The sequence below is a fragment of the Rhinatrema bivittatum genome, chromosome 2, assembly GCF_901001135.1.
Source record: "Rhinatrema bivittatum chromosome 2, aRhiBiv1.1, whole genome shotgun sequence".
In the NCBI taxonomy this organism is placed as follows: domain Eukaryota; kingdom Metazoa; phylum Chordata; class Amphibia; order Gymnophiona; family Rhinatrematidae; genus Rhinatrema; species Rhinatrema bivittatum.
This window is the reverse complement of record NC_042616.1, coordinates 196,496,575-197,502,623: the sequence shown is the minus strand read 5'-3', so window position 1 is coordinate 197,502,623 and position 1,006,049 is coordinate 196,496,575. Positions and strand designations below refer to the sequence as shown.

The following is a 1,006,049-nucleotide window of genomic DNA, read 5'->3' as shown; positions in this document are numbered from 1 at the left end:
TCATTGAATTCTTGTATATGCAACCTGGGCATTTTATTTGACCCTACCTTATCTTTTCAACTATTTGTTAAAAACAGAATTAGGGCAGGCTTTTTCAAATTTTGTGTGCCTTGTGGCCTTAAACACCTGCTAGAGAAAGAAGACTTTCAGACGGTAGTACAGGCCTCTATCCTACCATTAGTAGACTACTGCAATTCCACACTCCTTGGTCTTCCTGCACTTCAATTATTGCTAAATGCTGCTGCACGACTTATTACTAGTACCAACAAGTATGAGCATATCACCCCAGGCTCTCTAAATTACATTAGCTTCCAATTGCAGAACACATTAAATATAAGATCACAATTATCACATTTAGCCTTATTTCTTCTGATGCTTCACCTTGGAGCAACGCTCTTTTATGACTTTATTGTCCATCTCGCCAGCTTCACTCTGCACAACGAGGCCTGTTAGATGTGCCTTTACCTTTGATTGCCAGACTGTTACCAGACATTGTGCTTTCTCTGTGGCGGCCCCAGTCATTTGGAACTCTCTCCCCGAAGCTCTATGTGGAGCAGACTGTGACAAGACTTTTAAGACCCTGCTAAAAACATGGCTATTTAGACAAGCATTTTATTAAGTCCACAGAAGGTTCCTGTACTTTCTGCATTTTATTGTTGTTGTCAATTTTGATCTCTGTGTGTATTTTTTGCTATGATTGTTTTTTATGTACATCGCCCAGGATATGGGCGATTAACAAATTCAAAGAAAAGATTAAAAAGATAAACTGTTACACTATACTTATCAGCCTGGACAAAGAATGAAAAGGCTTATGGTGCTGGTTCCAAATTGTGGATACTTATCCTCTATGTAAATGAACCCTAGCCTCTACCTACGTTGACCATTGGGTTCTATTTTATAACTAACCTTTACAAGGGAATGGGAAGTTGTGCTTTTAAAGGCTGGTGAAATCATTCCTGCTTCTACATGTGTACTGTATATAAAATGATGCAGATATGTGTGTTATGTTATACTATACTTTTAGAATTGCACATACAACCCTCATTAGAATATAAATGTGATTAAATAATTTTAGCCACTCATAATAGGTACTACTGGCAATCCAAATGCCTTCCATGTCTTCTCATTATTCATAGGCTATCACATAATATATATTTTTGGGGGGTTTTCCTATTGCAATAAAAATTTCAACTTATCTTGAGATGACCAATAAGAGTCCATCTTGTTAATCAAGAATGCCCCAACACTAGCTGTGTTTCGTGATCTGCGCCAGAGGGCTGGAGATGGAACAGGATAAATGTCATCTGATTAATTCTTCAAGCACTCAACCATTTATTGTGCAACATTGAATCTGTAAAACAAATGTTTAGTGAGTTTGCATTAGAAAATAGGTGGTGCAGAGAGAAGATAAAACAATACTACAATATTCACACCAGTTGAGTGTCTCAAAACTCTTTGGCACCTAAAGTGAAAATCAGAAGTGAGAGGATTAGTGTTGTTATGATTCCTGCCCGCGGAGCTACTCTCCGCGAGCAGGCCTCTCCACCCACCTGTTTCCCTCACGGTAGGATGCCGCCGGCTCCGCTCCCTGCAGCCCAGAGGCTGCGACCATCTTCTGCCCTGCATGGCGGGGCTGACACCGTTGGGAGCTGTTCATTGCAGCTGGTACCGCCATCGAGTTCCCTTCCGAGCAGCCGGGGTGAGCCGCTGCCGCTTTGCTGATGTCCGCAGCCTGAAGGCCGCTTCTGGGGCCTGCCTGCAGCCAGCCTGCCTTCCCTGTGTCGGTCTCAGCATGCAGGAGATGCCGCTGACCATGGTCCTGCTTCTCTTCTTGCTTCAGCCTCCTTAGGCGCCGGAGCGCGCCTCTTCTTTCTCTTCAAAGGGCCAGCCACAGGAAGTGTTGCTGGCTCCTTCTGATGATGACTTCCTGCTTCAGCCCTATAAAAGGGATTCCTCTTCAGTCTCTCATGGCCTTCGGTTTGAGTCACACAGTCATATGTGCTCCTACATCGATCCAAGTCATCCGTGGTCTTCTTTTGCTTTGACGGCTTTGTCTTCATGTTTCAGATGTCCTTCATCCAGGTCTTCAGTTGTCTCCATGTTCCAGATGTCCGTCGTCCAGATGACTTCAGGTTTCTGACATCCTCTGTCCCTGTTGTCCAGATGTCTTCATGTCCCCGGTGCCTGATGTCCTGCTCTTCTATTATCCCGATGTGTCTGATGTCTTTGCCTTCGTCCCCGCCTCCATGCCTTGGTTCCTCGATGTCCACTTTCCTGGCATACCACTGTCGTGGTCCGTGAGCAGTCCCACGGGTGGACTATGTAGGGCACCTCACGGTACAAGGCCATCCTCATCTCCGCATCTCCTCTGGAAGACCTCCTGCTTCAGTCTATTGTTTTTAATCCGTGAGAATCGAATCCTGCTTCAGAGTTGTCCTGGTCTTCAGATCCTATTGCACCCTGTGTGAAGTCCATGTCAAATCTCTGTTTGAACTTGCCCTGAGTCCCGCGTGGTCCGCGACCAGTCCCGCGGGGGGCTGTGTAGGGTGTGCCCCAGTGCAGGTCTCTGCAGTTGCTTAGTCATGTTCTGGAATCAGCTTCCACTATTCCTCCTGGAGAACTGCCTCAAGCCCAGCGTGGTCTGCGACCAGTCCCGCGGGTGGACTGTGTAGGGCGTGCTGCATCGCAGACTCGCCCCAGCTATTGATCCTGCTTCAGCCCTCATCTACAGTGTCTAGCGTCAGTCATCATTTACGATGTCTTGCTTTAGTCCTCGTCCATGATATCTTCGCTCCAGTCCTCGTCTGTGGTGTCTTGCTTCAGTCCTCATTTATGATGTCTTACTCCAGCCTTCATCTACAGTGTCCTTGTTTCAGTCCTTGTCTACAGCGTCCTCATCTTCAACGTTCTTGCTTCAGACTTCGTCCAAAGTCTTTTGTGTTCTAAGGACTCCGTCTGCCCTTGTCCTCTGTCTGGCCTGCCGCCCATTGCCGTACCCAGCAGCAGGTCCGAAAGGGCTTGGAACGGTCGGAGGACTGTTCATTAATCAACATTGCATTGTTGATTATCCTGGGGCGTGCAGGTCCGGTTGAGGGTCAGACCTTGTACACTGGTCCTTGCTTCAGTCTTGTCTTGCTTTCGTTACCCATGCTCGCATCAGCTCACCTCCCATGGTGTGGCTTAGGGCTCCTCCCTGGGTCATGCCGCGGCCCAAGGGTTCACATCACCAGCTTCAGAGATGACCGCGCCTCCGTGCCTCAGAGTGTACAGCTGTCGGAGGTCGTACTCGTAATAGGACCGAAGGCCACTGAGCCCTTGGGTTGTAACAGGATCCAAAGACCCCAAGCCCTCGGTCCCTACGTCTGCCGGAGGTCGTGCCCATAACATGATCCAAAGGCCTCCAAGCCTTCGGCTCGTAACAAGTGTGACACTTCTTTTGCCTCAGTGTTGAAGATCCTTGTATATGATTTTTTAAAAATAATTGAATACTACTCTAAATCCAAGCTTAATCCTGATAACAAACTGTATTTAGAATGAAAATCCAAAATTGTTCACAAATGTGTAAATATAACTCCAGGTTGCCTCCTCGTGGATGAGAGGAAAGGTGTTCAATGATCCCCCACCTAAGATCTGCAAATGCATAGTTGAATTCCAGACAATGTGATACAACCAGTGCCTAGATTCTTTTGTTTTTTTTTATGCAGCTTTTATGCTCAGTCAGGCAAGTCTTGATTTTTCTTTTAGTTTTTAGCGATTATAGAGCTTGCTGCAGGGACACAGCAAAAACTTTACTACAAATGTAGATGAACAGTCCATTCTGACAAAAAGGTATATTGGCTTAACTGTACCTGGAGGAAGTCATCTAGGACCCTCTATGGTCTGGGCACAAAAAAACTGTGATGTCCATAAGAGAAAAGTTCCATATCTAGTGCATTATCTCAGATAGCTGTTAACATAGGATCATCCGAACTGACCACCCAGTCTCTGATGTTTTTACCTCGGGAAAAGCTATGGTGGGTTGTACATGAAATGTTGAATATTATGCTTTTATATCATCTTCCTTGGGCTTTCTTTTTCTGATTCTCTGTTTTTTTGGGATAGAGGCTGTTCAAAGAAGTTGTGCCAGTGCAGCAGGCTATCAACCAACCTGCCTTGCAACTATTCCATGGCAGGAGAGATTTCAAAAACCTACTTCTGGGCATTTGGCCTAAGCTTGTGAACAGAGCCCCGGGGAGGATAATGGGAATGAATATCAGGAGAATCCAACCATGGGAAGTCTTATCTTTGATATTATCCTCACAATGGTATTTATTTGTTTGTATTTCTAACCTGCTTTTTTGAATATAAACTTCAGTCAAAACAGTTTACAGTACATTAGAATAGCAGCAAATGGGCAAAGGTCATTAGCAGCTTTACAAAAAATATATCATGCACAACAACTTAAGAAGCAGCAGTTAAAATAGGAGCAATAAACATTTCAATTCATCAATAAAAAGAAATGCAATAAAATTCCGCTTAACTTCTACAAACAACATAGGGCGTCATTTACCAAATCGCATTAGGGCATTATCACGGGCATTAGCACCCTAACGCCTGCAATAACGCTGTAACACATGCGATAAATAAAATATCGTATTGCAAAATGCTTATGCAAATTTTTTTTAAGTGGGACGAGTTTGAGTAGAAGAAATGGAAATGGGGGCTGGTTAATGTTGCATGTCGTAATAGAACACACATTAATGCGGGATTTAACGCTGGAAATAACTACACCTTTTTCCTGAGCTTTATGTCTGCGATAGCTGTGTATTACAGCCAAAACAGGATTTTTCGTAAATCCTGTTTCGGGGGAGGGCAAAAGAGAACCTCTGTGGAGGTCCACTGATTTTTTTTTAACTTTTTATACCACTGTAAGAGGGGCCACTAGTAACTCGGGTGGGTTCTGGAGGCAATTTTACATGCACAGTCATATGTATGAACAGCACAGTTACCATTAGTGAATTTTTAATGAGAGTTTGAGTTTTGTACCATGTTCTCTCTACCTTGCTTGATGCTCTCTCTACCTAGCTGCAATCAATGTAGAAATGATGCCTGTAGGGTCCTGAAATATCTCAGTCTCTTTGTGTTTCAGGTTTGGCATTAAAGGGCTATCAGAAGAACCAGGCTTGTATTCACATTCTAAAATGAGAGTAATTATGAATTTCTCAGAGCTGTTTTGGAAGGGAGTTCAGAGAGCAGGTGCTCTCCCAAGGAGGAGTGTCTATTCCTTCAAATTTTTTCAAGGCTGAAATTGACATCACAGATCTGAATGAGGATCTTAGAGGTCTAGAATGAATGAAAACCGAATGCCTTCCCCTCAGGTATACAGGTCCAACTCCACATCGAGCCTTCAAAATCAATGACAGCATTTTGAATTTCATTCTGTAGACTAACCAGTGTGGATTTTGTAGGACCGATGTGATGTGGTTGTGCTTTTTGTCAGAAAAATGAATTCTTTATCTTAAGGAAGAGATGTTGTTTTTACTGCTCCTACTGTGCTGTCTGCTCTATTGTGAGCCTGTGGCTTCACTTCTGCGGTTCCTCTGTTTGGTTTTTCCTTGTGTACATTGGAATCAGTTTTGGAAAGTTGGAACCATCACTGCATATGCCAGACTGAATTAATTTCAGGGTTTAGGTTCAAAGAGACGTGAGAGCTATAGACTGTTTGTCTGTGTTCCCCAAAGGTTTTTATTCCAAAGGAGTTAATAGAACCTCAGAGGGAAGTTTTGGTCTTTTATCTGTCCAGGAAGACAATTTACCTTGGGTATGGTCCACTACATCATCTGCTCAACACATTTCAAGGATCCCAGTAAGCAATGAAAGGCTTGGATACTGGTTATATTTTATGAACCCAAAGTTGGGGGTTGCACATAGAGAGCAGTAGTACAATGGGCCTTATTCAACAAGAACTTTTCTCTCTATTGTGCCGATGGAAATATTATTTGTTGAATATGACCCAATGTATCCAAGAAAGAGAAAGCTAAGCAACATGACAAGACACCTCACAGGGAACACATGCCTTTCTACTGCATGCACCAGAGAACAGCATTAAAGCAAAAAAAGGAAATAAAGCCATAGGACACTTACCCATGTACCTGCATGCACCCATACTCACCAGTAAGGGACAGGTTGAGGGCGCATGCACTGTGATAAAGTTAGACAAAATGACTCACAAAAACAAGCTTGGAGATCACATCGTAGGTCACCAGCATGCCACAAAGACACCACATGAGAAAACAGAAGGCACACCGACAAGGTGCCATGCTAAACAATTACAGCTATGAACAGGGAAATATGGATTTCTTCAACTAATCACAGATGCTCCTCTGGCCCTCTTCTCTTGCAGGTCCTCTATCAGTCAATGGGGACACTCTTCTTCCATTTCTGCCTCATGGTATCTATGAGGCAGGATGCTCTTCTTCAACCTTTCTGCCCCCCCCCCCCCCCCCAATCTTATTCATATCAAGAACAGCATTGCCTCAGGGCCCAGGCTAGTCTGAAAAATATCAGGAAGGAAGATACTCATTAGCATATTGTCAACAAGTGAAAAGCAAAATAGTAGTCTAGAATAAATACTCATTCTCACTTTGACAGCACAGATTGGACCCATGTGTGTCAAGCTTAACCTATGCACACATACAGACAGGTAAAAAGGCATGCCATGCTTACCAGAGTGGGAGAAGGACACACCAAGAATTGTCCTTATCCTAATATTAATCCCAGAGAACCAGCTGCAGAATGTAGGCAGAAGGTTGCTGGGAGGAGGAAGGACTATTATGGTTCTCAGTCAAGTAAGAAGCATTAGCATTTGGGATTTTTTGTTTGGGAGTTTTTTTCCTTTTTCGCCTTTGATCCCTCAGGGGTTCCTGTCACTGCAATCCTCCAGGCACATTGCCTAGACATTACTGATGACTCTTGACAGTCCCAGAATTTGAGGAGTGCTCCTATGAGAGGCACTTGCAGTTTCACTGGTTGACCAGTAGGGGGCTGAAGCCCTCACTCCCTCTCTCTCTCTTCCTCCCACCCACTTCCTGGAACTCCAGCATAGAAAAATTCTGCAGCCTGAGCCACAGGGTATCCAATAACATGTTTATACTGCATCCAGTGCCACCATTAGGGTTGTGAATTATCAACACTTAAAGGGGCTATGTCTGTTTCTGCTGCCTAAGTTCTACTATTAGGCATCCTGTACTCCATGGTGATCATAAACAGCACTTTTAAAAAAGGTACATATGCAGACAACCTAAGGCGTAGCTAACTCTACATTATATAACCTCAGTGTAACTGGGCTGTTTCTTCACTGAATTGAAGAAAAAAGTCCAACAAAAAGGTATCAGTGGCAACATAGTTGCTGACCCTTATTTCTACCTCTGTAATGATTTACTGAGCTCATTCATTTTTGCTAGAAAGGCTGGGGTTGTCCTCATGGTCCTTTGATAGATTAATCCCCTGAATCTCCTAATTTACATTGCTTTATCGGATGATTGTTTTTCTTTGTGCTTGTTGTCTTGCCCTTGACTCGCTATGGTTGTTTTATTCCTTTGCAATTTTATGTATGCATCAAGATTGCATATATATTGGGAAATCTTTCAAACAGGGATATTTTAAAAAAAATAGCAAAAAAGAATCTATTGTGTAATTTTTCCAGTTCAATATTTTTTTTAATCTTATCTGCTCTGCTAATTTATATAGAAATTATCAAAATAAATTCAGTAAAAAGTATCTGGAATAAAAACAACCCTATGTGCTGGTGACAGCAGATATTTCAACTGCATTTCTGGCTTTATTACAAATTCAAATTAATTGAGTTGCCTCAGGAACCCCTGCTAGAAAGAATGAACAATTTTTGAAACCAGCTCTTGGTATTATTAGGCATTATACCTCGTCTATTATTCAGTTTTATGCCTCCTAGCTACACTCACTGTTAGCATCAGGTAAGGGAGAGGCTCCTGTCATGTATCCTGTCAGTAGGCTAATAACTTATACTTCCTTCCCTTTTTTTTTCCTTTGTATCCTGTGTGTCACATCCTTTGTGACCAGTAAGTCTTTCAAGTGAGGGCAATCCTATATTTCCGATCGCTCAGATGCACAAATTGATGAGCAAGGATATCGCATATACAGCTACACAATTACTTGTCTGAGCCCCCGCCCAATGTGAAAAAGATTCCCACTGCTGCCATTACACAGTTTTTCTATAACATGATCTCTTGGGATTCTCCTGCTCGCCTCGATGTATCAAACATTGGCATTTTGAGACCTCTGGACAACATACCTTGATAAGACAGCCATTATGTAGCTCTGTTATTTAAGCAGGAAATCCTACCTTTAACAGTTCAAGTAAAAATACTTTCCTAAAACTGTTTTCATTGCCATCTAAAACATTCTTTGTGTAGCAAACTATTTTTTAACACTATTATATCACACGGCAGAAGAACATGGGCAAATATAATAGCTCTACCTTTCTCAGCCTTTTGTATGCCAGGAACCCGCAGCCTACTTGTCTTAAATTATGTGACCCGGTTGCAGCGTTGAGGAGTGGGGTGGGGGGAGGGTCCACCAGAAGATTACAGAGCAGAAAAGAAGGAGGATATACTCCCTTCCCTGCCCAGTCTTTAATCTCATGGATCAGCTCAGCAGCTGGTCGGAGTCCTTTTAAGGTAACCAACCAGTTTAAAAGTAACCCATGAAACATGAGAGGGTCCGGTGCCAGTTTGGGAGATAGAAGTGGTGACTCAAGTAGGGTTCGATGGAAGCTGGGTCAAGCAGATGGCGTAGTGGACCTAGGTCCAGAGAGAAAGGTGGGAATTGATTTTTTTTTTCCTGGGCCGGACAGGGGATCCTACAATGTGTCTCCCTTCTATGAACCCTTTCTGACTGCTTTGTCAACTCTACCCCAATACCTCCTACACCTTAAAAAGTAGTGACTTGAGCCAAAGTATATTCAAACAAACAACTTTTAATTGTTTCTGGATTACCAGCAGTCAGATGTTTATACAATGACGCAAACACAATGAATAAAGCTGGGTTCACAGGCTTCCACAGGCTGTGGCAGCATTAACTTTCAGATACAACAAGATTTTACACTTTGCTCTCATCAGCTTTAACTTCCCTAATCATACTGAATACATTGTTCCAAGTGCTGCTCATGCAGTTACTCAGTTCCACCTTTCACAGAATGCTAAATTATAGGGATGTGCAGACCAAAGGTTTATGTTCATAAGTCCATAAGTCGAAAGGGGGGGTCAATTTTGGTCAATATGGACATATGGAGAATTCCATAAGTTGAGTCTATGTCCATACGTGCAAATAAAAATTTAAACCCCTCACCCTCCTTAATCCCCCCCACCCCCCAAGACTTACCAAAACTCCCTGGTGGTCCAGCGGGGAGTCAGGACGCCATTTCTGAACTCCTTTGCGAGGAGCACGTGACGTCGGCGTCACGTGATTCCCCGCGCGTTCGCTCCGGGACCCTCGTTGCACCCAAAAGGAACTTTTGGCCAGCTTGGGGGGGTCAGGTTTCCTGTAATCTCTCCCTCCTTCCCCAAACCAGTTTGCCTCTTTCCCTCTTGTACCTCTACAATGTTTTCCCTCCATCTGTCATCCTCGACCTTTACTTCATTTTACCCCTCCCTCCATTAACCTTCTCACCTGGCTACCTGCAACTCCCCTTGTCCTCTTGGTCACTTGCGGCCCTTCTCACATACTTATCCCACACTTCCCTTCCCACTTCATCTCCTGTTGCCTTCCATTTTTTTCTCCTCTGCAATTTCCATCCTTATCTTCATTGTTTACTACCCTGCACTCTCTCCCATTTCCCTCATTCCTTCCCTTCACTGTCTTACTTCAGATCCCTGCCTCACTTCCTTCATACCCCAGCATAGATTCTCAACTCCTCCCCCTCCCCCCCTTCCAGTCTCTCAGTACAACCTTGTCTAGTAGGGCTGTGGTCTGGCAGAGCCAATCCAGCAGCTCCTTTACCCCCCACTCACCCAATCCACCTTTCTAGCTACATGGTCCATCCTGACCCAGCCCACTCTGCTCTGTTCCGCAGCCCAGCCTGATCCACTTCCCTCTCCATCCAACCCTGCCAGATCTGATCTGCTCCACTTCCCACTCCAATCCTTACCATTCCCAACCAATCTTGGCCTGATCTGTTCTGATCTGGTCCCCTCCTGGTTCCATTCCCTAGTATGCACCTCTCACCCATATCTGACCATCTCCATGGCTTGCCCAGTTGCTCTGCAACAGTCAGACCTGCATCGAGCAGACAGGTCGGCACAAGGTGAGGCATGTACGCATGCTCCTGGCTTTGCACCTCCTCATGCTGTGAAGTAGGACCTGTGAAAATGGGCACACACTCAGGCCACAGTGTGTGCCAGCCTTCCTGCCTGATGAATCTCTGAATGCTCTGGAACAAACAGGTGGGCTGGGGAGGGAAGCAGGGTGCTGGGAGATTTGCCTGGGGAGCTGGCAGGTGCTACTTTTGAATTGCAGTTACATACAATTCAAAATGGTATTTGCACCATTTTGAATCATATGCAATGCTATAAAATGTGCAGCTAGTTTTATAGACAGTGTAATAGATAAAAGAAAATGGCAAATAAAAAGGAACACTTTAAAGGAGAGAAACAAATTTGTGTATTGTGTAGCATACAGATGGTTTTTGACACAAATGACTATTAACATTGCAGAAGGACATGCTAAGACTGTGCATCATTCAATACTTACAATTGTCAATATAAATATTGTGACCTTCTTCAACAGTAAGGGGATTGTATTCATTTTGGCATCTCTTCAGCGTGCAGTCAGTCATAGAGTCTGATTGTCTTTAGGCAGTGTGCAGCAGTGCACAAAACCAATCAGTTCTCCTTTCTGGTTAGGTTATTCTGGCAGAGGCTTAAAAAAAAAAAACATGTTCTTTCATGAGCTGCATAAGAATCTTTGGGAAGCATATGAGAAATGAGCCTTTGTCTCTGTTTATTTCGTTATTCTAATGCAGATTACACAATGGTTTCCATTCCCTTCCCGCATAGCGCACGGGAAACTTTCATTTCTTTTTTTTTTCAAAATTCTGTGCTTTCATGTTTTCAGCAGAGTGCAGTACTGCAGGATGCTAGTACAATTTACAACTAGAGTATTCATCTTTTTCAAAAGCGGTTTTGAGTAATAGTTTAGGAGGTGTGTGGTGGGAATGCGGTAAAGACCAGTTGAAATGCATGGGACTGGATTGTTGGGTTTTTTTTTTTTCAGGACAGTGTGAAAATTTTTTTTTCTTAACAAAAATGAAGAGAAGTCCTTCCAAATAATTGGTCATCCTGTTTGCAGCACACTAAGCACATTATATGAGCAGTATCCTTTTAATAATTGCTACCTCGGCCTCATAAACTAGTGTAGGACAGTGGCTAGAGTCCAGAACTGCGAACCAGAAAGCCCTTATTTGCTTCCCTGACCTACATTTCACTGTGGGATGTTTAGCGGGATATGTAAACTTCCTGTGCTTAGGCACAGATTGTATGCAGATAGGGGCAGAGATATTTTAATCTTGTGAATTATCATATATAGTTCTGAGCACATTGATTGTGCAATATAAATATTGATTTTTTTTAAATAAGTAGTGAGTTTTTAATATTATCTTGTATTGCAGTTTCATTTTAATACTTCAGAAGCTGCATTAGATAATTTAAAAATTGCTATTGGGCATATTTTGACTTATCACTACATAGGACAACAGCAAATTCATCAAACAGAATCAATGATCAATTATTAAAAGATCCAATATCAGAATCAACAGAGAAACTGTTATCTGCATAATACAGTCTGATGTGTGTGTGTGTGTGGGAGGGGGGGGGGGTTGTTATTGGCTAACCTGCTCATTCATTATAAAGCCTCATTTTCAAATATTCTGAATTGTTGATTCACAAATATGATGACATTGAAACCTGGCAGTCTAAGTGAAAGTTAGAGGGTTTAGGCTTTTGGACAAAAAGAATTAAAGGGGCCATTTTCAGACTCTATGCACTGGGTTAAAAGCCATGGGTACTTTTTTCACCATGGCTTTTGCACCAAGTTTCAAAGAGAAAGTATGCGCATGCATTCATCTAGAAACTCGCCATGGCACATTCGCACCTGCTTTTTGTGCAAGGAGAATCTCCACAGACAATGAACTGCACAGAGTTGTAAATACAATCCATGTGCATGATTTCACAATCTCGCACAAAACACAATCCCTGGGAAACGCTTCCCTGAAAAGCAACAAAACGTTGTGGGGCAACGCACGTAATCTTAGTCCTATTGACAGAGGATGATTTTCAGACAGCCAACGTACATATGTGAATTGCTATTTACTCATATAAATGGCTTTGACAATTGCTTTTCCCAAGTTCAGAAATTTCTGCTCACAAGTGAAAAGTTATCTCTGACAAAAGTAACTCGTATGCAGATTCCTCTTTAAACTGTTCCCATGAAATATAATATTAGTCAGTTTGAGGTTACAGTTTGTGCTTATGTCTATGTATATGTCTGTTTAGTACATTCTGTTTTTTTTATGTTATATGCATATTTTATTTTTCATTGTTTTATATAAATTATGGTTTATACTTTTAATTTTTTTAAACTACTTTTATAGTTTTTATGTATTTATTAATTTTTACTGATTATGCAGAATATAAGTATAAAGATTGTTAAAATAAATTAATATCCTTTCCACTTCCCTCTCTAGACACTATGTCAGGTAATTGTACTTAATTTGCTGGCTGAAAGTCTAGAGGAGAAGTCTCCTCCAAGACTAAATCTGTCTGCACTCCCTCTTCTGTCATCAGGTGCTGCCGAGTAGCCTCAGCTGTTTTGTCTCTCACAAGAGTATTGCCTCTGCAGCTCCCTCAGCCCCACAGCTGACATTCGTGATTTCTCTGAGTAAAGGTACCACAGAATGTACTGATACAATTAAAAGTAAAGAAGAACATAAGAGCATAAGACATGCCATACTGGGTCAACAGTGGCCAATCCAAGTCACAAGTACCTGGCAAGTACCCAAACATTAGATAGATTGCAAGCTACTATTCCTTATTAATTACCGTAATAGCAGTTTATGGATTTATCCTCTAGGAACTTATCCAAACCTTTTTTAAATCCAGTTACTCTCACTGCTGTAACCACATCCGCTGACAATGAATTCCAGAGCTTAACTAAGCGCTGAGTGAAAAAGAATTTTCTCCAATTTGTTTAAAATGAGCCACTTGCTAACTTCATGGAGTGCACCCTGGTCCTTCTATTATTTGAGAGATTAAATAACCAATTTACATTAACTTGTTCAAGTCCTCTCATGATTTTGTTGACCTCTATCATATCCCCCCTCGGTCGTTTGTTCTCCAAACTGAACAGCCCTAACTTCTTTAGCCTTTCCTCATAGGGTAGCCGTTCTATGTCGATATCATTTTGGTCGCCCTTCTCTGTACTTTCTCCAGTGCAGCTATATCCTTTTTGAGGTGCAGTGACCAGACCTGCACACAGTATTCAAGATGCGGTTTCACCATGGAACAATACAGAGGCATTATGACATCTTCTGTTTTATTTTCCATTCTCTTAATAATTCCTAACATTCTGTTTGCTTGTTTGCCACAGCACACTGGGCCGAAGATTTCAATGAATTATCCACTATGACACTTAGATCTCTTTCCTGGAGGTAACTCCTAAGATAGAACCTAACATTGTGTAACTACAGCAAGGGTTATTTTTCCCTACATGCATCACTTTGCACTTGTCCACGTTAAATTTAATCTGCCATTTGGAAGCCCAGTCTTCCAGTCTAGCAAGATCCTCCTGCAATTCATCACAATCCGCTTGAGATTTAACTACTCTGCATAATTTTGTGTCATCCGCAAATTTGATCATGTCACTTTTCGTACCCCTTTCCAGATCATATATAAATATATTAAAAAGCACTGGTCCAAGTACAGATCTCTGAGGCACTTCACGGTTTACCTTTTTCCACAGTGAAAACTGATCATTTAATCCTACTCTCTGTTTCCTGTCTTTTAACAAACTTGCAATCCACAAAAGGACATCACCTCCCTATCCCATGACTTTTTAGTTTTTTTAAAGCCGCTCATGCGGGACTTTGTTGAACACCTTCCAAAAATCCAAATACACCACATCTACTGGTTCATCTTTGTTCACATGCTTATTCACCCCTTCAAAAAAATGTAGATTTGTGAGGCAAGACTTCCCTTGGGTAAATCCATGCTGGCAGTGTCCCATCAAACCATGTCTATTTAAATGTTTTGTGATTTTATTCTTTATAACAGTTTCCACGATTTTTCCCAGCACTGAAGTCAGACTCGCTGGTCTATAGTTTCCCGGATCACCTCTGGATCACTTTTTAAATATAGGGTTGCATTGGCCATTTTCCAATCTTCAGGTACATTGGATGATTTTAATGATAGGTTACAAATTTTTACTAATAGGTCTGAAATTTCGTTTTTTAGTTCCTTCAGAACTCTGGGGTGTATACCATCCGGTCCAGGTGATTTACTACTCTTCAGTTTGTCAGTCAGGCCTACCACATCTTCCAGGTTCACCATGATTTGGTTCAGTTGATCTGAATCATCACCTATGAAAACCTTCTCCAGAACGGGTATCTCTCCAATATCCTCTTCAGTAAACACTAAAGCAAAGAAATCGTTTAATCTTTCCGCAATGGCCTTATCTTCTCTAAAGGCCCCTTTAACCTCTTTATCATCCATTGGCCCCACCGACTCCCTTGCAGGCTCTCTGCTTCGGATATATTTTTTAAAGGTTTTATTGTGAGTTTTTGCCTCTATGGCCAATTTCTTTTCAAATTTTCTCTTAGCCTGGCTTATCAGTGTCTTACATTTAACTTGCCAATGCTTATGCTTTATCTTACTTTCTTCTGATGGATCCTTCTTCCAATTTTTGAATGAAGATCTTTTGGCTATGGGTTCTGATGGTGTACCTTAGAATACTAAGAAGGCAACATTCAAAGCCCTTTCTGCATGTACAAGCATGGTAATGTAGAATGGGGACTTTGGATATTGCCAAACCTGTCTGTGAGTAAATGTACCACTGGACTCTGAGGGCATTCCTGGAGGTGGAGAGAGGGAAAAAAATGAGTAGGTTTGATTATTCAAACTTACGTGCATGGATTCTGATCGAAAAACTACCCACAAAGAAGGAGGCACAATCTCTACAGGTAATTTTTCTGGGGACAATTATGAAAGCAAAAGCCTGGGTAAAATGTTACTTTGATTATTGGTGCAAACCCTGCAAGTAAAAGTATCCACAATGTTTGCACCATTGTAGACAGTATTGCTTTTTGCCTTCAGAGGAGGCGCTGACTGTACCTGCTCACAGTTCTGTTCAACTTATCATTCGAAACAGGAGAGGTTCCAAGAGACTGGAGAAAAGCAGAAAGAGCACGGCTTCACAAGGGTAGGAACGAAGAGGACCTTTTAACTTAACAAGAGTAGTGGCCCATTTAATAGAATACTACTGAAGGGTAGGATAATGCAGTAGCTTGAAATCAGTGAGTTACAGGATCATAGGCAGAATAGTTTCACAAGGGGAAAATCTTGCCAAACAAGCCTGATTGATTTCTTTGATGAAGTAACTATTTTATCAGGTGCATGAGAAGACATAACCATTGAGTGAAACTTTTCAAAGACCTTTAATTGATGTCTCATATGGAAGCAATGCATGCTACAACATATTTTTCTTACAAAAACCCCAAATATTTAATTCCAAAGCTTTTCATAAAAGAGAATGACCTGTACTTTATATAATATGTTGTAAACCAAATTTTATTAAGGTTTTCTTTCAAGTTTCAGAGGCACTCTTTCTGTACAGTCTGTCATCACAATTTGCTTTTGAACATATTGTGGCTGCTCTGGCATATGTAGTCTGCATGCTGCAGTACTTAAATGGGTTCAGTGGGCTCTGTAAGTCAAGATGATGAACTGTCTAGAGTAGTGGTTCCCAAGCTAGGATCCATGGACCCCTAGAAGTCCATGAGACCATCACAAGAGATCTGCCAGAAGCGAGGCAATCAAAGTGTAACTGCTGAGACAAAGAGCTGGATAATTTCACCTTTGAGGAGCTCTGTTCTAAGACTGCTGCCGGCTGATTCCATGCTGCGCATGTCTAGAGGAGAGGATGATCATGGGTTCAAGGTACCCAAACCCTTGAAGAGGGGAAGAGTGAGGCTGATCAGTACTATGAGGAGCCTGAACCAGCACAGAGAGGAGGCGGGAAGAGTGCATCTGATTACCATCACGATGAGCCTCAGGCCACACCAAAAGGAGGCGGAGGGGAAGTGTGCTGCCTTCAGCATCTAATATAGCCGCTGCTCCACATGACCAGAGGAGAAAGCAAGCAGAGTGATCATTCTGAGGAATTTCTGGGCATCACTGCATCTGCTCTGGCTGCTTTGTTGGCCTGACAATGAGGGAGAGAAACTGCACTGAGTAGTATGGCTGTGGGGGGAATGGAAGAAAAGCAGGAGAGAAGGAACCATTTGGGAGCCAGCATTCAGGAGGGGGCGAGTAAAACAAGCAATCAAGAAGGGGCAAAGGGGCCACAGGTAATAGCGGGCAGGAAGGAAAAATCTCAAAAGAGGCCATGAGGGGTCCACACTCAGGAAGGGGCCATGGGGAGAACCCTCAGGAAGGTGCTATGGGTGGGATGAAGCAGTGCAGGAGGAAAGGCACTTTGGATGGAGCCATGGGGAAGGCAGGACTCAAGGGAGTGCAGGAGGGAGAGAATTTGGGAACTAGCCATGGGGGGGGGGGGGGAGGGAAGGGCAGAAAATAAGGCACCCAAGAAGGGGCCATGGGGGAACAACACATAAGAAGGGGCTGTTGCGTTCGGCCAGCTGTGGGCTCGCCCCACGGCCAGCCATGCTTACCTCTCCCGGCTGGGGTTCCCGACACTGTTACAAAGATACGGCAGGCCGCCATGCAGGCCCAGCCTCGCTGAAGATGCTGCTCCAACAGGGGGTGGTCTTAGGCGCATGCACGTCACAGCATAATTTAAAGGGCTTCTGGGGGGGGGGGGGAACCCTCTGCGGTGTCCATCGATGAAGTCAGCGGGGCGCGGGTATTTATACCCGGATGTGCCCAACACCAGACGCCTCAGCGACAGGTCCTCTTGTGGCTCCTGACTCTTGGCTCCTGACTCTTTGGCTCTGGATACTTCACCTTCTTCTTGGATTGATGCCTGGCTGACCTTGAACCTCCTCAAGACTTCGCCCATCTTCTGCTTGCCCCGACCTCTGGCCTGTCTTTGTTCTCACTGCTTGCCACCTGCCCCGACCTCTGGTACCTCTTGACGCCGCCTGCAGTCTATATGAACTTTAGCCTGCACCGACTGCTCTTCAGCGGATCACCAGCCTTCATTGGATTCTTCACCATCCACAGACCCGTACCTAAGTCCAGCCAGTCCTGGCACCCAAGGACGCAACCTGCAGGGAACTAGGGCTGGTATTGGTGAAGGTCCCTTGGGTCTCTGCTCCAGCCAGGTCCGCCTATCGATGGTGAGGACCTGCAGGGCTCCTTCCTGCAGGTGTTGTTAACCTTGCCTTGACCCATGGGTCCACTACTGTATGTTTGCTGAGGCCATGGACCCAGTGGATCTCTCCTTTCTCCCAGCCTAGCCCAGAAGATTCAGCAGCAACAGCAATGATTGGAAATAGTAGCAGGCACCATGGATTTTCTTAGCGCCCATCTCAATGCCCTCACCACCATGACTAGCACCCCGACACCGGTTGTTCCAGTTCCCGCAGCAGCCGCTCCCACAGCGCACCTTCCGGTATCACACCAATATGCGGGGCACCCTAAACACTGGCAAGCATTTGTGGACCAGTGCTTGATGCACTTCTCACTTCAACCTGTACAGTTCCTGACTAGTGCCATTAAGACCAGGTTCATCATCTCCTTATTGGATGGCATGGCAAAGCCCTGGACTGGCCCACCCCTCTTTGGGAATGTGGAGATGTGCTGCTGCAAGATATACAGAGGTTCATCCAGGCTTTTAAGCAAGTATTTGATGAACCTGGCCGGGTGGTCACCCTTGGCTCTGATCTGCTGCACCTTCAGCGGGGTTCACGACCATTGACTGATTACACCATTGAATTTCACACCATGGCCACAGAGCTGAATTGGCGGGAGGACATCCTGTGCAGTATTTTTGTTGAAGAACTGTCCTCATAGATTAAAGATGAACTTGCAGCAGGGGACCTCCTCAAGGCCCTTGATGCCCTTATTGACCTCGCCGGAAGGTTTGACCGCTGTCTTCAGCAGCAGGCTCAGAAATTACGGGGTTCCTGCATGCAAGTACCATTGGCCCCAGTGTTTTCATGTCCCCTCTTTCCTCCAGCCACAGCAACCTCAGCCCCGGAACCCATGCAGTTGGAACAGACTCGACTCGCCACAGAAGAGAGGCTCTGCTGCTGGAGGCTGGAGTTGCATACGTTGGTCTCATACGGCTTCAATCTTTGTGCCTCACCACTCTCTCTGCTCTCTCCGCTCTCTCTGCTAGCCTTGGGAAGATGGCTACCGCCACGTCTGCAAGCCACATTCTCCGGCGTCCCCAGAACGGCTATGGCAAAGCCTCACACCATGTTTCTCCTAAGGGCCTCCTAGGGTGAGCGCACGCACGCCACCCACGTCTTTATCCACGTCATGGCGGAAACCTCGGGGGCATCCCCCTTGAGTGACGTCACGCCATCCAAGAATTTAGCCTGTGCTTGTTTGCTAGCTCATTGAGTTAGCAAGGATTGGACTTGTCCAGTCTAAGCTACTCTGCCGCTTTCGTGCTGCCGTTAGAAGCTCTCTCTACCCTTCGGGGTATTCTCTAACCTGGGTACCCGCTCCTCAGGGGCCCTTTGCTTTCTTTCAGGTGCCTTACTGGGATCCTGTACTCGCTCCTCGAGGGCCTACTCTCCCTGCCTTGGTGCCTGTAACCATCTACTTCTGCCTATTGGAATCACTACCACACAGCTACCATCTAGTGAGTAATCTAACTATCAGTCTGTCTCATCTACAGCTCTCCTGCACTGGGAACCTGCAATCGGACTTACCTAACCATCTCAGTGAGACGGGTCTCCTACCAAGGATCCTTGGACTGCTATCTCTGGATTGCCTTACTACTGCCACCTCTGGTGGAACTCATCAGCTGTTCAATAAAAGATAATCTCTGTGTTTGTGCATCCTGAGTCTAGCCTGGTACTGTTGCTCCCCACAGGGCTCCTTCCTGTGGGCGTGGTCACCTCCACAGTACCATTGTGCTGGGAAGGAGCAGCTCCTGGACCATTGTCCTCTGAGGTCATGAAGCGAACAAGCCTAGGACCCAGTGGAGAGATGATCCTAGGTTGTACTAATTCAGCTCCTCAACTCACCCTTCTGGTAACAATCTCCATAGGGGACTACAAATTTGCTACTCTGGCACTGGTGGATTCCAGCATGGGAGGAAACTTCCTCATGAAAGCTTTGTCAGACCATCTGAAGCTACTAACGGTCCCTCAGGAGATGCCTCTTATCATCTCCTCCATCTATGGAGAACCACTTCCTGGTCAGATTACCACAACGACAGTCCTATTGTGCCTCTGTACTGGTTTCCTGCTTGTGGAACAAATAACATTTTTTATCATTGACAAGGTGGTGCACCTCATAGTTTTGGGACTACCGTGGTTACAATGTCACTCACCCAGATTTGACTGGGAGACACTACAGCTTACCCATTGGGGCCCCCACTGTCATGCCTCATGTCTTCCTTAAGTTAGACCCCCAGCAGCGGTTCCTGTGGCCATGACCTCAGAATGTGAACTTTGCGGATGTGTTCTCTAAAAGCAAGGCAGAAGTGTTACTGGAACATCATCCGTTTGACTGTGCCATTAATCTCCTACTGAAGTCTATCCCACCACAGGGTAGAGTATATCCCTTGTTCCTTCTGGAGACGAAGGCCATGCCTCAGTACATTCAAGAGAATCTTGACAAGGATTTCATCAGACCTTCCACCTCGCCAGCAGGAGCAGGGTTCTTTTTTGTGTCTAAAAATGATGGAACGCTACGCCCCTGCATTGACTACCATGGGATCAATGCTATAATGAAAAAGGATCGGTACCCCTTGCCTCTCATCCCAGAACTTCTTGACTGGCTTCAGGGTGCCAGAGTATTTACCAAGTTGGACTTACATGGAGCATATAACCTCATTTGCATCAAGCCAGGCGACGAATGGAAAACAACTTTTAACATGTGGGATGATCATTACGAATATCTATAATGCCCTTTGTGCTGAGCAATGCCCCCGCAGTGTTTCAAAACATGATGAATGAGATCTTCCGGGACCTTCTATATGTTTCTGTAGTAGTATACCTTGATGACATCCTCATCTTCTCACAGGACCTTCAATTCCATTGGTGGGATGTCCGCCAGGTCCTGCAGCGTCTATGGGCTCAAAAATGCTCCTTTGAGAAAGAGAGCCTACCCTTCTTGGGGTATATAACTTCTAGCAGGGGCTTTTGTATGGATCCCGTGAAAGTATGCTGTTTTCAAGATTGGGCGCAACCATCCAGCCTCCCAGCCTTACAAAGGTTCCTGGGATTTGCCAGTTTCTATCAATACTTCATTACCAATTATTCTCGGATCACTGCCATGCTCATGGAACTCCCCATGAAAGGAGCCAATACCAAGACCTGGTCACCTGAAGCAGTCATGGCCTTCCATGAGCTAAAACAAGCCTTTCTTTGGGAACCCTATCTCTTCCACCTGGATTCCACATGTCCTTTTTTCTTAGAGGTCGGCGCCTCCTCCCTAGGCATGGGAGCCGTGTTAAGTCAACATGCGAACTCAGAGGTCCTCCGACCCTGTTCGGTTTTTTTCCCAAAAACTTTCAACTGCCAAACGTAATTAACTATTGGGGATAAGGAGATCCTAGCCATAAAATTGGTGCTCGAGGAGTGGCGACACTGGTTGGAGGGTGCACTACATCAAATTACAATATATACTGATCCTAAGAACTTGAAACACCTACTCCAGGCCCAATGTCTGAATGCTCGCCAAGCCCATTGGTCCCTGTATTTTGCATTTCGAACTGAAATACTGGCCAGCAGACAAGAATGTCCGTGTGGATGCTCTATCCTGTTATTTTGAGGAAGAGGACATCCCCGATCCACTAGGGCATATCATCGATCCCACTCGAATCATCTTGGCAATTTCCTCAACTGTTCCTCCAGGAAAGATGGTCATCCCAAGCCTACTCTGTCAGAAAATTCTGGAATGGTCGGATGACTCTCGTATCGCAGGACATCCTGGACGGGCCCAAACCCTGGCACTACTCCAATGGTATTACTGGTAGCCCCAGATGAAGGGTGATGTTAAGGCCTATGTGGACTCATGTCCTACCTGCACGCAACAAAAACCTGTGGTAGGATGACCTTGGGAGCTATTACAGCTGTTGCTGGTCCTCAAACAACCCTGGACACATTTGTTCACTGACTTTGTGGTGGACCTTCCTCTTTCTAATGACTGCCTTACTATATGAGTCATAATCGACAGATTTTCTAAGATGGCTCATTTCGTGGCACTTCTGGTCCTCCCCTCTGCACCTGAATTGGCACGTCTCTTCACTTATCACATTTTTCGTCTGCATGGTCTCCTGCAACATATAGTCTCCAACCGAGGCATCCAGTTCAGGGCCAAATTTTGGTGCTCACTCTGCCAGAAATTCAAGATTATGCTTGACTTCACTACTGCTTATTACCCATAGGTTAACAGTCAGGTGGAATGCACCAACCATACCTTGAAGACATTTTTTAGAGCATTTAGCATCGCAAGGCAAGATAATTGGACTACACTACTCCTATGGGCTGAGTTCTCTCACAACTCTCACGTTAATGCTGCCACAGAGTCCTCCCCATTCTTGATAGTGTATGGGAGACAGCCAATTCCTCCTCTTCCAGTCCCACTTTCTGTCTCATCACCTGCAGCCCAGCTAACAGTTTAGGAACTACATACCTTCTGGCTCCAAACTCAGGATATGATTCGGAGGGTGGTGTTGTGAGTGAGCTGTTTAGTGGACCCTTGGGCTGACCTGTGAGAAACTGGGGAGAGGTGTACTATAGTCTCTAGTGAGTGACAGGTTGGGAGCCAGGGTACCAAGGCAGGAGCTGGACGAGAGCTTCACCCTGGAAGCCGGAACACCCCCGGGAGGAGCCCGTAGGAGCCCAGCCCCTGGGTCTTAGGAGATCACGGCAGCTGGAACTGGAGCGGACAGGCAGGGACTGCAGCAGGCTGGAACTGAAGCAAGCAGGAGCTGAAGCAGAACTGGCTACTGGAGCTAGACAGGAGCTGAAGCAGGACTGGCCACTGGAACCAGACAGAAGCTGAAGCAGGACTGGCTACTGGAACCAGACAGGAGCTGAAGCAGGACTGGGTACTGCAAGCAAGCCAGACAGAAGCAAGACTTGGGCACGGAGTGAAACAAGTCTCAGGCAGGAACGGAGTTGCTAATGCAATAGCACACTCCGGGGCACAGCGCAACAGAGAACCGCAAGGAACCCCGTTGCAAGGCAAAGTCCTGGGCTCCGCGGCGGCCTTACATAGGCCGCGGCGTCTGACGGAGCTTTCAATGGCGGAGCTTTCAGTGGCGGGAAACAGCCTTCATAAGTGCGGCTTGAGCGCGCGCCTTGGGGGAAGGCGTCCAAGCAGAGTTTCTCGGTGGCGTTCCCCCCACAGGGATGCCGCAAAACAGGGCGCAGACCCTCGGAGACGAGCCGGGACCAAAGAGGTAAGGGCCTAGTCGCGGCTGCCGCGACTGGGACCGCAACAGGTGGCCCAATGAGCTAAAAAGACAGTGGACCTTCAATGATGACCGGCTCCCTATTTTAAACCAAGGGATAGGGTCTGGCTAAGCACCCACCACATCTGGCTCCAGGTACCTTCCAAGAGGCTCCCACCATGTTACATTGGACCTTACCCCATTACATGCCAGGTTGGTCTTGTCTCTTACCAGATGCAATTACCCACTTCTCTGAAGATTCACAATGTGTTCCATGTGTCTTTGCTCAAACACTTAGTGTTTTCCTGGCCCTCCCAAAGAGTGATGAAACTGCCAGAGCTATCCTCCAAAGAGAACCAAGTTTACTCTGTCAGGGAGGTGCTGGACATATCCCGAAGGAGTCGCAAGTGGGAGTACCTAAATCTATGGCCCCAAAGAGTACACATGGGAACCCGTCTCAGACATTTTGGTTAAGGGTCTTTTAAAGACATTCCACGCAGCTCACCCCAGAAAACCTAAACCTCCGGGGGGAGGCCTAGAGGAGGGGGTACTGTTGCATTCAGCCTACTGTTGCATTCAGCCTACTGTTGCATTCAGCCGCAGACTCACCCCACAGCCTGCCACCCTTACTTTTCCTGGCCGGGAAAACCGACACCATGACAAAGACGTGGCAGGCCTCTGCATGGGCCCAGCTACAATGGAGACGACACCCTGAGCAGAGGGCGATCTTAGGAGCGCATGTGCGTCATGACACAATTTGAAGGACCTGTGGCAGGAAAACCTCCATGGCACCCACCAATGTCAGCAGGGTGTGGTTATTTATACCTGGATCTACCCAACACCAGATGCCTCGGCAACAGGTCCTCTCATGGCTCCTGACTATTGGCTTCTGACACTTTGCTTTCTTCTTGGATCGACACCAGGATGACCTTGGACCTCCTCAGGACTTTGCCCGTCTTCTGCCTGCCCTGACCTCTGGCCTGTCTTCGTTCTCGCTGCTTGCCACCTGCCCCAACCTCTGGTACGTCTTGACTCCGCCTACGGTCCATCCAACCTTTAGCCTGCATTGACTGATCTTCAGTAAATCACCAGCCTTCATCAGATTCTTCACCATCCAGAGACCCGCATCTAAATCCAGCTGGCCCCGGCACCCAAGGGCTCCAACGTGCAGGGAACAAGGACTGGTATTGTTGAAGGTCTCATTGGGTCTCAGCTCCAGCCAGGTCCACCTGTCAACAGGGAGGACCTGCAAGGCTCCTCCCTGTAGGTAATGCCATCCTTGCCTCGACCCAAGGGTCCGCTATTGTAACAGGGGCCAAGAGGGAGAGTTTCAGGGCAGAGAGGGAAGGATGGAATGCACTTGTGAAGGGGTCAAGGATGGAGAGAAGCAGGGCAGAAGAGAAGAGATTCAAGAAGGTGTCATGGGGAGAGGGCAGGAAGAAGAGATGACCACCAGAATCTCAATGAAGGTGGAGCAGATAATTGCCAGGGATCAAGGAAGTAGGTGGGAAGGACAGACAACTACCAGGGATCATTTTGAAATTGCTGTATGTAAAGTTTGTGATTATTAAAATGCTTTGGCCCCTGAATATTCATAGCAGAGGCATAGGCCTTTGCCCCCTCACTTTTGACTCAGGCTTCCACCTCTAGCAACAAGGTCATGCCCCATCTGAATCAGCCTCTTAAAGGTACAGGAGATAGAGGATCTGGAGGCACTGGAATCACTGCCAGTTGATGATTACCTGCACCTTTAAGGAAGCTAACTTGAATGGGAAATACCACTGCTCTTGGACCAGACATGTAAGAGTCTGAAGACATCAAAGTCTTTGTTTACTTTTGCCAGGTAATTATTTATCCTCTCTCCTCTCATCCCCTTCATAGTTCAGGAATGCCTGGCTGGAAGGAGGCCTATTTACATAATAATCTTCAGGTGCCTGTGAGATTCACTTGTTTAGAGTAGTTGCCTTAACCACAAAGGGAAAAACAGCAGAGACTGGCCAGGGAAGCTGAAGAGATAGGAGATAGTGTTAACAGAAATTAAAAGGGTTTCATAACCATTGCATGAAGACCAATATAGGATGGAGTAAGGGGTGGGAGGGGGGCCACAGTGCCCATCTATGTTAATCTTGTGCCCCTACAAAAATTCAGTTCTGGCTATGCCCATGATTCAAAAAGACACTCCATAGGGAGTGTTTCTTTGAAAATTTGCTTGCAGACCTTTGGGTTCAATGTACAAAGTTGGGAGTGGGGTTGGGGGGAGGCTGAAAGGGAGAGAGAAAGGTAGAGGGAGTGGGAGAGGGTATGGGTGGGAGAGACTGGTGGGAAGAGAGACTAGTGAGAAATGGCTTGTAAGAAGGAGAAAGACTGATGAGGAAGAACTGAAGGGAAGAGCCTGGAGATGAGGAACTGAGGGAGAGAGAGAGTAGTGGAGAAGGGCTAAGGAAAGAGACTAGTAGGGAAGGTATAGAGGTTCAGATACAGGTGGGGTGTGGCTGGGCAGTAGTGGAGAGGGAGAGGCTTGTGAAGCGGTCCTGGGAGGAAAGATTGGAGAAAGTGGTAATGGGAGATAAAATTGTAGAGAGGAGCTGAAGGAGAGGACTGGTGGGGAGTGACTGGCAGAGGGGAGTGAGACTGGTGGGGACAAGATTAGGGTCGCTAAAATGTTTATATGTTGAAAGGATTCTCTGTACCTGAAAATGTTTAGAAACCCTAGTCTAGAGCTAATCGCTGCTATGTTGCATTATGTGATTGACGTATGCATCGATTCTCAAAAGTAGCAACTCACATATACAAATTTCCAAGGTGGAAGGGAGGGAGGCGAGAGCTGCTGTCAGTTCCGGAGAAAATAATTACATTGCTATTAGGAGCCAAAGTATTCTAACCGTTCATTCATGCAGTATCTTTCTTGAACAACTGATTAACTAAGCAGAATTTTGATTTTCTCTTGATTCACCCCTTATGTTCCCGGGCTCTGGAGGATAACTATCTCTGGAAATTCAGGCTTTGCCAAGTAGCAATTATCATGTTAATTACCTGTGTATGATAAGTGCAGATCTTAAATTAAGTTGTACTTATCCAGCCAACCTTTGAGAGAGTAAGTCAATTTCTCTATTAGAGCTGTATTTGTAACTTTATTTAACTAGGATGCTTTGAGGGGCAAAAACAGGCTGAAGGACATAGGAATGCTCGTTTAGTCTAGCTCAAATTCTTTCTCTTAATCTCTAGACAATGTACTTATTCTCGGCTCCTGGATGTCTGACCTAGCAATGACTGTGCCTGAGTCTTGCAACTGCAGAAGATATCATTCTTTTGCATATTTGTTTGCACCATAAATAAATGGAATTGCTATATATATTGCTATATAAATAAATGGAATTTATATATATATATATATATATATATATATATATATATTACCCAGCTGTATTAAATGGCAAAAAGAGAGAGAAAGAAAGAAAAAAATGCTGGCCTGACATCTTTCAACATCTACACGATCCTTTTTTCCATGCAAAACACTTCAACTAGCAGAAGTAAATGATCCTTCCGGCATCCCCTCACTGACCCTGCACTCACCCCTCTGAATATTTTCTCCCTTGGATGTTAGAAGGCAAAAATCCCTGATCCACTAATGTGGCTCTGTCTTCAATATCTATCTGTCCTCTATATCCATATAGCCATAGGAAGCATGAAGGCTCCAATCTCCCTCCAGAGTGCAGGCTAGTATCAAATTGCCTCTCTCTTCCACTCTTCTCTTCACCACGTACTATTCCTCCAGGGGTCCGATCCAAAAATAATATACTATATTGGAATCCCCTTCAATTTGGGAGTAGATTATACAATTAACAAAACTCTCTTTTCCACACTTCAAAATCCAAAAACTCTGCTAGTTGCATATATCTATGACTGGAAAGAAACCTGAAGGTTCTTACACCAGCATCAGGAAGACCCAATGTTAAAGGTCCATAAGTAAGCACAGCTGATGCCTCATTCAGGGTCAAATAAGAGTCCAGCCTACATCTGCAATCCACAGACTTTAGAAGGTTATAACAGTCATAATCAGGGAGTCTCAGGAAAGGCTACCATGCATGAAATTTGGGAACAAGAAGGCAAGACAACAAACACAGCAAATTTAACCTCAGCATGCCTGGGGATGTCAGCATCAGTGGACAGTCACTACAGGGAGATCAGGCAAGGCAAAACTGAATGGACGTACTCCTACGGGAAAAAGCACTCAGGGGACAGGAACTCCAATTACAGCTTTATACAGTCAGTTCCTTCAACCACTCAGAAGAAGAGTATATCTATTTCTGTACAACCTGACTATAATCCCCTGGCACCTGGTACTGATTGATAGCACTGTTTTCTGGTCGCATAATGCAACATTTTCCTTGTCTCGGCTTCCAAACTCAGTGGTAAGTATTCTCCAGACTAGACTTCATACACAGGATCTTCATCCAGGGCTCTTTTTTTCAGGGAAGTTTTTCCCTGGGACACAGGATTTTTAGCCAGGGTTTCCCTGACAAGTAGCTGGCACCCTTATTTTTCCCTTGCTCTGAGAGTAGCTCCTGGTGGTCCAATAGTGATGGATAGTGTGGTACTGGCAAGTGGACATTACCAGTTGTGGATGGTCTGGAGAATGGCTGTATTGAGATTTTGGAATGTAACTATGAGGTTATTGATCCCCTGCAACATAGTCATTGCCTGTATCTGATGCTGAATAAAACATAGAAACATAACAGCAGAAATAGACCATATGGTCCATCTAGTCTGCCCATCCATCCAAGTTATCTAGCTTTTACATTTCCCATCACTCTCTTCTAGATCCTCTGCTATTACTACTACTACTTAACATTTCTAGAGTGCTACATGACATTTGCAGCACTGTACAAACATATAAAAAGACAGTCCCTGCTCTATAGAGTTTACAATGTAATAAAACAAACATACAGGACAAGAGAGTTTGTTAAAAGAAAAAGAAAGTTAGTCAAGACTAAAAGCAGACAATCAGGCATACGATTTAAAAGCGATTTAAAAAAGGTGGGTCTTTAACAACATAAGAAATTGCCATACTGGGTCAGACCAAGGGTCCATCAAGCCCAGCATTCTGTTTCCAACAGAGTCCAAACCAGGCCACAAGAACCTGGCAATTACCCAAACACCAAGAAGATCCCATGCTATTGATGCAATTAAGCAGTGGCTATTCCCTAAGTAAGCTTGATTAATAGCAGTTAATGGACTTCTTCTCCAAGAACTTATCCAAACCTTTTTTGAACCCAGCTACACTAACTGCACTAACCACATCCTCTGGCAACAAATTCCATAGTTTAATTGTGCATTGAGTGAAAAAGAACTTTCTCCGATTAGTTTTAAATGTGCCACATGCTAACTTCATGGAGTGTTCCCTAGTCTTTCTATTATACGAAAGAGTAAAAAACCGATTCACATCTACCCGTTCTAGACCTCTCATGAACATAAGAACATAAGAACATAAGAAATTGCCATGCTGGGACAGACCAAGGGTCCATCAAGCCCAGCATCCTGTTTCCAACAGAGGCCAAAAACCAGGCCACAAGAACCTGGCAATTACCCAAACACTAAGAAGAACCCATGCTACTGATGCAATTAATAGCAGTGGTTATTCCCTAAGTATAATTGATTAATAGCCATTAATGGACTTCTCCTCCAAGAACTTATCCAAACCTTCTTTGAACCCAGCTACACCAACTGCACTAACTACCTTCTCTGGCAACAAATTCCAGAGCTTTATTGTGCGTTGAGTGAAAAAGAATTTTCTCCGATTAGTCTTAAATGTGCTACTTGCTAACTTCATGGAATGCCCCCTAGTCCTTCTATTATTCGAAAGTGTAAATAACCGAGTCACATCTACTCGTTCAAGACCTCCCATGATCTTAAAGACCTCTATCATATCCCCCCTCAGCCGTCTCTTCTCCAAGCTGAACAGCCCTAACCTCTTCAGCCTTTCCTCATAGGGGAGCTGTTCCATCCCCTTTATCATTTTGGTTGCCCTTCTCTGTACCTTCTCCATCGCAACTATATCTTTTTTGAGATGCGGCGACCAGAATTGTACACAGTATTCAAGGTGCGGTCTCACCATGGAGCGATACAGAGGCATTATGACATTTTCCGTTCTATTAACCATTCCCTTCCTAATAATTCCTAACATTCTATTTGCTTTTTTGACTGCTGCAGCACACTGAGCCGACGATTCTAAAGTATTATCCACTATGATGCCTAGATCTTTTTCCTGGGTGGTAGCTCCTAACATGGAACCTAACATCATGTAACTACAGCAAGGGTTATTTTTCCCTATGTGCATCACCTTGCACTTGTCCACATTAAATTTCATCTGCCATTTGGATGCCCAATCTTCCAGTCTTGCAAGGTCCTCCTGTAATGTATCACAGTCTGCCTGTGATTTAACTACTCTGAATAATTTTGTATCATCCGCAAATTTGATAACCTCACTCGTCGTATTCCTTTCCAGATCATTTATATATATATTGAAAAGCACCAGTCCCAATACAGATCCCTGAGGTACTCCACTGTTTACCCTTTTCCACTGAGAATATTGACCATTTAATCCTACTCTCTGTTTCCTGTCTTTTAACCAGTTTGTAATCCACGAAAGGACATCGCCTCCTATCCCATGACTTTTTAGTTTTCGTAGAAGCCTCTCATGAGGGACTTTGTCAAACGCCTTCTGAAAATCCAAATACACTACATCTACCGGTTCACCTTTATCCACATGTTTATTAACCCCTTCAAAAAAATGAAGCAGATTTGTTAGGCAAGACTTCCCTTGGGTAAATCCATGTTGACAGTGTCCCATTAAATCATGTCTTTCTATATGCTCTACAATTTTGATCTTGAGAATAGTTTCCACTATTTTTCCCGGCACTGAAGTCAGGCTCACTGGTCTATAATTACCCGGATCGCCCCTGGAGCCTTTTTTAAATATTGGGGTTACATTGGCCACCCTATCATATCCCCCTCAGCCATCTCTTCTCCAAGCTGAATAGCCCTAACCTCTTCAGTCTTTCCTCATAGGGGAGCTGTTCCATCCCCTTTATCATTTTGGTTGCCCTTCTCTGTACCTTCTCTATTGCAACTATATCTTTTTTGAGATGTGGCAACCAGAATTGTACACAGTATTCAAGGTGCGGTCTCACCGTGGAGCGATACAGAGGCATTATGACATTTTCCATTTTATTCACCATTCTCTTCCTAATAATTCCTAACATTCTGTTTGCTTTTTTGACTGCCACAGTACACTGAGCTGACGACTTCAGTGTATTATCCACTATGATGCCTAGATCTTTCTCCTGGGTGGTAGCTCCTAATATGGAACCTAACATTCTTTAACTACAGCAAGGGTTATTTTTCCTTATATGCAACACCTTGCACTTGTCCACATTAAATTTCAACTGCCATTTGGATGCCCAATCTTCTAGTCTTGCAAGGTCTTCCTGTAATGTATCACAATCCGCTTGTGATTTAACTACTCTGAATAATTTTGTATCATCTGCAAATTTGATAACCTCACTCATTGTATGCCTTTCCAGATCATTTATATAAATATTGAAAAGCACCGGTCCAAGTACAGATCCCTGAGGCACTCCACTGTTTACCCTTTTCCACTGAGAAAATTGACCATTTAATCCTAATCTCTATTTCCTGCCTTTTAACCAGTTTGTAATCCACGAAAGGACACCGCCTCCTATCCCATGTCTTTTTAGTTTCCTTAGAAATCTCTCATGAGGGACTTTGGCAAACACTTTCCAACAGTGCCCAATCCAACTCACAAGTACCTGGGAGATCCCATAAAGTAGATCTAATTCCTGTTACTCACTCCTAGTGATAACAATACTGTTCTTTAGTTTACCTCAGTGTTTCCCAATCCTCTCCTGGAGGCACAAGTAACCAGTTGGCTTTTCAGGATATACATAATGAATATCTATGAGACCCAGGGTATGCAAATTATCTCATTCATATTCATTGTGGCAACCCTGAGAACCTGACTGGTTAGATGTGTCTGCAGGAGAGAGTTGGAAAACACTGATCTACCTGGTTGGGAAACACTGGTCTATCTGTTATGGACTTTTCCTCCAGGAACTTGTTCAAACTTTAATGTGTGCTGCATCAATGTATCTGCATTAAGATTTTAAAATGGCATGCATTGAAGTTTTAACAAGTACATTAGGTGTTGGGGGAGTGCTAGGGAGCGGTCCCGATTCCGGGGAGAGTTGTGTGCCCTTGGACCACGGCGCCACTGCAGAGAGGAGCTCCGTGGAAGCGCCAAGGCAGGCAAGACGTGTCCAAGCATGGGCGGACAGGCTGAACACCGGAGCCCTAACCTCTGCTGAACCTGCACGCACAGGAAGAGACCCAGCAAAGCAATGCTGGTCTCAGGGGTAGTCCTCCAGCCACTCGATAGCCCTTTAGGACCTGCCACTAGGGAGTGGCAGATGTGACAGGATGGACAGAGGTCGAGGACAGGCGATGGTATTGGAACTTGGAACAAAACTGGAACTCGGACTTGGACTAGGCTTGAAGATTTAGATGAGATGAGGAAGCTTGGAACTCAGACGAGACAAGGACGCTTGAAACTCGGGGCTCAGATGCAGGACATAGATGGTTGGAACTTGGAACTCAGGTGCAAGACACTCAGATGTGGAAGAAGATCAGACGTGGACTTGAGAGTCAGGCGAGGATTCTGGATACTCCAATGAGGATAAGGACTCAGGATACTCAAATGAAGACAAAGACTCAGGATCTAGGTCGAGGACAGAAGCAGGCATCCGGATAGTGCTCGAAGAAGGATCCAACCAGAAGAGGGCTCCAGCCACCGGAAACGGACACCGTATAGATAAGGATTTACTCCCAGGGAAGGTCAGCTGGAGACCAGGTCCAGGGCGAGGCAAAGCTGAACCCAGAGCTAGGAACTGACGGTACTTCAGGATCGGAACTGGACAAAGGACATCTGAGACTCCCTGATTTCCTGTGCAAGACTCGGAACATTGGGATCAGGACTTGGAACATGGAAACATCGGAACTGGAACGTGGGGTATCAGATACATCAGGACACCGGTACCTCTAGATGCCTGGACATCTAAGGCATCTGGACATCAGAGACCTCTGGAGATGAGTACGTCGGGACATCTGGAGCTCAAAGGACGAAGCAACAGGTACGCTGGACTGGGGACATCATGACAAGGAACATCCGGAGGCTGGACATTAGAAGACGAAGACATCTGGAGACAAGGAGGTCTGGACCTCTGAAGACAAGGAGATGGGATCCGATGAGAGACCAGGACTTGGAACGAAGATGAAGATGAAGGTTCAGGAACCACGGAAGAAGACTAGGAACACCAACGAAGAACAGAGTGCCTTGAATAAGCGAGGAAGGATCACGGAGGTCTCCTGGAATGAAGAGCTGGAACTGAAGATCCAGGAGCAGTCCAGCTCCATGACTGGCTCCTTGCGAAGGCAACGACGGAATGAAGGAAGGCCCTCTTTATAGGGCTGAAGAGGAAATGCCTTGGAACGTCAGCAGGAGGAGCCCAGGAGGATAGCCCACTGCTGGCCCTTTAAATGAAGCAGAGAGGTGCAGCCACGCGCCTAGGAGGAGGACAGGACTTCAGAGAGCGGCGTCCATGCCGCAAGGAGGAATATGATCGACAGCTGCTCCTGCCACAAGAAGAGGAACTTCAGAATGGCCTCCAGGCCGCGGAAGAGGATGACGGCGGCAGCCTCCTGGCCGCAGAAGCGATGGCATTGGTGGCAGCCTCCAGGCCGTGGAAAGGAGAAGCTTTGGCGGCAGCCCAGCCACAAAGAAGAAACAGGAGCGGCATCAGGCCGCGAAGCCAAGTTCCAGCATGGGCGGCAGTCTCCTCACCCGCAGAAGGAAAGCTGGAAGTGGCGGCATCTGGCCGCAGGGGCATCAGGACAAAGGTGGCCTCCAGGCCGCAGAGAGAACGATGGCAGCAGCCCAGACCGCATGGAGGAGATAGTCGGTGTTGGTGGCCACCAGGCCGCATGGGAGTACGGTGGCAGTGGCGGAAATGACAGCGGCCTCCAGGCCCGCATCGGAGGTGAGAGCCTGCTTGTGGCCTAGCCGCAAGCAGCATCGAAAAATTAGGAAGTTAACAGTCCTGCCACTTCTACATTTTATTAATTTGTGAATACTTTGTTAAAATAGGCCATTAATGTGAGCATTACAATTGTCCATTAATGCACATTAACATTCACTGTTAATCTGGACTGTTAAATAGAACTGTTTCCAGCAGAAAAATATTCACCAACTTTAGTGAAAAAAAACCCTCAGATGATTTCAGAAATAGTTAGGACCTCTGATATGTATTTTTTAAAGTTGCATAAAATGTGGCACTCATTCAGTGCGAAAAACTGGAAAGCCTCCTCTCACAGCTGGATTACGTTCTGCATCATAATTTTGTTGATTTGTTATTGATATAAAACTTCTAAGGAAGCAGGGATGTAAAGCTAACCTAAAGTACTTCTTTTAGTCTATAGATTTGTTTTATATTTGTCTGGCAATGACCCTTAAAACACTACAATTAATTTACAACTATCTTCCTAGTTTACCCATCTTATTGACTCTTGTTTTGAATTAAATTCCTTCTATATCAAATCTGTAGCAAATTACTCCTAACAAACACAATTACCATGTAAAATCAAAACATATAAAAACAGTTAAACTGATAAGGTATAGCAAGTTAAACATATAGAGTAAAGCAAGTAGATTGGAGGTGCATGCTCCTAATATTGCTTGCTTCTGGTCATCTACTGCAAGGGATGCAGGGCCTCTGGAAGCTGAGACTGTGAAATTTGAAGCCTAGAATGCTTGCTGTGATCTCTGGAGTCCTCTCCCAAGGGCTGCTAGAAACGTATGCAGATGAGCATTCCAGTCCTCTTCTGATGCAAGGGGTGCATGGGCTCTGTAAGCTGTGGCTGTGGAGTTCGAAGCCTGGACACTCGCTGTGACCTCTGGAGTCCTCTCCCGGGGGTTATTGGGAATGGTATGAAGATGAGCCGGTCCTCTTCTGCTGTTATCCTAGGGATAACAGAAACCTGATTGAATGAATCAGGAGGAACCCCACTGAATGAATTATTACCAACAGGGTTTACCATCCAACATCAACCTAAGCCAGGAAGACATGGTGGGGGTGGCAATACTAATCTGAGATTCAACTTGCCCAGATGTCAAATTCAGAATACCTGCTAGTCTTTGTTGGAGAAGAGAACACAATAGAGACTCTCATGGTCTACCATGCTTCTGACAACAACAACACATGCACTGTATGAGAGCTCCTTGAATTGATCACATAGGTATCCCTGAATTTTCTTAAACTAGGAGATTTCAGTTTCACATAGAATCCCCAGTCTCCAATAATCTGGATTTCCTAGGAACTATGACAGCAATAGGATTTATGCTGGTCATTAACTGTCTCAACTCATGAGAAGTGACACATATTAGACCTGATGCTCTTTATGAATGTCAGCATCCCAGAATACCAGTTAGGCAGCATAGAAATAACTCCACTTTCATGGACTGATCACTTCCTAATTAAGTTCTATCTAAACAATGGTTAAAAACAGGTGGGGCCTCAGAGACTCCTGAAAGAGATCCAAGACAAGAAAAGTCAGATAACTGAAAACCTCCAAAAGGCTCTAGATTTCCTCCAAGGAGACATTTTACTGTCATCAATGACAGACGAAGTTGATCTATGGAACACTAATTTTGCAAAGACCTGGGAGGAAATTACTCCACTTAAAAAAAAAAGTAATGTGCTCTATACATAATGCTCCGCATGGTACACCCCAGAACTCTGCTGGTGAGCCTTGCGCCTGGGACTCAGATGCTTGCCTCACAGGTGTGCAGTTTGGAACTGATCACTCATGTCCTGGTCAGTTCTGACTGTGGCCTAGCCTAAAAGTAAACCTTACCTTAGTCCAGTGCTTTCCAATCCTGTCCACTCCCTGGTAGATGAAAAAAGAGAATGGATAATCACAAATAGTAAATTCATTATTTCCATCCCAGTTCTAGGACATCACTGGAACAACATGATATAAAACGAATAATTAGTCTGTCCTACTGAGATATGATCACAAATAATATACCCATATTTACATTTTAAATATTTCAAATTTTATTCCTTATATTATTTAAAACACATAAAACATACCCTATATGTCAAAACATTCACACACTCATTCATTCATCTAAACATCATGTGATACACAATGTTTTAAAATTAACAATACATCACTATTTCACTTTAACATCAAACGCATAAATATTACAGAAATATTGCAACAATCCCTAATTACAATGTTAACAAATTATTTCAAAAACACTTTTATAGCAGATATTTCTATTCCTCAATGTTCCCTAAACTTATCGTATTCCGTGTGCCTTTCAATGTTCAATGTTAATCCCTTTTTAACCTTATTTGAAAAATGTCCCTTTTTGACCTTATTTAACAAATGTCCCTTGACAAATGTCCCTTTTTGACCTTATTTAACAAATGTCCCGACAGGAAGCTCCTGTTTCACCCGTTGGTTTCTTCAGGGGATTATTCTTATGCTCACATCCAACGACTTCTGAATAATGTCTTCTTAGACATATAATTCCACTTCCAAATCAAAGTTTATTGGGGAACCTTAAATCAAAAATATTACATTAAAAAACACCCATTTTTTCACCCACCATCTGACTATTGACATATATTCAGTAAACAAATATTAACCCCACTAAATGAAACTCAAACCAATTTCAATTAAACTTCACCCTAATCATTGTTACTATCGTCATCACACTCACCTACATTTCAATCCCTACACAATTTCTTCCATTTTCAATTCCTCATTACAATTGCTCATTTCGTTATCGTCGTCTTTCTCTCCTTAATTACTTTTTCACTGCATTAATTCAAAAGTAAAATACCATTTACAAACAATTCGTTAACCAACTCTGTTATATATTATTTCCTATTCTATCAATCTACTAACCTGAAGCCATTCCATATTGTCAGCACTCTACACACATTTTCATACCAAAAATTGTTTTCGCCGAACCACAACTTCCACTATCTGTAAAGAATATAAAAAACAGCACTACCACCAACCTTCATCACAAACCCACTTTTTAAATTTCTTTCTCAAAGGGTACTGCTTACCTTTCCTTCCACTTGCAAAAGAAGCCGCAACGGCTTACCCTCCTTCCATCGGCGAAACAACGCCGCGACTGCGCACAACTCATCCACTTTCTATCACTTTTTAAATGTCCCCACGTCATTGCTTCAGCTTAGCATTTCCCGCCCCAAACATTCAAAGCTTCACAATTAAACAACTCCTTCTACGATCCCTTCATTCATCACATCTATTCACTTATTATGTACTATTCCAATAGACAACTGCAATATTGTTAATTCACCACGATCCCTCATAAAAAAATATTCCACTCTATTTCCTGATTCATACCCCCTGGTTCCACTGTTCCCCATCTGTATATAAATCGCTATTCCTTTTGTGTTAATATCCTTGAAACATTTCCTCCTCTCTTCAATGACAATTGGTACAGTACACAAAATCTCATTTCATCTATTTTATGTCCCTTCTTATACCAGTGATTAACCAACGGGGCCTTATCTTTTTTGATTCGAATGTTACTGATATGTTCCAATATTCTTACTTTAATAACTCTTTTTGTTTGCCCAATGTAAAACAATCCACAGGGGCACATAATCATATATATCACTTGAGCAGATATTACTTACCAAGATATTTTAATTGTAAATCTCAAGGTGATGTAGCCTCCCCTTGTACCGAGGATAAATCTCCAGGGGCCTGTGCCCAGGAGGGAAGGGTTAGGATGGCTGTTATAGATGGTGATTCAATTATTAGGAAGGTTAATAGCTGGGTGGCTGGTAGACATGAGGATCACTTGGTAACTTGCGAAGGTGGTGGACCTCACACACAACATAAATAAGATTTTAGATAGAGCTGGGGAGGAGCTGGCTGTCGTGATACATGTGAGTACCGATGACATAGGAGAGTGCAGGAGTGAGGTTCTGGAAGCCAAATTTAGGGTTTTAGGTAGAAAACTGAAATCCAGAACCTCCAGTTAGCATTTTCCGAAATGTTCCCCATCCACATGCAAGACCCCAGAGGCAGACAGAGCTCCAGAGTCTCAATGCGTGGATGAGATGATGGTGCAGGGAAGAAGGTTTTAGGTTTGTTAGAAACTGGGCTTCATTTTGGGGAATGGGGGGCCTTTTCTGAAATGATGGACTCCACCTTAACCAGAGTGGCAAACTGCTGGCACTAACATTTAAAAAGGAGATAGCACAGCTTTTAAATTAGATGATGGGGGAAAGCCGACAGTCGCTCAGAAGTGCATGGTTCAGCATGATGTATCTTTAAAGGATTCTAAGAGAATAGGAAAAATAAGGCATCCCAGTAGAGAGGTTGCAATAGATGCCAAAGTGGACTAAGTGTCTTTAAGTAAGTAAAGTGCAGAAAGATTCCAAATTACCCCTGTCAACTGATGAGCAGGTTGTTAATACAAACAAAAACATACTTTGAAATGTCTGTATACAAATGCTAGAAGTGTAAAAAATAAGATGAGAGAGTTAGAGTGTATAGCACTGGATGAAGAGGTAGATATAATTGGCATCTCAGAGACCTGATGGAAAGATGGTAACCAATGGGATACTGTGATACCAAGCTACAAATTATAGTAAAATGATAGGATGGATCAAATTGATGAAGGAGTGACACTATATATTGAAGAAAGCTTTGAATCAAACAGATAAAAGTTCTGCAGGAAACAAAATGCAATGTTGAATCTTTATGGATAGAAATTCCAGGTGAAAAGGGGAATAAAATAGTAGTGGACGTGTATTACCATCCACCTAGCCAGAATAAATCTAACAAAATCAGGAGCACAATAATAATGGGTGATTTCAATTACCCATGTATTGACTGGGTGAATATTACATGAGGACATTCTAGAGAGGTAAAGTTCCTAGATTAAATAAATGCTTTTTGGAGCAGCAAGAACAAGAACCAATAAGAGGGGAAGTATTTTAGACCTAGTCCTTAGTGGATCGCTTGATTTGGTGTGAGATATGACAGTGTTGGAGCCTTTTAACAATAGTGATCACGACCTTATCAAATTTGACGTAATAACTGGAGGGAGAACACTAAAAAAATCTACTGCAATAGCATTTAACTTTCAAAAAGGTGACTATGCTAAAATGAGGAAAATGATTAGGAAAAAACTGAAAAGAGCAACTGCAAAGGTTAAGAGTTTAGCTTAGGTATGGACACTGATTAAAAATACCATCTTGGAAGCCCAGACCAGATGTATTCCACACATGGAAGGAAGGCTAAATGAATACTAGCATGGTTAAAAGGTGAGATGAGAGAGGCTATAATATCTAAAAGAATATCTTTCAAGAAATGGAAAAGGGATCCAAATGAAAAAAACAGGAAACAGCAAAAGTACTGGCAAGTCAGATTCAAGGCATTGATAAAGAAGGCAAAGAGAGAATTTGAAAAGAAGCTTGCCATGGAAGCAAAAACTCATAATAAAAACTTTTTCAGGTATATTCAAGGTAAAAAGCTTGTTAAGGAGTCAGTTGGACCATTAGATGATCAAGGAGTAAAAGAGGCACTTAGGGATGACAAAGCCATAGCAGAAAGACAAAATTAATTCTTTGCTTTCGGTATTCACTGAGGAAGATTAAGAGATATTTTATTAATGAATTTATACCATACTCAATTGGCACTTGTTAGATTGTACGATAACCTACCTATACATACCTTATTTTGTGCCTATTTGTAAACCATTGCGATGGTACATAACTTAGCGACGGTATAGAAAAGTTTTAAAATAAATAAATAAATAAATTCCAGAAATGATATTCAAAAGTGATGATTCAGGGGAACTGAAAAAAAATCTCAGTGAACCTGGAAGATGTACTAAAGCAAATTGACACACTAAAAAGTTGCAAATCACCTAGATCAGATGGTATATATCCCAGAGTGTTGAAAGAACTGAGAAATGAAATTGTGGCCCTACTATTGGGAATTTTTAAACTAACAGTAACATCATCTACATCATCATCTACAATGGCAACCTGAAGACTGGAGGGTTGCCATTGTAAGGCCAATTTTTAAAAAGGGATCAAGGGATGATCCAGGAAACTACAGACCCAGACCAGTAAGTCTGACATCTGTGCCAGACAAAATAGTAGAAACTATCATAAAGAACAAAATTGCTGAATATATAGATAGGCATAGTTTAATGGGACAAAGTTAACATGAATTTAGCCAAGGGAAGTTTTGCCTCACAAATTTACTACATTTTTTGAGAGAGTAAATACACTATATCAACTGGTTCATGTTTATCTGGATTTCTAGAAAGCATTTGACAAAGTCCCTCATGCCAACTGGTTAAAAGATAGAAAACAGAGAATAGGGCTAAATGGTAAATTTTCCCAATGGAGAAAGGTGAATAGTGGAGTGCCCCAGGGATCTGTTCTCAGACCACTGCTTTTTAATATATTTATAAACGACCTGGAAATGGGAACAAGTGAGGTGTTCAGATTTGCCAATGACACAAAATTATTTAAAGATATTTAATCTCAAGAATATTGTGAGAAATTTCAAGAGGACATTGCTTTAAGGAACAGCGTGAGCATGAGCCCTTTTTGTTGTGGCACAGTTGATGCCGCCGCATGGGCAGATGCAGGAAGCCTGTGCCAACAGCTGGAGAATGCTCTTGGGTGCGGGCCAGGCTAAGGCTTCAGGGAATTAGGCAGAGACAGTCAAGGAGTTGGTGCATATGGTGGATAAAGCATGGTCAAAATTCAAGACTAGGGTCAGGTCCAAGCAGCAGGCAAGGGGTATGTCAAAGTCCATGGCTGAGGTCAGGACCAGGGAGGCTGAGAACAAAGGGGACAAGACCAAGAGAACAGGAGAACAAAGAGGACAGGATCAGGAGACAAGGCATGCAAAATTCAGAGGACAAGGGTAAGACAGACAGACAAGATGAGGAGACAGAGACAGGGCAAGGTAGAAGGGCAAGCTGGACGAGGCAAGGCTGAAGACAGGCTGGACAAGGCAAGGCTGAAGGCAGGCTAGATGAGGAAATGCTGAAGACAAGCCAGGTGAGGCAAGGCTAAAGCAAGGAGACCTGTTGCTTAGGTGTCGGTCAGTAGCACAGCTGGGGTTTAAATACCCAGTCGTGATATCATCTGCTGGCACCTGCTCCACAGGGCCTACAAAGATGGGAGCATACTGCATGCGCACACCGAGGGGAAAAGCTCCAGAAGAGGATGGCGGAGGTGTCTGTGCCGTGTGGCAGGTCTGGGCATTGGGTGAGTAAAACTACTCTTGGGGCCATTCTGCAAGTGTCAAACATAACAATTGCAAAACTGGGAGACTGGGCATGCAAATGGAAAATGTAATTTAATGTAGATAAGTGCAAAGTGATGCACTTAAGGAAGAGAAACCCAAATTGTGGCTACACAATGGAAGGTTCCACATTAGGAGTCACCACTCAGGAAAAGGATCCAGGTGTCATCGTTGAAAATATGTTAAAATTTTCTGCTTAGTGTGCAGCAGCAGCCAAGAAAGCAAATAGAATGCTAGGAATTATTAGGAAAGTAATAGAGAATAAAACAGAGAATATCATAATGCCTCTGTATTGTTCCATGGTGTGACCTCATCTTAAGAATTGTGTGCAGTTCTGGTCACCACATCTCAAGAAAGATATAGAAGAATTAGAAAAGGTACAGAGAAGGGCAACCAAAATGGTAAAAGGATGGAACAATTCCCCTATGAGGAAAGGCTAAAGAGGTTAGGACTCTTCAACTTGAAGAAGAGACAGCTGAGGGTCATAGAGGTCCCTAAAATAATGAATGGAATGGAATGAGTAAACATTAATCAGTTGTTTACTCTTTCGAAAAGTACAAAGACCAGGGGACACACAATGAAGTTGTTATATAATACATTTAAAACTAATAGGAGAAAATATTTTTTACTCAAGGCATATTTAACCTCTGGAATTTGTTACCGGAGGATGTTGTGAAAGCTATTAGTGTAGCTGCATTTAAAAATGGTTTAGACAGTTCCTGAAGGAAAAGTGCATTAACCATTATTAAGCTAGAGTTGCAGAAATCCACTGCTTATTCTTGGGATAAGCAGCTTGGTCTCTGTCTACCCTTTGTTATCCTTCCAGGTACTTGTGACCTGGATTGGCCACTATTGAAAACAGGATACTGGGCTTGATGGATCTTTGCTCTGACCCAGTATGGGAAGTCTTATACAGTATTCTTATGTAGGATGCCTATACAATGTTCACTCATAGCATCATGAATCTTAGGCCATTTCTTGTTTGCTGATCTAGCATTTGCCAAGCCAATGATTTAGTGCAATGAACAGGCACTTTTGGTTTGGTGGTGCTGGGGGATTAATGGCCTTTTAAGTCTTTCTCTTTCTCTGGGTAAGGAGAAGCTGTGCTTTCCTCTGGTCCACTGAACCAAAACATATTTCTGATGGTCCACTGGGCTGTGACATATTTCTGACATTAAGGTAGATGCTAGATGGAGCGGTCTTGGAGGTAATTTGGTTATGAGAGTGATGAGAGAAGATCAGTAGGGTTTAGGTTAAGTAAGGAAATTTATACTGAGCCTGATATCAGAGCCGCCAGGAGATGTCATCAGTTCTTTGGTTTCAAAAACTCCTGAAAGATTTTTGTTGTACTTTCAGTATGTATTCCTGGAGTACTTACAGTGCATACAAGTGGGTGCTCAAAGGGGGCAAGCCTTTTGGTGCAGCCCTTCGGCCATCAGAAATGCCCTCCTTTGGCATGGCTCTTGAGGGGCAGTTCGGGGGAATCTGGAGGATATCACAGTAAGAGACAGGAGACCAGCAGCTGCAGCTGCCAGTGATGTAGGCAAAGGGAGAAGAGCCTTCTGGAAGAGGGGAGTTGGTATGACTCAGCTTCTGCCTGTGCTTGGCTAGAGATGGTTCCAAGGGTCTTCTGACTCCAGCACAGCCTTTGGGAGGTGGATCAGACACCTCTGAAGGTTATTACCAGGACGGGGGGGGGGGGGGGGGGCAAGACAGGAGAGCTGCTTGGTGATGCTGCTCTCAGCAATACCAGCAAGGAGGAAGGAACACTCAGGGAGAGGGTAGCCAGCTTGATTCAACCTTTCCCCCTCCCCCCCAGCCTTTGCCTGGCTGGAGATGGTTCCTTGAGTCTTTTGATAAATCTTTCAGAGATATCTACCGCTCACATTCTGACACCGCCATAAATTTCAGAGGACAATGGAGCCTCTCCATAGGATGCACATGAAAGCACATGTACAGTCCTGTCATGCATAACTAGGACAAACAAGAGCAGGATGTATTTGCAATTATACTTTAATAGCTGACACTCACTAAAAGTTAATTGGAGGATATGTCAAACTGGAAGTGCTGAGCATGCTCTCTTCCCAGGATGACTCCAACACTCTCTTTCACCCACCCCTTCTGCACCCCAGCACTCTTGTTACCTCCAGCCCGACCGCAGCACACTCCCAGCCTCCTTCCTAGTCCAATCCCAGACTCTATGCCCCCATCCCCAGCACACTCAGTCCCACATCTGTCACCTCTGACACAGATATTTACCTCCTCTCGAGTCTGAACCCAGCACACTCAATCCTTCCTTCCCCCTCCTACCCAACCTGATCAGATCTGAACAATCTTGCTCTTTTTCCCTTCCTACCTGTCTGTCCACTTCTTTCTGGTCCCACAGCCTTGTTTTCCAGGCCGCCTGTCATTCTGGCTCCCTCAAGTCCTGCATCTTTCTATTTCCCTGTGGCTTTGACGATAGCCCCTGTGTCCGCTGGACTCCTGCAGAGGAGCATGCAGTCTGTGCTACCCAAATAGCTTGGCTTGTATGCACATAAGGTAGGTCCAAGTTATGTATGTAGGTCAGCGCGTGTGTTCATATGTTCAGCATGTATGCGCATAAGTGCTGAGCTATGCATCTATGCTTATCTGTGGCCAGCAGGTTTACATGTGCACTAGCACACACACATGTGTACTCCACCAGTTACCAATAGATAGACACCATTTCCAGAGGCTAAGTGTTTTATATACTGTATATAGATAGCACTAACAGCACTAAAACTCAGAATTCAGTGTTCCTCAAATTATTGAAAACAGAATTTGATTACTTTCATTTCACAAACCAAATTACTCCTTCAAAACATCTCACCACTCACATCCTTTACATCACACAGGACACTATATACACATGGGCCTATGGAAACTAACACCTTATATCAGGGGTATGCAAACTTTTTAACTTGATGGACACATTAGTGGTTCATGCCTAGAACAGGGGCTGGGGAGAGAATCCTAGAGAGAGGGGGATCTGAAGAATGTTAATGGCTCAAGTTATTTATTTCTAAATTGGGATGGTCCCCTTTAAATATCTAGCCTGAGGCAACACAGGAGGAGATGAATTGGGGGCAGGGGGTAGATCTATCTTGTCATGATAGGCTGAATCCATTTTTTGGAAGGGGGAAGGAGAGAGAGCTGCAGTTTTAGTACAGCACCAGAGCCAGTTGCCTGAGCAGCTGTTTGGGACAGCTGAGAGAAGAGAGAGCAGTAAAATGGCAGCTGGAAGTCTGGAAGATCAGCTGCGGCTGTGGTAGATGATGGTGGTGGCAAGTTGGGCTGTGGATGGGGGGAGGAGAGCCAGAAAACATTGCACTGTGGTAAACCTGAAAATGCTGGGCCACTGCGGTGAGAGCCGGAGGCAGTTGCATCAGTGGTGGTAAGACTCTGTAGTGATGACATTGGCAGGCTAGTGGTACTACAGAGGAGACTTCAGTCACAGGGTGAATGAAAAGGTCCTATGGGCCAGAAATGGCCCACAGGCCTCTAGTTTGCCCACCTCTGCTCTATATGAACTATACAATATTTCAGCAGAGACCTAGCAGGAAGGTATGAGGTATGTAGAATATGAGCGATATGCTCCTAGAACAGGTGGTAGAAACTAAAACAGTAATGGAATTCAAAAAAAGTTATGGAATAAACACAGAGGATCCTTATTTGCAAAAAGTGAAGGGTTAATGGAAGCACAACCTAGTAGCACTCCATAGAGGTAGCCAAGGTTGGTAATTGTATGGAGTAGTGGTTATGACCCTAACAACTTATGCTTTCAAGCTGGCATTGGGGAAATCTGCACAGAGTAGCAGTTACAACCATGAGTGTAGTGCATAAGGATTTTAAGAAGGTATTGGGATAATCTGCATGTAGTGGCCATGGTTGAAACCCAAACTTCAACAAGCATTAGAAGCTTGGATGTTTCGGACACCAGCTTTGCTAGGTATGGGAGCTGTGTGAATCATTAGAAAACTTGGTAATGAGACATGGAACGGGATCTGGGTATTGGCTTTAGTGCTGATTTGATTTATTGATTTTTTACTCGCCTCTAGAGAAGGGTTGGTCTTGAAAGAATCATAGATGAAAATGTCAAAGCCTGACATGGCCAACCAGTGGAGGTGGTATTTTAATATATTTTGGTCATGCTTGTGATTGAAATTTAGGGCAGGGGTTGAAAATTCAGGTGTAAGACTTGGAGGTAGGGCACTGGTGTTTGGTTGAGTGTTGGAATGTATATGCTTACCAATACCTACCCAAAGTGAAAGAATTGCAATTAGGTAGACTGGATGGGCCAATTTGGTCTTTTTCTACCATCACTTATTGTCACTATGTTTCTTCTGTATCTGCTGAGAATTTGAGATTTAGTTTGTGTGTCTGCTAGGGGCAAAAAAAGTAAAAAGAGTCCTGATGCTGGGTTTTTGTGGTCCTGACACCAGCTATGTGGGTTCAAAAAAAACAATGGTCGGCTAAAATGTAGGATTGGATCACATTCAGAGGGCAATGGAGTGTATTATTCTGCAGAACAGGAAAAAAGAAAACATAAAGCTTTTCCCCTCTGTTACCATTTAAGCTGCTTTCCTCACCATAGAACTTCAACACTCTTTCTTGGATCTTCTTCAGAATGCCTCTTCTCTGTCGAATTCACTCCCTGGGATTCACAAAGGTAGTCTCACACAATACAATACAGTTCCAGTTTGTAACTTTATTTCATCTTCTGGGGGTCCCAGCAGTAAAAATCAGTAGCCATCCCTAAACAATAGAATGAGTCACAGGATCCTGTCATCCAACAATCAGACAGCCTTGAAGAAAAACAATCACAATTCCTTATAGCATCATAGCCATTAGAACTTCAACAGCTCCAAGAAAACACAGCAGAGAAAACACCAACCAGCTTGCCCACATGAAAAAAACAAATTGTGATGAATGGCGTGGAAGTGAGCCCTTGGTGCTGTGGCATAGTTGACGCAGCCCCGTAGGCGAACTTATGAGGCCTACGCCGACAGCAGGCAAATGCACCCTGAAGTGGGACAGATTGGAGCTTCACCTACACCAGCCGCCTCCCCTGCAGGTTGAGCCTTTGGGTTCTAGCAGCCGATAGGGCTTAGCTGGGTCCCTAGGTTGATGGAGAGAGAACAAGAGTCCGAGGACATGCCGGAGTCAGGACAGGCAGCAGACTGGAGATGCTAGGAGCAGGCCAGGATTCGAGATGGGGGGCAATCAAGTGTGGTCAGATACAAGGCAAGAGTCAGGTCCAGGAGGCATGCGAATATGATCAGGTCCAGGCAGCAGGCTGACATGGTCAGGCCCAAGGCCAAGTTCAGTACCAGGAAAACAGGCCGAGGAAGGACAAGGACCAACAGAGAGACACTGGATGAGACTAGCAGGATAAGGCTGGATGAGACAGGTTGGGCAAGGCAGGATTGGAAGAGACAGGCTGGGCAAGGAAAAGCTGGATGAGGCAGGCCGGGCAAGGTAAGGCTGGAGGAAAGAACACAGGAATGCAGGAACTCAGGAACCCAGGAGCAACATGCTGTGCACAAGGCAGGAGACCCATTGCTGAGGGCAGCGTTGGGTAGTCTGGGCCTCGCTTAAATAGTGAGAACCTGCTGATGTCATCACTAGGCACTGCAGGGCTTTTCCTGCCACTGGTCCTTTAAGTACAGATGCGCGGCACGTGCACATACTTGTGGAGACTCCGGGGAGGAGCAGGATATAGCGGCATGCAGGTGGCATCAGAGGTGCATTGGACACTGGGACCCACTGGATCAAGGAGATGTTCCTGCCACATTGGGAAGGTGCATGGAGACACTGGGGCGAGTTGGAGAGAGCAGGACCTACCCTGTGGTCAGCCAAACATAACACAGATATTTCTCACTCATGTGAGGGTGTGGCCTGCTTGTTACAGCGGTTGCTACCCCTAATTGAGCAGGACCTACCCTGTGGTCAGCCAATCATAACACAGATATTTCTCACTCATGTAAGGGTGTGGCCTGCTTGTTACAGCGGTTGCTACCCCTAATTGAGCTGGACGTTCACTTGGATGCAGATACGGCACTGCTCTCTAAATTGGTGGTGGGGTGGAGGAGAATTAGGGCTGGAGGGTACTGGAAGCCAATAGTAACAGGTGGGAGAGAAAAAAAGGGGAAAAAATGGATAAAGTGCGTAGCTTGCTGGGCAGACTGGATGGGCCGTTTGGTCTTCTTCTGCCGTCATTTCTATGTTTCTATGTTCCTATGTCCCTGAGTCCATCAGTTCAAACTATTTCAGATGTTAGTGACATCATGAGAGTGACTTTACATGTCTGAAAAGGGATACTGAGAATCCTGCAAACTGTAATGAAGCTGGTAATGCAATATACATTGCCGACCATGGGGATGGGCTAAAAATATGCACAAAGCAGGTTTATTTGGCTTCTCAGAGCTATTTGAAACCTTTTGGCTGTCTTTTCAAATGAAGGGAATTATTTTATTGGCCTGATTAAGTGGGGATAAAATCAAAGTGAATACAAGGAAAGTCATTTAGCTGACGGATGGATTTTTTAGTGTTGTCAGAGGGTCATTTTTGCAGAAAATCTCCACTATTTATTATTGAAGTAATATCTTTACATAGTTTAGCTGGTTTTCTCCTAATTTCACTTCTTGGCGATATAACTTAACAGGAATCATTTTGGTTTTACATGATGTTAGCATTTTTCTTTTTATAATTATTCCATAATTTCTTTACCACTGGATCATAATTCTGTTATATACAAATCTTGGTTAACTTTTTTTTTTTTTTTTTTAGTAAAGAAAAATGTGAGGCAGCTGCTTTTATAGCTCTTCAACACCCAATGGCCCTCAAGCTGCCTGTCCATGCAGTACTATTACTTTGATTACAGAAATATTCAGTGAAAGTTATTATGGCTTTCATTTGGTTTCCAACCCACAGTTAGAGCCCTGGGGGGATTGCAGCTATTATTTTGGACCATGACTGCCTAATTAAGAAAATTAAGACTATTTTTGCATTACAAGGGGGCGACAGCTTTGACTGGAAAAGAAACAAAGTCAGGGTTACAGCACAGACAACCCCACAGACTCCAAATATTTCCGTAACGTGCTGAACGAGCAAGACATTAAGAGATCCTAATGTTCATAATTGTGTCAGTTGTGGTCTGCTCCTCATGAGCTCCAGAAACAGAAACCAGATTCCAAAAACAATTATTTAATCAAGTAATATGCAAACAGCTGCATTTGTTCCTCTCTGTACAATAGTACTTTTGACCTGATTTATCAAATGGTTTCGCCCATTCCATGCCTATGAGAAAGTTTTGTTATGTGAATTCCTTTGTGTACGGTTTGTTAGTCTTCTTTCTATAAATCTTAAAAAAAAAAGAGTTTTTCTTGTCGATAGAGATCAGGCTGAGCAGTCATATTCAGGTTTGCAACATCCACAACTTTTTATCAACAAGAAAAGCAGATGTGTAAAAGCTAGCAAAGGAATGCAGGATCACATTTTTCTTTCTTATGAAAGTGCTACAGAATTCCTCAATTATGGCATATCTCCCTCTTCGTCAATAACTAGATTTTCAAACTTCTGTATAAAAACTGATGGCATTGTTAATTTTCCTCCTCATTGTTTCACAGTTGGACTGGACCTCTGGCTCAGTGGCATGCGTTATTCACTCCCAACAGTGAAATCTAGGGTGGGCAAAATCCGGGTGGGTGAAATCCAGCACTCAAAGTGTCCGGTCACTAAAGAGAAACCCTTACTCTAAGAACATGGATGACTCAGAAACGATGCAGACTCCAATCTGATGTGGCCTGCTTTTCCACCACAGGTCTGCATCAGGAAGGAAAAGTTTGATTCCAGCATAAATTCTAACAATGAAAGAGAAGGTTGGTTGTTCACGTGAATTGTAGAAACATAGTTTACTGGTACGTTATTGTTTGTTTTGCCAATTAACAGCAGATAACATAAAGTAGTTCAGCACTATCAGCAACACTTTTCAACATTTGTATGCTTCCTTTATGTACGCTACTAGCAAATCTAGGAATCAACTTCTTATAAGCTGATGGCATACAGTTCTACATTCCTTTCGCCAAATCAATTGAAAATACTGCGTCAACACACTCAACATACATGAAGGCAATACAGCAAGAACTGACACAGCTTAAATTAACCCTAAACACAAATAAAACTGAAATCATATGGCTAAGGAGAAAGGCTTCCACAGTTAAACTGCCACCTCTAGATCTGGATAATTTTCAGCTCACACTCTCAGAACAAGTACGAGACCTAGGAATACAGATTGATGAGAACATCACAATGAAAAAGCACATAAACAAATTATTAAAACAGGATACTTCAAGCTGCGAATATTACATCAGTTGAAACCTTTACTAACATTCCAGGACTTCCGCAATGTTTTAAAACACTAATTTTCCTAAATATATACTACTGCAACTCCCTATTACTAGGCCTATTCTCTGGAATCCTAAAACCACTACAGTTACTACAAAATGCCTCTACAAGGCTTCCTTTAGGGACAAGGAAATTTGACCATATCTCCCCTTCACTTATAGCCCTGAACTGGCTGCCAGTTCAAGCAAGAATCCATTATAAAGTTCTAACTCTAATTTTTAACATCATCAGCGACCAAAACCCCGGCCTAATAGGTGTTAATCTCCAACCATACACACCAAAGCCAACTCTAAGATCACAAAATAAAGGGCTACTAACTGTGCCTACTACACGAAGTACACACCTAATGCAAATAAGAGACTGAATGTTTTCCATTGCAGGCCCCAAACTGTGGAATTCTCTACCAGAGTCATTACGTCTGTTAACAGAAAAAAAAGAGAGTCAAACGTGAGCTGAAAACCTGGCTCTTCAAAAATGCATATGATCTAACATAATATATCAATATGCAGAGATATAAAAAATTTAAAAAACATAGTCAATGTTAGAAGAATATACGAGAAATAATGAGTGATATAAAGTGTCCTAAGACAACCCTATTGTTTTGTTGACCTACAATATGAATGTTGCTTTTGTAAACCGTTGTGATCTTCTTTTGGAATGACGGTATATAAAATGCTTAAATAAATACATAAATAAGTACAATGAATGGGTTACATTCCATAATCAACTAGTATTGGTATGGAGGTCTTCTGCTGTGGTTTACCAATTCCACTGTCTTCTCCCTTATAATAAATAGGCTTATTAGGGGAAACAGAAGCTGTGTGGTCTCAAAACTGTAATGCCCTTGGGAATGGTGGACCCTTGCAGCTGTTGTTATTGGTGCCGCCTTGCAAGAAAGCCCGCTAGGCCCACACCAACAGCTGGCAGATGAGTCCTGTGGCAGGACCGACTGGAGCTTCACTTATACCAGCTGCCCCCCCCCCCCCGCAGATTGAGCCCTTGGGTTCTGGCAGCTGACAGGTCTTCGGTGGTCCCTAGGGTAATCCAATAAACGAGAGTCCAAAGCCAGATGAAGGTCAGGGCGGCTGGCAGACAGCAAAGATGAAGAAGCAAGATGGAGTTTGGGGCAGGCAGCAGACAGCGAAGACAAAGAGACAAACCAGAGGTCAGGGCAGGCAGCAGACAACGGATGATCAGGTCCAAAACAAGGGTCAAGTACAGGCAGCAAATGAGGGTAGTCAAGGTCAGAATCCAAGACGTCAGGCCGGGGAAAGACAAGACAAGTTAAGACAAGAAAGAACAGAAGGCACAATAGGAGTAAGTGGAATGAGAAGGACAAGGATATGGCAAGGCAAGGCGAGGACTCCAGGACAAGGCAGGAATGCTGGAACAAAGGACCACAGGAATGAGACAGGAGCACTGGGACACAAGAACAAGGCAACACTCATTGATGAGCAAGGCACATCAGGTGACCAGTTGCTGAGGCATCAAGAGATCACTCTGGCCAGCTTTTTAAACTGGGAGCACATGATGTCATCAGAGGGCGCCATAGGGCTATACCCACCATGGGCCCCTTAAGTCTCAGTGCACGTGTAAGGAGACCAGGATAGCTGAAGGAGACGGTAGCATCCTGGCGTGGTGTGTGCGCATGTCGGAGGTCCAGCACTGGTGGCATCCAGGCTGCACTGAGGGAGGAGCCTGGCAAGACCTCGGGTGAATGCAGCGGCTCACAAGACTTCTTGGAACCACAGGAAGTAGGAATATGGGAGATAGGAATGTTCCCTCACAGGGATTGGTTTATGCATAGCCAGAGGGCCAGGAGCACACTTTCTCTGCTCACTTTATCCCCACACTGCTGCTCACCTGCCGCCACCACCACCACCACCACTACCAGCACCACCACTCTGACTCCTTTTGGGGGAGAGCAGAAGGCAAAGTAGCAGAATGTAAAATTGATTGGGCCTGGCCACAGCTGTTGCTCTTCTTCCAAGGTGATGTGCAGAGAGATGTACAGCCCCACTTTTTATTCTATATAAGAAACTTGAAACTCTAGAGGAGGGAAAGAGAACAAATGCACTTCTAGGAGAATCCCAATCAGTCTTGGAAAGATAGCAACTTTACCTCCGTCAAACCCTGTCCCCACCACCCCCATCTTCTTCCATATCTATCTAAATCTCTGTCTCTCACCTATTACCTACTCTTGCCCCTCCATTTTTCCTTCTCTAACTCTTCCTTTGTCTCCTCCCTCCCTTCTGTGTTCTCTTCTCTCTCTCTCTCTCTCTCTCTCACCTCCATTTCTTCCTCTGTCCTTCCACTGTTCCCTATCTGTCCATCTTTCCCTCCCTTTCTCTTATCCTTCCCTCCCTCTTTTTACTCTAGTTGCAGGGCAGAAAAGAATGATGGAGATGGTGATAGTGAAAGAATGCACTGTCACCGATAGCTGCCACTCCTTTGCCTCTACTGTAGACACCTTATGCAGGAAACACTGTAGTTAAGGGCCTTCATTGTCAGGGATTTTTTTTTTTTTAATTTTTCATGAAAATTTCTCAGAGTTTATTATAACAACCAAAAATGGGTGAAAATCATTGGAAAAAAGATTGCTGGGAAAATAAAAATCGAAAATGAAAGTCCCTTACTGTACTCTAATGGTGAAGGTACAGAACATAAAGTTTGGAAATGTAGGTACAAACTGCCTTTATTATTATTTTTTTTAATCTGGCAGTTTCCTCCTGCTGCTTTGGGGGTTTTCTGCTCAGTTGGAAGCAGGCACCATGAGTCTTCATTTGCCACTTCCCAGGGATTTTCTCAGCTTTTTATATTTTCTTTCAGCTTATGTTTTTTTAGCCCAGTTCTTGCACTTGCAGTGACAGTTCTTAGCTGGGGCCATTTACCGGGGCTCCTCTTGGGATCCTGAAATCATAGGCCCTAAATCTGACCACTGAGCGTCACCATTGCACAATGATATGACTGCCCAGTCCTGGCTGACCCGGGAAGCAGAAGAGCTGAGCTGCGAATTAAACCCAAGTCTCTCTGCATGCAAACTATCAGCATTATTGCTGGACTACAGGAGCAGCCAGCTCAAACTGCTTCCAGAGCCCTCTTAATAAGCAAGTGACTGTCTCTCCTTGTCACATAAATTACTTTCCACTGATTCACATTGCTTCTCCCAATCATTCAGTAGAACTCACTGTATTGTACAAATCAATATGGGGCAAATCTTGTGCCCTCGCGCAACCCGGCGTGAACAAATCTACGCCCGATTTAATAACCTGCGTGTGCTGCCGCGTGCATGTTATAAAATCCAGGGTCGGCGTGCGCAGGGGGTGCACAATTGTGCAACCTGCGCGTGCCGAGCCGAGCAGCCTGCCTCCGTTCCCTCCAAGGCCGCTCTGAAATCGGAGTGGCCTTGGAGGGAACTTTTTTTGTCCCCCCCACCTTTCCCTCCCTTTCCCTCCCTTCCCCTATCTAACCCAGCTCCCAGCCCTAACTAAATCCCCCCCCTACCTTATTTCATGGAGTTACGCCTGCCTCTGGCAGGCGTAACTTGCGCGCACCGCTGACTCCCTGCCCCGGCACAGGCCGTTGTGCCGGAGCACTCGGCCCCGCCCCCGGACTGATGTCATGCCTCCGGCCCCACCCCCAGCCTGCCTTCATGCCCCCCAGACACGCCCCTGGCCTGCCGCCACGCCCCCGGCCACGCCCCCAGCCAGCCCCTTATTCAAAGCCCTGGGACTTACGCGCGTCCTGGGGCTTGCGCGCGCCTCCGAGCCTATGCAAGATACGCTCGGCGCACGCAGGGAGAGCAGGGGTAGGTCTTCGGGGGTTGCACACGTATCTTACGCACGCAACTCTTTGAAAATCTACCCCATAGTGCATCTTTTAAATTATTATTAAGCACTTGTAAATTCCAAAAGTGTGTCATGAGGAAAGTTCTGTAGTGGAATAGTTCAGCTGCCCTTTCACCGCTTGCACTGACACTGTATGAGATGCAGCAACACGAAGAGTGTCAGCCAAACATATGATTGGTTACACATTCTTTCATGATTCTACAACTAATAAGTAGTTCAGATTCCAAGCACAATACAAAGATCTATTGTGACTGCTAAAAAGAACAATCAAATAACTGTTGAAACATGAGCTTCAGATATCCATTATAGATACAAAAGTAAAGTGTTAAAAAGTCCTTTATAGTCACTAAAAAAAAAAAAAAAAATTATCCTCCTGAGAACATAAGTCTGAAAAGCATGTCGGGGTGATCTTTTGCCCTATCAGGCAAATTTGCTGGGGCCCACTGAGGCAGATTTTAATATACAAAATAAAGGACTTTCATCTTTTTCCTGGATGTGCTGGGATATCCAGTGTCATTTGTACTGAAAAAAATAACTATATACTTCTTTAGCTTAAACAATTTAAAAGTGCACAAATAGTAAATAGGACTCAGTCTTATTGTATGCATTTTTCAGGTTTTCTGTTTTATTATTTTTGTGTGGGTTCTTTTTGGTTTTACATATATAACCTGCCCCCCCCCCCCCCTGCAGGGGGTCACCTTTTGGGCACTACAGGGGTAATACATTTGTCTACAGCCCTGGGACAGGAATCGCACACACTGAAAAAATGAAAATCTACACTCAGGCCTGGATTTATCAAAATGCGGTAAGTACTGCATGTGATTGCAAAAATTCAGTTTATCACAATTTGTGCTAATTACCTAAGTGAAGAGCTAAGTTTGTACACATTGTGATAACATTATCAGAATTTGCAATAGGTGTTGGATCTGTTGTATTTCCTGCATATGACCACTGTTATATGTGTGAGAGAGAGAGAGAGAGAGAAAGTGTGCACCTGGCTGTAATATCATCCCCATAGGTAGGTATTTATATCCCTATGATGGGCCCACCTAGTAACTCGAGGTGGGGTTTAGGTAAGAGTGTAGGGGGTTAGGGGCCACTTTGACATTCTACATGTCACGTATGAACAGAACAGTGGTCTCTTGAAGATTTGATGACCTTCGGAGTGAGGAAACTCACTCCAAGATGAGATTTGGGCAATGTTCTCTCAACCTAGCTTAATGGACTCTCTACCTGGGTAACATCAAGCTAGGTTGAGAGAACATTGCCTAAATCTCATCTTGGAGTGAGTTTCCTCACTCCGAAGAGCTAGGTTGAGAGAACATTGCCTAAATCTCATCTTGGAGTGAGTTTCCTCACTCCGAAGGTCATCAAATCTTCACAAGAGATCTGCTGATCCTCACAGTATATTCCCTTCTCTTAGAGGCCACTTATAGGACTTATGGGTCTGGCTTCTAAGGATATTCTTTATGAAAGCATATGATTTGTTCTCCAGCATACACATTCTGAGCTGGTTCTCCTATGTGGCCTTCTGGGCTGTACCCCTCCTAGCTGACCAGGTAGTGAAGCTGGTCTCTGATTGCCTTTGAGTCCAAGATCTTCATTATGAAGGATTACTGTCGACTTTTGAATTTTAACCATTACTGATGGAAGGAGAGGCATCTGGTAAACTGAAAATGGTTTCTGGGATGGGGCTACATGAAACACTAGTTGAATCTGGAATGCTGTCAGAAATAAAGTCCGAACGCTATTGGGCTTATGTATGGTTTTTGTTTTATTACAAATGGGCTCATGAATTTCTGGTCAAACTTGACCATTGGTCTCTTGATTCTTGTATATCAGATTAACAGCAAAACCTTGACTGGGAGGAGGAGGATGGTGCATGCTCTTTGCAAGCAGTCCACCTGAATATTTTGTTTGTTCTTAGCTTTATTCAGGTCTTACATGAGTCTCTTTCAAATATTATTTTGGCCATGTGAAAGTGAGGGTTGACTCCATAATTCACATAAAATGGAGTAACCTGGATGAATGAATGCATGGTATTTGTAGGTAAGTTCAAGCCTTAAGGACTGCTGCCACCACTACCTATCCTGTCACAATCATGGGAGTGAATGACCATGGATTTCATTGAGGAGTTCTTCATTCTGGTGGTGATGTACTTAGTAATAAGTAATAAAGATGCCTCAGTTCATCCGAGCCATAGAGTTCCCCTCAGCTCAAACAATGGTCCAGCTGTATTTGAAGAAGATAGTTAAGCTACATAGTCTGTTGTCATAGATTTTCTCAGATCATGGATAACAATTCGCATCTTGATTCTGGAGAAAAAAATGACAAAACTCCTGGGGATACAGTCACAATTATCATCAGCATATTACCTGCACATCAGTAGCTAAACCAAGAGAATTAACAAGACAGTAAAACAGTATTTCTGATGCTCAGTAACTTTCACCAATTTGACTGGGTTACCTCTATGGATCCTTGCTCACCTCTTGTTATTCTTTGACAGTTGAACTCCTTGGGCTTCTGTCCCTCCCGACGCAGCCCTTGTGGCGAAACACTGTCCGTGTCGGGAGACCAATACTTTCCTGCATGCCATGAATAAAAGTTTTGGAAATGCTTGAAAAATATCTCTAATGACTGTTTGATTCCACCACTCTTAACGAGGATCTACAAAACTTCCTACCTATTGATACATTAACTCTCGCAAGGCCTCAGTATGGAACCAGACAAGTTAAAGACCTTTTTAGACTAGCTCCAAACAGTGGGTCTCAAAGTACTGCAACTTTTCCTGGAGTTTTCTAAACTACTCTTCATTGGTGGCTCTGCTTACAGCCCTGCTAAGAAAGAATCTGACACCAAGCAGCCAGGTGCTCCAAGGTGCAAACTAATAAGAAATGTCACCCTGCACCTCCTCTGCACCCAGGAAGTCTACTCTGGCTAAAAATGCCCTCCATGAAATTCGCACCATGCTTTATTGAGCCTGGTCCTGTAGCCTATAAACTCCAGTTACCAGCATCTCTTAGAGTTCACAAAGTGTTCCACATTTCCTTACTCAACCCAGTGACGTTTCTTGGCTGGGTAGGCCACCACTGCAGACCACTGAAGTAACCAAAAATGAAGATACCCAGTATGAGGTGGCAGAAATACTGGACTCCAGGAGAGTCAGAAATAAATTCCAGTACCTCATAGCATGGAAAGATGATAGTCTAGAAGGGAATTCTTGGGAACCGGCTTCCAACCTCCATGTTTCCCAACTAATGTGTGAATTCCATCAAAGATTTCCTAGAAAACCCAAGACCAGAAGACTGAGGAGGGGGCTTTGAGGGGGGGGGGGTACTGTTACATTTAGCAGCTCATGGGACATCCCCGTGAGCTGCCACACTCACCCTTGAACCCCCAGCACCTCTTCATAAAGTGCTGCTCCCACTACCAGCTTGCTGCCACGCTGCAGTCCAGAACATCGCTAACAAACACTGCCATGCCGCACTACTCTTCAGCTCTCCTTAGGCATGTGCACACCTGTCTGCTCCTCATTTAAAGGGCCCGTGGCAAGAATCCCCATGCCTGAGACTCCTTGATGACATTAGCGGCCCTACTAGTTAAGCCTCAGCTGCCTACATCTGCCTTGCCTCAGCAACAGGTCTCCTGGAGTGTCTTGTGTCCCGGTGCATGTTGCTAATTCTTCTGTGTCTTGTTTTTGCCTTGTTATTGTGTTCCCTTGCTCCTGCTTCGTCCGTGTCCTGCCCTAGCCTTGTCTTGTCTGTCTTAGTCCTTGTCCTTTCCTCTTCCCCTCAGCTTGACTTTCTGGATTCTGACCCTGGCTTGGACCTCACCTTCCCTGATCTCTGCCTGGACCTGACCTTCTGCCTTGGAATTGACCTTGCCTTATCTGCTGCTTGCCTAACCTCTGGCCTGGTATCCATATCTGCTTTTGCTGCCTGCCCTGACTTCTGGTCTGGTATCCATATCTGCAGTCTTCCATTTTCCCTGACTATTGCCTGGACTTGGACTCTCGTATCTGGATTGCCCTAGGAACCCACCTAAGACCTGCCAGCTGCCAGTATCCAAGGGCTCAACCTGCGGGGGATGCAACTTAATATAGGTGAAGCTCCAGCTGGTCCCGCCACAGGGCTTCTCCACTAGCTGCTGGTGTGGGCCTAGCAGGCTTGCTCGCTAAGTGGCGCCAATCACACCACAGCCCCAAGTGTCTACCTTTCCCATGAGCATTACACAATTAAGGTGAAGTTTATTTATTTTATTTATTTATAGATTTTTGTATATACCGCGGCACGTAATGCACATCACCTCGGTTTACAGCAAACAGTAATTCAGCCATAGGCTTTACAATGAACATAAGTGGAAAAAGCAAGATGCTTATTTAACAGAAAAACTAGGAGTATACATATCAAATACATATGTGTAACAATGTTAACTAAAGTCTGTCTTGAATGGAGATATTTCTAGGGAATAAAGCAGGTAGGGTAAGGGGGAATCATAGAGGTGGGAAGGGAGCAAGATCCACCCCGCTGGTCTGAATCCCTTACCCCCCCCCCCTCCCAATGTCAGAGGGGGAAGGGAGTTAGGTGGGGAAGGGAAAGGGAAGGTAGAGTGGAGGAATCAGGAGTAGGTTGAGCAGCGAAGTATGTAATTTGCATGAGTCCCATCCTTCAATGGAAGGCTTTTCTAAACAGCCATGTTTTTAGGTTATCTTTAAATTTTCGTTGGCAGGGTTCTAGGCGCAGTTCTGCGGGGATACTGTTCCACATTTTGGTTCCTGCAATGATGAGCAAACGTTCTTTAGTGGATGCAAGTTTAGTTGTTTAGGAGAAGGGATCGGCAGTCTGGCCTGATGCTGGGATCTGATTGGACGGTTTGTTTTTTTGAAAGATAGGTGCTCAGAGAACCATTGCATGTTTTGGTTATAGATAGCCTTATGTATCAGCGTAATCGATTTGTATATGATCCTTGATGCTACGGGTAGCCATTGAAGGGATTGAAGCACAGGAGTGATGTGATCGTGGCGGTATGTGTTGGTGATGATGCGCGCTGCTGCATTTTGAAGCATTTGTAATGGTTGCAACGTGTTTTTTGGTAGGCCTAATAGCAAAGCATTGCAGTAGTCAAGTTTTGATAGGATTGTAGCTTGTAGTACTGTGCGGAAGTCGTGTGGGTGTAATAGAGGTCTGATACGCTTTAGCGTGTGTAGCTTAAAAAATCCGTTTTTTACAGTGTCAGCGATGAATTTTTTAAATGTAAAATTGTTGTCTAGGATAACGCCAAAGCGTTATCCCACAAGTTGTCTTGTGGGATCATCCTCATCTTTTCTGGACAGCATATCCATCTTGAAAATCTGTGGCTCTGGTCAATAAGCCAGCATGAAATTGAAGCATGACAAGAATATTGACCAATGGGTATGTCTCATATTGGGTTGATGAGCTAACCTCAAATTCTTTAAGCTCTTGTGGTCCATGAAAACTTGTACTGGCAAACACACACCTTCCAGAGGTGACACCACTTCTCAAAAGTCACCAGATGTGATAATTGTACTCTATACCATTCTGTATGTTCTTAGATAGGACAAATATCTAAATAAATAAATATATAAACAAATGGCTTTCTAGTCAAGATAGCCCCAGGATAATTGGAAAATGCAGGGCTCAAGTCAAATAGAAATATATGGCTTCTTGATGGCCCTGGAAGGTGTTCTTTATCAGGGAGTCAAGGTAAATGGTCAGCCATCAATAGTGTGCACTGGAATTGTGATTTTCTTATGTTGTATTGGAACTCCCTGTCAGCTGACCTTTTCACCTTATCATTATTATTATGTTTACTGCCTTTGCACATGCTCCTAGTTGCCCATTGCAATTGTTCTCGCTTCTTTCTCAACTTTCCCTGTTTATTGTAATTTTCCACGCTTTTGTTTTGCTGTAAACCGATATGATGTCCCTACGAATATCAGTATAGAAGACTCTTTAAATAAATAAATAAATGGAGTGGCAGCGACAGAACCAACAATGCCTAGGGGCAGCGTAATCCTAAATTTGTCATTGCATTTCTCCATCAGTTAGTGAGAAGAGGATTTGTTCAGGTTGCTGGTGTCTCCTTTGGGAAAGGAAGGACATCATAGACCTGGTGGAGATGGGCCATCTTTAGAATCTCAACTCTACCGGCTCCCAGATCATGACTCTATAAAACTGGACAACTCCGTGGCTGAAGTTCAAATTCCATGTGCCCAGCAAAAATTTCTAAAAGATATCCAATAGTTCCTTTCTAGGTAATGAATAAGGGGTGCAGAAGATTCTTTTAACATTTGCAGCTGACCTAGGAGCCCCTTCACTTTTAGGGAAAGAGCATATCATCTGGCTCCTTTAAAGGTGCAAGGATGCGTGGGCCAGTGCCTAATAGTGTGGCTGTTTCTACTCTCCCCCACCACCACGGCCTTTTCTGAGGCCTGTCCCTCCTACCCTTCCTCCTATGGTCCTTTCCCAGGTCCTCTCCTTCCTACACTTCACTCCCTCCGATAGCCATTTCCCAGGTCCTCTCCTTCCTACACTTCACTCCCTCCGATAGCCATTTCCCAGGGCATCTCCTTGCTTCCCTCCCCAGGCCCCTTCCTGGGACCTCTATATCCTCCCCTCCCCTCATGGCCCCTTGCTTGGTCTCTCTTCTTATCATCTTGCCACATGGCTGGTCCGGGACCTGGCAAGCAGCAGCAATAAGAGAAAAATCCGTGTGGGGCCTCATTCCTTGCATGGGTTTCCTTTGTAACAGAAAGTTTGCGCAGGAAGAAATGACTAAAGTAATTTATCATTTAACGCTCACATTAAATAGTGCAATGCGCGCTGGTATGCAAATGTGACATTTAGTGTGCAAGTGGGAGGAGTTTGGGCAGAGTTCATGGTAATTAGCGGCTCCTAAGGTCAAATGAGAGAGAGAGAGAGAGAGAGCGCGCACTTTTAACTCAGATAGCTATTGTGTGGGGTGGAGGGGGAAAGGGTACATTTCTCTCTGCAAATTGTCTAAAGTTATTTTGTCCCTGCTCTTTTGCAGCTGAGGAAAGAGCCCACACCAAGTGGAACTACAATGTCTCCCCGGCCTCAAACACACCATCGGGAAGGTGGACCCTCCCATGGCCATATTCAGCCACCCTGCCCGGGGCAATTTTCTAACTCAGGGCTCTAGGCACCTAACTCCCTACTTAGGTACCTAGATCTCTTTGAAAATGATCATCTCCTAGCACAAAAAAATCGCATTAACCCCCTCCTTCCTTGAAGAGGGAGCCCAAGAGAGATGGTTTTTAAACGCGGGAGATGTGGCCATTATGAGGAACACCAGGCATTTCATTCCTCCAAAATTTGTACTGCACAAGATACAAAACAGCACTGGGTGAAAAAGAAAAGCCAGGGAATTAAGCCAACTAACGGGCGAAATTAAAATAAGACGATAGTTGAGGAAAGCAGACAGGGTGGTGCAGCTGGCTTTAATATCTGCTCTTCCTTTCTACCCTGATGTCAAGTAATAAGATATTTGTTCTTGTCTGAGGTAAATGTGCACGGAGGATAGTTTCCTGTTGGCGGGACATATCAAGTAGTGCTCGATAGCCATAATATCCAGCTTCAGCATGGGAAAGTGCCAGTCTTAATTAATCTGCGAACCGTGGTCCCTATCGCCTGCATTTCACATGTACGTTGTTAACCGGAACCCAGCTCTGCTTTCAATCTGCATTTAACGTCTTTATTAACTCAGATGAATGGACTGTCTGCCCCTTATCAAACATCACTCGCTTGCATGCAAACGGTCATAAATATGCTCTCGGTTTGCTTGCATTAACGATTCTAAGTCAAAGGATACTAGAATAGAAAATACCGGCAGAGAAGGAAAGTATTTTGGAATAACAGTATATAAATACATTAACTTGTAAAACATTGCTGCTCATTTATTTGGGCTATAGGACACACTGCATGCTTCTTTTTTTTTACATGCATGCATGCAAAGTTTGGAATACTGTTTGTTAAGAACTAGGCAGAGAAAAGAGTCTTTTTTAAATTAAATTATGAATTGTAAATGTTTCCCAGCACATTTTCCCTCTGGAGATGTTAAATAATTGTATCGGGCTCCTTACATGTTCTTTACTTATTGGTGTAGATTTGATTCTCTGATTAATCTTGGTAGCTTGCTCCATATCACATCTCTGTTCACTTTTTTAGGGGGTCATTAATGCAAACCTTTTTTTTTCTTTTACAAGGTATACTCTCTTGATTGTAGTTTTTATTTGAACTCCCCCCCCCCCCCCCCCCCCGTCAATAGTTACTGTGTCACCTTAAGGGCTGTATAATATTTTTAAAGCTGCTCCAGTCTTACATATACAGAACTTTGAACAGAAATCCAGAGCAGAAAGTACATAGGAAAGCGCTGCTTGGCTTTTGCTGCTCTTTCATCGTCCCTTGCATTTCTTTGCCTTGCTTAACAGGGAAAAGGCTTTATTTTATCTTCTCCCTTGCCCCCAATATTAAGGGTCTGCATCTCGATTCCTTGCACAGGATTGGGGGGGTTTGCACAAGCAACCTCTCGGACTTCTGCATCGCCGCAGTTACAGTTCACGCGTTTCACTGACACAGCCCTGCTCTGGGATTTCGTACACTTTGGGTATCGCGCTCGCGCTCCTCCTCCTCTGCACAGGCTTCCCTGCTATTGGTACAATATCCTTGCGGGGCCCACAAGGAATCCCAGCCCAGCCCCGCCCCCACGGCTTCATCCGCGAGCTCTCCCTACAACTTTACACCTGAACGAATGCCAAGCCTCCCTGGATATATAAAGGGAGGAAGCAGCGGGGAGAAAGCTCACAGTTACCGAGAAGCGGAAGGAAAGAAATTACAGCCCCCTCCCCTCTCCACCGCCCCCAAGCATGCTCCTTCCAGCCATTCAGTGCTGCGTCGTCTTCCTGGCGTGCATCCTCGCGAAAAGCTGCTGGGCTTTCAAAAACGACGCCACCGAGATCCTCTACTCGCAGGTGGTCAAAGCAGAGCCCGCAAGTCCCAGCAACAGCTCGCTGAACCAAGCGAGGAACGGAGGCCGGAGTCCCGACGGGGCCGCGCAGGACGGGAACGGTGAGTGCTCTCCCCGCTGGCGAGACCTGCGTCAGCATCGCCGTCTAAAGCGAGCCAGGCGCGCATTTAGTCCAGGAGCCTAGTGGCTGACCTTTATCCATGTATCTCCAAGTGGACTAAAGCAGACACGGGCTGCACCACTAACCGGTTACATTGCACTGCCCCAAGCCATTGACCGAACTGCTGTGCTAGCAGGGAGAACGCGGGTCGCTGAATATTCCCAACGATAGCTGCGTGGCTCTCTGCAGAAGAATGTTTGGGGGAATGTTTATTTATGTTCAAATGTATTACATTTTGCTCACTCCTTTTCTTTGGCAGCCCAAAGCCAGCTACATTCAGGCACAGAAGGTATATTCCTGCCCCCCAGAAGGTTTGCAATCTTATCAGGTGAATTTTCAAAGGAGTTATTGTAGCAATTTTCAAAAGCCATTTACCCCCTCTTAAATGCACTTAACAGGGATAAAACCGATGGACAATTCAATGGTATATACTGTGGCAATTTTCACAAGCCCATCTACACATGTAAAACCCAGTTTAAGGGTGTAACTGCTTTTGAAAATCAGGCCCAATGTTTATACCTGAGGCAGTAGAGCATGAAGTGATTTCTGTTACCTAAGGTTACAAGGAGCATCAGCAGGAATTGAACCCTGGTTTCCCAGGTTCTCAGCCTGTGTAGCTCTAACCTCAAGGCTACTCTTATGTTACAAAGCCAGATGTCAGCTGAACTTTATTCTTGGTCAGCTCTGCTACTGGCCTTTACAAAACGCAGCATGCCGGAAATGCATTAACAGCACAAGACAGCTGATTGTCATGTTGTAATGCAGAAAAATAAAACAATACATAGGATAAAAATATACATATATATATATATATATATATATATATATATATATATATATTTTATTTATTTTTTTTTTTTTAATAACCACCTCCTAAATGTGTCTCATGTGTCAGGAGCAGAACTTAAACAATTGCTTTATTCATATGAAACTGTTTAGATGCTAGTTCTCTTAGTTCCTTCTCCCACTATAAGCTAGGAGACAAGGGCTGTAGGAAAGATACTAATGATAGGACAGCTCACTTTTGTAAACCTTCTTACCACTCTCACCTGTCTGTGGCACTCCAGCAATGCAAAGCATTATCTGAAGATAAAAGGCTTTGATTTGAATCCAGCATTTGTTTTCACTTCCTGGCTTAGCACTGTTATGCTTAACGCCTCTGGCTACAGTTAACACAATCACACTCTAATGTCATCTCTGCCCCCAATCTTTCTCTCCCTAGCTCCTAGCTAGTTTTATTTTTAAAGAGAGGAAGGTGCATCAGAAGTCTGGGAAACCTTAGACAAAAATGTTGGAGCTGGCCTGACTCCCATAACACATTAATCACAAAACAAAACAAAACTCATGCCTGGAAAGTAAAAAGAGGGAAAAAGGTGATCTCAGACTGTCTGAACAGAAAATAAGGTGTGTCAGCCTTCCTGAATAGAGGTGGTATAAACGCACAGGAAATATCTGATGATTATAAGCTTATCTGAGCTCTGCATACCTTAGCTGCAAGAACACGGAGGAGATACTCATTGTTAATGGAATTGTCATTGTGAAAATGTGGAGCCTCTGTGTATATAATAACACAAGACAAACCAAAACTCTTCCAGGCAGACATATTCACAGAGAGCTGCCTGCTGCAGAGAAAGCAGTCATTTTAAGCATTAGAAAGTGCTTTAGAGCTCCAGCTCACTTACAAGAATGTTCTTCAAAAAAAAAAAAATGCCAGCAAGGCATAGTTGCACTATGTGTACTTTGGGGATATGGAGGTTAGTAAAATAATTTACAGCTTCTAGCTAAGTCTTTGCTATTTATGGTCAATGTAAGTAATAAAAAAAAAAAAACCAAACCAACACAATTCATTTTGATGACCATTGGTGATTTTATCCCTGTGTCTTTCTTCATTTGTTATCTATAAATAGTTTTGGGTCCTCACATCAACTGCAATCTGTGGTTTCTATTATTATTATGATCATTTGTATAGCACTACCAGGCTTAACACAGTGCTTTACAGAGATAAACACAGTTCCTGCTCCTTGGAGTTTACAGTCTAGTTAAGACAGATGGACAATACACACAAGACAAAAAACAACAACAAATAAGAGACTTATTGAGTAGGACATGACTGAGATGTTCAGGTAAAAATTCTGCCAGACACAGAATGCAAGAAAATAATACTTAGGAGCTTATGTTTTCTAAGGATTTTCTTATTCTGTGTTAATAAACAATACTTCTTTAATAGTGGAGCATGCCCCTCTAGTATCATTTAGTTCAGTGATGGTGAACTCCAGTGCCACAAACAGGCCAGGTTCTCAGGATATCCACAATGAATATGCATGAGATAGATTTGCATACAGTGGAGACAGTGCGGGCAAATCTTTCTCATGCATATTCATTGTGGATATCCTGAAAACCTGGCCTGTTTGTGGCACTCAGGGACTGCTGTGGCACTCAAGGACGCCATTGCTGATTTAGTTTCAGATAATGATACTAATAGGTAGAGTTTAAAAGCATTGCTTGTGCAAAAACGGCGCCATACACGCGTATGTGGGCTGCACCTGAAATTTGAGAAGCAGGGAAGTATGCACATCAAACATAAGGAGGCAGAAAAGGGGTGGGGCCAAGGTTTACACGTGTAACCCTGAATTTTGCAAAGACTGATCATGGCAAGTCTAGAGATTTTGAGGAGGGAGGGAGGGAGGGAGAAAGAGAGAGAGAGAGCAAGCGTGAGAGAGAGAATATGACTCTCTATGTATTTCCCACTGTAAGAGGGGCACTTTTAACTCGGGTGGGTTTTGGTGGGGGGCGGTGTTACAAGGGTCTACAGATCCTTGCAGATGTAACATCGCCCCCCCCCAAACCCCCCCCCCCGAGTTAAAAGTGCCCCTCTTACAGTGGGAGATATATATAGAGAATCATATTCTCCCCTTCCCCCCCCCCCCCCCCCCCCCAGAGCAGGGATATTTTAAATGATTTGCGTGTTCTTGCACACACGATATAAAATTAAGTGTATCTTTGGGCACACGCATACTCTTTTTAAAATTTACCTGTAAGTGATCGTTTCTATACGGTTATTAGAAGTAAAATTCTAAAATATGAGAAACGGGAATCTTTCAAATTATCTTCCAATATATAAAAACCTACATAAACATGTTTATGTTCCTTAAAGAAACCAGACCTTAATGTTTCAAATATTTCTCCTGTGTTGTGCTTATGGACAGCAACATGTTTGTTGAATAGCATCTGAATGTCGAGTTGTTTCTAGTTTGCCTTTAGGAATTAATTGCTAGGGATCTCATTTCGGTTTTTCATATGACTCTCAAACTTTACTGTTCCATCAATTTTAGCAGGTCGGCACCAAGTGGGCTGCAGGGAACTGAGATCCACCAAATACATTTCTGATGGCCAGTGCACCAGTATCAGCCCCTTGAAAGAGCTAGTATGTGCTGGGGAGTGCCTGCCTTTACCAGTGTTGCCTAACTGGATTGGAGGTGGTTATGGGATGAAGTACTGGAGCCGGAGGAGCTCGCAAGAGTGGAGATGTGTCAATGATAAGAGCCGCACCCAACGCATCCAGCTCCAGTGTCAGGATGGCACCACCCGAACCTACAAAGTCACCGTGGTCACCTCCTGCAAATGTAAGAGATACACCAGGCAGCACAATGAGTCCAGCCATAATTTTGAGGGAGTCTCACCGGTCAAAGCTAGTCATTCTCACAGGGACCGGAAAAGAGCTAGCAAATCCAGCAAGCACAGCTCCAGTTAAAAGCAGAGAAAATCAAATGACAGATTTGCAATTATATGGTTTATACGTCGTCTGACTGCCTAAAAAGACTTTGTCTGCTACAGGCATCTGTCTACTTGGAAAAACTATATTCAGTGCTTTTTGCCAAAGACAGAGAGGGCATCCTTCCATGGCATAATGTGATACTGTTTCCCACCCAATTTTCAAGATGTGGGTGCAGTAGTACAACCTTTTCTATCGCTTCCTATGACCACTAAAAGACTGGCGTGTTTACATTACTCCATATGATCAGATGTAAATGCTATTGCCATGAATACTCACTGAAGTTGTGTTTTCATTACAATGGTGCTTTTTTTTCCTGAGTATTCATGGGAACAGTTAATGTTTGAATATGCTGTTGAAATGTCTCTTACCTTAAGAAATACCCATTTAAGTCCAAATTTCATGATAGACATAAAATAATGCCTTGCATCTTCTTCTATTACTTTTATATCAGATGTGCATGGCAGCAGTTGCAAACTATAACTGAGTTACCTATTTATTTGTCGGTGTAATTATTTAATAAGCTTAAATGTGTGATTTTTGAAATGTACAATGCACTGTATGTTTTATAGCTTTTTCATGCATCAAATTATTTTCCTATGATTTGTAGCTGAAGTAGGATATATATTTTGTAGATAATGTAAGATAAGTATGTAGTGCAGTTGGTATATTTTTTCATCATGACTTTTTCCAGGCATATGAACATGTATTTTTTTATTTTTATTAAAGACTGCATTGTGCAATCATAGTATAGGGCAGGTATAACTGTCTTGAATTTACCAATTTCCTTTTTCAGAAATAAACATAAGCCAAAAAGATGACTTGTTTTTTTCTTAACTCTCCTTAATTTGCAAGAAAGCCCAGGCTTGCTGGTAAATTGCTACCTTAAAATGCTTAACTGGTCTAATAATGGGAGAAGAATTATTTAGTCTAAGGCATTTAGTATCACCATGTATAAGAAAATAATTACAGCTTCACCATCACTTTTCAGTAGGTAACTGTTTCTAATTTAGATAAATGATGATCAACTGCACATTCGGGTCCAGTCACTAAAGGTTAGCATGTTAGCAGGTTAACATGTATGATGATAAATAGCATCCTATTTACAAAAGCCTTAACGTGCATAATAAGGAACGTTCTAATGTTTTAGTGAGCAGACATAAAGCATAATGTTTAAGAATTTGCTAATGAACATAACGAGTTGCAAAGTAATTTAATATATTTTATTTAAAAGTTCTTATTAACTATTTTTATTGTTTTTAACTGATTATGCAGTATATAAATGTGTTCAATAAATACTTTAAATAAATAACTGCTTTCCCCGATCCAAAACGTTCATCCAAGATGGTGTACAAGATAATCAAATAATATATAAGACATCACAACAAACTCATATATATAATCAACTCTAGTCACTAATCCACACCAAAATAATATCTAGTTAACTACTAAATGATAATATAACTGCAGAGCACATTTTCATAATCTATATTCTTTCCCAGTGATGATATCCAACATCAACAACCCTCACCCCTCATCTCATCCAACCTCTAATCCAATTCCAACCCAACACACTCCTTTAAATTTACAGAAAAGTTAGCCACTCAGCACATAAGCACCTTCAGTACTATTCCCCACCCAAACCCAATCAAATGCTCCTCACAGCAACATTTTCTCACCCAATATCCAAACTACGCTTTCAACATCCTACCCGACCTTACCTATACCCTAAAATAAATTAAATTAGATTAAATTAGCCCAACTAAAAAAAATGAAATACAATATAATCCAAAATTCTGCAATAATGAATGCATTGTTATCAAGTTGTGAGCTTATCAGTATTCAGAATGCACAGTGAGCTTGGACAGATTATCACTCTAGCCACTAAACCAATTACTGATCATATGCTATGACTCCAAATGTATCATCTATTATAGGCACTGATTGCGCACACTATAAAAGCCACCTTCTGACTGGAGACAGCTTGTGGGAAAAACTGTTCATTTTTTGGCAAGGAGAAGAAATAGAGAGACTAGGAGCAGGGCGGAAAGGGAAGAAGAAAGAAGAGGAGAAGAGAGAAAGAGAGAGACAGCAGGGAAGAGAAACAAGTGGCAGCATCCCTGGATTTTCAGGGCCCGAAAAGCCTGCAGTTGATAATTCCATCCATCCCCCTCTTGAATGCCACTCTTACTTGCCCACCTTGCATTGGGTCCTTTCTAACTCACCTGGCCTTCATGGGGTGGAAGAAGAAATCAAGGGCTGCACCTTGGGAAGAAGGGGAAACCTGTACTGATTTGTGAAGATGGAGGAAGTTGTTAGAAAGTTAGTTGGACCCTAGACATTGGCAGGATCCTAAACATGTGATGAGAATGGGAAGAAAGATGGCAAGGTATAGAATAGGAAAGCTAATCTCCCCTTCCTTTTACTACTCCAGGTTTCATATCCTTCTCTCTTACCCACCCTCAGTCACCTCTGAGGAAAGCAGCAATGTTTAAGAAAGGTCCCTTCCTTTAATACCCAAACCCACTCAATAAAAACAGACACAAGATTTGTTCCAAAACAAAATACCTGTATTGACAAACAAAATACCTGTATTGACAAACCATATAGTGACACATTTACAAATGCACAAAAAGCAATAGCACAACAAGTGCGACTGGGTATGCATAAAGCAGCATAACTATCACTCCCTTATAGAAATATAGAAACAAGACAGCAGAAAAAGACCATGTGGCCTTTCTAGTCTTTCCATCCACACCAGCTATCCAGTTTCATAATCCCTATCACCCCCTCAGAGATCTTCTGTGGTTTACCTCATGCTTTCCTGCATTCAGATACTGCCCTTATCTCCACCATCTCCATTGGGAAGCTGTTTCATGCATCCACCACCCTCTCTATAAAGACATATTTTCTTGGATTATATCTGAGCCTACTGCCTTTCACCTTCATCCCATGACCCCCCATTTTAGAGTCTCCTTTCTGTTGAAAGAGGCCCGCCTCCTGTACATGAAAACCTTGGAGGTAATGAAATGTCAATATCAAATCTCCCCTATCCAGTCTTTCCTTTAGGGCAGTGGTCCCCCAACCCTGTCCTGGGGGCTTCCCAGCCAGTCGGGTTTTCAGGATATCCACAATGAGGGGCGGATTTTCAGAGCCCTGCTCGCCTAAATCCGCCTAAATCCGGGCAGATTTAGGCGAGCAGGGCCCTGCGCGCCGGTGCGCCTAGGTTCAATAGGCCTACCGGCGCGCGCAGACCCCGGGACTCGCGTAAGTCCCGGGGTTTTCCGAGGGGGGCGTGTCGGGGGTGTGTCGAGGGGGCGAGCCTGATCCGCGCGGCATTTTCGGGGCGGGCCGTAGCGTTTCGGGGGCGGGCCCGGGGCGTGGTTACGGCCTGGGTCGGTCCGGGGGCGTGGCCGCACCCTCCAGACCCGCCCCCAGGTCGCGTCCCGGCGCGCTAGCGGCCCGCTGGCGCGCAGGGATTTACGCCTCCCTCTGGGAGGCGTAAATCCCCCGACAAAGGTAAGGGGGGGTTTAGACAGGGCTGGGCGGGTGGGTTAGGTAGGGGAAGGGAGGGGAAGGTGAGGGGAGGGCAAAAGAAAGTTCCCTCCGAGGCCACTCCAATTTCGGAGCGGCCTTGGAGGGAACGGAGGTAGGCTGCGCGGCTCAGTGCGCGCTGGCTATACGGAATCGATAGCCTTGCGCGCGCCGATCCTGGATTTTAGCGGATACGCGCGGCTATGCGCGTATCTACTAAAATCCAGCGTACTTTTGTTTGCGCCTGATGCGCCAACAAAAGTATGCCAAATCACGCTATTTGAAAATTTACCCCACTATATGCATGAGAGAAAATGTGCTCTAGGATATACATAGTTGGATCTTTACATCTGATCCCCCTAGCCTTTGTCGCCTTCTATACAATAGACAACAATGTAGCCCCCTGTCCTGCTGGCTAGCTGGGCTCAGGGATTCACTGGGAGTATTGGAATCACATTAAGCCTTTCAAAACCCTTAAGGCTTATCTAGAGATATAATGCAACAACCCCGCATACAAAAACAACAACACATAGGCACACATTGGCTGTAGTTCAAAATAAAATCTTTGTCCTGAAACTTGATTATAGGAATAAAATCACAAGTAGTTCACCACTAACTAGTGCACTTCAGTATAGAGAATACAAGTCCAGAATAAAAACATCACAATCCCAATTGCTGATAAATCTGTACATCTTGATAGTAGGTGCTCTTCACAAGGGACATTTGCTGGACTATTCCCAACATTATCTGCCAACTTGCATGCAGCCTTCTCCTGAGTAGACTCTGGGACTTCCTGCTGATATTCTGCAGGGACTTCTGGCTGATCCTGGCCTGTAAACAGCAGCTCTGTGGCTGGGCTCCAAGTCTGGAAGTTCTCCCTTGACTCTCTGAAATGATCTCCAGAGGGAAATCAGAAATAGGGGATTAACACTTTTCAACACACAAATCTCCTTTTGGTTCTTCAATAGTCTCAGTGGTCCAACTTGGACCCCAAGACAGAACACTTTCCTAAATCCTAAAGGCTTGGGTACCTCAGCCTTGGGCCCCAGCCACCTTCCCAGGACAGTAGACAAGACAAGCAGTCCTCTCCCTTTGAAAGACAACCCTTTAAGAACTCTGAGACAAATGGGTTCATGAGTTTTGTTAAACCACTCAAACTAGAAAGACACCTCCCACTAGGGGGCATCGGAACACACCAAGGCTCTTGTCCTAATTTTAAACCTCCCCTTGTGCAAAAAACGAGGGCTATGCGTGTGGCCGGGCCTTGCGAGCACTGCGCACATCTTCAAAAGGACCCAGCCACGTCCGTACTGGGGAAGGGCATCCAGGCGTGCGTAAGTTGCTACTGCTCCATTGGACCGGCTGGATGTCAGAGGTCACGGCGCATGCGCCTTCGCTGCCTTGAGCGCCTATATTGGACCTACAGGCGTGCACGTATTCACCTTCGCCAGCGGGGCTTCTGAAGCCGCTCTCTCTCTCGCCGCCCTTCTACTGCTGCTGCTGGGGGCTTGCGTGGCCGAGGCCAGGGCAGGTGAGCAGGGGCTGGGGGAAAGTTTGGGACTGTGAAATTTCATCTCTCTCTGCTGGGGCTTGGATTGGGTTGGTTTGGTTTGGGACTGGGCGGCTAAGTGCGAGAAGCATTTTTTTTTTGTGGATTGGGTTGGTTTGAGACTGGGTGGCTAAGTGCGAGAAGCATTTTTTTTCTGTGGATTGGGTTAGTTTGGGACTGGGCGGCTAAGTTCACCACACTAACGCCAGTGTCAGGGTAGGCGGTAAATTAGTAGGTTAAAGATGCGGCAAGATAGCAGGTTAAAAAGGCGATAGTCGGGGCGCACTTTACTGTATGGGAGGGAATAGCTAATCGGATCGTTTACATACATATACATGCCGCGGGCGGAAAGGAAAATGCGTCGAGTTAAAGAAGCGGTAAGGATCGGTAAAAACAGATAGTGAATCGCGGGTTAGACTTACGCAGCCAAATTGTGAGTACACAGCGGGTTAGAAACGGGGTAACTGTGGCTGCGCTTTACTGTATCGGCCTGAAAGGGGGATAATTTTGGGAAGATTAGGTGGGGGGGGGGGGGGCTAAGTGGAAATCATTGGGGGAAGGAAGTGATGAGAGAGGCTGGAGGAAGAGAGGGGATCAACTGGGGGATGTATCTGTGTGTGAAAGAGAAGTGAACGGGGGCACAGGCAGTGTTTATGTATGATAGAGATGGATTGGTGCCAGGTTTATGTGTGTCTATGCCAGATTGGGTGGGAATTTAGAGAGGGATGCAAAGGGGAGCAGGACTGAAGCAAGGTAAGGACACTTGCCCCATCATCCATGGGAATTCACATCTTCTCTTCCTTAATTTCAGATTTTATTCCCTAAACTCTGGAACCTCCCTTCCTACCACTTCTTTCTTTTCTAGATCCTGGAAACCACTCCCCAATCTCTCATACTTCCTCTTTCCCTTCCTCAATCCCAGAACCTCTCTTTCCCTCCTTGTCTTCCATCCCAGATTCCTGCATTTCCCCCTTCCTTATATTCCCCATCTCCCATCCTCCCTATCCCCAGTCCACTATTCTTCTCCTTCCTCCTTCCTCCTGTCTCCCAGTCTTCTCACCTTCTGTTGTAGGAAATGGCGCACCACCAATTATAGAGTAATTATTAATTGGAACCTCCAACTGTACAAGTATTTATGAATTTATTAATTACTCATGGTCATACAAAGTTCATTTTAATTAGAACAAGGACGCATTCAGTTTGTTTAATGTTAAAGGTTTTTTTGGGGAGTTTTATCAATTAAAATACAATTGATTGATATAATGATTGTTTCAATGATTTAGAAAGTTAGATGCAGTTTTACAGTTTCTCACGCAATGCTGCAGATTATTGACTGCAAGTTGGCACAGATTTAATTCAGAGCAATCATAACTATCTACCCTAAACTAAAGGTAACCATACCTCTTAATTAATGTTACAATTTCATCTGCTGTGCAGCCTCATTGTACCCTGATTCTGACTACTATGCCACCTGCAGGGGCCTCCAGTGAGCTCTGTTCAGAGTTATCTGAACCATCTCCTCAATGGTCTCCTGACTCAGCCTGTCTTGCAACCTTCGCTCCACCAGGAGTTCTCATTGAGGTTAGCCTCCAGCCTTGCCAAGCTCCTCCTCACTGCATGCACCACACCCAAACTCCAGCCCTATGTAACTCAGCTCTGCCATTCTACCCTTGTCTTCTCATGGAGTCACCTTTGGCTCTTTGACCCTGCCACTGCTCCCTGCCTTGCCTTGTCTTGTACCAACATGCTGCTCCAAGGACCCTGACTAAAACTTTCTGTAGCTCTGGTCTTTCTTTATAATTCCTCCAGCTGGGACTTCCTGTGGTTCTGGCTGATGACATCACATCCTCCATGAGTGCATAAAGAAGTCCTTTGCAACCATCCACTGCCTCAGCAACAGATTGTCCTGCATTGCAGTGTATATTGGTATTGACTTCTTGCCTTGTCTCGTTGTCTTCTTGCCCCACTATCTCCTTGTCTTGCCTGGTGTCTCCTTGCCTTGCCTAGCACTGTCTTGCCTTGTCTGTCTGCCCTATCTTTGTCCCAGTCCCCTGTGTTTTGCCTGTTCATCTTTACTTAACTTCTGGTTCTGACCCTGCCCTTGGATTCTGACTACTCTTCTGGACTGCTGCCTGCCCTGACCCCCAGCTTGGACCTGGATACTGTTTGCTTGCTTCCTGCCTTGACTTTGGCCTGGACTTGGATACTCTTGCTCGCTGCCAGCTGTGATGACTGGCCTGACTTCCTCAGACCACTCCATACCAGACGTTCATTTAAGCCCTGCCAGCCCCTGTAACCCAAGGACTCAACCTGCAAGGAATGGTGCTGGTATAGATGAAGCTCCAGCTCCAGTCCCAGTAGGGCAAGTCTATCTGCTGTTGGTGTGGGCCTAGTGAGTTTGCCTACTAGGTTGCATCAACTACGCTCGCCTAAGGGCTCATATCCATGACAGAGCCAGTGAAGTGACTGCTGCTGAGCAGGAGTTTGGGGGAGGCAGAGAGAAAGGGAGTTGCTGTTGCTGGACAGAGAGGTGGGGAAGAGGGGGGCTGCTGTTGGGCAGAGGGATGGGGAGAAGGTATAGCTGCTGCCGAGTAGAGAGAAAGGGGGCATCTATTGCTGATCAGATGGTTGTGAGAAAGAGAAAAACTGTTGGGCAAGGGTTGGAAAGAAAGGGACTGTTGCTGGGCAACGGGTAAGGAGTAGAGTGGGAAGAAGCTGTTAGGCAAGAGATGGAAGGGGGGTGCTTTGCTGGTGTCACCATCAGAAGGACGGCTGTGTCTTTGCCACTAAAGGAGAGAGCACTGTTCTGAAGCATTAACTGGTAAGTCAAGGAAGGGGGAAGGGGATAAGGAGTGTAATTCTGAATATCTATCCTGGGCACATAAAGAGCTGGTCCCAGCACTAGCAAGCACTCTGCTGCTGACTCAGTGTCAAAGCTATCTGTAGTCTGCAGGACTGGCATGCTCAGTATGGGGCTCTGTGGTGTCGGTTCAGAATCCATAGACTCAAACTCTTCCTCAGATTCTCCAAGGCAACTGTATTCAGCTTCTTGCACTTCTGTAGTCTTGGCTGGGTCTAGAGCCGTGCATATGCTCTGCAAAGCAGTAACGCTTGTTAAAGCAAGAGGAAGAAGGTAAGTACAGGTGTTAAAGCACATGCATGCCATTTGTCCTACTTGCAAATCCCTTCCAAGGTTGTCCCTTTCCTGGCTACTGGACCCACCTTCACCTTCCAGTAAGAATAACGAGCATCTATGGTTAACTTCTTTCCAAAATGGATATTGGACTTTGTTTTGGGATAGTAAAGTACTCATCTGCTGTCTTGTCATATAAGACAATTTCAGCAGCAGTGTCCAGCATTTCCAAGAAGTAAAAAATGGGTTATGGTCCCATGATGCCACAGATCCTTTCCTTCAGGATGACAGGATGGCAGGGCAGGAGAAGGAAGTGTGGGAAGAAGGTGTGGTTGGAGCTAGTGTGTGTATGTGTGTGTGTGTGTGTGTGTGTGTGTGTGTAATTTGTGTGTATGTAACAAGGGGGGGAGGGGGAGCAAATTAAGAAGCTGCATCACTTATTTTCCCTGTCTTTTTGGGGGGAAGGTGTGGGTGTGCTGAGAGCATGTGGTTTTGAAGGGGAGTTAGGAATATATGGGATGTGTGTGGTTGGGATTTATATGTGTGTGGGTGAGGGTATGGCAGTATGGGGTTGTGTGTGTGTGTGCATTGTGTGTGAGAGGTGTGGGGGTATGGGGTTGTGTGTGGGGGGGAGTATGGGGTTGTGTGTGTGTGTGTGTGTGCGCATTGTATGTGTGGGGGGGGGGGCAGGGGGGGGTGGAATGTTTGTGCGTGAACTCTGATTTCTCTGGTTCTCAGCCCATTGTTCTAGCCACTAGGTCATACCTTCTCCATAGCTAATGCAGACATTTTGTCACTTGTCTCAAAGCCAAAAACTTGATTGAGCATCTTTTTAACAAGATCTTCATTCAGGCTGCAGTATGTGTCAAAGAGGGAACAGGAAGACTCCAAATTATTTATTACTCTGCCCCCTTTCTTGTTAAATGTTTTGCAGGAAGTGACTTGATTAGTCCAATTACAGGTGCATGTTTTCTAACTGTGGACTCTTGTTACCCATAATGAAGAATGTCTGAGACATAACCAAACAGTAGTTAAGAGGAAGCCGGAAGCCTTGGGGAAATGGCTGAAATATTTAGACTTCTCTCTCTTTTTTTAAGATCTTAATCGTATTTTGTTTTCAGCTGAGCTAATGTGAACATTTCCTTGAAGTTTCTAATACTGAGGGAGAGAAATTATGGACTTACATATTTTATTTAAAATTTATTATTGACCACTTCCCTGGCCCATCTAGGCCACCCAAAGTAGTACACAAAAAATATGCATAATTTTAAAACAAAATATTCATAATAAAATACAAAAAAATGGACGAAATATAATCAATTATAAAAACAATATTTTATTCCCTGTAATTCTTTTGCAAGTGTTTCTTCTTTGTTTCAATGGTATAATGTGTTAGGGTAGAAAGTCTGTGTTTGACTAAATAGATAAGATAAGTAGATTCTGAGACTATAATCATAGCATATGCCCATTGGAAAAAAAAAAGTCACATTCCCAGTATTGCGCTTGGAATACAAAGCTGTGAAACCTGAGACTACCAAGCTCCCATTCCATCTTTACTGTACTAACTATGAAACTTGTTAGAACCAATGGCATAGTTGTGCAGAAATGGTACCTTTATTAGGATAACAAATGTTTTAAGGTGCAAACTTTGGGGATTTCTAGTATTTCTTCCTCAGGCAAACTGTCCTGAAAGCTTGGATTTTAAAACAGTCATTTGCTTAATAAAGGTCTCATCTTCATTCAGCTACTTGTTAGATTTGAGCCTTTGTTTATATGAACAGAAGCTTATTAGATCATTCAGAATGTCTGTGGGTGATATGGTTTGTGTGTTTGATTTTCCAACCCATCAAATAACTTGTAATGGTTTGGATATAGGTTTACCAAATTTGGGGGGGTCATTTACCAAGCCACATTTTTCATTTACCATGTGGTAAATGCCTTGCAGTAGTGATAACATGTTTATATTTTAAATCTCACTCGTTATCTTACCACCAATAATGCTGGTATGGTAATGAGCTGTTTTGTATGCAAATGCATACAATGCAACTCATTACTAGACAATTCCATGTAAATAAAATAATATGGCTTGCCTGAAAAATTGCAAGCTGCATTATTTTAGTGACAGAAGTTGCAGCTAAATTTCCCCAAGAGCATTGGGACTCTAGTGCGGGTCCTGATGCTCGTGTGGCTGTAATTTAAAGGGCCAGAGGGGCTTGAATCAACACTTCCCCATTATATAAACCTCCCCTAGTGTGACTTGAAAGTTAGCTACCTCAGAGGCAGAAAGCAATCAGAGATTCACTGATAGAATCCCTAAGTCTGTCCCTTGTGGTGTTAAAAAGTGGGATCATGAAAGATACCCAAGTTACCCAGGATTCCTATAGTAGAGTGGACTGACCTAAATTCTAATGCAGAAGGAAAAGAACTATCAAAGGAGTTTCTTATTAAATTCATGTAACATGTTTTAACTGCTCAACACAGAAACTGAGAACTTTTGCAACTCATTATTTCCTATGGACAGCAACTTGTTTACTTATTGCCTTGTAAATACAGTCAGATTGATTTGGAACCACTTCTGCTGATTTTGCAGTTTTTTGAAGCTACCTATTAGGATTTACATCTGTAGTCAAAGAGAGGAATAGTTCCTGTACTTTAAATTTGTCTAACTGAGGTTAACTACAACATCTAATAGAGCCACTCATCTGAGAAACCAAAGACCAGATAGGTTGACCTCTGAGTAATCGCTTCCATTGATCAGAATGCCTTACTTGAGTCCAAAAAAACACTTACAGTGGTGTAGCAAAGTACAGATCATGATGAACTGCTGGCACAGAAGGTCAGTATGTGTAAAAATGCAGCTAAACATTTTTGCCCCATCTCTGCAATTTCCTTTCTCCATCATTGATGGACAGCTGTCCTGCCCAATAAAGTGAAGCATTGGTCCCGTTAGCTGACAAACTAGTCTTCCATTGTACAGACCATTCAAGATTCAACCCCTGCACAGCTTTGATGATCTGACAGCTCCTGATAGCACTGAACACATCAGCACAGAACAGCAATGGTAGGGGTGGTAGAAAAGGAAACCTAATTTGCCCCACACAGGAGCTCCATCTATGCCACATCTGCCCTGCAGATCTCCACACAGGACCTTCTCAGTAATCATGCTGTCATACATGGAGCAATGACTTACAGCATGCCACTCCTGCCAGGACCCTAGGACATTGTCTAGCACATCCATCTCCCACATTAGGAAAGATATCTATTTGATAGGTAGCTCTGCTCACCTCTCATTTTTTTTCAGCACAGTATAGGGATACAGCATGTCATCAGATACATGAATCATGATATGTACAAATAAATTAAAGAAATATCTAAACACACAAGAATGGGTGTTGTTCCCTACTCCTGTCCCTATTATAAAAGTTACTGATCAGTATGAGAAAAGAATTCAAGATGTATTTCAGTTGTGGAACGTGAGCAAAAACAGATGTGGTTCCTTTAAGCAGTCATAAATATTATTTGGGCTGCAGCTTCTGAGAAGTGAATAGAATCTACATTGGTCTATAACCTCTTTTGGGTCAGTTTGGGGGTGGAACGGAGGATGTTGAGCATCTTTGGGGACTATCTCCTGCACTTCTTGAATATCTTTACAACAAATATATTTGTGTTACTACAGTAGCTATATACTGCTGGCTCAAAGTTTTGCAGGAGGAATTTTGGTGTGAGCCACCAGAAGGCTGGTGAGCTTGGAGTGACTTCTCCCCAAGAAGAGAGCTTTATAGGGGGCTTTTCCCATCCAGAGAAAAGGTCCGAGGCTGAAGTGATGTTTCTTTCTATGGAGAAAAAATCAGGGGACCCCCTCCTGGGTCTATGAAGAGGAGCAGAAGTATTTGGAGGAGTAGAAGAGATTCCTAAAGATGTGAATGGGGAAAAACTGGGGAAATCCCTTGAAAAGGATTGAAGGAGAATTCTAAAGAGATGTCTAGAGTGGAAGCAGAGTTATTGGAGGTGCTGAGGGAGTCCACCGTGTGTCCAATGAGTGAGTATTGATGTAACTAAATTATAAGTAAATCTTTCTGCTGTACTGGAGAGTTAAATATTGAAGGAAGTTGGAGTTGATGTGAACTATGAGGAGATTCTGTTTCCCTCCAGTCTACTGAAGGAGAGTTTGGAAAACCTTTGGGATAATTCTCTATAAAAGGATTGGCGTACATAATTGAAAAAAACACAGACTTTTCTGTATATATTTAGGTGTTGCTATTACTTATGCTACATCCCTGCTGTAGATGCCTGTATCCCCGACCAAATCAGTATATTTTAATCTCTTTTATGTGCCCTGTTAGAAATGATTATGAAATTTTATGTATTCGATTCCCTCAGTTGTTTCAAAGAATCGTTAAATGAAAACAGTTCAGAATAAGTAGTTCACTGGATATCACAAGCTTATAGCAAATCATTTCCATTTCCAATTTGCAGAGAAATTTCACAGAAATGATCTTTCCAGTCCATTTTGCACAGGAGTTTAACTCGTTGTGACCCCTTCCCCTTCCTGCTTTCTTGGGGGTTGATTTTCAAAAGGATTTATATGCATAAAATCAGGTTTTCTGGGTGTAAATGACCTTTAGGAAATCAACCGGGAGCCTAAATGCACAAAAATATGCATGAAACCTGATTTTGCATATACTTTTGTGCACAGCCACAAGAAGTGATCCATGGGGGGGAGGGGCAGAGCTGGGGTGGAGAAAGGATTTTTGTGCATACCTTAGATTGACTTTGTGCATGTATCAGACCACCTTTGGAATTTTGATAAAAAGTAGCTGCAGACTAACCCTGCCCCCACTGTTTTAAAATTACCTTCCCCATCTTTTAGAAGAGCTCTCAGCAACAAAAGCAGAGCAAAGTTCTCTCTGCATTAGGAGGTTGCTGAGAAGAAAGAAGAGAGTTAGGCAAGAGAGTGCGATAAATGCAAAGAATTTCTTTACAGACATTTCATATTCTGTCTTTTTACCATGAAAGGCCTTAAGGCGGATTACAATCAGTTTGAAACCAACAAATTGCAATTGAGATCATTTACAATGGTGTTCAAATTTACAAGTAGGAGAAGCATTGGGAATACAGGATATATAATTAATTTCATGTCCTTATTTGGAAGAGCGAGGAATTAGAACAGGGAAAATTGGGTCTTTGCAGGGAAGGCTCCGCTAAAAAGTCATACCTTGGCTTTTTTTTTTTTTATATTGAAGATTTATATTGAGGGTCAAACAATTATATAATAATAAACCAATACAATAATAACAAAGAAATGGTAATTCTCATTTTTTTCTGATGTTGACTCTCATTTTACAAATACAAAGTAGCCCTTAACCCCCATCCCCAAAATATAAGCTTGTGGGGGGTACAGTATTGGGAACAATCATACATTACTAGTACAGTATATATGTTGAGGAAGAGATAATCACAACAAAAGAGCCAATACAAATTTGTAAATAATCCTCACAAAATTCAGACGCTGTAACTGGTAATGAGAAAGATCTTATATTATCATGACCTTCATAATAGGCTTCATCGTATGAGCTTTCGCATATATGAACTCTGCCTTATATATAATCATAGGTCATTACAGTCCTGATTTCAACTGTAATATTAACTTGCATTTTTTAAAGAATTTTTTCTGCACATAAAATTAAATGTCTTGAAGAGTAAAAATTGTATTGTGCTGAATTACTGCACTTATCTTTGAAACACTTTTCACATCATCCACATTCGTGGCAATCTTGCTGAAATCCACAAGAAGCTGATGACCCTACACGGGACTGTGTTTCGGACTGCTACTGAATTTCTTCAGTCCTTTTTCAAGGGTGGTTAATTGATTATTTTCTTGATTATTTTGAAATGATCAAGCAAATGGCGACCCGGCGTTTTTTGTGTTATTGATGAAGTCCTTGAAAAAGGACTGAAGAAATTCAGTAGCAGTCCAAAACACGGTCCCGTGTCGGGTCATCAGCTTCTTGTGGATTTCAGCAAGATTGCCACGAATGTGGATGATGTGAAAAGTGTTTCAAAGATAAGTGCAGTAATTCAGCACAATACAGTTTTTACTCTTCAAGACATTTGTGGTAATTTTTTCCAATCCATAGTTCCTCTGTTTTATGTGTTTTATGGGGCTTGAGTTTTAGTTTATTATAAAGTAGCCAGTCTGAGATTGATTTGAGGCAATTGTTTAGGTTGTGAAAACTTGGTCCGGATCTTCAACTAAAGGGTACAGCAGCTGAATATCAATTGCATAAGAATGACAGTGAATCTGGAAGTGTCTCATTAATGTGCCAAGTGGAGCCTTATAGATATTGAATAGGGATGGAGATAGGATGGATCCTTGAGGTACTCTGCATAGGAGGGGATGAGAAAGAGAGGATGCTTGTCCCAGGGAGCTGTCTGAGTGTGGTTATGGAGGAAGAATTTAAATCAGGATAATGCTGGACCTGCAAGTCCTACGTCCATTAGGTGGGTGATGAGGAATTGGTGTTGAATGCAGCTGAAAGATCAAGGAGAACCAGGAAGGCAGATTGTTCATGGTCTAAGCAGAGTCATAGATCATCAGCAAAGCTAACTAGTGCAGTTTCTGTACTATGGAAGGGACTTCAGCCAGACTAGAAGGTGTTCAGGTGGTTTGTGGCTTGTAGCAAGTCTATGATGATTTGGCTGAGGAAAGAGAGGTTCAAGACTGAGCAATAATTGTTTTGAACATTTGGGTCCAGTCTTTGTTTCTTCAGTGTAAGTCTTACCATTGCTTCCTTTAGGTACACAGATAAGTAGTTCTCCATTAGTGAAGTGTTGATGTGTTAAAGATGGTTGAGTAGTCATTATTTGGTTTGTTTGAGCCAAGAGGGGAAAAGGTCTTCTAGGCATGTAGTGGGTTTAAAGGGCTGAGAGAAGCGAGTCAAATTTTTCTTTGAAGAGGGGGTGGAAGGACAAGAAGAAGTAGGAGGGTAAGATTTGTTAGGGCTCTGTTGTGATGGTAGTCATATCAAGATCTGTTCTGGTGTGGTTGATCTTGTTGGCAAAAAATTTGACTAGCTTCTTGCAATAAGCTTCTGTTGATAGGGAGAGGGATAGAGCTGTGATGCCTCCCAGGAATTTACTGATTGTTCAGAAGAGATTTTTGGTGAGTTATTTTGCATGGGAAATTGATTTTGAGAAATGCTTTTTTACTTCTGTGAGGGCTTTGCAAACAAGTGCTTAGTGTCTTCTGCAGCTGTTCCTGTCTGTCTGAGAATTTGATTTCCACCAGCGACGTTCAAGTCTTCTTCCCATTTACTTTGATGCTCTCAGTTCTGATGTATATTAGGATATGGATTTGCAGGTTTTGATGTGTATGACTTTCATTGGTCTAATATGTCTTTGGTCTTCTTGAAATTGGAGTTCCAGGAATTTAACAAAGTAGTGGTTAGACTGACTGAGGTAAACAGTTGGGAGTTGAGTGTGTCCAGGTCCTGGAGAGTTTTTGGAAGGCTTTCTGGGTTCAGGTACCTGGTTGGCTTGACCAGTTTTGTGGATATAACAATAGACCTAGTGTGCCTATTGGGAAATCCTGCAACCTCCCTCTTCCTCCAGAAGGGGGAGGCAGCAGGCCCACATAAGATTTGCTGTCTCCCTGCTGTGCTGAATCTCACTCATCAGAGAACAGCTTTCTGCTTCTTGCTACAGCCCCTTTGCCCCAGTGCAGAGAACTGGAGGGGAGAAGTGAGGCTGGAAGAGACAGAGCAAAGACAAACTGCTCTATTACCTATTCCATCCCAGTCCCTCTTGGCTGCTACAGGGAACAGGAAGAGAAGAGTGAGGTCACAGTAGACAGCAGGGAGCAAAGAAAAGCCATTCTGCTCCCTGATTCCCCCCCCCCCTCTTGTTATTTAGGTACAGGAGGGAAGGAGGTGATCCTGAAACAGATAGAGGAAAGCAAAAAACAAAACAAAACTGTGTCTTATATCTTCTGCTCTATTGTCCCTTGTTTTGGGGGGGGGGGGGGGGCAAGGGGCATCAGCACCAGCAGGGCATCAAAATCCTAAATCCATCACTGGGCCCAAAACCCTCCACTAGTAAGTAGGTGGGGAAGGTTTCTATGCTATCTCAATCCAGGTAGTGCCTACCATCCTGTGATCTTCAGCAAGCCTTCATTTGGGACTGGAACTATCTGTTTCCTATCACCAAGACGAAAGCTGACTTTTTTGTATCTGTTATCTGGTAGAGTAAAGTAATCACCTGGGCGTGAATCAGATCCAGTGAAAATAAAGAAGCCACCATGCTTTGAATTGCCCCCTCTCAACCCAAAAGTCACTAAGAAGGGGATTGGGAGAGGGTAATTCAAAGCTATGGCCTGAGCATCCCCATCCCACCAAGTCACTAAGGCCTGTATTTTCTAAAACACCGCGGTGGCGTGAATCGCGCGGTGCAGGGGAGCAGGGGGGGGGGGCAAGCGGGGGGCAGGCCTGTGAAAGCCGGCAGCGATCGCACCTAATAGCGCCATCATAAAAGGTGGCGCTATTGGGTGCAAAATGGGCAGCGAAAAGGCTCCTTATCTTTTCGCCGTCCACGCTGTTTTCGCGGCGTCCGCCCTGACACCTCCTCTTCCAGGGCAGACGCCTCCCCAACTCCGCCCCTTTTTAGCTATCGCTTGCGCTAGCTTTAAAAAAAATGACCCCCTAAGATAGGCCTCCTACTCTCCCCGAGAACAAAAAGAATCTTCTTTAGCATAAAGTACCCCTATTCCACCTTCCCACCCCTATTTACAAGAAGAGCATGCTGTGGCTTCAGTGTTTTTCCTCCAATGTATCTGAAACAGGTCCAATGAATCTGGGGGCAGGAAACAGAAGGACTCCCTCATTCCCCACCAGCTCCAATGTCCAAATTGTTTCCAGCTGACCTTACATGGTGCTTTGCCCCAACACATGTGGAGTGAAAAACTGCATATGGTCAGATAGAGTCATTTTGGATGTCAGAGCTGGCAGGGCATGGAAAATGTTGCTGTCTTCTGAACTATTGTCAATGGGCCTACTTCATATATTTTAGGTGGTGGTGGTAGGAGGGGACGGCTGGCAAAAGTTGGGGGAGGGTTTTTGTTCACGGATGAGAAGGTGATACTTTGGGCTGTGGCAGGCTCGTCATCTTCCCAGGGGGGAGGAAGTCTGAGCTTTCACTGGGGGGAAAACCTGCTATTAATACTTTATTTGCTAAAGGATTTAGTAAATTGGTTATTAAATACCCGACAATGTCTGTGTTAAAAACTGAAGTGTTAATCTATGTTAATGGCTAAATTTAACATAACTTAATAAATAAATCCCTAAGTGTATTGCAATCAGTTACACAAGCCATTTACTTCCTGGTGTTGAGTTTTCTCTTATTTATTAATTCCCTGACAATTATATTTTGGATTGTTTTCCCCACCCATCTGCTGCCTTTGGTACAATATAGAGAAGTTAAATACATGAGCCAAAAACTTTCTAACCAAATTTATTCAAGGAACATAGCCAAAAATTACTTTTAGGCCATATTGTATTATATGCTATACCTTGAGAAGTTACACTTATCTTATTCGGGCATGTAGCATCGTTTATAGAGTTACCGGTATAACGTAAGAAGGTAGAAATAAAAAATAGCAAGAAAAATGTTTCACATCTGTGCTGCAACTTCAACTGTGAGCTACTGGGAGAAGGATCTTTTAAGAAACTGTACCTTTATATAGAAGAGTCCTCCTTACATTGACAGTGCTATACAAATATTAACATAATCTGGTATTTTTTTGATCGGAAAGAAAACATTTTCTAAACTTATGACTAAGCACTATCATCTTTACCCACAGCAGTAGACATCTATTTCAGGTAGTTTGGCACAGTCATAATTGATATGATGCGCACAAAATCTTGGCTGCTACATATAATGTCAAACTGTGTTACTATGTTCAGTCCCACACAGATGATTGGATCAGTGGACATAACGTGCCAATTAAAGGGAAACAAATTTAAAACAGATGTCTGGAAGTACTTTCCCAGGCAAGATTGATCAGCACTGATATTATTTTGAGAAGCTATTCCTGGGCTTCCTTGAGTGGTAATATAATGCTGTTGCTTGTTTAGAATATGGGAAGGAACACCCAAGATGTATAAACTAGATGTTACCAAATTTCCTCAGAATCTCATGATGTAAAATCAGAAAACCCTATTTTCAAGAGATTTTTATAGATGGAGAAAGGTCGAAACTCTTGACAATAGATCTCAGAGTGGCAGGAGACAGAGGCAAACATAATATAGCAGTAACTAGCTCCTAACTTTGTACTCATGACCCTAAAGACAGTCAGGTTTTCAGGATATGCACCATGAATATGCATGAGATAAATTTGCATATGCTAGCTTATCCACTGTATGCAGATATGTTTCATGCAAAATCATTGTAGATATCCCAAAATCCTGACTGAATGTGGGTGCAATAGAATAGGGATCCACAGTTTTGTTGGCCCAGTATAACAATATGATTTACAGGGCCAGATTTAAGTTTTGGAAAAACTACACAAAGAAAACGCAAAAAGCCTGTAAGCCAGCTTGATTGAATAATCTTGGAATAGTACCTCTTATCCTCATAGCTTTAATTGCCTGCAAGTTCTGTACAGGAAAAATATCCACAGAACAAAATCATACAAGCAAAATAATAATAATAAAAAAAAAAGAAACACTGCAGAGTAGAGATTCCCAAACATGTCCTGGAGGAGCCCCAGCCAGTCAGGTTTTCAGGACATCCACAATGAATATGCATGAGAGAGATTTGCATGCACTGCCTCCAAAGTATGCATTCCCAATGCAATTTTGCTTGACTTTCTAGCATGTCAACCTGCTTTACCTTAAAAAATTCTTCATTGGCTTAACCTTTTTCAATCTTAAAATAAATGCATGAAATGATAAACTTTTATCCTAATTCTCTGATCCAGAATTTAAACCTTTCAATTAGATTTCAAGAAATGATCTTAGACCTAATATGTCACATAGTTATCAACTTCAGAAAGTTCTACAGGTTCAGGCTAGATGAAGCATTGCTGTTTTTTCATGGCCTTGCATAACATAAATCAGTAAAATAACAGTTAAGATACCTCTCTTACAAAAAGGGTTGAAGTGGGAAAAAAGTGAAAATATTTTCCCTTGTTTGGAATCTTCCAGTCTTTCATTACCTCCTCCTATTCCGTCATCTTTTCAATCCTCCCATGCCTGTCTTTAACTTCTTCTCCTCTACTTCTTCTTACTTACAATCTCTCTCCTTTTGATAGGATTGGCCTTGAGCTGGTGACCTCCACACTAGGAACCTGGAGTTCTGCCCTCTGAGCACTGGGTGGTGCTGGTAATTCCATGTTATACAGGGAAAGAGACCTGATATTCAACTTGATGTAGGAGCCAGTTACCAGAGCCCCAAGTGTTGCGCTGGAGGTGGACCCTTGGCCTGGTGCAGGATTGGTACGGCCCTCCGGTCGGACCCGGAGAGCGCCTGCCACCAGGAGGCGGAGCACAGGAGGAGACAGAGGCTAACTGGAGCTTCGCCAATAGCAACCCGGGGTTCCCTCAAGTTGAGCCCTTGGTTACCTGGGCCACCTGGTCTTAGGTGAGCCTCGCAGGGTCTCCTAGAGAGGAAGCGTAGAGGAGTGCCCACCACGAACAAGGGTGTGCGGTCGCAGTCAGAGTAGGAATGCCCAGAGGTCGCATGAGGCCAGAAGAGAGAGTCTGAGTGGATAGCAAGGATCAAGGCCAGAGTAACAGTTCAGAGTGGTCAGCTGAAGCAGGGGGTCAGTACCTGTAGTCAATCCGGAGTAGTTGAGTCAGGCAGAGGTCAGGTTCCAGGCAGCAATCAGAGTAGTCAGTAGTCAGGCAGAGGTCGGTTACAGGCAGTGATCAAGAGTAGTCAGTGGTCAGGCAGAGGTCAGGTTCCGCGCAGCGATCAGAGTAGTCATTAGTCAGGCAGAGGTCGGTTACAGGCAGCGATCAGAGTAGTCATTAGTCAGGCAGAGGTCGGTTACAGGCAGCGATCAGAGTAGTCATTAGTCAGGCAGAGGTCGGTTACAGGCAGCGATCAAGAGTAGTCAGTGGTCAGGCAGAGGTTGGCTCCAGGCAGCGATCAAGTGTAGTCGGTGAACAGGCAGAGGTCAGGTCCGGGCAGCAAGCAGGAGTAGTCAGTGAACAAGCAAAGGTCAGTACTGTGAGATCAATCCGAAGGGTACTACCATGGATGGAGAGACGAAGGAACATAAGAAGCTGGAACAGGAGACACAGGAAACACTGGAACAGGCGACACTGGAACGGGAGACACTGGAACGAGAGACTCAGGAACAGGCAAACTAGAGACATCAGAGTGTACGACCTGATTGTCAAGACACCGTTCAAGGGAACGGGCCTTACCTTATATACCCAGGGAGTATGATGTCATCAAGAGTTGGCGGGAGCTCCGCTGAGAGGCCGACCTTGGAGACAGTGAGTGGGGGAGCCAGGGACGCCGCGAGCTGGCTGCAGCTGTGGCGGAAGGGAGTCCGGTGCTGGTAGACGAGACAGAGAGGTGAGCAGGCCCGGCCGCGGAGCGAACGCAGCCAGGATGTGCAACACTGAGGAGTCGAATTGGGCAATGGTGCTTGAAAAGGGATCTTTGGGAACATTCACTTGTTTCCAGAAACTTGACAGTTGACAAGAACTACAGAGCTTACCCAGCATCTGAAGGGTTATTTAGCCCCATGCTACAGCCTCACAAAAGGCTATCTGGCATCTCAAAGGCTGCCTAGACCCAGGCTGCAATGCTACAAAGGCTACCGGCACTTGAAGACAGAGTGGTCATCAAGGTATCTCAAGAATAAAGGATTGTTATATTTAGTGCATTGTGATTATTCTTTACTAAGTTTAGTGCTAATTCATAATAACCACATGTATACAGATTACCAAAAAGTAAAATGTATTTATTTAAAAAAAAAATATTCTGTTCAATGTAATGATACTGTTTTTCTGAGCAGACCACATTAAAATATTATAATAAGTATACAGTTTAAAAGCAAACCTCACAATTCACAATATTAGTATACATAACATTAATATTTAACAGTAATAAATTAATAAAATTCAAGTAGGAATAGTCTCTGCCAAGATAATCCTCATTAAAAACAGCTTAGAAGGGACCTCACTCTCCTGTGATGTGAGAAGAATTTCTCAGTGTCTAACTCACACTGCTCAGTAAATGGCAATAAATGGTTTACTCACAATTTTAGAAGTAACTAGTGTTGATATGTTGGCTCTTTCCTGACATCATTTGGAACTTTTTTGTTCCACAGGAAGTGAAAGTAGATAACCTTGCATTCTTCTGAAAAATGAATGCAGATCTGGAGCTCTGCTCTCACACTGTCCATGTCCAGTCTGTTCCAATCTTTTCTTTAAGCTGCATGCTATTGAGAATATGTAGGAGCTGATTATCTCCATATTCATATTCTTAAAGGATATCTGGGCTTTGTTGAAAAGTTTCAGATCTCTCGCCTCACCTGTCCGACAGCTTTTCATTTCAGGAGAACATATAACACTTTCCACAATGCCAAATTCTTCATACACCATATCTGTTAATCTCTTTAAGACTAAACCTGGAATGCATCACAAAATTCTTCAAAGGGCACAGCACATGCAACTGCTACTGTGGACACTTGCTATGATACTTGTTTTCAAAGAAGTCATATTTATCACTTACTGTAAGTATTTTCCAGCTCTTTTATAAAAATGTAGTCAGTCTCACATTTCTCTGCCACAACTTTAGTTAATTTCTTCAGTCTGGCAGTCATAGTAAACCCAAATAACTTGTCTGTCTTGAATCCTTCTCTCAAGTTTCTCAATGATTTCACCCATTAGCTTGTACGCTGGGATAACACTAAGAGCCTAATGTACTAAGACTTTTCTCTCATTCTTTGTCTATGGGAAATGAGCTTTAGCAATGCAGGCCTCTAAAGCTCATGTACATTCCGTGAATAATTTCAGCGTAACTGAGAAAGAGAAAGTAAAGCTCGGTCAATTCCCTAGCATTTCCCTCATCGCTGAAACATTTCCGTAGTATTTTGAGGCACTCATCATCCACTACACTGAAAGTAACTTGTCAGTTTTTCAGCATTTCAACAATCGGTCAATAGATGGAAGCAGAGAAAGCCATCTGGTCACAACAATCCATAATAGATCGCATGCCTCTATTTTAACAGTCACAAGACTCATTCAGCTACACTACACTGTTCACAGAAATGCTGACATGACCATATACCTTAAGAATGATGAGAACTATATTAAGACACAGTCTGGATAGTAAGGTTAGCTGGATAAACTTAATCAGCTAACTTTGGAGGCATATTCAATAGTGCAGCCACACTAGTGAATATAGCCGGCTATCTTATAGTTAGCTGACCAACTATAGCTGCTAACTTTAGGACAGCTCTTTGACCCAACTAGACTTAGCTGGCTAACTCAACTCCTCCCAGTTACGCTCCTGGAATGCCTCTAACGTATCTGGCTAAATTCGAGATTCCTAACTTATTAGCTGGCTAGAATTTAACTGGATATGTGCCCAAACATTCATTTAGCCAACTAATTTCTGAGTTAGCTGGCTAAATACTTTTGAATATCGACCTCTATATTTTCTGCATCAAGGCTTTCTGCAGCGTGCCTTGTTGGTGTTGTGCAAAACATGAGCAGGACAGTTGGCCGCAACAATGTCCTTTTCAGTATTTTTCAGTTTTTGATAAACATTCTTGTGCTTTCTTAATTAGCACTTGTGTTGTCAGCTGTATGCTGAGAAATGTTAGCCTGGTCAAGACCAAAAAGTCTTGAGTTTGAATAGTTGTGCTGTGATTGCTTCTGAGGTTTCCTGATTATCACTGCAAAAATCCAGAAGTACACTCTGGACCCACTTCTCAAAATTAAAATGTCTCGAAACTAAGGGGGGAAACACTTTCTTGCACCTTTGTTTGAGGCATTGGTTGCCAAAGAAAACACAACATTTATTTTAAAGTAACTCAAATACTTAAGAATGGAAAATGGCACTAGAATGCTCTTATACAGTGCTTTCACTGGTGTTTATCCTCACATCAAATTTTTCACAGTGGTGGAGTCGTTGCAGATTTACACTATCATCCAAACTTCTGTATGACTGGTGATGCTTCACAGCATGATAGACTTTGCAAAATTATGCGGCAGAAACTGTAATGTCTTGAGGTGAGAAAGAGGATTTGAAAAAAAGAGGTCAATGATGACACATGCATTTCGAGTGCTCGGTTTGAGTTTTTATGGTAAAATGGTGCTGATATAGAGCCCCCTTTTCCTTGGTGCCTAGCATCGATATCATACTAGCACAGGGTGCAGGGCTGGTGCAAAAGTATTTGGCGCCCTAGGAAAACCTTTGGTCATGCACCCGCCTCTCCCATCGTACCTCCAGCACAGCGCTCCCTCCTACTGATGACAGTGGCTTTAGAACAGTTCTCCCTTTTCTGGCAGCACAAGTCCTGGCATAGCGCCCCTCTGAGCCTTGTGCTGTAGGATTATGCTGCCCCAAAACGTTGGCGCTCTAGGCAACCACCTAGGTTGCCTAATGGAAGCGCCGGCCCTGACAGGGTGAGGTTTGCCCTTTCTTTTTACTATGAAATTGTGTCTTTCAACCATTCTTTGTTGAAGGACATCTTTTTCATGGGTTTTTTTTTTAATTAAGTGTTATGTGAGGGCTGGTTTAATCCACTGGGATTAAGTCAAAAATTAGTGCAGGGCATTAGCTTTTGGAGGATAGCAAAAAGCTAAAAGCAAAACAATGTGCTCTGATAGCCACATAACCTCAAAAAATAATCAGTGCTTTAAATTACTTTGTCTTATTTATTTATTTAATTTCTTTTATATACCGACATTCGATCGAGATATCACATCGGTTTCCAGATAACTAAAGGAATAGGGCTAGATCGGCCCTATTTTACATTATAACATGGTAACAATTATAACAAATTATAACAGAATAATAACAGAAGTACATGGAACAATAATTATAGTATATAATATATGTACATAATGACTTGTTGATAAAAATAATTTAGGATTAAGGGTAGAGGGAGGGTTGGGAGGAGGGAGGAAGGGAGGGAAGAGAGGGGTGGGTGGGGGAAGGGAGTGTCGGGGAGGGATGAAAGAGGGGAGAGATGTCTGTGTAGAGGGTGAGGTGTCTATCAGTGTACAATTATAAATTATACAGTAATGCCAAGTACTGTATTTCACTGCGGCTTCGGGTTTTTTTGTATTTTAGACTTTATGATTTGTTAATTTATTTGATTCACTTTGCATTCATGACTCTTGACAGGATCCTGAGCAGCTAGCTTTCAGTTCTGTATTGTCATTAGGAAGCCAGACAAATAGGACATTTGGCATTCACAGAATCAATACAAATATGGAATTAATTAAATAAACAATTCAATTGTGGATTGAAAGGGTGATGATAGCATCACTGCATCCCTCTCACCCCCTCATCGCAGACAGCCTGCCTACAGACCTCCCTTCACGTACGCAAACTCCTCCGTGCCGCCTCTCTAGCCTCGTTCGATTTGAAAATTGCGATCCTCGCACTGCGCTATGGTGCCCCGCCCATCTCTGGTGCCTTAGGCGACTGGTCCCGTCAGCTCTGCCTGTAAGAGAGTGCTTGAATTGAACTGGAAATGTGAATTGTTATACCTTGCTGTTCCCAGATCGGCACTGGGGCTAGCTCTGAACTAAAGAACTAACCTGGCTCAGTGCCCTGAGGGAACGTGCATTTATGTTTTGAATCTCTAGGAATGAAGGAACCCTTATGCTTGTTATCTGTTGATTCAGCATTCTGAAATAAATCCTGTTTTGAACCACAAAGAAACTGTTAAGTAAATCCACATGGAACTTGATACTTTTATGCTTCTCTTCTGTCACTCAGTCATTCATTCAGTTTATCCCTCAAACTTCCTAACTTATCCCTGCTCCTTTCTGCCTGTCTCTCCTCCCCTTTTCACTCTTCTCTCCTCTCTTTTTTTTCCTCCACAGACAAGTTTGTATTGCTGACTTCAGGGAGTCCAGGTTTACAGGCTCATGGAAGAGTACAGAGAAAAAAATAAATCCCCCTTAAAAACTGTGCTACATTTATTACACATGCAATTAGTTTATTCAAGCGTTATGCCTCCCCAAAGTCCAATCAGACTGAGAGCAGCCTCTATAGGGCTTTTCTGATCTGTAGATATAGGTATAGAGTATTACTAGGGACTTAGTACTGATTAACCAATTAACTAAATGGTTCAAGGTCATCTGTCTATCACTATCCTATGGGAAATTAAACTCTCTGTCACTCTGCAACTTAAAATCAGGAGCAAAAGTGAGGAATGTTATTCTTGAGCAAGTAAACTGGGGGAAGAAGCTGGGATGATACCTTTTTATTTTTTTGCTGAGAAAGATTTGAAGGAGTACCAAGTCCTGCCCTTTCAGTGCTTTGAAATGCTGGAGAAGGGGGAGGAAGGTGGAGAGCTCCCAGGGATGCAGGGGTGTGGCAAATAGTGTCAGAAATAATATTTCTAGATTTCCCCAACGTTGGGACCCTGCCTCACTCCCAGCAACCTTGTCCCTGCCTTTCTCTTCCCCAGTATATGGCTCCCTAGGGGAGTGAGTTTATGTGCGTGTGGGGCAGTGAATGGTGGGATGGGGTATTTGTGAATGTATGTGGTGCACTCTCTCTCACTCAAACTCCCTATATACACATGTTCCCTTTCTACTTCATTCCCCCCAATCCTACTCCCTTTCCTGTCCTCCCTTGCAACATGCCAGGTTTGTGGTATGATCTGGAAAGGAATACGACGAGTGAGGTTATCACATTTGCGGATGATACAAAATTATTCAGAGTAGTTAAATCACAAGCGCACTTTGATACATTACAGGAGGACCTTGCAAGACTGGAAGACTGGGCATCCAAATGGCAGATTAAATTTAATGTGGACAAGTGCAAGGTGTTGCATATAGGGAAAAATAACCCTTGCTGTAGTTACACAATGTTAGGATCCTTATTAGGAGCTACCTCCCAGGAAAAAGATCTAGGCATCACAGTGGATAATACTTTAAAATTGTCAGCTCAGTGTGCTGCAGCAGTCAAAAAAGCAAACAGAATGTTAGGAATTATTAGGAAGGGAATGGTTAATAGAACGGAAAATGTCATAATGCCTCTGTATTGCTCAATGGTGAGACCGCACCTTTAATACTGTGTACAATTCTGGTCACCGCATCTCAAAAAAGATATAATTGCGATGGAGAAGGTACAGAGAAGGGCAACCAAAATGATAAAGGGGATGGAACAGCTCCCCTATGAGGAAAGGCTGAAGAGGGTAGGGCTGATCAGCTTGGAGAAGAGACGGCTGAGGAGGGATATGATAGAGGTCTTTAAGATCATGAGAGGTCTTGAACGAGTAGATGTGACTCGGTTATTTACACTTTTGAATAATAGAAGTTACAAGTAGCATATTTAATTCTAATCGGAGAAAATTCTTTTTCACTCAACCCACAATAAAGCTCTGGAATTTGTTGCCAGAGGATGTGGTTAGCGCAGTTAGTGTAACTGGGTTCAAAAAAGGTTTGGATAAGTTCTTGGAGGAGAAGTCCATTAACGGCTATTAATCAAGTTTACTTAGGGAATAGCCACCTCTATTAATTGCATCAGTAGCATGGGATCTTCTTAGTGTTTGGGTAATTGCCAGGTTCTTGTGGCCTGGTTTTGGCCTGTGTTGGAAACAGGATGCTGGGCTTGATGGACCCTTGGTCTGACCCAGCATGGCAATTTCTTATGTTCTTAACGCATCTGGAAACTCTAAACTGGGGAGAGGCACTCTGATTCAGTATCTGGGTTCATATTGGTTTACAATGAACTTAAAGAAAATACAAAAAACAGGGAAGGGGAAACATGGGAGTAGAAGGTGAAGAGAAAGAAAAGGGGGAAAAATATAAAGGGGGTACAAAGAAGAGAAGGATATGGGATAGAAACTAATGTACACGAGAGGGGATGTACAGGATAAAAGGAGATGAGTATTTAACTTAAGAGGGGAATAGTAGAAAACATTATATAAATAACATGGAAGAGAAGTACATTAAAGACTGCAATGTAGGATAACTGTGAAGTACATTATATACTGTGACATAGAAGAGAAATTATTTGAGATAATATATAGGGTGCAGGGAAGAGTCTACTGTGGGTGTGAAAAGAGTTTTAGGGTAATAAGGGATGAAATATAACATGTGGGTGTAACTGAAAAGTACATTATATAATATAACATAGAAGATAAATTATTTGAGGTAATATATAGAATGCGGGGGAGAGTCTACAGTGGGAGTGAAAGGAGTTACAGCAGGGGTCGGGAACCCATGGCTCGCGAGCCAAATATGGCTCTTTTGAGGGCTGCATCTGGCTCGCAGACAAGTGTCGCCACACTTTCCAGTCCCCCGCTGACCCAGCTGCTCCCCGGTCCTCCTCCGCCCGGGCTTAAAATGCTGTCAGCCCGGGCGGAACGCGGCAGGACAGCTGGAGTCAGCGGCACCGGCGTGCTCTCTTCTTTCCGCCCCCCCGCGGCCCGGAAGAGGAAGTGGTGAGCATCGGGTGCATGCGCGGGAAGAATAGACCACGCTAGTGTGGTCTCTTCTTCCCGCCCCCCCCCCTCCGCGGCCCGGAAGAGGAAGTGGAGAGCATTGGGTGGTGCGCGACGAAAAGAAGACTGCAGCGAGGCTCGGAGTAAAATGAAGAGCTTCAACTGCGGCCAATGGGACTCCGCCTCCGCGAGGGCTGAAAATGAAGGAGGTTAGCGTTGGGAGGAGGCTACTGCTGCCGCGAGTTCCCGGGGTGGGGGTGGGGGAGAGAGAGAGTGAATGAGCGAGCAAGCATGTGTGTTTGAGATCCTGTGTGTGTGAGTGAGAGATTGCATGTATGTGAATGATTGAGAGCCTGTATATGTGAAAGAGAGTATGTCTGTGATTGAGAGCCTGCCTGTGAGAGAGAGAGCATGAATGTAAGTTTACTATTGGGAACCTGTATGTGTAAGTTTGTGATTGAAAACTTGTTTGTGTGAAAGAGTATGTGTGTATGATTGAGATCCTTTGTGTGTGAGAGAAATCATGTGTATGTATGATTAAGAGCCTGTGTGTATAAGTAAGAGAGAGATCATGTGTGTCTGTGTGTGATTGAGAGCTGGTTTAGGTAATGGAGCATGTGAGTATGTGATTGAGAGCCTGTGTTTAAATGAGAGAGAGAGACCATGTGTGTCTGTGTGTGATTGAGAGCTGATTTAGGTGAGGGAGCATGTGAGTATGTGATTGAGAGCCTGTGTGTAAATGAGAGAAAAAGAGGACATGTTTGTAAGCATGCGAATGAGAGTGTGTGTGAGAGAAAAAGACAGCATGTATTTATGTGATTGAAAGCCTGTGTGTGTGTGTAAGTGTGAAAAGATAGACAGCATGTGTGTAAATGTGTAATTAAGAGCCTATATAAGTGAGAGAGAAAAAACATTTGTATATGTGAGTACTGAGAGCATGTGTGTATAGGTGTGTCATTGAGAGCCAGTGTGAGAGAGAGTGCTGGTATGTGACTGAGAGAGGAGAAAGTTCCAAGCAAACCACCCCGCCTCCTGCTAATTCAGAACAATCTCAGGACACCTGGATATCAAACGTTCCCAGGTATGCAGAGCAAAAAAATGTTTGTATCATTATTTTTCATTACTGGGACTTTGTGTCTGCTATTTTGAAATATTTTGTTGGTATCTGGAAATGTTTTATATGAGTTTTTAATTATTGGATATTCCACTCATCAGCTGTTTCGAAATATGTTCTTTTTGTTAGTACAGTTTTACTGCTGATGATTTTATATTTCTTGATTTGTTTTATAAGGATGGGTGATGTTTCTTTTTTCCTTTGTTACACTGCATACAGAGACTCTGGCTTGTTGCAGTTTCCAATTCAGTTTTTTCTGCATGCTTCTTGTTATGCGTTTTGGTCTCTTTATTCTATGTTAGGTGAGGGACAGCACGTGATTCAGGTGAGGATTTCTGCTGGCGTGTAGTTTCTGTGTAGGACTGTATAGCAGCCTGACTTGGTCCGTTTTCCTAATAGGAGATGTATTGGTGTCTTAAGGCCTGGTGTAATATTTTCAGAGACTTATTGTACTTTAAAAGTGTGATCTTACATAAAATGCACACATTTACTTGTATTTAGTTTTAAACATATTGGATGGCTCTCATGGAATTACATTTTAAAATATGTGGCGTTTATGGCTCTCTCAGCCAAAAAGGTTCCTGACCCCTGAGTTACAGGGTAACAAGAGGCAAAAAATGACAACTGGGGGAACTGTGCTTCACAAAAAATAGAGTAACATGAAGGGATAAAGGTGTAACCTATTCAGGGTGTGCCTGTTTAAAAAGCCATGGCTTTAGCTTTTTCTTAGATTTTAGGGCACAAGGCTCCAAGCGGAGTTCAGGGGGCATGGAATTCTGCACTGTGCACCTCCAGAACCCGCAACCTTAGAGGATAAATTCCATGCTCCTTTCTCCATAGCTCTAAAGAGATGGTAGCCTTGGCCAGGAGCTCCCAGAACCACAATCCTTACCTTGTTCCCAGCAGCTTCACAGAATCCATGGCTTGGCACTGTTATTGCCTTCCTCCTTGTGGCCTACATTGCCTTCTCCAAAGTCCCCAAACTCCTCATTGCCATGCAGCAGCCTTTGTCTCTCTGTCTTTGGCCCTTGCACCTCTATCCATGCATGGAATGCTAAGACCAGCTAAGTATAACATAGTTAATCAGTGGTGGCTCTGCACCCACATGTTGCTGCTTGCACTTTCAATTTATAGTATCTGAGCTGGTAGCTGTGGTGGATCTCCTTCTGCTAGCACTGCTGCGGGCCGGAGCAAGCTCTTCTGCCTCGTTGCTGAAAGTCAGATGAAATTCAGCTACAGGCTGTAGTTTGGAAACCCGTGGTCTCTAGATCTTACAGAACTTTTGGAAAGGCAAAAGTAACTAGGGCCACCTTTTATATCTCCTTTGCACTAATTAAACAATGATGCTTTTTTTTTCAATTTAAAGACTTTTCTTGGTCATAAAATATGGATTTCTCCAGATTTATATAAGCTCAGTCAACAAAGGGGGAGATTATATTTGATTTTGCAGCAAGACGTTGTCCCCCTTGGGGAATTCTTCCTGCTGTGTTTTCCTTGTAAGTGTGTGTGGTAAAGTATGAAAACAATACCTACATTTTTTGTGAAGAAAGTCAAAGGGTTTCTTAGATCAGCGGTTCTCAACCGGTGTGTCGCGACACCCCAGTGTGTCGCCAAGCACCGGCAGGGGTGTCGCGTGGCTCCCGGTCCCTCCCGCTGCTCTTTCTTCCCTGCTGCCGTTGCCGCCGGGCTATCAGCACGTTCAAGCCCAGCGGGAACGGCAGCGGTGCAAAAAAAAAAAAGCTGTGGCATCCGCGGCTGTCCTTTTCTTCTTCCCGCGCCTGCCCCCCCCTCCATGACCCGGAACAGGAAGTGACACGCGGTGCGCGGGAAGAAGAAAGGCCATGCCGCGTGATAAACTAGCAGCGGCCGCTGCAGCATCGGCCCCCAAGCTATTGCAGCAGACGGTAATCGGGAAAGGAGAGAGCAGCATGAGCCTCCCGCGGCCGATGGGATTCTTCCTTCTTGGCCTGCGGGGGCTGGAGGAAGAGGAGCAGCTACCGTTTGTGCTCGGGGGGGGGGGGGGGAGAGGAAGTGAGTGACAGAAAGAGAGAGAAACAGCCAGCCAGCCTGTGTGTAAGTGAGAGAATGTGTGTGATTGAGAGCCTGTGTGTAAGTGAGAGAATGTATTTGATCGAGAGTATGTGTGTGATTGAGAGAAACTGGTCAGAGAGCTGATGTATATGTATATGTGAGAGACAATATAAGTGACTGCTCAAGGAGATGACTGATGTGTATGTGAGAGTGTGAGACAGTCAGGGATGTGTGTGTGTGAGCGAGAGAGAGAGAGAGAGAAAAAGCATGGAAGTGAGAAATCTGGGTATGTGAGAAAGCATGGGAGTAAGAAGCCTGGTGTTGTGGGGGTGTATGTGAAAGAAAGCATGGGAGTGAGAAGCCTGATTATGTGAGAGAGAGCATGGGAGTGGGAAGCCTGTGTGTGTGCATGTATATGAGAGAGACTGGTTGGTAAGGTGACGGTGTGACTGGTGTGTATGTGAATGTGAGAGAGAGAATGTGATTCAGGAAATGAGAAGCCTGTGCACGTGGAGAGCGAGCATGGAAATGAGAGAGAGACTGTGTGTGTGTGTGTAACAGAGAAAGTGATTATGGGAATGAGAAGCCTGTGCATTTGAAGAGAGTGAGCATGGGAGTGAGAACCTGGGTGTGTATGAGACACAGCATGGGAGGGAGAAGCCTGTGTATGTAAGACAGAACATGGAAGTGGGAAGCCTGTGTGTGTGTGTGTGTATGCATGAGAGAGATCAGGTGACGGGGGTGTGTGAGAGAAAGAGAGAAAGTGATTATGGGAATGAGAAGCCTGGCAGATGAAGAGTGGGCATGGGAGTGAGAAACCTGTGTGTGTGTGTGTGAGACACAGCATGGGAGTAAGAAGCCTGTATATCTGAAAGAGAACATGAGAGTGGGAAGCCTATGTGTGTGTGTATATGCATGAGAGAGATCAGGTGACTGGTGTGTGTTTGTGTGTATGTGAGAGAGAGAAAGAAAGTGATTATGGGAATAAGAAGCCTGTGCATGTGAAGAGTGAGCATGGGAGTGAGAAACCTGTGTGTGTGTGTGAGATACAGCATGGGAGTGAGAAGCCTGTATATCTGAAAGAGAACATGGGAGTGGGAAGCCTGTGTGTGTGTGTATGCATGAGAGAGATCAGGTGACTGGTGTGTGTGTGTATGTGTGAGAGAAAGAAAGTGATTATGGGAATGAGAAGCCTGTGCATGTGGAGAGAACAAGCATGGGAGTGAGAGACTGGTGAGTGTATGTGAGAAAGAGAAAGTGATTATGAGAGTGAGAAGCCCATATATGTAAGTGGAACACGGGAGTGGGAAGCCTGTGTGTGTGTGTGTATGGCATGAGAGAAACTGTTCAGGAAGGTGACTGGTGTGTTTGTCAAAGACTGGGAGATGATTGGTGTGTGAGAGACAGAAACTGGTCATGGGGGCATGACTGGTATGATGTGTGTGTGTGAGAGAGACATGGGCCCTAAGGAAGAGGACCATGAGTATAGAGCTTAGCCACTACTGCTGCTTCTGGTGTGTGCTACAGCCTGCATGGAAGAGGAGTAGGAGAGCTGCTGGAGGGGGTAAGTAAAGGTGGCTTTTTAAGTTTATTTTTCTTGATTGACTGCCATTTTAATTATTTAATATTATGTGATGTGTCTGCTTTTTTTGAAATATTTTATTGGTGTTTGGAGAATTTTTAATAGTTTTTATGAGTTTTTAATTGTTGGATGTTATTCTGTTCATAGTTGTTGTGAAACATTTATTCTGCTTATTAGTATAGTTTTACAATTATTTCTGTGTGGGGATCTATAGCTGCTTGCTAGTTCTGTTTTCCTAATAAGAGGTGTATTGGTTTTTAGGGCCTGATTTAATATTTGTAGTGTTGCCTTTTCATAGATAGGGTTGCTCCTGTTTGAGTGTATTCCATAATACAGGTGTAATTGTGTGTGGATTAGTTTATGTGCATTACTACAGATCCTGGGAGTATGTTAGGTCGGTTCTGTGTCTGTTACAGAGATATTTTACTAGCATGTAAGTGTTTTATCAGTCTTATTTGTTGCATTTTCTCAAGAGGACATGCATTGGTGGTAAATTGCTGTCTTTTCATAAGTAGGGCTATTGAGCCTGAAAGTAGAAGGAGTTTGAGTTGCTGTTACTGAGATGACACCAGAACCAGAATATCTTTTTTGTAGAGTGAGTTGAATGGGGAATGTCATAATTCTGCTTTACATCCATTATTGTGGATCAGGGGAGTTCCCGTGGATGCAAACTGTACATTTACATCTAGCCCTGTGACGATCATGGGTCAGTGTGTCATGCATGTGAGAACCATCTGTCAGGTGTGTCCCGACAGAAAAAAGGTTGAGAACCACTGTCTTAGATGCTAGGGCTAGTACTGATGCAATGATAGTCAATAATGACCTTAGCTGAAGCTTCTTGGACTTTTTTTGGAAGTTAGTGAAGTAACTGTATTTTGTGGATTTAAATTAACTCAACTCCTTGGCTATTTTTTTATTTTTTGTATGTTTTCTTAATGCTGTCACTATGCTGCTGCTTACATAATTTAATCTCTTTTTCCCTTATGTAAATGTTTGATTCGTTTTCCTTTTTTTTCTTGATATTACAGTATCTTAGTTTTTCATATTTTTTTTTCTGTCTTCAAGATAATTCTTCAGCTGTACTTTAAAACGTGTATGAATATAAAGTTAGGAGTTTGACCACTAACAGAAAGAAGATAGGAGATGAGAAAACAATGTTAATGCAGGAAACCAAGCAACCACCTAGCAAGGGAACCAGCTGATCCAGCTCAGCTTATTGCTGACAGAACTGATTTAAAAGCAATGATTCATGTACTGCTCTTCAATGTCAGCGATCAGATTTGCATTTTATATATTATGTTGCTTCAAAAATATAGCTCACATTCACTTCTACCACCAAGCTCTCCAACACATTACAACCTCATCAATAACATATTTATTTATTTAAAAGATTTATGAATCACCTTCCAAAACTTATAATAAGTTTTTCCAAAGTGATGTACAGCAAAAGTAAACAATAAATTAAAACAATGCAATAAAATAAAACCATCAATTAATTAAAACAATATTGGACTAATAATAATATTTCAAACCTTGCAATAACTCACTTCCTTCTGTCCCAATCTGACCTGAGCACTGATTACTTTCTGTTCAGTGCTCTCTGACATGGCGATTGTTACAGATGTTAACTTATAGGTCGATGCCACCTGGTGGCTGATTGTTATAGTTCACTGTTTTCTACTTCCTCTTTCTGTTACTTTAATTTTGTGTATTGCTGGTTTGGTAATACAACTTGGCACCCATTCAATAGCAGATTTCAGTTGTTTTTATTTCTACATGGTGTCAGAAGTTTCTGAATCTGCATTGCTTCCCTACACCTTAAGTAAAGAGTTTCTGGAGTGAGGTGGGCTCTGGAATTGTGAGCAGAAGGCAAGGCTTGCAGTGATATTGATTGGCTTAGGACTGGATGTGCCCTCCTATGGACAATGAAGCATGAGAGTGTTTCTGCATCATAGCAGCTGCTATCAGCATTTTATACCCCGAAGGCATGAAGATTAGTGGTGACTTAAGTTGCAACTGGGAAAAATCCAGAGCAGAATTTGAAGCCCACAGGCTTCAATGAGAATTCAGCTGAAGTGCATGCAGCTACATTGAGGCAAGTGATGGGTACTGAATACCACCATGTATGTAAGCACAATCTGAGCCTTGCAAAGGAGCAGAGCAAGGATACCAAAGCTATCCTTAATGCATTGGAAACCTATTTCAGGATTGCAAAAATGTAATATATGAAAGATACATATTTGGCTGCTGCAAACAAGAAAGGATGAATCCATTGACAACTTTGTCACACATTTGAGAGAGAAAGCAGAGACATGCGAGTATAGTCCACTGAATGATGAATTTATTCGGGATAAACTAGTCACTGGCATAGCCAATGAGTGCACACATCACTGTTTTCTGACTGAATGAAACATATTTGAATACAGTTATTGAAATATATCATACTGCAGAGCTTACTGACATGCAAATGAGAACCATGGAGCAGGACCAGCAGGATGACAGCATTAATGGAACAGATAAACATCATCATCATCATAATAATTTATTTTATCATGCTCTTCCAGCAGAAGAGTTCAGTGTGTTACAGTATGTGTAGGTCTACATAGACTTAGTAAATATTATAAGAGAAACAAGAAACCACAAATTGAAAAGCAGGGGGAAGGTTAAATTGAGCACAAGGTACAATTTTGAAAATGGCAAACAGATCGGTCTGAGTAGGTATAGGGTACATCAATAAGATAGTTTCAGGTTGGTTTAAGACTAAGTAAGGGGGTGAAGTGAGGCAGTCAAAGCCTCCATAAAATAAAGTGGATGTGATGGGAACATAGTTTAGGCTGATGCCTAGTGCAATCAGGAGAAGCATAGATGACTACTGCAATATGTGATAGCAGGGTAACCCACTCAAATCTGGAACATGTAGATATTTTGGCAATAGGTATTTTGAGCTAACACCACCTCACAAATTTATAATTGTAAAAAAGAAAGTGTCTAAAGTATATTGTATAGCCCTCTTCTAAAAATACACACTGTCAGAACACCAAAGGTGAAAATATGAAATTATGGGTATCAACAAGCTGGTATACCTTAAAGTTGTCAAAGTGCAAAATTACTTGTTGATTCACATTCACTGGACTAAATCATTTACAGCACTTGGAAATAACAGTATTTTTTTTGTTATTGAAACTAATAATTTTTCTTCTTTTTCTTTTGCAAATACAAGAAAAACAATCCTGACATCAGCCAATGTTTCAGAATTCCTGTATCTGGGGATAAATTTGAATAATGACTTAGTTGTGTAAAGTGCTCCTATTTGGACTGCTCATAGACCCATAAAATTCTGACAAAGCAAGGGTCTACACCATGTTGGCCCAACAGAAGATGATTTCAAAGCCAAATGACGACATCACTGATGACGATACATGTTGCATGTAGCATACATGATGAAGTCAGAATGGACTACCTTATCACTGTCAAAAAACCAAAGTAAAAATGTCTAAAATGGGGGTGCTCTGATAAGGAGTGAGGGAAGAGCCAGAAGATCTCTGCAGCCACAGATGGTGTTTTCTATCCCCCGCCCGAATCTGCTGTCATTTAGGAGGCCACACATCATCTACAGGCGACAGACCAGCCCCATAAATCAGTGGGACTGCAGTACACAGCTACCAGCATGCAGTTAAAGCAGAGTGGCAAAAGGTTGCACACTTTGGAAACATTTTTTTTCCCCACTGCTGATTATGAATGGGACAGGAAAGAAAACTTAAGTCCTATGTGCTATCTTTTGCTTCCATTATGGGCCCCATGGATCATCATATTTGGTGACAGAGAGAGAGGGGCTTCTTTATTTGGTGACTCTCTAAGTCCAGTGCTGCTTTACTCCCCACACAGCCATTTATAAACTGGAAGTACCTCAAGTCAGTAGTACGCTAGAGGTTGGTAATGTACCTATGGGAACATCTGACTCTCTTTGTCCTGCAAATAATGCTATTACATCTCCTATTTCTTTATTAGGAACATTGATAGGGAATCCAGATGCTGTGCATGATTTACCTTTTGATTCCCGGGTGAATTTAGGAGAATCAAATTATGCTAGAAGGGTTCCATTGCCTTCTGTTTTATCCACTGTCAACATATCAAACGATCCTGAAGAACTTCCAAGTATAACTTTGGTGGATATCTAGCTGGTTGTTACCAAGTTGGGCAAAACTTTGTCTAATTCTATTGAGCAACTAAGCAATATCACAGAGGAAACTAGATACAAATTAAATGAACAGGACTTTCATTTAAATGTTAGAACAATCTCTACATACCATGAATTCTCAAGTTGCTTCTCTTCAGATGGCAGGGACTGCCCATATAAAAGATAATTTGGTATTGCATAGCCAGTTGGAAATATGGAAAATCAATACAGGTGAAAGAATTTACATTTTCTTAATTTTCCTATTTCTTGGTTACTTTCTGTCATGAATTATTTAAGAAATATATAATTGAGATTTTGTCTATTCCTGAATCTAAATGCCACTTCTGTCAAAGATTTATTTTCTTTGCAAATCTAGAAGGGTGTAAGGAAGGTGGACCCTTAGTGGTGTAGTTGGCATAGCCTAGAAAGTGAACCCCTATGCCCACACCGACAGTTGGTGAACGTACCCTGGGAGAGGACTGGTCAGGAGCTTCATCTTTACCAACATTTTTCCCTGCAGGTTGAGCCCTTGGATTCTAGGAGCTGGCAGGGCTTAGGGCAATGGTCCCACAGGGCAAAGAGAGATAGAGAATCCGGGGACAGGTTGAGCCTGGGCAGACAGCAATCAGAGCGATACACCGAACACAGGCCAGGGTCAGAGCAGACGGCGAATGAGGTCTGGATCCATGTAAGGGTCAATGGCAGCAGCAAGTGAAGAGAAGTCAAGGTCCAGGCAAGAGTCAGATCCAGAAGTCAGTCCAAGGTGAAGGCAGGAATGAAGCAAGGTGAAGTGAATAAGGCAGGGAAGGCTGGACAAGACGAGTTAAGGCAGGGCTGGAGCGGCAAGGCTAGGCAGGCTGGATGAGACAAGGCAAGGCGAGACAGACAGGAGAGGTTAGGCAAGGCAGGCAGGATGAGACGAAGTAAGAATGAGCAGGAACACAAGCAATACTGCACTAGGCAGAGGGACCTGTTGCTGGGAGCAAGTGCTGGGTTTAAATATCCATCCAGTGGCAATGTCATCCCTGAGCACTTCTGTTGGTTTTCTGCCATGGGACTTTTAAGTGTTGGTTATGCACGGGCATGCCTAAGGAGCTCCTGGCGGTGGCGGCATCTGCCACTAAGAACCTGGAGGATGTGCTGGGGTGGCAAAAATGTCACATGGATATCTGAGGTGTGAGAGCTGCTGGTTGCAGGCTGACCCCGTGACTGGTAAACTTAATAGTACTCCCCCTCCTAGGCCTCTCCCAGCCTCTAGGTTTTGGCTTCAGTGGAAAACATTTGTGAAAATCCCTTACCAGGTTGGAGGTTCACAGCAGGCTTCCAAGAGTTCCCCTCTGGCCAGAAATTCTCCCAGGGGATAAGGTATTCTAATTGTTCTGGGGTCTCCTGGAGTCTAATATCTCTTGCACTTCAAATTCTGCATCTCCCTCGGATACTGTTTCCATGGGTCTGAGAGGTCATCATGATGGCCAAGAGAGAATTAGGGATTTTATTTATTTATTTATTTATTTATAAGTTTTTGCTGTGAGACATGGAACACATTGTTTATTTTCAGCACGGGTGGTAACTTCACCTGACATGTTATGACTCCAATCTGTCGCAGAATGGGAAATGGCCCAATGAATCTGGGTGCAAATCTGGTTGAGGGTATTTTAAGTTGTATATTTTGAGTGCTTAACCACACTAGATCCCCTGGTTTAAATTGAGGGGTTGTTCATCGTTTCTTATCTGCCTGCTTTTTAAAGTGACTGGCTGCCTGGGCGAGCAGCTGGTTGATCCTTTGCCAGAGATTCTTGAGATCCTGACTTTTGTATTGGCTGCTGGGCAGGGTACAGAGAGCAGGTTGGGGAGAGGTATCCAGGGGTGTTTGCTGTAGACAGTCTGGAAAGTTGTCAAGCCCATGGACATGACAATGTGATTGTTGTACACCATACAAACAAACCTAATGTTATGCGTGCCATCCGCGGCAGACCCGCTGCACGGCCCCCTCACCTTTCTACAGCGACTCCAGCCTCTGGTTCCTCCTCGCTGGCGGCAGTGGGCCGTCAGCTCCGTCCTCGTTCATCCTCGGGCCTACCCTAGTGCCTCCGGCTCTGCCTCAGTCCCCGTCGGGCCTCTCCGCGTGGCCCGTGGAGAGACACTGCTACTCGCGCCACGCCTCTCCCTAGGTGCGCGCGCGCACCATCGATTCTTAAGTAGGGACTGCAGCAGGAACCTAGCCGCGGCCCCAGATGATGACGTCAACCTTTCTACAGTATTTAAGCTCAGGCTTCACTCTCTAGTGTTGCCTTTGCAACAGGTCTCCTCGCTGGCCAAGCGGGACCAGGTGGCATGGGCCTGGGAGAGATGTGTGAAATCCCGCTCCACAGGGTGAAGAATGCGCCAGGCATCCACTAAATGAAGTGAATGCTTGAGCTGCAGCAATCCTTTACTCGCTCCAATCTCTCGGGGAGGGGTGGGGGCCTGAGATTTATCTAACTGTGAATACCTGATGGCATTGAAATCTTCCCCCATAATAATAAAGTCATCCAGATAGGGGAGTAGTAAACGATGAAGGTCCCGGTATTAACCAGGACTATAATTATTGGGAGCATAAACATTGCATAGAACAATAGTAAGTTCAAATATCTGTGTTACCAGAATGAGGTATTGCCCCTGGGAATCTTTAATCTCCTTTTGGACTTTAAAGGGCAATTGCTTATTGAATAGAATTGCCAACCCCACAGATTTGGTAGAGGCCGAGTCAAAATAAACATCCCCCACCCAACTTCTTCAAAGTTTCCCATGTTCCACGTCTGTAAGGTGGGTCTCCTGAAGAAATGCTATATCAACCTGTTTCTTTTTTAAATGACTGAGAATTTTGGATCTCTTAATAGGAGAATTAATACTGCATACATTCCAGGAAATTATTCGTGTACCTTGACTAGGAGCACTTTATACCGCACAGATGCAACAGAACCAGCATACAGTATTCAGCAACATGGGAACCCTCCCAGCATAGGCTCCCACATGTCAGAGAAACACAGATCCCAAACAGATAAACATTCAACGCTACGGCACCCCAGATAACACACAGCCTGGTATAAAGACAAGCTACTATAGAAACCCAAAAAGCCCATCCCTCCCTGAACCCGCCCATCCCCCCCATCTTCCCAATTAACAAAATGGAAGTCACCACCATGCAAACAGCCACCCACCCCCCAATCCAGCCCCATCCACAACAAGTTAAGTTTCCATCAAAAAAATTGGAGTTCTGTACAGCTTATGCCTGATAGGATAGAACAGTAAACACTCCTAATGAACAGAACTGAAATACGATATTATAACGAAGCACATTATGAATCGGACAGACAGGGATCATGTCCCCTCGTCTTTTCCAATAAGCTCAGCCGGGCGTGGATCGCCCCCCACTATTTCACATTCTGTAATGGAGGCAGACAAAATTGAAGGGAGCCAATCCAAGCTTCTAATATTGCCCCCACAATCGGTCTGTCCATCAGTCCATGTGTATGAAACAGGCCGGGCCCAGCAATTCAACTAGCCCTTATCTGCATCCACCCCCACCTGGCTTCGCGGGCTTGGGGATGGCGGAGAGCGCAGGAAACTGTGAACAGCCTCAGCTTCCGTGAACCAGCAAACCCCCTCTCGCGTAGTGACCCGGATCCTGGCTGTATATACCAGGATGGCCACAGTCCTGCTGCGATCAATTTAGAGCATAGAGGAGCCCATGAGGCGATGCTTCGCTGCCAGGTTCGCCGAAAAATCCTGAAAAATTAAAAATTTTTTGATTCTCATATTGTAGTGTTTTACCGGCTCTGGTCACCCGTAGAATTTCACTCTTATGGGTAAAATTGAATATTTTTGCGATGACCACCCGGGGCCCGAGTCGATGTGCGCCTTCAATACAGATTGGGCCATGTGCACGGGAAATACTCAGCTCTTTGTTGAGCCAGCCCTTCAAAAAGGCTGGCAAATCCCACTCTTCCAAAGTTTCAGGGAGTCCCAGAAAACAGAGACTGGACCTCTTTGACCAGTTTTCAAGGTCCTCCAGCTGCTCGGTATGTTTCTCGAGCGTGGCTTTAAGCGCTAATATATCAGACTGGGAGATCTGGCAGCCATCCTGGAGATCCGAAACACGCCGCTCTAATTCCGAAAATCTGGCTTCATAGCCCGTAAAGGCCGCGGTGAGCTCCGTAAGTTTTGCTGAGATAGTTTTCAGTTCTGGGCCCTGGGCCCAGCAGCTCCGATATCGCCGCTTTAATTTCAGAAGTCGCCGCCGCAGACGGCGATGTGGGAGGATCCGGTGTCATGTTGCAGGGCACTTCCGGGACTGGGGGCCGCTCCTTGTCTTTTTCGGCAAGGCGGGAAGTCATCGCTCTTACCGTCAGATGTGGGCGTGCTAGGGTAGTCCAGCTGATGGTTTGAGACTCCAAAAAGCTGTTTTTAAGCGCGTGGATGAGGCTGGATTACTGAGGCCAAGCGCTGCGAGGGGAAATCACATCTATCCCCTACATTGCATCATGTGACCTCCACATTACAATATTTTAATCCTACCCAAGATGTCTTGCAAGGACAGCCAGGAATGTGCAAAATCATTTAATACACACACATTACTGTACCGATGTGTCCTGGGAGTCCCAAATACAAGCCTATGCTTTTATAAACCTGTGTTATGCTTTTTCTACTGCAGCCTCAACCAACTCAGCTGAAATAGCTGTAGGATTTGAGCAGGTCGTAATGTCATACAGCACTGTTTTGATTTAAATTTGATTTATATTCTGCCTTTTGTGACTGATCAACCACTTCAAAGCAGATCAGGTACTGTAGGCATTTCCCTGTCCCCAGGGTGCTTACAATATAAGGGCCTCCTTTACTAAGCATTTTTCCCCATAGACATGGAATGGGAGAAAAGCTTAAATCAATCAGACCGTACAGTAATGGAGGGTGAAGTGCCTTGCCCAAGGCCATAAGGAATGTAACAGTTAATGCTGCCTTGCCATTAGTTAATAATTTGATATGTAAATGTATATTAAGGGATTTCGTTTTGTATAAGACAAGGTCTGGCTCTGGAACAGCACAAGGCTTTCACAAAGCAAAAGCCAAACAAGATCTGAGCCACAGAACTTTACCCCATTAAACAAGAAGTAAAAAGCACAATGACTTATAGGCATTACAATGACTAACTTTCTGTTTTTGGTGCCTGTACCCTGAACTGTACACTGGAAGAAAAAGGAAACAATTTTTTGTGGCCTGAAAGATAAAAAGAAAAGACAACAGCAATGGACAATATAGTCCCTGTAGGCCTTAGTGAGCTGGTAATCATTACATGATCCCAAGCCCAAAAGAAATGCATCACCTGCAGGGAAAGGCTTGGAAGATGACAGGGAATGGATGAGTGGGTTAAAAGGGAAGGAGCAGGACTGGGAGAAGAACTGAACTCAAGAACAGAGGTAAGGCCTGACTGAGATAGGAGGAAAAGAATGAGGCAAAAAAAAGCAGGAGAGGTGTAAAAGAGAGCAAAAAGCAAGCAGGAAGAAAAGTAAGAGAAAGATATGACTATGCATTCAAAATGAGATAAAAAACTAAACTAAAATAAAACAAAAAAGGTAAAATGAGAGGGAGGACGTGAAAGTCTAGGAATGTGAAGCGAATGGAATGATTGAGACAGACAGAATCTTGGCTTGGCTAATGTTTGACTTTTAGAGCCAGACAACTTGACTTGGCTCAGCTCAGCTATTAAATTTTGTGGCTTGCCCCTCTAGCTGCAAGGTAACATGATGCTGCTAGCCAACTTAAAAAGGATCAATTTTTTTTTTTTTTTTTTTATTAAGCAGCGTGCATATAGTTGCCCCAGAAAATATATGCTCTTACAGTGAATACCCATTGCTTACCAGGATCCCCCATTGAAACAAAATGCTTCTTAGTGAAAATCATTAAGCTGGTAACAATATTGTTATTAAAAAGTTTAAAAAGCATTAGGCCGGATTTTAAAACCTCGGCGCGTGGGTAGTGTGCGCACTTGGACACACGTGCGTATCTTTTTGAAAAGCTACCCCATTCAGTATATAATTAGCATAAAAGTAGATAAAATCAAAGGTTTTAATTTGCATACAGTGGTGATCATGTCTCTCCCAGGGTACTGCCCAGGAGGGAAGGGTTAGGTTGGCGATTTGATTATTAAGAATGTACATAGCAGGGTGGCTGGTGAGCGTGAGGATCGCCTGGTAACACTTCTACCTAGTGCAAAGGTGGCAGACCTCAAACTGCACCTAGATAGGATTTTAGACAATGCTGGGGAGGAGCCGATTGTTGTGGTACATGTGAGCACCAACATAGGAAAATGTGGGAAAATGTGGGAGGGAGTTTCTGGAAGCCAAATTTAGGCTCTTAGGTAGAAAGCTGAAATCCAGACCCTCCAGGGTAGCATTCTCTGAAATGTTCTGTTCCACGTGCAGGTCACCAGAGGCAGGCAGAGCTCCGGAGACTCAATGTGTGGATGAGACGATGGTGCAAGGAAGAGGGAATTTGTTTTATAAGAACTGGGGAATGTTTTGGGGAAGGGGGGGGGGGGAGTCTTTTCCAAAAGGATGGCTCCACCTTTATCAGGGTGGAACCAGGCTGTTGGCACTAACCTTTAAAAAGGAGATTGTTCTAGTTTAAAAGCTGCTCTAAGGGGAAAGCTGACATTCATTCAGCAGTGCATGGTTCAGAGGGAAGTATCTTCTAAGGATTCTAATGAAGCATTAGAGTTAGGGCATCCCAACAGAGAGGTTCCAATAAACATCCTGCACGAGACTAAATGTACAATTGAATCTTTATGGGTAGAAATCCCTTGTGTGTTGGGGGAAGAGTTTAGCAATAGGTATATACAATCGTCCACCTGGCCAATATGATGAGACAGACAGTAAAATGCTAAGAGAAATTAGGGAAGCTAACCAAATTGGTAGTGCAGTAATAATGGGAGATTTCAATTACACCAATATTGACTGGGTAAGTGAAACATCAGGACTTGCTAGAGAGATAAAGTTCCTGGATCGAATAAATTACAGTTTTATGGAGCAATTGGTTCAGGAACAGACAAGAGAGGGAGCAATTTTAGATCTAATTCTCAGTGGAGCACAGGATTTGGTGAGAGAGGTGATGGTGGTGGGGTTGCTTGGCAATAGTGATCATAATAAGATCAAATTTGAATTAATGACTAGAAGGGGGTCAGTAAGTAAATCCACAGCTCTAGCACTAAACTTTCAAAAGGGAAACTTTGATAAAATGAGAAAAATAGTTTAAAAAACAAAACAAAAATAAAAGGTGCAAGTTAAGAGTGTGCAACAGGCATGGACATTGTTAAAAAATACCATCTTAGAAGTGCAGTCCAGATGCATTCCATGCATTAAGAAAGGTGGAAGGAAGGCCAAACAAGTGCCGGCATGGGTAAAAAGCAAAGTGAAAGAGGTTACTTTAACGAAAAGATCTTTATTCAAAAATTGGAAGAAAGATCCATCAGAAGAAAATAAGATAAAGCATAAGCATTGGCAAGTTAAATGTATGACAGTGATAAGACAGGTTAAGAGAGAATTTGAAAAGATGTTTGCCGTTGAGGTAAAAACTCATAATAAAAACTTTAAAAAATATATCCGAAGCAGAAAGCCTGGGAAGGAGTTGGCTGGACCATTTGATGACAGAAGGGTTAAAGGGGCACTTAAGGAAGATAAGGACATCATGGAAAAACAAATTCTTTGCTTCTTTATTTACTTGAAGAGGATGTTCGGGAGATATGTGTTCCGGAGACAGTTTTCAAGGGTGACTATTCATATGAACTGAACCAAATCACGGTGAGCCTGGAAAATGTAGTAGGCCAAATCGACAAACTGAAGAGTAGTAAATCATCTGGACCGGATGGTATACACCCCAGAGTTCTGATAGAACTCAAAAATTAAACTTCAGACTATCACAATTAATCTGTAACCTATCATTATCATCCCCATTGTACCTGAAGATTGAAAGGTGGTCAATGTAACCCCAATATTTAAAAAGGGCTCCAGGGGGTGATCTGGGAAACTATAGACCGGTGAGCCTGACTTTAGGGCCAGGAAAAAATCGTGGAAACTGTTATAAAGAATAAAATTACAGAACATTTAGGTAGACATGGTTTAATGGGACCCAGCCAGTATGGGAAGTTTTGCCTCACAAATCTACATTTTTTTGAAGGGGTGAATAAACACGTAGTCAAAGGTGAACTGGTAGATGTGATGTAGTTGGATTTTCAGAAGGCCTTCGACAAAGTCCCTCATGAGAGGCTTCTAAGAAAACTAAAAGTCATAGGATAGGAGGAGATGTCTTTTCGTGGATTACAAACTGGTTAAAAGACAGGAAACAGAGTGTAGGATTAAATGGTCTGTTTTCACAGTGGAAAAAGGTTAACAGTGGAGTGCTTCAGGGATCTGTACTTGGACCTGTGATTTTTTATATACAATGGACCCTTGACTTACAAACTTAATTGATTCAAGAGGGCTGGTTGTAACTCAAGTTGGTTGTAAGTCAAGACTATTTTTTCCATAGGAAATAATGGAAATACCCATAATGCGTTCCAAACCTCCCAAAAGCACCCCTTACCTAACCATTTCTATAATAAAAAATGGTTGTATGTCTGTTATTACCAGAAACACCAATAATTTCTAGTGTACTCACCAAAAAGTTATAAAATGTGCCTAGCCTACCAGTAACAACAATTTTACCTCCTCCACCAGTTCCTTTACGATATCTGCATATGGACTCTCTACCTGGGTAACAAGCTAGTATGGGAGAACACTGCACAAATCTCATCTTTGGGTGAGTTTCCTCACTCCGAAAGTCATCACATCTTCACAAGCGTGCACTGTTCTGTTTGTACGTCACACTCTGCATGTCAAAGTGGCCCCTAACCCCTTAACCAATACTTACACCTCACCTCGAGTAACTAGGTGGGCCTCATATAGGGGTATAAATACCTACCTAGTATGAGGGCATTATGGTTAGGCGCTCTCTCTCTCTCGTAACTTGAATATTGGTTGTAACTCAAATCAGGAAAACCGGTCGTAAGTCGAATTTTGGTTGTAACTCAAGCCCTGAAAGGTTGGTCTTAACCCGAGCTAGTCGTAACTCAAGGGCCCACTGTATGTATGAATGATCTGGAAAGGGGTATGATGAGTGAGGTGATCAAATTTGCAGATGATACAAAATTATGCAGAGTAGTTAAATCTCAAGCGGATTGTGATAAACTACAGGAGCACCTTGAGAGGTGGAAAACTGGGCATCCAAACTTCAGATGAAATTTAATGTGGACAAGTGCAAGGTGTTGCACATAGGGGAAAAATAACCCTTGCTATAGTTACATATTGTTGGGTTCTGTCTTAGGAGACCCCACCCAGGAAAGAGATCTAGCCATCATAGCAGATAATACATTGAAAGTGTCGGCTCAGTGTACTGTGGCAGTCGAATGTTAGGAATTATTAGGAAGGGAATTTTATTTATTTTTATTTATTTAACAATGGTGGATGTCATAATGCATCTGTAGCGCTCCATGGTGAGACCACACTTTAAATACTATGTGCAATTCTGGTCGCCACATCTCAAAAAAAGATATAGCTGCACTAGAGAAAGTGTAGAAAAGGGTGATCAAAATGATAAAGGGCATGGAATGGCTCCCCTATGAGGACAAGCTAAAGAGATTAGGGCTGTTTAGCTTGGAGAAGAGATGGTCGAGAGGGGATATTACAAAGATCCACAAAATCATGAAAGGACTTGACTAGGTAAATGTAAATCTTATTTCCTCTGTGAGACAATAAAAGGATTAGGGGGCACTCTATGAAGTTAGCAAGTAGCTCATTTAAAACAAAATGGAGAAAATTCTCTCTCACTTAACGCATATTTAAGCTCTGGAATTCATTGAGAGAGGATTTGGTTACGGCAGACAGCGTAACTGAGTTTAAAAAAGGTTTGCATAAGTGGATAAGTCCATAAACTGCTTTTAATCAATATGGAATTGTAACTTGGGATCTATTTAACATCTGGGTACTTGTGACTTGGATTGGCCACTGCTGGAAACAGGATGCTGGACTTGATGGACCCTTGGTCTGACCTAGTATGGCATATCTTATGATCTAGGCATATATATTGTGGATGTCCTGGAAACTCAACTGGCTGTGGGGTCACCAGGTCAGGTTTGGGAAGCCCTGGTCTAGGGGAGGGGGGCAAAATTAAGTATGGTTAAATAGTTTAATTTTGCAGTGAAATGAACTGGACAAGAAAACTTATTGGTAGAAAAGGAATTGGGTGAAGTACAAAAGCCATGCAGCCGACCAATGATATGCTACCCATGTTTAATCAAGAGGCTTTCCCTATCTCTGCTCCATGAAGTGAGATGCTCCTCGTTTTAATTAAATAATTAAACAAGAGGATCATGAGAGTCCCCTCCCGTACGTTACTGCACTGGACTAAACGTTTGGCAGAAGAGAGCAGAAAAGAAGTCAATTTTAAAGTCAAGCTGAGAGACAGTAAGCAGCTGGGAAAACAGAAATTGATAGAATCACAAGATCTGATGGCAAAACAATATTTCTACCGGGGGGGGGGGGGGCATTATTCACCCACTGCCATTTTCTTATTCCAATTATTTATAACGGTCTTTCATTAACTGTCGGTATACATGGACTATTCCATTCGGTAGAAACTGGAGAGCTGCTCCTCTCTAAAAGGGAGAATCCCTATTTGTTAGAAAAATAAACAAATCCAAGTTCTCTGTACCCCCTTTTCTGCCTCCTGATATTATCTTCCATGCAATAATGCACACAGACTCATTTTACTAAGCTCTCCCGCCGCTCCCCCTCGCACGGAGAACGAGAAGAGAAGCTTTTAGCAAAACCTGCCCATCCCCCCCTTCCTGAACTGAGCCCCTCCAGCGCCACCGCGGGTGCACACAGGAGCCGAGGCCCAGCGCCAGCCCTGATCCCGGAGCTCGCTCGCCCGCCTGCACCGGACGTCGCCCCGCCCGCCCGCCGCCGCTCAGGCCCTGCACGCGGGAAGCCAGCCGCTCTCTCCGGGGTTCCCGCCGCCGCCTCCGCCCATGCAGCCCGGCTCCTCGCGGCCTTGTGAGCCGCCGCCGCCACCGATCCGTCGCAGCCCGGGAGCGGTGGGCTCGGGGCTGTCCGTGGCGGCGGTGCTGCCGGCGGGAGGCTGTGGGGAGAGGCTGGGGGGCTGCACCCCGAAGCAGTTCTGCGCCATCCTAGAGAGGCCGCTCATCAGCTACACCGTGCAAGCTTTCGAGAGGTAACCGTGAGTCGCCGTCGCTTTCTGTTACCCGCATCCGCCTCGCTTCTCCCGCCCCCCAGTTGTACACAAGAGCCATCCGACCGCCTTTCTTTTCCCTCTCCGGCTACGAAATAAACGCGCACGTGATGCATAAAAGCAGCCTCGGGCAAGCCCTTCCTAATTCTGTTAAAGCAGCTGCTATCCCTGAACGCAGATTTTTTAACCAGTCACCTGGAGGGAAAACTTTATCCTATAGCACCACATATTAATGCACCTTAACAAACGCTCAAGGCATGGTACGGTATTTTTAAAACATTATGGAGGTCAATACTGAGGCATTGCCGGGTAACAGGCAATGCCTCAGGTGCTAAACGGCAATGCCTCAGGTGCTAAACGGTGCACTCGGCCGAGCGCACCGTTTAGCACCTGTTTGGCCACGCGTTTTCGTCGCGCGTCATTTACCCCTTATACTGGAAGAGGAAATAGCGCCTCGAAAACGCGCGGCCAAACTCGCGAAAACTAATAGCGCTCATCACATACAAATGCATGTTGCTGAGCCTATTAGTCGCCTGGGATACTGAAAGGTAGGGGTTAACCATAGACAGCACCGGGTAAGTGTACATACCACTGGGTAAGTGTACATATCTAACTTATTATCATAGCAATAGGCCCCCAAAATTAAAAAAAAACAAAAAAAACTTCTTGAAAAAAAAATTCTGTCCGTGGGCTCGAAAATGGATGCTCAATTTTGCCTGCGTCCATTTTCCAAATCTGTGGCTGTCAACGGGATCGAAAACCGACGCAGTAAAATTAAGCGTCGGATGTCGGACCCACTGACAGCTGCCACTTCCTGTAATAAGGAGGCGCTAGGGACATGCTAGTGTCCCTAGTGCCTTCTTATTAGCGCGGGCCCTAATTTAAATAGAGAATCGTGCGCCCAGGAGAGGTGCCTGGGCGCGTCGGGAGAGCGGGCGCTCACCACGGAGCGCCGGCTCTCCTGCAGGTTTTATTGCATCGGCCTGTAAGTAAATTAGCCGGATAAGACTTATCCAGATAAGGTTGCCAGAGTATTAATTGATGCCACTGAATATACTTGGATAAGTTTGAAGTTAGCAGCATAAGTTAACCGGCTAAAGTTAGCAGGATAAGTTTGACTATCCCTACTTATCTGGGTACTTTGATTGGATAAGTAGTTCCTCCCAATTACTTCCCCATAATGTCTCTTTTTTTATCTGGCTAAATTTTAGAGGGATAATGACTTATCCGGCTAAAATTTAGCCAGATAAAAGGCTGAATATACCAAAACTTGCCATTTAGATGGACAACTTTAAGTTATCTAAATGGCTTTTGAATATCTACCTCATGAGGTCCATATTCAGAAGCATTTAACCGGCTAACTCAGAAGTTATCCAGCTAAATGAAAATTTAGGGACTTAACTGACTAAAGTCTAGCCTGCTATTTATTAGCCAACTAGGTTAAGGGCATTCCATGGATATAACTGGGAGGAGTTGAATTAGCTGGTTAAATTTGGTCAGGCCAAAGACCTATTCTAAAGTTAGCCAGCTATGTGTATCTAGCTAACTTCCTGCTTCAATGAACATCAGACAGAAATATTTGTTTAGCAATTTTGTTTTTTCCTTATCAGCCTTTATATATTTCTCCCCTTCACCTCTGAGTTTCACAATGCCACTTTTGCACGTCCTTCTCTCACTAACATATCTAAATATGTCTTGTCCCATTGTTTTATCATATTTTTTATTTTCTTACATTTGGATTTTTGCATTTCTGACTGCTTTCCCAGATTCTCTGGGAAAGTGTACATATCTAACTTATTATCATAGCAACAGGCCCCCAAGATATTGGGGGCCTGTTGCTATGATTGGGAAAAGCCCCCAAGATATTGGGGGCTTTTCCAGATATTGTTGCCTGCTTTCCACTTTCTGTGATCTCTTGTAGTTTATGAATGCTAACCTTTTCTCTCTTATCTTTTCAGCTACTTCTTTAGAAAACCACAGTGGCCTCTTTTTTTTTTTTTTTTTCTTTCCTTTATTTATTTATTATTTATTTATTTAAAATTCTTATATACCGCACAATGGGTAGGGGGCTATCCGTCTAGGCGGTTTACGTATTTGCACATACACAAGTAGTATTACACATTAACAAGCAGGTCATAAAATCATATACAAACACAAAAAGGTTAGTTGCCTTTATAATATCTCCTTTTAGTTTTGCCCACTGCTCTTCTGCTGCCCCTAGATTTTCCCCAGGCCCTTAGTTTTCCCGAAGTCTAGGAGCCTTGCCTTTAAATGAACCTTCATCTTCTGTGCTCTGATACTGAACCACTCTGATACTGAACCTCACCATCCAGTGATGATCATCAACTACAACATTAGAGCTATCGCCCCCATTAGTAAGCACCAGGTCCAGTATCACCCCCTCCCGTGTGGGTTCCATTACCTGTTGACAGAACAATTTTCCTTGCAGAGAATTCAGGATCTCTTTGCTTCTATTAGACACTGCAGCTGGGATGTCCCATTCAGCATCCACAGATTGAAATACCCAACAATAGCATCTCCCCTTTCATAGCAATTTTGTGAATAACCTCCATTAAATTTCTATCCATCTCTTCTGTCTCTGATGGATGTCTTTATATTACACCAATATAAATAAATGTTCCATTCCCTCTTTCCAAATTAAACCACATTGTCTCCTTCTTATCTCATAAGCCCTCAATTCTTTTGCTTTAATATTATTTTTTATATATAATGCCTCCTCCCTTTCATCCCTCCCTTTGTGATTCCTTGTATTGCATTCTGGAAACAATAATATTCCTGTAGTTTTGAAAAACTCTTACTTAGCCACCCTGATTATAGTGGATCTAGCAGGAACCTCATAGATGAAGTCAGAGAGAGAGAGAATAATTGAACAGAATACATTTTTATTCCTACGTCTTGTTGATTACCTTCACTTTGGGACCTCCTTGTATAACATCTAGATACGAGTTCTTTATTGTAAGGCCCAGGCCCGGATTTAGGAATAGGCAACATATGCAACTCCTTAGGGTGCCAGATTTTGATGGTGCCAAATATTCAGGCCAAAAAGGAGTCTGCTTCTATTGCTTAGGTTTATGTGCCCGCACAGCTGCAAAGGATATCACCATGGCTCTTTTCTTATGGGCGCCAAAATCTTGAAGGAGCCATTAGCTGCTCCCATTGACCCTAAGTATGACTCCCTGACTCTTTTACCCCAATACAGACTCTTCAACCATATTCTCCAGCTCAGTTGTTCTGCTTTCCTCTGACTTCTTGAAGCTTTTAGTGAGTTTAAACCCTGTGTGTAGTGCCCAAAATCCTGCGCTGTTCTTGTAAGACTAGGAGAACAGTGCAGGAGTTCAGGCACTGCATGGCTCTAACTTACTGAGAGCCATGCAGTGCTGGAAGAAAACAGAACAGCTGCTTTGGAGGCAGCACTGATAGCAAGTCTCTGGAGAAGGTAAGGGTAGATTAACAAACTGGGGGGAGAGGGACAGGATAGTGGAGGCTGACTGGTAGTGGGGAAGAGAGGGTGTAGGGGGAGGGTGTAGGGGGAGATGGCCTGAGATAGAGAGTGTGTGTGTGTGTGGGGGGGGGGGGGGGACAGGCTGAGGGAGAGAGAGACTGTGTTTTAGTTACATGAGTTGCTGTGAGTGTGCCTGAGTGGCTGGGCTGGTCACATCATTGATGGGCCTGGATTATGCTGGGCTCATATGACAGTAGGAATCTGCTGCGATCAGGGTGGCAAGAACACTACTATTTCAGGTACAAGGAGGTGAAAGGGATAGGATTGGGGTGGGATGGGATGGGAAGGCCAACCCTGGAAAGAAGACTATTTAAAAAAAAGCAAAACAAAAAACAAACAGGACCCAGTCGCAGTGGGTGAGGAGGGGATGAGGCACAACCCTGGCTCTGTTATTTTTGTTAATTGACATGCCAACAATTTGAGGATTGGAGGGGGCAGTAAAAGGAAGGAGGGGGTCTAGATAAGTTGTGTAAGCCCACAATCTTCCTTTTTTTTTTTTTTTTTTTACAGAACTACTTAACCAGCTATATTATTTTGAATATAGCTGGTTATTTGTAACGAGGCTGGATAAATTTGTAACGAGGCTGGATAAATTTAGGCTTGCTATGAAGCAGGCCTAAAGTTATCTGGATAACCTAGCTGGATATACCTGATATTCAGCTAGTTTAGCTGAATATCAGGTATATCCGGTATAACCGGAACACCCCTTTTTTATCCAGCTAAATTATAGCCAGATAACTACTTAATGGCTTTTGAATAACTACCCCTATAATTTTACCAGGCTCTGACATCAGCTCACTGGTCTGTAGATGCTCCGATTACTCCTCAATCCCGTTTTGAAAATTGGCATTACGTTTGCTACCCTGCAGTTTTCAGGTATAAAGGCTGATTTGAATGATAGGTTATAGATTGCCAGTAGCAGGTCTGCAATTTCATATTTCCTAGCGTGTAAGCCAGAGCTTGCCAAACTTTTCATGTTGGTGACACACTTTTTAGACAAATATAATTTTGTGATACAGTAATTCAGTCTACCAGCAAACCAGAGGTTAAAAGTTAAACAAACGAAATGTATTTCGACAATTTATGTATGTTTCCTTAAATACATACATAATAAAATGTTTCACGACACAACTTATCTGTTATGAACCCTCCTGTAGCGGTGCTACAGGAGGCTCCTTACCTCTTCCTGGAGGCCGCTCTGAAGCCGGGGTCTCGCCTGCGAACTGTCCAGGATTTGCTCCAGGGCCTGGGAGGCCTCTGTGTTCTTGGGGCCTGCCTGAGTCTGTTTGTGTTTGCATGGACTTCCTGGTTTGAGCCACGTCCTTCTCCTTAGGGACCGGCCCGCAGCACTCCTCTGTAGTTATAGGGCCAGCTAGGTGTGGGCCACCCAAACTCCTCCCAGGGAGTCGCCGGTCTGCAGCCCTATAAAAGGACTTCAACTTCCAATCAGCCTTGCCTTGCATCGGAGTTACTTCGTCTGTGGAAGCTCCTGCTGGCCAGTGCTCCAACAGGCCTTTGTCTTCTTCGTGGAGCTCCTCGTCTCGTCTGTGTCTTGAATCATGTCTTCGTGCCTGAGGTCCTCGTCCAGGGGTTCTGGTGTCTCGTCTTGATCCTCCGCTTCCTGATGTTCCTGCTTCCTTGGTGGTTTGCTCCTGTGTCGTCTGTGCTCCGGAGCCTTCTGTTCTGCCGGCCATGGATCTCCTGGTGATGCAGCTTCGTCATGGGAGATGCCGGCAGTGGACTGGTGTCCTGTGCTCTTGAGCCGTCATGTCCTGTCAGCCTTTGTGGTGCTTCGGGCGACATCTGGCTTCGTCGTCGGAGTCCCACTTCGACTAGATTCTTCCCTGCGCTCGTCCCGTTCTCAGCATGGTCCATGACCAGCCTCCTCGGGCTGTGTAGGGTGCTCAGTGGGACAGGGTGGTCCGTGACCAGCCCATTGGGTCCGCCCGTGAAGGTGGGCTATGTAGGGTGCCCTGAGAGACAGTGCCAATGTCTTCCTTTCCAGCTTCTTGTCTCGTTTGGACTTCGTCAAGTTCCTCGTCTCTGATGCCGTTGCATCAGCCCTGGTGTCATATCTTCGCTTTAACCCTCGTCTGTGATGCCGTCGCATCAACCGCGCTGTCATGTCTTCGTGTCAAGGCCCGTTTGCCCTCGACCTCAGGCCAGGCCTGCTGCTCCATGCCGATCTAAGCAGCAGGTCCGAAACGGCTCGGAATGGTCAGAGGACAATTCACATTCCAACATCATCTTGTTGTTGGCCTTGGGAGCTTGCCGGCCTGGCAGAGGGTAAGACCGTCAGCCATGCTGGAACACGCCGTCAACCCTTGGTTCGATCCTGGATCTGTCTGGGGTCGGGCTGAGGCCCATGGGCACACTAAACACCCTTACGTAACACTATCTTGTGAAAACCTTTCATTTATATTAAAAATATATAATATTCCAAGATTAATGTTATCGTTATAATTTATGAGTAACAATAATAAAACAAAGTTATTGTGTTATTCAATTTACCTCTTTAATGAGATATATGAGCTTGATGGGATGAACACAGCTTTTGAATATTTGGTGTTAATAAAAAAGTCCAAAAGGTCTTCTGCGTAATTTTAAAAAGCTGGCCAGTTTCACACTATAAAATTATTTGATAGCCTCATTCAACTAATTCTATATGGCTATGAGAGTGAAGTCTGGAATTTATAGGAAGGGTCAGAATGTCAATATAAATCCTGCACCTCCAGTTCTGTAACTCTGTGCATCCACTGAAATTCCCCCAAACAATGGAGCTTGGATGTTTCCCTTACAGCTCATCATACTAAAAGATATTTTCAAATTCTGGTGTCACCTCACAGTAACAGCAGCACAAACACCTTCCACTGCCAGGCACATTGTGAACTAACACAAAACCCCGCAAAAAAGACACTCAAAATCTATACTGCAATCCCATTGTAACATAACAGTAATAACACCAAGGACTCAAACAACAATAACCCTACCTGTGAAAAAGCAAGGGTAAATATTACACTGGGTCCTAGAATATCAATACACTACCTACTGAGGAAACAAAACAAACCAGATTGCTGTAGATCCCTATGCTAGCAGAATCTCTCATCATGGTCACACACACAGAGCAGAGACAGACCCTCACCAAATACAAAATAAAGGAGCACAAATTAGACAAAAACTGAAATGGAAACCCCAAGAAGCCAGACTCTGTGTATTAACAATGGAAAAACAGAACCACCATTCCTCATAAAACAAATAAAATCAAGAAACATAAAGCATCAGTTATAATAGTAAAACCATACTAATAAAAGAATATTTTAAAAGTACTGATAAATAGAATTTCTATTAATTAAATTCATATACATTTTTTACAATTTCCCAAACACCAATAAAATATTTCAAAATAGCACATATATCAAATAACACCCAATAAATAAAACTAATAAGGATTTTAAAAAGCCCCTGCTGTCCATACATGGAAGCTCTTGATTTCCAGTCACCCTGATATTGTCAAGGATTAGGAGGTTATCCTCTCTCTCTCTCTCACACATACACTGTCACATACATACACATTCATGCTCTTATACCCACCATAACCTCTCGCTCTCACAGACACTGACACACTCTCAGGCTCTAAGACACTCTCTCCCCCTCCACACACACCTCCCACACAAACTCTTACTCCCCTGGATTTTCTCATACACACTCATGCTCTCACTCTCTCTGGCTCCCTCACATACACACAAACACACACACCCAGGCAAGCTCCCAATCATTCTCACACAAACACACACCCCCAGGCAAGCTCCCAGTCATTCTCACACACTGAAACTGACCCCCAGGCAGGCTCCCATTCATTTTCACACCACTCCCTCACCATCCCCCAGGCATGCACACATTCATTCTCACACACACAGACCCCCAAGCAGGCACCAATTCATTCTCACATACACATACACCACACACAGACAGGCACCTGTTGTCACACATACAAACCCCAGGAAGACACCCATTCACTCTCAAACACAGACACACCCTCAGGCAGGCACCCATGCATTCACACACATACACCCCCAGGCAGACTCCCATTCATACACATGCACACACTAAAGACAGACCCCTCTCTTTTGCCAGCAACCTCGGAGCCTCTCTCATTCCTCTGCTGCCACTGTCACTGATGCCGCATGGCTATTGGGGAGGCACTGATTGCTGCTACTGGCACTGAAGCCCATTCTACTGCCTCCTCTGTGCAGGCCCCGTGGGTTTCCACTTCCTCCATGTTGATCTTGTACATTGTGAGATCCGCATAGAGAAAGTGCTATTGTTGCACATTACCAAAAATTACATGTGCCAATCAGTAAAAAGTAATTTATTTTTTTACCTTTGCTGTCTGATCTTAATTTTCTAATTGGTTGGTCACAGGTTTTTTTGTTCCACCTTCTCTTTCTTATTTTTTTGCCAATTCCTTTCATATTGTCTTTTTTTGTCCATCCATCTTCTTCCCTCAAACATACAGTCAGGTTCTCATTCTCACATGCTTTCTCTCTCTCACACACACAGGCTCTCACATGCTGTCTCTGCAAACATTCAGGTCCTCACTCCCACACACAGTCTCTCAACTCACTCTCACATACAGACACACAGTCTCTCAACTCACTCTCACACACAGACACACAGTCTCTCAACTCACTCTCACACACAGACACACAATCTCTCAACTCATCTCACACACAGACACACAATCTCTCATCTCATACACACACACAATCTCTCAACTCATCTCATACACACACTCTACGGGCCCTCAGCCTCTCTCTTACCTCTGGGCCTTCTCTTCACGGGTCGCTGCAGGATGGGCTCTGCAGCGGCCCTGATCTTTTCGGCGATCCACGGCGGCGGCCCTGATCTTCTCGGGCTGATCCATGGCGGCGGCCCTGATCTTCTCGGGTCGATCCACGGCGGCGGCCCTGATCTTCTCGGGCTGATCCACGGCGGCGGCCCTACTACCAGGCCTCCTCCTCTTCTCAGCCCGCTGCAACAAAGCTGCTCCTTTTCTGCACGTGGCTGATGCTCCTCCTCCTTCCTGCCCGCGCGGCTCCGGCAACATTTTTCTTCCGGGGCCGCGCGGGCAGGAAGGAGGAGGAGCACCTGCATGTTTAGACATGACATTTTTCTTCGGGCCGTGGTGACGTGAACTCCACCTCGGCCCTGCTGATCTTCCTGCTATGTGTCTCCGGCACAGCGATACTTCACTACTCAGCCGCCAGTGGGATGAGGTCCACCGGCGGCCACATTGGCTCCCCCTGACCTCTCCTCGGTATACCACTTGCTCCTCCCTGTCATGTGCACCGGCACACTGCAGGCGACACACTAAAGTGTCGCGACACACACTTTGGAAAGCTCTGGTGTAGACAGATAGACTCAGGATCAGTGGGTTTATTCTCCCCTGCCAGCAGATGGAGACGGAGCAAGCTGATGTCATAGTATATATAACCCTGCAGTGACCCCAGCCTGCCAGTATTCTCCGTTTCCATCTCCCTATAAGGATTGCTTTGAGCTTTTTGAAAGAGATTTGAAATTCTTAATTCAGGAAATGAAAGCTTCGCTCTCCTGCGATGATACCTAAAGGTCCTTCCCCCAGTTGAGAATTCTTAAGGCGATTTCTGTGATCCCTCAGACCTGTGCCTTGGTCCAGTAGCTGGGTTTCCCAGCATGGACTTAGCTGCTAGTTCAGATGAAAGGCAGCGGATGCAGGAGGCTGAGCGCGGCGGTGAAGGCAGATGCCCTCTCCCCCCACAGCAAGAGACCATCTCTGTACTCAGCCGGTAAGCACTGAGCTCAAGTAAGGTTTAAAAAAAAATAGAGATAGTTTTACCTGAATCAGAGACAGTTAGAGAGGTTTCAGGACTTCCTCCAATCTTCATTCTTGGCGTGTCGTGCCAACATTCGTTCCCGTTTCCATTGGGGTTGGGAAATTGGGCAGCCTGGAGGGTTGAGCAGCCCACGGTGGGCTAGGCCATGCACTTAGGCTTTTTTCTTGCTCACCGCATGGTAGGCCGTGGTGGCTGTTTTCACGCACTCTTGTGCATGTTCTGCTGCCCTCTGTAGGCCATCAGTGTGCACAGTGTGTTCTTTCTGCGCACACGTACGCTCGTTTTTTAGGTGTGCTTTTTACGTGCACAAATTTTTTTACGCGTTTAAGTTGGTGCACAGGTTGTGCGTGCGTCTTGTTGCGCTTTCTTCTAGGTGCTTATTTTTTGGGCGTATTTCATTTTTTAATGTGAGCCGTTCCGATGCACGTATACTGCAGTGATGGCGCCAGTAAGCAAGATGCCTAAGCATCTTCCTATTTGTGTTGCCTGTCATGTTAGGACTTCTCAGCCTGACCTGGCTTCTAACCCATGTCAGCGGTGCTCAGACACTCAGGGGGAGTTGTCTTCCTCGGATTTTGCTAAGCCTGGCTCTTCCCATTCTGATGATGGGTTGGTCACGGCCTTTGCTCGGGGGACGCCAGATCTTGGTTCTCCCTTGACTGGCTCCTCCGCTGGCGAGGGCAGTTCTGTGGGACCAACTTCAGTTCCTTTTGGGCATTGTCTGGACTCGGATGATTTTTCTTGGCTGGAATTGTTTCAAAGCTTACATGCCTTTCTTCAGGCGTAGTCCTCCACTTTCCTCTTTTCTGTCCGGTGGCTCATCCCTCTTCTAGTCCTATGCTTAAGCACTGGGGCTTGCCTCGGCTCCCTGTGGGTATTCCCGACAGGAATCTGGATGGCACTGATGATAAGGTTGATCCTGACTTCCTGGAAGATGGAGAAATTCCTCCAGGGCTGGAACCATATCGAACCATGTTGCGGTTGTTTCATAGAGATGAACTGTCGGCCCTGATTTCCCAGACCTTGAAACAGCTGGGTGTCCCTGCTTCTGATGTTATGTCAGAGCTGAGGAAAAAATCCCATTTTGGTTTCCTAAAGCCTCTTGTTTTTTCCCGGTGATGCATGCCATCCAGGAATTGATTGATCTGGAATGGGATGCCTCAGAGGCAAATTTTAAAGAGGGTCATAAGAACATAAGAAATTGCCATGCTGGGTCAGACCAAGGGTCCATCAAGCCCAGCATCCTGTTTCCAACAGAGGCCAAACCAGGCCACAAGAACCTGGCAATTACCCAAACACTAAGAAGATCCATGCTACTGATGCCAGTAATAGCAGTGGCTATTCCCTAAGTAAACTTGATTAATAGCAGTTAATGAACTTCTCCTCCAAGAACTTATCCAAACCTTTTTTGAACCCAGCTACACTAACTGCCCTAACCACATCCTCTGGCAACAAATTCCAGAGCTTAATTGTGCATTGAGTGAAAAAGAATTTTCTCCGATTAGTCTTATATGTGCTACTTGCTAACTTCATGGAATGCCCCCTAGTCCTTCTATTATTTGAAAGTGTAAATAACCAAGTCACATCTACTCGTTCAAGACCTCTCATGATCTTAAAGACCTCTATCATATCCCCCCTGAGCCGTCTCTTCTCCAAGCTGAACAGCCCTAACCTCTTCAGTCTTTCCTCATAGGGGAGCTGTTCTATCCCCTTTATCATTTTGGTTGCCCTTCTCTGTACCTTCTCCATCGCAACTATATCTTTTTTGAGATGCGGTGACCAGAACTGTACACAGTATTCAAGGTGCGGTCTCACCATGGAGTGATACAGAGGCATTATGACATTTTCCGATTTATTAACCATTCCCTTCCTAATAATTCCTAACATTCTGTTTGCTTTTTTGACTGCTGCAGCACACTGAGCCAACAATTTTAAACTATTTATTTATTTATTTATTTATTTAAGGCTTTTATATACCGATGTTCCTGTACTAGTACATATCACGTCGGTTTACATAGAACCAAAGTTGGAAATTACATCAAACAAGAGGGTACAGATAACAGGGCTAACTTCGTATGAACTTATAGATAAAGCAGCGAACGACTTAAAATAAAATAAAATTATAAATATAAGAATAAATTATCCACTAATATAAGAAATTATCCACTAATAACTATTATCCACTATGATGCCTAGATCTTTTTCCTGGGTGATAGCTCCTAATATGGAACCTAACATCGTGTAACTACAGCAAGGGTTATTTTTCCCTAAATGCAACACTTTGCACTTATCCACATTAAATTTCATCTGCCATTTGGATGCCCAATCTTCCAGTCTTGCAAGGTCATCCTGTAATGTATCACAATCCACTTGCGATATAATTACTCTGAATAATTTTGTATCAGCCGCAAATTTGATAACCTCACTCGTCGTATTCCTTTCCAGATTATTTATATATATATATCTTGAAAAGCACCGGTCCAAGTACAGATCCCTGAGGCATTCCACTGTTTTCCCTTTTCCACTGAGAAAATTGACCATTTAATTCTACTCTCTGTTTCCTGTCTTTTAACCAGTTTGTAATTCACGAAAGAACATCGCCTGCTATCCCATGACATTTTAGTTTTCTTAGAAGCCTCTCATGAGGGACTTTGTCAAACGCCTTCTGAAAATCCAAATACACTACATCTGCCGGTTCACCTTTATCCACATGTTTATTAACCCCTTCAAAAAAATGAAGCAGATTTGTTAGGCAAGTCTTCCCATGGGTAAATCCGAGTTGGCTGTGTTCCATTAAACCAAGTCTTTCTGTATGCTCAACGATTTTGATCTTGAGAATAGTTTCCACTATTTTTCCCTGTACTGAAGTCAGGCTCACTGGTCTATAGTTACTCGGATCACCCCTGGAGCCCTTTTTAAATATTGGGGTTACATTGGCCACCCTCCAGTCTTCAGGTACAATGGATGATTTTAGTGATAGGTTACAAATTTTAACTAATAGATCAGAAATTTCATTTTTGAGTTCTTTCAGTACCCTAGGATGCATACCATCCGGTCCAGGTGATTTGCTACTCTTTAGTTTGTCAATCTGTCAGACATTGGAAGGCCTGTACCCCCTGGATCCAGATGAGAGAGAGCATTTTCATTTTCCTAAAGTGGATGCTCTGGTATGTGCCATGTTTAAGCGGATGACTATCCCCGTAGAGGGAGGAGCGGCCTTGAAGGATGTACATGATAGAAGGATTGAGGCTATTCTTAAGCAAGCCTTTGAGGCAGTGGTGATGAATTTACAGATTGTCTCTTGTTGTGCCCTAGTGGCGAGATCTTGTCTGCTTCTTTCTCAGGAGGTTGATGAGTCTGGAGGGAATTCCAGAGTGGTTATGGAGCCTGCTACCACCTTTTTAGCAGACCCAGGCTGTGATTTGGTTCGGACCTTGATCAGAGGAGTGGCTTTGGTGATTGCGGCCAGGCATCAACTCTGGTTGCAAAATTAGACAGCTGACACAGCTTCTAAAGCCAGTCTCACCAAGATGCCCTTTAAAGGCTCGCTCTTGTTTGGGAGCAGGTTGGAGAAACTGGCCAGTAAATGGGGCGAGTCTCCGATGCCTTGGTTGCCAGAAGATAAGAAACAGTTACAGTGTCCCTTTGGTATGAGGGATCGTTTCCGGGGTTCCAGGAGTGTTCGTCCCTACAGAGAGATGACCTTTCAGTGACTCGGCCTTTCGGTTAGTCTCAGTCCTTTTGTCTCCGGCAGCGCAAGAGAGTATCTGGCAAAGGTGGTGGTCTTTCCAGAGCTTCCCAATGACGGTTTGCCGACCCACTTTCCGGACAAGAAATAGGGGGACATCTCTCTCTCTCTTTTGTCGGAGGTGGGTCGAGATCACATCTGACCAGTGGGGCCTAGTATTCCTTAGGATGTGTTCAGGGTGTCCCCTTGCCACACCCCGCAGAAGAAGCAGCAGTGGAGTTCACGCTTCAAAGGTTCCTCAGACTAAGGGCTGTGATTCCGGGACCCATGTCTCAAGAGAGAATGGGGCAATATTCCATTTATTTTATTGTGCACAATAAGGAGGGCTCCTTTCATCCCATCTTGGATTTCAAGAGGGTCAACTGTCACTTGAAAGTGACTCATTTTCGAATGGAAACCTTACGTTCTGTAATAATAGCAGTGCAGACAGGGGAATTTCTGACCTCCTTGGTTCTATTGGAGGCTTACCTTAATATTCCCATCTGATTGGAACACTAACGCTTTCCACGCTTTGCGGTGTTGGGGCACCATTATTGGTTTTGGGTGCTGCCTTTTGGTCTAGCCATCGCTCCCAGAACTTTTTTTCAAGATTATGGAGATGGTAGCAGCAGCCTTGCGACAAGAAGGAATCCTGGTGCACCCGTATTTGGACGACTGGCTGATTCCAGCCAGGTCTCAGGAAGAGAGCAGCCTGGTGACACACAAGATGATCGTATCACAGGAGCTCGGTTGGATGGTGAACCTGACCAAGAGCAATCTTCAACCATTCCAGTCGTTGGAGTATCTGGGGGTCTGGTTTGACACGGGACAGGACAGAGTTTTCCTACTGGAAGTTTGGATCCAGAGATTGATGTCTCAAGTGTGTCAGTTGATGAACACCATACGCCGACAATATGGTCCGAACTACAGGTACTCAGCTTGATGGTGTTGTGTCTGTCGGTTCCCGATGCCCTCTCTCCGCCCTCCCCACCTCTTTGGTGCCTCCCTCTTCGGCCGCGGGAAGATTGGCTGCGGCGGCGTCTTCCTGCCGAGGTCCTTTGGCGTCCCCGGACCGGCTCCATGCTGCTAACTGCCATGTTTCCTGGAGGCCTAGGGGCGCGCGCGCACGGCCCCGACTGAAGTACCGGCGATGGTGCGAACCTCGGGGGCGTCCCCCGAAGATGACGTCACCCGCGACGGATATTTAAGGTCTTAGAATTTGCTAACACATCGAGTTAGCAAGGAATGATAACGGACTCACTTCGACTTTCCAAGCTACTCTGCCTCCTCGGACTAACCAGGGGTACCCACTCCTTGGGGAGCCTCGTTCTCTCTCTTACTTTGTAGATTGCAGTCTGGAACCGGTACTCGCTCCTCGAAGGCCCTTGTTCCCAGACTTCTTCGAATTCACTTCTGCCAGGAAGTCAGCACTGCCTACTACATCTGTGAGTTACCATCGCTCTCTCAGAGCTTTCCCTGGAACCAGGTACTCGCTCCTCGAGGGCCTATACATTCCAGCTCCTGGGCTTCTATGAGACATTGTGTGAGTCTTTCCATCAGGTTCGGTATATGAACTCTGCTTACCCTGCCTACTCATTAATTTTCAGTTTCTCTTCAGCTCAGCCTCCAGGGATCACTGTTCCAGCTTCTGAGGGTCTACAGCCCAGCCGGGCATTCCAGCTCACTACTGCCACCTCTGGTGGTTCAGTATACTGTCTAATAAAAGAACTAGTGTGTGTCTGTCTCCATACTCTGAGCCTGACCGGTGGTCCCTCTCGGGGTCTTCCCCGGGGGCGTGGTCATCTGCCACTGGTACAAGGATCCACCCACAACTCTCCTAAATACTATAGATTACTAACTCTTATCTGATTGCTCCTCCCATCAGATAGCGGTTTCATTATAGATGGCAGCTACCCTGGAAGTGGTGCCATGGGCAAGGGCGCAAATGCGTCCTTCTCAGCGTTTTCTGCTATCTTGTTGGAACCCGCAGTCTCAGGATTATGCAGTTCGATGGAAATCTGCTCCCGCTTCCAGTGGTGGTTGCAGGAGGATCATCTGAGAAAGGGAGTTCCCCTTGTCCTCTCTGGCCTGGTTGCTACTCACGACAGATGCGAGTCTGAAGTTAACGGCCTGGGGACGCTGGAAAGTCGAAGAATCTCTGCTGGAACATCAATTGCCTGGAGGCCCGGGCAGTTCAGCTGGCATGCTTGCAGTTCAGCCACAGTTCAGCACGGTTCACGTGATATCAGGCAATGCGATGATGGTGGCCTATATTAATTGCCAGGGAGGACCCAAGAGCTAGCAAGTGTTGCTAGAAATAGACCAACAAATGGAATGGGCAGAAGGTCATCTGCAGATGATCTCGGCTTCTCACACTGCAGGAAAAGAAAACGTAAGAGCAAACTTTCTCAGTAGAGAGAATCTGGATCTAGAAGAGTGGGTATTGTCAGCTGAGGCGTTTCAGTGAATTGCTGGGGCTTTCCATTCCTAGACCTGCTGGCGACTTCTCGAAATGCGAAGGTTCCTCGCTTCTGCAGTCACAGGAGAAATACAAGGTCCTTGGGAATAGATGCTCTGGTGCAGGTCTGGCCAGAAGACCTTTTGCTTTATGCCTTTCCTCTGTGGCCCTTGCTGGGCAGGATAATTCACAAGATTGAACGCCTTAGGGGGCTAGTACTCCTGGTGGCGCCGGGCTGGCCCAGGTGTCCGTGGAATGCGGATTTGCAACTGAAAGGGGGGCCTCTCATCTTCCGCCACACATGGATCTACTTCAGCAGGGATCAGTTCTTCATGAGGATCCAACTCGATTCTTATGGTTTGGCTCTTGAGAGGTCTTGCCTGTTAAAGCATGGTTATTCCCCTGTGATGATTGCCACTTTACTCCACGCTCGCAAGTTCTCCACTTCCTTGGCTTATGTGTGTGTTTGGAGAGTTTTTGAGGCCTGGTGTGAGGAACCGGGTATTCTGCTTTGTTCAGTTAAGATCCCTCTCATTCTGGATTTTTTACAGGATGGATTGAATAAAGGCTTGGCCCTTAATTCCTTGAAGATGCAGATTGTGGCTCTTGCCTGTTTCAGAGGCCTGGTGAATGGTGTTTCCTTGTTTTTTTGAAGGGAGTGAAGCACCTTAGGCCTCCCTTGAGGTTTTCCTTGTTTTTTTTGAAGGGAGTGAAGCACCTTAGGCCTCCCTTGAGGTTACCGGTTCCATTGTGGAGTCTTAATTTGGTGCTGGACTTTTTGACGGGCGCTGTGTTCTGACCACTGCGTAGCCTTTCTTTACGGTTGTTGACTTTGAAGACTGTGCTCCTGGTGGCTATAGGTTCTGCATGTCGGATTTCTGAGTTGCAGGCCTTGTCTTGCCAGGAGCCATTCCTTCGGGTGAGTCTGGGGGCATTACAGCTGTGTACAGTTCCATCCTTCTTGTCCAAGGTAGTCTCGGACTTTAATTTGAATCAGTCCATCTCCTTGCCATCCCTGGATAAGGTGAGGGATGCGGAGGAGTTTTGCCTTTTGCGCTTCTTGAATGTCAAGCATCTTGTTGTGAGATATCTGGAGGTCTCCGAGTCTTTTCGAAAGACGGATCACCTGTTTGTTCGCCATGGCTGGAGTAAGCAGGGCACTCTGGTTTCATGGGCTACCATAGCTCAATGGATTAAGGAGGTGGTCATGGCCGCTTATGTGGATGGTGGAAAGCCATTCTCTACTCGGGTTAGGGCTCATTCTACTAGGGCTCCGGCAGTGTCATGGGCGGAGATTAGTCTATCTCCCTTTGATATCTGCCGAGTTGCGACATGGTCCTCCTTACATACTTTTTTCCAGGTTTTATCATCTGGATGTGCAGACTGGGGAAGATGCAGCCTTTGCATGTGCGCTGTTGACTGGACTGTGGGCAGTCTCCCACCATGTTGGGGAGTAGCTTTGGTACATCCCACTGGTCCTGAGTCCATCTGTCTACACTGTAGAAAATGGAGAAATTACTTACTTGATAATTTCATTTTCCTTAGTGTAGACAGATGGACTCAGCTTCCTGCCCTCCGCTGCCGAATGCTTATGTCAACAGATATCCTATGAGGCTACGGGTCCCAAGGGATTACTGGTAAGTGGTTCATCCAGTCCCTAGATTGGAATACCTAGAATCATATGTGAGTTTGGTGTTTATGGTTGGTTGCGTACAGTTCTGGCTATCTGTTTTTAATCACGTTTTTAATCAACTTTTTTGCTAGTGTGTCCACAGTTGCTTTTGAAGAGAATATTGGCAGGCTGGGGTCACGACAGGGCTATATATACTGTGACGTCAGCTTGCTCCATCTCCATCTGCTGGCAGGGGAGCATAAATCCACTGGTCCTGAGTCCATCTGTCTATGCTAAAGAAAACCAAATTATCAGGAAAGTAATTTCTCCATTTGACTTCCTATAGACCGGTGATTTGGTTGTATTGAACTTGTCTGTTACCAGATTCATTCACAGTGATTTGATTCAATTCCTCTGAGCCATTACTTAGAAAAAATGATTCATGTATGGGTATTTCCCTATCATCTTCCTCTATAAAGACTGAATCGAAGAATTCATATGGAGGTTCATATTCAGTGCCACTTAGCCGGATAGGTTTTGACTTATCCACCTAAGTGGTGGCTGAGGAATATCTGCCTGGGATAAGTGGCCATCACTTAGCTGGATAACTACTTATCTGACTAAATAGCTGGCTAAGTGGTAGGCATGACAGGGGCATAACTGGGAGGAGATGAGGCCAGAAACATGCCCTAAAGTTAGCTGGATAAACTTATTTAACTAACTTTTAGTAGCTGGGTATATTCAGTGGCAAAGCTACACCGCTGAATATCTCGGCTAATTTGACTGGATACGTTTATCTAGTAATTAGCTGAGACGAGTAGCAGCTGAATATTACCCCCTTAGTTTTTCTGTTGTGGCTTTTCCTCCCTAAGTGTGCCTTCCCTCCCTCCCGCCCCAGTCATCTAATGACCCAGCTGACTCCCTTGCAAGTTTTTTTGTTTCTGATTTACTTGAAAAATTTTTTAATATTAGTTTTTGCCTCTTTGGCAACTCTTTCCTCAAATTCCCTTTTGGCCTGCTTTATTACAGGCCAATTCAGTAAAAGTCGTGGGAGAGCTGGCGAGCGCCCACTCTCCCAACGCGCGCACAGGCCACTCTCCTGTGCGCGCGATTCAGGAGGGAAAAACATGCAAATGAGGGCCCGCAGTAAAAGGAGACACTAGGGACACTAGCGCGTCCCTAGCGCCTCCTTTTTGACAGAAGAGGCGGCTGTCAGCGGGTTTGACAGCCAACGCTCAATTTTACTGGCGTCGGTTCTCGAACCCGCTGACAGCTATGGGTTCAGAAAACAGACGCCGGCAAAAGTGAGCATCCATCTTCTGACCTGCGGGCAAATTTTTAATTTTTGATTTTTTTTTTACTTTTGGGGCCTCTGACTTAATATCACTATGATATTAAGTCGGAGGGTGTCCAGAAAAGCAGTTTTTACTGCTTTTCTGTACACTTTCCCGGTGCCGGCCAAAATTAACGCCAGCCTTTGGGTAGGCGCTAATTTCTTAAAGTAAAATGTGTGGCTTGACTGCACATTTTACTTTCTGTATCGCGCAGGAATAAGTAATAGGGCCATCAACATGCATTTGCATGTTGCGGGCGCTATTAGTTTCAGGGGGGTTGGCCGCGCTTTTTCGACGCGCTATTACCCCTTACTGTATAAGGGGTAATAGACGCGCGTCGAAAACACGTGGCCAAACGTGGAAGCTTTTTTGTCTTTGATGGCCTCTTTTACAGAAGCATTTAGCCATACTAGTGGGTACTTATTTTTCTTTTTCTTTTCTTTTTCTCATCTCCTTGGGCTTAGGGATTTAGCCGTAATCCTAGAGATACTAATAACCCATAAATAACATTTTTCTGTCAGGGTCTGGTAGGCCATAGTCAGGGAGCATTTCCACAAAGGCAGTACAGGGCTGCAGGGCAGGAATGGAGCTGGCCTTCTGCCTATCCACTCCCCTCCTCCTCAGGTTGAGCCCTTGGTTTCTGGGAGCCGGTAGGACTTTTCTTCTGTATAACATCAGGATACGGACTGGAAGCCGAGAGCTAAGGTCAGGCGCAGGCTGGACAAGGCAAGGCAAGCTGGATGAGACAAGGCATTCTGGACAAAGTGTTATAGATCTGCTAGGGAATTAGCAATCTGTTAGGAAACTGATGCTGAAGACTCCTGATGGGGAAGGAGGTAGCAATCAGTTATGAATCTGCTCCCATGGTAGGAGGAGTTAGCAATCTTGTTATGGTCTGCTCCTGTAGAGGGAGGAGTTAGCAATCTGTTAGAGGCTCCGTGAGGAGTTAGCAAACTGTTACCAGCGGAGTGCTTGGAGAGGGCACTAAGCTGTAGAGGAATGTAGATAGGTGGATCCTTGGGCCGATGGCAGATGACTGCACCCCCAGGAGGATATCCTGAGAGGGACCACCGGCTAGGCTTGGGTATGGAGACAGACACAGATAGTTCTTTTATTAGACAGGTTAGTAGAACCACCAGAGGTGGCAGTAGTGAGCTGATATGCCCGGCAGGGCTGAAGTCCCTCAGGAACTGGAACAGCGATCCCAGGGTTGCTGAGTTGTAGAGAAACTATAGATAGTGAGTAGGCAGGGTATGCTGTGTTCATAGCCAGAACTAGATGACAAAACTCACATAAGGTCTTAATGAAGCTCAGTAGCTGGAAAGGGTTAGGCCCTCGAGGAGCGAGTACCTGGTTCCAGGGAAAGCTCTGAGAGAGCGATGGTAACTCACAATTGTCTGTATTTGCGATAGCTTCCAGGCAGTAGGGAATCTTCAGAGTGTTCAGCAACACGGGCCCTCGAGAAGCAAGTACCGGTTCCTATATGCAATCTGAAATAGTAACTCACAAATGTCTGTATCTGCGATAGCTTCCAGGCAGTAGAGAATCTTCAGTGTGTTCAGGAATGTGGGCCCTCGAGAAGCGAGTACCGGTTCCTATCGGCAATCTGAAATAAAGAAAAGAGCAAGGCCCCAGAGGTGCGGGTACCCCTGGTAAGTCCGAGGAGGCAGAGTAGCTTAGATGAATCCGAAGAGAGTCCTTGCTAACTCAATTCGTTAGCAAATACTGAGACCTTTTATATTGGAAGTGGATGACGTCATCTCATGGGACGCCCCCGAGGTTCGCGCCCTTGCTGGTACATCAATTGGAGCGCGTGCCCTACATCATCAGGAACCTGGCGGATCTGCAGCATCGTGCCGGTCCGGGGATGCCGGAGAGAGACGGCACGAAGGTGCCACGGCATCAAACCATCCATCAGACCCGAAGGGAGTTGCCACAGAGGTAAAGAGGGTGGAGTGAGGGCGTCGAGCAGTGACGGACGCAACACAAAGCAGGACAGGCTGGAAACTGAGGGCAGGCACAGGTTGGAAGCTGGACACTGGCTGAGGGATGGATGCAGAGCATAAGCTGGGGCTGGATCTGAGGCAAATGACAATGACAGGGCTTGGGAAATAGACAATGGACTGAACTGGATTGGGCTGCGCAAGGAGTGAACAAGGGCAGGATTGGACTAGATGAGGATAGGACAAGACTAGACAAGGACTAGGGAACAAGGGCACAAGACTGGGAGGCTATAAGGTATGACAGAAAAGCCCAGAAGGGCATACAGCATGGCAGGGAGGCCTGAGATGCTGCAGAGCAAGACCAGAAGTCCTGGAAGGGCCAGAGCAAGGCAAGAGTTCAAGCGAGGCCACAGAGCAAGGTGAGAGGCCAAGAGATGCCACAAAGCAAAGCAGAAGGCCACAAGGCTAGGCAACGCAGGAGGCCCGGAGGCCTCAAGGCTAGGCAAAGCAAGAGGCCCAGAGGTTACATGGCTATTCACGGCAGGATGCCCGGAGACCACAAGGCTAGGCAATTTAGAACAGCGAGATAAGCGTGACCAGGTCAGAGCCAAGGTGGCTCAATAGAGAGGCACTGAGACATTGAGCAGGCTAGGTTAAATAGGGCTGAGGCTTGGTGTAGTAGGATCAGTGAGGAGGTAACTGGCAAGGTATCCTGGTGGAGAGAAGACTGCGCGGCAGGCTGAACCTTAGCACGGGAAGACTGCACAGCAGATGAAACTATGACACTTACTTACTAACAGGTCGATACAGTAAAGTGTGCTCCGTCGGAGCGCACTGTCAGCCTGCTCTGGACGCGTGTTTTCCCTTACCCCTTATTCAGTAAGGGGAGGAAAACACGCGGCCCACCCGCGGCACCTAATAGCGCCCTCAACATGCAAATGCATGTTGATGGCGCTATTAGGTATGCGCGCGGGATCCAGTAAGTAAAGTAAAATGTGCAGCCAAGCCGCACATTTTACTCTAAGAAATTAGCGCCGACCCAAAGGTCGGTGCTAATTTCTTATTAAGTCGGAGGTCCCCAAAAGTAAAAAAAAAGTAAAAAAAAAAAAAAATTTGAATTCGGCCAGCGGCTGTCGGGCCGAAAACCGGACGCTCAATTTTGCCGGCGTCCGGTTTCCGAGCCCGTGGCTGTCGGCGGGCTCGAGAACCGACGCCGGCAAAATTGAGCGTCGGCTGTCAAACCCGCTGACAGCCGCCGCTCCGGGCTAAAAGGAGGCGCTAGGGACGCGCTAGTGTCCCTAGCGCCTCCTTTTCCCCGTTTTTCCCGTGTCACCTCATTTAAATACTGAATTGCCCGCACCGGCGAAGGGCCGGTGCGCGCGCCGGGAGAGCGGGTGTTCGTCCGCTCTCCCGCGGTCTTACAGTATCGACCTGTAATTGTAGATGATGAAGTTTTACACCTCCTGTGATCATCATTTATCAGAACAACTCCCAGTAGTGAAGAGCTTTCAGATAATATCAAGGATGATATTTGGTCTGGACAAATTTGATAAGGCAACCTTCCTTAAAGAAAAGCTAAACAAAGCTGAAAACATCTTTGTAACTGAAGATTGCAGTTATAAAGGAACTTGAGCAGGAAGGTATGTATAGATATCTGGGAGTAGAGGAAGGTGCAACAATCCAACCTTTTTCCACTGTGGAAACAGACCATTTAATCCTACTGTTTCCTGTCGTTTAACCAGTTTGCAATCCACAAAAGGACATCGCCTCCTATCCCATGACTTTTTACTTTTCCTAGAAGCCTCTCATGAGGGACTTTGTCGAACGCTGTCTGAAAATCCAAATACACCACACATCTACTGGCTCAGCTTTGTCCACGTTTATTCACCCCTTCAAAAAAATGAAGCAGATTTTTGAAGGGGTGAATACATCCATTCCCTTTAAATCCATTTTGGCTGTGTCCCATCAAACTATATCTATCTAAATGTTTTGTGATTTTATTCTTTATAACAGTTTCCACGATTTTTCCCAACACTCAAGTCAGACTCACCAGTCTATAGTTACCCGCATCACCCCTGGAGCCCTTTTTAAATATTGGGGTTACATTAGCCATCTTCCAGTCTCTAGACACCAATACAATATTTGAAAACAGCAGACACAAAGATTAAAAAAATCTTCTGCTCTCCATACTTAGGAACGTTTGATTTCCAGGTGCCCTGAGATTGTCATTAATTAGCAGGAGAAGAGGAGGGGGTTTTTGCTTGCAATTGTTCTCTCTCTCTCAGACACACATAAACACATGCTCTCTCTCTCTCTCACTTACATACACCCATTCTCAATCACACACACAAATGACCTCTCTCTTTTACACACATGTGCTCTCAATCACATACATACTCTCTCATGTCTATGTACTCTCAATCAAGTAAATGCTCTCTCTCTCTCTCTTACACTCATGCTCGCTCTCACACACACCTGCTCTCAACCACACACATGCTCTCAATCACACACTCTCACACTTACACATGTGCTCTCACACACTTGCTCTCTCAATCACGCACATGCTGTCTCACACATACACTTTCTCTCACACAATCACATATATGTTTTCTCACACATGCACTCAATTATCTCAGGGATCTGTACTTGTGCCGGTGCTTTTTAATATATTTATAAATGATCTGGAAATGAGTATGATAAGTGAGGTGATCAAAATTGTGGAAGACACAAAATTATGCAGAGTAGTTAAATCTCAAGGGGATTGTGATAAATTGCAGGAGGACCTTGTGAGACTGAAAGATTGGGCTTCCAAATGGCAGATGAAATTTAATGTGGGGAAGTGCAAGGTGATGCATATAGGGAAAAATAACCCTTGCTGTATTTACACATTGTTAGGTTCTATCTTAGGAGTTACCATCCAGGAAACAGATCTAGGCATCATAGTGGATAATACATTGAAAGCGTCGGCTCAGTGTGCTGCAGCAGTCAAAAAAGCAAACAGAATGTTAGGAATTATTAGGAAGGGAATGGCAAATAAAACGGAAAATGTCATAATGCCTCTGTATCGCTCCATGGTGAGACCGTACCTTGAATACTGTGTGCAGTTCTGGTCACCGCATCTCAAAAAGGATATAGCTGCACTAGAGAAAGTGCATAGAAGGGTGATCAAAGTGATAAAGGACATGGAACTATGAGGAAAGGCTAAAGAGGTTGGGGTTGTTCAGTTTGAAGAAGAGACGACAGGGGGGGATATGATAAATAAATAAATAAATAAATAAATAAATGATATAGGTCTACAAATCATGAAAGGACTTGAACAGATTAATGTAAATTGGTTATTTACTCTCTCAGGTAATAGAAGGACCAGGGGGCATTCCATAAAGTTAGCAAGTAGCTCATTTAAAACAAATTGAAGAAAATTATTTTTCACTCAGCGCATATTTAAGCTCTGGAATTCATTACCAGAGGATCTGAGTGCAACAGTTAGTGTAACTGGGTTTAAAAAAGGTTTGGATATGTTCCTAGAGGAAAAATCCATAAACTGCTATTAATAAATAAGGAATAGTAGCTTGAAATCTATGTAATGTTTGCGTATTTGCCAGGAACTTGTGACTTGGATTGGCAACTCTTGGAAAGTGGATGCTGGGCTTGATGGACCCTTGGTCTGACCCAGTATGCATATCTTATGTTCTTATGAGATTTTTTAAATTCATTTTTAGTTATTGGATGTTATGAAATAATTTGTTCTTTTTATTAGTATGTTTTTGCTACTATTACTTTTATATTTTTTTTATAAGGATTGGTGATGTTTCTGTTTTTTCATTGTTGTACTGCATACAGAATTTGGCTTGTTGTGATTTCCAGTTCAGTTTTTATCTGTACATTTCTATTTATACTTTATAGTTACTTTAATCTGTGTTAAACGAAGATCTATCTGTGTTCTACATGTGTGACCGAGGTGAGGTATTTTGCTAGTTTGTAAATTCTGTGTAGGGATCTCTAGCAGCCTGGCTTGTTCTGTTTTCCTAATAGGAGGTGTATTGGTGTTTTAGGGCCTTTTCATAGCTAGGGTTTTACTGTTTGAATGCTGACAATTAGTGTTGTTCTGGTATGGGAGATTTATTATTCTGGTTCCGATTTCACTCCCGATTCACATCTCTATTATATTCTACCCAATTTCTGTTCAGAGAGAGTACACTTGTCTGTCTGCACTAGATGTGTCACGATGGGAAAAAGGTTGAGAATCGCTGGTATAGAATATTGAACTGATATGGAAAAGCACTTTAACAGCGCAGAATAATATACAAGCCATCAATCGAGTTGAGGTCCCAGTACTTTCATACAGCTTTGGAATTGTCGATTGGATCTAGGAAGACTGCAACCAATTGGATATAAGAACAAGAACATTCTTCTGTGCCCACCGGGTAATCTGCAAGAACCAGTGTATGCCAGTAATGTATATCCCAAGAGCTGAAGTTGTTATGGGCCTTACAGAAATAGGGTACACATATAGAGCTACTATTCTAGGTTTCCAGGCATATGTAAAAGTATCAGCAAAACCAAATACTCTAAAAGTACTGACATATGGAAGTAACTGACCGCAAGCAATCTCCATCCTTAAACGTAGGTGAGAGTTCTGACAGATGGAAGAAACAAGAGAGAATCCACCAGCATACATGGAGAAAGAAGCAACAACATGTAGATTAAAATCTGACAGGAATGGCTAAGGAGAAGAGAACTTAAACCTAAAGGTGAAAGAAAGATAATTGCTGCACAGGACAAGGGACAATATACAAGATGGTTCGCAGCCAGCTTAGAAATAAAAACAGATAAAACTTCCCCTGTGAAGTGTAATGTTATAATGTTTTTTAATTCGACTCTGCTCTAGTCCTCTAGGTCCTAAAGTTTCTGTTGATTTGTTCCTGTGCTTTCCTCGCTCTCCTATTGGTTTGTTGCTCCCCTCCCCCCTCCCCTGTTTTTTGTAATTTCCTTCCTACAGTTCGATGTAAACCGATATGATGTTCCGACTAATATCTGTATAAAAGCCCTTTTCAATAAATAAATAAATAAATAAACAGAATTGGAAACAGTTAAACATCTCATTGCTGAGTGCAAGATGGTGATGTCAGAAAGCTTGTATACAGAAAAGCACAATAAGGTTGTACAGCTGATCTACTGGAAAATGTGTAAACTCGACAATATTGCTGTACCAAAAAAACACGTGGATCATAGCCTTAACAGAACTGTAGAGAATGAAGAGGTTGTGATTGTCTAGGACATTCTTGTACCAAACGATCTAAAGATTGATGCAAGAAAACTGTACATTGTAAAGGAGAAAAATACAAGTATGCTATTGCTAATATAAGTGTTAGTATGAAGCGATTACATTGTACTGTGGAGAAAGAGAAGATCCTCAAGTACTTAGAAATGCAGAGACCAAGAAAATGTGGCTGAAAGATTCATAAATAGTCCCATTTGTATTGCACACAACTGGCCTAGGGTCAGGCCAAGGTCCATTGATCCTAGCATCCTGTCTCCAACAGTGGCCAGTCCAGGTCACAAGTATCTGGCAGATCTCCAATAGTTGATCTATTTCTTGTATCTCATTGCCAGAGATAAGCGCTGACTTTCCCAAGTCTAGTTGGCTAATAATTGTTTATGGAATTTTTCCTTCAGAAACTTGTCCTTATTTGCACCGTACTATGTTAGTTGCCTTGGGCACCTTCATAGGTGCTTGTATATATTATATCCTGTAAGCTCCAGGAGGTAACAACTCTCTGTGGCACAGTGCAAGTTTTAAGAGCACAAGCAGTACATTTTGAAAGATTGAGATCTTAACCAACATACCCTGGCTTATGAGTGAAGTTCATTCCTGTCAAGATGTGTGCAAAATAAAAGATATTTATCTGTTATAATTAGTGAGGTTTGAGTGGACACTGTGGCAGATGACTACGCCCACGGGGGGAAATCTCATGAGGGGCCACAGGTCAGACTCAGCTCTGGACACACAAACACAGATTATATCTTTATTTAGATAGTTTGAGAAGCCACCAGAGGTGGCAGTAGTGAGTAGAAGATGTATCCCGGCTGGGCTAGTATTCCCCAGGGCGCTGGAACAGCGGTTCCTCCGGTAGCAGTGCTGTAGTGGAGAGAACTGAGAAAGTGAGTAGAATAGAGCATTCACAGAGTCCTAAATATGGAGATGCCCCGAGATAGGGAGAGCTGGCCCTCGAGGAGCGAGTACCAGATCCCTGGAGGTAGAGAGACTTGTTGGCAAAGTACTCACACAGCGGTTCCACGTAGGAGATGGCACTGGCGCTGGAACGGAGGCAGGCCCTCGAGGAGCGAGTGGTTCCAGGGAGACAGCTCTGAGGAGTGGAAGATAGTAGTACTCACTGATGGTGCCTGTAGCGAATTCTTCCAAGTAGAAGAGGAGATGGATTCAGGCAGCGGGTCAGAGAACATGGGCCCTCAAGGAGCGGGTACTGGTTACCTGATAGCGACCTGAAAGAAGCAAAAGAGGCCCCCGAGGAGCGGGTACCCCATTAGCAGAAAGAGTCCAGTGGAAGTTGGAGAGGCAGAGTAGCTGGGTATGGAGAGCGAATCCCATCCGTAAGAATCCCCTTGCTAACTCAACGGCTAGCTGCGCGGCGCGTGCGCCCTAAGGTACCTGTAGAACATGGCAGGAGGCAGCGCCCAAGCCGGTCCGGGGTCGCCGGAGAGGATGGCAGGTGGACGCCGCGGCAGCCAGGCGTCTGTGAAGAGCAGGAGGAGCCGCAAAAAAGGAAAGGTAGGCAGAGTGAAGCCGTCGGGAAGTGACGGTCGCAACACTATCTCGGGGGAGCCATACCTGCTTATATATAAAGCTTGATTTCCTAAGTCTTTTCTCCCATTCTGCGTCTATGAGGAAAAAATAATTAGTGAATCAGGCCCACATTTTGAGCAAATATTGCTTGGACAGGTCCCGAAGGAGATATATAAAAATAGGCTGCATAGCATCAATAAAAAAGTTGAACACTTCTTAATTCTAAGATAATTGTGACAATAACAGGATGGTTCTGATTGAGCTAGAGGTTCAAATGAGCAGGAAGCAACTGCTGGGCCAGAAAAAGAGAAAAGATTTCCTGGAATTTGAGAAAACACATTTTTAATGTACAGAGCTTGTGTGCTTACCTACCCAGGAACAGAACCAATGAATCAAACAAAAACTGACTTCAGTAAGCAGTGATATCCTACAGACATTCAGGCAGCTGGGATATATCCTTCATCATCCTCCTAGTTTGTTTATATCATGCTTTTCCAACTGGAGACTTCAAAGCACCGTTCTTAAGTTTGTAACTTGTACACTCTACGGTAAAATTACTTTACTGGCCTTTTCTTCTTTCCAGCTTGTTGCAAGCTTCCAAGTTCTTGCCCCCTGTTGATTGTAACTTTGACTTATTCCTGCTTTGGTTATCTTTCGTTTACGTGAATTTGTTACTCTAGTTTTTTCCCTTTGTTAAACTGTAAACCGATCCGATATGGTAATCTACTATGAAGGTCGGTATATAAAATTGTTAAATAAATAAAATAAAAAGCATCTTACAGCAAGATAGATTTACAATGCATACATCATGATTTGGTTACAGTGAGTACATAGTTCAAATATTAGGACAAAGGGTAGGTCAGATAACATGGGGCAGGTTTAATAAATAGAGGTTGTAGATGGTTCTGTCATGTGAAAGTGTCCCTTTAGGCAATGCATAATTCAGCAATTTTAGTATATACAGGTGGTCTAGATGGTATGGCTAGGTGTGAGAATTGTATGAGTCTGTGCATAGAGGGAGATTGTTTTAACATTCCTGAGGTCTAAAAATTGCTTCGAAGAGCCAGGTTTTTGGCAGTTTCCTGAATGCTAGGAGGTTGGAAGCTAATCAGATGTTGGGTAGTAGAGAGTTCCAGAAGTTTGGGACTGTCCTGCAAAAGATCTGTTTCTGGTGCTGGAGAGGCACATTTCCTTGGGGGTAGGCACGGCAAGAAAGATTTTTGCCAGTGAGTGTAGAGGGTGGAAGTGTGTGTATGATGTAAGGTATCTACTTAGGTAAGGCAGTGCCTGACCTTTGAGAATTTTTTAGGCCAGGACCAGAATTTTGAACTTGGCATGATGGATAGTTTGGAGCCAGTGAAGGGATTTTAGGACTAGAGTGATCCTGATGAATCTAATGAGATTATATTTGCTGTATTTTGGATAGGTTGTAGGGGTTGGTTCAGTTTCTTTGGGATTCCAATGTAGGGTATGTTATAGTAGTTCAGGAGGGAGATGATGCAAGCCTGGATAACTAGCAAGGACCAGAGAATTGATGAGCGAGCTAAAATGGCAAAGTTGTAGGAGATGGAAGAAAGTTGATTTTTGTCAGTGCTCAGACTGGGGCTTCCATGGTAAATTGGTAGTCTAGGATGATGCCCAGACTACTGGCTTGAAGAGTTTTGCCTCTTCAAAGGTCACGTTTGGATATAAGTTAGTAGATTCCTTTTTCCCAGACCTTAGTTCAGTTTTTGCTTGCTTTGGTGCAGCTAGGCTGTTTCCTGTAAGCATGTATTGATGTTTGTGATTGCTTTGTCTAGATTTGGGCCAAGGGGCTGTAACCCTCCTCTTGGCTTGGGGCCGTCTAATTGAAGGGCTACAGCAAAGTCCCAGGGCCACTGTTTCTCTCCTGAATATCTCACTTTTTAAAAATGCATCAGACTTTAGTCCTGGGTGCCAGGGTTCACCATCGGGGAGGAGGTATACACCTCTGGGGCGATTGGTGCAGTGGTGGGGAGCTACATCACAGTCATTCATTTTCATCCTAATTACAATCACTGATCAACTTGTACTCATGGTTAGAGGAGTCCTCTTGATGAAATTAGCCCCAAAACTTGGCAAGGAGTCAGCTGTGATGTTCAACTAAAAAAAATTAACTTGCTAGAAAAACAAAATCCATGCTAATATGGCAAAACACATGAATAGCAACACAAAAATCATCATTCCAAAGACCACACTCGGGGGCAGATTTTCAAAGGGGTACGTGCGTAGGATACGTGTGTAACCCCCGAAAAGCTGCCACTTCCACCCCCTGCGCGCGCCAAGCCTATGTTGCATAGGCTCGGCGGTGCGTGCAAGCCCCGGGACGCGCATAAGTCCTGGGGCTTTCCTGGGGGGGCGTGTCGCGGCGGTGTGTCATCCGGGGGCGGGGCCGCGGGCATGGTTCCGGCCCGGGGGCGTTTCTGGGGCATGGCCAAGGCCTCCGAAACTGCTCCCGGGCCGGGGAATCATGCAATTTTTGTAATAAAGGTGGTGGTGGGGGGGGGGGGGGGTTTAGAAAGTGCTGGTGGGGTGGGTTAGGTAGGGGAAGGGAGGGGAAGGTGAGGGGAGGCGGAAGGAAAGCTCCCTCCGAGGCAGCTCCGATTTCGGAGCGGCCTCGGAGGGAACGGGCAGCGCGTGCAGGGCTCGGCGCTTGCAAGGTGCACAAATGTTCACCCTCTTGCGCGTGCCGACCCCGGATTTTAAAAGATACGCGCGGCTACGCTTACTTTTTAAAAATCTGCCCCTCTATTTATTCATGGTGTATGGGCTAATAGCTCCTCTCCCTTCCTCTGAATCAGTGTCCAGTAAAAACCCAGGAAGGGTGGGAAAACTTTCTTCTTCCTCTAGCATGTGCTAGAGGGGAAACAAATCCAGAAATCCCTCTCTCGTTAGCTGGTACAGTACAAAGTTTTTTCCAAAATAGCAGCTTCCAGCAGTTTCAACCCGCTGTTGATTGGTCATGAGAACGCAACCACCTACCCTTCCAATAAGGAGGAAAACTGGCCCTTGTGTCAGGATTTGTTCAAAAGTGTAAAAAATATTAGAATCTCTCAAAAGCACCTCACTAGGCCACCAAAAGTCTCCTCACAAAAATTCTCCTCCTCTTTCTTCTCCAACCTAGAAGGGTCTCCCTACCCTCTCAGTTTCTCCAGTCTCACCTCCCCTTTTGATCTGAGCACGCTCAGGAAAGAATATATAGGCTCGCTGAGCCCATCCCTGGAAGGGGATGGCTAAAGGGATGGGAAGGGTTCCAAAACTGCAAAACCTCCAGATAGCAAAAGAAAAATAATAACATGAGAAGCAAAGCCCTGTCACAGGGGAATGAGCAGTTGAATGTCATCCGCATAGGAGTGGTAGGTAATATGATAGTTCCTAATGAGTTTGCCATGGGGCCCATGCAAATATTGAACAGCGTTGATGATAGAATGAATCTTTGTGGCACCCCACAGAGCAGAGGGTGGGGATGTGATAGTATTGATCCAAGTGAGACGGTTTAGATGTGATTTTGGATAAAAAGATGAGAGCCATGCTAATACTTTCCCTGTTGATCATAAATCCTTTAGCCGAGTGAGATGGATTCCATGATCAATTGCATCCTTGCAGTGTGGCTACTGTCAAAGACAGGATGTTGGGCTTGATGGGCCATTGGTATGACCTACATGATACCTCTTATGACTAATAGGACTGAGTGAATGGGAGAATTGCTCTATCTGTCATAGTCTACTATGTAACTGTGACAGAAAGGTTATGTAGGAATTAAGACAAAATAGAAGCAATAAACTATGGTATCTGCAAGTTGATATTTAGTGGCATTAGGTAGTACTATTCTTTTAGGGAGTCATTTTTCAGCCTGGTTGCAAATCTGCAAAGTCCAAGAGTAATTTTTACCCACAAACGTTGCTCTAATTTTCAAAGTGAAAGTAAGCAAATACTTTTACTTTGAAAACTGCCTAAGGAAAATTACCTGTACACATTGACACCAATTGTGGGAGTCAGTTTTCTGAGTAAATATACACATATAAGGACTAATTTAAAAAAGCATTTAATAGAGTAAAACCCAGTTTTACTCGAGTAAATTCACTTTACTTGAGTAAGTGGGCTTTTGAAAATTGCTACAATAGTAGTAACATTTATGCGCATAACTCCTTTTGAAAATTACCCCTATATTTTTTAATTTTACCTGTCCCCAGGAATGCCTCTTTCATACCGCAAGTAAAGCATGCACTTAGTGGCACTACATACAATTTTCAAAATCCCAATTTTCATGGATAAAGCACTGCTTTACCCACAGAAATGACTGAAAATTTTCCTCCTTTTGACACACTGCTTTTTTGAATACAGTGCCAAGAAAATAATCAGTGACATGAAAATTGATATTTCTGATGCACTAATTCCTCACGGGTTTTTCTACATGTGATAATGCAGTCATTTTTAGTGTAGATTGCATGGGAATGCTCTTTTCTGTTTGTATATACATATAGTAGGAAATAGATTAGAAATAATATATAAAAAAATACCCCTCCCATTATGCATTCCAGAGTTTCATAATTGGCACTAGAAATATGTGTTTCTGTTACTTAAGTGTGTAATTTGTAGTTCCTGGTACAAAGTAGTGCGCTCTTCTATGTTTTGCATAATAATTGCATTGCTTTTGCTTTGCAAGTGCTGGTGTTCCCCTGTGATTTTCCAGTTGAGAGCAACAAATGCTGTGAAAATGTGGTTTTTCTGAAACTTGTAGGATACGTTTTGAATATAAACTTTGTTATATTCATTTATATTGAGAATTCATCCAATTCTTCTTTAATTTTGACCTCAGCTAATAGCCTGACATGGCAAACAGATTGAACATGAAACCTTCTGTATGCCTTCCCCCCTCTTGATATATTTTTGAAGGGAAATACGTGACAAAAAGTGTGATGAATCAAGGGAGTGGCGAATGAAAGCACCAGCCTAAGGCCAGTTAGCAGATACCATTATCCTCATGCATAGGCTTAACATTATATGATGGGCTACTCTGAAACTTTCTTACTGTGTCTGTCAGTCATATTTGAAGCTCAGTGTGATCAAAAAGGAAGTTTTTTTCTTTCCTTTAAGCAAAGGGTATTGGATATTGGTTGCAAGCTTTTACCTTAAGTTTGCTTGTAAATGTTTGGTCACTTATCAAATAACAAATTTTGTCTTTTCTGGCCTACTACTTTTGAATCATTTCCTGATTATCAGACATTTGGGATTCTGTGAGCCTTTAGTAATCTAGGGTAGGGGTAGTTAAATGCTGGTAAAAAAAGTAATGCTGTTAACCTTGAGGTCTCACTTATAAAATTATTTTTCTTTACCTATAAAATTTTATGACTCCTCCCTCTTCCTTAGTTAATGTGGGATAGCAAATTCAATACTTGTATTTGAATGGTTATGTATCTTTCTTTCAACTGATTTTCTCCTGGTTTTGTTTTTGTCATGATAAACCCTGATAAATTTCCAGTAAAAATAAAGAACAATAAAAACTGAATATGAGGGTACCTAAATACAGTGGGGTAGATCTTAAAAACATATGCGCGCGCGTACTTTTGTTCGCGCACCAGGCGCGAACAAAAGTACGCTGGATTTTATAAGATACGCGCAAGGGGGTGCACATTTGTGCAACCTGCACGCGCTGAGCCCAGTGCGCGCTGCCTGTTCCCTCCGAGGCCGCTCCGATTTCGGAGCGGCCTCGGAGGGAACTTTCCTTCGCCCTCCCCCCACCTTTCCCTCCCTTCCCCCTACCTAACCCACCCCCCCCCCGGCCCTATCTAAACCCCCCCTTACCTTTGTTGGCAGATTTACGCCTGCTGAAAGCAGATGTAAATCTGTGCGCGCCAGCGGACTGCTGGCGCGCCATCACCCAACCCGGGTGCTGGTCCGGAGGCCTCGACCATGCCCCCAGGCCGGCGCCACGCCCCCGGGCCCGCCCCCGACACCCTCTTTTACGAAGCCTCGGGACTTACGCGCGTCCCGGGGCTCTGCGCGCGCCGGCGGCCTATGCAAAATAGGCACGCTGGCACGCGAGGGCCCTGCGCGCGTAAATCCGGACGGATTTACGCGCGCAGGGCATTTAAAATCCGCCCCAGTGTGCGCTTTGGCAGCTATTCTATATTTAGGGCTTCTGATTTAAAATGTTTATAAATTGTATGTTTAGGTACTTACTTTCCAGCTAAATAGGGGTTCTTTGAGGGCTACCAAATCAGTGTTTATTGGTGTTTTCATGGTGAAGGTACTTTTGTTGGGTGCCTTTGCAGGTTGAAACAAATACATTCATTGTGCAGCAGAGGAGTCCTGAGCATGGAAAAGACACAAAAACAAAGCAGAGCATCCAGGGTAGGCAAAGAAGGGGGTGAGAGAGTATTGGGGAAGTGCAGTTTTACAAGTATTTATCTAATAAACACCTTTATTTATTTTTTTTGCACCGGGGTGTTTTATTGGGGTTTATCGGTTAAAACCTAAAATCAGAAGCCCTATCTACATTCAGTATGTATTTGATACATTAATTTTGTGTCACATAGACTTCAGTGCATGATTTAATCAGAGGATTAAACATTTTTACAAAAGAGTAGTTTGGTTCTTGGGATGATAAATTCATGCTTTTCTTGAGTAAAGAAGCTCATGATACGAGTCTCCAAAAAGACAGACACAGGAGTAACATAAGAAAGGGTGGTGGATGCATGGAACAACCATCAGGAAAGCACACCAAGTACGGAGGATCATTAATTGTGAAGAAGTAAAGAGGAATCCAGAGGTCAATTGGGGTGTGTGGTTCTGTACCAGGAAATGAACTGGGCAGACTAGAAAGATTACTATCTTCTATTATATTCTCTGTTTCTGTGTTTTTCTAGTAGTGAAGAGTGGCAACAAAAGTTGCATGTGTGAAAACACTATTGGCAAAGATTTTCAACAGCATCTCCAAATGTTTGAAAATTTGACGATTCAAAGTTGGCAACTCTGGTTCTAGAACTGTTTCTGCTTTGGGTGTATCTATACAGAGCTCAGTAATTAATGAAAAGTTATATCCTTTTAAGTGATTTTGCTCATCATCTGTTCTGATAAATATGATTTGTGCAAATAATTGATTTCCTTGATCCCTAAAGGGGTAATTTTCAAAATGATTTACCCTTGTAAATGTAATTACTATTGTAGCAATTTTCAGAGCACTTATGTGGGGAATTCCTATGGACAATTCAATGGCATATATTGTAGCAATTTCAAAAGCCCATTTACACAGGTAAAGTGCATTTACATGTGCAAAACCCAATTTTAAGCATGTAAATGCTTTTGAAAATCGGCCTTAAGCATAGGGGCAGATTTTTAATCCTACGCGTGTGGGGTACATTTGTGCACGCTACCCGGCGTGCACAAATGTACACCCGATTTTATAACATGCGCGCTGCTGCGCGCATGTTATAAAATCCAGGGTCAGCGCGCTCAAGGGGGTTCTCACTTGTGCACCTTGAGCGCGCTGAGCCCTATGGGAGCCCTGACGGCTTTCCCCGTTCCCTCCAAGGCCGCTCTGATTTCGGAGCGGCCTTGGAGGGAACTTTTCTTTCGCTCCCACCCCCCAGAACTACCTAAATCCCCCACCTACCTTATTTTATTTTTTACGCCTGCCTCTTGCAGGTGTATCTTGCGCGCGCCGGCCAGGTGCCGGCGCACCATCCCCCAGCACAATCACTGTGCCGGAGGACTGGGGACCGCCCCCGGGCTGCCGCCCCCTGCCTGCCCCTTTTTCAAAGTCTCGGGACATACGCGCGTCCCGGGGCTTGCGCGCGCCGCTGAACCTATCCAAAATAGGCTCGGCGCGTGCAGGGGTAGGTTTTCGGGGTTACGCGCGTATCCCTTTGAAAATCTACCCCATGTTGTTTAGTAAGTTAATAGTATCTTTCTTTATTTTCAAGGCCTTGCTTGCACTTGTGCTGTTAAACGTAGTTAACAGTACTGGACCACTGTAAAGCTGTCAAGAAACATTTTGAAACTTGGTGAGAGAGTAGTGAGACTTGGTGGGGGAGTAGTATTCAATTTTAGCTATACTAGCTTAGCGTTATTTGCTGCTATGGCCCCCGATTAGCTGGATTATAGGTTTTGGCAAGGCCTCATGCTTGAGAATAGTCAGTCAATTTGGAGAAAGCTACAAGAAGAACATACAGTACATACAGTGACGGATTTAGGATTTTGTTGCCCCTAGGCACTGTTGCCCCCCACTTCGCTCCTCCTCCCAGACTAGGGACAATAGAGCAGAAAGTCTAAGGCACAGTCTTCTTCACTCTGCTTTTTCTGCTCCAGGCTCACCTCCTCCCCTCATGTCCCTGAATGTCAAGAGAAGAAGGGCTGGATTAATGAGCATGGTCACTTTTCTTTACTCCCTGCTGTATGTTCTGGTCTCACCTCTTTCCTCCTGTTCCCTGTGGAGGACAGGAGGGGAGGAACTGGAATAGAGAGTACAGCAGTTTTCTTTGCTCTGTCTCTTTCAGCCTCACCCCTCTCCTCCTATTTTTTGCCCTAAAGGGGATGGGGGACTGGAGCAGGAAGCAAAAGGCTGTTCTCTGCTGAGTGAGATTCAGCATAGTTGGGAGGCAGCGAATCTTTGGCTAGCCTTCTGCATCCCAGATTGTTGCCGCCCTAGGCACAGGCCTAGTGTGCCTATTGACAAATCATATATAGATACATATATTCTTATTCTGGAGCATACTAACCACGTTTCAGGCTTATGCTTTGCTTCCAAAATGCACAGAGAAAGAACCTGATAAAGTTAAGTTTAGAATAAGTGCTGTCACTAACCACAACACCAGTTTAGCTGTCTAAGGGTCAAAAATAACAATATGAAATTTTCATAAGATTACTGTGTAGTTTATTGATAGGGCCATTTTCAAAATCATTTTCCTTGGTAAAATTGTTTTACTGCAGAAATAGACTTTAAAAAAAATTGCCTGCCTAATATGTTGAAAAAACCTCTATGTCCTGTTTGCATGTAAATTTATCTGGATTGAGCAGAGGTGTTCCCAGAGGCAGAATTAGGGAGAGGTTTGTACTTAGGTGCATACATTTTGCAAAAGTGTGCATGTGAATTGCCATGAAAGGTTTGTGCGGATGCTTTTGCAGGTGTAACTTGTGTGGACAGTTTTGGTGGGATAATTTTCAAAGCAGACATGCATGTAAATCTGCTTTGAAAAGTAGTGTAGATTATGCACATATTTGCTGACTAACTTTCATGCTATCAGGTGAATTTTCAAAGTAGTTAGTACACGTAACATCATAATTTTCAAAAGCCATTTATCCGTGTTAAGTGCACTTAACGCAGGCAGCACCTAATGACGATTCAATGGAATATATTTTAGCAATTTTCAAAAGTTCACTTAACACAGCTAAAGTTCATTTAAACTGGTAAAACCCAGAATTACCTTGTAAGAGTTCTGTTCTTTTAAATTCTTTATTATTGTTTTATTATTAGGGATGTGCAGACAAATTTTTCATTTCAGTTTGTTCATTTGTTTTACTTTTTTTTGGCACTTTTGTCAGTTTATCTCATTCATTTTGGTAGTTTATCTGTGTAAATACTGTTTTGTGTGAATAAAATCAAATGTTATGTATGTTAAAAATTTACGTGCATATTCTACCAAAACAAATGAAAACAAATGCACATCCCTAATTATTATGATTGCATCTCATGAAATTGTATCACCAGGGAGAACTTCAAAAATCAGTTGTTTTGGTATTCATGCAGATAATATATATAATTTTATGTATTTTCCCCCAGAGTGAGTTGGATAAAAGATATTGTGGTGGTAGTGACAGAAGAAAACCTGGACCTGATGAAGTCTATCGTTCAGCAATATGGACACAAACGAGTCATGCTGGTGGAAGGTGGAGTGACGCGCCACAGATCAATTTTCAATGGCTTGAGAGCTTTTGCAGAGAACCAGCCTCTTGGCTTCCAGCTCCCGAAACCCGAGATAGTGATCATCCATGATGCTGTGAGACCATTTGTTGATGAAGACATTCTCTTCAATGTGGTCATATCTGCAAAGGAATGTGGGGTATGTACCATAACACAACAGTCATGTTCAAAGATTTTACAAATACAAGTCTATTACTTCTTCATTGATTATGCACTCTTAACAATATTACAAATATTTGAAATATAAATGAGCATACAGTGAATGTTGAAAGTCTACATTCCCTTGCGTATTTTTCACATTTTGTTGTTTTAGTGTGTCAGACCTGCATGTATTTAAATGAGTATTTTTCATTCAATACACCATACTTCATACCTTTCAGGCTAAAAATGTTTTACTGGGAGACAAAACATACATGTAACCAGAAAAACAAAACTGAATTCCAACAGTTGTATAAGACAGCATTCTTTCTGCTTAGAATGGTTCATTCCTTGAAGTACAGTCTGTCTACAGATGACTTTTGTTCAGTTATTCAGACCTTCATATTGACAACTGTGGATTATTGTAATTCCCTGTTTGTGAGCCTGCCTAGAATTCAGCTATTACAAAATGCTGCAGTGGGTCTCATCTCCATTTCAGTAAGAGATCATATTACACCTATTCTTAAGCGGTTGCCCTTGGTTGCCTGTGGCTCAGTGAGTCAATTTTAAGATGATCATGCAGGTTTTTAAATCTCTTGAAGATGAGGGTCCTTATGTAGTAGACCGGCTTGACGAATATAACCCTCCTCGTTCATCGCATTCTGCAGATAAATATCTGTTTAAGATCCCCTTCTTTAGAGAGCTTCATCTTCAGACTTCCTGCTGCTGGGCTTTCACAGTGGCTGGGCCTTTTCTTTGGAGCCACCTGCCTCAAGAGCTTTGTGTCGTAGATGATTATAAGCATTTTTGGAAAAAGCTGAAGGTGTTTCCTTTTTCAACAGATTTTTCCAAGATATATTTTTATGTTTTTTTAAATCTATGACTTTTATGATTTAATATTCTGTCATTTTAGTTGTCCTTATTGTATGTTTTGTCAATATGTCACCATCAAACCTCTACAAATGCTGCGAAATGCATCTGCTAGAATTCTAACACCCGTAAAAAAGATCACATCATTCCCATCCTTAAAGACCTCCACTGGCTCCCAATTTCTTTCAGAATTCTCTGCAAGAATCCCTCAATCATTCACAAAACCCTACACAACAGCAATATGCACTGGCTAAATTTATTTATTTATTTATTTAACAATTTTTTATACCGACCTTCATAGTAATAACCATATCGGATCGGTTTACATAGAACAAGGTATAACTGAGGCAATAAATAAAAGTAATTAACAATAGAGGTGAATAAGACAAAGTTACATTTAACAAGGAGTAAAAAACTTGGAAGCTTAAATAGCTGGAAGAAAGGTAAAGGCAGGAGGTAATTATAACATAATACAATAAATAATATGGGTTAGGGCTTAAGGTGCTTTAACTTGGAAGAGCCCGAGTTCATCGTTCGAGAGGATAGAAGACCAAACGTCCAGGTGAGAATAATGACGACTAGTGATTGTCTGGAGGATCATCGAAGGCTTGGTGGAAGAGCCACGTCTTGAGTTTTTTCTGAACGTTATGAGGCAGGGTTCTAATCTGAGGCTTGAGGGGATGTTATTCCAAATAGAAGGTCCTGCTATTGAAAAAGCTCTGTCTTTGGTCGAGGAAAGGCGTGTGGATTTATTTGGGGGGAAATTCAAAGTACCTTTGTAAATATCTCTAATTGGTCTATTGGAGGAGTGTAGTTTGAAGGGGATTTCGAGGTCGAGTTGGAGTTGATGATGGATGGATTTGTGTATTAGGGTGATTGATTTGTAAAGGATTCTAAAATTTACTGGTAACCAATGTAGGTTTCTGAGGATGGGTGAAATGTGATCTCCGCGACTGGTGTTGGTCAATAATCTCGCTGCAGCATTTTGTATCATCTGCAGTGGTTTGGTGGTCGATTTGGGGAGGCCAAGGAGAAGGGCACTGCAGTAGTCTATCTTGGCAAATAGCAATGCTTGGAGGACTGTCCTGAAGTCTTGGAAAAATAGTAGAGGTTTGAGTCGTTTTAAAACCTGGAGTCTATAAAAGCAGTCTTTGGATGTGGTGTTGACCATTTTCTTTAGGTTTAGTCGGTTATCTAGAAGTACCCCAAGGTCTCTCACATGCTTATGGGTGATATAGGAATTGTGTGGGGGTGATAAGGGAATATTTTCTTCGTTTGAAGTGATGAGGAGGAGCTCCGTCTTCGAGGCATTAAGGACCAAGTTTAATCTGTTGAGGAGGCTGGTGATAGATAAAAGGCAATTATTCCAGTGGATAAGCGCTTTTGAAATAGATTCTGTAATAGGAATTAGAATCTGCACGTCGTCTGCGTACAGATAATGAATTAAATTAAGATCAGTTAGCAATTGGCAGAGGGGGAGGAGGTAAATATTGAAAAGGGTTGGAGATAGGGAGGATCCTTGTGGTACGCCAAGGGTGGATTTTGTTTATGGCGATTCTTTATTGTTTATTTTAACTTTGAAGGTTCTATTGCAGAGGAAGGACTTGAACCATCTGTGGGCTGATCCGGAGATACCTATATCTGTTAGGCGATCCAGAAGGATGGCGTGGTTGACAGTGTCAAATGCCGCTGAGATGTCTAGCAGGACTAATAAAAAGGAGTAGCCTTTGTCTAGACCCATTATGATATGATCTGTAAGTGAAATGAGGAGGGTTTCCGTGCTGCGTGACTTGCGGAAGCCATATTGTGAAGGGTGTAGGATATTGTGATCTTCTAGGTACTCTGAAAGCTGGGTGTTTACCAACTTCTCCGTTAGTTTGGCTAGGAATGGGAGATTGGAGATGGGTCTGAAATTGGCTGGTTCATTTGGGTCTAAATTGTGCTTCTTAAGGAGGGGTTTGAGTGCCCCCGACACTATGCCTCCAACCGACCCATTAGATCAGCCTACAAAGGAATTCTACATACTCCCTCTCCTAAGACGACACACCTCAACTCTACGAAAGAACGAGCATTATTGATTTCGGGACCCACCATCTGGAACTCCATGCCCCCGACCTATGACAAGAGCAATACAATCAAAAATAAAAAAAAAACAACCAAAGACCTGGCTCTTTAAACAGGCATTCCCCGAATAGCGAGCTTTTCACTACCTCACATCCTAGCAACACTCCCCAGGCAATTAGTTATCTCCTTACAGTCCCCTTAACTACAATTGACTTATTTCACCTCCTCCCTGTATTAATCGTTCTCTGTTACTAAACCATGCAAGACTCCCCCATAATAAAAACCTATAGCCACTCTCTCTTCCCAATTTTTATTTTATTTATTTGCTTTTATATACCGACATTCATTGGTGTACATCACATCGGTTCACATTATAACAGAGGAATAGTATGACTGGATGTCGTACTATTTATGCATTGTAACATTAACTTAAAGTGGGGAACATTATAACAACATTATAACATTTGGCAAAAAACCTTAGTGATAGAAACAGTTAAGTAAGTTAAGCAAGTTAAGCAAGAATAAGGTAGGTATAAAGGATAGTTATTATAATTTAAGTTATAGAAGTGGGCTAGGGTGTTTAGAAGGCGGAATCAGTACATGCAAAATTTACAGTGTAGAAGCGGCAGATAGAGTATGTACGGGGTGACATGAACCAGATTTAGGTGGGAGGATAGGGTGTATAGGAGAGGGAGATGAGGGGTAAGGAGGTAGGGGGGGAGGTGGAGCAAGGGGGGGGGTGGGGTTAGGTAGGGTGTTGGTAGGCTTTTGGAAAAGCAATGTTTTCAATTGCTTTTTGAAAGATTGGGTGGAGGGTTCCAATTTGAGTTGGGAAGGTAGTTTGTTCCAGAGGGTGGGGCCAGCTACAGAGAAGGTACGTTGTCTGGTGGAGGTAAGGTGCGCTAGTTTTGTATGGGGTATGATAAGGAGGCCTGTGTTTTGGGATCGCAGGTTTTTCTGGCTGTGGTATGGTTGGGGAGGGTCTTTGGTCCATTTGATTTTTTTAGTTGTAGATGGTTTTGTGGAGTATGGTGAGAAATTTATATTGTGATCTGTGTGTTATGGGGAGCCAGTGTACCACCAATGGCTCCCTGAAAGCTGCATGAACTTACGTTATCATTATATTAACTTATGTTGTCAATGTATTTCCATTACACTTGGTATTATAATATTGTTATGCTCCTCTATAATTCCATATTGATTTTCTCTCCTATTATCTTGTTCCTTTTACTGCTCTTCCTTTTTCGTTAACTCCACTATGTTCCATGTACTGCGTTAAGTTCAATGTAAGCTGCTCTGATGTACCTACGAACACCAGTATATAAAAGCTTTTAAATAAATAAATAAATGATCAACTTAGAATAGATGTCCTGCTATAAAGCAGAATAGAATTTCAAATTAATAAATAAATCTCCATGCCCCTGAATTAATATTAACCTTTGGCAGCAGTTATAACAGTGAGTTGGTTAGGATAGGATAGGATTGGTTGGTTAGGATAGGATAGGATTGGTTGGTTAGGATAGGATAGGATAGTATAAAACTGCTAAAGCTATGTCAGGCTCCTTGGGGAGTGTTGATGGATAGCAATCTTTAAGTCATGCTAAAGATTTTCAGTTGGATTGAGATTGGTAGTGTGGCAGGGCTGCTCCAGGATATTTACCTTTTTATTCCTTAACCACTCCAGTGTAGTTTTGGCTGTGAACTTTGGGTCATTGTCATTCTGACAGAGGTCAGTAGGTTTTCCTCAATGCTTTTTCTGTACTTTTCATTGCCCCTTCTATTGTGACAAGTGCCCCAGTCCATGCAGATAAGAAATATCCACAAAATATGCTGCCGCCGCCACCATGTTTCACAGTAAGAATGGGGATGGTGTTCTCTAGCTGATGTGCTGTGGCGGATTTGTGCCAAATACATAGGGTCATTTACCTAGCCATGATAGTTTATCATTGGAGGTGAAAAATATCATGGGGGTAGTGGTCCCATGATATTTTGCCCCCACAACAAAATAATGCAGTGGTATTCTGGTGCGATTTTTATCGTGGAAGAAACTCGTGATAAAAAATATCACCATAAAATGAGGCCCACACCTGCGAAGGTGGCCCATCTTGGCCGGGGCACCATTGCATTAATGGCCAGAGGTCACAATCTTCTTCCCTGGAAATTATCCAAATTCTTCCCGTCCCCTTCACCGCCACCTTAAAAAAAAAGTCTCACTGTTCATGCTGCGAAGTCCTGCCCCTTACCCAACCCCCCCACTTTGACATATACCCCTACCCGTTCTTTCCATAAATCACAATCCCTGTGGTTTATTGGCCCCTCCCTTTTCTTACCCTCCCAAAAATAAGACCCTGGGGGTCTAGGGTGGGCTCCCAGACTCTCACCCCACCCTCAAAACCCCCTACTTCAAAATGTTACCATTGGTGGTCAGTGGGGGCCTGTAGCGCCCCCCCAGCTCTGGGGCCCACCTGATGCCATTTTCAAAAATGGTGCCAACTGGTCATTTCCTTATTATGTGGTGGTCAGTCGATCATTTCTTTTTTTCTTCTTCTTTCATCTTCAGATTCTTCCTTACATCTGTCTCTAGCAATGATCTTTTCCTTTCATCCCTCTTCTCATTTCTCTCTTTTCTGCATCTAACCTCTTCATTTTTCCTCTATCATACTCCAGTTCTCAATCTCCCTCTTTTCACTCTTCACTTACTTTTCAGCTTTCCATTTCTCAATCTCAACCCCTTCATATCTGTTGTGTCCGTCGGTGCCCGACGCCCTCTCTCCACCCTCCTTACCTCTCTGGCACCTCCCTCTCTGTCCGCGGGAAGACTGGCTACCACGGCGTTCTCCTGCCACTTGTCCTCAGGCATTCCTGGACCAGCTCGAAGCTGTAATCGCCATGTTTCCTAGAGGCCTAGGGGCGTGCGTGCGGTGCGGCCCCGATTTAAGTACCGGCATTGGCGCGAACCTCGGGGGCGTTCCCCGAAGATGACGTCACCCGCGACGGATATTTAAGGTCTTGGATTTGCTAACATATTGAGTTAGCAAGGGTTTCGCTACCTGAGCAACTCTGCCTCCTCGGACTTACCAGAGGTACCCACTCCTCGGGGGCCTCGCTCTCTCCTTGTTTTTTCAGGTGACAGTCTGGAACCGGTACTTGCTCCTCGAGGGCCCACGTTCCCAGACTTGCTTCGTTTACTCTTCTGCCTGTAAGTCTTCACTACCAACTATATCAGCTACATCAGTGAGTTACCATCGTTCTCTCTGAGCTTTCCCTGGAACCAGGTACTCGCTCCTCGAGGGCCTATACTTTCCAGCTCATGGGTTTCATTGGGACATTGTGTGAGTGTTACATCTGCATACCCTGCCTACTCACTATATCTCAGTCTCTCTTCTGCTCAGCCTCCAGGGATCGCTGTTCCAGAATCAGAGGGACTACAGCCCAGCCGGCCTTACCAGCTCACTACTGCCACCTCTGGTGGTTCAGTATACTGTCTAATAAAAGAACTAGTGTGTGTCTGTCTCCATACTCTGAGCCTGACCGGTGATCCCTCTCGACATCTTCCCCCTGGGGCATGGTCATCTGCCACTGGTCCAAGGATCCACCCTCAACTCTCATATATAACAATAGATTGCTAACTACTATCTGATTGCTCCTCCCATCAGGCATCAGATCAATAACAGATTGCTAATCCAGCAACTCAGTCCTGAACAGATTGCTAACTCCCTAGCAGACTGCCAACTCAGGTCTAAAAGAGTATCCCATCTCCACGCTTGCTTAGCCCCTCCCTAGCCCACCTTTCCGATGCCCACTACATTTACATTAGAAGCCCTGATGGTGTAGTGTGGGCCCATTGTGTCCCCCTAGGCTCTGGACCTGGCCACATCCATTTTCCCATCATATGATAAGGGCAAAAGCATGGTCCAACTAGATGGTGCCATTTTGAAAAATGGCCATTTCTGGGCTCAAAGCCTACGAGGTGCTACAGGTGCCCACTACACTACTGGGGCTTCTGTTGTAAGTATAGTGGGGGTCTGGAGGATGGTGGACTAGGGTGGAGAGGGGAGGGATTGGTGCATGGCGTGTGCTGGAGCTACTAACTTTAAAATATCTTTTTTGTACACTATCGCTGCCTCTATAGGCTGCGGAGTGTGGGATTGTGGGTGGAGTGGGCAGAGGGTCTGTGGAGATGCCTGGAGCCTTTTAAGCACCTTGTGGGGATGCTACTCAGGGCCAGTTGGCCCCTTTAAGACATGGCAGCCTCACAGTCCCAGGGCTGCCATTGTGCAAACTGCTGGGGCCAAATAATGCTGCAGTATTTTTCAAAAGATACCTTGGGATTCACAATGCAGCAGTGCAGAGTACCTCTGTTTTTTTAAGTCTTGTGGTATTTTCCCCTCCAGGAAAATTATCGCAACTTAGTAAGTGACCCTCTAAGTTTGTAGTTGAAACAAGTGTGTGTGTTTGTAAACTCGCACCCTGAGTTGGAACACTTACTTGCCCAATAGTAGGTGACTGACATAAGACTCAGGGTTTCCAGTATATAAAACTGGTGTAAGAGCTCTCCCTAGTTGTTGACTTAGAGGATAAATTTACAATTGCCTATCTTTCCTACTAGTATCTAATGATGGGGCCCAATTTTTGTCCTTACTAGTATAGTCTCCTGTAGATTAGAAGGGAAAGCAAAGATTAGGGTATTTGGGTTATGAAGAGTAAAACAAAGGATTTTAAAATAAAATTTGCTTGTACGCTAAAAACGAATAAAGATATAGCCAACTGGCAAATGTTTTTACCCCCCTTTTTTTTTAGCAAACTAATAAATCAGTACTTTCTGATACAAAGTGCACTTTCCCCTTAATTACTGTTTCTTTTTTTTTTTTTTTTTATATTTATTTGTTTTTTTTCTTTCAGTTTTTATACTAGTCTGGCCTGACATGTATTGATGTTGGTGTACACTTAGCTGTCACGCTCCTAGGCTGCAATGTCAGGATTCTTCTCCCTTTTGAGGTGCTAATAATTGTCTTCTTATTCTTTAACAACTAATAAAAGAAAACTAACTCCATGACCCTGAGTATTCTTCTGCCAGCTAGTAGTGTAAAGTGTTCCCTGACTCTTCAGCTGGAGCCTTGATGAAACTGTGTTTACTAACTAGCATGAAATTAAATCAAACAGCAGTGTTTTCCTTTATATATTTATTTATTCACTCTTCTCCATTAATATCACAGATTCTTTCACCAAGTTCTCAATCTGGGGATTTGTTCTGGAATTCTAATTTTCTTCTAATTGTCAGTTGGCAGTGGATTGCGGTACCAGACTGTGAGTCTGACACTGAGTGGCTAAATTGAACCAGCTGCCTTCCAAAAGGAATTACGCTCAGCACTCCAAATGCTCCAAAGGAATTGCTGGGCAAGTTTACCAAAATTTCCTTAGGAAAACCTGATTTAATCAGTTTTCCTATTTTTCTGGGACCTTTGATTCCCAGACTCTGTCAAGAGCTTTAATTGTCTCGGAGACAAGAAACTTTGTTTCTCTATTCGAGATCAGTCAGATGCCTCTCAGTATTTCTTTCCTTTTAGCAGGGTGTTTTTTTTTTTATTATTCCACTAATTGAAATTTGTTTCCCTTGTTATAATTCAGGGATTTTATGAGTAGGCTTCACTTTATGTCACTTCTGATTCACTTACTCTTTACTACTGCTAACTTGAGCAGCTGCTTTGTTAATTTTCCCATGATGCTGCTCATTTAGTATTATTTTAATCTCTCCTCCCTCATACTAAAAGTGTTTCTTATACCTTGGTTGAAGAGTCATATATCTCTCACTAAAGTTTCCACATCCATTTCACTGGCCTGAACTTTAACTTTAAAACCTGGACAACTTCTGTTAATCATAAGCAGTGTTTAACTTTTTGGTTGTGCTTCTAATTAGAATCATGGTAAAAAAAAAATCTTCTCAAAGCAACAAGAAATCTCCAATCTGTTTCTCATTCTCTCAGTTCTTAATAGAGATGTGTTTCAGGTGAACCTTTCGATTTGGCCTTCGTTATTGGCTCGCCGTGGGAAATTACGTTTTCCCGCGGTTCGGGCCGATTTTTTTCGGCCTCCCCGAATTTCGGGGTTAGTGCGCACTAACTCCGAAAAACGAAATTTCCTGATATTTCGGGAAAATCCACTTCATTTTTCGGGGTGGCCGAACCAGGACGAATGCACATCCCTAGTTCTTAATCATCACAATATTCTCACAGGGGTAGATTTTACAAAATTACACACACGCGTACTTTTGTTTGCGCACCAGGCGCAAACAAGGACGCGGGATTTTAATAGATACGTGCGTAGCCGCGCGTATCTGTTAAAATCTGGGATCTGTGTGCGCAAGGCTGAGCAAAATCGGCAGCCTGCGCGCGCCAAGCCCCGCAACCGGCCTCCGTTCCCTCCGAAATCGGAGCGGCATCGGAGGGAACTTTCCTTCCACCTCCGCCCCCTCCCTTCCCCTACCTAACCCACCCCCCCAGCCCTATCTAAATCCCTCCCCTACCTTTATTCCAGAATTTATGCCTGCCTCGAGGCAGGCGTAACTCTCACGCGCGGGCCGGCTGCCGGAGCGCCATGTTCCGGTCCGGGGGCTGGTCTGGAGGCCGCAGCCACGCCCCTTGGAACGCCCCCGGATGACGAGCCGCCGCGACACGCCCCCCAAGAAAGCCCCGGGACTTACGCGGGTCCCGGGGTGTGCGCAGGGGGGGTTTGGGGAAGGTTTTCGGGGGTTACGCGTGTAACCCTTTGAAAATCTACCCCACAGTATAACACTTCATGACATCACTGCCCCTAAGTCCCTCCACCACTGTGTCTGTACCATGCAAACAAGCCTGCACCTAGCAAGAGACACCCTCCAGGCACTCGGTTCCCAAGATAATCTTTAAACCAAGCAGCTGCTGGAGGTCAAACCTAGGATGGAATCCCTGTATTCCACTGAGCCCTGTCAACTGTGGTTTTTTTTTCCCTGGCCCCAAATAATGTGTCCTTTGTGGGGTTTATTTTTAGTCATGATGGTATCTGCCCAGACCACCCCAAAATGTACTTAACCCCTCATCTATTTATCTATATATTTATTTATGTATTTATTTTGTCTACACCACAGTGCCAGAAGCACTGTGGTGTAGACAAAGGTTTACCTCCAGGTTTACCAAGGGTCATTAAAAGCATATCAGGGGCTTTCCAATGGCTTCTGTCCACTTATCATGACTCCAAATTACTTTTATTTTCTTTTGAGTTTTTCCATTTAATTTTGCTTCTTGGGGCAATGGTGCCATGACTCAGTCCACCAGCTATTACAGCCTTTCACTCTAACCATGTGACAGATACTAGCATCCATTAGCAGGAGTATCTAGACATCTGGGGTATCAGGACTTAAAGGGCAAGGTCAGGTAAGACCATACTTTTCTATTATATTTACCTCTTTACATATGTATATGTACATATGTGTATGTACCATGCTTATATATATGTAATATATGTATATGTATCTTCTGAGATGCGTATGTGTGTGTGTGTAGGTATGGAAACAGTGCCAGTGATGCAAAATGGATCCTCTCATGAAGTTTCAGTATTGCACCATTATGTAGTAGTTTATACACGAGAATCAGGTTTCAAGGTAGTGAGAACATTCAGCTGTTTCTCATTCATTATTTCCTAACTCTTCCAAATAGTGTTTCGGTTCTTTAGCTTAATTTTTATTTTGCTTGAAGTCATATCATTTGTTTACTGTTTCATGCTGTTTTAAATGAAGCTAGATCAGGAGGAGAGGCATAGCAGGAGCTCCAGGAGTAATTGCAGTTACACCATGACTAAGCCGCTGCTCATGAAATTTGGTTGTTTCATTTTAACATTTTAGCACATATTTATTTTACTTTTAAAAGTTTATTGGATGATGTAAGAAACAAATCATAGCCTGTGGAGTCCAGACAGTCGTCTGATGGCAGGATAATATTTTATCACCCTGTACAATTTATGCTTTGCCAAAATGCATAAGTTATACCAGTTTTTAAAACAAACTTATATGCAAAAGTTTGCTTTGAAAGGTATATCAAATAACTCGCACAAAGTTACACCTGTTTCCTGTCAATAAGCAGACTAAATTAGCCATTACTTATGTGTGATGTCATCCGGTGGCAACAAACAGACTTGTCTCTCTAAACTAGTCGAGCTTTGAGCTCTACTGAGCATGTGCAGGAGTTTCTGTGGGGGCATTGCCTTATGATTTTCCTCAATCATTTTTTGTCTGAATACGTAACAGAAGTGATTTCTGTCTCTCCTACATTTTTCTTTGGAAATCCTAAAAACTACTTTATTTGATGTATTTTTACTTCAGTTTATTCTTCTAAAGTTGCCTTACTACCTCTGCAGCCCTACAACAACACCATTTAGTACTACTAAAGAAACAAAAAAGGCAAAAACCCCTTCTTAACGATGAAGTGTGGCCTTCTCTTCTGCCATGTCTGGGCAGAAGAACAAATTAACCACCACAAACGGTTTTAAGAGATTGATCTGTGGGAAGATTATGTCCCTCACTGACATCATGGATTGTGATATTGATGCCTTGGGCTGGATCATGACCAGAAGAATTGCTATGCCTGTGGATGGATGTCCCTGTGCTTGCCAAGATCCAGGGCTTTTAAAATTGAGGAACTGCGTAAATCTCTCCAGAGTCACAGTAGGTCCTTTTCTCGCAGTGTAGCCTTGTGTGCCTTGCCAGGAAAAGAGCTGAACAGGAGCTCATCAAAAACTCCCTCGTCTGCTCATGCAAAGCCACAGGGTTGAGTTCTGCCAGCCGTCCTGCAAAGAATGCAAAGCAACATAAATTATTGGAACCATTGCAGCATGCGTTGAAGAAAAATAAGCATTCTAAGCACAGTGCATTGGCACTGGTGCCAGTAACATTGCCGATGCACAGTGCATCGACTCACCTGATGCAACTTTCACGGATGCTAGTGGTGAATGGTACATTGAGGCACCTGACATAGGAGGTATTGAGGCGCTCAGTGCATGAAACTCGAAGGCACCGATGCATTTGATGCACCGACACATTTGATGCATGGTGCACCAATGCACTTGACACATGATACATTGGTGCTCTTGATGCTCGATGCTTTGACACCAGGCAAACCTGTGGCCTCTGTACATGATCCCACCATGTATAATGCAAGACCCCATGGTGCAGCTTTGATGCAAGCGACACAATATCGTTGGCCTGTGCTAGACTCCTAAATGCACATTTCTAAAGACCCGTCAAAGCATGCCAAGGCACCCAAGGCGTCCAAACATTCTATCCCATTGAAGCCATTAATGCATCCACCTCAAATTTCAATTTATCAATCTGCTTTGCCAACACAACTCTATAGACCCCATCCTGGATCGGCAGGAGGCTTGGTTTAGCCTCTGTTGGAAACAGGATGCTGGGCTTGATGGACCCTTGGTCTGACCCAGCATGGCAATTTCTTATGTTCTTAAGCACCTCACCCCACAAGCAGGGTCCAGTCCTTTCGGAACAGACACAACAAGAGGGGAGCTGGCTCAGGTATAGGCCCCAGCCGAACCCCACAATGAGAATCAACAGACCCATCCACAGGAAGAAGTCATAGGGGGCAGACTTACCCTCTTCTACCAAAGATGGATCGACATAACGTTGGACAAGTGGGTCCTAACCATCATTTGAGAGGGATGCTATCTGGACTTCCACAGTCTCCCTCCAGACAAATTTGTGAGATCACTGTGCCACTCCCTTTCCAAGAGGATGGCAGTGGAAACCACACTGACAAAACTACTCAGCCTAAAGGTGATAACCCCGGTGCCCACGCACCAGCAAAATACTGGTCACTATTCCATCTATTTTATCGTCCCAAGAAGAAAGTTCAGGCCCATCCTGGACCTCAAGACCGTCAATCGCTACCTGAGGGTATCGCACTTCCACATGGAAACTACGCTCAGTCATAAGGACAGTACAACTGGGAGAATTCCTGACTTCACTGGATCTATCCGAAGCCTATCTCCACATTTCGGTCCACCACGACCATCAGCGTTTCCTACGCTTCGCGATACTGGACCATTACTACTAGTTCTGAGCGCTGCCCTTCGGGCTAGCTACCGCCCCTCGAAACCACCAAAATCATAGTGGTAGTGGCGGCAACACTGAGGAAAGAAGGAATCCTTGTACATCCTTACCTGGACGATTGGCTGATAAGGGCAAAATCTCCAGAGGAAAGTCACCAGGTGACCACCAGAGTCAAGAATCTACTGCAGAATCTCGGGTGGATCGTCAACACAGCCAAGAGCTGCCTACAGCTCTCCCAGTCGCTAGAGTACCTGGGACTTCGGTTCGACACCAAGTCCTCCCCCCCTCCAAGGAAAAGGAAACTGATGGGTCAACTGTGAAAACTGCTGAACTATGCTCGCCCTCAAGGTATGGGACTACCTCCAAGTCCTCAGTCTCATGACATCAACCCTGGAAGTCGTTCCATGGGCAAGGGCCCACATGCGCCCACTACATCATTCCCTATTGTCATGATAGGATCCGACGTCCCAGAAATACTCCATGCACCTCCAGCTACCAGCAGAGGTTTGAACGCAGCTCAAATGGTGGCTACAGGAGGATCATCTGAGCAAAGGAATAAGGCTATCCTCACTGAACTGGATCTTACTTACCATGGATGCGAGCCTGCGAGGGTGGGGATCCCACTGTAAGGAACTGACGGCACAGGGATATTGGGACAAAGAAGAGTCGGGATGGAACATAAACCGACTGGAAGCCCGAGCAGTCAGACTAGCCTGCCCACGATTCGGCCACAGACTCCGGGGAGAATCTGTCAGCGTCATGTTGGACAACGTCACAACAGTTGCATACATCAACCACCAGGGAGTAAACAGAAGCCAACAGGTGTCCCTGGAAAGAGACCACCTCATGGCGTGGGCAGAAGCAAACCTGCAAGGAATCTCAGCCGCCCACATCACGGGAAAAGACAACATCTCTGCGGACTACCTCAGCAGAGAGAGACTAGACCCAGGGGAATGGACGCTGTCGACCACAGCCTTCCAATTGATAATAAACTGCTGGGGGACCCCAGCCATGGATCTACTGGCAACCAGATCCAACGTTCAGGTTCTCAAGTTCTTCAGCCGCAGACAAGAGCCGCAATCCCGGGGAATCGACGCCCTCGTCCAGACCTGGCCACAGGAAGACCGGCTGTACACCTTTCCTCCATGGCCACTACTGAGCGGGATCATCCGAAAGATAGAACACCATAAGGGACTAGTACTTCTAGTGGCCCCGGACTGGCCAAGAAGGCCATGGTATGCAGACATGCGAAGACTTCTTGTGGGGAACCCTCTATGCCTACCTCCACACAGGGACCTTCTCTGGCAAGGACCGATCCTCCACGAAGACCCGACTCGATTCTCTCTTACAGTCTGGCCATTGAGAGGACTCGCCTGAAGAAGAGCGGATACTCTAAGGCAGTGATTGACACCTTGCTCCGAGCACGCAAGTTATCCACGTCTCTAGCTTACATACTAATATGGAGAGTATTCGAAGCCGGGTGTGAGGACCGCGAGATCCTTCCGCGGACAGTCAAAATCCCCATGATCCTGGAATTTCTGCAGGCCGGGTTGAAGAAGGGGTTGTCTCTCAACTCCTTCAAGATTCAGGTGGCCACGCTGGCCTATTTAGAACCAAAGTGGACGGAATCAGTCTATCAACCCATCCAGATATTTCCCGCTTCCTGAGAGGGGTCAAACAAATCCGACCACCATTAAAGTGGCTGGTGCCCCTATGGAATCTCAATCTATTCTAGACTTCCTAGCGGGAGCTTCCTTCAGACCTACACGTGGTCTGTCACTACGGCTCCTGACCTTGAAGACTGCATTCCTTGAGGCAATATGCTCAGCCCGTCGCATCTACGAACTTCAAGCGCTATCCTGCTGGGAACCGTTCCTCAGGTTCACACCGGGATCCATATAGCTACGCACTGTCCCCTCCTTTCTCCCGAAGGTGGTTTCTCAATTTCATCTAAACCAAACCATCTCACTGCCATCTCCAGACGAACATAAGGACTCGGAAGACTCACGCCTTCTTCGCCATCTTAACGTCGGCAGACTCCTAGTCCAATACCGGGAAAGGTCGGAATCTGTACGAAAGACGGACCAACTAGTTGTCCTTTACAGGGGGAAGAAACAGGGGGAAGCGGCCTCGCGGGCAACCATAGCCCATAACCGCTGGATCAAAGAAGTAATCAAGGCAGCCTACGTAGAGGCAGGGAAACCTCCACCTCTACAAGTCAAGGCCCATTCTACAAGGGCCCAGGCAGTGTCCTGGGTGGAAACCAAGATGCTGTCGCCTGCCGAGATCTGTCTGGCTGCGACTTGGTTCTCCATACATACCTTCTCCAGGTTCTACCGCCTGGATGTCCAGGCCTGGGAGGACACAACCTTTGCAAGGGCAGTACTAAATGGACCACGGGCAGCCTCCCACCCAGTTCGGGAGTAGCTTTTATACATCCCATTGGTCCTGAGTCCATCTGCTACACGATAGGAAATGGAGAAATTACTTACCTGATAATTTCGTTTTCCTTAGTGTAGACAGATGGACTCAGCATCCCACCCACGGCTGCCCCGGAATCTGGAAAACTGGGGTGGCAAACCCTGAGAACAAGACAAGCACGGGTAAACCAGGTATTACCCCTAGTTCAAGACACCCATACTTGCCGGGAGTCAGCATTATTCGGTTGAGTGCACTGTGGTCTCGAGTTTGGAAATCAGTTAAACCAGTCCTAGTTAATCAAGTTAGCGAAGTTAATCAAGTTATTATAGCACACATATATCCACAATTGCTTTTCGATGAGAATACTGAAGAGCTAAGCTTCCTGCACAGGTATATGTAGGCTGACGTCAGCGTTGAAATCTGACTCCGTCTCCCATCTGCTATCAGGAGTACACTATACCCATTGGTCCTGAGTCCATCTGTCTATACTAAGGAAAACAAAATTATCAGGTAAGTAATTTCTCCAATGCTTGACTTGTTATCCTCACATTCTTTTTTGACTCTTTTCACTGTGTTAGATTTATCCAGAAAATCATAGCATTCTATGATTGAATATACCAGAATTTCAGCTTTTTAGTACAGAACACTTTTTACTCCTCTTGGCATGCAAAGAACTAAAAGTACCTTTGTAGAGTTGCTTTATAAAAGGTCCGTGTGTGCAAAAAATGGGGTTATGCGTGTGGCCAGGCCTTATGCTCACTGCGTTCATTTTAGAATAGGCCCGGCCATGCACGTAACCCCTGTTATGCGCAGAAGTGCCGGGCCCTGCAAAAGGGGCAGGTCGGGGGCGTGGTCTGGGCAGGGCGGGGTGGGGTGGGCCAGGCAGCGCCATTAGCCACTGTCCCTGGGAAACGTGCGCTGGCAACCGGTAGGTGCGCAGAGGTTACTTCTGCTCCGGAGGACTTGTTGGGAACTCGTGAAGCTCTATTCACATTGCTGCGCATTGCCTTTAAAATTCCACCCCCTCACGTGCGGAGGAGGCAACCCACCCATATATGCACACACATGGACCTTAAAATCCGGGGCGCATGTACGTGTGGGTGTTAGGATTCCCAGCTGCGGTCACCCGCGGCCAGGCTCCCTTACTTGCTCTGGCAGGCATCCGGTTTTGGCCCTCTCCTCCGCTGCGCAGGGCGGCCAGGCCCTGAATCCTGCAGTGCGGCCTGCCCACGTGGCATGACATACCGCCGGCTCGGCCTAGGAACCCTTGTCCCTAGCCGCGTGCACGCTGTTCTCCTCCTTTTAAAGGGCCCGCGACGGGAAACTTTGCCGCGGCCCCGAGAAATGACGTCACCTCGGCAGGGTATTTAAACCCGGCTCTGATTACTGCACTTTACCTCAGCAACGGGTCCTGCTCAGATCTTGAGTGTGGAGTCTGCATTGTTCCTGATCCTGCATTCCAGCCTTGCCTTCCTGATCCTGCCTTCCAGCCTTGCCTTCCTGATCCAGTGTTCTTGTCCTGCTCCTGCTCCTGCCCTTGGACTGACTCCCCAGTTTTGGATTTCTGCCTGGTATTCCAATTTTGCTTGACCTCCGTCTGTCCTGACCTCCAGCTTGTCTCTTCGTCTTGCTTACCTGCTGCTCGTCTTGACCTTTGGCTGCTCCTGGTTTCGTCTGTCCGCCGCCTGCCTCGACCCTTGCCTGCCCGACTCCATGCTTTCTCCTTTGGACTCCTCGATATGAGAGACCCGCCCCTAAGTCATAAGAACATAAGAAAATGCCATACTGGGTCAGACCAAGGGTCCATCAAGCCCAGCATCCTGTTTCCAACAGTGGCCAATCTAGGCCATAAGAACCTGGCAAGTACCCAAAAACTAAGTCTATTCCATGTTACCATTGCTAATGGCAGTGGCTATTCTCGAAGTGAACCTAATAGCAGGTAATGGACTTCTCCACCAAGAACTTATCCAATCCTTTTTTAAACACAGCTATACAAACTGCACTAACCACATCCTCTGGCAACAAATTCCAGAGTTTAATTGTGCGTTGAATAAAAAAGAACTTTCTCCGATTAGTTTTAAATGTGCCCCATGCTAATAACTTCATGGAGTGCCCCCTAGTCTTTCTATTATCTGAAAGTGTAAATAACCGATTCACATCTACCCTTTCTAGACCTCTCATGATTTTAAACATCTCTATCATATCCCCCCTCAGTCGTCTCTTCTCCAAGCTGAAAAGTCCTAACCTCTTTAGTCTTTCCTCATAGGGGAGCTGTTCCATTCCCCTTATCATTTTGGTAGCCCTTCTCTGTACCTTCTCCATCGCAGTTATACCTTTTTGGGGTGCGGTGACCAGAATTGTACACAGTATTCAAGGTGCGGTCTCACCATGGAGCGATACAGAGGCATTATGACATTTTCCGTTTTATTCACCATTCCCTTTCTAATAATTCCCAACATTCTATTTGCTTTTTTGACTGCCACAGCACACTGAACCGACGATTTCAATGTGTTATCCACTATGACACCTAGATCTCTTTCTTGGGTTGTAGCACCTAATATGGAACCCAGCATTGTGTAATTATAGCATGGGTTATTTTTACCTATATGCATTACCTTGCACTTACCCACATTAAATTTCATCTGCCATTTGGATGCCCAATTTTCCAGTCTCACAATGTCTTCCTGCAATTTATTACAATCTGCTTGTGATTTAACTATTCTGAACAATTTTGTGTCATCTGCAAATTTGATTATCTCGCTCGTCATATTTCTTTCCAGATCATTTATAAATATATTGAAAAGTAAGGGTCCCAATACAGATCCCTGAGGCACTCCACTGTCCACTCCCTTCCACTGAGAAAATTGTCCATTTAATCCTACTCTCTGTTTCCTGTCTTTTAGCCAGTTTGCAATCCACGAAAGGACATCGCCACCTATCCCATGACTTTTTACTTTTCCTAGAAGCCTCTCATGAGGAACTTTGTCAAATGCCTTCTGAAAATCCAAGTACACTGCATCTACCAGTTCACCTTTATCCACATGTTTATTAACTCCTTCAAAAAAGTGAAGCAAATTTGTGAGGCAAGTCTAGCCTTGGGTAAAGCCATACTGACTTTGTTTCATTAAACCATGTCTTTCTATATGTTCTGTGATTTTGATGTTTAGAACACTTTCCACAATTTTTCCTGGCACTGAAGTCAGGCTAACCGGTCTGTAGTTTCCCGGATCGCCCCATGAGCCCTTTTTAAATATTGGGGTTACATTTGCTATCGTCCAGTCTTCAGGTACAATGGATGATTTTAATGACAGGTTACAGATTTTTACTAATTGGTCTGAAATTTCATTTTTTAGTTCCTTCAGAAATCTGGGGTGTATACCATCCAATCCAGGTGATTTACTACTCTTCAATTTGTCAATCAGGTCTACCACATCGTCTAGGTTCACCGTGATTTGATTTAGTCCATCTGAATCATTACCCATGAAAACCTTCTCCATTACGGGTACCTCCCCAACATCCTCTTCAGTAAACACCGAAGCAAAGAAATCATTTAATCTTTCTGCTATGGTCTTATCTTCTCTAAGTGCCCCTTTAACCCCTCAATCATCTAATGGTCCAACTGACTCCCTCACAGGCTTTCTGCTTCGGATATATTTTAAAAAGTTTTTACTGTGAGTTTTTGCCTGTACAGCCAACTTCTTTTCAAATTCTGTCTTAGCCTGTCTTATCAATGTCTTACATTTAACTTGCCAATGTTTATGCTTTATCCTATTTTCTTCTGTTGGATCCTTCTTCCAATTTTTGAATGAAGATCTTTTGGCTAAAATATCTTCTTTCACCTCCCCTTTTAACCATGCCGGTAATTGTTTTGCCTTCTTTCCACCTTTCTTAATGTGTGGAATACATCTGGACTGTGCTTCTAGAATGGTATTTTTTTTAACAATGACCACGCATCTTGGACATTTTTTACTTTTGTAGCTGCTCCTTTCATTTTTTATCTAACAATTTTTCTCATTTTATCAACGTTTCCCTTTTGAAAGTTTAGCACGAGAGCCTTGGATTTGCACACTATTCCTCTTCCAGTCATTAAATCAAATTTGATCATATTATGATCACTATTGCCAAGCGGTCCCACCACCATTACCTCTCTCACCAAGTCCTGTGCTCCACTGAGAATTAGATCTAAAATTGCTCCCTCTCTCATTGGTTCCTGAACCAATTGCTCCCTAAAGCTACCATTTATTCCATCCAGGAACGTTATCTCTCTAGCATGTCCCGATGATACATTTACCCAGTCATATATTGGGGTTATTGAAGTCTCCCATTATTACTGCACTACGAATTTGGTTAGCTTCCCTAATTTCTCTTAGCATTTCACTGTCCGTCTCACCATCTTGACCAGGTGGACGGTAGTTGACTCCTATCACTATAGTCTTCCCCGACATACAAGGGATTTCTACCCATAAAGATTCAATTTTGTATTTAGGCTCATGCAGGATGTTTATCCTGTTGGACTCTATGCCATCCCGGACATAAAGCGCCATACCTCCTCCCGGGTTCTTCTCTCTGTCATTGTGATATAATTTGTATCCCGGTATAACACTCTCCCATTGGTTATCCTCTTTCCACCATGTTTCTGAGATGCCAATTAAGTCTACGTCATCATTCACTTCTATACATTCTAATTCTCCCGTCTTACTTCTTAGACTTCTGGCATTAACATACAAACATTTCAAAGTTTGTTTTTTGTTTGTATTTTCATTCTGCTTTTTAATTGATAGGGATAAGTTAGAATTTTTTTAACTCAGGTGAGTTTTTAGTTACAGGCACTTGGACTATTTTTCTAATTATTGGAACCTCACTGTCGGGATGCCCTAATTCTAATGCATCATTAGTATCCTTTGAAGATACCTCTCTCCGAACCATGCGCTGCTGAGCGACTGTCGGCTTTCCCCTTTGTTCTAGTTTAAAAGCTGCTCTATCTCCTTTTTAAAGATTAGCACAAGCAGTCTGGTTCCACCCTGGTTAAGGTGGAGCCCATCCCTTCGGAAGAGACTCCCCCTTCCCCAAAAGGTTCCCCAGTTCCTAACAAAACTGAATCCCTCTTCCTTGCACCATCGTCTCATCCACGCATTGAGACTTCGGAGTTCTGCCTGCCTCTGGTGACCTGCGCTTGAAACAGGGAGCATTTCAGAGAATGCTACCCTGGAGGTTCTGGATTTAAGCTTTCTACCTAAGAGCCTAAATTTGGCTTCCAGAACCTCCCTCCCACATTTTCCTATGTCGTTGATGCCCACATGTACCACGACAGCCGGCTCCTCCCCAGCACTATCTAAAATCCTATCTAGGTGACGCGTGAGGTCTGCCACCTTCGTACCAGGTAGGCATGTTACCAGGCGAACCTCACACCCACCAGCCACCTAGCTATCTACATTCCTAATAATCGAATCATCAACTATGATGGCCGACCTAACCCTTCCCTCCTGGGCAGTAGACCTTCGGGAGATATTCTCAGTGCGAAAGGACAATGCAAACAGTCTTAGTTCAGTTAGGCAGCCAGAGTGACTCACTGCTCTCTTGATTAACAAATGTTGGTACCTATTCAAACCCAATCACACTACCTCGACACCTTTCCAAGGTGAGTAACTGAGCTGAACTATTCAACCTTTTTACTTAGGTATACACTGCTCCTTGCTTATTTCTAGCTTCTGGATACTTTTTGGGGTTTGTTTTTTTTTTTGTGGTTTTTTTGTTTGTTTTTTTAATACAAACACTCAGTTTGTATTAAATACAAACACTCAGTTCTTTAAAAGTCTGCAGAACACTTAGTTCTGCAGACTTTTAAAAATAAACACACTACCTACTGCTTACTAGCTACCTTATTGATTGACTATTTAAAAATACAAACAGTCTAACTTGTTTATTCACTGCCTTTCTGACTATTAAAAGCACAAACACACAAACACACTAAATAATATTCCCAAATAGTTAACTTTGCCCCAATACTTTTAAAAAAGACAATGTCCCAAGCAAAAACTTACTGATTCCTTTCAGCCACCAGCAAGGTGATCCTCTCCTCTCAGTGTTCCCACTGGAATGTCACCCCAGCAACCAAGGGCTCAACCTGCGGGAAACGTGGGCTGCTAAAGGTGAAGCTCCTATTTGGTCTTCTCAGCCTTCATTGCCTCCCGATGACGAGGACCACTGGGAGCCTTCCCTGGTGGCAGTATCAACCTCATCTCGGCTCAAGGGACCACATACGCAACAGGTTGCTGAGGCCATGGATGCGGCGGATCTGAGTGGCCTTCAAGCCATCCCTGGATTGGCTCAGAGGCTCCAGCAACAGCAACAGTGCCTGGACGTCCTAGCAGTCTCTGTGGAACGTCTTGTGAATAACCTGGACCCAATGCCGATGCCTGGCGTTCCTTCACCTGCGCCCGTGGCAGCATCAGTTCCCACCGCAGCTCTCCACCTCCTGGCACCTCCTTGCTATGCAGGGGACCCGAAAGAGTACTGTGGTTTCCTGAACCATTGCTTCATGCATTGTTCCTTGCAACCGGCCCAATTTATCAATGACCAGATCAAGACCACCTTTATTCTGTTGCTCCTAGATGGCAAGGCCCTAGCTTGGGCTTCCCTCCTGTGGGAACGTGGGGACTCTCTGCCCCTGGACTTTCCCTGCTTCGTACAGAGTGTCAAACAAGTCGTTGACGAACCAGGATGACAATCCACGCCGCCTCTGATCTTCTTCACCTCCGTAAGGGTTCGCGCCCTTTGGCGGAGTACGCAATGGAATTCCGCACCCTAGCTTCAGAACTAGGGTGGCGCAAGGACAGTCTCTGTAGCATTTTCTTGGAGGGGCTGGCCTTGAGAATTAAAGACGAACTGGCCACTAGGGAGCTTCCAGAGGACTTAGAGGCCCTAATTGACCTGACCGGGCAAATCGACCACCATCTCCAACAACGCCTGCGGGAGCTGAAGCCAGGCCGTAAGGCCATTCCGCTGGTGCCATCCTTCTCCCGGCCCTTAGGTCCGCCCGAGCATGTCCAGACTCAGGGAGAAGAACCCATGCAGGTCGATCAGAGCCACCTCACCCCGGAGGAAAAACAGCAGCGCCGGACCTTGGGTCTATGCCTCTACTGTGCCGGCAAGGGACACATGCTGGCCCAGTGTCCCAAGAGGCCAGGAAACTCCAGAGCCTAGGCGACACAGGAGAGATGACTCAAGGCTGCGTTAACCCTGCTCCCCAATGCACTGTTCCATTAACCCTTATCCACCCCAAGGACTCATTTACCACGCAGGCCTTCATCGTGTTACGCGTGCTGCCCGCGGCAGACCCGTGGCGCTGCCCTCTCACCTTCTTACACAGACTCCAGCTCCTGGTTCCTCCTCGCTAGCGGCGGTGGGCTGCCGGCTCCGACCTTGGGCTGCCCCCGGTACCTCCGGCTCTGCCATGGTCCCCAGTGCTGCAGGTCAAGTTGCCATGGCTCGTCGGGCCTCTCCGCATGGCCTGTGGAGAGACGCCACTACCCACACCGTGCCCCTCCCTAGGCATGCACGCGCATCACTGATCCTTATGAAGGGCCTGCGGCGGGAACCTGGCCGCAGCCCCGGATAATGCCGTCAAACCCTTCAATGAATTTAAGCTCAGGCTCTGCTCCCTAGCGTTGCCTTTGCAACAGGTCTTCTCGCCTACTCGAGTACTTGTTGCTGCTAGAGAATCCTCTACGCCTGTTCCAGACCTTCGTTGTTCCCGGTTCCTGTCTTCCTCATTCCTGCCCTGTCTATCTTTTGGACTGACTCTACGGATATCGACTTTGCTTTGCTTGACTACGCTTCAGCCTATCTCCAGACCAGACCTTCGCTACGCCTGACTACAGTATTGCCTATCTCCAGACCCAGACCTCTGCTACGCATGACTGTGCAACTGCCTATCTCCAGACCCAGACCTCTGCTACGCATGACTGCGCCGCTGCCTATCTCCAGACCCAGACCTCTGCTACGCCTGACTACGCCGCTGCCTATCTCCAGACCCAGACCTCTGCTATGCCTGACTACGCTGCTGCCTATCTCCAGACCCAGATCTCTGCTATGCCCGACCATTGACTTCTCCGTGATAGGACCATTGCCTTGATTGACTATGCTATTGATTTCTCCATGATCAGAGGATTGCTTGCCACGACCTCCGTTTCGCCGCCAAACCTGTCATTGATGCCTCTCCTAGCCTACTCCCTGGACGTGGACTTACTAGGCTTCGGCCTACCTTTGCTCGAGCGCCTCTAGTTAATCTCTGTTCCATTGGCGCCCGAGTTCCATACCGTACCCAGTCCAGGGTAGGACTACACCACCTATTGTCTGCTGCCTCTGGGCTGAACCAATTCCTCTTGTAACCAACTTCGAGGCCTACCTAAGTCCTGCTGACCCCGGCACCCAAAGGCTCAACCCGCGGAGAATGAGGGTTGGTATAGGTGAAGCTCCAGTGGCCTCTACCTTCAACCCACTCCACATGCTGACTGTGGGGACCCGTAGGTCCTCACCTACGGGTTGCGTCAACCCCACCTCGGCCCAAGGGTCCACCTCCGACGCAACACATCAACTCCGGAGCTGAAGGGAACTTTATCCTATTGGACTTGGTCAAGCAACTGAACCTCCCAGTGACGCCCAGAACACTACCGCTAGTGATCTCCATCCGGGGGGGACCCATTACCGGGTCGGATCACCCACATCACTGCCCCTGTGAAGCTATGCACTGGGATCCTCCACGAGGAGGAGATTTCATTTTTTATCTTGGAGAAGGTGATACACCCAGTGGTCCTAGGCCTCCCATGGCTTAAAAGACATTCCCCCCTGCATCGATTGAGAGACACTGCAGCTGTCCTTCTGGGGTCCCAGTTGCCATCCGACCTGTCTCTGTGACGTGCCCCGGCCCAGGCTTCTCCTTGCCATGATGTCTCTGGTCCTGCCAATGCAGTATGCTGACTTCGCGGACATGTTCTCCAAGGAGATGGCGTAGACACTCCCCGAACATTGTCCATTCGACTGTGCTACAGACCTCCTTCCGGATTCCACGCCCCCTCTGGACTGAGTATATCCTCTGTTGCTTCCCGAGACCCAGGGCATGTCCCACTACATCCGGGAGAACCTCGACAGGGGCTTCATCTGTCCTTCCACCTCGCCCATTGGTGCCGGCTTCTTCTTTGTGGCAAAGAAGGACGGTACTCTGAGACCTTGCATCAATTACCAGGGGTTAAATGCCATCACCCGCAGGGACAGATACCTGCTGCCTCTTATCCCAGAGCTGCTGGATCGCCTCCAAGGGTCGAGGATATTCACCAAGTTGGACCTTCGAGGGGCTTATAACCTGGTGCGCATCAAACCAGGGGACGAGTGGAAAATCGCCTTCAACTCGAGATGGCCACTATGAATACTTGGTGATACCATTTGGCCTATGCAACGCCCCGGTGGTTTTCCAAAATCTCATGAATGAGGTCTTTCGTGACATGCTACACACAAGCATCATCGTTTACCTAGATGACGTCCTTATTTACTCCAAAGATTTGCCGACACACTGCCTGGAGGTCAGGCGTGTACTGCAATGCCTCCGTGAGCACAAGCTCTTTGCTAAGTTGGAGAAGTGCCTATCTGAACGAGAGTTGCTTCCCTTCCTGGAATTCATTATCTCCACGGCGGGCTTCCACATGGACCCGGAGAAGGTTACCAGTATCCGGGAGTGGCCCCAACTCTCGGGGTTCCGCACCCTGCAACGCTTCCTTGGCTTCGCCAATTTCTACAGACACTTTATTCCCCATTACTCGCACCTGGTGGTACCTCTCACCGCTCTCACCAGGAAGGGGTCGATGCCAAACACTGGCCACCCGAGGCAGTTGCGGCCTTTAAGGAGTTAAAGGAGGCCTTCCTCTAAGAGACTTGCCTCAGGCACCTAGACCCTTCACGCCCGTTCGTGGTGGAGGTGGATGCCTCTAATATAGCTGTGGGGGCCGTTCTCAGCCAAAGCTCCGGGACACGCACCTTATTGCCCTGTTCCTACTTCTCTCGCAAATTCACACCGGCAGAGAAGAACTACGGCATTGGGGACTAGGAGCTATTGGCCATCAAAATGGCCTTCGAGGAATGGCGGCAGTGGCTTGAAGGAGCACAGCATCCCATCACAGTTCTTACTGACCATAAAAACCTTGAATACCTCAGCCAAGTCCAATGGTTGAACCCTTGCCAGGCCCGCTGGTTGCTGTTCTTCAGCTGCATTAACGTCATCCTCCGCTACAGACCAGCCTCCAAGAATGCCAGGGCCAATGCCCTGTCCAGGGCCTATGAGACAGATGACGTTCCTGCTATACCTTAATATATTCTCGACCCTGCAAAGATCCTTCTGACCACCACCCAGACGGTGCCCCAGCGGAAGATGGTGGTACCCCTCCATCTTCGACAGAAGTTCTGGCATGGGCTCATGACTCCCTCACTGCCGGGCATCCTGGACGGGCACGTACGCTGGAGCTGTTATGGTGAAATTATTGGTGGACACAGATGGAGCGAGATGCCCGGACCTTCGTCGACTCTTGCCCAACTTGTGCCCAGCAGAAGCCATTCCCTGGGTGCCCCTGGGGTCTCCTGCAACCCTTGCCTGTGTCCGAGAAACCCTGGACCCACATATCAACCGACTTTGTAATACAGCTACCTCCATCGGACGGCAACCATGTCATCTGGGTGGTCATCGATAGCTTTTCCAAAATGGCTCACTTCATTGCACTACCCAAGCTTCCCTTGGCCCCCAAACTGGCCCAACTGTTCACGCAGCATATCTTCCGCTTCCATGGGCTACCCCGACATATAGCTTCTGACCGAGGGACTCTGTTCACAGCCAGAAACTGGCGATCACTGTGCACGAAATTCGAGGTGCAACTTGACTTCACTTCAGCATATCACCCCCAGGGAAATGGGCAAGCTGAATGCACCAACCGGACCCTGAAGACTTTCCTCCACTCATTTGTTAATGACAGACAGAACCACTGGTCCTCCCTGCTACCCTGGGCAGAGTTCTCTCACAACTCGCACACCCATTCGGAGACTGGCTCCTCACCCTTCCAGGTAGTCTACGGGTGACAACCAGTCCCACCGCTACCTACACCACTCTTGGTGTCCTCTCCCACGGCTCAACTCACTGTGCAACAACTCCGTTCCCTCTGGAACAGTATGCAAGACAACCTCCTGCAAGCAGCCAAAGCAGCCAAGAAGGGGGCCAACAGACACTGCCGCCCAACTCCTCTCTTTCAGATAGGAGACCGAGTATGCCTGAGTACCCGCCACATCTGCTTCCGGGTATCGTTGATGAGTTTGGCTCCTAGGTACATTGGCCTCTTCACCATCACAGAGCGTCTAGGACCAGTTACCTACCACCTGTGCCTATCCTCAACTTGAAGATCCACAACACGTTTCACATCTCTCCTGAAACCGCTTGTGCTATCCTGGCCTCATTGTAAGCCTCCTGAGCTACAGGATGTGGCATCTGAAGAAAAACAGATATACCAGGTGAAGGAGGTTCTGGACGTGAGACGCCATCACAGATGCTGGGAATATCTGATTGCCTGGGAAGGATTTGAGCCCGAGGAGAATACCTGGAAACCCGCCTCGAACATCCTCGACAAGGTGCTCCTCCAACAGTTCCACACGGCTCACGTCGGCAAACCTGTCCCTTCTAAGAGGGGGCGTAAAGGAGGGGGTACAGTTAGGATTCAGTACTGAGGCCAGCCGCGGCTGGGCCCCCTTGCCAGCTCTGACAGGCATCCGGTTCCGGCCCTCTCCTCTGCCGTGTGGGGCGGCCAGGCCCCAAATCTTGTGGCAGCGGCCTGCCCACTCGGCACGAAACTCCACCGGCTTGGCCTTGGCACCCGCCGCCCTAGGCGCGTGCGCGCGCTGTTCTTCTCCTTTTAAAGGGCCCGCGGCGGGAAACGTTGCTGCGGCCCCGGGAGATGATGTCACCTCGGCCGGGTATTTAATCCCAGTTCTGACTACTGCATTTTGCCTCAGGAACGGGTCCTGCTCAGATCTTGAGTGCGAGGTCTGCGTTGTTCTTGATCCTGCTTTCCAGCATTGCCTTCCTGATCCAGCGTTCCTGCCTTGACTTCCTGATCCAGTGTTCCAGTCCTGCTTCTGCCCTTGGACTGATTCCCCGGTTTTGGACTTCTGCCTGGTATCCCTGACATCGCTTGACCTCCGCCTGCCCTGACCTCCAGCTTGTCTTTTTGTCTTGCTTGCCTGCTGCCTGTCCCGACCTTTGGCTTGCTCCTGGTTTCATCTGTCCGCCGCCTGCCTCGACCCTTGCCTGCCCGACTCCATGCTGTCTTCTCCTTTGGACTCCTTGACGTGAGAGACCCGCACCTAAGTCCTGCCAGTCCCGGCACCCAAAGGCTCAACCTGCGGGGAACGTGGGCTGGTAAAGTTGAAGCTGCTGTTGGGTCTTGTCAGCCTGCACTGCCTCCCGACGACGAGGACCACTGGGAGCCTTCCCCTGGTGGCAGTATCAACCTAGTCTCGGCTGAAGGGTCCACATACACAACAGCAGGAAATGTATTTTATAACATGTGCGTGCCAATGCACGCATGTTATAAAATCAGCTTGTCCATGTGCATGCGCGGCTTTGAAAATCCGGCCCATAGTGTCTTCTGTATAAACAATCTCTAAAATGATTTCTGATGCTGTTGGAAATAGAACAGTATAATATGATAAATATCAAGGAAAGGAATAAGAGTATCTGAGGATGGAGGAAATGTGATCATATAGGTGTGAATAAGGAGATAGGCAGTGGCATTTTGGATATATTGAAGACTAGAAAGTTGGTATTTGGGGAAGTTATGGAATAAAGAGCTATCTTAGTCAAAGCAATATGTAATGAATATTTCAGCAAGAAAAGCGTCAAGGTCGTGGATATGATCAGAATGAAAAGATAGGGGCAGATTTTCAAAGCCCTACGTGCGCCGGGCCTATTTTGAAAAGGCCTGGTGGCGCGCGTTAAGCCCTGGCATGCGTGTAAGTCCCGGGGTTTGATAAAATGGGCGGGGCGGGCCCGGAGCCATTTGCTGCTGTGCCCAGGATCACTGGCCAGCCATTGGCCGGCACGCGCAACTCGGCAAGATACATTTTTTAGGGGGGTTTAGCTTAGGGCTGGGGGCGGGAGAGTTAGGGGAAGGGAAGCGAAGGTGGGGTGGAGGGGGAGGGAACGGAGGAAGGCAGCGCGGCTTGGCGCGCACAAGGTGTACAATTGTGCACCCCCTTTCACCCGCCGACCCCTGATTTTATAACATGCACGCAGTATTTGGCAGTTTTGCACATATATGAAATGTGATTGGAAACCTAGTTCATAATCAAAAAGTACACCAGAGATTTAAGCAGAGTTGGCAAAAGTGAGATTAGATACTGGGAATGAGACAGAAGTGGAACATTAAAATATATACCAGTGGGTGTATAACATTATTATATAATTCCATAAATCCTTTAGTGGTACAGATGACTTTTAAATTGTTATTTTTTCTCAGTGTTTGCTTGATTTCAGGTTTGTGCTCTCACCTGTCTTCTGCTTCCGGGGTTGACTGGTCCCCTGTTTGAGGAAAGCAGGTGCTCAGAGGGCCTCTGGGGAAGTAACAAAACAGTTCCTGACATGCAACAAATCAGCAAACATAGAGGAGAATACATTTTAGTTTAAACTATCTTTATCTCCAGAGGGCATATGGGATCATACACCCACATGTATTAATTTTCTGTAACAGCACTGTTGACTGCATTGAAATGCAATTCACCACTTTGATTTCCAAAACTCTCTATGCTTTTTCGGTATTGGAATGTTAAATTTTATTCATGGTGTATGTTTGAGCTTGCACTATTCCTGACACAGGAAATCTTATAGCGATCCTGAACTATAGTGAATTCTGGCATTTCCAATTGTCTGATAAGGTATAATACAAATGAAGGTACAAAACTTACTGATATCAAATACAAAGAAGGGGATCTCTGACAAAAAATATATATATTTTAATTTTCTTTTCCTTTTGGAATAAAAAAAAATTTAGAGTGAAAAACAGGTGTATTCATATACCACAGTGAGAGAATCACAGGGAAAAAAAAATCACAATTCAATCATCCTTGTGAAATATCTCATACAATCATCACACACCTTCACAAAAAATAAAATACCCTTAAGTATATATACATATACAACATATTTTTTTGACAGAGGTCCCCTTCTTTGTATTTGATTTTCTATTGTCTAACAGTGCAAAGTATTAGCCTTATAGTTGCAAAATATCCTGCTATGGCATATTTTGGTGAGCAAGTGATGCAAAGTGAATTTGATACAGTATGCCTTTCTAATTACTTATTTGGAATTCCCATGATATACAGTTAATGTAGTGTGCACATATATCCTATATGCAAACGTAGGGGGTCATTTTTCAAATCGCGTTAGGGCTTTATCGTGGGCGTTAGGGCCCTAATGCCTGCAATAATGCTATAACGCATGCCATAAATAACGCATTGTGAGATGCGTATGCAAATTTTAAAAATTTAGTCAAGTGGGAGGAGTTTGGGCAGAGTAAATGAAAATGAAGGGTGCTTATCGTTGCGTGTAATAGCATAACGTACGCTATTGCGGGATTTAACACCGGAAATAATTACACATTTTTTCCTGGCATTATTATGGCGATAGCTGTGCGTTACGGCCAAACCAGGATGTGCGATAAATGTAGCAAATTCTGTTTTGGGGGGGGGGGGAGGGAGAGAGGGAGGGAGTGGGGAAGAAGGAGAAAGAGAGAGCAAGCCTCTGGGGAGGCACACACATATAGACAATTTTTTATACCACTGTAAGAGGGGGCATTTTGAACTCTGGGTGAGGTTTTGGTGGTGTGCTAGGTTTTGGGGGGCAGTTTTAAATGCACAGTCAGAGGGGTGAACAGCACATTTACCATCAGTAAAGATTTATGTAATTTGGAGTGATGAAAGGTATAAAAAGATGAGATTTGTTCAATGTATTTTCGACCTAGCTTGATGCACTATCTACATAGCTGCTATCTAGCTAGGTAGAGAGTACAATGTATTATCTCATCTTTGTGTACCTTTCATCACTCCAAATCACATAAAATCTTCACTGATGTCTACTGGCTGTTTGTACCTCTGACAGTGCATATAAAACTGCCCCACAAAACCTAGCACACCACCAAAACCTCACCCCGAGTTATTAGTTGTCCCTCTTACAGTATATTAGAGCCTTACAAAGAATCTCTCTCACCCCTTTTTTTTTTTTTTTTTTTTTTAGCGAGGGTGCTATTTTCGTGAAATTATAGTGAAATGATAAGTCTAGACCTTAATTTGTCAACTTTTCAAGCTTTTTTTTCCAAGAGCATGCCGGGACCTACCACATGCCCAGTAATAGTGTGTTGTTTATGTGGTATTGGTAGTGTACATGGCATAGTACATGTTATATACTAAAGTTGGTGTCCCAAACAGCTTACAGTCTTATGGTTAAATTATGTTTCAACTAAGGTTTCTATGTTGCACACTTTAAGCCCTGATATTTGTAGAAAAGACTTTCAGCATGTTTAGTATTGTGCTATGATTATTTTGCTCATCCCGTCAATGTAATATTCTTTAATCTGATTACAAAGAATACAACTATGTATCTTTTCTTCTTTATTTTTATAAACTTCTCTTTAATATTTAGTAACAGTTTGGAGATCCAAAAATAAGGATCATGTCTATGTCTAAAAAGTGATTTCCTGCTACTTTGTATGAAGGGATTTTCTGATATTAAACCTGGCAGACTTGTCACATTAAATCACTCTTTATATAAAAATAATACATTAGTTCTATTCAATTTCAGCATACCAGTTTGATAACATAATCATATGAAGTTTTAATGTTCTGAAAAATGGCAGTTGATCAAGTAGTATTTTGCACTCTAACGCCTCATGTCAGACAAGTAAATTACTTTATTACCTTGCTAATCAGTTTGTTATTTGCCTGTAGGATTCAAAATGTGAAAGCTATCCAAAACTAATAAATTAAATCTTAATGCAGTAATTGTATAGAATTATTCTTTTGATAATGTTAAATTATGGCATTCATGCATTTGATGCAATGCAGTGTGAGGCTGATTTACTTATTCTGTTTTACCTCTGGAAGATAAATGGTAAAAAGAACTCGAATAGCAACTTTTAAAAAAGTAGGCATTTGGGAGATATTTGGCAAAAAATAGAAAATGTTTATTTCAGCCTGAAAAATCCTATTTGGTCTTACCAGATGTTTCATTAATACTTTCCACTTTGCCCACCAACCTTCAACCAAACACTGATTAATCCTAATAAATGCGCGGCTTTCTTTGCCTCCAACAGCACTCAGGGCTAAATATGTTACTTCTCCATGAGGCTGATATAATTCTAGACTGAAGCACTGCCATATTTGAGCAGCACCTATTAGTTTATGGATGTAATTTTGACACTTTTTTGAACATTTTTGTGCTTATTAAAACCCTCCTAACCCTTATTAAAACCCTCCTAACCCTTTTCCCTTACCTCAGCCCCAATTTACTAGAATCCCTTTGCTCCCTAGTTCTGTTTAACTTACCTCAACTAATATACCCCCAAAGTATAGTTCTGTGTTTTTTAATAGATTCTACTTTTATTATATTTAAATATTTATATACATACTTTCGTTTAATATATAACTTGTTAAATATATAATCTGTTAAATGTATAATCTGTTAAATGTATAACGCTCTGGCGTAAGTTAAATCTGTTAAATCTGTTAAATCTGTTAAATGTATAACGCTTCGGCGTAAGTTCCTGTTCATTGTACACCGACGTGATATCTTTGATGAGCGGCGGTATATAAAAAATTATAAATAAATAAATAAATAAATAAATAAAAGCAAGTAGCAATGAATCTTCATTTCCTAGTGTGTAGACAGGTGGAGATGGAGCAAGCTGACGTCATAGTATACATAACCCTGCTGTGGCACCAGCCTGCGAGTATTCTCTGTCTCCAGCAGATAGACGTGCATCTCCCTATGGGGATTGCTTTGAGCTTATTGAAAGGAGAAATTTGAACATTTTTCAAGGCTTACGAGCCTTTCTTAAGGCGCAGTCCTCCGCTTCCCCCATTTCTGTCCTGGCGAACCCTCAGCCGGTGGTTCCTCCCTCTTCCAGTCCTATGCTTAAGCACCGGGGCTCGGCCTGGCTCCCTGAAGGTGTTCCCAACAGGAATCTGGATGGCACTGATGATGAGGTTGATCTGGATTCCTTGGAAGATGGGGAAATTCCTCCAGGGCTGGAACCGTATCAAACCCTTTTGTGGTTCTGTTATGGATTCTTGGGTACTGCGGTGATGACAACGCCCAAGGGGAGGAGCCCTGTGAGGAGCCGCAGTACCAGGCTAGACTCGAGACAAGCAAACACAGAGATTTGTCTTTTATTATACAGCTTGAAGATACCACCAGAGGTGGCAGTAGTGAGATGATCCAGTAGTAGCAGTCCAGGTTCCCTCGGCAGAGGGGACCTGTCTCACAATGGTAGGTGTTAGCAGCACACGGTGGTATAGGGAATTCCAGTTGCAAGTTCCCAGTGCTGAGCTGTAGATGAGACAGATTAAAGATTAGTTTACTCAGTAACAGGCCGATACAGTAAAAATCACGGGAGAGCGGGCGAGCGCACAAGCCACTCTCCTGTGCGCGCGATTCAATAACTTAATTTATTTAAATTAGGGCCCGTGGTAAAAAGAGGCGCTAGGGATACTAGCGCGTCCCTAGCGCCTCTTTTTGGACAGGAGCGGTGGCTGTCAGCGAGTTTGACAGCCGACGCTCAATTTTGCCTGCGTCGGTTCTCAAACCCGCTGACAGCCACAGGTTCGGAAACCGTACGCCGGCAAAATTGAGTGTCCGGTTTTCAACCCGCGAGCTGCGGGCCCATTTTAAATTATTATTTTTTTTTATTTTTAACTTTTTTTAACTTTTGGGACCTCCGACTTAATATCGCCACTTCCCCGGCGCTGGCTGAAATTAACGCTTACCTTTGGGTAGGCGCTAATTTCTTAAAGTAAAATGTGCGACTTGGCTGCACATTTTATTTACTGTATTGCGCGAGGATGACTAATAGGGCCATCAACATGCATTTGCATGTTGCGGGCACTAATTGTCTTGGGGGGGGGGGTTGGACGCGCGTTTTCGACTTGCTATTACCCCTTACTGAATAAGGGGTAAATAACCCTGCTGTGGCACCAGCCTGCAAGTATTCTCTGTCTTCAGCAGATGGACGTGCATCTCCCTATGGAGATTGCTTTGAGCTTATTGAAAGGAGAAATTTGAACATTTTTCAAGGCTTACGAACCTTTCTTAAGGCGCAGTCCTCCGCTTCCCCCATTTCTGTCCTGGCGAACCCTCAGCCGCGTCGAAAACGTGCGTCAAAATGCCGGTTAACAGTGGAGCGCACTGTACTCTATCGGCCTGTAAGTTGGTAGCTGTATAGATGTAGATCCCAGCAGGCAGAAGTAGTTGAATACAGGCACCGAGGCAGGGAGAGCAGGCCCTCGAGGAGCGAGTTCCTGATCCTTGATAGGTACCTGAAAGAAAGCAAAAGGCCCCCGAGGAGCGAGTACCCAGGTTAGAGAATACCCCGAAGGGCAGAGAGAGCTTCCAGCGGACAAGTCCAATCCTTGCTAACTTGATTTATTAGCAAACGAAGAGCAGGCTAAATACCCGGATGGCATGATGTCACTCGAGGGGAACGCCCCCGAGGTTCCCGCCATGACGTGGATAAAGACGTGGGTGGCATGCGCACCCTAGGAGGCCCTCAGGAGAAACATGGTGGATTGCCCTGCCATTGCCGTTCTGGGGACGCCGGAGAGAGCGGCATGCAGATGCGGCTGTAGCCATCTTCCCAAGGCTAGCGAGGAGAGCAGAGAGAAAGGTGAGGCACAGAGGTCGAAGCCGTCTCAGACCAACGGATGCAACAGGTTCTTTTATAGAGATGAACCTCCGGTCCTGATTTTCCAGATCTTGAAACTCCTGAGTGATCCTGGGTCGGATGCTATGTCAGAGCCAAGGAAGAATCCCATTTTGGTTTCCTTACATAAAGCTTGTTTTTTCCCAGTGATGGATGCCATCCAGGAATTGATTGATCTGGAATGGGATGCCTCAGAGGCATCCCATTCCAGGTCTTTATCCCCTGGATCCGGCTGTGAGAGAGTGTTTGCGGTTTCCCAAAGTGGATACTCTGGTATGTGCCGTGTCTAAGCGGATGACTATCCCCATAGAGGGAGGAGCAGCCTTGAAGGATATACATGATAGAAGGATTGAGGCTATTCTTAAGCAAGCCTTTGAGGCAATGACGTTTAATTTACAGATTGCTTCCTGTAGCGCCCTAGTGGCGAGATCTTGTCTGCTTCTCTCTTAGGAGGTTGATGAGTCTGGAGGGAATTCCAGCGCAGTTATGGAGCCTGCTGCCACCTTTTTAGCAGATATAGGCTGTGATTTGGTCCGGACCTCGGCCAGAGGAGTGGCTTCGGTGATAGTGGCTAGGCCTCAACTCTGGTTGCGAAATTGGTCAGCTGACACAGCTTCCAAAGCCAGTCTTACCAAGATGCCCTTTAAAGGCTTGCTCTTGTTTGGAAGCGAGTTGGAGAAACTGGCCAGTAAGTGGAGTGAGTCTCCTGTTCCTCGGTTTTCTGAAGAGAAGAAACAGTTACAGCACCCCTTTGGTATAAGGGGTCATTTCCGGGGTTCTAGGAGTTTTTGTCCCTACAGAGGAGATGACTCGGCTTTTTGGTTGGTCTCAGACTTTCATTCCCGGCAGCGCAGGAGAGGAGCGAGCTTGGGTGGTGGACCTTCTTGAGCTTCCCATTGAAGTCTTGCTGACCCACCTTATGGAACAGGAAATAGTGGAATGTTTTTCTCTCTCTTTTATCAGAGGTGGGTCAAGATCACATCGGACCAGTGGGTCCTGGAGGTGATACATAAAGGGTATACCCTGGAATTTCGTAGTATTCCTCGGGAAATGCTCATGGTGTCCCCATGCCACTCCCCGCAGAAGAAGCAGGCAGTGGAGTTTACGCTTCAAAGGCTCCTCAGACTGAGGGCTGTGGTTCCGGTGCCCATGTCTTGATATTCCATTTATTCTGGTGTGCCCAAGAAGGAGGGCTCCTTTTATCCCATTTTGGAACTCAAGAGGGTCAACCATCACTTGAAGATGACTCATTTTCTAATGGAAACCTTACGCTCTGTAATAATGGTGGTGCAGTTGGGGAAATTTTTGACCTCCTTGGATCTGTCAGAGGTTTACCTTCATATTCCCATCCAATTGGACACCAGTGCTTTCTACGCTTTGTGGTGTTGGGTGCCATTTTGGTCTCATAACCGCTCCCAGAACATTTCCAAGATTATGGTGGTGGTAGCGGCCGCCTTGTGAAATGAAGGAATCCTGGTGCACCCATATTTGGACAACTGGCTGATTCAAGCAAAGTCTCAGGAAGAGAGCTGCCTGATGACACACAAGGTGATCTCTTTATTGCAGGAGCTCATTTGGGTGGTGAACCTGACCAAGAGCAATCTTCAACCATCCCAGTCGCTGGAGTATTTGGGGGGCTGGTTCAACATGGGACAGGACAGTGTTGCCTACTGGAAGTTTGGATCCAGAGATTGATGTCTTAAGTGCATCAGTTGATGAACACCATATGCCTGATGGTGTACCTACAGGTACTTGGTTTGATGGCAGTTACCCTGGAAGTGTTGCCATGGGCAAGGGTGCATATGCGACCTCTTCAGCGCTGTCTGTTATCTCGTTGGAACCTGCAGTCTCAGGATTATGCGGTTCAGCTCCACTTGCTGATGGAAATCTGCTCCTGCCTCTAGTGGTGGTTGCAGGAGGATCATCTGAGAAAGGGAGTTCCCTTGTCTTCCCCGTCCTGGTTGGTACCTACGACAGATGCGAGTCTCTACGGTTGGGGGGGGGGGGAGGGGGAGGCTCACTGTCTGGAGTTAATGGCCCAGGGGCACTGGAATGATGAAGAGTCCCACTGGAGCATCAATCACCTGGAGGCCCGGGTGGTATGGCTGGCATGATCGCAGTTCAGCCACATGCTGCGGAATCAAGAGTTTCATGTGATGTCAGACAATGTGACTACGGTGGCCTATATCAATCACCAGGGTGGAACCAAGAGCTATCCAGTGTCGCAGGAAATATACCAGCTGATGGAATGGGTAGAAGGTCATCTGTAGATGATCTCGGCCTCTCATATTGCAGGAAAACAGTGAACTTTCTCAGCAGGGAGAGTCTGGACCCAGGAGAGTGGGTGTTGTCAGCCTAGGCATTTCAGCTGATTGTGGATCATTGGGGCCTTCCGTTCCTAGACCTACTAGTGACTTCTCGAAATAGGAAGGTTCCTCGCTTCTCCAGTTGCAGGAGAGATCCTTGGTCCCTGGGAATAGACGCTCTCGAACAGGTCAGCCCAGAAGATAGATTGTTTTATGCCTTTCCTCCATGGCCCTTTCTGGCAGGATAATTTGCAAGATCGAAGGCCACAGGGGATTTGTACTCCTGGTGGTGCTGGTCTGACCAAGGTGTCCTTGGTATGCAGATTTGCGATGAGTCCTGGTGGAGGCCCCCCCTTTCGTCTTCCGCTGCACATTAATCTGCTTCATCAGAGACCGGTTCTTCATGAGGATCTGACTCGATTCTGTCTTATGGTTTGACCCTTGAGAGGGCTTGCCTGTTAAAGCATGGTTATTTCTCACAAAACAAGCAGGATGGAAGTCCTCACATATGGGTGACATCACAGGATGGAGCCCAATCACGTAACACTTTTGTCAAAGTTTCCAGAACTTTGACTGGCCCCTACTGGGCATGCCCAGCATGGCACTAACCCTGCAGCCAGCAGGGGTCCCCCTTCAGTCTTCTTTTTTTCCGCACAGCAGTAGCCTCACGGCTAAGGAGCTCTGTAGAGATTCCTGACAGGAATTTTCCTCACGGAATTATTGCCCCACAGGGGACCCCCTGTTAACTTTTTTCAAGCCACGGTATTCCGGTAAGTTTCTACCAGTTTTCCGTCGAGTTTGGCCCTTGCGGCCTACTGGCCGTCGACCGTACAAGGCTCGATTTTTTTCTATGGCCATGGCGTTGGGGTTCCGTCGGTGCCCGGACTGTACTCGTACCATGTCCATTACAGACCCCCATAAAGTCTGTGTAATGTGTCTTGGACGAGAGCACGATGTCTTGACCTGCACCAAATGTGCCCTAATGACATCAAAAGGTCGCAAGGCCAGAATGGAGAAGATGGAACTTCTCTTCCATGCTCAAACCCCGACTCCGTCCATTGCATTGATGTCATCCGAACCGGCACCATCAACTTCGCGCCAGCATCAACCACCAGCCGGTGACCGCCTGGCATCGACAACGTCTCGGCCATCAACACCCTCTACTCCCCCTCAAGACCAAGGGGATTGTAGGGAGAAACATTGCCATCGGCATCGAAAGACTTGGACCATCGAGGGAGCGAAATCATCGACCTCGCCATCGTCCGAGCCGCCGTCGAAGAAACTCCGTCCAGAAAAGGCACCGACCTTTTCGGCGACCGGGTCACCGAGGCAACCCTCCCCTGATGGGGCATTGGGAGCCGTGACTCCGCCTTTAGCGGTGGTCCCTCCGGCTATGCCGCTGCCTCCTTCTGTTCCGGAGCCGGGACTGCTTGCTCCAGGTCTCAGAGAAGAACTGGACCGGATGGTTCAGGAGGCCATCGACAAGGCGATGCAACGACTCCAGGTTCCCCTGGCACCGACACCGGTACTGATAGTGGAACCGACCACCGACCCGATTCCGGCAGCGTTGGCACCGCTGCTATCCAGGATGGAAGCGCTTATCGCTGCTTTTCCACTGATGGAACCCGGGTCACCGATGGCTCCAGTGCCCTTCCCGCTTGCTCTGTCATCGGGAGGAGAAACACCGTTCCGCATCCCTCCATCGGGAGTTCTGCCTCAGCCATTGAGACCGATACAGCCCGCCGATTCCATCGGTGCCGATACGTCCATCGGCGCCATCAAGCCATCCCTTGATGCCTGCGCCGAGACCTTCGAAACCTTCATCGGTGCCTCCGGTAATTCCTTCGATTCCTTTAGAGCCTAGACAGGGGCCTTCAGGTATCCAACCACCCCGTCCCCCTCTAGTTCCTAGAGGGACAGGTGCTGATCCTTATGATACCTGGACTGATGACTCCTCACCAGACACTGATGACTTGCCATCACCACCTTCACCCACTGAGAGTAGAAAGCATTCTCCTCCAGGGGACCTTTTTTTAATAAATTTTGTGAAAGAAATGTCTGAATTGGTTCCCTTCCAATTATAAACTGAACAGGACGATAGACATCAGATGATGGAGTTGCTCCAATTCCTTGATGCTCCCAAGGAAATAACCTCCATTCCTGTCCACCAAGTTCTTCTGGACCTCCTCCAGAAGAACTGGGAACATCCTGGCTCCATTGTTCCAGTCCACAGAAAAGCTGACACTACCTATTTGGTGCAGTCAGCTCCAGGTTTTCAAAACCTCAATTGGATCACCAATCTGTGGTAATTGAATCTGCACAGAAGAGAGCAAAAGATCAAAACCTCACACTTCTTTTCCCCCTGGAAAGGAGCAGAAGTTTCTAGATGCCATTGATCGCCGAGTCTTCCAAGGATTAATGCTCATCTCTCGAATAGCCGTTTACCAACTTTATATGACCCGATATAATAGGGTCATCTTTAATCAAATACAAGACCTGACAGACTCCATGCCTCAGCCACTTCAAGAGCAGCTACAAACTCTACTTTATAGGGGTTTTGAGGCAGGCAAAGATGAGATTAGAACATCTTATGACATCTTTGACACTGCAACCAGGGTATCTGCAGCTGCTATTTCACCAAGATGATGGGCCTGGCTCAAATCTTCAGACCTTCGACCTGAAGTCCAGGACAGATTGTCTAACCTCCCATATGTCGGAGACAATCTATTTGGAGAGCAGATTCAAAAGACAGTGGCTGAATTAAAGGACCATCACGAGACCCTAAGACAGCTCTCTCTGATACCTTCGGATTACTCTTCCAAACAGCCCTTCCAGAAGGACTCTAAAAAATCTTTCTTCCATCTGAAGAAGTCCTACCTGCCACAACCAGATCCCGTTCTACGAGACCATTTCTAAAAACACAGTCTCGTCAGACCCAGAAACAAAAGCCACAAACAGCCCCCCAGTTGGGCCCTGCTTCTGGCTTTTGACTCTCACATAGAGAGCAGCAGCCAGCTTCCATTACCCCACATACCAGTGGGAGGTCGATTGTGCCATTTCAACAACAGGTGGCACTCAATCACCTCAGACCAGTGGGTCCTAGTGATAATTGCTCAAGGATATCATCTCAATTTTCTCTCTATCCCACCGGATTCCCCACCTCTAAGGATGTGGAAAACATCCGACCATTCTTTGCTCCTGGAACAGGAGGTCTCCCTGCTTCTCCAGTCCAGAGCAATAGAACCAGTACCATCCCCTCAGCAAGGCCTCGGGTTCTATTCCCGGTACTTTCTAATCCCCAAAAGATCGGGAGGCGTTCGTCCAATTCTGGATCTACGAACCCTAAAGAAGTACCTCCAGAGAGAAAAGTTCAAGATGGTAACCTTGGGCTCACTTCTTCCTCTTCTACAAAGCAGAGACTGGCTCTGATCTGTAGACCTCCAGGATGCATACACTCATATTGTGATAATTCCATCTCATCGCAAATATCCCAGGTTTCTCGTAGACCCTAAGCACTATCAGTACCGAGTGCTTCCTTTCGGCCTCGCATCTGCACCACGAGTCTTCACAAAATGCCTCGTCATGGTTGCAGCCTTCCTCAGGACTCAAGGTGTTCATGTCTATCCCTATCTGGACGATTGGTTAATCAGGGCTCCGACTCAGCAAGCTGCTCTGTCGTCCCTACAACTCACCTTAAACATTCTAATTTCACTCGGATTTCTTGTCAATTATGACAAATCCTGCTGAGTCCCATCTCAAACCTTATCATTCATTCATTCATTCATTCATTCATTCATTCATTCATTTATTTATTTATTTATTTATTTATTTATTTTTATATACCGATATTCCTATAAAGAATATAGATCACACCGGTTTACAATGGAACAGAACATTCGCTGGGAGGCGATACATTGAACATGAATATTAACCATTGAAACATTTAACAGTTAGAATCAACGAACAGTAGAGAACCGAGAGCAAGAAATAAATAAAATGGTGAATAAATAGTAAAATAAAATAAGAATAAAATAAATGAATAAAGTGATAATAAATATCGTACATTATTTAAAACTAGAATGTGTCCTTGCAGGGCTGAAAAAAGAAAGACCAAAAAGTCCACGAATGTTAGTCATAGGACTTGCATTCATGTTTTGGGACTTGCATCAAGGAGAACCAGGCTTTTCATGGAAAGTTTGATTGAACAGCCAAGTTTTTAATTCTTTCTTGAAGGTTAGGATAGACTTGGATACCTTGCAGGCAAAGGCTTTCCTGCCTCGACAACGAGCTCTCACTCTCGTGTCTCTGGCGCATCAGCTGCGGTCTCAACATTCAATGACTGCACATCGTTTTCTCATCCTCCTGGGACACATGGCATCCTCAGTTTAGGTCACCCCAATGACCCGCTTGGCCATGAGAGTCATGCAGTGGACTCTAAGGTTGCAATGGACTCAATCCCTTCAGCCCCTGTCAACCATTGTCCACGTAACCGACTCACTCCGTCTCTCTCTCGCCTGGTGGACAAATCAGACCAATCTTCTACAGGGCTTGCCCTTTCAGGCGCCAGACCCTCAAATAATTCTCACCACTGACGCTTCCAACTTCGGATGGGGAGCCCACGTGGCTGATCTGCAGACACAAGGTTCTTGGTCTCCAGAGGAAGCCAAACACCAGATAAATTTCCTGGAGCTGCGAGCAATCCGATACGCTCTCAGAGTATTTCAGGATCGCCTATCCAATCAAGTCATCTTGATCCAGATGGATAATCAGGTGGCCATGTGGTACATCAACAAGCAGGGAGGAACAGGCTCCTACCTTCTGTGTCAGGAAGCTGCACAGATATGGGCGGAGGCCCTCTCCCACTCGTACCTCAGGGCCACCTACTTGCTGGGAGTGGACAAAGTGTTGGCAGACAAGTTGAGTCGTGCCTTCCAACCGCACGAGTGGTCTCTAAACCCCTCGGTAGCGAACACCATCTTCCAAAAATGGAGTTATCCTTAAATAGACCTCTCTGCATCACCCCAGAATCGCAAAGAAGGCAATTTCTGCTCTCTCACTCACAGCAAACATTATCCACCAAGAGACGCGTTCTCCCTATCATGGGTAACCAGTCTCCTATACGCATTCCCTCCACTTCCACTTCTCTCGAAGACTTTCGTGAAGTTACATCAGGACAAGGGAACTATGATCCTGATAGCTCCCCACTGGCCCCGCCAGGTGTGGTTTCCAATACTTCAGGATCTCTCCATTCGCAGGCACATTCCTTTGGCAACAGACCCGCTTCGAATCACTCAAAACAACATGTGCCTTCGCCACCCCAATCTTCAATCCTTGTCCCTGATGGCATGGATGTTGAAAGGTTAATCCTTCAACCTCTTAACCTTTCTGATCCAGTTTCCCGTGTCTTGATTGCTTCACGGAAGCCTTCCACAAGAAAATCTTACTCTTACAAATGGAACAGGTTCACGTCATGGTGCTCTTCTCAGGCCCTTGATCCCTTTACCTGTTCAATCCCGAAGTTTCTAGACTATCTTTGGCACTTGTCAGAGTCAGGTCTAAAAACTTCCTCCATCAGAATGCATGTCAGTGCGGTAGCCGCCTTCCATAAAGGTGTCGGGGATGTCCCTATATCAGTGCAACCCCTTGTCACATGATTTCTGAAGGGCTTGCTTCACCTCAAGCCTCCACTGCGTCCTCCGGCCCCTTCTTGGAACCTCAACCTAGTTTTGGGTCGGCTCATGAAACCACCATTCGAGCCTCTTCATTCTTGCGATCTTCACTATCTAACATGGAAAGTGATTTTCCTCTTGGCTATCACTTCTGCTCGCAGAGTTAGTGAGTTACAGGCACTAGTTACCTATCCGTCTTACACTAAACTTCTGCAGGACCGGGCAGTACTCCGCACTCACCCTAAATTCCTACCTAAGGTAGTTTCGGAGTTTCATCTCAATCAATACATCATACTACCTACCTTTTTTCCCAGGCCCCATTCCAATCCAGGAGAGCAGGCTCTGCATACTCTTGACTGTAAACGGGCTCTAGCTTTCTACCTAGACCGTACAGCTGCCCACAGAAAGAACACTCAGTTGTTTGTCTCTTTCCATTTTAACAAATTGGGACAGCCTGTGGGTAAGCAGGCTCTCTCCTCCTGGCTAACGGACTGCATATCCTTTTGCTATCAGCAAGCAGGCATTCCTCTTCAAGACCGTGTTAAAGCACACTCTGTAAGGGCTATGGAGACTTCAGTAGCATACCTGCGATCGGTGCCACTTCCTGACATTTGCAGGGCTGCCACCTGGAGTTCTCGCCATACTTTTACAGCCTACTATTGCTTAGACAAAGCCGGAAGACAAGATTCCATCTTTGGCCGGTCTGTATTGCGTAACCTATTTACGACGTGACGCACCAACACCCTTCCGCCTGCCCGGTGGGATTAAGGATGCCCTCTCCCAAATTCCACCCCAGCTTTGTGCCTCTGGCACGTCCCTGGGTACATTTGGTGCATGTCCGGACATCCTCAGCTCGGTACTCACCCATATGTGAGGACTACCATCCTGCTTGTCCTGTGAGAAAGCAGGATGTTAGTCCTCACGAACCCGACCATCACCCCGCGGTGTTGGGGTCATTTTCTTATTTTATTTTTCAGCACTGCCTGTAGCTTTGTAACAAGACTGAAGGGGGACCCCTGCTGGCTGCAGGGTTAGTGCCATGCTGGGCATGCCCAGTAGGGGCAGTCAAAGTTCTGGAAACTTTGACAAAAGTGTTCCGTGATTGGGCTCCATCCTGTGATGTCACCCATATGTGAGGACTAACATCCTGCTGTCCTGTGAGAACACCTGTTACAGGTAAGCAACATTTGCTTTCTCTGTGGTGATTGCCACTGTACTCTGCGCTCGCAAGTTCTCCACTTCCTTGGCTTATGTGCGGGTTTGGAAAGATTTTGAGGCCTGGTGTGATGAGTGGCGTGTTCTTCCTCATTCAGTTAAGATCCCTGTCATTCTGGATTTTTTACAGGATGGACTGAATAAAGGCTTGGCCCTTAATTCCTTGAAGGTGCAAGTTGCAGCTTTTGTCTTTTTCAGAGGGCTGGTGAATGGTGTTTCCTTATCAACTCATCCTGATATGGTCTGTTTTTTGAAGGGCGTGAAGCACCGTAGGCCTCTCTTGAGGTTACTGGTTCCATTATGGAGTCTTAATTCAGTGCTGGACTTTTTGGCGGGCCCTACGTTTCGACCACTGCGTAGCCTTTCCTTACAGTTATTGACTTGAAGACTGTGTTCCTGGTGGCTATATGTTCTGCGCGTTGGATTTCTGAGCTGCGGGCCTTGTCTTGCCAGGAGATATTCCTTCGGATTACAGTTGTGTACTGTTTCATCCTTCTTGCTCAAGGTAGTCTCGGACTTTCATTTAAATCAGTTCACTTCCTGGATAAGGTCAGGGATATGGAGGAGTTTCGCCGTTTGTGCTCCTTGGATGTTAAGCGTCTTGTTGTGCGGTATCTGGAGGTCTCTGAGTCTTTTCCAAGGACAGATCACCTATTTGTTCTCCATGGCGGGAGTAAGCAGGGCGCTCCGGTTTCACGGGCTTTGATAGCTCGTTGGATTAAGGAGGTGGTCACGGCCGTGTACGTGGATGCTGGAAAGCTGTTGCCTACTCAATTAGAGCTTATTTCACTAGGGCTCAGGCAGTGTCTCCCGTTGATATCTGCTGAGCTGCGACCTGATCCTCCTTACATACTTTTTCCAGGTTTTATCATCTGGATGTGCAGGCCCGGGAGGATGCAGCCTTTGCATGTGCAGTGTTGACTGGACCGTGGGCAGTCTCCGACCCTGTTGGGGAGTAGCTTTGGTACATCTCACTGGTCCTGAGTTCATCTGTCCTCACGCTAGGAAATGGAGAAATTACTTATCTGATAATTTCGTTTTCCTTAATGTAGACAGATGGACTCAGCTTCCCGCCCTCGGCTGCTGCATGAGCGTGTCAGTAGTTCTCCTGTGGGTTCTGGGTCCCAAGAGATTACTGGTAAGTGTTCATCTAGTCCCTAGCTTGGGGTTCCTAGAATCTTATGTGAGTTCAGTGTTTATGGTGCTTGAGTACAGTTCTGGTTACCTATTTTAATCAAGTTTTTTGCTAGTCTGTCCACAGTTGCTGAGTACAGTTCTGGTTACCTATTTTAATCAAGGTTTTTGCTAATCTGTCCACAGTTGCTTTTGAAAAGAATTCTGTCAGGCTGGGATTACTGCAGGATATGTATACTGTGACGTCAGCTTGCTCCATCTCCATCTGCTGGCAGGGGAGCATAAACCCACTGGTTCTGAGTCTGTCTACACTAAGGAAAACAAAATTATCAGGTAAGTAATTTCTCCATTGCCTCTCTCAGCATCCATAGAAAAAAATTTAACAATATTCCATAGTTTTTAAACACTAGATTTTCCCATACAAAAGCTGTTCTTAAAGGGCAATATTTTTCTGTTGGAGATGGCAGCATTTGCTTTTTAAAAACCACTTTGACTTGCTACAGTGGATAGAATCTCATCAATAATATTCACATCATATCTTTTATCCTAATCTCAACCTAGTTTTTCATACATTCATATTTTTATTCTTTCCAATACTATTTATTACCTCATTCACTCACAATTGCATTGCACACAGTTATTACATGCATGGAAAGCTTTTCTACATTATCCATCACTTCTCAAAATCAAATGTATGTGATTATGTATTTCCAAGAATGTAGGGGACACAGAAGACACATAGAGTGCTTCAGTACTGCTTAGCTGCCAGTAGCAAGCTAAGCAGTACTGAAGCACTGTGTGTGAATTTGCAGATACTTCACACACAGTGTGAAGTATCTGCAAATAAAGAAAAGAAAAGGAACAACCAAAGTGCTTCAGAGTGCTTCACACACAGTGACTATTCAACACTAGGTTGTATTGCTTTATGCTTTATGGTACAAAGACAGTAGGATCACTAAGCCTTGCATAACTCCCCATTAATTTTCAGGCCCATACACCTCCCTCTTCCCCTCAATTTTGGTAATTAAATTCAACAACCATGATGACCCCCACAGCCACTCTCTCAGAACAATTCTGTAATAACACATTATTGGACATAGGGAGGACAGTTTTCAAAAATAATTTATGTGGTTAAATACTGATTTTCCTAGGTAAAAGGGCTTTATAAAATATCGCCTATCCTAAAAATGTCTAAAAGTGCGCATGTTTCAAAGGGAACATATGCTCCTTCTTTCTCTTTGAGAACTGGTGCAAAGATTACAGAAGGTCCCAATGCCTAGGTCCAGGCTGAAGCCTCGGCCTTGCTTAGGCTTAGGCCACGGTAGGTCTCCGTGAACTCGGCATAGGCCCAGCGCAAGGCTGAGGGTTTGGCCTGGGCCTAGGCCTCCCCTGCAGATCCCTTCCAGTCCAGTAAGTGAGGGCCAGGGAGGATCTTGGTCACGGCATTTTTCCGGGTAGGAAGGATGGGTGGGGGGCCACAGGAGGCCCCATTTTTTTTCCATTTTGGGTTTTTTTCTATTTATTTTGTTTTTTTTCAACTAAAATAAACAAAATAAACATTACACAAAATGAAATTCATGGGGGAAAAATACCCAAAAATGAAGCAAAAAACCCCAAACTTTTTTACCCTTCCCACCCCTAAATACTTGGTGAAAGTATCTTTGATACCAGTTACAGCTGTGAGTCTCTTGGGCTAGCTGTCCACCAACTTTGCACACCTAGATTTGTCAGTATTAGACCATTCCTCTATACAAAATTGCTCAAGCTTTATCAAGTTTATTTTTTTTATTTTTATTTTTTTTAAATTCTTTATTTATTGCTTTTACAGTTTTACAATAAACAAAACATATTCTGAAAACATTATCTTTGACAGATCTTATCTGCAAATAAAGAAAAGAAAAGGAACAACCAAAATTTGGCATAGGAATTATATTTCTTAATTTTCTGTCAAAAATAATACATAAGGAAATATTAGCAAAATTCTCAAATTTTGAACGGATTATAGAAATTATAAAAATAAAAAAGAAATAATACACAATTAGAACCCAATTATTAATTAAGATCCAGCCTTTTCTTCTTCGAGGAGATGTTTGAGGCCATCTGGATCTAAGAAGGAATAGGTTTTACCATCAAATTTTACTATACATTTACAAGGATATTTTAAACTAAAATATCCTCCCTTATCCACTACTCTCTTTCTATATTGTAAGACATTTTTCCTTCTTATTTGAGTGGATCTTATTAAGTCAGGGAAAATCCAGATTTTTTGACCAAAAAAAGTAAATGATCTATTTCGAAAGAAAGACCTCATTATGTTATCCCTATCTGTGGAGAAGGCAAACTGAACCGAAAGGGTCGCCCTGGAAGTTATCTCAATTTCATCCTGGGATTTCTGTAGAAGATCAGACAAGTCTATGGAATCTTCACCAATTGATTTACCTTTCACATTTCCTGTTTTATCTACTAAATCCAACTCACTCTTTTTACTCCCCAGATAATACACTTTTACTATCACTGGCAATATTTTTTCAGGTAATTTCAAAATTCACAACATATAGTTCCTAAATAATTCCAATGGATCTATCTTCTTAATTACGGGGAAGTTATTTACTCTCAAATTCAGCGATCTAACTGCATTTTCAAGATTTTCTAATCTTTTACACACTTCATTTTCATTTTTAATCTGATGATTCTGGATTTTTTCAAGATGACATACACGTTTTTCCATTACATTAATAGCCTCTTGTTGTTTTCCCAATTCAGTAGTATTTACTACTAATGAATTGGAGGTCTTAATCACTACTTCAGTTAGATTGTTAATAGAAACATCTATCTTTGCCATGTAATTCCACAAACTTTCCATAGTGATATTTACAGGTTTCTTAGGTAAATTATCAGATTTAATTATTACACTAATATTTTTTTGATCACCTAACAGTAAATCACCACTCTTTGGTGTACTCGTCTTATCAAGTTTCTTAGAGAACATTGATCAACAGCAATCTTCAAGTCATGCCACAGATTTTCAATTGAATTGAGGTTGGGGCTCTGACAGGGCAGCTCCAGGACATTTATCTTTTTGCTCCTTATGTTATTTCAATGTAACTTTGGCTGTGTGCTTTGCGTCATTGTCATGCTGAAAGGTGAACTTCTGTCCCAATTTCCACTTTCTTGCAAAGGGCAGCAGGTTTTCCTTATGGACTTTTCTCTCCTTTCCTCCATTCATTGTCCCTTCTATCCTAATAAGTACCCAAGTCTCTGCAGATGAGAAACATCCATATAACATGATGCTGCCACCATCATGATTCACAGTAGGGATGTGTTGGTTTTGCACCAAACATTATGCTTTGCATTGAAACCAATGTTCTATTTTAATTTCATCAGATCACAAAACCTTTTGCTACATGGCTACACTGTTCCCTCAGCCTTCCTTTGCATACTTTATTCAGAATTCAAGATGTGCTTTTATCGGATGGTGTGGTTCAGTATTAGAATCCAAGAGATGAAAGTTCATACAAAAGTGAGGGTCCTAGTGTCTCGGTTCTGCTCCATTAGGTAATTCTTAGCAAGAGAAATATTAATAAGGAGCTCCCATAAGGGTTATTCTCTTTTATTTAAATCCCCTGTCATATAATTTTAACACATCAGCGCTCCTCAGATATGATGAATTATGTTGAGCTCAGTTAATTATTTTATGAGTTCAGAGCCATTTCAAAAAGACAGTCAGAGATATGTTCTTAAAAAAAAGAATATGATTTTTATTTTACGTGAGGAAAGTGTTTAATTGATCAAGTCATGTCATAGATACAGAAAGATTGTTATGTTCTGGTGTAGTTGTGGACCCTGGATCGTAGTGAGAGCTCACTCCACCCACAGGGAGGAGCCCTGTGGGGACTCACCATGACAGGCATGGCCTCAACTGAGATGGACACAGTTAGTAACGAGACTTTATTAGACTGGAACGTAGGTGAAGTACCCACCGAGTGGGAAGAAAGACACAGTCCAGAATAATAAGGTGGCTTAGTGATGATATTCCTGGTAGTGGCCCGCGGAGCGGGATACACCAGGGAACTCCTCCTCCAGATGAACACTTCTCAGGGGTAGATCCGGTAGTGGCCGCAGCGTGGGGTATGCCGAGAATCAGCACTGATGTTGGTAAGAGAAGTGCAGGAGGTCAGCAGAGCAGAAAAGATGAGGGTACTCACTCTGAAGTGTAGAAACAGGTATGCTGAGGTGAGCATGGTAGTGGCCCGAGGCACGGGGTACACTGGAGGTTCCGTCAGCAAGATAGTAGCAAACAAGTAGCATACTCAGAAAGCTGAACAAGGCTGGGTCCCAATATGAGTAGATGGATTCTCCAGGTAGGAAGGCCCTCCGAAGAGTGGATAGCCAGAAAGTGACAAGGCCCCCGAGCGGGTACCTAAAACGTTCAAGTCCTGGAGTGCAGGAACGCGTTCAGAGTAGCGAATAGCGAAGCGTCTCCAAATGGAGTGGAATTCAGCAGGAAGGAAGTCCTTGCTAACTTGTAGGAAGCAAAGTCCGAATAGCTTAAATACACTGGTGGGTGACATCATGCGGAGGGGATGCCCCCGAGGTTCCCGCCATGATGTGTTTGAGAGGGCCTGGCACTTGCCCTAGGTAATCTCCGATTCAAGATGGCAGACAGGATCGCCCACGTCGTCCCGTCCCCAAGAATCTATGGTGCAGGGAAAAAAGAGGTGAGCATCACAGGTCACAGCCATCTGCGACCGACGGGCGCAACAAAGATAACTAATAAAAGATGGTTTCTTACTATATACGAGTTAAGCTTGCCAGGATCTTGGGCATACCATACTCTGGATAGTATAGCAGCCCCAAGCTCTGAAATCTCATTGCATATATATACACTTACTTGTTGATAATTCATGGACTCGTGGTCCAAAGATTTAAGTACTGATTTTATTTCAATATAGGTCAAGACATATTATCTCAGAGACACATGGCCTCATGTATTTTTCTTATTAAAAATCACATAATTTCCAATATTCACTGTATATGTCAGGTTATATGGCCAGCAGAATTTAGCTATAAAAATTAATTGACCTTAGATATATGAATACAATAATTTGCATCATATATGCTTAGTCAAGCTAACTGGATGCTTTGTTTTGCTTTACTGTTATTCAACTAATTAAATATATAATTAGAATTAGAAGCATTTATCTACTTTATTAGTAGAAGAGCACCTGATTACATATTTCTAGCTTCAGTGCATAAGTAAAGAAACTCCACAATTCCATAAGCATTTAGCATTTAAACTTCTACTGACTAGATATGTACATAGGGATATAGAAGGCATATGTCTCTAACAGATTTTAAAAGTAGAAAGATCTTTTTTTTTATCTGGAGTGTGGTGCCAATGATGTCCCAAGCTCTGGGAGCTTTGCCAGGCTAGACTACACTAACACTGAAAGTCTTATCTGTTAAAGCCTTGGCTATCTTCCCAGCCTGACAGCAGTGCCATGGTCCATGGAAGAGAGAAAAAAAACCAAAAACAGAAATGCAGCACAAGTCAGGTTTGGGGTTCAGGGGTTATTGTTTTCACACTTTTGTTTCCTAGAGGTACAGGGGGCCTAGACACCATGTTACTAGACTTCAGAAAAACTATCATTGTTAAAATGGGGGAGTACTTCAAGGAGTCTGTAGCTGGATGGGGTAAACTAGAGGAAGTTGAAGAGCAGTGGGCAAAACTAAAAGGAGTTATTATAAGGACAACTAACCTTTTTGTTAGGAAAGTAAATAAAGGAAAGTGGAAAAAGAGGGCACTATGGTTTTCCAAAGAAGTAGCTGAAAAGGTCAGGAAGAAAAGGTTAGTGTTCATAAACTACAAGAGATTGCAGAAAGAGAAAGAAAGACAGGTAACAATATCTGGAAAAGCTAAGAGAAGCTGGGAAAGTAGTCAGGAATGCAAAAATTCAAATGGAGGAAAAAATAGCAAATATAGAAAAATGAGGGGCCAAGACCTTTTTTTTTTAAAAAAAATATATTAGTGATAGGAGGAAGTACAAAAGTGGCATTGTGAAACTCAGAGGTGAAGGAGAGGAATATGTAGAGGCTGTTGAGGAAAGTGTGAAATTGCTTAGCAAATATTTTTTTTTTGGTGTTCACTGTGGAAGGGCCAGGAAAAGGACGACATAAAACAAACAAATAAGATTGGAAACGAGATAAACCTTAAATGATTTTCAGAAAAGTGGGCTCTTGAGGATATAACTTATCTTAACATAGGTAGGGCAGTGGGTCTGATGGGATTCATCTTAGGGAATTAAGAGAACTTAGAGAAATCCTAGTAGCTCTGCTGGCTGACCTTTTCAATACTTTTTTTTTTTTTTTTTTTAGTCGGGGCTGGTTCAGGAGGACTGGAGATGGGTGGATGTGGTTCTTTACATAAAAGTGGAAGTAAAGAGGAGGCTGGGAACTATAGGCTGGTTAGTCTGACCTCTGTGGTGAGCAAATTAATGGAATTGCTACTAAAACTGAGTTTTAGTAGCAGTTCCATTAATTGTGGTTTATTATTATTATTACTCTTATATTCCGTATATTCCAAAACAAGTGTGACCAGCCCTTCGGTTTGTGACTAGATGGCCCTAGGTCCCTTACCATCTGGACTATTAACAACATGGGATTTTCCATTCTCTTTCAGTCTCTCCACTGAGCTGACTGGATTGGATATCCCAGGGGCATAAGGCGGAGTTAGAGAAGTGGTCAGTTTGAGTTAGAAGTTCAGGAGTAAACAACTGTTTTTTGTTTTCTCCCTGCTGAAGTGGACCCACTAACCCAACTTTATATTTTCTTGTGTTTAGAGGAGATCCCTTCTATGTACACTCCGTCTGAGATGGTCTGCTTCCCTTTTGTAAAGAGTGAAGGTTTTTGTAGCTTTTTATAAGTTTTCTTATTTTGAGGAACACTCAGTGTCTTGGGAAAGGAGCAACCCCTTCTAATCCTGAGAGCAGGGGCTGGAGCTCTGTGAGCAACCCCCTCTACACCCTGGAGGAAGCAAGACCAGTGACAGCACTACCCAGCTATTTTGGCTAGAGACTTTTGGATTTTCTCCTTTTTTGTTCATGTGGAGGTTTTTTCCCACCCCATGCACAAACTGGCGAAGGAGATTGAGAGCTGTGAGTGAATTGGGGCATATGGCCTCTTCCCTGAGAGGTCCTTCAAGGTTGTAACATCAAGCCTTGGGAGACTCCCAATTGGATCTCTACCCCAAAGGGATCAGGATACAGGCTGGGGCTTCAGACTGAATTTTGGACTCAAGTAGGATTTTTTTGTAGCATGGGGGCCGCCCTACTAGGATTCTCCCTCTACTGGGCTGTTGCACAGATGAGTAGGCAGTGACAAGTTCCCTCCCAGGAGCTGGAGAGATGGACACCAGCATCCCAGCAGAGACCCCATGTAAATAGTTCAGCTGTACAGTTTCATTTGCTAAAGTGTTAAGATCCAGCCTGCTATGCAGCCTCCCTACCACCAGAGATCCCAATGGAGCTACACCTGTTCTCACTCCAGCCATTGCCTTCATGGGCTCATGACTCAGCAGGGCTTGACCTATTTAGCCCTGCCTCTTGCAATACTTGATGCTTTGTCATTGAGTCTATTTGGCTCCCTGCTTGGCCCTGTTCTACCTCGTTTTGCTATGTGGTTTTCTGCCTAGCCCTGTGGCCTTCCTAGGCCTTCGGCCTAGTCCTGTGACCTCTGGGCCTTTCAGTTCTGTCTTGCCTAGCTTGCAGCCTCCTAGTATTTGTCTGGCCTGTGGACCTTATGCTTAGTAGCCTCTGGGCCTTCTGAACCACTGCCTTCAGGCCTCTGTGTTCCTTGTTCTGTTCCTTTTTGTCCCTGTCCTGTTCTTGTCTGTCTTGTCTAATCTTGTCCTTGTCTGGCCTAGTCCTGTCTCTGATATCCATTCCCTGTTCTGCCAGTGTCTTGCCTTTCCCAGTCTGTCCAGCCTGTCTTGCCTAGCTCCATGTGTGCCCAGGCCTTCCCTCAGTATCCAGTCCTGTCCTGACTCAGTATCACATTCTGCCAGCTGCCAGAACCCAAGGGCTCAGCCTGAGGGGGAGGTGGTTAGTACAGGTGGAAGATTCTCTCTGCCCTGCCATGAAGTCCTTTGCTGCCCCTGCGGGGATTCTCAGCTTTAGCTGGACCCTCAGTTGTGACAGAAGGTTTCCATGCATAGAAGGCAATCCTCTTTAAACAGAAAGGAGGGTTTGTAACCAAAGGGGTCATGGGATGAGGGTGAAAGGGGATAGACTGAGGAGTAATCTTAGGAAATATTTCTCTACAGAGAGGGTAGTGGTTGCCTAGAATGACCTCCCAGTGGAGCTGATGGAGACAAAAATGATGTCTGAATTCTAGAAAGTATGAGATAAATATAGTGGATCTCTGATGGAGTGATGAGAATTGTAAAGCTAAATTAGTCGGGCAGATGGACAGACTGGTTAGGCCTTACAATCTTTTCTGCCATCATTTTCTCTGTTTTTGTGTTTCATGAATAATGGTTTTGTTCCTGCCATCTTCCGTATAGGCCAGATTTGTGGAATGCTTGGAATGTTGTCAAATTCACACTTTGATCAGTCTTTGACATGGAAGCCTATGGCTCTTTTAAAGTTGATATTGGCCTCTTGTTTGCCTTCATAATTAGGGCCGGCATGATCTATGCATGGACTTGGTGATGCCATTCATCTTCCACTTCTTAATAATCGTCTTGACCGCACTGAGGAATATTCAGGATTTTGCGATTCATTTATACCCATCCCAGATCTCTGTTTTTCTACAGCTTTGTCCTAGTGTTCTTGGTGTGTGTGTTTTTGAAGGCGACTGGTTATTCTAGAGCATTAATATTTAGGATTGCTACAGAAATACAAGCAGGGGGTGGGGGAGAGGAGGAGGGTGAAGACTTATTCAACCAAGGTATTCTAAGTTTTTATTTCTACTTTCTTTTCTAAAGAATTGTGGAATATTTTTTTCACTTGGCATTTACAGGGTAGGATGTGTGGATACATGGAACAAACACAGTTTTAATGCATTGTACTTCAAGGCTATAAAGCAACAAAAGGTGAACATTTTATAAAGGAATTTAGACTTTTTATAGCAACTTTGTACGTGTGTGTATGTTTATGTACATTGGGATATGTGAGATATGCGATTATGCCATCAAAAGATACAGTGGGACACTGACGGGAATAACTGAGATATGTGATCATGCCATCAAAACCACACAGTGGGCTAATTACAGTTATTAACATATAATAACTTGGAAAAGGAGCTATCTTCTCAGTAAAGTACTGTATTATTCATTAATAGAAACCTGGATGAATGTTACAGTATATATATATATGTGTGTATGTATATATATATATATATATATATATATATATATATACACACACACACACACACATGGACATATATATATGACTATGAAGTGTGTTTAGGAAAATAAAGGGCTGAATTCATTCTGTGTGTTAATGATTAAGAGTGTGCAGAAGTCATTTCTTTTGTTGTCAGAAGGTGAGAGTTGTATCTTGGAGTTGGAATCAATGGGTTTAGATTTTCCCACTCACCAACCCCCATCTCTCATCCGCCTCAGTCACATTTATGCTTCCTTGCCTCCTCAGTTAGCAGAAGAATGTTTTCTGTTGCTTGAGATTCAAGATAAGAATCAACAAAGTCTTCAGGGCAGAGCCCCATGTGTTCATGCATAGCAAAACCCCTGCTGCTGCCCTCAAAATCATTGTGCTGCAGGGGATTTCCTAAGTCTGCCTAACAAATGAGCTGCCGTTCCTATATTGGTAATGTGCAGACTACTGGATGCTTATTTCACTCGTACCCCTTTGTACATAAGTTCAGTAGCCTCATATTTACAAAGCCATATTTAGGTCTTCCAGTACATCAAAACACAAAACAATTCATGTTCGAATTAATACCACATATTTGAAATATGAAAGAATATTACAATTTTTATTTATGTAACAGAAAACAGTTCAACATAAGCTACATCTTGCATGGGGTCTACTTGAGTCCTTCTTTGCCGCCTTAGTCACCATTGTTGCTGGATTTGGCAGTACAGTTGTTCCTCAGCCAGCTGCCGGTCTGGCAATTGACGGGGCTGTTTGCCATTGTGTGACTGAAAAAGAAGAGAAATAACATGAGCTAATGAGTACATAAATGCTTCCTTAAACCCTACCTAACCTGCTGCTGTAGACATCTTAAATACCACATCTCCAAATAAGAACAGAAAGCTAACTGTTGATGGATGCTGCCATACTGGGAAACAGTAACAGTGCAAAGGAGAACAATTTTAACACTGTGACCAAATCAAGACCTGGATTTATGAAAATGCAATAAGTATCGCATGCGATAGCAAAAGGGGTGTGTTTTATGCTAATATACGGTTTATCGCAATTTGCGCTAACTACCTATGCGAAGAGCTAAGTTAGCGCAAATTGCGATAAGTGCCAGACCTGTTGTATTTCCTGTATTCAACCACTGGGGGACCATTGTGAGAGAGAGAGAGAGATTTGATGACCCTCGGAGGGAGGACAGTCACCCAAAGATGAGATTGGGGCAATGTTCTTTCCACCTAGCTTGATGTTACGTTTTCGCATGTGGTAAGGGCCTATCGCAAACGCCTTAGCAGATTTTGATAAATGACCCCCCAAGTTATGGTACATAGGCCCCTAAGAAAGGCAAGTAAAACCTACCAATATCTGCATGTGGCTTGGGCGGCATAACCTGAGCACTAAAAGACTTAGTTTTACATGAAGCAATTAGTGAGCATGTTCTCCATCTACGAGTATATTTGTATCTATTTCAAGGATGATAGATCTGAGCTAGACAACAAATAAATATATTTTAAACACAACAGAGTAATTAATGATATTGCTTGCTTTCTATGAATGGTTTGGGACATGATACTAGTTACAGGGAGCTGAGGTGCTGTTTCATATACAGTATATATACACAACACAAATAAATTGCTGTTGTTTGTTTCAGAACAGAACCTGATGATTGTTCCTGCAGTGGGTTTTGACCTTGACTTGGTCTAGTCAGCCTCAGAGTCAGTAAGGCAATGAAGAATATAATGTGAAAGGTGTGGCAGGAGAGCACTGCGTTAGCACAGGGGTGATCTGCAGAGGAGTTTAAAGGATCATTGTCCAGTCTTTGTAGCTGATTCATATGATGTACATGTACAGTATATGGCTCCGTGAGTAATCCTCCAGTGGTATCACCTGTGGCAGAGCTGTTCAAGGGATGAACATTAGAGTTTGCAAGAGGCTATCTTTGGATTAGTTGCCTCAGGGATGTAAGAGAGGAAAATGCTGCTCCTTAACTAATTGGTAACACCTGATACTTGTTTCAGATAGCATAAAAGACAGCTTGAAACAGATTAAAGGGAAAGGTGGGGAAAAGAATGACCTGTGGAACCTGCTGCTATCTTCTCAGTAAGCTTTCCTGTTTGAGTCTGAGAAAAAGGTTTGCGAGGAATGAGTATGCATAAGAGTGTCTGTTAGAAGGGAGCTGGTGGGATTGCTGCTTTGCTGTAGTTGGGACAACCTGCTTGGTATACTTTTGTACCCAAGGCTTGTTTGCTCTCTTCTTGTTATTCCTGGTAGCCTCTGCTTTAAGGGGTCACGTCCCTGGTTTTCCCTTAGTAAAATAATGAGTTCTTGTTAGATAGTTGGTGTCACAGTTTTGCCTGCTATTCAGTCTCCCTGTGCCAAGGTTCTGTCTGCTGTGCAACCTTCTCTCCACCAGGGATCCTCAGTGAGCCTCCCTCACAGCTCTGCCAGTTATCTCCTCACTGATCACACCATGCCTCAACCTCAGCTCTACTTAACCCAGCCTGTTCAGTTCCTCAGGGCCTCTTCATTGAGTTACCTCGGCTCTATGACTTGGCCAGCTTTACCTTGTTATCTGCCTTGCCTTGTGGTCTCTCTTGGCCTCTTGCCTTGCTCTGGGCCCTTCCAGGCCTTCTGGACGTTTTCTGCAGTCTCTTAGCCTCCCTGCCATGCTTTGTGCCCTCCTGGGCTTTTCTCTTCTGCCTAGTGGCCTCCAGTGTTTTCAGTTCTATCTTGTCCTTGTCCTGTCTGGGTCTTATCTAATCCTTGTCCAGTCCTGCCCAGCCCCCCCCCCCCAATCTGTGTTCTGTAACTAGCCCCCCCTCCAGTCAATGCTCTGTATCCAGCCCCCCCCTCCCCAGTCTGTGCTTTGGACCCAGCTCCCAACCAATACCTATGTTCAGTTCCTAGCCATTACCTCTATCCAGCTTCCAACCTGTGCTTGAATCCAGCTCCAGCCATGATGTTTGCCAGAAGGAAAGTCCTACCATCCCCCAGAACCCAAGGGCTAAACCTGTGGCAGAAGGCGTTGGTTAGGCAGAAGATCAGCTCCATTCTTTCCTGTAGCCCTGTACCGCCTCTGTGGGGGTGTTCCCTGACTTCACCCTATCAGTTCGTTTCAGATGGAAGAGGCCAAACAGGCAGATCAATGAAACCCTGCCCAACCCACCCACCCTGAGTTGAAAGTGTGCTCTTACTGTGGTATGTATTTAGTCATTGTGTTTGCCTTCTTATAGTGCTCTCTCTCGCTCTCACCTTGATTGAAGCTGTCGAGTGCTCGGAGATTTTATTGTCCTGCCCTGGATACCCGGAAATTTGTATAAATTTCCAGAGTCTCTGGGCTAAATCCGGAGAGTTCCCAGGTATGTCCATTGGCACTGATCCCAGCTCTGGATTCTTCGACACCTCCACCTCCTCCCTCTTCCTTTAGTAGTCCTTCTTCCTGTTCCTGACAAGCCCTCTCTTCAGGCCACCTCCCCTTCTCCTCCCAATCCATCTGGATGTCCCCTCCCCCTGGCTAAGGTGAAGACTATGCAGCTCTTCCTCCTTTGTTCTCCAACCCTCCTCCTCCCACAGTGCCTCTCAGAGAAAGAGCTTTTCCCCTAACCTGGGGCTTCTTGGGTTTTGACGGTTTCACTCAGGTTTCTTCTCTTGCACAGATTCTCCCACTGGCCTCCTTATCCAACCTCTCACAGAGGATATAATAACCATCATAATATATATTAATACAAATAAGCATCCCAATATCATCTCTGCTGCTATCAACTACAGAAGGATTCTGTGACCGTTATCTCACTTCTGATGAGTCAGAGAATTCTTAATCAAAATGCCATTTTATGACTGTGGTCTCATCTTTGAGGGATCACAAAAAGCTTGGTCAAAACCATGGTCGTCAATTTCTTTTGAAATGACAGGAATATGTAATGGGAGATGACTGAGAAAAAGTAGAAGAAATCTGAAGATGTTAAAACTTTTGTTTTTCCTTCGGCCTACTTTACTGTGGTACTTTGTACTTCAGATTAATTTCTTTACAAGCTAACCCACACGTACACACCCACTCCAGTTTGCAATTAAGAAATAAACTCCGTCTTGCAAGTTTACAAATCCAATGCTGCAAAGAATATAAGACTGAAAGGCAGCTGTGTCTGGCACACATAAAATTAACAAATTCTGGGCTCTGTTTACTAAGCATTTTTCCCATAGACATACAATGGGTGAAAATGTTGAGTAGATAGACCCTCTGTGGGAACAATTTGGATACCCAAAAAGTGAGGATTTTTTTTGTAAGATGGCTTGGACCTAAAACCTTCCTATAATAGCATGCAGAGAACTTCCAAATGCTTCTCTGTCTTCATGCAGTTAATGAATACAGGATAACTGCATTTAGAACCTTGGGGGAAGATTTTAAAAGCCCTACTTGCACCGAGCCTATTTTGCATAGGCCCGGCGACACGTGCAAGCCCCGGGACATACGAGCATCCCGGGGCTTGAAAAAAGGGGTGGGGTATGGGCGGTCCAGAGTGTGGGCATGGCCAGAGGCCTTCGTAGGGCCGCCAGGCTGGGGGATCGCGCGCCAGCACTCGGCCAGCTCATGGAACCTTAGCCTGCCCAGAGGCAGGCGCAACTTCTAAAATAAAGGTCAGGGTTTTTTTTAGGTAGGGCTGGGGGGGGAGGGGCGGGTTAGGTAGGGGAAGGGAGGGGAAGGTGGGGGGCGGAAGGAAAGTTCTCTCCGAGGCCGCTTCGATTTCGGAGCGGCCTCAGAGGGAACAGGGAAAGCCATCGGGGCTCTCCTAGGGCTTGGCATGCGCAAGATGCACAATTGTGCACCCCCTTGCACGCGCCAACCCCGGATTTTATAAGATGCGTGCGGCTGCGTGCACATGTTATAAAATCGGGCGTAGATTTGTGCGTGCCGGGTTGCGCGCACAAATCTACGCACGCGTAGGTACTAAAATCTGGCCCTTGGAATTTATAATGAAAAGAACGAAGAAGGGGGGTCAGTGTAATCTTGAGAGCTCATGTACTACATTATTTTAGGGTTATTCCTATGTTGGTCTAATAAAATGTATCACAGCCTATAAGGATCCAAGCACGTACGTAATGCAATCTGTTGGCACCCTTATTGTTCACAGATTATTACTTTTCTCATTTGAATCTGTAGAGTGCATTTAATAATGGCTTTGAGTTTGAATATTTCTTTAAAGTTGTGAAATATTTTAATCTCGTAATTATGAGTGATTGTTTTAGCTTTGAAGATGCTCAACAATAAGCTTAGAGTAAATAGTCTTTCAATAAAGATAATTCAGTTAACTAAAAGATTAATTATGCAGCTGAATATTTTTTTTTGCTATACACCTGGTTTTGTAATTAATTTTAGTGCAGATGTCTGAAAGCGATGTGCATGTTACTACCTGCTGAATTTATGGATTCAAAATTATTAGCTCTTTTGTTTTGTTTTAAAGTTGTATATAATTAGAGTTTTGCCATTGCAGGGTGTTTGATTATTATATAATAGAACACATTTATGAATGAAATACATATACAGTGCATGTATATTTATAAAAATAGCAAATATTAATTATACTATTTAAAAGCAGTCCTGAGTAAGAAGAAATCATAGTATTTTGGAGCAGTCAGATGGATCCTATCAAGGACTCACTAAGGCATAATCACAATATCTAATAGAATTCAAATAATGTTTCACTTAATAAAAAAGAATCAATAGCATTGAAATAACTGTATATGTTCAAGGTTGCCAGTTGGAAAAAAATCCTTCATTTGGCACGCAAATTAATTTTTTTTGTGTGTGTTAAAGAGAGGCTAGAATATTTGTGTTTCTCACAGGACAAGCAGGATGGTAGTCCTCACAAATGAGTGACATCACGGGATGGAGCCCTGTACGGAAAACTTTTCTGTCAAAGTTTCTACAAAGCTTGCCTAACAAATCTGCTTCATTTTTTTGAAGGGGTTAATAAACATGTGGATAAAGGTAAACCGGTAGATTTGGTGTATTTAGATTTTCAGAAGGCGTTTGACAAAGTCCCTCATGAGAGGCTTCTAAGAAAACTAAAAAGTCATGGGATAGGAGGCGATGTCATTTCGTGGATTACAAAATGGTTAAAAGACTGGAAACAGAGTAGGATTAAATGGTCAATTGTCTCAGTGGAAAAGGATAAACAGTGGAGTGCCTCAGGGATCTGTACTTGGACCGGTGCTTTTCAATATATTTATAAATGTTCTGGAAAGGAATATGACGAGTGAGATTATCAAATTTGCAGATGATACAAAATTATTCAGAGTAATTAAATCACAAGAGGATTGTGATACATTACAGGAGGACCTTGCAAGACTGGAAGATTGGGCATCCAAATGGCAGATGTAATTTAATGTGGACAAGTGCAAGGTGATGCATATAGGGAAAAATAACCTTTGCTGTAGTTACACAATGTTAGGTTCCATATTAGGAGCTACCACCCAGGAAAAAGATCTAGGCATCATAGTGGATAATTGTTATGAATTGCTGCCCGTGGGTTCCCCCGCGAGCAGGCACTCACCCCATGTTGCCTTTTTCTTCGCGGCTGCGTGTCGCCTGCCTTCTCCGCGGCCAGAGCCGCGGACTTCTACCTTCTTCACGGCACAGAGCTGCTGCTGCCGTCACCGTCCTCCCCCGGGGCTGCAGGCCGCATCCCTGGGCTCGACTGGCGACTGGAGCTGCCACCGGGGCTTCCTGCAGCGGCTGGAGCCACTGCCTTCTGCGCACAGACGTCTGTGCAGGCCACTGCCCGCGGTCCTGCACAAGTTCCTGCTTCCTCCCCTTAGGTGCCGGTGCGCATCTCTCTGCTGGATTTAAAGGGCCAGACACAGGAAGTGTGCTGGCCCCACCTAGGGAGTGGACTTCCTGCCTAGCCCTATAAAAGGGCTGTCTTCACAGTACATCTTCGCCTTGCATCGGAGTTACTTCACTCTGGAGGCTCCTGTCTGCCAGAGCTCCGTCAGGTCGTCTTCGTGGAGCTCCTTTTCGTTTCGTCTCGTCATGTCAAGTCTCGTCATGTGAAGCCTGAGGTTCTCGTCCAGATGTCCTGGTGTCTCGTCTTGATCCTCTGCTTCCTGATGTCCCAGGTTTCTTGGTGTCCTGCCCTTCTTGGTGTTTGCTTCAGCGCTCCTGAGCCCTCTGGTACCTGTCAGGCTGTGCTGTCTCGGATGCCGTCTTTCCCGAGCGTGGAGTGGCCTGCAGGTGGACTGGTGTCCTGTGCTCCTGAGCTGTCATGTCCTGCCAGCCTTTGTGGTGCTTCGGGCGATATCTGGCTTCGTCGTCAGAGTCCCACCTCGACTGGATTCTTCCCTGCGCTCGTCCTGTTCTCAGCGTGGTCCGTGACCAGCCTCCACAGGCTGTGTAGGGCGCGCAGTGGGACAGGGTGGTTCGCGACCAGTCCCGCGGGTGGACTGAGTAGGGCGCCCTGAGAGACAGTGCCAATGTCCTTCCGCCCAGCTTCTCGTCTCGTCTGGACTTCGTCAAGTTCCTTGTCTTGTCCTGGATGCCGTTGCATCACTCTTGGTATCATGTCAACGTCTTGTTCCTGATGTCGTTGCATCGACCCTGGTCTGGGATGCTGTCGCATCGACCATTGGTCCATGATGTCTTCGCATCAGCCTTGGTGTCATGTCTTCGTCCGCGATGCCATTGCATCGACCCTGGTGTCATGTCTTTGCTGCTACTTTGCTGTCTTGTCTTGTGGCAGCCCTAGGCTCTGATGCCGTCCGCATCAGCCTTGGTGTCAAGTCCTCGTCCGCGATGCCGTAGCATTGATCTTGGTGTCATGTCTTCGTGTCAAGGCCCGTCTGCCCTTGACCTCAGGCCAGGCCTGCTGCTCCATGCTGATCCAAGTGGCAGGTCCGAAAGGGCTCGGAATGGTCGGAGGACCATTCACATTCCAACATAATTCTGTTGTTGGCCTTGGGAGCTTGCAGGCCTGGCGGAGGGTAAGACCGTCTGCCATGCTGGAACACGCTGTCAACCCTCGGTTCGGTCCTGGATCCGTCTGGGGTCGGGCTGAGGCCCAAGAGCACACTAAAACACCCTGACGTAACAATAATACTTTAAAATCATCGACTCAGTGTTCTGAAGCAGTCAAAAAAGCAAACAATGTTAGGAATTATTAGAAAGGGAATGGTTAATAAAATGGAAAATGTCATAATACCTTTGTATTGCTCCATGGTGAGACCGCACCTTGAATACTGTGTACAATTCTGGTCGCCACATTTCAAAAAAGATATAGTTGCGATGGAGAAAGTACAGAGAAGGGCAACCAAAATGATAAAGGGAATGGAAGAGCTCCCCTATGAGGAAAGGCTGAAGAAGTTGGGGCTGTTCAGCTTGGGGAAGAGACGGCTGAGGGGGGATATGATAGAGATCTTTAAGATCATGTGAGGTCTTGAATGAGTAGATGTGAATCGGTTATTTACACTTTCAGATAATAGAAGGACCAGGGGGCATTCCATGAATTTAGCAAGTAATACATTTAAGACTAATCGGAGAAAATTCTTTTTCGCTCAACGCACAATTAAGCTCTGGAATTTGTTGCCAGAGGATGTGGTTAGTGCAGTTAGTGTAGCTGGGTTCAAAAAAGGTTTGGATACGTTATTGCAGGAGAAGTCCATTAACTGCTATTAATCAAGTTTACTTAGCTAATAACCACTGCTATTAATTGCATCAGTAGCATGGGATCTTCTTGGTGTTTGGGTACTTGCCAAGTTCTTGTGACCTGGTTTGGCCTCTGTTGGAAACAGACCTTATACCTTGAGTTATTCTTGCCAGTCTGAAGGGTTATTTTGTACCTCTCATGTTGTTTTAGTGTCTTGAAGCCACTCTTTGTGCTTCTTGGCCCCTTTATCAGTGCCTTTTATCTGCAACCTTTTCTGTTTCATTCACCCTTTACAGTGCCTTAGGATACTGCCACTTTTTGTGCCAGTTTGCCATTTGAGATGCCAGCACTCATTCATGTTGCTTTTGTTGGTGCCCTCTTTTTGAGTCTTGGGGTAATCTTCCCACTTTTGTTGCTTTTTTGCTCTTCTCAGTATCTTGGGGAATTCCTTCCAATGCTGGTACCCTTTTGCTCCTTTACAGAGCCTTAGGCTATTCATACCAGTTTTTGTACCATTCTCCACAGTCTTTCTAGGTACTTGATGTTCTTTCCCCCTTCTGATGATTTCTTCTCACAAGTTCTAAGACAATTAATTAAAAAAAATTATTTTGGAGCCCAATGTAGGCTGCAATGCTTCCCCCATTGACTTTAATAGCAAACAAAAAAAAAAACAAATCAAACTAAAAATGATTTATTTTTCATTTTGAAACTAAAGAAAAGAATTGGGGTCCCCACAAAACAAATTTTAAAACAAAAGTAAAATTTTTCTCCTACACATCCCTACCCTTTATGGGCTTCTCAGGAGGAATCTGGCAAGAATTCAATTAGTCTTTCATTTAGTCTTTCTGAAATGACCTTATCTTCCCTTTTTAAATATTGGGGTTAACAAATAGCCTCTTTCACCTCACCTTTTAACCATGACAGTAATCATTTTGCCTTCCTTCCACCTTTCTTAATGCGTGGAATACATCTGGACTGCACCTCTAGGAAAGTATTTTCATTCATTCATTCATTCATTCATTTATTTATTTATTTATTGAGTTTTATATACCGTCATTTGGTTTTTGCCATCATAACTGTTTACAAAATGTTGATGTTTAACAGAGTTTTGAAGATTCATGCGATTGTTAACATAGTTAATGTAGGCGTTGCATTAGTTCCACATGTTTACATTGGGCTGGAAGGGAGGGAAGTAATAACAGAGAGTCATTGGGTGTTTTGAGTAAACATCCAAGTTTTTAGTTCTTTTTTTAAAGGTTTTTAAATTTTGCTGTGTTCTAAGTTTGGGTGGGAGGGAGTTCCAGAGTTTGGGACTTCCTAGGGATATTTATTTATTAATTATTTTTATATACCAACATTCATCTCAATTGAGATATCACACCGGTTTACATTCAGGTACTGTAGGTATTTCTCTAAGTTTTTGTACCTGAGGCAATGTGTAGGGTAAAGTGACTTGCCCAAGGTCTCCTGGTTCATAGTCCACTGCTCTAACCACTAGGCTATTCCTCCTCCCTCTCTTCCGAGAATGAGCAGGTGGAATTTTTAATAGACCTTTGTTAGTTGAGCGGAGGTTTCGGTTTGGTGAGTGGAGTTTTATAGCTGTACTTAGCCAGTTTGTTTTTCGTATATTATTTTGTGTAATATGGATAGTATTTTGTAGCCTATCCTGAATTTTATTGGGAGCAAGTGTAGTGATATAAGTGTTGGAGTAATGTGATCATGTTTTTTAGTTCCTGTGAATATTCTGGCGGCTGTATTTTGAAGGATTTGGAGTGGTCGGATGGTGGTGAGAGGTAAGTTGAATAGCAGGGAGTTGCAGTAGTCCAGGTTGGAGAAGATGAGTAGTTGAAGGAGTGTTATGAAGTCGTTGGGGGAAAGGAAAGGTTTTAGCCGTCATAGGGTTAGGAGTTTGTGATATCCGTCCTTGATTTTAGCAGTAATTTGGTTCTTGAACGATAGTTCGTTGTCAATTATGACGCCTAGGTTGCGGGCATGAGTAACTGGGGAGATTGCCGCCTTTTGGTTCATTATGTTGAGTGGTGGTAGGTGAGGAGAGTTGTTCTTTCTATCCAGCGTGATTATTTCTGTCTTATCGATGTTTAGGATGCGTTTCATGTTGGTTAGTAGTTGCTTTATTTTAGTGAGGTAAGTGGCTTTTTTTTGTAGGTATCTTCCAGATTGTTGTGTATTGGGAATAGTATTTGATTATCATCCGCATATATGAAGTGGGTCAGATTAAGGTTTGAGAGGAAGTGGCATATCGGGGGAAGATAAATGTTGAAGAGTGTCTCAGATAGAGCGGAGGGATGGGGAACTCTGGTGTCAAGATTTATTTTCTTTGAAAGGGTGTCGTTAATTGACACCTGGTAAGTTCTTTGTGATAGATAGGATGAGAACCATTGTAGGGTTTTTTCATTTGCACCAATTTTGGAGAGACGGCCAATCATTATTGAGTGGTTTACCGTGTCGAAAGCTGCTGATAGGTCTAGTAGGGCTAGAAGGTAGCTGTGGCCATTTTCAAAGCCTTTGAGCATGGTGTTGTTTAAAGATAGGAGTAGTGACTCAGTGTTCAGGTGTTTCCTGAAGCCAAATTGCATGGGGAGTAGGATGTTGTTCCTTTCCAGGTGGTCGCTGAGTTGGGAGTGGACGATTTTTTCAATAATTTTGGCAATGAATGGTAGGTTTGATATGAGTCGGTAGTTTAGTGGGTTTTCTGGATCAAGGTTGGTCTTTTTTAGTATGGGTTTGATAATTGCTGATTTTAGGCAGTCAGGGTAGTTTCCTTTTGTGAGGGAGAGGTTCACGATGTCGGTTATCATTTTGGTTATTGATGGTACGATGGCTTTGATCGTTGGTATGGGTATGCTATCGATAGGGTGCTTAGCTGGGTTCATTTTTTTGATGATGGTTTGGATTTCCAGTGATGATGCTGAATCAAAGTTGGGCAGCTTGGTGTTTGATTAATTTATATTTTCGGGTCTTGCGTGTTGTTGAGGTTGTTATTTATGAGGTTTTTGATTTTTTTCATTAAAGAAAACTGCAAAATCATTGCTTGTAATCTTGGAGGTTTGTGATATCTGGTCATTGGAGGATTTGGTTAGGCTTTGTACGATATTGAAAAGCATTATTGGGTTATGTTGGAATTTGTTTGTTTTGTTTGAGTAGAAGTCTTTTTTTGCGTCGTGGATACGTTTTTTGTAGTATGCTAAGTGTGATCGGTAGGCGTTAAGTAGTGTGGTTGTTTTGTTGTTCCGCCAGGTTTTCTCTTTTTTTCGGAGTTCATGTTTGGCTGATCTGATGTTTTTGTTGTACCATTGGTTCTGGTGTTTTGGGTTTTTTATTGTTTTCTTTATCGTGGGGTTTATCTTGTCTGCTATTGTTTTAGTGATGGTGAGCCAGGAGGAAGTGGCGTTTTCTGCGTTAGATAGGTCTGTGTTTGTTAGTTCTGTTTGTAGATTATCTTGAAGTGTCTCGATGTTAAAGGGTGGCCGGTAGGAGAAGGATCTAGGTGGGCTTTTTTCTGTTGTAAATTTACAGTTGGAGGTCAGATTAGAGTGGACTAGAGAGTGGTCCGACCAGGGGATATTAGTGATATTTGTGTGGTAATTAGCCCTTATTTCAGTATTGATGAAGACGATGTCCAGTGTGTGACCTGCTTTGTGTGTTGGGCCTTTGATGATATGACTTAGGCCTAGGGTTGAGAGAGCGTCTGTTATTGAGGCACATGTGGGGGAGTGGGGGATGGAGTCTGTGTGTTTGTTAAAGTCTCCTAAGATGATGATGGGTTTGTTAATAGTTTGGTCAAGAAGAATTCTATCAGTGGTGAGCAGTTCCGATCTAGTGAATTTGGGGGACAGTATAAAAGGCAGATTTTAGTTTTGGTGAGTCAAATAGTGCAATTTCCAGTGGTGAGTGGGTGTTAGTTGGGAGTAATTTCATCTGTAGGGTTTTTTTTTTCATGATTAGCATTAGACCTCCTTTCTTGTTTGGTCTGGGGATTGAAAATGTTCTTTAGTTAGGGTTATTGATTTGGTTGATTAGGACTGGGTCGGTGTTCTTTATCCATGTTTCCATGATGGCTATGAAGTCTGGTTTGTAATCGTCGAGTAGGTCAGTGATGATGGGTATTTTCTTTATTATGGATTGTGCGTTGAATAGTAGGAATGATATTGCTATGTAATTGCTTAGGTCTTAGTGTTGATGTGAGTGATGTTTGTGTGTTGGTACTCACAATCTTTCTTTGTTTTTCTTCTTGTTTCCTTCTGTGGGTTATCCAGGTTTTGGTCCTTTCTGTGGGTCTTGAGGTGGATGTAGTCAGGGGTTTGAGCATTTGCCATTTCTTGTGGAGTGCAGCAGCAAATTTTCTGGGTTTGTGGGTGTGCACTAAAGCATGCACAAAGGGGAGCGCCTCTTTGTCGTGCGACGCCTGGGCAGAGTGCCTGCTTCTGTAGGGTGTCCGGCATCTCCTGATGATGTCACCGGGGCGGGCCTCCTCGCCGTGGAGGCAGGGCCGCACCGGTGTTCGTCGGGGTGTTCTGCTTCCTTCCCGGCTCCCGCTGACCTTGTGGGCCCCGGGTGCCCGCTGGAGTTGTCGGTGGGTTCGCAGCGCTCTGAGGGATGCCTGGGGAGCGCGTCTGCTTCTCTTTATTCTTAAATTTCTCTTATTTTTAAACAATGTCCATGCCTTTTGAACACTTTTAACCTTTGCAGCTGCACCTTTCAATTTTTTTCTAACTATTTTCCTCATTTTATCAAAGTTTCCCTTTTGAAAGTTTAGTGTTAGAGCTGTAGATTTACTTATATTCCCCCTTCCAGTTATTAGTTTAAATTTGATCATGTTATGATCACTATTGCCAAGTGGCCCCACCACCGTTACCTCTCTCTCCAAATCTGCGTTCCACTAAGAATTAAATCTAAAATAGCTCCCTCTCTTGTTGGTTCCTGAACCAATTGCTCCATTACCAAATATATAGCGAACATCAAAGAAACCAGTGAGTAACAAACTCCCAAAATGATGTTCCCTAGATACTAACCATCTTTAATAAACATGCATAATATGTCTGAAACCCCAGAATTGTATCTAGATCTGAAACAACTAAAAGTGCTGATACTATCTCCCTGTGCAGTGTGATTATAAAGCAATATTTTCCCAATGGGTTTCTTCTTCTTCTTTTTTTTTTTTTGTAAAATAAAAATAACTTTATTTGCAATAAAACAAATTTCATGTATGTCTTGTAGTGCTATGGAAATAATAAGTAATAGTAGTGTTTTTTATAGGGATCCCTTACTAAGCATACTGGTTGAAAGAGACTGAGGTTTGTTTTGGTTAATAACCAGTAGTACAATGGTACTGTACATTAATTGACACTATGTCTGCTTGATTTAAAATTCTTTGCAGACATCATTCAAGATAAATTAAACCACATTTCTATTCTGGTTAAGTTAAGAAGTGCAATAAGAACTTGGGATGCTGCATTCTTGTGACATGGTTGAGTCATGTATGTTTTTACTATCCCATCTGGTTACTGTTAGCTTTAGTCAAGCTCATTGTGTTCTATAAATGATTGTTAATGAATATGAAATGTTATCCAAATAAGCTCCAATTCCTTTTCGTCCTGCAGACCAGTCCACACCTGCGGGATTCCCCTTCTTGTCAGTAGGTTGAGGCAGAGAATTTTTCCCACTTTTTTTTTTTTTGCTTATGTCACTAATTTTATATATCCAGGGCGCTATGCTGGTCACCCGTATTGCTGCCTACCAGCTGTACATGACCCTGTACCACAGGAACCTCTGGAAGCGGGTCCAGGACCTCGCAGAGAGCATGCCTCAACAGCAACAGGAGGCGCTCTCGGATATAGTCCTGCTGGGTTTAGAGACAGGCAAAGATGAGGTGAGATCCACCTACGTGTCTTTGAAATGGTGACCCACATAGCTACAGTGGACATTGGTGCCTGTAGGATGGCCTGGCTCAGAGCTTCTGATCTCCGCCCAGAGGTACAGGTGAAGCTAGCTGACCTCCCCTGTGCAGGTGACAACCTCGTTGGGGATAAGGTCCAGGATGCAGTAGCGCAATTAAAGGACCACCATGTTACCCTTCAACAGCTTTCCACTAGCACTTCCAATGCCCCTTCTTCGGCCAGGAAGTTTTCCAGGCCAGGATCCCATAAGCCCTTTTATAGGCAGAGGAATTATTATCCTCCAGCCTCCCGAGCACTAGCTCCAGGGGCTGCCCTCGCCAGCAGCGAGCACCCAGACCCCTGTTGGTGCCCCAGCATCTGGCTTTTGACTGGTGGTGGGGAAGCACGTCAGTCGCGTGCACCCTTGACGCCAGATCCTCTACAGAAGGCAGGCTCATTTGGCTTCGCCAATCCTGGGAGGATGTCACTTCGGACTGATGGGTCCTTACAATAATCCATCAGGGGTACCTTCTGAACTTCAGACAGCTCCCAGGGATCTCTCCCCATGTCCATCGTGGGGTTTGTCTGCCCAGCAGGTCATACTTCAAACAGAAACTTCTGCCCTTCTCACAACAGGCGCAGTAGAGCCGGTTTCTCGCCCTTAGCAGGGCCGAGGATTCTAATCGAGGTATTTCCTAATTCCGAAAAGGATTGGCAGCTTACACTCCCATCCTCGACCTGAGGGCATTGAACAAGTTTTTCTCAAGAGAAAAGTTCAAGATGGTCTCTCTGGATACACTGATTCCCTTCCTCAAAAGAGGAGATTGGCTCTGCTCCCTCGAACTCAAGGAATAGCCATTTTCTCCAGTTACAGAAAATACTTCTGCTTCATGGTGGGGAAGACTGACTATCGGTACAAGGTGCTGCCTTTTGGGTTGGCCTCAGCCCCTGGCATCTTCACCAAATGCCTGGCAGTGGTGGCTACGTATCTCAGGCATCATGCAGTGTATGTTTTCCCGTACCTAGATGACTGGTTAATCAAGAGTGATTCCCGCACAGGGGCACTGAGTGCTTTAGCCCTGACAGTGTAGACCCTCCAAGCCTTGGAATTCGTGAACAACTACCCAAAGTCTCACCTCTGCCCATCTTCTCAGTTGGACTTCATAGGCGCCAGGCTAGACATGATACAGGCAAAAGCATTTTTGCCCCGCGATAAGGCTCTTGCCCTCACCTTGCTAGTGGCCTTAGTCCGCAGCAGCTGGCAAGTGACTGCCCGCCTTCTGTTCTGTCTGTTGGGCCAATTGGCGGCTTCCATCCGTGTTGCCCCTCTTGCCCTTTTGTGCATGTAGAGGGATCAGTGGATGTTGCGATCACAGTGGGGACAGGCCTCTCAGGACCTTGAGACTTGCGTTGCAGTCATGGAATCTTTGCAGGCTTCTCTGTCCTGTGGGAAAACCTCTCCAATTTTGAGTGGGGGATTCTCTTCCAAACTGCTCCGCCTCAAGTGATCCTCCCTACTGATGCCTCTCCTCAGGGCTGGGGAGCCCATGTGGACAGCATCCACATGCAGGGTCTCTGGACCACTTATGAAGTTCTCTGTCAAATAAACTTTCTGTAGCTTCGGGCGATCCGTTACACCTTATGGGTGTTCAGAGACCAATTGTCACAGAAAAGAAATCCTGATCCAGACGGACAACCAGGTGGCAATATAGTATATCAACAAACAGGGAGGCACGAGCTCATTCCTTCTCTGTCATGAGGTGGTGCAGGTGAGGACCTGGGCCCTGTTGCAGGGGATGTCGTTGCTTGCGACATATCTGCCAGGGACTCTGAACGTGCTGGTGGATCGGCTGAGTCACTCCTTTTAGCCACATGATTGAATGGTCTCTCAATCCGGAGGTAGCGGCCAAACTGTTTTTTTTGGTGGGGTATACCAGATGTGGACCTCTTCACCTTCCTGCACAATCACAAGGTGAGCAGTTTCTACTCCCTGAGGTCAGGGGATGGACATCTGGCCTGCGATGCCTTCTCCCTCCACTGGGGGAGAGGTCTGCTCTATGCGTGCCCTCCTCTCCCGCTCCTCTTGAGGACCCTGCTGAAGCTTCAACAGGACAGAGGGATCATCCGACTGGGGACTGCACTTGATCTGATCACGCAAACCGGGGCACCCTGCGCCATCCGAACCTCCGGGCATAGGTCCTAACAGCTTGGATGTTGAGCGCTTAGTCCTTCAGCCCTTGGCCCTCTTGGACAGTGACTCTCAGGTGCTGATGGCTTCTAGTAAATCTTCCACCAGGAAGTCCTACAGTTTAAAGTGGAGAAGATTCTCCGTCTGGTGTGTGGGCATGGCTTGGATCCATTCACATGCCCCCTTCCCCAGCTGTTGGTCTACTTGTGGCACCTTTCCGAGTCTGGGCTTCAAACCAGCTCAGTCAGGGTTCATTTTAGCGCTTTCAGTGCGTACCATTGAGGTGTCGCTGGCACACCCATATCGATGCAGCCTTTAATAGGTCGCTTTATGAGGGGGCCTGCGCCAGTTGAAGCCTCCTCTTTGGCCTCCTGTTGCGACCTCAGCATTGTCCTGGCATGACTCGGGTGTCCTCCCTTTGAACCACTGCATTCCTGCGACCCTCACCTGGAAAGTTATTCCTTGGTTATTACGTACCCGCCATACTTGAGTTTCTTTCACGATTGTGTAGTCTTGTGTACGAACCCTAAGTTCCTGCCTAAGGTTGTGACTGCCTTCCACCTTAATCAGTCCATCGTTTTACCCTCCTTCTTTCCTAGGCCTCATTCCCACCTAGGGAACGGGCTTTTTATACTTTGGATTGCAAGAGGGCCTTGGCTTTCTATGTAGATTGCACAGCCGGTCACAGATAGTCCACTCAACTCTTTGTGTTCTTCAATATCAATAGGCTGGGTGTGGCGGTGGGTAAACAAACTGTCCAACTGGGTGGCGGATTGCATTGCCTTCTTCTATGCGCAAGCAGGCCTTCTGCTGGCCAGCAGAGTTAAAGCTCACTCTGTGCAGGCCATGGTGACGTCAGTGGCTCATATGCGAGCAGTCCCCGGCATTGACATTTGCCGGGCTGCAATGTGAAGTTCTCTTCACACGTTTGCGGCTCACTACTGCTTGGACAAGGATGGGCGTCAGGTCAGTACCTTTGGTCAATCCGTCCTGCGCAATCTGTTCCAGATGTGAACCCAACTCTTCCTACCTTAAGCCCTGGTGGGAGCCAGGCAGTTTCCTGCTGACCAACAAAGCCACAGTTATGTTGTACCTGTTGGCACTTTGTTTGACACTTGTTGGTCTCACTGTTCACAGAGACTGCCTAGAGCTTGGTATTCACCTACATGTGAGGACTAACATCCTGCTTGTCCTAGGAGAAAGTGCAGTTGCTTAACTATAGCAGGTGTTCTCCTCAGGAATCCCGCCCGCCACCCTATGGAGTTGGGTTCTCCTTCTGGTTTGTTTCCCTGCCGGACTCCATTGGATGATGTCACCCACATGTGAGGACTAACATCCTGCTGCCCTAGGAAAATACCTGTTAATGTAAGCAACTGTGCTTTCACAAGGACAGAATAGTTATTAATCCTGTCTCATCCTTCTTACCTAAGGTGGTTTCAGAATTTCATGCAAATCAGGAGATTGTTTTACCAGCTCTGATGAGGATGGGGGGGGGGGGGGGGGGGGTGAAGGGACGGGACGCAGGGGCCAGCCCTCACCTGCTAGATGTCCGAAGGATGCTGCTACATTACTTAAAGATCACTAATGAATTCAAGAAGACAGAAAGATTGTTTGTCCTGTTGATGGGCCAAAGAAGGGGCCAGGCAGTTTATAAGCCCTCAATTGTAAGCAATAGTGGCAGCATATATTGCGCAGGGAAAGCAAGTCCTGAGGGCTTTGTGTGTCCACTCTACTAGAGCTCATGAACCTGGTGGAGAGTAGGGCAGCAATGGTCTTCCTGGGGTACTTTCGCAAACCATTACAGATTAGACCTGCAGGTAGAAGAGGTTAGTGTTGGAAGCTTCTAAGGCCTCAGCCCACCTGAATTAATTACTGCTCAGGTACATCCCGCAGGTGTGGTCTGGTCTTCAAGGTGAAAAGGAATGTGAAATGTATACTTACCAGATAATTTCCTTTCCTTTAGTCCTAGCAGACTAGTTCAAGTACCCTCCTGAAAAGGTGGGGGGGGGGGGGGGGGTAAAAAATACAGAACATCAACCTAATGAACTAGGTCAAAAGGATACTGAAGGACCTCCCAGCTATCTCAGGATATATAACGTGAGTTATGTAAGCAGAAAAAAAAAAGAACTTGGAAAAGGTTTTCTCCCTCCACCTACTGGCAAGCAGGGGTATCCTGTAGGTGTGGATTGGTCTGCTAGGACTAAAGGAAAGGAAATTATCTGGTAAGTATAAATTTCACCTTCTACATAGTTCCTGGATTGGCCAAATTTCTGGGGATACTCAGAATGTAATATTTTTTTAATTAAGGTTCAAATAAGCTAATGGACTGGCTTGTGTAATGTTCAACTCTGTTTCCTGTTGATTGAATCTGGTGAATTATTTTTGAATACCTCTGAATTTTGCAGAATAGGGGGGCTATACAAATGACCCTTTTCTGGGATTAAGATTTTACTGAATCCAGTGGAGATTCCTAGTGGACAGGCAGATCTGGACAGATTCTGTTGTATGAATTGGTGGCAGATTTCCTGGTGAATGTATAGTATACTTCTGTGCATGTTTCTCTTCATTCTCCTATCTGTGTCTCATTGCTCTGTGTATTATAGAAACATAGAAACATAGAAACATAGAAATGACGGCAGAAGAAGACCGAATGGCCCATCCAGTCTGCCCAGCAAGCCTCACACATTTTTTCTCTCATTCTTATCTGTTACTCTTAGCTCCTTGTTCTATTCCCCTTCCACCCCCACCATTAATGTAGAGAGCAGTGATGGAGCTGCATGCAAGTGAAATATCTAGCTTGATTAGTTAGGGGTAGTAGGGGCAGTAACCGCCGCGATAAGCAAGCTACACCCATGCTTATTTGTTTTACCTAGACTATGTTGTACAGCTCTTGTTGGTTTTTTTTTTTTTTTCTTCTCCCCTGCTGTAGAAGCAGAGAGCCATGCTGGATATGCATTGAAAGTGAAGTATCAGGCACATTTGGTTGGGGTAGTAACCGCCGTAACAAGCCAGCTACTCCTCGCTTTGTGATTGCGAATCCTTTTTTTTCTTCACCCCTGTCGTTGAAGCTATGCAGGATATGCGTGAAGCATCAGGTTTTTTGTTTTTTTTTGTTTTTTTCCCCCTGCCCTTGAAGCAGAGAGCTATGCTGGAAATGCGTGATGTATCAGTCTTTCTCCCATGCCGATGCAGGAGAGAACCATGCTGGATATGCATGGAAAGTGAAGTATCAGGCACATTTGGTTTGGGGTAGTAACCGCCGTAACAAGCCAGCTACTCCCCGCGTTTTGAGTGCGAACCCTTTTTCTTCTCCTTTGCCGTTGTAGCAGAGAGCTCTGCTGGATGTGTGAAGTATCAGTTATTCTTCTCCCCTGTCATTGAAGCAGAGAGCTATGCTGTATATGCATTGAAAGTGAAGTATCAGGCATATTTGGTTTGGGGTAGTAACCGCCGTAACAAGCCAGCTACTCCCCTCTTTATGAGTGCAAATCCTTTTTTCCATTACCTCTTGCTGTTGAAGCTTAGAGCGATGTAGGAGTCACAGTAAGCATGTGTATGTTTATTTAGTAAGGGTATTGTGTCAATAGCCATCATTCTGGCGAGTCACCCACTCTTCATTGGTGGCCTCTTGACTTTATGGATCCGCAGTGTTTATCCCACGCCCCTTTGAAGTCTTTCACAGTTCTGGTCTTCACCACTTCCTCCGGAAGGGCATTCCAGGCATCCACCACCCTCTCCGTGAAGAAATACTTCCTGACATTGGTTCTGAATCTTCCTCCCTGGAGCCTCAAATCGTGACCCCTGGTTCTGCTGATTATTTTCCTACGGAAGAGGTTTGTCGTTGTTTTTGGATCATTAAAACCTTTCAAGTATCTGAAAGTCTGTATCATATCACCTCTGCTCCTCCTCTCCTCCAGGGTGTACATATTTAGATTCTTCAATCTCTCCTCGTACGTCATCCTATGAAGATCCTCCACCTTCCTGGTCGCCCTTCTCTGTACCGCTTCCATCTTGTCTTTGTCTTTTTGTAGATACGGTCTCCAGAACTGAACACAGTACTCCAGGTGAGGCCTCACCAAGGACCTGTACAAGGGAATAATCACTTCCCTTTTCTTACTTGATATTCCTCTCTCTATGCAGCCCAGCATTCTTCTGGCTTTTGCTATCGCCTTGTCGCATTGTTTCGCTGTCTTCACATCATTAGACACTATCACCCCAAGGTCCCTCTCCTGCTCCGTGCTCATCAGCCTTTCCCCCCCCATCGAGTACAGTTCATTCGGATTTCCACTCCCCATATGCATGACTTTGCACTTCTTGGCATTGAATCTCAGCTGCCATATCTTCGACCACTCTTCCAGTTTCCTTAGATCCCGTCTCATTCTCTCCACTCCTTCCGGCGTGTCCACTCTGTTGCAGATCTTAGTGTCATCCGCAAAAAGACAAACCTTACCTTCTATCCCGTCTGCAATGTCGCTCACAAAGATATTGAACAGGACAGGTCCCAACACCGATCCTTGCGGCACACCACTTAAAACTGCTCTCTCTTCAGAGAAGGCTCCATTTACCATCACACATTGTTTTCTGTCCGTCAACCAATTTGCAATCCAGGTCACCACATCGGCACTCACTCCCAAGCTTCTCGTTTTATTCACCAGTCTCCTGTGCGGAACCGTATCAAAAGCTTTGCTGAAATCCAAGTAGATGACATCTAGTGCTCTTCCTTGATCCAATTCCTTGGTTACCCAGTCAAAAAAGTCAATCAAATTTGTCTGACAGGATCTTCCCCTGGTGAATCCATGCTGCCTCTGGTCCATCAATTCTCCAGACTGTAGATAGTTGACTATTCTCTCTTTCAGCAGTGACTCCATTACTTTTCCCACCACCGAAGTGAGGCTAACCGGTCTGTAGTTGCCTGCCTCTTCCCTGTTCCCACTCTTGTGAAGCGGGACCACCACCGCTCTTCTCCAATCACTCGGCACCACTCCCGTTTCTAGGGATCTATTGAACAGGTCACACAGCGGACCCGCCAGAACATCTCTGAGCTCCCTCAATATCCTTGGATGAATCCCATCAGGCCCCATGGCTTTGTCCACTTTCAGGTTCTTTAGTTCTTCCCACACATTTTCTACTGTAAAAGGATTTTCATCTATTCCCCTTCCCTCCAGTTTCTTGTTGTTTAGAGATGGTCCTTCTCCAGGGTCTTCTTTAGTGAACACAGAGCTGAAGTATTCATTTAATATTTCTGCCATTTCTTCGTCTCTCTCTACACATTGATCATTACCACCTTTCAATTTCACTATACCACTTTGGACCTTTCTCTTTTCACTGATGTATCTGAAAAATGTTTTGTCACCATTTTTTATCTCCTTGGCAATCCTCTCTTCCGCTTGACTCTTTGCCAACTTGATTAATTTCTTTGTCTCCCTCAGTTGATACAAATATTCTTCTTTGTGCTCCTCCCTTTGGGATCTTTTATATTTCTTGAATGCTGTTCTTTTAGCTTTAATTTTGTCAGCCACCTCCATTGAGAACCAGATAGGTTTCAGTTTTCTTTTGCTTTTCTTTACATTTCTAACATATAGAGCAGTTGCCTTGGTGATTGCTCCTTTTAGATTGGTCCACTGCTGATCCACATCTCTCTCGTTCTCCCATCCTTTAAGTTCTTCCTCCAGGTAGTTCCCCATTTCCTCAAAGTCTGTGTTTTTGAACTGTAAAACTCGGGTCTTTGTGGTTCTTTTCCCTATTATTTTAGTGATATTAAACCATACCGTTTGATGATCACTGCTGCTGAGGTGGGCGCCCACCTGGACATCTGAGACATTATCTGCATTAGTGAGCACTAAGTCGAGTATAGCTCCTTCTCTCGTGGGTTCCAACACCATTTGTTTGAACAAAGATACTTGCATGGCATCCACTATCGCTCTACTATTTTTAGTTTCTGCAGATGGGATTTTCCAGTCTACATCTGGCATATTAAAGTCACCCACGATCACCACTTCTCCCTTCTTACCTATCTTATGGATGTCTTTAACCAGATCTCTGTCCAGCTCTTCCTTTTGGTTTGGAGGCCTGTAAACCACTCCAATATAAATGGATGCTCCGTCATCGTTTTTTAGGTCGACCCATAGAGCTTCTTCAATACCCCAACTTCCTTGTAGCTCAGTTGCTTGGATGTTGTTTCTGACATAAAGAGCCACACCTCCCCCTTTTCTATCCTCTCTGTCCTTCCTTAACAAGTTGTAGCCTGGTATTGTTGTATCCCATTCATGAGATTCTGTGAACCATGTTTCTGTGATAGCAACAATGTCCAATTCTGCCTCAGCCATTAGGGCCTGCAGATCTGGGATTTTATTTCCCAAACTATGAGCATTTGTGGTCATAGCCTTCCAGGTACTCTCTTTACGGTTATTGCATTTCCTGGACTCCTTGTGAGATAATTGTTGAGATTTGTTATTCACTTCACTATTTCTTTTTGCGGTAGTGCCACTGTTGACAGAGTTTTCCATCTCAATTAGATTCTTTCTTCGCTTATGGATCTTTAAATACTGCATGCATTGTGTTTTCTCTCTCTTTTCTGGTAATACTGCAATGCTTTTCTCAAGAACTTCTTCAGTTTTTATTTTAGAGAAGGCTTGTTGTTCTTTTTGCATTTGGTACATTGTGTGTCTCCTCATCACAGGTCTAATTCTACCAGAGCCAACTGTATTCCTGGTTTTTAAAGAATTTCCTGATGACCTGTTTGTATCTCTGTCTGTCTTCCTGTATCTCCCTTTTGTATTCCTTTGTCTGTCTTTCTGCTTCCCTTCACTGTATCTTGTGAGGCTTCTTCAGTTTGTCTTTCTCCTTTTCCTCTCTTTTGTAGAACTGCCTGCTTTTATGTAAATAGCAGGAGTGAAGATCCGGGCTCCTCAGCAGGGCTGCCGGTATTCTAAATGTTAATTGGGTGTGGAGAAGAGTAGATTTACTTGCCTGACCCCAGCAGCCATTTGGTCTGTGTATGACTAGTTGGCATAAAGGGGTCCTGGGAGGTAGTACAGTGATGTTCAATATTGTTTATTTATCATGATTTGTATAGTTCATACCAAATAGGTATGATCTTTTGATATGTCTTGTGAGTGTGAAGTAATAGCTGGTAGTTGTCCCCAGCTTAGTGATACTATAAAATAGATCAATTACTGGCCTTAGTACTTAATTTTATAGCATTACTAAATGTACTACATGTCTCTACCATCTAGTTGAGACACATAGACAAGACAAATACGGGCTAATTTTACCCCCTCCTCCCTAAGCACAAATCCCAGCAGATACGCACGTGGCTGGGCTGAACGCATTTTCTAAATGGCTCGGCCCTGCATATCTGCTGATACGCGTGGAAGAGTCGGGGTTTAGAAAAGGGGCAGGCTGGCAGCTGACTGGGACAGCGCCATTTTGGCTGTCTCAGGGAAGCCCGTGCTGGCAGTCAACATACTTCATCTATTCAGATGAAGTAAGTTCCGAAATAAAAAAAAATGGTAGGGAAAGGGGTTTTTGGGGTCGGAGAGGAGAGGAGAGGGGGGAAAGGGAGGCAGAGAATGAAGGGGTATAGGGAAGGGAACTGGGAAAAAGCCTGATCAAGTCATCGCGCGTATTTAGAAAAATCCACCCCCCCACATGTGCGCGAGTGGGGCGTATGGGCCTAGGATTTTAGAACATGTGCATGGCGACACACGCATGTTATGAAATCAGCGTGTCCATGTGTGCATGCCGGGAACAGTGTGCACATGGACGCGTGAGCGCAGTTTTGAAATCAACCCTAGAATTTATAGTAATCACCTAAGTATTATAGCAAAAACATATTTAATGTGAGAGGATCAAGATCAAGAAGGGTCAGAGTTTTTGAATTTAAAAACAATCTAAAAATGATGGGTGTTTAAGTGGGATTTGAATATGGCCAGAGGCAGAATAAGTCAAGAAGGCCATTCCAAGCACATGGTGCCACAAGATTAAAAGCACATAATCTACAATTAGGAATGGAGGAGAAGGGCACAGATAGGGGCAGTTTGCCTAACAAGTGAAGGTCATAAGGAGGAACATAGAGGAAAATATCCAATGTAGATCTGTGAGGAGAGAGTTAACAAGGTCATAACAGTGATGGAGGAAGAGAAGACTCACAGCTGAATTTTGAATAAACTATAGTGGAGAAAGATGGTTCAGTGGCAGATCACTGAGGAGCAGATTACGGTAGGCCAAGTGAGAGGTGACACGTGAATTAAAGTTTTGGTAGTATGTTCAGAAAGGAAATGGTACATTTCAATGATATTATATAGAAAGACACGACAAGGTCAATATTCAGTGCCTCTTATCTGGTTAAGTTCCAATTTAACTGGGTAAGTGGTGATGTCTATATATTCAGCTTAACTCAGCGGCCTCCACTTAACTGGCTGTTTATCTGGCTAAACAGCCAGATAAGAGAGGAGTGGGCCAGGGTGTTCTGGGCAGGAGCTATTTATCTGGCTAATATTGTGAAACAAATGAGCATTGTCAGTAATATAGCAGGCCTTTCAGAAAACCAGATCGGGGGAGATGAATCAATGTTGTCATAAAAGGTTTGAGACGAAGGATCAATAACTTAATAAATATTTTATAATCAACATTTAAAAGAGAAATGGGCCTATAATTAGAGATCAATAAAGGGTCCCGATTTGGTTTAAGAAAGACCACTATCTTAGTATTATTAAAATGAGTTGTAGCAGAACCAGACCGTTGCATTTCCGTAAACAGATTGTGTAATCTGGGAATTAAGACAGTAGAGAAGGCTTTATAAAATTCAATAGTAAACCCATCTAGTCTGGAAATTTTCCCCACCTGCAAGAAAGAGAGGGCACATGCAAATTCTGGTAATGTAAAGGGGGAATTTAACAGATCTTTACCAGAGGTAGAAGTGTACAAAGAATTATAGACATCTTTAAATTGCTTCATAATATCTTGTTCTTCAAACAGAGTGGTCCCAGCAGGTGATTTGATAGCAACAATCCTCTTGTATTCCTTATGTCCTAAGATAATTAGTAATTAATCTACCACATTTATTATTTTCATCATAATATGTAGATTTGTGAAGAAAAATGCGGTGAGAAGAGAGTTATTGGAACACATGTTCTAAGCGCCCAGTTTGAGTCTCCAGCGATGCTATTTCTTCCTTCTGCTTCCTGTGTATTTGAGTAGCATAACTAATTATCTCTCCATGAATGGTAACCTTAAAGGCTTCCCACACTACCTGCTGTGATATGCCACATTTAGTATTATTCACAAAAAACTCTTATATTAAACCAGTTAAATGTTGTATAAAAAGAGGATTTTCCAAGAATTCTGCAGTTTCCAACTGGGAGAAGCAGAAGGTGGTACTTCCAATCGGATAGCTAATGAAATAGCAGCATGATCCGAAATATGAATTGAGAAAATGCCAGTTTGAATGATAGAGCTTAGAAGGTATTTGGATACAAAAATAAAAATCAATAAGAGAATAGGAGTGATGAGAAAACCTTATCTGTCAGATGCATTAATCTCCATGGATCAACCAAACTATATTGGGAAACCATAGTCAGGAGAGCAGTATTGGAAAGAGAAGACCTACTAGGACGAGAAGATACCATTAAAATCACATCTTAAAATAACAGGACAGTTAGCATGAATACAAAGCAGAGAGGAAATAGCTTGTAAAAACAAAGAAGCATAAGAATTAGGAGCATATACATTAACAAGCAATATTAGACATGAATTTTTGCAGTCACCGCAATCCGTCTACCCTCAGTGTCACTCTCTTGATGGAGAATCTGTGCCTGCAGCTTTTGTGAAACAAAATGACAGCTCCTCAGAGGATGCAGCAGTGAAGGCTACTTGGCCCACCCAGTCTCTTTTCAGCTTACAAGATTCACCAGAATCCAGTTGGGTTTCCTGGAGAAAAACAATATCAGGATGTAAGGACTTAAAATATGAAAGCACTTCTTTACACTTGATACAGTGATTAAGACCATTCATATTTAAGGAAAATATTTTTAATTCAGTGGCCATGGCAGCAGAAAAAAAGACTTGAATTAAAAGAAAAAGAAAATTGAGGTATCCATCTATGGCGAGTCTGTCCAATTAAAAGAAAGAAAAAGTAGTGCTCACACACATCCACGAGAATATCCAATCCAGACAACCAAGCAGAAAAGTCAGAGCCGCAAAAAGGAAAAAGGGAAGAGAAAAGCAAACCTGAGAAAGAAAAAACAAAACGGCACAGGAAAAAAAGCATACTGCGCCATCAACCCCAAGACTGGGGATAAATATGGTCAAGCATGCATAAAGAGGCAGCTCGCGTTCCCACCAGAAAAAGATTAAAAACTTTAACTGCCATAAAAAAGTGAGAGAAGAACAAAATTTTTTTAAATAGCAGTATCAGTTATACATGATAAAGTAAGAAGAGCAAATAAGGAGAATCCACAAGAAACAATAAGATGTAGCCAAGTGCTGGAAGTCGGTTCAATGCAACTTAACCAGAAACATCGGAACTAGTGTCACTGTTCGGAGGACAATGAAGAAGCCTGCAGTGGCAAGAGAAAAAGCCATCATACTAGTTAAGATCACGCCAAGAGAATGTTCAACTAGTGAACATCTCTGTCAGAGTCAGAACATCCAAATATGATCGAAAAGCATCGAGAGTGTCATAGATTTTAGTGGTGTTACGGTGAGTAATTCTCACCCGAGCCAGGTACAGAAGAACATATTATACACCAATATCCTTCAGTTTAGGCCTCATCACTAAAAATACCTTTTTTGCAATGAGCGCTGGAAGGGGCCAAATTGGGCACAAACAGCAATCACATTCCATTATATGAGACCAGTGCCTTCCCTTTTGCTGCTGTAAAGATCACAAGAGCTTGCGATTATCTTAACATTTTTAATATCACCTGGCGAAGTGGTCAAGACGGAATTAAGTGTGCCCGCTCAATTTCCAATGGAGGGACGAACTACAGTCCCAAGCTAGTCAGTATTAATTGTCGGAGAAAGGGGAACATATCCAGCCATTTGTGTCCCTCTGGTATACCCAGAATGTGAAGATTGTTTCTTCTATTTCTATTGGAAAGATTTTCAAGAGTACACCGCAGGTCCACCATATTAGCAGTGGCAGCACGGAGTTCAACAAGAACCGCTTCACAAACCTCGACCCTCTGTCATCATTTCAAGATGAGGTTGGAAAGCCGCCACATTATTGACTAGATTGGTAAGATCTAATTTGTTAGCACAGGTCATCTCTGTGTTCTGTCAGAACATTTCTTTGAGAGCATAGTTCTGTTAGAATTGGGTTGGAGGTCGAGGATGCCTTGGGTAGCACCGACTTCTCCAGTTTCAGAGGATTATGTTTAGTGCGTTTGGTGCCTGATGAGAGAGCAAACGTGGCCTCGTTCTTGCCAGGTTTTGAGTTGGAATATGATCCCAAGGAGTTAACAGTGGAATTCTCCTCAAATCGCAATGCTTAAAAACCACAGTTCAGCATAAAAGTAGCGAGACTCTGTGGAGCTAGAAACTTAAGCGACCATCTTAGATGGTGCTCACTAGTGCCACTGTGGCGTCTAGCCTTATCCATGAAGAGGTCATTAGAAATTTTGGCAAGAGCCATGTCAGTGGTACAAAGAGAAGCCAGATTGGAGTGGATTGATAACAAATTGAGATTCAAGAAAGTCAAAGTAACAGAAGTATACAGCATATTCAAGTAGTCTGGGTGTAAAGACCAGTATTGCAACCTTAATAAAAATAAAAGGGCCGGATTTTATAAATTTGCGCGAGGGCGTACTTTTGTTCGCACACCAGGCGCGAACAAAAGTACACTGGATTTTATAAGATAAGCGCGTAGCCGCGCGTATCTTATAAAATCCGGGGTCGGCGCATGCAAGGGGGTGCACATTTGTGCAACCTGTGCGCGCCGAGCCCGGCGCGCGTTGCCTGTTCCCTCCGAGGCCGCTCCGAAATTGGAGCGGCCTCGGAGGGAACTTTCCTTCGCCCTCCCCCCACCTTCCCCTCCCTTCCCCTACCTAACCCACCCCCCCGGCCCTATCTAAACCCCCCCACCTTTGTTGCCAGATTTACGCCTGCTTTTAGCAGGCGTAAATCTGCGCACGCCAGCGGGCTGCTGGCGCGCCAGCACACGACCCGGGGGCTGGTCCGGAGGCCTCGACCACGCCCCCGGGCCGGCGCCACGCCCACAGTCACCGCCCCAAACTGCCCCCTGACCCCGGACACGCCCCCGGACATGCCCCCTCCCCGCCCTTTTATGCGCGCCGGCGGCCTATGCAAAATAGGCGCTCCGGCGTGCGAAGGCCCTGCGCGTGTAAATCCGGCCGGATTTACACGCGCAGGGCATTTAAAATCCGGCCCAAAGTGAATAGTCAATTAGTTCTGAGGCCTGTTTGTCCCTAAAATTCATTATTTAATGACATTTTATGGTGCTCTCCAATTAGTATTTGTGGAAAATAAAATAAGTTCTTAGAGAAGTCCATTAACGGCTATTAATCAAGTTTACTTAGGAAATAGCCACTGTTATTAATTGCATCAGTAGCATGGGATCTTCTTAGTGTTTGGGTAATTGCCAGGTTCTTGTGGCCTGGTTTTTGGCCTCTGTTGGAAACAGGATGCTGGGCTTGATGGACCCTTGCTCTGACCCAGCATGGCAATTTCTTATGTTCTTATGTTATTAGGAAATATAGGCCTGGATTCTCTAGTATCGCTAGGCTCTTTGAATCGCGCGGTACAGGGGGGCAGGGGGCGAAGCGGGGGTGGGCCTGTGAAAGCCGGCAGCGATCGCATCCAATAGCACCATCATAAAAGGTGGCACTATTGGGCACAAAATTGGCATCAGAAAGGGTTCTTACCTTTTCACTGACCACGATGTCTTTGCGGCGTCCGCCCCGGTGCCGCCCCAACTCCTCCTGTTCTGGTCTTGGTGCTGCCCTGACTCTGCCCCATTTAGTGATTGCACGCGAAAAGTCTCTTTTCGTGTGCGATCGCTTTGGAAAATGACCCCCATAGTTAACAGGGCAGGTAGGGTGTAAAGTGATCATATCTGAAGACAGCAGGAACAGTTGCAATGGAAAGTGATAGACTGAGGATATGAGAGATGGAAGGTATGACAGACAGGGAGATAGGGCTGAAGAATTATGTGGAATAGAGTCACAGGAGGTAGTAGTGAGTTTGGAGTGGAAGAGAAGATGAGCAGCTTCCTTTTCTATGACTTTTGTAAAAGACGACAGGGTACCAGAAGGTAAAGAGATGGGAGAGGAAGCAACTAGAAGGTTTCTGGAGGACAATTCAAGATGTATTTTGTGAATATTGTCATGAAGCATGCTACTGACTGGGCAGATAATGGGGGGGGGGGCACAAACAGTGTCATAGATTTTAGTGGTGTTACGGTGAGTAATTCTCACCCGAGCCAGGTACAGAAGAACATATTATACACCAATATCCTTCAGTTTAGGCCTCATCACTAAAAATACCTTTTTTGCAATGAGCGCTGGAAGGGGCCAAATTGGGCACAAACAGCAATCACATTCCATTATATGAGACCAGTGCCTTCCCTTTTGCTGCTGTAAAGATCACAAGAGCTTGCGATTATCTTAACATTTTTAATATCACCTGGCGAAGTGGTCAAGACGGAATTCAGTGTGCCCGCTCAATTTCCAATGGAGGGACGAACTACAGTCCCAAGCTAGTCAGTATTAATTGTCGGAGAAAGGGGAACATATCCAGCCATTTGTGTCCCTCTGGTATACCCAGAATGTGAAGATTGTTTCTTCTATTTCTATTGGAAAGATTTTCAAGAGTACACCGCAGGTCCACCATATTAGCAGTGGCAGCACGGAGTTCAACAAGAACCGCTTCACAAACCTCGACCCTCTGTCATCATTTCAAGATGAGGTTGGAAAGCCGCCACATTATTGACTAGATTGGTAAGATCTAATTTGTTAGCACAGGTCATCTCTGTGTTCTATCAGAACATTTCTTTGAGAGCATAGTTCTGTTAGAATTGGGTTGGAGGTCGAGGATGCCTTGGGTAGCACCGACTTCTCCAGTTTCAGAGGATTATGTTTAGTGCGTTTGGTGCCTGATGAGAGAGCAAACGTGGCCTCGTTCTTGCCAGGTTTTGAGTTGGAATATGATCCCAAGGAGTTAACAGTGGAATTCTCCTCAAATCGCAATGCTTAAAAACCACAGTTCAGCATAAAAGTAGCGAGACTCTGTGGAGCTAGAAACTTAAGCTACCATCTTAGATGGTGCTCACTAGTGCCACTGTGGCGTCTAGCCTTATCCATGAAGAGGTCATTAGAAATTTTGGCAAGAGCCATGTCAGTGGTACAAAGAGAAGCCAGATTGGAGTGGATTGATAACAAATTGAGATTCAAGAAAGTCAAAGTAACAGAAGTATACAGCATATTCAAGTAGTCTGGGTGTAAAGACCAGTATTGCAACCTTAATAAAAATAAAAGGGCCGGATTTTATAAATTTGCGCGAGGGCGTACTTTTGTTCGCACACCAGGCGCGAACAAAAGTACACTGGATTTTATAAGATAAGCGCGTAGCCGCGCGTATCTTATAAAATCTGGGGTCGGCGCATGCAAGGGGGTGCACATTTGTGCAACCTGTGCGCGCCGAGCCCGGCGCGCGTTGCCTGTTCCCTCCGAGGCCGCTCCGAAATTGGAGCGGCCTCGGAGGGAACTTTCCTTCGCCCTCCCCCCACCTTCCCCTCCCTTCCCCTACCTAACCCACCCCCCCGGCCCTATCTAAACCCCCCCACCTTTGTTGCCAGATTTACGCCTGCTTTTAGCAGGCGTAAATCTGCGCACGCCAGCAGGCTGCTGGCGCGCCAGCACACGACCCGGGGGCTGGTCCGGAGGCCTTGACCACGCCCCCGGGCCGGCGCCACGCCCACAGTCACCGCCCCAAACTGCCCCCTGACCCCGGACACGCCCCCGGACATGCCCCCTCCCCGCCCTTTTATGCGCGCCGGCGGCCTATGCAAAATAGGCGCGCCGGCGTGCGAAGGCCCTGCGCGTGTAAATCCGGCCGGATTTACGCGCGCAGGGCATTTAAAATCCGGCCCAAAGTGAATAGTCAATTAGTTCTGAGGCCTGTTTGTCCCTAAAATTCATTATTTAATGACATTTTATGGTGCTCTCCAATTAGTATTTGTGGAAAATAAAATAAGTTCTTAGAGAAGTCCATTAACGGCTATTAATCAAGTTTACTTAGGAAATAGCCACTGTTATTAATTGCATCAGTAGCATGGGATCTTCTTAGTGTTTGGGTAATTGCCAGGTTCTTGTGGCCTGGTTTTTGGCCTCTGTTGGAAACAGGATGCTGGGCTTGATGGACCCTTGCTCTGACCCAGCATGGCAATTTCTTATGTTCTTATGTTATTAGGAAATATAGGCCTGGATTCTCTAGTATCGCTGGGCTCTTTGAATCGCGCGGTACAGGGGGGCAGGGGGCGAAGCGGGGGTGGGCCTGTGAAAGCCGGCAGCGATCGCATCCAATAGCACCATCATAAAAGGTGGCACTATTGGGCACGAAATTGGCATCAGAAAGGGTTCTTAACTTTTCACTGACCACGATGTCTTTGCGGCGTCCGCCCCGGTGCCGCCCCAACTCCTCCTGTTCTGGTCTTGGTGCTGCCCTGACTCTGCCCCATTTAGTGATTGCACGCGAAAAGTCTCTTTTCGTGTGCGATCGCTTTGGAAAATGACCCCCATAGTTAACAGGGCAGGTAGGGTGTAAAGTGATCATATCTGAAGACAGCAGGAACAGTTGCAATGGAAAGTGATAGACTGAGGATATGAGAGATGGAAGGTATGACAGACAGGGAGATAGGGCTGAAGAATTATGTGGAATAGAGTCACAGGAGGTAGTAGTGAGTTTGGAGTGGAAGAGAAGATGAGCAGCTTCCTTTTCTATGACTTTTGTAAAAGACGACAGGGTACCAGAAGGTAAAGAGATGGGAGAGGAAGCAACTAGAAGGTTTCTGGAGGACAATTCAAGATGTATTTTGTGAATATTGTCATGAAAGCATGCTACTGACTGGGCAGATAATGGGGGGGGGGGGGGGACAGGCAGATGTAGTGGTTTGATGACAGAGGCAAATATAGCGAAGAGATTACAGGCTTACATAAGTCAGACAAACTCTTAAGGCAGAAAGTTGTTTTTGGCAACAGCTACATTTCACTGGTTTAATTTATATCTTTTAGGCTTTAGATCATATCAAACATAGCACAGATTAGTGATAGTATGATCTCCTTTGTATGATGAACAACAGGGAATTCTCTTTCATGGTTATGTTATATCCACGTTTGAAAAATCCACTCACCTGTTTGTCTGTTGCTACAACTCAACTACTTACCAGGCAATAAACTCGTGTCAAAAGAACATCTTTGGATATACAGTAGCCACAGATAATATCTTCAGTCAACTCTACTATCTGGAGCCTGGATTGAAAATCTTAGGCAAAAGGCACTGTGGGACTTTTGCCTGATTCTTAAATTGACAGTTTTGACCAAGTCCCACAAGGTTTTTTTCAGCAGTTTTATTTGCACATTTCTGTTGATTTTTTTTTTTCTTTCCTAAAGTTGCAGAAAATTAAAATAAAAAATATACCATTTTGAAATTGTGCAAGCAACTTGACATGGGCTTTTTGTATTTTTTATTGCCCCATGTTTACCCATGTAAACCGACATAATGTGTCCTACGAATGCCGGTATATAAAAGCTCATAAGTAAGTAAGTAAATAAATAAATACATAAACACGTAAACCTGATTCTTTGTCTTATTAGAACTCTGCTCTCTAGGCTATATTTTTTAGCTGAGTAGAAGAAATGTAATCCTAGTTTGGAAATTTCATACTTTATACTCTTTCTCTCTTATCAAAAGAAAAATAAGTACTGTAAATTATCCATGGGAAAATCTACACTGATTAAAAAATTCATTATGTTCTAACAACCTATACTCCTATAATACATAATTTTTAATTTAGTTTTATTTAACTGGAGGTAATCTGCAAATAGTTGCGGTCTTTGGCATGCAAGAAGAAAATATGATTAGTGGGTAGAAAGTAGGTTGTGGGGATAATTTCCCCAAAGTGGAATAGAATAAGAAGTGGTTCTTTCTATGAAATATTTTCATCCTTGGTTAAAATTATGGTTAAGATGTTTTGCCTATGATGTAAGCTCCCTCAATCTACTGCAAGAGAAAAAAAATGTGACCAGAGTTAGTCTTGAGAGTGTACTTGCTTTGGTAAATCTTTGAGAAATATATGTGGACAATTGCACATTTAAGTGAAATCTATGTGTCCTCGGCCTAGATTCATCAAAATGTGAGAGACAGAGACATATGAACAGCACAGTACACATCAGTGAAGATTTGACATGATTTGGAGTGAGGAAAGTCACAAAAAGATGAGATTTCGACAGTGTTCTCTCACCCTAGCTTGTCTCTAAGCCTAATGACGCTGTTCTGGCCGGCACCCACCCCGACCCCGTGCCGCCCCTTTTTCTTTGCCGGCTCTTTGACGTGTACCAGGAGATACTTGCGTGTCTGAGGGCTTTTAAAAATCCCCACGGCATTGCGAGGCCTGGCCACATGCAAATCTGTTTTTTGATGCACGTCAGCATTTTAAAATTTACCTTAAGAGGGTAATATTCAGTGCTTCTTAGCCGGATAATTTAGGAACTGTTCTGCTGAGTAGCAGAGGTTGAATATTTACTTCCAATTTTAAAGGGATTATATGAATAGATTTTAACTGCATTATTTAGACACATTTACCCTGGTAAATTGGTTTTTACATGCATAATTTGAGAGATTTTCTAAAAAATGCACAGCAATGAAATAACCAGTTTAACAATTAGTCTAATAATCACCCAGTCAATCTGCAACTCGTGAAGGCCCTCCTGGCTCTTCATCCTGAAGTTCCCCCATTTTACCCAGACCTAAGCAGTCATTTTTTCACTTTTTATCATTTATTCATGATATTGAGGAGGAGTAAATTTATGTGAGCAAAGTGCTATATCTACATGCATAAATTGCTTATAAAATAGCAACTTACATGTGTAATTGTTGGCCCCTCCCTGGAGTACCCTGGCCCACCCCTTTTTTAAATGTGTAAATTTATTTTCATACCCTAGTTTATGTGTATATGTTGAGGTTTATAAAATATCCTTTTGTTATTTAAAAAATATTTTTAAAGACCACAAGACCTTATCCCCACTGTCAAGTTGCAAATACAGCCCTGTATGATTCAGAAAAGTGCTGACATTCCCATCATAATCATAGGCCATTATTGTGACTTCACTTTATTCACTGTCTCTCTCATACATCACCAAAAAACGTGCTTTTTCCATTTATCAAATAGTTAAAAAAAACCTATAAAACCATGTTCAAAATGAGTCTCTTAATGTCCTACAAGATTTATATTAAAATAAATTCCCTTTCACTGGCCGTGTATTGAAGACTTAGATCTGCTTCAGGAGGAAATTTCTTCTCTAGCCCATTATCTTCTATATTTTTTTTCTGGTAAGACATAAAAAAAAAATGTATATCATCTAAAAGCACATATAAAAATATTTTGTCAAGTAACACTCACCTAAAGAATCAACAGTTTAATGGCCCACTATCTTTCCACTTGTATCTTTGTTACCTCAATGGCTAATGGTTGCAGTTACCGCTGCCACCATTAGCCTCACATAGGGGGTCATTGTCTATCGGTATCGCACGCGAAAAGGGATAGGGGCGGAGTCGGGACCAGAAGAGGAGGAATCGGGGTGGCGGTAACTTCGCTGGTGGCGATAAGGTAAGACCCATTATCGCTGCCAGTAGCTCGCCCAATAGCGCCACCTTTCACGGTGGCGCTATTGGTTGCGAAAGCCGGCAGCGATGACACCGCGGTGGTGCGATCGCTGCTGGCTTTCGCATGCCCGCCCCCCCCCCCCCGCTTCGCCCCCCTGTTACCGCAGAATTCAGTAAGCTGTGTGCCGATAGAAAATCCAGGCCATAGTTTCCAACAGGTCTGCTCTAGCGCCTGTCAGAAACAGCTGGCTTATATCATTGGCATATACACGTCACTTATGTCATACAATGCTAAACCACTCCATATCATTGTTCAGACCCATGGAATGTAGCACCTTTAATTTAAAAATCCAAAAAACTTCCCTCCAATTAAATATTGATGATATTGAGAAAACTGAAACCTCTGTTAACATTTGCTAATTTTAGAACAGTATTACAGACACTCATATTTGCAAGTACCGATTATTGCAATGCTTTGTTATTGGGACTATCTGATGCTTCATTGAGACTGCTTCAAATACTACAGAATTCTGCGGCAAGAGTATTGACAGGGAAGAGAAAAAGGGATCGTATCACAGCTGCACTGGCAGATCTTCACTGGTTACCAATTGATCAAAGAATTAAATATAAAGCACTATCGGGCCTATTACCCCTTATTCAGTAAGGGGTAATATCGGGCGCTATTACCCCATATTCAGTAAGGGGTAATAGCGCGTCCAAAACGCACGTCCACCCCCCCCCCGAACCTAATAGCGCCCACAACATGTAAATGCATGTTGATGGCCCTATTAGGTATTCCCGCGCGATACAGAAAGTAAAATGTGCAGCCAAGCCACACGTTTTACTTTCAGAAATTAGCATCTACCCAAAGGTAGGCGCTAATTTCTCCTGGCACCAGGAAAGTGCACAGAAAAGCAGTAAAAACTGCTTTTCTGTGCATCCTCCGACTTAATATCATGGCGATATTAAGTTGGAGGTCCCAAAAGTTAAAAAAAGTAAAAAAAAATAGAAAAAAAAATTTTGAAATAGGCCCTCGGCTCGCGGGTCAAAAACCGGACGCTCAATTTTGCCAGTGTCTGGTTTCCGAACCCGTGGCTGTCAGCGGGTTCAAGAACCGACGCTGGCAAAATTGAGCATCTGCTGTCAAACCCGCTGACAGCTGTTGCTCCTGTCAAAAAAGAGGTGCTAGGGACGTGCTAGTGGCCCTAGCTCCTCTTTTTACTGCCAGCCCTAATTAAAATAAAATACTGAATCGCGCATTTTTACTGTATCTGCCCCTATGTTTGATACAGAAGCTCATCTATGATGATAAAGCAGAGTGGCTTAACACCGCTCTTCGCCTGCACGTGCCGCAAAGAAATCTTAGATCTGCAAATCAGGCTTTATTAACTGTTCCTTCAATGAAAACAGCACGACTATGCAGGTTAGAGACCAAGCTCTGTCCTTAGCAGGACATAAGTTATGGAATGCTATGCCATTAGAGTTAAGAGTTCAAAGAAACTACAAATTATTTAAAGGTATGTTAAAGACCTGGCATTATAAACAAGCATTTGGCAATGAGAACGAAAATAAGAAATGAAAGGCTGCGCACGTTAGCTCCTAAGAAAATTAATAGGATTATGACTTGTATTAGTATTTGTTTATTCTTCTTCTTATAATTTTTAATTTTTTACTGTTTTTAATGTTTTAGATATTTTAGATTTTATGGAAGAATCTAGGAATATAATATAATATTTGAAGTTAGTTATATTAAATGAAGCTTTGTAATTGATTTTTAGATTTTGGCACTTTAACTGTTTTTAGTATTTTTGTAATGACCTAATAATATTTTATGTGCCCTCTTGTGAACCATTATGATGGTAAATTACTTAATGACGATATATAAAAAAAGATATTAAATATTAAGCTATTATTAAATATTTCTTGTCAATTTCCTCCTTTCCAATCTGGGGGGACATGTTCAATAAAAAATCACTGGAGATCTTCAAAGACATGCTTCTCGTCTATACAATGCTGTGCTAAGGGAGCTTCCAAAATAGTGTCACTATATTTGTGCCATGCTTTTCCATAATGAAACCAACTTGAAGGATATAAAAAATATTCTTTAAAATTTGTAACATAAAGATTAGCAATATCAGGGGCCATAGTTGCCCCCATTGTTGTTCCATGTTTTGAAGATCTCCAATTGGTTATTATTGAACATGTCCCCTTGGATTGGAGAGGAGGAAATGTTCAACATTGCGTATATGCTATTTTATGCGCACAACTTTTGAAAATTCACCTTATAGTACATAGACGTTCTCGGAAGGGGGGGGGGGGGCCCGAAATTTATGCACATATTTTCTTTTTTCAAAAGTAAGCGTGCAAATCCACATGCTCAAAGTTACTAAGTGACTAGATTTAGCCACAGCAAAAGTGAGCTATTGAGGGGAAGGGGGTGGAGGGAGGGAAAATACATGCATAGATTCAAATCTGCATATTTTCATGCATGCAGTCAACCCACAGCTGCAACATCTGCAGGTAATTTGTATCCACAGATCTTGTAACTAGTTTACACAGGGGAAACTATCCTGGTAGTTTATTTCTGGACAATAGTTTCTAGGTCCACAGGTATGGAAGTACCCATGGACCTTGTATCTGTGCAGGTTTCTCAAAATTGCCCTCTTTGAGGGTAGTTTTCAAACAGCCTGCATTGGGTTAAAGTCTATGGGTACTTTGTATCCACAGATGCATTTACATGAATCCGCTTTGAAAGTTTGCAGGCGTCTCCAGTATGCTTACTGACATACATATGTATAAAAATAAAAAGCGTGTGCATAAATGTTTTCTCCATCCCTCCTGTCCCAGAATGCCTCTTCAGAGTGCACACAAAAGTACGCATGTAATTTTGCATGCACGAGCTTCCAGTTGATTTTAAAAAGGCGATTTAAACACTTAAACCAGGTTTTATGCATATTAAAAGGATAACTTTCAAAACTGCTCACATGTGTCCAATTAAACGTTTCTGTAAGCACATGCAAACTTGTCACTATATTTTATAACCTGTGTGGACACATTCCTACTCCCAAAGCAACCTAAAACTTAAATAGGAACTGAATATATTTGAGATGAAGGCAGCAGTCCAGCAGCAAGAGGGGGGGGGGGGGGGGCTCCCAGTCTTTTGCATTGAGTGTCACATATATGGTTTTTACCCGCCGGTGAGAAGCTGCATTGTGTATCCAATGCAAAGAACTCCTGTCTCTCGGAGAACAAGTCCGATCTCTGGAGCCTAGAGTGCAGACCTGGAGGAACTGAGGTAGACAGGTATATAGATGAGACCTTCAGGGACATAGTAGCCAAGTCCCAACTTCAGACTGGCAGCCCTGGTGCTGCCTTGGAGGAAGAAGTTCTCATGATCAGAGAGCATCAACCTGGTGCAGCAGGAAAGGATCCTGTAGCAAGGACCTGCTTTCCAGGTGGTGCATTGTCCTCTCGCACAGAGGATTTGTCTCCCAGGGCTACTGCCCAGGAGGGAAGGGTTAGGTAGGTTGTCAGAGTTGGTGATTCGATTATTAGGAATGTAGACAGCTGGGTGGCTGGTTGGCATGAGGATTGCCTGGTAACATGCCTACCTGGTGCGAAGGTGGCAAATCTCACGTGTCACCTAGATAGGATTTTAGACAGTGCTGGGGAGGAGCCGGCTGTTGTAGTTCATGTGGGCACCAATGGCATAGGAAAATGTGGGAGGGAGGTTCTGGAAGCCAAATTTAGGCTCTTAGGTAGAATGCTGAAATCCAGAACCTACAGGGTAGCATTCTCTGAAATGCTTCCTGTTCCAAGTACAGGTCCCTAGAGGCAGGCAGAGCTCCAGAATCTCAATGCGTAGTTGAGACAATGGTGCAAGGAAGAAAGATTCAGTTTTGTAAGGAAATGGGGAACCTTTTGGGGAAGGGGGAGTCTCTTCCGAAGGGATGGGCTCCACCTTAACCAGGGTGGAACCAGACTGCTGGCGCTAACCTTTAAAAAGGAGATAGAACAGCTTTTAAACTAGAACAAAGGGGAAAGCTGACAGTCGCTCAGCAGCGCATGGTTCGGAGAGAGGTATCTTCAAAGGATACTAATGATGCATTAGAATTAGGACATCCCAACAGTGAGGTTCCAATAATAAGAAAAGTAGGCAAGTGCCTGTAATTAAAAATTCACCTGACCTTCCCAATCCCAGAGGGCAAATGGAGGTTGGGACCTTAGCGAGCCTCTACAGAATCAATCTTTGAGTATTTCGCGTATTCTGGAGACTTCAGACACAGAACTGGTGACGCCATCTACTCTACTAGTGACACTTGCACTGGAACATGATAAGGAATGGCTGTTAAGATTATGTCTTCATCACAGGAGTGAATTATTTCTTGGATTTTTTTTTTTTATTTATTTATTATTTATTATTTATTTTTTATTTATTTATTTTATTTATTTTTTATTTATTTTATTTATTTTTTATTTATTTATTATTTAAAAATAAAATATGTTTTCTTTGACCTATTCCAACTGATACAGTTCTTAGTTGGGAAAAATACTGATATACTAGCAAGTCCCGGGGTAGAAGTTATAAGTTCCTGATAGATATATAGATCTCTCTGTCTACCTAGCCTTTTTCTTTTGTTTTGGAATAAGTTTCCTATAGGTTGAGTTTAACCGTCCCCTCTATATTTGAGGACTTTATACAGAGGAATGTAAACATTTATTTCATGAAAATTGTATATTTCTTTCTAAAGTATTGTAATTTCTCTGTATTTTTTCAAGATGTTTATCTTGTTTACAAATGTAAAATTGCATAAAGATAAAATAAAAAAAACAAAAACAAAAAAACCTCACCTGAGCTAAAAGATTCCAATTTATCCCTATCAATTAAAAAGCAGAATGAAAAAACAAACAAAAAACAAACTTTGAAATGTTTGTATGCTAATGCCAGAAGTCTAAGTAGTAAGATGGGAGAATTAGAATGTATAGCAGTGAATGATGACATAGACTTAATTGGCATCTCAGAGACATGGTGGAAGGAACCAATGGGACAGTGCTATACTGGGGTACAAATTATATCGTAATGACAGAGAGGAGCATCTGGGAGGCGGGGTGGCGCGTTATGTCAGGGATGGCATAGAGTCCAACAGGATAAAGATCCTGCAGGAGACTAAATGCACAATCAAATCTTTATGGATAGAAATCCCATGTGTGTTGGGGAAGAGTATAGTGACAGGAGTATGCTACCATCCACCTGGCCAAGATGGTGAGACGGGCAGTGAAATGCTAAGAGAAATTAGGGAAGCTAACCAAATTGGTAGTGCAGTAATAATGGGAGATTTCAGTTACCCCAATATTGACTGGGTAAATGTAACATCGGCATATGCTAGAGAGATAAAGTTCCTGGATTGAATAAATTACAGTTTTATGGAGCAATTGGTTCCGGAACCGACGAGAGAGGAAGCAATTTTAGATCTAATTCTCAGTGGAGCACAGGATTTGGTGAGAGAGGTAATGGTGGTGGAGCCGCTTGGCAATAGTGATCATAATGTGATCAAATTTGAATTAATGACTGGAAGGGGGACAGTAAGCAATCCACTGTTCTAGTGCTAAATTTTCAATAGGGAAACTTTGATAAAATGAGAAAAATAGTTAGAAAAAAACTGAAAGCAGCAGCTAGAAAAGTAAAAAGAGTGCAAGAGGTGTGGACTTTGTTAAGAAATACCATCCTAGAAACAGTCCAGATGTATCCCACACATTAAGAAAGGTGGAAGGATGGCAAAACGATTACCGGCATGGTTAAAAGGTGAGGAGAAAAAGGCTAATTTAGCCAAAAAATCTTCATTCAAAACTGGAAGAAGGATCCAACAGAAGAAAATAGGATTAAGCATAAGCGTTGGCAAGTTAAATATAAGACATTGATAAGACAGGCTAAGAGAGAATTTGAAAAGAAGTTGGCCGTAGAGGCAAAATCTCACAATAAAAACTTTTTAAAATATATCCAAAGCAGAAAGCCTGCGAGGGAGTCATTTGAAGCGTTAGATGATCAAGGGGTTAAAGGGGCACTTAGAGAAGATAAGGTCCTTGTGGAAAGATTAAACAATTTCTTTGCTTTGGTGTTTACTGAAGAGAATGTTGGGGAGATACCCATTCTGGAGAAGGTTTTCATGGGTAATGATTCAGATGGACTTGAACCAAGTCACGGTAAACCTAGATGTAGTTGACCTTATTGACAAACTGAAGCGTAGTAAATCACCTGGACTGGATGCTATATACCCCAGGGTTCTGAAGGAACTCAGAAATGAAATTTCAGATCTATTAGTAAAAATTTGTAACCTATCATTTAAATCATCCATTGACCCTGAAGACTGCAGGGTGGCTAATGTAACCCCAATATTTAAAAAGGGCTCCAGGGGCGAACTGGGAAGTTGCAGACCAGTTAGCCTGACTTCAGTGCCAGGAAAAATATTGGAAAGTATTCTAAAGATCAAAATCACAGAACATATAGAAAGACATGGTTTAATGGAACAAAGTCAGCATGATTTTACCCAAGGCAAGTCTTGCTGCACAAATCCGCTTCACTTTTTTGAGGAGGTTAATAAACATGTGGATAAAGGTGAACCAGTAGATGTAGTGTATTTGGATTTTCAGAAGGCATTTGACAAAGTTTCTCATGAGAAACGTCTAAGAAAAGTAAAAAGTCATGGGATAGGTGGCGATGTCCTTTTGTGGATTACAAACTGGTTAAAAGACAAGAAACAGAATAGGATTAAATGGACAGTTTTCTCAGTGGAGGTGGGTGGGCAGTGGAGTGCCTCAGGGATCTGTACTGGGACCCGTGCTTTTCAATATATTTATAAATGATCTGGAAAGGAATATGATGAGTTAGGTAATCAAATTTGCAGATGATACAAAATTATTCAGAGTAGTTAAATCACAAGCAGATTGTGATAAATTGCAGGAGGACTTTGTGAGACTGGAAAATTAGGCATCCAGATGGCAGATGAAATTTAATGTGGATAAGTGCAAGGTGATGCCTAAAGGGAAAAATCACCCATGCTATAGATACACAATGTTAGGATCCATATTAGGAGCCACCACCCAGGAAAGAAATCTAGGTGTCATAGTGGATAATACATTTAAATCGTTGGCTCAGTGTGCTGCAGCAGTCAAATAAGCATTTTGAATGTTAGGAATTATAAGGAAGGGAATGGTTAATACAACGGAAAATGTCATAATGCCTCTGTATCGCTGCATGGTGAGACCGCACCTTGAATACTGTGTAGAGTTCTGGTTGCTGCATCTCAAAAAATTTATAGTTGCAATGGAGAAGCTACAGAGAAGGACAACCAAAATGATAAAGGGTATGGAACAGCTCCCCTATGAGGAAAGACTAAAGAGGTTAGGGCTTTTCAGCTTGGAGAAGAGACGGCTGAGGGTGGATATGATAGAGGTGTTTAAAATCATGAGAGGCCTAGAATGGGTAAATTTGAATTGGTTATTTACTCTTTTGGATAATAGAAGGACTAGGGGGCACTCCATGAATTTAGCATTTTGCACATTTAAAACTAATTGGCAAAAATTCTTTTTCACTCAATGCACAATTAAACTCTGGAATTTGTTGCCAGGAGATGTGGTTAGTGCAGTTAGTGTAGCTGGGTTTAAAAAAGGTTTGGATAAGTTCTTGGAGAAGTCCATTACCTGCTATTAATCAAGTTAACATAGAAAATAGCCACTGTTCTTACTAGGATCAGTAGCATGGGATATACTTAGTTTTTGGGTACTTGCCAGGTACGTGTAGCCTGAACTGGTCACTGTTGGAAACAGGATGCTGGGTTGATGGACCCTTGGTCTGACCCAGTATGGCAGTTTCTTATGTTCTTATAAAATACATGTACATATGTGGGTACAATACTTATGTAACTTCGTTTTGGGGTAGCTGCTCACTACCAATGAGGACATAAAATAATTTGTTTATCCTGGGGCTGCATATACTCACACTAGCTCTTTCACAAATCTTTTTCCCCAGGACTTGAGTTCTTTACTGAAGGAGGGAAGGAATTTCTGCTTTAAAGCCTTAAGTGGCCACTGTGACTGTGTAACTCTTTGCCCTGTGAGAGTAGAACCCTTCACCAACGCTGGAACTCACTACCCACTCAAGGGTTCTGTTTGGTACAGGAGTCGCGGCTCCAGATCAACCTCTTGGAGTTGCAAGTGATCCGCTACGCCCTACTGGTGTTCTGAGCACTGCTTTTGAACAAGGTGGCCATGTGGTACCTGCACAAACATGGGGGAATAGGGTCGTTCCCCCTTTCTGCCAGGAGGTGGTCCAAGTTTGGTCGTGGGACATTGAAAATGGCATCACCCTCCGGGCGGTATACCTCCCGGGGGTGGACAACATTCTGGCTGATGCCTTGAGCCAGATGTTCCGGCCCCACGAATGGTCTTTCAGTTAGGAGGAAGCAAACTGTATCTTCCACGCCTGGGGGTCCGGACACAGATTTCTTTGCCTCCTTGGAAAATAGGAAAGTGCACAGCTTCTGCTCCCTCAGCAAGAGGGGTGGGGCATCGATAGCGGATGCCTTCTTGATCCACTGGGGCACAGGGTTACTGTACGCTTACCCTCCCCTTCCTCTCATATCCAGAACGCTCCAGAAGTTGCAGCAGGATCGGGGCTCCATGATTCTGATCGCCCCCTGCTGGCCCCATCAAGTCTGGTTCCCGACTCTGCGGGCCCTGGCCTCTCGTCCCCGATCCGACTGGGGGTCTGCTCTGAACTAATCACCCAGGACCAGGGCAGGCTTCGCCATCCCAACCTGCCCTCACGGCTTGGATTTTGACCAGGTGACTGTGCGGAAGGGTATCTCGTGTCATTCTGGAGTCCAGAAAGACTTCTACCAGAAAATCCTATAATCTGAAGTGGAAGTGGTTCTCGTCTTGGTGCAAGAGTCACGGTCTGGACCAGTTCTCTTGCTCCCCTCCTGCATTTTTGGACTATTTGTTGTCCTTCTCTGAGTCTGGTCTGCAGACCACATCAGTGAGAGTTCACCTCAGTGCTATCGGAGCATACCATTGGGGTTCGGATGGTTCCATGATTTCTTCCCATCTGCTAGTGGGCAGATTCATGAGGAGCTTACTACAACTAAAGCCCCCCACTTACCCACCAGCAGTTTCCTGGGATCTGAACGTAGTCCTCTCGCAATTCATGAAACCTCCGTTCGAACCTTTGCATTTTTGTGATCTAAAGTACCTTTCCTGGAAGGTGATCTTCTTGGTCACGGTTACATCAGCTTACAAGGTAGGTGAACTGCAAGCTCTGGTGTCGTAACCGCCTTATACAAAATTTTGTCATGACAAGGTGGTTCTACGGACACACCCGAAGTTCCTTCCCAAGGTGGTTTCGGAGTTCCATCTCAACCAGTCCATTGTGTTGCCTTTGTTTTTCCTGAGGCCTCATGCTCACCAAGGTGAACGTGCTCTGCACACATTGGACTGCAAGAGGGCGTTTACCTTTTACTTGGAACGTACAGTGCCCCACCTCTTCTCCACTCAACTTTTCATCTCCTTTGACAGAAACAGATTAGGAGTCACCGTCTCCAAGCAGATTTTATCCCACTGGCTAGTGGATTGCATCACGTTCTGCTATGAACAGGCTGATTTGCAGCTTGATGGCCATGTCAAAGCTCACTCTGTCTGGGCCATGTCGATCTCGATGGCCCACTTGCGTGCAGTGCCCATTCACGAGATTTGCAGAGTGGCGTCTTGGAGTTCCTTCCACACATTCACCTTGCACTATTGCCTGGACAAGAATGTCTGTCAGGACAGTCATTTTGGACAGTCCGTCCTCTGTAATCTCTTCCAGCCATAAAAACCCAACTCTACCTCCATGGGCCCTGTCCTTAGGTGCAGGCCTGCTCCTATAATTTACTGCCGCACCAGTTATTGTGCACGTTGGCACAAGTTCTCTGCGACACATGTTCGGAGCGGCTTGGAGCTATTTATTCACCCATGTGTGAGCATTATTATCCTGCTTGTCCTTGGAGAAAGCAGAGTTGCTTACCTGTAACAGGTGTTCTCCAAGGACAGCAGGATGTTAGTTCTCACGAAACCCACTCACCACCCTGCAGAGTTGGTTTTTTTCTCTGTTTGTTATTTTATTTTTCAGGAATTCTATGTTATAAGACTGAAGAGGGACCCCGCATGGACACGAGGTTAGTGGCATGCTGGGCATGCTCAGTGTGCCTGTCAAAGTTTCTAAAAACTTTGACAAAAGGTTTCCGTGCCGGGCTCCATCCGATGATGTCACCCATGTGTGAGGACTAACATCTTGCTGTCCTTGGAGAACACCTGTTACAGGTAAGCAACTCTGCTTTACTGAAGGTGAATCAGAGAAGTGGTTAGCACAATTCAAACAGTTCTTAGCACCACAGATTTCATCTTTGCTGTTATTCCTCTGTCTGTGCAAAGGTCTCTTACTGCTAGAGTAGGGGAAACACTCTAGAGAGCATGGATAAAATGAGGTTCCCCAGTGGATAGGGTATCTTTGTGTGGGCAGGAAAACCCCCTCCAAAACTGGTAAAAATTGATAAACAGTTTCTGCACAGAGAGCCCCTATTTCCTCTTTCCCCAGAGGCGAAGACTCCAAGTGGGGGTCTTCAGACTTAGTTTTAGTTTTATCTTACTCTTAGTTCTCCAATGTCTCTCTCGATCTATTTGATATCACCCATGTGTGAGGATTGATATTCTGTTGTCCTTGGAGAATAACTGTTACATGTAAGCAACTCTGCTTTCCTCTCCCATTCCCTCTAGCCCAAATATCAAAGGGCTGCTTGCCCCCGATTCCCCCCCTCACCCCTCCAGCCCCAGCAGTGATCCATTTGCCCCAATCCTCCTCCCACCCTAGCAGAGATGGGGCAGCAGTACCTATCCCCATCTGCTATGGAACCAAGAATAATGGATCTCCATAGCCCAACATGCACTCTGTGGTACCTCCCCCTCCCCCTGGAAGGTTGTCCTTATTTCTTACTTCCTCCGACATTGGACATGTGAAGATCAAGGTAGGAGAGAGCTGGCTACCCTTCTGCCACACAATTGGTGCTTTTAGAATAGTGCTGGCTGAATTCGCTTAGTACTTTGACATGCACAACCACAAATTATTTTCCATTTTAGGTCCAGCTGAAGAGAATAATCAGAATTTGACTGCAGGTTGATGCTCCTATTTCAATTTGTTTAGAAGAACCACATTTATACTGGTGGGGCAGTAGTTTTTAAAGAAAACATGGATAGAGTGTTACGAACCTGCCCGCGGACCCCCATCCTGCGGACGGGCCCTTCACCTACCGCCTTGCCGATGCGGCCCTGATGCCGCTGATGTCACCGCTCTTCTTCGCGGCTCCGAGCCTCCAGCGGGATCTTCTCTTTGCAGCAAGGGATGCTGCTGCCAACACTGCCTGAGCATCAGGGAAGCCGCTGTCCTTCTTCTTCGCGGCAGGAACGCCGCCACCTTGGCCTCCCGACTGTTTCCTGCCTCCTGGGTCTCCCTAGGCGCGGGCGCACGCCTCTTCTACAGATTTAAAGGGCCAGTGGTGGGAAAAGCCCCGCGGCCTCAATGGATGACATCATCCGCCCTCGCTTGGTTCAGCCCTATAAAAGGGCTCTGCTTCATTTCCTCAGGGCCTTCGGATCCGGTCTTCACAGTGGTCTGTGGTCTTCCTTCCGGTCCAGGTCCTCCGTGGTCTTCTTGTGTCTTGATGGCTCTTCGTTCCATGTCCTTGATGTTCCTGGTCATCTTCATCCTGATGTTCCTGCTCTCGTTCCTCGTCGGAGCTCCTTCGTACTTGTTCCTTGTTCCTGATGTTCTGATGTCAAGTGGTCCTGATGTTCCGTGTCCAGATGTCCTGATGTTCCGATGTCCTGATGTTCCAGATGTCCCCGCATCCAGATGTCCCTGACGTCCGATGTTCAAGTCCTGATTCCGTATTCCTCTTCTTTAGCTCTTCGTTCTGCTCCCAGGTTCCTTGTCTGTTCACCTTTCCTGGTGTGCCACCATCGTGGTCCGTGACCAGCCCTTGGGGGGGCTGTGTAGGGCGCCTCGTGGCACAAGTCCTACCTTCTCGTCTGCAGTGCAAGCCTCCGGAAAGCTCCTGTTTTAATGCCAGGGTACTGAATCCTGAGTCTAGAATCCTGTTCCGATCTTGTGCCTGCTTCCGTCCATGCCCAAGACTCTGCCAGAACCTACTCCTCTTCAGCGTGGTCTGTGACCAGCCACCGACGGCTATGTAGGGCATGCCCCGGTGCAGGCCTCTCCTGAATCTTCATCATGTCCTGGTTTCAAGTTCCACTGCTTCGTCGGGAGTATGCTTTGCCTTCGGCGTGGCCCGCGACCAGCCATGGGCAGCTATGTAGGGTGCGCTGCGATGCAGCACTCACCCAGTACTTTCTCCTGAATCCTAGCCTGAGACCTCCAAGTATCCTGAAACCTTGTCTGAGTCTTCTGAGTAACCTGAAACCTTCTCTGAATCCTCCGAGTATCGTGAGTCTACGACTGAGTCCTTTGAGTATCCTAAGTCTACGTCTGAGTCTTCTAGTTCCTGTCTTGTCTTATTTCTGCCCTCAGCCTCCGTCTGGCCTCAAGCACTCGTCGTTCCCAAGCGGCACGCCCGGAAGGGTTATCGAGTGGCCGGAGGGCTACTCCTGAGACCAGCATTGTGTTGCTGGGTCTCATTGGTGCATGTAGGCCCAGTGGAGGGCTGAGCCTGCCTTGTTCCTGTTCCAGACGTTCCTTGCCTTGTCTTCAATCCAGCCTTGTTCCTGCTCCGCCCGTGCCGGTACTCTCTCACCTCCCACAGTGTGCATCTTGGGGCTTCTCCCTGAGCCGTCCCGTGGTCCAAGGGCTCACAATCTCCCTTGAGAAAGTGATCGTGTCTCCGTGCTCGCAACATAGAGAACGTGAATAATATTTTAAAAGAATCTTTGAGGTGTCAGGAGCAGCATTGAATATGTTAATTTCAGATTAGTTAAGTGGATATCAAGCCTGCAGGCAGAAAATACATAAGGCACTTTGGGTTCAGAAGTATTAAAGGCATCTTTTCCAATAGTGAGAGCTATGGAATATGTGGCAAATGCTACATATGATTTGACAGCCATTGCAGCAAGATCAAACACAGCAGCTACTCCAGTCAGAAGAACTATTTGGCTAAGGGATTGTACTGCAGATGTTAATTCAAAAACATGTGGTTTGGCTGTCTTTTAAGGGGTCTTTTTTCTTCAGTGAGGAATTAGAATTAATACTGAAGCTAAAAGAATCAAAAGCATATCTGACATGCTTCTAGGAAGCATGTCAGAAGGTATTCAAAGCAAGTAATGTCCTATAGAATCAAGAAGACAGAAGATGATAGCTCAAAAGCAAAATATACAGTTCCTCTAGGTGAATAACAAAAAGGATCGGAAACATATTTTTTCTAGGTGAGGAAGAAAAATTTCAGTGTGATTTGTAAGCGCTCTTTCCTGCAAATCAAAAAGCAAGAGCAAAGTTGTCAGCTTATTGGGACAATTGAGACCATACGGCATGTGACCAATGGGTTCTAGAAAGTAAGGCTAGAATATTCAAAAGAGCTTCAGAACGTTCTCACAAAGACAGATTCTTGAGAATTCCATTATCCAGAATTCCAGACAAGAGCTTGGCATTGAAAAAGATTATGGACTTATTGGGAGATAAATGTTATTAAGTTATCTCAGAACGCAGAAAGATAATCTATTCCATAATGAACTCAATATTCAAGAGGGTTTGTCTTGCTAACTCTGAAATCAGCAGTTACAGTACGTTTTAACTGGGTAAAACATTACTTGGTTAAAATGTAACCAGATAAAAAGGAGGTGGCATGGGAGTGTTCTAGGGATGGGGCTTCTTAAGTTTATCTGGCTAGTGCTGATATTCATGTTACACAAAAATATTTCTGTCCCAGTCCCCCTCCTAATCCTAGCACTCCTCTGATGTTTAAATAAAAGGCCGTGGCTCTAGGCCCCCACTCCCAACCTCCTGACCCATCTAGAACCCCGCCCAAGCTGGAAGGCAGTAGAGTCTTAACACACTCCTGGCAGCATCTAGGGTTACTGTCAGAGTGTTGCCAGATGCCAAACATTTTTATAGCCAACCAATCACAAAATCTAGCCCAAAACTAAAAAAATTCAAAAAAGAAATTATGCAAGATTCTATACAAAGTCCCGCATTGCATGCAGACAAATTGATAAAAATAACTATGGATAGAAAAATGTTTTAAACAAGGCTAGAAAAGCCTAGAAATCTAGGTTGTCATGTTCATTATTGCCATAACATCTATACATATCTGATGTAAAATGAATCAACATAGATGGTGTTGGCTCAAAACTGTTACAGTAGAAATTGTTTCTGGACATATATGCATGAATGTGTAATATTGCCTCCAGCAGTTCTTGTTTCATTCTCTTTTGCTCTTAAAAATCAAGGGGGAGGACACACGGCAGGGCTGTCCATTGTCGCCCCTGCTGTTTGCTTTATTTTTGGAGCCATTCACAACTCGTATATGCAGCTTGGAGAGCATCAGGGGAGTAGCCAAGGATCACAATCACTTTAAAATTTAATTATTTGCAGACGATATCATGTTCACCCTTACTGAACCTTTTCAATCTCTACGGGAGGTTACCGCAGAGTTAAACTTGTTCAGTATAGTGTCTGGGTTACGAGTTAACTATGACAAGTCAGAACTTTTAAATATCAATCTCCCCACTTCTGAAGTTCATAGTATTGCACAGAGCTTCTCCTTCAAGCGGGCAGAGCAAGCCTTAAAATTCTTGGGGGTTCGTATAGGTAGAAGCGCCAGCCAATTGCATGCACTTAACTACACACCACTATTACAAACTATTCAGAGGGACTTGGAGAGATGGTCTAGGGCAGTGATTTTCAACCTTTTTTGAGCCGCGGCACACTTTTTACACTTAAAAAATCCCGGGGCACACCACCAACCAAAATGGCACAAAATGACACTAAAACAGTACATATTATACATATGTTTAAAAATATAGATTCTAAATGTATCTATACTCATTCAGTGTGAAACCTGGGCCTGTTTCGATGAACACAAAAGGGATATCCTGGCAGGAATGGTGGAAAGACACACACGAAGCTCTTCCTCAACAGTTCTCAGTCTCTCCCTGTTTTTAGTTTTTATGGCAGTCAAGCTTGAGAAGCCCAGCTCACATAGATATGTGGTTGAAAATGGGAGCAATGTCAAAATAGCTTTGTTGGCCAGAATGGGGAACTCCTTGGCAACAGATAACCAAAAACTGTCTAAAGGAAGATCAGCAAAGTTTAGCTTTAAACCGCGATCTTGCTTCAGTTCAATGAGTTCCTCTTGCTCCTTTAAAGTCATGTCCTTTCCAGCAACAGATAATGAACTGTATGGGTCCCTAACCCAGTCAAGGCATTCTGTGAAGGCTGAAGAGAAATAAAACGACAATTTCTCCTCAAGAGTTTTCAAATGTCTGCCAATCACCTCGCACATTGCAGCAGTGTTGCCATCATGCAGTTTCTCGGTGAGCGGGAACATCTGAAGGTTGCCACCCTGAACATGTTGTTGCCAGAGCTGCACCTTTAAACGGAATCCGTTCATTTTATCAGTGCTTGTAAGCAGGTTTTCATTTCGGCCTTGCATCCATGTGTTCAGTTCATTCAGATATTGAAATATATCAGCCAGGTATGCCAGCTTTGTACACCACTCATCACTTGCAAGCAGCTTTGAAAAATCGGACCTCTCGTTTGTCAGAAATATTTTAAGTTCCTCTCGCAACTCATACACACGGGCCAGCACTTTGCCGCGTGACAGCCACCGGACCTCCGTGTGGAGCAATAAGATTTTATGTTCCGCTTCCATTTCTGTACACAAAGACGCAAATAAGCGACATCGCAAAGGTCACATCTTCACAAAGTTCACTATGCGCACAACATCATCCAACACAGGAACTAGATCTGCTGGTAAGGTCTTTGCAACGAGGGCCTCACGGTGCAAGAAACAGTGGGTAACAAGAACATCTGGGTTTCTTTCTTTAACCCTACTTACAAAGCCTTTGATGCGCCCGACCATGGCTGCGGCTCCATCAGTGCAGACACCTGTGCAGTTTTCCCATGTAAGCCCACTTTTATCAAGATATTCCGATGTGACCTGGAATATTACCTCTCCTGTTGATTTTTCTGGCAGTGCCTTGCAAAATAGGAAGTTTTCTCTAATGGCTTCTTCATCCACAAAACGCACATTGGCCAACAGCTGACAATGTCCACTGATATCCGTCGACTCATCAAGTTGCAAGGCAAATTTCTTACTGATGCGCACCTTTTCCAAAACAACTGTTTCAATGTCAGCAGACATGTCATCAATCCGTCTGGAAATTGTGTTATCAGAGAGAAGCACTTTAGCTATCTCTTTGGCTGCGTCAGGGCCAAGCATCTCATTTACAATAGCTTTACAAGCTGGTAGTATTAATGTTTCTGCCACAGTGTGAGACTTTTTTGATTTAGCTATGAGTTCAGCAACAAGGTAGCTAGCTTTGAGGGCTCTCTCATTTACCTGTGTGCTTTTTCTCAAAAAAGTTGCTTCTTTCTCATTGTTTGTACGTAAGCGTACAAAATACTCCATCGGCTTGTTTTGAACGGAAGAGTGTTTCGTTTGGAGATGGCGTTTAAGCTTGCTTGGCACCATGGCGCTATTGGATAGCTTCTCACCACACACCAAGCACAGTGGTGTTGGTACTGTCGCATCCCCAGTGAAAGTAAATCCAAATGAAAGATAGCTTTCACTGTATTGCCTTGAGCTCACCGTCTTGTCTTTTTTCTTTTGTCGACCTCTCATACTAGGGCCTTCATCTAGGTCAGAATTGTGTCCAGGGTCCTGTTCGGCATTTGCCTTTTCCATTCTCAAATACTTCTCCATCACTGCTGAGATAGTGTGCGCAGCCACACACTAAAATAGAAGAGTATTACATTATCTGCCACACTTAAAGGACCTCTGCCAAGCATATACTGCAATATAAAGGGGTACAATGAGAAATACTATGGTCATGAGGCCAGAGTACAAGTACCAGCTCGGTGATGTCATTAAGTCGCGCGAGCGTTCAAAGCTCGCGCATGTGTTATTGTACACGGCTCCTACACTGTAGGAAGCGTGACTGCGCATCGTAGGGGAACAAAACACAGGGGCAGGGCCGGTGCAAGGGTATTTGGCGCCCTAGGCGAAACGTCAGCTATGCCGCCCCCCCCCCCCCGCCTCCACACACAATTAACTTACATTGTGCATTAATGAAAATAACGAAGTCTGTATTTATAACAGAACACTTATTTGACATTTTTATGCCATGTAAACCATTGAGATGATTTGTCTTATCGACGGTATAGAAACTCTTTTATAAATAAATAAATAAAAATATATAAAATAAACATAAACCAAAGCTATACTTGTTGCTGAAACAAAAAAAGCAGACACATCACATAATATTAAATAATTAAAATGGCAGTCAATCAAGAAAAATGAACTTAAAAAGCCATCTTTACTTACCCCCTCCAGCAGCTCTCTTACTCTTCTTCCATGCAGGCTGTAGTACACACCAGAAGCAGCAGTAGTGGCTAAGCTCTATACCAGGGGTCAGGAACCTTTTTGGCTGAGAGAGCCATAAACGCCACATATTTTAAAATGTAATTCCATGAGAGCCATACAATATGTTTAAAACTAAATACAAGTAAATGTGTGCATTTTATGTAAGATCACACTTTTAAAGTACAATAAGTCTCTGAAAATATTACACCAGGCCTTAAGACACCAATACATCTCCTATTAGGAAAACGGACCAAGTCAGGCTGCTATAGAGTCCTACACAGAAACAACACGCCAGCAGAAAACCTCACCTGAATCACGTGCTGTCCCTCACCTAACATAGAATAAAGAGACCAAAACGCATAACAAGAAGCATGCAGAAAAAACTGAATTGGAAACTGCAACAAGCCAGAGTCTCTGTATGCAGTGTAACAAAGGAAAAAAGAAACATCACCCATCCTTATAAAACAAATCAAGAAATATAAAATCATCAGCAGTAAAACTGTACTAACAAAAAGAACATATTTCGAAACAGCTGATGAGTGGAATATCCAATAATTAAAAACTCATATAAAACATTTCCAGATACCAACAAAATATTTAAAAATAGCAGACACAAAGACCCAGTAATGAAAAATAATAAGGATACAAAAATTTTTTTGCTCTGCATACCTGGGAACATTTGATATCCAGGTGTCCTGAGATTGTTCTGAATTAGCAGGAGGTGGGGTGGTTTGCTTGGAACTTTCTCCTCTCTCAGTCACATACCAGCGCTCTCTCTCACACTGGCTCTCAATGACACACCTATACACACATGCTCTCAGTACTCACATATATACATGTTTTTTCTCTCTCATATAGGCTCTTAATTACACATTTACACACATGCTGTCTATCTTTTCACGCTTACACACACACACACACAGGCTTTCAATCACATAAATACATGCTGTCTTTTTCTCTCACACACAGACTCTCATTCACATGCTTACAAACATGTCCTCTCGTTCTCTCATTTACACACAGGCTCTCAATCACATACTCACATGCTCCATCACCTAAACCAGCTGTCAATCAGACACAGACACACATGATCTCTCTCTTACTTATACACACAGGCTCTTAATCATACATACACATGATTTCTCTCACACACAAAGGATCTCAATCATACACACATACTCTTTCACACAAACTTACACATACAGGTTCCCAATGGTAAACTTACATTCATGCTCTCTCTCTCACAGGCAGGCTCTCAATCACAGACATACTCTCTTTCACATACACAGGCTCTCAATCATTCACATACATGCAATCTCTCACTCACACACACAGGATCTCAAACACACATGCTTGCTCGTTCATTCACTATCTCTCTCCCCCACCCCGGGAACTAGCAGCAGCAGCAGCCTCCTCCCAACGCTAACCTCTTCATTTTCAGCCCTCGCGGAGGCGGAGTCCCATCGGCCGCGGTTGAAACTCCATTTTCCTCCGAGCCGCGCTGCAGTCTTCTTCCCGTCGGACACTAGCGTGGCCTCTTCTTCCCGCGCAGGCACCGGCGTGCTCTCTTCTTCCCGCGGCCCGGAAGAGGAAGTGGAGAGCATCGGGTGCCTGCGCGGGAAGACTCCCGCGCAGGCACCCGATGACTCCCGCGCAGGCACCCGGCTGACTCCAGTCGTGCCCGGCGTGCTCTCTTCTCCTCCCCCCCCGGAAGAGGAAGTGGAGAGCATCGGGTGCCTGCGCGGAAGAAGAGACCACACTAGCGTGGTCTCTTCTTCCCGCGCAGGCACCCGATGCTCTCCACTTCCTCTTCCGGACCGCGGGGGGGGGGGGGGGGCGGGAAGAAGAGAGCACGCCCGGTGCCGCTGACTCCAGCTGTCCTGCCGCGTTCCGCCCGGGCTGACAGCAAAGGACTCACATGCTTGAAAGCGCGGCTCTCTTAATTTTACCGGGGCAGTGCCACCCCAGGGAAGCTGGCGCCCTAGCCTAGGCGACCGCCTAGTTCGCCTAGTGCTTCCGCCGGCCCTGCACAGGGGGCACTATAGTTGGGGAACTTTCCCCGCGGCACACCCGACCATGTGTCGCGGCACACTAGTGTACCGCGGCACACTGGCTGAAAATCACTGGTCTAGGGACACCTTCTCATGGCTAGGCCGCATCGCCATTATTAAAATGAACGTCCTACCTAGACTATTGTATTTCTTTACCACATACCGATTCTTATCCCAGCCCCAATGTTGAAAAAATGGCAAAGACTTATTTTTGGTTTCATTTGGAAAAAACGTCCCCCTAGGGTGAATAGGAACACTCTATATGTATCAAAGCAGAGAGGGGGTTTAAGTGTACCTAATTTAACCTGGTATTATTGTGCTGTACAACTACGTGCCTTAGTTATTCTTCATAGATCACATGCACTTCCACAGTGGGCTCTCTTTGAACAGTCATTTTCTGGGGTACAACCTTTATCAGCGTTGCCATGGCAACATAAGCACACTTGGAAAGGGGTAACCTATATTCCATATGCTTTAAACACAACCCTACAGGTGTGGTCACGCTGTCGCGCCACGATAGTAGGTCCTTTCACTCACACACCTCTAACCCATATATTTGGAAACGCACTGCTCCCTTATCCTCAGTCGAATAGTCCAGAAGCTGTCTGGGTCCGTGCTGGTATTGTACGAATCAAAGATATTCAAAATCAGGGTACTCTCATGACTCGGGAGGAAGTGGGTATCCGCTATTCATTGAATCAAGTAGACTTTCTGCTCTATGCCAGAGTATATCATGTTTTTAAGCAAGGGGTTAGACAGGGTTCCTTGTGGACTACCACCACATTATTTGAAAATATATGTCTTAATGCTCATGTGATGCGAGGTGTTATATCTAAGATATATGCTATCCTTAGTGGAACAGAAATGGGAGCCCTTCGAGTGCAGGCAGCATGGACTTTGGACTTTACAAAACAACTGTCTGGTCAGGATTGGGAATCCATATTTACCTCAGCATCTAAGTGTTCTATATCTTCCAGTTTACAGGAGAACTGCTATAAGCTGTTGTATCGCTGGCATTACACACCCCAACAATTGCATAAATACAACTCAGGTACCTCAGATAAATGCTGGCGAAAGTGTGGCGAGGTAAGCTCGTACTATCATATGTGGTGGAGCTGCCCGAGAATGCAAGACTTTTGGAGGTCTGTTATATCTTGGACATCCTCCCTTGTCAATACCTCCTTTACGGCTGAACCGTGGCATGTGCTCTTAACCCTGCCACTGGATGATTTAAATAAAGACATACAACGACTTATACAACAGGTTTTTATTGCTGCACGTATAGTTGTCACACAACATTGGAAAACGGATACAGTACCTAGCCTCGCTTTACTACAACAGAAACTGCATTTCCTTTTCCAGATGGCTCGTATGACTACGACTCATCTTGATTGTCTCCCCGCATTCCGCAAGATCTGGTTACCTTATCAAACCTGGATGGACTCTGTTACTGCGTTTATGTTATACACCATTCTCTGTAAAGGCTACGCCTATATATCTTTTGTTGTAAGTTACTTGTAAACCGGCACGATGTGCAAACGGTTGCCGGTATATAAAATTAAATAAATAAAATAAAAATAAATGGACTCCCAGGGGTAGCATATCAGGTCTCTATGCATTAGTGCAGCTAGAACCTTAATCGGAACATTTTCCCAGACAGTTCGCCAGTGCCAAGATTAAATCTATCATTGCTTTTGTCCTCCTTCTATGATGGGTGTCTTTCTCCTACATGTCCGCTAGCTACCTTGTTGTCAGTGGGGGTGGGTTTGGGGAGGGTGGGGTTATATGTTATATGTTTTATATAAAATATAAAATCTTCTATCCTAGCGGATGGGTTCTTTGGGTTGCATGGTATGTGGACCTTATTGCATCTAAGCGTTGTAATTAGATGTCTCTGTATGTAATTCTTTTTCTATGCATAGCTGGATGTATTACTTACGGTGTCCCATACCTTACTATAGTCTTGTAATGATTCTGCAGTGGATAATAAAAATTGATTAAAACAAAAAAAAATCGAGGGGGAGAGATGCAGAAATCAACATAAAACTGAAAATGACAGTCCCTAATTATAGTGTACAGGAGCTGTGACTGGCTTTAAGTTAGTTCAATAAAAATGTATTACCTTCACCTTGTTTGGTGATCCTTATTTCTACATATCCAAGTGGACTCAGACAGCAATCACAATACACTACAGTATAGATGAAACGTATGTAGTTAAAAATTATGTATGAATGAAAAGTTTGATTTAAACTCCCATGTTATGTTTTAATTGCTGATACTAACTGTTCTGTCACAAAGAACCTTAACTGACCAAGCAGTTAACTTTGAACCAGTGATTAAATACACTTTTTAGAAGATGTCATCTTCTACAAAAAGCAGTTTCTCCATCCTTCCAATAATCAAGCTATAACTGCCCTTTAAAAACTTTCTTTGCTTCAAATCTCCATTATTATTCTGTCTTTCATATGCATGGGCATATCTCCAAACTTGGTGACCTTTTGTAATTCTACACAAACTAAAATATTATTGAATTTCAACAAGTAAAACCAGCTTCACTGATAGTGCACAAGATCCGAGAGATTCAGTAACTTTGAGTAAGTTTCAGTGCATAGCTGTAGTTTGAATGCTTAGTTGGGGATAGGGGGTCCACTGGGTAGAAAGAGCATACTGGATGGGGGGTGGGAGGGAAGGTGTGGAAAGGGGAGCTGATTCGGTACTAGCTTCTAGAGCTAGTACCGAATCAGTGGTTGCAGTCACTTACAGCTATGCTTCAGTGACTGCAACCACAGTGACACGCTCAGGCTTCAAACTCCCTTTAGTTCCAGATATTCATTCATTCTGTCATCGTGAGCGTATGGACCGAGTTCTGGTTTACTTCAGGATCTTTTGCATCCCAGTCCTTCACCAATGCCTCAGTTCTTCCATCCGGACCAGCCTTTGTTAACTGTCCCGTTTCTTTCCTGTAGCGTTCGTAACATGGCACAGCACAGTTCTGAAATAAACAATACTAATAATATCGGCAATAAAGATATTTAAAAATTGTTACCATCTTCAAATTATTTCATCTGAGCACAACGTTGTTTCTAGATACAAACTTTGCTCGCTATCTACAGCCAGCTAAAAAGCAGGGCAACAGCTGGTGATGAATCAGCATAAGCGCTTCTGGAGATCAGGCAAAATTTTAAAAAAAACGCCCCAAAAACCGCACAAGCCCTTAAAACTAGCCCAAAAAACCGCAACCATAAAAAGCCAAAGATTTCCCACAGCTGATCTCAAAAACTAGCCCAAATGGGCGGTAAAACCGCCCAACTGGCAGCACTGCTGTCAGTTGGAAGGTTTTTAGCCAGATAACTTCTGAGTTATCTGGCTAAATGAAATGAGTTATCTGGCTAAATGAATTGGACAATTATTCGGCTAAATTCTAGCTGGATAGTAAGTTAATTGTCTAGAATTTAGCTGGATAAATTAAGGGTGATTTGGGATGTAACTCAGAGGAGTTGAGTTAGCCAGATAAGTTAATTCAGAGTTAGTCGGATAACTTATCCAGCTAAGCCTGGTCAATCCAAAAATCTGTCCTAAAGTTAGCCAGCTAACTTTTAGATTAACGGCTATATTCAATTGTGCAACTGCACTATTGAATATACCTGCAAAATTCACCTTTGCAGTCCAGACAGTGACTAAATATGGACCTCAAAGTGGCCTGCTCTGTGAGTGGTTTGGTCTCCCTTTGCAGGAGCAGCGTCCGGGTGATTACTTCGTCCCTTCAGGCCTATGGATGGACCTTCCCCTTCCCCAGGGGCTTATGAGGTTTAGCATCCTTATGAACGAGGGTTCTCCCATGGAAAGGGCATTGTATTCTGATCCAAAAGGGCCTTAAAACTTGGGCAGTCCTGCCCAATAATTACGGGGTAAGGTAACCAAGGAAGTACTGTGGCCTCCATTGTCCCTTGATTGGCCAGGGTCTTCAGGTGTACCCAGCAGGTAGGATATCATTGATGGTCCCCGTGAACATTTGCCAATGTCACTACTTTTCCAGCCTCAAAATGGATCCATTTCAGAAAATTGCTCCACATGAGCATGTCAATACTACTGGAGTCCATTAGCGCTTGGGTGGAAACCTCATTCAGCTCCACTGGTATCACACATTTAGAGGCTCCCCAGCTGGAGACATCTACTAAGTTGCAACAGTAAGAAGTTACCACATTAGTATCAGTTGACTCCAGTTCCCTGCGGGAACAGTCTCTCGTGAAGTGTCCTCGCTCCCCACAATGGAAGCATGTCAAGCCGACTGGAGGTTGCCGTTGGGATGACTGGTTCATTTGGGCCTGTCTCTGAGGCTCCGGACTCCGCCATTCCCTCTCTATATTGAGGGGTTTCTCTCTGCAGGGTGGTGGTGTAGGCATGGTCTGGACCCGAGAGTATGCCTCTGCTACCTCCAGGGCTTTTTCCATCGTCCGGTCCGGATGCTGGCAAACCCATTGCTGCATGGGCGGACTGAGATTGTTCTGGAACTGCTCCAGCAAAATTGCTTTGGCCACCTCCTCCCCGGTTTTCCCGTCTGGATGCAGCCACTTCTAACCGGCATCTTTGAGGTGGTGGAACAAGTTTCTAGGGTTCTCCCCTGCCGGTAAAAGTCTTCCTCAAAACTCCTCTGGAAGGCTTCTCTGGTGATTCCTGCTGTTTGTAGGATCATTGCCTTGACCTCCGGATTTGTGGCTGTCCCCTCTGGATTGGTGGTTTGATAAGCCTCTTGACACGGTACTTTAAGTACATTTCCCAGGTAGATAGCCCATCTAGCTTCAGGCCAGCCTTGCAATATGCTCAAAGTTCTTCAAGAACCCCTCTGGATCCTTTTCTGGGCTCATCTTAAGGAGGGTTGACGACACTGACGGTGGACAGGCCACAGCAGTTTGCACAGTATGTTGCTGCATCACCTGTACTTGTAACGCTTCCTGCTGGGTAATTTATGCTTGCAGGGCACTCTGCAGCTGCTGTTGGACAGTGGCAAGAATTTGGATCACCTGCTCCATTTTAAATTATTCTCCAGATGTAGAAGAGCAAACAAAGCAAGAACCCTGCTGGTCTCTCCGGCCTGCACACAAGCTAGGTTGGAGCTAGGAGGGCCCAAGGCAAAGAGAGAGAAGAAAGAAAAAAAAACCAACTTTGCCATTAGCATTAGCAACTTTGCCATTAGCATTAGCAAGCGCGGAGAGCTTGCTAATGCGACCCCCGCTGCGGCTGCCGGTTATGCCGGTTTCCATATCCAACTGTCTGCCAGTATTGAAAATGGCCACCGGTGAAGCGAATGCATGTGCATGAGGCTATTACTCATTCATTCCGCAACCGATGCTGGTTATACAGTGCGCTCAGCTGAGCACACTGTATTACATCGGCCCCAGAGAGGGCTATACCCATTCTTCAGCTGCTGAGAAGCAGCACAGCTAACAAACTGTTCCTCTTCCCAGTCCTCCCTAGAAACTGGGTTTTCCCTCGGTGCCTTGCTTAGAGAGATCCTACATAAGACACCATATGTGGCACCTGAGCTGTCAATGGCCTGGTTACAGCCAGAGGAAACCACACAGAAACTCTGGCTGTGCTTAAAGTGTTCTTTATTTACAGTGATCTTAAAGACACACAAGTATCAGCAGACAGTAGAACAGACTCCTTGAACTCAGGCGGTCTCTAAGTTTTAAATACAAGCAGTTTACCAACCTTACAGATAAGTCCTCTGTCAGCTCGTCCACCTTGTCTAGGCCCTCTGGTTTTATGCTCAGGGGTTGGATCCTCCCTCCTGCCAGGCTACCTTGGGGAGCCCAAGCTTAAGGAGGATTGGGCAGGGTATCTGAGCCCTGTCCTTTAAGGTGGATTGAGGGAGATGCCTATCTAAACACTCCCTCACAGTCCATTCCAGTACCAGTGATCAGAAAAATATTAGTACAGTTCAACGGATTTGTTGAAATTTTGCATTACATTATTTTGTGTCACGCGCATCCGGGCTGGGTAAAATATACCACAGCTATTGCTCAACTGTGGTCACATGGCTAGAAGCTGTCAGGCAGCAATGGATTTAGCCAAATGCACAACTATTAGAGGTCTATGCCCCTGCCAGGTGAACAGTGATTTCATTTTAATGCCCTGTAAACTTGCAAGGGCCTGTTGGTATTGAAGGGCCTAGAAGATAAACGGTCAAGGGTAGGTCCTGGTCTCTCATAACGATAGTGAAATCCGGTGAGCACGCTCCACCTTAAAAGGCCTTTGGAAAGAAAGGCCCAGTAGTTTAGGAATGAAGTCTTCAATAAATTTAATGTGATCTGCATCCTCTGTTCCCTCTGGCATACCTAATATGCAGATACTGCTTCTCCTGCTATGATTATTTGCCTCTTCCAGATCATGTTTCGATTCAGCAATAGTCTTATGATCTCTTTCAGCAGTGAGCATTTTGTCTTCTAGATGTGAGTCTCTGGTTTCAAGCTCTTCTGCTCTTTGGTTAAAAGAGGTAAGCAGTTCTTGTCTGATAGCCTACACTGCTTCGCTGTTGGCCTTCAGCATTTCTTTGAGGCTGAGAAGTTCATCCATTATCAGGGCCAAAATGTCTAGGGAATCCTTATTAGCCACCATTTTGGAGGGAGATGGTGGGTCTAGTTTTGAGCATTTTGTGCTGCCGTAAACAGCAAAAACAACATTGATCTTATGGCCAAAAGACTTCAGCACAGAAAACTGTGATGAAAAAATATCAAATAACATTAATAGAAGGGCCATGTTCCAAAATTAGTGCTGGAGTATGGGCTTTATGTGGCCATCTTGGTCGGTATCTTAGCTGCATCCTCAGGTGCTGCATGTTAGAGACGAAGATATGCCAATTTGTGGTAAGAATTTGCACATAGAATATCTTATCTTGAATTTATATAAAACCATCTTTATTCTTCTCTGATGTGATATTCTGCTTGGAAATCCGTGGGAACTGCTTGTTCTAAAGTGAATGGCTGTTGTGTTATTTTGCAAAAAATACTTTTATGTAGTTTTTAATTAACAAACATATTCTTTACAAATCATGTCCCTGTTTTCTGATAGATTCCCTTTTGTCTGCTCACAATAATAATCTGATCTTCAGGAATCTGCATTTGATCAGTTTTAGTAATTGTTTAGAGGTCTGTGATCACTTTTAGGCTGCTCCAAGCTGTGGCCTAATTTTATCAAGGTTTTTAACTTGTGTTAATATTTTGTTTTGGTGATATTTTTAATTGTTATTTTGTCCATTTGTTATATATTTGTGTGTTTATTTTAGGTTTTGTATGTTGCTTAGAGCTCCTGTAGAAATGAGATGACTGATAAATCTGATTAAATAAATAAATCTATAGGACTGACTTTTTCTTCAGAAATTTTCTTTGAACCAGAAAGACATTAATTCTGTATTGTTTTTTTTCTTAGCAATTTACAAACATACACCAGTTTTTTTTTTAATGTGGTTATACAATAAGGTTTACCAATTTTGCTTAGCATCTGGAAGAGTTGTGTTTGACTGAATGCTTTTTGAAGAATAGGAATTTGAGTTTTGAAATTAATTCAAACCTTATTCATTGCAACACGTCAGGACTGTTTTCATTAGAAAACTTCAAGCTGGTGAATATTTTTGCTTTTTCTGTAAGCCAAACTCTTTCTGTATGAGTGCAGTGAATCTGGACGCCTGTAAATTATGATGACATCTTCATATTTGTTCGGAGTCTTGTCAGCCAGTTGGCACACAGCATTTTTGGAGACCATTTATAGCGCCTGTTAAAGAACATTCAAGTTTTAATCACGTGCTTTCAAAGTATCCACCTTTGTTGTCTCTGTCCTCCACACAAATGCCTTTTGTCATAAGGCATCCTGTGCAACTTGCAGGAACGTTTTATCTGGTCTCAAGGGTGTTTTTGCACTACTAGTGTGTCACCATAAGACTGTGTCGCCATAAGACTGGAAAATACTTGTGCTGCCATCCTGTTTAAATACAAACATGCCTTAATTCTCTTTGACAAGTACACTAGTCAGAAATCAGTTAAAATAAACAGTTCAATAGATATAGTTTTCAATGTATGCTTTACGTTTTGTTCCCTAGGCAGCTGGAGCCATCCGACCTCTTGTCTCTACTGTTATTGCTTCCTCTCCAGACGGTTGTTTAGACCATTCACTAGAACGTGCCAGACATAGAGCAAGTGAGATGCCGCAAGCTTTTGTATTTGATATAATATATCAAGCTTATCTCCAGGTAAGATTTTGGGCTTTTCAAAACAGAAGCTTTCACTTTTTATTCTTTTGTAATTCAGCATAAGAAAAGTTGACATTTATTTTTCTTGGCAGCAAAGAGAGAAGATACAAGAATGCATCTGTTGTATAACTACTCAAAAATGTTATCTGTTGGTACCCCCTGTTGCTATGCCTTCACAGGTTATCTTTGATTGCAAAATGTTCTATTTGTTTCCTGCTGTTGAATTGACATAGTATCACCCCGACCTAAATTCTGTAGTAAACATTTAAATATTTCTTTCTTTTTTTTTTTTTAATAAAGAAATACATTTTAATTCATGGGTTAGATTTAAAGATTAGCAAAAGATGTGAGGCACTGCTTGCATACCTTTTAACTTGTTCAGTTTTTCTGAACAAGCTTTTGCCAAGCACTAAGTATGATGGAGTTTCTTATCGATAATGACTTATGAGTTTTCAGCAATTACGTATAACAGTTTATTTATGTGTTCTTCGATGTGATGTAAGAATCTCTGACCCACAACTAAGTCGACAGGTAAAACCTGCAGTTGGTATAGTTGCCAAGTTGGTCTCTCTTCTCTCCTTCTTTTCCTTTTGTGCTTGTATTCACTTGAGGGGTAATATTCAGTCACTGACTGAATTACATAGCTAGCTGGAGAAACTTATCTGACTAACTTTAGAGGAACAGTAAGTGATGAAGCTGCACTATTGAATATAGCTGGATGGCTAAAGAGAGCCAGATAACTTTTATTTTAAGTTAACTCCTGCAGCTAAAGCCCCCTCTTCGGCCTCCTATTGCATCCTGGGACCTCAACATTGTCCTGGTGTGGCTCATGCGTTCTCCCTTTGAGCCGCTGCATTCCTGGAAAGTTATATTCCTGGCGGCGATTACTTCAGCTCGTAGGGTCAGTGAGCTTCAGGCCTTGGTTACATACCCGCCATACACGAGGTTCTTTCACGATCATGTGGTCTTGTGTACGCACCCTAAGTTCCTGCCTAAGGTTGTGACTGGGTCCACCTTAATCAATCCATCGTTTATACCACCTTCTTTCCCAGGCCTCATTCCCATCCAGGAGAATGGGTTCTTCATACATTGGACTGCAAGAGGGCCTTGGCTTTCTATTTAGATCGCACAGCCAGTCACAGGCAGTCCACTCAGTGTCCTTCAATACCAATAGGCTGGGAGTGGCGGTGGGTAAGCAGACTTTATCCAACTGGCTGGTGGATTGCATTGCCTTCTGCTATGCGCAAGCAGGCCTTCCGCTGGCCGGCAGAGTTAAAGCTTAGTCTGTGCGGGCCATGGCGATGTCAGTGGCTCATCTGCGAACAGTTCCCATCGTCTAAATTTACCGGGCCGCAACGTGGGGTTCTTTTCACACGTTTGCAGCTCAGTACTGCTTGGACAAGGATGGGCATCAAGAGTGTGCCTTTGGTCAATCCGTCCCGCACAATCTTTTCCAGACCTGAACCGATGTCTTCCCGCCTTATGCCCTGGTTCCACCAGGCAGTCTCCTGCTGACCAAATGAGCCATAGTTATTGTTGTGCCCATTGGCACTTTGTTCGGCTCCTGTTGGTCTCTCTTATTCTCGGAGACAGCCTGGAGCTTGGTATTCACCGACATGTGAGGACTGCCATCCTGCTTGTCCTTGGAGAAAGGGCAGTTGCTTACCTTTAACAGGTGTTCTCCTAGGACAGCAGGATGTTAGTCCTCAGGAATCCCACTCACCACCTCATGGAATTGGATTCTCCTTCTGGTTTGTTGTTTTATTTTTTCGCTCGTATTTTTTCTATATTAAAAGACTTATGGGGGACCTTGCATGGACATGCAGATAGCGGCATGCTCAGTGTGCTGGTCAAAGCTTCTAGAAACTCTGACAAAAGTTTTCCGTGTCGGGCTCCATCGGATGATGTCACCCACATATGTGTACTAGGAGAATACCTGTTATAGGTATGCAACTGCGCTTTCCCTGTGGTCTGTGCTCATTTTTCAGTTGGTGGTAGAATACAGCTTTGGGAGTGCTGGTGTCCTCAAATGTTATGACATGGTCTGCCCACTGAAGCTGAACCTTCATAACCATTCCTTCTATACTGGATATCACCATTCCTTCCATACTGGAAATGTGACATCTCTCAACGACTTTTCTATTGGAGATCCTGTCTTGACACCTTATATAACAGATGGATCTTGGGGATCATTAATGGAATTGTTCCATTTGCCAGAGGTGTCCATAGTATAGCAACTAGGAATCACATCCATATAGCAGTGTGGATGTACTACTGCCTAGTACACTGGTAGACAGTCTCAATCCTTTCTCATCCTGCAGATGCTGTTGGAGTCTGCCAGAGGAAAAGTTTGATATGGTAATGCATTGTATAATCAAAAAATGTTTCTAAGATAACAGAATTTGTCAATTGCATTAAGGGAGTGCCCTCGATGAAACGTGTACACTTGATATAGGCCGTAGATGAAGCTTAATGGTACATGACCTCTATTTTTTTATTAAGGCTAATGGAGAGCTAAAAGCATCTAGTTATCTAGGAAAACTGGTCTCTGATAACCTGGAGATCTTTCAGTGAATGGCTACTAGTCCACAGTCATCTACAAATGACAAGTTCCTGACCACTGATTTCATCATTTTAGAGTAAGCGTATAATATGTCAGATTGTTCAATCTTCCACTTGTACCTGATTGGAATTCCTGCCCTGAATGGTTCTGCAATGATTGACGTTATTTTTACGAGTGGACATAGGGTAAAGTTTCAGGATAAGGATTTGGTCTCTCGGAAAGTGGAGTTTGGTGTCCCTCAAGGATCATCTTTGTCCCCCTTGCTCTTCAACATTTATTTGGCCCCGTTGGGAAGATTGATTTGTTTTTATGGGTTTACTTCATTTTTTTACGTTGATAATATACAGATCCTGGTAACAATGGGCAAGGAAAAGGAGGCCTCTACTAAGTTGTTCAAAGATTGCATGGGGGCAGTGAGGGACTGTTTAAGTGGAAGTGGTCTACTTTTGAATTTTTAAAACATGGAGGTTTTACAGATTGGGAGAAGCTTAGAGATATTACAACTAAAGATTGATGAGAGGCTGACAGTGGCAAAGAGTTAAGTCTTTGGGGGTGAAGTTGGATGGTAACTGGAATTTGGAAGCCCATGTTTTGGGGGTGGTTCGTATGGCATTTATTCGCTTCAGAATAAACCATTCTGAATGTAATCCTGATACATAAAAAAGGCTCCAGAGATGATCAGGGAAACTATAGACCTGTCAGCCTGACTTTAGTGCCAGGAAAAATTGTGGAAACTATTGGAAAGAATAAAATCACAGAACATATAGACAGACATGATTTAATGGGACAGACAGCATGGATTTACCCAAAGGTGTTGCGCCCGTCAGTCGCAGGCAGCTGCAACCTTTGTTGCTCATCTCCTTTCTCTATGCAGCTGGGAAGAATGGCGGCCTCCACTTCCAAACGCCGACCCTCAAGGCATGCCCGGGACCAGCATGCCCGTGACCGGCTATCTTACATCCGGGGTTACCTAAGGCACGGTCGCGCCTGCCCCCTTCTTGAACGCGTCATGGCGGGAACCTCGGGGGCGTCTCCACCGCATGACGTCATCCGCTTACCATACTTAAGCTCAGCTGACTTCTTGCAATACAAGTTAGCAAGGATCACCCTTGGCTGTATAATAAAGTTGTTTCCTCTGTTGTCCATCACTCCTGAGACCTCGCCTGTTGTGGTGAGTGCCCACAGGGCTCCTTCCTGTGGGTGGAGTCTTCACTCGCCACGACCCAAGAGCCCACTATTAGTTCAAGACACACAGAACATAACAAAAGGGAAGTCTTGCCTCACAAATCTGCTAAATGTTTTTGAAGAGGTGAATAAGCATGTGGATAATGGTGAAATGATAGATATGGTGTATTTGGATTTTCAGAAGGTGTTTGACAAAGTCCCTCATGAGAGGCTTCTAAGAAAACTAAAAAGTCATGGGATAGGAGGAGTTGTCCTTTTGTGAAATGCAAGCTGGTTAAAAGACAGAAAACAGAGAGTAGGATTAAATGGTCTGTTTTCACAGTGCAAAAAGGTAAACAGTGGAGTGCCTCAGTGATCTGTACTTAGACCGGTGCTTTTTAATATATTTATTAATGATCTAGAAAGAGGTACGACGAGTGAGGTGATCAAATTTTCAGATTACACAAAATTATTCAGAGTAGTTAAAACACAAGCGGATTGTGATAAATTGTAGGAGGACCTTGTGAGACTGGAAGATTGGGCATCCATATGGCAGATGAAATGTAATATGGACAAGTGTAAGGTGATGCATATAGGGAAAAATAATCCATGCTATAGCTACTTGATGTTAGGTTCCATTTAGAAGTTACCACCCAGGAAAAATATCTGAGCGTTATAATTAATATTACATTGAAATCATCGGCTTAGTGTGATGTGGTGGTCAAAAAAGCAGTGTTAGGAATTATTCGGAAGGGAGTGGCAAATAAAGCGGAAGATGTCATAATCCTCTGTATGGCTCAATGGTTAGACCATATCTTGAATACTGTGTACAATGCTGGTTACTGCATCTCAAAGAAGATATAATTGCACTCGAGAAAATACAGAGAAGGGTGATCAAAATGATAAAGCGCATGGAACAGCTCCCCTATGAGAAAAGGCTAAAGAGGTTAGGGCTGTTCAGCTTGAAGAAGAGATGGCTGAGGGGGATATGATAGAGGTCTATAAAATCATGAAAGGACTTGAATGGGTAAATGTAAAATGGTTATTTACTCTTTCGGATAATACAAGGACTAGGGGGCACTCCATGAAGTTAGCAGCCAGCACATTTAAAACAAATCGGAGAGTTGTCTTTCAGAGCCTTGTCAGACATTCTGGAGGGGAGATTTAGTTGAAATGTTCTGTCTTACAGTTCAGGATTTCAGTGTTCTCTGTCAGACTTTTAGTATCATCTGCCAAACAAATGGGAGCACTACTGTTTGGAGTAGGATTATAAGCAACTCAGAGACCCAGACTGAAAAATTTGATGTTGAGTTTATCTGCTACTTTCTGCATTTCTTTGATCTTTCTCCTCCCACTATTTGTTTTTCATTTGCCATAGTCAGGTTTATATTTTGGTCTTGACTTGGAAGGTAGCAAGCCGTCTTTTCTGGGGACTTGCCAGCAATGTATGTACTGTGAAGTATATACATTTTGTCTAGAACTCTGTGTCATTTTCATCAAATCTGGCCTATTTCCTTTTAATGAAGCTAAAAACATCAGCAAATATAGAGTATTGAATCATGAAATTTTCTTCATGCTGTTTCACAGTCTGTATCTTTGATGTCAGTCCTCAGGAACTGTGCTGCCAGTTTATGTTGCAATTCCTGAGTTCTTAGATCTTAAGATTAATGGCGTTTAATTTTTTTTAAGGTTTCGGTCTATGAGGTCATATTTTCTGCTGAAAACTAGCTTCTGTACTTGGATCAGCAATCTGTACCTTTCAGGGCATAGGTGATTTTTACTTCATAAATATATTTCTGTATGTCAATGATGAGGTCCCAAAAAATCCCATTGCTTGAAGCAGAGGTGCATCCAGGTAGTCTTGTACTTGTTTAGCTAATTGAACATGGTGTTAGTGATTTCAAAATTGTGTTCAGTGTATTTGGACAGAAACAAGAGTCTGAGTTGGCTTTGCATGAGGTTAAGCCAGCTCTAGTACTGAAGTTGCAAATAAGTATCAGTTTGTTAAGTGATATCCTATATGGATCTGTCCAATCACTCATAGAAAGCACCTTTGACATCATCAGTGTGATTCATAGTAGGGTCATAGGCACGAATAATTCTGACATACCTACCTTTGGAGATATTTATGTGGATAAAAAATAATCTCTCATTCATTCCTTTTGGAAATTTAATGAAGTTACTCACCAGAGATGTTCAAAGGGCAAAGCCTATGCCATAAGTTCACAGTTCACTTTTAGGTTTCCCTATCCAGTACTATACAGCCTGTCCCTCTGTCTACCAGAGTCAAGTCTTTGAGAGATGAGTTTGATTCAGTGCTGGAATGCAGATGCTGTAATTTTTGAACGTCCTGCATAGAAGGGCGGTGTGCCTCTCTGGTCATGAGCCATTTTGATGAGAGGTCGGGTAGGCTTCATACCTGCCCGACCAAGATAATATGGCGCCAGGCTCGCTAATGCAAGCCTGGCTGGCGTCATGCAGGGGGGGAGGGGAGCCTCGAGGTGGCCGGCCGGCCCCCAGGCTCCTCGTGCTTCCTGCTGCTCTGGGATTGGTGGTTCTTTTGAACCACAAAGGGATGGGAGCTGATTGACTCCTGTGGTGACTAGTTGGGAGGGGGGGAGGAGGAGTTGGAAGAGAGACTATCTGATTCTTCGGGTCTGTCTCTCTTCCCGGCCTGGCATCTGGCGCTGCATGCCTCGTAGTTCCGTCGGCGGGGGGCTTTTTTCCTCGGTTCAATTCCTGGCAGGTTTCTGTGAGCTGGTGCGGCGGCGGTGGTTCGAGTCGGCGGCGAATCGGGTGGGCGATGGCATCCGAGGAAGCTGCGATGGCATCGGGAGAGATGGAGGATGCAGTGCCGGAGGAGCGCCGAGGCGATTCGGGAGTGGAGGCAGTCGGCCCGGCGATGAGTCCTGAGGGGAGCACGGTTAGGGGGAGGGTTGCTCATTCCAGGGCGGGGGGGGGGGGGGGGCCCAGGCTGCAGTGACTGGAAAAAGGGGGGCTCTCGTAAGGCCTCTCTGCTGGCTGAGCCTCGGTTGGGTCCCTCCTCTTCTCCTTCCCCTCGCAATAACCCTCAGCAGCCGGCAGCTTCGGTGCTCGTGCACACAGAGCCGTCCAGTGCTGTAACAGGCAGAGCTGCAGCAGCTGAGGCTGTGCTGCCTTCTGCCCAGCACCGGGCCTGTTACCGGGGTGGAACTAGCCGGAGACATTTCTGTTAGGGAGGGGGGTGGAGCTAGTGGTCGGGCCCCCCTTGTGGGGCCTCCTGGATGGACTTCCTTAGGTTCCCCCGAGGTGGGTGCTTCTGGGGCTCAGGGGATGAATCCAGCGGCCGATACAGCTGCTGAGTGGTGGAATGCTGGCAGGGGTGCAAGACTGGGCTGGGGCCCAGGGCACAGCTGGGGTCCGTATTTTCCTGCATGGTCAGAGGGCCCCTCACCATCTTGGTATGGTGGTTCATCCGGTTGGTTCCCCGCTCCTTCGATCTCTCCCTGGGGTGTTAGGTCAGGTCCTTGGAGGGGTGCTCAGGCCCCGTCCCCTTCTGGTGGAGGGCCACGGGATTGGCCTTACTTTTTTGAGGGGTCTCGCGTGAGTCTGTATGGTTTCGGGTCTGCTGGGCCTTTGGCTGTTGCTGCTTCTTTGTCTCCAAGTCCTTCAGGAAGATGAGCTGGCTGACGGTCCAGAACCTTTGTGCCGGGAGGAGTGGTGCAATGATCTGATCGCTGTGGCTACCAACATCCCCGGACCCGCAGGTCCATCGTCTTTCGCGAGTGGTCCAGGCAGTGGGCAAAGTGTATCCAGTTCCATGGTTCCAGCTCCTGTTGCATCCGGCAGCACCAGTGGTCCGAGTGGTGAGTTAGCGGTGGCAGGCGGGGGTGGTAGTGAGTCGGTTGTCAGTGCAAATGGGGCGCCTACTGCTTTACCGATGTGGTTCTGGAGCCCGCGGTTGCCAGTTTGGAGGCTCCTAAGATGCGTGCTAAGTCGCGGCACAAGAAGAAGCTTTCACGTTCCAGCTCTTCCGCTTCTTCCTCTTCCTCTTCATCCTTGTCGGACTCGTCTGGGGCTTCGGAGTGGGGCGAGGGTCCGCAGCGGGGGATTGGCAGTAAGCCTCTTGAAAGGGGGGCTCCTGCGCTTGTTAGTCTATCAGAATTGTGGGAGGATGTTCCGAAATCCCTCCATCGTAAGATCAGGCAGCGGAAGTACATAGATATATTCACGCTGCTTGAGGGCTGTCGGGGGAAGCGGAGAGAGAAGAAAAGTCGGCGTGGGGGAGATATGCCGCAAAGTGGGGATCGTCGGGTGGTGCGCAATGTGCTTAATTGGATACGCTCGTTCCTTCGGCTGGCCAGTGTGGTGGGTCATCGTGACCCTACGCAGTATGGACCGTTACTAGCATATGCTGATGCCATTTTGGCTGCCAGTCAGGTGTACAAGGGGTTGTCATGGCTCAATTACAATGAGCGCTTCCGCGACTTAATGGAGGAGAATAAGTACATGACTTGGGGAACTCGAGATGTTGGCCTGTGGTTGACCCAGATGAGTTCTAAATCAGGGTCTAATGCGTCCTCTGAAGCAGGGAGGGCCTCCAGTGCAACTGGAGTGCGGTCCCTTCAGTTCGGGGCGGGCTCTGTGGGTGGCGGTCGAGCGGGGGTCGCATTCCCTGATGTATGTTGGAAGTTTAATCGCACAGCATGCAGTTTTCCTGATTGCAAGTTCAAGCATGCATGTGCCAGTTGCGGACAGGGCCACCCCTCCTTCAAGTGTCCAAAGCGAGTGGGCGGTGGGACCAGTGGTGGGGTCATCTCTAAGAACCCCCCTAAGTGAAATTTTGAGGGTAGCTCCTACCCCTGTCCGTTTGGATACTATGCTGTCATGGTTGGGTAGGTACCCAAAAGTGGGGGGTCGCTAATCTTTTGCAGGATGGTTTTGCACGTGGTTTTCTTATCCCTTTTGAGGGACCGGTGGGGGTGGGTGGGGGTCAAAATTGTCCATCGGTTCATAAGTTGGCTCACGTGGTCAGGGACAAATTGCAAAGTGAGATTGCGTTGGGACGAATTGGGGGTCCGTTCCCAGATCCTCCGATGGTTGATATGGTTTTCTCCCCTTTAGCGGTGATACCCAAGAAGGATCCAGGTAAGTTCCGGCTGATTCACAACCTTTCCTTCCCAGAGGGTAAATCAGTAAATGATTACATCCCGGAAGGCCTCTGCACAGTGCGGTATGTGTCCTTCGAGACGGTGGTAGCGATGGTTCATCGTTGTGGTGTGGGGGCCTTGATGGCTAAGGTGGACATAGAGTCTGCCTTCAGGCTTCTCCCAATCCACCCCGACTTTTTTCCGCTGCTAGGTTTTCGCTTTCAGGAGGAATTTTACTTCGATAGGTGCCTGCCTATGGGATGTTCCATCGCGTGTGCCTATTTTGAAGCCTTTAGCTCTTTTGTCCATTGGGTGGTGGCTGAAAAAGTAGGAATTACTAGCTTGGTTCATTACCTGGATGACTTCCTGTTTGTGGGAAAGGCATCTTCGGCGACATGTGTGCAGTTATTGCAGTGTTTCCAGAGTGTGGCGGCCTGTACTTGTTTGGCCTTCCTGGGCATCGAATTGGACTCTGTTGAAATGACCTCATGGTTGCCTGCTGCCAAGGTAGCGGCATTACGGGATCTTGTATCACAGGCTGTGAGGGCTAAGAAGATGACACTGCGTCAGATGCAGTCGTTGGTGGGGAGTCTTAACTTTGCCTGTTGCGTGATCCCTATGACTAGGGTATTTATCCGTAGGTTGAGTCATAGTATGTCCGGATTGCAGAAAAGTGAACATCGGATTTGCATTACTCAGCGGCTACGTGAGGACCTGTTGATCTGGGACCGTTTTCTGGCTGAGTTCAATGGCAGCTCGTTGTGGCAAAGTGAGGCAGTATCTAATCACAACGTTGAACTCTATACCGATGCGGCTGGTTCGGTGGGTTTTGGTGCTTATTTTTGGGGCTCTTGGTGTGCCGCTGTCTGGCCTAAGGATTGGCAGGAGTCAGGTGTTACCAGGAACATTACCTTCTTGGAATTGTTCCCAATTGTGGTCTCCATTGTCCTTTGGGGTTCGCGATTGCGGGACAGAAAGGTTGTCTTTTGGTGTGATAATCTGGGGGTGGTAGAGGTAATCAACAAACGGGCTGCTAAGTGTATCCTGGTTTCAGATTTGCTGTGCGAATTTGTGCTGTGTTGCATGAGGTTGAACATAACTGTATGGGCTAGGCATGTCCCAGGTGTGGTTAACTCTATTGCTGATTCTCTTTCTCGTTGCAAGTGGACCTTGTTTCGGGAGCTCGCACCAGAAGCGGATACTCAGGGAGCGTTGGTGCTGTCTTTCCTCTGGAGCTTCGGCACCCGGAAGCATGGCTGCTGTTCCGGGCATCGCTAGCTCCGTCCACATGGAACTGCTGTATGAAGTCTGCACACAAGGTGGTGTCTTTCTTAGCAAGTCAGGGTTGGCATTGGGGTCTGGTCTCTGATGAGTTATTGGTGAGGTTTGTAGAACAGGCAAGAGGGTCGGGTGATTCCAGGTCGGCAGTGTACAGGCAGTTAGCGGGATTTTCCTTTTTTACGAGGGCCCATGGTTGGGGTTTCCCGATGGGGAGGTTTCTAATCCGGTGGTTGATGGCAGATTGGGCTCGCGGTTCTCCCCCCGTGGGGGATAAACGCTTGCCTATTACTCAGGATATCCTGTGTCAATTGTGGGATGTGTTGTCTTGGATTTGTGACAACGAGTTTGAGTGTTGTTTGTTTCGGCTGGCCTTCGTCTGGGCTTTTTTCGGTGCGTTTCGTGTGAGTGAGTTGGTGGTGCGGGCGACCACAGGGTCTGATGCGTCCGGGCTTTTATTTAAGCATATGCAAATTCGCGTGGAGTCAGTTGTTCTGTTTATTCATAAATCCAAGACGGATCAGCTGGGTAGAGGGACTTCAGTGGTGCTTCATCCCATACCGGGTTTGCGCACTTGCCCTGTAGCGATCGGCATCGCCTACGGACGTATTTGTCCTGTGGGGGGTGTTCCTTTCCTGGTGCACCGGGATTTGAAGCCGCTGACTAAGTATCAGTTCGAGGCGGTATTGCGGGCTTGTTTGGCTGTGATGGGGTTGGACTCTACAAGATTCGGGACTCACTTGTTTCGGATTGGGGCTGCCACCTCTGCGGCACTCTCCGGTCTCTCAGGCGGCGTGATCCAGCGTATCGGTAGGTGGAAGTCGGATGCTTTCACCAGGTACGCAAGGGGTCTCCGTAATAGCACAGGATATTAACATTTCTCTCCTTGCAGGTGCAGTTCCCCGCGAGCTAGTCATATGGATTGTGGGACACTCCTACGTGGCCTGGGCCTTTGCACATGCTCAAGAACGTCCTTACGGGACAAATCTGGACTTTGGGGGGCGTGGAGTTTCCTTTTGTTGGTTGGGCGGCGGGGGATGTCTTGGGAGGAACTGTTGTGGTGTTTGCGACAGGGGTTGGATTGTCGCTGTCCTCCTGATATTTTGATTATTCACCTCGGGGGAATGATTGGGGAAAGATGTCTGGACGACGGTTCGTTGGTATGGTGCGGAGAGATCTGATGTGGGTTTCTCTTCTACTGCCAACCACGGTTCTCTGTTGGTCTGACATTATCCTGCAGCGATCAAGCAAAAGATTTGGCATCGTTGTCGGGCTAAGGCCAATCAACAGATGGGTTCTTGGCTGACTTCGATTGGGGGGGTTCCATATACGGCATGATTGGTCCTGGGAGTTGGTGAAAGGTTTCTTCCAGGGGGATGGTGTCCATCTTTCTTTTATTGGGATGGATTTGTTATTGAATTAGCTATAGGAGGCTGTGGAATGTATTCTCTGCTGGAGTCCTGGCCACATCTTTGGGGGTCGCAGGTAATTCTTACCTGCGCCTGTGGCGGGTAGCCTGAGCCGATTGGTGGGGGATTGTGCTGTGGTAACTGGTGGCTGACCTGGCAGGGGGCAGGTCAGTGTTCCCTAGCCAAACAACTGGGTGCAGTTGTGGCTGGTACGGCTCCTTGCTGGATGGTGGCGGGGGTCGATTTATTCGGCTCCTTGCTGGACGGTGGCGGGGGTCGATTTATTCGGCTCCTTGCTTGATGGCGGCGGGAGTCGTGGGGATGTGATAAAGGTGGGCGCTTCATCCAGGCTGGGTTAGCCTGGTGAGCGCCCATCCGGCAGGCTGGGATAGCCTGGGTTTATACAATTTGCAGACTGGGTTAGCTTGGGTTGCCCATCTTGCTAGCGTGCGGCGGATGGGTGTAAATGGGGGAAATTCAAGGTTATATGTATATGGCTCGGGCTCCGGGGTGTTTAATAAATCTGCGGCCTGTTGACTCCCAAATCTGTGTTTGTGTATTATGTGGTTGTAAAGGGGTGGGCTTGGGCAGAAGCGTTATTCCTGGCTGCCCATATTATTAGTGTGTGCACATGCTATGTGGCAAAGTTCCTGTTTGTTTGTTTTTTCAAAAGTATTATCGGATGGCCAACCAAGAGTAGTAACCTTGCATGGAGTAGGCTATTTATAGTGGCCCTTTTTAGTTTCTGTTCCCATATGGGGAGAGTATTGCTATCTATGAACAGGGCTGCTGTGTTGCCCATTCAGGATATGAGTGCTGCATCTACCTCTGTCTGTAGCAAATGGTCATCTCACATAGCCTCTCTGTATGCAGATTTTGGACTAGAGCAGTGGTTCTCAACCTTCTTTCGGCCGGGACACACCTGACAGATGGTTCTCACATGCGTGACACACTGAACATGTGACCGTCACGGGGCAAAATGTAAATATACATTCTGCATCCTCAGGTGTCTGGGTGCAGAGCAGAACTAGGGCATTACCCGTACAGCTCACCATACAAAAAAAGATATTCTGGTTCTGATCACATCTCAGTAAAAGCAAAACAAATTCTCGTTACTGGCAAGCACAATACCCCTCCTTATGAAAAGACAGTAATTTATCACTACAAGTATTTAACCAGGCCCTAAACACTAATACACCTCCTGTTAGGAAAACAGAGCAAGCCAAGCTGCTATAGACAGATACCCACTTAAAAATAATTGTAAAACTATACTAATAAATGTTACAAAACAGCTGATGAACAGAATAACATCCAACAATTAAAAACTCATAAAAATTATTAAAAATTGTCCAAATATCAATAAAATATTTCAAACCAGCAGACAAATCACATAATACCCAATAATTAAAATGGCAATCAATCAAGAAAATAAACTTAAAAAGGTTCCTTTACTTACCCTCTCCAGCAACTCTCCTACTCCTTTCCCTTGCAGGCCAATAGCACTCACCAGAAGCAGCAGTGGCTGCTGAAGCTCTGTCCTCACAGTCCTCTTCCTTAGGGCCCACAACCAGTCACAACCAGTCTCTGTCTCACACAGACCAGTAACCTCCCTAACTAGTATCTCTTCCTCACATACACACCAGTCACCTCCCTGACCAGTCTCTGTCTCTCACACACAGACACCAGTTACCTCGGTGACCATTATCTGTCTCTCTCTCTCACACACACACACACACACACACACACACACACACACAGACACACACACACACACCAGTCACCTCCCTGATCAGTTTCTGTCTCTCACACACACACACACTAGTCACCTCCCTGACCAGTTTCTCTCAATCACACACATGCTCTGTCACTTACATACAAGCTCACAGATACTCTGTCATTTACAACCACACACACACACACACACACACACACACACACACACACACACACACCAATCACCCCTGACCAGTCTCTGTCTCTCTCTCACACACACACACCAGTCACCTCCCTGACCAGTCTGTCTCTCACACACACACTCACACACTAGTCACCTCCCTGACCAGTCTGTCTCTCACACACACTCACACACCAGTCACCTCCCTGACCAGTCTTTGTCTCTCTCACACAGTCACCAGTCACCTCGGTGACCATTCTCTGTCTCTCTCAAACACACATACACACACACACACACACACACACACACACCCCAGTCACCTCCCTGATCAGTTTCTGTCTCTCACACACACACACACACACACACACACACACACACCAGTCACCTCCCTGACCAGTCTCTCTCAATCACACACATGCTTTGTCACTTACATACAAGCTCACACACACACACACACACACACACACACACACACACACACACACTGCCATTCATGCACCCATTGTACCACACACACACACAAGCTCTCACTCATGCACCCAGGCACCCATTCTACCACACACACACAAAGCTGCCACTCACCACCCAGGCACCCATTCTACCACCCACACACACAAATCTGCCACTCACGCACCCAGGCATGCATTCTAACTCACACAAACACACACACACAAAGCTGCCACTCATGCACCCAGGCACCCATTCTACCACAAACACTCACACACAAGAGCTCTCATTCATGGACCCAGGCACCCATTCTACCACAAACAAGCTCTCACTCATGCACCCAGGCACACACACACACACACACAAGCTCTCACTCATGCACCCAGGCACCCATTCTACCACACACAAGCTCTCACTCATGCACCCAGGCACCCATTCTACCACACACACACAAGCTCACACGCATGCACCCAGGCACCCATTCTACAACACACACACACACACACACAAGCTCTCACTCATGCACACAGGCACCCATTCTACCACACACAAGCTCTCACTCATGCACCCAGGCACCCATTCTACCACACACACACAAGCTCACACGCATGCACCCAGGCACCCATTCTACAGCACACACACACACACACACAAGCTCTCACTCATGCACCCAGGCACCCATTGTACTATACATACACACACGCTCTCACTCATGCACCCAGGCACCCATTCTACAACACACACACACACACACAAGCTCTCACTCATGCACCCATTATACCACACACACACAAGCTCACATGGAACCTCTTCTTATTCTTTGGCCCAATAAGCCTGACCTCCGGCGGCATGCGTCGTCTCTCCAGCCGCCTCCTGCGGTGCGCGGCATCTCACCATTCTTTGACCCCGCCGACAGCGGAGCCCATGTCTCTCCACTCTCCAGCCGCCTCCCGCGGTGCACAGTATCTCACCGTTCTTCAACCCAGCCGACGGCAGAGGACAGGTCTCTCCACTCTTCAGTCGCCGGTGGCAGCGCCTCTCCATTCTTTGGCCCCACCAATGGCGGCTCGCAGGTCTCTCTATTCTTCGGCCCTGTCGGCCTGGCCTCCAGCCGTGGCGTGCAGCGTCTCTCCATTCTTCAGCCCCGCCCCTAGGGAGAAGGGAAGCACAAGCGGGGCAGTGGAACACCGGGAGCCGCGACACACCTGCCGGTGCTTGGCGACACACTGGTGTGTTGCGACACACCGGTTGAGAACCGCTGGACTAGAGATGCCTGGCATCATCATTGGCCAGTCACCATCACTACTTGCTTATGCTACAGGACATTAAGGATTTAGAAACAGTGTATAAATTTATACTCCTAGTCTTGCTGAATAAGCTGTGCATGACTGGATTATAGTGTGAGAGAGGTTTGTACAGTCCCAATTCCACTTTTCTGTACACACACACACACACGATATTCACTTAAAGGTGTTAAGTCCTTAGGGGGTCAATATTCAAGAACCTGCTGAGCAGGTAAGATAAATGAGTATATTTGGTGGGTATGATGATATAATTACATACTAGGTAAAGATGCATATCCAGCTATTCTAAACTGTTATTTCTGGGGCTAGAAATTATTTTTTTATTGGTGCAGAATTGGCTAGAGGTGCACAATGATTTTTTCCTTCCACTGTATTACCATTTAGATTGAGTGAGTAGGCAGTCAGAAGAAGGTTGCACGCAATGGAGCTCTCGTTTTCCTTCAGACTATGTAACTGTGTAACATAGTTTTGTTAATGAATATAATATGCTCTATGTTAGCTGATGTAATCACAGCAGGGATCTTGCTTGGTGTTAGCCTTGGGATTCTGAAGAATTGGGGGATAACATATATGTAATTTCTTTATATTGCCTGAATTTGTGTTCAGCAAGATAAAACATGTTGTTTGAAGGCAGATTGCTTCTTGATGCAATAATATTGTATTAATATACCTTTTAAATCAGGGTGAGCAAGTAAGATAGTTATTTTTTTATTTTTTTGCAAAATGTCTCTATTTTCATACAGCAATAGCATATATAAAATCATATTAAGGCTTGAGCATTCAGTTACCAGAGACCATGCTACTGCATCACTTGAATTAGACTTTTGGAAAAAGCTTACTTAGTAAGAGCACAGGGGCTCATGCAATAAGTTAAAATTTTGTATATTTAGTAAACACTATGGGCAATGGCTCCATGTATTCTTTTTCAATGAATTGCTATGCAAGTTCTCTTCCTCTGCTTTCTCATTGAAAAATCATTAGAAAGGCATCATACATTCTACTCAGCGTGTTTTAGTAATTTCAACATTTTCTTCTGCCTCAGCTTCTAGCCCTGCTTCAACTCCTGTGTTGAGAAAGTTGCTAGTAGCTTTTATTTTCTCCATTTTATAGTTACTTTCACTGTTTTCTCCCTGGCTGGCCAGCAGGTATAGCAATCAGAGAACTGCTTGATAGAGATTACAGATGTGCATTCCTTTAAACAGGTAAAACAGGACGGATGAGCTCATTTTTGGTTCATTTTAAATAAATCAAATTTGAGCCTGGGAAAATTAAGATTTTCATTTGTATTCCTTTTAAGTAAATATACACGCTGTTTCCAAATATTGTACGCTAGTTCAAATAATGGACACTATTTAAAAATGGTGCATAGACCTATTTACTGAAAATGAATAAAAACAAAAACATGAAATGTTTCAAATTCAGAAAAATGAGAAATGAGAAAAAAACCCAAAAAACAAATAAATGACAAAAAATGGTTTTCGCTGTGCACATCCCTAATAGAGATGTAAACCGCTTAGTTTGGCTGGGGATCGCTCTTGTCATACTTGAACCCTAGGAATGGAGTGGAATTGAAGGAGGGGCTGCTTGGATGGGAGAGATAGAGAGGAAAACACTCACCTTTTTGAGATTCCTTTCAAATCCCTACCACTTCTCTACAGTAAATACACTTCTCATAGACTCATTTGTCATGTATGTTTGTTAAGGAGCTGTATATGTCTAGTACCGAAATAACTAAGGGGCAGATTTTAAAACCTGCACGCGGGCGCTGATTTGTTCGCGCAACCTGGCGCAAAAAAATTTACACCCAATTTTATAACATGCGTGCGCTGCCGCGCGTATGTTATAAAATCTAGGGTCGGCGCGCACAAGGGGGTGCACAATTGTGCAACTTGCGCGCGCTGAGCCGCGCAGGCTGCCTCTGTTCCCTCCGAAGCCGCTCCGATTTCGGAGCAGCCTCCCCTAACTAGATCCCCCCCTACCTTTGCTTCAGAAGTTACGCTTTCCCTGGCGTGCTATCCCCCGGCACAGGCCGCTGTGCTGGAGGACTCAGGTCTGCCCTCCGGACCGCCCCCGAACCTCCGCCACGCCCCAGGACCACCCCCGGACCTGCCCCCTTCCCGCCCCTTTTTCGAAACCCCGGGACATACGCGCGTCCCGGGGCTTGCGCGCACCACCGAGCCTATGCAAAATAGTCTCAGTGTACGCAGGGGCAGGTTTTCTCAGGTTACACGCGTATCTTACGCACGTAGCCTTTGAAAATCTACCCCAAATGAGTTTCTTGACTCTAATTGTCTATTAAATGTTCATCAATACGGCTTCCAAGCTGCCTATGGGACAGAAACACTCCTCTTATTAATTTGTGACTCAGTTCGTCATGGATTTAAGAACAGAACAGATTACTTCCTAATCCTTTTTTCCCTAGAAATTGGGGTGTCACACGGTTCTTCATTGTTGGACACATTTTTCAATCTATACATTTATCCACTTTGCCAACAACTGACCAGTCTGGATGTTGACTATTGGCTTTATACCGACAACATCCAATTTTATATCCCGGTTACTTTAAGTGTCTCACATGCATTAGAGAAGATCACCCATTGTCTACAAACAGTGAAGTCCTGAATGTCTGATAATAGACTAATTTTGAATACAGGTAAGACTGAAATTTTGTTGCTTTCTAGTTTTTCTCCACAGCCTCCTCCCCCTTTTCTGACCTATGAAAGATTAAAAATTCCCTTTCTAAACAAATAACACAACCTAGGTGTCTTGAACACCATGTTATCATTTAAACTACATTTGCAAAATGTAGTCTGTACCTGTTTTTAAAGGATTCAAATGTTGAGACATATAAAGTCTTTTCTCTCAATTCAGAACTTGAAAATGGTCATACATGCAACTGTAACTTCTGTGGTTGACTATTGCAGTACCTTATTTGTCGGTTTATCTGATTCTACTGTAAGAACATTACAACTGGTACAGAATTTTGCTGTGAAAAATCGTCACATGCATGAATTTACGATAACATATTTCCCCTGTCTTAAAACAGTTACATTGGCTACTGATAAAATCTCAAATGAAGTTCAAAATTGTCATGTTGGTCTTTAAAGCAATTTATAGGTTGGCTCCATCTAGTTTCAACTCTACCCTCAAAATTTACCAACTGTCTTGAACTTTGAGATCTGCCACTCAGAATCTATTGACAATTCCATTAGTCAAGCAAGTTCTTTTGATGGTATGAAGAGATGGTTTATTTTATATAGCTGGGCCCCACTTGTAGAACATGCTTCCAAATGATATAAAGAGTGAAACATTTATATTCAAATTTTGGAAGTTTCTAAAAATGTATCTGTTTCAACAGGCCTTTGAATAAATAGCAGGACCTCAATCTATTATTAAGAAGGCACTTTGCAGAATATGATCAGTTGCCTTGATGTATCTAGGTTATAGCTTGACTGAAATCAGTCCCTATAAGATAACAGGATTGATTTATTTGAGACATAAGAACTTTTATGCATTATTGTGTAGTCGTCTATAAGTATATTTTATAGTCACCTCCTTGTGATCTGGATGATATGTGTTTTTATTCATATTTATTATTTTAACTGTTTAAATTTGCTTTTGTAGATTGTCCACCTATTATTTTTATTGTATTTTAAATATGTATGTTTACTTGTTTCCTGCCTAGAACTGTGGATGGGCGAGTTATAAATATATTAATTACGTAAATAAATAAATAGTAGCACTTTAGAAATGATAAATAAGAATAGTAAATTCTTGCTGAAATTCAGAACATTGGTCCAACAACTAACATTATCTTTTCTCAATTTTGGGACCCAATTCTTGATTAAAGAGAATTGAAGAGGTACAGAGAGGTGAAAGGTTTAAATTAAGTGTGCCTGAATATAGATACCTTCATGTAATTAATTTATTGTGAAGGGCATAGACTTTTGTTGGCAAAAGCTGTGGTGACAGCATAGATAGGAGGTAACTAAAGTGTATGTGGTAGGGCAAAGCAGGACTGTACAAGTGGTTCATGTCTGCAGCTGTACCATAAAAGGGTAAATAAATATTGTAAATTAAGGTCAAGATTTTGTCATATATATGTATATATATATATGCCATTATATATATTTAATTATGCTGGACATTTAATATATCTAAAGTATATAATTTTCACTGTGATTTTCTCACCAGTTCATGGAATTATCTTCTGAGGTTAAGTGACTTGGGAAAGAAATTACTGATAATTGCCTGGTCTATACAAAGCTACTGCTTAAAAAAAAAAAAGCAGCAAAACAACTCTAAATGGCTTTACCAGCAGTAATAGCTCCTGGCAGTGGCTCTTTGTGTTTAAGTTGGAGTCTGCAGTCTGACCACTGTGGGAACTAACTTGTTTTTCTGTTTAGAATGCAGATTAAAAGTGGGAACTACTAATTGCAAATGATATATATTCAGTCGGTGAAAGGGCATTAAAAATGGCAGAAATGACTTCTTAGAATTCAACATAAACCACTGCATAATGCATAGACTTTTCATTCTCCAAAATTAAAATAAAACAAAATAATTTCATAACAAAGTTTAGATGATAAAAGGACAAGATTTTGACTTTATCTGCAAATATGTTAGTTGTGAAGTTTCCTACTGATTTTAAGGTGGTTGTGTATGTGCATCACTTTTAGGAATCTGGCATGCTATTCTTATAAAATATTATAGAGCAGACAAACATATGAATTAAAAAAAAAAACGATCTGAAGTGGCATGCCCAAAAATTGAGCCCAAGTTATAGTGTGATTTCTAATTGTTTCTGTTATATTCATTCTAATTGCAAGGAATTTTGAGGTTTGTTTTTCTGTGAAGAATTGATTATTTCATGCTTATAATATGTGGTATGGCTCTGAGCCCAGCAAAATAAAGAAGTTATTAGAGAAGTGAACAAAGTACCAAGAAGGATTACTCAATAAATGTGCGCTTAACCTGTGCAAAGAAGTCTCAATTGGTGTTGGTTTTGTTGGAAAAAAGATCTGGGAATAAATTTGATCCCCCGCACTAATGTATCAAAGACCTTTGCAGGAGGTGGTAGGGGAAGTTCTTACAGCTGTTGAAATTAAAAGAGAGGAGGTGTAAGACCATGTCACAAGTAGGGTTTTATGCTATTGCCTAACAGATGGAATTTACTGCTAAATTTTGAGTTCACAGAGGCATTGGCTGTTGGGTTATACCAAGGTTCTAATTGATATGTGCTGATCCAGGGATTTTGCTCTGTTTTCCGTATTTGAGTTGGAAAGGATTTTTCTATGGATCATGATTGTCTTAAGTTCTGTAGTGAGTTTTTCTGCCATCATATTGATCACTCAAAATAGCTAATGGCCAAAGTGTATGTAATTTTGATTATGGCATCTTGATTATATTGAGCTAGACTAATTATATACAGTAGCTAGAAACTTGAAAACCATGGATTACATCCTGAGTCTGTAGACTGAGTCAATTCTGTTCTTAAAAAGATAAAGGCAACATTTAGTTTTAAAGATTTCCTTTTGAAAAATAAAGTCTTTGGTTTGATTTGTTTCAGCAACTAAACTGTTATCTTTTGAAGCCTTATTATAAAACATGACTATACCATTATGAACGGGGTACATTTTTTGTTATATGAATATTCTAAATCAATCCAGATACAGTAGAGAGTTATTTATAGAGAATGGTTGGTACCAAGGCCATTCTGGATAATAGATATATTTGGATAATGAGTGTTCACTCTGTATTTTAAATAAACCGATATACAATGGCTGCTCAAAGATAAACTGTTCATTGAATTCAGACCAGTAATATAATAAAAGGTAGTGGAAAACTACATATGTGGAGCGCCTAAAAGTCCACATTTGTTTGAAAAAGTGCATATGTTAGAACTTAACTTGTTTGGTTAAAACAGGTAGCTGTTACTTCAAAGACTGTAAGCTGTCTTCAGGAGCAATGATGATTCAAAAAAGAAGAGTGTATTTTCCAGAAAAGTCTGTTTTTCGTCAGTTTTATTTTAGCAATCCAAGTAGTCCAAGCTGAACTCTGAGCTGCAGATAATATTGACTTCTTCCAACTGTCAATACTTGCAGTAACACAACAGTGTCCATGGCTATTGCTACAAATGACAGCAGTTAAAAGTAGGTGGTATTCTCTCCAGTTTCTCTTAGGTACCATAGGATGATAAATTAAAATCCTAGAAAATCAGAAGCTCAAACCATGACTTAGTAGATTGCTTTCCCCCCAATCATTCTCTCTCCTACTACCCTAGGTTTTTTCCCAAACACACTCTCTCCCCCCACGCCCCAGCTCATCCCTCTTCCAACATATTCTCTCTCAATCCCCTAACACATTTCTCCTCCAACATTCTCCCCCTTCCCTTGACCTATTTCACACCATACACTTTTACAAACCCTCCCACACATACCTTACTACCAAACTCTGGCTTCCCCCACTACACATACTGGTAAGTAGGTTCTCCCCTCCATACATTCCATCAATTTGTCTCCCCAAACAGGTCCCTCTTCACATACTCTCCCTCATCTCATTCCCCCAGTCTCTCTCCCCCCATCCACTTCTCTCAGCTGTCAGCCTTCACAAGATCTATAATAGTTCCCCTGTCCTTCCCTCTCCTGTCTACCTCCCAACTTGTGCTGTAGGTACCCTGAAACAATATTCTCCTTCCTGCACCATGTGGCTTTCTGGGCACTGCATGGCTCATGCTGTAACTCACGAGAACAATGCACAATTTCAGGGCATCACGCATTGGAGGAAAAAGACTGAAGTGGCTCAGACTCTGGCTCCTTCTCCTCCTGCAGGCTTGCAGTATATCACTCTTGGGGAAAGATATAACTGCTCTAGTTCTTTCTCCTTCCGCTGGCTCTCAGAGCTGGCTTATTTCATTGGCATGCTTATGTGAGCTGTCTCTTCCTGAATTCTGCATGGAGATAGGTAAAGTTTACCCTGGGTGGGCGGGGGGTGAATTCTGTGTATCTTCCTTGCACAATTGCGCAGAATTCCCCTAGGAGTATCCTTTGCATTAACCTGCTCTCAATATCATCCAGCCTAGCCACATCTGCAGATCTTATCTCCTCTACCATCCACCTTACTTTACAAGAATTTTGTCTCACACAAAGAATAACAAGGAGACTGTAATTTGGAGAATAATATGACTGTAGCTGTTGATATTTATTACATATTTTTTCATGATAACAATTTGGGTCCAACCAGGCATTTATATAAAACTATTATTAGGTAAATGAATTTTTTGCTGCCACTGTTTCAAGGTGAGAATCACCATCTTGTCTAATCTGGCTTCCCCTATTTTGCGGTGGTGATGTTTTGCTATCATAAGGTAAAGCGGTCCTATCTAGCTCATAAGCAAGAAATGGCCCAGTTTTCCACCATTTTGAATTTTGGCTTGTATGTTTGCTATAGGTAAGGAGGCCCCTCCAAGCTGTAGGAACAAGTGATGGCCAGACCTCTTCTCTGGATTTTATTTTTCATTCATTTTAGAAGTGCATGGAGGTCTCACCTGTGCTATAAAAACATTTGAGTAGGCTGCCCCTGCCCTACTGCAACCATAAGTGAACTTGATCCAAACTTCATTGAAATAAAGTAAAGTGAAACATAGATAAACCATACAAATCACTATTATTATTTCCAAATGGATCCCTACATTCTTCAGCCATGACATGAAAGGAACCCTTCCCAGTCCCTGCTCCCACACTTTTACCTACCCCTTCCCCCAGTCCGCTTGCATCATAAGAATGTAACTCTGTCAACAGCTAATGCCAAGTATCAGGATGGGCCTAATGGTAAATCAACGAGGAAGGGCTGGGGGAGGGGAAGAGCCCAAGCTGGCTTTTACTTGGCTCCTATAAGATGCGGGTCTCCTCTCCCACCCTAGCCCCCATTGAGGTTGTTAGCTGATGCATTGGCCCAACCTCTGCATCCTGTGCCAGAATGGTCTGTGATCAGAAAGGAGGCTGAGGGAGTGAAGGAGTTGAGTTACATGGTAGTGGGCATGTTGTGCCCTTGGCCATGATATAGCATGGTGAAAGGAGTGTAGCTCTTGAAAACTAGTCATTAATGTATAATGTTTGTCCATTTAAAAGGTATTACTATAACTTTTTTTTGTCCATTACTTCTACTATGATAAAATAATTTAGTAATAAATATACCGAGATAGTTATTCTTCATACTGTGTTTAATTACCCACTGGACATTCAGTTGGTTGTTCACTGAGATTTTACAGATATGTGTTAAACTGTCTTCTGAGGTTTATGTGGGTTGGAAAAGAAATGATTGATAATTGTTCCACAAGTCTGTTTTATATAACCATTTAAGTCATTCAGAATTAAGGAAGGTATATGGTAACATTTCAAGCAGTTGCCCATGATAACATGGTGAGGAATGTGAAATATTATTTCCACATTGAAAGTAACTGTCCAAATGCCATTCCTACAATTTGTGGGTTGGGGTTTGTATCATTGTCATAAGTTTATACTTTCCTTCTTTTTTGATAGTTTGTCCTGGTGTGTTTATTTCTAAAGACATGATATGGTGCTAAAATACAGTCTTGCATATTTTAGTGGTGAAAGCTGCACAACATGGCTTTCCTAGAAATGTGTATCCACCACACATGAAAGAGTGGATGAGATCAATTCCATGTACTATTAGTTGATTTATTAATAACAAAGCTTAATGGTATTAACTGGATAAATGTTTTGATTCATAGTTATCATTTATCTTCTTGGATATGGTTTTATAGCATTAAACCTGTTTATTTCATATTATTTTTATGCATTGGCTGGACTAAAGAAAGACGTTATAGTCTAATCTATTAAGTTGACTTATTTGACATTTACAAGTTGCATGTCCTCCACATATCTTGTATGTTTTAGTTATTATCAAGGTAAGTAAGAGATCAGATTTATTCCTATATTTATGAAATGCTTTTTTTTAAATATGGCACTTCATAACAGAACAAATAAAAACAGAGAATAATAACGTAACATGACAGCAGATATAAGGACTATTAGTCCCATCTATTCTATCTAATTTTGTTCCTGGTGTAATGTCATAGACCCCAGTTGATCAAAGGATTTCCCCCCCTCACTTCTTCATAGCTGGGGATCCTCTGTGCTTATCCCAGGCTTTCTTGAATTATGTTACTGTTTTTTTACCACCTCTTTAAGTAGGCTATTTCATGTATTTATCTTCTTTCCTGTTAGAAAATATTTTCTAATTTTGCTTCTGAGTCTAGTAGCGCTATAGAAATGCAAAGTCGTAGTAGCTATTTCATACTGTGGCCTCTTATTCTAGCACATTCTTTCTGCTGAAAAGATTTGCTTCCAGTGCCTAACTTAAACCATTTAGATATGTGAATGACTATCATATCTATCCTTTTCTTTAGGGCAGTGGTTCTCAACCTTTTTCCCTTTGTGAAACACCTGATGGACAGTGCTCCCGTGTGACACACTGCTTACAACAATCCACAGCTAAACTAAAAAAAACAGCCTCAGTATTACTTTTATTGTTAAGAATGACTCAAGGGAAAGATAAGAGTACTCTCTCTCTGAACAGAAATAAATTTTTGTACAAGCTGCATTCTCTGTCAGCTATGGAGCCACCAACCTTTTTTCTTCTGCTGTCACTTTCAGGCCCAGCAAGAGAAGATAGAATAAGTTATCACTAGCTCGGGAGAGAATTGCCATTTCTCACTGTGCTCCAGCAAGAATGGTGGACAAGAGCTGTGTCTTACTGGACCCAGTAGGTGAAGAAGTCTGCCTTGTGAACTGTACAGCCTTGCACACCCTCCCCTCCCCACACAATTAAAAATTATGGGCCAGATTTTTAAACTTATGCGCGGGCATGTTAAAAAATCCGGGGTTGGCGCGCGCAAGGGGGTGCACACTTGTGCATCTTGCGCACGCCGAGCCCAAGGGGAGCCCCGATGGCATTCCCCATTCCCTCCAAGGCCGCTCCGAAATCGGAGCGGCCTTGGAGGGAACTTCTTTTGTGATCCCCCCACCTTCCCCTCCCTTCCCCTATCTAGCCCACCCCCCAGCCCTAACTAAATTCCCCCCCCCCCTTTCATTTCCGAAGTTACACCTGCCCGAGGCAGGCGTAACTTGGGCGCGCCGGCTCGCCATCCCTGTGCCGGAGGACTCGGGACTGCCTCCCGGACTGCCCCCAAATCTCAGCCATGCCCCCCGGACCGCCCCTGACCCGCCCCCGGACCGCCTCCATGCCCACAGACCCGCCCCCTTCCCGCCCCTTTTTTGAAGCCCCGGGACATACGCGCGTCCATGGGCTTGCACGGGCCGCCGAGCCTATGCAAGATAGGATCGACACATGCAGGAGCAGTTTTTCGGGGGTTACACGCGTAATCCTTTGAAAATCTGCCCTTAGGCATTTATAATAGATTTTATATGAAAAATGACATTAAAAAAAGACACTTGGAACCCATATGGCATTAGGCGTATTGTAACGTGTTTAGTATGGGCTTAGCACTCATAAAGACATGAGTAAAATAATTATAACAACAATATAGTAAAACCTCCATACTAAAACAACACTAACTGTCAGAACACAAACAGCAACAACCCTATTTATGAAAAGGTAGAAGTGTTAATATTACACCAAGTCCTAAAATACCAATACATCTCATATTAGGAAAATAGAACAATCCAGAATCCAGGCTGCTATAGATCCCTACACAGAAACTATACGCTGGCAGAATATCTCATCTTGGTCATACATGCAGAATACATACAGACCCGTACCAAATACAGAATAAAAAGAGCACACTGTAAGTATGAATCGAAATATGCAGACAAAAACTGAACTGGAAACCACATCAGTAGAACAATGGAAAAACAGACTCACCACTCCTCATAAAAAAAGAAATATATAAAATCAATAGTAATAAAATCACACTAATAAAACAAAAAACATATTTCATAACAGCTGAAAAATAGAACATCCAATAATTAAAGACTCATAAAAATGTTCCAAACACCAATAAAACATTTCAAAATAGCAGACACAAACATCCAATAATAAAAAAACAAACAAACCCTGCTCTCCACACTTGGGAACATTTGATTTCATGGTGCCCTGAGATTGTCTTGGATTAGCAAGAGGAGAGAAGGGGGGTTGTCGCTCAGACTTTCTCTTCTCTCTCTCATATATGCACATACTGGGGCGGATTTTAAATGCCCTGTGCGCGTAAATCCGGCCGGATTTACGCGCGCAGGGCCCTCGCGCCGGCGCGCCTATTTTGCATAGGCCGCCAGTGCGCGCAGAGCCCCGGGACGCGTGTAAGTCCTAGGGCTTCGTAAAAGGGGCGGGGATGGGGCGGGGATGGGGCGTGTCGGGGGCGTTCCCGAAATGACACGGCATTTCGGGGGTGTGACACGGCGGGCCTGGGGACGGGTGTGGCGCCGGCCCGGGGGCGTGGTCGAGGCCTCCGGACCAGCCCCCGGGTCGGGTGATGGAGCGCCAGCAGCCCGCTGGCGCACACAGATTTACGTCTGCTTTTAGCAGGCGTAAATCGTGCAACAGAGGTAAGGGGGCGGTTTAGATAGGGCCGGGGGGGGTGGGTTAGGTAGGAGAAGGGAGGGGAAGGTGGGGGGAGGGCGAAGGATAGTTCCCTCCGAGGCCGCTCCGAAATCGGAGCGGCCTCGGAGGGAATAGGCAGCGCGCGCTGGGCTCGGCGCGCGCAGGTTGCACAAATGTGCACCCCCTTGCGTGCGCCAACCCCGGATTTTATAAGATATGCGCGGCTACGCGCGTATATCTTATAAAATCCAGCGTACCTTTGTTCGCGCCTGGTGCGCGAACAAAAGTACGCAATCGTGCAAATTTTTAAAATCTACCCCACTGTCTCCCTTACTCTCACATGCTCAGTCTCACGCAAACACTTAGGCTGTTTCTCTTGCTAGTCTTACGCATGCGTACACAGACAGGCACACACATGCAGGCTGTTTCTCACTTTCACATGCTCAGCCTCACACAGGCAAACACACCCACAGGCTCTCTCTCATTCTTATGTGCTCAGTCTCACACGGACTCACTCTCACTCATATGCTCAGTCTCACACAGGCAGTCTCTTATTGTCACATGCTTAGTCTCATACAGGCACACACACTCGTCTCTTACTCACATGCTCAGCCTCACACAGGCAAAAACATCCACAGACTCTCTCTCTCTCACACACATGCTCAGCCTCATACAGGCAAAAATATCCACAGGCTCTCTCACTCTCACTTTCACTCTCACATGCTGTGTCTCATACAGGCACACTCACAGGCTGTCTCTCAGTCTCACATGCTCAGTTTCACACAGGCTGTCTCACTAATATGCTCAGTCTCACACAGACACACTCACACATAGAGGCAATCTTTTTACTTTTACATGCTCAGTCTCACACAGACACATATACACAGACACAGGCTGTCTCTCACTCGCAAGCTCAGCCTCACGCAGGCAAAAACATCCACAGGTTCTCTCTCACATGCTCAGCCTCACACAGGCAAAAACATCCACAGGCTCTCTCTCACTCTCACATGCTCAGTCTCACACAGGCTGTCTCTCACTTATGTGCTCAGTCTCACACAAACACACCCACAGGGAGTCTCTTACTCTTACATGCTCAGCCTTCTACAGGCAAAAACACAGGCTTTCTCTCACTCTCACATGCTCAGTCTCACACAGGCTGTCTCGCACAAACACACAGGCTGTCTCACACAAACACACCCACAGGGAGTCTCTTACTCTCACATGCTCATTCTCACACAGACGCAAACACAGGCTGTCTTTTGCTCACATAGGCATGCCAACACACAAGCTGTGTCTCACTCTCACTGCTCAGTCTCACACAGGCACACACACACACACGTTGTCTCTCCCAGAAGCACAAGTAACAGCAGTAGCAGCAGCAGCTTCAGCCTGTTCTCCTCCAGCCTGTTGCCGACAGGATTCATTCTCTTTCTTGGGGCCACGGGGGGCTGACGCTGTGCCTCTTCAAATTTGGCTTGCAATGCTCCTTCCTGTGAAGGTCTACCTCACTTTCTCTTCTGGCCGTGCCAATAAAAAGGTCATACTGCCTGCACAGTACCCCACCTTCACTTGTTCTTTCCAGATAGCTGTTTAGTGCTGCAATTGGCTCTGCTGCTAGCATTCCACCCAGGCTTGAAAATACTGATAGCCCGGCCGGAGGAGGAGATCCCTGCATTCTACTGGAGCAGAGGAGGGGGAGGGAAGATTAGCCTCAACAGCAGGAGACCAGGGAGTGTGGTATTCTGGTCACAGAGGTGGCAACACACCAGCTTGTGCTTTGTGACACAGTGGTATGTCGCCACACACTGGTTGAGAATCACTGCTTTAGGGTATACATATAATTCAGTCCTTAAGCCTCATTTCAGATGACTTTTGGTGTAGACCTTGCAATGTTTTGGTAGCCTCTCTCTGGACTACCTTCGGCCTGTCTATGTCATTTCTGAGGTATGGCCTTCAGGATTGGTCATGTGGAGGACAGTTTTTAAAGAGTTTTATGTGATTAAACATGTTTACCTGTGTAAAAATAGCTTTCAAAAATTGCCCTCATCCCCAGTGCAGGTAAAAATACATGCGCTATTTTGCTATTTCAAAATGTACATGATTTTCTCCAAGGACAAGCAGGATGGTAGTCCTCACACATGGGTGACATCATCAGATGGAGCCCAGCACGGAAATTTTTTTGGATGTTTTTGGATGTTTTCTTTCGTTTTTAACCTTCCCCGTGGTGGCGTGCCTTGGTGCCTGCTGGTCATCATTGCCTGTCGCCATCATTGTTGTTTTGCATCCCTCTTTTTTCACTTCGATCATGGCCACTTCAGGTTTTTGTCTATGCTTCCAATGCCCGAGGGCCATGTCTATCTCGGATGCACATGATATATATGTCTTCTGCCTGGGGGTATCGCATGATGACTGGAGAAACATTTTGGATCGGGCAGGTCCGAGCCATTAATTTCGGCATTGGTGGCATTGACTTGGAGCCGCACCGATGGACACCACACCATAGACATCAGTGGGACCGTCAGTTCCGCTGATGCTGCTGGTGGATAGGGGTGCTAGAGACCGGCCAAGCTCAATCTCCTCCAGGTTGAGGAAGTCACGTTCCTCATCTTCGACCTCGGCACTGGGGAAAGACTGAGCCGAGCACCAAGGGAAGCTGAGGAAGCATTGGCACTGGTCACCTTCGATGCACGGTGCTGGGCACGGAGATGTGCCAGCTCATGCCAAGATGCCCCCGAAGTGACCTCATGGTGAGGAGCGTCCATCAATCATCAATGTCGGGGGGTCTGCGATGGTCTCCATTGGTCCTGATGCCAGTCACCGATCCACCTCAGAGATTCGAGGAAGATCTGGCCACCCCTCTTTCCTCCCAGTCAGTGTTGGCCTCGGCAGTGTTTGAGGAGGAGCTGGAGTGGTGCATCCAGCTGATGGAGGAGCGGACACTGCAGGGCACCTATGGCATCAACGCAGTTCCTGTCCATTTTGGAACCGCTGCTGGAATGGCTCAATGTGCTCATCTGTGTGTTACCAGCCCGGTTGGTGCCGGTTTCCTGGAGGCTTTTGATGCTTGGCTGGACACCGATGCTTCCCCCAGCCGATGCGGTGGTCATTCTAGGTTCCTCTAAGAAGGAAGCTCTGCCTAGGCCAGAAGAGTCATCGTGGCCTACTGCCCCCCATCCAACTTCCCTGGGGCCTGCATTGGGTTTGCCGGTGACTGCACCTCTGGACGAAGGCCGAACACCCAGGACCCCATCCCCTGTTATTACAGTGAGGATGAGGATTCCTATGACCTCTGGGAGGATGATTCTATGGTGCCCTCTTCTGAGGACTCGGAGAGTCTCCCCTCAGAACCGTCTCCTTCAGAAGAGCAAAGGAGGTTCCCGCCAGGGGACTTATCCTTCCCAGGGTTTGTGCAGGTAATGGCGGAAGCCATTCCATTTCTGTTGTTGACGGAGGAAGATGCCAGGCACAAGATGCTGGAGATCCTCCAGTTTGTGAGGCCTCCTAATGAAAGCATGGCAGTCCTAGTGCATGATATTCTTAAGGAGTTACTGTTGAGGATATGGGAATACTCTCTCACAGTGCTTCCCATTATCAGGAAGGTGGACGGGATCTACCTCATCCAGAAGGCTACTGGATTGATAAGTGTCAGGCACCCCCCCCCCCCCCCCCGGGGCAGGCCCACAGGGAGTTAGAAACTCTTGGGAGGAAAGTGTTCCAGGTGGGCATGCTCATTGCCTGCATCGCCTCCTACCCAGCTCTACATAAGCCAGTACTCGCAGGACCTCTAAAAGCAGATGTAGGACATAGCTGAGCAGCTGCCTCAGCAGCAGCAGTTCTCCCTCCTATTGCTGGTGCAGAAATGCCTGAAGTGCGGAAAACATGAGGTCTGGGCAACTTACGATATTTTCGAAACGGCAGAGAGGGCTTCTAAACTTGGAATCAGTGCCTGTAGAATGACATTGCTGCAGGCCTCGGATTGCCATCCAGAAGTTCATGAACGGCTAGCTGAAATGCTGTATACTTGGGAGAATTTCTTTGGAGATAGGGTGAGGGATGCAGTGTCCCAGTTGCGGGACCATCATGAGACCCTCCAACAGCTCTCCGCTGGCACTCCAAACCTGTCCTCCTTATCCACGAAGTTGGAAAGGCAGGGGCAGAGGAAATCTTTCTATCATCAGAGGAGATGCTATCCTCTACCCCCTTGCTTCCACCAGCAGCATATGAGCCTTTAGCCCTTACCATGTGACAGGGGCTACTGGTGCCATTGGTTGACCCATGTCACATGGTAGGGGCAATGGATGACCGGCGCCATTTTAAAAAGTTTTTAAAAATGGTGCGGACCATCCATTGTCCCTATCATGTGACAGGTGCCGGTCCCTGTCACATGGTAGGGGCTAAAGGCCACCAGCGCCATGTTGTTTAGTGGCAGCCGACGGCTCGGGAGCAGCAGATTGCTCCCAGGCCCCCCCCCCATTGGACCACCAGGGGTTTTCGTGAGTCTTTGGGGGGGGGGTTCAAGAGGGTGGCGTGACAGAGGGGAAGGCAGGGTGAGGTGGGGGCTGGGCAGAATTTTGAAGGGGCACGTTTTGCCCCTTCAAAATTCTGCTGCCTGAAGTGGCTGCCTCACCCTGCTTCACTGGCTTGTGACTGGCGGTGGTGCCCCCTAATGGTTAGCCCTAGGCCCAGGTCTAGCTCGCCTAGTGCTTCTGCCGTCCCTGTCAAGAGGTGTTCTAGATTTGGTTGATGCTCAGGCATCCTGTTGTGTCTTGGGACCTCAACGTGGTACTAGCTCAGCTGATAAAAGCTCCTTTTGAGCCGCTGCTTACCTATGATCTAAAGTACCTGACCTGGAAGGTCATATTTTTGGTGGTGGTCATTTCAGCACACAGGATCAGCGAGCTCCAGGCTTTAATGACGTATCCACCTTATACTAAATTTTATCATGACACGGTTGTCTTATGCAGACACCGTAAGTTTCTGCCCAGATATTTAATATAGGAAGCCACTTTCCTGAAAGGAACAATACAGTGTGGCACGTTGCTCACTGTGCAGGGGCCTATGAGAAAAATCTGACTTTTGGTAATTTATCTTTTATATCCCCCCCCCCACTTTATCAAAGGAGTTTAAAGTTGAAATTGAGTCGTCTCCCCCTCCTTGAGATGTGTAAAATAAATTAACACGTCGTCCGCATACAGGGAGATGGTGTGCATTCTGCCCGCCACCCAGACGCCCTGATTCTTTGGATTCAACTGAATTTTCTGAGCCAACACCTCAATTACGAAGTCAAAAAGGAGTGGCAATAATGTACAACCCAGATGGGTACCCTTCTGAATAGTAAAGAATTCTGATAGACAACCATTTGTAAGGATCTTTGCCTTGAGATAAGCATAGATTATTCTCATCCAGGCAATAAAATGAGGAGGAATGCTGTACTTTTCCAGAACCGCAAACAGAAAAGGCCACCTCAACCTATCAAAGGCCTCTCTGTGTCCATATCTATAACCACTCCCTTAATCATGTCCCTCCTAGCTAAGGTCTTGATGTCGAATAGCTTCCGGGTATTGTTAACAGAGGATCTTCTCTTTACAAAATCAGTTTGGTCCTCATCAACTAAGTCACCCATACAGCTCTCTAGCCATAATTGTAAAATTTTGCCTAATATTTTGACATCAGTATTCAGCAGGGAGATTGGCCGATAGGATTCCACCTCAAGTTTATCTTGACCTTTTTTGTATATAAGAGCTCTGGTTGCATCAGTCAATGTCCCAGTCTCTGGGCTGTCTTGTAAATGTTGTAACTAGAGCAGTAAGGGTCCCCCTAACTTCTGGCTAAAGCATTTACAAAATTCTGCTGGGTAAAGCCATCTGGGCCAGGACATATCTAACCAGGCAATCTATATATGGCTCTTTGTAACTCCTCTGCCGAACTTGGGGCTGCCAATCACTCTCTTTGTCTCTCTGTCAGAGAGGGCAGCCACATCTCCTTCCAGCTCTGAACTAACTCAACCAGTGATGGCGGCTCCTCCTCTGAGTATAACTTAGCAAAGTAAGATTGAAATCTTTCACTGATCTTCCCCAAAGCATAAGTGAGCCCTTTGTCTTCTTTCCGAATACTACCCCCTTTCTGAAGAACGATGTAATGTCCCTCTCTCTCCTGTTCATTTGAATGTATGTGTTTATATTATACCCCGCTCTGAACGTAGGAAGAGTGAGTAATAAATATTTTAAAATAAATTAATAATTCATAAATCTCACAGAGGGCAGAGATTGGCTCTGGCTAGATGTAAGAGACACATGTATGGAAGCCTTCAAGTTTTTGCTCGATTTCTAATCTCTCTAAATTGCACAGATTGCTAGAAAAAGTTGTTTATGATCAATTTTCAGAGGTTAGCAACAATAATAAAATATTACATACTTTTCAGTGTGGTTTTCTTAAAATTCATAGCGCAGAGATCTTGTTGTTTTAGTGTCTGATTTCTTGCTCAAAGAACTTGATGGAGGGAGGGCTGTCATAGCTATCTTTCTTAACATTTCTTTTGTATTCAACACCGTATCACACAATATTCTTTTGGATCATTAAAGGCCCTTATCATTCTCATACAAGTCTCATTCATTCTCTCCAAGTCTTAAAAAGAATAAAACCGGCATGATGCGATACTCATCGCGAATGCCGGTATAGAAAAACTCAAAATAAATAAATAAATAAATAAAGTATTTTAATGGTTTACATTCTATTTAGAAGCACACTATCGACAGGTCTATATGAATAAATCCTCCTCTACCTGGTATGAAATGCGGACAGGAATTCCTCAGAGGTCAATTCTTTTCAATATTTACTTACAGTCATTATGTTTTTTATTGGATCATCATGCTATTGTATTTAGAATTTATGCGGACAATATCCAACCTTTTTTTTCCCATGATATGCATGTGCTTTTCAAGAATAGATAATTGAAAATTGTAAATGGCATTTACAATTCTAAATGTTTTTAGTTCCCCCTCATTGAGGGGTTCTCTGCAATGGCATGTAGCCAAAAGAAATTTATGTTCTGCAGGAAGGTGTTATTTGGATCTTCCACCAGTAAAAAGTTTATTCATTTTTGACTGGGTGCAAGGTCATTTTTAAAGATAATCCCAAATCTATGTAATAATCTGCCTTTGGAGGTGAGGCAAGAGCCAAATTTGGCTAGATTTCGGAAGAAATGAAAGACTTCATTTATGCTTTTAAATAATTTACATTAGTTAATAATTGCTCATGAACAATTAACAGCTGTCTCACAGGTTTATTTATCAAAATGCGTTATGGCATTAACGCATGCGATAGTTATTGCAACACGTGGCGCAAATGCAAATTTTAGAAATTAATTCAAAGAGCCGGGATTGGTGAGGGATTTGGGCAGGATCAATTAAAATGAGGGAAATTATTGCACCGTGCGATAGTATAACGCAGACTATTGCACATGTTTAATGCTGGAAATAACTACACCTTTTTTCCTGGCGTTAAGCTCTGCAATATGCCCGAAAAGGCTGAAACGCAATTTGTGCTAAATATCACAAATTCTGTTTTGGGCATTTTTGGTAATGGGGAGAGGGAGTGGAGTGGAGAGGAGAGAGAGAGAGACAGCACCTATGGGGTGGCACACATAGGGGTAGATTTTCAAAAGGTTACGAGTGTAATATACGCGCTTAACCCTTTAAAAGCCCCCCTGCTTGCGCTGAGCCTATTTTGCATAGGCTCAGCGGCATTCGCAGGCCCCGGGACGCACATATGTCCCAGGGCTTTGAAAAAGGGGCAGAAAGGGGGCGGGGCACCGGTTCGGGGGCGGGACCGAGGCCTCCGGCACACGGCTGTGCCAGGGGCTGGGCCGCTGGCAGCCAGCTGGCGCACGCAAATTACGCATGCCAGAGGCAGGCGTAACTCCTTGAAATAAGGTAGGGGGATTTAGGTAGGGCTGGAGGGTGGGCTAGTAGGGGAAGGGAGGGGAAGGTGGGGGGGAGCGGAAGAAAAGTTCCCTCCGAGGCCGTTCCCGCCCACGCAAAGGAATGTGCTAATAAGGAGTCTTGCTGCCGAGTTTTGTATGATCGGATGCAGTGGATGGGATTTCAGAGCGGCCTTGGCGGGAACGGGGAAAGCCATCGGGGCTCCCCAGGGCTTGGCGCGCGCAAGGTGCACAAGTGTGCACCCCCTTGCGCATGCTGACCCTGGATTTTATAACATGCAGCGGGAGCGCGCGCATCTTATAAAATCGGGTGTACATTTGTGCGCGCCGGGTAGCGAGCACAAATGTGCCCTGCGCGTGCTTTTAAAAATCTGCCCCCCTTAGTCAACTATGTATACTGCTAAAGGAGGGCCAACTAGTAACTCGAGCTGAGGATTTGGTGGTGGTCTAGGGTTTTGGGGCCAGTTTACAGGCAGAATGAGGCGTTCGAACAGCACAGTAGACCTCTCTGAAGATTTGACGCTATTTGGAGTGAGGAAAGTCACACAAAGAAGAGATTTGTACAATGTTCTCTCACCCTAGCTTGATGGACCAAGCTAGATAGTTCCAGGGTACTATCCTCTATTAAAATAATTAAACCTTATTTCAGTTTGATCAAGAATATACTGAAAACAAGATATGTTCATCATACTAGGCACTATCGGCAGATAAGCCTTCGTTTGCCTTGTATTTAATCAATGGTCAGATCAAAATGTTGTTCATATCAACCACTATTTTCAATTATTTTCTTTGCAATTAAAAACACACTTATTTGGCTTGTAATAAATGTCTTAGGTGATAATGAGAAACCCCAACATGGTCCATGTTTCAAATAGCTGGATCTGCATCAGGGGGTCATTTAATGTATTATGACCGTATCTCTTATCATTGCAAAAAATCTTCTTTCAGAATTTGAGATGATCAAACATTGCACAAAATCCTCTTTCAGAATTCAAGATGATAGGTCTCTAAAATTGAAAGAACTAAATTTCAATAATAAAGAAAATTATATATATATATATATATATATATAGATATATACCTACAGCACAAATTTTTCAGCGCTACTCACAAACCATTTTGACAGCGTCTGTGCTTCTTCTATGTGCATGTTTGTCAGTGGGAGGCTGTTTTCCATGATTAAAAAAGCATAAGAGAGCCCTCAATGCTGCCAGGACATAGTTATCATTAGATCAGGAAAACAATCAAAAAATTAGACAAGTATGTGTTCTAAGATATTCTCACATGGCTAAAGCCATAGCTTCAATTATTTACTATCATTGGTTTATTTTAAGACCTTAAACTATTTTTGCATTTCCTCCTATGATAGCACATACAAAAGGCCAAAGCGTCAAAGATCATGTAATCCATTTCCATCTAGATTCCTCAATCATCACTGATAGACTTTACAGAGAAATCATTCAGCTTCCGGAGCTGATCTTTTTGTATGCAAACAATAGTAGAAATTACTTGCAAGATCTGGTATCTGAAAGGACATTTAAAATACAAGGATCTACCAGTTTGTCCACTTTTGTTATTTATTTTCTAATGTGTCCTTGTTCAAAACTTTATACAGGAAGAATGCTGAAAACCCAAGTGGTGGAACATCTCAGTTGCCTTTTTACAAAAAAGATGCAAGCTCCTATTATAAAACATTGTCTTGAAATTAATCATGATTTTTTAGATCTAAAGAAGGGTATCATTGATCAAGTACCCCGTTTCCAAAGGGAGATGATCGTCAAGCTATAATGTTTGATCATCTTAAATTCTGTTGGTAGATTTTCTGCAATAAGAGAGACAATCATAATACATTAAATGACCCCCTGATGCAGATCTAGCTCTTCAAAATATGGACTCATGTCGGGGTTTCTCATTATCAGATAAGAAGATTACTACAAGCCAGAAAAGTGCTATTTTTAATTACAAAGATAATTTTAAAAGATGATTAAGTGATTAAGCATAAGGCAAATGAAGGCTTATCTGCCAGTGTACCTACTATAACAGTTATATCTACTGTATTTTCTGTACATTCACAATCAAATTGAAATAAGGTTTAATTGTTTTAATAGAAGATGTTTCTTTTCTTTGGGTATCTTAATTCCATTCAAAGATGTAGTCAAGAACCTTGGGGTATTATTTCACACTAAATTGTCATTTAAATCCCAGCTTCAGCAGGTCTTATATAAGGGTTACCACAAGCTGTGTGTGCTTCATCATTTGAAGTATATTTTAGAATTGGAGGACTTGTGTATTGTTCTGCAAGCATACGTATTAACATCTATTTACTACTGCAACTCTCAATATGTTGGGCTGCCTGCCTCATGTCTTAGAACCATGAAGATTTTATAGAATTCTGCAGCCTGGCTAACCTTCCAGAAACATAATTGGGAACATATTACCTCAAAATTTAAAAAATTGCATTGGCTACCTGTAAAACAGCTAGTCATATTTAAACTTTTAGTTCTGGTGTTTAAAACAGTAAAATATGATGGCCCTGAATATCTATGTGCCCCCTCAAGAACTATGATCCTCAGGCAAATTTATATTAGTAAATCAATTTATTAAATTTGCTCATTTAGTAACATCTAATAGATGCTGAGCATTTTCTTTGTCAGGTCCTGCAGCTTAGAATACCCTCCCAGACTCTTTAAAATAATTAGATGATGATGTTTTTCAGAAGCAGCTTAAAACCCTTGCTATTTCAGAGGTCTTCAGATCAAACTAACTGACTATCGGGCCGATTCAGTAAAAATCGCGGGAGAGCGGGTGAGCACCTGCTCTCCCGTGCGCGTGATTCAGTATTTAAATGAGGGCCCGCAGTAAAAAGAGGCGCTAGGGAAACTAGCGCGTCCCTAGCACCTCTTTTTTGACAGGAGCGGCGGCTGTCAGCGAGTTTGACAGCCAATGCTCAATTTTGCCGGCATCAGTTCTCAAACCCGCTGACAGCCATGGGTTCAGAAACCGGATGCTGGCAAAACTGAGCGTCCGGTTTTCAAGCCGCGGGCCTATTTTAAATTTTTTTTTTAATTTTATTTTAAATTTTTACTTTGGGACTTCCGACTTAATATCACCATGATATGAAGTCGGAGGGTGTACAGAAAAGCAGTTTTTACTGCTTTTCTGTGCACTTTCCCGTTGCTGGCAGAAATTAATGCCTACCTTTGGGTAGGCGCTAATTTCTGAAAGTAAAATGTGCGGCTTGGCTGCACATTTTACTTAGTGAATCGCGCGGAAATAACTAATAGGGCCATCAACATATCACAGGTGCCATAGGTTGTATCCTTCTATTTCCAGTTTTGCTCTTCTTTGTTTCCAGTTTTAGCTGTTGTTCGCTTCTGTTTTCTCCTTATATACTTATTTACACTTCTTGTCTCACATCTTGCCCTTTTGCTCTGGAAAACACATTTTTTGCCATTTGTACCACTTTTTCTGTTCCCCACTTTAAATCCTTACCATTTGCTGATCTTCTTTGTCCTTGACTAATTTTTTCTTACTAATGACTCCTTTTGTTGAGCCAACCTGGTTTGCATGCTGTAGCCTGTTTCTCTGTTTTTCCATTGTTCTTTACCCCATTCTGCTTTGGTTAAAGTAATAAATTAAACTCTCTCTTTAAACTTCTCCCATTCCGCTTTTATTAAACATTTGGCAACAAATTTCATTTTATCTTCTTTACCAGCATTGATGGGACAGAATTAAAAAAAAAACAAAACCCCACAAAAATACTCCAGACTTCTTGTGGTTATACGTGGTTCAAAAGAACAAAAACAGCCTCTGCAGGTCAGTGGGCCTCCGGAGAGAGTAAGTCCCCAAGTAAAATGATGATCAATATTTCAGACATTTTTAGTTTTTTCTCACCTCATATATAATGGAACGCAGCCTTCATTTGATCAGATAAGGAGAAACCGGTCTCTTACAACATCAAACAAGATGAAACCAAGTCCATAAATGATGAAGGAAGCATGAGGCTGACTGCTTTTGTGGTAACATTGTAATATGGGACAGACATTAGAGGGCTATTTTCAAAGCCATTTCTGCGCATGGAACAGTGATTTATGTGAGGAAATGGGGTCCTCTGCATGTAGAAGTCTGTGCATAGTGCAGGTACACGTGTACCTTTCTGCACAGAGAGTGCTGGTGTTCTGGAGGTGGAGTGTGGGTAGAGTTAGCATGTACTCATGTACATATTTGTGTACATGCACAATTCGCAGTGTGGGTCTGTGTGTGTACTTTTTCCAATTCAGTTTTCAAGGGGAACCGTTTCTCTTTGAAAACTGGCACACCGTCTGTAGGTAAAAAGTACCCTCAGACTTTACACTCTTGCACACAAGTTGTCCTCATGTTAAGATGTTAAGTTGCCTTTAACATCTTAAGTTAAAGATCAGCAGAACGTTTTGACACATGCTCATGGGAATTAATCAAGTTAATAAAAGAAATGTAAATATTGAAGGGGAATGCTGAAAGCAGAGAAGACAGAGGCAGTCTGCCTTTTGCATGCTTAGGTACAAGGAGAGGAAGAATGATTAAATATAGTTCAATTTGTGGAGCAATTTATCACTGCATGTCTCCTGAAAGGTCGTGATCATTCCTTTTATGAAAGATTTCACAGGAAAGTCTGTTCAGACCTCATGAAGGAGAAAAGTCTCAGGCCATAACTCTACATTCCTTTGTGAATCCAGGCGAAAGAATGGGCGATAAGCATGGCACAAAAAGAGGGAGTGGGGGGTGAAGGCTAAATGTACAACCATAAGATCCTAAGGTTTTCTGATTTGATCTCTGAAACCAGACTGAAAAAGGAAGAGACCTGGCAAAATTAAAGCAAACCCTTTCAAAAATAAGATTGGCATGAAGATAGCAACAACAACAAAAAGAAAAATATATATAAACTGATACCTTTTTATTGGTCTAACTTAATACATTTCTTGACTAGCTTTAAGAGGAGATGCTCCCTTAATCAGGTCCAAATCTTTTATCTGTGGACTGCACCAACCTTCAAAGTAAAATAATGCACACACTTTCACTTTGAATCTTGCCGTGGTTAAAAGCATCCGTGGACATTTCTACCTGCTTTTTCTGCAGATATGTTTTTCATGGAAAATAATATCGGGTAGATTTTAAAAGGCCCAAGCTCGTAAATCCCATGGTTTACGCGTGTGGCCAGGCCTTGCGCGCGCCGGGCGAATTTTCAAAGGGGCTCGACCACATGCGTAAACCCCGGTACGCACATAAGTGCCAGGCCTCTTCGAAGGGGCGGGCGAGATATGTGTTCTGGGTGGGGAGGGGCAGGGGGCGAGCTTGGGAGCTGAAAACAAAGAACCCCCCCCCAAAAGGTAGAGTTTAGGGGGTGGGGAGGAGAGGAGAGAGGAAGAGGAAGGGAATTTAGGTAGGGGATAGGGAGCTGGGGAAGGCCCAAATGCGTCGCCGCATGGAAATTGCGAAAGCCCCCACCTTGCGCACGCTCTTGCACATACACGCATGGATTATAAAATCCGGCACACGTGTGCACGGCCCACGGATTTTATAACTTGTGCGTGCTGGGAAGTGCGCGCGCACGTTTGAAAATCTACCCTTATATGTAGAGTTGAAAGTGCAATCTGCATGCATAATTTTCCGTCTCTGACCGACACATTCCTCTAAGAATGCCTCTTTTAAGTGCAGAAATATTTGGGGCAATATTCAGCAGTGCAGCTATCACACGATTTATGTGGCTAAAGTTAGCTGGAAAAATTGTCATAGATATTCAGTGGAGCAGTGCCGATTATGCATTCGGCTGAATATACAGGCCGATACTGTAAAGCAATGGTTCTCAACCGGTGTGTCGCGACACACCAGTGTGTCACCAAGTATACACAGGTGTGTTGCCACACTTCCCGGTCCCCCGCTGACCTAGCTGCTCCCCCAACCCGAGCAAAATAGGTCCTCCACCCGGGCTTAAAACGCTGATAGCCCAGGTGGAACGTGGCAGGACAGCTGGAGTCAGCAGCACCGGCATGCTTTCTTCTTCCAAACCCCCTGCGGCCCGGAAGAGGAAGTGGTGAGCAGCAGTTGCGTGCACGGGAAGAAGAGACCATGCTAGTGCGGGCAGCGTTGGCCCAAAGAAGAGAAAAGAGGCGCAACCTGAGGAATGGATGGTGCGGCTCGGAGAAAAACTAAGAACAGCATCAACCCCCGCGGCCGATGGGACTTCTTTCTCCACGAGGGGTGAAAATGAAGGAGGCTGCTGCTATCGCTAGTTTGGGGGGGGGGGGAGTGAGTAAATGAGCAAGCATATGTGTTTGAGGTGCTATGTGTGTGTGTGTGAGTGAGACAGCATGTATGTGAATGATTGAGGCCTGTATGCGTGTGATTGAGAGTCTGCCTGTGAGAGAGAGAGAGCATGAATGTAAGTGTATGACTGAGAACCTGTATGTGTAAGTTTGTGATTGAAAACCTGTTTGTGTGAAAGAGTGTGTGTGTATGATTGAGATCCTTTGTGTGTGAGAGAGATCATGTGTATGTATGATTAAGAGCCTGTGTGTATAAGTAAAAGAAAGACCATGTGTGTCTGTGTGTGATTGAGAGCTGGTTTAGATGAGGGAGCATGTGAGTATGTGATTGAGAGCCTGTGGGTAAATGAGAGAAAGAGAGACAGTATGTGTGTCTGTGTGTGACTGAGAGCTGGTTTAGGTGAGGGAGCATGTGAGTATGTGATTGAGAGCCTGTGTGTAAATCAGAGAAAGAGAGGACATGTTTGTAAGCATGTGAATGAGAGTCTGTGTGTGAGAGAAAAAGACAGCATGTATGTATATGATTGAAAGCCTGGGTGTGTAAGCGTGAAAAGATAGACAGCATGTGTGTAAATGTGTAATTAAGGGCCTATATAAGTGAGAGAGAAAAAGCATGTGTATATGTGAGCGATTGAGAGCCAGTGTGAGAGAGAGAGAGAGGAGAAAGTTGCAAGCAAACCATCCCTCCTCCTGCTAATTCAAAACAATCTCAGGGTACCTGGATATCAAATGTTCCCAGGTATGCAGAGCAAAGCATTTTTTGTATCCTTATTATTTTTCATTATTGGGCCTTTGTGTCTGCTATTTTGAAATATTTTATTGGTATCTAGAAATTTTTGATACAAGTTTTTAATTATTGGTTATTCCATTCATCAGCTGTTTTGAAATAATCTGTTCTTTTTTTTAGTATGGTTTTGCTGCTATTGATTTTATATTTCTTGATTTGTCATTCTTAACATTAAAAATAATACTGGGCCTTTATTTTTTTATTTCTGCCATGAATTGTAATGAGCAGTGGTCACACATGTGAGCGTGGTCTATCAGGTGTGTCATGATGGGAAAAAGGTTGAGAACCACTGCTGTAAAGTACGCTCAGCTGAGTGCACTGTCATGCTGTTGGATACGCGTTTTGGATGCGCCTCCAAAACCCCTTATACAATAAGGGATTTAGCACGTCCATAACGTACGTTCAAACCCTCCCCCAAATTAATAGTGCTCATCACATGCAAATTCACCCCAGATACTGTAAAAAGAATTGCGCTCAATCCGCAGAAGTTAATTTCTGAGCATCCCAAAAAAGTGTACAGAAAAGCAGAAAATACTCATTTAAATACAGTATCACATGCCCAGGAGAGGTGGCTGGGCGAGCATTAAGAAAGCGGGCGCTCAACACTGAGCATCTGTTTTCCCGCGCACTTTACAGTATTGGCCTGAGTGCCTTAGAGATCCCAACTTTCAAAATTGTCCATGGTTCACCATTTGCACGTGCAACCCTGGTCTGCAACCAAAATGCTTCTGAAATTAATATAGTCAAACTTTACTAAATTTGGGTCACTGAGAACGAAAATGATGCTTAAAATTGTTGGTTGGCTATAGTTTTCAAGATATACTACTGGGTCAGTATATACAACGTTCACTTGAGAATTGCGGAGGATAAGTGAGTTAAGAAGGGAAAGAATCTCAAATTAAACCAGAAATGACCATACATCTTTGACTAAATCTATGAATAAATCTATGATTGGATTTGGACAAGTTCTTGGAGGAAAAGTCCATTACCTGCTATTAAGTTCACTTAGAGAATAGCCACTGCCATTAGCAATGGTAACATGGAATAGACTTAGTTTTGGGTACTTGCCAGGTTCTTATGTCCTGGATTGGCCACTGTTGGAAACAGGATGCTGGGCTTGATGGACCCTTGGTCTGACCCAGTATGGCATGTTCTTATGTTCTTATGTTCTTACCTTTTGGGCACAACAATGCAATGAGATACTCGTGTGAGAGATTCCCACTACATCAGGACAGACTGACCACTCTGATAGTCTTTGCAGTCTGGGAGGAAAAGCATTCAGCATCCAGCACTTGTTCATTCAAGGAAGATATTATCATCACCCTCACACATCAAGCTGGGTCTGATGGACAAAATTAAAGCAGCCTTCAAGTACCTTGGTGATAAATTTCTAAGGTTAAATGAAGCTAAGATAAAGGAAGGTGTCTTTGTTAGCCCTCGGATTCGTGAAATTTTTCGATATGATGCATTTAACCATGCATTGTATGGCAAGGAAAAGACAGCATGGAAAGCCTTCCTGTTTGTGGTAACAAATTGCAGACAATTACAAGGAGTTAATGGAAAATTTCCTCAAGGCATCCAGAAGCAGCTGCATCATGTTACTAAAAAAACATTTTTTGCACTCTCATCTAGATTTTTTTTCCACCAAACTAAAGAGCAGTGAGCGATGAACATGGCGAGCGATTTTACCAGGACATTCCATCAAAGGAAAAATAATATCAGGGCAAATGGAGCCCATCAATGCTTGCAGACTATTGCTGGACAGTGACAAGAGATGTTCCAATTAATGAATACAAGAGACGAGCCAGTAGCCATTTGAATAAAGATTAAACTAGGAACATATAATATATACTTAATAGTTTTTACCCCCTGACATGCCGTAGCTCCTCCAATTTTTTTTTACTCGTGCCCACGTATATATACATGTCAGGCATAATTTGCAGCTTTTAAAATACACATTGCTCTCACATTGCTCGCGTATATGGGCCTTTTAGCAAGAGCAAAGCTTTTAAAATTCATACCATATATTTTATGGGCATAATAATTATAACAATCCAGAATTAAATGCAGAGGCAGATATTTTATAGAGTATTATATACTCTGCTTCTGAAAATACTCATATATATACTTGTAATCATCAGCTCATGCGTGTTATGTATTTATTTACATTTATTATTTATATCATTTGTGTTACATTGTGATGTCTTAACACATATTGTTGTGGGATGTGGACCTTTGAGCCAGAAGCGAGGAATGAATATCGCCACAGGACAATCCTCACTGGACTCGTCTCCGGGAGGTGGCGTAGTCAACGAAGAGGACTCACGAGGATCGGTTCCGGAGATCAGGCAGGACGGCCCTCCAAGGAGCAGATAGCCTATGAACGCAGACGAGCCACTGAGGAGCGGGTACTCAGGGCGTTCACCCAGCGCGATAGGAACCAACTTGCACGAAGAGATGGAATGGAGTCCAGGCAGATGATCCGGGGCAGGCAGCGAAAAGACGAATCGAAGTCCAGGCAGAAGGCCGAGAGAAGACAGCAAAGAGACGAATCGAAGAGATGAGCCGAGGTTGAGTCCAGGAATCAAGCCAAGGAATGGGTCCGAAGAAGGGCAGGACCATGAAGACACAGGAACACAGCATACAATAGCCCCAAGGCACCGAGGGCAGCACAAGGCAGAGCAGCCCGAGAGCAACAGAAAGGATCTGTTGCAAAGGCACTAGAGAAGGGCAGCTGCAGGGTTTAAATCCCCCTCCGGGCTGACGTCATCTTCCGGTGGCGGGCAGACTCTCCCGCCACGGCCCCTTTAAGAGTCGGGGCCTCCCACGCACATGAGTCAGGGGAGGCCCCCGATGCAGTCAGGTTGGATGCGGCCTGCCGCTGCGGCAAGGCCGTTGCGTTGAGGAGCCGCTCAAGGTAGGGGGGACTGGCCGGTTGTGGCCAGACGCCATAACACATATTTGTTTTATTGTTTATTTTTAATTGTTTGCTTTTAACTTTTTCTGTGCTTACATTTTATATATGTTTTAATTATAGTAACCCCTGAGGCAGCTCTATCCTATAGAGCGAAACTCTGCCTGAGTTGGGCACGAATACTGTGAGAATAAAAGTCTTTTACTATACACCGATCTCATTCTTCTTGGTCGCTACACAGCTAAATTGGATCGGCTTCCGTTTGTTTTTTGGGTCCTATTTTATAAAGTATGCATGTACTCTGCTTCTGAAAATACTCATATACATACTTGTAATCATCAGCTCGCTGATACCTCAACCATTTCATCCAGACTTTCACCAGTTCACCTAGACCCTCCAACATTTCACCCTGAAGACTGACTTGTTCAGCAAGACCTCCCACCTAAAAATTACAGACAAAAGACAAGTGTGGTTTCAATCGCACAAGTTAAAAAGTGTAAAAATGTACAGACAAGTTCAGTAAGGTATGCAGATGTACCCCTTTCAAAATAGCAACTTGTGCGCGAATCCCACTATGGAATGCCCCTAAATTGCCCCTTTTTTTTCCTTTTAACATTTACGCACAATACTGCAAGTACACATAGACTATAGGTTTTTGCTAAATACTACTTAATATGAGCAAGTTTCAGTATTATGCATGTAAACCTTATGAAAATTAACCTCATAAAGTCTTTAGTAACTGGATAAACTGGCCTTGTGTAGTTCCTCCAATGTGATGGGTTTGTGCATGGTTACTCTTTCTGTGGTGGTGAAGGCCTTGGTGATGCCCTCCAGGAATCTGTCAGCCTGGACTGACTGAATGCTTAGGGGAGTAAAGGCCCTTGTAGAATCTGTTAATAACCTTTCTGTATGGACCTTTGTTTTCAGTTTTATTTTATTTTGCCTGGGAATTTCAATGTTATAACAAAAAAATGTCAGTGAAAAAATGATTTTGATAAAACACACAGATGAAAAATGAGTGGAAAAGTCTAGTTTAGTTATGCCTTTTTGATCAATTGTTAATAATCTTGCATTTTGAGTTTTTGTAAACCGTTATGATGGCTTTACCGAATGACGGTATATACAACTCAAGAAATAAATAAATAAATAAATAAATAAATAGAAATTCCTAGGCAAAATAAAATAAAAAGTGAAAACAAAGGTTCCTACCTTTATGACATCCTTTTTGTAACCCCGAGGATTCTATTCTTATGCTTATAACGGAGAGGGTGATTTTTCAGTGAATTTGTCTGCATAACTAAGCAGCTACTCAGAAACATTTTCTGGGCTGAAAACTGTCCTGTTTTGGCTAAAAATGCAAAGCCAGGGGCATTTGCTTGTAGGTCCACGGGTACAAAGTACTTGTGGACCTGCAAGCTTCCTATGTTAACAGTAATAGAGAATCCTAGCCTTCATCTCTACAGATGAGCACTTTGTTCTGTCTGATTCAGCAAACTGAAGACTACTTGGGCCTCAGACAGTTCCCTCATGCTAATCTTCGGCGGGGGTTACCTGAGCTCTGCACGTTAGAATGCTTCTGATTCATTCAGCTAATGCGATTGAAATTTGAAATTGGAAAACATTTCTTCTGTAAGTTTTCTGTTGTCTTGAATTAAGTTGAGAAAATCCAGTCTCTTTGAAGTGTTCAATAAATTCTTAGTCATTGTATCCTGTCTTTTGTTCGGATTTAATACAGACAGTTTGCATTCATATTAATAGTCTTTCTCTTTGTCTCCTATATGATGCAGAAATCTTGTTTGGTCTTTTTATCCTGGCTATCAGGTGCTGCTTTTATTAGTGCTTCATTCCAAACCAGAGTCTTGACCCTAAGGGGTCGATTTTAAAAGGCACGGAGGGGCGTCCATGTGCATGGGGTTCCTGGCGCATGCACGTGGATGCCCCAATTTTATAACATGCGCGTGTCACCCACACATGTAATAAAATACGATATCCCCATGCACAATCACGCTCGTGTGTGGGGGGGTGGGGTGGGGGTTGGTGGGAATTTTTCAATTACGTGCAGCAACGCGATCGGTCTTTTTCCCCAGTTCCCTTTCAGTCTGCTCCAATTAATGAGCGGACTGGGAGGGAACTTCCCTATCTTGCTACCTAACATTCCTCCGTTTTCCCTTCTCCACCCTGAACCCTAACCCTTACCTAGTTACCCCCAATTTTTTTGTTTGAATACTTACTACTCCTTGGGAGCAGAAGTAAACTCCGCGGGCCGGCCGGCTGCCAGCATGCGCTTCCCCAGGACAGCGTTTAATGGCGCTGTCCAAGCCCCCCTCCCACCCTGCCCCTCCCCACCCAGACCATACCCCCTGGCCCGCCCCTTTTAGCTGGCCTGGCACTAGACAAAAATTGAACTAGAATGCACAAGCCAGACTATATGCAGTGTAACAATGGCAAAATAGAAATACCATTCCTCATAAAATATTAAACAAAAAAAAATAAAAAAATAACATCCATTAAATCTCATATACAAATTATTAAAAAAATTTCCCAAACATCATTTAAAATAAAACTAGCAAACACATTAAATAATACCCAATAATTAAAACTAGTAAGAATAAAAAAATGTCTTTCTATACCTAGGAACCTTTGTTTTTCAGTTACCCTGAGATTTCTGTGGATTAGTTTGGGGGGAGCAGGGGAGAGTGAGGGAACTTTCTCCTTCCTCTTTCACACACGTTCTTTCATGCTCATACATGCGCTCACATACACATAGTTATTCTCATACATCCACATGCTTTTATCCACACACCTGCTCTCACACTTGCTCTTTTACACACACACACACACACACACACACAAAAACAATGCTCTCACACATACACACACACACACACACACACACACACACACACACACACATAAGAACATAAGAATATAAGAAATTGCCATACTGGGTCAGACCAAGGGTCCATCAAGCCCAGCATCCTGTTTCCAACAGTGGCCAATCCAGGCCATAAGAACCTGGCAAGAACCCAAATATCATCTGTGTATGTGAGAATATCTGCTCTTTCACACAACACATGCACTCTCTTACATAAACATGCTCTCAGGCACACACATAGAAGCTCTCTCACACACGCAGATATTCTCACATACACTGATGCTCTCTCATACATACACATACAGATGCGTTTTCTCAGGCAACCCATGCTCTATCACATACAAATCCACACATGCTGTCCATTAGGCTCAGTCTCCCTTTTCTCTTATAGTGAGAGGGAGGAGCTCAGCAGGCGGGACAGTCTTTTCTTTCCTCCTGCCGCTGTCAGGCTGTACATCACCGGGGCCACGAAGCCTTTTCTCTTCCTCCTGCCCAGGCCTGATGCTCGCGGGGGGGGGGGGGGGCGGACCACATTTTGCGATAAGATCAGCATAAAGGAAGTGCTAGCCCTGTGATTTTTGATTACCGCAGGACCCGGTACAGGAGAAGGAGCAGCAGCTGACTGGGCTCTTTCCTGCTCCCAGTTGAGTGATGCACAGGTCTCTTCTTGTCTTTGCCACCGGTGAGATGGGGGTCCACCGGCGGCTCTCTTCTTTCTTTTTCAGTTCGCCCTTCCCCCACACCTGTGCAGGTGCTGCACAATTAAAAAATTGCGGGGCTAGCACTTCCTTTATGCTGATCTCATCACGAGATTAACACAAAGGAAGTGCTAGCCCCACGATTTTTAACTACCGCGGGATTGGCACAGGAGGAGCAGCAGTTGAACGGGTTCCCTCCTGCTCCCGGTCGCGTGATGCATGGACCTCTTCTTGTCTTTGCCACCGGTGAGATGGGGTCCACCGGCGGCTCTCTTCTTTCTTTTTCAGTTTGCCCTACTCTCCCTCCCCCCTCCCTCCCCCGTGCCAGTCCCGTGGTATTCAGAAATTGCAGGGCTAGCAAATTTAGCTAAATAAATACCAGGAGGCAGGGGGAGGCAGCCACTGAGCGTTTTGGAGGGCACTTTCTGCCACTCCAAAATTTTGCTGCCTGAAGCGGCCGCCCCACTCTGCCTCATTATAGAACTGCCCCTGTATGCACAGTTGATTGCATGATGCAGACCCCTATAGAAATAGGCAGGGAGACTGTTCAGAGAAAGTACTGAAACCATGGCCTGCACAATCTCATGGCAAGGGGCTGAGAATGCTGCCTCATTTGTATACTCTTTGAAACACTTATTCGCTTCAGCTCTTTAAGAATCAATTAAGATAGCACCAACACTTAAACATATATGAAAATATGATTATTACAGTAGCTCGTGAAGGTATCAAGCATCACGTGTTGCTGTCTTGACATTCAAGTATGTATGGTAACCGCATCTCTGCTTTCATTTTATTGGATTAAGAGTTGCCGTGCCCATAAAGGAACTCAGATGGTGAAACATGCCTTTCTTTAATTTAGAGGAAGCACTACTGCTCGTTGACAGTTCTAGGGTGGCCTGACAGCTCTGATGTTCTTAACAAGGCAAAGTAGTATTGGAGAACTAAAGGCTGGATGAAAAGGTGTCCTATCTGCATAAGCCACTTTCTACAGAATCTCTGATATGATTAAAGCAGAGCAGAGTAGTATCAGAAATATATCTGCTTCTACAGTGAAGCTCCTGTAAAACAGAACAGCAAAGCACTGTCATGGCAGGGCAATAATACAAATAGTATTTTCAGAACAATTTCTCATTAATACTCATATCACCTCATAGTTGAAATACTGGGATATAACCCAATTTTTGCACAATGGTCCACTTGAGGTGGATTCATCACCCTCCTCAGTTTCTTCATCGATAATTTGTTTCTTCTTCTGTTGGGCAGTTGCCTCCTCTAGCCAGGAAAGACACTAATGGATGCAAGTAGTGTGTACTGTGCAACACTTTATGAATAACGTGTTCTTCTTCAGAGGCACAAGTGTTAATAATGCTCTTGTGTAATTGATCACCTGAAACCTGCTTTTAAGGAGGCTAAAGGTATGCTTGATGGGGGACTACTGCAGCAGTCTACAGATGGAGAGGTGTGACCAAGGAAGGATTTAGCATCAAAGCCAGTGGGGATTCCCATTATCTTGCTTTCAGAATTAGCTATAAGATCCGGGGGTACACAAGTACCCATGTAGCAGCAATGTGAACTATTAAATATTTTCCCCTTAGAGCCACAGAGCTGTACCTCAAATGCATGAACATTATAGCTAAGCCAAGTGACCAGAAAAGCACCTCTCTTAAAGGTAAATTTTCAAAGGCTTACGAGCAGGAAAAAAGGCCATATACATGTGAAGGTGGCCCAGTCACGTGTAATGTGTATTTTAAAAAGGGGTCACGTGTATGTATATGCGCCTTCATGTGCAAAAGTGTACATGGGAAAAAGTGGCATGATAGGGGCATGTCGGGGCAGGGTTTGAATGCAATGAAGTATTTTAAAAGTGACATACGTGTGAACGTCATCCAACTTACATGTGTTCATTTACTACTACTCATTTACACACACAAGTGCAAACTTTCATTTTTGACTTGGTGTTTGGCAGATTCACTTCTTTGGGTGAGTGGACACAGAAGCAGGCTAGAGGGTGGGAGGGAGTGTACCAGGGATCCTGGACATACAGGGGGGTCACCAGGACACACAGAGTCATAAGATAAGTGGGTGGGTGGGAGTGAGAGTATTTGGGATTTACAGGGTCAAAAAGGGGGGTGAGAGTGAGTATACCTGAGACAAACTGAGCCATACTGGGTGGTAACTGGGACATACTGTTTTATATTAGTGGTAACTGGAACAGATTGGAGGATAACTGGGACATATAGGGCTATAAGGAAGGGGGATGGGAGTAAGTTTTATTGTGGCCTACTGAGGGGTAGGAGTCAGTGGTGGAGATTACCATTTCAAAATGACTAATTGCCTTATGGATATTTATGGCACAACTGCTGAGGAAAAAGAGAGAACAGAGGAAGAAGAGGTATCCCTTACAGAGAGTATATAGAATTAGAGCACAGTTTTGTATCTCTCAGAAGAACAAGTCATGCACAAGTTCAGATTCAAGCCCTTTTTATTATTAAACATTTTTGGTCATTTGCAGTGTGAATGCAGCAAACAAACACAAGATTCAATTACTCCATCACTCTAGAAAAGGGAACCGTACTGTTCTGTGCCAGCAGTTAGAGTAGGACCTGCAACCTACCACCTGCAGGGGCCAAGCCTTGCCAGACATGTCAAATTCACCACCGCCCTGGCATGTTTGGCTACCGGCACCTTCCAGACTCCTCTAGGGGTCATGGCTGGAATCAGCCAGTCTGCCAGTTTCTAGTTGCGTTGTTCAGAAAAACACACCAATGTATATTCTTCCCTCAGAGAAGATAGCAGTGACATCAAATACTGATTGATTTCTATCAAATAGCAGGTTTCTCCTTTGTCTTGAGGGCTATCGAATGTACTCACAATCCTGTAAGGGTACCAGGGAGAGACAAGACCACTTACCGCAACCGCAAGGGCTTCCTCTCCCTCAATACACAGGTGATCTACGATGCCAAGCAGATCATCCTAGACATGGTGCACAGGTTTCCAGGATCCACTCACGATACCTATATCCTCTCGCAGTCAGGAATTAATGACATCTTCCAGGAAGGGCACATCACTGGGAACTGGCTTCTAGGTAGGAATGTACTTATCACTACCACCACACAGTAACTAACCTCTTCTTGTTGTCTACCACATTTCTAGGTAGACTTTCGGCATAGGTCTAGGAGGATTGCTGCAACCTACACCTGAGAATTACCCTGCTGCCCATTCCTAAGGGATATCTAACGCTGCTCTTCTCTGTTACAGATAATAGAGGATATCCACTCAAAACCTGGTCCATGATCCTGCTAGCTAACCCACAGACCACTGCAGAAGCTTGCTACAATAGGGCACACCAGCAGACCAGGGCAGTCATTGAGAGAACATTTGGTCTACTTAAAACATATTTCTTCTTACTGGACACTTCTAGGACATGCCTTCTCTATAACTCATCTAAAGTCTGTGGCCTGTCTCCTCCCGAGGGACTGGAAGATAATCAGGATGATGAGGTGGAGGAAGAAGATGATCTGAATCGGGGGAATTGTAGGAGGTACATTGCCTGAGTCAGTGGCTGGCTATAGAGAAAAGGAACACTTTCATAGGAAGACATTTTAGACAGTGATGGTGAATTTATTTACATGGTGTGCTCAATGTGACGAATAATACAGAAAATCATATCATGTACTTCTTTGGCCGCCCTCTTTTTCAGGGAGGGTCAAGCTCTGGTGCCTTGGACTTTCCAAGTCTAGTGTTCCACAGCGGTGCCCGCTTGCAGCTGACACTGCCATCGGAAGGCACAGGACCAGAGGGCAGTGGCTTATCTTGATGCAGCTGAGAAGATGGCCCAGCTGCTGTGGTGAGCCTGTGCTCCACCTGTTCCCTCACAGAGAGAGGTGCATAATTCTCTCTCATGGTGGCTGGTGTAATGCTGCACATTGCAATAATGCAAGTGGTGGTGGCAAAAGAGGATGTGGTACTATGATAGAAGGTGGTGGAGGCATAGGTGGAGCAGCCAAGGGGGCAGATGGAACTCTAGCCTGAGGAGGCAGGAGCTAGAGGGCAATTGTGATGCAATGGAGGCCCAGACTGCAGTGTAGGGGGAGATGCTCCAGAGGATGCTCCCCTACCAGCCACAGCTCCATACTGTGTGCCTTATTTTAAAAAGCATTTACATGTGTAAAATGGGGTTTTACTCGAGTAAGTGGGCTTTTGAAATATATGCTATTGAATTGTCTATAGGATTTACTTGTGGAAGTGCACTTTACTTGAGTAAATGTCTTTTGAAAATTGCTACAACAGTATATTACCTTTACATGCTTAACTCCTTTGAAAATTACCTCCTATATGCGTATATTCTCTTTAAACATATCGTATACCTGTATTTTGGGATAACAGCTGGATCCGTCTACTCTGAGACTTTAGGATCTGATCCAGTGTTTCTCCTTAGAGTTTGCAATGTGAGAAAAACCTAGACCAGACCGACCTGTCCCTAATGCCATTGAACCTGCTGGTATTCAACCTACACAAGGTACAGAGCGCACTGTTAGCTCGCGTTTGGACGCGTGTTTTCGACGCGCTAGCTTTACCCCTTATTCAGTAAGGGGTCGAAAACGCAGCGTCCAATCCCCCCGAAACTAATAGCGCCTGCAACATGCAAATGGATGTTGATGGCCCTATTAGTTATTCCTGCGTAATTCAGTAAGTAAAATGTGCAGCTAAGCCGCACATTTTACTTTCAGAAATTAGTGCCTACCCAAAGGTAGGCATTAATTTCTCTCGGCACCGGGAAACTGTACAGAAAAGCAGTAAATAATTAAAAACAAAAATTTAAAATTGGCCCGTGGCTCGCGGGTTGAAAACCAGACACTCAGTTTTGCCGGCGTCCAGTTTCCGAACCCGTGGCTGTCAGCGGGTTTGAGAACAGACGCCGGCAAAATTGAGTGTCGGCTGTTAAACTCGCTGACAACTGCCTCTTTTACCGCGGGCCCTCATTTAAATACTGAATCGCGCGCGTGGCCTGTGTGTGCGCCGGGAGAGCGGGCATGTGCCCGCTCTCCTGCGACATTTACTGAATCGGCCTGTATGTGTGCTAAGTCTTACAGTTTTTCAGTCTAAGAGTTTCTAATGGTTCTCTGTAGCTTCTTCTACCCTAACAACCCTTTATCCTTTGAAATAGCTGATGAAATTAACAGGTCTGAACCAGCTTCAGTTGGTAGACAATCTCTGATAAATTGCTGGAATACATTTGGTGTGAGGGTGCTTACGGATTAGTGGTGAAGATGGGTGAGGGAGAGGTTGGAGAAAAAACAAGGAGTCCCTGATAGCTTACAGCTGGTAACTTTTGTGCGAGAGTACTGAAATAGCAAATGATCCTTGATGTTTAGTAGAACTCAAGGCAATGCAGAACTGCATTCAGGATAGGTCTGGGAGAGATATAAGTGTGTTTAATGCTATATAGGGCTTGGCAAAGGGTACTAAGCTTTCTGAAAAGAAGCCGGGCCCTAACAGCCAGGCTAGCCAGTGGGAGCATGGAGAGGGGTAGGCGTGTTGCTGTACATTTCTCAAACACCTGTATTAAGATTGGTAGATCGTCAGTCTCTGTATTACACAAATTATAGCATTTTATTTTAGTAATATCTGAAGCTTATGGGATATCGAGGTTACTTAGTTGACTTTTCAGCAGCAGCCTGCTTCAGGTGTATTCTTCTCCTACCAATAGTGCTGGCTGCTGCTCCCCAGCACTGACCTCGGCTACAGCAGCATCAGGAGGGGGCCGGGTTCTCAATGTTGTCCTTATTCTCCTCCTCCTCTGTGAAGAGAATACAAAATGTGTGGCATTTCATGTACTCATTTGCTTCAAGATGTGATGTGAATTATCATACAGGCAGTTTGAGGACATTCGTTTTGTGGGAGGGGTGTAGGCAAAGGGAAGTGCGCCTAGCCATGGGACATCCATAATCATATGGTGGTGGCCAGGCCATATAATAGTTATTTGATATATGGAGGCTTTGGTTCAGCAATATTTTATTATTTGGTGCCTGTTTATTATTTATTAATTTTATAGATTGATAGGCTGCCTGTGCTGAGGCTGTAGGCGGCACACAACATAGCATACATGAATACAATAAAATATGGGTTTGAAGGTAGACTCTGTGTCAGGATAGGTAGAATTGGGTTGTAGTCAAGGGTCATTATGCATCACCTAGTGTATAGGTGTTTCTAAAATAGGGGGCATATACTTTTAGTGGTTAGAAATTTTGGAATGGGTTTGAATACTTTGAAGAGTTTCTAGCTAGCCCTGAGGGTGCCTTTCAAGTGACAGCTCATGACAGAGTTGCCCGTGACCCAGAGAAATGCCAGTGTCCAATGTAAGTTTGCATAAGGGTTTGTTTACACTCAAGGCAGAGAAAGGGTCTTGCTGAGCATTAGGCCTTTACTATAGCTGGTGATGGAAACAGGACATAGACAGACCATGTGAAAATCTCCCTGATGGCCATATCATGATCTGATCTCCAGCTCCATCCCACCTGGATGCAATCAGTCCAGCCACGTCCTTCGCTTCTGGCGCAGCTCCTAGACAATTTTCTTCAGGGCCTCAATTTATACAGAGAAATAGGAATGCAAAGTTTAGTGTGCATTATAGCTGTACTGTGATATCCATACTGATATGTAAATATATTTACTACTGATTTCTGGAGTGAGTAGTATGGCACTTTGCACTCCCGTAATGCACCTAGAATTTGGTGTGCTGCCACCAGGCTCAAAAGTACCTTAGAACAGGGTCACTCCATGAACTACTGTGGTACCCCTTTTCATGAGGGAGAAAGCTGGGCAGTCCAGCCAGTGGGAATATCCCTTACTGGTAATAGCTAATTAAAAAAGAATAACTCTAGCACTTCAGTAAGCATGCAGCTTTGGGGAGTAACAGGAACCATAGGACAGGGCCAAATCTTTGCCTTCTGAAAGAAAGACATTGGTTTACGCTGCTTTTGGGGCCACCATTAAATCTATCACATGTTCCAGAGGATGTTCTAGCTCACAATTTTACCATTATTATTCTTGTGACTGTTGGTTTAAGTCATCCCTTGTTATCCTTGCCTATGATTTCATTCTTGCATTATATTACCTTGGCAACACATGTACATTGATCATGCTGTTAACTGAATTACATCTGTTACTGCATCCATACATAACTGTTGACTCTTGCCCTATCTGTAGGCCACATTGGGGCCCCTTCCAGTGACCTCTGTGTACACACTAAGCAGCCCCATCCCATCCCTTCACCCCTTTAGCCAGCCTAGTGAGCTCCCATGCACACCCTAACCAGCCCTCACTCCCATCCCCCACCCCTAGAGCCCTCCTTAGTGACTCCCAGGCACACCCTAAGGAGCCCCCACCCCCAGCCTCATGCCCCTATAGCCACCTCTAGTAATCCTCCATGTACACCCTAAGCAGCGCACACCCCTACTACCCCTGTGGGTATGAAGCTGTATGGTTAAAGGCACATTGCAGGCCTTCCAGGCCTGTTTGTTCTGGAGGAGGTTCCTCCTCATGCCTGGGAAGGGGAAGAGCCCCTCATGTTATCCACCACCAGGTATGCCAGTCAGGCAACATCCCTGGTGATGAAGTTAGGTAGGTGAGCTTGTGATGACATCGTGGAATGAGCATGCTCTGGAAGAATGTGAAGTTGCGCATTGCGGAAGTGTGCGTGTGTACGATACACGCACAAATTTGTGCGAGGACTCGAAACCACGTGCAAATGTAAGTGAGACATACACGTACAATGTATACATAAAAATTACCTGTATTTTATATCATGTATGTACATGCGTATGTTATCAAATTCATTCGCATGAGCACGTGAGTCTGTATGTGCATGAATATGGGCTCATGTGAGAATCTTTTAAAGTTATCCCCTCTATGTACCGTCTTTTTACAGGCTGCAGTAAAGTGTGAAAATTGGTCACAGGACATATTTTAGCTGTGGCAAATAACCAGTTCCTTACTCCAGCTTTTCATCTTGAGGCAATTTTGGACCTTGTGCAGAAGTGATCGCGAGACTGTCTCTTTCCAAGTAACGAGAAACAACAGCATGGAGGGACTTTTTTCAACTTTATCTGGAGCCAGTTTTTGTTTTCAATCTCTTTGTCTTAGGTTAGAGTAAAAGAAAAAAAGTGTATGGGTAACCAGTTACCAGGGTTTTCTGTGGTATGTCGATGAGGTTTGAGCCTGCAGCCCTAGGAGTTGCAGGCTGTGGGCCTGCTACTGACTCTCCAGAGAGTCCTAGCATTTTTACCCTCTATACTAGGGAGAACTATACATGCCTCTGCAGTACTCCTATTGGATCAGCACTGTGTGCACCTCAAATTTAGACCTACATATAAGGCACTCCCAGAAGGCACATCCTTTTTGGCGTCTGCTTCGCAGAAGCTCTATTCCTCAAGCCTCTGATCCTGACCCTGTTCTTACCTTGTTATCTTGTTCCAGTGTTCCTGTCTTGTAATCTTGATCCACTACTCCTGCTCCACTCCTGTCTTCTAGATCCTGTCCAGCCCTTAGGCTCTACCATCATGCCTCAGGCATAACCTCTCTAGATACACACCTTCCATCTGGAGCGGCCCTTGATAACCGAGTCTTGATAGCGCCGACATGGGAGGATAAGAAAATAAATTGATTTTCCCTTCCATAGGAAACAATAGGGGATTTTGGATTTGAAGGGAGATTGCTCAGATTTATTCTGGCCCTGAGTAGGAGTAAATTTATTCAGGATCGAAGAGATGAATAGAAGGCATGTATGAGGAGGGGTGAATCATCATTTGTTGGGTGGTAACGTGGGTGGGGGTCGAGCCTTAGAATGGAGTGTATAGGCAAGCTCTGCCTTCTATGCTTGGTGAAAAAACAAGAAAAACAAGACCGATGCCTTGGAAAGTAAAATTTATTCTAATAGATCCAGTTAAAAAATGATGCACCAAATAGCAGCCAAATATCACCTCTTATGATTACATATTTTTGGCAAAACCTAGTTGATGCTAATTTGCCAAAAACAGGCTCAGACCTCTGGCAGTGAATCAAACCCATCATTCTTTGCAAATAAATAGTTGCCTTCTACAGTACTTTTGTGTCTGATAGATTGACAGGTATGAGCAATGCATTATTAAGTGTCACGGACTCTGTTGTAAATTTGGCATTGTTAAATAATATTCCCTAGTATAGAGTTCTCTTACATTCAGATATGTGTTGGAGTCACATCCCCACACATCTATAATTTGTCAAGCTCATTTAGGGTGGTTTTTAAGCAAAGACTCACTTTTTCACCCTCTAGGCATCACATGGTTTATCTGATATCATATTCCACAACATGCAACTAAATAACAGAAGGTATTAAGAAATAGAGGCTGCTCTGTCATAGTTTCTCCCTAGAGCATAAGAGTGTCATCCCAGTCTTCTTGTCTTAGAATCAGGTGAGCACCATTCTCAAACTGCAGCCTCCTGTGTGAAAATATACCATGACTAGCCGTTAAGCCCGTTAAAACGGGCGAGATTCCATCGGTCAGACCGGCACGGTTAGAGCCGCTCTGTTCTCCACAACTTCCCTTTTCCTTCCATCCTCTCTCACCTCATCTACAACCCCTTCTCTCTCCCAGCCCTCCTCCACTCTTTTTTCCTCTTCTCCAGAACTTCTTACCCTTCCCACTTGTTCAGTCATATCCTCTTCCCTTTTCCCTTCCCCCTTCCCCCTCACCTTCCCTTTCCTTCCCCTTCTCCCCTCTCCCTCAGCCCTCCTCCACTCCCTCTTTTTCTCTACTCCACTTTACCCTTCCCACTTACATCCTCTTCCTTCCATCCCTTCTCATCTTCCCTTTCCTTCCCCTCCTACCTCCTCAACCCTTCCCTCTCCCTCAGCCCTCCTCCACTCCCTTTTTCTGTATTCCACAACTTTACCCTCCCCACTTACATCCTCTTCCTTCCCCTCCCACCTCCTCCACAACCCCGACCCTCCCCCTCAGCCCTCCTCCACTCCCTCTTCTTCTCTCTGGCATGTCTGACACTTAGATACCGCCGCTGCTGCTCCATGGGAGGTCTCCGGGGGTCTCTCTCGCGCGCGCCTCTCCACCGGGCTTGTTGCTGGCCCGCCCGATGCTCGGTGATGAGGCGCGCGCGAGAGAGAGACTCCCGACGACCTCCCATTTCTGTGTCTGTGCCGCCGCCGCTGCTTCTCCCCGCGCAAGAGAGAGAGACCCCCCGGAGACCTCCTGTGCTGCTGCCACTGCTCCTCCTCGCCGTTTCCAAGACAGCCGTCCGCTGGGCTCCCCTCTGACGGACGTGCTCTCACGCATGCGCAGTAGAGCTGCTCCATACTGCGCATTTGCGGCACGTCGGTCCAAGCCCATTTATATGGTAGATAACCTTGTAGATAGCCATTATTAATCTACAATGGCATAAATGTAATAAATACATCTCTCTACTATTCCACTGTCCATTCTTTACATAAATGAAATACATCAAATATGATTCATAAGGAGATACAATGAGAAATCCTAACCCCATCACACATTGCCATATTAAAAAAAAAGGCAATCATTGTTTAAATCTTCTAAAAAAGATTTTTAATTTTGGTCTGGAAGTTTTGGGCTAAATCTAACTATGAGAAATAATTTGGGTACCTTAGCACAAATTCTCAAATTTACTCCTTAAAAATGAAAATAATTGGACTTACCCTAAGGAAAGATGCTGTTGCATGAAAATGCTAGAGAAATAAAGCTACAAATAGACAATTTCTAGCCCATTTTAAATTTGAACCAAATATCAAAACAATTCTGTTATGCCTCAGTACTTTGCTTGTCAAATCATTGGCTGTTAATCTGACTCTAGCATTGCAACACTGTTTTGAATTATATCAACTCTGAAGCAAGATTGATTGGTGGTCTGTTGTATAAACTCGACTATTTAAATATTTCTGCTCTTGATTAACTATTTGGCAAAGTAGTAGACCAAGAGTATTAAATAAGTCCTGTAGTGGGAATAAACTATGACAGGGTAACGAACAGTTGAGAGAAGTTTTATATAAACTATGTGTAAGAAAAAAAAACCAGCCACACACATACACTGTGGGCCTGTCAGGGTTAAGAGCATTTAGAAGGCAGCGCTTGGATTACAGAGAAGGAAGGTGGGGATAGCTGAAACTAGACATCATGCTCTAGTAATGCCAACAGGCTGATTCCTTTGGCTTGATTGAGGATTCTTGAAGAAAACTTCTCGATTGAATATTTAAGATGATGGTTCTTAGGTTAGGGCCACTTTTAAGAATTCTTAGTTCTGTCGTCCAGAGAAGAGTTCCAATGCTTTTGCCACACTTACTTTGGACCTCAGAATTTTTTTTTTTCCGACCTGGTAGTTTCCTCCTGTTCCTTTGGGCTTCCAGCTCAATCGGAACTAAGACTGGGATCTGGCACTGTGAGCCTTCATTTGCAAGTACCCAGAGATTTTTCTCTTATTTTATATTCTCTCCCAACTGACTTTAGTCCAGTCAATATAGCAACAGTCCTTGGCTAGGGACCATGTAAATCCATCCATTCATTCAGATAAACTAGTGGCTGGTTACTGTCCAGCAAGGCTATGGGTACCTAAGAGGCTGGATGTTTAGTGTTGGCAGCTGTTTAGATTATTATAGCACTTGGAGGGAAAACATACAGAAACTTGGTCTTGGATTAAGTATGGGATCTTAATGTTCATCTGCCCAGGATGATAGAGAATCAATGAGGAAGAAACAAATTGACTTGGATAAGGTGTGATATCTTACAAGCAGGTCAAGCCTCTATAGCTGGCAGTTGGGATATATCCTTGTAGTGTGTTACAACTGGGCAAACTGGAGAGGCCAATTGGACTTTTTCTGCCATCTTATACTTTAACTGTTCAGGACATGGGATCATTTTTGCACTGCAGTACATCACCAACTTGGACAAAATTTGTGCTGTGTATCTCCCAATTGAGCATGGCAACCACTCAAACTCAAAGAAACATCAGTGCTTCAAAATTGCTTCATATCCCCCATGTGTAAAAATAAACCGCTGCAACAGGTGCTGCTTTTCATCATGGTTCTGTTCTGTTCTGTTCCTGTGTTTTAGGCTTATGAGAATTTTTTAGTCATTTAACTGGATTTATGTCTATACCTCTTAACAGGTTCCCAACTGGGAACCTTTCCTCTGAAGATCTTCCCTGTTTCAGCTTCTCAGGGTTAGAGAGTAAGGTTATATTCCATCTAAAAGAGAGAGCTTTTCCCTCTGTAAGCTGCATGTTAACTGGATAGGGAAGAATCTCAGGAACAGTATGTAAATAAGGACACCAAAGATTAAATACAATTTAAAAAGGGTACCTGAGTCTTGGAGCTTTCTCAACAGGTGTGTAGCGGAGTCCCAGAGATGGCAGGTGACGTGGTGGACTCTTGGGGATTTGGAGGCTGAAGGCAACATAAGAACATAAGAAAATGCCATACTGGGTCAGACAAAGGGGCCATCAAGCCCAGCATCCTGTTTCCAACAGTGGCCAAACCAGGCCATAAGAACCTGGCAAGTACCCAAAAACTAAATCTATTCCATGTTACCATTGCTAGTAATAGCAGTGGCTATTTTCTAAGTCAACTTAATTAATAGCAGATAATGGACCTCCAAGAACATATCCACTCCTTTTTTAAACACCGCTATACTAACTGCACTAACCACATCCTCTGGCAACAAATTCCAGAGTTTAATTGTGCATTGAGTAAAAAAGAACTTTCTCCCATTAGTTTTAAATGTGCCCCATGCTAACTTCATGGAATGACCCCTAGTCTTTCTTTTATCCGAAAGAGTAAATAACCTATTCACATCTAACCGTTCTAGACCTCTCAGGATTTTAAACATCTCTATCATATCCCCCCTCAACATAAAATTGCTCCCACAATAAACTTCTCCCCCTCCTTCCAAAAAAATACAGCATTAGCAGCACTGAAGCTGCAGGTAAAGGAAGAACCCAGCAGCCAGGAAAAGAAGAGAGGCCTGGTATGGAGCCTGAGTGTTGTGCTGCTTTAGCTCCTAGGCCCTGATGGTGCTCGATGCAGGCAGCCGTGGGGATGAGGCCCAAGGGATGAGATAGGTCTTCTCTGGGGAGACAGCATGGTGGCAGAAGGTCAGGCGATTGTTGGCTTCATTTCAAGTACTGTGGTAATTCCAGAGAGGCTCCCGGTAGCCCAAAAAGGTGTAAGTGATACCCCTGGGGAAGGGGCTGGAGTGAGAATATCAGGTCCCTGTTCCTGCTGCCAGGCCCGCCTGCTGTTAATCCGGCTGTAGTGGTGAGCAAAAGGCCCCATTGGAGGCTGCGGTAAGGCACTGCAGCGAGGGGGTGAAATTGGAGCTGCTGGCCCTCCCTACAGCTTCCTGGGCAGTGCAGATTAGAAAAAAGAAAAGAAAAAGCGCGGCCATGGTTTTAAAGCTGGGAGCTGCAGGAGGCTTTGGGTGCCTTGAGAAAGCCCCTGGTGCAACAATGAAATGTGGACCACGATTCTGCTGACATCATCGATGACGTCAGCAGGGATCCGCAGATCTGAAATGGGGACCACAGAAAAATTTAAAAATAAAGTAAAAGAAATTAAATCAAAAGAAATTAAATATAGCGTGCAGGAGGGGAGCTCTCAGGGATAATGAGGATGCCCCTGCCATGCTGCAAAAATCTATTTCAAAAGTGGAAGTAGCTCTGATGAAGTCCTGGCGATTTGGGGGTAAAAACCTCTAAAACCACCCATAATCCATTTAATTCAGATTGTAGGCACCAGGGAGGAGGCTGGGGATCCTTAACCCATGTTTATTTTGATGCAAAAGTTACAGATTTTAAAATATGGGCATCGATGCCAATGGGTGATTTTTGGGTTTAACAGGTGTGTGGGGTAAAACAGGTTAGGGATGGCTAGTCTAATACAGACTTTCATTACATGGAGAGGATATTTGAAAATAATCTTTGTTCTGCATCTGCACAATACATGAGCACATTTAGGCTTTATAATTGAATTCTATTGCTACAAGAATTCCAGTCCATTAAAATTCTGGTTATCCGGACCAGGTTTTCCCTGACTAAAACTAGTGCCATCACTATAGCACAAAAACAATTCCGAAGTGGTCTCCAGGGAAACCTGGAGATGGCTTTGCTAGCAATGGGCAAACAAGCAGGTGCGATTATACCAAGACATAGTAAAGCACAACAGAACAAAGACCATTAGAAACATTATGAGGAATGTTAAATGTCACCAAAATTCTTTAACATGACAAACATTTGAGGCAAGACACAGAGAAAGCTTGTCATGGATTATTTAGAAGTGCTATCACTTAGCATAAGAACTAATTTGAGCAGTGACATCAATGAGAACAGAAATTTAATGATGCTAAAAGTTAGGGTGACAGTTTAGAATTAGAAAAAAACACAACTTCAGTTGGAGTGGGAGAGCTTTGCTTTGGCTCTAATGAAGATTGAAAAAGTGCAGAAAAACATTCTTTATTGACAAGGACAGTGTAGTGACATAGTGTGACTGAAAGTGTGAGAGTAATAGTGTGAATTTTATTTAAGGAATCCTGCTAAGGTAAGGCCAAGGATAGTAAAGATAATTTTAAGTACTGCTGACCCACAGAAGTAGTTGTCAGGATTTGTTAGACAATGGCAAGAATGAAATTTGATGAAAGAGTGTAACTGCTACACAGTTTCAAGAGAAAACTAAAACACTTGCAAGAATATAGAAGCATTTCCAAGCTGGAAGGTGTTCAATGGTGATACTACTAATAAAAAATGCAGTTTAAAAAAATGACAGTGCTTGTTCCTACAGGAGACTATTAAAGAAAATCTGCAAGTGTTATATTTATCATTATAGCACAAACTGAGAATTGCCCTGGTAGTCTCAATATTCTGACAAGGAAGAAAGGAGACATGCAAGCACCTTTGTAGAGCAGTACCAAGGTTGAAAGGCTTTACTCTAAGAGACTGAAAAAAATAGAATAGATAAAAGGAGAGGGCATGCCGCAGAAAGAAAGGCATTGACGTAATTAAAGACAAAACCTTGCCTTTAAATGCTTATGTTCATTTATTTATTTATTTCTTGATTGATTGATTGATTGATTTTTATATACCGTCGTTCGGTGTAGCCATCAACAATAGTTAACAAAGCATGACAGAAACAATTTCTAACACAGGTAAGTACAGTGCATGCTAAAATAATAAAAAAGAGACAATATCACTCATGATAAGAACGGGTTAAATTTAAGCATTAAAAGGGAATAAATATTAAAGCAAGACTAAAAGAAGTTTAAATTGTGGAATGAATATGGAGAATAGGTTGTAGAGGATGAGTGGATTATTAGGGATCTTGATATGCTTTTGTGAATAGCCAGGTCTTTATATCCTTTTTAAATATTTTGAGACTTGTTTGTAATCGAAATTCAGTAGAAAGTGTGTTCCATAATTTTGGGCTTGCAAGCGAGATTGCATGTTCACGCACTTGCGAGAGTTGTGCAGATCGTATTGAGGGGATTGTTAGTAGACCTTTGTTGGCTGATCGTAGGTTTCGTTGAGGTACGTGAAGTTTAATTGCTGCATTCAACCAGTCTGTCTGTTCTTCATATATAATTTTATGTTTGATGGTAAGTACCTTATTTATTTATTTATTTTAGATTTATATTCCACTTTTTGCAGCACTTCAAAGCGGATTACATTCAGGTACTGTAGGTATTTCCTATTTGATTCGGTATTTTATTGGTAGTCAATGTCATGATGTAAAAAATGGGGTCATGTGCCATATTTCTTGGTGCCAGTTAGGATTCTAGCTGCTGAATTTTGGAGAATTTGTAGGGGACGAATGGTAGAAAGGGGTAGGCCAAGTAAGAGCGAATTACAATAGTCAATATTGGCGAATATGAGAAGTTGTAATACAGTCCTGAAGTCGTCTGGGTTTAGAAAGGGCTTTAGTTATCTTAGTATTAGTAGTTTGTGATATCCGTCTTTTATTTTTGCTGCAATGTGTGTTTTGAAGCTTAATTCACTGTCAAAGATAATTCCAAGGTCGTATGCGTGTGTAACGGGAGATTTCAGACTTTGGGTCCTCAAGTTTTAGTGGAGGTAGTGGTGCCGGGCTAGTTTTTCTCTCTAGGAGTATGATTCTGTTTTGTCGATGTTTAGTATAAGTCTCATGTGAGTCAGTAGTTGTTTGATTATAGAAAGATACATGGCAGTTTTTTTGTAGGTTGAGTCTAATGTATATTGGATTGGAATTAATATCTGTATGTCATCAGTGAAAAGATAGTGAGTCAAGCTGAGACCTGCAAGTAAGAGCAAATAGATGTTAAAGTGGTGGATAGGGATAAACCTTGGGGGACACCAGTTTTGAGATGAATTTTGTCGGAAAGGGAGTTATTAATTTTCACTTGATAGTTCCTATTTGATACTTAGGATGAGAACCACTGATGTGTTTTCTCTGTGAGCCCAAGTTCTGTTAGATGATCGAGACGTATGGAATGATTTACAGTGTGAAAGGCAGCTGATAGATCTAGCAGAACCAGTAAATAGCTTTGGCCAAGGCAAAAGCCTCTTAACACCGTATCGTTAAGAGAAAGGAGAAGAGTTTCGGTACTGAGGTGTTTCCTGAAGCTGAACTGTGATGGGAACAAAATGTTATTTTTTTCTAGATGTTCTGTAAGCTGTGTGTGAACGACTTTTTCAATAAGTTTGATAAGGAATGATAGGTTGGAGATGGGACGGTAATTATTTAGAATATCTGGATCAAGATTGTTTTTTTTTAATAATAGGATTAATTACTGCTAATTTTAGACTGTCCGGGTATTAACCTTCCGAGAGGCCAGATTGATAATTTCCGTAATGGTGTTGGTGATTGTGATTTTTATTGATTTCATCGTGAGTATGGGGATACTATCCAATGGATGGTTGTCGGGGTTCATATTGTTAATTAGAGATTGAATTTCAAGAGAGAAGATTAAATCGAAATTCGTCCAGCTGGAAATTTCTTTTTTTCCCATGTTGATGGGTTGAGCATCACTACTGAAATTGTTGGTGATTAGGTTCATAACTTTATCCTTAAAAAAGTGGGCAATTTCATTACATCTGTTTTCCGATAATGGTGCTTTGTAATTGTTAGCAGTTCTGGTAAATTACTAAATTAGTCAGTTCAGAAGTGTTAAGGAAAAGGTTAATGGGATAGAAAGAGTCTGATAACGTGCACATTCTCACTTTCTTTGTCATAGAGTAGGATGGACTTAATTATCTTTATTTAACTAGATTAACAGTTCCACTAAGTGTTTAGAAATATTTTCACTAGAGAACTTGCACACTAGCTGGTGGAAGATTTACAGAATAGGGAGATAGAATCTCTTGTCGATTTCTTTTGCGCATAGGGTAGTAGGAAGAATAAAGAATTATGTGTCAAGAGCTCTTGCCAGCACAAGCCAGCATTGAATGCCAACCATGCCCACAAGCATCTTAAAATAAAGTTAAGTGTGCACACACAACCAGTCAATATGGGCCTACACAAAATAGAGAGAGTAAGACACCAGCAAAAAGAGAAAAGGAGAACGAGTAGAATTTAGTAAAGAAAAGAAAGAAAACACACAAAAGAGACATATAAATAAACATAGACACAAAGTTTTATACTTACCTGAGGGAAGTTCATAGAAGAAATGCCCATCCACAGCTGAAAAACAAAACAAAAAACACATAAAGTATCAATTCTTTGAAATCATACAAAAAAGCACATAGAAGTAGAAACATTAATAGCTTTCTTGTTAAATAAGCAATACTTGTCTAATATACTCAGCTAAGCAGTCTTGAGAATTCTGGAATTCTAGTTTCACTAACCCCTAGATTCATCAAAATGCGATAATTTTTGCATGGATAACGCCCGTGAAAAGGAAAAGGGGTGTGGCTATGATTTTAGAATTAGAAGAGAGAGAGAGACTCTGGAGTGGCACACATAGTAGTCAACTATTTATGCTGCTATAGGAGGGCCAGCTAGTAACTCGAGGTGAGGTTTTGGTGGTGGTCTAGGGCTCTGGGGCCAGTTTTACCTGCAGAGTGAGACATACAAACAGCACAGTAGACCTCAGAGAAGATTTGACGTGATTTGGAGTGAGGAAAGTCAAACTAAGATGAGATTACTTCAGTGTTCTCCCGCCCTAGCTTGATAGTACCCTGGTAGAGAGTCCATCAAGCTAGGGTGAGAGAACATTGTAGAAATCTCATTCTTTGTGTGAATTTCCTCACTTTAAATCACGTCATTGTGAAACATGGTTACTGCCTGAACTTCAAAATAGTCCCAGCGAATTCCCCACTACTCTTAATGTGGAATGCCTTGGAACATCAGGCAGTCCTCGAGTCTGAACTCTTGGCCTTGTTGGAAGCTGGTACGGTTGAACCCGTAGCCCGCTCTCAGGAGGGTCGAGGTTTTTACTCGAGGTACTTCCTGATACCAAAGAAAATAGGTGGCCTTCAGCCTATTCTTGATCTCAGAGCCTTAAATAGGTTCTTGCAATGAGAACGCTTCAAGATGGTCTCCTTGGGCACCCTGAACCCTCTCCTTCGCAAAGGGGACTGGCTCTGCTTTCTTTATCTGAAGGACACTTACGCTCATATAGCCATATTCCCGCCTCACAGGAAGTATCTCCACTTCCTCATAGGCCACAGACACTTCCAATACAGGGTGCTGCCCTTCAGCCTTGCCTCTGCCCAGAGGGTCTTCACGAAATGCCTGGTTGTAGTGGGTGCACACCTGCACCGCAATGGGGTGCACGTGTTCCCCTACCTAGATGACTGGCTTATCAGGAACACCACGCAGGAGGGTGCTGTTCGTTCCCTCTACCTCATGGCCCGAGGGTGCTGCAATCACTGGGGTTCATAATCAATCTCCCCAAATCTCATCTTAGCCCATCCTAGCAGCTGACGTTTATTGGAGCTCTGCTGGATACGACCCTCGCCAGGGCATTTCTCCCCTGGGACTGTGCCCAGGCCCTGGCATCACTAGCAAACTCGGTCCATCAGAGTCGGAAAGTCTCTGCCAGGGTGCTACTCCGCATGCTGGGGCACATGGCAGCCTCCGTACATGTCACCCCTAGCCATGCGCATCACGCAGTGGACTCTCTGCTTTCAAGCTACCCAGGCCCTCTCAGCACTGGTGCGAGTTACCTCACCGCTCCAGGCCTCTTTCTCCTGGTGGGAGAAGCTGCCCAACTTGGAAAGAGGCCTCCCTTCCAAACCCCATCTCCTCAAGTGATCATGACCACCAATGCATCCACCGTGGGCTGGGGGGCACATGTGGACAGTCTCCACACACAAGGATTGTAGTCAGAACAGGCTGCATCTTGTCAAATAAACTTCTTGGAGCTGCGAGCGATCCAGTATGCCCTCTCGGCATTCCAGGATCGCTTGGCTCACAAAGTAGTCTTGATCCAGACTGACAACCAAGTTGCGATGAGGTACATAAACAAGGAGGGAAAGATGGGCACCTTCCTGCTTTGCCAGGAGGTGTGCAGATTTGGGCCTGGGTCCTATCCAAGGGCATGCTCTTACAAGCAGTTTACCTTGTAGGGACAGAGAATGTAGTAGTGGACCACCTAAGTCAGACTTTCCACCCCAACGAGTGGTCGCTCAACACAACAGTTATGAACAGGCTCTTCCATCTGTGGGGTGATCTGGACGTGGATCTCTTTGCTTCCCTTTGGAATTACAAAGTGCCCCACTATTGGACTACTCTATTTGGGGTACCCACTCCTCGGGGGCCTCTCTCTCTTCTCTTTCAGGTCGCTGTCTGGAACCGGTACTCGCTCCTCGAGGGCCCATGTTCCTGGACTCGCTACCTGGACTTCTGCCTGGAAGACACCGCTGCCTATACCATCAGTGAGTTACCATCTACTTCTCTCAGAGCTGTTCCCTGGAACCAGGTACTTGCTCCTCGAGGGCCTGCCTTTACTTCAGCTCCTGTGCTCCATACTGAGAGACCGCTGTGTGAGTACTATACCAATGAGGCTCTATTCCTGAACCCTGCATATATTGCTTGTACTCACGATCTCAGTTTCTCTCCACTACAGCACAGCCCTTGTGGGATCGCTGTTCCAGAGCCTGAGGGACTACAAGCCCAGCCGGGCTACATTCCTGCTCACTACCGCCACCTCTGGTGGCTCCTCAATACTGTTTAATAAAAGATCTAACTGTGTGTGTGCCCTAAAGCTGAGCTTGACCTGTGGACCCTCATGGGACTTTTCCCCATGGGCGTGGTCAGCAGCCATAGAGTCCAGGGGTCCACCCAAATCCTTACAAACAATAACAACAAGTTATCCCCATACCTTCTGTAAGAGTAGTAACTGCCACTCTATGCAGGTTACCTCCAAGCCTCTGTTAAGGATAGTAACTGCCACTCCACACAGGTTACCCCATGCCTTTTGTAAAGGGTAGTAACAATCTCTCCATGCAGGTTACCCATTCAGAAATGTTACATCTAAAGTTAGCAGTAGTGTGCACCTATTCTTTCTTTCCAACTGCCATTAGGGTTCCTCTGTGTTTATCCCATGCTTTTTTTAAATTCCATTACTGTTCTTGTCTTCATCATCTCTTCTGGGAGGGCATTGCATGTATCCACCACCTTTTCCATAAAGAAATATTTCCGTACATTGTTCCTGAGTGTACATCTGATCTCTAATCATGTTGGGCAGTTGGACTCTGTTTTGAAGGCAAGCTGAGGGATACATAGAAGGAACTCCATTACTTTATATGGTGTTACTTATAGATTTCCACAAATCTGTTTTTTGGGTTTTTTTGTAGTTGTCTCCACATTTTATAAACTGATGTGATATGTTCTCATGAAACTTCGGTATATAAAAATTAAATAATAATAATAATAGTATGCTGCTTATTCTGCTGAGATTAGGGTTCTGTATGTAGCTACTGTGCTAGGAGTCTGGTTCTGGCCTCGTTGCAGTGTAAAGTAGGTAATCGTGTGCCTAAAAGGTATTATACCAAGACAAGAAGAAATGGGATATGATATTTCTCCCAGGACAAGCAGGATGGTAGTCATTACATATGGATGACATCATCAGATGGAGCCCTGTCAAGGAATACTTTTGCTAAAGTTTCTAGAACTTTGATTGGCACACTGAGCATGCCCAGCATGCCACTAACCCTGTGGCTTCACATGGTCCACCTTCAGTCTCTTTTTTTTCCACGCAGCAAGTTGCCTTGTGGTTTAGGAGCTCTGTGAGAAATTTCCTCACACTTTTCCTCACGGAAAAATTCGAAGTCTATCTCCCAGGGTCCCTCTCCGACGCTCGGTAAGTGTTTTTCCCGTGATTTGCGGTCGGTTCCCGGCTGCATACCTGTCGGTGCCCGACGGTCACCGACCATGTGCCACTTTTTTTCGACATGGTGACCGGGTTTAGAAAATGCCCCGAATGTCCAAAGACTATGTCCATAACGGACCCGCACAATGTCTGTGTTTTGTGCCTAGGGCCTTCGCACGACGTCCATCGCTGCCCCAGTTGTGCACACATGACCCCCAAAGGCCAGCGCACTCGTCTGGAGAAGATGGAGCATCTGTTTTCTTTAAAACTCTCTGCTCCATTGATACCAGTACAAGTTGCACCGACCGGAAAGGGTCCATCTATTTCGGAGATGCTCCACCAGGAACACCGTGGAGCTGGTGACCATCCGTCACGACCCCTTCGAAGACATCGGCGTCATCAACCTCGTTGCCGGAGAAGGATCAGACCAAGCACCATGGGAAACACCGGCACTGGCACTGACATGCATCACCGCCCGGTGCCAGCACCGATACTGCAGTAGCATCGACTTCCACCGAGCTGCCTGCGAAGAGGGCCCGGGGAGAGGAGCCTCCATCCTCCTCTGGACCCGGGACCCCGATGCGTTCCCCACTGATATCGGTGCCAGGTGCTGAGCCTCCACAGACTCCACAGATTCCAGTAACGTCTAGCCTGCCTCCTACCCCAGGCGCAGTGTTGTCCACACCAGCCTTCAGGGAGGAATTGGACAGACTGGTCCAACAGGCGGTGCTGAATGCCCTTTGGGGCTTCCAGTCACCACCGGCCGGCCCCCATACCTGCACCAGAACCGATGCCCTCGATGTTCGCACCATTCCTCGAGTGCTTGGACACCCTTATTGGTGCCCTGCCGACTCAACCCGTGCCACCGGACACGCAGGCACCAAGTCGACCATCAAGGCCTCCATAGATTCCGATTCCCATCCTGGGTTCCTCGGAGGAGGAAGGGGTGGCTTCCGGCCCGATCCCTGCATGGGACCCACCGATGCCGGAACCCGTTCCAGGACCATTGGGGCTGTCGGTGCCTAAGTGCACCTCATCTACCTAGCTGCCCTTGATGCAGGTGCTGCCTCCATCGATGCCACCTCAGAATCCATTGATGCCTTCCCACCCTCTCGGCTTTGGCACCCTTCCTCCCTCAGGAAGCCCAGTGGGAGAAGGAGAAACTCCCTATGATCCATGGGAGGATGCATCCTCGGACCATTCCTCACAAGCTTCCGATGAATTGCTCTCAGAGCCTTCACCCCCGGAAGACCTCTCCTTTGCTAGCTTTGTCAAGGAGATGTCTGAAACTATCCCATTTCCACTGGTAACAGAGGAAAACACTCGCCACAAGATGTTGGAGGTCTTACAGTTCGTAGATGCTCCAAAGGAGGTAATGGCAATACCAGTGCACAAAGTTCTTCTTGACCTCTTGCACCGCCTGTTGGACCATCCGGGTACTGTACCTCCAGGCAACAGAAAGACGGATGCTACATACCTGGTCCAACAAGCCCCAGGATTTCAGAAAAGCCAATTGCCCCACCATTCTGTAGTGGTGGAATCAGCCCAAAGGAAGCTAAAAGATCCCATCCACACTCCTCTGCTCCTCCTGGAAAGGAACAGAAGGCACTGGATGCATTGGGGCTCAGGGTCTTTCAAGGGTCCATGTTAATAGCGTGAATAGCAGCGTACCAATTATACATGACCCAATATAATAGGAATCTCTGGAAACAAGTCCAGGAATTTGCAGAGACCTTACTACAGCAACATTAGGAGACCTTGTCCTCCATCCTGAAAAAAGGATTGGAAGCTTACGACTCTTTCGAAACAGCATCCAGAGTCTCGGCAGTGGGCATCAGTGCTAGACGCTGGGCCTGGCTCAAGGCCTCAGACCTATGCCCGGAGGTGCAGGACAAACTTGCAGATCTCCCCTGTACAGGAGAAAACCTGTTTGGGGACAAGATCCAAGACGCAGTGGCCCAGTTAAAGGACTATCATGAGACCCTGTGTCAGCTGTCAACTGTCACCTCAAATACTCCCTCTGTAGCCCGCAGGGGCACACGTAGGGACACCAGGAAGCAGTTCTACAGACAACGCAGATATTATCCTCCCGCATCCCATGCTCGACCAGCTCGGGCCCCTCAGAGAGTACATGCACGCCAAGCGAGGACTCCTAGAGCACAACCAGCTCCACAAGCTGATCCTGTGACTGGAATTTGACTCCTTTCCAGAGAGCAGTAGCCACCCCCCCCCCCCCCCGATCCCACAACCCGGTTCACCAGTGGGAGACCGCCCCTGCCACTTCGCAACCAATTGGTGCCCAATTACTACGGACAGATGGGTACTGTCCATCATAACCCACAGTTACCTTCTAAATTTTTCAGCTGTACCCCTGGACTCCCCACCCAGTCCAGCGTGGAGCCGGGATGATCACACAATACTTCTCGAGTCAGAGCTCTCAATCCTTCTGTCTGCCAGGGCCGTAGAACCGGTTCCCTCGACTCAGCAGGGGAGAGGGTTCTACTCCCGGTATTTTCTAATCCTAAAAAAGACCGGCAGCCTCTGGCCTATTCTGGATCTCTGTACCTTATAAACATTTCTTCACAAGGAATGGTTCAGAATGGTGTCCTTAGGCACCATGCTCCCTCTCCGACAGTAGGAGGATTGGCTCTGCTCTCTAGACCTTCAAGACACTTATGTCCATATTGCAATCTTCCCTCCTCATCGCAAATACCTGCGATTTGTAGTGGGACACGGGCACTATCAATACAAGGTACTTCCATTTAGCCTGGCCTCGGCGCCCCGAGTATTCACAAAATGCCTAGCAGTCATGGCTGCACAGTTACATCGCAAGGGCGTCCTTGTCTTTCCATATCTAGACGACTGGCTAATAAAAAGCCAGTCCAGACAAGGAGCCCTCGACTCCCTCGGTCTGACCATATTGCTTCTAAACTCATTGGGGTTTCTGATCAACTACCCGAAATCCCACTTGACACCGTCTCACCATCTCTCCTTTATAGGAGCAGACCTGGACACCACTGTGGCCAAGGGGTTACTACCCAACCACGCTGTCTAACCTCGCCAGCTCTATCTGTCTTCGACAAACAGCCTCGGCTCTCCAGTTACTTACATTACTCGGCCATATGGCGTCAACAGTCCACCACTCCAATGGCACGCCTAGCCATGAGACTGACACAATGGTCTCTAAAATCTCAGTGGCACCAAGCTACTCAGCCGCTTTCGTCCCTTGTCCACATAACCAATCAACTTCGTCTGTCCCTTACTTGGTGGACGAACAAGGCCAACTTACAAACAGGTCTTCCCTTCAAGCAACCAGTTCTCAGGTGACTTTAACCACGAATGCCTCCAACCTAGGTTGGGGAGCCCATGTTGAAGGCCTTCAAACCCAAAGGACTTTGACAAAAGCCGAAGCGACCTATCAGATCAACTTTTATTCAGGGACTGCCTATCCGACAAGGGCGTCTTGATTCAAACAGACAACCAAGTAGCAATGTGGTACCTGAACAAACAGGGGGGCACGGGCTCTTATCTGCTCTGCCAAGAAGCGGTGCAGATTTGGGCATGGGCCCTGTTGCATTCCATACTACTGCGAGCCACTTATCTGGCATGCACACAGAATGCAGTGGTGGACTGCCTTACCGGACTTTCCAGCCCCACGAGTGGTCTCTGGATCCCTCTGTTGCGAGCAGAAACTTCCACCGGTGGGGTCAGCTGGACATCGACCTCTTTGTGTCCAATTGGAATTGCAAAGTAGAACGATTCTGCTCCCTACAGGGACCGAAAAGCACCAACTATCCGCCTCTGGAACCACAGGCCTGCTATATGCGTACCCTCCGATACTGCTAATAAGCAAGACTCTCATGAAGCTACAACAGGACCAAGGCTTAATGATACTCATAGCCCCGTATTGGCCACACCAAGTCTGGTTTCCCATACTTCTCGACCTTTCTGTCCAGGAACTCATTCGCCTGGGCATGGCGCCCAACCTCCAGATCCTGTCCCTGATGGCCTGGTTGTTGAAAGGTTGATACTACAGCCCCTCAGTTTTTCTAGTAGCATCTCTCAAGTCCTCATAGCTTCACGAAAGCCTTCCACGCGGAAGTCTTACCGCTCTAAGTGGAAGAGGTTTACCTTGTGGTGCACACAGAAAGGCTGATTCCTTTTCTTGTCCCACACTGAAACTCTTATACTATCTCTGGCAACTCTCGGAATCTGGTCTCCAGACTTCCTCCATACGAGTACACCTCAGTGCCATCTCTGCTTACCATCAGGGATTAGGGGATGCCCCAATAACGGCTCAACCCCTGATGGGTCACTTCATGAGAGGCTTACTACAGCTTAAGCCTCCTCTACGACCACCAGTCGTGGCATGGGACCTCAACGTAGTACTTGCACAGCTCATGCGTCCTCCTTTTGAGCCCCTGCACTCCTGCAAACTAAGATATCTTACACGGAATGTAATTTTCCTGGTAACTATCACATCTGCTCGCAGAGTCAATGAGTTGTAAGCCCTTGTAACATACTTGCCCTATACAAGGTTCCTCCATGACTGGGTGGTTCTCCGCACTCACCCTAAATTCCTACCTAAGGTGGTAACTGACTTCCACTTAAACCAGTCTATTGTATTGCCCACGTTCTTTCTAAGACCTCACACTCACCCGGGTGAGCGAGCTCTGCACACCTTGAACTGTAAACGTGCATTTGCATTTTACTTAGACTGCACTGCAGTCCACAGAAAGTCCACCCAACTCTCTGCTTCTTTTGACAAAAACAAGCTTGGAGTTGCGGTGGGCAAGCAGACACTCTCCAACTGGTTGGCAGACTGCATTGCATTCTGCTACTGGCAAGCAGGCCTTCTACTTGAGGGATGAGTGAAGGCGCACTCAGTCAGGGCCATGGCAACGTCAGTAGCACACTACCGTTCAGTACCAATTGCCGACATCTGCAGGGTTGCGATATGGAGCTCTCTCCACACCTTCGCAGTCCACTATTGTCTTGACAAGGCTGGATGACAAGACTCTGTCTTTGGCCAGTCTGTCCTACGGAACTTATTCCCAGTGTAAAAACCCAACTCGTCGTACCTCGACCTGCTGTGAATTTCAGGCTGCCTCATCATTGTCAACAGCACCCCAGTTATTGTGCCTGTTGCACATGTTGTGTGCTGGTTGGTTTGCTTCGTTATGAGTCAGCCTGTAGCTTGCTATTCACCCATATGTGAGGACTACCATCCTGCTTTTTCTGGGAGAAAGCAGAGTTGCTTACCTGTAACAGGTGTTCTCCCAGGACAGCAGGATGTTAATCCTCATGAAACTCACTCACCACCCTGCGGACTTGGGTTCGATACCGTTTTCTTATTTTATTTTTCGCTCGTACTTTTTGCTACAAACGGGACTGAAGGGCATGTTGGGCATGCTCAATGTGCCAGTCAAAGTTCTAGAAACTGACAAAAGTATTCCGTGACAGGGCTCCATCTGATGATGTCACCCATATGTGAGGTCAGACAGACCTCTAAGTCTATTTCCAGGGTTAGACTTGTCCCAGTTTGAACCTTCCTAGTTATGACAGACTGCTGCACAAAGTAAGTCTGGTTTTAACGACCTCTCATAAGGACCTATATAATAAGCAGCAATAAGCCTACCATGGGTTTTTCAGTGCTAACGAGGCCCTGGTATGTTTAGAGCCAAAGAAACCCACACTAAAAATCTATAGCAATCTTAGCATTCGTGTATGCAAATTGCAGAGTAAAAGCCTAATTAGTTATTATCCTGCAATGCAAGGAGGTGCACTAAGCAGGAGACTGCCTAATACATCTCCTACCTCCATGGGAAATTTAATACCTGCTCAGAGGCAGGCATTAAACTTCCCGTTGGCTGGATTGGCACCTACTTTCCCCCTCCCCAGCACTAAAACTGCACCCAACTGTGGCCAGGCAATCCAGGTCCCAGGCCCTTAGTCCCTCCTTCCCTCCCTCTTCCCTTCCTTAGTCCAGCGGTAGTCATCCTCCTCCTATCCCATTATGCTTTCCCAGAAAAAAAATAAAGCATGCCATGGAACAGAAGGTGCTCCCCCATCTCCTCCCAGGAGCTCCTGTTGGAGAAAACCCTTCCAGCAGGACTACTCTCTTACTGATCTCCGATTTGTCCTTTCGCTGACACATGTCAGCGGAAGGACCAATCCCCTTTCAGAGGCTGTCCTTGAAAAGACCAATCAGAGATCAGTCGGAGTAGCTCTGTCGGGGTGTCTTCTGTTCCATGGTATGCTTTATTATTATCCTGGAAAAAAGTAATGGGTAGGTGGTGTATAACACTGCTGGATTAAAATAAGAGGGAGAGATAGAGGGACAAAGAACCTGGGACCCAGAATGCCCAGCCAGAGTTATGAGCAGTTTTATTTATGGGAAGGGAGGGAGGACTTGCTGGACCGACCTACATGGCTGGCCCGGCCACATCAGGAAACTTTTTTTTATTAGAACGGGTCAACATGCAAATAGATCAAGGGTATAAAAAAGTGCACTTTCTTTACCTTTGGTCCGATTTTAGCATGAGTTTTATTATATTGGCCCCACGAAGTCATCACATAAGGGGACCAAATAAATGCTAAACAAGGCGGCTGATAAGATGGATCCCTGAGGGACCCATTGTTGAATCTCATACCAATTAGAATGTGACCTCTGCAACCGAACCTGTTGTTGTCTTTCCGAAAGGTACGATGCAAACCACTGATAAACCACTTCATGGACTTCCACCTGCTTTAACCATTGTAGTAAAATATCATGTACTATAGTATCATAGGTGGCTGTTATATGTAAATAAACAGCTATAAATGAGTGATTCTTATCTAATTGACCAAGTATAAAATCCAAAGATGAAACTGGCAAAGTTTTGGTGCTATGATTCTTTCGGAACCCACATTGAAAGCGGTGCAAAATTCTGTTATCCATTAAAAAATCATTCAACTGTCTATAGGCTATTTTTTCCAATACATTACCTAAAGTGTTTAAACTGAAAATTGGCCTATAGTTCAGACTCCGTCTTGTGCTCTTCCAGTCTGGTCCAACCTCCAAAAAGGAGGCAGACTCTGCTGCATTTCTTCTTTGACCTCAGTCCTCTGCCCTTGAGGAAAAGAGCTCATGCAAGGTCCATCTCCCCTTGGAGAGTCCCTGGGCTTCCCAGCCCGCAGCCTGATTACTCCAGTTGAATCCATAGCTGGAGGGCTCTAATCCCCACCCTGTTAGGGCAAAAGCAGAGGAGGAAAGGGGCAAAACCCTGCCAAAACTTTCACGCGTTATACGGTCTGCTTCTTTTTTACCAACCAATAGGAGAAATCCTGACCTTTAAGGTCAAATCACATTATATCAGGTAATACATACTCACTCATCCAAAGTGCCATCCAAGTCTAAATATTATTGCTATAGGCAGCAACTGTTAAACAATTCTTCCTCCAAAGACCAGATACTTTAATACCTCCAGGGGGGTCTCCCCCATCCAGAGCCTTCTGTACACCCCAGGCTCATAAAGAAACACGAAAAAAATGTGGGTCTTCCTACACATCTCACTGATAACTGGCTGGCAGAAGCATACCATATTTTTAATATAGTTTAATACATTGTTTCTAGCTTGATAAATACACTGCTTATGGTTCTAAGTGGTGCTATAGACCGTAGAGTTCATGTCTGGAACACAACAGTGTCTGTCAAGGAGTGTGCATCTCAAAATGGGGCAGCTTGATTAAGTGCTGACAGAGTCAATGTAAGAAGAGTATCTGGCGCCTCAGGTGAACCTTTAGTCATTCATCCCCCTCCCCCAGTTAACCTCCAGCACACCGCTCCCACCTACTAGTTTCAGTGGTTCCAGCAAAGGTTTCCCTTCTTTAGTGGTAATGGCTCTGGCAGAGCACCCCTCTGGGCCTCATATTGGGTGGGATTTTGTTGTCCCTAAGATTTTGGCACCCTAAGCGACCTCTTATCTTGCCTAATGGAAGTGCCGGCTCTCAGTGCTGCATGCAGATGGATGAATATGTGCAGCATGCTCATTACTCTGGGGAGGTCCTTTTTTAGGCTTTTTTTTTTTTAATCTCAAGTGCTCATGTACAGCTATTATCTTTAGATAATTCTTATGTTGATCTAATTAAAGTTGTCACAACCAATAAAGAATCCTTGAAGAAAAATCACTGTTTTATAGAATTGTTTCTCCCTTATATATGTTCCTTCAGGCATTTTAAGGATAGATTTTAAAAGGTGACTTGTAAGCACAGGAAATAGTGAGATCTCACATGCCTTAATATTTATCTACCACCTAAATCTGTTGAGGAAGTAACAGCATTGTGAATTTTATGGAAACATCCTTGTTTAAGCCTTTTATAACTAGCTTAATGCATTTCCTTCAAAGAAAATCCAAACTTTCTCAACTGTAAGCTTTGTTTGTTTTTTCCCCTTGAATATTCAAGAAAGGGGGAGAGAAATAGAGCATGCATTAATGCATTACTTTTATGAGTGTAGAGATAAAATATGTGCAGTCTAAGAAACTTAATTTTGTTTATTCATGGAGTAAGTGAAGCATTGATTGCTTCTAGATGTTGCCTGTCATTATTACAGTTTCATACAACATCTGCTGGCAAGGAAATGTAAAAGCAGAGGTGAAACATTCTTGTTTTGACTGCTTTTTCCACTTTTATTTGGAATGTGTGATTAAAGATGGCATTGGAAATGTTTTAGCTCTTTTTATTTTGTTATGCTTTGTGTTTTTACATGAAAATGTTTCCTCTCAGACTGAAATCATCATGTTTGGTGGAAGATCATATAAATAATGCAAGAAAATTCTTTATCATTTTAGAAAAAAATGAGGCCAATTTTTAAAGCCACTTAAGTGGGTAAATAACGATTTGCCCATGTAAATAGGCCATCAGAGAATTACTTTGCTCTAGTGCAGCTAAGCGTGTGTGCTTTACTACACAACACCTGGACTTTTAACCTCATTGGGTGTGTGTTCAGGTCAGAGGAGGAGAAATATATGCCTACAAAACTACACATGCAATTTCCCAGCAAAATTCTGCCTGTTGAAAAAGCAGATAAGTGTGTCTGGGAGTACGTCATACCTGTAACAAGTTTCAAAATGACATTTGGAAAGGAGGCTGGTTCCTCTTGGAGCACCACAGGGTTCTGCCCTATTTTCCACCCTGTTTAACCTGTATTTATCATCTCCTTGTAGCTTCGTATGGAGTGCAATTTTGTTTTACGCTGATAACCTGCAGCTGATACAGTGAACTCCTTATCCATGTGCGTTAGTGCCATGAATACCTGGTTAATTCAAATGGGCTATTGCTTAATGCATATAAGTCTAAAGTAATATGGCTTAGTCATAAGGGTCTCTTGTCAGTGTTACCTTGTTTAAAGTTGAATGATCACTCAATTAGTTTTTCTTCAGAGATTCGTGATCTTGGAGTGATACTGGTTTCCAGTTTGACCTTGAAGCCTTGTGTAAAAGAAGGAATTTTGAAGGATGCCTTTTTTAAGTTATGAGTTATTAGACTCCTTAAACATATTCTCTCAAAAGAGAATTTTCATACAGCCACACAGACATTCGTATGTATTGTACTGTATTATTGTAATTGTTTATATATATATATATATATTTATTTATTTATTTAAGTTTTTTTTATATACCAACATTCAAGACGGTAGTCCCATCATGCTGGTTCACAAGAAACAGGGGTGCAATTAAAATAAACTTTACAATTTGAACAATAGTGCAGAAAAGCAGTTACATGTAACAGGGAATCAATAACTTGGAGTAAGAAGGAAAATGAAGATCAGATATTTATATATATATATAATAACATTATAAGGGGTGGCTATTAATGCTATTACTAGCGAAGTATGTTGATTGAAGGGAGTTAAGTAATGTTGGAGTTAGGAAAGGCCTGCGTGAACAGCCACGTCTTGAGTCTTTTCTTGAATGTTGAGATGCTGGATAGAGTCAGATTGCTGCTGCATGGCTTATTACTTCAAGTGTGCCCTGGGAGCATATTACTCCCCAGCTTAGATTCTTACTTTAGCTGCCTACTGAGATATTGCATTCAGCTAATAAGGATCTTTTAGTTATACCATCATTGAAGGATGCTCCTGCACAGGAGAGGTATAAGCAGGCATTCTCAATTATAGGTCTCTCCTTTTGGAATGGTATTCCTGATGATTTACTTCTGATTGATGAGTATAATCTTTTTCAGAAAAAGCTGAAAGCTTTTTATTACGCAAAAGCATTTTCTTAGGTAAGTATGCCATTCATCTGTGAGGTGGGGTTAATGTGGAATTTTATGCTAAGGTTATTTTAATTTTTGAATGTTTTATTATCTTTTTTAATGTATAATGCGAGAGTTGCAGTTGTCACAGAACTCAGTGGCATGACTTATTTCAGGTCAATCTATTTGGGAACATATCTCCCCAGTGCTTTGTCAGTTGTACTGGATAAGATCACAGTGCTTGTGCTTAGTTTGCTATCACTAGACTTATTTCCATCAGCTAATATTGTTACATATTTATAATTCCATAAGAACCTTGTATTCTCCACAGAGAGGTCTACTAGAAATTGCAAACTGTGTGGCAGACTCGACTGGCTGAAATGAGAGAATGTGTGGAAGACTCAACTGGCTGAAACGAGAGAATGTGTGGCAGACTCAACTGGCTGAAACGAGAGAATGTGATTTTTCGATAGTCACGCCAATCTTTTGGAACTCTCTTATGACCTGCAAGTGTTGGACTATACAAAGTCTTTTAAAGTAATGCTAAAAACTTATCTCTTTCGTTCAGCATACTCTTTATGAGACAAAACCTTTGAGCTATGTGATTATATGAAAGATCTACTCTGAGACAGCAGTATATTGTCTATAGAAATGTATTTTTTGTTATGTATGTTGAATTTTGTTTTATTATGAGTGTTTACTATTTGTTCACCGTCTAGGATTATGACATTGGCAGTATATAATATTTAAATAAATGAAATGCAGTGTAATCTGCCTAGAATGATTTACTTACTGTAGGCGAAATATACGAATTTAAAAATAAATAAATATGTACATACTTCCACTTTGAAAAATGGGGCAAAGTGTGTGGGTAAATAATAGCATCCTGCTATGGGGGAGTAGAGAGGATTTTGTGAAAAATTGGGTAGGGCAGGGTTTGTATACTTTAGAGCCTGAGTTGGTGCTTCCTCGAGGATGGGAGGCTAATAGTGGTGTTTGGCGGGGGAGGCGAGGCCCCAAGTCATAAACTTTTTAACAATCTGCATTATTCCGCATGCATGTGCATACAACAGAGCTCATTTATTTGGCCTGCATAGCACCGGATTTGTAGGCCCTGGAACAGCGTGCACTATTTCAAAATAATGTATGGTAACATGTTTCAGCATTTAGCAAACATAAACATGTTATTGTAGTTAGTAAACGGGGTCCATAGGTTTTTGAATTGCTCTCTAACATAGTCCCTGATTTTTTTGTACAAGTCTCTTGGTTCCCTTTGCCTTAAGCACATGCTGAAATATGTATGTTTCTTTCCTCCACTTAAAGGAATTAAATCTATAAACTAGATATGGTGATTTGTCACACGAAGCAGAACTTGTGGATAGAGTTCAACAGATATCTGTAACATAAGTCAGAGGTATACAAACTTTTTAAATAAAGGGCTGCACGTGAGATTTCAAATCACTGAGAGGGCCAGGTGGAGGGGGATGAGGGTTGTTCCTTGGAGTCTGCCCTTTCAGTAATTTCAAATGCTGTGGAAGAGGAGAGGTAGATGACAAAGTTCTTGCAGAGATATGGCAGATCGGGTAAAAATATTCCTTGGAAGCTGGCAATCTGCCTACCCCTTCTTCATTAAATTGCATATCTCCCCTGGGGACAGGAGGAGGGGGTGAATCACAGGGAGACGCGTTTGTGGCATATCCTCTGCCACTCAAACTGCTTATACACTCTTACTTTCTTCTTCCCTCCCCTTTCTCACCCCTCTCCTCCCCTCCTCTCATACTTCTTTTCTGTCCTCTCACCCTTCTCCATTCCTCTCATTTACATTCTCTTCCTCACTCACACACATACATACACAGGCTTAGTGGGCCCAGGCCTCTTTTTCAACCACTAGTGGAATGGGGTTCGCTGGGTCATCCCTCTCTCTTTGGCCGCCATGGGATAGGTTCCAGGGCAGCCTGCCCGGCCTCTCTTGTTATTTAGCCACCAGCGGGAGTCACATTGAAGATAATGTCATCTTCTGCTGCCGTGGAGCTGGTCTCACAGTAAGAGCTGCAAGAGATGATGTTTGCTTCAACATGACTTTCTGCTGGCTGGAGTAGGGGGAAGGGAGGTTGACTGTCACTGATCCAATAGGACAGGGTTATGGTTTTTCTCTATGCCCCATCCAGTGTATAAAATTGAGGTGAGAAGGGTTTGCCACTCTCTAGCGACTCCTATGCTCTCACCACCCAACATGACCTTCTTCTACCCTGTCACTGCAGGAGACTTCCTGACCTGCTGGTGGTGGTTGGGTACCCCACCAGGACTTCCTACTTTTTCCATCGCCATCCATGATTAAAAATAAAAGAAAAATTGCAAATCTTGCTCTGCAGGCTGATTCAGCCTCAGGCAGTGAAGTTTTTGGAAGGTTGGACAGAATTGCCCTTTGGGCCAGATATGGCTGATGGGCCATAGTTTTAGATCCCCTGTCTTAAGTGATACATTTATAATTTAGTAACAAAAACAAGTGGTGTGGAATTGTGGTGTCTCTGAAAACCTACTTCTCAGTGAAAAAAATGTATGAATTTCTGGCATTTTGTATAATGAAAGCTTCTGTTAAGCACAGATTTAGTACGATATTATTATAATGTCTAAAATGACTAGTTTTGCAAATCAATTTGCCTAGAAGTGAAGCTGTTTTATGTTTATGAATTTTTCAGTACTTTAGAGCTATGTTCAAATGAGTAGTTTATTGTTTAGAGATTTTGTGACTTCTAATGCAGGCACCTCCTGTGCGCCAAAATATGGGCCTATGTCTCTTTACATTTGTGATTACTAGTGGCTTTATGGAACAGGTTGGATGAGTTGCTGTACCGCCAATCAGAGTATTACAGTTCTGACATAAATATCATCTGAGTATGGGGTGGGGTTTTAAAGGTTTATACACTTTGTTGAGTTCAGACATAAATAAAAAGGTTTTTTACTAGCATAAACATATTTCATTAGGGCTACAAACCCTGCAGATGAATGATCCTTAGAGCATTCGACTGATACTGTTTGTGACCCATTGCGAAGCAAGAGGCAGTGGATTATATATCTGTTGCACCCTAACTGAAGCTGAGTTCATAAAGAAATTTACTAAAGAGCTAGTGGATTATATAGTATAATACTTTGATGTTTAGCCTGTGTGACTAATGTTGTCAGTTCCAAAGACATGCAGTGGGGTAAAACCAGTCCCCACTGGTATGTGAAGGTTAAACTTAAAAAGGGTAGGTATCACATATGAAGAAAAGCAGTTAACCACGCCAAATATAATAAAAACAATCTAATCATAGAATAATATGTAGCAGTTGTCAGCCAGCCTGTTGTGGGATTGTACCAAAGACTGCCACCGGACTTCTCGATCATTCATCTTTATTAAAAGATCTGGAAATCACAAAAGATTCTTTAATACATTTTTTGTCACTGTGCACGTAAAAGCACCAACAAATAATGGACATCAACTGACTAAAAAATTCAAATGTGACAAAAGATAATGTGCTTTCAGTATATACAGCTATTGCAGGATGAGTTCGGGTAACTGATAATAGTCCCACTAAGAAGACCTGCAGTATCGAGATGACCCACAGTCCCGACATTAGCTAACGTTTCATCCATAGACTTGTTTTAGGGGGCAAAAAATTAGTGGACAAGGAAATAACCACACTTATCTTTAGGTGTTGACCATCTGACTATGACTCAGCCTCACAAGTTCAAAACCAGAATGTCCATCTTGTGCTTGAAACCTTGCCAAGGATGCCGACCTATTGTATATCCAGACTTTTTCTAGTCAGGAAATGTGATTAAGTCATGTAATCAAGAGGACCAATTCTGATAGGTCTGAAAAAACTAAAAAAGTTGACCAATCACAATGGTAGACTAGAATGCTAGTGAGTACAACTAAAAATCAGCTTTAAATACAGAAAACACAGCATTGTCAAAAAGAACACAGTGTTGGCATAAAGAGCTGTCAGCAAAGGTAAACTGCATATTGATCACAAAAAAAAACAGGACAAATCCTATTCCATGTTAAGTCCTCTTGGAACAACAGTGCCAAATCAATGTATCCATCTTTGTTCTTGTTGCAATAGATCACCACCTTGCCAGTCGATGGTGACATGGTCAATAATGCAGAACTGTAGGGTGTTGATAGGATGAGCAAATTCTACAAAATGTGAAGCTAATGGAGCCACCAATTTCAGTGTTTTAATGCAACTGCGGAGTTCTGTGATACACATATGAATCTTTCGTATCACCTGTCCACATAGAACTTGTCACAGGGACAGCGGATCACATAAATCATGGCTGAAGACTTGAAACCGGAGTCTGCCAGTGTATGCTGAATACGGTATGCAGATGTTATTGGTGGACATTGACATTACACACAGAGCAAATGCTGCAGGGCTGATGAAACCCCGTACTGCTTGGTGTGCAATCAACACGATTTTGTCTGATGAAATCAGACTTGATCAAAAAATCCCATAAATTGACCCCTGTGTGTAAGTGATCTGTGATAATTCCTGAAATTTTTGGTGGAGCTGCAAGACATGTCAGTGGAGGAACATGATCTTCTTAATAGTAGCAATCTGAGAAGTAAAAGGTAAGATTGAAGTGAGACATGTATCAGTCATCAGCAGGTTATGGCAGAAAAAGCCATTCACAGTGTGTTTTGCATGTAAAACACTTTCCTGATCCTGCATTTTGTAGAATTTCCTGTATTAGGAAAATGTTTTTATAAAAAAAAACTTTTTGTAATTTCCAGATCTTTAATAGCCCAGAAGTCTGGTGGAAGTCTTAGGTATAACCCCCTGACAGGCTTGCTTACACCCATTACATATTATTCTATGATTAGATTTTTGATTATATTTAATGTAGTTGTTTTTCCTTTGTCAGTAGGTGTTTAAACATTTCATAACAAAACATTGTTCAAAAAATGTTTGATAAGAGTCATTTGAAGTCACCTTGTTTGCATTGTATGGTGTCATTTGACTAGAGGTGGTTGCCTATAATTTAGTTATACATTTTTCACAACAGTGCAATGACTACGACTTGGATTATGGAACAGAATGCTTACACTTAGCCCAGAAATATTGTAACATAAAAGCCAAGCTCACCGAAGGATCCCCTGACCTCTGGAAGGTAAGCAAGTTATATGGTAATTCATTTTGGTTGTACCAGTTGTATACTATGAGAGTTTTTTTTTTTTCCTTGGTTTCAGCAAGTACCAGATTCTAGATTACCAGAAAAGAAACCATGTAATCAATACCAACAGGGAACGCACAGATTTCTCTCAAAAAACCAGTAGTACATTAAAATATTTGTTTGGATATTTTATTCATATTTTGCTAATGGATAAGTAAGGAGCAATTTTTAAACTTTGCACATTGGGGCAAAGCCTGTGCATGCTCTTTGCTCAATGGGATGTGCCCCGACTTTTAAAGTGAAAGCACACATGTTCTTGCTCCGTGAAACTTTCCACAGATATAAAACACACATGGTCACACGCACCTGCTTTTGTATTGGGTAGATGTTTGATGGATAAGTGGTGTGCAAAAATTTGAAAACACACTCTGTGCTTGTACTTTTCCTCCCCCAACCTTAAACACACCTCTAGTAACCCCTCATCTCAAAAAAAGTACATGCTAAAGTCACTCAGAAAAGAACAACTTTGCCCTTAAGAATAATATCTAATATTTGATATTCACGTATACTTCATAGAAAGCCAACTCTGTGTTTTGATGCACTGTAATTTCACCCATAGATTTTGCACCTTTTGAAAATTGCCTAAAGAAAAAGTACCTACCTGCTATGATTTGCAACTGCTTTATCTGAGGATATATTTTTCCAGCTTAAATCAAATCGTGTAGTTTTGAAAATATAAAACTATGTGCATTGTTGAATTCCCTGCCCTTACCCACCCCAGGAATTCCCCCGCTATGCGCATTGTGGCACAACATACATATTTTTACCTGCTTACAAGCTGGACAATTTTTAGAAAGCATTTTTACCTGTTTATGTAGCCATTTACACGGGTTAATGGCTTTTGAAAATTATCTTCAGAAGGATTTGATAAGGACATAGGTTTTCTCATCCATTATCAGACATAGGTCCCCTAAAAAAGTAAAGTGCTTTTGTCGCTTCTCTTCTGTCAAACTGCACCCCATCCCTTTACAGAGCTTTAATTGTAAGAAAAGGTAACAAAGAGGTGAAGGGAGGTGATGACTTTTTCAAGTATGGCTATGAAAGGTGGAAGGCCAGAGATGAAATTTTACAATTGAAAGGAGATGAGAAACAATGCAGCGAGAGGAGGAAAAGGAAGGAATGCTAAACAAACACTTCTGTTTGGTATTCACTGAAGAATGGCTTGGAGAAATACTTGATTGTTGAGAAGGGTAAATGTGGTTGCAGGGTAAATATCACATCATTTATGGAAGAGAATGTTTGTGTGGAACTAGCAAAACTGAAAGTGGACAAAGCTGCGGGACTGGATGGGATGAATCCTTGGATAGTAAGAGAGCTCAGAGAAGTTCTAGTGGGTCCCACTGAAGGACCTCTTCAGTGGATCTTTGGAGATGGGAGTAGTTTCACGGGCCTGAGGAAGGGAGCTGAGAAGGGCAGATATGTTCCCGCTTCATAAAAATGGTCACAGACTAGAAGTTGGAAACTATAGGCCGGTTACTCTGATCTCAGTTTTGGGCAAAGTAATGGAAGCTCTTCTGAAGGAAAGGATTGCAAACTGTCCACAATCCAGTGAATTGTATTCTATCTAATATTTTATATTTTCATATTCTTCATAGAAAGCCAACTCTGTGTTTTGATGCACTGTTTGCCTGTAATTTACCCCATAGATTTTGCCCCTTTTAAACTAGACCATGAAGGGAAAAAGGAAAGAATTTTCACCGCGATGTTCTGAATTATTCAAAAGGCAAATCACATTCTCACTACATACCCAGCGAGACTCAGAATGGCGGTAAATGGTACTTGGCATATGTTTGAGCCAGCAATGGAAGCAAAAATAATTTTTAGACATTTAATCTCAAGAGGGTTAATGCCAAAAGGAATATGCACAGTCTTTCCATTGGATCTAGAAGGAATCTTTTTTTTTCTTCTTGATAAACAGATGAAAGTTCTATAAATACCTACCCTAACTATGATTTTGTTGGCTTAGTAGTAGGGTTCAGGACTAATACTGAAGAACAAATATAAAAAGTTCTGTTATTGACAATGATTGGGTATGGTGATGATGTTCTCTGCAGAGGGGCGGAGTGGCATCTGTTCAGATTATTAAGTGGTTTCCTAACCCCTTTTGGGGGGTTTTGGCTGTTGGGTCAAAGGGAGGGGTTGGGAGGGAGGGAAGGGAGGGAGGGAATAGGGAGGGTTAGCGATGTGCAACAGAGAATAATTTAAATAAATTTTCATCAGGCAGTTTCATGGCAGCAACAATCAGTTAGTTTTAGATTTTAGGCTGATTTTATGCTGGCTCTCCAGGCCGGGGGTAGGGGGGCAGTCCAGCCGAATGGATTATATATATACTGACTACGGTGGCTCTTTTTTTTTTTGTTTTGGATTAAATATGGGTGAAAATGTGAGAGTCATAGCTGGGCTTGGATCAGTAATTAAAAGAACAAAAATGTTCCAGTCTTTATGCAGACAAAAAGCTAAGATTTGTTTGCTTACAAGAAACACACCTAACAGCCCCAGAAAATAAGAAATTAGTTAGGGAATGGGTAGGGCAGGTCTAGTATTCTCCTGCCAACAACAGAAAGGGGGGAGTGGCTATATTGAATGTGAAACAAATTATTTTTGAACATATCTTCACCTATGAAGATGCTGAAGGGAGGTTTGTTTTGGTGGTAGGGAAGTTATTTGGATGGGAGCTGACACTTTGCAGCATATATGCCCCTATTATATATACCCATAAATTCTTTGTGGATTTGGCTAACAGAAGAGGTCCAGTGATATTAGCTGGAGACCTTAATTGTGTGAGTGACCCAACCTTGGATAAATCTTCTTCCTCCTCCTTCTTACTCAGATTAGGGAAAGGTAAAGATATTCCTTATGGGGTAGATTTTCAAAGGGGTACGCGCCTACCCCCCGAAAACCTACCCCAAACCCCCCCTGCGCGCGCTGAGCCTATTTTGTATAGGCTCGGCAGCGCACGCAAGCCCCGGGACGCGCGTGTCGGGGGGCATGCCGCGAGTGATGCGGCGTTTCGGGGGCGGGCCGCGAGTGACGCGGCGTTTCGGGGGTGGGCCCGGGGGCGTGGTCGAGGCCTCCGGACCAGCCCCCGGGTCGGGTGATGGCGCACCAGCAGCCCGCTGGCGCGCGCAGATTTGCGCCTGCTTTCCGCAGGCGTAAATCTGCCAACAAAGGTAGGGGGGGTTTAGATAGGGCCGGGGGGGTGGGTTAGGTAGGGGAAGGGAGGGGAAGGTGAGGGGAGGCGGAAGGAAAGTTCCCTCCGAGGCCGCTTCGATTTTGGAGCGGCCTCGGAAGGAACAGGCAGCGCGCGCTGGGCTCGGCGCGCGCAGGTTGCACAAATGTGCACCCCTTTGTGCGCGCCGACCCCGGATTTTATAAGATATGCGCGGCTACGCGCGTATCTTATAAAATCCAGCATACATTTGTTTGCGCCTGGTGCACGAACAAAAGTACGTCCGTGCGTACATTTATAAAATCTATCCCAAGATGCACATCTCCAGAGCGCATATGACACTTTCTCTCATTGATTATATCTTAGTTTCTACTGATTGCTTTGCCTGGCTAGGGAAGGTAGAAATCAGACCAACTAAATTCTCAGATAATGCCATGGTGTGGCTGGAATTATCTTCTGGGAATCAACAAATGGGTTTGAAACAATGTCAATTTCCAGCTCACTTAGCTGAAGATAGGGAGTTTAAAGATTATCTCCAAATTAAATGGTTGGAATTCGAGAAGAATAACAAACAGCATGACGCAGACCCAATATTATATTGGGAGACAAGTAAAAAAACAGTGTTAAGAGGTGAAATAATGGTGTATCTGATCAGGAAAGCCAAACTTTTAAACAGACAAATTTTAGATTTGGAAATGAAGTTTAATAAAGCCAAGGTCAGGTTGAGTTCCTTCCCATCTGATCTGAACAAAAAACTATATAGGGAATGCTTATGTTCTTTAAATTCCTATATACAAAACAGAACGCAGAAAACCTTCTGCACGGTTCTCACACACTATTTAAATTTGGGAACTGTTAGGATCCGTGGGTTAGTGGGCCCATGGCCCAAGGTGAGAGTTGGTACAGCCCACGGGGAGGAGCCCCACTGGGCCTCACCATCGGGAGGCGAGGTCTGTATCAGCAGATGACACAGCCCAGAGAGTACGGAGAGAGAGGCTGGGATGTGGGTGCAAGTGCCAGAGTAGGAACTTACTGTGGTGGAGTGCAGAGCAGACCCCGAGGAATAGGGAATGTGAAGCAGAGTATGGAGGAGTGCCGAGGGAACTACCCCGAGGGGCGGAGCCACTTGGTGATCCGGCACAGGAGAAATGACGTAGACTTACCCGAGGAGCGGGGAAGCCCAATGGAGTCTCTGGCAAGGCACGTAAACACTACCCCAAGGAGAGGGGAAGTGTGAGCACAGTCATTGAAGTGAATCAGGGCACTGCCCCAAGGAGTGTGGAAGCACGGCACAGTCACTGAAGTACACAAGGCGTTGCCACGAGGAGCGGGGTGACGTGGCACAGTCCCTGAAGAACACAAGGTGCTGCCCTGAGGAGCAGGGGAGCACGGCACAGTCACTGAAGTAGAAAGGCAATGGCCCGCGGAGCGGGGTACACCAACGCTGAGTCTTCAAGAAGCAGTTTAGTTCCAGGAGCAACCCCGAGGAGTGGGGAAGCCGGCAGGCAGGGCTTCAGAGGCGCAGGGCCCTCCCGAGGAGCGGGAAGCCAGAGACAGGAGTGAGCCCTCGAGGAGCAGGTACCCGGAGAGTGTCTCACTCCAGGAAGTACAGGATACGAGAAACACAGGTCCGAGGAGACTGCAGCAGGAATCAGCAATGAGGGAACTTGTTGCCAAGTCGATTAGATCCAGGCCCGGGTGGTGCTTAAGAGTCCAGGGCTATAGGAGGAGACGCCCCTGAGGTTCCTGCCCTAGCATCCTTAAAGGTGGGTTGAGTATCGCGCACGCGCGCCTAGGAAGGCCGGAGGAGATATGGAGGTCGGCGGCATCCCTGCTGCCATGAGGAGTCCCGGGACAGGGCGGCATGCGTCGGAAGTGGCTAGCCACAGATGCGAGTTCACCCAAAGAAGAGAGGGCGGCAGCACATGATGTAAATAAGAGTGGTCGCAGCTGTCTGTGATCCACAGTCATAACAGGAACAAGGCAGGGAAAATTATGGCTAATATGGTTAAAGTGAATAGGGGGAAAACCTATATAGAAGTGTTGAAGGACAGCCCAGGGAGTTAGAGAAACATTGGCCTCAAAGATTTGTAAGTTATTTCAAGAGTTTTATGAGCAGTTGTACACAAATAATACAGTTGATGTGGAGGGGCAGGAGGGGGAGAAATTCTTCAAAAGGCTGGAAATGCTGACCAACAATTAGAGTTTTTTAACAGTCTATTCCAGCTTCAAGAAACTGTGGTCTGTATAAAGTCTAGTCAGTTACATAAAGCACTGGACCCAGATGGGCTAAGTGCTGATTATTATAAAATCTTGATAACTCACATTGGGAAATTCCTGAAAGAATATTTTGAGATGGTGGTGTGGAAAATTTCCCAAGAAAGCAAAGAAAGCTTATATACAATTTAACAACCAAACTATGTTTATAATGACTAAAATAACTTCGTTAACAAGCACATAAATTTTTGAACTGTTAAACATCTAAACTTTGTAAACTGTTGTGGTGGCAAAACTGAACAACGGTATATAAAACTCGATAAATAAATAAAAATAAATAACTATATAGGAGTTCTTTGAAAAGGAGGCAAAGATCCTACAAGTCCAGCATCCTATAGGCCTATATCTTTACAGAATTTTTTAAATCTTATTTTTCATTCATTTTCAAATGAACACAAAAATCTCTTGTTCCAGAAAATATTGGGTATGCATGACAAAAAATATATCACGATAACCTAAATAAGTAAGAAAAACATCTATACATTCCTCAATGTAAAAGAAAAAAAAGGCGAGTGGGGAGCTCAAGATAAAAAGAGCAAAATTTTCCATGAAAATAAGGTAAAAGAATAATAATAAAACAGACACCAGCATTATATTCATAGTAGCCGATTCTGCGGAAGAGTGACTTTAGGCATGTGAATTTAGGAACGACCGGAGTTGTGACGGTTCAAAGAATACATATTTTACATTAAGATATGTTATAAGCACTTGTATATATATCGCAAAATAAACTGAGCCCCCTTAGATAACACCTCAGATCACATAGAAAGAAATCATTTACTACGAAGTTGGGTTGCTCTGGTAACATCAGGATAAATCCATAATTTCTGCCCATAGAACAAAAGTAATCTATTACGAAAAAAAAAACGCTAAGATATTATTTCTATCAGACAGGAAGGCAAAAGATACTAGCAAAGTTCCTCTTTTAGAAATATCAGTCTCGAGAATATGCAAGAATGTCCTTAAGATCAAGCTGGCTTACATCAGATCCCGCTTCAAATTGTGTTAAGTAATAGGCCTTGGTTACTACTGGCATCACTGCCACTGGAATTTTGAGAACTTGAGAGATGTAATTTCTAAATACATTTAAAGGAGAAATCATTTTTAGATTGGGAAAATTTAGAATCACTTAAGTTAAAACTTTGCAAAGAATTCTCTATATTTTTAAGCTTTTTAGAGAGTGTCTGTTCAGATTGAACTAAGGCATGTTGAACTTTCTCAATCAAACTGACCCGAGTAACCATGGCTGCCAATTTAGTCCTATATGAAGAAATTAATTTTTCATTAGCCAAAAAACGATGGTTAGTATCCAGAGTAATCTTAGTTAAAGAAGAAATAGAAGCTTCGAAGGAGACCAATGCATTCCAAATGGCATCTAGTGTGATCACAGGAGGTTTAACAAGTCCCATCTTCAAAACTGGCTTATCCAACGCCACACCGCCTGCACTCAGTGCAACGCCATTTCCCAAATCACAAAGTGGAGCCGATGCCAAGGTTTCAGCTAGGAATTCTGCCACTCCAGTTGCCCCCAAAACAGGGCACTCCTCTCTGGCAGTAGTGAGAGTTACCACTGCGGCCAGTGGACAAAGCTCTCAGCTTCCTCTGCTGCCGCTTCTTCCAAAATCTGCCCTCCCCGACTCACCTCAGAAGAGGCCGACAAGAAGTCCAAGCCCTCTGGGGAGATGTTATAATTGGCGCTCCGAGGTTTAAGGAGATCTCTTTGGCCAGCGTAGGGTGGCGTTTGCTCAGCGTCGATCCCCGCAATAGCCATTGCTCCCTGTCTTGCTGCTGGCGTTACTGCAAAAAAAACAAACCCTCAGTCAGGGGCTGATGTGAGACCAGCGAGGGAGAACTAGTAATGTACTCCCTCAGCTTTGCATTTCTCTTGGTGTAAGCATTGTAAAACAGGCAAAATCAAAATAGTTATACAGAGAGATAGAGCTCCTGCAGCACTTCTCAGTTGGTGGCCATCTTAATCTCCCCCTCGTTACTGAAATTTGATTTGAAATTATTTGCCAAAGTTATTGTTAGCAGATTAAATTTTATACTACCCTCCCTAATTTCTCATAATCAAGTTGGGTTTGTTAAGGGGTGTACAGCGGCTCAGCATATTGTGCGGCTATTGACAGCAATGACACAATGTAAATTGCAAAATACACCAGCTCTTGTGGTGGGGGTTTGATGCTGAAAAGGCTTTTGGCTGGATGGTATGATCATATCTTTTTTTCTGTGTTGGAATGGTGTTGTTTTGGGGAAAATATCATGAGATATATATCTGTTCTATATCAAAATCCAGGCTCCATCATCTTGGTGAACGAGTACATGTCACAAGAATTTGACCTGCAACGTGGTACACGACAGGGGTGCCCATTGTCTGCTTTTTTGTATATTTTAACAATGGATCATCTCTTAAGAAAAATTGCTGAGGACACAGAAATCTCGGGGTTTATGGTGGGAAAGGAAAGTTTAAAAAAGCTGTTTTTGTTGATGACGTGTTATTCTTCTTAATGGAGCTGGTTAACTCATTACAAAAAGTAATGGAGATACAAATACAGTTTGGAAAATTTTGTGGCTTAAAGATTAATTTAGACAAGTCAGAAGCATTAGATGTATTAGGTTCAGTAAGGCAATGGTGGCCCGATCCTTTCCCCCTTAAGTGGGTGGAATCAAAGATGAAATACTTGGGAGTTAAGAGCCCGGTGGATTTACGGAACATTTACTTAAGTAAATGTTAGAGAATAATATCTCTTAAGTAAAGGTAAGATATTACTTAAGTAATATCTTACCTTTACTCTCTAAGATGAAAAAGAAGTTAGCCATGTGGTAAAATTTGCCCCTTTCACTTTATGGTAAGGTTCAAATGTTCAAGATGATGGAACTTCCCAAAATGCTGTATCTTTTACAAATGCTACCGAAATGCATAAAAAAAAGGGGATATGATTGAGATCCTACATGCTATGAGACGATTTATGTGGGGAAAATGAGGGGCACAGTTAGCATGGCAGAAGATGATGCTACCTTTAACTGAGGGGAGGTATAGGGTGTCCAAATAAACTACAATTTAGCCTGTTTTTTATGACATGTTAAAGATTGGTTGTATAGTACAAAAACATTTTTGCCCATTCATTTTTTTTTACAAGCACGGGGTAAACCGTTATGTTTGAGCAACATATTACACGTGCAGAGTCATCGACTACAGATCATGTAAAAAGTAATATTGTAGTGCAAGCATGTAAAAATGCATGGAAGGTGCTTTGTGATAAGATTCAGGTGAATCAAGAGTATCTCCATTATTGATGCTTTCTGGACATCTTCAATTCTCACCAGGAGACCCAATTTTTAAATGATAGGAGGCAAAAGGTCTAAGAAGATTCTATCATTTTTTTTCTGAGTGATCGATGTACCTTTTGCTCTGTCATAGAAGTGTGAGATAACTTTGATTTGCTTCATAAAGACTTCTGTGCTTACCTACAAACTGGACATTCCGTAGAAGTGGATTTATCAGCTAAATTGGGAGTTATAGATTTGGAGCCTTATGATCTAATATTTGCAGTGAAACCAAGAAAAAATACTTCTTGTGCCTCATTGATTAAAGCAATTACTGCCATAAACACACCCTGATCACTGCTAGACAGTAGAAAAATGGAATCAGGAGCTAGACGCACCAATTTCTTTCAGTGATACAGGAATGTTTTAAAAATATAAATCAGTTCACTAAGAATGTACTGTGAGAGAAACACAATTTAAATTCCTTTGTCTCATGTATGTCTCCTGTTGGTCATTTAAAGGAAAAATGTGCCCTTCGGATCTTTGCCTGAAATGCAGGAAAATGAGAGGATCTTTGTTTCATTATTTCTGGGAATGTCCGCAGACACAATTGTTTTGGAAAGAAGGTTTTAACTATCTGGGAAAATTGTTTCAACATAAATTTCTTTTGTCATCTAAGACTTGTCTTTTTGATAACTTGAACGGCGTGATTTTCAATGTATTACAGAGCCAGGAAATTTTTCTTAGGAAAGCATTTTTGATTGCAAAAAAAAACATTGGCTAAATGGATAACCTCAGAAAGACCAACCATTATACAATGGAAACTATGGATGCTTAAACTGGTGGTTCATGAGTATATATTGGCCAGAAAATAAACAACAAAGAAATATGATCTTTTCTTGGAGGTCTGGCAAGAATATCTCCAATCTTTGAATGTTAAAGCCGGGAGTGCCTTATTTGGACTAGCTTGAAGAAAGGGAGTTCAAAGTTCAAAGAACAAAAGAGGGGACTCTTTGGGGGATCGCTTATGAGTACTGTAGTCTATGTTTTGTGAAAAGCCCAAGTAATATAATGTTTATTGCTATCATGAGGATGTAGGGGAAGGGGAGGAATTATGGATGTCGAAGGGGATGGGGAAGGAAAGATGGGACAAGATTATCTATATATCTATATTACTTTATATATTTTTGGTTTTATTTTGGTTTTTTATATACCGGTCTTCTTGCATTAGATGCAAATCAAATCGGTTTACATTGAACAATTAAAACTTGCTTGAAAAAGCATTACATGTAACACAGAACATCAAAACATGAAAACCTGTTGGAACAATAATAAAACACAGAGTTTGAATTGTTCATCTTTACCAGATGCCTTACAGGAAAACAAAAAAAAATGGATTAAAAATTGAAAATTAAATAACATATGGAAGTATCGAGAGAAAATAGAGCATGGGAGCACTGAGTGAAAATTATGAGAGAGGAAGAGGAGAGGAGAGGGAAGGGGAAAAAGAACAGAGGGACTAGAACGGTGGTTAAAAAAGGAAGGATTAGAGGGAGGAAATTATAAAAAGAAACAAACAAATCGAATTTGCCATGGTAAATCTACAGTAAGAAATCAGGGAAATGCTAGATTAAATAGATAAGTTTTCAGTTTTTTCTTGAAGGATTGATGGCAGGGATCCTGTCTAAGGTCTGGTGGAAGTGAATTCCAATGAGAGGGACCTGCCGTGGAAAAAGCTCTGTTACTTAGTGGAGTTTTGGCTTGAGGGATAAAAAGGGAGCCTTGATAAGCTTTTCTTATTGGTCTCTTTGATTTGTTGGTACGAAACTGAAAAGTAAGATCAATTGGGGCTAAGTTGTTTAAGGATTTATGTATGATGGTCATGGCTTTGTAGAGTACTCTGTATTTAATCGGAAGCCAGTGAAGCTTGAAGAGTATGGGTGTAATGTGGTCTCTCTTATTTGCATTGGTCAGGATCCTGGCTGCTGAGTTCAGTAACAACTGTAGAGGCTTGATGGAGTTGGCTGGAAGACCAAGTAGCAAAGCTGGAGAGTATGATTGATTGAAGGACAAGGCGGAAATCGTGTGAATGCAAAAGGGGTTTTAGCCTTTTCAGAACTTGTAATTTGAAAAAGCATTCTTTAGTTGTGTTATTTACAAAACTTTTGAGGTTCAGGTGAGTATCCAAAAGCACGCCTAGATCTCTTACGTGGGAAGGGTTTTTGATGTTGTCCAGGATAGTTGCAGGAGGATTAGGATTAGAGGTCATGTCTTTTTGTGTTTGATCACTTATAAAGTTAGATATCTCTCTAGGAATGAAGTTGTCATCCTGGGAGATGATGAGGTATTCCGTTTTTTGCTTGTTGATGACCAGGTTAAGTTTGGTAAGGAGCGAGCTGATTTCCTGAAAGCAATATTCCCAGAAAATTAAAGTGTTTTGAAGGGACTTCTTTATAGGGATGAGAATTTGTATGTCGTCTGCATATACAAAATGTTTGATTTTCAGTTTAGATAACAGGAAGCAGAGGGGTAGAAGATAAATGTTGAAGAGGGTTGGGGAGAGGGAGGAACCTTGAAGTATTACAGTTTTTTTGTTCAATTAAAGTGTAAAATTAAAATAAAGAAATACAAAAAAAAGTTGTCTGATTAGCTTACCCATAGATGCACTAAGCCACAATGTTTTCTCGTACGAGGGGTCGCACTATCTTGGGCGGCTGTCACTACGATAGATAACCTGAAAGGGAGCTATTTTGTCTGCTTTCTGGGACTAAGAGTTAAAAAAGGATAGCCAGTCCTCCTAGCCTCCCACCCTAAAACCCTGCAACAGAACCAAATATCATAAAAGAAAACAACTTCTGCTGGGAGACTCAATAATCAAAGGAACCAATTTGGGAGCACATTTTGATGGTGACACTATAGATAAATGCATTCCAGGATCCTCAGCCAGTAGAAATGCAAATCAGATAGTCCCAAGTCATTGAAGAAGAAAGTAGGAACTTTGATATCAGTGTTATCATCCATCTGGGAACTGTTGACATCACTAGAAATGGTATCCATGAAGTTCAAAAACATTTCCATAATCTAGGCATGAAGATAAGAAATACTGCAAAGGCTATTGCATTTTCAGAAGTATTACCAGTTCATAGAATAGGAGATGAGAGGCTTTGCCATATAAATTAGTTCAATACCTGGCTCAAATCCTGGTGTACAGAAAATGGTTTTGGATACATTGGAGGCTAGGGTCATGTATGGAGCAATAAAAGGCTATATGGAAAGGATGGCCTACATTTGTCTGTGGCAGGAAGAAGGATGCTAAGTGAGAAATTCAGATCTTACATTAATAGACATTTAAACAAAAGTATGGGGGTGGCAGGAGATGGCCTTTGAAATTGTCTTGTCACCCCCAAGCAATACAAACACTACAGGACAAGCGAAGAGAAAATAACAAAATCATTCAGTTCAAAAAAACAGAAAATGTTCCGAAGAAGTGCAACAAAGCAAGGGAGAAAAAGTGGAAAGCTATGACTACAAATGCTCGTTGTTGCATGAGCCGGCTGCGGCAGGCCCGCGGCCAGGCCCTCTTACCTTCTACTGCCTACTCCAGCGTCTGGCTCCACTTCCCTCACAGCTGTGGGCCGCCATCTCCGTCCTCAGGCCTTCCCCAGCGCTCCTGTTTCCACGATGGACTCCTATGGTCCGCGGCGGGCCTCCCCATGTGGCTGCGGAAAGACGCCACTGTCCCACGCCATGCCCCTCCCTAGGCGCGTGTGCACGCATTTCAGTGCCTTATGAAGGGCCCGCGACGGGAACTTGGCTGCGGCCCCGGATGATGACATCATTGAAGCTCCGGTATAAAAGGCTGGCCTCAACTCGTTAGTCGCCTTTGCAACAGGTCTCCATGCTGGTTGTGTACGTCGTTGCCTCCTGGTGATTCCTTCGTGTTCCTTTTAAGTTCCTGTTCCTGGTTTTGTCTTCTCCATTCCTGTGTTTCCTGCTACTCAGCTTCCCTGCGGATTGATCTCCTGGACCCAACCACTGCTTTTGCCTGACTATGCTATTGATCTTCTCCGAGACCCGACCACTGCTTTGCCCGACTATGCTATTGATCTTCTCCTGGACCTGACCACTGCTTTGTCTGACTATGCTATTGATCTTCTCCTGGACCCGACCACTGCTTTGCCCGACTACGCTACTGATCATCTCCTGGACCCGGCCACTGATTTGCCTGACTATGCTATTGATCTTCTCCTGGACCCGACCACTGCTTTGCCTGACTACGCTACTGATCATCTCCTGGACCCGGCCACTGATTTGCCTGACTATGCTAGTCCAGACCTCTGCTTCGTCTGACCATACTACTGATCCTCTCCTAGTCCAGACCTCTGCTTTTCCCGACCACACTATTGCTTCTTTCCTGGACTTGACTTCAGCCTTGCCTTGCCACCGCTCCTTGATTGCCGCCTGCCCTGACTTCAGCCTGTTCTACGACGCCTCTACAGTCTTAGTCCTGGACTTGGCCTTTCAGGCTTCGGCCTGCTCTTGCTTGGGCGCCCCCTGTCTGACTCTTGTTCCTATTGGGGCCCGGGTCTCCGGGACTCTACCTCGCCTAGTACAGACTCTCCAGTTCTATGGTTGCTGTCCCTGGGCTGATCTCTCCATCTTTTGATCGACGACTACACAAGGATGCCCATCTAACTCCAACTTTGATATCGGTGTTATCATCCATCTGGGGACCATTGACCTCACTAGAAATAGTATCCATGAAGTTCAAAAACATTTCCATAATCTAGGCATGAAGATAAGAAATACTGCAAAGGCTCAACCCGTGGGGAAAGAGGGCTGGTATCGGCAAAGCTCCAGCCGGCCTCTATTAGTCAACCAGCCTACTCCGCCTGCTGACAGTTCCGTGTTCCTGATGCCTTGATCCTGATGCCTTCGTCTTCGCCTCTGCATCCAGTTCCCAGTTTCCTGTGTCCACCTTTCCTGGTGTGCCACTGTCGTGGTCCATGACCATCCCATGGGGGGCTGTGTACAAGGCCTTCTTCTCGTCTGCAGCGAAAGTCTCCGGAAGACCCTTTTTATTAATGTTCTGAGTTCCGTGTTCCAAGTTCCGAGTCCTGAGTCTTGAATCCTATCCTGGTCTTCGGAGTTCCTTGCCTGCTTCCGTCCATGCCCAAGACTCTGCCAGAACCTGCTCCGCTCCAGTGTGGTCTGCGACCAGCCACAGGCGGCTTTGTAGTGCGCGCCCCTGTGCAGGCCTCTACTTAATCTTCAACATGTTCTAGTCTCAAGTTCCACTACTTCGCCTGGAGTCTGCTTTGCTCAGCGTGGTCCGCGACCAGCCATAGACAGCTGTGCAGGGTGCACTGCAATGCAGTTCTCACCCAATACTTTTGCCTGAGTCCTGAAACCTTGCCTGAGCTCTTCTGAGTAACCTGAATCCTTGTCTGACTCCTTCCAAGTTCCAAGTCTTCGTCTGAGTCCTTCCAAGTAACCTGAGTCCTCGTCTGAGTCCTTCCAAGTTCCAAGTTCTTGTCCGAGTCCTTCCAAGTTCCAAGTCCTCATCTTGTTCCTCCCCTCAGCCTCCATCTGGCCTCACGCACTTGTCGTTCCCAAGCGGCGGGTTCGAAAGGGCTTTTGAGTAGCTGGAGGGCTCTCCTTAGTCCAGCATTACGTTGCTGGGTTTCCTTAGTGCGTGTAGGTCCTGTTCCGAGTTCCTTGCTTTGGTTCCAGTCTTGCTTTGTTCCTGCTCTGGCCATGCTTGAATGCGCTCATCTCCCACGGTGTGGCTCAGGGCTCCTCTCTGAGTTGTGCAGTGGTTCAGGGGCTCACGGTCTCCCATTCGCTAGCGGCCGCGCCCATATCAGGACCTGTAGGTCACGGTCGCAACACTTTGTGTGCAGCAGTCGGTAGGTGACGGCCCGCCTTCTGCTCCAGTTTGGAGGGCCACATGGCAGCTTCGGTCCATGTTTATTTATTTATATTAGACTTTATATTCTGCTTTTTGCAATTTTTTTTTCAAAGCAGATTACATTAAGGTACTGTAGGTATTTCCTATCTCCAGAGGGCTTACAATCTAAGTTTGTACCTGAGGCAATGGAGGGTAAAGTGACTTGCCCAAGGTCACAAGGAGCAACAGTGGGACTTGAATACTGGTTTCCTGGTTCATAGCCCAGTGCTCTAACCACTAGGCTACTCCTCCATTCTATGTGAAGGGCACAGAGAACCTTGAGGTCGCAGTGGCAACAGGTCTCCCAGGACCTTGAGATCTGTCTCTCAGTCACGGAACCTCTGAGAGCTTCTCTATCCTGATGGGAAAACCTCTTCAATTTGGAGCGGGGAATTCCCTTTCAGGCTGCCCCACCTCAGGTGGTCTTCATCACCGACACCTCTCGTAAGGGCTGGGGATCCTATGTGGATGGCCTCCACACGCAGGGTCTCTGGACTGCTCAAAAAAGCCCGCTGTCAAATAAATTTCTTGGAGCTTCGGGCGATCCGTTATACCCTCTGGATGTTCAGGGACTGGTTGTAGCACAAGGAAGGCCTAATCTGGATGGACATCCAAGTTGCAATATAGTATATCAACAAACAGGGAAGCATGGAATTGTTCCTCCTCTGTCACGAGGCGGTGCAGGTTTGGTCCTGGGCTCTGGCTCAGGGAATGTCACTGCGAGCGATGTACCTGCCAGAGACTCTAAATGTGCTGGCGGACCGGCAGAGCCGCTCATTTCAACCACACGAGTGGTCCCTTAATCTGGAGGTGGCAGCCAGGATTTTTCATCAGTGGGGTACCCCAGATGTGGATCTCTTCCCCTCCCCATTCAACTACAGTTGAACCGCTTCTGCTCCCTGCCACTGCGGGCAGACATTTGGCCTGCGACACCTTCTCCCTTCTCTGGGGGAAGGGTCTGTTGTACGCAAACCCTCCTTTTCTGCTCCTCTTGAAGACCCTGCTCAAGGTTCAAAAGGACGGAGGGACCATGATCCTTGTGGCGCCTAATTGGCCCTGACAGGGCTGGTTCCCTCTCCTTATGGATCCGTCGGTCAGGAACCACATTCAATTGGAAATGGTGCCCGATCTGATAACTCAGAACCAGGGTTCTCTGTGCCATCTGAACCTTCAGGCATTAGCCCTCACGGCATGGATTTTGAACGCCTAATTCTTCAGCCCTTATTCCTTTTGGACAGTGTCTCCCGGGTGCTGGTGGCTTCTAGGAAGCCTTCCACCAGGAAGTCTTATAATTTGAAATGGAGAAGATTCTCCACCTAGTGTGCGGGGCATGCCTTCACATGCCCCCTTCCCAAATTGTTGGACTACTTGTGGCACCTTTCTGAGTCTGGGCTTCAAACTAGCTGAGTCAGAGTCCATCTTAGCACTGTTAGTGCAAACCATCGGGGTGTCACTGGCACACCTATCTTGGTTAGCCTTTAGTAGGGGTCTGCTCCAGCTGAAGCCCCCTCTTTTGGCCTCATGTTGCGTTCTGGGACCTCAACATTGTCCTGGCGCGGCTCATGTATCCTCCCTTCGAGCCGTTGCGCTCCTGCGACCTGAAGTTCCTCACCTGGAAAGTTATATTCCTAGTGGCGATTATTTCGGCTTACGGAGTCAGTGAGCTTCAGGCCTTGGTTATATACCTGCCCTACACAAGGTTCTTTCATGATCCTGTAGTCTTGCATACACACTCTAAGTTCCTACCTAAGGTTGTGACTGATTTCCACATCAATCAGTCCATTATTTTACCCACCTTCTTTCCCAAGCCTCATTCCCACACAGGGGAACAGGCCTTTCATACTTTGGACTGCAAGAGGGCCTTGGCTTTCTATTTAGAATGCCCAGCTGGTCACAGACAGTCCACTCAGCTCTTTGTGTCCTTCGATACCAATAGGCTGGAATGGCAGTGGGTAAACAGACTCTATCCAATTGGCTGGTGGATTGCATTGCCTTCTGCTATGCTTAAGCGGGCCTTCAGCTAACAACCTGAATCAAAGCTCACTATCGGGCCAATACAGTAAAAATCGCAGGAGAGCGGGCGAGCGTCCACTCTCCTGTGCGCACGATACAGTAAATTCATTTATTTAAATTAGGGTCCGCATCGCTAGCGCCTCTTTTTGGACAGGAGTGGCAGCTGTCAGCAAGTTTGACAACTGATGCTCAATTTTGCCGGCGTCGGTTCTCAAACCTGCTGACAGTCACGGGTTCGGAAACCGGACGCCGGCAAAATTGAGCGTCCGGTTTTCAACCCGCGGCCCATTTTGGGACCTCCGACTTAATATTGCCATGATATTAAGTCGGAGGGTGCACAGAAAAGCAGTTTTTACTGCTTTTCTGTGCACTTCCCCGGTGCCGGCAGAAATTAACGCCTACCTTTGGATAGGCGGTAATTTCTTAAAGTAAAATGTGTGGCTTGGCTGCACATTTTACTTACTGTATCGCGCGGGAATACCTAATAGGGCCATCAACATGCATTTGCATGTTGAGGGCGCTATTAGGTTCGGGGGGGGGGGGGGGGGGGGTGTTGCACTCTACTGTATCGGCCTGTATGTGCGGGCCATGGTGTCGTTCATGGCTCATCTGCAAGCGGTCCCCGTCGTTGAAATTTAACGTGCAGCAAAGTGGAGTTCCCTTCACGTGTTTGTGGCCCATTACTACTTAGACAAAGATGGTCAACAGGACAGTGCTTTTGGCCAGTCTTTCCTACACAAACTCTTCCAAGCCTGAGCCCAACTCTTCCAGCCTAGCACCCCTGCTTGGAGCCAGGCAGTCCCCAGCTGACCAACAGATCAGTAATTGTTGGTCTCTCCTGCTGCTAAAGGACAGCCTGGAGCTTGGTATTCACCCACATGTGAGGACTATCATCCTGCTTATCCTAGGAGAAAGCACAGTTTCTTACCTGTAACAGGTGTTCTCCTAGGACAGCAGGGTGTTAATCCTCAGGAATCCCACCCGCCACCCTGCAGAGTTGGGTTCTCCCTCCGGTTTGTTGTTTCATTTTTATGCTTATATTTTTATCTGTTTTACGCGACTGAACAGGGACCTCGCATGGACGCGCAGATAGCGGCAATCTAGGCATGCTCAGAATGCTGGTCAAAGCTTCTGGAAACTTTGATGAACGTTTTCCGTGCCGGGCTCCATCGGATGAAGTCATCCTTATATGAGGACTAACATCCTGCTGGCCTAGGAGAACACCTGTTACAGGTAAGAAACTGCACGTTACATTACTACTAATGGCATGATGATGTACTTTCCTTGCCTCTTCCATATATGAACTGGGTGGATATTCCTGATGTTAGAATCCTATAAGATGACAGGTGTTTGGCCTGTTTCTTGTATAAGAATAATTGAAAAATTTATAAATAAAATAACAGAAGGAATGGAGTTTCATTTACTTAGATATGTTTAAGAAAGCATCATCCCAAAGCTGTGTATTAAGAACATTGCAACTTTTTGTCTCAGCAATCACCAGGGTATTTACTATATACTGTAATTAAGAGATTGGCAAAATCATTTGTTTATGATGCTTTTTCTGTGAAGAATTGTCCTGAGGGCACTGTTTTATTGGTTATACATTCCTTCTTGTTCACTTAGGTCTAATGAAGTTTACTGTCCTTTAGGTGACCTACAAGCGAGATCTATATGCAGCGGAATCGATTATTAAGGGTATGTATTTGTCCTTATGATTATTGCTTTAGGTAACTCATAATAAATCCAAAATTTCATAGTGTAAGATACTGTTTAAAGTCAACAATGAAAAATTAATGGCCATATACACTAGCTTGCAAACCAGAATGATGACTTTTATTTGTTTTTCAATTTAAAAAAATGTAATGCTACAATGAATGCACAATAGTTATTTTGTATTTTGTTTTTTTTGCTAACCAAAGTATGCCACATTTATCACTTTATTTCCACAGTTGGTATTTAAATTTCAAGTTGACCAGTTTAGCTTACTCATAAAGTTGGCAAGTTTGACCAGTTATCTAAAGATGTACTTAAATATAATATTCAAATTCTCACGTGAGAAAATAATTTTAATATGGAAAGTTATTTTCTATTATCCTGAATTGGCATAGGTCAAGGTAACACTTGTTACTCCTTGAATAGTAAATATTCCATAGTGTTCTGTCACATAATTTGTAAGAAGGGGTAGGAGGCTACCTGGTGCATGATACTTGAAAGTAAGCCCAAAATATATGGTGAAAACTATAAAATGTATTTAAAAGATTATTATTCCCTTTGGGAATGCATAGCACTGTATTTTAGAGCAATGCACCCATGCCATGGGAAGCATTTAAAGCTAGCCATCCTGAGTATCTGTGTTGAAATGTATACTATTTTATTTATTTATTTCACTTTATTTATAGACTGTGGTTTACAAAGGTACATTCATAAGTAACAAGAAGATAAAACAAGATAAAATAGGAAAACATAAGAATAAATAAATTAAAATTAACATTTTAAAAGAGTTGATAAAAATAAAACACATATAATAGAAGCAACAAAATAAAACAAATATGTCTAAGACTGGGATTCGCAAAGATCTTTGAAAGCGTGTCTAAAAAGATATTTCAGTGTTTTCTTAAATTCTTTAGGATCAGAGAGCTGCCTTAATGGCTGGGGAATGGTGTTCCACGTGATAGATCCTGTAATTGAAAATAAGCGTTTGCGGGTAACTGCTAGTCAGTCTACTACTACTACTACTATTACTATTACTACTGTTAAAGATTTCTATAATGCTACAAGATGTAGCCCTCTACAGGCACACAATTCCTGTGCAGTAGAGCTTAAAATTTGATGAAGGCACAGAAAACACAAGAGGTTTCACAAACTTTAATAATTATAGAAAATGATTTAATAACAAAGCCATGATCAGGGAGAATCAATTTTAGGATTTAAAAGTAACTTCACAAAGGTAAGTTTTTAGGTGGGATTTGAAAATGGCCAGAGATATGGAGCACATCACATCAACTTAGTAAGATCATTCCAGGCATTTGGTGCAACAAGGTGGAAGGCATGGTGCTAAAAATTGGACATGGAGGAGAAGGACATAGATAAGAACAGCTTGCTTGATTGGAGTTCAGGAGGATAGTTGTGGGTAGGATAAAAGATGAGATGAGAGGCAATGAGGAGCTGCAGAGTGAATGCATTTGTAGTTGATTACAAGAAGTTTTAGTTGAATGTGGAAGTAGATTGGTAGCCAATGTAGTGATTTAAGAAAAGAGTTATAGCAACACTGGCAGAAGATAAGTCTGGTGCCTGAGTAGTGGTGAGAGATAGGTCAGTGGGAGACCTGTGAGGAACAGGTTGCAGTGGTCCAGCTAGTGAGTGAGGAGAGATTGGATAAAGGTTTTGGCAGTGTGCTCAAAAAGGAAGGAGCAGATTCTGGTGAAGATTTAGAGAAAGAAATGGCAATTTCAGTAATGTTTTGGATATAATTAGAGAAGTGTAGAGAAGATTTGAAGATGATGATGAGGTTGAGGGCAAAGAAGAATGGGAAGAGGACAGTGTTCTCCATGGACGAGCAGGACAGTAAACAGCTATACAAGTGGGTATCATCACATGACTGTGCTGAGATGAAAAAGCTCTCTCAGAGCTCAGAAAACCTGAAAAGGTTTTCTGAGCAAGTGGAGATGTTCCTGTGATGTTGCTGCCGAATGAGTATCTGCAGACTTTTTATGCTTTTGTGAAAGGAAACATTTTTGCTGTCGCTCCTTAAGCCGCTTGTTACATTTTTGTCTTTATTATTTTCTCTTCCATTTGTTAAGTAATTGTTAATTTTTTTCTTTCCTGAGTCTCAAAAAAAATTTTTCATTACTTCAATTTCTCCAATATTGAGTTGTAGTTCCCAAATTAATATTAATTAATAAAAGTACCCTGGTATTAATCCTTCATATAAAAGAAAGGACACACAGTAATTTCACACTGACAATAAAAACAAGTTCAGTGTATATTTCCTCTTTTAATATGTTGCCATAGAGAAGGGCTGTTAGTCCAGAAAAAGACACAGTCATTCTGTTCAAAACAGGAACATGTCACTTATTTATATTTTATTATATGCAAAGCCAATTAATCTCTATATTAAGCATAGTAACATAGTAATGACAGCAGAAATGGACCAAAATGGTCCATCCAGTCTGCCCAACAAACTTCTTATGATAGTATTTGCCATGCTGTGCAGGTTAGCCACCATGTTACTCTTTTACTGGGTGATGAGCCTTCTTGAAATTTCAGACAGTGCAGCTGGATCTGCTTTGTTTATGGACTTGGTTATGGTTGTAGAAGCAGTAATGTGCTTTTTCCCTTATGTCTGTGTATCAGTACCCCAGACCTTATAAGTCAGGGCCTATGGTGGTTGTCATCTGAATCCAAAACCTCTTTCCACCCCTCTGCCATTAAAGCAGAGAGTGATGTTGCAGTTGCATCAAAGGAATCAAATAAACCTATGCCTTATATTAAGATTAGTAACTGCCCTTTCATGCACGCTATTCCCATGCTTATCGGTTTCCCACACCAAAAAATTCAGGGCCTTCGTTGGTTGCTGTCTGAATCAAATTCACTTTTTCCCTCTGCCGTTGAAGTGGAGAGCAATGTTGCAGTTGCATCAAAGCATCAAGGCTTATTGGTTAAGGGGAATAATCTCCATACTTTCTGTTAAGGGTAGTAACCACCACACAAACAAGTTACCCCCATGTACTCTTTTCTGCATTTCCATCCTCTAGCTTTTAAGGATCCACAGTATTTATCTCATACCCCTTTGAATTCTTTCACTGTTTTCAACTTTACCACCTCCTCCGGCAGGGCATTCCAGGTACCACCACCCTCTCTGTAAAGAAATATTTTCTTTAAGAGTTCAGTTTTGACAAAAACTCTTTTTGGGTGGTTTAAATGATTGGTAAAATTTGATATAAAAAGTGGGTTGGAGAACATAAGAAAAACATAGCAATATGACAGTAAATGATTAAATACAACTTATTGCTTTAGAGGCTGATCACGGCTTGTGGCCCATTGTGCGGCGAGAGGCTGCAGACTGAAATTATAAAGCGATCATTTATGATATTGTCATTTGCTTTCAGATATTAAAAATGATGTTTATATAATTTAGGTGGTTGGGGAGAATTCATAGAATTGGATATTTGATCCTTTTTTCCTCTCTTTTTGGTGTGTGATAGTGTATTGAGAGGGTTTTTGCTTTTTCTGTTTTGATTACTTATCAAGAAATATTTTCTGACAATGGTTCTGAGTCGTCCCCCCTGGAGTTTCATTTCATGAACCCTAGTTCTTCTGATTTCTTTCCAATGGAAAAAAGGCCCAAAGTTTGTTGATCATTAAAACTTTTCAGGTATCTGAAGGTCTGTGTCATATCTCTCCTGCACCTCCTCTCTTCCATATTTAGATCCTCGTAAGTCTTTCAATACTGACTTCACACCAATTTGGTCACCCTTCTCTGGATTACCTCGATCCTGTCTCTGTTCTTTTTGTGGATATGGGCTCCAGAACTCAACACAATACTCCAGATGAGGCCTCACCAAGGACCTGTACAGGGGCATCATCACCTCCTTTTTCTTACTGGTTATTCCTCTCTTTGTGCAGTCCAGGATTCTTCTGGCTTTAGCTATTGCCTTGTCACATTGCTTTACTATCTTCAGATCACCAGACACTATCATCCCAAGATCCCTCTCTTGGACCGTGCACATCAGTCTTTCACCCTCCCCCCCCCATCATCATATTGTAATCTTTTGGATTACCGCATCTCATGACTCTGTACTTCTTGGCATTGAATCCCAGATGCCAAGTTTTTGACCACTCTTCAAGCTTTCTTAAATCAATTTTCATTCTGTTTACTTCATCAGGTGTGACCACTCTGTTGCAGATCTTATTATCATCCTCACAGACACATTTTACCTTTTGTCCCTTTTGCAAAATCACTTTTCTTCCATTAGCCTAATCATGATACATGAATAATAATTTTGCCGCAGTTCCCTAATTTCTACCTATCATGCTTTTGTTGCAGTTTCTCTTTCTTACCTGACATATTCATTAGTTGTTAGCTCGTTATCTTAATACCTCCTATCAATAATTTGCAATTCCTAGCATATTAAACTTCAGAAGTAAGCAACTTTTTTCCAACACTATGGGCCTCATTTTCCAATATCGCATTGGTATCTCATGCGATACCAAAAAGGGGTGTACCTTATGCTAATAAGCATGTGTATCACGAATTGCACTGTCAGCTATGCGAAAGGCTGTTATCGCAAGTTGCACTATTAGCCCAATTTGGGGCTACATTGCAGAGAGAGAGAGAGAGAAAGAGAGAGAGCGCCTTGCTATAGTGCCTCCTCCCTAGACAGGTATTTGTATCCCTATGGGAGGCCCACCTAGTAACTCGAGGTGAGGTTTAAGTATTAGTGTAGGGGGTTAGGGGCCACTTTCACATTCAACGTGAGACGTACGAACAGAACAGTGGTCTCTTGTGAAGATTTGATGACCTACAGAGTGAGGAAACTCACTCCAAGATGAGATTTGTGCAAGGTTCTCTCAACCTAGCTTGATGGACTCTCTACCTGGGTAGAAATAGTCCCAATATTACAAATGGTCACAGGATTGTACTCCAAATATTTCCTCATTCCAAAGAAAACAGGTGGTTTCCACCCTATCTTGGACCTGAAAGACTTGAAGAAAGAAAAGTTCAGAATGAACTCTTTAGGGATAATCCTACTTCAGTTGGAGATAAACAACTGGCTAACCACTAAAGACCTTAAGGATCATAGAAAACCGCATACAATTTCTGCATTTCACCATAGCCAGTGATCATTACTAATATCAAGTTCTCCTTTTTAGCCTCTCTGTAGCACTCAGGGTATTTACAGAATGTCTTGTAGTGGTTGCTGCTTATCTAAGGAAGAGCAGTATATTTATTTTTCCATTTTTGGATGATTGGCTCACATCAAGAAGCTTATTTCTCCACACTTCATGTGATGAATATCTTCTGAACTCTAGGGTGCATCATCTATTTCCCCAAATCCAATTTGGAACTGACTCCTATGACAGACTTCATAGCAGCCAATCTCAATACCACACAAGGAAAGTCATTTCCCCTCAGCAGAGGTCAAATAAACTGGCCCACAAGAATCAAGCACAAACCAGAGGCAGTAAGTACTTGTGAATTATTACTTGAACTAGATACCTGGAATAAAGATGAACTATTAATTGAAATGCCAGACAGAAACAGAGTGCTAAGAGTGGCACACTACAAAGAAATGTAAAAGTACACAGGTGTGCAACTTGTCGAGGTGAAGTCTGTTGCTGAACTCATGGTTATCTATATTATTAATCAAGTTTTTTTGTTAGTCTGGCCACAGTTGAATTTTGTAGAGAATACTGGTGGGCTGATGTCACTGCAGGGGTATATATATACTGTGATGTCAGCTGAGCTCTGTCTCCATCTTCTGGTAGAGGTGCATAACTCACTGGTTCTGGATTCATCTGTCTGTTCTAAAGAAAAGGAAATTAGCAGGTAATTTATGTGGGCTTTGACAGAATTATCCTGTTTAAGACTAAATAGTTAAAGTAGTTGATCACTTGTTAGGGTTGTGTACTTGCTACATTGTAGCATGAATGTTTTTTCATTCCTACCTACATCAGAGCTTAGTCAAACTGACTCAGTTTTTGTCTGTCATTTCTTATTTAGCTAACAGCTGAAGGCCTATTTGTGTTTCCTAGAATTGTCTGGAGCTTGTTAGCTTGGCAGATGTGTAACATTTTAGAGAATGACAAAGAAATAAGCATATCATTAAAAAAACGTACTGGATTTATTTGCTCTATAATTCTTTCTCATGCATCACCGTACTGCAGTCATTTATGTTTTTAGATATACTGATATGATATTGCCAGTGATCTGCTACCAATTTCTTATCAAGAAATTGCTAGCTCTACTTGTCTTGGTGAGACACACTTTGTTTTCATAAAATAATTAAATTAGGGGCGCCCGGAAATCTTTGAGCATGTCATCAACATTGCCAATTTAAAGCTTGTTGCTGTGTTATCTTGTGATACTGCGCATTATGAACCCAGCTTTCAAAACTATCTGCTGCACACCACTTAGCACGCGTAAGTGGGCCTGCAGAAATGTATTGCAGTCTCCCAGCAGAGGTAAGCGAGTGCTGCCAGTAATTGCCACTCTGTGTACCCAGCTGGAGTGGGCTGCCAGACCTACCTGCCAGCATCTTCTTCGGGAGGGAGGGGAGTGGTAAAATACTGGCAGGTAATGGTGCCAACAATGTGGCAGGGTGGTTGGCGTGGGGGCCTCCTTTCATCCCCCCCTCCTGCTGTGGCGCTGGGGTATGATGCAGCGACCTGAGATTGGGGCAAGCGCTGGGTGCACTGACGTCATATAGCTGCAATGCCAGTGCCAGTCACCTGATTGGCCTGGGGTCGGCATGGCCACCCAACCAGGAGGGGGCTGAGCTGCTGGGAAATTTAAAACATGATGGTTCCCATAGCAGCCTTCTTTTGCCTTCAGCTCTAGGATAACATTTTCTTCCTTTTTTCTCATCTTCTTCCTGGCCTACTCCCCTTTTTTAAGGGAGAACACCATTTGGTCCATGATTCCTGAGGAGAACAGGGGCACTGATCCCGAAACAAAATTTAAAAAATTAAAAGAGGGGTAGGAGAAAGAGAGAGGAGGGAAGTTGGGATCTTGGCAATTGCAACTTGGGCAACCTGCACTTAGGAGCATAGTGATCTCCTTGATTGCACGTAGCTCCCCTTGGGGGGAGTACCACTAGCCCCCTTTTAACTTCAGCACTAATTGGCTAATAAAAAAAAAAAAAGAAATAATATTGAGAAGGGACTAGACAAGAGTAATAGATGGTGAGGTAGCGGCTTCTTGCACAGCAGTTGCCTCAAAGGCTGGTTAGCAGCCTCTGATGATGAAATGCTCCGATGATGAAACCCCTTGGCTATGTCTTGGCAGGCCCCAGCAATGAGGTTGATTTTAAAAGAGTTGCTCGTGTTAAAATGCTCACATATGTGAGTATCTGGGCCATGTGCAAGCGATGTATATTTTAAAAGCTGGAAATTACAAACATATATACGCGAGTTTAAAAAAAAGGCATGGGAAAAGGGTGGAATTGGGGAAGGGGACTGGGTATTACGGGGCGGGGCCAACAATTATGTACATAACTCCATATTTTAGAACCGGAGGCTGCAGAGCGTGGTGGCTTCTTAGCCACGTAACTTTACTGCTGCACCAAATGAAGAGCAAGTCTGCAGATCTCGCATTTTTGGGTTTATATGACAGGGTTAGGGGTACACGTCAACTGGGGGGGCCATGCAGGATGAAGAACCAGAGAGATCTAGATGACCTCAAGATTGACTGGGAAAATTGATGGACTATTGAAAAAACTGGTAATTTATTTATTTATTTATTTGTTTGTTTGAGATTTTTCTATACCGGCATTCGCGATGGGAATCGCATCATGCCGGTTTACAATTAACAAGGTGTGACAAAAGGAAAATTATTAAGAACATTAACAGGTGCTAAAAGAAAAAAATAGCAGTTACATTAAAACAGGGACATAATACAACTTGGAATGGTGAAATAGGCGATAGTAAATTAACAGTGAAAAATAAAACCTGCTAATTTAAAAGAGATTGTAAAATTAAGGAATTGGCAAAGATGTTGATTACTCTGATGGGTGGTCTGAGTTAATTGAGGTGAATTAAGGTTCAGTTAGTGTCTGGAAAGGCACTGGTAATGTCCCTTGCGCGAGCATGTTTTAAAATCCGCTTACACATGCACGTTAAAGCCGACAAAGTCCTATGGGAGCTTTGCGAAGTAGGTTTGCTCAAGTAACCTTTTAAAGTTAGGAGCATACTTACCCTTGATAGGTGTATTGTAAATCATGTGTGTGCATAAAATTCAAGCATATCTCAGTTCGTGTGCCGATATGCACTCAATTTAGAATTTGCCTGTTTGTGTGTGGTGAAGACATTAGTGATCCCCGCCCTCACGGTGCTTAATCTTGTAGAACAAGAGTGATCCAACCTTATGGCTTGCTAGCCTGTTGGAGCAACAGATCAACAGGCAGCCAGAAGCTGGCACGGGCGAGGTAGGGCTTCTGTGCCACCATCATAGATTGTGGTCATGAGCAAGCGGTCTGGAAGAGGCCATGGTGTCATAACCTAGCCTTCCACTCAACAGATGCCCAGCACCCCTGCTTTGAAGTCCTGGGACTGTACTGGAAGGGGATGGAGATGGGAGACCCAGGTAGGTGGCCTCAACATGATTTGTATGGTCAATCCACCTCCTTAGAGTGCCTGCTCCAAAAATGCAGCTGTCGGGTAGCAGTGATATTGTTCAGCCTTTGGAGAATGGCGCTGTTGTAATGGTAGATGCTGGACCAGGTACTAGTGGTCTCAGAAAGCTTAATGTCCACCTTGCCCCCGATCCATGGGATAAGGCAGGGCATAGATCTCCATCCCCATCAGTTTCTTGATCTTCTTCCAAGAGATGTCAGGGAGTGTGTGTGTGTGTGTGTGTGTGGGGGGGGGGGGGGGAAATCACCCCACAGGCATCAATGGAGATACACCCATCGGAGATACACCCAAAATTAATATTATGATTATCTATGCCATTACAGAGGATGATCTCCTAGTTACAACCCCCATTCTTTTCTGCCGTGACATAAGGAATGATATCATTCTCCCTCACAATGCCCATTGCCCCTGTTTTCATACCATTAGTAGTTTCGCTACAGGGATTATAGCGGGTCCCCTAATCATAGAGAGCGTTCACTATAGATCTGACATTTCATTTTTGAGTTCCTTTAGAACCCTGGGGTGCATACCATCCAGTCCATGTGATTTGCTGCTCTTTAGTTTGTCAAGCTGGCCTTCTACATCTTCCAGGTTCACAATGATTTGGTTCAGTTCATCATAATCATCACCCTTGAAAACCATCTCTGGAACAAGTATCTCTCCAACATCCTCATTAGTAAACACAGAAGCAAAGAATTAATTTAGTCTTTCTGCAATGGCCTTATCTTCACTAAGACTCCCTTTAACCCGTCAGTCATTTAATGGTCCCACCGACTCTTTTACAGGTTTCTTGCTTCGGATATATTTTAAAAAGTTTTTATTATGAGTTTTTGCTTTTATGGCCAGCTTCATTTAAATTCTCTCTTAGCGTGCCTTATCAGGCTAAGAGAGAATTTGACAATGCTTATGCTTTTTCCTATTTTCGTCAGATGGATACTTCTTCCAATTTTTGAAGGTTGTTGTTTTTGGCTAAAATAGCCTCTTTCACCTCACCTTTTAACTATGCTGGTAATTGTTTTGCCTTCCTCCTACCATTCTTAATATAAGGAATACATCTGGACTGCGCTTCTAAGATTGTATTTTTAAACAATGTCCATGCTTGTTGTACACTTTTAACCTTTGCAGCTGCACCTTTCAGTTTTTTTCTATTTTCCTCATTTTATCAAAGTTTCCCTTTTGAAAATGTAGTGTTAGAACTGTAGATTTACATATTGTACCCCTTCTAGTCATTAGTTCAAATTTGATTATGTTTTGATCACTATTGCCAAGTGGCCCCACCACCGTTACCTCTCTCACCAAATCGTGCATTTCATTAAGAATTAAATCTAAAATAGCTCCCTCTCTTGTTGGTTCCTGAACCAATTGCTCCATGAAGCATTCGTTTATTCCATCCAGGAATTTTATGTCTCTAGCATGTCCTGATATTACATTTACCCATTCAATATTGAGGTAAACTGGTTAACTTCCCTGATCTCTCTTAGCATTTCATCATCTGTCTGATCATTTTGGCCAGGTGGATGATAGTATACTCCTATCATTATATTCTTTCCCAACACACATGAGATTTTTACCCATATAGATTCTATTGAGCATTTAGTCTCTTGTATGATATTTATGTTGGTCTCTATACCCTCCCGGACATAAAGTGCTACACCCCCACCAAGTTGATCCTCCCTATTATTGCGGTATAATTTGTACCCTGATATAACACTGTCCTATTGGTTATCCTCCTTCCACCAGGTCTCTGAGATGCCAGTTATATCTATCTCATCATTCACTGCTATACATCTTACTTCTTAGACTTCTGGTATTGGCATACAGACATTTCAAAGTGAGTTTTTTTGCTTCTATTAACAACCTTCTTTTCAATTGATATGGATAATTTGGAATTCTTTAGCTTAGATAATTCTTTAATTATAGGCATATGGGCTACTTTTGCATTTTTTGGAACCTCTCTGTTGGGATGCCTCAAGAACACTCTTATACTTGCAGTGCTGTATGTAAATGTTAACAAGGAAAAAATGAGTGGTTTGCATTTCAGAAGTATGCATGCAAGTTGCTATTTTGTAAGCTGTATATGTGCATATATTACCAAACTTATCCGAACACTTTTAAACCTGCTAATTGACTTGTGCAATTGAAATCAGACTTGACTTTTCTCTGCAGTTTGTGGGTGAGAAGTCTGGGTGAACTGGTAGGTGCTCAGGATGAAGTGCTGAAGGATCTAGGTGAACTTGTGAGGGTATCAGTGAACTGGTGATTCCAAGTATATGTGCAAGTCAGTATTTTCAGAAGTGGAGTATTTGCATACTTTATAAAATACTTGCCTCCATGTTCAACGCATGCATTATTATAATTATTGTGTGCATAAAATATGAAGAAAATTTTCAAACAACTCAGTGCAGCCCCATATACCCTCATGTATGGCCATGTGGAGATCTGCTACAATATTTTATAACCTATGCCTATCAAGTGTGCACAGATTATGAAATATACATATGTCTACTCCTCAACGTTCAAACGTATGTTTGGTTAGACGTAAATACCTGCAATGCATTGAAAGTGCACGTGAAAAAAAAAAGACTTGCTCACAAAAAATCCTCAATTTACACACGGAAGTAAAACATGATGCTTAATTGAAATTACCAATTTGCCGATAACTACACCAGTTCACACAGTCCATTTCTAGTTCACCAAAAGCCCCCTAATTCTTCACCCTGAATTCCCCCAGTTCATCCAGACCTCCCACCTAACCAAGAGCAGAAAATAGTTGAAGTCTGATATCAGTTGCTCTAGATAATTAGTTGGTGTAAAATTGCACTAATAAATTGCCTCATGTATTCATATACATCTCTTATAAAATAACAACCTATATGCAAATGTGTGCATGAAATGAAAAATAAGCGCATAAATTTGATGTTTAAAAAATAGCTTGTAAAAGCTACTTACGTGAGCATATGCAAATTTTACACACGTAACTCTTTTGAAAACTCACCCCGTGTGTGTTATTTTATAAAATATATAGCGAAGGTATTTGTTTTCCTGCATTAGAAATATATGCATGTACTGAAACATATGCAAGTACTTTGGGGGCAGAATACTTGGTATTTTATGAACTGTATGACTCCCACCACACAGTTTATAATTTACAAACATAAATTTCTGTGGGCCCACTTACACATGCAAATGGTTTAAGTTTTGACATTTGTGCTCATGCTTTTTAAATTCAATAGAATGAGCATAAATTTGAGCTCTGTTGCAATGCCATTTTCCAGGTCACTTTTTTTTGTGCACATAAAGGTTACATGCATAATTTTTGTATGGAAAGATTAGCAAATTTTCTGAGTCATTTAAACACGTACGGGTAGATTTTGAAAGGTGCGCGCGCGGCATACACACATGGATGCGCCGATTTTATAACATACGCGCGCATGTTATAAAATTGTTGGGCCACGCGCACAAAGAGGGGTAGAGTTCTGCAAAATTCGCGCAGCGACGCTTCCCGGCCTTCCCCAGTTCCCTCCCAGTCTGCTCCTTCCCTACCACATACCCTTACCTCCCTTCCACTTCCCCTCTCCTCCCCACCTGCCACCTATCCCTATCCTATCTACCCACGATTTTTTTTTTAACCCTTTGCTCCTCATTAGGAGCAGTAGCAAGTTGCGCATGCTGGCAGGGTGCCGGCATACGCTTCCTTGCCGCTGTCCCAACTGCCTCCAGCCCTGCCCCTCCCTGTCCCCCAGACTGCCCCTTTATCTGGGCCCAGAACTTTGGCGTGGAACGGGGGTTACACACATGGCTGTGTCCCTTTGAAGACGAGCGTGGTGAGTGCAAGGCCCGGCCATGCGCGTAACCCCCGTTTTTTACACGTGTGAGGGATTAAAAATCAGGCCATAAAAATCTAATTTTATTCATGTAAATAGCTTTGAAAATTCAGTCATATACGTTTCCTGGATATCATTATGTTAGTCTGCAGATTCAAACATAGGGGCAGATTTTAAAAGCCTATGCGAGTAAATCCAGGTGGATTTACGAGCGTGGGGGGGGGGGGGTGTTACGCGTGCGGGCCTATTTTCAAAAGGCCCGGTGGCGCATGTAAAGCCCCGGGACGCGTGTAAGTCCTGAGGCTTGAAAAAATGGGCAGTTTGGGGGCCGGGCATGGGTGGGGTGGGGCGGTCCGGGGGCGGGGGGGGGGGGGGGCGTGGCCGGAGGCCTCTCCACTGCCACGCACAAATGTACCTCGCGTGCGTAGGTTTTAAAATCCGGCCCATAGTGTATGGGGGTGTGCAGCTGAAAAAAATCTTCATTTGTTGCATTTTAGGATTTTCTTTTTTGTTTCATTTTAGTGCATGTAAGCATAAAAACCCATTTCGTGTGCACAAAGAGGTCCATATTCAAAGTGGTTTATCCGGTTGAGTTCAGACTTGGCTGGAGAAACTCAGAGTTTCGAATTTCCCGCCCTTCCAAATGGGTACATTTTAGCCAGATAAAACTTACCTGGATAAAAAGAGGCAGTGCAATGGCATTTCAGAGGTGGGGCTTCAATTTTTCCGAGTAGCACCAATATTCAGTGACCCGGCTAAAGTTAGCTGAGTTAAGTTTGGTTCTGTTGGAGATAAATGTACCCAAATTCCTTTAAAATTAACAATTAAACAAGTCTTGCTGAATATCTTGGCTGAACTTACCCAGATAAGTGTACCCACGTAACTTGCTGCTTGCTGCCTCACTCAGTGTTATTTATTTATTTATTTATTTCGGATTTTTATATACCGACATTCTCAATACAAGTATCGAATCAGGTCGGTTTACATAGAACAATAACTTTGAAGACAACTGTGTTGTCTTCAAAGTTAATTTAAGTATACATGCGTTCATTTAATACCTGTAGACTCGTGTGTATCGACATATCCAGTTTAGTGCATAGTAAATAAATGTGTGCTTCCCAAGCAAAATGAAATGAAACAAATGCTGGCACATTGCAAATAGACTCCTAGATGCATCAAGCTGTAATATTTTTTGTGGGAGTGGTCTCATTATTACTGGTGGTGGTGGGGGGGGGGGTGTGTCACCGTGATAGTGGGGCCCCTCTCCCCAAAAGATTTTGTGGCTCTATGACGTGTTATTTTGTCTCGTGGTCAAACAGTATGGGAGAAAAGAACGAGCCTAGTGCCTCTTTAACACGATCATGGCCCCATTCTCAAGGGACCCCTATCACCTTAAAGGGCTGCTGGTCCAAAAAAAACAAAGTCGTGGCCATATGGGGAGTTTGAGCAGGGGAAATTGACCCCCGTATCAACCCAGGGCGGCCACAGCTCCCCCAAAATGTTAAAAGAAAAAAAAGAACCGCACAGTGACAGCCCCAGCCCCCTCTTCCCCCATCCTGAAGCACAAAAGTCAAATGTGGTCATGGCCCATGATCCCAATCCCCTCCATCCCCCAAGTGGCAGCGATGGCCCCCTTCCCCCTCCCCCAGCAATGCACCCCCCAAATGTAAAAAAAAAAAGGTTCTGGGCCCCACCCCACTCCCCCCGAAAGGAAAAAAAGTAGCATCCTGCCCCCAGCCCCCTTCCCACTCTCCCCCCACTCCTGACCCTGCTCCCACACCCCCTATACCTAAAAACAGATCCCATGTTGGGGGCGGGTGCATCCTCGCACCTTGCCTGGTTAGTGCCATTTTCCAAAATGCCACCAACCTGATCTTGCTACAGTCACATGGCACGCACGATATAAAATACATGTGCATGCATGTGTGCATCCACATATCTTCGTTTATGGGCACAATCACTTGTTTAAAGTTACCCTCCTTGTAAATACCAGAATAAGTGGTTATTTCAACTGGCAATACACGTATATTACTGGCCATGGTAATGTGAGGAGATTACTTCCGTCCATGAGAAAAGGACCTGTAGCCCAAGTGGCCCTCTCCCATGTACAATGAGAGGAATGGTCAGCAGAAAAAAGGGAGATGATATTGCCCCTGTATAGTTCCCTGGTGAGACCTCATTTGGAATACTGTTTACAGTTCTGGAGACCACACTTTCAAAAGGATATAAACCAATTGGATATGGTCTAGAGCAGAGCTTTCCAAAGTGTGTGTCGCGACACTTTAGTGTGTCGCCTGAGGTGTGCCGTTGTGTCGCGCAAGCCCGGTGCATGTGACACACCGGCAAGTGGGAGCCAATGCGGCCGCCGGTGGAGCTCATCCCACTGGCGGCTAAGCAGTGAAGAATCAGGAAGATCGGTAAGGCCGTGGTGAGTTCACGTCACCACGGCCCGAAGAAAAAGGGCACGTCTAAACGTGCAGGTGCTCCGCCTCCTTCCTGCCCACGCGGCCCCGGAAGAAAAATGTTGCCGGAGCCGCACGGGCAGGAAGGAGATGAAGCAGTCGCGCGCAGAAGAGGAGTCGCGTTGTTGCAGCGGGCGAGAAGAGGAGGAGGCCCCCACCGCGGATCGGATTGGCCTGAGAAGATCAGAGTTGCCGCGATCGGCCCGAGAAGATCAGGGCCGCTGCAGAGCCGATCCTGCAGCGACCCGTGAAGAGGAGGCCCAGAGGTAAGAGAGAGGCTGAGGACCCGTAGAGTGCGTGTATGAGGTGAGTTGAGAGATTGGGTGCCTGTATGAGCTGAGCTGAGTTGAGAGATTGGGTGCCTGTATGAGCTGAATTGAGAGATTGTGTGCGTGTATGAGGTGAGTTGAGAGATTGGGTGCCTGTATGAGCTGAGCTGAGTTGAGAGATTGGGTGCCTGTATGAGCTGAGATGAGAGATTGTGTGCATGTATGAGGTGAGTTGAGAGATTGGGTGCCTGTGTGAGTTGAGAGATTGGGTGTGGGAGTGAGGACCTCAATATTTGCAGAGACAGCATGTGAGAGCCTGTGTGGGTGTGTGTGTGTGAGAGAGAGACAGCATGTGACAGTTAGAGCCTGTGCATGAGCAAGACAGCATGTGGGAGTGAGAGAGAGCCTGGGTGTGTGAGAGTCAGACAGCATGTGTAAGAGAGAGACTGATTGTATGAGAGAGAGAGCATGTGAGAGTGAGAGCCTGTGTGTGTGTGAGAGAGAGAGAAAGCATGTGAGAATGAGAACCTGACTGTATGTTTGAGGGAAGAAGATAGATGGAGAGAAAAGAAATAGAAAAAAAGACAATATGAAATGAATTGGCAAAAAAATAAGAAAGGGGAGGTGGAACAAAAAAGCCTAGGACCAACCGATTAGAAAACTAAGATCAGACAGCAAAGGTAAAAAAAAAAAGAAAGAAATTACTTTTTACTGATTGGCACATGTAATCTTTGTTAATGTCAAGAGTAGCACTTTCTCTATGCAGATCTCACAATGTACGAGATCAACATGGAGGAAGTGGAAACCCACGGGGCCTGCACAGAGGAGGCAGCAGAATGGGCTTCAGTGCCAATAGCAGCAATCAGCGCCTCCCCAATAGCCATGCGGCATCAGTGGCAGCAGAGGAATGAGAAAGGCTCCGAGGTTGCTGGCAAAAGAAAGAGAGGGGGTCTGCCTTTAGTGTGTGCATGTGTATGAATGGGTGCCTGCCTGGGGGTGTATGTGTGTGAATGGATGGGTGCCTGCCTGGGGGATGGTGAGGGAGTGGTGTGAAAATGAATGGGAGCCTGCCTGGGGGGTCAGTTTTAGTGTGTGAGAATGACTGGGAGCTTGCCTGGGTGTGTGTGTTTGTGTGAGAATGATTGGGAACTTGCCTGGGTGTGTGTGTTTGTGTGTATGTGAGGGAGCCAGAGAGAGTGAGTATGAGAAAATCCAGGGGAGTAAGAGTTTGTGTGTGGGGTGTGTGTGGAGGGGGAGAGAGTGTCTTAGAGCCTGAGAGTGTGTCAGTGTCTGTGAGAGCAAGAGGTTATGGTGGGTATAAGAGCATGAATGTGTATGTATGTGACAGTGTATGTGTGAGAGAGAATGGACATGTGAGTCTGTATGAGAGAGGATAACCTCTGGGAAATTGTAAAAAATGTATATGATTTTAATTAATAGAAATTCTATTTATCAGTAGTTTTAAAATATTCTTTTATTAGTATGGTTTTACTATTATAACTGATGCTTTATGTTTCTTGATTTTATTTGTTTTATGAGGAATGGTGGTTCTGTTTTTCCATTGTTAATACACAGAGTCTGGCTTCTTGGAGTTTCCATTTCAGTTTTTGTCTAATTTGTGCTCCTTTATTTTGTATTCTGTATTTGGTGAGGGTCTGTCTCTGCTCTGTGTGTGTGACCATGATGAGAGATTCTGCTAGCATAGGGATCTATAGCAATCTGGTTTGTTTTGTTTCCTCAGTAGGTGGTGTATTGGTATTCTAGGACCCAGTGTAATATTTACCCATGCTTTTTCACAGGTAGGGTTATTGTTGTTTGAGTCCTTGGTGTTATTACTGTTATGTTACGATGGGATTGCAGTATAGATTTTGAGTGTCTTTTTTGCGAGGTTTTATTTTAGTTCACAATGTGCCTGGCAGTGGAAGGTGTTTGTGCTGCTGTTACTGTGAGGTGACACCAGAATTTGAAAATATCTTTTAGTATGATGAGCTGTAAGGGAAACATCCAAGCTCCATTGTTTGGGGGAATTTCAGTGGATGCACAGAGTTACAGAACTGGAGGTGCAGGATTTATATTGACATTCTGTCCCTTCCTATAAATTCCAGATTTCACTCTCATAGCCATATAGAATTAGTTGAATGAGGCTATCAAATAATTATATAGTGTGAAACTGGCCAGCTTTTTAAAATTATGCAGAAGACCCTTTGGACTTTTTTATTAACACCAAATATTCAAAAGCTGTGTTCATCCCATCAAGCTCATATATCTCATTAAAGAGGTAAATTGAATAACACAATAACTTTGTTTTATTATTGTTACTCATAAATTATAACAACATTAATCTTGGAATATTATATATTTTTAATATAAACGAAAGGTTTTCACAAGATATGTTTTGTTGTGAAACATTTTATTATGTATATATTTAAGGAAACATACATAACTTGTCGAAATACATTTCATTCATTTAACCTTTAACCTCCGGTTTGCTTGTAGACTAATTACTGTGTCCCGAAATTATGTTTGTCTAAAAAGTGTGTCACCAACATGAAAAGTTTGAAAAGCTCTGGTCTAGAGGGTGGCTACTAAAATGGTCAGTGGTCTTGGTTCTAAAGCATATGGGGACAGACTTAAAGATCTGGACATGAATACTCTAGTGGAAAAATGTGATGGGGAGATATAATAGAGACGTTTAAATACCTCCAAGTTTTCCTCTCTGTTGTTTGCAGGTAGCTTTAAGAAATACACATCTTTGTGTGTTCCATTTACTTCATTTGTTTATTGGGGTTGACAGCCCAATTCAACCACCTTCCTTCTGTCTCAACCCTCATCTGCTTTAAATTCTTGTCAACTTATGACCTGAGCTGTTCACCACACAGATGCAGGCCATCATATTATAAGGTCTTTTTAATCTCTCCAGGCAGTCCCCCAAAAATCCAATACTCTCTCTCTATACCAGCTTTACTGTGATATGAGATGTCACAAACTAAACTTGGTTTACCATTGTATTAGCGCAGGAGTATTGTATTCATACTGTTTCTTTGCTAATTGTTAATTTTGTTCTTATGACTGCATTTGCATATTTATCTTTCGTATAGGCGTGAAGGAGTAGTGTAGTGATTAGAGCATCAGGTCACGGTGTGCGTTCATGCGCCTTTGCTGCTTGAGCGCCCAAATTGGATGTACGTTCATGCACCTTCACCGGCGTTTGGGTGCTCAAGGGTCAGGGGTGACGTCACAAGCTGCAAGATGGCGTTGGGGAGGCAGTGAGCGGCGGAACGGAGGGTGGCAGGCAGGCAGGCGAGCCGGAGCTGCCCCGCATGCAGGAAAGGTAAGGGAGCTGCCGCTCCGCCCCCTCCCGCGCACACCCTCCCCCCCCCCACGGCCCTGGCTCCGCCGCTCTGGCAATCTTCCAGTTGCCTGCCGGTGCAATTTTTTTGGCATGATGAGCTCGCACTGCCTGTACGTCTCATTTGGGCGCTCAAGCCAGCGAAGGTGCCTTGAGCGCCCAAATTGGACGTGCATTCATGCACCTTCGCCGGCGGGTCTGCTGGAAGCCGCTTTTGCTGCTGGCTGCCCCCGGGAAGCAGGGGAGCCGCGGTGGGCGCCTCGGGAGGAGGAGAGAGAGGACTGGGGCTGCTGGAAGCATGCAGTAAGTTTAGTTATAATTTCTATTTTCTTAATAACATGTTGAGTCGATTTTCGCCCTGCGCCTTGCTTCGGGAGGGGGGGAGAGAGGACTGGCAATCCCCGATGCCCGAGCGTAGGAGAACCATCCACTTCCTGGTACCTGTCATTTCAAATGTCATTTGAAATGACAGGTACCAGCGCACCCATTTTACTGTATAGGCGCTGTATAGCGCTCTATACAGTAAAATGGATTGCGCTTCATGGATGCTTCTTGGACGCGCTTTGGACGCGGCTTGCATTTGCATGCCATTTAAATACTGTATTGAGCGGTATGTGATCCGAACTGTGCGCGCGGCAAATGAGGGTGCGCCCGGCACTACTGCACTCTTTCTACCGCGTCCTTACTGTATTGGCCTGTTGGAAAGTTATTTTCCTGGTGATGATTACTTCTTCTCGTAGAGTCAGTGAGCTTCAGGCCCTGGTTACATACCCGCCATACACATGATTATTTCATGATCGTGTGGGCTTGCGTACGCACCCTAAGTTTCTGCTAAGGTTGTGACTGATTTCTACCTTAATCAGCCAATTGATTTACCCACCTTCTTTCCTAGGCCTCATTCCTACCCAGGGGAACAGACTCTTCATGCCTTGGACTGCATGAGGGCCTTGTCTTTCTATCTAGATCGCACAGCTGGCCATTGGCAGTCCACTCAGCTCTTTCTGTCCTTTGATACCAATAGGCTGGGGAGGGCGGTGGGTAAACAAACTTTAGCCAGCTGGCTGGCAAATTGCATCGCCTTCTGCTATGCGCAAGCAGGCCTTCCACTGGCCAGCAGAGTATAGGCTCACTCTGTGTGGGCCATGGCAATGTCGGTGGCTCATTTACGAGCAGTCCCCATCGTTGAAATTTGCCGGGCTGCAACCTGGAATTCTCTTCACATGTTTGCGGCTCATTATTGCCTGGATAAGGATGGGCATCAGGACAGTGCCTTTGGTCAATCTGTCCTGCGCAGTCTGTTCCAGACCTGAATCCAACTCTTCCTGTTTGTGCTTCTAGTGGTACCAGACAGTTCCCTATCGTCCTACAGCACTTCAGTTATTGTTGTGCCCATTAGCACTTTGTTCAGTCACTGTTGATCTCCTCTGTTACGGGACCAGTCTGGAGCTTGATATTCACCCACATGTGAGGACTACCATCCTACTTGTCTTAGGAGAAAGTGCAGTTGCTTACCTGTAATAAGTGTTCTCCTTGGGATAGCAGGATGTTAGTCCTCAGGAATCCCGCCCAGCTCCCCGTGGAGTTGGGTTCTCCTTACAGTTTATTGTTTTATTTTTTCGATCGTACCTTTTCTAAGTTATGAGACTGAAGGGGGACCTTGCATGGATGCGCGGATAGTGGCATGCTGGGAATGCTCAGTGTGCTGGTCGAAGCTTCCAGAAACTTTGACAAACGTTTTCTGTGCCGGGCTCCATCAGATGATGTCACCCTTATGTGAGGACTAATATCCTGCTGCCTAGGAAAACACCTGTTACAGATAAGCAACTGCACTTTGTCTCTACTCCTGTCAAACTGGCCTTTGCATTCCCCCCAAAAGGTCAGCATGCCAAATGCCAGGTCCAGAAAGACAATGAAAGTTTCAATATGTCTCATTAAATAGCAAGTGTAAACGCAGTCACTCATTCTTGAAGATGTTCGCATATATGTTATTGATAAAACAGCAAAGTACCTGTGAACATCCATGCCATGTCCCGACACGTACCAAACATGCCTACCTTGTTTCCATGTACTTTCCTGCGTGAACACGCAAGTGCTTGGCCTAGGTTTAAAATCACTTGTATGCGTGTGTGTTTGATGTACGTGTATACAATTTGTTTTTAAACGCGAAACCTCTTTCAAAATTTACTCCTTAGATTGTAAGCTCTCTGGGGACAGGTAAATACCTACAGTACCTGAATGTAATTTGCTTTAAGCTACCAATGATAAGGCATAAGCTAAATCCAAATAAATAAATACATAAATAAATAAAGGCATGAAGCGTATCATAACATTATTTTAACAGCAAACCTTTAAGAAGGTGAAGGGCAAAAGTTCATTTACAGTTAATAACATTAGCTGTATCATTTAATGAAATATGGCTAACATGTTTAAGAGAATTTAACTGTGCTGTAGCTCCGTAGAAAACTGCAACTCAAAAGTTGGCTGAAATTGTATATATGTAAGATACTCAGAGGTAAATGGAATAGGGACAAAACTGGCATTGCCACTATCTCTCTTCTCCTCCCCACCCCCCACAAAAAAAATCACAGCAGCATATATGAAATAGAACAAAGAAGTTGGAGCAGCAGAACAAAGTATTATTCCAGTAATTACAATAAAAGCAGCACTCACCCCAGCATGCAGTTTTGGCCTGTAAATGCAATTCTGTTTGAACTATATTACTTCTGGCAGTAACTTTAATAGTTTCTGTGTGTTGGGGCATGCATCGCGGGCTTGGGTGGGCTCAGCAAGTTTGTGCGACAAAAGTACAATACTTCTTTGTTATCTAGGTGGCTTGATGAATATTTACAAAGCCATCATTAAAGGAAAACATTGTCTGCTATTTTAATGTAGTGCAGCCTTTTCATTGGCACCATTGCTTGGAAGCCTTTATGTTCAGGGTTTTATTAGGCTGATAAGAACTAAAGATTAAAGTATTAAAGATAAGAAGATTGGAAAAGTTTTAGTGACACCTAATAATTCTTCTTTGTTATGGAAATGCTAAATTGTTTATCATTTTTCAATCAGAAAATAACATTTAATTAACACCATAAGTGTTTTGTATGCTTTTCGGCTCATTAGTAGGTATGACATATAGACTGTTGTGATAACACTGCAACCCATACAGATTATCTCACAGCTGCTCACAGTAAATTTCCTGCAAGCAGTGCAGATTTCTTGCAGAAAGATATCCAAAGGTAAAAATATGTCATTTTGCTCATCCTTTTTCAGAAACCAATTTGAACAACAATGAAAGAAAGTTTGTATATATTTCTGTATAGTATACTGGATAGTAATTGAAATTGTAGTTTGTTATGGATTAAGTTTTGTATATTATTTCTTTTCATTGTATTATTTTTTCATGTGCAATCAGGTATGTGTAAAGATTTTGCATATATATTTTTTCACACAGCCTGGATAGTACTAAAATGTACATGCACATTGTTCACACATAAGTTTGCTTTGAAAAAACTTGGGTAATTGACCAAGTACACATATGCATTACAACACACGAAGTTACATCTGCTCTTCGGAAGGTGTAACTTGTGAGATGTAATTTCCACAAATAGGAGGCAATTTTCAAAGGAGTTGCACATGTTAAATGTAACATACTATCATAACACTTTTCAAAAGCCCATTTATGTTAAGTGCACTTACATGGGTAAAGTCTTTTGATGATTCAATGGCGTATATTGTAGCAATTTTCAAAAGCCCATTTACATGGGTAAAGTGTATTTACTTATGTAAAACCCAGTTTTAAGCATGGAAATCATTTTGAAAATTACCTCCATTCTTCTTAAAATCAAAAAGTGCGTGAGTAAATTCCAACTTCGATCCCTGATATACCTAATATCAGTTCATGCAAAACCAGGTTTCGCATGTCCTTTTAGACAATTGAGCCCTGGCTTATTTTAGTACAGCCATTTACATGCAGAAAACTGGGTTTTATGCACATAAATGGCTTTGAAAATTACTCCTTTAAAATTTATTTTAGGCATCCAAACTAAACATGGTTTTACAGTAGTAGGCGAAACTACTAGACCCATGTCGACAGCTGGTGGACACATCCTTACTGGGACTGGAGCTGAAACATCACCTATACCAGTTCCATTCCCTGCAGGCTGAGCCCTTGGGTTCCAGGGACAGTCAGGGTTTAGGCGAGAGTCCCTTAAGGATTGGTCAGAGGTAGTCCAAGTATGGGCAATGGTCAGGGCTGGCAGCGAGAAAACAGGGTCTAGGTACAGGCTGGGCTCGTGGCAGGCAGCGTGTAAGAAGGAGTCTGTGTCCAAAGCAGAGGTCAGTACCAGGCAGCAGGCAAGAGAGTGGTCTTAGTCCATAGCAAAGGTCAGTACCAGGTGGCAGGCAAGAGAATGGTCTGGGTCTGAGAAGAGATCAGTACCAGGTAACAGGTCAAGTGAGAGAGAACAAGGCAGGATGGACACAAAGGACCAAGACACACTAGGAAGGACTGGGATAAGGCAACAGGGAAGGCTGGAAGTGAAGGAGCAAGGCAAGAGGGCACAGAGGCAGTAAGACAAGGCAGGGCATGGTAAGGAGACATGGAGGGGACGGGAAGGCACAAGGCAAGGCAAGATGAAAGACAAGGCAAGATAAAGGCAAAAGGCAAGGCAGCAGAAAGTTAGCAACTAGCTCTGCAAGCAAGGCAGGAAAGCTGTTGCTGAGGCAAGGAGAGGAGCGTGGCAGGGGTTTAAATACCTCACCATGTGACATCATCAGAAAGCGCCCTTGTCATGTTTTCCCAGTACATGGCCTACAAAGATCAGCAAGAACGGTGCGTGTGGGCCTAGGGCAGTGGTTCTCAACCCTGTCCTGGGGACCCCCCCAGCCAGTCGGGTTTTTAGGATATCCACAATGAATATGCATGAGAGAAAATTTGCATGTTATGGAGGCAGTGTATGCAAATTTTCTCTCATGCATATTCATTGTGGATATCCTGAAAACCCGACTGGCTGGGGGGGTCCCCAGGACAGGGTTGAGAACCACTGGCCTAGGGGGTGAAGTCAGCAGAGCAGGGAGGCCAAATGTTACCCATGTTGTGCAATAAAGAAATAACCTTAGCTCTACTTGCTATAGAGTAATGCCTATTACTGACTTTTAAATGCTGAAGTCTTATCCCCTGCTTTTATAAGCAGACCAGCTGCTACCAATTCTCTTAAGTGAAAGAAGCCCTTAAGCTTTGCATCCCCATGTGCTATGGACACTATAGGAAATATGAACAAGATAAGAAAAAGTCTGTCAGCAAGTCAGGGGTGGGCAACTCTGGTCCTTGAAGGCCACCAGCAGGTTGGGTTTTCAGCTTATCTCGACTGAATGTGCATGACAGAGATTTGCGTGCACACTGTCACACTTGTATGCAGATACATGTTATGCATAATCATTACGGTTATCCTGAAAACTTGACTGGTTGTTGGCCCTCGAGGGCTGGAGTTGGCCTCCCCATCAAAAAAATATCTGACCTTATGGTGGAAAACATAATTCAGATGATACTGTTGTAGAGCCTACAGTTGAAATATAATTTTGTGATTGGAGACCGTCTTAGATTAAATGAAGCACTACAAAATACAGCAAAACTGAATAGAAGTGAATCTAAATGTGCATATATTTGCATGTGTCAGAACTATGATTAGCTGGCATTGCACTTTGTTATGATTTTGAACGTTTGCATTGTTCTCATTGTTTTAGTTTAAAATTGAAAATGTAATTAGGGTAGTTGAATAAGTTTAACATTGGGGCAGAAAGATAAACATTTTGGTTAAGCTCCCTTACTCAACATGGCAAGCAATAGAAGGTGGAGAGTGGGGTAACATTTGGTTAGCTCTAGTAGGTTTAGAACAATGGTTCTAAAAAGTTTGTCAGGATCCAGTGGAAGAAGAACCCTTATACCTGTGACCCAAACAATATTTCCTGATTTGAGTTGTCATAAAATAATGGTGAAGAGAAATAATTGCAAACTTTAACCACTTTACTGCAAGGAAATCTGAAATTAGACTTCAGGGTTACTCAGAAAATGTTTTAACCTTACCCTTTTGTTGTGATTTTACAACATTTAATATTATTAAGGGTTGCATTTGAAACCCCCAAAATGACAGTTTGCAATGGAATAAACAGGACAGGCAATCAAATCAGGATTTTGGAGGCATTCTTGGGGTGGGGGTAGGTAGGGGAAAGTAATTAAGCATGTAGTTATTGTTTAAAAACATACCTGCAGAATATAGCAAATTTGTGCAGGTACTTTTCCATGGAGCAATAATCAAGCAGAACTATCCATGTAGCTTTGCTTTGATTATTCCGACAAACCCCTCATGTAAAAAACTACCCACAGATTTTATAGAAATGTGGCCGGTTTGGTTATTCCTTCCTTAATGTGATGGGTAGGCCTGCCTGTTCATGATCTCTTTCCAATCTGGATTGCAAGATGAAGGCATGACCCACCTATAAACTCTGTTATCAAGGCTGCTTTTTCCTCTTTCTCTCTTTCTTCCTCTCTTTCTTGTTCCCTGCATTCATTGTCTTCTCTTCCCCCTCTTTTTCATTCTCCCCACCATATCTTTGCTCATGCTCCTTATTCAGTATTTGCTCTCTTCTCCTACCTTTTCATGCTTTATGTCCCCTGCCCCTGCTCACTCTCTTCCCTTATACTCTTCTTTCCTACTGTTGCGTCCGTCGGTCTCATACGGCTTCGACCTTTGTGCCTTACCTTTCTTCCTTCTCTCTCCTCAAGCCTTGGGAGGTTGGCTGCCACCGCATCTTCATGCCGCTCTCCCCGGCGTCTCCGGATCGGCAACGGCGACAGCATTCGCCATGTTTTCTTCTAAGGGCCACCCACGTCTTTATCCACATCATGGCGGGAACCTCGGGGATGTCCACTCCGAGTGACGTCAGCTCATCCTGGTATTTACCTGCCCTTCGTTTGCTAACAAACTGAATTGGCAAGGATTGGAATCGCTCCCGTCTAAGCTGCTCTGCCACTTCCCATCAGCCGCTGGAAGCTCTTTCTCTGCCGTTTGGGGTAATTCATTGCTAACCTGGGTACCCGCTCCTCGGGGGCCCATCTTCTCTCTTTCAGGTACCTATCTGGGAAACCAGGTACTCGCTTCTTGAGGGCCTGCGCTCCTTACACTGGTGCCTGCAACTGCTTCGCTTCTGCCTGCCAGGATCTCCATCAGTGAGTAGTAACACTCTCAGTCTTTTCCACCTTCAGCTTCAGCGCTTGGAGTCTACATCCGGGTCCTGCCTCTGTTACTCTGTGCTGCCTTTCATCTACTCAAGAGTGGGACTGGTCTCCTCTGACGAGGACCCCTGGACTGCTTCTACTGGGTTGCCTTACTACTGTCCACGCCAGGCAGTACCATCTAGGTGTATAATAAATACAAATTCTCTGTGTCTGCGTGTATAGAGTCTAGCCTAGTATTGTGGTTCCTCATGGGGCTCCTCCTTGTGGGAGTGGCCATCTCCACAGTACCCAAGAATCCACTTCAACACCTCAAAACGCTAACACCTACCCTGTATGGTTGACTTTGTGCCATGAAGTTATTCTCCTTCCACATTGTTCAGGCAACACCATATAAGCACAGCATGGGAAAAAAGGTATAGCATGACTCAACACTTACTGAGAGACACATGGCCAACCCCTGAATTGTAAAATGTGAGCAACTGGAAAGTAAACAAGAGATGTGACAGTATCAGAAAAGTGCACAACATTTCTTCAAAAAAGTCTAAAAATATTTAGAGGGCAATATTTAAAGCCATTTCAGTTGGTGTCGCAGGTTGCCGCCTAGATTCTGAATGATCTGCTGACCCGTCTCTGGGACACTCAGCTCAGAGCCAGTCATTTGCAGCAAGAACTATTTTATTCCATGCATCAGTGTTTACTTCACACTCAAAGCTTTCATTCTGTTCCTGTCCTGAAACACCAGGACCGCCCTAGTAAGATATGTTGGTAAACACGGGTTCTGGTTGACCTACAATGTTTTCAAGATGGCATCAGAAGTCTCTGCTGCAGGGATCGGTGCCTGTAGATTCACATGTCTGCAGGCCTTGGATCCCCGTCAGGAAGTGCAGGAACGACTCCTGTCGTGCCATGTACTGGAGAGAATCTTTTCGGAGATGAAGTGAAGGACACAGTGGCTCAAATGCGGAACCATCGCGCAACACTCCAGCAGCTCTCCGCTGGCACTCAGAACCTGTCCTCCTCTCCTAGGAGGTCCTCGAGGTCTGGCTACAGGAAGTCTTTCTTCTTCCTGAGGAGATACTTTCCTCTGCCTCCTTGACCCCATCAGCAGCATCAGGCCCCTCGTAGTCATCCCAAGCAACAGGACCCCAAAGCCCCAGCCAGTGCCTCAGTCAATTCCAGGGATGGGGTTTTAACTAGATCACAGGGCGCATAGCCATGTCTGCCATAACAGGGGTGATGGATCCTCTGGTCAGGAGGAGGCTGTGATTCTATGTGAGCCAGTGGGCTCTCATCATTGTCTGCAGAGTGTACAAAATAAAACTATTCAGTACACCATCAAAATGCCCCCCCCCCCCGAGTCCTTTTTGAGGACCGGCAGCGCATCAGGTGGTACTTCTCGTGGAGCTCTCCTCCTTGCTGCACTCAGTGCTGTGGTGACCACGGTACCATCAATGCTGTTTGTGCTCTTGGCGCCGGTGGGGCTTAAATGCCATCGACATCCTTGATCCATCAAGGTGCATCAGGGCTGCCAAGGTCAAAGTGGTGGCAGGCCCTCGATGCTGACGAGGTGCATAACATCGATGCTGCACCAGTCCTCGAAGCCATCGAGGCACGTACACTGGATGCCGTGGCCCCCCTTAGGTCATCGAGGTGTGCGGCCTCGGTGTCAGCATGACCTCAGTGCCATTGCGATGTGGTGCTGCCCAAATACCATTGATGCCCTCAAGGCCATCGAGGTGTCGGGGCCACTGTAGAGGCTTTTGGACCACTGATGCCTCTCATTACCGCCTCAACTGCGTCGAGCTCTAACGATCAGGCATCGGATTCGCCATTTAGTGCCCTTGTTGCCCCTGTGGCCATTGACCGCCAAGACTCTCTGAAGCCCCCGCATGACCCTGCAGCCCTCGGGTGGCAAGGGTTCTTGGCCTCTTACATATCAAGCACAGGGATAGCCATATTCTTGAGGTACCCTGGTGCGCTGGTGCATCTGTAAGCAGTGGTCTGGTGCTGTCGAATGGTGTCCACTACTGAGCACTGGGAAGCTCAGAGCTGTCCCTTCAGCAGACGATCCCAGTGTTAGAGGCCACACCAAGATGCAGACCTCATCAATATTGAGTGCCAGCAAGCCTCTTGTCAGCCGAAATGCTTGCGAGGCCATCGAGCTAGCTGTATCGACACCCCCGGATGAATCAGTGAGCCAAGGGGAATTGCTGTCGGCACTGGCGGTCATCGGTTCTTTTTGCCATCGATGACCTGTCGTGGGGCTGCAGGGCCTCTCCCTGCAGATGCCCATGGCTTCCTTGATCCATACCTTCGTGCCAAGTCCCTGTCAGGGCCCTCGGTGGTCGATGACCGTGAGCACCTGTGGCACTGGGGATGGCACTATTTACTCGAAAACTGATTATAGTTCCGCTTAGCACAGTTAAGGCCCTGGGTGCAGAGTCGTTGGGTGCCCAGTGGTGGCTTTGTGTTGGTGAGCGCGAAAGCGATTTGGGCCCTACAGGCCCCAATACTGCTCTGGGCATCAGTGGCTGCAGTCGGAGATCGCAGCACATGTCAGCAGTACTCCATAAGCACCTGCGATCACCAGGGACTTTACTGCATTCATTTCCTGTGGGACTCACAGGTGAGCCGGTTCCGATGCAGGTTTGAAGGCCCGCCTCTCGAAGTGTTCTCAGGTACTGAAGTGGGCGATGCCATAGAACCACCACCCTCCACCATACCTTACCAAGAGCACCAGTGGTGCTGAAGACGCCGTCGTCACATTGTTCTCTCCACTCCGCTGGAGTTACTGTGGCATTGACGTGCAGTTTGCGTGGTTGGGAAAGATAAAGCATCTGTTCTAAGGGCCTCGGACACTGGCAAGCGGCATTCTCCCTGGCTGTGCAGTCCTCAGCCATCTTTCATCACTGGGGGGGGTGGGGTATCACTCATACTCTGTGCTTGGTTGTGGGGCGGTGTGTAGCCACCGACTCTGGCATGTGGTTCTCAGTCTTCACTGGGGCGTGGAATTTCTCCCACAAGCACGGCGCTCAGGATCATAGGTGTGCCACCATCCATGGATGGATTACCACTGCATGAGTTCCACCCAGTGTGCTTTTGCAGCGGAGGGCTTCCAGTTGCCTTCTGCCACCTGGGCATTTGTGTGTATGTGTCGGTTGTTCCCTCCGGGCGGTCACAACAGATTGAGTTCCACAGTCACAGGACTGACCTAGGACTGCATTCCTGCTCGGATCTTGAGGAGCGTGGACATTGCAAGAGTGGCTTGGGAGTCGTCTCCTTTCTCAGCAGAGGAATATGTCCTTCGCCCTCTACCATGTTCTTGTGGAACAATCCCTGGGGCTCTGTCCCTGAGAAGTTTTTTCTCTGATCTGGGGCCCAATCCTCTGAATTGGCGCATCTCCTTGGAGGCCAGGGAGCGGCAGCAGCAGTCGTTGGACCGTCTTCAGCTGGTCAGCTGGGACCCCTCCTGGGATTGCAGTGCAACTTCCCCTATCTGAGGCTGGCTGCCTGTGGTGGGTTGTCGCTTCGGCAGCTCAGTGATCAGTAATTGTGCCTCAACTTTCCGTCGGGGAGTTGCTAGGTCTTTTGGGATCGGGAGGTCCTGATTCCACTGCTTCTCTCTCCCCTCTGGAAGAAGAGATTTAACTGGGTTCCAGGGCAACCCTTTCACATTCCCCTCTGGATCCCCATTGTGCACCCCCTTTGAGGGATGTCCCTCGTTTTCGTTCCCGGACAAGGGATGGCACTGCTCTGACTGGCGCCAGCCACAAGAATATTCGAGAGTAGCACTCTCCCTTGGGTGCTTTAAGGCGAGGCAGGTCTAACCACGAGGGAGCCTGTACAGTGTTGTTTCTGGTGACCCTCCAGATTTCCCCCAGTTCAAGATTTATCTTGGTATCTTCTGGACTCTGTGTGCATCTTCCTTAAGGATCACTATAGTCAGTCATTCTTGCCTGCGGGACCCTCCTCTGTGAGAAGTGTTTCAGTCCGTCAGCTAGACGATTGTGCTTTTCACCCTTTTGCAATGTCCATGGTGTTACGATGCTGCTTGCGGCTAGGCCACAAGCAGCCTCTCACCTCTCCACTGCCAGCCTTCTGACGCCATTCTTCGTGGCCTGGAGGCCACCGTCATCTCCCCCGTTGCTGTAGCCATCCGCAGCGGGCCGCTGCCATCTTCACGGCCTGTAGGCTGCCATCGAACCAGCCGTCCTCTTTGTGGCCTGATAGCTTCTGCCGTTGGATTTTCCTGCGGCAGAGAGCTGCTGCTGTCGACTCCCATTTTTGCGGCCTGGAGGCCGCCGCCACTCTTCTCCACATGGCCTGGGAGCCGCCGCCAACCGGGCCTTCTACACTGCCTGGGAGCTGCACCGACTGGGCCTTCCACGCGGCCTGGGAGCCACCATCCTCTTCCTCTTCAGCGGCCTGGAGGCCACCTCGAAGCTCCTCTTCCATGGCCCGGAGGCCGCTTTTGTCTGGGTCCTCTTCCGCGGCCAGGAGGCCGCCCCGGAGCTCCTCTTCATGTGGCAGGGAGCCACCATCAATCTTCTTTCTTCACGGCAGGGAGCCGCCAACGTCAAAGTCTTCTTTTTTCTTCGCAGCAGGACATCGCTCTCCAAGGTCCTGCCTCTTTCTTGGCACACGGCCGCGCCTCCTCTCTTCATTTAAAGGGCCAGCAGTGGGTTGTCTTCTTAGGCTTCTCCTGCTGACATCCTCTAGGCGTTTCCTCTTCAGCCCTATAAAGAGGGCCTTCCCTCACTCAGTCTTCGCCTTTGCAAGGAGTTGGTCATGGAGTCGGACCTCTCCTGGATCTTCAGTTCCAGCTCTTCGTTCAAGGAGTCCTCCGTGATCCCTCTTCACTTCTTCAAGGCATTCTGTTCCTCGTTGGTACTCCTCGTCTTTGTCTATGGTTCCTGAACCTTCATCTTGATCTTCGTTCCATGTCCTGGTCTCTTGTCAGATCCCATCTCCGTGTTTCCTGATGTCCAGCTCTCCTTGTCTTCGGATGTTCAGATGTCTCTGTCTTCTGATGTCTTCGTCCATCATGTTCCAGAAGTCCCTGAGGTCCTCCTCTCTAGAGGTCCCTGATGTCCAGATGCCATAGATGTCCCGACGCCTAGATGTCCTGATGTTCAGAAGTACAGGTGTCCTTTCGTATCTGATGTCCTACGTTCCAACCCTGATGTTCCAAGTCTCACTCCTGATGTCCTTTGTCCAGTTCTGATCCTGGTACTGTAGGTCCCTAGCTCCAGGTCCAGCTTTGCCTCGCCCCGGTCCTCATCTCCAGCTGACTTTCCTGGGAGTAAATCTGTATCTATCCAGTGTCTGAGTTTGGTGGCTGGAGCCCTCTTCTGATTGGATCTGTCTTCGAGCACTGCCCGGATTCCTTCTTTGTCCTGAGCCTCAGTCCTGTGCTTGTTCCACTCTCCAAGTGGTCTGCAACCAGCCTCTTCAGGTTGTGTAGGGTGCGCCATGGGACAGGGTGGTCCGTGACCAGCCCACGTCGGCTGTGTCGGGCGCCCTGAGGGGCATTGCCTGTCTAAGTCTCCAAGTATTCTGAGTCCTTATCCTTGCCTGAGTCTTCCGAAGTTCCAAGTCCTCATTGGAGTATCCGGGTTCTCGCCTGACTCTCTAGAATCCACCTCTGATCTTCATCCACGTCTGAGCGCCTTGCGCCTGAGTCCCAAACCACCTCATGTCCTTGTCTCATCTGAGTTCTAAGTCCCGAGTTCCAAGTTCCAAGAGTCCTCATCTGAGTAACCGGAATCCTCTCCTCAGTCTACGTCTGATTTCCTTCTACGTCTGAGCATCTTGTGTCTGAGTTCCAAGTTCCCAGCGTCCTCGTATCATCTGTTCCAAGTTCCAAGTCCCAAGCATCCTCGTCTGAGTTCCAAGTTCCCAGCGTCCTCGTCTCGTCTGAGTTCCAAGTTCCAAGTAACCTCGCCTTGTTCAAGTCTTCAAGTCTAGTCCAAGTCCGAGGCCCCGTCTTGTTCCTAGTTCCAGTACCATCGCCTGTCCTTGACCTCTGTCCGTCCTGCTGCATCTGCCGCTCCCTAGTGACAGGTCCGAAAGGGCTATCGAGTGGCCAGAGGGCTATCCCAGAGACCAGCATTGCGTTGCTGGGTCTCTACCAGTGCGTGCAGGTTCGGCAGAAGTTAGGGCAGTGGTCAGGCCTGCTCCTCCCATGCTTGGACATGTCTTGCCTGCCGCGGCGCTTCTACGGAGTTCCTCTCTGCAGTCACATCGTGGTCCAAGGGCACATATCTCCCCGGAATCGGGAGCGCTCCCTAGCGCTCCCGCAACACATGGCTGAGGGAGTTGGGGGCCGAGTACCCCTCATGAGAGTAATAATTGACAATGAACTAAACCTCAAACAACACATATCAATAAAGGTTAAGGAAGGATATGCTAAACTCATGATACTAAGAAAACTGAAACCATTACTATCCCTACCAAACTTCCGTGCTATACTTCAATCTCTGATTTTCGCCAGCACAGACTATTGTAATGCCTTGCTACTAGGCCTACCCAACACTACAGTAAGACCCCTACAGATTTTACAAAATGCTGCAGCCAGAATTCTCACTGGAAAAAACAAAAGAGATCACATAACAGGTACACTCGCCCCCCTACATTGGCTTCCCATAGAACAAAGAATACAGTTCAAAGCACTGTGCCTAATACACAAACTTATCCACGACGATAAAGCAGAATGGCTGAACACAGCACTTAGAGCACATGTCCCACACAGAAATTTAAGGTCAGCAAACAGAGCACTCCTTCCCATTCCTTCTGTGAGGAAGTGAGGGAGCGAGCTTTGTCCCTAGCCGGTCCCATTTTATGGAACTCCATGCCCCTTGACCTTAGACTCCAGAGCAATCATAAACTTTTCAAAACACAGCTCAAAACCTGGCTCTTCATACAAGCCTTTGAGAAAGAAAAATGATGCAGGAAACTAAGCAAAGATATGCGGCATAAAGCACCGAATACCTAATTGAACGATCCGTACTGAATTATTTCAACCTTTTTAACTGTAGGCAATCTTCAGGACACATTGCTATGCAACACTCAATCCCCAAATAAACACCTTATTGTTACCGAATACTAATGGCACCACCTGTAATGTTCGACCCATATTTTTTATATTGGTGCCCTATTGTAAACCGTTATGATGGTGAATAACTTAATGACAGTATATAAAAACTCTTAAATAAATAAATAAATGAGAGGCATTGCCCTCTGCTGATAGTCAAGCTGTTCTTCCCCCTTTTTCAGGATCACCCTGTCTGCGGCCAGAGCAGTCCTGGGTCATGCAACGTTGTCCATTGCTGGGCCATGTGCTCCCTCAGGAGGGGTAAGTATAAGCACTCATGGCAGGGGTAGTGATACCGCAGCCGGGTGGCTTGGTACTCTGTTCTGAGATCGCCCTTGACCTGCCCTGATGCCCTTTAGGATTCCGGGCTGGTAATACCGGGGTTTATGAATACGACTCTCCGGCTTCCCGTCTCCTGGTGGAGCCTTCGGAACTTCTACCCTGGGGCAATCATTCTCAGTTTCCACTGTTTCAAGAAGGCTGAGGGCTCCATCTGAGTGGGATATTCCCTGATGGTTTCAGCAGTGAGTTGTTCGCTTGGTGCTGATAGGCCACCAGGCGACTTGAGCTTGCCGAGTCAGCCCTCCGGTCTGCTTACTTGTATTCTTTGCTCCTTCCGACTTCCGATGGGATTGTCAGGAGGAAGGGAGGTAAAGCTAAGGCACCCGTGATGTATCTCTGTATACCTGCAGGGAAGGATACACCACACTTCTTTTCCACTTATTTGACATTCGCTGGCCCAGTACTGTCTTAGTTTTTTTCATTCTCTAGGTTGCCCAAAGGGCCTTCCTGCTCCCCTTGCGATCCTGTGACAGGATAGATAAGCCTGTTCTGACAGGTGCTCTTGAGTGAGCTTCAGGCCTATTTTGTCTCCCTGCTCGGGACTTTTGGGCTACAGTTCTGTTTCAGGGATTGTCTCTCAAACCCTGAAGCCCTTGATACTGTCCTGCACAGTCAGCTAGGTCTGATGCTTCGGCAGAAGGGTCTGACCTAGGGCCCGCTGTAGTTTGCTCCTTGTTCTTCCAAGCATTGCTTGGGTTTCTTCTGCCCATTCAGCCTACCAGCCAAACTTGGGCACACTCTTCAGATACATTTGATCCTTTGGATGTCAGTGGATGACAGTTCCTTTCTGGAGGGCTCTCGGGCCCCTGGTTGTTTTTTGTATACCGAAAGAAACTGTGCGGTTTTTGTCCAAGAGTCTCTCTTGTTTACATCTCTAGGTCCTTCTTGTATCCAGGAGGATCTAGATCCACTGTTTGTGTCGGGGTTTACTTACCAGGAACCCTGCTTGTACTGTTTTCCGTGATGCGCAGTTTGCTTCTGCTTGCACTTGCATCACTCCACTGCCTCAGGCATCCCTGCTACACATGAGGGTTTGTGTCTCAGTCTTTCTATGATTTTCTTTGTAGAACCCAACTCTTCTCCAGCCTGCACCCCTTCTGGGTCAGCTGCCTCTCAGGCAAAGGAGGGAGGTAGGGCTCCAGCACTGTGCAGTTTCCCACTTTGTCCTGCTCAGACAGCCTAGAACTAGGGATTCACCCATATGTAAGGACTACCATCCTGCTTGTCCTAGGAGAAAGCAGATTTGCTTACCTGTAACAGGTGTTTCCTAGGACAGCAGGATGTTAGTCCTCATGAAACCCTCCCGCCTCTCCTGGGAGTTGGTTTCTCCATGTATTAGTTATATCATAGCCTAAGGGACTCTGCCTAGTGGGCAGCATGATGACTACAGCTGCACATGCTCAGTAAGGCATGCTGAAAGCTCTAGATTCTTTGAGATCAAAGTTCCGTGCTGGGCTCCATCTAATGATGTCACCCATATGTGAGGATGAACATCCTGCTGTCCTAGGAGAGCACCTGTTACAGGTAAGCAACTCTGCTCTACAGACATATACAAGTATTTTGGAGTCGGTGAATGTTTTGCTACTGCTGTAGAAAGGACAAATGCAGGAGCACAAAATTGTTATAAAGGAAACCCTTACTAATGTGAAAGAAATGTTTGCCTATTGATTTTTGGCAGGTTAGGAGCTTCACAACTCTCACAGGATTTGTCACATCATTAGAAAGTTGTAATAAAAAAAATAGACATACAAAAATATTTCTAACATATTGTTAACTGCTGCTTAAGCCTTCTTAAATGTCTACTCTACTTTTTGCACACAGTTTTACTTGAATGTTTTTTTTTTCTCTCAATGGAATCTTTTCCCTTTCACAAGTTACAGGAAATGAAAAATTTTGATAAATGAAGCACAGTTTGAAAATTACGCAATTGGCTTACTTGCATTTTGCATGGTTCTATTCTGCTTTATCCAAATCTTTAAACTTGGTCCCTATTGTCCTCTGGAAAAAGATATGCTTTTCCATCTATCCCCCTTTATTCTATCACTTATGAAAACATTGCATAGGATCTGCTCCTGGACTGATGCCTGTGATACTCTACTGGTCATATTTTTATTTATTTATTTATTTAACACTTTTCTATACCGACCTTCATGGTAGGGACCATATCAGGTCGGTTTACATCAAAAAGGGGGAACTGTAACGAAACCGTAGGTAACAGGAAGAACAAAGTTACATTCAACAAGGGAGGTAAAACTTGGAAGCAAAGACTGCTGGAAAGAAAAGACTAAGGAACGAAGTGCTTAGGATAATAATAACAGCTGTTTTAAGAGTCAGGGTAGGCTCTTATATCGAGCTTGGGGATAGTAAGGGGATCCATTGTTCATGATGGCTTTTCGGTCGTCTATTGAGTGTCTGGCGGATCTGAGAAGGCCTGGCGGAAAAGCCAGGTCTTGAGTTTTTTTCTAAATGTTAAGAGGCAGGGTTCCAGTCTGAGGTCGGATGGGATGTTGTTCCAGATAGCTGGACCTGCTGTAGAAAAGGCTCGGTCTTTGGTCGAGGTGAGATGTGTAGCTTTTGTAGGTGGGGCCTGTAGGGTTCCTTTATAAACTTCTCTGGTCGGTCTGTTGGTGCTATGGAGATTGAGAGGGAATTTGAGGTCCAGATGCAGATGATTGTAGATGGCTTTGTGAATTAGAGTGAATGATTTGTGAAGGATTCTGTATTTCACCGGGAGCCAGTGTAAATTACGGAGAATAGGTGATATGTGATCTCCACGGTTGGTGTTAGTCAGAATTCTTGCCGCGGCGTTCTGTATCAGTTGTAGGGGTTTAGTGGATGAGCTGGGGAGACCCAGGAGGAGAGCATTGCAGTAGTCTATTTTAGCGAATAGTAAGGCTTGCAGGACTGTCCTGAAGTTGTGGAAGAATAGTAGAGGTTTGAGTCTTTTTAGAACCTGGAGTCTATGGAAACAGTCTTTGGTTGTGGTGTTGATCGTATTGTTTGTTTGGTTGTGGTGATGATCGTATTGTTTGTTTATTTGTCATATTTGTTTATTTGGAGTGAAATAAGCATTTTTCTTCCCTCAGCCTACAGCCCTTCTTTCCAAATTGTGAACAATGATTGTTTTCAAGTTAAGTATTCCATTTGCACACCATTTAAGAGGCGGTGAAATATTGTGGCAATGTTGTCTTTTGGCAGCTGTTGCTGATGTGATTTATGATCTGTTCGTTCACGGTTATACCATAAAATGCATGACGGCAGATACAGGCCAAAGTTCCATTTATTCTGCTCTGCAAGTTGCTTTTAGTAGTAACTGCTGCTCTGTGCAGGTTACTCCCATGCCTTCTGTTAAGGGTAGTAATTGCCACTCCACATAGCTTACCCTATGCCTACTGTTAAAAGTGGAATTGACTGCCGCACTCCGTGCAGATTACCCCCATGCAGAAGTGTAACACCTAAAGTTAACATAGGTAACTCCATTTTCTCATTTCCATCCTCTAGCCTGTAAGGATCCACAGTGCTTATCTCATGCCTTTTTCAATTCCTTCACCACCTTTTCTTGGAGGGCATTCCATACAACCACCATTCTCTGTGAAGAAATATTTCCTGATGTTGGTTCTGAATCATCCCTTCCACCCCCCTGAGGTTTAATTTCATGACCCCTAATTATGCAGTTTTGTTGTATTTGTGGACCCTTGGGCTGAGGTAGGATTGGCATAACTACAGGGAGGAGCTCTGCAGGTTCCCACCATCGGCAGGTGGACCTGGGTGAAGCAAAGATCCAGCAGGAACTTCGCCTATACCAGCCCTCGTTCCCCTTGGGTTAATCCTTTGGGTGCTAGGGCCAGCATATCTTAGGTGGGGCCTCTGTGGATGGCAGATGTGGTAGTCCTTGGATAGCTTGGGTTGTAGGCAGCCAGAGGTCAGACAGGTCCAAGGTCTGGGTGTTGGTCAAAGGCAGGCAGCGGTCAGGCATACTGGGAACAAGCAGTGGTCCGAGGCGGACTACTGCTTGTGATCAGAGATCAGGCTTGTGATCAGAGATCAGGCCAAGGTCAATACCAGGTATCCATTCAAGGGAGAAGATAAGGGACGGAGAGCCAGGGTAAGCACAGCAGGAACAACGGTGGGGACAAGTAGATGAAGACAGAAGACAAACTGGACATGATTGAAGACAGGCCGGGATGAAGAACTAAAGACAAGGCTGGGCTGAAGAACTGAAGACAAAGGTGCTGGAACAAAGAAACTGAAGAAGAGGATGCTGGAAGCTCTACTGAGGAGGAGGTGGACCTGTTGCTGAGGCGATGAGGGCAGAAACAAGTGAGCCCTTTATAGGGCTTAGCATGTGATATCATCTGGCATTGCGGAGCTTTTTCTCCCACTGGCCCTTTAAATAAGGCAAAGTCTGGCATGTGCAAGCCTAAGGTGTGGGGGGGGGGGGGGGGCCGACAGCTAAGGCCGATGTGTCAGCGTGTTTTGCCACATTGGAGTGAAGTGAGCCACTGCTTGAGGCAAGGTGGCCAGTCAGGAGCAGAAAGAGGAGGGCCCGGCATGGAAGGAGAACGTGGCAGACCGCAGGGGCAGCCTGCGGACTGCCAAATTTAACTAGTTTCCTTTCCAGCGGAGAGTCAGGTAGCTCAGGATTATGGCTGTGAAGTGCACTGCTGAGAGAAATGTTTTAGTAAATCATTTGGCTAAAAATCTCCACTTCATAATAGCCTTTAGGGCATTTTTTGCCATTAGTTTAATCCTGGGGTAGGAAGGTGGTCTTAATGATTACAGGCTTGGATTTACAAAATGTCTTAGGGGAAGTGCTAACCCCGGCACTAACTTTTTGGTATGACTCTGTCTGAGTCACCATGCAAGCAGTTTTCTTACTACCTACATAGCTGCAAAGTTCGTGGGTCCTTTAATCCACAGAGTTTGCGCCAAATTTCAAAGTGAAATTACGTGCTTACATTCACTTTGACCACTGCCCTGGTGACAAAATACACAGAAACTCATGCCTGCTTTTTATGCAGATCCATTTTCCAAACAGAACAAGAAGTGTAGTTTTGAAAATCCAAAACTATGCGTGGTTTTCTGCCCCCATTGAACCCTGTCCTGAGAAGGCCTCCATGACAGTGCGTGTAAAAGTTGGCATGTAGTGGCACTAGCTGCACCCTTCTCCCTGCATACAAGATGGGCAATTTTCAAAGAGCTCATTTCAACAGCCTTTACCCCATTTTATCCATGGAAATGACTATTTGAAAATTATCTTCCCCATTTTCTCCTGTCTCGGTTTGTGCTCAGGTGTAATAAGGAAATGACATCAATTTTGGAATTAAAATAGTAAATAGTTTATATATTACTAATTTATTGGTTTTTGTTGATTATATTTATCACTAATTTACTAATTTATTGGTTCTTGTTGATTATATTTATCACTCTTCTATTGTTATAGTTTAAATTCTGCCCTGTCTTCCATCTCCCATTTTACGCTCCCTGTTTTAATGTAACTTTACCTTCTACCTAGATGTTAATTGGTTTCCCCCTGTTCTATTGTAAACCGGTACGAAAAGACCTGGTCTTGAGTATCGGTATAGTAAAAGAAGTTAAATAAATAAATAAATAAATAAATAGATTTTAGGTTTCTCTTTGGTAAGAGGGTTTGGTATAGTGTAATTTTACAGTTGATCTTAGCCAAAAGGCCAAGAAGTGATATAGTGCAATTTTAAATATGAAAGAGAGCCATATATTTATATTGTTAAATTGGCACATACATTATGGACATACATTGCACAAAGGCTCATGAATAAAGTGCTTAAGGCCAACTTTTCCATCTGATTGACTGCTGTTTTCCTGATAACTTCTAATGTGAAATGCAGGCTTTCTCATTTATTTATCTGTGGATTTCTTCATTTCTTTTGGCACACAGACAGCCTCTCTCAGCAAGTATGCGTTATTACTGACATGAAAGAAGATACCGTCCAAGTAGGCTTCCTACTACATGAAATTCTGAAAACCCAAGTAAAGGTAAGTAGAGTACTTCAGTATCCCTAAAGTACTCATTGTCTCTTTTTATTGCTTCAAGTCTTTTTTTGGTGTATTTTTTTAAAATGAAAACATGACATCTCTATGAAACCTCTTTCAACTTCGCCAAGGACATTTAGGGCTAATTTTTCAAAGGGATCTAGCTCTTAGCTAATTATATCAAAGTCTTTAAACATTTACCCAGGTAGAGAAACTACATTTAGCCAGCCAAATTCTGTGCAGTCTGTGGGGCAGGGTTAGATTGGGGGGTAGAAAGTTAGGCTACTAGTGCTAATATTGAGCACTAGCTGCATAACTTGGCCTGCTAAACCTAGGTGTGGGAGTAGCTGGCTTAAATGTAGCTGCTGCACCTACTTCTGGAGCCAGAGATTCCCTCCCTGACCCCCTCTAGAACTATGCTGGATGCTGAGCTGAGAAGAGGGAAATCTGCATCCTCCTCCCAGCTTGTCTTCAGCAAATTTTGGTGGAGGTGATGGGGCGGGGGGAGGGGGGGGTACCAGAAAGATGGGAGAGGGGATATAGGGGTTGTTGACTCTATTTAATTTTTTTTTTGTTTGAATAGGCGGGAGGAGGGTGTGGGGGCTGTTGGCTCCACCTTAATCTTTGTTTTCCTTTGTGTAGGAAATGTCTTAACCAGGTAGTGCTGATTTTCAACTGTAGATGGCTACGTTTAGGCACTCAGAGTCTGAGCTTCCTAACTCCAGCCAGCTAAGTTTTTTTAGTTGACTATATTTATGCTGATTTTCATCCAAAAATCTATCTGGTTAGATTTGGCTGAAAATCAGCTTAATTTAAGAACATAAGAACTTGCCATGCTGGGTCAGACCAAGGGTCCATCAAGCCCAGCATCCTGTTTCCAACAGAGGCCAAACCAGGCCACAAGAACCTGGCAATTACCCAAACACTAAGAAGATCCCATGCTACTGATGCAATTAATAGCAGTGGCTATTCCCAAGTAAACTTGATTAATAGCAGTTAATGGACTTCTCCTCCAAGAATTTATCCAAACCTTTTTTGAACCCAGCTACACTAACTGCACTAACCACATCCTCTGGCAACAAATTCCAGAACTTAATTATGCGTTGAGTGAAAAATAATTTTCTCTGATTAGTCTTAAATGTGCTACTTGCTAACTTCATGGAATGCCCCCCTAGTCCTTCTATTATCCAAAAGTGTAAAGAACCGATTCACATCTACTCATTCAAGACCTCTCATGATCTTAAAGACCTCTATCATATCCCCCCTCAGCGATCTCTTCTCCAAGCTGAACAGCCCTAACCTCTTCAGACCTTCCTTATAGGGGAGCTGTTCCAGCCCCTTTATCATTTTGGTTGCCCTTCTCTGTACCTTCTCCACTACCTGCTATTAATTAAGTTGACTTAGAAAATAGCCACTGCTATTACTAGCAACAGTAACATGGAATAGACTTAGTTTTTGGGTACTTGCCAGGTTCTTATGGCGTGGATTGGCCATTGTTGGAAACAGGATGCTGGGCTTGATGGACCCTTGGTCTGACCCAGTATGGCATGTTCTTATGTTTTTTGAGATGTGGCAACCAGAATTTTACACAGTACTCAAGGTGCGGTCTCACCATGGAGCGATACAGAGGCATTATGACATTTTCCATTTTATTAACCATTCCCTTCCTAATAATTCCTAACATTCTGTTTGCTTTTTTGACTGCTGCAGCACACTGAACCGACAATTTTAAAGTATTATCTACTGTGAGGCCTAGATCTCTTTCCTGGGTGGAAGCTCCTAATATGGAAGCTAACAGATGTGAATAGCTTAGTTAGGGGCTCAGGTATTTTTTGAAAGTTGTCCTTTTAGTCTCAAATTTTACATTCATTAAAGCTTGCTATAGACATTACCAAGTCTTATTTCATTTATTTTAGGGACTAATTGTGGGTAAACGAGCATTAAGGGCGCCTAGTGGCAAAGTACATGCACACTTTTGGATACGCGTATCCAAAAGCAGCTGACTTTCAGAAGGAAAGTACATGGATGCTATACCTTGCACCTGCTAACCGTGCAGGCAGCTAGTCAGGAGCAAAACAGCATACGCATAGTTTAAAATGGCATTATATACAAGTTGTTCCCTCCCCCAATCAAAACCCCCCCCCCAATAAAAAAGTATCGAATTGTATTTCTGTATTACCTTTATTTCCACACATTGAAATGGGCTAACAAAGCAACTACACATTTATTTTAACTTTCAGAAGTGAAATGTTATTGCTTTTGAAGAAAAGTGCATAGCTAGTAGAAACGGGCAGGTACTAGAGAAAGAGAGATTACAATAGTTCAAATGGGCCCCAGGCTAACCTGATAGTATATTCCACAATACATGCATGGCTCAAATTTAGTATAATGGTTTTGATAGAGTTCTGTTGCAAACTAATTTATTACTTTAAAACATGGGCTGTTTTGTAGCCTTTGAGGATCGAAGCCGAGGCTGCCATTACAAAGTGAAGGCTATGCTCTGTAAGATATTTGATATTATAGAGAGCAGTGATGTGGGTTCGCGAACAATTCAGCAAGATATAATTTACTCTCCTCTATTATTATACCATTATTCTCACACAAAACCAAACTTCCTGCTCGTATCAACTTCATTTGTGCTGCAGCATGTCAAAATATTATGACGAATTTGACACTGACCTGTGTTACCATCGTAGCACTGGATATGATTCGTTTTATACTTTTCAAGCAGTGATTAAAGAAAATTACTGAATCACACATTTAGCTATCATGATTAATCTTGAATTTTGTTTCAAAAATGGCAAATAATCCTTGGGAAGTATTAAATTGTTAGCCTAGTCCAGTGATGGCTAACTTATGACACGCGTGTCAGAGGTGACACGCCGAGTCGTTTTGGCTGACACGCGCAGCGTTTCAAGGACTATCACGAATTTTTTTTTTTTTTTTTATCGGCTGCGCCGAGCCTTTTCTTTTTCAGCTGCGCGGACCCTTTAAAATGTGTTTTTTAGTTTCCCCCTACCCTCCATCAATGCCCCCGGGCGCAGGGAGGCTCATGCGTCGCAGCGATGAGGCTCAAGACAAAGATCGCGTTCAAACGCGCTGATGCTCCTCCTTCCTGCCTGTACGGCCCCGGAAGTAAACGTTGCCGGAGCCGCGTGGGCAGGAAGGAGGAAGAGAATCAGCGCGTGCAGAAGAGGAGGAGCCGCCGCGGGTCGCTGCGAATCCCAAGTCGCAGCGGCCCAAGAAGAGGAAGAGGCCCGGTAGCAGGGCTGCCGCGGCCCGAGAAGATCAGGGCCGCTGCAGAGCCCAACCTGCGGCGACCCGCGAAGAGGAGGCCCAGAGGTGAGAGAGAGGCTGAGGGCCCGTAGAGTGCGTGTATGAGGTGAGTTGAGAGAGAGGACCTGAATGTTTGCAGAGACAGCATGTGAGAGCCTGTGTGTGTGTGTGTGTGTGTGTGTGAGAGAGAGAGAGAGAGAGAGCATGTGCCAGTGAGAGCCTGTGTGTATGAATGATTGTATGAGAGAGAGCTTGTGCCAGTGAGAGCCTGTGTGTATGAATGATTGTATGAGAGAGAGCATGTGCCAGTGAGAGCCTGTGTGTATGAATGATTGTATGAGAGAGAGCATGTGCCAGTGAGAGCCTGTGTGTATGAATGATTGTATGAGAGAGAGCATGTGCCAGTGAGAGCCTGTGTGTATGAATGATTGTATGAGAGAGAGCATGTGCCAGTGAGAGCCTGTGTGTATGAATGATTGTATGAGAGAGAACATGTGCCAGTGAGAGCCTGTGTGTATGAATGATTGTATGAGAGAGAGCATGTGCCAGTGAGAGCCTGTGTGTATGAATGATTGTATGAGAGAGAGCATGTGCCAGTGAGAGCCTGTGTGTATGAATGATTGTATGAGAGAGAGCATGTGCCAGTGAGAGCCTGTGTGTATGAATGATTGTATGAGAGAGAGCATGTGCCAGTGAGAGCCTGTGTGTATGAATGATTGTATGAGAGAGAGCATGTGCCAGTGAGAGCCTGTGTGTATGAATGATTGTATGAGAGAGAGCATGTGCCAGTGAGAGCCTGTGTGTATGAATGATTGTATGAGAGAGAACATGTGCCAGTGAGAGCCTGTGTGTATGAATGATTGTATGAGAGAGAGCATGTGCCAGTGAGAGCCTGTGTGTGTGAGAAAGAGAAATGCATGTGAGAATGAGAACCTGACTGTGTGTTTGAGGGAAGAAGATGGAGAAAAAAGAAACAGAAAAAAAGACAATATAAAAGGAATTGGCAAAAAAATAAGAAAGGGAAGGTGAAAAAAAAGCCTGTGACAACCAATTAGAAAACTAAGATCAGACAGCAAAGGCAAAAAAAAAAAAATTACTTTTTACTGATTGGCACATGTAATCTTTGGTAATGTGCAAGAATAGCACTTTCTCTATGCGGATCTCACAATGTATGAGATCAGCATGGAGAAAGTGGAAGCCCACGGGGCCTGCAGAGAGGAGGCAGCAGAATGGGCTTCAGTGTCAGTAGCAGCAATCGGCGCCTCCCCAATAGCCACGCGGCATCAGTGACAGTGGCAGCAGAGGAATGAGAGAGGTTCCGAGGTTGCAGGCAAAAGAGAGGGGGTCTGCCTTTAGTGTGTGCATGTGTATGAATGGGAGTCTGCCTGGGGGTGTATGTGTGTGAATGCATGGGTGCCTGCCTGGGGGTCTATGTGTGTGAGAATGAATGTGTGCATGCCTGGGGGATGGGGAGGGAGTGGTGTGAACATGAATGGGAGCCAATAAAAAATCAACTGACAGATGAAGTTTGTAACGCTTGCTTGGACTTGAAGTGTACGAAATACCAACCTTCAATTGAAGATTTAGCCAATGAAATTCAGCAACAAAAAAGTCACTAAGCAGGTAAGGTAAAGAATTATTTGTTTTTGCTTTATTAATAAATACAGTATATATATTAAAATTATAGCTTTGTTGATTAGAGCTACAAATATCACAAAATTATGGATTTTTCTAGCAGTGACACACCACCCGAGTTATGCTCGGTTTTTTTTATGAATTTTGACACACTGAGCTCAAAAGGTTGGCCATCACTGGCCTAGTCAAACACAGTTCTATATTTAACTATATATATTTCCAGAACCTTCTTTTTAGCTTAAAGCTTTCTCTCCATCTTTCGCAACACATCCCTGTTCATTTCTTTCACAAATTTGGTTTGGTTTAGTTTCTCTCTCATTTCCCGCTTTTTCTTACTCAGGTTCCCTTTGAAGAGACCCTCAAATACCCTTTGATTTCTCCTTTTATTTTTCCGCTATTCACAACTCTTTTTCTGCACATCATCCTATTTCCTCCTCTCTAATTGATCCAAGCACAAGCACAATTAATTTGGATCGATCATTTGTTGACCTTTATTACTTGTGACCTTTATTACTATGTAATTCAAATTGTTTTTATTTACCTTGATTACTATGTAATTCATATTGTTTACTTGGTTATTCATTTCTCTGACTATGTTACTTAAAGTTTCTTAGACGTTCATGGTTCCATGTAATGCCTACAGGCAAGTTTTTGTTCATTGTAAACCGGTTTGATTTGCATCTAATGTAGGAAGATCGGTATATAAAAACTAAAAAAATAAATAAATAGACCTTTAGAAAGGTTTGGTGCAATTGTATGTCTGTATATTATGTTTCTCCCATCCTTAATTTTGTGACAGCCACAAGTTTTTTAGTTTTAACACTTGTAGTTCTCTGTTTTTCATGAATTTGACCTCAGCAAAATATTTACAGCAGTAATGACTTGGTTTGATTCACCTCGAAGTTCTTTTGGTCTTTAGAGAGTCAATATCTTGGGCTGTTCAGGTTTCCTGTAGAGTAAGTGTTATAAAAAGGAAAATGCATGAGAAACATACTGACCATAGAGAAACCTGTTTTCAGGTAATCAAACTTGCTTTCTGTAATGTCTGGGTTGGGAGTGAGCCTTTTATGCTGCAGTGTAAGTGACACAACTTCGTAGGCGAACTTACGAGGCCTACACCAGCAGCTGACAAATGTACCCTGTAGTGGAACAGACTGGAGCTTCATCTCCCTTGCAGGTTGAGCCCTTGGGTTCTGTCAGCTGGCAGGGCTAAGTTGGGCCCTAGAGTGGTAGAGTGAGCAAGAGTCCAAGGGCACGCTGGGGTCAGGACAGACAGCAAGCTAGGGATATGGAGACAGGCCAAGGTTTGGGGCAGGCAGCAGGACAAGATATACAGAATTTTGACACGATCCGATGGAAAGAGAGGTGGATTGCCTCCGGCATTGATTCAGGAAGCCTCTACATTTGGTAGGATTTCCAACATACCTTGAAGCGCAGTAGTAGCAGGTCATACCAGTGGTGCTGGAGCCAAAACTGAAGGAGCCTAACGGGCTGCCATATCCTGAAGATAACCAGACATTGTGTTCAATTGGTCTTGCTGCTGTTTTAGCTGGTTAGGTAGTCTGGCAATAGCAAAGGCCTGGAACGAGTTCGCCAAGCTCATGACCTCAGTAAACCATAATGAATGGAGCGGCCGTGAGCCCTTTATGTTGCGGCGTAGTTGACGCAGCCTCATAGGTGAACCTACGAGAATTATGCCTGCAGCTGGTGAACACATCCTGTAGTGAAATAGAATAGAGCTTCACCTATACCAATTGCCTCCCCCGAAGGTTGAGCCCTTTATTTCTGGCGGGTGTATGCTCCACTGTACTCACTATCTCAGTTTTCTCCACACAGCCATAGAGGGAATCGCTGTTCCAGTATCCTGAGGAACCCTAAGCCCAGGCGGGCTTCATCTCTACTCACTACTGCCACCTCTGGTGGCTTCTCAACTCTGTCTAATAAAAGATATAACTCTGTGTTGTGTGTCCCCAAAGCTGAGCCTGACCTGTGGCCCCTCACGGGACTTCCCCCGTGGGCGTGGTCAGCTGCCACAGTGTCCAAGGGTCCACCCAAACCTTACAAACAATAACAGACAGACAGTAAGTTGGAGATACGGAGACAAGCCAAAGATTGGGGCAGGCAGTGGGCAAATGTGATCAGGTCCAAGCAAGAGGTCAGGTCCAGGCGGCGGGCAAACGTGATCAGGTCCAAGCAAGAGGTCAGGTCCAGACGGCAGGCAAATGTGGTCAGGTCCAAGCAAAAGGTCAGATCCAGGTGGCGAGCAAACGTTGTCAGGTCAAAGCAAGAGGTCAGGTCCAGACGGCAGGCAATCGTGGTCAGGTCCAAGCAAAAGGTCAGGTCCAGGCGGTGAGCAAACGTGGTCAGGTCAAAGCAAGAGGTCAGGTTCAGGCAGCAGGCAAACATGGTCGTCATGTCCAAGCAAGAGTTCAGTAACAGGAAGTCAGGCCAAGGATGGACAGAGACACACACAGAACACTGGATAAGATGACAGGGCTGGACAAGCCAAGGCAAGACAACAAGAACCAGGAATGCAGGAACAATCAGGAACTGAAAACATAGGAACAACACGCACTGTTAATGCAGGAGACCTGTTGCCAAGGCATCTGCTGCCTGTCTGGGGCAGCCCAATATAGTGGGAGCGAGTGATGTCATCATAAGGCACTGGGTTCAGGATTCCCTGCGAAAATCCACTACAAATTACTGATGTACAAAGAACTCACCTGTTATGCACCTAGATAGGCTACACAAAACTGCACACTAAGTATTAGGGTCGTAGATCCATGGGCCGATGGGGTGTTGGTACCACCAGTGGGGATGAGCCCCTCAGGTGCCCACCATCAGCAGGCGAGGCTGGAGAGACCTGAGACCCCACTGAGGCTTCACCAATACCAGCCCTCGTTCCCCTCAGGTTGAGCCCTTAGGTACTGGGGCCGACTGGACTTATGTGGGGTCTCAGGCAGGCGGCGTATCTCGTGGTCAGGCAGGCAAGGGTCTTGGCAGGTGGCGAATCTCGTGATCAGGCAGGCAAGGGTCTTGGCAGGTGGCGAATCTCGTGGTCAGGCAGCAAGGGTCAGGACCAAAGCAAGCAGAAGTTCAGGAACTCAGGATCAGACGAACGGAGATTCCAAAGGTAAGCAGGAGTCAGGAGTAGCCAAGGCAAGGCCTGAGGCCTGGGAGGAGGTGTCCTGGCCTCTCCTGCTGTGAACCCTGAAGAGGGGTCACGTGGCACGCCTGGGAGGCCAGGGATCAGCAGAGAGGCCCGAGCGGAGCCAGGCTGCGTGCCGGTTGGCACACAGCGTCGGCGTGGGCAGCCTTGGGGAGAGGCAGAGTGGCGGAGTATGTCTGTGGGGGTTCTTGGCTGCGAGGAGGCTTCCGGGTCCGAGGAGGTGGAGGTGGCCGTGCTGGTAAGAGTGGATGATCGGTAGCGAGTTTTATAGTTAGTGAGGTTTGGGTGGACCCTTGGACACTGTGGCAGCTGACCACACCCACAGGGGGAAGTCCCATGAGGGAACACAGGTCAGGCTTAGCTCTGGACACACAAACACATTAGACAGTTTGAGAAGCCACCAGAGGTGGCAGTTGTGAGTAGAAGATGTAGCCCGGCTGGACTAGTATTCCCTAGGGCGCTGGAACAGCGGTTTCTCCGGTAGCAGTGCTGTAGTGGAGAGAACTGAGAAAGTGAGTACAATAGAGCATTCACAGAGTCCCAACTATGGAGACGCCCCGAGATAGGGAGAGCTGGCCCTCGAGGAGCGAGTACCAGATCCCTGGAGGTAGAGAGACTTGTTGGCAAAGTACTCACACAGCGGTTCCACGTAAGAGATAGCACTGGCGCTGGAACGGGGGCAGGCCCTCGAGGAGCGAGTACCTGGTTCCAGGGAGACAGCTCTGAGGAGTAGATGATAGTAGTACTCACTGATGGTGTCTGTAGCAAATTCTTCCAAGTAGAAAAGGAGATCAATGCAGGCAGCGAGTCAGGGAACATGGGCCCTCGAGGAGCAAGTACCGGTTACCTGACAATGACCTGAAAGAAGCAAAGTGGCCCCCAAGGAGCAGGTACCCCATTAGCAGAAAGAGTCCAGTGGAAGTTGGAAGGCAGAGTAGCTGGGTAAGGAGAACGAATCCCATCCATAAGATTACTCTTGCTAACTCAACGGCTAGCAATAAACAGGCAGCGTGACATCATCACAGGGTGACGTCCCGAGGAACGCGCCAATGAGGAAATAAGAATGAGGGCCGTGCGGTGCGCGCGCCCTAAGATACCTGGAGAGCATGGCGGGAGACAGTGCCCAAGCCAGTCCGGGGACACCGGAGAGGACAGCAGGCGGACGCCGTGGCAGCCAGGCGTCCATGAAGAGCAGGAGGAGTTGCAGAAAAGGAAAGGTAGGCGGAGTGAAGCTGTCAGGCAGCGAAGGTAGCAACAGCGAGTCTCTGCGGCCGGCTCCCGTAACACCAAGGACCTGATTTTTAAAGTATTTACACAATTAAAATTGTTTTTTTACATGTGTAAATGCATGTTACCTGTGTAAGTGGGCTTTTAAAAATTGCTGTAGTAATCGCCATTCAATTGACCATAGGATGTTCATGGGTAAGTGCATTTTACATACGTAAATGGCTTTTCAAAACTGCTACAATAGTATGTTACATTTAAATGTGTAACTTTTAAAAAAATTACCTCCTGATAGACGGGTCGATACAGTAAGGCCGCGTTAGAAAGAGTGCGGCAGTGCCAGGCGCACTCTCGTTTGCCCCACGCACAGTTCTGATCACATACCGCTCGATACTCTATTTAAATTGCTTGCAAATGCAAGCCGTGTCTGCGAAGTGTTAGGCGAAGCGTTAGGCCCGCGCAACCCATTTTACTGTATAGGCGCTTAATACAGCGCCTATACAGTATCCTGGGAGCGCTGGTGCCTGTCATTTCAACTGACATTTGAAATGACAGGCACCAGGAAGTGGATCCCAACTTTAACCCATGAAAACCTAAAAACCGAAAATCCCCTCCTCCAGAAGCGGCTCGACATGTGCCAACTTACCTTTTGTTGCTTTTCAGCCCCTTCCCTTCTCTGCCGCCCTACGGAGGGGGCAGCCGGCGGCGAAAGTGGCTCGCAGCGGTCCCCCCCGCACAGGTCCCGGTTCTCCTGGCTCGGCAACAGCAGTACAATGGCCACCAATTAAAGCAACTTGTCCAGTCTGGCACAAGTTTCCATATCCATTCCCCCTTGTATTCACATTCTCCACCTGCAGCCACAGCTAGGGCTTCATCCACCCCAATCCTTCCTTCCTTCCTGGCTCGGCCAAATTGTGAAGCGGCTTGCAGCGTCCGTCCCCCCCCGCGCAGGTCCCGGTTCTCCTGGCTCGGCGTGAGGTGAGAGCCCACTGTTCTGTGCCCTCTCCGGCACGAGCGGGACGCGCGTAAGTCCCGGGGCTTTCGAAACGGGGAGGGGGGGCGTGTCCGGGGGCGTTCCCGAAACGACGCGGCGTTTTGGGGGCGTGCCGTGGCGTTTCGGGGGCGGGCCCGGAGGCGTGGCGCCGGCCCGGGGGCGTGGTTGAGGCCTCCGGACCACGCCCCTGGGACCGGAGGACGGAGCGGGGCTGCCGGCGACGCGCGCAAAGTTACGCCTGCTGACAAAGGTAAGGGGGGGGTTAGATAGGGCCGGGAGGGGGGGTTAGGTAGGGGAAGGGAGGGCGAAGAAAAGTTCCCTCCGAAATCGGAGTGGCCTCAGAGGGAACAGGCAGGCCACGCTGGGCTCGGCGCGCACAGGTTGCACAAATGTGCACCCCCTTGTGCGCGCCGACCCCGGAATTTTTAAGATACGTGCGGCTACGCGCGTATCTTATAAAATCTGGTGTACTTTTGTTTGCGCCGGTGGCGCGAACAAAAGTACCAGCGCGCGTATTGTTTTAAAATCCGCTCCATAAAGTAAAGGACCGTTCTCAGGCCATAACTGCTCCGGAAATGGCAGCCCTATCCCTGGCTGAGGCGGCGCCGGTAGCGGCATTGGTGGATATGAAAACCGCCGTACTAGAAGTGTTGGGACCCGACCTTAAAAGTATTGCCGCAAAGGTGGCTGAGATATCCTCAAATATTACCAAATTTGAAGCTTGTTTCGATGAGCTAGAAAACCGCGTTGCTGCAACGCAAGATGGCCTCCAGGCTGCACAGGGCGACCTGGCCACGCTACAGGCCACGGTGGAAAAGATCATGGCAAAACTCAGTGATCTCAAGAATCGCTCTCGGAGGTCGAATCTGAGATTTGTCGGCTTACCAGAATCGCTGGAGGACCGGAATCTCTCCTCCTTTTTAGAGTCGTGGCTGACCGCGGAACTAAACATCTCCCAAGCACAAGGTAAAATTCCGCATTGAGCGCGCTCACCAACTCGGCCCTTGGAATTCCACTGCTTCCCGACCACGGGTAGTTGTGGCGAAGTTGCTTAATTTCGCCCACAAGCAGGAAATCCTACAAGTGGTCAGGGCAGGGAAAGGCTTACAATATGAGAATGCTAAAGTCCTGGTTTTTTAGGTCTTCTCGATGGCAGTTGTGGCCCAGAGAAAAGCTATGGCTCCTGTCTGCACCCAGCTGCTTGCTCAGGGGATTCGGGCCACCCTGTTGTATCTCGCTCGTCTGCGAGTTACCACCGACAAAGGAGTGGTCTGGTACACCTTGGTGGAGGAATCAAAGGGCCTTTTGAAACCGAAGCGTGATGATCCTGCACCTGCAGTACAGCGGGGGTTCTTGCTTGCTGGGCAGGGGGGGCTTATTCAGCTTATGTATTATTTGGACACTAAGCAGATTTGTATTGCCCCTCATCCATCAGGTCAGGATGCCTGACTTATTGCTTTTTCAATCTCCTTTTCTTGGATGTTCCTTTTTACCGTTACTGTTCAATTAATATGGTAACTTCATATGCAGTTGTCAGCATTGTACTAGCGCCGTGCTTTCTTAACTTGGGAACTTCTTAAGATTTTTCATTCATTGCTTCATGTGGTACAAATACCTGCACTGCCTTGCTATATCACTTAGACTGTTCACAGTGGTTCTTTTTTTTTTTTTAATTTAACAATTTATGTGATGCCTGGTTAGCTGAGCCCTGTATATTGGGAACTCTTTGCTGTTAGCAGTGCTTTTAGGGTTTAATGATTGTTCATTCTGCCTAATACTTTCCTCACTCGGTTCCATGTCATAATAATTTATGTTTTTTATATTCATTTGGGAATTTGTAAGGTTCACTTAAGGGTGGGTTGGATGTTTCTTTTTTTTTTTTTTAAATTAAATTATTTATTGCTTTCCATTTCATTACAATAAACAAAATATATTGAAACATCATAATGACAGGGTTAAATTAAAACTGAACAATATCACAACTTAATCATATACATTTCCTTTATCAACCCTCTATCAATCATAATCCTATAAGGAAATATCAATGAAATCCTCTCTTTTTGAACGGTATACAGGTAAACGCTTAAGTCTGGAAAATATACATTATCTAAGATCTATATTTATTGTTAAAGCCAGTCATTTTATGCAAGGAGGTCTTTCAAACCAACTAGGTCTATAAATGAATAGATCTTACCTTCTAACTTAATAATACACTTGCATGGATACTTTAAAATATCCCCCTTTGTCTAGTACTGCCTTCCTATATTGCAAAAAGTTTTTCCTACAGATCTGAGTAGATTTAATGAGATCAGAAAAGATCCATACTTTTTGACTGTAATAAGTATTTAGCCTACTACAGAAAAAGGACCTCAATATATTATCCCTATCTGAGGAAAATGCAAATTAGACTAATAGAGTCCCCCTTGTCTTTATTTCCAAATCTTCTGTGACTTTTGTAATAAGTCGGATATATATTTAGAATTATTACTAATTTCTATTCCTTTACCATTCTTTATTATTCGATCTAATTCAATCTCATTTTTCTTGCCCCCTAAATAGAAGGTAAACATTTTTCAGGAATTTTCAAGATGTGTAATATATATTTCCTAAACAATTCCATGGGATCTATTTTGCTTATAATTGGAAAATTATTGACTCTTAGATTTAATGATCTTACTACATTTTCTAAATTTTCTAGTCTTTTATTTGTTTCCTCTTCTACATTTATCTGATGGCTCTGAATTTTCTCAATTTGCAAAACTTGTTTTTCTATTACATCTATATCCATTTTTTGCTTTTCCAACTCAGCAGTATTTTTAACTGATGAGTTGGAAGTTTTCATCACAGCTTCAGTTAACGTGTTTATTGAAACATCTAATTTCACTATGTAATTCCATAGACTTTCCAAAGTTATATTTGCAGGTTTCATTGGCAAATTATCCGCTTTAATTATTACATCAATATTATCTTGTTTCCCTTCAGTAGGATTAATTAATCTTGGTGTGCTGGTCTCTTTAGGTATATCGAGGGAACTTTCCATCATACTTAATTGTATTACTTCTTGTGTTCTTTGTTCCATGGGTTCCAAGTTCTTATCACAATCTGCTTGTGATTTAACTACTCTGAACAATTTTGTGTCATCTGCTGATGCCAACATTGATTGAGAAGCAGGAAAGGTGGCCAAGTCTTTCTGGGACTTGAGAGGTGTATTGTTGGCGACCCATGGACCCCTGGAGATTGTTGTGGTGCCCAGGCCATCAGTGATAATGATCTCTTCTCTATATAGGTCTGCTTTGGGGTAAGGGATGGGGTTCTTGATAACAGCCAGACTATCCCCACTCACTGACAGAGACCAGTGCAGGTGCTTCTTCAACTTTACTTGATCTTGGCATTGGAACCCAATACTAGAGTCAAAGAAGCAGAACACAGTGCTTCCTTCGAGTGGGAAGAGGTAGGCAACAACTTGTCTCTCTGGTCTCTACTAATGCTTTACATCAAGGAAATGGAATGTCTTCTTGATGCAAATGCATCATCAGCATCTGGTGCATCTCCCGAATCCCTTAATGTTGATGCCTCCTGTGCCAGTGCTGATGGGTAAGTCTTTCAGTGCCTGAAGTGCTTGTCCATCAGCTCCAGACAGAACCATCATCCTTGTAGGTCATGGTTGTGCACAGGCAACATCTTAGGACATCATGTAGTGCTCCCAGGCACAAAATATATCTATCATGAGGATCTGTGATAGACATAACCCTGGTACACTTGGGGAATCATTGAAAACCTCTGGTTTGCTTATCCATGAACATTTGGAAAAGAAGAGATGCAAAATCAAACTTGAAGACCGAGATGTGGTTGATGCCCATCAGTGCATTAATGGTGCCCCAGTCAGGCACAGAGAACAGAGTGGAAATTTAGAAAAATGACTGAAAAACCTGCCTTGGGAGCTAACAGGAAGAGAAACAAGACCATGGGGCCCCACGACAAACAAACTTGCAAATTTTACCAGAGAAAATCACCACGGCAAGCAGGAGAATGAGCAACTGCGACTAGTGGGTTCCATGAAAAAGAAGTGGTTGCGTGGTATAGTGGTATTCCGGTCATGCCCAGAGAGACACATCAAAGTTCTAGAAAATTTAACATAAAAGTTCTGGGCCGGACTCCATCGGATAATGTCACCCACATGTGAGGACTGCCATCCTGCTTGTCATTGGAGAAGTGAAGCTCCACAAATTTCAGCAGCTTTATTTTTTCTTTCATGCTTTATTATTTATTCTTTCTGCCTTTTCTATTTGCAGCAACGAGAACAGTTGAAAGTTTATTTTGCACATATCTGCATTCATACGTATGTTCAAACTGTGTTAAGCTTGATTACTCTACTTGCTTATAAAGATGTATGCCAGTAATTAAAATTAATGGTCATTGTTTAAACAGAAGAGCTGCATTGTGCTAGTAAACTTAACATTTCATTTGCTTTATGCAAACATATGTTGTTTATCCTTAATTAAAAAGTCCAAAGGTCCCTACTATAAAATCTATTACTAAAGTATGGAGCTATTTGAAAAGTAATCATTCCAGAGAATTGTAGCCTACAGATCTGAGAGTCAACCAGCGGATTGCTATATTCATTTACAGCAAGTTCAAGTAAAAATGTAAACGTAAACAGCTCAATTTTAAGACCCGCACACAAGCGCACATATGTGCAAGTTTGCCGGCACGTGCACATGGACACAGGAATTTTATAACATGCACGTGTTATAAAATCGGCTATACGTGCGTAGATGTGCGCACAACTTTATATTGACGTGCATATGCAAATGCCAATTTTATTGCGTAAGTGAGGGGAATTTTTAGTAGATACGTGCACCGACGCAATTACCTGTTTCCCCAGTTTGTTCCCAGTTCGCTCCAGTAAAGGAGAGGACTTCCTAAACCTCCTAGCCTACTTGCCTCCCTTTTACCCTGATAGCCTTGACCCTTAAAACCTCACTTACTAGCCTACCTTTTGTTATTTTTTTACTTATACGCCGTCCATAGCAGAAGTAAAGTTACGCGGTAGGTAAAGTTACGCGGTAGGTAAAGTTACGCGGTAGGGGACCCCGGCAGCGCGTTTGTACGTGTAAATACTTATGTGCAGACTTCATGGTACAGACTTGACCCACCCATGCTCTGCCCCTTTTTAACTTTTTATTTTGTGAGCATATCAGGAGGTACATGCGTACTGCACTTTTTAAAAAATCCGCGTGGCATGCGTGGCCGAAACATGCACGTATCTTCCAGCTTTGGGGCGCCTTTAAAATCTGCCAGATAGGTTTCAGTGGATTTTTGCTTTAGTGCTCCATGCACCTGTAAACATTTATTATGGTTCCATTTAATATTCTGTAGGCAGAAATAACAGTGACTTGTGACAAATTTTCTTTATTTTCCTAGTTTTCTTAAGCTGTGTGCTTTTACTTGGGGGGTCATTATTCAACGGGTTTGACTGGAAAAGCTTGAGACTTAGCCAGACAACTCAGGGTTTTTAATTTCCCATCCTGCCAAATCAGTAAGGGTATTCTGGAGGTGTGCATACATTTACTCAGCTAGTATTAATATTCTCCTTCAACAAGTAGAGCTGAATTAGGCATGACATGTGGGTGACGTCATCCAACAGCACCGAACTGATCCATTTCAATTGAGTGAGGGTCTCATGAGGCAGCGCTTGCATGGGAATTCCTGCCCATGCTCAGTAGTAAACCTTTACCGAGCTAATGAGGCAGGTCTGTTTGGTGCTGTCAGATATGGGCAGATTTTCAAAGGGTTACGGGCGTAAGATACGCGTGTAACCCCTGAAAAGCTGCCCCTTCCCCCCCCCTGCGCGCGCCGAGCCTATCTTACGTGCATAAGTCCCGGGGCTTTCCTGGGGGGGGGGGCGTGTCGCGGCTGGCACGTCATTGGGAGCGTTCCGGGGGCGTGGACGCAGCCTCCAGACCAGCCCCGGGACCGGAACATGGCGAGCTGGCGTGCGCAAGTTACGCCTGCCTTGGGCAGGCGTAACTTTTGAAATAAAGGTAGAGGGGGGGAATTAGTTAGGGCCAGGGGGCGGGTTAGTTAGGGGAAGGAAAGGGAAGGTGGGTGGCACCGGAAAGAAAGTTCCCTCCGAGGCCGCTCAGATTTTTTACTTATACTAAGACATCTTAAACCTTTCCTCTCGCAAAATGATTTCAGAACAGTCCTACAACTTCTTTTATTTGCAAACCTGGACTACTGCAATGCCTTACTCCTTGGCCTCCCTTTTTCTACCATCCGTCCACTCCAGTTACTGCAGAACACAGCCACCAGAATTCTTGCAGGAGCTAAGAAACAAGAACATATTACACCAACTGTCATCTCCCTACACTGGCTCCCTATAAAATACAGAATTGAATATAAAGTATTATCAATCATTCACAAAATAATTGCTGAACAACAAAATTACTGGCTAACTAAACACATAGAATTACATACTCCAAAAAGGAACCTTCGCTCAATAAATAAAGGACTCCTCAAACTTCCTCATGCAAAAACCACGAATCTATCATCAACCAGAGAGAGAGCAATATCCTTCGCCAGTCCCTCTCTATGGAACTCTTTACCCCTCAATCTAAGAATGCAATTTGACACCAAAACTTTCAAAAACGAATTAAAAACATGGCTATTTACCACAGCCTTCTCAGAAACACTTAATCACCAACACCAACAGACTCCCAACCAGACTACACCAAGAAATCAGAGGTACCAACCAGTACACACATGAAATCTCAACACAACCATGAAACCAACAATACTATTTCAAGACCTTTTTCTACTTATAAGAACTAACCTTTACTATTATTTCCATCAATGTTACCTATTTTCATCTATGTTATACTCTCTGTTAAATCCCTAATTTTACTCTGTACTCATATATATATATATATATATATATATATAAATATATTTTTCCTGTAAACCATTGTGATGGCTAAACTGAATGATGGCATACAAAACATGTCAATTAAATAAATAAATAAATAAATAAATAAATAAATAAAATGACCAGTTTCTGTCTTTCACACACCAATCATCTCCCGACCAGTCTTTCTCTTACACACACACTAGTCACCTTCCCGAACAGTCTCTCTCTCTCATGTACATATACACACACACACACAGGCCTCTCACTTCCATGTTATATCTTACATATACAGGCTTCTCACTCCCATGCTGTGTCTCTCACACAGCCAGGCTTCTCACTCCTATGCTAGCTCTCTCCACATGCACAGGCTTCTCATTCTCATAATCACTTTCTCTCTCACACAAACACACACTCCAGTCATCTCCCTGACCAGTCACTTCCATTGTCTCTCTTATATACACACATCACTTCTCTGACCAGTTTCTCTCAATCACACACTTGCTCTCTCTCACACACTTACATAGATTATCTCAATCAAATGCTCTCACACACAGGCTCTCAATCACAGTTACAAATGCACACTCTCAATCACACATACATTCTCTCACTTACAGACAAGCTGGCTGTCTGTCTCTCTCTTTCTCACTTCCCTGCCCCCCCCCCCCCCCCGAGCACAAATGTTAGCTGCAGCAGCCCTCCTCCTCTAGCCCCCGCAGGCCAAGAAAGAAGAATCCCATCGGCCATGGGATGCTAATTCTGCTGTCTCCTGTGCTGATTTCTGGCTGCTTCTGATTTTGCTCCGGGTCCATGCTACTGCTCGGGGGCTGATGCTACCGCTGCTACTTTTTCATGCAGCATTGGCTCTTTCTTCTTCCCGCGCACCACACTGTACATCACTTCCTGTTCTGGACCAGGGGGCAGGTGTGGGAAGAAGAAAAGACCCAGCCGCAGTTGCCAGCCTCCATTAACACTGCTGCTGCTGTTCCCATCCAGGCTTGAACGTGCTGATAGCCCAGGCAGCAACGGCAGCAGTGGAAGACTGTTCCTCTCTCTCCTCGGTGAAGGAAGAGGAGGGAAGAGCAGCGGGAGACCGGTAGCATGCAACACACCTGCTACTAGCTTGAATGACATTACTGGGTAACTTTAGCCAAGTGTATTCAGCAGGAAACTTAATTGGTTAAGTCCTGTTGAATATACTGGCTAAAGTATACTTGGTTAATTTTAACTCGGTAATTTGCTGCTGGCTGGGCTACTAAATATGTACTTATTATTACTTGGTAAGGTCTTCAGAAAGTTTAATATTTGTCTTCTTAATTTACCTTGATCTTGTTTTTTTTCTCTGAGGACAAGCAGGATGGTAGTCCTCACACATGGGTGATTTCATCAGATCGAGCCCAATGCGGAAAACTGAGCATGTCCAGCATGCCCTAATCCACGCAGTGTCCCTCTTCAGTCTCTTTTTTTCTGTGGAGTTGTGAGACTCGCGGTTTGATTGAGCTCTAAAAACTTGGCTTTTTCCCATGTAGAAAACTTTATTTTGCGTTCCTTTGCGATCCTTTTCTTTGGTCCGTCACCAGCTCCCTCTCAGTGCCTCCCCGTAGTGTCCCCAGTCAGGGTTCTCGGTGTTTTGGGTAAGTTTCTTTTCACCTTTGGCTCCCCCCGTGGTAGTGGTGTTTCAGTGCCCTCTGGCTATCGATGCCCTCCACCATCGTTCCGTTCTTCTACCCTTTTCTTTAGCCCCCATCATGGCCATGTTCAGCTTTCGCCGATGCCCCCAGTGCCTGATTACTTCATGTTGATCACTGATCCTCATGAAGTATGCATCTTCTACCTGGGGGCATCGCATGACATCCAGGGTTGCCACTTGTGCACCCAGATGACCCTGAAAGGACATTGGCTTCAACTCAACAAGATGGATCAACTCTTTTTGGGTCGAAGCAGTCCAAACCATCAGCTTTGATGGCTTTGGCATAGAAGGACCTCGAATCCTCACAGATGGACACCTCGCCATTGACATCAACAGCCCTGTCAGTTCCATCGAGGATGGATAGGGGCGCTAGAGATTGACCATTTTCAGTCTTCTCTAGGCCGAGGACACTGGGTTCATTGTCATGAACCTTAACATCGGGAAAGGACAGGCCAAGGATCGAGGGAAGCCTAAGAAGCATCGGCACTGTTCACTGTCAATGCATGATACCGGGCACGGGGGTAGCGCTGGCTTTTGCTGCTATGCCCCTGAAGAGATCCCTTGGTGAGGAGTGCCCGTCCTCTATCGATGCCTAAGGTCCGTGAGAGTCTCCACTGGTCATGGTGCCAGTCACTGATCCTCCAGGTCCAAGGAAGATCTGGTCACCCCTCCTTCCTCCCAGTTGGTTTTGGCATCAGCAACATTCGAGGAGGAGCTGGAGTGTCGAGTCCAGCAGGTGGTGAAGTGGGTGCTGCAAGGTGTTGGCCCTGTGGCACGGAGGACAGCACCGGAACTGGTACCACCTGTCCTCGTACAGCTTCTGGAGAAGCTCAGTGTGCTTATCAGTGCATTACCGGCCAAGCTGGTGTCGGTTCCCGGGATGCCACTTGTACTCAGTGGGGTACCAAGGCCTCCCACTACTGATATGGTGGTCATTGCCAGTTCCTCCTCCTCTGAGGAAGCTCCCCTGAAGCCAGTGGAGACACCGAGGCCTATAGCCACCCAATCCAGTTCCATCAGTGCCTGCATCTCTGGACGTAGGCTGAACACCTAGGATCCCATCCCCTGTGACATACAGTGAGGATAAAGGTCCCAAAGACCCCTGGGGGGATGATCAGATGCAGTCCTCCTCTGAAGATTCGAATGGTCTCCCTTCTCCTCCAGATGAGTGAAGGAAGTCTCCGTCTGAAGACTTAATCTTTGCAGGGTTTGTGAGGGTGATGGCTGAGGCCATCCCATTCCAGCTTTTGACAGTAGAGGATGCCAGGCACAAAATGCTTGAGATTCTCCAGGTTATGGAGTCTCCTAAGGATATCGTGATGGTCCCAGCACACGGGACCCTTAAGGAATTGCTGAGGATTTGGGAACACTCTGACACAGTGCCTCCCATTAAAAAGAAGGTGGATGGGGTCTACCTTGTCCAGCAGGCTGCTGGATTTGATAAGCGTCATCTGCCTCATCAGTCAATTGTATTTGAATCCGCCCTCAGGAGGACCTAGTGCTCTCGGACCCATTCCTCGGTGCCCCCGGGGAAGGATCACAAAGCGATGGATGCTCTTGGGGAAGATGTTCCAAGGTGTCATGCTTATTGCCCGCATCACTGCCTACCAGCTCTATATAAGCCAATACGCGCAGGACATCCAGAAGCAGGTGCAGGAGGTGGCTAAGCAGCTGCTTCAACAGCAGCAAGACACTCTCATGTCGCTGGTGCACAATGGTCTGGAGTGTGGGGAAGCATGAGGTCCATGTGACTTACAATGTTTTCAAGATGGCTTCAAGGGTCTCTGCAGTGGGAATCAGCACCCACAGAATGGCATTGCTGTGGGCCTCAGATCTCTAACCAGAGGTACAGGAACAACTCGCTGACATGTCATGTACTGGAGAGAACCTCTTCGGAAATAGGGTGAGGGATGCTGTGGCCCAACTCCAGGACCATCATGAAACCCTCCAACCACTCCACCAGTACTCCGGACCCATACTCCTCCTCCAGGAGGCTGTCAAGGCTGGGGCCAAGGAATTCTTTCTTTCGCCAAGGAAGTGCTATCCTCTACGTCCTTGATGCTGTCAACGCCATCAGAACTCTTGTGGCCATCCCAGGCAGCAGAGAGCTCCCAAGCCCCAGCCATCTCCTTGGTCAACTCTGGGACAGAGTTTTGACTGGGCCTGGTCGGGGGCATGCTATTCTTCTTTGTGGACCAGTGTTCCAGTGTAACCTTGGACCAGTGGGTTTTGTCCATCGTCTGCCAGAGGTACCAGAATTAAAATCTATTGGGTGTCCAGCCAGATTGCCCTCCGTGCCCATTTTTGGATGCCGGTAATGCATCAGGAGGTACTACAAGAGGAACTCTCCTCCCTCTTAATGGCTAGAGCGGTTGAGCCTGTACCACCAAGACAAAGATTGCAGAGATTCTACTCCAGGTACTTCCTAGTTCCAAAGAGAACTGGAGGACTCCTTCCCATCCTAGACCTGAGGGGTCATGAACAATTTTGCTAAGAAAAGAAAAGTTCCTTGATCACCCTTTTGCAAAAAGGGGACTGGTTATGAGCCCTTGACCTAAAGGACGCATACACCCACAATAACTAAATGGTAGTCATCTGGTAGTGGTAAATGGACAGTCTATAGCTGGGTAACTGAGTAGTTCCTGCCCCCCCCCCCGACTCCCCCAAGTGGCTGAAAGCAGTAGTTCTCTTTTTAGAATATTTAAAATGCTGATGTTCTACATCTTCACATACGATAATATTCTGACCGTGGAGAAAGATACAACAGTGTACATGCCGACATACTTCTTACTCTCCTTCCTTTGTGTCAGCTGCTTTGCAAGTAATAAGTAGGTCCATGTTCAGTAAGCTGGTGAGCTTCAGGGAAGGTAGCCAAGGGAGTTGTGCTTGGTCCTGTGCTTAAAGGATTTGCTGAAGAGGGGAGTTTTTCCTCTGGTAAGAGTGAAGACCATTCAGAAGAATTCTGGCCTTTAGAACTCAGTGGAGGATCTGTCTGAAGTAGTCTGCAGCCACTGCTGTTTGGATGAAAAGAAGGAGGTATTAGCATTTCATCTGCACTGAAGAAAGACAATGACTTCGGTGAAAGTTTTGAAAGGAAGAACTTTTCTATGTGATTGTGTTCAAGTAACATGAGAAGACAATGAGCAAGAATATTTCTTTGTTTTTTGACTTGTGCCAATTTTGAAATTATTTTTTGACTATTTTGCTGATTTTCCTGTTTATCCTATTTGCTGAATTCTATTTAAAGTAAACTGTTTTTGAGCTGGAATGAAAGCCCTGGTGTTGACTTGTTTGATTTTTTTTCTGGTGATCCCCTGGGTCTCACAGACGAATCTGTATTTTTACCAGGCACTGCACTTGAGTTATTCAGTGCTCAGCAATCTCAGACAGTGACTCCCTATAAAGGGGAAGGATAACATATGCATTTCAAACTTTGATAAAATATTTCTTTGACTCAAGGTTTTCTTATCTATAATCCCACTTGAACTAGAAAAAGAACATTATACTACAGTGGCTTTCAGTAATAATCCTCTACTTCAAGGAGATTATAGGTAAAAAAAGAAAAATTTTGCAAAGAAAAAGCATGTCATGCAATTTGATAAACCTCTTTCTTTTTTGTCTAGTTTCAAGATTTATAATGTGCCAGGATGCCTTATTTCTCAGACTCCTTTTTCATAAACAAAAAATAAGAGCTGAGCCAAATGCTGTTTCTGGATGATCTGCAAACTATTGGTAGTTGTGTCTGTGGACCCTTAGGCTAAGGTAAGATTGACACTACTTGCAGGGAGGAGATCTGCAGGTTCTCACCGTTGGCAGGTGGATCCAGACGAGGCAGAGATCGGTCAGGACCTTCACCAATACCAGCCCACATTCCCTTCAGTTAGAGCATTTGAGTGCCAGGGCTGGCAGGATTTAGGTGGGGGGTCTCTGCTGATGGCAGGCGGCAGTCAGAGAGGTGAGACCTGCTCACTCCCGCCACAGAGCTTTTCTGCAGTTTATATCTATACATTGATAAAATTAGGATTGTTGGTCCCTCCCAACGCAGTTATTGAACGAAACACGACCCATGTCGGGGGACCATGTAAACTCAAAATAAACCTGCAATACCTTTTTACACATCTGTGAGACTACAAATAAATATCTATTAAAGTTAAAGATATTGGACAATCCACCACTCTTTCAAAGTTGCCATTTACCTCTTTGGTTGCCTCTCTGATCAGTCACCTCCCTGCTTGGTCAAATGGTTTAGAGGGATGGCCTGATCTAGGCAGGGTCTTGCTGGTGCCCTACATCTTTCACTTCTTAATAATTGTCTTGGCCATGCTCCGAGGTATAGTCAAAGACTTTGTAATTCTTTTATACCCATCCTCAGATCTGTGCCTTTTCTACAACTTTAGTGTAGAGTTCTTTTTGACAGCTCCTTGCTGCTCATGGTTGGGACTTTCCTTTGAAAATGCACTACATACCAGAGAGAAACAACAGGAATTATTGAATTAATTATGCCATCATGTGAATCAGTACAGTTTAACACAGTGGGGGCCAATTCACTTACAGGTGAATCAGCGGTGGCTCAAGGCAATCCACTGCCTGAGGCGAAGGATGAAATGGTTTCCCCCCATGACTAGGTGCAGGTGAAATCACCGAGGACCAGGGTAGGGGGAAGGCAATGGAGGGTGAATTTACTTGCCCAAGGTCACAAAGAATGGCAATAGGATTTGAATCCTGGCTTCCCTTGTTTGCAGCCCACTGCTCTAACCACTCAGTTTTTGGACTTGTTATTTTTTTGTTCTTAGTCTTAGGCGTGTACACTAGGGGGTGCCGGAGAAATGTTTAATGAGGTGGGGCAGCCTTTGGCCACTCCACCCCCTGGGTCTAGATGTAGGACTCCTCCATTCCCTATTGCCTGCCTCCCACCCTTCTCCAGGATCTGCTCCCTGGGGATGTGAAAGATTGGTGAATGGTGGGAATCTGTTTGCGTGACACACTCTCTCTTAGGGCTGAATCAAGGGTATTTGATGCCCTAGACAAACCTTACAGCCTTTCATTCCTCCTTCCCTCCCCTCCCCACATAATTAAAACTTATGCATTCTTTTCCATTTTAAAATTTATTAACTTCCCCAACCTAAAAAGGCAGATTGCATATGGAAAATAGACATTCAAAGTACAATCTTCTGAAGTAAAAATATCACTTACAACAGCATATATATTATATAGCATACACTGCAAAAAAAACCAAACACATTTTCAATAATAATAGTTTAATATGCTTAATAAAATACCTTTCTCATAGTAATCAAGGTGGTTTACTAAATCGCATATGGCAGTGATTGCGAACTCCAGGGCTTTCATTCCAGCTCAAAAACAGTTTACTTTAAATATAATTCAGCAAATAGGATAAACAGGAAAATCAGCAAAATAGTCCAAAAATAATTTCAAAATTGTCACAAGTCTTAAAAACAAACAAATTTTCTTGCTCATTGTCTTCTCATGTTACTTGAACACAGTCACATAGAAAAGTTCTTTTGCATACAATGGAGGCAGTGCATGCAAATCTTTCTCATGCATATTCATTGTAGATATCCTGAAAACCTAGACTATTGTGGCACTTGAGGACTGGAGTTCGCCATCACTGCCATATAGTATTAGGCCTATGGTAAAGTGCACTGGGTGTAGACTTGGCCCACAGAAAGCCAGGAATAAACTGAACTACAATTCCAATATAGTAAGCCTTCCATATCATAATTGTCAGCACTCAACCTTTGAAAAAGCATTACTGCAAATATTACATCAGGCCCTAAACACCAATACACCTCCTATTTGGAAAACAAATTAAAGCCATGTTGTTGTAAATCCCTACACAGAAACCAAATGCTAGCAGAATACCTAAAGCCTCAGTCACATAAGCAGAACACAGATAGACTCTCACTAATACAGAATAAAGAGATCATAAGATATAAATTGAAGTGTGCAGACAAGAAGAAGGGAAACTCTGTAAGCAATGCAAACTCAATCAAAAAATATAAAACATTAACCATACCAATAGAAAGAATGTCAAATCTGCTGATAAATTCAGTCAATTAAAAACACTATATGTTTAAAATATTACCAAATACTAATAAAATATTTTAAAACAGTAGATACTTCACATCTAGTAATTAAAACTAATAAGGATAAAAAAAAAATCTCCCCACTCTCCATACTTGGGAACTTTAGATTTACAGTCCTCCTGAGATTGTCATAGATTGGAGGAGGGTGCACAAACTTTAAAACTCAAGCAACACAGAGAGAGACAGGGAGGCGACACGCACAGACACACATACACAGAGACACACAACAAAACCGCGAAACACACACACACCACCCCCACCACCCGGGCAGACACACACAAACACACACACAGACCAGCCCCACCACCCGCGCACGACACACACACCACACCCCACGACCCGGCAGACACAAACAGCAGCCCCACCACCCGCGCAGACACACCACCCCCACCCCACCCGCCGCGCAGACACACACACCCCACCCCACCCGCGCAGAACAGACACGACCACCACCCGAGCCTCAACACACCCACCACCCGCCGCAAAGACACACACACAGCACACCACCCGCGCAGACAGACACACCACCTCCACCACCCGGGCAGACACACACAAACACACACACAGACCAGCCCCACCCACCCGCGCAGACACAACCACACCCACGACCGCGCGACACACACACACACACGCCCCACCACCCGCGCAGACACACACACCCCACCCCGCAGACACATACACTACCCCACCACCCGCTACACACACACCCCACCCCTCGCTACACAGACACGACCCCACCACCCGCTCGAACACATCACCCCCACCACCGCTCAAATACACACACACAGCACCCCACCACCCGCATAACAACACCACCCCCACCACCCGGCAGACACACACAAACAACACAAAGACCAGCCCACCACCCGCGCATACACACACACCACACCCACGACCCTCGCTACACACACACATCATCCCCACCACCCTCTCATACACACACACCCCACCCCACCCTCTCATACACATACACTACCCCACCACCCTCATATACATCACCCCCCACCACCCTCTCAAATACACACACACAGCACCCCACCACCCTCTCATACACACACACACAGCACCCCACCACCCTCTCATACACACACACCACACATCATCCCCACCACCCTCTCATACACACACACATCATCCCCACCACCCTCTCATACACACACACACACACCCACTACCCTCTCATACACACACACACACACACCCACTACCCTCTCATACACACACACACCACACCCACTACCCTCTCATACACACACACATCATCCCCACCACCCCTCTCATACACACACACCCCACCCTCTCATAAACATACACTACCCCACCACCCTCTCATACACATCACCCCCACCACCCTCTCAAATACACACACACAGCACCCCACCCCCTCTCATACACACCACACAGCACCCCACCACCCTCTCATACACACACACAAACCCCACCACCCTCTCATGCACATGCACACACACAATCCCCACCACCCTCTCTTACACATACACACCATCCCCACCACCCTCTCATGCACACACACACACACCCCACTTCGATCCCCAGGACTCTGGTCTGCAGCCACTGCGCTGCTCCGCGCTCTCTCTGCCATACTGCACTCTTTCACCTGCGCTGGCACTGCCACAGGACCAGCATGGAGCAGTAGCTGCTACTTCTAACAGAAGGCTTGGGGATTACTACCCTTAACCATTTAGCATATATGATTTTGACGCAACTGCAGCATGTCAATGCCATGTCGCCGCGGGAGTGGCAGGGAGTGGAAATGTGCCAGCACGTCACAATGCTGCGCTGCCATGGGATGCCAGGACCTTTTACTGGCAGGGAGTAGAAACCCCGCTAGCATGTCGCACCATGCTGTCAGTCCTGCCACCAGAGTTTGCCTGCATGAAGGGTGAGGCAGCTGTGGCAGGAAGGTTTCAGTGGGCAATTCTGACACCTCGAAATCTCACCGCCTGAAGCAGCTGCCTCACCCTGCCTCATTATAGAATTGCCCCTGAGGTGAAATTTAAAAAGTCTGGTGCATGCCAAAACTGGGAGACACGCGAATATGTGGGGCTGGCGTGCGCTGAATGGATTTTAAAAGCTGCCTGAGTACATGTGTATCTCCCGCCTCAAGCATAAATGAAAAGTTAAAAAAAAGGGTCGGAGCATGGGCGTGGTCTGGGCAGGGCATGAGCATTCTTGGATGTCACATTGAAATTAGTGCATAAATACTTGTGTGTACAGGCGTGCGCCTGGGTCCCCTTCTACATAACTTTATTTCTGCTATGGATGAAGTGCAAATTATAAAATAAAGACAAATAGACATATCGGCAGAGTTTTAAGGATTGGAGTTAACAGGAGAGAAGGCTATTAAACTAGGGGAATTTGGAAGTCTTGTTCCTTACCTGGGTGAACTGAGAACAAACTGGGAAAACTGGTAATGGTGTTGGCACGTGGGTGTTTAAAATCCCCCCCACTTACGTAGTAGAAGTGGCATTTGTGCACATAGGTGTGCATCCACTTAAAATTGCTTGAACATGTGCGCGCTGTCTGGCTATTTTATAACATCTGCACATATATGCATGTAGGTTATAAAAGGGCTGTGTCCCTGAGCATGAGTCCACGAACATGGCACATTTGCACCCGTGCGCCTGTTTAAAAGTTGCTATCTTAGCGGTCATTCATCAAAATGCATTAGGGCCTTATGGCGCAATGAAAGGCTCTAACGCACATATATCGCATGTTCTACATGATAATTAGTATGTCCTCACCCAGATACCTTCCCCTATTACAATGATGACCTTTGCTTGCAATTTGCATGTATGAATAATGCTAATGCATGCAAAGAAGGTCATTACTAGGCAATTCAATGTTAATATTTTGTCGTGGCCGACCGAGAAGGTGGTCAGTCAGCCGCGATAAAATAACTACACCTCCCAGGCATGCATTAGATGTGCGGCAGCAGGGGAAAAAATAATAATTAAAAAAAAAAAACCCCACAAGGCTAAATGGAGAAGTTGAGCAGTAATCATTGCTGACCCCCGTTTCAACCTAGGCTGGCAGTCGAAGCTGCCCTGACTCCCCAAAATTAAAAATAAAGTTAAAAGTATGAATGTTGTGGTGGTGGCCCTCCCCCCAGCCCCCGATGGAGGAAGGCCCTCCTCCCCCAGCCCCCCAAAAGCAGAAGGACCTTTCCCCCTGCCCCCTTAATTATGCAAGGCCACTCTACCCCCTCCCCAACCCATTCAGGCCCCCCTGAAAGAAGACCCCTCCCCCAGCCCCCCAAAAGAAGGCCTCCTCCCTATCGCCCAGCCCCTGAAAGAAGAAAGCCCCTGCCTCTCCAGAGACTCTACCTTATAATGGTTCCCGCGTCGGGAACGGGTGTGCTGACTGCACCTTGCCCCAGCCAAGATAAGAGTACCAATGCAAGGTAAGGGAGTCTTTGGAGGGGGTCCTGAGGGGTAGGGGAGGTCCTTGCGCTATTAGAAAGGTCAGGGAAAGGGGTCTTCTGATTTTGGGGGGGGGGGCCAGGGAGGAAGGCCTTGCACTGTCGGGAGGCTGGGGGAGGGGAGCTTTCTACATTTGGGGGGGCCAGGGAGGGGGTTCTGTTTTTGGGGGGTCCAGGGGAGTGCTGCTGCTGTCACGCACATAATTTTAACTTTAGTTTTAGGGATCGGGGCTACCTCCATCAGCAGTACCTGGGTTGAAACGGAGGTCAACATTGATCTCCACTCAACCTCCCCATTTGGGCACAGGTAATTTTGTTGGCAGTCAGCGGCCCTTTAAGATGATGGCGTTTCCTTGAGATTGGGGCCGCCATCATGTTAAAGGGCAGCTCGCTGTTTTCTTTTGTGTCGCGGTGTTTGGCCACGACACAAAAGAACATGCTACGGAGCCGCAATGTGTTTCTGGGGGAAGGGCCCTACTATCGCGGCTTCACCCCCTCTCCCCCGTGAGAGCGGGATGCCTCCTGTGAAGACACATCTCATTTTGATGAATTTCAGCCCAAGTGTGTGCTTTTGGTAGGATTTCTACCAAGCTATTTCATGCTTTTATTTTTACTTCATTCTTAAAGGAATTTTGGAATATATTTTTCAGTTGGCTGCTGTGGAGTAAAATATGTATATACAAGGAACAAACACTGTTTTAATGCATTTTACTTCTGGGCTATAAGGCAAAAAAAGATGAACATTTTGAAAGGGGGTATAGATTTTCTATAGCTACTGTAAATGGGAAACAAATATTAAATGGTGCTCATCAATTAAGTGCAAAACATCAACAGTGAAGTCAATTTTCAAAAAGTGAAAAATGTAGATTAATATATATATAATTAGTGCTATTTTGAATTATCTCCTGTATAGACAAATATATATCTATATTATTTAATAGATAAAAGAAGTTTGAATTCTGCATAGAATCAAATTTATAGCTACAGATATATTTGTACAGGAGATAATTCAAAATAGCCCTTTTTTCAGTCATATATTTTGCTGTTTTTCACTAGAATTTATGAAGGAGAATATTAGCCTGTAGAAAAAAGAGAGACTATTTTGATATAGTATGGAATTATGTAGGGGTATAACCAAAAGATTTGAAAATATTCAATGCAAAACAGGTGTTGATGATTTAAGCTTCTAAAATAATGTTCTTATATTTTTATTAGCAGGTGAAAGGAATATCGGCATCTTTGTGTAAAAATGTTCATCATCTTCAGAATATGTTTATAGGACAGTGCTATAACTTTATTGGCATAAATGTAAGTTGTATGAAAATTATTACACTTATCTGTGTTGACTGTGTGGCTGTGTCATGAAAATATGAGGTGTTGCAGAATGAGGTGTTTCATTTGTATCATCCAGTATAGACTTAATTTAAAGCTTACAGCTTATCACTTTTGGATTTTGTTAGGGCACAGGAAACAAATAATGGATGAAAATATCTTTTCCAAGCTACAGAAAAAAAAAATTCCAAGTATACATTGCTAATGCTATATTTTCCAAAATATTGTACAGAGTTTGGACTGATTGCTCACCTTGAACTGTTGCAGAAAGAAATTATTAAAAGTACAAGGAAATAGAAGTTACTAAATGAACAGTTACTAAATTCTAGTGCACTAGCTTGTACAAACACCACAGGAACATAGTACTGGCAAGAACCCATAGTTTACAAGATATCTACTGGTTTCCTTCATAGTCCTTTACTTGTCTCCGAGTATAGTTATCTTATTAAAGCATCCTGTTTCTCATAAGGCCACCTTTGATAAAGGAGATCAAGACCTGGCGATGTGGGGAACTAAGGAAATGACCTCAAGCCTATATAATTCTGGATGCAGTTTCCTATCTGGATGCTAGGAACCGCATGTTATAAGCAAGATGAAGTCAATATTCAAAAGCTATTTAGATGGATAACTAAAAGGTTATCCATGTAAGAGGCAAAACCGTCATATTCAGCCACTTATCCGGATAGATTCTAGTCAGATAAGTGGGGGGCAGGACACATTTCATGAAGGAATAAGTTCAGCATTATAACTTATTTGGCTAACTCAGGTTGGGCCACAAGCCTGTTCTAAAGATAGCCGGATGAATATACCTTGCTAGTTAGCTGGATATCCAGCTAACTAGCAAGGTATATAGGTATATAGTTAGCTAGGTATCCAGCTAACTAGCTGAGCCAAACAACGACTGAAAGTGAACCCCAATATTTTTGCAAAACTAACCAGTAGTAGGTTCAAAAGAGTTTTGGAAAATGAAGTACTCTCCATTCTTCTAGGGAAAGGTATAGTATAATAATGGTAATGTTTATTTTTACTATACTAATTTAAAAAATATATATTTCAAAATGGTGTACAATAAAATAATTGAATTCAATGCAATGCCAATAGTAAAATTAAAATATAAAGCAAATAAAAAACATATAAAACATATCAAAATACAATAAAAATATTAAATAAAAATATAAAGGAAAGACTAAAAAACCTTAAAAATATCTCATAGTATTGGCTCACTCAGTCAAAGACCTGATTATACAACCAAGCCTTGATCAGTTTCCTTAACTTCATAAAATTACTTTCTGTCTGAAGATCAAATGGTAAAGAGTTCCAAATTAAAAGGGCCTGGTATTGAATGGTACAGTGCCTTGTTCCTTCCAGTATGTTTTCTATTGGTGACGGCATTCTAAGTAGCTCCATTTGAGATAATCTTAAGGTTCTTGAAGGTTTATGAGATAGTTACTAATTAGCAAGATCATCAGGCTTATCCTTACATAAAGCCTTAAAAGTTAAGCACAATAACTTGAAAAGAATTCTACAATGAACAGGCAACCAATGCAAATCCTGAAGTAGTGGAGAAACATGATCTAACTTGGAGGCACCAAACAAAATTCTAGCTGCTGTATTTTGAAGCAGTTGTATGCATTTCAAATTAAATTATGTCATACCTAAATACAAAGAATTACAGTAATCTATTCCTGATAAAATGAAAACATGATAGCATTACTAAGTCTGATTTACTTAAAAAAGGAATCAATTTACGAACCATATGAAGTCTATAAAAAACAGACTTACATAAAATAGACGCCTGTTTTGACATGGACAGTGTTACGCTTGGGCTCCGGTCAGGAGTCGTGAACACCACCCAGCAGGGTGGCTCCAGGTGGAGAGAGACAGGAATGGCTAGAAACAGTGTCTGGTTCCAGGCTGGGTCAGGGCAGGCAGCAAGTAGCAGTGTCTGGGTCCAGGCTGGGTCAGGGCAGGCGGCAAGTAGCAGTGTCTGGGTCCAGGCTGGGTCAGGGCAGGCGGCAAGTAGCAGTGTCTGGGTTCAGGCTGGGTCAGGGCAGGCGGCAAGTAGCAGTGTCTGGGTTCAGGCTGGGTCAGGGCAAGGCAGGTCAGAAGGCCGGTAGGCCACACACACACAGAAGGCCCGTAGGCCACACACAGTAAGCAGGGCAAGGCAGGTCAGAAGGCCCGTAGGCCCACACACACACAGAAGGCCCGTAGGCCACACACAGTAAGCAGGGCAAGGCAGGTCAGAAGGCCCGCAGGCCACACACACACAGAAGGCCCGTAGGCCACACACAGTAAGCAGGGCAAGGCAGGTCAGAAGGCCCGTAGGCCACACACACACACAGAAGGCCCGTAGGCCACACACCGTAAGCAAGGCAAGGCAGAGAAGGCCCGTAAGCCACACACACACAGAAGGCCCGTAGGCCACACACCGTAAGCAGGGCAAGGCAGAGAAGGCCCGTAGGCCACACACACACAGAAGGCCTGTAGGCCACACAAGGCAAGACAAGGCAAGGAATAAGGCCCGAAGGCCGCGCAAGGCAAGGCAAGGCAAGGAATAAGGCCCGAAGGCCGCGCAAGGCAAGGAATAAGGCCCGAAGGCCGCGCAAGGCAAGGCAAGGAATAAGGCCCGAAGGCCGCGCAAGGCAAGGGAAGGTCCAGGGACCAAATGCACAGCAAGCAAGGAAGGCTAGAGCAGGGAGCCCAGGCGATCTCGATGCCGAAGCCCTGAGGGAACTGTCAGGCAGGGTTATAAGGGACAGCCCAGAACATAGAGAGAAGGGAGATGGACTGGGCCTGTCAGGAGATCCAGCTCTAGAGGGACCCCTGGTGGTGAGGCGGTTGCACAGCCGCCATAGCCGTAACAGACAGAGCCTCATCTAGATAGATTCCCAAACATTTACAAGAGGAATAGTAATTGTTTTGTAAAATAGAGACCAAATTAATGTTGGATTTTCAGCTGCCAAACCAAAGTACTTCACACTTTTGAGAATTCACTTGCAATTTATAATTGTATAATCAATATTTTGTCTAAACAGCAGCTACATTTTTCCATATCTGAAGATGTCAGAATTAAAAGTTATAAGCACTGTATGTTGTTAGTGTATAAATAACAACTAAAACCTTGCTGTTGGATAAGTTTGGGTAAAGATGCTAAAAACAAGTTAAAAAGCAAAGGGAATAATATAGAACCCTAGGGCAGACCACAAGTTACTTATTTCAATGCAGAGGTATCTGTCCCTCAGTTCTTAAAAAAACAAACCAACAACCCTCTAAAAATGACCTAAATCATTTTAATACAACATCTGTAATACCTCATTCCTGTAGTCAAGATAACAGATCACAGTATCAAATTCTGCACTTCTGTCGATTGAAATTATCAGCTTTATAGATCATTGCAAAAATGATAGATCGTTTCTCAAGCTGTATCCATTGCTTGGTAGCTGTAGTGAGGCATTGTCCTCACTTTGATGATCCTCAAACACAGGCTTGACTTTCCCTGGCAGTTCCACTCTGCAGGACTCTTGTTTTCCTCCTTGCTGTGGAGTTGGCCCTATTTCAGTCCTGTATTCAGACTCCCTACTGAGACATAACTCAATGTAATCAAGTCTCAGTCTTGACTTCCACAGTTTAGGCTCCCATACTGAATCCTGTCTCCTTACATTCAGTAAGGATTCCTAGAAGAAAGACTTTTATGACTTACTCAGTCTCTGTTGTCCCTGTAAAAGTCCAGACAGCTTTCAGAGGTCTGCTTAATGGTCTCACCGATTGCAAGCTCACCTCTGTAATTGACTCTGATATCAGCCCACAGTCTGCACTATTCAGCCCTGGTTGCCATGTAAGTATTCAATGCCCACACAGAGTCATTTACAGTTTGTGGAGCTCTTATCCCCTTCCTGCTTGCCTCTAAGTTTCTTTAGCACAGCGAGCTAACTACAAAGTTTGTAATCCATTATGGGGTAGATTTTCAAAGGGGTATGCGCGTAAGATACGCGCGTACCCCCCAAAAACCTACCCCAAACCCCCCCTGTGCGTGCCAAGCCTATTTTGCATAGGCTTGGCGGCGCGCGCAAGCCCCGGGACATGCGTAAGTCCCGGGGCTTGCAAAAAGGGGCGGTCGGGGGCGTGGACAGGGGGAGCACGGTTAGGGATCGAGGGTGTGTCCGGGGGCATGTGGGCGGTCCGGGGGCGTGGCCAAGTGCCCCGACACAGCGGCCTGTGTCGGGGCCTGCTGCGCCGGCGCGCGTAAGTTACTACTGCCCGGAGGCAGTAGTAACTTTTCCGATAAAGGTAGGGGAGGGGTCTAGATAGGGCCGGGGGGGTGGGTTAGGTAGGGGAAGGGAACGGGCAGCGCGCGCAGTGCTCGGCTCGTGCAAGTTGCACAAATGTGCACCCCCTTGCGCGCGCCGACCCCGGATTTTATAAGATACGCGCGGCTACGTGCGTATCTTATAAAATCCAGTGCCTGGTGTGCGCCTGGTGCGCACCAGGCACCAGGCGCACCAGGCACCAGGTGCGCACCAGGCACCAGGCGCGCACCTGATGCCTGGTGCGCACCAGGCGCGCACCAGGCGCTCACCAGGCACCAGGCGCGCGAACAAAAGTACACGCGCGCATATGTTTTTAAAATCTACCTCTATGTGAATTCTTAGGACAGTCATAATTATCCAGTCTCTTTGAGGAGTCTGCAGCACTCTCCTAGGCTGCTGTGAGCCCCCTCCTTCTCCTCTGAGTCGGCACCCCCACTCTTCAATTACACCTGTGTGCCGAAAGTCCCTGCCCTCCCTCACCTGGGGCTCCTCCCTCAGAGCCCTCTGTCAGTCATTATAAGTGAGCCCTGCCTACATTTCCCCTATCATCTTGCTTCTTCCTTTCCCAAGGAATATATACTCCATTACATTAGCTTAGAGTGCTAATAATTCAATCATCAGTTATAACTGGAGTGGACCTGCGGTATATAAATTATTTATTTTGTTTAACAAGACTTTGGGATGCATTTTCAGTCAGTGGTCCTCTGAATATACCTGGCTAGATAAAGGTTAGCTGGATACGTTTATCCAGCTAACTGTAGTACTTTTCTCCAGCAGTCTTTAAGATTTCTGGCTGTGTTAGCCAGATAACACTGAAAATCAGTGTCATGCAACTAATATACCGGTAGCTGGATAATTATGCCCCATCCCAGAAAGCCCCTGAACTGACCTTGATATAGCTGAATATGTTTTTAGCCAGCTAACGGCGGTCAAGCCAGTGGGATTTTTAAATCCTATGGCTTGTCTGGCTAAGTCCAAACTTAGCTGGATTAACCACTTTGACATCTATGTGGTTAAGATAGTCTTTTCAAGGTTAACTTGACAGCGAATTAACCATTATCTTGATAATGGATTGGCATAATTTATGGAGGCTTCAAAAATGTAAAGTGTGGGCATAAAGGAAAATGAATCTTAAGAACATTAGAAATGCCATGCTGAGTCAGACCAAGGTCCATCAAGCCCAGTATCCTGTCTCCAACAGTGGCCAGTCCAAGACGCAAGAGTCCAGCAGAGCCTATTTCCTCTTCCTTGCTCCTTGGGATAGCACCAGCTTCTTTAGTCTTTCTCACAAATAATGTTTTATGGACTTTTCCTCCAGGAACTTATCCAAACCTCTTTTAAACCTTGCTATTCTAGTCACCATGTCCACTGGCAACAGATTCCACAGCTTGATAGTGCGCTGAGTGAAAAAAAAAAAGTTCTACAATTTGTTTTGAATTTGCTGGTTGTGAGTTTCGTGGAGTATCCCCTTGTTTTAGTATTATTTGAAAAGGTAAATAACCATCCTTTATTTACCCATTACACCCCACTTATGATTTTATAAACTTCTATCATGTCCCCTCTCAGTCATCTCTTTTCCATGGTGAAAAACCGTAACCTGCATAGCCTCTCATGTTGTAGAGAATTCCCATTTTTTTAAATATTCATTATCGTTCCCTGGCCGTCCTGGTAGTGCTGGGTGTAAATTTTTTTCATAGCATTGTGGGATGATTTTCTTTTTTCTGTTGTGAATTTTATAAGGGAAGGATTGCTTATAGGTGAATCTTAAAACCAGCGTGCAGGCGCACATGTAAGAGTGTATACCGGCTCACGTATAAGGATGCAGCCATTTTATAACATATGCTCATATTCGTGCGAGTGTTATAAAGTAGGCCGAACACGCGTACATGTTCATACAAGTTTATAATGCATGCATGCAAATGCTGCCTCTACCTTGCTAGTGGGGGGATTTTAGTAGCTATGTGTGCCGAAGCAATAACCAGTTTCACCAGTCTCTTCCCACTTTGTCCAGTTAAAGGATAGGACTTCTTAAACCCCTCCCCCCCTAGTTAATAAGTCTCCCTTTTAGTCCCAACCCTTAAAACCTAGCTAAATAACCTCGGGGTTTTTTTATTTTTTTTATATTAGTTACACGCCATCCCTAGCAGAAGTAAAGTTACGCGAACAGGGATCCCGGCACGCGCTTGTGCGCATAAAGACTTAGGCGCTGGTTTCATTCATATTTCCTGGAATGCCCATGACCTGCCCAGATCACGCCCACGCCCCACCCCTTTTATTTTGCAAAATAATTTTGTGCGCGTACCGGGAGATATGCACATAGTAGTGTGCCTTTTAAAATTTGCGCAGCGCACGCCGGCCTGACTTGTGCACCTATCTCCCGGGTTTGGCGTGCGCACAGCTTTTAAAATTCACCTGTTAGTGTATAGCAGATAAAGATATAAAACCGGTATTTTCCTTTAATTTTAAAAATCATCAATGCCTTGCAGTTATGGTGCCCTTTGTCTTACTCTTGAGTTTTCTGTGAGCATTCAGGGCCACACACACTTACGTTTTGATACACAGGCTGAAAAGCTGTGGTTTGACATAACATTTTTTTCTAACCAGGGAGAACTTTGAATTGCACAACCACTTTTTAATTTGATCTTTTGACAGATTTTTTTTTCTAATATTTTTTTAAAGTAGCATTACTAAAGGAAATGATTGAAAATACAAACTTGCCTGTGTTTCGGCTCTGTTGCTTCCTCATTGGATCTTATCACATTTGTTATTGTTTCTTTTGATCAGAAGTCTACAACACCGGCTGTGTTGGAACATTTCTCTTCCTTGAAATGCCTCTACCACTGTTTGTTTTTGTGCTTTCCATGTCTCGGTACAGTGTCTGAATGTGGTTGCAAGGACCACAATTTACTTTGATTCATAAAGGCAAGGCCGTAAAATTATTAGCCGCCAGCTTTCCCAGGGTGCCTGAAGTTCTTGCCTGGCGCTTGTACGCAGTGCAGAGAAGCTGCTGCTGGAGCCAGGGCTAAAGGCCTGCTGCCTGGAAGAGGGCTGAGGAGCCGCAACTGGGGCCAAGAGCTGCTGCTGCTGCTGCGGCCAGAGCCAGGAGGATAAGCTGCCTCCTTGGGTCCATACTAGAGGAAAGATTAGGGGGGGAGGGGGAGGTAGTTGAGAAGAGCATAAGGGGAGAGCAAACGCAAAATAAGAAAAATGATTCAAACAAAAAATAATAAATGTATTAAAAAAATAACACCAAATGGGGCGGATTTTAAAAGGAGCGCGAATAGGCCTACTTTTGTTTGCGCTCCAGGCGCAAACAAAAGTACGCTGGATTTTAGCAGATACGTGCGGAGCCGCGCGTATCTGCTAAAATCCTGGATCGGCGCACGCAAGGCTATGGATTTTGTATAGCCGGCGCGCGCCGAGCCTCGCAGCCTACCCCCGTTCCCTCCAAGGCCGCTCCGAAATCGGAGCGGCCTTGAAGGGAATCCTCTAACGCCCTCCCCTCACCTTCCCCTCCCTTCCCCTACCTAACCCACCCGCCCGGCCCTGTCTAAACCCCCCCCTTACCTTTGTCGGGGGATTTACGCCTCCCAGAGGGAGGCGTAAATCCCCGCGCGCCAGCGGGCCTCCTGCGCGCCGGGCCGCGACCTGGGGGCGGGTACGGAGGGCGCGGCCACGCCCCCGGACCGCCCCGGGCCGTAGCCACGCCCCCGTACCCGCCCCCAAAACGCTGCCGACACACCCCCGAAAACGCCGCGACGACCGGGACCGCCCCCGACACGCCCCCGACACGCCCCCCTCGGAGAACCCCGGGACTTACGCGAGTCCCGGGGCTCTGCGCGCGCCGGGAAGCCTATGTAAAATAGGCTTCCCGGCGAGCAGGGCTCTGAAAATCCGCCCCAATATGTTTAAAAGATATAAAGAAAGTTTTTCCCCCTGACTCCTAAGAGTTTTAGGATAAAGCCTAGGTTTATAAAAGTTTTGGCTATTGCCTAGATTTTCTAAAATGTTTCCACTCCTACATAAAGGAATTAGTAGCTTATTGGGAAGAAATGTCAACTTGTTTAGGGGCATGGATGAGTAAAAAAAAAAAAGTTTGATTTGGAAAAGAAGTGATATCCTACAAGTTGACAGGCTTCTGTGGCTGGGAGCTGGGTTATATCTCTAGCAGTGAGGGCAGGAATAACTGGGCAGCCTGGATGGGACAATTGGGTTTTTTTTCTACTGTCATCTACTATATTAAATACTAATGTCTCTTAGAGATACAGTCAATAGTTGAGCAGAAAAATAGGGATCTCAATGATCTAGGGGTTTCACTAGTAGTGTTATGTTAATGATTTATTAATATTTTTATCAATTTGTTTTTATTTAGGCTAAAGAATCTAACTTTCAAGAAACTCAGCAGATAGTGGATATGCTCAGTAGTACCACCCTTGCTGTTTTATATCCAGTTGTTCTCATTTCGGTGAGTAAACTCAGTCTTGTTTATTAAAATGATCAAATATTATATGGCACCATTAAAATAAATATGTCTGTAAGGTTACTGTATTCCTGGTTCAGTGGAGCACACTGAAAAGATCAAAAGCCCGATATTCAAAATGGCACTTAGCCAGCTAAGTGACACTGCTAAATATCCAGCTATGGTCAGCAGGTGCCACTTAGCCAGATCAGTTGCTGAGCCAGCGTTTGGCTGCACATTTTCGACGCACTGTTTTTACCCTTTATACAGTAAGGAGTAATAGCGTGTGGCCACCCCCGCCCCGAATCTAATAGCGCCCGCAACATGCAAATGCATGTTGATGGGCCTATTAGTTATTCCCATGCGATACAGAAAGTAAAATGTGCAGCCAAGCCGCACATTTTACTTTCAGAAATGAACGTCTGCCAAAGGCTGGTGTTAATTTCAGCTGGCACCGAGGAAGTGTACATAAAAGCAGAAAAAACTGCTTTTCTGTACACCCTCCGACTTAATATCACAGCAATATTAAGTCGGAGGCCTCAAAATAAAAAAAATCAAAATTAAAAAAAAAAATTAAAAATATGCCCGCGGCCCGTGGGTTGGAAGATGGATGCTCAATTTAGCTGGCGTCCGTTTTCCGAACCCGTGGCTGTCAGCGGGTTCGAGAACCGACGCTGGTAAAATTGAGCGTCGGCTGTCAAACCTGCTGACAGCTGCCGCTTCTGTCAAAAAGGAGGCGCTAGGGACGTGCTAGTGTCCCTAGCGCCTCCTTTTACCGCAGGCTCTAATTAACATTCCTGGGCTTTCTGAATCGCGTGCCCAGAAGAGTGGCCTGTGCGCGCGTCGGGAGAGCATGCGCTCGCCGGCTCTCCTGCGCGTTTTTCTGTATCGGCCTGTTTGACAGGGAGTAAAGTAAATCAAATCATGTTATTGAATTATAGTATGCAGTGGGCAGTAGAACCTGTTATAGTGAAGACTGGGTGGCTCCTCTATAGAATTCTTCTCTTAGACAGGAAATGTTTGCCCAACTGTTTTCGTAATCACTTTCAAAATCACTGCAGGTTACAACTTGTAATGACCTTCGGGCTTTAGGATGCAGTCATGTAAAAGACAATGAATACAATAAACATGGTTTTATTTGTGAGTGAATGAAAATATATTTTATTCAAGGAGGATTAAAGAGACGCCTCTTTTTGTAGATCATTACCAGGATTGCAGACTTAGAGACATTGGTTTCTTTTTGTGATTTCTCATCTTTCAACATCCTTCCTCCTTTCCTTATTTTCATTGAACATAAATAGCTAATGTTGCAAATTCTATTTTTTTTTTGGCTTCCTCTATCCAGGGTTGGTTGCTATCAGAATGCATGCAGTTAGTGTTAGGAGACTGAGAAGATTTTAAAATTTTAACCTGAGAATAAGGTTAACAGATATCCTGATTTTTGGGGATTGTCCTTGAATTCATATGCCTGTCCCTGATTAGTCCACTCCTATTTGCAGTTATCCTCAAATAGAAAAAAAAACAACAAAAAACAGCACCAAATCTCTGAGTTCCTCATTCTGCCACAAACAGAAAAGGCTTCTTGTGTAGCAGGAGAGGAACTAACCCAAGAAAAGAAGCAGGAGAAGACTAGCAGTGAACTGCAGCAGCAAGAAGAGCCCTGTCTCTTCCAGGCCATTCCCTACAGTACAGTGAAAGTTAGAGTGCAGAAACAACCAGGTTCAGACAGCCCAGGGTGAGGACCCACCCACCCTCCCTGCGCAATCAGAGTGGAGAAAGAAAAGGCTGGGGAATTGCCTGTCCCCTTCTCCATTCCAGCCTGGCCTTGCAGTGAGAAAGGGAGGAGAGGCAGACAGCAGCAGCTAGAAGATCACTGCCTGTACCTCAGCCTGGCCCCACAGTTAGTCAGAGAGGAGCAGAAGAGGAACACTGCAGTGGTGAGCAGTCAAAGACTGTGCCCATCTCCCTCCCGACCCAGCCCTTCAGTGCAGTAAGAGCCAAAAGGAGCAGGAGCAGATGGTTCCCTCTTTCTTATGCCACAGAGACCATAAAATCTGGACTGCCATGGAAAGAAGAGCCATCGATTATTTTATTTGAGAGAGTCAGCTGCAGCAGTGAAGAAGGAGATCAAACCCAGTTTAGCCAGCAGCAGGAAGAATACTGCAGAGGGAGGAATGGAGGCACAGAGCTGCAGACTATGAGTACACTTTTTCAATTTTTTAGCTGTTGGCAAGGGGTGTTAGTGGTAGTGAAATCTGAGAGGGAGCAATGGACGGGGTAGTCCCTAAGGAAGGAGGCTGGCAGTCAAGGAGTGATGGGAGGGTAGTGAACTGGGGAGGAAGATGACAGCCTAAGGGCAATGAAACTGAGACAAGAAAAAGGGGGAATTGGAAGAAGTGAGGTGATTGGCGGGTTGATGAGGCAGGGACAATTAAATAGGGGCAGAATGAAGAGGGGCATCGGTGCCATTAAGGCATGGACCATCGGGATCTAGGCCCCACATCCATAAGGGGCACTAATTAGAGGTTCCCAACTGATCTGCTGAGGCAGAACTTCAAGCATGCTGAGAAGTTTGTGGGCCACAGCAGAGAGAAGAGGGGTTTAGAACAGAGCCTCCACTGCCCACAGAAAAGTTTGCATAAAACTTCTCCCCTCCTGTGCCCTTGTATGATTTCCTCCTACTGACTGGAGTAGTTGGAGAACAGCACTTTTTACGTGTTTCTACAGTCTCCTCTGCTAGCTTCCCTCTGGTGGGTTTTGTGAGACTATGTGGCCCATTCAGTTCTGACTTCACAGGGAAGTTTGGTGGAGGCGGGTGGCTTCAGCAGCAGATAAGAAGTGCTGCTCACCCAATTCCTCCTGCCAGCTGGTGGTGACCCCAGGTGAGGGATAGATGATGAGGCGAGAAGGGAAAAGTGATTATACCAGGGGTGTGTAACATAGTAACATAGTAATGATGGCAGAAAAAGACCAAAATGGTCCATCTAGTCTGCCCAGCAAGCTTCCCAAGGTAGTAACTTCTGCTCCGTGCAGGTTATCCCCATGTTTCTCTTAAGGGTAGTAACTGCCGCTCTGTGCCAGTTAAGCTTTTTTATTTATTCCCATCCTCTAGCCTTTTTGGGATCCACAGTGTTTATCCCATGCCCCTTTGAAATCCTTCACAGTTTTAGTCTTCGCCACTTCCTCTGGAAGGGCATTCCAGGCATCCATCTCCCTCTCAGTGAAGAAATATTTCCTGACATTGGTTCTAAGTCTTCCTCCCTGGAGTTTCAAATCGTGATCCCTAGATTTGACGACCATGGATCATTAAAACCTTTCAAGTATCTGAAGGTCTGTATCATATCACCCCTGCTCCTCCTCTCCTCCAGGTATACATATTCAGGTTCTTCAACCTCTCCTCATTAGTCATTCGATGGAGACCACTCACCATTTTGGTCACCTTTCTCTGGACCACCTCCATCCTGTCTCTGTCTCCTTTAAGATACGGTCTCCAGAACTGGACACAGTACTCCAGGTGAGGCCTCACCAAGGACCTATACAAGGGGATTATCACTTCCCTTTTCTTACTAGATATTCCTTTCTCTATGCAGCCCAGCATTCCTCTGGCTTTGGCTATTGCCGTGTCACTTCTTCGTCGACTTCAGGTCGTTAGACACTATCACCCTAAGGTCTCTCTCCTGCTCTGTGCACATCAGCCCTTCACTCCCCAAAGCATATAGTTCTTTCGGATTACCTCACCCAGCTACCATATCTTCGACCATTCTTCCAGCTTCCTTAAATCCCGTCTCATTCTCTGTACTCCTTCCAGCGTGTCCACTCTGTTGCAGATTTTAGTATCATCTGCAAATAGACAAAATGTACCTTCTATCTATTCTGCAATGTCGCTCATGAAGATGTTGAACAGAACTGGTCTCAATACTGATCCCTGTGGCACTCCACTTAACACCATTCTCTCTTCAGAGTAGGTTCCATTTACCATCACACATCTTCTATCCATCAACCAGTTTATAATCCACGCCAACACCTTGTAGCTGACTCCCAAGCTTCTCATCTTGTTGATGAGTCTTCTGTGTGAGACTGTATCAAAAGCTGTACTAAAATCCAAGTAAATTACATCGAGTGCTCTTCCCTGATCCAGTTCTCTAGTCACCCCATCAAGGAAATCAATTAGACAGGACCTTCCTCTGGTGAATCCATGCTACTTCTGATCGAGCAACCCACTGGATTGTAGATAGTTCACTATCCTTTCCTTCAGTAGAGTCTCCATTAATTTTCCCACCACCGAGGGGATGCTAACTGGCCTGTAGTTTCCAGCCTCTTCTCTGCTCCCACTCTTGTGAAGCAGGACCACCACCACTCTTCTCCAGTCACTAGGCACTACACCCTATTGAACAGGTCACATAGTGGACCCACCTGCACATCTCTGAGTTCCCTCAGTATTCTGGGGTGAACCTCATCAGGCCCCATGGCTTGGTCCACTTTCAGTTTTCTTAGCTCTTCCCATGCATTATCTTCCATAAATGGAGTTTCATCTACTCCATCCCCTTCTACATTCTTGATAACAAGTGATGGTCCTTCTCCAGGGTCTTCTTAAGTGAACACTGAACTGAATTATTTGTTTAATATTTCTGATCATTCATCATCTCTCGCCACCCATTGATCGTTATCCCCTTTCAGTTTCACTATACCACTATGTACCTTTCTCCTTTCTCTGATATATCTGAAAAATATATATGTGTGTTGGGGTTTGAGAGGGTGGGAGGGAAAGTGATAGTATGCCATGACAAACTAAACTCAATGCCTGATGTGCTGTGACATGGAAAAGGTTGGGAACCTCAGTCCCAGATTACCCTACTCCTTGATCTCACTGGCATCAGATATAAAATTTATGGAAATTTTGAAGCCATGAAAAAAAAAAATCTTTCTGAACATTTGGAAATGTTTGGAAAAATTTGAAATATGGAGTTCTTATATTGGTTTGATTGCTAGTTTTCTTATAAGATCTAGTTTTACATTCCTAATTCACACAGTACTTCAATCTATCATCCTCTCCAAGATCGATTACTGTAATGCTCTCCTACTCGGCCTCCCCTCCAGCCACACCAAACCTTTACAACTCCTACAGAACGCTGCTGCACGTATCCTTACCAACACTAGAAAAAGAGATCATATCACTCCTACCCTCTTTGATCTCCACTGGCTACCAATCCAATCTCGTATTCTGTTCAAAACTCTTTCCCTTATTCACAAAAATATCACCAATGAAAACTACAATTGGCTCTGCCCCCCACTCCTTCCTCGCACATCCACCAGATCCACACGTCCTGCCCTCCAAGGAACACTCCGCTCCCCCTCTATCAAACCCTACAAGCTAAAATATACAATGAATAGAGCTTTCTCCCTCGCCGCCCCCACTCTTTGGAACTCTCTCCCTCCAGATCTCCGCACGGAAACATCCACACCAAAATTCAAAAAGAAACTAAAAACTCTGCTCTTTCAACAAGCCTACCCTCCCGCTACTCCATCCACATGATGTACTAAAACCTTTTGTTCCATAAGACTGTTTGATTTCTCTTGTAAATATCTTGTACATATATTTCATATCTATTATAAAACCTGTGTTTTCTGTATCTTTTGAAATACCTTTATCTCTAATGTTATAGTTACTGTTCTAGGAAATGCTCTGCCTTCCATTTGTTTCTTGTAATACCTTTTTAATTCTAATTTTATAGTTACCGTATTTTTCGCTCCATAAGACGCACCTTATTTATTTATTTTATTTATTTTTAATTTTTATATACCGAGGTTCTTATAGAGACTACAAATCACTCCGGTTTACATATAACAATAAACTGCCCAACAGAGATAAGGGGCTTTACATAGAACAGTGGCACATATGTAATAATATAACTGGATGACAATATAACATAATGATAATAAATATTATAGATTAACATTGTAATTAATAAAATTATGTAATATAATCTGTATAATTTTTACTCTCCCTGTTTTAATGTAACTTCTCTTTTCCAATTATACGTTAATTGATTTTTCCCCTTGTTCTAATGTAAACCGGTACGATAAGACCTGGTCTTGAGTGTCGGTATAGTAAAAGAAGTTAAATAAAATAAATAAAAATAAATAAATAATTTAACTATTTAACTTGGATATAGTGACATAGTAACCTGACCATAAGACGCACCTAGGATTCAGAGGGGGAAAATTAAAAAAAAAAAAAAATTGTGCTAAACCGGCTCTGCGTCTGGGCGTCTTATGGAGCAAATTAGGGGAGTGCATAGCTTTTTTTTTTCTCCCCATTTTGTTTTCGGGTCTGGGGAGGGCCATTTCGGTCCACTCCCCAGATCAGAAAACTTTTCTTTCTCTGGGAACCCCTCCCCCCAAACCCCCCCCCCCATCCTAACCCTTTAAATTAACAACCCCCACCCCCCTGACCCCCAAGACCTGCTGACTTAATTTACTGCAAACCCCCACCCTCCTGACTCCCCCAAGACCTGCCGACTTAATTTCCTACAACCCCCCACCCTCCTGACCCCCCCAAGACCTGCCGAATTAATTTCCTGCAACCCCCCACCCTCCTGACCCCCCCAAGACCTGCCAAACGTCCCTGGTGGTCCAGCGGGGGTCCAGGAGCGGTCCAGGAACGATCTCCTGGGCGTGGGCCGTCGGCTGCCAGTAAACAAAATGGCGCCGATGGCCCTATGCCCTCACTATGTCACTGAGACCGACCAATAGCAGCGGTCGGTCTCAGTGACATAGTGAGGGCATAGGGCCGTCGGCGCCATTTTGTTTACTGGCAGCCGACGGCCCACGCCCAGGAGATCATTCCCGGACCCCCGCTGGACCACCAGGGACGTTTGGCAGGTCTTGGGGGGGTCAGGAGGGTGGGGGGTTGTAGGAAATTAAGTCGGCAGGTCTTGGGGGAGTCGGGGGGGGGGGGTTTGTTAGATTTTTGTTTGGGTTTTTTTTTTATATTCGCTCCATAAGACGCACATACATTTTCCCCCCACCTTTGGGGGAAAAAAAGTGCGTCTTATGGAGCGAAAAATACGGTAATGTTCCATGTAAAGACTATGCCTACCTATTTCGAGTTAATTGGACACCGATACGATGTGCAAACGGTTGTCAGTATATAAAAAATATTAAATAAATAAATAAAAATAAAATTTAAGATCTGATTTAGAGATGTGTATTTATTTAAAATGAATGGGCATCGAAAAAGGAAGTGGGTCCAATTCATTTCTTTCTGGGGCTCCTGAAACAAATGGAGAGGGATCCATATTGAGAGTTTGATCATTCCACTGTAGGCCACTACCAGACGTATAGTGAATTCACTAATACATTTAAAGGACGCTAATTAGACACTTTCCTACTCCCATAGCAACCTAATATTTAACTAGGAACTAAACAAATTGGAGATGAAGGCAGCAGTCCAGCAACAAGAAGGGGGCTTCCCAGTCTTTTGCATCAAGTGTCACATGTATGATTTTTTACCCGCCAGTGAGAAATTGTACATGCGGTGCAAAGAGCTCCTGTCTCTCAGAGAACGAGTACAATCTCTGGAGGATAGATTGGCAGACCTGGAGGAGCTGATGCAGACAGAGAGGTATATAGATGAGACCTTCAGGGACATATTAGCCAAGTCCCAACTTCAGACTGGCAGCCCTGGTGCTGCCTTGGAAGAAGGAAGGTTTCATGATCGAAGAGCATCAACCTGGTGCAGCAGGAAAGGATCCTGTAGCAAGGACCTGCTCTCCAGGCGGTGCATTATCCTTTCGCACCGAGGATGTGTCTCCAAGGCCTACAGCCCAGGAGGGAAGGGTTAGGTCGGCCGCCATAGTTGGTGATTCGATTATTAGGAATGTAGACAACTGGGTGGCTGGTTGGCATGAGGATTGCCTGGTAACATGCCTACCTGGTGCAAAGGTGGCGGACCCCACGTGTCACCTAAATAGGATTTTAGACAGTGCTGGGGAGGAGCAGGCTGTCATGGTACTGCACTAACTAAAATAGTAGTTAAAAAAATATCATCCTAGATGTACAATCCAGATGTATTCCACACATTAAGAAAGGTGAAAGGAAGGCAAAACGATTACCGGCATGGTTAAAAGGTGAGGTGAAAGATGCTATTTTAGCCAAAAGATCTTAGTTCAAAAATTGGAAGAAGGATCCAAAAGAAGAAAATAAGATAATGCACAAGTGTTGGCAAGTTAAATGTAAGACATTGATAAGACAGGCTCAGAGAGAATTTGAAAAGAAGTTGACCATAGAGGCAAAAACTCACAGTAAAAACTTTTTAAAATATATCTGAAGCAGAAAGCCTGTGAGGGAATCAGTTGGACCGTTAGATGATCAAGGGGTTAAAGGGGCACTTAGAGAAGATAAGGCCATTGTGGAAAGATTAAACAATTTCTTTGCTTCAGTGTTACTGAAGAGGATGTTGGGAGATACCCGTTCTGGAAAAGGTTTTCATGGTTAATGATTCATTTGGATTTAATCAAATCACGGTGAACCTAGAAGATGTGGTAGGCCTGAATGATGAACTGAAGAGTAGTAAATCACCTGGACCAAATGGTATTCACCCCAGGGTTCTGAAGGAACTAAAAAATGAAATTTCAGACCTATTAGTAAAAATTTGTAACCTTTCATTAAAATCATCCATTGTACCTGAAGACTGGAGGGTTGCTAATGTAACCCCAATATTTAAAAAGGGCTCCAGGGTTGATCTGGGAAACTACAGACCAGTTAGCCTGACTTCAGTGCCAGGAAAAAAGTGGAAAGTGTTCTAAATATCAAAATCACAGAACATATAGAAAGACATGGTTTGATGGAACAAAGTCAGCATGGCTTTACCCAAGGCAAGTCTTGCCTCACAAACCTGCTTCACTTTTTTGAAGGAGTTAATAAACATGTGGATAAAGGTGAACAGGTAGATGTAGTGTATTTGGATTTTCAGAAGGTGTTTGACAAAGTTCCTCATGAGAGGCTTCTAGGAAAAGTAAAAATTCATGGGATAAGTGGCGATGTCCTTTTGTGGATTACAAACTGGCTAAAAGACAGGAAACAGAGAGTAGGATTAAATGGACATTTTTCTCGGTGGGAGTGGGCAATGGAGTGCCTCAGGGATCTGTATTGGGACCTGTACTTTTCAATATATTTATAAATGATCTGGAAAGAAATATGACAAGTGAGGTAATCAAATTTGCAGATGATACAAAATTATTCAGAGTAGTTATGTGATAAATTGCAGGAAGACCTTGTGAGATTGGAAAATTGGGCATCCAAATGGCAGATGAAATGTAATGTGGATAAGTGTAAGGTGATGCATATAGGGAAAAATAACCCATGCAATAATTACACAATGTTAGGTTCTATATTAGGAGCTACCACCCAAGAAAGAAATCTAGGCGTCATAGTGGATAACACATTGAAATAGTCAGTTCAGTGTGTTGCGGCAGTCAAAAAAGCAAACAGAATGTTGGGAATTATTAGAAAGGGAATGGTGAATAAAACGGAAAATATCATAATGCCTCTGTTTTGCTCCATGGTGAGACTGCACCTTGAGTACTGTGTACAATTCTGGTCGGCACATCTCAAAAAATATATAGTTGTGATGGAGAAGGTACAGAGAAGGGCGACCAAAATGATAAAGGGGATGGAACAAGCTCCCCTATGAGGAAAGACTAAAGAGGTTAGGACTTTTCAGCTTGGAGACTAACATGCTGTGCTTACTGTTTTGATGCCAAGATTATGATCAAAATAGTCCCAATTGGGACTATTAGACTCGCAGCATCAAGATAATTTTTGATCATAATCTTGGCATCAAAACAGTAAGCACAGCATGTTAGTCTGGTAAAAATGCATTTATTGGATACCAGCACCCTTCATCCACAGCAGTGGATTTATACCTGATTCAGATGATAGCTTTGTAAATCATCAAAGCATCACACCTCTCGGGATAACCAATGATTATAAATTCAGTCTAGCATCCACAGCTGTGGGGTTGGACTTGCAGTAGCCATTTAGGCATCAAAATAGCCTATGTAAGGCATCGTATGAGGTTTCCCCAGAGGTTCATATACAATACTTATTCATATATGTGCTAGACTTTTCTATATACATTGATCTTGAAGAATGAGCATGTCTGAGATTTGTTGTGCATTCCTTCTGAAGGCATTTTCTGTGAAGTAAACTGTTTGAATTCTCTCTCTGAGTTCCTAGTTAATGTTTCTCAAGCAACATTTTAGCTGCTGCCCATGTTGGTGTCACGGTGCTAGTCAGTAGAGAAAGTCAGTCAGGCACTGCTGAAGTGTGTCAGTTTGTTGCAGTTTTTTCTCTGTCTTTGTGGAGGGTGGAGGCAGAATGTGGAGAGCTGCTTTGCAGAGTTGCCACTGATATTGTCACAGTTTGCCTGGGCAGTGGGCACTAGGTGAACACTAACTGGTGGATTTTAAAAGCCCTGCTCACGTAAATCCGCCCGGATTTACGCGAGCAGGGCCTTGTGCGCCGGCGCGCCTATTTTCCATAGGCCGCCGGCGCGCGCAGGTCCCGGGGTTTTTGGAAGGGGGCGTGTCGAGGGGGCGGGACCCAATGACGCTGCATTTCGGGGGCGGGACCGGGGGCGTGGTTTCGGCCCGGGGCGTTTCGGGGGCGTGGCCGTAGCCTCCGGAAACGCCCCCAGGTCGAGTCTCGGCGCGCCAGCAGCCTGCTGGCGCGCTTGGATTTACATCTCCCTCCGGGAGGCATAAATCCGTGGATAAAGGTAGGGGGGGGTTAGATAGGGCCGGGGGGGTGGGTTAGGGAGGGGAAGGTGAGGGGAGGGCGAAAGAAAGTTCCCTCCGAGGCCGCTCCGATTTCGGAGCGGCCTCGGAGGGAACGGTGACAGGCTGCATGGCTCGGCGCGCGCCGGCTGCCCAAAATCGGCAGCCTTGCGCGCGCTGATCCAGGATTTTAGAAGATACGCGCGGCTACGCGTGTATCTTATAAAATCCAGCGTACTTTTGTTTGCGCCTGGTGCGCAAACAAAAGTACGTGAACGCGCTTTTTTTAAAAATCTACCCCTAAGTGCAGTGCAGAGACTGAAGCATACTAGACTGTTGTGTAGCTTGTCAGAACTAGTCCACATAATGTGGCACTCAGTGCAGCATTATCTGTGTATTCTCCGCGCGCACACATTAGCGTGGCACAATTAGTAGGCATGCAGTCAGTTATAGGACCATTGAGAAATTTAAAATTATTTTAATATCCAATCTCCCTGTGACAAAATCATTCATGTTAGGGATAGAGAAAGGCAGAGCAAGTAAAGGAAATGTTTCCAAAATTGGTAAGGTTGGCAGTGCCAGCAACAACTAAAGAATTAGTCCTGCATCTAAGTTGAAGCGGGATTTCTTCAAGACTAATAAAGCAGATACCAGCTCTTTCCAGAAGAAACTGATACGTGGCGACGAGTATGTGCCACTATAGGGTGCAGATGACATTGAGCATGTTTCACGCCATTCTGCTTTTGAAAAGAGGGAAAAGGAGGCTGAGTTTTCACAAGCAGAGAGTAGCAGCAAAGTAGGGGAACACCCTTCTTTCCTCACTAGATATGAAGGCAATAATTTCATCCACAAAGAGTCTTTTCTTAGCTTATCTGAATGAGAAGATATTGAAGGGATACTAGAAGAGGAGTATTTGGGAGGAGTACACAGTAATGCCTTAGTACCAGGCAGTTTTTTGTTGGGGGAGATAGAGAAAAATGAGGATAGTGATGAAGCGCAGGCAGCACAGGTAGAGAAAAATGAGGATAGCGATGAAGCGCAGGCAGCACATGTAGAGAACGTGTCTGATGCCTCTGGCATTTTTTCCTCAGATTTTACCCTCTACCTCATTCCAGTGCCAGCATCCTCAGCAAAGGATATAGAGTAGATATTGTGGAGAACATCCAAGATCTGGAGGCTCTTCAAAATCAGGGAGGACCCACGATTTGTGAAGTGTAATTACTGTGCAAAGGATATCAGTCAAGGGAAGCAAATGGGTCACACGAGTATGTACTTTCAGCTGCAGAAGCAGCACCCATTAGTACTGGCATCTGGGAGGGTGGGAATACTAGTAATATCCTGGGGATCCCATCTTCCAGTCAGGGGAAAGTGGTAAAAAAGAAGAATAGTGTTCTCCAAGCTGATCCCATGTCCTCTACACCTTCCAGCAGTCAGGTGGCAGGCCAGAAGACCCATCCCAAGTCTCAGAAGTGACAACCCACCATGGATGAAATGGGGTGGTGTTCGATAGCAGCATCAAAAGTTATAGCAAGGAACATTGCTGAAATGATCGCCCTTGATGGCCAGCCCCTGCAGTTAGTGGAGAATGTGGGCTTTAAGCGTTTTGTGCAGCTGGAATTCCCACATTACAAAGTCCCCTCCTGGACTGCCTTTAGTTGGAAAGTCATCTCCAGACTGTTCAACCAGTGCCATAGTCGCATCCAGGCACTGCTGGCTAAGGTAGAGAGGCCTAGCATTCATGTGGTCCTCCATGAATGCTACACACTCTTATCTCTCCCTGATGGCACACTGATGGGATCTAGGGGCAGGAAGCAGATCTAGCGGGGATGGAGCATCAGGGTGCATTGGGCTTTGCTGCATACCCAGTCAATGGATGACTCCCATACTTCAGCCAATATTCTATTAACCACAAGACAGATGCTGGAGGGTTGACAACTAAACAGGAGAGCTAGGAGTTTAAGTGCAGATTCCTTTGTCAAAGACAATGGCACAGGTATTCTTAAGGTAATACATGATGAGGCTTTGAGGGTATCCGATGTTTTGCACACCTTCTGCACCTGGTAGTAAAGGAGGGCTGGGGTCCAAGGCCTATCAAAATGCATACTTTACAGAGCTTTTAGAGAAGTGCAGGAAAATTGTGGGGCACTTCCACAGAACTGTAAAGCCTGGGCAGCTTCTCCAAGTGAAGCAAGGGGAAAACGGGATGCCTCTCAAGCACCTCATTGTTGAACCTGGCACCCGCAGGAATTCAGTGTACCTAATGCTGCAGAGGTTAGTGAAGCAGCAGACACCCATTCATAATTCTGTCACAGGAAAAAGGGGTAGGACATCATGATTAGGTAGTCACATATCCACCAAACAGCAGAGATAGTGCCAGTGGGAGAAATGAATGGATATGTGAGCACACATTCATTCCCCCAAATGGATGAAGAAGACAATTGTGTTAAAGGTCTTCATTTTGAATCTTTCCTGGAGTAGATTTTTGTTCAGGCTTTTTAAAACCAGGATGGGTCTCAATCTCCAGGTTTTCTTGGGGAAAAGGAAATAATGAGAGTAGAGCCCCTGGCCATGCTGATTAGTTTATCGCCTGTTTGCAGAGCGACTCCACCTCCAAGCGGAGTTGCACTGAATGGAGTTGAAGTTATCCATTAATAAAAAATAGTGAGGCCAGCAGGCCGTTTAGTGGACAAGTTATCCGGCTAAAGTTAGAGCCCGATAACTTGTAAAGTTAGAGCCAGATAACTTGTAAAGGTCTGGCACTTAGCCAGATAACTTTGACCCTAGCCGGTGATAGGTTGAATATGGCCGGTTAGGCTTAATGTTATTCAGCTTCGTGTGGCCTGATAACTAGCTACTTACTCAGATATCTTCAAAGATATCCGAGTAAGTAGTGCACCTTAAAAAAAAAAAAACAACTCACCACCCCTCCCTCCCTGCTAAAATGTCTTTATATTGCCCCTTCTTGCCTCAGCCCACAAACAGCCCCCTCCCCCTTCCTAAACGTGCACCCACCCATTACCTTCAAAATCGTCCCCCTTGCCCCGCCGGGATCGCTGTGCTAAGCGGCCTTAGAAATAATGCTGGAAGCAGCAGGGATCGCTTAGCACAGCGATCCCAGCGGGACAAGGGGGACGATTTTGAAGGCAATGGGCGGGTGGGTGAGAGGGTGTCTGCCAAGGGGTCTGTTTGTGGGTTGGGGGGGCAGAAGGGGATAATGTAACGACTTTTTAGTGTGGGGGAAGGGGAGGCTTGGTCCGACAGCAATCCTCGTATAACTTTAAATGTTCTTTTTAAGTATGATAATAACAGTAGTATCCCAAAAAACGCAGAAAAACTGAATAAAGTCAAAATTAAAGATATTGCGCTTTGTGAAAAAGGTTCGTATTAATGATGAAGAGTGACCGACATACAGCGCCCTTGCAACTGATGGCTTATATGTGAAAAAGCCTTTACAAGCGCTGGGGCTTTATAATCATTGCTCACTTAGAAGTGACCAATATAAGCCATCAGTTGCAAGGGCGCTGTATGACGGTCGCTTTTTAAGTATGAGGCAGCTTTTTGGTCGGCAAGAGAAGAGGGGGATGGGCATCAGGCCAGGAAGCCTGTGACTTGTTTTTTGGTTTTTTTTTTGTTTGGTTTTTTTTTAAGGTATCTCTGAAGATATCTGGGTAAGTAACTAGTTATCTGACCACACGAGGCTGGTTAATATTAGACCTGCTCTGAAGAAAGTCTAAAATTATCCAGCTAACTTAAATCCCAGGTACTCTGCTAAGTTAGCCAGATAACTGAACCCCTCCCCAGAACAATCCCAGAGTGCCCTTTTTATATTCAGAAAACTGGTTGAAATTGACAAATTAGCCATTTTCATGGATAACTTGTCAGTTATCCATCTAATTGGCTTTTGAATATCTACCCTAATAAGATTAAATATCAGACTTGTATACTGTATTATCTTGTCTTGCAGCATTCATGACCTGATTTTTGTTGTTGCACCTGTCTCTATGGACCTTATTCCTTATTATTTCAAACTCTTTTGTTTGTCACTTCACTGTTTATATTGTATTAAACCCCATCTTGCTACACTCCCTAAAATAGTAGAGCATTGATATATTGATAGAACTTGATAAATAAAAAGATGATGTTAATTTCCTAGAATTAAGCGTAAATTCCATTTTTGTAGCATTTCAAAGGTTTTTCTAAGTATATATGGAGAGAAACACACAAACCAGTCACACTATTTCCAATATCAGACAAATAGTACTGTTTACTTCCACAATTCGGCTTGCAAATTTAAAGACAAGCCATGTTATTTGATTTACATAATATTCCCTAATAATGAGCTGATTTGCATGCAAGCCATGAAAAGCAGAATAAAAATACTAAATTAAATTAAAATCAAATTTGCATGCAAATCAATTCATTTCAATACCTGCATTGCACCGGGTTTTCCAGCAGGAATATCATGTGCGGTATTTGAAATACTGTATGTTGTCTGTACATTATGACATTTTCTGCGCAGTAAAACCTTAATGCAGTTTAGTAAAGGACCCCCTCAGTTTGCAGTGAAATGCCCTTTTCAGATAAGGACTGATTTAAGAGCATTGTTTTCTGATATATAGAGTTAGAAGAGAGGGAGGTTTATTTCAGCCTTGAGGAATCAAATTATTATGGTTTCTGGTAGGATCCATTCAGTCTTATTTTGCAGTTTCACAGAATTGTTAGAATTACTCCAGTCCTGGAAATGAAGCAGAAGTTCCTTCTGTGGGGGAGAAGAGTATAGGTCATGAATTTAATTGTCAAGGTCAGCCAGAAAGCTCAGTGGTTAACAGTTAGATGCAGATGTGTTGAAGTTTTTATTCCAGTGTGCAAAAGTAATTTTAGATTTATCAATGTGAAAAGGCCAAGGCAAGCCTTTGATGTATCCGCCCCTTTGTACTAATCAAGTCTTGATTTCTAACTTGGAACCTTACTACAAGAGCATATGGTGTTTCCTTTCTCATTGAAGTAGCTCATGAGAAATTTTGAATATTTAGTACAGCAAAGTAAAATTGAGCTATTCAAGGTCCCAAATTCCTTAGGGGACGACCTGCCAGATAATAGGAAAAATGCCTTTAACTGACCTTATGGGGGCAGTTTTCAAATTGTCGACACTGGGACAAAGACTACATGTACTTTTTTTACCTGGGGGCTTTGCAGTGATCCTGAAAGCAAAAGTCCATGTGGAGGGTACAGTATACATGTGTTCACTTCTACCTGCTTTTTCTGTGAGTAGAATTTTGCTGGAAAAGTATGCAGGTAGTTTTGCAATCTGTGCAATGCTTTTTCTGTCCTGACCTAAACCCCCCCCTGGGAATGCCTCCTCTCAGTGCGGGTAAAACTTTTAACTGCATTGAGTGCGTGCAAATTTTTAGACATCCAACTAAAGCGGGTAAAACATATTTTAACCGCATAAATTGCTTTAAAAATTGACCTCATAAAGATAACATTTGGCAATAGTGAATATTTTAAGATGAATTTTAAAAGCCCTGTCTGCACCAAAGCCAGGAGATATGTGCAGAAGTCGGGCCGGTCCGCACCGCATGGATTTTAAAAAGCACACAAGTACATGCATTTCTCCTGGTATGAGCACATAGTCTGGGCAGGGCATGGGCATTCCTACATTTCTCAATGAAATCTGTACATAAGTATTTACGCACACAAGTACATGCCAGGATCCCCTACTGTTTAACTTTACCTCTGCTGTGGATGGCTTGTCAGTCCTGAAACAAAAACAAAAAAATAAAGAGGCTAGCGGGGTTTGAAGGGTTTGGGTTAACAGGGTAAAATGTAGGCTAGTTAACTAGGGGGATTAGGAAGGCCTATCCTTTACCTGGGCAAACTGGGAACGAACTGGGGAAACTGGTAATTACATCTTCACGCGTATGTTCCAAAATGCCCCCACTTATGCATTTTCTTGCACTGCGTGCACCATAGAAAATTGCACGCACATGTACGCGCATCCAGCCTATTTTAGATCATGCACACATATCTAAAATTAGCACGAGCTGGCATACGTGCATACAAGTGCACCCGCATGGCTATTTAAAAGTTACCGTCTTTGTGTGCTTGAATTTAGATGCAGTCTTGGTAGCCACCCAAGGCAGTCACTGGACAAGATGGTGTCCAGGACAAGGCTTGCTTTGGCTGCCCCCTTATGTTTTGGGCTTGCAGATTAACAAACTGATTCAAAAGGACACTGCGCTATGCCCTGTATGGTTGCCCTGCCTGCCCACACCTTGCAACAGCCCTGCAGCCACCCATCCTTGAAAAAAAACAGAAAATTCCTTTGATTCAAACTCTTACATCCTGATGTCTGTAGGGGCATGCCGTGAAATTCTAACTTTCTGTACAGTGGAATAGAAGAAGCAAAGATACTTCTCAGTAAAATCTTAATGTGTGATATTTCTAATGTCACTGTCTTTGTAAAGTCACAAATATTCCATTATTTTATTTGTACTCTACAGTACTAACACTTTCGAGTTAGTCAGGGATCAGGATCTCATAGGCATCTATGCTTGTCTTCTTGCAGTATTTTATATACTATTTTTAGAAAAGCCAATCTTGTTACCCCTTTTTTTAAATCATCGAGTTAATATTTTTCCTGATTTAGCAAAAGCAACCCAGCTTAGAAGAAAAAGATTGCTGCTCCTGGGGCCCGGTGTGTTACAACTTGGAGCCTTATTTTGGTTAAATTTTCCTTGTAATAACATAAGAAAATGCCATACTGGGTCAGACCAAGGGTCCATCAAGCCCAGCATCCTGTTTCCAACAGTGGCCAATCCAGGCCATAAGAACCTGGCAAGTACCCAAAAACTAAGTCTATTCCATGTTACCATTGCTAATGGCAGTGGCTATTCTCTAAGTGAACTTAATAACAGGTAATGGACTTCTCCTCCAAGAACTTATCCAATCCTTTTTTAAACACAGCTATACTAACTGCACAAACCACATCCTCTGGCAACAAATTCCAGAGTTTAATTGTGCGTTGAGTAAAAAAGAACTTTCTCCGATTAGTTTTAAATGTGCCCCATGCTAACTTCATGGAGTGCCCCCTAGTCTTTCTACTATCCGAAAGAGTAAATAACCGATTCACATCTACCCGTTCTAGACCTCTCATGATTTTAAACACCTCTATCATATCCCCCCTCAGTCGTCTCTTCTCCAAGCTGAAAAGTCCTAACCTCTTTAGTCTTTCCTCATAGGGGAGTTGTTCCATTCCCCTTATCATTTTGGTAGCCCTTCTCTGTACCTTCTCCATCGCAATTATATCTTTTTTGAGATGCGGCGACCAGAATTGTACACAGTATTCAAAGTGCAGTCTCACCATGGAGCGATACAGAGGCATTATGACATTTTCCATTTTATTCATCATTCCTTTTCTAATAATTCCCAACATTCTGTTTGCTTTTTTGACTGCCGCAGCACACTGCACCGACGATTTCAATGTGTTATCCACTATGACACCTAGATCTCTTTCTTGGGTTGTAGCACCTAATATGGAACCCAACATTGTGTAATTATAGCATGGGTTATTTTTCCCTATATGCATCACCTTGCACTTATCCACATTAAATTTCATCTGCCATTTGGATGCCCAATTTTCCAGCCTCACAAGGTCTTCCTGCAATTTATCACAATCTGCTTGTGATTTAACTACTCTGAACAATTTTGTGTCATCTGCAAATTTGATTATCTCACTCATCGTATTTCTTTCCAGATCATTTATAAATATATTGAACAGTAAGGGTCCCAATACAGATCCCTGAGGCACTCCACTGTCCACTCCCTTCCACTGAGAAAATTGCCCATTCAATCCTACTCTCTGTTTCCTGTCTTTTAGCCAGTTTGCAATCCACGAAAGGACATCGCCACCTATCCCATGACTTTTTACTTTTCCTAGAAGCCTCTCATGAGGAACTTTGTCAAACGCCTTCTGAAAATCCAAGTATACTATATCTACCGGTTCACCCTTATCCACATGTTTATTAACTCCTTCAAGAAAGTGAAGCGGATTTGTGAGGCAAGACTTGCCCTGGGTAAAGCCATGCTGACTTTGTTCCATTAAACCATGTCTTTCTATATGTTCTGTGATTTTGATGTTTAGGACACTTTCCACTATTTTTCCTGGCACTGAAGTCAGGCTAACCGGTCTGTAGTTTCCCGGATCGCCCCTGGAGCCCTTTTTAAATATTGGGGTTACATTTGCTATCCTCCAGTCTTCAGGTACAATGGATGATTTTAATGATAAGTTACAAATTTTTACTAATAGGTCTGAAATTTCATTTTTTAGTTCCTTCAGAACTCTGGGGTGTATACCATCCGGTCCAGGTGATTTACTACTCTTCAGTTTGTCAATCAGGCCTACCACATCTTCTAGGTTCACCGTGATTTGATTCAGTCCATCTGAATCATTACCCATGAAAACCTTCTCCATTACGGGTACCTCCCCAATATCCTCTTCAGTAAACACCGAAGCAAAGAAATCATTTAATCTTTCCACGATGGCCTTATCTTCTCTAAGTGCCCCTTTAACCCCTCGATCATCCAATGGTCCAACTGACTCCCTCACAGGCTTTCTGCTTCGGATATATTTAAAAAAGTTTTTACTGTGAGTTTTTGCCTCTATGGTCAACTTCTTTTCAAATTCTCTCTTAGCCTGTCTTATCAATGTCTTACATTTAACTTGCCAATGTTTATGCTTTATCCTATTTTCTTCTGTTGGATCCTTCTTCCAATTTTTGAATGAAGATCTTTTGGCTAAAATAGCTTCTTTCACCTCCCCTTTTAACCATGCCGGTAATCGTTTTGCCTTCTTTCCACCTTTCTTAATGTGTGGAATACATCTGGACTGTGCTTCTAGAATGGTATTTTTTAACAATGACCACGCCTCTTGGACATTTTTTACTTTTGTAGCTGCTCCTTTCAGTTTTTTTCTAACAATTTTTCTCATTTTATCAAAGTTTCCCTTTTGAAAGTTTAGCACGAGAGCCTTGGATTTGCACACTGTTCCTTTTCCAGTCATTAAATCAAATTTGATCATATTATGATCACTATTGCCAAGCGGCCCCACCACCGTTACCTCTCTCACCAAGTCCTGTGCTCCACTGAGAATTAGATCTAAAATTGCTCCCTCTCTCGTCGGTTCCTGAACCAATTGCTCCATAAAGCTATCATTTATTCCATCCAGGAACGTTATCTCTCTAGTGTGACCCGATGATACATTTACCCTGTCTATATTGGGGTAATTGAAGTCTCCCATTATTACTGCACTACCAATTTGGTTAGCTTCCCTAATTTCTCTTAGCATTTCACTGTCCATCTCACCATCTTGACCAGGTGGACGGTAGTATACCCCTATCACTGTAGTCTTCCCTGACACACAAGGGATTTCTACCCATAAAGATTCAATTTTGTATTTAGTCTCATGCAGGATGTTTATCCTGTTGGACTCTATGCCATCCCGGACATAAAGCACCACACCTCCTCCCGACTGCTCCTCTCTGTCATTGCGATATAATTTGTACCCCGGTATAGCACTGTCCCATTGGTTATCCTCTATCCACCATGTCTCTGAGATGCCAATTAAGTCTATGTCATCATTTACTGCTATACATTCTAATTCTCCCATCTTACTTCTTAGACTTCTGGCATTAGCATACAAACATTTCAAAGTTTGTTTTTTGTTTGTATTTTTATTCTGCTTTTTAATTGATAGGGATAAGTTAGAATTTTTTAGCTCAGGTGAGTTTTTAGTTACAGGCACTTGGACTAGTTTTCTAATTATTGGAACCTCACTGTCGGGATGCCCTAATTGTAATGCATCATTAGTATCCTTTAAAGATACCTCTCTCCGAACCATGCGCTGCTGAGCGACTGTCGGCTTTCCCCTTTGTTCTAGTTTAAAAGCTGCTCTATCTCCTTTTTAAAGGTTGGCGCCAGCAGTCTGGTTCCACCCTGGTTAAGGTGGAGCCCATCCCTTCGGAAGAGACTCCCCCTTCCCCAAAAGGTTCCCCAGTTCCTAACAAAAGTGAATCCCTCTTCCTTGCACCATCGTCTCATATACGCATTGAGATTCTGGAGCTCTGCCTGCCTCTGGTGACCTGCGCGTGGAACAGGGAGTATTTCAGAGAATGCTACCCTGGAGGTTCTGGATTTAATCTTTCTACCTAAGAGCCTAAATTTGGCTTCCAGAACCTCCCTCCCACATTTTCCTATGTCGTTGGTGCCCACGTGTACCACGACAGCCGGCTCCTCCCCAGCACTGTCTAAAATCCTATCTAGGTGACGCTTGAGGTCCGCCACCTTCGCACCAGGTAGGCATGTTACCAGGCGATCCTCACGCTCACCAGCCACCCAGCTATCTACATTCCTAATAATCGAATCACCAACTATGACGGCCGACCTAACCCTTCCCTCCTGGGCAGTAGGCCTTGGGGAGATATCCTCAGTGCGAAAGGACAATGCATCACCTAGAGAGCAGGTCCTTGCTACAGGATCCTTTCCTGCTACACCTGGTTGATGCTCTCCCATTATGAGACCTTCTTCCTCCAAGGCAGCACCAGGGCTGCCAGTCTGAAGTTGGGACTTGACTACTATGTCCCTGAAGGTCTCATCTATATACCTCTTTGTCTGCCTCAGCTCCTCCAGGTCTGCCACTCTAGCCTCCAGAGATCGGACTCGTTCTCTGAGAGCCAGGAGTTCTTTGCATCGCATGCACATGTACAACTTCTCACCGGTGGGTAAAAAATCATACATGTGACACTCGATGCAAAAGACTGGGAAGCCCCCCTCTTGCTGCTGGATTGCTGCCTTCATCTCAATTTTGATCAGTTCCTAGTTAAGTTTTAGGTTGCTATGGGAGTAGGAATGTGTCTAAGTTCCTTTAAATGTTTTAGTGAATTCACTATGGGCCTGATTTTAAAAAGCATTTACTCGAGCAAAACTGGTTTTTGCTCGAGTAAATACACTTTACTCAAGTAAGTGGGCTTTTCAAAATTGCTACAATATATGCCATTGAATTGTCCATAGGATTTACTCAAGGAGGTGCACTTTACTCAAGTAAATAGCTTTTGAAAATTGCTACGATAGTATGTCACATTTACATGCGTAACTCCTTTGAAAATGACCCCCTGAGTGTCTGGTAGTGGCCTACCGGGGTCTGATCGAATTCTCATTAAAGTTTTTGTTGATGGTTTTTTTTTTTTTTTTTTTTTTTGTGAAAGTGGCACCTGCCTATAAATTAAGGGATGAGCTTGGGGTGGGTGGGTTGGGAATTACAAACAGTCTAACTTCAGTTAGTCAGCCTGAGTGACTCACTGCTCCCTTGATTAACAAATGTTGGTCCCTATTCAAACCCAATCACACTACCTCAACACCTTTCCAAGGTGAGTAACTGAGCTGAACTATTCAACTTTTTTACTTTGGTATATACTGCTCCTAGCTTATTTCTAGCTTCTGGCTACTTTTTTGTGGTTTTTTTTTTTTCAATACAATGCACTCAGTTAGTATTAAAACAAACAGTCAGCTCTTTAAAAGTCTGGAGAACACTCAGTTCTGCAGACTTTTAAAAATAAACACACTATCTACTGCTACCTTATTGACTGACTAAAAATACAAACAGTCTAACTTGTTTATTCACTGCCTACCTACTGCTACCTTATTGACTGACTAAAAATACAAACAGTCTAACTTGTTTATTCACTGCCTACCTACTGCTACCTTATTGACTGACTAAAAATACAAACAGTCTAACTTGTTTATTCACTGCCTACCTACTGCTACCTTATTGACTGACTATTTAAAAATGCAAACAGTCTAACTTGTTTATTCACTGCCTTTCTGACTATTAAACATGCGCGCTCTTACGCACACATGTTATAAAATCGGGCATACATGTGTGCGCGTGCTTCTTTTAAAATCTATCCCATACTGTGAAACATTCTGTCTGTCATTTGTTATCCATACAAATCTGCTGACTTTTTAGGAGATCAAATACTTTTAGAAAGCCACTGAATATATCTATAGCGAGAGAGAGCATGAGTAAAATCTAATTTTGCAGGAAACCCTGAAAATATTTTGTAATAGCATGGTAATAATCTCCTATTATGCTGTTTTGCAGGTACATTTGGGTGTTTCAGAAAACATGTCTTTCAGCAGCAGAGCAGAAGAATTAGCTGGCATCCGGGAACTTACAAAGGAAGCAAAAAAGAAAAATATTTTGGTTTACGGCCTCCTTATGGATTACACAAAGGTATGTAGTTTTCTGGCAATTGACTTCTTTAAATTTCAGAAGTTGTATATTGACATTTCCATTGACCCACAATCAAAGAAGAGACTGATTGGGACCAGATCTTGCTGTGAACATTCTTGCCTGGTCATGTTCTATATTCTTTACTGCTTTATTGAGTAAGCCGCCTAGGATTTTGGTGACATACAAATAAATATAACCATAACTGCAGGTAGCAAATGTCAGTTTCTTGATCTAAAAGAGGAATGAATAATAGTAATTATTCATTTATTTAAAAAAGTGCATAATTAAGACTTTGATACTGTTGATTGTTTTAAAAAAGTGTGGCGAGGGGGCCTTCAGCACTACTTAAGTAACAGAAAATATTGAAGTTGTTTATAATTGGCTACTAGAATGTTTAGGTAGGTTTTTCAATTTAGAGTGCTATTTTGTGTTCAGGCAAATGGAGAAAGAATGATACACTGCTTGAGAATGACACAGAATTGCTGTCTGGTATCAGCAAATTGCTTGGGCTTGAGGCGACATTAGTCAGCAATCTAGTGGCTTTGTAATTGTAGAGCTATTTTAAAATTATCCTGTTTTGGTTTTTAAAAACAGAAGATTGCTTTGCCTCTAGTTCATCTAGAGATTCCAAAGCCTGAGCAATAAACTGCAGTCTGTACTGCCTCACTGAGTAACCAGTTATAGAATGCAAAGCAGAAATATATACCATTCTGTTGTTTCTTCAGTGAACTCTTAATAGCAAAAGTGCCTTGTCAGTCTGTCATCACATTATTCATTGTGCAGACCAGTATTTGAATTGCTGCTTTGGCAGTGACCAGTAAGTGCAAGGAGCCCTTTTGGGCTCTGTTAGTTAAACATAAAAAGGGTAAGGGTAATTTTCTATCATGTGCATAACCCAGCACATGCATACATCATTAGGTGCACCTAAAGTTATGCTTGTATTTTATAAATTGTACAGTGGGAGCCACAGATCACCAGTCCCAAAGTATGCATGTATGTTTCAGTACAAACACATTTTTTTTAATGCAGGGTACTGCAAAGTTTATACACCCATTTTATAGAAATACACACATATATTTAACATATTAAATGACTGTAACATATGCGCATAAAACCCCCTCAGTTTTTGCACAGAGGCAGGTATTTTATAAAATTAGCTGATGTATGCATGGATCTTGCTTATGAAAATATTTGTGCACATACTTCCTTGAGAATTTGAGGATTTATTAAAATTTGTATATTTCGCATATTGCTTTGTTAGTTTAAAGTGGAGTTCAATATTAGCAGCACAATAGAGACTGTGAAACCAATCATTGATGCTGTTCCATGTAGAATAAGGTGACAGACCTCCAAAGGTTTTCTCAAAACATCAACTTTATGTGAACAGCTTCAGGAACGTGTACAAGTACAGTCCCCCAACACGGCTGTGTTTCGCTGTAGGGACTGCGTTGGAAGGGACTCACAGGGAGCAGTTTCCAAATGATTATCTAAACAAAAATCTAAATAAAAACATTGGCATGTATAACGTCTAGGAAAAAAACAACACAAGAATAAACAACAGAAGGTATATACCCAAAGGAATGAATGCTCAATGTCTAAAGAGGTACATTTTTACATTTTTAAATTTTTAGATAGGAAGAATCCTGCAAAAGTAAAATAGAAAGTGTGAAAGTTGTGTTGAAAGCAAAGGTGCTACAATAATGGAACTGCAAAACATAAGGAGAGAAAACATATTAAAAAAAGTGAGAAAGTAGAAGATAATAAATATGTAGCCTTTCATAACAGGGTATATAGTAATGGAGGCGGGTTGAAAATGTGATGTATAAGAAGGAAAGTGGCAAGGGTAGGGAGAGATAAACGTCAGAAGGATGGACAAGAATAGAGTCGATGCGAAGAACCTAATTACCCGTCCTTACCAGTAATGTGAGAAATTGACGAATATAGAGTCGGAACACGTTTTGAAGAGAAGAGAAACTGAGAAGTTTTAAAAGGCTTGAAAAGCCCTCCAAAAGATAGAGAGCCAATCATGAATATGGTAGTAATACCATGTGACAGAGAACATCAACATCCTAAGGGCAAAAGGCGGGAAACAAGAGAAAGATGACCTGAAAGAGAAACTATGTAAAAAATGATGTAGAAATGAATGTGAAGGGAACCTGATGGAGAACTGAGCTAACTAAAGTATAGGGGAATGCACAAATGAAAAGGGGACTGAAAATGATATGTCACGAAGTGAATACAAGCCAAGTGAAAAGAAGGCACAGCACAAGACAGAACAAGACAAAGAGCTGGAAAAGACTACAAGGAAACAAATCAATTGATTGCTTTATGACAAAATATGGTAAATCTAATTGCGCATCCTAGCCAGTAATATGAAAAATGGCAGGTATAAGGTCAGAACACTTACTATGAAAAAAAAAGACTAAATTAAGATTTTCAAAAAAGCTTGAAAGGCCTACAAAATAATCAAGAGCCAGTCATAAATAAGTTTTGATGAAATAAAATAATGGGGCACGTCGGCCTTTTAAGGGCCAAGAGGAAGCAACAGAAGAAAGAGAGGACCTGAAAGGGAGCCAATGTAAAGAACACCTGATGCAGAGCTAAACAGACTAAAAAATAAGAATAGCAGGACTGAAAGGAAGACCGAACATGAAACTCAAACCGCTGAATGGATACAAGCCGAGAGAAGGGCTGGGAAGGTAAACAAAGAAAAAGTAAGGCAGCAACAAAGGATAAGGCAAAACAGAAAGCCAGAAAATACTAAAAGTAAGCAGACCACTCAATCTCTTTATTGAGACCCATTGGTGTAAATGAATTAAGCTCAAAAATCCAACGCTGTTTGCGGCAAATTAATAGATTGGAAAAATCATCACCCCAACTAGGAGGAGGGCAAAATTCAAGGGCAAAGAACCTCAAATCATCAATAGAATGAGAGAATGACAACCAGTAGGCAACAAGTGGAGCCTCTGCAAGGCCTCACCGAAGACAAGATCTGTGTTCAATTCCTTGTTTTGAGTGGATGATTCATCTTACTAACGTAAATTAGAGGACAGAGGCAAAGGATCACATATATCACACCTTTAGTAGTGCAGTCATAGGTATGGTTCAATGGATATGACTTAACTGTATGTGGGTATACACATTTTAGAAGCGAGAGAGAACGAGAGAGTTAAGAACAATGGAAACAAGGGTGATGGCAAAGGACTGGAGGAGAAGGTTGAGACAGGCACAGTAATTCAGAATGAACTCATTGGCCATGAAGATTGCAACCTCTACTAAAAGCAAATCGTGGTACCTCGCGGAACACCGGATGTGAACACCGGAAATACAGAAACTCTCCTACTCTCATTAACTGACAACATCCTGTTGGGTCTCGACAAAGGTCAATCATACTTCTAGCTCTGCTAGACATCTCGGCAGCGTTCGACACAGTGAACCACACAATCCTCATCAACCGTCTGATGGAAATAGGTATCTCAGGTGCTGCACTCCTCTAGTTAAAATCCTTTCTAAGCGACAGATACTACAAAGTAAAAATAACCAACAAAGAGTCTCACCCTGTAGCTGCCAAAGAAGGAGTTCCCCAGGGTTCCTCGCTCTCGCCGACCCTATTCAACATATATCTTCTCCCCCTATGCCAACTCCTCGATAACCTCAACCTCACATACTTCATCTATGCGGACGACGTGCAGATCCTAATCCCCATCAAGGAACCCGTCTCCGACACTCTAAACTACTGGAATAGCTGCCTCCACGCCATCAACCTCCTTCTCACAAATCTCTGCCTCGTTCTCAATACCTCCAAAACCGAACTGCTAGTCATTTCCCCTAATGATAATAACATGCTAGTCATCAATAGTAACACACCCCTAGTAAATCAAGTGAGAGACCTTGGAGCCTTCCTAGACTCCAGAATGAACTTCAAAAAATTCATCAACAACACCACCAAAGAAGGCTTTTACAAACTACAGGTATTAAAACAGCTAAGACCTCTCCTTCACTTTCACGACTACCGTTCGGTCCTTCAAGCCATACTATTCTCAAAGATTGACTATTGTAATGCGCTGTTACTTGGTCTCCCGGCCTCTTCTACCAAACCTCTTCAAATGCTGCAAAACGCTGCAGCCAGGATCCTCACAAACTCCCGCCGCATGGACCACATCACCCCGATTCTAAAAATACTTCACTGGCTACCCATTCGCTACAGAATTCTCTTCAAGACACTTACTATTATCCACAAAACCTTATTTCAAGAATCCTTGCTCCAACTCACCATACCCCTCAAACCATACTCCTCGGCAAGACCCACCAGATCTGCATATAGAGATTCCCTCCAGGTTCCCCCCAAAAAATCCATTCTTCACAACTCTATTGAAAAACGGGCACTATCAATTGCGGGTCCGCATCACTGGAACTCCCTCCCGCCAGATCTCCGCCAGGAACATTGCCTTTTCACGTTCAGAAAAAAATTAAAAACTTGGCTGTTCGCCCAAGCATACCCCTGAAAAAGCCTCAGGGTCACCCACACAGTCGCATACCCCACGGGTGCGTCCATTTCCACAACTCAAAGGAACTGTTTCTCGACTAATTGCACTATCTTATAACTTGTTTAATTCATATACACTATGTAAATTTTGTACATAATTCTTACATTGTAAGCACCCTCTCCTGCTTATGCCCTTCTCTCCAGTTAGAATTTGTTTTAACCTCTCTTTTCTCTAACAGCCTAGTTCCACTTTCCCTGTTATAATGTAACTTTTTGCTTTCTCTGTTAACTGGTTTCCCCCTAGTTTATTGTAAACCGGTACGATAAAACCTTGTCTTGAGCATCGGTATATTAAAAGAATTTAAATAAATAAATAAATAAATAAATAAATAAAATGTGGATTGAGAATGGACCAATGTTGTTGAATAATCTGACAAAGTTGTTTCATCCTTTCTAAGAATGGAAGAACACAAGTTATGCTTTCAGAAGATTCATGTAAATGTGGAAGAAATAGTAAATCTCTATTAATGTATAAGGCCTGTTTAAAAGCTCTTTGTTGAACACGTGAAGGATAACCCCTTTCGCAAAAATGTTCAATGAAGATTGTGACTTGGAAATGAAGTCAGAACGGGAAGAGCAAAGATGCCTAAGTCTAAAGACTTGACCTACCGGTATATTATCTCGCAACAAATGAGGATGTAGTAATGTGTTACAATCTGTATGTTGCCGGAAAAGGGATGTCTCAAAAGAGCTAGAGCCCACTAAAACCAAAGTATCAAGAAAAGAAATGTGAGAAGGATGTATGTGGAATTCAAATTGAAGATTTGAATCACCAGTATTGAGCCAATCCATAAACATGTAAAACTGGATTAAAATGCTGGTCCAAAAAAGAAAAACATCATCAATGTAGCAAAGCCATAAAGGAAAAAAATGTTTAAAGGGTGAGGGATCAATGAATACTGCCTCAAAATGGGCTACATACAAACAGGCAATAGAGGAGCCAAAGTGGCCCCCATGGCTGTACCTTTAATTTGCTGATAAAATTGATCAAGAAATACAAAATAATTCTGAGTAAGTGCCAGGTGAGTAAGTGCCACTAGAAAAGAAGTTGGAATTCTTCTTTGTTTAAGGGCTTGTTGATCTAATGTTGATTTGACATTCTCCCAGGACAAGCAGGATGGTAGTCCTCACATGTGGGAGACATCATCCAATGAGCTCAGCACAGAAAAGTTAGGTCAGAGTTTCTAGAAACTTTGACTGGCACACTGAGCATGTCCAGCATGCCACTATCCACACGTTCATGTGGGGTCTCTCTTCTGTTGTTTCTTTTCTGTGGGATATCGTCTCGCAGAGCTGGAGCTTGTGCTCATTTTTTCTCAGGAAACTTCTTAAAAGTGAGGTTTTTTTCTTCCTGCACTTTGTCTCTCTCCACTTCCCACTTCTTTTTCGGTCGGTGAGTATTTTTTTGCGCTTTTTTCGTGTTCGCTGGTCATCGTGCCTTTTGCAGTCCTCGTTGAGCCTCATGGCGGCCTCGGGCTTCCGTCGGTTTCCCCAGTGCCCCCAAATTATGTCCCTGATGGATCCACGCAAAGTGTGCATCCTCTGCCTTGGGGCATCACATGATGCTCAGGGCTGGAAATTGTGCGCTCAAATGACCCCAAAAGGCCATCAGGCCAGGTTGGACAAGATGGAGAAGGATTTGGTTCGGGAAAATCCGAACCATCCACTTCAGCATCGATGTCATTGACGTTGAAGGACTGAGGGGAACCGTTCATTCTTGAGCCCTTGATGACAACTCCTTCCCCAAGGCTTGCAGGGGAAAAAGGCTCTGGGGATTGCCCAGTCTAATTCTCCTCCAAGTCGCGGACTTCAGGATAGTCTTCCTCTTCCTCGGTGCCAGGGAAGGACCAGGCCAAGCACTGTAGGAGGTCTCGGAAGCACTGTCACCAGTCGCCATCTGCACACAGTGCAGGGCTCGGCTGGCTATGGCTCTTGTCTCCTTACCCCCAAAATGGCCACGGCAAGAGGAGGCACCATTCTTCCTCAATGCCGATGGCCTGAGGCCATCCACAACGGTCCCAATACTGGACGTTGATCCTACTCGGGTCTTCGAGGAGGAGTTAGTCTCTTTCCTCCCCTCTGAGCCTGCCCCTTCATCGGAGGCTTTTAAGGTGGAGTTGGAATGTCGGGTGCGCCTGGTGGTAGAATGTGCTTTGTGTGACAGGGAGCCAGTGCTCCCGTCACCTGGGCCGGCACCTCCCTTGATGCCGGTGCCGCCACAGACACTCTCGAGGCCTGTGCTCGCACCGATGCTTGCACTGATGCTGCCTACGGTACCGGCATTGGAACCATTGTTGGATCGTCTTGATATCCTCCTCTGTGTTCTCCTGACCCAATTACTGTTTACTTAGGTAATAGCCACTGCTATTAATTGCATCAGTAGCATGGGATCTTCTTGGTGTTTGGGTACTTACCAGGTTCTTGTGTCCTGGTTTGGCCTCTGTTGGAAACAGGATGCTGGGCTTGATGGCCCCTTGGTCTGACCCAGAATGGCAATTTCTTATGTTCTTCTGGGGGATTCCTCTGAGGAAGAGGGCCTGTTGATGCCCTCCGCTCCATGGGGCCCCCTTGTCCCCCATCCGGCTCTATCGGGACCAGGGCCCAGGCCTTCTGTTTCCTCGATGTTCTTGGGTCTCTCTGTACCCCTGCCTAGGGATGTGCTCGGTGCTACCCGTCCCCCATTTCCAGGCAGCTGAGATGATCCTGAGGGCCTATACAACCCCTGGGGGAGGACACCTCTAATGCTTGATCAGTGAATTCCAATATCTTCCGTCAGATCCTTCCCCCTCGAGGAGCGCCACCATTCTCCACCGGAGAACTTGACCTTTGCGGAGTTCATCCAGGCGATGACTGAAGCCATTCTCTTTCAGCTTATGACGGAGAAAGATGCCCACCATAAGATGCTGGAGATCCTCCAGTTCATGGACGCCCTGAAGAAGGTTGTAGAGTTGCCTGATCATGAGATCTTCAGGGAGCTGTTTCTTCAGCTCTGGGAGTACCCCCTTTGGGTAGCCCTGGTGAACTGGAAGGTTGATGGTTGTACCTTGTACAGCAGACCGTGTGGTTTGAAAAGCGCCAACTTCCCCAGCAATCGGTGGTAGTTGAATCTGCGCTAAAAAAGGCAAAAAGGTTGAAAATCCATGCTTCAGTTCCTCCTGGCAAAGACAACACAGCATGGAATGCTATGGGAAGGAGAGTGTTTCAGGGCTTCATGCTTGTGGACCATATCGCCTCTTACCTTTTGTATATGACCCAGTATACCCGTAATCTCTGGAAACATGTCCAGGAAGTTGCGGATGGCTTCGCTCAGCAGCCTCAGGAGGCCCTTTCAGCGCTTGTCCATTAGGGCTTGGAGTGTGGGAAGCACGAGGTACGTATTTGAGATGGTGGGTCGAGTTGCAGCTGCCAGCATTTTGGCGTGGCATCTTGCCTGCCTTTATACCTTGGCCCTTCGTCCAGAGGTGCAAGATCGGCTAGCTGACTTGCCTTGCACACCTGTATGGTGACAAGGTCAAGGAGGCGGTCACACAGCTGAAGGAGACCCTCCAACGTTTATCGGCCGGTGCTTCAGCTTCACTGGCATACTCCAAGAGGTCCTCTCGGCCAGGGTTGCAGAGACCCTTCTACAGACAAAGAAATAGTACCCTCCTGCCCCTCACTTTCGGCCACAGCAGACCAGCACCAGGGACAGATCGCTGCAACAGCGAAGCCCTAGACCTTAACCAGTGCCCCAGGCTAACCTCACTATGGGGTTTTGACTGGATGCGAGAGATCATAAGTCAGTCACCTCTTCCAGTATCAGAGGACCCACCGGTCAGGGGCAAGCTCCATTTCCTTGCGGACCGGTGGCCAACCGTGACTTTGGATCAGTGGGTCTTATCCATCATCCATCATGGCTACCGGCTGAATCTCATGACTGTTCTGCCGGATTCTCCCCCATGCCCACAGTGAGGTCCTGTTTCGCATTCAGAAGTGCTCCGAGGGGAGCTCTTGGCCCTTCTAATGGCCAGGGCTGTAGAACCTGTCCCTCAGGAGCAGCAGGGACAGGGATTTTACTCCTGTTATTTTCTAATTCCAAAGAAAACCGGATGCCTCCATCCCACCCTCGATATGCAAGCCTTGAACAGATTTCTCAAGAGAGAAAGGTTCAAGATGGTATCCTTGGGCACTTTGATTCCCCTCTTACAAAGAGGAAACCGGCTTTGCTCTCTTGACCTCAGAGATACATATACCCACCTTGAGATCCTCCCCAGTGACATGAGGTATCTCTGCTTTGTGGTGGCTGGCCAACATTTTCAGTTTCACATGCTCCCGTTCAGCCTGGCCTCTGTGCCTTGGGTCTTCACGAAGTGTTTGGCCATGTTGGATGCTTGTTTGCTCCAGTTGGGAATCCAGGTCTTTCCATATCTGGGTGACTGGCTGATCAAGAGCAGCACATAAGCAGTTGCATTGTGGGCTCTATACTGGACCATTTGGGTGTTGGAATACCTGGGGTTTCTAATCAACTACCCAAAATCCAATTTCTGACCATTGTTATGACTGGATTTCATAGGAACTGTGTTGGACTTGACTCAGACGAAGACCTTTTTGCCCCACGTCAGGACGCACGCACTGCTAACCCTGGTGGAGGAGGTCCAACACCACCGGCTAGTCTCTGCGTGGCGTATGCTGCAACTTTTGGGGCACATGGCCATGATGGTCGTCACCCCGTTCGCCCACTTGCATGTGCATCGGGCCCAGTGGATCCTGCACGCCCAATGGTGGCAGGCCACTCAGGGCCTTCATGTCCATATCCAGGTCTCACCCTCTCTCAGGGCTTCCCTGGCTTGGTGGAGGTCCTCGTCCAATCTGGAACAGGGGGGTGACCTTTCAGGCTCCCTCTCACCAGGTGATGCTTACCACATATGTGTCCCACCTGGGCTGGTGTGCCCATTTGGATGGCCTCCACACCCAAGTCCTTTGGACTGCTCAAGAAGTTCAGTGTCAGATAAACTTCCTGGAGCTGAAGGCGATCTGGTAACCACTTTGGGCCTTCCGGGATTGGCAGTTCAACAAAGTGATCCTCATTCGGACAATCAGGTGGCCATGTAGTATGTAAACAAGAAAGGAGGGGACCAGATCCTTCCTCCTTTGTCATTAGGCGGTTCAGATCTGGAGCTGGGCCCTATCTCATGGGTTGTTGCTCCGGGCCATGTACTTGGTTGATGTGAAGAACACCTTAGCAGACAGGCTAAGTCGCACTTTCCGGCACCACAAGTAGGAGGTGGCGGACCAGATCTTCCATCTCTGGGGAACCCCAAACCTGGATCTATTCGCCTCCCTCTGCAACAGAAAAGCTCCTCACTACTGCTCCCTGTCCAGGTCAAATGGCCAGTGTTGGTATTTGAGGTAGTTGTGAGTAGATCCTTGGGCCGGTGGCAGATGACCACGCCCCCGGGGGAAGATCCCAAGAGGGACCACCGGTCAGGCTCAGAGTATAGAGACAGACACACACTAGTTCTTTTATTAAACTGTATATTGAACCACCAGAGGTGGCAGTAGTGAGCTGGAAGTGCCCGGCAGGGCTGTAGTCCTTCAAGTACTGTAACAGCGATCCTGGATAACTGAGCTGTAGAGAAACTGAATATAGTGAACAGGCAGGGTATGCAGAGTTCAGGAACAGAACCTTGATGGTAACACTCACACAATAGTCTCTAGAAGTAGTCCAGGTGTTGGAATGAGTTAGGCCCTCGAGGAGTGAGTATCTGGTTCCAGGGAAAGCTCTGAGAGAGAGAGAGTAACTCACTGGTGTTGTAGGCAGCGATGACGTCCAGGCAGAATAGGTATTCAGCAACCAGTCCGGGAACATGGGCCCTCGAAGAGTGAGTCCCGGTTCCTGACTGACCTGAAAAACAAAGAGAGAGTGAGGCCCCCGAGGAGCGGGTACCCCTGGTAAGTCCGAGGAGGCAGAGTAGCTTGGAGAGAACCCTTGTACGTATCCAACTTCTTGCTAACTCGATTAGTTAGAGATTACAGAGACCTTATATATCCGGAACTGATGACGTCATCTCAGAGGGACGCCCCTGAGGTTCGCGCCACTGCTGGTACATCAGTCGGGGCCACGCCGTGCGCGCTCCCCTAGGCTCCTGTGAATCATGGCGGATTGCAGTGTCGAGCCGCTCCGGGGACGCTGGAGGAAGATGGCCGAAGGACGCCGCAGCACCCAACCTTCCACTTGAGCAAGAGGGAGTCGCCAAAGAGATAAGGAGGGCAGAGTGGAGACGTCGAGCAGTGACGGTCGCAACAACCAGCCAGCCACGGATGCCTTTGCCCTCCATTGGGGGCCGGGCCTCCTGTATGCGTACCCTCCACTTCTGTTGGTGATAAAGACTCTTATAAAGCTTCATGAGGACCGGGGAACCATGATCCTCATTCCTTTCCATTGGCCAAGGCAAGTCTGGTTCCCGCTACTGCGAGATCTCTCCCAGCAGGACCCAATCCATCTGGGTACTGCCCCAGACCTCCTAACATAGGATCAGGGCAGGTTACGCCGTCCGGACCTCCGGGCCCTCTCCCTCACAGTCTGGATGTTGAAAAGTTGATCTTGCAGCCTCTGAATCTCTCAGAAGATGTGTCTTGGGTCCTGGTAGCCTCAAGAAAGCCTTCCACCAGGAAATCCTATGCTTTGAAGTGGAGGAGGTTTGCAATCTAGTGTGAGCAGAAGGGCCTCTGTCCCTTCTCCTATCTGACCCGGGAACTCCTGGATTACCTGCTGCACCTTTCGGAGACCGGGCTTAAAACAAACTCCATTCAGGTGCATCTGAGTGCCATAGGTGTGTACCACCATGTGGTGGATGGCTTGCCCATCTCGGTGCAGCCCCTTGTAGGGTGTATCATGCATGGATTGCTTGAACTGCAGCCTCCCCTATAGGTCCCCGCAGTGTCCTGGGACCTGAATGTGGTGCTGGCCCAGTTGATGAAACCGCTGTTTGAGCCACTGTGCTCCTGTGCTCTTAAGTATTTGACCTGGAAGGTCATACTCCTGATAACAATCACGTCAGCACGCAGGGTCAGTAAGCTGCATGCATTGGTGACTTATCTGCCCTGCACAAGGTTTTTCCATGACCGGCTGGTCCTACAAATACACCCTAAGTTCCTGCCAATGGTGGTTACAGAATTCCACCTTAACCAACCCATTGTCCTGCCCACTTTTTTCCCCAGGCCTCATTCCAACCAAGGTGAAAGAGCAATGCACACCCTGGAGTGTAAAAGGGCCTTGGCCTTCTACCTGGACTGGACAGCAGGCCATAGACAATCCGCCCAGCTGTTTGTCTCATGACTCCAACAGGCTGAGTATGACTGTTACCAAGCAGACTCTTTTCACCTGGCTAGCTGAATGCATCACCTTCTGCTATGACCAGGCAGGGCTGCAACTGGTGGACCACGTCACAGCTCATTCTGTTAGGGCCATGGCCACTACTGTGGTCCACCTGTGTGCAGTTCCCATGGAGGAGATCTGCAAGGCTACAACGTGGAGTTCTCTCCACACCTTCGCAGCTCATTATTGTCTGGATGGGGATGGCCGTTGTGATAGCAGATTCAGCCAGTCTGTCCTCAGAAATATTTTTCAGCTGTAAATCCAACTCTTCCTACCTATGGCCCTGTTTTGGGTTCAGGCTGTTCCCGATGTTACCAGCAGCACCTCTTGTGCCTGTTGGCACCTAGTTTGGTGTCTGTTGGTCCCATTGGGGGTCTCGGCTCCAGCCTGTAGCTAGGTATTCACCCACATGTGAGGACTACCATCCTGCTTGTCCTAGGAGAAAGCGAAGTTGCTACCTGCAACAGGTGTTCGCCTAGGAAACAGGATGTTAGTACTCAGGAAACCCACCTGCCACTCCGCAGAGTTGGATTCTCCCAGTTTGTTGTTTTATTTTTTCGTGATCTACTTAAGAGACTGAAGAGAGACCCTGCATGGATGCATGGATAGTGGTATGCTGGGCATTCTCAGTTTGCCAGTCAAAGTTTCTAGAAACTTTGATATAAGTTTTACTTGCTGGACTCCATCGGATAATGTCACCCACATGTGAGGACTAACATCCTGCTGTCTTTGGAGAACACCTGTTACAGGTAAGCAACTTCGCTATACTGATGGCTTCTTCCTGTGGAATGTTAGAATAAAGAGATGCGATGTCTAGCGTAACTAGGAAAAAAGAATCAGAGGGAAAATGAACAGAGCTGAGTAAAAAAATAAAGTGACTAGTGTCATGGACGTATGATGGGCAAAAGGAAACAAAAAGACATAAAAAGATATCCACAAACTTAGAAAGAGGTTCAAGAGCAGACCCAATACCAGGAACAATGGGTTGGCCCGGGAAATTATGAAGAGATTTATGTACCTTTGGTAAACAGTAAAAAGTAGGGAAAGTCAGATGTTTTTCCACTAGGAAATCAGCTTCCTTAGGGGTGAGAAAATGATCATCAGTACTGGATAGTACAAGAGAAGAAATCACAACAGAAAGAGGTGTGGGATCAGATGGGAGGGGTTTGTAGTATTGAGAGACTGAAAGATGGTGAGTAACTTCAGCTACATAGGAAGACCGGTCCTGTATCACAGTGCCCCCTCCCCCCCCCCCCCCTTTATCTGCTAGTTTAATAACGATGTTTGAGTCCGAGGACAGAGATACAAGAAAGTGGTGTTCACATTCCAAAAGATTTTGGAAGCTACGGAAAGGTGTTCCTTCTAGTATGGAAAGCTGAAGAACCACACGTTCAAAAGCTAGAATCTGTGGATCAGGGGGCCCAGGCAGAACCCACCGTGATTTCCTTTTAATAACAGAAATGTCAGATGTAGATGGTGGTGAGGAGCAAAACAGTTTAACTTTTAACAATCGTAAAAAGTGTTGCAAATAAGATTGTATGTTAAATGTATTATAGTATACTGTAGGGACAAAAGAAAGACCACGATGAAGAATGTTCAACTCCGTGTTAGAGAAAGATCTAGAAGATAAGTTGAAGGCAGTAGTAGTGGTATTGCTAACTATTGCCACGGGTCTAGGTTTCGTTGTTGGTATGAACAGGTGATACTTGTCTGTCATTCTGGACAGGGCGGATGATATTTACAAATACAACCCCATATAAGTCTTTGAAAATTCATCTCAAGTGTTACCAGATTTTCCACACACCAGGACTAGACATTTGAGGGCCGAGGAGTGGACTAACCCTCCCATCATTTGCATAAATTTGCACTACTGTCCCTGAACCTGTCTTCTCTCACTCTTCCCCTGTTCTTTCTATTCTAACATCCTTAGGACAGTGACAATGAACAATCTACCAATGGATCAATAGGGCCATCAGTGATGAGTGATAAACTCATGAATCAACTTGAAGCACCATAAGAATGATGGAGCATAATCTACACAGATACATGCATTCTATTAATTGTGAGAACTTTTGCGTATTGTGGGCATATTGCTCATTTTTCCCAATGTTATTGAAACATTCTGAGTGCATTAATCATCCATACCCTTCACTGATCTCTTAAAATGCTCCCACAGTTGGCAGAGGGACCCTGACATAGCAGAGAACAGTACACAGACATTTGTGGACCCAAAAAGCACGAAGGAAGGTGATCTATAATAGCCGTCAGGATGAAAGAAAAGAAATAGATGCCTGTAGTCTTAAAACAATCCTTTATTGCAGTGGAGACACAAGGGTAGCCCGACTCTGGCCGAGTTTCGCCATTTCAAAACGGCTGCCTCAGGGGCTTACAATAATCTTCTTGAATTCATTAGTTATATATCGACTAAGAATATAATGTGATCATATAAAGAGCTGTATGATCTCTTATGTTGCGTCTTGAAGCATTCGCGATAGCAGAACTCCACTAGCAAAGGCAAACATGCTTCAAGACGCAACATAAGAGATCATACAGCTCTTTATATGATCACATTATATTCTTAGTCGATATATAACTAATGAATTCAAGAAGATTATTGTAAGCCCCTGAGGCAGCCGTTTTGAAACGGCGAAACTCGGCCAGAGTCGGGCTACCCTTGTGTCTCCACTGCAATAAAGGATTGTTTTAAGACTACAGGCATCTATTTCTTTTCTTTCATCCCCACAGACATTTGTGTACAACCTTTGGATTATAGTATTGTATTGTAGGCATTATCTTCCCTTATTAGCTAAACTAATTGAGAAAACAGTACAGAAACAGCTAGCTGAACACCTGGATGACAATAACATACTGTATCCTTCTCAACACGAATTTCGAAAACACTACAGCACGGAGACATTGCTCCTCTCTCTAACAGATAACATTCTAAGAGGCTTTGATAGCGGTAAATACTATATTCTAATAATGCTCGACCTATTGGCAGCCTTCAACACAGTTAACCACAAAATACTACCAAATAGACTGGAAGAAATCGGACTACAAGGCAAAACATTAAACTGGTTCAGCTCATATCTAAAAAAACAGGTTTTTCCAAGTTCAGATCAATAACACATTATCAGAAAAAAACAACCTCAAAACAGGAGTTCCGCAGGGATCAGCCCTGTCTGCGACCCTTTTTAACATATACATGCTGCCATTATGCCACTTACTGGCAGGACTAGGAATTAATGATGGTGCTAAATATCGGTTATTTGATGTCCCAGTTGTGAAACCAGTTCCCTGGTCAGATCATTCTTTAATTAGCTTTTCTGTGCATGGCTTAACTGAGTTTATAGATCAAGATGATTTAGGTAGAGATTTTGAGAAAAGATCTTTTGTTGATATTAGTAAATTGAAGGATTTGTTTTCTACTCTTCCAGAGCAACGAGAGAATGAGGATTTTAATAGCTATTTTGAGGAGTGGGTTTCTTATTTGAGTTCTTCCATTGATTAGGGTTGCACCCCTGAAGCATTTTGTGATTTCACGATCTAACACAAGAGTATTCCATCCTTGGAATACCCCCGTAGTAGTTTCAGCTCGGCAACAACTGCGTAAAAATGAACGAAAATGGGTCAAGCATCCTTCTCGCGAAACTGCTTCAGCCTATCGTATATCCTTGAAAAAGTATCAGCAGGATACGTTAGTAGCCAAGAAGGTTTATTATTCGAAGAAAATAAATGAAATTGGTCATAATCCTAAAGTTTTATTTTCTTTGGTCCATAGGTTAATTGCCCAGAGAAACTCAGAAGCCAGCGTATTATCTTCTCTTTCAGCAGACATGTTTGCTGATTTTTTTTCAGCTAAATTAGATAATTTGCTTTTACTTTTTAAGGATGTGGGTCCATGGTATCTTGATATGCCTTCAAGCAGTTCATCTTTGTGGTCTGAATTTGAACTGACATCTTCAATTGAAGTCACAAATATTATTAGAAATCTCAACAATACGATGTGTCCCATTTTGAACATCTCCACTTTAACCTTTAAAGAAATTTTCGAGCTCATGAAAGCTTCATTTGTGAAGGTGGTTAACCATTCGCTCAGTTCTGGGACTATGCCCATTGTGTTAAAATCTGCCATGGTTAAGCCTTTATTAAAAAGATCTTCTTTAGATCCTAGCATTCTGCCCTCTCTGCGATGTTATTCAATGTTTATCTTGCCCCTATAGCCAAGTTGTTGTCCATCATCTCCAAGGGATTTAAGATCTATGCAGATGACATTCAGTTTTATATAAAAATTCAGAACTCTTGGTCTTCTACAGTTGATTTATTATCGCTATGCATGAACACTATTAATCGCTGGCTGAAACAGAATAAGCTGTTATTAAACACCAGCAAGACTTCTATGCTTCTAATCCATAGACCTCATGATACTGTTACAATAGATGGTCTTTCTTTTTCTCTTCTCAACCCCATTAAGAGCTTGGGTGTTCTGCTTGACTCTACCTTGTCATTTAAACCTCAGATAAGATCACTTATCAGATCAGGTTTTTTAAAACTCCGACTTCTGATAGGTTTACGACATTTGTTGTATGACTCTGACTTTTTGATGGTTGTGTGGGCCATAATATTTCCACACATTGACTATTGCAATGGCCTATATATTGGCTTACCAAAGATTGTAATTCATTCGATCCAACTGATCTTGAATTCAGCTGCTAGAGTTGTTTCTTCCTCTAAACGCTTTGATAGGATTTCTCTTGTATTGTCTAAACTTAATTGGCTACCCGTTCATGAGCGCATAATATTCAAGATAGGTCTGATAGTGTTTAAACTGCGTGTCTCTGAGTCAACTGTCTGGTTCAATGCGCTCCTACGAATTTATAATCCTGTTAGATCCCTAAGATCCTCACAATTGAACTTATTAGAGATCCCCTCAGTTCAACAGGCACGACTCTTTAATACTAGAGAAACTTCTTTTTCTATAGCGGCTCCAATTCAATGGAACCTCATCCCTTTTGAAATCCGTGTGCCGGAAGATGTTAAAAAATTGAAGATGGCATTTAAGATTTATTTTCTTACTCGTGCATTTAATATTGTATAAATACAATGTGAATGTTTTCAACATGTTAAAGTGAACTCATGGAGTGTTATTTGTTGAATCTCCCTCTGAGATATACCATAAGGTATGTCATTTAGTGAATCTCCCCGTAGGGATAAGTCTCTAATGTTAGATCTGTATAACTTGATATGGTTTCTATGAAACCTTATACATATGAGTGTATTATTTATGTTTTTGTTTTTATTATTATTATGTATGTTTATTATGTATATCGCCTAGGCCTTTTAGTGTTAGGCGATTAATAAATTTTACTAAATGAAATGAAATGAAATTACATTTATGCTGACGATATCCAACTAATTCTACCTATAGATGACACAATAGAGAAAACATTAAATCTAGCTAACATGTACCTAAGCATTATAAAACAACTACTAACACAAATGGAACTTGTTATTAATATTGATAAAACAGAATTTCTACACCTAGAACGGAAAAATACTGAAATCAGCCAAACCTCAATAATCCTCAAAGACAACCAGAAAATTGAACTAGCTGGAAAAGTACGTAACCTTGGAATAATAATGGACCCTGAAATCAATCTAAAACAGCACATATCGCTAAAAGTAAAAGAAGGATATGCAAAACTCATGGTACTCAGAAAACTAAAACCACTACTAACTCAAAATGACTTCCGAACAATTCTACAGGCTCTAATTTTCTCCAGCACGGATTACTGTAATGCCCTGCTGCTAGGACTACCAAATACTACGTTAAGACCACTTCAAATACTTCAGAACACAGCAGCTAGAATACTAACCGGAAAAAGGAGGAGGGACCATATAACCGAAACCCTAGCGGAACTACATTGGTTACCGATTGAACACAGAATTAAATATAAAACCCTATGTACCATCCATAAACTAATTCATGATGAGAAATCAGACTGGCTAAACACAGCATTACGGGTACATGTCCCACACAGAAATCTTCGATCAGCAAATAAAGCACTCCTAACCATCCCCTCAGTTAAAACAGCAAGACTAACCCAAGTGAGGGAAAGGGCCTTATCATTAGCAGGACCCACAATTTGGAACACAATGCCTCCAGAGATCAGATTACAAAGTGATCTCAAGGCATTTAAGAAAAGTTTAAAAATATGGTTTTTTAAACAAGCATTTAACAGGGCGACAGGAGAATAGAAATTATTCAGGAATAAGCAGATAAGCACCGACACACAGTACTTAGGACGATACAGTAGAGTAGTCTATGAACCCTACATCACAACTAGCATATTGATAACACTATGTATGATAAATTTACCCGTAAAAGTACCTTCAGTACACTCGGTCATGACCCACTTCTCTAAAAATTATTTTGTCTAATGATATATTGTAACCGAACCTTTGACGGCACCTGTTAGAATGTACTATAGTACACTTTTACCTACATTAAATATGTGCCTACATGTAAACCGTTGCGATGGTATATAAATTAGCGACGGTATAGAAAAGATTTTAAATAAATAAATAAAATAAATATCTGTGCTGTCTTTTTAATCTGATGCTGAAAACAAAGTGATAATGAATTCTCTGAAAAAGTGAATTAGAGCTACAACATAGTAAACATATACTAAAATAGCACTAACTGCCAGCACTCAAACAATATCAACCCTACAATGAAAAGGCAATACTGTAAATATTACCCCAAGCTCTAAACACCAATACACCTCCTATTATGAAAACAAAACAAGCCAAGCTGCTATAGATCTCTACACAGAAATTACACATCAGCAGAATACCTCACCTCAATCAGAGATGCCAAACACAGATAGACTCTAACCAAATACAAAATAATACATCATAAATTATACTGTAAATAAAAACATGCAGACAAAAACTGAACTGGAAACGACAATAAGCCAAACTGTGTGTGCCATGCAACAATGGAAAAACAGAAACATCCACATTAAACATCAACAATAAAATAAATATAAAACATCATAATAGCAAAACCATACTCATAAAAAGAATAAATATTTCAAAAGAGCTAACACAAAGAATATCCAACAATTAAAAATTCATATAACATTTTTAAAAATTTCCCCAATACCAATAAAATATTTCAAAACAGCAGACTCATCAAATAAAATGCAATAATTAAAAGAAATGAGGAGAAAAAAAATCCACCGCTCTTGCATACCTGGGAACTTGACTTGTGCTTTCCAGTCACCCTGAGTTTGTTGTGGATTAGTGTGTGCTGAAGGAGGGGTGCAGAAACTTGCTCCTCTGTCACATACACACACTCATTCACTCATTCTGACAAACAAATAATGCTCTCTCTCACACACACACATGCCCTCTTTCTCTCCCCGGAACAGCAGCCCCCTCTTCCTTGGACACACACATCATCTCTCGCACACAGATGCTCACTGTCTCACACCCACATACTCTTTCACAAGCTCACACACACACACATGCTCTCTGTCTCTCACTGGATTATGTTTTTCTCCCAAATACACATACTCTTTCACATGCTTATACACACATACAATATGCATGCTTTTTCTCTCTCCTTTCAGTGTGCAGGCAGCAGTAGCATCCTCCTTGGGCCCATGCAGTGTCTCTCATATGCACATTGTCTGTCTCTCACACACACACATATATGCTATTTCTCTTTCAACGCTCTCACCAATGGTATCAAACACAAACATAGGCTCACGCTTTCTCTCTCTCTCTCCCCAGAACATACAGAATGCAGGCAGGAGTAGCCTCCTCTCTTGGACCTGCAAGCAGCAGGAGCAGTCTTCTATTTCTTTGGCCCTGCAGACATGAGCAGCAGCCTTCTCTCTTGGGTCTGCAGGCAGCAGCAGCAATCTTCTATCGCGTCAGCCCTGCAGGCCGCTGCATCCTTCTCTCTACTGCGGTAGGGACCCTGCAGGCACAGCACCTTTCTCCCTTCAGCCACACGGGCCCTGCTGATGTGGCAGTCTCCTCCCTTTGGCCATGGGGCCCTGCAGATGCAGCAGTGGTGGCCTCCTCCTTTGGGCCACATGGGCAATACAGACTTATCAGCAGCAGCCTTCTCCCTTCGGTCAGCATTGGGTAGGGACCCAGCGAGCACAAATGGCATGGAATTAAAAAAAAAAAAAAAGCTTAGCAGTGGCCACTGCTGAGACTCGGGGCACTTAGCTTTGGATTCGGGGCATGGGCTCCATGTCCCCAATGCTAACGACGTCCCTCTTCGAGATCAGTACTCAGGAACTTGTGAGCGGCAAATTTATCTGGGTAAAGTGATATGCAGAAATATCACAGTCCTCGGCTAGGACTGTGATATTTCTGATCAGACTTGCGCACGTAACTTTAGCCAGAGATTGCTGAATATGTGCACTCAACAGCTAAAGTTTAGCCGCACCCCCTGAATGCCTCCTTTGATGCCTCTTTTTGTGCACCCAATAATTTTGCAGTTGGCAGGGGGAAATATTGAGCACTCTGCTTTTGTGTGCATAGCTGTAAAAGTTACCTGCTCAAAGGCAATGAATATTTACTTCTTTATTTTTACCTTTTCAAGCTCTTCTGATGTAATCATAGGATTTAAGTTTTGCAATGAAATATTTCGCAACACAGAAACGTAGACGTGCTGACAGCTGGACGTTTTGTCACGGATAAAGAAAAAAATGAAAACGCTAGCAGTAGGAAAGGTTGTTAAAAATATACAGTAGTTGTTGAATGTATAGGAGAAGTGTTGACTAAGGGAGAAGGTACTGACCTTGTCCTTCTAAAGAACTTTTTAGATAGATATCAGCTGCTGAAAATATTAAGTAAACTATCCCTTATATTTTGATGGTATACTATTTCCTGAACAAAGAGTTTTGTGCTTTACAAGCAGAGCATTCATTATACCTCCAAGGGCACCACCATTAGATTCCGCTGCTAGTTTGAAGTTGCAAACATTTGAGCTATGAAACTTGATTGTTTATAGTTTGAGGCTATCTGTTATTGCTTTTGGAGTTGTTAAACATTTATATGCTGCATTCATAAAAGAAACTGTGTTTAATCTGCTGCTTGTTAAATAACTGTGAGATTTGTGGTAGGCCAGAATTACTGGATTGCATCAGACCAATGGTCCGTCTTGCCCAGCTTCCTCTCTCCTGACAGTGGCAAGCAGCATATGCTTAGAGAAAGCTTATAAGGAATAGGGTAGAAATTGTTTAGGGATGTATTGAACTCAATATGATGTCACTGTTAACGATCACATGCATCTGTCTAATCTTTTATTGAATCCAATATGCTATTAGCTGCTATAATGACCTGTGCTGGTAAATTCTAAGAGTTAATAATGCTTTTTAAGAAGAATTAGTGCCTTTCATTTTAAACCTGCTGCCTTATAATATCCATGGATGCCCCATGGTGTTTGGACTTTCCCTTTTGAAAGTTTGGGGCCAACAGGGACTGCAGATACAAATGTACCCACAGACTTTGCACTTACTTTGAAACAGATGGAAATATGCCGAGGGATTTCAGAATGAAATCCTCATCTATATTTCACCTTTCACAAACACCCTTTCCCTTTCCCAGTTTTTTGCCATGGCTAAATACATATGTGTTTTGAAACATCACACAAACTTTTAGCTACTGAGGGGAGGGTAGTTATGAGCCTGAGAAATGTACCCAGAGTATATGCAAAACCTCAAGGGCAAGATGGCCTTAGAAGGGATTATTTTGTCTTTTAGTCGGCAGGTCAAAAGTTTAGGGGTGATTTTAGAACCATTCTTATATCTGGAACCCCATCTTCTAACTGTGGCAATGTCAGCATTTTTTCATGTGTCTAGAACAGTGGTTCTCAACCCTGTCCTGGGGCCCCCCCAGCCAGTCGGGTTTTCATGATATCCACAATGAATATGCATGGGAGAAAATTTGCATACACTGCCTCCATAACATGCAAATTTTCTCTCATGCATATTCATTGTGGATATCATGAAAACCCGACTGGCTGGGGGGTCCCCAGGACAGGGTTGAGAACCACTGGTCTAGAATTAAGCATTTACACCCATTTCTAAATGCTGCTGCCTTTTCTTCTATTTATGTTTATGTACTTTCTAGATGTGATTATGGTAACTCTCTCTCTTTAAGTGAGCCTGCCTCAAAACAGCATGTAAGAGTTGTAGCATGTGCAAAACTTCCCGCTAGATTGCTGATAAAAGCTGGATGTTCCTTTAGGCTCACTGCCATGATGAAAACTCCACATTGGCTGCCATTAAAATGTTGTATTATGTTTAAAATTCTTTCAATAGCATACAAGGTTTTATTGACTACCAAACCACCTTAGCTGTATAGCATTATCACAAATAAGTCTAGCAAGCATTAGGAATCTCTCTTCCTTATGTAGGTCCTTATGTGTAGAACAAGCTCCCAAGCTGAAGGAAGATCCTATCTAGCTGAGGCAGGTACGGTTCCCTCTTTTTCTTCAATTAAAAGGATTGAGTCCTTTTGAAGTTTGTGTCATCCTTGATGTCACAAAATCAAGGAATACTGCCTCATCTAAACATCTCTCCTCCGGTGCTAACAGCTTGGATTTTGGAGGGAAAATAGCTACGTTTCTCAAGTCAATTAGATCCTCCTTCTCTTTCAAATAGGAAAGATTCTCTAATGGTATACAGATAGAAATGTATCCCCTTTCTACTGTCCTCTACCAAGATTACTGGACTATCCTCTTTGAATCTGACTTGCAAGCAAATATATTCAGAATTCATCTTAACGCAGTAGCTGCTTACCATAACCAGAAGAGAGGAAAACTAATTTCTTCCCATCCTCTAGTTACTTGTTTTATGGAAGCTTTCCTTCACTTGAAGCTGCCTATAAAACTACCTGTACTGTCCTGGGATCTTAATGTGGTTCTCTTTCACCTAATAAAGTATCCATTTGAGCCTATAGATGCTTGTAACCTCAAGTACTTAACCTTGAAAGTTATAATCTTTGTCCCAGGCACCTCTGCCAAAAGAGGAAGTGAACTTCAGCGCTAGTGAAATAACCACCATACACAAAGTTATTTTAAAAAGTAGCTTTGCATATACATCCTAAGCTTCTTCCAAAAGTGGTCTCCACCTTCCATTTAAATCAGTCCATGGTTCTTCCAGATTTCTTTCCCAGGCCTCCTCCTTAGAGCGGAATTGGCTCTATGCATGTTGGATTGTAAAAGAGCACTTTCCTTTTACAAACATAGGGCTAGATTTTAAAAGCCCTGCGCGCGTAAATCCTGTCGGATTTACGCGCGCAGGGCACTCGCATGCCGGCGCGCTCATTTTGCATAGGCCGTCGGCGCGCTCAAAGCCCCGGGACATATGTAAGTCCCGGGGTTTCGTAAAAGGGGTGCGAGGGGGCGTGTCCAGGGGGTCAGGGGCGGTCCGGGGGCATGGTGACGGTTCAGGGGCGGGTCGGGAGGGCGGTCCCGAGTAGCCGGCACTGCGGCCTGTGCCAGGGGATGCCGAGGCGGCAGGCGTAACTTGCACAACAAAGATGGGGGGGGGATTTAAGTAGGGCTGGGGGGTGGGATAGATAGGGAAGGGAGGGGAAGGTGGGGGGACGCAGCGGGAACGGAGGCAGGCTGCGCGGCTCGGCGTGCGCAGGCTGCCGATTTTGCGCAGCCTTGCGCACGCCGACCCCGGATTTTATAAGATACGCGCGTATCTTATAAAATCCGGCGTACTTTTGTTCGCGCCGGTTGCGCAAACAAAAGTACGCACTCGCGTACTTATTTAAGATCTACCTCATAGAACTAAGGATTTTAGGAAATCTATACAATTTTTTTGTCTGTTATGATCGTAATAGACATGGACTCGCTGTTTCAAAATGCCCAATAATGAATTAGATCTCATAATACATATCAATTTGCTATAGCAAAGCAGGCCTGTTAAATCTCATAACTTGAGAGAGCAATGGCAGCTTCAACAGCTCACTTTGCCTCTATTGAGAAAATATGTGGACCTGTTACATGGATTTCAATACATATATTTCTTTTTTACTATTATTTAGACCAGGGGGTGCTCAAACCAGTCCTAACCCCCACCCACCCCCCCACTAATCGGGTTTTTGGGATATCCCTAATGAATATGTATGACATTGATTTGCATGCACTATCTCCTGTGCATGCAGATATTTCTCATGCATATTTATTAAGGATATTCTGAAAACCTAACTGGCTGAAGGCGCCTGTAGGACCAGTTTGAGCACCCCTTATTTAGACGCTGACTCCTGTCAAGATAGTAAATTTTGATAGTCAATAAAGAATCAATTAAGAATTTACAAAACAATGTTTTCCACTTCTTCCTGCCATGTATCCATTTTTGTGGGTTGTTAGATTAGGAATCTCAATATGTAGGACTGACTTTACTGCTCGGGGAAAGCAAAGTTGCTTACCTATAACTGGTGTTCTCTGTGGACAGCAGGATTCGTTAGTCACAAATTCCTTCCCTTGGAGTTAACAAAAAATTCTTTTAGTTTAGCTGTATGACTGAGGTGGCCTTGTAGAGCATGTGCCTATACTTTTTATGCAAAATCTAGGCATGTTCTGTATCCAGGAAATGCCAATGACACTACTGCCATGTAAGAATGGCTTCCCCTACTGTGCATGGAGAACTCTAGTTCTAGGTAATCACCTAAGGCTTTATCTCATAAATGGCAGCCATCTGAAAATCGCCCTCCCTCCATGTGGAGGGAGGAGTAGGTTGGGGAGGAAAACAGCACCTGTAATTTGCATGTGTTATCTTCCATGAAAAAAAGTGGCTGCAGAACAAGCAGGTGCAAATGTCCACTTTGTACCCATGGCAAGTTTTCAAGCCAAAATACGTGTGCACTTTACCTTTGAAACGTACCTTTGTGGCAACGTCCATGGGTAAAAAGGATTCACGGATGGAGTCCCAAAATGCACAGGTGGCAATTTTCAAAATTATTTACGTGCTTAAAACTGGGTTTTGCATGTGTTAATGCACTTTACATGCATAAGTAGGCTTTTGAAAATTGCTACAATTTATGCCATTGAATTGTCAATAGGTTTTACGTACATAAGTGCCCTTAATGTGGATAAATGGCTTTTGAAAATTGCTTTGAGAGTATGTTACATTTACATGTGTAATTCCTTTGAAAATTACTTTCATAGTTTGAAAATGCCACCTTAATATTTAGGTTATGGATGGTGTTTTTGATCAAGATATCAAATCACAGTACTTGGCTTATCTCTATTAAGGTTGCAATCAAGCAGCAGCTTTCATCAGATTCTATACAAAAACAATATAAATAAAAATCATATAATTTGATACTCTTTATAGAATAACTGAAAAAAAATTGAATATTGAATTTACAATCCATTTAATTTTGAAAAGCAACTTTTACATTTGATAAAATGTCAGCTTCAGGAAATTTGTTCTTTGTTTCTGTTGGGACTTTGGAAATTACCTGGAACGAAAATTTTGTTTTGGTCAAGCTCAAATAATGAAATTACACAAGAAAATATGCTCTATTGGTGATCAGAAAAAAATTGGTGTTTTCCACTTACCTTTAGTACTCTAATGTTCTCAGCTAGTTTTCTAGGAGCTTTATATCTTGTTAAGGCAATTGTGAATATACTGCAAATCTGTGTTATTAATACTAAATCTCCTTAAGCCATTCTGTAATATTACCAAGTTTTGTCATCAGAAAAAAAGATATGATTTTGGACTTTATTAAATCCTTTTCTTCTTTCTGCTCAATGAAAAAATAGCATTTGGTATTAAAATGCTGAAAAAGAAAGATTGTGGGTGAGTTTCCACACCTGAAAAATTACAGAAAACTAGTGGCCAACTTTTCAGACTGTTCACAGAAGTGTAAAATTTGCACGTGCTTTCTACCCACACATCTTCCATCAATTTTCAAAGGGAAAGTCTGAAAAAGTACATGCACAGACCTGCACTGGTGTTGCGTCCGTCGCTGCTCAACGCCCTCACTCCGCCCTCTCTACCTCTGTGGTGACTCCCTCCCGGTCTGATGGACGGCTATAGCCGCGGCATCTCCATGCTGTATTCCTCCAGCATCCCCAGACCGGCTCAACGCTGCGGATCCACCATGTTGCCTGATGACGTAGGGCGCGCGCGCCAACTAATGTACCAGCAAGGGCGCGAACCTCAGGGGCGTCCCCTGAACTGACGTCATCCGCTTCCAATATAAAAGGTCTCAACATTTGCTAACAGATCGAGTTAGCAAGGACTCGGATACCTATTGTCCAAGCTACTCTGCCTCCTCGGACTTACCAGGGGTACCCACTCCTCGGGGGCCTCGCTCTCTTTTCTTTATTTCAGATTGCAGATAGGAACCGGTACTAGCTCCTCGAGGGCCCATGATCCTGAACACTCTGAAGATTCTCTACTGCCTGGAAGCTATCGCAGATACAGACATTTGTGAGTTACCATCGCTCTCTTAGAGCTTTCCCTAGAACCAGGTACTCGCTCCTCGAGGGCCTAACCCTTTCCAGCTACTAAGCCTCTTTATGACTTTATGTGAGATTGGTTATCTAGTTCTGGCTCTGTCTACTCACTATCTATAGTCTCTCTACAGCTCAGCCACCCTGGGATCGCTGTTCCAGTACCTAAGGGACTTCAGCCCTGCCGGGCATATCAGCTCACTACTGCCACCTCTGATGGTTCTACTAACCTGTCTAATAAAAGAACTATCTGTGTCTGTCTCCATAACCCAGCCTAGCCTGTGGTCCCTCTTGGGATTTCCTCCTGGGGGCGCTGTTATCTGCCATCGGCCCAAGGATTCACCTATCTACCTTCCTCTACAGCTGAGTGCCCTCTCCAAGCACTCCGCTGGTACAGATTGCTACTCCTTCCATCAGGGGCCTTCAGCAACAGTCCATAACAGATTGTCATCTACTTCCTTTACAGAAACTGAGCATATCAGATTGCTAACTCCTCTTTTCACAGGAGTAGATTCTGCAAGATTGCTATCTCCGCAGTCTATACCGAAGCATAACAGATTGCTAACTCCTCCCATCTTGAGGAGTAGTTCCTAACAGATTGCTGACTCCTCCCACCAAGGGAGCGGAGCCCTAACAGATTGCTAACTCCTCCCACCAAGGGAGCTGAAGCATAACAACTGGCTATTTGCATGGGTACTTTTTCCAACAAAATCATGGGCCGGATTTTAAAAAGGTTATGTGCGTAACCGGCCTTACGTGTGCCAGGCCTATTTTAAAAAGGCCCGTGGCGCGCGTAAAGCCCCGGGACGCGTGTAAGTCCCAGGGCTTGCAAAAAGGGGCGGGCAGGGGAAGTCCAGGGGTGGGGCATGGGCGGGGTCAGGCTCCCAGCACAGCGGCCATATTTGCTGCTGTGCCGGGGATCGTGTGCCGGCCAACTGCCCAGAGGCAGGCGCAAAAGGTAAAATACTAATTTTTGGGGGGTTAGAGTAGGGCTGGGGGGGAGAGGTTAGGGGAAGGGGTGGGAAGGTCAGGTTAGGGGGAAGGGAACGGGGGAAGGCAGCGTGGCTCGGCGAGCACAAGGTGCATAATTGTGTACCCCCTTGCACGCGCCGACCCGATTTTATAACTTGCACGCGCCTGTGTGCAAGTAATAAAATCGGGTGTACATGTGCGTGCGCAAGCTTTTAAAATCTACCCCATATGTGTAAGTGCTAAACCCCCCTCTCCCCCAACTTCACCTCTAGAAACGTCTGTCTCTGTACATAAAAACAAGCATGTAATGGCACTATGCTTATACTTTTTATGCACTCCCTGTGAAATGCTACTACTGACTGTAACGATTGTTGTTTAAAAATTGTTGTCCCTCCCGACGCAGCCTTTGGCGAAACACGGAGTCCGTGTCGGGGGACCCTTTGAAAGAGTTATATCTTAAAACAGTGGAGTTGCCGCTATTGAATTAATAAAGCCTTCTTTTTGAAGATTACTTGGACTATGAAATATTTACTGCACTTGTGTTGTTTGTACTACAGACAAAGTAGGCCATTTTCAAAGTGTTCTTTGTTACTTGTAAAACGCTATTTACCCACAGAAATGCCTCTGAAAATTGCCTTTCTTATGGCCTTCCACACATTGTATGAGTTTCAGCCAGAGCTTTGCTTCGATAAATGCTGGGACACATGCATATCCGTTAATGGATTAATTGCATAACATATTGTTCTAACCAGTCATTAATATAATTCCATACCATATTGCTATAAAGCTACTCAATCCCTTTTGTGCATTCCTGTGTCATTCTTAAATCCATCACTGGAACATATCCACATTACCAATGTTATTTTATAATCTTCTAAACTACTTTCAAAGAGCTATGGATTTGTTGTATCAAAGGGATTTTTTATGAGCACAAAATGAAAGAAAACATGATGATCCAGACTCAATAGGCATTATATAATAATGATTTTTTTTCATTGACACAGAATGCTAAAAAGTCATTTTTTTTAAAACTAAATGTCAGTGTACTATGGTTCTCTGTCGATAAGTAGGGATGAATTAGCCATAATGTGTGAGTGTTGTCATCCAATGGCACTGACACAGACCTGACAGAGCTCAGTAAAGACTTTACTGACCTTGTGCACTCTGCCTCATGAGTCCCTGAATCTTTCTTCATCCAAGCAACTTTATGGACATGTCCCAGTATCTCTCTTAAAATTTTAAGTTTTTAGATTTTGTGTTTTTCTACTTCCTCATTGATTCTTCAGTTTGTCTTTGCTGCCTCTCAAATAATTGCAGGCAAGATTAAAAAGTGAGGTGAAAGAGGCTATTTTAGCCAAAAGATCTTCATTCAAAAATTGGAAGAAGGAGCCATCAGAAGAAAATAGGATAAAGCATAAGCATTGGCAAGTTAAATGTAAGACATTGATAAGACAGGCTAAAGAGAGAATTTGAAAAAACGTTCTCCGTAGAGACAAAAACTCATAATAAAAACTTTTAAAAATATATCTGAAGCAGAAAGTCTGTGAGGGAGTGGGTTGGACCATTAGATGATAGAGGGGTTAAAGGGGCACTTAGGGAAGATAAGGCCATCGCGGAAAGACTAAACAAATTCTTTGCTTTTATGTTTACTGAAGAGGATGTTGCGGAGATACCTGTTCTGGAGAAGGTTTTCAAGGGTGATGATTCAGATGAACTGAACCAAATCTGGAAAGGGGTATGACAAGTGAAGTGATCAGATTTGCGGATGACACAAAATTATGCAGAGTAGTTAAATCTCAAGCGGATTGTGATAAACTGCAGGAGGACCTTGTGAGGCTGGAAGATTGGGCATTGAAATGGCAGATAAAATTTAACATGGACAAGTGCAAGGTGATGCATATAGGGAAAAATAACCCTTGCTATAGTTACATAATGTTGGACTCCATATTAGAAATTAACTCCCAGGAAAGAGATCTAGGCATCATAGTAGATAATACATTGAAATTGTCAGCTCAGTGTGCTGTGGCAGACAAAAAAGCAAATAGAATGTTAGTAATTATTAGGAAGGGAATGGCGAATAAAACGGTGGATGTCATAATGCCTCTGTATTGCTCCATGATGAGATCACACCTTGAATACTGTGTGCAATTCTGGTCACCGTATCTCAAAAAAGATATAATTGCACTGGAGAAAGAAGGGTGACCAAAATGATAATGGGAATGGAATGGCTCCTCTATGAAGAAAGGCTAAAGAGGTTAGGGCTGTTCAGCTTGGAAAAGAGACGGCTGAGGGGATGTGATAGAGGTGTACACAATCATGAAAGGACTTGAACAGGTAAATGTAATTTGGTTATTTACTTTCTCAGACAATAAAAGGACTAGGGGGCACTCTGTGAAGTTAGGAAGTAGCTCATTTAAAGCAAATTGGAGAAAATTAATTTTCACTCAACACATAATTAAGCTCTGGAATTCATTGTCAAAGGATGTGGTTACGGCAGTTAGTGTAACTGGGTTTAAAAAAGGGTTTGGATAAGTTCCTAGAGGAGAAGTCCATTAACTGCTATTAATCAATAAATAATAGTAGCTTGAGATCTATTTAATGTTTGGGTATTGCCAAGTACTTGTGTTTTCACAGTTGGAAACAGGATGCTGGGCTTGATGGACCCTTGGTCTGACCCAGTAGGGCATGTCTTATGTTATTATGTTCTAAAACTTTTAAGTTCTTTACAAAAAAAAGAAAAGAATTTGATGAGTATGAATAAGCCCAATGCAGAGAAGCGTTTGGTCAGCATTTTTAAGGCCTGCATCTATGGGTGCCGGATATCCATAATGGATATGCATGCAGTTTGCTATCAGTGCCTAGGACCAGACCATAACCGCAGCAACTGCTACAGCTATGGTCAGATTTCCCATTGGGCTCAGCAGCACCGAACCTGGAAGTTAGAGGCCCTAAGGAAGGTGCCATTGGGTAAGAACCCAAAGCCTTGGTGTGAGGCTGAGCATCAGAGCCACTCCTTATCCAGGAAAATGGTATTGTAAGACTCTTGGCACAGGAAACTGAAATGGGAATCTTTTCCCCCTTGTTCTCACAAACATGGGAAAGCTTCCCCCCCCCCCCCCCCCAATGGCTTTTGTTCCTGGATCTGTCTGAGGTTAGGGGTTGAGTGTGGTGCTGTAGACTGTAGCACTGGGTGAGGTGCCAAGAAGAGCGCCTAAATGACATAAGGGACCCCCCTTTGGGCCATCCCTTTTGAAAACAAAGAAAACATTGATGTCATTGGCAGCAGGGTCTGCCAGAGCACACCCCTTCTCAACAATGAGACAGCAGATAGCCTCCTTGGCACAGGTCCCATCATCCTTCATAGCGTTAAAGAGCCACATAGCACTGAGCCATTTATTTTAACTGGACCCAGGACTGACCAGGGCATCATTTATGTCATTGCATGGAGTTCACATTCTCAGTGCAGCATACCAAGGCACTGTTGATTGTGTCAGAGTAGTATGCTTCAGCCCATAAGCACAATAGTCCCACTGCTAATGCTGTGGCATGGAAGGAGTCCCACTGCTAGCACTGTCCTTGGATGAAGGTGCCATTCAAGGGGAGTTGTTAATGCAAGTGGCATGGAGCGCCTTAAACCTGGCATCTACCACGGCACTGAGTTCCTCCTCGGCTTTACCGGCAGACCTTAGTGACGATAAGCTGATGTGTGTTTCTGAAGAGGATGTCTCTTCTCTAGCTCCAGTGCAGAAAGTCTCTCTACCAGTGGGAGCCCACCTATCAGAGCTTGCAAAGAATTTCTTTTCCTCCTTAAGCCCTGAAGACCGGAGAGGGAGATTAAAATTTCTCCTGTCCAAGATGGAGGAAATTTTCGAGCAAAGTGGGGCCACCTAAAGTCTCACACTGGTGCACACCTCTCCTCAAGAGCTTCCAATGTTGGGAGTAAGTCCTCACCATGAGTGGTAGATTCTCCTCCTCCTCCAGGGGAGTCCCTTCATGAATTGGCGGAGAAACAAGTGGGATCAGTTCATTCTGAGCTCCTATCATATTTTTCAGCCTCAGACCAATGGAGATCTCTTTGGTCTCCCTCATCTTTGTTGAGGTCATGGTTCATTGTTCCCCTGTGGTTAGGAGAGGATGATTCCACAGGGATTCTTTTAGACCCTCATCTAGGCTTGCCTTAGCATATCTCTTCTCCAGAGCTGACAGTGCACCTGCAAGCCAGAGGTAAAGTTAGCAACAGATTCTCACAGATACCCCACATTGCAGTTTGAAGTGAAGGTGATAGGAGGAGTGTAGTCACATGGTTTCAAGCCTTCACTTTCTACTTCACTGCCTTCTCTTCTGATTGCTGGGCTTGGGTCAGGCGCTTTTTTGGCACTGTTTTGAAAATATATTTGCGTTTGTGAATTCCTATCTTTATGCCCATCCTCTATTAATTCTTGATTAAAACATAAAGACAACAGCTTTTAAATTGGAGTGCACATTTGTCTGGCCATGCACAGAGGTGCATTCGATTTTAAGTGGGTGTGTGCCTGTGCACGCAAATTCCACTTCTACAGCGTATGTGAGGGATTTTAAAAGGGACGAGCACTGACGCCATTGCCACTAATACCAGTTCATTCCCAGCTCACCCAATTAAGGGATATTCCAGCTCCCGAGTTTAATAGCCCTCCTTCCCCTTGTTAGCCCTGACCTTTAAAACGCCGCTGATCTGCCTAGATTTTTTTTGTTTTTTCACTTACACTTCATCCATAGCAGAAGTAAAGTTATGTGGCAGGGAAACCCGGTGTGTACCAGTGCATGTAAGTGTTTAAATACAAATTTCAGGTTAAAATCCTGGAAAGCCCATTCCTGCCCAGACCATGCCCATTCCCTACCCCTTTTTGAAAACGTTTCATGTGTGCGTGCAGCAGGAGAAACGCACATATGTAGGCAACTTTTAATTTATTTAATTAATTAATTTATTTAAAAACTCTTCTAAACCATCACAACGGTTTACATAAAGGCACAAAATACAAATATGATTGGTTTAGATTACAAATTAAACATGTGCCAACATGGAACGGTAACATATTTTTTAAAATCCACTCAGCGTGCATAAGCCCAACATATTTGCGCATCCCCCTAATTAATGCGTGTGTTGCGCTTTTAAAATTCATCTGAATATGCTCGCTCTGAATGTTAATAAAACTGAAATTATTGTCCTTTCACGTTTTTCCATTACAACATTCTGTTTGCTTTTTTGACTGCCGCAGAATCACTTTGATGGTATTGTTTTCTTATAGAAAAAGTAAGAGAAACCATATTGAGCATCCTTAGGTCACGATGTTGACATAATTTGAGAGCTAGAAGCCAAAAATGGCTGCTAAAACAATTTTGCTGTATCATCTTATTTGCATATTCTGTCAAATACATGCTCCTGTTCCACAGGTATCAGTGGAGGAAATGTCAGTATCATGATGCTAATAAGTACAGCATCAGGAAAGACTGCAGAAAGATTCCATTTCTGGTTGCTTTTTAAATATAATATCTTGATGGCTGCAGCATATTACAGCACATCTCTTCTGAAAAAGGCTTTTAATTTCATTTGCAAATGGCACTATTTGCCTTTCTGCTATTTCTGTATAAGTTTATGAAACTTGATATAATGCTTATAAAAGCAATCCATATGGTGGTATAGTGTATTGAGGTAAAGTTCATAAAGATCTGTATATTGTTACATTTGTCATGATGAACAGATAAACAGCACTAGAAAGGGGTCACAAAAGAAAATCTGTAGAATACTGCAGTGAATACCCTAATCTACGGGCCGATACAGTAAAGTGCGGCCGTGGTTACCCGGTTTTTGACCCGCTTTGGACGCACGTTTTGGACGCGTAAGGCGTACCCGCGATTCAGTATCGGCTTTTACTCGTCCTTACCGCTTGCCGAAAAGGACGCGTATCCATTTCCGTCCACCGCATGTATATGATATGTTAATGATCGGATTAGCTATTCCCTACGATACAGTAACGTGCGCCCAAATTATCGCCCTTTTAACCAGCTTATTTACCACGTCTTTAACCTGAATATTTACCGCCTACCCTGTCCCTAACCCTAACCCTAACCCTAAGCTTCGTACCGGACAGCGCCATGGACAACATGTATATACTGGCTCTGGCAATATTTTTCATTCAGTTGAGAAGCAGAATGAGAAATGCTCCATTGAGAAATGCTCAAAATGGTCGGCAGATTGGAGAGGCGAACAGGGGAGCCCAGCAGCAAGGAGAACCCATCCGACCGGAGAACCCAGCAGCAAGACCGGAGGAGGTATGTGTTCTGTTTCGGTTCAACTGTACCATCCATCTCTGGGCGTCTTTGAGGCTCCGGACATGGACGCCTCTATGGATGCCAGAGAGATGGGCGTCCGCTAGGCGTCCTGAGGCTCCGGGGTCCAGCGGAGATATGGACGTCTCTACGGACGCCTATACGGACGCCTATAGGGACGCCTAAATGGACGTCCGAGGTCGCGGCTTCCGTTCATGGACCTTTCCAGCCTGGCGCTCGTCAGCAGGGACCTTGGACGTCTGAGGTCGTGGTTTCCGTTCATGGACCTTCCCGCCTGTATCCGGGCATCCATGATCGGAGGCACCATTGCCTTGAGTGCCCGGCCGGACGTCCAAGGTCGTTGCTTGGACGTCCGGCCGGGCGCTCAAGGCATTGGGGCCTACAGGCGGGAAGGTCCATGAACGGAAGCCGTGACCTCGGACGTCCAAGGTCGCGGCGTCCGTTCATGGACCTTCCCGCCTGTATCCGGGCGTCCATGATCGGAGGCACCGCTGCCTTGGACATCCGGCCGGGCGCTCAAGGCAGCGGGGTCTGTAGAAAAGAACCATCCATTTACCTGGTGGAATGACATTTGAAATGGCAGGTACCAGCGCACCCTGGATACTGTATAGGTGCTGCATACCGCTCTATACAGTAAAATAGATTGCGAACGCCTACCGCTTCATTGACGCGCTTTGGACGCCGCTTGGATTTGCATCTAATTTGAATACTGAATCGAGCGGCTTGTGAACCAAGATGTGCACGCGGCAAACGAGCGGGCGCCCGGCACTGCCACACTTTTTCTTACACATCCTTACTGTATTGGCCCGCTAGAATTTAAAATTGTGAAAAACCATGCCAAAAAAGACAAAGAGATTTTACACTGCCAGACAGAAGTAACCTGACAGAGAAATCAGTGTTGAACATTTGAAAAGTAAGAATCATTCGAAAGTGAAAAGAAGACAACATAGCCTTTGATGGAAGCCTGCTTGGTAAGAATAAGACAATGAATGGAAGAAGCAGCGTATTTTCCTCGTGATCTTTTGTATGCATTTTGCTTTGAGGCAGTTTCAATGAACATAGTCCGGATTCAAGCAATTTATTTGCTCTCTCTGTTTCCCATGGATGGGAGATCTGTGGACCCACCCCCAATTACATCATCACTACAGTACCCCACAAATGTGTGCTCCTTCTTCACATTTCTTTTTGTTTGAATTTTTATATTTTGTATACTTTCACTGGAATGCCTGGATTTGAACCATTGTAATAGAAAAAACATCTCAGTAGGATGCGGCTGTATGGTGACTTTACCCAACCACAGTTACTGAAGCAACATGGTAGGTCTTCATTTCTTGTTCCCATTAAGTTGCAACTCTGTGCTGCTTTACTTAAAATATCTATGCTGTACTTACTGCTTGTTAAAGTAAAAGCTGTTAAAAAGTTATTTATGATTTATTATCTTTTGAATCCTCAATTTGCCTTTACTTAACAGAGACCTATGGTAGCTTTTAGACACAGATATGGTTCTGATAAACTTAATTTGTCATCCTGGATTTGCTGGGTTTTTTTCTTCTATACTCTGAGACACGTGGTGGTCGCTTAATGCTAATAATGAAAGAGAAATTTGAACCTTTTGAAGTATGGATTGATTCCATCGCTCCTTACGAGTGTATGCTGATTACCTAAAATATTATGAATGTTTGTTTGATCTATTATTCCCCAGAACGCTTAATATACAATTTCTCTCATATTAACCACTTTAAATGTTAACTTGGAAAGCACAGTAGCACTCGGGGATTTCAATATTCATGTAGATCAAAGACAGCTCTATGTAACTGCTGAATCATTTTTAATGACAATGTCTAGTCTTGATTGGGATCAAGTTGTTGATGGCCCTACACATAAGCAGGGTCATACATTGAATTTAATATTCTTTAATTCCAAATTTCTAGCTGATTCATCCTCTCAAGTAAAAATTTAAAAAATACCATTGTCAGATCATTATTTGATATCATATTCTTTCCCAGTTAGATCTTTAAAATCATTACCTGTTGTACCCAATTGTCAGACTTCCAAGCATGGGTATATGAACATTGACCAGGTTAAAGAGCTTCTGCTACGTAGGATATCTTAATTTGTATCAGATAATCCTGAGCAAACAATTGACTTTTAGCATTCTATAATTTTATCAGTTACAGTTTTAATTATGCCAGTGAAAACTATCCAGATTAGGTGGAATAAATTTGCCCCATGATTCATCTGCTCATTAAAAATTCTGAAGTAGAAAATGCAGTGCTGTGAGTAGAAATGGTATAAATTTCCCTCTCTGAATACAAAAACTGTTTATTTGCCAAAATTATCAATTTATTGGGATCAAATTAACTTAATATAAAAGGCCTACTTTTCTAATAAGATTCTTTCTGCAGGAAATAACTCATTAGAAATATCCCATCTATTTATTTATTTGCTGGTTTAAACATTGTTTTTCTGTGCCACACATTTAAAGCTCTGAGCGGTTTATATAACACAACCGTAATCATAAACAAGCACTGCAAGAATATAACAGACAACATGTAAAATGACTCAGTACCTAATCCATAACCTCAACATCCTAAAATAAATGCAAACGGATACTAGATTACATGCTTAACCCTTCACTATAGCGTTAGTTTATAAAAGCTTGCTCAAACAAATAGGTTTTAAATAATTTTTTAAACTTCTTTGTGCACAGACAGTCTCAATGAAACTGGCAATGAATAGTTAGACCTGCCACAGAGAATATCCTTTCTCAAACCTCAGTCAGTTTCACACAATGCACAGAAGTTAAATAGTTAAATATTTTACTACAAAATCAATTAATCTGACAGGTGATGCTGTATCAGTGTCATATTATGCAATGAATTTGCAACCTATTTTCATGATAAGAATGCAGTTCTTTGTAAGGTGTTTGATACAATTGATGTTTCCATTATATATAATTGCATTTATGCCCCTCTTATCTGTGAAACCTTGATACTGTTTCTGAGGATGGGATTGTTCAAATACTCACCTAAATGAATTTAACCGCTTGTCCACGAAATCCCTGTGCAACAGCTATACTAAAGGTATTTAAAAATGAAATATGCAAACCCATTGCGGCTATAACAAACATTTGCCTAATTTCTTAAACCAGGCCTCTGTCAGACCTATCTTGAAAAAACTCAATTTAGATCCTTCAGATCATGCAAATTATTGGCCAGTATCTTCGCTGCTATTTCTGGCAACAGAATCTGATTGATTTCTTTGATTGAGTGGCCAGAGAATTGGATCAAGGGTGTGCGCTAGATGTAGTGTTCATTGATTTCAGCAAACTGGGCAGGTCATTGATCTAGGGGAGGGGACATGGGGCAGGGAGCAAACAGCAGGGCATTGAGCTGGGGGAGGGGGCATGGGACAGGGAGCAAACTGGACAGGGTATTGAGTGGAGGGAGGGGGAATTAGGCAGGGTGCAAACTGGGCAGGGTATTGAGCGGAGGGAGGGGGCATGGAGCAGGAAACAAACTGGGCGGAACATTGAGCGAAGGGAGGGAGCAAACTGGGTATTTAGCTGAGAGAGGGGAAGAGCCTGGGAATGGGGGGAGTAAGCTGGGAGTTGAGATGGGAGAGGTGGATTGAGATGAGTTTGAGCCTGGGGAGAAGAAATGTTGAGGGCTGTGGGGTGTTTCAAGCAGGGTCAGATTTAAAATTATGGCGCCCAAAGTGGGCGGAGTCAAGATGGCCCCTTGCTAGGCGTGCTCGTCGGAGCTCCCACTATTCTTTTGCTTAGAGAAGAAATGTCCTTACTTTTTATGCCTCTGAAGTGAAAGGGGAAATTGAGGGCATATCCCTCAATGCTCTCTCTCCCCGCGGGACAAAGAAAAGTCACCGAGTGCGCTCACCTCGCTACGAAGCAGGAGAAGCCAGTCCCCGCTGCCGAGCATGGAGGAGAAGCCGCCGTCTCGCCTGGGGAACTTACACTGAGCCCTCCAATTCCGAGATCGCCACAGGTGATATCCTTGTTGCCGCCGCTGGATACTGCTATGGAACCTGCGAAGCTACAGTGCTCTGCGCGAACCATGGAGGGAGCAGAAGCGGCTGAGACACCCGGACGTTTAACATCTCAGGGAGCTATGGCGGGCCCGAACAGTGTTCTGAGCCCGGAGGGAAACCACCTAAATGGTGGTAAGACTTGTTTTACCTATATTATTAATCCCGGTATGCCAGCACTGGAGGATGTAACCCGGAGAACACAGCAGAGCTAGCTATGCCTCCCAAACCACCTGTGGTTACTTTGGACGCGATTTGGGAGTTGTTGGCCCAGCAAAACTTGGCAATCCAGGGGACTATGGTTCAAATCACCCAAATTTCTTCACGACTTGATTTGGTGACACAAGACCACAACCTGCAATTGACTGAGCAAAAGAATAAAATACAGCAGATGGAAATAAATATTAAAGAGGTCCAGAAATTACAAATAAACATGGTACAAGATAATACCACTTTGAATAAAAAGACTGATTTTCTGGAAAACTGCTTCAGGAGGTTAAATCTAAGACTGTTAAATTTCCCCAAAGTCATGGGGGAGTTGCCTAGAGTGACTCCACGCAGATATTTGATAGAGGTGTTGCATATTGCCTCAGAAGAGATTCCTGCCTTTAATAAGGTTTATTTTTTACCTTTCTCTCGATCACAAGGAGATGGAAATCAGAATCAGTTGGACTTGGGGAATTTGACAGCATTTTTAGAATCATCGGATGCAGAGATTGTGGGAAGAGCCACCTTGCTGATTTCCTTCATATATGAAAAAGATATGGGGTTAATTATGAAAAATTACTTCCAGAATATAGGGACCCAGTTTATGGGCCAAAAAGTCCAGATCTTCCCTGATCTGGCGAAAGCTACACAAGTGAGAAGGAGGGGGTTTTTGGCCCTATGACAAGATACTAGACTACTGGGAGCCACTTTCCAGCTAAGGTACCCATGTAGGTGTATCGTGAAATATAATAATAATACTTATGTTTTTCTTAACCCTGAACATCTCAAAGTGTGGCTTGATTCCCAAAATAGTCCAAATCAGTCCAATTTCTCTGCAGTAAATTAATGTAAGGAGGTATTAGCAAGCTATTGGCAATTTCTTATTTCTATTTGTTTTGAAAGATGATAGGCTTCATTTCTCTTTTTCTGACTACCGCCCCCAAATATTTTGTGGACTGTAAAATTATATCTTTTTCTTCTAATTTTGTTAAAGATCAGGTTGATCGTATAGAATTTGTTTCTGTAAGATTTCTGTGCAAAGATTGAAAGCTTTGTATTATTTTTGAAAATTTAATAAAGAGAAAAATGAAAAAAAAAAAATAAATTATGGCGCCCATATGTTGTGGTCTCTGCCGCTTCCCCTTCTCTAGCCCTGAACAGTGCCTACCTCCACTGCTGGAAACGCCACGTCCCGCGGTGCCGGGACTCCGACAACTCTGCCAGTTCCACGTGGCGGCCGCCATTGCCTGCCCGTCTCCCCGCTGCCTCGCGCGCACGTGAGGACGCCCACTTTGTGCGTACTGCTCCCGGAAGTCTGGCTCCGCCTGTGCTAATGACGCCACGCCCTAAGCCTGATATAACCAGTGTCCGGACTCCTTCTCCTTGCCTTGCAACGAGGTTCACTACTGCCTAGTAGTTCTGAGTTGCGCTTCGTCTGTTCCTCGTTCCTGTCTTGACCTTTGGATTACCTTTGACTTCGCTTCAGCCTGCTGCCTGCCTCAGACCTTGGTCCGTTCCTGACTTCGCTTCAGCCTGCCGCCTGCCTCAGACCTTGGTCCGTTCCAGACTTCGCTACAACCTGCTTCAGCCTACTGCCAGCTACAGACTCCGTTCCAGTCCACAGCCTGCTTCAGTCCACAGCCTGCTTCAGCCCACAGCCTGCTTCCATCCACAGCCTGCTTCCATCCACAGCCAGCGGCAGACTCCGTTCCAGTCTACAGCCTGTTCCAGTCCACAGTCTGCTACCGATTCCATCTAAGTCTTCAGCTTGCTCCTAGCCCAGCATTCTACAGACCCTGCCTTCCTGTCCGGCTTGCTACAGGTATCACTGCCACCCGCTGCCCTGTCATCAGCTGGCCCTCGACCTGTACTGCCGGTACACGGACTATCTTTCACTCTGGACTTTCCATACTACACTCCCAGCCCAGGCTTTACCTCCTATTGGACTGTGAGCATATATCCCAAGTCCCAAGGTTCCAGGACCCTACGGGCTCCTCCTGGGGGGTTCCTGGTTCCCGGGTGAACACCGCCAGCCTGTGGCTCCGCCTCCCGGCCTACCCTGTCATCCTAGGTGGGCCGGCCCAAGGGTCCACTACCCTGCCTGCAGTACCCAACTGCAACACCATAGGCGGAGAGCCAGGGGTGGAAGATTTTATCCCCAGAAATCCGACAACAGCAGGGGAAGTCCCAGTTTGTGGGTACCTTCAGAATTTGGCTCCCAAGGCACGTTCCTGTGTTGCCTATGCCTGACGTAATTTTACTGTATTCCTGGGAGATTTCTGCATCTTTGAGTAGTAAATCAAATATAATACCAAAAAAAATTATTTATTTAGTTCTTTTTTATACCAACATTCACGATATAGATCATATCATATCGGTTTACATGGAACAAGGGGTTATAACATTAACATAGAAGAAGAGGCAAAAAGTTACAATAACACAGGGGCATGGAAACTTGGGAGATGAAGAAGCCAGAAGCAGAAGATAAATGTAGTAAAAATGAATTATTACTCAAAGGAAATGATTGTATTGTACTTTGATTTTAAAATATTGATTGTGCACTGAACGTGCTGGAGGCTGGCTGTTTGGCTGTGAAGAGGTAAAATTTGTGGTCAACTATTCTGTATTTGGTGATGATCTCTGTGTTCTGCGAGTGTGATCGAGGTGAACTGATGTATTCTGCCCTGTGCATAGGGATCTCTATCAGTCTTGTACATTGTGTTTTCCCCAATGCAACTGTTGGAACCATGCACACCCCCAAATAGCAGGACAGTTAGGCCCACTCCAGGTACTAAATGGAAGAGCCTCAGGGTCCGTTGTAACACACCATATCTGAGGTCTGACACTGGAAAGTTTAACACACACACACACACACATCCTCAACGCAAGAAATAAACTGTGTGAGCCCTAGGTGAAATGTATTTTCCAGAGAGAGGCCTTCTTACCCTCCTCTTTATAGAACATATCGTGTATATATGACTTAGAGGCTACCACACCAAGCCACTTGAGATTTACTCTGCCACTCTGCCATATGTCTAAGCTGCCAGGATAGGACTCCAAAGATTCTGCCATTTATAGCTCGATATGTTTTATGTGCATGCATAGAAGTGGTGGCACAATTCAGCTGTTGATTTTAGGGGACAGATTTAGCTGCAAACTTTTGCTGCATCACTTGTCCACTACACAACCTTTGAATTAGGCACATCTGACTACTTGCAGCCTGCTCCTAACACCATGTCAGCAGCTGAGTGACAACTGAGGAGGAGTGAAGGGTTTGTGTAGGTTAGAGAATCCCCACAGCCCAAGAGCAGACAGCTAGGAGGCGTGCTGTTGCTTGGGACCAGGCAGACATCCACAGATTGGCTGCTCCCTGTACCGGCCTGGCATGTGGATCTGTGTAATACCTGTTCACTAGCGATCATCCTTAGCCTTGCACTCTTTTGTGTTGAGAGAGAAGCATAGAGAAAGTGGGAAGGAGAGAAAAGTGCATGGAAGAGATTGGAGGTGGGAGGGGATGAACGTGTTTCTGGGAGGGGGCTGTTGAGTCATCTTAGTTATGACAGGTTCCCTCAGAGTCAGATTTTCCCAGGTACACTAAGGAAACTCAATAATGCCCTTAGTTGTCATTTACGTCTGTTCAGCTCTTGCTTTTAATTTAATATTATATGTTGCCCACTTCTGTCCTAGCCTCATTTCTTCTCTCTAGTTGGATTAATTCTGATAATAGCCCCTATATGTTACACCCATTTTCAATGGGAAAGTATGCACATACTTTTCCCTTTGAAAATTATCCCAGCAAAACTATTTACACACAATTACATCTGCTAATTTTACTGGAAATTTACATACATTTTGAAAAAAGCAAATGTAAACCTCTTCCCAACCCCTACCCCCTTTATGCCTCACTGTGAGTAAACTTATGTGCATACAGGCTATAGGCAGTTAAATTTACCTGTATATTAGACGGGCGATTCTGCAACAAGCCATTTCTGCTGGGAAAACACTGTTTTACCCTCAAATTACCGTCCTTACATGTAAGGAAATGTTAGATTCATTTTCTTACACCTAATGTTATTGAGAGTCATTCCCTTCTTTTCATCTGGCTCTACTATTTTATTCCATAGTTTTAGGGTTTATGACCTTGACCCTCACTCTACAAGCTGAAAGAGTTATTAAACTATAGTAGAGGAAAATAGGAACCTAATGTTGCTATGATGTATTGAATTTGTGACTAAAACTGAAAAACATTTCCTCCCAGAAAATAAGGTAGTAAGAGGAAAGAAAATATACATTTAAATGACATACTGCAAAAATATGTCTATTGAAATTATGTTTGATAGTTTTAATGACTGAAGAAATAAACATAGAATTGGAATCATTTGTGAAAACAAACAAAAGTTCTATCAAATTTGAGTTGAAATGTATTTAAGACTGTTATTAGTTACTCGGATGCTTTATAATATAATGCTGATGTTCAGCATTAGTGTTTTACTAATAATTTACTAACTGATTCTCACGCATAACTTTTCCTTCAGTCATAGACACCACAGGCCACCAAGTAGATAGATTAGGACCAGCAAGGTATTACACCCTTGAAACCATCCAGGTTGATGCAGGTTGGTGGTGCAGGGTGCTGTCTAGGGAAGGGTTGAGGAGAAAACAAGGGATAGATAAAGGAAGTACAGATTAATGATACCACAGATCATAAGGTAACCAGGTTGTAACCAGCAGGCTGAGCTAGAAACCAACTGGATTGATGTGAACAGCAAGGTGATAGCTGTTTACTGTCCAGTAAGGCAATGAGGAGAAAACAAGGTGTAGATAAAATAAACACAACCCAGCAACAATGCAGGCCAAACAATAGATGGGTTGGAACCAGCAGGCTACTATCCCCAAGAAACCAGACAGATTGGTACTAACAGGTTGGTGGTGGCTAGTCATGGCTCAGCAAGGTTGAAGGAATACAGGTGGGCAGATATTCTAACAGTAGCCTCATTACTTTGGTAGCTGTTACAATTATATTATTGCAAATCTTGATGAAAAGACATGGGAAGAGGGACTGGGTGTAAGTTTATCTGCCCAGAAAGATAGAGAACCAATGAAAAAGAAAACAAAAACTGACTTTGATAAGGCGCAATATCCTGCAAGCAGTCAAGCTTCTAGCAATGTGGACCATAGTAACTGGGCAGACTAAATGGGCCAGTTGGCCTTTATTTGCTATTATCTATTATGGAGGCAATTTTCAAAAACCCCTGAGCAGGTAAGATAACGGGGTAATTTTACCTGGTTATCTTTAGTCAGATATTCAAGAAAGGTAATCTATAGTTTTCAGGCTAAATATCCAACTATATATCAAATCAGACAACATTTGTCTGGCTAGATTTAAGCCTGCTATTTGAGAAGCTGGAATTGATCAGTTAATTTTAGCTGGTTAATGCTGAAAATCTGTGCTAACCGGCTAAATAAAAAACCTTCCCCACCTATGTGTCTGACTCCATCTCCTTTCTAACCAGATAAATTTGTGCATCTTGCGCTTTTATCTACACAAATTTAGCCGGTTAGGGGGTGGTGATAAATTTTTAACCAAGTAGATTTATCCGGCTGAATTCTGAAGTTCGCCAGTTAAAACTTTTGAAAATCTCTTCATGACTGACTTAGGAGTTTCTCAGACAACAACCACATAAACCATTGGCATACCTCAGATAGACAACATAGCTCTCATCTGAAAAGAAGATTTGTACGCACCCCACCAGGACTTCAGCAACCTCCGCCTTTCCATAAAGATCATCCTCAAACATTCACATCTCCACCACATTATTTACTCTGCATTGCCTGCCTATTAAATTTAGAATACTATATAAATTCCTGTCCATTGTGCACTCCTTACTACATAATCCATCCTCAATCTGGCTTTGCACTATCCTTCGAATCTACAAACCATCTAGACACTTAAGATCTTTGAACAAAAACTTACTAGACATTCCATCGATACGCTTAGCACGTCTAAACATCACAAGAAAAAGAGCATTCTCAGTAGCTGGCTCGCAACTATGGAACTCATTACCTACTCCCCTTTGTCAAACCTCAAATCCAAAAGAATTTAAGAAATCACTAAAAACCTAACTCTTTACAAAAGCATTTGTCACCCCAGATACAAATCTTTCCTAACTACACAATGCAGGCAGTGAAAAGGCCATAACCCCCATCCATTTCGTGGCCCCCCCACCCCCCTCCCCACCCCGGGATTCCAAAGGCTCACGCAGTTCATTATTCGATAGCAGTTTTATTGGCTGGATATATTAATGGCCGCAGCCCATATGAATTACAGTAACAAGCAATAAATAACTATAACAACAAGCAACATTAGCATAATAAACAACACTGTAAAACTTTATTAACTTAACTACTAATTAACTCTTAGTGACCAGCGCTCCCATGCTAACAAGTGCTAAGCACATAATTCCGCTGAGGTGCATGCACACCCCCCGGCCGTAGAAGCCACAGTGTCATTGCCGGTGACCCGACCGTAGAAGTCAGGGTCATTTGGTCCGAGTGCCTCAGTACTCCTCCATGTCCCTCACCCCTCTTGGCCATCGAAGCTTCGAGGGTCTGTGTTGGGCCCCTGGCCCAGTCGGAGCTGCCTGCTCCAGTGGTCCGGAGGCCACTGGCCCCCGGGCCGTGCCCTACGTAACCTAAATGCGGGGATGTCGCTTTGCTGGTCACCACGCTAAGGTTCCCTGGTAGCGAATCCGCTTACCAGGAAACCCCTCAACCGCTCAATCGGCTGCGGCCATTAGCAGCAAGATAGCCTCGAATCCATCTTGGAGATCACTATTGAAAATATCCCACCCTATATCGGAGAGATGCACACCATCTGGCCTGAATAAACCTGGGCTTTCATCAAGTAAATTGTGCTTAAAACATAAACCATTAATTTTGGGCATGAATTTTGCAATCCACTTATTAATTTTCTTTCTAAGTTTTTCCATAGCATGGTGTGATCGCTCACCTCTCCAGATCCTACGGGGGGTGATATAGGACCAGACAATTACCAACTGTGGGAACATGTTATTCAGTGTAACCAAATCACTTTGTATTTTTTGTGGGAGTGCAACGCTCCTAGTGAGAGGCAGGTCGTTACCCCCAGATGTATGATTATAGCCAATGAGGGGGGGGGGGGTTGTTTTTTATTAGTTCAAGGACATTCGGCATAAACTGGTCCCACCTCATTCCCAGGATCCCTTTCCAAAGCAACGATACTCGATGCTCCGCCATGCCAAAGTGTTCGCCCTCCGGCCATTCGAGGGCCCTTCTATGTGCCCAACGCACAGAAGAGTAACCTATAATCCATGCGAAGTGCATCCACGGCCCTCGATCTGTCGGCAGATAAAGGTAGATAAAATGAGTCATGCTATATGCAATTGGTAAAATGATCTATCAGTCTCACATAACGGCTAAACTTTCCTGAGTGCCATCTGCCTATTGCCATTATCTCCTTGTCCTGCAATCCTAAGCTTGCAGCCATGGTTGCCGCCCCTATACGGAAAGAGTGAGACGAGTAACGTGCTACTCCAACTCCTGCTGCTTGTAATGCCTTGTGGAGGACCTGATTAAACTGGTATCGGGTTAGTGAGCTGCCTCCCTCGTGTATAAGCAATTGCCTGCCGCACGCATGTTATAAAATCGGGCGTAGATTTGTGCGCGCCGGGTTGCGCGCACAAATCTACGCCCACGCATATGTTAGAAAATCTGGCCGAGAGTGCGCAGACAGCTCGCTAATGCGGAGGGCCACATAAAATGACAGGGAGAATGCACATTTAAATAAATTAGACTCAAAGGCATCCGAGCAGACGACTTCCAAGGACCCAAAGATGTTTCTCAGGATGTCCAAAGTAATGGCCTTCTAGCATCCTGTGTCTTACCAGCCTCCCTATGCCAACCTAACATAGCCCTCTTTATCGGGAATAGTGAGGTGCAGCTGGGGAATCCTAATTTTCTGGAAAAGAAAGACAGGCTAGCTAGGCAGTTTGCCACTGCGGCTCTGGATTTTCCCTGGTTCTTGCAGTGTAGTATGTATCTCGATATGGAGGACACCGAGATTGGCCACTTAGCAATTTCTTTTATTTCAGTTATCATGAAGCTCTGGAAGTCTAGCAAGGCTTGTTTATAACTCCGTCGTGTATTTTCCGGTAAGGATCCCAACATTAAGTCCCAAAACGCGGGGGGCCAAGTTGCCAGACCTCCTTGGGTATGGGTGTTGGTAGACGATCTGCCATTGGGGCGTGACATCGGAACGTTGTCCACTGGAATCGGGAAAGAGAGTCCGCAATGTAATTGTGTACACCAGGGATGTGCACAGCGCAGCAAGTTATATTAAAACTCAAGCAAATAAGCACTAACTGCCTCATGAGAACATTACATTCAAAAGTGCAAGCAGAAAGCGCATTAATAACTTGAACAACAGCCATGTTGTCTGATCTAAAAACAATATGGGACCTGACGAGTGACTCCCCCCATATCTTGAGGGCGACTATGATTGGAAACAACTCAAGAAAGGTTAGGTCCTTGGCGATCTTGTGTTACAACCAATGGGGCGGCCAGCATTCGGCACACCAAGCACCTTTGAAATAGATGCCGAAACCAATGCCTCCTGAAGCATCTGTAAATAGCTCCAGTTCACTATTCTGCCTAGGTGGATCCTGCCAAAAGGTGACATCATTAAACTCATTCAAGAATATTTCCCAAACAATTAAATCCTGCTTGATTGCGCTAGATACCTGTATGCGATGATGCTTCTTGAGAAAACTAGTGGTTGCCAAGGAAAGCCTGCACAGGAAAGCCCTGCCCATTGGTATAACTCTGGAAGCAAAGCAGAGCAAACTAATAAGGGACTGAAATTGTCGCAAGATGGCCTTTTTAATGCCGCGCATCTCAGCAATAGCCTCGCGCAGCTTGCATACTTTATCTGCGGGGAGTCGAGAGATCTGTGCCTCTGCATCTATCCCTAGGAATGTTATTTTTCTAGCTGGCCCTTCAGTTTTTTCTTCTAGAGGAACGCCAAAGTATCTCGCGACACTTTTGCTGCAACCAGCAGGTTGTTGCAATCAGCGCCATCTCGCCCCACCAGCAGGAAATCGTCAAGATAGTGAACCAGCTGCTGAGAACCCGATTGCTGTTCGATGATCCACTGCAAAAAGGAACTGAAAAGCTCGAAGAATATGCAGGAAATCGAGCAGCCCATCAGGATGCAACGATCGTAATAAAATTGCTCTCTAAAATGAAAACCCAGTAAGTGGAAGGACTCCGGGTGCACTGGCAAAAGGCAGAATGCAGACTCTAGGTCCACCTTTGCCATTTGCAAGCGGCATCCTGCATTTTTGATGATACTAATGCCGGAGTCCAAAGAAGTATAAGACACCGTGCATAAGTGAGGGTCTATTTCATCATTGACCAAATTACCAGGGGGGAAGGAGAGGTTGTGTATGAGCTGGTAGCGGCCCGGCTCTTTTTTGGGTACCAAGCCCAGAGGGGAAACTACCATGTTCAAAAAGGGGGGGCAGGCGAATGGGCCCGCTACACACCCTAAAACCAATTCTATTTGAATTTTCTTCGCCGCCTCCTTCTCATGTAAGGATAGGGAATGAGCGTTGCAAGGGGGGAAGTGAGGAGCAACGTATTGACATGGGATTCTAAAGTCGTAAGTGAAGCCATTAGAAATCTGTAGAGCTTTGTTGGGGAATGGATAACATAAGAACATAAGAAAATGCCATACTGGGTCAGACCAAGGGTCCATCAAGCCCAGCATCCTGTTTCCAACAGTGGCCAAGCCAGGCCAAAAGAACCTGGCAAGTACCCAAAAACTAAGTCTATTCCATGTTACCATTGCTATTGGCAGTGGCTATTCTCTAAGTGAACTTAATAGCAGGTAATGGACTTCTCCTCCAAGAACTTATCCAATCCTTTTTTAAACACAGCTATACTAACTGCACTAACCACATCCTCTGGCAACAAATTCCAGAGTTTAATTGTGCGTTGAGTAAAAAAGAACTTTCTCTGATTAGTTTTTAATGTGCCCCATGCTAACTTCATGGAGTGCCCCCTAGTCTTTCTACTATGCGAAAGAGTAAATAACTGATTCACATCTACCCATTCTAGACCTCTCATGATTTTAAACACCTCTATCATATCCCCCCTCAGTCGTTTGTTTATGTACATTGTACAAAGTTTTTATCAATATTTTATTGCTAGACGGTATATAATAATTTAAAATAAATAAATAAATGAAGATCAACTTCTTAGACACCACTGTAATCACTTTTTTGACATACACGTTCTCAATTGAAGCAGATTTTTGTAAATTAAAGTTGCAGCTGGAATTATTATTTATCAAGCTCAGTAAAAACCTTTCTGACAGAAATTTTTCTAAGTCCTAAACTTAGGTAAATCAAATCCTTGATTAATACTGTTCTTCTCTCCTATTATCTACTTTAAGATAATTTTCTTCTTTGTTCCCTCATCTCTTCTGTAACAGTATGTTTTCTAGGTTTGGATAGGAAGAAGTAGATGATAGCTCTATCTTGAGCCTCTCTCCTTTACCTCTGGGGAGGCCGCTTTCCTGCAGATTCTGACTTCTGGAATTACATTTGCTGTATCCATTGTACATTTGATAAATATACTCATCAGCCCACCCAACACTGATTGGCATACTCTCTTCAGTATTTTGTTTTCACTTATTAAAGGCAAGCTTTTTTTCTCAGAAAGAAAAGCTGTTTATGGATGTCGCTTTAATGTTTAGAGCGAGACTCAGCAATCTTTTATCTCTGTTAAATGACAGGTTGATACATGAGGGCCTTTAATCCTTACTTCTGGAGATCTCATTGTTTTCCTCTAAACTGTTTCCTCAGTATTAGAAAGGAAATAAAAGGATGTTAAACGTAAAAACTCAAATTCAGATTAATATGCTTTCCAGCACATTTAAGTTTTACTCCATCATGCTCCTAATCCTGACCTATACACCTGAAAATGTTTCAAGACATGTGAATACCAATCAAAACTACAACATTTCTTCATGTAATAAAAGAATTAAAAATGATTTAGCTTAATAAATGAATTGAAATTTTGGGAGAAAAGCAAATTATTGCAGTATAAAACTGAGTAATACAAAGGGGCGGATTTTAAAAGCCCTGTTCGCGTAAATCTGCGGCGTTTCGGGGGCGGGCCCGGGGGCGTGGTTTTGGCCCGGGGCGGTCCGGGGGCGTGGCCGTGCCTTCCGTAACCGCCCCCGGGTCGCGTCTCGGCGCGCTAGCGGCCCGCTGGTGCGCAGGGATTTACTTCTCCCTCCGGGAGGCGTAAATCCCCGGACAAAGGTAGAGGGGGTTTAGATAGGGCCGGGGGGGGGTGGGTTAGATAGAGGAAGGGAGGGGAAGGTGAGGGGAGGGCGAAAGCGAGTTCCCTCCGAGGCCGCTCTGATTTCGGAGTGGCCTCGGAGGGAACGGAGGCAGGCTGCGCGGCTCGGCGCGCACCGGCTGCACAAAATCGGCAGCCTTGCGAGCGCCGATCCAGGATTTTAGCAGATACGCGCGGCTACGCGCGTATCTACTAAAATCCAGCGTACTTTTGTTTGCGCCTGGTGCGCCAACAAAAGTACGCGAAGGCGCACTTTTTTAAAATCTACCCCAAATTGTCTACTCCAAGGGTAGGCAACTCTGGATTTCGAGTACTACAAAAGTCTGGTTTTCCGAAAATCCATAATGAATATACATGACATATATTTGCATATAATAGAAACCGTGCATGCAAATATCTCATGTATTTTCATAATAGATATCCTGAAAACCAGGCCTGTTTGTGGTCCTCGAGTACCAGAGTTGCTTACCCCAGTCTACATTGATTTAACAAAATACTATCTAAATGTGCTGTGATTCCTGTAAAAATGTAAATATGGAAAAATTGATTGACCTTCATATTTTGGGTTATGAAATCTGTAACATATGTTGCTGAGAAAATACATACAGGGGCAGATTTTATAATCTGCACGCTCGAGGTACATTTGTGCGTGTTACCCGGCGCGAACAAATGTACACCTGATTTTATAACATGCGCGCGCAGCCGCACGCATGTTATAAAATCTGGGGTCGGTGCGCTCAAGGGGGGTGCACACTTGTTCACCTTGCGAACACCGAGCCCTAAGGGAGCCCCGATGGCTTTCACTGTTCCCTCCAAGGCCGCTCCGAAATTGGAGCGGCCTCGGAGGGAACTTTCCTTCCACTCCCCTACTTTCCCCTCCCTTCTTCTATCTAACCCACCCCCAGCCCTACCTAAATCCCCCCCCACCTTTATTTCAGGATTACTTGTACACACCGGCCGGCTGCCGGCTCGCCATCCCCCCGGCAAGGCCACTGTGCCGGAGGCTTCGGGACTGCCCCGGACCGGCACCCCGCCCACGCTCCTGCCTCTTCCGCCCCTTTTTGAAAGCCCCGGGACATACACGCATCTCGGGGCTTGCGCGCATCGCCGAGCCTATGCAAAATAGGCTCGGCGCACGAAGGGCCACTTTCTCGGGGTTATGCGCGTAAGTAATGCCCCTAACCCTTTGAAAATCTGCCCCACATGGTACTGAACTCATAAAATAAGAATATCCAATAATAGGAACCTGGTTCTACCAATCTTGTTCTCTCCACATATCTCCATGTTCCTCTTATCCCTCCATATCTCAGGGGAGGCACTTAAATGGATATTTTTGAAAAATCGAAACAATGCACATAAGTTTGCCTTAAAATACAGCCTGCATAAAAAGCAGGTGCAAATTTATATAGGTACTATTCTTGGGGCAATAATCATGAAATAGTTTTGTTTTGATTATTTCAGCAAACCTGCATGTATAACTTACCTGCTATCATTTGCCTAAATGAAAGTAGGTCAGTCTTATTCTCGAATATGCTAAATAAGTATTTTATGAAAATGTTAAAAATTCCAAAAGAATCTAGCCCTCCGATATGCAGGGCCTTTTATCTTTCTCTATTTAGAAAAAAAGAAAATGCTGAGGAGTCAATTCAGACTTCTTAGTCATCATAGATTTGACCAGTACTTTGGAGAAAACAAGGGAGGATTCAATTTTACCTTTTCTGTTGACAGTAAATTTTGTACATAACCCTTACATTGATTGCGTACATAGGTTACATTTGTTTTTTTGGACACAAAGTTGCAGTTTTCCTAGATTGTAAAAATGTAGTTTTTCCTGATGTGGGCAAGTCCACCTAGCAGAAAAAAGAAGCAATTTCTTCTTATATGGCCTAAAGTTTTGTATATTGGGTCTCTGTTCTGGTTAAATTTTTGATTAAAATGTGTGATTAAATTTCAAGGTGTCAGTTAAATCTCTGAGCTTTCTACTTTTTGAAGTATTCAGACAGTAAATGTAGTTCCCCTAGCTGCTTCTTTGATGGGTGATAATTCAGAGAAACTGAAACAAATCACAATGAATCTAGAAAAGGTGCTAGAACAAATTGACAAATTCAAAAGCAGCAAATCACCAGAACATGATGGTATTCACCCAAGAATTCTAATGGCATTTCAAAACTATATTGAAGTACTAACTCCTCTCCAACCCTGCCTCCAGGAATGTCTCTCCTATTTGTACATAAAGTTACACACATAGTGGCGCTATGTGCATAATTTTATACACAGATAGGGTAGGCAGTCAAAGACTCCATTTCTGCATGTAAAACACTGTTTTATGCATGGATATGGCTTTGACAATTGCCCTGTAAATGGTCAGTTTTCACTACTGAAAGAGGTGGAGTAGAGAGCCCCATGTATCGGTTCTGAGGCTGGTATTGTTTAATAAAATCATTATTGATCTGGAAAAGGGGAGCAATTTGTGAGATATTCAGATCTACAAATGACACAAAATTATTCAGAGGAATTAAAACACAAGCAGACTGTGAGGAAATCCAAGAAGCCTTTGCAAGTCTGAGAAAACTGGGCATCTAAATGGAAGATTAAGTTTAGGGTCTAATTTTCCAAAGCATTTACCCACTTAAAACAAGGTTTTATGTACCTAAATGTGCTTTTAAGAATTGCCCAGGGAGTTGTGCTTGTGAAAGTACATACAGAAGCGATTCCATGCATACTTTTATGCAAACTTGAAAAAAAGGTTTCAGGGATGGCGATGGAGTGGAGATAGCATTTAAACACACATTTTCAGTTTTTGAAAGCTTGCATCTACCTATGTGCACACATGTATACATGCTAACAAGCAAGTGCAAATGTGTGTGTGTATGTGTATAAGTCTACTTTAAAAATTTGGGTTGAAGTCTGCATGTACTTTGTGCATTCAGATTTTATCCCTCTGCAGACCACTGAAAAGTTACTTCTGAATGTAGAAAAGAGCAAAGTGATGCACATAGCGGAAAAAAAAATCATAAATATGGGATAAATAATCAAAACTGGTTGCCTAGGTGCCAACTTTGAGGATACTTTTTATTTGCAGAGTTATGAGTACATTTTTAAAGGTGTTACGTGTGGGAAAATTGGCATTTGTGTTACATGTAGAAAATTGGCATTTTACATGGATAAGTAACCTATATTTATATATATGGTATTTTATATACATCAAACGTATGCGTAGATTTTCGGTTTCATGTGCACATTTACTAGCACAAAAAAAGGGCCAATCTGGGACATTCTGCAGCGGGGTCAAGAGGCACACACAGAAGTTGTTGTTCTATAAGTGATTTATGAAACTACATTAGCCAACTTATTCGTGCAATTTCACACCTGCTAATTGATTTGGCAAGTGAAATTGGACTTGTCTGTTGTCTTCTATTTTTGGGTGGGAAGTCTGGGTGAATTTGGGGGGGGGCGTTCAGGATGAAGTACTCAGTCTGAACTGTACACAGATTTAGTGAACTGGCAGTGACAAAGTGGTGATTTCAAGTACGGGTGCATATTTTAAAGTATACCTGTCTCTGTGTATAAATCTGTGATTTACACGGTCATGTTTTGGTTTTTTTTGCATAAAATAGGTAGAGAAACTAAGCGCTTTTATTGAATTGTAAATATTTGTGCTTACTGAAACCTATGCATTACTTTCAGAGCTCTACCTCTGTATTTTAAAAACTGTGCAGCAACCTGCTGTAGTTTATAAAATACTAGGATAAATCTCTGTGCGTTCACTTACGCACACAAATCCAGTAATGTGAATAGGTTTGAAAGTTATCCTTCCTGTGTCATAATCAAAGCAAAACTATACAGGTACTTACCCAACAAAAAAAATTCCCTGCAGGGATTTGCACCTGCTTTCTATGTGGGTAAGTTTTCAGCAAAATACACATTCTTTTGTATAATCAAAACTATGAGCCTGATTTTCAAAAGTATATACACACTTAAAACTGAGTTTTACACGTGTAAATGTGCTTTACCCATATAAGTGTGCTGTTAAAAATTGCTACAATATATGCCATTGAATTGTCACTAGGTTTTTACCTGCATTGTGTCCTTAATGCAGGTAAATAGCTTTTGAAAATTGTTATGATATTGTGTTTGAAAATTCACTTGGCATTTGAAAATTCATTTGTCTGTGTGTTGTTCAATTTACCATCCTTGCCTCAACTTCCGGAACAGCATCTTTAGCCTGTGAATAAAAGTAGACATGTTTTTGAGCAGGTTGGGCAATTTTTAAAGCCCCAAATGTTAGGAATCATTTGGAAAGGAATAGAGAACAAAACTGAGAATGTGCTAATGTATCTGTACAGATATGTGGTAAGACCAAACCTTGAGAACTTTGTAAAGTTTTAATCTCCCCATCTCAAAAAAGATATATTAGAACTATTAAAGATATTGAGGAGAGAAACTAGAAAGATAAAGATGTTGAAATAACTCTTTAATGGAGAAAGACAAAACAGGTTAGGACTCTGCAGCCCGGAGAAGAGATGGCTGTGTGGGGATATGATAAAGATTTCTAAAATCATGAGTGGTAGTTAACTTGTTAATAAGGATTGGTTATTTACCCTTTCAAATAGTATGAGAAATAGGGCACATTCCATGAAATTAAGTGGTAGTAGATTTTAAATAAATTTAAGAAAATAGTTTTCAGTCAACACACAGTTAACCAGTGGAATTAGTTGCTAGAGGAAGTGGTCAAGGTTAATAATTTTGCTGGGTTAAAAAAGGTTTGGACAAATATATGAAAGCAATTTCATTTATGAGTAATAAATTTATAACAATGGCTCACTTCCTCAAATTTTTAACAAACTAAAGAAGTTTTTTATAATACCTTTGAGGATAATTGCTAAAAAGCAATAGCTATGACTTTATATTTTTTCAAACAAACTCTCCGGGTATGGTATCAGAAAAAAGTGCTCACAGTCTCACAGGCTCTTGCCCTATACAGGGCTACAACCCTTCTCATGTATTGGCACTGCTGAATCACGTCATCTACCATTTACCACGGGAGCGTTTAACTTTTTTTCTATGTTTACTTTTATCCCATTTAATTTATGGGATAAATTAAATGGGGTAAATTAAATGGGATAAAAGTAAACATAGAAAAAAAGTTAAACGCTCCCGTGGTAAATGGTAGATGACGTGATTCAGCAGTGCCAATACATGAGAAGGGTTGTAGCCCTGTATAGGGCAAGAGCCTGTGAGACTGTGAGCACTTTTTTCTGATACCATACCCGGAGAGTTTGTTTGAAAAAATATAAAGTCATAGCTATTGCTTTTTAGCAATTATCCTCAAAGGTATTATAAAAAACTTCTTTAATTTATGAGTAATAGCCAGGTAAACTTGCCCTCATGCAGGAATGGCCAGAGGGTGAATTGCTCCATGCCTTCTCCCGTGGCCCATGTTGTGCAGTGATCCGGAAGATTGAGGGTCACAGGGGGTTGATGCTTCTAGTGGCACCAGATTGGCCCAGGAGACCATGGTATGCAGATCTGCTAAGGCTCCTGGTAGACTCCCTCCTCTGGCTTCCGGGGCACATGGATCTGCTGTGGCAGGGGCCTGTTCTTCACGAAGATCTGACTCTGTTTTGTCTTCGGTATGGCCCTTTAGAGCGCTCGCTTGTTGAAGTTTGGATATTCTACTGTGGTGATTGCCACCTTGCTACGAGCGAGAAAGTTCTCCACTTCCTTAGCCTATGTGCGGGTTTGGTGAGTGAGACTTGGTGTGAAGATCAGGGGGTTGTTTCTCGTTCGGTTAAGATCCCGCTCATTTTGGAAATTTTGCAGGATGGATTGAATAAAGGGTTGGCCCTTAATTCCTTAAAGGTACAGTAGCAGCTGTTGCCTGTTTCAGGGGTCATGGGAATGGTTGCCCCTTTTCGGCTCATCCAGATGTGGCCTGTTTCTTGAAAGGAGTGAAACATCTTCATCCTCCTTTGCAGTTACTGGAGCTCTTATGGAGTCTTAATCTGGTTTTGGATTTCTTAATGTGCTCTACATTTCGACCAATGCGTAACCTTTCCTTGCAGTTATTGACATTGAAAATGGTAATTTTGTTAGGTTTGCTGCTCGGAGTTAGCAATCTGCTAAGACTTAGACTGCAGAGTTAGCAAACTGTTAGGGTTGCTCCTCCCTAGGGGAGGAGTTAGCAGTCTGTTAGGAATCTCCGTGAGGAGTTAGCGATCCTGTTGAGTTTTGCTCCCCAAGAGGGGAGGAGCTAGCAATCTGTTAGCGACTCTGCTAGGGTTAGCAGTCTGTTGGCAAACTGTTATAGGGTTGCTCCCCAGAGGGGGGAGGTCAGTAATCATATAAGATCTGTTCTTCCAGAGGGGAGGAGTTAGTATCTGTTATGGATCTCCGCACCAAGTGGCAACCTGATATACGAGAGTTCCCCTGAAGGGAAGTGTTGGCAATCTGTATGGTTCCTGCTAAGAAGTAGCAATTGGTTATGATACAGTTCCTGAGGGAGGAGATGTTAGCAATAGTTGAGGGTTAGACTGCAAGGTAGCAGTTTGTTGTACTCAGCTCTTGAAGTGTGAGAGATGAGCACTCTAATGTAGAATGGTGAATCCTTGGGCCGATGGCAGATGACAGCACCCCCAGGAGGATATCATGAGAGGAACCACCGACTAGGCTGGAGTATGGAGACAGATACAGATAGTTCTTTATTAGACAGGTAGTAGAACCACCAGAGGTGGTAGTAGTGAGCTGATGTGCCCGGCAGGGCTGAAGTCCTTCAGATCCTGGAACTTCTATCTTCAGGTTTGCTGAGCTGTAGAGAGAGACTCATAGATAGTGAGTAGACAGGGTATGCTGGATACATAACTAGAAGTAGATGATACCCTCACATAGATTAATAAGAAGGCTCAGTAACTGGAGAGAGTTAGGCCCTCGAGGAGCGAGTACCTGGTTCCAGGGACAGCTGTGAGAGAGCGATGGTAACTCACTGTTATCCATCTCTGTAATGGTTTCTTAGGCAATAGAGAATAGTTAGTATATTCAGGAACAGGAGCCTCTAGGCGAGTACTGGTTCCTATATGCAAACTGAAATAAGAACTCACAATATCTGTATATGAAATAGCTTCTGAAATAGAAGAGAGTCTTCGGAGGGTTTTAGGAACATGGGCCCTCGAGGAGCGAGTACCAGTTCCTATCTGCAGTCTGTAATAATAACTCACGATCTCCGTACCTGCAATAGCGTCTTAGACAGAAGAGAATCTTCAGAGTTCTAGGAACATGGGCCTTCGAGGAGCTAGTACCGGTTCCTATCTGCAACTGGAATAGAACTCACAATGTTCATGTCTGCGATCGCTTTCAGGCAATAGGGAGTCTTCTGAGCGTTCAGGGACATAGGCCCTTGAGGAGCGAGTACCAGATCCCGTCTTAGCAATCTGAAAACAAGAAGAGAGAGTGGGGCCTACGAGGAGCGGGTACCCCTGGTAAGTTCGAAGAGGCAGAGCAGCGGAGAATGAAGCGGGTCGAGATGATCCCCACAATCAATCCCTTGCTAACTTGATTCATAAGCGTAAGCAAAGACCTTTTATGTTGGAAGCGGATGACGTCACTACGGGGGGATGCCCCCGAGGTTCGCACCCTTGCTGGTACAAACTTCGGAGCGCATGCGCGCGACCTATGTCATAATGAACATGGCGGATCCGCAGCACCAGGCCAGCCCGGGGACTCCGGGAAGAAATGTCGAGGAGAAGCTGTGGCAGCAACTGTCCATCAGTCCCGAAGGGAATCGCCTCAGAGGTAGTGGAGCGAGGGCAAGAGCAGGCATGAATGCAACAAATTTCTTGTAGTAATTTATTCTCACATGTAGAGTTTCTGAGCTGCAGACCCTGTCTTTCTGGGAGCCATTCCTTCAGGTAACTCCAGGAGTGATACAACTGTTCCTTCCGTTTTGGAAAAAGTGGTCTCGGATTTTCACTTGAATCAGACTATTTCCCTGCCATCTCTGGTTAGGGAGAGAGATGTGGAGGAATATTGCCAGTTGCGACCCTTGAATGTCAAGAAACATATCATGGAGGTTTCTAAACCTGGCTTTGCAGGCTACAATAGTTTGCTGGATTAAGGAGGCAGTCATGGCTGCATATGTGGTTGCTGAGCAGCTGTTGCCTAGTCAGATTAGGGCTTATTCCACTAGGGCTCAGGCAGTGTCATGGGTGGATTTATTTATTTATTTATTTATTTATTTATTTATTTTATTTATACATCTTTATATACCGACTTTCAAGTACACGTCAAGCCGGTTTACAATTGTTGAATTTGCAGTAGCAAATTCCAAATACCAAAACAAATCTAAACTTATCTAGGTTACATTCCTTTAATAATATCATAAAATTGTATTTAAAATTAAACATTAAACAGTTTTAACAACTAAAATATTTAAAATAATCTAACCTCTATTACCCCAAGTCCCCAAAACCCTCTCCCTCAACCAACATAGTGGTTAATAATTAAGTCCTCCCTTCCTCCAAACACTTGCTCTAAAAATCAGCTAGCTTACTTAAATGCCTGCTGAAATAACCAGGTCTTTATCTGCTTCTTGAAGCTACCAAGGTTATCCTCAAGGCGAATATCAACTGGTTGAGAGTTCCATAACTTAGGACCCGTCAGGGAAAGTGACCTTTCTCTGACTGATCCCAGGCACACCAATTTTGGAGATGGAATCGTTAATAAAGATTGTTTTATCCCATTGACATTTGCCGAGCTGCGAAGTGGTCCTCCTTACACACCTTTTCCAGATATAATCATCTGGATGTGCAGGCCTGGGAAGACGCAACCTTTGCACATGCGGTTTTGATTGGACCGAGGGCAGCCTCTTGCCCTGTTCGGGAGTAGGTTTGGTACATCACACTTGTTCTGGATCCAGCTGTCTAAAACTAAGAAATGAGAAATGACTACTTACCTGATAATTTCCTTTTCTTTAGTGTAGACAGGTGGATCCACCTTCCTGCCCTTGACTGTCGATGGGTTGTGATATTGTCCTCCTGCATGACTGCTTGTTTCCAGGGCTTACTGGTAAGTGTTAATCCAGTCTCTAGTCTAGTGAATTTCATTCTTTGTCTGAGCTCAATGTTTACTGTTGGCTGAGTGCTGAAATGGTTATCTGTTATAAATCAAGTTTTGGTGGTCTGTCCGCAGTTGGCTTTTGCAGAGAATACTGGCGGGCTGATGTCACTGCAGGGATATATATACTGTGATGTCAGCTTTGCTCCCTCTCCATCTGCTGGTAGAGATGCATACCCCACTTGTTCTGGATCCACTTGTCTATTCTAAAGAAAAAGAAATTATCAGGAAAGTAGTAATTTCTTATTATTGAAAAATGATTAAAATCAACAAGACTAATATCAGACAGAGCCAGAATTTAAGATTAAAAAGTAGGGGGTCTATATTCAGCTGCTGAGCAGCTGGAAAAATTAGCCAGATAAATTTATCAAGCTAATAGTCGGGTTATTCAACTACCTTAAAATTAACTAGATAAATTAATCCATGTAATTTTATAACAGTTCTTCAGCTGCCTTAAATTTATTCAGCAGTTAACTGGCTAACTCTGAAAATCAGAAATGGCATTCCACTTCAGAAATTCCCCAGACTGCTTCTGACATAGCCAGATAAGCAGTTATCCGTCTATGCCAGGAACAATCAGATTGGTAGGATTTTAAATCCTGGCCTTAGTCCGGCTAAGTGCCAAACTTAATTGCTCAAACATGCTGGCTCAGTTTTTAGAATGGATCATTTAGAGAGGGATCATGATCCAGTAACTCTGGAAATCTATTCCAGGTATATGGCATAGCAAGATGGGAATTAACTTGTTTTATTTGTACTGGGGTCTCTGCATTAAGCAGGTTTTGCGTGCATGCAAACAGCTTGATGTGTACTAATAGCTTAATATTCAAGAAAAGCTATGTACCTAAATTTAAGCATCTATGTTAGGTATCTATTTCACCACATAACGTAGGAGCCTAAGTTCAACTGAAAATATGAGCCTAACTGCAGCATCTAAAAATGAGGTTCCCAAATTAGCCTACTATGTATTTACCTATTCATTAATCTTTGTAATAAGGTTCTTCCAGTGTCTGCAAATATTAATGCATGGCTTTGCACATGCTTTTGTGCGCACAAATTTACTCCTTATTTAACAAATGTTTAGTGCACAAAAAATGTGCATATAACTGTTAAACAAGGCATTAGCTATTACTCCTTATTGCAGAGAGGTGCATATTTTTAACACACTGGAAATTTAAATTCTGGTCAGAGGTAGACTAAAGTTTATGGGATACTGCATTCATGGTGTGGAAAACTTGTAAACTAGAGTGCATGCAAGTTATAAAATAGCCTGGTCCTACCACATATGCACCAAATTTTAAGTGGGTGCATGCATGGGCGCGCAAATCCCACTTCTACCATGTAAGTTGGGGGGTTTTAAAAGAGGCATACACCGACACCATTACCACCAATTCATACACCAATTCGTCCAGTTAACAGCTAGGTCCTCCAGACCCTCCTGGTTTGATAGCCTATACTCTCCCCCAGTTACCTCAGACCCTTTAAGCTTCTCTGAAATGGCTCGATTTTTTTTTTTAACTATACGCCATCCATAGCAGAAGTAAAGTTACGTGTGTATGTCTTGGCCAGGACCTGACATGCCCATGCCCCATCCAGACAGCGCCCACATCCCGCCCCTTTTTGAGATATATATATGCACAGCTGTATTTATGCATGAATCTGGATTCTTTTTCAAATACAGTCAGTGAGAGCGAGCCCGACTTAGTTGCGCATCCCCTAATTAATGCTCGTGCTGGGCTTTTAAAATTCATCTTTATGTGTCTAAATCATGTTTTATATGCAGAGAACATGCTTTGTACACAAATTCAGGTCCTTATTCAAAAGGCTTACCCGGCCATATTTAGCCCTTATCCGGCTATATTTAGCATTTACCCAGCTATAATTTAGCTGGATAAGAAGGGGGCATTCTGTGGGTAGGAAAGAGGCGTCTAGAGGAGGAGCAGAGTTAGCCACATAAGTTAAGCAGCTAACTCTGATATTCGGAGTTAACTGCTTAACTTATACGGCTACCTCTGATCAGGCCATAGGGCCCAGCTAGACAAAACCTACTAACTTTACGATAGCCGGGTATATTTAGCGGCACGACTATGCTGCTGAATATACCCTGCTAGTTAGCCAGATATGTTCATCTGGCTAACTAGCCGAGCTGAACAGCTGCTGAAAATCGACCCCATCGTGTTTTATGCACACAGAACATGGTGCACGTAACATGCTTTCTGTGCATATAAAATCATGGTTTATGTGTGCTAAGAAGATAATTAAAAAAAATGTCTTATTATATTGGGGCCTAAGTTAAGTGCCTAGATCATTTGCCTTACCGTGGTGAAGGCTTGCTCCAAACTACGGTATATAAAAACCGTCAAATAAAATAAATAAATAAATAATATGCACATTGAACAGGTCTTTGATATTATTACTGGGTACAGGCCAAAATTTGCAAGTTACGCAAATGAAATGACCAAATGTCAGATGCAGATTAGGCTTTAGCATGCACACAAGAAATAGCATGGTGTGTGTGCTATTTCACACATGCTCAGTAAGGCCTACAATTTAGCACCTGCTCAGAATGGGTGGGCATGCTAATATTTATCTGCTTCCAGGGGAGGAGAGGGGGACTTGTTTTAGCATATATTTTAGTGCATAAGCCCTGTAGTGTGCAAAGCAATTTGTGCCAGAGCCAAGTGAAGGAGACTGACTTGTCTGTAAGAGCAAAACAAGAGCCATGTCAAAATTAAGTAGCACAGAACAATATCAATGGGAGCTAACCCCATAGCTTGCCCATAAGCTATAGGCATCTTAGTGGAGGGGACTTGGATTTGATTTTCTTGTCCCATGGGCCAACAGAGGCCATGTGTGTTATGGATGTGATAATTTTGAATCCCAAGGAGCTAAGGAATTGGTGATTGCCACTGTTGTGTGACTCCTAAGGGCAGAAATGGTACATAAAGGGGCAGATTTTAAAACTTATGCACGGGTGTAGATTTGTTCGCGCAACCCGGCGCGAACAAATCTACGCCCGATTTTATAACATGCGCGAGCTGCCGCGCATGTTATAAAATCCAGGCTCGGCGCGTGCAAGGTGCACATGTGTGCACCCCCTTGCCGAGCCCGAGGGGAGCCCCGAAACCGGAGCGGCCTTGGAGGGAACTTTTTTTCTGGCCCCCCCCCCAACTTCCCCTCCCTTCCCCTATCTAACCCACTCCCCAGCCCTACCTAAATCTCTCCCCCACCTTATTTATTTCTTACGCCTGCCAGAGGCAGGCGTATCTTGCGCTAGCCAGCAGGCTGCCGGCTGGCGAACCCCTGACATGGCCGGAAGGGAGGAGGGCTTGGGACACGCCCCATGACTGCCGTCACGCCCCAGGAACCACCCCCTGACCCCCAGACACGCCCCAGGACCCGCCCCCAGACCGCCCACTTTTGAAAGCCCCGGGACTTACGTGCGACCCGGGGCGCACGCAGGGGCATATTTTCTCAGGTTACGGGCGTATGTTATGCATGTAGCCTTTGAAAATCTGCCCCATAGAGTTCATCTCAGAAGAATTTTACGGGCCAGTATACTAAGCATTTTCCCATAGACTTGTAATTAAGGAAAAAAAAAACTTTAGAGCATAAGAATCTAAAAAATGTAGTTCTTGGCCGCAATGAAACTTAAGTGGTCCAGGAATGCCGTATGAGAAGTTAAAGGGTCCCTTGCTTCCGGCTAGGATAAAAAATGTATTTGCAAGATGGGGGGGGACGGGACGACGACTGGGGATTGGCATACAATGCCAGACATTTTGTAAATCAGTAAAAAGTTTTGAGAGGGGGTGTTTAGGAGAATACAGCCTGACAAGATCTTTCTATCATACTTTGAGATTGGCCCTCTGATCCATTACTCTGTTTGACAGTGACAGCCCTACTTAGCCAGATATCTTTTAAAGTAGCACATTGTCCGGCCACACAAGACCGGATAACTTTAGGCCTGTGCTCGGGCCTTATTGCGCTCCTTAAGGCCCTACCGCATGCAATAACGGCCACATCACGACAATGCCATGCTAATTAGGGAAAGGGGAGGAGTGTGGGTGAAATTTGGGTGGGGTTACGGCCCGACAGCACATTATCACCGGCAGCACCACGGGAAATAACCCCACCTTTTCCTGTGGTGCTATGGGGGGGCGATACTGCATTGCAGCAATGTGGCCAGCTGCCCCCTATCGCCCCCCGCTCCTTTTTTTTCGCAACTCATTATAGCAGAATGATGAATCTAGGGGTTAGCTGGATATATCCGATATTCAGCTAGGTTAACTGGATATCTCATCCCCTCCCTGGAACGCCCACGAAACACCTCATTTTTATCCTGCTAAATTATAGCTGGATAACTACTTAACCGGCTATAATTTATATATATACGTGGCTGAATATGTCACATTTCCCATTTAGACGGATAACTTTTGAATTTGGACTTCATGATTATTATTATTATAATAAATATTTTGTCTTCAGCTTCTCTTTTTGATTCCTTTTCACTTTTTTCATTTCTGTACGTCTCTTTTTATCTGCTTTACGTCTCTCCAGCTTTCCCTATCATCTCGTTGAGTATGTGTCTCCTACCCTTCTATACCTTCCCAGCCTTGCTTGTTTCTCCATCTGTTAGTCCTACTGTTCAAAATGAGGTAGGCTGTAGAGGGGAATCAGCAAGTTGAAGTAATGCCGCTCTCCTCCTGCCAGCGACAAGAGGAAAGGGGAAGGGAGCTGTTTAGAAATAGAGTTCTGATGAAAACACATTCAGGGAGAATATGTCAGCCTTGCCAGTTCACCTATTGGCACATACCGACCACACACATTGGCCACACACACTGGCAAAGCTGTCGGTTAAGATCGTCAATCCCTGGGGAGGGCTTTGGCTGCATACATCAGTTGCTGAGATTAGAGGGGGATTCATATGGTCTAAATCCAGCCCATATTTCTTGCTGTTCTCCAGCTAAAATGGAAACATTTTTATTGTAAAGGTATGAAACCATTTTCTTCCAGATGCTTGGATGCAAAAAGCTTTTTGCTCATTTTATAAAAGTTTCCAAAGTTCACAGTCCAAAAGTAATCATGCTTAATTTTCAAGCATTCCTATCACAATTGATATTTACTTTGGCTACTTTTGGCCAGCTTTGTTAACACTGTTTACTGTAGTACATGTCTTTCCATGTAATCTGCCACTAAGACAGAAAAGTCATACTGTCATTAAAGCTCACAGGCTCATTACCTCACGTCCCAGAACATAAATATACTTTTTAAAGCAGTTCAGAACTGTGCCTATGCTCTGATCCTTGATGTTGCAAATAGGCTACACAGGAATATAAAATATATAAACATTGTTTATGTTAGAATTTGACTCAACCTGTGTGGTATTGGCAATAGCATGAATATTCATCTGTGGCAGAGTTTCAGCTTTATCTCGTTATTTTGATTATTATTTTCCATATGCATGAATTTATATCTTACGACTGCAGTTGTGCCTTAGGACTTACTATGCTAAAACTAGACTTTTTGCCTACTATTTTGACAAAGCATTTCCTTTCTCCATTAAAAACAACTTTTTAACTAGAAAACATGAGTACCTCAATATTTCTTCTTTGTTACTATATTGTCTCCTTAATTCTCCATTGGTAGAAAGGCTCTCAGCAGTTTCTAGGTAGATTCTAGGTTAAGCATTAGCAAATTTTGTAACATTTTCATAAATGTGCCTATTATTGAACATTATTTAAAATGCCAAAAGGGTTATACTCATTGAAATATTCTTATATATTAACTATGTTGTTTTCATAACACAAATTATTTCAAACATATTTTGAATGTGACTGGATATTTTCATTTGTTCTTCACCACTTTCCTCTGTATTTTGGTTCTGTCTCACTTCTGTTTTCTTTTGTCTTTTGACTTCTTCTTTCCTACTTTCTGTATTCTCTCTCTCTCTCTCTCTCTCCAGTGTTTCGTCCTTTATTCCAGTTTCTTTAGCTCCATCCTTCCTCATTCTGTCTCCTTTTTTCCTGTCCAAATTTTTTTTACCTCCTCTCTAGTTACTCCCCTCCCTCCCTCCCATGTTCTCTCTATCCCTCTATTATCTCCACTCACACCCCAGTTCTCCATACCTTCTTTTCACTAGCCTTTCTCCCTTGCCGATTATTCTCCATTCTTGTCACCTTCCTCCCCACCCATTACTACTGACTGTGCTGAAATAAAGAGGCAACCTTTGGCTCGAGTGAAGGGAGAAGAAGAAAGAACTTTCAAATAAATAAATAAATAAATAAAAAGGTCTTCAGCAGCTCCAGCTGCATGGACAATATGTTGGTGGAGAGAGGCCATCAGCATTCCCAGGTATAGGGACATAGGAACATGGCTTGCCATAGTGGGTCAGACCAAAAATCCATCAAACCCAGTATCTTGTTTCCAGTAGTGGTCAGTCCAGGTCACAAGTACCTGGCAGGATCCCAAGGGGTAGATATATTCCAAGCTGCTTATCCCAGGGATAAGCGGTGGATTTCTGCAACTCCAGCTTAATATTGGTTTATGGACCTTTCCTCCAGAAAATGTATCTACACCAATAGCTTTCACTGCATCCTCTGGCAATGAATTCCAGAGCTTAATTAAGTTTTGAGTAAAACAAATTTTCTTTTATTAGTTTTAAATGTATCACCTAATAACGTCATTTTGTGTCCCGTAGTCTTCCTACTTTTTGAAAGAGTAAACCGATTAACATTTACTCATTCCATTCCACACATTATTTTATAAACCTCTTTCATATCTCCTCTCAGCCGTCTTGTCTCCAAGCTGAAGAGTCCTAACCTCTTTAGCCTTCCTCACAAGGGAATCGTTCCATCCCCTTTATTATTTTGGTTGTCCTTCTCTGTACCCTTTCTAATTCTGCTATATCTTTTTTGAAATATGGTGACCAGTACTGCACCCAATACTCAAGATGAGGTCGCACCATAGAGCGATACAGACACATAATGATATTCTCTGTTTTATTCTCCATTCCTTTCCTAATAATTCCTAGCATTCTGTATGCTTACTTGGCTGCTGCTGTACATTGAGCATAAGATTTCAACATACTGGGGCAGATTTTCAAAGGGTTACGCACGTAAATCCAGGAGGATTTAAGTTCTGGGACTTGAAAAAAATGGGTGGGGTGGGGCAGGGGCATGGCCAGAGGCCTCTGCAAGAGGCAGGCATAACTTGTCAGATAAAGGTACCGGTTTGTTTGTTTTTTCGGGCTGGGGGGCAGGACAGGTAGGGGAAGAGAGGGGAAGGTGGGGGGGAAAGGAAAGTTCCCTCCGAGGCCGCTCCGAAATCGGAGCGGCCTCGGAGGGAACCGGGAAAACCAGCTGGTCTCCCTGAGGGCTCAGCGCATGCAAGGTGCACTAGTGTTGCACCCCTTTGCGCGCGCCGACCCCTGATTTTATAACATGCCTGGCAAATCAGAAGCTAGTGTAAGCCATATATATTTTACTATCAGTGGTTATCATAATTTAACAGTTCCACCAAAATTGGTAATATTGCTTTACTGTCTTGCACTCAGGGTAGTTTTATAATTTTTGTTAGCCCATACACTCTTCCATCTCATATGCTAGCTACATGCTGCTGGAGAAGAGGGGATGTGATCCAACCAAAACATGAATTATTCCCTATAATTGTTCATTTTCAGATGTCATTGAGCAAAAACGTTTTGAAACTACAGAATCTGTAGTACAGTTTAAAAGCCCAGCTGCAGAAATATATTTCTTCGAGAAAAAAATCAGTAGAGTAGAACTAGTTAAATTAGCAGTGCCGACAGTTAGCAGAGGGTAGTGGATTGTTTCCCCTGTGTCTTTAACCATTATTCAGCCAATTCTGTAGCAATTTACATGGCCACTGGAACTGTGGGAAAATAGGAGCATTTATCTGTGGTCTGTACTCCCCAGCTATCTATTCATTTCTTCAGTTGCAGCTCAAATATTGCAGAAGATATTTATGGAAATTTAAGCACATAATAATTGATTTGTTTACATAAAGTATGTCAGAGTCATTACACACTCAGTTTAAGGACAGGAATTACATTAATAAGAGTGTGAGGTATTAAAGTGTGATTATATTGTTATTAAATTAGACATTTGGATTTCATATAGTGTCGGTAACAAATAAGTGTCTATAAGAATGGCAGAGAGATCAACTTCACATGGATAAAGGCGGTTGAACTGCTATATGGCACACTTTATTGTAATAACTACAAAAAGCTGTTGCGTCCATTGGTCTCAGATAGCTTCGACCTCTGTGCCTCACCTTTCTTCCTTCTCTCTCCTCAAGCCTTGGGAAGATGGCTGCTGCCGTGTCTTCATGCCGCTCTCTCTGGCATCCCCGGAACGGCAACGGCGACGTGTTCGTCATGATTTTCCTGAGGGCCTCCTAGGGTGCACGCGCGCACGCCACCCACGTCTTTATCCACGTCATGGCGGGAACCTCGGGGGCGGCCCATCCGAGTGATGTCATTACATTCTGGTATTTTGTTGTGTCCGTCGCTGCCCGACGTCTCCGCTCTGCCCACATCACCTCGTTGGTGACTCCCTTCGGGGTTGATGGAAGGCTAGCTGCTGCGGCGTCTCCATGCCGTCCTTCTCCAGTGTCCCCAGACCGGCTCGACGCTGCAAGCCGCCATGTTGACCAGATGCCTAAGGGCGTGCGCGCGTGGCCCGACTGATGTACTAGCGTTGGCGCGAACCTCAGGGGCGTCCCCCTGAGATGACGTCACCAGCTCCAGATATTTACGGTCTCAGTTTTCGCTAACAAGACGAGTTAGCAAGGGATTGGTTACCTAGCTTCCTCCTGGTCGCTGCGGATGGGATTCGCTCTCCACAACCCTAGCTACTCTTCCTCCACGGACTTCACTAGAGGTACCCACTCCTTGGGGGCCTCGCTCTCTCTTTTTCTTTTAAGGTCGCAGCCGGAACCGGTACTCGCTCCTCGAGGGCCCACGTCCCGGACTTGTTCCTGAATACCACTTCTGCTAAGAAGTCATCGCTGCTTACAACATTGTGAGTGTCCATCTATCTCTCAGAGCTTTCCCTAGGTCCAGGTACTCACTCCTCGAGGGCCTAATGTATACCATCTCCTGGCCTGCCTTAAGAGATTATTGTGCGAGTGTTACCATCAAGGACTTGTTCCAGAACTCTGCATATACTGCCTACTCACTTTCTTAGTTTCTCTACAGCTCAGCCACCATAGGATCGCTGTTCCAGTACCAGAGGGACTACAGCCCAGCCTGGCACTTCCAGCTCACTACTGCCACCTCTGGTGGTTTACTATATTGTCTAATAAAAGAACTAGTGTGTGTCTGTCTCCTACACTAACCTGACCAGTGGTCCCTCTCGGGATTTCCCCCGAGGGCGTGGTCACCTGCCACTGGTCCAAGGATCCACCCACAACTATTCTAAATAACTACAGATTTATTTATTTATTTATTTAAAGGTATTTATATACCGTTTTTTAAAATAAAATTTTATCAAAACGGTTTACAACATGTTAAAAATAAAAATAAAATATAACTAAAATAAACTTAAATACATAAATTTGACTAAATAGCTAGATGATAACTAGCTAAAAACAAATTATTAATTAAAATTAAAATAAAATAAAGGTAGCGTGCCTTGAGCAAGGAGGGCAGGGAGGGTAAAAAGGGGGAACGAGAGGGGACGAATCGTAATATCCTTAAAGAACACTGATGGGAAGATAGGGGAAGGGAGAAGTTAAAGTGACATGTAACTGATGAGAGAAATTTGGGAGATGAAGTTTCATTTATGATCAGGGGGTTGCTTAGTGGAAGTATTAAATGCTTGTTGAAAGAGGAATGTTTTTAGAGCTTTTTTGAAATGATGAGGATTTGATATTAAGCGAAGAGGGTTGGGTAGTGAGTTCCAGAGTGATGGTCCTGCTACTGAAAAAGCTCTTTTCCTGGTGATGTCTAATCTGGCCTGTCGTGGTGATGGAATGTCTAAGAGATTTTGAGTAAGTGATCTTAAGTGTCGGGTGGGTTTGTAAATACGGAGTAAGGTGCAAAGCCAGGTGGATGCTTTAACAACAGAGCTTTCTGACATATTTAGCCTGCCCTTCATTTGCTAACAAACCGAGTTAGCAAGGATTGGGATTGGATTGGATTGGACTGCCTCCGGTCTAAGCTGCTCTGCTGCTTCCTAGCTGCTGCAGGAAGCTGTCTCTCAGCCCTTAGGGGTAATTCATCGCTAACCTGGGTTCTTGCTCCTCGGGGGCCCTTATGCCCTCTTTCAGGTACCTATCTGGGATATCGGGTACTCGCTCCTCAAGGGCCTTTTCTCCCTACTCTGGTGCCTACTATGGAACTACTTCTGCCTGCCAGGATCTTCATCAATACAGCTATCTACTTCAGTGAGTACTAACCTTGTCAGTCTGTCTCACCTTCAGCTTCAGCGTTTGGAGTCTTCATCTGGGACCTTCCTCGGCTACCCTGCGTTGCCTATCATCTACTCTAGTGTGAGACTGGTCTCCTCTGCTGATGACCCCTGGACTACTTCTACTGGGTTATCTCATTGCTATCCGCTCCCCGGACAGTACCATCAAGCTGTATAATAAATACAAATTCTCTGTGTCTGCGTGTATAGAGTCTAGCATAGTACTGTGGTTCCTCACGGGGCTCCTCCCCATGGGAGTGGCCATCACCACAGTACCCAAGAATCCACTCCAATACCTCGAAACCATAACAAAAGCATTTATTATAAGTTGTTATTTCTAGCAGGATTTTATATCATTAAATATTAAAGGAGTATCATATTGTTAGCGTTAGGCATCTCAAGTCTGCTCTACAAACTATATTGGAAGAAGCAGAATATAAAATCTTTTTAATAAATAAAATGTCTTCATCTTATACCTACTTGTGCTGTATAGGTCCTATATGATATTTTATATTAGTTTTTAAATTACATATAAAAAATTGCTTAAGAAAGAGGTTTCTTCTCTTTTATGTACATCCTGAATATCAGCCAGATGATATCACATTTCAAGATGTAATTCTTTGCTTCAGGAGCTCATTATTTTAAAAAACAGCTGCTCATATTCTTTATGCATGAATATCTCTGCCATTTTCTCAGTAACTGTGAAAACAAATGGACTGGTTAAAATATTTATTTTCTCCAGTCATTTCATTCACACTTGCATCATTAAATCCGATTGGGTGCCTTGAATCAACCAATGGATTGCTTTTTCATTTTATAACATTGAAGGAAAATGCAAATGTAAATACTCCACATTAAAAAAAAGGTCAATCACTAACTGAAGTTTAAAACAAAATGTTCCAGTCCAATTCTGTGTTTAATCCCATTCGATATAGAGTTTTCATTCGAAAAATCCATTCTTGTTCACGTTGATACAAAATCTTCTTTCTGTCACCATATCGCCAATTTAGTTTAACTTGTGAATTTTGAAAGAAATTATGCATGTTGCATACTATTGTAGCAATTTTCAAAAGCCATTCACACACATTAAGTACACTAAATTTGGGTAAAACCTATTGAAAATTCAATGGCATATATTGTTGCAATTTTTGAAAGCCCACTTACACAGTTATACATGTAAACCCAGATTTAAGCATGTCAATGCTTTTGAAAATCAGGCCCCTTTTGTCCATTTTATGTCATGAAATAAATGTTGATGCTGAATAAAGTCACCAGCCAATGGTGCCTCTTGTTTTCGTGTGTATATGCAGCTTTTGTGCTCAGTAAGCCTTGTTCTAATTATACATTTAGTTTTAGCAATATATTGCTGTTGCAATCCCGGGTAGGCCCCGGGACCGCCACTCACCCCCAAGCTGGGTTCGGGCCGCCTCCAGCTCCGTTGGGCCTGCACAGGCCTCAGACGCGGTGCTCCCACTCCGGAGGAGCAACCGGCGTCCTCCCACGGCTGGCCCCGCCCCCTAGCCGTGCGCGTGCGCTAGGGCACCAGATTTAAAGGGGCCAGCGCGGGAAAACTCCAATCTGCCTGCAGATGACGTCAGACGTTGCAGGGCTATTTAAACCCTGCAGCTGGAGCCTTCCCTTGCCTTGCAACGAGGTTCCTCAGGGCCTGTGTCCCTACTGTGGCGGCAAGGGGCACTTCCTGGCCCGTTGCACCGAGTGCCCGGGAAACGCCCGAGCCTAGAGTCTAGCAGGGAGTTGATTCAAGGCAATACCACTTCTAACTCCCCATGTACCGTTCCGGTAACACTGTGCCTCCCGGGGGAGGTTTCGATACCTTAGCCCTGCTCGACTCCGGGGCCAGGGGGAATTTTATCCTCCGAGACCTAGTACAGCAACTTCAATTGGAGACCCAGCCCCAGGATCCACCCATACAAGTATCCTCTATTCAAGGGACCCCACTCCCGGGGACTATCTCCACCCGAACTCACCCTCTCATGCTCCAGGTCAGTGTTCTCCATACTGAGGAGATCTCATTCCTCATCCTAGAGAAATCCATTCATCCTGTCATCCTAGGCTTGCCTTGGCTGAGGAGGCATTCGCTGGTGATAAATTGGAACTCCCTGCAGATCACGTCCTGGGGCCCTACCTGCTTCCGTCAGTGTCTCCCTGTGCATCCTCAACCCACGCTTCCGCTCCTAGCGGCCCCTCTGGCAGTGCCTCCGCAGTACCACGCCTTCCGAGACGTCTTCTCCAAGGAGAAAGCCGAGTTACTCCCTGAACATCGGTCCTTTGACTGCGCGATAAACCTGCTGCCGGGCACCACGCCACCTTGCGGACGTGTATACCCGCTGTCCCTTCCAGAGACCCAGGCCATGTCTGCGTATATCAAGGAAAACCTGGAGCGAGGGTTCATCAGGCCTTCGAATTCCCCAGCCGGGGCCGGGTTCTTCTTCGTGGGGAAGAAGGATGGGTCTCTTCGACCCTGTATCGATTACAGGGGCCTGAATTGCATTACTCGACGTGATCGCTACCCACTTCCCTTGATTCCCGAACTCCTGGACCGCCTTCAAGGAGCCAGAGTATTTACAAAGCTGGACCTCAGAGGGGCTTATAATCTGGTAAGAATCCGTCCTGGGGACGAGTGGAAGACCGCCTTCAACACAAGGGACGGTCATTATGAGTACCTCGTCATGCCATTCGGTCTCTGTAATGCCGTGGCTGTGTTCCAGAACCTCATGAATGAGGTACTCCGAGACATGCTACATACCTCAGTGATAGTCTACCTCGACGATGTGCTGATATACTCTCGGGACCTTGAGTCACACCGTCAACACGTTCGTCAAGTGCTGCAGAAATTGAGGGAGAATCGGCTTTATGCCAAATTGGAAAAATGCCAATTTGAACAAGAATCACTACCCTTCCTAGGGTACATCGTCTCCTCCACAGGCTTCCATATGCACCCCGAGAAGGTCGCCGCCATCAAGAACTGGCCGCAACCGGTGGGAGTTAAGGCGCTACAACGCTTCTTGGGTTTCGCCAACTTCTACCGCCAATTTATCCCACACTACTCCAGTCTGGTAGCCCCGTTAACGGCCCTTACCAGGAAGGGCGCCGATGCCAGGAGATGGCCGCCCGCCGCTGTACAGGCCTTCCAGGGTCTCAAGACGGCATTCCTACATGATACCTGCCTCCGACACCCGGATCCCCAGGGTCAATTCATTGTGGAGGTCGACGCCTCCGACGTGGCGGTTGGAGCCGTACTTGCCCAACTTTCCAAGAATGGTAAATCCCTGCCATTCTCATACTTCTCACGTAAATTTTCCCCCGCAGAAAAGAATTACGGTATCGGGGACAAGGAATTACTCACCATCAAAATAGCTTTCGAGGAGTGGCGTCAATGGCTGGAAGGAGCCCAGCACCCAATAATCGTCTTCACGGACCACAAAAATCTGGAGTACCTATGTCGCGCCCAGCGTCTCAATCCCCGGCAGGCGCGCTGGTCCCTCTTCTTCAGCCAGTTTAATTTCTCTCTCCACTACAGGCCGGCAGCTAAGAATGTCAGGGCGGATGCCCTCTCCCGTGCCACAGAAACTGACGATACCGTCGAACCTCCTCAATACATTCTGGACCCAGCCAAGGTTCTCGTGGCCGCATCCGAAGTGGTACCCGCGGGTAAGACTGTGGTTCCCGCTCGCTCAAGGAAGAAGGTATTGGCATGGGCCCATGATTCGCTGACAGCCGGGCATCCGGGGATGGCCCGGACTCTAGACGGAATTCTATTGGTGGCCATGGGTCAAGGAGGATGTTCGTCTCTACATCCAGTCTTGCCCTACGTGTGCCCGCCAGAAACCTCTGCCAGGCCGCCCCTGGGGCCTCCTCCAACCACTTCCCATCCCTACGGTATTGAGGCAATGAAGACACATCAGGCAGGATTCATGGCAGGCAGAAAAAAGGGCAGGACCACTCCCGTGGGTCCCCTTTTTATTGTACATACATTCAATAGCATACAATGTGTCATCACATCATTGGCTCCTCTCCCCATAGCATACAGACGTGTCACTACACTATTGGCTTGGCTCAGGGGGTGTGTACGGATCATTTCATTGGCTGCTGAATCCTATACCTCCTGTCTTTATCCTGCATCTGACTACGTGGCAACTAGCTTTTCTTTCAGGCAGTCAGGGTTAATTATAAGCTAGAGAAATACGTGACAGTCAGGTATCCTCTCCTTAGGCAGAGAGGTTTAAGCACTAGTGTTGCTTCATTCAGTGCAAAGGTCAGGGAGAAGGGAAGTTAGTGTTAAACCCTGACATGGCCTGCCGGCAAAGCTCATAATTCCCCACACTACGGAGACATGGACCCACGTATCCACGGATTTTATTGTGGAGTTACCCCCCTCGGAGGGAAAGACCGTAATCTGGGTCACGGTCGACCGGTTCTCAAAAATGGCACACTTCGTGCCTCTCGCGAAACTACCCACAGCCCCTGAACTGGCCGAACTATTTACCCAGCATATCTGCCGTTGCAGATTACTTCCGACAGGGGTCCTCAATTTACGGTGAAGTACTGGAGGGCTCTTTGTAAAAAATTTGGAGTACAACTGGATTTGACCACCGCTTTTCACCCCCAGAGCAATGGCCAAGTCAAACGCACCAACCGAACGCTGAAGGCCTTCCTCCGAGCCTTTGTCGGAGACCTGCAAGATAACTGGGTCGCCCTCTTACCCTGGGCAGAGTTCTCCTACAACTGCCACAAACACTCCGCCACTCTACAGTCTCCGTTCCAAATGGTCTATGGGAAGATCCCCAAGCCTCCCTTGCCTTTGCCGTTAACCGTCTCGTCCCCGGCAGCGCAACTAACTGCCCGCCAACTACATCACCTCTGGCACTCCACTCAGGAGAAACTTCGTCGGACGTCAGCCCGGTTTAAGGAATATGCGGATAGGACCCGGCGACCCACTCCAGTTTTCTTACCCGGGACTAAGGTATGGTTGAGTACCAAGAATATTCAGCTGCACACTCCTTCCATGAGGTTGGCACCCCGCTATATTGGCCCCTTCACTGTGGCCGAATGTATTGGGGCAGTATCCTACAGGTTATGCTTGCCCTCCACTCTTAAAATACATGATGTCTTCCACGTCTCCCTGCTCAAGCCAGTGGTTCTTTCCCGATTCCAGACCCTGCCCACGGAACCCACTGTCACCTCCGCTGACCAAGGGAACACGTATACGGTGAAAGAGGTTTTGGACGTTCGTTTACACCGCCATCATTGGGAATACCTTCTCTCCTGGGAGGGCTGTGGTCCCGAAGAAAATTCCTGGGAACCCTCCTCGCATATCCTGGATAAGGGCCTCCTCCACCAGTTCCATTTGGCTCACCCAGACAAGCCAAAACCCCCGGGGAGGGGGCGTAGGGGGAGGGGTACTGTTGCGATCCCGGGTCGGCCCCGGGACCGCCACTCACCCCCAAGCCGGGTTCGGGCCGCCTCCAGCTCCTTTGGGCCTGCACAGACCTCAGACGCGGCGCTCCCGCTCCGGAGGAGCAGCCGGCGTCCTCCCGCGGCTTGCCCCGCCTCCTAGCCACGCGCGTGCGCGCGCTAGGGCACCAGATTTTAAAGGGGCCAGCGCGGGAAAACTCCAATCTGCCTGCAGATGACGTCAGACGTTGCAGGGCTATTTAAGCCCTGCAGCTGGAGCCTTCCCTTGCCTTGCAACGAGGTTCCTCAGGTTTCCTGACTACTAGTTGCTGCGTTCCCGGCTTGCTCTTCACCTTCGATCTGGCTTGGCTCCTGACTCGTCCTTCGTCTCATCCCTTGGCTTTGGCATTTACTTCTGACTTCTGGTTCCGTCCACGACTCCGCTTTTCACCTCATCCCTTGGTTCTGGCATCTACTTCTGACTTCTGGCTCTGACCCGGCTCCGTCCACGACTCCGCCTCTTGTCTCTCCTCCTGGCTTGGCTACCCCTCTGACTTCCGGCTTTCGACTTGGCTTTGTCCTTGGACCCCGTCTCGGACCTTCGTTGTTCCTTGGTTCCTGGTGTTCATCGGCCCCGAAGATTCGCCTAAGTCCCAGCTGCCGGGCCCCTACGGGCTCCTCCTGGGGGGGCTCCGGCTTCCAGGGTGAATCTCCAAAAGTCCCAGCAGCCGGACTCCTACGGGCTCCTCTCGGGGGAGTACCGGTCTCCAGGCTGAAGACCCCTCAGTCTACAGGGCCCAACGTCGTCCGTCCTCCTCTCCATTGCCGAGTCCTTGGTCGCATAGGACTCCACCTTGTTCCAGTACCCAAGCCTTCCTCAAGTCCATCGAGCCGCCTCCCGGTCGGGACGCCTGCTGTGGCCCTCCACAGCGCTCCATCCCCTGTTCCGACCGGCCCAAGGGTCCACGTACGTAACAATTGCTGATTATATAATAAAGGTTGATCTACACTTAGTATGATATTTGCAACAATTAATAAGATTATCTTTGATTAAGATTCCATCACAGACTGTTAAAAAAGAATTGACTGGAGGTGGCACTTTACCTTACAGGAGTTGCGCAACGTGTCCACTTATTTTAAAGGGAGATAATTTTGAGTTATCAACGGGTCAAAAAATGTTTTTCAAACATCATTGTTGCAAGAGTGAACCCTTGAACCAAGGTAGGGTTGGTGCAACCTGCAGGGAGGAGCCCTGCAGGTCCCCACTGTCAGCAAGCGGATTCGGACAAGACAGAGGCCCAACTGAAGCTCCACCGGTACCAGTCCACATTCCCCTTAAGTTGAGCTCTCGGGTGCCAGGGCCGGCAGGTCTTAGGTGGTGGCCTCTGTGGAAGAACTGAAGATCCATAGAAGAAACTTGAGAAAACGAAGTTGAAGGCAGGCTCAGCAAAGGTGGACGGAGTTCAAGCAGAGTCCAAGAACTGTGCCAAGGTTAAATACTGGCACTCCCGGTCAAGTTGTGCACTGAAGCTGTTTTAAGAATTATTAAATTCATTGATGTCCCTCCCGACGCAGCCTCATGGTGAAACACGGGACCGTGTCAGGAGATTGATCAAAATTTGAGGATATGCCATATATGAATCGTGGAGTTGCCATACCAACTAAAGATTTACTATATCTATTTTGACTCAAGTGTGGATTTCTTATATAGTCTTCCTGCACTATTCCTTTGGATTGTTGAACTACAACGTGCAGTAATACTCCTCCTGTTGTTTGTGCAAATACTGGGAAGTCCAGCCAAGGGAAGATGGGACATATAGACAGGCAGGAAAGCAAGGAACACTGAAGGGCCAAAGAGCTGATCACAGACTTTGGCGGAGAGGACAAGGACCACAGGAGCAGGAAGATGAAGATACTGAAGAACACTGGAACTGAAGGAGGACCATGGAGACTGGGACTTAATGACAGAAGACACTTGATGCTTGAACTGAAGACGAAGATGATACTGGAACTGGAAGGAAGATAGATGCTGGAGCAACTCACACTACATAGGAAGTAGAGGACCTGTTGCCAATGTCCTGGCTGCAGGAAGCAAGAGTCTTTAAAGGCCAGCATGTCTGACCTCATCAGCAGGAGCCACGGGGGATTTCCCACCATGGTCCCTTTGAATCTCACAGAGAGATGTGCACGCACACCTAGGGGAGCACGCTATGTAGGAAGTCGGCGGTGTCCAGCCACATCAGCATCTTGAGTGGTCTCTCGGTGCAAAAAGGAACGACCGACCTGACCAGGATCACCTGCAGTGTCCTGCCGTGTGCTGGGGCCAGGCCTAGAGGTAGGAGCAGCAGTCTTTGGGGCGAACTTGGGCCGTAGATCATAACAGTATCCCCTTCATAAGCCACCCTTCTGAGGCCTTGGGTTTGAGTAGGTACTGACATTGAAGATTCTTTTGGATCCCTATGGTTCTCTTGACTCGGGAGGTAGCTTAAACAACCAAACAATTGGTTTTCTTCTCAAGTTCATGCAGTTATGGGGACTGAATCAGAGCCTCAGGCGAAGGGATGGTCTCTTCTGGACTGATGGGCTGTGGACATAACGCCTGCTGTTGGGCAAATTGACTGTGGGTGAATGCCGTCTTCTGGGCAGACAGACTTTTGAAGAACATTCCCTTCTTGCTGAAGTCAGATATATAGAATTCGTATTTCTTTGTCTTTCATAGTGATAAGGGACTTGAGCTTTTCCTTGGCTTGAGTATGTTCTCTTTCCAAATTCACACTCAGACCTCTCTTGTCCCAAGTGTTCTTGTATTTGCTTGTAGAATTCTTTAAGAATGTTTCCTTAGAGATGCTGTGGAGCAGTTTGAGTTTCTCAGGATTCTTTACTTGGGGTTAGAAGTCTCAGAAGTGCAGAGGCTACAGTCATCAGTCAGGATGACTCTTCAGAGACTATACAGGATTTGGTACACCCAGGTCCCCACTGAATAGGTTCTGGCATGGACCAGTTAAATTGGGGCTGGTGTCACTGGAGCCACGAATGACCTAACACAACTGGGCTTACGGCTCTGGACACGACCTGGAAGCTAATGGTCTCTGTGTGTGAGGGGCCAATATATAATGTAAGTAGCACAGTGGATCAGGTCACCTGTCCCAGAAGAGGGTCTCTGTAGACGGCTGAGAGCGCCAGAGAAAAAGTTAGAGGAACCATAGGAATTCAGAATTGATCTACAAGCTGCTGTTGTATGAAATTCCACCCCCCTCCCCCACCAAGAGTCCACCAAGGCCTAAGTGAAGAAACAGATGGAAGACTGCTTCAGCGTTACTGGCATAAGCAACTAGGGAACCGAAGTAGACAAAACCCCCTAATGTCATTTGCCCGGGTTTCCCGCTCTCTGGGCATTGAGCTGAGAGATGCCCTTGAGCTGTGCAGTATAAGCAGAGGTCTAGTTGTCTGTGTCAAGTTCTTTCCTCAGGTACCAAAAAAGTGTGGCCCAACTGTATGGACTTTTCTGGTGGCAGGGTCATGGACATGGCAGAATCAAGCAGAGGTGAGGATTGAAACAATAGTGTCCAGGCTACATTCCTCTTTGCCAAGTGACCCTCTCGGGCTCACTCCTGGAGGCCTAAAGTCAATGAGCACTTCCAGTGAGGTGGCAAGCTCATCTTTAATTCGGGAAGAAACACCTTCAAGGAAGATGGTAAGGAAACAGTCTTCCCGCCAATTAAGCTCCATTGCCAGGGTTCTAAATTCAATGGTATATTCTGCCAGCATTCTAGTGTCTTGTAGGTGGAGAAATTCAGAACTCATGATTGTCATGTGGCTAGGCTTCTCAAAGACTGTTTAAACAGTTCAGTAAAGTGTTAAAGGTTCTACAGTAATGGATCTGCATGCTCCCATAGGGGAGTGGCCCATGCTAAAACATTCCCATCCAGTAATGGGAGGATGTAGGTAGTCTTTATCAGATCATCTGGAAACAATGGGAGCTTGCAGGGAGAGGTGCACGTGGCACTGATTCAAAAATCCCCAACATTTCTGGGGTTCTTGGCATACCAGGGTGGAGCCAGTAATCGAGATATAGGCCAGTTAGTTACTGGAGGCGGTGCTCCTGTCGCTACTCGCAGAAGCGGAACAATGGGTGTAGTCAGGGTGTCTATCCATGTGGTGAGATGATTCATGTCTGTGGCTAGACGTGCTATGGCCAACTGTAATTCCTGGATGTTATGGGCTAAACCAGGGATAGCCTGTAATGTGTACAAGTCTGTTGGGTCCATGGCCTCGGCAATCTGATGTGAACACGGACCCTTGGACCAAGGTGGAATTGGCGCAATCTGCAGGAGGAGCTCTGCAGGTTCCCACCATCAGCAGATGCTCAGATGAGACAGAGGCCCAACTGGTGCTTTGCTTGTACCATCCCATGTTCCCCTTAAGTGGAGCCCTCAGGTGCCGGGGCCAGCAAGTCTTAGGTGAGGGGACATCTGCCAAAGATCCATAGAAGAAGCTGGAGCGAGAACATGAAGTCAAGGGCAGGCTCAGGTTAAGGACATACAGAGTTCAAGCAGAGTCCAAGAAGCTGACCGAGTTCAAAAACTGGGAAATCCATCCAAGGGAAGATGGGACGGATAGGCAGACAGGAAGGCAAGGATCACTGAAGGACCGAAGATCTCATCATAGAAACTGATGGAGAGGATGAGGACCACAGGAGCAGGAAGATGAAGACACTGAAGAACACTGGAACTCAAGGAGGACCACGGAGACTGGGGTCAAGGACAAGAATGCTGGGACCTGCGTGCGCCGAGCCCAGCGCGCGCTGCCTGTTCCCTCCGAGGCCGCTCCGATTTCGGAGCGGCCTCGGAGGGAATTTTCCTTCGCCCTCCCCTCCCTTCCCCTACCTAACCCACCCCCCCGGCCCTATCTAAACCCCCCCTTACCTCTGTTGCACGATTTACGCCTGCTAAAAGCAGATGTAAATCTGCGCGTGCCAGCGGGCTGCTGGCGCGCCATCACCCGACCTGGGGGCTAGTCCGGAGGCCTCGACCACGCCCCCGGGCCCGCCCCCGCAACGCCACGTCATGCCCCCGAAATGCCGCGAATCTAGGACACGCCCCCGACACGCCCCTTTTACAAAGCCCCGGGACTTACGCTCGTCCGGGGCTCTGCGCCTATGCAAAATAGGCGCGCCAGCGCGCAGGGCATTTAAAATCCACCCCTATATGTATAGCATGTAATCCTGCTTGTATCATAAACAATGGCTTATTTTTATTTATTATTATTTATTTATGTTTTAGATACCGTCATTCTGTGTGAAAATCACTAGTTCATAACAGTGTACAGATTCGACACTCGTAAATAAATAATGAAAGCATAGGTAGACGAACGTACAGATAGTAAACTAAGGAAGCATTTAGAGACAAAGGGAGCATTTGAAAGACAGATATTTTAGGAAAACATCACTTAGTTATAGAAGGTTAGGGTTGAGGGGAAAATTCAGTACATATTTGGTTGTCTGACTCATGGCGAGCTGGAGGCTTCTGTCAGAGAGTAGGCACTTTTGAATAGCCAAGTCTTCAACTCGCTTTTAAATTTTTTGTTGTCTGTTATTGTTCGCAAGTCCTCTGGCATGGAGTTCCATAGTTTTGGTCCAGCTACTGAAATTCCTCTTTCTCTAGTATGTGACAGATGAGAGTTTTTTTATGGTTGGGATATCTATGAGGCTTTGTTTTGTGATCTGAGCATTCAAGTTGGAATATGTGGTTTAAATGTTATTCCCATCAGATCATTATTCGGATTAATGTTATTGAATACTATGATAAGTAATTTTAGATTATTCTTGAATGTACAGGAAGCCATTATAGAACGATCAGCGTTGGGTTTATGTGGTCATATTTTCTTTTTTTTTTTTAATTTTATTTTTATTCAATTTTAATTACATTCAAGTAAAACAATTTTACTTCCAGAAAGACTGAGTTTTTACATAGAATATATCTTTTTCCTTTTACAAAATCAGAAGAAAACAAAGAAAATTAAACAATATCATAAATTTAACATAAAATTTGTGGAAATTTTCTAATTCTATGTAAGCTCACTATAAAGGTAATAAGACTGAGGTGAGACTAGAAGAATAAATGGGAGACCTTACATAACTTATAAGTAAAAGGCTGCGTGTCCAAGTTCTATCAATTAATTATATGTCTTCAGTATTAGATGTTAATTACAGAGGGTGAAGTTATAGTCCTAGCATTTATGAATGATTTTAATTGCTCTGGAAAGAAAAAGATAAAGGACTCATCCTTTAATCTAATCATGCACTTACATGGATATCTTAATTGAAATACACAACCCAAAGTTAATACTTGTGGTTTTAACTTCAAAAATTCTCTACGCCTCTCCTGGGTAACACGTGTAAAGTCAGGATATATTCTGACTTGTTGTGTAAAGAAACTTGCTGAGATGTTTTTAAAATATCTCTGCATAATCTGGCTTACATCAGCCTCATTAAACAATGTTACCAACAGGGTTCCGCGTTCAAGAACTTCATCAGTAGAATTTTCAAGAAACTGTGTTAAGTTTTCTAAAGCTTCTGACTGAATTTGATTATCCTTAGTATTTATCATAGCCGGCAGGAAATTCAATTTATTTACTACAGGAGTATTTCTTTCATCAAATTTCAATATTTCCACCATATATTTTTTAACAACCACAAGAATCTCCTGTCCTAAAATTTTAGGAAAATTAAGCATTCGCAAGTTCAGTCTCCTATTATAATTTTCAAGTTGTTCTATTCTCCTATTCATGTAGTTGTAATCTTTTATTACTTTCGAAACACAGTCAGAGTTCTTAACCACCAAAGTTTCAACTTTCCCAATCTGTTGTTTCATCTCAAGGGGTTGTTTCTCCACCTTTTCTTCCAGTTTTTCCACTTTTTCTTTTAGGAGTTTTAACTCTGACCCCTGCTTCTTATGGCATTGGCCTAGACCAACCATTAGGTCCCACAACGCTTCCAGCGTTACCACTTCAGGTCTAGCAGGAATGTGAAAAGACTCACCCAACTCCATTTGGGCGAAGTCTATTCCCTCCGTTGCTGTCCCAGGCCCTTCGGTGATTGCAGGCTGCGCTCCATGTTCGCCGTCCGGTGTCGAAGTCAGAAACCCCGTTCCTACTTTTCCTCCGTTCAGCTCTTCCGAGCGCGTCTGTGCACCTCCGGGGCCGGGTAAGTCCTCCCTCTGGCCCCCACCATCCGGGACTGCACGAGCGACGTCATCATTCGGCGTCCCGGGTGAGAGAGAGGAGCCAGTCAATCCCCGGGGCTTGATGTGATTGAAGACACGGAGGACTCAAGGTTACCTCCCCTGGTGGTTCTCTCGCTCCCTCGAGGGAAATCACAACGGGGTTTTTGTCCTCCTCTTGGCTTGGAAGCGACCGGTAGGCTGTTATCAACTTCTGGCTAGAGGGCATGGCAGCTTCGGAGGGGTAAGAGCGTACCCTGCCCTTCCTTTTTGCAGGCATCTCCGAGGAAATTTTTACCAGAGTGAGAGCGTTCCTCCGGTCGAACTCACGCAGCCGCCATCTTGCTCACCCCCCCCAAATTTACGTGGTCATATTTTCTTTTTCCAGACAATAGTCTAGCTGCAGCATTTTGAAGTAGTTGGAGAGGTTTTAGATGACTAGACAGAAGTTCCAGAAGTAGGGAATGGCTTGTATTCTTCTTGAAAACGTGACAAGATAGGTCTTCCCTAGGAGGGAAGTCTGATCAAGCCTGTGGATAATATGGGATGGTAAATCCGACCAAAAGTCCTTTGGGGTCATAGTGCAGATAAAATAAGTAACCATACTCAGGAAATTCCACAAACAGTGATACCTGAAAAGAGCCGACGGAAATTCCTTGTTTCCTATGTTTGCATTGCTACAATACCTGTGCTAGCCCAGGGTAGCTTGATGAGGTGAAATGTTAATAAAAGAGCCTTTATGCTGAAAAAAACCCAGAAAGCTGTAAACTTTCCTGTTAGGTCATAGACTAGGAATCTAAACAGAAATTTGGGCAGTGACTCTGAAAGTGCATTTTCACTGTACCATGACTGATTAAATGCCAAAGAATGCAACTGTGTAAATGAAACCACACAACTGTGTGTTGTCAATAGATTCAGGTATCTTTGCCAGAACAAATGAAGGACACACAATAGTCGTAAATTGAACAGCAGAAGGCTTATTCAAGCTCAGAGAAAAGCTGTCATTGTCATGTAGGTTGAAACTGAATGAATCTGACTTGGTAATCAAAAATACAGACTATTAGGCACCCTGCACTTGTGGGATTTCCTTTGTGAAATTTAGAAAGGACTGATTTTTCTTTTCTTTTTGTTGTAATTTTAGCTAAAAAGAGGATTGTTTTTTTAAGCCTTATTCTAACAGAATGAATGTTCTTTGAAACTGAGGAAAGAAGGTGACACTTCTCACTCTTTTTTTTTAATGAAGAGCTGTCTCACATTAACAGGTTTTACAAGTTATTTCGGAAGTATAAGATTTTCTCTATTTTAAAAAGCATTTGTTCTTTGTCTAGATGTAATGCTCAAACTGCAAAATGCCACAAATAAATAGTAACATTTGTTATATGGGACTATTTAACAAGGTTCGTTAGTGCTAATGCAAACATTAATGTACAAATTCACCTAACAAGCTTTAAACACAGTCAGTGCATGGTAAAGAAGCGATAATGCATTTTCATTACTGTTGACGTTCTTTTCTCAGTGTTAAGGTGGCATTGCATAGTATCAGGCAAATTTTAAAACAAATGCTCCTGCACTGATATATGTGCTTAGGGTTGCTTGAGCACACTTGAATTTTAAATCATGCTTAAGTATGTTTCTAATTTTAAGAGGTTACTCGAGAAAACCTACCTCACAAATCTCCTATAAGAATGTGCCAGCTTTAACACGCATATGTAAGCAGATTTTAAAATGTGATCATGCGAGGGATATTTTGTTTTTACAGTTAGTCCCAACAATTTGTCCAGTCAGTGTCAAGGTCATCCAGACACCTCTTGTTCTTCATCCTGCATGCTTCCCCTTTGACTTGGACCCCTCACCATCAGGCCGATACAGTGGAGCGCACTGTTAACCTGCCATTGGATGCGCGTTTTCCCTTACCCCTTATTCAGTAAGGGGCGGAAAGCGCACGTCCAACCCGCCGAACCTAATAGCACCCTCAACATGCAAATGCATGTTAATGGCCATATTAGGTATTCGCACGCGATTCAGTAAGTAAAATGTGCAGCCAAGCCGCACATTTTACTTTCAGAAATTAGCGCCTACCCAAAGGTAGGCGCTAATTTCTTCGGGCACTGGGAAAGTGCACAGAAAAGCAGTAAAAACTGCTTTTCTGAGCACCCTCCGACTTAATATCATGGCGATATTAAGTCGGAGGTCCCGAAGGGTAAAAAAAAAAATTTTGAAGTCAGCCGGTGGCTGTCGGGTCAAAAACCGGCCACTCAATTTTGCCGCCATCCGGTTTCCAAGCCCGTGGCTGTCAGCGGGCTCAAGAACCGACACCGGCAAAATTGAGCGTCGGTTGTTAAACCCGCTGACAGCTGCCGCTTTGGGGCAAAAGGAGGTGCTAGGGACCTTCTCATTCCGCCGAGGTCGTAACTTAAAAGATGTTTTGGTACATTCACATTTAACAGATCCTATGATAATGGATTCAACACAATTTTTGGGTCATGGTCCGTGTGGACATTGTTCAGTGTGCCCCTTGACGTCCAGTTTGACTTTCTTTGAGCATCCTACGTCTCATGTCAAATACAAATTAAATTTTACAGCCACATGTCAAACTAAAGGAGTTGTGTATATAATTGTATGCCCGTGTGCAAAACTATATGTGGGAAAGACTTCCCGCCCGATTCGTACTCGCATCATCGAACATCGCTCGAATATTAAAAAGAACAGGGAAACAGCTCCTTTAGTCACGCATTGGACATCTTTGGGACATACAGAATCTGATATAAAATTTTATGTCATTGATGTAGTTTCCCCACCTCCCCGGGGTAGCTGCTTTTCTGACATTCTGGCACATAGGGAGCAGAAATGGATTTTTAAATTACATAGCCTCACATCTGATGGACTCAATAATGAGATAGAATGGCAGTATTTTCTTTAGTGACAGCTGCAGAATTCTCAATACTCTGTTTTGGTTCAATCTGATTGGTTGAAAGTTCCTATGGTAACTTGCCCCGATTGGCTGATTTTGGCGCCAAACAGAAGCCTTTAAATGTTGAGCAATGCCGGCGTTCTAGGCTCTCCTTGCTTGAAACGCTGTCAAGACGCTAAAATTTAAAGGTATCGCATCCTATGTTTACATCATTTAATTCGTGATTAGGACATGTAATAATTTAGATTTTTTAATTCTTTGAAGTAATTTTAATAATTTCTTAAGGAATTTTTCTAATGGTGACTAAAAGAACATTGCATGTCTTCTCGTTTGTTTTCACTGTAACCGTGTTCAAAATGTTATACACGTTATAAATTTGACCTTATCTTAGGTTGCTAAAAGGATATGGAATGTTTTCTCCGCTGTTTCTTCCGCTGGTTTTTGTTTGCAATTTTTATGCTCTAAAAATATTACACACAATTTCTATATATAAATAATTTTTGTTTATTATTAAGATTATGATAACGTTCATGTATGGTTTTTCCATTTTCATTTTGGCTGCTTATTATTTGTTATTCAATTTAATTTATTACTTCTGTGATCTGCAAGTACTGCATTCCTCTCTGTGGTTTAGTTTATAGAACACAATACCTAAACGGTACATGATAGTTATTTTATGTAAAAAATGGTTAACCATTACGGGATCCTTTGCTATGTATCAGATCCCTTATATAAAAATTTAATTCTTTGTTCTTGTTTTATTTATAGCTTTGAATGCCACAAAGATACTGTTCCCCCCGACGCAGCCGCGTTTGGCGAAACACGGGTCCGTGTCGGGGGACCCTGTGTTGAAAAATCTTTGTGTTCTTTGAGCAATGGAGTTGCCGATTTGATGAATTAAATATTTGCATATTTGAAAAAATTTGAATTTTGGGACTGACTTTATATTCCTGTATCTCCTTAGTGACTTAACAAATAAAGAGGAACAGGTTCCTTCAACCTGTGCAAGGAAGCCTTAAAAATTTTGAACCTCGCAATGAAAAAGAGGATATTCCTTACGATTTATCTTCCTTGGAAGGTCAATGTTCTAAGAGATAGTTAAGCCATTAGCTCCTACCACATGAACACAACTCCATACTGGGATCTTGAACTCACTCTTCGCAATCTGGTAATAGACCTTTTTGCATCACCTTTCAATCACAAACTACAGCAGTTTTGTTCCAAAAGACCAACATAATGAGCATTAGTAACAGATGCATTCATTGTACCATGGAACACAGGTCTTCTATATGCCTTTCTCCAGTCCCTTTAATAACACAGACTATTCTTATATTGAGAAAGACAAGGGTAAAATTATTCTAATAGCTCCTTACTTGCCATGCCAAAGTTGGTTCCCATGGCTAAACAGTCTAACCATAGCACCACCAATCAAACTACCATTATCACCAGGTCTCCTAACTGGATATGAAGGAACAGTTCTTCCTCTTGACCTCCAGACCCTATCTCTGACTGCATGATGCTGAAAGCCAACTGATTCAAGAACTCCAACTGCCTAAAGACTTAAATGAAATGCTATTAGGAGCAAGAAAACCAAATACTAGAAAACCATATAATTACAAATATACTAGATTTACCACTGGTATCATTCCCAAGAAACAGACCCTTACACCAGTTCAGTTCTAGAACTGTTAATAATCCTTATGCACCTTGTAAGATCAAGATTACAATCCAATCAATCTGAGTACACTTGAGCACCATCGGGTCCTTTCACTGCCAGGAGGACTGAAAACCAATCTCAACATCCAATATTTTTGAGAATTTTTTATGCCTTTTCAACCTATTATTTCCACTGAAAACACAGCCCTCTCAGTGGGCTCTCAATATAGTACTGAAACAATTATTGAGATATCCATATGATCCCATGGTGAATACACACTTAAAATTTGTTGTATGGAAAACACTCTTCTTAATAGCCATTATTTCTGCCTGGAGAGTAAGCATTAGTTACATACACCCAGATATTTAAAAATAGAGTAGTAGTATTGACTCATCCAAAGATTTACCAAAAGTAAATACTCAATTTAATCTCAATCAAACTATATTACCAACATTCTTTCCAAAGCTGTATCCCACTCCAAAGGAGCAGGCATGTCATACACCTGACTGTAGAAGACCTCTACACTTTTACTTGGAAAGAACAGTCTTTCAGAAAGTGTACAAGACTATTTGAATCTTTTAATGAGAGTAGAAAGGGAGATTCAGTAACTAAACAAACTTTGTCTAGGTGGCTTACACAATGTGGTTTCCATTGTCACAAAGCAGCAATTCGGCAGATGAAACAACCTATTAAAAATTCTACATAAAGAATTTTTCAAGGCATATTGTCAGGATTTTGGGCAGTAGCCAGGTGAGGTGAACACCACCTCCAGGAGTGGCATGGGACAGAAGGACTGGAGCAAGTGCGAGTGGTCCGGTGAGGCTGGACAGAGCTTCTGGAGTGAGGAACTGGCTGGGCTGAGTCTCTGGAGCAAGGTGAAGGTTGGACTGTGTCTGTTGAGCAAGGTGCAGGCTGGGCTGAGTCTCTGGAATAGATTGAAGTGCATGGAGGTAAGGGTGAACTTCTGGAACATTGGAACAGAGTGCGGGATTGGTTAGAAATGAGTGTAATCAGAACACAGGAACGGAATGCCGGTAAGCGTGGTACTGGATGCAGGTAAGCGAGGATCTGGAAAAAGGGAACAAGGAAGACAGTCTATGACAAGACAGGACAAACCAGGACAAGGACTACACTGAACATAAAACACAGAACGCCAGAAGACAGCAAGACAAGAGAAGCAGGGGCAAGTAGACTGAGTTAGAGGTCTAGCCTCAAAGGGGAGATCAGGAAAATTCAGGATGGGCAAGAGGACAAGAAGGCAAGGATAGGCCACTAAGCAAGGAGGGATCCAGAAAGGCTGAAAGCCACAGAGCAAGGCAAGAAGGGAACCAGAAGGCCCGCAGGCCACAGAGCAAAACAAGCAGGAAACCTGAAGGCCTGTAGGCCAAAGAGCAAGACAAGTAATGGGTGGCTAAAGCAGGGAACCCAGAGGAACTCGATGCTGAAGCACCAAGGCATGGGCTAGGCAGGGTTAAATACTGGAGTCTGGACAATAAGGCAGGTAGGCAAGGAAGGCTGGGCCAGCCACGGGAGAGTGCTCGTGGAGGGCCTCTGGTGGTAAGGAGGCTGCATAGCAGCCAGAATCGTAACACATATATTGATTCTAAAAAAATCATTTGCCAGGAAATTGTATCAGATTTAAATGTGCTTGATATGGAGTTTAATCTACAGGCTCTTGCCCACAATTGGCTTCAACCAGTATCATAAAACCAAGCACCTGAGATCACGTCACATACCTTTTCCTTATCCTATACTATTTTGCAAACTTTTTTTTTTTTAACTAACTTCTTTTATTATTCGTACTCTTAACAAATTTTATTTCACTTCTCTTAAATTTTATTTCACTTATTTTAAAAATGATCTGCTTTTCCACACTTGAGTGCTCAAACGTCAACCTAACATTGGCAATGTTTCGACATCAACAGATGCCTTCATCAGGGGATTCACATACAATCTTTACAAAAAAGCAAACCATACACAGTATCAGCTACTAGATTAAAAACAATTAAAACTTATACTTGTACTACAAAACAGGCTACTCAAAGAAACCATACCCTCAATAGAGGCCTTACTGGACTCTGCTTAGCTTGTCAAAAAATGGCAGTCAATTCACTCAGATGCTGCCAAATTCAAAAATTTAAAGGGCAAGCTGGCTCACATACTTAACCTATTAGAATCATTTGCGTCATCACACACTTATTGGAACACCGACCAGTCAACTTCCTTGTTCATACCTAGGAGGTGAACCATCTGCAGTGTAAAAATCCACTTTTGTTCATGCTGTAACAAACGGAAGTTAAAATCACCACCTCGCTCATCCATCTTCAGTTCCTCTAAAACTGTAAAAACAGATCTTCAAAGGCATGCCAATATTCCAAACAGTGTTCTAGCAGAGGAGCCTCAAACTTCTGGTATTTTATGGCACTATGATGTTCTACCATTTGTTTCCTTATGGTGCATATAATTTTCCCCACATATAACAATCTGCATGGATACCACATTATATATACTACTTTACTAGAGGCACATGTGGTTCTTATTCTAGGTTTGAAAAATCTCAAATTTTCAAATGGTAGATTTACATTAGTGTGCACTTGCGCAGAAAGGGCCGGATATTCAAAGGGTTACGCACGGCGGGCCTATTTTCAAAAGGTCAGCAATGCGCGTAAAGCCCCAGGACACATGTACGTCCCGGGGCTTTACTAAAGGGGCGGGAAGGGGCCAGGGCGGTCCAGGGTCAGAGGTTCCCGGCATAGCGGCCATTTTCCGCTGTGTGGGGGATCATGCGCCGGCATTTGGCCGGCGCACGCAACTTACTTCAGCCCCAGGGAGTGGGACTCCCTCGGCTCTCAGCATCTGATAAAATGAGTCTTGACCAGCTCATACAAGAACTGGAGATACTTGATAGTTTTGGCTGACAAGTGACATTTTAACAGCTCCAAGAGGGAGGATTTGAACAGCTACTTGCTTAAAATTAACTGGTTAAAAGTCTGTAGTGCTTGGTCACACACTGAGCTTTGTGGAAAGTGCTTTGTAGGGACACATACCATTAGTAAGCTTCTTCAGCTGGAGAGAGAAAGCTGGGCCTTAGCACTATAGCTTCCAGACCTAACTGTGCAAGCTGCTTGTCATGTAACCAATGCAATCACATCCCCAACAGCCCCCCATGTCAGTGCTGTTTGTTGTAAACATATACAGGCGGATTTTAAATGCCCTGCTCGCGTAAATCCGGGTGGATTTACGCGAGCAGGGCATTTAAAATCCATCCTCGCGCGCCGGCGCGCCTATTTTGCATAGGCCGCCGGCACGTGCAGAGCCCCGGGACACACGTAAGTCCCGGGGTTTTTTTTAAGGGGGCGTGTTGGGGGCGGGGCCGAATGACGCGGCGTTTCGGGGGCGGGACGCGAACAAGTTTACGCCCGATTTTATAACATGTGCACGCTGCCGCACGCATGTTATAAAATCCAGGGTCGGCATGCACAGGGGTTGCACAATTGTGCAACCTGCGCGTGCCGAGCCGAGCAGCATGCCTCCGTTCCCTCCGAGAGGCCGCTCCAAAATCGGAGCGGCCTCGGAAGGAACTTTTTTTCCGACCCCCTTCCCCACCGGGGAAGGGGGTCTCCTTTTGTTTTAAAATTGGGAAGAGAGACAAGTGGGATTTTCAGTGCTTTTCTAACTCTTTTGCCATATGAATCCTCTCCATGTTTGCTTTGCCTTCCCCATGGAATTTGGTGCACCATACATTTTTGTTAATATAGGTGTGCCTTGGGCTTGAGAAATTTGGGAAACATTGCCATAGTTGTTTTGGGGTTCCATTTATAAGGTAAAATAGCTTGAATAAGGAGACAAGAATGAGGGTATTGCATCTGATCTGACTCTGACTGAATCTAAAAGGAGTTTCACATTATTTACTTTTCATGAATCTCATTTGATTTTGTCACTGTATATATTATATATATATTATCAATATATATATATATTATATATATTAAAGGATAACTGAAACAACTGCACATGGCAGCATATGCGTGTGTATGTGGCTGCATGTAATTGTACCATAGTATTTTATAACAGGCCCATATCAATTATACAAATATTATAAAATATGCATACGTTTACCCCACAATATACGCATGTATGTAGGCCAACGCACAAATATATGCAATGTATGGAAACCATTTATTTCAATACATTGAACGTATATACATTACCCACCTATTTAAAAACTATACATGCATATATTTTATGTGTGACAATAAAGTAACACAAAAATCAACCCAATAGTATCACTGGTAAAGCTATCAACATTTACTGGTCAATGCCAAGTATTGTATGTAGGCCTCTCACTCACAGGGTCTGCATAGTGTAACAGACTCCTAATTAGGTACAAGGCCACCTTACTTTAATTATAATATTTTTGTTGGAATTTTTCATTTTTTTGCACATTAAAACTGCCCCATATCAGTCCTTCAATAGTCCTCTTAATTTTCATATACTATACTCCAAAGGTACGGGAGAAACAATAACTACTTATCTCGCCAATTTTGGTTAGTCACCCGACACGCGCGTGTTTCGAACCATCGGTTCTGCTTCAGGGGAGCGGAAGCTCCCCTGAAGCAATAAAGTAAGACATACTCGCATAAGTCAAGATTTACATGTGTAAATTAACATATTTTAAAACGTTTGCATGCAAGTGAAATTACCAGTTTAACCAATTAGTTCATAAGTTTGCTCAGTCCTTCTCCAGGTCATCGAGACTCTTATGGTTCTTCAACCTGAACTCCCCCCATTTCACGCAGACCTCCCACCCAGTCAGTACCACACAATAAACATGTTTAATATCACTTGCTCAGGATCAAAGCAGGTGTAAAAATACTCAAGTAAGTTGACAAATGTATGCATGTATCTTTTAAAATAGTAATTTAAGCATATAACTGTTGGCCCCACCCAAGAATACCCCAGACTACCCATTTTTCACGTGCTTAAATGTGCAAATGAAAGCGAAAGCTCACATTTATTTTGGACTTATAAAATAAGGAATACATGAATAAAGGCTACTTAAGCGCATGTATGCCTATTTTAACATGTGACGTTTTGAAAATTCACAACTGAGGTTCCTTGGGTCTAGTCTCAGTTAAATTGATTGTACAAAAAATCATAACAAAGGCTGGGATGTTCTGCCATACTGTCTCTGTTTAGAATGGACCCCCCAGGTAATACTTAATACTCTTTATGTCTGTCGGTGCAATGGTAAAACAGTGATACCATAAAAGAAAACCATTTAAATAACACTGGGGTTTTATGGTTAAGAGACAGATAATTATTTCCATATTTTAGTAAAAAAGTAAATAAATAATCTGTTATGGTAAATTAGCAACCAAAACCAGAAATCTTTGTGGTTGTTATATAGAAACAGATTTGCTGACTCATGATTGCAAGAGCTCTAATATACATTCCTTCAATATTCAATAAACTTCAAACCTGGTTATAGTCACTAGTCAGAATATGACTTTGTTGATTACTTTAAATATTATAAATCATGGTTGCATACATTAATAAAATTTGTTTCAGTTTAATGGTTATTAAAATGTAATATCTTGATTACAGACTACACAGGAATAAAATAAATTATTCAGACAAGTACTTCTGTTATTTTATTCCAAGTCATATTCCAATAGGATGATTTGTACTGAATGCATCTAGCAAATCTAGATTTGGAAAAAGTCTGCAGAAGAACATTTGGTCATATGATTCTATAATTGTTGCCAGCTGAGGAAGTGAAATCCAGAATGAGTTAAAGGAAATCTCACAAATTACACATTTCATAATTACTGGGCATGAAGTGTATAGTTTACATAATGAAGTCTTACCAAACCCAGAGAATTGAAGACCTACTTTAATAGATTCATCCAAACTGGATATACATTTAAACATTCTGCTATAAATTCCTTTTATGAATTAAATTACTGTGAGGTGAATTTTCAAAATGTTTAACCACTAACTTCAAGTTAGACGATTAAATCTAACCAGTTAAAGATTTCTTCTGACTGGCTAAAATCTAACTGGCTATGGACCCAATATTCTAAAGATCTTTGATTTAGACACTTAGATTTGGCTCTTTCAAAATGTTCCCAGCCTGAGTGCCTAAATTTAGGGTCCTTAATTCACAAGGTACCTAAATTTAGGTACCTCAAAAGTCAGTGTGGCCAGGGGCCAGTCAGAGTGGGAGACCAAAGTTAGGTGCCTAGAGTTGATTTAGAGAACTAGTCGTACGGTATAACTCAGAGCTTCTCAGCCTTTTTTGTATCCAGCCACACTTTCAAGTTTGCTTGATCCTCGTGGTGCACCAAACCAAATTTAACAATATCACATTTATTCATACCCACTGATCACTGGTCATATGACTGTGAAAATGCCAGGAAATGTACTTTTAACTAAATTGAACAGCACTATCTTCCTTTCCAAGGGCCAACTCTAACAGCACTATTTTTCTCTCTAAACCCAATCCCTCTCGAGATCCAATCCCAATCTCCTTCTCCCCAAATCCAAGTGTTCCCTTTAAGGATTGGTTTGTTGTGTGCAAACATTTTTGCACATGAGCAAAAATGTTTGGTTATGTTACCCTGTGAACATTACTTTCTTTGATGCAAAAAGCCTTTCACTTTTATGCTCACAGCAACCCAAACCTTAAAGGGAACATTGGCTAAGTCCATCCCTTGCTTAAAATAATCGCCTAATATTTCCTAACAGCAATGAAAATAAAATGTGTATGAAAAATGTTTTTCTGTAATAACATTCAAAACTGCTTTCTGCATGTGGGTGAAATTAATAAAGAGCAAACCTTTGTTAAAATAGAAATGAAGAAGGGATGAACATAATGCCGTAAAAGCCAGTGATGAAATGTATCCTCATTTTCACAGCAAGAATTTCCACAGTAAGAATTTCCAAAGTAAAACAGACCCTACCAAAACAAAATAGAAAGTCCATAAACTATAAATAGAAAGTGTCAACAAAAACTGAACTGGAAGTCACAAGCCTGACTGTATTATGCAGTGCAACAATGGAAAAACAAAAACAACATCATTCATCACAAAACACCAAGCAATAAAATCAAGACATAAAATATTCATAATGTTAAAGTCATATTAATAAAAAAAAAGTTAAAACAGCCAATATCCAATAATTAAAAAAAAACTTGCTGTAAATTTCTCACAACACCAACAAAATATTTCAAAACAGCAGAAACGTCAACCACCACCCAATAATTAAAATAATAAGGATTTTTAAAACTCCTACTCTCCATACCTGGGATCTTTTGATTTCCAGTCAACCTGAGATTGTCATGGATTTAGGGAGGGAGGGCCATATCAACACTTTCTCTCACACACACACAATAACATATTAATTCTCTCACACACTCCTTCTCTTATACATGACAATACTCTCACACACACACTCCCTCTCTCTCACATACACAGGCTCTCTCTCTCCCTCTTAGACATATGTGACACATAGGCTTTCATAGCCATGCATGCTCACACAGGCATACAAACACAGGCTCTCTCACAGGCACACACACAAGCAGGGCCCCAAATTCTCTCTCTTACACAGGCACACATGCAAGCAGGTTCCCAATCTCTTTCTCACAGGCACACACAAAAGCAGGCTTCCAATCTCTCTCTTTCATTCTCTCTTACAGGCACATACACATGCATGATCCCAATCTCTCTGTCACATACAGGCACACACACAAGCAGACTCCCCAATCCCTCTCTCTCACCACAAAAGCAGGCTCACAATCTCTCTGTGACACACACACAGGCACACACATAAGTAGGCCCCCAAATCTTTCTCTCACAGGCATACACATAATCCAGGTCTCAGTCCACCTCTCTCGCTCGCTTTCTCTCTTTCATAGGCACACACACAAGCAGGCTTCCAATTTTTCTCTGTCTTTCTCACAGGCGCACACACAGAATCTCTTTCATGTTCTCTTTCCCTTATATGTTCTTGCCTGCTCTCTCTCTCTCTCTCTCTATCTATCTTAGATGTGCAGGCAGAAGCAGCTACCACCTTGGACCTATACAGCATCACTCACATGCACACATATGCACAAGCTCTCACACATGCTATTGCACACATACTGCACACACACACAACCTTTTATATAGGCTATTGCTCTCACTCACTCAAATAAGCTCTCACACACTCCCCCCCCCCCCCAATGTGCTGCTACCCCTGTACTGGCCTTTCCTGTGGATTTGTCTAATACCTGTTTGCTAAGGATGAGATAACAGAGATTAGACAGATCCACAAGACAGACCAGTACAGGGGTGGCAGGCAGTCTGTGCCAGTCTGCTTTGTCCCAAACAGCAGCAGCTACAGCCCTCTAAACTGTCTGCTCTTGCCCTGTGGCCATTCTCTACTGATACAACTCTCTTACTCCTCTTCAGTTGTCACATGGCAGATGGCACCATGTTCCAGCAGCCTGCAACAAAATAGCTGTGCATAAAGCCAAGGTGGTATATTGGCTAAGTTAAACATCAGAGGTTCAAATAAAACTTGTCCCCTAGATTAGACAGCAGATAGATTCACCACTTCTATGTCTGCACAGTAAAAATATTGAGTTCCATATGCCAGCATATACAGATGGTGAATATGCATCAAAAGATGTGGCCTGCTGTGACATCCTTTAGGTCAAATGGACATATTATGATCTACAAAGAGGAAGCTAAAGAGGCCACTTTCCAGAAAAAGGGACCTTCAAATCTGAGTCCTGGCAAGCCTCATGTACCTGCACCCCCCCCTCCCCCCCCCCCCCCCACACACACACACACATACCCCACAGGTCTCAGCAACATGCTGCCACATGCAGCCCAGTTCGCCAGATAAGCCTAACATTGCTTGCATGAGAGGGCCATTGTGACTCAGCATTCCAGCCATCCCTGCATCCCCACATTCAGAGGACAGCTTCTTAACAAACATACCCCTCCCAAACCTGATAGGCATCCCTATCAGCAGAACGTCTGAGAACCCTGCACACTCCCAAGCGGGTCATTTACCATGACTTAATGATCCTAGTAAATTTAGCAGCCATTAATGAATAAAGTGCTAGTACGATAATGAGATTATTAGCGATTACTTGCATATTTTCTATGTATCTACATTCTGATTATTAGCTTATAAATGCATTCCAACTTTAGCATTCATTTTCCCTAAGGGCCTGATTTTCAAAAGCATTTACATGCTTAAAACTAGGGTTTACATGCATAAATGCACTTTACCCATATAAGTGTTTTGTTTTGTTTTTTTTAAATGTTGACAATATATGCCTGTGAGGGAGAGTATAGGAAACTCCTTCATAACAACTTAAGGACTGGCCTTTGCTATCTGGGCCAGTCCTCCTTAAGAACCAGCCCTACAAGGGATTCTCGGCCAAGGAAGACTCCCCTCACTACAGGATAAGAAGTCAAAGCCCAGAAAGGTTATAGAGGCCCCAGAGAGAGGGCAGGAAGCCAGCCTATGTAAGGATTACGTATATTTGAGAGTTTTAGTCTGATACAAGAGACTGCTGAGGTAAGCAGCCCTTATGCTGTACTTTTTCCTTGCCTGTAAATAAACTGTTGTTTGTGTGGAACCAGCTGGAGTTTGGCCTCCTTTTATTCTTCTGGCTGTTTCTCAACACATGGCTACTTCTACGTGTCCACATATTGTGGCAGCAGTGGGACATCCTGATCTACACATGAAGCACAGACAGAGACCTACAAGTTTAGAAGAAAAAAAAACTGATGTTTTTTTTCCTGGGGCTTGGCAGATCCAATAGCCAATCCTAAAGTACAACAGGCCAAGGGGAGTAGCCCTGCCTGTGTAGACAAGGTCTATTCAGTTAGTAAGGGCCGGACAAGTAGAAGGTTTTTTTTTTCTCTCTCTCTCTCTCTCTCCTTCCCTGGAGAGGTACAAAGCTTCGCTGCTTGTAGAGCACAGTTTAAGAAGCAAAAAACATGGAACAAGTTCTACAACTCCTGGCTGCTGGGCACCAACAACTACAAACTAATGTATAGGGTCATCCTGGCCAGCAGCAGATGCTGCATGAGCAAATGATGCAGCAGTAAAAGCTGCTAACTCAGCAGAGGCCATGCAAGCAGCTCCCTCCCTTAACACCAGTAATTCTAAAGATGGCCGAGGGGAGGAACTCAATGGTTTTTTGAGGAACTTTGAACAAATAGCTTGCCTGACAAGCTGGCCAGACGATGCCTTGACTATCTTCCTTGGTAACTTACTTATAGGTAGTAGTCAAGCTGCATTTCAAGCTTTTAACCCAGAAAGAAGGGCCACATATGCGGAGGTTAAAGCAGCTGTCCTAGAGAGGGCAGGACTTACACCCAAAGCCTACCGATAACAATTTTGGTGAGGAATTCTTCAGCCTGGAGAAAGTCCAGGAGCTCTTTCCACAGACTTAAAATGTAGGTTGGAAGTATTGTTGGAACAGTTCCTAGATGGGCTAGAGCAGCCTGTGTAGCAGTGGGTCTGCCAACATCCAAATCTTACTTTGGAAATGGCATTAGAAGATGTGGATGTCTATTATAAAACCCAGGCAATGCCTGAGTTGTCATGACACAGGAGAATCCACTCTACCAGGCTAAAGGACATTGGAGTCTGGGAAACAAGAGTCCATGATGAACCTTGGGGCAGGACAAGCCTGACTCCTTGCTCCATTTCACAAGCAGGAATATTCTGCCATGTTTCAACTGGGGGGAAGGGGCCATTTTGCCTGAGACTGTGCTCACTGGGAAAATGAGCCTCTGGACTTTAACTTCATGACCTCACAATTTTGTAGGCATCCCCAGTCTGGAGGTCTTTGCTTTTGTGGTTCCCATCGAGATAGATGTTTCTCCAACCCGGGGATGAGTAGATTCCAGAAGTGAAGACATTCACCTGAAGAGAGTTTGTGAAGTAGAGACAGACTGACTACAAAAGAACCGTTACCCTGGTGTGCATCCATGGGGACTAGTGGCAGTATCTCACAAGCCAAATCCAGCTGAAGACCCTGGCTGGCCAGAGCAGAATGGAAGTGGGAATTCTCCCTGGATCCCTTATCAAGTAGTGATAAGCCGGGACTATCCAAGTTTCGAAAACCCGTGGAGCTAGCTCACATCAAGTTCACCTAATCCTAAGAAGGGCTTGCTGGGGGAGGGGTACATAAGAAGCCCAGTATCTTGACTACACTCTTGGGTAGTTCATGCTCAAGACAGATCAACAACCTCTTCTCTGGATAAAGAGGAACAAGAAATCCAATGCAAGAGTGGTTCCTGGCTCTAAGGCCCTTCATCTTCAGGTGCAGCATAAGGCAGGGAAGGAAAATGTCAGTGGAGACTTCCTGTCTAGAGAAGTGTCTCTAGGGCAGACAGATGCTCATCCTAGAAATGGTGAGATGGTAAATGGGCCAGTCCTTTTCAAGAACCAACACTGCAAGGGATTCTTGGTCAAGGTAGACTCCGCTCTCTGTAGGATAAGAAGTCAAGATCCAGAAGGGCTAGAGAGACCCCAGGGAGAAGACAGAAAGCTAGTCTATGCAAGGAATACCTATATTTGAGAGTTTTGGATTAATACAAAAGACTGCAGAGGTAAGTAGCTTTTATAATGTACTTTTTTCTTGCCTGTAAATAAACTGTTGTTTGTGTGAAACTAGCCGGAGTTTGGCCTTCTTTTGTTCTCCTGGCTTTTTCCCAACCTGTGGTCACTCCTAAGTGTCCACAATGTCATTGAATTATCAATAGGTTTTACCTGCATGAAGAGCACTTAACATGAGTAAATGGCTTTTGAAAATTGCTATGATATTTTACATTTACAAGTGTACATCCTTTGAAAATTCACCTGTAAGGCTTTAGCAGTCCATTTTTAAACAGCTTTTGATTGTAAAGATAGCCAGTTCATTTTAAAGTTGTCTTTATGCTAACTGGCTAGGTTTTCAGTCATTCAAAATTCTATCCAATACATTTTTTATAGTAGGGGTGGCATGGAACAAAACATAAAAGTGAATTTTCAAAATGTTGTGCATGTAAAAATTAGCATATATGCACGTAAGTAGCTTCTACTCATGTATTCTATATTTTATAAAAGTCCAAAATACATGCATATTTTCACTTTCGCTTGCATCATAGGTATGTAAAAAAGGGCTGGCCTAGGGGCTTTTCTGAGCGGGGCCAACAGTTGCATGCATTAATTACTATTTTTAAAAAACTGACATGCAAATATTTTCCAACTTACATATTTTTACACCTGCTAATTATCTGACATAATTGATAATAAACATGTTTATTATGTAGTACTGACTGGGTGGACTTGAAGGAGCTCAGGCTGAAGAACCAGAAGAGTCATGATGACCTGGAGAAGGACTGGGCAAACTGGTGGACTAATTGGATAAATTAGTAATCTGACTCAAGCGCCTGTGTTTTAAAATACACCAATAATCTCGAATTATGCAAATAAGTATTTTATTTTGCACAGAATATTTTTTTTATTTATACTTTATTAATTTTCTTCAATGACAATATCATATAAAGAATTAAGAAATATGTAAAACAACAATAATCACAAATTAAATAATCAATATAACCATATTCAATCATATTTGTTTACAATTTACATAATCGGAGGGATAAGGTAACTCTTATGTATAAATATTGATTAGTAATTCCATTATCCTTATCGTAATGGAAATCACTGACCATTCACATTTATCAGGAGGAAGAAACAATTTACTTTTATGTCCTTCTATCTCAATATCTAACTTTGTGATTTATTCAACAAAAAAGTCTCTAAATGGACTGGATCCACAAAACGAAATGTCTTCCCTTGGTATGTTATATTACACACACAAGGGAATTTAAGAAAAAATGTTGCACCAATTCCCACCACTCGATTTTTCATTGAGAGAAAATACTTCCTCCTTGCCTGTGTGGCCCAGGCAACATCTGGAAAAATTTGGATCTTGTGACCGCAAAATAATACATCTTTCTTCCTAAAGAAGTTTCTAAATATATTATCTTTGTCTTGTTCAAGAAAAAATGAAACAAAAAGAGTTGCTCTATTATCAATTATATCTATGGATTCCTCCAAGAAGGTTGTTATACCTGGACTTGGAGGAACCTCTGCCACTATATTTTGCTCTTCCAAGTTTCTCCTAGATCTTGTGGAAAAATAATATATCTTAGATACTTTTGGAATATCCTCCTCATTATAAAGTAACATTTCTCTTAGAAATTTTTTAAACATTTCAAATGGGGATAATAATCGAGTCTGAGGAAAATTTACTATTCTCAAATTTTTTGAGCGCAGCAAATTCTCCATCCGTTCAATTTCTTTATGCAAAATTATACTATCCTGCATAAATACATTCTCGGAATTTTGTACCAATTGTACCTTAGTATTTAAAACAGCAATTTCTTTTTCGCAACTAGCAATTTTTGTTTCATGTTCAACAATAGAGTTATTATTTACTTTAATCATAGCAGATAAAGAATTATTCATTAAGGAAATATTGTTATCCAATTTTGAGATCATATGCCATAAATCAACAAGAGTCACATTATCCGGGGGTACCGGATTAATGCTTTTACCCATATCCACTGGTAGAGTATCTAACATATTTTTCATTACAAAAACATCTGTAGGCCCTGTAGTTTCTACCTGTTTAAACAAGTTTACTTCCAAAGGGACTATTCCTACCAGATCCTGCGCCACTTCAGTTGATGGATTCCTGTAAGGCTGAGGTGGAGATGAAGGACCTTCACCAGGACTAAGGGAGGCCAAAGATACTCCTCCCACCACGTCCTCTCTTGGTGATATTGTATGACGAACAACATGCTGGTCCATTGGGCCTGCACGCTGTTGCTGCACTGGGGATGATGTTGCTATCTTCGCTTTTCTTTTCTTCCCCATCCAAGAAAAGATTTAGCAAAGAGTTCTACCCAAACGCCCAGACTTCCCCGGACTAAGCCGGACAAAGCCGCTCGCCCCTTCGACGCGAGCGGCTTAGACGGTGCGCCGCCCTACAGCTGATGATAAAGTCTGTAGCCATGCCCCTCTGACGTTGCCGAACGCGACGCAGCTGTTCTCTCCGGCTAGCTGACTCACAGGGGTACCTGTAGCACAGTAAGCCTCGGGGAGGGGCTGGCAGTCCTTTCCTTCCTCCTTTCTTGCTCCCCGATAGCGGGCCTCGCTACAGCTGATGATGAAGTCTGTAGCCACGCCCCTCTGACATCACCGAATGCGACGCAGCTGTTCTCTCCGGCTAGCTGACTCACAGGGGTACCTGTAGCATGGTAAGCCTCGGGGAGGGGCTGGCAGTCCTCTCCTTCCTCCTTTCTTGCTCCCCAATAGCTGGCCTCGCGACAGCTGATGATAATGTCTGTAGCCACACCCTCTGACGTCGCCGAACGCGACGCAGCTGTTCTCTCCGGCTAGGTGACTCACAGGGGTACCTGTAGCATGGTAAGCCTCGGGGAGGGGCTGGCAGTCCTCTCCTTCCTCCTTTCTTGCTCCCCGATAGCTGGCCTCGCTACAGCTGATGATAATGTCTGTAGCCACACCCTCTGACGTCGCCGAACGCGACGCAGCTGTTCTCTCCGGCTAGGTGACTCACAGGGGTACCTGTAGCACGGTAAGCCTCGGGGAGGGGCTGGCATTCCTCTCCTTCCTCCTTTCTTGCTCCCCCCGCACAGAATATTTTAAAGTAAATGGTAAAGTATATGTTTTCAATGCATTAAAATATGTGGTTTCAATGCATTGCATGTATTTGTGCATTGGCCTACATATGCGTATGCACATATGTTGTGAGGTAAATATAATATCCATGTAAGTGCTACACGCATGTTATAAAATACAATGGTAAAACTACACATGACTACATACACATGGATATGCCACCACGTGCATTTGTTTGAAAGTTATTCCTTGTGCAGATACATTTTAAAAGCTTGGCATGTGCAAATACCCAAAGATACGTGCGTGGCCGGGCTGTGTGCGCTCCGAGCACACTTTGAAAATGGCCCAGCCATACACATATCTCCCGACATGCACGGAAGTGCCGGGCTCTTTGAACGGGGTGGGCCGGGAGCGGGGGCTGGCCGGGACAGCAGCCATTAGGCACTGTCCCGGGGAAACACGAGTAAGTTTTAAAAAAAAAAAATAAGGTAGGAAGAGGGATTTTAGGGGTCGAGGAGGAGCGGGGGAAAAAGGTGGCAGAGTAGGTAGGGGATTAGGGAACTGGAAATGGGCTGTTCGCGACACCACATGTTTTTTGTTTTTTTGGGTTTTTTTAAAATCACCTCCTCCCCCCTTACACGCGCGTGTCGCAACCCGCCCACACATGCGCACGCCGATATAAAAATGTTAGAGGCTTTCCAGGGGTGTAACTGGGAAGAGTTTAGTTAGCCAGCTAATACCAAAATTCAGAGTTAGCCAGATAATTTATCCGGCTAACTCTGGTCGACCTGCAGATCTGTTCTAAAGTCGACCAGATAAACTTATCTGGCTAACTTTAAGATTAGCTGCATATATTCAGGGGTGCACCGTTGAATATATGGGATAAGTTAGCCAGATAAGTTTATCAGGCTAACTAGCCGAGCTGCACAACAGCTGAATATGAACCTTTATATATCTGACTTTTTATACGAAAGACTACCAGAAAACTTTACATTTGTGTGAGCACTATAATGGGATGAGGAGAGGAATTGCAGTTTCTCTGGTATAGCAATATGACCTACATTTCTATTAAAAATTTTATATTATCATATTAGTAGAATGGGAGCAGTAATCATTCATTCATTGGATTTATTATTCTGTGCTGTCTAAGTGAGAAAAATTAGTTATAAAGACCAGTAACAAGATGGTAGAGATACAAAAGTGGCTTAGAATGGTTACAGTAGACAAGAAAGTAGTGATGCTGCAGAGAGCAATAATGCAACAATTTAGGCATGAAGATACACTGTGGAAAGGTAGAATTAACCCCGTTACATAATTACAGAAGTTGCAGAGAGTGGTTATGAACTGTCAAGCCCTACAGGCAGCAAGCAATTGCAGTAGGCAAAGTGCAGAGGTGCTATAGAGATTTGAAGACAAATTTTGCATGATTCCAGTACTTATAGAAAGCAGTTAGAGAATGATAGTGCAGTAATAGAACTACCAGGCAACATGTAATCGGAGATATCATGGGACCGTATCGGAGATATAGTGGCTGGGGTAGGCAGAGGTACAGGTAAGTTGCCTGAAGAAAAAGCCAGGTTTTCGGGTGCTTTCCAAAACTCATGAGGTCAGGTGCCAGCAGTCTGCCGGTGGGAGAATGTTCCAGTGATAGGAGAGGTTTTTTTTTATCAGGGTTCCAGTGAACTAGACATCCTTAGGTGACAGGATCTGCAGGCAGTTCTAATGTAAAGTTTGCAGGGCTCTGCTGGAAAGATATCTGGACAGATGAGATGGCCCTTGATTATGTAGTGCTTCAAAGGTGATCAGGAACACTTTAAGCCTGGATCTACAGTGGAATGGGAGCCAGTGCAGTTCAGCCACTATAGGTAAAATGTGGATTCTGAGGCCAGGGTTTGCCACGAGACAGGCAGACGAATTCTGTACAAGTTGAAGTTTCAAGATGTATTTTTGTGATAGGCCGACATATAGTGAGTTACAATAGTCAAATCAAGAGAAAATATATGCATAGACCAATGTGACTAAATCTGTGGAAGACAGGAATGACCTGTAGCTGACAACTGTAGCAGAGAGTCATGCTGTGAAAAGAGTATGAATGATGTGGTAATCTGTAAATACTTATATCATACTGGAGTTGAAATTTTCTCTGTATTCACATTCTTCTCTGATTTGTGAAAGTACTGAAATGTATGTTTTTTAACATGTTTATTTCTGAGTTTGCAATCATAACAAGAACAATAATAAACTTGCCATGTATATAATCCATACAAGTACCCCCCTTCGAGGGTGAGCAGTACTGAGAACATTGGAATAAAGTATCATGTTTTAGTTCAACACAGAAGCAAAACAGTAGTGTATGGTTGATTACAGGTGAATCAGGCGTCTCCCGTACCTCCCCTCCATCCCCCACCCCTACCCTCCCCCAAATTCACAGTTCAGAGTGGTCGCTGTCACTGCAGTACTCCTGTTCACAGCTCATGGTGACATAGCGGATTAACTTTGATCCTGTGCATATATATTAGTCACTAATAGTGCTGAACAGTATCTTCATAAAGAACAGTAAAGTTCATAGGGATGTGAGATGACGGAAGATAAATCTGTGTTGTTCAGAGCCAAAGAGGTGACTGCTCCCTATGCTAATGGGGAAAGGATCCCCCAACTGTGACACGGTAGGTAGCCCATGCTCCGGTGCCCGACCAGTTCCTGGGTACTGAATGGGTCCTGGAATTAGGCTGTTAAATCCAGAATTTTGCTTCTGGCTCGGGGATTGAGGGACAATAAATATGGATTCCAGGTGTCCAAAAATAGATCATATCTTTTGGTGGAAGGTGAGATCCTCGCCAATAGATGTTCATATACAACCAGTCTATGTAATTTCAGTCTCCATTGTAGTAGTCGCGGAGGTTCACTTGCCAACCACTGTGCTAAAATTGTTTGTTTGGCTATCAGAAGAGCCTTATAAAGGAAACTGCGGTGAGCCTGACGGTGAATTCCCGGGATAGATTCTCGGATTAGGTGCAGTAGACACAGTTTCGGGTCTGTAGGTATGTCCAGTGCAATGAGTCAACCAAGATAGTCCAGAAATTTAACCCAGAACCATTGAATGGCTTCGCAGTCCCAGAAGTTATGACGAAAAGTTGCAGTGTCGGCCTTACATTTCAAACAGGATGCTGAACCTGTTATACACAAAGGATGCTATTTTAAAAGACACATGCATACATTTTCCAACTTACTCATGTATGATTACACCTCCTAATTACCTGGCGTTAGTGATGTAAAACATGTTTATTGTGTAGTACTGTCTGGGTAAGAGATCTGAGTGAACGGGGGGGGGGGAGTTCACGCTGAATAACCAGGAAGGACCTGGAGAAGGACTGGGCAAACTGGTGGACTAATTATTTAAACTGGTTATTTCACTCTTGCTTATGTGTTATAAAATGCAGCGATTTATGAGTGTAAATCCTGACTCACGTGACTCACGTGAGCAATTTATATTTTTTCGCACATAAAATATGTGCACATATATTTTAAAAATAGAGGGTGAAGTATGCATTGAAATACATGGTTTCAATGCCTTGCATGAAATCGCGCATTGACCTACACACATGCATATTTGGTGGGGTAAACATATGCATATTTTATAATTTGCACATATGTGATGCGCACGTTATAATATGATAAAATTGGGCACAGCCACATACGCACATATCTGCTGCCATGCATAGGTAAATTTTCAAAGGAGTTATGTATGTACAATATACTATTGCGGCATGTTTCAGAGCCCATTTTACAAGCTTAAAGTGCCTTATGCATGTAAATCCTATTGACAATTCAATGACTAATATTGTAGCAATTTTCAAAAGCTCACTCACATGGGTAAAGTGCATTTGCACATGTAAAACCCAGTTTTAAAGGTGTAAATGCTTTTGAAAATTACCCACAAATAGTTTAAAGTTATCATCCCTGAGAATAACTTTCAAACAACTCTGCATGGTGGCATGGAGGTGCTTATATTGCTGTGTGAAGCTCTACACCTGTATTTTATAACTCATGCATATCATATATGTTCATGTTATAAAATACACACATCTCTACCCTGTAATTTATGCGCATATTTATGCAATGCATTGAAAGCACATGCTTTTCCTACCTATTTAAAAAATATATATGCTTATGTTTTATGCATGAAAATAATGTAGGACTTGCATAAAACCCGATTTACGAGCTTAAGCCGGCATATTTTAAAACATGTGCACATAATTGAAATTAACCATTTTACCAATCATTCAGACCCTGCTGGTTTTTCAGCCTGAACTCCTCCCAGTTCACCCAAACCTCCCACCTACAATAAACAAGTCTAAAATCAATTAAGCCAGATAATTAGCAGGTCTAAAATTAAACAAGTATTCAAATATATGCATGTGTCTTTTAATATAGCAACTTGTGCATGTAACTGTTAGCTCCACCCCAGAACACTTCTAGAATGCCTCTTTTTTATATGTGCATTCTACTTTTATAAAATAGCAATTGTGCGGGTGTATGCATGTATATGGAAAGTTTTACGTACGTCACTCTTAGAAAATTACTTGCATAGATTGTATTTTCTAATCTATGCAAGGATTTTTCCAATAAAATTATACCCACAGAAAATGCAGGTGCAAGTGACTGTGTGTTCTTTGTACCTGTAGTAATTTTCAAATTGAAGCATGTAATTTTATTTTGAGACTCTCCTTGCCCCTGTCTGCTGTCACCCATAATACCTGATACATGGGGAATAAGTATTGGAGCTTCTTTCTTTGGAAGATGAGATTATTTTTTGTCAAGTAGTAATGGTGCCAATGTGCATAGGAACAATTAGCTGGGCCAAACTGTGAAACTATACAATGAAAAAGAAAAATGTGTGGAATGCAAGCAAAAGAAACCCAAATACCACTTCTATATTGTAATTTAAGATAGTTCTTCCATATTTCTAAGCTTTATCTTTTCTGTACAGGACCTTGTGGTTGTTTTGACACAGGACTGTGTGGTAGCAGAGTAGTTTAATGGCTTTCCTTTGCTTTTTTCAGTGCATTTTAAATCAGCAGTTATTGTCAGAACTAGCTGGATATGCTACGTGTAGTATTCATAAGAAAAGCAATGTATTTTCCTCCTATCCATAAGCTTACCTTAGCAATCATACAGGATATAATCTCTTTATCATATGTTTTCTATTCCTCCAGGCTTCCTAGTTGCTGTTGTCTTTGCTTCCAATCAGAGAGCAGCTTATGATCTGACTCTTAGCCAAAAGAAATTTCCATTAGGATAGGACTGCTGAAAGTTACATGTGGCGTTCTCTTCATAATTGCCGTCATCAAAGTGAGAGTAGGCATAAAAGAGCCCTGTGAATACTGATGTTGCTTTTTCATATACTACAAAGTACGGTGCAGTGGAAGTGACCTGAGGTGATTGCATCTGACAGGTTCTCAAATGTATTCAGTGTGTCCTTTGTTCCCTGTTATTCCTAGGGCAAAAGCGAGTAGGGGTAAGCAGTTTTATCATAATTATGTAGCGCTTTTATTTCATACATAATTTTTCTGACATATCATCACAACTGAATCATCTGTAATCAAGCTAATGTTTCCAATCAATCAGTTAAATAATTGTTGCTGTATAACTAGTATTCTGATTCAGTATTCAGGGAAGCCAAGTTGTATAATGACAAAGAATAATGTAAATGTAAGAAATAATATATTATGTATGTATACATATACATATGTGTATATATATATATATATATGTTTATTGTTTATTTATGTATTTATTTTTTAAGCAGGTAGATGGGGATTGCTATAAATTGCTGCCACATAGCTGGTTTTTAGAGGTAAATTTTCAAAGGCTTGTGAGGGGTTTATTATGTAAAATTGGCATATATTCGTGTAAATAGTTTTGTGTGGGCTTAATACATTTTCAGTACTCACATATTTCAGATACTGTTTGGAAAAGTATGCACAGAGGAGAAAAGCATTTTGAGGGTGTTTCAAGGGAGAGTCAGAAACTTCATGCACACTCAAGTATTTTATAGTCCGAATACGCACATACCTCATCAATCATGCATGGGTGCTTTTCTACCTACTATTCTAGTCGCAGAAATCAAATCTAACTTCTCTTTTGTCTGCAGTTTCTGGATGTGTTGTGGGGGTGTCTGGGGCAACTGGTAGAGGTCTGAGTGAACTGTGGAAATGTCGGTAAACTGGTTATTGGAAGTGCATGTGTATAACAGATGCGTGTTCTTGTATAAAATAGGTGCACAAACTATGCAGATCCCTGTATTTATAAAATGTGTACATAATGAAACACATGCTCATTCTTTTGGGTTGAAGAAACATGGTATTTTATAAACTTTTGGCAGGTATGTTATTGTGGTAACTTTAGGTGTGCCTACTTACGTGTGTATGTGCTGAGTTATGCATACTATTGAAAATTACCCTCTAAAAGCTAGCTGCATTGTACAAATCAACTCTTTTTTTTATCACTTATAAAGTCCAAAATTCTTTAATGAGGTCAATTTTACAATGGATACCTCTGAAGGGATCTGTAACACCCCCCTAACCCTAACCCACCTTCCGAAAAGTCACCCCGAATCAAAGTGCCCCCTTACAATGGTCCATATTATAGAGTATCAGGCTGAGCCTTATAAAGAGACTCTCTCTCCCTCTCTCTCTCCACTCCCCCCCCCCCCCCCAATGTTCACAGACTCCTGTGCCTAAATAAGAGCTGTAGCAAAGTGGCGCATGTATCATACAGCACCTGAATAGGAGCTGTAGCAAAGTAGCGCATGTAACATATGGCACTGGCTGAGGAAATTTAGAGGCTATGTGCATCAGTGCTATCCTTACACGCACAAATGAACATTTTGCATGTGCAAGGCTTTTAAAATAGATAAAATATAAATTAGTAGAAACTAATGCTTAATTTCTTCTTTTTAAGAACATCTCATGTACTTTTTACAATATTTAGTTTTTTCTTTAGGATAGTGATCCATGTAAAGAATTAGAGCATCGTGCACTGGGATGATGGAATAGAAATAATATTGTATGCATTCAATTTACTGCGTACTATTTTCTGTCTTGTCACTATGTATTTCTAATGCATTGCTCATTTTCCACCAAGCCTTTTTCCCCTTTGCTGGAAGGGCATTCATCATCCTTTTGATCAGCACTTCAAGTGTGCAGGCACGTAAACTGGCCAATGCAATACCATGCGCTACGGCTAGTGCACGGCTTAACACCCGATGGGATGCGCGTCCATAACCTCTGATGCAATACAAGGATTAACGCATCCAGAACGTGTGTTCAATCGAGTGCATAGCTAATAGCGCCCATCGCATTTAAATTCCATGTAGATGAATCTATTAGCTAAACCCCACGATTCAAAACATTTCCTGCGCAGCCAGTGCGCCCATTGCAATCTGGGGCTGGCGTAAAGGATATGCCACACTCAAGTGCTCACTGGAAAAAGAAAAATTCCTGCTTTCTGTGATTCCTTCACTTTGTATCATTGCGATACTAAGAAGGAGGAACCACAGAAAGCAGATCAAAGTAAAAAAAAAAAAGTCTTGAAATAAAAAAAAATTCTGGACACCCAATATAGATGCACAAGAAAGATGGTCCAGGTCATGTATCTTGTGCTGGTATCTTGTGCCGGTGGTGGAGGAAAACGGACGCTTGTATTGAGTGTCCATTTTCCCAGCCCGCACTGAAAGCCACCTCCTGTGCACCCGATGCCGAGGAGGTGCTAGGGACACACGATTTTCCATAGCACCTCATTTATAGCACGACCCCTCATTTAAATAATGCATCGCATGCCCAGGAGAAGTGGCTGGGCACCCATCAGGAGAGTTGAAATACTGTAGGGCCAGGAAACATATCATCACCCTCACATTGCACTTCTTATATCTATTTATCCAAAGGAACGGTTAGTGGTCTGTTACAAGCATGAACTGCCATCCCAACAGGTAATAGCGCAAGGCCTCTAAGGCCCGCTTAACTGCCAAGGCCTCCTTGTTTGTTACATAATGCCTTTCCCATGATATCAGCTTATGGCTAATGTTTGCCATAGGATGTTCTTGGCCATCCTTCTCTTGGACTACGTTTGTTCCCAAGCCTACTTCTGAGGCATTGGTCTGTACTGTGAATGGTTTGGTGAAGACCTGACTTACCAGGACCAGTTCGGAGCTTAACCCCTTTTTCACAACCTTTAAGACCTTCTCAGTTTCAGCTGACCACTGGTCTTTCTCCGGTGCTTTCTTCATTAACAGCCTAGTGAGAGACTGTTTTCTCCAAATAATTGAGGATAAATCTTATGTAATACCCCGTGATGCCTAGGAATGCTGTCACCTTTGCTTTTATTTGTGGGACTGGCATTGGGTGATCACCTTGATCTTCCAGTCTGTGAACTTCCCCAGGGTGTAGCCAAGAGATTGGACCTCTTGCCCCCCTAGGAAGCACTTCTTAGGGTTGGCTGCCATTCTTAATTTCCTCAAATTGTTTAGCACAGCCTGGAATTGGCTTAGGTGTGTCTTCCAATGGGCTGTAGACCATGATGTCAGCCAACTAGGTGGCTGTGTATCCATGATGTGGGCAGAGCAAGTGATCAATCAAGCATTGAAAATTGCAGGAGCGCCATGGAGTCCAAAAGAGAGGATTGTGAACTGGAAAAGTCCCCTGGGCATCAAGAATGCAGTCTTCTCCTTCACCACTGGCATGAGAGACACCTGCCAATACCTTGAAGTCCCAGATGCTCAATCAGCTCATCCACTCGACGCTTTGAGTATGCATCAAGTTTTGAGTATTGCCAACACTATGGATGAAGACCAATCACTGTTAGACTCCTTTATAACTCTGAGCCGGAGCATCTCCTTCACTTCAGTGTCAACGACGTGGCTTCTGGCCTGTACAACAACTCCAGGAGGCATGATGTCATACTGGACCAGGTGTGTATGACCCGGTAGGTTTGAGAAGATCTCCTTGTTTTGTTTCACTAGCTGCTTTAAGTCAGCTATCTGTGCAGTGGACAGCTGCTTTCCGAAAGGAATCTGGGTTTGGGCCACTTCAGGTCCAACATCTGGCCAAACTCTTCTTTTTGTACCACTCCACACATCTTTGGAACCCACTTCTTCAGATAGATCTGCGTTTTCTTTTGTTTTTCCAGCTGGGCTATTTTATAATCCATGGGCCCTGTTTCTCCAAAATTTCATAGGGTCTTTACCAACAGGATAATAACTTGCTTTCCAAAGAGGGGAGGAGGACAAGGACATGGTCCTTTGGTTGCAATATTCATTGGATTGTGGGGCAATTATAACCTCGGGCTGGGTAGCCTGAGCATTTTGTAGGCACAGGAGAGCCGCCTCTCCAGCTTTTTTTAGGCGATCCTTTACTCAGAGAACATAGTACACAAGGTTCTGCCCAAGGTTTCCTTCATCTTCCCATGTTTCCCGAACTACGTCTAAAATTCCTCTCTGCCTCCTCCCATACAGTAGTTCAAAAGCGGAAAACCTCATCGAGCTCTAGGGCATGTTGCGGATTGTGAACAGCATGTAGGGCAGCAAAGAGTTCCAATTCTTACCATCTTCATCCACAAATTTCTTAATGAGGCCATCGGTCTGCAGGTGATATGCGCAGAGTCTTTACCTTAAGGAGAGTGCAGAGTTTTCTCATTAACTTGGACATGAACAGGAATGTTAGGAATTATTAGGAAGGGAATGGTTAATAAAATGGAAAATGTCATAATGCCTCTGTATTGCTCCATGGTGAGATTGCACCTTGAATATTGTGTACAATTCTGGTCGCCACATCTCAAAAAGATACAGTTGCGATGGAGAAGGTACAGAGAAGGGCAACCAAAATGATAAAGGGGATGGAACAGCTCCCCTATGAGGAAAGGCTGAAGAGGTTAGGGCTGTTCAGCTTGGAGAAGCGACAGCTGAGGGGGGATATGATAGAGGTCCTTAAAATCATGAGAGGTTTTGAACGAGTAGATGTGAATCAGTTATTTACACTTTTGGATAATAGAAGGACTAGGGGGCACTCCATGAAGTTAGCAAGTGGCACATTTAAGACTAATCAGAGAAAATTATTTTTCACTCAATGCACAATTAAGCTCTGGAATTTGTTGCCAGAGGATGTGGTTAGTGCAGTTAGTGTAGATGGGTTTTATAAAGGTTTCGGATATGTTCTTGGTGAAGTCCACTAACTGCTATTAATCAAGTTGACTTAGGGAATGGCCTCTGCTAATACTGGCAACAATAGCATGGGATCTTCTTGGTGTTTGGGTACTTGCCAGGTTCTTGTAGCCTGGTTTGGCCTCTGTTGGAAATAGGATGCTGGGCTTAATGGACCCTTGGTCTGACCCAGCATGGCAATTTCTTATGTTCTTGATCAGCTCAAGTCGTGAAAAAACTTCCATTAGGACAATTGCCACCATTGGGGTTTTCATATTCCATAGCGGTATTGCCTCTAGATATCTTGTGGCATAGTCTAGAATGACAAGGATGTACTTATTTCCTTGAGTAGATCTCTCTAGTAGCCCCACAAGATCCATGCCCACTCTTTCAAAAGAGGTCTCGATTATCGGCATTGGTATGAGAGCTGCTGTCCATTTGCTGGCAGGCTTTGTAAGTTGGCTGTTGAATATGGAGGCAAAGAAGACACTTCAGGCAGCTTTCATGGCAGGCAGGTAAAAGAGACTTGAGCACAATGCAGCGCTCTCTTTTATTGTACATTCATGCAAAGGCAGATGATGTGTCATTACATGATTGACTACTTTCCCCATAGCAACAGACGAGTCCCTACACTATTGGCTTTGGCTCAGGGGGTGTGCACGGATCATCTCATTGGCTGCTGAAATCTATACCTCCTGACTTTGTCCTGCCTCTGACTAGGGAACACCCAGGAATTCAGGGCTAAGCACAAGCCAGAGAAATACATGATAGTCAGGTATCCTTTCCCAGGCAGAGACTTAAGCACAAGTGATGCTTTTATTCAGGCAAAGGTCAGGGAGAAGGGAAGATAGTGTTTAACCCTGATGAAATGGCTTGCTGGCAAAGCTTATATTTCCCACAGTTGGCAATACAACTGGACCTTTATGTGAAGACCTGGCTAATAAAATTGTACCAATATTTTCTCCAGGGTCTTTTCCTCCCCCAGGTGAACCCTAGAAGGTGGTTGTATGCTAGTTTCATGCCTTCTGACGATACAGTTTGGGAACTAGGACTTATTCTATCTATTCCCCCTCTATACTTCCCTTTGTGACTCTGTAAAGTAGATCCCCTTGCATCATGTAATAAAGAGGAATAGGGTCTGTAAGCTGCACCTGTCCACTCTCTGTATATAGCCCACGTAAATGACTCATTCTCCCTCTGGGTCCACCTGAAGCTCCCCAGATCACCCCCTTTTTCCCACTCAAAGGGGCCAGATAAGACATTCTGGATGGTTGGCTGTTCTTCCCCCAACTCTAATCCCTCCTCCCTGGCTGCCTCTAAATTAGCAGAATAAGTGTATTTGTCCTGTTGTCGCTACATCGCCGCTACATCTGGAACTTAGGAGTCTTGGAGTCTTTATGACAGAGATTTCGATCATCCAAGGGAAAGTGTTCTGGAAAGTCCAGTTCTTCATTGTTGTGGCTGGATGAACCAATTGTGAGCTGGTTCCAGAGGCTCTTAAAGTTTGAACAGTCCCATCCTATGACTATGGAATAGGGTAGCCAAGGAAGAACTCCCACCACAATTTTGTCATGGCTGACTTGGGTCTTCAGTTGTACCCAGCTTGTTGAATACTGCCGTTGGTCACTGTGTTTGCATGCCAGGGTCACTACTTTGTCGTGGTCAATCTGGACTTGCTTCAGTAACTCTCTTTGAATGAGCATTTTCACACTCCCATAGTCCACTGCTTGTGTTCAACCACAGTCACAAAAGTAGAGACTCCCTGACTGGGGACATCCATAAAATTACAAAAGTGTGGGACCATGGCATTAACGTCCCTGGGTTCATCTTCCTATGGGAACAGTCTCTGGCAAAATGGCCCCTTTCTCCACACCTGAAACATGGTGGTCCGGCTAAGAGTTGCAGTTGAGGTGAAAAGTCTGGTCATACCTGTGCTACTGGTTATCAGGGCCTCTGGCTCTTAGGATTCCATCATCCTCTACCCAGGTCAAATGGCTTATCTGGAAACTGTGGTGACTCAAACATAGCCTGGGCCTGATAATAGGCCTCAGCTACTTCCAGTGCCTTTTCAACCATAAGGTTTGGGTTTCGGTAGACCCACTTTCACATAGGCCAATACAGGCTGTCTAGGATCTGTTCCAATAGAACCGCTTAGGCTACCTTCATCCTGGTCTTCCCTTCTGGTGCAGCCACTTCCAGTGACATCTTTGAGGAACTTATTCAACAAACTTAGTTTTTCTCCAGCCTGTAGAACTCCCTGCCAAAATCGCTGACAATAGGATTATGGGGTGAATCCGCCTCCCTCCAGAATGGTGGCCTTGACTTTCTGGTATATGGCCTTCCCTTCCGGATTGGCAGTTTGAAAGGTATCTTGACTAGTCCCAGTGAGTAGATTCCCCAGATAGGTAGCCCACCTGTCCTCTGGCCACCTGCCATTCAAGCTGTGCATTCAGAATTTTTCAGGAAACCATCAGGGTCTTCTCCTGGGGTCATTTTAAGTAGTGTCAGTGGCATGGGAGGTGGGCTGGTTACAGTGGTTTGCACAGTTTTGCTATCTAGGTTACACCATATGCTGCTGTATCACCTGCTCTCACAGTGCCTGCTGCTGATCGGTTTGCATTTGCAGGGTACTGTGTAATTGTTGCTGCCCTGTAGCAAGAACCTGGATTATCAGCTCCATCTTCCCTGCTTACTGAGCTGCCTCCAAGCTATGTGGAAAGGAGAGGGGAAGGAAAAACAAAAAAAAAATCTGCTGGCTTGTCTGGCCCTTAGTCACTGCTTGACCACTGATTACACAGACAGAGTTAGCTCCATTGGCCTGTCTGCAGAGGTTTTTTTTTTTTCTTTCTGTGACTGTACACTGTTGCCTGTGCTTCCTGCTTAAGCAAGAGATCCCATTGCTTCTACCATATGTGGTAACTTGGTGATAGTGGATTGGAAAACAGCCAAAAAGAATAAGGAGGAAAATTCTGACTGTTCCTTATATGTGCAATATAGTTATAGTGAAGGAAACGTCAAACAAACAAATGCAGCTCACCTTAAGTTCATGTAGCACACATACATAGCAGGTCTTTGCATAGTATGGGTCCCTGTCTGCTCCCTGGGGCCTCTCTAACCCTTCTAAGCCCTGAGTTCTGGTGAGGTGCTCCTCTCTTCACCCAGTAATCCTTGGGGGGTCTGAATCTTAAGGATGAGACAGCTTTGTCCAGGCCATTAAGATAGTCTGAGGGAGTTTTCTGTAGACACCCTCACAGATGACTAGTGAGAGGGAAGAAAAGGGAGTAAGTGAGAGGGAAGGGGGAAATGAAAGGGGGTGAGTGAAAGAAAAGAAGCAGGAAAAACATTGGCAGTGAGAGAATGACAGTGAGACTGCGGGGGATGGGGGGCAGTGAAAGGTGAGTGTGAAACTCATCTCTCTTGTGTGTGTGTGTGTGTGTGTGTATATATATAAAAGCATGGATTGGTGGGTGTGTGTATAAGAACATGGTGTATGTGTCAGAGAGAGAGCATGAGAGGCCTGTGTATGGGAGCCTGAGATTGAGAACGTGTGTGTGTGTGTGTGTGTGTGTGTGTTTGAGAGAGAGAGAGAACCTGTGTGTGAGTGGAAAGAGACAGTAGGTTTCATATTAGGAGTTACCACCCAGATAAAGGACCTGGGCATCATAGTGGAAAATATCTTGAAATCCTTTGTTCAGTGTGTGGTGGTGGTCAATAAAGCAAACAATATTAGGAATTATTAAGAAAGGAATGGAGAAAAAAAAACAGTGAATGTCATAATACCTCTGTATCGCTCCATGGTGAGGCTGTGCTAAGGAGATAATGTTTAAAGAAGTTACGCAAGTTATGCAAGTAACATTATCATAACAATTTTCAAAAGACATTTATAGGTGTAAAGTACACTTATACATGTAAAACCTATTGACAATTCAATGGCATATAGTATAGGAATTTTCAAAAGCCCACTTACACACGTAAAGTGCATTTACACTTGTACAACCCAATGTTAAGACTTTTGAAAAATTACCCCCTTAGAGTGCTGTGTGTATTTCTGCCACCACATCTCAAAAAAGATATAGTCGCATTGGAAAAGATACAGAGAAGAGCAACTAAAATTCTAAAGGGGATGGAATGGCTCCTCTACAAGGAAAGGCTAAAGGGATTCGGTATGTTCTTCTTGGAGAACAGATGTCTGAGGAGGGAAATGATAGAGATAAGTAGCACATTCAAAACAAAAATATCTTTTTTCACTCAACGCACAATTAAGCTCTGGAATTGATTACCAGAGGATGTAGTTAAGGCAGTTAGTGTAGATGAGTTTAAAAAAGGTTTGGACAAATTCCTGGAAGAGAATTCAATAAACTGTTATTTACCAAGTAGACCTAGGAAATAGCCTCTACTTATCACTGTGCGATAGCAGCATCGGATCTGTTTACTGTTTGGGATCTTGCCAGGTACTTGTAACCTAAATTGGCCATTGTTGGAAACAGGATACTGGGCTTGAGAAAGTGAGAGACTGTGTGTGTGTTGGGGAGCCTGTGAGAGTGAGAGCCTATCTGTGTGTGTGAGTGTATGTAAGAACCTATGTGTGAGAGAAGGGAGAGCACGTGAGAATGGGAGCTTGTGTGTGAGAAAAAAGCATGTGAGAGCAAAAGACTATATGTGTGTTAGAGAGGGAGGAAGGCAAGAAGATAGGAGGAGACAGAAAAACAGAAAGAGAAAAGAGACCCTGAAAAAAGAATTAAGAAAAGACAGTCAAGGTGAAAGTAGAAAAAAGAGACTATGATCAACAGATTAAAAAAATAAAAAGATCAGACAACAAAGGTAAAAAAAAAAAAAGTTTTTAGTAATTGCAATATGCCATCTTTGAAAATGTGCATTTATTATATTTTTGTATTTTGCTCTTTTAGAGTTCCACTGTTCAGAGTCTGGTTTCTCAAGCTTTCTTTTTGGTTTTATCTTCATGTTTCTATTTCTAATTTTTAGCCCCTTATACCCGTGTTAGGTAAGGTTTGGTCTGTGTTCTGCCTGCGTGTAACCGAGGTAAGTATTTCTGCTAGTGTGTATTTTCTCTGTAGGGATTTGTAGTAGTCCAGCTTGTTCTCTTTGCCCAAAAGTTGATGTATTAGAGTTCTAGCGCATGGTGTAATAATTGTATTGCGGCCTTTTCATAAATAACGGTGCTGTTTGGTTCCTGTTTGGTTTCTGTGATTGTATGGTATGGCAAGGTTAAGAACCTAAGAACATGCCATACTGGGTCAGACCAAGGGTCCATCAAGCCCAGCAACCTGTTTCCAAAAGTGGCCAATCCAAGCTATAAGTACCTGGCAAGTACCCCAAAATTAAGTCTTTCCCATGCTACTGATGCTAGAAATAGCAGTGGCTATTTTTTAAGTCAACTTAATTAATAGCAAGTAATGGACTTCTCCAAGAACTTCTCCAATCCTTTTTTAATCCCAGCTTTACTAACTGCTCTAACCACATCCCCTGGCAACAAATTCCAGAGTTTAATTGTGCATTGAGTGAAAAAGAAATTTCTCTGATTAATTTTAAATGTGCTACATGCTAACTTCATGGAGTGCCCCCTAGTCCTTCTGTTATCCAAAAGAGTAAATAACCGATTCACATTTACCCGTTCTAGACCTCTCATGATTTTAAACACCTCTATCATATCCCACCTCAACCGTCTCTTCTCCAAGTTGAACAGTCCTAACCTCTTTAGTCTTTCTTCATAGGAGAGCTGTTCCATCCCCTTTATCATTTTGGTTGCCCTTCTCTGTACCTTTTCCATCACAACTATATCTTTTTTGAGATGCAGTGACCAGAATTGTACATAGTATTCAGGTGCGGTCTCACCAAGGAGCGATACCGAGGCATTATGATATTTTCCGTTGTATTCACCATTCCCTTTCTAATAATTCCCAACATTCTGTTTGCTTTTTTGACTACCGTAGTACACTGAACCGATGATTTCAATGTGTTATCCACTATGTCGCCTAGATCTCTTTCTTGGGTGGTAGCACCTAATATGAAACCTAACATTGTGCACCTATAGCATGGGTTATTTTTCTCTATATGCATCACATTGCACTTATCCACATTAAATTTCATCTGCCATTTGGATGCCCAATTTTCCAGTCTCACAAGGTCTTCCTGCAATTTATCACAATCTGCTTGTGATTTAACTACTCTGAACAATTTTGTATCACCTGCAAATTTGATTACCTCACTCGTCGTATTCCTTTCCAGATCATTTATAAATATATTGAAAAGCACAGGTCCCAGTACAGATCCCTGAGGCACTCCACTGCCCACTCCCCTCCACTGAGAAAATTGTCCATTTAATCCTACTCTCTGTTTCCTGTCTTTTAACCAGTTTGTAATCCACGAAAGGATATCGCCACCTATCCCATGGCTTTTTACTTTTTCTAGAAGCCTCTCATGAGGAACTTTGTCAAATGCCTTCTGAAAATCCAAATACACTACATCTACTGGTTCACCTTTATCTACATGTTTATTAACCTCTTCAAAAAAGTAAAGCAGATTTGTGAGGCAAGATTTGCCTTGGGTAAAGCCATGCTGACTTTGTTTCATTAAGCCATGTCTTGATATTTAGAACACTTTCCACTATTTTTCCTGGCACTGAACTCAGGCTAACCGGTCTGTAGTTTCCTGGATCGCCCCTGGAGCCATTTTTAAATATTGGGGTTAAATTAGCCACCCTCCAGTCTTCAGATACAATGGATGATTTTAATGATAGGTTACAAATTTTTACTAATAGATCTGAAATTTCATTTTTTAGTTCCTTCAGAACCCTGGGGTGTATACCATCCAGTCCAGGTGATTTACTACTCTTCAGTTTGTCAATCAGGCCTACCACATCTTCTAGGTTCACCGTGATTTGGTTCAGTCCATCTGAATCATTATCCATGAAAACCTTCTCCGAAATGGGTATCTCCCAACATCATCTTCAGTAAACACCGAAGCAAAGAAATTGTTTAATCTTTCTGTGATGGCCTTATCTTCTCTGAGTGCTCCTTTAACACCTCAATCATCTAACGGTCTAACTGACTCCCTCGCAGGCTTTCTGCTTCGGATATATTTTTTAAAGTTTTTACTGTGAGTTTTGGCCTCTACGGCCAACTTCTTTTCAAATTCTCTCTGTCTTATAAATGTCTTACATTTAACTTGCCAACGCTTATGCTTTATCCTATTTTCTTCTGTTGGATCCTTCTTCCAGCTTTTGAATGAAAATCTTTTGGCTGAAATATCCTCTTTCACCTCACCTTTTAACCATGCCGGTAATCGTTCTACATATCCTCTTTCTTTTTTTTTTTTTTTTTTTTAGGGTTTTTGTTACTTCATATGGATGGAAACTTTCAAAGCGGATGCAGGTGCCCACACATGTGCATGCATTTGTCGGCCCACACCCAGGGACACAGCTATTTTATAACATACACACAAATATGCACACATGTAATAAAAAAGCCTGACCATGCGCACATGTGTGCTCAATTTTAAGTAGGTGCACGCCTGTGCATGCAAATGCTGCTTCTAACTCATAAGTGGGGGGATTTTAAAAGGCATGCATGCAGAAGCCATTGCCCATTTTACCAGTTAATTCCCAGTTCTCCCGGTTAAGTGATAGGACTTCCAAACCCTCCTAGTTTAATAGCCTTCCTGCCCCCTGTTAGCCCTAACCTTTAAAATCCTGCTGATCTGCCTAGATATTTTTCATTCAAACAGATCACACACCAGGTTCCAATGTACCTTCAATAATTTCCTATAAATATGTTTTTGAAAATTTTTTTTTATATATGTGCACAACTGCCTCTGTGTTTCTCACACCGCCCGCAATGTTATTATTGCTCTTATATCAATGAATGCTCCTCCGTTGTTTCTCCATGTGAAACAATAGTGTACTTAGCTCTTTGGGTAGTGTTTCATTTCCCCTTGTCTTTTCATTGCGAAATGTCCAACTTGCACAAGTTTCAGCAACCAGCCTTCCTCAGGAATCATTTATCGCATCCCCATCATAAAATCGAGAAATGTCTCTTCAGTTGTACTCTCCAATAATCCGGTGTATAAAACATCCTCAGAGCGTCCTCGGTATAACACACATCCCTTCTGCTTGTCTTTGCGGCGGGTGCTCAAACAGGTTTCTCCTTGGCTATTTAAAGTCACCTGGGTTTCTTGGAATAACCTATCATATTCCTTTACGTCAAGGACATCCAGTCTAATTGGTCGTTTAGACCCGTGGATTGTTCAGCATTCAATTTAAAAATCCAGAGTTGTTCCCGATAGTTGAAAGTAGTCTGATTCACCCCAGTGCCTATGCAAAATTGGCTCGGCACGCGCAGGGGGGGGTTGGGGTAGGTTTTCGGGGGGTACGCGCGTACCCCTCTGAAAATCTACCCCATATGGTGCATTTTTTATGCGCTTGTGTGCTATTTTTCATGGACACATTTTTGAAAATTCATCTTTTAGAGAGGAGTCTGGGCTTAGTATTCTCGCTCTGCAACAAATTCAATGGTGCTTTCTCTCTGTTCTAAACTGTTACAGGATTTTCTGTTTGTTAGGATCCTTGCTCTGATGACAACATGAGCTAAAATAGTTCTTAGGCTGACTGAAAGCTCCCTATAACAACCTACAGCCTGCTTTTTCTACCTCTTGCTACCAGTGGCATAGCCAGAACTGATTTTTTTTTTTTTTTGGGGGGGGGGCTCCAAGGTTAACATAGGTGGACAGTAGACATACAGGTCTAAGCCATACTAGTTGTACTCTTATCCATAAATAATGCTTTAGAGTGCACCTGACAAAGAATTTCTAAGTAGTCTCCAACAGCTGTTATGCATCATGAGTCAAACTAAAATATTTTAACTTAATTATTTCAAGCACTTACCAATATTAAACATTCCTTATTAATCTGTATTACTTTTATATTTATTGCATTTTATGAGTATAAAAGAATATTGTGTAAAAAGCAAAGAACATAAACATCAGATCCCATCAATCATGTAATAAATAAATATTAATTCTTTTTCTAGAAAGGCTGAAATCATCATAACTACAATAACATAGCAATAACTACAATAAAATAGCAATTATAATAATCATAAGAACACATGCAGAGCAAAACTAGGACAGTTAATACTATAACCCAATATGCAAAAAATAAATATATTCAAATTCTGGTGTCACCTCAGGAAAATGAAATCCTTCCATTACTAAACACTTTAAGGTGAATTTTAAAAGCCTGATACATGCATCAATTAGGGGATGTATGAATATGTCAGGTAAGCGCAAGCTGAATGGATTTTAAAAACTATCCAGATATACACATATTTGCTGCTGCACGCACCAAGGAAAAGTTTTCAAAAAGGGGCATGGGCAGGGCATAGGCATTCTGGGATTGTAACCTAAAATTGGCTCGCCTGGGTCCCCTGCCACATAAGCTTACTTCTGCTATGGATGACATGAAAAATATCTACAATGTAAAAATTTAACCTAGTGACAATTACCTATATCACAAATGTTATTACCGTATTTGCCAGTTACAATATCCCACAAAACAGGGGATTTTAAACCAATGATAAATTTTGTATAGGAAGGGGTGATGGTTTCATACTAATACTCTGCACTCAATGGGGTAGATTTTATAATTTTGCGCGAGCGCGTACTTTTGTTCGCGCACCGCGCGTATCTTATAAAATCTGGGGTCGGCGCGCGCAAGGGGGTGCACATTTGTGCAACTTGCACGCGCCGAGCCTGGCGCGCGCTGCCTGTTCCCTCCGAGGCCACTCCGAAATCGGAGCGGCCTCAGAGGGAACTTTCTTTCCACCCCCTGTACCTTCCCCTCCCTTCCCCTACCTAAACCCCCCCCCCCCCGGCCCTATCTAAACCCCCCCCTACCTTTTGTTGGCAGATTTACGCCTGCTGAAAGCAGATGTAAATCTGCGCGCGCCAGCGGGCTGCTGGCGAGCCATCACCCGACCCGGGGGCTGGTCTGGAGGCCTCGACCGCCCCTGGGCCAGCACCACGCCCCGGTCCCGCCCCAAACCGCCTCCTGACCCCTCGGACATGCCCCCTCCCCGCCCCTTTTACGAAGCCCCGGGACTTACGCGCGTCCCGCGGCTGTGCACGCGCCTGCGGCCTATGCAAAATAGGCGCGCCGGCACGCGAGGGCCTTGCGCGCGTAAATCCGGCCGGATTTACGCGCGCAGGGCATTTAAATTCCGGCCCAATATATGGACCATTGTAAGGGGGCACTTTGATTTGGGGTAAATTTTCGGGAGGTGGATTGAAGTTAGGGGGGGTGTTGTTACAGACACATTCAGAGGTATTCATTGTACATTGACATAACTGAAGAATTTTAGACCTTATAAGCGATGAAAATTCTAACAAGAGGAGTTTATTTGTACACTGCAGTCTCTGGTAGCTGTACTTGAACAAATCAACTACTTTTAATCACAGGGTCACACATCAAAATGCGTTATGGCGTTATTGCGGGCGTTAGGGCCCTAACACCCATGGTAACACTATAACACATGCGTTATTTTTTGTATCACAAGATGCATATGCACATTTATTAATTTTCATCAAAAGGGAAGAGTTTGGATGGAGTATATGAACATGAGCGGTGTTTAACATTGCGAGCGATAGTGTAACGCACATTATCGCACATTTTAACATCAGAAATAACTACACCTTTTTTCCTGGCATTATGCTGTGCTATATGCCCAAACTAGGATTTGCCGTATTTATCGCAAATCCCGTTTCGATCAGAAGAGGGGAGAGGAGTAGAGAGAGAGAGAGAGAGCCACTGGGGGGGCACACATATTTGTCATCTATTTATACCACTGTAGGAGAGTCAACTAGTAACTTGAGGTGAGATTTTGGTGGTGGTCTAGGGTTTTGAGGGCAGGTTTACATACAGAGTCAGAGGTACAAGCAGCACAGTACACATCAGTGAAGCTTTGATGTGATTTGGAGTGAGGAAAGGGATACAAAGATGAGATTTTTACAATGTACTCTCATCCTAGCTTGATAGGAACTAAGTATAGAGTGCATCAAGCTTGGGCGAGAGTACACTGTACAAATCTCATCTTTGTGTCCCTTTCCTCACTCCAAATCACATCAAAGCTTCATTGATGTGTACTGTGCTGTTCGTACCTCTGACTGTGTATGTAAAACTGCTCACCAGACCCTAGACCACCACCAAAATCTCACCTCAAATTATTAGTTGACCCTCCTACAGTGGTATAAATAGTTGACTAACATGAATATGAGAAGCTTATAAAGAGTCTCTCTCTCCCTCCAGTAAAAGCCCAAAACATGGAAATACCTGTCTGGGCACTTCACAAACTGTGAAGTGAAAATAACAGCGGTGCGATAAATTTAACGCACATTGCATTTAAATATCTATGCAAAGCAGTAAAACAGTGTGTGTTGCGGTAATTCAAAAATTACCCTAACCACGCCCCTTTATTTTTTTAACTTATATTTTATTAATTTAAATGATTACATCACATATAAAAAAAATATGTATTTGAGAAGAAAAAAAATGCAAAAAAACCCCCAATAAGAAATAGGTACAAGCAAAATAAAGACTCAACTGAATAAAGAATCATTTGCACTATGAAGACCACTATAATGGGAGAGAAAAAGAGATTGACCTGAGACAAGGCCCAAAATATAACTTATTAAAATTAGAAAAGAAAATATAGAGCACCTGAACAAGATCCCCATCGTGAATACACTACGAGCCCCCCCCCCCCAAAAAAAAAAGGCTAATAGGAAACCACAGAGGCAACATTACAACCTCTGATATCCTGTAACTGGATAGGATAAAAAAAAAGATATTTAACACCATTTAGGAAAATCAGGCATTTGCAGGGGAATCTAATATTACAAGTAGCACCCAAAGCTAATACTTAAGATCTCATACTAAGAAATTTCTTTCTACGGTCCTGTGTTGCGTTAGATAAATCTGGAAAGATCCATAACTTTTGGTCCTTAAAGAGAGCACCTCAATGCCGAAAAAATAGCCATAGAATGTGATTTCTGTCTTGTAAAAAGGCAAATGGGACCAAGAGTGTAGCTCTGGATGTAATAGTCTCTTGTGAGAAAATTGGAAAGATCAGATAAATTTTGGGAAGCATCCCCATCTGTTTGTATCCGAAGAGATGGAAGATAGTATAGCCTTGCAATTGGTGGTAAAGCTTCCTCAGGAATGCCTAAAATATCCTTCATGTAGGATTTACACAGTTCGGAAGTTGAAGTAAATGTAACTTTAGGAAAGTTAAGTACCCACAAATTCAAGACTTTTGAAAAGTTTTCCAAATTTTCAATTCTGTGTAAAGATGAGATGGAATCTGTAATAATCTGAGATTGCACTGTTTCCACATGACTAATAGAAGAAGTCAAAGCAGAAATATTTTCCTCGCATTGCTGCAATCTAGAATCTTGAACAGATACTTTAGCATGTATCCAATGAAAGAACCATTAAAGAAGAAACAGTCTTATCCAAAGAAGCCATAACCTGCCAAAGAGCGTCAAGAGACACATGAGGAGGCTTAACCAGAGCAGGTCTGACCTGAATATCCGAAATGACAGTCTGTAATTGCAGTGAATCGACTCCAGTCAATGGGGCTGAATCTCCATTGGTTCCCTGCCTTCTTCTGACTCCCAGTGTGGTTTTGGGCAAGAAACCCCTCCTCTGTATCAGAGGAACATTGCTAGTCAATGCGGTAGAGTCGCTGAAATCAATTTGTTGTTTCAGTGACAAACCCTCCGCACAAGCAACGTTGCTGGAAAGCCATGGGGCCAAACACCTCGGGGCTGAGGGAAACCTCCGCTGATGACGGTCCGGATGCCTCAATTCCAGCCAAGCCGTTCACCGGCATGGAAGTCGAAGGGGTATTAGCGCACTCCGGCATACCTGTTTGTCGCAGTCGTCCTTCTTCAGGAAAATGCCGCACTGCTCCCTTTCTCTTCCCCATGCTCATACGGTAAAAAGAATATTAAATCCGAAGCAGACAAGGGGGAATTAAAGGAGAGCCCAGGTACGCACATCTGGTTCAGGAGCCATCTTGAAATTTATTGCAAAATGATGAATCTAGGCATTAGTGTGCTGCGGCAGTCAAAAAAGCAAACAGAATGGTAGGAATTATTAGAAAGAGAATGGTGAATAAAACGGAAAATGCCATAATGCCTCTGTATCGCTCCATGTTGAAACTGTACCTTGAGTACTGTGTACACGTCTGGTTGCCACATCTCAAAAAAGAAGGTACAGAGAAGGGCAACCAAAATGATAAAGGGGATGGAATGGCTAAAGAGGTTAGGGCTGTTCAGGTTGGAGAAGAGATGGCTAAGAGGTGATATGATTGAAGTATATAAAATCACGAGACGTCTAGAATGTGTAAATGTGAATCAGTTATTTACTCTTTCAGATAATAGAAGGACTAGGGAGCACTCCATGAAGTTAGCTAATAGCACATTTAAAACTAATTGGAGAAAATTCTTTTTCACTCAGCACACATTTAAGCTCTTGAATTTATTGCCAGAGGCTGTGGTTAGGGCATTTAGTATAGCTGGGTTTAAAAAAGGTTTGGATAAGTTCTTGGAGGAAAAGTCCATTAACTGCTATTAATCAAGTTGACTTAGTAATAGCCACTGCTATTGCTGGCATTAGTAGCATGAGATCTACTTAATGTTTTGGGTACTTGAAGTACTTGTAACCTGCACCGGCCACTGTTGGAAACAGGATGTTGGGCATGATGGACCCTTTGTCTGATCCAGTATGACATGTTCTTATGTTTTTAAGTGCAAAGTGATGCACTTAGGGAAGAGTAAGTCAAATTATATCTACATGATGCAAGGTTCCACATTAGGAGTCACCATTCAGGAAATGGATCTAGGTGTCATCTTTGATAAATCATTGAAATCTTCTGTTCAGAGTTAGCATCAATCAAGAAAGCAAACAGAATACTAGGGATTATTAGGTAAGGAATGGTGAATAAAACAGAGAATCTCATAATGACTCTGTATCTCTCCATGGTGTGTCCTCATCTTGTAAGCAGTTCTGGTCACAACATCTCAAAAAATATATAGCAAAATTAGAAAAGTTAGTAGAGAAGGGAAACCAAAATGATAAAGGAGATGGAATGATTACCCTAAGAGCAAAGGCTAAAGAGGTTAGGACTCCATCTTGGAGAAGAGACAGCTGAGGGAAGATATGATAGAAGTTTATAAAATAATGAATGGAATGGAACGAACAAACAAGCATTAGTCGGTTGTTTATTCTTTCAAAAAGTGTAGAGACTAGGGGACACAAAATGAAGTTACTAGGTGATACATTTAAAACTAAGATAAAATATTTTTTTACTCAATGCGTAATTAGTCTCTGGAATTAATTGAGGTAAAAGCTAGTAGTGTAGCTGCATTTAAAAAAGGTTTGGACAAATTCCTGGAGAAAAGTCCATAAACCATTTCTAAGGTGGAGTTGCAGAAATCCACTTCTTATCCTTAGGATAAACAGCATGGTATCTATCCCTTGGGATCCTGCCAAGAGCCTATCATCTGGATTGGCCACTGTTGGAAACAGGATGCTGGGCTTGATGGATCTTTGGTCAGACCCAGAATGGCAAGTCTAATGTCCTTATTTAACTGCAAATTTGTCATAATATTTTGTGACAGGATTGTTATAAGGTAACTTAAATTAGTATAACTGGTGCTGGCCCAGTGCACTGCCATGTGAGAGACATGGTTTGATTCCCAGGCCAGGAAGTATTTGCAGCCCCTAGAGGGAGGAAGCGTCAGCCACAGTTCAATGGTGACACCTGGTGACTAGACTTGTAGTGACAGTCAGATTCCTGAAGGAGTCACAGTTTGTAGGAAGGACTTTCACTGTGATGGCTGGACAGAGTTGGAAGGGGGTTTAAAATAGTGGAAATAAATCCTGGATAGTTGCTTATAGCAGTGGAGCCCAATAGAGGCTGGTTCTTTTTGAGCTGGAAGCCCAATGGAATAGGAGGACAAAATAATAATAATAACTGGAACTTGTGCTCTCCCATGAGAACAGTGGCTTATTTTTATCCCAGAGAAGTAAGATAAGTTTGCAGTTACTAACTATAGAAATAAGGCTAAACAAACACATTGTAGGTGATGCTTTTTTTTTCTGGGTTACTAAATGTTAAGGAGTCAAGAGACACAAGTGGTAAGGAATTGCTTGCAGTTATATGTACAGTTATTCATCTTGAATTAATTATACAGTGAGCAATTTTCTCCTTTTATTTTAAGTTCAATCTTTGATTTCTGTTGATAATTCTCTAACTTGCCAGGCTGTAGGTCAAAAAAGTAAGAATTGGAAACAGAAGTACAGTGCTAGATTCTATCAGCTGACTGGAAAATTTGAGTAAAAGGAGTTTTAGGTATATCACTATTGGCAAGTTACCAAGTGAAAATATTCCACATGAAACTTATTCCAATGGAAAATCATAGACAAGTTTTATAAGAATTGTTCTGATTCTGCTGGAGCATGGTAGTATTTTATGCTTCAGCTGATTTTTTTAAAATAATAATAATAATAAATCTTTTGTTTAATTTCATTTGTTTGAAATTTGTTTTGTCTGAATATTAGATATGCACCTTATGTTAAGGAGTTTCTTTATTTATCCTGTTGTTGCTCTGTATTTCCACCCTGTGCTTGCATGAACCCCTCCCCCGTTTTTCTCCCTGTTATTGTGTAATTTCAATCCTATTGTTCAAATGTGAACTGGTATGACGTACCCTCTAATACCGGTATAAAAAAAGTCTTTAAATAAATAAATAAATAAATAAATAAATATAGATAGACCTGTAGCATTATACTATAAAACATGCAGATTTTGTGCCATTTTTAGGGTTGACACACTGGGAACCCATTGTGCATTTGTTTTAAAGTGTCGAATATAATATATTTGGAAGGCTAATTTAGGATATGGAATTCAGTGCATTTTTAAGGTCTCTTAAATTCTTGAAATGAGACATTACCTATGAGAAAGAAAGCCCTATAGAAAAAGCAATAGAAAAGTTCAGAACAAAAATGTAGAAATGATGGCGCTCTCCCTGCAGGTATGCTACAGGTAAATGGGAATAATTCAAGAAAGATGACCAAAGGTCTGTGGGGTAGATTTTATAAAAGTTTGCCCGCGCGTATTTTTGTTCGCACACCAGGCGCAAACAAAAGTACGCCGGATTTTAATAGATACGTGCGTAGCCGTGCATATCCTTTAAAATCCGGGGTCGGGGCACGCAAAGCTGCCCAAAATCGGCAGCCTGCGCGTGCCGAGCCGCACAGCCTGCCTCCGTTCCCTCCAAGGCCGCTTTGAAATCGAAGTGGCCTCGGAGGGAACTTTCCTTCCACCCCCCCGCACCTTCCCCTCCCTTCCCCTACCTAACCCCCCCCCCCCCCCCACCTTTGTTTTAAAAGTTATACTGGCCGGCGCACGATTCCCCTGCCCGGGAGCTGTTTCGGAGGCCTCGGCCACGACCCCGGGCCGGAACCACACCCGCGACACCCCCCCCCCCCCAGGAAAGCCCCAGGACTTAAGCGCGTCACGGGGCTTGCGCACGCCACCAAGCCTATGCAAGATAGGCTTGGCGCGTGCAGGGGGGGTTTGGGGTAGGTTTTCGGGGGTTACGCGCGTAACCCTTTGAAAATCTACCCCTTTATGTTTGTTTTTCAGTTTGTTGAAAGGATTATGAACTTACCCTTGAGTTCAAATCCAAGGAAACTGTACCTTCATTTCTGAGTATAGTTATTTTCTTCTAGGATGCAAAAATGTAGAAAGATCCAGATATTATTATAGAAACAAAGCTTTTCCTTAGTATTTGAACTATTAAAAAAAAAAAAACCAGCCATTTGGACAGAAGACTCCATAGAACGCTGCATTGTGAGACTAAATTTAGGAGCATACTTGGGCTGTTTCTGAGGAAGAATGACGGTAGCTGAGTCACAGATATACTTTCTGTCCAAGAATAGAGGAGAGATTTCCTGAGAAATATAGTTCTTCTATGATATGGTCTTCTGGTTTTGATGGAATTCAGCTTTAACTGAGGAGTATATGAGGGGATGGAGTAAAATCTTAGGGCCTGATTTTCAAAAGCATTCACATTCTTAAAACTAGGTTTTCCATGTGTAAATGCACTTTACCTGTGTAAGTGGGCTTTTGAAAATTGCTGCAGTATATGCCATTGAATTATCAATAGTTTTTACTCGCGCTACGAGCACTTAACTCGGGTAACTGGCTTTTGAAAATTGCTCTGATAGCATATTATGTTTACATGTACAACTCCTTTGAAAATTCATCTGTTAATGTCTCTTCTTTGTGTGCAAGGTGTGCATAATCATAAGGCTTGGAGGTAACTGCATGGAGTGGCAGCTACTTCCCTTAAGAAAAACATGAGGGTAACCTGCACGGCGTGACAGATGCTACCATAAGAAGCCTGCTGAGCAAATTGGATGGACCATTTTGTTCTTTCCTTCCGTCATTATTATGTTTCTATGTTGTTTCTGCCAGCTTTGTACCATCGTGTAGTTTATGTGTGCTGTAGAGGAAGGAACAAGCTAGAAAGATATGGGATTCTAGTTAGCCACAGGAGCCCATTAAATATTTATGTTTATATTAGAGAACATGTCAAAGAAATTGTACTTAAATCTTAGTGCTGCTTCCATTCTTATCATTGGTTCCTGCTGCTTCCCAAGAAAGTTTCACATAAGTTCCCCAGTACTCAGTTTCTTCAAACTTTCCCCATAGCAGGTTGGTTATTTACATTTAATTTTTTTTCTACCCAAACCTAGAATTTTTGTGTCGAAATTAATTTTAAACATGTTCCTTGACCTCAAGAGAGGCCATTGTGAGCTGTAGATTATAGGATGCATTTTTGGAGTTTGGTTTTTGTAATGTATTTCCACTGCAGTCTGAAAAAAAAAAAAAGACTATTAAATTATTTCAGCCCTCAATAAGTCCTTTTATAATGACATCACAGACCAGATGTTACTTGTTGTAAAGTAAAACAGTAATTTGCTTTGTCCAATGAGAAATTTTGGGTTGTGGCAGCACCTCTACATTGTAGCAACCAGCCCAGAAGTCCTATTTGTCACATTATAATAGCTTAATTCATAGAGGCCTTTCTCTCATGTTGGATCCAGTATACAAATGGGTTTTTTCTTTTTTTGTCTAGTGAGAAATCAGGCCCTAAGCATCAGTTTTAAATAGTATTATCCGTGTGGTCATACGCTGTCCGAAGTAAATTTTACTCTCAGCTTCATAATGATTGTTAAATAATTGTAAAAATTGTTATTATTTGTGGTGTTTCTGGTTAAAGCATCGCAAATGAAAGAACTGTTCTTCTACACCTTTTTTTGTTCTTTGTACTATCATAAGCAAGCAAGGATGTATTTTTGAAATCTGCTCAGAAGTGAGTATGACTTACACAAAATCTCAGATTTAATGTAACTTCCCTTTTTAGACTGAATATTTTCCTGCCTTTTTCTTTTCAGGATAATGTCCAGCTGCGAGAGACAGTGACGCGTGGCACAACCATTATCACTACACTAATTAAGGACAGAAACCCTGGGCTTACTGGACAAATGTTTGTTGTGTGAATAATGCAGAAAAGATTCCTGCATGTTTAGTGCTCTACTTTATATTTTGTAGCATTCTGAAAATTTGCTAATTTCATTTTATTAAGTACTACTAAATAAACACATATTTATTTGAATTGTACACCATATGATTGGCATAGTATCACAATAAAAGATTGGTGTGTGGGCTGATTTGTGTCCCTCCCCCCTCCCCCCCTTTTGTTGTAGCATACACTGGAGGGGTGTGAATGGCTTTCAGATGTTGTACAGCTATATTATGGAGCCTGTGTGCTAAAATTCATGTTCAATTTTTTCAACATACACTCGCTAAAATTCTAGCGTGCATGCTAAAATGGTACATGATAGGCGATATGCTACTTTGTGTTCCGGCTAAAATTCTGCCTCTATAGTAAATGTTAAAGAAGTATAGCATGTGCACAAGCTGCATTGTGAAATCCAGTGCTAATCAATCTAAAGTGAAAGATATGACTGCCATTGGGGGGTCAGGAGTTAGAGGGCCTGGAATTGCCATAAGGGGGTTATTAGGACTGTCACTGGGAGAATCAGAGCAAGTGCCAATTTATATGTTAGAGAGGTGCTGGACTAGAGGGTGTTGAGGGAAGGACACTAAGGCATGGCCTCCTCTCCTCACCCCAGTGTTAAATGTTTACACTTTGGCCTTTTGGGCATGTTAACATAGAATACCATTTCTGGAGCATGTGTTACATTTTAGGCCTTAGTGAGTACACCTAGAATAATGTGTGGAGGAATGCATACCATGTTAGTTTCCATACCCACTAATATCCATTTTACATTTGATGTTCCTTCATTTACTTGTGTACATGCTAAAATCTTCCGAGACCAGGGTAGCATGCATGCTAGGGCAATTGGTCCTGATTTGAAAAAGCATTTACAGGTTTAAAAATGGTTTTTATACATGTCAATGCACTTTACCTGTGTAAGTGGGCTTTTGAATTGAATTGACCATAGGATTTCCTCACGTAAGTGCACTTTACACAGGTAAATGGCTTCTGAAAATTCCTATAATAGTAGTTACATTTACACATGTAAAACCTTTTTGAAAATTACCCTCTAAGGAGGCAGAAAATGTTACGTAAACTTTCTCTTAGAGCACCGCAAATGCTCTTCTGTTTCAATAAAGCTCTTCTATTTCTAGATGAAATGAGTGCTAATTTGCAGCATTGTGTCAAACTATGTGATGTGAATAGATGGTTTACAGTAAAAGCGTTTGAGTCCAAATGGAGCCATATTCCTATAAAGCCATAGAGGAAACAGTATTACAGTAATCTGCTGTGCTGCTTTGCCCCAGTGGTGACCTTGAAGAAGAACTTGCATTCTTAACTGGTAAAGGATACTTTCTAACATGTCAGAAGTTTTTAATTTTCTAGTCTGGTTTATAATAGAAAGAACCTCAGATGAGTGAGGACTGGTGTTCACTAGTCCTTGGAGGGGGGGAGATCAGGGTGGTGAGGGATCTAATATATGTGTTCATGTGTCTGCGAGAGTGTCCTATGCCTTAGAGATTACCTTTTACATCCTTTATCACTGGTATTTTGTCAATAAAGTTGGTAAATGAAGGCATCTGAGCTGAATGTCTTAAAATCCTCCACGAAATAAATTTGGTAAAATATCTCCATATATTAGCCAGAAGTAGTCAGTGTTGCTCCCCATTTTATTCTATTGTTCTGTTACTTTCCTTTGGCTAAATCAGGATAGACCTTTTTCTAACAATAATTTATACTAGATTCTGTTCACAGAGTACTAGAGAGGCATATTGATAAAAACTACAAAGATACAAAACTTAGCCAAGAAAAGTAGTTCTTATCAGATGAATCTGATCAATTTCTTTAAGTGAACAGAGAGTTGGATCAGGGAAGAGCGCTAGATGCAGTGTACTTAGGTTTCAGTAAGACCTCTGACACAATTCCGCATAGGCAGCTTATAAATAAATTGAGCACCTTTAGTATGAGCCCTTAAGTGACTGACTGGGTTAAAAATTGGTTGCATGGGAGGCGAGAAAGGTAGTAAAAAAGTGGGTGTTTCTAGCAGGATCTGGGGGTGATTTATGTGATAAGATGGCCAAAGAGGTGGCTAAGGCAATGGCAAAAGCCAGAAAGATGCTTGGGACTATATGGAGAGGAATGGTCAGCTGAAGAAAGGAAGTGATATTGCCCCTGAATACGTTTTTGGTGGGACCTCATTTGGAATACTGTGTACAGTTGTGGAGACCACATCTTTAAAAGGATATAAACTGGTTGGAGTTAGTCCAGAGAGTGGCTACTAAAATGGTCAGTGGTCTTTGTTCTAAAGCATATGGGGGACACACTTAAAGATCTAAAAATGTATACCCTAGAGGAAAGATGGGATAAGAGAAATATGGTAGATAAATTTAAATACCTCTAAGGTTTCCACGCAGAGGGGGTGTGCTTCTTTTGAAGGAAAGGAGGTTCTAAAATGAGGAGTCGTGGAATGAGGACGGAAGGGGTATACTAAGGAGTAATCTAATAAAATATTTATTTACGGAGAGAGTAGTAGATACATGAAACAGATTTCCCCACAGAGATGGTGGAGACAAGGACAGCATCTGAATTCAAGAAAGCATGGGATAAACACAGAGGATCTCTGAGGGAGGGATAGGGATTTTAAGCTGAATAGTCAGTATGGATGGGCAGACTAGATGCCACATTGGGGGGGGTGGGGGGGTTTCTGCCATCATGTTTCTATATGTCTGAATCAAAGCAGGAATATAGAATATGGAAATAAATTGCTATATGTTATGTTTATGTTATGTTATGTTATGTTATTGTAGACTAATAGATCATCTACCTTGAACTGTTGAGATGTGTAAACCTATTACTTAGTAAAAGAATGAAGTTTTCTTGGGTTGTCAGCACCATGTTTCTACTTGAGATAAAGATAGTTTAGACTTATTGATGACCCACACATTAGGTAATAAACAAATTGCCTTTTATATGCATTAAGATTTTGATTTGTCTTAAACTGTTAAAATAGTGTGAAGAGAAATATTTTTACTATCTCAGCTCACTTGGATATAACTTAAAGCAACATTGCCCCTTGCTGCAATATACACATTTGCCATGAGAAAGTTGCCCCTATATAAGGGTGAAGAACTGCTGGTGCATTTTGTTTGTTTGTTTTAGAGCAACCCATTTTAGAAAAATGACAAGAAAGTTTCTGTTAAATTGATTTGGAACCAAGAAAAAATGTGATGGTCCTGCAGACTCCCATTTTCTCCTATTTTTATCATGGTACCTGTGCTCCAGTATCACCAATTTGAATGTACTTCTAAGGAAGATTCCCAGATGGTGGCCAAAGACCATAATTAAAAGAAGAGGAATATACCGGGTTTGAAACATTCCTCTAGCACAGTGGTTCTCAACTAGTGTGTCAGAGTGGAAGGTGTGTCACCAAGGGGTGGAAGGTGTGTCACCAAAAGTTTGACATAGCAGCCTCTGCTTTCTGTAACAGCCACATCTGCTTGCTGCTTGAGGAGAGTGCAGAGTAAGGAGTTGATACTTAAAATTCCTCATCACCGCTCTCTGTTTCTGCTTTTCCCTCATCCCTGGCAATCACTGCCACCACCACTCCAAGCCAGAAATATTGCAGGCATGCTGTATCCTGCCCCGCCATCCCACCACACCTCCCTCTACCCCCTGCTCGCTTCTTGGAGTTTCAGGTTTTCTCTGATTGCTTGTTTATAATTTATGGACTTTTATTCTGTATTAGATAAGGGTCAGTCTCCATTCTGCATGTTTGACAGAGGTGAGGAATTCTTCTAACTAGGATGTAGATTCTGTGTAGGAATCTAGAGCAGTCTGGTGTTCTTTGTTTCTCCAATAGTAAGTGCTTTTTCATAGGTAAGGTTGTTGCTGTTCAAGTCCTGGGTAGCTAGGACTTACACTTCTCACACACCCGCCCTTTCACAAAGACCAACACAATAAATACACATACAACTGACTGGGATCAAACAGGTCGCAGCTTTATTACAAGTAATAACCAGGTGCCCGAGCAGGTGTAAGAAAAGAACCAACCCACAGTGTACATCCACCACCGACCAGCAAGATAAACACCACCAGGCCACCTGGCCTGTAGGTTAACATCATTCACAATAACTTTTCCCACAACCCCTGCCACCCCCCACCTGGGAGCTGTCCAGCAAGGAGCCGTATGTGGGACAACTGCACCCAGTTGTTCTCACGGGAAATCCTGACATGATCACAGTCAGGTCAGCCAACCATTCATCACCAGGCTGCATTCCCAATCGGCTTGGGCTACCCTCCCCTCCCCAAGCTGTGACGATAAAACAGTACCCCACAACAAACCACAACTAGAATAAGGGCAGGTGGCATGTAGCAGCGAGAGCGTCAGCAAGCAAGTACAACCTCACACTGCTACGTACCACCCAGAAAATGGCCAAACTCCTTCCACTACCCGACCAACCCCCTCGCCCGGGAACCAATCGGTACCCTAATCCCTATTGGTCAGAATTCAAACTACATAGCCCCAGCCTAATGGACTAGAAACATCCAGTCACCACCAACCCCCCCCCCCTCCCAGCCAGGCCTGCTCACGAAGTGAGCCTGGCACCATATTACTGTGAGCAAGCAGGTACGAGGCCTGCCTGCCCATCCATTCTTATGTAATGGGCAGGCAATTTCTAAAAGTCTTTTTAGCAGGTTTTCATGCTATTTCACAAAGTGGCAGGCAGGGAAGGTATTTTGAAGTACTATTACTGAGGGGCTTTCAGAATTTGAATATGTTTTTTATATGCTGAGTTGAAAGGTGAAATTTCTTAACTCTGGTATGTATAAACTCCAGAAGAGGTCAGATCTTTCTAAGATTGACAATGAAATGCATGAGAGTGTATTGAAAAACTGTGCTGCATATGCATATCAATCCCAGATTTCTCACTGATGCAGTAAGCAAAGATTACTGCATCAGTAATTATAAGCAGTTATTGAAATTAAATAACGTTATCTTTCTTCTGCATCATTTTCAGCAATAAAATAGCCAGGATTTTTTTTTTTTTTAGTATAGCTGTTAAATGTAGTGTGCAGTGTGTCACGCATGTGAGCATCATCTGTTAGGTATGTCATGACAGAAAAAAGGTTGAGAACCACTACTCTAGCAGTTGCTAACAAGGAATGAAATGTACTTGTCATATATACTCGCACACAACATTGTGTTGTTTTGAAGGGTATGGGTTGCAGAACATTTCTCTCCAGACATGTGCACAGTCCCTTCTTCTGCATTCTTCTCTCTCCCTTTTATCCCATACTATTCTCTCTCCCACCTATTTGCCCTCTCACTCTTCTCCTCTGTTGCCTTCTGTATCCTCTTTCCACCAGCCCCAGCCCTCTCTATTTCCTCTCCGCTCAACCTGTTGCAGCCCTCTCTTTGTCCTGTCGGGGCTGAGAACACCCACTGGCTTGCCCACCAAAAAGCCACTCACCCTAGGTGAGCGGTTCAGTTTTTCAAACCCTGGTATAGTGTATTCAGGCTGACTGTTCCTGAGGCTGACAGCGGCCTCAGGAACAGTCAGGGAACACCACAAGTCCTGACTAACTTAGGCCAGGATTCATCATTCCGGGCGGAATGATGAACCCTGTGCTACAGGGGGGCGGGGGCGAAGCAGGGGGTGGTTGGGCGATAGCCTGCAGCCGGCTACACTAGGGCAATGTGGTTTCGCCTGCTGCGGTGCGGCCGGCTGCAGGTTATCAAGGGCATAGCACCGTCGTAAAAGGCGGTGCCACTGCTGATTACCATAATTCCCTCCCTAACTCCGCCCCGACTCTTCCCCTCCCCGTAATTTAAATCTTACCACCGCGATAACTCACGTGATAAGGGCCTATCGTGGCTTGGAAAATAACCCCCTTAGTTCGAGTACAATTATTTATGTACAGTGCTTCAAAGTCACATAAATCAAAATAATACCTCAGATTACATCAGGCACAAATATCAGGTAGACATACAGCAAATGGATATACAGTGAGATCCTATGAGCTCCCCTGGTGCCTGCCCAAGCTTTCTAGGCCTGGGCTCTAATGGTAAGGTGAAGGGAACCTCCCTTCACCCAGAATCCCTTGTGACCTTCTGCCTTAAGGAGGCCTGGGTTAAAAGCCTGAATTGGACTCCTAAAGGTAGAATGAGGGAGTTGTCGGTATACTCCGTCACACCTGGGAATAGGAAATCTGTGGGGTCACCAGTCATTATCACAGTTTTTAGTTTATTTAACACACAACACAATGTTTTCTAAAGTGGGACTGATTTAGAATAAAATTGCCCAAGCAGTTCTTAAAATATAGTGTCCTCCTTTCTGTAAATTTGAACTGTGCCAAGAAGAAGCGGCAGTGGAAGCGCTGCAACTTTCAGGGGACACAGTAGCTCATGTGTATGCCTCTAACTTTTTAAGTCAGTCACTACTGTTTGAACCTGTGAACTGAATCTCATGTAGGAGTTCAAAGAACATGCTTACAGATTTCTACAAGAAAGTATTTCTAGTTTAACTCCTTTTTTCCACTATTAGGTTTCATTCCCCTTTATTGTGTTGTTTGGACTGAAATACTGGATGCTATGATTTGTCTAGCTTTCTAAACACAATATAGTATTCCAAATTTTCACTGCTCACGAAAGAGCAAAATAGAAAGTCTGTTCTGTTTTATATTTAGCAAATTGCAACGTGAGTATCAGCCTTGTATATGTTTGTGTACCACGTAAAGAGCTGATATTTCATTTTTTTGTTTAATAGTATTTTGCCAAAATGTCATACTGTGTTTAAGAAAAAAAGTTTTCCAACAATTGAATTTACATTATAAGACAAACCGTGCAAAGGTAGAAAGGGATTCTAAAAAGCAAGAATTATTGAAGTGGTATTTATATAATTTAAAAAAGCAAGGATGCATGGATATCATCACTTATTACCTACAGCAGCAGAAAAATGCATATTCCTAAAATGACTGAATACAGGCAAACCAATTGAAAAGGCCTGGTGCCTAATGGCAGTTTTTCACTTTTCCATGAAAATGATGCTAGTAACAGTTGAATACTATTTTTAAACCTTTAGACATTTACAGAAAATAGCAAATGGGGAAAGTTATATTAGATTAGAATACAATAGTTAACATAATAGTTAACATAATAACTTATAACATAGTCATAAGCTTGGAGTATAGTATCAATATACAGGGAAAATAACTTTCAAAGCTGCTTGCGCATGCCCACATATGGGAGGGCTGCACACTCACCTGGGTTCTGGCAGCGATTGATCCACCATGAGGCAGCAATGTGTTGCGCAGCCAGTGTCACCATGGCGACGGCGTCCACAGTGATGTCATCAGAGGTGACAATTCAATTGGATATGCTCTGTAGTGGGGCTAGATGGAGGAGACCTCAGTGCAGGGCAGGTTTTGGGAGGGGCCAGGCCAGCAGGCAGGGCTTGAGGAGGCACCCAGCAAGGCCAGAGGCAGTCCAGGGGACACTGCCAATCTCCCCATTGGTCAATTTGAAGATGGTAAGCTGGACGGAGGCTGGGCCTGGCAGCATGGGGAGGGTAACTGAGGATGCTATCTGAGAGCCTACCCTTTTGCCCTGGTTCCCACGCTGCTGCTGCATTAAGTAAGTGCATTTCTCCCCCTGATATTTGCCTTCCCTTAATATAAAAAAACAAAAAATAAACTCTTGATTGACTGCAATTTTAGTTTATCTTATTTAAACATAGGGCTATAGATATAGCCGCTTAGCAGAGACTGTAGCCCCAGTTGCGGCCACTGTCTCATCTGCAAGAACAGGAGTCAGGAGAAAAGGCAACCATGCTGCATGTGTCCAAGTTGGTGGCTCTGGCCTGTTGCTCATCCTGGCAGGAGATGGGGGGGTCACCAGCGCAGCTCCACCCACTGAGGAGTCAGTGAGTGTGCTGCTCATTGCTCCCTCTCACAATGGGGACTGGTGGGGCATGTCCAGGAGCCACCAAGGCAAATGCCTGAGATGGTGATGCATCAGGGGGCAATCGGCACAGCAGGGAGAGTGGGGTCACAGCCGAACAGTTTGATGAACCCCATAGGTAACAATTGTAGTCCTTGGCTCCAACAGTGAGCTTTCCATCCAGCTGCATGGATGCCATCTTCGGGTGATCAAACCTTGCTCCACCCTGGTAATTTCACACCACTGGGGAACAGGTGGTAGTGGGCTTGGGGAACTCAGCCATGCAGTTACCCAGTTCCTCCATACTCAATGTCCTCCAGTCAGACCTTGGTATGGAGACCACCTGAGGATGTAGCCCTGAGTTGGCTTGCTTTGGCTTGCTCAGGACCCCTTTTTCTATCCTAATCTCATCAAAGGGTTGGCAGCTCAGGGATGACCCAGCACCTGGATCTTTGTCATCTACCTCAGTGTGGGGGCCGCATGACTTCTGACCCACAGGTTCCTTCTAGCCCTCTTGTCCCTGTGCCATGTGAGGAGATGCACCCAGACCCATCCTTGAAACAGCTGCAGGTCCAGGGATGTTCTAGACTTCAGATGTTTTCCGGTGTCTCTTGCAGACCTGCCAGTGGTGAAGAGTGAGTCTCACATCACACACACAGTAAATAATGGGGATAGGTCCAAGGGTTCTGGGTGCAAACACAAGTGCAGAGGCAGGAGGCTCTCCCCTGCTCTGGGACTTCCAGCAACCAGAGTTCCTCATCGGCTTCTTTCCTCAGGTTCTCAGGGGTCCTTGGTAGCTGAGGGTTCAGCGAGCACCACCACTACAAATATGGGCCTTCCTTCTCAGAATACTACTAAGGGTTTGTGGCAGGGCATTCCCCGATCCCTCCAGTGCCAGATCAGATGCCATCAGTATGTAGACATATTTACAGGGTCATTCATCAAAATGCATTATGGCGTTTACATGCGTTAACGTCATAACACATGCAATAATCATACTATCGGACGACACAAATGCAAATTTTTTGAAGGGAGGAGTTTGGGTGGGATTAATTAAAATGAGGGACAATATTGCACTGTGTGATAGCATAATGCATGCTTTTGCACGGTTTTAATGATGAAAATAACTACACTACAACCTTTTTTCCTGGCGTTAAGCTGTGCGATATGCCTGAAACAGTCATAACACAATTTGCATTAAAGATTGTAAATTACATTTCAGCCATTTCTGGACTTGGGAGGGAGGATGAGGGGAAAGGGAGTGGAAGAAAGAGGGAGAGAGAGAGAGCGTGCAAGCATCTCTGGGGAGGCCTTCACTATTCAACTATTTATTTGCCTATAGAAGGGCCAGCTAATAGCTTGAGGTGTGCTGTTGGTAGTGGTTTAGGGGTTAGGGGCCAGTTTTACATGCAGACTAAAAAGTACGAATAGCACAGTACACCGTGGTGAAAATTTCACATCATTTGGAGTGAGGAAAGTCTCACAAACATGAGATTTCTACTATGTTATCTCACCCTAGCTTGATGGTACCCTGTTATAGAGTCCATCAAGGTAGGGCAAAAGAACATAGTAGAAATGTAATTTTTGTGAGACTTTCATCATCCAAATGACGTCAAATCTTCACCGAGGTGTACCATGCTGTTCGTACTTCTTAGTTCTTAGTCTGCATGTAAAACTGGCCCCTAAACCACCAGCAACACCTCACCTCATGCTATTAGCTGGCCCTCCTATAGGCATATAAATGCCTATCTTTCTCTCTCTCAGTGAGCTGCGAAATAGGAAGCTGCGAAATAGGAAGTATTGCGTGGCATGAAAAATTTACCATGTGGTGCGGTAATTGTAAAAATTATCCTAAATACACCCCTTTCTCTTACCGTGGGCGTTATGGGTGCAATATTATAGCAGTTTAATGAATCTAGGGGTTAGTTTGCTGAAAGGATGTAGGGAACAGGATGACCAACAAAAAGGGCATAGACGGCATGAGCTGCCAGCTGGATCAGAAAGGATAGTGAGGAACATCAACAATTGGGTACGTTCTTTTGCCTGCCTAGTGTCGATAATTGGTAGAGCCAATCACTCTCAGCACTTAACTATGTAGCCTTACTTGGACATGATCATTAGTACCCATTCGGCATACAAGGGATTTACCTGGCTTAATTATGATGAGAGGTTCAGGAAAAGGATGGTTGACACTCCAAGCATGTCCTGGGACTCTCATGATGTTGAATTATGGCTCACTTGCATGACAGCTAGGAGCTCAGATGTGCCTGCAAGCAGCCAATCCTTTCAAGGTCAGAGGAACTCTCAGATTCAGGGATGCTCTGGACACATCTCCTCTGAGGCTTATTGGCAATTTAATAAAGGGAGCTAGCTGTTCAGCTCAGTACTGCAAGTTTAAACATATCTTCAGCCCCTGCACTGCCAGTCACCCTGCCACCAAATATCCCAGGAAGGGCCTAAGAGGAATGGGGAAATAATTCCTTTGTGAGAGCCCCAACCCCAGTTCTGTGGCTCCAGCTGAAGAGTAGCTTAAAGCATTACCCTGCCCAGGAATCCACCTTCACTTTACTGGAAAGCATTAGGGACGTCTTCAGGATCCCATACGAAGGGCCATTAACTAGCCCATTTTAAGAATGCACCTTATGCTTCTTGCTTTGACACGTTGGTGAGAGAAGAGCTAGCCACTGAACTGAGGATGGGGAGGAATGCAGGTCTATTCTAACAACCCCTCCTTTTCTAAAATGATTGCCCCCTAGCCATGCTGCTCAAAAAGAAGCCAGATAAGTTTGGCTAATACTCAATCTTTCTTACTTGGCTGGTAAATCCATCAATGATTTCTTCAGAGGAGGCATGATCTATACAGTACATGACATTTGACAGTACACTTGATCTTCCAGAAGAGTGTGGGGAGAGGGCCTTCATGGCTCCACCGCCTACACTGACAGCTTCCCTTTGCTGGGCTACTTCTTTGATGGTGCACATTATTTCAATAAGTGCATGCCAATGGGCTGCTTCATCTCCTGGGCTTACTTCAAAGTTTTCAGCACCTTCCTGCACTGAGAACTGACTCACTGCACATGCTTGACGAGGCCTGGCCCACTATCTGGACGATTTACTGTTTGTTGGCCCTAATGACTGACACATGCTGGGTCTTATTCAGAGGTTTTCAAAGCTTAGCATGTAACCTAGTTGTCCTGCTGACTGCAGATAAAATGGAATCACTGACAAGAGTTTTCACATTCCTCGGCATAGAGTTAGACTCCACTCAAATGATGTCTAGGCTCCCCGCTGACAGACTCTGAAAGTTTACACTTTGATCCGCAGCACACACCAGATCCGCAAGGTGGCCTTAACTTTTGCCCAATCTCATATTGGGAGTTTGACATTTGCAAATGTCATGCTAAGGGGTCATCCTAAGGGGCGAGCATTTCTATGCAGGCTGATATTGGCATCAATGGCAGCAAGAAAGAGACACCATCGGATATACGTCGCACACTCTCTGCATGAGGACTTGTCGATATGGGAGCATTTGCATGCTAATTTAAATGGCACAGTATTTTGGTTGCCACCCCCATTATAGTTCAGATTTAGAATTATATTCAGATGTCTTGGGTGGTGTGGGGATTTGGCTTTTACTGCCAGGGGTTCTGCTGTGCGGCCACATGGCCGTAGGATTGGAAGCAGTCCAGTGTCACATCAAATATCACCTTCCTGGAACTTTTCCCAGTTGCATTTTCCCTCCACGTTTAGGACAAGTGCTTAGCCAATAGGAAGGTGATATTTTGGGGTGACAGCCTTGCTGTTATCGAGATCATTAATGGCTTGTCTGGCAAATGTGTGCCAGTTTATGAATTGCTGAGAGTAATGATCCTAAGGTGCTTAGAACTAAATTTGGTGGTGTGGGCAAGGCACATCAATAGGTTATGCATTCAGGAGATTGGCCCCAGATGCCAAGGATTTGGAGACTCCAGTGCCAACACACCTTTGGACCACTGGAGCAAAGATGCCCTCAAATTGATGCACCAGTCCATCGTACCATCCACCTGGTGAGCCTATCTGAGGGGCTTCAATGCCTTCATGGATTATCTGGACACTACGGACTGGAGGCAATGTCCTGTCCCTCCTCGCTCTATAATGCAATCCATAGTGCAAGCCAGGCAGAACGTAACATCCAAGGGTGTGGTCCAGGTCCATCTGGCAGGCTTTGCCTTTTCGCCAAAGCTCAGGGTTGGCCTAACCCAGCCAGGGACTTTCTAGTAAAGCGGGTACTGGCTGATTGGCCGAAGTCAAGTACTTTATCCCAGATGGATACAGACCAATTTTACACAAACACTTGTTTATGCTGTGGCCAGTTTTACCATCAGGGGTGTTGGACCTATTCGAGCTAGCTCTGTTTCGTGCACCATTCACCATTACCTTCTTCACCTCACTTAAAGTGAGCAAACTGGTGTTGGCAACAAGCTATAGATATGACAGTTCCAGCTTCTGTGCCATTGACATCTTGGTCCATAATAGCAAGCTGTTGTTAAAGATCAGGAGGTCCAAAACGGATCAATAAGGAAAGGGCTCTTCAATTGCCTTGGCTATGGTCCCAGGACTGCCCACATGCCCAGTGATGAATGCCTCGCAGTATAGTGGAGTTCAGTTCCTTGTGTATGCTAATCTGCTCCCACTAAGCAGGTTCTCATTCAGTGCCATTTTGAAGTACTCTCTGACTGTGGCCAGGCTGCAGGCAGAGCAATTCAGAACACACTCCTTCCAGATTGGTGCTGCCTCTAGCGTTACTGCATCAGGTCTCTTGGGCGTCACCATACAGCTCATCGGTAGATGGTACTTTCCCTGCATATCTGTCTTACATCATGCAGGTGAACAGTTCCCTTGGGCAATGTGTTTCCTAGCAAGTTTGTTCATGACAATTTAGCTCAGTTTTGGGCATCACAAAAGGCTCCTATGGAAGGTTGTTCTAATAGCATTATGTTATTTTAGGAATTCACTGGTGACAATGGATGGCATGGATTGCAAGACACTTATTTGGGTTTTGGGTGGAGCACCAGGCAAGGAAGGGTGCTTGGGGTGCGCACTTGGGCTTCACGCACACTGTGACATGATGGTACAATGGCTGGGCAGAAGAGGAATGCACTGGGATTAGCTTTTCCCCCTTCTGCGGCACCTGCTGGTCAGATACTCTCCCCCGATGTGCTTGTCATCTACTGGGAGACAACGATCTGGGGGACATTTCTAGCCAGCTCCAAATAGACAACATTAGGAATGTCATCGCATTCATTACGATCCTGATGCCCTGCACAAAGGTCATGTAGTCTGAAGTCATCCCTGTCACCAGTTTATGCATTTATGGCAGTGGGGGCAATGAATGCAAAAACTCAACAAATAGGCAACTTCAAGCGTCGAAGGGGCCTACACATTAGGCATGATTGGCTCTGCATCGAGTGTGAGGAGCTTTTTCACAGGGATGGGGTACATTTATCAGACATGGCCCAGGTCTTTTTCTTGAATGCCCTGAGACGGGCCATTCAGAAGGCAGTGTTCAGTGTTTAAGCCGGAGACCGCAGCAGTAAATTGGGGGAAGGTCACAGGAAAGCTATTATGTGCTCTGTGGCAGCAGTAGCCAAGCCAGGAGGGTTTGGGTTTTTTTTGATTGGAGGCAGTGCATTGAATAAGCTACACTTTTCATCTATTCTGTTGGTACTGTCTGCCGTCACAGTCAGGCTGCCCCGTTACAGTGGCAGACCAGATGTCCCTGCCTGCTGGGCAGTCACCTTGCATGTGTGTGACAGGCTGACCGGGAATGTCCAGGAGGAGCACCTCTCAGAAGGACAAAACTTTGCTTGCCAGCGATGGGCCGGTGATTCAGATGTGATATACTGCCTGCCACAATATATCCTAACTCCAATATTATTTAACTCCTAACAATCAACACACATCACCATCAATATCACTATTAGCTACCTCTTACAATGTAATTATATATGTAATTAGCTGGTTTTCCTTTTTCCTTTTCCTTCTCACTCCAAGTTCTATTTTTCCTTGTTACATGTAACTGCTTTTCCGCACTATTGTTCAAGTTTAAGTTTATTTTGCACTCCTGTTTCATGTGAACCAGCATGATGGGACTATTGTCTTGAATGTTGGTATATAAAAAAACTTAAATAAATAAATAAATAAAAATATCACTTCTGGACTGGTTAGATTAATCTTTGTTATGGCACAGATCGAAAAGTAAAACATAGGTAATACATGAGGTAAAAAGGTGCATCAGTGTTGAAGGATTATACAAGTACAAGATTACACTGGCATATTCAGGACACCTGGGAGCCGGTGTCGAGCAAATTTGAGGGCCATACGGTGCTTGTGGATAGGTGACAGGAAGGTAGTAGTTGGTGGGCGTGTTGTAGTCTCATTCCTTTGTGTCCTTGAAAACCAAGATTTGGTTAAGGGAATAAAATGTACTATTGCAGATATACTAAAAGAAATACAATAAAACCTTAACATGTCTGGCAAATAAAAGCACAATGGATACATTTTTGCTCCTTTTAAATCATGACTTCAATATTACCAATTCTGGTGATGGTGCCTAGGTTTTTCATTATGCACATGCATTTAAAATCACAGTATTAACTTTTTCAGATCCCTTTTTTATGGTTAATATTTTTGTTGAGGTTCATCTGCATTCAGTGCTCAGTATGTCTGGATTAAAGTCTTATGAAAGATCTAGTGTTAATGAAAATCTGCCTTCTCTGAATGAAAAAGCAAGGATGATATAAAGACAAACAGCTAGAATTGGTTTTTTTATGTGATTTGCCGAGTGATGTTATTGATCGGTTTACTGTATAGTAGTACAACCCAGCTGTAAATCATATCAATTTTGAGAGCAAATTGTTGGGTGGCATATATCAAGAAGCAGCAAAGGGCTTAAAAAGACCGCTAAATCTGAGATGCATAATCCTGGTCCTCGAAAACTGCAAACAGGTGTGGCTGTCGGGATGGCTGGGTGGGCCTGAAGGATCAGTATGAGAATTCCTCCGTATCTGGAAGCAGAGACCAAGCCAGTCCTGATTTGACTGTGGTTGTATGCATGGATTTCTACTTCCAATTTCTTAAGAAACAGAAATTACAATTCCATTTTTTAATTTTTATTTAATTATTGGATTAATTTCCTGTGTTCTACATGGAATGGGTGAACAACCAAAACTGACTCAGCCTCTCCCAACAGACATGGAGCTATATGGTAATCCTAGGATTTGCTGTATTGGGTAAGATTCAAGGACCAGTTTGGGAAGCATTATATTCACAATTATGTAATACTTAACTTTGAAAATGGAAATGTTTTTTGGTAAAATTTTCTACTTTGTGCTTTCCCTTTATCAGAACTTGTGTTATTGAGGTTTCTCTGAAGTGGGCTGCTGCTTTAAAAAAAACACCATCCCCTCTTTGACAGAAGTCAAGTTGGTGTGTAACAGAATCTGTCTTAAACAAAGAAACATCTAGGACATCAGACCATACTGATTTCTCTGGAAATGTGCTAAAAACAAATTTTGTTACTATATTTCATGCTAATATTCCATTTTTTTTGAAAGCCACATGAACAAAATAAGTAAATGAAACAGTCTTGTACTAAGTCAGAAAAAAGTATGATTTATGATGGTGTTTTCTACAAATGGATTTGGTAACCACTGAGGTTTCCCAAAGATTTGTTTGTTTATTCCCCAATGGAAATATTACATTCATGGTGATAACATTAGTCATTCTAAAATCTTTTGTTGCTCATATGGATGTAATTCCTTAGACATTCCATTGCCAGGCAACATTCACTATTGACAAGTGTACATTGTATATAGAAAGAAAATCCTGAAATCACAAATGAAGCACATTTTTGGGATCTGTCCCATATGTGAGTGGAGCGTACCCACCCATCTTACTGTCCAGAAATTCACTGAGTCTAACGGTGCTGGTTACACTCAACTTGCATCTCAGTAATTAGCATTCCCTATTGATCGGATGGCAAATGAAGAGAGTCAAACTTGGAAGCAAATGCCAACGTCCGAGCAGGAACTTTATGGAAGTGCATTCGACATAAAAATAGAGTTTCTGCTTTGTCATATTTTTGTGAATATTGTCGATTGTTGTAAAGTTGAAAAAGCAAAGAGAAGGAAATAACTGAAAACAGCTCATAATGAGGATACACACGTTAATCTGATACTTTAGACATCTAATTTCCTTTGAACCCAAGAGGATACCAGGATACTCCATCACTATATGGAATAGGTAATTACAGGGAAAAATGTAGTTTTTCTAGTAGCTGCATTGGTAGTAGGGCCTGCTCCAGGGCAAATGACATCCTGGGCGAAAATCGTCGACGGCGCTCTCCCAAATGATCCTTGGCAAGGATTAATGGGAGCAGGGATACGGACAAGTTTTCTTTACATGTTAGCAGTGGCAGTCGCGGTGGGGGTCCCTTCTCACCCAGCATCCGATCCACCCTTCCTGCTTTCTTACCCATCCTCCAGCATCCATCCCTTGCCCTTTACCCCCCCCATTATACTTGTTCCTGTTTCTTCTCTCCTCCCCAGAAATCTGCACCCTGCCTCCTTCCCCAAGCATCCTGTCCCCTGCCTCTTAAACCCCCATCCACTCCTCTCCTCTCCCATACTCAGCATCCACTCTCCTATCTCCCAACATTCCTAGTATCCTCTCCCTCGTCCCTTCATCCCCTCTCATTTCCACTGCCTTTTGCCTTTCCTTCCCTCTCAGCATTTCCCTCTTGCCCCTCACTCCACTCTGCTGCTACTAACACATTTGTCTGTTCCTCCTGCCTCCTCCCAAGACAAAATACCTGTTTAGCAGCATCTCTGCTGCCACCATTCTTCCCCATTTTGGCCAGCCTTGTTAGCACTTCTAAACTTGTGAGTCGTCAATTTCTGTATGCTGATCTCATGATGCACAAACGCATCATACAGGAAGTGCTGTCCCACAAAGTTTGAACATGCTCAGAGTAGGAACAGGTGGAAAAGGACTGTAGCAGAAGCAGCATGGGTTCCCGCTGCTGTTGCCGATCTCTTGTAGTGGCCAGGTCTGTCTCCACAGCCTGAGGTGCAGAATGCATGGCTGCTTAAGGAACTCTGCTCGACTGTGCATGCAGGCACCACAGGGAACAGAGTTGACGGCGACCACAAGCTGGTGGTGCCCTTTACTGCACAGGCTGCTTAATCTGTCCAAAACCTGGCCTTGATTGATCTCCAGCAGCTATCCCAGTGAGAGGGACTGTATTCCGTAGCAACTCTATGTGGATACAGTTCAGAGCCTGCAACAATGAAAAGAACTGAGCTGATAGGAGACTCATTGGCTATTCTAGAATGCTGCAGGCCAGTGGTTCTGCCGCTAAAAGGATCTAGCAGGATATGATTTCAAGCTCAGTGGTTTCATCCTGGTTGTTGTTGGGGGGACCATTTTAGCTGGGACACTGATTTGACAAAAAAGAAACAAAAAGGTTCCCATGAACAGTGGAGTGCCTCAGGGATCTGTACTTGGGCTGGTGCTTTTCAATATATATATATAAATGATCTGGAAAGGAATACGACGAGTGAGGTTATTAAATTTGCGGATGATACAAAATTATTCAGAGTAGTTAAATCACAAGCGGATTGTGATACATTACAGGAGGACCTTGCAAGACTGGAAGCTTGGGCATCCAAATGGCCGATGAAATTTAATGTGGACAAGTGCAAGGTGTTGCACATAGGGAAAAATAACCCTTGCTGTAGTTACACGATGTTAGGTTCCATATTAGGAGCTACCACCCAGGAAAAAAAAGATCTAGGCATCATAGTTGATAATTCTTTAAAATCGTCTGCTCAGTGTGCTGCAGCAGTCAAAAAAGCAAACAGAATGTTAGGAATTATTAGGAAGGGAATGGTTAATAGAACAGAAAATGTCATAATGCCTCTGTATCGCTCCATGGTGAGACCGCACCTTGAATACTGTGTACAATTCTGGTTGCCGTATCTCAAAAAAGATATAGTTGCGATGGAGAAGGTACAGAGAAGGGCAACCAAAATGATAAAGGGGATGGAACAGCTCCCCTATGAGGAAAGGCTGAAGAGGTTAGGACTGATCAGCTTGGAGAAGAGACGGCTGAAATTCTAACAGAAATTTGATGGGTTAACAAGCATGGAAACACAGTAATGGAGATTTCAATTACCCCAATATCAATTGGGTGACTTTCTCATCAAGTCATGTCAGAGAGGTTAACTTTCTAGATCAGGGCTTCCCAAACTGTGGGTTGGGACCCAAAATGGGGTTAGCAAAACCTTCAGGTGGGATCACAAGTGCCTCAAATGGCAATGCTCTTCAGACACCAGCAGCATTAATAGTGGAAGTCAGCAAATGGCTTGTGAACCAGCACATGCTGACAGGCCCTCCAGTGGAATTGTCCTTCTGTGATAACAGGAAGCCCTGCACTAGGAGGGATCAAGGCTGCTGCAGGGCCCATGAGCTTGCACTAGCCCACAGGCCCCTGATGCCTTTCATTAGTAACTTTGCTGCTGCTTGCAGACGACTGTCAGGCTTGGGATCAGGCATGAGGGGCAAAGAGGGCCAAGTGTGCGTGGGTCAGTGGAGATTGCCATTGCTCCTCTCTTCTCGCCCACCATTGATCCTACCCAAGAGAAAAATGTTGCTCCTGTCAGCAACCTGCCCTCTCTTCCCAACAGTTGTCATCCACCTTTGACCCAGAACCTGAAGGAAAATGTTTAGCTGACCCTGGCCAGGAGGATGTTTGGAGGAAGGGCTACTTGAAGGAAGAGATGAGATAAAGGAGGGGGTTTGAGGACTGTATAAGACGGAACAGGATTAGCCATGGAGGGTGAGAGGAGGGAATGATAGAAAATAAACGGGGGGATGTAAGAGGAGGTTGAGGCGGGAGTGAATCAGCTGGGAGAGGGGGAATGTGGACAAAGGTTTGGAGGGGAAGAGGTGAGGCTGGGAGATAAGAGGGGATGGGGAATCTGGTGAGAGGATGGAGATGATGATCAGTGTGTGTGTGTGTGGGGGGGGGTATAACAAGGGTGTGGGGTGAGAGAGGATCAGCTGAGGGAATGTGAAAAGGGCTGGAGGGTATGGTTTGGGAGTAAAGTGGTGTTTGAGAGAGGAAGCCTCTAGAATGGTGGAGGTTGAGAGGGGATCAATTGAAGTGCAGGGGAAGGTGAGGGGGAGTCATTGTTTGGAGGGGAACCGCACCCCAGCTAATTGGTTTTGTTCGTCCTCTGGGGTCATCTGAATTTTCAAGTGGTAAAATGGGGTCACATTGGCTAAAAGTTTGGGAAGCTGTGTTCTAGATGCCATAAATGCAGGGCCGAATTAAGGCAGAAAGTAACATAGGCAATGGGGGAGGGAAGTTATCCTTTCCCTTCTCCATTGTAGGGGGAGCATCAGGGACGATCCCTCCATCTCAAATCCCCCTGTCCTCCCTTCACACCTACAAGTTGCAGCATTCCTTCTCCAGGCTCTGAATTATTTGTACTGTGAGGCCTTCTGAAGGCCTCACAGTACAAATCACCATGAGGCCTTCAGAAGCCCTGGCGCGCTGAGTGACCCTGCGGCGCTCCAACCCTTGCATGGATTTCCATGATAATAAGACGCCCATGGAGGAGGAGAGGGCATGGTGCTGCAGGGTCACTCAGTGCACCAGGGCTGCTGAAGGCCCTCCCTGATTTTTACTACATTTTCCGGTGCCTGGAGGAGAGGAGTGGCACTGTGGTGGCTGCTCCAGTTTAGGATTGGCAGCAGCAGTAACATTCCTGCGCCTATAAAAATTTGGCACCGGAGGCATTTGCCTATCTTATCTATGCTTAAAACTGGGCCTGCACAAATGACTGCTCAATGAAGCAATTTGTTCTAGGATCAATGACAGGGGTTGCAAATTTAGCTCTGGTTCTCAGTGGACTGCAGGATCTGGTATAAAGGCTAAGAATAGTAGAGCTGTGTAGAAACAGTGACCACAATTCAGTCATATGTGAGATAATCTCTAGAGGGAAAATAATAAATGAAACTACTTCTGCCTTTAAAAAGAGTTACTATGATAAAATGAGGAGTTTAGCTAGAAATTAAAAGGAACAGGTACAAGAATGAAAATTTTGCATGGGGACTGGTTAAAAATACCATCTGGGAAGCCCAGTTGTTAAATTCCACAAATTAAAAAAAGTTGAAAGTAGAACGAGCACCTAATATTTTGGCACCCCTATGCAGAGGACTAGGGGTGGGGGGATTTCACTACTGGAAGTCAGAGAGCAACGGCGGAAATCCTAGTTTCTTGGCATCTTCAGAATATGGTCCCTTAGGTATGTGCCTATGTGGTCTATGCCTAACTTCAGCCTTGAAACCTGCTACTGGTGATCTGTATTTTATTCTTCTAATCTGCCTCTGTACCTGAGGACTGATAAAATGCTGCAGTGAGCCTGATGTTGGTGTCAGGTAAAATGGTAGATGCTATTGCTCAGAACAAACATGTAGATGTGGCCCCTGTTTGGCCACTAGATGGTAGCAGAGTCTAAACTACGCTGAAGCACAAGGAATCTTTTAGCCTGATAGGTTCAATAAGAATATTATCCTCTACGATGAAGAGGTTTCTGGTTAAGAGAGGACACGAAAATGACAGAAGGTGCCCTAAAGGGTGCTCTGTCTCTTTGAATGGGGTATCTTCTGGCAAAGAAGGTTCAGAGGAAGTGCCAGGGGGGTGTAAAGTCATTAACTTGAGTGGCATGGTGGTCAATTCCCCCAAAGGGGATAGGATTTGGGGGAGTATAAAATATGCCCCACAGAAGGTATAAGCAGGAGTTTTATGAGTTTTGTGGAGCTTTAAGATAATTACCAGAGGAGTCTTGGGAGCTTTGTGAGACTGAGGAAGTAAAGGAGCTGGGAGAAGGGAAGCAACTACAAAGAGAAGGGTTCCTGGCCTGCCTTTTAAATCCCTAGGAATGTTTCGGGAAAAGAAGAGAACCTTTTCTGTAGGATATTCTGTAGGAGTTTAGACTTGGAGCATCTGTGTGCCCGGTACCAGGGGAGCAGTCTTCTGGGGCAGCAGAGTGTGAGTACTGTGAGCAATTACTAGATACTGTGTTAACTTTCTGGGAACTGCAGAGAGCCTGGGAAAGATTCTTACTGCCTGTAAGGACTGACTGGTGGAAAATTATTCTGGAAGATGTTGGGACTGTATTTTGTATCTGCACTGCTTTTCTATGGTTTTTTTTTTTTGAATGTTTTACTCTGGATTTTGAAGTTTGTTTATTCTTGCTCAAACTGAATTTTGTTTAGTTAACTTCTATTTCTGTTTGGAGGACCAATTTATGTGTGGACATTGAGTTATTTTTCTGGTAACCTCTGCCCACTTGGCCTTGAAGAAAAGCCTGCTTCCAGTCCACAGAACCCAGAGTGAATTCCCCTACCGCACCTTGAATACTGTGTACAGTTCTGTTCGCCGCATCTCAAAAAAGATATAATTGCCATGGAGAAGGTACAGAGAAGGGCAACCAAAATGATAAAGGGAATGGAACAGCTCCCCTATGAGGAAAGACTAAAGAGGTTAGGACTTTTCAGCTTGGAGAAGAGACGACTGAGGGGGGATATGATAGAGGTGTTTAAAATCATGAGAGGTCTAGAAAGGGTAGATGTGAATCGGTTATTTACACTTTCAGATAATAGAAAGACTAGGGGGCACTCCATGAAGTTATTAGCATGGGGCACATTTAAAACTAATCGGAGAAAGTTCTATTTCACTCAACGCACAATTAAACTCTGGAATTTGTTGCCAGAGGATGTGGTTAGTGCAGTTAGTATAGCTGTGTTTAAAAAAGGATTGGATAAGTTCTTGGAGGAGAAGTCCATTACCTGCTATTAATTAAGTTGACTTAGAAAATAGCCACCACTATTACTAGCAGCAATAACATGGAATAGACTTAGTTTTTGGGTACTTGCCAGGTTCTTATGGCCTGGATTGGCCACTGTTGGAAACAGGATGCTGGGCTTGATGTACCCTTGGTCTGACCCAGTATGGCATGTTCTTATGTTCTTATGAATGTACCTAGTGGCTCTCCAGGGCTGGGAAGTTAGCCCCTAAAGGTGGGGTTACATAGATTAACATGGTTTGTTAGGGGAGGCAGTTTTCAAAGACCTCGTGCCCACATAGAAATATCATTTAAAAATTGTCTGAGAAATTACAGTTCTTTATTTTTTTAGTAATTCTTATATTGACTCAACACAGCCTGGAAAGAATCTATAACATCTTAAGAATGTGAAAAACAATTGCAGAATTATATTGCTATTGCCCTTCAAAGCACACCAGTATATCTTGAGTTTGGATTCTGCAGTGTTGGGGATTTTTTATTTTTGCTAAAATAAATGTTACTTTATTTTACTCTTTAGCCCGGCAGTTTTCTCCTGTTCCTTTCAACTTCCCACTAAAGCAGAACCATTCTTTTCTGAACTATGGTGCTGTGAGTTTTCATTTGCAAAGACACAGGTGTATCCTCATTTTTTAGTGCTGGCTCCAGCCCCCTCTCTGATCTAGCCCAACTAAGACAGGGACTGTCATCTTCCTGGGGTACAGACCACAACTGCTTGGCGAGCCTGGTACGCATGCACGGCAAGTCCACGCGCTGTCACCACTGTATGAAGGCTAAGGCTCCCTAACTTGGGGGCTGTGAGTTCTGCCTCTACAGCTTCTTCATCCCCAGCCAACCCAGAAAGCAGAAACCAGGCTGGGGAGTGCATAGTACTGCTACTGAACCACCAAGCTTGCCCCTTAATAAAACAGTTTATAAAGGGGAATAAAAACCTTAACATCAAGTGCTCTCTCCTGTTAAGTTGTTTTCCTTCTATATCCATTTCATGTACATTATTGTATGTAACCCAAATATCTACTTTGGTTGTTATAGGTTTCATGGCAGATGCCTTTCCTATACACATAAAAGTGGACCAGACTTTTTAAACACAAAAGAGAAAAATAAATTACGGCTGAGCTACATTCTTATAGGTGGAGTAAAAGAAAGCAAAGGAAGGAAACTAGTTGTCTGTAAACCATTAGGGAGTGGCTGCCTTAGCACCAGATCAAAGATGTTTTATTATATGAGGCATTTAGACAAAAGCTTTATCATACCTTTGAGAGCCTGGCACAAAAGCAGCCTTTCCTATCATTGTTTCAAAAAAAATACTTTGTGAAATCCTGTACAAACATGTACCTCGTCTGGACATTCACACAGGAAGAGATACCCTAGGATTCACTGTATCTTTTACAGTGCTGTGGAGAACAGGCACTATTTGTCAAGTAGGTCAATTTGCTGATTATCCTTCAAGAGAATCCAGTTAGTGGAAATAAAGCACCATCTAGTGGCATTTTATGAATTTCCAGGCAAAACCCTTTGCATCTATAGCAGACTTGTTCATGGCTGTGTGATCAGTCATGTGCATATATTGCAGTAGTAACTTCCTACTGTAGAACCTGAGTAATTAAAGTACATATTGGAAACAGGAGCTATTTTTTTAAGAGCATAGCACATAATATCAGATAAAGACCATTTGGCCCATCCAATCCATACTTCCTGCTCAGCTTTGCAATCTCTTCCTGTCCCTCAGAGATTCCATGCTTGCCCATGCTTTCTTAAATTCTGACTGTTCTTGTCTTAACCAACTCCACTGGGTGGCTGTTTCATGTATCCACTACCTTTGTGTAAATAAATATTTCTTTACATTTTTCCTGTCTGTTCCCTTTTACCCTCATCCCATGACACTTAGAGCCTCCTTTCCAAAGAGACCTGCCTCCTGTGCATTTATTCCTTAGAGGTATTTGAATATCATATTTCCCTTTTCCCTCCTTTTCTTGAGGGTATACATATTTTGGTCTTTAAATCTGTCTGTATATGCTTTATGATGAAGACCATTGACCATTTTAGTAGTTATACTCTGGGCAGTGTCCATCTGGTTTATTTCCTTTTGAAGGTGTGGTCCACAGATATTGCAAATTAGGCCTCACCAGAGATGTATACAGAAAAAATACCACTTTCTTTTTTCTACTAACTATTCCTCTCCCTATGTACCCAAGCATCCTTCTGGCTTTTTCTGTTACCTTATTTGCCTGTTTGGTGACCTTAAGATCTCGTAGTGAACCCTTCACTGCTGGAAGATTCGGCCTTTTGGCTAAGATCAAGTGTAGTAAAACTTAGATACCTCATGTTATGCAGTACTCTTACTTAGAATTCTAGTAGGGCCTAAGCTACCCTTCATCAGTAAAATACAATAAACAGTAAAAACCAAGGACCTAACTCTTAAAAGCTTGGTTAAAAAGCCATAGGTATAGTCAGTAGGAAAAAGGATGTGATAATGTCATTGGTGGTAGGTCACTGATGAGACCTTATCTAGAATGTTGTCAAATTTTGAAAGCGGTACCTCCAAAAGATATAGACAGGCAGTCCAGATTGTATAATTGATTGTGTAATTTCTCATTTGAAGTCTGTATCCTCCAGGTTTCATCCTTTTCCATTTACAATTATAAAAACTGTTTGGGAGTGCACTTAGAAACCTATCATTTATTTATTTATTTATTTATTTATTTATTTTTATTTAAAATTTTTATATACCGGCATTCATGTTGCAAACACATCATGCCGGTTTACATATAACAGGGGTGTACAATGAACAGTTGAATAACCTATTAGTGTAGAAGGAAGCAGTTACAAATAACAAGGTAATAGAACTGGGAGAAGAGAAGAAAAGGGAGAGAATTAGGTATAGGTATTTACATTAGTAATAACATTTTTACATGTGGAAGTGGTAGATCTGGCTGAATAGAATTAATCGGTGTCCGGGAACGCTTTTTTAAATAGCCAGGTCTTAAGTCTCTTCCTGAAGGTTGGGAGGCTGGGCTCCTGTCTTAGGTCCGGTGGGATGGAGTTCCACAGAAGGGGGCCGGCTGTTGAAAAGGCCCGATCTCTCAAGGTAATGTGTCTGGTAGTTTTGGCTGGGGGCACTTGAAGAGATCCTCTGAGTGCGTCTCTTGTTGGTCTGGAGGAGTTATAAATTTGGAATGGGACTTGTAAGTCGAGTGGGGTGTGTTGATGGATGGTTTTGTATATTATGGAAAGAGATTTGTAGAGGATTCTAAAGTGAACAGGCAACCAGTGGAGATCTTTTAGGATTGGAGATATATGATCCCTCCTTCTGGAATTTGTCAGTAATTTTGCCGCAGCGTTTTGTAACATCTGAAGGGGTTTAGTGTAGGAGGAAGGAAGGCCCAGAAGGATAGAGTTACAGTAATCGATCTTAGAAAAAATGATAGCTTGTAGAATGGTTCTGAAATCCTGAGTGTGGAAGAGTGGTCTAATTCTTTTTAGAACTTGGAGTTTGTGGAAACAGTCCTTGGTGGTTCTGTTGATGGAAGCTTTGAGGTTCATCCGGTTATCAATTAATACTCCTAGATCTCTCACCTGTGTAGTAGTTGGGATAGTTGGAGGATTAGAGATGGAAAAGTTATCTGGGGAGATGAGTAGCAGTTCTGTTTTAGAGGAGTTTAAAACTAGGTTTAGGTTAGACAGGAGATGTTTAATTTCGAAGAGACAATTTTCCCAGTGAACCAGTGTTTTTGTGTAAGATTCTTTAATGGGTATCACGATCTGAATGTCGTCGGCGTAGAGGAAATGTTTGAGGTTAAGGTTGGAGAGGAGTTGGCAGATTGGTAAAAGATAAATGTTAAAGAGTGTAGGTGACAGTGAGGAGCCCTGAGGGACTCCTATGGATGCGTCCATTCTTGAAGATTCTTTGTTCTGTATCTTAACCTTGAAGCCTCTGTTGGATAGAAAAGATTTAAACCATGAGAGTGCGGTGCCTGAGATACCTATAGAAGCCAGAATGGAAGTGAGAATGGAATGATTGACCGTATCAAAGGCAGCTGATAGGTCCAGTAGAATTAAGAGGAAGGATTGACCTTTGTCAAGGCCCATTAATATGAAGTCCGACATGGAGATGAGGAGGGATTCTGTGTTCAGTGATTTGCGAAATCCGTATTGTGATTGGAATAGGATTTTGTTTTCTTCAATGTATTCGGAGAGTTGAGTATTGACAACTTTTTCTAGAATCTTGGCTATGAATGGGAGATTGGCGATAGGACGGAAGTTGTTGGGGTCTTTAGGATCCAAATTGGGTTTCTTAAGTAGAGGTTTGATAGAGGCCAATTTGAGGTCGTCAGGATAAAGTCCTTGGGAGAGTGAGCAGTTTATGATGTCCGACAATGTTTTAGCGATGGAGTCAGGGATGGCCAGGAGCAGTTTGGTGGGGATAGTATCTAAAGGATGGGAGGAAGGTTTCATTCTTCTTATAAGAGTTTGTATCTCTAAGATAGAGATGGGTTCAAGTGTTTCCAGACCATTGTTGTTGAGGGATGACTGTTGAAGAGACTGGTAAAGAGCAGGGTCGGTGGGATTAGAAGGCAGATGAGTTAGAAGGCTGTTGACTTTGTTGTGAAAATGAAGAGCAAGTTCTTCAGCTTTGGATTGTGCTAGGTTGTTGGGAATCTCCTGTGGGTTGATTTGGGTGAGATTGGAGACATAGGCGAAGAGGGCTTTTGCGTCGAAGATTAAGTGGTGAATCTTGGATGCATAGTAGTCCCTTTTGGATTTAGAGGTAGTTGACTTGTATTGATGGAGGGTGGCTTTGTAGATGGATCGTGTATTGGTGCTTGGGGATTTGCGCCAGTCGCTCTCTTTCTGTCTTAGATTTTGTTTTAGCTTTCTTAGTTCTTCCGTGAACCATGGTTGTCTTTTGGAGGCGTTTGGGAGTGATTTTTTGGTTGTAAGCGGACATAGCTTTATTTATTTATTTAAAGACTTTTATTTACCGAAGATCATGTACTAGTACATATCGCTTCAGTTTACAGATAACCAGCATTAGATTTACCATATACATGGTGTACATAGAACAGTAAACAATCAACAGTGCACAGTTAATAAATAAGGTATACATTAAACAAGGAGTATTATGAATTAAGCATTAGATTTTTACAGAGAACAAATAATGAATGAGAATACATTGAACATGGCGTAATATACAAGTGAAACATTAATATGTTTGTTGCATTATAGGTAGTGTGGTACTTTATTGGTAGCATGGGAATTTAAGTGAAGGCTTCGGTGAAGAGCCAGGTTTTCAGTTTCTTCTTGAATGTCCGCAGGCATGGTTCTAAGCGCAGGTCCGAAGGCAGATTGTTCCAGTGATTGGGACCAGCAATCGAGAAGGCACGTTTCTTCATTGAGGACTTAGCAGGGGGTACATAAAGGGTGCCTAAATACATTGTTCTAATGGGTCTGGAGGTTGATTGAGATCGGAGAGGGCAAGTTAATTCGAGTGTGGTTTGTGAGTGGATGGTTTTGTGTATTATAGTTAGCACTTTGTATATAATTCTGAACTTAATGGGGAGCCAGTGAAGGCTCTTAAGTATAGGAGTGATGTGTTCACCTCTGCCGGTATTGGTTAGGATCCTGGCTGCAGAGTTCTGTAGCATTTGTACTGGCTTTGTCGTGATTGCTGGAAGGCCGATTAGAATGGAGTTGCAGTAGTCGATTTTTGAAAATAGGATAACTTGGAGGACTGTACGGAAGTCCTGGAAGTGGAGAAGAGGTTTCAAATTTTTTAATATATGTAATTTGTGAAAACATTCTTTTGTAGTATTATTGATGAATTTTTTTAAATTCAGCCGATTGTCTATGGTTACTCCTAGGCCTCTTACATGTGGGGTCGAGTTCAGTTGAGTTGATGGTGGGTTTTCATCCTGGGTGATGAGCAGTAGTTCGGTTTATGCAGTGTTAAGTACTAAGTTAAGGCTGGTGAGGAGTGTGTTTATGGATTGTAGGCAGTTGTTCCAAAAATTGAATGTTTTTGCTATTGATTCCAAGATTGGTATCAAGATTTGGATATCGTCAGCGTAAATGTAATACGTAACCTTTAAGTTAGTGAGGAGTTGGCAGAGGGGTAGAAGATAGATGTTAAATAACGTTGGGGATAACGAGGATCCTTGAGGGACTCCAAGAGTGGCTTTGACTGGGTGTGAATCTATATTATTTACTCTAACCTTGAATATTCTATTATCGAGAAAAGACTTGAACCAGTCTAAGGCTGTTCCTGATATACCAATGTCTGATAGACGTTTGATGAGGATGGAGTGCTTCACCGTGTCAAAGGCCACGGATATGTCGAGTAGAGCCAGCAAATATGGGGTCTTTTTTTCTAGGCCTGTGTAGATTCTATCCGTCAGCGAAATAAGAAGGGATTCCGTGTTGAGGGATTTACGGAAACCATATTGTGCTGGAGCAAGAATCTTATTTTCCTCAAGGTATTCTGATAATTGTCTGTTCACTACTTTCTCCATGAGTTTGGCTACAAATGGCAAATTGGCAATGGGGCGAAAATTAGCCGGGTCTATTGGGTTCAAGTTGGGTTTCTTGAGAAGTGGCTTGAGGGTGGATAGTTTCAGTGTGTCCGGTACAGATCCTTGAGTTAGAGAACAGTTGATAATCCCTGCTAGAGGCTTGGAGATATTTTCTGGAATGGTGAGCAATAATTTAAAGGGAATAGAGTCATATTTATTGTTAATCAATTTTTGGTTGGGGGTTATATGTCTGAACCAATAAAGATGGCAATAGTTAGGCCAATCGTAAAGGATGAGAATAAGTGTATTAATAAGTTATCGAATTTTCTTCCAATTTCTAACTTACCAACTTTAGCGGAAATTATTGAAAAGGGCATACTTATGCAGTTAGATGATTATGTGAAGGATCACAATCTTCTTGATGAAAATCAATTTGGCTTCCGTAGAGGACATAACACTGAATTGTTGTTGGTTTCCTTGATGGATAAATTGTTATGCCGTTTGGATCAAGGCAGGGCAGGCATACCGCCACAACTTGATGTGTCAGCTGCCTTTGACACAGTAAATCATACCAGGCCATGTTTTGCAATGGTTTAGTTTCTTTCTGCATGGGAGAAAGCAGAGAGTTCAAATTGGTGAGCTTAGCTCTAGTTGGAATGATGTTGATCTGGGGGTACCACAAGGCTCAGCCTTGTTATCCACTCTTTTCAATCTTTATCTTGCCTCTTTAGGGACGTTTTTAAGAGTTGGGTCTAATATACCGTACTTTTATCTATGCAGATGACATGCATTTCTATATACATTGTGATAGAGATGGTAGGTTTCCTGTGTCTTTCCTTCAAAAATGTATTATAGAGGTAAAGTCCTGGTTAGCATGAAATGGATTAGGATTGAATTTAGGAAAAGCAAATTCGTTATGGGTGAGCTCTCCAGCTTTAATGTCTGATGTTCCTCCTATTGTAGTTGAGAATATGACAATGCTCTTATTAACTGAGGTAAAGAATCTGGGTATTATTTTATATTCCCAGCTTACTCTGCAGTCACAGGTTAGATGGGAGGCTCAATCTTCTTTTTTTAAGTTAAAATTAATTAAACCATTAAAGATATTACCCAAGGAAATGATTAGGACTGCTTTACAAGCATTAGTTTTAAGTCAGCTGGATTTTTACAGTTCCCTTTATGTGGGCTTGCCCAACAAGCTATTGCATGTGCTACGGTTGATCCAGCATGCTGCCGCACATGTTTTAAAGGGATTGCATCGGAACGATCACGTTCGGCCCATATTGAGGGAACTGTGATCCAGTGAAGCAGAGATCCAAATTCAAGTTGGTCATTTTGGTAAATAAGCTTATGGTTTTAGATCGCGGATATATTTTAAAAGATAAATTGGAATGGTATAAACCAAATCGTAATTTGTGGTCGGTAAACAGAGCTTTGTTAAAGGTGCCAGCAAATAATTTGTCTCCATTACAGAGAACAAGAGCTAGGACCTTCTTTTTTGTGGCTACTGTATTATAGAACTCTCTTCCTGTTCTACTGAGTTCCTTAATGGAGGTAAAATACTTTCGAAGACAGCTAAAATCAATTCTGTTCAGTGAAGCTTTTGAAGGATAGTTTATTTTATGTCTAGCACATGTATTTTATTCATTTTATTTAATTACTGTTTTGTTTTAATAGATTTGTTGTAATCCGCACTGAACATTTCCCCATCTCTGTGAGTCAAAGTTTTCTGTCCTCCCTTTCAATTTGATATTTTAAATATCGAATTTCCAGATTGATACGCTGTGCCCTGATGGTGCTAGAATCATTTTGGAGGACCTGGCACACACTGTAACTGATCTCCTGCCATCTACATTGAAGTTTGTCTTCATAACTCATGTTATGAACTGGAGAAATTTGACTGGAGCATTAGGGGCACTAGCGTCCTTATTTTTGTGATGACTCTTGTGCTGCTGCTGTTACCTGTTCCTGTTTCAGTAACAAACTCACATCTGGCTCAAGGTAGCAGAAAGTAAAACAGGGCTGCCAATTTGATTTTGAATCTGCTGCAAACAGTTGGGCAGGCTTGTAAGCTTTTGAAACTCCTTAGGGAACCAAACAGCTCTGGAAATCATTCAGAAAATCAGTCCTTCTTCTGCACCAGACTTCCCCACCTCTTTTCTCATACTCATGGGGTAGATAACTAATTCAAAACTGATCTTGAAACATTACAGGGTAGTTGCGTTTGCTGTCTGTTATGCATTCCATCATCTATTCATAAATATGTATAATAAATTGTTTCTACCTTTGTCTGAACGTTTGTTCATCATGCTGTTCTCAGTCTTTCTTCACTGGTCCTCCAGTTGTTGAGAAATGGAGAGATTTCAGATAATCTCTTGTGCTCCCATTTTAATCCATCACCTCTTAGCTTCTCTCCTCCCTTTGATTTGTTTTCCACCTCCTCCATCTCTAGCAGGGCTGGTGCAAGGGTATTAAGCACCCTAGGCAAATCTTCAGCCTGGCGCCTGCCCCTCGCATCCCTCATGACTTATCTACTGGCAGCAGCTCTAGCCCACTGCTTGTTCCTGCCAACAATGGCAGCACCTCTGCCATGGCATTCCATCCTCTGATGGTGGTGGCTCTGGCACAACATAGCCCCTCCTTCTCCTCTTCCCCAGCTTCCTGCTTCCTACCCCCTTCCCAGCATTCACATTTTTTCTCTCCTCCCCCCCCCCCCGACCCCAGCATATGCCCTCTTGCCGCCTTCCATGCTTCTCCAGATGTGTCCTCCAGTCTCTTCTCCCCTTTCCCCAGCAGATACTGCTGCCTCTTGCCCTCCTCCACAGCATCACCCTCCTGGTTCTTTTCTTCTCTCCCAGCATCTGCCCCCCCCCATCCTCCTTCTGCTTCTCCCCAGCATCTGTGTTATGTTATGAATGTTAATTTTGTAAACTATGGTGATCATTACATGGAACGATGGTATATAAAATGTCTAAATAAATTAATTAATTAATCTGCCAACCTGCCTCTTTTCTCCCTTTCCTCAGTATCTGCTCCTGTGTCTCCCCTTCTTTCCGTCCAGTGTCTGCCCCTGCCTCTCCTTCTCTCTCCCTCCCTCCCTCCTCCTCTAACATTGACCTCCTGCCTCTCCCATCTCCCTTCCTCCCCCATCTGCTCCTTGCCTTTCTCTCCCAGCATCTATCCCACCTCTCCTCCATCCATCTGATTAACTGAGTGGACCTGATGGCTGATCTTGTGCACACGAGCTCCCATTTACCCTTTTATTTATTCATGGGATTTTGGGAGCTGGGAACCCTTCCCAGTTCCTCTCGTCCAGACATCTTGCTGAAAGTATCATGTTCAGCTCCTTTTAGGGTTTACCTCTCATATCTTCAATTTCATCAAAATCTGTCAATTGGTTTCGTCATTGATACGAGATCATAGACAGATAGATACAACCTGCCCATAAGGCATTATTTTGTTTAAAAAAACCCTAAAATGTGTTTGCAACAAACTTTCAAGATACACACACCACATCCAAGTTGTATTTCAGAATAGAGTATACAATTATTTTTATTTGTATTTTTCTGTGAATATTTTCCCAATTCATCATTTTGGGATGAATTAGAGAGAGAACAAGAGAGATTTTTATGGTATTATATACCATTCTTTTACACTTTTGTTTTTCTGTTTTCTATTTTCCAGATGGAGTTTAGTCAAGCAAGGATGCCAACTCTTGCTCTAGCATGAGAAATTAGGTATCTTTTTTTTTTTTTTTATTATTTATTTCTGAATTTCAAATTACATAATTCAATAATACAATTGAACTTTCAAATAGGAAATAAGATACTTTGTTACATACATCTTATTACATCTATTAATTAAATTCTATCTTTCTTATTTCCAAATACTTAGGGAGAAAATAATAAGCAAGTATGTAGAAAACAAAAAATAAGACTTCCCAAGAGGCTAAATATAAGGGTTTTGCAGGATTAGCTATATACCCAATTGTATCTTGGATTAGGATTGATCTTCCCTCCTTTGACTACGATATTCCTCTAGGAATTTCTCAAGATGTTCTGGCTCGTAATATATATATTTCCTACCTTCAACATACATTACTGTTTTACATGGAAATCTCACAGCAATATTAATTCCAAATGTTCTCGCCTGGTTAGCTAATACCAAAAACTTTTTTCTTCTCAACTGAGTTTCCCTAGCAACATCAGGGTATACCCATATCTTTTGGCCAAGATATAAGGAGGACCTTTTTTCCAAAAATATTTTCAATATTTTTTCCCTTTCAGATGAAAGGGAAATATTTACCAATAATGTACCCCTCCTTTCAACTTGAGCACTAAAAGACGTCTCTATCAAAGCTGTTACATTCAATGTTTTTTCTGGCTGATCTAATATTTCCTCAGCATTTTTCCAGTTAATAAAATAAGCAGTTACTATTTTTGGTATTTTCTCAGGAGATAATAGTAAAATCTCCTGGAAGTAGTTTTTCAGCTGTTCTTTTGGGGAGGTCAATCTACACTTAGGGAAATTGACCATCCTCAAGTTTGCTTGTCGAATGTTATTTTCTAACATCTCTACTTTCCTAGAAAGCATTGTTTCACCCTGTATAATAGTTGTCTGGATTTGTTTCAGCTGAGTTATTTCCTCTTCTACCTTTTTTATTGCTAAGCTACTCGCTTCGGAGAGAGTTCCCAGGATACTCATTTTGGGACTTTGTCTTGATTACCTTGATTACCTACAGCCCTGAGGGATTCTGCCAGGGCGTTCCTCTGAGTGACGTCATCGGCCCGCGTCTGCCGCTATTTAAACAAGCAGCAGATGGCGCATTGTGCCGTCGGTGCGCTGCCTAAGCCGCGCGCTCCGTAAGGGGCGCGCGGCTTTGACCTGCTTAGGCCGGCTAAGACAAGAAGGCGAGAATCCCTGGTCTATCCTCTATCCACGGAAGAATTTCAACTACCAATACTCTTCGTTCTCTCTCTCATATAATTGTCTTTTTTTAAAATAAGGGAGAAGAATACCTTGCTGCAAAGATTTGTGATATACTTTCTGTTTTTTTTTTTCTGTTGTGAGTGGCTTTCCCAATAGTGGGATGCCACACACTAAACGGAAGGGGAAGGAAAGGCAGGATGCCTCGACCCCAGCTCGACCTACTCCCATTCAAACCACTTTGCCAGGATTCTATCTTAAAGCAGGAAAAGAAACCCCGGAGAGTCCTGTTATAATTGAGAGTGAAGAGCAAGCACTCACATTATTGGGAGACGTGAGCCTAAGTCCCCGGGGCCCCAAAGACACCTACCCCACCAAAGAGCACTGCGTCGGCCAGTGAACCAGGCTTATTTCTAAGATGGATGGCGTCGTTGGAATCAAGTCCGATCAAGGAGGTAAAAGGCATAGAGACGACATTGCCAGAGAAGGTAAGAGGAGATGATCCTCTTGCAGTTGAAAGGGGCCTCTGTCCAATCAGTGACAGAGAGATAACCGGCGAAAGAACTGCTCCGGTTAATGGATTGGAAAGCTCTTCTGCTCCAGATGGCATAGATACCTCTGGGTTCTCTAATGTTCAGCCTTTACATAATGAAGGGGATCCTATTAGAAGGGATACTAATAATGTTACTTTGGAAATGATATGGAAGGCAGTGAATGTAATTCATAAGGATATTGGGAAGTTAAACTTAAATGTAAATGATATGCAAAAAGTAATATCAAATTTGAATCCATTGGTTGTAAATAATGAGTTAGCAATAAAAAAGGTAATGAGTTAGCAATAAGAAATTAGGTATCTTAATCCCCTCCTAACTTGACTCTAAGAAGCACATATATATCCTCAAGTCCTAGGGGTGCCTGAGGAGCTGGAGAATCATTAAAGGCTTGTGGAGTAGATCCGGATGGTCTTGCACAAGGTTGCTTTTAGCAGTGTGTTTTGTGAATGATCATGTGTGTACGAATGTCTGTGTTTGCAAAAGAGAACATGTAAACCGTGTTGGCAGTCTTTTTTGCATGCATGCAGGGCCAGACTGAGACATTTTGGTGTCCAAGGCAAGCTAGTAATTTGGTGCCTCCCCCTAAGAACATAAGAACATAAGAAAATGCCATACTGGGTCAGACCAAGGGTCCATCAAGCCCAGCATCCTGTTTCCAACAGTGGCCAATTCAGGCCATAAGAACCTGGCAAGTACCCAAAAACTAAGTTTATTCCATGTAACCATTGCTAATGGCAGTGGCTATTCTCTAAGTGAACTTAATAGCAGGTAATGGACTTCTCCTCCAAAAACTTATCCAATCCTTTTTTAAACAAAGCTATATTAACTGCACTAACCACATCCTCTGGCAAAAAATTCCAGAGTTTAATTGTGCGTTGAGTAAAAAAGAACTTTCTCCGATTAGTTTTAAATGTGCCCCATGCTAACTTCATGGAGTGCCCCCTAGTCTTTCTACTATCCAAAAGAGTAAATAACCGATTCACATCTACCCTTTCTAGACCTCTCATGATTTTAAACACCTCTATCATATCCCCCCTCAGTCGTCTCTTCTCCAAGCTGAAAAGTCCTAACCTCTTTAGTCTTTCCTCATAGGGGAGTTGTTCCATTCCCCTTATCATTTTGGTAGCCCTTCTCTGTACCTTCTCCATCGCAATTATATCTTTTTTGAGATGCGGCGACCAGAATTGTACACAGTATTCAAGGTGCGGTCTCACCATGGAGCGATACAGAGGCATTATGACATTTTCCGTTTTATTCACCATTCCCTTTCTAATAATTCCCAACATTCTGTTTGCTTTTTTGGCTGCCGCAGCACACTGTACCGACGATTTCAATGTGTTATCCACTATGACACCTAGATCTCTTTCTTGGGTTGTAGCACCTAATATGGAACCCAACATTGTGTAATTATAGCATGGGTTATTTTTTCCCTATATGCATCACCTTGCACTTATCCACATTAAATTTCATCTGCCATTTGGATGCCCAATTTTCCAGTCTCACAAGGTCTTCCTGCAATTTATCACAATCTGCTTGTGATTTAACTACTCTGAACAATTTTGTGTCATCTGCAAATTTGGTTATCTCACTCGTCGTATTTCTTTCCAGATCATTTATAAATATATTGAAAAGTAAGGGTCCCAATACAGATCCCTGAGGCACTCCACTGTCCACTCCCTTCCACTGAGAAAATTGCCCATTTAATCCTACTCTCTGTTTCCTGTCTTTTAGCCAGTTTGCAATCCACGAAAGGACATCGCCACCTATCCCATGACTTTTTACTTTTCCTAGAAGCCTCTCATGAGGAACTTTGTCAAACGCCTTCTGAAAATCCAAGTACACTACATCTACCGGTTCACCTTTATCCACATGTTTATTAACTCCTTCAAAAAAGTGAAGCAGATTTGTGAGGCAAGACTTGCCCTGTGAGGCAAGACTTGTTTATTAACTCCTTCAAAAAAGTGAAGCAGATTTTTGAGGCAAGACTTGCCCTGTGAGGCAAGACTTGCCCTGGGTAAAGCCATGCTGACTTTGTTCAATTAAACCATGTCTTTCTATATGTTCTGTGATTTTGATGTTTAGAACACTTTCCACCATTTTTCCTGGCACTGAAGTCAGGCTAACCGGTCTGTAGTTTCCCGGATCGCCCCTGGAGCCCTTTTTAAATATTGGAGTTACATTTGCTATCCTCCAGTCTTCAGGTACAATGGATGATTTTAATGATAAGTTACAAATGTTTACTAATAGTTCTGAAATTTCATTTTTTAGTTCCTTCAGAACTGTGGGGTGTATACCATCCGGTCCAGGTGATTTACTACTCTTCAGTTTGTCAATCAGGCCTACCACATCTTTTAGGTTCACCATGATTTCATTCAGTCCATCTGAATCATTACCCATGAAAACCTTCTCCATTACGGGTACCTCCCCAACATCCTCTTCAGTAAACACCGAAGCAAAGAAATCATTTAATCTTTCCGCGATGGCCTTATCTTCTCTAAGTGCCCCTTTAACCCCTCGATCATCTAACGGTCCAACTGACTCCCTCACAGGCTTTCTGCTTCGGATATATTTAAAAAAAATTTTACTGTGAGTTTTTGCCTCTACAGCCAACTTCTTTTCAAATTCTCTCTTAGCCTGTCTTATCAATGTCTTACATTTAACTTGCCAATGTTTATGCTTTATCCTATTTTCTTCTGTTGGATCCTTCTTCCAATTTTTGAATGAAGATCTTTTGGCTAAAATAGCTTCTTTCACCTCCCCTTTTAACCATGCCGGTAATCGTTTTGCCTTCTTTCCACCTTTCTTAATGTGTGGAATACATCTGGACTGTGCTTCCAGAATGGTATTTTTTAACAATGACCACGCCTCTTGGACATCTTTTACTTTTGTAGCTGCTCCTTTCAGTTTTTTTCTAACAATTTTTCTCATTTTATCAAAGTTTCCCTTTTGAAAGTTTAGCACGAGAGCCATGGATTTGCACACTGTTCCTCTTCCAGTCATTAAATCAAATTTGATCATATTATGATCACTATTGCCAAGCGGCCCTACCACCATTACCTCTCTCACCAAGTCCTGTGCTCTACTGAGAATTAGTTCGAAAATTGCTCCCTCTCTCGTCGGTTCCTGAACCAATTGCTCCATAAAGCTATCATTTATTCCATCCAGGAACGTTATCTCTCTAGCGTGTCCCGATGATACATTTACCCAGTCAATATTGGGGTAATTGAAGTCTCCAGGAACAATAGTGCAAGTACAAGTCTTAAGTTCCACCAATGTTCAAATATTATATTGTTTATTTGGAAAATATATAGTTGATAACGGGCAACTCCACAGATATCAACAGTAACTTGTCTAAGTTGTCGGAATTAGCTCTCACAAAATATTTTTTTCTGTTTTGACACAACCTATTATCAACAGATAAAAGGCACAGCGATGGGGGCCACCATGGCCCCCAGTTTGGCTTGCCTGTACATGGATTGTTTTGAATCGTCTCTGGTCTACCCCTCTGAGTGGTATTCATTTATACATTTATGGTTACGCTTCATTGACGATGTATTTATTATATGGGTGGGTACTGACTTACAATTTTATATGTTTATAGACTGGCTGAACTTGTTGAACAGCCACATACAATTTAATTTCTGTATTCATCCATCCCGAATTGCCTTTTTGGATATTTTAATCTCTGTGGAGGGGGACCAGTTCACAACCTCACTTTTTTGCAAGGAGACGGATCGGAACACCCTATTATCCTATACCAGCTGCCACCCGAAGGCATTAAGAGACAACATTCCTACCGGCCAGTTTTTACGACTCCGGTGGCTATGCTCATCTCGCACTGATTTTTTGAAACAAGCTCAGTTAATGACCACACGGTTTTTGGAAAGAGGCTATCCGGCACGAGTAGTTAAGAAAGCGTTTAAACTTGCTTTATACACTAATCGCGATTGGCTCTTTCTTCCCCCCTCTGGTTCGGATGAGGGAGTCTATAACTGTATCCTTCCTTTCTCGATTTCAAGTAAATCTATCGCTGCCATGATTCGGAGACACTGGCATGCTCTTTCTTTATCAAACCTTTTTCACGGCTCCCTACGTTTTACTTTTCGGAGGGGCAGGAATTTTCGCGATCAGCTGGTTCATACCATGTTTCCCAGTAATGTGATTGAGTCAAATGTGGAGGGGTGGCATAGACCTTGTGGGCATTGCACTATGTGCAGCCACACCAACACAGTTTCTTCATTTAAACACCCGAATACCGGACGCATTTTTCGATTACGTGCTAAATCTGATTGCACTACTAAATGTGTGGTATACGTAGTGCAATGCCCCTGCCCCCTTCTGTATGTTGGAAAAACTACTAGGATGGTGAAAACTAGGATGATTGAGCACTGTTCCAATATCCGTCTTTTAAGAATGGATGAACCCTTGGTAGCTCACTGGTCCCAGATTGGTCATGCTGTCTCTGATCTCATCTTCTCCGTATTGGAGGTGGTCGTCCGCCCATCCCGGGGGGGTGACTATCCCGAATTGCTGGGAAGAAAAGAACAAATGTGGATATACACTCTTGATACCATTAGCCCGACAGGCTGGAATAAAGAGATTGAATGGGACCTGTTTGGTTGAGTGTGTGCTCTGTTGTGATTGGTTCAGGGATCTCGCAATGGAATCCTGTTTCGCGCCAATCCTGTTCTTTAAAGGTTTGACACTGATGAGGGCGTTCGTGCTCCATGACTGGTTTGAAAGGTATGTACTCTTATTATGACTGCTGTTTAGAAGAGTAGCCTATTTTTCTTTTCTGTTCTACCATTTGTATATGTTTTTTTGTAGATTTTATTGAAACTGTTGTCCCTCCCGATGCAGCCACAGTGAAACACGGGACCATGTCAGGTGACTTAGACAAGTTACTGTTGATATCTGTGGAGTTGCCCATTATCAACTATATATTTTGCAAATAAGCAATATAATATTTGAACATTGGTGGAACTTAAGACTTGTACTTGCACTATTGTTCCTGGTTACTTGCTTATGTGCAAGGCTTTGCTTCGTTGTTCTTTTGGTAATTGAAGTCTCCCATTATTACCGTACTACCAATTTGGTTAGCTTCCCTAATTTCTCTTAGCATTTCACTGTCCGTCTCACTATCTTGACAAGGTGGACGGTAGTATACTCCTATCACTATAGTCTTCCCCGACACACAAGGGATTTCTACCCATAGAGATTCAATTTTGTATTTAGTCTCATGCAGGATGTTTATCCTGTTGGACTGTATGCCATCCCGGACATAAAGCGCCACACCTCCTCCCGAGTGCTCCTCTCTGTCATTGTGATATAATTTGTATCCCGGTATAGCACTGTCCCATTGGTTATCCTCTTTCCACCATGTCTCTGAGATGCCAATTAAGTCTATGTCGTCATTCACTGCTATACATTCTAATTCTCCCATCTTACTTCTTAGACTTCTGGCATTAGCATACAAACATTTCAAAGTTTGTTTTTTGTTTGTATTTTCATTCTGCTTTTTAATTGATAGGGATAAGTTAGAATTTTTTAGCTCAGGTGAGTTTTTAGTTACAGGCACTTGGACTACTTTTCTAATTATTGGAACCTCACTGTCGGGATGCCCTAATTGTAATGCATCATTAGTATCCTTTAAAGATACCTCTCTCCGAACCATGCGCTGCTGAGCGACTGTCAGCTTTCCCTTTTGTTCTAGTTTAAAAGCTGCTCTTTCTCCTTTTTAAAGGTTAGCACCAGCAGTCTGTTTCCACCCTGATTAAGGTGCAGCCCATCCCTTCGGAAGAGACTCCCCCTTCCCCAAAAGGTTCCCCAGTTCTTAACCAAACTGAATCCCTCCTTCTTGTACCATCGTCTCATCCACGCATTGAGACTCCGGAGCTCTGCGCGTGGAACAGGGAGCATTTCAGAGAATGCTACCCTGGAGGTTCTGAATTTAATCTTTCTACCTAAGAGCCTAAATTTGTCTTCCAGAACCTCCCTCCCACATTTTCCTATGTCATTGGTGCCCATATGTACCACAACAGCCTGCTCCTCCCCAGCACTGTCTAAAATCCTATCTAGGTGATGCGTGAGGTCCGCCACCTTCGCTCCAGGTAGGCATGTTACCAGGTGATCCTCATGCCCACCAGCCACCCAGCTACCTACATTCCTAATAATTGAATCACCAACTATGATGGCTGACCTAACCCTTCCCTCCTGGGAAGTAGGCCTTGGGGAGATATCGTCAGTGCGAAAGGACAATGCATCACCTGGAGAGCAGGTCCTTGCTACAGGATCCTTTCCTGCTGCACTCGGTTGATGCTCTCCCATCATGAGACCTTCTTCCTCCAAGGCAGCACCAGGGCTGCCAGTCTGAAGTTGGGACTTGGCTACTATGTCCCTGAAGGTCTCATCTATATACCTCTCTGTCTGCTTCAGACTAAAACGAGAACTAAGAAGTAGAGAACACAAATGGCGCAAAGAACCCTCCACAACGACTTTGGCCGCCTACAAATCCCTCATGCACACTTACAGGAACTCCATCCTCCACACTAAGAGAGATTTCTTTGCCCAAAAAATCCATTACTTCATCTTTGACCCAAAGGCCCTGTTCTCCTATGTCGCTGAGCTCTCCAAACCTTCCCCTCCTACTATCCCCGATGACCAAGCATTACTCAAATCGATAGAACTCGCTACTTACTTTGAGAAAAAAATTACCAACCTTCTATCCCCTCTTATTGCATCCAATCCCCAACCACCTCTCCCTTACTCCCCCACCAATCTTCAGACAACCATATTTGAATCTTTCGAACCTACTTTAGCAAGGATTCTATCTCTCTTGAGATAGAATCCTTTTGGCCAGCTTGGGGGGGCCTCCTGACCCCCACAAGACTTGCCAAAAGTCCAGCGGGGGTCCGGAACGACCTCCTGCAGTCGAATTGTGTTGCCGTACGGCCGGCGCCATTTTGCGTACGGAAAAACGATTCGACTACAGGAGGTCGTTCCGGACCCCGCTGGACTTTTGGCAAGTCTTGTGGGGGTCAGGAGGCCCCCCCAAGCTGGCCAAAAGTCCCTGGGGGTCCAGCGGGGGTCCGGAACGACCTCCTGCAGTCGAATCGTTTTTCCGTACGGAAAAACGATTCGCGGTAGGAGATCGTTCAGGACCCCCGCTGGACTTTTGGCAAGTCTTGTGGGGGTCAGGAGGCCCCCCCAAGCTGGCCAAAAGTCCCTGGGGGTCCAGCAGGGGTCCGGGAGCGATCTCCTATGCTCCTGACGTCGGGGGACAAAAAAAACAAAATGGCGCCGGCGCTACCTTTGACCTGTCATATGACAGGTCAAAGGTAGCGCCGGCGCCATTTCTACAACGCACGGAGGTCCAAGAGTAAAAGATCACACCGGGACCCTTCCTCTGGACCCCAGGTAATTTAAGGCATTTTGGGGGGGTTCGGTAGGGTGGGGGATTTATTTTAAAGGGTCGGGGTGGGTTTTAGGTTTGTTTTAGTGTGTTGGTTTTCCCGCCCTCCCCCTTCCCCTCCCCCTTCCCCCGATTTACGATTTTTTGACGATAAATCAGGGGAATTGTTATTGTATCGCGGCTCTAACGATTTTTGACGATTTAAAATATATCGGACGATATTTTAAATCGTCAAAAAACGATTCACATCCCTAGAAACAGGATACTGGGCTTCATTATCCTTTGGTCTGACCAAGTATTGCAAATCTTATATACTCCTTATGACAAGTGGTGGGTCTCCCTGAACCATCTAGGAGCCAATATTCAGTAAGCCATTTAGTGAGCAAGTTATCAGGCTAAGATTAGCTGGATAATGTGTCCTGTATATTCAATGGGATAAACATCCTACTGAATATGCTTGCTTAAAGTTATCCGTATAACTTTAGACTTAACCATATATATTAAAAAATGAATATTTCCAATTAAGTTCCAATTAAGTTAGGTTCCAATTAAGTTAGGTTCCCTGCCTCCCTCCCACCCTAGTTGCAAAGGCCCTATGGGGCGGAACTAGCCCCCCCTCCCCCCCAAAGGCCCATTTAATGTAAAAAAAAATTGGGTGCTGGAAGTCCCTCTCTGCCTCCCATTGCTGGGTCTTCCCCTTATACCTCAAAAATTTAAATTTCACAGGTTCCAGTTTCCCCCATGGCAATGTCCACCCCACCCCGTACCTTTATTTCAAGTTGGTCACCAGGATTGCGGTAGCCTTCTACCACAATCCAGGACCGGTGCTTCTGGGGACACTTCTGCCAGGCCACTACAATGGAGTACAGTGATCCTGGAGACCAACTTGAAATAAAAGTAAGGGGCGAGTGGAGAAAAGGGAAAGGGTTGGGGTGGGTCTTACGGGGGAAATCTGGAGGCTGCAAATTTTAAGTTTTTGAAGTATAAGGAGAAGTCGGAGCAAAGTGAGGGGGGCTGCCAATAATTTTTTTTCTTTTTACATTAAATGGGCCATTTAGGTGGGTAGCTAGTTCAACCCCGTAGAGCCTATTCTTTTTTGAATATATCCGGTTAAGTCTAAAGTTATATGGCCACACAAGGCCTGATAACTTTAGACCTGCTTCCGAGATAAATACTGCAACTCAAAATGCATATGTAAATTTAAAATTAGTAGTCAAGTGGGGAGGGGTTTGGGTGGAGTAAATGGAAATGAGGACTGGTTAACATTGCGTGCAATAACTTAACGTGCACTGTCGCGGGATTTAATGCCGGAAATAACCATGCCTTTTTTCTGAGCGTTATGCCTGCGATAGCTGTGTGTTATGGACGAAACAGGATTTATTGCAAATCCTGTTTCGGGAGAGGGGAGAAAAACCCCCTACATATAATTGAACTTTTTATACCAATGTAAGAGGGGACATTATGAACTCAGAGTGAAGTTTGTGGGGTGGGTTCTGGAGATAAATTTACATGCACAGTCATACATACGAACAGTACAGTTACCATCAGTGAAGATTTAATGTGATTTAGAGGGATGAAAGGTAAAAGAAGAGTCGATTTGTACCATGTTGTCTCTATCTAGCTTGATGCTCTCTCTACCTAACTGCAGTCAAGGTAGGTAAAGAGCAACGTGCACAAATCGACTGTTCTTTTACCTTTCATCCCTCCGAATCACATTAAATCTTCACTGATGATAACTGTGCTATTGTATGTATGACTGTGCATCTAAAATTGCCCCCCAGAACCCACTCCACCCTGAGTTACTAGTGGCCCCTCTTACAGTGGTATGAATAGTTAACTTTTTTGTGACTCTCCCTCTCCCTTCTAATTTAGCTTGCATTGCAAACAAATAGCATTGCAGTACCAGGAAAATTATCCTAACCATGCCCCTTTTTTATGGCATGAGCTATTTTTGCAATATTTATAGCAAAATGATGAATCTAGGCCTTAGCCAGATATACACGATATTCAACTAAGTTAGCCAGATAACAGGACCTCTCTCCAGAATGCCCCCAAAATGCCCTTTTTTATATCTGGATAAATAATAGCCAAATAACAACATATCCGGCTATAATGTAGCTGAATAAGAGGCTCAATATGCCGTATAACCCATTTAGACGAAAAACTTGTGAATTATCCATCTAAATGGTGCTTGAATATCTATTCCCTGATTAATAACTATTATTGGACTTTTCTTGAGGAGCTTGTCCAAACCCTTTTTAAACCAGCTATGCTAATTGCATTTACTGCAACTTCTGGCAACAAATTCCACAGCTCGGTTGTGCGTTGAGTAAAAAAAATATTTTCTTCAGTTTGTTTTAAATTTTCTACCTATTAGCTTCAAGGAGTGTCCTCTAATCCTAATGTTATTTGAGAAGGTAAATATCCGTTCTCTATTTACCTGTTCCACTCTACTCATGATTTTGTAGACGTCTATAATATTCCCCTTCCACCATCTGCAACTGTCTCTTTCTCAAACTGAAGAGTCCTAACTTCTTTAGCCTTTCTTCATAAGGGAGCTGTCTGAACCCTTTTACCATTTTTGTTTCCCTTCTCTTTACTTTTTCTACTTCTGCCGTATTCTTTTTGAGATAAGATGACCAGAATTGCATACAGTACTCAAGGTCCAGCTGCACCATTGATCTATACAGAGTCATTATGATGTTCTCCATTTTATTCTACATTCCTGTCCGAATAATTCCTAGCACTCTGTTTTCTTTTCTGACCACGGCCACACACTAGGCAGAGTATTTCAACGTGTTGTAATAATGACTCCAAGATCCTTTTCCTGTGAGGTGACTCCTAATATGGTCTCAGTCATTTGTATCTAAAATTAGGGTTATTTTTCCCTGTGAGTACTTACCAACATTCAGTTTAATCTTCCATTTAGATGCCTAGTTCTCCAGTCTCACAAGATCCTTCTGTAGTTCCTCACAGTCTGCCCTAATCTGTTTAGCCTTTTTTCATAAATGAGTCATTCCATCTCCTTGATCATTTTTGTTGCCCTTCTCATACTTTTTCGAATTCATAGAAACATAGAAATGATGGCAGAAAAGGACCAATGGTCCTTCCAGTTTGCCCAGCAAGCTTCCCATGGTAGCATCTGTGGTGCCGTGCAGGTTACCCCATGTATCAGTCAGTGCGGCTTAACGTGCTTTGCTTATGGTCTTGGGCCATAGAAGCAATCTTGTGTTTTTTTCATTAATGTCTGTGCATCAGTACTCCAAATTGTAAAAAAAAAAGTCACGGTTCATGTTGGTTGTCTCTGAATCCAAATTCCTCTTTCCTTCCACCCCCCACCTCCCTCCTACGAAGCAGAGAGCGATGTTACAGTTGCATCAAAAGCATCAAGGCTTATTGGTTAAGGGTAGTAATCTGTGCCTTCTGTTAAGGGTAGTAACTGCTGCTTTGTGCAGATTACTCTCATGCTTATCAGTTTCCCAGGCCGTAAAAATCGGGGCCCTTGTTATTTGCTGTCTAAATCTAATTCCCTTTTCAACTGCTGTTGAAGAAGAGAGCAATGTTGGAGTTGCATCAAAAGTATCAAGGCTTATTAATTAAGGGTAATAACCACTGCACCAGAAAGTTATCCCCATGCATCCTTTTTTTTGTTTCCTTTAGAATTTGGCCATAGAAGCAGTCCTGTGCTTTTTGCCTTATGTCTGCATATCATTATCCCAGACCATGGAGGTCAGGCCCTCAGTTGCATCTGAATCCAATTCCTCTTTTACCCCTGCCGTCTAAGCGGGAAGCAATGTTGCAGTTGCACTAAAAGCATCAAAGCATACTGATCACTATATCTCTTTTGAGATGGGGCAACTAGAACTGAGGACATTATTCAAAGTACAGACACACTATGGATAAATACAGAGGAATTATGATATTCTCAGTTTTATTCTCCTTTCTTTTCTGAATAATTCCTAACATTCTGTTTTCTTTTTTTATCATCATCACACGCTAAGATGAGGATTTTAGCTCATTGTCCACAAGGACTCAAGATTGTTTTCTTGGGTGGTGACTCCTATTGTTGCTCGCCCCATCCGAGCCCGGCCTGAGCACGGGCCTGCTCACCTCGCTAGCTCCTCTGCAGGTCACGGGTCGGCCTCCTCAGCGGCAGCCGCGAGCTCCTCTAGGCCTTGACGTCCCGCAGCGGTGGTCACCGGACCTTCCACTGTGCACCACGCCGGAGTTCGGCGTCTCCAGTTGCATTGGCCATGCCCCTACGCGTGCGCGAACTGCCTGGCCTCTTGTAGGGCCAGGGGCGGGTCCTAGTTCCACGGCATGCCCTGATTGATGGAACGATATAAGGAAGTCCCTGCCTGCACTTCCTTGCCTTGGCAATCGGGTCGGCACTGTATTGTGTTCTAGTTTGCCTTCGCGTTCACAATATTGTTCCAGTCTTGTTCCAGCATCCTTCTGTTCCAGCGTCTGTCTGTCTGTCTCTCCAGGTAGTACCCTCGGACTGTCTCTCTGGTACTGATCTCGGCCTGTTCCTCGACCATTCTGTCCGCTACCTGCATCATGACCTCTGCCTGCCTTGTGACCTCGTCTGACCTCCGGAATCTGACCTCTGCCTTGTTGACTACTCCTCGGACTGACCCTCGGATTCTGACTTCGGCTGCCATTGACCACGTCTCCTGATTCTGGCTCTGTCCCTTGCATTGTCGTCGCCTACGCTGTTCTGGCCTTCCTTGCTCCTCCAGACCAACAGCGTGAAGTCCATTCGCGCTCCCTTGCTGTTCGTGGGCACGCCTCTCTACTACCTCTCCGGGAGACCCTGCGAGGCCCACCTAAGTCCAAGCGGCCCAGGTCCCTAGAGGCTCCACCCAGGGGTACCGCGGGCTTCCAGTGGTGAAGCTCATCCTAGCCTCTGTCTCTTCCTGTGCTCTGCCCCCTGGGGGCAGGTGCTTCCTGGTCCCTACCAGGGAGCCGTTCTCCTCTGCTCCAGGACAAGGGCCCACCTCCAAACGCAACACCTATTATGGAACTAAGCATATACAGTACTTCTATTCACACAACTTTATTCCCTCTCCACTCCCATTTTCTTTCACATGTAACAGGTTTTTGTAAGTGTTTCAGAGTATATTTAAAAGAGTGTAAGTGGGGATTGAAATGTGGATAAATCCTTGTTTTTACTTTTTGCACGCACTATCAATTGACGTCTCATGATAAGAACATAAGAAAATAAGATACACCATACTGAGTCAGACCAAGGGTCCATCAAGTCCAGTATCCTGTCTCCAACAGTGGCCAATCTAAGTCACAAGTACTTGGCAAGTACCCAAACATTAAATAAATCTCCAGCTCCTATTCCTTATTAATTAATAGCAGTTTATGGATTTTTTCTCTAGGAACTTATTCAAACCTTTTTTAAACCCAGTTACACTAACTGCCTTAACCACATCCTCTGGCAATGAATTCCAGAGCTTAACTATGCGCTGAGTGAAGAATTTTCTATAATTTATTTTAAAGGAGCTACATGCTAACTTCATAGAGTGCCCCCTAGTTCTTCTATTATCTGAGAGAGTAAATAACCGATTTACATTAACTTGTTCAAGTCCTTTCATGATTTTGTAGATCCCTATCATATCTCCCCCTCTTCTCCAAACTGAACAGCCCTAACTTCCTTAGCCTTTCCTCATAGGGCAGCTGTTCCATGCCACTTATCATTTTGGTCGCCCTTCTCTGCATTTTCTCCAGTGCAACTATATCTTTTTTGAGATGCGGCGACCAGAATTGCACACAGTATTCAAGATATGGTCTCACTATGGAACAATACAGAGGCATTATGACATCCATCATTTTATTTGCCATTCCCTTCCTAATAATGCCTAACAGTCTGTTTGCTTTTTTGATCACCACAGCACACTGAGCTGACAATTTCAATGTATTATCCACATGATGAGCATGTTCCATGCACTTCCTCTGCCCTAATCCAGGCGTTGGTGAAACAGCAGAATGACTGTGAACATCCAAAACAAGATAATGAGGCTTATGAATATTGTAAAGAAGCTGATAATGTACTAGTGCTGGTAAGCAGGAGTTGACTTAAACCTTGAAAAATGGGGTTTAATTAGCTTTTCCGAATGACTGGGGGCTTCTTTCCAGCCTTAGAAAACAGAGGAAACAAATATTTTATTCAGCCAAAGCAGTGGATAGCCTTTCTGCTGGAAAAGTTCTAAATCTTGAATGGGAATCAACCTTGCTTAAAGAAAGATGATTTAAAGTGCAGTGATGTTCCCTACTGCCTTCTTTTTCTGGTCCAGCAGAGGGAGTATGGCATTGCTGTACCTATTATTTCACATTGTACTAAAAGAATGTAAACTCTCTAAACTAAAGCTAGTCACAAATGTGTTAGACTAGTTCAATGAAAAGAATATCACATATAGATTGTTTACTGATCTGTATTTCAAAGGAAAGAAAATAATGAATGTTTAAAACCATCAGTGTTTTAAGGGCCATATATAATGGGATATGAAACAGAACAAATACACATCCCTAGAAGATGCAGGTGTGCAAATGTGATTTTTTTTTTTTTTTTTTAAGATTTTCACTTTATTAAAACAAACAGAAATGTTAAATAGGAAAATTATAAGGAGGATGATTGAGAGACAGAGGAACCAAGATGCTGATTTTCAAGAGACTACATTTGTGTAGAACGGAGGTGAAAGGAGAGTTTGAGTTGTGAGGTTTTTTGTTTGTTTTTTTATCATCAGTTTGGATTCCTGATGGGGGAATACAAAGGGAAGGTGCATGCAGGCCTCCCTGAACCCAGGCACCTGTTGAGATCTACCAGCCAACCATTGTCAGTTTTCTACAGGACACTCCCTACTTTAGGTCCCTGGGTTCCAGCTGAATGGAAGAAGAGAGAGATGCTGAGGCTTTCAGCCACAATGACCACATTATGCCTCTGCCACCATCCTGCATTGTCAATAACCCGATGCTGGTGATTTTTGCTGCTGCTAGAAAAGCAGTCTGTGAAGCAGAGTGTGGGGATCTGGAGTCCTTGACTTTCATGAGAGTAAGACTGTGAATGAGCTTGGGACCAGAGAGCCAGTTGGAGTCACAGGAGGATTACAGGAATGGCAGCGGGGAGCATGAACGAGTCAGCAGAAGGGGTTGATGTCCAATGAGAAGGGGCAAGCTCCTAACATCTTCCTGACTGCTCCCTTGCAGAAGCCAGCAATCAATGTCTTTAGCGGTTTTAATGTCAGAAAAATATTTGTAGTCCCAAGCTCACGAGTCTAGTTTGTCTGGGCATCTGGAGGAAACTGAAGATTTTTTTAATGTGACTTTCTGACCAAGTAACAGTTACACAATTGTCCTTAGTACAAGATAAAATGATTGTATGTTGAAAATTGTAGAATTTAGGAAACTTTGAAAAACACCATCTTAATTTGCATGTATTACATTTCTGCAGGTGATCTATTTAAGAGGTAACTAATAGAGATCCTTAAGGTCCTGGGAAACACAATCCCTTCTTTCCTTTCCAAGTAAGATCTACTACCTGCTGCCTGTTAGGAGAACAGGTGACCAGAGAGGTGAACAGAGGGAGTGGAATCTATTTTTGAATTTAATTGGACTATTGGAGAGATCTGGAAGAGAGGAAACAAACAGGGCTACCTTACTAGTGACATTCATGTTTGCTCAAGACGAGGACTTGATTGCAGAAATAAAGGTGCATTATAAATATTTTTTATTTCTTGCTTAGCATTTTTTTTTAATTGTGCTCCACAGTTCAGTGTTTTTGATACTGCTTGCCTAGCACATGCATCTCTGTCCTTGATGTGTGTGTGCTCCAGATCTTTGTAAAAAGACACCATAACATAGAAAAAGACTTTGGTGATATGTCAGAAGGTTTCCTCCTTAGCCGCTCAACTTTTTATTAACCATGTTGTGAGGGAGTGTGGTAACTCGAGCGGTAGCAGCTTGGGGACAGCCAGAGGAAAAACAGAGGTCGACTCTGGCTGTTCCTTAAGTGAAGTTTATTTACAGAGCACTCTCCAATAGTCCACAAAAGTGCAGTGCACAGTAAAGCAAAACAACTTAGGCAGCTCACCTTGGCTTCATGTATCTCACAATTAGTAAAGGAAACTGGAAAGCAAAATAATCACTTGTAGGCACCTCATCTTGACTTTAGGCAAGTTCCCAACTTAAAGCTAGCAGGTTTTAACAATGTCAGTCTCAACCTCAGACGTGGCAGGTCTTCTCATACTGTGGAACTCTCTCTCTTTTCCCCGGGACCCATCTAACCCTTCTAGGCCCTGAGATCTTATAATCTGGTAAAGGGCTCCTCCCTTCACCCAGGATTTCCGATGGGTCTCAGCCTTAAGGAGAACTGGGCGAGATAGCTGTGCCCAGTCCTTAAAGGTAGTCTAAGTGTATTTTCTGTTCACTCTCTCACAGGGAGCATATAAGAAACTTCCTCCAAACACCTTAAAGGACCGGATACAGCTATCTGTACCAGTCCTCCTTAACTCCCAACCCAGCAAGGGATTCTGGGCTAAGATGGGTCACTGCATGCAGGGATAAGAAGCCAGGGCCCAAGGGATGAGAGGCCCCAGAGAGGGATGGAAGCCTCGAGATAGCAAACCCTAAGTTACAATTGTTTTGTTGCCCTGCACAAATCAGTTAAATTGTTTTGTTTATTATTGTTCACCAGTAAAGAAGCTAAAAAAGATTTTTGCCAGAGCCTAGCCTGGAGTCTGTTCTCTGATTAGTCCTGACCGCTAAGCATCACAGATGTACATGTGTGTTAAAAATGACTAATGCTGCTTATATTTATTTTGAACCCACCCCATTTTATTTCTTTTTAGATGCTAAGAAAATGGGAGGATTGTAAAATCCTAGTGCTTACTGTGTTTAGTAGATTGTTCTGTGTTACAGTACTTAAAGGTATTAATGAGAGGTAATAATAATAATAATATTTATTTATAACATGCTTTCCCGCCGGAGGCTTTCAGAGTCTGATACAGCATAATACTGTATGACATAAAATCAACAAAAGCAAATACTGTTCAAACCTCTTTACAATTGCAATAATCAACAGCCTAACAAAAAAAAAAAATAAATCTAACAACCCTCCGAGTATCCTAATACCTCTCTATACATCCTGCTCCCAGTTTCCAGAATCTGCCCCGAATACTACCCATTTATGTACCTTCAACCGCTGGGCCCTCAGCTTTAGCCTTCTGGAAACCTTTGAGCAAACAGCCAAGCCTGGGATCACGTGGCGCACACTAGCGGAATAGGTGCAGGCTGTGAGAGCTCCTGCCCAAGTTCTATTCAAAATCCTTCTTATATTACATTATAAGCCCTTAAAAGCGACAAACTGAGTGGCAAAGATTCCCAAAAATGTTCTATCCCCAAAATGTAGACTGAAAAAGAACTTAAAAAGAAAATATTAAAACCTGCACCTGATGTTTGCGCGGAGAGCGCTACTGAGGATTCTGCATCAGCGGAGGACGAACTCCTAGACTCGCAGGTACTCACTGCATCTGGTGATGTTTTGATAATTTCTCCGACAAAATGGCTAAGAACATTGATGCTAAACTTGCCATTTTTAGTTGAAAAAGTCACAAATTTGGTGGTGTCACTGTGCGAGCAAGGTGAGCGTTTGGACAGTGCTGATGGCAGAGTAATAGATGTGGAGCACACTTATATGGCATAGGGACAGAAAATTGATAAATTGGGGGGGGGGGGGGGGGGGGGAACTGTTCAGGCCTTGGAAGACAAGACAGAACAGAAGATCTTGAAAATAGAGAACTCTGCAATAACAGATCCTGGGCCTCCCAGATGGCACTGAGGGCCAAGATGTCACAGCCTTTGGGTCACCATGGCTGCCAGCATTGCTCGAAATGGAAGTAAAGGCGGGGAAAATGAAGGTGGACAGGGACGACTACAAGTGATCATAACCCGATTACACAACTTTGCGGATAAGCAGCGGCTGTTAAATGCAGCAAGACAAAAGAGAGATCTGATTTTTCAAGGAACAAAGATTTCCATCTTTCCACATTTTTCCGCAGCAGTTCAGAAGCACCGACAGGATTTTGAAGCACAAGCTGCGGTATAAAGGCATTCAGCATGCCATGAAATATCCAGCATCAATGCTCCGGCTAGTTGGTCCGGGTCAGCACAGAATATTTCAAGTCCCAGAGGAAGTGGAGGAATTTCTTAACTCATGTCACACTGAAGTTGAAAATAGTTATATAACTAAGGTTTCTTGAAGTGGACACAAAATGCAATGCTGGAATCGGGCTGGGAGGCTGCCAATGAAAGTTGTGCCACGTAGTCTTTATGGGCATTACTTTTTCTATAACATTTGTTCACCAGGGTCTGGTCCAGTGATATTTGATATTTTCCCTGATTTTCGTGTCATCTTGATTGTGATACCTGCAAAATATCTTTGGGACTGCCAAATTCCATATCATTTGTTTTTGTATTGCATCATTGTGGTCAAAGCAGAATATTTTTACAGGTCCCACTGAGTTTATTTTTATTTTTGGACTTTTTTCTTACCTTTTTTTGGGGGGAAACCATTATATGATTTTGTGGGACATGTCTGATGCACCAAAGTTATGGCTTTCTTTATTTTTTCCATCTTTTTTGACTTGCCTTTTATGAGGAACATGTATTGGTGCAGAAACTGAGTCTGATGTTCAGTCACACTCAGAATGGCACAAGTTTATTGTAAGCAGTTTCAAGGGGTTAATGGGTTGAGAGGAAATGGGTTGTTGGATGTCGTATGTTTACCATGGGACAGGCAGCGGGTTTTGAGGGGGGTGGGTTAGTTGTTCCTCATAGTTCCTGTTAAGTCAGGTTGCATTAATAATCCTTGGATTTTCTGTTTTAATGTGGGGTAGTGAGTATAAATACAAAATTGAAGTATAGATATAAAGCGGGACAAATCCAGAACATTTGTTATACTGAAGAAGGCATTTTGAGTTTTTACCTCTATGGCCAACTTCTTTTCAAATTCTCTCTTAGCCTGTCTTATCATTGATTTACATTTAATTTGCCAATGCTTGTGCATAATCCTATTTTCTTCTGATGGGTCCTTCTTCCAATTTTTGAATGAAGATCTTTTGGCTAAAATAGCCTCTTTCACCTCACTTTTTAGCCATGCTAGCAATCGTTTGACCTTCCTCCCACCTTTCTTAATGCATGGACTGTGCGTCTAGGATGGTATTTTTTTTAACAATGTCCACTTGTGTTGCATACTTTTTAATTTTATTTTTTATAATTTTCTCTTTATTTAACTTTTTTACCTAAAAAAAATCATAAAATATAATACAAGAAAAACTTGTGTACAGTTTGTATCATTCAAAAGAAAATAAACATATACATATTTGCCTCACAAGATCCCTATAATGTGGGGGACATTTAAGAAATGTTAACTAGGAAAATAATATAAAACCGGGAGAGGTTGGTTAAATCATTCAAGGGCCTTACTTAACTATTGCTGATGGGCTCATTTTTATCTCAGATTTATCTACCAAAAAAGTCTCAAGATGAGTAGGGTCAGAAAATATAAATTTCTTACCTTGAAAAGTTATGAAACATCTGCAAGGAAATTTTAAATAAAAAGTTGCTCCTATCTTTAGGGCTTTACTTTTCAAGGTCAGGAAATGTCTCCTTCAAGCCTGGGTAGGTTTGGAGACATCCAGAAAAACATGTATTTTCTGTCCACAAAATAACACATCTTTGTTTTTAAAAAATGACTCAAAGACCAATTCTTTATCTCTTTCCAAAGAGAAAGAAACAAACAATGTAGCTCTTTTATTTATAACATCCAAAGATTCTTCTAGAAATGTAGAAATACCAGGGATATTCTCATTAGCCTCACTACCCAGGCTACTAGGCTGGCTAGGAAAATAGAAAATGTTTGATATAGAAGGGATCGTATTCTCTTCATATAATACATTTTCCTGAAGAAACTTTTTAAACATCTCATAAGGAGACAACAATCTTGTACTGGAAAGTTAACAAATCGTAAGTTTTTTACTATTATTGAATTCTCAATATTTTCCATTTCTGCATGTAATGACAAACTGTCAATTATATGAATATTTTCAATATTCTGGATATTCTGAACCTTTGATGACAGGAACTTAACAGAAGAATCTAACTCATTCAATGTTTTACCTTGTTCCTCAATAGACACTCTATTTATATTTACTAAGGAAGAGAGATGAGAATTAACCTGTGATACATTAGAGTCCAACTTTGCAAGCATCATCCACAATCTGCCAAAGTGACATTGAATGGCTCTTCAATATTCATTTGAAGGTTACCAATGTCCAAAGGAGAGGTTCTACTCGATATTCCTTGTTGCTGTATACCTGACTGAGATATTACAGAATATTACAGAAAAATTCACTAAAGGAGAGTTTAACTCTTCCTCACTCATGTTCGTATGTTCACATTCAGGAGAACCCTCCTCAGCTTTGGTACCTGGAGGTTGGAGAGGATTAGGACCATTACCAGGACTCAAGGAGACACTCAAATTTCCTCCTGTGGCATATTGATTAACCTACTCACATGTGCATCCATGGGGCCAATGTTTCCATAACAAGCTGGAGTGGAGGTGATGATCTTGGCCTTCCTCTTCTTACCCCTAACACCAAAGAATCCACTAATCAGGAAAAAAAAAGAGAAAGGTCAATTCTCCCAGTTGCACAATTGAAGACGGACGAAGCCGGATAAAGCCGTGTGCCCTTTCGGAGCACGTGGCTTAGGCGATGCTCTGGCAGCGGCACTGAGCCGCTCTGCCACGGTATTTAAAGGTCCCGTGGTCCCACACTGATGATGTCAGCGGCCAGCCCGGCATCCAGCTGAAGCCCCAACTGCAGATGACAATTCCACCGAAGTCAGTCGGCGTGCAGGGAGAACTCTTTCATGGACCACCTCTCCTCTCCTTGAGTCCCCAAGGTGCGCCGCTCTACCGCGGGATTTAAAGGTCCCGCGGTCCCACACTGATGTGTTATGGTTTTGAGGTGTTGGAGTGGATTCTTGGGTACTGCGGTGATGGCCACTCCCATGGGGAAGAACCCCGTGAGGAACCGCCGTACTAGGCTAGACTCTATACACGCAGACACAGAGAATTCATATTTATTATACAGCTTGGTGGTACTGCCCAGGGGCGGCAGCAGTGAGGTAACCCAGTAGAAGTAGTCCAGGGGGGTCCTCAGCAGAGGAGACCAGTCCCACTCTCGGGTAGATGGTAGGCTGCGCAAGGTAGTAGAGAAGTCCCAGATGCAGACTCTCAGCGCTGAAGCTGAAGGTGAGACAGATTGACAAGGTTAGTTACTCACTGAAGTAGATAGCTGTATTGATGAAGATCCTGACAGGCAGAAGTAGTTGAACTGTAGGCACCAAGGTAGGGAGAGCAGGCCCTCAAGGAGCGAGTACCCGGTATCCCAGATAGGTACCTGAAAGAAAGCATAAGGGCCCCCGAGGTTAGAGATGAATGACCCCGAAGGGCAGAGAGAGCTTCCAGCGGCAACAAGGAAGCGGCAGAGCAGCTTAGACCAGAGGCATTCCAATCCATTCACGATCCTTGCTAACTCAGGCCTGGATTTATCAAAATGCGATAAGTATCGCATGCGATAACAAAAGGGGCATGGTTTATGCTAATTTACAGTTTATCACAATTTGCGCTATTTACCTATGCGAAGAGCTAAGTTAGTGCAAGCAATAACCTTTTCAGACGTTGCGATAAGTGCCAGACCTAATGTATTTCCTGCATTCAACCACTGGGGGGGGGGGGGGAGGGAGGGAGAGAGAGAGACACACACACACACACACACACACTCACTCTAGCCATAGTATCCTACTGGTGTAGGGGGTTAGGGGCCACTTTGACATTCAATGTGAGACATACGAACAGAACAGTGGTCTCTTGTGAAGATCCGAGGACCAACGGAGAGAGGAAACTCACTCCAAGTTGAGATTTGGGCAATGTTCTCTCCACCTAGCTTGATGTTACTCTCTCTCTCTCTCTCTCTCTCCCCCTTTCCCCCCCGTGCTTTAAATCCCCTCAAACAGGCCTTTCTGGAGACATCGCAAAATGCGATAAAACCTTACCGCCCGGTAACACAAGCTATCGCATGGCTTAACGCTATTCAAAAAGGTGTAGTTAAAATCGGCGTAAAGTCTGTGCGATAGCATTTCGCACACTGGCATACCCAGCCCACTCCCCACCCCTAACTCCTCCTCTTTTCCAAATTTGCATCGCACCATACGATATGGTGCTATCGCTTGTGTTAAAGACGTTTTCACATGCAGTAAGGACCTATTGCATGCGTTAATGGGGCTTTTCGCATGTGATAAGCCCTTAACGCATGTGAAAATGCCTTAGCGCATTTTGATAAATGACCCCCTCAGTTTGTTAGCAAACGAAGGGCAGGCTAAATTCCAGGATGTCATGACGTCACTCAGAGGGGACGCCCCCGAGGTTCCCGCCATGACATGGATAAAGACGTAGGTGGCGTATGCGCGTGCACCCTAGGAGGCCCTCAGGAGAAACATGGCGAACACCGTCACCGTTGCCATTCCGGGGACGCCAGAGAGAGCGGCATGAAGACGCGGCAGCAGCCATCTTCCCAAGGCTTGAGGAGAGAGAAGGAAGAAAGGTGAGGTACAGAGGTCGAAGCCATCTGAGACTGACGGACGCAACATGATGACATCAGCGGCCGACCCGGAATCCAGCTGAAGCTCCAACTGCAGATGACAATTCCACCGAAGTCCATCGACGTGCAGGGAGAGCTCTCTCAAGGACCACCTCTCCTCTCCTTGAGTCCCCCCTGTTGCATAATTTTAACCTTTGTAGCTGCACCTTTTAGGTTTTGTTTTTTTTTTTAACTATTTTTCTCATTTTATCAAAATTTTCCTTTTGAAAGTTTAATGCTAGAGTCATGGATTTACTAACTGTCCCCCTTCCAATCATTAATTCAAATTTGATCATATTATGATCACTATTGCAAACCAGCCCCACCACCTTTCTCACCAAATCATGTACTCATCTGAGAATTAGATCTAAAATTGCTCCTTCTCTTATCAGTTCCTGAACCAATTGCTCCTTAAAACTGTCATTTATTCCATCCATGAACTTTATCTCTCTAGCATATCCTGATGTTTCACTTACCCAGTCAATATTGGAGTAATTGGAATCTCTAATTATTACTTTTCTACCAATTTGGTTAGCTTTCCTAATTTCTCTTTGCATTTCACTTTCTGTATTACCATCTTGGCCAGGTGGACGGTAGTATACTCCTATCACTATACTCTTCCCCAACACACAAGGGATTTCCACCCATAAAGATTTGATTGTGCATTTAGTCTCTTGCAGGATCTTTATCCTGTTGGACTCTATACCATCCTGGACATAAAGCGCCACCCTGCCACCAAGATGCTCCACGCTGTCATTGCAATTTAATTTGTACCCTGGCATAGCACTATTCCATTGGTTATCCTCTTTCCACCACGTCTCTGAGATGCCAATTAAATTTGTCATCATTCACTACTATACACTCTGGGGTGGATTTTAAAAGGCCCGCATGTGCCGGCGCGCCTATTTTGCATAGGCCGCCGGCGCGCGTAAAGCCCCGGGACGTGCGTAAGTCCCAGGGCTTTCGAAAAGGGGAGGGAGGGGGCGTGTCCGGGGGCATTCCCGAAACGACGCGGCGTTTCGGGGGCGTGCCCCGGCGTTTCGGGGGTGGGCCTGGGGGGCGTGGCGCCGGCTCGGGGGTGTGGTCGAGGCCTCCGGACCAGCCCCCGGGACCGGAGGACGGAGCGGGGCTGCCGGCGACGCGTGCAAAGTTAAGGGGGGGGGGTTTAGATAGGGCCGGGGGGGTGGGTTAGGTAGGTGCACGAACAAAAGTACGCGCTCGCGTATTTTTTAAAAATCTGCCCCTCTAATACTACCATCTTACTTCTTTGACTTCTGCATCTGCATACGAACATTTCAAAGTGTGTTTTCTGGTGCAAATATCATGCAATAGGGCTATATTGCATGACATACAGTGTTTATTGCATGATATACATTGTTTGACATGCATTATAGCCCTATTGCATGTATTTAAATGGACATCTCTTGATCTTCTCCTGAAACGCCCCATCCAGACCACACTCCTGCTCTGCTCCTTTTTTGAACTTTTTGATTTGTGCGCTTACTGGGAGATACACGTATACACGGGAGCTTCTTAAAATCCGCATGGTGTGCACCGGCCTGAGACGTGCATATCTCCCAGTAGGCGCACAAATCAAAAAGTTCAAAAAAGGGACAGAGCATGGGTGTGGTCTGGGTGAGGCATGGGCATGTCAGGAGAAGACCAAGAGATGTCTATTTAAATACTTACATGTACAAGTTGCACCAGGGGTACCCACCACGTAACTTTACTTCTGCATTGCTGGCATGCAATTCAAATTTTTTTTTAAAAATCAGGCTATTCAGCAGGATTTTGAGGGTCGGATCTAACAGAGAAGAAGGGAGCCTTTAAAACTAGTGGGGTTAGGAAGTCCTATCCCTAGACAGGCGAACTGAGAATGAACTGGGAAAAAGAGTAAGTAGACATGGCGAGGGTAGGACTTTTAAAATCCAAAATAATTTTTTTTTTCAAGCAGGTAATACCAAAAAAGAGGGAGGTAGGAGTAAATGAAAGTTGTGCACAAAGTTCATACACAGTTCAAAACGGTAAATTTTAATAACAGAAAATTTCAAAAAGCATATCTCCATAGAAAGGCTAATTGCTTTTAACAGATCTAAGATGATCTAATGGTAAACACAGCATCCTCCTGATGTGAGCTATGTTTTCAAGAGAAACCATTTCAAGGAGGAAACCAAATATCTGCAAGTGAAAGGAAAAAATGGGTTAAAAATACACAATATTACAAAGATGGGTTATTTATTTATTTGAATCTAATATACCCCCTGTAAAAAGTTATCCAAGTGGTTTACAACAATAAAACATACAAACTAAAATAACATATATATTAAGATAACAGAAAATCCTCACTCAATAACTAGACAGTAAAACCAAAGATGACCAGACATCAGGAAGCAAGGAGCAAACTTACAGTGACATGAATTGGCTTTCAGATACTGAAGACTTACAGTAGATGGTTTAAATAATTTAAAAATTAAAAAAGAGTGCCAAATAGTATCATGCAAGAAACAAAACAATGAGAGTATTCCAAAGCACAGAAGCACAAAGGGTTTTCCACAATGATCCTACAGGCCGATTCAGTTTAGTGCGCTCGGCCGAGCGCACCATTTAGCACCCATTTGGCCACGTGTTTTCGACATGCGTCTATTACCCCTTATACTGTAAGGGGTAAAAGCACTTTGAAAATGCGCATCCAAACTCGCGAAAACTAATAGCACTCATCACATGCAAATGCATGTTGATGAGCCTATTAGTTAGTTGCCCAGGATACTGAAAGTAAAATAGTGGCCTATTAGTTTTCGTGAGTTTGGACGTGCATTTTCAAAGTGCTATTACCCCTTACAGTATAAGTACCTGGGTACTTGCCAGGTTCTTATAGCCTGGATTGTCCACTGTTGGAAACAGGATGCTGGGCTTGATGGACCCTTGGTCTGACCCAGTATGGCATGTCTTATGTTCAAGCTGCACATTTTACTCTCAGAAATTAACACCTACCCAAAGGCAGGCGTTAATCATAGACAGCACTGGGAAAGTGTACAGAAAAGCAGAAAAAACTGCTATAGAATTGTTTTTTCTGCTTTTCTGTACACCCTCTGACTTAATATCATAGCAATATTAAGTCGGAGGCCCCAAAAATTAAAAAAAAAATGTTCTTAAAAAAAAAAAAAATCTGCCCGCCGGGCGGCGGCTTTGAAAACAGACACTCAATTTTGCCAGCGTCCATTTTCCGAATCCGTAGCTGTCAGCGGATTCGAAAAACGATGCCAGTAAAATTAAGCGTCGGTTGTAGGATCTGCTGACAGCCGCCGCTTCCACTAATAAAGAGGCGCTAGGGACGCACTAGTCCCTAGCACCTCCTTATTAGCGCGGGCCCTAATTTAAATACAGAATCGTGCACCCAGGAGAGGTGCCTGAGTGCATGTCGGGAGAGTGGGCGCTCAACACGGAGCGCCGGCTCTCCCACAGGTTTTTTTGCATCGGCCTGCTAGTAATTAGCTCTGTTAACAAACTATCTGATGTCCTTCTGTTAGTCTCCTTCCACGCCGAACATAGTTTATACAAATAGTTATACTGCAAGAAAGGGTCAGAACATAACAAAAAAGTACCTCATGTACCTGTTAGGTACTAGGCCAGATTTAATAATGGTTAAGGCTTCAAGTAAATACTTTTACTTTATTTCATTGGTAAACAGACAGACATGACTTGGAATACACAATTCTATAACAATTAAACATAAGTACTTAAGCCATCTTAACAAAGCAGGCACACTTTATCTCTGTCATATTATAAAATACAGAAGCGCAGAATGTGCGTGCACACATTTATGAAAAGTGCAGGTATATAAACCTCAACTGTACATTTATCCTCCATTTCACAGAAATATACTTATGCAATTTACATGCTAAATTCCCCACTTGTGCAAGAAATAGAAAACTATGTACAGATGCAGGTAGTTTAGATTTGGTAATTACAAAAACAGAAAATCCAAAAATGGCTGGAAACTATTAAATAGCAAAATGTATTAAATCCAGCTCGAAAGGAAGAGGGTAAGTGTTTTTAAGCTCTGGGGTAACCTCATATAGTGCCAGTAGGGGCTATGAGCTTGTAAATGAAGCTCTAGAAGGCGCTAGGGCTTTTTTAAATCATTGGTTACCCAGAGTGGATGATTCTTCATTAGAAGCTATCATATGTTTAGCTAAAAGTCCACCTTAAGGTCAAAAAGATAATAAATCTTTTTTTTTTTTTTTTTTTATTTATCAATTTTTAAATACAATACATAAATATAACTATTGTATTGGCAAAAAATACAGAAGAGGAACAGGAAAAAAAAACTATCAATACAAATTATTAAACTAATTATATTTAACTTCCACTTTTCTGTAAACTTTTGCAAGAAAATAAAGAGACTGTAAATTTTTGGAGCAATCTACTAAAAAGGAAACAAATTTATAGGTAAAGTAAGCTGGTTCCCCTTTCTATCTAGTTTCCCCCCGACTTATCTAATCCCACAAGTGCACTGAGATGTACAGGATCAGTGTAGTGATAGGTTTGCCCTTTCATTTTAACAATACACTTACATGGATAACGAAGCAAAAAATGCCCTCCTCTCTCAAGTACAGTTTGCCTCAGAGCAAGGAATTTTTTCCTCCTAAGTTGCGTTGATTTAACTATGTCCGGATATATCCAGATTTTATAACCGTAGAACGTTTTCAATCTATTTCGAAAAAAGTATCTTAATATATTTTCTTTATCAGTAATAAAGGCTAAGGTGACTAACATATTACCTCTCTTCTCAATTACTAATTCATCCTGAGATTTTTCTAAGAATTCTGATAGGTCCAATGATTGCTCATTATTCTTTTGCTCCCCAGATTTTATTTTTGTTTGTTGTTCAACTACCTGTGTTTGCTCTTTTTCTACGGTACCAATGTTTGTATTAATGTAAAAGGCTTTGACAATTGTTGGCATAAGTGTCTCCGGTATCTGTAATATTTGTAAAACATAAGATCTAAACAATTCAATTGGTTTTACCTTACTAGAAATTGGAAAATTAATAATCCTTAAATTCAATATCCGAGAGTAGTTTTCTATATTCTCTAATTTCCTCAACATCTCAGTTTCTCCTTTTATTTGATGTACTTGAATTTTTTCTACTTGTGATACCCTTTGTTCTATAACTTTTATCTCTTTCTGTTGAGCTATCATTACCTCTGCATTACTTTTCACAACTGAATTAGTTTCATTTACAGCCTGTGTCAAATTATTTATAGAAGAGTCCAATTTAGTCAAAAAGGTCCATAACGTTTCTAGTGTTATATTTGTAGGTCTCACAGTCAGTTCATGTAGTATTTTCTTCTCATTTGCAACTTCCTTTTTTTCTTTGTTACCCTTTTCAGATGTTTGGTCTTGTTCCAATTTTTTATCTGTATTTGTGGGGGATGAAGTCACAACATTCGAAATCTCCAGCTCATCTCCATTTATTGCTTCACTTTCTTCCATACTCCCAGTTACTCCTTGGGGATGTATTGGCTTATTGAGGGATATTATCCCTTCTCTGCCTGGAGGTGTTGGTGTGTGCGGGGCCCCTGGACTTAAAGAGATGTCCTCGGCCAGTGAGGTTATAATATGCTCCATATCAATCCCCACAGCGGCCCCCTCAACAGGGGTATTTTGTGGGGAACTAAGCCAGTCTGTCACAGTCCTTTGCGCAGAGTCCGCTAATGGAGTACTTGCAATTGGCCTAATTTTGGCCTTACGTTTCGTATGCGGCATAGATGCCTATTAGGCAAGACTCTGTTCCGGAAGGGCAGAGGCTTTGCTTACTGATTATTAATACACTTCCCTTTAGGGTGGTGAGGAGTTGTCTTACTATGCGTATTTATCTACTTGCAGCTGTTTCTCCTGATTAACCCAAACATAAAGAAAAAGTAAACTTTATCCAGATACTTCTTATAAAAAAGCTTTACCTTCGTGTCCGGCGACTCTGGCGGATCTGGTCGGAGCCGGTCAGAGCCACGCGCCCCTTAGGCGCGCGGCTTTGGCAGCGCGCCGTCGGCAGCTACGCGCCGAAGAGAAATCAATATATGTGAAAATTTCGGCCCCTCCTGATGACGTTACAGCCGCTGGTTGGCTGTGCTGGATACCGTCGGGGCAGGCTCACGTCTACCCCCGGAAGTCCCGTTTCAGTTGGAGAATAGAGGTAAAACTTAATTTAGGTAGGCAGCCGCAGGAAAACGAGAAAGCTTCCAAGAACAGCAGGTAAATCCTCCTCACCTCGAGTGAACTCACAACGGGCAAGATTTTATAATCCCTTTCGGCCCCTCCTGGTGACGTTGCAGCCGCTGGTTGGCTGTGCTGGATACCGTCGGGGCAGGCTCACGTCTACCCCCGGAAGTCCCGTTTCAGTTGGAGAATAGAGGTAAAACTTAATTTAGGTAGGCAGCCGCAGGAAAACAAGAAAGCTTCCAAGAACAGCAGGTAAATCCTCCTCACCTCGAGTGAACTCACAACGGGCAAGATTTTATAATCCCTTTCGGCCCCTCCTGGTGACGTTGCAGCCGCTGGTTGGCTGTGCTGGATACCGTCGGGGCAGGCTCACGTCTACCCCCGGAAGTCCCGTTTCAGTTGGAGAATAGAGGTAAAACTTAATTTAGGTAGGCAGCCGCAGGAAAACGAGAAAGCTTCCAAGAACAGCAGGTAAATCCTCCTCACCTCGAGTGAACTCACAACGGGCAAGATTTTATAATCCCTTTCGGCCCCTCCTGGTGACGTTGCAGCCGCTGGTTGGCTGTGCTGGATACCGTCGGGGCAGGCTCACGTCTACCCCCGGAAGTCCCGTTTCAGTTGGAGAATAGAGGTAAAACTTAATTTAGGTAGGCAGCCGCAGGAAAACGAGAAAGCTTCCAAGAACAGCAGGTAAATCCTCCTCACCTCGAGTGAACTCACAACGGGCAAGATTTTATAATCCCTTTCGGCCCCTCCTGGTGACGTTGCAGCCGCTGGTTGGCTGTGCTGGATACCGTCGGGGCAGGCTCACGTCTACCCCCGGAAGTCCCGTTTCAGTTGGAGAATAGAGGTAAAACTTAATTTAGGTAGGCAGCCGCAGGAAAATGAGAAAGCTTCCAAGAACAGCAGGTAAATCCTCCTCACCTCGAGTGAACTCACAACGGGCAAGATTTTATAATCCCTTTCGGCCCCTCCTGGTGACGTTGCAGCCGCTGGTTGGCTGTGCTGGATACCGTCGGGGCAGGCTCACGTCTACCCCCGGAAGTCCCGTTTCAGTTGGAGAATAGAGGTAAAACTTAATTTAGGTAGGCAGCCGCAGGAAAACGAGAAAGCTTCCAAGAACAGCAGGTAAATCCTCCTCACCTCGAGTGAACTCACAACGGGCAAGATTTTATAATCCCTTTCGGCCCCTCCTGGTTACGTTGCAGCCGCTGGTTGGCTGTGCTGGATACCGTCGGGGCAGGCTCACGTCTACCCCCGGAAGTCCCGTTTCAGTTGGAGAATAGAGGTAAAACTTAATTTAGGTAGGCAGCCGCAGGAAAACGAGAAAGCTTCCAAGAACAGCAGGTAAATCCTCCTCACCTCGAGTGAACTCACAACGGGCAAGATTTTATAATCCCTTTCGGCCTCTCCTGGTGACGTTGCAGCCGCTGGTTGGCTGTGCTGGATACCGTCGGGGCAGGCTCACGTCTACCCCCGGAAGTCCCGTTTCAGTTGGAGAATAGAGGTAAAACTTAATTTAGGTAGGCAGCCGCAGGAAAACGAGAAAGCTTCCAAGAACAGCAGGTAAATCCTCCTCACCAAGATAATAAATCTTTATGTTACCAGTCTGTGGTTCACAATAAGGTTGTGCCGGCCTTCATTCATAGAATGTCTTATGCTGTCCATGTGCTGTCCGACACTGCAGTGTTTCGGAAGACGCGCCTTCTTCAGGGAAACAAGGTGTGCTTGATGCCGGCAAATTGGGACTGGTGGGTAACCTAAAACAATGTGCAACAGAAAACCCTTTCAATGATGTGTACAATGACTGCCAAGAGGGTGCTCAGCTGTGGAAGTAGCCAAGCTGATCAATGACATTGTGAAGGCCCAGAATTATGTATTAGGGTCAGGCCTCCACTGGAGAGAATACCTATCAGAAACAAAACATCTGGGAAGGTGTGGTGAACAAGCTCAATGCTGTTTTCCATAATCACCACAATATAGAGGACTTATGTAAAAAAAAAAAAAAAAAAAGAAATTGTGGGATCCCTGCAGGAGGGTAACAATCTGTGCCAAGTGTCCTTTCCCTCAGCTCTGCTTATCTGCCTTGAATGCAAGGTTCTGAGCCCCATGGATGAAATGGCAGCTGCAGGTGTGAGCCATTAAAGATACCCCAACTGAGAAGGGACACATCTTGCTGCCATTCTTACTTTCTGCTTATTCATATGTAGCATGCACGTGTGCTTTCCTCATACAAGTAAAGACTATCCCTGCAGCCATCCAAGGCTTGTCTGCAATAGCCTATAGCAGAAGGAGAAGAATGAGCAGCGCAGGCTTTGTAACTCCATTAAAAGGCAGTACAATTCCCGTTGAAGTCTTCTTAATTGCCTGACTGTGCCACTTCCAAGCCCTTCTTGCATTAGGATTTTAGTCTGAAGCCACAATAGTCCAAAAACTAAACTTCCTGCAACAGTTTACCTTGGCAGCTTGCCTTTGTCTGTTAGCACAGACGATTCTCAGCTCTAAGGAGGAGGAAGGCTACAGATTTTAGAAAGATTATGGGGCATGTAGCAGGCTACAAAAATGTCGCAGGCCATAGTGAGGCTGTATAAAGACATACTGCCGATTTTGTCCAGGCACCTAAATTGGCTTTTGAGTAGGCTAGGGAAATCACCTAAGGTTTGAGGGGATAGCTTCTATAACCTGTGGGCAAGAAGGCAAAGAGGAAGAGTGTTAGAGAGGCAAAAGCAGAATGCACTGTTGCTGAATCTTGGTAAGACCTGAGTGGGCCTCCTTGTGTTTATTATAGTAAATAAATGACTGGCCAATCACAATATAAGTGTCTAGGAAGGAGAATACAGGGTCAGTAAGGAACACTGAACACCTTGTGATTCCTCCTTCCCTATGTCACAACCTTACAAAGCTTATAAACATTTTTTCTAGTTACCTTTGCCAAGCATTGATCATTTCTAAATGCGTCACTCTGGCCTGGCTTCCTTTCTCTAGACCACCTGCGCCCCAACATCTGTTCTCCTTCTTCCTTTCTTTCTTTTGGGTCCAGTTTTCCATTCTATTTTCATCTCTCCACAATACTTTGTAGAAAGACATAGATTATCTCTTATCAGTCTCCTTATTCTTCTTTGTAGTTGGTTCTCATAAAACCCACACACACGTCCTAAGAGATTTCCTTCTCTTCTCAATGATCTAGGCCCACATCCTATAGTTGTAATTTATCTGCTTTCCTTACAGCAAACAGCACAGCACATATTTGACATGTGCTGGCACTAGAGATGTACATCAGGAAAAATATTTGTTTCGGATTCGGCCCGCAACAGGAAAGTTTGTTTTCCCGCGATTCGAGCTTTGTTTTTCGGGTTAGTGTGCACTAGCTCCAAAATGAATACACATCCCTAGCTGGCACAGGGTTAGTAAGGCCTAGTATAGCAGTCAGAATTATACAAGCCATAAGACCTTTTATAAGTTGAATGACAAAAGAAAGCATTAGTTGGAGATTAGTGGATATGTGAGCTGCATACATATCTGGAAGCTATCCCCCAGTGATGGGGCATGTTCAAAGCAGTCATGAGTGCCTTATTGTGATAGAATGTAGGAACTGTGGTAGGAGGCTGGAAGCCTACATACAACACCAGTTATGAGAATTATGGCATTCTAGAACAACAACATTTTGTGGGAGTAGAAGTCTTTGTGACTTCAATAGCTGGCCTCACTCCCAGCAGGTGGTCTGATTGCAATGGGTGTGCAATCAATAGCACCCAAAATTGATGGTAAATGAGCAGGTAAATTCTGTCATAGCTAGCTTTTAGTGCTGTCTTATCAGCAGGAAAAGAAATATATAGATTTATTCTCCTGAGAAAAGCATTCAAAAACTGTTCAGTACAGAGTGAGGTGGCTGACTGGCTTATTCCTGCTGTGATCCTGAAAGGGGGTCTGGAAGCTGCTGTGGTGAAAAGGCCAAGGCTGTAGTGACTTTGATGTGGACTGGCAAGGCATGACTTCTATGTGGAAGGACACATATCCCTCTCCAACTGCTGGCAAAGGTATAACATGGTTTCCATAATAGACTTGAACCTGCACATCACGTTTCCCAGACAGGTCCAGAAACTGTATTCTGAGCCTTTAGATCCTCTCCATGGGGTACCTCTTCTTCCTCTGTTGTCTTTTCCTGCACTGATACATATTTCATAAAATACACATATTTATAGTACGTACTGCGGCACTTTACACCACCACCAATAATACCCTACCTCAGCATCAGTAACACTCTCACTACCAGTTATACCATCCACCACCACTTGCACACGCTTAAGCTTAACCACTACACCATCGGCCACTGTCACTACAACTTCAGTCACCACAAGCACCCTGCCCTCAGCCACCTGCAGCACAAACTTACCAAAACTACACCATCAGCTACCTTGATACACCCTCAGCCAAACCCACTCCTCAAATGCATACACATATACACTCTGAAGCACACAGTCATGGAAACCAAGAAAGCAAACATACCCTGAGATATACTAAGTGAGAAACAGAAAAGACAGACATAACTGACAAATGCACAAGAAATTACAGAGAGAGCACAGAAACAGCACACAAAAAAAGATAATTATATTAGGTTACAATTATACTATACACATTACACCAAAAATACTCAAACAACACCCAGTAATCTCCCATCACCAGGATTAACCACCATGGACCACATCCCCAAAGGCAAGTGAGGTTTAAATCTCATGGTTTACGTTTATTTATTTATAAAATTTATATTCTCCTATGTCTCAGGAAATAAAACTACCCGATGCAGAGAACAACATTTTACATATAAGATATAAAAGCATCTGCACATTATCGCTGATGTATACACATTTATAAATTAGGTTCACACTTGCAAACCAGACCCTGGAACAACCTCAAAATGCCCTCTTTGTACATGCATACGTTTCCGCATGATAGTGATAGTACACGTATGCTCCTGCCCTTATGAAAACTAACTTTCTACACATAGAGACTATTTATGCACCCATATGCTGATTTTACATGCATATCCCAATGCATGCATATGCATTGGGATATGCATAGTTACGCATGCATATGCGTAACTCTTTGAAAATGAACACCTTAATATCTTTCACATTATTGCATTATTTAATATTTATATTTATTGACTTCTTCAGTGTGGCAATTTTACATTTTGTGAAAACTACTGTATAAATGAGGATCAGGGCAAAGCAGTTTTAAAGGGGGATTGTTAAAATCTCCAGCGAACGTAAGCAATACAACCCCTTTACAATTACTTTTTCAGGGAAAAATGTAGTAAATTTTAAGTTGCAAAAGATCGTTCAAATTTCCTTTTGATGGCATTTGATTAAATATATAACAAAAAGTATAATCGGGCATAAATACTTTTTTAAATCCAATAAAATACCTTATATAATTATAAAGATGCTCATAGTATTCCAGTTCTCATTTAATCTCAGGCACATGAGGTCAAAGGTGCATAAGTCTAAGGTGAATAGAAAGCATTTAGCAGGATAACTCAGAAATTAGCCAGCTAGAATTTAGCTGGCTAAGAGGGAGATTTATCAAGCCATGAAAGGGCTATAATGCATGTTAAACACTGTATATCATGCAATAAACACTGTATATCATGCAATATAGCCCTATTTCATGATATTTGCACCAGAAACCCACCCCTATTACAAAGAGCTGCTTTGCATGGCATTTAAATGCATGCATTTTGCAAATCCATGCAAAGCAGCTTATGCATACCTAATCCTATGTAATTAGAATAATGCAGCTGACTTTGAAATTTGTCAGCTATGTTATTTTATCTACACAAGTTTGAGAGCACCGAAAGGGCCCACCCCTAGAAGCTTACAAAAAGTCACTGGGAGTCCTAATAGAGCTGCCCCACCCCAGGGCCACCAATTGAGGCAGCCCTGCAGAAAATAAAGTGAAAATAAAATAGTTAACAGTGCCGAGTGACAACAACCCCGCCTGGCCACCCACCTTTTTTATTAAGTCACACCTTGTCCCCCCCCCCCCTTTCCATATTAAAATTAGACCATAGGGTCACCCCAGAGTCAACTGTCCAAAATAGCATTAGTGGCCCTTCACCCTGGACCACCCTGACACCCCAGTACCTTCAAACAATCATTGGTGGTCACGTTTAGGGCTCAGGATGCCCCCTCGCCCCAGCCAGGGTCCTCAGACCTTGCCCCAAGGTCTGGTTGGCACCAGTTTGGAAAATGACACTGACCGAGCCCTGGGCTAGGAGGCCTGCACCTTCCCCCAATGATTGTTTGAAGGTATTGTGGGGTGGGGGAGGCTCTGAGAGGGTCCAGATTGGGGTCCACTAAGCCACAATGTTGTTGTTTTCTCCAAATACTTTTTATTGCACAAGACGATAAATTATACAACAGACATTTCTGTGTGCCTTTCTCCAAACAGCAAATTATAAACCAACTGCATTATCACCAGTAGCAGCAGAAACTTTGTTCATATATAATAACATATCACCTGTTTTTGCCACAGTTATCCTCCCACCCTTCTCAGACATCCACATCCTCAATCATATCGCAAATCCCCCCACAGCATAGATAATCTATTTTCCCCCTCCCTAAAACCTATCCCCAACCACTCACTGACACACACACTCCATGCACACTTCACAACATATCTTATTATACTACCCTTTTTCTAGGTCGCTAAGAAGTTCACATATGTTTCTTTTGTTAATTTTGCTAATTTAATAAGAAGCAATAGCAAAGTTTGTACTAAATCAGCGCCAACAGTTGTCAATGCCCAAATCCCCTGAGCAAAATTAAATGACACATTCTTAGCCAACATGCTCCTGTCCATGGAGCGGTTGATTCAGATTCACCCAATCTGTCGCATATTCAATATCTAGCAACCTCTTTTGTTAAGTCACCGAGAGTGATTTAAAAAAAAAAAAAAAATACTGCCATGCTTGTATATATGTTGAGGGCTATTTTCCGAAGGGATGGGCTCCACCTTAACCAGGGTGGAACCAGACTGCTATTTTCCGAAGGGATGGGCTCCACCTTAACCAGGGTGGAACCAGAATGCTGGCGCTAACCTTTAATAAGGAGATAGAGCAGCTTTTAAACTAGAACAAAGGGGAAAGCCGACAGTTGCTCAGCAGCGCATGGTTCAGAGAGAGGTATCTTTAAAGGATACTAATGATGCATTAGAATTAGGGCATCCCGACAGTGAGGTTCCAATAATTAGAAAAGTAGTCCAAGTGCCTGTAACTAAAAACTCACCTGACCTAAAAAATTCTAACTTATCCCTTTCAATTAAAAAGCAGAATAAAAATACAAACAAAAAACAAACTTTGAAATGTTTGTATGCTAATGCCAGAAGTCTAAGAAGTAAGATGGGAGAATTAGAATGTATAGCAGTAAATGATGACATAGACTTAATTGGCATCTCAGAGACATGGTGGAAAGAGGATAACCAATGGGACAGTGCTATACCGGGGTACAAATTATATCGCAATGACAGAGAGGAGCAGTCGGGAGGAGGTGTGGCGCTTTATGTCCGGGATGGCATAGAGTCCAACAGGATAAACATCCTGCATGAGACTAAATACAAAATTGAATCTTTATGGGTAGAAATCCCTTGTGTGTCAGGGAAGACTACAGTGATAGGGGTATACTACCGTCCACCTGGTCAAGATGGTGAGATGGACAATGAAATGCTAAGAGAAATTAGGGAAGCTAACCAAATTGGTAGTGCAGTAATAATGGGAGACTTCAATTACCAACCAAGCAGGGACGTAAAGCAGAAACTTCAATTACCCCAATGTAGACTGGGTAAATGTATCATCGGGTCACGCTAGAGAGATAACATTCCTGGATGGAATAAATGATAGCTTTATGGAGCAATTGGTTCAGGAACCGACGAGAGAGGGAACAATTTTAGATCTAATTCTCAGTGGAGCACAGGACTTGGTGAGAGAGGTAACTGTGGTGGGGCCGCTTGGCAATAGTGATCATAATATGATCAAATTTGATTTAATGACTGGAAAAGGAACAGTGTGCAAATCCAAGGCTCTCGTGCTAAACTTTCAAAAGGGAAACTTTGATAAAATGAGAAAAATTGTTAGAAAAAAACTGAAAGGAGCAGCTACAAAAGTAAAAAATGTCCAAGAGGCGTGGTCATTGTTAAAAAATACCATTCCAGAAGCACAGTCCAGATGTATTCCACACATTAAGAAAGGTGGAAAGAAGGCAAAACGATTACCGGCATGGTTAAAAGGGGAGGTGAAAGAAGCTATTTTAGCCAAAAGATCTTCATTCAAAAATTGGAAGAAGGATCCAACAGAAGAAAATAGGATAAAGCATAAACATTGGCAAGTTAAATGTAAGACATTGATAAGACAGGCTAAGAGAGAATTTGAAAAGAAGTTGGCTGTAGAGGCAAAAACTCACAGTAAAAACTTTTTAAAATATATCCGAAGCAGAAAGCCTGTGAGGGAGTCAGTTGGACCGTTAGATGATCGAGGGGTTAAAGGGGCACTTAGAGAAGATAAGGCCATCGCGGAAAGATTAAATTATTTCTTTGCTTCGGTGTTTACTGAAGAGGATGTTGGGGAGGTACCCGTAATGGAGAAGGTTTTCATGGGTGATGATTCAGATGGGCTGAATCAAATCACGGTGAACCTAGAAGATGTGGTAGGCCTGATTGACAAACTGAAGAGTAGTAAATCACCTGGACCAGATGGTATACACCCCAGAGTTCTGAAGGAACTAAAAAATGAAATTTCAGACCTATTAGTAAAAATTTGTAACTTATCATTAAAATCATCCATTGTACCTGAAGACTGGAGGATAGCAAATGTAACCCCAATATTTAAAAAGGGCTCCAGGGGTGATCCAGGAAACTACAGACCGGTTAGCCTGACTTCAGTGCCAGGAAAAATAGTGGAAAGTGTTCTAAACATCAAAATCACAGAACATATAGAAAGACATGGTTTAATGGGACAAAGTCAGCATGGCTTTACCCAGGGCAAGTCTTGCCTCACAAATCTCCTTCACTTTTTTGAAGGAGTTAATAAACATGTGGATAAAGGTGAACCGGTAGATATAGTATACTTGGATTTTCAGAAGGCGTTTGACAAAGTTCCTCATGAGAGGCTTCTAGGAAAAGTAAAAAGTCATGGGATAGGTGGCGATGTCCTTTCGTGGATTGCAAACTGGCTAAAAGACAGGAAACAGAGAGTAGGATTAAATGGGCAATTTTCTCAGTGGAAGGGAGTGGACAGTGGAGTGCCTCAGGGATCTGTATTGGGACCCTTACTGTTCAATATATTTATAAATGATCTGGAAAGAAATACGACGAGTGAGATAATCAAATTTTCAGATGACACAAAATTGTTCAGAGTAGTTAAATCACAAGCAGATTGTGATAAATTGCAGGAAGACCTTGTGAGACTGGAAAATTGGGCATCCAAATGGCAGATGAAATTTAATGTGGATAAGTGCAAGGTGATGCATATAGGGAAAAATAACCCATGCTATAATTACACAATGTTGGGTTCCATATTAGGTGCTACAACCCAAGAAAGAGATCTAGGTGTCATAGTGGACAACACATTGAAATCGTCGGTGCAGTGTGCTGCGGCAGTCTAAAAAGCAAACAGAATGTTGGGAATTATTAGAAAAGGAATGATGAATAAAACGGAAAATGTCATAATGCTTCTGTATCGCTCCATGGTGAGACCGCACCTTGAATACTGTGTACAATTCTGGTCGCCGCATCTCAAAAAAGATATAATTGCGATGGAGAAGGTACAGAGAAGGGCTACCAAAATGATAAAGGGAATGGAACAACTCCCCTATGAGGAAAGACTAAAGAGGTTAGGACTTTTCAGCCTGGAGAAGAGACGACTGAGGGGGGATATGATAGAGGTGTTTAAAATCATGAGAGGTCTAGAACGGGTAGATGTGAATCGGTTATTTACTCTTTCGGATAGTAGAAAGACTAGGGGGCACTCCATGAAGTTAGCATGGGGCACATTTAAAACTAATCGGAGAAAGTTCTTTTTTACTCAATGCACAATTAAACTCTGGAATTTGTTGCCAGAGAATGTGGTTCGTGCAGTTAGTATAGCTGTGTTTAAAAAAGGATTGGATAAGTTCTTGGAGGAGAAGTCCATTACCTGCTATTAAGTTCACTTAGAGAATAGCCACTGCCATTAGCAATGGTAACATGGAATAGACTTAGTTTTTGGGTACTTGCCAGGTTCTTGTGGCCTGGATTGGCCACTGTTGGAAACAGGATGCTGGGCTTGATGGACCCTTGGTCTGACCCAGTATGGCATTTTCTTATGTTCTTATGTTCTTATGTTCTTACTTTCACATCCATCTACTCCATTTGCATGTATTCTGCCTTCATAACAGTCCACATGTGCAAGACCGGTACAGAATATTCAATCTAATGTTGCATATGACCTCTACATGCCACTTGTAGGGCAAGACAAAGAAATCAGTCTATGCCATTCCAGGCTGTGTCTTATTTCAATAAAGTTCCATAACAGAACTGTCTATCCCATCAGGGACAGCTGTTTTCCTGTGCACTTTTGCAACACTTGCATTATTTCTATCCAGAATGGTTAGACCTGTGCATAGTATAATAATTTATGTAACATCGTCCCATTTTCCATATGAAACCGACCACACAAACAGGAGGCTACCAACATCATGTGATATCTTTTAACATCATCTATGTATGAATGATGTAAGAGTTGATATGCTGTTTTTCTAAGTCTAACAGGTGTGTTGTAAAATAGGTTACAATGGTCTATAAAGAGAAACCCAGAACAAGCAATTAAACAAGAGAAGTTCAATAATTCCAAGATGCCAAATCTTTATTGAGATGTCAGTCCCCATGTTTCGCTAGGGCTGCATCAGGAGGGACAAATTACAGGTTGTATAATATCAATGGCATTACACTCTTGAAGGAAGTCTCTGTGAAACCAAAATTATTTAAACAAGTGTCAGGACCATAGGAAGGGTGGCAGAGTAACAGAGGCAACTATTAAACAATTATAAATGACAAAAAAGGAATGCATACCCCATTAAAAAGTGTGTTTGCTCATCGTTCCATGCTCTGTTGTGGATTTTTCTAAGCTTCACATCTGTAAGGCCCCTATGAAGAGTCACGCAACACCTTTGACCATAGGGATGGGTATGACAGTGCATAAAGTCATACTCCAGAAGCTATATAGAAAAGTGAGACCAGAGTTAGATAACTTTTGTTTGCATAGCAAGTACCATTGCACTGTTGAATTTTTACCTTGTCCTGTGTCGAACATTGCTTTTGCCAACATCCATTCCTGTACAAGGTCCTCTGACTTCCAATGCAAGGAGAAAAGATAATGTCTAGCTTGCAAATATGCAAAAAACTATGATGTAGGCAAACTGTAAGAGGTCTGTAGCTGAGCAAACTAACATAAGGTGGTCTCATCTTCATCATACATATGCATTAAACAAACTGTGCCAGAAGTCTCCCAATGCCGGAAGACCTGATGATGCGCAATACCTGGGCAAAATCAGCATTCACTTGCAAGGGTAGTAACAGCAACCTAGAACCTCTAAGCCCCCACCATCTCCAAGTATCCATACAAGCTCTCATCAGTATATTCCCATGGCCAATTTCCTTGTACATGGCTCATCCCATGCATAAGAAAGAGCGGAGACCAAGGATCCAACATGTTGTCCAGGAACCCTTGTTCACATACTTCCCCGTTAACCATTCACCAATAAACCTTAATTGACAGGCTGCATTATAAAACCTCACATTAGGTAAGTTCAACCCACCCATCTTTTTTTTTATCATGGAGTAGTTTTTCCATACTTATATTTGCTCTTTTCTCCCTCCAAATAAATGACAGAAACAGGGTGTTACGGATCTGATACTGGATCCCTGGGTAGAATAACAGTCTTACCTTAGGCCAGACCATGGGGAGCCAGGAACCAAGAACAGACCAGGTCCAAAGGCAGGTAGCAGGCAAGAGAAGGTCCACATCCACGCGTTATCTGGTAAGTTAATTTGTAAACTACTCATAGTTTGTGATAGTCAAGACATTAAGATACGAAACTGTCATGTGAATGTTGAAAAATATACTAAGTTAGTTACTAAAGTAATAAATAATTATGACTGAAATGCATGCATGCAGCTCCTCGGCCTCCTGTTTGCATTGGAAGTATATAAAGAAAATGCTATGTGTGTGTATGTATTGCTGTTTGCGCTGTCCCAAGTGGGATATGCATTGCTTTATATACACACAGTATGTTACAGTGTATTGAGTCGTCCGAACATAAGCCTGATGTATAAGGATGGAATTATGTAATTCTTCATCATTGACATCTTCTTGCTTTCTGTTGTCTGAGTTATGGTTTCTCTTATGCTATCTCTTAACAGCAAGTAACACCAGCGGTGAGGTGAGGCTTCCTGGGCCAAGTTCTGACCACGAGCAGAGGTTAGTTTAAAAAAAATAGTAGTTCTGTCTTTCTGATTATTGTGACATCTAGTCTACTCTCAGTGTGTGTGTTTTATTATGTTTTATCATCAGTGTTGGAGGTACACTTTTATTGCATTGGCCAGATAGGGTTTGTTTTTGTGGTGTGGTACTATGGCCTACATTGCAGATGATGCTGGTATGGCAAATTGAGAATTTACTTTTTTTTATGGTTTGGAAGATACTACAGTAGTATAGATAGATACTTAATAATTGATGTTGCTGCAGCTTTTGAGACATTGTTATCCTTCCTTTTTCCAATAACTGGTGTCTTACTGTTTTTTTTCCTTTTTCTTAACAGAAGAATCTATGACGAATATGCTGACAACGACAAAAGCTGCTACCACCCAAGCCTCTGACTCCTCTCCCATCCCACCCATCCTCTCCCATCCTCTTCCATCCCACCCAAGCCTCTGACTCCTCTCCCATCCCACCCATCCTCTCCCATCCTCTTCCATCCCACCCAAGCCTCTGACTCCTCTCCCATCCCACCCATCCTCTCCCATCCTCTTCCATCCCACCCAAGCCTCTGACTCCTCTCCCATCCCACCCAAGCCTCTGACTCCTCTCCCATCCCACCCAGGACAATTAATCAGTTGGTCCTGGCCTCCAGGCCACTGTGGACTATTCTGCAGGATCTGCAGCAGCAGAGAATATTCGTTCTGTTCTGCAGCAGATTCTACAGGTGGTCCAGCCTTTACAACCTCAACTACAGAGTGTGGAGTTGAAGGTGCAGGCAATCAAGTCCACTCTATCACAGCTTATGTCTGCATCCGCAAAACAACAGACTTCTAACACCCCTGCACCCTCAACTCCAGACCTGAGGATCCAGACTGTCCAGGACCAATTACCTTGACTGTCCTGGATTCCCCTCCCCATATTATTTATTCCCCTCCCCTTCCTCCCCTTCTCTTTTTTTTTTCCTCTGTCAAAAAATATTTTCAGTTGATTTGTTGTTATTATTTGTTATGGTTGATCATTAAATATTTTTATATATTTTACATTTCTTTCTTTCTTTTTTTTACAAAAAAATGTTATATTTAATTTGCTAATTTTAAATTTAAAAAGAATTTCCAAATTTAAAAATGTGTTTTTTTAAAATATTGCAATGCTTTTAAGTTGCTCTGGATAAAAAGACGTTCCTCTGCCCAAGGTGTAAATAAAGCAGCTGAGCGTTTATGTGTGTATTTTAAAAATAGAGGGGTCCATTTTCAGCCACTGTGGGCTCGTTTACTTAGCTGCATTATACCCAGCTAAGTAGCAGGGTATAATGAGCAGTGTGGTCACACTACTGAATATACCCAGTTATCTTATAGTTAGCTGGCAAAAGAGCTTTTCAGGTTTGTGTTAAAGAAAATACCTCTGATTGGAAATACATTAAAGCAGGCGTCCCACAGGGATCAGCGCTTTCCGCAATGCTGTTCAACCTTATCCCACTATGCAAATTGCTTGCAGGGTTAGGATTAAATGTTTTCATTTATGCTGACGACATTCAATTTTTTATGCCAATAAAAGATTCCATAACTAATACATTGAACTATCTCAAAATCTTTCAGGGAGCCATTAATAAATGGATGCATCATAATCACTTATCATTAAAACATTTAAAAAACAGAGATCATATAGTCCCGGAACAAGGGAACATCAGAAAACATAAAGTTTGAATTTGGTGATCACACCATACCTATTGCTGCAATAGTTTGTGGCCTGGAGGTCATTCTTGAGCCAAACCTCTCTATGAAGGCTCACATTAAAAATATAGTCTGCTCAGGATACATGAAATTGCGCATGTTGAAACACTTAAAACCTTTATTAAGTACAGAGGATTTCAGAACAGTATTGCAGTCGCTGATAGTTGCAGGGACAGACTATTGCAGTTCCTTATTGCTGGGAGCTCCTGCCTCCATTCCTCGTTCACTTGAATTATTACAAAATTCCACAGCCCAATTAATTTAAGGACCAAAGAAATATGACCACATTACTCCAGTTCTTTCTGCCTTCCACTGGCTTCCAGTTAGAGCAAGAATTAAGTATACAACTCTAATTTTAATTCATAAACGGGCCGATACAGTACAGTGCGCTCCGACGGAGCACACTGTTAACCCGCCATTGGACGTGCTTTTTCGATGCGCTAGCATTACCCCTTATTCAGTAAGGGGCCGAAAACGCGCATCCAACCCCCCTAACCTAATAGCGCCCGCAACATGCAAATGCATGTTGATGGCCCTATTAGGTATTCCCGCGCGATTCAGAAAACAAAATGTGCAGCCAAGCCGCACATTTTGCTTTCAGAAATTAGTGCCTACCCAAAGCTAATTTCTTCAGGCACCGGGAAAGTGCGCAGAAAAGCAGTAAAAACTGCTTTTCTGTGCACCCTCCGACTTAATATCATGGCGATATTAAGTCGGAGGTCCCGAAAGTTTCCAAAAGTAAAAAAAAAAAAAAAAATTTGAAGTCGGCCCGTGGCTGTCAGGTCGAAAACCAGACGCTCAGTTTTGCTGGCGTCCGGTTTCTGAGCCTGTGGCTGTCAGCGGGCTCGAGAACCGACACCGGCAAAATTGAGCGTCGGCTGTCAAACCCGCTGACAGCCGCCACTCCTTTTGCCTGTTTTTACTGCCGGGCCTCATTTGAATAGAGAATTGCGCGCTCAGGAGAGCGGGCGTTTGCCCACTCTCTCACGGTCTTTACTGTATCGGCCCGAAATTGATTAACACCACAAATGTTTCATGGGCAGGTGCCATGCTGCGTATTTATATGCATTTGGTAACTCTAAGATCATAGAGCAAAGGTCTCTTGGCGGTTCCAGCAATTTGGCAGGTACATATTGGCGAAGTGAGGGCTAGGGCCTTCTTTATAGCTGTCCTAGCCCTGTAAAATACCCTGCTGGAGCAGCTTAGAATGCAAAGTGACTCAAAGGCATTCAAGAGAGGTATAAAAGCCTGGCTGTGCAAACAGGAATTTGTAGTAGACAGTGCAGCTGTTCCATGAAGAATGGCATAAGAATAAACCACCAGCACATAATATTGCATTGCACACCTTGAGTTTTGTTATTCCTTGCTTTGTTTTTCCTTGAATTTGTATATATAGTACTTAAGTATATTTTATTATGTATGGTATGGCATGTTTGTGAACCGCTATCATTTTTTGAGTAGCAATATACAAATATTTAGCAGATAAGCACTGAAGTAAATTACCCAGGTAAGCCATTTAGATGGATAACTTTTCAGTTATCCGCCATACTGCCTGAAAGTTCCAGCATATATAATGGAAGTCTTGAAACAAGTACTGCTGTGCTCTCAGCATGATTATTCATCATCAAATCAAACAACAACTCTCAATGAGGTTGAATTGGCACAAGTTGTAATCTTGTGAACAGTAGCACCAAATGTCTAGGCTTTAATCCTTGCTACTGTCCATTTACACATTTTTCAAAATCATTGATGCTTCATGCACACCTTCATCCACACAATAAGAACATAAGAACATAAGAAATTGCCATGCTGGGTCAGACCAAGGTTCCATCAAGCCCAGCATCCTGTTTCCAACAGAGGCCAACCAGGCCACAAGAACCTGGCAATTACCCAAACACTAAGAAGATCCCATGCTACTGATGCAATTAATAGCAGTGGCTATTCCCTAAGTAAACTTGATTAATAGCCGTTAATGGACTTCTCCTCCAAGAACTTATTCAAACCTTTTTTGAACCCAGCTACACTAACTGCACTAACCACATCCTCTGGCAACAAATTCCAGAGCTTAATTGTGTGTTGAGTGAAAAAGAATTTTCTCCGATTAGCCTTAAATATGCTACTTGCTAATTTCATGGAATGCCCCCTAGTCCTTCTATTATTTGAAAGTGTAAATAACCGATTCACATCTACTCGTTCAAGACCTCTCATGATCTTAAAGACCTCTATCATATCCCCCCTCAGCCGTCTCGTTTCCAAGCTGAACAACCCTAACCTCTTCAGTCTTTCCTCATAGGGGAGCTGTTCCATCCCCTTTATCATTTTGGTTGCCCTTCTCTGTACCTTCTCCATTGCAACTATATCTTTTTTGAGATGCGGCAACCAGAACTGTACACAGTATTCAAGGTGTGGTCTCACCATGGAGCGATACAAGGCATTATGACATTTTCCATTTTATTAACCATTCCCTTCCTAATAATTCCTAACATTCTGTTTGCTTTTTTGACTGCTGCAGCACACTGAGCTGACGGTTTTAAAGTAATATCCACTATGATGCCTAGATCTTTTTCCTGGGTGGTAGCTCCTAATATGGAACCTAACATCGTGTAACTACAGCAAGGGTTATTTTTCCCTATATGCAACACCTTGCACTCTACTGTTTACTCTTTTCCACTGAGAAAATTGACCATTTAACCTACTCTCTGTTTCCTGTCTTTTAACCAGTTTGCAATCCATGAAAGGACATCGCCTCCTAGCCCATGACTTTTTAGTTTTCTTAGAAGCCTCTCATGAGGGACTTTGTCAAATGCCTTCTGAAAATCCAAATACACTACATCTACCGGTTCACCTTTAGCCACATGTTTATTAACCCCTTCAAAAAAAAAAAAGAAGCAGATTTGTTAGGCAAGACTTCCCTTGGGTAAATCCATGTTGACTGTGTTCCATTAAACCATGTCTTTCTATATGCTCTATGATTTTGATCTTGAGAATAGTTTCCACTATTTTTCCTGGCACTGAAGTCAGGCTCACTGGTCTATAGTTACCTGGATCGCCCCTGTAGCCCTTTTTAAATATTAGGGTTACATTGGCCACCCTTCAGTCTTCAGTTACAATGTATGATTTTAATGATAGGTTACAAATTTTAACTAATAGATCAGAAATTTCATTTTTGAGTTCCTTCAGTATCATAGGATGCATACCATCCAGTCCAGGTGATCTGCTACTCTTTAGTTTGTCAATCTTGCCTATTCCATCTTCCAGGTTCACAGTGATTTGACTCATCACCCTTGAAAACCATCTCCTTAACTGGTATCTCCCCAACATCCTCATTAGTAAACACGGAAGCAAAGAATTCTTTTAGTCTTTCTGCAATGGCCTTATCTTCCCAAAGAGTCCCTTTAACCCCTTGATCATCTAATGGTCCAACCGACTCCCTCACAGGTTTTTTGCTTTGGATATATTTTAAAAAGTTTTTATTATGAGTTTTTACCTCTATGGCCAAATTCATTTCAAATTCTCTCTTCGCCTGTCTTATCAATGTTTTACACTTAGCTTGACAATGCTTATGTTTTATCCTATTTTCTTCAGATGGATCCTTCTTCCAATTTTTGAAGGATGTTTTTTTGGCTAAAATAGCCTCTTTCACCTCACCTTTTAACCATGATGGTAATCGTATTGCCTTCGTTCTACCTTTCTTAATGTGTGGAATACATATGGACTGCGCCTCTAGGATTGTATTTTTAAACAATGTCCATGCCTGTTGAACACTTTTAACCTTTGCATCTGCACCTTTCAGTTTTTTTCTATTTTCCTCATTTTATCAAATTTTCCCTTTTGAAAGTTTAGTGTTAGAACTGTAGATTTACTTATCGTCCCCCTTCCAGTTATTAGTTTAAATTTGATCATGTTATGATCACTGTTGCCAAGTGGCCCCACCACCATTACCTCACTCACCAAATCCTGCTTTCCACTAAGAACTAAATCTAAAATAGCTCTCTCTTGTTGGTTCCTGAACCAATTGCTCCATGAAGCAGTCATTTATTACATCCAGGAACTTTATGTCTCTAGCAAGTCCTGATGTTACATTTACCCAGTCAATAGTGGGGTAATTGAAATCTCCCATTATTATTGCACTGCCAAATTGGTTTGCTTCCCTGCTTTCTCTTAGCATTTCATCATCTGTTTGACCATTTTGTCCAGGTGGATGGTAGCATACTCCTATCACTATACTCTTACCCAACACACATGGGATTTCTACCCATATAGATTCTACTGAGCATTTAGTCTCTTGTATGATCTTTATCCTATTGGACTCTATACCCTCCCAGACATAAAGTGCCACACTCCCACCAAGTTGATCCTCCCTGTCATTGCGATATAATTTGTACCCTGATATAGAACTGTCCCATTGGTTATCCTCCTTCCACCAAGCAGCTTCCCACTCTGAAGTAGCTGACTATTTTGCGACACTTCTCAATCAACCACTTCAGGACTTGGTTGCCATGTTCCTTGCCTCCAAGCCCCAAAGAATCCCTCACTACCAGGTTCAGTGTATGGGTGAAGCATCGGATGCCCTTGAATCCTCAATTAGCCAGTGCCTTAGTAATATTGGCACCATTGTCAATGATGAAATATCCATTCAAATCCATTTCACTGCTTCTAACTAGCCCATGCCATCAGGGCCGATGCAAGGATATTAAGCACTCTAGATGAAACTTCAGCCATGCCCCCCCCCCCCCATCTCTGCACATACAATTAACTTACAATGTGCATTAATATGAATAATGAAGTCTGAATTTAAAACAACAAATTTATTTGACATGAAAAGGCGAATATGATAAGAACATACAATAACTATTACTTTAACTTAATTTTCCACCTAGCCAGTCTAGCTTATTTATTTATTTAATTTATTTCAAATTGTTTATATACTACCTATAAATATATTTGTAAGATCTAAGCGGTTAACAATAAAAATAGTAGAAATATATTTTATCTTTCAGATTAATGTAAGTGGTCTAAAATAGAGCAGGTACAAAGAAATGAGAGCTAAATTAAAAATGAAAGTGGGGATTTTGAAAGTAGTGAAAATACATAAATAAGAAATAAATATTAAAAGTGAGTAATAGTAGTAGTTAGTTTCTGAGAGAAAAGTCACAGCTTCCTAGAGGTTGTATTGTAAGCAGAGGAACACAGATGTATTTTTAGAGCATTTTTGAATTCAGTTATATTTGACGGTAATTGGAAGGAATCAGGGAGTGAGTTCCATAATAAGAGGCCTGCTGCTGAAAAAGCATGTTTTCTCATCAAATTGAGTCTTGTCGTCTTAATTATAAGAATTTCCTCAAGATATTTATCTTGCGTTCGCAGTTATTGTGATGGTTGGTATAATCTTAGGGGCAGATTTTCAAAGGTTTACACGCGTAACCCCTGAAAAGCTGCCCCTTCCACCCCCTGCGCACGCCGAGCCTATCTTGCATAGGCTCGGCAGCATGCACAAGCCCCAGGACGTGCGTAAGTCCTGGGGCTTTCCTGGGGGGGGGGGGGCATGTCGGGGCATGTTGCGGCCGGCGCATCATCGGGGGCATTCCGGGGGTGGGGCCGCAGGCGTGGTTCCAGCCCACGGGCGTTCCGGGGGCGTGGCCGCAGCCTCCAGATCAGCCCCCGGACTGGAACATGGTGCGCTGGCAGCTGGCCGGCGCGTGCAAGTTACACCTGCCTCGGGTAGGCGTAACTTGTAAAATAAAGGTGGGGGGGGAATTAGTTAGGGCTGGGGGCTAGGTTAGATAAAGGAAGGGAGGGGAAGGTGGGGGGCCAGAAGGAAAAGATGGCTGCACTGCTCGGCACACGCAGGCTGCCAATTTTGCACAGCCTTGCGTGCGCCAACCCTGTATTTTATAACATGTGTGTGGTAGCGCACGCATGTTGGAAAATCAGGAGTAGATTTGTTCACGCCGGGTTGCGCGAACAAATCTACTCCCACGCGCACCTTTTAAAATCTACCCCTTAGTGAGGAACATAACCATATAGAAGAAGGGTTGTAAATCAGGATGCAAATAATTGACAGGACTTGAGGCAGGATACTGTAAATTAGAGATGTGAATCGTGTCCTCGATCGTCTTAACGATCGATTTCGGCTGGGAGGGGGAGGGAATCGTATTGTTGCCATTTGGGGGGGGTAAAATATCGTGAAAAATCGTGAAAAATCGTAAAAAATCGAAAAAAACGTAAAATCGCAAAACCGGCACATTAAAACCCCCTAAAACCCACCCCCGACCCTTTAAATTAAATCCCCCACCCCCCCGAACCCCCCCCCCAAATGACTTAAATAACCTGCGGGTCCCGCGGCGGTCCGGAACGGCAGCGGTCCGGAATGGGCTCCTGCTACTGAATCTTGTTGTCTTCGGCCGGCGCCATTTTCCAAAATGGCGCCGAAAAATGGCGGCGGCCATAGACGAACACGATTGGACGGCAGGAGGTCCTTCCGGACCCCCGCTGGACTTTTGGCAAGTCTTGTGGGGGTCAGGAGGCCCCCCCCAAGCTGGCCAAAAGTTCCTGGAGGTCCAGCGGGGGTCAGGGAGCGATTTCCCGCCGCGAATCGTTTTCGTACGGAAAATGGCGCCGGCAGGAGATCGACTGCAGGAGGTCGTTCAGCGAGGGTTCCGGCGCCTCGCTGAACGACCTCCTGCAGCCAAGCTGGCCAAAAGTTCCTGGAGGTCCAGTGGGGGTCAGGGAGCGATTTCCCGCCGTGAATCGTTTTCGTACGGAAAATGGCGCCGGCAGGAGATCGACTGCAGGAGGTCATTCAGCGAGGGTTCCGGCGCCTCGCTGAACGACCTCCTGCAGTCGATCTCCTGCCGGCGCCATTTTCCGTACGAAAACGATTCGCGGCGGGAAATCGCTCCCTGACCCCCGCTGGACCTCCAGGAACTTTTGGCCAGCTTGGGGGGGGCCTCCTGACCCCCACAAGACTTGCCAAAAGTCCAGCGGGGGTCCAGAAGGACCTCCTGCCGTCCAATCGTGTTCGTCTATGGCCGCCGCCATTTTTCGGCGCCATTTTGGAAAATGGCGCCGGCCGAAGACAACAAGATTCAGTAGCAGGAGCCCGTTCCGGACCGCTGCCATTCTGGACCGCTGCTGGACCCGCAGGTTATTTAAGTCATTTGGGGGGGGGGTTCGGGAGGGTGGGGGATTTAATTTAAAGGGTCGGGGGTGGGTTTTAGGGGGTTTTAGTGTGCCGGCTCACGATTCTAACGATTTATAACGATAAATCGTTAGAATCTCTATTGTATTGTGTTCCATAACGGTTTAAGACGATATTAAAATTATCGGACGATAATTTTAATCGTCCTAAAACAATTCACATCCCTACTGTAAATATTCAACAAAATAGAGTAAGAAAACGTAAACCAAGGCTAAACGTTTTGTTCAAAAACAATACAACCCACCTGTGAGGGGTCATCTCTGCCTATTCGTGAACAACTGGTCCCCAATCACTAACGACTGATGGGTATTGTCCATCATAGAACGAGGGTACCGCCTGAACCTTCTCAGTGTTCCTCCAGATTTCCCACCCTCTGTGGCTTGGAGCCTCGTAGAACACTCACCGACCCTCGAGTTAGAACTCTCGGCCCTGCTATGGTCCAGAGCTGTTGAATCAGTTCCCCGGGCTCAGTGTGGCCGGGGGTTTACTCCCAGTATTTTATCATTCCAAAGAAACAGGAGGCCTCCGTCCCATCCTTGACCTCCGGGCCTTAAACAAATTCCTCCAAAGAGAGCAGTTCATAATGGAATCCTTGGGTACCCTATTTCTGCTTCTGCATCAAGAGGACTGACTCTGCTCTCTGGACCCACAGGATGCCTATGCACACATTGCCATCTTTCTGCCTCATCGCAAGTATCTGTGCTTCATATTAGGCCACTGGCACTTCCAAATCAGGGTTCTCCCCTTCGGGCTAGCCTCCATACCCTGGGTCTTCACAAAGTGCCTGGCAGTGGTGGGAGCACATTTGCGCCGGAACGGCATGCATGTGTTCCCATATCTGGACGATTGGCTCATCAAGAGTTCTTCAAAAGTTGGAGCCCTTCAGTCCCTGCACATGACGTTGAGACTCCTCCAATCAGCTGACTGTCCCAGTGACTCAATTTCATCGGGGTGGACCTGGACACCATGATAGCCAAGGTGTTTCTTCCCAGCGAATGCATAGCCACCCTGGCCGGGCTGTCCAGGTCCATCTGTCGCCGGCAGACTGCCTCGGCCCTCCGGCTCCTGAAGTTGCTGAGTCTCATGGCATCATCAGTGCATGTCACCCCAATGGCCCGCCTGCCCATGAGGGTTATGCAATGGACCCTGTGGTCCCAATGGCACCAAGCCTCTCAAGAACTCTCCACACTGGTCCAGATAACCAATCAACTCTAGCTCTCCCCTCACCTGGTGGGCACAAGAATACAACCTCAGCAAGGGACTTCCTTTTCCACCCCCTGATGCTCAGGTGATCCTGACCATGGATGCCTCCAACCTAGGCTGGAGGGCCCATGTCAATGGCCTCCACACACAAAGGGTGTGGTTGAAGCCTGAGGCGAGATGACAGATAAACTTCCTGGAACTCTGAGTGATGTGGTATGCACTCTACGCATTCCAGGACTACCTGTCCAACAGGGTTGTCTTGGTCCAGATGGACAACCAAGTGGCCATGTGGTATGAGAACAAACATGGAGGCACAGGCTTTTACCTCCTCTGCCAAGAGGTGGTGCAGATTTCAGCCTCGGCCCTGTCACGATCCATGCTCCTATGGGCCTTCTACCTGGCAGGGACCGAGAATGTGGTGGCAGAGCACCTCAGTTGGATCTTCCACCCACACGAGTGGTCCCTAAACCCCTCGGTGGCAGACACAATCTTCCGCCGGAGGGGTCATCCGGCCGTAGATCTCTTTATATCCTTGCAGAACCACAAGGTAGACTGCTTCTGCTCCCTCTCGAAAGAAGGAACAGAGACCAGCCGTGGATGTCTTCACCCACTCCTGGAGTGCAGGTCTCCTGTAGGCATACCCCCCGATTCCGCTAATAGGCAAGACTCTCATGAAGCTATAACAAGACCGAGGCTCCATGATCCTCATAGCCCCGTATTGGCCTCGTCAGGTCTGGTTTCTGATACTCCATGACCTGTCTGTCCAGGAGCCCATTCGCCTAGGCACCTCACCCAACCTCGTCTCACAGGATCAGGACAGGCTAGGCCATCTGAACCTCTGGTCATTGGCTTTCGTGGCCTGGATATTGAAAGGCTAGTACTGCGGACCCTTAACCTTTCGGATAATGTCTCACAAGTCCTCGTAGCTTCGCGTATGCCTTCCACGCGGAAGTCCTACCCAGCAAAGTGGAGGAAATTCTCGTCCTCGTGCAAGGAGGAGGGTCTTGACCCTTTCACTTGCCCCACACTGTTATGGCCTGGGACATCAACATAGTGCTGGCATGGCTCATGTAGCCTCTGTTTGTGCCCTTGCACTCCTGCGAGTTGAAGCATCTCACCTGGAAGGTCATCTTCCAAGTGGTGGTTACTTCTGCTTGCAGAGTCAGTGAGCTGCAGGCCCTAGTGACTTATCTGCCTTACATGAGGTTCTTCCATGACAGGGTGGTGCTGCACACTCACCCTAAATTCCTGCCTAAGGTGGTGACTGACTTTCACCTGAATCAGTCCATCATTTTGCCCACCTTTTCCCCGAGGCAACACTCTCATCCAGGTGAGCGGGCTCTGAATACCTTGGACTGCAAACTTGCTCTTGCCTTTTATTTAGAGTGCACCACAACCCATAGGCAGTCCACCCAACTCTTTGTCTCCTTTGACAAAATAGACTTGGAGTTGTGGTGGGCAAGCAGATCCAGTCCAGTTGGTTGGCAGACTGTATTGCTTTCTGCTACTAGCAAGCAGGCCTTCCGCTCGGGGGCTGAGTGAAAGCGCAGCTGCAACATGGAGTTCCCTTCACACCTTCGCAGCCCATTACTGTCTGGACAAGGATGGTCGATAGGACAGCATCTTTGGCCAGCCTGTCCTCCGTAACCTATTTCTAGTGTGAAAACCCAACTCTCCCTATATAGGGCTCAGTATGAGGTTCAGACTGCTCCTGTTGTTGCCAACAGCACCCCTGTTGTTGTTCCTGTTGTGTTATTGGGTGCCTGTTGGCCCAATGTGTTCCGGGGGCAGCCTGCAGCTTTGTATTCACCCATATGTGAGGACTGCAATCCTGCTTGTCCTGGGAGAAAGCAGAGTTGCTTACCTGTAACAGGCATTCTCCCAGGACAGCAGGATGTTAGTCCTCACGAAACCCGCCTGCCACCCCGTGGAGTTGGGTTTGTCTGTGTTTTGTTGTTTTATTTTTCGCTCGTATTTTTTCTGCTTTGAAACGAGACTGAAGAGGGACCCCATGTGACCACGGGGTTGGTGCTATGCTGGGCATGCTCAGTGTGCCAGTCAAAGTTCTAAAAACTTTGACAAAAGTGTTCCATGACAGGGCTCCATCTGTTCATGTCACCCATCTGTGAGGACTAACATCCTGCTGTCCTGGGAGAACACTTGTTACAGGTAAGCAACTCTGCTTTCCTCAGCGTAGGCAGGCTAGGCAGCTACTCTGCTTCCCTCAAGGATCTGGTCGGTGGGGCGCAGGGGAGTGGGACAGGTCTCCTCTTTGCAGTGCTCAGCTGCACTGCTCCTGTTCCGCTCCGCCTTGAGTGCAAACGCAACAGATAGCATGAGCTTCCCTCCTGTGTCTGCGCACTCAATTACAGTCTCCTGATGATTGCCGCATGGGAGGGGGAGCCGCCAAGAGACGAGAAGCATTTGCAGGGGGGGCCAACTCACCGAGAGAAGAAAAGCCTTTGAAGTAGTCAGGTCGGGTGACGACAGGTTGCTGAAATATCCTGCCACCTGCGCTGGCATGTCAGTCGACCTGATTATTTTGAACCATTATCGTCTGTCATCATGCTGGCTGAGTCTTGCTGCCGTCCCCAGGATCCTGGTGCCCTAGGCAGCAGCCTACTCTGCCTAGTGCTTCCGCCAGTGCTACACTGCCATCTTTCCATCATCCTCTGTATTACCTCCAGTATGTTTTCTGAGGTATGGCTTTTGTCTAGCACTTGAGTGTGCAGTACAGCCCACTGGTATCATGCGGGTGTTCCCTTTTTAGAGGTGCTTTCAGCTAATGCCTCATCCAGCTGTCATCAGTGTGCTGAGAGGGACAAATAGGCATGAACTGCATTGATACTAGTCTAGTTGTCAATGGTGAGATGGAGACTCCTCCCCTTTGCCTTTGCTAGAGATGGAATCACAAGATGGCTGGAAGGAATTTTGTAATAGGGGGCAAAGAGGTGGATCAGCCACTTAAACCCCACATTCTCTACTACCTGCAGTAGCTGATTACCCAAAGCAATCATTACACTAAGATGTCATGTAAACACTTTAGATGCTGTCTGCTTCCTGCACAGGGACACTGCAGCGGGATTCCACCCCATCTGCTCCATGGTAGCTTGGTGTTGCTGCTGGGAAAGGAGTTGCACAGCACCTGAGCGTGAGGGCTGGGAGGTAACACTATGACTACAATCTCCCCTATGCTCCTGTAGCTTCTCTGCTGTTGCAGTTGATGAATGGGAAACAGCAACCTGTGTATCAGCCTCTTCTGCAAGCAACAATGCTCTGTGTTGCTTTTCTATGTGATATTTCATGTTGCTGTTAGACAGATCACCCATTATTCTTCCCCTGTTCACAATTTTTTGTTTTTTTTTACAATTGATACATTCCACAAACCTCTGATCAGGCAGAGCATGAAAGTGACTCCAGATCTGAGATTTCTTTCTAGTATTCCTAAACTTCTGCTTATTTACTGTAGGGGCATTAGTGGCACTACTAATAGTACTAGTTGAAGAAGTAGTAGGTGTAGTCAGTGTCACTGCCACTGGCTGATGATCATCAGCTGATATAGAGGTGCTGCGCTTGGTTTTTGTACTCTGGCAAACATCTGCTGCAACTACATTGCCATTATTATTATTACCATTGCTATTTGTCTCCTCCCCCTCCTCATCAGAAATCTGACTAGCAGTAAAAACCCTCACACCCTTCCTCAGTTACCATCTCCTTGCTAGCAGCAAATTCAACCGAGATTTGGATATCCTTGTCAGCTCCACCATCATCATCATCGTCGTCTACATCTGAATAATCACTCAGCATCCACATGCAAGACGTTATCTAGCACAGATCGTAGATCAAAGAATAAAGTGCACTGCACTTTATCTTTGTCTGCCCCTCATGTTGTTCAGGTTTTCCTCCTTTTTTTGCTGCTGACCTGAGCCTGCTGCAAGCAAACTTCATCTACAATCTCAGAAGTTTTAGGATTATAACTTTTTCCCTTCACAAATAAGTGCTGCTTCTTGCTAGGGGCAAGGGGGCTGATCTTCAAGTTCCTGGTGCTCCTGTTGCCAGATCCACCACTGCTGCTATGTGCACTTTTAATAGTGTCAATACCAGTATCAGTACTCTTGTTGTACCATGTTTTAACACCTGCCAGACAGTACCATATTTTCTTCTGAATGGCAATGCTATGATTGATTTATAGCAGTGGTAGAGTAGCTAGTTACATGCATTCTTACTTACCATTCTTGAAGGCTAGCATTGCAGGAGTAGGCAAACACAGAACAAATATCATTAGGAAATCCTGTTTTACACTAATAATGAGGTAGATTTTAAAAGCATTGCTTGTGCCAAAACGGCCACATAAGAGTGTATGTGAGACATGTGCAAGCAACGCGGATTTTCAAAAGCCACAAAGTATGCACGTCTATACCGATGTGCATGTCAAAAATAAGAAGGTGGAAAAGAAGGTGGAAAAGGTGGGGCAAACAGTTATGCACATAACTCCGTATTTTAAAACCAGAGACCATGGCGCACATCAGCTTCTTATCCGCATAAATTTACTGCTGCTCTAGATGAGGAACAAGTCTGTAGATCTTTAGGGCTTGCAAGACAGAGTTAGGGGTCTGGGTCAACTAGGGGTATGCAGGATGAAGAACCAGAGGGGTCTGGAAGACCTCAATATTAACTGGGCAAACTGATGGACTAATTAGAAAACCTGGGTTGTCCCTCATGTGAGCAAGTTTTAACATCTGCCTACAATCATGCATAAAAGCCGACAAAGTCCTGTGGAAGACACACACGCTACTTGTGCTCGAGTAACCTCTTAAAATTAGGAGCATACTTACGTGACTGGTTTATTTTAAAACATACACGTGCAAGTGCATGCACGATTTAAAATTCAAGCATATTTTTCCTTGTATGGGCGCATGCACTTTTGTTTCAAAATTAGCCTGAATGTGAGAAAGCAATCACCAATGAGCATTGCACTACAGTGAGTTCACAAAGTATAGTGTGTAACTGTGTATTGTGTAACTGTATACCGTGTAGTAAGTCTATGCTTCAGAACTGGGAGGGATAGTACAGAAAAGTGACTGAAAATTTAAACAAACAAAAGCCTAAAAGGAAAGAAAGACCCACAGGATATTCCATATGAAGAGCGCCTAATGACAATAAGCAAATAATTTAATTACACTGGGCAGGATCTTGCACACTGAGCACTGGTCAGCAAAGAAGAGCACACAGAGTGACACCACTGACTCTAAGGGCAATACGCTACACACAGACACACACTGCACATGAGTACTCACACACACACACACACACACACAAAGTAACTAAGTCATTAGTGGTTACTGGCTATTAAATGGCTAGGTTATTAAGGCTATGTGCCTGTTTGCTACTGAAGCTTGCTGATACCTCTCTCTAATTATGCATTTGCACTGGGAGATCTGCCACTCTAATGCTCTTGTTGTAGAAATCAACTGGCTGTAGTGAATGACTAATTCTGTGAATCCAATCCACTTCCAGCACTACAGTGCAAAAGAAACTGTTTGATTTATATTTTCCTCAGATTTCTGAGGTATATTGTTTTGAGGGCTTTGTGTTTGATCATTGAGATATTAGTAAAAGAGCACTAGCATTAACTCACTGAGGTCAGTAAGCCATAGTGCTCTGCACTGAATAGAGACACTAAAGGCAATACTGCCTGCTTGTAGTGGCACACACTGACTGCTAGTGCTGTACCTGCAATCATTGCAGCAAAACAGCTGCAATGATCAGCAAAAAATCACCAGCAAAACAGAGTTGCTACTGATTTCACACAACCCGAACACCCACACACCTAACCTGACACAAACCACATCTTTAAACATTGAGCTCTCTGCTGACGTCAGGAATCTAGGAGCATGGCTGGACAATCAACTTAACCTAAAAAAATTCATAAACACAACCACCAGGGACTGCTTCTTTAAACTACAGGTCCTAAAGAAACTAAAGCCACTCCTTCACTTCAATGACTTTCGCCTCGTACTTTAATCCATTATTTTTTCGAAACTTGATTACTGCAACTCAATCTTACTTGGCCTCCCCTCCAACAGCATCAAACCCCTACAGATAGTACAAAATGCCGCAGCCATTTATAAATAGTACAAACTACAGATAGTACAAAATGCCGCAGCCAGAATCCTAACTAACACGAAGAGAAGAGACCATATTACCCCCATCTTGAGCAACCTCCACTGGCTACCCATCAAACAGAGAATCCTATATAAAACATTAACCATCATTCATAAAGCAATTCATAACGTCGCACCTATATCTCTACAAACCCAACTTCGTCCACACTTATCTTCCAGACCCATCAGAAGCGCCTACAAAGGCACATTAGCTGCAGCTCCTGCCAAATCAACACTAAGAAAAAGAGCACTCTCCACTGCGGGACCACACCAATGGAATGCGCTCCCACCAGACCTTCGACTCGAATCCAATCTACTAGAGTTCAAAAAAAGGTTAAAAACCTGGCTCTTCAGGCAAGCTTTCCAATAGGCACCTCCTCCTGACTTTCAGATCCAACCATTGCAGGGTATCACCAACACCTTGCCACTTAATTTTCATACCGTAATTGCTTATTCACAATTCTAACAGTCATTATTCACCTTTATATAACCGTCTACTGCAGACCATATTCGCTACTAAAGTTCCTTGTAAAAAAGGTTAAATCTGTTAAACGCTATTGTTACACTCTATGTTATTTGTAATAATGTTCAATGGTTTATTGTTATTGTTCCATGTTCTATGTAAAAAAACCCAGGTCTAACTTCCCAGACCAGGGCAACCTCTTTCGTTACTTGTAAACCGGACTGATTTGTATTGCATACAGGAATTCCGGTATATAAAAATTTAAAATAAATAAATAAATAAATTGTATGTGTATAATGTACTTTAATGATATACAAGGAGTGCATCTAGATAGACATATTATTATAGTTTATTGTCATTAAGGTCAGTGGGCCAGTGGAAAGAGGCCAAGCTACAGACATACACAGTGACTGACAATCAATCTCACATTAAGGCCAAAGCAACCAATGAGACTTTAGACAGATTATGTGCTATATTATGTACTGTAGCTTAAGCTAAGTAAGAAGCAGAAGCACTAGCACAGACCTTCAGCTTACAAACAAGCAGGCCACAGATCAGGCACAGAGAGAGACCCCCAACCTTACAGGCAGGCACTGGGTGGCTACTGGGCTACTCTGGCTGTGGCTACACTGTCTAGTAGTAGCCCTAGCTTGATCTTCCTCCCAAGACTGATATTAAGTCCATCAACATCAATCAGTTCACCTGCTGCAGGTAACATATAAATGAAGATTTATTTGTTAGTTTTAGAAAGACATTCAAATGAACAAAAAGCTATTGTCTCCTCAATTTCCACAAAAGAAAGAAACAGTCAACTAGAACAGCCCACTGTTAGATTGCTATTGAGTCAAAAAAGGTGGGGTGAAAACACCACTTATTTGGCTGAATCAAAAACACGTGTTTCAATCACCATGTACCTCTTACAAAAATTAAACAGGAGTGGGGAAATAAAAGTAAACTAAGCATATCCCAAAATGCTAGAGCCCCTTTCCTAATATACTCAGGGGCTGGCAAATTCAAACTATGCACGTGCAGTGCATTATATGTTTTTGCTTATGCTGCTGCTGACTTCTTGACCTTTAGATTACAATATAAACTTGTTTGTTTACCCTTGTTACCAGGCACTGTAGCAGCTGGAACACCATCCCTCCACATAACCACCTTGTGACCTTGGCAACACAAACAAGTAACTAAGGAGACAGCCAATGGGAATGCAGAACCATATCTCTAGCTAACGAACTACTCCCCCAAATGACACTTTTTAACCTAAATTGTATCATTTACTGCTTCTACGCGGTATCTTTCATTACCCCACAATAACTCTAGTTATTGTACGGTACCTTCAATTACTGTGCAATAAGCTCCAACTATGTGGTAACTCCATTACTGCACAATAACACGAAACAGCAATTTTTAACAAAATTTCAGCTATTTTAATTTTGCTCTGTTGGCGTCCCAAAATGAGACAAAATAGACAATTTTGTTGTGACTGTCTATTTCGTTTTAAACAAATTCACATCCCTACTGCCTAGCCAGAAGGGATGTGCATTTGCAGGGCTGGAAAGGAGCAGAAAGTGAGAGAGAGAGTTTTTGCCCTTTTTCTGAGTTTTTAAAGTCATTTTTCTGGTGAAGTCCTCTCTCTTTCAGGGAGGCTATTTTCCCTGCCTAGGAGTCCCAGTAACCAAGATCAAGAGGGGGGTTGCTGTGACCAAGAGGTGAAGAAAGAAGATTTTTCCTGCTTTTTTGTCTATTTGCGTGTAAGAAAGTTCTTTTTTCTGCCTCCCTTTCCTACTCCAAAGCTGGAAAGCTTTAAGTACTGTTTTCAGTGAGAGTCCTTTCCTCAAGTAAGGTTTACAGCCATCTGTTTTTGAAGAGGAGTTCAAAGAAGAGAAGAGGAGTGAAGGACATCTGGTGACCCCCAAAGGAGTTTCCACCTCTGGACACAGGACACTGCAAGGTTGAATATCGGGAGCACCTTTGGACCTCAGGTACTGTGGAGAAGGATATCCATCTGCATCTATGACACCCCAACCAACTTGGGATACTTATTCCTACAACTCCATGGAGGGTAATCTTGTCTCAAGACCACTGTTCCCTCTAAGCTATGTGCATGTGCAGCCATGCACAACCATTTTCACAGTCGCTCACAGCTTTTGCTCCCTTCCACACCCCCCCCCCCCCCTGCTCAGGGTTTGGGTTGGATAAGGATAAACCATACCCCTGCCGAATCTGATCAGTGACATCACACCTCCATAAATCCTATCCTGGGTAGCAGGAGTCGCGTTTATTCAAACAACATCTCCTGCTACTGTGGGGCCAAAATTGCAGCTCTTACCAAGAGATCATCCCCACAGCAGCAGGAGATGCTGTTTGAATAAACGCAACTCCTGCTACCCAGGATAGGGTTTATGGAGGTGTGATGTCACTGATAAGTTTCGGCAAGGGTATGGTTTATCCTTATCCAACCTAAACCCTGAGCCGGGGGGAGAGCAAAAGCTTTGTGCAACTGTGAAAAACGTTGTGCCTCAACTTGGTAAGCTGCTGTGGAGCCTATATCCCACTGGCGGCCGAAAAGAGCCACTGGTGGCTGAAGTTTGGGCCCAGGCCCTGTGTGTGTGTGTTTGGCTAGGCAAGATCTTGGATGCTGGCTGCTTGTGTGTGTGTTTGTGTGGGTGGGTGGATGAGTACCTGAGGTGAGAATGAGAGGCTGGCTCTGTGTGTGTATGTGTGTGTGTGTGGGGGGGGGGGGGTGACTTCCTGTGTATGGGTGTGGATGCATTCCTGGGTGGGTGAGATCCTGTGTATGTGTGGTTGAGAAGCTGTGTGAGTGTATGTGTGAGAGAGGCTGTGTGTATGGAGGTGAGTGGGTGATAGGCTGTGTGTGTGTGGCTGGGTGAGATCCTGACTGTGTGTGTCTGGGTGAGATTCTATGGGGGGGTGTATGTGTGACTGCCTGTGATTATGTAGGGAGGAGGCTAAGAGCCTGTGGGGGGTTGTGTGTATGTGTGAGAAAGGCTGTGTGTGTAGAGGTGGGGTTTGAGAGCCTGTGTATATCTGGGAGTGGGTGACTGGGTGAAAGCCTGAGTGTGTGTGGCTGAGTGAGAATCTGTGTGTGACTGCCAGTGTGTGGGTATGGATGGAGGGTAGATGGGAAGAAGACAGGTGGAGATAGAAAAAACAGAAAAAACGTGATCCTGTAAAAGGAATTGGGAAAAGACTGAGAAAGGGAATGGGAGAAAAAAAAAGCCTGGGACCAACCAATTAGAAAAATAACTTCAGACAAAGGTAAAAATTATATATATTTTGAATTTTTAGTGATTTCCATATGTAATTTTTGGGACTGTGCATTACATATTTGTATTTTCTTCTTTCTTCAATATTCCACTGTTCAGTCTGTTTTCTTGGGCTTTCCATTTTATATTTGTTTGCATGTTTCTGTTTCTAATTTGTAGTTCCTTATTCTGTATTATGTAAGGGTCTATCTATGTTCTGCATGTGCAGCTGAGGTGCAGTATTTCTGCTGGCATGTAGTTTTTCTATAGGGCTTTATTCTGTTAACCCCAGTAGATGGTATATTAGTGTTCTAGTGCATGGTAAAATATTTGCATTGCTGCCATGTCATAGATAAGGCTACTGTTTGAGTCCTGAAAGGTGTTTGTGTTACTTTTCAAAATGTATGGCAGTGAAGGTTTTGCAGTTACTAAGATGAGTGTGTGTGTAGAAGAGGAGGAGAATCAAGTGAGTGTGCATGTGTGTGAGATTCTGGGGAGTGAATGAGAATAATGAGAGTGAGAGTGTGTGTGTGTGTGTGTGTGTGTGTTTGTGAGAATTAGCACATGGGAAAGAGCATGAGAGTGAATATACAAGTGTGTTAGTGTGTGTGTGTGTGTGTGTGTGTGTGTGTGAGAATGTGTGCATACTGCTCCAATGTTCCCTCTAAGCATTGGGTTGATGTGAACTTAAAACAGAGGCTTTTTGCATCAAAGAAAGTAGAGCTCACAGGGTAATGAAACAAAAAATGTTTGCTCACCAGCAAAACATTTTTCACACAGCAATCCAAAGGAACATTGCTCAAGACCCTGCACTGAGGGACACCTCCACAGATGTATAGAGAATTGAAATATTTACTCCCAGACCATAGATAAACCTGGATGTAACTGGAGATCATATTATTTTGCAACACATTACAGTAAACTTTTATTTGAACACCCAACCAATGAGTGTATCCCTTTCTGTCAGTGTGTAACCGCCCTGTAGAGCAATAGTAACACACAAGGAAAGGATTTCACCCATGCCCTGGGCCTTGAAGGATTTCCTTCCTCCAAAGAGATCAAAAACCTACACCCTGGGGCAAAAGAACTGGTGAAAGTAACATGGGGACTCAGCCCTGGGATTTATAGGAGTATCTGGTATGGATAACCTTACAGTAGATTATCAGATTTAATCAATAACCTTATGATACAAATTCATTACCTATAGGGAGCACATACAGTTTTATGAGGTAGTCCATCAGTTTATTAGCAGCATAAGCAAACAAGGTTTAAAACAGTATAATTATTAATTTATTTTTGGTTTTGTTGTTACAGTTCACTGAACAAGGCCATATAGAAAAAGATAATCAGAACTTATGAGCGTTAGTATTTATGCACTGTCAATCTAAATAGCCCAGCTGAAAGGTAATTAAGACAGAGCTCTCATCCTTATAACTAGTCTAGGGCAAACTCCTGCAGAAGTCAGGAAATGTCTCGATATCACACCACAGGGGCAAATCCAGCAAAGCCCCTTAAGGTGAATGACAGATAGAACTACAAGGTTTCACAGACATCTCTGTGAGGAATATGACAGGAACAGGGTAAGATTTACTAGCTTGCTAAAGTCTTTCAAGGGAATAGTTGGCAAAACAGTTGCTTCTGTGCTATGGAGCAATCTGTACTGAGTATTTATTTATTTATTTATTTTTAATTTTTATATACCGACATTCTTGTATAATATACAAATCATACCGGTTTACATTAAAACAGGAGATGCAGGAAAAAAGTTACCTTTGTCAAATACATTTAACATTAATAACAATGAAAATTGTTAACAAGGGATAACAACTATGAAAAAAGAGAAAGGTAAACAAAAGTGGAAGAAACATAGAAGTTAAAAAGAAAAAAAACGAAAAAAGGTAGCACCAAGGGTTGCAAAAAGGGGTGCACAAAGGGGAGTGCCCCTTTGTTGCGCCCCTTCAGCACGTGACGCGCGGCGCGCAATGCCAGGTGGAATGGTGCCGTCTGGGCTGGATGACATCATAAGGGGGCAGGTCTCATGCAATTCTCATGAAATTCAATCTTACTTTACAAGTCACAGTTGTAGTGATTTGCACAGTCAGTTCTGGCAGCAAAGCTCTCAAAGCCAAGCTTTTAGATAATCCTTGAGAAAAAGCTGCCGCCTGGGTTACTCAGAGTCAAACCTAATTGAATACTCAGTTCTATAGGCTCCAACATTGATCTGGATTGCATGTTGCCACCTCCTATAGACACAGGGTTGATGGGTTGCAAATGATATAATCTTGAGTCCTGATGCATAGGAATATTCCCTCATAGTTAATGAAGTTCAGAGAGTCCGTTGGTAAAACACATGTGTTAGAACAATTCACATGTTTTAACCAAGGACATGTTTCACAGTTCTTGACAAAGGTTCTCCCCTCATTTGGTAGGGGGATGATAACTCTCTGATATGGAGAAAAAAATCACAGTCTCATACAAAATTTCCAAAACCATCACTTGGCTGCAGAATCTTTGTTTGTGGTGCTTAGACTTGCATCTTTGATTCAGTCTGTGTGCAATGCAGTAGGCCTCGATTTCATAATGCACATCCTTATTTAGGGTCACTGGCCTACAGATTGTTATGGCCCCAGCAAAATTTGGCCCTTACCCTGATTTGGGGTTACACATCTATCAATGGCTCTTCCTCCTGCATGCCCTGAATATTTTAACAGGCACAAATATCCATTTGACCTCTCTTTTTGCAACAGTTGCTATTTGGAAAAAGAAAGTTTAAGATATACATCCTCCAGATCCAAATACATAGCGGATGAATCAAAATTGCAGTGGTTTGCCATGTAGTTCTTTTGTTGAGCACACATATGCACACTATGTATATGTGGTGAGCCTTCGGGCTCACTATCAAACGGACCTAGGCTCTAAGCCTTTCTGAGACAGGAGTTAGAGTTAGGCAGCAGAGGAAGGGGGTGCACCATTTTAGAACAGCATCTCCACAGAGGTTTGTGGAATGCTTAGTCCCCTGCTGGTATAAAAGCTGTTTGTAGTATAGCACAGTGTGGCAGAGATTTTTCTTGTTTGAAGTTTGGACCTACTCCATGGACTAGGCTTACCATCTGGAATCGAGGAGAGGTGGAAAACAAATCCTTTCTAGTACATTTTCTGCCTGGTTGGGCTGCCTCCCCAGTTGTTGGTTTTTGAGATTTTGACTGAGTTTTTTGGAGTTTTTGTGAGACCCCTGGTTTTTGGTCTGGGAAGGGATTATGGGGAAGTATCTTTCTGGGGTGGCCAGATTAAGGAAGACTCAGCCCCCTTCATCCTCAATCTGAGGGTGATGGCCTGATGTGGAACCTCTGCAATACATTTCCAGATTTTGGACTTTTGAGTGAAAAGTTTGTTTTTGATGAGATCTGGGAGAAAGTTCTATTGTTACCTTTTCTGCCCTGAACTGGGGAAACTGAAGAGTGTTTTGGACCCCTGCTACCTAGATCTTTCCTCCAAAAGATCCAACGTGACATCTGAAGAGAGGGAAAGAGAATTATAAGTAAGAACTTTATTAAACTGGGAGACCCCCCACCTGGAGACTTCAACCTGGGAAAAGAGGTACAAAGTGGGAGGTTGTGCAGAGGCTGAAACCATGTGTTTTGCCTGCCAGTATTTTTAGAAGGGGATTTTTCAACCCAACTAGGATCTTCCCCTTGCTATCTGGGAAGCCTTTCTTTTCCAAGCCCTAGAGACTGAGGTATTTCCCTGGCCCACTTGCATAGATAAAGAAAGCTGGAGAATTGTGATAACAAGCTGATAGTGCAAAGAACTAGTGAGTAATGTGCCACTTATTGCTTTTGAACTATTGCTATAGTAAAGTTATCTTTTGAACAATCAGCTTAAGCATCAGTGCATCACAACTCTTCCACTGAAAATGAAGAGATACCTTTCCAGAGAAACGTGGAATAGAGTCACCATGATACCTCGGGCCCTGGAGGAGTATTTCCTCCACCCTGTCATTAAGACCCTGACACTCCAGGGCCACGATATTGTGAAGGAAAAACAAGAGTGGCCCCAGGACAAGTGTACCACTACCATTCTAGGATGAAACATAGAAACATAGAAATGATGGCAGAAGACCAATAGGCCCATCCAGTCTGCCCAGCAAGCTTTCACACTTATTTTCTCATACTTATCTGGTCCTCCAACCGCTGAGTTCAGGGCCCTTATTGGTAGCTTTTTGATTCTAATTTCCTTCCACCCCCGCCATTGATGCAGAGAGCAGTGTTGGAGCTGCATCAAAGTGAAGTATAAGGCTTAATGTTTGAGGGTAGTAACCGTTGTATCGAGCAAATTACTCCGATGTATGTATACTCATACTGCTCAGATCAATGCCTTGTTAGATGTTGGCTGGATGTAAATCCTATTTCTTCATTGCCCCTGCCGTTGAAGCAGTGAGCTGCGCTGGATATGCATTCAAAGTGAAGTATCAGGCTTAATTTGTTAGGGGTAGTAACCACCGCAATAAGCAAGCTACTCCCTTGCTTATTTGTTTACCCAGACTGTGCAATTCAGTCCTTGTTGGTTGTTGTCTGAATGTAAATCATCTTATCTTCATTCCCCCTGCCGTTGAAGCAGAGATAATGTTGAAGCAGAGATTTACGCTGGATATGCATTGAAAGTGAAGTAATTGGTTTGGGATAGTAACCGCCGCAACAAGCAAGCTACTCCCACGCTTATTTGTTTACCCAGACTGTGCTACCTTGTTGGTTGTTGCCTGAATGAAATCTTCTTTTCCACATTTCCTCTGGAAACACTGAAACAAGGGCTCAAAAATTGCTCAAAAATTGGACATGCTCAAATTTATAAATGCCTGTTCCCTCAGAAATGACTGCAGATTCTCCTGGTGAAATTCTACAATAATCATCCTGTCACACCAAGTCTAATCAAATGCACTAATAGATGGATGAAAGAATTAAAGGGATCACCCTCACTTTCATGTGTCCATTAAAGGACAGAGCTAGATCCAGTCACCCTGTTGTACTTACTGTCAGTCTGTTGACCAGCACTGAGGAGCCTGGAGGCAGGATAAGCAGTGTAGAACCATTTTACTTTTAAATGTATCAACTTTCTCAGTTGGAATCTGACTAAAGGTTTTATTTTTTTTTTTTACATATAGTTATCTGTGCATGCAAGAGTGTTTGCATGTAGATTTATTTTGTAAAACCATTACCAGAAGGATGGAAACAGGCACTGAGTGATCATTCTCTGCATTTGTTTGACGGAGAGTTTGTTGGCCCAAAAGTAAGGGAAACAAAAGCTAGGGTTAAGACTATTGGGACTGTCTAACATTCTTAATATCAGAATTGGCTGGGATACCAAGAAACATTACTCTCGGCAGAAATTCAGGAAGAAATAGAGGGAAAAAAATCTGGGAGTTATCTGCAGCATTTTCTAGCTGTTTTCTGGCACCTATAGAGAGGGAAAACCCCAGCTCCAATGACAACTTCCAGTCTTACATTCTTAAATTTACAATTTATAGGAAAAAAAGAATACAAGCCAAGTCCTATTATTTTTCCCACAAAGGAAAATAAAATGTTTTCCTTTCATGGCATGCAAGAGTGTAACAGTTACAGTGCATAATAGGCTAGGCTGAACGGAGACCAAAAGGCTGTCATTTTCAGCCTTCCTTCCACTGTCCCTGGCAGTTGCCTAGTGGTGATCCGGAGGGAATGCAGAAGGAAATAATATTTGTCAATGTCAGATTTGTCTCCCAGTGGATGAATTATTTTTATGTCCTCAAACTGAAAGCCCCCTGCATCAGGATCTAAAATCTAAGCAGATCGTCCTTCCCGCTGATTTTTTGGTTCTCTAGGAACGAGTCCAACCTTGTCTTAAGCATTTCCAGAGATGCGGCCAGAACAACTTCCTTTTGAAACATTACCAGTGTCAGCATAAAAAGATTTCCATCTCTGGAGGTATTGAAGACTACATCTATCTAAGTTGAGATGGTGTCCACATCTTCTCTTCATTAGTTTAAGAACAAGGAACAGAAGATCCCCCTGCAAGATCATTGTATAGGTTTTTCATTTAGATTTTAAGTGTAAGATATTCACCTCTTCCCTCAGCCTTATGTGTTGAAGAAAAGATTGAATGGAAGTTTCTGGAAAAATTAAGTAAAAAAACAAAACAAAACAAAACCAGTGCAAAAAACCCTATAAGTCTGTTTGCTTGCACAGTTTTGAAATACTATGTCTTTTGCCCTGGGGTTTTATCTCCTGCAACCTCAAAGGAATAAAAAAAAACCTACAGAAAAAAGATTGTGCTAGTAAAAGCTTCTGCAAAAGGGTTTATGGGACTCTTTTCCAGAAGTACCAAATGTAAGAACTAGGCAAAAGTTAAAACTGCACTTTTTGTAGATGATTTTGTTAGCACAATTGCTTTTCTGAATACTTTTTTTTTTTTATCAGAAGTTGCAGGTAATTATAACTTGAGGCAATAAATGCTCTATTTCAAAACTGTGCAAGTCAGCTTAAATCTGGCCATTAGTCTGATTTGTCTCTCTTAATTATATAACTCCCATCATGTTTTAAATTCATTTTGATGTTCTTCCCTATACCTTTTCCAATTCCATGTTATTCTTTTTTTTTATAGTGGCAGGCCCAGCACTAGGAAAAGCCCTATAAAATTACAAGATCCTCAAAAATTCCCCCGCTCCCAACCAGTTTAATGCAGAGTTGAAACTAATCAGTTTAAGTGCTGCCTGGCTGTGAACGCTCATGTCTAGTTTGTTGTGCACCTTAATTCCCCAAGTTTTTTCTAAATGATAGCAGATATCGGCGAGCTAGTCAATTTGCATTCTACATGTCTGCTCTTCTGGCCTAAGTACATCACCATGCAAATGTTCCCACTGAATCTCATCTGACACCAACCCAAGCATTTCTGCAGAATGTGCCAGCGGCTTTGTAGAAGAAATCTAACATAAATAGGGTTTAAAACTTCGCACACTGGTTGCCAGCAAACATAACAGTCTTGCTCTCAGTCTCCTTTTCTAAGTCACTACCAGAAAGTGAAAACAGCAAACTTATCTAATACTTATCCTTCATATATCCACTGGTTAAGCCATACCAAATTGCATTGTTTTATCTCTGCTGGCTGGATCTCTCCCTCTAGCCAGTTTTAAACCCCTTTGGTTGTGCTAGTGGTTCATCATGGGATATTCACAATGACTATGCATTAGAGAGATTGGCATGCATTGCTGCTATTGTATACAAATCTATCTCGTGCATATTCATTGTGGATATCCTGAACATCCAATCTGTTTGTGGCACTGGAGACCTGGAGTTGCCTATCCCTGATCTAATATAATAAATTCTTTTTTTTTTTTACATAACAGGCTTACAACTTTAAACCTGATGTTAGTGCTACATTTAAATCAATACTTAATCTGTTGGAACTTGAACATTTTTGGGCAGGGGTGGTTTTATAATGAGGCAGGGTGAGGCGACCACTTCAGGTGGCAGAACTTTGAGGTGGCAAAAAATGCCCCTGCAGCGTCTGCCTCATCTCAATGCCTCATGTTACCAGAACAGCTGGCACACGTTTAAAAAAGCAGCATGAGCGTCCCAGTTCACCGCCTCGTGCTGCACAGCTTCACTGAGCATGCAGCAGGGCTGAAGCAAAGGTGCATCTGTCATGTCCTCTTGCCTTGCAGCTTAGCCCCTGCCACCACTCAGGATGTAAGCTATGGGCACAGCAGCATTATTATTTTGAAAAAGTTGGTGGGTAGCATTTCATTGGTCAGCTGCGGCTAGTTCCCCGCAGTGGCCTAATACCACTGGTGGTTGAGCAGGGAATTACTGTTGCTGTGCTGTGCTGGCATGCACAGCAGGAAGATGGGTGGGGGCATGGTGGAACGCATCCCACCACAGTCTGAAGAAAAAGGTCAAGTCCAAACACTGGTCCTCTTCAGTTTGCAGCGAGGCTGCTCCTCCTCCTTCCTGCCTGCATGGTTCCGGAAGAAAAATGTTGCCGGAACCGAGTGGGTAGGAAGGAGGAGGAGCAGCATCGGCTGCGTACTGAAGAGGAGCAACGTTTGTGGCAGGAGCACCGTGGATCCCATGTGAGAGACAGCATGTGTCAGTGAGAGTCTATGTGTTTGAGTGAGACAGCATGTGAAAGAGAGAGACAGTATGTATGTATGTATGAGAGAAAGCATGTGAGAGTGAGAGCTGTGTGTGCGTGAGACAGCATGCGAGTGTGAGAGCATGTGTGTGTGTGTGTGTATGTGTGAGAGAGACCAGCGTGTGAGAATGAGAGCCTGTGTGTGTGTTTGAGGGAAGAAGGGAAGACGACAGATGGAGAGAGAAGAAACAGAAAAAAAGACCCTGTAAAAGGAACTGGCAAAAAAAAAAAAAACCCAAGAAAGGGAAGGTGGAAAAAAAGCCTGTGACCAACCGATTAGAAAACTAAGAGCAGACAGCAAAGGTAAAAAAAAAATAAATTAATTTTTAATGAATGGCATATTTTATCTATGGGAATGTGCAAGAATAGCACTTTTTCTATGTTCATCTTGCAGTGTATGAGATCAGCATGGAGGAACTGGAATCCTGAAAACTTTTAATACTGCGGGGCCTGCACAGAGAACGCAGCAGAATGGACTTCAGTGCCAGTAGCAGCGATCAGATGGAGAGAGAAGAAACAGAAAAAAAAAGTCACTGGTAAAGGAATTGGCAAAAAAACAAAGGAAGTAAGAGCTTGTAGGTGTGGGGAGAGAGAGGGTCTTAGAGCCTGAGACAGTGTCTGAGTCTGTGAGAGAGAGAGAGAGAGGTTGTGGGTGTGTATAAAAGCATGTATGTGTGTATGTGACAGTATGTGAGAGAGAGAGAGAGGTTGTGGGTGAGTATAAAAGCATGTATGTGTGTATGTGACAGTGTATGTGAGAGAGAGGTTGTGGGTGAGTATAAAAGCATGTATATGTGTATGTGACAGTGTATGTGAGATAGAGAGAGAGGTTGTGGGTGAGTATAAAAGCATGTATGTGTGTTTGTGACAGTGTATGTGTGAGAGAGAGAGGTTGTGGGTGAGTATAAAAGCATGTATGTGTGTATGTGACAGTGTATGTGAGAGAGAGAGGTTGTGGGTGAGTATAAAAGCATGTATGTGTGTATGTGACAGTGTATGTGAGAGAGAGAGGTTGTGGGTGAGTATAAAAGCATGTATATGTGTATGTGACAGTGTATGGGAGATAGAGAGAGAGGTTGTGGGTGAGTATAAAAGCATGTATGTGTGTTTGTGACAGTGTATGTGTGAGAGAGAGAGGTTGTGGGTGAGTATAAAAGCATGTATGTGTGTATGTGACAGTGTATGTGAGATAGAGAGAGAGGTTGTGGGTGAGTATAAAAGCATGTATGTGTGTTTGTGACAGTGTATGTATGTGAGAGAGAGGTTGTGGGTGAGTATAAAAGCATGTATATGTGTATGTGACAGTGTATGTGAGATAGAGAGAGAGGTTGTGGGTGAGTATAAAAGCATGTATGTGTGTTTGTGACAGTGTATGTGTGAGAGAGAGAGGTTGTGGGTGAGTATAAAAGCATGTATGTGTGTATGTGACAGTGTATGTGAGAGAGAGAGGTTGTGGGTGAGTATAAAAGCATGTATGTGTGTATGTGACAGTGTATGTGTGAGAGAGAGGTTGTGGGTGAGTATTAAAGCATGTATGTGTGTATGTGACAGTGTATGTGAGAGAGAGGTTGTGGGTGAGTATAAAAGCATGTTTGTGTGTATGTGACAGTGTATGTGAGAGAGAGAGGTTGTGGGTGAGTATAAAAGCATGTATGTGTGTATGTGACAGTGTATGTGAGAGAGAGAGGTTGTGGGTGAGTATAAAAGCATGTATATGTGTATGTGACAGTGTATGGGAGATAGAGAGAGAGGTTGTGGGTGAGTATAAAAGCATGTATGTGTGTTTGTGACAGTGTATGTGTGAGAGAGAGAGGTTGTGGGTGAGTATAAAAGCATGTATGTGTGTATGTGACAGTGTATGTGAGAGAGAGAGGTTGTGGGTGAGTATAAAAGCATGTATGTGTGTATGTGACAGTGTATGTGAGAGAGAGAGGTTGTGGGTGAGTATTAAAGCATGTATGTGTTTATGTGATAGTGTATGTGAGAGAAGGTTGTGGGTGAGTATAAAAGCATGTATGTGTGTTTGTAACAGTGTATGTGAGAGAGAGAGGTTGTGGGTGAGTATAAAAGCATGTATGTGTGTATGTGACAGTGTATGTGAGAGAGAGAGGTTGTGGGTGAGTATAAAAGCATGTATGTGTGTATGTGACAGTGTATGTGAGAGAGAGGTTGTGGGTGAGTTTAAAAGCATGTATGTGTGTTTGTGACAGTGTATGTGAGAGAGAGAGGTTGTGGGTGAGTATAAAAGCATGTATGTGTGTATGTGACAGTGTATGTGTGAGAGAGAGAGGATAATGTTTGTGTTCCCCCCCCCCCCCAATCCTCCACAGTCTCAGGGTGACTGGAAATCTAGAGTTCCCAGGTATGGATGGGTGTTATTTGATGTGTGTGCTGGTTTGAAATATTTTATTAATGCTTGGGAAATTTTTAAAAAATGTATATGATTTTAATTAATAGAAGTTATTCTATTTATCAGTAGTTTTAAAATATTCTTTTATTAGTATGGTTTTATGTTCCTTCATTTTATTTGTTTTATGAGGAATGGTGGTTCTGTTTTTCCATTGTTACACACGGAGTCTGGCTTCTTGGGGTTTCCATTTTCATTTTTGTCTGAATAATGCTGGTTCCAATTTGTGATCCTTTATTCTGTATTTGGTGAGGGTCTGTCTCTGCTCTATGCGTGTGACCAAGATGAGAGATTCTGCCATCTTGTAGTGTCTGTGTAGGGATCTATAGCAATCAGGTTTGTTTGTAGGTGGTGTAGTGGTATTCTGGGACCCAGTGTAATATTTACACTGAGCAGGCAGTGGGGTGGGGGTGGGTGGGGGTGAAGTGCCATCTCATCCCTCGCCTCACGCAGCAGATTGCCTTGAGCCACCCCTGCTTTTGGGACCATATGTAAAACAATAACAGGTAACTTATTTGTCAGGCACCTAAGGCATAATTAGTAGGGATGTGCAGCGCGGTTGGGGGGGGGGGGGGGGGGGGGCGACGAAACGATAGGAAAGCCCACAAAATTTCATGCAGTTTTCTTATTGTTTATAGGTGGGGAGAAAGGGCACATAAAAAAAAACCCGAAACCTACCCCAACCCTTAAAATTTAATTAATTGCAACCCTCACCCTCCTGACCCCCCAAGACTTGCCCAACCCCCCCCCCCCAAGACTTACCAAATGTCCCTGGTGGTCCAGCGCAGTCCCAGGAGCGATCTCCCCCTCTCGGGCCGTCGGCTGCCACTAATCAAAATGGCGCTGATGGCCCTTTGCCCTTACCATGTGACAGGGGCTATCGGCACCATTGGTCGGCCCCTGTTACATGGGAGGAGCAATGGATGGCCTTTTGTATGGTTGTAGGTTATATTTTCACAATAACATTGTTCAGTATTAGGATTCATTTTCAGTTTGGTTTATTTGACTCCATGATTTGTTCCCTTTGCTTCAAACAAAATGTTTTGGGGTTGTTGTTTTTTTTTCCATATTTTCATGGTCATTTATTAAATTAATTTCCCATTAAAGTCAATGAGGGAAACAATGTATCCCGTCTTGGGCTGTTAATATTGGAGTTTTCTTGCTAGTTTTAAGGAAACAAGTAGGTAGGCTTGGCAGCTGAGGAACAGCACTCCGGAACAGCAAGAGTAGGGCAAAGTGGCAACACGTTTGGTATCAATAGCCCAAGGACCCGTCACAGGGGAAAACCAGAAAGCACAGTTTTCATAAACAGACCAAAGCATTATCAGAGCGGCAAAGGAGCACCAAGAGTGGCAAGAACACCACACGACACCAAAAGAGGGGCAAAGTTTACCATCAGCAGTGGCAAGAACACCCAAAAACCCAATGGAGCAATACAGCTGATGGCGTAAGGATCTGGGAGTGATGGTATCTAATGATCTTACGGTGATCCTATGCTTGGGTGCATAGGAAGACGAATGGTCGGTAGAAAAAAGAGATGATACTGCCTCTGTATAAGTCCGCGGTGAGACCTCATCTGGAACAGTGTGTACAGAGCTGGAGACCACACCTTGAAAAGGATAGAAACTGGAAGGAATCAGTCTGGTGGGGGTGGGGTTCAAGGATTGGGCTGGCAGGCCAACTAGGATGGTTGGTTTTTTTTTTGAAACCTGGATAACTTTGAAACCTAACCAGCAATATTCAAACATATCCATTAGCTGGCAATATTTAAACACATCTGATATTGAAACAAATATCTAGATAACTTTATTTGAAGATATTCAGTGGGGCATTTATCCCTTTGAATATCCTTGATAACTTATCTGGCTAATTTTAGCCAGAGAATGTATCCATTTTCTGTTTGGTTTTTTTTTTTTTGGTTTTTTTTGTATATTGACTCTTAGAGATCAATATTCAGAGAGCCGGCAAGCAGCAAATGTATCTGAATAAAACTATGCCCCTGTTACACTGTTTCATTGCTTCTGGGAATGTGAAGTGATATGCAAATTTCGGCAGGAAATTCTTGTTTTTTTTTTTGAGCAGATTGTTTCATTTTACTGTGCCAGGATCTTCTCTTTTGTGTCTGTTTGAATATATGGAGGAGACAAATCCTGCAATAATGATACCATAATGGCTGTTCCTACAGAAAGCATTTTTTTTTTTTTTGCTAAAAAATTGATATTGGAACATTGGTTAGCCGCAGATAGTCCCTCTCTTACATATTGGAGGTTAAAATTACATAAAATGGCAATTTTTGAACATTTAACAGCTTGTAGGATACCACCAAAGAATTATGCTCTCTTTATGGTCACCTGGAGCGTATATAATATATCATATCTCTAACTATAATATATCATATCTCTAACTGATGAAGCACAGAATCTCCTGTTGGCTCTCCAGTACTAGAGTCTGTCGAGGAACATCTGTCTCCATGTTGACTGAACTTGGTTAACCTGGGTCGACTTCTCCCCAACTCCTATGGGACTTCAGGCCCCGGCATCATTAGCTTATTATTTAATTTTAATTCATATCCCTGATCCAAATCTGCATGAATACAAGGGGGGGGGGGGAGAGAGGAGAAGGTTCTTAAGGAATTCTGTTCATTGTTACCTGCTGTTTTGGTCTGTTCAATTTGTTTCCTGGAAAATGATAAATAACACTTAAAACAAAAAAAATAACCAAACCCCTATGCATGAAACTTTTCATGGATACTCTCCGGGGCTTACCCAGATAAAGTTAGGGCAGCTCTTTTTCTGAGCAGACATGTGCACATCACTGTAGCTGAAGAGGGCTTAATATGTACGCTCACTGACTAAATGTTAGCCCCATCTCTGAAAGGCTTCTATTGTTGCCCCTTTGGGTCCAGATAAATTTGTGTACGGGTGAGGGAGGGGAATATTCAAACATTGGGATTTGTGTAGGAAAGTCAAAGGAAACAAAGCCTTTCAACATCGACCTCTTAAATCATCTTCCCAAAAAACACTGAGGAAGTTTCAACTGTAAGATCTTTGCCAAGGGGTAATCATTTTGAAACAACTTATCTTTCGCCCACAAGATTTATTTGAAAGCTAAAGACTGGGCAACCAAACCTCAGGGCAGCTTCAGAAGGTTTCAAACTGGATTCCACCCATCTCAAATTCAGCCACAGGAAGGACAGAATGAGCACACATCCAGGTTTTGTAATACAAGCTGTAATTATTCCAATTTTACCAAATTGAAACAAAAATTCCAAATGAGGTACAAAGCTGTTTGATTCATTGTATAAAATACATACTGTTTCTCTGTTGCTTTCTGACACTGCTAAGTGTTTCCAGATCTACCGCTGCAGTCACTACAACTTTATCTTGAAAATAATTCAGTACTCAAATACAAGCACAAGGCTCTTGCCTCTTGCGGTGCTGAAATCTACGGTTTGCAAACAGCTGGATTCAATATAATCAAAGCCATCTAATATTATGAATATGTATTGGACACTATCAATTAGGTTTATTCACAGAAGGAACCAGATAAATCACTGGATATGTTCACAAATGAAAATCCATTTGCTCAGTTGTACTCATTCAGAAAAGCCAGCCATGAAGAAAATAACAATCACATTTAAAAATATCAGAAAAGATAAAGTTCTGTTTTGTTAAAAAAAACCTTTTATCTTATGCATGTAATCAAAAAACAGGAGACATTTGACAATTAAACTTTAATTTCTGCATACAGCTCAGAAATTCTCCATTTTTGGGGGGAGTTTCCTGATAACGGGACAGGTTTCCAAACCTGTCCTGTTGACCCTCACCACCAGTTGGGCTTTTAGGAGAACCACAATGAATATCCATAAGATCAATGTGCCTATACTGGGCCTCCTACTTCCATCCTCTGGCCTTATTGGTAGCCATTCCTCCATGGAGAGAGGTGGGGGTTCAAGCTGGGGGAATCTTTAGACAAGACAGATACTGGTTACAGTTGATTTGTTGTGGGTAAGTATTCTATGCCACTGGGTACCCATGGGAAGTACCTCTGTGGTTCATGTCACTGAAGTTCATGGTAACCAAGTTGCTGATAGCAATTTTTTGAGGTGGAATTGCCTCCAGAGAATTTGACAGACCAGAGGACACCAGAGGAAGGCACCAAAGTTATGTCACTTTGGGGGATGCTGCCATTTTTAAAGTTCTGGTCCTGGGGTGGAAGGAAATGGATTTCCCTTCTGCCCTTTGGGATTTGAGAAGGACCCAGAAAAGGGGTAACTGGGGCCTGGGGTGGGAGATCCCAGGCACTGACACATTTGAATGGCAGGCCCCGGCCCCATGTTATATTATGGCGGGGGGGGGGGGGGGTGAGTGCTGCAGGAGGCGCTTTTTCTTAAAATCTGATTGTTTTATTTGTTTTGGAGAATTTTGTTATTTTTTTTTTTGGGGGGGGAGGGGTTCGACAAACAAACAAAAGTGAAAACAAAAAACATTAAACAAACCTTCCCCACCCCCAATAATACTTAAAAATGTTTTTTTTGAGGCTGCACATCCCTAAAAAATGTTAAGACTTACCAACACAGTGGTCACAGCTCCTCAGCACCAACACCTACCACAATTTCCCATTCCATGCAAACCTACTACTCTCACCACTGTCACCTACCACCTTTTCTTACCTTCCTATCCCTTTCTAACAGAATGTGCCACACACTGGAGCAAACCCCTAACATTCACATAACTTCATCAATTCCCATAGTTATCTGTAATGCCAAATATTCCCCACACCACACATTTAATACATGGAGACATTACAACTCCTATACATTTCTCCTTTACCCACTAAGATTACCCCTAGACCAGATGCCCTCCGGGCACAACTCTCCATGTGGGATCAAGGTTCTGCTCCTAAATACCAACAGGTAAACCTCCTGCATGATCTGCATGTAGATGACCCTGCTGATGTTTTCTGCCTCAGTGAAACATGGTCTTAAAACCAAATCTGACCCCAAGTTTATACCTTTGTCCACACCTCACAAAAAAAGAGAAAAGATGGACTAGCTATTATCTTTCAGTCCTCTCTGGTCCTAACCTCCCTACCTACACAGGGACCTGATGGAATAGAAAACCTTCTTCCTCATAGCCGACCCACACCCCAAATGGGGGCTCTGGTTAATATACCGCTCTCCTTAAGACTCCATGTCAACTCTGTATTACCTTCTGCCACTTAATTCTACAGATCACCTTGGAATGCCCTGGGATCCTTTTCTTGGGTGACTTCAACATTCACATCATGAACCACACCTGAACCTCCCACAAGAATTTTTAGCCTCCCTGGAAGCTCTCAATCGTCTCCAAATAATCACAAAGCCAACCCACAAAGCAGTTCACACACTTGACCTCATTATACCCCCCCCCCCCTCTGCATTTCCTGAAGGAGCATACAATAGAAAATGTATAGATCATTGAAGTCTCTTGGACTGACCATCACTTAATATACTTTGACAAACACCCACTCACACTCCAGGAATCCAAACCAGGGAAAACCACAAAATTGGTCTGCCAAACATCTTGCCTCATCCCCTAGTCACTTCTATGCACCCTTCAAAGTTCATTGGGAAAGCCCCTTTCCCCGCTCCAGCACTATGTCCAACTTAATGGACAGCTGGAACTTGGTCTTGAAATTGGTCACAGATAAGATTGCCATATGGAAAACCATCACCATCAAAAACCCTAAACCACCCTTTGGTTTATGTCACAGCTAAAAGAATTAAAAAGAACCACCAGATAGCTGAAAAGGTAATGGCGGAAATCAAAGACCCAACCCAACAGGAATGAATGAAGATGGCACCAGACTGCTTACCACAAGGCCATTACTGAAGCAGAGAGCCAATTACACTATGTAACGACTGTTGCTGCCCGACGTCTCCACTCCACCCTCCTTACCTCTCTGGCGACTCCTCCCGCGGTTGATGGATGTCTGGCTGCCGCGGCGTCTGCCTGCCGTCCTCTCGGTCCGGCTTGGGTGCTGCATCCTGGCATGTTGTTCAGCTGCCATAGGGCGCATGCACCGTGCTACCCTGCTTCTTATTCTTTCTTTGGCGCGATCCTCAGGGGCATCCCCCTGTGATGACGTCAGGCATCCCAGATACAAAAGCCTACTCTATTTGCTAGCTAATCGAGTTAGCAAGGTGATGGGACTCCTTACGGATGGGATTCGTTCTCCATACCTAGCTACTCTGCCTCTCCTTAATTGGACTTACTATCGGGGTACCTGCTCCTCGGGGACCTCTCTCTTTTCTTTCAGGTCGCTGTCTGAAACCGGTACTCCTTGAGGGCCCATGTTCCCGGACTCACTGCCTGAGCTCACTTCTGCTTGGAAGAAACCGCTGCCTACACCATCAGTGAGTTACCATCTATATCTCTCAGAGCTGTTCCCTGGAACCAGGTACTTGCTCCTCGAGGGCCTGCCTCTATTCCAGCTTCTGTGTTACCTTCCAGGAGAAACTGCTGTGTGAGTAATCAACCAATGAGGCTCTATACAAGAACCCTGAGTATGCTCCACTGTACTCACTATCTCAGTTTCTCTCCACTAAAGCACAGCTATTGAGGGATCGCTGTTCCAGTGTCCTGAGGGACTACAAGCCCAGCTGGGCTTCATCTCTACTCACTACTGCCACCTCTGGTGGCTTCTCAACTCTGTTTAATAAAAGATAATTCTGTGTTGTGTGTCCTAAAGCTGAGCCTGACCTGTGGCCCCTCACGGGACTTCCCCCTGTGGGCATGGTCATCTGCCACAGCGTCCAAGGGTCCACCCAAAACCTTACAAACAATAACACACTAAAACCATCTCTCATACAGAAAACTCTCCCAAAGAGTTTTTCCATACTATCAAACTCCTGTACTCCTCTCACTTCCTACCCCCTCTCTCATAAATTACTTTCACTGCAACAAAATAGCCACATTCTTCAATGATAAAATCATGTGCGTTCAGTCAGACATTGACAGATCTTCTGAGTAAATCCCACCAGTAACCAGAACAGTCTGCCACCTGCTACTGGAAGAAGAGGTCAGTGCCCTGTTCTCCTCCCTTAAGCCATCCTGGTTGCTCATATAAGCCAAAACATACTTAATAACCTGCATCCAGACTATCATCAACTCATTGCTAGCTAAAGCTCACTTACCACCTGCCTTGAAGAAAGCGATGGTAAGACCTATGCTAAAGAAACACAGCCTTGACCCAATGACCTCAACAACTATCATCCAGTCTCAGACCTCCTTTATTTATTTATTTATTTATCTATTTATTTATTTATTTAAGAAATGTATACATTGCATGAGCCCAAATTCCCAGCAGTGTGCAATATAAACATGCATAATACAAAATAGCAAGAAACAAACAAGGACTAAAAAATACATGGGTCTCTTTCAGCTACCACATTTTAAGTCATATAACACCTACAAGGATCTGAGTCAGTAAATAAGAAACTCAAGTGAAATCTGCTTAAATATCAGTCTAGGTCAGTGGTTCCCAAACTTTTACTGGGGACCCCAGCCAGTCAAGTTTTCAGGATATCTGCAATGAATATGCATGTGAAATATTTGCATGCGATAGAGGCAGTGCGTGCAAATCTGTCTCATGACAGTTTTGAGAATCACTGACCTAATAAGCTTCTTTAAACAGGAATGCTTTCAATTTATTTCAGACTATTTGAGTGCACTCATTGCATCTGATGTCATCAGGGATGAAGTTCCTTAGCTGAGGACCTGCAACAGTAAAGGCTCTTGTACATGTTTCTTTGCATCAACTAAGCAAGCTCATTGAGAAAGCAATGTTACTGCATTTTTCCTACTATCTGCTTGCCACAAATGCCCTGAATGCTTACCAGTCTGGCTTCTGGCCACATCACAGTACTGAACTCACACTAGTAAGGTTTGGCTCTGTCTCGATCATGGACAACTTGCTTAATTAATGCTCCTTGACCTATTTGGGGTGTTTGACATGATTAACCACAACATCCTCATCACTTGTCTGGCTTACCTAAGCCTAAAAGCTCTGGCATTAGTCTGGTTCACTTTTTACTTTAGTGTAGAGAGATCCCTTGGATCCTTACCAGGAACCAGTGTAAAAGTAAACCACTTATTGTTCTGGGGGGAAACATACAAACATAAGATTTGTCATACTGAGTCAGACCAAAAGTCTATCAAGCCCAGTTTCTTGTTTCCAACAGTAGCCAATCCAGGTCACAAGTATTTGGCAGGATCCCAAGGGGTAGATAGATTCCATTCTGCTTATCTCAGGGATAAGCAATGGATTTCTGCAACTCCACCTTAATAATGGTTTATGGACTTTTCCTCCAGAAACTTATCCAACCTTTTCTAAACACAGTTATAATAACAGCTTTCACCATATCCTCTGGCAACAAATTCCAGGGCTTAATTACGCATTGGAAAAATTATATTTTCTATTATTTTTAAATCTATCACCAAGTAACTTTATTGTGTGTCCCCTAGTCTTTGTACTCTTTGAAAGAATAAACTGATTCCCATTTACTGTTTCTACTCTACTCGTTTTATAGACCTCTGTGATACCTCCCCTCAGTCATCTGTTCTCCAAGCTGACGAGTCCTAACCTCTTTAGCCTTTCCTCACAAGGGAATCGTTCCATCCCTTTTATCATTTTGGTTGCCCTTCTCTGTACCTTTTCTAATTCTGCCATATCATTTTTGAAATGTGGTGGCAAGAACTGCACTTAGTACTCAAGATGAGGTTGCACCATGAAGCAATATAAAAACATTATTATAATCTCTGATTTATTCTCCATTCCTTTCCTAATAAATCCTAGCATTCTATTTGCTTTCTGTCTACTGCTGCACACTGAGATAAGATTTCAATGTATTATCAACGATGATGCCGAGATCCTTTTCCTGAATGGTGACGCCCCTATTTAGAACCTTGTATTGTGTAGTTATAATTTGGGTTACTCTTCCCTAAGTGCATCACGTCTCACTTGTCCACAATAAATTTTATTTGCCATTTGTTTGCCCAGATTCCCAGTTTTGATAAGTCCTTTTGCAATTTCTCACAATCCTCTTTGATTTAACAATTTTGAATAATTTTGTGTCATTGGCAAATCTGAACACCTCACTCATTCCCATTTCCAGATCATTTATAAATATGTTAAAAAGCAGTGGTCTCAGAACAGATCCCTGGGGCACTCCACTATTCACCTTTCTCCACTGAGAAAATTTTCCATTTAGGCCTACTCTCTGTTTTCTATCTTTTAACCAGTTCCCATTCCATAATTGGACACTGCCCCCTATCCCATGACTTTTTAATTTCCCAAGAAGTCTCTCATGAGAGTCATTGTCAAATGCTTTCTGGAAATCCCGGTAGACTGTATCATCTGGCTCACCATTATACACATGTTTATTTATGCACCCCAAAAAATGGTAAGGCAAGACTTCCCTTGGCTAAATCCATGTTGGCTTTTTCCCATTAAACTATGCCTATCTATATTCAGTAATTTTGTTCTTTATGATAGTTTCTACCATTTTGCCTGGCACAGATGTCAGACTTACTGGTCAATAGTTTTCTGGATCACCCCCTCAATCCCTTTATAAAAATTGGCATTGCATTGCCAACTCTCCAGTCTTCAGATACCAAAGACAATTTTAATGATAGTTTACAAATTACCAATAGCAGGCCCTCAATTTCATTTTTCATTTCTTTCTGCATTCTCGGATGTACAGCACCTGGACCAGGTGATTTGCTACTCTTTAGTTTGTCAATTTATCCTATTACATCTTCCAGGTACACTGAGATTTTTTTCAGTTTCTCTGAATCACCTTGAATATCACTTCTGGTAAGAAGAATATCTCTCTTACATCTTTCTCAGTGAAGACCGAAGCAACAAATTAATTTAGTCTCTCTGCTATGGCTTTGCCAACCCTAAGTGCTGTTTTTACCCCTTGATCATCTAATGGTCAAACTGACTCCCTTGCAGGGTTTTTTACTTTGAATGTACCTGACAAATGTTTAATTATGAGTTTTTGCTTCCATAGCAAGCTCCTTTTGCCTTCCTTGCTAGTGCTTTTGCCTTTTCCTGCTGTCTTCATTTGGATCCCTTTTCTATTTCTTTAAAGATGTTTTTAGCTGTTATAGCATCTCTCACCTCACCTTTTAAACATGCCAATAGTCTATTAGCCTTCCTTCTGTCTTTTCTAATGCAGGGAATACATCTGGTCTGGGCTCCAAGATTTTAAACATCACATATGCCTGAAGTAAACTCTTATTTATTTATTTGAAATATTTATTATCCGTCCTTCCATCATTCAGGGCGGAGTACAGTAAAAACATGCACAAGTATCAATCACAAACAAACATAAAAATCATAAAACAAAATAGGTTATGTGATGTTAAATGCCAGCTTAAAACCTTTGCAGCTGTTCCTTTCAGTTTGTTTCCTAACCATTTTCCTCATTATATCATAGTCACCCTTTTGATAGCGAAATGCTATTGCAGTAAACTTCTTTAATGTCCTTCCTCCAGTTATTAAGTCAAATTTGATCATGTTGTGATCACTATTGCCAAGAAGCTTGAACACTGTTACCTCTTGCAGCAAATCTTGTGCTTCACTAAGAACTAGGTCTAAAATAAATAACTTCTTTTCTTGTTGGTTCTTGTACCAGCTGCTGCTCCATGAAGCCGTCAAGGAACTTTACCTCTCTAGCAGGTCCATATTTTACATTCACCCAGTCAATACTGGAGTAATTGAAATCTCCCATTATTACTGTGCTGCTGATTTTATCTTCCCTAATTTATTTTAGCATTTCATTGTCTGTTTGTTCACTTTGGGCAGGTAGACATTAATACACCCCCACTGCTATTTTATTCTCTTCTTCACCTGGAATTTCTATCCATAAAGATTCAAAATTGCATTTTGTTTCCTGTTTGGCTGTATGCCCTCTGTAACGTACTGCACCATCCCTCTACCAATTTGATCTATTCTAACATTTCAATATAATTTGTACCCTGGTATCACAGTGTCCCATTTTTTATCCTCCTCCCACCAGGTCTCTGAGATGCCAAATATATATATCTCTTCATTCAGTGTATTAACAACCTGCTTATCAGTTGACAGGGATAATTCGTAATCTTTCTGCTCTGTCTGCTCTTAAAGGCGTCTGGGCCACTTTAGCATTTATTGCAACCTCTTTACCGGGATGCTCTAACTTTCCTGTTCTGTTAGTGTCCTTCAAGGTTACATCATTACAAACCATGTGCTTCTAAGTGACTGTCAGCTTTCCCCATCATCGTATTTATTTAGATTTAGATTTATTTTTTTTAAGTTGCGCTATCTCCTGTTTAAAGATTTAGTGACAGCAGCCTGGTTCCACTCTGGTTAAGGTGGAGCCTTTCAGATGACACACGGTTTGCTCCGCTGGAGACCAGCTGGTTTCTTGGCAGGGGCACACCTTGGAGGCAAAGCATCTGGGTCTGGAACAGGGCAAGACCAGGTCTGGAACAGGAACAGGATGTAAGAGAGTAGCTGAGGGCCCAGGGCTGGAATAAGAACCAGGAAACAACAGAGCAGCTGAAACCCAGGGCTAGAGCGAGAAACCAAGAAGCAGGAGACTGGAGATTGAATTGTGATGCAAGAAGATTTTATAGATCAGAAAGCTGGAAGAAGAATACCCTGGAAGAAATGCAGGGACAGGGTACAATGGCAGGAACAGAATACTAGGCTAGAGCAAAGCTAGGAAATCAGCGTTGAAAGAGGCAGGGCAGATGCCAAGTGGGCTGTTAGACCAGCAAAGGGTGTGGCAAGCTGGGCTTCCTTAAATACAGCTTCCTATTAAGGCCACACCTAATGCTGGTCCAATTGGAAGACAGCAGGGGCATTTCTGACTTCCCTATTAAATAAGGCAAATTTACCACCGTTCCCCAGAAGCCCATTGACCCACACAGCCTTGCAGCAGGTTCATACCTTAGAAGTCCCAGGATAATGGGTTCAAATCCCATCAAGCCTGACAGAGGAAGGAAAAGTAAGTATATACAGTACTTAAGTAAATATGGTAAAGGAAAAGTACCCCTGGTGAGTGGGGGAAGAGGGCAGAGACAGAGAGAAGAAAAGTAAAAATGAGAAAATCATTCAGACACAATATGTAACATATTTTTTGAAAATACTTAAAAATTGAAAGATTTTCTATATGACTGTCATATTTATGCATATTCAGGACAATTTTCAAAACCCCTTGCAAAATATTCACTGACCTACAAGCCGAGTTTCAAAGGGAAATGCCTCATGGCAGATGTAAAGTACAGGTAGAGATTGTGAGATGAAATTCCAGCGCATGCTCTATATAGCCCCTGTCCTGGTCAGCTCTTGGATACAGGGACACACGGAGACCATACAAAGCCCCATGACCTCCTGGGGTTTCCACACAGATGGTGGGGAGAGGAAGTTCAGTCCTTTCAAGGTCCTTAGGGATTTCTTCATTCACACAGGGGCTATTCCTGATTACCAGTACTGTCACACTACAAAAATATCACTCCACACTCCCAGGCTTTTGTTCAGACATATTTCTTTACTGTAACTAATGATAGGGTGAAACAAATTCCAAAGAAATTCTGGCATACCTCAGAACAATGCACCAACCATGCAACATGTCCACAGTACAAAAATACATCTCAGTCTCTTCTCACACTCCCTCTCAAACAGGTAGGCTCTTAGGGGCAGTTAACTTTTCATCCTGGGCCTTCCCAGTTTCTGTAGGATGTTGCAGACATTTTTCTCCTCTCTGTTCCTATTTCTCTTCCTGAGGTCTCTGTCTGATTTGAGTTTGTTCTGCTCCTCTGGTACCATCCAGTACACTCATCCCTCAGCTTCCAGGGAATCCCATTCTCCTTGGGGATCCTCAGAATCTACTGCTCTTCAAGAATACTTCAAGCTTCCACACACTGGTGTCCCAGGATTTCCATTTTCCTGTAGTCCTTCCTTTCAGATGTGGCCTGGCCAACCTCTTCCTAGGTCCCAACCACCTCCTTTGAGTAGGATCACTTCTTCTCTCCTGAACCTTCTCTATGAAGAGATGGGCCCACAGCACCACTCTATGAAGAGATAGCCACCAACCCCACAAAAACCTCAGATCTTGGAATCCATCTTTGTAGGCTTCGCAGACTCCAATCCCCTACTATCTTATGAAGATTTTCGCTCAGTGCTCCGAGCATTAGTGATAACAGGCTTGTACTATTGCAGTTTTTTGTTGGTTGGGTTTCCTGCAAAGCAACTATGAGAATTATAGCTAGTCCAAAATTCAGCCACAAGATTACTAACTGGAGTTAGCCATACCAATCACATAACCTTAGTTTTGAAATCTCTTTATGGGCTACCTATTAGGGATGTGCAGACAAAAAGTTTATGTTGATAAGTCCATAAGTTGAAGGTGAGGGTCAATTTCAGTCAATATGGACATATGGAGAATTCCATAAGTTGAGGCTATGTCCATACGTTCACCGGTTCCCTAAATAAAAATTTAAACCCCCCACCCTCCTTAATCCCCCCCCAAGACTTACCAAAACTCCCTGGTGGTCCAGCGGGGAGTCAGGAAGCCATTCCTGTATTCCTTTGCGAGGAGCACGTGACATCGGCGTCACGTCGGAGTGACGCGGACATCACGTGATTCACCGCGCCTCTGCTCCGGGACCCCCGTTGGACCCAAGCAGAACTTTTGCCCCCAAGCTGGCCAAAAGTTCCGGTTGGGTCCAACGGGGGTCCCGGAGCGGAGGCGCGGTGAATCACGTGATGTCCGCGTCACTCCGACGTGACGCCGACGTCACGTACTCCTCACAAAGGAATACAGGAATGGCTTCCTGACTCCCCGCTGGACCACCAGGGAGTTTTGGTAAGTCTTGGGGGGGTCGGGAGGGTGGGGGGTTTAAGTGTTTATTTAGGTTCGACGTATTCAACATAGCTATGTTGAATAAGTTGGAAATCGCGATCGTTGCGCCTCATCACTTTTTTAAGTTAAAAAAAAAAAAGTTGCGTTTTACATATGCGTTCAAAACGAATGCACACCCCTACTACCTATTAGTTGGCGGATCAAGTTCAAAATCATTAGATTGATCCATAAGTTGAGGTACAATAAAAATGTACCTTGAATCAATGAAGTACTTAAGATCTATACCCCAGCACGGCCTTTAAGATCAGCATGCAGATCATTGCTTGAGGTTCTCTCATTCAGACTGGTATATCTGGATGAGGCCTATGAACAAGCTTTTTTAGTAGTAAGCCCAGTACTATGGAATATTCTTCCAGGTGCCCTTAGTAGTTCTATATTTCCAGTCTCATTCAGAAAAGCTGTAAAAATCCTTTATTATAAGGAAACATTTGAAGAAATAGATTGAGGGCTCAGGAATGGGTACAGATTAGGTAGTGAGCTTTTTTTATTTTAAGAATTGTAAGTGATTTTTTTCTCGATTTTTAGAGGTTTTACTTTATTTATGTTTTTAGTTTTGTTATATTTGTTTAAATGTTTTATTACGTATGTTTTTTGTAATCTGCTATGAATTTTTAGATATAAGTGGAATAGAATTTTTCAAAATAAATAAATAAATAAATAAAATAAGAAGGCATAGGATAAGCCTGGAGGATCCCTAGATGTGAAGAAGCAAGGAGAAAGCCAGAGATCAGCTGGGGTCAATGGTATTGCACTAGGAATGAAATGTGGCAAACAAGATGAGCCCTACTGTCCTGATCTGTCATCATATTCTATTTTTCTGTTTCCATATTATGTGATCTTAGGCTTTACTCTCACATCCTTGCATCTAAGAATCCTCTCTGTTTCTCCCATTCTTTCCAGAATGCTGTCACTGTTGTGCCCTCTGCTAAGGATGAGCTTTCATTTTGTAATCATTAAAACCATTTAACACATATTAAATTGTGTTAGAGCATCCTAAATGGGTTTTAACATGCTGCAAAAACATTTAACATTCGTTTAAACTATATGACACAAAAGAAAAAGAAAAACTAAATTAAATGACACAAATGAAAAATTTTCAGCTGAACATTTGTAGCCTCAATCACCGCCGGTGAGAGGCTATTTCAGGCATCCACTGCTTTTTCCATGTCAACACATTTCATAGGGGGGTAGGCTTTGGGTAGACACTCTTAGTTCAGATATTCAGAGAGATAGCTGTGTTAGTCTGGTGCAGCAAAAATGACATGAAGCAGGTGGCACCTTATAGACTAACCATATTATTGAGGCATGAACTTTTGAAGACAGAGTCCACTTCGTCAGATGCATCTGATGAAATGGACTCTATCCTCAAAAGATCCTGCCCAATAAATATGTTGGTCTATAAGGTACCACCGGCCTTATGTCACTCGTAGTCCTGTCCCTCCACCCTCCACACATTCATGCAACTCCAAATAAAACTATGGGATTCACTGACTTTGAATCCAACCATCTTGTTTATTACCTGGCACAATTAAACTCAGCAAATGCAGGTTCCAAACATGAGGTAGTTGAATACATTTAAAGGATTTCCAAAACTGCCAACACATCAGTAGACAATATTACTGTCTGAAGCAATTTATTCAGTCTCACAGCAGACAATGCTGCTTACATTTTAAATAATTAACAGTGGAACTGATATAACCCCATGGTACTCTCTCTCTGAGAATCTGCCCAAGAGTTGGCAGGAGAAGGACCAGAAAAATAACTGGCATTATCCTCTTTGGAGTTCTGGGTTTCTCTACAGGGAGTTGGGTTCTCCTAGAGCAGCATGCTGAAAGAGCTGATGTTGGTCTCGGACCTTCATGGAGTGACCTCACTCAGAATGGAGCAAGTCCCTTTATAGCAGCCAAAATTACTAAAACTTGCCACTAGAGGCCACAGGAGTTCTATGCTCTTAGTAACCATGGGTTATACTGTCCCACCCTAAAACCCAACGTCCCCACAAGGTACATAGACATTACTACATGTTGATGATAAGCACTATTAATGTTTTCAGCTGCAAACCCCCGGAAGCAGTATCATATTAACTTCTCTAACCATCCATTACCCAATCAACTTTACCTCAAGGATAACTTTTGTAATGGACCCTACAGTCATGTTACCATTAAACCCTAGGTTTTCCTGTATTCAAAAAGTGTAGTATATAGTAGATTAGAGAAAGGGGAGGTACCATTCAGATGCAGCTGTCCCCCCGGTGAGTTAACAAAAGGAGCTCTCTCATGAGAACTCTGGAGGCAGTGCAGGCAGTTGAGTTGGGAGGTAGCTCTGGATATTTTTCCTTCCTTTGTTGTTTGGGCCTACCCTTGGACTCAGCTACCATCTGCTTGCAGTTCCCGGGCAAGGTGAAAGGAGCATCCCTTTCAGTCCACTAACTTACTTTGTAAGAAACCTGGGAGACTCCTGGGTATTGCTCGAGGTGAGGAAATGGGGAACCCTCTCTCTGGGGGGCCCAGGATAAGGAAGACCAGCCCCACTGTGACTTTCCCAGGAAGCAGAGGAATGGTGGTGACCTGTTGCAGTGCCATCTGGTGTTAAGATCAGGTTTTTGGGGGAAGATACATTTTGGTTAGAAAATCTAGGAGGAAGAGTTTTTGCTGCCCCTTCTTCCTGCACTGTCAGAGGAACATTGAGAGCTGCATGTTCCAAGGGATCCCTTTCTAACTAGGGATTTGAGAAGGAAACAAAGGGAGTGAGAGCGAGATGGATGGAGGAAAACTGTGGGTAAAACCAAATTTAAGTTACATCTGAGGAACCCCCAGTTGGAGTATTTGCCCCTGAGAGAGAGAGATATTTGGGATTCTGTGCAGAGACAGTGTAATAGATTTTTGGCTAGCTGGAAGGGAGTTTTGTGTCCCATCAAAGATGCCATTATCCACCTGGGGACCTCATTAATTCAATCCCTGCATGGTGAGTGTTTCCCTTGCCCTGGACCCTGATAAAGAGATCCTTGCACAGATATATGTACAGAAAAAGAACTGTAACAGTCACCTGTGGAAAACAAAGGATTTAAGTTGAATTGTGCCATATTTACATCTGATTATCCATCAGTAAAGGTTTTTGATTTTGGACACTAAACCCAAAGTCTCCTGTGTATTCTTTTTGGCACCTACAGCATCAACAGAGCTGGGAAAAGTGAGCCTCTCCCTGGGAATACAAATAGAATCACCCCTTTCACACTGGGCCCGGAAAGAAAATCTTTCCCCCCATCTACAAAGAATCCAGCCCTGGAAGTAAGAGAGACAGTGAGAGAGTTAGTCAGTGAGGGGTTCCAGCCCAAACAGACTTAAAAACCTTTATGGCCCCATCTGTGTCCAGTGTACACCCGGGGATGGGGTTACACTTCTGTGTTAGAAGATACCCCCATGGTAGCAGCTAACTAACTGTTGCGCTGGAGGTGGACCCTTGGCCTGGTGCAGGGTTGCACCTGCCACCAGGAGGCGGAGAACAGGAGGAGACAGAGGCTAGCTGGAGCTTCGCCAATAGCAACCTAGGGTTTCCACAGGTTGAACTCTTGGGTACCCAGGCCTTAGGTGGGCCTTAGGTGGGCCTTAGGTGGGCCTCGCAGTGTCTCCCAGAGAGGAAGTGCAGGGGAGTGCCCACCATGAACAAGGGTGTGTGGTCAATGTTCAAGCAAGCAGGTTCAGGAATCACAGGAGGCCAGAAGAGAGTGTCCAAGTGGATAGCGAGGATCAAGGCCAGAGTATCTGTCCAGAATGGTCAGCCGAAGCAGGGGTCAGTACCTGTAGTCAGTCCAGGAATAGTCAGGTCAGGCAAAGGTCAAGTTCCAGGCAGTGGTCAGACATAGTCAGTGGACAGGCAGAGGTCAGATCCAGACAGCAGTCAGACGAGGTCGGGAGCAAGCAAAGGTCAGTACCATGAGATCAGTCCGAAGGGTACTACCAGGAATGGAGAGACGCTGGAACAGGAGACACCGGAACAGGCAAACTAGAGGGTACGACCCAATTGCCAAGGCGAGGGACAGGAAGCAGTTGGCCCTTTAAAGGGCTGCAGGTCGGCTGCGCGTGCGTCTAGGGACGGGGCCGAAGACGCCAACGATGCGGAGCCCCTACGGGAGCTCCGCTGTGAGGCCTGTACGGGAGACTGCGAGCAGGGGAGCCGGGGACGCCGTGAACTGGCTACGGCTGCAGAGGAGGAGAGCCCAGAGCTTGTGGATGGGAGAGCGAGGTGAGCAAGGCTGGCCGCGGAGCGGACGCAGCCGGGACACGCAACACTAACCCTGTCCATCCAATCTACATAAGCAGATATCACTATACCTAGAAGATATATATGCAAGACAAGAAAACAACATTGATATTGAAGTGCTGTATTACCCACTCACACAGCTGTGACCCACCCTTAACCACAACTATGTGAAGGAATACTCTCAGCACAGCTGTTACCCGACTTAACCACAGACTAGTGCAGAGGAAACAACTAATAGGTAGTATGGGTGTGCATTCGTTTTGAACGCATATGTAAAACGCAACTTTTTTTTTTTTTTAACTTAAAAAAGTGATGAGGCGCAACGATCGCGATTTCCAACTTATTCAACATAGCTATGTTGAATACGTCGAACCTAAATAAACACAAACCCCCCACCCTCCCGACCCCCCCCCTAAGACTTACCAAAACTCCCTGGTGGAGGACTATTTTTAAGAAAATGAAAAAATTCAACATAAAATATCTTTTAAAATAAAAATACAAGAAGGTGAATGATTGAGAAGACCGGTTGGTGCCTGGTTAAAGTCACACAACGTCAGGCTTGCTGACACCTTCTATAGCTATCACTGAGAAATTGATTCGGTCCCACCTTGATATTTGACAGAAAAATAGAGTCCCCAGGTGATCAGAGTGCCATTTGAATGGGCAGAATACCCCTTCCAGTTGGCCAGGATACTAAGCTACTGCACAGAGAGTTAAAAATCTCTCTTTCCCCAGGGTCTTAGAGAATCACTGGATAGGTGTCCTCTTGAATAGTAGGCTTTGCCTTTACTCACTGTTAGATGATTTAGTCCTAGGGGAATTCCGCCCCCAAATTTTAAAATTCTGCGCACAAAAAACTTAAAAATTTGCACACAAAATTCTGCATACTTTATACTGTTCAAAATAATACAATTTACCTGACTGTTTTTAAGTTATTACATTTTAAATTAATACAGAAAAGGTTATTACTTACTTAAAGATGCAGAATTTCCCTAGAAATTCACTTTAAGAGTGTCCCTTCCACCTGCTTTCCTTACTCCCCTGGCTACTTTGCCCTCTCAGGCCCCATGTCCTCCATCTGCCAGTATCTCTCTCCTCCACCTCTAGACTCAACCCCTTCCACTAAATCGCCACTTCCAGAGTTTGACCCCGTTCTCAGTACTGCCCATCACACAGACTCCCTCTGTCCTCTCTCTCTCTCACACACATGCTCCCTCTCTCTAGTGCACATACACACACCGTCATACAGACTCCCTCACTCTCTCTCACACACACACATCCACTCATACAGAGTTCCTTTCTCTCGCACACACATCCCCTCATACATGCTTCCTCACTCTTGCATACACACCCACACAAGCTCACTTTCTTGCACAAACACCTTCACACAGGCTACCTATGTCTCTCTCTCACGCACCCCTTCACACAGGCTCTGTCTCACTCATACACAATCCCTTCACACAGGCTAGCACCCTTTCATACACACGATCTCTTTCTCACACACACCAGCTCCCAATCTCTTACATACATACACACTCCTTCACAATCTCCTCATTATAGGCTCACTCTCTCTGGCACCCACACTCAAGCACCTCCCCTGCTCTCTCTCTCTCTGCCCCCTCTCTCTGACACCCCTCCTCTCTCTGACACCCCCTCCGTTTCTCACACACACACACACACACCCCCCTCTCTACACACACTCACTCTCACCAGGGCCTTCATCTTTGCCGTAAGTGGAGCGTGTCCCACGGCATTCAGGGGCCTTCATCTTCACCACAAACAGTGTGCGCTCCGTTCACAGCATGTCGAGGTCCCTTCTGCCATTTTCTGCGTAGAATTTGGCAGTTCTGTGCAGGGGAGAATTCTGCACAAATTCTGCATTCCACAGTAGCGCAGAATTCCCCCAGAACTAATGATTTGAACCTTCTTTATTTTTATGCAGTTCTTTTTTTTTTAATTCCTGATGGGAAGGATTGCTTGGGGCAGGATTATCAATGCCAGCGGGCATTGACTGTGCCTGGTGGAATGTTTCTGCCACTTCCAAGACTCTCTCCAGGGTGAGCCCGGTGTGTCGGTCGATCCAGTTCTACATGGACCTGTGCAGACTGTGTAGGAACTGCTCCAGGAGTATTTGATGAGCCAATTCCAATCCCAACCTCTCCTCTGGCTAGAGCCACTTCCACCCGGCATCTTTCAAATGATGAAATAGGTTTCTAAGGTTCTCCACAGGCTGTAGGGCTGCCTGTTGGAAGTGCTGTTGGTAGTATTCTGCGGACTAACCAGCTCTCTGTAGTATAGCAACCTTGATGGCCTCATAGGAAGCCTTCTCATCTGGACTGGCGGCCTGGAATGCTGCTTGACTCCTGCTGGTGATTAAATTAGCCAAATAATTTGTCAGTCTCCAGCCAGACTGACAGGTGGATGATCCATTTAAAGTTCTTTAGAAAGACCTCTGAGTCCTCTCCTCCCTTCATCTTAAACAGGACATGTGAAAGTGAAGGTGCCTGAGGTATTCTAGACACAGCCGATTGCAGGGCCTCAGCTAACTGAGTTAAGACTGCACCTTTTTGCATTAATTGGTCTTGTAGCCACTGCTGTTATCTATTTGTGTTTGTTCTTATAGCCTGGATTGGGCTATAAGAACAGCTGTTGCTGTCATATGGCCAGGACCTAGATTACCTGCTCCATTTTATCTCCCTTTGGGGCCAGCTCCCAAATGGATAACTCACACAAGGCGGACAAAACATGAAACACCTGCTGGCTTGTCCAGCCCTAACTTACTACTTGACCCCTGACTACCCAGGTGGGAATTGCCCCCTTGGCCCACTGTAGTAGAAATTGAAGTCAGAAGGCCCCAGGAAAGAAAACTCTGCAAGCAGTTTTTTTTTCTGGGAGGCTGTGGGTTTTACTTGTGCTTCCGGCTTATGCAAAAAAAAAAAAAAAAAATCCTACTTCTAACATTACATATAGGGGCGGATTTTAAGAGCCCTGCTCGCGTAAATCCGCCCGGATTTATGCGAGCAGGGCCCTGCGCGCCGGTGCGCCTATGTTCAATAGGCCTACCGGCGCGCGCAGAGCCCCGGGACTCGCGTAAGTCCCGGGGTTTTCCGAGGGGGGCGTGTCGGGGGCGGGGCCGAGCGGCACGCCGTTTTCGGGGCGGGACGCGGTGTTTCGGGGGCGGGCCCGGGGGCGTGGTTTCGGCCCGGGGCGGTCCGGGGGCGTGGCCGCGCCCTCCGGAACCACCCCCGGGTTGCGTCTAGGTTCGCCAGCGGCCCGCTGGCGCGCGGGGATTTACTTCTCCCTCTGGGAGGCGTAAATCCCCCAACAAAGGTAGGGGGGGGGTTTAGACAGGGCCGGGGGGGTGGGTTAGGTAGAGGAAGGGAGGGGAAGGTGAGGGGAGGGAGTTAGCAAATTCCCTCCGAGGCCCCCGGAGCGGCCTTGGAGGGAACGGAGGTAGGCTGCGCGGCTTGGTGCGCGCAGGCTACACGAAATCGGTAGCCTTGCGTGCGCCGATCCAGGATTTTAGCGGCTACGCGCGTATCTACTAAAATCCCGCGTACTTTTGTTGGCGCCTGGAGCGCCAACAAAAGTACGCCAATGCGCCGTTTTTGAAAATCTACCCCATAGTGTATTTGGGTCTGCTACGGCCTCAAGAATAACTCAGGAATACAATAAGGCTGGACCAACTTAATTCTGGTGCAATTATTTATTTATAGTGCTTCAAGGATACAGAAACCAAAACAGTAGCTCACCTTTCATCAGGCACAACTATCAGGTAAACTTACTCTGGGTGTTTCGTGAAGTCCTACCAGCGACTTGGGGCCTCCTCAAGCTTTCTAGGTCTGTGTTCTGCCTTAAGGAGGCCTGGGTTAAAACCCTGAGCTGGGCTTCTAAAGGTAGAATGAGGGAGTTGTTGGTACACTCCATCACACCCCCTCCCATCCTACTTCTAATACAGTCATGCCCACTCTTCTCCTAGATCTTTAGTCTATTCAACCTGGGCAAAAAGCCACACTTTTAATGACTTCCTGAACTTCAAGAAGTTCTGTTTTTACCGTCAGAGCAGAGCTTTTGGGAAATCATGATTTCACTTACATTTTGTGTTTCATAGAAATTAGTCTGGGACAGCTGAAAAACAATTGGTGGAGTTTTGATCTGCCAAAACCTTTGTCCCCGCTTTCCTTTCCTTGAATTGATTTTCTCACATTTGGGGAGATGAGAGAAACCAGGCATAATTTTATTTTTACACTCTCGTGCTTTTCAGCTATTAGCATTTCAGAGTGTGTACAGTCTCCACCCTAGCTCTGCTAGATCTCAGGACCATGCCTCCAGGGATTATTACCATATGGTGAGACACAGATCATTTCAATGCAATTCAAATAAGCACCGTTTTTTTTTTCTCTCTCTTTATGGTACCATCGCATTTGGCAACAATTCACCAGAGGCCAAATCTCAGCCCTCAAAGGAATGAGATGCCCACTATAATCCCCTTAACAGGACATTGAGTTAGGAATCCAGTCAGTGATCTGCACATACAGAGCAGACGTAGGAGCATGCCCTCAAATGGAAAAACCCAAATGTCGTGCCTGGTGAGAAACAGACCAGAACTATTAAGAAAATAATGTTGCCAAAATTCTGAAACTCTTGATTTTGTTGTTCTGAGAGAAATGGATCGTATTAATCCCCTTTCCTAACATTTAAAAAAAAAAAATGTTCTCATTTCCCTTTCTTCCCCCCCTTCCCAGGTGGATATTATTCATTTATGTTGTGTTACAGCTATCTGGCCTCTGAATTAATTTATGTAGACTTCTACTTGCAAAGATATGATTCAACTGTAACAGTTTCAGTCAGAGTGCCCTGGGATCCGACTCCTTAGGAACTAAGGCCTGGACTACTGCCATGAAAAATCAGCTATTAAAAAACATAAGGGCAAACTGCACATCCTCTTAGTCATGTCCCCCATGCATGCATAAGGGATGGAACCAGCTGCTTTTCTCATGGTGAGTAAAGGCTACTTGGGAAAATCTGATTTCCTGTTTTTGACTGTTGCATAGCCTGTCAGTTTAGGTTAGGCCAGCAGCCCAAAATCAGTTATTGGAGCTTCTTATTCACTTAGAATAGTCTCTTAAAAATTATTATTTAGAGGTAATGATTCAAACCTGAGAAACATGTAGTGCAATCTAAATTAGTCACATTCACTAACACACGTGACTTTTAAATGTAGCACTTTTGGGCCTGGCATAGCTCTCGAAAGCTAGTCACAGAGGTATTGAGCTAATCCGATAAAAAAGACATCACCTACAACTTGTTTGTTGATCATTATTTCTGCACTTTTGAACAAAAGTCCCAGTGAACAGAATACCATACGAAATGCCATGCTGGGTCAGACCTAGGTGCATCGAGCCCAGCATCCTATCTCTAGCAGTGGCCAGTTCAGGTTGTAAGTATCCGGCATATCCCATAAAGTAGACCTAGTTCCTGTGACTTACTCCCAGGAATAGTAATAGCTTTCCTTACTCTATCTGGCTAATAACGAGTTATGGACTTTTCCTCCAGGGACTTGCTCAAACCTCTTGTGAACCCTGCTATATTAGTCTCCTTCACCTCATCCACTGTCAAAAGCTTCCACAGCTTAATTGTGCACCCATTGAAGAAAATACTTCCTGCAATTTGTTTCAAATCTGTCGCTTGCTAGTTTCACAGAGTGTCCCCTTGTAATGTTTTTTTTGAAAGGGTAAAACTGTCCTTTCTTTACCCACTTATGAATTTTTAAACTTCTATCATGTCCCTTCTCAGCAGTCTCTCTTCCAAGCTAAAGTACCCTAACCTGTGTAGGCTCTCACAGAGGCAGTTCTATCATGAGGCAGGGCGAGGCAGAAAAATTTGAGGTGGCAGAAAGTGCTTGCTTAATGAAAGTCAGAAGGGGTTCCCTCACCTCACTGACAAGATAAAAGGAAGACCCACATGACAGCAATGCACTTGATGAGGTGTGGGAGTGGGTTCCCACTCACCACCAACAGGAAGAAGGCCCTATGCGAAGCTGGTGAATAAAAATGATGTACTGCTGGGGTTCCCACTCCCTGCCAGCAAGAAGACCAGCATGGCTGCTCCTGAGTGTCGGTGGGAGGAAGAAAAAGAGAGGAGAGGAGAGGGGAGGAAAGCCAGGGGGATGTGAATGAGGAATTAAGAAAGGAGATAAGTGATGGAGAGAAAAGGAGATGGGAAGAAAGAAGTGCGAATGAGAGGGAAGGCAATGGGTTAGGGGGTGGTCAGTCAAAAAGGAGGGATATAGTAAAAGGGAGTGAGTGACAAAGAGGGAATAGAAGGGGTATGAGTGAGTGAGAGTGGAGGGAAGAAAAGGGGAATGGTGATTCAAAAAGAAAGTGAGGGGAGAAAGGATGAGTCAAAAGGGAAGGAAAGCAAGGGGTGTGAGTGAGGAGGTAAGGGAAGAAGAGTAATTGAGAGGGAAGGAAAGATGTGAAGAAAGGAGACTGAATGAGAAGGAAGGACATGAATAGAAAGGTAAGGGGAGAGTGAGAGGAGGGGGTGAGTCAAAAAGGAGGGAAAGGAAGAGGAATGAGTGACAAGAAACAAAAGGGATGTGAATGAGAGGGAAGGAGAGGGGAGAAGGCGTGTGAATGTATGAGAGGAGGAAGGGGTGAATGAGAGCAAGAATGTGAGAGAGAGTGCAAGTGTGTGAGCATATGTTTGTGTGAGAGAGCAAGCATATTTGCATAAGAGAGTGAGCATGTGTGAGAGAGAACAGTTTGTGCATCACTCCCCCCCCCCACCCCCCACCACCACTAATCCATGAAAATCTCAGTGTGACTAGAAATCAAAAGTTCCCAGGTATGGAGAACAAGAACATTTTTTTTTATCTGTATCAGTATTGGATGTTACTTGATGTGTCTGCTGCTCTGAAATATTTAATTGTTATTTGGGAATTTTGAAAAAAATGTATGAGTTTATCTGTATTATTCAATTTATCAGTTGCTTTAAAATTTCTTTTTATTAGTATGGTTTATTATTATGATTGATTTTTTAAATTTCTTGATTTTATGTTATGAGGAATGTTTGCTTCTGTTTTTTCATTGTTCCAATACATACAGAGTCTAGTTTATGGTTTCCAGTTCAGTTGTTGACTGCATGTTTATGTTTATTATTATTTTCTCTTTATTCTCTGTTTGATGTGTTACGCGTGCCGCCTGCGGTAGCCCCGCGGCACGGCCCTCTCACCTTCTTAGATGGATTCCAGGGCTTGGCTCCTCTTCTCTGGTGGCGGTGGGCCACTAGCTCTGACCTCGGGTTCCCTCCAGTGCCTCCGGTCCTGCCATGGTACCCAGTGTTGCCAGCCCAGATGTCCCTGCTCATTAAGCCTCTCCTCATGGCCCACGGAGAGTCACCGCCATCAGCGCTGCGCCCCTTCCTAGGCGCGCGTGCATGCGCCCATCACTAGTTCTTTAAAGGGCCCGCTGCGGGAACCTGGCCACGGACCTGGAAGCTGACACCAGACTCTTCAGTGTATTTAAGCTCAGGCCTCACTCCATAGCGTTGCCTTTGCAACAGGTCTCCTCATATTCCAATAACTCATTGCTGATTCCAGAATTGTGTCTTCATGTGTTCCTGTTTCCTGTGGTTCCCGGTTCCTGTTCTCCTTGTTCCTGTTCGTCTATGTGTTGGACTAACTCTTGGATTTGACCATTGCTATGCCTGACTATTCTTCAGCTTCTCTCCAACCCCGGACCTCCGCTATGCCTGACTACTCTTCAGCTTCTCTCCAGCCCCAGACATTTTGCTACGCCTGCCTTCTCTGTGCCCTGACCATTGCTTTGATTTACTACGCCTGCCTTTTCCATGCCCTGACCATTGCTTTGATTGACTACGCTGTCTTCTCTGTGCCCTGACCCTTGCTTTGGACGACTACGCTATAGACTCTTCTGTGTCCAGAATTGTACATTACTTGCCACAACTTCCACTTGCCGCCGGCTCTGATCCTCGCCTGTCAGTGACGCCTCTCCTTGCCTATTCTCTGGAAGTGGACTTTCAAGGCTTAGGCCTTCCTTTGCTCGAACCCCTCCAGCTACTTCTTGTTTCTTTGGTGCCCGAGTTCCAGTACCGAATCCTGTCCAGCATAGGACTATGCCATCTACCGGCTGCTGTCTCTGGGCTGAACCATCTTCCATCCCTAGCTAACTCTGAGGCCCACCTAAGTCCTGCTGGCCCCGGCACCCAAAGGCTCAACCCGAGGGGAATGAGGGCTGGTATAGGTGAAGCTCCAGCAGCCTCTAGCTGCTGATGGTGGGGACCCGTAGGTACTTGCCTACAGGTTGTGTCAACCCCACCTCAGCCCAAGGGTCCACCTCCGACGCAACATGATGGGGGGGGGGGGGGGGTTCTATCTATGTTCTTCATTTTTAACTAAGGTGAGGTATTCTGCTAGTCTGTGGTTTCTGTATAGAGCTCTAGAGCAGTTTAACTTGTTCTGTTTTCCTAACAGGAGGTTTATTGGTATTTTAGGGCCTGGTGTAATATTTGCAGCATTACCTTTTTATAGATAGGCTTGTTACTCTTTGAGTGCTGGCAGTGAGATCTGTTTTGGTATGGGAATTATAATTGTAATTCAATTTGCTTATGGCTTAGCTAGCACCCAACATGCATTACAATAGGCCTAATGCCATATGAATTCCAAGTGAATTCTTTTGCTGGGTTTTCTGGCTGGTACCTCAGCAGTGCATGTAAATATAATATACATTTTGGGGCTGATATTTAAAAGCCATTTAGACAGATAACTGAAAATGTATCCATCTAAATGGCTTAGCCGCTATCTTAAATGACTTATCCAGCTAGAATTTAGCTGGATAGGTTGGGGTGTTCCCGAGATGGGAGGTAGGTGGAAGGTGTTCCAATGTTAAGTTCTATCTTAGGAATTACCACCTAGGAAAGAGATCTAGGCATCATAGAGGATAATACATTGAAATCATTGGCCCAGTGAGCTGTGGCAATCAAAAAAGCAAATAGAATGTTAGGAATTATTAAGAAGGGAATGGAAAATAAAGCAGAGAATGTCATAATGACTCTGTATTGATCCATGGTGAGACCATATCTTGAATACTGTGTGCAGTTCTGGTCACTGCATCTAAAAAAGGATTTAGTTGCACTGGAGAAAGTGCAGAGGAGGGTGACCAAAATGATAAGAGGCATGGAACGGCTGCCCTATGAGGAAAAGATAAAGAAGTTAGGGCTGTTCAGTTTGGAGAAGAGACGGCTGAGAGGGGATATGCTAGAAGTCTACAAAATCATGAAAGGACTTGAACAAATTAATGTAAATCGGTTATTTACTCTCTCGGATTCATAAATATCTTGTTCTTATGAATCAGAATGGTCTCCGTTAATTTTGAAATGGTTACAATACATAGATGATGTACTGCTCATATGGTTAGGTACAGACATACAGTTTTTTTGTTTCATTGATTGGCTCAATCAATGTAATCCTAACCTTCAATTTAATTTTTATATTCATAATAAACAAGTTGACTTTCTGGACATCACTCTCATATATCAGGATGGAGGTTTTAGTACTACCTTATTCCGTAAACCTACGGATAAAAATACTCTCTTAGCATTTGATAGTTTTCATCCATATCATTTGAAAAACAATATACCTACTGGCCAATTCCTCAGACTCAGGCGGCTGTGTTCATCCACATCGGAATATATTACACAAGCACCCCAAATGATGTTATGCTTTCAGCAAAGAGGGTATCCCTATAAGACACTGAAGAGAGCCTTTAAACAGGCTCTATACGCTAACAGAGACCTTCTATTTCTCCCACAATCTGGTCATCAGGAATCGGCAGTGAACTGCATTTTACCCTTTTCTACTCAAAGCAAAATCATCTCAGGGATGATACGTAAGCATTGGACAGCATTATCTTTAAATAAATTTTTCAATGCAGAATTAAGATTTACTTACTGGAGGGGCAGAAACCTGAAGGACATACTAGTACATTCAGCAAATAATCCTAATAGTCCAAGATATGAAGGATGGCACAGGCCATGTGGTCACTGTTCCGTCTGTATACACTGTAGAATAGTGCACTGCATATATCCTGCACATATGTAGTTATAGCACTATGAAGCACTGATCACTGAACTTGCCAGAGAATCATCCAGCACAGATGACATCATTCCTGGAAGGATGGAACTAAGTTTGTTATTCTAACTGATAAGAAGAGGCCTGTGGCCTATAGTAAGAGCAAGCTAAAGTACACATGTTAACATATATCGATTGGCTATTAAAGGTAAAGGGTGTGGATTATGCAGATGACTGATAATAGCAGACCCCAGACCCTTTATAAGCTGATGCACATGTTAAGATCTCTGAGCAGATTTTAAACAGACCTTGTACACCTTTGCTTGTACTAAATTCTTTCTGTATTTTTCTGCTCCTAGAGGAATTATCCGCCTTCCTCTATATAATTATCTGTATTAATAAACCCCTTTCTTTATTACCGTCTGAAGCTGGTATTTATTCTGTAATTAGACACAGGGTTCGCCCCTCTTTTAACATCTGGAGGCACCGCCTGGGATTCACAGGAAAGGATTCGCGCCCTTTCCTGTGTCTCACAGGCTATAGCAGTGCGGAAACTGCTTAAGGCTTTTGACTAATTAACCAGTTCCACTTAGGGTGACCTGGGGTCATTAGCGTACTTTAGTACTGGCAAGATCGTGAAGTGAGTCCGGTGGCTGCCACGGAGGTCACGATTAAACTCTCCATCCTTCGGATCCAAGACGTTGGTCCCAGGGGGGAGTCCATTGGTTCATTGGGTATGTATGGGATTTAATTTTAATTTTTTTTAAGAAAAAGTGATTGATTTGATTAATGTTTCAGTTATCTATGTCTTCTCTTTTATTTTTTACTATAGTTTGTTAGTCTGCAAGACCTAGTTTAACTTGTAGTTCGTGCTTCTTTTGAATGACATTCCTTACTGTCTGTGGAATCTGCTTTCGAGTACTTTTTTTTTTCCAGCTATGTGTGTGTTACCAACGAGCCAATTTAGCAGGTTTTGTTCTGTATTCTTTCAATCTTTCAGACTTTCAATTCATATCAGGATATTTAGTTTCAATTGAGCTGTAATTCCTCTAACCTTTATCTGTTCTCAGATTTTATGTTTCCCCAGGTCAATAGTCGTTGGACCATTTGAAGATTACATTTTCTTCTTTTTCTCAGTTTTTCATTGTTTTTCATTTTTCAACTGATTGTTTTTTTGCTTTTTCTTTTGTTTTTATTCTAGATCGATCTAGACATTTTCTCAGTACTTTTTCACGCTTTTTTTTTGGCCTACCTTTATTTTTGATCAGGGGTTTGAGCTCATCAGAAGTAAACCATGTGTTTCTTGTTTGTCTTCTGTGTCCTGATGAATGAGTGACGTTGTATGTCAAAGTTTAATGTTCTTTGTGATGTGATGTCTGTGGTGAACTCTTTTCCCTAATTAATCTGAATTTGTTTTGCCCTTATGGTAACTTCTGATCAAGTAACCTACCTACTGTCGAACTGCACGGCTCTGTCTCCTGTCCCTGAAGTGCACTAAGCTGAATGACCTGTTTTCCCCCATCTGCATCATTGAATTCAAAGATTATCCTGACTTGGACTGTGAACTGTTTTCAAAGACTGCCATCATACATCATATTCATTGTTTTTGTCTTGCTCAGATGCTGTTTGGACCTATTTGCAAATTGCCATTATTTGGACAGAATTAATGCTGGTTTTTCTAAATTTTGTAGTATCTTCTCTTGTCTAACCCCAACCTCTTATATCTTTATATGATTATGTAATATGCTTTTCTTCACCCATTACCCTTGTCTATGAAAGCTGCCTTGATTACATTACCCACATACTATATCCCACTGATTGCTCTCTTAGAACGAGATATGCCCCAGTATGGTCAAATGTTTTCTTGAATCCCTTATCCCTGGACAATGTTTTATCCACTATTGGGCCTACAGATGCTTTGTCACATGACTGCACTTGCCTGATGTTTCAACAGCCCTTTTTCTTTGCCTTCTTTTCTTTGTTACTATCAGTTTGCTTTTGTATTTTCAGTTTGGTATTCACTTTTTGCATTAACATGTTTATCCTTCTTTGTGCATTATACCTTTGGAATGGCATACTCCCTGTATGCACCACTGACCCGAATTGTAATGCTTGCATCACAGTAACTATAGATGGTACGACTAAAACTTCTACTCTGCTATACAAATTCCCTTATGATTGTGAAGGGACAGTTACATACCGTTCTCATAATTCCACACAATACAGTGTATGTGCATACAACCATTACCTGTTTTGACCCTACTGAAGTCCCTGCCCAACAATGGATACAAGTCCATAAATGAGACACTCCTCAAGATCTAGTTATGACATTTGCCCTTTGACTCCCTAACGAAAGGTCGGTTTCCCTCATTTTTAAGTATATTCCCTACCCGCATTCTGGGATTTGACCTATAGATGTGGTAATGATTTGGCTTGGCCATACACACCCTTATCCTTTAACTATCAGGTTTTTCTCTGGATCTCCCCTTTTCTTATGTGCATATATATTTCTGCTACATCAGAGTATGTTACATTCATGCTGTTCTATTTGCTGTAAGCTATTTCTAGCATTTTCCCACTCGTCTTACTGGTGGTACCTCTGCATCTCTTTGACTTATTCTTTCTTCTGCAGCCTGTACCTATAGTAATTACTTTGCTGGCTTTTTATATTCCAATATCCTATTCCCTTTATACTCTGATTTCTCTGTAACCTTTTTGAACATTTCTTCCTGTAACACTTCCTCTCAGATTTTACCTGGAGTTTGTTTACACCCTCTCACAAATATTTCCTGGTAGTTTTATGACCTTTGTGCTTATTCTGAGATTGATCTCCTTATAGAAATTTACCCATTCTAACTGAGGCTTCCTCTCACAAGGATATGCAACTGTACCTACTCCTACCTATGACCAGAACATGCCTTATGTTTTTGTTGTTTTTCCTTCTCCTCCTTGTCCATTCCAATGGACTACCTCTTCATGTTTTCTCTGTACCTTTTGAGAATGATATCTAACTGCTCTGATAGGTTATCCCTCTTGATTGCTATATTTGTGACCCCCATGTGCAAAAGCACCGATCCCATCTCATGTAAAGCGCAGTGGACATTGGCCCATTCCATTGTTGCAACAAAGTGCATCCATAGACCTTACACAGTATTACACACTATAGCTATAGGCAATTCTTCTTGTTTATCTCAATCTTTTCTCAACTATACCATGTAAGCTCAAATGGTAAATTCTTATTGGCTCAATATTGTAACCTATTAGGATGGCTCCTGGGGTTATGGAACTCCAATTTATATGTTGAATCGTATTATAAGATTGCAAGCTGTTGTTGAAATAATTACTAATGAAACTGCTAAAGCACTGAGAATATTAGCCACTCAGCAAAAGGGTTTTTGGAATGCTATTTATCAGACTCATCTAGCATTAGATTATATACTAGCTGTAGAAAGAGGATTATGTGGTAAATTTAACCTCAGTAACTGTTGTCTTCAAATAGACGACAAGGGTGAAGTGATTGAGGAAATCACTCGGAACATGATGTCTATAGCACATGTACCGGTGCAAACCTGAAAGGACTTGATGTCAGTGATCCATTTGGATCCCTTGGCTCATGGTTTTCTAGTTTAGGTTCAGGATTCAAAATTCTAATTGGCTCCATGTGTACAATTGCCTTACTTGGGCTAGTTGTTTGTCTCTGCTTACCATGCCTCTGTATCTGCCTACGAAGATGCCGTGATCAAGTTTCTGCAATGCTGGTAACATAGACTAGCACTCGGATCATGCTTAATCAAGCTGAAACCTTGAACCTGATGCTTTTGGATTCTCATGCTGACACTGCATCATTCCCCACCACCTGTAATGACTATCTGTGAAAAATGAGCATATCGGTACGAAGACGGGTAATGTCTCTCGCCAGTAAGGAGTAGCCTTAACTAGGCTGGGCAGCCTAAGACATGGCGATATGCGACTCAGATAGGTATGAAGGGTTCTTAGCCAATCACCCTTCACAGGGGGATATGTAGAATAGTGCACTGCATATATCCTGCACATATGTAGTTATAGCACTATGAAGCACTGATCACTGAACTTGCCAGAGAATCATCCAGCACAGATGACATCATTCCTGGAAGGATGGAACTAAGTTTGTTATTCTAACTGATAAGAAGAGGCCTGTGGCCTATAGTAAGAGCAAGCTAAAGTACACATGTTAACATATATCGATTGGCTATTAAAGGTAAAGGGTGTGGATTATGCAGATGACTGATAATAGCAGACCCCAGACCCTTTATAAGCTGATGCACATGTTAAGATCTCTGAGCAGATTTTAAACAGACCTTGTACACCTTTGCTTGTACTAAATTCTTTCTGTATTTTTCTGCTCCTAGAGGAATTATCCGCCTTCCTCTATATAATTATCTGTATTAATAAACCCCTTTCTTTATTACCGTCTGAAGCTGGTATTTATTCTGTAATTAGACACAGGGTTCGCCCCTCTTTTAACAACACACTTCTAGCATCACTCAATTCACGCATCCTCACACTAATAAAACATATTTCCTAAGTGGTACCTCTGACTGTGACATGAGTGGAGTAGTGTACGTCATCATCTGTCCCTGTAAATTACTGTATGTGGGCAAGACACAACGGAGTATCAAAAAGCGTATTATTGAACATAGATCGAGTATTCATATCAAAAAGGAAAATGCTCCATTAGTCATGCATTGGCTAGACAAGTCCCACACTACGGCTGATCTATACTTTTTTGTATTAGATGTTGTTACACCATCAGCGAGAGGGGGGGATTTTCCCCTGTTCCTCTTGCGCCAAGAACAAAGATGGATCTTTCGTCTTAACACAGTAACCCCATATGGCCTCAACAGTGAACTTGAATGGCACCACTTTCTTTAATTGATCTAACTTTAAGTCATGTATTCTGTGGGTTTTACTTCGGGTTGTTGTTGTTATTATTATCCATGCAATATAGTGAGGTTAAAACGTCCATGAAGTCAGTGGGTATTTCCCTGCAGTCTCCATTTAAGGTCATTGACGTCAGCACGTCAAATTGACGCTTACTGAGTGACAGAGCAGGTGAACAAGTGATTTTTGCGCCCAAAGTAGCGTTTATAAACTTCTAGTGAAGCTGATGCGATTGCGCTCCTACTAAATATTTTGACAGACTGACACAGGTATGTTACCACTATTAGGTTGAATTAAGTTGTAAAGTAGTAGTGCATCTGCATGGCTATAGTCTGTTCGGTACTAATATTATTCCTGACTTCTATGTATTTGTGTGCTTTTACAGATCATTGTTAAAACTGATTCCCCACCGAAGCAGCCGGGTGGCGAAACACGGGATCGTGTTGGGGGTACTGTATTAAGGATTGTATCTGAATTAAGGAGTTGCCATAATAAAATTTCATATGTGAATGTTCAAAACCCTACCAGGAACTTAATCTTTTCTTGCACTTGTGTGGATACTATTAATTAGAGTGCAAGTTGTGCTCCAGTGTGACGTGTGATAAAGTAATGCAGGTTTTAATGCTGGAAATAACTACACCTTTTTTCAGTGTGCAATGCCTGCTGTGTGTTCCCAGCCAAAAAGATTTTTATCGCAAATGCCATTTTGGGAGGGGATTGGAGGGGAGGGGAGGGGAGGGTGAGAGAGAGAGAGAGAGATTGAGAGTCTCTGTGGAGGCTCACTTATAAATAAACTTTTTATACCATTGTAAGAGGGGACATTATGAACTCAGAGTGAGGTTTGTGGAGTAGGGTGGGTTGTGTTTTTTTTTTTGGGGGGGGGGGGGAGTTTTACTTGCACAGTCATACATACAACAGCACAGATACCATCACTGAAGAATTAATGTGATTTGAAGTGATGAAAGGTAAAAGAAGAGTAGATTTGTACCATATTCTCTCTACCTAACGTGAATCACTCTCTACCTTACTGCAATCAAGCTAGTTAAAGAAAAATGGTACAAATCTACTCTTCTTTTACCTTTCATCACTTCAAATCACATTAAGTTTTCACTGATGGCAACTGTGCTGTTTGTATGTATGACAGTGCATGTAAAACTGTTCCCCAAAACCCATCCACCCCACAAACTTCACCCTGAGTTACTGGTGCCCCCTCTTACAGTGGTATAAACAGATAACTTTTTTATGACCCTCTACAGATGTTCTCTCTCTCTCTCTCTCACCCTCATGAGCAGCCTGAACCTCAGTAGATTACTCAGTGTGCACAATGTGAAAATAACATGCAGTATCAGGAAAATTAGCCTAACCATGCCCCCTTTTTATTGCAGGTGCTATTTTTGCTATATTTAAAGCAAAATGATGAATCTAGGTCTTAGATGGTAATTGTTGTTCTGTGAATTCCACCGGTTTGTATTTATGAACCAGAACTGTCTGCCAGAGATGAAAGAAGTGAGGACTTAGCTGCTGATGAGGTGAGGAGTATCAAGGGGAATGACCAGGATGAGGATAACAAGCTTGCCAAATCCAAATGCAATCAAGTGATTATATATGCTTTTAATGGGGTAGGCGCACTCTATGAATAGAACAGATGGAAGATGATAGTTCATATATAGAGCTACAAAGCAAGCCAAAGGGCCAAAGTCAGAAAGATAAAGTTGAGCAAAAGAAACAAGACCTGTTGCGGTCTCGGCCGCCACGAGGGCGTCCGAGCCCTTACCTTCCCTTCAGGTCCCGGGTCTGGGCCGCGGTCCGCGGGCTCGGAGCTCGTGCGGGCAGCATGGGCCTAGTTCCTCCTCGTGGGAGACGCCGCCGGCCATCGCGGGGGACTCCTCCCCTTCGGGGGAACGCGCGCGCGCGACGGGAGGGTTTTTCTGCTGTCAGCACCCGGATGTGCTGACACGCCCCCCGTGATGTCAGACGCCGGGTAGGGATTTAAACCGGGACCCGGGGCTTTTCGAATTGCCTTGCAACGAGGTTCCTTCTCTGAAGTACTAGTTGCCTTGCTGCTACCCGGTTCCTGATTCCTGTTGCCTGCACTCTGATTCCAGCTTGTCTTCTGCCTGCCTTGATCCCGGTTCGTGACTCCGATTCCAGTTTGTCTTCTGCCTGCCTTGATCCCGGTTCGTGACTCCGATTCCAGCTTGTCTTCTGCCTGCCTTGACCCCGGTTCGTGACTCCGATTCCAGCTTGTCTTCTGCCTGCCTTGACCCCGGTTCGTGACTCCGATTCCAGCTTGTCTTCTGCCTGCCTTGACTCCGGTTCGTACTCCGATTCCTGCTTGCCTGCCATCTGCCTTGACTCCGGTTCGTACTCCGATTCCTGCTTGCCTGCCATCTGCCTAGACTCCGGTCCGTACTTCACTCCTGGGCTTCTTCACCCTCGCCTAAGTCCCAGCGGTCCGGGTCCCTACGGGCTTCTCCTGGGGGGACCTCGGACTTCCAGGGCGAAGACTCCTAAGACCTAGCGACCCGGGCTCTCACAGCTCCTCTGGAGGAGTCGCGGGTTTCCAGGTGAAGCTCCAGTTGCCCAGTGGGAGTTCTGCCTCCCGACTGTTCCCGCCGGGCAGTCGGCCTAAGGATCCACTTCCGGATTTTGTCTATCACAACAGTTTGCAAGGCCATGGATCCGGCAGACCTCGCCGGGCTACAGGCCATTCCGGGTTTGGCCCAACGCTTAGTTCAGCAACAACAGGTTTTGGACTCTCTGGCCGCTACAGTAGAGCGGTTGGCAGCTCGCATGGATGTCGAGCCGCCCGCACCTGTACAGGTACCGGTACCTGCTCCTGTACCGCTGGTAACCTTCCAGACTCCGACACAGCTTCCAGCCCCATCCCGCTACTCTGGGGATGCCAAGGCGTGCCGAGGGTTTTTAAACCAATGTTACGTGCGCTTTGCACTTTTGCCTAACCAGTTCCCTACTGACGGCGCCAAGGTGGCGTACATTTTTTCCCTTTTGGATGGACGGGCCTTGAACTGGGCTTCACCCATGTGGGAGAATAGTGATCCGGCTCTGGGAGATTTGAACCGTTTTGTTGAAGAGTTTAAAGCGGCTTTTGATGAGCCAGCACGACAAGCTTCCGCTACTACTGAGTTGCTCCAGCTTCGGCAAGGAACACGGTCTCTTGCGGACTATGCATTGGATTTCCGCACACTCGCCCACGAGGTAGGCTGGCAGGATGAAGCTCTACGGGGCGTTTTTCTGGAGGGCTTAGCAGGCCGTATTAAGGACGAGCTAGCGGCTCGCGATCTGCCAGAAAACCTCAACTCTCTTATTGACCTTGCGGGTCGAATCGATCGGCGTTTACAGCAGAGGGCGAGAGAGGCTCGCCCTTTTCGACGCCTGACATCCGTGGCACCAAAGACCCTGAATTCTGGCTCTCGAGGTACTACCGCCTCCTCAGCAACTTCTTCGGAGGAGCCCATGCAATTGGGTCGTTCTTCTTTGTCGCCCGAGGAAAGGCAGCGTCGCCGCGACCTGAGGTTGTGTCTGTACTGTGGCGGTAAGGGTCACTACCTTGCGCAATGCAAGGAACGAGCGGAAAACTCCCGCGCCTAGAGGTAAGGGAGGAGTGTCCCCTAGGCTGCCTTAGCACTGCTCCTCCATGTACCATACCAGTAACTTTGGAATACCCGGGTGGTTCTTTTCCCACGCAAGCCTTGGTCGACTCCGGGGCTGGAGGCAACTTCATTTCAAAGGAGCTCGTGCAACAGTTGTCTCTTTCTACACGAACTAGGACTCCTGCCTTGAGGGTAACCTCTATTCAGGGTACTCCTCTATCTGGGAGCATTTCCACAGAGACCTTCCCGCTTATTCTGCAGACGGGGTTATTGCACACCGAAGAAATTTCATTTCTGATTCTGGAGAAAGCTGTACATCCGATGGTCCTTGGTCTACCCTGGCTCCAAAAGCACTCTCCAGTAATCCGTTGGAAGGACTTTCAGATCACCCAGTGGAGCCCCGACTGTTTCCAGTCCTGTCTCCAAGCAAAGAAAGTCCACCGGATTCCATTGGCACTCATCGAACCAGAGTTACCGGCCCCGTACGCGGATTTTATGGATGTCTTCTCCAAAGAGAAAGCGGAACTGTTACCACACCACCGACCTTTTGACTGTGCTATTGAACTGCTCCCGGGTTCTACTCCTCCTCGGGGACGGGTATACCCTTTGTCTCAGCCTGAGACTCGGGCTATGTCGGAATACATTACCGAAAATCTGGCAAAGGGCTTCATCCGCCCTTCAAAGTCTCCCGCAGGAGCTGGTTTCTTTTTTGTTGCAAAGAAGGACGGAGCCTTACGGCCGTGCATAGACTACCGTGGGCTCAACGCCATCACCAAGAAGAATCGCTACCCGCTGCCTCTTATCCCAGAGTTATTGGACAGACTCCAGGGGGCTCAAGTTTTCACCAAATTGGATCTGCGCGGTGCATACAACTTGGTCCGGATCCGTCCCGGGGATGAATGGAAGACGGCGTTCAATACCCGGGACGGCCATTACGAATACTTAGTAATGCCCTTTGGGCTGTGTAATGCCCCTGCCGTCTTCCAGCACTTAATGAACGAGATTCTACGAGAGTTACTACACTCCTGTGTAATAGTCTATTTGGACGACGTGCTAATACATTCTCCAGACCTTTCCTCCCATCGACAACATGTGAGACAAGTCCTCCAGATCCTACGGGACCATCACTTGTATGCGAAATTTGAGAAATGTCTCTTTGAGCGGGAGTCGTTACCCTTCTTAGGGTATATAGTGTCCTCTACCGGTTTCCGGATGGATCCCAGCAAGGTGTCCGCCATCAAGAAGTGGCCCCGCCCTGAAGGGCTTAAAGCGTTGCAGCGGTTTTTGGGGTTTGCTAACTTCTATAGACACTTCATTCCCCAGTACTCTCATTTGGTGGCACCTTTAACTGCTTTGACTCGGAAGGGGGCTAACACCCGTCTATGGCCTGAAGAAGCTTGCGAGGCTTTTGATCAGTTAAAGAAGGCGTTTCTCCAGGATACTTGTCTACGTCACCCGGATCCCACTCGGCCATTCTTTGTTGAAGTAGACGCTTCGAATATTGCGGTGGGAGCGGTCCTTTCGCAAGTTTCTACTACCGGACATCTCCTACCCTGCTCCTATTTCTCCAGAAAGTTTTCTTCAGCTGAGTGTAATTACGGCATAGGAGATAAGGAGTTGCTGGCCGTCAAACTTGCACTGGAAGAATGGAGACAGTGGTTGGAGGGCTCTCTCCATCCGGTCACGATTTACACTGATCATAGGAATCTGGAGTTCTTAAACCAGGCCCAACGATTGAATCCCAGACAAGCACGTTGGTCACTCTTTTTTAACCGTTTTGATTTCATATTAAAATATCGGCCAGCCGTGAAGAACGTTCGGGCAGATGCACTCTCCCGTTATGAAATTCAGGAGGAAAAGGAAAATTGTCCCCAACACATCATTGACCCGGCTAAGATCCAGGTGGCTAGTTCCACTGTTTCTACTCTAGGTCGAGTTGTGGTTTCCCGCAGGGACCGAAGAAAGGCGTTAGCCTGGGCCCACGATTCCCTTTCAGGAGGTCATGCTGGCAGAGCGAGGACTCTCGATCTACTAAATCGCTATTACTGGTGGCCTCAAATCCGTCAGGATGTACGGTTGTATGTGGATTCGTGTCCAGTATGTGCTCGGCAAAAACCCTTGAATGGCCGGTCCTGGGGCCTGCTGCACCCACTACCTATTCCCGCGGAACCGTGGTCCCACATTGCCACGGATTTTGTGGTGGATCTGCCATCCTCAGAAGGTAATACAGTCATTTGGGTAACCGTAGACCGTTTCTCTAAAATGATCCATTTGGTGCCCCTGCCTAAACTACCCTCTGCACCTGAGCTCGCGCTTTTGTTTACTCAACACATCTTCCGGGCTCATGGACTACCTCAGAGTATCGTATCTGACAGAGGACCACAGTTTACGGCCCGTTTCTGGCGTGCCCTTTGTAAGAAATTTGGGGTACAGCTGAATTTGTCTACGGCTTTCCACCCACAGACCAATGGTCAAACGGAGCGCACTAATCGTACTCTTAAGACTTTCCTCCGAAGTTTTGTTTCTGAGAAGGGGACTAACTGGGTTTCTCTTCTGCCTTGGGCTGAGTTCGCCTACAACAACCACACCCATGCCATCACGGGACGAACGCCTTTTCAGATTGTGTTTGGTCGCCACCCGCGGCCCCCAATACCAGTACCTGTTTCCGTTCCTTCCCCAGCTGCACTAACCACAGCAAGTCAAGTGCATCGTCTCTGGAGGAGTATTCAGCACAGACTAACCAGCGCAGCGAAGAAGTCTCAGCAGTTTGCTAATCGCCACCGACGTCCTGCACCAGTCTTCCTGCCAGGCACCAAGGTTTGGCTCAGCACCCGGAATCTTCACCTACCCAATCGTTCTCGCAAATTGGTTCCCCGTTACTGCGGCCCTTTCCAAGTTGCGGAACGTATAGGAGCAGTATCTTATAGACTTCGTCTTCCCACTACCCTGCGCATACATAACGTTTTTCACGTCTCCTTGCTGAAACCGGTGGTTTTTTCACGCTTCCATCACCCCTCCTCGGATGCACTTTCTTCTGCTTCTTCAGGTGAAAATACGTATCAAGTACGGGAGGTTCTGGACGTCCGCTTCCACGCCCGTCGCTGGGAGTACCTGCTGGCATGGGAGGGGTGCGGTCCCGAGGAGGACTCCTGGGAACCAGCTCGGAACATCTTGGACAAATCACTGCTAACTCAGTTCCATTTGGACAATCCTGGGAAACTTGGCCCTCGGCGGAGAGGGCGTAAGGGAGGGGGTACTGTTGCGGTCTCGGCCGCCACGAGGGCGTCCGAGCCCTTACCTTCCCTTCAGGTCCCGGGTCTGGGCCGCGGTCCGCGGGCTCGGAGCTCGTGCGGGCAGCATGGGCCTAGTTCCTCCTCGTGGGAGACGCCGCCGGCCATCGCGGGGGACTCCTCCCCTTCGGGGGAACGCGCGCGCGCGACGGGAGGGTTTTTCTGCTGTCAGCACCCGGATGTGCTGACACGCCCCCCGTGATGTCAGACGCCGGGTAGGGATTTAAACCGGGACCCGGGGCTTTTCGAATTGCCTTGCAACGAGGTTCCTTCTCTGAAGTACTAGTTGCCTTGCTGCTACCCGGTTCCTGATTCCTGTTGCCTGCACTCTGATTCCAGCTTGTCTTCTGCCTGCCTTGATCCCGGTTCGTGACTCCGATTCCAGTTTGTCTTCTGCCTGCCTTGATCCCGGTTCGTGACTCCGATTCCAGCTTGTCTTCTGCCTGCCTTGACCCCGGTTCGTGACTCCGATTCCAGCTTGTCTTCTGCCTGCCTTGACCCCGGTTCGTGACTCCGATTCCAGCTTGTCTTCTGCCTGCCTTGACTCCGGTTCGTACTCCGATTCCTGCTTGCCTGCCATCTGCCTTGACTCCGGTTCGTACTCCGATTCCTGCTTGCCTGCCATCTGCCTAGACTCCGGTCCGTACTTCACTCCTGGGCTTCTTCACCCTCGCCTAAGTCCCAGCGGTCCGGGTCCCTACGGGCTTCTCCTGGGGGGACCTCGGACTTCCAGGGCGAAGACTCCTAAGACCTAGCGACCCGGGCTCTCACAGCTCCTCTGGAGGAGTCGCGGGTTTCCAGGTGAAGCTCCAGTTGCCCAGTGGGAGTTCTGCCTCCCGACTGTTCCCGCCGGGCAGTCGGCCTAAGGATCCACTTCCGGATTTTGTCTATCACAACAAAGACCAGTGAAAAAGAACATGAGATACTGGAAAATGCTCAGACATCTGGGATACCTTACATATGGTGGTAATGGTGGGGCTCCTTTTGCAACCCTGAAGAGAGGAATAAAGGGAGATTATATACAAGGAGTATTTCTAAAGGACTATATTATTCTAGGAGGGCTGGCTAAGGGTATAACTTATTCCCTCTTCCCCTTCCAGTTGTGTAGGTTGTTGTTTGTTGGCTGATTGAGTTACCTCTGGGGATCCACACTTGAATTTGTTTTCTTTCTAGGTGACAGAAGATGGAACCCAAGCTGAGCAATAATGCCTTTAGTAAAATAGCCAACAACAATTCTTACAACAGCTGACCTAACAGCAGCAGCAGGCTCATCAACACTTGAATAACCAAAAATAGATTATTCAACAAGCACAAGAACCCTCCCAAACTCTTATTCAAGGGGATCAGTCCAGATTGACGGATTCCTCCCCAATCTGAGTCCCCGAGATGACATGGAAGCATTTTTTGGTGATATTCAAGAGGGTAACCAAAATCTCAGGCTGGTCTTGGTGACAACGGCATTGAACTAGCTCCATATCTTATGGAGAAGATAAAGGCAGGACTCCACTAATGACTGCAGCAAAAGAAAATATGGTGGTAAGAGGGAGTCATATGGAACTGCTTAAATATTAGACCTAAGTTTAACCATTGGAAGTTTCAAGTCCTCAACTTCAACCCCTTCACCTGACCCAGGATATTGGATGAACAACTGAGGGTTGCCTGCCGATTGGGCAAGGAAACGGCAGATCTAACAAAGTAGCATAGTAATGTAAAGCAGCTGGTGGGACAATGTGGGCCAGCATGTACATATGCATGCTGCCAGGGGTCCCTCCCTCTGAATCACAGTGGTATAGTGGAGTTTCTCGTGATTTACTGGGTCGGAATGTTCTGTGGACCCAACTGCTCTTTCCAGGGATATTGATAAAGATACTGTCCCTATCACAGCCTCCATAATCCCACCTCTCTACTGTGTCTCCTAAAGGATGGGTAAACCCATCCGGTCTATGATGTTCCCTGAAGTTTGGAGGAGAGGCTGAGATGCAAGAAAAAAAAAAGTGTCATGCTGTTCCATGTAGTTTGGAGGATACATGAAGGTACTAGACAATCTGTCTAAAAGACTAGACAATTTGGATAAAACAAGGAATTTTATTTACCTGTCCTGCTAGATGGTAAATTTTCTAGCAGGAAAGGTAAATGCTGTTTATTGCAGAAAATGAATTCACTTTCAGGAAACATGTGAATTAAGACAAATTAATTTATATAATCCAAAATTAATATAAAAACGTATTTTAAAGCTGTTTTCCTTTTCTATTTCTTTATATAGGTTTACCTTGTTCAACAAAAAATATTTCTTCACAGGTAAGTTTCCCTCTGAACTCCTTTTACTTGTTCTTCTGTGTAAGTTTGTGTTTGCTCTGTAGTTCTTTTTTTACAGGTCAATCACAATCATACAAATCAAATACAAAATTTGTTTTGGTACCCTATTATACTTTCTGAAGATATCTCTGTCCTTTGAAATTCCGGTTTGCCAGAAGCATGCATCAACATCAGAGGTGTACTTTAAACTAACAACTGTTTTTGTGCAAACTGGTTTGACTGCTTGTGATGTACAACTGTTTCCTGAAAACTCTTTCATTTTGCCTTTAGATTCTCTGCTTCCTTCTGCCAGAGAAGGTAAACCTGGTTCAATATATTTCCCACACTTATCTAGCGTTTTTTAATTGAAATAGTAACAGAGCTCTGTTTATCTAATATTCTGATCAGAATAACCCTGTGAGCATGCAACCCCTGAATTCATGACTATTGTCTGTTGGGCCCCTTTAGCAGGTGGTCTTCTAGTCCTTTGAAGGCAGATACTGATGAGGTGAATCAGTCCCATGGTGCAGGCTTTTTCAGTCCCTGTTAATTATGTTGTTCAGGCTTCAAATGGTCATGCCTGAACTCCCTGGGGTAGATTTTCAAAGGGTTATGTGCGTAAGATACGCTCGTAACCCCTGAAAACCTACCCTTGCGTGCGCTGAGCCTATTTTGCATAGGCTCGGCGGCACACGCAAGCCCTGGGATGCGCGTATGTCCCAGGGCTTTCAAAAATGGGCGTGGTGGGGCGGGGGTGTGGCAGTGGTCCGGGGGCAGTCCAGGGGTGGTCCGGGGGCGTGGCGGCAGTCCGGGGGCGTTCCCAAGTCCTCCTGCACAGCGGCTGTGCCAGAGGTTTGCTCGCTGTGGAGGCAGGTGTAACTCCATCAAATAAGGTGGGGAGGGGGGATTTAGGTAGGGCCGGGGGTGGGTTAGATAGGGGAAGGGAGGGAAAGGTGGGGGGGATCCAAAAAAAAGTTTCCTCCAAGGCAGCTCCGATTTTGGAGCATATGAAATAAAATCGGGCGTAGATTTGTGCGTGCCGGGTTGCTTGCACAAATCTACGCCTGTGCATAAGTTTTAAAATCTGGCCCCCTATTTTTAAATATGGTAAATAATACACGGGCAATATATTTTTAAAACCATCAAAAGGAGAAACTATTGCCTTTGCACTGTTTAATCTTCTGCAATCTGGTGTGTGTATTGCTCACTGGTCTGGATACCTAATATGTGACTATGAATCTTTCTATTCAAAAAATAAAATGTATTTATTTATTTAATAATATTTATGAATCGCTTCACTGATTTAAAAAATTGCCTGAAACAATGAACTCACAGGGTCCTAATGTTGATTTCTTGCTACAGCAGATTTCACTTTTAAGCACTGTACTCTCTCTTTCACTCACTGGTACACAAAACCTCTCTGTCACTTTGAAATTTGTTATCAGATACACAATACTGATTCACATTGAACTTCCAGTCCTTTAGATATTTCTGGTTTCTCCACATAGAAGCCAAATCCTCTATTTCGGATACTGAGACAGCCATAGTGAATTGCTCTCGTGAGCCTGACACACAAGAATTTCTTTTCTCATATGCTGCATAGGAACAATGCTTCCCACAGCACTTGCACTTTTGGGTCTAAGGTTTTATTCCTCAAACCTCCTTTAGGCTCCCTTTGTCTAAGGAAATTTACTTCTCTGAGACGTCATCATTTCTTCCCAGGATCTCTCCAGTACAGTTTTAAAACTGCTTTCTAGGTGCGATCATTACTTCTGCTTAATCTTTATCACTGGATAAATGGCTCCTTGTTAATCAGATTCTAGATGTGGTTTAAACTGTAATACTCCTGAGGGGTGGGCACGGGAGGATGGGATATGGGTGTATTGGGTTTTATAAATGTTCAGTTGAAAATTGAATAAAGAGATCACTAAAGCAAAACTTCTCTCTCCTTATGGTTCTTCTGTCTAAGATCAAGTCTCACACACATTCCCAGACTTGGCAGCCTCACTTATATTCTGCTCTTTCGCAGCTTCTTTACCTTATTTTGTCCTCACAGATCTCTTTATCTTTTAACAGATCTGACCCAGAGTAGGTGTTCCTAAGCATCATGCCTCCTGGCAGAGTGGCAGGGCCCCAGGCTGGAGTAGGGGAGCAGCAGAGGACCATCAGCAGCCATGGGGAGGCCTTCCTCCTACCACCTGCCGTTCCTCGTGTGTTTGGGGATGGGGAAGGAACAGCCGAAGCAGGGGCTGGTGCTGCTGCAGCTCTTCCCTCCAGACGCAGCAGTGATGAAGGAGGCTCCGCACTGCTTGAAGCAGCGCGGACCAGCAGAAGTGATAGGGAGCCCTGGGAAGCTCCCACCATGATGGATTAGGCTTTGGCTGGGCCTACAGATCAGGTGATGATGTCATCACCCAGCGACTCTCTTAAAGGGGCCAGGTTACATCAGTGCTGCAGGAGCAGGAAGAAAAAAATGGAAATAAAAATAGAAACGTAAAAGGAATAAAAGAAAATAAAAGTTATAAAGAAAGAAAGATTTAAAGGCAAAATAAATTAAAATAAAGGTGGGGAGGCACAGCAAGCCCCCACACAGTGACTGGACCCTTAGTCCTCCCAGGAGTAATAAAAGCCCCTTGGGAGTTCCAGGAATTCAGCAGTGTAGGGGAGAGCAGGGACAGCAGCGGGGGACCATGCTAGAGTGTGCTGGAAGAGAGAAAATCTAGGAGATAAGCCAGAGTGCCCCCTGGGGAAATCTTTTAAAAATGTAATGTTTGGGCCAAATTATAATGGGGTAGCCAGTACTTATGCAAGGTTTGCTAGGCATTTTATTGTAGCAGGAAAATCCCCTGTGTCAGGGACTCCAATCTAGTTAGGAATCCAGTCCAGGTTTTCCTGCAGACACCCTGAATGCTTATTGTAGCAAGTGCTAAGCATGAAGGCTGGCCTCGTTGCTTTTACAGAGAGTTGCCCAGCAAAGGGACACTAAAAAGGAAGATGATCTGTTCCTGAGACCTTTTCTGAGACAGCGCAGCCACTTTAAAAGATTATGGAAATTAAATAGACGTGGCTGACACCTGTGCCATGTCACCAAGAAAGTTGAGAATGGCAGCACCAGGGGAGTTAAGAGGTTTTAAAAGTGGCATTACTTTGGGTGACATCAGCAGAGCAAGGATCTGCTCTGGGAAGAAAAAGGTTTTTCATATGGAAACTTGAGTAGAAGCAGGAGGTATTTTGGAGAAGGCAGAAGTACTGATCACCAGCTCTGCCAGACTCCAACAAATTGTGGTGAAGCTAGCCCGCACCCAAGGGGAATAGGCACTTCTGTTACTGGAAGACTGAGAAATGTGGAAGAAGCTTAGAAGAAAAGAAAATCATGAATTTAATTCTGAGTGCCTCCACTGCCCTAGTTCAAGGTAAAAAGGGGAAAGGCTAGTTAACAGTAAAGAGCTGATCAGGAACATAGATTACTCTACTTTGTTCTAGTTAGAGGTAGTAGGAATATTAAAAAAGTGAATGCTGTTCCCTGAAATATTAAATGTAGGGAATGTTTGATTATCTGTTGTTTTCTGTAGTTAGATAGACAGTTTTCACTAAACTGTTGGACACCCTCACTAGGGAACTCTTAGCTGTGAGAAGATACTCAGTGCCAAGGAGGCAGTCTCTCTTGTCGATAGGTAGTAGATACCCCCCTAGAGGTGGATGCAGATGGATGAAAGCCTGATGCCAGTAACATCAGTACCTGGAGTTTGCCATGCTAGAGACCGTAGCATCAGAGGTAGCACAGTGACAGATAGAGCTAGGAACAAGACTCAGAGACCACAGATAACTTTGTACACACATCTGAAAGCCATACTCTAGGTCTGTAAAATGTATTGAGCTCAATAGGAAAGAAACACAAAAAGACAGATAACATTAGGAAAAAACAACAAACATATACAGAGGAAAATGACAGGATACTTACCATAGAAGGGACTCTCTCTGGAAAAGTAAAAAAACATAAAGACTCAATTTCTTAAGGTACAAATTTGAAGTTTGGGACATGGGTCAGGGTAGAATAAAGAGGAAAAAAAGAGTAGTACTTATCTGACTCTGAGATGAATTCAGTAAAAGGTCCCTACAAGAAAGAGAATAGAATTGTTAATATTGTTTAGTACTGTTATAGGTAAAAGAAACATTTTGAAAGCATTTAAAATGTCAAATTGTTGTCTACTGTTAGGAAAAGCTTTTGAAGTATTATTCTAAAAATACATGCTAAAAAAATGAAGACTTAGATTTACAGCAAGATAACTCCTAATTCTTTTCTTTTTAGAAAAATAACATTTGTTAAACCTTTTACTTTGGGAGTTATTTATTTCATAGGTTCTCAAGACATTTATCCTAAATGTATCCCTGCTTCCCCTCCCTATCCCCGGGAGACTTTGCTGGGTGGGTTCTGGACCCCATAACTACACCGGAGGCCCAGTTTGGAAGAAGGCATCAAACAGTGCGGCACCCTGTGAGGTTCCATCTAGAGACCTTGCAATAGAGAAATATCTAATACCCCACTAACCAAAGGCATGGCAATAGGGAAAAGGGCTGTGCCACAGGGAGGTGCATTTTAGATCAGCTTTCCTCTAGCTCCTTTCCTCTGCATTCACCAGCTTCTTGGTTCTCAAGAGGCCTCAAAAGTTTGTCTTTTAACTCATGCACATGGGCTGCTTCTGCCTTTTTCCAGAGCCTCAGCCCAGCCTTCCCTCTCAATGCACACCAAGCCCCTGCCTTTCTCTTCTCTAGCTGATAAGGTCACTTTCTCAGGCAGGACTAGCAGGGTATTTCCCTGTAGGCTTGCAAAGGAAACTCCTTGCTGCAGTATTTCCTCAGTTCTCTGTAGCCATTGCAAAGTAAAATTTAGACTGACAAGAGGATTTCAAGAAGAAAAAAGCATGCCAATGCACTCTAGCAGCGCCAGACAGGACTTCAGAACAGTGAGCTATTTCTTGCACATATAGGGGTAGATTTTAAAAAAATGCGCGATCGCGTACTTTTGTTGGCGCACCAGGCACAAACAAAAGTACGCTGGATTTTATAAGATACGCGCGTAGCCGCGCGTATCTTATAAAATCCTGGATCGGTGCGCGCAAGGCTGCCGATTTTGGGCAGCCGGCGCGCGCCGAACCGCGCAGCCTGCCTCCGTTCCCTCCCTTCCCCCCCGGCCCTATCTAAACCCCCCCCTATCCATTCCCTCCCTTCCCCCCCGGCCCTATCTAAACCCCCCCCACCTTTATCCATGGATTTACGCCTCCCAGAGGGAGACGTAAATCCACGCGCGCCAGCGGGCTGCTGGTGCGCCGAGACCCAACCCGGGGGCGGTTCTGGAGGGCATGGCCACGCCCCTGGAACACCACGGCCTGAAACCACGCCCCCAGGCCCGCCCCCGAAACATTGCATCCCGCCCCCAAAACGCCGCGTCGTTCGGCCCCGCCCCGACACGCCCCCTTCCAAAAACCCCGGGACCTACGCGCGTCCCGGGGTTCTGCGCGCGCCGGCAGCCTATGGAAAATAGGCGCGCCGGCGCGCAAGGCTCTGCTCGCATAAATCCGGGCGGATTTACGCGAGCAGGGCTTTTAAAATCCGCCCGATATTTTAAACTTTGTTTTATAGTACATCATTTAAACAAAGTATAAACTTTGTTCAGAAATGAAAATAGTTAAGCAAAGAAACAATAATCCACAAGTAATAAGGCATCATGCAAATTGCTAATCTAACTAGATAAATGAAGCTTGACCGACGTGCCGCACATGCGCAGTAGAGAGCAGCTCTACTGCGCATGTGCGGCACAGAGAACTCTGAGCGACAGAGGGGAGGAGGAAACGGCAGGGAGCTACCGCTCCAATATGTTAACAGCCTGAGCCCGTCCCTCCTCCTCCTCCTCCACCGCTGGGGGGGGGGGGGAGGAGTAGGGAGGGACGGCCGGACGTCACGAACAGGGACAGGAGGAGGAAAGAAGAGTCGCCAGCAAATGCAGTAGAGGCCTTGCTTCTTACCTGCAGCTGAACAGATTAGAAGCAGCAGGAGCACAGCGAAGACAATGGAGAAGATCTGAGTCAGCCCGCCCCCTGAGTCCCGCAGATAAGGAGAAGCCAAGTAAACATTCAGCAACTGCTGCAGGGGGGGAGGGGGGAGCAGTACTATCAACCCGTGGGGGGGAGGGGGGTCTCAGCCACCAGGGGAAGAGTTTACTTGGGCATTCCTCCACCCCCACTCCCCACAAAGCAGAGCAACAAAAGTGAAAGCCAGAGCCCTGCTCCCTGCTCCCTCCTCCCTCTCAAGTCCCTGAGCGGATTTCTTAAAGGCACAGGTCTCCCAGAAAGAGAGCAAAGCAAGCCTTTACTTTGATGGAGCTCCAGCACTGCTCTCTGCATCAGTGGCAGAGGGGAAGAAAATTAGAAACAAAAGGTTTCCAATAAGGGCCAAGAGTAACAGACTGCTGTGCCACAAGGGAAGGAGTGAGTCACATAGCATAGTGACTGAGAGGGGACGGGAGGGGATGAGAGTGAGGGTGGGGAGTGACTGAGGAGGGGAAGGAGTGAGAATGAGGGAAGGGGAGGTGAGAGTGAAGGAAAGGGGGTTTCAGTGAGAGGGGAGGGAGGCAGTGGGAGAAAGAGGGTGAATAAGACTGAGGGAAAGGAGTTTGAGTGGGGGCAGGGGAGGGAAGGGAGGTGAGTGGAGGAAGAGGGGTGAGTGACCAAGGTGAATGAGAGAGGGGAAGGGGGAGTGAGGGAGAAGAAATGAGGAAGAGTGCCGTTTCCGAAAACCAAACCGAAAAAAAATGTTTTAATGTAGCCCGTTGTTACGGGCTTAACGGCTTGTCTATTAATAAGCAAAAATATACATGTTATAAATAAATAAATAAATAAAAGAAAGGGGGTGAAAAAGAAAAAAGGAATGATAAGTAATCACAAAAGCAAGAAAAGGCCTGTAATCCAGAAACAATTGAGCTCTAAATATACATATCATGACTATGGATTCAAGTTGAGAACAGATGATGGCATAATTACAGCATTAATATTTCGGAAATAAGCAAATATTACTTTACTCAGATATGAATCTGTAAAAAATCTTATCAACGTAGACCACTCAATAATCTAAACCTCAGAAGTATCCAACAAATGAGCCAAGTTAAGCATAGGCAAGGATATAACTGCTTCTTGAGCATTAACAGAAACAGGTGACGATGAGAAAAAAATCTTATTACTAGGAGGAATAATCTTTTGAGATACGTGTAAATAGTCCAGTAAATATCTTTTCAAAATTATTATAGGTAAGACCCCCATAATTTTTGGAAAATTCAGAGCATGAAGATTAATATGTCTTGAAGCATTTTCCAAAATTTCAACTATTTGAGACAAAACTCCTCACTCCTGAATCACCTTAAATTTCTCAATCTCTAGCTTGAAAATAACAAAATCATTTTCATGCTCAGGCAAAAGGGAATCATGCTTAGAAACTTGTGTCTCTAACTTTGAAATGAAAGAGTCCAGCTTAAGTCCGCTAAGATCTGTGGATTAGTGAATATACATGTTATAAATAAATAAATAAATAAATAAAAATAAGTGACAAGGCAATTAGAACTTGGCCAAATTTTGACAATAATTCCCAAAGTGAATCAAGCATTATGGCCACTGGCTTACCCAATAGCTGAGGAATCTTGTCTAATGATTGACCTCCCTCGGGTCAAATACTCAAGCCCATATCCAACAACGCCAACCCAGGAGCTGTAACAACACTGAAAACGCAACGAAAAACTTCCACCATTCAGGGGGGTCACATCAGGTATATTGGATGTTAACGAGACAGAATCCAAATCTTCCTGGGCCCCCACAAGTGGGTTTGCTGGGACAAGATCATCATTATGTGCCTCTGCCACTATCTTGGAGGGGTCATGCCTCAGAGCCAGTGGCATGTTCTGATGGCGGGGCCTGAGAGAAGACCTCATCCCCAGGCAAGACCAGAGTTCGTCCATTGGAACTTGCAGTGCAGACATTATCTTTGTCGATAATGTAGTCAGGGACACAAATGACAAAATCAGCAGCTGGCCAGTAAAGTGAGAAGATTTGTTGGGGAAAATCCTCACTTTTCCCTTACATTTTGGCGGCACATTTCAGAAAAGGAAACAAGAAATCAGGACAGCATGCGAATAGCATCCTTTAGGTGGCCATTTGCACATCTGTTTTAAAGTCAGCACATTTCTGGCCAGAAACACAGGGAAATACAGACACACAAAAAAAAGAAAATAATAATACACACAGAGATAGTCAGAAACACACAGAAAGTGACGCAAAGCGTGGGGCATGAGGAAGGAATGTCAGTAATGTAGTGTCTTCACCTTTTGAATACAGAAGATTATTTACAATTACCTACTTGTTTTGGGGTTGTTTTTTTTTAATAAGAACTGAACCCTGCAAGAAACAAATCCATTTTTGATAAGAGAGTCACAAACTTGGTTTAAGAAATTTGCAGTTCAGATTTGGGGTTAACCATTTGAACTGAAACTTACTTGTTTTGTTGTTGGAATGATAGTACCTGCTAGGTATTTCACTGACAGCTGTTAATGGGTGTTTCCAGGAAGCATTTAAAGACATTTTTACTTTCTTCCAAAGTAAGATTTTATTTAATTTGAGTTCTTTAAAAATAAATCTTGCTGAATTTGAACATTTAAGTCAAGGTAGTTATGGCTGTGAACTAACAATCATTGCATTTCAGGTTTTGTTATTGATTGCGCCTCTTTCAACCACATTTATGGCACTTTGCTCCTTTGTAATTATACCGATAGTATTGTTTATAATTACAATATAGAGAAGTGTTCTTTTCTGGTGACAACTTTTGGAGAAAAAGTGAGGGAGAGAGGTTTTTTCCCACCTTGGCCCCACGACAGGTGCTACAGCTTTCCTTTCTCTGTTCCACCCAAGGGGGTTAAAGTTGCAAGAGGTGTTTATAGCACAATTATTTACCTGATTCAACGGTGAGTGTAGGGGCTGATAGAATAAAAGGCAAAGCAGTTAATGCAAGATCTTAGAAGTCCTAGTGGGACACAGGCAAGCTGTGGCCATGTTTGCCAGTCAGACAGTGATGGTAGAACAGATTAGCAGCAGGGCACAAGTATAGAAACAACTAGAAGACCAGGCAGAAATGCATGCGCCTATGTAACCGGGTCTTTCTGGTGGGCTACATAAGGGACCTAGGATGCTCAACAAGCACTGCTGGCTTTTTAGACAGGAGAAAAGCAGAGTTTGGGACGAAACTAAGGGAAATTGTATGCGCAACTTCCTAAAATGGTGGAGTTCCAAGGAAGAAGAGAAAAATAAAAGATTGTCCTGGGCAAGGAAAGACATCTTGTAGGTGATCGTACTCTGTGACTGCTAGCTGAGGGGTACTCTTAGCAGTGTGGACAAAATAACTAGGCAGATTGGACAGGTCAGATGCTTTTTCTTCTGCTGTCGTCTACTATGTTACTCTAACCAAAGGTTAAACTGCTGAAATATTAAAAGAAAAACTATTCTGTTTGTATTTCTTCATGAAAGGCAGTGGCTATGTACAGTCTCTTTAAGAGGAAACTTAAAGTTGTAGCAGTCTCCTGGCCATGCTTCAGAAGCCCTAGCTTGATTTTTTTTTTTTTTCAGGAAACTGGCCTCACAGTGAAATGGTACTTAGGGGAAGGTGAAACTAAATTTTACTTTGCAGCGGCTACAGAGAACTGAGGAAATACTGCAGCAAGGAGTTTCCTTTGCAAGCCTACAGGGAAATACCCTGCTAGTCCTGCCTGAGAAAGTGACCTTATCAGCTAGAGAAGAGAAAGCCAGGGGCTTGGTGTGCATTGAGAGGGAAGGCTGGGCCGAGGCTCTGGAAAAAGGCAGAAGCAGCCCATGTGCATGAGTTAAAAGACAAACTTTTGAGGCCTCTTGAGAACCAAGAAGCTGGTGAATGCAGAGGAAAGGAGCTAGAGGAAAGCTGATCTAAAATGCACCTCCCTGTGGTACAGTCCTTTTCCCTATTGCCATGCCTTTGGTTAGTGGGGTATTAGATATTTCTCTATTGCAAGGTCTCTAGATGGAACCTCACAGGGTAAGGCTTTATGGATTATTTTTATTTATCTAGTTCACAATCCAATAAGGAAGTTCCAACAAATGAGACCTACGCATACCTTTTTTCTGCTGGAAGATAGTTTGCAAACAGAGTCTCTCTTTTTGATGTGATATAGCTCACGTAGATAGGTGTATGGCTGGATGGGTCACAGAACCAGACCCCCACAAAACTTGCCAAAAGTCCAGCGGGGGTCCTGGAGTGACATCCTGCACGCCGGCCGTCTGATGCCAGTACTCAAAATGGTGCAGATCGCCTTTGCCCTCACTATGTCACAGGTACCGATGGTCGGCCCCTGTGATATAGGGAGGGCAAAGGCGATCAGCGCCATTCTGGCAGCCGATCGCCTTTGCCCTCACTATGTCACAGGTGCCGACTGACCTGTGACATAGTGAGGGCAAAGGCGATCGGCGCCATTTTGAGTACTGGCATCGGACGGCCGGCGTGCAGGAGGTCGCTCCCGGACCCCCGCTGGACTTTTGGCAAGTCTTGTGGGGGTCAGGAGGTCCCCCCAAGCTGGCCAAAAGTCCCTGGGAGTCCAACGGGGGTCCCAGAGTGACCTCCTGCACTCCGGCCATCCGATGCCAGTACTCAAAATGGCGCCGATAGCCTTTGCCCATATTATGTCACAAGGGCTACCGGTGCCATTGGTCAGCCCCTGTCACATGGTAGGAGCACAAGATGGCGCCGATGGCCATGTGACAGGGGCTGACCAATGGCACCGGGAGACCCTGTGACAAAGGCTATCGGCGCTATGATGAAACCAGCACTGAGGATGTGAGTGCAGGGGATGGCTCCTGGACCCCCCGCTGGAACACCAGGGAGTTTTGGTAAGTCTTGGGGGGGTTCAGGAGAGTGGGGGGTTTGTTTAAATTTTGATTTAGGTGGCCGTATAATTCGGTGAAGATTCTTGTATTCGTGGGGTACATTTCTCTTCACAAAGTCACTGGTGCAAGTGAAAGAATAAGGTTCCATTCAAAAGTATCAGAGTCTTTATTAAACCCAAAGTTTATAAATCTCTCATTTAGTACGGCAACTCCATACAGGTAGCAGCAAGAAGAATTAAAGTCCCCCGACACGGTCCCGTGTTTCGCGGAGGCTGCATCGGGAGGGACCAACAAAACGTTTATTCACATCTGTAAATATAATATGCAGTAGTAAGGAACGGAACAAAACTGCCATAAGGTTTATATAAAAAGATGTACATACCTCTTGAAGTTTCACAGGAGCGCAATCGCCCTCAGTGTTTCAAACATTTAAAGGACAAAAAGGCGCGAAAGGTAACTCTCGCGGGATGCTGTGATTAGTGAGCTGACACCTGGAGGACAGGCATCCGATCAAAATTTAATAAAACTGATACCATTCGATATCTTTATTTAGACCAGAAGGGGCGACTGTGTGAAGGGTATATATCCATCGCTGCTCCTTCCGACCCAGTATGCCGGCAAAGTCCCCTCCCCGCAAGGGGGGCGAGATCACCTCCAATACCGTGAAGGAAAGGGCATCGATGGAATGTGCCATCTCAAGCCAGTGAGACACCAGAGGCTCATCAACTCTAGAAGATCTTATATTAGAACAGTGTTCTATGATACGTGTTTTAACCATCCGGGCGGTCTTGCCCACATATAGCAATGAACAGGGGCACCTAATGACATAGATCACCCCTTTTGTACAGCAATTGGATTGAGAGTTAAGTTTGAAAGCCCGTCCAGTCAAAGGGTGTATGAATGTAGATGCTGGTGATGTATGCTTACACATCGTGCAGTGGCCACAGGGTTGGTGGTGCCCACCCAACCGGGGTGGCGACTGCACAGGTGAGGCAGTGTGCACCAGTCGATCTCTTAGGTTCGTAGCTCGTTTAAAAGTATATATTGTATATATAGCGGTCTTGCTATATGTGGGCAAGACCGCCCGGATGGTTAAAACACGTATCATAGAACACTGTTCTAATATAAGATCTTCTAGAGTTGATGAGCCTCTGGTGTCTCACTGGCTTGAGATGGCACATTCCATCGATGCCCTTTCCTTCACGGTATTGGAGGTGATCTCGCCCCCCTTGCGGGGAGGGGACTTTGCCGGCATACTGGGTCGGAAGGAGCAGCGATGGATATATACCCTTCACACAGTCGCCCCTTCTGGTCTAAATAAAGATATCGAATGGTATCAGTTTTATTAAATTTTGATCGGATGCCTGTCCTCCAGGTGTCAGCTCACTAATCACAGCATCCCGCGAGAGTTACCTTTCGTGCCTTTTTGTCCTTTAAATGTTTGAAACACTGAGGGCGATTGCGCTCCTGTGAAACTTCAAGAGGTATGTACATCTTTTTATATAAACCTTATGGCAGTTTTGTTCCGTTCCTTACTACTGCATATTATATTTACAGATGTGAATAAACGTTTTGTTGGTCCCTCCCGATGCAGCCTCCGCGAAACACGGGACCGTGTCGGGGGACTTTAATTCTTCTTGCTGCTACCTGTATGGAGTTGCCGTACTAAATGAGTGATTTATAAACTTTGGGTTTAATAAAGACTCTGATACTTTTGAATGGAACCTTATTCTTTCACTTGCACCAGTGACTTTGTGGACTTGTTTATGTGCAAGATTGCTTCTGTATATTTCTGTACATTTCTCTTCCCCACGAATACTACGAATAGTGCAATATACGTTGTGGATCACCAATACGGCGAAAATGAATGCACACCCCTATGGCATTCCACTTAACACTGCTTTCTCTTCAAAGCAGGTTCCATTTATCATCACATGCTGTCTTCTATCCGTCAATCAGTTTGTAATCCATGCCACCACCTTGGTGCTCACTCCCAAGCTTCTCATTTTATTCACAAGTCTACTATTAGGGGTATAGAGAACAATCAAATTCAAGGGCAGATCCCTTGTGGATCTTGTTCGGTCTGTCAACATGTTCTTCAATGTAAAAGCTTTCATCCACCGAATACAAATTATATTTACACTTTGCCGGATTTGTTTACGTGTGGGAGCAGTGGAGTTGTGTACATTATTCAATGCCCCTGTGATTTAATATATGTGGGACAAACATGTAGATCGGTTAGAACCCATATTATAGAGCACCGCAGCTGGATTAAGGCATTGAAAGAACATGCCCCTTTGGTGGGTCATTGGAGCGAGCTTAATCACTCATGGGAGGACATTAAGTTCTTTGTTATTAAGAAAGTTTAGTTGACGAATGGTGGGGATTTGTCTGCGGCATTGCGGCGAGCAGAACAAGGTTTTATTTTTAAATGGAACACCACGGCCCCGCATGGACTCAATGGTCCGGTCGAGTGGAATGCATTCCTATAGAGATATTCAGGATTCTTAGTGTTGGCCTTAAAATGTGCGCTGATTGGAGAGTGTTCCATTGAATAGTCAGCTGATGTATGTGTGTTTTTGTGAGCACATATATAATAGAGGGAAGCAAGTCAGACGTCATTACGCTCTTTTTAAATGTTCAGTACGCTTCATTTCCGGGTAAGTGTTCGTTGAGAGATCTAGTTGGTGAGTGTATGAGTCCTTGCTAGTTACTGTGGGTATATTGTTCATTCAAAGTAACCTTTTTTGTGTTGTAGATGGTGAATTCCCATTTGGGATTACATATACTGATATGAATGAACAATACAGATTGATGGAGTAACCATCTGCCGTTTGAAGATTTTTGAAGGTACTGTAAGTTTTACGATCATGGTTAATCCTTATCTAGGTTAGTAGTGACACATTGTATCCTTCCTTGGTTTAGATGTGGGAAGTAAGGATGATGTTTTTTATCCTTTGTTATAGAATTGGACATCAATTGGTGTTATAATCATCAAATGTAGTGTACGACGAGTCAAGAGCTGGTATTCGTGCTTTTGAAATAAGAGTAATAATATTTATGATTTTGAAGTACATCAAATAAGTTGGCGGTAAGAAACGTAGTGTTCCGGTTGATGCATGTTAACGCGGTATTTGTCCTTGAGTATTTTATTTATTGTACCTTTATCTATTTTTGTTTAGATTCATGTGAGGTTGATGAAGATACCAATGATGTTTGATGGAAGTAATTAATTAAGAAGATACAAAATTGATTGGGAAAGCTATTCTGGATGTTTTTTGATGTTTAAGTCCTTCCCTGAGGAAGCCCTTAAGATAAAACGGGTGAAACGAAGATCTTTGTTGGACATTAGGACTAACATCAGTGTTTTTCAAAATTCTTAAAATTTAGAAGTCATACTATAAGACATATATATTATAAAGAATATCTTATGTTATTGATGAATATTAGATAATTTGTTTTAGATGTGTGTGTATGTGTGCTGGATGAGTGCGCTAGAGAGAATTTTAATGTTAGATAGGTAATAGGGGTATACATTAATAAATGAGATTAAATGTTTGATATGTCCTTTTCTTGTGTATATTGTGCATTTCTTATGAAAAGCATAAGCTTATGCAAAGGTATTAGTTACATGGAATTGGGTATAAGATTCTTGGGAGTTAATGAATATAGATGTATATTCAGGTAGAGTGTGCTTTACAGACCATTTGTCCAATGCTTGTTATCACTGTCTTAAGATCATTTATAAGGTGTGAAATATTACTGTGCTGGCATAATCTCATATCTTGGGTCGCAGCTGTTGGCCTGTACTGTTTGTGTTCATATCATCAGGTAATAAAATAAGGAAATAAGCTAATTCTGTTTCAAAGTGATTGCAAACTTTTCTTTAAAGCTTTTAAATTGGTACAAACAGAGGTGTACAAAGCCAGGCCAAGGGGCCTCTCAGGTATGTCTCATTCAAGGGATTTTCCAGAAGTCTAACTTCTGTGGTGCAAAAATTAATGAAATCACTGTTAAAACAGAGGATAGTGCAGTTTTTGGAATCCTGAGACTTGCAAGATCCAAGACAACAGGTTTTGCCAGAGGTAAATCTTGTCAGATGAATCTGATCAATTTCTTTGATTGGGTGACCAGAATGTTGGATTAAGGGAGAGTGCTAGATATAGTGTACTTGGATTTCAGCAAGGCCTATGACACAGTTCCGCATAGGAGACATAAATATATTGAATGGCCTTTGTATGGTTCCTACAGTGACTGAGTTAGAAACTGGCTAAGTGGGAGGCAACAAAGGATAGTGGTAAATGGAGTTTTCTCTGAGGAGGTGCGTGCCACAAGTGGTGTGCCTGTAGTCAGTGGAAGGATAGGGGATTTTGCCTTATAGAGTGGATCATACAAACACGCTAAGAAAATAATGACACCTGACTATGGCTTATGTGAAAATATAATATATACACAAACAGATGCTTATGAGAATATCTGAGACAAATAATAAACAAAACATGATATATATCTAACTATCGGCACAATAAGCAGAGTAAATATCTTCCCCAACTAATAGGGATTATTACATACAAAGGCCTAGCGAATGCTGCACTTTCCTGAAAGAGTGCCCTCCAAACTCCACAGTTGGTTTCATCAAAGCAGGTTCTCTTTGGGAAGGCTTAACAGTACTGGAGATTATTTAGTCTTTGCCAAGATGGATCTTGCTGAAGTAATCTGATGCAAATCTTAGCGAGAATCTGCTTGCCCCACTGTATGCTGGGGATTATACTTAATGCCTTTTGGATGGAACATGCGCTGTGGGGATTTTCTTTGTTTCCATGCTCTCCTGAAATATTGCCAAAGTACTGATAAGAAAAACTACTGTATGTCTACTCTGAAATGATGGCTTTCTTGTGGTTTATTTACTATCTCTAATTGCCATATTGTCCAGACATTCTCTCTCACATGTGTATGACCACCAGCTTTGTACATTCCCTAAACCTAAAAACATTGTGTTGGACACCCAGGATAACAGCCAAATATAAGCAGTTATACAACTTCTAAGCAAACACTACTGCGAAAATAGATCAGAATACGCTCAAATTGCACTGGTATCCATAGAGTCTAAATCTTACGTGCAGTTTTTATACTACATCTATAATCGATTACTTAATAAAGATATTTACCATAAATTAATCTTGGCATATGCCAGGTGTTTTCCAATTGCCAGCACAAGCAGAGCTCCTTGGTGCTATGTTCTATTGGACACAAAACTTTTAATTCCCTAACTGCCAATTGGCACTAAGTGGTGTTAGGATCTTCTGACTAAGCTCGTGTCTCTATCTTGTATTTAGGGCTATTTCCCTGTATGTGACTTTGAGGTGCTCAGACATCAATTTAAGAGGAAGGGAGGGCTAAGGGGGAAGCTGTAGGCTGCGGAGGGGAGGCCATGGGCTGTGAGAGGAAGGGGGGCTACCTAACAGCCCAGAATCTTGTCATTTCTTTTTACTTGTCTGTTATCTTTTTTGGCAAAATATTCAGTACTTTCCAGCAAGCTACATGTTGACCTTGTAGTATAAAAATAGAGTGCAAGCTGTTCTTTTTCTCTGTCTAATATCCTCCTTCTCCATTTCACCGACTTCTGATCATACTAGGGGGAGGGGGAGGGGAGGCTGTGAGACGAGAACTGCAGCAGCGCAGTATTGTTTCTCAGTGAATGTAAGCACAAAGCTGCGTGCTTTAACTGTAACTCATTAAAAACAAATCATAACTGTCTTTTCTCTCTCATAAGGGACTAAATTAACTCTCTGTGTGCTCCATCAAGATGACTTCCACAAAAATTATCCTTATTACCTGACACACGGGCCGATACAGTAAAGTCCGCGGGAGAGCACGCGCGCGCACAGGCCACTATGCAAATTAGGCCTGGCGGTAAAAACAGGCAAAAGGAGGCGCTAGGGACACTAGCGCCTCCCTAGCGTCTCCTTTTGGAATGAAGCGGCGGCTGTCAGGTAGAGAGTCCATCAAGCTAGGTTGAGAGAACATTGCACAAATCTCATCTTGGAGTGAGTTTCCTCACTCCATAGGTCATCAAATCTTCACAAGAGACCACTGTTCTGTTCATACGTCTCATGTTGAATGTGAAAGTGGCCCCTAACCCCCTACACTAATACTTAAACCTCACCTCGAGTTACTAGGTGGGCCTCCCATAGGAATACAAATACCTGTCTAGGGAGGAGGAACTATGGCAAGGCTTTCTCTCCCCCCTGCATCATACTGAAACAGGCCTGTCAGGAGACATTGTGAACTGCAATATACTGGCTATGTAGCCCAAATTGGGCTAATAGCACAACTTGCAATAACAGCCTTTCACATAGCTGATAGTGCAATTCACAATACACATGCTTATTAGCATAAAGTACACCCCTTTTTGGTATCGCATGCAATATTGGAAAATGAGGCCCTTTGTCACATTTTCATGTCTTTGAAAATGGGCCTTCTCTTATCTTCAGCCTTCCCTGTGACCATAAAGAACAAATCATGAAGAAGCTGGTGGAAAGCATAGACCAGTTGGACTTACCTACTCCTCAGCTCAGGAAAAGTCAGAAATGAGTAAATATCCATGTGATGCAATATACATAGCTTAACTGGAGGTGATGTAGTTGAATTATTTTATTTGTTTCAAATCAGTTATTGCAACAGTAGCAATTCACTTTATCTTCTTATTTTATATTATCAAATTATTTATAGTTAGCTCACACCTTTTCATTGGTAGCTCAAGATGATATGTTCCCTGTCCCCAGAGGGCTTACTGTCTGAGGGTCAAATTTAATGTCTTTTTTCCCCATTGTGTGTCTATGGGAATAAAGCTTAGTAAATGATGCCTTACAGTACATTTGTACATGAGGCAACTGTATATCTTATGATGCTGTAAGTTGTGTACTTTGGTTTGATGTAATTCAGACTAAGATTTCTTGGGACGTCAATGTGACATGTCTGCACCCAGTTGCATGGGATTTTCTAATAGCAGATTTGGAATAAGTACCTTAGACAATTTAGACACTCATACTCTAGACAAAATAATAAAGGGCTGTTTGTATTGCTAAAGAGTAGATGCCAAGATGCTTTCACACTTGAGGAAGAGCTCAAGTGCTGTGCAGGAGAGAGGAATTTTCATTGCTAGCCACACCCATCTTAATAAACATCACAAAGAACGGTATTTAGCAGCAGTTCTAATAAAGGCTCACAAAAATAGAACATTCCGACACTGAAGGAAAGGTATGAATAAACACTGGTTGCATCTTCCTGACAACTGAAAACAAATAGAGTCTCTCCTAGGGCTAGCCAGAAAGTGCAAGCCAAACCAAATATTGTTCTATGAAGTCAGGAAAAAACTAATTTGAAGGGTTATTGTAGGAAATGTATGGTCACTTCTGGTGTGCATAGAACATGATGTCATCCTGAGCTCTTCACTCTATTTTTAGCTGCTCAACCTTTGGGTCTGGCACTTAGCAATCACAGCACATAAAACTGTTCCCTGTTATTCTCAACCACTTAAGTGTGTCCATTTTACAAGGTTGATAAAGAAGCAATTCATAAGTGCAAGAAATTTTTAAATTTTGCTCCCTGTGAGGCAATGTGCCATCGGTCTCAATTCTATAAAATTCCTGAGCCATATAAATGATCAACTATCTGGAGATATTTATCCAGTAACTTTTCTCTCATGCTGCAGCAATGACATTCATATTCATCCTACATACTAACTCTCTGCTATGGAGATCTATGCTGTACATAATATTTAGCTTTTTTTTTTTTAATTTTTCAGATTAGTAGTCCTAGGACATGATTCACTTCAATTATTTTTGGACTCTGGAGGGCAAACAGAATAAAAAACTTGAATAGCAGATGTCATTAAGAGTTTTCAAAACAATACTGGTATTTGTAAAGTCCAGGGATACTTTAAGCCATGGATTTTGTACCAGTTCTCAAAGGTATGTGAATAATTTCCCTTTGAGAGCCTTCTAGAGATATCTGCAGAGATTTGTTCTTGCATTTTCTATGTATACTTTTTTCCCTTTAAAACAATGTATATGATGTTGCACTTTCCACCTTATATCTACGTCCAGGAAGGCTTTCACTTAATACAGGTAAAAGTACAAGTGTGGCTACTCAACAAGACGTGTGCTTTTACTGACGGGATGGGTGTGCAATTTTTAAAAAGCTAATTTTCCTGGGTAAATAGCCATTTACCTGTGTAAATGAATTTTGAAAATTGCTCTCTAAAGTAGACATTTTGAAAATATTTGATATAAAAATGAAAATATTTTTTAAGGCTAAAAAAATTGTGTGAATTGCTCAGAAGGAAGAGCCACCATAGATGCTCCATTGATACCCTCCACTCTATCTATAGATCTATTCCAAATACATATGCACTTTTTTATTCATCTTTGACAGCATTCACCTCCAAATATGTTTGCTCCTGGATGCCAAATATTTGGTCTGGATCACTGCTGCTATCACACAGTTACTATTATTCCTTATGGAAATTTTTTTTTTATACTCTTAAAACTTGTTACTGTTTTAGAAAATAAGAGAAGATTAGAAACATGAACAAGAATTATTTTACTCTAACAGACAATACCACAAAAAATTGTAACAGTATTCCCTTCAATTTAATGACTAGCTAACATTTTTCATGCACAAGCTACTTTTAAAGGGCCAGTGCTGTTTTCCTGCAGGGGATCTTGTTACTCATCTTTTAAAAACGTACACTAAAATCTTCTATACTACCCTAAACAACATATAAACCAGTTTTCTTACTATAATAATAATAATAATAATAGACTACTGTGACTTTTCTTCCTTATGCTCATTGTTATACTTCAAACACTCAGACTATTACTCTCTTCACTTTCTATATACATGCAAACCTCAAATACACAGCACATACATATAGCAGTATGTATAGGAAAAAAAAGGCACAGGCATATACTGCACTGCTACAATAGGATGCAGAACTCATTCATACTGACTACTTATACTATTAGAAAACACTACTACACTCTATCAATTCTGAACCACTTTAGTTAATGTATACATACGTATATCACTCACACTCTTCCTTCATGCCATACATACATATTCACTTAAACTTTATCACATAGATCTTTTATGCCATACAGTTGACAATTTTTGAAAATCATTTCAAAATAGGCATTTACTTGGGTATATTAGCCTAACTAAAAGTTGTCTCCCTCTAGGCTTCCACAGAATGCATGTTTTCAGATGGGTTAAAAAGAGAAATTCCTGGGAGGTGCAGGGGATATTTAGGTCAGCAGAGGAAATTAGCAGGTATACATTACATTTTCAGATAAAAATCTGCTGTTTTACTTTTGCTTGACCATCTGTATAAACAGAAGGTACAAATAATGGAGGCGCTTTTTGAATATGCTAGTTAATTTTCAAAGAGATACCTTTGTACCTGTGGTCCTTACTACCCCAAATTTGTAAAGGGAACCTCTACAGGGTAATTTCTTTTGGAAAATTAACTTACAGGTCCACCAGCATATGTACACAATGTTGGATTCTATGTTAGGAGTTACTACTCAGGAAAAGGACCTTGGAGTCAACATTGTGGATAGTACATCAAAATCGTCAACTTAGTGTTCGGGAATAGTCAAAAAAGCAAATAGAATATTAGGAATTATTTGAAAAGGAGTAGAGAATAAATATGTTAATATTACAATTCCTCTATATAAATTCCTGACACAACTATAGCTTGAATACTGTGTGCAATTCTGGTCACCCTATCCCAAAAAAAGAGATAGCGGAACAAGAAATGTTCAGAGAGAGGCAACAAAAATGATAAAGGGTATGATTGAGTCCCTTGTAAAGAACAGACACCTAGATTAGGGTTCTTCAGCTTGGAGAAGAGATGACTGAAAGGTGATATGATGGAAGTTTATAAAATCACGAGTGGTGTAGAAGACGTAAACAGGGAAAGACTACTCTTTCATATAGTATTAATTCTTGGGGACATTCCATTAAATTAACTGGTAGCAGATTCAAAACAAATTTAAGAAAGTATTTTTCAGCCAATGCATAATTAAGCTGTGGAATTTGTTGCCAGGGAATATGGTGGTTAAGGCCAGTAGTATAGTTAGGTTTAAATAAAGGTTTGTACAAGCTTCTGGAGGATAGTCAGTTTGCAGCTATTAACCAAGTAAGTTTTTGGAATGCAATCTTTTGCTATCAGGAGCAGAAAATGAACAATAGGAAACAGATCTCACTATTAGGATGTTGGGTTTTTCTTCCAAGTATCTGAATTGGCTACTTTAGAATAATTATGCTGGGCTTGATGGACTATTAGTCTATCCCAGTATGACATTTCTTATGTTCTTGTCTGTGCTTTCATTTTTGTGTGTTTCAGAAGAATGGGGGAACAGCCATTGTCTTGCAGCTTGTCCAGAATACCCTCCCACATGATCATCTGGAGTAAAACTATTTATATCTCAGAGTGCCCTGTTATTTGAAAGAATACTAACATGGATACCTGTTGTGATTCTGCCTGTTATGCAGCTTCCCAACCACCAGTGGACCCTGTGGAGCTGCTCCTACTCTCACTCCAGTCATAGTCTCCCTGATCCCATGATTCAGCAGGGCTCTGCTATTTAACCCTGCCTTTAGCTTTACTCACTGCCTTGTCATTGAATCTTGCTAGCTCTCTGCTTGGCCCTGTGCTGCACTGGATTGTGCTTTGGCATTCTGCTTTTGCCTTGTCCTGTGGTTTTCTCAGGCCTTCTGACTTTGCCTGGTCCTGTGGCCTTCTCGGACCTTTTACCCTTGCCTTGTTCTGTGGCCTTTCAGGCTTTCTGTAATAGTCCTGCCTGGTAGCCTTCTCAGGCCTGCTTTTTAATATGTTGCCTTTGGGCTTTTGTGTTCCTTGTTCTGTTTTGCCCTGTCCTTGTCTTGTCCTGATCTGTCTTTTCCAGTGTTGCAGTCTGCTCCGAGCTCCACACTTTTATACACCTGGTTCCAGATTCCAGTTCTATGCCTGCTTGATTCTAGCCTCTCTTTGTCTCAAGTCTCCAGTCCTGCACCACCTGCATCTCTATGTCAGCCATAGTTAAGTCCTGCCAGCTGCCAGAACCCAAGGGCTCAATCTGCAGAGGAGGTGGCTTGTATAGGCCAAAGATCTTTATACCTGACTGCATCTGTCCTGAAGTTCTGGCCTGCTCCTGTGGGGGTTCACCAGCCTTAGCTGGGCCCACAGCTGTACAGAATGACAAGGCAATAACGTCCCCGTGGCAGCAGGTTTAGGACTTCTTGTCTGCCTGGTAAGCCCAGTGAAAATTTTTCTGACTATTTAGAATCCCAAGGATTTCCAAAGTGATATAAAAATAAATCTTCCAGTCCTGCCATATGGGAGTGGAAGAGGTGCAAATCTCTGAATCCTATGCATCTAGAGACTTGTTTTAGATACCTACATTCCAGTTCCTAGAGCACAGTCTTCTATCTCTTGTTACTGTGAATGCAAATGTGTGAATCCCATATCTCTAGAGGATTGTCTTAAATGCGATGTGCCTAAATTTATTTCTGAAAAATTCCTGATCTTCCAAAAGCCTTCTAAAGAAAGCCTGTTGCTGCACTGGCTTCTCATCATGATATGTACTCACAGAGATCTCAAGATCACTCTGTAGATAATATGTAGCACCAGACATTGAAAACTGAAAAACATGATCAATTGTTAAAGTAACCTGTCTTAACTGCTTCCAAAGAAAAAATATTTCAGCAGAACACAGAGAGAGAGAAAAACTGCAATCCAGTTGAAAAGATATATTCTTTATTAGAGGACATCAGTATTCCTGTTGTCAGCAGAAACAAGGAGGAAGCCATGCAGCTGAAACCTGATTCCATCATGGCTTCAATTGACACACATTCACAGAGCCCACTGATATGAAGGAGGATTTGTGGACTCTTGGACCACGATGGAAGAGGACTACTTGGAAAACAGCGCCAATTCCCACCATTGGCAGGCGGACACGAGGGAAAAGACAGTCAGATTCAGGAAAACAGTTCAAAGGGTAGCCCGGTGAAGAGAAGGCAACGTAGTCAGGCAGGCAGAGGTCGGGCTTGGAGAAGATGACGTAGTGAGATAGGTAGAGGTGAGAAGACAATGTAGTCAGGTAGGCAGAGGTCAGGGCTTGGAGAAGACAACATAGGTAGGCAGAGGTCAGGCTACTGACACAGCAGAGAAGCTGGGAAGTTGCCAAGATGGATCCTGCCCATCAGAGCTCTCCTTAAATAGGACCCTGAGGGAGGGGCATTGAGGAGAAGTGCTGGCAGCTGCGTTGCCACGGGACCTTTAAAAAACATGAGGAGACGCACATGTGCGCCTGGAAGGCTGAGCGTTGGAGGAAGAACGCGGCAACTCCTCCTGCTGCGTCTTGCAGCATGCCGATGGCAGCCCAGACCGCAAAGAGGACAGCACTGAACCTGCCCTCCCAGCCCTGCAGCAAGCTCGGGAACCATCTCATGCAGGCTGGAGGGTAGGTGGAGTAGGCCGGGTGCAGCTTCTGCGGCCAGCCAACGTAACTATACCCACTCCTTTAAGCCCCCCTTTTGAGAACCCGGATAGTCAAAGAAGCAGTTAGCCTCTGATTCTTGCAGATTTTGAGCAGAAGTCCCGTACGGGAAAGAGGAAAGACTGTTTTAGCCTTGTCTTAAGGGGCGAGCGAGAGTTCTGGTAGAGACAAGGAAGCCTTAGAGGAAGGGTCCAGTTCTTCAAATTGCCAATGGGCCTGTAAATTCCGGATCTCCTCTTCCTTGTACGTTAGCAAGGTCACAAATTCGTTTGTGACGAGTTTATGTTCTCTCATGGCAGCCTCGTGTTCGGCAGTCTTTTGTGTCAATTGCTCCTTCACTTGCATAAAAACTGCCCTCATAACATTTTCCAGAAGGGAGCAAGGCCTGATTTGAGTCCCTTGGGATCTTGTATGTGGCAGAATCACCTTAGGAAGAGTGGTAGCCATGGTTAGGGATCGGAGAGAATCCTTCGTTTCGAGACAGCAATCCGAACATTGCGGTCCCCATCGAATCAGATCGGCCGTGGTCCAGTCAAACTGTGGCTGATGTCTCTGCAGCCATGGAAGGCCCAGAATTACAGGGCTCAACGCAGTAGGGAGGATGTAGAAAGAGATGGCCTCGGAGTGGTCCAGACCAATTTGCAAGGTAAGCGGCTGAGTAACGCGTGTGATCACACCAGGGAGATAGTCCCCATGGACAAGGAAAGCACCAACGGAGGTGTCAAAGGACATATAGGGAGATGCAACTGATCCACGAGGTCCTGCTGAATAAATTTTTCCCCAGTGCTAGAGTCCACCAGGGCTTGGGTAGGAACACAGGTAGAGGGCAGCTCCAGTGAGGCATCCAAAAGAAACAAGGGGGAGGTCATAGTGAGACCAAGAGTGACCGAGTCCAGTGTCTCTCGGCAAGGAGATACTTTCTTTTTCTCTGGGCAATGTACCAGTAAGTGTGAGGATTCCCCACAATAGGGACAAAGTCAAAACTGGCGACGACGAGAATTTTCAGCAACTGTAAGGTGGCTGCAGCCTAATTGCATTGGTTCTTCCAAGGGCAAGGAAGAGTCCCTGCCAGAAGGGGGTGATCCCTTAACAGGAACCCGGCGAGTCGAACGATTCTCCAGGGCCCAGTCTTGAAGATGCCGATCGATCTTTCCAGCAAGATCAATAATCCCTTCGAGAGACGTAGGAAGTTCACGTGCTGCCATCTCATCCTTAATTAGGGGAGCTAGACCTTCTAGAAACATGGTGTGCAGGCCAATTTAGCTCCATGGACAATGTGTGGAATTCTATAGCATACTTGTTAAGGGAGCGAGTTCCTTGCCGCAGTTGAAGAAGGTCGGAGCCCATGGCTGAAAGACTGCCAGGTTCTTCAAATATTCATTTGAAAGCTGAGACGAATTGCGGAAAGTTAGAGAGCAGGGGGTTGGAACGTTCCCATAAAGACAATGCCCACGCCAAGGCTTGGCCATAAAGAAGGGAAAGAATAAAGGTCGTCTTAATCAAATCATTTGGAAAAACTGCAGACGGGAGGGTAAAATGCATGTAGCATTGATTTAGGAAGCCCCGACAGCGCTTAGGATCACCTGAATATCTAGGTGGCGCTGGCAGAGGAATAATTGTTCGAGCTGGATCAGTAGTGGATACGGAGGCCATGGGGGACAGAGGTGGGGCGTTAGTGAGTCAGTAAGTCTTGCCGGACGGCAAGATGGGTTACGTCTGCCACCACCAGATCTAGCATTGATTGGAGCTTCTGGAGTTTCTGAATGAGACCGGGAACCAACTTCAAGGCAGTCCAGTCCGCTGGTAATGAATCCAAACGAGCACCTTGCCATTCAATGGAAGTAGCCAAGGATTCCAGGAATCACTCTTGCTCTTGAATCTTCTGGGATAGGCCGGGTATGGCCTGGAGAACGGGAGAATCCGCCGAGTCCATTGTCTTGGCAAACTGTTATGAATGAGGATTTGTGGACTCTTGGACCACGTTGGGAGAGGCCTACTTGGAAAACAGGGCCAATTCCCACCGTCGGCAGGCAGACACAGGGGAAAAGACAGTCAGATTCAGGAAAACAGTTCAAAGGGTGGTCCAGTGAAAAGAAGGTAACGTAATCAGGCAGGCAGAGGTCGGGCTTTGAAAAGGCAACGTAGTCAGTCAGGCAGAGGTGAGGCTTGGAGAAGACAATGTAGTCAGGTAGGCAGAGGTGAGGCTTGGAGAAGACAATGTAGTCAGGTAGGCAGATGTCAGGCTATTGACACAGCAGAGAAGCTGGGAAGTTGCCAAAACGGATCCTGTTCATCAGAGCACTCCTTAAATAGGACCCTGAGGGAGGGGTATCGAGGAGGAGTGCTGGAAGCGGCGTTACCGCGGGCCCTTTAAAAAACATGAGGAGACGCGCGTGTGCCAGGAAGGCTGAGTGTCGGAGGAAGAACGCGGCAACTCCTCCTGTGGCGTCCTGCAGCACACTGGTGGTGGCAAAGGCCACGAAGAGGAGGACAGCACTGAACCTGCCCTCCCAGCCCTGCAGCAAGCTCGGGAACCGTTTTGGGCAGGCCAGAGAGTAGGTGGAGTAGGCCGTTCGCGGCTTCTGCGGCCGGCTGACGTAACACCCTCTGTATTGTATAAGAGTTAATTCACAGCACCAAACATTAGAAAAAGAAAAGCAGTTTTACTCTGCCTCTAAAACATCCGCACTGACTTTTCTGAAAATAATAACTCTGTGCAGAAATTTGTGGAGGAGAAACATGACAAAGAAAAGTATTCAGTTCCAGAAATGTCTGTTTTAATAACTGATCCTTGTGTTTCAGCTTCTTCTACAGTATTTTGAGTCCTGATTTTTCCAGTTTAATGGTTACACCTGTCTGTATCTTATCACTAGCTCAGATTAACCTACCTTTAAAACCAGCATCTGAATAAGAAGATTTGGTAAGACCAAATTCTTCTGCTTCTGGGTTTTCCACTCAGTTGATAACTACTGAAAGCTGTGCCCTGAAACCCCTAATCAGAAGATAATTAGTGCTTGAGCCTCATGGAAAGCAGCTTGCACATTCTCAGTCAGTAGCCTGGCTCAGCTCTGCCACTCCAGGAGGAGTCCAGTACAGTCATGTTGCCCCAGGAGTGGTCCAATCCAGTCATGTTGCCTCAGAAGGAGTCCAGTCAAGATATGCCGGCCCAGGAGAGGTCCAGTCAAGCCATGCCATTCCAGGAGAGGCCTATCATTCTACCCCAAGAGAGGCCTGGTCAAGCCTTGCTACCCCAAGAGGGGTCCAGTCAAGATTTGCCACCCAAGGTGGGGTCCAGTCCAGCCATCTTGCCCCAGGTGAGGTCCAGTTCATCTTTGTCACTCTAGGAGGAGTGCCAGTCAGCCATGTCAGCTTTGACGCTCTGGGAGGAGCCTCAGTCAGTTACATCAGCCTTGCCTTTGAGAGACTTTAGTCCTCTAACTGTACCCCTAAATAACTCAGACTCAGACAACCTAGTTACAAGTACTTTCTGTGGACTTCCAAAGACTCTTGATTTTCAGGTTCACCCTGGTTATATCTTCGATGCCCAACATCCTCCTTCCCGGTGGGACCCAGGGCAGGGGGGATTAAAAGGGAGTACTGTTATGATTCTGCCTGTTATACAGCCTTCTAACCACTAGAGGTCCCTGTGGAGCTGTTCCTACTCGTGCTCCAGTCATAATCTCCTTGATCCCATGACTCAGCAGGGCTCTGCCTATTTAACCCTGCCTCTAGGTTTGTTCACTGCTCATTGAGTCTCACTAGCTCTCTGCTTGGCCCTGTTCTGCACTGGACTGCACTTTGGCCCTGTGGATGGCTGCGGCCGGCCCCCCTCACCTCCGTTTCCGGCACCGGGGTGACCATTAGAGCTTGCGCAGCAACAGGGAGACGCTCCCTCCGCAAGCGCCCGGCATCCTCCTCTTTTGCGGCTCCTGCTGCCAGCCTTACACCGTGCTCCATGGCTGTGAGGATGACTTCCGGTACCCCCATTGCAGCGTCGGGCAGTGGCCCAACACCATCAGCAGCCTCCTCCTGCTTGGGGCCTCCTTAGGCGCTCGGCCGTGCCTCCTGTCAATTCTTAAAGGGCCAGCTGCAGGAGACTTCTGGGACATCTCCCTGATGACATCATCAACTCAGGCCTATTTAGGCCTGTCTCTCCGATCATTCCATGACTTGGCAACGAGTCTGCTTCGCTTCTGGTGAGGTCTTCTGTGCTTCGTGGTTCCTGTTCCTGCCTTCCGAGTCCTGCTCCTGTTCCCATCCTCCAGTTCCTTCAGATGGATCTTCTGGCTTCTGACCTTGGACTGGCTTCGGCAACTCTTCTGGCTTCTGACCTCGGACTGGCTTCGGCGATTCTTCTGGCTTTGGACTCCGGACTGGCTATTGGTGACTCTCTGTCTTCCGACCCTGGGCTGATTATTGTCATTGCTTCCAGCTGCGATTCCACCATCTCCACAGGGGCCCACCTAAGACCAGCTGGCCCCATGCACACAAGGGCTCAACCCACGGGGAACAGGGTTGGTATTGGTGAAGCTCCAGCCGATCTCTGCATCAGTTCAGCCTCGCCTCCCGACGGTAGGGACCTGTGGGGGTTTACCCTGACAGGTAGCGCCAACTCCTCCTTGGGCAAGGGGTCCACATTCTCCTCCGTCAACACGCCCACTCTGGCATTCTGCTTTTGCCTTGTCCTGTAGCCTTCTCAGGCCTTCCACTTTTGCCTGTGCCTATGGGCTTCTCAGATTTTCTGCCCTTGCCTTGTTCCCTGGCCATTCAGGCCTTCTGCTATAGTCCTGCCTGGTGGTCTTCTTGGGCCTGCTTTCTAGTCTGTTGTCTTCGGGCTTCTGTGTTCCTTGTTCTGTTTTGTTTTATCTTTGTCTTATTGTAGTCTGTCTGTTCCAGTGTTCCACACTTACTTGCAACCGGTTTCAGATTCCAGCCTTGCCTTGTCTCAAGTCTCCAGTCCTGCACTGCCTGCACCTAAGAACATAAGAACATGCCATACTGGGTCAGACCAAGGGTCCATCAAGACCAGCATCCTCTTTCCAACAGTGGCCAATCCAAGCTATAAGTACCTGGCAAGTATCCAAAAATTATGTATATCCCATACTACTGATGCTAGTAATAGCAGTGGCTATTTTCTAAATCAACTTGATTAATAGCAGGTAATGGACTTCTCTTCCAAGAACTTATCCAATCCTTTTTTAAACACAGCTACACTAACTGCACTAACCACATCCCCTGGCAACACATTCCAGAGTTTAATTGTGCGTTGAGTGAAAAAGAACTTTCTCCAATTAGTTTTAAATATCCTACATGCTAAGTTCATGGAGTGCTTCCTTGTCCTTCTATTCCGAAAGAGTAAATAACCAATTCACATTTATCCGTTCTAGACCTCTAATGATTTTAAACATCTCTATCATATCACCTCTACATCAGCTACAGTCTAGGTCCTGCTGGCCATCAAAACCCAAGGGCTCAACCTGTGAGGGAGGTGCCTGGTATAGGCCGAAGATCCTTGTTCCTGCATGCATCTATTCAGAAGTCCTGGCCTGCCCCTGTGGAGTTCACCAGCCCTAGCCGTAACAGTACTTTGAGTTAAAGTGTCAGCTGTAAAAGGTTCTTTTCATGAGGATAATGAATTTACAATGTAATGCTATTTTGAATATTTGACTGGTTTTGTGTGGGGGTATGACTATAAGTATGATTTAATATGTGAAAAAAGGAATCCACAGAGTGCAAAAAATATCAAAATAACAATAAAGTGAATTACTTTCTGAAAAAAAAAACCTCAGCTGAACTCTTTTAAGTCAGAAGCAAATGACCTTCATTAGGTGTATCCAAGGACTACATCAATTTTTCTTGTGGCTTATGTCCCGAAAATGGCACCTCAAAATGTAATCATAAGGTTGATACAACTCACTTCAATAATTTTAAGTTTTTATGCAAGTAAAAGCTTGTTATTCATGACTTATGAGACTGGAAAACTATTTATCTGGCAAGAACATCTGCTGGTAGCGAACAAATTGACTATAAAAGGGGCCACTGGGGACCCCATGGCTACTCTATAATTTCACATGCTGATTGTTTATTGTGCATGAGAAGGAAAACTGTAATGTTTGTGCCATATGCCTGAGCATGATTGGCCATTTTATTATTGTTGAACAAGAATACGAATGCCGATTTTGTAAACCGTTGTGATCTTCTTTTGGCATGATGGTATATGTTAGGATTTGGCAAGTCTTGTGGGGGTCAGGAGGGTCCCCCAAGACTTGCCAAAAGTCCCTGGTGGTCCAGCAGGGGTACGGGAGTGATCTCCTGCACTTGGGCCATCGGCTGCCAGTAATCAAAATGGCGCCGATAGCCTTTGCTCTTACTATGTCACAGGAGCTACCGGTGCCATTGGTCAGCCACTGTCACATGGTAGGAGCACAAGATGGCACCAATGGCCATGTGACAGAGGCTGACCAATGGACCGGTAGTCCCTGTGACATAGTAGGTCAAAGGCTATTGGCGCCATTTTGAAAACGGCAGCCGAGGATGTGAGTGCAGGGGATGGTTCCCGGACTCCCCACTGGACCACCAGGGAGTTTTGGTAAGTCTTGGGGGGGGGGGTCAGGAGGGGGGGGGAGGTTGTAGTTAATTTAATTTTAGCAGGGAAATGAATAGGAATTAACATATAAACGTATCGGGGGGCCTCCTTGCTGAATGCAACGTATCTGCCCCCCGACAAATACGAATCCCGAATGCAACGTATGGCGTCCCTCTGCACATCCCTAGCAGGCACTGCCCCGAGGAGTAGGGAAGTGCAGGTACAGTCACTGATGTAGAATGTAGGCCATGCCCCGAGGAGCGGGGTGGCACAGGCACAGTCACTGATATAGGCACTGCCCCAAGGAACGGGGAAGCTCGGAGTCAAATCTCCAAAGCAGTAAGGAAGTTTCGGAGGACAACCCTGAGGAGCGGGGAGGCCGGCAGGCAGGAACTCTGGGAGTCGCAGGGCTAGCCCAAGGAGCGGGGAGAGTCCGGAGAACAGGTCTCCAACTAGAGTGCAAGTAGGCTCCTGAGGAGTGGGTACCCAAGCCAGAGTCCAGAGTTTCAGGTAGATCCGATATGGGAAGGAGAGAGGAGCAAGCACCAGTAGCGAAGGAACTCATTGCCAAGTCAGTTAGCCAGGGGCAAAGGAGGTCCTTAAGAATCCCAACCCAGTGATGTCATCAGTCGGAGACGCCCTTGAGGTTCCTGCCATTGGGCTTTGAAAGGAGGGCTCGGTGGTGCGCGCTTCGGCCCGGAGTCGGAGTGGGTGGTGGCAGCGTCCCAACTGCCGTGAGGAGCCCTGGTAGCTCAGAGGAATGCGGCGGCGGCTGGCCCCAGCTGCGAGTAGGCCCGGAGAGGAGAGCTGAGCAGCACATGACGTGAGTTGAATCGGTCGCAGCCATCTGCAACTGATGGTCATAACAGTATATAAAAGTCTTAATAAACAAATAAATAAATGTTTGGGTTCCACTCCGCTTCCTGCCCCTGAGGTTGGCAGTGTGTAGCAAAGGAGAATTCCTGCAGAAAGGATCCAATAACTTTATTTTGTACACACAACTTTTAAATAGTAGTGTCCTGACAGGTAAAGTCTGCTTATTCATGGTTTTTAGGTCTCAGTGTTCCCCAAAACCAGGGATGTTTCAGATTTTCTGTGCTGCACTCCTGCAGCATTGGGGATGCTGGCTCAGTCCAGACAGCAGTGACTGTTTCACAGACAATGGGACCACATTCAGCGATGAGAAGGGAGAAGGGAGAAGGGATAAGTGATGCAATTAAGGGTGGATTCCACCTGCCCCTCCTGACTCTTTGGCTGGCCCACACAGTCTTTTCACTGTTTCCTTACACCCTAGCATGGGTTTTCCTACTAGGTGCAGGGGCTTCTCCTCTAGAGAGTCTCAGCCATCAACCTACAGAGCTTCATACTCTCTTGCCTCTAATTTACACAGAAAAGCCCTAACCTTATAAACATGCATTAACTAACAACTTTAGCAACTTTACTAATCACACACAATTTCATATCTCTTTTTCTTACCTTCTTAGATTCTTCTGGTCCTTGAGGAATGCTGTGATATCCATAACTGGGAAATCTCCAGATTTCCCTCTGAGGCTCAGGAAATTTGCCTCAATAGTTGGGTATCAGAGGAAACTCTGGTCCTCTCTGTTTACTACTCCAGCCACTCCCCTTCAGTAAGCCTGCAGGTAAGAGAGTAGGCCTGGAGCACACCCTCCAGGCAGTTATGTGAGGAGAAACTATAGATGTGATTTCAGGATTTGGGACTCAGCTGAAGGTAGAGTAAGGATGCACAAGTTTGTGAGCTGTGATTTATAAGGGGACAGGAGCAAGGAAAGTGCTGAGATCAGGAAGGGGATAAAGAAAGAATTATGGGGTCATCCCTGAAGAGGGGAAAAAGTGGTGGTGATGGTGGTGGGTATAGATAGTGTGGATTAGCAGGGAAGGGCTGGAACGGAGAAAGCTGATGGGATGAGAGTGAAAGGGAATAGACTCAGGAGTAATCTAAGAAAGTATTTCTTTACAGAGAGGTCATAGGAACCTGTTCCCCTTGTCTCACCTGGGCCTCATCACCTTGCACAGGCATTCTGCCCTGAAAACCATTTTCCAGAGCTTGACTGTGTTGTTCCCATCCTTCTGTGACATCATTGGGGGCAACTTCAAAAGCCCCGAGAAAGCACCATAGGCACATGTGCTATTAGAGCATGCACACCTGTGCACCATGAAGGAGAACGACAAAGGATCTCCTTTGTGCATGGCTGAGGATGTGTCTGAGGGCATTGTTGTTATTAGTTTTTCTTCCATATTATTGTATGCCTGTTACCATGGAGGACCCTGCGGGTGCTTTGGATCTGCCTAAGATGATTACTGTGGTCACCGGAAAAGGCAGGTATGGTGCATTACAGAGTTTCAGCAATAAGAAGGATGGTCAAACAATGTGATGTCCACAATTTCTTGAAATTTAAGCTCAAGTTTTATTGAAGCTTAAGAGTATTGCAATTAACAATAATCCATTTACACTATCCCCTGACATGAACCATGTTTCGACTGACTGTATTGGGAGGGGCCATGAACTATAATGAAAAGGTAAAGAAATAGAATATATTGAAATATCTGGACAAAGAAGCATATTTGGACACAATCATCAAACAATATAATAACAAAAGTATATATCAGTTGAAGCACCTACCAGGCGTTAACCAGTTTCATATTTAGATTTGAATGGCACATCAAAGCAGTACTTCCGATGACAGGGATTAACAAAAAGTGTACCAAAGAGAAAGGTCATATTATACACAAAGAAACAGATATGCAAATACAAATTAATAGTTACGCAATGTTATTGCATACTGGCATAAACACATATATATAAACAAATGGAAAGATTTAGAAAAGATATACTATCCATTCCAAATTAAGCCCACTGGGGATTACAGTATAAAAAGTGTTAATACACCTTTGCTATTGCTGTCTTAAAATGTGAGAGAAATCTCCACCCTATAAGGGAGGGAATTTACTTCTAATGCACAAGGGCTAAAAGGTGTGTGTTAATGTAGTTTCTCAGGCCAGTGAAAAATAAATGTGCAAATGAAAATGTTTAATGAAGGCTGATAATTACATGGTGATATTGCAAACTGGCATAAGGACATATATGAAGCAAAGGAAAAATTAGAAAAATGCTGTCCATTCATTGTTTATATTGAGCCCATTGGGGATTACAGGATTAAGAGCATGAATCTACCTTTGCTCATGTTGTGTTAAAATGCGGGAGAAATCTCCACCTGCGAAGGGGGAGAATATACTGTTAATAAGCTTCCAGCGCTGTCTCTCTTAGACACACGGAGGTGCTGGGAGTGGGCTGGAGGGTACCTTGCTCCCAGCAGTAAAAGATAAAGTCTCAAGGGGGGGAGGAATGGGGAGGATTGGGGAAGTGGGGGAGGGGCGCTGCAATGTTTATAATCCTTGTGGGTGGGTGGGAGGGGAAGGAAGAGGGGGCTGGCTATATTAGATTTAATAAAACATCAGGACGGGGGAGACAAAGGGCTGCCAGCGCCATTTTGATTACTGGCAGCCGCCGGCCCAAGGGTGGGAGATCACTCCCGGGACCCCTGCTGGACCACCAGGGACTTTCGGCGAGTGTTGGGGGGGAGTCAGGAGGATGGGGAGTTTGTATTTAATTAAATTTGAAGGGTTGGGGCTTTTTTTTTTTTTTTTTAATGAAGTTGGCAATGAAAAACATTTTTCGATCCGGAAGGGTGGACCAAAATTGCCCATCCCGGACCCGAAAACAAAACGGCAACAAAAAAAAAAAATGTATGCACACCACTAGAATTTATCACTCAGGAACAAAACAAGCTGTGAGGAATGAAAGAAAACATAAGAAGCACTCTGATATTTTATAAGACATTTGCAGGGAAACCTAAGAACAAAAAAAGCTCCCAATTCCAGAACTTGAGGTCTTAACAACAAAAATTGCCTTCTCTTCCTCTGAGTTTGTCTTGAAATATCAGGATAAACCTGAACTTTAAGGTTCAAAAACAATTCCATATGATGCCAAAAGAAAAGCTTTAGTACCCAACCTCTATCTGATTCTAAAAGAAAAACAGCAACTTGGATACCTGGAGTGACCACACCAGACCCAGAGGATTCCAAAATTGTAGTCACATTCAAGTTTGGTGGTCTAATCGGAGTTAACACTTACATATTCTTATTAGTTGGCAGGGTTTTTTTTATAAGGTGGAAAATAATAAACCCTTGACATAATAGGCAAAGGGGGTTATTTTCCAAAGGTATCGCACATCTAAATATCTAATTCGGGATAGAGTCGGGGCGGAGTCCGCATCGGAAGGGGAGGAGTCGGGGCGGCCTCGGGGCTGACTCCGCGACGACTTCGCTGACAGCGAAAGGTAAGACTCCTTATCGCCGCCAGTATCGCGCACAAAAGCACCACCTTTCACGGTGGCGCTATTGGGTGTGAAAGCTGGCAGCGAATGCACCCCATTGCCCCATTACCGCCGGATTTTCTAAGTTCTGTGAACTTAGAAAATCCAGGCCAAAGTTGGCTCAGGTATTCTCAAAACTTCCATGAAGTATTTTCACAACATGTCTTTAGGAGGTATACCAGGGTCATTAGGAATGTTAATAAATTGAAGATTTTCGCTTTTAACACCCCTTAGCTTGATTTTCCAGTTGTTCCAAACAAGATGGAAAAATATTGATTTTCTTTAAGTAAATTTTACTGCAAGGCAGTATTACTAGCCACTTCTAATTTAAGGGAGGCATTTATTGCTTTTGAAGATTTTCTATCTGATTCCAGTAACTCTACTTGAGTTTCCAAGTCATTCAAACGATGAACCACAGGTATCAATTGAATGGATATGTTATTATTCAAAGTCTTGATAGCTTCCCAGATAGTTTCGAGAGAAAAGATAAGTGTTCTAATTACTTAAATATTTTGGTTGACCACTGGTTTGAGTCTTTAGACCTTTTGACAGGAGTGGCAGCTGTCAGCGGGTTTGAAAGCCGACACTCAATTTTGCCGGAGTCTGTTCTCAAACCCTCTGACAGCCACGGGTTCGGAAACCGGACGCTGGCAAAATTGAGCGTCTGGTTTTCAACCCGCGAGCCGCAGGCCGATTTCAATTTTTTTTTTTAAACTTTTTTTAACTTTCGGGACCTCCGACTTAATATTGCCATGATATTAAGTCGGAGGGTGCACAGAAAAGCAGTTTTTACTAGGGATGTGAATCGTTTTTTGACGATTTAAAATATCGTCCGATATATTTTAAATCATCAAAAATCGTTAGGGCCACGATACAATACCAATTCCCCCAATTTATCGTCAAAAAATCGTAAATCGGGGGAAGGGGGAGGGCAGGAAAACCGGCACACTAAAACCCCCTAAAACCCACCCCCGACCCTTTAAATTAAATCCCCCACCCTCCCGAACCCCCCCCCCAAATTCCTTAAATTACCTGGGGGTCCAGCGGCGGTCCGGAACGGCAGCGGTCCGGAACGGCCTCCTGCAATTGAATCGTGTTGTCTTCAGCCGGCGCCATTTTTCAAAACGGCGGCGCAAAATGGCGGCGGCCATAGACCAACACGATTCGACTGCAGGAGGTCGTTCCGGACCCCCGCTGGACTTTTGGCAAGTCTTGTGGGGGTCAGGAGGCCCCCCCAAGCTGGCCAAAAGTCCCTGGGGGTCCAGCGGGGGTCCGGAAAACGATCTCCTGCCGCGAATTGTTTTCCGTACGGAAAATGGCGCCGGCAGGAGATCGACTGCAGGAGGTCGTTCAGCGGGGATCCGGAACCCCCGTTGAACGACCTGCAGTCGATCTCCTGCCGGCGCCATTTTCCATACGGAAAATGATTTGCGGCAGGAGATCGTTTTCCGGACCCCCGCTGGACCCCCAGGGACTTTTGGCCAGCTTGGGGGGGCCTCCTGACCCCCACAAGACTTGCCAAAAGTCCAGCGGGGGTCCGGAACGACCTCCTGCAGTCGAATCGTGTTGGTCTATGGCCGCCGCCATTTTGCGCCGCCATTTTGAAAAATGGCGCCGGCTGAAGACAACACGATTCAATTGCAGGAGGCCGTTCCGGACCGCTGCCGTTCCGGACCGCCGCTGGACCCCCAGGTAATTTAAGGCATTTGGGGGGGTTCGGGAGGGTGGGGGATTTAATTTAAAGGGTCGGGGGTGGGTTTTAGGGGGTTTTAGTGTGCCGGCTCACAATTTTCACGATTTTCACGATACTTTAAACACCCAAACGGCAACAATACGATTCCCTCCCCCTCCCAGCCGAAATCGATCGTTAAGACGATCGAGGACACGATTCACATCTCTAGTTTTTACTGCTTTTCTGTGCACTTCCCTGGCGCCGGCAGAAATAAACACCTACCTTTGGGTAAGCGCTAATTTCTTAAAGTAAAATGTGCGGCTTGTATCGTGCGGAAATGACTAATAGGGCCATCAACATGCATTTGCATGTTGCGGGCATTATTAGTCTCAGGGGGTTGGACGCGTGTTTTCGACGTGCTATTACCCCTTACTGAATAAGGGGTAAAGCTAGCGCATCGAAAACACGTGTCCAAATATGGGTTAACCGGAGCACACTGTACTGTATCGGCCTGTTAGTGGTAAGATCAGTATGATCATCAGACAGTTGGGACTTTATGTTCCATCTGTTAAGAGCATCTCAAGTCGAGAGGATAAGCTGCTATAGAATGCTTTTTCCCAGGTTTCAATGGTGAAAATTGTACAAATTATTGGTAAGCTAAATGGTGCATACTGCTTCCGGCACCCCTGCTCTGTGCTTTTGCTGAAGTTTATTAGGGAGGACATAGGGTCATTTATTAGTAAAGTGGTAAATCTATCTTAAAGTGAAGAACATTTACTATCATGAGTAAGACAAGCTTTCATTCACCCTTTAATGAAAAAATCCACTCTTGATCCAACAGTAATTACTAATTACTGCTTTATCTTCTCACTTTCTTTTTTAATTGAAATTTTTTGAATCAGTTGTATTGTCCCAGCTATCTGACTTCATTGATGAACATACACTTTTAGACCATCAACCATTTGGGTTCAGAAAAACATTTCAGCATAGAAATTTTGCTGCTATCAAGTATGGAAATCCTCCAAATAGACTTTGATCTGGGCACCATATATTTCATGGTACTGTTTGACAAATTTGCAGCTTTTGATACCATCCATCACCAGGTGTTGCTGAATAGGCTTACAGAAGTAGGGATAATTAGGACAGTGCATTCCTGGTTTTGTTCAGTTTTGAAAGATTGGAAATAGCAAGTCAGGTCAAATGTAGATACATCTGCTTGGTACAGGCTTGAAACTGGCTGTACTTTTCAATATTTATTTGGCTTCATTATGCCAACTGATTTCCACTCTTGGACTAAACTACAAAGAGTATGCTGATGATATACAGCTCTCTTTTTTCAATAATATCTTCATCGGAAGCTACTTTTGACATTCTTTGCATGTCTCTGTCAGTGATTAACAATGGATGCATCAAAACAGACTGGTCCTGAGCATTGATAAAATAGAATTAATGATATTAAGTAGGTTCCCTCTAACTGACATACCATCTGATTTTGAGTTTGAGGGCTGCAAATTACCAATTGTTAAAGAAGTTAAAAATGTAGAGGTCATCTTAGACCAGCATCTGCTGATGTGATGTTATGACATCAACATTTAATAAGTTAAAGATGCTTCAGCATTTGAAACTGCTTCTTTCTGCTGCCTATTTTCGATCTGTGCTGCAGATGTTACTTTTCTTAGCTATGGATTACTGCAACTCACTGTATCTTTGTGTTCTAGCTAGTGCAATTTGACCCTTGCAAATAATCCAAAATTCTGCAATCCACCGGTTGACTAGGGTCTATATGCAATGCATGAGCATATTATTCTAGTACTTTGCTCTTTGCACTGGCTCCAGTGCAATGGCAGATTGAGTGCAAGGTAGCCTTACTTTATAAATTTCTAAATTATCTTACAGCAGATTGAATTAATTCACTTCTTTGAATGCATGCTCCATTGAGGGCATTGAGGTCTTCCCGGCAAGGCCTCCAGAATAATCCCTCAGTCAGTCATGCACATCTCTGAGAGACTCGAGACAGGGCCTTCTCAGTGGCTGCCCCAATTCTGTGGAATGCTCTTCCAGGATTAATTACTACAGGGGCGGATTTTCAGAGCCCTGCTCGCCTAAATCCGCCCAAAACCGGGCGGATTTAGGCGAGCAGGGCCCTGCGCGCCGGTAAGCCTATTTTACATAGGCCTACCGGCGCGCGCAGAGCCCCGGGACTCGGTAAGTCCCGGGGTTTTCGGAGGGGGCGTGTCGGGGGGGGCGGGCCCGAACCGCGCGGCGTTTTCGGGGCGTGTCGGGAGCGTTCCGGGGGCGGGCCCGGGGGCGTGGCTATGGCCCGGGGCGGCCCGGGGGCGTGGCCGCGCCCTCCGGACCCGTCCCCAGGTCGCGTCCCGGCGCGCAGGAGGCCCACTGACGCGCGGGGATTTACGCCTCCCAGAGGGAGGCGTAAATCCCCCGACAAAGATAAGGGGGGGCTTAGACAGGGTGGGTGGGTTAGGTAGGGGAAGGGAGGGGAAGGTGAGGGGAGGGCAAAAGGATGTTCCCTCCGAGGCCGCTCCGATTTCGGAGTGGCCTCGGAGGGAACGGGGGTAGGCTGCGCGGCTCGGTGCGCGCCGGCTATACAAAATCGATAGCCTTGCGCGCGCCGATCCAGGTTTTTAGCAGATACGTGCGGCTCCGCGCGTATCTACTAAAATCCAGCGTACTTTTGTTTGCGCCTGGAGCGCAAACAAAAGTAGGCCTATTCGCGGAGTATGAAAATCCGCCCCATTATGTCTGATAGTCAGTTGTTCAAGAAGATTTTGAAAACAGTTTCATTTAAAAATGCATTAAATTTACCAGAGTAGATAAAATAGTTTCAGCTGAAATATTTCTGATAAGACGCAGTGTTGCGTTTTTTTTTAGTTTTTGAACTTTATATTTGGTTGAGAGGGACACACAGTCCCTAGGATGCTATCAGTGACCCAAACTTCTACTTTTTCAGTAGCTTCTAGAGTCCCAGGATTCACTGGCGAAGAAGAAGTATTGACTTATGTTCATAAGCAACACAGTCATTTAAAATCACTGCAGTCTCAATCACTGACCAGTAGATACTCTCTGTAGAAGAGCTCAAAGGCTGAATACACCCAACAACATGGTTAGTAGACAGTGATGGTGTTCACCAAAAAGAGATTTACTTCAGTTTGAAGAACAAAATCCAGGCTAATATGGCAAAAATCATAAAGAGCAGAACAAAAATCATAATTACAAATGCCACATGATCTTTGTCAATGGTGTAAACTCTTCCAACTCCACATTCTCTTACTAAATTAGGGATAGATTTTAAAACGTGCGTGCTGGCGTCCATGTGCGCACGCTACCTGGTGCACACACATAGATGCCCGATTTTATAACATGCAGTGCAGGTTCATGCATGTTATAAAATCGGGGGTCGCGGCGCACAAGAGGGTGCACAATTGTGTAACTTATGCGTCGACGCTCTCGGCCTTCCCCTGTTCCCTCCCAAGCCGCTCCGATTTCGGAGTGGCCTGGGAGGGAACTTCCCAATGCCCTAACCTAATCTCCCTTCCCCTTCCCCTAACCCTCCCTTCCCCTAGCCCTCACCTAGACCCCCCTGACCTTTATCTTACCTGTTGTGCCGGCCTTCGGGCAGGTGCAGGCTGCGTACGCTGGCAGCCTGCTGGCACGTGATCCCCCAGCACAGTGGCAAATGGCCGCTGTGCCGGAAGCCTCTAACCCCGCTCTGCCCCGTCCCCTCTCCGCCCCTTTTTCGAAGCCCCGGGACATAGGCGCATGGCCAGGCCTTTCTAAAATAGGCCTGGTGCACAAAGGCGTTTTAAAATCCGGGCCTTAGTGTCCAGAAACCCTTCCCTGTGTTGCGTTCGTGCCTCTTCTCGCCCCTCGCTCCACCCTCTCTATCTTAGAAGTGACTCCCTTCAGCTCTGACGGACAGATGCAGCCGTGGTTTCTCCCTGCCTCTTTGTTCCGGTGACCCGGGCTGGCATGACGCTACGGATCTGCCATGTTCCCGATGACGTAAGGGCGCATGCACGTGCTCCAGACTTGTACCAGCAAGGGCGTGAACCTCAGGGGCGTCCCCCCGTAGTGATGTCATCCATTTCCACTTTAAAAGGTCTTTGTTTCCTAACCTCTAATGAGTTAGCAAGGAACTCCAACAGGACTTGCTTTGGCAATCCACACTACTTGCAACAATGATCCGAGTCAGCCAGGGGAATCCTTCTCCACTGCTTGGCCTTTTCAAACTTACCAGGAGTACCCGCTCCACGGGGGCTCCGCTCTCTGTTCTTGATTTTAGATTGCCAAGACAGGATCCAGTACTTGCTCCTCGAGGGCCTACATTCCTGAAGACTCCTCATTGCCTGGAAGCGATCGCGGACGTGAACACAGTGAGTTCTATTGTACATAGGAATCGGTTCTCGCTCCACGAAGGCCTATACTCCTATAGCTCTGAAGACTCCCTTCCATCAAAGACATTATCACAGGTACGGAGATCGAGAGTTACATTGGCAAGATTACAGATAGGAACTGGTACTCGCTCCACGAGGGTCCTTGTTCCTAGAATCCTTTACAGACTCTCTTCTACTCTAGAAGCCATTTCACATACAGCTATTGTAAGTTCTTATTACAGACTGTTTGGAACCAGTGCTCGCCTACGGCTCCTGTTCCTGAATGTACTGAAGACTCTCTGTGGCATAAGAGACCATTGCAGACATCTACTATGGTGAGTGTACCATCTTGTATCCAGTATACCCTGTCTACTCACTACTTCTAGTCTCTCTCTACAGCTCAGCAACCCAGAGATTATATTCCAGTATCAGAAGAACTTCAGCTTTGCCGAACACATCGACTCATTACTGCCACCACTGGTGATCCAGCTTCCAGTCTAATAAAGAACTATTTGTGTTATTTCATATTCTAGCCTAGCCGGTGGTTCCTCTCAGGATCTCCTCCTGGGGGTGCTGTCATCTGCCATCGGCCCAGGGATTCACCATTTCCTCCAAGTGGTCATTCCTTACACTATTGTCACTCTGTGGGAACCAACCACTACAGACCACTACTACCGCTTATGGAAGTATTATATAGATAGCTAACCTCTCTTTCTATGGGACTTGCCAGCAGCCTATATATAACAGATTGCTACTCCGTAGTGGAGGCATGATAGATTGCTATCTCAGTAGCGAAGTACAATATATCTATTGTTAGCTCCTTTCCTCGGTAGAGTATCATTGAACAAGATTGCCAACTTCTCTTCTCTGAGTTGATCCATAACAGATTGCTACCTCCTTCTTTACAGGAGCATCTAACAGCAGTTCGCTAACAAATCTACAGATAGCACTCCTCCCCTCTGGAGGAGCAGGTCATGTCAGATCGCTACTCCTCCCCCTTTCAGGAGAACAGCAGAACAGATTTCTAGCTCCGCCCTCCTGGCGGGGTGAGCGATAACAGATTGCTAACTCCTCCCCTCTGGAGGAGGAGAGCGTAACACCCTGTGAAAGGTGGGAAAATTCTCTTTTCCTCTAGCAGAAGCAACAGAGGAAAAAATCCACAAATTCTCGGGCTCCAAACTGGTTCATAAAAAATAGTCTTCAGGTCCAACGATATCTATCCCATCATTCACTGGTCACTGGGTAGATCCACTGGACCTTCAGCCCTTACAATAAGGGATGAGTTTTTAGAGGTGCTTTGAAAAGTTTTTTTCTATGAAGCTATCATTACTGCACTGTGAAATTGCATGGATCAGACTTGTAAAAACTATTCAATGTTGCTGACTTTTCAGAATATGCTGAAATGCTAGAATGTATGCTAAAAGTCAAAAAGTATGTCAAAGTTCAACATGAAGTTTTGTTCCTGACTTACATAAGAACTTACAAAAATAAGATATGCCATACTGGGTCAGACCAAGGGTCCATCAAGCCCAGTATCCTGTGTCCAACAATGGCCAAGTCACAAGTATCTGGAAAGTACCCAAACATTAAATGAATAGATCCCAAGCTACTAATACTTATTGATTAATAGCAGTTTATTGTGTTAGGTGATTTCACCCGTCAAATGGATTCTATTCATTTAACTGAAAGCTATGAATTGATTTTAGAAACCATGGAAACTTTAGGCTGGTCTCAACTGGTTAAAGAAACAACTCATTCTAGAGGACCTATTTTAGATTTAGCATTTTTTAGATCTGTTGCTATACATTTCAATTCCATCAAAGTCAGAAGCAAGGCAGTTCCATGGTCTGATCATTATTTAATTGAAATTTCTACAAATTAATAAAAATAATTCTTCTGGTCAAACATTTTTGAAGAGGAAAAGTTTTGATATTAAATCCTTAAAGGAATCTTGGATCTCAAATTTAGCTGAGAAAAAGCCTAATAATTCAGAAAAAGCGATTCTTCTTTGGACAGACTCATTAAGCCAGGCATTAGACCAAATTGCCCCTGTTACTGAATTCACTACTAAAAGATCATATAAAGCCCCTTGGTTTGGTAAAGAATAGAGATGTGAATTGGAACCGGAATCGGTTCGGATTCCGGTTCCGATTCACATGTGGTTTTTTTTTCATCGGGCCCGATCGCGATTTTGTTTATCGGCTACGCACCAGCGACTTTTGGCAAGTCTTGGGGGACCCTCCTGACCCCCACAAGACTTTCCAAAGTCCAGCGGGGGTCCGAGAGCGACCTCCTGCACTCGGACCGTCGGCTGCCAGTATTCAAAATGGCGCCAATAGCCTTTGCCCTTACTATGTCACAGGGGCTACCGGTGCCATTGGTCAGCCCCTGTCACATGGTAGGAGCACAAGATGGGGCCGGCCATCCAGTGCTCCTACCATGTGACAGGGTCCGGCCAATGGCACGGATACCCTGTCACATGGTAAGAGCAAAGGGCCATCAGCGCCATTTTGATTAGTGGCAGCCGATGGCCCGGAAGCGGGAGATCACTCAAGGGACCCCCACTGGACCACCAGGTACCTGTAAAAAGTTTTTGGGGGGGGTCGGGAGGGTGGGGGAAGCTAAGGAATTAGTTTTAAAAGGTCGGGGTGGGTTTAGGGGTTATTTTTGTGTGCCGATTTTCTCACCCTCCCCCAAAATGATAAGAGAACCCCCACGATCAATATCATGGGGTTTTCCTACCGTTTTGGGGGAGCCCCCGATTTCTGACGATTTTGAAAATATCGTCCGATATTTTCAATCATCCAAAGCCCGATTCACATCCCTAGTAAAGAATTGACCATATATAAAAGGCAATTGAGAACAAAAGAGCATAGTTAGAGGAAAGATAGATCAGAATTAAATTGTCAAAGTTATTTAAAGGAATTACATAACTATAGAGAAGAGTCAAATAGACAAAAAAAAGACAATTCTTTGCAAAGCAAATTCAGAATGCAATTAATCAATTAAGAGAAGTTTTTCATATTGTAAAAGATTTAACTTCTAAAGAATCTATCTCTGAAACTCAAATCACACCTAGCACACAGGAACTCGGCCTGTTTTTTAATGAGAAAATTTAAAAAATAATGTTGTGGAGATGGATGAGAATGTGGTTAATGTGAATCAGTTATTTACTTTTTCGGATAATAGAAAGACTAGGGGGTATGCCATGAAGTTAGCATGTGGCACATTTAAAACTAATCGGAGAAAGTTCTTTTTCACTCAACGCACAATTAAACTCTGGAATTTGTTGCTAGAGGATGTGGTTAGTGCAGTTAGTGTAGCTGTGTTTAAAAAAAAGATTGGATAAGTTCTTGGAGAAGTCCATTACCTACTATTAATTAAGTTGACTTAGAAAATAGCCACTGCTATTACTAGCAATAGTAGCATGGAATAGATTTAGTTTTTGGGTACTTGTCAGGTTCTTATGTCCTGGATTGACCACTGTTGGAAATAGGATGCTGGGCTTGATGGACCTTTGGTCTGACCCAATATGGCATGTTCTTATGTTCTTAAGGCCAGTTTTAGATGTTGAAAGCTGATACGGCGGCGGCAGGCAACTGCTTCAGATTCGCTGTCTTGCAGGTCAGTGCAGTAAGAGGCGCCACTAGTTTTGCATAGTTATGGATAAAAGTCCGATAATAATTAGCGAATCCTAGGAAGCGCTGTAGGGCCCTCAGGCCAACTGGCTAGGGCCAGTTCAGAATGCTTTTGAGTTTTTCAGGTTCCATTTGGAATCCATGTCGAAAGATGATATAACCAAGAAATGGTTAACTTTTCACCTCGAACGAGCATTTCTCCAGTTTGGCAAACAGATAGTTGTTTTGAAGATGCTGAAGTACACGGAAACATCTTGGCGATGTGTTTGAAAGTCTTTAAAGAAAACCAGGATTTCATCTAAGGAGATAACTACGCTGCTGTATAAAAGATCGTGGAAGATTTCATTCATCATGTTTTGAAAGGTGGCGGGAACATTGCACAAGCCAAATTGTATAACAAGGTACTCATAGTGCCCATCTCGAGTACTGAATGCCGTCTTCCACTCGTCACCCTCTTGTATGCGAATTAGGTTGTAGGCCCCGCGAGATCAAGTTTTAAGAAGATTCTAGCTCCTTGCAGGCGGTCGAATAACTCCAAGATGAGCAGCAATGGATAGTGGTCTTTTTCGGTAATGGCATTCAAGCCTCTGTAGTCTATGCAGGGTTGTAGTAGCCCATCCTTTTTTCCCACAAAAAAGAATCCTGCTCCAGCGGGAGATGTTGACTGTCGTATGAATCCCTTAGCAAAATTCTCCTGCACATAATCAGACATGGCCTTGGTCTCAGTAAAAGACAGAGGATAGACATGCCCATGGGGAGGTTCTGTATTGGGCAGGAGATTGATAGCACAATCGTATGGACGATGGGGTGGTAGGATATCAGCCCCTTGTTTTGAGAAGACGTCCGTATAGGAGGCATAATGGGCTGGTAGACTGACAGGAGCCAGGGTGGTAGAGAGGCTGCATTGAGTGGATAGTGTTTTTAGGCAAGCATCGTGACATAAGGGACCCCACTATGACAACTGCATGGAAATCCACTCAAATTGAGGGGAGTGTTTTTGGAGCCAGGGCAACCCAGATCTATGGGGTAAATGGCACGGTCTAAGATGTGAAAGGTGATGCTTTCCTCGTGAAGGCCGCCAGTGGCCAGGTAGATGGTAGTATACAGTGGTCCCTTGACTTATGAACTCAATTGATTCCAGAGGGCTGGTTGTAACTCAAGTTGGTTGTATGTCAAGACTATGTTTTCCATAGAAAATAATAGAAATACCCATAATGCGTTCCAAAAGCACCCCTTACCTAACCATTTCTATAATAAAAAATGGTTGTATAATGTCTGTAATTACCAGAAGCACCTATAATTTCCTAGTGTTCTCACCAAAAGGTTATAAAATGTGCCTAGCCTACCAGAAGCAACAATTTCACCTCCTCCACCAGTTCCTTTATGATATCTGCATATGGACTCTCTACCTGGGTAACATCAAGCTAGGTTGAGAGAACATTGCACAAATCTCATCTTTGGGTGAGTTTCCTCACTCTGAAGGTCATAAAACTTTCACAAGAGAGCACTGTTCTGTTCGTAAGCCATACTCTGCTTGTCAAAGTGGCCCCTAACCCCTACACTAATACCTAAATCTCACCTTGAGTTACTAGGTGGGCTTCCCATAGAGATATAAATACCTATCTAGTGTGAGTGCATTATGGCTAGGTTCTCTCTCTCTCTCTCTCTCTCTCTCTCTCCCTCTCTCTCTCTCTCTCTCCATTCCCAAATGGAAAAAGTTTGGTTGTAACTCAAGATCTGTTCATAACTCAAAACCAGAATTTTGTTCGTAACTCGAAATTTGGTCATAACTGAAGACCGGGAAAGTTGGTTGTAACTCGAGCCGGTCGTAACTCAAGGGCCCACTGTACTTCTATTGCTATACTCTTTCCCAAACGCAAGGGATTTCTACCCATAAAGATTCAATTGTGCATTTAACCTCTTTCATCTTTATCTTTATCCTGTTGGACTCTATGCCATCCCAGACATAAAGCACCACCTCGCCACCAAATTGATGCTCTCTATCATTGCGATATAATTTCTACCCTGGTAGAGCACTATCCCATTGGTTATCTTCCTTCCACCATGTCTTTGAGATGCCAATTAAGTCTATGTCATCAATCACTACTATAAACTCTAACTCTCCCATCTTACTTCTTAGACTTCTGGCATTAGCATAGAAACATTTCAAAGAGTGATTTTGTTTGTTTTAACATTCTGCTTTTCAAGCTGTCAGGGATAATTTGTTATCTTTTAGCTCAGATAATTCTTTACTTATAGGCACATGGACTACTTTTTTTTATTATTGCAACCTCTCTGTTGGGATGCCCTCTTTATTAGTATCCTTCGAAGATACCTCCCTCTGAACCATGTGCTGTTGAACGACTGTCGGCTATCCCCTTTGTTCTAGCCTTCTGGGCTCAATTTACAAGAAATCACATGACTTACAAAAATCTCAGTCCCATTAACATATATGAGATAAAATTATAATATCAACCAGTTAGGAAACTGTTATGCAAACAAACTAGCTCATTGGTGTGTAAATTGGAAATGATAATCTATTTAACCTATCGTGCCAAAAATGCTCTCTGAAACTGATTCTGAATTTCCTTGCTGTTAATCTCACACTTTCCTGGGATAGCCCATACTTTATCTAAATAAAGATCTTTCTTTAAACTGCTGGTATTGTGTTTAATTTACAGCCCACAACAAGTTGGCTCTTCTGTCAGGAATTGGTAAAAAAAAGAAAAGTATTTCTCAAAACCTTCCAAAAATCTGGGAAACATTTTCAACTGGTCAGTCATGAGGCTTGCCAAAACCCACTGCTGCTACATATTCCTTTCTCTCCAACCTCCACTCAAAAGAATCTCCACAGCTACAACTCCCCTTGAGCATGCTCAGAATGAAATATATAGGCACACCCAACCACTCCCACCAAAAAGGGAATGGTTGAAAGAATGGGGAGAACCCCAATATGAAAAATCACCAAACAGAACAGGCAAGGAAAATATTTAGGGACAATGACAAAGCCCCATCACATAACTTACCCTGTACCGCCCCCCCAAACCTTGAGAAGGGTGTGGATAATAAATAAATGTAACAGTCTCCCTGTGGATGTCATAGAGATAAGGACAGTGTCTGAATTCAAGATAAATAAGTACAGGTGATCTCTGAGGGAGTGGTATGGATTATAGAGCTGAGTAAATGGTATGGATGGGCAGACTAGAGAGGTCATCATGTTTCTAAGAAATGCATTTTTCCATCCTCTTACCCCTTCCACACCCCACTAATCAACTGTTATCTCAAAATGACCACAACTCAAAGGTTTCTAGGTATGGTGATGTTCACACACCCTCACCCAGCAGACCCTCCTGTCCTCTCATTTGCTGTATCTCCTGCCCTGTGCTTGCATACACAGTCACACACAGGTAGGGAGCTAAAGAATGAGCCATAGGAGCTAGTTGCTTTGGTTTGTGCCTTCACCGTGAACAGCAGCACAGAGTGCGGGAGGGCTAGAACAGCAGCAGTAGTAGCAGCTGATAAGTGATGGGGACGCATACAATCCCACTCAGGTTTGCAATACTAAGCATTTTTCCCATGGACACAAAATAGGAGACTATCTTTAGACGCCTTATTTTCCCTCTTTTCCTACTGTGCTTTGTGGTTGTGATGGAGGTTCTCATTCATTGTGTGTACAAGATTTTGGTATTTTTATTTTTGGGGGGAGGAGAGGGGATTATGTTTGCTCTTATGCATGTACATTTGTTCTCATTAGTAACACTTAACTTTACTTGCAATCTTATTACTTTGTCATTGTTTCTTGTTTCTGGCTATCCTGCTGTTCTTGTCTCTATTACAGCTTCATACCTTAACCACTCTCTTTGTCTACTTTGTCTTCTTACTTGTAAATTTGGTGCTTAAGAATAGGAGCAATAAGGTCCTCTGAACCCACCCAAAAGCAATGGCCATAGAACCTGGGGGCAGTTAAGCTCTGCCTCACTCCACGCACCATCCAGAGAGACACTAAATTTAATTATATGGGTTTTATCTGAATGAAAGGTGTATTTTGTTCACATATTAAGTGTGCAGTGTCAGTTCATACTTGAACTATTTTATGTTCTGCTAAATGTGGCAGAATAGATGTGAGTGCTGAACTTAAGTGGGGATGTTGAGTTTATTGTGAGGTGAGGTGTGGTTTAAATAGATGTGCATGAGCATGGGTGCTTGAGAATTGATTGTATATATTAGCATTTTGAAGAGCTATAAGTAGTCAGTGCAGGAGAAGCCTGCTAGCTAATGAAAAATAAAGCATACTAATACTGCATTCATCCGTTTCTTTTTATATGCAATCCTGTAAATAGATCCATGGTGCCAAGGATATATTAATCTGTGAATAAGAGATTGTATTCATGCTCATGGGGTAGATTTTCAAACCAGCACGCGGGCGTACATGTGCGCTCGCTACCCGGCACGCACACATGTACACCCGATTTTATAACATGCGTGCGCAGGCGCACGCGTGTTACAAAATCGGGGGTCGGCGTGCGCAAGTGGGTGCACACTAGTGCACCTTGCGCGTGCCATCTCCCGCAGGCTTCCACCATTCCCTCCCCCTAACCTAACCTTTCCCCCTCCAGCCCTACTCTAACCTTCCCCAAAAATGTTATCAAACCTTTTAGGTTGCGCACAACGGCAGTCTGCCAGCACGTGGGGTGGGACCAGAGGCAGGGGCGGGACCAGCCTCTGGTCCCGCCCCTGCCCTGCCCTGCCCCCACCTCACCCCGCATCTTTAGTAAAGCTCCGGGACTTAGACGCGTCCCGGGGCTTTACGTGCATCACCGGGTCTTTCTAAAATAGGCCTGGCGTGCGTAACCCCCCCCACGTGGTTAAATCCTCTGGATTTACGCGCGTAGGCCTTTGAAAATCTGTGTAGAATTTAAGTGTGAATTTGTGAGTTGTGATAACAGTGCATATTAGGGAGACAGAGTTATTTTACGATGCAGGCTAGGGCCTTTTATAATGTCATTTATAACTCCTAATTATTTTTATTTTTTTGTGTTCATTGGGCCGGATTTTCAAAGCGGGTAACCAGACTTATGCTCACCGGGCCTATTTTAAAAAGGCCCGGCGACGCGCATAAAGCCCCGGGGCTTTCAAAAAGGGGTGGGCCAGGGCGGGGTGTGGGTGTGGTGGGCGGTCCGGGGGTGGGGCATGGGCAGGGTCAGAGGCTCCTGGCACAGCGGCCATTTGCTGCTCAGCCGGCGTGCGCAATTTACTTCAGCCCCAGGGCTGAAGTAAGTTTTAAAACAAGAAAAAAAAAAAAAAAGAAAAAGGTAGGGGGGAAAGGGCAGGGGAGGCAGGGGAAAGGAAGGGAAGGGAAGGTGGGGTGGGGGGGGTAGAGAAGTTCCTTCCGAGGCTGCTCCAATTTCAGAGCAGCCTGGGAGGGAAGGGGGGAAGACAGCACGGCTCGGTGTGGGCTTGGTGCACAATTGTGCACCCCCTTGTGTGAGCCAACCCCTGATGTAAAGAAGCTCACCTGAGCCAGGGCAGCTTCAGTAGCATTGAATGGCACTTCAGCAGCGGAAGTTCCGGCATAGGGGATTAAATAGACAAAAAGAGGCACCAAAAAGTGAGAGGTAGGAACTACCCCATCTAAACATGTTTAGAGCAAAAAAGAAATGGCAGAAGTGCCAGCGTCTAAATTTGACTAGTCAAAATATAAATAGGGTTGTCCCATGTTGGCTGGGCAAGGGTAAAGAATAACATAGATGACAACTTCAGTAGAACATTCGAATGAGAACTGCACAGGTAAGATACCCAGGCAAAGGATTAGTGAAATTCTGAGTATACAGAGAACTGGCAGGCTTTACAATGACCGCAAGGGGAATGGTCAGTGGGTGGTTGTGACAGGACAGGAGGGGAACGGTACTCAGAGGAAGTGAGCAAGTCACGGAGATTTTGGCCTCGGTGAAAAGCAAATCCTAAATGTTTGTTGAAAGAATGATGGGGGGCTAGGTTGTGCCAGTACTTGCGAATAATGGAACAAATGTGACGGCTTGCTGGCGTGTAAGAAAGAATACAGGTAACAGAGTCATCTGAGGATTGGGAGGAGTTTACAAACAGCAAATCCCGATTAACATATAAAGCTCATATCAGGGTCCTTGTAATGAATTTAGACGGATAACCCTGTTGTAAAAAATTATGAAACATTGCGGGGGCCTGTTGTAAACATTCATCTTTAGTAGAACATAGGTGTCTTAAACGTAAAAATTGTCCGGTGGGAATACTATCGGGAAAACTGCATGGGTGGTAGCTGGAATAACTCAACAAAGTATTTCTGTCGGTGGGCATACAAGTCCAGAGCGGGGAGCTCCAGGAGCTGCATTGGCCCCTTTAAAAAATGGCCCTGGGGTGATGAGTCTCCATTGCGCAGTGCTTTTTCGGGTCAGCTAAGCTGCAGCATTTTTCTCCATGGTATTTTATCAGTAAGGAAAATAACACATAATTCATAAATCTGTGGTATTTGGTACTTACAGGTTAGTGAATCCTGAAGTATTTTCCCCTGTGAGACAAATAACACAGTTTAGTAAATAGATCTCTTACAGTGGATCAAAGTGAAAAGAAATTCAGATAAATAAATGAAGATGTGAATATAAAAGAAATATAGTGGAATAAGAGGAAACATACAGCTAGATTAAGATTAACAACATTTTGTAGGTTTTATAGGCATGAGGGCAGGCCAAAGTAGTTTCTAAAAGGTGAACATCATGAAAAGCAGCACTAGTCCCTTAAAAGTGGCTTTGCATGAAAATCTTTAGCCAAAAGTTTAAAAATAAGAGAAGGCAGTTACATTTTTTTGGGGGGGAAAGTGTTCTCTTATAGAGGGTTTTGTACCCGGTTCAGGTCCTCTGCTCCCCAGATTAGTCCGGCTGGGGATGCTGTGGAGCACTGTTTCCTAACCCTCTCTGGAGCACACTTAACCAGTTGGGTTTTCATGATATCCATAATGAATATTCATGAGATAGTTTTTCATATACTGGGTCCCTAATGTTTTCACTTCTATCTCATGCTTATTCATTGATAGGAATCCTGAAAACTCAACTGGATAGATGTGTCTCCAGCAGAGAGTTGGAAACACTGTTGTAGAACAATCACAATCCCTAGGGGGAAGGGAATCTTAGTTATTTTGTGTAGCAGGGATTAGAACCTATGCTAATATTTTTCCAATGGTCATAGTGGGATTTTTCAGAAAGTTTTTTGTATATCCTGTACCTTCCCAGCTTTTGGGAAATCCACTTTTTGGGAATTGCCCCAGTGGTATAAATAGCCACTGAGCACATGTAGTACGCAGATGAAAGATGAGAGTGCAGAAAGCTGAGGGTTAGTGGCACAAGGTTAGGATAGGATTAGGAGACATTGCAGAGGGTAAGTAGAGCATCCTTGCATCTATTAGTATTAGAGAAGTGTTTGTGTAGAAAACTACTTTGTGTAGGTTCTCAAGGCCTAGTCATGCGAAGAAGCTTTTGAGCCTAAGAATTTTTTAGAGAATTTTTGGATGTTTTGGATCAACTCCTGACTGAGAGGGAGGACCTTCTAGAAGAAAGGATTAGATCTCTGTTTTTATAACTTGCACCCAGTAGTAAACAGCAATGTGGAAGATAGATTGAATTTTTTGAGAGATTTGAAATTTTGAGAGTTTTGAGAAGTGATTTTGGAAAATCAATCTATTTTTGAAGCTGGGAAGGATTTTTCTGTCATCATTGGTGTATGTTGAAACTGGAGGGGAACTTACTTACCCTTATTGGGAAGGCATTTAGACCAGGACACAGGAACCCTGCCCCTTCAAATTTAGAAAACAGTTAAAAACATGGCTCGTTCATCAAGCCTTCCCGGATTAACATTTTGATCCCTCGACACTTCCACTGACCCCCGGTAACCTCCACATCCCCCCCCCCCCCTTTTCCCGGCCGGCCTGCCTGCCTGTATAATTGTGTAATTGTATAATTGCTTCCACCTCCCACCGATTCCTGGCTCCATTTGTATATTATGTACTCTTACACATTTAATTAACCTTGTTACTGTTCCTCTCGCCTTCTCTCCTTTCTATCTTAGTTTGGGGGTCATCCCTTCCGACTCCCTGTTCTTAGTTCTCCCCCTCCCCTCCCCCTGTTATTTGTATTTTCTACCTATTGTTATTATGTAAACCGATATGATGTGTATTTTAATGTTGGTATAGAAAAGCTGTTAAATAAATAAATAAAATAAATAAAGTGAGAGAAGGAGGGTCATCAAAAGAGGCACTATGACTGAGAAACATACTTCTGTTTGATTTATATTTCTCTTGTTTCAATTTTTGGAATCATTACTTGGCTATTATTTTTCAAGCTTAAGTAAACCTTTTTATGATTTAAACACCATCTTTGGACTCTATTCGAATGTGCCCTTTTGGATAGACAGGCTCCCCTCATTGTGAGTATTGAGCTAAGAGTGAGAGCGATGGTGGAGCCTGGTTACCCCACCACAGCACCTAGGGCCCCAGAGGTTTAAGCCTCCTCCCTGCTGAAAAACCTCACCTCCAGGGCTGAAATTTGGTATTGGAGAGTGATAGAGGAGTGAGAGAATAAAGACAGCCCTGGGACTTGCTGTAGCCCCTGCATCAGGGACCCTCTGCGAGAGAGGTGGTTACATTGCAAGGGTGGAGACTTGGAGCCTATATTTGCAGGGTTTCCATAGGAACCCCAGTGCATGGCCCCTGGTAGAGGCCTGTTGCTGGAAAAACCCGACTAAAGTAAGTTGGGAGGGGAAATAAAATAGAAGAAAAAATTCCCCAGGTAGTGGTGAATAAAGACTTCTGGCACCAAATCCCATTCCTGGTTCCGACTGAGCTGAAAGTTCAAAGGAGCAAGACGAAACTGTTGTGTCACAAAAAAGAAAAAAAAAAAAAAAAGAAGAGGATTCGTTCAAGCCAGATTCCTCTGATTCCTAATGTATAAATGTGGCACCTCTCAATAGTGTCTTACATAAGTAAATGCTTTTTTATTCGTCTAAGTAAAGCACATGATTAAATTTCTTTAATTTGCGGCTCCACCTTCTCACAAATGGCACATAATTCACTGGTTCATTTTCTGAAGGTGCTTTTTAGGAAGGGTATAATATACAATTATTTACCAGCCCTTCTGAAACACAGTTATCATCAGTATAATTATCAAAAAGCATGCTTTCACAATCTTTCCCACTGCATCAGTATGCATAGGTTCCCCCTCTGTGAATATGTCACTGTCTTTTCTTTTTCTTTTGGAAGTTTGTATTGCTGTAACACTTCCTTGATCTAATATTTAAAAAAACACAAGAGGGTCACACATTGTCACACATATGTATTTCTGAAAATAAAGACACAAAAACATTGAAAACATACATCAGATGTTTTATCACTATATAGTTTAAAAAAATGACTGGTGCTTTCTTCTGGAGATGATGGCATTTATATAGTTCAACATTAGGAAATCATCTGTAGGCTTGAGCATACTGTTTAGTTTTTCCACAGGATCTGGAACACGTTTTATGGTGTGTAAAGTATAATCATCATTGTTAAGACTTAACTCACCTCTTTTAGCATTTTCCTGGATCAATTTGATACAAACTTTTAAATTTTTCCTGTATGTTGAGGGCATTCCACAGTAGACATTGTGATATTTTAACCCCATGGGTTAAAATGGGGAGTAAAGTTAAAATGGGGAGTAAAGTTAAATGGAATTATATAAATGAAGAAAAAAATTGAAGTTTGAAGAAAAAAAACCAATGAACTGGCAGGTAATTAACATGAGGAGCTGGCAGGGCAAGGCTGGGCTGAACAGCTATTGTTTGTTTCTTCCTTTCCTTTCCTTCCTGAGGTTCTAGACTTATGGAAGCCAGTGCTGAAAAAAGCAGTGTTAAGCTGTCTAGAAGATCCGGAGGCCAGTGTGAGGCTGTAGGTCAACTTTGGGAGTGATTTGTCTCATCCTATGGCCGAAATTAGGGGCAGAGCTAGCAGCAATTGCAGGGGCTGCAGTGGTGAGAAGAGCTGCCATGATGCTGTTTCGATTTTCAGCGATAGCCTTAGGGATACTGGCGCTGCTGGTGGAGGCCCCTACTACATTTTTAAGTACTGGGAAGCACCCCAATGATCCTGGTGCCAACCAATTAAGCAACATTAAAAATGCATCCAATTAAATTAAAATAAGTATAAGAAACTTCTGAGGGGCTGTCCTAAATCCCTACTTTGACTCCAAATAGGGCTTTAAACACTCCAAAACATGCGGCCAGTGACTGAAAAGGCATGCTTCCGTGACTCGACCAAATGAATAGTTCTGTACGAAGGGACTTCCAGAAAACAATAATCTGCTGAACATAAACGGCCGGGACGCGCATAAGTCCCGGGGCTTCGCAAAGGGGGGCGTGTTGGGGGCGTGCCGGGTCAGCGGCGCGATTTTCGGGGCGTTCCGGGGGCATGGCGCTGGCCCGGGGGTGTGGTCGAGGCCTCCGGACCAGCCCCCGGGTCGGGTGATGACGCACCAGCAGCCCGCTGGTGTGCGCAGAGTTATGCCGGCCAGAGGACGGCATAACTTTGCCAACAAAGGTAGGGGGAAGGGTTAGATAGGGCCGGAGGGGGGGGGGGGGGGTGTTAGGTAGGGGAAGGGAGGGGAAGATGCGGGAGGTAGAAGGAAAGTTCCCTCTGAGGCTGTTCCAATTTCGGAGCGACCTCGGAGGGAACGGGCAGCGCGTGCAGGGCTCGGCGCACGCAAGTTGCATAAATGTGCACCCCCTTGCGTGCGCCGACCCCAGATTTTATAAGATACGCGCGGCTATGAGCGTATCATATAAAATCCGGCGTACTTTTGTTCGCGCCTGGTGTGTGAACAAAAGTACGCGTGCATAGATTTAGAAAATCTACCCCTAAGTGAGTGTAGGAACATAAATGCAAAAAAGAACACTAATCCATGGAGCAATTTCATTGTCAACAACTCTCTGTTGTCTTAGGCACAAACTCAGGGGCCTATTTATTAAAGGTTTCCTCCCACTGTGTGTCTATGAGAAAATGCTTAGTAAATATGGCCATACCTGGGAACTTTTGAATCCTGCTCACCCTGAGATTTCTCAAGTTTAGCAGGGAGGGGGAAGTGACCATCATTAATTATCATTCATATATTCATAATCATTGTTTTAATCACCAATTCATCACTATTATTCAATTCACTATTATTCAATCAATATAATCAGTATCAATATTTAATATTAATCATCAATTCATCTCTCTCTCTCTCCCACTCTCTCTCTCCCTCTCTCCCTCTCCCCCTCCCTCTCCTCCGGACAGTTCCTTGGTATGAATATGGCCCTTAGAATGTAACCTCTGGGGCAGGGACCCATCTGTACATGAATTGTATATCATCTTAAGCAAAGGTTTGTAAGAAGAATAATTAAATTCAGCAAATGTAGCTCAAGAGTGAGGTATCCTAAAATCCAGAATAAATCACATGTAGCCAACATTTTTATTATGTGATACAAATTTTTTTATTGATCAACATGGGTGAATATTTTTGTGTGCTTAACTTTTCAAATGTGAGAATTTGGGTGACTCAGACCTTTGTAGATTAATCTGTATACTCAGTTTTAGCCAAAGAAAACTATTTATGAATTTCTGGTTATCTTTTTGGCTATGAAAGATGTTGTCTTCCTGGCAATTAGCTAAGAAAAAAGAACCTTAGATGCTGAGGATGGAACATTTATAGTAGTAACACAATAGTAACAAAACTAGATAGTAAAAAACTGTATTTTAATTGATTCCTAGTCCTAACCACTATGAGTATGGTGTAGCTAGATGCCTGCTGTTGTTCTGGCATCGCGGTGGAAATGTAGAAGGTGATGATAGATAACCCATGCAAAGAAAGGTGTTTGAGCTCAGGGGAATGAACTGAACATATACCATGTCTGCTGCTTGCCATGTCATGTGTTTGCATGCTTTTTCTTTCTGAGGGTAATTCAGAAAGTGTAAGAGTAGTGTTTTCCACTTCCCAATATCTGCAAACCGCATGTAAGTAATTCCACATGCTGCTTGACAAATGGCCTTTATGTTTACAGTCTCTCTCTCTCTGTGTGCCAATGCTGCAAATCACACAGGCCAGCCTTTTAATTTTGCACCGTTTACTTTGAAAACAATTCAGCTCACCTGTTTTTAGATTATATTAAATTAAAACCTTTAAACAAACTCATTTACTAATTCTATTTACTATTGAATTAACATGTTCTTCTCAATGTCCCTTTTAAAGCAGTAAGGAGCATTAAAGACAGTTAATCAGATAAGTATAAGTGCTTTTCCAACTAGCTCTTTATACTATATTTTAAATAATTCCAATGTATTTTCTGGAACTGATGCTTTGTGTTGCTTTCTATTTTCCAGGGATCTCAAAGTATAATTTCTTTTCTTTTGCCATTCTTTCTGTATTTCCTATATGTTCCTGCTTAACTTTCTTCCTCTGTATTCATGCTACTATTTTCAAAATTCACTACTGTCTGGCCAGACCAACAGACCGATACAATAAAGCCATGTGGAAAATGGGTGCTCAGTGTTGAGCACCTGCTTTCCTAATTCAAGCCCAGCCACCTCTCCTGGGCGAACGATAGAATATTTAATGAGGGATCGCACTGCAAAGGAGGTGCTAGGGACAAATGTGTACTCCTAGCACCTCCTTGGCAGCAGGCGCCCAGGAGAGGTGGCTGTCAGGGGGGGTTAGGAAAATGGACGCTCGTTAATTGAGCGTCCCTTTTCCTAACCTGACCGCGGGCACACTTTTTATTTTTTTAGTTAAACCTTTTGGTTCCTTCAACTTAATATCGCCATGATATTAAATCAGAGGATGTACACAAAAGCAGCATTTTCTGTGCATAAAAATGTGCGGGTCAGTCACACTTTTTTTTTTTGGATCTGGGGAGAATAGCTAATAGCCTCAATTACATGCATTTGCATGTGATGAGCGCTATTCGTTTTGCGGGGAGTTGGATGCCCATTTTGGATGCGCTAATCCCCTTATGGAATAAGGGATTGTGGATGCATATCCAAAACCCATGTCCAACCGCAGGTTAAACAGTGCGCTCGACTGAACCCACTGTATTGGATCGGCCTGCAAGATTGTTGTGTGAGTCCTTACTTAGCTGTCTGGTGCTGGGGTGCATTGTCTATGATACTTAGATGAGTTCGGAAGTGATGACTGAGAGTGATTCAATCCTGTTCTTTTTTGCAGGCACTTTTTCTTTCATTCATTCAGAAATGTCGCACTCCTTCTTTGTACAATATGGAGGTCTGTCTGAGTTTGGAATTCTCCATTAGAATTCTGTCTGCCAGCCAATTGTTAAATATAATTTCTTTTGCTGGCTACCAATATGTAATACTGTTTTAAACAATTTAAGGTGATGTTTAAAAGCCTAGCATGTGCATCGATTGGGGGATGCGCACACAAGTCAGGCTGTTGCACGCAGACTGAATTTTAAAAGTCACCCAGATATGTGCATATCTCCCTCTGAGTGCACTTCTCAAAAGTTTTCAAAAAGTGGCATGGGCAGGGCATGGGTGTTTCTGGGCACGGCCAAGAGATGTGCACATAAATACTCATGCACTTTTGCTATGAAGGAGGTGTAATTAAAAAAAAATAAAAATCCGAAATTGAGGTGATTTAAGGTTCTGAGATAACTGGGGAGAGTGAATTCTATTAAACTGGGGGGGTTGGAGAACCTAGCTATTAACTGGGCAAACTGGTGGACAAACTGGTGAAACTGATAATGGTGTGGGTGCTTTCCGCTTGTAAAATCCCCAGACTTACACGGTAGAAGCGTGATTTCTGTGCCCATGCATGCTCTCACATGCACGCCCACTTAAAATTGGGCACACGTGAACGCATGGACAGACTATTTTATAATATGCGCGCATATTTGCATGTACGTTATAAAATGGCTGTGTATCTGGGTGTGTGCTTATGCACACGTGCCAAAGTGCACCTGCATGACAGTTTGATAGTTACCATCCCTCTCTCTGATTTTCTTTATTGGACCTACATCACAAATTCAATAGAATGAAACCTGGGATACATTCACTTCTTCAAATGATCCAGCTTTTCCCTTTTTTCCTCCTGGTAAGGAGTATCACACTGTTCTACAACACGCTTCAGTGCTAAGCCTCTAATCATGAGACTTCCAGTGAGTTTATTTCAGGGATATGCTGAAACAATTTACTAGGACATATATTCTTTAGCATTTCTTAATTAGTAAAGCACTAAGAAGGGATGTTTAATTCTCAACTTCCGTTTTAATTTGTGCAGTGAAAATTTTCCTATTACTCTTCAAATAATGAGCTACAGCCAACTAGAACAGGTAAATTCCGCAACCATGTTCAGTTAATTATTTTAAATAATGCCTTCTCTTTTTTTAACTTGTCTCAGGATTTTCTTTTTTTATTAAATCTCATTCACACATGTACTCACTCACACCTTAACTCACATCTTTTACTGTTTTCACTATTCCTCTAGAGACAATGGTTTTCTGCTTTTCAACTGTTTATAGGGGCACATCAAAAGCTTTAAGCTCCTGCCTCTTCTCATGGTAACCATCATTTTCCAACTGTAACATTTTCCTTACCCAGTGGATTACTGCCTTTGGTGATATCACTAAAAAAATAGTTCCTTTCACTGTTTTAACATGCCCTTAAGCACCTCTTACTAGATTTCTTTATAACCTTCTCAAGGCAGTGTGATTCTGACAATTTTTAATATCATGAAATTTGAAAATTTAAACATGAGTTTAAAACTTTCAGAGAACTCAGTCATATCACAGTTACTAGAGTCTGTCAGCCAGCCTGCTTACTGTTAAACAACTTGGTTCTAGGCCCAAGACTATCTCAGTGTAGCAAAACTGGTGTCTGTGAACATGCAAACTAGCCTGTCATAGGGGATCCAACAATGTGAGGAACCCTTGTGCTGCGGCGATTTTCTTCTCCTTTTTTCAACCCATAGACTTGTATTGGCTTAGATCACTTCCTGTCTAACACCATTCAACTTTAGCTTCTAAAACTTTAAAAAAAACTTCTTTTCAAATAAAAATTATATATGGGATTTTCCCAATGCTTTCCCCATGATGATTTTACTTACTAGAGTCATGTGCTGATGTCACTTCCTGTATCTTTTTGCTACCAGACTCGGGTTGTTTTAAGGAAAATAATAGCAACAATTATAGCAGCTGCTAAAACCTTCCCAAGGCTCTTTCCGCTCTTATTTTTTCCCCAAGTCCTTGCTTTCATTTTAAATTAGTGGCAGATACTAGCCCTCATTTCACTACCTGTCTCTTCTCCCCTTGTTGTATTTACTTTCTAACAACAGGCTGCACAGCCTTTCTCCATGTTATCCTTTCTAGCTGTCCCCAATGCCTCCCACACCTCAGAAGGCAATCAATAGCTTAGGAAAAGATAAAAATAACACAGGCACAATAAGAGTCTGCTCTCCTCATGTTCCAGCCTGTCTGTTTATGTTTACCACTGCAGCATTTTTTTTTAAACTATGGGATTTCCTCTGAGCAGTAACACAACTAAAACAAAGGCTGTTCCCAGGCAATTCCAGCAACAGGGACACAAGATGTATTATTTTTTTCATTCATTTACAGTAATTTGCCTGTCTGGTATGAAGGTAGTGGACCTCATATACCACCTAGATATGATTTTAGAGAGTGCTGGGGAGGAGCCGGCTGTCGTGATACGTGTGGGTAATAAATGACATAGAAAGATGCAGGATTGAGGTTCTGGAGACTAAATTTAGGCTCTTAGGTAGGAAACTGAAATCCAGAACCTCCGGGGATGCATTCTCAGAAATGCTTCCTATTCCACGCACAGGACCCCAGAGGTAGACATAGAGTAGCTTTTAAACTAGAACGTGGAGGAAGGCTGAGAGTTGCTCAGCAGTGCATGGTTCAGAGGGAGGAATCTTCAAAGGATACTGGCAAATCAAGTAACTTAGAATGTCCCGTTAGACAGGTGGTTGTAAAAGCTGAAACCCCCCCCCAGATACATTTAAATACAGAGCATGCAGATATAAATGACAGTTATTAGCCAGGTAGACTTGGGAAAGCCAGCACTTATCCCTAGAAGTGTGATTCCAGAAATAGGTCAACTATTAGGGTTCTGATGGGTTCTTGTGACCTGGACTGGCTACTGTCTGAGACAGAATGTTGGACTTAATGGAGTTTGGTCTGATCCAGCATGGCATTTTTTATGTTCTTATATACTTATGTGTATAATTTTACCTTTATGTGCAAGTGTACTTTCACGAGGATACTGATTCCAGTTCCACTAGGGAGGATAGATCAGCAAAATGACCCAACCCCTGCTTGGTACCCCAACCTAATGTTGGTGATGTTAGGACACTCACCCTCTTTTCATGTGGATTGGCTCGCCAATATTCAAATCGGACAAATCCCTAGCAGATATTTTATAGCTTCATTTAAAGACTTGCCTCATGTTTTGCAGCCCTTCTGATACTCCTTGTATCACATTGGGCTCAAGTAGTTTACTGGCTACTGGCAATGATGTCCTCAGTCTTCTTGACATCAGGCGCTGTGCTGGACTTAGCTTTCCACAAGGCTTTGCTATACCTTTTTGCTTTCTTCCACAAGTTTTTCACTATCTTCACAGCTGATTCAACTTTGCCATTAACTTGTGGATGATGTGGAAATGCAAAGATGTGCTCAAACTCCCAATCAGTAGCAAAATTGTTTAAATTGCATGTCTGCAAATTGAGATCCACTATCCAAAATCACGCTATTTGGTTGACCATAATGTGCAATATGTAACTTGCAACACTTGATCATGGCTTCTGCAGACATATGTGACAGCAGTAACATTTCTTAGAAGCCTGAATAGCAATCAGCTATCAACAGGAATTCTTTGTCATGGGGCTGTCCATAAATGATGTCACACTCCGATGGGTGGGTTGGAGGGGGTAACCACTTTTGTGACAAGGGGAGGGTCTAAGTTGAAAGGGAGTTTGGAGATTTGTGACAAAATGTGACGGGGGGGGGGGGGGGGGGGTTGATTTAATACCATAATAGTGTGATGTCGTGTATGGACGGTCTCCATCATAATTAAATAAGTCCATGCTGACAATGTGCTAAGAGAGCATTGGTATGCCATACATCATAGTTTCCTTGCTCTGTGCACATATTCATTGCAGCTAGAACAATTGTTGACAAATTCTTTGATCTCACCTTGCAGGTTACATCAGTATAGGGTAATTGCTTGCCTGTTTACAACATGCTTCTCCACTGATGTGGCTGGAAAGTATATGTCTTAGAATCTCTGATCACAGTGATTTGGGTATAATTACTCTTGGTCCTTTATATAGAATGCCATTTGAATGCTTATTTCATCCTTGGGAGACCAGTATTCCCTTATAGTAGCTGTTTTTTCCTCCTTCTCTGGCCAACCATTCAGGATCACAGACTTTAATGCCTGCAAGGTCTCATCTCCTGGGGCAGTGTCTCCAAATGGGTTTCTTTGCACATACCTTGACAGGAATGAACCTCATTTGTAAGCCAGGTTATGTTGGTAATGATCTCAATCTCTTAACTTTATTGCTAATGCACTTGTTAATACTTAAATTGTACCAAAGAGATACTCCTTCTGGAGTTCATAGGGTGTACTCTTATAGGCAACATAACAGGGTGCTCTTGGAAATTCTTCTTAATCAGGCTAATGGCATCCAATATAATTGGGACTATTTCTTTAATTTTCTGACACATTTTCCTTGTCTCTGATTGCATCTCTTGGTACTTAATGATCTTTGCTTTCTCCATATAATCCACAGGATAGTCACTGTACTGACTCCTCTATCAGCAATGCCATTCTTATGTTTTTCTCCTTCATCATATCAATCTTCTTATTGGTTGGAATAGAAATGTCCTAGGTGATCACAGCTTCTTTATTCTCTTCTATTCTGTTAAGGTTGTGCTCCTAATGCTTTTTTTGGCATAATGTTTGCATAGATTCCAATGAATAACCCATGTTACCTTGTAGTGCCTTTCTGTATACAGGCCTTCTGACATCTCCTGCAGTATGCTGTATAATCTGGTGCAGTCTCTGGTCCATGATATTCAGATAGCCTGCTTAATTTGTGCAATGTTCATTTGTTCCTCTTGCACCCAGCAAACATTGAGATGTTCAGGCCATGCACTGGACTGCTGATCCTGTTCTGCTGTAGCTCTGATAAGTGTATCACTGATAAACATTTCAGGGCTGGTTTATAAATAACATGGCAGTTGTCGAAGATGTTTGAAAGCATATAATAGGACTTCTTGAAGATTGCTATCAGCAGCTTATGGTAAGTTTCTGCTGTACTTATATTGCAGCTGTAGAGGTATTGATGAACTATATGCAACCAGAAAAACGAAGTATAGAAACTCTATCCACAATGTGCTCTTTTTCAAACGTGTTTGATATTCTTTTTACAATTTTAATTTTAGAAATTGTGTCTAAGACCGCATCAGCAAGCCTGACGACGGCAGTGAGCCCACTTGCCGTCCGGACTTCTCGTCATGTGCGGCGTGGTGTTAAATGGATTTTTTATGTGTAAAGGTAGCTTGTTAATTGTCCTCTAGATCCCGTTCATAAATTGAAAAATGCTTCATATCCCAAGTAGCACCCGACAACGGCCGGTGTTTCGCGATCAGAATCGCTTCATCAGGAGCAATTTTCACAACCAGTTTTTGTTACGGCAAATGGACTGAAATGTCTCTTAGAATTTTGCAGCCGTACGACATTTCGGTCCAACAGAAAGCATTTGCCGTAACAAGGCAGTCCATTATTCATCTTTCTCCATTGAGAAAATGAACCATTTAGCTCTATCCTCTGTTTTTTATCTTTTAACCAGTTCTCAATCCATATAATAGAACATTGCCTCCTAACTCTTGACTTTTTAATGTTCTCGAGACTTTGATGAGGTTCTTTGTCAAATGCTTTCTGAAAATCTGGATACACTATGGGCCAGATTTTAAAAGCCCTACGCGCGCTGAGTCTATTTTGCATAGGCCTGGCAACGCACGCAAAGCCCTGAGATGCGCGTATGTCCCGGGGCTTGAAAAGGGCGGGGCGGGGGCATAGCCGGGGGATCATGCGTCGGCCGGGGGATCATGCGTCGGCATTTGGCTGGCGCGTGCAACCTTAGCCTGCCCAGAGGCAGGCGCAACTAGTAAAATAATGGTTGGGGGGGGGGGCGGGTTAAGTAGGGGAAGAGAGGGGAAGGTGTGGGGGGGGGGCAGAAATAAAGTTACCTCTGAGGCCGCTCTGATTTTGGAGCGGCCTCGGAGGGAATGGGGAAAACCATTGGGGCTCTCCTAGGGCTCAGTGTGCGCAAGGTGCACTAGTGTTGCACGCGCCGACCCCGGATTTTATAACATGCATCCGGCTGCATGCACATGTTATAAAATCGGGCATATGTCTTAAAATCCGGCCCAGTGTCAACTAGTTCATCTTTATCCAGATGTTTATTCACACCTTCAAAAAATGTAGCAGATTGGTGAGGAAAGACTTCCCTTGGCTAAATCTATGTTGGCCTTGTCCCATTAAACTATGATTATTTATATGTTCTATAGTTTTGTTCTTTATAATAGTTTCAACCATTTTTCCTACCACTGATATCAGACTCACTGGTCTAGATTCTTTGAATCACCCAGAACCCTTTTTAATATAGCTTCAATTTAGCATCACTTGGTTGTAGGTGTACCCTCACTGACAAACTCTCTTGTCTTTTAGAGTCCTGCTGAGAGGATTGTAGTATATTATTTAATCTGAGATTCACAAACAATTTGTGTCCGGTTGTTTGCATAGTGCCTGAGCATTCCTTTAAGAAGATCACATCAGGACTGAGCATAAGAACATGCCTTACTGGGTCAGACCAAGGCTCCATCAAGCCCAGCATCCTCGTTCCAACAGTGGCCAATCCAGGCCATAAGAACCTGGCAAGAACCCAAAAACTAAGTCTATCCCATGCTAATGATGCTAGTAATAGCAGTGGCTATTTTCTAAGTCAACTTGATTAATAACAGGTAATGGACTTCTCTTCCAAGAACTTATCCAAACCTTTTTTAAACCCAGCTACATTAACTGCACTAACCACATCCCCTGGCAACAAATTCCAGAGTTTAATTGTGCGTTGAGTGAAAAAGAACTTTCTTTGATTAGTTTTAAATGTGCTACTTGCTAACTTCATGGAGTGCCCCCTAGTCCTTCTATTATCCGAAAGAGTAAATAACCGGTTCACATTTACCATGCTCTCATGATTTTAAACACCTCTATCATATCCCCCCTCAGCTGTCTCTTCTCCAAGCTGAACATCCTAACTTCTTTAGTTTTTCCTCATAGGGGAGCTGTTCCATCCCCTTTATCATTTTGGTTGCCTTTCTCTGTACCTTCTCCATTGCAACTATATCTTTTTTGAGATGCGGTGACCAGAATTGTACACAGTGGGGTAGATTTTATAATTTTGTGCGAAATCGGAGCGGCCTCGGAGGGAACTTTCTTTCGCCCTCCCCTCACCTTCCCCTCCCTTCCCCTACCTAACCCACCCCCCCGGCCCTATCTAAACCCTCCCCACCTTTATTGCCGGATTTACGCCTGCCGGAGGCAGACGTAAATCTGCGTGCGCCAGCGGGCTGCTGGTGCGCCATCACCCGACCCGGGGCTGTTCCGGAGGGCGCGGCCGCGCCCCCAGAACGCCCCGGGCCGAAACCACGCCTGCAGCGCCGCCCCCGAAACATCGCGTCACCCGTGCCACGCCCCCGAAATGCCGCGTCACGACCGCCACCACCCCGCCACGCCCCCGACACGCCTCTCCATGCAAGCCCCGGGACTTACGCGCATCCTGGGGCTTGCTTGCGCCGCCGAGCCTATGCAAAATAGGCTCGGTGCGCGCAGGGGGGGGGTTTGGGGTAGGTTTTCGGGGGGTACGCACGTATCCTACACGCGTACCCCTTTGAAAATCTACCCCAGTATTCAAGGTGCAGTCTCATCATGGAGCGATACAGAGGCATTATGACATTTTCCGTTCTATTAACCATTCCCTTCCTAATAATTCTTAACATTCTGTTTGCTTTTTTTGACTGCTGCAGCACACTGAACTGACGATTTCAATGTATTATCCACTATGACGCCTAGATCTCTTTCCTGTGTGGTAGCTCCTAATATGGAACCTAACATTGTGTAACTATTGCTTGGTTTATTTTTCCCTATATGCAACACCTTGCACTTATTTACATTAAATTTCATCTGCCATTTGGATGCCCAGTTTTCCAGTATCACAAGGTCCTCCTGCAAATCTGATTCTGATATCTCCTCCAACTTATGTGACTTACTCGCTGTAGTTTGCCTTTAACTTGATAGACATGCTCTCACAAAATGATTTGGGATGTGTGTATAGCATGACCTACATGTTTTTTTCATGGGCTGCACATTGTTCTTTATCTCACTTATGTACACTCCCACAATACCCTACATGATGCAGATTTAGTTGCAGGTGGTTTACTCGGCTGTTACTTATTGTGGTAGCCAACTAGCCATCTATGCTGTTACATTAACACTGTCAGCCTGCCAGTCCTGTTCCATAGTACTCATTTGCAAGACAGTAAGCTCTGTAGTTCAACACATTTCAATAATTATGTAACCCCTGGGCTGGGATCCACGTCAGAAGTACAGGAACACCCAACTGTTATTGGGGCTTAAACTGTGTTCATATCCCATTCCTTTAAAAACCTCTTCCAGGTCCTTGATAGGAAGAGGGGAGAATATTTTCCAAGACCCTGGGCATTGTATCAAAGTCTCTGAATAGTTTTTCAAACACCATGCTGAGGCCATGATAAAGCTCCAACATAAACTTTACTGGCTGTTAAGTTAAAGAGAATTATGAAATTAGGTTACAAGTACAATCTTCACACAGCTACCTGCAGCTTACATTTCTAGTGCATTTCTTATCAGAGTAGCGCTGGAAGCGCCAGGGGCAGGTAAGGGATACCTCGCTCTCAGCAGGGCTTTTCGGAGTGGGGTGGGTGTTGGAGTGCAAGTTATTGAAGATAGAGAGAGAGGAGGGGGCAGTGGAATCATTAAACATAAAACAAGGCGGGGTGTGCGTGTGTATGTGTGTGTGTGTGTTGGGGGAGGAGTGATATACAACCCTATAAATAATTATTTTACATCTTCAGTGGGGGTTTGCATGGTTGGGGCAGCTCGGCCCGGTGGGGTCAGTTCCAGTATATTGAGTGGTGGATGGGAAGTGGTGGGGGTATAGAGCCATAGGTCTGCTAACCACTTTTTGTTTATCTTGGTTTTACAGTGCTACTTAACTGAATATCGTTGATATCGTTGAAGAAATCCAGTTAAACAAGTTATCTGGCCACACATGGCCAGATAACTTAAAACCTAACCAATTATATTGAAATGTAGCCAGATAGGATTTTTTGTTATCTGGCTAATGTAGCTGGTTAACTTTAAGTGAGAATATTTAGCAGGATGTTTATCCCAAAGAATATTTAGGTAAAGCTATTTGGCTAACTTTAGCAGTTTAACTTGTCCGCCGCCAGCTTGCTGAATATGGACTTTGTAGTAATTCGGTCTCACACTCTATTAGTTCATTATTAATTGTTTTGTTCACTGTCACTGTGGTTGTAACATTGTTGTAGTTGGGATGCCTGCCTAGGCTTTAGGGTAGGGGGGGAAAAGGGGCGGAGCAATTATGATTGAGGTCTCTGTAATATTCAGCAAGGGCCTCCTGAATGACTACAGCTCTCTGTCACCTAGGAGACAGGTAATGATTTGGGGCAGGCCAGTGACTGCAATTCAGATGTAGTATAGTTTGGTTTGGAAGCAGTGACATTTATAGTAGGGAATTCAGTTTCACTCCCTCAGCACTCTCTCCACTCCCATATCTCCCACCCCACTCCGTGTCACCAGCAGCCTTGCTTCCTCACTCCCCTCTCTCTCCTCCCACCCCCTCCCCAGGTCTCCAGCATTCTAGATCCGTCAAATGCCTCTCCCAAAGACAAAAGGCCTTTGGAGCCCATATGGTAATAGGCCTATTGTGACATGTAGTGGGTGTGGGCTTGGCCCTCAGTAAGCCATGAATAAGCAATTACAAAATATTCAACCTTTCATACCAAACCAGCACTAACTGCCAGCATTCAAACAATCCTACCTTTGAAAAGTCAACACTGCAAATATTATAATGCACCAGCTATTTGTGTATGTAAATTTTATTTTATTCTGATTTTATTTATTTTATTTTATCTTATTTTTATTGGATTGTTTTATATCAGTATTAAAGCAAATATTTATTGTATTTTTTAGAGCCCTTGATGCAGCCGAAAGGGCGAAACTCAGCCAGAGTCGGGCAGGCATTGTTATATTGAATACATTTTCTTTCCAAGGCATTGGTCTTATTTTTGTTTTTCTCACATACCTTGCACCGATTACCGCTTTGTTTTTTTAAGACCCTTGCCTGCCTGACTACGAGTGTCACCACCTGCCTGAGACCCCATGTAAGTCCAGCCGGCCCCGATACCCAAGGACTCAACCCACGGGGAATGAGAGCCGGTAGTGATGAAGTTCCTGCGGGGTCTCAGGTCTCCTACAGCTTCGCCTGCCATCGGAAGGGTCCTCCGGGGCTCCTCCCCATTGGCTCCCAATTCCGCCGGCCCAAGGATCCACTCCCATAATAAAAGGTCCTTTCTTCAGATGTCAGCTCAGAGACATTCACATCTAAAGATGGGTTCTGTATTGTCTCAATAGCTCATGTTCAGTATTTTTTAATAATACTTCCATAGATCCAATAAAACCTAAGAAGACAGTTTATTTCAAGAGACATACTATCTGCCATGTCATAAAAACGCTAACTGCCAGGACTCAAACAGCAAGAATCCTGCCTAGGTTAAGAGCAGCACTGCAAATATTACATCAATAAAATATTTCAAAACAGAAGACACATCAAATAACATCCAACAATTAAAACTAATAGAGACAAAATTATCTTTTGCTCTCCATACCTAGAGATTTGATTTCCAGTCACCCTGAGATTGTCCTAGATTAGTGGGGGAGGGGGAGGGCTCACAAACTTGATCTTCTTTCTCGCTACCATATCCAAATGCCACACTACTAAAACATATGTTTATTGTCTCTTTCATATACACTCAAACACACTCACAAGCATTCAGTGGCTCTCACATACACAAGCACTTTCTCACACTCAGTAGCTCTGTCTCTCTCACACACACACACACACAAACACGCACACACACATAGGGGTAGATTTTATAAGAAGCGCGCGGGCGTACTTTTGTTTGCACAACCCTGCGCAAACAAGAGTACACCGGATTTTAATAGATACGCACATATCTCTAAAATCCGGGGTCGGCGCGCGCAAGGGGGTGAACATTTGTGCACCTTGCGCGCACCAAGCCCTGTGCACGCTGCCCGTTCCCTCCGAAGCCGCTCCGAAATCAGAGCAGCCTCGGAGGGAATTTTTTTTTGTTCTCCCCCACCTTTCCCTCCCTTCCCCTACCTAACCCACCCCCAGCCCTAACTAAATCGCCCCCACTACCTTTATTTTAAAAGTTACGCCTGCCCGGGCTGGCTGCCGGCGCACCATTCCAGGGCCCAGGAGCAGTTTCGGAGGTCTCAGCCACGCCCCCGGAGTGCCCCGGGCCGGCACCATGCCCCCGACATGCCCCCGACACGCCCCTCCAAGCAAAGCCCTGGGACTTACGCACGTCCCGGGGCTTTGAGCACAGCAGCAGCCTATGCAACATAGGCTCGGTGTGCGCAGGCGGAGCTTGGGGCAGGTTTCGGGGGTACGCGTGTATCTTATGCATGTACCCCTTTGAAAATCTGCCCCATAGGCTCTTTCTTATATTCAGTTGATCTCTCTCTCCCACACACACATACACATAGGCATTCTCTCATACTCAACAACTATATCCCTCTCACACACACAGGCACTCTCACACACTCAGTAGCTCTCTTTTCTTCGTGCACACACACACACACACACAGGCTCACACACACATTCACTTTCTCTAACTCACTCACATAGGCTCAGGGACTCTCCCTCTCTTCTTGGCCTTTTCTTCAGGCTGCTGGATTGCAGGTCCTCTTTTCTTTGGCTGCTATGGGATGGGCTCTGCAGTGGGCTGACAGCTCTTCTTATCTTCTGCCACAAGCAGGATGAGATCTGCTGGCGGCTGCCAGGTCACGGGGTCTCCTTTCTTCTTCGGCCACCATGGGTTGGGCTCTGTGGTGGCCGGCCTGCTGTTGGTGTCTTCAGCTGCCAGTGGGATGGGGTCCAGTGGCAGCTGCTGGATCACAGGTTCTCTTATGTTTAGGCTGGCAATGCCAACTCCAGTAGCCCATGGTCATGGAGTGGGCTGTAGCAGGAGTCAAGTTTAAGAAATGTCATCTCTGGCTGCTGCTGTGGGGGCAAGGAGGAGGATCACATGGCTTATGGCTGCATTGGCTCAGGGAAGGGTTTGGTTTATCCCTACTCAATCTGATGTATAAAATTGGGGTGGCACTTGCCATTCCATAGAGATGCCTATGACTGTAGCTGACCCCCCCCCCCCCCCAAAAAAAAAAAAAAAAGAATTGATTAGGGCAAGGGATTAACTGAATCCCTTGAAGGCCCTAACCACACATCATTGTTCGGAGGGCTGAAAGCCTTACTAGCATGGGGCAGACTGTGCGGTAGGCTTGGACCTAAGTCTTCAATGGATTGGCCTGTCCCTAATATATGTTATGCAAAGGCTCAGGTTCACAGGCTAGACCTATTGTCAGGATTTCTTATTAATAAAACTGAGGCCATATTTAATTTCCAATCAAACACTGGTCTCTGGGTGATTATTGGAATGTACAGCAGAGGTGTTTTAGGACATGGCATGGCTGCCCCGGGCGGTTATCAGTTTTAATAGAAATTCTATATATTTCTTTACAGAATGCTGCAAGGAAGAAAAGTTTCCATAGAAATATTCTCTTTTCCTATTAGTTCTGTAAAAAACTTAAAGAAAAGTTGTCTGGTGGTTAACAAAAAAAAAAAACCTATAGAATCTTCTTTGCAGAATTTTTTTGTAGTTTTATAGATTGTTTATGTTTATATAAAGGCAGTTCTCCTATGGTAGTTCTACCCTTTCCCATGTCATGGCATACATCAATAACTTCAGTGAGACTCCTTCACTGAAATAAAGGGACATATAGAAAGTGATAGCGAAGAAGGCACCAAACAGATGACTAGCCACAGATACGGTGGGAAATGACAACTACTGTATATTCAATCTCATTGCTATTTTGAGATTATCTTGTCCTACTTTGTATATTCTACAGAAAAAAATGATTCCAAATCTTAGGCTCACAAACAAATGGTGTGGATCACCCAAAAAAACTTTATAAGAGGAATGCTCATATAAAGCTCAAATCATAATGAATCTTGCAATACCGAACAGCATTACAATCATGGCTCCTCTATAATTTTTAGTTCATCTTTGGTATAATTTGCAGATAATACCAAAATATATCACCTGTGTCACATTTAAATTCTTAATGCGTATTAACCAGAACAGTAAAGAGGACTTAACTATTGCACTCTCCCCTCTCTCTCAATAATCGGATTCCATTCACAGAATGACAAATGCTGTCTTGAAAATCAGGAGTCTCTGCAGTGAGATAGTCCTTCTCTACTAATTTTTGTGCTCTGGTTCACAAAATAATGGATAGAAGTGAAATATATTCTTTATCATGCCGAACCCAGTAAATAAATAGTGTATATTTCAGGAGATGAGTCTTCCGCTTCTTGCAAATACATCAAGGTGTGCCTATATCCGCTAAGTACTGAGGGGGAGTCAAAGTACAGTTAAGACCTCTGCTGTTCTACTTAATACACAAATTATACTGAAAACTGATCTAGAAAATATATAGGGGGAGCTATGATTATAATGCTGCTCAATATTGCATAATTTATTGTGATTTCAGCTTAATATGATCATTTTTCTTATAAAATATTTTGGGTGATCCACACCTTTGTTTGTGACTATTATCTCCTTGTGGGTGAATTTGGTTTATTAATTTAGTGTTTCTGCTCAAATCTTATGCTGCCATAAAGTGACTTTTAAAATATTTGGCTTGTGTATGTATGCACTATTGATTGAACCAGACACTGTTCTGCTGCAGAAGTGATCTGAATTGAAATGCATGCTACAATCATTTGTTCTGTGGCTGGATTAAATTTCCCTATGGTTCTGTTTTTTTGAAATGATTTCACTGTGATCAAATTATATGCTTTGAAAGGATTAGCTATTCCGCAAAATAAATTGTAATAGCAGATTCCCTGAATGTTTGCATGTGAGCACAGTAACTAGCATAATTGCGAATAATCATCATTTCGGGTTAAATATTGCCAAGTGGAAACTTTTCCAATTATTTGATTATCCTTTTCAGCACATGTTATTGAGAATGCAGCACTCTGATCTGGTTTGCCTTTTCTCCACAGAGAAGTCAAAAGTCTGCATTGATATTTTTATTTTCTTATCATTGCAGACAAAGTAGAGCCCTTTAGCTGGAGCAAACCTGCAAAGACAGAAAAAGCCCCACCTGGATATTGCCTTCCCTTGAAAACCTGATTTGTTTGGGGCCTGAAAGATCTGAGAAATATCAATCCCACCTATGTGTCTGATGGCCCCCACCCCACCCCACAATCCCCTTGAAGTTAGGTAGAACCCCTCCCCCGTGTCCCAAGAATGCTTTGGCCCGACAGTAGAACAAATCTCATCTATTTCTGTTCCAGAATGGCCTTCTGCTATTATAATACTACACTTATTATTTTTATAGCACAACTGGATGCCTGCAGCACTGTACAATGGTGATAAATATTCAGGCATGATAAGTCCCTCCATGTGAGTATCTGAGGCTTACCCACAGCGTGTCACTGGGAGAAGCGGAATTTGAACCTGGTTTGTCTGGTTCCCAGGCTATTACTCTAACCTCTAGGCCACAAGCTTTCCTTCCTGGAGTTGATCATTGTCATGCAGGGTCTTCCTTATCTAGTCTGGCACTGATGAGCCTGCATCTCTGTTACCTTGTTTTGGAAAACTAGCATGGATCCTGTAATGCTTTTCACAGTTGTTGGCAGTATTGCGGGAGACCCTCAAGTTGCTGATGGCCCCAATGCTTTCCATTAGCGGTTTCTGTTGGGCACAGACGGGACATGAGTCTACATAGTTTCGAGAATCTTGCACCATATTTGGCCACCATTAGTGTCTTCGTAACATCTCTAAGGTCCTGGTATGGCCTGGGTGTCTTGCCAACTTGGAATCATGAGCCCATTTCAGAACTCGTTCACGTAATCTACGTGGAACTATGGTTTTTCCAGTAGGAACTGTAGTGGTCACAGCAAGAGATGTACAGGCGGGATCTATAATGAAGCTAGGAACTTCAGGGACATCTTCAGGTTCAAATTATCTTGATAGTGCATCAGCACGGAGGTTTTTGGAACCTGGACGGAAACAGAGAATGAAGTTAAACTGTTCAAAGAAGAGTGCCCATCAGGCTTGTCGGGGGTTCAGGAGTTGAGCCTCTTTAAAGTGCTCAAGGTTCTTATGGTCAGTGAAGATGGTAAACTTGTGTTGCACCCCTTCCAACCAGGGGCGCAATTCTTGGAGGGCCAACTTGACTGCGAGGAGTTCTCAGTCACCAATGGTATAACATTGTTACGTAGGAGAAAATTTATGCGAGAAGAATGAACAGGGTATCAGTTTACCCTGAGGAGAAAACTGGCTCAAGACAGCTCCTGCGCCAGTTGCAGAGATGTCAACTTCTACAACGAATGGACGTCTAGGGTCAGGATGCTGAAGGCAAGGGCCAGAACAGAAAGCCTCCTTGATCATCTGAAAGGTGGCTTGTGCTTTAGGTTCCTAGTTATGGTGGTAAGCGGGGCAACTAAGGTAGAATAATTGGCAATGAAGCTCCGGTAATAATTGGTAAAGCCAAGGAAACGTTGTAAGGCCTGTAGGCCTACTGGCTGAGGCCAGTCGCAGATCCCCTGGACTTTCTCTGGATCCATAGAGAACCCTCAGTCGGATATGATATACCCTAAGAAGGGTAAGTGATTATGCTCAAACAGGCATTTTTACAGCTTGGCATACAGATGGTTCTCTCTCAGACGTTGCAGGATGATCCGAACACGATCTTGATAAGATTCAAGGTCTTTGGAAAAGATCAGGATGTTGTCAAGATACACGACTACAAAGGAATACAGAAGGTCTCAGAAGATCTCGTTCATAAGGTGTTGAAAGACCGCTGGGGCATTACAGAGCCCAAAGGGCATCACAGTATATTCGTAATGACTGTCCCTTGTATTAAATGTGGTTTTCTAGATATCTTCAGGTTGGATGTATACTAGGTTGTATGCACCTCTCAGATCCAACTTGGAAAAGATCCGTGCCCCTTCAAGGCGGTCAAACAGTTCACTGATAAGGGGCAGGAGATATTGGTCTTTGTAGGTTATGGCATTGAGCCCCCTGTAATCAATACAAGGGTGTAAACCGCCGTCCTTTTTCTTAACGAAGAAGAACCCCACCCCAGCAGGGGAATCAGAAGGACAAATGAATCCTTTTTCTAGGTTCTCTTTAATATACTCAGACATAGCTTGAGTCTCAGGCTGAGACAACGGGTAAGTTCTGCCTTTGGGAGGCATAGTGCCCAGCAGAAGTTCAATAGGGAAATTGAACTTGCATAACGGAGGCAAGGTATCCGCTTTCTGCTTTGAGAGGACATCTTGGAAGTCAGAGTATTGCGGAGGTAAACCAGGCAAGGTAACAGACTTCAGAACAGGAACTACTGGGGATACAGGAAGTAAACAGGTCTTCTGGCATTTATAGCCCCACTGTACCAACTGCAGGGAATGCCAATCAAACTGGGGTTCATGGGCCTGGAGCCAGGGCAGCCCCAGGATAATTGGATGTGTTGATCATTTCAACACATAGAAGGACATCTCCTCTTCATGGGGAGTGCCCATGGTAAGATGAACAGCCACTGTCTGATGGGTGATGAGCCCTGGAAGATGTTCTCCCTGGATGGAGGACCCAAAAAACAGCAGGGAGGGCGATCCAGTGAAACCGTAGGAAAGCAACAAACAGAAGGATGCCACAAAAGCGTCTTTTCCAAATTTAATGAAGGAGACGTGAAATAAAATACAAGTGCCCTGGATGGAGGCAATGCAGAGGCTCACCTCTAATGGCTGGAGAGGAATGTTCAGAAGTTTGACAATGTCATCCATAATGAAGTTGCCACTTGCTCCAGTATCGACAAGAGCAGTGGTGGTGAAGGTGTGGGCCTTGATGCCCAGAGACACGGGAAGCAAGAGTTGAGGGCCAGTAACAGTTGCGCCTAAGCTCGGGACCCCCACCGGGCTCAGGCATTGCAGTTTCCTGGACGAACCGGGCAGGATTGCAGACGATGTCCAGAAGTGTCACAGTGAAGGCAAAGACCCTCCTTCCGCCGACGGAGGTGTTCGGTTGGAGACAATCGCCCATGGTTCACCTCCATAGGTTCCACCACAGAAGAGGGTGGCGGTGCTGAGGTCTTCGCTGGAGGACAGGAGACATACGTGGGACGTGATGTAGGAGAGTGGGGAGCCTTTACTTCTAGGCATCTTTGCCGGAGACGATGATCAATTTTCCCGGCAAGGGAAATCAGGTCCTCTAGAGACGTGGGAGTCTCATGTACGGAGAGCTCATCTTTGAGAGCACAGGAGAGTCCATCTAGGAAGATGGCTTGCAGACAATCACCTTTCCACCAAAGCTCTGTGGCCAGAGTCCTAAATTCCAATGTATACTTGGAAAGGGACCGTGATCCTTCACGAAGGTGGAGTACGTTATGGCTGGCAACAGCCTGGCGGCCTAGGTCTCCGAAGGTCTGCTTGAAGAGAGTGATGAATTCAGATAACTTGGAAAGTATGGGATCAGAGCGTTCCCATAAGGGAGAGGCCCAAGCAAGGGCCTTCCCTTCCAGGTGAGATAGGATGAAGGTCACCTTAGTGATTTTCTTCAGGAACAGCAAGGGTTGCAGTGCAAATTGCATGAAGCACTGGTTAAGGAAGCCACGACAGGAGCGTGGATCCCCATTGTAACAAGGAGGTGCAGGAAGTGCCAACAATGCTTTGGGAAGCATGGAGGCCAAGAGACCCATGGGATTGGCCAAAGCTGTATCTTGTAGCTGGGAATGAAGCTCTTCCACCGAAGAGTTCAGCGATTCCAAAGCTTGGTGATGTTGTTTAACTTTGCCAGCCAAATCCGGTAGGGTCCTGGAGGTGGGAGACTCTGCCGAGTCCATGGCCTTGGCAACCTGTTGCACTTGGGGGTGGACCCTTGTCCTGGAGCAGTGGAGAATGGTTCCCTGGTAGGGACCAGGAAGCACCTGCCCTCAGGGGGTGGAGCACTGGAGGAGACAGAGGCTAGGATGAGCTTCACCACTGGAAGCCTGAGGTCCCCCCAGGAGGAGCCCATAGAGACCTGGGCCACTTGGACTTAGGTGGGCCTCACAGGGTCTCCTGGAGAGATGAGAGTCAGGTGTGCCCACAGACAGGAGGGGAGCGCAGTCAGGTTCGAGACTGGAGGTCAGGTGGAGCAAGGAGGACCAGAACAGTATAGGTGATGACAAGGCCAGGAACAGAGCCAGAATCTTGAGACATGGTCAAGCAGGCAGAGGTCAGAATCCGGGGGTCAGTCTGAGGAGAGGTCAGCAAAGTAGGGGTCAGGTTCTGGAGGTCAGAGGAGGTCATAGGCAGGCCGAGGTCAGAAGGCAGGCAACAGGCAGACGAGTCGAGGAACAGGCTGAGGTCAGAAGGCAGGCGGCAGGCAAGCAGGTCGAGGAGCAGACTGGAGTCAGAAGGCAGGTAGCAGGCAGGCAGGTCGAGGAGCAGACTGAGGTCAGTACCAGAGAGACAGTCCGAGGGTACTACCTGGGTAGATGAACAGACAAACAGGAACAGGAGGACGCTGGAGAACTAGGATGCAGGAACAAGGCAGGAACAAGACTGGAACAGAGGATCCTGGAACGAGACTTGGAACAAGGCTGGAACAAGGTTCAGAAGCAGTGACGATCTAGCAAGACACTAACCCAATTGCCAAGGCAAGGAAGTACAAGCAGGGACTTCCTTATATCAGAGAATCAATCAGGGCGCGCCGTGGAGCTAGGACCCGCCCCTGGCCCTACAAGAGGCCGGGAGGTCTGCGTGCGCGTAGCAGCATGGCTAACGCCACCGAGGACGCCGAGCTCCGGCGTGAGGCCCAATGCATAGTGGAAGGCCTGGTGACCACAGCCACCGGATGCTGAGGCCTGGAAGAGCTTGCAACTACCGCTAGGTTGGCCAATCCCGGGTCCTGCCGTGGAACCAGGGAGGTGAGCAGGCCCATGTGCGGGCCGGGCACGGACAGGGTGAATAACATCAAGTAAACCTTAATAATGCTCATCTGGCAAGAAGGTACAGAGAGAGGGAGTCACAATAAAGGCTTCTGACAGGTTTCTTAAGGGTTCAGTTAAAATAAAGGGAGGTCCATATAAGCAACGACAGAGCTGTTCATCTATTTAAGCACAAAAATTAGTTTACTTGTTTAATTGTGCAGGTCTCTTTCTCTCAGGTAATAGTCGAGGCGAAGGAAACCAATAGAGAGACACACCATGCTAGTATCTTTTACAAGACCTTAGAGTCAGGCCATGCTAGTATTTTTCAATAGTTCATACTTCATAGGGTTCAGGCTGGAGCTGGAACCGAAGCCAGATTGAGCCAGAAGCTCAAAGTCAGAAGGCCATCCAAGGTCCGGAAAAAAAGGGAAAATGATAAGTAGGATCAGGTAGGCCAAGCACCAAAAGCAGAGTTTCATTGCCAGCTTTGCAAAGAAGTCTTGGGAGGACAAAAAAATCACTACTGCCTCTAAGAACAAGGTGAAAATAAGCCATCCAGCTTTCAGAAGCCCCATGCTCCACCACCCCTCAACAGGTCCCGCTTCCCTGTGACATCACTGGGCTTTCCATTGAAGATCCATCTGCAAAGCGAGGGGGAAACAGTAATCTCCTTACTTCTGTTTTGTTACTACCAGGCATACCAGTTGTAGTTGCATCTGCCTGTAACTGCCTAAGCTGCAAAGCTCAAAAAAACACAGCCCACAGTAATATTTTTATTATTTATTTGACTTGATTGTTCACCATACAGTTTAAAACTAACATAGCAGTTAACAATAAAAAGAAAACATAAACAATATATTTCTATGAATAATAAGTAAATACAATAAAAAAGGTAAAACAAGTAATGTTACAATTTAAAACAAACACTAAAATTTCTAAAACAATAAATAAATACTAAAAAAAAATAAAATCTAATAAACTAAAGTAAGAAGCCCAGTACCACTTAGAATTGGCAACATAGGTCATTGCAGCAATTCAAATTAAATGCTGCAGCCAGTCGGGGCTGGATCCATGCAGGACCAATGAGACATTTTCCTGGGTAGGTCTAGTATCAAGATATAGGAGGTTAAGGATCCCCAAGAGTCCTGTGTCTCTGTGAGAAGACTTCCTGATGTATGATCTCTGTGGGCTGCCAGTTTGAGACCCATTAATCCTGATAGTTCCCATTGATGCTTTTTTGATGTGCGTGTGTTCTCCAGAAATCTCAGAGCGCTATGAGGCATAAAATGAAGAACAGCACAAACCAAATGTTTGATTTCTTAAGCATCTTAATAAGAATGTTTCAAGATATAATATATTTGTGTCTCTGTGAGAGTGCATAAAGATTTACCTATATTTATACACACACACATGCAGTAAGGATATATTTTATATTGCTAACAGAGTTCATATTAAACTTGAAGTTTGTGTGTTTTAAGCTTTTAAAAGAAAAACATTAAAGTGTATTCTACAAACCAAAGACGTTTAAAGGCTTTAGTAAATTTAACTAATATCAGCTCCCTGTTTGGAGAAGAGGATGAGGGAACATCTGTGACTTTAAGAGGTCTTGAAAGAGTTTACACTCATGGACCATTACCATTTCCAACGACCCTGCAGTTTTACCTGACTAACATATGCTGGCTGTATATCACCAGGACCCTTCCACTAAAGCTCTTTTGACTGGAGTGCTTTTAATGCCCACTTTCGAAGCTGAGCTCAGGAATGATTTGTTTTACATGCCACATTAATCCTTTCCATATTTTTTTCAAATGAGGCAATTGCAGTTCCACTCGTGATGTGTTTCTAAAGCATAGTTGTAAGAATAAAGCAATAGGAACCCAGACATGACAATTCATACCTCTTTCCCTTCCAGACAACTGTTAAAAAAAATGTTGTCCTGGTCAAGCCTATCTTTTTTAAGCTAGCAGTTCATGACGGGCAGTCAGGGCGGGCTATTTAAAATGATTTTTAGAATGATACCCAATTATTATTGGCAAAAAGTGCATCACAATTAAAACACCCTGTGGAAAGTAGAAGAACAATTAATGTTTATTGAAGTCATTCAAATCAGTAAAGTTAAGTTGTTTATTACATTTCAGATTAATCCAATGGACAACAGCTAAATTGGAAACCTAAATGGCATGTAATGCCCTAAGCATATGTAATTAATAAAATCTTCGCTCTGACATGAATTCTGAAAGCATACAATAAGTGTCACATAGGTGATAAACCATTTCAATGTAATAGAAGTTTCAGTAGAATATCACACGTAAGGGGCATAAATTTATTCACACTGGAGAAGTGGAATTGGTTACACATCTCATCACTGGATGTAATGGACTAAATCAGTATATACAGAAAGGTACAACAAGGTGGCATGGTTTATTTATTGGAAACTGTGTAAATATTATAACATCGATGCACCAAAAAAGCACTGGGAGCACAAACCTAACAGAATAGAAGAAAATGAAGATGTTTTGATCACATGGGACATTCTCTTTCCAACCAGTAGGCAGATCAGTGCTAGAAAACCGGATATTGTGGTGAAATAGAAAAACACAAGAATGGCATTGTTGATGGAGGTGTCAGTACCCAACAACTATTCTGTGGATTGTATGGAGAATATGAAGATCCTTAAGTACCAAGAGATGCAATCAGAGGCCAGGAAAATGTGGCAAAACGATACAGAAATAGCCCCAGTTATATTGGGTGCCACTGGCCTGATTAAGAATTTCTCAGCACACCTTGAATGTTGCCTGTACAGATTACATCCTATGAACTCCAGAAGGAGGTTCTCTTTGGTACAATGCAAGTACTAAGAAGGGCATTAATAGTAAATATTAGACCTTGAGATCATGCCTAGATGCCCTGGCTAATGAATGAGGTTCATTCTTGTCAAGATATATGCAAAAGAAACCCATTTGGAGACACTGCCGCTGAGAAAAAACTTTTAAAGATGGTGATTGTGACAAAAATATTCACAGCCCAAAGAGATGGAAGAGGGATAATTCCATTAAAATCAGCGGTAGTAAGAGCTGCTTCCTTCCTCTTGAGCCCTTCTGCCTCCCTCCCAAACCTATCAGCACTTACCTTGAAACTTCATCCCCAGTGATAAAAGGGTTGTCAGCTGCCAGCCACAAGACCGATGCTGAACAGGGAGCATTTTTGGTGCTATCTGAGACCTGTTGTGATCATTACAAGTTGTAGTTTATGGTCTCTGCAAAATATGGGATTGAGGGGATTGGTGAGAATGTCAGATTGTTGTACAATTTCTGAGTAGACTACATTATATTTTGATTTTTTGACATTTCATTGTATTTATGATGTATTTTGAAATTGTATTATCAATATGCTGTATAATGGGGTGTGAGGGAGAGTATTTTTTTGTTTAGTTATTGAACAGAATCCTGCCTTTCCACCAGTGAGAGTAGGTAGGGGGTAGAATATGTATTCTAGGGAGCTTTCTGTTGTGTTTAATTTTGGAAACTACTTTGGGTCAAGGATATTTTTCAATGAAAGGTGGTATATAAATATTCATTATAAATTAGAAAATAATATGGATGGGGGTGGGGGGGGGGGGGAAGAGATTGTATAAATGGGCAATTAGGTTTCCCAGAACATTTTTTTTATTATGTAGTAATTTTATAATAGGGAGAGTCATTTTTTAACAGCCCAAGTAGAGCTGCCCTAATTTATGTATGTACGTCTGCCTTGAAAATTAGCAGGTATACGAGGAATCCCGTGAGGCATATATGTACACTGAGCAGGCATAAACATGTATGTGTCCAATTACTCACATCCTTTTGAAAATGAAAAGGATGCCCATAAATAGTCTTCCTGCCCCAACTCCGACCTGGGAATGCCTCTTTCAAATACACATAAAAATACATGCAAAATAACTTCCGCATGTACTTTTACACACATTCACTCCCAGGGTAATTTTTGAAATGCCCATTTACACAAATAAATGCATTTGAAAATTATCTCTATAAACATTAAAGACACACGCATATCCATACAAGCAGCATTTAAGATCAAATGCATTTCTACTGTATGAATTTATAGGATTTCTACATGTATCATATTCACCCATTCTATGTTATGAAAGTAGGAGTTGAAACTGTAGTATTGTCATCAAGAATAACAGAGCATATAAAGGAATTATAAAATTCCTTTTACTGTAGCGTTAACATGTTAATGTTATAGGAACTCTGTTTTATGTGTCCAGTTTAACTGTGCAAGCAGTAAACATATTTCATCCAAGGTTAATTTATGACTTTCCCTCATAAGCTGATCTTGCAAACGCAATTGTTTTAAATCAGTTATAGTAATAAAATTTAATTTTAGACAACTGAACATTACATCATGAAAATACCCTGCTTTGTTCTGATTTTTTTCCTCTCTCTTCCCCCCAGTCTTCCCCTTTTGGTAGTCTCTGCTACCTCCTCCAGGGGACATGCTCAGGTTGCCCATAATGAAGCAGACATTTTGGGATAAAGTTTCCGAAAAAAGTCCAACTCACCCTTTGCTTTGGGTAGAAGGGATCGAAGGGGGAGTGGGGTGGATATGTTGAAGACAAACATTATCATCGGGAGGAGGAGGAGGAGGAGAGTCATCATCAAAGGCAGTGAGGAGGATGAGGTGGGGCTGAGGAGGTGAAGCACTCTCTCTAAAATATGCCACACCTTTGAGAAGCAGTTTTACTGCTTGCTACAGCTGCAAAGAGGATTTCTGCAATTAGAAATATGTATGTTTGAATGAAATTTTAAACATGCTTGAACTTCAGAATTGTGTAGTTTGTCAACATCAGGAAGATTTTAATAGATTCCAATGGTAATGCTGAACATTTTTAAAGCATATAATTTAATTTTATGGATAGATGTAGACAAAGAGATTGATTTGTTGATATCAATATATTTAAAATGTACATGTAATATTATGAACCGATATTATTGTACCACTTTTTTCTTTTTTTACTGGGAGGCTACTCAATTCCTTTGATTTTCTAGACTTACTTGGAACATGACAAGAGGTAAATACTGGGGTTCCACAAGATTATCATTCACAACCAGTGGATTCTTCTTCCTTTAATTAAATCCCCTTTTCCTTTATTCAGTAACTCCCCAAACTGGGGGGGTATTTTGTAAGCCGATCGCACGCAAAAAGGGACTTTTTGCGTGTCATAGGTTGGCGAGGGCAGGAGTCGGGACGGGGAGGGAAGGAGTTGGGGCGGCGAGGAGGCAGACGCGGCAGTAGCTTCGCTGGTGGCGATAAGGTAAGACCCGTTATTGCTGCCAGTAGCACCCCCAATAGCACCACCTTTCACGGTGACGCTATTGGGTGTGAAAGCCGGCAGCGATAATACCACGGTGGTGCGATTGCTGCCGGCTTTCACAGGCCTGCCCCCCCCCCCCCCCCCCTTACCACCGGGATTCTCCATTGTCTGTGAGAATGGGAAATCCAGGCCTGGGTCTCACAAGGAACTATAGCTCAAATAACCCAGGGCAGCTGTGAACCTGAATTTCTTCCTTTAAACCTATGTTCTCAACTTTAGCAAGTAGCCTTGCAATGCTAAAGCATGAAACCTATGATTCCCTCCCCTCCTAACGGTATTATCAGAGTTGCTTTAACAATGTTTTTAGCCCGGTTTGACCTAAAGAATAGAAACCTGCTTGGATCAACCCAAGGCTTCTTGATTGGCCACCTACAGTGCTACCACTAGTTTCTTTTGCATGCATCAGGAAGTACTTTGCATAGACTAGATGAACTTTATGGCCCTTATCTGCTATCATATTCTGTGTTTCTGTTTATACAACATTGTGCTAATGAAGTAGTCTTATTTTTTTTTTTTGCCTACCCACTTTTATTATATTTTCTATACTGTATATATATTACAGTGCAAATATTTGTTAACCTTTCTGCGTACAAATTATTTTATTAAATTGTATGTTTGCATAACTACTAGAATAGAATACTGTAATTCCATTCTAACTGGCCAACCAAAAAAATATATACAATCTACAAATTGTTCAGAATAAAGCTGCACGTGCAGTAACAGGCTGTGGCTCTATGACTGGTATGTCATATGTTCTTAAAACATTGTAGTGGCTTCCAGTTGAGTTTCATTTGAAAGTCACGATCCTCTGTCTGGTCTCCATGCAGGATATCTGAAGGATCTACTTTTTATTCATATGCCATGTCATCCCATATGCTCTTGTCAGTCTTTGCAACTTCATGAACCTTCTATTAGGAATGTCTCTTAGTCAGCACTAGAAAGTGTTCTTTTTGCTGTGTTGAGTCTTCATTGTGGAATAATTAGCTATATTAGGGTTATTTCAGAAAATAGGATGATTTCTGATTACCATATTTGCATTTTTTAAGATTTTAAAGTCCCATTTATTTTCCTTTGCCTTTTAATAGTTTCCAGAATAGAATTTGGATGTTTTCTTGGTTGGTTTTATTTAAGCATTTTGATTTGAAATTTTATTTTAATTTTTATTAGTTTATTTTCAATCTGCTTTGCTATTTATGAATTTTAATTGACTATATTTTATTTTTATTATATTCTATTTTGACATTGTTGTTCCTTACCTAAAGGGCATTTTGATTTGTGATGTGAATAAAAAACCCCCAAATAAATAAATAGTAAATAAGAATTTAGCAATAATTTGCTAAAATGAATAAAACCTTTTAGATCACAAAAAATACAATAGTTATATTTCAAATGATCTGGTACAATAACAATTATTGTTGTTTTGATGTCATGTATATATATATCTACATAACTTTAAATTTTATATTGCCTTGATATTCTATTTCTTATCTATCTAGACATTTGCAGATGATGGTGATGATGAAGAATTAATAATGTAATGAAAACAAAGATTAATTATACAGTAGAGATGTAAATGTTTTGGCTAATAAAGACTGCCTTATGCTTGCACAATACTTTCATTCAAAAGTTTATTAATCTGTATTTTGTGCTTTGAATTAGCTTGATCTACAAAACTTCTTTAGTCTTATTTTTTCCCGGCAGTTATTCAGTTAAAAAAACTCTAGTTCTACATCACATTGGCCTTCTGACCCACATTCCAAGAAAATGAGTAGCATTTAGGGAAAATTATGCCATTTTTCAAAAGCCTGACATTTTAAAACTAGAAGTCAAAAACTGAAACCTTGAAAGCTTTTTCCATGCCTATCTAGCAGCAAAATATTACACAAATGAATACCTCTGGGATTATTAAAAATAAGGTGCATTTTTTGTGTGTGCTGAAACAAATTTTAATGGTTTTCTTAATAGAGCATGATGATTTCACTGAATGACTTTGCATTTCTCTCTATTGAGTCACAGTAAATATGTATTCTAAATTGGATTTATTCTGGTTTCCAAAACCTGTTTTGAGGCAATCATAGGCCTAGATTTATCATTTTGCTATACTTTTCATGAAAATAGTGCTTGTGATAAAAAAAGGGGGGGGGGGAGAGAGAGAGAGAGAGCGAGAGAGACTTTTTATAAGGCTCTCATTTAAGTAAACTATTTATACCACTGCAATAGGGGCAACTAGTAACTTGGGGTGAGGCTTTAGTGGTGGGCTAGGTTTTCGGGTGGCAGTTTTACATGCTGCACAGTCAGAGGTATGAACAGCACAGTGGACATCGGTGAAGATTTTATGTGATTTAGGGCCTTATTTTCCAAACGTATCGCACGCGGTAAGGGACGTTTCGCACGCGAAATGTCCCTTTTCGCGTGCGATACCAAAATGGGGGCGGAGTTGGCCCCAGAAGAGGAGGAGTCAGGGCGTCACCGCGGCCGACTCAGCGACAACGGCGTGCACAGCGAAAAGGTAAGTGCCTTTTCGCTGCCTATTTCGCTCCCAATAGCTACACCTCCTATGGTAGCGCTATTGGGTGCAAAACCGTCAGCGATTGCACCGCGACGGTGCGATCGCTGCCGGCTAGCGCAGGCCCGCCCCCCCCCGTTTCAGCCCCTCGCCTCTCATCTTCTAAAGTATCGCAGGCCTGCGATACTTTAGAAAATGAGGCCCTTAGAGTGATGAAAGGTTCACAAAGATGAGATTTATACATTGTATTCTTGACCTAGCTCGATAGCAGATAGGAAGAGAGTTCATCAAGCTAGGTCAAGAGTAAATTGTAAAAATCTCATCTTTTTATACCTTTCATTACTCAAAAGCACATAAAATCTTTACTGATTGTAACTGTGCTTTGTACCTCTGACTGTGCATATAAAACTGCCCCCCGAAATCTAGCACACCACCAAAACCTCACTCCGAGTTCAGAATGCCTCCTCTCACAGTGATATAAAAAGTTGACTAATATGTGTGCCTCCCTAGAGGCTCTCTCCCCCCCCCCATTGTAAAATGCACAGGGCGTGCGCAAGGCCCAGAGAAGTGCATAAACCCCGCTTTTTATGCATGCGGGCCTTTGAAAATCCACCCTTTAAATTTTAAGGATTTATTGCAAATCCTAGTTTAGCTGTAACAGGCAGCAATAATGCCAGAAAAAGAGGTGTAGTTATTTCCGGCATTAAATCCCATGATAGCATGTATTATGCTATGCTATTCCATGCAATGTAAAGCGCCTTTCATTTTCATAAACTCCTCCCACTTGACTACATTTTTAAAATTTGCATATTCATTTCACGATGCATTATTTATCACATGCATTATGGGTAACTTGCTCGATATGACGAATACTACCCTCAAACATTAAGCCTTATACTTCACTCTGATACAGCTCCAACACTGCTCTCTGCATCAATGGCGGGGGTGGAAGAAAATTAGAATCAAAAAGCTACCAATAAGGGCCCTGAACTCAGCGGTCGGAGTAACAGATAAGTATGAGAAAATAAGTGTGAAAGCTTGCTGGGCAGACTGGATGGGCCATTTGGTCTTCTGCCGTCATTTCTATGTTTCTTTGTTTCTATCATGGGCGTTAGGGCCCTAACACCCTCAATAAAGCCCTGACATGATTTGAAAAATGACCTTCTTAGTCATAAAATAGATATTTATTTTTCTCTTTAATGTGTTAAAAATTATTTTGAGGAAATATTCTAAAGGTAACAAAGTGTTCCCAATGTTATGGCAGGACTAAAATGTCTTGGACTAAAGTAATTGTATTAAAGAGAACACCCCTAAAGTATGTGGATTAAAGAAAACAGCTCATCTGCATTCTCAAAATAAAACATATCACTTACATATTAGAGTTGTCTCTTGCTGTATTGAACAGCAGAGCCAGGCCACAAATTGAATCAAATGAATTCCGTGTGACACAAGGCAAGGCCCCTTTTATTATTCCGACTGCAAGAAGAGCATAGAATTCTGGAGCTGAGGGCTGCGTATTAGCGTGGGGATGAGTGCGTTATTTTGAAGTCCAGGTATATTTGTACCCAAAGCTTCACCTCAATGTGTTAGAACTTTAACAGATTTACATATTTAGAATAACACATTTGTTAAATCTCACTGATATTTTGTCAGTTGATGTTCAAGTGCATGAGCGCGCACTGTTCCTGGCACACGTACATGCACTTGCCAATTTTATAACATGCGTGTGCCGATGCATGCCCGCCAGCTTTAAAAACCACACATGCATGTGCGGGTGGCGCATGCAGGGGGGGGCCGAATTTTCAAATATTATACCCGGCGACGCCACCAGGCCTCCCCCAGTTCCCTCCCAGTCTGCTCCAATTAAGGAGCGGACTGAGAGGGAACTTCCCTACCCCCCTGCGTAAAATTTCTTCCCTTCCCCTCTCTACCCTCTGCTTCTAACCCCTGCTTAGCTACCTAAAAATCTTTTATTTTTCTACTTACTTCCCCTCCTGAGCAGCCGGCGCGCGCTTCCCTAGGACAGCGGCTAATGGCCGCTGTACCAGCCGGCCTCCGTACCACCTCTCCCCTCACTGCCCCCTGGACCACTCCTATTTTTATGCCTGCCACTTGTGCGAGTAGCAGGGTTTATGCATGTGGCCGGGCCCGTTTTAAAATTTACACGGCGCGCGCAAGGCACAGAGAAGTGCATAAACCCCGCTTTTTACGCAAGCGGGCCTTTGAAAATCCACCCTTTAAATTTTAAGGAAAAAAAAGAGAAAATACATAGCCTTAGTCCACAATCAAAAGGGTGTGGCGATACAGACATCAAGGGACTGTAGTACAGAAGAAACAAAGAATAAAAAAAATGTATAAACTTGCTATATGGTCATGACTAAATATTAAAAAATGCCATCATCAAGCACTACCAATGAAGACTTCTGCTCAAAGACAAAAATGTAATTGGTCAGGAATACAGAAATGATATCTATTACCAGCATGTGTAATGATACACTTACACGGGTATCTGAGCTAAAATGTAGCACCCATAGGTAAAACTTTCTGATACATAAAAAGAAATAGTTTCCTTCTTTCCTGTGTAGATTTCACTAAATCTGGATAAATCCATATTTGTCTCCCATAGAAAAAAGACTGAGCTTTACAAAAGTAAAATTTAAAAACCATATTCAAATCTTGCTTGAATACAAACAAAACCAAAATAATGTCTCTGTCTTCAATTTCTTCAATGGAACTCTCTAATAAAGCAGACACTTCCAATAGAGAATCAGATGCCAAAGATCAGATATTCCCTTCTCTTCTCTGAGCTGGCAAAAAATAGGCTTTACTAATTGGTGGATTACTTTCAGGTGGTAAACTTAGTATTTCAATAAAATATTTATATCTCCGATATCTTGGGGAAACTTAAGAAACACAAGTTAATCGCCTTGAAAAATTTTCAAGCTGTTCACATTTCTTATGAACAGAGATTTTATCTTGGATTAGAGCAACATTAACTTTCTGAATATCCTGCACTTGTTTTTTCCACATTGTCCACTTTTGTCTCAATCACATGAAGCCTTTGTGAGTGAACCTCATGAAGTTCAGAGACAGTTTTCACTAACAAACGAATATCAGAAGCACAGATAGATATTGTGGAATCCACACATGCCAAAACTGTCTAAAGAGTGTCCAGAGAGACTGCCACCGGTCTTATTAATAGTTCAAGGGGATGAATCAAGAGAGAAGCAGATGGGTCTCCAATGCTGAGAGCTTCGCAGAACGCTACCAACCAATGTTACATCCCTGTTTCCCTCAAGAATGCTGACCTCTGGTGGAGGCAATTCTCCTCCAGCAGTGGCCCCTTCCAACAGAATAGCCATCGCGACATCTTCCTGTGACAGCTTCAACATTGCATTGTTGGACTGCCCCGGCTGCGATGGGGGAAGGCATTCAGGGGGACTCAGTGTGACATTCAGTGGATCTATTGCTCCCTCAGTAGAAATTACAACGGTGCTCTGAACCCCATTCTTGACCATCGACCAGCTTAGTAGATCGTCTATTGTGTGCAGAGCAGGCAAGACCCAGGCTTGGAGGGCTACTGTCTGGGCCTGTCTTTCTGCTTAGGTGGCATTTGGAAGAAGCAAAAGTACCAAGAAAAATCTCTGAATTGCACAGAATGCCTAGCAAGTTGCGATCTTGACTCCACCCCAACACTAAAGGCTCAATTTTAAAAGACCCGGGTGAGTAAAAAATGGGCCGGGTGCATTTTGCAAAGGGCCAGGCCATGCACGTAAACCCCGTTATGTGCAGGAGTGCTAGGCCAAGTAAAAGGGGCGAGCCAGGGGCATGGTCTGGATAGGGAGGGGCAGGGTAGGGGGTGGACTGGGACAACACCATTAGATGCTGTCCTGGGAAGCACGTGCTGGAGTTTACTTCTGCTCCCAAGAAGCAGTAAATATAGAAATAAAACAATTTGAGATACCTAGGTAGGGGGTAGGGGTCAGGGTGAAAAGGGGAAAAGGGAGGAAGATTAGGTAGGAGGGGAGGGAGGGGAGGGAACGGGTAAAAAGGCTGATCGCATCTCCATGCATAATTGGAAAAATTCCCCCCTGTGCACTAGTCATGGGCCGCCCGCTCATGCACATGTGGATGCTAAAATCTGGCACACATGTGCGTGCAGACCGTATTTTATAACATGTGTGTGCCAATGCGTGCATGTTATAAAATGATCGCAACCATGTGTGCACGCCGGGAACCACACGCACATGGATACGTGCCTGCTCGTTTTAAAATTTACCTTTAAGCCTTCATATCTATTTATAGAAGAAATGGTTCTTCAGAAATGCAAATAATACTCCCAGTTTCTGTGGCAGCCTGGTTAGGACATTAGAAACCCAATGCAGTCTAATATGAAATAAAGATGTATTAAAAAAAACATGTTCTTGCTTGGGAAAAATTTTGTGACCAACCCAAATGTTAGATTTCTAAGTGCAGATTTTTACACTAGATTTCTGTGCAAAATGTTTTACACAAACAATCAAAATCTGGCAAGGTTTTTCACAAAAAGGCAAAGCAGTCCAATATGGCCATAGCTTTGGTCATTATGAGGGTCTAGTGGCTAGATCGTTCACTTTGAAAGGTTCCCTCCACTGAATGGCTATTTTTAGTAGTCACCTATATGTATCCCCTTAAAAATGGGTATTTCTGGAGGAATGGTGAGTTCAGGGGGGTGGGAGGAGATACATACATATACATTAAATTTTCAAATATGTGCACATATTTTCCAGTGCATAGTTCAGTGCATAGACTTGCACCAGCAGGTACAAGAAAAGTATGTTTTAGTGAAATTTTGAAGATATCTAGGTAGTTTCTCTTTGAAAATGTGCTAAAAGCTACACAGATGCAAAAGCACCCGTAGATCTTGCTGCTAAGCAGCTTGCTCAAAATTGTCTGATCTGTATGCATTCCATGGAGGAAGAATAAAGTGTTCCCTTTTGGAGGGAGGAGATTTGCTGTGGGGCTTGTGGTGGAGGTGCACATGTACTAGGGAGAATAGAAGCCTGGTGGAGAATTTAATTTTGGAAGGAACAATATGGAAGAGCAACTTGGCAAGCAAGTTCATTGACCTTCACTGCACTTTAGTAATTTACATCATGGTAGGTCAAGCAAGCTTTATTTATTTTCCACTCAATGGCAGCTACACTTTTAACTTAAAATAAAATTGCTTGAGAATGTGTGTGCATGTGCACATGTGTGTGTTTTCACATCAATGAAAGCAATAACGCCACACACTGAAGTTGAGATCGAGATTAGGTGAGGGTGCGCAGATGATCATCTAGCACTGACAATCAGGTTAATGAACGAACGTACAAGGTCTGCTACTGCTGCTATTCTTATTACGACTGCTACTGTAAGTTCTAGTAGGGAGCATTTAAGGATTCATGATAACCCTCCCTCAAACAATTCTAGAAGAATGCAGAAGGGTGAATTTTCAGTTGGGTGCCTAATTTCAAAACTACACATATTCTTTTGTGTCTGCACAAACTGAGATTTTCAAACACTAGGTAACCATGTACATTGATTTTGAAGATCCCTTGTTATATAGCTAAAAGTACAAATGTATACTTAAGTGATATGGATTGATAAACTAAAGGACACTCATTAGTGGCATGTGTACTATGTCATACAAGAAACTTAAATTTACATAGATAGTTTCCAACCACAACCCTGAAACATCCCTCCCCACCAGAACTCCTTTTTTAATGTGGCTTTAAGTACAGGGTGGCCCATGGAAAAGTGGCCTGCCTGCGTGGCACTGGTATTGGAGGTGGGCTACTTTTCCATGGGCCACCCTGTATATTTATTGTGAACACGTGTGTACTTGCTGGCAACTGAAACTCCAGTTGTAACCTATACAGCTTACTAAATATACAGTATTATGTATATGATTTTGTACTGTAAAGATATTTTCTTTGGCGTAGTTCAGGTTTTGTTTTTCACCTTGAATTTCACCATGCAGTCATGTTCTTGCGTGTCAGAAAAGAGACCTTTAGTGGGTGTGAGAGTCAGGAAGTGGCCTATTTGGGAGAAAGTTAGATAGAAGAAAGATCTAGAGAGCACAAGTTGGTGATTTGCCAGTTTTAATTAGGGTTGATCTCCAGCAGGTACAACTGCATAGTTTTTAATTTGTAAATCTCAGCTCTAGAAGATGTCAGAAGAATCTGGAGGCTTTCGGAGAAGTGACACAGATAAGTCTCTGTGTTCAGATGTCTTAGTCATTATATACAGTTGCCATGGGGTAGAGGGAGAGGGAAGGGAAAGTAATGATGCCATAGGAGTCAGGGGGGAGGGAAGGGAAGAAAAGGTGATTGTACCAGGAGAGAGGGGGGAAAGGGAAGGGAAGGTGATTTTGCCAGGGGATGGGAGAGAGGGGGATGATGATGGGGCCACCATAAAATGCACCTTGTGCTGTGTTTACCATGAGCCATCATTGTTGAAAGCAGACAGAACAACAACCACAACCTGAGAGCTAAGAAGGGTCAGGGCATCTGTTCAACCATGGAATTTTCTTCGCCTGACTAACCAAAGGACTAATGAGTCAATCAAATTTTTGGTACTCGTTAACAGTTTTTTTTTTTAAAAGAAAGTATAAATGAATCAAATGGAAGAATATCCAAAATTGTGCATATACTATATGCACTGTATTATTATTTGCAATCTATGAAAAGCCACAAATAAAAATCACAGAAAGATGTCGTGTTTAACTTTGCAATATCACTTATGTATATAATTACCCAAAGTAACATAACTCAATCCATGCTGAACATGAAACACATCAATAAATAATGCACAAAAAGGGAAACGCTCATATCAAGACTTCCAACATCATAACTCTGCACCGGCTGACCATTTTGTCATCATTGCTCCTTATTTTTAATGCTTCAAATGGATATATTTTAAACTTTTTTTGTGTGTATATATATATATATATATATATATATATATATATATATATATATATGTGTGTGTGTGTGTGTGTGTGTGAGTGTGTGTAAGATGGGGCTACACCAGTCACTAACATTATCCCTTTGTGATTGTTTTTTCTATCTAGGGGCAGTAGGAGGGGTTTGGATATTTTTTATTCCGCCCAGTGCTATAACCTCACCTTTCTGGGGGTTAGGCTTTTCTTTTTAGCATGCACAGTGCTTCAGTGGGTCATGAGCTAAGTAGAATGAAGGAGGCTAGAGGTTCATCCAGGATCTCAAGGCAACAGGGCAAGAGAAAGGAGACTGAGGAGTTGAAACTTTTCCAGGGCTGAGAGAGAGAGAGAGTTTTGAAAAGCAAGAGATTTACCCATGATCTGAAAGCAAGGTGGTTGGAGAGCTGGAGGTTCCCCATGGATCTCACAGAAAGCAATTCAAGCATTTGGCAAAGAGGTATTGAGGAAAAGGGTTTTTGCAATGATTTTTGGATTCTGACTGACCAGTGTTTGAGGGAAAAGCATACCTCTGATATCCCAAAGGACTGGAATCAGAGATCTTTTGACCCATTTGACCAGTTAACAGATTGGCTGAAGAGAATGATGTAGACTTTTGAGCCACTAAGTCAAGAGACTTGTATTTTTGATAGTTGACTTACAGTTGAAGAGTTTGATTTATTGTAGGCCTCTTTTAGATAATTTGCTTGGAGATTTTTCCAGACCAGTTCATGCCTAAACTGGAACTATACTCTAGTTCTCCCACTCTCACTGGTGAGGATATTTCCAATGAAGATGAAGGTGCAAGAACAAGAAGGGAAGGGAGCAGAATAAAGATATACATAGAGAAAACATCTTGTTTTATTGATCATTGGATGTCTGTTGGTTCTTATCTTTGTCATCTTGACCTGGATCCTTTTCTTTAAGTTATAGTAAAGAATATCTTTTATTTGAACACCAACTACAGACTCCCATGTTTTCATTGAGTTTTACCTAAGTGTGGACCCACAGGGATGGTTGGACCTTTTTGTGATTTCTGGTTTCTCCTTATGGTGGTTTTGGTTTCCCTGCTTTTATTCTCACTATCTTGCATCTCCTGGAACTGTGTGATATAGAGTGTGAAGTAGTCATGGAGATAATGATACAAAGTGCCAGGGGCCCCAGAAGAGAAGTCTTCCTTCCCGTCTGGACCAATAATCAGATCCTTAAGCACCCCTAGTCCAGGATATAGCACAGAAACAGAGGACTGCTACATATGCATTTAAAAACTTAACTTTTTCCATGCATATTTGCAGTGGATGTCAACATAGCGCCTTGAGCAATACCCTTTAGTACCTTGCACAAGTCACATTTTGAAGTTAAACTTCTTCCTCAGGGGCAGGTATGACTCTTTCTCTCTCACTGCTTCATGACAAGGTATAGCCAGTCACCATGTTCAACTTTGTAGCATGTAGATGCTATATCAGCTTCTGTTCAATTAGAGATTCATTGAAACATATAATTTGACCAGGGGAGCCCAAACAGTTACAACTGTATGATTTGAATCATCTATCTGAGTACTGATATTATAAAATCTACAGTATCATGGAATGCAGAGCACGTATCTGTCATTGTGTGAAAATAAAGGAGAAGTTATTAGAATCTCAAATCGGTGAGATGTGCAACATTCTTGGAAGAAGTGCTACCTTGCTGAGTGTTGCATCTAAGTAAATTGGACCCAATATTCAGATTTTGGATAGCTGGATAAGTAGGATTTATCAGACTATCTAGCGGCTGCTGAATATCTGGTTATACTCAGTGGCCGCTAGATAGCTTGATAAGTGATTTATCTGGCTAAGTCACATATCTGGTTATCTGGATAGCAGGCTAACTTGGGCTGGGCAGTGGGCAGATTGGGGCAGTGCTTCTTAGCTGAATAACTTATCCAGCTAAGTAGCGATATTAAGATTTAGCTGGATAAGTCATTTGTCTAAATTAGACCTGCTCATAGTCATACCACTGAATATCCTTGTAATTTAGCCAGATAAGTGTTATCCGGATAAGTTACTTAGCTGTGTAGGCTATGAGTAGCTACCTCATTATGATTTGTATGCCTGAGAACAAACCCTGCCTTGTCATCTGTAAAATACATTTGATGAGGTGATTATACCTGCAGTATATCATTACACATGTAGATCCCAAGTAAGCCTTTAAAAATGTATCTCAAAGCATTTCAATGAGTAGAGCAGAGCTGATCAGAGTCCCCTCATAATAAATTGGTAGTACATCACTGGTGGAACTGGTAGTACTAGAGCACACCAGGTAAAAAGCATATTTCTTGGATCACCAAGGTGTTTCTCCAATTGCTATGAATCCAATATCTGTGGCAGTGGGTGTTTTGACAGCTATACCATGGACAAGCATGAGGAGATGGCTTGCTGTCTCAGTCAGTGCTAAGTCCAACATGGTCAGAGCAAAAAGATGTTGCCATGCTCACATCTGCACAGGTAGATTGAGGAGGATGAAAATATTTTCCAAGGTTTCATCATAAAAGGCTTTGAAGAACTAAAGGAGGTCTTCACACAGCAGTTGGTGGAGAAAATGTCAAATCCAGTGGGGCTGCAAGTAAATGTGGTAGCAGAGGCAGCAAAATAATGTTGTGGAGCAATCAGTCCAAGTGGAAGTACTTTGATGTTAGTACAAATGATGCCCGTGGAACTGGCCATGTTGGGCAGAACCTAACATGTTGGGCAGAAGAAGGAAAAAGCTTCTGAGTCAGTGCCAACAGAAAAATTAAGCAACGTGCTATTCAGTCTTTTTTTTCCAATGTCCGTGAAGTCCTGAGTCAGTGCCAATTTTCTTATTCAGCTTTTTTTCTGTTAATGTCCACATTAGAATTGCAGCCATGCTATTGGGGACAAGCATTAGTAGATATGCTTGCATAGCATATGAAGGCATGGCAAAGATTAAACACCTGGTCTGAGGCAGGTGTGAATCTTTTGCCTCTACCTGACCCATGGTAAATAGCATGAGGAAGCTACGTACTGTGCTATTTCCCATGGGCTTGATAAAGACTTATTTATATATAACACTTTCTCATTTTTATACATGTTAATGTGATGAGGAACTCTTCTAAAGTGCTCATTAAAGCCTTATTAAAGCCTCATTTGCATGTGATACTCCCTCATTTACATTTGGGTATGTGCTAATTTTAAGTTAATGTATTGAGGGACTGTCTTAAGACCTTATTGCATAGCAAGTACGTAAGAACATAAGTCGTTGCCACTCTGGGTCAGACTGAGGGTCCATCAAGCCCAGCATCCTATTTCCAACAGTGGCCAATCCAGGCCACAAGAACCTGGCAATTATCCAAACACTAAGTAGATCCCATACTACTGATGCAATTAATAGCAGTGGCTATTCCCTAAGCAACTTAATTAATAGCAGGTAATGGACTTCTCATCCAGCTCTTATCCAATCCTTTTTTGAACCCAGCTACACTAACTGCACTAACCACATCCTCTGGCAACAAATTCCAGAGCTTTATTGTGTGGTGAGTGAACAAAATTTCTCCAATTGCTTTAAATGTGCCACATGCTAACTTCATGGAATGCCCCCTAGTCCTTCTATTATTCAAAAGAGTAAATAACCGATTCACATGTACCCATTGTAGACCTTTCATGATCTTAAAGACCTCTATCATATCCCCCCTCAGCCGTCTCTTCTCCAAGCTGAACAGCCCTAACCTCTTCAGCCTTTCCTCATAAGGGAGCCGTTCCATGCCCTTTATCATTTTGGTCGCCCTTCTCTGTATTTTCTCCAGTGCAACTCTATTGTTTTTTTGGTAATTATTAGAATGCAGATCTCGCCTCTCCCACTGACAGTTCTTGTGATCTTGAGCAAGCAAATTCGCTCTCCATTGCCTCAGGTACAAACTTGGGGGTGGGGGAAGGGGCATTTACTAAGCAGCGTTAGGTGTTTACCATGTGGTAAATGGCCTTACATAGCAATAATGTGCACTGTTTCAAATACCCCTGGGTTATTTTGCCCCTGGAAATGAAAGTATGGCAATGAGTCAATTAGTATGCAAATACATAAATTGGCTCATTACTAGACAGAAAGATGTAAATCAAATAACACAGCTTGTTGCTAGAATTGCAAGCCATGTTAGCTGATGTAAACCTAGCTCCAGCTTCAGAGTTACGGCTAACTTTCCCTGGGGACATCGGGATGCTAACACCCTAGGCCTAGGGGGTGCTCCAGGCCCTCACTAGACTACTTGGGCAATCGAGATAAGGTTGGGGGGTGGGGGGAATGGGCTAGGTTGGGAGGTTGGAGTGCAAGGCGGGGCTTTTGGGAAAAGGGGACAAGTTTGGGGGAAAGGAGGATCCTCACTGGGATCATCACTGTTGAAAATGTTCAACTTTTTATTTTTTACTTTGGCTGCCTCGAGGGGTAGCGAGGGTGAATGGGACAGGGGGTGTTGAGAGACCTCTGGGGTTTGGTCATTTTTTGGGGGGAGGTGGGGGGGAGCTAAACAGACTCCTCGGCCTCTTTAAGTCTTGGTGGCTCCACTGCCTGGGGCCGACATTGCATGATTTTTGAGGGGCCCAGATAAGCCGCAGTATTTTTCCACACAGTATTTTATTGCCAGGGAAAATACCACAGGGGTTTACTAGGACATGGTACCGAGTCCTGCAGCTTAGTGAATCCTCGAAGGAAAATACCGTGGCTTAGTACATTGGCCCCTAAAATTGTAAGACCGCTGGGGCAGAGAAATACCTACTGTACCTGAATATAATTCATGCTGAGCTCCGATTTGGAAAGGCAAGTAATGAAATCTAAAATCCAAATCCCAATCCAAAAGGCCCAAGACTTGCTTGTTAAGCTTATTTCGTAAGCCCTTGGTGAATATGAGAAAAAAGGTTAGTACATCTATCTAAAGTTTGTGCTCATCATGCCACAGACTCATGCGCTTACAATTCTGCATCGGCACAGTACAGTTGCCCTTATGCTTGCTATTTTATTGTTTATACTCTTACTTGGATATAGGCCACTATTATTTTTCTGTGGAATTAGTAGAATCTACTTATGAAAGTCCACTTTCTTGACTTATTTCCATGTGTAATCTCTGGCATTAAATAGCACATATTTTTCTTTTCAAGATAGTTTATGGTCCCTGACAATGGGATGTAAAGACTGTTGGATGCCACAGCTCTGTTCTGCATCAGGCCTAGGAACAGCAGTGCGGCTTTGAAAAATAAAACAAAACACAACAAAGCAGCAGCACAGCCCTAGTGGGCCCTTTTTTTTTTTTTTTTTTTTTTAGCAACAGATACTGCTAGCTGGGCTCACTGTCTGCAATCTGGCCTTTGTCTGTGGGACTATATGATCCATGCAGATTCTGTGATACAGTATAAAAACGAATATCCTGTATTTTATCTAAGACCCTTAATGAACTGTACTGCTCATGACCAATTCATTTGTATGTGACGAAAAAATTAACACCTTTAAACACTTGCAGGATACAGATTACATTTAAAATGCATCTCAGTCTCACCCCTCAACCCCTTGTACACATACACACAGCATTAGTGGAAGTGCCCGGAGTCCTGAGATTCCCACAGTGATGACAACTAAGGCCCCACTGCCAAGGAAAAAACAGCAGGCAGCGTCTGCATGTGCCCTGCATGCAGATATTAGTTACAACTTTATTGTGTTGTGGCTGTTTGTGTGTGTCAAACTCCTGCTTTTATATTCTGTGACTATGAATATATAATATGTGTGTGCAAGTCTGTTCTTTGTTACATTGTCTGTTTTTTCTCTGTATTTTTCCATTTTCACTGTCATATATTCTACTGCTATTCCTGCTCTTACATAAAACAAATATATTTGGGACGAACTCCAGGCAGTGAACAAAAGCCATATGGGTATGAATAACCTCTTGTATTCATGCGTGGTGGGGGGCATTAATGGAGTGTATATAATGGCTCCTTCTACTGCATGCCTCAAATTTATTTTACTAAATTGTCCGAACAATATTAGCCTGCCCTGAATTTCTCCCTAAATGAACCCCTTCATTACAGGTGCTATTTGGTTAAACCTGAATATCTGCTGGTATTTGCCAAGTGCTGGCCCAAAACAGCAGCGGTGAATGCAAGGGGGTAGATTCAGGTGTGCAGTCAGAAAATATTTCTTCAAGCAAGGGATGGTGAATGCATGGAATGGCCCCTTCCTGGCAAGATGGTGAAGTCAAAAACAGTAACTGAATTCATGAAAGCCTGGGATAAGCAAAGAAGTTCCCTACTGGTGAAGACGTAAGGTGAAAGCCAGAGATCAACTAGGCCTGTGCCATTGCACCATGAAATATATTGGGCAGACTGGATGGACTGTATCATCCTTATTTGCCACCATATTCTTTCATTTCTATGTTTCATTTTTGGGTTTCTATGAATTGACACCTATATCGTGTTTATGTTTTGTTTATCTTTGCTTTATTATGATATACTTTGATATATTATGTACCTGGCTGGAGCTTTTAGACACACAGCTAATAAAACAGAGGAATAGTCTAGTGGTTAGAACGGCAGACTCCACATCAGCCAGATCAGGGTTCCAATCTTCTTGTCACCTTGGGCAAGTCACTTTACCCTCCATTACTTCAGGTATAAACTTAGATTATAAGACCTCTGGGGATAGGGAAATCCCTACAGTACCTGCATGTAATCTGCTTTGAAGGGCTAAAGGGCAGAATATAAAAGTCAGATAAATAAAATGATTACCGTACTTTAGTTTATTAGTCACCAGTCTACAAAAGCTTGGGGCAGGCACATAAACTACAAAAAGGCATGGCTTAATACAACCAAATTAAATCTAACATGACCATCCAATACAAATATAAAGAATAAACAGAACTACTACATAAAATCAAAAGGTTCAAAATACAAAATTAACCACTCCACTCCAAACCCTTTAAGGAGATCTACTGTCATTTTAAGAAAATGCAGAGGCAAATAGCCATGACTTACAATGCTTTTGAAAGCTCAAGAAAGTAGTTAAGTCCTGCAGTTCCCAAGGAGCCTGATTCTACAGATTTAAGTCCTAAAAATGAAAGGTCCTTCTTCCTTGTTTCCACCAAATAGACTTCCTTAAGTGAGGGAATCAGTAGTACAAGCTCGCAAGCAGATGAAAGGGACCTTGATGGAACATAGGGTTACTGTCAGTTTCTTATATATAATGTGGGCACAAATCGGCAGTGCCTTATGTAGGGAGACCCCCCAGACTGGATCCTCTTTTTGGCTTCTAGTTGCACAAGACATTTTGGGTGGGGAGTCCCTGCAATTCCTGCAATTATCATGTTTGACACGTTTTGGAAATGTTTTATATGTTTGCTATTGCAGTACTAGAAATGCACTGGATGGCATTTTTCGAGACATGAGCATTGCAGTTCATGGGATGCTGTGTTTGGGTTAAGGGTGTGTATTTCCTTAAGAGTGTGGGGTAGTCTGATTGGGTGGCAAGGGTTTAGTGGACGGGATAAAGCAAATAGTTTTTGCTGGATTTTTGCCCTTTTGTACCCTACCCTTTTCAGGGTGGAGTGTGGAGAGGGACTTCCAGGGATGTAGCTACATGACATAGCCAGCCTGCAGGCTCCTGGGCCTGGGCACCCTTCCAGTGGGAGCGGGACACTATAGGAGTTCTTTCCCTCAAGGGGAGAGTCGTCATGAAGTGGAGAGTTTTCTTCCTTCTCTCGAGGAACTGATCAAAGCCAGGTGAAGTAGTAGCTGTTCTTTTTCTTAAAGAACGAGGCCAAGAGAGAAAGAGTCTGTGGTGAGTCTGAAATGAGTAGTGTCCTAAGTGGTCTGTGGCAAGGGGGGATGCCAGGGAAAGCCCACCTGCTATGAGACAATGGGAGGTCATAAACTAAGGAGTTGTGAGTAGTTCAAAGAATGGAAACTGAACTGCCTCCTTTGGGTGTGAATTTTGATATGATATGTCTGCAGTAGTTCAACTGAGTGAACTTCATTTCTGGATAGAAGTGTTTGGGGATTGAGGTAATTGGGAGGGAACACAACTGGTATGTCCTAGATAGGCAACAGGTGGAGAGGTCTAAAAATGTTCCCTGTGAAGGATAGGTGGCTGCCCCTGTAAGCCTCATAAGTGCTATGTTCTGACTGTTTGATTCCCATGAATTCTAATGTATTCAGAATAACAATATTTACCCTATGCCAACCCTTGTATATAGTTGCTGGCTGGATCACCCAAAAACAAAGTTAAGAGCTGACGTAGAAAGTGGTGTCTTCGACGCTTTATTTTAGCCACTGTTGGGCATTAAGGGACCTGAGTTCACGGAGGGGTGCTTTCCCTTTCCAGTCAGAGAAGAGAGCCAGGTTAGCTGCCACCCCAGCTATCTCTATAAGGGTCCTTGTCACTACCTGCATGACCTAATTTAAGAACCCATTAAATTTGAAAGAAGATGACCCACAGTCAACAGGGACATTTTTTTCCATCATTTTATGTACCCTGAGTAGGGGGATACACTTAAAAACTACACATGTGGGTTTAAACTGCATCTGAAAATATATAGGAAGCCCATGGAGAGTCTTTAGAACTGGGGAGGTGTGGTTAAAGAGCCACAAACCAGAGAGGATATGGGCAGCCATATTTTGAATAAACTGCAATGTGCATCTGAACTTGCGTGAGACCTGCAAATTGAATTACAGTGGATTATTGTAGCAAGACCGCCCTGAGAGAGATAAAGGTAGAAATTCCTAAATAAAGTGAGTAAACAATAGGGATGTGAATCGTTTTCCATATCGTCTTAACGATAGAAATCATGTGGCAGGGCAAGAAAATCGTCTTAGGCACGATTTTTTAGTTAAAAAATCGTTAAAAATCTTTTTTTCCGATTAGTGCGCACTAACTCGAGTTAGTGCGCACTAACGGGAGTTAGTGCGCACTAACTGGGAGTTAGTGCGCACTAACTGAAAATGATACAATTTGACACTTTTCAGGTCAGTTAAGGTCAGTTTAGGAATGAATATGTATTCCTATTGGCTGCCCTCTTATTTATTCATGTTACCAAGTTTCCTACTGACAGTATATGGGGGATGGGAAATGGAAACAGTTGGTAGCTTGACAAAACAAGTAATGTGATCAGTCAATGTGACTAGAACTTGTGCCCTAACCCTGATACCAGGAGTGTTGTGATCTTCCTGCACACAGTGCCCTATCCCTAATACCAGGGGTGTTGTGATCTTCCTGCACACAGTGCCCTATTCCTGATACTGGGGGTGTTGTGATCTTCCTGCACACAGTGCCCTATTCCTGATACCGGGGGTGTTGTGATCTTCTTGCACACATCCCGATATCAGGGATAGGGCACTGCATGCAGGAAGATCACAACACTCCTGGTATTAATAGGGATAGGGCACTGCATGCAGGAAGATCACAACACTCCTGGTATTAATAGGGATAGGGCACTGCATGCAGGAAGATCACAACACCCCTGGTATCAGGGATAGGGCACTGTGTGCAAGAAGATCACAATACCTCGGAGGAGTGAGGGTCAGGCAGCTCCCCCCTGTCTGTGAAGCCAGCCTCTCACTAGTAATGCAGGGAGGGAGCTGTCTCAGACTTCACCATCCTCCCCCCCCCTTACCCACACACCATTCACTAGCTGGGACATGGGGGAAGTCAGGAGTGAGGGTTAGGCAGCTCCCCCCTATCTGTGAAGCCAGCCTCTCACTAGTAATGCAGGGAGGGAGCTGTCTCAGACTTCACCATCCTCCCTCCCCCCCTCACCCACACACCATTCACTAGCTGGGACATGGGGGAAGTCAGGAGTGAGGGTCAGGCAGCTCCCCCCTGTCTGTGAAGCCAGCCTCTCACTAGTAATGCAGGGAGGGAGCTGTCTCAGACTTCACCATCCACCCCCCCCCCCCCTCACCCACACACCATTCACTAGCTGGGACATGGGGGAAGTCAGGAGTGAGGGTCAGGCAGCTCCCCCCTGTCTGTGAAGCCAGCCTCTCACTGGTAATGCAGGGAGGGAGCTGTCTCAGACTTCACCATCCTCCCCCCCCCCTCACCCACACACCATTCACTAGCTGGGACATGGGGGAAGTCAGGAGTGAGGGTCAGGCAGCTCCCCCCTGTCTGTGAAGCCAGCCTCTCACTAGTAATGCAGGGAGGGAGCTGTCTCAGACTTCACCATCCACCCCCCCCCTCACCCACACACCATTCACTAGCTGGGACATGGGGGAAGTCAGGAGTGAGGGTCAGGCAGCTCCCCCCTATCTGTGAAGCCAGCCTCTCACTAGTAATGCAGGGAGGGAGCTGTCTCAGACTTCACCATCCTCCCCCCCCCCCCCTCACCCACACACCATTCACTAGCTGGGACATGGGGGAAGTCAGGAGTGAGGGTCAGGCAGCTCCCCCCTGTCTGTGAAGCCAGCCTCTCACTAGTAATGCAGGGAGGGAGCTGTCTCAGACTTCACCATCCACCCCCCCCCCCCTCACCCACACACCATTCACTAGCTGGGACATGGGGGAAGTCAGGAGTGAGGGTCAGGCAGCTCCCCCCTGTCTGTGAAGCCAGCCTCTCACTAGTAATGCAGGGAGGGAGCTGTCTCAGACTTCACCATCCTCCCCCCCCCCCTCACCCACACACCATTCACTAGCTGGGACATGGGGGAAGTCAGGAGTGAGGGTCAGGCAGCTCCCCCCTGTCTGTGAAGCCAGCCTCTCACTAGTAATGCAGGGAGGGAGCTGTCTCAGACTTCACCATCCTCCCCCCCCCCCCTCACCCACACACCATTCACTAGCTGGGACATGGGGGAAGTCAGGAGTGAGGGTCAGGCAGCTCCCCCCTGTCTGTGAAGCCAGCCTCTCACTAGTAATGCAGGGAGGGAGCTGTCTCAGACTGGTATCAGGGTTAGGGCACTGTGTGCAGGAAGATCACAACACTCCTGGTATTAATAGGGATAGGGCACTGTAAGAGATGACTGTAGTAGATTGAATAAAGATCTGATGTTTCTGCTCTCCTCACACCAAACAAAAACAACACACAAGCAGAGAAGCCCTTCTTACAAAGCTGAGCTAGTGAGTTAAGTAGGAGGAAAAGTAAACATACTGGTGCCAGTGTGGCTACTTAAAAAATACACTTACCAACAATCAATTACATATATTTGAACTGTGTACAGTTCCAGCCAGGACCACCTTTCTAAAATGCACAGTGATTGGCAAATTCAACATGCACTAGCATTTCAGGTGCCTGCTAACAAAAATAATAAACAAACAAGTTCTAGTCACGTGAGTGCTGATCATTACTTTACTTTTTTTGTCAAGCTTCCAACTGTTTCCATTTCACATCCCCCCAACCATATTAGTAACATCAATAGATAAGAGCACAGCCAGCCAATAGGAATACATACATACATATTCATTCCTAAGTGACCTTTACTGACCTGGGAAGTGTGAACACTTTGTTTCATTTTCTGTTGGTGTTCGTTAGTTTCCAGTTCCATTTCCCATCCCCCCAACCATCACCTCAGTGGTAACCTTGGTAACATCAATAGATAAGAGGGCAGCCAGCCAATAGGAACACATATTCATTCCTAACTGACCTTCAGTGACCTGGAAAGTGTTTATTTGTATCATTTTCAGTTAGTGCGCACTAAATCGAGTTAGTGCGCACTAACGGGGAGTTAGTGCGCACTAACTCGAGTTAGTGCGCACTAACACGATTTAACGATTTTTAACGATAAATCGTTAGAATTTCTATTGTATTGTGTTCTATAACGATTTAAGACGATATAAACATTATCGGACGATAATTTTAATCGTTGAAAAACGATTCACATCCCTAGTAAACAATGGTACTGGCAACATTACATTGCTACAGATTTACTACAGTATTTTGTACATGATTCCAATGATTTCTTTAATATAAAGTGTTTATTATGATACTTATTCATTGTTACATAGCTCATGCACATTGGCAACCCCACAAATAGTTTCCTTGTCTTTAATAATATGTTTAGTAGATGTTCCAAGTGACTGGTCATGCCACATGCAGCTGTGAGCTGACAGTACTTGTAGGTGAGTGAAATGGGCAAACGTTCTATTCACTATGATGCATGGGAACTTTTATATTGGTAGCCATGCTAATGTTTAGGTATTTCCAGCTTTAAGAGGGACAGTGTAGCGATCCCCGCAGAACAAGCAATACTGTCTTAAAAAGCAGCAAAAAAACCCCCCCTTTATAATAGAATATTTAGGGATCTTCTGACCAGATAATTCTTTCATATTCCATTTGAATGAAATATGAAAGAGGAAAAAGACAGAAGGCAGCACTAGCCTAGTTCCCATGATTTTCTTTTGGAGGAAAAAATAATAATTTGGATACCTTTTCTCCCATAGAACATAATGAGAGCTGTGCAGCAGAGGGAGTCCTGGACAGACTCACCAGGGCTCAGAACTGAGGTATTCGGATTCCAAAAGATGAATAGAACATAAATAATAGCAAGAGCCCTTTTGGGACAGCTTGTGGGTGGAGCTGAGGTCATTAATGGAGCAACTATGGTGACTCTGCCTCCTGTGTGCCACACATTTTGTTTCTGGAGCCATGCCAAATGGTTTTTTAGCACCCCTGCTACCTCTCCTTTTACAATGTCCCTGTTCAAGAAAAGCTGAATATTTACTAATGTTCATCCACCAGAAAACCAAGGGTGAATTAAGCCCATTGTTCTTTTCTCTAGTCATTCAAGCTGATCAATTTCCTGTATTTCTGTAAAAAATAACAAGAAAGTAGGATTTTGTGCTCAGAAAATAATTTATATATATATATATATATATATATATATATATATATATATATATATATATATAAAACACAATAGTCAAGTAGCATCACTATTTGTTCAGTGCTTAACACTTAATACCAGAAAAAATACTCCTTCCAGTGTGGGATACAAGCACTTATAAATATTTTTAGAGTGTCTCTGTTTCACAAACAATTTTTATTATTCTTCAAATAGTTCATAATACACAACAAATTGCATTTAACATCCATTAATTGTGCGGTTATCCAAATACCCTCAACATATTTTAAATAACTCAATTAAAAAACATTATATCACTCATTCCCATACGTACTCAATGATACTAACAACTCACTCATAAAACCTACCTCCAAAATCATACTCCTACCTCCAAATTCATACTCCTAAAGGCCATATAAGGAGTATGTAAGATAAAGTAATTTAATAAGACCTTGCAATTCAGTCAGTAATGGTGAATCCAAAGCATATAAGATTTCTGTTCCAAGGACATGTGTAATCATTAATTGCCTTTGTTCCTAGCCACATTATGAGCCAGGAGTGTGGTAAAAATTAATGGGTTGCATATAGAGCATGGATAGCTATCCCCATTGTTAAACAGCATGTATGATGTGCAGAGCTGTTTATCTTCCAATCTTTTGTCTTTTTTGGAGTCCCTTCAGCCTCTGTCGTATACTCAGGCTGAAAGGGGACAGGGACACCGTGTGCAGTGAGCCTGTGACACGACTAACATCAAGCTTTGTGTCTGGCAGCCATACGCAACAGCCGGAGCTGAACCAGCCGTCTGCACTGCTAGGACACTCCCCTTTGCTGCCCCCTCCTCCTGCATTTGTATGTAGTCTTACTTTCAGATTTATGGCATTAGCATGCAGACATTTTAAGTACATTTATTAGTTATTTTTCTAGTTCACATGCATCCTCTGCTTGCTTATTAACAGATGGTACAGGCAGTTTGGAGTCATTCTTTCTGCATGCCTGGTATTTAAGCCATTGCAGTGGATTTCACCAGGCGTAAGTTAAAAACTCTTCATCACTCTGCACTGACTGCTCAGGTATGCTAGATCAGGCATGGAGTCAGGCAGCAGAGGTCAGCGAACCCAATTTTCCTTACTTTCACATGGCAGCAAACAGTGATAGACTTGTTAAAACATTGACTGTTTTTCGATCAATTTTTTTCATATTTATCTTGGGGTGCACAGATAGTGATCAATCAATATGGAACTTCTGTACAAGAGGGTCCAGAGCCATCTTAGCCCAGCAGTCAGCGTGTCAATCTCAAAATCTGAAGGTCCTGAGTCAATCCTGTGAGAAGGCAGTGGTCAGCTGCATCACCCTTTGCATTTGCACATCAGCCTTTCTTGAGTGTCATCCTTTTCTCTTCCTTTAGCAGATCAATCATGGCAATCCAGGCCCTCATCACCTTAGAATATCTGGGCAAGTGGCACATGTATTCTTCGGCCTCAGACAGCATGCAGATGTTCAGTCCCAATGCACAGATGGTCTGTATGTTATTTATCATATCTGGAGCATTTTTCCTTCAGGTGCCCATATGATTCTTGTTTGCAGTGTCATAGAGTTGATCGAATACATTGCTTATTACATCTTCCAAGAAGATTGCTGTATCCTATTGAGCCTCAGTTGTGCACAGGTATTCCTATGGATGAGGACAGTAAAGTGCTAATCTGTCAGGTGTTTATGTGGATGGCATGCTACCTGTTCAAGATCGTACATGTAATATACCTCTGTAGGCATGCTCAGCTAATGGCATTTAATGACAAGACAGGACAGTTCTTTGAGTGTTCAACAGGGTGACATCAAAGCTTGCACAACATTAGTGCTGTCTTGTGATTAATTTCCCTTCTGGTATGGGAAATTAAACATGATTTGTACCCATCCTTGCTCTAGTCTCTAGTACAGGTAAGCAAACGTTAGAGGGCAATGTCGTGGGCAAATCACCATCTCTCAGTTTCTAGCGTGCATCTCAACCTCCTGTGTTCACTCTTATGGCCATAAGTTTTCTGGGAGATTCTGTGGCTCCTGCAATCTTGCACTACACATAATAGTTATTATTAATTTTACTACAAGACTCCACCCAACCCTATGTGATTGAGCATACTTCACTTAATCCAGGCATTTCACAATGCCTTACCAGAATGGGTATTTTGTTCCCAATTTGGATGCCATTGGCTGGGCCAGCAGAAGGAATTATTAAGGGGTTCTGTCCATATTGGTGGTCTTTTGTTCAGTTGCTTACCACTGAGGGTGGTAGAAGTGATATTTTGGTGGTTGCTGATACACTGTGGTAATGCGTATACTATCTGCCCTGTCCCATATTGTTCATGACTTGCTATGTCCAGGTATCTTGGGCTGCTGCAGCCATATTCATCCAATAAAAATATTCATTTGTGAATAATGTTGTACCAGAGAGCTTCATACATGGCAAAATTAACTGAAATTTGTGGTGAGGAAGAAGAACAGAGGGGGGGGGGGTAGTGGTGGTGTAGGGATATATTATGGGATTGAAAGGAGAAGAAGGCACTATGCACCTGACATGGTTGAGGAGCCAACCACCATCCAAGGTTAGGGGGGATGCCACAACAGTGGAGGTGCTTCAGGTCTGAGGAGGGGTAAAGAGGCTGGGGAAAGGGCCTGTGAGCTCAACTTAAGCCAGGAATTGTCCTCCCATCAGCCTCTTATTTCAGTGCCGTTTTCCCTCCCAGTACACCCATCTTGAGACAGAATTTGTGGTCTCGATGAGAAGTGGTGGGGTACCAAACAATCACAGCATGGGTGGCGGCAGGGTTGACTACTCCCTAACAGGTAGATTTTAAAAGCATTGCTCATGCCCCATATATTGGGGGGTGGGGGAAGAGAGAGAAGAGAGAGAAAGAGACTCTGTTAGAGAGGCAATCTGACACTCTATATGTAAGAGTGCACTGCAAGTGCAATTTTAAAGTTGTTCAGAAAATAGCAAGTAGGTACTCCTTCTGCTACATTGTGTATGGCATGTGCGATATGAAAACTGGTCAGGCAGCAAATTCCAAACTGGTATCTCCTGCCACTGTCTTGCATGGGTGGGTGAGAGTTGCATGTCAAATCCTCGGCTTTGATGGGTAGAAATGGTCTGATCACTCCCCAAGTACTCCTGCTGCATCCTGAACTAGTGAGTCCTGTTCTTGCTACGGACAAGACATCGTTGGAGGGGTGAGGCTTTGATAGCTCTGCGTTCCCAGCACCAGAATATTGCATTAACATAATATGTGACGAGCCTTTATGAACTGCAACTAGGGTGAGGGCATGGTCACCCTATAGGGATTGCATAATGATCTAGGGTCTTAATTAATGGTTGAAGTTATGGTTGACCTATGCTGTGGCCATATTCATCCAATAAAGATTTTCATTTATGAATAAAGTTGTACCAGAGAGCTTCATTCATGGCAAAATGAACTGAAATTTGTGGGCGGGGGGAGGAGCGGAGAGGGGATTAGAGATATCATATGGGAATGAAAAGAGGAGGAGGCGAGTATGCATCTAACACAGCTGAGAACATGTGACCACAGATTGACTACTGAAGAATTAAAGCATCTTTCCCCCAAAGCCTTCTGATCTGAGTAGCTTAGAATGGTGGATCATATCTGCATAAGAAGAAATTGTTTTATTTTACCAGATTTATTGAGTGTGATAATCAGCGCTACTTGGCAGATAAGTTAGGACTTATCCAGCTAAGTAGCAGTGGCTGAATATCTGACTTCACTGAACAGCTGCCACTTAGCTGGATTATAGCTAGTTATCCAAATAAATAACCAGCTAACTGGTGGTCACTAGGGGTGTGCATTCAGTCCCTACGTATTGGCAATCTGCAACGGATGTGCCCATATTCGTTGTATTCATGGGGAAGCGAAACGTATCGCGATTCCCCACAAATACAATGAATTTTCGCCGAATTATTCGGCTGCCAATTTAAACAAGCCCCCCCACCCTCCTGACCCCCCCAAGACTTACCAAAACTCCCTGGTGATCCAGCAGGGGGTCTGGGAGCCATCCCCTGCACTCACATCCTCAGCTCTAGTATTCAAAATGGCGCCGATAGCCTTTGCCCTACTATGTCACAGGGGCTACTGGTGCCATTGGTCAGCCCCTGTCACATGGCCATCGGTGCCATCTTGTGCTCCTACCATGTGACAGGGGCTGACCAATGGCATCGGTAGCCTCTTTGACATAGTAAGGGCAAGGCTATCGGCGCCATTTTGATTACTGGCACCCGACGGCACGAGTGCAGGAGATCGCTCCTGGACCCCCGCTGGACCCCCAGGGACTTTTTGCCAGCTTGGGAGGCCTCCTGACCCCCACAAGACTTGCCAAAAATCCAGTGGGGGTCCGGGAGCGACCTCCTGCACTCGAGCCGTCGATTGCCAGTATTCAAAGTGGCGCCAGCGTCATTTTGAGTACTGGCAGCTGCTAGCCTTTGCCCTCACTATGTCACAGGGGCCGACCGTCGGCCCCTGTGACATAGTGAGGGCAAAGGCTAGCGCCGGTGCCATTTTGAATACTGGCAATTGACGGCTCGAGTGCAGGAGGTCGCTCCCGGACCCCCGCTGGACTTTTGGCAAGTCTTGTGGGGGTCAGGAGGCCCCCTGAAGCTGGCCAAAAGTCCCTGGGGTCCAGCGGGGGTCCGGGAGCGATCTCCTGCACTCATGCCGTCGGGTGCCAGTAATCAAAATGGCGCTGATAGCCTTGCCCTTACTATGTCACAGGGGCTACCGGTGCCATTGGTCAGCCCCTGTCACATGGTAGGAGCACAAAATGGCACCGATGGCCATGTGACAGGGGCTGACCAATGGCACCGGTAGCCCCTGTGACATAGTAGGGCAAAGGCTATCGGTGCCATTTTGAAAACCAGAGCTGAGGATGTGAGTGCAGGGGATGGCTCCCGGACCCCCCGCTGGACCACCAGGGAGTTTTGGTAAGTCTTGGGGGGGGGGGTCAGGAGGGCGGGGAATTGTAGTAAATTTAATTTTAGCCAGGTAACGAATAGGATTAGAAATATAACCGTATCGGGGCGCCATATGTCTGAATGCAACGTATCTGCCCCCCGATGAATACATATCCCGAATGCAACGTATGGTGTCCCTCTGCACATCCCTAGCAGTCACACCACTGAATATATGTGTTAAGTTAGCCGAATATGGTTCTAGCTGAACCGTATAGCAGCTGAATACGGTCCTCGATATTTATTTATTAAGGTATCTAAAATAGTTGTCAGACCCTCATTGTATTTGGAGTGTACATTCAGAAGAGCGAACATCAGATCCTAACTTAAAGTTGGTGCCATCTAGAGCAGGCATAGACCTCTGAAGAAAAACAGATGAGAGAATTCTGATGGTTGTGTCATTATAGATGCTCTGTACCCCAATATACAATAAGAACTGCTCATCATAAGAACATAAGAAATTGCCATGCTGGGTCAGATCAAAGGTCCATCAAGTTCAGCATCCTTTTTCCAACAGCAGCTAAACCAGGCTACAAGTACCTGGCAATTACCCAAACACTAAGAAGATCCCATGCTACTGATGCCTGTAATAGCAGAGGCCATTCCCTAAGTCAACTTGATTAATAGTAGTTTAAGGACTTCTCCCCCAAGAAATTATCCAAACCTTTTTTTAATCCAGTTACACTAATTGCACTAACCACATCCTCTGGCAACAAATTCCAGAGCTTTATTGTGCGTTGAGTGAAAAAGAATTTTCTCCGATTAGTCTTAAAAGTGCTACTTGCTAACTTCATGGAATGCCCCTTAGTCCTTTTAGGGGGCACTTAAGGGTGGGTTCTCCAATGGAGCCCAGAAACAAATTTTCAGAACTTCTCCCAGACTTCAGTTAGATCTATAGGAATGGGAGGACCAATCTGTCTGAATCCTCCCATGTTGTGGTACATGCCCCAGACTCTCATAAATCAGGCTACAGACTTAAGAATCTGCTCTAGGAATATATACATCTGGTGTGATCTTGTGTTCTTTTCCCAAAGCAGTTATCAAAATCAGAGCTGATCTCTGGGGCAGTGCACCTGAAAGTTGTGTGACTGACAACTTGCAACCAACTGAAAGCCTTTCAGGTTAGAAAAAAGGCAGACTCAGATAAATTGGCCTGATCTGATGGACACCTGACACCCCATATTAGATGAAAGGGTAAGACAAAAATGGTCAGTAGACACTTTACTGAATTCATAATTCCAGTTGAGGGGTTTTCTAAAATCCAATGATTGTACAGTAACAATCCTTCAGAGTAAAGGTATAACTATGGCTACACAGTTAGAAACATACTTACATACACACACACACTCACAATCACACACACACACACAGATATACTCGCAAGAGGAATTGCTGATGATGTTCTTTTGAGACACCACACAAAGACTAATTATGCTTTGTCCAATATTGCTTTTTTCGTCTTAGACTTTTACAGCAAACATTTGTCTCTATTTAAAGAAGGACCTTGAAATGTTGACATATCCTTTAATTTTGATACAGTTCAATTATTGTAACACATATTGCAATATATGTATAAAATACTAGAACAAAACTCTTTTTAGGAGCTAAAAAGGACCATGTGGACACCACTATTGCAGAAGCTACATTGGTTGCCTATAGAGTACAGAGTTACGTTTAAAATTTTAGCATTAGTATTTACAGGTATTGATGGAGGTCACCCTCAATATTAAGCTTAATGTTTGTTTCTGTATACATCTTTGAGTACTTTGTATTCCTCCAATGAGATTTTCTTGTGGTGCCAACAGCTTTTAGTTATTATGCATCTGTCTCTTGGAATTAATTACTTTTGGACTTATGTCAGGAAAAGAATTACCAGAAATTCAGGAAGCTATTGAAAATGTGGTTGTTTCATCAGGCTTTTGATGACGTTTAGTGTGCAACTTATTGTGGCTTTCTGAATAGCAATGCTGTATTTATTACTGTTATTGATATTTTTAATGTTTTTATATTAATGTATAGTATGTTTTATTTTGTATTTACTTCTTCATTTGTTTTAATTTTAAACTGCTTTGATATTAAAGCTGAACATGAGGTAAATCAAGGCTATAAGCAAAACTAAACTAAACTACATGCTGCATGTTTACCCTGTTGTCTCTATATGTCACGCAATGGACTGATGAACTGGCGGTGATATCTTGCCTCTGGATATTGTATACTATAACATTGTGTGTTATAATTAATGACTGCAACAGTGGATTTCCTGTACCAGCAGATCTGTATAGTGAAATTGCATGTAGTGGCATAAAGGAGTGCGGTCCTTAATTCAGCAAGTGAAAATGTTTCTAGAATCATCTTGCTAAATGACTCTGTGGTAAAGTTATTAGCTTGTAATAAATGTGTGGCAATTAGTGAATCGTGTGGTTCACTGGGAGGGAATGAATATCAGTATCTCTTACCTTCCCATGTCCTTCCATGTCCTCCACAATAAAACTATAAGAAGGAAACAGAAATTCAAGGGAGCCCTTCTGTAGGCTGAATATTCTCCCCAGCTTCCAAAATCAACAGGGCTTCAGCCTGCAAGAAAGGAAAGAGATGCAATTAGAAGAAAGAGGCAGAGATCTAGGAGTATAGTGGAGATGTAGCCTAATAGTTAGAACAGTAGGCTATAAACCAAGCAAACCATGGTTCACATCCCACAGCTACTCCTTGTGATCTTGGGCAAGTTGATTTACTTTCCATTACCTCAGGTACAAACTTAGGTTATTAATCAGGTCTTCCCAAACCTATTCTATGGACCTCACAGTCAGTCAGGTTTTCAAGATATCAACAATGAATATGCATGAGATAAATTTGCATATCTTTGAGACTCAGTATATGCAAATTCTGGTCACTGCATTGGGTAATTGCCAGGTTCTTGTGGCCTGGTTTGGCCTCTATTTCCAACAGAGGTTTGGCTTCTGTTGGAAACAGGATGCTGGCAGATGAAATTTAATGTGGACATGGCAGATGAAATTTAATGTGGACAAGTGCAAGGTGTTGCATATAGGGAAAAATAACCCTTACTGTAGTTACATGATGTTAGGTTCCATATTAGGAGCTACCACCCAGGAAAAAGATCTAGGCATCATAGTGGATAATACTTTAAAATCGTCGGCTCAGTGTGCTGCAGCAGTCAAAAAAGCAAATAGAATGTTAAGAATTATTAGGAAGGGAATGGTTACTAGAACAGAAAATGTCATAATGCCTCTGTATCGCTCCATGGTGAGACCGCACCTTGAATACTGTGTACAATTCTGGTCACCGCATCTCAAAAAAGATATAGTTGCGATGGAGAAGGTACAGAGAAGGGCAACCAAAATGATAAAGGGGATGGAACAGCTCCCCTATGAGGAAAGGCTGAAGAGGTTAGGGCTGTTCAGCTTGGAGAAGAGACGGCTGAGGGGGAATATGATAGAGGTCTTTAAGATCATGAGAGGTCTTAAATGAGTAGATGTGACTCGGTTATTTACACTTTCGAATAATAGAAGGACTAGAGGGCATTCCATGAAGTTAGCAAGTAGCACATTTAAGACTAATCGGAGAAAATTCTTTTTCACTCAATGCACAATAAAGCTCTGGAATTTGTTGCCAGAGGATGTGGTTAGTGCAGTTAGTGTAGCTGGGTTCAAAAAAGGTTTGGATAAGTTCTTGGAGGAGAAGTCCATTAATAGCTATTAATCAATTATACTTAGGGATTAGCCACTGCTATTAATTGCATAAGTATCCTGAGTTCTTCTTAGTGTTTGGGTAATTGCCAGGTTCTTGTGGCCTGGTTTTGGCCTCTGTTGGAAACAGGATGCTGGGCTTGATGGACCCTTGGTCTGACCTGGCATGGCAATTTCTTTTGTTCTTATGTTCTTATGGATTCTAGCCTGGTACTTCTTCTCTGGGGTTGAGGTGGGCTCATGGTGCCCTCCCTCACTCTTTTGTTCTTGTGGATTCTGAAACATAGTAGAAGTTTTTGGATGATCCTGGAGGGGCTTAACCTCTGTTACTATTCTCCCATCCAATTTGAGGTGGAATCCCTCCCTGTTGGGGTGACTTAGGGAGCTCCTCATAGCTTATCGGTCTTCCTCATCCCTGATCCCTCTCATTACAATAGCAAAGGGAGAAGGGTTCCTTCTCTTTTCTGCTAGCACAATTTTCATCACAGTCACATCTGAATATAAGGCTTCTCTGACTATCTGTTCAGTTCGAGCCTTCTCTATGTCCTGTGCTGTGATTGCCCCCTTCCTCACAGCTGTCAGTAGGATATGCTTCTAGAGAGAATTCATATTGAGAGAGCTTTTCCCTATTGCCTCTACATGGTAGTTTTGAAGTGGATAAAGCAATCCTCTTTGCCTTCTGTACTACCAATCATTCCTTCTAAAATGTCCAAGCAATCCTGGGCAGTAGCATCAGGCTTGGAAAGGGTTAGAGACATTACTGCATCAAGGGCAGGGGCATGCAAATTCTCTTCAACCCACTTCTATTTCTCCAACTCAGTGCATTGCCATCCTTGTAGCATCTGAAGGACTAAGACCATCCAGTGGTCAAATTCCTCCTGTCCTGGTGGGATGTGCTGCTCAATTCCTGAGAATGTTCAACTGCTTGTATGGGCTGGTATCATAATGGGGCTGCATCCATTTTTCCCCAATCTGCCAGTCCTGTTCACAGTAAGTAAAATCAAAATTAATCAAATTTTATTTATATATACCAGCATTTGATCTCAATTGAGATATCACACTGGTTTACATTTAGGTACTGTAGGTATTTTTCTATCCCCAGAAGGCTTATAATCTAAGCTTGTACCTGAGGCAATGGAGGGTAAAGTGACTTGCCCAAAGTCAAAAGGAGTGACAGCAGGACTCAAACACTGGTCTAGTTCATAGTCCACTGCTCTAACAACTAACCACTAGGCTAGTCCTCCTCCGAGAATCCTAGTGCTGTCTCCAAAAATGTATGAAACACCCCTTTGACCGCTTATCCTGCAGGGCATTTGTAAAGCACACTCTATGCTTATTAGGGGTGTGCATTTGTTTTGAACTTAAATGTAAAACGCTACTTATTTTTTTTTTTAACTTAAAAAAGTGATGAGGCGTAAACGATCGGATTTCCAACTTATTCAACATAGCTATGTTGAATACATTGGAAATCGCGATTGTTGATCCAAAATAAAAATTTAAACCCCTCACCTTCCTTAATCCCCCCCAAAGACTTACCACAACTCCCTGGTGATCCAGCGAGGAGTCAGGACGCCATTTCTGAACTCCTTTGCGAGGAGCACGTGACGTCGGCGCCATGTCGGAGTGACGCGGCGTCACGTGATTCCCCGCGGGTTCCCTCCGGCACCCTCGTTCGGCCCAAAAGGAACTTTTGGCCAGCTTGGGGGTGTCAGGAGGCCCCCCCAAGCTGGCCAAAAGTTCCTTTTGGGCCGAACGAGGGTGCCGGAGGGAACCCGCGGGAAATCACGTGATGCCGCGTCACTCCGACATGGCGCCGACGTCACGTGATTCCCCGCGGGGTCGCTTCCGGGATCCTCGTTCGGCCCAAAAGGAACTTTTGGCCAGCTTGGGGGGGCCTCCTGACACCCCCAAGCTGGCCAAAAGTTCCTTTTGGGCTGAATGAGGGTGCCGGAGGGAACCCGCGGGGAATCATGTGATGCCGCGTCACTCTGACGTGGCGCCGACGTCACGTGATTCCCCGCGGGGTCGCTTCCGGGATCCTCGTTCGGCCCAAAAGGAACTTTTGGCCAGCTTGGGGGTGTCAGGAGGCCCCCCCAAGCTGGCCAAAAGTTCCTTTTGGGTCGAACGAGGGTGCCGGAGGGAACCCGCGGGGAATCACGTGACGCCGCGTCACTCCGACGTGGCGCCGACGTCACGTGATTCCCCGCGGGGTCGCTTCCGGGATCCTCGTTCGGCCCAAAAGGAACTTTTGGCCAGCTTGGGGGTGTCAGGAGGCCCCCCCATGCTGGCCAAAAGTTCCTTTTGGGTCAAACGAGGGTGCCGGAAGGAACCCGCGGGGAATCACGTGACGCCGCGTCACTCCGACGTGGCGCCAACGTCACGTGATTCCCCGCGGGGAATCACTCATAACAGTAGGTAGCCCTACTTCATGTAAGCATCTCTTATTTAATTCAACTATGCAAATTTGACTCACAATGGATACCCCAAACTGCACCAACATTATCAATCTGCCCAACCACACAATCAGCCAGGTTGAGGAAGGTGTCCTTTCATGGGGGCTTTCCTTCTGCCCCACCAAATCCACACATGTTACAATTCTGTGCTGATCTGACACCCCCAAGCCTCCTGACACCCCCAAGCTGGCCAAAAGTTCCTTTTGGGCTGAACGAGGATCCCGGAAGCGACCCCGCGGGGAATCACGTGACGCCGCGTCACTCTGACGTGACGCCAACGTCACGTGCTCCTTGCAAAGTTGGTCAGAAATGGCGTCCTGACCCCGCTGGACCACCAGGGAGTTTTGGTAAGTCTTGGGGGGGGGGGGGGATTAAGGAGGGTGAGGGGTTTAAATTTTTATTTGCACATATGGACATAGACTCAACTTATGGAATTCTCCATATGTCCATATTGACCGCAAATGGGACCCCCTTTCGACTTATGGACATATGAACTTAAACTTTTGCTCTGCACATCCCTAATGCTTATAGCCAGGGATACAAGAACACTTAGACTCAGTAGAAAGTATAATTTCTTTTTATTAATCAGTATAAGTGTTCTCGGGAGATGCTGGGTACTGAATGCCCTTTGTCTGACAAACTGACCAGCATCTCTTCATATACAGTGGAAGCTTCTAGACTTGCATGACTGCCCAAAGAATCACATTCCTGGTTCGAGACTGACCTGGCAGGAGCCCCCCAGGGCAGACTCCATGATCTTGGTGCCTGGTGCCTCCACCTGGGAAAGAAGATATTAGTGGGTGTGATTTCACTCCCTACACCCCAGTAAAACAAATGGGACTGTGAATAAGGCTGGCAGTATGTACAAATATATACAGGTTTATTAGACAATATAAATATATACATTTCTACATGACTATGTACATTGCTAATAGGATGTCAAATAGCACACTAATCTACTCGCAGTTAATAGTCTCAGGCCACACAACTATATATACATTTCTACACGATGGTAAGAACATTTAATATTTGGCAATTTAGGGTTATTGGCCCCCATAGTATACCACCATGTAGACTAGAAGGGTACCAACAGTAGTCCAGGGGGCTGTGACGTGCAAATTCCTGTACCTGAGTCTCTGACTCATCTTGTCAATGATCTTTTAAGTACCATTACAGTAAGAAGTCTGGGAATCTTTAAAATCTCATTCTGCGTTACCTGGGCTGGCGGCTCATGTTACATAGCTGCATTGTCCTCTTTTTTTTCTCTGCTGCAGTTCACTTAAACGGTTGCATGCTCTAATCCTCTTTCCCTTGGGAGGGGGTGTTTCACTGAATTACAACAGATCCCTGCACATAATCTATATGCTAGCAGAACAATTTACTTCCGTCACACATATAGAATACAGACAGAACTTCACCAAATACAGAATAAGGGATCACAACATATTAGAAACAGAAATATGCAGAAAAAAAACAGAATTCTTCTGTCTTCTCAATCCCCTCCCCTTTCTGTTCTCTGCAGATGGGAGGGGGGGCGAACAAAAGAGGAGAAGGGGCTGGATTAAGGAGAGTTCTTCTTTGCTTTAATTGTGCTCTGTCTACTCCAGGCTCACATCCACCCCCATCCAATTCCTTGCATGCTACCTGAGAGGGGAAGTGCTGGATTAAGAAGTAGAGTTGATCTCTGCTGCTTGAGATTCAAGGCACTGGCCAATAGGGCAGAGCTTTGTGTGCTTATGCCCATAAGTAAAGCAGCCTTGCAGATGATGCCCCATTGGGCTTCACGCCCGGGGCAGCTGCCCCACTTGCCTCCTCCCTCTAGTCCCAGCTCTGGTGGTCCACATTCACTAGCCTTGATCTCCTCAGCTTTACAGGGCAGCAAGGTTCTCAGCACTATAGATGAAGTAAATGTTTATGAAACCTATTCGAAAATGTTATGCTTTAATAAATTACTGCTTTCTGTCTTTGTACAGGCTCACAATAGTAATTTCCCTCTTTATAGGCATCTCTACTCTGATTGCCTAAAATTCATATTACTGATTATTTTTTCCATCAGCTGCAACTAAGGAAAGTTGGCTTTCTAATAGAGAGTGGATAAAATATTGATACATGTTGTTCACTTTTTTTTTTTTTTTTTTTTGTAACTCTATCCAGCATTTCCTTTTTTTGCTAACCAGATGTAATAAAACCTTTCTTAAAACCTTGCTGTCTGTACCACTGTGTACTGCACATGGAAACTAATGGACTTCTGACTGAGCAAGCTTGTCAACACTGGATGTTTTCCACACTGCTTGTCCGGAATACAATGACATCTCTTTCTCCACATAATTTTTATCTGGCAACCTACTGTCAGCGTTTGCAGAATCCAGTGTAAATCACATCTGGCAGCAAGGCACTGTCCCTTATGGCAAAGAAAGGAAATAATTTGACATGCTGTGACAAGAATAGTGCACATGTACATAATACCATTCCACCTTGAGACTAACATTTCTGGAGTTAGAACAAAGAAAGCACTGTGCAAAATTCCACTGTACATTGACATGATTGAAAAACCCTCCTGGGGATTTTTAGTGATGCTTGTGATTCTGACCTCATCTGTACCTCTTGAAAATAAAGAGAAGCTGATTTGTATCTAAATAAACACAGCCAACAATTAAAGGACAATACAAACCTGAAGCAAGTCCCCCACAGAGAGGCATGCTACACTGGTAGTGAGTTTGCATTGATCCTCTCACTTTTCTTCAATGTCTCATTGGTGTTTTTATGTGACCACTGTGGGTGTAACATCAGTGAAACAGCCCCACCAGCCAATCAAATTCAGTTTTCATTCATCAGTGTCTGGGGCCAAATTACTACATTGGGTATTACATATCATTGTCCTTATTCTCCTCAGATAAATAACATTGTTGTCAAATTCATATATCTAGAAACTGGAGTTGGATCACAGGAAGGTCAAGAGCTTTGCTCAAGCTCAAACAGGACTCCATTCACCCATATTACTTATGGACTCTGGATGATAGGAAAATTCTGAATAGCAATGGTCATTAAAAATAAATATTCAGATAAAAAAAAAGTTTACCTTGGCTTGAAAAAATATTTTGGAGTATATAGGAGGAAGAACCATGTTTGCAGCCCAATTTATGCCTTTCACAACAGCACCAGATATGCCCCCAAACACTTATACACCCCTATACATAAATACTTTTTTTGTCTTTAGAAGCATTCTGATATGAATATATTTATTGCTGCTTGGGAGTGGTTTAACTCTAGGCTGAAATGCTGTCACAATCATGTGGTTCCCATTACTTCCTACAGGAGTGATTTTTAAGAATTGTAAAACTTTTATTTTGGAAAACAAGAAGGTAGCTAGAAAAAAATTCCTTTGGTCAAGATGGCCACTGCTTGAGGAAGCTGTGCTGAAGAACGCTCCCACTCCTTGTACTTACCTTTTGCCTAGCTTTCCTGAATATCATGCCCCTTACAAATAGGAAAGTCTGGGTAAGGGAGAGGTCTCTAAATTCTCCCGTTTCTGGCTCTACAACAGCCTCGGATCGAGAATTTCTTTACGCCAATACTGGACTCTTTGCTGGGAGCGTGTGGCACTGTGGATGGGGCTGTGGAGTGAACACCCATCCTGCTGGCCGAGGAGATCTCACTGAGCTCTCGCACACCAATTATGCCATCTCCTCCCCATCTGGGGTCTTTAGATCATCGGGAGTCCCTGCCTAGGTCATCAGAGGTGAGTCAACCGAAGCCGATACCAGAGCAGACAGTTGAGGTGGAGGACAGAGATCCTAATCCCTTGCTGGTTACAAATGAAATTACCTCTATCGCAGAGAAGAGCCCCTCTTCAGTGGGTTTGCTTAGTTTGGTGGGCCTTCCATTGGGAGCCTCAACTCTGGTCCCCACTGAGCTGTTGGGGCAGGTTAATGCAGGGAAACTGGATGTTATTGCCCAAGAAATGCAAACAGTGAGCCCTAAGCCTTCAATTATAGCTATGGCACGCTATGGAATTCCTTGGTCTCTCCTGAAACAATTTCATCTTTAACAAAAATTTCTTTAAACACTCATCATCAAATTTGGGCCATGGAACAGCAAATTCAATCTCAAAAGGGAAATTTGGAAGTTATGGAAACTCATATTACCGCTGTGGAAAAAGTACAAACTGGATTGGTCCAGTCTGATCTGGTCTTTGCTAAAAAACTTGAAAGCATTGAGAATTCACTGAGAAGTTTAAATCTGAGAATTTTAAACTTTCCTTGTATAAAATTGATATCAACTGCAGATCTTTTCAAGAATTATTTGTCATCTGTCCTAAAGATACCTACGGCGGCTTTGCCTGTAATTACAAGGACCTTTTTCTTTTACCACATGTTCAACCTGATGAGTGAAATTTATCACAAGATGCTACTTTGGATTTATCTAATATTCTGGAATCCTCACAAGATTTGGAAATTACTAATAGAGCTTCTCTACTAGTCTTTTTCGCTTTCCTGGTTGATCAGAATACTGTTTTTAGATATTATCTTCGTAATAGATCAAAGACGTATTATGGCCAAAAACGGTGGATATATCCAGATATTACTCGAATAACTCAGGTTCAGAGAAAGAAGTTTTTGAATATGAGAGCCGAGGTGTTATCGAAGAGTGCCCAGTTTACTTTATGTTATCCCTGTAAATGTATGATTCGATATCAAAATGCTAACTATATTTATTTAGAACCCTGAAAGCTTTGAGTATTCTTGGACTCTCACACCTAGAAGACAATTTCTGCATGTATTTGTAACAAGATTCTTGTGTTAATTGTAAATTTCACACAAATAAAATTAAAAAAAGAAAGAAAAAATTCCTTCTTTTACAATATGACATAGCAACACACAAGCATTTAAGATAATTCACTTATTTTTAAACACTGCCTAAAATTTTACGTGTTAAAGATTTTTGAAACCCACGTTGGTCTATCCTAATAGCCAGTATATTATTTATAACATACATAACATCGCTATTTATTTCATCTAAGCCTACTTATCTTTTCATTTTCAACTTTACTTCTTTTCACATATATTCTGTCACACCTCACCATTCACATATATACTATGTACATTTGTTACATGAATTTATATCCTTTTTTCCCCTTTCAAAATGTTTCAACTGAAACATACATGACAAATCTATTATCAAATTACTTCCGAGATATCATAAGATACATTTGAATTATCACATCTACATGACAACTCATAACATTAGGTAGTATTAGAATATATAGACATTTCTCTACCACACAAATAATTATACATATAGGTCATTCACATCCCTCCTTTACACCACATACAATATACTGCAATTGACAGGACAATCCTCATTTTGACTAACATACACTGCATTAAATAACTCATAACATACATGAAGTTACAGTGGACAAAAGCAATAAACATTTAAACAAATCCTTAGCCACTGGGTTGCAGAGTCATAGAGTTATATGAATGCCTATTATAGTTTTATAGTTATCAAGTTTGTAATGTGTTGCGCTGGAGGTGGACTCTTGGCCTGGTGCAGGATTGGTAAGGCCCTCTGAGGGATCCCAGAGGGTGCCTGTCACCAGGAGGCGGAGCACACAAGAAGACAGAGGCTGACAGGAACTTCACCAATAAAGGTCCGGGGGCTTCACAGGTTGAGCCCTTGGATTCCCGGACTGCCTGGGCTTAGGTGGGCCTCTGGGGGTCTCCCAGAGAGATGATGGAGAGGTGTGCCCACCAAGAGAAGAGGTGCACGGCTGTTGGCGAACAGGCGAGCTAGACCAGAACTGAGAGTACCAGAGACCAGGGGAACAAGACAGGGACTGAAGGTCCTCTGGGTAAGATAGGCAGCGCCTAGTGATCCAACTCGAAGAAGGCTGCGGGCAGTGTCAAAGCAGGTAGGCCTGGTGGTCACAGGAGGAGCGAAGAGAGTGTCAGAGTGGAGCGCAAGGGTCATAGCCAGGGTATCTGTCTGAGAATGGTCAGCCAAAGCGAGGGTCAGTTCCAGGTATCAGTCCGAGTGTAGTCAAAAGCAAGTAGAGGTCAATTCCAGGTATCAGTTCGAGCATGGTCAAAGGTAGGCAAAGGTCAGTTCCAAGAATCAGTCCAAGCAGGGTCAGAGACAGGCCGAGGACAGTACCAAGTATCAGTCCTAGAGGGTACAACCTGGGTAGCGAGACGAGGACAGGACTCAGGAACGATGGAACTCAGGAACAGATGCTGGAACACAGGAGGACCACAGGAACACAGGAGCAATGCAGGAACACTGGAATAGGCACAGGAACACTGGAACACTGGAACAAGCACAGGAACAAGGAATGCAGGAACACTGCAACAAGCACAGGAACAAGGACGGCAATTAGCTTCACCATGAAGTGACAACCCGATTGTCAAGGCGTGGTTCTGGGTAAAGGGCCTCGCCTTATATATGGAGTTTAGGTGATGTCATCGCTGCACCTGCAGAGCGATTTCCTGTCCTGGGTCATTTAAAGGGCTAGGCAGTCCGCGTGCCCACGCCTAGGGGCGGACCCGACATGGAGGAGGACACCGAGCCACACCGATAAGCGCTGGGGGGTCGAAGGGCCCAAAGGGCCTGGGGATGCCACCACAAGGCACCACAGGCACAGGGAGCTGGCTGTGGCTGTGGGAGAGGTCGAACCGGGACACACTGGAGTGAGGGCAAGGTGAGCAGAACCGGGCACAGGCCTAGCGCGGGCGGGATGCGCAACAGTGCTCCCCCTTTAGACCTCCCCCTCAACGGTCAGGGTTTCTCAGGATGAGCCCGGTGAAATGTCTGGAGGAGATCTTTGTCCAATATGTGCTGAGATGGCTCCCAAGAGTTCTCCTTGGGTAAAAATCCCTCCCATGAAAGGAGGTACTCCCATTTGCCCCGGCATCGGCGGACATCAAGGATGTCTTTAACTTGTAAGATGTCGTCGGGTTCTGTGGCCAACTGTGTGGGAGGTGGTGGCCGATGGGACGGCCAGGAGAGGACGAATGGCTTGAGAAAGGACACGTGAAATGTGTTGTGGATGCCCATATTCAGAGGTAACCTTAGCTGGTAAGAAATGGCACCGACTTGTCATAGGACAGGGAATGGCCCAATGAAGTGGGATGCGAAACGTTGTGAAAGCATTTAAAGGCAAATGTGCCAGGTACTCAGCCATATCTTCTGTCCAGGAAGGAACACTGGAGCTGCTTGCCGATGGGTATCAGTGAATCTCTTGGCAAGGTCTGCCGCTTGTTGAATTCGGTGTGTTACTTGATCCCAGAAGAGATGAATCTCCTGAGTGGTTGCTTGGGCCGCTGGAGAGGGAACCTGAAGCAGCATGGGTAGAGGCAGACAGGGCTGCCTTCCACAGACTATGGTGAATGGGGAGGTGCCCGTTCCTGCTGGCACATGTGTGTTGTGGTAAAATTCGTCCCATGGGAGCAGGTCTGCTCAATTATCCCGAGAGTCCTTCACCATGCCGGGCCACCAATAATGTCTGCGGAGCATCTCAAGGGTCTGAGCCCGACCGGGGTGACCAGCGAATCGAGAGTCATGGGCCCAGTGTAGTACTCACTCTCGGAGGCGACGAGGCACCACTGTCTTACCAGGTGCATGGTGATAGTAGCTGCGAGGGAGATACATGCAAGATCTATGATGTGGGTCGGACCTTCAGGGGTATCCTCAGGATCTACCGAGCATGATGAAGGGGCGGTTTGGGTCAAGATGGTGGAGACAGGGGCCAGTATGGAAGGTCTCCTTAAGGGCCTGGAATGCAGACTGGGCTTTGGGACTCCACTCCCGAAGGTTGCATTCTTTCCTAGTTATGGCAGTGAGTGGAGGGGCTAGTGTGGAGTAGTCTGCGATAAAGTGACGGTAATAGTTCATGAATCCCAAGAACCTTTGTAGAGCCCGTAGACCAGCAGGTTGGGGCCAGTCACGAATACCTTGGAGTTTGTCTGGGTCCATGGTGAATCCCTGGCTGGAGATGATGTAGCCCATGAATGGAGACAGGACTGTTCAAAAAGACATTTTTCAAGTTTGGTGTAGAGATGGTGGTCCCTAAGCTGCTGAAGGATGATCCGGACATGAGAGCGATGGGATTCCAAGTCTTTACAGAAGATCAAGATGTCATCTAAATAGACTATGATGAAGGAGAGTAGAAGGTCTCGGAAGATCTCATTCATCATTCTCTGGAAGATGGCCAGGGCGTTACATAGCCCAAAGGGCATCACTACATACTTGTAGTGTCCATCTCGCGTGTTAAACGCTATCTTCCATATGTCTTCGGGTTGAATTTGGACTAAATTATAAGCCCCACACAGGTCCAATTTGGTAAAAATCCGTGCCCCCTGGAGCCGGTCGAATAGCTCACTGATGAGTGGAAGTGGGTACCGGTCTTTGCGGGTGATGGCATTCAGGCCGCGATAGTCAATGCATGGCCTTAAGGTATCGTCCTTCTTCTTTACAAAGAAAAATCCAGTGCCCGCAGGGGACGTGGAAGGCCTGATGAATCCTTTAGCCAGGTTTTCCTTGATGTAAACTGACATGGCCTGGGTCTCAGGAAGCGAGAGTGGGTATGTTCTCCCCTTGGGAGGCATGGTACCAGGCAACAGCTCAATTGGGCAGTTAAACCTCCGGAGAGGAGGTAAGATGTTGGCTTGTTGTTTTGAGAAGATATCTTGGTAGGCATCGTAGGGCGTAGGTAGCCCAGGAAGGGACTTGGATGTTAACATGGGTACGGACGAGGACACCTGCCGTAAGCAATGTGTCTGGCACCGAGAACCCCACTCGATGAGCTGGAGCGACTCCTAGTTGAAGTGGGGGGAGTGTAGTTGTAGCCAGGGTAGACTGAGGACGATGGGATGTACTGACTGTTTCAGAACCAAGAGAGGAATCTCTTCATCATGGACAGTCCCTACAGTCAGCCGGATGGCTATGATGCACTGAGTAATGCGATCAGGTAAAGGTTCTCTATCGATGGAGGCAATTCGCAGTGGAACCTCCAGAGGTTGAGTAGGAATCTGGAGTAATGTGACTAACTCTTCAAGAATAAAATTCCCACTGGCCCCAGTATCCATGAGGGCAATGGTGGAGAACGAATGTGCCTCCCTGAAGAGGGAGACGGGAAGCAGCAGTTGGGGGCCTGTAACTAGTGCCCAAGCTCGGGACCCATGCCGGGCTTAGGCTCTGGAGTTTCCCAGATGCACCGGGCAAGTCTGGATATGGTGGCCTGGATCCCCGCAGTAGAGGCAGAGACCAGACATCCGCCTTCGGAGGCATTCCTCAGGAGTAAGATGACCGCGGTTGATCTGCATCGGGTCTTCTTTTGATGGAGAAACTGCCGGTAGTGCCCTCGATCTGGGGATAATGGACCGAGGTGGTTCCAGGGCAGCTCGTTATATGACCCTTATTTCCTGATGCCGTTCCTGGAGGCTGTGGTCAATCCACCCAACCAAGGAGATGAGGTCCTCCAAACATGCAGGAATCTCTCGGGCTGCCAGTTCGTCTTTTAGGGAGGATGACAGGTCTTCAAGAAAAAGTGCCTGCAGTCAGTCCTCCTGCCATCCCAATTCTGTTGCTAGGGTTTGGAATTCCACAGTGTATTCTGTGAGGGAATGGGATCCCTGGCAGAGGTGGAGGAAATGGTGTCCGGTGACCACCTGTCGGCCTGGATCATCAAAGGTGCGTCAGAAGTAGAAATGAAATGGGGGAGCTGCTGTAGTAAGGAATCAGAATGCTCCCAAAGTGGGGAGGCCCATGCCAGGGCCTTCCCCTCCAAACGTGAAAGAATAAAAGTAATCTTGGTCACTTCGTCTGGAAACAAGGAAGGTTATATAGCAAACTGTATGTAACACTGTTAATGAAGCCTCGGCAAAGATGAGGTACCCAATTGAATCAGGGAGGAGCTGGGAGGGCCAGCAGTGCCCTTGAGGGTGATAAACCAGAGGAAACGCTGTTAGGAAGAGTCCCAAGGTTGGCCATAGCGGACTCTGCAAGTTGTGATCGTAATTCCTCGACCGAGGTGAACAATGGCTCGAGGTATTGCTGCTGCTCCTGGATACATGTAGCCAGGCCTGGAATAGCCTGCAGGGCGGAGGACTCCGCCAAGTCCTTGGCAACCTGTTGCGCTGGAGATGGACCCTTGGCATGGTGCAGGATTGGTACGGCCCTCCTCAACAGCTCACTCGTACCTAATGTTCTCATTGCTTCTTCTAAATGCACAGTCTACTTCAAAAAAATTCCGCTAATAAATAATTTACTTGAAGAATTAAATCCTGTCATCTGCATTGCCGGAACCTGGCTGAACAATAATGATAACGTACTCTTAAATCCAACTGAACATTCCACTTATGATGTCTTTCACTTCCTCGGACCTAAGCGTATGTTGGGATCAGTAAGTGAGTGAACCCTTTGGCCGAGGTGAGAGGTGGAATCACCCAGGGGAGGAGCCCCGTGGGGCCTCACCGACGGGAGGCAGAGCCTTGGCTGTGGGATAGAGGTACAGCAGATGTAGAGGTGGAGACATGAAGGGTGAACCCTGGAAATGGGCCACGGAACAGCAGCAACTGCTGACGTCTGTCTTGCTTGAGACAAGGGTCAAAGGAGGAAGCGGCAATACCCGAGGAGTGGGGGTGCCGAGAAATACAGTCACTGTAACACACTGAATCAGCAGTGGAGAATTGAGGGAGGTTCCTCGGTGGAAGAACACGGTAGTGATCTGCAGAGCGGGGTGCCCCGGTGAAGGTTCCTCAGCTGATACATGACACAGGTCCACATCGCAGGGGGGAATCCAGAAGTAGATCCTCATGGCAATGGTCCGCAGAGCGGGGTACACTGGTGGGGATTCCCACGTAGCAATCAAGGCACAGATTCAGCAGTGGTACTCACAGTGTCAAGAAGTAAGCAGAAGTCCCGTAGAAAGCCTTAGAAGGCAAGCTGGAAACCGGGTGAAAGGCCCTCCAAGGAGCAGATAGCCAAGAGATGAGGGGGTCCCTGAGGAGCGGGTACCCAGTAGTCTCACAGCATGGAAGAAAATCGGAACAAGCAGAGTAGAAGCTGGAACAACAGCAAGTGAACTCGTTGCCAAGTCGCCGGCTGTCTGGGCAGGCCGGATTAAATATGAGAGCAGAGTGACGTCATCAGGTAGGGACGCCCCCGAGGTTCCCACCATGACGTGGTTAAAGCTGGTCGGGAAGCTTGAGCGCCTAAGGAACCTCACAGGTAAGATGGCGGTCGGGAGCTTCCACACTGCTCGGATAGGCCCGGGAACAGAGGACAGCAGGTCAGTGGTAGCTGGCCGAAGCCTCGAGTTCACCCAACGGGGCCAAGGTTGTGAAAAGGGAGATGAGCAATGGCGGCCGAAACCATCTATGGCCGTGGAGCGTAACAGTGACTTTAATATACATGTCGATAGAACAACCAAATCCTCTGCATGTAAAAACTTCTTAGGAACAATGGAAGCAATGGAAGCAATGAGATGGTCTCAATTTGTAACTGAACCCACACATAAAGCTGGACATACCCTAGATCTTATATTTGACAACCACAACAATTAAGAACATAAGAACATAAGAAATTGCCATGCTGGATCAGACCAAGGGTCCAACAAGCCCAGCATCCTGTTTCCAACAGAGGCTAAATCAGGCCACAAGAACCTGGCAATTACCCAAACACTAAGAAGATCCCATGCTACTGTTGCCAGTAATAGCAGAGGCCATTCCCTAAGTCAACTTGATTAATAGCAGTTAATGGACTTCTCCTCAAGAACGTATCTAAACCTTTTTTAAACCCAGCTACACTAACTGCGCTAACCACATCCTCCAGAGCTTATTTGCGCGTTAAGGGGTAGATTTTAAAAGGGTGCGCGCGCTACCCGGCGCGTGCAAGTTATAAAATCGGGGGTCAGCGCGCAAAGGGGTGTACAACTGTGTACCTTGAGCACGCCGAGCCTGCGCTGCCTTCCCCATTCCCTACCGCCCACTCCACCTTCCCTTCCCTTCCCTACCTCCCCCACCCTTTCCCCCCTGCCTTTTTTCTCTTCTTTTTTTTCTTTCATAACTGCCGGCGTGCGATCCCTGGCACAGCAGCAAATTGCTGCTGTGCCTGGAGTCTCTGACCCTGCCCCCTTCCTTCCCCTTTAGTAAAGCCCTGGGACTTACACGCATCCCGGGGCTTTACGCATGTCGCTGGGCCTTTTTAAAATAGGCCCGGCTTGCGTAACCCTTTGAAAATCTTGTCAGGCCTCTCCGCGTGGCCCGCGGAGAGACGCTGACTCCTGTGCCGTGTCCCCTCCTAGGTGCGCTCGTGCACACATCATCGATGTTTAAGTAGGGACCGCGGTGGGAACCTAGCCGCGGCCCCTGGATGATGACATCAACCATGCTATAGTATTTAAACCCAGGCCTCACTCCCAAACATTGTAGCTGTGGCCCTGAAGCTGGGGAGGTACTAAATGCCGAGCTGCCAGGGCTCAGGACCTGCCAATAGTGGAGTATCCTATATGGACTCTGTAGGCATGGGACTGGCTTTGGAGTCGAATCTATGAGTGCTGGGAGCAGACAGGGAAAGTTCCAGAAAACAAATGCCTGGGCTCAGGGACTGGAGAGCAGGGAAGTGATTCAAGCTTGTAGAGGAGGGGTCTCATAAACTGAAAGATGAGCCGAGCCTTGCAATGAAGGGAAGCCTAACATGCTGATGAGGGCTGGGATTCCGTGAAGGGATATTTAGCGCCAAGGAGGGATGAGAAGGAGCCTGATGGAGAGTGCAGGGATGGGAAGAAGACCTGGGAGGGGAACAGAGAAGGACAAGTCAGTGGGAAATGGGGAGCTGAGTATTCTAAGGGGATGTAGGGAGTGCAAATATAAATACAAAAAATCAGAGTATGCCCATGCAGGAGGGTGAGATTTAAGAATAAGGGAATAAGGAGGAATGGGGAAAGAGGAAACTAGAAGAATGAGAGAAAAGGGAGCCTGAGAGAGTGTGGTGGTGGCTGGAGAGTGGAGAGGAAGAGACTGTGATGTGTATGTGTGTGTGTGTGTGGGGGGAGGGGGGGACGGGGGATGGAGTAGGAGGGAGGAGACTAGTGAGGATGAGCCGGGACTGGAGAGGAGAATTTATTGGGGGACTCTGAGTGCTCCCCTGGCTTTTGTTTGGGCCACATGAGACTTTCCCATGTTCACATTGCCTGCTCCTCTCTGGACATTTAAGTAAAGGCTGGTCAGTCATATTCACAACCCACTGTGTTCTGTTTTTAATCTTTTGCTGGGGCTGCTGTAATTTGTGTTGCGTTCAGTACCCCCAATCATTTTCAAAAATTGGCTCCTGTGAGTGGTGCCAAATAGATGTTAAACAGTAGGGCAGAAAACGCTGACCTCTTTGGGACTCCCAAATGCAATGCAGTCAATGCACAGGTATTCCTATGTAAATAAAATAATGCGGCCATGCCAAAGCCGTGTTATTTCCTGTAAAGATAGCTACAACTCATGAGTTGTTGTTAACTTTCCACGGAAGCACTGGGACATTAACACAGGTCCCAATGCTCAGGGTCTGCTTCTTAAAGGGCCATGCAGCCCAGAACCCCCCCCCATCAATGTGCAAAAATCCTTTCCCCCAGGAGTCTGGGTAGATCCCCGCTCACCCTCCACCACCTGTAGAAGTGGCGCAATAGTGAAAAAGTAAAAAAAAATAGAAACAATATTTGTGTGGTGATGCCCACCCCCTACCCATACTCCTCCCGTTTTCATCAAAGTCTATCCCCCAACCAAATGCCCCCATGATCCAAACATCCCCTACCCGCAAAGTAGGCCCTTCATCCCTCAAATCCTTCCTTATAATCAACCTATTCCCTGGTAGTCTAATGGTCCCCCATCCCACCTTACATTGAATAACCACCCTGGTATTCTAGTGGCCCCTGGCCCTGTCCCCTGACCCAACCCCGACCCACCTTACCTGCAGAAAGTCTCCCCCTATAGTCTAGCACCAGTACCAAACCATGCAAGAATTTTAGGATATTGCTGCATGCTTGCACTCATAATCAGACCACCAGCTGCTTCTGAGAGCAGTTTCAGGAGCAGGAAGGCCTTCCATTTCTTCAAGATGCAGGTGGTATATAGTGCCAAAGGTCTCATTACATGATGGGGTTGCATAATTTCCTGGCTCTTGCCATATGGTCTTCATTCTGATCGGGGATGTATCAGTTAGAGTTCAGGCTTCACTTCAGGCTTCTCACGCTCTCACGTCTTGGCACCTTGCCCAGTGGTCTTTATTTCCCCTCATCTATACATTCACATTGTATGCTCTTAGAGGCAGGGGCATAGTGGTCCTGTATGTGTAGCACTGCCTATTTCTTTAGCCCTAGAAGGGAGAAAGGATGCTTGTGTTTGTATAGGCAAAACACGTCCCACTTAAGGCTCTCATTTTCCTCTTGTTTTCAAAACATGTTTCCCTCCTCAACACTTAACAAACCTGTCTTCTCCACAGGTGACCATGGCTGTCTTTTCTAGGGGTGTGCATTCGTTTTGAACTTAAATGGAAAACGCAACTTTTTTTTTTTTTTTAACTTAAAAAAAAGAAGAGGCTTAAACGATCGGATTTCCAACTTATTCAACATAGCTATGTTGAATACGTTGTAAATCGCGATTGTTGATCTAAATAAAAATTTAAACCCCTCACCCTCCTTAATCCCCCCCCCCAAGACTTACCAAAGCTGGCCAAAAGTTCCGTGAGGGTCCGGGAGCGGACGCGTGGGGAATCACGTGACGTCGGCGTCACGTCGGAGTGACGCGGCGTCATGTGATTCCCCTCGGGTTCGCTCCCGGACCCCTCGTTGGGCCCAAAAGGCACTTTTGGCCAGCTTGGGGGGTCAGCTTGGGGGGGTCAGGAGGCCCCCCCAAGCTGGCCAAAAGTGCCTTTTGGGCCCAACGAGGGGTCCGGGAGCGAACCCGAGGGGAATCACGTGACGCCGCGTCACTCCGACGTGACGCCGACGTCATGTGTTCCTTGCAAAGGAGTTCAGGAATGGCGTCCTGACCCCACTGGACCACCAGGGAGTTTTGGTAAGTCTTGGGGGGGGGGGGGGGATTAAGGCGGGTGAGGGGTTTTAATTTTTATTTGCACATATGGACATAGACTCAACTTATGGAATTCTCCATATGTCCATATTGACCGCAAATGGGACCCCCTTTCGACTTATGGACTTATGAACTTAAACTTTTGGTCTGCACATCCCTAGTCTTTTCCAAACGTGATTAGTGACTCCTACTGCTTATTCTCAAATGTCTGGAGAGCAAAATTATAAGCCATAGGAAATCCCTGGAGGAGCCCTGGATGAAAGTGGGGGGTCCCTTATTGTAGAGCCCTGAGAAGATATGTAAAATAAAAATGCCTACTCTGTTCTGCACAATATTGCAACCCAATTAGCAATATCAATGCCTGAGGAGAAGGACAGCAGAGAGGAAAGTGCTAGTGAGCATACAGAGGTATTATCTATCGTGGGGATAAGCAGAGTCTCCCTCAGCACTGTCACTTACTAAAACACCATCGGTTGGGTTGAGCACCGCGCCTCAATTCCCTCACGCTCCGGCAAGGGTAGGCAGACTGGCGGAGTTAAAGATATGCTGTCCCGGGGCCACACAGAGGTTCCCTCTTCTGTGCCGACAGCACGGCTTCCACCAGCATCCAGCTGCCAATCTTCTGCCGCGAAGGGGACAGAGGGGAAGAGTTACATTCTGCCCTTTCTCCTCACAGTCATTTTAAAGGAAAAATGGTAAGTGGAAACTTTGTACAAGCAAACAATAAGACTTGCAGCTCTGGACGCTCACGCTGCCATCTTGACTCTTCCCCCTAGAACAAATTTTTAAAAGTCAGTTTAACATTGAAATTTGACTAAAGAGACATTTAGTTTTTCTCAGTATATAAAATAATGCAATGACATCAATCTGTGTGTTTAAAGAGCTAAAACTCCCTGATTTCCTATTCTTTCCCAAAGAATTAAGTGGTTGAAAATGTGGAATACAGTGAAAACGAGCTGGTTTCATACTGAAATGTAGGCACTCATGCTTGCTAAAATGTGAAAGTTTGAGAGATACACCCCATTGGAAGCACTATTTAAATGCACGATACACATAATTATATTTACCCAAACTAACAAAATCTGTCTTCCAGGAATTTTCAATTGCTGGAACTGAGGTAAATGGAGCCTTATATCAATTATAAGTTTATATGACCAGTCACTAAGCTTCACGGCAGGACCAATAAATGCAGCCAAGATTAGAACAGAGGCTGGCATGGAAGCCAGAAACAGGAACAAAGGAAATAGGTATGTGTTGAACCAATTTGGAAATACATGTCCTGTCAGGGTTAGCTTTTGCTGATCCCTTTCCTAGATAGGAGGTGGGAGAGAGCACACAGAAGTGAGCTACTGGAAGATGTCTAGCACTAGATGGCAGTAGTTTATCAGAGAGAAAGCAGGCCTGAGAAGCTGCAGGGCACTGGTTCAAAACCTACCAGCCTGACACCAATTTGTTTCCTAATAATTAGTTGAGTACAGTTAAAGTTCCTTATTTTACAACTCATTATATATATATATTAGAGATGTGAATCGTGTGCCATATCGTCTTAACAATAGAAATCGTGTGGCAGGAGAAGAAAATCGTGTTTGGCACGATTATTTCGTTGAAAAATCGTTAAAAATCGTTTTTTCCGATTAGTGCGCACTAACTCAAAATGATACAAATAGACACTTTCCAGGTCACTGAAGGTCAGTTAGGAATGAATATGTGTTCCTATTGGCTGGCAGCCCTCTTATCTATTGATGTTACCAAGGTTACCACTGAGGTGATGGTTGGGGGGATGGGAAATGGAACTGGAAACTCATGAACACCAACAGAAAATGAAACAAAGTGTTCACACTTCCCAGGTCAGTAAAGGTCACTTAGGAATGAATATGTATGTATGTATTCCTATTGGCTGGCTGTGCTCTTATCTATTGATGTTACCAAGGTTACCACTGAGGTAATGGTTGGGGGGATGTGAAATGGAAACAGTTGGAAGCTTGACAAAAAAAGTAATGTAATGATCAGCACTCACGTGACTAGAACTTCTTTGTTTATTATTTTTGTTAGCAGGCACCTGAAATGCTAGTGCATGTTGAATTTGCCAATCACTGTGCATTTTAGAAAGGTGGTCCTGGCTGGAACTGTACACAGTTCAAATATATGTAATTGATTGTTGGTAAGTGTATTTTTTAAGTAGCCACACTGGCACCAGTATGTTTACTTTTCCTCCTACTTAACTCACTAGCTCAGCTTTGTAAGAAGGGCTTCTCTGCTTGAGTGAGGGTCAGTCAGCTCCCCCCTGTCTGTGAAGCCAGCCTCTCACTAGTAATGCAGGGAGGGAGCTGTCTCAGACTTCACCATCCTCCCCCCCCCTCACCCACACACCATTCACTAGCTGAGACATGGGGGAAGTCAGGAGTGAGGGTCAGGCAGCTCCCCCCTGTCTGTGAAGCCAGCCTCTCACTAGTAATGCAGGGAGGGAGCTGTCTCAGACTTCACCATCCTCCCCCCCCCTCACCCACACACCATTCACTAGCTGGGACATGGGGGAAGTCAGGAGTGAGGGTCAGGCAGCTCCCCCCGGTCTGTGAAGCCAGCCTCTCACTAGTAATGCAGGGAGGGAGCTGTCTCAGACTTCACCATCCACCCACCCCCCCTCACCCACACACCATTCACTAGCTGGGACATGGGGGAAGTCAGGAGTGAGGGTCAGGCAGCTCCCCCCTGTCTGTGAAGCCAGCCTCTCACTAGTAATGCAGGGAGGGAGCTGTCTCAGACTTCACCATCCTCCCTCCCCCCCTCACCCACACACCATTCACTAGCTGGGACATGGGGGAAGTCAGGAGTGAGGGTCAGGCAGCTCCCCCCTGTCTGTGAAGCCAGCCTCTCACTAGTAATGCAGGGAGGGAGCTGTCTCAGACTTCACCATCCTCCCTCCCCCCCCCTCACCCACACACCATTCACTAGCTGGGACATGGGGGAAGTCAGGAGTGAGGGTCAGGCAGCTCCCCCCTGTCTGTGAAGCCAGCTTCTCACTAGTAATGCAGGGAGGGAGCTGTCTCAGACTTCACCATCCTCCCCCCCCCCCTCACCCACACACCATTCACTAGCTGGGACATGGGGGAAGTCAGGAGTGAGGGTCAGGCAGCTCCCCCCTGTCTGTGAAGCCAGCCTCTCACTAGTAATGCAGGGAGGGAGGTGTCTCAGACTTCACCATCCTCCTCCCCCCCCCCTCACCCACACACCATTCACTAGCTGGGACATGGGGGAAGTCAGGAGTGAGGGTCAGGCAGCTCCACCCTGTCTGTGAAGCCAGCCTCTCACTAGTAATGCAGGGAGGGAGCTGTCTCAGACTTCACCATCCTCCCCCCCCCCCTCACCCACACACCATTCACTAGCTGGGACATGGGGGAAGTCAGGAGTGAGGGTCAGGCAGCTCCCCCCTGTCTGTGAAGCCAACCTCTCACTAGTAATGCAGGGAGGGAGGTGTCTCAGACTTCACCATCCTCCCCCCCCCCCCCTCACCCACACACCATTCACTAGCTGGGACATGGGGGAAGTCAGGAGTGAGGGTCAGGCAGCTCCCCCTGTCTGTGAAGCCAGCCTCTCACTAGTAATGCAGGGAGGGAGCTGTCTCAGACTTCACCATCCTCCCCCCCCCTCACCCACACACCATTCACTAGCTGGGACATGGGGGAAGTCAGGAGTGAGGGTCAGGCAGCTCCCCCCTGTCTGTGAAGCCAGCCTCTCACTAGTAATGCAGGGAGGGAGCTGTCTCAGACTTCACCATCCTCCCCCCCCCCTCACCCACACACCATTCACTAGCTGGGACATGGGGGAAGTCTGGAGTGAGGGTCAGGCAGCTCCCCCCTGTCTGTGAAGCCAGCCTCTCACTAGTAATGCAGGGAGGGAGCTGTCTCAGACTTCACCATCCTCCCCCCCCCCTCACCCACACACCATTCACTAGCTGGGACATGGGGGAAGTCAGGAGTGAGGGTCAGGCAGCTCCCCCCTGTCTGTGAAGCCAGCCTCTCACTAGTAATGCAGGGAGGGAGCTGTCTCAGACTTCACCATCCTCCTCCCCCCCCCTCACCCACACACCATTCACTAGCTGGGACATGGGGGAAGTCAGGAGTGAGGGTCAGGCAGCTCCCCCCTGTCTGTGAAGCCAGCCTCTCACTAGTAATGCAGGGAGGGAGCTGTCTCAGACTTCACCATCCACCCCCCCCCCTCACCCACACACCATTCACTAGCTGGGACATGGGGGAAGTCAGGAGTGAGGGTCAGGCAGCTCCCCCCTGTCTGTGAAGCCAGCCTCTCACTAGTAATGCAGGGAGGGAGCTGTCTCAGACTTCACCATCCTCCCCCCCCCCCCCTCACCCACACACCATTCACTAGCTGGGACATGGGGGAAGTCAGGAGTGAGGGTCAGGCAGCTCCCCCCTGTCTGTGAAGCCAGCCTCTCACTAGTAATGCAGGGAGGGAGCTGTCTCAGACTTCACCATCCTCCCCCCCCCCCCTCACCCACACACCATTCACTAGCTGGGACATGGGGGAAGTCAGGGTGAGGGTCAGGCAGCTCCCCCCTGTCTGTGAAGCCAGCCTCTCACTAGTAATGCAGGGAGGGAGCTGTCTCAGACTTCACCATCCTCCTCCCCCCCCCCCTCACCCACACACCATTCACTAGCTGGGACATGGGGGAAGTCAGGAGTGAGGGTCAGGCAGCTCCCCCTGTCTGTGAAGCCAGCCTCTCACTAGTAATGCAGGGAGGGAGCTGTCTCAGACTTCACCATCCTCCCCCCCCCCCCCCTCACCCACACACCATTCACTAGCTGGGACATGGGGGAAGTCAGGAGTGAGGGTCAGGCAGCTCCCCCCTGTCTGTGAAGCCAGCCTCTCACTAGTAATGCAGGGAGGGAGCTGTCTCAGACTTCACCATCCTCCTCCCCCCCCCTCACCCACACACCATTCACTAGCTGGGACATGGGGGAAGTCAGGAGTGAGGGTCAGGCAGCTCCCCCCTGTCTGTGAAGCCAGCCTCTCACTAGTAATGCAGGGAGGGAGGTGTCTCAGACTTCACCATCCTCCCCCCCCCTCACCCACACACCATTCACTAGCTGGGACATGGGGGAAGTCAGGAGTGAGGGTCAGGCAGCTCCCCCCTGTCTGTGAAGCCAGCCTCTCACTAGTAATGCAGGGAGGGAGCTGTCTCAGACTTCACCATCCTCCCCCCCCCCTCACCCACACACCATTCACTAGCTGGGACATGGGGGAAGTCAGGAGTGAGGGTCAGGCAGCTCCCCCCTGTCTGTGAAGCCAGCCTCTCACTAGTAATGCAGGGAGGGAGCTGTCTCAGACTTCACCATCCTCCCCCCCCCCTCACCCACACACCATTCACTAGCTGTGACATGGGGGAAGTCAGGAGTGAGGGTCAGGCAGCTCCCCCCTGTCTGTGAAGCCAGCCTCTCACTAGTAATGCAGGGAGGGAGCTGTCTCAGACTGGTATCAGGGTTAGGGCACTGTGTGCAGGAAGATCACAACACTCCTGGTATTAATAGGGATAGGGCACTGTAAGAGATGACTGTAGTAGATTGAATAAAGATCTGATGTTTCTGCTCTCCTCACACCAAACAAAAACAACACACAAGCAGAGAAGCCCTTCTTACAAAGCTGAGCTAGTGAGTTAAGTAGGAGGAAAAGTAAACATACTTGTGCCAGTGTGGCTACTTAAAAAATACACTTACCAACAATCAATTACATATATTTGAACTGTGTACAGTTCCAGCCAGGACCACCTTTCTAAAATGCACAGTGATTGGCAAATTCAACATGCACTAGCATTTCAGGTGCCTGCTAACAAAAATAATAAACAAACAAGTTCTAGTCACGTGAGTGCTGATCATTACATTACTTTTTTTGTCAAGCTTCCAACTGTTTCCATTTCACATCCCCCCAACCATTACCTCAGTGTTAGCCTTGGTAACATCAATAGATAAGAGCACAGCCAGCCAATAGGAATACATACATACATATTCATTCCTAAGTGACCTTTACTGACCTGGGAAGTGTGAACACTTTGTTTCATTTTCTGTTGGTGTTCGTTAGTTTTCCAGTTCCATTTCCCATCCCCCCCAACCATCACCTCAGTGGTAACCTTGGTAACATCAATAGATAAGAGGGCAGCCAGCCAATAGGAACACATATTCATTCCTAACTGACCTTCAGTGACCTGGAAAGTGTTTATTTGTATCATTTTCAGTTAGTGCGCACTAAATCGAGTTAGTGCGCACTAACTCGATTTAGTGCGCACTAACACGATTTAACGATTTTTAACGATAAATCGTTAGAATTTCTATTGTATCGTGTTCTATAACGATTTAAGACGATATTAACATTATCGGACGATAATTTTAATCGTTGAAAAACGATTCACATCCCTAATATATATATATGATGATGAAAAAATGAAAGTGCATTTTATTTTGTCTGTTAAAATAAAGCTTACCCTATTTGTACGAAGTCTAATAAAAAAATCAGTCTGAGGAAAACACATCATTTGAAAGACCTTGATTGGAAAGAAAATTCTTTAGAAGATGAAGAACAATGTGGATTCTTTTGGTTGTCTTCAATTAAGTACAGATGTCTTTTGCTATAGGGAAAAGCAATTTTTTTTTTGTAAAAGCCCCAGTTTTTATTAATCTGCCATTGTAGTAGATAACAAAAGTGGAGGAGTGGCCTAGTGGTTAGAGCAGTGGGCTGCATCCCAGGGAAATCAGCGTTCAAATCCTGTTCTTGCTCCTTGTAACCTTGGGAAAGTCACTTTACCCTATGTTGCTTCAGGTACAAAATTAGATCATAAGCCCTGTGGGGATAGGAAAATACCTATAGTACCTGCATGTAATCCATTTTGAAGTGTCAAAAAGCAGAATGTAAAAATCTAAAGAAATAATCATATGGAAAATAGCAACTCCTGCTCCCTATCATTCCATATACATTCTAAGCATGTTAAAAGATGCACCACCTATCCATTATTTTAGCAACCATTTAATTATAAACTCTAATGGCCTGATATTCAAATTTGTCTGCTCTGTATTATCTGCCCACCGGAACCGGCATCAATCAGTGCTCTCACTCTAGATGCCAGCTTCCTGGAGGAGGTCCTGCATACAGTAAGAATCCCTGTACTGAGCAGGAGAGGTGGGAAGCACAAAAGATGCTGCAAAGAGGGAGCTCATTTCCCTAATGCAATCAGGGCTATTGATTTCACTCACATGAGCTTTATTGTTTAAGGACCCAGGAAGTCACCTACTGGAACTGTAAGCGTTATCAGTTTGAACACCCAGGTCTTCTGTGACCACAAGTTCTACTCCATATTTTCTCTTTCCTTCTCCCTCTGGATAAATGGCAACGTTTTGAATATGGGGGCAATTTTCCAGCTAAATTATAGCTGGATTAGTCATTATCTGGCTTTAATTTAGCTGGCTAAGCATGAGGCGTTCTGGAGCGGGCCAAATTTATCTGACTAACATAGCCGATTTCCAGTTGTAACCAGCTAAGCAAGCCAGATAACTTTAAACCTGCTTTAGAATAGGTCTAAAGTTATCCGACTTTGTGTGACTGGATAACTTTCCAATTAAGCAGATATCTTTAAAGATATCCAGTTAAATGGCACTGTTAGATATAAAATAAAAAGTGCCTTGGGTGGTCTGGGTTTACAGAGGTTGTGGGTGGGGAAGGTGGCAGGATATTTATTTATTTTATTTATTTAGACATTTTTGTATACCGATATTCATAAAATATTTCGTCAGTTTACAGTGCAATAGAATTACAACATAAATACAACTCTTAACTCATAATTCTTCAATTTAAAACAATAAAATAAGCAATTAATTAATTAATTAAATATAAAATCCCTAAAACCTAAACTACAGTAAAGCTAATTACAAGTAAAAAAAAATCTAAATTAAATTATTGTTAGTTTTAAATTAACTAAACTTAATTTAGTTAACGACAATTTAGTAAGGTTAGTAAAACTTAATTTTAGGGAGTACAAGAATTAGTTTACTTGGGTAAAAGCCTGTTCAAATAACCAAGTCTTTAACAGTTTTTTAAATCTGTGTATATTTGGCTCTGTTCGAATGTCGAGAGGCAATGAATTCCAAATTTTTGGACCAGCCAAAGATAATGTCCTTTCTCTGAATGAACTTAAAAGAGCTATTTTCGGTGATGGATAGAGTCTATGTTTAAATTAAAACACAATGGGGAAGGATGGTGGGATAAGGAGGGCACTGACCTATGGATTATATCTTTTTCGAAACATCAAAGGGGTTTGGAGGATGGGGGTGCACAACCTGGCAGGGTCATGTCTGACATAATGGGGAGTGGGACAGGAATCGAGCCACGGGCCCCTAAAGGCACATTTTAAAACAATTTAACAGTGCCACTTCACCAGATATCTTTGACGATATCCAAATTACTGTGGCCTGTGTATAAAGGGTAGTTATGGAAGATTACTCACCAGCCACAGCAAACTGAGTTGCAAGCCAGTCATTGTCCAAATTTGCAAGCTGGGTCAAATGTAAAACAGAGCTAAGATGGAAGTAGGTCTGGTAGTTTGGAAAGCCAAGTCAGCTTAAGGGTTTTATGTGTCCTTCCATGGATCCCATCCTCCTTCTGTTTGGAAACTTACTCATCCTTGCTTCATGCAAGTATTTAAGTTTTCAACTGTCCAGTAAATGTTTGTGATTGCTAATTGATTAAGCAGATGAAGTTGAAACTTTCCAAATAAACTGCTGTAGAAGTTCATAAGGATCTCTTGTAACAATCCAAAATGCTCATGCAGCTGGTATTTCCTCCCTGAATTAAACCATCTCTATCTTCTATATTATTAAGTTTATAAACAGAGAACAATGTTATCATTTAACATGTAAATGGTCTCAGTTCATGCACTGAAAGTTTTTGATGATATAGGGGTACATTTTCAAAAACTTAGTTGCCTTTTAAATGTATAAAAATAGAATCAACATATGTAATATGTCATATATGTGATATGCAGGTAAGAGGATTTTCAGCCAGTTGAAAGTACACATATTCTTTCATATTACATTTATTTATTTATTTATTTATTTATTTATGGATTTTCTATACCAATGTTCGAGGGACATGTAACAGGTGTAGAAGCAAAACATAAAATGGGAACTGTGCAGTACATAAAACGGAACATAAGGCAAACTAATAAGATAGAACTGGGTAAGGAGAAAATAGATAAATAACATTATAGCATAATAACATTATAAACATGGAATTTACAGTGTCGATGTACAGCTTTATGGTTGTACAGTGTTGATGTACAGCTTTGTGGTTTACAAATAAAAAAGAGGTGTTTTGGAGGGAGTGTCTCCAGGATGCACATTAGAATCAGGTGCATGCATTGCATTTTGAAGTGGTATGAATGTAAATTGCATGCTGCTAATTCACCTGACTTTATACCCCGTTTTGCATCACTTAAATGTACATACCTGTACTCATTTGCAAAGCAGATCAATATTCAAATTCAATTTATGGCATTAACTACGGTTTGAAAATCATAAGAGCATAAGCAGTTGCCATACTCGTTCAGACTGTGGGTCTATCAAGCCAAGCATCCTGTTTCCAACAGTGGCCAATCCAGGTTACAAGTACCTGGCAAGTACCCAAACATTAAACAGATTCCATGCTACTAATGCTAGTAATAGCAGTGGCTATTCCCTATCAACTTAATAACAGTTTATGGACTTATTCTCCAGGAACTTATCCAAACTTTTTTTTAAACCCAACTACACTAACTGCCCTAACCACATCCACAGCCATTAGGGGGTTGTAAAGAGCAGCCATATGGGGCCACGAGTGGAGCCCATCCCATTCACAGCTGAAAGGAGTAGAAACTCAGTGGGCTGTGAGCAGCACCCATTCTGCTCACGGTTGATAAATGCAGACACTTGGTGGGCCACGAGCAGCACCATCCTCGCAGCCTAGAGAAGCAGCGTTTCAGGGGGCCATGAGCAGTGCTAGTGAGAGAGAGGGAGGGAGCCTGTGTAAGGGTGCGCGTGTGAATGAGACAAAGAAGCTAAGGGTGTGAGAGAGAGGGGGACTGTCTAAGTGAATAAGGTCAGGGCCGGAGCCAGGGCCAGAACTGGGGGGGGGGGGGGGGGGGGGGGGGCGAGCTCAAGGCAGAAGGTTTGCCTAGGGCGCCTAATACCATTGCACCAGCCCTGCTAACCCCTTAAGCCTTTCCTCATAGGGAGCCATTCTATCCCCTTTATCATTTTGGTTGCCCTTCTCTGAACTTTCTCCAGTGCAACTATATCTTTTTTGAGATGCGATGACCAGAATTGCACACAGTATTCAAGGTGCGGGCTTACCATGGAGCGATACAGAGGTATTATGACATTTTCCGTTTTATTCACCATTCTCTTCCTAATAATTCCTAATATTCTGTTTGCTTTTTTCACTGCTGTGGCACACTGTGTCAGTGATTTCAATGTATTATCCACTATGGACTGAACTAAATCACTGTGAACCTAGAAGATGTGGTAGGCCTGATTGACAAACTGAAGAGTAGTAAATCACCTGGCCCGGATAGTATACATCCCACGGTTATGAAGGAACTAAAAAATGAAATTTCAGACCTATTAGTAAAAATTTGTAACATATCATTAAAATCATCCATTGTACCTGAAGACTGGAGGGTGGCTAATGTAACCCCAATATTTAAAAAGGGCTCCAGGGGTGATCCAGGAAACTACAGACCAGTTAGCCTGACTTCAGTGCCAGGAAAAATAGTGGAAAGTGTTCTAAACATCAAAATCACAGAACATATAGAAAGACATGATTTAATGGAGCAAAGTCAGCATGGCTTTACCCAAGGCAATTCTTGCCTCACAAATCTGCTTCACTTTTTTGAAGGAGTTAATAGTCATGTAGATAATGGTGAACCAGTAGATGTAGTTTATTTGCATTTTCAGAAGGCGTTTGACAAAGTTCCTCATAAGAGGCTTCTAGGAAAAGTAAAAAGTTATGGGATAGGTGGCAATGTCCTTTCATGGATCACAAACTGGCTAAAAGACAGGAAACAAAAGTAGGATTAAATGGACAATTTTCTCAGTGGAAGGGAGTGGACAGTGGAGTGCCTCAGGGATCTGTATTGGGACCCGTACTTTTCAATATATTTATAAATGATCTGGAAAGAAATATGACAAGTGAGGTAATCAAATTTGCAAATGATATAAAATTGTTCAGAGCAGTTAAATCACAAGCAGATTGTGATAAATTGCAGGAAGACCTTCTGAGACTGGAAAATTGGGCATCCATATGCCTGATGAAATCTAATGTGGATAAGTGCAAGATGATGCATATAGGGAAAAATAACCCATGCTATAGTTACACAATATTAGGTTCCATATTAGGTGCTACCACCCAAGAAAGAGATCTAGGCGACATAGTGGATAACACATTGAACTAATCAGTTCAGTGTGCTGCGGCAGTCAAAAAAGCAAACAGAAAGTTGGCAATTAATAGAAAGGAAATGGTGAATAAAAAAGAAAATGTCATAATGCCTCTGTATCACTCCATGGTGAGACCGCACCTTGAATACTGTGTACTGTTCCATTCCCTTTATCATTCTGATCACCGCATCTCAAAAAAGATATAGTTGTGATGGAGAAGGTACAGAGAAGGGTGACCAAAATGATAAAGGGAATGGAACAGCTCCCCTAAGAGGAAAGACCAAAGAGATTAGGACTTTTCAGCTTGGAGAAGAGATGGCTGAGGGGGGATATGATAGAGGCGTTTAAAATCATGAGAGGTCTAGGATGGGTAAATCTGAATCGGTTATTTCCTCTTTCGGATAATAGAAAGACTAGGGGACACTCCATGAAGTTAGCATGTGGCACATTTAAAACTAATCAGAGAAAGTTCTTTTTCACTCAATGAACAATTAAACTCTGAAATTTGTTGCCAGAGGATGTGGTTAGTGCAGTTAGTGTAGCTGGGTTTAAAAAAGGATTGGATAAGTTCTTGGAGAAGTCCATTGCCTGCTATTAATTAAGTTGACTTAGAAAATAGCCACTGCTATTACTAGCAACAGTAGCATGAGATAGACAGTTTTTGGGTACTTGCCAGGTTCTTATGGCCTGGATTGGCCACTATTGGAAACAGGATGCTGGGCTTGATGGTCCCTTGGTCTGACCCAGTATGGCATGTTCTTATGAGGGACTTTGTCGAACGCCTTCTGAAAATCCAAATACACCACATTTACTGGTTCACCTTTATCCACATGTTTATTAACCCCTTCTAAAAAAGTTGCATATTTGTGAGTTAAGACTTCCTTTGGGTAAATCCATGCTGGCTGTGTCCCATTAAACCAGATCTATTTACTGTATATCTTCCGTGATTTTGTTCTTTAGAATAGTTTATACTATTTTTCCCAGGACTGAAATTTAATGAGGTGTTTAGCTATCCCCCTCTTTATTTACTAAGATAGACATAAGCATTGCGTGGTATTTTCTGTTGAAAATTTAAATCAGAAAAAGTTTGCTACTTGAAGGGCAACACCTGGGGCAAATTGCTTGAAGGAAAAAAGTCCACACCTCACAGACTGATGTGTTCTTCTAATGTGTAGCCTTGTTTTCTGAGCTGGCTGGAAAAGGACAGTTACCAAAAATAGTAGAGAGTGCAAGAAAGAGGGCCGAAAGAGAGGGAAAGGAATGAGAGAAAGAGAAAGGGAGAAAATAAAGAGACAGAGCGCAAAAGAGGAAAGAACCACGGAAAATAAGAGAGATAGAGAGGCCTCAGCAAGCAGCATTGCAGAAGAGTCCATTCAGATAATGCACAGCCAAATTTTCTAGGTCCTGGACCACTGTGAGGAGGCTTTGAACTTTTCAGCTTCCAGGAGAGCCTTAAGCCTTTCCTGCATGGCACAGATCGAGCTGGAGCATAAGCTTCCTCTTCTGATCTTGGTAGAATGCGTTAATATTTTAGATACCATCTACTGGAATAGTCTTCTGAAGTCCCTGTACAGCCTATTGCAGTGCCTCCCATCCCGCAAAACAGGTGTCATCTATGGCTTTCTTCTGACACAACTTATCTTTATTTGTCATGAACATCTTTCTAGACACTTCCCCCTAGGACTGGTGGATAGTGCTTCAGGTTTGGATTGAAAAAGAGTTAATTCTCCTCTGCACTGAAAAGGCTGTTGTTGATCCATAATCTGGATATGAATTTCCTTGTGCGGTTTGCAGCTTGTGATGCCTTTTCTACATTCAGCAGTTCAGGATGATGAGGGCGATTTTCTACCTTCTTATATCTTCTCCTCCTCCTTTACTTCCTGTAGGGGGTTCCTAAATTTTACCTATTGTTCCCCCCCCCCCCCCAAAAAAAAAAAACCCCAGGATAAATGTCACCCAGAACACCCCTACAGACAGATTGATGTGAACTACCAGAAAGAATCTTGTAGTTGTGATGGGCAGTATCAATGGCAGACAAGATAACTGGTCAGACCTCTTGTCCTGGGCAGAGTTTTCCCACAACTCTCACATTGCCACAGCTACTGGAACATCACCATTCTCAATAGTCTATGGGAAACAACCTCGACCACCATTACCCATACCTCTATCCGTGCCGTCTCCTGTGGCACAGGCCACTGCGGATACCCTTAAGACATTGTGGGAACAGACTAATCTCTGCCTGCGCCAGACCGCTTCCCGGGCCAAGAAAACTGTTGACAGTTAATGCCGTGCAGCTCCGCAATTCCTTCCTGGCCAGAAAGTCTGGTTAAGTACAAAGTATACTAGAATCCGAATTCTTCGCAGAGAATTGCTCCAAGATTCATTGGACCGTTCCTGATTACCCGATGCATTGGACCTGTGACTTACCAGCTCCGACTGCCTCCTTCCTTGGGTATACATAATACCTTTCATGTTTCTTTACTTAAGGCATTAGTGTTGTGCTGGCCTACCCGGAAGTCCTAGATGTCCGCCATAGTGGCCGCTGATGGGAGTACCTCCTTTCTTGGGAGGGTTATGGACCTGAGGAAAATTCGTGGGAGCCTGCTCATAACATCTTGGACAAGACCCTCCTCTTGAACTTTCATCGTGCCCATCCGGGCAAACCCCGACCTCGGACTTCCACCAGCTCCTCCGGTTCTGCTCCACTTCCTGGGACCTCCAGTCAGGATGTCTCCATCCATCAGGCCTCTCCGTGGGGTTCGCGGAGAGCCGCCACCGGCAGCACCGTGCCCGTCCCTAAGTGCGCACATCAGTGAACCTTTTAAAAGGCCCGCGGTGGGAACATGGCCATGGACCCGGATGCTGACGTAAGTTAGGGATCTGCAGCAGGGACGGATTTGTCCCATTCGGTATTCGTATTCGTCGGTACCCAAATCCGTTGCATCCGTTCTCGTGGGACCTCGATCCGTTCATTAGTTACATATGTATTCGTTTCCCCCAAAAACCCCATCCCAACCCTTTAACTTTAATTAACTACAACCCCTCACCCTCCTGACCCCCCCAAGACTTGCCAAAAGTCACTGGTGATCCAGCGGGAGGTCCTGGAGTGATCTCCTGCACTCGGGCCATCGGCTGCCGGCATTCAAAATGACGCCGATAGCTTTTGCCCTTACTATGTCACAGGGGCTACCGGTGCCATTGGTCGGCCCCTGTCACATGGTAGGAGCAATGGACGGCCAGCGTCATCTTGTGCTCCTACCATGTGACAGGGGCCGACCAATGGCACCGGTAGCCCCTGTGACATAGTAAGGGCAAAGGCTATCGGCGCCATTTTGAATACTGGCAGATGACTTCCCGAGTGCAAGAGATCGCTCCAGGACCTCCGCTGGACCACCAGGGACTTTTGGCAAGTCTTGAGGGGGTCAGGAGGGTGGGGGTTTATTCGTTAGTGATATGTTGTATTCGTGGGGGTTCACCATACGTTTTGTGACCCCCACGAATACAACGAATATGACATATATGTTGCGGATTGCCAATACGTTGCAAACGAATGCACACCCCTAACTTCAGTTCCCTCAGTGCTTAAATGCTCAGGCCTCACACTGAAGCGTTGCCTTTGCAACAGGTCTCCTTGGTCTCCGGTTCCTGGTTACTGAGTACTCATTGCCTCCGTGCTTGTCTTGTTCTTGTTCCTGTCGATTCTTGGTTCCTGTTCCTGTGTTCGTCTCATCTTTGTGCTGATTGACTTCCTGGTTCTGACCACTGCTATGCCTGACCTTGCCTGCCTTCTCCAAGCGTGACCACTGCTATGTCTGACCTTGCCTGCCTTCTCCGTGCCTTGACCATTGCTACGCCTGACCATGCCTGCCTTCTCCGTGCCTTGACCATTGCTACGTCTGACCATGCCTGCCTTCTCTGTGCCTTGACCATTGGTATGTCTGACCATGCCTGCCTCCTCCGTGCCCTGACCATTGCTACGAACTACTTCGCTTCTGAATTTCTTGAGTCCAGAGTTCCCCTTTGCTTGCTACACCTTCCAAGTGCTGCCAGCTTCCATTCAAGCTCTACAGTGACACCTCTGTCCCTATCCTCTGGACGTGGACTATTAAGGCTTCGGCCTCCCTTTGCTCAGGCACTTTCAGTTCCTCCTTGTTCCTTGGTGCTTCAGTTCCTGTTCCACATCCCATCCAGGATAGAACCACGTCACCTCCTGGCTGCTGTCTCTGAGCTGAACCACCTACTATCTGTACCTAACCTTGAGGCCCACCTAGGTCCTGCCGGCCCCAGCACCCAAAGGTTCAACCCGAGGGGAAAGTGGGCTAGTATAGGTGAAGCTCCAGTGGCCTCTGGTTTCATCCCACTCCACCTGCTGACGGTGGGGACCCATAGGCCTTTGCCTACGGGTTGCGTTAACCCCACCTCAGCCCAAGAATCCACTTCCTACTTAACATCGACCCCAGATGAATCTGAGAAAAATGCTTACTGCTTTTGATGCTAAAAGGGTTAACAGTCTATTGACCCTCTGAATAAAAGTTTTAAAAATCTGGCTGACCCAGCAGCTGTGAAATTATTACAGTAAAATAAAGACACAACAAAAAGATCAGATTATGAACTGTCCACCCACTCCTTCATCTTTGCTAACCTTTTTTCCAGTTTAGTTCTTCATTCTCTCAGTCCACCAAACCAGTGACTCATTCAGCTTGGGTTTAGGGAAGCTAACCTCTAAAAGGTTCATTGCTAAGCTCAGCAATCTTTGAATTTCATTGTCCCAAGATTGTGCATGAGGATTCTCACCAAGGAATGTTGCTGATCTTAAGTTATTAAGCAAAATGATAACATGTGACCAAATCAACACCAGTGACTTGGTCCAGACCACTATAGCCAGGAGTAATAACTGGCAATTTATTGGAGAACGGTATTTTTATTTTCTTAAATTTCTTTTGCAGTCTGTTCCCTCAAATATCCACATAACTTTGAATCCCTTAGGTACCAGGGTAATTTACCAGATAATCCAGTCAGCATTTAACATGTCAGCATCAACTTCATGTAGCAATCAACACACCTCTTTAGTTACTGTCAGTCTGCTACAAAACCTTCAGCAACAGACTTCTATAGTTCTCTTAGTCGGATATTCCCCACTTCAAGTGGCAGCCCTCAGTTCACTCTTTCCCCAGCCCAGGCTGACACTCTCTTTTATGCTGGGATAAGAAGAGTAGCCTAATGGGTAGAACAGCAGGCTGCAAACTATGAAAGCCATGGTTTAATTCCTGTTGCTGTTCCTTGTGACCTTGGGCAAGTCACTTCGCTCTCCAATGCCTCAGGTACAAACATAGGGGCCGATGCAATATCAAGCACATAAAAACATGCGTCCAAACTGGGCGCCCATTTTTTCAATGCACTCACATCCACAGCCCCTGGGCAGCCATTCAGTGTGTAAACTAGTGGCTGCGTTAACAGGGACGCGCTAGGGAATAATTGTGCATCCCAAGGGCTCAATGCATCAGGTGCCCAGAGTTACGATGGGCGTGCGTCCGTTCAAGCCCCTGCAGAGGGTCTGGAGCCTTGGTCATTGCCCAGCTTTATTCTAAAATGCACCATATTTATTCCCTGAAGAACTCCTTGCTCTCCCCTCTGGTTCAGAAAACTCTGAACTTTATCATTCAAGCCCAGTGAATGTGCATCTCAAATCAATGGTGGTCTGTCCAGCTTTATTCTTATACTGCAAGCTGTAGAAATGAGTAGTAGGAACCACATAGGAGAGTATTTTTCAATTTTTCAGGGGCAAATGACTTGCGGCTTGATTTAACGCCAGCTCCAGGTCTGGCATTAAGTTTGCCTTGTTAACAAGTGTTGCGCGCCAGGAGTTTTTCTGCATCGGGGGTAATGGCTAATAGCCTCATCTACATGGCATTTACATGTGATGAGCACTATTACCTACGCATGAGTTTGGATGTACATTTTGGATGCACGTTTTGGATGCACTAATCTCCTTATTGCATCGGGTATTAGCATAGCGCGTCCAAAATTCACGTCCAACAGCACGTTGACTTGTGCACTAGGCTGAGTGCACTTTATTGCATCGGCCACTTAGATTGTGAACCCTCGGGGGACAGGGAAACACCTGCAGTGCCTGAATTAAATCTGCTTTGAAGTGTCTGAAAGGTAAAATATAAACCTTGCTCTTTAAATAGGATTTCAGTCAACCTCATCTGATTATACCCATTGTTACTACTTCTCCCTGTCATCATTTTCTCTTTCTGGGCTGGCTTCATAGGTTCACCTAGGATACTAAAGATATATATTAGTTTTATTTAAATGCGAAATTTGATCTGAATGAGTCAATTTTCAGTCTGGTTCAGGTCATCCAAACCAAATGGACTTAGTCCCCAAAAAATCAGAATCTTTTTTTGCTCATTTGGTCTGATCCCATTAAAGTCTACGCAGCCTTAGCTTACACACACATACAGGTAAATTTTAAAAGGAGTGTGTGCGAGCCCATAAACATCTGTATTGGGCACATGAGAAAAAATACACTTAATTTTATACCATGCATGCAAGTACACACAAAAATCATTTAAAATACACCCTATCACACGTCAGTGTGGAGCCTTTATGTGCACACTCAGGAGTGACCATGGGGGGGGGGGGTGGGAATAGATAGAGAGAGAGAGAGAGGAGAGAGAGGAGAGAGAGAGAGAGAGCTGTAGGAGAGAGAGAGAGAGAGAGAGAGAGAGAGAGAGAGAGAGAGAATCTGACACTCTATATATCTCCCAATGTAAGTGGGGCTCTTTCAACTCAGGGTGGGTTTTTTTGGAGGGGACAGTGTTACAAGGGTCTACAGACCCTTGTGCCCTAGGCAGACCAATGTAACACAGCACACCAAAAAACCCACCTTGAGTTGAAAATGTCCCTCTTACAATGGGAGATATATAGAGTGTCAGATTCTCTCTCTCTCTCTCCCTCTTCCTGTCTAATCAGACTAATTTTAGAAAATGCTTTTTCACTCAACAAACAATAAAGCTCTGGAATTTGTTGCCAGAGGATGTGGTTAGTGCAGTTAGTGTAGCTGGGTTCAAAAAAGGTTTGGATAAATTCTTGGAGGAGAAGTCCATTAACGGCTATTAATCAAGTTTACTTAAGGAATAGCCACCGCTATTAATTGCATCAGTAGCATGGGATCTTCTTAGTGTTTGGATAATTGCCAGGTTCTTGTGGCCTGGTTTGGCCTCTGTTGGAAACAGGATGCTGGGCCTGATGGACCCTTGGTCTGACCCAGCATGGCAATTTCTTATGTTCTTATGTTCCCTCTCCCTACCTCCCTCTCTTCCCACCCAGTATTCAGGATCCCTCTGGCCCAATATCTCCAGACTTGAGCCTCATCAGAACCAATGGTAAAGTTTTGCAGGTAACTTGGAGCACATTGCCGTGTTCATCCTTGCAAAATTTGGGGGTTGTGTGTGTAAGTCTTGCCCCACTCCAGAACGCCCATGTTCTGCCTCTTTATTCTTGAGGCGAGTACTTCTTGGCATCTTAAAATTCGCGGAGTCCACATACACGTGAATGGAGCTGGTTTTGCGTGAGCAACACTTTTAAAATCTACCTGTTAGGGTGAATTTTCAAGGAACTACATATATAAAATTAGAACGTACTTGTGTAAGTATCATGTACTTGTGTATAAACTAAATGAAGTATGTTTTTGGTTTCACATGCACATTTAGCTGTGCAAAGTAGGAGCGGTCTAGGGCATTCTGGGGCAGGGCCATGAGGAACACACATAACTTGCTATTTTACATGAGATTTATGTGAATTTACTGGGCAACTTATTTGCACAATTTTACCCCTGCACTCAGATCTGTTGTCTGCTGTTGACTGGATGGGAAGGCTGGGTGAAATGAGGGAAGTTCAGGGTGAGGAACTAGGAGGGTTTCAATGACCTGGATAAGGACTGGGGTGAACTACTGGAGTTATCAGCAACTGGTGATTTCAATTATGTGTACATGTTTTAAAATATACTGAATTCCACATATAAATAATCGCTCACTCCAGATGCCGCGCGCCGAAGGAGCTCGTCCAAAGGAGCAAGTCCCTTTGCGTGCCCCTTCGCACTGCCCAATCAGCGTCTCACTTTTAAATCCCAAACTGAACTGTTATCACTCTCACAAAAGACAATTCAGAAAAAACAAAAAAGAATTTCATTCAAGAACTATGGACACAGCAAGCAAAATCCAAAACAAAAAAAAAATAATAACCACATTTCCATCAAAACATCGAATCCAATGGAAACACATATCTTATAATCCTCATTATTCAAAAAAAGAAAAACTATCAAATAATGCAAACACTTACATCCAATATTCAAATTATTTTATTCTTTCATTCATTCTAATCAACGCACATTCTATTCTCAAGAAAATTCCTTTATTTAATGATATGCTCTATGATTCTAAACCAGACTTCATTGCAATAACAGAAACCTGGCTTAAAAACACTGATACGGTACTCATCAACCAACTAAACAACCATAGATACAACGTATTCTCAATTCCCAGAAAAAGGAAAAAAGGTGGTGGATTAATGTTTATCTCTAAAAAAGACCTACAGATGACACTCCATCCATCAAATATTGCTGCACCCTTTGAGATCACATTATTTGATTCTCCTAAACTTCAAATATGCCTTGTCTATTGCCCACCTGGATTACTCGAAAAAAACTGCTCACCCTTAATTGAATATTTCTGAACAATTTATCGCTTAACAAACCCATCATTATCCTTGGTGATTTCAACATACATTTTGACTTAATCAATAACTAAAAAACTTGTCAAATCATCATGCTATTAAGTTCACTTGGAGAATAGCCACTGCCATTAGCAATGGTTACATGGAATAGACTTAGTTTTTTGGGTACTTGCCAGGTTCTTATGGCCTGGATTGGCCACTGTGGGAGGCAGGATGCTGGGCTTGATGGACCCTTGGTCTGACCCAGAATGGCATTTTCTTATGTTCTTATCACTGACTCTTGCTTCACTACAACTAAAACAAATCGTTGTTTCTCCAACTCACAAAGCAGTAGGGATGTGAATCGTGTGCCCGATCGTTTTAACGATCGGGTTCGGCCGGGGGGGGGGGGGTAAATCTGATCGTTACGAGATGTGAATTGGAATCGGTTCCGATTCCAATTCACATCACTAATTTTTTTTAGTGAGGCCAGCGCCGATAAAAACCCCCCACCCCGACCCTTTAAAATTACCCCCGTAGCCTCCCCCACTCTCCCGACCTCCCCAAAAAACTTTTTACACATACCTGGTGGTCCAGGGGGGCCGCGGGCAGTGATCTCCCATTCCCACGCTATCAGCTGCGCTAAAAAAAATGGTGCCGATGGCCCTTTGCCCTTACCATGTGACAGGGCAAAGGTAGCGCCGGCGCCATTTTGAATACTGGCAATACGGCCGGAGTGCAGGAGGTCGCTCCCGGACCCCCGCTGGACTTTTGGCAAGTCTTGTGGGGGTCAGGAGGCCCCCCCAAGCTGGCTAAAAGTCCCTGGGGGTCCAGCAGGGGTCCGGGAGCGATCTCCTGCACGCAGGCCGTATTGCCAATATTCAAAATGGTGCCGGCGCTACCTTTGCCCTGTCACACGGTAAGGGCAAAGGGCCATTGGTGCCATTGTTTTAGCGCAGCTGATAGCGTGGGAACAGGAGATCGCTGCCTGCAGCCCCCCTGGACCACCAGGTATGTGTAAAAAGTTTTTGGGGGGTGTCGGGAGAGTGGGGGAGGCTAAGGGGGTCATTTTAAAGGGTCGGGTGGGGGTTTTTTTATCGGGCCATCGGTGCCATTTATATTAATGGCAGCCAAAATGGCGCCGATGGCCCGAGAGCGGGAGATCGCGCCGGGACCCCCCCACTGGACCACCAGGTCATTTAAAACATGTTAGGGGGGGGGGGGGTTCGGGAGGGTGGGGGATTTGTTTTAAAGGGTCGGTGGGTTTTAGGGTTGTTTTGGTGTGCCGGTTTTCCGACCCTCCCCTCCCCCTCGATTTACGATTTTTCATGATAAATCGGGGGAATTTCTATTGTATCGCGACTCTAATGATTTTTTTGATTTAAAATATCTCTGACAATTTTTTTAAATCGTCAAAAAATGATTCACATCCCTACAAAGCAGGTCATACAATTGACCTCATATTCGTCAATACTAATGACTGGTATAATATCAAAACCCACACTTCAGAAATACATTGGTCTGATCATCACCTAATCCAAGCTTCCTTATCTTCTAATTCCATCCATACTCCTTCTCGATACCCACAAAACAAAATAACTTATCAACCACCTTTCAACACTGAACTCTTCCAAGAAACCCTTCAAATGGAACTGACTAATATTAATCTCTCAAATTCTGATGAAGCTGTATCATCTTGGTTTATGATCACTAAAAAAGTAGCTGATAATATCAATCCCTTAATAACTAAAACAATTAAACCATCAAAACACAATAATCCATGGTATAATAATAACATCAGAGCGTCTAAACGTCAACTTAAAAAAAAAAAGAAAAAGAATGGAGACGAAACAAAACTTCAGTCACTCTAAATAAATATCGAACATGCCTAGCCCAATATAAACATATCATTAACATTGCAAAAAAAGATTATTTCTCAAAAAAAATCATCAAATTTCATCACAACCCCAAAATGCTCTTCTCAATAATACAGAAGCTCACAAAAACAACTCTAAAAGCCACTTGCACTTCACACAATAGTGATGATTTTGCTGAATTCTTCAATAATAAAATATCAAACTTAACACAATCAAACGTAATGGATAACACCCAACCCATTTCTCTGAACACAAAAGTAAAATCAAAATGGTCTCTTTTTGACACCTCTTCCACTATCCAAATCCAATCAATTATCAAAAAAATGAACCCAGCAAGCCATCCTCTAGATAGCAGCCATATTACAAGCCTAAAGAATATTGAATCTACTATTACAAATACAATCACAAAGATTATCAACCTATCTCTTACTGAAGGTACCTACCCAAATTGTCTTAAATCAGCTATAATAAAACCTATTCTAAAAAAGAACAACCTTGACCTAAATGTCCTATCAAATTACCGCCCAATTTCAAACCTACCCTTCATAGCCAAAATAATCGAAAAAGTAGTTCACTCACAACTTGATGAATACCTTGAATCAAACAATCTCTTATCTCCAAACCAATATGGTTTTAGAAAAAATCTCAATACTGAGACTCTCCTTCTTTCATTAAATGATACCATTCTAAGAGGCTTTGATAATGGAAAACAATACTTACTTGTATTACTTGACCTCTCTGCAGCATTTGATATTATAAATCATCAAATACTTCTGGACCGATTTTCAGAAATTGGTCTAATTGGCAAAACTCTACAATGGTTCACATCATTTCTTACCAACAGAATCTACCAAGTCTCATTCAATAATAACGTATCTAAGAAAATTGACCTCAAAACTGGAGTACCACAAGGATCTGCATTGCTGCCACTCTCTTTAATATTTACTTTTTTTTTTTTAATTTATATTTTATTAAAATTTCTTCATTTTTACAGAAAAGAAATAAGAAATATTGATTCACAACAAATCATATACATATTCATATTTATCTTCAAAATATCATGTGAATACCAATAAACAGCCCTCTTAAAGGGGAGCCTCAATACTATTATTGTAAGAAACATTTCATAATATTATGAATAATTAGGAGTGAGCCTCTTTTTTATAACCAGTATATTCCCCACATTCAGGAGAGTGGACTACCACGCTCATCCGCCTTTATCTAAAATAAAAGATTCCAAATGGGATGGATCCAAAAACACAAACTTATTTCCTTGAAAAGTAATTAAACATTTGCACGGGAATTTGAGATCGAAGGTTGCCCCTAAGGATATCACCCGCTGTCTCAAATTCAAAAACTGTTTCCTCCTCATTTGGGTTTCCTTGGAAACGTCCGGAAATACCTGTATTTTCTGACCACAATATGTAATTTCCTTATTTTTAAAATAATTCTGGAGAACCAGATTTTTATCGTTCTCCAGACTAAATGTTACTAGCAATGTAGCCCTAGTTTGAATATCATCATTGGATGATTCCAAGAAGTCAGTTAAATTAGGACTAACAGGTACCAATAAATCCATCCCACCTTCAGAACTTGCTACATCCCTTTTTTTAACAGGTAGATAGTACATCTTTGTATAAGCAATTGTTTAGTTATCCCTAAAATTTCTATTGCATATTTATTAAATAATTCTTGACCTGACAATAGTCTTGTGCAAGGAAAATTCAGAAATCTTAAATTGTTCTTCCTTAATATATTTTCAACACTCTCCAATTTTTTAAAAGTCATTAAAGAGTCCTTCATAAATGTAGTATTTGAAACTTGCAATGTAGCAATCTGGCTATTACTTGACTCTCTAGAATTCTCCAAAAGCAAAATTCTCTTATTATGGTCCTCCAGGCTTTTCCTAGTTTCCAATGCCAAATTTGTAGATTGAGCCATAGAAAGAGAAAGCATCCTTTCCATTTTGGTGACCACCCGCCATACATCCACCAAGGTAATATTACAGGAGGTTCTGTTTCACCTTCAAATTCAGACAAATTGTCCAGAGATAACATTTCCTTCTCCTTGATAACAGCAGCCCCTTCCTGTATACCTGGTGGCAATCCTCTGGTGTCTGGAGATATTAAACCCAGATTGGGGGTATCAGATCTCCTACTGTCCCCCTCCTGGCCAGAGGAAACATTGGGGAGCTGGTCTGTGGCGGGACTGACGGATGCCCCCGAGGAGAAAGAGATGTCCGGGATGACCTCCCTAATGGACTGACTTACCCTCCTTATGAGGTGTTGGTCCATTGGGCCGGTAATCTCTCCTCGCGCTGGTGTGGAGACCGCCATCTTCACCTTGCATTTCTTTCCCATCCAATTTCCACTCGGGGAGCCTCTCACCCTGAGAGAAGAAAAAACGCTCCCAGGGGCGCGCCCCTTTGGCGCGCGGCTTCGGCGCGCCGGTGGCTGCGCGCCGCTGTTCTCAGGTTTAAGTAGGGCAGCGGCTGATGACGTCAGGTAAGCGGGAGTTCGTTCGGTGTTCCTCCGTCTAGCGTCCCTCTTAGCCTTTCAGCTTCAAGCACGCTTTCGGTCTCTCAGCGCGTCTCTCCTCAGAATGGCTCCCGCTATACTACCACTGTCCTCAGGTTTAAGTAGGGCAGCGGCTGATGACGTCAGGTAAGCGGGAGTTCGTTCGGTGTTCCTCCGTCTAGCGTCCCTGTTAGCCTTTCAGCTTCAAGCACGCTTTCGGTCTCTCAGCGCGTCTCTCCTCAGAATGGCTCCCCTAATATTTACTTTTTACCAATCTGCCAACTACTAGATGATCTACAAATAACATACTACCTCTATGCAGATGATATACAACTTCTTATTCCCATAAAAAACTCCATTGATGAAACATACAAAGATACTTCCATGATACTTGATTCAATAAAACAACTCCTATCAAATTTAAAGCTAATAATCAATATTGATAAAATTGAAATAATTATCATGAACAAAAAACCCAACTTAATTCCATCACCTCAATTCACTGCTAACAATCAAATCAATTTTATATCCCCTGTCGATCACACCAGAAACCTTGGAGTTATCATAGATAAAAACCTTTCCTACAATATACACATAACAACTAAAATCAAAGAAGGATATCACAAGCTCCTAGTTCTCAGACATTTAAAACCTTTCCTAAATTCATTGGATTTCAGAATTGTCTTGCAAGTCATAATTTTCTCAACAATAGACTATTGTAATTCCCTTCTGATTGGTCTTCCATTCATAAACATCAAACCTCTGCAGATTCTTCAGAATTCAGCAGCTAGAATTTTAACTGGAACAAAAAAACATGTTCACATCACCCCAATACTAATGTCGCTTCACTGGCTTCCTATTAAATCTCGAATTGATTATAAGATCCTGACCATCATTCACAAATTAGTACATGCTGATCATCATAAACATACTGGTTTAAAAGTCACTCCAAAAATTACCAAAAAAAATCTTCTATCTAATAACACTTCTTGTCTAAAAATTCCTCCCATCAAAGATGCTCGACTGTCAACCACTACAAATAGAGCTTTCTCCATTGTCTGTCCCAAAAAATAGAACTCTTTTCCACCTTATTTGAGAACTCAAACTAATATAAAAAAGTTCAAGAAGGATCTAAAAACTTTCCTCTTTCATCCAGTCTACATTAATGATCATCTATATCAACAATCCATCTACAATCAACTCAACCAACCAAACCCAGACAGGAAAGAAAAAGTATCTACAACTGGCATCAACCATAATCATTACAATTCAGAAATGATAAGAAATAATGATTGAAGCCCTCCTTTAAGATGAATTAATACTATTACTGTTACTTTCCTTTTTTACACCTTTTTCACTTCTCCTCCCTTTTTCACCCCACCATCTTCCTCTTCCTTCCATTTCCCCCCCATTGTTAATTTTTTGCAACTATGTATAACTTATCTATTTTTGTTTGATTTTGTAAACCGTTATAATGGCTAAACCGAATGATGGTATATAAAAATGAATAAATAAAATAAATAAATAAATCAAGTTTTTTTTTCATGCATAAAATAAATGCAGGTATATTTATAAAATAGGTAGGAAAGGTATACTCTTTCACTTTCGAACCCATCACAATAACAGAGATACATTCGGTGTTAAAGAGAATGAAACCGTCATCACACCCATTTGATCAAATCCCTTCCAAATTGCTTCTTCTCATCCCTGATACTATAGCAAAAACACTGGCAGAAATCATAAATTGCTCCCTATCACATGGGATCTACCCAGATGACCTAAAAACAGCCTCAATCAAGCCACTGCTAAAAAAACCAAATCTAAATGCTTGTGATCCCAACAACTTCCGCCCGATTTCCAACCTCCCATTCATAGCTAAAATCATGGAAAAATTGGTAAACACCCAACTATCCAACTACTTAGTGGACCACAGTATTCTGTCCCCAAACCAATATGGTTTCCGTAAAGCTGCAAGCACTGAAACCCTACTACTCTCTCTCATGGACTTCCTCATTTCTGGAATTGATAAAGGCCAAACATTTTTACTAATCCTCCTTGACTTCTCGGCGGCCTTCGACACCGTCAATCACACCCTACTCCTAAAACAACTGGCAAATATTGGATTGACAGGTTCTACACTAAACTGGTTCAAAACATTCCTAGAAAACAGAGGATATAGAGTCAAAATCCACAATAAAGAATCCCAATACCACCCTTCTAACAGAGGAGTGCCGCAAGGTTCATCACTTTCACCCACGCTCTTTAATGTCTACCTGTTACCACTATGTCAACTTCTTACAAAATTAAACCTGAAACACTTCCTTTTCGCAGACGACGTACAGATCGTGATTCCCATAAAAGAAACAATCTCAAAAACAATGGAACACTGGGACAGTTGCTTATTAGAAATTAAACCCCTCCTCACTAGCCTAAACCTCGTACTTAACACTTCAAAAACGGAATTTCTGCTCATATCACCGGAAAACAATAACACACTTCCAAAACCAACCGCACTCCTTCAATCTACCCATGTAAGAGATCTAGGAGCTATCTTAGACAATCGTCTCAACCTTAAAACATTCATTAACCAAACCACCAAAGATTGCTTCTACAAATTACACATTCTGAAAAGAATCAAACCACTTTTCCACACTATGGACTTTAGAACAATCTTGCAAGCAATAATTTTTTCAAAACTAGATTATTGCAACTCTTTACTATTAGGCCTCCCAGCTTCTTACATCAAACCCCTACAAATGGTTCAGAACTCCGCAGCCAGAGTCCTTTCAAATTCCAGGAAAATGGACCACATCTCCCCTATCCTCCAAAACTTCATTGGCTACCAATCCACTATAGAATCATGTATAAATCCATCAACATCATATACAAGACCATCAACCAACTCACGCAACTAGATCTTCAAATACCATTTAAAAAAATACACTTCTGCCAGACCTATTAGGGAATACTACAAAGAGTCACTCCAAATTCCAAATGCCAAAAACCTATCAACATAAATCTTTGAGTCTCAGAGCCTTCTCTACAGCAGGTCCAGTTCTGTGGAACTCTATACCACCTGATCTAACGACAAGAGCCATGCGCTCTAACATTTAGGAAAGTCTAAAAACTTGGCTTTTCAAAAAAGCATTTCCAAGCCTTGAATAAAATACACCTCATCAACACAAACTGCCATGTAACCTCTGGATCCAAATAAGAATCCACCTATCATAATCTTATCACTATTACGTTTTGAGTTTTATCATATCATCACCATACTCTACTGTGTCATATTGAATTCTCTTGTTTATATTACCGCTCATATTTATGTACCGTCACATTCATGCAAATAGGCTTATTTACTTACCTCTGCTGCACTATCACTTTAATTGTGTTAAATGTAAATATTGCATGTTTAACCTCTCCCCTCTTCCAGTTTCCAAGTTAATTTTCCCTGTTATATTGTAACTTCTCACACCTTTTAATTGATTCTCTGTATTTAAAGTTCAAATTTGTATTGGAAATATTTATTACGTTACGCTATACTTTGCACACATTGTTATTTGTAAACCGGGTTGATGTGATCCCTATCATGAAACTCGGTATAACAAAAATAATAAATAAATAAATAAATAAAATAAATAAAATGTATTGTAAGTATTCACGTATAACTAAACATATGTTCATATGTTGGAGTGATAGACATATGTGTACTTTATAATCTGCATGGACCACATACACTAAAAGGTTATAAAATATTATAGTAGATCTCTCCATGGCCATGTACGTGTGTTTATGGAGCTGTCTTCTAAACTTTAGTACATAGGCAAATTGGTATATGACTGGGGACCTCTACATTCACAGATGATTGAGCCTGCCACAGAAAGGTTGGCTAATTCATGCTCTGCATGTGCTGTTGCTATTGGAAGCAGGAACGTTTCTGATGTGATGGGGTCCTGTCCGGAAGATAGCAGGGAGGATTCAGATGGACTTCAGGTGATGGATATAGAATGTTGAAGATTTTTAGCACTCTAGAAGTGAAACACTGGAAAGATCTTTATTTCCCATATTTCCACACAGAAGTAACATAAATCATTGAATTTGTGCATTGTGGAAATTTCCAACTTCTAATTTCAGCAGAGAGAGAGATCACATTTTCTTTTTTTTTAAAGCAGCAAGAAATGCCTCGGAAACAGAAACTTAAGAAAATTCCTGAGATATTTTTTATTTTCATTCCAATAGAAATGCAGAAAGTAAAAAAATACATTTGGAATGGGCTAGATCCCATGAGTTTCCATGAGTGGAAAATAAAATTAATTAAAAATGTATTTTCCTCCCATTGGATATAATGGGGGTAGGTTGCCCACCGTTTTGGTGCTTTGTCATCAACTAGGGTGCTACAGGTCTGGGTTCAAGTCCAATATGAGAGGAAGATTTCTCTTCTGGGACCTCTGGTGCTGTCTACCTCTATCTCAGTGACCACATCACACTCTATATCAAATAGTTCCAGGAGGTGCCAGATAGTGAAAAATAAGAGCAGGGAAGCCAATTACCCCCACAGGAAAAAACCAGGAATCACAAAAAGGTCTATCCATTCCCCAGAATGTCCACACTCAGGTAAAACTCAGTGAAAACATTGGAATCTGTAGTTAGTGTCAAATAAAAGAATGTCTTTACTGTTACTTAATGAAGAGAATCCAGTTCAAAATGAGAAAAATAAAAATCAACATATATCCAATGATCAATAAAAATCAAATGGTTTCTCCATCCATATTTACTCTGCTCATTTCTCTTCTTGTTCTTGCACCTTCATCCTGGTTGAAAATATCCTCACCAGTGAGAGGGGAATAACTAGAGTGTAGTTCCAGTTTTGGCATGAAGTAGTCTGGAAAAACCACCAAGGAAAATATCCAAAAGAGGGTTCCAAGAAATAACAATCTTCAACTGTAAGTTAACTATCAAAAAATACAAGTCTCTTGGGTTATTGGCTGAAATGTCTACATCCTTCTCTTCACCCAATCTATTAACTGGTTCAATGGGCAAACAGATCTCTGTCCCAGTCCTTTAGGATACCCTGGGTTTGTTCTCTCTACAATTGGTCAATCAGAATCCACAAAAACATTTCTTCCTCAAAGCCTCTTTGCCAAATATTTGAATTGCCTTCTGTGAGATCCAGGTGGAATCCTCAGCTCTCTAACAACCTTGCTTTGAGATCCTGGGGACATCTCTTGCTCTCCAATCCGTTTTTCACTCTCCAGTCTCTCTTGAAACCCTGGGAAAGGTTTCAACTCCTCACTCTTTCTCTATCACCTACCCTGTTGCCTTGAGTTCCTGGAGGAATCTCTAGCAGTGACTCCTATCTCTTCCCCTGTTGCCTTCCCACTAACCCTCTGAAGAACTGGGCATGCTCAATAGGTTTTTATACCCCCACAAGCCTATCCCCAAAAAATGTGAGGTTATAGTATTGGGAAGAATAAAAAATATCAAAACTCATCCTACTGCGTCTAGATAGAAAGATCACATAGGGAAAATATTAGTGACTGGTGTAGCTCTGTCACATGAATGTTATTTAGAGAAATGGGAGGCTGACTGGACTTATTCCAGGGTAGAGACCTCAGAGAAACAAATACTAGTTTGTATATTGGGGTGGGGGAAAATTGCTATTTGTGAGCAGGAAATGAGGTAGAGAGCAGTATGACAATGGAAGATGTGGGCACCTCCTGCTTCCTGCAAATATCTGTATTCAGGCATTTGCAAATATCTTTTGGGAAATGTCAATAGATTTTTGGGAAGATCTGATAACTGGCTTCCATTCACCTCCTGAAGGCCCAACACCACTTGATGTGAATTCACTTGAATAATGGTTAAATAAATTGATAGCAAAATAAGAACATATTGGGGCAGATTTTCAAAGGGGTACGCGCATAAGATACGCAAGTACCCCCCGAAAACCTGCCCCAAGCTCCCCCTGCGCGCGCCGAGCCTATGTTGCATAGACTGCCGGCGCGCGCAAAGCCCCAGGATGTGCGTAAGTCCCGGGGCTTTCCTGTATGGGCGTGTCGGGGGCATGTCGGGGGCGTGTCGCGGCCAGCACATCATCGGGGGCGTTCCGGGGCCATGGCTGTGGCCTCAGGACCAGCCTCCGGACTAGAACATGGCGTGCCGGGCCGGCAGGCGTAACTTTTGAAACAAAGGTAGGGGGGGAATTAGTTAGGTCCGGGGAGCGGGTTAGTTAGGGGAAGGAAAGGGAAGGTGGGGGGGGGGCGCTGGAAAGAAAGTTCCCTCCGAGGCCGCTCCGAAATCAGAGCGGCCTCGGAGGGAACGGAGGCTGGCTGTGCGGCTCGGCGCGCGCAGGCTGCTGATTTTGTGCAGCCTTTCGCGCACCGACCCCGGATTTTAAAAGATACGTGCAGCTACATGCGTATCTATTAAAATCCAGCGTACTCTTGTTTGTGCCGCGTGCGAGAACAAAAGTACGCGCGCACGTACTTTTTAAAAATCTGCCCTATTATGCATTTGTTGATTCCTTTAGTTCTTCTAGGCACTGTAAAGGAAGATGAATTAATAGAGCATTTTTCTTCAGTGCAATTTCTATGCACATATATAACTGTGATTCATGCCTATTTTAAACACCAGTTGTCAAATTCTATACTTTTAGTAAATTAAGCAACACAGGAAATTACAGGAGTACAGTAATTCATAGCATTATTTCAACAGAGGAAGCTACTGTATACTGCACAGGATAATACTGGGCATGATAGGAAATAAATGCATGCTGTTTACAACTTTTCAAGGATGGTGGGTATCTCATACTTTTTTTTCCAGCTACAAAATCACCTATTGCTTCCCACGAGTAGTGGCTTTGCAAACTGAAACAAGGCCATGAATTGGCATGAACAGAAGGCCTGCAGCAGGTGGAGTTCCTTCTATTGTGTGCTGCTTGGACGTGAATGCAAACAGAAGGGAGCCTGGCCCATTTTTAAGTGCAACCACTAAAATATGCAACTGCATAACATTTGCAGGACATACAGTGCTATAGTTAGCAAAGGCATGAATCCCTAGCAGTACGTGACTTGTGATGTGAGCCAGTGCTCTTATCTCTATGGCAGGATTTTAGCCATGAAAATATTTTTCTACACCTTGGAAAGCCAGGACGCCAATGACTGTATCCTGAGCTCAACTTTTCTCACAGGTTGTAACATTTAAGTCAATGTAGCGCTGTATTTAGTTAACACGTGATAATTGTAATGAACTGAAAATAAAATACCTTATCTGATTGGCTGCAGAGCCCAGCACCATACTGAAATGATACAAAACAATGGGTATGAGATCATCAGATATTTACTTAACTGGTAAAACAGTAGCTATAATAAAACTTGGTGATACGGTATCATAATTCAGGTGAGAGATGCATAGTTGAAAGTACTAGCTCGGATATATATAGTGGAATCAACAGTATACTAAAACACATTTGGACATTTTTTAAATCTAATTTTTATACAATTAACAGTAAAACATTTTATTATTATAATAGGTGAGTTGGCAGTGGTGCCACTTTGAACCCAGCTTGTGTTGTTTAAGGGACTCTTTGTATCTCATGTTTGCTGGTACACCACCATAGGTTAGCTCCCTAGTTCCTAGCAGCTGCTCATGAGTAGATATTGCAGCAAGGATTTGTAAATTCTACAGCACAGTTTTCAAGATTCTGTGGCATGTTTGCCTACAGATTTCAATACTTACTGAACATTGAACATTCAGAATCCTGCACAATAAGACCTAAGAAATACACTTACAGGGTGCATTTCAAAGCCATTTATGTGGCAAAATAGAGCTTTACATGTGCAAATTGGCAGCCAGAAAATTATTCTCCTTCAATTATTATGATTATTTATTGTATTTAATATATCACATGTAATGCAAACATCCAAGCAGTTATGTAAGAACATAAGATTTGCCATATTGGGTCAGAATAAAGGTCCATCAAGTCCAAGATGAAGCAATCCAGGTCACAAGTATGTGGCAGGATCCCAAAAGGTCAATACATTCCATGCTGCTTATATCCCAGGAATAAGAGGTCTATTTCCCCAAATCCACCTTAATAATGCTTTATGGACTTCTCTTCCAGGAACATGTCCAATCTTTAAACCTAGCTATACTAACAGCTTTCACCACATCCTCTGGCAACAAATTCCCAGAGTTTAATTATATATGAATAAAAAATATTTTCTCTTATTTCTCTTAAATGTATCACCTAATAATGTCATTGAATGTCCTCTAGTCTTTGTACTTTTTGACAGAATAAAAAACCAATTCGCATTTTTTCTTCTCATTATTTTATAGACCTCTATCATATCTCCCCTCAATCATCTATTCTCCAAGCTGAATAGCCCTATACTCTTTAGCCTTTCCTCATAGGGGAATCATTCCATCCCCTTTATCATTTTGGTCTTCCTTCTCTATACCTTTTCTAATTCCGCTATATCTTTTATGAGATACAGGGTCTCATTTTCCAAAGCTATCGCAGGCTTGCGCTGTTAGCGCAAGCCTGCGATAGCTAGTGAAAGTAGCGCAGGCCTGCACTATTGAAATCGGGGCGGAGTCGGCCTCGGAAGAGGAGGAGTCAGGGGCATCACTGAGGCCGACTCCGTGAGGATGGCGCGCACAGCGGAAAGGTAAGGCCCTTTTCGCTGGCTATTTCGCGCCCAATAACTACACCTTCTATGGTGTAGTTATTGGGCGCGATGCCGCAGCGATCGCATCGCGGAGGTACGATCGCTGCCGGACCGTCCCCCCCGCTTTGGCCCTCGCCCCCCTCGTTAGCCGCGATATTTTTAGAAAATGAGGCCCACAGTGAACAGTACTGCACACAATAGTGAAGGTGCGGGTCACACTGTGGAGCGATACATTATGATATTCTCTGTTTATTCTGCATTTCTTTCCTAATAATTCCTAAACATTCTTTTTGCTTTCTTGGCTGCTGCCATACATGAGCAGAAGATTTCAACACATTATCCAAGATGACGCCTACATTCTTTTCCTGGGTGGTGACTACCAATATGGAACCTTGCATTGTGTAGCTAAAATTTTGGTTAGTCTTTCCCTACGTGTATTACTTTGTACTTGTCGACATTAAATGTCGTCTGCCCTTTGGATGCCCAGTCTGCCAGTCTTACAAAATCCTCTTTGCAATTTCTCACAATCCTGTGATTTAAACAACTTTGAATAATTTTGTATCATCAGCAAATTTGATCACCTCACTCATTCCCATCTCTAGGTCATTTATAAATATGTTAAAATGCAGCAATCCTAGTATAGATTAGAGATGTGCTTTATTTAAAGATATCAGTTCGGGCTTTGGATTGGGCGCTCTGTGGAAAATTTCGTTTTCCCTAGGTTCATTTTTTTTTTTCGGCAATTTTTGACGAAGTGCTTTAGTGCGCACTAATGGGCCTTACTGCGCACTAACAACCAGTTAGTGCACACTATCTCAGCATTAGTGCGCAGTACACTGAACAAAATAATGCACACTAGCTAGATGTTAATGGGCATTAAGGCCCATTAGTGTGCACTAACAGGTTAGTTAGTGCGCCCTAATAGAAGTTACAGCGCACTAAGGGGCGGATTTTAAAACCCCTGTGCGCCGGTGCGCCTATTTTGCATAGGCCGCCGGCAGGCGTAAAGCCCCGGGACGCGCGTAAGTCCTGGGGCTTTCGAAACGGGGAGGGAGGGGGCGTGCCTCGGCGTTTTGGGTCGAGCCCGGGGGCATGGCGCCAGCCCGTGGGCATGGTCAAGGCTTCCGGACCACGCCCCGGGACCGGAGGACGGAGTGGGGCTGCCGGCGATGCGCGCAAAGTTACGCCTGCTTTTAGCAGGCGTAACTTTAGCAGGGGGGTTTAGATAGGGCCGGGGGGGTGGGTTAAGTAGGGGAAGGGAGGGAAGGTGGGGGGAGGGCGAAGAAAAGTTCCATCCGAGGCCGCTCCAAAATCGGAGCGGCCTCGGAGGGAACAGGCAGGCCGTGCTGGGCTCGGCGCACGCAGGTTGCACAAATGTGCCCCCCCTTGCCGCACGCCGACCCCGGCTTTTATACAGATCAGCTCTCGGCTATATGCGCAGTATCTTATAAAATTTATGGTGTACTTTTGTTCGACGCCCAGTTGGCGCGAACAAAAGTACCATGCGCGCATATATTGTTTTAAAAAAAAAATCCATCCGCCCCTACGTATATAGTAGTGCGCTGTAATTATGATTAGTGCCCTCACTAAAAAAAATGCAACTTAACAATTAAAAGTATCAATTCAGAGGAGTTCATAGCTAGAAAACAGTGCGCACTAATTGGTATTACTGCCGCACTAAGAGATTGCAGTGCGTGGGCAGTAACTCCATTAGTGCGCACGTAACACGAAATACGAATTTTGCAAATTTGTCGGCAAAAATCACTTCGTATATTGTGCTACCCAAACCATGAATTAGACAATATCATTGACATTGTCTAATTCATGAAAAATGAATGCATATCCCTAGTACAGATACCTGGGGCACTCCACTATTCACATTTCTTTACTGAGAAAATTGACCATTTAGACCTACTCTCTATTTTCTAACTTTTTACCAGTTCTCAAACCACAGTAGAACATTTTCTCCTATCCCATGACTTTTTAATTTCCTCAAGAGTCTCTCATGAGGTATTTTGTGAAATGCTTTCTGAAAATCCAGATACACTATATCAGCTGGCTCAAATTTATCCACATGGTTATTCATGTCTTCAAAAAACATAGCAAATTGATGAGGCAAGACTTCCCTTGGCTAAATCCATATTGCCTTTGTCCCATTAAATTATATTTACCGTATACACTCATGTATAAGTCGAAAAATTTATGCCAGAAATTAGGCACAAAAAAGCTGGCTTGACTTATACATACATAGTGTATGAATGTTGTGCTTAGCAGAATGTTGTGCTTAGCAGAATATAAAAAAAATATATCTAGTGACTAGTTTCCCAGGAACCAGTACTCTTGGGGCAGATTTTAAGAGCCCTGCTCGCGTAAATCCGCCCGGATTTACGCGAGCAGGGCCCTGCGCGCCGGTGCGCCTATTTTACATAGGCCTACCGGCGCGCGCAGAGCCCCGGGACTCGCGTTAGTCCCGGGGTTCTCCGAGGGGGGCGTGTCGGGGGCAGTCCCGGTCGCCGCGGCGTTTTCGGGGCGTGTCGGCAGCGTTTTGGGGCGGGTACGGGGGCGTGGCTATGGCTCGGGGCGGTCTGGGGGCGTGGCTGCGCCCTCCGTACCCGCCCCCAGGTCGCGGCCCGGCGTGCAAGAGGCCCGCTGGCGCGCGGGGATTTACGCCTCCCTCTGGGAGGCGTAAATCCCCCGACAAAGGTAAGGTGGGGCTTAGACAGGGCCGGGTGAGTGGGTTAGGTAGGGGAAGGGAGGGGATGGTGAGGGGAGGGCAAAAGGAAGTTCCCTCCGAGGCCGCTCCGATTTCGGAGCGGCCTCAGAGGGAACGGGGGTAGGCTGCGCGGCTCGGCGCGCGCCGGCTATACAAAATCGATAGCCTTGCGCGCGCCGATCCAGGTTTTTAGCAGATACGCGCGGCTCCGCGCGTATCTACTAAAATCCAGCGTACTTTGTTTGCGCCTGGAGCGCAAACAAAAGTAGGCCTATTCGCAGAGTATGAAAATCCGCCCCATACCTTTTTAGATCAAATAAGTGATCTTTACAAACTCAATATTAATATTTACAAGCAAACACTAACTTATACAAGTATACTTATCCCAAAGTCCTATTTCTAAATATACACAATTAACAGTGGCTAACAAATGCTAACTTATACAAGCTTGAAAAATTAGTAACTTAAGGCCTATTATCTCTAAACTTTCACAATTCTTAACACTGGCAAGCAAATCCTATCTTATACAAGCTCACAAAATAACGTAATTTCTAAACACACACACATATACACAATTCCTAACAATGGCAAATACTAATTTATACAAGCTCACAAAAATAGCTGAAAACCTGTTTATCTCTAAACTCCACAATAATGGCATAAAAATACTAACTTATACAAGTTCGCCAAATAACCTAAAGTCCTATTTCTAAGCATACACAATCCCTAACACTTGCAAACAACGACCAGCCTTAAAAACTAACACACAATAAACATAGCCAGTAATAATTTAACCCTTTGTGAATTTTTGTTTATTTTAAGCATTCTTTCCCAGCAAGTCCTATTTACAATCAGCAGATGAACGTTCTGCAGTCAGCACTCCCTCAAAGCAACATACGTAGTCATTTAAACATAAAGCTACTATACAATAAAACTAGACTTAACATAATAAATCAAAAGCATAAAACAGCAGGATAAGATAATATAGCTCACACAGAGCTGATACAGAATCAAAGCAAAGCAGATCTGAAAACACATTTGAATAAAACTGACTGTTTATGCAGTTAAAAGTAAGCATATTGTTTCATAACATGTATACTTTAGCCACATTTAAAGGAGGTAGTCCCTAGGCGTGTTTAAATCATGGAAGGAAAAATGTGTATAAATTACATTTTGAACTCTACGTGTATTATTTTCTTTGAAATATTGAATATTGGCTGATTTGTGGTTTGGCCCAGGACAAACATAAAATGTTACAAACTAGGTTTTTTCAAGTGGGTTTATTCTAAGAAACAGGAAAAAACAATGGAGAAAACTCGAAGAAGAAACAATATGTAGAGCAAAAAAACAAAATCATAAACAGAAAATCTGGCTCTACCTGAGCACTAACAATGCTCATTTTGGCAATTCCCTCGTTGCAAGGAGCCAAACTAAACTTCTTGATTCCAACAAGAAAGTCAACACGATTTAAATGAAGAAACAGCAATTTTTAAATTCCTTTTCCTTTCTTGGCTTTACCTTGCAGCCTTCACTCTGGGTTTCTTCCTTTTGGCCTAATTCTGTCATTTCCTTTTCCTGGTTTGAGTGGGGAGAGTAGCTCAGTAATCAACCCTTTGAGTCACAGGTGTGCCCTCTGGTGCTCGACTCCTATGATCCCAAGGATCATATCCTCTAGTTCGGAATATAAACCCCCCTCCACCTTACAAAAAGCAGGCACACATGTCCACAGGTACATTGTATCCATGGCATGTTTTTAAATATGTACGTGGTGCCCATACAGAAACATAGAAGCATAGAAAGATGACAGCAGAAAAAGACCATATGGTCCATCCATTCTGCCCATCTGTCCAATTAATTTAGCAGTATAATTCTCATCACTCCCTTGGAGATCGCCTGCATTTATCACATGCTTTCTTGAATTCAGATACTGTTTTTGTCTCTACCATTTCCACTGAGAGGCTGTTCCACACATCCACCACCAGTGGAATCTCACAGTTTGCTACATCAATGCAGTAGGCTAGAATTATCAAGGATGTATTTTCTTCCATTCTATATCAGATATGCAAAAACTTAAATAAATCCTTTCTACTCACTCAAAAGTAAAAAAAAAAAGGCTAAAGTAGTGTTTGAATGAAAACTAAAACTGAACTTGTACCAGTCAGTGTAAGAAATTATTTGTCTTTTCTGTGTGTTTCAGGTAGATAATAATCTGCATGGAGCAGGAACTCTATTTTATGTGTCTGTACAGCCCTGCATAGATGTGGTAGCTCTAAGAAATGTTAAATAATAGTAATAATTACAATTTACAACCAAAATATTAAACACACAAGGGAGTCTATATACTGTTTTTCTTTTTCCATTTTGTGTCTATGAGAAAATATTTAGTATTTAGTATCTTTCTCAGGGAGCATGGAAGGTTAAGTGACCTAGGCATTGGAATCAAGACATAAAGATAATATTTGTTAATCAGCAATACAGGGGTCAGATATCCTTGAGAACATAAGTAATAATGCTAGATTAGCAGTAGTAGCAGCAGCACTTGTAGTATTATCCTGTCTTCATCATCAACATCTTCACCATGATCATCGTCACCATCATCATAACAATATTACATTGCTGACCAGTCCATCGCCGTCATAAATTATAAACTCAAATTTGCAAGAGAAAAATCCAAGTAAGCTTTCCAAAAAGTCAAACATTTCAGACTTAGAGTGTGATCCATATTAGTGAAACTCAAATAGCTGACCATAATTTTTTTTTCTTCACAGAGGTTGCATGCTGTTCAAATGTCAGTACAGGAAGCTGGAGGACCAGCTGCCTATTTAATTATCTCCCACTCTATTGGAGAGCATATCTCTCCTGTACTCCAGCAACTACATTTGCTCTCAGTGACGTGTAGGACCTAGTTTAAGCCAATGACCATAGTATTTAAAGCCCTTCATTCAGATGGTGCAGCTTATTTAGCTAATAAACTGATAAGATATGTTCCTCAGCATTCTTTAAAATTAGCTGATAAAGATCTATTGACTTTCCCAACTATTAAAATCTAACATCTGCAAACCAGTCATGCCAGAGCTTTTTCTGTTATTGGCCCCGTCTTGTGGCATGCCCTAACTCTGGCCTTAGGAAAGATTACTATACTAGAAGACCTTTAGAAAGCAATTGAAAGCTCACTTTTTTCAGTTGGCATTTTCCTTATCCTCTGTATTTGTTGTTATGCCTAATGAACTTTTACATTTTTTTGTAATGTTGTATTCTATAACCTGTTAACTGTTTTTTATTTATATTTTTGCATTCGTATTATTTTTTTTCCATGTAAACTGCTTAGTACATTTTTTTTCCGATATAGGCAGTATAAAACTATCTATAAATAAATAGTAAATAAATAACTTCATTCTGGTTTAAACCAGGTAAGAAAATTGAAATCCAGAACCATCAGGGTAGCTTTCTCAGAACTGCTCCACATTCCACATGCAGGAACCCAGAGGCTCTGGATTCTCAATGCATGTATGAAACGATGGTGCATGAAGAGGGCACTAGATTTGTTAGTAAATACTAGGGATGTGAATCGTGTCCTCGATCGTCTTAACGATCGATTTCGGCTGGGAGGGGGAGGGAATCGTATTGTTGCCGTTTGGGGGGGTAAAATATCGTGAAAAATCGTTAAAAAATCGTTAAAAATCGAAAAAATCGAAAAATCGAAAAACCGGCACATTAAAACCCCCCTAAAACCCACCCCCGACCCTTTAAATTAAATCCCCCACCCTCCCGAACCCCCCCCCCAAATAACTTAAATAACCTGCGGGTCCAGCGGCGGTCCGGAACGGCAGCAGTCCGGAACGGGCTCCTGCTCTGAATCTTGTCGTCTTCAGCCGGCGCCATTTTCCAAAATGGCGCCGAAAAATGGCGGCGGCCATAGACGAAAAAGATTGGACAGCAGGAGGTCCTTCCGGACCCCTGCTGGACTTTTGGCAAGTCTCGTGGGGGTCAGGAGGCCCCCCACAAGCTGGCCAAAAGTTCCTGGAGGTCCAGCGGGGGTCAGGGAGTGATTTCCCGCCGCGAATCGTTTTCGTACGGAAAATGGCGCCAGCAGGAGATCGACTGCAGGAGGTCGTTCAGCGAGGCGCCGGAACCCTCGCTGAACGACCTCCTGCAGTCGATCTCCTGCCGGCGCCATTTTCCGTACGAAAACGATTCGCGGCGGGAAATCGCTCCCTGACCCCCGCTGGACCTCCAGGAACTTTTGGCCAGCTTGTGGGGGGCCTCCTGACCCCCACGAGACTTGCCAAAAGTCCAGCGGGGGTCCGGAAGGACCTCCTGCCGTCCAATCTTTTTCGTCTATGGCCGCCGCCATTTTTCGGCGCCATTTTGGAAAATGGCGCCGGCTGAAGACGACAAGATTCAGAGCAGGAGCCCGTTCCGGACCGCTGCCGTTCCGGACCGCCGCTGGACCCGCAGGTTATTTAAGTTATTTGGGGGGGGTTCGGGAGGGTGGGGGATTTAATTTAAAGGGTCGGGGGTGGGTTTTAGGGGGTTTTAGTGTGCCGGCTCACGATTCTAACGATTTATAACGATAAATCGTTAGAATCTGTATTGTATTGTGTTCCATAACGGTTTAAGACGATATTAAAATTATCGGACGATAATTTTAATCGTCCTAAAACGATTCACATCCCTAGTAAATACCCAGCATTTTGGGGAAAGGGGAATCTATTCTGAAAGGATGGGCTCCATCTTATCCAGGGTGAAACTTGGCTGTTGGTGCTAACATTTAAAAAAGAGAGAGATGCTTTTAAATTAGAACATGGGAGAAAGTCAACATTTGCTCAGCAATGCATGGTTCTAGGGAAGGAATCTTCAGAGGATAGTGGCAAACCAAGGCCTGGATTTATCAAAATGCACTAAATATCGCATTCGATAGGAAAAAGGGTGTGTTTTATGGTAACAGTTTAATGAGAGAAAGAGAAAGAGAGAGAGAGGGAGAGAAAGAGAGAGAAAGAGCCTTGCCACAATGCCCTCATCCTAGGTAGGTATTTATATCTCTATAGGATGCCCACCTAGTAACTTGAGGTGAGGTTTAGCTAATAGTGTAGGGGTTAGGGGCCACTTTGACATTCAAGGTGAGACATATGCATAGAACAGTGTTCTCTTGTGAAGATTACCTACCTGGGTAACATCAAGCTAGGTTGAGAGAACATTGCACAAATCTCATCTTTGGGTGAGTTTCCTCACTCCGAAGGTCATCAAATCATCACAAGAGAGCACTGTTCTGTTTGTATGTCTCACTTTGAATGTCAAAGTGGCCCCTAACTCCTACACTAATACCTAAACCTCACCTCGAGTTACTAGGTGGGCCTCCTATAGAGATATAAATACCTACCTAGGATGAGTATCTCTAGGCTCTCTCTCTTTCTCTCTCTCCTTGTAGAAGGGCCCTGACAGCTAGGCTGGCTCTCCAGGAGCTTAAAACTACTAAAAACGGCATTTGCGAAAACATCACAACGTGCAATAAAGCCTTATCGCACGGCTTTATGCATATGAAAAAGGTGTAGTTAAAGCTGTGTGATATGGCTTCACAAAACTGTGAGTCCCGCCCCAAACGCCGATGTCACGTGCTCCTCCGCGCCTCCGCTCCCAGACCCCCGTTGGACCCAACCGGAACTTTTGGCCAGCTTGGGGGGGTCAGGAGGCCCCCCCAAGCTGGCCAAAAGTTCCGGCTCGGTCCAGCGGGGGTCCCGGAGCGACCTCCTGCCACATGACCTACCTGTCACGTGGTAGAAGCACAAGATGGCGCTGTGACCATGTGACAGGGGCTGACCAATGGCACGGGCAGCCCCTGTGACACGGGCTATCGGCGCCGTGAGGAAATCGCAAAGGAATGCAGGGATGGCTTCCTGACTCCCCGCTGGACCACCAGGGAGTTTTGGTAAGTCTTGGGGGGGTCAGGAGGGTGGGGGATTTAAGTGTTTATTTAGGTTCAACGTATTCAACATAGCTATGTTGAATAAGTTGGAAGTCGCGATGCGTTGCGCATCAAACCTTTTTTTTCTCTTTTAAAAATATAAGTTGCGTTTTACATATGCGTTCAAAACGAATGCACACCCCTAATATACACTGGCAAATTAGATGTTAAAAAAGTTTACTAAGTAGGCTAAGAGAGAATTTGAAAAGAAGCTTGCCATAGAGATATAAACAAATAATAAAAACTTGTTCAAACACATTTGAAGCAAAAAGCCTGTGAAAGAGTCAATTGGGCTACTAGACAACTGAAGGTAAAAGGGATTCTCAGGGAGGACAAGAAAATAGTATAAAAACTAAATTTATTACATGCTTCTTTCTTTACTTAGGAGGATACAGGGGTCATACCCATACCAAAAACATGTTTTGATGGCAATAACTCTGAGTGACAAAACAAAATCAAAGTGATTGGTGGATGTAATAAACAAGATTCCAGGACTGGATGATATTCATACCAGAGTTTTGAAAGAGTCAAACATGAAATTGCATATCTGTTTCTGGTGATCAGCATCCTATTATTTAAAACTGTCATAGTACCTGAACACTGGAGGGTGGCAAATGTGACGCCAGGAATGATTCTAGAAATTATAAACCAGTGAGCCTGACATCAGTGTCAGACAAAATGGTAGAAGCTTTATAAACTGGTAGAAGTGGCCAGTTGGGGAAGAGGCCAACTGGAGAAGAGGCTAGTTAGCTTTACGTCAATGGAGGCAAAATTAATGGAGAGATTGCTAAAAGAAAGGATAATGAGCTATCCACAATCCAATGGGTTATAGGATCCAAGGCAATATGGTTTTACCAGAGGAAGGTCTTTCAAACAAATCTGATTGAGTTTTTGATTGGGTGATTAAGGAATTGGATCAAGGAAAAGCACTCGATGTGATTTACTTGGATTTCAGCAAGCTTTTGATGATCCCACATAAGCTCATGAATAAAATGAGAAACCTGGGAGTGGGTGCCAAGGTGGTGAGATGGATTACAAATTGGTTTACTGAGACATTAGCAAGTAGTGATAACTGAATCCTACTTTGAAGAGAAATAAATGATCAGTGGAGTTCCTCAAGGATCGTTCTGTTCAATGTCTTAGTGAGTTATACTGCAGAGCGATTAGAAGGTTGTCGTTTTGCAGATGACAGTAAGATCTGCAACAGTGTTACTGAAGGAGTAGCGAGAATGAAAAGTGATCTAACAAAGCTCAAGTAGTGGTTGAAGGTTTGGCAGCTGGGATTCAATGCCAAGAAGAACAGAGTCATGTATTTGGGGTATGCAATCCAAAGGAATTGTACATGATGGGGGTGAACAACTTACGTTCACAGAGTGGGACAGACTTCGAGATGATAGTGTCCGTCAATTGGAAGGCAGCAAAACAATGTGACAAGGCGGTGACTAAGGCCAGAAGGATGCTGGCTGGGATGCACAGAAAGAGTCATAACCAGCAGGAAAAAGGAGGTAATAATGCCCCTTTACAGATCATTGATGAGGCCTCATCTGGAATACTGTGTTCAGTTCTGGATACCATACTCAAAAAAGGATAAAGGACAGAATGGAAGCAGTTCAGAGAAAGGCAACCAAAATGGTGTGGGGTCTGCACCAAAAGACTTAGGAGATGAGACTGAAGGGCCTAAAAACGTATATCCTGGAGGAGAGGAGAGACAGGAGAGATATGATACATTCACATACCTGAAAGATATTAATGATCCACAAAAATCAAATATTTTCCATTGAAAAGGAAGTTGTAAAACTAGGGGTCATGATATGAAACTCCAAGGAGGTAGACTCAGGAATAACGTCAGGAAATATTTCTTCATGTAAGGGTGATTAATGCATGGAATGCCCTCTCAGAAGAGGTAGTGAAGGCAAGAATGGTAATGGAATTCAAAAGGGTGTGAGACAAACACAGATGATCTCTACCGGCCAGAGCAGTGGACCCCCCAGCCAGTCAGGTTATCAGGAGATCCACAATAAATATACATGAGAGAAAATTTGCATGTTATGCAAATTTGGGAACCGCTAGGCTACAGCACAGAAATGAATTAATGGGGTAACCTTTGTTACACCTAAAGTTTACATTTCTGCTTGAGGGTAACCTGCATGGTGTGGCAGTTACTACCCTTTTCAATGAATCAATTTTCATTTCATTTGTGGACTGCCAAAATGTGCCCACAAATTTAAACAGAAATTTCCATCTTATTTGTTTATGCTTCCTATTCAAGTCTATGGCCCATTCAAGTCTAAACTGTGCTGAGCAAACAACAGGTGCAGGCATGATGTAACTGGTAACTCTAGCAACCAACTCTTGCCTGTGCCACATGGCAGCCTCCTGGGATCCAAGGTGAGACAAACCAGCAAGGAGACTAGAAGGAAGACAAATCACAGTGAAGTATCTTTTAAACTAGCCTCTAGCTGCAATCTGGATCACATGATACTGAAATCCTTCCTCTGAAAAGTCTCAGCATGGGCAAGAAACTCTGTTTGCACTCTTGCATTTTGCAGAGAGGAGTTGTGCATCCAGAAACTCTCTTAGAGTGGAAGCAAAGCTTTTAAAAAACATTGGTACTGGCAAAGGACCTTTTCTGATCTCCTCAGCTGCAGTCAGTGGTCTCTCACTTGCTGTGAGAGAATGAGAGAGGTAGTGCCCCTGATCCTACACCATGAGGGTCTTTCTGCCACTCTGCCTAGCTGCCATACTCCTGATTCTGTACCTTGGGGGCCTTGCTGCCACTCTGCCTAGTTGCCATGCCCCTGATCTACCACCTTGGCTATCTTTCTTCCACTCTGCAATACTGCCATGCTCCTGATGATTTACCTTAAGAGTCTTGCTTCCAACTCTGTCTTGTTGCCTCTTTGCCTGGTAGCTATATTCCAGACTCTACACCATGACGTTTCTCTGCCACTTGGCCTTGCTGCCATGCTCAAGACTTTCCTCCTTGGGCTCTTTCTGCCACTCTCTCTTGCTGCCATACCACAGATTCTACATCTTGGGATTTTGCTTCCATTCTGCCTTTTGGGATGTTCTTTCCACAACAGGTGATTGCTTTGCACCTCTCATGGTATCCTGGAGACTTCATGCCACTCTTATTGCCTCGTTTTTTTTTCTGTCATCTTTGCTACTTTATTCCCCTTCATGGTGCATTAGCATATTCATTCTTCATTGGTGCCACTTTGTCCCTCTCATGCTGCCTTTAGGGATCATGCCACTTACTGGTTTTCTCTTTTGAATTTTTGGGGTGCTTTTGACATCTCGATGTTGATTTGCTCCTCTCTTGTTGCTTTGGAGAACTTCTGCCACTGCTGGTACCCTTTTGCCCCTTTGTGGTACTTTAGGCTATTCCTGTCACTTTTGGTGCCCCTTTGGAACAGTCTTGGTGCCTTGGAGCTCTCTTCTTCCTTCTGAAGTTGGCTACCTGCCTAGCTGTACCACATATTACAAAAGTCTCAGTAGATTCCAAAAATATTTGCATCTCGATGCCATGACTGTCAGATCTATGATGTATGTTCCACCCCTCAGAATTCTTGGGAGAACAACTATATAGAAGAAAGAAGTAACTACTTCTTGAAGTTCATGGTGGTAGGGGTGCTTACTTAACTACAAAATGAGACAGAAATGTTTTCTTTTCTCTCCAACTGTAAGGCTGGGTAGAGGAACTCTAAAATTTTTATTATTTTTTTTTTTAATGAACTCTTTTTTTTTTTTTTTTACTAAGATAAATGTCCTTAAAAAAAATTCATGACTAGTCATTCAGATCTAGTACTGACACACTGTCTCAATCCAGGGCACAGACATGTTTCCTTCTTTTTTTGTGTGTTCACAGCCTTCCCACAGAGGCCCTCCTCTTTCTTGCTTGTCTTTTTCCTAATTTCTTTTTAAAATACACTATATTTGAACTTTAAGGGGCGTGAGAGGATTGGTTTTGATTCATTTGGCTTTCCTCTTGGCATTGTACCCAAAATAGTGTTTTAGGAATGCTAACTAAGGAAGAAATTCAAGTAAAATGATTTTGGCATTTTGCGTGGTTCAGGAGCCATGATAAAGCATGGATCATTGCACTGTGCATCTTCTTGGCAAGTCAAAGCACATGTAGTGTAACAGCTGCTGCAAGAGATGCACATGTTGTGTATCTGGAAAGGACACAATGTGCAACTGTGTCTGATGTTACAACTGCTGCGAGACACGTGTGTATCATGTGTGTGGTAAGGACACAGTGCGAAAGTGTGTGCAGTGTTACATTACTAACAATGGTACATGTGTTCTGTTTCTGGCAACCCAATGCTGTAAAAAGTATGCACATTATTTACAGGATTTCCATGTCTGCTGTCAGGGGAGTGAGCGTGTCTCTGTAAATGACATTTTCCCCCTGACATTTTTAAATGGCTTTTCCACTAATGACCTTATAAAGTAGTTTACTTATCCAGTTTGCAGAAGGAAATACCTGTGTCAGGAGCCAGAGCACAAATGCAGCCAAAGAAACCTCAGGCATGTAAAAACCACAAGCATACCTGCAGTCAGAGAGCAGTACAAATGCATAGTCAGCCACAAAAAAAAAAAAAGATAATATTTTTATTAGAACTTCATTTTGGGCAACCAGAGAGGAAGATGCCACCAAATACACTCCAGTGACATCTCACACAAGGTAAACCTTTTTCAAAAGGTCAGAGTACAAAAATCAACATAATCTTTCAGGAAAATACGTGCAAAAAATGATACCTTTAAGGACTTGGTTTATAAATGCTTTATCCCATTCTAGCTCTAATATACCATATACATATTTACTTTCTTTTACTCTCATATATATTCTGTGGGAAAAATGCTTTGCACATAGATATGAGTGTCCATGGGGAAAAAAAAAAAAGCTTATTGAATCAATCCCTTAGGGCTAAATTTAAGAATCAGCCACAAGTCCCACAGTGCATTCCACAGAAACCTTTACATGCACACTTTTCAGCGTGGATTGTTTTTCCCTTCCAGAAGTTGCAAGAAATTAAAACATTGAACAACAGATACACTATTTCAAACGTGTACATGCAAACTGACATGCAGATACTTTGCATTTTTTGTTCTAGTTTTGCCCACAATGTAAATCTGGCTCTTAGGGCCTGATGTACTAAAGGATTTCCCTATTTTCCTGTGTCTATGGGGAAAATGCTAAGTACATAGGCTCCACTCTTTTCTCATTATTACATTTTGTCTTTTTCTTATTTTTCTGCCTGTCTTTAGTTCTTTTCTTTATCTGTCCCTAATATTCCCAAGTTCAATCTAACCTTCCTGACTTAGAGCTGCAGTTATATGATGGCAGAGATTGGGATAAGCATACTTAAAACCTGATGAGAGCCAGACTTCACCAGACTCTAAGCCTTCCCCCCCCCCCCCCCCCATGTTTTTCTTTTTAAGCCTGTTCATTTAACCTATGGTTGAATTCTGCTACGTTAACTCAGTTTTTTAGATCTGTATCTTCATAGACTGTCTTTGGTTATTGTTATCCTGTTTTTTCCCCTTCCCTTGTTACACTGTATTTTCCACACCTTTTGTTAAAATGTGAACCGGCATGATGTTTCTGACGAATGCCGGTATATAAAAGCAGTTAAATAAATAAATAAATAAATAAATAAATGTTGCAGACGGTCCTCCACCTCAGGCTTTTATTCCACTCCATTTCCTGCAACTCTATCTCCATTGACAGCTATGAGAAAGCGGCAAGATATGTTCATGCAAGGCCTGTGAGCCTAGCATGTGATCACAGGCCTACAGTGACCCCCACCATCCCTTTCCACGTGCTTTTCCTTTTCAAACAGGAAGCCCACATGGCAGCAGGGGACAGAACTACTTTGGGGCCTGTGATTGGATGCTGTGCCCACAGGCCCCATGCTGACCTACATTCTGCTTGCCACTACTTTCTCTTAAGTTGCCAGTGCTAGGAAGAGGGAGAGGAAAGTAATGGGGGGAAGAGGAGAGTAGAGAAGAGGAAACTGAGGGAGGGGGAGGTGCAGATGAGCTGAGACCCAGGGGAGAGAGGGGAGGGGTTATTTTTTTTTTAATCTAGAATACAGTTTGCACCCCTAACTTGGAAACTATTCAGTCCACCTTTACGTTCATGGATCAGATTTCCAGAAATCCAGCCTACGTGAAACAGTTTCACATCTTTCAAAATCCACAGATCAATGTGAGTCTGTATTTTAAAAAACAATATAAAATTGTCCTCCTTTCTATTCCTAAACTCAGTTTATTGACTAGAATCTGCAAAAAATATGTTGAGTAGGTGTTTTGACTTTCTGAATCTTAGCCTACCATAGCAATAAGTTACATATGTAGAACTATATATCATTTTAAATTGCTTTGCTAACCTACAATGTATTTGAAAATACCATATATGTAGTTGCTGAACTAGAAGTATTTTTTATGGCTGCTTGTGGAGCTCCTTGGCTCCTTGTGCTATGGGCAGGAGATTTTAGCACACAAACAGGAACCTTTACTTCCTTCCATTTAGAGCCTAAAAACAAGGCAAAAGAGGAATGCTGAACAATTGCCAAAAAACCTGAGATTGTTTTTGTTTCATGTTCATTTATGACAAAGAGACATATACTGAATTTTCCTTGATACAGTATTTCATACACTGTAAACTATAAAAAAGCCAATCAATTGGTGATTATGGATTACATATTTAAAATATATTCTACAAACTGGAATATATGATTTATGGCCAGTGCAGTATTGAGAAGACATTTATTTTATAATTTTCAAAAATGTTTAATCCACCAATTCAAATGGCTTGTTCTTGGTGGAGTACAGTAGAAGAAACATCAAATATGATCATACACCAAAACAAAACTTACAATGTGAGCACAAATATTTAACAAAACAGTGCTGAGTTACTTTATATTACATAACTTGTTTTAACCTGAAAGTGAAATTTAAACTTTACTTTGCACAGTTTCCATTTTGTTCAGTCATTTCTCTGTTGGATTTCAAACTGAGCTGATTTGATTCTGAATCTCTTTCGCAAAGTGAAAGAAAAAGTTTATAAAAAGATTTAGAAAGGAAGGAGAAAGCAAGATGAACTGGCACTGCTCCCTGTTGTCATAGTGTCACTGTGTCAGAAGAGACTCTATAATCTCTTCGTTGACTGTTACAGGATAACAGCAGCAGTATCAATGGGGTAAAAGCACTGCAGGCAGATACTGTGCGTCTGTCTGTAGCAAGAGCTCTGCGTTTCACTGTGAGCAATGGTATTCAGAAGAGACTCTGACTAGCAGGCAGGTATGGCAGCCTTTGCTCTCTGACTTTCTGTGTCTGTAAAGAAGTTGGCATTCTGGGTGTGTACTGTGTGGACTCTTTGACAAAATGTGTCAATTAGTTAATAGTACAGATATTCAGCAACTCTGGTCCTTGAGTGCTGCAAGCCGATCAGGTTTTCAAGATATCCACACTGAACATTTATGAGATGCCTTTCCATATATCTCATGATTGATTATTCATTGTGAAAAACTGACTGGCTTGTAACACTTGAGGACTGGAGTTGCCTACCCTTATGCTAGTGTAAGTCTTCATATTAGACAGCAAGCAGCTAGCAGCCCTAGATGAGATACTAAAACACTTAGATATTGATGTCTTCTTAAATGGAATTGGGTGTGTATATCCAACAAGTTTTTGTTTCATATATCCGGTGGCTCCAATAGCTTTCTTCAACAGCAAGTCCATTTAAGAAGATATCAATATTATTACCACGACTGTTCCCCTGATGAAGGAAGAGGCTTGGCCATGTTGGGTGACAAGAAGCTAAGTAATTCACGGGCGAAGTAAAGATATAGAAGAGCTCTTATTTGTTATACAGACTGGCGTGAGTAAAAAAGAATATAGGTGTATTGAAGATAAACAATGCATTGATTCGATTTTAGGAGCCACATATGGTATACATTTTATATGCAAAAAAAAGTTTCTAAAAAATTAGTTTGTGAAACTGCAACTAACAAATAAGGGTGGTTAGTGGGCAGTTAATGATTATAATCCATTGACTATTAGGTAATCAGGTTGGTACTTTGATCAGTAAATATATGAAACTACCAAGGTCCATCTCTCATATATTTAGAGAAATGAGAAGATAATGGAGTATTTCACATATATGTTCATTTAAGGAGTTAAAGTTTTTACTTTTTTGTATGGTTCAAAGGTTAACCCCATGAGTGGAGATTTTTTTTGGTTGGTTGATGTGCTAAAAAAAAAAAAAAAACCCAAGCAAAAATTTCCCCCCTTCCCAAATAAAAAGGCAAATCCAGTATAGGACATCATCAAATATCCTCATTACTACTTACAGTAGTAATATGACCAGTAGTGCCCTGACCAAGATAAGGGGAAGGAGAAACCATGCTTCTGCACCTGTCTCATGCAAACCGATGTGATGTCCTCCAAACATGGGTATATAAAAGCCATAAATAAATAAATAAACAGAAAAGAAGCTGGAAGAGCAGCTGTTGGGCTGTGACCTGTTCTCTGGTCATTTAAATTACAATGATCAAGAATGGGGGTCCTTTGACAGACTTGGCTCGTCTTCTAATTCCTTCAGAAAAGATGGGTTTTTTTTGACAGTGTGCCCTGATGCAGATTCCAGCGAAACATGGACCACATCAGCAGACCTACAGATAAGTGCAACATGGAATGTTTGATTGCTTTTCACCATACTGGACTGATGTTTTTTGAAAGTTTTTTTTTATTTTTTACCTTTGATGATATATGTTAAGCCCATAATGAACATCAGAGGATAATTCAGCTTTGGTGTGAGCTACCTGAGGTTTTTCTCTTTCTTTTTCTAGGATTCTGCATCCATTTTTGTCTTGTTTGTGGGAGCTATTCTGTGGGCCCTCTTGGGATTAGCATGCTGCTCTCTCTAAAATCCTCTACCCTTGACCAGTGTTCAATTCTGGTTTTGTATTTGGTGATTTATAACACTGGGAAACTTGTATTATATTTTTTTGGGATGTATTTTCCTTAAAATAATCCTGCTGGGTTTCCCTGAATTTCCATGCAAGTGGCAGGAGGACTGAGTGCCCAGCTTCAATGAACCAATCCCACACATTTTGCACTCACTGTCTTGCTGTGCTTTTGTCAGTTACCTCTCTTGTGACTGATGCCTGACTTGCACTTATCGCCCTGCCTCTCTCTCGGTTATATTGGGATGTTTTATCCCAATATAAAAAAAAAAAAAAAGAAAAGTAAAGAAAACCCTCTCTCTTCCCCTGCCCCTTTCTTGATGCTTTGAAATCCTGCAGCCTTATTTCTGCTCCTGCTGCTCTGTCTGTTCCTGCCTCTTTCCTGGTTCAGCACCTTGCTGTGTTGTTGCACTACTGTTGGTTATACTGGTGCGCTTTGGCCTCAAAAACATTAAAAAAAAAAAATAATAATAATTAAAAAAAGAAAAAAAATAGGAGAGCCCTCTCCTTCCATCTCCCTTCCCTCCTGGCTTAGGGCCTGGCTGTGTTGTTCTGCCATTGTTACTGACTGGTCTGCTCCTGCCTTCTCACGGAAGCTCGGGGAAGTCCTGTCACTTTTGGGCACCACTTTTTCCCTTTTTTGTTGGCTTGTGGTGATGTTGGTCTCATTTGCCCCCTCGCTTGGTGCCTTGAAGTGTTTGTCTGGCACTTTTCCCCCTTTTGGGTACTTTGAGGTCTTCGTGCCACTATTTGTGCAGCTTTCTTCCTCTCTCGGGGCCATGGAATGCTAATGCCAGTGTTGTTATTGCTCTTTGCCCCTCTTTTGGTGCTTTGGGGTGTGTTGATGCCACCGAGCTTGAGACCATACACTTCACTCTATGCCTCGGGGAGCTCATGCCAGTAACCGTGCTGCTTTTCTCCTTACTTGGCGCCTTTGGGTGTCCGTGCGCTGTTGTTAGTGCCCCTTTCTCATATTATTGCAGCTTGGGAGACTTCATAACAACGTTAGTGCCCTTTGCCCCTGGTTTGGGGAATTGGGGGTCTTCGTTCTTCTGTTGTTGGTGCACTTTCTCCCCCTTTAAATGCCTTGGGCTGTTCAGGTCACTATTGTTGCTGCCCTTTTCCTCTCTCATTACGCCTTGGGTTCCTCATTCCACCTTTGCTGGTGTCCTTTAGAGCAGTGGTCCCCAACCCTGTCCTGGGGCCCCCACCAGCCAGTTGAGTTTTCAGGATATCCACAATGAATATGCACGAGAGAAAATATGCATGCACTGCCTCCATAACATGCAAATTTTCTCTCATGCATATTCATTGTGGATATCCTGAAAACCCGACTGGCTGGGGGGCCCCCAGGACAGGGTTGGGGACCACTGTTCTTATCACTTTTTTTTTTTTTTCAAAATAATTTTTATTGGGAAGAAACATCGGCAGACAGTAAATCCCGCACAACAGCAGGTGAAAGCAATGTACATATCAACCAATACAATCCAAGGATAGCTAATACTCAATACCAACAGCAGAACAACAATCGCGACTCTTTCCCCACACATTTTACCATTTTTCCCCCAAAACCGTACCCCCACAGTGCCCGCCAACACCTTTAGCCCACTCATCACCATTCACACCGCACGCCACTCATAGCCCCACAGGCTCACCCCCCACCTCTACCCCCCTCCACCCCTTATCCGCCCCCCCCTACAGAGACCAGGGGTTACGTCCAACCAGAATCATATCCACCAGCACCTAATCCTTCCTGAACAGCTGCTGGCAACAGGTGAACACAAGTTTGCCAGCAAGCCTGGTACAGTTTATCAGGTTTCCGTTTGCCCAGCACAAAGTCGAGGCGTTCGAGTTGAAGAAATGAAGCCAGTCTCTGAAACCAGGCCAAGACAGATGGAGACAAGTCCGGGGCAGCCCAGTCGGAGAGTATAGTGCGACAGGCCAAAAGGGCAGCCACTCTGCCAAATTTGTGTTTTGAGCGACAGACTTCAGTAGAGCAAGCCTGGGGGCTAGACAACAGAAACTGCCCAGTTGCGGGTACCGGGACGGCAGTGCATTGTAAGATGACATCCGATCCTGATCCCCAAAAAGCGGTCAGAGTGAGGCAGCGAAAGAGAGGGTGCAGGGGCGTGCCCTCGTCTGTTCTGCTTTGCTTCTCTCATGGTGTTTCGGGGTGTTCATGCCTCCATTTGGACTGCTTTGCCCTGTCACAGTGCCTTGGGCTGTTCATGTCACTCATAGTGCCACTTTACCCTAACTCTGAGTCTTAGAAGGGTTCTTCCCTCATCTGCTGATGCCTGCCTGCAAGTTTCATTAAAAATGGACAGAAAACTCCAATTATAGAGCCAATAAAAGGATGCATTGCTTCCCCCCCCCCCCCCCCCACTGACTTGAATAGAAAATGAATGACTTAATAAATGAAATAAATAAATGAAAATGTGCGACCCGAACCAAACGAAATCAATGAATCACCAAGCCAAACAAACTGAATGAATGAGCCAAACTGAAATCTTTTTTCCGAGCTCACAAACCTATTGCATATCATTATGTTAGGAGCTCTGGATAATCATAGTGCCACTTCTGAGCATGTGCAAAACCTCACCCAAAGCAGAGGGAAGTGCTGCAGGCAGCGGGAGAGAAGCACCAACATCCAAAGTATGGGGCCAGTGAGTGCAGAGGTGGCACAAGCGAAAGAAAGGCTGGTGGTGGTGGTGGTTTCCTGGTCCCACCAGCAAAACGAAATAACAATAACAAAAAAAAAAAAAAAGACTCACCAGCAGAACAGAGAAACTGCTCTTGGCAGCAGAAGAGTTGGTCAGCAATCCCGGGCCTCACCAACTGCTAAGGATGTCAGAGGCTGAGGTGGGAGGGGGCTAGGAAACGGGAGGGTCAGAGTAGGTGGAGGAGGGTGAAGGGGGGAAGTAATGAGAGAGTAAGGAGGGAGAGGGAGAGAGAGGGTGGGAGCAGTAGGAGAGTGAAAGTGAAAGGGGACAGGTGGAGGATGGGAACAGTGGGAGAGTGAAAGTGGAAGGGGAGGGGCTAGAGGAGTCAGAGAGTAAAGGGGGAAGGTGCTGGAGGAAGGGAAAAGGGGGAGGGAGAGGAGGTAGAGGGGAGAAGAGTGTACATCATCCCAACGCCTCCACGATATATCCACTTCCTACTGTCTCCTATGCACACATCCCCACCCCCACACAAGCACCCTCCCACATACCTGCACATTACTTCCACCTCCACACCTACCCATCGCCCCACACCATGCATACACCCTGCCCCATATACATCTCCTCACACACCCCAAGATCCCACACACATACCCACCCTACATCCACACACATGCACCCCTACCCACTCCACACATACACACCAACCGCACGCGCATGCACACACCCACCCCACCACACACACACATATGTACCCCACCTCATCTACACATGCATACACACACACACACACATGCATCCCATCCATATCTGACACACGCGTACCGCTAACCAACACATGTTCATCCCCACCCCACACACATGAACACCCCACTCTACAGATGCACACCCACATCCACACATGTGCATCCTCTTCCCCCCCCCACCCCCCACACGGGCATACCCCCTTGCCCACACACACACGCGAATAAGCACTCGCACACATGAGCACTCCCACCTATATACACACACCCATTTACCCACCCAACAAATGCATGCACCTGCACCCCCAAGTTCCCTCCATATGTGCACCCAGTTCCCCCACACAGACCCCTACTTCCCCCAATCACCCCATCTCCCCACCTATACACACCACACATGCCCAGCCACTCCCTGACATGCACACATACCTTTAGTTATTCCCCAACACACACCAGTCACTCACACCAGCTCCATAACACATATACACAACCCACAACTGGAGGAGAGGGGTGGAGGGGCAAAGTTGTGACGGGAAGAGTGCCTACACATCCACCCAGGCTTACTCCCCCCCAGACATATGCACATTGCACACACCCAATTCATCTCTAATCCCTCTCATACCAGGCCCCATAACAAACACACACACACACACACACACACACACACACACACACATATACATATACACACACACACACACACACACACACACACACACATTTTCTCAACCCCTTTACAGGGGTGAGGGGGAGTCTATGCAGATTACAGGGGGGAAAGTGTCCATCCACCAACTAACTCACACCCTCCCTCTGACCTTCCTACAACACACACACATCACACACACACATCGGGGAGAAGGGGGAAATGGGGAGTTCAGTGGAGGAGAGGGAGAAAGTCCACAAGCATCCACACTCTTGCAAAATGGCGCCGGCCGTACGGCAACACGATTCAACTGCAGGAGGTCATTCCGGACCCCCGCTGGACTTTTGGCAAGTCTTGTGGGGGTCAGGAGGCCCCCCCAAGCTGGCCAAAAGTCCCTGGGGGTCTGGGAGCGATCTCCTACGCTCCTGCCGTCGGGGGACAAAAAAACAAAATGGCACCGGCGCAACCTTTGCCCTGACAGGTCAAAGGTAGCGCCGGCGCCATTTCTACAACGCACGGAGGTCCGAGAGTGAAAGATCACACCGGGACCCTTCCTCTGGACCCCAGGTAATTTAAGGCATTTTGGGGGGGTTCGGGAGGGTGGGGGATTTATTTTAAAGGGTCGGAGTGGGTTTTAGGGTTGTTTTAGTGTGCCAGTTTTCCCGCCCTCCCCCTTCCCCTCCCCCTTCCCCCGATTTACGATTTTTTGACGATAAATCGGGGGAATTGTTATTGTATCGCGGCTCTAACGATTTTTGACGATATAAAATATATCGGACGATATTTTAAATCGTCAAAAAATGATTCACATCCCTAGCTTTAACCATTTTGCCCAATATCAATGTCAGGCTTACCAGTCTGTAGTTTCCCAGATCACCTTTGGAGCCCTTTCTAAAAATGGGTGTAATGTTGGCCACCCTCCATTCCTTAGATATCATAGCTGATTTGAATGAGAAGTTAGAGTTAGTAGTAAGTCTGCAATTTCATTTTTTTAATTCTTTCAGAACTTTTGGGTACTACTATTTGGTTCTGGTGATTTATTACTCTTTAGTTTGTCGATTTCCTCTATTACCTCTTCCCAGTTCACCTTGATATGATTCAGTTCCTCTGAAATATCACCTTCAAAGAATGTTACAGCATAGGTATCTCCTCAATACCCTCCTGAGTAAAGACCAGAGGAAAGACTTCATTTAGTTTTTCTGCTATGGCCTTGTTTTCCCTGATCGCTCCTTTTATCCTTTGGTCATCTAACAGTTCAAGCAATTCCCTCACTGTCTGCTTGCTGCAAATATACTTGAAGACGTTTTTATTTTGAGTTTTGGCCTCTCTGGCAAATTTTATTTTGGCCTCTCTGGCAAATTTCTTTTCAAATTTCTTTGGGACTGCCTTCTTTGAGGTGAATTTTAAAAGCCCACCAAGTGCATTTTTTTTTTTTAAGCGAAGAAGTCGAGCTCACGCGCACCAAGTGGATTTTAAAGCTACCAGGTACACACGTATCTCCCGCAGCACGCACATCTCTACAGTTTTCAAAAAGGGGTGGGGCATGGTCTGGGAGGGGCGTGAACCTAAGGTGTGTGCATAAATACTAATGTGACCCGGTGCATGCAGAGCCCCCTTGTTGCAAGACTTTACTTCTGCTATGGATGTTATGTAAGTTAAAAAAGAAAGAAAACTAGGCAGATCTGTGGGATTTTAAGGCTCAGGGCTAACTGGGGGTAGTGAAGGCTATCAAACTGGTGGGGGAGGTTGGAGGACCTATCTTTTAACTGGGTGAACTGGGGGATGAACTAGTAAAATGGAATAGCATCAGCGCGCACCCCTTTTAAGATCCCACGAGTTACATAGTAGAAGCGGGATTTACATGCACATGCATGCGCCCACTTAAAATTTGGAATACATGTGCATGTGGCCAGGCTATTTTATAACATTAACACATATGCATGTGTATGTTATAAAATGGCTGCACACCTGGGCACCGGCTGATGCATGTGTTCAGCTTGGAGAAGAGACGGCTGAGGGGGGATATGATAGAGGTCTTTAATATCATGAGAGGTCTTGAACGAGTAGATGTGAATTGGTTATTTACACTTTCGGATAATAGAAGGACCAGGGGGCATTCCATGAAGTTAGCAAATAGCACATTTAAGACTAATCGTAGAAAATTCTGTTTCATTCAATGCACAATTAAGCTCTGGAATTTGTTACCAGAGGATGTGGTTAGTGCAGTTAGTGTAGCTGGGTTCAAAAAAGGTTTGGATAGGTTCTTGGAGGAGAAGTCGATTAACTACTATTAATCAAGTTTACTTAGGTAATAGCCACTGCTATTAATTGCATCAGTAGCATGGGATCTTCTTGGTGTTTGGGTACTTACCAGGTTCTTGTGGCCTGGTTTGACCTCTATTGGTAACAGGATGCTGGGCTTGATGGACCCAGCATGGCAATTTCTTATGTTCTTATGTTCTTATGTGTGCAAATGTGCGTATGTGTGCCAGTTGGAAAGTTACTGTCTTAATGCTTTACATCTAACTTCCCAGCGCTTATGCTCTTTATTATTTATTTTCATTTAGATCCGCCTTCCATTTTTTAAAGGATTTCCTTTTGGCTTTAATAGCCTCTTTCACCTCACCATTTAATCTTGGTGGCAATCATTTGGTCTTCTTCTACCCTTTTTAATGCATAGAATACATTTAATGTGAGCTTCCAAGATCATGTTTTTAAACAGCTACCATGCGAATGGTCATGGTACAGTGGGTGATACGACCGGGGAGATGCTCTCCCTGTATCGAGGCAATACAGAGTGGTACTTCTAGTGGTTGGACCAGTATCTGGAGAAGCTTGATGATATCTTCCATAATAAAATTTCTACACAAGGGTGGTGGTGGCGAATGATCGTGATTCCATAAGGAGGGAGATAGGGAGCAATAGTTGAGGGCCAGAAACAGTAGCGCCCAAGTTCGGGACCCCCGCTGGGCTCAGGCTTTGGAGTTTCCTGGATGCACTAGCAAGTCTGAAGATGTCCGGAACCTCCACAGTATAGACAAAAGCTCACCTTTCTGCATCGGAGGCGTTCCTCTGGAGTCAGGCGGCCACGATTGATTTGCATGGGCTCCTCATGAGGCTGAGGAGCCGCTGATAAGGCCTTCAATTGAGGACTTGCTAAACGGGTTGACTGTAGAGCAGGAGGTCGTAGGACCTTTACCTCCTGATGTCGTTGTCGAAGACGGTAGTCGATTCTACCAACCAGGGAGATCAGGTCTTCCAGAGATATGGGGATCTCGCGGGCAGCCAGTTCATCCTTAAGGGCAGGAAACAGTCCCTCGAGGTAGAGTGCCTGCAAGCAGTCTCCTTGCCAACCTAACTCAGTGGCTAGTATTCTAAACTCCACTGAATACTCAGCGAGCAAGTGCGAGCCTTGACGGAGGTGGAGTAGGTGGTGGCCAGCGACTGCCTGTTGGCCTGGGTCCTCAAAGGTAAGTCGGAAGACGGAGATGAACTGAGGGAGCTGGTGAAGGATGGCATCAGAACACTCCCAGAGTGGGGAAGCCCATGCCAGGGCCTTCCCCTCAAGGCGTGAAAGGATAAATGTGATTTTTGTTGCCTCTTTAGGAAACAATGGGGTTGCCATGAGAACTGCATATAACATTGATTTATGAAGCCTCAACAAAGACGCAGATCCCCATTAAAATGGGGTGGAGCTGGGAGGGCCAGCGGTGCTCGTGAGGGCAAGGTGTGGGCAAGGGTCCCTGGGTTGGCCATGACAGATTCCTCCAACTGAGAACATAGCTTTTCCATTGAGGAAGCCGACGCTTCCAGGACCTGTTGTTGTTCTCGGACATGGTTAGCCAGACCAGGGATGGCCTGAAAGGCGGGAGACTCCGCTGAGTCCATGGCCTTGGCAGCCTGTTGCTCTGGAGGTGGACCCTTGGCCTGGTGCATGATTAGTACAGCCCTCTGGTTGGACCCAGAAGGGTGGCTCCTGCCACCATGAGGCGGAGCACACAAGGAGACAGAGGCTAACTGGAGCTTCACCAATAACAGTCCGGGGTTTCCACAGGTTAAGCCCTTGGGTACCCAGACTGCCTGGACTTAGGTGGGCCTTTGGTGGTCTCCCAGAGAGATAGTGTAGGGGTGTGCCTACCATGAGCAAGGGTGCGTGGCAGATGCAGAATGGATGGACTAGACCCGAACTGGAAGCTCCGGAGACCTCAGGGAGGTATCAGTTCAGGGAGGTTCTCCAGGCGAGACAGGCAGCGCCTGCGGGTCTAGTCAAGTGGAAGCCACGATTAGTTTCCAAGCAGGTTGGTCTTGAAAACTAACAGTAGGCCAGAAGAGAGTGAAGCACAAGGGCCAGAGCCAGAGTATAAGTCCAGGAATAGTCAGCCAAAGCAAGGGTCAATACCAGAGTCAGTTCCAGGCGGCAGACAGGAGAATGGTCAGGCAGGCAGAGGTCAGTTCCAGGCGGCAGACAGAAGAATGGTCAGGCAGGCAGTGGTCAGTTCCAGATGGCAGACAGAAGAATGGTCAGGCAGGCAGAGGTCAGTACCAGATCAGTCCGAAGAGGTACTACCTGAGAACACACGGAACACAGGGAGACACAGGGAATGAAGAGATGCTGGAACGAGGAAACGCTGGAACAGGAGACACTGGAACAGGAAACCCTGGAACAAGAGACACTAGAACAAGAGAACACTGGAACACACGAGGCAAACTAGAACACCAACGGTGTAGACCTGATTGCCAAGGCGAGGCTCTGGGGACTGGGCCTCACCTTTTATACTGATATCATGTGAGGTCACCAATGGGCGCTGCGGACTGGCTTCCTGTGCTGGGTCCTTTAAAGGGCCACGCGGTCCACACGTGTGCGCCTAGGGGCGGGGCCGATGCCGTGGAGGACTCCCAGCCCCGATGTGAGGAGTGTTGCGAGACTGAAGGTCCTGACGGGCCTGGAGATGCACGGGTATGCCATGGACGAGAGGCACTGGCGGTGGCTGTGAGTGAGGGGGAACCGGAGCTGGTAGATGGAAGCGCTAGGTGAGCAGGCCCGACTGCGGTGCCAATGCGGCTCGGACACGCAACAGTTTTAATGTCTTCCCTTCAGTGATTATATTAAATTTGAATATGTTAGAATCACTATTGCCAAGTGGCCCCACCACTTTATCTCTCAAATCAGACTGTGCGTCACAGTGAGGATTAGATCTAGAGGGTGGTGGATTAGATCTAGAGGGTGGTGGATGCCTGGAATGCCCTGCCGGAGGAAGTGGTGAAGACCAGAACTGTGAAGGACTTCAAAGGGGCGTGGGATAAACACTGTGGATCCATAAAGTCTAGAGGACGTGAATGAAGAGTGGGTGGCTCGCGGGTATGATGGCTACTACCTGGAGATAATAACCTTATTCAATAAACATACACACGGTTAATGCGACTCCAACATCGCTCTAAGCTTCAACGGCAAGAGGAAATGTGGAAAAAAGGATTAGGATTTGCATTCACAGAAAAGCGGGGAGTAGCTTGTTTGTTCTGGCAGTTACTACCCCAAACCAAATAAGTCTGATACTATATCCAGCATAGCTCTCTGCTTCAACGGCAGGGGAGAAAGACCGATACTTCACTTTCAATGCATATCCAGCATAGCTCTCTGCTTCAACGGCAGGAGAGAAAGACCGGTACTTCACTTTCAATGCATATCCAGCATAGCTCTCTGCTTCAACGGCAGGGGAGAAAGACCGGTACTTCACTTTCAATGCATATCCAGCATAGCTCTCTGCTTCAACGGCAGGGGAGAAAGACCGGTACTTCACTTTCAATGCATATCCAGCATAGCTCTCTGCTTCAACGGCAGGGGAGGAAGACCGGTACTTCACTTTCAATGCATATCCAGCATAACTCTCTGATTCAACGGCAGGGGGAATGAAGAAAAGTGGATCTATATACAGAGAACAACTAATAAGGCCTGAATTACATAGTCTGGGTAAACAAATAAGCATGGGTGTAGCTTGCTTATTGCGGCGGTTACTACCCCTAACTAATTAAGCTAGATATTTCACTTAGATGCAGTTCCAATACTGCTCTCTACATTAATGGTGTGGGTGGAAGGAAAATAGAACCAAAAGGTTACTAAGAGCCAAGAGAAACAGATAAGTATGAGAAGAAAAAAAAGTGTGAAGTTTGCTGGGCAGACTGGATGGGCCGTTTGGTCTTCTTCTGCTGTCATTTCTATGTTTCTATGTTATGTTTATATTATCCCTCTTATAAATTCCATGATCATCTTCTCCATGAAGCAGTCATTTATAGCATCTAGAAAAATAAGACTTTTACCCAGTCAATAGTGGGGTAATTGAAATCTTTATTAGCTTTCCTAATTTTTGGTAGCATTTCACTGTCCATCTCTTCATTTTGGCCTGCTGGATGGTAGTAAATCCCTATCAGTATAATCTTCCCCATTACACATGGAATTTATATCTATAGAAATTCTATGCCATTCTTAACATATAGCACCACTCCAGGAGGTTGAAGGATGGGGTCTTTACAGATGACTCAGTAATAGGTAAAAAAAAACAAACTCAGTATAAGAATCAATTCAAATCGCACTAGTCTCAATGTTAACAGAAACCTCATACAATTACACCTCAATATCCTTGGTGCTGTGGAGAAACACTATGATCATGAGTCTCTGCTTAACTTAACAATTTTTACATGTTTTATGCAGATAAAGATAGACTCTTCACTGTTATTACTTTTATAAAATCAAAAATTGAAAACTTATCCTTTTAATCCAAAGGCGAGAAAAAGAATTCCTTGAATGGTCACCCGACGCTGAACATCATTTCGAGAGTTCATGGCAATCAATTCTCTGCATCACGGGACCTGATCACCATCTTGAAATGAATCCTTCTCTGAACTGGCTCTATCCTGTCACTATCCATTTTGATATATGGGCTCCAGAACTGAACATAGTACTCCAATTGAGGCCTCACCAAGGACCTGTACAAGGGCAATATCACCTCCTTCCTCTTACTCTCTCTATGCAACCCAGCATTCTTCTGGCTTTAGCTATTGCCTTGTCAGATTGCTTTGCCATTTTCAGATCGCCAGATAATTTGCCATTTTCAGATCACCAGATTCAGATACCAAATTGAAAAAAAAAAAAAATTGAAAACGTGGCTCTTCAAGCTAGCCTACCCCTAACCCTTACCTTCTCCTCTTAGTGCCCTCTCTACTTGACTTGGTACATAGTTTCAATTATATAATATATACATCAGTTATCAACGAGTTCACAATACAATATTATGTACCCTCCCAAACCATGCCTTGTAACCTGCTTTCAAAAATGACCAGTGTGTACATAGTTTATCATATATATACATATATGTGTGTACATAGATTATCATATACATATATATATATATATATTTATATTTTTCCTTCAACAGTTTTGTACTCTCTGCTTTCTTTGTTATATACCTTTCCATTATGATACCATGTAACCAAATCATTCCATGTATTTTCTCTATCGTTGTTATACGTTACTTGTAAACCGATACGATGTGCAAATGGTTATCAGTATATAAAAACCTTTAAATAAATAAATTATTATTACCCCAAACAGTGGTTGCAGATCCCTGAAACACTCCGGGGTCAATATTTAGTCGATAAGTAGCTAGTTAAGTTACTAGGTAGACATATCTGACGAACTTAACTGGATATGTCTATCCGGCTAACTTTAGTCCTGCCCTATGGCACGTCTAGAGTTAACTTAACTGGCTAACTATGCTCCACTCCAGAACGCCTCCCTCCCTCCCCAGGAATGCCTCCAACTTATCCCGCTAAAGTCTATCCAGATAAGTCATATTCCTGCTAGAATTTATCCAGATAAATGTTTTAAATATGCAGCTAAGCCATTTAGACAGATGACTTTCCTTTGTTATCCATCTAAATGACTTTTGAATATCTACCCCTCCCAGCCTGTGTGTACGTTCTACCAATATCTTTGAGCGGTCCCCCAAAACATCTAATTGCTCAGGAAGCCAACACTTGCAAAGCTTCTGGAGTTTTGGGTCTTTCATAGTCTCAGGAATTCCCTCCAGAAGCATATTGCTGTGATATAACCTATTTTCAGGGTCCTCTACCTTGGCAGATAATTGCTCATTGGTTTGCAAAAGTTATGATACTTGTGTATTCAGATCTGAAATTCTGTCCTTCTGCTGTGAAATCTGGGACTCGGCAGCCTGTATTTGTATGATATGTGTGTCTACCCGCTCTTTAACCTCTTCTAAAAAAGATTGCATCTTCAAGAGTGTGTTTCCAAAACATCTGTAACCAATTTGTTTACAGGTTTAGACACCTCCAACAAAATTTCTTTAATAACCTCCTCTGAAACTGTTACTTCGGTAGTGGGGGCCTCCTGCACAGGCTTGCTTTTATCCGCCATGGCTTTTCTAAGCTTAGTCAACATACCCAGTGATTCCCGAGTGACAAATCTGTCCATAGAATCGCCAAATTATAGTGTTCACAGTTGGAAAAGCACAGGCAATCACATAAAATTGCTCAAAATACAATCTGATAAAAATTGAAAAGATAATAATGGCCCAGAAGTATATTTTTCAAGGGGCCTGCTTAGGAGCTCCAAGCACGCCATCCTCTCCCTCACGTGCTTCTGGCCCCTCGATTTCGATGTCAGCACTCCTCCCTCGCTGCCTGCAGCCTCTCCTTCTGTTCTGGGTGAGATCATTACACATGCTCAAACACAATGCAATGATTACCTGGAGCACCTAGAATTTTTATAATATAGAGAGAAAGGCCTTAACATCTGCATAACATATAAGACAAAACTTTACATCTGCAAAATGTGATTATTCTTCTTTTTCCCCTTTTGTCCATTTAGCCTTCCCCCTTATTTATTTATTTTGATTTAGATTCCACCTTTCAGGCACTTCAATTATTTTATTTTCCCCTTCTTCATTCTTCTCTTCCTACTTCTCAGCTTCTCAGAGAACATCAACAGATTCAATGCAGAACTTCATAACTATCAGATTTTTTACTGCTACCAGTGCAAAATTACTTAATCTCTCTTAAGTTCTAAGACATTTCTCCCGAGTGTCTGGAAAATTCCTAACTGCTCTCCCTTTGCCAGGTTTGAACCTTAGAGATCGTATTAGTCCAGTTTTATAAAATCTGTAATGTCTGCCAAGCTGCCATCGATCACCACTTATGTCATTGTCTTTAGTATTTAAAGCACTGCATGGTCATGCCCCTGCGTATTTAAGTGATCGGTTATTGAGCTACATCCATTTTGGGATGGAAAATCCTCTCAGTAGGCTTTCCTTCAGATGTCAAACCCATTCGAAGAGAAATCAGAAGGTTATCCGAATGCCGCTCTATGACCGTGAATCTCACTCCCAAATGAAATCTGCTTAGACTCTGGATTATGTAATGTTTAGGGAATTAGTAAAGGCTTAGGGGTAGATTTTCAAAGCGCGTGATTTGGCGTACTTTTGCTGGCGCATCAGGCGCCAGCAAAAGTACGCGGGATTTTAGTAGATACGCGCGTAGCCGCGCGTATCCGCTAAAATCCTAGATCGCACAAGCAAGGCTATCGATTCCGTATAGCCGGCGCGCGCCGAGCCGCGCAGCCTACCCCCGTTCCCTCCAAGGCCGCTCCGAAATCGGAGCGGCCTCGGAGGGATCTTTCTTTTGCCCTCCCCTCACCTTCCCCTCCCTTCCCCTACCTAACCCACCCGCCCGGCCCTGTCTAAACCCCCCCTTACCTTTGTCGGGGGATTTACGCCTCCCGGAGGGAGACGTAAATCCCCGCGCGCCAGCGGGCCGCTAGCGCGCCGGGACGCGACCTGGGGGTGGGTACGGAGGGCGCGGCCACGCCCCCGGACCGCCCTGGGCCGAAAACCACGCCCCCGGGCCCGCCCCAAAATGCTGCCGACACGCCCCCAAAACGCCACGCCGACCGGGCCCGCCCCTGACACGCCCCCCTCAGAAAACCCTGGGACTTACGCGAGTCCCGGGGCTCTGCGCGCGCCGGTAGGCCTATGTAAAATAGGCGCACCGGCGCGCAGGGCCCTGCTCGCCTGAATCCGCCCGAATTTAGGCGGATTTAGGCGAGCAGGGCTCTTAAAATCCGCCCCTTAGATTTTTACATTAACATTTAATTATGGAGAGTATGAATACAGGAAGTGCATGATTTTAGCCCCCTATATACCAGACACAAGACTCAGATATTTTAGAAATTTAGTGAACTGTTTATTATGGTAAATAAATGAGAGAAAATTACAATAGGAGTTTCTAGGAAGGATAAGCATAGACTCTGCAAATTATCAGAAGCCCTTAAGCTCACCCTTGCCTATGTCACAATCTTGCAAGGCTTATATACATTTTTTTCTACTTACCTTTGCCAAGTATTGATCATTTCTAAATACATCCCTCTGGCCTGGCTTCCTTTCCCTAGATCACCTGCACCCAAACATTCATTCTCTCTGTTTCGTGTCCAAATGTTTGTTCTTCTTCTGTACAATCTTCCCACTGCTTGTAGGAAGACATCAATCTTCTCTTATCATTATCTGCACTTTCCTTTGTAGTTGGTTTCCACGCAGACCACACATATATCATATATGAGCCACCCCCCTCTCCTTCACTGCTCACTGACGTTGTCCGATATCCTGTAGTTGCAATTAGCTGTTTTCCTTACAGCAATCAGCACAGCACATATTTGACATGTGCTGCCACAAACTTAATAGGATCGCATTAACATAGCAAAATTGCTAAAGTCAGTTGAGTGTCCTTGGCTCGCTCAGCTGGTTTGCCTGGTTTGCCTGAGTCTGTGGAGCGTGGCTCGCTCAGCTGGTTTGCCTGGTTTGCCCGAGTCTGTGGAGCGTACTGAGCTCGCTCCACAGACTCAGGCAAACCAGGCAAACCAGCTGAGCGAGCCAAGGACGTTCAACGGACTTTAGCAATTTTGCTATGTTAATGAGATAAGTACAACCATTTAAAATGAAAAATATCGATATAATTGGAGATTTTTGAGAAAAAACGTTCCAAAAAAATATTTGTGTGAAACCTTTTGCAAGTTCTGCTTTAAGCAAACAGCAGCACATAAGCGGCAGTGTTAACCACGGTTCATAAATAGGTTACCCTGTGATTGAATTACGAACGGGCAGCCAGAGATTTCTAGGCATAAAAGTTGTAAACGCTAAATCAGCGGAAGTGAACATTAGCCCATCTATGAGGGTAAACCTATGAACTGTGTGATACATGTGACTTTTTTGTTTTGGGATTGTATTCGTATTAAGTCACAATTGTTCCAGTTTTTCAGATAAAGTGACAAACTTAATAGGGCCTAGCTTAGCAGTCCAGCCGTCAGAATTATCAGAAGTCCTCAGACTTAAGACACAATTGGTTCCTGAAAATCTTGTCTTAAGCCGGGGTGTTTTATGTTAAAACTGATAGTCGCAGAAAAACAAATTTATTAATGGAGAATTGGGAAGCAATTGTCACCAAAATAATCTGTAGTTTTGTAAAATATAGATACATTTAAGAACATAAGAACATAAGAAAATGCCATACTGGGTCAGACCAAGGGTCCATCAAGCCCAGCATCCTGTTTCCAACAGTGGCCAATCCAGGCCATAAGAACCTGGCAAGTACCCAAAAACTAAGTCTATTCCATGTTACCATTGCTAATGGCAGTGGCTATTCTCTAAGTGAACTTAATAGCAGGTAATGGACTTCTCCTCCAAGAACTTATCCAATCCTTTTTAAACACAGCTATACTAACTGCACGAACCACATTCTCTGGCAACAAATTCCAGAGTTTAATTGTGCGTTGAGTAAAAAAGAACTTTCTCCGATTAGTTTTAAATGTGCCCCATGCTAACTTCATGGAGTGTCCCCTAGTCTTTCTACTATCCGAAAGAGTAAATAACCGATTCACATCTACCTGTTCTAGACCTCTCATGATTTTAAACACCTCTATCATATCCCCCCTCAGTCGTCTCTTCTCCAAGCTGAAAAGTCCTAACCTCTTTAGTCTTTCCTCATAGGGGAGTTGTTCCATTCCCCTTATCATTTTGGTAGCCCTTCTCTGTACATTCTCCATCGCAATTATATCTTTTTTGAGATGCGGCGACCAGAATTGTACACAGTATTCAAGGTGTGGTCTCACCATGGAGCGATACAGAGGCATTATGACATTTTCCGTTTTATTCATCATTCCTTTTCTAATAATTCCCAACATTCTGTTTGCTTTTTTGACTGCCGCAGCACACTGAACCGACGATTTCAATGTGTTATCCACTATGACACCTAGATCTCTTTCTTGGGTTGTAGCACCTAATATGGAACCCAACATCGCGTAATTATAGCATGGGTTATTTTTCCCTATATGCATCACCTTGCACTTATCCACATTAAATTTCATCTGCCATTTGGATGCCCAATTTTCCAGTCTCACAAGGTCTTCCTGCAATCCATCACAATCTGCTTGTGATCTAACTACTCTGAACAATTTTGTGTCATCTGCAAATTTGATTATCTCACTCGTCGTATTTGTTTCCAGATCATTTATAAATATATTGAACAGTAAGGGTCCCAATACAGATCCCTGAGGCACTCCACTGTCCACTCCCTTCCACTGAGAAAATTGCCCATTTAATCCTACTCTCTGTTTCCTGTCTTTTAGCCAGTTTGCAATCCATGAAAGGACATCGCCACCTATCCCATGACTTTTTACTTTTCCTAGAAGCCTCTCATGAGGAACTTTGTCAAACGCCTTCTGAAAATCCAAGTATACTATATCTGCCGGTTCACCTTTATCCACATGTTTATTAACTCCTTCAAAAAAGTGAAGCAGATTTGTGAGGCAAGACTTGCCCTGGGTAAAGCCATGCTGACTTTGTTCCATTAAACCATGTCTTTCTATATGTTCTGTGATTTTGCTGTTTAGAACAGTTTCCACTATTTTTCCTGGCACTGAAGTCAGGCTAACCGGTCTGTAGTTTCCCGGATCGCCCCTGGAGCCCTTTTTAAATATTGGGGTTACATTTGCTATCCTCCAGTCTTCAGGTACAATGGATGATTTTAATGATAAGTTACAAATTTTTACTAATAGGTCTGAAATTTCATATTTTAGTTCCTTCAGAACTCTGGGGTGTATACCATCCGGTCCAGGTGATTTACTACTCTTCAGTTTGTCAATCAGGTCTACCACATCTTCTAGGTTCACCGTGATTTGATTCAGTCCATCTGAATCATTACCCATGAAAACCTTCTCCATTACGGGTACCTCCCCAACATCCTCTTCAGTAAACACCGAAGCAAAGAAATCATTTAATCTTTCTGCGATGGCCTTATCTTCTCTAAGTGCCCCTTTAACCCCTCGATCATCTAACGGTCCAACTGACTCCCTCACAGGCTTTCTGCTTCGGATATATTTTAAAAAGTTTTTACTGTGAGTTTTTGCCTCTACAGCCAACTTCTTTTCAAATTCTCTCTTAGCCTGTCTTATCAATGTCTTACATTTAACTTGCCAATGTTTATGCTTTATCCTAGTTTCTTCTGTTGGATCCTTCTTCCAATTTTTGAATGAAGATCTTTTGGCTAAAATAGCTTCTTTCACCTCCCCTTTTAACCATGCCGGTAATCGTTTTGCCTTCTTTCCACCTTTCTTAATGTGTGGAATACATCTGGACTGTGCTTCTAGAATGGTATTTTTTAACAATGACCACGCCTCTTGGACATTTTTTACTTTTGTAGCTGCTCCTTTCAGTTTTTTCTAACAATTTTTCTCATTTTATCAAAGTTTCCCTTTTGAAAGTTTAGCACGAGAGCCTTGGATTTGCACACTGTTCCTTTTCCAGTCATTAAATCAAATTTGATCATATTATGATCACTATTGCCAAGCGGCCCCACCACCGTTACCTCTCTCACCAAGTCCTGTGCTCCACTGAGAATTAGATCTAAAATTGCTCCCTCTCTCGTCGGTTCCTGAACCAATTGCTCCATAAAGCTATCATTTATTCCATCCAGAAACGTTATCTCTCTAGCGTGACCCGATGATACATTTACCCAGTCTATATTGGGGTAATTGAAGTCTTCAAGAACACTGGTGCAAGTAAATCAGTATATTTTCCATCCAATTGTAAATCACTGTTTTATTATTGTAAATGTTCCAATATCCTTACTGTGGCAACTCCATACAAAGTAACAGTCACGAATTACAGGTCCCCCGACACGGTCCCGTGTTTCGCGGTGGCTGCATCGGGAGGGACCGGATGACATTCAAAATCTGGAATATAACATGAGTAATCAAACATGGAAAAAAGGCTGGCTGCAGGAAAACGGGTTACAGTGAGTAATCACATACCTTGTAGACAATCATCAGGAGCGCGGGCATCCTCTGCATTTGGCAAACATTTAAAGGGCAAAAAAGGCGCGAAAGCAAGCTCTCGCGAGATGCTGAGAGTAACAAAAGGACACCTGTAATCGAGTTAACAAATTAACAAAAACTGATAAAACAGTACCGGTAAATATTCACATGTTTTATAGAACGGACATCAGCGGAGACGCTCTCAGCTTTAAAAATTTTAAACAAGCAGAAGGACACAGAAGACCCGTGCTCCCAAGATGCTATAGTTGACAGGCAGACACCTATAGAACAACAACAGAGATACTAGTAAAACTGATACCACTCGATATCTTTGTTGAGACCATGGGGGGAAACTGAGTTAAGGGTGAAGATCCAGCGCTGCTCTCTCCGACCTAGCTTGCCTGGAAAGTCTCCACCTCGTAAGGGGGGCGAGACCACCTCTAATACAAGGAAGGAGAGGTCAGCGATGGAGTGTCCAGCCTGGATCCAATGCATGACAAGGGGTTCGTCAGTTCTGGATGATCTGATGTTGGAGCAGTGCTCAATTATACGTGTCTTGATCATCCGTGAAGTTTTTCCCACGTAAATAAACGAGCAGGGACAATAAATCACATAAACAACACCTCTGGTGCAGCAATTTGATTGGGAGTATAATTTGAACTCACGTCCAGACCCCGGGTGTTTAAAAACTGTCAGTGACTCTGTGTGACTGCACATCGTGCAGCGGCCACAGGGGTTATGCCCACCAATAGTGCGTGAGTGGTGTTGCATGGGTGATGAGGATGCATGGACAAGACGATCTCTCAAATTTATGGCTCTTTTGAAAGTAAAGCGAGGGGGACCATGCATGAGGTCAGTGAGAGATAAGGCCGACCAATGCCGTTTGATCATGTTCACAATGGATCTCCCGACAGTGGAGAAGGGGAGAATGCAGTTATGGGAGATATCATCTGACTGTGTGGAGGGACTAAAAAGCCAGTCTCGGTGTGTGTACAAGGCCCGTTTAAAGGCCTTTTTTGACACTACCCTATTTCGCAAGAACACTGATCGAAATACTCTGCTTGCTTACACTAGTTGTCACCCCCGGGCACTCCGGGACAACATACCGACGGGGCAATTCCTAAGGCTTCGGCGCCTTTGCTCCTCACGGATGGAATTTCTTTCCCAAGCAGACGGCTTGTTTACCCGGTTTGTCGAAAGGGGATATCCAGCCCGGATTGTAAAAAAGGCCTTTAAACGGGCCTTGTACACACACCGAGACTGGCTTTTTAGTCCCTCCACACAGTCAGATGATATCTCCCATAACTGCATTCTCCCCTTCTCCACTGTCGGGAGATCCATTGTGAACATGATCAAACGGCATTGGTCGGCCTTATCTCTCACTGACCTCATGCATGGTCCCCCTCGCTTTACTTTCAAAAGAGCCATAAATTTGAGAGATCATCTTGTCCATGCATCCTCATCACCCATGCAAAACCACTCACGCACTATTGGTGGGCATAACCCCTGTGGCCGCTGCACGATGTGCAGTCACACAGAGTCACTGACAGTTTTTAAACACCCGGGGTTTGGACGTGAGTTCAAATTATACTCCCAATCAAATTGCTGCACCAGAGGTGTTGTTTATGTGATTTATTGTCCCTGCTCGTTTATTTACGTGGGAAAAACTTCACGGATGATCAAGACACGTATAATTGAGCACTGCTCCAACATCAGATCATCCAGAACTGACGAACCCCTTGTCATGCATTGGATCCAGGCTGGACACTCCATCGCTGACCTCTCCTTCCTTGTATTAGAGGTGGTCTCGCCCCCCCTTACGAGGTGGAGACTTTCCAGGCAAGCTAGGTCGGAGAGAGCAGCGCTGGATCTTCACCCTTAACTCAGTTTCCCCCCATGGTCTCAACAAAGATATCGAGTGGTATCAGTTTTACTAGTATCTCTGTTGTTGTTCTATAGGTGTCTGCCTGTCAACTATAGCATCTTGGGAGCACGGGTCTTCTGTGTCCTTCTGCTTGTTTAAAATTTTTAAAGCTGAGAGCGTCTCCGCTGATGTCCGTTCTATAAAACATGTGAATATTTACCGGTACTGTTTTATCAGTTTTTGTTAATTTGTTAACTCGATTACAGGTGTCCTTTTGTTACTCTCAGCATCTCGCGAGAGCTTGCTTTCGCGCCTTTTTTGCCCTTTAAATGTTTGCCAAATGCAGAGGATGCCCGCGCTCCTGATGATTGTCTACAAGGTATGTGATTACTCACTGTAACCCGTTTTCCTGCAGCCAGCCTTTTTTCCATGTTTGATTACTCATGTTATATTCCAGATTTTGAATGTCATCCAGTCCCTCCCGATGCAGCCACCGCGAAACACGGGACCGTGTCGGGGGACCTGTAATTCGTGACTGTTACTTTGTATGGAGTTGCCACAGTAAGGATATTGGAACATTTACAATAATAAAACAGTGATTTACAATTGGATGGAAAATATACTGATTTACTTGCACCAGTGTTCTTGAGTACTTGCTTATGTGCAAGTTGTGCTTCTGTTTATGATTGGTAATTGAAGTCTCCCATTATTACTGCACTACCAATTTGGTTAGCTTCCCTAATTTCTCTTAGCATTTCACTGTCCATCTCACCATCTTGACCAGGTGGACGGTAGTATACCCCTATCACTGTAGTCTTCCCTGACACACAAGGGATATCTACCCATAAAGATTACTTTTTTATCTGAAGGTATGCCTACAGGACATTTCATTGACACTGTTTTGAGGCGAGGATGTTCCTGGAACTCTTCCGACTGGCCAGGCCTCGTTGTCATCGCTACACCAGTGTTTAATGCCTGTTGGGAGATGCTTGGGCATTTTAAATTCAAAATAAGTGTTACAAGTTGGATAATGGGCATCAGTTTAGAAATGCAGTACCTCTGAATCATTGTAAAATAAAATACCTTAAGCTGAGGACTCCCTACAATTGGTGTTATTTTAGGGATGTGCATTTGGATGATGTGAATGTGAAAATCATGACAAATGAGTCAGTTTGATTCGCTGTAACCAAATCAAAACGTCAACTGATTCAAATCATTTTGGCAGTTAGTGCACTATGAGCAAATAGCATGCTGTTAGCCGAAACTAATGATCCTATATATCTGAAAATAAATTTCCCCCGAAATAATGAAATTTGGTTGGAAATGGACTGAAAATGAAATGGCCCAAACAGAACCAAATTTTATTTACCTGCACCCCCTTACTAAAATATGAGCTTTTTGCTGACCTTAGGTTCTGTGTTCATTTTATATATGTCTTTTATGATATTTCATAACCTCTTTGATTAATGTTTACTTTATTATGCTTTATCTTTAAACAGTTACTTTTGTCATTTTATCTTAACTTCAGTTCTACTGGCTAAGTTAATTTGGATTTCATTTTGTTGTTCTGCTCTTTGAATTTACTTAAAAAGGTGAATTATGTATCTGAAAAATAAATACATGAAACTTAACTTGAACAAAGCATCAAAGTATCTGTGCAAAGATTGTGAGACAAGCAATGTGCGGTACTTAATGGAATGTATATTTAGCTGGTCACAGGCTCTTAGAGCCAATCACACATAGCATATTTTGTAAGCAGTGTAGTGATTCCAGCTTCTCTGGGGACAAAATCATTCTTGCCCTAATGGTGCCAAGCTAAAAGAATATTGAAGGGCATCCTGAAGGGAGAGGAAGATTCTTCCTTTGGGCTGCAGGAAATTGCTACACTACTCAATTTATATGCTAAAGGAAACAGAGAGAAAATGTAGTAGTGTATTCATTCATTAATATTCTAAACACTCAGACTTGGATTTCATGTACTTAATCAGATGATTCTGAAATTCCCAAGTCAACTAGCAGGGTAAACCACAGTATACACCGCAGTAGAAGTCATCATTCAAGGTTAATCCTATGTGAACTTACTTGTCGCTTATAATCATAATCAAGTTTCATTAAAATAATACTTCATTTCAAGCAATAGAATGAATAAGAGAACCGGTCATAACTTTTCTCAAATGCCTCCCCAGCATTGTTCTTCCATCCTTGGATTTTTGTATAATTTCTGAACTGACTCTAAGATGACTTGCATTTATTATTTTGGGCTGACTTAGACATTTAATGTCACTCATTTCCATTTTTTTTTAACATGAACTGACTTAAATTTTCAGTGTGAGCCAGCCTGAATGTTGTCTGACTCCCCAGAGGGTGCTGGTGGTGGGATGTGGGATGTGGGGTGAGGTAGAGAAAGGAAGGCAGTAATAAGTCTCATTATCTCAGAAGATTTCCTACCTAACTTATGTATGATTCTTTGCAGCAGTGTTACATTAGAAGCATACACTGTAAAGTAAATAAATGGTTTAGGAGCAACCCTTATTCAGATTAACAAGCTGGGTCAAATATGGGAATTGAGTCAGAGAGAACAGCATTGGCTTGGATTTTGCCAAATTGTATTGGAACAGAGGCAGCTGTGTCTCAGATAATCCAAGACCAACCATTACCTCTCCTTCCTTCCATTTCCTATAGTTTAGATATAGTCCAAATTAAATTTGAACTATCTCATGTTTCCTTAACTGCTAGCAATACACATTTTTCTATGTCTCTCTGTGATGTGGATACCATCCTCCTGTTCCTAACTGCCATGTCAGACATTGTTGCATCCTAATACTCAGTTGCAATAGCCAGACTTCTGGTGAATGGAGTCTTGGCTCCAGTTCCCTATGGCTCAAGGTCAGCATTCTGTTTCTTTTAAGGGGATTTCATTTTGGGGTAGCCAGTTCCAAAACTTTATCCTGCTGCCCAGACTTTCCTTTCATGTAGAAATGTTGCTAGGTCTATATCGGGGTCAGGAGCCCTCGGCCTTCCCTCACTTGGCCCGGAGCAGCAACGCACGCGGCACCTCCTTCCCCGGTGAAAGGACCGCCCCCTGCCGACTCCACATCCGGCGACCACAGGCCCTTTAAAAGTAAGGCGCCACCTGCACAATCCTCCTCTTCACCCGCTGCACTGACCTGCCAGCACCGTGACCGCTCGACTGCTCCACTCGACCGGTGTAGACCCATCGGGGTCAGGAGCCTTGACCTTCCCTCACCTGGCCCAGAGCAGCAACGCACGCGGCACCTCCTTCCCCGGCGAAAGGACCGCCCCCTGCTGACTCCACATCCGGCAATCGCAGGCCCTTTAAAAAGTAAGGCGCTGGCCGTCGCGCGCCAAAGGGGCGCAACCAAAGGGGCCTGACTCTTAGCGTGCCCCTTTGCGCTGCCCCTGAAGCTATCCCTCCACACTTCCTCCCTCTTACACCTCTCTTGGATCCATTTACTCCCTTGTCCCATACCCCATCTCTCCTACTCCTCAACTACCGCCCTTCGAATCCCCCAACATACCTTGCATCCCCCTTCACGGGCTTGCTGCCCCTCGTCCTCCTCAGCATACCTCCTCTCCCCAAACCCCCTCCACTCTTCCTTACTCCACCTCTTACCCTTCCACCCCATACTCATTAGGCACTCCCTGCACCTCAGCCCACCCCACCCTCCATACCCCTTTCTCCAATCATGGCAACCCTATTTATACCCACCCTCCAACATTCCCCATGCAACTTTAAAAAAACACTCCTATCCAACCCTACCTCTCACTCAAGATTTCTACTCCCCATCATATTATCCCCTTAACACAGTTTCTCGGCCTCCAACCCTCTCTATTATTCTCTTCAACTTCCAATCCCTAACTAAGAAAACACCCATCCTGAATGACATTCTTCTTGATAACAATCCAGACATCTGTGCCATAACAGAAACTTGGCTTAAACAAACTGACCTAGTTCCTCTTAACCAGCTTCCTACTCACTTATTTGACATCTTCTCCCTACCCAGGATCAAAAAAAGAGGGGTAGGTATCCTACTAGCTGCCAAAATAGAACTCAGACTAACATCCCAAACGGTTCATACCTCCCCCAAATTTGAAATTGGATTTTTCAAATCCCCACAACTCCAAATATGCCTAGTTTACTTCCTACCAGGACTCCTTGAAAACAATGCCTCTCCCCTCATTGAATTCATTGCTGACAACCTCAATATGGCTATCCTACTTGGAGATTTCAACCTCAACGTAGACGCCATTTCCCCCATCCCCTTCCTGTGAAGCCTTTTTAGCCACTTTGATTGCCCTGGGCTTTATTCAAACTATAACCAGCCCTACACCCAAAGCAGGCCACTCCTTAAACTTAATTTTTATTAACTCCCACATCTTCTCCTCCAAAAACACCGAAATGCACCACGTCCCCTGGTCCAATCACTTCCTTATCAAAACTAAACTCTCCTTAATGAAAACATCTATATCCCAAACCTCACACTCCTCGACCTTCCAATTCAGAAGACCCTGCTCCAAACACAACTTAATTCTCTCTCTCACTGACGCTCTCAGTGATCTTGATCTATCCAATCCCGAAACTGCCCTCTCCAACTGGAACAATATCACCAACAAAATTGCCAACAAAATCCAAAGAACTTAAACCCTCCCACAACTCTAGAAAACCATGGTATACCCCTGAACTAAAAAAACTTAAATGCAACCTAAGAAACTTCAAAAAGAAATGGCACACGAATCCCTCCCCCTCCCAACAGGCCTCATACAAATCTGCCCTTGCCCTCTACAGAACCCCTATCCTTAACACCAAGTGTGACTTCTACGCCCTAAGAATTCACAACAATCAATTCAATGCTAAAGCCCTCTTCTCCTATGTTTCCAACCTTTCCAAAACAGTCCCCTCTCCCAGTGCTGATGTGTGATGACCTTGCCCGCTTTTTCCATGATAAAATTTCTAAGCTTATAACAAGATTTCCCCCTTCCACCTCCACCATCCCCGCTAAAATTCATCATGTGACCTTAGACTCCTTTGAAGCCACCTCCTCATCCGAAATAGAAACCCTCCTTAAGAAAATTAAACCAGCTTCACATCTCACCGATACCATTCCCACTAAATACCTCCTGATGATCCCTAACCTAATTGCCAAACCATTAGTCAATATCAATTGTTCCATCACCTTTGGAAATGTCCCCACCTCTTTAAAACAAGCCATCGTCAAATCTATCTTTAAGAAACCTAATCTCAACCCATCTGAACCTGCTAACTATCGACCAATCTCAAATCTCCCCTTCCTAGCTAAACTTATGGAAAAAGTAATAAACATCCAACTCTCTGATATACCCCTCTCAATTTGGCTTCCGTAAATTCTTCAGTACAGAAACCCTCCTAATCTCCCTCACTGACACTCTCCTTAAAAGGTATTGATAATGGGCACTCCTACATCCTTGCCATACTTGATATCTCTTCTGCCTTTGACACTATCAGCCACGAGACTCTTCTAAACCGCCTCACTGAAATTGGCATTACTGGTACCACCCTTCACTGGCTTGAATCCTACCTCAATAATAGGCACTACAAAGTCAAAATTGGTAACAATGAATCTGAAGCTATCAACCTAACTCGAGGCATACCCCATGGCTCCTCCCTATCCTCTACTCTTTTCAATATATATATGCTGCCCCTATAGCAACTCCTATCCAGTTTAGGACTCACTTGTTTCATTTACGTGGATGACATCCAAATCCTTATCCCCATCACCAAATCCATCTCCAAATCCCTCAAGATCTGGGAAACCTGCCTCAAATCTATCACCCACCTCCTATCTAATCTTAACTTTACCCTCAACACCTCCAAAACCGAACTCCTTATTATATCACACAACCCTAATACCATGTCAACCACTTACTTCAACACCCTTCCCCCTTCAACCCCCTTTACTCAACACATTTGAGACCTTGGCATTATCCTAGATAGCCAACTGATCCTTAAACAATTCATAAACTCTACCATGAAAGAATGCTACTTCAAACTTCATGTTCTAAAAAAACTTAAACCTCTATTCCACTTTAACGACTTACGCACCGTCCTTCAAGCCATAATATTCTCCAAAATTGACTATTGTAACTCCCTCCTGCTAGGCCTCCCCGCATCCACCATCAAACCCCTCCAAATGCTACAAAATGCCGCAGCCAGAGTACTCACTAACACCCGCAGAAAGGACTATATCACCCCAATCCTTAAAGACCTTCACTGGCTCCCAATCCCTTTCATAATCCACTACAAGAGCCTCACCATCATACACAAGACACTACATAACCATGACATACACTGGCTCAATGACTCCCTACACTTCCATACCTCCATTAGACCCACCAGATCCGCTTACAATGGTACACCCTCATCCAAACCTACCTGCCTTACTGCCACAAAAGAAAGAGCTCTATCTATAGCAGAACCCTCAAACTGGAATGCTATGCCCCCTGACCTGCGGCTGGAGCCCTGCACCCATAAATTAAAAAAAAACCTAAAAACCTGCATAATACACCTCCCCTGCTCCCTTGCCCTACCAACTCCACTAAAAGTACTATGTTGTATTTATTAATAGTGTTTATTTATTTATTTATTTAGAGATTTTTTATATACCGCGGCACATGCAGCACATCACCTCAGTTTACAGCAAACAGTAAAGCAGCAACAGGCTTTACAATAAAATATTAAACAGAGCAAAAATAATAAAAAACAAAAAACAATAGCATGTTTAACAGTTTATTCTTACTGCCCCCCCCCCCGTGTTATACCACCCCCTGTGCTCGTATAATTCCTGCAGTTTATTCTTCCTGTTCCATTTCCAGATTTTTAATGTTTTAATGTTTCGCACTTATGTTCCTTATCTAGATATATTTTGTTACACCTCCTATCTTATTGTCCTTTTATTCTGTAAAGTTACCTAGTTTTATGTATTGTTTCCCCAACTGTTATATGTAAACCGATGTGATGTCCCTCGAATGTTGGTATAAAAAAAGCTTTAAATAAATAAATAAATAAATAAATAAATAAATAAATAAAAGTATTCACCTAGTTAGCATATTACTTCTTCAAGAAATCAGTGCTGCCCTCTTGAGTCTCTGGTAGGCTTTCTGGTGTCCGTTCCACTACACTGAGGTCCCATTTTCGACTCTCAGACTGCCACTGGTTGCCAGCTGCTGGTGTGCTGTCCTGTTTTCTCTATCTCAATAGCCCTGCTCCCAAAATCCCTCAGCCTTTAACATTCCCTGTGGTGGGAATACTTTGAAGATCTAGATCTATCCATCTTCCCAGAACTCCACCACATGAACCTTTATAACCTATCTGAAGTGAGGCTTTCATTTCTATTCTTTGCATACTTTTTCCTGGTGCTGCTTCTGTGCACTACCTACATATAGGTAGGTAATCCAGCTCACACATGACTCCAAGCAGTTTAGGAAACTACTGAAAACACACCTCTTTCATGAGGCATTCCAATACATTTTCCCAAAACACCTTTTGTTATGTAATCTTATTTTTTATGTTTTTAATTTTAATTATTTGTTTTTATTATTGAGTATGTTTTACCTGTACCCTGCCCCAATCTTGTTTGGAGGGGCGGGTAAGAAATGCCACTAAATAAATAAGCAAATAAATAAATAATCTGATTTCCTGTAGGCTGTTTTCCCTAGTTCCCTTTTGGGGCATGTATTCTCCTCCATAGTGTCTTTTTGATATTGTATTTTTTGTTGGCTTAGTATCCAAATGAAAATTTTGTTGATGCAGATAGTTCTAGTGAGAGATGGACAGTTAAAGTGAGAGTGAAAATGAAAATGAAATCTGAATCTCAGGAAATATAAATCTGTTTAAAGGTGCAGGATGTGTTTATATACTTATTATAAATTATGTTTCAAAAATCCAGTTCAGATCCTCAAAATATCCAAAGCAAGTATCATCAAATTAGCCAACCAGATGAAATGTGCTTTAGAATTTTTGAAGATCTGAAGTAGATTTCGTGGATTTACTTTGAATTTTCCACAGATCTGTGGGAAAAAAATCTAGCTGATCTTCATAATGAATTTGGGGAAAATCTAAATTTTCTATTGAATTTGAACTAGGCTGAAATATGCTTTGTTTTATTATAATACTGAATTTCTATCATCTCTATGTCTTCTAAAAAAGTTTGTCTTCAGAAATTATTCTGTGCTATTTTCTTCTCTCTACTGAATATGTTATTTGTTATAAATAATTACCTAGCAATTGATAGGGTGATTTTCAAAGTAATTTCCATGGTGAAACAGTGCTTTAAGAAAATGCCATACTGGGTCAGACCAAGGGTCCATCAAGCCCAGCATCCTGTTTCCAACAGTGGCCAATCCAGGCCATAAGAACCTGGCAAGTACCCAAAAACTAAGTCTATTCCATGTTACCATTGCTAATGGCAGTGGCTATTCTCTAAGGGGCAGCTTTTTAAAAAATACGCGAGCGCGTACTTTTGTTTGCGCACAAGGCGCGAACAAAAGTATGCTGGATTTTATAAGATATGCGCATAGCCACGCGTATCTTATAAAATTTGTGCAACCTGCGCGCGCCGAGCCCAGCGCGAGCTGCATGTTCCCTCCGAGGCCGCTCCGATTTCGGAGCGGCCTCGGAGGTAACTTTTCTTCACCCTCCCCCCACCTTCCCCTCCCTTCCCCTACCTAACCCACCCCCCCGGCCCTATCTAAACCCCCCCTTAACTTTGCGCGCATCACCGGCAGCCCCGCTCCATCCTCCGGTCCCGGGGGCTGGTCCGGAGGCCTCGACCACGCCCCCAGGCCGGCGCCACGCCCCGAAACGCCCCCGAAACGCCGGGGCCCGCCCCCGAAACGCCGCGTCATTTCGGAAACGCCCCCGGACACGCCCCCTCCCTCCCCTTTTCGAAAGCCCCGGGACTTACGCGCGTCCCGGGGCTTTACGCGCGCTGGCGGCCTATGCAAAATAGGCACGCCGGCGCGAGAGGGCCTTTTAAAATCCGCCCCTAAGTGAACTTAATAGCAGGTAATGGACTTCTCCTCCAAGAACTTATCCAATCCTTTTTTAAACACAGCTATACTAACTGCACTAACCACATCCTCTGGCAACAAATTCCAGAGTTTAATTGTGTGTTGAGTAAAAAAGAACATTCTCCGATTAGTTTTAAATGTGCCCCATGCTAACTTCATGGAGTGCCCCCTAGTCTTTCTACTATCTACCTGGTGGTCCAGCGGAGGTCCCGGGAGCGATCTCCCACTCTCAGGCCGTCGGCTGCCACTATTCAAAATGGTGCCGATGGCCCTTTGCCCTTACCATGTGACAGGGGCTATCATTGGCCGACCCCCTATCATATGGTAGGAGCAATGGATGGCCCGCGCCATAATTTTAAGATGGCGCCGGCCTTCCATTGCTCCTACCATGTGACAGGGGCCGGCCAATGGCACCGATAGCCACTGTCACATGGTAAGGGCAAAGGGCGATCGGCACCATTTGCTTACTGGCAGCCGACTTCCCGAGAGCAGATTGCTCCTGGGACCCCCGCTGGACCACCAGGAATTTTAGGAAAATTCTGGGGTGTCGGGAGGGTGGGGAATTCTAAATAATTAGATTTAAAAGGTCGGGGTGGGTTTGGGCGGTTTTTTTCTGTGTGTCCTTTCTTCCCCCCCCCAAAAAAAATAAAATGATAAGAAAACCACATGAAAATTTCGTGGGGTTTTCCTATCGGTTTCAGGGACCCCTGATACTTGAAGGATTAGAAAATATTGTACGATATTTTCATCCATCAGAAAACGATGCACATCCCTACTGATTATACCAAATTGCACATCTCTTCTCAGTTTTAGTGGGCTATCAATCCTACATGACCACCTGCAGACAACTAGGCCACCATCTGCAACTGCAAGTGCTTCAAATCCCTGAACATATAGGTGGTCTGTGATGCCTTAGGGATCATCATGGATGTAGTATCCAGGTTTCTAGAATCCTGTCACAATGCTTATATCCTCTCATAGTCAGGAATTCATGAATGATTCTAGGATGGTCTCATCACTGGGGATTGGCTTCTAGGTAAGTGTGTTGCTCTCACTAGAAGTACAGAACAACTAACCTCTGCCCTTTTCTCTCACTCTGTATCTAGGTGGTTTTACCACTTTGGCCCAGGAAGCCCACTCCAGCTTTTACCAGGGGACAACCTTGCTGCCTACCAGCTTGGAATATCTCACTCTTCTCTTCTTTATCTTCTCCCCTACAGGTAATAGAGGATATTCACTCACAATCTGGTTCATGACCCTTCTGGTATACCCACAGACTGAAAAAGATGTCTACTACATCAAGGCCCAATTGGAAGACCAGGGCAGTCAATGAGAGAACTTTTGTTCTACTCGAAACATGCTTCTACTGCCTGGACAGGTCAGGGGGATGACTTCTGTACAACCCAGTAAAGGTCTGTGAGTTCTAGCTTGCTGCATGCTTCATAACTTGGCGAAAAGATGAGGCCTGCCTCCATCAGTGGAAAAAATGATTATATTACAAGGTCAAATGATGATGGTGAGGAGGAAGGCATACAGTCTGAGTGAAGAGGAATTAGAGGAAATACATCACCATATTCACCAGCAGGCTGTAGAAGAAAGGAACACTCTGATACAAAGAAACTTTCAAACGAAAAGGCACATTTATTTTCAAAACAAAGGTAATATGTGATCAGCAAACAAATTAATTTTTCCCGGGCCATCTTCTTCTTTTGTGGGGTGGCTCTGTTCCTTGGACTGCCCAAATCTGGTGCTTCTGCACATAAGCATATGGTCACTATTAACAGTGTGTTTAGAGGTCATGGACATTGAAGGCAGTGTTCTGAGAGTTGACATGTGTGGCACCAGAGGATGAAGGCCTGGCAGCACTGGTGTGTCTCTCCTCTTCAGCTGGTGTACACGATGAGGCCATTCCTGAATCAGCAGAAAGGAATGTCTATAGCCTGAGTCATCTGAGGTGGGGAACTTTCCCTCAGGAGAGGATGCCTTGGTGGAAGAGGCATCCTTGGAGGTAATGGAGCCATAAGAGGAGCCAGCATCAATGGTGGTGTTGGACACACATGGGGAGCCTCTTGCAAGGCTGGCAGAACTATAGCAGGAGAAGGAACATACCATAAAGGTGGTGGTGCAAATGCAGTGGGAGGTTGCATCCAGGGGCCCCATGGCTGCCAGGGAGCATTCCTGGCATGAAAGCATCAACTCAAGCATTCAGAAGTTATGGACTGCAATTCTTCCTGCAGCATCTGACCAATATACTGAATCCCTTCCTGCACCACTTCCTTGAGGCCCTTTAGGCAATCATAAACCAAGAAAATGTGGCAGAAAGATACAGAAATAATCTCTGTTGTTTTAGGAACCATTAGCCTGATTAAAAGACCTTCCAAACACATCTTGATATGCTGCTTGTAAATATTTCATCCTATGAAATCCACAAGCAAGCTCTTTATGGCACAATGCAAATATTAAAAAGAACATTTGCGTAGATGTAAAAGGTATATATTAAACAAGTCAGCTGATAGTGATGAGCCCTGAGGGACTCCTGTTGGTATCATTTATTTATTTATTTATTTATTTATTTAACATTTTTTATATACCGAAGTTCTAGTAACAATGTTACTAATCACTTCGGTTTACATATAACATTGGAATGACTTAACATGTGTGTCTTACATAGAACAGGAAAATGAACTTGGAGAAAAAAATTGAAATAAATAACATTAAAACAACAATAAATAACAGCAATCTTATAGACAGACGATTAGAATGAATCAATCGTGAATAAAGTGTTTGAAAAATTGACAAGAGGGATTAGAAAATTAATTCTAGAATTATTGAACAAAGTGGTATGATATGTTGCGTCCGTCAGACTCAGACGACTTAGCCTGACATGCCTCACCTTTCTCTCAGCTTTCTCCTCCAGCCTCGGGAGAATGGCATCTGTGGTGTCTCCCTGCTGCACCTCTGGCTTCCCCGGAGCGGCTTTGGTGCGGCGTTCGGCCATCTTGACCCGAGGTCTCCTAGGGCGTGCGCACGTGCTCGTCCCTACCTAAGTTGCAGTGTTGGCGCGAACCTCGGGGGCGTCCCCCTCGAGTGACGTCACTGCTTCCGCATATTTAAGGTTGCCCATTTGCTGACTCTCGCTGAGTTAGCACCGGATTGGTATGCCCCGGTCTGAAGCTTCTCTGCCACTTCTATCTACTGGAAGCTACCTTCACCCTTCGGAGTTCTCTAACCTGGGTATCCGCTCCTCGGGGCCCTCTGCTTATTTATAGGTGCCTATCCTCTTACAGGTACTCGCTCCTTGAGGGCCTATGTGCCTATTCTGGCGCCTGCTCCATTCTTCAACCTGCTGGAAATCCATCTATCAGTTACAGAGAGTGAGTACAACTTCTACCAGTCTGTCTCTCATCAGTTCCTCGCTACCTCTCTGCATCAGGTCTTACACCACCATTATGGAAATGGTCTCCGCTGCCGAGGACTACGGATTGCTAACACTTATCCTCTCTACTGCTCATTGGGATTCTCTCTACTCAGTTACAGGAGTGTGTTTAACATCTGCCAGTCTGTCTCTCCTACAGTGCCTTACTGGACATCTGCATCGGGGCCTTACACCACCATTGTGGGATGGATCTCCCTCGCCAAGGATTACAGACTGCTACCAGCTAACCTGCTCTCTACTGCCACCTCTGGTAGTCATCCTAGCTGTACAATAAAAGAAACTATCTCTGTGTTTGTGCTATTGAGTCTAACCCAGTGCATCTGTCTCCCTAGGGGGCTCCTCCCCATAGGAGATAACATCACTTTTGCCCATGAGAATCCACCAAATACCTCGATATCATAACACATTACATCAGATAAGGTATCTTCTATTTTTACTCAAAAAGAGCGGTTTGTAATAAATGGCTTAAACCACTGTAAGATCTTGCCAGTTATGCCAATTTCTATTAATCATTGTGTCAAAATGGAGTGATCTATGATATCGAATACCGTGGTTAAGCCAAAGAGAATTAACAAATATGACAGTCTCAAGTCAAATCCTCTAAGACTTGTATCAGATAGGGAAAGTAGTAAAGACTGTAAAACCAGAGTTAGGATACTATGACAGTGAATGTAACAGCACACTTTGATTTCTCTTCTAAACCTGAATCAATTTTTGAAGCTTTTCTCTTTAAGCTTTTCTCACTTTTATAAGTTTTTCTAACTTTGAAGCAAGAAGATTCAGAACCTCTGTTTTCTCTCACTGAGATCTAACAGAGAAATGAGTGAAAAAAAAGTGATCGCTTATAGTATCATTTTCACCAAAAAATGATTAATTCATGACATGCAGCTAGGATTGGCTGGTTGAAAAGTACTTCATCATAATTGTTCCTATTCCTTCCTTGTCCTTTCCTCAGTAGTCTCTGATCTGTCTGTCTTGAAGTATAAAAAAAAAAAGTATTGCTTTGCTTTTCCCATAGACTTTAATATAACCAAATCAAATGAACCGAAAAAGCAAGATTTTATTTTTTGGGTGTCTCATTAGTATGGTTTGGTTAAAAACTGAAAACCACCTCATTCATTGCATTTTCCCATTTGGATTAAAATGAATGCAGATTCATAAGCAATGCAGAAAGCAATCACAATCATTAGACAAGACAAGTTCAAACTCTCAAACTAGCTGCATCTCTTCTCTATTACATCCTCCTTTTCCTTTCCTTCTGGTCTGTCTGGCTTGCTCCTTTTTCTAAGTTTCTGCATGGGACTGCCATCATGATGACAGTTTTATCCTCCCCTCCTGGAGCTCTGCCCCAGGAACATCCTTTCTTCTGCTTATTTTGCATTGCATCAGTTTGCCTATTGTTCTTGGGCCCTTGTTCTTGGCTTTGTTCCATCTAAGTTGTCCTGGTCCATCTTTCCTCCGAGTTGTGAAGACTCCATTATAATCAATTATATCGTATTGTTCTACAGCTGAAGGTGATACTTGTTTTCAATCTGCTAAGGAGTTAGCAATCTGTTAGCGCTTAGCTTTCCCAGAGGGAGGAGTTAGCAATCTGTTAGTGATCACCTCGCCAAGGGGGCGGAGTTGACAATCTGTTATGCTCAGCTCCCTCAGAGGGGAGGAGTTAGCAGTCTGTTATGGATCTGATGCCGGATGGTCGGAGACATCAGATAGGAGTTAGCGCTCACCCCGCCAGGAGGGCTGAGTTGGCAATCTGTTACAGTTCTTGCTAGGGAGTAGCAATCTCTTAGGAATTTACCAAGGAGTAGCTATTTGCTAGCGCTCACCCCGCCAGGAGGACGGAGTGAGCGATCTGGAATCTATCATCTTCCGCAGAGAGAGGAGTAATGGTCTGATGTGGGATGGCTCCCACAGAGTGGCAGATGAAATACCGTACTATTAGTGTAAGGAGTAACACTTAGAAGAATAGTGAATCCCTGGGCCGATGGCAGATGACAGCACCTTCAAGTGGAGATCCTGAGAGGGACCACCGGCTAGGCTGGAGTATTGAGACAAACACAGATAGTTCTTTATTAGACTGGAAGTAGAACCACCAGAGGTGGCAGTAGTGAGTTGATGTGCCCGGCAGGGCTGAAGTCCCTCTGATACTGAAACTATGATCTCTGAGTTGCTGAGCTGTAAGGAGAGACTATAGGTAGTGAGTAGACAGGGTATGCTGGGCATAACCAGTGGTAGATGATACACTCACAATTGTAGATATCTGTAATGCCTTCTTATGCAACAGAGAGTCTTCAGTATTCAGGAACAGGAGCTGCAGGCAAGAACTGGTTCCTATAGGCAGTCTGAAATAGAACTCACAATAACTGTATATGGGAAGGCTTCTGGAATAGAAGAGAGGCTAAGAGAGGTTTAGGATCATAGGCCCTCATGGAGCGAGTACTGGTTCCTATCTGTTAAACTGCAATAGTAATCCATAAGATATAGGTATGCGATATCTCCTGAGGAAGAAGAGAGATTTAGAAAGGTATTAGGAACATAGGCCCTCGTGGAGCGAGTACCGGTTCCTACCTGCAATCTGCAATGGTAACTCACGATCTCCGTACCTGCGATAAGCGTCTTGACTGAAGGGAGTCTTAGAGAAAAGGAACATGGGCCCTCGTGGAGCGAGTACCGGTTCCTGTCTATAATAGGACTCACTGTGTTCATGTCTGCGATCGCCTCCAGGCAACAGGAGTCTTCTGAGTCTTCGGGACGTAGGCCCTCAAGGAGCGAGTACCGGATCCCGTCCAACAATCTGAAATCAAGAAGAGAGCGCGTAACCCCCGAGGAGTGGGTACTCCTGGTAAGTTTGAAAAGGCCGAGCAGTGGAGAAAGGTTTCCCCTGGCTGTCTCGGATTGTTGTTGCAAGTAGTGTGGACTGCCAAAGCAAGTCCCGTTGGAGTTCCTTGCTAACTCGTTTAAGGTTAGCAAACAAAGATCTTTTAAATGGAAAACGGATGACGTCACTACGGGGGGATGCCCCCGAGGTTTGCGCCCTTGCTGGTACAAAGTCTGGAGCGCGCGCATGCGTTCACCCTTACGTCATCAGGAACATGGCGGATCCGAGGCGTCAAGCCAGTCCGGGGACTCTGGGACGAATAGGCAGGGAGAAGCCGTGGCAGCATCTGTCCGTCAGAGCCAAAGGGAGTCACCACAAAGGTAGAGAGGGTGGAGCGAGGGCGAGAATAGGCACGAACGCAACAATACTACACAGAATTTTCAACTTGCTACTGCATTTAGCAAACTGCTTTGTCATTAGTCCTAAATGCATTACTCTAATGAGTTTAAATTTTGCATTGGATAACAGTTAAGGCTGAAAAGGTGATAATGGGTTAATTATAAACTTTGTTTAGGTTTTCAATAGATAGAGTAAAGCTGACCCAGGCAATGTACTGCATTTCAATAGGATTTCACATAGGACAGAGTAATTAAAAAATGGCCATTTTCCAGCTCCCCGCTGAGGATCCACTCCTCCTGTTTGTTCTCTCCCACCCCTCAGTGCACAGTGCACTGTAATGCTTCAACTCAAAATGTACAGAATGTTCTGTGGTGTCTGACTCAGGAGGTCCATGGAAACTTGACAGAGTACAGCATTTTCATTGTTGCTCATGCATTCCAACAGGGGAGAACATAAAGCCAAACCAAGCATTTTTGTATGTTTCACATATACAGTATGTTTTATTAACGCAAAACACTATTGTGTATGATTCTATTTAGGCAAGCACTATTATTTGAACTTTTGAATGATTGCCATTAAGAGTTTGTAGTTCTAGTTAGCAAAGAAAATGCACATCATTTATGCCCTAGCCTGAACATGTTCATGGAAACTATTGTCCCATTGTACGTGTAAATTCTGAATATCTCTTTGGATCATATACTTCTGCATCTCAAATGCGTGCTCAGAGCTTTTGCTTTTTGACAAATTAATTGTCATGTGAAATGTTACATTTTTCCTCATACATGTCATGCAAATATACAACAAAAAAGAAGCAATATTATTATAGTAACTCTATAACAGTGCACACTTCCTCTATATCTGATACAGACACAAAAAATGCAGGAGCAATAAAATTTTCTAAAGGTCATAGAGTAATATGGAAGAAAACAATCATTCAAATACTAAATAGGAAGCTTCCTTCCGATAAAATATTATTGCATTTTCTGTGTATTCTTTTTTGACCTGGAAAGGTCACCCTGCTTGAGTAGGATATACCAACATCCAACTCTTATATTTGTCAGAAGAGGAGATATGCACACCCTGCTGGAATTAAAACAAGTCATTTTCATTTCCTCATTCTTTTATGTGGAGGCCAGTTGTGCTAAAATAATTGTATAGTAGGAGCTGTACAGAAGCCAGCAAACAGATGTTGCTTGCTGTCTGAGCTGGGATCAAACATAACTCTTCAAATGTTTTCTGCATGGAAAAGTTCAGTTGGGTTAAATCACCATCTTGTTTCAGCTCACTGGAGATAGATTTAGGGCCAGATTTTAAAAACAGCGCGAGGGCCTAGATTTGTTCACGCAACCCGGCGCGAACAAATCTACGCCCGATTTTATAACATGTGCGCGGAGCCGCACGCATGTTATAAAATCCGGGGTTGGCGCGCGCAAGGGGGCTGCACACTTGTACACCTTGCGCGTGCTGAGCCCTAGGGGAGCCCCGATGGCTTTCCCCGTTCCCTCCGAGGCTGCTTCGATTTCGGAGCTTTCGTTCCTCCCCCCACCTTCCACTCCCTTCCCCTATCTAACCCGCCCCACAGCCCTAACTAAAACCCCCTCCTGACCTTTATCTCGAAAGTTACGCTTGCCTCCGGGCAGGCGTAACTTGCGCTCACTGGCCGGCTGTGGCAAGCCATCCCTCGGCACGGTGGCTGTGCCGGAGGCTTTGGTCCTGCCCTGGCATGCCCCCAGGCTGGTGCCCCACCCACGGCCCCGCCCCAGAATGCCCCTTTTTGCAATCCCTGGGACATACGTGCATCCCGAAGCTTGCACACGCTGCCGAGCCAATGCAAAATAGGCACGGCGCGCGCAGGGGCAAATTTTCTCGGGTTACGCATGTATGTTACACACATACGGGTGGATTTTCAAAGCCATGCTCGCGTAAATCCGCCCGGATTTACGCGAGCAGGGCCTTGCGCGCCAGCGCGCCTATTTTCCATAGGCCGCCGGCACGCACAGAACCCCGGGACGCGCGTAGGTCCCGGGGTTTTTGGATGGGGGCGTGTCGGGGGCGTGTCGGGGGTGGAGCCGAACGACGCGGAATTTTGGGGGCAGGATGTGGCGTTTCGGGGGCGCGCCCGGGGGTGTGGTTTCAGGCCGGGGCGTTCTGGGGCGTGGCCGCGCCCTCCGGAACCACCCCCGGGTTGGATCTCGGCGCGCCAGCAGCCCGCTGGCGTGCGTGGATTTACGTCTCCCTCCGGGAGGCGTAAATCTATGGATAAAGGTGGGGAGGGGTTTAGATAGGGCTGGGGGGGGTGGGTTAGGTAGAGGAAGGGAGGGGAAGGTGAGGGGAGGGTGAAAGAGAGTTCCCTCCGAGGCCGCGCGCCGATCCAGGATTTTAGAGGATACGCGTGGCTACGCGCGTATCTTATAAAATCCAGCGTACTTTTGTTTGCGCCTGCTGTGCAATACTTATTGATTTTCTTCAGTCACCAGCAAGGTGATCCTCTACTCTCAGTGCTATCAATCAACTCACAAGAAATGTACTTAATTTGTTCTATTTGCAGAAAACATAGAATGAACTAATTCACTTGATCTCACTCCTTTTTCTGGAATCAACTGGTATTTTTCTCTCTTATCCTGAAAATTAATTACCTGAAATATCTACTATGGTATTACTAATTAATCTCCTCCTGAAACCTTACTTGATTCCACAGTAATTAAATGTACCTAATCACTTCATTGTGATACTCTGCCAACCATTGTCCACCTCCTAACTAGTGGGTTAGTATATAAACTTAGAAGTGAAGACAGGGGTGGGGGGGAGTTGGGGGGGAAGGAGGGTGCTTCTTTATTCTACTCTTCCTTTCTAAAACTAAATAGAAAAAATGCCTAAGAAACAAAAAAAAGCAATGCAAAAAATTCCTTTTCAAAAATTAAAAGAACAAAAAAGTTGGAGAGTGAGAGGAGAAAGAACATCATTTTACATAAGAACATAAGAAATTGCCATGCTGGGTCAGACCAAGGGTCCATCAAGCCCAGCATCCTGTTTCCAACAGAGGCCAAAACCAGGCCACAAGAACCTGGCAATTACCCAAACACTAAGAAGAACCCATGCTACTGATGCAATTAATAGCAGTGGCTATTTCCTAAGTATAATTGATTAATAGCCATTAATGGACTTCTCCTCCAAGAACTTATCCAAACCTTTTTTGAACCTAGCTACACTAACTGCACTAACCACATCCCCTGGCAACAAATTCTAGAGCTTTATTGTGCATTGAGTGAAAAAGAATTTTCTCCAATTAATCATAAATGTGCTATTTGCTAACTTCATGGAATGCCCCCTAGTCCTTCTATTATTCGAAAGTGTAAATAATCGAGTCACATCTACTCGTTCAAGACCTCTCATGATTTTAAAGACCTCTTTCATATCCCCACTCAGCCGTCTCTTCTCCAAGCTGAACAGCCCCAACCTCTTCAGCCTTTCCTCATAGGGGAGCTGTTCCATCCCCTTTATCATTTTGGTTGCCCTTCTCTGTACCTTCTCCATTGCAACTATATCTTTTTTGAGATGCGGCGACCAGAATTGTACACAGTATTCAAGGTGCGGTCTCACCATGGAGCGATACAGAGGCATTATGACATTTTCCGTTCTATTAACCATTCCCTTCCTAATAATTCCTAACATTCTTTTTGCTTTTTTGACTGCTGCGGCACACTGAGCCGACGATTTTAAAGTATTATCCACTATGATGCCTAGATCTTTTTCCTGGGTGGTAGCTCCTAATATGGAACCTAACATCGTGTAACTACAGCAAGGGTTATTTTTCCCTATATGCAACACCTTGCACTTGTCCACATTAAATTTCATCTGCCATTTGGATGCCCAATCTTCCAGTCTTGCAAGGTCCTCCTGTAATGTATCACAGGTGATTTAATACTATCCTTTCAACCTCAGGCCCATCCTGCTGACACCTGTCACCCAATTTCTTGGACTGGCTCTCTTCTCTCTCACTCTTGTTAACGCACAATCAATCTCTAAGAAAAGTCATATTCTCAATGACTTCCTATCCGATGCAAAACCTGACATCTGTGCCATCACAGAAACCTGGTTAAAACCCACCGACACTGCTCTAATAAATCAGCTTCCCATCCAGGCATAAGATCTTCTCTCTATACCCAGACCCAAAAAAAGAGGAGGTGGACTTCTTCTTGCAGCCAAAAAAACGCTAGGTCTGGCATTGCAGGCTTCTAATAACCTATCAAATATCGAATTTGCGCTATTCAACTCGAAACATCTGACGATCGGATTAATTTATGCCCCTCCCGGAATTCTGGAAGCAGACCCATCCACAATCATAGAACTAACAGCAAAACACCTAAACTCCAGAAAACCGGCCATCCTCATGGGAGATTTTAACCTTCACGTAGATGTCCAACCTCATTCTACCAACTATAAAACTCTTCTCTCCTCTCTCAGCAATATGGGTTTCAGACAAATTGTGACAGAACCAACCCACAAAGCAGGTCATACATTAGACCTTATCTTCATAAACGAGGGAATCTCAACCCACACTATCCCAACTTGCCTTCCGGTACCGTGGACAGACCACCGAATCATATCATTGGTGTTAAAAATAAAAGAGCTTCCTCCGCAATCCACACAATCAATAACTATATCCGTCAGGAAACAGTGCTCAGGAGACCAACTCAGCGAACACCTGGCCAAGGAACTAGTGCACCTCGACCTCTCTGATGCCAACTCAGCAACTTCATCATGGACCAACATCACTAAAAAGGTTGCAGATCAAATGTGCCCCATGACGACTAAATATATCAATCCAAACAAAGACAACAGGAAACCTTGGTTCACTCCGCAGTTGAAAAAACGAAAACATGAATTGAGATGCAAGGAACAAAATTGGCGAAAAAACCCATCTTCAACCACCCTTCTCATCTACAGATCGGGCCTCAACTCATACAGAAACGACATCAACAAAACCAAGAAAGAATTCTTCTCCAAAAAAATCCACCACCCTCATTTTTGATTCAAGAGCTCTTTTCTCCTATGTTTCAACCCTCACTAAACCCCCGGCGCCTACCATTCCAGACGATCAAGCTCTCAACAAAGCGAACGAACTAGCAGACTTCTTTGACAATAAAATCACCTCACTCCTAGCCCCCCTCAAGGGATCATCTACACATCCAAACCACGTAATCATCCACAGCCCCCAATCATCGCACTCAACCTTTCAACAATCATCACACTCAACCGTTCAACAATCATCGCACTCAACAGATCAACAATCATCGCACTCAACCGTCCAACAATCATCGCTTTCAACCGTCCAACAATCATCGCTTTCAACCACCCAACAACCATCGCACTCAACCGCTCAACAACCCAACACAACCCCAGCAGTGCTCGACACCTTTGAGCCCACATCCACATTAGAAATAGAGAATATCCTCAAGAAGATAAAGCCATCCTCTTATCCATCAGACCATATTCCTTCAAACATACTGAGTCTGATCACTAACACCATAGCCAAACCTGTTGCAGACATCATTAACTGCTCTCTCACCCAAGGCCAAGTCCCTAACCAACTCAAGTTAGCCATGCTCAAACCGCTCCTCAAAAAACCCAACCTTCCCACCTCAGACCCAGCTAACTTCAGACCCATAGCAAACCTCCCTATGATAGCCAAAATTATGGAGAAAGTTGTTAACAAACAACTTACAGAATTTCTTGACGAAAACAACATCCTCACCTCAAACCAATTTGGTTTTCGTAAGACTAGGAATACCGAATCGCTATTAGCCTCACTATCAGACACTATTATCTTTAATCTGGAAAAAGGCCAACCTTGCCTCCTCGCTCTTCTGGATCTCTCATCAGCGTTTGATACCGTAAACCACCCGTGCCTCCTGCAACGCCTAACGGACATTGGCATCACAGGAGCAGCATTCAACTGGTTCAAATCGTTTTTGGAGAACAGATCATACAAGGTCAAGATAAATAACAAAGAGTCTCTCGCCATCGAATCCAAGAGGGGGGTACCGCAAGGATCATCCCTCTCTCCGACTCTTTTCAATATATATCTTCTCCCGCTCTGTCACTTACTCACCAACCTCAAGCTAATACACATCCTATATGCAGATGACATATAAATTCTCATCCCTATAGAAGACTCACTACACAAAGCCATGTCATACTGGAATAAATGTCTTTCAGCTATCAACAACCTACTCACCAGCCTCAACCTGGTCTTAAACACAAACAAAACCGAAATCCTCATTATAGCACCGGAAAACTGTCCCACCCACACCTCCTATCGCTAGCCAACGTCCGGATACCTCCGTGCACTCCACCTCGCAACAAGTAAAAGACCTGGGGGTCATCATAGACAGCGGATTCAGCCTCAACAAATTCGTTAATAACACAACAAAAGAATGTTTCTTTAAACTACAAACCTTAAAGAAACTAAAGCCACTCCTTCTATACAGAGACTTCCGCATGGTGCTACAAGCCATCATACTCCCGAAACTGGACTACTGTAACTCTCTCCTCCTAGGCCTACCAGCATGCACCACCAAACCACTTCAGATGGTGCTGAATGCCTCGGCAAGAATTCTCTCAAACGCCAAAAAAAGAGATCATATCACCCCAATCCTTCATCATCTCCACTGGCTTCCGATTAAATACAGGATCCAATTCAAGTCCATAATGATGATACAGAAGGCCTTATATAACATCGCTCCTCTCAACTTAACGTTTCAAATTCAGCTACACACATCCGTGAAACCGACTAGAAGTGCGTATCAGAACAGACTAATCACCCAACCGGCGAAATCCTCTCTGAGGAAACGCACACTATCCACAGCGGGCCCTTCACTCTGGAACTCGCTACCTCCAGACCTTCGCCTTGAACCTTGCCACGCTACATTTAAAAAGAAACTTAAGACTTGGTTGTTCAAACAAGCATTCCCTTAGAGCTAAGAGCAGGAAGAAAGACATTTTCAAATTATTCGTTGTTTCCCCAGGGCCTAGCATATAAAATTCCTGAAGAGATCAATATTGAATTGTACTTAATCATATAATCATGTTATTTATTATATAATCATATATACATATAATCATGTTGACAAACATATAACCATTTTATTTATTTATTAACTCGCATGTTATTTATTAACTGTTTAGCAATATATACTAATTTTTTACTTTGATTAATCTGTTCAATGTAAACTGCTAAATGAAGTGATAGTTTTTGTTCCTTGTAAACCGGGGTGATATGTATATTATACAGGAACGTCCGGTATATAAATCCTTTAAATAAATAAATAAATAAATAAATAAATAAATATCCTTGCAACCTTGGCAACACAAACAAGTAACTATGGGAATGCATAACTATAACTCTAGCTAGCAAACTGCTCCCCTAATTGATATTTTTAACAGATTTCTAACATTTTCAGTTATTGCACTCTAACTATAATTAGTTCTCACTAACATCCGGTTAGTGCACACTAAGGTCCATTAGTGCGCACTAACACGAAATAATAATTTTTACAAAATTTCAACTTTTTTTTTCCGTTTCGTGGTTTTCTCAAAAAGATATGAAATAGACAGTTTCGTTGCTATTATCTATTTCATTTAAAATGAATGCACATCTCTAAATTCATTAATACTTTTCAGGCATTTGAAGGTCTGTATCATATCTCTTCCCCAAGGTATATATATTTTGATCCTTCAACCTTTCCTCATAAATCTTCCTGTAACCTTTTTTTAAAAGTGGCATACAAACAAGAATGTATAAATTAGGGCTTCTCTCTTGCCACCTATCACCTCTAATATTTGGTACCCCTAGGGATGAGTCCTTTCTGTGGGAGGAAAGGTTTTGCTTGGAGCCCAGATGGTGAGGTGAATCCTTTATCTGTGTGCAGCTGTTTAGTGTGATGATGATACTTGGCTTGGACAAAGGAAGCAGGACACAGATCTGGGTATTCAAATAATACAAAGTTTACTGATTTCATCAAAGGTAATCAATTTCAAGGTGATATAAATATCTTTACAGATGAATGTCATTGCTGGTGACTCAGGTTCCTGGGTGGATCCTAACTCTCCTGAACTGAGAGTTTCAGTGTCTCAGACTAAGGAAAATCCTTCTCTACACAGGGATTCCCTTAGGGGTTGAAACAATCCTACCTGAACTCCAGTAGATTTCAGACAGTTACCCAGCCTGCACCTGTGTCCCAGGGTTAAAGATCCTATTGAGGGTCTTCCAGCCTGCTCTTCTTTCTCCTTTCTTGACCTTTTGAACCTCTCAGAAGGAAAGGTCTTGATTGACAAAGATCAGGCACCATGCCCAATCACCACAAGGGAGGAGGGGTGACAAAAAGGTTGCCTCTCAACCAAAACAAAAATACTTCACTAAAATGTCCAAAACTTTCTGGGATATCACTGTCACAGCAACTCTTCTCTGGTTCCAGAAGGGTACTGGCAGATCTTCAGTGACCTGACCTCTGGATCCAGGGAGTAGCCTTTACCAGGAGCATCAGGCTGCAAAACTAGCAAAAATAATTCTTAAAGTAGTAAACAAAACTTAACAAAGTCCCTTTTACTAACTGGAGGAGAATTCAACCTGGTAGGGAGTATACAGGAAGGAGTATCGCCCCCAAATTGTACTAAGGAATATAGGCCCCACTAACAAAAACTTCCTAATAGAGCTTCTCTCTCCTCAAAATCTCAATTCAGTTGTCACACCTGTGCTAGTTTTAGTCCCTAGTTGTAAGCAGGGTCCACTCACTCAGCTGCCTCTAGAGGAAGAACAGCAAAATGGTATTCCCTCTAGCTGTTTAACATCTATAGGGACCTAGTGATATCTAGTGGCCAATCCATAGAGGGTGCCACATTCCGATACAGACCCCACACCATTTTGGTTGCCTTTCTCTGGACCTCTTCTATTATGTCTCTATCCCTTTTGAGATTCAATCTCCAGAAATGAACACAGTACTCCAGATGATGCCTCACCAAGGTCTTCTACAAGGGCATTATTATCTCCTTTTTCTTACTGGTTACCCCTCTATCTATACAGCCAAGCATCCATCTGGCTTTAGCTATCGCCTTGTCACATTGCTTTATTGCTTTCAGATCAGTGGACACTAATACTCCAAGGTCCATTTCCTGGTCCATGCACATTAGTGGTTCATCCCCCATCACATACAGCTCTTTTGGATTACTGCACCCTAGATGCATGACTGCATTTCTTGGCATTGAATCCCAGCTGCCAACTTTGACCACTCTTCCAGCTTTCTTAAATCACTTTCATTCTCTCTACCCCGTCAGGTGTGTCCACTCTTGCAGATTTTAGTATCATCTACAAAAAGATAAATTTTACCTTCTATGCCCTCTGAAATGTTGCTTATGAATATACTGAAATGAACTGGTTCAAAAACCGATCTTTGAAGCACTCTACTTAACACTTTTCTCGCTTCCAAATAGGTTCCATTTACCATTACATGCTGTCTTCTGTCCATTAACCAGTTAGTAATCCCTACTGTTACCTTGGTGCATACTCCCAAGCTTCTCATTTTATTCATGAGCTTTCTGTGAGGGACTGTGTCAAAAGCTTTGTTGAAATCCATGTAATTCATATCAAGTGCTCTTCCTTGATCCATTTATCTAGTCACCCAATCAAATAAAATCAGATTTGTCTGAAAGGAACTTCCCCTGGTGTTGGAGCATGACAAAATCTACCCGAAGAATGTGGGTATCAGGTCCAGTGCCTCTCACATGCAAAGCAAGAGCTTTGTCGTTTGAGCTAATTACTGCATCCTATTTATGGAAATCAGTGATGAATCCCTTGATGCTATTCTTGTCTTTCACTAGTGACTTTCTAGCACAGCACTTTGTGGGCAGGAATGTCTTTTGTGATTCCTGTCAGGGATGCTTTTGGGGTTCATCTTCTTTGGTGTCGTGTTGGCAAGGAAAACTAATGTTCCCAGCAAGAAAAATAATATCCCCAGGCACAGGTCTTTAAATTAACAAATGCACTTTGTATTAAAATAAATCAAGGTTAAAAAAAAAAGGAAACAAAATTGTATTGGGGAGACAAACCAAATATGTCTTTAACTTCTTCTCTTTTTTTTAAATTTCTGACAGGGGGAGACAACCTTGAAAGGAAGTTGGTCCTAAAAGTAGTCCTGGAAGTAGAGGCACAGATCAGAAATGAAAAAGAAAAGCGGGGAGAGGAGTGCAGTAGGTAATCCCATCTTTTCTCTCCCTTTGTTGTCTTTTTTATGATGTAAACGTCAGGGCAGAGCCCACAACAGGCAGTTTGAGTGGGCTGATAGCACTTGCCATATGGGGGGAATGGCCATGGGGCCGTATGGCTGCTGGACTCGCTACAGACAGATGCAACAAGCCGCCTTATCCCATATAAAACATTAGAGTCAGGACTGCCATCAGAGGAGAACCACCACCGGGAACCGAAATACAGTTGGGCAGGACAGTGAATTTATTGCAGCACCTTGCAGTGGGGATTTATTTATATTTCACAGGCAGTTTCTTTTGGCAAACAGGTTCAGCTCACTGGGGCAGGGGAATCAATAAATGGCCAAAACACTACCTGTACACAGATTCCAAACTCTTCTGCCATTTACCCATGCTTCCTTCTGTTGTGTTGCCCAGGAAGCTGCCTCCTGGACCCGCCTGTGATGCCACCCCTTTCTCCTGCAAGAGTCAGAAGGATGAGGTGAAGGGTGGAGTCTGCAGGTTGAGAAGCCAGACGGTTGCCATTTTGAGCTGCTGGGCTTGGGATGCTGGTACATTGACAATGAATGGGTAGATCAATTTGGTAGGGCTATGTCGCTTTATGCTAGGGATGTCATAAGGTCCAACAGGATAAAGATCCTGCAGGAGACTAGAGACACAGTAGAATCTTTATGGGTAGAAATTCCATGTGTGATGGGGAACAATGTAGTTGTAGGGATATTCTTCCAGCTTGCCAAAATGAACAGATGGATGATGAAATGCTAATGAAAATTAGGGAAGCTAACAAATTTGGCAGCACTGTAATAATGTGAGATTTCAGTTACCCTAATATTTACCGAGTAAGTGTTACATCAGGACACACAAGGGAGATAAAGTTTCTAGATGAAATAAATGACTGACTCATGGAGCAGCTGGTTTGGAAACCAATACGAGGGGAGCCATTTTAGATTTAATTCTTAGTGGAATGAAAGATTTGGTGTGAAAGATAAAAGTGGTAGGGCCACTCTGCAACAGTGATCATAATGCCATCAAATTTGAGTTAATGATTGGAGGGAGGACATTAAGTAAATCAACTGCTTTAGCACTTAACTTTCAAAAGGAAAATTCTGATAAAATGAAGAAAATAGAAAAAAAGTAAAAGGTGCAGCTACTAGGGATGTGCAGAAGGAAAACATTTGTTTCATTTTCATTTCTGTTTCGCTGAGACCCAAATTTGTTTTATTAGTTTCTTAGGGGAAAAACCAATTCATTCATTAGTTTCATTCATTTTGCCATTAAAGTCAATGTGGGAAGAATTTGCAGCCTATTTTTGGCTGCAGAATTGGGGTTTTCTTATCAATTCTGATGAAACTTCTGGGGAGCAATTATCAGAACGAGAAAAGAGTTCCAAGGTACTTAGACCGTGGCAAAGTGGCACCAAAGTGGCATGAATAGCCTAAGGCACTGTAAAGGGGCAAAGGGGTACCAGGAGTTGCAAGAGTGCTTTAAAGAGGTGCAAAGCAGCAGTGATAGTGTCAAAAATACAGCACAGCTTCAAAAGAGAGCACCGATAACAGTTGCATGAACCCTCGAAGGCAGCACGACAGGCAAAGTGGCAAGACAAGTGGCATCAACATTCTACAGCCCAATGAAGGGGGAACATAGCAAGCAGAATGGGTGTAAGAAAAAAACCCACAAGGTGCCGATAAGGGACAAAGCAGCAGAAAGACTGGCACCAACGCACTGAGGAACCATGATAGTGGCAAGAACACCACAAGAAGTAGAGTGAGTCATCTGGTGTATGGCAGCAAGGCAGAGTGGTAGAAAGTTAATAGGGGCAAGACAGGCTGGCAGAGCGGAGGTAGTCTGGTCCCTGTGGTTTTGATAGGGGAAAGACAGGCTGGCAGAGCGGAAGTGGTCAGATCGCTGTGGTGTTCATAGGGAAAAGACAAGGAGGCAAGACAAGACGAGGCTCAGCATGTGGTGCAACTGTTAACCAGGGCGTACTGTCCACCAGACCCGTCTTGAAACACGGGCCAAGGAGTCTAACACGCGTGCTAGGACCTGAAACATGATGAACTATGCCTGGGTGGGGTGGAGCGTTGTTGCTGTGCACAGGGCTGGTGCAAGGGTATTAGGCACCCTAGGAAAACCTTACAACCTGGCGCCCTACCCCCACCCCACCATACACAATTTTAAATTATGCATTTAACACATATTTTACACGAAATGTGACATTCTGAGGTAAAATTAATATATATGTTATTGTGATAATTTCATGCACTGATGTGCACGTCAACCCTGAAAGAGCAGGGAGTGAGAGCCGCAGGAGGACAGGGTGAAGAGTGAATGCCCACGCTTCAGGCTGAAGAGATTTTGCTAAGTCCCGGTGTGCTGGAGACTCTGTCCCTACCTCAGTGCCAGAGTTCAGTGGGAGAGGCTGTGCCGAGGGAGCTGCTGCTAGATGCCGGTGAGCAAGGACTTCACCAGGAAAGGACAGCTGCAGCAGAGTCCAGAGAAAGCCCAACACTGGGAACATACTTACCCGCCGCTTTGGAGGCTGATGAACTCGCTGTGTTGCAGGAATATGGGAGGGACTCTGTAACTGGGGCCATAAAAAGGGGTGAGTTACCTCAACCTTTACCTCCTTTTCTGGTAAGGCCAGAAGTCATTACTAATGAGGCAATATGGGAAGCATTGGCCACACTTGAGCTTGCTATTGTTAATTTTTCAAAAATGGTAACTGTGGTGGCGAAAAATTCAGTTGAAAATGATAAAAAAATACAAGGTCAAGAAAGGAAAATTGAAATGGTGGAAGAAAAGATAAGAACTATGGAAAATTACCATCAGAGAATGTCTCAAAAGTAAATAGTGCAAGATAAAAGAATAGAAAATATTGAAAACTCCCTGCGCAGTTGAAATGTGAGGGTAACAAACTTCCCATTAATAGATTATATTTTACCATTGGATCTATTTAAGGAGCACCTAAATAAGATTTTAAAGATACCACAGGAATCAGCTCCTTTGATAACTAGAGCTTATTATCTTCCACAGAGAAGTAGAGAACAGCAAGAACGATGGCAACAACAGCGTTTGAATGTGTCAGCATTATTAGAATCAAATAGCAATGAAGAGATTACCACAAGAGGAACACTATTAGTAACATTTGCTTTCCTGACAGAGAAAAATAATACTATGAGATTGTTTTTTCGTAACAGACGTGGACTGTTCCAAGGACAAAAGATATGGATGTTTCAAGACATCACAAGGCCCACCCAAGAGAGGAGAAAGAAATTCTTAGAGATGAGAGAGGAAGCTGTGTTAAAGTGTTCAGAGTTCACTTTAAGATACCCCTGCAAGTGTGTTATTAAGTTTCAAAGCTTTACCTATGTTTTCTTTGAGCCATCACAGCTCCGCTTTTTTTCTTAATTCTCATCCCGAGCCAACCCATCCAGTTCAGAATGGCAATGAGTAGGGATTTCATTTAGTCGCTTGACATTAGAGATGTGAATCGTGTCCTCGATCGTCTTAACGATCGATTTCGGCTGGGAGGGGGAGGGAATCGTATTGTTGCCGTTTGGGTGTGTAAACTATCGTGAAAATCGTTAAAATCGTGAGCCGGCACACTAAAACCCCCTAAAACCCACCCCGACCCTTTAAATTAAATCCCCCACCCTCCCGAACCCCCCCCCCAAATGCTTTAAATTACCTGGGGATCCAGCGGTGGTCCAGAACGGCGGCGGTCCGGAACGGCCCCCTCAATTGAATCCTGTTGTCTTCAGCCGGCGCCATTTTGCAAAATGGCCGCCGCAAAATGGCGGCGGCCATAGACAAAAACGATTCGACGCAGGAGGTCGTTCCGGACCCCCGCTGGACTTTTGGCAAGTCGTGTGCGGGTCAGGAGGCCCCCCCAGGCTGGCCAAAAGTTCCTGGGAGTCCAGCGGGGTTCAGGAAGCGATTTCTTGCCGCGAATCGTTTTCCGTACGGAAAATGGCGCCGGCAGGAGATCGACTGCAGGAGGTCATTCAGCGGCGGTCCGGAACCCCCGCTGAACGACCTCCTGCAGTCGATCTCCTGCCGGCGCCATTTTCCGTATGGAAAACGATTTGCGGCAAGAAATCGCTTCCTGAACCCCGCTGGACTCCCAGGAACTTTTGGCCAGCTTGGGGGGGCCTCCTGACCCCCACAAGACTTGCCAAAAGTCCAGCGGGGGTCCGGAACGACCTCCTGCATCGAATCGTTTTTGTCTATGGCCGCCGCCATTTTGCGGCGGCCATTTTGCAAAATGGCGCCGGCTGAAGACAACAGGATTCAATTGAGGGGGCCGTTCCGGACCGCCGCCGTTCTGGACCACCGCTGGATCCCCAGGTAATTTAAAGCATTTGGGGGGGGGGGGTTCGGGAGGGTGGGGGATTTAATTTAAAGGGTTGGGGGTGGGTTTTAGGGGGTTTTAGTGTGCCGGTTTTCCTGCCCTCCCCCTTCCCCCGATTTACGATTTTTTAACGATAAATCGGGGGAATTGGTATTGTATCGTGGCCCTAATGATTTTTGACGATTTAAAATATATCGGACGATATTTTAAATCGTCAAAAAATGATTCACATCCCTACTTGACATACCTATTATTGCTTTATGATTAGGTTCACTTTTTTAGTTCTTTATGTAACACCCCCCACTTCATTTCTTATACCATAGTGATATTAATAGAAATAATAAGAAAAAAATTTAGTTGTAAATTGCTAATTTTGTTATTTGCCTTGTAATACCACTCACCTTATGTCACAATGAGTAAATTGTGTAAGAATAACATTTAATAAAAATAAAATTGAAAAAAAAAAAAGATATTCACATCTCTTATGTTGTTTGACATTCAGAACCTCTTTTATCTGATAGGTAAAGCCCTTATTCATGGAAACTTTCTGAGGTTTAGGGAACCTCCTTTAGGGCCATGAGAGGATTAAAGGCTTTAAGAGGGAAACATGGAACATGTTGTGATTTATGAGAGAGGCAGGTAATTGTGGCTGATACGTCACTAGACCCAACTGATTTAGGATTGGGAATGGACTGATGTATCGGAGGGCCAGTCGCATGGAGAGCATCCGGAGCTGAATGTGATGGGTGCTCAGCCAGACTTTGTTCCCTGGTGCAGGCCTCCGTACACATCGGTAGTTTTCCTGGTCCTCTCAGCCTGTAGTTTCTAGGAGGTTGGAAACTACAGGCTGGTTAGCCTCACCTTGGTGGTGGGAAAATTAATGGAGACTTTGCTGAAGCAAAGGATAGTGAACTATCTACAATCTAATGGTTGCTCGACCCAAGGCAGCATGGATTCACCAGGGGAAGGTCCTGTCAGACAAATCTGATTGATTTTTTTTTTTGATTGAGTGACTAAAGAATAGGATCAGAGAAGAATGTTGGATGTGATTTACTTGGATTTTACTAAAGCTTTTGATACGGTCCCACATAGGAGACTCATAAACAAAATGAGAAGCTTGCGAGTGAGCACCAAGGTAGTGGCATGGATTGCAAACTGGTTGACTGACAGGAGACAGTGTGTAATGGTAAATGGAACCTACTCTGAAGAAAGAACAGTGTTAAGTGGAGTGCCACAGGGATTGGTTTTGGATCCAGTTCTGTTGAATATCTTTGTGAGCAACCTAGTAAAAGGGATAGAAGGTAAAGTTTGTCTATTTGCAGATGATACTAAGATCTGCAACAAAGTGGACATGCCTGAAGGAATAGAGAGGATGAAAAGTGATTTAAGAAAGCTTGAAGAGTGGTCGAAGAATTGGCAGCTGGGATTCAATGCCAAGAAATGCAGAGTTATACATCTGCATTGTGGCAATCCAAAAGAACTGTATCTGAGGGGCAGTGAAAGACTAATTCACACGGACTGGGAGAGGGACCTTGGTGTGATAGTGACTGGTGATCTGAAGGTGGTGAAGCAATGTGATAAGGCGATAGCTAAAGCCAGAAGAATGCTGGGCTGCATAAAGGAATAACCAGTAAGAAAAAAGAGGTGATAATGCCCTTGTACAGGTCCTTGGTGAGGCCTCACCTGGAGTACTGTGTTCAGTACTGGTGCCCATATCTCACAAAGAATAATGACAGGATAGAGGTGGTCCAAAGAATAGTGACCAAATTGGTGAGGGGTCAGCACTGGAAGACTTATGGAGAGAGGATGAAAGATAGGAATATGTATACCCTGGAAGAGAGAAGGTGCAGGGGAGATATGATACAGAACTTCAGATACCTGAAAGGTTTTAATAATGCACAATCATCAAACCTTTTCCATTGGAAAGAAATCAATAGAAATAGAGGTCATGAAATGAAACTCCAGGGAGGACGACTCAGAACCAATATCACACACATGGTTTGCTTTAATCATTGGGTCGTGGTAGGATGAGCTCCATCATGGTACCATGGGCCTCCTATTCTGTTGTCTTTGGGCCATGGTGGGATGAGCTCCACCACAGCCCTGAGGGTCTCCTGCTATCTTCCGGTCATATGGCCCACCAATCTTCCAGCTTAGGGAGGGAGGGAGGGAGGAGAAACAGTGTGCAGGCGTGCGTGCACACATGCTCATACCTAGAAGAGGAGCCTCTCCTTCGGTCGCTGGCACTCTCTCCTTCTTCGGCCACCAGCTGGTTAGGCTCCACCGGTGGCCCGCGGTCTCTCCTGCTGCTGCCGGCCTGCTGCCTCCCCGGGTGTGCCGCTCCACGCAAATGCATAGTAGGCACACCCGGTCATGCCGGACCTGGGACTGGCCACTGTTAGACACAGGATACTGGGCTTGATGGACCTCTGGTCTGACCCAGTATGGCTGTTCTTATGTTCATATTGGCCATACCCAACAAAGTTCACTTTGCTACGTCTGCTCATTTAATCCTAACCTTTGGATTCATTGCTTACTGGTGCTAAACAGCATTTAGAAAATATTTTCAAGCATAAGTAATGTAACTTCACCCACTATAATTTAAGAGCCCAAAATTCAAAACTACTTAGCTGGATAAGTGCTGATATTCAGAAAGTATCCTATTAATTTAATTGGATAAATCAGACATGCCAAAGAGTAAGTCTAACTTAGCTGAATATAGCTTTTCTGGCTAAGTTTCAGCAAGCACAGGATATTCACCACTTTTATCTGGGTAACTTACCTAGCAGGTGCGGATTGACCTATCAGGGAATCGGGCATCTTCCAGTGAACCGGTCGCACTGGTCATGTGGTCTTCATCTCAGCTTCTGCTGAGATAAAGCCATGGAACAAGGCCTTTGGTGGGGCCATGACAGAATCCAACCCATTGTGGCCCGAGAGAGATCTTGGTGGGGCCACAATAAAGCCCAATCCATTGCAGCCCAAAGGAGTTCTCAGCAGGGCCGTGACAGAGCCCAGCCCATCATGGCCCAAGGAAAGTCTCAGCAGGGCTGTGATGGAGCCCAACTTGACTCGGCCTGAGGGAGGTTTCAGTGGGGCTGCTACCAGAAGAAAGGCCTATGGCCCGGAGTCGGCAGAAAGATGCATCTGATGGTAGCAGGACCCAAAAAACAAGAAGGAAGTCTGTCTAAAAAAGCCATGAGGAATGAAATCAAGGAATAGCTGAAGGTCCTCAAAAAATATTTATTAGAAATTAATAATCATGTGCGATAAGCCTTTATTTATCTATCTATTTATTTATTTATTTATTTATTTATTTAATTAACAGCTTTTCATACCGACATTAGAATGCACATCATATCGGTTTACATCTCAACAGTAGGTGGAAAATACGATGAACAGGGGTGGGAGAGGGACAACAGTAGAAACTCGAGGGCAGGAGGCTCTACGGGGAGCCTGAAAATTGAACTAGAGAAGAAACAATAACTTGAAAGGTAACATATTTACATATTTACATGATGCAAATTACTTGGAGCGAGTCAAAATAACTTTAGAAAATAACCACGTAAGTTCTCAATTTTCTAGAGTTTTTTTACATGGAAAAAATTCCTTGTAGGTACCTTCATATTAGCCGTGATAGTGGCCTTATGAAAAATTCACAGATGTTGCATTTGCTTGGAGTTTTCTAAGGGTTAGAGACTTGACCTAGGATTAAATTTCAAAAGTTCTTATGTGCAGGGAACTTAACTTGCAAACCTGCCATGCTATATAGCATTTGTGCACATAAGTGGATATGTGAAGATTAATGCTAGAATTTTATAAACTGTGAGGCAGGAGCTGTGCAGTTTATAAAATATGATGTAATTCTGCTCCAAAAGAACATGTGTATGTTTCAGTGCATGCATATATTTCCAATGCAAAAACATGCTTGTTTAGTAGATAAACTACGGAAAAAGACCACTTCCCCTAATATTCTCCAACCCCTCCTTTGCCTATCCTGAATCCTCTGCTTTGTTTTTGTGCCTTTTCCATGCTAAGGACTCTTCAGCTTCACAAATGCATGTATTTGATTCAGTCGGAAAAGGTACCCAACAATAGCACCACGGAAAAACTGATAAATACAGATTTTTGGTACCCCCAGTGAACCCCTAAGTAGCTGAGAAATAAACACCAACATTTAGAATTTATAAAAAACACCTACATTCAGAAACCCTACAAATATGCATGGACATGATACCGCACACATGCGTGCAGAATCCCTGTGAAAAGTCACTCCTAAAAGCACAGATTTCTGCAGGTAAATGGGCTTTTTGAAAATTACTTCAGACTTGTACACATAAAAATACACATGGAAGTTTTATACATCATGCAAAGAAGCATTTCCAGGAGAACAGATGTGGCGGGGAAATCATTCATTTGCACACTCTCTAGCAGGTGTAAATGTGCATGGCTATGCTGCACCAAGGTAAATGGAATTACATTTGCCTACTTGATTACATGGGCTGTTACATAATGACACTTAATGTGTCCAATGACTTAGAAAAATCCCATTGAATGCTGGGTGTGGGACCAACGTAAAAGTTATTTGTGATACTTTTCTTTCCGAAAATTTAAGTAGCATATGGCAAAATACTTCAACAGTTCAGTAGCACTTCTGTAAATTAATTTACAACTCCCGTGGTTAGCAGGGAGTTTTTTTGGTATTATTTTAAATGCCCTCAATATTTATTCAGAGATATTTTATGAACAAAGGTGGAAAATGTTAAGGTTGCCCATTTTCCAATCTTTTTTTCTTTGGGTAGTGGTGTTGGGGGGGAGTGTAATATCCTAGGTCAAATATGTAAACTCAGCGATGCTTCTCCAATTGTATGAGATCACCTCCGAGACTTCCCTTCCTCCGGACATGTGGGATTAGCATTGCATGCTCAATCTGGCCTGAGCGACTTCACAATTGTGTACACTCTTTGGAAAAGCTTGGGCAATCAGCCATGTGAGTCAAGCAACTCAGCCAAGTGCACCAGTAAGACTTCTGGAAACAGAGGCTCTTGACTTTTCCAAAGGATTTGAGAAATGGGATTCTTGCATGGGGATTTAAAATTCTTACAAGTTTTCTAAACGACATGGCTGTACCTACGGAGGGCTTCAGCTACTTCCAAATCGCTTGTGCATATATCACTCCTTTTTTGCAAGCCGCAGAGATATATTTTTCTGTCCTTCTGACTGGAAGGACAGAAAAATATTACCTTCCTATAACTGGAGGCCTCTCTGGAATAAAAAGAATGCAGTTTGAGAATTTTTGTTGTGAGAACTGATACCTTTTCCGAGCCATTTTTAGCGTATCCTAATATGATGACTGATGTATTGCTGTATCAACAGAAGTCTAAACTGGGTACCAGACATCCTTTCTGTGAAACTGCACTATATCATAAAAGAAAGTGGCTGACAAAATAAAGAAAAAAAAAAAAGTAAGCATTTGGCAACTTTTCTTATTCAGACACTGAATCGGCCAGACTAGCCCAGTCGGCACACAGCTGCACTGAGTGACGCAGTCCACCGAGAAAGAATATAGTTGATCTTTCAATGTGTTTCTTACAGTTTCCTTGTGGTTTGACAAATTGTATTTGTTTTACTGCCTGTTTACACTGAGCACCACAAATATGCGTTCTTCTTCCAATCAGGGTAGATGAGCATATATTTTCTGGCACTTATGTTTATTATGCCAGTGAAAAAGTTCTTGAAAATGACAAGAGAGCCCTGTTTCCTATTTTGGAGTGTTAGTTTCATAAGGTTGTACTCTAGATTCCAGGAACGCAATGAGATTCTTCTGTCCTGCTTAATCTTGCTTGATAAAGGGCTCATCATTCACATCATTTGTATGTATCTTTGCTTTTCTCTAACCAGGTTATTTGTTTAACCTAAGGCACCATAAAAGTTGTTTTTGCAAGCCTACTATAATTGCAGACTAAACTAATACAGATTCTTTGAGTGTGACTTGAGCTATTTCAATTCTATGAACACATAAGAGAAAAGTAAATTAAACGTCTGGAACTGTAACAATAAAAGATACTGGAGGTAACAAAACGGAGTCCAGAATTTAAGGAGAGAATGGCCAGAGTGAAAAGCAGAAAATGCCAATAGAACCCAACTCTTGGTGGCATGATTTTTATTATAAAACAAGCCGTTAAGCCCGTTAAAACGGGCTACATTAACATTTTTTTTGGATCATTTCCTTCCCCCTCATTCTCCCTCCCACCTCCCCCACTCTCTCCCCTCAGTCACTCCTCTCTCTCCCCCTCCCTCCCTCAGTCCCTCCCCCCTCCTCCCTTCCCCAGTCACTCCTATCTCCCCCTCCCCCAGTCACTCCCCTCAGTCACTCCCCCCTCCCTCCTCCCCTGAGTCACTCCTCCCTCCCCCCAGTCACTCCTCCCTCCCCTCAGTCAGTCACTCCTCTCTCCCCCTCCCCTCAGTCACTCCCCCCTCCTCCCCTCAGTCACTCCTCTCTCCCCCCTCCCCTGAGTCACTCCTCCCTCCTCCCCTCAGTCACTCCTCCCCTCAGTCACTCCTCCCTCCCTCCTCCCCTCAGTCACTCCTCTCTCCCTCCTCCCCTCAGTCGATCTCCGCCGAAGACCCAGAGCGGCGGCCCGAAGACGCGGAGCGGCGGCGGCGGCATGCGCGCGAGGGAGGGACAGACTTCCTTCCGTCCATCTGTCCCTCCCTCGCGCGCATGCCGCCGCCGCTCCGGGTCTTCGGGCCGCCGCTCCTGCCGCTCCGGGCCGCCGCTGCTGCCGCTCCTGCCCGGGTCTTCGGGCCGGTGCCGCCGCCGCCGCTCTTCGGGCCGCCGCTGCCGCTCCCGCCGCTCCGGGCCGCCGCCGCCGCTCCGGGTCTTCGGGCCGCCGCTCCTGCCGCTCCGGGTCTTCGGGCCGCCGCTGGCCGGTGCCGCCGCCGCCGCTCCGGGTCTTCGGGCCGCCGCTCCTGCCGCTCCGGGTCTTCGGGCCGCCGCTGCCGCCGCTCCTACAGCACCATTTTTATTTTTAAGAGGCACACTGTGACCGACGTGCTCGCATGCGCGGTAGAGCTGCTCTCTACTGCGCATTTGCGGCACGTCGGTCAACCTTCGTTTATTAGGTTGATGCTGCACTTTTCCTGCACTATGCTGGAGGGCAAACCTTATTGCTGCAAGTATTTATAATCCAAAAATGCTAAAATGAATCACATTGCAATTCATGCACTGTTTAAAAAGAGAAGGGTCGAATGCTGATTCTGTGAGTAGCATCAGCATCTGCCTCAACCGTGCTATTTAGAGATCAATGAAAAAACTAGCCTTTTCCCGTTTAGCAAATGGACAGAGAAGATGACTTTAAAACTGCCATAATAAAGACAGTTTTGCAAGGCAACTCTCAAACTTTGAAATAAAATTAGGTTAATTTGTTTTCTCTCTAACTTATTTTATTGTTATTTGAATTAAGGACTTGATTATTTGACTAATTTGTTTGATTTTATTTGAAACTTTTACTGTTGCATATCACTTTGTGCTACTTGAAAAAAAAGCAGTCCTCAAATTTAAATAAATTACATGAAAAATACATTTTCAAAACTGAGGAACTGTTAAAAGCAATGCAACTATATTTTCTTTCATTTTTCAGAAGCAGTTAATCTGGAATCCTAAATAGCTTAGGCAGCTAGGCATTTTGCTTTGTTAATTTCATTGAATTGCATGAACAGATTTGTCATCCCTTTGAAATTCTTGTTCATATGATTATTTTCAAGTATTTTCAAGTGAAGGCAGATAGTGCTGTGGAACTTCCATATGAAAATGAAAGTGCGTTGAATTTAGGAGGTAAAGCAGTGCTTTAGCCATTACTTGAAAATACAGCATTCTTTCAACGTGAAAGCATTAGCACTTTTTTGTAAATGTGCTGTCAGTGTTGATGCCAGCACCAGCTCCTTTGTGCTGGCACTAACCCTTTGTAAATGAACTTTTTGAGGCTCAATTCACCCTAAATATTATTGCCATTTGCAGGATGTATAGTGGGGAAAAACCTCAATAGCTGTTGTCAGAAAAGTAGGTATTTGGGAGATACTCTAAAAATAAATAAGGAAAATCAGGCGACTCGTAGGAGTCTTTTCATTAAACTGCAATAAGTTTCACATGATTTTATGCAAAGCTTAGGCTGTGCTAAAAAAATAACAGAAATTGTCACCCTTTTCATTAAGTATTATCTATGCAGGGATATCATTCTAAACTGTTTCGCTTTCCTGCACTTTTTGCAAGATAAATATTAGGAAGTCCATATTCAGAGAACCAACAATTAGGTAAGTTATCTGGATAAAGATGCCCGGATAACTTTATTCAGATATTCAGTGGAATGTACCTGGTTAGCATTTCTCTGCATAACGCTGAATAAATTCCAGTTTACCTGGATAACATTAGGACTTCTCTCCAACATGACCAGATTTACCGGCTTTTGCTTACCCAGATAAGGCTGAATATCAGAGTTATCTGGGAAAGTTATATGAGTAAATTTATCCTGCCCCTTGAATGCCCCTGGAAAGCCTCAGATTTATCCAGGCAAATTTTATCTAGCTAAATTCTTACCTGGGTTGGTGTGGCAGGAAATTCAAATCCTGAGGTTTGTTCAGCTAAGATCCAAACTTAGGTGACAAATCATAGAAATATGGACCTCTAAGAGCCATATTATGCAAGAAAATCATTGAACAGGAAGAATATAAAACAACCACACAGAGACACAGATTGGTTCTAGATGTTTGGAGAAAAATATTGTTTATAGAGTTTTTGTGATTTCGGAGTGGATTCGTCTGCCTTTGATGTTTGTTGATGTTTTTGTGCTGGTGTATGGGTTTGTGTGTCCTTCTGTGTGTCTCACTGTCACTCTTTTGTGTTTTCAGTTTGGAGAGGAGGATGTGAGAGGAAGAATGGAGGGGGAAGTTGCAGTAGGAGGCTAAGGACATATCGAAAAGACAGAAGAAGTGTGAGGGTGAGAGGAATATAGGAGGAGGGGGGATGGGGAAGGAATTTAGCCACATTTGTAGTCCTAATAGACATCTATGACATCATAAAAAAAACACCACAACTCAAGTCAGGAGAGCTGCAGAGAAGTGTGAGATGTGTTGATGGAAAGCTAATCTCAAGGCCTTTTTGACTATACCCTTTTCCAAGCATTAGGAAGTTGAATGAAAGAGTTGGGTGCACTGATAGATTTCTTTTCATATACTTTCATTACAGCAGCTTGATTTAGGTACAGGCCACATCTGATTTCATTTTTCTTTACAAAAATTGAGTTTTTGTTATTTCTGAGAGTCTTGCTTTAGGTGCAAAGGTTTCCATATTTAGTTTTGGATGGTTTAGTTTTCAGAATAGCCTGGGTTTTTAAATAATTATACATTTTGTCAAAACTTGTAAAACTTCATTCAACAGTTATTTAAATGCTAAAGCTGACTTTGTAGTAAATTTCACACCAATATTTTCAGTGTAAAAATACTCTAAAGGTGTAAAAAGTAAATGAAAAATAGTTATGACAAGCATGAAACAATTTAATCTGATTTTTTTCTAGACACCTGAAAGCCTAATGATGATAATATTGTAACAAATGAAACTATGAGCTCCATACTCTGTCATGGGCAATCCGGGTAAGTTATCTAAATAAACTTACAGTATCTGGTAGAGAGCTGTGCACATTTTTTGGTTCAGTTCAATTTATTCATTTTCAGGCTGTTTTTTCCTGAATTTTGTTTTGTGGGATTTTTTTTGCTGGTTTTTTGTTTACATTTCTTTCAGAACTGTAAACAAAAACGTAAACTATTTGCACTATTTGCAAATAGTTTGTACTATTTTTTGAAATGAATGAATGAACAGAAAAATGTTCAGGTTTTTCAGATGCTCTGTACATTTATTTGAGGTATAATAAATCAAAATGAAAATGGGACATTTTGGTTTGGATTATACATTGATTTTAAACAAATCACATCTCTTTTATCTGGATAACTTGAAATGGATATTAAATAGCGTGACTGTTCCACTGAATATAACCAGATAAATCAAAGTTATTCAAATAACTTTAGGATTACATGGTGGTATTACAAGACTTACCAGAAACTTAGATAACACTGTATATTGGCAGCATATTTCTAAGTTATCCAGCTAAATCAGCCCTTCTCCAGAATGCCCCAAAATACTTTTGACATATCTGGCTTAATTTTACCTGGGCAATAACTTGGGCCTGGATTCACCATTCTATTGCAGAATGGTGAATCCAGTGAAAATTGGGGGCGAAGGGGGGAGTGGGCCTGCGAATGCCAGCAGCCTTCACACCATGGCGGTGTTTTCGCTGCAGGCTTTCGCACCCAATAGCGCCACTGTGAAAGGTGGTGCTATTCGACACTCTACTGGTGACTATAACGTTGCTTACCTAATCGCTGCCAGCAAAGACACCGCAGAGTCCGCCTCCTTGCTGCCCCAACTCCTCCCCTCACCACCCCGACTCCTTCCCTTGCTGCCCCAACTCCACCCTGACTCCTCCCCAGCATGCTATCGCACTTGAAAGGCACTTTTCGCATGTGATAGTGGCTTTTCGTGTGCGATAGCGGCTTATCGCACGTGATAAGCATTTTAAAATGACCCCCTTAGATGGATAAGTCAGAGCTAGTGAACATGGCAAGAAATTCAACAACCATGGTCTACTCTGTACTGCTAAGTTCTGAACCATTTGAATATGGATCTTTATGTAAGTTTTGTAGGTAAGATTCTGATAGAAATTTAAATACAAATAGAAGAATTTAATTAAACTTTCAGGAAAATGTTGACAATAGTACAGCAGAAAATAAAATGAATTTTATTAAATGGAATGTGATTATGCAGGACTGACAGTGCCTAGAATAAAATGAGATGCTGAATTTTGACACAGTCAGTAATAGAAGAATTTTAATTTTGCAAATGGAAAGAATGTTTCCACCTAGCAAAAGGTTTAGCACATCCAGAGATCCTATAAAAGAGCTGTGTCATATTGGTGCTGTCTAGAGTGAGAGAGAAGATAAATGAATAGTGATGTGCTTTCGTTTTAAACAAATTAGACAATTTCAACAAAATTGTCTAATTCATCATGTTTTGGTAGCGCCGATATACGAAAGTAATTTTGGCAAAATTCGTATGTCGTGTTAGTGAACACTAATGGGAGTTACCGCACACTATCTTTTCCTTAGGGCGCGTTAACGCCAATTAGTGCGCAATGTTTCGTGAGTGCATACTGCGCAATAATATCCATTAGTGCGCACTGATCCAAACATTACTGCACGCTAATGGGAATTAGCGGGCACTATGCTTATTAGGGATGTGAATCGTGTCCTCGATCGTCTTAACGATCGATTTCGGCTGGGAGGGGGAGGGAATCGTATTGTTGCCGTTTGGGGGGGTAAAATATCGTGAAAAATCGTTAAAAATCGTTAAAAATCGAAAAATCGAAAAATCGAAAAACCGGCACATTAAAACCCCCTAAAACCCACCCCCGACCCTTTAAATTAAATCCCCCACCCTCCCGAACCCCCCCCAAATAACTTAAATAACCTGCGGGTCCAGCGGCGGTCCGGAACGGCAGCGGTCCGGAACGGGCTCCTGCTCCTGAATCTTGTCGTCTTCAGCCGGCGCCATTTTCCAAAATGGCGCCGAAAAATGGCGGCGGCCATAGACGAAAAAGATTGGACGGCAGGAGGTCCTTCCGGACCCCCGCTGGACTTTTGGCAAGTCTCGTGGGGGGCAGGAGGCCCCCCACAAGCTGGCCAAAAGTTCCTGGAGGTCCAGCGGGGGTCAGGGAGCGATTTCCCGCCGCGAATCGTTTTCGTACGGAAAATGGCGCCGGCAGGAGATCGACTGCAGGAGGTCGTTCAGCGAGGCGCCGGAACCCTCGCTGAACGACCTCCTGCAGTCGATCTCCTGCTGGCGCCATTTTCCGTACGGAAAATGGCGCCGGCCATACGCATATGGCCGGCGCCATTTTCCGTACGAAAACGATTCGCGGCGGGAAATCGCTCCCTGACCCCCGCTGGACCTCCAGGAACTTTTGGCCAGCTTGTGGGGGGCCTCCTGACCCCCACGAGACTTGCCAAAAGTCCAGCGGGGGTCCGGAAGGACCTCCTGCCGTCCAATCTTTTTCGTCTATGGCCGCCGCCATTTTTCGGCGCCATTTTGGAAAATGGCGCCGGCTGAAGACGACAAGATTCAGGAGCAGGAGCCCGTTCCGGACCGCTGCCGTTCCGGACCGCCGCTGGACCCGCAGGTTATTTAAGTTATTGGGGGGGGGGGTTCGGGAGGGTGGGGGATTTAATTTAAAGGGTCGGGGGTGGGTTTTAGGGGGTTTTAGTGTGCCGGCTCACGATTCTAACGATTTATAACGATAAATCGTTAGAATCTGTATTGTATTGTGTTCCATAACGGTTTAAGACGATATTAAAATTATCGGACGATAATTTTAATCGTCCTAAAACGATTCACATCCCTAATGCTTATGAATTATACTGCGCACTAACAATTATTAGTGCACAGTGGGATAGATTTTATAAATGTACGCCCATGCGTACTTTTGTTCGCGCACCAGACGCAAACAAAATTAAGCTGGATTTTATAAGATACGCGTGTAGCTGCGCGTATCTTATAAAATCCGGGGTCGTCGCATGCAAGGGGGGTGCACATTTGTGCAACTTGCACGCGCCGAGCACTGCGCACGCTGCCTGTTCCCTCCGAGGCCACTCCGAAATCGGAGCAGCCTTGGAGGAAACTTTCCTTCGGCCTCCCCACCTTCCCCTCCCTTCCCCTCCCTTCCCCTACCTAACCCACGCCCCAGCCCTATCTACACCCCGCTACCTTTATCGTGAAAGTTATGCCTGCTCCAGGCAGGTGTAACTTGCGTGCACTGATCGGCCGCCACCACGTGATTCCCCGGCCCGGGAGCGATTTCGGAGGCCTCGGCCACGCCCCTGAAATGCCCCGGGTCAGCACCATGCCCCCAACACGCCCCCGGAATGCCCCGAACGTCGTGCCACCCCGACACGCCCCCCTAACAAAGCCCCGGGACTTACGCGCGTCCCGGGGCTTGTGCGCACCACCGAGCCTATGCAAAATAGGCTTGGTGTGTGCAGGGGGGTTTTGAAAGGGTTACGTGCATAACTTATGTGTGTAACCCTTTTAAAATCTACCTCAGTGTGTCTGACTTACTGCACACTAGCAAGAGATATTGCGCAGTATTTCATTACGGTCTAATGCACACTAACAGTTATTAGTGCATGGTATCTCTAAATTATCGCTCACTAATAAATGTTAGTGCGCATTAGACCGTAATTAAATATTGTGCAGTAATTCCCATTAGTGAGCACTAACCCCTGTGTTAGCATGCACTAACGGCTGTTAGCACGCAGTAAGAAAAAATGATACTAAGTTGATACTTTTTAAATTTTCGATAGGAACAGGAATGAATATATGTATTCCTATTGGCTGTCTTCTTGTTATTTATTCATGTTGCCAAGGTTCCCACTGATGTGTTTTACAGTGTGCATTTTATATGGCGGGATGGGGAATGGGGTGGCATGACAAAAGTTCTAGTCCTACTGTGATATCATGTCTTCAGTCATGTGACTAGAACTTGTTTGTTTATTCTTGTGTTATCAGGCACTGGCAGATGAAATGCTAGTGCATGTTTTGAATTTGCCAATCCCTGTGCATTTTAGAAAAGGGGGTCCTGGCATTTTAAAATATTGTATATATGCATTATGCAGACACACATACTTTTAATTTTCCAATCCTGCTTCATTTTTTATGAGAGGTAGATAGTAATTGATTAAGTGTATTTTTGAATTGGCCAATTATAGGTTTATTTTCCCTCCTCCTAATTTTACTCACTAGCTATATAATAACGGATTCTCTGCTTGTGTGTTGCTTTTGTTTTGTGTGGTTTGAGGAGAAAATATCAGCTCTTTATTCAATCCATTCATTTGAGTTCTACTAGAGTATAAAAATAAAATGATATATTATATCAATCAATCAGTATTAGCTACAGCTGGTGATTGAAACTAAATTATCAGTCTTTCTTTTTAAGGAGTAGCTCCTAGCTATAATGCTACTAACTAAGTTAGCAGGTTAAACGCGCGACAAAACGGCAGGGAAAGAGAGCGATAGTCGGGGCGCGGGTTACGGGATGCTAGGTAATAGCTAATTCGCTCGTTTGCATGCAATATGCATGCCGCGTGCGGAAGGGGTTGGCCGGGGATTTTAGGACGCGGTAGGAGTAGGTTAAAGGGGATTCGGGATCGCAGGAAGGGATAACGCGGCCGGAAAGTGAGTAAAACGCGGCTTGGGAGCAGGGTAAACGCGGCCGCACTTTACAGGATAGACCTGCTAGGTAGCTAGCTAGCTACTACTAGCTAGTTTGTAGCTAGTAGCTACTAGCCTAGTGTCACTGGCTACTAGCCAGTGAGCCACTGCTACTTATTTATTTATTGGGTCTTATATACCATCACTCGGGTTCTGTCATAACGGTTTACAGCAATAAATACATTATAAACAATAAAACAATAAAACAGCCTAATAAAACATAAAACAGATATAAAACTTAAAAAATTACAATTAATAGAGGCATTTCATAAAATAATCCTGCCACACCAGCAGTGTTTGTAAGGTAGGTGCTTTCTGTGCAGTGCAGTCATCAACTATTATCCTATCCTCTGTCTAGCAGTAGTGTCTCTTGTTGGTGCTGGACTTGCACCTGCAGCTTTGACTGTGCCTGGCTGGCAGTCATCACCAGTATCAATCAGATCACTAGTATATCAATTATCACTCCTATCCTCTGTCCTGTGGTCTGGGGCTATTAGCTAAGTAAAGTTTTAAAAATACCAAACTAATAGTGTCTCACCACTGTGCCAGCAATATTCTTAATTTCTTTATAAGGTGTGTGCTGTTTTCTTCCTTCTTGGTGCTGGACTTGCACTTGTAGCTTTGATTGTGCCTGGCTGGCAGGCTAGCTGAGCAAGCAGACAATAGTACAGTAGTGTACAGCAGTGGTGGTCATTCAGTGACTCACTCACTAGTGTTGCAGCAAGGTGAGCTGTGACTAGTGACAAAAGTATCATCAACTATATCCTATCCTGTGTCCTTTGGTCTGGGCTATACAATTTGTCTCTAGTTGCCACTGGTCTGAGGCATCTGGACCAATAACATCACCAGACCACTGCCTAATTTCAAAATTTAATAAAAGAGCTCAGTAAAATTGCTGTTAGTTGTCTATCGCTCTGGATTTTATTTTATTTTTTTCAACATCTGTGAAGGGGTAGTAGCACCATTAGTAGTTGTTACAGTTAACAGCCAATAACCACTTGTTATAACTTAACAACACTTAATTTTATAGTGATGTCTTACTTTAACACTGCTTGCCAGCTATATTCTTAATTTCTTTATAAGCTGCTTGCTTGCTTGTTGGTGCTGGACTTGCATTTCCAGCTTTGACTGTGCCTGGCTGGCAGGTTAGCCAAGCAGGCAGACTCCGTAGTAGTACATTATACATTTGTTTTCTCTGAGTCTCTTCAGAGTGTGACAGCCTACCTCTCAGAAACATAACAGGTTTATAGCAAGCAAGCAGAACAGTTTCAATTACTGGTTTACTTTAGCTACGGCAACATTTCCTAACAGCTTTGGCCTTTTCCCCAGTCAGGCTATCCTACTAGGGTTTCTGACTCTGCTTAGCCAATCTTGCTTCTCTGTGGCTTGGGCCTATCATTAGCTTGGCCTTGGCCCCCTTGACATCTTACTTCAGGACTCCTTGACTTTCCAAACTACCTTCAGGCTATCATAACTTACTTCTTCCTCATAGCTTGTTTTAACTGCCAGAAATGGAACCTGCCCAGTGAGTCAGGATTATATTTTAAGATGGACCTGCCTAGTTCTTTGTTAAGGTGTCTTCTTCTACCCATTTATCCTCTATAGTGATCTACAAAGTCAACAGTTACTGAGAAATCTAGCAGCACTTGTACCACAATCTGGCTTCTATTGTGGTATCTAAGTAGATCATCCAAAGTGCAAAAAGGACTGTATCTGTTCTGTGGCCTTGTCTAAATATGGATTGGCAAGGGTCTAGTCAATCTCTCTCTGCTAGCCATCTGTTTAGTTGAGTTTGCACTGTTTGTTTTACTAGTCTTCCCAGGAAAGAAATGGTTGATACTGGGTGATAATTGTTTGGTTTTGTCTGGATCCAATGTTCTTCCCTGCATTTGTAAATCTCTCAAGTCTTGTAGAAATAAGATTGCCTACTGCCACTCTCAAATGAAGAAAGATAAAGTTGAAGTATGTTCAAATTAGCAAAAAATTTAGGTGTTTCCATTAACACCGACCTATCTCTAAAACAACATATATCACTGGTAACAAAGAATTCTTTTTATAAATTGCAACTTTTGAAATGACTTCGACCTCTGCTTTTTTTCCATGACTTTCGCACTATTCTACAATTACTTCTCTTCTCTGGGCTTGACTACTGTAATTCTCTTTACAAATATCTGACCAAAAACTAATAGTCCTATATAATCACAATGATGTTGCTTATCAATATATTGTTGTGGTATTTATTGTATGCTTATAATCACTGCCTTTTTCAGAATATATATATATATATATATATATATATATATTCATTTGCTAGTATCTTTCTGTGTGCATGTCTTATTTCCACTGGGTAATACAAGACAATGGCCATACTACACTCAGTATGGTAAATCTTATGTTATGTTCTTATTTTATAACCCATGTGTATGGTATATGCATATTTTATAAAATACTCATAATTCTGCTGTCAGAACATATCCACATACATAGGTTTACATGCAAATACATGCAAAGAATATATATCAATGCACTGAATGTGCGACCTGTCCCTTCTTATTTTAAAAATATATGCACATATATTTTATGTTAAATCTGTTTTTATTATCAATACAAGCATAAAACCAACAAAAGAATGGCATATGATACATAATTTGTTCTGTTACATATCATACAACAGTAAACTTTTATGAACATTATTTGAGATCCCCCATTGTCCCCACCTATTCCCTGCTCCCCTTTACCCCCCAAGCCACTGAGAAGGACCAAAGACTAAAGCAACAGAGATCAAAAAGAAGAAATCCATTAGGATCACCACAGTCACACTAAACGTCTATATGGTTGAGATATTGGCTTTTGGAGTCCTGTGGCAAAGTCAGAATAAAGGGCATCCATACTGCGTTGAGCACTTGTCTAATCCTGATTGTCAGTTGGTTGCTGGCGAGCGTTTCCATTGTAAGAAGGTGAAGAATGGATGAATGCCAATGCGCCATAGATGGTCCCTCTGGTTTCCGCCATACCATGAGGATAGCTTTAGTGGCCAGCAGGAACAGTTTTGTAATCCAAAGAAGTTGCCCTTTTTTCCTAGCGAAAGACTGTGGGAAAATGCCAAAAAGTGCTACCAAAGGTGAGTACGGTATCTTAAGTCCCAGGATTCCGTTCGCATATAGGAAAACTTTTTCCAAAAGGTTTGTACATCCAGCAGCCCCAAGAGTACGTGACCCAGATGTGCTCCCTTGGCACGGCACTTAATACAGTCTTCAGAATCCATAATTCCTGCCAGAAATACTTGTCATTGTGAAATGTACATCCAGTAGATAATTTTGTATCACGTTTCCCTCAGCAGAGTATTGCTGGTTATCCGTGGCGTTTTGACAAAGGCAGATCTGAATGCTGCCGGAGAGATCAAGTAGGTGAGCTTCTTTTTCCATTTGAGCTGCACGTCCTCGAGAGACCAACTTTTATAGGTGGTCTCCAGGTGCCTGTAATAAAAAGAGATGGAATGTTTTTTGCGATTATCAAGGTCGAACCATTGTCGCAGGAATTGCCACTTGGAGTCCAAAAAGTTGGGACGCCCAAGTGAGCGCACATAGTGCCGAACTTGATGATACTGGAGAAAATTCTTAGGTGAGATTCCAAAAAGGTGGCATACCCTGGGAAAATCCATCAACGACCCATCCTCCTGTAGCAATTGATCTATGCATGTAAGATTGTGTCTCTCCCACTCTCAGAATTTAGAGGAGCCAAAACCCGCAGGAAACGCTGGATTACCACAGAGTAGAAGATACGGAGAGACATTCGTTGGCAGTGAGGCCTTCTTCATAAGCCATGTCCACGTCTGTCGCAGGGATTGTAATAAAAGTCTCGATCTAATATCCGTTGAGAGCGATGTACTGGACACATGGAGAGCATAGCGTGGAGATATAGGATAGAGTAACCGTGACTCAAAATTGGTATCAGAAAAAAACGAGGTGTGTAAGAGCCAGTCTCCAATGTGTCTCAAGTTAATGGCATGATTGTAAACTCTCAGATCTGGGAGTCCGAAGCTTCCCGCTGATATTGCTTGCATCAGAAGTTTTAAGGCCAGCCGAGGTCGTTTTCCACACCAGAGAAATCTGGTCACAGTCCTCTGGAATTTAGCTATGGTGGTTTGCTTTAAGGTAAGTGGAAGGACACCCAGAACATACAGCCAGCGGGGTAACACAGTCATTTTCAATAAATGTATGCATCCAATAAGCAAAAGGGGAAGTTGGAGCCAGTTAGTTAGAGAAGTTTCAGTTTTATCCTGCAGTTTAGCAACATTAACAGCATATAAATCAGTAATGTTTTTAGGTATCCAAATCCCTAAGTATTTTATTTATTTATTTTATTTATTTTATTTATTTATCGAGTTTTATATACCGTCGTTCAGTTTTGCCATCACAACGGTTTACAAAGTTTCGATGTTTAACATCATTTCCAAAAAGGTTCATATGGTTGCTAACATAGAAAATAACATAGAAAATATCATTTTTTATGAACTTAGTTTGTAGGTTAATCGATACATATTACGAATCTGAGTAATAATCTCATCTTGTCTTGGGTCCACCAGTTTGCCTAGTGTTAATAGGAGGGGAGTGGTGTTTTAAAGTCATTGGGTGAGTTGGTAGGCTTTGGTAAACATCCATGTTTTTAGCTCTTTTTTGAAAGTTTTTAAGTTTTTATTCTGTCTATTGCCCATTTTAAGGGAAAGGTCCCATCCCAGGGAATAGTACCCGGGGGTCCTATCAGCATAGCCTCTGACTTATCAAGATTCAGCTTAAGACCAGTGTGTGAACCATATTCTGTTATTATGTTGAGTGCTGCAGGGAGAAAACAAGTGGGATTTGTCAAGTGCAGCAGGAGATCATCCGCAAAAGCTGTTTTAAATGTCACTGCCCCAAGAGGAATCCCCGTGATACTTTACGTGTCCTCCAAAAGACTCAATAAAGGATCCAATGATAGACAAAAAGAAGGGGAGACAAAGGGCATCCCTGTCTAGTGCCCCGAGACAGAATGAAATTGTGAGAAAGTTCCCCATTTACCCATATATTGGCCTGTGGTTTTGAATATATAGTGTTAAGAAATGATACGAAAGAGCCTCAAAAACCGTAATGATGGATGGTTTCAAAAAGAAAGGTCCAGTTCACCCTTACAGCAAGGAATTTAATTTTTCTTTTTGTGAAAAAGCTATGGAGGCCAGGACATGACGAACATTAGTCACTGCTTGATGCCCCCGGACAAATCCCACCTGAGAAGGAAAATTAAGTTTATACAGAAAGGAAGATAGGCGGTCTGCCATAACCTTGTCCATTAATTTCAGATCACAGTTGATGAGGGAGATGGGCCTATAGGATCCCAGGGATTCATGATTTCATCCTGGTTTAGGGAGCACCACAATTGTAGCTCTGTTCGCTGGTCAAAATTGAAAGTCATCTGATGCTAGGGTGTCATAGACCTGCTGAATAGGTGGGCTAGCCTGGTCTGAAAGAATTTTGTAAAGCTCATTGGTAAGGCTATCAGGGCTGGGAGATTTACCTAAAACTGTAGACTTAATTGCCATTTCCAGTTCAAGCTTGTCCATTGGAGCATTTAAGAACTGTAAATTAGACTCTTGCACCTGAGGAAGCCTCAATCTGGAAAGGTAGGCTTGTATGTCTGGGCGGCTGCACAGGTCAGCGGTATAGAGTTGTTGGTAATAGTCAGTGAATATCGCACCAATATCCTTGGTTAAATTCTTTAGTTGTTCCTAGGTGTCTCGGAGGCCCTTAACATAGGATTGACCTTCCCAGGATTTCACTAGACCCGCCAATAGTTTCCCCGCCTTATTTCCAAATTGGAAAAGCTTATATTTATAATAGAGAAGACTCTTCTGAGTCTTTTGCTGAATGTACTCATGTAGTATACTTTGCAAGGAATAGAATTGTGTGCAATTTTCTTTAGTGGGATTGGAATTAAGGTTATGCTTGGCTTTTTGCAGTTGCCAGTCTAGTCTAATGATGCAGGCAGTTAACTCTTTGTTCTTCCTAGCCGTATAAGCTATTATTTCACCCCTTAAAACAGCTTTAGCTGCATCCCAATAAAGGACTGGGTATGTCGTGTGTTGCTGATTGATGTGAGCATATTCCTTCCACTTGTCTCTGATATAAATTTTAAAGCCCTCATCATAATAGAGTTTGGCGGGGAACCTCCAAATCCGTTGGCCGCCTGAATCAGTCAGGCCTGAGATGTCCACCCATACAGGCGCATGGTCAGAGATAACTAAGGGCCTGATTTCAGAAACGGTGACTTTGGAAAAATAATTGTGGCTTACCAAAAGATAATCTAACCGGGATTGGGACACATGGGCTCGAGATATATGAATGTAATTGTTCTCGGACGGATGTAGGACCCTCCAGGCTGCTTATCCTGTGTTGGGTCTATTACCGCATTAAAATCCCCCCCCCCCCCCAACAATAAGAATGAGATGTGAGTTTGCTTGAAGAAGATGAAATATCTTATTATAAAAGTCCTGTGAATATGTATTTGGTGTTACGATCCCCCCTGTTGCTGCGCTCAGGAGGTATCTTACCTTCCTCCCGGAGGCCGCTGCGAAGCCAGGGCCTCTCCTGTGCACCATCCGGGACTTGCTCCAGGGCCTGGGAGGCCTAGCTGTTCCTGAGGCCTGCCTGTGGCTTGCATGCCGGCGTTTGGACTTCCTGTTTGGTGACGCCCTTCTCCTAGGGGCCGGCCCGCAGCTCTCTACCCCACTTATAGGGCCAGCGAGGGGCGGTCCTGGCAAACTCCTCCCAGGGAGTTGCCTACAACCTCCAGTATATAAGGACTTTCTTGTCACTTGCAACTTGCCTTCGGATTGAGTGCTACAGTTGCCTGTACCTCTTCCTCGATCCAGGTCCTCCATGGTCTACCTTGTTTTGATGGCTCCTTGTCCTGTCTTACCTTGATGTCCGCTACCTGATGTTACTGATGTCTGCCTTGATGTGTTACCTGAAGCCGCCTGATCCTGTTCCAGTTCCGGTTGTTCTGCCCTATGTCCTCGTCTGGCTCCTGAGCCTTCTGTCCTGTTGGGCCCTGGTGTGGCCAACAGGAGGGATTCGTCCCCTGGGCTCTTGAGCTTCAGTTCCTGCCAGCCGACGGGGCTTCGGATGTCATTGGTCCCGGCATCGGAGTTCCTTCTCGACTGGACCTTTCCTGGTGCTCTCCCGCTCTCAGCGTGGTCCGCGACCAGCCTTCCTGGGCTGAGTAGGGCGCGTATGGGACAGGGTGGTCCGTGACTCAGTCCCGTGGGTGGGCTGAGTAGGGCGCCCTCAGGGACAGTGCCCATGTCTCCTTCCAGCCCTCATCTTCGATGTCTGCACTAGCCTTTGTCTACGATGTCTGCACCTGCCTTGTCTACGATGTCTGCACCTGCCTTGTCTACAATGTCTTCAGTGTAAAGGACTCTGTCTGCCCTCGCCTCTGTCCGGCCTGCCGCCCATTGCCATACCCAGCGGCAGGTCCGAAAGGGCCGGGAACAGTCGGAGGACCGTTCATCAATCAACTTCCCAGTGTTGGTTGCCATGGGCGTGCAGGTCCGGCTGAGGGTCAGACTCCATTCCTTACTCCCTGCTTTTGTACCCGCCTGGCTCTCCATGCCTGCCCAGCTCACCTCCCACGGTGTGGCTTGGGGCTCCTCCTTGAGTCCTGCCGTGGCCCAAGGGCTCACCACCCGCTTGAGACAACCGCGCTCTGCGCGCGCTCGTAACATTTGGAGCATAGATGTTTCCCAGAAACAGTTTTTTCCCATAAATTTCTAATTCCAGAAAGAGATACCGCCCCTCTGGGTCTACTATAGACCGTGTAATGTAAACGGGAGCATCTTATGCAAAAGAATAACTACTCCTGCTTTGCTCGAGGTAGATGAGGCATAAAAAGATTTCCCCACCCATTGTTTTTTTAACTTTTCATGTTCTGAATCAGTCTGATCTCTTATAACATAGCAATTTGTGCTTTATAGCACCTCAGTGCTTGTAAAATCTTGTAGCTCTTCGTGACTGAACCTATATCACCTACATTCCAAGTACAGTATCGTATGTTAACCATTGCTATGCAAAAGAAAGAAAAGTAATTTGAAACAGTCTAGTACAATTTAACAACTGCGTGGCGGTCCCCCAGCCTAGACCCCCACCCATTGGGATAGCAGCGATATTGATCGAAAGTAATGAATCCTTATAAAAATATTTATAGAAAAGTGAACATTCCCAGTCCCTGGACCCCCCCCCCAGTGCCATACCCCCCGTATTTCCCCCTTGAAGATGCAGGGAGCCACAACAGAGAAACCAAAGGATACCCCCCGTGGCTGCCATTACATCTAATGAATAGCTCGGGACCACTAGAGCTGTGAGGACCCCCCCTCTCAGAAACAACAAATCAACAAGGTCATTATTACCAACAGTAATCCACAATGTGGTTTGCCACCGTAGAGGTCTGCCAGGTTTGCTGCACCCGGTGCCCTAAAGAAAAAAAAGGGCTAAGACTGGCAAAGCGCTCTCAGACCTATTAACCTGGGCTTAGTCCTTGGATAAAGGTGTTCGCCGCCGCTGCATCAGTGAAAACGTGAATTTGACCATTGTGAGTGAGTTTTAATTTGGCAGGGAAAAGCAAAGTCGCACGGATATGTAGATTTGCAAGCTGCGAGCACGCAGTGGTAAAGACCTTCCTCTGCGTGGCCACAGAGACTGAATAGTCTTGAAATATGAGAACTTTAGTTCCTTCAAAGGTCAGATCCTCTGTTTTTCTATAGGCCCAGAGTATCTGAACCTTGTGGGCAAACTTGAGAGCTCTAAGTATAACCACTCTTGGTCTAGTGTGTGGGGTTGCCCCCGAGGGGGGGGGGGGGGCCCAGCCTGTGAGCTCGCTGTATGTGGAAGTCGCCATGTTGTGTGCCAAGCTGGAGTGCCTGAGAAAGCCACGTTTCCAGCCAGGGGCCAAGTTCCATTTCTGGGAGGATTTCAGGGATCCCTATAAGTCTTAAGTTATTTCTTCTCGATTGGTTTTCGAGATCATCCAGTTTATTTTGAAGCACAGCCTGTGAATCTTTGAGGGCCTGTACCACCCTTCCCTCGAACTCCATTTTGTCCTCCACATCGGAGATCCTTTGCTCCGCAGCCTGCAATTGTGTTTGAATTGCGCCCAACTACATGCTAACACCCGTGATTTGGAAGGAAAGCTGCAGAAACCTACCTAGTTCTTCAGATGAACTCTCCTCAATTCATCCAGACTGCCCACCCAGTCATTACTATACAATAAACATGTTAAATATCACGTATACCAGATAATTAGCAGGTGTAAAAATATGCAAGAGTTGGCAAATGTACACACATG

The 1,006,049-nt window shown here is 43.9% G+C and overlaps 2 protein-coding genes and 2 long non-coding RNA genes across 5 annotated transcripts; 3 read left to right on the top strand and 1 right to left on the bottom strand.

Annotated features, from left to right (window-relative positions):
- Positions 1-61,381: 61,381 nt before the first annotated feature.
- Positions 61,382-66,442, top strand: SOSTDC1 (sclerostin domain containing 1). 2 transcript variants are annotated; one of them, XM_029589012.1, is made up of 2 exons: positions 61,382-61,669; positions 65,064-66,442. In XM_029589012.1, the coding sequence occupies exons 1-2, from the start codon at positions 61,468-61,470 to the stop codon at positions 65,477-65,479; spliced, it is 618 nt and encodes a 205-aa protein (XP_029444872.1). In that variant the 5' UTR covers positions 61,382-61,467; the 3' UTR covers positions 65,480-66,442. The 2 variants fall into 2 exon arrangements, with proteins under 2 accessions (XP_029444872.1, XP_029444871.1); XM_029589011.1 differs by having other exon boundaries at positions 65,061-66,442.
- Positions 66,443-113,148: 46,706 nt separating this feature from the next.
- On the top strand, positions 113,149-603,687 carry CRPPA (CDP-L-ribitol pyrophosphorylase A). Its single transcript, XM_029589010.1, has 10 exons — positions 113,149-113,569; positions 150,662-150,941; positions 268,419-268,568; positions 353,481-353,585; positions 371,974-372,019; positions 411,168-411,265; positions 440,919-441,011; positions 449,718-449,810; positions 472,740-472,871; positions 602,420-603,687. The coding sequence occupies exons 1-10, from the start codon at positions 113,367-113,369 to the stop codon at positions 602,522-602,524; spliced, it is 1,305 nt and encodes a 434-aa protein (XP_029444870.1). The 5' UTR covers positions 113,149-113,366; the 3' UTR covers positions 602,525-603,687.
- Positions 313,578-334,592, bottom strand: LOC115084312. The gene is made up of 3 exons (XR_003854520.1): positions 334,523-334,592; positions 329,216-329,299; positions 313,578-313,720 (listed from the first exon to the last, which is right to left on the bottom strand). It is a non-coding gene; the product is annotated as an uncharacterized LOC115084312 (long non-coding RNA).
- Positions 603,688-756,176: 152,489 nt separating the features above from the next.
- LOC115084310 lies at positions 756,177-765,047 on the top strand. Its single transcript, XR_003854519.1, has 4 exons — positions 756,177-756,368; positions 763,950-764,041; positions 764,158-764,282; positions 764,374-765,047. It is a non-coding gene; the product is annotated as an uncharacterized LOC115084310 (long non-coding RNA).
- Positions 765,048-1,006,049: the final 241,002 nt, after the last annotated feature.

Bases quoted from the DNA above. Each gene is read 5' to 3' on its own strand.
- CRPPA (XM_029589010.1), top strand. From the start codon at position 113,367: ATGCAGCCCGGCTCCTCGCGGCCTTGTGAGCCGCCGCCGCCACCGATC. The intron at 372,020-411,167 runs GTATGTATTTGT...TTTGGCACACAG, and splicing joins AGCGGAATCGATTATTAAGG to ACAGCCTCTCTCAGCAAGTA. The intron at 449,811-472,739 runs GTGAGTAAACTC...GCTGTTTTGCAG, and splicing joins ATCCAGTTGTTCTCATTTCG to GTACATTTGGGTGTTTCAGA.
- SOSTDC1 (XM_029589011.1), top strand. From the start codon at position 61,468: ATGCTCCTTCCAGCCATTCAGTGCTGCGTCGTCTTCCTGGCGTGCATC. The intron at 61,670-65,060 runs GTGAGTGCTCTC...CATCAATTTTAG, and splicing joins GGCCGCGCAGGACGGGAACG to CAGGTCGGCACCAAGTGGGC.